The 863,241-nt window shown below is 47.1% G+C and overlaps 2 protein-coding genes across 14 annotated transcripts; one reads left to right on the top strand and one right to left on the bottom strand.

Annotated features, from left to right (window-relative positions):
- Window positions 1–23,015: 23,015 nt before the first annotated feature.
- Window positions 23,016–668,452, bottom strand: AGAP1 (ArfGAP with GTPase domain, ankyrin repeat and PH domain 1). Of its 13 annotated transcripts, none has more exons than XM_005574700.4 (19): window positions 667,659–668,452; window positions 456,520–456,578; window positions 447,896–447,983; window positions 421,233–421,318; window positions 417,841–417,982; window positions 411,912–412,046; window positions 365,550–365,677; window positions 363,920–364,075; window positions 356,649–356,741; window positions 276,017–276,121; window positions 248,940–249,108; window positions 226,513–226,671; window positions 189,712–189,873; window positions 142,023–142,097; window positions 119,730–119,884; window positions 115,629–115,719; window positions 107,187–107,409; window positions 34,922–35,177; window positions 28,238–30,876 (listed from the first exon to the last, which is right to left on the bottom strand). In XM_005574700.4, the coding sequence occupies exons 1-19, from the start codon at window positions 667,819–667,821 to the stop codon at window positions 30,673–30,675; spliced, it is 2,649 nt and encodes an 882-aa protein (XP_005574757.1). In that variant the 5' UTR covers window positions 667,822–668,452; the 3' UTR covers window positions 28,238–30,672. The 13 variants fall into 13 exon arrangements, with proteins under 13 accessions (XP_005574759.1, XP_065382377.1, XP_005574762.1 ...); XM_015433003.4 differs by lacking the exon at window positions 667,659–668,452 and adding an exon at window positions 491,218–492,277; XM_005574702.5 differs by lacking the exon at window positions 142,023–142,097 and having other exon boundaries at window positions 23,016–30,876.
- Window positions 277,444–277,572, top strand: LOC135966649 (thymosin beta-10-like). The gene has a single exon (XM_065526315.2). The coding sequence runs from the start codon at window positions 277,444–277,446 to the stop codon at window positions 277,570–277,572; it is 129 nt and encodes a 42-aa protein (XP_065382387.1).
- Window positions 668,453–863,241: the final 194,789 nt, after the last annotated feature.

Raw genomic sequence — 863,241 nt, 5'->3', positions numbered from 1 at the left:
TCATAAGATTACATTATATAATCAACAGATTATGTAACTCTAGAATAGGTGAAAATTTAATCTGTGATAAGGAAACCTCTGCAAATTTGTGGAAAAGGAAAAATTGTTTTGCATATATGATATTTGGAAAAACTGGCTAATTGGAGGGAAAGGTGGAACAATCTTCACCTCCCACCTTGCCACAGATCAATTACAGATGGATTAAAGTATTCAGTGTATAAAAGGCAACCTTTAAAACTATGAAAGAGGATTAGCTGGATCATTATCTGCTGTGTGGGGAGGACACAAGGGAAGAATAGCAAAGCTGTCTACATAAAAAACAGAGGTTTCTGTGCATTCCAAAGATAAAACAATGAAAAATACAAAGAACAATTGGGAAAAATGCTTATCAGAAACATGACAAGGTGAATTAGTATGTTTCTACATAAAGAGCTAGAATGAAAGAGAAAGAAAATTGGAAAAGGGCATGGATGGCCAGTTCGTGGAGGGTGAAAAGCAAACACACCGATTCCACAAATATATGTGGGGCAGTCGTGACTTGTCAGATACCGTTCTCGTCTTGCGGATGGAGCTTGCAATCTATGGGGTGAGGCTGACGCAAAACAAACCAACAGGTGATATGTAATATAACATCAGGTATTACGAAGACATGTAACTGATAGGAAGGAGAATAAGGCACAGTAAGGAGGTAGGGAGTGGAAGGGGCTATTTTAGATGAAGAGGTCAGGGACCATCTTGCTGACTATTGGGTAACTTTTTGAAAGAAGCAAGGGGCCGGGCATGGTGGTTCATGCCTGTAATCCCAGCACTTTGGGAGGCTGAGGTGGGCAGATCACTGGAGGTCAGGAGTTCAAGACCAGCCTGGCCAACATGGTGAAACTCCGTTTTTACTAAAAATACAAAAATTAGCTGGCCATGGTGGCACGTGCCTGTAGTCCCAGCTACTCGGGAGGCTAAGGCAGGAGAATAACTTGAACCTGGAAGGTGAAGGTTGCAATGAGCCAAGATTGCACCACTGCACCCCCAGCCTGGGGAACAGAGCGAAACTCTGTCTCAAAAAAAAAAAGAAAGAAAGAAGCAAGGGCTTAAGAAATGCACAGATCTGGGAGAAGAACCTTCCAGGCAGAGGGACAGGCAATGAGACTAATGTAACTGGGTAAATTGGGCAAGGAGGAGAGTGATGAATGATGGGTTCACAGAGGTAGCCAGACATGCAATCATGTTTAATCGTGGGGAGGTTTGGAGGCTCTGCAAATAATTTTGAATTTTATTTCAAGTGATACAGGAAGACATTAGTGGAGTTAGAGCAGAGGAGTACATTTTTTCTTTATTTTTTAATAAACATATAAAATTGTTCAAACTCAAAAAGATAAACATTAAAACCAAAATGAAATATCAAAAAATTTTAAGACCAGACACTGATATGGTGCAGTTAGATGGACACTCATCTATGGCTGGAGGAAATACATCTGCTCACTAAATCAATAGACATTCATTGAGCATCCACCACGAGCCATGAGCCAGGTAATGTTTTGTTTTGTTCCTTTTTTAGAGACAGGGTCTCACTCTGTCACCCAGGCTGAAGTGCAGCCGTATGTCAAACTTCTGGCTTCAAGCAATCCTCACCTCTTCACCTCCCAAAGTGCTGGAATTACAGGCATAAACCACTGTGCCCTTCCAAGCCAGATAATCTTTGAGGGGTTGGGGAGGCAGCACAAGATAAGAGACAAGGGATCTGTGTTCAGGAGGTAGACCAAAAATGTTCTCTCAGTCTATTTTATATTTGTTAAACAATAAGCAATACACTTTACTATCAAAAACAGTAATGGGCTGGTCTGAGTGCAGTGGTGTTTATAACTAATTGATCACAATGAGTTACAGATTATTTTGTTCCTTCTCCATTCTCACTGCTTCCCTTGACTAGCCTTATTGAAAAGAAAATAGGAAAACTACTATTATTACTTTTATTCAGCATTGTTACTATATATCCTAACCAAAGCAATAAGATAAGAACAATAAACAAAAGGCATAGGATGAAGAAGGGGAAAGTCAAAGCATATTAATGAAAGATATATTTAAAACCAACAAAAATATAAAGCACATAGGAAAAATTATAGCTTTTTTTTGGAGACATGAAAGAACATCAGACCAGATAGAGAGAGACACCACAGTTTTGGGCAGAAAGATTCAATGTTATAAGCATGTCAGTTATTCCAAAAAAAAACCCGATGAAGATATTTGAGGAGCTTGGATTAAGAATAGCCTTGACCTGGCTGGGAACAGTGGCTCAGGCCTGTAATCCCAGCACTTTGGGAGGCTGAGGCAGGCGAATCAGGAGTTTGAGACCAGCCTGGCCAACACGGTGAAACCCTGTCTCTACTAAGGTACAAAAAATTAGCTGGGCCTGTTGGCAAATGTTTGTAATCCCAGCTACTTGGGAGCTGAGGCAGGAGAATTGCTTGAACCCGGGAGGTGGAGGTTGCAGTTAGCCGAGACTGCCCCATTGCACTCCAGCCTGGGCGACAAGAGCAAAACTCTGTCAAAAAAAGAAAAAAAAAAAAGAATAGCCTTGACCCATGAGAAGAGGAAGATAAGATGATGAAGGATGAAATATCCTGCCAGAAATCGGCCAGGTGCGGTGGCTCACGCCTGTAATCCCAGCACTTTGGGAGGCCAAGGTGGGCGGATCACGAGGTCAAGAGATCCAGACCATCCTGGCTAACATGGTGAAACCTCGTCTCTACTAAAACTACAAAAAAATTAGCAGCGCATGGTGGCGGGCACCTGTAGTCCCAGCTACTCAGCAGGCTGAGGCAGGAGAACGGCATGAACCTGGGAGGTGGGGCTTGCAGTGATCAGAGATCGCGCCACTGCACTCCAGCCTGGGTGACAGAGCAAGACTCCGCCTCAAAACAAACAAACAAACAAAAGAAATATCCTGCCTGATATCAAGACTTGTAGGCCGGGCGCGGTGGCTCACACCTGTAATCCCAGCACTTTGGGAAGCCGAGGCAGGCAGATCAAGAGGTCAGGAGATCAAGACCATCCTGGCTAACACGATGAAACCCTGTCTCTACTGAAAATACAAGAAAATTTAGCCAGGCATGGTGGTGGGCACCTGTAGTCCCAGCTACTCAGGAGGCTGGGGCAGGAGAATGGTGTGAACCCGGGAGGTGAAACTTGCAGTGAGCTGAGAACACACCACTGCACTCCAGCCTGGACGACAGAGCAAGACTCCATCTCAAAAAAAAAAAAAAAAGACTTGTAAAGTTCTCTCAAGGAAGAAAGTGTAGCATTGACATGGGAATGAAGAAACCAGGTAAGGAAATAGAAGGAAAGGGCCAATATATACACCCCATGCATCTCTGGAAACTTGATTTATGACAGAGATAATGGATTATCTTTTTTGTTTTCTTTGAGACGGAGCCTCGCTCTGTCGCTCAGGCTGGAGTGCAGTGGCCGGATCTCAGCTCACTGCAAGCTCCGCTTCCTGGGTTTACGCCATTCTCCTGCCTCAACCTCCAGAGTAGCTGGGACTACAGGCGCCAGCCACCTTGCCAGGCTAGTTTTTTGTATTTTTTAGTAGAGACAGGGTTTCACCATGTTAGCCAGGATGGTCTCGATCTCCTGACCTCGTGATCTGCCCCTCTCGGCCTCCCAAAGTGCTGGGATTACAGGCTTGAGCCACCGCGCCCGGCCAAGGAAAGGATTTCTTAAACAGGTTGTAAAAGCACTGTTCATCAAATGAGGGCAAAAAAAAAAAAAAAAAAAAAAAAAGTCACAAACTAGAAGAAAATATTTGCAAGGGATTGGTCTAAAGAATGATAAAGAACAGCTACTCATGACAAAGGAACAAATTACTCCATATAAAATAGGAAAGAAAAAGTCTACAAATAGGGATTTCACAAAGGAGAAACCATGCTTGGCAAGTATATTTATGAGTATATGCTCAACCTCATTTGTAATCAGAGAAATTCAAACTAAAGCCATTTATTCATGGTATACAATTAGACATTCATCAGATTGGCAAAGATGAAAAAGCCTGACAATACCAAGTGGTGGCAAAGATGTGGAGTACCTGGAACTCTCACACATAGTTGGTGAGGATGTCACTTTGTACTACCACGTAAGAAAACAGTTTGGCTTTTGTACTGTGAAGTCGAACACACGCATATCCTACCACACAGCAGCTCTACTCTTAGGGATGTATTCTAGAACAATGGTTTCAAACAGAGATGCACACAATGATTTTCCAAGGAGTTGCAAGAAACTGACGGTCTTCAGGACTCTATTCAGACAAACTTCCAAATGTCCTCTTCTCTACATTTCCCCTTTCCCACTTCCCTTTCACAAGTGATGATTTTCCTACTTTCCCTTCCCCACGCTTAAATCTTTTCTTTGATATATCACTGCAGGTTGCAGAAAGTTCTAGACTGTCAGATGTAGGTGCACTGAGAGATATTGATGTCAGAATTGAAAAAGTGAATGACTAGTGATTGCATTATAAACTTATTGCAAGTCAGTTGGTTTTCAATGCATTGTGCTCAATGACATGGAAGAGGAAGTAATCAAGTTAGCAGCTACTATAATTTTTTTTTTGAGGTATAATCTCACTCTGTCACCCAACCTGGAGTGCAGTGGCACGATCTCAGCTCACTCCAACCTCCGCCTCCCAGGTTCAAGTGATTCTTATGCCTCAGCCTCCCAAAGAGCTGGGATTATGGACATAAGCCCCTGCCTGTTCCCTTGCTTTTTAAAAGATAGTTTAGTTATTATACGTGACAAGTACTTTTGCTTATTTCTGAGCTTTATAAAACTGGAATCATTCTCTTTTTACATTCAACAGATTTTCCAAGACGTGTTCATGTTGTGTGTTACTGAATGGAGTTCATTCATTTGTACTTTCCAGAATGCACCACAATTTGAGTTTCCAGTTTTTGCCATCACCAACCAGGCTGCCAGGAACGTTCTCATACACTTTCCTAGTGTGCAAGAGTTTCCCTAGGTCTATGGTCTTCCAGCTCGCCCCTCATGGACTCCCTAAAAGAGTTTGAAAAATTTTGTATCCATTCACGTATTTTAAAGTTGAAATCTCAGTTTTTTAAATCATAAGTGTAATCATTGAAATATACATAATCTTGGCACATTGTAAGTATTAGCATTAAAAATAATTACACAAACCTTTAATTTTTGAAATAAAGTAATTTTATTTCATTATATTTCAAGTGTATTATACAAAAAAAATTAGGAATACAAAAGTATTAGGAATTTTGTCAAATATATAAAGCAAGAAATGGCTGAATCTGTTTTGTTTTGTTTGTTTTTTGAGACGGAGTCTCATTCTATCACCTAGGCCAGAGTGCTTTGGCACAATCTCAACTCACTGCAACCTCCACCTCCTGGGTTCAAGCGATTCTCCTGCCTCAGCCTCTCGAGTAGCTGGGACTACAGGCACACACCACCATGCCTGGCTAATTTTTTGTATTTTCAGTAGAGACGGGGTTTTGCCTTGTTGTCCAGGCTGGTCTCGAACTCCCAGCCTCAGGTGATGTACCAGCCTTGGCCTCCCAAAGTGCTGGGATTATAGGCATGAGCCATCGTGCCCAGCTCTGATTGTGAATAAATAACAATTTGCCTGTCTCGGCCGGGCGCGGTGGCTCAAGCCTGTAATCCCAGCACTTTGGGAGGCCGAGACGGGCGGATCACGAGGTCAGGAGATCGAGACCATCCGGGCTAACACGGTGAAACCCCGTCTCTATTAAAAAAATACAAAAAATTAGCCGGGCGTGGTGGCGGGCGCCTGTAGTCCCAGCTACTCGGGAGGCTGAGGCAGGAGAATGGCGTAAACCCGGGAGGCGGAGCTTGCAGTGAGCTGAGATCCGGCCACTGTACTCCAGCCTGGGCGACAGAGCGAGACTCCATCTCACAAAAAAAAAAAAAGAAAAAAACAATTTGCCTGTCTTAATGCCTTTTTTATTTTTAGTTCGAGACAGGATCTCCCTCTGTCACTCAGGTGGTGGCACAATCACAGCTCACTGCAGCCTTGATCTCCCAGGCTCGAGCAATCATCTCATTTCAGCCTCCTGAGTAGCTGGGACTACAGGTGCGCACCACCACAACCAGGCTTTTTTTTTTTTTTTTTTTTTAATTTTTAGTAGAGATAGGGTCTCATCTCACTATGTTGCCCAGGCTGGTCTCAAACTGCTGAGCTCAAGAGATCCTCCAGCTTCAGCCTTCCAAAGTGCTGGGATTGCAGGTGTGAGCCACCATGCCCAGTCTCTTCACAGCAATACAGTTCTTCACTCTTCAAGCTACACATTTTTTTTTTTTTTTGAGACTGAGTCTCTCTCTGTTACCCAGGCTGGAGTGCAGTGACATGATCTTGGCGCCCTGCACTCCAGCCTGGGCAGCAGAGCAAGACTCTGTCTCAAAAAAAAAAAAAAAAAAAAACATAAGGGAACAATTAGCACAGCATTCAAGATAGAGGTCACCTCTACGGGAGAAATACTCAGGGGCATTGGTAATTTTCTAGCACTTCGGTAGGACGGTGGGTTATTTTGTTATTCACTGTCATAGCTTCTATAAATCCCATTCTAGCATCACACCTTATCTAATGAAATCTATTTCTCAAATTTAAATATATAGGAAAATTAAAAGAATAGCATGTGAACTCCTGTATACGCTTCACCTACATTCAATAGTCACTAATATTTTATGGTTTGTGGTTGAATCACTCCAAACCCTTCACGCATCTTCTGAGAATAAAGACATGTGACTAGGTTACTCTGAAATCATCACCCACCTAAAAATATTATCAGTAATTTTACAGTAGCTTTCAATTCCCAGTCCATATTTGGATTTCCTCAGGTGCTTCATATGTTATAGCTTTAAAAAAACAGCCATCAAGGTTCATAAATTGCATTTGATTATTATGATTTTTAGTCTCTCTTTCAGGAAAAATTTTTGCCGGGTGCCATGGCTTGCGTCTGTAATCCTAGTAGTTTGGGAGGCCGAGGTGGGCAGATCACTTGAAGTCAGAAGTTTGAGACCACCCTGGCCAACATGGTGAAATCCCGTCTCTACTAAAAATACGAAGATTACCTGGGTATGGTGGCAGGTGCCTGTAATTACAGCTACTCAGGAGGTTGAGGTGAGAGGATCGCTTGAACCCGGGAGGTGGAGGTTGCAGTGAGCCGAGATTCCTCCATTGCACACCAGCCTGAGCAACAGAGCGAGACTCCATTTCAAAAAATATATATATTTTTTAATTTTAAAATTTTTTGTTTGTAGAGATGGGATTTCACTATGTTGCCCAGGCTGTCTTGGACTCCTGGCTTCAAGCAACCTTCCCACCCCAACCTCCCAAAGCACCGGTATTACAGGCATGAACCACAGCGCCCAGCCAAATTGGAGTCTCTCTTATTCTAGAACACCCACCTCCCCTTCCATGGCATTGATTTTTTGAAGGTTTCATGCAAGTATCCTCACCGAATGCTCTCCTGACTAGATTTGTCAAAGTATTATTTTCTTCTAGCCTTTGTATTTCCTATTGCTGATGCCTTGCTCAAAGTGCTGAGGGAAAAAAAACCTTTAAGAAAAGACAAATGATGCGTTTTACTGTATAATTTTTACATAGGCAAAATCTGTCCATTCTTCTAAGCTTTTGATTTTTATATTTTGATGAGGCAAGCCTTCTTCAGTCCAGAATTCTAAAAATATGCCATATTTTTCTAACACTTTTGGATTTTGCATTTGCTAGACAAATTCTATTTGGAATTTATTTTTGCCTGTGGCAGGGTAGGAGTCTAAGGATACTTGTCCCTGAATGGTTGGCCAACTGTCCCTCCCTAGTTTGTTTGTTTGTTTGTTTGTTTTTGAGATGGAGTCTTGCTCTGTCACCAGGCTGGAGTGCAGTGGCCCGATCTCTGCTCACTGCAAGCTCTACCTCCCAGGTTCACGCCATTCTCCTGCCTCAGCCGCCCGAGTACCTGGGACTAGAGGCGCCTGCTGCCACCCCCGGCTAATTTTTTTTTTTTTTTTTTAGTAGAGATGGGGTTTCACCGTGTTAGCCAGGATGGTCTCGATCTCCTGACCTCGTGACCCGCCTGCGTTGGCTTCCCAAAGTGCTGGGATTACAGGCGTGAGCCACTGCACCTGGCTGTCCCTCCCTAGTTATAAATAGTTCATTTTTTCCATTGATGTGATGTGCTACTTTTATGGAATTCTGAATTCCCATATGTTTATGGTCCATCTTCTAGAACCTAGATATAACTCTCATCTATTTGTTTGTTTGTTTGTTTGTTTGTTTGTTTTTGAGACAGAGTCTCGTCTTGTTGCCCAGGCTGGAGTGCAGTGGCACAATCTCTGCTCATTGCAACCTCCTCCTCCCCGGTTCAAGTGATTCTCCGGCTTCAGCCTCCTGAGTAGTTGGGATTACAGGCATGCACCACCACAGCTGGCTAATTTTTGTATTTTTTAAATTTTATTTATTTATTTGTTATTTATTATTATTATTTTTTGAGATGGAGTTTTGTTCAATCACCCAGGCTGGAGTGCAGTGGCGAGATCTTGGTTCACTGCAATCTCCAACTCCCGGGTTCAAGCAATTCTTCTGCCTCAGCCTCCTGAGTAGCTGGGACTACAGGCACCTGCCACCACGGTCGGGTAATGTTTATATTTTTAGTAGAGATGGGGTTTCACCATGTTGGCCAGGCTGGTCTCGAACTCCCAACATCGTGATCCGCCTGCCTAGGCCTCCCAAAGTCCTGGGATTACAGGCGTGAGCCACTGTGCCCGGCCAAGTTTTGTATTTTTAGTAGAGATGGGTTTCCACCCTGTTGGCCAGGCTGGTCTCGAACTCCTGACCTCAGGTGATCTGCCTGCCTCGGCCTCCCAAGGTGCTGGGGTTACAGACCTGAACCACTGCACCCGGCCTGATCTATTTGTTACTTCCTGCTCCAACACTGCATCACCTTAATTTTTCTAGTTTTGATACCGGTTGTGGGGAGCTCTTCCTTGTGTTCTTCATTTTCCACTTTTTCTTAGCTAATTTTTCACATTTTCTCTTCCAAATGAATTTTAGAATCATCTATTTGAGTTGTTTTGAAAATCCCATTTGGACTTTTGACTGCCAATGTCCTGAACTTACAGGCTACTGGAGGGCAATGCGACGTTTTCACAATACAGTCTTGTGCGCGATCATGGGCCAGCTCTCCTGTTGTTCAGGTCTCTGCTGTGCTTCTGGAAAGATCTAGACTTTTGCTCAGGTGGGGCTCGCACATGCCTTCCGCAGTGCATGCCTGGGTGCTTAACAAATATCAGTTGGTATTGTAAATTGGTAACCTTTATCTTACACAAAAATTTCAGATGTTATCAGTGTGCAGTTGATTTTTTTGTGGGGTTTCTCTCTCTTGTTCCAGTATTTGTACCCCTTTTTATTCTTGTCTATTGCACTGGCTAGACCCTTCAATATAGTAATGAGTGCAGTGGTGATAATTTGCATCTTTGATGTGTTCCTGACTTTGCCAGGGATGCTTCACTTTGCTTTTTAATCTACGGCTGCATCAGGTTGAAGTTCAGCATGTGTACACACATGCACCCCACCAAGCCAGAGCTCAGATCACTCAACCAGGGATGTAGCTAGTCACATTTCCAGGGGTGCTCAGGCCTCAGTTTTGCCTTTTCACACAGTTATGTGGCCTTGGGCAGGTTCCTGACCTCTTGAGGCCTCATTCTGTTCCTTTGTAAGATGGAGACGATTACGAGCTCCTAGCTGGGGATGCTTAACCCCTTCGTGGCTGTACTGCCCTGGCTTTAGATCATGGCTTTAGAGGGGATGACACACTCTATAGGCAAATTGGTCTAAATAGATCATGAAATATTTTAACTAAAAATACTGCCTTTTCCTTAGGATGTCCTTGAGAACGTAGTAACAAAACATGTATCATGTAAAAATCAATTAGTTACATTAGACCTCCTTGCTCAACCTCTTCTGGGAGGCTTCACTATGCTGATGGGGGAACTGAGCCCACAGAGGCTGTTTGAGGTCCCATATTCAGCATTTTCCACATATATGTGTGACCACAAAGTCCTCTCTGAGGTTCTATAGAGCAGAACACTTTATTCCAGGTGTGGTGGTAAAAGCTTAACAACCAGCTCTGGGGGTGGGTGTGTGTGGTGGGGAGGATTTGTAGCATTTGCCAATTTCCGTGGTGTAAATACTCCCACCTTGGCCAATTCCCAGCTACCCATGTGATGTCACGGAACACAGAATTCGGAAGAGGTACTCCCGAGCAGCCCATGAGAGGCGGTGAAAGCCATCTCCCGCGCATCACTGCTCAGGTACCTGACATCTCACGAGACCTCTGCTCCCTGGGCACTGGATGGTGACGCCACTCACTGTGCTCCAACACAGGTCATAGTTTGTGTTCCTTCCAGAAATTGTTTCTGTGCATGTATCAGTATGTATAAATGGGTAAATGATATGCTTATGTGTTGCATTTTATACTAACAGAGATGTTTTACTCTGTACCTTGACTTTTTAAAAAATTACTATATCACGGTCACTTTTCCATAATCAGAACATACAGAACATATGGAAGGGCCTGGCTCTTTTGGCCCATTTGGTCCCCCCTTTTTTTTTTTGGAGACAGAGTCTTGCTCTGTCGCCCAGACTGGAGTTCAGTGGCGCTATCTCAGCTCACTGCAAGCTCCGCCTCCCTGGTCCAAGCAATTCACGAGAATAGTTGAGATTACAGGCTCCCACCACCACGCCCAGCTAATTTTTTGTGTGTATTTTAGTAGAGATGGGGTTTCACCATGTTGCCTAGGATGGTCTCAAACTCCTGAGCTCAGGCAATCCGCCCACCTCGGACTCCCAGCAACCGGCCAGTCCATAGCCTCTAACCAGCGCCCTCTATTGGACATTTCAGTGATTTCCTTTCCAGGCCTCTCCTGGGGCAGTCAGGGCTGAAGGTAACAACCCGGTTCTCCCCAAGCACACATTTCCGGGGCCTCCCTTGAGGTTCCACTCTGGGCCACCTGGCTCAGTCCTGCCTGTTCCCCATCGCGGACTCCTGCAGAGGGGCTGGGAACTGATGTATCTGGGGTGCTACTGCCTCATAACGAGCCAGGAAGTGCCCTTTCCCGAGCTCTTGGGGCTTTCCCCGTCCCCAAACCCACAGACAGGACAAGTCTCTGGTGCGATGCAGCGGGGGGAGGTGGAGATTCTCCGGACCTTGGAGCAAGAAGGAGTCTCAGGCTGTGGCGGCTGTGTCCCATCTGTCTCCATCTCAAGATTCTGGGTTCTTGGCAGAGCAGCTGTTTCAGAGTCCGTCTGAACCTGGCTCAAAGCAGGTCCCAGGGCACACCAGGACACTGCAGGCAGGGAAAGCCAGCAGCAACAGCAATTGTGAGCTCCTCCTCGCAGCCACTCGGAAGTCCACAGGGATGGCCTGTCCAGCTGCTTTCCACTTGGCAACTCTGCGTGGCCAGGCCTGGGAGTCGGGGCAGACATTTCAGTGTAATTACAGCTGATGAGTTTCCAGAGCAGTGAGGGGAGGGCAAAACTGATGTATTCAGTATATTAACTAAACACTTCATGCAAGGTGTTGTTTTGGGTGCTGGGGAAAAGTGGCCAGTGAGATAGAAGTAGGGCCTGTCCTCCTGGGATCCATGTTCTGGAGACGATGTAGACTCCAGCAGGTAACAGTGCAGGTATGCTGTCACTCAGGAGCGGTGAAGCGCCCCAAAGACAAAGAAGGCGGAATAAGGGAAAAGAGAGTGTCGGTAGGGACTGAGTTACAGGGTCAGGCTGTGCTTCTCCGGGGAGATGAGCATTGAACAGAGACCTAAAGAAGGCAAGGGAGGAGCCACGGGAGGACTACATGAGGAGCTAACGGGGCAGGGGCTGGGGTGGGGGCAGGGCGAGGGGGGAACCGCAAGTGCAAACATGGAAACTCATTCAGATTGTTCAGAAAAAGCAAGGCCGGTGTGTCTGAGGGTGGGGGGCAATACATGGGGTGTGGGGGAGCTTGAGAAGGAGACATCAGAAGAGGAGGCAGACCAGATCACACAGGACCTTGCAGGGCATGGTAAGCATATTGCTTTTATTCTAGGGGTGCCAGGAAGCTGTCCGTGTGGTGAGCACAGGGCTTTCATGAGCTGACTTTTTTTTTTTTTTTTTGAGATGAGTCTCACTCTGTTGCCCAGGCTGGAGTGCAGTGGCACGATCTCGGCTCACTGCAACCTCTATCTCCTGGGTTTAAGCAATTCCCCTACCTCAGCCTCCTGAGTAGCTGGGATTACAGACACATGCCACCATGCCCGGCTAATATTTTTATATTTTTAGTAGAGATAGGGGTTTCACCATGTTGGCCAGACTGGTCTCGAACTCCTGACCTCAGGCAATCCACCCGCCTTGGCCTCCCAAAGTGCTGGGATTATAGGCATGAGCCACTGCACCCGGCCGACTTTCACTTTAAGAGGGTTATTCTAGCTTCCAAGTGAAGATGAAACCCAGAGGCAGCAGGAGCAGCAGGGAAGCCAGCCTGGGGCGACTGGAGTAACCCGGAACTCAGATTTGTGGGGGAGACATGGTCAACTCTGGGATGGATCTTTGGAGATGATAGGACAGACTGATAGGAGGGGGAGAGAGAGAAGTGTAGGATGGCTCCTCAGCATTTGGGCAAGCATCTGGGGAGGGCGAAGTGCTGCTTCCCAAGATGGGGCATATTTAGGAGAGTCGAACTGGGAAGGAATTGTGCATTTCTGTTTTGGGAGTTACACCTGAGATGACTATTTGCCATTGGAGGCACTGTTGCTTGGAGACGGCAACACCTATTCCTGGCTCCTTTTTATCTTTCCCACCAACAGAACAGAGGCTGGAAGGGATAGATACTTGCTTTTCTAACCTCCCTTGCAACCAGTCATGGCCATATGACCAAGTTCTGGCCAATGAGAAAGTCACAGGGGAAAGTGTGCTAGAAGATGCCAGAAAATCTAGGAATGTCTTTACTCTCCTGATGGGAATGATAGATGTGGCAAGTTCCATCTATTTATCCCATTATTCTTGCTTTTGACATGAATGTAATGCCTATAGTCATGGCAGCCGTCTTTTGACTGGGAGGTGGCAACTGGTTTGCTAATGAGAGTGGAGCAAAATGAAGAAGTTCAATTTAAAGAAGTAACATTGCTGAGCCACAGACCAGCTCTGGACTGTCTGCCTTTAAATATATTGTTATGTGATAGAATTAAATGTCTTCAGTACAAGCATTTGTCATTTGAGGATTCTATTATTTGCAGCCAAAAGCATTCCTAACTACATTCAATACCTACTCATCAGCGGATATGAGTCTAGAATCCAGGGGAGCAGCAAGGCTAGAGATACAAATTTGGAAGTCACAGGCCAATATTGGACCCTGTGGGACTAGATGAGATTGCCTAGAAAGTCCCATGGGTAGAGAATATCAGAGATTGAGGACTGAGTCCTGTGGCCTCCAATATTTACAAAAGAGGAGGGGGCAGAAGGGAAACCAAGAGGGACCACAGAATGTGTTGTGTATGTGTGTGTGTGCATGTGTGAGCACACACAGCCTCTGCTTTGGGGTCCTATGCTACATGTCTATACACTCCTCTGCAACTTGAATTTTTGTTTGCTTTTGTTTTTGAGACAGGGTCTCACTCTGATGCCCAGGCTGGAATGCAGTGGCGAGATCATGACTCACTGTAGCCTCAACCTCCCAGGCTCAGATGATCCTCCCACCTCAGCCTCCTGAGTAGCTGGGACTACAGGCGCTCGCCACCACGCCTGGCTAATTTGTTGTATTTTTTTGTAGAGATGGGGAATTGCCATGTTGCTCAGGTTGGTCTCAAACTCCTGGGCTCAAGTGAGCCACCTGACTCAGCCTCTCAAAATGTTGGGATGACAGGAATGAGCCACCACACACAGCCAAATGTTTGATTTAATAGTATATCCTGACCATCTGTAGGTCTACATGATTCTTTTCAATAGGTAATGCTAACCTATCATGTGGATATTCCATAATTAATGTGTCATTCATTAAAAAAGACTTCCATCCTATTGTTTAATTGGCACAATTAGCTAACCATTTGGAAAAAGTAAAAATTTCACAAATGAACAATGAATGAAAATTTAAATGTAATAAAATGCCATAAAATAATAGAAGTCTACTAGAGAGAAACTGAGTTTTGGATACTATTGAACAAGGAAGAATTTTTGTTTTTTTCCTTTTTTTTTTTTTTTTTTTTTTGAGATGGAGTTTCTCTCTTGTCACCCAGCCTGGAGTGCAGTAGCGCGATCTCGGCTCACTGCAACCTCCGCCTCCAGGATTCAAGCGATTCTCCCACCTTAGCCTCCCAAGTAGCTGGGACTACAGGCACCTGGGACTACAGGCACCTACCCCTGGCTAGTTTTTGTATTTTTAGTAGAGATGGAGTTTCGCCATGTTGACCAGGCTGGTCTCTGAACTCCTGACCTCAGGTGATCTGCCCGCCTCGACCTCCCACAGAGCTGGGATTACAGGTGTGAGCCACCTCACCCAGCCTCAAGGAAGGATTTTCTTTTTTTTTTTTTTTGAGACGGAGTCTCGCTGTGTCTCCCAGGCTGGAGTGCAGTGGCGTGATCTCGGCTCACTGCAAGCTCCGCCTCCCGGGTTCATGCCATTCTCCCGCCTCAGCCTCCCGAGTAGCTGAGACTACAGGCGCCCGCCACCACGCCCGGCTAGTTTTTTGTATTTTTAGTAGAGACGGGGTTTCACCATGTTAGCCAGGATAGTCTCGATCTCCTGACCTCGTGATCCGCCCGCCTCGGCCTCCCAAAGTGCTGGGATTACAGGCTTGAGCCACCGCGCCCGGCCCAAGGAAGGATTTTCTAAGCGTAGCACCAAAGACAGGAGTCATAAGGGTAAAGACTGATTTGAGTTCATAGTGTTAAAATTCCGCATATTAAAAAGTCGTAAGATTAAAAAGGAAAAAAATGAGATAAATGTTATAACACATTATGTTATATAAAGGGTTAGTATCCTCTAAGTTAACACATCAGTAACAAAAATATTGTGCCTAATGTCCCAGCTCCTCTGGAGGCTGAAGTGGGAGGATGGCTTGAGCCCAGGGGTTTGAGGCTGCAGTGAACTATGATCACACCACTGCACTCTAGCCTGAGTGACAGAGCGAGGTTCCATCTCTAAAAAAAAAAAAAAAAAAAGATAAATACAGAAGTGAACAAAGACTATGCAAGGGTAACAACACAAAGTGCAATCTGCATTAAACATAAAACTTTTATCCCTAATAGCAATATAATGCAGATAAACTAAGAGAACCTATTTTTGGCCTTTCAAATTGGAAAAAACAGTGACCCCATATTGGTGAAGTATGGGGAGCCAAGCAGCCTGATTCCCAGTGGTCAGTGTTTCAATCTTGTTAGCTTTTCTTTTTCTGCCATGAAAAGTTGTTCATGCTCACTTAAATTTTAAGAAGTAGGTTCTCATGACAATTAAGAGCTCTGTGTGATTATTGATTAGATCTTGGATAAGGGGAAAAAATCAGCTGAGAAAGACATTATGGGACAATTGAGGCAATCTGAATATGGACTGCATGTTGTATCATACCAACAGTCCCATCCTGGGAGTGGTCATGGTCTTGTGGTTACAGCGGAGAAAGTCCTTGTGCTTGTGTATTTATTTAAGGGTGAAAAATCCTGCTGTTGCTCATTTACTTTAAAATGCGGCTGGGCGTGGTGGCTCACACCTGTAATCCCAGCACTTTGGGAGGCTGAGGCAGGCAGATCACCTGAGGTCAGTTAGAGACCAGCCTGGTCAACATGGTGAAACCCCGCCTCTACTAAAAATACAAAAAAAAAAAATTAGCTGGGTGTGGTGGTGTGTGCCTGTAATCACAGCTACTCAGGAGGCTGAGGCAGGAGAATCATTTGAACCTGGGAGGCCAAAGTTGCAGTGAGCCGAGATTGTGCCACTGCACTCCAGCCTGGGTGACAGAGTGAGACTCTGTCAAAAAAAAAAAAAATTTTTTTTTCAGCATGCTGTCTGTCTGTCTGTCTGTCTATCTAGAGAGATGCCATGTGTTAAAATGTTAACAACTAGTGAGCAGAGATGGGCATCTTTGGGTGTTCGCTGAACTATTCCATTCTTCAGCTTCTTTGTTGGCTTGACATTTTTCAACACAAACACTTGAAGGGAAGCATAGGCTATAAGATGGTTTGAAGAATGCTATTTTATTCTTAAAATAAAAGTACAGTGGGGCGCAGCAGCTCACTCCTGTAATCCTAGCATAGGGGAGGCCAAGGAAGAAGGATTGCTTGAGCCCAGCCTGGGCAACATAGTGAGACCCCTATCTCTATAAAAAATTAAAAAATCAGCCAGGTGAGGTGGCACATACCTGTAGTCTCAGCTACTCAGGAGGTTGAGGTGAGAGGATCATTTAAGTCTCAGAGGTTGAGGCTGTAGTGAGCCATGATTCCACCACTGCCCTCCAGCCTGGGTGACAGAGCAAGACTCTGTCTCAAAAATAAAATTATTTAATTTAATTTAATTAAAAAATACATGTGGCCTGGCACCATGGCTCACACCTATAATCCCAGCCCTCTGGGAGGCCAAGGTGCGTGGATCACCTGAGGTCAGGAGTTCGAGACCAGCCTGGCCAATATGGTGAAACCCTGTCTCTACTAAAAATACAAAAATTAGCTGGGTGTGGTGGCATGTGCCTGTAATCCCAGCTACTCAGGAGGCTGAGGCAGGAGAATCATTTGAACCTGGGAGGTGAAGGTTGCAGTGAGCCAAGATTGTGCCACTGCACTCCAGCCTGGGCAACAAGAGGGAAACTCCGTCTAAAAAAAAAAAAAAAGTACATGTTTATTTTAAACAGGATGCAGAATGGCGGAACACATATCCACACCCTAAGAAGGCCTGTCTCTGGGGGGTTGGTCATTGTTCATTTCATTTTCTTTCCTTCTTTTAAAAATAGTTATAGAAATAATAATTTTTCAGACAAATAGTTCAAATAAGCAGAAAGAACAAATTAAAGTCGAGTTTAATCTCAGGCTGGTGTGGTGGCTGACGCCTACAATTCTAGCACCTTGGGAGGCCGAGGCAGATGGATCGCTTGAGCCCAGGGGTTCAAGACCAGCTTGTGTAACATGGCGGAACCCCATCTCTGCCAAAAATTAGCCTGGCATGGTGGTACGTGCCTGTGGTCCCAGCTGAGTGCGGTTTGGCAAAGGCAATTCGCCATACATTTGGAAAACCCACACAAGTGGGGCACAGTCCTGGGCTACTCCATCCCCTCAGCCACCTCCCCAGCCTGAGGGCAAGAAGGCCGCTGCTGGCTGCACCGGCACAGTCACCTGGACAGGTGGCATCTATTGAGGACTTTGCAAGATATTCAGAGGACCCTGCATACAAGTGAATCACTGAATCCCTTAGCCAGAGGCAGCGCGATGCCAAGTTCCCATCATCCCTGCTAGTGGTGTGTGTGTGTGTGTGTGTGTGTGTGTGTGTGTGTGTGTGTGGTAGTTCCCCTTGTAGTGCAGTAAATGAGGGCGTTTTTTCCCCTCCAGCTTTAAAAATAAACAGATCTTGAAAGTGAGTGCAGCTAGAGCATTGGTCAATACCATATGCAAATAAATAAGTGCTAATTGCCTGCAGTGTCTTTGGATGTCAGATGCGGTTATTGGACCACATTTATGGGCCAATTAGGAGACTTACTGGACTCTAGTGGTGATAAATTGCGGCGGAGTGGCTTCTCGGAACATGCTGGAGACAGTAGGGCTGATCATAACTCCTCCCCACTCGCGGCTGGAGTGGACTGCCAGGCTTTTGTCCATTGTACAGCTGCATGGTCAGCTTCGCTGTCACCACGGGCAGGTCTGGGTGCAGCCAGGGCGGGGTGGGGAACCCTGTATGAACCCAGGCTAGGGGAGAGCCCGCAGGTCAACAAGGGACCTGGCCCCTGGGACACAGGCCATAGCTGAGGTTCCACCAAAGTGCCATGGGCTGCAGAGGAGGGAGGGGTGAGCGAGCCTGGCCCTTCCTTCCAGGGAAACTGGGTGGGCCTGGCTGGAATTTGGAAGGAGGGTCCCTTGGGTGCATGGCCCCCCCAGCCCGTGTTTTGTCCTCAGTCCCGTCACAGTTATAATGAGGGTTGGTTTCCTGAAAAGTAGACGCAAAGAAAATTGCTGCTGCAGCTGGATGCTCGGCACTCAATTGCTCCAAGGCAGGCAAGGCCACTGATGGGCCAGAGCTTGTTCCTTTGTTCATTCACTGGTTGGGTCAGTGGATATTCGTTCAGGCTGGGCCCTGGGCCCTGGGCGTAACCCACACAGATCCATGGTCTTGGAGCTCAGGGGAGGTGCAGGAGAGGGGTGAACGATCCCACAAGGAAAGGCCTGTGGTGAGCACCGCAGAGAGGGCAAGAGCAGGGAAGCCTGACGGAGCCGGGGCCAGGTATGGAGGCCTCTTTGAGGAAGGGACAGTTCATCGGAGACCCCAGAGATGACAAGGAAGAAGCCACAGAGAGCAGGGCCTTCCCAGGTGGAGGAAAAGGTGGTGAGCAGGATCAGATCCCTGGGAGGGACAAGAAAGGTCAAGGAGAGAACATTCAGGAGCCAGCATGGTCCCCTGGTGGGAGAGGAGGGGGCTGGGAGGGCGGCAGGAGGCAGGGCTGGCCTTCTGGAAGGTTCCCAACTGTGTCTGGATGTTGTGGTCAGGGGTCAGTTTGAACTTTATTTCTTCAGATTCTGTAACTTATGGTTTGGTTTGCTCCTTATCGCAATGCTTCCTGATTTTTAAAAATTTATTTATCTATTATTTATTTATTTATATATGAGATGGAGTCTTGCTCTGTCGCCCAGGCTGGAGTGCAGTGGCGCGATCTCGGCTCACTGCAAGCTCCGCCTCCCGGGTTCACACCATTCTCCTGCCTCAGCCTCCCGAGTAGTTGGGACTACAGGCGCCTGCCACCATACCCAGCTAATTTTTTTGTATTTTTTAGTGGAGACGGGGTTTCACCATGTTAGCCAGGATGGTCTTAATCTCCTGACCTTGTGATCCATCCACCTCGGCCTCCCAAAGTGCTGGGATTACAGGCATGAGCCACCGCGCCCGGCCTTTATTTGTTTATTAGAGACAGGGTCCTGCTCTGTTGTCCAGGCTGGAGTGCAGTGGTGCAATCACAGCTCACTGCAGCCTCAAACTCCTGGGCTCAAGTAATCCTCCCATCTTAGCCTCCCGAGTAGCCAACTACAGGTATATGACGCCACATCTGGCTAATTTAAAAAAATTTTTTGGGCCAGGCGGGGTGGGCTCACGCCTGCAATCTCAGCACTTTGGGAGGCCAAGGCGGGTGGATCACGAGGTCAGGAGATCGAGACCATCCTGGCCAACACAGTGAAACCCCGTCTCTACTAAAAATACAAAAAATTATCTGGGTGTGGTGGTGGGCGCCTGTAGTCCCAGCCAGTTGGGAGGCTGAGGCAGGAGAATGGTGTGAACCTGGGAGGCGGAGCTTGCAGTGAGCCGAGATCTCACCACTACACTCCAGCCTGGGTGCCAGTGTGAGACCCCATCTCAAAAAAAAAAAAGAGTTTTTTTTTGGAGAGATGAAGTCTTGTTATGTTGCACAGGCTGATCTTGAACTCCTGGCCTCAAGCGATTCTCCTGCCTCGGCCTCCTAAAGTGCTTGAATTACAGGTGTGAGCCACCGTGCCTGGGCTCTTCCTAACTTAAAATCAATTTGTTTTCAGGATCAAAGTAGTTAACCAATGGTTTCTCCAATTTCGGCATGAGTGAACAATATATTAATAAAAAACCCCAAACACTTTCTTTAAAGTCTGTGGCAAAATGTGAGCTTCAAGATATGCCTCAATGTAACTTTTTACAATATAGGATAAGCATTGTGTATCCAAAATGTTTGGGACCAGAAGTGATCTGGCTTTTGAAGTTTTTCAGATTTTGCAATATTTGCAATGAGATATCTTGGAGAGAGGACCCAAATCTAAATACAAAATTCACATGTTTCACACATACCTTGTACATGTAGCCTGAAGGTAATTTTATGCAACATTTTCAGTAATTTTGTATATGAAACCAAGTTTTGGCTGCAACCTGCCACATGAGGTCAGGTATGGAATTTTCCACGTATGGCATCATGTTGGTGCTCAAAAAGTTTTGGATTTTGGATTATTTTGGGTTTCAGATTAAAGATATTCAACCTGTACATGCTAATGGAGAAAACGGGAACAGTAAAGTATAAGAAGGAAACAAAAACCACCCAGAATTCCCCAAAGACAGCACTGTGAACATTTTGGATATTTTTTCCTGGATATTAAAATATCTTTAATTAGGGATCATTCCTGTAAATACTTTTATATCCTAATTTTTTATTTATGTTATTTCCCCACGTGATAAACACAGTTTGAAATGACTAAATCATCTTCCCCTTTGTAGATGCAGGATGATATATTTAACTCTCCCCGTGTTGGGCTTTGACCTCGCTTCCAGTATTTTGTTACTCTAAATACCATAGACATGAACATTTTTAGGTACTTGTCAAAGTATTCCCAATATTCCCTGGCCAGATTCGTGGGCATTGAATTCATTCATGTGGTCAATAAACACGTATTGAGCCTCTATCGTGATGAAGGCGTGGTCCAGGTTCTGGCTTCCTGGGTCACGAGGGAAGCTTTTTTCAGAGTCTTTGTGCACAATTTCATATGGCTTTGCGGGAGCGCTGTCTCCACCAGCAGCGTGTTTGGGTTCGTCTCACCATGGCCTTGCCAGCACTGCATGTGATCACAGTAAGTCTTGGCTATGAAATCTAAACATTCAGTCTTGCTTTTGTGACCTGAGAGCTTCCCAGAGCACCTGGCCCAAGTACCTTGGTCTGGGAGGGTGCTTCTGTTTTCCACCCCTGGGGTTCTGACATTTCCTAGGAGGGTGACAGACACTCCGAGGTTCACACAGAGCCCTGGAGGAAGGTGGGTGTGGACAATGCTATGGACAGAGGAGGAGCCACTGAGCAGCAGCAGGGCAGGGACAGCCTGGCCCCGGGTCTCTCCTGGGGAGGCAGTGTTCTGTGTGCTGACCAAAGGGTGCATGTGAATGTTGGGGAAACAAGAAGGTGGCTGGGCAGGGACCTGAGCTGCCTATTCAATAACTGCTCTCCCCATCCTTCCACATCACCTCCCTCCCCCCATTTCCCAGCGTCCCTTGCAGCCCTGAGGGACCCCACCCAGGCCGGTCAGTGGTGTGTAAGTGGAGGCATGAGGGTGGCTTCTGGGGAAGCTGGTTAAGAGGGACCGACTCAGCTGCCTCTTCCCTCACCTTCTCTCTTCCTACCACTGGAACGCAGATGCTGGAGATGCAGCTCTCCAAGGTGCCCAGAGGTCACAAGCACCCGGGAGCCATTGTTGACCAGACGGCCGGGAGGAGGCTGGGCCCAGCAGACTCTGCAGCTGTTGGCCAGCCCAGGCTTGCCGCTCTCCAGGCTTCTTTTGGGAGGAAAAATAAACCCTTCGTTTGTTTAAGCCACTGTTTTGTAAATATGTTAATAATTCCAACAGATAAGAAATATGCATTTTTTTTTTTTTGAGACAGGGTCTTGCTCTGTTGGAGTGCAGTGGCATGATCTCGGCTCACTGCAACCTCCACCTCCTGGGCTCAAGCGATCCTCCCACCTCAGTGTGCGCCACCACGCCTGGCTCATTTTTTGTATTTTTAGTAGAGATGGGGTTCTGCCATGTTGCCTAGGCTGGTCTGGAACTTCTGGGCCCAGGTGATCTGCCCACCTCAGCCTCCCAAAGTGCTGAGATTACAGGCGTGAGCCACTGCGCTTGGCCATCTATATGCATTTAAATGGCACTGATTCCTCCTAAAAGCACCTTTCCTTGTGCTTTTTTTTTCTTCTGTATTTCTTAGAAGCCAAGTCAGCCCGGTACCCTTGTGCGTGAGGCCTGTGGATGTCCTGTGACTGCAGATGACCAGGTCTGTGTGCTGGGTGAGGGGCTGCCCTGCCTGTGGCCTCACATTCCATGTTGGGGCTGTCCACAAGGCATTTCGTGGCACTGTGGGCTCCCATGCCATGGGAAAACGTCAACAAAAAATGTCACTAATGTGTCATGAGATCATGAGGTTCTCTATGTCTTGAATGGAAGAGTGGGGGGAAGCGGACACCCCTGTGCCTGCAGAGGAGTCTCCGGAAGGCATTCCCAAGATTAGTGGTGGCTTTGTTGTTTTGTTTTGAGATGGAGTGTTGGTCTGTTGCCCAGACTGGAGTGCAGTGACGTGGTCTCGGCTCGCTGCAACCTGTCTCCTGGGTTCAAGCGATTCTCCTGCCTTGGCCTCCCGAGTAGCTGAGATTACAGGCGTGCCCCACCACGCCCAGCTGATTTTTGTATTTTTAGTAGAGACGGAGTTTCGCCATGTTGGCTAGGCTGGTCTTGAACTCCTGACCTTAGGTGATCCAACCTCCTTGGCCTCCCAAAGTGCTGGGATTACAGGTGTGAACCACCGCCCCTGGCTAGTTTTTTTTTTTTTTGCGGGAGGAAGATATAATGTAGTTTGTATGCAAAAATTACAGTAATATTAATGATAATAATGGTATTAATCAGAGTTCTGGGATGGTTTTACTGCTAGCCACCTGCTGGGAACAGTTCTTATGACACACCTGGGGCAGTGTGGCACAGTGCAAAGATACTGAAGCATCTGGAACTTCTGGGCCCAGTCAACCCTGGCTGGGTAAAGAACATTCTCTTGGAGTTTCTGTCCTTGTAAACGAGGAAGTCAGAAGAGACACTCCCGATCTCTTTCCTCATTCCAACTGCAAATTCCCTCGGGCCTGGGGCAGCCCCTCCCCGCGGCAAAGCCCCTTTTCTCATTTACCTTGCTTGTGCTTAGAAACACAATTAGTTGTGATAAATGACCAATGCCACCAAAAAAAAAAAAAAAAAAAAAAAAAGAAAGAAAGAAAAGTCCACGGAAGCGGTGTAGACATATTTTCATTTCTTTATTAGAAAGAGGTCTCTACACCATAGCCACCTCTCTCTGTTACTTTACACGTCTTTCTTTTCCCCTTAGAATACTGTACAGCGGACACAAAAAAATCCCAAGGCAGGAAAATACAAACTGGCATATTTAATCAAAACAAGATCATATGAAATAACAAGCCAAGTGAAATGTCTGTCAATGGTTTTAATTACAGTACAAACAATATAAATAAAGCATCACTGAGTCATTGTGAAACATAAAGTTGCTGAATGAGGTAATAGAAAACATCCAAAAAAAAAAAAAAAAAAAAAAAAGCCTCAACCCATCTGTGGATAAGCCCACGCTGCCCTTCCACCTCTATACACTGCTATTTACAGAAACAGAAAACCGGCTGTAAGGTGGGCTGGCCTTCCCTGCCCCTGCCTAGAAATGCATCTCAGTTGTCACCTTTGACCTGCTCCGGCTCCCCTTTAGGAAACACGCCCCTGTGGCAAGATGAGAACCAAATTCCAAGCTGGCAGAAGGGAAGAGTCAGGGCAGGAGAGTGGGCCAGACCTGCCCCTGGGACCCGTGCGACCCTCCCCTCTCCAGGCTGAGCCCAACAAAGGCCTCCCCAGTGCTCAGGTGCTGAGGGCTGAGAGGGGCTGCATCTGGAGAATGAGATGTATTTCAGACACAAAAAACCCAGCTGTGGGAGGGAAACTGATGCTTTTCAAGTCTGCAAGAAGGAATTATTTCTAACACTACAGTGCTGGGCCCTCTCCCCCGTTCTTAATGCCATGAAGCAGCTTCTAAATGCACACTTTGCCCATCCACCACGCAACTGCCCCGCCCCTCTCCAGTCACCTGTGCACCCTCAAAACAGCCGTGCCGAGAACCCTGCTGGGACCCTTGGGGCTGGGGAGGTCCCTCATGTGCCAACCTGAGCAGTGCGTGAGACCCACTCCCCAGACTGGCCCCTGGCTCTCAACACCCTTGGAGCCTTCTGTGTTCTCCTACCCTGAGAACCCAGGCGGGAAATGCGTTTGCCCAGGGACCTCCAGGAATGTCAGGGGACACGCCAGGGCTGTGGTACTGGGCAGGGGCTGGGCTGCCTGCCAGTGTCTGCGTGAGGCCCATCAGGATTCCATGTGCCTGGACTGTCCTTCCTCAAGTCCAAAGGCCCCTGACATCCTCATGCACAGCTGCTGACTGAGTGGGCTTCCAGTGTCTTCTTTTTACCAGAGCTCTCCAAGCAGCTCAGGCATTAGCTTCCTGGGCCAGTGTAGACTGCTCGGCACCAGGGAGATGCAGGCAGATGAGGGTTTAATCTGATTTAGGGGCAGCTGTTCCCAACAGCTGGTGTGTTAAGGGGGTTTGCTCTACTGGGAAGATTCCCCAACGCACTCACGCCTTGTTTGGTTCCTTTCTTTCACCTGCATCTCAAGGCAAAGGCCATGCAATTCCCCCAGAGAGCATTCTAGATCAGTCCGACGTGGACTTCGACAAGGAGTCTCTATCATATGGTTTCACCATCCTCGGGTTGGGGGGTGCTCCCTACAGACGCCCTGTGCCAGGCCAAAATGAAAGCCAAGCCCTGAGCCAGCTCTCCCCACATTCATGAGGATATCCTGTTTCGGGCACAGGGAGTGGCCCAGCTTGGGTGTCCCAAGGCCGGAAGCCACAGCTGCCTGCTGGTCTCACTTAGCAGCCTTAGGCTTGAGCACTGGGGCTTTCAGAGCCCATGCAAGTCTCTGCCGGCCACTCCGGCCCCATCTGCCCATCTCCAGGCCCTGAGGCCCATCTGTAGCAGGTGAGGGCCTCAGACAAGAACAGTTCTACCAAACAGGTGCAAAACCCCAAACCAAGTGCTGTCGTTTTACACCAAAACCAGCACCTCATAGGGAAAGACAGTAAGAATGGGTTTTCAGATTTAGGTCTGCTTACTGCTACGGGGGTGGGTGTTTACTACACTGGTGAACTTAAATACTTTCTCATACAACTCACAGGTTTTAAAAAACTTGTTGGTTTCACAGACTCCCTTTCCAGAATCACCTGCCAACGCAGACGTGTGATGCGAAGAAAGCCGCAGACACACCGATTACATGGGGCGGCAGGGGGTGGGGCATTCATATTTCAACAGCCTATTTAAGGGCAGTATTTCTTCTCTAAGGGGAAGAAAGTTTGTGTTTTTGAAACAGTAAATATCTCAGTACATATGTCTTCCTCCATGGAGAGGGGAGGGGTCTGCCATAGGGGCTGCTGTCTCATCACAGACGGGGCACTGGTCACTTCTCTCTAATCACAGACAGCGCAGCATCCCAGGGGCCAGCGATCAGGATCACTCCCTCGCTGTGTCGGAAGGACCAGTCTGAGGACTGTGTCTTAGTGACCCAGCTACTCCGAGGAGATACACCTGCGCCCCTTCTGTCTCCCACATAATGGGAGCAAAGCTGACATTTCGCTGAAAAGCAGCCTAACGTGTGTGGTGAAATGACAGAGGGCCCGTCCCCACAGGGCACACAGCAGGGCTGGGGCAGATCTGTCCACTGGGCAGGGCAGGGGGGTCTCCTGGCCCCACTATCACCTGGGCGTGCTGGCCTGGCCTGGGGGGACGGGGGCGGCATTAAAGCCGTGTGACCACAAGGGCTCCCTGAAGAAAGCCACTCAGAAATCCAAGTGTGAGCCTCGGAAAGGTGGAGAATGCACGCGTTGATGCCAAAGGCCCTTATTTACCTTTTTGGGGAAGGATGAGGGTGACAATCATTCAAGATGTGACTTCACAACACGTGAAACCCCCATCTGAGGCGGCGGTTGGAAATAAATTACATTTCCTTTGAAGGAAAGCTGTGTGTCTCCAGCACTTTTCTATCAGAACTCCTTCCTGACTGCTTTTTAATTTGTTTGCTTGAAGGCCATAAATACAACCCCAGGGAGTTCTAGAAAAGTCTCAACGACCTTGTGCAGGAGGTGAGGGACGGAAGCAGAGCACAGCCGTGCGGGGAGGGAAGCGGCCCCTCCGGAGGTTTGGGGTTTGCTTTCCAAACACCTTTGCCTCCTGAGTGGTTGCTGAGGCCTGATTATACCCCATCTCAGGGGAAGCTACATCGTTGCCAGGTTTCCCACCTCCCAGGGCAGGAATATGGATTTCTCCTCATTTCCAGAACATCCTAAGTGCAGGGAGGAAGAGTTGGCATCGTGGGCACCACGGGGACCCAGGGCGCCTACGGCACATTGCATGCTGCAGGCTGAGCAGGCCTCTCTTGTGGGGTAAGCTGAGTCCACCAAGTTCAAGCACAAAACACACTGGGAGCCTGGGGACGGGGAGAGAGGGACGGCCTGCAGCCAAGCACAGCGACCCGGGGTGCTCTCCAGCAAGCTCCGATCTCAGACAGGAGGAGGAGGGGAGGCCCAATGCACGCGTGAGTCACGCAGCTCACGGCAAGGGGAAGGTGGCATCTGAAGGGAGGGACGCTGTCCACGCCGACACCACCTCAACGGGCTGTGGGGGAGAGCGAAGGGTCGTCCTGGCCCTGACCAGCACCGGCGAACAGCACGAGGGCAGAACTCAGCCCCTTCCTCGCCTCTAGAAAATCAACTTCAGACTACAAAGTGGAATATCCATGTTGAGAAAAGTGGGCAGGTTCCAGAGAGGCTCTCAGGGAGCAAGGGATGCTGTTCCCCGCCATGTGGAGGGCCGGGGCAGGGCACTGGCAGGCTGAGAGAGGAGGGCCCCGGGCTCTACTGGAGGCGCTTGGCAAACATGCCCGTCACGGCCTCCCCTGGGTGCAGGCTGGAGGACAGTGTCAGCCACGGGCAGGTCTCCTGGCGTGTGTGCCGGCTTTGGTGCCATCAGTGTTTCTGTTCTTAACAAGTGCTCCGGTCTCCCCAGCATCCCCTGGCCAGGTGTGAGGCTGGCATTTATCACACGGGTTTGAAACCTCACTGCACCCTGCAACTTTCACAGATGAGGAACAAGAGCTCAGGAAGCTGGGTGCCTGTCCAGAGCTGTGTGGGAATCCTTTGGAGGGATGGCAGGGCCGGCTGAGTCTAGGGGTCCGGCTTTTTCATCAGACCATGTTTCTCCCTAACAAGGTTAGCAGCAGCTCCTATGCAGACATAGGGAATGACCTCCAATGTGCAGATGTCACAAAAACAGGAAGACTGGTATCTACACTGGATGACAGAGGCCGAACCATGCAGACCTCATCAGGCTGGGCCAAGTCTCAGAAGAGGGAGTTTCAACGCAAGGCCCTTATGCTGAAAAGCCACTGCCCAGAACTGGCTTGTGGACTAGGGGCCCTGCAGGAAATGCAATTCAGTAAGATCCCGCTCTCTCCTGCGTCTGAGAACCCTGCGATTGGCGAGCGACCTGCCGCCTTCGCCCTCCTTTCTGGTGCATATACATTGTGCACACACTTGGGAGATAGGACACTGCACCTGGTTTTGGGGCAAATGACTCAGAAATTTGTCACTTGCTTGCCCTTGGGCTGCTCATTTCCTGGGATGAAACAGAGAGAAGGACCAGGGACAGGACTGGGGTGCTGGGTGGGGCAAACCACTTGTCTGCCCCAGCACCTCAGGTCAGAATCAGAGTCCTGTCCCTGCGGGATGTTCCTGCTGCAGCCAGGTCTGCACCACACCCCTCCACTCCCCTCCAAGTTCAGTCTCTGTGAAGCTGAACGTCGGGGTGCAGACGTGTCCAGATCCCCCACAGGGTTACACAGGCCGCTCGTGTGCCTCCCCCAGCTGGCTGTTTCTCGTCAAGGCAGAGTTTTAATTCTGAACAGGAAAGGGGAGGTGGATCCTGCAGTGGTGATCTGTCATCATCACGTCACAGAACTGAACATGGAAATGAACAACAAAAACTCAACTCCCTTCTCAAACACGTTACTCCTAACTCTGCCCTCGGTCCTTGCCTCTCCCAGCCTTGGTGGTAATTAGCTTGAAAGTGGGAACAAGAGTGTGGTCAGCAAAGAAAGGGCTTTGGTTAGACACCGAAATACAAACAGATTAGCCAGCTGTCTTCTTTATTTGGAAAGACCCTTGAAACTGCCTTTCCTTTTGCTACTAAAACTCGGGCCCTAGCAGGCGGCTGCTCGTGGAGCAGATGGACGTCGCCGAGAATGGCAGGGGAGGGGCTGTGTTTTCTGAGGGGGAGTCATGGCGGCCCGTGCTGGGGACCAGGAAGGGAAAGAGCCAATCTAGCATTCAGGTTGTGGAAGGCAAAGTGAAACAAGAAGTCAGTTGGGAAAATATTATATTATAAACACATAGAATAATATGTACACAGTCATATACATCCCAAAGAGAAGCCTCAAGGAGTTCCGTTTCTTCTCAAAAGAAGCTTCACTATGATAAAGCATTCCTATAGTGGGAATTCACTACAATGAAATAATTTAACAATTTCATTTATGCTATATTTGTGTCCACTACAGAGTCTACGGTGAAGGCTGTGTGGAGCGAGTGTGTCTAGTGGATTCGAACACCAACGCGCTCTTCAAAAATAGGCAATGACCTTTTTTTCTTTTCTATTCACATTTACAATAGCTACACAGTGATGAAACGCAGACTGAAAAATCAAATGGCAGGACGATGGGACTGTCGTCAAAGTTCTCAGACTTGTGGCTGCTGCACCTGTTATCCTTTTGGATACGAGTGAGCTCCACTTAGCTTCGTTAAGATTAGAAATTTCCATGAAACACTTACCCACATATAAATTATGTGTAAAGCTTTATTTCTTCCCCACCTACTTTAATTTTTTTTAAAAAGTGAAAGAAGAGGAAAAACTCTTATAAAATATAAGGTTTAATATATGAGAGCAAGGAACACCCCGGAGGCTGCCAGCACGTGCGGCTTTGTGTTTCTGTGCTACAGGATTCTAGTGTCCTCATCTTCCGTCGTGACAACCCTTCTCCCCGCGTCACACTGCCAATGGGCTCTGGGCAAAGCCGCCCCGTTTGCTTTTAATCTAAGGGATGCTGTGGTTTGGCTGACTACGTTTGACTACCACCACGGAAGGCGGCGGACGTCTGAAGCGGCCAGATACCGCGACGATGGAAATCAGGCGAGGTACTAGCGTGGAGGGCCGGGCTGCCGGGTCAAGGTTGCCTGGGTTCTCAGGAGCCAGTCTGTGCCACAGAACCATCAGCAGCTGCCTTCCGTAAGGCACCTCGGTCTGGCATTCGGAAAACCACCCCGTCTTGCCAGAGCCCCTTGGTCTTGGTTAGCAAAAGCCGTATCTGATCTACATCATGCTTTCAATCATGAGAAACCACATTCCTTCTTTCTCCTTTCTAATATACTTCAGTGTGTCTTTTTTTTCTTTCTCAATTTTAATAAGCAAATTGTACCACCGTCTTATTCTGAGATGCTCCTTTTTAAAAGCTGTAGATCACATTAATGGAAGTGTTTACTGCTGGGAATATTTTCCATGTACAATGATCTGTAACCCTCTTATCTCAACTAGTTGCACATTATTAGTTCACATCCAGTTCAATTTATAAATTAAGAGAGGTGCCATTTGTCTGTACAAAAATCAATGCATATTTATGAACTTCTTTTATTCAAATATATTTTCACACATCTTATCTAAATACATAATACAGAAGCCTGTGTGACTTGGGCAATGTGGCCCAGGAGGGCCTGAGACTAACACATCCACCTCGGCAAAAGGACATAAAATCTCTCTTACGGTCGGAAAAAATAGCCTTTTGTGTATTTACTTAGTTTACGAAATATACTCGAAATGCTATTGTTAGCTGAATTTGTGATTTCCTTTTGAATTTCTGAGTTATTCTTATTTATTTTTCCCATTTTGTTTTTGCACCAAGGAGACCGCAGTCAAATAATACTCAGCGACTGATTTCCTCTCTTTGGACTGAAAAATTAAACAGATACTAAATTATGACAGTGAATTTAGAAAGGAGGGCTCCAAGGGCTTGAAAGAACATGTCTGGGATAATATGATGCTTCTAAGAGTATTGCAATCACATCGTGGCAATCACCGGAGCGTGCCACGTAACTACCTCCTCGGCTAATATGCTTTCTTCTCGGTGATGACTAATCATGTTCTATTAAACAGCAGTAATGCTGGAAGAACTCAACTATACAAGTGTAATGAAGCCAGTATTCTCCCTGGACAGATTAGCTACAACTGATTTGACACATACCATCATAGGGGCTTCAAACCTGACAAACTGTGTGCTTGCTTCTGATTTATGCCGTCAAGCTCCTCAGAGAAGAGATGGAATCCAAGTGTTCCGTTTGCTAGAGGTGAAATGTACTATGTGCTTAACTGCCAGTTAACGAAAGTTGCCCCTTCTCCTTGTTCCTCGCCTCCCCTCCCCCTCACGTCCCCGTCCCTTGTGCCACCAGGACAAGGGTCCTGCGCCGTGTGCTATCGTCAAAGGGCCGAGGCCCGTCGCTCTCTCCTGTTTGTGGTTTAGGGGAGTTTATGATAAGGAGCCACTTCTGCAGTCTCCCGGCCGCCTCTTTGCCCCTTGAGGATGTCCAGGTTTTGTGATTTTGTTTGGGGTGACAGTGGGTGGGCGGGAGGGAGGCGGCCACCAGGAAGAGGGAGGGGATGCGACGGGACTCACGTGCTGCGAATTCCGAGCGAGTATGCGGCAAGGCTGCCGCGTCCCGGGTGTGGCGAGCAGGTGGGCACGGCTGTTCCTCAGATGATGGTGGGCACCCTCCCGCTGCTGTTGTTCCGGTTATTGTTTCTCCTGGACAGGTTGGGAGTGGCCATGAGCACGAAGCGTTCGTCGGGGCAGCCGTACTGCAGCAGCACGTCGATGCACTCCTGGCTGGAGGCCTGCCGGGCGTAGGCCAGCGCTGTGTTCCCGTGGGCATCTCGGGCCATGACGTCCACCCCATACTGCGGAGGTAACGGAGCCCACATTAGTATCCCGGGGATGTGATGGAAGGAGGGGCAGAGACGCTCTCTCTCAGCCCTTGTGCGTGGCTGGTGCTTGGACAGCGGGGCCAGCTACAGAACTGGCTGGCACAGCCTGCACCCGTGGCCAGCGGATTCTTTTAAGGAAAGAACGTGTCTTCTTTTCAACTGAAAGCGCCTCCTTTGTGTGACATTAAGGAATCAAAGATAACTTTAGTTTTGCTGTTTCTATTTTGACTTTCCAACGGCACCAAGAAAAAAAAGATCACTGTTTTGATCTCAGAATTTTCATTATAAGAAATATATAAATAACACATAAGAGCTCAAGAAGAAAAAAAAATCACCCATAATCTTGCTATTCAGAGATAACCTTTGTCAATTAGTGGATTTCCTTCCAACGGGTTTTCTTTGAATCTAAATGTGTATGTGCCTAATTGAGATAAGACAATACAAATAATTTGTATTGTTTTTCATTTTTTATTGATCACTATACTGTGATCATTTTCTTACATCATTAAACATTACTCAGAGGCCGGGCGCGGTGGCTCACGCCTGCAATCCCAGCACTTTGGGAGGTTGAGGTGGGCGGATCACGAGGTCAGGAGATAGAGACCATCCTGGCTAACTCGGTGAAACCCCGTCTCTACTAAAAATACAAAAAATTAGCCGGGCGTGGTGGCAGGTGTCTGTAGTCCCAGCTACTCAGGAGGCTGAGGCAGGAGAATGGTGTGAACCCAGAAGGCGGAGCTTAAGTGAGCCGAGATCGCGTCACTGCACTCCAGCCTGGGCAACAGAGTGAGACTCCGTCTCAAAAAAAAAAAGAAAAACAACAAAAAACACTACTCAGAAGCACGACACAAGCTGTGTGCAGTGGCTCACTGCAGCCCAGGAGTTCAAGATTAGCCTGAGCAATATAGGGAGATCCTGTCTCTAGAAAAAAACACGTTTTTTAAAAACTAGCTGGGCATGGTGGCATGTGCCTGTGGACCCAGCTACACAGGAGGCTGAGGTGGGAGGGTCACTTGAGCCTAGGAGGCAGAGGCTGCCGTGGGCCGAGATCACACCACTGTACTGTAGCCTGGGCAACAGAGTGAGACCCTGTCTCCCCACCCCACAAATAGCATGACACAGGCAAGTCATACAATATTCCACCACAGGAACAGAATTCAGAACTCTCCCCTCAACCGTGCACACTCTGTAAAAATTGTCACTGGAGCTGGGTGCGGTGGCTCAATCCTGTAATCCCAGCACTTTGGGAGGCTGAGGTGGGAGGATCACGAGGTCAGGAGTTTGAGACCAGCCTGACCAACATGGTGAAACTCCGTCTCTACTAAAAATACAAAAGTTATCTGGGCTTGGTGGTGTATGCTTGTAATCCCAGCTAGTCAGGAGGCTGAGGCAGGAGAATTGTGTGAACTCAGGAGACGGAGGTTTCAGTGAGCTGAGATCGCGCCACCGCACTCCAGCCTGGGTGACAGAGTGAGACTCCATCTCAAAAATAAATAAATAAATAAATAAATGAAAATAAATAAAAAATTGTCACTGGAAGAAACAGTACCCGGATGTATGTCCTCACACAGAATCTTTCTCAGGGCTAAAGTACACAACATTTTTAAGCTTTTTGCTCATGAAAAAGAGTGAATTCACTTCCACTTCTGCCAACACACAATGTGTGGGAGTCTGAGGCCACTCAACAGCATGGAACCAGCGCCATCAAAGGAATTTTTGCTCAGTTGGAGGAGGAAACATGGCCTGTAATTTATAACTGTGTCCTCTGCTCCCACCACCAATTCGTATGTTTAAGTCCTAACACCCAGTACTTTCGCATGTGACTGTATTTGGAGATAGAGCCTTTATGGTGGTATATGAGCTTAAATGAGGTCACAATAGGGTTAGTATTTGTATGAGAAGAGGAAGAGGCTGTGCTGGGAGGCTGATACCTGTAATCTCAATATTTCGGGAGGCTGAGGTGAGAGGACTGCTTAAAGCCAGGAGTTCAAAACCCATGGGCAATATGGTAAGAACCTAACTCTACAAAAATTAAAAAAAAATTTGCCATTCATGTAGGTGCATGCCTGTGGTCCCAACTACTTGGCAGGCTGGCGGGGGATTGCTTGAGCCCAGGAGTTCGAGGTTACAGTGGGCTATGATTGTGCCACTGCACTCTAGCCTGGACAACAGAGCAAGACTTTGTCCCAGAAAGAAGGAGGGGAGGGTGGAAAGGAAAGATCTCCTAGGAGCAAGTGCAGAGGAAAGGACCTGTGAGAACACAGGGAGAGGGCGGCCGTCTACCAGCCACGAGAGGCCTCACCAGGAACCATCCCTGCCAGGCCTTTGATCTTGTACTTCCAGCCTCCAGAACTGTGAGAAAATAAATGTCTGTTGTTGAAGCACCTGTCTGTGGTATTTTGTTATGGCAGCCCTAGCACACTACACACAACTCTTATTTAATTTGCATTACATCACATGTATGACTAATGAGTAAACGGTAATATCTTTGATTTTGGTGTAGTGTCTGTATATCTCATCTCATTCTCCAACTGCACCCATCAAAAAAGTCAGATTAAGGCCAGGTGCGGTGGGTCATGCCTGTAATCCCAGCACTCTGGGAGGCCGAGGTGGGTGGATCACGAGGTCAGGAGTTCGAGACTAGTCTGACCAACCTGGTGAAACCCCGTCTCTACTAAAAATATAAAAATAGGCCGGGCGTGGTGGCTCACGCTTGTAATCCCAGCACTTTGGGAGGCCGAGGTGGGCAGATCACAAGGTCAGGAGATCGAGACCACGGTGAAACCCCGTCTCTACTAAAAATACAAAAAAAAAATTAGCCGGGCGCGGTGGCGGGCGCCTGTAGTCCCAGCTACTCAGGAGGCTGAGGCAGGAGAATGGCGAGAACCTGGGAGGCGGAGCTTGCAGTGAGCCAAGATCGTGCCACTGCACTCCAGCCTGGGTGGCAGAGTGAGACTCCGTCTCAAAAAAAAAAAAAAATAAATAAATAAAGAAATAAATAAAATAAAAATTAGCTGGGTGTGGTGGCGGGTGCCTGTAATCCCAGCTACTCAGGGGGCTGAGGCAGAAGAATCGCTTGAACCTGGGAGGTGGATGTTGCAGTGAGCTGAGATCGCACAACTGCACTCCAGCCTGGGCGACAGAGCGAGACTCTGTCTCAAAAAAACAAAAAAAAGTTAGATCAAAAACATGCAGAAGCCTGCAGCACTCCACACGTGCGGCTGTAGAACGTTGCTGCCGTGCGGGACTGACCCATCCTGCCCTGCGAGTGGAGACAGAAGAGCCTCCAGCTGGGTGTCCCACCTCTGGGTGCCGTCCCCACTTCTGGGCACACGCTTGCCTTCCCTAGCTGGGGAGCCTCCCTGCAGGTGGAGCCTGCCTCTGGTGGGGACCTGCCTCGGCTGAAGCCCCAGGGGTCCACGGGCAGCCCCTAGGTGGGCACGGCTTCTCAGACGTAGCTCCCGCGTGGCACAGGCAAGGCCTCTCTGCTCAACCACTTTATCCTTCTCTTTTACTCATTCAAGCATTGTGCCACATGCTTCAACAGGAATGTACAGAATACTTTTCCCCAGTAGAAATTCATCAGAATGGTTCAAAAGAAGCCCTCTGACAAACTCCTGCCACATCAGACCTCAAAGTTGAGGGTCCAGTATTTCTCTGTTAAGTGAATAAAAACACCAAAGGTTTGGAAATGGGGAAACCCTACAAGTCATCCCGTTAATACACTGCCTTCTCTCCAGAAGATGATGGAAATGAAAAAGAGGGACACCACCAACCCTCCCTGACAAGGGGCAATCACAAAGTGGCAATTTTCAGAAACTGACAAGTACTGTACAAGGAGGACCAACTGTGTCTGTATAAGGTCCTCTGTTCTTCAATTGGAGTTTCCCATTAGGAACTGTTCCCATTTGCGGACAAAGAACAACAGCCTTCTGCCAGAAAGATGCCCATGGAAGCAGAACAAAGCAGACAGTGCCCCCTGTGGCCTCGTCCTCTGCCAGGGGTGCCGACCACCTACCCAGATCAGGAGCTGTGCCAGGACCACATTCCCCTTGCGGCAGGCCAGATGCAGCGCCGTGCGGCCGTCTCCCTCCCCGCAGGTCTCGTTCACCTCGTCCCGGGAGCCGTGTGCCAGCAGCAGGATGGCCGTCCGCAGGTCCTCGTCGGCGGTGGCCCGCAGCAGGTGCTGGCCCAGGGACAGCTCCGTGCAGGGTAGTGGGGCCAGGAAGAGCTTCTGCTCGTACTTGGCACGGATCCACCGTTCCTTCTCTTCCCTGCAAAGAGCCACCAGACAGGTGCGGTCACGATCAGGCCCGAGAACACAGGCTGCAAGCACCCGCCCCATGTGGTCGGGAGGAGCCGAGAGGGAAGTGAAGTCACAGAAAGCAAAGGTCCTCACTCGGCACAAAGCTCCCTGGAGGAAAGGTTTATCCACCTTCACAAAACAGTATCCTCACCAGCAGCATCAGCCCAGAAATGCAGGTTCTCAGGTCACGCCCCAGACCCCCTGAATCCGAACCTCTAGGAGTGTTTTAACAAGCCCTGCAGGGGATTCCAATGGGCCCAAGGTGTGAGAGCCGCTGATCTCAGGCTCATACGCTGTCTTGGTGCTCTTTGTTTCTGTCACTTTTAGTGCAGAATCTGTCCTTGGAAAGAAAACTATCAAGTGATCAGTGGCTCTCACACGCCGACACACAGGGGAAGCCACCCTATTGCCTGGGACCGGCACGATGGAAGCAAGGTCTCCGGGGCTGAGAGCTGTTTTCCTGTAAGCAGGGCTGTAGTCAGGACTATAGGACACTTGGCTGAAGCTGGGGGGTGGGGGAACGGGACAGCCAGTGCGCTCCCCACACCTGGGGGTGCCCATGTGGTCTTAGCTCCAAACTCCGAAATAGGGTGTGTGTGTGTGTGGACTCCCCAGGTTTTCTAAACCCTTTCAGCTGAAGAAAACATGGCAACAGACTCAAGCAGGAGAGGGCAGACTCCAATGAGGAGGTTTAGAAGGGAGATGCAGCTTTTGGAATCTCCAGATACTTGGGAAACGCTTAAGTGGAAAGGACAGAATGTCAGGAATTCCTTAAATGACAAAGAACGGTTGGGTGTTCTGAGGGAAACTGTTCCAGGGCCTGGGAAACAGGCAAGTAGCTCCCAGAAGCCAGAGCTGAGCCCAGAGGCAGAGGAGAGGACGAAGCCGGGGAGGGGGTGCATGGGGTCGGTGGTGTGGGGAGCAGATGATGCTGGTGCCTGCCCGCCCCCAGCATCACAACCTGGCTAAGATGGGGCTGCCTGAGCTGGCCAGTGTAATACGTGGTGGTCTTCTCCTGGGGGGTCTACAGAGGATGGGGACCCTGCTACCCATCTGTGGGGAGGGCTGAGAAGGAGAGGACAGGACGAGATGAGAAGCTCAAGAAATAGAAGAGGAAACCGACAGTAAGACATGTTGACGTTGACCCAAAGGAAGGACCCCAGGCGAGCAGCTCCTGTCCTCTGGCTACTCATGATGGTTTCTGGTTTCTTAAAAAAGAGTGTAAGAGATACTGAAAACTCAAGACTCTGTAGCACTGCTAGAGGGGGGAAAAAAGGTGGGGCGGTGGGGGACAAGAAATTTACAAAGAACAATGTGAGATTTTACAAGCAGCTCTTGAAATTTTACAAGGATCCCAGGAGCAGAGCCCAGCCAGGGAAGTGCTCCCTGCCTGCCTTTTTGATGAGTATGACAAAGAAAAGAGGCCGGGTGCAGTGGCTCACGCCTGTAATCCCAGCACTTTGGGAGGCCGAGGTGGGTGGATCACCTGAGGTCAGGAGTTTGAGACCAGCTTGGCCAACATGGTGAAACCCTGTCTCTACAAAAAATACAAAAATTAGCCGGTGTGGTGGCAGGTGTCTGTAATCCCAGCTACTCGGGAGGCCGAGGTAGGAGAATCGCTTGAACCCGGGAGGCAGAGGTTGCAGTGAGCCAAGACTGCACCACTGCACTCCAACCTGGGTGACAGAATGAGACCCTGCCTCAAAAAAAAAAAAAAAAAAAAAAAAAAAAGTAAGAAAAAGGAAAGAAAAGCCCTACATGTAAGAAGGCACTGCAGTTACCCACAGAGACTTTAATAACGCGCTGATTCACAATTGCCCTCTCCAAAATTCAGGTTTCTCCAGGGGAATAATCAGAGTACACAGCTACAAACGACACGGAGAAATCACTCAGGGCCTCCGCGAAAGTCTAGAAAGAAAACTCATTACCCATGACATTTCTGCTTCCGAAGTACAGAGGAAAGGCCTTGTTTACACCTTTTACCCGTGTTTACATTGCACCTAGTGATCTAGTGTCGGGTTAGCCCTAATCTGTTTTTAAATACTTAGGCAAACAAATTCTTCCAGGAGTAAATCTGGATTAGTTTTGCTTCACTTCCTGGTACATGGGAGTGACCCCAGAGTGACCCCCGACTCTTTTCATTTGGAGATTTCCAGGACAAACACTTGGCTACAGCTGAGAACTGACACCAGCCCCCACAAATGCAGCGGAGGCAGCCCCCGCACCCCACTCGGGCAAAAACACAAGCACAAAAGCACTGACAATGTCTGGGAAATACGGGTTCAGGAGACAGACAAAAAGAAGTGCTTCTGATACTGTTTTAAAGGCCTTATTGAAAATGTATTAAACATGTGTTGATGCATTTCATAAATCACAAAAGAGAAGGAGCAAAACGTGAATTAAATGAAAAGGGATGACGGGGAAGGATACGTCCAGACTTTCCAGTTCCAATTTGCTAACTCTCATTTTTTGGTAGGCATTAAAATCACAACTATTTGATTCCGCTCCGATTGATTTTAATAGCCATTGCCAAATCACCCAGGGATAAACCAGATAACACAGTAGCTACAGTGCTAACTGCAATTATTCAATTTCTTTTTAATATTCGAACACCCCAGCCAAAGAATGAGTACAAACCTACAGCTCCTGAACCCTTCCCTGTGTCAGTATGTTCTCCCCGGGAACTGCTGGAGTGATTCTTTGTCCTCCCATCTCACCCCACAGGCAACCTCATCTGAACTGACAAGCTGATACACATTTGAATGAGCTGTTCTTTACTTTTAAAAATCAGGATTGTTGGCCAGGCCCGGTGGCTCACGCCTGTAATCCCAGCACTTTGGGAGGCCGAGGTGGGCGGATCACAAGGTCAGGAGATGGAGACCATCCTGGCTAACACGGTGAAACCCTGTCTCTACTAAAAAAAAAAAAAAAAAAAAAAAAAAAAAAATTAGCCAGGCGCGGTGGCGGGCGCCTGTAGTCCCAGCTACTTAGGAGGCTGAGGCAGGAGAATGGCGTGAACCTGGGAGGCGGAGCTTGCAGTGAGCCGAGATTGCACCACTGCACTCCAGACAGCCTGAAACTCTGTCTCAAACAAACAAACAACAAACAAACAAACAAAAATCAGGATTGTTGATACCACCTTAATCCTTCAAGAATGGCCATAATAAAAAAAAAATAAAAAAACAGTAGATGTTGGTGTGGATGTGGTGTACAGGGAGCACTTCCATGCTGCTGGTGGGAACGTAAACTCGTACAGCTGCTATGGTAAACAGTGTGAAGATTCCTTAAAGAACTAAAAGTAGAACTACCATTTGATCCAGCAATCACACTATTGTATCCACCCAGAGGAAAAGAAGTCATTACATGAAAAAGATACTTACACACACGTTTATAGCAGCACAATTCACAACTGCAAAATTGTGGAACCAACCCAAATGGCCATCAATCAACAAGTGGATAAAGAAACTGTGGTATATATATATATATATATATATATATATATACGATGGAATACTACACAGCTATAAAAAGGAATGGGTGAACAGCATTTGCAGTGACCTCCAATGAGAGTGGAGACTATTATTCTAAGGAAAGTAACTCAAGAATGGAAAGCTAAACGTCGTATGTTCTCACTGATATGTGAGGGCTAAGCTATGGGGACACAAAAGGCATAAGAATGATACAATGGACTTTGGGGACTTGGGGAGAAGAGTGGGAGGGGGGCGAGGGATAAAAGACTACAAATAGGGTACAATGTATACTGCTCGGGCACCAAAATCTCACAAATCACCACTAAAGAACTTACCTATGGCTGGCTGTGGTGGCTTACGCTTGTAATCCCAGCAATTTGGGGGGCTGAGGCGGGTGGGCTTCTTGAGGTCAGGAGTTCGAGACCAGCCTGGCCAACATGGAGAAACCCTGTCTCTACTAAAAATACAAAATAGCCGGGGGTGGTGGCGTGCACCTGTAATCCCAGCTACTCGGGAGGCTGATGCAGGAGAATCGCTTGAACCCAGGAGGGTGGAGGATGCAGTGAGCCGAGATTGCGCCATTGCACTCCAGCCTGGGCAACAAGAGTGAAACTCCATTTCCAAAACAAAAGTTTTCAGCCAGGTGCGGTGGCTCATGCCTGTAATCCCAGCACTCTGGGTGGCCGAGGCTGGGCAGGCCACCTGAGGTCCAGAGTTCGAGACCAGCCTGGCCAACATAGTGAAAACCCGTCTCTACTAAAAATACCAAAATCAGCCTGACGTGGTGGCACACCTGTAGTCTCAGCTACTCAGGAGGCTGAGGCAGGAGAATCGCTTGGATCTAGGAGGTGGAGGCTGCAGTGAGCCAAGATTGCGCCACTGCACTCCAGCGTGGGTGACAGAGCAAGAGTCTGTTTAAAGAAAAGAAAAGAAAAGAAAAGAAAAGAAAAGAAAAGAAAGCAAAACAGAAGCTTTCAATGCTGACTTCTGAGTCCTTTGGGACTGCAATATTTCAGTGTTTTTTGGACACTAGGAGGTGATCAGGCAGCTAGGGGCAGTCACTGGGCTTTGTGTCTGCATCAGACGTGATTCTTGTTAGCAGCTGAAATTTAACTAGTATGAAAACAGGACTCAGACAAGGGTGCTGGGTTTTTTGGGTGCTACTTCAGCAACCTCACGCATGTCAGTCCCCTGCTGTGACTTGAAGCCCACCTCCTATGGATGCTCCCATCCTGATACCAGGGGCAAAGCTTAGCTCCCTGCACTTTCTGCAAGGCCCAAAGGCAGGAAAAGCAAAACTCCCCACCAATACTGGGCTCACAGGCTTACTCTTAAGCACTAGAGAGATTGTGGCTTGCGTGCCTGCTTTTTTCGACTTAGTGGTGCAGATGTTCACCTTTCTAATAACTTCTTGGACCCTCCTTTCCTCATCTGTCAAATGGGGACAGTGACATCTACACCATTTGGGATCACGCATTTGGATGACACCATGGCCACAGCGGTTCCCCTGCAAACAGCGGCTGTGGTTATGACCGAAGAGAACCTCTCTGATAATTCAACATTATGTGAGCAACAGGAGCTCACCAGTGGAAGTGGCACGTGTAGGGGAAGTGCCAGTGGCACAGGGCCGTGGGTACTGAAGGCCTGCTGGGTGCGGGAGGCTTCTAAATCACAGCTGTGTGTACATACGAGCTTCACGCAAGTCCTCATGCTCAGCATGGTACGGGGGCCGCTCTTGGCCAGAGGCCTTGCCAAGCCTGCTGGCATCTTGTGAGCTCCCCCCAGGGTGCAGAGGATCCTGAGACTCCGGGGTAAGGAGTTTGGCTGGTTTAAATGACCTCATAGCTGTCAGAGTTGCAGGAGCAACATCTGGTTGGCTCCTGCCCCATAGCCTTGAGATGTTTAAAGGCTTCTTGGATGTTAGAGGATGAGTCGTGTCCCACAAAATTCACATGCTGAAGCCTTAACCCTCAATGTTGCTGTATGTGGAGATGGGATCTTCAGGGAGAGAATCAAGGTTAAATGACGCTATAAAGGTACAGCCCTAATTCAATAACCCAGATACCTGTATAAGAGGACGAGACACTGGCGACGTCTCCCCCACTCTGAGCGCACCTGGAGGAAAGGCAGGACACAGGGAGAAGGCACCGTCTGAGCCAGGGAGAGAGGTCTCACCAGAACCAACCCTCTGGGCACCCTGACCCCGGACTTCCAGCCTCCAGAACTGTGAGACGTGAATGTCCTGCACTTAAGCCACTCGTGTGTATTACGTTATTATGGCAGCCTGAGCTGACGCATACTCTGGATAGCATCCTTCATCTTTCTCACTAGCGTCTGCAAACACAGGCCACATGTGACCGAGGGACATGCTGACAATGGCTTCTTCTCGATGAGAATATTCCGTCTAGAGGCATTTGCCCTAAGAAGCCACGACGTCAAAGCACACACAGACTCAGATGGTCACTCGGAGGCCGCGATTCTACTTCCGGGATCCCTGGCTTGTCTTGGCTGAGCCTTTCATTTTCCCCAAGGAAGGCCAGTTCAAGAGCAGGCAGCCGGCAGTAGATCACCTCCCCTCATTCCAATCCCCGGGAGGACCACTGCTCACAGCCTCCGTTAGCTAATGAGCTAAAAAATGAATTATTGGCGCGGCCGGCCGTCAGCAGAAAGGAGGGGGCCCAGTTCCTCATTTGATGCGGTGCTGACACACCTTTAAATAAATCAACCGCAGGAGAGCGAGGGAAAATGAGGGAATGGGCGACTCAGCGGAAGAAAGGCAGTGACACAATCCCCAAAATGAAAAGAAAAGGTACATTTAAGGCGCCATCGTATTTTATATTTGCTTTTCCTCCTGCCTAAAAGAAGACCTCTTTTGTAGGTGGCTCTTTACCTCTCTCTGGGCCATGTCAGGAAGCCATCTACAAGGACAGCCAGGCACTGAGCATAGGACATAGGAATCACTGGGTAGGTCACAGGAGCCATGAACCCTCTGGTTTTTTCGGGGTCTGATAGCTCAGAGACAGATACTCTAGCATTGCTGCCTGATGGGGTTTGCTGCACCTGACCTTGAGGGGTGGTGACTTGGCCAAGGTGGCTTTCCTGTGTCCACCCCAAAGACAATTATCTTGGACACTCCCCACCTGCAACCCGCATACTTAGTGCCCGCCACGCCAAATCCACCGCATGACTCAGCTGGCAAGGTGTAATCTCCATGTAACCAGAGCACTTAGTGTCGGGATAAGGATGACAGTAACTGACTTTATTGATCATTCCTGGTAACACCAGACTCTTAAGAGGACCCCCGAGCATATACACATTTAAAAAACAAACTCTAGCCGGGCATGGTGGCTCAGGCCTGTAATCCCAGCACTTTGGGAGGCTGAAGTGGGTGGATCACGAGGTCAGGAGTTCAAGACCAGCCTGGCCAACATGGTAAAATCCCATCTCTACTAAAAATACAAAAATTAGCCAGGTGTGGTGGTGGACGCCTGTAATCCCAGCTACTCAGGTGGCTGAGGCAGAGAATTGCTTGAACCCGGGAGGTGGAGGTTGCGTGAGCCAAGATCACACCACTGCACTCCAGCCTGGGCAACAGAAAGAGACTCAGTATCAAAAACAGACAAACAAACAAACAAACTCCATATCAAATGTGGAACAAGATGGACACGTGACGGCAGAGTGGTGGCCATATTTTGGGAAATCACAGGAAAAAAGAAAGGCTGCAGGAAAGAAGAGAAGGTTGATTTTATTGCAAGTTTCAAAAGGGGAGAAGAGAGTGGAGAGCCTAGAACTGACAGACCCGGCTTTTCCTTCCTTGAAACAGAGCAAGAAGGAAAGAAAGACCCAGGGAATTTTACACCATTCAGGCCAGACGGGGCTGCAGGGCAGAAGCAGGGAGGCTCCCAATCTGGTCCCCACCTTTAGGACAGGCCTGGAGCCATGAGGTGGCCGGCTAGCACCTGGGAGGGCCAAAGTTCTCTTCTCTGGAAAAAGATGGATGCTGAGCCGCCTTCAACCTGCCCAGGGACCAGCCTGAGAGAGCGGGAGAGCCTCCTGTGCATGTACGTGTGAGCGTGTGTGCCGACTGAGAGAGCGGGAGAGCCTTCTGTGCGTGTGCGTGTGTGAGTGAGTGCCGACTCCCGACTCCTGAGCCCGAGCTTGGGCTGGGATGCTCACGCCGCTCCCAGTTTGCCCAGCGTCATACAACTCCCAGAACCTGCAAACAGAAAGCAGGTGCTGCACAGACAGCATGACAGCCAATCCAGTGACAACAGAATCAAGGCAGAGTCAATAACACATCAGGAGGGAGGGGATGGGGGATGGAGAGAAGCATTTGTGTTTACAAAAGAAAATGTGCAAGTCAGTGTTGGGGGAAGAGAGAGCTTTTCTTTCTCTTTTTTTTTTTTTTTTTGAGATGGAGTCTTGCTCGCTGTGCCACCCAGGCTGGAGGGCAGTGGCACTATCTTGGCTCACTATAACCTCCACCTCCTGGGCTCAAGCAATTCTCCTGCCTCGGCCTCCTGAGTAGCTGGGATTACAGGCATGTGCCACCATGTCCGCCTAATCTTTGTATTTTTAGTAGAGATGGGGTTTTGCCATGTTGGCCAGGCTGGTCTCAAACTATGGGCCTCAGGTGATCCACCCTCTTCGGCCTCCCAAAATGCTGGGATTACAGGTGTGAGCCACCACACCTGGCCTCCAGAGAGTCTTCATTTCAAGCTCTGTGGCAAGGACTCAGGGTGGGGGCCAATCATCACATGCAGGCTGCACCGGGCTCTGTCTTGCGGTTACAGGTCCTGGGGTAAAAGCCCGAGGGAAGACCACATGGGAGCCCTCACTGCAGTGCCCACTGGAGAATGTACCTGAGCAAGACCATTCGCGTGACAACACTGTCGATGACTCCAATGAAAAAGCAACAACCAACTGTGATGGTTTATCTGTCCTCAAGTGACTGGGGGATGCCACGGGCAGGTCTGTGTGTTCCCGGCACTTCATGCTGCCCGATACTGGGATGGACCCTTTCTTCTTCTTCTTCTTCTTCTTTTCGAGATAGGGTCTCACTGTCACCCAGGCTGGAGTGCAGTGGCTTGACCAGGGCTCACTATAGCCTCAAACGCCTGGGCTCAAGCAGTTCTGTCAACTCAGCCGCCAAAGCAGCTGGGAATACAGGTGTATACCACCATGCTTGGCTAATTTTTTGTACTTTTTGTAGAGATGGGGTTTCACCATGTTGCCCAGGCTGGTCTCAAACTCCTGGACTCAAGTGATCCACCTGCTTTGTGCTGGGGTTACAAGTGTTGAGACACAGTGCCCGGTCTTCTTCTCTTTTCTTTCTTTCTTTCTTTTTTTTTTTTTTTAAAGATAGGCTCTTGCTATGTAGACCAGGCTGGGTTCGAGCAGGCTGGACTGCTTTGGGCCCAAGCGATCCTCCTACCTCAGTCTCTTGAGCAGCTGTGACTACAGATGTGTGCCACCATGCCTCGCTTTTTGTTTTTTTGTTTTGTAGAGATAGGGGTCTTGCTATATTGCCCAGGTTGGGATTCCAGCAATCCTCCCACCTCAGTCTCCTGAATAGCTGGGCCTACAGGCATGCACCACCATGCTCAGCTGGGATCAGCCCTTTCTCATTCCAGTGACTGGAAATGTTGCAGTGAGGGTGCCTTCCCTGCACGGATTTATCAACAAAGTCTGCTCTTTTATCACTGCTATGTGTTTGTGTCACCCCAAATCCCTCTGCTGAAATCCTAACTCCCCAAGGTGATGTTATTAAGAGGGAGGGCCTTTGGGAGGTGACTAGCTGATGATGGCCCTGCCCTCGTACATGGGATTTAGGGCTCCCACAAAAGAGGCCTGAGGAAGCTGGTTTGCCTCTTCTACCACATGAGGACGCGGCAATGAGGTATATTCTCCATGAAGCAGAGACGGAGCCCTCACCAGACACCGAATCTGCCGGGGCCTCTGTCTCGGACTTTCCAGCCTCCAGAACCATCAGCAAGACACTCCTTTTGTGTATAAATTACCCCATCTAAGTATTTTGTTACAGCAGCCCCAGAGGACTAAGACAATAATGAACATAGGCCTTTCTGCATAATTTCTCCATCTTTATTTACAATGCTACCTGAGCCAAATGGTGGGTTTTAGGTGACTGATCATGGACATATATTTATATAATGTAGAGTCACTATTAAAATAGACAAACTCTGTTACACAGACTAGGAAAAGTATCAGTAATGTTCACAGCCAATGCTTATCAAGTATTTGTGATGTGCCAACCACTGACTTGAGGCTTTTTTGTTTTTTGAGACAGGGTCTTGCTTTATCACCCAGACTAGAGTGCAGTGGCGCAATCACAGCCCACTGCAGTCTGGAACTCCTGGGATCAAGTGATCCTCCTGCCTCAGCCTCCCAGGTAGGTGGAACTACAGGTGTGCATCACCATGCCCAGCTAATTTTTAATTTTTTTGTAGAGAAGGGGGTCTTTTTTGGAAACAGGGTCTCTCTCTGTTGCCCAGGTTGGAGTGCAGTGGCTCCACCAGGGTTGCCCAGGCTGGTCTTGAACTCCTGGCCTCAAGCAATCCTCCCACCTTGGCCTCCCAAAGTGCTGGGATGACAGGTGTGAGTCACTGCACCCAGCCCAGGCTGAAGCTTTTGCACAATTACCTGATTTAATTCTGACAACACCTAGTGAGGAAGGTCATGTTCTTACCCGCATCTTAGAGGAGGAGGACCGTGATACAGCACACTGCCCAGGACTCCCAGCTGGGACACCTGACAGACCGGCTGCCCTGGCACTGCCTGACCTCTTGCTCAGGGATCTGATGCCTCCCAAATTAGGAAACTTCTTCCCATCTGCACAGCCACCACCTGGGCTTCAAGAGTCTAGGTGGATCCACAGCTCCACTCTCACTCTCTCCCTTTGGCCATCTCAACATCTGGTTCTGGTCTTTGGCGAAGGGTTAGGTAGGGTTTGCTTCAGAGAAAGAATCTAGAGATGTGCCCCCCAATGGGGCAGCTATAAGCTGCCCGTGGGTGTAGATGTGAATTAATTGAAACAAAATAACATTAAAAACACAGTTCCTTTAGACACATTTCAAGTGCTTGACATAAATATGCGGTTGGCAGCTGCCACCTTGGGCTGCTCGATTCCAGAACATTTTCACAGCTGCCGGTCTAGAGCACCGACACTGCCACCGACTAGGACATCTCCATGGCTGCCGGTCTAGAGCACCGACACTGCCACCGACTAGGACATCTCCATGGCTGCCGGTCTAGAGCACTGACACCGCCGCCACAGCTGCCGGTCTAGAGCACCGACACTGCCGCCGACTAGGACATCTCCATGGCTGCCCGTCTAGAGCACTGACACCGCCGCCACAGCTGCCGGTCTAGAGCACCGACACTGCCGCCGACTAGGACATCTCCATGGCTGCCGGTCTAGAGCACCGACACTGCCACCGACTAGGACATCTCCATGGCTGCCCGTCTAGAGCACTGACACTGCCGCCACAGCTGCCGGTCTAGAGCACCGACACTGCCGCCGACTAGGACGTCTCCACGGCTGCCGATTGAGAACACTTCTGCTATTACAGAGGATGCATGGATCTAGATCATCTCAGTTTTTCCTTCCTCCTCTTCTTCCCTATCAAAACTATCTATAATTTATAATAATAAATATTTATAATAATTACCAAGATTAATAATTCATGGAATTTTAGAATGAAGACAAAGATCACTAAAAGGAAAAGGCAAGTCATATAGATACCAGTACCCAAAACAGAAGTGCTGCCCAGGTAGGAGGTACTCGGGCGGGGGGGGGGGGAGTGAGGCTGACCAGGCAGCTGAGTCCCAGAGGTGACCTTGGTCACTGCTAGTGGCAGTGTCATTTATGCACTGGCAAATCCTTGTCAGCGATGAGCAAAGCGTAGACCAAGACCTCTGGGGACAGCTGGAGAGCACAGGGAGAGTCACACCTACACACAACTGCCTTCAGAGAGAAACACTGTCTTCCCGCAATGCCCCATCCTCTGTTCCTCATGCATTTGAGAGCTACAAAGATGCAGTCTCACACAGCCACCATCAGCTGTGTTTTGGTCCTGGCAGGGAAGCGTCAGCACATTGCCAAGGGGTAATAAGGTGAATGGGTTGGATTCCCAGAAAAGAAAGTTTTAAGCAAATAACCACAAAGCTTCTGACTGCCTTTCAGCACTGTCTTGTGGCAGGGGCTGGGAGATGAACAGGACACAGACAAGGGAGTGGGCAGCCAGACGCCCGCCTTGGTCCTCACAGGGGCCGCTGTGTGTGGCAGGCCTGGGGCGCTCTGGGATGCTATAAAAACGGTCTCTTGGTGGTTTCATCCTCAGCCTTCGAATCTCACAAATGTGGCTTTCTCAGCACGTCTATAAAACACTGAGCAAGAGCCTTTCCCGAAAGTGCACTCCAGGTCGAGTCTAATGTGTTCATTTTTATTGGAACCTCCTCTCTTCCAGTGTGAAAAGGCCAAAAGAATCTGTGTATGTGTGCCTGCCACTTGTCACAGTCTTCCCTTTGGAAACATCTTCCCCTGCCCCCGCCAACAGGTGGGAGAGGAGTTGGGCAGTGATATTCAAGGAGATTCTGTAGCAGAGGGGGCTGGCATGGAGGAACACCCTGGGGGTAAGGAGCAGGCACTGGAGGGGACCCGCCCCCCTGGGGTTGAAACTGACAGAGGAGGAGAGGAAGGGCAGAGGAAGAAGAGAAAAGAAGGCTAGCAGCAAGGAATTTCCAGAGTGCTTCCTGCCTCAAGCAAAACAGGAACTGGGAGGGGAGGCATGGAAGAGGGGGCTGGAACAATATGTGAGGAAAAGAGAGGGGCTTCCTCTCTCGGCAGGGGAAGACCCCGGCCCACTGCGAGGGGCGCTGACAGCTGCCTCCCCCTTGCATGCATGCCTTCTCCCCGAGCCTCGTTGCTAGGGGGTCAGGCGGAGGGACGGAGCACAGCCCACAAAGGCCAATGGATATTTATTCCTTAATTACTGAATGCTTTTAAGAAGCTGGCCACTGTAAATCCCGCACACGGGGAGCAGGAGTCAGTGGACAAGGATTTATGCTTGTGGGGCAAAGACAAAATAAATATCCCGCCTGACTTCTGATCAATATTATGAGTGTTTTTGCCAACCTGCAGGGTGTTTTATGAGCACAGAGGAACAGAAGAGGATCATTATTAATTAAATAAAGTCAACCATATTAGGCTTATTACTTCTGCAAGTCACAGTTAAATGTGCCCGGCCGCAGGTGTGGGGGCTGGCGGATCCCCGGCAGGTGCGGGCCCCAGGCGGCCCAGGAGAGCGAGGATGTGCCCGGGTGCTCTGGCCCCAGCCAGGTTTTCCTGATTCTGCACTGCCCTGTGCAGGCTGGCACAGCCTGTGTTGTTCCAGAAGGGACTGGGGCAAGGGGAGGGCCAGTTACCGGGAGGTGAGCTTGGTCTTGTCCCCAAACCTTCGCCTGAGGTTCAGGTTGAGACTTGGTGCACTCGTGGCTTTGCTGTCATTAGCCACTGGGCACTCCCAACCCTCCCTGCCTGTTGAGAACCTGACCAGCCTGAGCAGGATAATATTCCTGGATACAAGTCACAGTGCAAATGCAGCCTCATTCTTCTAGAGTTTTGAGGCAAACTATGGAGACTATCCGAGGAATCATGAAAGCAGGCACCTAGGACACGTGGGACCGGGCCAGCAGCCCACAGCAGCCTGCGAGGCAGGATGCGTGAGGCTAGCTAGTGAACTCAGCCAGCTCAGGCCCAAGGGCCTGTTTGGTGTGTAGATGTGCCAAGCGCTCAAGAAGCACCCAGCACAGAGGAGGAGGGACCCAGGCCTCTTTGGGCAGGGCCATGGTTGGCTGTGGGGCCCTGGGCAGCCCCCCTCTTCCAGGCCTCAGTTTCCCTCTAGAGAGGCTCAATGATTCAAGGCCTGCTGCCTCTGAAGTGTGAGGTCCTGTAGGAGAATCCGCTGGGGGGGTGGGGGGTAAAGACAGGACAGAAGGCAGCTGCTGCTCCTCAGGAACAGAGAGCTGCCAGCAAAAGGCCTGTACAGCAGGTACAGACCCCACCCAGGGTGCTCTCTCATTGAGCCTCCTCCCAGGACGGCCTTGGCCCAGCTTGCCATGTTGACACATCTGTAAAATGCACCATAGGCCAGGGCAGCCACCCCCTCGTAGACTTCAGGCACCTCCACGGGGCCCAGCACACTCTGTGAGATGCAGTTGGGCAAGGAGGCAGAAGAGGTTCTTGCGGCCCTCTCTCCTGGGTCCCCATCGTGAAGCCGGACCTTGCCTGCTCCTCCCGGCCTACTCCCGCGAGACCTGCAGACCCCATCCTGCTGCCACCAGCACCATGACTAACACAGGTGGGAAAATGAGCCCATGGCCTGCAGACAGCCCTGCCCACCAGCTGGCTGTGTGTGACCCCAGCTGCTTTCTCCAACTGCATTCATGGGAGATCCATCCCAGAATGAAAGAACTGGCTTACGTGAATTCTCGGGTCCCTGGAATCACAGCATGCCCCGCCGAGCCCACCCTTCTCGAAGCTTTTCACTGCCTACTTGGGATGCCACAAGGCTGGAAGAAGTGCAGCGTCCATCACACAAAGGGCAGGGGCTGGCCGAGTCACACACACAACAGCCCGGGTGGCACACAGGTGCCCTGGGGTCCCACGCCCTGTGCCCTGCCACAGTGCCTGCACATTAACCCTCCTTAGGCCGGCTCTGGCGAGCTGCGTATGGACATCTGCTTCCCACTCTGGTTTAGATGACATGCTAGGAAAGGCCAAGAGAGGCTTGGCCACTGCTGCTCTGCAGATGGACCAAAGCTCCTTAGGCTTCAATCAAAGTTCTAAAACCAAGGTCCTCTCCAGCTCCAGCCACACTGATTCCAGTATGTGCTTTGAAACTGGCAAACAGAGCAGGCATCCTGATGCCCAGGGCCCGGCCCCAAAGGCTGCCAGTCAGCCAGCCAAGGGCAGCCGGAAAACAGTGATTTGCTGCAGTGCAAGGTGTCCCTGGGAGGGGCAACAGGAGCGCTGGTGTGTGCGTGCTCCCGAAAGTCACTCGCTGAAGCCCTAACCCCCCATGTGATGGTGTTTGGAGACAGGACCTCTGGGAGGTGATTAGGTCAGGAGAGTAGACCCCCATGAATGGGATTCTCACCCTTATAAGAAGAGGCACAAGAGGGGCCGGGCGCAGTGGCACACGCCTGTAATCCCAGCACTTTGGGAGGCCAAGGTGGGTGGATCACAAGGTCAGGAGATGGAGACCATTCTGGCTAACATGGTGAAACCCTGTCTCTACTAAAAATACAAAAACAAAATTAGCCGGGTGTGGTGGTGGGCGCCTGTAGTCCCAGCTACTCGGGAGGCTGAGGCGGGAGAATGGTGTGAACCCAGGAAGTGGAGGTTGCAGTGAGCCGAGTTTGAGCCACTGCACTCCAGCCTGAGTGATGGAGTCTCACACACACAGAAAAAGAGATGCAAGAGAGATGCCCTCTCCTCTCTTCCACATGAGGACACTGCAAGAGGCATCTGTCTATAAGCCAGGAGGAGGCCCCTCACCAGAAACAAATCAGCCAACACCTTGATCGTGGACTTCCCAGCCCTCAGAAGTGTGAGGAATACATGTCTGTTGTGTATTTTGTCACAGCAGGCGGAGCTCACAGAGCCTCTGTCTTCCTCTCTGTCCTTGGTCCCCCTGCCCGTCCCATCTTTCACCCCTACCTGGCTATCATGTTAAAACTGAAGTTGACTCAAGACTGTGTGCACGCCAGGTTCTTCATTTCAAAACAGGTAAGTGGGATGTTTTGGATTTTTCCATTCAGACCAATTCACCACTTTGCTTGAATCTAACTGCTTTTCCTTGCAGGTAGCCCGAATGCATGTCTTGCTGGCTTGGAAAGTCAGCCCTGATCTCTGCTCCCCTGGGTGAGGGCCGTGCCTTCTCTCACTGAGACAGACGGAAGGAACTCAGCTTCATCTTCCTTCATAGCCTGTCTGTCCTGATGCTAACCTGCCAGGGTGGAGTTGGTGAAATGCAGTCAGAGCTACGGGCACAGGCTGAGACGGGCATCCACAGCTCTGCTCTGGTACCTCGAGGGCTCTCTGTGCATGCTGCTAGTACTTTTTTTTTTTTTTTGAGACAGAGTCTCACTCTGTAGCCCAGGCTGCAGTGCAGTGGCATGGTCTTGGGCTCACTGCTACCTCCACCTCCCGGGTCCCAGTTCAAGTGATTCTCCTGCCTCAGCCTCCCAAGTAGCTGGGATTACAGGCATGCACCACCACGCCCAGCTAATTTTTGTATTTTTAGTAGAGATGGGGTTTCATCATATTGGCCAAGCTGGTCTTGAACTCCTGACCTTGTGATCTACCCACCTTGGCCTCCCAAAGTGCTGGGATTACAGGCGTGAGCCACCGCACCTGACCTGTACACACTCGTCTTTGTAACCCAAGTTGGATTCTCTAAGAGGCGAGAGGGCTGTGACTTTGTAAGGGATTCTGATGATGGTCCTGACCCTCACAGCCCTGTGCCACCAGGAATCAGAGAAGGGACAAGGATTTTTGTGAGTGGCAGACAGCACAGGTGCTGGTGGAGGGGCAGGATCCATCCCTGATGCGGAGTCGTTTGATGAGGCTGCAGGACTGAAGTCTCCACCTGTCTAGGAGCACAGCTGGGGGACTTCTTAGTCCTGCGCAGCCAGAGGGCACTGGGGATGGAACAGGATCGGGTGCTGGAGGCTGGACTGCCTTGGGAAACTGGAACTGCCCGTGTCAGCCTGGCCTGGTGGTGTGTCTCTACAGCAGCCAACAGGCCTGGCCCTATCAGCGCCCCGGCTGCTGGCACGGGCCCTCAGCCTCTTCTCGCAGGCCTTTACACAGGCCTCCCGCCTTGCGGGGCTCCTGGGGCAGACCCACTGCCCAAGGCCCCCCACCTAAATGCAAGTGGGAAGTACCTAAGGTTTCACATTGCTGCAGGCCTGGGTTTGAATATTCAGTTTCCCTATCTGCAAAAAAGGGGATAAAACTCTCCACATCTCAGGGATACAGTAAGGATGCAAGGCGGTTATGCATGTGGCTCAATGCCTGGGTTAGCCCTTGGTAAACGCACAAGGGCAGGGTGGGGACAGAAGCCAGGGAGGATGGCGGGGTGCTTAGAAGGGGTCCAGGAGAGGCTGGGCACATGGCTCACGCCTGTAATACCAGCACTTTCAGAGGCCGAGGTGGGCAGATCATGAGGTCAGGAGTTAGAGACCAGCCTGACCAACATGGTGAAACCCTGTCTAAACTAAATACAAAAATTTGGCCAGGCATGGTGGTGGGTGCCTATAATCCCAGGGAGGCTGAGGCAGGAGAACTGCTTGAACCCAGGAGGCGGAGGTTACAGTGAGCTGAGATCGCATCACTGCACTCTGGCTCTGGACAATAGAGCAAGACTCTGCCTCAGAGGAAAAACAAAAAGAAAGAAAGAAACAAACAAACAAGGGACCCAGGAGAAAAAGATGGAGCCTGTGCTGAGGTGGGGGGTGGGGAGTGGCCCAGCAGGGTCGGACTGCACAGGTTGTGAACAAAATGAGGACCAGCCAGCCCAGCTGCCCCCTTGGGGGCTAACATGCCCCGAACTGGGTGCTCAGGGCTTGTGACCAGTAGGTGGGACCATTACTTTGGAAACAGCAGAGCCTGGCACGCGGGGTGACTGACCAGTGACCTTGGTGTAGAGATTTTTCCTTTTTCTGGGAGGCAGTGGGCAGAGATGAGGCCAGAGGATGGAACGGGACAGAGGTGCTGGTTTTGGTGAGGGAGACCCCTCCATGACTGTGTTGTCCAGACGTGCTGTCTAGAGCAGGAAGAGGTGCTATGCTGAGGGCTGTGTCTTCTGGGAGTCTGTTAATGGGGCAGGCGTTGGAGATGTGGCACCCAGAAGGCCAGGCCTGGGGGTGGGGGGTGGGCAGAAACCCCGGAGGGGAGGGGATAGGCAGAGCCAAAAGGTGGGGCGGGGGCTTGCGGTGGGGGAACAGAAAGCCATTTTGAAGTCTAACTTTTAGGTAAATGACTTTTGAAAAAAAGGTTACACTATTAGTGAAAGGCAAAACATCCAGAATGTTCCAGAAGCAGCCGAGATCTTTTTAATTTTACTATTTCCCCACCATTTTCTAATCTGTTGTAAAAACAACACAACAAAACACGGAACGTTTGCAGGGAAAATTGCCAGTGACACCCCCTTAACTTGCAAAGTCTCTTTGTGTCTCTGAGCCCCTTCCTGCCATTCTCCACTTGCAGACGTATTTTACCTACTTGGCATTTAACACAGGCAACTTTATTATTCTGCTCAAAGGAAGTTTTTTTTTTTTTTCAGAGTCTTACTCTGTTGCCCGGGCTGGAGTACAATGACGCGATCTCAGCTCACTGCAACCTCCTCATCCTGGGTTCAAGTGATTCTCCTGCCTCAGTCTCCTGAGTAGCTCGGATTACAGGCATAAGCCACCACACTCGGCTAATTTTTGTATTTTTAGTAGAGACAGGGTTTCACCATGCTGGCCAGGCTGGTCTCGAACTCCTGGCCTCAAGAGATCTGCCCGCCTCAGCCTCCCAAAGTGCTGAGATTATAGGCATGAGCCACCGTGCCCGGCCTCAAAGGAAGTTTTATAAGGGAAGTTTGTGAATTCATTTGGAAACTGTGTACGTGTGTCTGCACAGAAACATAGCTAAGCCATGCTAGTCACACACAGAGTGGAAGTTTCTGTACTTCACCATCAGAAAACATGTGAACTACTGTTTTAAAGCATAAATCCCGATAAATGTATGCCCAGTGAGAGGGAGCCGGAGCCAGTGGGGTGAGGCAGTCCTACACTCCGCATAATGTGGCATGAAGCGCACGGCGGCCCTGGTGGTAGCAGCCCCCATCACAGCGAATTAAGTTCACCATAACAGTGGCTGATGTGATCCGCTTTGGAACATATCGCATCATAAACAGATAAGGGAAGAGAAATGGCCCTTTTCCTCCGCTCGGGATACTGTAAAGTGGATGCGAGCCCTTGCCATACGTGTACTGAGGCCCTTTAAACACCGGGGAGAGGAACGGCCAAGGCTCTTCTCACACGGGAGAGCCAGGGACAGGCTGGAGTGACTGCAGAGGGCACAGCACAGGCCGGTGGCTTCTCAGGGACTTGTTGGCTAAGTGGTTGTCAAACCCGAGAAAGAGAAGGTCGCAGGCCATGACACGGCGACACGTTTGGAAAAAGTTGCAGAGAACTCCAAGCAGGCTTCCAATAAAAACTGCCAGGCGGCTGTAAGAACTGCAGCCTGTGGTAATATTATTTTTTAAAGACAGAGGACTCTTGCTTTGGAACAATAAGGAGTCTTCTTAATGTGGTATTCCTTTTAATCTGCTTGCGGTACGGGCTTACAACAGTTAAAACGGCCAAACAGCAGTACCAACAACCACACAGATTCTAAGACAGGACAGGCATGGGAGTGGGGAATAACCAAAGGGAAATACATTAAAAATTAATTTGCATTTTGACTTTTTTCAAAATATGAAAACATGGAAACACGCTGAAAGCAGCTGACGGAATGAGGGGCCTGGGTCTGCGGATCCCTGCGTCAGCCTGGCTGACACTCACATTCTTTGCAATGGGGTTGCCTGGCATGAAGCCACTCACACCAGCCAAGATGAATTCCATCCAGGGTAATGACGACTGGAATTTTATTATAGACTGGATGGCGCTTTCAGAGAAAACCCAACAAATGTACAATACCTGGCTTTTCTTTCTCAACTAATTTTTTTTTTCTTGAGACGGAACCTCACTGTGTTGCCCAGGTTGGAGTGCAGTGATGTGATCTCGGCTCACTGCAGCCTCCGCTTCCTGGGCTTAAGCGATTCTTGTGCCTCAGCCTCCCAAGTAGCTGGGACAACGGGCGTGCACCACACCACGTCCGGCTAATCTTTTTTGTACTTTTAGTAGAGATGAGGTTTCACCATGTTGGCCAGGCTGATCTTGAACTCCTGATCTCAAGTGATCTGCCTGCCTTGGCCACCCAAAATGCTGGGATTACAGGTGTGAGCCACTGCATCCGGCCTCAACTAATCTTAACCTTAAAAATAATACAAATATCAGAGTCAAATCTACACATCCACTAGGTTTTTTTTCCCCCCTAAGTTTGGCTGTGTAGCTGGAGAGCTGATGAGAACGATTCATCACGAACACATAAATTAATTCTCTAGAGTAAGGAAAGCATTATTATTTAACAAGCTAAGTGAAATTCTTTCATTAAAATCACCAAACCTATCACTAATGGGATCAGGAGGCAGAAACTGGTCAGATGTTTTATTTTCTACAATCGACACAGAGTTTAACTTGCTCAATGTCATTGACTTTGATAAAGCAAAAATCAAAACTTTCTGCTGAGCTTCTTGGTGGGGAAGGAACCCTAGAAGAGGGGCATGGAGGGGGCCTCGGGGCTCTGTTAGCCCAAGGCTGGCTGCATGGGCGTGGGTCTCTACGGTTGCACAGGGCCCTGTGCTCAGAAGTGGCCCATGCTCGGTTCTGCTGTTACCACCTTGAAATTCTTTTTTATTTTTTTTTGAGATGGAGTCTTGCTCTGTTGCCCAGGCTGGAGTGCAGTGGCACGATCTCGGCTCACTGGAACCTCTGCCTCCTGGGTTCGACCAATTCTCTGTCTTAGCCTCCTGGGTAGCTGGGATTACAGGCGCATGCCACCATGCTTGGGTAATTTTTGTATTTTTAATAGAGATAGGGTTTCACCATATTGGTTAAGCTGGTCTTGAACTCCTGACCTCAGGTGATCCACCTGTCTCAGCCTCCCAAAGTGCTGGGATTACAGGTGTGAGCCACCGCGCCCAGCCTCAAATTCTTGATAATTATTTAAATGGGCCCCAAATTCTCTAGCTGATCCTGGAGAGCCCAGCTGCTTTCAAGTGTTGGTTGGTGGCAAAGATATCACCAAGTCTTCTGAGAAACAATATAAAACCATATAGTGAGGTTTTCAGAAAGCTAGATTTTTGAATTTGTAGGGCAATTCTGATGTTATGGCCTCCCTATAAAATGTCCTTTTTTTGAAATGATGGTTGACAGTGAATGACTTATTTAATGTCCTGAATTCTGCAAAATTAAGAACCAAGCACCCTATTTCTGTTCCCCAAATACATTTTAAAACCTGACTTAACTGGGAAGCCCCATCCCCCCGTGCGTCCTTGCAGTGAAGTCTGTGCCCAGCAGCCTACCTGTGGCTGCTGCGCTGGGGAGGTGGGTCAGTCTGCTCCTAGGCCTAGCCTCCTTCCTCTGTCCTTACGCACTAGGATGGTTGGAGGCCTTTAGAAAAGGCTTTTAGGGCCAGGCGGGCTAACACCTGTCATTCCAGCACTTAGGGAGGCTCACGTGGCAAGATCACTCGAAGCCAAGGGTTTGGGATCAGCCTGGTCAACAAGAGACCTTGTCTCTATAAAAATTAAAAAAAAATTAGCTGGGTATGGTGCTGCATGCCTGTAGTCCCAGCTACTTGGGAGACTGATGTGGGGGACTGCTTGAGCCCAGGAGTTAGAAGCGGCAGCGAGCTATGTTTGTGGTGCCGCACTCCAGCCTGGGCAGGAGAGCAAGACCCAAAACCCCGTTGATCTAAAAAAAAGAAAAAAAAAAAAAGGGATTTCATTAAGTCAGCCAACATTTTAATTTAATTAATTTATTTTTGCATCAGAGTCTTGCTGTGTCACCCAGGCTGGATTGCAGTGGTGCAGTCTCGGCTCACTACGACCTCTGCCTCCTGGGTTCAAGTGATTCTTGTGTCTCCGCCTCCCAAGTAGCTGGGATTACAGGCGTGCGCCACTACGCCCAGCTGATTTTTGTATTTTTAGTAAAGAAGAAGTTTCAGCATGTTGCCCAGGCTGGTCTTGAACTCCTGACCTCATGTATTCCCCCTAGGCCTCCCAAAGTGCTGGGATTACAGGTGTGAGCCCCCGCACCTGGCCCAACATTATTTTAAATGAATAAAACATTCAGAATCTGAAAAAATGGTATGACAGTTCAGCATGGAATTAGTGTATAGTCCAGCAATTTCACTTCTAGGTATACACCCAAAAGAATCGAAAGCAGGGACTGAAGTAGACATTGGTATGTCCACGTTCACAGCAGTATTCTTCCCAATGGCTAAGATGTGGAAGAAACACAAGTGTTCATTGACAAAAGTTTAGATAAGCAAAATGTGGTCTACCCACACAATGGAATAGCATTCAGCTTTCTTAAAGGCTGCATATTCTAATATTCAGGGACAGAAATTCTAATATCTGCTACAACATGATGAACCTGGAGGACACTCTGCTAGTGAAGTAAGTCAGGCACAAAAGACACACACTATAGGATTCCACTCACAGGAGGTGCTGGGAGTCGTCATTTCATAGAGAAGGAGAGAAGAATGGCGGGGGCCAGGGGCCAGGGGATGTGGGAGTTTGTATTTCATAGGTACAAAGTTTCAGTTTGGGATAATGGAAAAGTTCTGGAGATGTATGGTGGTGATGGTTGTGCAGCAATGTCAACGTACTGAGCACCACTGAACTGCCCACTTAAAATTGGTTAAGATGTCCTAACCTCGTGATCCACCCACCTTGGCCTCGCAAAGTGCCAGCATTCCAGGCATGAGCCACCGCACCTAGCTGAGACCAGCCTGGTCAACATGGCCAAAACCCATTTCTACTAAAATACAAAAACTTAGCTGGGCGTGGTGGCGCATGCCTGTAGTTCCAGCTACTCAGGAGGCTGAGGCAGGGGAATCGCTTGAACCTGGGAGGCAAAGGTTGTAGTGAACGGAGATCGTGCCACTGCACTCCAGCCTGGCGACAGAGCAAGACTCCTTCTCCAAAAAAAAAAAAAAAAGGTTAGGATAAATTTTATGTTAGGTATATTTCATCACAATTAAAAAATCCAGACTCTGGGTACTCCTTTGCTCCCTCAGACAGACACCACAGTATGAGTCAAGTTGCAAGCCCATATTTTGAAGGCCCACATTTAGCCAAAGAACTTAAAATTGATACCTTTTAACCTATCATGGGTTTACCTATCATGGGTTAGGATCATACTCCTGAAAGACACAATTCCAAACACCATAATCCCAAATGCTGAAAAAAGTACAGCATTTTATTATAAACGCTTATTTGAAGATTTGAGGGACTTTGCAGGAGGAAATAGATTTCACCTGAGTCCCAAACCACAGCGACAGATTTGGAATTGGTGCCATCAGGGCTTCTGACAGTGAATTTCAAGATATTACCAATAAACTTTGTTTTTTTCCATTCAGCACAATGCATTTGGTAAAAAAGTCAGATGAGAGGATTGGCCAGGTGATACTGGAAGGATGAAACTTGGGTTTAAAACTGCTTCATTTGGCCCTGCGGGGTGGCTCACGCCTGTAATCTCAGCATTTTGGGAGGCCGAGGTGGATCACTTGAGGTCGGGAGCTCGAGACCAGCCTGGCCAACCCGGCGAAACCCCATCTCTACTAAAAAAAAAATACAAAAAATTAGCTGGGCGTGGTGGCAGGCACCTGTAATCCCAGCTACTCAGGAGGCTGAGGCAGAAGAATCACTTGAACCGGGGAGGTGGAGGTTGCAGTGAGACGAGATCGTGCCACTGCACTCCTGCCTGGGTGACAACAGCGAGACTCTGTCTCAAAAAAATAAAAAATAAAAAAAATAATAAAACTGCATCATTTGTCTGCATTGGCATTCCATCTAACTGACGACATTCCAGGAGCGGTTTTTATTTCTTTTGAGATGGAGTCTCACTCTGCTCCCCAAGCCAGAGTGCAGTAGTGCGATCTTGGCTCACTGCAACCTCTGCCTCCCAGGTTCAAGGGATTCTCTCGCCTCAGCTTCCCAGTAGTTGGGATTACAGGTAGTTGGGATTACAGGCGTGCACCACCACGCCCAGCTAATTTTTGTATTTTAGTAGAGATGGGTGTTTCACCATGTTGGCCAGGCTGGTCTCAAACTCCCAACCTCAGGGCTTCGCCCGCCTTGGCCTCCCAAAGCGATGGGATTACAGGCGTGAGCCACTGCGCCTGGCCGACATTCCAGGAGCTTTTAATGAGAAAAGTCACATTTGGGTGAAGAAGCCAGTGAAGTTACCTACTGGTTCAACAATAACTATGCACACGGTAGAGTAAGATATACAGCATTGCTGTTCCATCACCAGTACTGCTTCTACCAGATCTGTGGTTTGTATCTCAGTGAATGCAGAATGGATTTCCAAGTACCCAAAACAATGAAGAAGTATGGCACAGAAGCTGGGGAAATGTAATGGGAAATAACTCATGTTGGCAAACCCTGAATCACAGAAGAATTTCCAAAAGAGCAGCGTCGCACAGAAAATGAATGTGAACTTATTCTCTACAGAGAGTCACATCCTAAAAGGAAAAAAGCAGCTATGTGCCATGATGCAAAACTCAAGAATATAATGATCGTGAAAGGTGGCCAGCTCTTACGGACTATCTCTGTGCAACTACCCATAATCTATCCCTAAACTAATATACTTTTTAATATGTCAAATTTCTTAAAAGTTTTTTCCACAATTTTACATTGTCAGCATTATTCTAATTAGTTTTATGCATTTTTTGCAAACTTGACTCCATCAAAGTACATTTACCACAACACTGTAAGCACTGTGCCCATGTCAACATCTGCCAACATGAGAATTTTCTGTTACATTTTCCTTTTTATATATTTTTTTTAAGACAGTCTTTTTTTCATATTTGTAATCTTTTTTTATTTTACAGAGAAGGCATGTCACTATGTTGCCTAGGCTGGTCTCAAACTCCTGTGCTCAAGTGATCCTCTGGCCTCAGCCTCCCACAGTGCTGGGATTACACACATGAGCCACTGTGCCCAGCCAAGACAGGGTCCAAGTCTGTCAACCAGGCTGGAATGCAGTGGCATGATCATGGCTCACTGCAGCCTTGATTTTCTGGGCTCCAGTGATCCTCCCACTTCAGCCTCCCAAGTAGTCGGGACCACAGGCACAGGCAACCACACCTGGCTAATTTTTAAATTTTTTGGAGAGAGGGGGTTTCACCACAGTTCCCTGGCTGGTCTTGAACTCCTCAAATCCACCCGCCTTGGCCTCCCAAAGTGTTGGAATTACAGGCTGAGTCAGCTACCACGCCTGCCCTGCCCCCACCCCCCAACCTTTTTTGAGACAGTGTCTCACTCTCACCAAGGCTAAAGTACAATGGCTTGATCAGGGCTCACTGCAGCCTGGACCTCCCGGGCTCAACTGCTCCTCCTATCTCACCCTCAAGAGTAGCTGGGACCACAGGCACACACCATTACACCCGGCTAATTTTTTTTTTTTTTTGGTAGAGACGGGGTCTCGCTATGATGCCTAGGCTGGTCTCGAACTCCTGGACTCAAGTGATCTGCCTGCCTTGGCTTCCCAAAGTTTTAGGATTACAGGCATGAGCCACTGTTGCCCCGATCAATTTTTCCATCTTCTGTGCCAGGCTTTTTCATAGTTTTGGGTATGTGGAAATTCATTCTGTATGCATTTATATACAGTCCACAAATTTCATGAAATTTCTTCAATAAATGAACATCTGCATTTGTGAAACATAAAATTTCTCCAGATCTCACTGGGTGCAGTGCTCATGCCTGTAATCCCAGTGCTTTGGGAGGTCAAGATGGGAGGATCGCTTGAATCCAGGAGATCAAGACCAGCCTGAACAACACAGTGAAGCCTGGGCTCTACAAAAAATACAAAAACTAGCTGGTCGTGGCAGTCTGTGCCTATATTTGCAACTACTCAGGAGGCTGAAGTGGGAGGTTTGCTGGATCCCTAGAGGTGGAGGTTGCAGTGAGCAATATATATATATATATATATATATATTCTCAGCTCTCAGCTCTTTTGGCTTTTTAAAAAATTTTTTTTTAAGATACAGAGTCTCATTATGTTGCCCAGGCTGGCCTGGAAATCCTGGGCTCAAGTGATCCTCCTGACATGGCCTTCTGAGCAGCTGGGACTATGGTTGTGTGCCACACACTGGGTCCATCACAACTTTTGATGAATCTTGTCAAAAGACTGAAGTTGTTCATCACTGTATTTCAGGTGTTATAAAGCTGAGTGTACACAATTAGCAACCACAGTGACATGCATTGATATATTTCTGACCTATGAATACGGTCTGCTTGTAACTGTTATAGCCGTATGACTGCTGTTAGTACACCGGGGGTTTTTATGCTTCCAAAAATATATGTTATCATTGCCTATTTTATCGTGAAAAGTGCTCTAAAAAGTGTTCTGTTGAGTTTTTACATGTTTCTCAGAGAAACCTCCTTTAAAAATGTCAAAAAATATCTTAAGTAATTTTTCAAATGATCTTTTCCAGGATTTCGATTTTTTGGGATTGTGATTTTGGGGATTTCACACTTGAGAGATTTCAGTTTTTCAAGATTTCAAGACTTGGAATTACGGTGTTTGGGATTGCGTCTTTCACGATTATGACTGGTACCCACTGATATGTGGTCAATATTCAGTTTTCCCCAAATGATCAAAAAATATGTTCTAGGGCTGAATTTCTCTCCCAATCCAGGATATATGTTGCCTTTGGTCATCCTCTTATACCTCCTCCCATGTGAGAGTCCCTTCCAAACCCCACTCTTCTGTTTGGCCTTTCTTTACATTGGTATTTTGAGGATTTCAAGCTATTTCTATTGTAAAACGCCCCCAACTGTGTGTGTCCAATTCCATTTGGGTCAAAATATTACTACGGAGGTGCCACGTCTCCCTTGTATCACCAGCAGGAGGCACAGACTGTGAGTCGTTCCACTACTGAGTCTGTCTGAGTCTGTGGTTAAAGCAGGAGCTAATAGGCCTCTGTCCAGGTCCCCGTCCCCCTTTACAACGACCAAGTGATCCCTGGGCTGACACCGTGAGGCGGAATATCTTGTTCCTCTCCTCCAAGGGGCGCAGCTTCAGTTGATGATCCCTGACTGAACCAATTAAAATATCACATTCTTGCCGGGCGCGGTAGCTCACGCCTGTAATCCCAGCACTTTAGGAGGCTGAGGTGGGCGGATCACAAGGTCAGGAGTTCAAGACCAGCCTGGCCAACATGGTAAAACCCCATCTCTACCAAAAATACAAAAACTAGCTGGGCATGGTAGCGCATGTCTGTAATCCCAGCTACTTGGGAGGCTGAGGCAGGAGAATCACTTGAACCCAGGAGGCGGAGGCTGCAGTGAGCCAAGACCACGCCACTGCACCCCAGCCTGGTGACAGAGCGAGACTCCATCTCAAAAAAAAAAAAAAAAAAAAAAAAATCACATTCTTGGTTGCGGGATAGAGATCTTTCAGTTCCCTCATCCTGTCTGTTTACTGGTTGGCATTTTTTATAAAGAAGAGCTTCTCCCCCACTGCCTTTCTGGAGTATCGTCGTGGACCCATGTTTAAAAATTAAATGTGTCACATAAACTGCCACCAACACTATTCTTTTTGATGCTTCGATTGTTCCAGATTTGGCCAGTGGGAGGCCCGGAGCCGCTCTTGTTTCTGTCTGCTGCGTCTGCCCTGGTCCCTGACAGCTTTGTGCTTTCTTTCTGGCACAGCAGGATGTTCCTGGGCCATTCCCTACTTCTCAACCAGATCTGGAATGAGCCATTTCTCCAAGGAGCCCAGATTCTTTTAAGGGAAGCCACCTTTTAGTTTGCTTGATTGTTTTAAACTTTTCAGTAAACTTTTTTAAAACAGTTGTGGATTCACATGGAGTTTAAAGAAATAATACGGCTGGGCACGGTGGCTCACGCCTGTAATCCCAGCACTTTGGGAGGCCAAGGCAGGTGGATCATGAGGTCAGGAATTTGGTATCAGCCTGGCCAACATAGTGAAACCCCGTCTCTACTAAAAATACAAAAATAAGCTGGGCACGGTGGTGGGCACCTGTAATCCCAGGTACTTGAGAGGCCGAGGCAGGAGAACTGCTTGAACCCAGGAAGAGGTTGCAGTGAGCCGAGATCGCGCCACTGTACTCTAGCCTGAGTGACAGAGCAAGACTCCATCACAAAAAAAAAAAAAAAAAAAAAAAAAGAAAGAAAAATAAATAATACAGAGATCTCATGTGCTCCTTACCTGGTTTCCTCCCAAAGGCAGTATCTTAAAAAAACTATAGTGTATTATCACCATTAGGATATTGATACAATCCACCTGGCCTGTTCACATTTCCCGTTTTCCTTGCGGTCATTTGTATTTATGTGTCCACGTATTTGGTTCAATGCAATTGGATCACAGGCACATTCCTGTATCTAGCACCAGTCAAGGGTCTCTCTTGTTGCCTTTTTAAAACCTCACCCCCACTCCATCCCTAACCCTGGACAACCACTAAGCTGTTCTCTAGCTCTGTAATTCTGTAATATCAACAGTGTGACATAAATAGAATCCTAGAGCATGTGATCTTTTGGGATTGGCTTTTTTTTCACTCAATGTGATTCCCCGCAGATTCACCTAAGTTGTTGTGTGTATTAAGAATTCAATCCTTTTCACTGCCAACTAGTTTTCCACAGTGTGGATGGCCTACAGCTTGTTTACTTTTTCACCCACTGAAGGGCATCTGCGTTGTTTCTGGTTTGGGGCTCTTACGAACAACGCCACTAAGAACATTCACATACAGGTTTTTGTGTAAATCTAGGTTTTATGATTTATTTATTTAGGCAGAGACTTGCTCTGTTGCCCAGGCTGACTGTAACCTCTGCTTCCCAGGCTCAAGCGATCCTCCTGCCTCGGTCTCCTGCGTAGTTGGGACTACAGGTGCGTGCCACCACACCCGGCTAATTTTTGTATTTTTTTGTAGAGACAGGATCTTGCTATGTTGCCCAGGCTGGTCTTGAACTCCCGGGCTCAGCTATCTGCCTGCCTCAGCCTCCCAAAGTGCTGGGATTAAAGGAGTGACCACCACGCCCAGCCTAGGCTTTTCTCTCTCTAGGGTGAGTGCCTAATAGCGCAGATGCTGAGTCATAAGGAAGGTGCATGTTTCGTTTTATAAGAAACTGTCAAACTGTTTTTCAGAGCAGAGGCAACTAAATGTTAAAAACAGTATTTGAGGCCGGGTGCGGTGGCTCAAGCCTGTAATCCCAGCACTTTGGGAGGCCGAGACGGGCGGATCACGAGGTCAGGAGATCGAGGCCATCCTGGCTAACATGGTGAAACCCCGTCTCTACTAAAAAAAAAAAAAAAAAAAAATACAAAAAACTAGCCGGGCGAGGTGGCGGCGCCTGTAGTCCCAGCTACTCGGGAGGCTGAGGCAGGAGAATGGCGTAAACCCGGGAGGCGGAGCTTGCAGTGAGCCGAGATCCGGCCACTGCACTCCAGCCTGGGCGACAGAGCAAGACTCTGTCTCAAAAAAAAAAAAAACAACAAAACAAAACAAAACAGTATTTGATAAAACCAAATTCCATGATGAAAAAGGAACGGTTGAGACCCTCAGGATTTAGAGGAACTTGAAATCCTCTGTGTCAGAGGGCAGGGCCCCCGGCGACCTGGACTAGCAGTGACCTCCGTCTTCACCCCTCCAAAGTTCCTGCACAGAGAGACACGCACAGCTGACTCAAATCTGTTTTTGGAAGTATACTGGACATAAAAATGCAAGCAGATATGTGTTTTTGGAAGTATACTGGACATAAAAATGCAAGCAGATACGCAAACACACATGCATGTGTGTAGAAAACGCATGGCCAAGGACACGACACGCAGGCAGCAGATTGATGTGTCAGGAATGTGCTTACGAGGAGGGATTCCGGCCGGCGCGGCAGCTCACGCCTGTAACCCCAGCACTTCGGCGGGCCCAGGCAGGCGGATCACTTGAGGTCAGGAGGTCAAGACCAGCCTGGCCAACATGGTGAAACCTTGTCCCTACTAAAAACACGAAATTAGCCGGGTGTGGTGGCGCATGCCTATAATCCCAGCTACTCAGGAGGCTGAGGCATGAGAACTGCTTGAACCTGGGAGGCGGAGGTTGCAGTGGGCCAAGATCTTTCACTGCACTTCAGCCTGGGCAACAAGAGCGAACCTCCCTCTCAAAAATACAAAACACCACCACCACCAACAAAACAAAAACAAGGAAGGATTACGTTTGCAAGCTGCGCAGTATAACTGGGAAGAGCCCCCCCTGCTAGCTTTCAGTATCAAAAAGTGATGAAAATAACACAAAAATCTGAACAACTAGAAACACGCTGCAGGAGGCAGGTCTCCCTCCGGCCCCCTCCTTTCACTCGCTTGGCAAAGCCCGTTTGCTTTTCCCTGCCTCTGTTCCCTCCCTTCACAGTCTCTTTGGGGGCACATTTGGAAATTATTTAAAAAGATAAAATGCCTCTAATCTGTTACCAATTAGAAGAAACATGTGAATATTATTTTCTAATTTGTGACTCTTGAGTGTGCGTCTCAAAAACCAGAGAGAAGTAATTGAAATAATTATGTCTGCTTCTGAATATTTCTATTATGCTCTTGAAATAAGAGGGTGGCTATGTCCTCTTTGCATGGTATGCCTGAGGGTTGAATGTATCAGTAAGAACATCAAAGTCCTGGGTGCGAACGGCCACAAAACTGCCATTTCTACACAGCCCATCTCCGGCCTGTGCAGCTGGAGGCCAGGATGACAACAGAGGGGCGAGGACATGGCTGGTCTCTTTGAAGGGTCAGGCGCGCAGGGCAGTGTCAGGAGAGCAGTGGGTTTCCTGGTAAACACGTGCTCCTCCCTGCAACTCCACTCACCCCAAACTTCTGTATCTGATGGAGTCATTTGCAGCCGGAGAGCCACTGTACAGGCATAAGGTTGATTTATAACAGGAGCAGTGTAGGTTTTTTTTTCCAACCTAGTCATAGTACGACTTGAGTGACTAACTCCTGAAAATTGGTAATTTCTTGGTGGTTAACAGTAGAAAGTCCACCAATGAGAAGTGAGGCATGCTAATAAATTTATAGGGCGTTATATGCCAATTAGACCTCGTCAGCCATTCAAGAGGCAGGGATGCCAGTCAGGTTATCATTCCACAAATGCACTCTTTATTGCCTGCACTCTTGCAATTCAATCCCCCATCTGTATGTCTGAAAAGTGGCATATTAATGCTGACTGTACAGGAATCAGAAATTTGCAGAGGGCTTTTTGGTTACACAACCTCCCTTTTCTTCTGTGCAAACTCTTCTTTGTTCTCCAGCGCCAAATAAGGACTTCGGGATGAGCATGAACTCTACGTGGAACCAGATTTGTTCCAGACTTTGGGTCTCATCAACAGCCAACAGGCGCAGGCCATCAGGCCACCTCCCAGCTGCTCTGCTCACTCTCTGCTGCCTGTACCCGGCAGCCTAGTAGGTGCTTTATCTCCAGCATGCAGCTCACTGGCAAGGACCTCAGCTTGACCCGGGATGGCATCTTTGCAACTGGGAGACTGAGAGGCACAGCGGCACGTGTGTCCTTTACAGAAGAACAAGGACCATGTAGCACTGCCCAGTGAAACTGTGTGTCAGTTTGCTCTTTGTGTTAAAGCAATTGACTAGACTGACTTTAAGTTTTTATTTTTTTTCTTGGGAAAAAAAAAATCACACAAGTGTATGTGCTTTGAAAAGACCTCATCCACACAGAAATGTACAAACTGGACTTGGACGCTGCCACCCATGTGAGCGGTCTGACTTGTACCCTCTCCTTTTGGATCTTTTCTGCCCCAAGTGTGGCATCCCACTCTTTCTACTCCTTCCCGTGATGGACGGTGGTGATGTACCTTCCACCTTCTATACTTTGAAACATATTATACAAACCAGTTCTCTCTCTCTTTTGGTAGAAGTGAGTTCTTTGAATTTGATTTCAGCCCTGTGTGTCTTTAGGACTTTCACCATCACCATCGAATGCCTGTTAGGCATCCATTCTTTCAAGAAATACCAACTAAGCACTTGTGAGGAATGAGGTGCTGCACTGCACCGTGCGGTTCTGGAACACAGGTGAACAGAGGCAGATGGATACACAGATTCGTGACAATGGGGACAGGGCTACAATTGTGGTATAAACTGCTGGAATTCACAGAAACCAAACAAACCAAAGAGAATCTATGGTTTTTACTACGTAGACAGCTCTGGAGTTAGTTTACAAAAATTAAAGTGTAGTTAAACCCAGATAAATAATTAACACTATGTTCTGCAGCTTAAGAACACAAAATGCCTCAGTAACCAGGAAAGCATCTATGAATCTGCCTGGAACCTGTGAGTCACTGAACCAACACTGAAGTTCACAGAGGCATCCTCCTCATGTCACAGCTACCACCCACGGACCCAGCAGTGAGGATGACTCTGTGGCAATGCCAGCCAACTCACATGCCCACTGCAAGTGTCTTACCCTCCAAGACGGTCATTACAGAGTGTGGCAACCCAGGACCCCAAACTCCAGATGCTTAATGGGCCTTCGCACTTCCCAGCACAGCTGGAGCTATCTAGCTGATTCTTCAGTGTGCATTAAACCCCTTCAAAGCATCGCAGGAGGAAACTTTCCTTTTGCCAATTCCAAAATGAAAACCGTGCTGGCCTCTCAGTAAGGTGATGGAAGGATGCCACTGTCTGATGACACTCGGACACGTGATGAAGTTGGGGACTCAGAGATGGGGATGTGGCTAGGTGTCCTGGAGCCCAGCTGGGTATAAGGTTCACAATGAAAGGCACATTGGTGAGGGTCCCCACTTTGCTGGAAATAACAATCGTGGAGACTGAGGGTCTTTCTTGCTCATGAGGGAGTCCTGCCAGATAGCCATCATCAAACTGAATAACCTGGACCCCGGAGCCAAGGACACCAAGCAGGTCTCTCGCCCTCCCTGCCCCTCTCCTGGCTGTGTGAGATGCTGATGTTTAATCAGGAACAGTCTTCAAGGTCTTTACACATCTTTAAGCAGGTCCCAACCAGAGAGGACCGCCGTAACATCTCCTCCCCGCAAAGACCTCTGGTCTATTCCTCCCCACAGCCCATTCAAAAGCCTTGTGATAATAAATAGTCAATCTAGTTTAAGAAATTATAAGAATAATAACTTCTTCTTATTTGGTGCTTCATGGACATAGAAAATGGGTATGTCCCCGGTTGTCACCTAACCAATAAGGCCACTTACATGGCTTATGAGACTACATAATGGACCACATGGAAACAGAAAAAGGCTTTAAAAAAACGCCAGGAAATCACGTTATCACGTTTACCCAAGGGTCCCCATTTAGAACATCGGACTGGTCACAGGTGGGCATGAGCTGTCCAAGCGGCCAGTCATGGGGAAGTGTGCACCGCGGTCCCACACCGCATGTGCCATTTCAGCCGGGACTGTGGGGCGGGCACAAGCTCTCTCGGGAAGATGGTGTGGTAGAGCCATGACAAGTGTCTAGGTCATAACATAAAAGGTAAATGATCCTGCAAGAAGAGGTTGTCTGTCCTGGGAGCGGGGCTGTCGGGGACCTGGACTCTTTCAATGAACACACAGAGCTAGCCCCCGCCCCCACCCCCACCCCAGGCTCTGGCTTCCTCTCATTCCCACCTCGCCCCCTAAATAACACTGGAATGCCCTGTCCCCTGATGGGCTCCATAATGAGAAGGCCTGTCAATCACAGCTCCATTAGCCTGGACAGACTTTCACTTCCTGAAACAATTTATTGGATTCCCAGAAGCAAATGGGCCTTCTTCCTTTTCAGCTCTGTTTTTAGGGAGCTATTCAGAGGGAGTGTGTGTCCCTTCTGCTCCTGCTGCGCGGCCTTTGTTTCCTTCATTTACTCATGAAAACAGTTTCCTGAGTTTACCTACCTCCTCTGTCCTGGGTTTCCCGAGTGTTTGCCAAAACTTTTTCCCCCACTGTTCAGCAGCCACACAAAACCCACCAGCTGCTTCCAGCTACTCAACCAGGGAGGAAGCGGGGAATTTTATTTGCAGATTTCTGGAGGGAGGGAGGTAGGGCAGGGGGGTGGGGGAGGGGAGAGGCACATACTTGAAGAAATTAAATTTATGCAAAGAAAGAAATAATGCTGATGAATACGTGCTGGCTGATGGATGCCCTCCTGTGTATCTCTGGGGTCCATGACTTCGTTCCCTTTCTATCTCATTCCTCACCAAGAATTTAAGCAGCTCTATTAAAAATGACTAAAGACGCCCTAGCTAAAATTTTATCCTAAGAATATTGAAAAATTTTTGGAATGTATGCATAACACTTCTCAGCTCTATGCTATAAGCGACGGTTAGTTTTGTTGGGATAAGACTTCCAGCTGTTTAAAAGAGAAACTATGGTACCTGCAATCAAATTGCTGCCCAAAGACTTTAGATGGGCAGTACTTCTTTCAGTTTCTGATTAGAAAAAGAAGATTTAAAATTACATAAAATAATATTTTCCTTCTACTGCTCTTCTTACAGAATAATCTACACTGTGCAACTATCCTTGAGCAGTAAGGCGATCTTCTGTTAGCATAAATCAGTTTAACTTTTAACCTGGGAAAACAGACTGAGGAAGACTGAGAGTTATGTCTCGTCTTCTGAGAATTTCAAGTCAATAGTAAATTGGGGGGCACGTTAGTGCCACTGAGATCCAATCAGGATAAAATTATGCAGTCATGTAAGAAATAATATCTATTAGGCTAATTTAATCACCGAATACTTTACAGATGAATTAGAATTTAGAATCCAATTATTTCTTACATTCGGACTGTCAGAGCCGGTATCTAAGCAGGAGGAGCGGGGGGAAAGGCACTAGGAATAGGAAGATTAGGACAAAAAGGAAGATGAGGGCAGCTTTAAAAATGCAGTAAATGGAACAGATCCTGTCCCGCTCCAAGGCTGTGATAATAGCAGAGAAATGACGAGTGTGGTCAGGGTTGCTGCCATCAGCCCAGCCCAGCGGCCAGATGAACCCATGGCTAGGACGCTGGAATTTGCTATCACTGATGGACAGCCATTGTCCCCTCCAGGAGCCCTCCTCCTTGCGGTGGGCTTGCCTTCACAAAGGAAGCCGGCTGGGCCACATCCTGAGGCGGCCCATGGAGCCAGGCAGCTCCTTGGCCTGGAAAACCACAGGATGCCCCTGGGGGCCACCACATGGGCCCTGGTCACGCCCTGGGCAATGGGACTCGGCCTAACCCTCTTCTAGCCCCCGGTTCTCTTTAGGGCTGCGTTTCTTTTTATGAACAGTGAAGGCTGTCTGGAGATGGGGAGGAGAGAAATGAGAAAAAAGGAGCCCTGAGCCTGCTGGGCCTCTGGGATCCATGGGCTGCTCCTACCAGCTGGGACAGTGTTTATCGCTCCTTGGGTGGGGAAACTGGGGAGGAATGGAAACTCAGGCTGGGAAGCGAGGCTGGCACTAGAGACGCACCAGAGATTCGATCATCTGAGCAAGAACAAAACTAGCCTCACAGAGTGCTCCTCTCCCACACAGATCCTCTGGGCAGTTGGGGACAGCTGCACCAACAAAGGACGCTTCTGATTTGCACCCTAGTGCTCTAGCGTGACTGGGTGCTCCAGAAAGAATCAAACACCGCCCCCACCTTCTCTGTTTGTCCTGGCCAGTTCAGGCAGTCATAGAATTGGGTAAATAAACAATTTTATTTTATTTTTTTGAGATAGATTCTCGTTCTTTTGTCCAGGCTGGAGTGCAACGGCATGATCTCGGCTCACTGCAACCACTGCCTCCCGGGTTCAAGCGATTCTCCCCGCTCAGCCTCCCGAGGAGCTGGGACTACAGGCGCCTGCTAGCACACCCAGATAATTTTTGTATTTTTAGCAGAGATGCGGTTTCACCATGTTGGCCAGGCTGGTCTCGAATTCCTGACCTCAAATGATCTGCCTGCCTCGGCCTCCCAAAGTCCTGGGATTATAGGCGTGAGCTACCGCGCCCGGCAAAAATTCTTATAATTGATATTTGAGTTGTGAATAGAACGACATATTTGTTTCAAGGTTTCAATTAGTTACAGCCAAACAGAGGTTTTCCTGAAAGAAAATGGCTGAAAATTAATTTTTTGTTTGCATGCTACACTTTCTTTAAGAAATAGAAATACACAGAAGCCCCTTGCATTATGGCTGTTTAAAAAAGCTCAACAATCTTCCACACTTCCAAAAGTAGAGTAGGAATGTCAGGGAAAAACCACTACTTATCATTCGTTCCAGAATGATCCTTACAGCGTGAAGTGAATGAATGTACTGTGAATTTAAATTTTAATATGCCAGCAGGTCACGGGGCTGGCCGTCAAGACTGAATACACTTGTTTAAGTTTAAGGTGGCCGCAGAGACCCCTCCTCTTCAGGAAGCCACAACTAAAGCGAACCATCATTACAGCCATTCCCCACTGGGGCCTCCCAGCCCCACTCCAAGGCGGGAGCGGGAGTGAACTTTGGTGTTTACAGGCCGTAGGGGTTTTATGATGGGGGTGCTTCCTGCCCGGCTGAACAGAGAGTGCCAATCCTCCAGACTTTGTGAGTCCTCCTCCTGTACCTTTTCTTCCACCTGGCACACAATGAGTCCTTATTATCCCTTTAATTACTGAGCTGGATCCCTCTGTTCCTTCTCATCTAGAACCTTTGTGTGCATGTGTGTGTGCCTGTGTGTATGTGTGTGCCTGTGTGTGTATGTATGCACGTGTGTGTGCCTATGTGTGCACATGTGTGTGCCTGTGTATGTGTGCACGTGTGTGTGGCTGTGTATGTGTGCACATGTGTGCATACACACGCACATCCCCATTTATCTCTGGTTCATTTAATTGAGGGCAGGGCATCAAATGGGATCTCAGAAGAGGCACTCCTTGCTCTACGATGATTTATTACGGCTCTTAAAAACACCTGTTCATCCATTCATCCTTTTGTAAAAAACCAGACTTAATGTGCAGTTTTTTTAAGGTATCAAAAAAAAAACTTCCTATGTAATATATTAAGTAAAAAAAAAAAAAACCACATTATTATAAGAAAATAAACTAAGAATGATCATAAGAAAGCCTCCCAAATATGGGGTACTTCTCTTTCTATGTAGGTATAGGTGTGGGCATGGACACATTTACATGGAATTCCAGTGATGACGTCTTAGTTAAGCTGGTAACTGCTGGAAAATAAACAGGCTCTTCAAAATAATAAGAGAATCACTTGCAGCATTTAGGCACCAACTTTGATGGGTTCATACCAAAAATGTCTCTTCCTTGTAATAAAATGAAAGCAATCCTTTAATCTTTCCTTTAGAGAAAATATCAGCCTCCAAAGCCACAACGTCAATGTAATAAGCCCATGAGGAGGACGACGCTTCCTTGTAACAAACTGAGCTCATCACATGACATCTGCATTATTAGGCACACACTGGCTGATCTGAAAAACCCAACACCGAAGCCTCGGCGACTGACAACAGCCCCTTCTTCGGCAAGTTCACGAGCCAGTCTAAATGGAAGGCGGGCCTCTTTTTCTTTTCTTTTCTTTTTTTTTTGAGACAGAGTTTGGCTCTTGTTGCCCAGGCTGGAGTGCAATGGTGCGATCTCAGCTCATTGCAACCTCTGCCTCCCAGGTTCAAGTGATTCTCCTGCCTCGGCCTCCTAAGTAGCTGGGATTACAGGCGTGCACCACCATGCCTGGCTAATTTTGTATTTTGAGTAGAGATGGGGTTTCTCCATGTTGGTCAGGCTGGTCTCGAACTCCTGACCTCAGATGATCTGGCCGCCTCGGCCTCCCAAAGTGCTGGGATTACAGATGTGAACCACTGTGCCTGGCCGATGGAGTTTTGCTCTTGTTGTCCAGTCTGGAGTCCAATGGCATGATCTCGGCTCACTGCAACCTCCGCCTCCAGGGTTCAAGCAGTTCTCCTGCCTCAGCCTCCCCAGTAGCTGGGATCACAGGTGCCCACCACCACGCCAGGCTAATTTTTGTATTTTTAGTAGATACGGGGTTTCACCATGTTGGCAAGGCTGGTCTCAAACTCCTGGCCTCAGGTGATCCACCCATCTCGGCCTCCCAAAGTGTTGGGATTATAGGCATGAGCCACTGCACCCGGCCCTCTTTTCTTCAACTAGGTGAATTTCGTAAACCAATCACACTGCAGGTGAGCTGTTTGCCCCTGACAGGCCTTTTGGGAACCATCTTCCTTTCTGGAGGGGATCGATGCTTAGGAAAAGCTCTCCCTCCCTGAGAGATCAAATGGGCAGCGGCCCCGTAGCAGGACCTGGTGGGTGAGCTCCCGCCACATGCCTAATTAATGACCCTGCTGGTCTCAGCTGGAAGAGCTGAGCTGGGGGTGATTAATTAAATTAGCTGGCAGAGGAAATTACAGTGGAAAAGCCAAGGTTTGATTGCTCCATAATTAACCGCAGTGCAAATAATATCTGCATCTATAACTTCCAGCGATGAGATCAGAAGCCAATTGAATTTGGCACTGATTGAAGCTGTAAATATCCCGTGGTGAAAAATGATAGGTTTGTTCTAGAGGGAAAACTTACAGAAATGGACATCTAGCAAATGTGATCGGGGGAAAGAAAAGGGCACCAGAGGAAACGGCAGGAAGGAAGCCTTACCTTTCATGCTGCCTTTTTCCAACATTAAAACAACTCTTTTTTCACATTTCTTTTGGATTAGTGACTAGGCGTGCTATATTTCCTGTCTCTAAATTTCAGGTTTGACTTCCCATGCATGGAACCTATGTTCGGGTTCCATCCCCCTTTCTCGTTCCAGGGATTAAAACCCAATTCAAAAATAATTTCATAGGCTAATAGGAGGGGACCGCTTTCATCTCCCTGAGAAGAAAAATGTTCTATTTAGACCATCAAATGCATGAGCTATTGCAGCTTTTCTGGATAATGACATTTTTTCTTCTTTGTAACAATTTTCATGTTCAAAATATGGTTTCATTAGCAATAGGATTCTACTTAAAAGAAAAAAGTATTTTATACAGATAATTGCCCTGCAAAAAAAAAAAAAAAAAAAAAAAAACCCACAGAACTTTCAGCAGACTGGAAACATTACTTTTTCTACCATCCACATATTCTCACTGTAAGTTGTTTTAAGGAAGGAGTCATGCATCTCTACTGGAAAAGCTTTGAAAAGTAATGACTTGGTGGCTTTGGACCAGGAGGTGTGGTTTCTGTCTACAACTAGTCAGAAAGAATTTACCCCAGTCTTGACACACAGACTCTCAGTCGGGTGGAGGACACACTGCAGCTACTAAAATGTGACACAGAGAGTGTCTGTCCAAATGCAGTGGGGTTCAGACATGCACCCCAGCCATTTTCTTGCTGAGCTTCCATACAACCTGGGGGGGGGGCGGTCAGTATGGCAGGAGTGCTTACTCTCTCTCTCTTTCTCTTTTTATTTTTAAAGAAGAAAGGTGAGGTTCTAACTGGTCAGTGTTGTGGCAGGACAAGACCCCGGCCTCCTGCCCATTGTTCTCACTCTAGCCAGGACTCTCCCTTCCCAGTTCTATGTGGTTTTCCCTCCAACAGACAACTGCATCTGCACCCTGTGCTGAGATGTACCCACAGGCACCACCTGTCTGGATGGAAAGAAACAGGCAGGGCTGTGACTGTCATGGGGGTTTGATGACATGGGCCACAGTGTCTATGGAGGTCAGAATAATGTGGTAGAAGGGAAATGGCTCCCAAAGACATCAACGTCCTAATCCCCAGGACCTGTGACTACGCAACCTTACATGGCAATTTAACTGCAGATACAGTTAAGCCAAGGCCCTTGAGAGGGGAAGAGTATCTTGGATTATCCAGGTGGGCCCAATTTACAAGGGTCCTTATAAGAGGGTCATATGAATAGGAGCATCAGAGTCAGAAGATGTGAGGTCAGAGGGGATGCAAGGCCACCAAGACGAGTGGCAGCTTCTAGAAGGTGGAAAAGACAGGGGCATGGACTCCCTCATAGTCTCTAGAAGGAATGAAACCATGCAGACCCAGCTTGGACTTCTGACCTCCAGAACTGTAATGGAATACATCCGTGTTACTTTAAACTACTTAGTGGGTGGTAATTTGTTACAGCAGCAATGGGAATCTTATACCTACCCTATTAGGAAGAGAAAGACTGAGAGGCTAAAGGCTGGATGGATGAAACGTGTACAAGACACAGCAGGTGGCTGTCCTTGGTGGCATCCATTGAGCTTGATGTCTGGTGTGATCTGTCCCTCTTGGCCAGTGTCTCCATAACACCTCTTCCCTTGGCCTGGGAATTCCACAGGCCTCTAAACTTGCCTGGTTCCAAACTGATGTCCTAATTTCCTCCTAGCTGTCCCTCCCAGACTGAGATGGAGGTTTCTGGACTCACAGAATCTAGACCAGAGACTTGGTGGAGGAGGCAGTCTGATCTCTGCCTTCCTTCCTTTGCCGGGTGACAATTCTTCTCTGTCCTTTCCCCGCGTCTTTCCAGCAGAAGCTCTGCCTGCCTTTTTTCCCAGCTATCTTTCCAAGAACGTGCACAGGAAACAGCCTTGGATGACGGAGACAGCATCTCCCTCCAGAGCACACGGCAAATGTGCTTTCTGCCCACGGTAGAAGTTTGGGTTCCTAAGCTTAGGGTTCCATTCCTGCAATGCAGCCCTCGATGTGTGCGGATGCCATGGGGCCCTGACTGCATCACAGCTATGGGCACTGGGGCCCGGGAAATGACCCAGATGCTAATACTCTGGCTACTGCTATTGCTGTGAATAACGAATTTTTCTTTGTCTCTGATCCTGAAGTCTCGTATCTTAGACCAACTCCGTGAAACTGGAAGAACTTGCCAGGGAAGTAAAATCTCAAACCCATCACAAGTTCTCATTCCCTGGTAACTAGCACCTCGAGTGTTAGTCTTCAGCAACAGTGGTATACATGTTAGCATACTGGGGGGTCCTCTTTTATACCTTTGCGTGGGGGTTCCCTTCATCTGTACCACTGCTTCCCTGTCCCACCAACTGCCTGTCAGGGCCACTCTGTCTCAGGTTTTTTTCTCTGAGGCTTGCCTTGACCCTGCAGCCCACTTCCTCCTGTTTGCCCACCTCTGCTGCAGTTTTTGCATGGATCACGATATATATATATATGTATGTATGCATGTATATGTGTGTGTGTGTGTGTATATATATACACACTTTTTTTTTTTTTTTGAGATGAGGTCTCTGTCACCCAGGCTGGAATGCAGTGGCACGATCACAGCTCACTGCAGCCTTAAACTCCTGGGCTCAAGCGATCCTCCCAACTCAGCCTTCTGAGTAGCTGGGACCACAGGCACATGCCACCATGCCTGTTTTTGGTTTTTTTTTTTTTAAATTTTTTTTGTAGAGACAGAGTTTCACTACGCTGTCTAGGCTGGTCTCAAACTCCTGGTCTCAAGGAACTCTCCCGCCTTGGCCTCCCAAAGTGCTGGGATTACAGGTGTAAGCCATGGTGCCTGGCCAGCATGGGTCACAGTATCAAGCAATTTTTGGAGTGTCTGTCTCCCCTTCATGTTGTGAGCTTCCTGAGGGCAGGTGTGGGGCTAGCACAGTGCCTGGCACACAGCAGCTAGAGGGGACTCTGTAGAACCCTCTGTCTAATGCCAGGCCTGGCGTAGCATCAGAGCCCTAACCCACCAGGCAGGGGTGTGGATCAGGCTGTTTCAACCACCTCCTACACCCCCGGCCCTGGCGTCAGGTATCTTCCCCATGAGGGTATGAGGCTAAAGGGATGGGACTGGAACTTCACTGTTCAAGCCCATTGGGTCACTGTGTGAGGCTGGACCTTCTGCTGGAATGAAGAACAGAGCTGGAGGTGAGAAAGGAAAGGCGGTGGGTGTGGCCACCCGCTTAACCATGTGGGATGGGGCAGCTGCAGGGGTGGGAGGGTGGGCAACCAGCCTGGTAGAAAAACCAGTCTGGCTCAAACTTAGGATTCTACAGGGAGAAGGGGCCGGAGGGTGGACTGGGTCCCATGGTCCCATCCCGCACCCAGCCACAGGAGCCAGGTAGGGAAGAGACGTGTGTGAAACATCTGGTGTCAAGAAATGCTAGCACGCTGCTCAGCAGGTAGTTCAGCAGTAATACTTATCCAGGGAGATGACGTTTTCAAAGGCAAAAGTGCTCAAGAAGTGCAACCCACCCCTCCGGGAGAGGCAGCTTGTGGCTTTTGCCGGGAAGGAATTCTCAAGGCAGTTAAAGTCAGAGCAGGGTGACTCATGATCGGTTTCACATGTCAACCTGGCCAGGCCACGGTGTCCAGTGATTTCATCACACGTAACCTACGCACTGCTGTGAAGGCCTTTTGTAGATGTCACCTACAGTCCGTGGACTCCAAGCAGAGGCGATTATCCTTGATAATGCAGGTGGGCCTCATCCCATCAGGTGAGGGCCCAAAGAGCAAAACACAGGTTTCCTGACGACGAAATCCTACATCAAGCATGCACCACTAACTTCTGCCTGGGTTTCCAGAACACCAGCCTGCTCTGCACACTTCAGATTTCACACACACACACACACACACACACACACACACCCCCCACCCCCAGCTGGCCTGCCCTACACACTTCAGATTACATACACACACACACACACACACACACACACACCCCACCCCCGGCTGGCCTGCCCTACACACTTCAGATTACACACACACAATTGGTTGTTTCTCTGGGGAACCCTGATGGATACAGCAGGGCTGAGAGCAGAGCAATGAGCCAATCGAAGCAGAGCTCTAGTGCTGTGAGGCTGGCAGTGACCCTGGGGAGGCGCAAGGTGAGAAAGAACAGATACACACGGAGGGCGCCACCCTTCTGGAGAGTAGCACAGTGAGGCTGGATCAATACCTGAAAAAGTCCACAGCGTTTGACTTCGTTTGGCTCCTTCTAGAAACTCATCCTTAGAAATGAATTAATCATAAGCTCCATAAGCTGTACTCACAAATGTGCTCAACCCAGAGGTATTTCGATATTTCACTGCAAACCCATGTCTAACGGGGATAATTATGTAATGACGGCTCAACCATGGATGGATTACTGTGACACATTAAAAATAACGCTTTAAAAGACACACATGCGGGAGGCTGAGGCAGGAGAATGGCGTGAACCCGGGAGGCGGAGCTTGCAGTGAGCTGAGATCCGGTGACTGCACTCCAGCCTGGGCGACAGAGCAAGACTCTGTCTCAAAAAAAAAAAAAAAAAAAAAAAAAGACACACATGGCCGGGCGCAGTGGCTCACGCCTGTAATCCCAGCACTTTGGGAGGTCGAGGTGGGCGGATCACCTGAGGTCAGGAGTTCAAGACCAGCCTGACCAATATGATGAAACCCCGTCTCTACTAAAAATACAAAAATTAGCTGGGCGAGGTGGCGGGCGCCTGTAATCCCAGCTACTCAAGAGGCTGAGACAGGAGAATCACTTGAACACAGGAGGCAGAGCTTGCAGTGAGCCAAGATCGTGCCATTGCACTCCAGCTTGGGCAACAGAGGGAAACTCCGTCTCAAAAAAAAAAAAAAAAAAAAAAAAAAGACATACATAAGGACATGAGAAGATGTTCACAATATAGTGTTAGCCCAAAAAAGGCTCTTAAACTGTCTTTAAAGCATTGTTTATTTCCACAAATGTTGCATAGGAAGACTATATGTAATATGTCAAACATTAACTGATTATCTCTCGAGGATTGGAATATATATATATATAATTATTATTTTTTTTCTACTCTCTCTCTCTTTTTTTTTCTTTGAGACAGGGTCTCACTCTGTTGCCCAGGCTGGAGTGCAGTGGCGTAATCACAGCTTACTGCAACCTCCGCCTCCCAGACTCAAGTGATCCTCCCGCCTCAGCCTCTGGAGTAGCTGGGACCACAGACATGCACCACCATGCCTGGCTTTTTTTTGGGGGGGTATTTTCTGTAGTGACAGGGTTTCGCCATGTTGCCCAGGTTGGTCTTGAACTCCTAGGCTCAAGCAATCAGCTCCCCTTGGCCTCTCAAAGTGCTGGGATTACAGGCATGAGCCGCTGGGCTGGGCCTATTTTTCTCGTCTGTAGGATACAGTCACTTCCCAAAATGTGGCTCTGGCTGACTGGAGGCATCTGTCTAGGAATCATTCTGTTGCCAGCTATGTTCATAGCGCTGGGGCTTCCCTCTTTAGTGGTTTGGGAAATCACATGTACCGTAAAGAAGCCTCTGTAATTTTGTTTAATCCAGTTCTTAAAACATAACAACTCCTTTTCCAGAACATCTATCATAACTCTCTGAGATTAAAATTTCCAGGAGTATACTGTGGAAGTCACGGCTTTCCCAGATTCCATGGTGTCCTGGGTCACATGCTGAGAAGGTCAGGACAGCTTGTTATGGGCCATGTGTAAGAATGAAATGTCAGGAAGTGGACATTCTCGAGACTTTTTTTTGAGATGGAGTCTCACTCTGTCACCCAGGCTGGAGTACAATGGCGTGATCTCAACTCACTGCAACCTCTGCCTGCAGGGTTCAAGCGATTCTGCCTCAGTGTCCCAAGTAGCTGGGATTACAGGTGCAGGCCACCCTGCCTGGCTAATTTTTGTATGTTTAGTAGATGGGGATTCACCATGTTGGCCAGGCTGGTCTCGAACTCCTGACCTCAAGTGATCCAACCACTTTGGCCTCTCAAAGTGCTGGGATTACAGGTGTGAGCCACGGGGTCCGGCCTCAAGATTTAAAAAAACTCCACAATATTCTCTTGTGAAACCAATCTGACTTTCAATTCCTAGATCTGATTGAGGGGTGCCTCTGAAGGAGGACCGCTATGACAGCACCGGTCTTGGGCCTTGGTAAGGAGCAGAGCTGCCCCTGGATCCCTGGTCTGTGTGAGGGGGTGGCACTGCCTCCGCCTGGGTGACCCACGCTGCCCTGGCCTCCTCTGCATCGTGGCCCCTGCTGTCACTCCCTGTGGAGGTTTGCTCTAATGGAACTTCTGTTGCTTCCTCTGAATATTTGTTTGCCTTCTCCAAATGAATTTCAGATTAAGCCACCTATTTGGCCACAGATTTCAAAGCCAGAATCAATGACGGCATCTTGATGACACCGGGCAGCTCTCAGCTCTCACTGCTGTTTGTCAAAGGCTCCTCTTGGGACCCTTGTCAGGGACGCAGAAAGGCCTGTGAGGTTTGGGAAGAGCTTGAAGGGGCTATGAGCTCCTCAAAGCTCCTGGGGGGCTTCCCCTGGAGGCCACTGAGGGGTACGTCGGCTGTTTCCAGTGCTGAAAAACCTGGCAGGTCCCATATTTATGTGGAAAGCTTTGAAAACCAAGGAAAAAGATCCGGGCCCAGCTTCCTTCATCCTCACCGAAGGCTAGAACACTGAGTCACCGTGTCCAGCCTGGTTTCTTTCACTGAGAACTCACTATTAGGATGTCTAAGGGGGCAGCAGCCGGGACCCTTTGTGGCTTCAACCCCCATCCGTCTGTCTTATGTTTTCCTTAGTTTTCTTGATAAACTGGGAGCCCTTGGGGCTGGGGATGGGCAGTACCAAGTCTTCTGTTTTCCCCAACAGCTTTATTACGGTATAATTTACATACCATAAGATCTACCTGTTTTTAGGGATACACTTCAGTGATTTTTAGTAAAAAAATCAGCTTGCAACCATCACCAGAATCTGGTTTAGAACATTTCTATCACCCCTAAAAGATTCCTGATGCCCACCTGAAATTCCCATTTCCACACTGATGCAACTGCTTCTCTTTCTATCTCTACAGATTGGCCTTTTCTGAGATTCCATATAAACAGAATCACAACACCTATATAGCCTTTTGTGCTTCGTTTTTTTTTTTTTTTTTTTTTTTTTTTTTTTTTTTTTTGAGAGGTCTGGCTCTATCATCCAAGCTCTGTGCAGTGGAGTGATCTTGGCTCACTGCAACCTCCAACTCTCAGGCTCAAACCATTCTCCCACCTCGGCCTCCCGAGTAGCTAGGACTACAGGTGTGCAACCATGCCTGGCTAATTTCTGTATTTTTTGCAGAGATGGGGTTTTGCCATGCGGTCTAGGCTGGTCTTGAATTCATGAGCTTAACTGATCCGCATGCTTCCGCCTCTCAAACTGCTGGAATCACAGGCATGAGCCACCGTGCCCAGCCTGGTTTCTTTCACTGAGAACTCAGTCTTTATGTTAATTCTATAGACTCTAAGTAAACGAAAACAAGAAATGGAAATAAAAACCGAATCTGAGTGTGCTTTGCCCTGAAGAAATTTTTGGTCACTGTCTAATTCAATAAATGTTTCATAACATTGTTACACATTTATTTTGGTTGAGTGTGGTTCAGAATGCCTACTGTATGTACGTGTTAGGTTTTATGGAGACTATTATCTCGTAAGAGCAAATGGACTCTTTTAATGTTTAGAATGAACTGGAAACTGCTGAGTTTAAGCTTATAAAAATTAAGAACAGCCTGTGCCAGGCCAGATAAAAACTGCTCATTAACTTCCCAGAGTGCATAGTGTGCACAGAACACCCCAGTATCCTTCTATGCTGATCCAAAGTCGTCGCAAAGAAATGGCTAAAGCTTTTACAGTTGATGCTATGGGGAGGGAGTGGAGAGAATCACACACTTCCCAAGCTAGCAGGGGCTCTCCGGGGGTCTTCGTGCTTAGCCTCTCCCTTGCAGAGGGTACTGACGTTACGAGAAGCGACTGATGCTGACTTGTGGCCCAAATGGTCCAGGAAGGCAAGGTTTCTCACCAGGGCCCCTACTGCGTCAAGCTGCTCCTCACAGTCAGCTGGGATGCAATGGAGAAAACTCATGCAAACTGTCACTGGATCTTTAATGAGAAGGAAAGTTGTCTGCTAGGAAGGACTGTTTGGAAGTCCAAAAAACCATCGGCTATCTGTTCTGGGGGAAGCCATTTCCCCGGCCTTCTCTGAAGTGGAGGAGCCAGAATCGAGACCGAGGCACGCAGCAGAGGCAGAACCCGTTGTAACGCGATGCTAGACTGCTCCCGCTGGCAAAAGCACGGGATGGAGCATGGCCCCGGGCTCGTTCAACAGCTCCTCAGGAGGGTCTGTTCAAGCCTGGCCCTGGCCTGATGGGGACCAGCGTGGAAACCCCAGCCCACCCCCAGCCTTGCTTTTCTCTCCTCTTTCACAGCCATGTTGCCTGTCCCCAAAGGTGTGGTGGCTTTATCTGGGGGCGACAGTGGTTCGAGGTTCCTGATGACCCACGGGGCCCATCTCCAGAGGGGTTTCAGAAAAGCCCTTGCTCTGTTCGTTGGCCAGGTGTGGGCTTGTGACTCCCCTGTGCAGCTTCTTCCTGGGCCTCTGCTCTCCGCCCCACCTCTTCACCCCTTCATTCAGACCCTGTCGGGCAGAGCTTCCCTAGCTTGGCTTTACACGCAAATCAGCTGCGGAATTTCTGCAAATTCTGAAAGTCTAAACCTCACCTCTGTCTAATCACAGTCTCTGGGGGTGAGGCAGACATCAGCCTTTTTAGAGCCCCAGGTGCTCTAGGGAGCAGCCACTCTCAAAAGTGTGGCCCCTGGACCCGCAGCCCCAGCCTCTCCTGGGAACTTGTCAGAATGCAGATTCGCCCGTTCTGCCCCAGGCACACTGAGTGAGAACTTCTGGGCCTGGGCCGGGCTAGCTGGGCTTTCAACACGCCCTCCAGGTGATTCTGAGAACTGCGGCCCCAGGAGGGTTTCTGACCCTCAGCACTGCCAGGTAACTCTCTGTGGCAGGGGAGTTTCCCTGTGCATTACAGGCTGGCCAGCAGCATCCCTGGCCCTGCCCACTAGATGCCAGTGGTAGCTCCCCAGTCCCCCACCATGCTAGGACAATCCAGAATGTCTCCAGGCATTTCCGAATGTCCCTGGGGGCACATCAGCCCCAGGTGAGAACCTGTGCTCCTGGAGGAGACCCTGGCACCCAGAGGGTGGTTCTTGACCCGGGATGTGCAGTGGAAATGCTTGGGGGGAGGGGCATGCCCAGATCCACCAGCATAGTGTGATTCTGTGGGTCTGGCGGGGGGCTGCAGGTCGCCCGCAGATTTTAAAATGTATTGAGAAGGCCACGGGAGATGGTGGGGTAAAGCCATGTTGTGGCCCACGTGAACAAGCTGACCTGCCTGTACCCCCACCACTGATGAAGTTACAAGTCACAGCGGTTAAGCGGCTTCTAAGCTCAGAGTTGCTGTCTGTGGTGGGCCCTGGAGTTAAGATCAGGTTACTTAATCGCCATTCTCAGGTTACGTTACAGGTATTTATAAATTATTTTACATGCGAGCATCATTACAAGGTCCTCGTCAAAGACTAACTTACGACAATTACTCCCGACTGGCGCAACACCAGGATGGAAGAATCCAACACCCACACTCCCCAGCTGTTTTGCAAGGTGACAGGGCAAATGTAACTCCTGCCCTGATAAGCCACCTAGACCCGTGATGGCTAAACATGGGCCACGTGTGGCCATCAGAAGCTTGAAACGTCCTAACGGAGATGTGCTGTGTGAAATAACTTACCGACATATCAAAGGCTCAGAATAAAAGAATACAGGCCAGGCACGGTGGCTCACACCTGTAATCCCAGCACTTTGGGAGGCTGAGGCAGGGCGGTTCACGAGGAGAGGGGTTCAAGACCAGCCTGGTCAATACAGTGGAACCCCGTCTCTACTAAAAAATACAAAAATTAGCCGGGCATGCTGGTGCGCGCCTGTAGTACCAGCTACTCAGGAGGCTGAGGCAGGAGAATCGCTTGAATTCGGTAGGTGGAGGTTGCAGTGAGCTGAGACCGCCCCACTGCCCACTCCAGCCTGGCGACAGAACGAGAATCCGTCTCAAACAAAACAAAACAAAACAAGCAAAAAAACAAAACATATATATATATATAAATATCTCCTGAATGCTTTTTTACATTGCTTGCTATGCTGAATTGACATGTTAAGATATACTGGGTTAACTATATTATTAAAATTACTTCCATCAGGTTTTTTTTGACTTTTTAACATGTAGCTACTAGAAAATTTAAAACAACACATGTGGCTCCCAGTATAGTTCAGTTGGACTGCAGACAGTAGTGATGGTAAGACATTAGAGGAGAAAATGTAAGAAAAGACTATTTTCGGGCTAGATGCAGTGCTTCACACTCCTGTAATCCTAGCACTTTCGGAGGCCAAGGTGGAAGGATCACTTGAAATCAGGAGTTTGTGCCAACCTGGCCAACAAAGTGGGACCCTGTCTATACCTACCTACCTACCTACGTCAGGAAGTAAATTAAATTACATTTTGCTGGTCATGGTGGCTCATACCTGTAATCCTGACTCCTCAGGAGGCTGAGGCAGGAGGAGCCTTTGAGCCCAGGAGTTTAAGGTTGCAGTGAGCCATGATCACACCACTGTACTCCACTCTGGGCAACAGAGTGAGACCCTATCTCTGCTTTTTTTTTTTTTTTTTTTTGAGACAGTCTTGCTCTGTCCCCAGGCTGGAGTGCAGTGGCACGATCTCAGCTGAGTCACTGCAAGCTCCGCCTCCCGGGTTCAAGCAATTCTCCTGCCTCAGCCTCCCGAGTAGCTGGGACTACAGGTGTGCGCCACCACGCCCAGCTAATTTTTTGTATTTTTAGTAGAGACGGAGTTTCACCATGTTGGCCAAGATGGTCTTGATCTCTTGACCTTGTAATCCACCCGCCTCAGCCTCCCAAAGTGCCGGGATTATAGGCACAAACCACCGTGCCCAGCGACCTTCCTAAAACAAAACAAAACAAAACAAAAACAAAGACTACTTTAGGAGAGGACAGGGGAGACAAAAGCATTTTTTGAGAACTGAAAAACCACAGGATATGTGAGTTTTTAAAAAAGGTTTAGTTCTCTCCTAGAGATGGGCCAGGGACACCACTTGAAGGAGAATCATCTGGTGTCTTTGGACAATTTTAAGTTTACCACAACGGTGGATAATTCCAAAATCTGGATTGGTTTTTAAAACTGAGAAAAATTACGACTGTGTGTGCCAGCCACAGGCAGCTGTAGTGCTCCAACCTGTCTGTCTCCGGAGGCTGCTGGGAGCTTCCAGAAGACCCTGAACAGGGGCTGGGCAGCAGCGAAACTCCCCAGCCACACTGGGGAGCACTCCCCTGCTGCGGGCCATTTTTTTTCCCTCTTCATTTCTATTATTAAAACTCTCACTTTTAATTCAGCGCTTTCAGACACATCAGCCCAGATGGCTTTCCTAGGCTGGTCCTGGTCAGTCCACTGCAGATTAGGCAGGTTTTCCTGCATCGCACTGCAGATTCACAACACACACGGCACACACAAGGGTCTACGGATCACATGGCCCCAGTGTGGTTCTGGGAGAGTGGCTGTTGAACAAATGTTCCAGGTTGTATGTATCCTTGGGGTCAGGCCCTGCCACTCCCTGCTAGGCCCTCACAGTCACGTGGGTGGCCTCTGTCTGCTCTCTGTGCTAGAACCAATCCTTCCAGGAGTGGCTGGGACCACTGAGGTGCTCGGCAGGAAGCCATCTGCAGGCCAGGTGAGCTCAGACTTGGTCCATGACTGTCCTGGACAGTTCACAAACCTCTTTTATTGTCTCAAATAAAATCTGTTGGACACTTCAAAAATCCTGCATATTTAGCGTGAGTGCTTCTTTGATTTTCTAAAAAGGATTCTTCGGGGCTAAGGCCACTGATGTCAAAGAAATGAACCAGCGCTGCCCTCCAAGCCCGACTGGGCAGGCGGTTCCCATCTTCTCGCTCCACACCGGCAAAGCCGTGGGCTTCCTTAACGGTCTCAGAAACATGATCTCCTCCAGCTTTGTTTAAAACTCGGAACATGCTCTCTTTGATTTTTCCCACCACTTAAAATGTGGCATATCTTTTCTTTTTTCTAACAGCTTTGTTGAGATGTAATTCACATACCCTACAATTCACTCATTTCCAAATGCACCATTCAATGGTTTTAGCATTTTTCAGAGTCATGGAACCACCATGACAATCAATTTTGGGACATTTTGATCACCCCAAAAAGAAGTCCCACTCCCATGAGCAAGGACTGCCCATCTCCCCGATGTCTCCCCACCCCTGCCCTGGCCCAGGGCCACCCCAATCCACTTTCTGTCTGTATGGATTGGGCCTATCCTGGCCATTTCATATAATCACACGGTATGACGTCTTTTGTGACTGGCTTCATAATGCTGAAGGAGCGTTCACATTGTAGTATACACCAATGCTTTAGTCCTCTTTGTGGCTGAACAATATTCCATTGTGTGGATACACCATCTTTTGTTTATGCATTCATTAGTGGATAGACAATTTAGTTTGTTTGCACTGCTTAGCTAATAGGAACAATGCTGCCATGAACATTTATGTGCAAGTTTCTGTTGAACACAGGTTTCATTTCTCTTGTGTACACACCTAGGGGTGGAACTAGTAGGCCCCAGAGTAGCTGTAAAATTACACTGAAACTTTGGAGGAACTCATAACTTTACAGATGCTCCTCACCTGCCAAGAGTCCTTCAGAATGAGCCTGAGGATTTACATGCAGCTCTTTCTCTCTTTTTTTTTTTTGAGATGGAGTCTTGCCCTGTCGCCCAGGCTGGAATGCAGTGGTGTGATCTCAGCTCACTGCAACCTCCGCCTCCCGGGTTCAAGCAATTCTCCTGCCCCAGCCTCCCAAGCAGCTGGGATTACAGGCGTGCGCCACTACGCCCAGCTGATTTTTGTATTTTTAGTAAAGACGAGGTTTCACTATGTTGGTTAGGCTGGTCTCAAACTCTTGACCTCGTGATCCGCCTGCCTCGGCCTCCCAAAGTGTTGGGATGACAGGCGTGAGCCACCACGCCCAGCCTATGTGCAGCTCTTTTTCATTCATCCAGGTGGGTGAGTACGGCGTCTGGATGCTGCCCCTAACCACTCGCCCTGATGCCAAATCCAAACCAAGAGCAAACTGGGAACAAAAGGAGAACTAGCAGGTCCACTTCCAGAGGAGGAAACTGAGTCTGTGGAAGGCGCGGGTCACAGCTGCACAGCTTTCGGGAGCAATGTGGGGCTCACGTCCCAGTGGTACTCCTAACACCAACGCTCTCATACAGTGCCACAGCCAGCAGATGCCAGGGCTCTAAGCGCCACCGTCACACTGGGTGAAAGGCAAGCCATGCCATTCATGTCAATGACACATCCCCGGCCCTCTATGGCTCTGATCTCATGGATAGCTTATTAAAAATCTGACCAAATTTTTTAAATGGCAGAAAATTAGAAAATAAAGCAATAAATAAGAAAAAATCAGAATCCTATCCCCTAGAAAAAGAGTCACAATTAACAACTTGGGGTACACTGTATTTTAACGGAATGCCATAGCTATCTCCCCATGTAATTACATTTTCGCCAGCATCACATTTCATGGCTTCAAAATGTTGCACTGGCCAGGTGCAGTGGCTCACTCCGGTAATCCCAATACTTTAGGAGACTGAGGTGGGCGGATCACTTGAGGTCAGAGGTTCAAGACCAGCCTGGCCAACATGGTGAAAACCTGTCTTTACTAAAAATACAAAAGTTAGACAGGTGTGGTGGTGTGCGCCTGTAATCCCAGCTATTTGGGAGGCTGAGGCAGGAGAACTGCTTGAACCTGGGAGGCAGAGGTTGCAGTGAGCCGAGGTTACACCACTGCCCTCCAGACTGGGTGACAGAGCGAGACTCTGTATCAAAAGAAAAAAAAAAGTTGCACTGTTTATATCATGTGCTATAATCATTTGTATAAATAATGCATATACTTACCATATAAAATGTATACATTATATATAATGCATTACATTATATGAAATGTAAGATTTTATGATATATATTCAATTATACATCATGTTTACATTGCACATTGTCACATGTATACCACAAAATCATGTATTTTATATAATGTAAGTATATGTATTACTTGCATACTAAAGTAATTATTCAATTGCCTATTTTGAATTTTTGCTTTATTTAAAATTTCTTTTCTTTTCTTTTGTTTGAAATGGAGTTTCACTCTGTTGCCCAGGCTGGAGTGCACTGGCATGATCTCGGCTCACTGCAACCTTCACCTCCTGGGTTCAAGTGATTCTCCTGCCTCAGCCTCCTGAGTAGTTGGGATTACTGGCACGTGCCACCACGCCCAGCCAATTGTTGTATTTTTAATAGAGACGGGGTTTCACCATGTTGGCCAGTATGGTCTCGATCTCCTGACCTCATGATCCACCTGCCTTGGCCTCCCAAAGTGCTGGGATTACAGGCGTGAGCCACCGCACCCGGCCCACATCCTTCATTTTTTAGGATCAATGTTAAGAGAAGAACTGCTACGTCAAAAAGCATATCATTTTAAAGGCTAATTTAAAGGCTGTTGACACAGAATGCCAAGTTCCTTCCAGGAAGGTTTCCCCAACTTTCACTCTTACCAGCAGCGCCGGAGGAGAGGAAAGGGAGTTGGCCAACAGGAAGAGTTATTATATTAAGGCACTAAAAAATCTTTATTTTTTACCATCAGATGTTTCATAGTGATTTGTGCTAATTATTTGATTTTTTCTTTTTTGAGCTGGAGTCTTGCTCTGTTGCCCAGGCTGGAGTGTAGCGGCACAATCTAGGCTCACTACAACCTCTGCTTCCTGGGTTTAAGCGATTCTCCTGTCTCAGCCTCCGAGTAGGTGGGATTACAGGCACACGCCACCACGTCCAGTTAATTTTTGTATTTTTAGTAGAGACGGGGTTTCGCCATGTTGGCCGGGCTGGTCTCAAACTCCTGACTTCAGGCGATCTGCCTGGCTTGGCCTCCCGAAGTGCTGGGATTACAGGTGTGAGCCACCATGCCCGGCCAATTATTTGATTTCAGTAAGAGCCACTCTGTCTTACAGGAACATACACAACATGTCCTTCTCTTTGCCAGATGAGCTAGCAAAGGACGGATGACTCTGACAGCCCAGTGGTTATGATTTGGGACATGATGCAAAACATCCAGGAATGGTCATTCCTCTGAGTCCCTTGTGAAAAACACTCGCTCTTCCTCGTCTCACCTCACGTGAACACGACATACTGGAAAGAATGTGCAGAAAGTCTCTGTTAAGAGACGAGGTTTCTTCCCCGGAACAGAGGAGAGACCGGACCCCATTCTCTTCTTCCAATACGTGTTACTCTCAATCTTGGCCACATCATCTAGTGCACAGTAACATGGATTATTTCACACTACCTTCCTAAGAAAATAATCGGACTGTCTTTCTAGAAACACCCTTCCTTTCTCAAAGGGGCCAGCTCAATCCTAGGCATTTCTGTAGATATTGAAGACTTGCCCTGCTCACTTGATTTGGCACATTATAGCAAATACGAAAGGCAGACAGAATATTTTTCATTATAATTTTTAATGAAGTTTCTGAACTTGCTCAGTGTCTCCCTCTTACAACTTTTTCCCCTTTAAAAGCTTAGTGATTTTTCCTTAAGAAAAACTAATGGATGACTTCTATTTAGAATTCAGCCCCCTATTGAGAAGATTAGGTGTTCAGCATTGTGTTACATACATTGTTCATTTAATTCCTGAAATCATTCTGATGAGGCAGGCGCTACACTTACCCCTCACTTGGCAGATTGGGAAACTGAGGCACAGTGAGGGTAACCATCCAGCCCAGGTCACACAGCAAGCCAGTGGTGAAGACCAAGTTGGATCCTGCCAGTCTGACCTGAGTTGGAACTCTGAACTCCAACTCCAAAAGCAGGTCTACACAGAGTACATCTGACATACAGTAAACTCTTAGGTCTCAGTGATAAAAAAAAAAAAAAAAAAAATTGGTTGCTGAGAAGACATTTTCAGATATCCCGTTACATGCGGAAAATGTATCACTGGTAGATACACAATCCTTTTCAATTATATTTTTGAGTGATAGCAGCCAGGCACAAAAACGTATATACCATATAATTCCATTTCCATGAATTTTCTAAGAGGCAAAACTAACCTATCCTGACAGATGTCAGATTCATGGCTGCTTCCGAACGGGGAGAATAAACAGGAGGGGGGACAGGGGAAGTTCCTGGGATGATAGGAATATTATTGATAGACCTATGCAGTTATCAAAACCAGTTGAACTGACTGTATATTCAAAATGTGTGCAATGCAGTATGCGAATTATATACCCCAATATAAATTTTTTTTTTAAAGCTAAAAGAAAAATATGCCACTTGCTCTGGGTAATCCAACCATTTTAAGAGTTCATGATTTATCTCAACAATCTAAAAAGAATGGCATGATACTGGCACTTTGAGAATGAAGTATTCAAAATTCTAGTAATTCGGCTGGGCACGGCGTCTCGTGCCTGTAATCCCAGCACTTTGGGAGGCCGACGCAGGTGGATCAATTGACGTCAGGAATTTGACACCAGCCTGGCCAACATGGCAAAACCCCATCTCTACTAAAAATACAAAAATGAGCTGGGCGTGGTGGCGGGCGTCTGTAATCCCAGCTACTCAGGAGGGGTGAGGCAGGAGAATCACTTGAGTCTGGGAGGCAGAGGTTACAGTGAATTGAGATTGTGCCACTGCACCAGCTAGGGCGACAGAGTGAGACTCTGTCTCAAAACAAAACAAAACAAAACCACCAACCCCCCCAAAAAGAAAAACCAATAAAAAACAAAAACCAAAATTCTAGTAATTTGTGCATTCGCTGCAGCCTGCAAATCAGGGCTTCCTGAGGCCCATGTGTCAGTAAATGGATTTGCAAAGTGAGTGTCCCCCCCAGAGCTTGGGCAGGGTGGCGCTAGTGGGACAAGCAACGGAAGAAGGGTTTTCAGGACACACGGGCAAGTCATTACTGAGGGCACATCCCACTGAGGACCACGAGTAGTGACTCTGATGTTGCTGGACACATGCCGACCACAGTGCCACCCCGGCCGCCAGACAGCTACTCCCTAGAATCTCAGCACAACAGCTGGGGACAAGCACAGTGACTTGTCACGTTTAATGATGCAAAGATCTTCCCATCTGATCAGGAAACTGCCGGACAGAAGGAAGGGCTCCAGAAGGCTTTGCTGAAAGCAGTGCTAGATGGTGGGTCCTAAGGCTTCATTTGTCCTGCAGCCCAACTGGGCGCCACAGAGCTCCGCAACCCAGCAGGAGGCAGCTGTCAGAAGAGCCCCGTTTTTAAGAGGATGATGGAGATGATCTGTTCCGGCAACAATGGGATCCCACTCGCTTGCCTTAGGAAACAGGATTTTGTTGTAAATATGCACATTCAAAAGCATTACTTTTTCTATGAGCTCTGCAACCCCTGTGAGCCTCCCTTTCGATAATCACCCAAGTGTCCACAGGCTGGCCAATCACTGTTCCTGTTCCACAGAGAGCCTCATGGAGGGTTAGCAACATGTCAGAAAAGGTTTCTAGGCTGCCTGTGAACAGAACATTTAGGGGAGCTTGCTTTGATGGCTGCTTCACAGCCAGATGAAAACTGGCCACGGGGCGAGTGTATTTCAGAAATAAAATGCGTCCAGTTGAATGCAGAGTCACAAGCAGGCAGCAACAATAGGGGCCCGAGGAGCTGAAGACACCACCATCGACACTCCTAACTCAAAGCCAATGGACGTGCCCCTGTGTGTGAATAAGTTATTCAACTTCCACTGGCTTGGCAATTTCAAAACCACAAGTGGGAACGTCAGTAACAGAGCCTGTTCCAACACCGTGTTGAATCCCAGAGGTGTTGACGAAGCCCGTGATGAAGGCAGCACGTGAGCCTTCTGGCCTCCGATAAGCTGCTGTCTGTATCTGCCTCACCTCTCCAGCAGTGTCAGTCAGGTTGACACTCCACGGAGCCTTTGCCTGGCCCCGTACTTCCACTTCCTTTTTTTTATCAGTCATACATTGCAACCCTAACTTTAGTTTTAGGGGAAAGAAAGAATGAAAAAGTAACACTATCTCTCAAATATTTATTGAATGTCTACTATGGCTCCTCTGGAATGTTACGGAACAGGTGATTATTCTTATTTTCATTTTATGTGTTTAGAAAGGTAGAGTTTGGCCATTTAGAATGAAAACATATTCCTCTTTCTCAGTTCATTCCCTCCACACCCCAAAAGAATTCTCCCAGCAAGGGTGCGAGGCTCCTCCAGGCCTTTTCCCGGGCTGCTGAAAGGACACCAGCAATCAGCTGGTGGGAGCCGAGCCTGGGTCCCTCTACAGCACTGCGGGTCTAACTTTTGGGGGGCTCTTTCCATGCTCCTCAGCAAGGGTGCTACCGGCATTTTGTTTATTTATTTACTGAGTTTTGAGGCAGAGTCTTGCTCTGTCCTCCAGGATGGAGTGCAGTGGCGCGATCTCAGCTCACTGTAACCTCCGCCTCCGGGGTTCAGGCGACTCTCCTGCCTCAGCCTCCTGAGTAGCTGGGATTACAGACGTGTGCCACTATGCCTGGCTCATTTTTGTATTTTCTTTTTAGTAGAGATGGGGTTTCACATGTTGGCCAGGCAGGTCTCAAACTCCTGACCTCATGTGATCCACCCAAAGTGGTGGCCTCCCCAAAGGGCTAGGATTACAGGCGCGAGCCACCGCAGAACCAATTTTCACTGTGTAGGAGTGTCTTGGGCTTTAGCATCGGAGGCTGAAAGCCACTGGAGGCATTTGCAGCCATAATTCTACGCTCCTAAGCCACGCTGTTGGCTTATATCTCAGGAGCCTGTGGGTGACGGGTCCACAGGCTTGGTTAATTACAGGCAAGTCACTTTTTCTGTCTGGGTGTCATCCTCTCAGATTTTAAATAGTTATCTCCTAATTTCTTAAGATGACAAGGATCAGTGTGAAGACACTGTGGCAGCTCTTCGAGGTTCCTGAGGAGAAACTTACAGGTAAGTCATCATGATTATGTATGTGTCCTCCAGCGTCATTTGTATTAGTTCATGTACATCAGAGATGCTTTTTATATGAGTGGATCCCTAAAACTGAGTGATGTGTACTCCAGAAAACGTTCATTTTCCGGACCCCTGGTTGATGAAATTTTGTATCAGTTATAAATGACATTTAATTATTTGAAGCTTTAATGGTGTTGCCACTGCTGTTTTCCCTTCCTGGGCCTCAAGTAATTCTGTGAGGAAGTCAGATCTCTGCAGCCAGGAGTGGCTTGCTTTGCCGCACTGGCCTTGGACAGTTTGCCTCTGAAGCCCAGTGACCCGGCCACAAAGCCAAGACCGCACAGGTGAGGCTAGGCCTCTGCTACACTGGGTGGCCAGCCTAGAAATCAATCAATCAATCAATCAATCAATCAATCAATCAATCAATCAATCTTGTCAAAATCACCAGCACAAACGTGTGCAACTTCTACTTTTCTTAACATGAATATAATCTCGTCCAGATTTTAAGACCGGAATTATCTTTTGTGTCTTTTGCATGTTGTTTAAAGGCCTCATCATCTTCCCAATGGCCCAAGAAAGAAACTAAACGTCAACGCGAATGCTTGTCTTTCCACACGGCACATTCACTTTGGTTAAGAGTCCCGGTGGCTCACACCTGCAATCCCAACACTTCAGAGGTTGAGGCCGGTGGATCACTTGGGGTCAGGAGTTCAAGACCGGCTTGGTCAACATGGCGAAACTCCATCTCTACTAAATATACAAAAATTAGCCAGGAATGGTGGTGGGCATCTGTAATCCCAGGCAGGAGGCTGAGGCAGGAGAATCACTGGAACCTGGGAGGCAGAGGTTGCAGTGAGCCAAGATTGCACCACTGCACTCCAGCCTGGGCAACAGAGCGAGACTCCATCTCAAAAAAAAAAAAAAAAAAAAAAGGCAAAAAGAGTCCTGAGTACAGCCGGGTGCAGTGCCTCACACCTGTAATCCCAGCGCTTTGGGAGGCCAAAGCAGGAGGATCACTGGAGGCTAGGAGTTTGAAACTAGCCTGGGCAATATAGTGAGATCCCCATCTCTCAAAAAAAAAAAAAGCTGATGGCCAGGCGCGGTGGCTCGCGCCTGTAATTCCAGCACTTTGGGAGGCCGAGGCGGGTGGATTATGAGGTCAGGAGTTCAAGACCAGCCTGGCCAAGATGGTGAAACCCCATCTCTACTAAAAATGCAAAAATTAGCCGGACGTGGCAGTGGACACCTGTAATCCCAGCTACTTGGGAGGCTGAGGCAGAGAACTGCTTGAACCCAGCAGGTGGAGGCTGCAGTGAGCCAAGATTGTGCCACTGCACTCCAGCCTGGACGACAAAGTGAGACTCCATCTCAAAAAACAAAAAACAAACAAACAAAAAAACCGTGGAGGCACGTGCCTGGGTGCCTGTAGTCCCAGCTACTTGGGAGGCTGACTCGGGAGGATTGCAGATTGCCTGAGCCTGGGAGTCTGGGATTGCAGTAAGCTATGATCATGCCACTGCATTCAAGCCTGTGTGATAAGAGTGAGATTCTGTCTCTAAAAAAATACATGAAATAAATGAAAAGTAACAACAACAACAAAATACGAGTCCTGAGTATGCTCCTAGAATCCCATATTAGCCTGACTCTGCCTCCCTCCCCTCCCTTCTGGCCATGGCTCCCTCTAGGAAGGTCAGATCTTGGCGGGGGAGGTTCTGGCCCATCCTGCATTCACAGGCTCAGGGAGACTCAGGCCTGAGTTTCCTCATCCAGCAAAAGGAAAGAATGACGTTGGTTTGTTGTATGGATTCCACAAGGCAGGGCTTGTCAAGTGCCTGGTCTCTCCCAGGGACCCCCAGTATCTGGTGGTGATGATCGCTGATTCAGACTCACTTGCTCACCTGGATAGAGGCACCACCTTCCACCTGCTCTCGCCCTCCTCTGGGACGTCCGCGGGCCAGAATTTGCCTGCAGTGCACATCCTGCTCAGAGCTCTGCTCCCCAGGCCTGAGGAGGGGCAGCCACACTAGCCCTTGCCCAGAACCCAGGCCCCGTTCCTGTGCACCAGCACCTTTGCCCCAGCTGCTCTCTTTGTGGAACGCCCTGGCCCATCTGTTTTCCTTTGGAAACTCTTTTTTTTCAAAATTGACACAATTTATATACCATAAAATTCACACTTTAAAAGTGTACAACTCAGTGGTTTTTAGTATATTTGCGAGGTTGTACAACTATCACTGCTATGTAAATCCAGGTCATTTTTGCTGTCTCCAAAAGAAGTTTTGTACTCATTAGGCAGTCACTCCCTATACGTCATTGCCCCTCCCTCCCCTGCACCTGGCAAGCATGAATCTGCTTTGCATTACTATGGAGGTGTCTGTTTCGGCCATCAGACAGACGGAGTGGTACACGGTGTGGCTTCTGTGTCTGCTTCCTTTCCTTCAGCATCATGTTTTCAAGGTTCACCCAAGCTACAACCTGTGTCTACCCTTTACTCCTTCCCATGGCAGAATCACATTCTGGTGTATGGACAGACCATGTTTTGTCCACCCATTCATCCACAGATGGACACCTGGGTTACTTCCACTTTTTGGCTATTACGAATGACGTTGCTGTGAACACTCATGTGTACACTTTTGTGTGGACATGTGTTTCCATGTATCTTAGGTATAGACCCGGGAGAGGAATGGCTGGGTCATACGGTAACTCGAGGTCTAACTTTTCGAGGAAGTGCCAGACTATCTTCCCAAGTGGCTGCACCATTTGGCATTCCCATCGGGAGCGTCGAGAGCTCCAGTGTCTGCACATTCCTCGCCAACACTTGCCACAGCTGTCCAAGAGCATGTGCGGTGGGGGCTCACGGGTTTCTGATCTGCATTTCCCTAAAAAGTAATGACATTAGGCATCTTTTCATGTATTTATTGGCCATTTTTATACCTTCTTTGGAGAAATGCCTATTTACATTCTCAACCCATTTTTATTTTTTTACTGATTTTATTTTTGAGACGAGGTCTCGTTCTGTTATCCAGGCTAGAGTGGAGTGGTGTGGTAACGGCTCACTGCAACCTCAAACTCCTAGACTCAAGAGGTCCTCCCACCTCAGCCTCCCAGGTAGCCGGGACTATAGGTGTGCCCCATTGTGCCCAGCTAATTTTTAAAAGATTTTGTAGAGGTGAGGTCTCACTATGTTGATCAGGCAGGTCTTGAGCTGTTGGCCTCAAGTGATCCTCCTGCCTCAGCCTCCCCACGTGCTGGGATTATGGCATGAGCCTCTGTGCCCAGCTCTTTGCCCATGTTTAAATTGGACAATCTACCTTCTATTGTTGAGTTGTGTTTTTTTTTTATTCTTATTTTTTTGAGATGGGGTCTCACTGTGTTGTCCAGGCTGGAGTGCAGTGGTGTGACCACGGCTCACTGCAGCCTTGACCTCCTAAGCTCAACCAATCCTCTTGCCTCAGCCTCCTGAGTGGCTTACCTATGACCACAGGTGCACATCACCATGCCTGGCTAATGTTTTTTATTTTTTGTAGAGATGGGGTATCCCTATGTTGTCCAGGCTGGTCTCAAACTCCTGGGCTCCAGTGATCCTCCCATCTTGGCCTCCCAAAGTGCTAGGATTACAGGCATGAGCCACCAGGCCCAGCTGTAACTGTTCTTTAAATATTCTGGATACCAGACCCCTATTAGATATTTAATTTTCAAATGTTTTCACCCATTCTGTGCATCTTTAGTTTTTTGACACTGCCCTTTGAAGCACTAAAATTTTAATTTGGCGAATATTCAATTTATCTATTGTTTCTTTTATTGCATTTACTTTAGGTATCATATCTAAGAAACCACTGCCTAATCTAAAGTCACAAAGATTTACCCCTTATTTTCTTCTAAAAGTTTTATAGTTTCAGTTTTTGCGCTGAAGTCTCTGATAAATTTGGAGTTAATGTGCGTGTGTGTGTTTTTTTTGAGACGAAGTCTTGCTCTGTCACCCAGGCTGGAGTGCAGTGGTGTGATCTTGGCTCACTGCAACCTCCAACTCTTGGGATCAAGTGATTATTTTGCCTCAGCCTCCCAAGTAGCTGGGATTACAGGTGCATGCCACCATGCGCAGCTAATTTTTGTATTTTTAGGAGAGATGGGGTTTCACCATATTGGCCAGGCTGGTCTCAAACTCCTGACCTCAAGTGTCTACCCGCCTCCGCCTCCCAAAGTGCTAGGATTACAGGCGTTGGAGTTAATTTTTATATATAGCATTAGATAAGAGTCTAACTTCATTCTTTTGCAAGTGGATATCCAGTTGTCCCAGGACCACTTCCTAAAAAGACTATTCCTTCCCCATTGATGGGGAAGATGTCTTGGCATCTTTTTTGGAAATCAACTGACCACCGATGAAGGGGCTTATTTCCAGACTCTTGATTCTACTTCATTGATATATGTCTATTTTTACACCAATATCACATAGGCTTGGATCGCTATGGTTTTGTAGTAAACTCTGAAATCAGAAAGTGTGAGATCTCCAACTTTTTAACACTTTTTTCAAGATTGTTTTGGTATTTGATGGTCTCTTACCGCACCATATGAATTTCAGGATAAGCTGTCAAATTTTTGGGAAAAAAACAGGCAGCTGAGATTCTGAAAGTGATTTTGCTGACTCTGTACACTGATTTGAACAGTACTGCCATCTTAGCAATAAGTATTCCAACCCATTAATATGATGTCATTTCATTTATATAGGTCTTCTTTAATTTCTTTCAATGATGCTTTGTAGTTTTCAGTGTACAGGTAATTTACTCTTAAGTGTATTACTCTTTTTGATGCTATTTGTAAATGGAATTGTCCTTAATTTTATTTTGATTGTTCATTGCTAGTGTATAGAAATACAATAGTTTTTGTTTTTTTTGAGATAAGCTCTTGTTATGTTGCCCAGGATGCTCTTGAACTCCCAGCTTCAAGTAATCCTCCAGCCTCAGCCTCCCAAAACATTGGGATTTAAGGCACGAGCCACTGCACCTGGCCTTTTTGATTTTTTAAGAGTCAGAGTTGTGCTCTGTTCCCCAGGCTGGAAAGTGGTGGTGCAACTGTGGCCCACTGCAGCCTTGAAATCCTGGGCTCGAGTAATCCTCCTGCCTTAGCCTCTTGAGTAGCTGGGACTACAGGCCTGTGCCACCATGGCCAGCTAAGAGTTTTGCATATTGATCTTGTATCCTCCAATTTGGCTTAACTTGTTTCTTGTGGGTTCCTTAGGATTTTCTACATAAAAGACTATGTCATCTGGAAATGGAGGTAGTTTTACTTCTTCTTTTCAAATCTAGTTGCCTTTGGTTTCTTCTTCTTGCCTAATTCCCTGGCTTGAACCTTCAGTATAATGCTGAACAGATCTGGTGATATTCTTGTCTTGTTCGTGATCTTAGGGGAAAAGCCTGCAGTACTTCACCATAAAGTACAATGTTAGCCATGGGGTTTTTAGAGATGTCCTTTATCAGGTTCAGCAAATTTCCTTTTATTCCTAGTTTGCTGAGTGTTTGTTACCAGGAAAGGGCAATGGGTTTTGTCAAATGTATTTTCTGCATCCCTTGAAAAGATTATGTTTTTTCTCTCTTTACTGTATTAATGTGGTATATTACATTGACTGATTTCTGTGTGTTGAACCAACCTTGCCTTCCTTGCATTCAATGCCACCTGATCACAGAGTATAATCCTCTTGCAGATGCTCTCTGGCTGTAACATCTGCTGGATATGCTAGGCCAGACAACAGTCTGGTAAAGGAAGAAAACAAAAGACTTGGGTCTCAAGAAGTGAGGAATGAAGTCCAGGGACTTGGACTAAGACAGTGAGTTCACAGGTGAGACTGTGGACTTTAATTTTTCCTACTTAGTGCAGACCACAGTGTCTCAAACTTTAATGTGCATAAGAATTACCTAGAGAGTTAAAACACACCACTGGACCCTACCCCCTACGGATGCTGACTGAGTAAGCCTGGGTGGGGCTCAAGAATATACCTTTCTATGTGATACTGATGCTACGATAAACCACTATATAGATACAAAGCAAAATAAACATGGACCACATCTTCTATATCAGCAGGTCCTCCACAACCACTGGGGAGGGCATGGACCACTTGTCCCTCTCACTGCCAGTATGCATGACCCAGGCCTCAAAGCTGATTGTGTCTTCCAGATAAAAAAGAAGCCCAGGAAACTTCATAAATATTATTTTCTTTTAGCACTAATCTACATAATTAAGTGGGTGGAAAAATGACTAGTCTCTTCTTTATGAGGAATTACCCTTTTTTAAAAAAAATTAAAATGGCAGAAGATGCTAGGCATGAAACCAGAACCAGGAACTTTGTGGCCTGAGATATGGCTCCATATTGTACCATGCAGATAATAATTATAATTGTGAGGTCTCTGCAATATAGGCTTTACATTCCCAAAAGGCAGTGTTGGGTCAGGGACATGAGTAGGATGTGGTTATGTGAAACATGGGGGCTCTAACTCTGCACCTGTGTGGGTGGATCTCAACATTTAACAGTTCTCAGTGCTGTTTTTTTTGTGGAAGCTCTTAGGATTAGCACTGGTGGAAGAGAATTAAGACTTCAGAATCATGGCTGTGTGACTTAAAAGGTCAGGTTTTGGCCAGGCACAGTGGCTCATGCCTGTAATCCCGGCACTTTGGGGGGCCGAGGCAGGCGATCACTTGAGGTCAGGAGTTTGAGACCAGCCTGGCTAACACGTCAAAACCCTAAAAATGTATTTTCTACTAAAATGTATTTCTCTACTAAAAATACAAAAATTAGCTGGCTGTGGTGGTGCATGCCTGTAATCCCAGCTACTTGGGAGGTTGAGGTAGGAGAATCGCTTGAACCTAGGAGGTGGAGGTCGCAGTGACCGGAGATTGCGCCATTGCACTCTAGCCTGGGCGGCAGAGCGAGACGCCAACTAAAAAAAAAAAAAAAAGTCAAGTTTGCTACATGAATGTAAACTAAAATGGAAGAGGCTTTATGATTACTTACATTACTGTAAGTGAAGCTATGTACAGTGGAAAGACACTGTAGTTATATTATTATACATAAGTTTGCACTACTTATTTAATCAGTTTGACACACGATGGCTACTGAGATAGAAACTGACCAGGGGCGAGTGGCAGGGGATGCTGCTAAACATGTCGGTTCTCTCAATGCCACTCCTGACATGGATTTGGCAGAAAAGGAACAGGAGCAGCAGCAGGACTGCAGAGCGGCATCTGGAGTCAGATCCTGGTGCCTGCAGTCTGACCCGTGCTCCCACGTGACCCTGGCACACTCCTGGGAATGGGGATAATCCAAGCACACAGGGCACTGCATGCTCCGGCCATGTTTTTGTCTCCCTCCTCTTCATTATGAAGAAGAAGAAGAAAGAGAAAAGTGCCCTAGAAGACAGAGAATCCCTGGTACAAAATAAGCAAAACACCACTGAAAGACAGGGCCCCTTGGAAAATGCTCGACTGCTGGAGGAATCAAAATGAGGCCATATTTATTGGCCCATGTTATATAATTCAAGCCTAAAAAGGTTAATCTTCCCATTCCATTCCTTCATATACTCCCACAAGTAGACACGGGCTTGAATGTGGTCAGGACACCTGGAAGCCAGCTGCCGCCTGCTGATGACTTGTCTTCTCATCTGCTAGGGGTAGTAAAAATTCTTAAGCATCAGAAACTCCTTAATTGTCACGACGGTCATATTTCAGAACGTAAATGATAAGGATTTTCAACCCAAGACAGCTCTGTGGTAGCAAAGCCGGCTCCCAGCACACACTGGTGTCTTGCAGGATCAAACAAATAACTGGGGTTCGTGTGCGGCAGGCGGCATGATAAACCGAGAGCACCATTCTGTCCGTCTGGTTCAAAGGCAAATGTAAGTACAGTTATCCTTTCAAAAGCAGATCCCATTATACTTAACCTCATGGAGAATCTTCTTAGAATCACCGTTCTTATAATTAGAGCCAGTCTTTACGGAGAGCTTGCTCGAATTCCCACCAAGCTCCCTGCGGAGGTTCACTAGATGTACTGCTGTATCTGTTGTCAAGTGTAATCTATAGGTATTATTTTAAAGGCAGTGTTAACGTACTTCTCATTTGTACATTTTCCTAATTGGCTTAATATTTATAGCAGAATATTTCTGATCTGGGCCCGGAGCTCTAGTAAACTGAAGCATATTTAGCAGTGTGCTAATGAGGACCATCCAGTCATGAAGGGTGGCTAAGTGAGTTATGGTTCTCTCGGTCTGATTCCAAGTTGGCTTGCTAAGAGAAGTTGCTAAAATATCTTAAGTAAAGGCTGAGGTCCCCGAGCAGCTGTTGCGTTTGCAGAGCTGAGAATGTATAAACTTTATTGGTAGTAAATGTCACTCCTGCAAGCAGACGGTATGCCTGCAAACCCACGGCTCCTTGGAGGAGTCTGCCGCTGTCGTGGCTTGAGCAGGGCATAGACCCCGCCTGGACGGGGAAACTAGGAGGGTGGACCCGCTCTGCGGCTGGGGCCAGGGCATGCCCACTGACAGGCACGCCGTGGTGACAGAAATTCACTTTGAGTTGCAATTAGTGGCACTGTCATTTTCGGGGGCTCCTGCCAATTAATTAAGCCTGTCAAATAGAAAAACCACAGCGTTCACATGATAATTTATATTGGAAGAGACGAGCCTCACAGAGCACAGTGGCTTCCTCCACAAACAGAATTCTCCCTCAGAGCACTGAAAGAAACACATGAAAACAAGGCACACAAAACCACACGCAAAAGTGTGCATGTGTGTACGTGTAGGGGGGTCTGCACGGGGAAGAAGAAAGTTAAACTGTCCTTGCTGTAATTGTTAACTCTGATCGCCGGAGTAGAAGACAGGCTGATTAAAACTCTAAACGAGCCCCCAGCTCCCTGAACCCTCTGCGTCCGGGATGATAGAATCAGAGGAGTTTATTCATACCATTAAGCCCCAGAGAACTTAATTGAAAGAAGAGCACAGCCCGGACCTTGACAAGCGGGAGGTCACAGTAATTGCTGCCGGACATATTTAACATTAAGATAATCAGGCCATTAATTACCCTTTGGATCATTAAATCAGCCAGTTGCAAAATGAAATTTCTGCCTCTATTACTCACTTGAGAGACCACAGGGGTGGCCTTTAATTTATCAGTGAGCTTGAGATACAAAGGCTGGGGCTGGGGGAGGGCAGCCGGGGAGGGGGCCCGGGCCCGGCAGTGGCGGCAGGGGCAGGGCATCAATCCGCCATGCTCGGTGATCGTGGCAAATTAACTAGGTAAGATAACCTCCGCTTCCAAAGGCAGGAGCTGGGGGTATGTAAATAGATGAGGGCAGACAGGGAGATCAGAGTCTGCACACCACTTAGCAGGATAATAAAGGAAATCATCCTTGATTATCAGTGCTAATTTGGACACTGCCGGTAGCTTGTTATGCGTGTTCTGAGTAGCATTTAATTAATTCAATTGCTTGTTAATGAGGGAAGTGACATGTGGGGAGCAGATGCCACCCAACTGCAGATGGACTCTGGTCATCGCGGCAAAGTCCTTTTTTTATTTTTTTTTTCTCCTTTCTCCCCCTCCCCATTTTTTTTTTTTTTAAAGAAAGAAAATAGGAAAAGGTGTCAAGCATAGAGGAACACTCAAAAGAGACAAAACATTGACCTCAGCAGGCCAAGAACTGTTGAAAAATAATAAGATGAGACAATCCTGGGGCTGTGTGGGCAGTCGTGTTCCCTGAGGCCACATTTGGAACAGTGCATCTTTATGCCAGAAATTTGAGCCCGAGATTACTATATTGTGATCTTATGATCAAACCTAACAAGACAAAGACACAGCCAAGTGGTACTGCTTTTAATATCTCAGAGTTAGCTGTAGGGATCCAATTATTTTCAGTTTGGATACATTTCCCCTTTATCAATATCTCCATGTGCATAAATAAGATGAAAGTGGAGTTCCAGAATCAAAGAGAGACGGAACTCACATCACTGGGCAGACTTGTTCCATCTGGAAGTGTACGGCCAGTCTCTCCCACGCAGATTTCTGATGTCTGGCCCCAAATCTTCCTATCGAAGGCGACATCTTTTTATAGGTTAAAGACGAGAAGGGAGTTTAGGCACGGAGGTGAACTTACAAATAACGGGGGGAAGAAAAAGAGAAAGGATGCTAAAAAAGGGAAAAGAACACATACTAAATCAGCAAACTCGGTTCCCTTCCAAGTGGCATCAAAGAGGTAATGGGTGATTTCAGTTGCGCTTAGAGCTCCTCTCATGGGCTCTTTCAGGGAATTGAAAACACTGTTCTCCACTTCCAGGTTCCTTTGATTTCCTGGCCCAAATCAGCAGGCTCCCAAACCCCCGTGTAAACAGGCTACCTGCACTGAAATGCAAATAGCAGCGAGTCCCTGCAAGGCCTTGGGGGCCAAATGCTTTGACACCGGGACGCAGAGATGGGAGACGCAGTGTCTTGCAGAATGAGGCTTCTGCCAAGAGGAATGAGGCACCAGAGGGCTCTGCTACGTCTTGCTAGGAAATCACCTGCACTGCAGCCAATCCCAAATGTTTTTAAGTGCAATGGGGACAACAACAAAGAACAACGGGCCAGGGCGCTGCGGTGCAGCCCCGGAAACACTGCTGTGCCGGCGAGAGAGGATGAGAGGATGGAGAGAGGGAGAGAGGATGTGCGTGGACGGGTTTACTGAGACGGCTTTGCTGGTGCTGCAAACGTCAAAGCCCCAGTTTCACTCACATGAGGAATTCCAAGGCCCCGAAGGAGCAAGAGCACCTGACATGTGTTCCATGATGACGAGTTCCCGCTTTCACTCAGTTACTTGTTCAATCATTCATTCATGCAGGAGACATTCGCTCCACTGTTTCAACATCTTCACCTCTGAGCTTATTACTCTTGCCTTTGAAAGGCTCACCAAGGAGCTTGGCAACTTCTCCCTTCAGTAACACCATGTGCCTCTAACACTGGAACCCAGAGCCCTGCCTGGCTGGTAGCCCCCGGCCCCGCTGCTCAATGCCCTACAACACACTATGCTATGGTACCACACAAATACACAAGCCAGGTGTTATAAGTCCTGTCCTACACACAGCTGACTGCTCCCTTCTTAAACCCCTAAAACCTAGTTAGTTCTGTCCACTGTTACTACCTCACCACCACTTCAACATCCCCACTTAAAATCAATATTTTAAGTGTGTGCTTAAATGGTATCAATAGCAATTAGAGAGGGGAATTCTGATTCTACCCCAGATGTAGTTAATTGTTGTAGCATCGATCTGTTCTCTAACGCGCTTCTTTCTCCAAATTAAACCCCCATTACAGAGGGGGACGAAGGGCGTCCTCTCCCCTCCTGTGACAATAAATTTAATATCGAATGCACTGGGAAAAAATGGCAGTTGTTGCAGAATCCATCCAAAAAGATTTTTTTTTTTTCTTCCTGGGAGTAATTAAAAGATGCTTTTCTTGACTAATGACTCCCCTGTTTAGGAATGAGAAGTCAATACTGCTTCAGCCGTCAGCTTCGATTGATCATGATGTTGCTCAAGTTTGAACGGCAGTTCTCAGGGCGGCAGAGATTTACTAGAACCAATTATAAGACGTCTGAAGCTGCCCTAATCAGGGGTGCAGGGACACGGCAGAGGCCGGCTGTCCAGGGCGCCTGCTGTCCTAACTGGCCGCACAAATAGGTGACTCCAGTGTGCGGCAGTCTCTTTGGGGGAAGATCTGCTGTGTTCTACTTCCCCATGGTCTTGAATTGTGTGTGTGTGTGTGTGTGTGCGCGCGCGCGCGCGCGTGTGTTTGGGGGTGGGGGCAGGCGGAATGACGCATTTCTAATTATATTCCACTGTCAGAATGAATCTTCTGCACAAGATGGAATGGACCAGAGCTCCTCGGGAAAACAGCTGGGCCCTTTTTCAAAGAATTACACCGAATATATTGCACTTGGCTTTTCCTTCGATACAGATAAAAATTTATTAAAATATTTCTTTTTGGTATTACCTCAGGGCCACATTAAAAGAACCTTCCAGCTGTTTCTCCTAACAATCGTAGGTTCTGCAGAGACCAGGAGGGGTGGAGGGAGCAGGGAAGGGGGAGCGGGGGTGGCTTCGAAAGGAAGAATCTTCTCACGTCATGGACAGAACTGCATGCGGAGATTCCAGCCCCAGCTTTCACTTTCCCATTTTCTATTGAGGAGGTGGTGAAGGTGGTGGGAGTCTGAATTTCTACTCTGTTATTGGGCTGGGTGTGTTTTGCTTTGGACAGTGTAGTTAAGGCTTCCCGCATGTTCCACCAGGACCCCGGCCTTCCAGCTGGAAGGGACAGACAGAACCCATGAAGAGACAAACCCCTCCCCTCTCCCCTGCCCCCAGGGTTGCTTTTAAAGTGCCTGGCTCAGAGGCCCTTCCTGCTTCTGCTCTTTGGGCCTCCCCCATCCCTGCTCCTCCTCATTCATGGGAGGCTGCCATCCACGGTGCTGGACTCACCGACATGCATACCTCCCCACGGGCCAAGCCTGCACCCCCGAGGCCACTCCCATCCTCCAACCAGCCTTCCCACCTGGTCCCCTGGCCGCGGCCCCGGGAATCACTCCCTATTCCAGCTCAGATGCCATCTCTCCAGTGACACTTCCCAGAACGCACCTACTGCCAGCACTCTCCCGAGCCCTGGCATCCTCAGGCGGCCCTGAGAACCTTCACCAATCACCAGGGAACTGCAATCATCACTTACTGTTTCTTTTCTACCAGAAAATGCTCAATGATTATTTGCTGATTTTCATTGAAAACAAAACTCCCCAGGAAAATTACCACAGGCACAAAGAAACATTCAATTCTTGTATGTGTTTATCTTCTTAGGTGCGAAGGGAATTTGGAAATTCCACAGTTACCTTCAGCAACAGCAGGGAACCACATCACCAACACCACAGTCTCGGAGAGGAGTTACAACTCGGCACTGCTCTTTAGGAAAGCTATGGTGATTGAAGAAAAGATGGGACTGACCTGCAACCACTGCACTTGTGAGAAAGCAAGTCTCAGCAATAGGTCTCTAAAATACAATGATGTGATGTATGTAACACTGGAAAAAAGACTGGGCTCTACACTCAAGAACTTAATTCAAGGATGCAAATTAGAACTATGAAATACCTGTGCACACACAATCTTCATTTATGAATGAAGATGAAATTATAAAATATTTATCAGGTAAAACATGAACCCATATATTTGCTTCTAATAATTCTAAATTGTTTCTAAATTGTAATGGATGGATAAACAAACTTCTAATAATTCAGGGTATTAAAAATAGTGAATGTGCTTCTTTTACATATAAACTGTAAGATGCATCGTTTTTTCCAACTTATTTCAATGTTTTCTGCATTCATACATTCAGCTCAATCTAATTTCCAATCATTTTTCATTTTCAGACCCAGGTTTCCTCCAATGTTATTATCTTTTAAAAAATAGGTATTAAAACATGAATTCATGTTTTAAGCATGTCCACAGTCGATGACCCAGCCGATTTCCATGGTAGTGTTAAATCGAGAAAAATAATTTTTAAAGTCCACAATTTCTTCAGTTTGTAAGAAACTTACCCCTGTTTACACTATAGAGCATAACTCATAAAGTGCTCATGTATCAAAACCATGCAATTTTAAACAAACACGTTCTTTGCACCTTTCCTGTCCTCCCCACTACCACAGAATCCCTCATATGGAGAGCAAGATGAGTAACACACCAGCTTCATTCTCTCCAGTGAGCCAAAGGTGGCACCACAAATTCATTTTTCAGTGTTAATGAATTGAAGTCCACCAGCCCTTCTCACGTTCTTACTGCTCTGCAGTAGAAACCGGTTTCTGTGGCTGAACCACAGATTACCACTTGAACTTTCATTGTATCTGATCAGCAGCAAAACAAATCAGAGGAACCTAAAAAGTACCAGCGATGGGAGACCTCTCCTCTCCCTTCATCTCTTCAGACACCTGAGAGGCAAACACTGACAGCAAACCTCAAACCCCTACTTCCTATTGTGGGGGAAAAACACAGCACCTGGGCAACCCTGGAAGTCACTTGCTTTAGACAAGCACGGAGATGAAATGCTCTATTCTGCCTCCACGCCACACGCCTTCTCGGAAGACATGCCATTTTATCACCTCTTAGGAACATTAAATATGTATGTGTACTCAAAAACGGTTTATAATAGCTGTAAATGAAAAATGAGAAACTAAACGGCCTCAAAATAAATGCGTTTTTTACACAGTTTAACAATTAACATTAATGAGGAGTTACACCATACATTATGCTGAACTTGGTTGACTAAATGTGTTAGAGATATATTTTAGAAAATAAAATATATTTTGTTACCATAAAAATAACTTTTGTGTGATGGTGGCGGGGGGGAGTGACAGAGCAGATGCTTATCAAAGCTATAAGAATAACAAAATTAAAGGATCAAAAATTCATAATTAGTGTCAACGGCACAGCTTATGCCTATTAGAAATGTATTAATTAAAGTAATGTATTCATAAGGTTAGAAGCTTAATACATTTCTAAGAGGGGGAGAGAAATCCCCAAGGCCTAAAAACAAATATAAAAAATTAAGGAGTGTGAATTTTCCACGTCTGCTTAAGACCAATTTTAAACACTGACATTCCTATGCCGGATGAATCAGAACTCCTGAACTCCTACAGGTTATCAGGACCATCCCAACTGTGGCTGTCATTATGATCACTTCCAGTTGCCTAACTGTTGGCAAACGTGTCGGGAGCCAGGCATCTTCCAAAGTTCCTACCTTGTGGAGTCTACTGAGGGTTTCGTCCGCCCCTGGCTGCTCTCTTCCCAGACGCTGTTGGCTAGCTCGTTCCCGATGGACGACATCACCTTGATGAGCTCGATTGGCCAGTCATCCAGGTCCAGAGATCGGACTCGGGAAAGGTGGGTGCCAAGATTCCGGTGGATCCCTGAGCACTCGATGCACATGAGGGCTCCCAAGTTCAAACTGGCCCAGTTAGGATCTATGGGAAGAGGAACAGAATGCTAAATGCAATCAGACCATCATCTCTCATTCCAACTGTCCTTAGAAATACAAGGCCACGAATCAGTCAAACTTCGCGTTGACAGGCTCTTCCTAGAACCACATCCATGGCTAGAAGAAATGCTCCCTAGCCAGTGCTCAGTCCTGTTTGAGGTGTCCCAAACGACTGGCAGTTGGTAGTAGCTTCAGAACACATTTGGCTGAAGCCAAAGCCTTGGAATTTCCCACACAATAAATAATTGACAGCTTTGGTTTGGATAGAAAAGATGCACTTTCCCATACATCACAGCAGCTTTCACCTTGAGAGGGCTGACCTGTACGGGAAAAAAACACGTGTGACTCGGCATCCACTGGGGACAGCTGCTGCCGAGGAGAAGTGCTGAGGGGCAGCTGGGTGACACCGTGACTCTGGTCATTCCCTTATTGCTACCTCTGCAGCCACTGGCACATTAAAGTTTCTAGGAGGTACACAACGGGCATGCTTGCAAATTTCAAAGATGAGAGAGAGGTACACTACAGTGAAAAAATATCGTTTTCAGTGATCTTATTTAACTATAGCTACTGAAGCAACTGCACCGTGGGCAAGGCCCTTTGGTGGGGTTGTCACGCAGCGCAACCAACGCTGACTTGCAGAAGGAATGGTGACAGGCTTTGGGCTGTGAAACTAGACCAAGGACTAGTGTAAGGATTGTGCAGGACAAGAAATGGGTTCAGACAGCAGCACTGGGACCCCAGAACTGGAGCATTCACTGCGTGAAACTGGCTGGCATCATCAGAAGACCAAGAACTCAGGCCCGGGTTGACTTCATGCTAGAATCTACAGCTGATGTGCCAAGATGGGGTTGACCTTGAGAGTCAATGGCTTTCACCGCTGTAAGTAGACACGGCTTACTCTCCTGGGAACAGGCAATGTTTACTCCGGGCACACTTGAACAGTCTACAAAAGACCAAGCAGCTCAGGTCACATTTGACTCACTGGGGAGACATCTCTTGTTTTATAAATGTCAAGTGACCAGCAATAGCGTTACGCCAGTTGATCAGAAATCAGAAAACCAGTCCTTTATTTAACATCTACTGCACGTGCAAGAAGGCAGTGATAGATACCACAAGAAATGTGAGAAGACGCCGGGCGCGGGGGCTCATGCCTGTAATCCCAGCACTTTGGGAGGCCGAGATGGGCGGATCACCTGAGGTCAGGAGTTCGAGACCAGCATGACCAACATGGTGAAACCCTGTCTCTACTAAAATTACAAAAAAGTTAGCTGGGCATGGTGGAGGGCACCTGTAATCCCAGCTCCTCGAGAGGCTGTGGCAGGAGAATCGCTTGAACTCGGGAGACGGAGGTTGCAGTGAGCTGAGATCCTGCCACTGCACTCCAGCCTGGGCGACAAAGCGAGACTCCTTCTCAAAAAAAAAAAAAAGAAATGCAAGAAGAGAGATCTGTGACCTCAGAGAGGTTCTGGCTGGGAAGGAGAAACCTATGCATCAAATGGAGAAAACCCAAGCAGAAGAGAACAGAGAAACGCAAAGACTCAATGCTAAAAAGTGCAGTCAGAACCAATGCGCAAGTGGCATGGGAAGGAAGAGGGCAGCGGGGACAGGAAGGATGGCCACATGGGGGATGCCCTGGTCTGGGGGTGTGGAGGGTGGAGGCATGGCACACAGCTGGCATGGACCCCTCCTCGCCTGTGGCTCTCCCTTTGTGTCTGCACAGCCCACCTCTCCACTGGCCCCCTCTGCTTCTGCACCTCTGGATCACTGACAACCAGGTCTCCACCTCCAGATCATGGATGCAGCACAGCCAAAGTCACCAGCCCCTTCCAGGGCCAAACCCAAAAGACTCCTGTGGCCAACATTTCACTTGGCCTCTTGTGGGCTGGTCACTGCCCAACCCCTCCTCACAACATTGACTACTACTTTTTTTTGAGATAGGGTCTCTCATGGTGGCACAATCACTGCTCACTGCAGCCTTAAACTCTTGGGCTCCAGTGATCCTCCTGCCTCAGCTTCTCGAGTGGCTGGGACCACAGGTGCATACCACCATGCCTGGCTAACTTTTTACATTTTTTTTGCAGAGATGGGGTCTTGCTATGTTCCCTAGGCTGGTCTTGAACCCCCGGGCTCAAGCAATCCTCCTGCCTGGGCCTCCCAAAGTGTTGGGATTACAGGCATAAGCCACTGTGCTGGGCCAGGGCTAACTTCTGATACCTTTTTGGTCGACAACCTCTCTGGATTTTTTTCCCACTTTCCTGGTTGCTCTGTTGTGATCTCTTTCCCAGCTCTTCCTCCCTGACCTCAGGGCTCCTGTGGGGTCATCTCTTCCGACTCTGTAGTCTCTTTTAGGCCAACCCAACCCACACTTTAATCACCACCCAAGCACTAACACCTCTTCCTGGCTCCCGAATTATCATACACGCAACGACCACGTACATTTCAGTTGGGAGAATCTCCTCGACAACATCCACTCTGCAAATGCATTCTTCTGCCAGGTCCTTCCTGTCTCAGCTATTCAAGTTGGGACCCCAGGGGTCCACCTTGATTCTTCCATCATTCCCACAGCCAATCACAACGTTCTCAACCTCTCGTAAGTCCAACCCTTTCTTCTTGAACCTACTGCTCCGATGGGCATCCTCACCAGTATCGCAACTGGGGTGCAAGGGGCTCCTGTCTGTGGCCTCGCCCGTCACTTCCCTGCAGACCTCTTCACACAACAGCCAGGGCCGCACTGAACACAGTACTGCTGATCATGTCACACCACCGCTCAAAACCCAGCACCTCTCCTGCTCCCTTACGTCCCCGCATCTGGCCCATCACCAAGTGCTGTGGGGAAAGGTCTCACACACTGTCCCTACTCACATCTGGATCCCTACAGCCACTTGCCTAAACTCTTGCCAGAACCTCTGATTTGGTTCCTATGCCCACCCCACCGCCCTCCATGCCGCTGTGGGTTGCAGACACAGAAGCCACTCACGCTAGCCCCTCGTTCAGACCTTCGTGCACCTGCCTCCTACCTCCCCCAAGCAGTTCCCAGGCTGTCAGGTCCAGATCTGAAGGACGACATGAATGCGTGGGACACGTTCCTGTGCCTGGACTCTGAATTCTGTGAAACCCAAAATGTTGCAGGGGGTGGGGGGTAAAGTGTTCCAGGGCCCCGTGCTCACCACCCTCCGCTCAGAGACAGGGAAGGCTGGGGCTGACTGAGGGGAGAACCTCGCCTCTGCTCCAGCAGAGAATGACTCATCGGCAAGGGTTGGTATCTAAGCATCACCACTGCAATTTCCTTGAAAGATGTCTTAAGGCCAACTGGGACACTTCGCTGTGTCTCCGCCTGGGTGGAGAACCTCAGCCTGTGGCTGATCCCAGCCTCCTGGCATGGCCTCAGACCTCTGAACTGTCTCCTGCCCCCGACCTGGCTTCAGGCCCTGCTGGTTCCACAGCCCCAGGCCTGCCGTGCCTGCTCTCCAGGCCCCCACACCTGTGTGCGTGCCACCTGCCAGCACTGCCTTTCCACCTTTGTCCTCTGCAAGCCCCTCGCTCTCCGGGCCTCAGCTCCCCTCCTGAGAAATGAGGCTAATAATTCCCATCCTCAAGGGGCTGTCAGAAGGATTAAAAGCTACGAGGCACTTAGAGCAGTGGCTGCCCCATGGGAAGTACAGTGTTAGGTGTTGGCTGTAATTACATCTGTTCCTTCACATATTCAACCAATATTAACACACTAGCTTCTGGGGATACAGCGGTGAAGAAAACGGAGAAAAATCCCTGCCCACAGAAATGTAGGATGTAGATTCTATGGGGACAGACCAACCAGGAAAAAGTAAAAAAAACCAGGCCCAGTACAGTGGCTCCTGCCTATAATCCCAGCACTTTGGGAGGCCAATGGGGGAGGATCGCTGAAGGCCAGGAGTTTAAGAACAGCCTGGGCAGCATAGTGAGACTACCTCTCCACAAAAATTTTAAAAAATTAGCTCGGCATGGTGGCATGCACATGTAGTCACAGCTACTCAGGAGTCTGAGGTGGGAGGATTGCTGGAGCCTAAGAGTTGAAGGCTGCAGTGAGCCATGATTATACTGCTGCAACCAAGGACAGGCCCTGAGAGGCAGCCCAGCTGCTGCACTGCTGCACTCCATCCGGGGCTATAGGGCAAGACCCCATCTCAACCCACTCCTGCCCCCGCCCAAACCAGAAAAGAGCTAAGAAAATTGTACGATACACCAGAGCTAGGAAGCCCCCAGGGCAGGACAGCAGGGAGTAGGGATGTGTGTGTGTGATTTCAAACCTGGTGGTCAGGGAAGGACTAAGAGGCAACAATGGGACAGAGACCCAACGTTGCGGGACCCGAGGTTCTATTTGTGGGCCAAGCTGAAGATGACAGCCTGGATGTGCTCCTACCGTAGGCTGTGGTGAGCTACCTGGTGGTAGCAGTGGGTGCCAGTTCCCTCTTGTGTGCAGGCCTGGAGTCCACAAAGGGAAATAAGGCAGGATTCTAGACATCGGAAAGGCCCAGGAGAGAGGGGCACGTGTGAGGTCCACGCAGCAGGGCGGGAGGGAGCAGCACACGGTCAGCTCTGACCAGGGCTTCACGGATGACATGGATGGGCAGACAGAAACCAGCAGAAATGGTGGGCTGCCTCTCAGGGCCTGCCCATGAAGGTCAGACCTGCTGGTGAGAGCCGCTGATGGTCCCAAGCCCTAGGATTCTCAGGGGCCCTCAGGTGTGGACTTCTCTTGGCATGTTCCTGGCAGAAGGCAGGCAACAGGCGCCCTAAACAAAGGCCCCACTGTCCGATGGGCCTGGGACACGCTGGGATGGGCCGTGCTGAACAGGTATCTTCAGAGCAGGACTCCTCAGAAGCACAGATGTCCGAAGGCTGCAACTTCCTGGGAGGTGGATGCTGTTAAGAGTTTCCCAAATTCACTGGCTCTAGGAAACCCTTTATAGACAGGCACCCCCAACGCTCCAGCTCAGCGTCCACTCTGGAAACAGTGCTCTGGGATGTGCCCAGTGCGCAGACAGAGGGGGCTCCTGGCGGTCTAGAGCATTAGGGGGCCAGGGAGCTGTTACCACAATTCCAAATTCCACGCTGCATGAAAATCCCCAAGCCTCAAAAGATCCTACCACTCAGACACAACTGGTGCTAACCTTTCAGAGTTTAGCCTTACAGATCTTTCCCCGCTAAATACCTGTAAATATTCGTTAGGTTCATCCAGACTCATTGTCATACCCCTTTTTCATTGTACAACACATTATGAAGTTTCTTTATCTCAAGCCCCCCACCCTCCCTTTTTTTCCCTTGAGATGAAGTCTCACCCTGTCGCCCAGGCTGGAGTGCAATGACGCGATCTTGGCTCACTGCAACTCCGCCTCTCCAGTTCCAGTGATTCTCCTGCCTCAGCCTCCCAAGTAGCCGGGATTACAGGCATGTGCCACCATGCCCGGTTAATTTTTGTATTTTTAGTAGAGATGAGGTTTCACCATGTTGGCCAGGCTGGTCTCGAACTCCTGACCTCAGATGATCCACCCACCTCGGCCTCCCAAAGTGCTGGGATTACAGGTGTGAGCCACCACGCCCAGACTCAATTAAGTCTTTTCCCATGATTTTTAAAGGTAGAAAAGAGAAGACATCACCATGAACTGCTTTTCAATTGTTAAGACATTTGGGATGCTTCTGATTTTTTCGCCATACAAAGCACTGTGATGAACACCTGGAAAGACAGATCTCTGCGCCTGCCTTGCTCAATCCCATCGGTTTACACTGGAGTTCCTGGAGTGTACACCTGGAGTCAAGGGCATCCACTCTTCAAAAGCTTTTATATACATTCTCAAAAGGCCCCATGGAGGGGTTTACAGTTCATCATCAGTGTGGGCAGTGTACCTATCCTGGTACTTTCACCAAAATTGGGTATTTTTACTTAACACATCCTTGCCAACGTGCTACATCTTCTGAGCCTTTCCATTCTTCTCAAGGCCCTTGTTCTTGAGAAAATACAGCAGGCTGGCCAACAGCTTGGTTTGAATCCTGCTACGGGACTTGCTATTTCTGTGACCTCAGACAAATGACTTGACCCTTCAGGCTCCTCAATTCCTCCCCTTTAAGTGGGGCCCACAGGAGCAGCAACTGTTAGGGTTGCAGAATGAAAAGACAACACATGCGAGGGTTTGGCACGGGGCTGACACAGACCACACATTTAGCAAATGCGTGCTTGCTATTGCCTCTTTCTCCTGAATTGTCAAACTCTGCCCTTTCCTTTGTCCCTGTCTATCTGCTCAGGTGGTCTTGCTCAGAACAAACTGGCCCACACCTCCCCTGCACTGGCCTCCCTTTCCCACCCCCATCTGCACTCACATGCACAAGCTCATCTCAGACAGGACCTGCGACCTCCGATTTGCCAGGTATCACGGTCCCCGCAAGCCACGGATGGCTTTCTTTTAAAGCAACCTTCAGATGCATGGTGGAAACAACTGCAGGCATTTTCCTTAATGGATGTTCTAATATTTCTCAGGTTTGTGCTTTTAAAAAAGCTCTTACTTTTAAAACTTTTTGATAGAAACATACTTCAAATAACTGCTTCTCTCTTCGAACTTCATTTCACCACACGTTTGAAAGTAAAACTTAAAAATTCAAACACAAGGAGGTGCTTTAAAGAAGAACCCCAAGATACTTGGAGAAGAACCCCTTCCCTCAGCCGCAGGACAGACTCCTCCACAGAGGCCGCGGACGGACTTTTGATCTCTCTCCTGCCTGCTACGCCGCTGAGTGCACTCTTGGAGGGGTGCTTCCCTTCCCTTTTGTCTGGAGCAGTCCTGGGCTCCTGTCTCCCTTCCCGGCCGAGCTGACCCCGGCTGGCCTCCTCCCTGCTTTGCCTCTATTCCAGTCTGTTCAAAATGGTCTGGCCAGATCCGTCTCCCCAAGTGGAGCTCAGGGTCCATCTCCTTCCTGCTCTAAAACTCCAATGATGTCCCTCTGCTTACAAATGAAGAACAAAGCTGGAAAGTTTCACTTAGCACTCACACTCCAACTGGCTTCTACCGGTTTCCCAGCCCAAACAGCACCTCTGATCCTACAACCACCCGGAGAAGCTCTCCTCAAGCCACTCACTTTGCTCACAATGATTCCTTTGGCCCCTTCCCTGTACACACCCTGCCCATCTCCAGAGCCCTGCTGACAGACAGCTCCTGCGTGGGTGGCAAGGCCGCTGCGTGCCCCTGATGACTCTCCCCAGCGCTTAGCTCCATGGTCAGCAGGTCGGTGCCTTGTCCAGTGCGTTTCAGGCTTCACGATGGCAGGACTCACCACGCTATGCACGTTTAACTCCTGGGCAGCACCCAGCCTGGTACCAGCACCTCTTACCTTGTTTGAACTGGACTTCCTTCTCTTCAAAACACTACTTAAAAAAAAAAAATTCTGAATGGAAGAAGTTTACTGAATGTCTCCAATACTGTCTCTGGGCTGGGACTGCAACAATGAAAATAAGTCCATACTCTCAATATTATGAACAGCAAAATGAATTTTGCAAAGGGAAAATAATAGTATGGATTAGACAACAGAAAGCATGAAATAAAACTGGGTTACTCTATGGCACAAAGCAGTACTTACAACTTGTATCAGTTCAATCAGAGGCATTAGTGGGTAATGGATTTAAGACCAAAAAAAAAAAAAAAAAAAAAAAGACATCATTTGATGGTGAAACCCAGAACATATGATTGTGAAATTAAAAAAACAATACCCAGAAATCTCTAGGCAGGAATGAACCAATTATATTCTATTTTTATGAAAAAAAATCAGTAAGTGATCACTAATTAATCAAAAAGTAAGCCAGCCACCATGCCTGGCTAATTTTTAATTTTTTGTAGAGATGGGGTCTCCCTGTGTTGCCCAGGCTGGTCTTGAACTCCCGGCCTTCCTAGCCTTGGCACAGGCTGTGGGGCCGAATCCTTCGCACCCCAGGTGTGACTGCTGCTCATCAGATGCCAAAGGCAAGGAAAGACTCAGAGAAACGCACCCCGCAGACAGGGGCGAGGCCTGTGTGGAAAGTGCTCTGTTAAGGTAAAATCCAAACAAAATATCTCAGTTTCCTAAAAGCAGTTAACTCTTATCTGCCAACAGGACAGATGTGAGTCCCCTGCAACCCAGGCCTAGTGGGACCACGTGGTCTCCAGCTGCAGAGCGCCAGCCCCTGCTGCCACCGCATACACTTACTCTGGGTATCGCAGTCCACACAGTGGGAGTTCCCGCGCATGTTCCGGATCGACTGCAGGGCCATGGCCTCGCTCTGGCTCGTCAGCCGGGACTGGGCACGAGGAAGACACAAATACAAGGAGAAACGTACATCACTGATAACGTCAGGGAAAGATCAAACAGATTGGGAGCAAATGTAGGATGAGGGTAATTTCCAAACAATCACCCCTGTTTTGACATCTTTGGGAAACAGCATAACTGAAGGAGAAATCATCATGCATGGGGCTGGGGGAGGGAGGAAATGTCACATTTTAACACTCATCAGCTGAGAGGGACTCTGCCAGAAATGAGCAAAGAGGACAGCTCTGGATCATCTGTGAATAAACATGGACCATGGTCACCTGGAGAAGGTAAATGGGTAACCTTCTGGGCAGTAGCCACATGTCTACTTGGTATGAAGAATGAGAAAGAAATAATCCGTTTATAAGCCCAGGGTTAGGGCTCCATCAGCACTGTAAGACATATCTCATGGTTCCTTGTCAGAAAACCCCATCCGTACCACACATCACCCTGGGAGACGCACCTGTCATCTGAAGACCCTCAGTTGTCACAGTGATGAAGCCACTCACCAAGGTGGGGGCAGGGAGAAACATGAGCATAGCTGAGGGTGCTGATTCTTAACCTTACACTTGATGGCTTGCTCTATTTTTATTTATTTATTTATTTACTATTATTTAAGCCAGCGTCTCGCTCTGTGGATGAAGCTGGGGTGCAGTGGCGCGATCATAGCTCACTGCAGCCTTGAACTCCTGGGCTCAAGTGATCCTCCTGCCTCAGCCTCCTATAGTGTTGAGATTACAGGTGTGAGCCACTGCACCTAGCTCTATGGTCTTCTTTAAAAAGGATTTAAAAACATACGTGCTCATTGCAGCAAGTTTAGAAAATACAGAGAGGGGAAAAAGAACATAAAGATTTGTAAACAATGATATGGCCATCCATAGTTAAGCATTATTAACATTTTGATATCTGTTCTTTCAGCCTGTTGTTTGAACACATCTACATACACATATGTACTTTAAAAAGCCAGCATAATACATATTGCTGTGTAGAAACCTGCCCTTTCCAGCCTAACGGAATCTGTTCATTGCTCAGTGCCATCCCATAGTCTCTGACATCATCATTTTAAATGGCTGCATAGCATTCTACTTAGTGAAGACCTATTTATTAAGTTCTCTTTGGTGGACATTTAAGTCACTTCCAATTTTTCTCTATTATAAACGATGCTGTAAGAACATACGATGGCTAAGTCTTGGTACACATTCATGATTATTTACTAAGAATACATTCCCGGAAGTAGAAGTTCTAAGTAAAAGGATATGTACTGGAGATGTACCTTTTTCCCCGCCTAGAGAGAAGATCTTGCTCTGTTGCCCAGGCTGGAGTACTGCAATCACAGCTCATAGCAGCCTCCATCTCCTGGGCTCAAGTGGTCCTCCCACCTCAGCCTCCTGAGTAGCTGGAACTACAGGTGTGAGCCATGCATCTGGCTACTTTAAAATTTGTAGAGACGGGGGTCTCCCTACGTTGCCCAGGCTGGTCTCAAACTCCTGGCCTCAAGTGATCCCCCAACCTTAGCCTCCCAAAGCACCAGGAGTACAGGCGTGAACCATCGTGTCTGGCTGCTATGTACAGTTTTTAAGGCTTATTTATTAAATATGCATTTAATATTATAGTTAAAGCAAAAATTGATCAATTTCAGAGGACAGTTACAATAAGCTTGATTTTTGTGTAAGAATTCTTCATAAATTGAAACATCTCATGTCAAATTGATGTGAAACAATATATTACTTGCTACATAATAATAAATTGTAATGTATTAATTACTACTGTCTAATTAGCATCATGTGTTATTGAATTTTAATTCCCTTTGGTTAGATACCCAAGTATTCAAAATATGTTTAAACAGTTTACATTGGCTTCTGGAATGCACATGTATGATCTCTCACACACACACACACACACACACACACACACACACACACACGGATGTGCTTCTGTCTCTCTGTGTACATGTATCACTTCTGTGGTTGGTTGGTTTCTCTGTCTGTCTGTCTAGCTATGCCTATACTTGTATCAGCTCTCAATTATCCACTGGCAGGTAAAACACTATAAAGCTGGTGGTCAACTTGGCCTGTGTTTTTGCCCTCCTGCCACTCCTTGTGGACAGTATTTCCATGTTTTATGCCCTCACACCTGTTCAACCAATGCCCAAGATGACCAGCTGTGAGTCGGCCACCTTTGGTTGCTCAACGCATCCTCCTCCCAAGGCAGCAATTCCCCGGAGCACAGGCGCCTAGTGGGGGCCAAAGGGCAGCATTCTAAAGGCTTATGTGTGCATCGGCTGAGACATGAGTGGGGAGGAGCCTGGCAAGGTGTGGAATAGGAAAGGCTGCCACCATCCCAGATCTTCCTGAATTAGGTCGAGATGGCATGGGCTCAGAGTCTGCTGTGAGAGACTGTGATTCTCCCATGAAGGCGGGAATCTGTGCCTCTCTGTTTGGTAACACATCCTGCCTCCCCGTCTTCCTTTGCACAATGAGCTGCCCACGCTTGGAGGATGCGGCGTGCTGTTGCTCCCCATCGAGGTGGCCCCAAAGCACCCTGTGCTCGTTTCAGGAGACACATTGTGGATGCGTGTGGACATGACCCAGTAAAGCCAGGGTGTATGGAATGAAAGGCAGTGGTTCTCCCCACCTTGGGTATAAAACATTTTTTAAAAAGGGAAGCAAATTACATTATAATAATAATGACTATGGTCTGGTTTATCCTGGTTAAAGAGGGTAATAAAATAAGACACTTTATCTTTCTGAAAGACAGACTCTCTTTTCAGTGACAAAGCCGCACATAAATCATTGGCAGAAATTTCTTTAAATGGTTACAAATGAAACTGCAGGTCGGTGGGTAACGTCCTGTCTCTTAGTTTCTAGTTGTACATAGTTTGAAATATCAAAATGCTCTCCAAAAATCTACAGCGTCCCAACAAAGAGGTTAAAGAGAACCAAACGTTAAAATAATGACATGGAAGCAATCCTTGATGGGAAAAAGGATTTTTGTAGAAGGAATATCACTGGGCAGTAGTCTAGAGAATACAGGTTAGGCCAGGTGCAGTGGCTCATGCCTGTAATCCCAGCACTCTGGGCACCTAAGGCAGGTGGATCACTTGAGCCCAAGAGTTTGAGACCAACCTGGGCAACATGATGAAACCCCACCTCCACAAAGAATATATATTAAATCAATAAATATACAAATAAATAAGCAAGCAAGCCAGGCATGGTGGCACATGCCTGTAGTCCCAGCTACTCAGGAGGCTGAAGTGGGAGGAATGCTTGAGCTTGGAGATTGCAGTGAGCTGGGATTGTGCCATTGTACTCCAGCCTAGGTGACAGACAGACAGACAGACTGACTCTCTCCAGAGAAAAAAAAGAGAGAAAAAAAATACAGGTTAAAATCTTTTTCTTTTTTAGCTAAATAACTACGAAAAACAAATTGCCTCTAATTATTTTTTTAATATAGAAAAGAGCTGCAACACCACCTCTAATTATTGAATAAAAAACATACCAGGCTTTATCAGTTTAGATAACAGAAACTTTATCTTCCCAAGCTCCCTGCACGCTCATACAGACCCTGTACTTTTCATTTATGTCCCTAACAAGAGACAGTTTTCCAACTTGATGTCAATTTGAATTCTGGGCATTTATGAGAACAGTGCATCTTTTAAGTCCGTCTCTTTTTTTTCTGAGCGTATTCTGTCCAGAACAAAAATAAATTTGGACCCAGAAGCCACAAGAGTCCAAAAGATTCCCTCTGGGATTGGCTGAGAGAGTGAAGATTTAACCTTGGCTCTTCTGCCAGGGAAGCACAGTCAGGCTGGAATACTCACATATGACGGTATAGACACAGGTGTTTCTGATCGTTTTAGTTATTGAGCTTTCTGCTCACAAAGAATAGCTAGGTCCTGTCATTCACACCAGTCCTCTATTTTCCCCTCCCTGGGGCATTACTTGGGGCCCGCATTCCCCCTCAGCAGCCGCAGCCTTGGTTTTGGGCAGCCTGGGGCCTTACCTTGTTCTTGCTGCTCTCGCACGACTGCAGGCTGGCCAGGATCTGGCTCTCGATGGCTTGGACCCAGGCGTCCCGCTCCTCATACGTCGTGGCTTCAAAGTGCCACGTTTGGCCAGTGAGGGACACAATGATAAACTCAAAGTTTTCTTCTTGTTCTGAAACACAGAGTGTGGGATGAAGAGTTTAGCTTTCACGAGACAGCAGTCCCCCTGCCGGCCCTCTGTCATAGAAGTGCCTCTGGCTTCAGCTGCCCCTGCATGGGCTGGTGGCGCACACAGCACTGGACAACCACGGCAGCGGAGATCTGAATCCATGCACCTCCCAACCCTCCAGATGTGGTTCCTAAGGCCAGCATGGCTTAGCCAGGTTTCAACCAAGGCTCAGGGGACAAGGCCTGATGACATCGACGAGTGATGTCAGAGTCTCTGTGTGGCACACACACAAAGCAACCTACGAGAATAACTATGTAACTCACGGCTGACCATCCTTATCTGTGGGATGAAAATTAAGTTAGGGCCGCTAACCTCCGGATGCAGCGTTAATTTCTACCCAAGCACTCGCAGAGATCCACAGACACTCCATGGAAAGAGGAACGTGGGAAGGTTTCTGTTCTTTTATGGCAGAGGACCTGTTACCGTGGGAGAGGCATCAATTCCCTCGTTTCAGTTGGGCAGAGTGCGTGGGATCCCGCGCGCCTTAGGAGGATCTCAGCTGAGACAGGCCCCAGACTTGGTAGCCACTCTGGGGCCGTGTCTGGAATGGGAAGAAAGGAACTTGGGGCTACCCCTGCGACCCCACCTGCCACATCGGAGTCTTTGGGCAAGTTCCTTGACTCCTCCGAGGTTCATTTTTTCTAACCCATAAGATGAAGGCAAAGGGCACCAACTGTCTAGTGCTTTCCTGCTAGTTCCATGAAGTGTACAGACCCAGGCGGATGTGGGGCCTGGTCCACGAGAGACACTCCACAGATTCACGTCGGCCTCTGTTCATGATTCCTGCCAAAGGAGGAGGCACCACTGGCAAAGAGCATAACTAACTGCAGACAAGCATGAATACTTTTTTTTTGAGATGGGGTCCCACTTTGTGGTCCAAGCTGGAGTGCTGTAGTGCGATCACAGCTCACTACATCTTCCACCTCCCAGGTTCAAGCGAGCCTCCTGCCTTTGCCTCCTGAGACCCTAGGCTGGTCTCAAACTCCTGACTGCAAGTGATCCTCACTCCTTGGCCTCCCAAAGTGCTGAGTGACAAGTGTGAGCCACTGCATCAGACCCTCATTAAGAAATCTTCAGCTGGGATTTTAGACGCAACACCTCATTTGACTCAATATTTCCAGGCCCTGGCCTGTGAACTAGCTGCATTAGAATCCGCTGGCGAGCAACTATGATTGGTACTGACTTTCTTCTACCTGTCTGCCAACCACTTTACTTATCTCCGTCCCCAGCCCGTGGCCATTGGGCTGGCTCATGTCTACTGCACGGACCTCTGACCTTCCAGACTCTTGGTCCCTGTAGCCCAGCTTCCAAGCACGGCTTACTGCCCTTACCTAGGCTGGCTCTCCCAGGCCCCGCCTGGGACATAAGGACGTGCCATCCCACTCGCCCTTTCCCCACTCCTTTCTGGCTGGGTGGACATGCAGCCCCTTTGCGGCTGAGAGAGATCCCTTCCACCTGAACAGCCCACTGATGCTGCCAAGCCTCACTCCCAGGGGTGTGGGGACAGCGCCCAGCCAGAGAGGGCCCATGGCCTCCGCCAGCCCCTCAAAGGTCTGTGACTCCCCTAGGTGCTGACAGCCACTGTGCCCCGGGCATATTCTGGGGGCTGCAGCAAAGTGCTGTGATGTGGGTGCTGAGTGGAGGCTGGGCCTGAGGCCCTGGCTGGTTAGTCCCCCTTGGGGTGTCGGCACTGAGGCCCACCCCATCTGTGAAAGGGACTGATCTGGGCTGGAGTGGGAGGGGAGAGAAAAGTCTTCAGAGAAAGTCCTCGGCTGGCCCACACGGTATGTGGGTGTCCTTTGTGCTCTCAGTTACCCTGGTTCCTGATTTCTGGAGAGCTGGTGACAAAGGTCAGGATGGGAGGGTCTGGTCGCTCAGGAATTTTATCCCAATCTACTGGGCTCTTGAATTTGAAGAACAAATGATCTCCCCCAACCCCACCACTTGTGTATTGATGCAGATGCAAACACTCCACCTGCTGTGGAAAGGGGGGTGGGGGAGGAAGGTGGGGGTCAGGGTGTCTGCAGGTCATGCCTTCAGTAATGACCTTAAACACTCAGGGACTTGGAGTTTTCATTAAAAAAAAAAATCATTGTAACTGTAAGTTTCACATAGGTTTCACCATGGCTGACTTACAATGATACCGTGCAATTACTGGCTGAGCCACTGCCTCTGTGGGTCTTGGTCCAGCTTCTTGATCCATGGCTTTTATGTCCTAGTACTATGAATTACAACATTTTTCTTACAGATTCTCATAGGATAGTGCCCCAATTCATGTATTTTATGCAAAACTCTCCTAGTGAACAGATAGGTAAGGTAAGAAAAAACTACGTAACTCACAGTTAGGTCATAAGGAACACTTGGTAATTCATGGGTGGGATGTGACAATTTTTCATTAGGAGATCAACTCAACAGGCTCACACTTTGTTTAATCTGTGAAATTCAAATACACGTATCAAAGCTCCCTCTGATCAGTGTTTATTGGATCTTCTAGTGAAAAAAATTACAACCATTAGCTTCCCGGTTAAATTTATGCACAACTGGTCCCCTGTAAAGCTTTCCTGTTCAAATGTGTGCCTCTAGCCAGTCATGAGCTACAGTCACTGGAACAAAGGCCAAGAGCTGAACTTGCATCACACTGTACGAGTGCAGGTGTCGGTCACTGTGGTCCTCAGCTGCCCTGCCCCACATGCTAGGCACTGGGCTGAGTGAAAGAGATGCCAGCACGCAGAAGCCTGTACCCTCTGAATGTCTCCACGTGGTGAGGACGGGCACACACAAGCAGGCAGATGACTGAACACAAAGTGATCAAAACAATGGAAATCGGAAGGAAGTTCCACGGGAACATCTCTATTTTTTGCCTCATCTCAATGCAGTAGCTGCTATCTGGTATCTTGCACTGGAATACTCTCAGTATCTCATGCAAAGACAAAACTTGCAAATTAAATTGCTAAAGCACAGTCTGGCTCTGCCCGATTAATTATGTAAACAAAATTTACCTATGCATGCAAACTCTACTTAGGGGAACAAATATATGTAAGTGTTCACAAGAACATCAGAACCCATTCCAAGCTGATTTCCAAATGTGCTCCCTACGGTGGCTGTTCTACGGCTTCATCACTCACTCTATTTATTTATTTATTTTTCGAGACAGAGTTTTGCTCTTGTCTCCCAGGCTGGAGCGCAATGGCGTGATCTCAGCTCATTGCAACCTCCGCCTCCCGGGTTCAAGCGATTCTCCTGCCTCAGCCTCCTGTGTAGACGGGATTACAGGTGGGTACTACCATACCCAGCGAATTTTATATTTTTAGTAGAGACGGGTTTCTCCATGTTGGCCAGGCTGGTCTTGAACTCCTGACCTCGGGTGATCCGCCCACCTTGGCCTCCCAAAGTGCTGGGATTACAGGCATGAGTCACTGCACCTGGCTGAACATTCACTTTAACAATCTATCCCACCACCTGTCTTCTTATACTGGACACAAGTAAGTTCCCTTTTCTAGTATCTTCTATGTCACTCAACATTTCTGTCTCTCCTTTCAGCTCCTGGTCCTTTCTTCCCCTATCTCTCTGCATCATTTACCTGGTCCCCTCATACCTTCTTGCGGACCTGGATTTGGCATGGTTTCCTCACTCTCTTGCAAACTTGATGTCCCCGTTCTACAGACCTCCTGACCTCACTTCCTGATCTCACTCCATCCTTGAGAGACATCATCACCTCTTTTCTTCATCCTTCACTTGCACAGCGTGCAAAGCAGACACGTGTATGCATGCATCCAGCTCTTTACCACACTGTCTTTTCTAATAATGCTTCCCCATCATCCACCCGATTGAAACCTCACTTTATAAGACTACAAATCAAGGAACAGCCAGGGGTCATGGGCTGTGCTCAGTCTTCTTTCTCACTGACCCCCCTCTTTTTGGAGCACCTTATGGGGCTGATAGGCACCACCATCTTGTAGTATTTTCCCCCTTGGTCTTCTGAGATGCTTGATCACCCTGAAGACTCACCCAGATGTGAGCAAGGCATTTATCAGGGTGAATGAAAGAGATATGAATAGAGTTACATGGATTCACAACTAAGGGGTACTAAGTAGCATAAACTATTAGGAGGTCTGCAGTGGTCAACCATGGAACTTTTACCTCTGTTTTGCCTCATTCAATATTCATTATGTTTTATCAATGACTTGGATAAAGACATATAAAGTCTGCTTACCAAATTTTGAGAGCAAAGAGTTTTGGGGGATAGCAGATAAACTAAGGTTTTATTCCCATCCCCAGGGTCTAAAAAGAAGAGGACCTCTGAGCTGAACTGACAACTCAAATGGTCAAATGCATGACTAGAATTCCTTCCCTTGGACCCCAACAGCAAGAGGGGGTTGGGGGGAAGATTTTGCTTCCCAACTACAAATATGAACAGGCTGAAGGACTGCAGTGAACAGCCAGCCCATAATGGGGCTCCCGATGAAAGTGAAGGCTGTGAGTGTGTCATCCACAATGGTGAGGAGGTGGTCCTGTCTCCATCACTCAGGGTGGTAGCCAGCAGGCACCACAGTGAGAGCCCAATGCCAGGGACTGCTCACTGGGGACTCTGAGCACAGGGGACTTCTGTCTGATGGAAGACGGATGACACCTGTTCTGGGTGCCCTGGAGTCAACCCAGGACAGAAAAAAATGATGGAGACCCCGCAAGTGGAAGATTCTTTCCCTCTCACAACTATCCATAGATGGAGCTTATGGGTTCTGCTCCCTTGGGAGTTTCAGGCCCTTGAATGTGGCCCTTTCAGAGGGAGACTGGTGGGAATTCAGCATCTCACAGGTGACTGGGAGGGCCCTTGCAATTCTGAGATCCTGTGGGAGTGATGCAAGATAGCTGAGAACTATCTTGCATCTGTGTTCTCAATGCAGGCAGCTTTGAGCAGCTGCAGAGAGTTCTGTGTTGAGATCTCCAAGGCTGGCTCCAGGCTCCTGGAGAAGGATCTGTGATTAGCTAGCAATGTCTACCCCAGGGCAAGGAGGGGTGCCCGTGGCGTGCTTACCATCTTCTCACTGTGCAACTATAGTTCTCTTTCCAGCTTTCTGATCACTGCTTCTCTTTCTCCTCCCTGGTTCCTCTGCATGTGGCCTTTAGTGAAGGCAAACTTCAAGTTTAATGTTCCTCCTTCCTCCTCCCTCCTTCTTAAGGGTTCCTTTCCTTCCGAAGCTTAGTCAGTCACTTCCTACAGACATGTACAGTTCATATATACATATATGTACATATATACACACACACATATATAACTAATTCATATATCTAATCGGTTTTGGAATTTTAAATGCCTATGGATTGTTTCTCAAATACTTTGTCCTCATATCAAATTTAACACGCATCACATAGATTTGCTAGAATTTTGAAATGCTCCTCTTGGGGTTCTGTATTTCTCTTAATGATTACAATGCTATTCTAATCATAAAATCTCAAAATTACCTGGACTCCTCCCTCTCCCTCTTCCTACTGCCATCTCATCAGTCACAGCCCTGCTTAGCAATATCTGCCAATCTGTACCCTTCCACGTCCTTCTACTTTCAGCCCTTGCCTGACTGTGAAATTGGCTCTGGCCCAGCTTTAATCCTTCTCTGAGTTTACCGTGTAGGAAGTTTGTGCAGTTGCTCCCCTCCCCAACACTTAAGCACTTCTCCCTTGTTCCTGGGGCCTGGCTTCCCTTCCAAGCTGACTGCTTCACAACACAGCAGTCCACAGTGAGGCCTGATCTCCAGGAGGACCCTCCTTCTCCCTCCCCAAATCAAATACACGAGCTGAAACTAGAACTGTGAGCCTAAAGTGCTAAAAACCCGCAAAAGTGAAGGCTACCCTGAGAGGCAAACACCTTTGGTAGCACAACAGATAAGGTCCTAAGACAGGAGACATAAACCCAGGGTCCAGCACCCGGCAATCCTGCAAGGACAGGAGCTGGGAAGCCCCAAGTCTCAGAGCTCCCCTGGCTTCTGGTATCTTCTCTACAGGAAAGCTTCCCATGGGCGGAGACCAATTACATCTGAACTCAAACCCAGAGGTCACCCAACACACTGCAAACAAGACAGCAGATTTCGATCCAAAGCATTACTGATATAGGCCGGGCACAGTGGCTCACGCCTGTAATCCCAGCACTTTGGGAGGCTGAGGCTAGTGGATCACCTAAGGTGTCAGGAGTTCAAGACCAGCCGGGTCAGCATGGTAAAACCCCGTCTCTAGAGACAGATTGCTCTTAAACAAATATTAAGACGGATCACAGACTTGTTAAGAGTAGCAGAGTCGCGAGAGTGTGGAATAATATCCTCAAGGGAAAATAACAGTGTCGACTTGAGACTCAGGAAAATTCTTGAGATTCACTCTGAAGAACAAGAATGAAATACAGGCCAGGTGCAGGGGATCACGTCTGCCATCTCAGCACTTTGGGATGTGAGGTGGGAGATTCACTTGAGCCCAGGAGTTCAAGACTGGTCTGGGCAACATACTGAGACCTCATCTCTACAAAAAATTTGAAAATTAGCCAGGCATGGTGGCTTGCACCTGTAGCCCCAGCTACTTGGGAGGCTGAGGTGGGAGGATCACTTGAGCCTGGGAGATGGAGGCTGCAGTGAGCTGTGATCACACCACTGTACTCCAGCCTGGGTCACAGAGTGAGACCCTATGAAAGAAAAATCAGAAAAGAAAAGAGCAGAGAAGAAAAGAAAGGAAGAGAAAAGAAAGGGAAAGAGAAAAGAAAGAATGAAATATAATTTTTCTGCAAAAAACCCCCAAAGCGCTTATTACCAATAGACGTCCACTAGGGAAATTACTAAATGATATATTTCAGGGCCAGGCACAGTGGCTCACGCCTGTAATCCCAACACTTTGAGAGGTCGAGGCAGGTGGATCATCTGAGGTCAGGAGTTCAAGACCTGCCCGGCCAACATAGCAAAACCCTGTCTCTACTAAAACACCAAAAAAAAAAAAAAAAAAAAAAAAAAAAAAAAAAAAATTGGCTGGGCATGGTGGCATGCACCTGTAATACCAGTTACTTAGGAGGCTGAGAAAGGAGAATCACTTGAACCCGGGAGGCAGAGGTTGCAGTGAGCTGAGATCACGCCAGTGAACTCCAGCCTGGGTGACAAAGCAAGACTTCATCTCAAAAAAAAAGAAAAGATGTACTTCAGGAAGATCCTAGAAGGCAGGTTTATGAAAGACGGGTTGATGAGCAAAGGAACTGATAAATACGTAAAAACAAAAATCTAAACAAAAACAATACCGACTAAAACTGCTAATGACATGCCTACCATGGGAAAAGTCAAAATGCTGGAGAACGTGAGAGTGGCGGTGAGGACATGGGAGTTAGGATGTCATAGGGGCCTTGGACTGCTCTACTGGGGGAGGTTAAGGACTCACTTCACATGTTGGTAAATTAAGTCTATGTGGTAAACTTCTGCAAGAAAAGAAGTCGAATGTGCAATTTCTCAACCAGAAGAAAGAAAAAAAAAATAAAAGAAGCATGATTAAAACTTCTTAGCCAACGAGGAATAGAAGAGAACCCCCTTACCTTGGACAGAGACGATTTCTCCCTAAAACCACAGTGTCACTAATCCTAAGGGTGAGATGTTAGAAACATACCTTTGAACACTCAGTTACAGGATGCTCAAGACAAGGACACCCACCGTAACTGCTTTTTTTCGTCCCTGCTACCCGGTGTAGCAAGACAAAAATAAGGAAATAAAAGACCGAGAGATTGGAAAGGAAGATAAAGACATTCACAAGGTATGTGACTGTCTTCATAGAAAACCCCAAATCACCTACAGATTATTAAAAACCTAACAGCAGTTGGCAAATGGGCAAGATACAAATGAATACAGAAATATTAATTGCATTTCTGTACACTAGCAAACAAAAATCGTATTTAAGCAGGCCTTCCCAAATAATGGGCATATATTTATATCTGTGAGTAGAAAAGGAGACACACACAGACTCGTGAATGAGCTAAATACTTCCCTAAAAGTAACATAAAGAACCACTTGGCATCCGCAGCCGCTCAGAAGAGGTGGTAAAGAGAAGACTTCACACTTTGCCTGGAGGTGACGGATTAGCCAGAGTCCGAGGGTGGCCTGCTCAGGTTCAGGCCTCCTCTCTTGGAGAATGAAACCCTGGCTAATTGGCTAATTACCATGAAACACCAACAAGGCCCAGCAGAGTAAAGAGGAAACAGACGCAAGACACTCCGGGATCCAGGCTGATGGACACCAGCTTCAGGTAAAGGCATGGATTAGGAAAGCCAGCCCCATGATAGGCCCTGCTGACCCAGGAAAGCACCGCTAAGCTTCGCTTCCCAACTAAGAACCAACTGTGCAACCCTAGGCTCACTTAAGATATTCTTTTTGCGAGGGGGAGTCCTGTGCGATAACTCTAAACCTGGAAAAGCACAGGATTATACAAATAATGAAGAAATGAAGACAAGAATTGCAATCCTCAGGATCAACAGCTCGGTGACAAAGTGTGGTGAGCAGGAAGCTGTGCCATCTCTGTGATCCTTGGGTATGGTCTAGTCTCTGACGTGTACGAAGCACGCACAAAGGCCCTGTGATCACAGGGCAGGTCTTAACGCCACGCTTTTCCGTGTGAGTGGCAGTTCACCATGCAGTGAATGCAGTGAGAGGCCGATGAACGGCTCTTTGGGGTTTCCGTTCTGTTTTGACTGGATGGTTCAGCCTATACCTGGAGAAGCAGAAGATGGCCCCCTCTGTCTCGTCAATGCAGGGTCCAGCACCAGCTCCCAAATCAAGAGGCAATGGTGCTGCTGACCCTGGGCTGGCTTCTCCCAGGCAGGCTGTGCTGATGGGGACCGGGGCTGAACTGTGTTGCAAACGTCTGGGACACCTGGAGGGGAGAGGCTCAGTCTGCCCTGGGGGAGGCAGGACAGAGGCGGGAGGTGGAACCCTACACGCTCCATGCAGAGGCGGGCCCCAGCAGGGGGCTACCCTGTGCCTTCTTTTGGATTTTCAGGACCTGAAATCTATGACAAGGATCTGAACAGCTGGCCCTTGCTTCCTGAGGAAGGATTAACATCTGAGCACAGAGCCTAATTAAGGCCCCTCTACACCAACACTGCCGAGTGGAATCCAGCTATGTTAGGCCCATGTGTTTCCTAGGATCCTGTCTTTAGGTGGCTTTATTTTTTTATTTTCAGGGAGAGTAATAGGTGAATACCCACGCAGAGTTTCAGATCTAATTGATATCTGCCATGTGACTTTTCTCTGCCTCCCAAGATTAAAAAAATAAGCACAAGGATTACAGAGCAACTGCACAGTCATGTTACAACTTCCAGGAAATCTGTTTATCTGTAACAAATCTACTGCACGGAATAATAAATACAAAAAATAACACCGCTGGGCTCCAAATTCCGTATCAGGCACAACGCCAGGACTTTACAGCCATTATTGTGTGTAATCATTTTCCTCTCTTAAAGTGGCAGTACTCTTCCTCCATTTCCTAAAAACAAATTAACGTTAAAAAGAAGGAGCTCTCCTTGGGAATCAAAGATGGCGTAGGGGCTGGAAGGGTCTCCAGTGGCTTTCCATTATCTTCTCCTATTCCTCATGCCAAGAGAGCAAGATGGTTGGGCCTTTTGAAAGTAGTTTCCCCAGAAATCCCTCAACAGCTTGTGCTACTGTTATTCTTTTTTTTCTGAGATGGATTCTCACTCTGTAGCCCAGGCTCGAGTGCAATGGCGCGATCTCAGCTCACTGCAACCTCCCCTTCCCAGGTTCAAGTGATTCTCTGCTTCAGCCTCCCGAGTAGCTGGGATTGCAGGCGCCTGCCACCATGACCAGCTAATTTTTGTATTTTTAGTAGAGATGAGGTTTTGCCATGTTGGCCAGGCTGGTCTCGAACTCCTGACCTTGGGTGATCTGCCCACCTCGGCCTCCCAAAATGCTGGGATTACAGGCGTGAGCCACCGCGCCCGATCTGTCATACTTCTTTCTAACTGATGTCGGGTCACACAATCAGGCCAGTCTGGTAAATGCTGGGGACACGGTGCCCAGAGGTGGTGGTCCTCTGGGCCTTCCATGTGCCACCTGCTGGCTGTTTGGCTCCCTGGCCAGCACGGGGGGCAGGGATGGCCCCATCTGTGTCTGTCAACTGGAGCATGTGATGACCCTGGCCGCTCTCATCAGTCCTGGTGGGGGCGCATCATCAAGTGTCCTCCAGCGTTTCACATCTGAGTTGGGTCCATCGAGTGCCTTCCCCTCTTATCTGGGACCTGTCAGGACGTGGCCCACAGGTGCAGGTGCCTCTGCCCGCTCCATGGGAAGGAACACTTCTGCTATCGGGCCACTCCCTGTGGACAGGTACGAATGCTACTGCCCAGCAGAGTGAAGCCAGGGATGGGAGGTGGCAGGGAGCCTGGTGCCTCTGAGGTCCCTGAAGCTCCACCTGCCTGTCCTACAGTTGGTTACATGAGACATCCATCCATCCATCCGAGAAGGAGTCTCATTCTGTCTGTCACCCAGGCTGGAGTGCAGTGGCACAATCTCAGCTCACTGCAACCTCCGCCTCCGGGGTTCAAGTGATTCTCCTGCCTCAGCCTCCTGAGTAGCTGGGATTACAGGTGTAAGCCACCATGCCCAGTGTCTCACTCTTTTAAAATTGGATTTCTGTCGTTACTAAACCCAGTTCTGACTAATCCAGTGGAGAAGACCTATCCTCGTGGTGATCTCCTATGTGCTGCTCTGGTGACATTATTAGGTCAACACCTAGCAAATCTCAAGATTTAATCCGTGTTTACACTTTGGTGTGACCATTTACACTCATTATGTAAACAGTGAATAGATTTTTGGACCCAAGTGTTTTCCCTTCTTCTGTGTGGAGAGAACAGGAACATGCGCTCCTCCTGAGGTTCAAAGAAGAATTTTTAGCAGATGATAGAGCCTTATTCAAATCACCAATGGCCCCGAAGGGCTGCAGCACATTACGAAGTGGCATGGTGATGACATTTTACTTATGAGCAACTAAATTAAAAATGATCAAAACAGTAATTGGCAGTGTGAGGCCCATCAGTCAGAGACAGAGCTGAGCATTACTCTCCACTGCCACCCTCACTTCAAACGTGCAGAACAAGCACGAACCCGTGAGGATGCCCCGTTCCGAGCTTTCATTTTTCGTGGTGTCATTTCACTAATACAAACTTCCTATTAGTGACAATTGCAGTGGCTTCTATTTCATTCACTGTAAAAACGGATTTTGGGTTGTAGAAGTTCCTGATGGTATATCTATTAAAAGCATGTTGAAGTTTCAGATACACGCACAGACAGCAAAATTAATCCCCCTGCTCCTGAAAAATCAAAACGCCACCACGCCCCAAAGCCTGAAGTAACGGACGGTGTGCTGTTTCCCCGTGTGACATTCCAGGGCTTGGCTGTTTAATAAAGTTTTGTGATTGGGCTCACAGGGATTTAAACAGTTTTCTGTGTTTAACGGTTAGCTGTGGAAAGGTCCACTATAATAGTATTTTAGCACCATGAACCTGTCGAAATCAACCTGCCCAATTATTCCAAACGACATTAATAACACCGGATATTACACTAATTGTGTCCAGTTTCTATGCAGACGAGGCCCCGTGGGGCTAATTTTGCCTCCTTAGGGGCAAGAAACTCAGCCATCAGACTGATTTCACAAGGAATCCCTCCTCATTACACGAATCCAGGCTGTCAAACTTTTTTTTTTCTTAAAGGTTAATGGGCCAATCCGTCATCAATTATTTTTTGGCGGAATTCTAGCAGACAAAGGGTTAAAGGGCTAAAAACAGCTGAAAACCGTTTCACATTTGGAAGTTGCTTTCAACAGGAGGCATCTGACAAGGATGCATGGGGGAGCGTGGGTGCCAGGCGAGGGAAGGAGGGAGGCACAGAGGCACAGGTCTCGGGTAAGGGGTTTAGGGAAGAGGACAACTGCACTGTGCTCTTGCAAAGACCAAGAGGACCTGGATCTGTGTCCTGGACTATGACGCAAAATGGCTCAAAGCTGTTGATGGGGCTGGGCGCAGTGGCTCATGCCTGTAATCCTAACACTTTGGGAGGCTGAGGTGGGCAGACTGCCTGAGCTCAGGAGTTCGAGACCAGCCTGGGCAACATGATGAAACCCCATCTCTACTAAAATACGAATAAAAAAAATTAGCTGGGCGTGGTGGTGTGCGCCTATAGTCCGAGCTACTCGGGAGGCTGAGGCAGGAGAACTACTTGAACCTGGGAGGCGGAGGTTGTAGTGAGCCAAGATCACGCCACTGCACTCCAGCTTGGGTGACAAAACAAGACTTTGTCTCCAAAAAAAAAAAAAAAAAAAAAAAAAAAAAAAAAAAAAAAAGAAAAAACTACTGATGGGTGCAGGTGCAAGATCACGCCACTGCACTCTAGCCTGGGTGACAAAGCGAGACTCCGTCTCAAAAAAAAAAAAAAAAAACAAATTACTGATGGGTGCAGGTGCAATGCCGAGATCTGTTTCTCATCTGAATCAAAAAAGGCTCGAGGAGGATGTAGAAGTCACTCACTCCAAGTTCTTCAATGACCGGATGAGAATCTGGGTCCTGGGGAGAGAGGAGGTTCTCCCAGGGTGCCCTATAGCCTGAAATCCAGGATCCTGAGGCCCACCCAGTGTTCCATCCACAAGGCTAAGCATCCTTTGTGACATATTTAATGACAAACCCATGATGAAAACGAAATGTGCTATCGCAACGGTGCAGAGATGACACGCTCAGCGTGGAGGATGGGCATGTTCGCTGCACGAAGAGTCCAGGATCTACCAAGCCCAGAGGCCTCCAGACGGCACCACTGCAAAATGGCGGGACAATACAATAGCCAAGGCCTGAGCAGAAAATTACCATCTTCTCCACTCTGCAAAATGGCAGGACAATACAATAGCCAAGGCCTGAGCAGAAAATAACCATCTTCTCCACTCCTGCCCTTGGTAAAAGAATTGGGACTTCTGTTTTAGGACACACCACAAAGCCCTGGTGAACACATTACTACCGATGCTTACCTTCCGCCAAGCCTTTTTTCTTTTTTCCCTTTTAACAAGTGAGTTTTCGCTATGGGTTCTCCCAGTTCTGTCTGAACCGGAGCTCCAATTCTGGGGTTCTCTCTCCTGGAACCTACTTCCCACTCTGCCATTGACGGACTGGTGCCCATGAACAGCCCACTTCATCTTTCTGATTTCAGCTTTATCTGCAAGGGAGGTACCACGCTGGATCTGGGATGACAAAGGGAAGCTCTCTCTCCTTTTCTTTGAGAAACAGACATTCCTAACTGTTCCTGAAGAGGCTGGTGCAGCCCCAGAATTCCTCTTCACACAGTTCTCCAGGTAGCCACTGTCAATGCAACGGGGTTGGAGACTCAGACGGAATGTCCTCGCTACCTTGTGGTCTCTCTCCCTCTACCACGACCCATACCCTAAGCGGCAACGTGTGGCAATGTCAGGCACCCACCCGGGCTTTAATGCTATTTTCCGTCGTATACTTTGTAAAATCCTCCAATATTTCTGTTTTAAAAGCATCTATTACATAGGCACGTGGCTTAGATATTTTACCCAACTATGACAAAAAGTGCACACATTAAGATGTCAGCCAAAGCGCAGTATTAAAAAGTCAGTTTTTATTTTCAAATTTTCTCCCGTTTTTGTAGGAAAAGATTGATGTGAAAGAAAGCCTGCTGGCCGGGTGCGGTGGCTCAAGCCTGTAATCCTAACACTGCGAGAGGCCCAGTGGGGGCAGATCACTTGAGGTCAGGAGTTCGGGAGCAGCCTGCGTGACATGGCAAAACCCCATCTCTACTAAAAACACAGAAAGTAGCTGGGTGTGGTGGCGGGTGTCTGTAATCCCAGCTACTCAGCAGGCCGAGGCATGAGAATCACTTGAACCCTGGAGATGGAGGCTGCAGCGAGCGGAGATTGTGCCACTGCACTCCAGCCTGGGCAACAGAGTGAGACTCCCTGCCCCCCCCCCCAAAAAAAGACGAAGCAGGCAAGCCTGGAGAACATGGACCAGGGTTGTACAGAACCAAGACCTATGGAAAATAACACATAAAGCCCACCCCTTACTATAATTGAGAAGTTATTAATTTTAAACAAAAACAAAAGATCATTATAAACACACGCAGTTCACGGTTCTCAGGTAACTATTTTTGGAAACTCCGAATTTGGTCAATATCTTTGTTAAGCCAAGAGAGTCCAACAGAAGTGTTGTCCTGTGGCTTAATTTAGAAGAGTGTGATTAATTCTGCGAAGAAGCAAATCCCCACAGGTAAATTACAAGGTTAGGAACGTTTAACTACTAAATATTCCCCGGGAAGGTTCTCATGACGTACAAAGGACGCTTTTGTTTTTCAAACACATCATAAAGAGTTGGGAGAGCAGTTCAAGGGCTACATATAAAGAAACTCCATTTGAAAGCTTTGGCTTCCAGATCTGTAGGATGCCATATGTGCTTTTTTTTTTTTTTTTTCTTTTCTGAGACAGGGTCTCTGTCGCCCAGGCTGGAGGACAAGGGCATCATCTCGGCTCACTGTAACCTCCACCTCCTGGGCTCAAGTGCTCCTCCCACCTCAGCCTCCCGAGTAGCTGGGACTACAGGCGTGTGCCACCACGCCTGGCTAATTTTTGTATTTTTTGTAGAGAAAAATTCGTTGCCCAGGCTGGTCTTGAATTCCTGAACTCAGGCAATCCACCCACCTCAGCCTCCCAAAGTGATGGGATTAGAGATGTGAGTCACTGTGCCTGGCCCATGCATGTCTTAAATTAAGAAAAGACGCCAAAACAAAGCTCTTGGGGGGGGGAAAAAAAAAAAAGTTACCTGACTGCAAATTGAAAACATCTTGCGATATGGCAGGGGTGAGTGTTGAGGTCTCCCTTATACTTTCTCCGTCCCAGACACCCTGTGAAAGCTCCAGGCCCAAGTGTTCAGTTTAGAAAGAGAAAGCAATGAGAGGCGCGTGTCGTGATTTATCTCGATTTATCTCGTTCCTAAGCGGTAACCATTTGTTACTCATCCTGACACACTCCCCACTTTGCAGAGGTCCCCTTGGGCTCCTATTTATAGGAATAAGTGAACACGGCCACGCTGGGCAGGCCTAGGGCGGGTTCCTCTGCAAGAGTCCAGCATGGCCATCACGAGACCTGGCCCCTGGGCTCACCAGGAACCTGCAGTGGCACCCTCCACTGTCCACGGGGGGCTTCCCCTCCTAGGTGCTGCCCAGCGCCGAGGTGATGCCCAAGACTGTCATCCTTTCAAAAGGAGGGGGCTAGAAAAATGGGCTTCTTGCTTCTCTCCCCAAAATGTCAATTCTAGTTATTCTCCGTGTAAGGGTTTCCTAAATCTGAAGTTACCTGCATTAGTTTCTTCCCATGCAAGCGTTTCCCAAATCTGAAGTTATCTGCATTAGTGTTTTTTTTTTTTTTTTTTTTTTGAGACAGAGTCTTGCTCTGTCGCCCAGGTTGGAGTGTAGTGGCACGATCTTGGCTCACTGCAACCTCTGCCTCCCTGGTTCAAGAGATTCTTGTGCCTCAGCCTCCCAAGTAGCTGGCATTACACGCATGCACCACCACGCCCAGCTACTTTTTGTATTTTTAGTAGAGACGGGGTTTCACCACGTTGACCAGGCTGGTCTCGAATGCCTGACCTCAAGTGATCCGCCCACCTCGACCTCCCAATGTGCTGGGGTTACAGGAGTGAGCCGCTGCGCCCGGCCTACCTGCATTAGTTCTTAGTTGGTGCTGCTCATCACTGAGGAGGGCTGGCTTTGGCCCGCTCTGCTCTGCACTGATACATGAAAAAGGCCCACCGAATAGTCCACAGATATTCTCCATGGAGTCTTTGGGTCATTTTTCTATTAAATAAGTCTGTATAGCAATTTAATAGCAGCCACGGTGGCCAGCTTACCCACGTGCCAAGCTCTGTGGGAAGCGCTTCACAGGCTTCACTTCATTTCTTCTTCAATCACCCTTCAAGGTAGGTTTCATTGTCTCCGTGCGAGAGGAAGAAAAGAGCAGAGAGGAAGGACAGATCCAGGAAAGCATCCCAAGCCACAGAGCTGGGAAGTGGCAAGAGAGGGGATGAGACCCAGGCGCGTGTGACTCGACAGCTCACGCTTTTAGCCAAATTTCTACAACTGACGATTCTTCTCAGATGGAGAAAGCAAATGGAAGCAGGAGGGTAGGTTTAAAAGTCTAGAAAACAGATTAAGTTTCATTTCTAAATTCCCCCCCTATGCTTCACAGGCAACGCTTCTTATCAAATCTCTGTTCCTGGCTACATGAACAACGTTCAAGCACTGCAATTTTCTTTGAATAACGAGAGAATCTGGGTACTTGAGTACTGGGGCTTCTGGTCCCAGGCAAGGACCAATGCAGGGGCCATGTTCCACGTCTCTAGGTATGTTAGCTTGCTGACTCCTCCCCACACCCTGTGCAGTGGGCGTCATCACCCCAGTTTATAGGTGGGGAAACCGAGGTACAGGGAAGACACATCAAGAACCCAAGGTTAGAGCTATGAAGTGGGGATGTGGGACTGAACCAAGACCACTTGAGTTAAGATTTGGGCTTGAGTCTGGTGCCAACGCCTGCCTTGTACAAACAAGAGCAGTGATTCAGTGTGAAAGAGAACCCCGTCTGAGCCTGGAGAATGCTCACTGCAGAGAGCAGGTTCTGGAAGGCAGCCTCACACAGTGGGGACCTACACGGGGCACTGGGGAGACTGCTGGGGCATTTGGCGGGGGCCTTGATCAGACACTGCAGTGAGTCTTTCAGGAAACACACGACACGATGGGTCACAGATGGTCAAGCAGGGCTGCCTTCTTCCTCTGCTGGAGATGACGACGATGGCTGTCTGCAGATCTGTGGATCATCTAGTCCCCTCCACCGGTCCCGGTCCCAGAAGAATCCTCTGCACATACCTCACACTCAAGCCTAAGGGCGCGGCAGGCTCTGTACTGAGCCCCGTCCAGGTGCAGGCTGCTGCTTCCACCCAGAATTCCAGCCCCATCTCCCTGAGAGCTCCTGGGGCTCACGCCTGCCCTTCTCCCAGGCTCAGTTTCTTCTTTTATAAAACAAGGAGGAAAAGATCTCCCTCTGCTAGGGGTGCACGACAGGATGCAGGAAATTGCTCAGTGCCGAGGATGCGGTCGCTGTGGTTCCTGTCACATCCCGCAGGCCGTGATACCTGTCCTGACCCCTAAATTAAATGTATTTCCGCTCTCCACAAAGCCCCCAGAGCCTCCAGGGCCTCCTCCCTCCTTCTGCAAGAGATCCTTTGTGCAGCCTCCTAGACTGACAGTAAGCTCCCTGAGGGCAGTAGGCGGGTGCACCCTTACCCTCTCCATTGCCCCAGCACCCAGCACAGGAAATGGCGCATCCCGGCAGGGAGCGGAGTCAGGAACAAGCAGGCAGGCCTACCTCACACTCAGCAAGACCATCATTCTCAGATGTGGGTCTGTAATTTGTTTAACTGTGAATGAGTTGAAGTCTCAGAACTGTGACCAAGAATACGAGTGGTAGAGGGAATGGCCCACGTGTTAGGCCTGCTCACATCTGCTCAGAGAAACAGTGACCATCTGGGCTGTTCAGTGGAGAAGGCAGGTGCGGGTCTGACTGCAGGCCTGAGGCTCGAAGCTGTGTCTGTGATGAAATCTCCAAAAGGAGGTTTGCTGTTTCTCCATGGCCACGCCTATGCTTGGAATCCCAGTGTCAGGGAGACTGGGTTCCAGCAATCTGGCCCACTGTGGTGAAGAGAAGTACCCAAAGCAGAGGTTTCCCAGGTCTGTTGCTGGGGCGAGCTCTAAATCCACAGAAATGAGCCTTTATAGACAGGCTCCAATTAGGACTTTAAGCCAATACGGAATCTCGCTAACACTTGCATGCAAGCGTCATCACCTGTGTGAAGAGGCCTATCTTAAGTATTCGTTCTGCTGCCAAGGAATGGGCTTGGTACCCCAAGAAGTGCCCCCTTGTTTCCTAAAACCTCTCTCCTTTATCTGTTTAGGTACTGGAAGTACTTTTCTTCTGCAAACACAGTAAGCTTAAACGCTCTTGAAAGAGCCCATGTGTTCACCCAACTCACAGCGGTTGACAACATCATCTGTGTTTAGTGGCATGGGGCAGGCAAGGCCTGGAGATGGGTCCAGGTGTTGTGCAATTCTGCCCTGCCGCGCAGCGACCAGAGGCCTCCCTCCCGAGTTTCCTCTTGCACAACGTCCACTCTTCCGCCACTTGGTCCACTTTGTTCTTTCTCCAATACACTTACTTTAGAGTTGAACATGTGTGAGTCTAGCCTCAGTCATCTGGTATTTAGAGCTTTTTCTCCGTTGGGTTGGGAGTCAGCAGTTTATTGGAGGATCACATCATTAAGACACCCTTCCATTCACAAGCTCCTGAGATGGAAAAGTTACAGCTGCATTCTGGTTGAAGAATATTCAATTTCACCCATCTTGAGAAAGTTCATTGTTAAAAAGCAACAAAAGTTTGTACATTAGTGCAATCATATATATCCAAAGTTTCTATCTCGGTTTCAGTGTTAGCCATAATGGACAGACAACAGATAAAATATTTTTGTTTTTTAATCTGGTCTGTGCGTTTCCCTTGCAAGTTTTGTTTGTTTTTATCCACTCCTGACATCCATCCACAAACTCCTTCCACGTGGATCCGTGAGCAGGTCCCAGAGTCAAGAGATCCGGGCCCACGTCCTGCCTCTGGTACACGCTAGCTTGTTCTGCAGAAAATCACCTGAGTTATCAGAATCCCAATTTCCCATCCATCACATGATACCTACCTGGCAAGGGGAGTGTAAAGATTAAATGAGATAATGTGGTCCAGGGGCCGGAAGAGAGAGGACATAGAAGAAAAAGGGCTTCAGAGAGATCCTTAGACTCAAACCGTGGCTCTGCCCATCTCTCCTAAACCTGGATCCCGAGGAAAGTCCCAGAACAGCTGAGTCCACTCCCATCTCCCAGCGGGTGTCTCCCCTTATCCCTGAAGCTCAAGTTCTCCCTCTAGACACAGGAAACTCTAGTGTCCACCTTACTTGGGTGGTGTTTTTTGGGTGCCTTTGAGTAAATCACTCAAGTGGGCCACTTTAAAAGGTACTCCACTTGGGGATGAGTATATTTAGTGTAACACTCAAGACATGAGGTTAAACCAAAGCTAAAAATTTCAGGATACAAATTTTCATGAAGGGTCACTTTATAGACAGTGAATATGTGATAACATCACACATCAAAAGGCTGCAAATCAGAAAGGAATTTGATAATTATTTTATATAATTTTATAAATTCTGTAATGTACTTTTTTTTTGAGATGGAGTCTCGCTCTGTCATCCAGACTGGAGTGCAGTGGAGTGATCTTGGCTCACTGCAACCTCCGCCTCCTGGGTTCAAGTGATTCTCCTGCCTCAGCCTCCTGAGTAGCTGGGATTACAGGTGCCCGCCACTATGCTTGGGTAATTTTTTTTGTTTTTTGTTTTTTTTTTTTTTGAGACGGAGTCTCGCTCTGTCGCCCAGGCTGCAGTGCAGTGACCGGATCGCAGCTCACTGCAAGCTCCGCCTCCCGGGTTTACGCCATTCTCCTGCCTCAGCCTCCCGAGTAGCTGGGACTACAGGCGCCCGCCACCTCGCCCGGCTAGTTTTTCGTATTTTCAGTAGAGATGGGGTTTCACCGTGTTAGCCAGGATGGTCTCGATCTCCTGACCTTGTGATCCGCCCGTCTCGGCCTCCCAAAGTGCTGGGATTACAGGCTTGAGCCACCGCGCCCGGCCTGCTTGGGTAATTTTTAAAAATTATTTGTAGTAGAGATGGGGTTTCACCATGTTGGCCAGGCTGGTCTCGAACTCCTGACCTCAGGTGATCCACCCGTCTCAGCCTCCCAAAGTGCTGGGATTACAGGTATGAGCCACTGCATCTGGTCTGAATTCTGTAATATATTATTAAAAACCATATGAAATGAGATTGCATGTGTACAGATGTTAATCTTAAACCCAAAGTAAATGAAGAATGCTGTCTTTTAATTGAAAATTCACACATGACCTTGAACACCAAACAGAAACTTACTGTAACTGAGAAAAATGAGAGAAAATGTGAGGGACAATTGGATATGCAGTCACTATTTAATATCCCCAGGAATGCCTTTCATAGCTACTGACAGAGGGACCCCAAGTTTGCAATGCTATACAGTACTGACAGATTTCAGAGAGGAATTTGCACCATCCGCCCCTCCGAGGTGCTGTGCAGAGCAGATGCTGTGTATTACCTGAGAAGCTAAGGCCAAGAAGTTCGCACTGCTGCAAATCCTCACTCTTGGTTCTACTGGGTCCCGTGTCACCCACCAGCGTCTCCAGGAAGGCCAGCAAGTCTCAGGGAACCATTTGCCCTCAAGGCTAAGGAGGTATGCCCCTTGCTATCCCCCAATTTTGTATACAACTGCATTTGAAATCAGACCTCACAATTTTTTTTTTTAAAAGGCTGGAAGTCAATAAACAAACTTGTTGTGACAAACCTACATGCATACAAAAATAAATAAATTAATTAAAAAACCCCAACATATTTGGTAAGTACACAGGGAGGAGAAATGATATGCACGCTAAGTTGAAAAACTTTTAAAAAACAGTGAAAAGAGTACACTAAAACGCTTTAAAATGCAACAAAAACGATACTGAATGTGACGTTTCTTAAATTCTATTCTTTTCCCCCTTTCATTTGGTGTTTCTTGAGTGCTTTGAAAGAAGATACCCACCAGGCCAAGCTCCATTGGTATCTTAACAGACAACAATTTCCCCTTGAGAAATGGAAAAAAAAAAAAAAAAAAAAAAAAATTAAAAAATGGCTCTTTAACAAGCCATAGTGAAAATGTAGATTTGTTTTCCAGATTTCTTTCTTTTTCTTTTTTTTTTTTCCTGGCTGAGAGCAGGGCTTTCAGCAGCAAGACAGGAGTAATTGTGAAAGAAAGAAAAAAGAGGATGGCGATATAAATCAGCAAAGGTTAATGACCGGGATGTGAAGAGAGGGACTTGTTTACAGAAATAGCGTGCAATTTAAAATTTACAAGAGATTTAATGCCATGGCTTGGCAATCGCTAAAATCAACAGCCCAGAAAACAGTGACATTAAGAAAAATATTACAGTTATAATAATCCCCAAATAAGTCAATTAGTGTTAGGGCACGAGCTTGCGATTACTTGACCCATTTGGCTTGCACTTAAGTGAAAAAAAATTTCCCCCTATTATACCAAGATCGCTGGATTGTGACCTGCTTTGCATCGCACCTCCTATACCCCCGCCTCCCTTATGTGTGCATGGGCGGATGGTGGTGGCTTTCCCTTGCCTGGCATCAAAATAATTCTGACCCTTGACATTTGTAATCATAAAAAAAAAAGGCAATTTATAATTGTGTTGTTCAAATGAAGGTGGGGGAAAAATTCAATCTGCTATTATACAAAAGCAATGACGGCTGTCTTCGGTGAAAAAAGCAACGCAAGTCAATTTGTGAACTTTGGCACCAAACGACCTTTAGAAACACAACAAAATACTGAATTTACAAGCAATAGCAGCCCATGCAAATGGCCCGGGCCTGCTTGCCTGTGGATTAGAGCTGCAGAGAGCATTATGGAGAATGCTTCCACAAAACAAATTAAGACTGTTACTTAAATGTCACGGCACACTATTGTATTTGGCTACAGATCATTACACCTGATACTAACACTTTTAAAAACTGTAATAACTTGGGAAATATTACACTGAGTGCCCACATGTATAAAGGAAAAGAAAAAAGAGGAGAAAATAGGTTTCTGAAGTAATTTAAACATCACTACTCTACGACTGAAGGGAAAGGTCAAAATTTAAGTAAGCTGAAAGGAACATGAATGGTAAAATAAAACACACAAACAAAAAGATGAAAAGACCACAGGAATGACTCTGCAAACACAATAAGGGAGCATGCGGCTGTGGGCAAATTGCATTTCCATGCCTGTGTTGAAAGGGAAGGGGCGGGCAGGGGATGAGGCGGGAAGAGGCAGGTGGAGGTGTGGGCAGGTGGAGGTGTGGAGGCGTTACCTTCGGTGTTGGTGCTGCTGCTGTATATATTTCGCAGGCTACCAACACGGTTTAGTTTCCATGCTTTGCGTTTGGCTGCATCCCGAGAGCAGAAAGGGGAGAGGGGAAAAAGAGAGAAAACAAAAAGGAAAAGAAAACAAATGAAAAGGGGAGAAAAAAAAGGTCAAAGCAGCACACGACGTTGCCTCAGAGCTGTCTGCGCGAAGCGGGTGGGTGCCATGGAGCTCCCTGGCCCGAGCCCTCCAACTCCCCCACAGTCAACAGAGGAACTCGGGAAGGCCGGGGGGTGGACCAGGGTCATCAGGTTCGCATCTCACATCAAAGAAGTACCCACGCGCAGCAGTCTGCTTCGCCCTGCTGGGTTTCACACGTGGCCGCTCAAAACAGCACAAGAACTGGCCTCTGCCTTGAGAAATGATGGCGCCATTTGAAGCAGCTATGATGCCAGTCACCATAAGCCCTTTGATTCAGCCAAATATTAGCAGCATGTCAAATCAAGAGACCCTGGTTAGGAGCAGTTCATGCCTATGTGTTGCAGAAGGTAGGTTTTAAAACCAAGAGCTGTTAAAAGTGAAGTTGTCTTCCCCAGACAGATTTTTGATCCAGGCACTATCTACAGCAGCAAAACCCTAGTGCCATTTTGCTGTCTTGAAAGGAGGAGTCCATTCTCTTTGACACTTGGGGGAGTTTCAGGCTCTAAATGGAGCTCCTGGGAACCAGAAGAGTAAATGCCACCTCAGGTTCTCAGAAGGAAGGACAAAACGCCAAGTCACCGACAGCAGGACGCTGGGTTAAGAAGAGAAGCAATTTAACAAGGGCGCAGCAGGCCCACCACTCAGGCTGTGTGCAGTCCCTGGCTGGATCACTGAGATGGGACCCCCACCCTCCAGGGACACATTCTCCACTCCACCAGGCCCCCACCCTCCCAACCATCAACTCAGAAATGCTGACATCTGTGGCAGGGAAGACGTCGACTTGAGACGTTCTCTCTCCCTTCAGGAGATATGTTATAAAAACCCAAGAGTTAAACAGGGTGGCTCAAGTCTTCAGGCAAATGTAGGGAAAGGCACAGCCCCAGGTCATAGGGCTGGAGGGCTCGGCCTACTGTGCAGGCAGGTACGACCGAATGCTTAGTGGCGGTCACTGCCATTCACCTTCTGAAGAAGGGGTCTCACAGGACTGTCTGTCTCTCTCAACTTCCACAGGCTGGAAGAGAAACCAGTGCACGCTCCCACAGGGCTCTGTGTGGCCATCTGTGTAATGCAGGTGAGCAGTGCTTATCTGGGACAGGCAGGCCTTTACATTTCCAGAGGCAGGTCTTAGGCCCACAAAGCAGGCAGCCAGGCTGACCCTTTGGTTCCCAAGGCATGAGTTGGCCAACGGTCAGCTCCCTAATCAACCCCAACGCATTCCTGACTTATGACAGGTTAACTCTTCTTGCCTGCTGTAGTGTTTGAGCCAAAATTCTCAATTTCAAACAGTACAGTTTAGGCTGTGGTTGTAGGTTCTGCGTGTGCACCAAGTTCTGGTGGCCACAAAATGACCCAGCGTGATGCCTAGGCCCCTGTGATGAGTTATGTTGCAGAAATGAATCTCAAGTGCTTCTAACGACACTGGATTTCTTTGTAGAGACAACACAAAACATACGCGAGACACCTGAACCTCTAAGGAAGTAAATAAAATTCTGCGATAAAGCACTGTATACTTAGGATGCAAATTTTACGTCACTCACAAGTAAAAACTAGCTGTGATTTAGTTGCCTCTTGATTTAAAGTGATATTAACTTGTTATAACTAAACACATCTAACAATTCCTTTGCAGCATGAAAATCAACAAATAAGCCAGGTCCTCACGCCTGTAATCCCAGCACTTTGGGAGGCTGAGGTGGGTGTATCACTTGAGGACAGAAGTTCGAGACCAGCCTGGCCAACATGGCAAAACACTGTCTCTACTAAAAATACAAAAATTAGCCAGGCGTGGTAGGGCACGCCTACAATCCCAGCTACTCTGGAGGGAGAGGTTGCAGTGAGCTGAGATTGCACCACGGTACTCCAGCCTGGGCGACAGTGAGAGACTCCGTCTCAAAAAAAAAAAATCAACCAATAATTTAGTAAGAAACAACCTCTAAACTAGCAGGCACCTGCAGTTTTACAGGATATGGGTCTACATTTAATTTTTCACAAGTGAAGTCTTCCTTATGTCTGTATCTTCAGGTTTCTTCACTATCTATGAGGTCCTACCTAAGTATCTGTCTCAGGTAGTTCCAAACCTGGGAAAAGGATCTTCCGAACCCACGGGTACAAATACCTTGCATGAGGAACGAAGGAAACCAAACCCGTCACAGCTCTCAAACGCGTGCTTTAGAAATGCTTGATGGTATGTACCAGGGGCCCCAGGCATAATGATGCAGAATTAGGCACGGGCTTAATTTTTAACTGCTGCAGCTCTGGTGTCTGGGACAGTATTTCACAAGTTCCAGAAAGAAGTAGCCATGAGGAGGCTGCACTCCTCAGAGTACAACTTACTTCTTTCTGCAACATTTACATAGAAATAGGCAGAATGGAGGCTGGGCACCCCTCGGGAGGGGAGGGATGCTGGGGTGCAGGAAGCCTCTTTCCTTGCCCGCTTTCTGCCTTGCATTTTTCACACTCCGCTTTCCCATTACCACAGGATGTATAAGCAGGAAGTGAACTTGCAGCCTGGCTTTCTATTAACCTATTGATGAAATAATCCATTTTAATGTGCAAAATGTCGTGCCTGTGTCTTCCTCTTAAACAAATGGACGTTTTCTGGCTGATACCAAGGTCCTGATACGTGCATCGGTCTCCGGGGACATTGATTGCTCTAAGTTCCCTTGTTTAGAAGCTTCTCAACGAGAAAATACAATCCTATCATCATCAATAACACCTCGGGTTATGTCAGATGCTGTTGCCTGGAATTACGCCCAGGGGCTACGGAGGCACTGCACCAAATGGAACCAGGAGGCTCCGAGCTGATGTTCGGTGCCACCTGGCCGCTGCCCACCACTGGCAGCCTCCCTCTGGTCTCAGGCCTTTGGAATAAAAGGTGAATCTCGGGGACTTCAGGGGCACTAGCTATAGACTAAACTTTCCAGGTCTTTATTTTAATTAAAATCAAATAAAAGTGTTAGTCAAATTCCTGTTTTATTTTCATGAATACAGTTTCTTCCTCTTAAACACAGGCTAACTTATTTTGATTTTGTTACTAATGTTATTTCTCACAAAACCTATTATTCTGATATCAAAATTTCACCTATTATTGACTAAAAAGGCAGCAGGGTGTGGGCATTCTGTTAGTGTTTTCCTCTCTGCTATTTTGCTTGCTGCACAGGCAAAAGTCTCTTCCGTAAACAGAGTTTCACAATGCCTCCCATAGCCATGTACGCGGCGGGATGGCTCAGCACTCTCTCACATGTTTAAAAACACACATGCAAATCTCAATGGACATGAAATCCCACCGGTATAATTTCAGATGTGGTACAAACTGATTGTCAGCTCCAGTGCAGACAGCGAGATTGATCTCTTCTCACTTTAGTCTGCAAATTAAATGGAACTTTCTGAGCTCTAATCTGGGTACACGGAACAGTCAGTGGGCCTGGGGAGAGAATGCCACTCGTGGGAGGACAGCACTGTCCCCACAATGGTGCCAAAACGTGAACCGTGAACTCAGGTGAAACACAAGAGTGCTACATGTGGGTATCACAGCAAGAGGTACAACAAGAGAATCACCGCTGACTGCTGGGAATTTAAAACACACGTGGAAAACGCATCATCATACTGGCTGGAAGGTATTTTCTAAGGATTAAAAGGATCAAAACTTTGAAAAACTCACGTTAAGACAATGCAGGGAGACTCACTCCTAAACTCTAAGATAAAATGTTTACCCTTATCATAACAATGGTATTAATTTTCCTGCAAACACACACAGAGCCCTCCTGTTGAGGAACACCGAAGGCGTTAGTAAACTGAATTCATAAGGCAGTCTTTGAATTACAAAGAGAGATCACTGTGGCACCTTCTGGTACCACAATCCTAACGTGGACAAAGTGTGCTTTATGTCTACACTGGCTATGTATGTAATTTCTACGTCTTCAGGTTGGCAGATGGGATGGGTGTCACTCCACTCGTGAGGGTCTCACATGGTGCACACCAGAGTGATGCATTTAAAGAAGAAAGCCTAGGCCGGGCGCGGTGGCTCAAGCCTGTAATCCCAGCACTTTGGGAGGCCGAGACGGGCGGATCACGAGGTCAGGAGATTGAGACCATCCTGGCTAACACGGTGAAACCCCGTCTGTACTAAAAAAAATACAAAAAACTAGCCGGGCGAGGTGGCGGGCGCCTGTAGTCCCAGCTACTCGGGAGGCTGAGACAGGAGAATGGTGCAAACCTGGGAGGCGGAGCTTGCAGTGAGCCGAGATCCGGCCACTGCACTCCAGCCCGGGCGACAGAGCCAGACTCCGTCTCAAAAAAAAAAATAAATAAATAAATAAATAAATAAAGAAGAAAGCCTGATGGAAACTTTAATTCACAGAACATTTCTTAAGGCATCTGATAGTTATAAACAACAGATCTTGTGTCTGGATGACCAAACGAGGCCTGGCATAATACATTCAACTCCTTGTAATTACTAACAGTCACAATCTTTTCAAAGAGACAGAAGGGGAAAGTGTACAGCTTACTACGTCTTTCTACGAAGTTAGAGTAGCTGGAATCATTTAGCGTTAACAGCTCCCAATTATTACACCTCTACTTATTTTTAGAAGCTACAGCTTTTCATCTGGGTTCCTGTGACATGAGGGACTTCAATTTTTATTCTGAAATAAAATTTGTTAATTTGTTTCTCTAAAAGTTTTTTTTTTTTTAAACTAACACATGTGAATGCCTGAAAACTTATCACCTGAGACTCTTTTGACTGGCTCTGTATAAGCAGAATAAAAATATTCTTTAGTCTGCCGGCATGCTCAAACGAGCAGGGTTTTATTCTAAACTCTTCCTCCATCATTGTACCAGGAAACCACAGGCTTATTAATGTCACCTCTGGTCTCCTCCTGACAGCACTCTTTGTTGATCAGATAAATATTCCTCAGATAGCTGATTAAAAAATGATGCAGCGCTGAGGCTGTGTGTCCAAGGCGCGTCGGCCATGTTGGACGTCCAAGTGTGCATGAATTACATCCTGGCGTGAACTGAGCAGGGCCGGCTAAATGAGGCACGCTGCAGCCCTCAGAATCAATTACGAGAACTAATAGGATCTTTTTACCTCCATGGAGGAAGGGGCTGGGTTGAAGAGGTGTGCCACTCATTTCTAACAATGTCTTGTCTCCGAATGAAACAAATAGCTCTCTCTATTCGTAGAAGGGAGTGTAAATTTGTACCTCTAAGAAAAGTCAAATGATCACCTTGTCAGACAGCACTACTCTCTGTCCACATTAGACGTGTATTAATTTATTTTTAAAGATGCCATCAGTATAAATGCCACCGTTGCCGAGGGGAGCGTCTCTGCTCCTTGGAGTGTTTCAGGCTCACTGCAGCACCAGGATCCTTGATATAAAGATCATCCCCCAGGAACCTCGGCAGGTGTGAGCGGATTCTGCTGTGGTTTTGTGTCACTTCCAGTTTAGTGTGCCCGGTATCCCGTGATCTTTTGTCCGTGGCGATTTCATTGTGAGGTTAGAGATTGGGGATTTCTTTTGTGCTGGCCATTTGAACGTTCATTTGCTCAACAAGACGGTGTAAATGTTCTGTTCTCTTATAAAAAGGCAGTGGATTTCTTTTTTTCATAAGATGCAACCCAGAAGATTCTTCCACTATGTGAACTCACTACTTTAGCTGTGAAGGGGCTTGACATCATGGCCGCTTCCTAGCGGAGACCTCACAGAGAAGGAGTCATGTTGAAACGTCAGTTCAAAGGGCCTTTGAAGGGATTAAACAAAACCCGAGGCCAAGCAAATATATAGGACACATGTTCAGGAAGGAAAATAACTTTATCGTGATCAGTTTCTGGCAAGGCCAACAGTCTTCGTAATTTGGAGCCACAAAACACAGAAGATAAAATAACCTAAGTAAAACTCATGAAATAAAAGTCATCAATCTCGAATTACGGAATTTGAATCTGGTTTCCAAGAACTCATAATGGCTTTCTTTACAGCAAATACAACTTTCACATCGGTGGCTTCTTTCAACCTCTTACTCTGTGAAAACTGCCAAGGGCTTCTCCATAGTGGGCTAATGTAGGTGCACGCGGGAAATACCATCAAGCCGGGAAAATAGGGAAAATAAAAACGAAGCAAGACCTCCAAGATATGCAATAAAACCAGAAGTTCCAATTAGGTAGAGGTGGTTTTCCCTTTGGCCTAGAAACACGCAGAGGCAGAGATCAAGGGTACAGGTGCACCCCAAATCCACTGGGTATTTCGATACAACACCAAGAGTGTAAGTTTTTACAGGGAGCGAAAAGCAGTGAGTTGAAGTAAGATATAACTTCACGACACATTTCTAATGTATACTTTTTGTTTTGCACATTGTCATATGAACATGAGAAACGCATCAGTGAAAAACAGAAACTTCTCTCCCTGTTTTCACGGAGTGCTTGTTCATTTTGCAAAGGAAAGGCTTTTTTGGAGGATGGCCTGTCAGGGAATTGACACCGGGGGTCCATGGTTCCCGGGCTTCCCCTTCTGCGGGGTATATGACAACAGCATGAGAACAGAAACCGACGAGGCCTTCAGTGTGGCTGGGCCCCAGCCAGCATCACGAGGCATCCCCTGCCTAGAAAATAACTTCACCGTGATCAGTTTTATTTTCTAGGTCTAGTTATTCGGCTGCACAGCGTTATATGCACTCCAATCGTAACATACATTAGGACTGAATACTTGGCAATCAAAATTGAAAACACACACACAGCAAACCAAATTCTCACTTAGAAAAAAATGAGGTTCAAATTAGTTTTTCAAAACCAAATGACGTGTGGAGTAACATGCATCTCTTTCTTGTGAGATTTGATCAGTTGTGGTCACACAATTGTGTGGGTTGAGCAGTAGTGGTGCCTGGGAGCAGCCGCAGGTCCCCTGACTTCTGCCCCTTCTCACATCCCCTCTCCAAGGACTGGCTGGCTGCTCCGTGAAGCGGATAGCAGGCTGGGGGCTGGGGATGCCGGGATGGGGAGGCTGGTGAGGAGGGGCCACTTCAGCCCTCCTGAGACAGAAATGGGTGATAATGGGAAACATTCATCTCTTTTTTTCCCTCATCCCTTTCTTCTTTTTAATTTCCTCTAACAGAATATATTGCAGGCCTTTTGGTTCTTTTTTTTCTTTCTTAAACACAAAATCTTTTTCAAACATTCCAAAAAACTTGTTTTTTTAATCAAACTCCAAATTGTGTTATCATATTTCAAAGGCAATGGGCAGCTCAAGCAACTCATCAAAGGTATAATTATGTAATGACTGCTGCTTGCGCTCTCACGCGGGGCCGTAATTGGGGGGCTGTGATCGCTGGACCACCAGCCTCCACAATGGCAAACAACCACCCTTCTGGAAGTATTTGATCTGCCATCTTTGTAGTTGAGTTCTGACAACTAGAGCGGGTGAAATGATACACTTCAGGGTTATCCAGTCAATCGCGTTCCTCTTATATGTCAGCCATCTGAACTGAAGACTGGTGGAAATATCTACTAGAGATAATTTTAGCTTCTCCATTTAAGGACTTCTCCAGAAATTCCCAAAAGTATCCTGATGTATGGTTTGAGAAATCATGAAAACCATAAGATACACGGCATTTATTCAGTCAATCAAGTATTAATACAAAGGTCAGCGTGGAAAAACAAAGGAAGCATTCCCAACTCTGGGCTCTCCTCGCTATTATGGAAATACCTTCCTTTAAACACGCACAGATTTCCTCCCATAAAACTGCTCTGACCGTAACCTCACAATTTTTTAGCATGCTCTTTGGTTACTGTGGATGAGTAAACAAGGTCATTACTGATCTGGGAGGGCCTGAAAAAGCACTGCAGGGCTAACACAACGACGGAATAAAAACAAGTCTCATTTCTTTCATTTAAAATTAAATACATCAAATTTGTTCAGGTTTCAGCAAGAACTCATAGGAAGACTAATATTAATGCAGAAGCAAAGTTAATTTTATGTTAGCTTAATATTAAGAATAAGCCATGGCTAATCTACCTTTTCCATTTTTCCTTTAAAGTTCTTATCCGTACACACACACAGCTATCACATTGTAAGCATAAATCCAACAGAGACCTGTACTACTTTTTAATCTGAAGTATTGTGTTTCCATAGTTTTCCAAACTGTTGCTTTTAACGGTTGCATCATGGAGGTAGTATAACATAGTTGTAGCCATTCCTTATGTGAAAACACTTAGTTATTTCCAATTTTATGCCAGTGAGAATATGAAATCTGTTAAATATAGATACAAATGGTTACATTTAGAAACATTTGTAGATATATATGCATATGCAGGTTAGTATACACACATTTATTTCTTTGTTGGCCAAGAGAACCAAGAAATGGCACCCCAGAAACAATGAGCACACCTAGCTCCAAGACACTGATTTCTAATACTCTTCTCTGGTAAAAGGAACCAAAGCTCTTTGGGGAAACAGCTGATTCTAAGATTGTGGCAGGAAAGATACAAAATGCACCCTGTACTGACCGAAAGGAAGGAAAGTGCTCAAACAAAAGCAAACCCACAGAGATGGGGTGCAGGAGCAAAGGGCGCGGGAGGAGCCAGAAGAGCCCCTAGGAGCCACAGGTGGAATAATCTGAGCCACAGCAGTATTGGACAGCAGGCTAGAATACAAAATAAATATTCACAGGTCCATAGGAATATAAATAGACCACTGAATATATTCATAAATAGGGGACAGAGACAAATCTCCCCTGCAAAAGAATTCTAAATAATTTACATAGACACCCCGCCCTCAAGGACAGGGGGTCTAACACCCCACTCCTTAAGTGCAGAGTGACTTCCTTCCAAAAGTACAGCATGGGCTGGGGAGGGGCACAATGACTTCACAGCAGAGAAACTTGACAGACACTACCTCCAGTCAAAGGATCAAGGTCAACATCAGGAGCCATAAATAAAATTGACGGTAGATACCCTCGCAGGATAGGATGGAAATAGCACATCACCCTGTGGTCTTTCTCCACAAAACTCCTAACTCAAGACTAATCCTGAGAAAAGCATTGCACAAATTCCAACAGAAGGACTCCTATCATACACCTGGCCCAGCACGCCTCAAAACCTTCAAGGTCATCAAACACAAGAAAGTCTGAGAAAATGTCCCAGCCAAGAGAAGGCTAAGGAGACGTGACAACGGAATAGAATGTGGATCCTGGAACAGAGACAGGGCATGAGGTTAAAGCTAACGAGATGCAAAGAGAGTGTGGAATTTAATTAATAAAAACGTGGCAATATTGGCTCATTAACTGTAAGAAATGTACCATACTAATGAAAGAGGTAAATTAACAGGGGAGAGGGTGGGCATGGTGGTTCACACCTGTAATTCCAGCATTTTGGGAGGCTGAGGTGGGCGGATCATTTGAGGTCAGGAGTTTGAGACCAGCCTGGCCAACATGGTGAAACCCCGTCTCTACCAAAAATGAAAAAATTAGCCGGTGGCACACTCCTGTAGTCCCAGCTATTTGGGAGGCTGAAGGATGAGAATCGCTTGAGTATGGGAGGTGGAGGGTGCAATGAGCCAAGATTGCGCCACTGCACTCCAGCCTTGGTGACAGAGTGAGACCCTGTCATAAAAACAAACAAAAACCAAAACACACACACACACAAAACAGCAGAAACTTGTCGGGGGAAGTGGTGGGAAGCCTATGGGAATTACCTATAATATCTCCTCAATTTTTCTAAAAGTCTAAAGCTTTCCTAGAAAACAAAGTCTATCAAATACACTCTAATAAGTATCTTGAACAGGAATATTATTTTTTCTTCCATTCATTTTAGTTGTTTCCATTGAATAAAATGCCAAGAGTAACACTGCCAAATTAAAGGCTGGAAGTATTTGATAGCTTGGAGTACACACAGAGAAAACTATTATCTCGTCACAATATATCATTTCTTCTCCTCACTAAATTTTACAAATTAATGACAATTTGAAATCTTACTGTGGCACACACATTATATGTCATATTTGGTACTGAACTGCTTAACAACTCAAAAGCCTGCCCCAACCGGCATTCAGTTGTGACTGAAAGAAGTACTATTTAATTTACGATTGTGAAGATGGCTTTCAAAGTATGTTTGCTAACTAATATTCTTTGGAGGCAATAATTTACCAAGGCCAGTTCTTCCGGATACTGTGCTGTCTCCTTATATTTTATTTGGAATTGTGGGAGGAGGGCATAGCCTCCTGCTGCTCTTTGGGGTAGACCAGCTGTTTCCACAAAGACGCAGAACACTGCTTGAAATTATTATTTTTGCCTTTAACAGATTACAACGTATGCTTGAACCACGTTCCAGCTAATTTTCAGGATTAGCTTTTAATGATCAGAAATGAGTTTTGGCCCACTGGGAAAAAAAGGTTTGTGCTTATGTTGAATTTGGATCCCAGCTTCTAATCAGCACACTAAAATCATCTTTTTAATAACAATGACAAAGTTCAGTAAAGCTGGAGACTTGGGTCACACTAAGCTGGCTTTGTGAAATTCACCGAGGCACATCTGTGGTCGCTCATCTCCCCTGGGAAGGTCTGAACTCAGGAACGGTCTCAAGAACCCCAACTGCTACAGTCGGGAGACAAAATGAGCATCTTTCCTGAGACAGGAAAAACAGTGACAAAGTTACACAGGAGGAGATTTGCAGTCACCCAGGCATCCAGAATACACTGTCCTAAACAGGAATATGTGGGGCACAAGGTATGAGGTGCCCACTGGCTATTTTCACCAAAACTCACTGCACCTGTAAAAGCCCCAAGTGAGTTGCCAGAAAAAGGAATACTAAACCACCCATTCCACAGAGCCACGGAGTCCAGGGGCTGACTGTCTGACCGCATCAATCTATACCACATATGTATTTATTTACATATTTAGGGGTTCTCTCATATTCTTTCCTTTTAAATTCTTTGGAAAAAAAGTTACATACTTACAGATAGGGTAGCACATGTAAACTGCCAGAAAAAAAAAGTAGCAGGACAGCAGTGACCCCTCCACAGTGACCTGAACGCAGGCCGTGTCAGGTTTCAGTGGGGTTAATGACTGAATTGGATCAGTGTGGAAGTGCCCCCCACCAGGCCCTCCTCTCTGCACCACCAGGCGCACGGCCAGAGAAAGAACAGGCGCAAATCCAAGGGAGAGTGTGGGGTGGAGAGAGCTCGGGTGTGGGTCTTAAGGTCACCCCATACGGGTGGCAGTGGTGCAGGGTGGCTGGGGGTGACTCCAGGCCCTGGGCTCTGGGTCCCTTGTCTGTGCTCAGAGTCCACCTCCATCTCAGCATGGCCATGAGGAGGACGTGTGACCACACACACAGGGGGTAAAATCTTGGTGCCTTGGTGCGGGCCAGCATCCTCCCCTGCTGTGTGAGGTCAAGGCCCTCCAGGCCGGGCGTGGTGGTTCACTCTTATAATCCTAGCACATTGGGAGGCTGAGGCAGGCAGATCACCTGAGGCTAGGAGTTTGAGACCAGCCTGGGCAACACGGCAAAACCCCGTCTCTACTAAAAATACAAAAATTAGCTGGGCGTGGTGGCATGTACCTGTAATCCCAGCTACTTGGGGGGTTGAGGCACAAGAACTGCTTGAACCTGGGAGGCAGAGGCTGCGGTAAGAGCTGAGATCGTGCCATTGCACTCCTGCCTAGGCAACAGAGTAAGGCTCTGTTGGCACACAGTGGGCAAATATGTGAATAACTTTCTTTTTTTTTTTTTTGAGACGGAGTCTGGCTCTGTCACCCAGGCTGGAGTGCAGTGGCGTGATCTCGGCTCACTGCAAGCTCCGCCTCCCGGGTTTACGCCATTCTCCTGCCTCAGCCTCCCGAGTAGCTGGGACTACAGGCGCCCGCCACCTCGCCCGGCTAGTTTTTTGTATTTTTTTTAGTAGAGACGGGGTTTCACCGTGTTAGCCAGGATGGTCTCGATCTCCTGACCTCGTGATCCGCCCGTCTCGGCCTCCCAAAGTGCTGGGATTACAGGCTTGAGCCACCGCGCCCGGCCGTGAATAACTTTCTAACTGACTTCTGTGTTAGTTCTGTGGTTCCTGAGTCTTCTTTTTCTTGGTGAGCAAAACAAAACAAGAGCTGGGTGCAGAGCAGGTATCTCGTGGCTGTGCCTGGAACCCAGCGACCCCGGCCCTCCTGTTCACCCACAAACTTCACCTTAGGAGGCTTGGTCATTTTTCAAACCACACTTAACTTGAGCACATACTGAATTCAATGCAAGAAATGTCATATACATGTTTCCAGTTATAGAAATCTAATACGAATTGGACTTCTGAAACTTTTGGTAAAATTCAATACTTATATGAAATCTCACTTTTCAGGGGGACTCTCACAGACCTGCCCATCTCTGTGTCCCCGCTTTAAAAGTTTAAGTGTCCTGTATTCACCCAGGAGGACAAGAAGATGCAGAGTTCCACCCTCAAAGGCCAAAGACTGCCAATGAACAGGAATGCATGAAGTCATTCTTTCCAAGACCTTCTATAAGCACAGCCAGTGACCCCTCATGAGAGGGGGTGACATTACTTGTTAACATACTTGTTTCATGTCTCTTTTGTCAGAAAATCAGGATTCGCTTATGAAAGCACACAGTCTCTCCCCTACTCACACAGGTGCACACATGTGCGCATGGATACATGGAAGAGAGTGAGGATAGGAAAGGGGATGGGGAAGAAGGAAAGTCATTTGCACTGTCCAGCTGGGGATGATGTCTGAGCTCTGAGACACTGCCAGTTCCAGGACATGACCAGCAGCCTCCTGGGCTCAGGCTGGGTGCGTGGGTAATGTTGTGTTTGTCTGTTTATTCTCAGAGCCCAGCACGTGCCTACCACACATGTTCTGAACGAGTTTGCTGAATGAATGACTCAGTAACAAATGGGCCCCTGGTAGCACTGCTTGTGCAGGGAAGCCAGCAGTTCCAGGCATGTCACTTGAGAAACTCTCTGTTCTCACCCATGGCCCTGTCAACACAGATGTCCCAAGTCTGGCTGTTTCTCATGGTGCCCTCACCCAAGTCCAGGACCAGCCACGGATGCATGAGTTGAATATGCAACGCAAGCTTCTTATCAGGCAGAGATGTCCACAGGAGCAAAGCATGAGTGCTTCAGAGTGTATTTAAAACAACGTTCAGGACAGTATTATTGGCAACTATTAAAACACAGTTGGGGCAATTTCAATGCCCAATGAAAGGGGTTGGCATAACTTATTAGAGGCCACGCATTCTACACAGTGTCCTGCAGCCTTTCAAACAGCTTGTCGAAGAACTGGAGACCCATGGGGCACTAAATTAGAAAAGTAAAATTCCAGAATATACATGGTATGATCTAATTTATGCAGAAACAAAACAAAAGGTGAAATCCCCGCCCCTCCAGGATGTGATGTTCTACCGCTCTCGGCCTCCTGGTCTCCCAGGCCTGGCCTCTGTGTCCCCTCACTTCCCATATTAACTCCATCAGCAAGTCCTGCCAGCTCTGCTTCCAACCCACAGTCTGTGTCTCTCCTGTGGTGCCGATGCCTGGGGAAGCCGCCGTCACCACTGCCTACTTCAGCCCCTGCGGCCCACTCTGCCCAGCCGCCAGAGGGGAATTTTCAATGTTAACAGGCTCACGTTAACACACCTTCCCCGGCTCCCTACCGTGCAGAGGACACAAGAGACTGGGCGGGGGGCACTAGTAGCCTGCACCTGCCATAATGCACTGCACGCTGGGCGGCGTGAAACCACAGAAATGCGTTTCCTCTGGGTTCCTCAGAGGCCTGAAGGCTGTGCTCCCCATGAAGGCTCCCCGGAGGGCCTGTCCCTTTCCTTTCTCTTGGTTTCTGTTGGTGGCGTTTATCTCAGCTTTTTCTGCCCACGGCCGCGCTGCCCCAGCCACCACCCGAGTCTCCACGTGGTGCTTTCTGTGTGCCTGTCTCACCTCTGAGGGTCCATCCCTTCCCCTCCTGTATGGCTAATGATATCTGCCATGACCCTGGTTCTATATAAGGCCACATTCTGAGGTACTGGGAGTTAGAACTTCAACTCATCTCCTTCTAGAGGTCACAATTCAGCCCACAACAGATGCATGACAGTCCATGGTGGCACAGACTCTCGCCCTACTCATGCCATGTGGCGTCTGCCTCCCTCACTCGGCCCCGGTTCCTCCCCCGCAGGCCCTCTCTCATCAGGCACTCTCTGCGCCTGGAAGACCTTCCTCACAGCTCAGCACAAGCAAGGCTCCTTCTTGCTGTCACGGGCAACTCCTCTGCCCTCCTTAGTGGCCCTCACTGCAAACACAATCTCCAGCACCTGGCCCGCCACACCATCGGGGCTCATCGCCCCAGGCACATGCCACTATCTGAAAACACCTGTGTTTTATTCCTCATTGTGCACCTCCCTGCAGGGAAGTGAGTGCCAACGACATCCGTGTCCATCCTGCTCAAGTCAGGCTCGGGCTGGTGTTTGCCAGCCTCTGCACAGAGCCGGGGCTCCACAGCCTTTTGGGAACAGGCTCAGGGGGTGGGGGATTCACACCCTACCATCAACGCTCAGGGTTGGGGACTGGACGGGAGGAGGGGGACGCAGGACCACTGTCTCTAAGCAATTTTTTATTATTTGAGCTGTCACGCATAGTGATTTTTGCACACAAAGTCCTCAGTGCCATCGACAGGTTCTTGGACATGTGTGACTTTAAGCGAAACTGTGTACAGCAGGTCCTCAAATAACTTTGTTTCCTTCCAAGTTGTTTCGTTATGATGCTGATGAGGAAAAAAACTGGCTTCATTATAAGTCATTTTGCTTCAAGTCAAAGTTTTAAGAACCTATTGACGGCATTGAGTGAGGACTTAGTGTAATTGGAAAGATGAAAATAAGATCGTAACACGCAGCTCTCCAGTGATGCTGAGACAAAAGCTGACCTGCAGGGGGTGTGTGTCCTCCCAGATGGACGCTGCACGCTTATGGCTACTAACAAACAAACCTTGGAGGACGCCCGCATGTGAGGACACCGGTCCAGAAGCTGGCCTTCACACATTCTTTCTGACAGTCATTAGAAGCAGGATCAATGGTCTATGAGACTATTCTGAACTCATGACTATAAAACTACATTCTTGGTGTAGTTTTGTTTTGGGCACGCATCAGGAGCACCCAAAAATGTAAAAATTGTGACTTACAAGTTTAAATGAATGGAAGTCAGAACACTGCCCCACTTTACACAGCTCAGACCTGACCCCCAACATTCAGGGAAGCATCAAGATACAGGTTCCTCATCTCTGGCTCCCATCATCATCATAATCAGCATCATCACCACCATACCATATTGGTCATCACACTGCCATCATCGCCATTACCACCACCACTATCATCATCACCACCACCATCACCTCCACCATCACCACCACCATCATCACCACCACCACCACCATCATCACCACCACCACCACCTCTCACCATTGTCACCACAATCACTACCACCATTGTCACCACCACTATAACCTCTCACCATCATCACCACCATACCATATTGGGCATCACACTGCCATCATCGCCATTACCACCACCACTATCATCATCACCACCACCATCACCTCCACCATCACCACCACCATCATCACCACCACCTCTCACCATCATCACCACCATACCATATTGGGCACCACACTGCCATCATCGCCATTACCACCACCACCACCATCATCACCACCACCACCACCTCTCACCATTGTCACCACAATCACTACCACCATTGTCACCACCACTATAACCTCTCACCATCATCACCACCATACCATATTGGGCATCACACTGCCATCATCACCACCACCACCACCTCTCACCATTGTCACCACAATCACTACCACCATTGTCACCACCACTATAACCTCTCACCATCATCACCACCATACCATATTGGGCATCACACTGCCATCATCGCCATTACCACCACCACTATCATCACCACCACCACCATCACCTCCACTATCACCACCACCTCTCACCATCATCACCACCATACCACATTGGTCATCACACTGCCATCATCACCATTACCACTATCATCGTCGCCACCACCATCACCACCACCATCATCACCACCATCATCAACATCACCTCTCACCATCATCACCACAATCACTACCACCATTGTCACCACCACCAGCACCTCTCACCATCATCACAACCATATCATATTGGTCACCATACCATCATCATCATTCTTGCCATCACCACTACCACCACCATCATTAACTCTCACCACTGTCACCACAATCACCACCACTACCCGTCACTACCAGCGCTATAACCTCTCACCATCATCACCACCATACCATATTGATCATCATACTATCATTGCCATTGCCATCACCACTACCGCCACCACCAACTCTCACCATCCTCACCACACTCACAACCACCACCACCAACTCTCACCAATGTCACTACAATCATTACCACCACTGTCACAACCACCTTCATAACCTCACCATCATCACCACTGTACATTAATCATCATACCATCACCATCAGCATTACTGCTATCATCACCACTGCTATCATCGTCGTCACCACCACCACCTGCACCTCTCACCATTGTCACTATCACCATCCCTATCTTCTGCTGAGCCAGCTACCATGCTGAGCACTTACCATAGCTTTAGATTTAGAAAGCTGGCCCTAAGGCATTATTTTATCTCATTCCATTTTCCCAGCCTTTCCATGAGTGAAGTGCTATTCTATCTCCATTTCAGAGGTGTAAGAGCTAGGCTGAAGCCCCACAGCTTTCAGAGGTAAGGTAGGGGCTCAGTGAGAGGGGCTCCGGAGCCTGCTGGCTCACCTCCAACGCATCCATCTTCTCACCCCTGTCCCTGCAGTCAAGAAAACCTGACATATGCCTCAGGTAATCTTTAGCTTTTTCTCCTAGATTTCTCCACTAGGTGGTAACTGAGCAGAGCTTCCTAAACACAAATACAAAATGTTTTCCTCCCATCTGCAATAAAATTAGACGCTCTGAGCAGCGTCAGGGTAAGTCAGTTAATTGTACCTCGGCCAGAGCTTACACTTGCTCTCTCCCGTCGGCGCTTACGCGGTCTTCTATGAAACGATGGTGGCAGTCCACAGTGGTTATTGTTTTAAACATCCTTGTTTGGCAAAACTCAAAGTTGGTCAATCTTACGTCAGTCTCTCAATTTACTGACACGATTTCGTTAATCACTGAAATTAAAAATGCCTGGGGTCCACTTTCAGAGTAAAACAGCAGGCAACAGTGACCTAACTGCATCCAAACTGTGGGCCCTTCACATATATCACCGGTCTCCAAGACCCTGAAGTGCTACGTGGAAGATGACCATGGCTCGCAGTTTCAAAGAATACCCCATAAACAAATGCACTGGGAGGTCCGCTTAAAAATGCAATCCCTACAGAAGGGACTGAGCTACTATGCAATTAAGAGGGCAGACCAGAACCTTCCATTTGAATGGGCTTCAGATTTTTTAGTTAGGAAAAAAAAAAAGTTTTTCTTGGTTATTCTGGAGACGGACTGCGCTGGGGAGCTGGAGTGGCTCAGAAGCTCTCAAAGCCACTTCTTCTTAAACAATAAACCAAAAGCTTTCACAAGGATCCACGCAGGCAGTCCCCACATCCAGTGGGCAGTTACCACACGGTCAGCTAGATGCTGCGGGCATGGAAGACACAAGACAGGACTCCGGGCCTCACAAAAATGTCTGGCCACGCTACAAAAATACCGAACAGTAACCTTAAGGTAGTAGAGAAAGGTGCTGGAAAGTACTAGAAATGCAATTTAGAATGACATCTTAAATTACGAGTTATACTGTATTTTAAAAGATCTTCATTAGGCCAGGCACGGTGGCTCATGCCTGTAGTCCCAACACTTTGGGAGGCTGAGGTGGGCGGATCACCTGAAGTCAGGAGTTTAAGACTATCCTGACCAACACGGAGAAACCCCGTGTCTACTAAAAATACAAAATTACGTGGGCGTGGTGACGTGCGCCTGTAATTCCAGCTGCCTGGGAGGCTGAGGAAGGGGAATCACTTGAACCCGGGAGGCAGAGGTTGCAGTGAGCCAAGATTGCGCCGTTGCACTCCAGGCTGGGCAACGAGAGTGAAACTCCGTCTCAACAACAACAACAACACAAAGATCTTCATTAAAGGCAATACGCATGTATGTATGTACCTATGCACGCACACACACTCCTGTCTCCATTATGGGAAAAGCCAGAACTCTGGTAGAATAATTAAACAGGTCTCCATGATACATACATTCAGTGATTTTTTTTTTTCTTTTCCTACATTTAGCTAGTGGTGGATTTATTTCTTCTGATAAATTAGACTTCAGTAAAAAAGTAAAAAAATTGGCAAGGATTAATCTCTTTCAGTGGTTCCCAAATTTTACAAAATATGCAGAGGCGTTTTTGGATGAGCACAATTTGGCAACATCCTAAAATGACTGTTTCCCATTAATCACAATTCCACTATATGGTTACTTCCACCTACACACACCTACACACTGATTCCAGGCCCTTGGCGTCTCCAGAGGTCTGTTCCTGCAGGCTGGGAGCTGTGCTCCATCCTCTCTCCTTACTCCAGATGAACTGGGAGTAATGGTGAACAGAAGGTCCCCAGTGGGCAGCCGGCTGGCAGGGCCTGGCTCTACCACCAGGTCATGCTGACGTCAGGGCTTGGGTGCAGGTAGGAACAACACCATTTCTCTAATCAAGATGGTTGGCATTTAAATTAAAAGGCAAGAATATTTTCATAAAAGGATCAGTAGGTGGTAATAGTATAACACCCACCTGTTTACTATTCTCATAACTACAGTAGAAATTATGTGTCAAAGCGTAAGTTAAAAAAATCAGAAGACACCTGTCAGACACGAATCTCTAACGGGCCAAGTGGCCGTGGGAGGTGAGTGTGGCCTAATTTCTGCTGGAGAGGTGGGCAGTGGACGGGTTTCCACCTGGGTGCAGGTGTCAAGCGGGCGCCCTGCTGGCGGAAGCTTTGAGTTGTTAACTACAGATAAATAAATGACAATGGCCGCTACTAATCGCTTATTGAATAATGAAACTGACACAACTGATAAAAGGTTTCAATCTTGAGAAAAATGATTTATCGTATCCCAGTTTACTGGCACTGCTATTTGTGTGACAAACGGTTGGCAAGCCTCCAGTTAATCTCTGTACCCCTCCGAGCCCACGTGGCAGCTTGTGCTCACACATCCAAATCAGGAACAGCTAATAACACTGCACGGAGGCTGAGAGGGCTGAAGACTGGTCTTTTGTTGAGGCTGACCTCCAGACCTATTGCACAATGACCTCCAAACCCATTTTTGGCAATGGGTGAGGGAAAGTGAGGGACAGAAGAGCCAGAGGCAAGAAAGAAAGGAACACTGCCACACCACCACCACCACTACCACCACCATCACAACACCCAGGCCACAGCTTGCAGTGACGCATCTACAGCACGGTTCCGAGAAGGAGAAGTGGAATCATCAATAGGACCAAAGCATCAACGGCTTCCGATAAGGTCTGTGCAGCTTTCTCGATGGCAGAATTGGACCCGCAGTGTCAAGCTGCTCTGCCAAGGTTGTCTGCCACACATCGGCGGGGGGGCTGCTGTGCACAGTGGATGTGCCTTCCGTTTATGATGCACAGAAGGTCTTTCTTCTTTAAGTATAATTTTTTCTTTCTTTTGTTTGTTTTTTGAGTCAGAGTCTTGCTCTGTTGCTGAGGCTTAAGTGCAGTGGCACCATCTTGGCTCACTGCAATCTCCGCCTCCCAGGTTCAAGCAATCCTTCTGCCTCAGCCTCCCAAGGAGGTGGGATTATAGGTGCACAGCACCAAGCCCGGCTAATTTTTGTATTTTTAGTAGAAACAGGGTTTCAACATGTTGGCCAGGCTGGTCTCGAACTCCTAACCTCAAGTGATCTGCCCACCTTGGCTTCCCAAAGTGTTGGGAGTACAGGTATCAGCCACTGTGCCTAGCCTTTTCTTTTGTTTTTTACTATGGGAGGGGGGTGGGGCATGACAGCTTTAAGTAAATTAAAGATTTTATTTATAAGCAATACTCCAAATAAGGTATTTACTACTGTGGTACTTTACTACTGTGGTACAGAATAAGATACTGTTGTATTCTTTTTTTTTTTGAAGCAGTCTTGCACTGTCTCCCTGGTTGGAGTGCAATGGCACGACCTTGGCTCACTGCAACCTCTGCCTCACGGGTTCAAGCGATTCTCTTGCCTCAGCCTCCCAAGTAGCTGAAATTACAGGAGCATACCACCACGCTTGGCTAACGTTTTTGTATTTTTAGTAGAGATGGGGTTTCACTATGTTGGCCAGGCTTGTCTCAAACTCTTTTTTTTTTTTTTTTTGAGACGGAGTCTCGCTCTGTCGCCCAGGCTGGAGTGCAGTGGCCAGATCTCAGCTCACTGCAAACTCTGCCTCCCGGGTTTACGCCATTCTCCTGCCTCAGCCTCCCAAGTAGCTGGGACTACAGGCGCCCGCCACCTCGCTCGGCTAGTTTTTTGTATTTTTTTAGTAGAGATGGGGTTTCACCATGTTAGCCAGGATGGTCTCGATCTCCTGACCTTTTGATCCGCCCGCCTCAGCCTTCCAAAGTGCTGGGATTACAGGCTTGAGCCACCGTGCCCGGCCTTTGTCTCAAACTCTTGACCTTGTAATCCACCTGCCTCGGCCTCCCAAAGTGCTTAGGATTACAGGTGTGAGCCATTGTGCCTGGCCTATTCTAATTTTAGTTAAAAAAAAAAAAAAGAAAAAAGAAAAAAAAAGAAAAGAAATCCATCACGCTCTTCCCCTCAGAAGTTTGTGTAACATGGAAATCTAAACAACTGAGCACTCTGCGCTCTCCACTGCTGCCTGGTCACTGTAGCATCTGTTTGCGGGGGGCTGGGAAAGTCAGGACTGAATACGGTAATGACCTACTTCTCAACTTCTAAACCAGAAAGAAACGACCCCCTGTTCATGCTGTCCTATCCACAGGTAACTAAGTATGAGCACTAAAAAACTTGTTACATGAGAAGAAATGAATTTTGAGGTATGCCTTATCAACTGTTATCTTCATCAACTATTGCACAGCACGAACATGACAGGGAACACCCCAAATGGAACCAGCTTTCAGGAGGGCATAAAAGCACAGACATGGAGAAATGGTAAATATGATGGGTTTCAACAGGAATGGACGTAGGCACTCTAAGATGAAGGTGTCCTGCCGAAATGAGAGTATGGAACGACAAGACTGTTAAAAAGGACACACATGCAAAGCGTGTTTAGAAGCTTTGGGGGATACAGAAAGAGTGCAATAACTTGGGCATGATATGCTAGAGGAATTAGAAGCTGGGGGACACACAGCCAATGGGGGTCCCTGGGGAAGGTGTCTGTGCTACAGCTGTCCTGTGGAGTAGGCTTATGAGCTGTCCTAACTTTCCAAAGCTGGAAAAAATAAAACACCTAGGACCTGTGCTCCTATGACATCTGGAATGTTCTGGGTTTTCATATTAGTAAAATCCCAATTGCTCACAGACTTTTCCCATATTAGAAGTGAGGAGGTCTCAGGACGTCCCAAATGTTGCTGGTTAAGTAATTAAAACTCTACCTTCTCAAAGTACCTGGGGACAGACCTGTGCTCCCCAGGACTGGAACAGCATCTACACAGCCAAAGCAGAAGGGCGTGGCAAAGCCGGTTTGGTAAGAAAGAGTTTAAGTTAAACAAGGGTATTTTCAAACAGAGGGTTTCTCAGAGCCCTTAACTGGGTATTGTGCATCAAAAACTCCAACAGGGAGACAGGCTGCAACACTCTCCATGCATTTTCCTTCACAGTATCTTGCTGGCTTCAGTTTCCACAATGTGAACTTTGGGAAGCATTGGTTTATATCACATAAAACCATACTTGCAGAAAAGAAATAAATTGCAAATCCAATTAGTACCTCCCTATAGGCCTGCGGAGGTGTTCCCTATCTTCCACTTTGAGAAGCAGTTTCCATCAGGCCAATACCACATGCACATCCTGTGCTGGACTTTCAGGGACACCAGGAAATATCTGAGACTAGTCTCCTGCCTTCTTGGGCTTCCAGTCTAGTCAAAGGGACAAGGCTAACCCAAGTGAAATGTTTAAAACACTGACAGCAGGTCAGAACACAAGGCTGCCAAGGCTGCTCCAAGGCAGTAAATATCAATAGTATTGTATAGACTGGCCTGAGCTGAGGAAAAGATCACTGCAAATCGCCTTCCTCCCCGTAAAACCAGTTTGGTGTTTGAACTGTACAACTCTCAATTGTGGGAATCCTATATATATGCTGCTATCAATACTTACATACTTAAACAATACTTATACAACTCCATATACTAGCCAGAATCTCTGCTAAAGTCATTTTCGGATTGTACATACGAAAAAAATCAATCCATGTCTTCAACTCATTTTTTGGTAATGTATAACAATAACTTTTGCTACTATCTTACATGAAAGGCAGACATGACAGCACGGAGGCATTTCCAGTTCCACTATGTGGCCAGCCAGGCTCTCCCAGGTATGGAGGAGGCCAAAGAGAGACATCCATGGTTCACAATGGAAAGAGGCCAACACAAGCTCAACTGCCACGAAGCAATGCGCAGCCTGTGCGTGGAAACAGCTGGTCTACCCCAAAGAGCAGCAGGAGGCTACGTTACCGGGAGGCTATGCTCTCCTCGGCGTCCACGGCGCTGACGCATCCCCAGGTGGGCATGACCTTAGTGGCCAGGATATTCTTGGTGAGTTGAAGAGTCACCTTAAAAATGTGGTTCAGTGCTATTTAATGTGTAATTTCTGACGATTATTGCCTTCAACATTTAAAAAGCGTAATATAACAAGTGATCTCTTAGAACACGACAATGTCCCCGAGCCTTTCTCAGGTGAGTCAATAAAATCTGAAAATACACTGTACATAATTTGGCTCCCATGTGTAATATTGCAGTCTATAAGAACTGAATCCTCAGAAAGGAATGGGTGGCAGCCTCTGTCCCCACATGGAAGGTCGCCTGCCGCTACATGCCAGACACTTGAAGCACAGGAGTCCACTGACTGAATCCTGACAACAGTCTTGGGAGGTAGACAACCTGACTCTTCCCATTTTACAGCAGAGAGCACTACAGGAGAGCATGCGGCACTCGCCCAGGCCACCCTGCCAGGAAGAAGTGGAGCTGCAATTCAAACCCAGGGAGACTGGCTTGTCTGTGCACTCCTCACCACCCCTGTCATCTGGGCCCTCACAGATGAGAGAGAAGTGTGGACATCTGTGAGGCTGGATGTTTCATTTTCATGGACAGCAAGATTCTAAGCATTTTTCTGCAAGTCTGAATCTGTGGAGAATCTTTTACTGTTTTCCCCTGACTCACAATTCAAGAAGACATTACAGGAGAAAATCAGAGGTAAAAAGAACATTTTCCAGAATCGGAGCAATGAGAAGAAATGAAACCCTTACATGAAATATTTCAGCAGAAGAGAAATTCCTTCTTCTTCATTAGATTTGGGAATTGCAGAAGGAAATGCCTTAATTACCCATGAAGCAAGATAGCCTTACGTGATTGCCTTCACTTTAAGAGCCTTAGAGAAAATGCCCAGTATCAAACGCTTGTGTCTTTTTCCAATTGCTGGGCAACTCCAATGCCACGCACCAACCTCTGAAAATTATCTTATATGAAATGAAATGATTTAAAAAGCCATCTTCTTTCTTTCTTAAGAGGTGGGGTCTCACTGGGATGCCCAGGCAGTACTTGAACTCCTGGCCTCAAGCGACCTTCCCGCCTCAGTCTCCCGAGGAAATTGCCTTGAAACTGTATAAGAGTGATATGCATTTTTGTTAGCACCACTTCATATTTGCTGGTTCTCTGGACCACTTTTTAAAACTGTCCAATTTTCTGATTGATCATGCTGCTTGGATAGAATAAACCCTACAAATATTGGAATATAACTGTATGTGGAGAATGAGCTAGAACATACTGAATGAAGTATTTTTTTTTTTTTGAGACAGAATCTCCCTCTGTCACCCAGGCTGTAGTGCAGTGGCGCAATCTCAGCTCACTGCAAGCTCCCCCTCCCGGGTTCACATCATTCTCCTGCCTCAGCCTCCCGAGTAGCTGGGACTACAGGCGCCCGCCACCACGGCCGGCTAATTTTTTGTATTTTCAGTGGAGACGGGGTTTCACTGTGTGAGCCAGGATGGTCTTGATCTCCTGACCTCGTGATCCGCCCGCCTCAGCCTCCCAAAGTGCTGGGATTACAGGCGTGAGCCACCGCGTCCAGCTGAATAAAGTATTTTTATACTGACCCTTCCAAATTTAAGGACAGAGAAATAAGAAATGTATAATAATTCTTGAGACATAAAATACTTCTCCAGTCATATTACCAGAGAATAAGTACAACACAAAAATCTAGGTAAAATTCAGCTTGTTTTACACAATACAGTAGAACATAAGCATACAGCACGTGATGTTAACTACAAACAAGTACTGAGTTTAACACGGCCACCACAACAGTGCAAACACAATTCCCCGGCCAGGAAGATGCTGACTACAGAGGGCCACCTGGCGACAGCCTCACCTCTGCTGGGCCTCTGCTGTGTGGTCTCCTTGGTGAGCCCTGCTTGGCTGCCTTCGCAGAAAAGAACCTTGCCCACCCCTGGTGGTCCCAGTTCCTCTTACTCTATCTTATTCCACTGTGTTGATCACAATCTGACACATTACACATTCACTTATTTACTGTTGCAGTCCACATGCGCTTCTAGAACCTTGCCACTCTCCATCCAGAGGCAGAGTCTATTTCTGCTACCCTAGACCCTAGGTGGGACTCTGACTCTGTTGACTACAGATGGAGTAAAATTGACACTCTGTGTCTTCCGAGGCAAGGTCACAGAGGAAACAAGACTTCTGCCCAGCCACGCACCTCTCTCATGTGATGCCTGCCCTTAGAACCCAGCCGCCAGGTTGGAAGGAAGCCCTGGCCACATGCAGAGGTCCTGTGTCGGTGTTCTGGCTGAAAGCCCCTGCTAAGGTCCTACCCAGCAGGCAGCATCAACAGTCAGACACGTGAGCGACTGGGATTCGAGATGTTGCCAGTCTTGGCTTCTGAGTCTTCCAGGTGAGGCCCCAAACATCATGAGGCAGACTCAGGCCTTCCTAGCTGCAGCCATCCTAATTCCTGACCCGCAGAGGCTGCGGGGAAGCATCTTTGTGGGAACTCTGCTGGAAGGTGTGGATGGACACAGGGGCACACGTCAGCGGAGAGAGATGGGTGCTTTAAGGAGGATGATCTGTTTTGAAAACAGCATCTACTGCTCAAATAGTAACTTTGACACAACAGATAATATTTGAGCTTTTATTTTTCTGCAATTTGATTAAAACCAATAAAACAGGGTAGGAAAAACATGAAAAAAAAAAAGGTTTTAACAGGAATCCTAATGGTAGAGCTCTTGGGACAACATGGCTTGTGGGGCTGTGGGTCCTGGGGTGTGGCCCACATTTTGATGAGTCTGAGTCTCGGTGACGCTGGTCCTTCACACAGATCTAGCTGATCTTAACCTAAACCACTGGTTCCCAATCCTGGCTACACAGTTGAATGATCTAAACTGTCCAGACTGCTGACTGGCCAGCCCTTCCCCTTCTCTTTCATCTCTTCTCCTGTGGGCAAAAGGAAGACTCATGGATTCCCTCTTCCGAGGCTGTCCCTCCCAGTGAGCTGCTGCTGTGACTGCTCCAATCCATGCACTTCTCCTGCATGGAGTGATGCTTGCCAATGTCTTCTTCAGTCCTCCTCCCACTGACCCACCTCCTCCAGGGATTCCTCGTCCTCCTGGACTCCTCGATTCACGACGCTTTCTCCAACCAACACCCAGGAGCTGGTGCAGCCCGAACTCTCCTAATCCCCTCTAGTTTCTCCCACATCTTCCTGGGCGGCCCTAAGCTTCGTGTGTGGCTTCACGTCCTCCTTCCACACAGGCAGCCTCTCAGCTATGCCACCAGTGTGCCCAGGCCCTGCCTGGGGCCGCCTCCCCAGGGCAAACCCTCCTCCAGCCCAGCTAGTCCTGTCCCAGCTCCTACCTCTCCCCTGTGCTCATCACCACTGAGCTGCGGACCCTCCTGATGTTTTCAACTGGTCTATTCTTCCTCCCCTCATGGTTCCAGCTGGGGGAAGGCTTAGGAACTAGGTTTTCATTCAGGACATTGTAAGCTTACAAAGTCACCAAATGGGCAGAAGAGCTGGGTGAAGCCACACGCAGCAGTGACCTCTACATAGTGCCTGGTCAATAAATACCTGTCAGCGGCTTGAATGAAAAATATCTGATTCCGGCCGGGCGCGGTGGCTCAAGCCTGTAATCCCAGCACTTTGGGAGGCCGAGACGGGCGGATCACGAGGTCAGGAGATCGAGACCATCCTGGCGAACATGGTGAAACCCCGTCTCTACTAAAAAAAAAAAAAAAAATACAAAAAACTAGCCGGGCGAGGTGGCGGGTGCCTGTAGTCCCAGCTACTCGGGAGGCTGAGGCAGGAGAATGGCGTGAACCCGGGAGGCAGAGCTTGCAGTGAGCTGAGATCTGGCCACTGCACTCCAGCTCAGGAGAGAGAGCAAGACTCCGTCTCAAAAAAAAAAAAAAAAAAAGAAAAATATCTGATTCCAAGGAAGAAGAAAGACACCACAGACTACAAGCTGTTAAGATCTGGTATTGCCTAAGTCTTACAGTTTTAAATAACAGTAACAACCATCATCATCACCTTCATCTCACATTATTATCTGAAGGACACAGGAGAGGAATTCTCAGGGGATGCAAACTCTGAAGAACAGGAAAACCACGACTCCACATTGTCGGCCAAGGGAAGCCTGACAACATGTGGTCTGTGCGGTCCTCGGGAGACCCAAACTAAAACTCAACGGCCCCAAGGTGCAGGTGCTTGAGAACTGGAGGCTCACCAGCTTCCAGGCAAAGCAGCGCTGAAGCAAATCACCTGCTGGGAGACCATGTGAGTGATGACAGCCAAGGAGGTGACAGTGACACCCAGCCTGGGAAACACGAGCCGACCACAGCAAAAAGGGTGGGTGCAGGGGAATGAGTATGCATCCCCGATTCTGAAGTGCAATCTGAGAGCTCATCTTGCCCAGAGTGGAGTCGGCGGGAAAAAAAAAAATCATCTCTCATCTTTAAGATTCCATTTACCCACTGGGCCACTCATTACTGGAAAGTTATAGGATAAATGCAAGTGTTTCAGAGACAATGGAAAAAGTTGACCTCTGCAGACAAACGAAAACAAGGAGAAATGCCTGCATGCCTTGACTCAGTACCTGCTGCTCAGAGACACAGCCACACCCGCCAGAGGACACTTACACTAAGGTTCAGAAATCACTTTCTGACTTCAGGGTGGGGGGCGGGTCGCATTGAAGGACGAGAAATTCTGAGCAGTATCTGAAGCAGGAGTGACTGATTCATGGCAGCAAGGACAAGGAATCCACTGTCAACCATGCACCAATCAAAAGGAGTGTTAGGCCAGGCACAGTGGCTCACGCCTGTAATCCTACCACTTTGGGAGGCCGAGGCAGGTGGATCACCTGAAGTCAGGAGTTCAAGACTAGCCTGGCCAATATGGTGAAGCCCCCTCTCTACTAAAAGCACAAATATTAGCCAGGCGTGGTGGCGGGCACCTTTAACCCCATCTACTTGGGAGGTTGAGGCAGGAGAATCACTTGAACTCTGGAGGCGGAGGTTGCGGTGAGACGAGATCGTGCCACCACATTCCAGCCTGGGCAACAGAGTGAGACTCTGTTTCAAAAAACAAAACAGAACAAACACACACAAAATAACAAAAGGGGTTTTAACTACCAACGTTCTGCATACTTTTGGTTTTATTTTCTGGAAAAAGCAATAATACTTTTAACGTGTTTAAATCATCTACTTTTGTAATTAGGAGGGAGCCTGAAAGTTGACTGGCTCCATTACAGGAGCTGCTTTAATTCCATATTACGCATGGATGGATGAGGACAAGGTGAAGTCACAGAATGATGTAAGAGAAGAATTTGGCAGTTCCCACACAGTTACATGGAAATTGAATAACCTGCTCCTAAATGACTCCTGGGCAAATAATGAAATTAAGGCAGAAATTAAGAAATTCTTTGAAACCAATGAGAACAAAGAGATAACTTAGCCAGAATCTCTGGGACACCATTAAAGCAGTGTTCAGAGGGAAATTTATAGCACTAAATGCCCACATTGGAAACAGCTAGAGAAGCAAGAACAAACTAATCCAAAAGCTAGCAGAAGACAAGAAATAACTAAGATCAGAGAAGAACTGATAGAGACATGAAAAACCCTCCAAAAAAAAAAAAAAAAAATCAATGAATCCAGTAGCTGGATTTTTGGAAAAAAAACTAAAAACAATGAATCCAATAGCTGTTTTTTTGAAAAAAATTAACAAAATAGACCGCTAGCTAAACTAATAAAGAAGAAGAGAGAGAAAAATCAAATCGAAATAATACAAAATGATGAAAGGGATATTATCACTGACCCCACAGAAATACAAACTACCGGCCGGGCGCGGTGGCTCAAGCCTGTAATCCCAGCACTTTGGGAGGCCGAGACGGGCGGATCACGAGGTCAGGAGATCGAAACCATCCTGGCTAACACGGTGAAACCCCGTCTCTATTAAGAAATACAAAAAACTAGCCGGGTGAGGTGGCGGGCGCCTGTAGTCCCAGCTACTCGGGAGGCTGAGGCCGGAGAATGGCGTGAACCCGGGAGGCGGAGCTTGCAGTGAGCTGAGATCCGGCCATGCGCTCCAGCCTGGGCGACAGAGCGAGACTCCGTCTCAAAAAAAAAAAAAAAAAAAAAAGAAATACAAACTACCATCAGAGAATACTATAAACACCTCTATGCAAATAAACTAGAAAATCTAGAAGAAATGGATAAATTTCTGGACACATATATCCTACCAAGACTAAACTAGGAAGAAGTCTAATCCCTTAACAGACCAATAACAAGTTCTGAAATTGAGGCAGTAACTAATAGCCTACCAACCAAAAAAAAAATAAATAAATAAATAAAAAAGCCCAGGACCAGACAGATTCACAGCTGAATTCTAACAGAAATACAAAGAGCTGGTACCATTTCTTCTGAAACTATTCCAAACAACTGAAAAGGAGGCACTCCTCCCTAACTCATTTTATGAAGCCAGCATCATCCTGATACCAAAACCAGGAAGAGACACAACAAAAAAAGAAAACTTCAGGCAAATATCCCTGATGAACATTGAGGCGAAAACCTTCAATAAAATACTGGCAAAACAAGTCCAGCAACACATCAAAAAACTTATCCACCACGATCAAGTCGGCTTCATCCCTGGGATGCAAGGTTGGTTCAATATATGCAAATCAATAAATGTTAAACCATCACATAAACAGAACCAAAGATAAAACCACATCATTATATCAATAGATGCAGAAAAGGCCTTCGATAAAATTCAACATCCCTTCATGTTAAAAACTCTCAATAAACTAGGTATTCATGGAACGTATCTCAAAATAGTAAGAGGTATTTATGACAAACCCACAGGCAATATCGTATTGAATGTGCAAAAGCTGGAAGCATTCCTTCTGAAAACTGGTACAAGACAAGGGTGCTCTCTCTCACCACTCCCATTCAACACAGTGTTGGAATTTCTGGCCAGGACAATCAGGCAAGAGAAGGAAATAAAGGGTATGCAAATAGGAAGAGAGGAAGTCAAATTGTCTGTTTGCAGACGACATGATTTTATATTGAGAAAACCCCATCATCTCAGCCTAAAAACTCCTTGAACTAATAAGCAACTTCAGCAGAAAGTCTCAGGATACACAAGATCAATGTGCAAAAATCACAAGCATTCCTTTACACCAACAATAAGCAAGCAGAGAGCCAAATCATGAATGAACTCTCATTCACAATCATTACAAAGAGAATAAAATACCTGGGAATATAACTAACAAGGGATGTGAAGGCTGTCTGCAAGGAGAACTACAAACCACTGCTCAAGGAAATAAGAGAGGACACAAAAAAATGGAAAAACACTCCATCCTCATGGCTGGGAAGAATCAATATGATAAAAATGGCCATACTGCCCAAAGTAATTTACAGATTCAGTGCTATTCCTATGAAACTACCATTGACATTCTCCACAGAATTAGAAAAAACTATTTTAAATTTCATATGGAATCAAAGAAGACCCTGTATAGCCAAAACAATCCTAAGCAAAAAGAACAAATCTGGAGGCATCATGCTACCTGACTTGAAACTACACTACGAGGCTACAGTAACCAAAACAGCATGGTACTGGTACCAAAACAGACATACAGACCAATGGAGCAGAAGAGAGACCTCAGAAATAATACCACACATATACAACCAACTGATCTTTGACAAACCTGACAAAAACAAGCAATGGGGAAAGGGTTTCCTACTCGGTAAATGGTAGTGGGAAAACTGACTAGCTATATGCAGAAAACTGAAATGGGACCCCTTCCTTACACCTTTTACAAAAATTAACTCAAGATGAATTAAAGAGTTAAATGTAAAACCCCAAACCATAAAAACCCTAGAAGAAAACCTAGCCCATACCATTGAGGACATAGACACGTGCAAAGACTTGATGACAAAAATGCCAAAAGCAATGGCAACAAAAGCCAAAATAGACAAATGGGATCTAACTACACTAAAGACCATCCACACAGCAAAAGAAACTATCATCAGAGTGAACAGGCAACCTACAGACTGGGAGAACATTTCTGCAATCTATCCATCTGACAAAGGGCTAATACCCAGAATCTACAAAGAACTTACACAAATTTACAAGAAACACACAACCCCGGCCGGGCGCGGTGGCTCACGCCTGTAATCCCAGCACTTTGGGAGGCCGAGGCAGGCGGATCACAAGGTCAGGAGATCGAGACCGCAGTGAAACCCTGTCTCTACTAAAAATACAAAAAATTAGCCGGGCGTGGTGGCGGGCGCCTGTAGTCCCAGCTACTCAGGAGGCTGAGGCAGGAGAATGGCGTGAACCCGGGAGGCGGAGCTTGCAGTGAGCTGAGATCAGGCCACCGCACTCCAGCCTGGGCGACAGAGCGAGACTCCATCTCAAAAAAAAAAAAAAAAGAAACACACAACCCCATCAAAAAGTGGGCAAAGGATATGAACAGATACTTCTCAAAAGAAGACATTTATGCAGCCAACAAACATATAAAGAAAAGCTCAACATCACTGATCATCAGAGAAATGCAAATCAAAACCACAATGAGATACCATCTCATGCCAGTTAGAATGGTGATTATTAAAAAGTCAGGAAACAAAAGATGCTGGTGAGGCTATGGAGAAATAGGAATGCTTTTACACTGTTGGTGGGAATGTAAATTAGTTCAACCATTGTGGAAGACAATATAGCGATTCCTCAAGGATCTAGAGCCAGAAATACCATTTGATCCAGTAATCCTATTACTGGGTTTATACCCAAAGGAATATAAATCATTCTGCTATAAAGACACATGCACGCATATGTTTATTGCAGCACTATTCACAATAGCAAAGACATGGAACCAACCCAAATGCCCAACAATGACAGACTGGATAAAGAAAATGTGGTACATATACACCATGGAATACTATGAAGTCATAAAAAGGAATGAGATCATATCCTTTGCAGGGACATGGATGAAGCTGGAAGCCATTATCCTCAGCAAACTAAGACAGGAACAGAAAATCAAATACCGTAGGTTCTCACTCATAAGTGGGAGTTGAACACTGAGAACACATGGACACAGAGAGGGGAACACCATATAACAGGGTCTGTTGTGGGGTCAGGGGTGAGGGAAGGGAACTTAGAAGATGGGTCAATAGGTGCGGCAAACCACTATGACACATGTATACCTTTGTAACAAACCTGCACGACCTGTGCATGTATCCTTTTTATTATTTTGTTTTTGAAGAAATAAAGAAAAAAAAGAAAAAAGAATTTGGTGGTTCTTTGAAAAGCTGAACAGAATTACCAGATGACCCAGCAATTCCACTCCCAGGTTTATACCCGGAAAAAACTGAAAACAGGGACTCAAACAGATACTCGTATGACAATGTTCACTGCAGCATCATTCACAATAGCCAAAAGTTGGAAACAATCCAAGTGTCCGTCAACAAACAAAATATAGTAAATCCACACTATGGGATATTGTCCATCCTTAAAAAAGAGTGGTGTATGGACACATGCTACAATATGGAACATCATGCCAAATATAAGATGCCAGACACAAAAAGATCCATATTCAACTATCACATGATTCTATTTATATGAAATATCCAGATGACGCAAATTCACAGACAGAAAACAGATCAGAGGTCACAGGGGCTAGGAGAAGTAGGGGCTGGGGAGTTGTTGCTTCATGGTTAGCAGGTTTCTGTTTGGAGTGAAAAAAATGTTTTGGGAATGGTGGTCATGGTTGTCCAGCACTGTGAATGTGCAAATATAATTCAATGGCACTGAATTGGACACTTAAAAATGATTAAAATGCAAATTTTGTGTTACATACAGCCATGTATCCCCATCGTTAAGTGATGCATTCTGAGAAACGTGTTGTTAGGCAATTTTGCCATTGTGTGACCACCACAGAGTCCATACATAAGCCTAGATGGCGTGGCCTACCACATACCCAGGCTGTGTGCAGAGCCTACTGCTCCCAGGGCATAAACCCATACAGTATGTGACTATACCAAATACTGTCGGTGGCGGTAACACAATGGGAAGTGTGTATTTAAGCATCTAACCATAGAAAAGGCACAGTAAGGACATGGTATTCTAATCTCATGGGACCACCATCACATTACGTGATCCATCATTGAACAAAATGTCGCAATGTGATGCACGACTGTATTTTGCCACAATAAAAAAGTTCAAAGAAAAAAGAAAGAAAAAAAGGGAATAAGAAAGGGAGAAAAAGACAATGATGAAGTTCTGGATGGGAAAAGAAGAGAAATTAAATAAGAGAAGCAAGGACAGCCTTACAGGAAAAAGGAGAATGGAACAGAAAGAGGGAAAGGAGAAAAAGGGGCCAGAATGTAGAAAGTGATGGGAGGTTGGGCTGGGGAGGAGGAACTGAACAAAAGGAGGGGGCCTAGTAAGAGGAGAAGCCCCCTGCCCGGCCCCCAGCCCCGGTGGACGCCCTCCCAGCCGTGTTCCCTGCAGCAGCACTGGTCCTTTGCACACCTGTACAGAGACCCTGCCGCAGCTTCCCCTTGCTGGGCACTTCCATAACCCCCCATCCTGCCCCTTGCACCAGCCCCAGCATCCTGGGAGACCCCTGAGGCCAGCTTCCTCTCCCAGCAAACGGCCCTGCAGCAGTGAGTACACTTCCAGAGACCCTGCAGGCTTATGGAATGTCTCCTCATGCTCACACATCACGCATCTGAACAGTGTGGAGGAGTGTTTTCAAATGCTTTTTAGGGGTTGGGAAAAGAATTAAGACAAGAACTGGATTTGGCCTATACACGAATGGGTATCAAATCTTGTCTCAGAACTCAAGTAAAAGAACTTGGGAAAAAGTAGTTCTCCTGGGCAAACTAAGCTGATGGGCAATCAGAAGTAGAAGGCAACAAGTCACTGATGACATAACATATTAATCTTTGAATGTTCAGAAGGAAAGAAAACCAATTTCCCATCAATGACATTCTGGAACCACTCAGGACACAATGGTGGAAGTCTGGAAAGAATGGCAACCAAGGGCTGGCTTTGGTTCTGCCCTTCCACGAATGGACTGGGCAGGTGTTTCTGTGCTGCTCAAAAGGAAACAGGGCCTAAACCTTCTCTATGTCCCTTCAATGAGCCTGGGAGAGCAGATGAGGAAGAGGAAGGTTGAAAATTCCTATCTTCGGTAGTCCCCTAGAGCCAATGATAACACAAGTTACTTTTACCATGTATGAGTTCTTCAAACCAACACCCCACAACAGCAGTGCCTCATCGGATGAATCATCCCCCCTTCCTTCTGACCACCTAGCGATGACCCTCCCAGTAGATGTCCCCACGTTGTGCAGAATAAAGTAATATTTGGGGGGGAAAATCAAGAAAATAGTGACAGATCTTAAACGGCTGAATTAATTGGCCTGTTGAGGTAATTATATGTTCATTGTAAGAGTGACTCTGCACTCACAGCTAAAAGTGTTTCTGCATGTTTACTGACTCTTTGATTCTCCTTAAATATGAGAAATGGATTTACTTGTCCAGGTAAAATTACCAGGCTGCAAAGAGATCATCATTATATATGCCAGCTTTCCAAAATTACAGCCTTTGAAACTTTGATCATTTGTTCTTCGTGGATCTGATATTTTCCAAGTGCTGTAAAAACGCCTTCTGTCAATCTGCTGAAGCACAGCCTCCAGTAAAATGTCAGAAGTTTTTATGGTTGGAATATTAACTTATTAAAATTAAGAAACACTCTTCAGATAACCCATAATAAAACCCCTTATTTTATATGAACTTATTCTGTAGGAAGAATCCTAGACAAGCCAAGATTTGGAGGCAAGACCACTGAGAAGACAAGCACCCCTTCCAGGGGGAGGGAAGGTCACCGTGGAGACGCGTCAGAGGCAGCGAGCACTGCTGCCCTCACCTGGATCGGTGGCCCTATTGCCGCTTTCTATGTCTATGGCCTTGAGCAAGTTACTTAAACTTTATGACCCTCGGTAACCTCGGTTATAAAAATGCGGATAATGGCACCCACACCTCCCAGGTTTTTGTGAGGGTTATGAGACGCTGTGAGCAAAGCATTTAAGCCCAGTGCCTGACACATGGCAATAGTCAATAATTGATTGTGATGATATTGCTAATAGATTGACAACTATGAGTTTCTGTTTTGAGATTGATTTCCTCTCTGAAAGAGGCATCGCTAAATGTGTATTCTGGTAGAAAATATTTTATTTTCATGAAATTCAGAAAGAAAAAAAATACCACTGTGTGTGTGTGTGTGTGTGTGTGTGTGTGTGTGTGTGTGTGTACGCATGGAACATGAACTTAGAAATCCTGGTCAGCTCTCTCAGGGGTGTTCTGGTAACCATGCCTACAGTATATCATGGCTTCTGCAGAAAACCAACTGAAGGGGAAAATCATTCCTACCTGAAGAAAGCAAGAAAGATCCAAATGAAAAATCAAGCCAAAGAACAAAGCTACCTATTTATTCAATTAAGAAGAGTCAAATCAAGTGATTGAAATACCTGCTGGAGCAATGCTAGGACTCTCATCCCTCACATAAGCTTAGTGACCAGAGGCCCCCAGGCAGCGTGTCTTGGCAAGTTCAAGACAGACTTTGAGAGACATCTCACAGTGATCACATACTCTGAGGTGTCCAGTTCCTTAAGCCTTGCAGAAAATGTTAAAAACAAAAAACAAAAAACACCTTAGAAATTGTCCTAACAATTCTAAGACAATCCTTAAGACAAGAATCGGAATTAACAGCATAACATGAGGAGGCAAAAAAACTTGGTTTATACCGGTTTTCACTTCTACATAGTAACACTGGTTTAATTGTCTGACTTTCCTAACAGGCAACATCATGCCTCATTCTGGTAGGAAACAATCCCATCCTTTCAAATGTCCCCAGACTTCAAGATCAATAGCAAGGGGAGGGAGGAAACAATGGGAAAAGCCTTTTGGGCACAGGGTAGCAGGCTGAGCCCAAACCCAGCAATGCTGACATGAGCTCCATGGTCACACGGAGCGACCACTCAACAGTAGGAAGAATTCTCTGCCTATTTTCCTGCAGATGAAAATATCTTTAGATAATTAATGCTTTTATGCCAAGATGGAAACTAACCGCCAGATCTCCTCAAAGCTTGGAGCCTCCCCTGGATCAATCCGGGAACCTGAACACGGTGGCCACATAATTGAACCTGTCCTCGACGCTCAACATGTGTGCTCAGCGGCAAATGCGGTGAGATATCTTAAATATTATCAAACACTGTTATCATTAAACAGAAATTAGATGGAAACAAGGGAAGCCTAACAATTGACTAGGAGTTCGGATGCTCTCAATGGCTAATATGTCCATTTTTCACCTGAAGCCCTCTCCAAACGCAGTTTTGCTATTAAGCAAAACCCAAAGAAAGGTAATCAATTCCAACTAAAAAGCACTTATCCTGGGATGACGACGTACAAGGCACTTCAAACCCCTGGCTGCCTGCCAAAACCCAGACAACAGCCATCAATGTTTCCGACTATTCGAGGAGCACAGGGGCCATGCATAATTGACTAGAAGATGGGCTAAAACTGTGCCCAATCAGTGTGTGATCAAAAACGCGTGGAATATTCAGCGCCACTTGATTACACGGAGGTTCGTCCTTTCACTCTCCTCATGAAATCTCTTCAAGGTCCACAGTACTGTAATAAGATCATTACTGTCAAGCGGTACGAATCGCAGGCAATGAGTCTTGGGATAGGGAGTCATACTTCACAAGCTCCCCTGCTTTCTCTTGCTCTCTTTTTTTTGTATTTTACTGCATGCAGAGGCAGCAAGGCGACGAGGTGGCAGATAATGATCACATCACTGTGTGGCAACTAGAAAGGCACTTTTAAGAAAAAGCAGAGCGAAATCAGCTTAAGAGAAAACTAAAACATTTTTCCTTTGCTTTTTTCCACTTAAAAAAATTAAATAGAATTAAACTGTGTGCAGTAGGCACTTTTCATGAACTCTGATACAATGTCATTGATTTTACCCATTTGATAGATTTTCATATTGCAGCAAAGCCCATTACCCCACAGACAAATGGCCAATTTTCTCCATGTCCCACGTGCACAAGAGGCCCTTGTGAAGTTGTGTGTGCGTGCACGGCAATGCCTGCTGAAGCGTTCACTGCGCCTGTCCTTTCATTGGCTCCACACCCTGCTGCCTATGGTATGTCTGAGATGAGAAAGGGGTGGAGTGGAAAGCCAAGAGGGTATTAGCAAAGATTACTAAATAAACACACAAAGTTTATCTCAACTATACCTTCTCCAAAGCATGAATAATACATCGTGATAAAATGAGAGTGAGTCAGTAACCATGATCGGACCCCGCAGCCAGGCGAGACAGGCATTTGATTAACACTTAAATCAGCGATGCAGGATTCAAATGAACGATGGGAGGGCTTAATCAATCGCCACCCTCCTCCCTCCAACCTCAAACTGCCCTTAAAAATGCGCACTCTAGCTGGCTGTGGTGATACATGCTTGTAAATGGCAGAAACTCAGGAAGCTGACATGGGAGGATCTCTTGAGACCAGGGATTTGAGACTAGCCTGGACAACACAGCGAGACCACATCCCAAAAACAACACAAATACACTTCTCTCATCCAAAAAAAAAAAAAGGCGTATCAATCTTAAAACGAACAGGAAAACTGGGTTTACTGCATCTGAATTAAATGTCCATAAGTCCAAAAAAATTTCAAGAGATGTCCCCTTGTAACACAGCCCATCTTATCCTGTAGGTTCTAACTGTCAGCAAAGCAGCTGAAGCAGCGATTTACATCTTTGTTAACAAACGTATCAGAGTGTGTGTGCACTGTTTGCAAGGAAGCCATACCACAACCCCACAGGCCTCCTGAGAAGCCCAGCAAAGGAATGACTGTTTCCCAGTTCTCAAGGGCAGTGGTGGGGATCCGTGGGCACGGCCCTGCTGTGCTGCAGAAGTGGATATGCACAGAGGGAGAAGCAACTCTGAGAGCCACAGGATTGAGAGTCAGAGGCCTACAGAAGGCTCTCCTCCCACTCCAATCCCCTGAAGCCTTTTCCAGGTTAACAGATGAAATGCAAAGCAAAATACAGACTTCCAAGTCCCAGAGGCCACTCATCTACTGGCCTTGGGCAAATTACTCAACTTTATTCAACCCTCTTCCTCATTTGTGACAACAGAAATGCCACCACACACCTGCCAGCACTGCACAGGGTTGTTTTAAGGATGCAATGAGGTAGCGCACATTTACGAGCAGGCAGTAAATCCATGGTGTCCTTCCTTTGCATTGGATGATGTCTCCTGACAACAAATCCAAGACTCGGGAGGGAAGAGTGAAGAGGAAAGGACAGCTGTGATCTGTCCAAGCAGTTTCTGACCTGAGAGAGTCCATGAAATATTTTCCTTAAATGGCATATGGTGGGTGGATGAGTGGGTGGGTGGGGGCCATAGGGACATTAATCCCACAACCAGGAATAGAAAGTGGCATGGTTTTACACACTGAATGTTTGTCTCCCCCAAAATTCACATGTTGTAGCTGTAACTCCTCACCCCACCAACGTGCTGGTATTTGGAGACTGGGCCTTTGGGAGGTGATGAGGGTTAGACGAGGCCATGAGGGCTGGGCCCTCATGATGGGATGGGTGTTCTTATAAGAAAAAGAAGAGCTTCTCTGTGTGTGTGTGTGCACACCACAGAAGGGCCACATGAGGACACAGCAAACAAAGGGCCACCTGCAAGCCAGGAAGAGAGTTCTCCCTAGGAACAGAGTCAGTTGGCACCGTGATCTTGGACTTCGCAGCCTACAGAACCATGAGAAATGAGTTTCTGCTGGTTAAGCCCCCAGTCTGTGGCATTTTGATATGGCAGGCTAAGACAAACGGTAGGTGCAATTTTATTTCATCCTCCCCATTTGCCAAGTTGCTTCCACATAGACTAAGTTTTACATTAGTCAATATCCCTTTTGTTTTACATCTTTAGACAGAGGAACGAAGTCGCCACTGCCTGTGAGATAAAACACTGCCTAGTTTCCTTATTGCCAGGGCTGGGAGGAAAGACAAAGCGAGCTCAGCTAGAACATCTGAAAATATAACCCCCTGGGCATCTCTACTTCCCGAAGCCCAGGCCGCACGTGTCTAACAGAGCATGGGAACATCTGAGGGCTGCTGAGGCCGAGAAAAATGCCCTTGTGCATGAGATGAGAACCTCTCATACCTTGCTGCTGAACATTTCAATCTGCATCCCTGTACTTTGTGTGTAAAATACATGCAGCTGAGAAAGTATAAAAGAGTAGATGAGGATTTAGAATAGTAAGGAAGACACAAGTTGAACAGCACTGGCCGCCAGAACCAGCCCCTCTTCCGGCTTCAGGACCTTGGTCAGAGTGGACCATAATTTCACCGTGGCTTAAATGACATACAAAGAGCCTGAGAGCTCAAACATTTTGAGACCATCAAGAAAAGACTTCAAGACAGATCCTAGATTCTGATGAAAGTCGACCAACGCAGGGTCTCTCAAGCTAGCCCGAATTATACTCCCAGGGTGCACAGAGGAAAACATGGTGTCCCGAGTTCTCTGCTGGTGGACACCAGAGCCCGTGAGCAGCTCATGCTAACCGAGCCTCACTTACAGGAGAGAATCTCAAAGTCTAGCTAAAAAAAGGAGGTGAGGTCCGTCACATTTCTGTATCTTAGAAAGGGATCTTGTGAGTAGTCAGCATTTTTCAAAGGCGAGTTTATACTTCTGTGTAGCAGGAGGCTAAGGAGCTCAAACGCTTGTCTGTGGTGTCAAGAGTTGCCTAGGTACCCCCAGGAGCTCCAAGCCACCTCCTTACAAGATTTAGTTTGTTTTGACTTTTCAGATTGTTTCCTTTTTTTCTCCTTGGAATAGCAGATATTTCATTCTCTGTAGAATGTGTGTGAGTGTCTATTGCCCTTTGGGGAACCTCCCTGAGGTCCTCCAGGCAGCTGGGGGTGCCCTGTGCTCCTGCATATCCAAGTTTCCCAGCGTGTTTCTACTTTCTCCACTGGTCTATGTGCGTCCTGATGGCTGGGCTGCTTCAGTTAACGTCCCATCCAGCATCAGACAAAACTCTTGCGTGCAGTACGTGCTCAATGAACGTTCTTGGACCTGAATCTAACCCCTTTAAGTTTGCGTGTGCTTAAAAAAATTAAAAACAAACAAACAAACAAAACCACACTACCAAAAATCCTTCTGTGCATCAGTTCATCATGATGGAATCCTCTGTTCTGGCTGCCCCTGCTGTGATCGACTCATCTTTGTTTATTTCTGACCTGCCGGCTTCCACAAAGGATCTGAGAGCGCTTACAGCTTGTGTGTGTTTGTGGCGGCCGGACCGTACCCTGCAGGATGGCTTTTGAGTCAACTGTGCCCAATCTACAATGTCAATGTCTAGAGTAAACACAGATGATCTACTCAATTTCAGCAACTTCATTCTCTTAGAAGCTGGAGTTACAACCTGAGAGCAAACTGTCTTTGGAAAAGTCATCTAGTTTGTAGGGAGGAGGCAAGTCCATCAGGATACATGACAGCTCAAGGGTGAGGAAACCCAGCCAGTCTCCCGATACCCTTAGCAGAGTCAAATGACTGCATTGCCAGTGTATCTCCCAGGAAAATGTTCTGATTCTTGGTTTTCCACATTCGCTATAATGAACTGTTCAACTTAACTGTTCAGATGCACTAACCAGTGGTTCACCAATAAGAAAGTTTAATTAAGAAGTCCTTATTGTATCAAAAAGTACTGTTGATTATGCAGTTTTTAACGGAGCTGATTGTGGAGACTTCTTGTTCCCTTTCCAGGATAGCTGCCAATGGTAAACAAGGAGCAGACACGGGAGGTGCCAGTGGAACGTTGACGGAGATGAAAAGGAGAAAACCCGAGGGAGGAATGACATTAACACTCGTGCAACTGGATCTCCCCTCCAGCTTCCTCCAAATAACACAGAATTCAATGTGAAAGCCCCTCTAGACCGGATATAAACCTGGAAGGTAACAGTTTCCGGGCCCTGACACCTTGCCAGTCATGTGCTCACCATCACGTGCATACTAATTGCACCCCAGGAGTGAGAACAGATGAGAACCTTGTGCTAATAAGACTCTTACAACCTTGTTATATTCTAAATAACAAAACAAACACACTGTCCTCCCAATCACAGCATGCGAAATCCCCAAACTACCCAGAAATGGCTCAAGCTGCATGACAGTCCATCTAACTGGATGGTTACAGATTAACTGAGAGCTTCCACGCACCCACGTATTGCTTTTCTGTAATAATGAGTATGCAAGAAAAAAAACAAAACAAAACAAAAAAATACCGTACGTTACGCATGCACGACTCTTTAATTTCTCTCCAAAGTGCCTTCCAAAACATCAACTAACTAACATAAAAAAAAAAGTCCTAAGGTAAAAGGTAACTGATCAAGAAGAGCAACATCTGTTTCTTAGCATCTAAGTAAAAACAAAACTCCATTTTGTGACTAATTAAATCACCACCACTGGCGTTTAAAGTTGTAAATAGGCAACATTTAATGAAAAAGTAATGCTTTCTGCAGTTTTATTAAATAAGATAACCATTATGTGCTCAATCTGCACAATAAAAATTAAGCTCTACAACAGGTTAGCCTTCCCTAACTTTTACAACTCAGTGCGTTTTTGTGCTTCTTCTGAATTCCCATGCCTTTCTCGAATATTCTGCCTGACATCCTCGTTATAGTTTCTTGCATGTCTTATCTCCATAATCAGGCTCTAAACTCCTTGGAGAGAGAGAGGAACTGAGTTTCATTTCTCAACGTCTCCCATGGAGCCAAACACACAACGCTCTCCCTGTGGTGGTTGCTTCATATTTGATGAAAGAATAAAATGATCCACAATTTCAGGTTCTCCTTTGAAAGAGTGAAGGGAAACTAAGTCCTGGGTGACCTCTGCAACTCTGCAGTTAATGAAATTTGTCAACATTTCATTGCTCAGTGAGTGCAGCTGTGATGAGCAATTCATTTTCTACCATAACAGTGAGAGGCCCGTTTGTGACTTACCCTCTACAGGAGAATCTTTCAATATCCATCCAGGATCAACCACGCAATGGTGCGATAAAGACCAGAATGAACAACCAAAGGAACAAGATGAGAAGGATAAAATAAATTCCCTTCTGAGACCTTCAGAACAAAGCGCTGTGAACCCAAGAGGGGGAAAACACCAGGATTTCTGCATACCCTCTCGTATAATAAGATTGGGTAAATCCAGCCCGGTCCTGCATTTTTAAAGAAAGATCTTTGCTACACAACTTCTAGATGTTATGAGACATATAAAAGTCAGTGTCTTTACATGGAATCTGAGAAATATCAAGGAAGCTATTCAGTGTGCCCCACTCCCAGATTCAAAAGCAGCTCCACATACCTCAAAGACTTGCTTTTTGCCTGGTGGAAAGAGTTTGAGGCAGAGAATCAAGAGACAGTTCTGTCACCTACCAGCAATCTGACCCTGGACAAGAAAGCCACTTAACCTCTCTCTACTTCAGCCTTTTCACTGGGGAAACAGGGAAATTAGCACTTGATGCAAACTTGCATGAATGTTATAAAACTAACGAGAACCACCAGGTTCGGGGCCACAGAATGGGACTGCAGAGACCGTTCATTTTAGCAATGACAACCTCACTACTGGACCCGAGATAAGAAGATGCCCAGAAAGTATTGTAATTCAAAGACAATGCCAAGAGGTGACAAGCCATTAAAGATCTGGAAAATCCCAGATCTTTTCCAGGTGCTTTTCCCTGGAAACATACCCTTAAACTCGGACCTGGTCGGGAATCCAGGGCCGTGGTGCAATCACGTTCCAGAGCCTGGGTTCCTCTACCATGGTCCAACCCATGCAGACCCCATGCAGAGTCAGGGTCACTCCCTCTCAGGTGGCCCTGGTTCATAGAGCTTTTCCTAGGGTTCTTAATATCAGAACCAAAATACATCTCCTTGAGGCTTCGACCCATCAGGTCCCATGGTTACCACCTGGGCCATCCAGGACAAGTCGGGCTGCCCTTCACTCGGCAGACTTTCCACCAGCTGGTCACAGTCTCCGTGCCTCATGACCCTCATCCTCATCACCACCCTTTTCTCCAGTCACTGCATGCTCCCTCCATGCACGGGCTTCAGGCCCCGTCATCATCCTGCCCAGTCACATCTCAAGTTCCTTCCACTGGTCTACAGTGACCAGGCAGCACAGCAGCCCGCCTGTGATGTAAGAGCCTAGTGGTGGGCTCCGTCATCCACACATCTCCTGGTAATCCTCAGGACCCAAAACATACACAACAAGGTAAGGGATTCTCCAGTCACAGTCCCTGCTCCTGCATCTTTCCAGATTCATCCGATTCATGTTAAATTGTAAACCTAAGAAAATAAATGCTCTCCTTAGGCTGGGGTCTGACACCCTCTGCCATCTGGTGCAGAACAAAGTGGCCGTTCTTCAGCAAAAAGAGCACAGCAAGGACCTGTGCAGGGAGAAACTCAATGGCAGGAACGGCCCTATGTCCACCGGTCACCCTGACAGCCCCGTGCAGACACAGCGTTTCTGGGTTTGCAGCAGCAGATACTGATGATTCCTACCATTAGCCTTTACTTTCTGCATAAGCGCGCCACAGAGGTAAGAAACAGCCAGAGTGAGAACCTCTGCGCTCGGCTAGGAGTCTAGGAAGACCTTCTGGCAGGGTCCTTGTCGCGCACAGCTGGGGAAGGGCGCCGAGGTCTGTTCAGGAAGCCGCGAGGGCTCCCTGGGCCAAGCTAAAGCCAGACCCTGGGGGATGATGGATGGGAGCACACACGCGTGCCCTCTAGAGGCTTCGTTTCCTGTGCTTGCGGACCACCAGCAGAGTGGCATGGCACAGGCGGCAGGAGGTGCTGTGAAAGACGAACACCCTACGGCTTCCGCTGGTTTTGTCTTGGTCCTGGGAGCCAACTGTGTGAACTGGCATCCGGGGCTCTCAGGCCTTTTGGCTTCTGGTTGGATTTGGTCAAGGAGGGGCCACTGGAGACCAGTGGGAGGGAGAAGAGTGAGGTCACCCTCACCCTCCCGGTCACCACCGCTGGATGTGTCTCTCTTGAAGGCCACAGATCCTAGCTGGAAGCTTTCCCAGATACTTGCCCTCTCTTCGCCCCATTACATCCCAGGTTCTACACCAAACCCACCACTCTCCCCGCACCTCTGCAGACAGTCCCAGGAAGACTCTCCTTGGTGAGCCAGCTTGCGAGCCCCATCCCATTCCAGATTCATCAGCTGACTTCAATGCATTCTACTGACCAATGGATTCAAAGGACCCTGAAGAATTTGCTGACTTCAATGGAATTTTATTTTTCTTATACTCTAAAGAGATTTGAACCTAGTTATTTGTTCCAATAGGTTATGTTAAAAACCATAAAATGCAACTACTTAACACACATCTTCTATACAACTTTTTATATCTGTAATTCCAACTTTTCAGCACTTGGTCAGGCGACAGAGAACACACTAGAAGTAACTAGTCACAGAGCCTTGCAGGAAAGAGAAGCAGAAATGGTTTCTTATAACTGAACAGTATTCTTAGAACATAAAATACAGGCCAGGTGTGGTGACTCATGCCTGTAATCCCAGCATTTTGGGAGGCTGAGGTGGGAGGATTGCCTGAGCCCAGGAGTTCAAGACCAGGCTGGGCAAAAGAGTGAAACTCCGTTTCTACAAAAATACAAAAAATTAGTCAGGGGTCATGGTGCCTGCCTGTGGTCCCAGCTACTTGGGAGGCCGAGGTGGGAGGATCACTTGAACCTGGGAGGTCGAGGCTGCAGTGAGCCATGATCGTACCACTGCACCCCAGCCTGGGTGACAGAGTGAGACTCTGTCTCAAAAAATACAATCAATCAATCAATCAATGAATAAAATAAAACAAAACATATATAACTAGCTTTATTTTCAAGAACAGAATGTTTAATTTGGGTGTTTTACACAATGTACTTTGAAGGAATTAACAGTATATAAAACGATCAAAAACATCGTATATCATTGAATCTACAATGATAAGATATGTTCTGACTTTAGAGATGTTACAATTTGGGGGGAAAACATGGCTTTGAAAAAATGAAATATAGACTGTTTCATAAAAGCGACTCATTTGTAGTCTGATAGGTAACTTTTCCCAGGGAAAAATGATACATTTTCTTTTTATAAATAACTTATGACTTATTTTCTATTGGAAAGATGTCATAGCCGCTGACATAGAGACCAGACTCTCCTAATTAGAGAGTGGGTGGTTCCCTCGAAACCTCTGCCTTGGACTTCCAAACACACGCCACCCACTTACACATCCATGTTTGAGACACTTGCCATTTCCTCATCTCGGAGTTTCCATGGTGCCTGAAATCTTTCTGCTGGTGTTACCACTTCGGCAGTAAGACCCTTTAAGGAAAGGGGTCCCCAGTTGCTGCTTGGACACAGCCCGTCTCAGCCTTGGTATCCACTATTGCCTGGCACCCACATACCATCCCACTCACTCAGCAAGTGGACTCGAAACATCAGGCATCCAACATGGTCACGGTCACTTGTCAAACTTCCTTCAAACGCACCCGTGCTGAAGGGAACACTGGGTAGTACCAGCTGCTCAATTAAATGTGCAGAAATGCTACCATAAATACTGATTTATGGTAGCGCCCCCTCCCCGCCCCCATTCACTTGTTTACACAGCAGTCAACACGTGGGTGGGATAACGAAAGTGTATCTAAGTGGCAACGGTCAGTTCCTACCAGGCTGTGCATTAAAAAAACCCACAGAACTCGACTGGAAACACACAACAAATGCAAGAAGACGTGTACCTGTGAAAATGAGCACACAGCCTGACCCTGAAGGGAATCTAACCCCTGCCCCTGTGTGTGCAGCCTGGGGGTGTGGAGGGCACAGGCTGCCCACCCTGGGGGAGGCTAACCTTCTTCCCAATCAGGGAGGGGTGGCTGCACGGGCTTGCCAGGGTGATTTTTGCCAAACAGTTGCCTGAAGGAGTCTTACCAACACAAAGCGCTTGTGGCTGAATCCGTTTTCAGTGGGAAGGTCAGTGGCACCTGTGGCTGCTCTGACCCGTAACCATTACTTTCCACCATCGCTGACTTAACGGAATTATCCTCACTCACCACTACATGAGAAAAATCTTTTTTTTTTTTTTTAAAGACAGAGTCTCACTCTGTCGCCCAGGCTGGAGTGCAGTGGTGTGGTCTCAGTTTACTGCAACCTCCACCTCCTGGGTTCAATCAGCTCTCCCGCCGCAGCCTCCCAAGTAGCTGGGATTACAGGTGCGCGCCACCACACCCGGCTCATTTTTGTATTTCTAGTAGAGACGGAGTTTCATCATGTTGGCCAGGCTGGTCTCAAACTCCTGACGTCACGTGATCTTCCTGCCTTGGCCTCCCAAAATGCTGGGATTACAGGTGTAAGCCACCGTGCCCGGCCGAAAAATCAGTTTTTATTGCTTCAATATGTTAGCAGAAAGCTTATAGGAGGCAAAACGGGAAGAAATGTCGTGAAGGAGAAAGGCTTCCAACCGTTCTGCAGGGGCTGGCGGGCTACTCAGAGTTCTGAACTTCAGCTTCCTGATGATGAAGGAAATGATGCTCCCCGCCTCGGGCGTTATGGAAACACACAACACACCCCACGCTCTGCCCCTTCCCTGCTAACACACGCACCTTGGGTTCACGCACTCCGCTCTGGACATGCGGAGGGGACGGGCCACTCCCTCTAATGTGGCCACTGTCTGATAGCTCGCGGGTTTGAACCCTCAATTGAGCAGAGTATCTGGAAAAAGCGTGGCAGCCATAGAGAAAGGACGGAAGCCATAAAGGTTGCCCCTGGGCACGAGACCCTTGCTGAAGACACGCTTTTACCATTGCCGGTCTCACAGGTATAACCACACTCTCTTACCACTGCCGGTCTCACAGGCAACAATTCATGTTCTGACAACAAGGTTCTCAAATGTTAATTTTTCCTTTTAAGTATTCCTTTGTTACAACTGCGCTAATTTTACCTCTCATAATGTGGGGTGTTTGTGTGTATGTGTGTGTATGTATGCATGCACTCACGTGTCTCTACTTGCATCTATGGAATTAAAAAAAGGGAATTCATTTGGAGGAGCCACTTCAGGAAGCTCAGCTTCAGCCATCAGTGGCAATAAAAATGAAGTAAGGACTCAGGTGAAAGGAGACCTCACAATGAGCGGTGACAACTGGAATATTAATAGAGCCCACATACCAGAAAGAGCTGATGGACATTAACAGAAGAGGTGTTTATCATAACACGTTGCTAAAAGCTGAAATCAAGGCAGGTGTCTGGTTAGTTAAGAGTCACCAATATCAGAGACGATTCCTAAACTAGAAGTAGGCACCGTCCCCAGCAGAGTCACGCAGCATGGCCCGCCTTGGCTGGAGAGGACACTCGCCCAGGCTGCCAGGGTGGGCGAGACCTCAGAACCGGATCAGGCTCGTAGCTGGGAGACCAGCACTCCTACCAGCTACCAGCAACAGCGGCCAAGAGTGAGAGCAGATTTGGTTGAGAAACATGAGAATCAGACAGTGATGAAAAGGTCCCAAGGGCCCTCTAGTGCCACCTTGCAAACAGAAAGCACATTCGGTGACCAGCATTACTGTGCATTTGTGGTGCTAAGGGTGTCTAATTTCACACATTTGAAGAATAACAAAAGAATTTTCCGAAGTGGAGACTCTCTCCCTGGGCACCCCGGAGCCCTTACCTTCAGCAGTGCCGGACAGGCCATCGGCTTTGAAGTTGCTAGTGCTTTTCTTCCTTCGGTGCTTCTTTCTGTTGGCGTGAGGGGAGGGGGGCGGGTCGAGCTTGGGGCTGGTGGTGCTGGAGATGCTGGGGCTGGAGCATACGGAGTCACCCAGCCCCGTGTCTGCCGTTGGACCGGAAAAGGCAAAAAAATGCAGAGAGTGAGCACTTACAAAGTAGAGTACGCAGAAACAGCACAGCCACGCTCCTCCCACATCACACGGGGTCCTGCAAGTAACATCCCATCACTGCATTGCTGGGTTGGAGGCCCAGAGCCTCTGGTATGAGATGGGCTCAGTCCCCCTTGCTCTACTGTGCCACCTGCCATCTAAAAACAAGCATTTATTTTTCTATCACCAGCATGCTGTGGATAAGTTCTCCTTCTCTCCTTTGCATGACTGGAGCTCTGCAAAAGGAAAGGGGTGAGTTTATGCTTTTTAGTTGTCTTTCTCTTCTTAAAATTACCTTGATATGTTAGAAATGAAAACGATGCATTTAGGAATACATTTGGAAATATCATCTGAAATGGGTTTGACTCCTGTGGGTGCGCAGGATAAGGGATTCCTGATCCTTTCTTCTGGCCTCAATATTACAGATGACTGTAACTTCACCTTGTTTTATTATCAGTGAAAAATTCTATGCTATGTTTCTCTCTCTCTCACCAATGTCCAGTGACAGTGTTTGGAAGTCGATATAGCAGGCCTGCCAATTTTTGATTCACTGAAGCCACTTAAATTTCAAAACCAGTGCACACGTGATTATTCACTGTAAGTGAAACTCTCAATGTATTATGTCCATTTGTATCTTATCAAAGAGAAGGCCAAAGTGGTATTAAATAACCAGAACGCACATATAATTCAACCAGGGTGGAAAAGTACACTGAACATGTGCAGGAAAAACAGGTGGTGCGTGCCTCTGGAGTCTTGAAAAGTTTTTGTTTTACGATTCAGCATCTTTAAGTCCAAAGTCAGAGTTCTGTGCAGCACACTGCACCCATTCAGCTGATTTTTTGAGCACTGACTGTAAGCCAGCAGCTTTTCGAGATGCTGGGAGCCGCCACTGATTGAGGAGAAACAGATAAAACATTCCTGCCCCCAGTGGGAACCCTCTAAAGTGGAGTGGCAGTGACATGGCAGCCGGGCTAGAACCTAGAGTCCACCAGAAGCTGGTAAGAGTTACGGGAAAGACAGAATAGGAACACGGGGCATTGAGGCTAGGAGGTCTGGGAGAGGTGGCAGCAATGGGGGGTGTCATTTAAAACAGGGTAGCTGGGGCAGGTCTCACTGAGCAGGGGACACTGAGTTAAGACTTGAAAATGGCAGAGGAGTGAGAAGGTAATGAGGGCAGAGAAACAGCCAGAGCCTGGCTCTAAGGAGGGAGCCTGGTGTGTTCCAGAAACGGAGAGGGGGCCGGAGTGGCGGCGGCCGGTGTGGGTGGGGGAGGCCTGTGGAAGGTGGCACTGGAGAGGAGGGGGCTCGTGGGCCACCGTGAGGACCCTCTCCTGTGCTTTGGGGGAAATGGGGAGCCACTGCAGGGTTTTGAGCAGAACAGTGACATGATTTCAAATATAAAGATAATGGAAATCAAAATGAATTGAAAATATGTATATTTTGCAAAGTTCTAGGAATTTTTATTTTATGTTGAGAAATGCAAAAACATTCAATTTAAGGTATCTGAGAAATACATATGGTCCCAAGAACACCCCGATGCACGTTCCCGGCCGCCCTAAGGCAGAGACCCTTTGCCCCTCTCTGCACGGTGGGAAGCGTCACCTGTTATTGCACGCACCCTTTACACGCGGAAGAAGAGGGCTGTGGGGAGCTTCTCCTGCGAAGGGGGTGAAGGGCCACTCCAGGGTTCCTGCAGGGCAGCCCAGGCGGCACTGGACACCATGAGACCCCTGCGACTGTGTCAACCGTGTGCACTCCTTGTGGGTGGACACTCACTCACAAAAGGTGGAAGGTCCCTTCACCACTTTAAGGAGTTGCGAGAAATGTGGCAATTCGGTGTCTCAGCGACTTTCCCTCTACTAGGGCGGAGGTGCTTCCTATGTACGCACATCCTTAGATGCAGAGGCACACGGACAGGTCAGTGTCCCCTGGTGGCAGGTGGGAGGGAGGTAACGTCAATGGCAGAAATCTGGCTGTCAGCTTCCTGGGGCATCACTGCTGTGACTCCACCATCACGGCTCCTCTACTGGTCTTCTTGCCATCTCCTCCATCCCTAGAGGAACGGGCTCCCCTCTCTCCATCCCTAGAGGAACGGGCTCCCCTCTCCTCCATCCCTAGAGGAACGGGCTCCCCTCTCCTCCATCCCTAGAGGAACGGGCTCCCCTCTCTCCATCCCTAGAGGAACGGGCTCCCCTCTCCTCCATCCCTAGAGGAACCGGCTCCCCTCTCCTCCATCCCTAGAGGAACGGGCTCCCCTCTCTCCATCCCTAGGGGAACAGGCTCCCCTCTCTCGCTAAATGAACCTTCCTAGCTTGTCCTGGTTCCATCTTTCATCCTCACGTGTCTTGGCCAGGTCACTTTCACTCATTCCTCCCTCTCCATCGCTTCATTCCTGTCCTCAGAGGTCCCAAGATCTTTCACACCTGCTTCCCTACACCTTTCCTTAACCCCATTATTCCTTAAAGAATTATTTCCTTAACCCTTGAAGCCACAGTCTCAACAGCAAATACTCATCCGAGGTCACTACCCATCGGGGCTATTGCAAGCTCTACCTTCAGCAAAGCGTTCAGGGCTCTAAGCAATCCGCTGAGGCACGTGGTGTCCCTACTACCTCCACTTTACAGATTAGAAAACCAAGGCACAGGGGGAAGTTAAGTAACTTGCTGAAGTCACAGAGCTCGGTCGGGTCTGCTCAAAACCGCTGCAGACCTCTCCAGACAAGGTTCCTATCCAGATAGAGGGTTTAAATCCATTGCGTTTCTTCCTGACTCCTTGAAGTCTGGCTTCCCTCACCACTGCTTCTTCAAAATGGCACACTGTTTCACTGTGCCTTCCTTCGCCCCCTTAAGCCTTCCTTTCCCTTATCATGCTAACTGTGCCGACCCAAGATGCCATGTTTTCCTACCTCTCCTCCCTACGTCCACGGGGGCATTCTCCATGTGCATGACACCAACACTGGTTCCAGGCTCGGCTCTACCTGACCCTCTCCTCCCAGCAGTCGGCTCCCAAGAAACAGCACTCACTCTGACCTTTGCATTCCGGGCAGCTTTCTCTGCTATCACTTTGGGCTTCACCCTTGAAACTTGACACTTGCCCACCACTTCTGCCCAACTCCTGCTTTCCACGGTGGACATCTGGTAAACCTCCTTGGTCAGCTGGACCCAAGGTGCAGCCAGCAGTCCTGAGACCCCCTGAGCCTGCACTATGGCTGTTTGGTTGCGGTGGGACTGCAGAGGTGGGAGCGGGCAGGTTTAAACAAGACACGTCCCTTGCCTTGAGCAGCCTGGAACCCCGAGCTCAGTCTGTTTTCACAAAGCCGCTCCCTGGCTGCCTGCTCTCCATTTAAGCACCATTCACCCCGGTCCAGTTCTTACCTCACCCCCAAGCCTGGACCGTGCAGCCAACTCCACAAGGTTCCTCTCCTCCCAGACTTTTTAAGCTGTCCCATGTTTTTACAATACTAATATTTCTAAAGTAGTGGTTCTTACATGTATTTCTGAAATACCAGATTCCACTGAATATCAGATAAAAGTTATAGATACCCCGGAAAAAAGGGCAAGACTAATTCATTTTTGTGTATGATTTAACACTGTTCAGAAGTCTCGTAACGTTCAGGGGTAGGACATCCAGAGACCCCCAAGATCATGACCTGGTTCTAAAGCAACCCTTCCCTGTGTTATTTATTCAATGCTCAAACCAGGCAGTGAATCCTTTTGCTCATTTTAAATATTTTCTGCCCAGGGTTCCCAAGTCTTCACCCCCTTACTCCATCCTCTCTATTCAGTGTTAGGAGCCCAGTCTGCCAGGCCTGGTGCCAGGCCATGGGAAACAATGGTCACTGTGACTGTCTTTGTCCTCAGAGAGCTCAACTCTAGCCCTGCAGGCAGATAAGCAGAACAGGCAAACGCAACTTTCCTGCTGCCGGGGGCCGCTATTAAGTAATATTATATTAAAATCATATTATTATTTTACTCTGTCCCTTGGGTGTCCTCTCATTTTGACAGGCCATGTTCATCCCCAACTGTGTGTCCTTCCTTCTGTCACTCTGTTTAACACCCTCTCCCAAACTAACATTTCTCATCTCTAAACTCCTATGGAGCCCACAGTTAGGACCTTTTGCATGCGGCTGCCAGTCGCTTATCTCAACCTAACTAGCATGCCTGCACCCATGCCCAGGGCAACCACCAGTGCTCGCCTCCCCCGTGACCTGTGCAATGCTGAGCCCACAGCAGGGGCATTATACCATAAACTGTCCTCCGTTATCCAGCGGTTGTTTTTATGAGTGTACACCAGTATTTCTAAGATACTCAGAACACATACATTAGCTATGTCGTCCACACGACAGGCTTCCACACGGGCATGGTGGGTCTACTACTAGGCTCTCTATTCCAGGCCACCACTCTTTATGTCTCTCTCGGTGTTCTAAGCCTATGCGTTGTTACTCTTCACAATTGCCTTAGTTATGCTTGGCCGTTCTGACCATATACTCCTGTACATCCATCCACGTCAACGAAAAAGATGGTGAACAGGGTGGAGTCAAGATAGAGCTTCCCACCTTCAGATGCACCATCCACTCCTGGAAGATTCTGAGAGTGACCACTGAGCCCAGATAAATCATACTGTCTTTGTGTTCAGCTCACATATCTTTCAACTTGCCTATGAGGAAACCAAGGAACAATCTTGTCAAATACTCTGCTGAGGGCTATATGGGTACCCAACTCACACATATTTTTGACAACTTAAAAACAACAAAGGGACATCTATTTGATGTCTACCCATTCTCTTTAATAAACTCTCCCTGTTCAAATACATGCTTCCTTTTCCACGTGCACACAAAGCACCTCTTTAACAATCAAATTCAGAATCCCACCTGGGTGTGACCTGACTCACTGGCACCTAGCTCAGAATTCATGTTTCTGGAAATCAAAATGGCACATCTGTTACTAGGCCCCTTCCCACTTCTAGCTGTAGAAAACTTTTTGCAAAATAGTTGACAGGGACAGGGACCTCTCATTTCCAAGCTTTCTCCATATCTTGGAATATTTATAATTCAGGGAGAAATCCCGGACTCACCTGGAGGAAGCAGCTAAGTGGCAGTCTTGGGAAGGAAACAGCACTCGGAAATACCACCACCCACCTTTCCCTAAGAGACCACCACAGCCAACCCATCAGCATTTCCTCCACATCCGCATTTTCCTTTTGCGTCCTTCCACACCAGTACTTCCAGCCCCATGGGACTCTCGATTTCCACAGATCCACTAGTTCTCCAGGAGCCCCCACCCAGGACCTCTGGCAATGGATGGAGACGTTTCTGGGTATCAAACTGGGTGGGGTGGAGGTGCTAGAGGCATCAGGTGGTAGAAGCCAGAGGTGCTGAAAAATGCCCTACAATACACAGGACAACCCCCGCCACAAAGAACAGTCTCAAATACCTAAAATATCAATAGCGAGAAACCCCACAGAATTTAACCAGAACTTCTAGTCTTCAATCTCTCGCAGGCTCCTCATTTGGAATTTTGATCTGTCTGCATCTCAACCTCCTGGGTGTCCTTTCCAGCACTGTGGCCTCTGCACCACTCCACTCTCATGAAGCTCTTCTGCCCTGGACCTCAGCCACCCTCTCTCATGGTCTCACCCAGGCTTGCTACCAGCAAGAACTACAGTTTCTGGGGTCTACAACTACCACCCCCACCCCTGCCTCCCCAGCTCACTAGGCCTTCACTCCCATGGCTCCTCTATGCCCTGAGTTCCACGCCATCTGACATCCAACCCACTCACATCCCACTGTTGTCCTTATACAGCCGGGCGGCATCCCACACTACTTGAAACTCATCCTTGTAAGTTTCCCTCCTCCCACCATCTCTCCTGAGCAGGAAGTCCCAACTTTACTGACTTCCAACCCTCCACGTGCTTGGCACCGTCACGGGCCAGGGCTGGGAGAGGGTGGTGCTGTGCACACCGGCCACCTCTGCGTGATCAGTGTACCCCTCCATGGTCTCTGGCCTGCCCTTCAATCCTACCTCACTTCTGTAGTAACCCACTTCCCACTCTCCAGGGGGCTATTTCACAGCCTCTCCTCCCGCTTCAAACACCCCACGCCCCACACCATTCCTATGATGACCTCACTTTTCACTTCACTGAAAAACACAAAACAAAAAACCAAAAGCATCCATCAGAAGAGGGCACCCTCCACCCCACCCTGCCCCAGCCTGTCCCAGCAGTCTCCATGGGCACGGGGCCCCTCCCCTGGGAACTGGATGCTCCCTCACCCTCGCTCACCCAGTGCCCGGCACTAAACATGAGCTGTCATCTCACATTTTTTTTTTTTTTTTGAGATGGAGTCTTGCTCTGTTGCCAGGCTAGAGTGCAGTGGCGTGATCTCGGCTCACTGCCACCTCTACCTCCCAGGTTCAAGCGATTCTCCTGCACCACGCCCAGCTAATTTTTGTATTTTCAGTGAAGATGGTGTTTCACCATGTTGGCCAGGATGGTCTCGATCTCTTTACCTCGTGATCCACCAGCTTCAGCCTCCCAAAGTGTTGGGATTACAGGCATGAGCCACTGCACCCAGCCCCGTCATCTCACATTTTTAATGCAACTCTCCCTTGGCCCCACACCTCCACCCTGGACATTTGACTCCTGTCCTTCTTTAAAGTGCAACGCCCCAGGGCCTGTCCCGCTGCACTGCTGTCCACAGCTGGCCTCACTCCAGTCCCGCTCACATCCCACCAACCACTGGGGTCAGCAGCACCCTGTAGGTGCTGCATCAGTGGACAAGGTTCAAAGCAGTCACGCCAGTCTCGGCAGCGTCCACACAGCTCATACCTGCTGCCTTAGATGGGGAACTGTGTTGAGGGGCTCTGCTAGGCAGGCGGAAGGGATACCAGGAAGTTTTAGACTCCAGAAGCCAAAGGAAGAAGCCCTAAGAGAGGCCTTCCCCAAGCTGGCCACTGGCACATCCAGCCCGTCCCAGGCCCCTGTGCTCGGTGGCTCTCTCCACATGGGGACACGACATGCTCCATGAGTGTTTCTTTGTTTAGGGAACATCTTCCCTGCGAGTGCTCGAGCTTCAGGAAGGTGGGCCTTCACGCATCCTCTTCGCCAGCACACATCCTTCCTGAAGCATATTCAGGATGAGTAATGGGGTTCCATACGTACTTGTTTTACGAAAGGACCGACCTCTGTGTGAGAGGCACTTGCACAGGCGGATGGAACGGATGCTTTCTGGTGTAGCACACAGCAGTGTATCAATTTCGCGACTTACTTTTAAAACTAGCCACAAGCACGCTTTTGTGCCAAAGCACTGTCCTCTGAGTTTCCAGCCATTTGGAATCTAGTTTTAGGCAATCGACGGAGCCCATGAGTGAAGTCTATTGACATGGAGAAAGCATCTCCCTGTTGAGTGTCCCCATGCACCAAGCATGCCCTAGGAGCTGGCTGCTCTCAGAGAATAAAGGGCAAGACCCCTGTCTCCACGGGGCTGATTTCTAAGGAGTGAAGAGAATGCCTATCAGATTTCTTGCTTGATGCCTTCCATAAAAGACGATTTTTCCTGGGCCCTGCTACTTGAACAAAGAAGGGCAAGGGGAATCACATCTCCGGCAAGCGCGCCGATGGCAGGGGCCGCAGGTGCAGGGAGAAGTGAGGTATGTAAGAGTCCACACGCACACCTGCACTGGGCCGAGCATACCCAGGCCACCTCCAGCCGCCCCGGAGAATGGGACCAACAGGGAGACGAAGGTGTCATTGCACCAGGAGAAAGCCCAGGAGAGGGCTGGGGAGAAAGAGCAGAAAAATACGAGCCTTGTTCTGGCCACTGCAGGGGGAGGGAGGCAAGCTTTTCAGAGGACACAGGGCTGTCATGGAATAAAAACAACGGTGATCTCAAGAATAGAAACAGGAAGCAAGGCCAGCATTCAGGAGCTCCTGGTAATCGTCCTCAGGAGGCTATGACTTGAGTAACTGACGTGTGCAAAGCACCCGAGATCCTGGAAGCAGCACCAGCCCACGCTCCAATCTGCTGCTCACAGGGCCGAGGTCCTTGGTCCTCCAAGGTGGGCCCGCAAGCACCCTCCCTGCCCCCATTTGGAGGCATGGAGTTGAGGCAGTAAGTGACTTTCCAGGCCATGCTGCAGGCAGGGTGGGGTGCGTCTCTGTCCACTGGGTTCTCCTGCCACGGCAATGCTCCAACACTCTATGACCCAGGCCCTGGACATTTTACTCCAACTTTCTTGCTGGAAGGAGACAACCAGTGGCACCTGACCACTCCGAGGTGGGGTGTCTATGTTGGCCCAAGAGGGAGGCACTCAAGCCCTTAGAGAAGCCACGTGCTCTGGGCTGGGTCGAGTGGGAGCAGGTTCGGCAGGAATGGACAGGCAGCCGGTGGGGAAAGCCGCACAGCCTTGACAGGAGGGAGCTCTGGTGCCAGTTCCAGATGCCTGCCCGTGGGAGGGCCCAGCTGCAGCAGCAGGGGCACCGGCTGCAGGAGGGACTGGTCACCATGGTGCTGAGAAGGCGATGGCAGCGGTGAAATGGGATGTGAACTGAGGGGGCTGTGGCAGGAGACAGAAGTCGGGCAGGAAGTGTGACCTGGGACTCAAGACCAGTGAGGACCAACCGGAGAGGACCGGCCTGGAGGCCAGGCCCTGACCTCTCCTGGGCTGGGTGTTCTCATGGTAAGAATGACCAGGTTCCCGTCCACTGGGCGCCGGGCTCCGCCACCGGAATATGAATGCCCCTGGCTTCTAGGTCTTGAGAGCTCCCTTTCAAGGAGTTGTTTAACATTCCCTGGGTTTAAAATATGAGCAATCACAACGCACTAGGCTTCCACGCTGTGCTTTTCCATTCCGACTACTCCTCTCGCCTGACAAGGTATTCCTCAAATTGAAGAGGCCCCGAAAGCCCCGCCTGAGACACTGTAAATGAGCTCCAGCCGGCCCACGGAGCGCCATCCGCTCCTCCTGGCTGCATACAAAGAATGCATTTTATTTTGTATCAATTACCGGGCACCGGGACAGACGACTACTGTCGATGGTGTTAAGTACGGGAGGGGAGACACGAAGAGAAAAAAGCCATGCCAAATTAAAAAAGCGAGCGCCTCATTACTCCACATCTAAACTGGCTTTGACGGAGGGACTCGGGGTCCCCAGCCGAGCGGCGCTGAACCAGGATGGGCCGGCAACATCCCGCACATTCAATGTCAGCCATTAGTTCTTCCCAATCGGGCATCAATGTTCAACGCACACCCCAAAAAATATATAATACGAGCAATAATGATCACAATCTGCAGTCTCTGCGAGCTTCGGAACGTGAAGTATGAGTCAAAGAAGCAGTTTCACTTTTCACTCGGAGAGCTGACAAGCATGACTAGAGGGGGAATAAAATAACATTCCGTCCGCATAAATATCAAGCAGCCTGCTTGAGACTGATGGGCCAGGAATGTATTCTTAGCTATCATTCCGGCAGACAGGCCCAAGGACACTCATAACTTATTTTACAATCATTTAGTTTCAGCTCAAGTGGAAAACGTGACAACTTATCTCTGCTGACAAGATGCCATATCGAACCTTACAATTAACTCTCCTCCGATTATCTGCCCAGCCGATCATTAGCCGGGCAATTTTTGATGAACCGTTGCGCGGAGCTCGCCTTGGTGAGGGTCCTCGCCAGGTGTGCGGATGGGTTTTTGATATCCCGGGTGATATTCAAGAGAGGGGGCTCCGTGCTTGTGATTCTCATGTCCCTCCCGTTCCCGAGGGCCTCTAAGCGTGTCCGCCGGGGGAGGTGCTGGGGGAGGTGCACCTGCTCTGCAAGCCTCCCTGCCGCAAGGACTCCCGCCGCTGCTGCCGCCCTTAGCAGGGCCTTAATCCCCGCCCGGGTCAGATCTTCCCTGACCCTGGAGCCTGGATTTCAGGGAGTGCTGAGCCCTCCAGAGACACCTCCAACCACTCTTCCGCAGGGGGCTCAGTTTGATGAGGGGCACACCAAGAATTTGCTAGAAGGAGCCAACACTCACTGTGGGGGAGCTTCAATGGTTCCTGAAGGGTTGGCTGTTAATTTTCTACATGTTGATTAAAGATACAAAAAGCCTTAAAACATGTTCATAAGAAGCATGCATCTATACAGGAAAAAAAGGAAAAGAAAGACAACAGAAAAGAGAGAGGAAAACGCTGAGCACATGTGTATCGGCCCCCCCGCCCCCGCTGGCTTCCACCCATACCTTAATTTACCTATTTGGCAGTGTCAGGTACATGACTAAAACATCCTTTTTTGTTTGGTATTAAAAGAATTTAAAATTATCAAAGACAGGCCCATTTGTAGGTGTCAGGAAGGGAAATCAGTTGAGGGCTAAAGCCCCCCATGAACTCAAGATGAAGTCGTTGTAGGAACTCGTAAATTAAAACGCACTTCCTTTGATACACGGCCAACGATAGAAAGCTAATTTGGATCTTTAATAAGGGCTCTGTTCTTTCTGAAGCTTACAGAGATGTGTAGGCCGGTAAATAAAGAACAGGCCACCTTTGCCATCCAAGGAAATCACAACATCCTGGGTCTCTGTTAAAAGGTGAGTGTGAAGTGAGGTTCAAAACCTCACCCCTTCGCACAGTCCTTTTGACGGGAGCTTTCAGCGGGAGGAGGTTGACTTGAATCCCCCATCTCTGAAGATGTTTCAGAGACTGGTATTATTGTCCCTTCCCTTTGCCGCTCACACAGAGGTACACAATGTCAGAGGGGCAGCGGGGACACGGCAGGGGGCCCAGGAAGATGACAGGTGTTGGCGAAAGGAAAAGACAACACAGTGTTAGGCTGAGTTATAAAAACGGGGAGGAAAGGAATACAATAGGAGGAGCCAGAACCAAGAGAACACACGGGAGAGAAGAATCGCCTACTCGGGCCATTTTCAATTACGCCCAGAGATCTCTCTAAATTAAGCCGAGTCAGTAGGAATTTAGGAAATTTGATCTTCCATTGAGATGAGGACCTTGATTACTGAAACATGTTTATAAAGCCTTACAAAGAAAAAAAGCACATGTTCTGACCACCGATTCCAGTACAGAGTTTCTTTCTGGAGACGATGAAAATGTTCTGAGATTGACTGTGGTGGTGATGGTTGCACGTATCTGTGATACTGAAAACTACTGCATGGCACCTGTTAAATGGGGGAAGTGTGTTACGTGATTTTTACCTGAATAAAGCTGTTTAAAAAACAAGAAAAAAATGGGAGGGGTCGTTGTGTTAAATGCTACAAAGCAATTAAACACGGAAGATTTTAAAAAGTCCACTGTACGGTCCAGTGAGATGGGGAAGGGGGTCAGAGCGGGGAGAAGGTGGGCCGGGTTCCCCCAGAAACAGAAGCTAAAGGCCATCATGAGACTTGGGCCACAAGCTGAGTCTGGACGTGGCTGTCTGGTCTCCAGCCACCTGCCAGGATCTGGCTCTACACAGCGGACCCACGGGAGGCCCTAGTCTTGAGCTGCTCATAGGGCCCCACACTGAAGGGGTGTCCCCAGCCTCCTCCTTCCCACAGGCGGGACAGCCCTGGGCTTCTCAAGCTTCTCTGTGTTCTCGCCTCCCAGGTCATACTCCTCTGCTCTTTCCTCTTGGTTCCTGTCTCTTTCTGTGCATCCCATCCGTTTCCAGGTATCTCTCCTTTCTTGTCCACTGCAATAGTTTTTTTTTTTTTTTTTTTTTTCCATGCTGGAGGGCCAGCTGGCGCCGAACGGCATCATCCAATTTGAAGGGATGACAGAAGGAACACACAGTGGCCAAGTGAGGCAGAAAGTCTGGGGAAGCCACGGGGAGTGTGCCAGAAAGGAGTATGCTTGGGAATGCACGTCAGGATTTTATCGTTAAGGCTCAAAAATCAAATTGTTCTCTAGCTGATTTTTAGCTGAATGCAAGCAGCACAAAGTTTAAATTACTACGGTGAACTCCGATAAATGGGAAGGCACGATGCGCAGTGCTGTGAGGTGGAAATGAAATCATTTCGAGAGAGTCCTGCTTCTCCCCAGCCTCTTCACTTTTTACATAATCAGCCACTACCATTTCTCAAGTTGGGTGCTCAGATCTGCTAAATTGAAAAGAGATTCTGTTTCACGTGTGAGGGTGAGCAGGCTGGGGAGAGACTGAGGGTGTCTTGCAGAAAACTCAATTATATCAGGAAGGTAATTAGATGTAGGAACCCTCTTTGATCACATAAATTTCTCAGCTTATAGAAATTTAGCTGTTTCTATGAAAAGTCACATGTAGTCAAATGACCCACTGCTGCACAGGAAAGCGTCCTGTCTGAGCAGGGAAGGTGGGGCTCCTTAGGCCAGTACAGCGAGGGGCTTTGTCCAGGGTCCTGAATGCACCTGGCCACTTCACTCTGCTCAAGGTACAGCAATACACCAAACTCAGGCCGCTGCCTCGAAATACATCCCTGCTCTTATCTACTGACATCATGTGGTTTGAAAAAGTGTGTTGGTGTCCTCAGCTACAGGAAAACCTGGTATGCAGACGCCCAGACTTAAAAAGGAGGCAATCTGGTTGTGAGATATCCTCCCATGGGTTGAGCGTTAAATGTCCTAAGAAGATAAGTAACAGGATTCTTTTCTTCTTTAACATCATAAAGAGCAGAATATGCTTTGGGTTTGCTTGGTCAGTTCCCTGCTGCTTAGATGGATTCCAAATTTTTGACCGTAAATCAGTACTTCTGTGTGTTTTTAGTAATGAGAATTATGACTTTGGGGGCAGTTTTCGAGACAGGTTCATGAACACGAGCATTCGTGGGGCTCTGGATACATGCTGCTGAGCCGAAGTTCTGGGCTGCTCCCATCAACGGTGTATGGGGATGTCCAAGCCGTGTGTCGCTGGAGCTGACACGTCTGTTACACTTCAGCTCCCACCCTGCCCACCTGCTGATGGAGAGGTCCCCGTTCCTCAGGATGGCCCACACCCAGGGTACAAGGAGGAGGCAGATGGAGGTCAGGGAGAAAACTGCATGGTGCTCCATGAACTGGAACCGCACAGACTCAAAGTCAGCTCCAGCCCCAGCCTAGCCACCTGGCCATGTGACCCTGGGCATGTCATTTCTTTTAGCCTCAATTTCTTCACACAGGAAATGAACAAAATAGCACCCCTGAACCTCTACCCTCAAACAGCCTCACCCTACTTTCGCTCTCTTCTCCATCTTGGTCAACTAAGATGGCCAAGAGCCAGTTAAAGACCCTCCATGTCAAACCAAGGGGAGGCAGTGCCATGTGGCCCATCTACCATGTGCTTGGTGTGGGGCTAGACAACGTCCAGACACATGGAGGGACAGACAAACTGACGCCCCAGTCAGGCTGTCTCCTAGGAGCTGCGATAATAGCAGTAAATAAACAAAGCTCCTGCCCTGAAAAGCTTAGGTGCCAGCAAGGGGAGAGAGTTAATAAGCATATATATGTGTGCGTATCGATCATGAGGAGGGATGACAAGTGCTGTGGACAAAACTGAAGGACTCGCAATGGGGTGGCAGGTGGAGGCGGGATGGGAGGCTGCTGGCGTGCCGAGCCCCCCTTGTTCCTAAAGAAAGTGCAAACATGGCTGTGAAGGGCCCCCGGCTTTTCCAGAGAATCATCATTCACACAGTTAAAACGCAGGCCCTCAACACAGACCCGTAACATATGAGATGCACGTCACTTCTGGAAAAGATGAGGCATTGTAAGGAGAAAGTCAGAGAACGATGAGACAGGATGTTGGGAAATACAGTTTTAGACCTGCCACAGCGAAAGCTACACAAACCACCGTGCCTGTGGGCAGCGCTGGGAGGGCTGAAGCCTGCCCTTCAGTGGCACAGGAGGCAGCCTCTCTTCCCAGCTCCCTCGGACTCTGCACCCCTTTCATGGCCCTTAGTGTGTTATGATTGCTTCTGTGGATGTCTCCTTTATGTGGCTATGTCCCTCTGATTTTTTTTTTGAGGCGGAGTTTCACTCTTACGGCAAACGCTAGAGTGCCATGGCGTGACCTCGACTCACAGCAACCTCCGCCTCCGGGGTTCAAGCGATTCTCCTGCCTCAGCCTCCTGAGTAGCTGGGATTACAGGCATGTGCCACCATGCCTGGCTTATTTTGTATTTTTAGTAGAGAACAGAAGAAACAGGGTTTCTCCATATTGATCAGGCTAGTCTCAAACTCCCAACCTCAGGGAGTCCTGCCTCAGCCTCCCAAAGTGCTGGGATTACAGGCACGAGCCACTGTGCCCGGCCTGAGTTTTAAAAGTACATTTTCTTTTTCAGACAATGTCTCATTGTCACCAGGCTGGAGTGCAGTGGCATGATCATAGCTCACTGCAGCCTTGCACTCCTGGGCTCCAGCGATCCTCCTGCCTCAGCCTCCCAAGAAGCTGGGACCACAGGTGTGCCCCACCACGTTCTGATGATTTCTTTGTAGAGACAGGGTCTCACTATATCTCCTAGGCTGGTCTCAGACTCCTAGCTTGAGTGATCCTTCTGCTTTGGGCTCCCAAAGCACTGAGATTACAGGTGTGGAAAAAATTTTCTTTACGGATGCTCAGTGGCCAGCAAGCACCATGCACAAAATAGGTGCTCCATAATCAAGTCTGTCAAGACAAGGAGGTGCCAAGTAAGACCACTGCAGCACAAGAACAAACAAAATTTGAGTAATGTCTTTGAAATGCTGGAGGGAAAAAAATGCAGTATACTTCTAATTATCTATTTAAGGCTTAGGAGTGTTGAGTATTATTTAAATACCAGCTAAGAAATCTGTATGAAATATCCTTGCAGTTTGAACATTTTGGAGAATAAAAAATTAACATAATGATAAATTACATCTTCTTTTCCCTTGGCCTTCACATGTAACCTTTTGTTATGTTAGAAGGTAACCATGGGAACCATCAGGGTACTTTTTTGGGGGTTAAATCAAATACTAATTTGCACTAATTTGCAAAATTCATTCCCCCTTATCTGTCCTCATAGAAATATTTTGTAAACACCTAAAATATTTGAAAAACTTCTTGTTCCAGGTGATTTTGTGACTCTCTCCTAAACTGTGGACAGGAGGTTTCATTATGAAAAGGGGTCCTTGGGGCTCCCAAGCCTTTAGTAGAGGTGGGTGGCATGTCCCAGTCAGCGAGGACGGTGATAGCATCGTGGTGTCAGGTGCCTCGTACGGAAGGCCCAGTCACTTGAAAGAGAGGCCGTACGGGTCCTTCCGCCACACCTGGCTCTAACAATTGCCCCGGTCAACAGGCTGGAGGTCACAGAGCAATACTCTGGCTCTTGGAGCCACCCAGCCCACAGGGCAGCTTTGAGGGCTTGGGTTCCACTGGTAATTTATCCACAGTGACCCTGAACAGAAGGCCAGGGGGCTGAGCTGAGGGAGGGGATGCAACTGCTCAGGACCACCAGGATGGTGAGGCTCAGCACTGGAGGGACATGATCTTGACGGCACACTTGAGGGCTGTGTGCAGGAAACTCCAGATATTTACGGATTTGACCACCAACTACCCAGGGCCACTCAGGGGCAGGCACTGTTTAAGGCCCTGGGGAAATAGTGAAACAAAACAGAGTATTTCTAGTTAAGAAAAAAAAAAAAAAAAAAGATGAAATTTACAGTGCAAACACTTCACACTAATCCAATATTAATTCTATACTGATACAGATTGACTCGTAGACACAGGGGCACTCAAAATATATCTGTGTACACTTGCATCATGAGCTGCCTGGGGCATCTCTCTGGTACCTGGATAACCATTTAAGAATATAAACATTTTTGATAAAAATACAGGAAAAAAGTCCCCATATTTAAATTTGAGGATTTGGCTGATGAAATTTTTTTTTTAAAAGGTATGTTATGACTTCTTTGACAGCCACTGAAAAGAAAATATTTTTCTCTCCTGCTGTTTTAGGATTTTGCAAATGACTAATGACTGTGCTACATATTTTATGTAGATTCCGAGGCTGGGGTTCACCTCTAACTTCTTCTGCTTGAAAACTAGATATTAGCAGCCCATTCATGTCTCTGACAAGAGGCAGGTGAGCTCTGCTCAGCACATTCATGTCAATAAGGAAGTTGAAACATGAGGTCATCTGCGCACTGAATATCGGAATCATTCTGGTGTGGTGTTAATGAGAAGATGAGGCTTATGACCTTTCATTGCTGACTACACTATTAAACAACTGTGTTTAAAAATAATTTACCAGGTCACAAATACATAGCAGGTAGGATGACAGAAGCTTCCCCAAACCAGATGGTAAATGAGTAGTTCAGGGTGGACCATTTGCTTCCACCAAAAACCTGTAGCTAAGACTTCCTCTTGCAAAGGAATCTGACAGTTTCCTGCATTTATGAAGCTCTAAGTTTGGCTGGTGTAAAAACTGCCTGTGTGTGATGGGACTGGGAGACTGGCGTGCTGTGATTCAGCTGCCGCCCAAGGCTCCGGTCATCCGGGATAGGAGGAAATGTTTATTTTATATCAACAGACAACGAGCGATTCCCGAGAATGAATTGGTGAGAAACAAAGGCTGTAGCAAAGGACAGTGACATGAGCCGCCTTCACCAGGATGACATTCATTCTGTCTTTCCCGGGACAACCTCCGTTTACACGTGTTTCTCAGTGCAATTATTAATATGTGGTAGCGGCAATCTTAAACCAACCCTGCAATCATTCCAAAAATAATGAGAAGAACAAAGTTCAGAGGAAATCTAATAATTTTAACTAAGCTTTGGGCAAGTAAGAGGTTTGAAAACCTGCTACACGTTTTTCAGTTCCATGCTACTCTGTCTCTTGATGACCGACAGCATTGTCCATAGTCGTATCTGGGGCTGGTAAACACTGGGAAAGTTTGTAACATGAAAGATAATTTGAATGCGCTGTGGACATCGATCGAGTATATACTTGGGATAACTATCTCCACCAACACCTCCACTCATGAGCATCTTCATCCACAACTGCAGCTCAAAGTCAGAAGTGTCTTCTAAAGCACAGCCTTTTAAAAACAGTTCCATCACAGTGGCCAAATGTGTCTTCTTTAGTCTGTATTTTCCACAAAATTAGAAATCATGCAGAGTGTAAACTCTGGAATTAATGATATTTAAAAACTAGAATTAAATTTACTTCCAACAAAAAACTATGAGTAATTCACCATTACTATTAGATACTATTAGAACATTTTTTTTTTTTTTTAAAGAACTGAGTTTGTTTGCACCACCAAAGTTGTATCATATTATTTCCACTAGTGTCTTGGAATCTGGCCTCTGTCCTAGCCAAAAAAAAAAAAAAAAAAAAAAGGGCTCCTGGAGATCCTGAGTTACATTTGCTGTCAGTTTAAAGCATTTCCTTTATCAAACTAAAATTTTGTTAACATAGTTTTGCCAGATACTGTGGTTGATCTTTAGGGAAAATTGCTTTAAAATAAACTGAAAGGTAAGATTGTGCTCCAAAATGTAAAAACTGACATTTTTCTCTTTTCCTTTAAGCAAAACCCTGACCTCCTGTGGCTGCTGGAAGGGTCAGTGCTGGATGTGGAGAAAAGCAGAATCCTGGCCGGCTGGCTATTCAGCAGACAAAGCTCCGGCCATTCTTCCCTACAGCGGCCTTTCATCCCCCCACCTCTCAGCCAGAATCAGGGTCCCTCCCTTCCTTCCCAGCGCTGCCAGCCCCCAATCCTCAGGAGTACACCCCTTTTCTCCTCCCGCAATTCCTGCAGGTTCCCACCAGCCATCATTTTCTCTTGCATGCACTCCTGGCATTTGCTCCTGCCCACACACCCTGTGATGTCCTACGGCACAGCCATGGCCAGGTGTGGCTGGCTGGCTCCTGCTGTTCTTTGGAATTCTGTAGCTCACCAGCCCAAGTCCCTGTGCCGGGCTGGGGAAACCTGGAGTCACCGCTGGGAGAGAAGACTTTCCCAGGGCACTCTGGGCATGAGACTGGCGGGAGTTTCTTACTCCAAATCTGTGCAGGCTCACTGGGGCTGTAACCCAGGCTAGACCTTCACACTCACCCCACTTTCTGCGCTCTCTAACTCCAGCGTGGACCTTCACCCATCCCGATTGGCTTTTCCCAGCAAACACCTCACTCTCTGTGTCCAAGCGTCTCCCAGCGACCCTCCAGGGAGCCGCTTCATCGCTACTTTCAGTGTCTTCCCAGATTTCCCAGCTCTGGCTACAGAAAAAGAAGAAACAGGTGCAGTTTCTTCCATGAGATTCAGGTTAGTTTTCTAGTTCTACATCCAGGATACTTTTGTCTAGGCGAGGGAGTCCATTTTTCCTGGCAGCACTTTCCATTCTGCATGAGCTGTGACTCTGGCCTTTGACACTGTGGTCAGAGATGAGCACAGCATCCACGTGCGGGGGGGTGCGGTGTGGCCGGGGAAGCTCAGCTCCAGGGGTGTTTATGCAGCTGGAGCAACTTGTGTTTTGCTTGTATTTTATGAGGCTAAGTGGAAAATGTAAAGATTTTAACTGATATTAGTTAATAGAAATAACTAATTTTCTAATAGATAATTGGAAAAGAGCATGGTGCTTATAAGCTTACTATGCAAAAGAGGCACAAAAATGGAACTTGCTAGGCATGCTCCAAGCGTCAAATCTACACGGCCTTGGGTGCTCGAGGGATTTAAGCAGATCTGTTCAGTTGTGAAGAAAGAGACTAAGATGATGATGTGGAGACACGGTGCAGAAGGACAAGCTGAGAAGCAGCATAATCAGGAATTTCATGGCATTTTTCAGCTCCTTAGGAAGAGCACCCCCGGCCACTGCCCTCTTTTCAAGTGGTATGGCTGCATTTCTTACCAATTCAACTTCATAGGTGTTCCCAGAAAAAAAAAAATTATAAAGGAAATGACAGGTTGAGTATCCCTAATCCGAAAATCTGAAATGTTCCAAAAGCTGAAAATTTTTGAGTGCCGACGTGATGCTAAAAGGAAATGCTCAATGGAGCCCTTTGGATTTTGGATTTTAGCTTTAGGGAGCTCAACCTGCATGTCTGAAAGAAGAGGCCTTCCTGTATTTGACTGTACATCAGGCACTTTTCAAAAACCTATCTACTCACGCCATGCCTGCCTCCCCCAGGGAGAAGGGGCTGGGGCAAGAGAGGATTCAGAGCCTTGCTCCCCATCTGGGCAGGTGAAAATATTCACGGACTATGAAAAATTATAACTTGCTTAATCTAACTAAACTGTAAGTCGTGATGTATCCTATTGTGGACACTGCGTTTGTACATAATTCCAGGTAACACTGGAATGCTGTCGGCTTTACTGGACACGGCATAGGTTCTGCAGAGCCGCACCGTGATTTGATAACCTGGCTGCTCTGTATTGAATTGGATCTTCCTGTACACCTGCCATTTTCTTGACTGTGTGGCAAGTGGCAGGATGGGGGCCACGATCCTAGCATTCTGACTCTGTCCTGACACATGCCTCTGCGTGGCCGCTGTGCCCCCACTGTCCCCTCCAAGTCTCAAACACTCGCCTTTGCCTGCCCTTCTCTGTCACGGCCAGCTGAGGACCCTTCTCTAGCACCACAAAGACAGACTCACTGCACTCACTTTTTAAATTAAAGTTTCAAACTAAACATCCCCACTGCCGAAGCGGACGTGGAAATGCTCAAATGTTCACCTCTCAATTCGTGTTTTCAGTATGAAATTCGTATTTTAAAATAACTTCATTTAAAACATTTTTAGCCCAGGCGCAGTGGCTCACACCTATAATGCCAGGACTTTGGGAGATGGAGGTGGGGGGAACACTTAAGCTCAGGAGTTCAAGACCAGCCTGGGCACTACAGTGAAACCCCCATCTCTACCAAAAATACAAAAAATTAGCTGGGCATGGTGGCGCATGCTGTGGTCCCAGGTTTTTGGGAGGCTGAAGTGGGAGGATCCCTTGAGCCCAGGAGGCAGAGTCTGCAGTGAGCTGAGATCGTGCCACTGCACTCTGCCTAAGTGACAGAGTGAGACCCCGTCTCTAAGACAAAAAATAAAATAAAATAAAATAAAAACCCGGCACATTTTTAGATAAGTATGTACTTATTACTAAAAGCTGAAACGGAACAGGTAAAACAGGTAAAACTTCCCATGAAAACAGGTAAAACTTCCCACGAGTCCCCTGCCCTCTTCATTTGCTCCATATATGCCAGATCCTCCGCACCCGCACAAGTTACTCAAATTCTTTAGGACTTGAGCAAGTTATTCAAATTATTTAGGACTCAGTTTAATCATTTGAAAATGAGGATAATAGTACCACCTCAGAGAACTTCAGCGCAGACGTAACAAATAGTGCCTATAAAGCAATGAATCCAGGGCTTAGACACTGGCAAACGGTAACATTCAGCTGCTCATTCTACCACTTAATACTTAGAAAAATCACTCGAGAGGCTGACTGTGCCCCTACTGATAAAGACACTGTTCTAGGCGTTGAGAATAGAGACAAACAAGACAGTCCCTCCCTTTAAGAAGCTTAAATTCTGGTGTGGGGGGGTGGGGTAGATGACAGATCAGAAAATGGATCCAGCAGTCCCACTACTGGCTATCTACCCAGAGGAAAATAAGTCATTATACAAAAAGACACTTGCACACGCATGTTTATAGCAGCACAATTTGCAACTGCAAAAATACGGAACCAGCCCAAATGCTCATCAATCAACGAGTGGATAAAGAAAATGTTATATATATAAATGGTGTGTGTGTGTGTGTGTGTGTGTATATATATAATATATATATATAAAACTATGGAATACTACTCAGCCATTAAAAAGAACAAAATAATGGCATTTGCAGCAACCTGGGCAGATGTGGAGACCATTATTCTAGGTGAAGTAACTCAGGAATGGAAAACCAAACATGGTATGCTCTCACTCATAAGTGGGAGCTAAGCTATGAGGATGCAAAGGCGTACGAGTGATACAATGGACTCTGGGGACTCAGGTGAAAGGGTGGGATGGGCGTGAGGGATAAAAGACTACACACTGGGTACAGTATACACTGCTCGGGTGATGGGTGCACCAAAATCTCAGAAATCAGCACTAAAGAACTTATCCATATAACCAAATACTACCTGTTTCCCCAAAAACCTACTGAACTCAAAATAAAAACCAGAAAAAAAGAATCAGATTTCAACCAGCTAAATAAAATATCTATATATAATATTTTTAAAGAAGAAAGAAAGGAGTAGAGGACAAAGGTTGTTGGAAGGTGAGTGGTGGCATGGAGAAGTAAGGTGGGGAGGAAGGACATGGGCAAGTTAAAATGGGGTAAGAAATGCCTCATGGTGAAGGTGGTATTTGGTGGACATGAGGGTGGGGAGGGGTTCCCATGCACAGCCGGTGAAAAGGCACTGGGGTGGCAGGGATATGCCTGGCTTGGCAGAGGGGCGGGACCACACAGTGCTGCTTCCCTGCTGGTTCTTAGAACAATGACACCTGGTGATTTCAACGGCCAGCTTTCCAAGCTACTACATAGAAAGCAGCATTGAATGGCTGCACAGCCTCCCGTGGAGGGTCCCTCAGTCCCCTAACGCTGGACATGGAGATTGTTTCTAGTTTCTGAACTGTTTCCAGAAAGCGTGGAAATTTAACATATTTATACTTATTTTCTTTTAAATGCCATTAAGTACATGAAAATATTCTATGACACGGAAAATTTTAATGAACATATTGTATGTTTAAGTGGAAAAAGCCTGGTCGGGCACAGTAGCTCACATCTGTAATCCCAGCACTTTGGGAGGCCAAGGCAAGTGGATCACCTGAGGTCAGGAGAATCGCTTGAACCTGGGAGGTAGAGGTTGCAGTGAGCCGAGATCGCACCACTGCACTCCAGCCTGGCTGACAGAATGAGACTCTGTCTCAAAAAAAACAAAAAAAGGAAAAAAAGCCTATTATGATCCAATCCACTTTGGGGGAATAAACAAATAGCCACACACACACAAACTGGAAGGGTATATACCCCCAAAATTAACAGCTTTGTTTACGACTGAGTTTTCTAGAAACCAAAGCGCTTATCCGCATTTTAAATGTCTCTAAAATGTTTTTAAATTAGGGGAAAAGCGCATCATTTGGATCTGTGTCTCCGCCCAGATCTCACATCGAATAGTCATCCCCAGTGCTGGAGGTGGGGCCTGGTGGGAGGTGACTGGATTACGGGGGCAGAGTTCCCCCTCGATGTTGGTCTCATGAGATCTGGTCACTTGAAAGTGTGCAGCAAGTCCCCCACACTGCCCCCCTGCCCCTGCCAGCCACGTGAAGTGCGGGCTCCCCCTCTGCCTTCTGCCATGATGGTAGGGTTCCCGAGGCACCCTCCAGAAGCCAAGCGGACGCCAACATCACATTTCCCATACAGCGTGTGGAACAGTGAGCCAACAAAACCTCTTGCCTTTATAAATTGCCCAGTCTCAGGTGTTTATTTATAAGAGTGTGAGAACGGATTCATACAGGTACACACACCCAAATCTAACAGCTTTGTGTAGGACGGAGTTTTTTTTAGAAATCAAAAAGCTTAATTGCATTTTAAATGTTTCTAAAATTTATGTTTTTTTATTACCGGAAAATGCAAGGGTATTATTGTAAAATTAGCAAAGAGAAATGGTAGGTAACCCACATGCTGGATGAAAAAGGCAGACTTGTAAAAACAGGCTGAAATATGCGCAACAGATACCAACATCCTGCTGCCCTCCAGCCACGCGCTGTGGCCTCCATTTACTGGTGGGACTTGTCCACTAGCGCACACGTTAACCATGCTTCTGTAATGAAGTAATTTTAAAAATGAAAAGCTTCACATAACACAATTTTAGGAAAAGAGAAAAGTTGTTTAAAAGGACAAATAATTTCTTTTTTAAAATATTAACTGTCAGGAACTTGGATTAGCAAGATTTGATCAATAACCCTTTGGTTTACAATGTTGCCACCGTCCCCCAGGAGAAAGTCCTACGTAAAAGCCAGGTGCTGGTCCAGGTAATAACCCAAACCTTGACTCCTTCAGAAGGTGGTGTAAGATGATAATTTTTCCAGAACGTGTGGTCGGAACGGATGCTGCAGCCTCACAAATCTCATCTGGGGGCCTGACCCGCCTGTCTTGCTGTCGCTGCCACTGCCTCCTGATTGATGAGGGCCTGACGTGCCCCTGGACTCCAATTCCCCTCGTACCACCCCCATAAAGGCTCTCGCAAAGAGACACTGACGTGGTGCCTCTGGACACAGGCTTTCCTGAAGATTTGGATGTTGAGGAAAGCAACAGCCAGCCAGATGATTTCAGATGTATTACTTTGGGGGAGTGGAGATACTCATTTCACTTTCTGTATTAATACGAAGCTTGATAATAGAACAAAGAATGGGTCAACGGCTGGTTTAAAGTTGAGTTTCCCAACTTGGGAAAGTAAGCTTCAAATGTGGAAGTACATAAAGAATTTGGAAGTATTTTCTGATCAAAAAAAGAATTTTCTGATTCTATTTCACGTAGGAAGTAATTCTTAAGTGGTATGCTTACCCAGTTACAATTTCAAAATCCAGCAAAGGACTATTTATCTACAAACATCATAAAAATAGAGTACTGAAAAAGATAACTGGTAAGGTTGTTAACCTGATGAATGTTCAGAGAGCAAGTCTCCTCCTAGAGCTGAATTCTTGAACTATGACCAGATGGAATGATCATGTGTGAGAACAGTGTGATGTATTTATCGATAATCTGAAGCCCCTCATTCTGTTTTCTCAATGTAATTATAATTGTTGCCTGTAAATAAGTATATCATTTAACAGGATCTGAAATATACATAGAAACATTTCCTTGCAAATGTGGTAAGATTTTAAAAATCCCACTGCAGAAATAATGTAGCAATTAAAATAGCATTTATAACTAAATATGTTTAAAATGTTTCTTCTCATATGAAAGAGTAAAATTTTAAGTCATTTAAAATAACCATCTGCTTCTGTGTGATATAAAATTTTTAGTATCATTGTATAATTAATATTAATATCACTTTCTGTTAATAACCTTATCTGTCACGTAATAAAGCCAAGATGTAACATGATATGTTCATTGAAAGAAGTTTAAGAACGCAAAACCAAAGTAACATACACATCCTAAAGGAGAAGCTGCTCAGTGGGCTTGCTCGGTCACACCCCACCCTCTGTCACCCGTCTCTGGCTATCTCTCGAGCTAGCCATGTTATAATCATCTTACAACAACTTGTTCGTTTTAAATACCTCTCTTCTCCAACACTCACTTCTTCCATGCCTTTCTTTCTCCTTGATACCTCTCACCCCCGCCAAATTTTAAGCGACCAGGCACGGTGACTCACGCCTGTAATCCCAGCACTTTGGGAGGCCGAGGAGGATTACCTGAGGTCAGGAGTTCGAGACCAGCCTGGCCAACATGGCGAAACCCTGTCTCTACTAAAAATACAAAAATTAGCCAGGCATAGTGGCATGCGGCTGTAATCCCAGCTACTTGGGAGGCTGAGGCAGGAGAATTACTTGAACCTGGGAGTGAGCCAAGATCGTGCCACTGCACTCAGCCTGGGAGACAAGGGTAAAACTCTGTCTCAAAAAAAAAAGGCCTTTAGGTCTTTGCCTTTTTGCATGTGTTTATAAAATCTACAAAAGGAAGTGACGGAGGAAATGAGAAAGATTTGACCAATTTTATTCGAATAGTTGACAGTCACCAGCGAGACAGTACGATTGAGGTTTCTTAACCTGTTGGCTTCCTAGGCTGTGCAACTGAGCAAACCACAGAAATACAAAGTGAATTATTTTCCTGTCCCAAGCGTGGTATAAAGTCATGTGGAAAAAAAGTCCTGTACTGCTTAAAAATGTACATTATAAAATCAGACCTTCTAATGTGGAGAACACAAAAGATCACAAAGTTTTCTTTCCAGTTGGAGAAGCAGCACATATATTTGGCAAATATTCAAATAGATGTGCCTCTTAAGTAGCTGGGACTACAGACACACACCACCAGGCCCAGCTAATTAAATGAATTTTTTTAGTAGAGATAGGGTCTCTCCCTGTTGCCCAGGTTGGTCTCAAACTGACAAATCTTTCTGTACTGTACTACCTATTCATAATTTGAAGCTAAGGTAGTCAATGATGCTTTCTATCTTTAAAAAGTCCCCCTGAAATTCAAAATTTGCATCTGCAAACATGGGGACTAAAAAAATTAATAAAACGCTAAATAATTTTGTAAAATTTTAGATTTCTGTATGCTGGGAAATTTTTAAAATGTAAGTTTTTTTTTTTTGAGACGGAGTTTTACTCTTGTTACCCAGGTGGGAGTGCAACGGCGCGATCTCGGCTCACCACAACCTCTGCCTCCCAGGTTCAAGCAATTCTCCTGCCTCAGCCTCCTGAGTAGCTGGGATTATAGGCATGCACGACCACGCCTAGATAATTTTGTATTTTTAGTATAGATGGGGTTTCTCCATGTTGGTCAGGCTGGTCCTGACCTCAGGTGATCTGCCCGCCTCGGCCTCCCAAACTGCTGGGATTACAGGTGTGAGCCACCGCGCCCGGCCTAAAATGTAAGTTAATGACACATTGTTGCCTTGAGGCCAATGAGAAGTGACCTGACTAAAAATTGGGCCAAGCAAATGAGAAAGGAACCAAGGAACGAGATGCAAATTTCAGTGACGGCTCTACCCACGGCTCCTAGACTCCTGGAACCAGGGGAATCGTGGGTTGTCTGCAGTGAGCCTACTCTGCTCTCAATTAACTAAGCCTGGCATAACCTATCTACATAGTAGATAACCCAGGCTGACTCAAGAGGGATCTTTTCATATGACATTCCTCTCCTCCCTAGGAGACGATGACAGCAGTCATGGCTGGGGATATGAGCTTGGGTATCTTCAGTCCAGAGGAATGGGCAGGCCTATTTCAAGAGGAGTGCAGGGAGAATGGGAGAGAGCTGAGTTCTGACATCCATTAGGGCATTCTGCTGGCTCAGCCTCACGGGCAATCCTTTTTAGAATCCTTTTCCTCACTCTTCCTGACTGGGTTGCAACCCTCCTTTCTTCCTCCGTGCCTCACCTTCAGTGGCTGCCCTTCTTACCGCCCCCCACAACAAAGCTCCATAGCCGCACATACCCTTCCCTTTGCGTGGATCCCACACACCCTTTAGCCTACTGAGTTCTTGGCAGCATCTGTTGAACTGGACCCACTGATGCGTCCATCCTCTCTAGGGTCACTTTCCAGTGTACCCTGGGACACCACTGCACATGATAAAGTGCTAGTTATATGTTTGTCGAATGAATGGAACGAACGACAAACAGATACGTTGCTGTGATGGTCTCAGTTGAAAACACGCTTAGTAATTCACACACTCATGCATGCACGACTTGACTTCAGAACGCGAACGGATGCCTCGCACCTGCTCACCCTCATTTTACTTTTCACCACCTGACAAAGCAGATTTCAATTTGTTTCCTTAGTGATGATCCGTCCGTTCTTCTTTTGCAACTAGAGAGACCTGGGAACTCCGTTGGGATTCCTGCTCCACTCCCAGGGCCAGGGCAGTGGGTGGCCACAAGTGGTCAATAAACACTTGCGGACTAAATGAAGTTACATATGAAATAACTGCTGTGAAATGTACCTAATCCACATAATCCCTATTAATTTACACCACTGACTTTACTTATGATTCAGGAACAGGCTAAGATGATCCAAGGCAGGAAACCCAGTTTCCACTCTAACTACTGACACTAATTTAAGAACCTGTTGCTGAGACTGCTCCCAGTGTTTTCTGTCATACACTGTACACATGGTGATCAACACGCTCTGTCTTAAGGGGCGCCAGCACTGGTTCTGTTAAGAACGAGTTTCTAAAGCAATATGCAAAGCATTAAGATACTTAATCTTAAAACTTCAAAAAATTATATCATATAAAACTGGCGGGAGCCTTGGAGCTCATTTCGCAAGTCTAATAAAATACACCAAGCCACCCGCCCCTGCCACCACTTGGACGATTCCTATTTGGGGATGCCATTCAAGTGTGCTCACTAACTCAGCATAATTCCTGGGCAATGACATTGTGATGACGGGCTGGGCACAGCTCCAGGTAGTCAAGAAAGTGGAGACAGACAAGACCCTGAAGCCCCTCTTTCTGGTGGAGTTAGAATTCTTGCAGAAGACACATAAGCAAACAGGATCATTTCGGATAGTGACAGACGATAGGAAAACCATACAAGATGGCAGGGGCAGGATGACTGCTAGTGACGGGGTAGGAGTCAAACAAGAATGTGCCCAGAGTCAAGCCACAATACTTGCTGAGAAAGATAAGAAAAGTCTGGGTAACCGCGAAGAACAGGATGGAGAGGGGTTGTCTGTAGCGATGGGCGCACGCTGGACCTGACGTCTGGGCGGAAGCCTGAACCATCTGGTGGATGACTCATCCCAGATCTCAGCAGAGCAGCCGGCTGGAGCCGTGGAGAGGCCGTCAAGAAACAGGGGTCAGACCAGCTGGGGCCTTGCCAGCCAGAAATCAAGAATTGAGAATATATTCCATGGGCAGTGGGAAGCCACTGGAGTGGGTGTGGGGAGTGGCAACCTGGCTCACGTTTTGTTTTTTTAAAAGGTGAATTTGGCTGCAGAGAGAGAGGACTTTTGGGAAGTAAGAATGACAGGCCAGAGATAAGTTACGACTGATGCAGCAGAAGGACTGGGGGAACACAGAGGAGGTGGAGGCACGGGGCAGACCCAGCTTGTATTCTTGGAGGTCAAGTGGAGGGAACCAAGCAAATGAACAGACTGTGAGGTGAGGCCAAGGGAGGGTGTGCACATGACGCTTTGGGTGTGTCTTTAGCTATCGGGAGGATAGATGGTGAAAAGGTGGGTGAGAAACAGACGCTCTGGATGAAAGCTGGAGTTCTTCAAACACATTGAGCATGAGCCGCCCAACTGCCTTCCACGAGTAGGCATTTGGTTACCTGTGTTCGATGTGGAGAGAGCGGTCATGGCTGGGGATGTGAACTTGGGTATTTTCTGAGTCTAGAGGAATGGTCAGGCCTAGTTCAAGAGGAGTGCAGGGAGGATGGGAGAGAGCTGAGTTCTGGGCCACATCCATCACCTGGGGTCTAGTGGTAAAAGGAGGATGACACAGGGGGCAGCCAGAGAGCAGCAGGAAAAACCCATGGATGTCTTCAGAAAAGCCCAGAGGAGAGAGGGTTTCAAGCAAGACGGGGAGTCAGCAGGACTCCCACTACGAAGATTACCACGGGAACCAAGGAGCGCTCCCGGGACTTTTGTGGATGAGAGCAGTGTTGGAGGGTGCTGGCCTGACGACACATGGGAGAGGGTCGAAGAGAACGTGGGTGGTAGCTGGGGACAGTGAGGACAGACGAGTGTCCTGGAATGTGTGGTGAGAAGGAAAGCAGGAGGAGAGGTGAAAACTGCAGAGGGCCATGGTGTTGGGCTGAGCGATGGCCGAGCAGGTGTGTAAGCTGAAAGGAGTGATCCAGTATCTGGGAGAAACCGCTGGGACAGGAGAGAGGGTGTCCGCAAAAGCACAGTCCTTTGGAAGACGAGAGGTGATGGGTTCAGAGGTGGAAGGGATGCCCTATCCCATGCCCAGGCAGGAACAGACCACACACGGTAGCTCCACAGGCTGGAGAGGGATATGGATTTTGCATGGGAGAGACATAGGCACCATCCTCCGTTTCACTGGGAAAGGAGGCAGAGGGCCTTCAGGCAAGGGAGAGGAAGGCGGAGATGCCAGAGGAGAAAGCTGGAAACAGTCACTGGGAACAGTCTCACTGCATCACACTACTTGGTGTCAAAAACATGTCTTTCCTGCAACTCCTAGCCATTGCTCCCAGTTCAACTGTCTGGGTTTACACAGAATCAGGATCAGATTTTGTCCCATGACCACCAGTCACACACATCATTCAGGTCCCTCTGAAAGAGCTTCTCAACCCTGGCTGCGTATCTGAAACTCCTGGGGGACAATCCACTGCTAGCGCTCCATCCCAGGCCAAATGGACTAGATCTCTAGCTGTTGGTCCCAGGAACAAGCTTGTAAAAAATCGCCCCCAAGAATATAATGGGCAGCCATTGGACAACGCCTTCCCCAGAGGCTCCTCCGGCCCTCCCAGGTTTTCAGCCACGCTGGCTGCTGTGGGTTTCAGGCCCCTCCCTCCATCCCGGCCCTCCGCTTCATGTGCTTCCCAGTCCGCCTATGTCTTTCTCAAAATGTGGGCCCCGAAAGGATCCTCGGAGTCCAGTGAGACGTTCAGAACCTCTCTCCTCCTTAGTGCAGAATGTTAAGTCTTGAAAGCATTTCTGCAGACAAACCACATCCAGGCCTTCCCCACCAGGGTCCGGTACTCCTATTCCATTATCTGTAAAGCTGGTTTATTGAGCCTGAATTCAAGATTTTATCTGTTTCACTTTGTTAAGTTTTGACCCATTTTGTAGTCTCTAAATCTGGAGATTTCAATGTAGATTATGTCTCAGCTTGTGGCATCCACATCTGATGGCCTCACCCTCCCTGTCCTCATACACGCAGCGGAGGGACACGCTGAGCACCCAGTGTTCTTGGAGGCGGGTCAGGTGGGCAGGGGAACAGCTTAGTGACAATTACGACACAGCCTGTTTGAATCTAGCCTTGCCCACTGACCTGCTGCTGTAATAGGCCCAACTGCCCTCTGCCCCTGCTTCATCTAAAATGGGGAAGTCTCTGGCGCTCATCTCCTGGGGGCCTGTGCCCGGCAAGCAGCGAGTTCCATGAATGTCACATCACGTCAACGCTGGTGGCAGCAGGACTGCTGCTGAAGCGGCCGTGGCCCCAGGCGGATGCTCTGAGAGGCGGTGTGGAAAGCAGCCTGAGGACCAGGCACTGCCCTGGATTGGCTGCAGTAACCCTCTTGTAAACCAGAAACCAGCTTTCCCTTCTTTGGGAAGGATTCTTACTGACCTGCGGTGCAATGCAGCAACCGCAGCTGGAAGGGGCCACAGAAGCAAAACCTTCATTGCCCAGATCGGGGTTTCCTGACCATGGCACCGCTGGTGTTTTGGGCTGAATAACTCTTGGCTGTGGGGGCTGGCCTCTACACCACGGCACACTCAGCAGCACCCTGGTGGCTTCTACCCACTAGCTTCCAGTAGCATCACCCTCCCATATGTGACAACCAAAAACGCCTTGAGACATCACGAACTGTCCCAGGGAGACAAAATCACCCCTGGTTGGGAGTCCCTGGAATAGAGGAAGACACGCCGAGGGCCAGAGGACTAAGAGGTCTGGTCCAGGCACTACAGCAACTATCAACAATATCCTTCTCTACTCCCTGTTTACAAGGATTTCTAGAATTTTTTTTTGCCTTGCAACGACATAAGGATTTCTGGTCTTCGGGCATGAAATGCGCTGCCCCCGTTTGGTTTTGATCACGGGGCAGCATTTCACTGTCCTCTGTTTCCCCTGGTCAGCAGCTACTGCTGAAAATAGCTGATAGGAAGGAACTAAGGAGACAAAGTACAAAGTTACAACATTCTGATTGGGAGGAAAAAAAATCCACCTTTCACCCCCTGTGTCCAGTTACCCCAGGACGCTTCTGCCTGCTCCTCGGCCACATGCAGAGATAGGAAAGCAGGCTCCGAGCACAGAAGGGAGCGGGGTCAGCCTTTTAATTAGGCCGGCCAGCCTGGCGAGCCGAGCAGCCCCCCGGCGGTGAGGCAGGGAGTGCCCAGCTTTGAGAGATGAGAGCCCAGGGGCCTTTAACACTGAGCTAAGCTGAAGGTTGATGACAACCCCCAGGGAAGGCTTTTGAATGCCAGCCAAGATTTGGGAAGAATTGATAAAGGAAACTTCAGCATCAGTGAGAGAAGACAAAATGTCTATCCATCTTAGAATGTATTTCCTTGAAAAGCAAGTGCTATCAAAAGACAAACAATTTTTATGATACAATGTTTAAGTACTAAGCATGCGTTTCTCCTTTAAAAAAAAAATAGCAGAGGGGAATGATTATAAGCTTTGAAATCAGAAAGACCTGGGTTTGAATTTTGGCTAATTATGATAAGCATGGTCTTGGTTTCTTAGCCTTTTGGAAGCTCAGTTATCAGGCAGAGATGATGATCCCCAGGGAAACGAGTGTTAGGTGTGAAGGTCACCATAGGGGAGACAGTCAACACATGTACTTCCTCCTCACCACGCTTCATTGATACCCTCCCATCAAAGAAGCTTCCAGGTCAGAGACCGGCAGCATCACATTACCGCCGCCTGCTGGTCATGCACTAAAATTGTCAGTATAACATCCAAAAAGAGAAAAAAAAAATGCTCCAATTATAAATAAAAACTGATGAACGGTGTGGACATGCTTGCTGGAAAGTGTGGTTCAAATGCACTGGCTCCAAAAGGAAGTGTGGGACGGACAGCTTCCAAAGCTGAAACTCGTGTTTCGAACCCCCTTCATCAAAATTGATGTGCAAAACATTTTTATAATGAGAAAAGACATTTAAAAGTTGGCAAAAACTCAGATGCTTTCCACTGAGGATCAGCTGCTTTACAACCACAGAGTCTACTGGAAAGACACAATGATTACACGGCCAGAAGGAAACAGGGAGCAGAGCATACACACGCACACACACACGTGATGCACTCCTTCCACGTGGAAGATGGATATGGTGTTTGTGCTCGATGGTGACAAGGCCGCGTGGTGGCCTGGGGGAAGCCGAGGGAAGTGAGGCTCAAGAGCCACACGGAAGAGTCATGTGAAGAAATGCAATATTAACAGTGATGGCCAGTCGGCGTGGCAGAAGATAAACTGTTGGACTGAAGCAATCGGGGATGGGGTGGAGCTATCAGAAGAACCTGACAGCCCAGGGCTGGGGGAGCGAGGCTGCCACGGCAACAGCATCAGCTGAGGCCACCAGCTGAGGCTGGCCCAGGCAGGAGCCAGCGGGGAGGGCTGGCCAGGCTCACCCAGGTACTCAGGAGGTAGGCAGGCAGGTAAGCGCTCTGGCCCTGAGGACAGGTGTGATGCATCTTGCCTCGAAGTAAGATAGGACGGCCAAGTATGCTACAAACGACCCCCCAGGGCCCCTGCTACCCACAGTGATGCTGACTCGTGGCTAACACTTCCAGAGGAAATTACCTATGGAGGAAATGATTAATCAAAAAAAATTACAGGCTTCCAGTAAGATTCAAGAGAACCCTCAGCCAATACCTGTTGCAGAGATAATTGTTCTGAATCTATCAATAAAGCAAAGCTGCCCCTTCATTGACTGCAAACACCAATTTCTTTCACCCAGGATTATAAGTTGGTGTTCACGGGCTCACTACTGCCATTACGGTGATAAACAGTTTAAACCACAACAGGATCTGACATGTAGATCAATTCTGGGTCCATAAAGAATCTACACAAGAGGTTGCAGGACAGGAATTTACAGCCACCAGTTTTTATTCTCTCTTGCTGCAAAAATTACTTCTGTCAAACACTTAGAAGAGTGAGAAAAAATGTAAAAAAATTAATTTTTCATGTACTCCCGGAACGGCCTTTTTCAATGCAGAGGCTCAAGATGAATATGTTTCTGCATTTAAAAAATTACACTCAGCAGCATGTGGTGCTCAGCAGAGGAGGGATCCAATCCTCTGTGCTGCCTGCAAGCCGGCAGATGGCAATTTGAAACCCTGAACCGAGCTGTCTGCATTTTCTCTAAGGGCAGATGCGGGTCTCATGTTAGCAATGCCAAATTATATTAGACATTTAATTTTAAACCTCAGGTACTTAAATGTGAAACCTTACAACAGTAATAGTCATAAAGCAGTGGGCATTCCATTTCACAAAATGGATTCTTTTCTTCTTCCCTTAATTTAAGCAGCACCTCCTGTTTTGTAGGTTGCCCCTACAAAGGAATCTATCTAATTAGGAGTTTCTCACAGCTGCTTTAAAGGCAGAAACCCCGGGAGGACCTGTGTGTCTAGAGAGTTCTGAAAAGTTCTCCAGAGCCAAAGTCTTAATTTAGGGTGGACAGGGGGGCAGAGAAACAGTGAATCCCAATGTTGTTATGATTATTATGTTTTAGAATAAGAGAGTGCGCCACAATGGGAAGGCAAACTTGCCAACACGGGCGTCTATCTTCCCAAGCTGCTTAGGCTCTCCCCATTCATTCCTGCTGCTAGCACAGAGTGAGCGACTGAAATCCAAACCAAAGACTAGGGATGGGGGCAGATACATTTAAAAAGAAAGTGGGGGCAGGGGGGACTTAATATGACCTGCAACTTAAGAAGAAAGAACATGACAGAAAGCTCTTAATCATGTTGATTTCTTCTGTGATTATTTTCTAAGCCCTGCAGCGAAGGTTTATGCCAAGACTGAGGCCTTGAAATCCATTCATAAACATGTTTTCTTGAAGTTGTCCATGAGATCCCGTGCCCTGGTGTTCACTAAAACTTGCTGGGGTCTAGCCACTTGACGGATCAGTGCACTGAAGGGGGGAATGACGCGAACCAGAGGGATGCCGGGATGGTGTCGTCGGCGCAGAGAGACAAGGATGGGTCCAGCGGGTCTGGGTGGAGCCTGAATTCTGCATCACCAGTCAAATCCCTGGAGCTGTCAGATGCCACGTGGTCCGTGGACCAGGCTTTGGGAAGTGAGGACTTAGAGCAGTGGTTCCCAAGCTTCAGCATGCCACGTGGTCCCAGAGCGCTTGCTATACACAGGTTGCCTGGTGCCATCCCCTGAGGACTGGATTCAGTGGGACTGACACGGGGCCTGAGAATGGACATTTCTAAGCAGTTCCCAGGGGTGGCTGCTGCTGCTGCTCCTGGAGGCACACCTTGACATGCAGTGATGGAGAGCTGAATCGGGCCACCTGAGTTTGAATCCCGGCCCCTCCTAGGATGTGACTTTGAGCAGGTGATATTTAACTCTTCTGTACCAAAGGCAGCCCCTGTAGAAGGGAGGTAACAACTGGATCTACTCTGTGACGATCAAATGAGATTATCTACATAAAGCCCTCAATAAACTGTAGCTCTTATTATTACTATTATCGTCTCCCTTTTCAAAATATTTTGGGTGTGACATATTATTAATCCTTAGAAAATGCAGGAATCAACCAAGATCCCCGTAAAACTGTAGGGATCAGACTTCTGTGCACCATTCTGCTGTCTTTCTGGATCTTTGCTCTGTAAAATGTCAGCTCGCAAGTCTGAAAATCAGATGCTAATTTGGCAGCGCTGGGCTCTCAACACTCATCTCTTCCGGTCTCTCCTCATTTTTCTGCACCCCAACTATCACCTTTCACTTCACTGTAGCTCGTGGCTATTCCATCTTCCCTTTTCCTCCTCTCTGGGTCTTTGTCCAAAGTGCCCCAACGCGTATAATAACTTCCTCCTGCTGTTTTGCACAAAAAATCCATCTAGTTCTTTAAGCATTGCTCAAGTTTGATTTTCTTTGGGAAGCTTTCCTTGATCAACTCTATCAATCCTTAAACGACCTGCACAATTTCAGCCCTGGGCTCTCCCTACAGCTCTCCTTCCATGTCCCTCAGCAGGCTGACATCTGGGGCATCCGCTTGCTTGTTTCTTATCTTCTGTGTTCAGGGTTCAAGATTTACGAGGTCAGGGAGCACACTGGTCTTTAATGGACACCCACGTGTGTTAATATTATAGAAACTGCTTTGTGAATAAAAAACCGGCATTCAAACTTAGGTGACTTTAGACTCGCATGGGTACTGTACAAATGCGTGTGTGCAGACAACGCGGCCCACTTCCGTGGAAAGAGACTTCCAACCAAACCGAGGCTCTGGACAGCAGAGTCTCACGACGTGGCAGTGTGGAAACGCCCATCGCACGTACGAACAGCTCAACAGAAAGAGCTACTCAGTAGAGGGAAAGTTACCCGGTGAGTCTTTATCAAACAGGTACGTGTGCAAAAGGAAAATCTGTACAGGATGAATTTTAGATGAGTACTTAAAGACCTGTATTATTGGCACCTGAACTACTCTCACTCAGCAGAGGCTGCTTGGAAAGGCAAGGCCTTGTCCGTGCCACCTGCGCACCTGGCTCCAGAAGGCCCAGCGTGGATCTCCCACACCCTCAAACGTGGTCCTGAGCAAGAACACCTTCACCAGATGGCGGCCACAGAATGAAACCTTATTAAATAGTAATAGTCATTGATAATATATATTTTAAAGTATTTGATAATGAAGTGAGTATGTGGACTCTTTGCTCCTCTTAAAGGAACCGTGGTAACAGTAGTTCTTCAGTCATGAAGGGCCAAGTGTCCTGTGTTGTGGCACACGCCTAACTACTAGGTAAGGGAGGGGAGAACGTGTCCATTGAACAGATGAGAAAACGGAGGCTCATGGAGGTACAGAAGTTCATGCTAGGCTGCCCGGTTGGCAGGTGGCGGGGCTTCAGCTGCAGCACATACAGGTCTGATGAAAGGCTGACTACGAGGCCTGCTGGGGCACGCAATGGTTACAAAGAGAGTAAACTGTAGACAGTTAATTTATCCTAACTTCAAACTTCTTGTTTGGGGTTTTCAGGCCTTTCATCGTGATTCCAGATGAGGCAGAGAGCCTTGGAGAGCCCTTGAAGAGACTGCAGGCAGACCTTTGCTATCTACCAAAGCGCCTTCTTTTGAGGGAAGGAAGGAGCCCCGACGCTGGGTTGGGAACGGGCCAGCCGGGGCAGGCGCGTGACGCTCTGTGTGTCTGCTCCAAGTCACAGGCTTTTCCAGACCCACAGCGCTACGGCGTGGAGCTGCCTCGCTGACTCCGCGTCTCCTGGCTCAGTTTGGAGATGTCTTTCTCTAAGGCTTCTGCTCGGTGGTGTCTGCGGAGCCACTAGAAATAAGGATGATGTTTACCCAAAGCAAACGTCCTGCTGCAGCAGCTGGTGGGTCTACAGGGAAGACCTGATGCTGAATCTTTTAATTAGAACAAATTATGCTAAGATTACTCTAAAACCCTGTCTGATAGATTACATACAACAGTGGGAATTCCCTTAGATACCGGTGAACAGGCCAGAGACAAAACGCCACAGGCAAACCCTGCTGCAGCCGCCAGGGTGCCCTCGGCGCCGCGTCACTCACGCTCCACACAGACGGCGAGATCGTTTCCAACGTGCACGCTTGTTTCCCGAAAAGCTGGCTACACTTGTCAAAATAATAATAATAATAATAATAATAATGCCGAAGGAATGTGAAAACTGAGGGATTACAAAGGGGACTCCAGGATTTAGAGGGTACACCAGGAATTCTGGAAAACAGACAAGGAGGCTGAATTCACCCTAATGATATAAAATGTGCACTAGTGTAGAAGTGTAGGCCACGCCATGTAGGGCAGTGTGATTGGGGAGATAAAATCAGATACTATTTCTCAGCGCTGCCAGCTCTGTCACGTGACCCTGGATAAGCCACTTGCCCTGTCTGCAGCCTCAGTTTCCAAACTGACCCAATGGGATGACCACCTCCTCCCTGTGCCGAAGAGGAACAGATGAGATGACACGGGCAAGACAGCCTAGCAAGGACAAAACGTTTCATAGACGAAAGGCAAGGTGTGAGTCTGCTGCAGCCGCCCCACGGGGTGCCGCGCTCCCAGAGGAGCATGAGAGCTTAGGGCGTCCTGTCCAGCCCCCGGCTTACAACGAAGGACCTCGAGGTGGCCGCGGGTCCGTGGGGCTGCGCCCCCTCTTACCACTGCTGATGGCCGAGTTTGCAATGACCGTAGCCTCACTCCACTGGTCGGCACTGGAGACTGAGTAGGAGCGCTGGTGCATGCCGTCGGGTCGGCTGTTGAAGGAGACCAGGCTGATGCCGCTTGCCATCTGAGACCCAGATGCACTAGTGACATTCCCTAGGAATAAACAAGTCAGGTGAACACCACCGCGGACTGCAGACCACAGAAACCAGCGCGAGTTAGTCTACGGGACCCACGCGCTGGCACACAGTGCACCTTACCACCGAGAGCAGCCCTCGTCCTGCCTGCATGGCAAACGGAAGCGCCAGACAGAAGATATTTGGGAGGAATAAAAGGCGGACGCCAATCTTGATGGTGCTGACAAAGCAATGTGAAGGGACCTCATGCCGCAGATGACTCGCACACAACAACCCTATACAAAGACACAACCCAAGTGCAATCGCAACATCGGGTGGAAGAGAAGACAAAAGACCCAGTTGGTCTCAGCAGAGGCACCGCGATCCGAAGATGGCAGCTCCAGGAGCCTGGCCGTGTCACCCTATCAACGGAACAGAAAATGATCACCCATTGAGAGTCAACTGTCTGGTGCCAGAAGATTATTTTCATGGGGAAGCCATACTTTATGACGAACACAAATCAAAGTCCCTAGACACGACACGGAGGAAATGCAGGCTCTTCAACCAGATAAGTTTACTCTTAACCTTGAAAAGACTAAGCAGAGGAAAAATAACCTGCGTGACTTCACAGAGCACATGGGCTGTGATGAAAAATGATTCCATTGTATACTTAATGATTTGAATCAGTTGCTCAACATCAAAATGAATTATTATCTGGTCATACCAATTTTAGACTCAAAAACACAATTAAGTGCCTTTCTCTAAAGCTCAGCCAAACATACCTTGCTGCCAGCGAATTAGTCTGTTAGGTCTGTCTGCAGATCTTCGGAGGTATTAGGACTTTTTATACAAAAAATTTTCTTCCAATTGTTTTAGTTCAGAACCAACTAAGTTCTAAACTGTCTCAACAGAAGTTTTTCAAAGTGCAGGATTTTATAATAAATACGCAGCCCATATTAGCAGTTCTTAAATCTGGCCAATTACCAGAATTTCCTGTGGAGCTTTTTAAAACTAGAGGCTTCAAAAAATACAGATTTTGATTCAGAAGCTCTGGGAATGGGGCTTGGGAAAAGATGCATTTTCAAAAGCACGCCGGTGATTTGGATGAGAAGCCAGAGGCAGGAACCAGGGCTCCCCTCAAACAAGTGGCCTCACCGCGATCCCGTGCAGCACTGGGAAGCCAGGGAATGACGAGCTGAAGCCAGCGTACGAGCCCTACACCCAATCAGCGATGAACAACAATGAGGCGTTTGGCTTTGAAGAATAGAGTTTTGCCTTAAAAAAAGAAAAGATACCTATTTTATGCTGTTGTCTGAACTGAGTACATTCTGAACGTCATAGGCAGGTCTGCTTGATTCCAGAAAAAAGCCCAAAGTGATGCCCCGGGAAGGGAAGGATGGGAAAGCCACAGAGGCCGTGGTCTTTGGACCTACAGAAGCAGCATTGCCAAGAGGCATGAGAGAAATGCAGAATCCCAGGCCCCACCCACCAACTGCCTCTTGGTAAGATCCCGGGCGATCTGCATGCACATTAATTACAAAAACCACTCCAGCCAGAAAATCACCACCATGAAACAAAACATCGCAACCAAAACTCCACCACGGCAGACCACTGGCATCCAAGGGGCTCAGGTGGGAGGAGCACAGCGCAATGGCTCGGAAGCCTCGGGTCTGAGCTCCCCTGCTTACATGTAGGGTCTTGAGGCAGTTTCTCATGCCCCTAATCCCTGATGTTCTGAGAGCTCCATCTCAGGGCACGGGCATACCCTAACGCCCTAGCAATGCACAGCGTCATTTGGAGCCCACATTTTGCATGACAGTGCCATGTGGTGCTCCCACGCTTGCTCTTGCACCACGCCTCACAGCAGCCTGGGGAGGTGGACCAGGCGTGTGGCATCTTAGAGACATGGAGGAGCAGCCCAGGGCTGGCAACGTGGCACTAAGGGGAGCACTCACGCTCCTTCCTGTATTCTCCACGTGCCACCATTGAAGCCACCCTGGGGTTGTCCTCTGGGTATTGTGTGCCTTAGCCAGATCCGTATTACAATAGGACATTCAGACCCCACAGAAGGCAGCATCCGCACAGAGCAGAGGAGACACTCCCATCTGCGGGATCCCCTCCCGGAGCCCGTGCCCACCGTGTTCCTGCCATACTACTTCTCCGCCCCGCTCTCCTCCTGGGAAGGCACCCATGTGGGCTGCACCTGTTGGCTCCAGCACCTTCTAGCTTCTCACTGGGCTCAACCAATGGCGAGCATGGCAGGAATCTAAAGGAGAGAGGAGGGTGAGGGTGGGTGCTGACTCCAGGGCTCCTTCTCCGAGCAGTCGTCTTGCTGGGTGACCCCCTCTCTCGGTGGCCCCTGGTGCCTGCATTGTCCTGTGTGCTTCTCTTCCCCTTCTCTACCTCAATCCCACACAGCCACCTATCGAAGGTACACTTGGGGAGGAGGCGCCTCCCAAGAGTGGCTGCCGGGGCTTCCTTGGCCTGGTTCTACTTTCATCACGTGAATTCCGAGCAGACAAAAGGCTTCCAGACACTGCTGACATTGTTACGGTGGGCGAAAGGACTCCGGAAAGGTGGAAAAGGACAATGACAAGATGCCTGCAAACAGTTGGGGGTGTGGTGGGGGGACACCTCCCTTGCTGGGACCCTGACTGCCGTGCCAGGCACTTCTGAGCCTGCTCTACCTGCAGGGACGCCTGCTGTGTGGGTACGGTGTCAAGGTGGTGATTTCTTCCCCACTGCAATGCCCAGTCAGACCCCTGTCAAGTCGTCATTAAGCATGCCATCTGTCCACAGACCTCATTTTATACCAGCTTAAGGCACATAAGGTTCAAACACCTGAAAAACAAAGAGGAATTTCACGATGTCTGTCTGTCCCTCCATCTTTGGGTCGTTGATGACAACATGGCACTCAATACAGCACCACTTCTCTTGCTCCTTCTCCCTGGAGAGTGGTTCTCCGATGACAACCGGGCCTAGAAACCTTCCAGAACAATTCCCTTTAAAAGGCAGAGGAAAGTATTTCAGTGTATTCACTGACTACTTGCAATTAAGCTCCAGAAATAAGTATCCACACACAGTAAGGAGAGCCAAGGCAATCTCAACTCCAGACAAGGGACCACGAAATGTTCCAATGGAGGTAGCTGATCGAGAACTCATCTTAGGTTTACAAGTTCTGCATCTCAAGGCCAAACATCACGCTGCCAAAAAAGGAAGGGAGAGATTCCTTCAAGTCTACACACTAATGAGAAACAACAGGACTCTGCCGCGAATGCACTTGTTCTCAAACTTCTGTCTGTCCAGCAAAATTCAAGGACAAGTCCAATCCACTGAGATGCTGGTGGAGCAGCTCTGGGGGTGTGGCTCACAGCCCACCTTCTGCCTCCTGAGAGAGTCCCAAGGAGCCAACCTGGAACCTCCGGGGTGAAGAACCTCCTGGCAAGACCACATGCTCCTGGTGTCCAGATGGAAGATACCAGACCAGCTACGCACAATCCTTCTGACGGCAGACTCTTAGAGCCCCATAGCTCGTGAAGGCCCCCCAGCCCCAACCACACCCACTTCCCCACTGCAGGACTAAACTGAAACAGCCATGACTGAATCTGGGCCACATCACGGTGTACACACGGACACACAGGGATAAAGGTGAAATTTTCAATCAGATCCATAGACTATCGCCTGACGTCCAGGCTGAGCTCATAGATGCATTTTACTTAGTTGATCATTTCTTTCAAAGTAGAATTAAATTGGGAGATTTCACCTAAAAACTGGTGGTTTCTGGCATCACTTAGAAAATGAGAGTATCCGGGAGCTGTGGGCCTGTGTTTGTGAACAAAGAGCTGACACAGTCTCTCTCTCTGGATCTGTCTGCGGGATCTGAGTGGGTTCCGCTGTTGCCCAGGCTCACACCTGCCTCCCCCAACCCCACTGCACTCAACCCACCTCACTCTTGACCTTTGGTCAAGACCTTCCAAAATGCGCAGAGGAGGAGTCTCATTCCATAAGCAAAACATTTCCGATTTTCTCGTAAGGGAGTAAATCTCTGTTTTAATATATACCCGTTCACTATATTTGATGTCAGTTAAACTTTCTTTCAGAAAAACCAACTAACCATGATGTAAAGAAACAGATGTATTTTCTGTGATAATGCAGAAACATATTTAACTAAAAAAAATTACAGAGGGTCAGAAATACTGTTTCTGGGATCCGAACACAGTACCTGCCTTTCAACGTAAATGCATGAAGACACCTGCTTTAACTCTGAGGCAAACCAGTGGTCCACGGCCTGAGCCACGACACTATGGAAGCTGCCATGCTGGGTTAACAGGCCCGTGGAGCATCTCGTGCCACGTGTCAGCGGTCCCAGGCCAGTGGCCACACTGAGGCATTTCCACTCACTTTCAGTAAATCCACCCGTCAAAGAAATGAACCACCCCCAAATGTGGAGTGAATCTTTTTAATAACTGTGCACATTCCAAATCCAATTATAGTGTCATACTTTCTCATGCTTATTTTTATACACATGCGCATACAGTCTAACATGTAACCTCATTTCTGTTCTTGAATGAATGTCATCAACTAACTGACCTACTAATGCTGTCCTGGCATCCAGTTTTGTTATGTAAGCATCAAGCAATACCGGCCCTATGTGTTACCACACAGGAGTTTGGAACACTTCTGGAAATATCTTTAGGCATAAAAGGAAGACTCTGTTTACAATCACTGTCTTCTCACTCAAAGTACTTGAGGGCTACTGTTTTCACTGACTGGAATTCATTTCATGTTAACAAGTTATTAATTAAGGCTGAAGGTCTGAAGTCCTCATTTGTGAAAGAAGCTGATGACTGTGATTGCTTGAGAGGTAAGGATCCTGACATCAAGACCAGTGAGGATACAAGTGCATCAAACACTGTTCTAAACACAGTCCAGGTCAGCCCGAAGCAGGCCTGCCAAGGTGGGGGCCTCATACCCAGCAACCAGGCTGAAGGGCAGGGGACCTAAACCCATGTGGCCACCAACAGTCAACAAAGACATCAAGCTCTGCTGCTACTACACTGATTAGTTAAATCAAATTTTCACACCTAGACCTGATAGCTAACAGGGTAAGTTTAAGGAAAGGCCTGAGTGCTTGCTACCCAGGCATTAAAGTTACTACTTCAAGAAGGCTACTAGACTTAGAGCTACATTCAGAAATGCCAGGAGGAATGCAAGGTGCATGGGGTCTGCAGGAAGCCACGCCCCAACCTTCAGCCTCTTGAGTTTGTCTCCATCAGGGACCACCTCAACACACTGCTGTTTCGCCACAGAATTTCATTCCTGTGTCTGAGGAAGAAGACATGAAGCTAGGGTCTTTTAGACGTGGGGGAACTCTGTGCACCATAGTTGGAAATGTTCTTTGCAGGCATGTCTGTATTTCCCTAGAAGGAAGAGATTGTAAAAGCCAGATTAGAATGTCCTCCTTCCTGGGGCAGACGAGGTAAGTCTAACAAGTGGTCCTAACTCACCAACCTCAAGTCATGGGCAAATACAAGAGTCTTAAAAGGAAGCTTCTACCCCCAGAAGCTGAGGGGACACTTGTACTCCGGGATAAGTACAAGGATGTGGCCCCTTTGGGGGTGAGTACTCTCCACTCTTCCCTTCCCTTACATTCCTCCCTGCCTTCCACTCTCCCTGCCGCCACCAGCACGTCCTGCCCCACTGCTGCTGGCAGCCAGCTCTCCGCAGGCCTCAGTTTCTTCTCGTCTTTTGAGTGTGGACACAGGCAGGTGCCCTCTGCTCTGGGTTATTTTGCAAGGGATGCCAACAGAGTGAACAGACTGGTACGACAGGGGTAGTGTCTACTTCCACAGAGGTGCACATCTGTTTGCTGTCTGGGACAGTAAATGTCGCTTTCCACGGCAAACTTTGGACAGGCTTGCTTACATGCTATTATTAAACACAGGGGTTTCCTAAGCTCGGGGTTCCTCTTACAACGTGAGTCAGTGTGTGTGCTGGTGTCACCCCATGGGAACTGAGGCTTGGGGAGCCAGTGCATGACAATGCTGACACTCTCACTATTGCTATTGCTGCAAGAGACTGTCATTCATCTTGATTCAGGAGTCTCATCACCCAGGAACCTAGGGTAGGCTAACCTGTTAACCCATGGGTAGGGGAAGATGGGAACCGGCATGCAGGAGCTGCCGCCTATTCTAACACTGACCTTCTAGCTTGCCGAGCAGCCGCATGGAACTGAGCCCCTACTGTGTTGGGCACGATGAAGGAAGGAGTCCCTGTCTTAGGAAACCTACAATCTAGTCTAGTAGAAGGTATACAGCAGGTCCACATGTGGTCTAAATGCAAGGCAGAGTAACACAAGAGCGGCCAGAAAGTATGAGGGGCAGGGAGCCCACCCCTGCTGGAAGGTACAGGAGAGGCTCCAGGGGACACTGTGGCTTTTAAACTTTGGAATTAGGCCCATCTAGATAAAGAACAGATGGAAAGGGGAGATACCACCATAAGGCTAACGTAGTATCTTGCAAAGGATGTTGACAGAGTGAACAGACTGGTACGACAGGGGTAGTGTCTACTTCCAGAGAGGGGCACATCTGTTTGCTGTCTGGGACAGTAAATGTCGCTTTCCACGGCAAACTTTGGACAGGCTTGCTTACGCGCTATTATTAAACACAGGGGTTTCCTAAGCTCAGGGTTGTCCCAAGACGACCTATATCGCTCTTCTAATCGACTTACCAGATGCAAAGCTTTCATAAAACATTTCAAGATCAATTCTTTTTTTCTCCTTTAAGATTTCTCTTCTCCTTTCACATCTTTCAGATTTAAATCATACAGATGCACATAAACATGGCCACCAAAAAGTAGGTGCTAGAATGTTCAGAGTAGCAGTGCTCATAACAACCCCACGCTGGGAATGACGGCACTGTCCATCACCGTAGGTACATCACGGTACAATGGAACATTACACAACGGTAACAATGAACTACTGACACGGGCCACAACTGGGGCAACATCACACACAGAACACAGTGCCAGAGACAAGTGCAAGAGTGCCAAGTGTTAGGATCCTGTTCAAGGACAGGCAAAACCCATCTATGCAGTGAGAAAACAGATGGTGGTGACCCTTGTGAGTGGGATGGGGTGGGGGTGCATGTGACAGGAAGGGGTCCATGAGGGCTGGCTACCTCCTGCTTCTGGATGTGAGTGGTGGCCCCTGTAAACCTGGCTGTGACTTACGATTATAGAAACAAAATACTTTTGTTTCTTTACATATGACTTATGAACCCTGAGCTTAGGAAACCCCTGTGTTTAATAATAGCATGTAAGCAAGCCTGTCCAAAATTTGCCGTGGAAAGCGACATTTACTGTCCCAGACAGCAAACAGAAGTGCCCCTCTCTGGAGTGGCACAGAGTGCACCCTCTCAGAAGTACAGAATCGTTAAGTCATTCTTATGTGTACATTGTATCAATAACACTTACCCAAAAAACGAGAAAATGTCATTGGAACGGTTTGTGAATGCAGAGGTCAGGCCAGGAAGTGTAAGAGATAGAACAGGGCTGTGCAAGGGAACAGTTTTACCAGCAACAAGTCCTTAAAAAGTGGCCCAGCCCCAAACTGTATAGGATGCTGGCTTCCACAAGAAGGCAGTCATAAAAGGACCTTTCCGGCATTGCCCCCAAATATTATTTGCATTACCATGAAATACATGATTGACAACTTGGCCCATTCTGAACTCAGAAAGAGCGTTTCCTCAAATACTCCATCTACGGATCAGCTGGTACTCGCCCCGATTAGCAGGGGGCGAGCGCATTACCATGCTAATCCATGTCCTCGCAGCGCCACTTCCTTGATATGGATATGTGTGTGTGCTTACTGCGCTGCCTTGATTAGTGCAAGCTTCCATGTGTCAAAAGCGCCAGATTCTTTCCAAAGAATAATTTTAGCTGTACTTATATCCCTAAAGTGGAAGAGTTGATTTGAAAAGGTACTTACCTCCACCATATGCTATTTTTCTTTAAACAATTTGCATTTCAAAGTGAATATGGCATTTATATCTGAATGAATATCAGTATGTTGCCTGAACTGATCTCAAATGAGCATGAAAAAGATGCTGGTTTTCTATTGAACAAGAATGTTTTCATCCACCAAATGACATCAAAGACAGAATCCCTCTTTTAAGCTATTGGCTTATTACATTAAAAATAGCCTGTTCTGATTTTTAAAAATATACTCTGAAATGATGGCTTTTCACAGGATTCAAAGGAAGATTCATCAACAAATCTTTACAATAACAATAACAAAATACAAAAGTTCATTCCTTGCACCTTCCAATTTTGGTCTGTCTTTACAAATAGGACTTAACTTCACCAGAGCATTTCACTAGGAAAATAATAGTTGGCATTTGACTTATTGGTTAAATGAGCCTGAAGACAGGAGCAACTATTGGTGATGGGTGATAGGAACTTTCATGTACATAGAAAGAGGGCAGGGAAAAAGCCAAAAAGGATTCTATGAGCACCTGAGTGTAAACCAGACGTTTATTCCCACTGCAGAATTGTATACCTGTTATTTAAAAAAATCCTAATTACAGGAATATGACTGACAGGAATTCACCCCTCCCCTCTGGAGCCCTCACCCTCAGAAACATCCAGGGACTGCTTTTTTCGGTCCAATCTCATTCACAGATAGCTTCAAATGCTATAAAAACTCAGCGTGAGCGGCTACCTTGCAAACCCTACAGCTGCACCGCACCCGTTCTGCGCATGTGTGGGAAAAGCAGGTTCCCTGGAATCACAACTGGATGAAGGAGGCGACGCTAATGGTCACATCACTTCAAACTAGGCCTTCGCCATCTGTTCTGTCCTCTAATTACAAACCCAAAAAGAATATAATTCACAACACTACCATAAAAAGTGACACACATGATTTAAGGCCTGTGAATGGGACCCCTTCGCTCCTGTATTTGCATTGGAGATCTGCCTTGCTTTTGGCAAGTGGAATTTCAGGCTAAGAGGATTTTTTTCCAAGGACACACTCTGTATCTTGTAAGATACAGGCATTCAGGACTCCGCATCCTGTGATACTTGTTTTGTAAAAGAGTACAATTCAACACATCTACTAGGGAGACACAAATCTGGTGTTTCTTGATACCTTTCTTTTTAGTTAAGAGATTTTCCATGTTATGTTTACCAGAGACAAAGTACAGAGTTCAGACCCAGTCACAATGACAGACGTAATTACTACTAAATACAGCAATGTGGCCAGGCTTAGGATTCAACATCCTGGAATTATACAGCTCATGGCTCTTTCCTAAAATGTAGAAACAGCTCATTGTATGCTGCTTCCTCTCTGCTCTAAAATATGAAGTCAAGGAAAAAATAATGGGGGCCTATTTTGTTGTACTGTTAAAATTTACTTGGCAAAAAAGTACAGATAAACAAATAATGTAAACGGAATCCACCAAAATCTCATCTAATAGATCGAATTTTTAGTGAACATACGCATACATTTTTCTTGGTTATGGCCACAGAAAAGATATAACTTTATATACTTCTTTAATATGATTTCCTAACCATTTCCCCCATGTTGTTATGTAATCTTCATAATTTTAGATATGTAACATTATTGATTTAATGTACATAATTTATATTACCATTTTTCTACTTCTGGATAGTTTTGGTTGTTTCCAATTTCTGACTGTAAACAACACTGCAAATGACATCTTCTACTTTTGAATTTTCCTTAGGAGAAATTCTCAGTAGCATTATTACTGGAACAAACAGCATAATACGTCTTTTTGATTCATGATATGTGTTGCTAATTTTCTTAATGACCAGTAACTAAAAGAAGATGGAACCTGGGCATCTTTAAAACAATTTAGTCCACAATTTCTAAAGTGGATAATAATAATAATGAAGAAATGGTGATAATGATAACAGTATGCCCCATGTGGTTAATATAATGATCAAATTATGTAAAGCACTCTGTAAACTGCAAAACCTCTGCAGATATCAGTTATTAATCTCATCAACAGTGGGTTTTCCTATCTCTACAGTTTTTTTTTTTTTTTTGAGACGGAGTCTAGCTCTGTTGCCCAGGCTGGAGTGCAGTGGCCGGATCTCAGCTCACTGCAAGCCCCGCCTCCCGGGTTCACGCCATTCTCCTGCCTCAGCCTCCCGAGTAGCTGGGAGTACAGGCGCCCGCCACCTCGCCCGGCTAATTTTTTTTGTATTTTAGTAGAGACGGGGTTTCACCGTGTTAGCCAGGATGGTCTCGATCTCCTGACCTCGTGATCCGCCCGTCTCGGCCTCCCAAAGTGCTGGGATTACAGGCTTGAGCCACCGCGCCTGGTCCCTATCTCTACAGTTTTTTAGCAGAAGCTTAAAATGATGATGTTGCTAATTTTGTCTTTAAAATCTAAAATGTCTGAATATTCTCCTTATGTTTCCCTTGTAATGGTGTCTCTACAAGTATAAACTGTCATGCCATCTGCCTTCTGTTTGCTTTAGTGCTGTAGTTGGCATCCCTTTGCTTGAGCTCACTCCCTCAGTGAGTGCTTACTGAACACCCACCATCAACTAGTGAAGTGCTTGGTGCTGTGGACAACTCCACGGCACCCCCATCTTCCAGCATCCCAAAGGTCTGATGATCAGAGTGATGCCAATGTTGTCAGAGGTACAGTTTACAAAAGAAAGGAAGGAGAGAAAACAAAACAAAACAAAACCCTGTGTTTGGGGCACCATGTACACGCAGATGAAGGACGTGGCCTGACAGCAGGTGACAGTGAGCTGGAGCGCCAGGGTCATCCCTTCCCTCCCATCCCTGGGTTACTGCTCCATGTTGGGGGTGGATATCATGTGGCAGCTCGTACAATTCAAGACAAAATATTTACCATGCCAGACGCTAACTTCTCATTTAAGTAATTATATTTAGAAATAAGTGTATTTATTTATTCTAAAGACAAAGTAGCTTTCTCCAGCCACACAGTTCTACATTGAACAGAAAAAATATATAGAATCCAGACCCAGCTGCAACGACAAATGTCATGACTACTAAATACATCAACGTGGCCATGCAGAATTCAACATCCTAGAATTAAGACGGTTCACTGTCACTTCCTAAAATGTGGAGTTTTATTCTGATCTTCGCAAAACAATGTGTGCCCTTCTCATTTCGCCATTTTTATCTGCTGAAGGAACACGTGCTGCTCCAGATTCCGATAGTGTTTACAGAGAGCCATCATACGGCTGGCTTGGCCACAATCCATCTCCTGGTATGGGTTATATGGACAAGCTGATATGCAACAGTGAGGATGAGGTGTGTAAGCATTATGAAAATGGAGAAGAAAAGAATTTTTGTTTGTTTGGTGTCTTCCTTTGCCATGAATAACGGTTCCATCTTCATTCTTTCTCCTTTATATGATAAATGCAACAGGTGTGTGTGTGTGTTTTTAAACATAGAATTCATTTTCATTTGACAACACTGTTTTGAGGAGAACTTTCTCTGGTCATCTCTGAATTTTACAGTCCCTTTCCAGGAGCAGGTGGCCACACTGCTCTACTCTGAGAAGTATTTACTACTACTTCTTTCTCTGCCTTCCAGTTCTTACAAAATGATCTCACAACCGAATCCAGCACTAAGCACCAAGGAGTACCCCGGGCTCACAAGTTTGATAACATGGGCGGGTTTTACAGGTTTGCTGGTTGAGATGTTGCCGAGTTTGACCACTCACTAGAAATATTCCAGAAACGCAATCGTTCACTATGTGAGTGGTAACTCAAAACAATGGGTCACAAGGTTTCGAGACGGAAAAATGTCACGATTACTTCGAAAAACTCTCCTCTGCCAATGTGGGAAAGGACTGCAGAAAGCAGGGAAGCCACGGACTCAACTCTAGCCTGGAAGAGTCAGAAGCCCCTTCCCAAGGCCTCGGTTCTCACTGGCGCCTGGGGCTGGCAGCTGGCTCCCTGGTGGAGGGGGCCCGAGTAATTCACACAGGCTCTTCCAGGCACCTCCTCTTTCCCACAGCTGACCCTGCAGACCACTTTGCTGGTCTCAGAAGCATCAGTGCAGCAGCTGAAACACTATTCCTCACCACCTACACACGTTTTTGAGAGAAAAAAAGTTTTTGAAGCACCTTTTATTTACTTGTAGGCACACCTGTTACCACATCCAACTCGGGAGCCTGGCCATCCTGTTATGCCTCAGCTGAAATCATCAGGAATCAAGTTGCTTTAGTTGGTTCTTTCAGAAAAGAACACTCTACTTAGAGTTCAAATAATGGAAGCTTTCCTTACATCGGAAGTGCGACACTTACTTCTGAATTGCACACCAATGCTCGGGACCATGGAGGGCTACTACAGGGGAACAACATCTGCAGGAAACCAACTAATCTCCTCAACATCGATCACTTACATTTCACATGACGGGTAACATGCAGGACTATAGACTTAATGAAAAAATAATTGCTAGGTCACAAAACTAAGAGAGGATAACAAAGAAAGAAATAACAGTGTATGCCTCAAAGAGTTTACAATTTAATGATAGAAGCAATATCACACGAATTTGCCTAAACCTCAGTGGGAGCAATGTATAAATACAGAAACAACTAGTAGTGAGAAGGCATTACTCATAAAAGCTGAAGATGCTGCAATTCTTAAAAAGAACTAAGATGAACTTTAGTGTCTTTTAATGTCAGATTTAGCTAACTTCCTGATGTCTAAGAGAAGCCTCACAAAACATTAACTTTTTCCCTAAAAATTGTCAAATAGACATTAAAACCAATTCCAACAAAACCTGGTTTATGAAAGTAGACATCACACGCTACTGATATTGAGGTTTTATTTCAGAAAAATAATTCTCAACCCTCAATAAGGCTTCCGTTTGCAAATGGTCTACCAAGGTGCTAGAAGGGTACTTAGCAGAAGCCTCCAGTTTACATATCAGAGGTTGGAACCAAGATCCAGTGTGTGGGAAACTCCCGGGTGACCTCGGTCGACACGAGTGGGAAGCAAGGATCTGTGTTCCACCAAGCCTTGGCCACACCGCATGCCAGCAGGGGACACGCGTGGACTGACACTGCTCATCCAGGGCCCACAACAGACTCCGGACTCCAGAGTTATTATAATGTTTTCTAGACCGTTTGAAACTAAACAAAGAAAAACTTTCTTTCCATGAGACAACAACGGGTCTAGTTCTGATGTTGCGTTATTTTTTTTTAATAGCTATTACCACTGTAACAGCAGCTTCGCGACTCCGCGTCTGCAGTGTGAGCAGTTTTGATAAACAGCCTCTGCGGGCCACACAACGGGGATAATGTATCCTTAAGTACCACCAATGAGCTGCCATTCTGCACAGCCAATTACTTCTGTGCGTCTGTCACTCAAAGGAAAAATGACTGAGCCCATTAGATCAAACCTTTGTCACTGTTCCTAATGCACTCTTAGGCCTCATTAATCTCCGGGAGCAGCAACAGAGCCGCCGGTGCCTCATTGCCTCCCCCGAACAGGCCCACGTGAAGCCTCTCATCTCTCCCCCAAGTGCACCACGTTAATCAAGCTCTCCTTATTACCCCGGTCCCTGTCACGGCGGAGAGCGCTCCCTCTTAAATGCTCTCATTATGACCCATCTTTAGAGCCGGCTAAGTGGAAAAAAAGAGAGAGGGAGAGAGGGAGAAAGAGGACGAGAGAGAAAGAGGAGAGGAAAAAGCAAGTCCGATCACATTAATATTCATGACAATAATTAGTATTCTAGGTCACTGAATATTCATGCTATTAGTTTGGTTTTTTATGGGTTTGCTGGATGTCCTGATTGCTGAAGTGTGGAGAAAACAGCATGGTTGAGACTTTAGATGTCAACGGCAGTTCAATACTCAAAACACATTTGCTGTCCCCGCCTCCCCCACCTCCCCTGGAAAATCAGCTTCAACCCTCCTGACGGCTTTAATATTTCGAAACCGCTGGGGGCCTCAAGTGGGGAAGGGGGGGGATGTGGAGGAGAAGCGGAAAGGTTTCCTTTGACAAAGGTCTAAGCATCAATCTGGTTAGGATAAAAACATATCCATAGTTGCAAAAACCCAACAAAGACACACTTTAGAGACAAGAGGATATCTGTCATCCTAGAACAAAAATGTCACAACCAGGAGTTACAGAATAAAGTGACCACAGGACACAGACTGGAGCAGATAGCTCCATGGAGATCCATGAAAGTCCGAAAGAGCATTTCTTCTGTCTGCCCCCTCATTGCCATGATAGTGGGATGCTGTCTGTTGGGGAGCATGGGTTTGTGAAGTCTAAGCCCTATGTCCATTACGTCTACTCAAAGGCTATGTCAATGCTTTATTGTATTTGAAAAATTAATTCAAGAACATAATTTCTTTCCCCTCTTCCTTCCTTTTGGCATAACCATTATGATGAAGTAATGATATAATTCTGTGAAGTCAGCATCAGCCAAGTTTTTCAAAGGAATGCTGTGTGTTCTTCTCTGTAGAATAGAAGTGGACACCATTTCCCCATTTTAAAAACAAGGAAGCTGGGGTTTACTGAGACAACTTCAGAAGGGTCTGAGACAGGAGAAATGGCATTCTATTCAGTGATTTTGACTCCGAAACCCTTGCTCTTGGCCATTATGTTTTCCTGCTCTCTACTTAAATGTGAAAATAACTGTGGAAGCCAGTACAACTCTGCATTCTGTTACATGTGGATAAAGCTTCACCAAACTAGGCTGGCCAAACATTCATGTCAGAAAATACGTTGTTTCACCTCCTTCTCTGGACCTATACCTGAAATTCAAGTTGGAAAGATTCTCCAAAATGTGGCTTCTGGTGGATCCCCATTAGAATGGCAACTTAAGACAGCATAAGTTCCAGGCCAGAAGAATGGAAGTGGATAATGGCCATGGACATCCTGAGAAGCCAGTGACCTTGAATGAGGAAGGGAAGGTTTAACCAGGCCTGAATAAATATTTTTTGGATTCTTCTTTTTTTCTGGAGTAGATCCTTAAGTAATTTTTTCAAAACCCTTTAAGATGGAGATGTTGTATAGCCCTGTAAGTTGTCTAAAGATGTCTTTTTTTTCTACCTTCATTTCATTAGTCGTCGTCTTTGCATAGGCTTCTAGGTTCAGATTTAATTGTCCTTAGGAGGGAATATTTCCATTACATTTAAGAATGCATGTTGCTCTTGAGAATTCTACAGTCAGATTTCTCTTGTAGGTTACCTTGTTGTTCTCCTATTTTGGGTGTGTTTTAAGATTTTATTTTTATTTTTGCAGAGCCTCCTCTCCCATCCAACTTGATACTTGACTCTTCAGATATCCTTACTTGCCTCTAGCATATATTCTTCTGTTATATCTTTGACTACCAACATGTCTTTAGCCATGTTCTTTACAGTATTTGTCTACTGAATTTTTTAATTTTTGCAATCTTTATTTCTAAAACTCTTTCTCCTATAGTATTTTCACATACTCTTTATTGTTTTGACACAGGCCTCACTCTGTTGCCCAGGCTGGAGTACAGTGGCATGATCATGGCTCACTGCAGCCTTGACCTCTTGGGCTCAAGCTATCCTCCCACCTCAGTCTCCCCAGCAGCTGGGACCACAGGCACTCATCACTATGCCCAGCTAATTTTTGCATTTTTTATAAAGACAGGGTTTCATCATGTTGCCCAGGTTGGTCTCGAACTCTTGGGCTCAGGTGATCTGCTCACCTAGGCCTCCCAAAGTGCTGCGATTACAGGCATGAGCCACCACGCCCGGCCAAACACATGCTCTCTGTTTGCTTAATTTTATGAGTATCATTAATAACTAACCTATTAAATCCTTCTGTTGATAGGAGTTACAATTTCCTTTTAAATTCCCTTTCACCAAAATGTCACCCTTTTTCCTAAGATCAGTTATCCTTCACATTTTTACTGTTGATTCCCACAAATGTCTTCGTTGTCCATTATCTACGAATAAGAGTATGTGGGTTGATAAGGCAGATGAAGTGGCCAAGGTTTTCTCTGCAGCCTCGACCAACCAGAAGGCTGGTTGTGGGCTCTGAGCAGGTGTATGGCCCATGGTGACTGGTGGGTTTCATTTTAGACCTACTGTGTGGGGCACTGTGAGTGGCTGGTGCACTTCATACCACCTATGGTCAGAGCTGCCTTGCCTCTCCATTTCTTTCTCTTCCTCTGTGACTGTGAGGAGGTTTGAGTTTCACAATCATCTCCGTTTCCCTGTTTCGAGCACCAGCATCCACATCAAAAGGTTCTGCTCTCCCTAGGCATGCTGCCTGTTCTGATGCATGCTCTCTTGGGGGTGTTGGTGGCAGGGACAACACTGGCCAGCTCTCCTTGATTTCATCGCACAGCCTGCTCTGTGCCCCAGCCCACTCCTGAACTCCACGACCGCCACAGGGAGCCCAGAGCCACCCCATCACCACTGCAGCTCCTCTGCTCTCCTCAATGCATGAGCCCCAGAGGGTGGCCTGAGCCCAGTCATCAGCAGTGCACAAGGCAGCTGCTCTGACAGTGTGTGTTTCTTCCTCTCTCCCAAACCCACGGCAAAAACTGACAGGAAGATGACCACATTTCCAGCGTTTTAAAGTGTGAAATGTAGTCACTATTCCAATACAGGCAAATAACTTCCCAAGTCCTAGGAATACCCCACCCCAAACCCCCTCCAGGTATTTTTTATTCAATTGCCCCAAGTATCCCTTCAGCACTTATCACTCCTTACAACGATCTTACTTGTGTGTTTATCTTTGGAATCCTCCACCCCCACTTGAGTGTAAGGGTCCTGGAAGGAGACCGTCTTGTCCTCCCCCTACCCCGATATCCAGAGCATTAATCAAGGGTGGGCGCACAGCAGACTCAGTAACAATGGAGATGAATGGCACAGGAGGCGGCGACACAATCCACTCTCTGTGTCAGTAAACTGGTGGGAGAAATTAAAAGTCAACACTGACTGACAGTTAGGCATTATAATATTTGAAATATGGAATGCATGATGACTGTGTGCTAGAGAATCAAGAGAAACCTCCACTAGCTATTCCAACTAACAAGAGTTCAGCAAGATGGAGGAATATAGAAAATACAAAAATTAGGAGTTTTCTTAATTCTTACCAATTAGATGACGTAATAGACCCCACCCCTCCAAAAACGATTACCTTCACAATGCATCAAAAATTATAAACTAACAGAATAGATTAACAAGACATGTCCAGCATCTAAATGAAAAAAAAAAAAATGCTGAACTTTGCTGGAGGCTATAATACAAATTTGAATAAATTGGGAAATAACATAGTAAAGATGTCACTTCCTCCACAATTAATAGCTTAAAAGCAATGCCAGTTAAAAGCCATGATAGGATTATTTTTATTATTTTATTTACGTGCCCGTATCACAGCCTCAGGAAGTCCTGATGTCACGTGCCCCAATGAGGGGATTATTTTTATCAAGACGGAGAAGGTTTCAAGTTATTCTTTAGTTCATTTGAGAAAAATAAGCAGGTAGCAGTAGACAAGAAAAACTGGAAGATAAAAGAGAAATATTCAACTATGTTATATACTACCAGATATAAACGGAGTCATAAACCTACGACATTGTGGTAAATCTACCTAAGGTAAGACAATGCAGGGATACCAGGTCTCGGAATAACATCTGAGAGGCCAGAAACACAGCCCATTTGATGAAATAATCGATTGAGTTCTACAACAAAGGAGACATATGGAATTAATAGGGAAAGAAAAAAAAATTCAACAAAGAGAAAAAAGGACAGTTGATTATTTATTTGAATAAAAAATTCAATTAGATTTCTGTCACACACAATAGACCCAAACAAATTAAAGGTGGATTAGGGGCTAAATACACGCATATACATGTATACACACACATACGTACAGATATATATGCATATACATATATTCACACACATAAACACATATACATATATTTTTTAAGGAAAAAAACAGTAAAACTAAAACTTAGAGGTATACATATATAAACTATGATCTGGTTTCAAGATTATTAAAGGCTTTCTAAATAGCTTAAAGTAGAAATCACAACAGTAAAAGATAATCTGATTATAAATAAAAGAGAGGGAAAACCTCTTTATGTAAAGAAGACCATAAAATTTAAAAGGCAAATAATAAACTGGGGAAATACCTGCAAAATATATTCATATCCTAAATATACAAAGAGTTCTTAGATATCAATAAGAAAAAGACAGAACCTAGAGCAAAAATGGGCAAATATACACCTAAACAATTAATTACAATGTAAGAAACACGTACAGCTAATACATGTGAGCTGTTCAGCTTCACTACCTATTGAAGAAATCCAAATAAACAAAACATGAGGTGTTTTTATGGCTTATCAGATTAGCATAAATTCTAACAATAATATTAATAGCATTAGCAAGGGTGTCAGGTGAAATGGGTGACGGCTATGGATGGGAAGAGTTTTTATATAAAACCTTTTAGAAGTTAATTTGGAAATGTGTATCATGAACCCTGGAAATGGTTGTACCAACCGAATGAATCATTCCACATATGGACAGTAATTCCAAAGCAATAATAGGTGTTATCCACAAAGACTTAGGTTCATACATATATCAGGTCTATGTGAATGCAAATTACGGGAAGAGAAGGCGTAAAACGTTGATCTAATTCAATCACATTGAGATAAGAAAATGAATACAGAAATGAAAATACAAAGGAAGAAAAGCCTCCAGTTCACCTCGAACTGCGACAAAACAAACGAGACTCAAGAGTGAAAAATAAAGTATTCAATTTTTTGGCAAACAGCTCTCTAATACCTATTTTTAGCTAAAAGTCCGTCTCTTAAATGTAGCCTCAATTTATTTCAGATTGAATTTGTTGTGTTGGAATTCCTCAGGTGAAAGGACATTTTGTGAATGATGGTTTTAGACATAAGAAACTCAATTTTCAAAGAGCATAAAAACTCAAATCCCCAAACGCTTTAATTTCTTAAGCAAGAAAGAATGTATCACTTTGTACAGATTCATGGTCATGTTTAGAGGAGGTGAATGCAAATTAAAATTTCCCAATATTTTAATGAAGCTGCTTCCTCTTACAGAGGTGCCTCCACCCATGGCTTATTCTCAGAACCCGAGAACGAAGCTGAGCAATCCACAGGGGGCTGCCATCTGAGGATCTATCTGTGCATTCTCGCTGCACACCAGCTGATGACTTCACCGGCATGCTTGGTCAGGGTGCCACTTCCCTTAGCACTGCTGTGGCCATCAGGCATTTTCTTCTTCCCAAAGTGGCACTGCCTTTGTGCTAAGGCCATACCCCCACTTCTGTAGCCCTAGTTGGAATCCAGAGAAGAGGGAAAGTCAGCCAGGCCCCTGTGTGGGATAAACCTGTCTGAGGGTTGCGGAGATGTCACACACTGAGGGCTGTGACCATGGAAAAGGGATTTCAATCACGTCACATCCCTCCCATTTGCCCAGCAGGGGGGCTCTTAAAGAGAATGAAACTGAGCAATGGGAAATGCCTTCCAAGGACACACAGCTCACTCCCTCAAAGAGAGAGGCCCATGACACAGCCGATTCCATCAGCTATGGCACGGTTTAGAGGGCCTTTGTATTATCTACTTATAATCAAACATTAGAGTTTCCCTTAGGACAACAGTGGCATTTGGCTCCAAGGAACGTAAGTCTCAAGATGAAGAAGTTCGAAATCCTACTTTTACATAGTGAACGCTTCTTCACAGAATTGGTGCCCTTCCTTCATATCTGTGTGCCTGGCAAATTCCTATCCTTCATTCAAACTCAGCAGGTATCCCCTATTCCTTGAAGCCTGGCCCACCTCCTGGGGTGGAGCCGACCACAGCATCACTGTGTCTCCATGCCCTGCCCTTTACACAGCCCTGCTGGGGTCTGGGGCTTGGTGCGACCTCTGTCTACTTGTCTCTTTCCCCAACAACAGGGGAGATTCCTGAGGGCAGGAACTGTATCTCAGGCACACATTAGAAAGTCCACAAATGGCATGATTTAGCCATTCCACAATGTATATACATAATTCAAAACACCGTGTTACAAAGATAAATAACTTTTTATTTAAGTTTAATTAATTCTATTTAACATATTTTTATCACTTTAAAATTATAAAAACGAAACTCAATAAACACTTGTCGACTTAAATAACTAGATGACTAGATGCGATGTGATGGGTCAGAAGGGGAGGTGGAAATGGAAGAATTCTAGAGGTTAGGGACTCCATATCTATAGTTTGCACAATTTCTGGCACATAATAGGTGCTTGATATATATATATATTTTTTTGAGACAGAGTCTCACTCTGTCGTGCAGGCTGGAGTGCAGTGGCGTGATCTCACCTCACCGCAACCTTTGCCTCCTGGGTTTAAGCGATTCCCCTGCCTTAGCCTCCTGAGTAGCTGGGATTACAGGCACGCACCACCACGCCCAGCTAATTATTGTATTTTTAGTAGAGATGGGGTTTCACCATGATGGCCAGGCTGGTCTTGAACTCCTGACCTCAGGTGATTCACCCACCTCAGCCTCCCAAAGTGCTGGGGTTACAGGCGTGAGCCACCGCACCCGGCCTATAGATATTCTTTGAATAAATGAATGACTTTACGTAATGTGCTAATGCAATAAAGCCTTCAGCTTTTTCCTCACTACAGATTGTTTTCTCTTTCTTGTGCCCTTCTTTTCTCTCTTCCCACCCCATAGTTAGCACACCGCTCTAGTAAGAAAAACCTCACGCACGTCTTGGAAGAAAGGTCGGCAGGTCATAGAAGCCCCAGGAAAAATACTGTTCTCACTTTTCTGGGAGGCACTCAAGACTCCTTTAGCATAAAGCCAGTTTTTATTTTGATGAGAAACAACAGCTTGTGTTTGTATTCAGCTTTCCCAGCACTATCATGTTATATTCTCTGACATTGCTCCCCTGCAACACAGGCAGGCCAGGCAAGAGCACCCCAATGTGGTGGGAAGGAACCAGCTCAGGGACTGCCTAACACTGTGCGGTGGAGCCCAGGATGGAGGACCCAAATCTGAACTCCTCTGTACCATCCTGCTCTCTCCTACCAGTGTCGTTCATGCCACAGAACCAGGCCGTCAGCACCGTCCCTCCTTAAAAGCACTTAATGCTTCAGAAGAGGAAAGTGCAGCATTAAAGACCAGAAACTCTTGTAGGAGAGAAATCTGTTTTTTTTTTTTTTTTTTTTTTTTTGAGATGGAGTCCTGCTCTGTCACCCTGGATGGAGTGCAATGATGCAATCTTGGCTCACTGCAACCTCCGCCTCTTGGGTTCAAGTGATTCTCCTGCCTCAGCCTCCCAAGTAGCTGAGATTACAGGCACCTGCCACCACGCCTGGCTAATTTTTGTATTTTTAGTAGACATGGGGTTTCACCAGGTTGGCCAGGCTGGTCTCGAACTCCTGACCTCAGGCGATCCTCCCGCCTCAGTCTCTCAAAGTGCTGGGATTATAGGCGTGAGCCACTGCGCCTAGCCAGAAATCTGTTTTAAGAAGACAGGATGTAGGTGGGAGAGAAGAAAGTTCTGGACTTCCTACTGGAGAAAATGCAAAATTCTTGAAGGGATTTCCCTATGCTGAAGGAGCCTGACTGTGTGTGTGGGAGGACTCAAGAGCATCTTCACCTTATCTCTGATGAAAAGCAATGGGAAGGTTCATGACACAGGGCAATTATTTGCAAAAACGTAAATAAAATGAACAACGTCATTTTGGATGGCTTGCAACTGGGCACAGAAGCCAGGAATTTCTAAACACATCAACATTTGAGAAAATACTAGCTTTCTCTGATCCTGAATGAATAAAAAATCTCCTTTAAAAGAGAATACAGAGAACCAAAGTTGCATTAAAGAATGGCAGATAATTAAAATATAATAACACAAAATTTACATTTTATATAGGTCAAATGATTTCCTCTGAATCTTGCGTCCGAACGGTTTTTCCACTTTCATACATACAGTTACCGCAAATGAGTTAATCTTTGACATTTAACATTAATTCATGCTTTTCAGAAGGCCCTTAAATACCCAGTTCACATGTTAAACTTCACTTTCCACCACGTGGCCCCGCGAAAGGCCTAGATGCATGGTTTTTGCAGCTGTGATTCAAAGCACCATTTGCTTGCTGGCATTTGCGGAACTGAAAGTTTAAAGGAAATGATCAGCCACAGAAGTGATAAGGTTTCTAAACCTTAATCTGTAATGTGATAGTTACCGCCTCCACTTAACCTAAGAGCCCAACAATGTCCTCAAGCCTGGACCATCTGTTGCCGTTGAACTTGATTTCTTAGTGCGTTTGCTGTAAGCTTACCTGAATTGGGTGAGATGTGTAAACTGCTCATGTCCTTGGACAGGCCATTGGTTTTAGGGCTGGAGATAGGCGCGCAGGCCGACGTGGCTCGGGGTGGCCTCTTCCCTGGGACTTTCACAGTGGTTCTCAGAAGGTCAATCTCCTTACCATGAACATTCTGCATGTAATCCTGTTCAAAATGTTAAACATCCAAGAGAGATAAAAAAAAAAAAAGACCTTTTACAACCTAGAACAAAAGGGTCTATCAGATGTCATGAGTTATAACCCTAAGACCCTTCCACTGTGGAAAGCACTTTAAAAATAATGAGATTTTTATCTGCAGAGTACTGGTAGCATCATCATTATATTTAAATCAGAGCTTTGCTTCTGTGTCCTGGAACTAACCCAGGAGCTAGAGATATAAGGAGAGACACAGCAGGTACCTCCTTCAAGGGGCATTAGGAAGTAAGTCTACACATAAAATCTGATTTTTTGAACTCTTGCTTATCAGAGGGTACATTAGGCTCCTCCCATAAATTCCAAATAAAATTCCATGGAGTAGGAAACCATGTTGTAATAACCTTTCTGTTTCAGATGGGAATGTCATTAAAATCTTGATAAGGCTGAAGCTGTCTGGTGAAAAATCAGGAGAAAACTGGAAGTAAAAAGGTCAAGTGTTTTGCTAAGAACCAGGAAGACATCCAAGGGGTGGGAGTTATGGCATCAAAAAAATAGGGAGCTCAGGGATGGATACAAAAAAGCTGGATGTTAGAAAAAGAATCTGGCTTTCTAGGCCTTAGAAGCACATGACCAGCAGCGATCAGGGAACTACCAGGACGCCTCAGTGGACAGTGACGGCTCTCTGGCAGCTCACTTAACTCACCGTGGAGTCAAACAGTACCTGGGAACTGGCTGAAGGGCAGGGAAGGGGGAAGGTGAACAAGCAACTGAGAGCCGGGGGATGGGCCTGCTGGCCAGTGAGTTACTGATCCTTTAGTGCATCATCATCATCATCATCATCACTCAGTGTTACTTATTTATTTTTTTTTTTGGTAATGAGGCTCCTTGCCTGCAAACACAGTATCTTAAACACTCTGGACACATATTACTCAATATCACACCTTAAGAAAGAATATATACTCAGCCCTCTGTAACAATATAACAATTAAAAAAATACAAAATAAGAAAATATTGCATTTACGTTGCATGAGGTATAAGTAATCTAGGGATGATCTGAGGTATACGGGAGAATGTGTGCAGGTTATATGTAAATACTATGCTGCATTATATAAGGAACTTGAGCATTTGAGGATCTTGGTATTCTGGAGGGTCCTGGAGTCAATCCCGCATGAATACAGAGAAATGATTGTATTTGGGAATCACCCTTGGAAAAACAACATTTCAAGTGTTTTAAGACTCTGCAGGAAGTGGGAATAAGTATGCTCTTTCTTTGGCAGCATCTTGGTGAATTCCCTTTAGATTTGAAAACCAATAAATTTGTCTTTGTTATAAGTAATTAAGTTCAGGTGAACATAATTCCATTTCATTTATTAATTTTTTTAGAGATGGGGTCTTGCTAGGTTGCCCAGGTTGGTGTCCAACTCCTAGTCTCAAGTCACCCTCCCAAAGCACTGGGGTTACAGGCATAAGCCACCGTGCTCAGCCAACGTAATTTTAGAAGAACTGCCTAATAAACTCACATGCTGGATGCAAGGGACCGTGGCAGGGTGGGAAAGTGGGCTGCTGTCTTTTAACTGCCCAACGGCAGTTACCTGATGCAGAGAGATGGTCGGATAAAGTTGTAGAATCATTATGCAAGGGTTGGAAGCCTCTGTCTCAAGGACTAGGAAACTTGGCCAAGTGTTTTGAGGGAGCTACTGGGACACAGGGTAGCAGAGAGGCCAAAGCGAGATCCCAGTGGCTTCCAGGAAACAGGCTGTCCACCTTTTTTTCTTTTTTGAGATAAGAGTCTCACTCTACTGCCCAGGCTGGAGTGCAGTGGCATGCTCTCAGCTCACTGCAACCTCTGCCTTCCAGATTCAAGTGATTCTCCTGCTTCAGTCCCCTGAGTAGCTAGGATTACAGGCGAGCAGTACACCTTTTAATTGCAGGACAACACCCACACTGGTGAAGGAGTCACAGGTTTATCAACAAATAGATGTTTGCTGATAGAAGAAACAGCACAACAAACGCCATGAAGTACACAATTCCAGTTCAGGGGAAAGGAATGAAACCGTGGGTCCTTGGGGCAGAGGATGAGAAGATCTGTTTTCTCCCTGCCCAACCATGGGAAGGTGGGTGAGCCTGGGGTGTGACAGTGCAGACCTCCCGCAACCGACGCAACTAAGAGGGTGCCACGTGGAGTCAAATCAGACTCAAGGGAAAAGGGTGCAGGAATTCTCAATGGCAGGATGGGCGGGAGGAGAACCTCTTACATGAGGGCACAGCCACACTGGCGGGGGACATTCTGGCAGAGAAATACAGAAATGCAGGTTCCCCTACACCAGCCCCAGAGGGACAAGATGCTTCAGGGTCCTTGGTGACCCCTGAGGACAGAAGTCTTGGTGCAGACAGAAAGCTCAAAACACCAAGGTCAGAACCAGGAGGAAGAACGATGGGCTGAAGACCACTGGAGAAAGGATCAGAAACTGCCACAGTGGGGCAAGTTCAGAGGCAGGGGCGAGGCCGGGCATCCCCGGCAGAGGACAGACAGGCCATCCAGGCGGAAAACCCTGGCACGCGTGCATCTCACATCAGCCCAGAGGCCGGGAGCAGAGGTGCCCGGCCACCCGAGGCTGCTGACTGGCCATTTCATCTCACAGGGTGGCTCAGGGAGGATGGCCTGACTCAGGGCAGGCTGGCCGGAGTCAGCCACGGTCCCATTGGAGGAAAGCTGTCATGGTGGGTTGGGGGTATGGGAGGGTGGTATCTGGGCTGGGAACCACAAATCTGACTTCACCAGCCCCCGAAAGGAGATTCCACTTGGAAGCCGAGAAGCTGGACTCCACAAAACATAAACAACTTTGAGAGGATATAGACCAAAGACAGAAAAAAGTTATTATTGAATTAACTCTGTTGAAGTAGATGGAAGGAAAGGTAGAGCCGGAAGAGACACAGGAATTCTCAGGACTGTGCTGTGTTGAGGATGACAAATGAAAAGCATATCAGGCTGGGTGCGGTGGCTCACGCCTTGTAATCCCAGCACTTTGGGAGGCCGAGGAGGGTGGATCACTTGAGGTCAGGAGTTCAAGACCAGCCAACGTGGTGAAATGCCTTCTCTACTAAAAATATAAAATTAGCCAGGCGTGGTGGCACGTGCCTGTAAGCCCAGCTACTTAGCAGGCTAAGGCAGGAGAATCGCTTGAACTTGGGAGACAGAGGTTGCAGTGAGCAGAGATCGTGCCATTGCACTCCAGCCTGAGCGACAAGAGCGAAACTCTGTCTTGAAAAGAAAAGAAAAGAAAAGAAAAGAAAAGAAAAGAAAAGAAAAGAAAAGAAAAGAAAAGAAAAGGCAAGGCAAGGCAAGGCACACCATAGAGTGGTTAGTGTTGGTCATTTCTTAAAAAAGGTTTTTCTCAAGCATCTTTAGTTTACTTCCATTAATATCCACTGAAAATATGCAAACCCAACTTTCCAAACCAAAGTTAATGCTTGTAAATAATGAATTCCTTCTTGCACAGTTACTCCTTTAAAAATATCAACTTGCTATAACTTTCTTCCTTAATGCCAATTCTTAACAAATTAAAATACAATAACAGGAGTGTAATTGAGCATTTATTGCTTATGGGCTCTAAAATGAGGCTAATCAGATAGTGACTAAGCCTCAGCATGGGCTCTTTTAATAGGCATGTTTTAACATACAATAACCAGGATATTTTATTTAAAATTATTATAGAAATGAACCAAGTGTCTGCTCTCCAGATTCGAAAGCGGCAAGGGAACCCATTTATCTTAAGCTCAGCATGGGCTAAGGGATCTGTTTTCTTGCCTGAGTTAGGCATTACAACCTCAGAACTAGCTCTAAAAAAAATCGGTATATAAAATAGCCAATTCTTATATTTCAAGGCACTGTACAATTTTAAAAACTTTACAAAATGCATTTCCTAGTCAATAAAAGCCCTCCGACTCAGTGCTTCACACACAGGTGGGAGGTGAAGACACAGGTATCTGTGGCTTCTAGTTCCTCCCAAGAGGAACGACACTTTCTAGTTCCTCCCAAGAGGAACGACATTGGTTTTGAAAGAACTGATCCTTTTCATCTCTCTCCCCAGCTTGGTACCTGAGGAATTAAAGCTACAATCACTAAACAATGTCCTCCTTAGAAGTCAAGGGGCTGTGCAGACCCTTCACAGGTCTGAGGCAGGGTACTGGGTAAAATTAAGACAGAAAGCTTGATTCTGATATGCAAATGTTACAGATACTATCCTTCTCCATGTTCCTTGTTGAAAATGCTGATCGAAGATAAAAGAGGAAAAACCCTTTAACAAGGCATGAGGGTAATTCAAAGCCAAGTACTTTTAAACAGCACTTAACAAGTCCCTGGGGCCCACTCAAGAGCCAGGCCCTCCAGAGGTGCCATCTCCTGCCCCTCAACAGCTTGAAAAAGTAGTAATTGCAAACCTATTTGCATTTTCCTTCTCAAGTTGTCCATGATCATCATGCGGCTTATTTTTTCCAAGCAGGCGCCAGAGCAAAGGGACCTGTTTCCGAACCCGCCAATCGCTCGGTAACTGTGCCTTGCTGTCCCCCTGCAACCCTGCTCCGGCACCTTTGCCATCCCTTGTTTTTTACATTTCGCTCCTAATTATGTTGCATCTATTGCCGTACACTTAATTAGCTGCATTAATGTGATTTCTTTTCACATAGTCAAGCAATTAAGAGCTATGATTGAGTTTCATTCAATTAGCCTCAACAAACATGCTAATTGATGTCCCAGATGCAAATGAGGTGCAATGAGAGAAACCTGCTAGCAATTGAGAGCCGTGTCAGAGACCCACAGCTTTCGGCTTGCTGACAGCAGCACAGCTTAACGTGGCGCCCGCCTTCTGTGGGGCTGCCTTTGGAGAAGGACGCAGAGTCATTAGTACCTCGGTGTACCAGATCCCTCCTGATACAGAGAATTAATTGATTCGCTGCTGTATCACGTTGTCCTAGAATTTCACAGTTATGTGTTCCCAGGACCGGGAGGTTACCAAATGAGTAACACTTGGCTCCAGTAAGGAGGGTGGTACAAAGTCCTCATCAAAATACCATATGAGGCTACTAAAAAATATACAAGAATTCTCCCCAAAACTACAGAGGGAAAGGTGCGTACATCTTGTCTTGGCAATCCCAGATTCCACTATGTGCCTGATGGCCTCTCCCGTCCTCAGTAAATGGTGAGTTCATCTTAGTCAGCTCTGGGGCATTTGGCACTTGAAGTTAAGCTCAAAATACAGCAATCCATCAACAGTCCCTAAAAATACCCTTACTATATTGATTCTCATTGCCTCGCATCCGGAGGTTACCTTTGGCTGTCTGGTGAAAGATGGTTTGCTGATGTGTTCACAGGGGTACTAAAAGCAGTTAACAAGATCTTAAAGCTAAACTGAAATGCATAAACTGTATGATTGGCATCTCAACATTAGATCAGAAATAAGCATAAGGCTTCGAAAATCTGACAGTGCTGACGCGCCGCTTTCTTCAAGGATAGATAATGTAATCAGCATACTCCATTTTTACGTATACTTTACAAAAGTATTAAGACTTTTAATTTACATAGTTCAAGGATGGAAAAAATAATGGAAAATAGTGGAAATCTTTTCCAATTCGGTTTCTCCATTAAGTTCTAAACTGTACGTGTATGTTGAGAAATATAACATTTTATATTAATATATAATACTGAAAAGATAGATAACTCTTCAGACAAATCAATAAGATTTTCAAAACAATTCAGAAACAGTACTTGACTTTTTAGTGCTGTGTTGACATTGGTTTTGATGGTGCAAACATGCTGGTGATTAACATGAATCAGAGTAGTAGCCCCAAACTGTACTAGTCACCATCACATTATTCACTGGCATGTTCTTTAAGTACGAACAAAACCAGTTTCACTTACAGATGTTCTGAATACACTTAAAAAAGAAGTGCTACTGATTTTTAAACATTTCACCCTTTGAGTGCATGTCTTCACCTCCTCAGGTATGACGTGGAAAGCAAGCATAAAGCATTTTTGCTGGGTACCAGAGGGTGATGGTTTTCTTACAGAAAGGCACTTCTGCAACTGTTGGAGTTGCAAGCTGAACTAGCCACTTTTTTGGTGGGACAACATTTTTACCCGAGAGAATGACTATGCCAGACATTGACTGACTATGGCTTTCACTTCTACGTATGTGGCAAACTTGTATCTCTAACTACGAGCTTGATACCTTCCAAAGACTTAGCAACTTTTCTGACAAGATCGGCGGTGATATGAATGACATTTTTTGATGCTCTATGATGAAAACGGTCACTATTTAGAAATCTGCATACTTCATTTCAAAAATAGTTTTTCTTGAAATGGCCGGGGTATGACGTCACATGCATGGATGCATGTGGATATGCCTGCGTGGATGAAACACACATAAAAGATCATTGAAAGGGCAAGTCAGTTGGATGGATGTTAAGGTAGTAGAGGAGGAAAAAAAATTAGTGATTTCACATTGCAGTACTAAGCTTTAAGAAACTATCACATGTTGAGTTTTGGTGAAGTATGCAAGAGGAATATCCACAATGATCTGAAATGATGACTGAAATACTCCTCCGTCTTCCAACCACACATCTGTGTAACATGAGATATTCAAAAACTAACCAAAACAACCTATCACAACAGACTGATGCAGATATGAGAATCCAGCTCTCTTACACGAAACTGGGTATCAAAGAGACCTAAAAAATATATAAAACAATGCAACCCTTCTCATGACTTTTTATTTTGAAAATTATATTTTCACAAAATTATTATTTACATTAACATGTAACGGGTGGTTTATTGTTAAATGGATTACACATTTAAAATTTTTCTCAGTTTGAATTTCTAACATGATGAATATCAATAGACAAAACCTATATGAACAAATGTTCTTTGGGGTCCCTCCATAATTTTTTTTTTTTTTTTTTGAGACGGAGTCTCTCTCTGTCGCCCAGGCTGGAGTACAGCAGTGTGATCTCGGCTCACTGCAATTTCTGCCTCCCGGGTTCAAGCGATTCTGCTGCCTCAGCCTCCCGAGTAGCTGGAACTACAGGCACGTTCCTAAGCTCAGATAATTTCTGTAGTTTTAGTAGAGATGGGATTTCACCATGTTGGCCAGACTAGTCTCCAACTTCTGACTTCAGGTGACCCACCCGCCTTGGCCTCCCAAAGTGTTGGGATTACAGGCGTGAGCCACCATGCCTGGCTCATACTTTTTAAAAAGATAAAGGGGTCCTGAGTCCAAAGTCTTGAGAACCACTAGTCTAGATTTATGTCTGCAAAGCAGCCACTGGCTCCATGTGTACGCTTTTATGTACACAACCCGGGAGGAGCAAACGGTTGCACTGTGGAAAGATAACGTAAATGTTTTCACATTTGTTTGTTCCTCCTCCTCCTGGAGGAAAAGAACGACTCATTATTTCCTATTTTTACTGCACTTCATGAATATCCAGCGTCAAAAGGAAGCAGTAATTTGTTAAGTTCTGTCTTTAAAAAGCCTCACTTCTGGGCTTAAAAAAAAGAAAAAAAGCCGGGCGCGGTGGCTCAAGCCTGTAATCCCAGCACTTTGGGAGGCCGAGACGGGCGGATCATGAGGTCAGGAGATCGAGACCATCCTGGCTAACACGGTGAAACCCCGTCTCTACTAAAAATACAGAAAACTAGCCGGGCAAGGTAGCGGACACCTGTAGTCCCAGCTACTCGGGAGGCTGAGGCAGGAGAACGGCGTAAACCCGGGAGGCGGAGCTTGCAGTGAGCAGAGATTCCGCCACTGCACTCCAGCCTGGGTGACAGAGCGAGATTCCGTCTCAAAAAAAAAAAAAAAAAAAAAAAGTATGTAAGAGAAGCCATCGTAAAGTCCACTGCTATTCCCAAACTCCATTTAATGTTATTTTCAAAGGAAACTAATCATAAAGACATATATAGGACCACTCATTCAAAAAGATCAAGCAAATGTTCACGTCCCACATTCATGAATAATAAACAATAGCCTCGTACGTAGTCACAGGTGCAGACCAAAGTCATGTTCCTAAAAATACTGTGAAAATATTGTAACACTATGAAAAATCTTCTGGCCACATCCCTTCAGATCACAGAACTCAAAGAAGACAATTTCACTTCTCTCCAAAGGATCATAGTCACAATAGCAAGGTAGGAAGCAGCTTCAAAAGGAAAAATCCCATGAGAAATAATTTTGTTTCCGATGACAGCCAACAGCATTCAGTGTTTCTCTTTCAGAACTGCCTTCCTAAAGACTACCTGATCCATGCCTGCAAGTACATGAGAGTGACCAGCAGCCATGGCAGGAAGAAGGCACCTGGCCAATCAGATGTGTAGCACGGATAGAGGCAAACGGCTCATGCTTATGGAATTCACTGGTCTTACCATGTTCCCCATCATCCTGAAGCAGCTGGATTGATAGAAGGGTGGAATGGCCTTTTGAAATCATAATTACAATGCCAACTAGGTGACAATCCTTTGCAGGGCTGGGGCAAAGTTCTCCAGAAGGCCGTGTATGCTCTGAATCAGTGTCCAATATATGGTACTGTTTTTCCCATTGCTAGGATTCACGGGTCCAGGAATTGAGGGGCAGAAATGGAAGTGGCACCACTCACCGTCACCCCTAGTGACCCACTAGCTAAATTTTTGCTTCCTGTTCCCGCAACATTATGTTCTGCTGGCCAAGGGGTCTCAGTTCCAGAGGGAGAAATGCTGCCACCAGGAGACACAATAACAATTCCATTAAACTGGAAGATTGTCACCTGGCCACTTCGGGCTCCTCCTACCTCAAAGTCAAGAGGCTAACAAGGAAGTTACAGTGTTGGCTGGAATGACTGACCCGGACTATCAAGATGAAATCAGTCTATCACTCCATCATGGAGGTAAGGAAGAGTATGTGTGGAATATTCTTACTTAGTAAATCCTTTATTGGGTCTGGGTCATTACACTACACATGGTAAAAGAGAAGGTTGGTGAGGCCTTGTTGGGGACCAGTGGTGGCAGCTTCTCGTACAATGGAGAGTTCCTACATGACGGCAAAAGCAAACTTCCCTGCTCCAGGTGCTGCAGAGGCCAGCATCCAACATGTGTGGGCTCAAGTCCACCAGCCCAAAGGGATAAGTTATTGTAATACAAATCAAAAAGCAGAAAATTCCAAATCGAATTATGAATACACCTCTTGCTTCTTGATTGTATCTGTCTTGACTGACCTACTATATTGAGGTTTACACTGCGGGAAAGATTTTTCTCATTCTAGGTTAAAATGAGCATTACGCAGTTGTAAGCCACGCCTGCTCAAACCTAGCCTGTACAATGAATGCCTCGGATATGAAAACAGCTGCCTGTCTCTACACAGTCGCTGGAGGCCTCTCACTACAATGAACTTCAAGGAGCCAGCACCATTCCTTTGCTGTCCTAGTATTTTAATATTTGAATATGGCTTGAAACAACTGGATCAACAGATCCTAGAAATTTTGTTATATGGAAACATTCACCATGGTGATACTGCCTGTCTGGGTCTCTTTAAAACTTCAGATTTCTTTGGATGAATTTGCTGAAATGTGCAGCTAAAACAGACAGTATATATATATGTGTGTGTGTGTGTATATATATAGACAGACTATATAGATATATATATATATTTTTAGACAGAGTTTCACTCTTGTTGCTCAGGCTGCAGTGCAATGGCATGATCTCGGTTCACTGCAACCTCTGCCTCCTGGGTTCAAGCAATTCTCCTGCCTCAGCCTCCCGAGTAGCTGAGATTACAGGTGCCCGCCACCACGCCTGGCTAATTTTTGTATTTTTAGTAGAGACGGCGTTTCTCCATGTTAGCCAGGCTGGTCTCGAACGCCTGACCTCAAGTGATCCGCCTGCCTCGGCCTCCCAAAGTGCTGGGATTACAGGGGTGAGCCACCGTGCCTGGCCAAACAGTAGAGTTTTAAGACAGCAGAGCATACACATCTGTCCTCTGAAGTGAATATCGATTGCTACATTGTGTCTTCTGCCATCAGACCCAAGGTAACACGGAGAAACTCCCACTTCGGTTTTTGGTTTTTCCCCCATGACAAATGGTAAGTACTTCCAATTTTTAAACTTTCCACCTAGGCCTATTTAGAACTCTCCTATATGTATTTTTCCCATGCACTGCTTTTACAGGAATTACTCTGTTTTCCTAAACATAATGCCTGCCAAGGGAGTTCACAGCACCTTGCATTAGATTCCATTCAAATGAATCAGGTAATTCACTGATAACCACACTTGTCTGACTTCCTAAAGAAGTCTTCCGAAGACAAAAGTCCACTTTCTCTTGGTCAGGGAATAAGCCTCGAACTCAGAGCACCTCCACTGTCTTCCGAGTTGCACACGGAGGGCATGTCATTCAGCCACTCAGAGTCCCCACGTCCACATCTTTAAAAACAGTTCTTGCTTCGTGATACTGTTGTGAGGGTTCACTGAGATAATACTGAAGTGTTTAACAGAGCGCCAAAGCCCTCAATAAATGTTAGCTCTTACCACTCTTGTCCAATAAAAATACTGAAATATTTTCTCTCTGACTTTATGGGACAATTTCTTGAGCTAAAGGTGTTGTTCCCACTTGAGGTAGCAATTCTGACATGATAAGTCATTAGGGTTGACCTGCAAAGCCATTTTTCACTTTGCAGCACAGGGGTGGAAACACAAAAAAACCTGTCCTCTGCAAACGCATGACATTTTCTGCTTTTCCTTCTTTCTCTTCCCTCACCTTTTTTTTTTTTTTTTTTTAAGTGGGGGCGGCATGTGTATGATAGTCAGACATTTTTATTGCAAAATGCCGTCTGGAAAAGATGCAAAACAAAATTGCTAAAATGCAAGGGGGGGAAAAAAAAGGGGGGGAAAAACAAAAGGCCCCGTTCCCTTTCCTTATTGAGTTCAAAGGCATAACATGTAGCACCCTGCAGCAAATGGGAAGCTACACTAATTTTAAAGCCATAAAACGCTATCAAGTGCCCTGCGGGGCAGGACTACTCTGAAGCTAGTGGCACCTAAATAAGACATGGTTCATTTACTTCGCAGCTTAGCCTAATGTAATCATCAGCGGATTTTTAGCCTAGAGTTGTAACAGGCAAATAGCCGATGCGGCAGAGGCAGCCCTCCCAGCCATCGAGGGGGCTGCAGCTAGATTGCTGTTGATTAGAAAATTTTTCAGTTTTGACAAGCACTTAATGAACATAAATCGCACCTTGATTGGTTTCCATTTGGGGCCACAGGCACACCTGAGAAGAAACAGGCTTCTCCAGCCCCACCCCTCCCTACCTTCCAAGACCGCGGCAACAAGCCCACAATCAGGTTAGGAGCCAAGTAAGAAAATATTTATAAAATATAATAACGAAATTCAATTTCTTAGAAGTAAAAGAACATTCCTCATGACCCCCCACAGTCATCCTCTCCCACTGAGTCCTCGGCTGTGACTTACTGTTGCTGAGGAAACCAGAGGGATTGGATTTATTTACCTTGCGTAAGAATTTTTGGCCTCTATGAGTAACACTAAAAGGCCAAAAACGGAAAACAAAATGTTATCAGTTGGGTACAAAGGACGGCCAGAGACGATCTGACATATCACGCTGTATACTGGTAGGACAATGTCTCTTGGATTCCACTGGAAGCTTAGAGACTCAAACCCTTCAGCCACACTGTTAAATCTGCTATTTATAGAAACACACATATGCTCTATTTTTCATTTTATCAGGAAATGCAAGAAGGCGGAATTTTTCAGTGTTGAAAATAGGTTAGATAGGATCTACGCTATTTAGTGGTTTAATTTTTAGAAACATGAGGACTTGGTCAGGCGCAGGGGTTCATGCCTGTAATCCCAGCACTTTGGGAGGCTGAGGTGGGCGGATCAGTTGAGGTCAGGAATTCGAGACCAGCCTGGCCAACAGGGCAAAACCCTGCCCCTACAAAAATATAAAAATTAGCAGGGCATGGTGGAATTGCTTGAACCCTGGAGGCGGAGGTTGCAGTGAGCTGAGATAACGTCACTGCACTCCAGCCTGGGCAACAGAGCGAGATTTTGTCTCAAAAAAAACCAAATAAAACCAAATAAAACAAAAAACAAACAAACAAAAAAACAGAAAAGAAAAAAATAAGAGGACTTATTTTGTCCAGTCTCACCCTACTTCCATTCACTGTGTGTCAACAACATCAACAATGAAATGTTGTGAGGACAGCTTTCGGCCCTTTTATTTTTAAATCCCAAACATTTCCAAACCCTGGGGGTATATAAAATAAAGAATTCCTTAGACAGAAATAGACTTTGATAAAGAATCCTTTTTGCGTTTGTGTAACAGCAGTGAGTTTTTCAGTAGGCTCCGTTTCCAACAAAAGTTGTCAATATGCCCTGAAAATATTTCTACTTTTATGGTGGTCTAATACCTTGGCTTTGGAACTGTTGCTATATGGGAGAAACAACAGACCATACTCTTTCAAACAGGTCACACGAATGACAAAGCTCCTTCCCAGGTTACCCAGGTGCCTGGCAAACTCCGGGGGGCCCACGTGACCATGTCATTGCTAGGTGGTTTTCTTATCACATGGCTTCCAGACCACCATGCAGGTTACAAAGCCTACAACGTTCACTGCGGTGAGGACTGGGCCCAGCAAATGTCCCATGACCAGAGTGCTGGCAAGGTTGGGCAGGTTTAACATTCAGCCATACTCTGCAGCTTTCCCATGTTACAGTTTTTACATTTAAAACCCAAGCTCTGTATGCTCACATTCTTAGCAGCATTGTTCACAATGGCCAAGATGTGAAAGCAAGTGTCCATCACGGACGAACACAATGTGGTGTGTACATATGACGGAATATTACTCAGCCTCAAACAGGAAGAAAATGTTGACACACATTACAACTGGAAGAACCTTGAGGACATAATATTAAATGCAACAAGCCAGTCATAAAAAGACAAACAGTGTTATGACTTCATTTATATGAGGTTTCTAGAGCCGACAAATTCATAGAGACAGAACCTAGATGCTGGTTGCCAGGGGCTGAGGGGAGGGGGGATGGGAATTAGTGTTTATGGGTAACATAGTTTGTTTTGTAAGATGAAAAAGTTCTGGAGGTTGATTGCCCAACGACATGAACCTACATGGTACTACTGAACTGTATACTTAAAATGGTTAAGATGGCAAATGTTGTATGTATTTTACAATTAAAATGAAAAAAAAAAAAAACAACAAAATCCTGAAGCTTTTCTCCCACCATCGAGATCCTTCTCTAAGTTGCAGCAAATGGAGCCAGAATATGGCCGAGACATATTTCTGCTTCCTAAAAGCATTGCATGGTGGATTCCTTCCACAAGGTTTCAGGAACTCTAGTCCTACAGATTTAACAAAAGGTTAAGCATATGGGCTAATTGTGCCTCCATCCATCCGTCCGTCCGTCCGTCCGTCCATCCATCCAACAAGCCAGTGTTCCAGATGTTAGAGATACATTGGTAACATATACATCCTTGCCTCAAGGAGCTTCCAGTCTTGTGGGAGAATCAGAGAGATGGCCCTCTAGAGTAATGTGAGACCACACACAGCACAGGTGCTCAAATAGGCCGAGTGGGGGAAAACTCCCAAGAGGAGGCAGCATTTAAGCCAGGATTACCAGAAAACATGGCAAGTATGAGAAACTAAAAGCAAACAAAGACAGCGATAGAGCAGGAAGGGGGTGAGAGACGAGTCTGAGGAGGCAAGCTGGGGCAAGAGCAGGGGCACGGACATCATCCAAGGGGGAGGAGGGATCTATCTCCATCATTGAAATACAGAAAAGAACTCAAAGGAGGGAAACAAACAAAAATATGATTAGAATGACAAGGTGAAGGTTCAAAGCAGTTGAGGAGTAATCGCTATTCTTCGTACAGCCAACAGGTTGTGGAAAACTTTATGAGCAGGCCACTGCGCTAGTTGAACTGAGCAAAAACGTAGGATGCACACTCAGGGGAGTATGGTCTGCAAGATCATCTCAGTGTGACTTCTGACGCCATTCTGGATGAATTCCCAGGAGGAAGAGAAAACGGAGGCCGAGGTTATGGGTGGAGGAAGAAGGGCTAGCAAAGCAATCACTGCATAATTGACCTTGAGAGGCTCAGTGATTCTCACACTGTGCCTGAGTCCCAGGACTCCACAAAGCCATGTTGGAACCAACATGGAGGTGGGTGGGGAAATGGCTGGACCGGAAACCATGTCTGATTCCCAGTTCTGTGTTCCTTTGACCTGCACACTAGAAGGATCAGCTAAGAAAGGAGCTGACTCTCACTTTAGAATCAAGGAGGGGAAGAAATCTTAAGATGGAAGGAGGTAATTTAGATTTGCAAACCACAAAGATCCAACACCTTTACTTCACAATCTACATAAAAGAAGTTGAAATGAAGTTGTGCCCATAGCTCTGTGTGTGTGTGTGTGTGTATATGCGCATGTGTATGTGTGTATGTATGAGTGTGTGTATTGTATGTGTGTGAGTGTGTGACGTACGTATGGTCCCATGCATGTGTTCACAATACATTTTCACATCAATTGTCTGTTGGAAGCTGCCTCAAATCCTATCGTGGAAAGAGGCAGAGCTGCAGTACGACTCGACACAGGCAATATCTACACATCAAGGTTGCCGAGGTGACATTCATAGTAATGGCTTGAAGGGCCAGGTGTCCCTGTGAAAGCAATCCATGCGGAAAGTTGGACTCTGGCTGTTCCCAGGGAACTGAAGAACATTCACAGACTCAAGGATGTGAGTGTAAGCTCTGTTCAATGGGGATTATTTCTTTAGTCCCAAGAACAGCCAACCAACTGAGGATTCTTCCTGCTTCCCCCGAGCTGACTCCTGCCAGTCTTGGAAACTTGCAGAAATACCCGTTGCGGTTCGTATTGTTTACGAAACCGTTCCCATTTGCCTAAAACAGACAGCTCAGGCTAGAACAGCCATGTTGGTTTGTTGTCATAGAGTTCCAGATCTTTGTTCTTTAATAGCTGTATAATCTCCTCATATACCTCTAAATGGATTGTTTTTTGGATTCCAGTGATGTTTTTAGATTTTGCAGCATTTGTAATAGTGCCGTGTGAGTGATTACTTGTGTGTGTGTGTGTTCTCCCCCTACCCTATGTCAGCTTAGGGAGTCTATGTTGTACGACGTGGTGAGTATTGTTAGCTCAATCACACCACAATCTGTAGAACAGAGCCAGGATTGCCAAAGTTGAGGGTTGGAGTCCAGGCAGTTCAGAAGCAAAGATGCTGAAGGAGTCACATGATCGGAAGCTTCATTGTGGCGGCACTCAAGTCACTGTGACCAGTGCGTACTAAGCAATACCTATGTGCCACTCACATGACAACCCCTGGGCAGACTGTGGGGAACACAGCTCTCCTCCTCAACGATGTACACTAGATGGGGCAGAAAAGGACATTCTCACCAGAGGCAATGACACACACTAGATGGGGCCTGGGAACCAGGGCGGGCCATGAAGGCACAACTGTATGATGGACACGGTGTACCCTCATGATGGACAAGGCACATCCTCACCACAGACACGCCACACCCATGCCACAGACACGGCACTCCCATATGAGGGACACGGCACACCCACACCACAGACACGCCACACCCATGCCACAGACACGGCACTCCCATATGAGGGACACGGCACACCCACACCACAGACACGCCACACTCATGCCACAGACACAGTGCTCCCTTATGATGGACACGGCACACCTGCACCACAGACACGGCACACCCATGCCACAGACACGGCACTCCCTTATGATGGACATGGCACACCTGCACCACAGACACGCCACACCCATGCCACAGACACGGCACACCCGCACCACAGACGTGCCACACCCATGCCACAGACACGGCACACCCGCACCACAGACATGCCACACCCATGCCACAGACACGGCACACCCGCACCACAGACATGCCACACTCATGCCACAGACACAGTGCTCCCTTATGATGGACACGGCACACCTGCACCACAGACACGGCACACCCATGCCACAGACACGGCACTCCCTCATGATGGACATGGCACACCTGCACCACAGACACGCCACACCCATGCCAGACACGGCACACCCGCACCACAGACATGCCACACTCATGCCACAGACACGGCACACCTGCACCACAGACATGCCACACCCATGCCACAGACACGGCACACCCACACCACAGACATGCCACACCCATGCCACAGACACGGCACACCCGCACCACAGACATGCCACACTCATGCCACAGACACGGTGCTTCCTTATGATGGACACTGCACACCTGCACCAGACACACCACACCCATTCCACAGACATAGCACTTCCTTATGATGGACATGGCACACCCGCACCACAGACACGCCACACCCTTATGATGGCCACGGCACACCCGCACCACAGACACGCCACACCCTTATGATGGACATGGCACACCCGCACCACAGACACACCACACCCTTATGATGGACATGGCACACCCGCACCACAGACACACCACACCCTTATGATGGACATGGCACACCCGCACCACAGACACGCCACACCCTTATGATGGACATGGCACACCTGCACCACAGACACACCACACCCATTCCACAGACATAGCACTTCCTTATGATGGACGTGGCACACCCTCACCACAGACATGCCACACCCATGCCACAGACCGGCACTCTCTTATGATGGATACAGCACACCTGCACCACAGACACGGCACACCCGCACCACAGACACGGGCCTCCCTTATGATGGACACGGCACACTGCGCCACAGACACGCCACACTCTTATGGTGGACACGGCACACCCGCACCAGAGAGACAGCACATGAAAGGCCAAAGGACAGCTCCAGGCACCTTGGCTTACGACCAAGAAAGCAAGATGAAATCATTTTTGATCTTAAGATGAATCACGCCTTCTGCAGCAGCGTGCCATAGACTTGACATGTCTGACTACGCTCTTCTCAGTAAGAAAGGGAGGTCTGTCTTTTTGGTCATCGCAGCCTCACATCTGAAAATCTGGCCTTCACATTTGTCAATCCAGTAGCCTGTACAGGAGTTATTCTGACTGTCTCAATGTTCTGGGGAAATCAGTGAAAAGTTTCTCTGAGTGTAAATGAATATTCACCACCTTAAGAAGTTCGAGGTCCACCCTAGCAGACATGTGAAGGTGGGTGAAGAGACGGATCACAGATTCTTAGTGAATCCTCGATCCAGGTAAAATATTGCAGTCCTGTGTGAGGAATTCGTGTATTTACAAAGGCAATTATGGGCACTGAGCACAGCCACGAGCTGCTATTCTACATAGCATACGTATCTTTTTTTTTTTTCCTTGAATGATTTCTTTAGAGGAAAATACCCACTTAGGAATCATCACAGATCTTTTTGTTATCTTTACATCAGTAAAAAAGTGGGTCTTCCGTCTCATTTTGAAACTAGAAACTTTCTGAAATCTGCCTTCTGATGATAATTTTAGAGAGTCCAGGTTTGGCTGCCCTGGCTTTGAAAAAACAAAACCAAATCTCGACGACACACAGAATCAAAGGGTTTGTGTGTTGCAGGGGAGTCCAAGCCACTCAGTTAGAAATTAACCTGCCCAGTAATGAAAAGAAGGAAAGCTCTTTAACAATTTTAAAGGAGGAAAACTTAAGAAGGAAAATTCCAGTATTGCAGGTCAGGAAGAAATGACAGAGCTACAGCTGTTTTAGTCTGGGCACATGCAGAATGGAAAGGAATCTAAGAATGAGATTTTTTTTTTTTTTTTCTGAGATGGAGTCTCACTCTGTTGCTGAGGCTGGAGTGCAGTGGCACCACGTCGGCTCACTGCAAACTCCATCTCCTGGGTTCAAGGAATTCTCCTGCCTTGGCCTCCCAAGTAGCTGGGATTACAGGCACCCACCACCACACCTGGTTAGCTTTTGTATTTTTCGTGGAGACGGGGTTTCACCATATTGGCCAGGCTGGTCTTGAACTCCTGACCTCAGGTGATCCAACCACCTCAGTCTCCCGAAGTGCTGGGATTACAGGTGTGATCCACCGCGCCTGGCCAGAAGGAGGTTTTTTAGAAGTCTGAGCAGTTCATGCACGTCAGCCAGGTATGGCCCAGAAGGGAGGAGTTTCACAGTTGCCAAACGACCTCCCGAGGAAGCCCAGAGAGCCACGATCGGAACCCAGGTGAGCTTTCCTGGACAGGGGCACCGTGAAGTCCTTGGCTTGACCGTGAGGCCACCGAGCTCATCCTTCCAGGTCCACTTAGGAATCCCACTGCACACATTTTTGTCAGCAGGAATTGCAGCCATGCACTCGATGGCCGTGCTCGCGACACGGAAGATGAATAGGTGGCCACGCTGAACTGTGAAGCCCTGAGGTCCAAGTTCTTTCTCATTATGCCTCCATTTTTCTATCAAGGTGCTCCCTAAGGCTCACATTTAAGTCCACAGAAAGGGACTCTCAGGGTCTCAGAACAGGCTGCCCTCGATCCCCCTCAACTGTGATCCAGCGAAGTGTCTGAAACCCTGAGACACTCATATATATTTTCCCCCAACAAAGTTAAGCAGTCAGGGCTTTTTAAAGGTCTTGGAGACATACAATTTTTCAAAGACACAAACATGTAGACCACGGAGCAGCAGCAGCAGCCAGCGTGCTTGCTTTGACCGTGTCAGTCTTATTTATACGTTTGGGGTTATCTCTGCGAAATGCCAAGTGGAGGTAAAGGAGCTGGTAGGGTGGTCAGTCCCGGAGTAAGTGTGACCAGGTCCCAGCTTGCCTGGGACTTCCCTGATTTCAGCTATGGCAGTCCGGCACCCTGGGAACCCCTCAGTCCTGCAGAAAACCAGGGCGATTGGTCACCCCATTAAGGCAGTTTCATTCATTATTTGGTTGAGCTTTCTATGTGTTATCTAAACTGAGTTATAGGTTTCATTTAATAATAGCATCTTGAGAAAGAAAGATGAAATAACAGCATCTTGAGAAAGAAAGACGAAATAACTGAAGGCTTTTTTTTTTTTTTTTTTTGAGCCCCAGTTTTAGTCTTACCCCCAGTAGCTTCAACTTCAGGACAGCGTTTTCCTTAGAAATCCAACTAACTCCATTAGCTTTTGTTTGCTAAGAGCTTTTGCTGAAAGTTTTAGAGCTTGCACTCGTCAGAGTATGAAGTGACTCTTTCTCATTATGCTTCCATTTTTCTCTCGAGGTGCTCCCCAAGGCTCACATTTAAGTCCACAGACATTATTAAGTTTGAAGACAACGTCATCAAAACTTCCTACCCAGTGAAAGAACTCATTCTCCACGTTTCCAAAACGGACACCTTCCAGCCAGTTCCCAATGTCTACTTTCAAACGTACCCACTAGAACAGATGTAACCTGAGCGTCTGCAGCGGGGCACCTCTGTGTGACCCGAAAGCTACGCAGACGCTCCTGGACAGGCTGGGCAGCCCCCGCCTACTGTCAACCAGTGGCTGAACATACTCTGCCAGGGAAGCAATGATGTGGACGCTGTAGGTTCATTCACCTCTCCCCACTCTGGCACTGTCCTTGTTATCCTGCCCTACCACTGGCCTTTAGGAATAACCACAGCCAGGTGCAGTGGCTCACGCCTGTAATCGCAGCACTTTGGGAGGCTCAGGTGGGTGGATCACTTGAGGTCAGGAGTTTGAGACCAGCTTGGCAGCTTGGGCAACATGGTGAAACCTCATCTCTACTAAAACAAAAAATTAGCCAGGTGTGGTGGTGCACGCCTGTAATCCCAGCTACTTGGGAGGCTGAGGCAGGAGAATCACTTGAACTCGGAGGTTGCAGTGAGCTGAGATTGTGCCACAGCACTCCAGCCTGGGGGATGGAGCAAGACTCTTAAAAAAATAAAATAAAATAAAATAACTACAGTGGAAATCTACCATCACGTCCTCCTGTGCCCATACCTCCTTCTCTCCACCTACAAAGCACAGAAGTGCAGGGACCTCATCATCCGGGGCAGCCAGTGCTAACATCTCCTAACCCTTTGGGGAAGAGTTGAAGGAGGCTGGGAGATGTGGCTGTGGGTGATGGCTGGGGTCAAGACTTCATAGAATCTAAGCTGAGGAGATCCGGGGCCTGGAGATACCACTGGCATAAACTTTCAGGGAGCTTTCTTAGTCTCAGTTGGCTCAATGTTTTGCTTATTTTCTCCTCTGATTTCCAGGGAAATTATCACATCCTACGACCTGGCTACTCCATAAGCAATTCTGTTCCACTGCTTAGAAACAGAAGTTCTCTCCTAAGAAAAAGCTTTAAGATTTTCAACAACAGGAAACAGACCTGGGGAAAAAGATTTCCCTCCACATCTTCCATCTGTGGTGTAGGAAGGGTATGTAGATTTAGCTTATGTCCTAAGTAAAGGGCAGAGTGAGGCTGGGCTGTGTGTCAAAGGAACTAGGGAGTGCTGGTCTCCTAACAGTCTTTGTAAGGACTGAGCTTGGGGCTCAGGGCAAAAAAACCCCCAAAAAACCCCAAAAAACAAACAAACCGAGAAAGACACTTCTGGGGGATGACAAGAACGGAAGGAGAAATCTGAAGCAATTCAATGGGAAGGAAAGTGACATCCCAGGGCCACCACCCAGCTGAAGTCCCTTGTCATGATCTTGTGCACGTAGAAAGCTGCCCCCGTTCTGAGGGAGACACGCAGTCCCCGGGGATCAGTATTTGTGAGGTTCCCAGGCAACCGACCCATTCCAGGTACATTTTCAGCCTCACACCAGCCCCACAGTGTCCTGCAATGCCAGGTGCCCCCAGTTTCATGACTGGCTGCTTTGTTCTGAAGCCAGAGTTCCAAAGAACAGGTCATCCTGCTGGGATTCCACAAGCTCAGCACATAGCACGGCCACACACCGACTGGCCAAGAGCTGCGTCTATTTTAGAACACACCGATGTGTGGAAAACATCTGTCTGGGACTGATACTTGAAGTTCGTGTCCAAAGGTGATCGATCTTTCACACAAACATGTCCGTGGACACTTGTGCAATAAGCAAATGGTGTTCAGATACCTCAGGAATCGAACTCACCTCTTCAGGGAGATCTTTTTCTAAGGGCATCTAACAGAGACAATGAAAAACCCTCACCCAGAGATTTTAGCAAGGTTCGGAAATGGCCAGTCTCCTGCTTCCACAGTGTGCAAAGGAACTGAAAGCCAGAGCTCCCCACTGCTGGGGCATCTTTCCCAAGTAAAGGTATGAGGATGCTGGCACTGCCCGGAGCCTGCAGCAGCGGAGGCGGCCACAGGGAAGGCTGGGGTAGCGGGCAGCCGCTCCACCCGACAGCGACAAACTGCCTCTATCAACTTTCTTTTTTTTTAAAGACAGGGTCTTGTTCTGTTGCCCAAGCTGGAGTCACTGTGCAGCCCTGACCTCCTGGCTCAAGCGATCCTCCGGACTCAGCCTCCTGAGTAGCTGGGACCACAGGTGTGCTCTACCACGCCTGGCTCATTTTTTTATTTGTTGTAGAGATGGGGTCTCTCCATGTTGCCCAGGCTGGTCTATCAACTCGGCCCTTGCATGCCTGTCTTGTCTAGGGAGGACCGGTTGGGGAGCTTGCTGGGGAACTCAATTTGGTTGACTAATGCAGGAGCCGTGTGGAGCAGCCCTAGGAGGGGAGATGAGCCTTCTAGACCCTCCTATCCCACATGGGCAGTCCTCTGACATCGGCCACTATGCCTGAGCATCCCTGTGTCACAGAGGGAGAAGGACAAGGCTGGTAAAGACCCTCGATTCCACCTTCTGGGTTTGATCCTAAAGAAAAAACAATCCTGAGATCCTCTTGAACTACCGCCTCCCCCACCCCTGCCCATAACCACATTGGCCTATAGAATTTAAACTTGACTCAGTTGTTTACTCCTGCTCCAACGTTCCTTGTGTGCCAGACCCTCTCCCCAGATCCCTGAATTTAACATGATAAGCAAATGGAAGGAGGCTGCTGGTGGCACCAGGGTCCAGCCTCACGGGGACTGTGAGCAGCATACACGTGGACAGAAAATAAATGTCTGTGCCGGAAGGAAGAGCGCCTCGCCGCCACAGGCAAGCGTTGGTGTTGATGGGCTGCTGCACGGCCCTACCTCATCTCTGTCTGAATCTGCCATATTTAATACAACTGCAGGCCTGGCGCTCTCAAGTCCCCACCCCATAATAGAAGTATCAGCTGGTTAGAATCCCGTCTCCCCAAAAGCATGCTAGTTTCCTTTTAGTCCACTAATTACCTGGGCTTCTTAAGTTAGTGGTATACACCAGGAGTTGGTACAGCAACCTCACTATTGATACTCGCTTACATCTTTGTAGAAAACTCTAAAAATATCTGATGGTTTGGCCGGGATTTTTTCCTGGGCTCTGTGGAAAAGAACGGGCTGTGGGCTGTGCTATACGAGAACAATGCAGGCCCCCGTTCCAGGGGCTCCTGCTCTGGGGGCTCCTGTGGAACCTGGGCCCCATCTGCCTTTCAGAGAAAAGGTGGATGAGGACCGTGTTCTCAGAAACCAGACAACATTTTCCTCCGGTGTAAGACAGACGCTTATTCTGGTCCACTGACAGGTTAACATCTACTTTTAAGGACTTGATACAGCTCTACAGAGGCTGGCATGGGCCTGAATCCCAGAGGAGAGAAAAGGAAGCAGGTTCCCATGTTCAGACAATAGGGTGTTAGCAGGGAGGGGCCCCACTGCACGCTGTGGTCAGTAATAGAGTCAGGACCAACAAGAATGACTCTGAAACCCAAACGCCACCAATCTTGGCAGCTTTCCCAGCACTTCACCACTCACGCCACCACTGCATGTGGCCAATGACTCTCATGGTCCTTCTGCCGTAATACATCCTGGAGATAACCAAGGATGTGGGTGTCACAGTGTGGTCCGTGTTTAACTGAGATCACCTGGTTCTACGATCCTTTGAAATTTTCCAGACTGAGATAACAAGGTCACTCTCACGGTGTAGAATTTTGGGACTCGAACTAGCAACACATTTGCACACTCTCAAGTTTCTTATTAAGGAAAATCTGGATTCGGCTCATGAGTGTCCCGTTGAACGCCTCTTCCCATTGTGAACCAAGACCACCGGACTAACTCAGCTGGTGTGGGTCAGCACTTCCCCTAACAACTCACAACAGAACGGACTCGGATGCACCTGTCAGAGAATACACCTGGAAGTCACTACCTCTCCACAATTTTATCCAATGCTTGGCTGTGAAAATGAAACCAATGGAGGATTACATGGAAAGTCATGCAATCTCACCAGGCTCTAGTGATTCAAATCCATTCCTGGATTAAGCCCCTCCCCTAGGGAACTATGTAACTGCATCAAAAATTTCAGTTCCAAGGAGACTAGCATTAACAGGATTGCATTTGAAAATGACATTGCCTCGCCGGGCGCAGTGGCTTAAGCTGGTAATCCCAGCACTTTGGGAGGCCAAGGCAGGTGGATCACTAGGTCAGGAGATCGAGACCATCCTGGCTAACAAAGTGAAACCTCGTCTCTACTAAAAATACAAAAAATTAGCTGGGTGTGCCGGCGGGCGCCTGTAGTCCCAGCTACTCTATAGCCTGAGGCAGGAGAAAGGCGTGAACCTGGGAGGCGGAGCTTGCAGTGAGCCGAGATCATGCCACTGCACTCCAGCCCGGGCGACAGAGCGAGACTCCGTCTCACAAAAAAAAAAAAAAAAAAAAAAAAAGAGAAAATGACATTGGCTTTTGCTTGCTATACAATTATACAACAAAGCCCCACTGCGCCCCTCTTCTGTACTCCAATAATATTCATGCATACTTATGAATGAAGGCGAAAGGATGGAATTGGCAAACACTGAGGGACATGACAAGAAAATGCCTGTGGATAGGAGAATTTTTGAAGAACTGGTTGTGATTCTATACCCAAGAGGTTGGATGAAAAGCAAACAGGCTTTAGGCCTCCTGAGGGAATCTTCTGATACATATCGTTGTTACCACACCTGCCCCTTGGCAAGAGGCAGCAAACATCCCTTCCACGGGCCTGGGCTCAGCAGTGAGCGTAGGTTGACTGGAAACGTATCATTCATCAGCTCTCCCTCTTTACTGGCCAGTGAGTCTTACCAAGAATGATATTTTGATTGCACTTCTCTAACTTACATAAAGCAACTGGTTCAATAGTTAGACCTCCGCTCTCTGACAGGGTCCATAGGAGGAGCTAAGCCAGCAACACGGCAGCCCCGCTGCTGCTGATGGAGCAACTCTGCGGAGAGAACGAGGGAAGACCCGGTGCCTTGCTGTTGTTCTGATGGATGGAAGCTGGGTGTGCAGTGGGCTGCAGAACTGGAGACCTAGATGGGGTGGTCCTGGAGAGATGCCAACCTGGTCCCAGGTGGGCCTCATGGAACAGGCATTACATCTCTCTGATTTGAAGGCCCCCTGGAGAACCAGTCTGACTATATTCCAAAACTAAACGAGTGGGTCACTGAGCACAAAGGAATTTCCTTACTACAATAAAGAATATCTATGTAAGAATCTATCCGTATCTGTATCTTGAACCCCACTGAATAGTAATGCATGGGAGGTGCTCTCAGTAACAACAGAAACCAGAGATGCCGATGGAACACCTGCTTTGCTGCGTGGTTCTGAAAGGTGCAGCTACTGCTAAACGATGAGGAGACGGGGGCAGTTCAGGCCAGCAAGCGAATTCGGCATCAAGGTTACCGTGTGCTACCTATCATATTAGGAAAAGCTCTTCTTTCTGAAGGTAAATGCTCTTGAGAGGGCCGAGAAAAGGCCAGATGAGACAAACTAATACAACCTTTCTGGGAATTTGACAACATACACCAAAACCATGAAAGTACACGTAACTCTTCAACGCAGGAAGCCGACTGCTAGGAAATTATCCTTGGCAAGGCAAACGGACAAGGGGACAGAGATAAACAGAGGAATGCTGATTAGAGTTCTTTGACAGCGAAAAAACTGAAAGTAAATTTATTTGAGAAGGTTCGTTTTTCAGATACTGTGGGATCAATGAAGGCATATCCACACAGTGAAATATTATATAATCATTAAAAATGGTGGTGTACAAATACATTCCTTGACATGAAAATATCTACTGTTAGTGAGGAAGGCAGGCTGTGGGCAGTGTATACACAGTGGCCACGTGTTTGTGGAAGGAAAAGGCATATATACATAGAAAGAGCTGGGAGTATGCACCCTAAAATGTTAAGTCAGGTTCCCTAGGTGGTATTTTAGGAATAATATTAATTTTCTTCAATATGCTTTTTCTAACTTCTCATCAATAACTGTGCCATTTTATAAAGCATTTCAAATTTTTAAAAACTGATAGCTTAGCTGGGTGTCATGGCTCATGACTGTAATCCTAGCACATTGGGAAGGCAAGGTTAGGCAGATTGCTTGAGGCCAAGAATTCAAAACTAGCCTGGGCAGCATAGGGAGACCCAATCTCTACCAAAAAATACTGCTGCTGCTGCTACTATTACCACTAGCCTGACAGTGATAGAAGGTTGTCCTTTGTATCTGTGGATTCTGAATGTGCAGAGTCAATCAATCGTGGATTAAAAATATTCAAAAGAAGGCAGCATGGTGGCTTATACCTGTAATCCCAGCATTTTGGGAGGCCAACACAGGTGGATTTCTTGAGGTCAGGAGTTCGAGACCAGCCTGGCCAACGTGGCGAAACCATGCCTCTACTAAAAGTACAAAAAAATTTAGCTGGGCATGGTGGCAGGCACCTGTAATTCCAGCTATTCGGGAGGCCGAGACAGGAGAATCGCTTGAACCCAGGAGAGAGAGGTTGCAGTGAGCCAGGATCGCACCACTGCACTCCAGCCTGTGAGACACAGTGAGACTCCTCTCAAAAAAAAAGAAAAAAAATCAAAGAAAAAAAAGTGAAAAATAACTAATACAACAGTGAAAAATTATACAAATAAAAAACAACAGTATAGCAACTATTTACAGACAATTTACATTCTATTACATATTATAAGTAATCTAGAGATGACTTAAAAGCACAGAGGAGGATGCGCTCAGGTTATACGCAGATACTATGCCATTTTATATAAGGGACTCGAGCATCATGGATTTTGGTATCCAAGACGGATCTCAGAATCCATCCCCCATAGATACTGAGGGACAATGGAATAGAAGGACTGACTTCCACCATATATTCTAATCTACACATTGCTCTACATTAAGTAACAGGTATGGAATGTATTGCTATGAAACTAGAATTAACACCCCAACTTTAAATGTTATCAAGGGTAGAATGTCTGCATTTTTTGTATTTTATCAATGGGCAGAATGTCTGCATTTCTTCCCCAAGAATAAAGTTAATTTTGTTTATAAATCTATCTTACACACCACCCGTATAACAAACTTATATATAACACCAACTTACATATAACACGAAGAGAAAAGCTTCTTCTGCCTAATGAACTGGAATGTGTTATCTGACAGTAAAAGCTGAGTCATGAATTGCATTTAACTTCTGATTTTTGTTCACAGCTTTTCAAAGCTAAATCCTGGATTCAATTGTGATTGTTTCCTACGTTCTCGATTTTCAGCTACATCACTCTTCTCTCCTTTCTCTTTTCTTCTTGCCCCTGTCTTTTTACTCTCATCTAAAATTTTACTTCATCTGTGCCTTTTATTGTAATTCTTTGTAGAATTGGAAAGCCACAGATTGACTAGCAGGGAGGGGAGGAGAGAGAAAGACATATGGTCTAGTGGAGTGTGAGGGACAGTGTTATTTATCTCGCAGTTGAGCAGGAGACCAAATACGAACTTTCACTTCAAACAGAGACAAGAGGCTGGGCTGCTGGTAGGTCCCCCTTCCCCACGGTGTTTAGTTGAGGTCTGCAGCTGTTAATTGCTCCGAGGGGGCCATACTCACATGTAAACTGGGGTGATAGGTCAGCACGCCATTGTCACACAGGGTGACATATTTCTTTTTCCACTCTTTATTCAGCGATTTGCCACTTCGCTTCAACAGCATGCCCTGCAAGAGAAAAAGAGCCAAATAGAAAGTCTGACGTAAATAAAAAAAAAAAAGAAAAACCAGGTACATAGGCAACACATACATTCAAAACACGTGTGTGTGTGTGTGTGTGTGTGTGTGTGTGTGTGCAGAACTTCACTCTGTGACACTGGCGAATGCTGATAAGATGTGCCGTTAGTTCAACAAACACGACCCAAACACATGCAGGCGTGCTGCACTTAGATCTTTCGGATAATTAACTGCTAAACACACAGGGAACACCTAAAGGTGTAATGTTTTAAAGAAAGAAACCTCAGGCTGGGCACACTGTAGGGATCATTTGAGCCCAGGAGTTTGAGACCAGCCTGGGCAAGACGCGAACACCCCCATCTCTAAACAAATAATAAATAAATAAATAAATAAATAAAATTAGCTGGGCATGGTGGTGTGCTTCTGTAATCCCAGTTACTTGGGGGGCTGAGGTGGGAGGATCCCTTGAGCCCAGGAGGTTGAGGTGGCAGTGAGCTATGATTGTACCACCGTACTCCAGCCTGAGTGACAAAGCGAGACCTTGTGAAAGAGAGAGGGGAGAGGAGAGACAGAGAGAAAAAGAAAGAACAAACTTAAAAAACTGCATTGGCCGGGCGCGGTGGCTCAAGTCTGTAATCCCAGCACTTTGGGAGGCCGAGATGGGCAGATCATGAGGTCAGGAGATCGAGACCATCCTGGCTAACACGGTGAAACCCCGTCTCTACTGAAAAATACGAAAAACTAGCTGAGCGAGGTGGCGGGCACCTGTAGTCCCAGCTACCCGGGAGGCTGAGGCAGGAGAATGGTGTAAACCTGGGAGGCGGAGCTTGCAGTGAGCCGAGACCGTGCCACTGTCCTCCAGCCTGGGCGACAGAGCGAGACTCCGTCTCAAAAAACAAAACAAAACAAAACAAACAAACAAAAAAAAAACAAAACTGCATTAACTGGGCTAGGCACAGTGGCTCACGCCTGTAATTCCAGCACTTTGGGAGGCTGAGGCGGGCAGATCACCTGAGGTCAGGAGTTTGAGACCAGCCTGGCCAACCATGGCCAATACTGGTGAAGCCCTGTCTCTACTAAAAATACAAAAATTAGCTGGGTGCAGTGGTGGGCACCTATAATCCCAGCTACTCGGGGAGGCTGAGGCAGGAGAATTGCTTGAACCCAGGAGGCAGGGGTTGCAGTGAGCTGAGATCCCGCCACTGTACTCCAGCCTGGACTCTAGCAGGAGACTCCGCCAAAAAACAAACAAACAAACAAACACACACAAACCATTGGGTTCGGAGCAGGATGGCACCGATTGTTTTAAGAAAATGGCAGACAAACCAGACATGGGGGGAATCGCCAGCTTTGATGGGGCCAAGCCGAAGAAAACAGAGACGCAGGAGAACACCCTGCCGACCAAAGAGACCACTGGGCAGAAGCGGAGTGAAATTTCCTAAGCGCCTGGAGGATTTCCTGCCCTCATCATCCCTGAGACCCCAGTCGTGGTGTGGAGGAAGAGCCACCCGCAAGACGGACACGAGCCACAAGCCGCACTGTGAACCTGGGCACCCCGCGCCAATGCCACCGGCCTGTGGGTCTCTGAAGGAACCACCCCCAATCGGACTGCCAAATTCTCCGGTTGGCCCCGGGACATTATAGAAGATTATTTCTATGAATAATGAAAATAAAACACACCTGGTGGCCAAAGAAACACCAAAAAACAAAACAAAACAAACCCCACAAAAACCCCAGAAAAACCCAAACTGCATTAACTGTATTCTCACCTTAGATTTGTAAAGAAGAATTTTTTTTACAGTTTCCTTCATTTCAGATTTTTTATTAAAACCAAAATTCCACTGGCAAGTTTCAGTAACAATATTTAACAGATGAATCCCATGTAAGTGACTCTAATTCACTTTTAATGAAATCATATTAGGCCTCCTTGAAAACCACTCAGAATCTGAAACCAACACATTTTTGAAGCCATGTTTAATCCAGTTTTCTTAAACGGTTGCTGAGAATTTCTTCTTGTTTTAACACCAATTCCCAGCAAGCCTTGCTCTATCTTTACAGGTTTCCCTTTGTTAAGGAAGCCGATGGCCAACACGGAGCCTGGGCAGGCCCAGCGCCTTGAGCTGGGGTTCTCTCCTTCTCAGCCTGGGCTCCATGCCTGTCCAGCTCAGTCCCTTTCGATGACAGCGTTCACGTCGGGAGTCTCTGCCTCTGTCTTCCTCCCTTCTCATCTTACTCTGCTCCATGTTAACCAAGAAAAATAAGAGAATCTCTTTACTTCCTTTTCCGCTATCCTTTTATAAACTTATGTAACGTTAATAGGAGAAAGCGTAAGACTCAGGCTAGCGAATTCACCTGGACTGAGGCAGAAGGAGTTTTGAGTTTTGAAATATAAGAAGACACTTTGAGAAAGCCGAGATGCCCTACGAATCGCCTTCGGAACTTTTCCCAGCCTCCACTGACTTCCTAAACTCTGCTATCTTTCAAGAATCACAACATGAGAATGAATTAACTACTATTATGGGATATAATTGAGTTCAATTTCCAATTAATTACCAGTACTGCGACAATACTGTTTTTTATTTACTAAATCGTAACCAAGTTTCGCAAACATAATGAAGTATGGGCCAGCTTGGGGCTCCAACCACCACTAGACATCGTTGCTTAAGGGAAAACATTTGAGTTTGAAACGACTTTGGAAGATGATTTCTTTGCAAGTTCTTATTCACGGAAACGTGGCAAAATGTGGCATACCTTGATTTCTTGGAATCTAAATCACTATAAACCAAATACGGAACTGAGACCCATCAACTGAACGAACCAAGTCCATAGGAAAATGCTACTAAGCTGCAAACCAAGACAGTAAGAGCTTCCTCGCATGCAGGAATTAGAGGAGAGGGGCAGTCACCACTACTGACGCAGTAATAAATAAGCAATTGCTTCAACTCATGAGAGACCCCTCTCCAGTGGGATTCCCGAGGATTTTAAAACTTAGCATAACAAAGCCTCACTCAAGGTCCTTTTTTTTTTTGAGACAAAGTCTCCCTCTGTTGTCCAGGCTGGAGTGCAGTGGCGCGATCTCAGCTCACTGCAACCTCCACCTCCCAGGTTCAGGTGATTCTCCTGCCTCAGTCTCCTGAATAGCTGGGATTACAGGCACGTGCCACCATGCCTGGCTAAATTTTTTTATTTTGTATTTTTAGTAGAAACAGGGTTTCACCATGTTAGCCAGGCTGATCTCGAACTCTTGACCTCAGGTGATCCACCTGCCTCAGCCTCCCAAAGTGCTGGGATTACAGGCGTGAGCCACTGCGCCCGGCCCTCAGTCAAGTTCTCCAGTGGGCTCCCATTTTTCTGTCATTCATTTCAGATGGAATTCAAACAATGACAGGTCTCTGGTGTCACCAGAAGATTACAGATGCTCCCGGCTTCATTCAAAAAGCTTCGTCCATTCCCACTCAGACAAATGCTGGCCACGGCGCACACCCCTGGGGCTCCATGCGGATGGACTTGCACCACTCTTCTGGCTGGCGTGTGGGGGGTGCTTTCGTGAGCAAATCATATCCTCAAAATTGTCCTACTGCAGTGAAGGCTACGAGGACTTATTTGTTAAGGAAAAAAGGGGAAACAGTCTAATCGGGAGGCATGTGAAGACATGATTTCATAGCTTTCTGAAGAACTAAACTAGGCTGAAGTAAAACTTTTTTTAAATAAAAAAAAAAAAAGGCTGGAGTGCAGTGATGCCATCATGGCTTCTTGTGGCCTTGAACTCTTGGGCTCAAGTGATCCTCCCTCCTTCCTCCTGAGTAGCTTGGGATTACAGGCGTGTGCCATCCTGTTCGGCTAATTTTTTTATTTTTATTTATTATTTTTTTTTTTTTTGAGACGGAGTCTCGCTCTGTCGCCCAGGCTGGAGTGCAGTGGCGCGATCTCGGCTCACTGCAAGCTCCGCCTCCCGGGTTCACGCCATTCTCCTGCCTCAGCCTCCCGAGTAGCTGGGACTACAGGTGCCCACAACCGCGCCCGGCTAATTTTCTGTATTTTTAGTAGAGATGGGGTTTCACCGTGGTCTCGATCTCCTGACCTTGTGATCCGCCCGCCTCGGCCTCCCAAAGTGCTGGGATTACAGGCGTGAGCCACCGTGCCCGGCCTATTTTTGTTTTTTGTAAAGATAAGGTCTCGCTGTGTTGCCCAGGTTGGAGTGCAGTACCCTGATGCAATTACAGCTCACTGCAACCTTGAACTTTCTGGCTCAAGCAATCCTCCTGCCCCAGTCTCCTCTGAGTAGCTAGGGCTACACATACATGCCACCATGTCTGTCTAATTTTTTATTTTACTTTTTGTAGAGACAGGGTCTCACCATCTTGCCCAGGCTGGTCTCAAACTCCTGGGCTCAAGCAATCCTCCCACCTTGGCTTCCCAAAGGTGCTGGGGTAACAGCGAAGTGAGCCACTGTGCCTCGCTTAGGTCTTCAGAAAGTGCTGGATGACAGGGAGTGAGCCACTGCACCTGGCCTAGGCTGACTTTCTTCTGATCCTAGGAAAACTCTTAATAAACTTAAGAGCTTATTAAATAAATAAACTTAACTTAAACTCTACGTCTTGCCAGGGAGGATAATCTTGGATTACAGGCACTATTCAAATGCTGCGTAAGTCAGCAGGACTATGGAATACCCTGGCCTCTTAGGAGTCATATTTCTGCCTTCCAGCCTCGGCCCCAGTTGGTTTATTATATGACGCCCCCAAGAATTGCTGTGGAGACGAAGAGCCACTCGGCTGCCCCGGTTGTCACGTCATGGCTGTGGTCCAGCTGGGCTGGGGCAGGTGCGCTTTTCTTTCAGGGGCTGGAGCACTACCCCACGCTCAGCCTGGCTGTGCAGTCGTGTCCCCTGACTCCCCTGCTCCCCAAAGGAACAGGTCAGGGGCAGCAAAGTTATGGAAGCCATGGCTCCCTGAAAGCCAGGACTCTGAGTTACACAGGGGAAGTGTCTTGTTAGCTAACGGAACGTGGCAGGGCCAGCCCTCCTGCCAGGACACTGGGCTGCTGGGCTGCCAAAGTCTCCCGTTCTACTGATGGGCGGTGACCTGCTCCCCACACAGAACCTCTGGGTGTTCCAGCTACTGCCCAGCCTAGCACTTCTGGTTTTGAACTTCAGCTCCCCCTTCCAAAGCACAAACACCAAGAGGCGGCTGCTCAGGATCCCTCTGGCAGGCACCTCTGTCACCTGAGTCCCTTGTAGGGAGAGAAGTGAGACTTTATGACAACTCGCATTTTATCTTCCCGCTGCACCCCACAGTTTACAGAGGGTATCCCCAATTCCCAAGACATTCTGATTCAGTCAAGGAACATAAGCAGACAGGGGCTCCGCTTCACTCCCAAATTCCCACTGAAACAAAACATGAGCTCGGAGTGAGAGCAGATGAGCAAATATTTCCCCTAACTGAGAGTGCACATGGCTCTAGAGGAAGCAGTTTCTGTTTGCTAAATCCAGGAGCAGCCTGAGAAGGCCTCCACTCTGAGTGTCTTCAAGGAAAAGAGAACAGGACAAGAAATCTTTTTTTATTTTTTTTTAATTATACTTTAAATTCTAGGGTACAAGTGCACAACGTGCACGTTTGTTACATATGTATACATGTGCCATGTTGGTGTGCTGTACCCATTAATTCGTCATTTACATTAGGTATGTCTCCTAATGCTATCCCTCCCCACTACCCGCTCCCCACAGTAGGACCCGGTGTGTGATGCTCCCCTTCCTGTGTCCCAGTGATCTCATTGTTCAATTCCCACCTATGAGTGAGAACATGCAGTATTTGGTTTTCTGTTCTTGCGATAGTTTGCTGAGAATGATGGTTTCCAGAAATAAACAAAACCTCCAAGAAGTATGGGATTATGTGAAAAGACCAAATCTATGTCTGATGGGTGTGCCTGGAAGTGAGGGGGAAATGGAACCAAGTTGGAAAACACTCTGCAGGATATCATCCAGGAGAACTTCCCCAACCTAGTAGGGCAGGCCAACATCCAAATTCAGGAAATACAGTGAACGCCACAAAGATACTCCTCGAGAAGAGCAACTCCAAGACACATAATTGTCAGATTCATCAAAGTTGAAATGAAGGAAAAAATGTTAAGGGCAGCCAGAGGACAAGAAATCTTAACCCGACTAGCAAATTCCAGGAACGGGGTGCCCAGGGCTGCTGGAAACTGGAGGTCAGACCTGCTTGGCAAGGAGGCTTACTTTAGCCCAGAACGTGACAGGGCCACATGCCGCCACCACCAGGCCCCTGGGGTTGTGCGACACAGCGACCCTGCAGGGCTGGAGGGCCCCATGTGTCCAGATATCCTGATTATCGAAGAGAAGTAGAAACATTGGACTTGTGTGTGATGGCTTCTTATTTTAAAATACTGGCCACAGGTTCACATTTTTGCACTGAACACAGGCTACACCGAACCTGCTGCAGGCCAGCTGCACATGCGCACGGTGTTTTTGACTTTTGGCCAAGAGTCACTGGGGTTGGATGGAGCCCCCCTGGCCTCCCATGGATCTAAGGATCCAGCAGTCACAGCACCCATACTCTCCATGCGGCATGGGGAGCGTGGCCTGAGGGGCAGCAGCGTGCAGAGTCCAGCAGCGTGCAGAGGCCACACTCTCGGGTTTCCGCGGGCACCGTGGGCCCTTCTCTCAAACCAGCGGGCTACCCTCAGCCCCACTTCCTGCCTGGCCCTGGAGGTGCCTGAAAGTCTGGGCCCTGCCACAGGTGACTAGGGTGGAGGAAGGAAGGGGTTATCTGATTTGCATTCAGAAAGATTCCCCTGGTGAGGAGTTGGCAAGATGGAAGCGCTTTCCGGCTCAAAGTGTGGCCCACTTTGGAGCAGCGGTTGGGTCTACTCGAGAGGGGAGGAATCACTCCGAATGTAACAAGATCCCCAGACGGTCTGAGCAAATTTGAGACACGTTGGAAACCTGTCATTTTCTCTGGAACCATAATTTCTCCAAGAGAATTTTTAAAATTTTGAGTGTATTTTAATCACTATCTAAAAAGTGATCCAAAACCACCACTGGATTCCACCACCCGAGTTGGCATCTCTGACTTCCCGGGTCACGAGCTGCGCTAAGGGGGAGAGCACTGAGGGAGACGCAACATGTAAATCACTCACTCCGAGAACAAGTCAACCCCCGGGGAAGGCACCGCATGCTGCACACAAAACGATTTCTCAGTATGAAAGCAGGAAAGAAAGAGGCTGGGGTCACCACGTGATACAGTCACGAGGCAGCTGAACCAAAGGAGCCTGCACTGCAACCGTCATCCCTAACCCCTGGCACGGAAGGCCGTCATTTTGTTTCAGCAAAACATCATCATCCTTATTATTAAATGCACAATAAATTAATGCTATTAAATTTTTAATAAATATAACTTTCATAGTTATTCAAAAGCTATAAAGACAAGGAGCTGAATCTTAGTTTTCTGCTTGTACCTAACTGTATACTTGTTATCAAAACAATTAAATAAATGTTGAAGGATTCATGAGATTTTTGTTCTTTTAAAAGGCTCTGGCTGGGCACGGTAGCTCATGCCTGTAATTCCAGCAATTTGGGAGGCCGAGGTAGGTGGATCACGAGGTCAGGAGTTCGAGACCAGCCTGACCAACATGGTGAAACCCCATCTCTACTAAAAATACAAAAATTAGCCGGGCACGGTGGTGCATGCCTGTAATCCCAGCTACTTGGGAGGCTGAGGCAGAAGAATTGCTTGAACCCGGGAGGTGGAGGTTGCAGTGAGCCAAGATTGCGCCATTGCACTCCAGAATGGGCAACAAGAGCGAAACTCTGTCTTAAAACCAAAACCAAAACCAAACCAAACCAAAACAAAAGTTCCACACCACTCAAATGTGGGAAAGACTGGTCTAGAATGGCAGTGATGATCAGGGATACTTCTGGGGGCAAGGGAGGAGAAGGTGAGGCAGGCAAGGAGAACGCAGGTGCGAGAAACACGCTGGAGGTAAAATCGGGACAAGGCGCTGGGTGGGGTGGGGCGGGGCCAGCACAGACAAAGTCAGGCTTTAGTTGTTGTGGCCCAGTGGGGTCATTCACTGAGCCAGAGAGTACAGGAGCTGGTGACCAGGAGGGAAAAGAAGACTTTGGTATCAGCCACACAGCACTGGAGGGGCTGGTGACCCAGGTAGGCAAGGCGGCCAGGCCAGCCATTGAGGTTCCATGTTCAAGGAGGAAGTCTGGGAGATGGAGGGTGGCTGGGGAGGAGCCAAGAGATACAGGAAGAAGCCTAGGGGGTGAACATGGTCACACTTAAGGTTTAGCACACAAGGGCCGGGTTATAATCTGCTTAGCCAACACAGAATCAGAATCCCATTTGGAAGAATTATTATCTAAGGGTCAGCAAAATTTTCCTGAGAATCTTTAAGATCATGATGTAATCATTTAATAGGCTGACTAGTTCATTCTCCTTTAAGAATAAATTATTTTAAATATTTCTAAAAGTACATAAATTGATAGTAAAAAGCATCATGTTCACCTTAGGAAAACAACAGATAAGAATATCTGCACTTTCAAATGAGGAAGCTAGAGAATAATGAAGTAAATAAAGAGAAAGCAACGCACACCTGTATTGGAGATGAGAAAATTATCTGCAGGTGAGCCCCTTCCCCTGGAAACGAGTCATCTAATTACAGCGAGGAGACCTTGGTCATGGGTCTGACATAGAACAACTACTTTTTGAGGAAATTAGCATTTGTTCCATTATACGGTCAAACTTAATTCTCATTCAATGAATCCATGTTAAATATAAACAAACAATGCATCGAGGTTTTAAAATGAAATAAAAAGACATTCACCAGTTTAATAAACATTTGTAAGTCCCTAGTGCAATTACAATGTATTTTGGAAGATGTTTTTGTCTGATCGGTCTAGATAATCAGCCATCAAAATCAGTGCACGCACTGTTTGGCAATGAGAAGTGTAGATATCTGTGCACAACTAACACGAAAGTCTCCAAGTGGCTCCATGCGTTGGTTTCATGGCGCCCCATAAGCAAATGCAGATGGGAAACAGGAGAGCACACACTCCCAGGAAAGCTGGGGAGAGAAGCTCTACTCAACCACAGGCCCGGGCTGCAGGTGGAACCTCAGGAAACATGCTGGGAATCATGTGTCCAACCGTAGCCTTCAAAGCACAAGCGTTCCAACACACAGGAAGCACGTGACTCAAAATCAACCTGGCCCTGAGAAGCACAGCCTTGTGGGCATCACAGACCTGTGTTGAGGTCTCAGCCCTGGCAAACATCGAGTGGGGAAGGCTGGTCCCCTGGGAATCAGATCTCTCAGCAGACAGCACGATGGTGAGACTTGCACCTCGGTGGGCTTTTATATTAAGATCCCAGGAACCCAAAGTGCTTGTTCATCCCAAGCATTTAAAATACCATCAATTCTATTACAATTGTTGTTAGTCCCAGGAATTCTAAGAGGTGAAAACAAACGATGGGAGTTGCTCTCTAGTTGGCAGATACAGAAACAGGACGGGGCCATGGACCAGCAAGGTTGAAAAGTGACCCCATTTATAAAACAAGGCTGACCTCCTCCTTGCAGCAAGGGAAGATGGGGGAAAGGGGGTGACAGGGCTCTCTCCATCCCAGGACCCCAGGAATACTGCCCCTGGCCTCCAGGGTTCTTCCCCCAAAACTCAGTCTTCAACCAGTTCTAGTTTCTCTTTTCGCCCACATTTGGGAGAGCTGTTTCTAGTTTGCTTCCACTTCACAAGAGGTTACTGCTTATCTAATGGAAATGTGGGGCCATGAGAGTGACAATTTCTCTGATAAGTGGGTATTTTAGTACCAGTTTTTAAACTCAGCCCGTGTCTGCCTTGATCCACGAACATGCGCGCACGCGCGCACACACACACGCACGCACACACACAGTATCTTGGTTCTAGGAGTGATGCTGTCTTTGTAATGAGTTCTATACATGAATGCCTTCTCTTTCATATTCACATGTCCAGGTTCTCTTGAAATTTCCAGAGTAGATGAAGGCAAGGCCAGAAACATGACAGAGTCCTGTCCTGACCCCTGGGGATAGGAGCAGCTGATCCAAGTGAGGCCTGCCACAGCATCTTGAGTGCACCCCTGTCCCACCCAAACCCGTCAGATGTTAGCATCCGAGCCTCTTAGCTCCCTGCAAAGTGCACTTCGGTTGCTCTGCCTAGGCGAAAGCATCTAGAGTGATGGACAGCAACTATAACCACAGCCCTGGCCCCAAGGAGGCATGAGGGCAGCCATGTCTGAGAAGCTACTGCAGCGCCCCCAGTTAAGCCACCTTCTTTCTACATCACCAGGTAACCTCGGGAGCTCAGCTCAAGAATGTGGTTCTGGGCCAGGCGCGGTGGCTCACACCTGTAATCCCAGCACTTTGGGAGGCCGTGGCGGGCAGATCACGAGGTCAGGAGATCGAGAACATCCTGGCCAACATAGTGAAACCCCCATCTCTACTAAAATGCAAAAAATTAGCTGGGCAGGAGGCTGAGGTAGGGGAATCACTTGAACCCGGGAAGCAGAGGTTGCAGTGAGCTGAGATCATGCTACTGCATTCCAGCTGGGCAACAGAGCAAGACTCCGTCTCAAAAACAAAACCAAACCAAAACAAAACAAAAAACAGAATGTGGTTCAGGGCTGGGCATGATGGCTCACGCCTGTGACCGCAGCACTTTGGGAGGCGGAGGCAAGGGGACTGCGTGAGTCCAGGAGTTTCAGACCAGCCTGGGCAACAAATTGAAACCCTTGAAAGCCCGTCTCTACAAAAAATACACAAATGAGCCGGGTGTGGTGGTGTGTACCTGTAGTCCCAGCTACCCGGGAAGCTGAGGTACAGAACTGCCTGAGCTCAGGAGGTCGAGGCTGCAGTGAGCCATGACTGTGCCACTGCACTCCAGCCTGGGTGAAGAATAAGACCTTGTCTCAAAAACAAAACAAAAATGTGGTTCTGGATTGACATCAAGGTCCTTCCACATGGACCAGACAGCTGCACTGGCCTTCCCACAGCCGGGCAGCTTAGGCCTCCAACTTACTACACAGGCTTCAACTTCTTTGAAGGGCCCCAATCCCAGGAAAGCCCAGCTGTGGTTTTAACGCCCACAGATCGTTGACATCAGAGAGTCCATGTCTGCACTTACACATGTAAACCTTAAAAAAAAAAAAAAAAAAAAAAAAAAAAAGTTTGCCAAAACAATAGGATAAACTACAAAACTCTCTATTGTCTCTCCTTACATAATTCTAAAAGGCCTTTTCTCAAAAGCACGGTTAGACAGCTCTCTGATGAGTGAAGACGTTGGCTGGGGCTTCAGAAGCAGGAGGCAAGATGAGCATTCGTAATCAGAGGTTCAATTGGACTACAAATGAGCAGACTCGGGAACTAGATTTTGTGGATTAAAAACATGCTTTTTCTTTCTTGGCTTAAATTAATTCTGAACATTGATTTTTGAAGAGTGTTTGTACCAAGTGGGAATCACAGAATTTCAGCCTAGCTAGGCCCCAGAAGTTAAACCATTCAGCCCTGAATCTGCTACAAAAATGTTTTGCATGCTCCCCACCTGGGGCCCCTCAGTCTCTGCATGAGCACCCTGGGGACAGGGGTCCACAGGTCTCAACAGTGAGAGCTGCCTGGACGGTCTCCCTCGGAAAGAGCCAGGGTCCTCTGCCCTCCCAGGGCGCGGCTGGTACCTAACGCTAGAGCTGCACTGAGCTAGCGGGGACTTCCAGGGACCGTGGAGCCGCCACAAAAGCCCCAGTGAGATGTCTTCTCACATGTGGCAACACAAGCCAAGCCCCTTCTTAGTCCACACTCTTCCCAAAGCCAGTTCCAGTTCGACCGTGGGACGCCCCTCTGAATACACTCAGCGTCCCCCACGTGTAGCAGCTAAATGGAAAACAACTGGGGAAGACAGGGAGCCTGTCGCCTTCCTTAGGGAGGAAGTGGTACCAAGGTGGCCTCCACTGGTCTGGGCTGAGCGCGCAGACATCCTCCCCTAAGCTTCCATCAGTCCGAACTTTCACACTTCCCTACTCTAAGGACCAAGAAAATGGAAAACTCTAAAAATAGTTCATTTGAAACTTTTAGAGGAGATGAAGCCACGATCCTACTGGTCAGGAGATGACAGAGGCCGGAAGGCTCTGCCGGAGACGCTCAGGCAGACAGTTCCCGTCAGTGAGTGCCAATGGCCCCTGTGATCCTAAGTCTTTTTGATTCCGCATAACCCAGGGCCAAACGGCATGGTGGCATGTCACCATGCATACTTTGTCCATCTTTCAGATGCCACTTTTGTACATGTGAAAACCACCTCTGCTTAAGATTCTTTCTTGCTGTCCAGCTGTCACAGTGAAGACATCAATTAAAATGCCTTCTTTGACTCCTATGTGGCTTCGGCATTTATTAAAAAAACTTTTTTTTATTTCTATACAATATTGGGCTCACTCTGAACCAGATGCTGCTGCTCTAAGTGCCTTGCAACTGTTAACCCACTGCAAGTGCATGACAACCGGATGGTCATTGATTATCCTCATTTCATGGACAGGAATTGATATGACACCTTTAACAGGGGTCCAAAGAGTATGAACACCAATCCCTCAGCATTCACAACTGTGTATTTCATCAACTGCATTCACAATTGACATCCACGACGATCCTCATTTCACGGATAAGGACACTGAAACAGACTGGTAATGTAACTTGCCCCACGTGCACAGCCAGCGTGGTATCTGTTCTCCAAAGACGGCTCCCACTGAACCACACTTCATGGCACTGGTGCCCCAGTATAAATAAATCCTCCCACACTGACCCTGGGCTGCCCAAGACTCACTTTAGCTAACAGCATCCATGGGAATAACACTATCTCCTTTGGGTTTAATTCTCGAGAAAGCCTGGCAGCACCTGCCTTGGGGAGCTCTGACAGACAAATCAGTCCTGCTGGGCTCTGTCCACAGGCCTCAGCCACAGTGTTATAACAAATAGTCAAATGATCATTTTCTTAAATCCTGAAGTTTCAGGGTGGATCCTTATGCAGCAACAGGTAAGAAAAACAGAATTAGCCTCCTGTACTGCTGTAACAAAAATAAAAAACACAGGGCAGTGGCTTTGGAACTAGGCAGTTGGCTGAGGCTGGCAGAGACGTAAGCAGCACGAGTGGAAGTTGTGAGGACAGTGAGGAAAATCCTACCTGAGGATGGAAATGGGGCTGGCAGACCGTGCACCAGCAGGGCAATTAGCAAACCTGCCCCCCCCCACCCATCAGGGGGATGGGTAGCATAGCAAGAGTGCCTCGTGAGCCTGCACACCTGGCTACCAGATTGCCATGCCGGATATTGGAAGTGCTCCTGGCTCTGTTAAACACGGGAGGAGAAAGAGGAGGTCCAGGGAATTTTCCAGCACAATTAGAACAAATATTTCAACTGAAAACCTTGCTGGACTGATCACAAAACAGTTTCTCATTCCCAGCTTCTCCTGACAGCAGAAAACCCTTGAGTAAGAACCGGCATCGGAACTAAGATCAAATTCTGGGGATACCAGTAGCTGTGATCACAGAATGAGGACCTCTTCAACAGTGTGGCAGTCAGATCCTTTCCATGAGAACTCAAAGATTTGAAGGCAATGCCTCACAGACCCTTCTGATTAGAGATCCATGGATTACAGAGAGAAATCTGTGCATTAGTTTTTGTTTAATGGAACAGATTATGATTCAACACAAAGGATACCCACAAGATTTTTAAAGGAATTATACCACCTTGGATTAAAATGCACAGAGAAAGTTTAGAAAGAAAAGTGGTCTCTGGGCCCTCAACTTAAGTACAGCAGGAAGCAGGCTGAGAAAGCTGTGTAGTAGCAAACATGGGTCAATTCTTATGGGAAAGGCAGAGGCAGAGCCCAGGGCCAAGGAGGATGCCTCCTGGGGAGAATATACCGTTCTTATGCCCAGAGCAGGGTGAATCAGCATCATGTGCTGGCTGGATTTCAGAATTGTTATGGGCCAGTGACTGCTCCATGTCTCTTGTCCCTCTCCACCTTTTTTTGTTTTGTTTTGAGATGGAGTTTCGCTCTTGTTGCCCAGGCTAGAGGGCAATGGTGCGACCTCGGCTCACCACAACCTCTGCTTCCTGGGTTCAAGTGATTCTCCTGCCTCAGCCTCCGAAGTAGCTGGGATTACAGGCATGTGCTATCACGCCCGGCTAATTTTGTATTTTTAGTAGAGACAGGGTTTCACCATGTTGGCTAGGCTTGTCTTGAACTCCCAACCTGAGGTGATCCACCTGTCTCAGCCTCCCAAAGTGCTGGGATTACAGCCTCTCCACCTTTTTAGAATAAGGGTATCTGTTGCAGTTCTCCTGTTCCTGAGTCACCCCTGCACAGTGTGTGAGATAACTTGTCTCCTGGGTACCCTGGTCTTCCGATGGGGAGGACCATATCCAAAGAGACTCATCCACATGTGTACCTGGTGTAGATGACAAGGCCATGACCTTTAAGCCTGGGCCGGATGCCATAATGGCTTGAGACTTTGGGTAGCTGGGGACAGGCTGTGGGTACTTTGCATGAAGGAGGGTAGAGTGAAGTAGATAGTGTCTGAAGATGGCACACAAAAACCAGTCCCCTCATCCCCTGTGGTGCTCATACCCTGTGTGATCACTCTGCCCTCTGACTCAATTGAACCAACAGAATGTGGTGGAAATTATGCTGTGCCACTTCTGGCCAAAGCCTGAAGAAGGCCTGGAAGTTCCTGCTTTTATGCCCCTGGGAAGCCTGAGCACCCCTGTTAAGAGGTCAGACTATCCTACCAGGGAGACCAAGTAAAGAGGAGACATCCTGAGACTACTCGAGGAAGAACTGGGGTCTCAGACAGATGACTGCCAATGACCCCCAGCCAGTTGAGCCACTTTTGCTGAGGAACCAGATACATTAGTAAAGAAATGCTCTTGGACGCTGTAGCCCTAAGAAAGCATATTGTGGAGCACGGACAAACTGTCCCCAATATGCCCTGCCCAAACTCCTGGCCCACAGAATCATGATAAACAATAAGGTGGCACTGTTTTTAAAAATTATTTTTGATTTTTGAGATGGAGTCTCACTCTGTTGCCCAGGCTGGAGCGCAGTGGCGCGATCTTGGCTCACTGCAACCTCCACCTTCCGGGTTCAAGTGTTTCTCCTACCTCAGCCTCCTGAGTAGCTGGGATTATAGGCACCCGCCACCACATCTGGCTTTTTTTTTTTTTGTACTTTTTAGTAGAGATGGGGTTTCACCATGTTGGCCAGGTTGGTCTCAATCTCCTGACCTAGTGATCCACCTGCCTTGGCCTCCCAAAGTGCTGGGATTACAGGTGTGAACCACCACACCTGGCCAAAATGGCACTGTTTTAAGCCACTATAATTCGGGTTCATTACCGAGCAATAGATAACCCAAACGGCAGTAAGGGGCAGAAACAGGGGCAAGATTCGAGGTACAAACCAAGGGTTTGTACTTGTCACCCCGCTGCTTTGCTGCTTCCGTGTGAACCATTTCATCTACCAGACAAATTTTAACTTGTTTGTATAGCAAGAAATTTTAAGTGTTTTGTGACACCTCAAATTATTCTTCTTATCTTACTTGGAAATGGCAAATGTTGGTCTAATTCCTATCAGCTAATTTACTGACATATCAGAAAGACTCATTTTAATGATCTACAACCAAAATATCAGGATTCCAGGCAGGCACATTTTGCTTTCTGCCCAAGGAACCTTTTCTACAGTGGAGCAAAGAGTAGAATTGTCGTTTGGCTGCAATCTCTTTATTCGTCATGTGTATTCTTTGTCTAGTCCCAAGAGGTCATTGAAAGCCAAAAGCAATGTTAAGTGTACAAGCTTTAAATAACTTACAAAGTTAATGTAATGAATGTAAGTGCTATCTGAAATCCATCACTCAGTGTTTGCTGCAGCCCCAAGCTGTGATAAAACACCACTCATAAATTTATATTAAAACTCTGCTCGATAGCAATTATTTACCAACAAAGATTTATTGACTGCATTAGAGACTGGGGGTCTTAACCAGGCAAATCAGTCTTTGTTTTGAGTCTCAGAGACCAAATGGTGCTGGCCTGTGCTCGCACAGGGATCGTTGTTACACAGAGCGAACATTTCATGGCTAAGCTCCTACGTGGTGATGGAGCAACAGTCTCAATGCAGGCGGCTCCAAGTCAAGATCAGATTATCAACAGGCACGTCCGCAACCACTTGCCTTCACTCTGTGGGCAGCATTCTTTGTCGGCTTTAACAGACACCAGGAGGCCGCACATGCATTTGACTGAATGTAAAGGACGGTGCCCGTGTGATTTCGCAGCGAGGTCCAATGAATCCTCTTGCTGCTGCAGGAGCACTAATAGTTTCCCAATTACCAAGTTAAAAAAAAAAGTTTTTCCTGGCTTAAAAACATCCATGCAAGTTCAAAAATGTTTGTTTCTACTTCTAAAAAAAAAAGTGATGTTTGAGTACTTCTGTGATTTTACAGTGAATACTGTTAATCGCTCATTTGGTACTTTATGATTTGCATTCATTACACTTTGGAACAGGTTCTTGTTAAAGGTTTCTATGAAGTTCTAAAATGGCTCAGAGAAAAGCTGGTACCTTTAACTGAGATCCAAAGAGTGTGAGTACCAATCACTCAATTTTCACATTTGTGTTTAATAATTTTATTCTAATTAAGATTTTTTTCCCTATAACACGTATTAAAATTGTGGCTGACAGGAACAAAATTGACCTCAATAAAACTAGAGAAATGCATTTGGGTGGGTGGTAGGTGGACGGAATGTCATCACTGGAAAATGGAGAAGCACACGGGTCATACAAGCTGTGACCTATTCTTCCCCCATGGCACCAGCTCCATGCGGAAAATGGTCCATCCAGGTGATGCCCCTGCTGAGGCTCCCGACATCCCACTCTTCCATGATGAACACTTACTCAGCTTGCTTTTGCTTTCTCATTATGCTAAGCTATACCCTGCAGATAACACCTAGCTAGAAATAGGCCCGGACCAATGAGACTGAAAATCCATGGCCCCGTGTGCCTGGTTTGGGGGTCACCCTCCCTCACTTGCACTCATGATTAGGCTGGTGCGTGCGCACGCACGCGCACTCATACACACACACACACACACACACACACACACACACACACACACACACACTACAGCACCAGCATAAGGTGTACAATCCCGAGTGGCCAGAGCCTTCCCACCTAACAGGAACTCTCACAGCCTGTGCACCCTCATCCAGACTATTAGCATTGGGGATCCTACGGGCCTGGGGCCGGCAAGCTCCCACATGTTGGCCAAATCTGATCTTCTGCCTCTTCCTGTAAATAAAGTTTTATCGGAACAGAGTCAAGTTCATTCGTTGGAATGGGTGCATCTGCCCTAAACTGGCAGAGGTAGGTAGTTCAGGAGAAACCACAGGACCCATGGAGCCTAACGTACCTCCTCTCTAGCCTTTTATAGAAGACTGCTGATTCCTGCTACAGGACAGGAAACCATGCAGACCCAACCAGAGGCCATCACTTTTAATGTAAATTGGGAAATTCAATTCTTTCTCCCCGAAATGTCCTTCTTACATCCTCCCCCTTACTCCGACCATCCTCGTGAGCACCCCTTTAGCCTCCCATGCTGAGCTGCAGGGTCACAGGCTCTACATAAGCAAACACCCCCACCAATGCTCATCCATTAGACGATGACTATTATGGGCTGCATTGTGCTCCACTCCCTAATCCAGATATTGAGATCCTAATGCCCAGCACTCACAATGTGACTCTATTTGGAGTCAGGGCCTTTACAGAGCAAATAATGTTAAAATAAGGCTGTTAGGATGGGCCCTAATCCAATATGACTGTTGTCCTTATTAGAAAAGATCAGGACACAGACACTCACAGAGAAAGACCACGTGAAGACACAGGGAGAAGATGGCTGTCTGCAAGCCAAGGAGAGAAGCTTCAGAAGAAGCCAATCCCGCTGATGCCTTGATCTAAGACTTCCAGCATCCAGAACTGGGAGACAAACGTTTGCTGTTTAAGCCAAAGTCTGTCGTCTTCTGTTAGGGCAGTTCGAGCTGACTCACACACAGGTGCATGAACAGGCCGTGCACTGCTCTAGGACAGAGAAATGCTGTCCTCCCCTTTCCCCCTCCCATACCGACGGCACCGGCATGGGAGGCGGTCCAACGCTGACCTCACCAGTCTCACCAAATACGCCCCACAGGCCCTGGTGTCACACTGGGGACTTCGGCTGTCTCTTCCCCACTTGCTGGAGTCTCAATTCCCATTGCGTACTGGACACACTTCCCCAAGCATCTATCAGGCACCTCAAGTCCAACACACCCCAATCACACACACGGACTGTCTCCCCAGTGGGTTAGGAATTCTGGGGAGTCAGGACTGTCTGAGGCGGCTCTGGCTCCCAGATTCCCACATCAGTAGCTGGCACCCGGCTCAACCTGCAAGAATAATCACACCAAGTTACAGGTACTCCTAGTCTCAGAAAATAAAATAAAATATCAAAGCAATCCATCAAAAACCTAAAACCAAAAATAAAGAAGCGCACAGGACGTCACATGCTGCCGCTTAATTAAAACAGCATCAAGTCAATCTGGATGAGTGACGCACATACTGCAGGACGTAGGATTTAACAGAAAAAACCAAGGGTGGCAAAAATGACCAGACCACAGATACACATATATGGATCAAGGCGGCTTTCATTCAAGCTGCAGAAAATGCCGCTAAGTGGAAGAAGTAAATCGATAACATAGAAATCATTCGTTGGGTGCAAAAACACATCCCAATTAACTGGTTTTCCCCAGTCCTCCACAAATGGAAAACTTCTGGCAAATTCACATCCACGATGCTGGGAGGTAAATTTTGGTAAAAGGAGATGACTAGAAAATCTGACCAGTAGACACAAGCTTTGCCACTACTAAATCTTTTTAACTTTCTATCCAGTTTAAAGTGTTTCCATAGGAACAGCAGGAATCCCCCCTTAACCGAGCTTTTTAAAATAGTAATATTTCCCGCCCTGCCCCTCCTCCAGAGCACCTATTATTTTACAGATGGAGGCTTTTCTGTGGCTCCTTCTGTACAGTGGAGGGAGCTGGGGGAGGGGCAAACGGGCCAGGGGCTGATTCTGGATCTTTAACCAGCTCCCCAAAGACCCCCTCCCCTTTCTGGCGAGTAATATTTCTGTCGTTCTGCCAGGTTGCAGGGTACAAAGGGTTACACTTTAATTGAGCTGTCAGCATCTCCAACAATCCTATAAAGCCCCGATTATGCACGGCGGGGTTAGTGACACACTTGTTATTGTGGATGCCCTATTTGCGAAACCCAAGCCTGTGCCACACACAGGTCAGTTCACCCGCGCGACCTTCCTGTCATTAGCCGCGTCTATTCCTACCTCACTGCTGAGAAAATCACACAGCACAGGCTTCAAAGCGCCGGTCGGGACTGGATTCGGCCAGGAGCTAATCACCCACAAATCCAGCTCAAATGGCAATAATTGGCTAAACTGCTCCCCTCTCCAGAGCTCAGCAGTAATTTGGGATAATAAAGAAAAGAATTATTCAGCTAACTGCCCCGAAATGTATGCTTTGTGACCGACACACTTCACATTTTAATAATGATAGACACAGAATCCAATTTAATACAGCGTCCACTGAATAACAAGACCAAGAACAATGACAGGGAAAGAAATAAAAAGTTTGTTGTGTTTCTTTCCTTCCCTTTAAAAAAAACCATGCTGACGATAAGTAATGCCGATGACATGTATGGTTCACATTAGGTCTGGCTAGCATTATTAAGTCTCAACCAGAATCAAATGCTAATCAAAGGAATTTTGAATATGGGCAGAAAAAAAGCCAATGAAGCTACTATATGCTGGGGTACTAAAACCAAACCAAACCTCCTCCATCCGAAGGAAAGAAAAGAAAGGAAAAGGAAACTAAGAAAAACAAAATGTTTTTTTTTTTTTCCCCCACCAGGACTGACAGATCCCCTCCTGATTTTTCTAGTTAATATTATATCTTGATTGCCTCGTTTTTCTTTCTCTTCACTCTGTCTCTCCCTGTCATAAGATTTTCAGGGACGACACCAGGGACGACAGTATCTGCACTTAATGGCTGCCGGTAACACCTCTGCAGGCCGGCCCTCCGTGCTGACCTGCGTTCGGGGGCTCCGGGGGCCGTGCAATGGAGCAGAAACGCTCAATCACCTTCTGGTCGCCCATCTCCTCCTCCCACCCAGACCGCCCTGGAGGCCAGAACCGCAAACAAAACCAAAGGGCACTTACCATGGTCTGGAAATGGACTCCATTTCTCCCATAGCTAAAGAAAATTAAACAGAATCCAACTGCCTGCCTAGGAAGTACACCCAGGCCTCCAGGCCGGTCACAGAGTGAGCCGAACCCCCACTTCATGTGATGGGGGCATTCTGCGAAAACGCAAAGAGTTCACGGGACTCCACAGTGGCACACGGATATGGCAGGGAGGAATTCCTGTAAAAGGAACAATTGGAACCTGCTGCTCCTGCTTTATTCTAGCGAACGATCCCTAAATTGTTGCCATTGCAAAGATTATACATGCTACCGCAACTGTTTATTAAGTCACGTGGGAATGGCCTGCTTGTGCATTCAAGTCAGATCTAGAGAGTCAAAACCGAGGACACCAGGCAAGCTATGAAGTCGATCTTTGTATCTATGGAAAATACTTACAAGTCCTCTGCATGGGAGATTTGTCCTTTCTCTCCAACACACACTTTTAAATACAGAAAGTTCCTGAAAGACACACTTCCCTTGTTCCCTCTAGTTCCTCTTTCCCATTTCTGGCAACTTTTCATCCACCCGACTCTTCAATGCTCAGAGTTCCTTTCTTTCCGAGTTAACTCTTCCCCTAGAAGGTCTCATCCACAGCTGCAGACATCAGTACCTGGTGTCCCACAAGTGGCACATCCTCAGTCCGCACGCCAGGTGTCCTGCCTCACACCAGGGCTTCCTCCCACGCTGCTGTCTTGCATTGGCGAGCGACCTGCAGCTAGCCATGTGCTCTCCCGACCCGGGCCTTCGATGACCTCGGGCCCAGGAGGCCCACCTCACACTGCCTCCTCAACCCCAGCCAGCGTCTGTCTCCTGGTCAGCTGAAATCATCCCTCGCTCAAAGAGGAGGCTGTCCCTGGACCTGTACTGTCCCACAGGGCCACCATCAGCCACATGTGCCAACTGAGGACTCGACGGGAGGCCAATCCCAGGTGACAGGTGCTGTATAGGTGAACTACACACCAGATTTTGAAGGTTCCACAGGGCACAAGGTAACTTTTTGTGTTGACTATATGCTAAAATGATCAAACACTGGATATACTAGGTTAAACAGAGCACACTAAAATAAACTTTGGATTCACTTGTTTCCTCTTACTTTTTCTAATGTATCTGCCCTTGCAAAATGGAAATTACATTGTGGTTGGCACTGTGATTCCATTTGACAGGGCTGTTCAGACCACGTGGGATGCCACTGCCGCCTGGCTCCTTAGTTGCTGGATCATGGGCTTATGGACAGTAGGGACCATTCCCGTCTTGCCCATAACCTGGCAAATATCAAGTGTTCAAAGTATTGGATGAATGAATTACTGATTCTAACAAATATCATGAATGGTAAAAAGTTTCACGGAGGTTAAATAATTGGGCAAGGTAATATAACCAGTGAGGAGGAAAGGTGAAGCCACATTGTCTGCGGGCTCCAAATCCCATTATGGTAACCACATACATATGCCCTGCCCTACACAGAGCAGAGGAGATTAGAAATAGCATGCACACAGCGATCTCACCAGAGACCAAAGCAACCCAAACAGTCTCGATGCACGCATGGTGAGTGGACAGCACTACCCTGGATGCGAAGAGGCATAAAGAACACACCCAGGGCTGCCCTCAGGATCCTGACATCTGTTACAGAAGTTCAGAGGTGCATATGGTCGGGGAAGGCACTTCAGACATGGACTAGAGGTTCTACTGCAGAAATGAAAAAGATTACTCACTTTCTTCCTGATGAAAGAAAGAAAAAGGTTTATGCAGACAAATAGCCATGTGTCAATTTTAGTCTTAAAGACTTAAACCAAGAATGGCTAAAAGGTACCTGGGACAGTTTGCAAGTGGGCTCCCACTGCCCTACCCCAATGGTGATGGCAGATGGCATCTGCAACGCCTGAGCCTCAGAAGCCTTCTCAACACAGTACTCCATGCAGTCTCTGCTATGGATGAGAACTGGCACAGAAAATGCACCCTTCATCTGGCCCTGATCTACAGAAACATTCCATGTGCACATTTCATTATGAGCAGAGCAAATATTTCCTTATACTGCTATTACTACCACTGCCACTTTGACGATGATGATGACAAGGACCGCTACCACTGCTACTAGCAGTGATTCCCTACTACAAATAACTTAATTTCTTGGACATCTGAATACCATCCCGAACGGATTAGAAGTTAGAAAACAAACTGTGCTTCTGGAAAACAAAGTGCATTGAATCAGGGTCATGGTCCTGGGCTGTGTGTGCATGGAGCCATGGATGAATGGAGCCATGGATGAACGGAGCCATGGATGAACGGAGCCATGGATGAACGGAGCCATGGATGAATGGAATCATGGATGAACGGAGCCATGGATGAACGGAGCCATGGATGAACAGAGCCATGGATGAACGGAATCATGGATGAATGGAATCATGGATGAACGGAGCCATGGATGAACGGAGCCATGGATGAATGGAATCATGGATGAATGGAATCATGGATGAACGGAACCATGGATGAACGGAACCATGGATGAATGGAGCCATGGATGAACAGAGCCATGGATGAATGGAATCATGGATGAATGGAATCATGGATGAACAGAGCCATGGATGAACGGAGCCATGGATGAACGGAATCATGGATGAACAGAGCCATGGATGAACGGAGTCATGGATGAACAGAGCCATGGATGAACGGAATCATGGATGAACAGAGCCATGGATGAATGGAATCATGGATGAACGGAGCCATGGATGAACGGAGCCATGGAGGAATGGAATCATGGATGAACAGAGCCATGGATGAATGGAATCATGGATGAACGGAGTCATGGATGAACAGAGCCATGGATGAATGGAATCATGGATGAACAGAGCCATGGATGAACGGAGTCATGGAAGAACAGAGCCATGGATGAAAGGAATCATGGATGAACAGAGCCATGGATGAATGGAATCATAGATGAACAGAGCCATGGATGAATGGAATCATGGATGAATGGAATCATGGATGAACAGAGCCATGGATGAACGGAGCCATGGATGAATGGAATCATGGATGAACGGAGTCATGGATGAACGCCCGGGACAGCTGGGCCCCTGAGTGGTCTAATGCGCTCCTGCAGTTTTCTTCCTGAGACACTCACCTGCCAGGTGCTAAGCTATCCGGTAGCACAAGCTGAAGAAGGCACTCCTGGTTCTGATCTGTGATGAAAAGAATGAGCTCAAGCAAAGGTACCCAGGACACTCAGGAACCCCATGGGGCAGGGTTCCCAATGGTTCTCTTCCTCCCAAATGGTACTTTTTAAGTCATGTTACATCTAAAATGTCAGAGAGCTTTTTCTACAGATGTTAACGTTTCACTGAAGGAAATGCCAAGTTACTGGAAATGGTGACCAGATGGGGGTAAGATATAGATATGCATAGAGAAGGTGAAGGGTCACGCCCAGAATCATTCCCCAGATGAGCAGGAACCAGGGTATCTACCAGTCCACCGCTGCCCACCAGGGACAGCGGGTCTTTCTACAGACAAGCAGTCAGCTCAACCGCCTGGACCTTCCTGGAACTAAGGAGAGGGAAGAGAGCCGCCAGCATGCGCTCCCTGCAAGTCACAGGCAGAGGCTGCCCTGCTAAACACAGGTGGTGCACGTGGGACGGCTTGGATGTGTTTCGTTTCCACCAAATGTCCTCTACGAAAGCCTTCTCTGTTCCAACTTAGAGGCTGTAACAGAGATTGCATGCTGTTGCTGTCAACAAGAAATGTGTTCCCTGATGACGGAGTAGATTTACATGGTGCCTCTGACACCTTACCAGTTTCAGAAATCTGGATGAAATGCACGGCCATGGTCAAAATGGCACTTCTGGAAATGACCACATAAAACAGACCACACCTTATTCCACTCCAAAGTTCCCAAATGCCAATTACCATTTAAAGAAGAGGAGGAAGTGATATTGAACAAATCCTCTGATTCATCACATTTAAAAGAAAACGACTCAAATAGTCCCTCTATAGAAGCTGATTGTTAATCAGGACAGTCGAATGATGAACCACCGCAAATATTGTATCAGCAAGTTAAAGACGGCCTTGTTTCAATGGAAGAATCACACGTACATACCATAAAGTATTATATTTCATGCCCCATTTCCTGTAACATATTAGTGGGTTCAGTCATCAAGTGACAATTGTCTCCTTGCCTGGTTCAGATATTGTGGGGGTTGAGAGGAGGGGTGTCTGCAGTGGGAGAACAGCCCTTGGAGGCTGATGGCCATACACAGGGACAGATTTGGTACTATTTGTTTTATGGGTCCCTCAACAATATTAAATAATTGCACATCTCCGTTTTGGCAAATAATGCAGTCTTGGTAAATATTTATTTTTATACATGCTAATTGAACCATCATTTGGCATGTTGTTCTTCCTTTAATTATTTAAGATTACTCAAAAAAGAACGGCTGAATAGCAGAATCTTCCTGCAATTATTTGATTAATTTACTTCACTATTAAAATGTCAGAAACATTTATTACAAAAAACCAGAACCTGCACTACCGCCACTTCTCTGTGGAGCTAAACCCTGTACTGTCTTTAATTATGAGCTGTTTGGAATCCCGGTCACTTGCTATATTTTCAAAAAATTCCAAAACTGAGAGTAAGATTCACGAGGACAATATTGCACTTGTTAGAGTCCCTTTAACACTATCCTAGATACCATTAATAAAATACTTATCTGTGATGTGAGAGACTGGAAGGTATGGGGAGACAGTGGTGACTAGAAAGCTGCGCAGTTAGAAAAAGGCAATCCTCATATTAAATCCATAAGCCACCTCCTTGAGGCAAAAAAAAAAAAAAGGTAATTATAATTACGGTTTCAAGTTAGAACACAGTTAAAGGAAATACAGAATGCACTTACGTAATGACTTCCAGCAGAGCTCAGAATTATCTTCCTTTTTGCCTTGAGTGCTAGGACGCTCAGAGACAAAGTTATATTTTTTATTTCCCAGTGTATGTTTTCTGGGATAATGTCCTTTCCTTTGTTGCTTGACAACTATCTTTTTACTGTTTTAATGAGTATCTGTGTTTCTTTCAGGGTAAGATACAAGTTAAAAGGAGGAGGAGGAAGAGGAGGATAAGAAGAAAACAAATTGAGATGAAGGTTTAGCCCCTAAACTTAGCATTACTGAGGACAGAAGAAGGCAATTATGAGACTGGGCTGGGAGGGGAAGGTAACCCATGGGGATGGTGATCCCAGCCTAGTTCCTTTACAAGAGACATTCGCTGTGGCCATACAACCTCTGCTTCCTGGTGGAAGGCGCTGCGCACAGCCAAGAACTGAGTTGTCCCAGAATCAGAGCTGTTTGTTGCCTCTTGCTGCCGAAAGAGGAGCAGCTCCAGGGCGGAGGCATTTCAGAGCCTTTTGAACTCCACACAGTGCTGTGAAGGGCAGGCAATGGCTTTTCAGACAATAGTTCAGAACTTATTCAGCAAAGCTCGATTCTTTCCTTCAAAGGTTGAAATTTGTCCTACAGATAAAAGTAATGCCTTCGGGAAAATAACTCTAAGGCCTTCCGGACAAATGCGAGACTCTCTGAGCATTGAGTTACTATTGTGTTAAGGTATAGTCAGCTATGGAAATACAGTTAGAAAAGGGAACCAGGAACTTTAAAAAAAAAAAAAAAATGCTCAGGAAAAATAAGAAACTAGAAGGCCTCATACCAATTAGTCGTTCTGCAGATCCAAAATAGTGTGTAGTTTTTAGAGGTAATATGCTCCAGTTTTGAAAGAGGATGGAACAAAAGGCGGAGGGGGGGTTGCAGATTTCAGGATGGGGGTTCTAACCGGGCCAGTCATGGCCATTTCCCCACAACAACAGAGAATGGTTCTCTGGCCTTAGCAAACAATTCCTTCCATTTAACTTCTCTGAAAACTTCTTATGGGTGGAGAGGGAGTTAACAAAAGAAACAATATGTATAAAAAAAAAAATGCAAGGTGCCCAGAGTACGGCTAATGGAATTTGATGCTGGCTTTAATTTTAATGAAGAAAGTTGCCAGTAGCAACAAAACTGTCAGCAGCCGCCAAGCACCATTAATAAAGATCGAGACAACATTAGTGGTCGGCACCAGTACAAAAGGTTCCCCTCGCTTCATGCTGAGCTAAATTGGCTGCCCAATTTTTCTTAAGTGTCCATTCTATTTAGAAGACAATTTATTAATTTTTGCCATTCATTGTCAGTTGACAGGCCATCATTTTGTAGCCCGAATTTTAGATGAAAACTAATTGAAAAGACTGGCAGTATTTATGAGGGGTATTATTTGTCAATTACAGTGGCAAATACTCTTTGCTACCACCAACTTTGATGCCCCTGATCTCTGGGTGTGAACACTGTTACCGTTGGCATTAAAATATGAGTAAGCCTCTCCCTGCTCATCAATTTCACAGGCATGTAGGGAATCCACCTTTCATGTTCTGGGGACCTTTTATGGTCGATGGATACATTATAACTTTTGACAAAGGCGAAGTACACATCAAGTAATGATCACAGACAATCATGCACACAAAATATAATTCATTGTGAACTAATTCATATTTATGATTTTTTAATCACCTCTCAATAACAGTTATCGGTTAAAAGGTCTGTTTCCCAAATTTTGTATGGTTTTAAAACATTTTCCCCCTAAACTACTACATCTTAAACTCAAATATGTACAAACAGGATATATACATTCTGCCCATTAATTTGCCAACTTGAAAGGTCAATGTCTTATCTTAAAAAAAAGGCTGACTTTTTATAAGTAAAAACATTTTTTAATCAGTAAGAAGCCCTTAGAAACTTTGTAACTAAAGTTTGATAAGTATACTTCTCTAAAAATGTTATGTTCATGTTCTGTAACATCATCCTTACATTTTTTAACTAACGCTACCAAAACCGTTGATAAAACGCATCTTAGCAATGAATAGTAATCTGCTTACTAACTAAAGAAAAATTTACTGAATTACAATTTTATATGCCCAACTTAACTTCCTTTATGTGGTAATGTTGATGATGGAATTCATTAAAGATTGCTATATAGTCTGGATTATGTTCAATTTGAATTTATACAAAGTTGAAGATTTTATTAATTAAGATACACATTTTCCCAAAGTGGTGATACTAAATTAAATGCTGTACCGTCATAGTATCGTGCAAACTCTCCAGTCCTGTACCAGAAAAATGAAAATCCCCCAAGATCACCCAGGAAGCAGCCCTGGGGATATGCCTCACACTCCCAACATGGGCAGACAGTGTGGCAAAACACACGGCACAGGGCGAAAGGCTGCTCCCGCAGGCTCTGGTTCTTTCAGTGCTTTTACTGGAAAACTCTTTACACCCAGTCAATTCCCAAATGCCGACTGTACTACATTCTCGCAAATGAATTATACAAAAATGCTTATTATTAGCTGCATCCAGTCTTCCCTCATCACCAACTGACTTTGAATTTGCTGCTATACAAAAGCTGGTTGGCAAACCGAGGAGGTGCTCTTCCGTGTCATGTCTGTATGGTGCACATGTGGGGACACAGACAATGTCTACACATGACACACAATGCATCCATGTTCTTGATGTATCGACTTCTGTAGGTTCTGTTTAAGAAGGAACAGCTGCAACCAGGGTGGAAAGCTGCACGCATGCTGTGAGCCACTGGAGGGTTGGGGTCAGGACCCTGCAAGGCAGGAAGCTGTGTCTGAGGGTCTCCTCGGGGATGCTCATGAAAGGATCTACGACAGCGGCCCCCAACCTTTTTGGCACCAGGGACCAGTTTCTTGGAAGACAAGTTTGCCATGGATAGGGAGGGGGGATGGTTTCAGGGTGAAACTGCTCCGCCTCAGATCATCGGGCACTAGATTCTCAAAGAAGTGTGCATCCTAGATCCCTCACATGTGTAGTTCTCAACAGGGTTCGCACTTCTATGAGAATCTAATGTCCCCGCTGACCTGATGGGAGGCGGCGCTCAGGCAGTAATGCTCACTCACCCGCCGCTCACCTCCTGCTGTGTGGCCTGGTTCCTAACAGGCCATAGACTGGTACCAGGCTACCACCCAGGAATGGGTGACCCCTGCTCTAAAGTGTAGCATCTCAGGCTCACCACCTGCGTTTCCATGGAGATCACTGATGCTACTACTGCTCCAGGGAGGGCACTTCACATGGAACGTCTGACTCCCACTTACACAAATCCAGGCCCATTAAATACCGCGTGGCCGAGTGTGTGTGTCTTCACGTTTCTCTACGGCGGCATTCTTTCAGGCATTGGTCTCACATCTACCACATCCAACCGAACCGCAGCGTGGGAACCAAGCGCGTTCTCAGAACCCTGAGCTCACGACAGTGGCTACCACTTGGAGGAGGCCTTCAGGTCTGAGTGTCAAGTAGGGAACATTGGCCGAAGTTCTAAACTTTCAGGACAACTTGGGCAAGGGACATTTATGGTGGCTGTCCTACATCCAACTGAAACTAGGCCTCATAAAACTAAGAAACTAGGCCTCATATAGAAAAAAAAAAAAAAATTAACACCAGGTGGCTCTGGATAGGGTCCCACCCTGCCAATTCCGGGAAACAACCTCATGGGGTCCCACCCTGCCAATTCCGGGGGTCCCACCCTGCCTCGAAGTTCCCGGAATCAGCAACTCCAAGAAAAAAACCTCATAAGGTCCTGCTCTAACCAATTAGAACAAGACACCTTGCTCAGGCCATAGCTAGACCCAATTACCACGCGCCTAAAGCTTTGTTTGAATTTCGCGCCTTAAGCTGTGTTTGAACTTGTGTTTGCCTATATAAACAGCCTGTAACAAGCAGTCAGGGTCCCAGGGCCAACTTAGAGCTTGGGACCCTAGCGCGCTAGTAATAAATAACTCTCTGCTGTGAATCTCGTGTCGGTGATCCTTCGCGGAGACCCCTGCCCAGGAGGGAATCGACAGTTCGGTTCCAACACAACTCCTGTGCTCATGGCCAGGACCTGTGACTCTGCATGGGAAAGGTGACCCTTTCCCATCTGGCCTGTGTACTCTGGGTTAACATGTGGCCGAGGCCAAGACAATGCGCCCCAGTCACAGGAACTGGTTCAGTACTGGACAAGCAGATGGTCCACATGGGGCTGCTCACGATTGATGAGGGCACTTCCAGGACGCTGGTTTGAGTCTACTGCTGGCTGACACGTGGAAAGGACAGGAACCTCAAGGGCCCAAGTTTAAGCACATGGGTCATGAGAATGTACAGACCCTGACGGCAGTCCCAACCCAGAGGGATCAAACTCAAGCCACGCCTCCTCACGGTGCTGTCTGGGGTGACCCCCCTGCTTCCATGAGTCAGAGAATCCCTACTTTACTGACACCAAGCGAATCACATTTTCTTACATGGAAAACTCAAATAATTCTCGGTGAATCACTGGGTAGAAGAATAAACTAAAGAGAAGAAGCTATAGCTTCAGTGATGCTAACTTAAGATGAACATTTAAGAATATTCTCGGCCGGGCGCGGTGGCTCACGCCTGTAATGCCAGCAATTTGGGAGGCCGAGGCGAACGGATCACAAGGTCAAGAGTTCAGGACCAGCCTGGCCCATCCGGTGAAACCCCACCTCTACTAAAAATACAAAAATTAGCCGGGCGTGGTGGCAGGTGCCTGTAGTTCCAGCTACGCGGGAGGCCGAGGCAGGAGAATCACTTGAACCCAGGAGGCAGAAGTTGCAGTGAGCCAAGATCACACCACTGCACTCCAGCCTGGGTGACAGACTGAGACTCCGTCTCAAAAAAAAAAAAGAATATTCTCAGTACTTCTGAGACAAGGCTGACCCCCTGGGAATGCAGTAGCCTCTGTGCATCTAGAGACCCCATAGGGTAAGCAAGTCATTTCCTCTAAGGCATGAGGATCAAGGATGTGTCCCCACTCACCCACTTGTCACTGTCACACATTTACCAACACCCAGTCTCCAATTCAAACAAACATCTTCTGACTTGAATTCAGGGGAGCTGCTCAGCCTCTCAGTCTTCCCAGCACGGTGGAGGTAAAAGAATGAGATGAATAGTTGTATATTTATAATATCAAAATCAAAAGTTCAGAGCAGCGAATCTAAAGGAAAGATTGATACTCTATATTTAAAGCAGAAACCGCTCGATTTTAAATTTACTATAACTCAACTTTTATGACTTCAAAAACGTACTGAACGTAACGCAGTTTAGAATTTGGTGTGAAAAATGATAAATCTGTAACTGAATGAATAAGGACATCTAAGAAACTATAGCAATTATCTTTAAATGTAGTATAGCAAAGAGAACTTAGAATTTCAGCTGACATTTAGCTTTGAATAAATCTACTGATGATTAATTTTGACATGCCTGTCACACTACTAACTCCCTGGAAAATCAAAGCAACCATTTTCCAGGTAGACTTTTGTTACTGATCACAAGGATGACCTCACGCTTCCATTTCCGTGCGCCACCCCCAGGGATGGAAAGCACACGCATCACCACGTCAGTTTTCCACCTGGGGCCCGATGAGGCCGGTTTGTTGAACATCACAGACAAATACCTTCATCTTTTTTTGCCTTTAAACCTTTTCTACTTTTCTGTTCCTTCACGAAATAAGGGTCCATTAGTCACCCTAGTTTAAAATAACTGGCATTAAGATTTCAAAAGTAACAAATACAAGGAGGCAGACCTCATGGTGGGCCTCCTCTGAAGCATCCTCTCACAAAGTCTACGTGATGAAGTTAGAGCTGACCAAACGTCTTGGGCTCCCGGAGCAGAGGCAATCTACACTTCTGAGGGCATTGTACAGGATGCAGACTCCAAAAACAAGAATGAATAAAGATTTGTTTCTCATTTGCTCCATTAACTCCTCTATGAAAACAATAATAATAATAAAACAAGTGAAACCAGGGGACACCCAGCCACTTTTGAGCTCCTCCCATGAGAGTACCTATCACTCCACAATTCACTGCCATCAGCAACTGCCACTTAATAGATAAGGCACGTCAAGCTTGGAGGGTAAGAAACATCCCCAAGTCCACCATTAGTAAGCGGACGCGGCAGCCCTAGGCTCCAAGCCGGTCTGGGTTGAAAGCCTCTGGTTTCCTACAATGCACTGAAATGGGCTGCTGTACAGTTGGCTGTACCTTTGCAGCCACAATAGCAGCTGAGGCTGGAATGAGGCTGCCATCTTCCCCCACCTCTGTGATGAAGGGCAAATGGCCAGCAGCGAGGTGAGCTGGCAGGAGTGGCCCCATCTGATGCCAAGCAGGGCTAGAGACAGGCCTCACAGGTCCCATCTAAGGGGGAGAGAAGCAGGGAAGGAGAGCAGGCCCGCAGGGAGCCAACAGGACCACAGCCCATGTTCAGTTGGATGCGGGGGAGGAGCAGGGTCTACTCCATGCAATATTCTTTCTCCATGTGACCTTGAACAAGGCCTGAGTTTCTCGGCTGTGACGGGAGTTGTCAACGCTTGATCACTGGTTTTCAAATTGGGTTTGCTGGAGGTGACCCCACAAGCCCTGGAAGACAAGGGGAGGCTGAGGGGGAGTGCCTGCCTCTACACGGCGGCTCCACTCTCTCTAGCTGAGTTATTTGGATTTTATCCAGTCGTATAAGGTGCAATCATCCCATGAGCCTACACATCAACTTTCTTTTGCTATACTCAAAGCAAGCCTGGAATGGACATATTTACCATATTTGCTTCATTAAAAACTCGGAATCGTTAGGTGTGGCTCAATTATGGCATTTTTATCTCCACATGGGCAGCTGACAATGAGTCTACAATGAATGACTAGGGACTTTCGCTAGTCACAGTGCTTCCCAAGTTAACTCGGTATGGCCTACACTTAAAAACAAAACAAACTAGCAACCATCCTTTCCCCCATCCACACACACCTGTCTGTTGGCTTCTCATCCTACTTCGCAAAAATGAACTCGTTTGTTCTACAAATTTCAGCACTTGTAGATGCACTTATCATACTTTACTCCCTAAACGAGGCTGAATAATATATTTGTCTGATTAAATTTTCATTAATATCCAAAATCATCATTCAGCCATATTGTCTGATAAAACATTCCGGCCTTAAGTCCCCAAATAATTACCATAGGGTGGGTCTGGGAAAGTGATACCTAGTCTTGCTAACAAAGAAGAAACAAAACTGCCATTTAATCTGTCTATTATAAAACACTGACTGTAGAAGAGTGAGAAGAAAGGCTCACATCTTCCTATGTGCCACATCCCTAGGGTACTGAGAGATTTATCTGTACCTGCCTGGGGGTTAATTAGAAAGGAACAACTAAAATCACAAGGAAGTTGACATTATTTCCAACTCAGTACCAAGAAAGTCACAACCTTCCCTGTTCCTAAAACAATTCCTCACTCAACCTACCTGAATCAGATATTTCAAATCTTGAAGCAGAGTAGGGGAGCCATTTTACCCTGTTTTTTTTCTCATCCAGTCTATAAAACACAGTCAAGACATAGCCGCTCAATCTTGAATTTTAATGTCTTATGGTTCTACTACTGCTCGTACCCAAAACATGCAAAATGCCAGCAAATGGTTTTTTCTTTAAAAAAAAAAAAAAAGGTTCCTTAAAGAAAGAGCATAAACTCTCATTGATTTCCTTCCTTTGTGGACTGAATTGCCCGCTATAGAAATTAAGGGGTCTTTTGTGAGTTGCCCAACTTTCTGGAGGAGTGCTCCATTTCTCCAGCTCTCCCTCCCGTAACCTCTTTGTTGGAAGGTGTCAAAGGTCTATCAGAGATGCGCTGAAGTCAGGACAAACAGCGGCGGCCTGCGAGCTATCGGCAGATCTGGAATTCACCTCTATGTTAACTCCCACCGCTAATTCATCATGGCCCGGACAGCTGGGCTGATTGTGGGCCTTCAGCACAATGCGGGCTGGGCTGACCACCCCTCGGCCCTGGCCAGGGGGAGGACTGACGGGCACGGGCTCCAGCAGGCCCGAGATAAGTGCTGGCTGTCAGTGCAAGGACAAAGAAGGGCAGGCCCTGGGGACAGAAAGAAGATAAAAAAAATTCTTCACAACTGCTTTATCTGATGAGGGTTATGGCTAATTAATTATAAACTCAATTACCTAACCCTTACTTCAGCAGTCTCTATTCATTAAGAGATAAAACTTGACTGACGGCTAACTTTCTCTCGCACACATCCACACACAGCATGCTCGCTTCAATTTATACTCGCAAACACCCAATTTCCTAAAAAGATCTCCAAAGGCACCCATACCTGTCAGGCGCCTGTCAAAAGGCGGCCTGTTTGGGGGTTCCCTCCGTTTCCACCCCAAGCCCCCTCCGCACACACTAGGAGGTCCCTGCTCCCATGCTGGGCACTGGCATTAAAACGCAAACGCAGACGCAGACGCAGACAATAGGCATTATGCACGCCCGGGCCCCTCTCCGCTGCCTCCCTTGTCTCTGCTGCATTTTAAGTGAATCTTTTAATTTGGGTGCTCACATTGGGTAATCGGCTACAGAACTGTTTTTCCTCTTCCCGAGTAAATCTTTCCAATCAGCAACAGGGGAGAAACGAGCACTTAGGCATATATTAGTTTTAAATATACATTTCCATTTCCCCCCTAAATTCTGGACAGGCCTGACCTTCTTTTCAGTTCCTGGCACCTTGTTTCAGAGTCGGCAGCAGCTCACAGGCCTGTTTCATCAATGGGTTCTATTCAGCGGAGGTTGTTAATCTCTTTCACCCTCTCTCCGCTTTGCCCACTTTAATGTATTTTCATGTCTATAAGTTCTTTTAATAAGCTGGGAGGGTCTGGGAGAGAAATACTTCAGGTTTCCTTACTGCTTGTCGCCAAAATTACCTCTGGCGTACTGCAGATGAGATGTGCGAGTTGTGCATCAAAACACAGGGTTTTATTTCTTTTCCTAACAGGAGGCTACCAAAGCCCCCAGATTTAATTTCAGCTCAATTATTTTTATGGCGAGCAGTCAAGAAGCGCTTCCCCATCCCCTTCTTCTTCTTTCTGTTCATGGGCTCCTTGCAGTTGCACTTGTATTTCCGGGTGTTCTGGGTTCAGGGCCACACACGCGGAGATGAGCCCAGAGTACACTGCCGTGGGCATCCTGGTGCCACTGGCTGCAAACGCTCCAAGGGGAGAGATATCCAAGGGACACTGGTAGCAAGTAATTGCAAGAACACACAACACACTTTGCCTTAAAAAAAAAAAATTCCCCAAAACAAGGGCCATGTTCCCATCACTCGCCTGTGGCACACGGTACATTGGTGGACAGGTGAAGTTTAGGGAAAGGGGTGATGTGCAGACCCCTGGGGCTAAGCTGCTTCTGCCCTTCCCAGGAAATGGCTTTGCTAAGTGTGTTCACCGTTCCATGGCCTCCCAGTCCAAACCCCATGTCTATAGCAGAGCCGCATTTCCCTCCCAGCTCTGACTGAACAACAGGAGTGCCAGGCGGGCATTGATGGTCTATATTCAGCACTGACAGCCTGGACAGGGCCCTCTGAGGTCCACTGGCTCCTCGCACTCTAGGTCAGGCCATGAGCTCAGAGGTCCTGGTGACACCGGCTGCTGTGTCCAAGGTTAACACTGGGCCATGCCTAGAAATCAGGTCTCCTGGCTCCTTGACAGCCCGGCACCCTTCCTGTGGGAGAGTCCTGTGAACGCCAAGCCCGTGAACAGCCTGCCCGGGAGCCCCTCCGTAGGTTGAGCAGGGAGGCTGTGTACAGCGGGAGGATGCTGGGCCAGGTCCCGGAACAGCCATTCCCTTGCTAAATCCCTTGGGCAGGTCAGTCAGCCCCTGCCCACCACAGAACCACAGTCCCCCAAATGGACTTGAACCTGGAACCCACTGCTCCCTGGAATGCACCTGACATGAGTGGGCTGTGGGGTGGGCCATGGAATTCCCCGACTTTGAAGTACAGTCATCATCCTTTCAAATCTAAAATGTGTGTGAAGTCACCACCCCCATCCTGTGGGATGGCATGAAGACGAAGGGTGACCAGAAACAGGAATACTCTTTGCCAAAGCAGCTATTTTTGGTGAGAACACACAACAGCTATTCCAAAATGTCCTGAAGTATGTCTTTGCAAAGCCCTACTTGCCAGCAGCCTCAGGAAACCAAGGGGCAACACCGCGCCCTCGCTTCCCAAGCGAGGCCTCTGAAGTTAGAGCTGCTCAGAGCGACGTCTTCACTAAGGTGTGTGGACACTCATGTGGGGTGGCAGAGCAAGCTGGCTGATGTCCTGCAAAGGTGCATGATGCAGAGGTGCTGGGACCAAGGACACCACATCAGGCACTGCCCCTGGGAAGGGGGCTCCTTTCAGAACTACAGAAAGGCCACACATGAGTAGAGCAAGATTGGAAGAGAGGTAGAGGCCAGTCACTTGTGGCTATGGAGATTTCCATTGCATTTAGATGTAACAGAGAACCTCCCACTGCTTCAGCTGTTTTTCTGCAGAGCTGGAACATACACATCTTCCTTCTAGAGTCTCCATTCCTTTGGCTCAGCTGCAGCCTCTGTGTTTGCTAATGTTTTCCGGTTACTAATCCATGGTTCGCCTGAATCTGTCCACAGCACTGTAAAAGGTGCTGTGGGCTGCAGAGCCCTGGGGCCAGGACACTGTGGGGTGAGTGGGAAAGGCAAGGAGACAGGTGTGTGTACACCCAGCATAGGCAAGTGCCAGGCCAGACCTGCTCAGGAGGCATCGATGCTCCTCCCTGCCTTTCCTCTGCCCTGTCCTCCATCAAAGAGGAAGAGGCCGTGAAGAAGGCTCAGAGGGAAAGGTGAGAAAGGCAGGACCAAGAGAGAGTCGTGGTAAGAGGGAGAGAAGAGCATGTCAGCGTGTGAGTGGCTTGTTCCACATGTGTGAGATGGGGACAGGCGCACAGGGCACCCAGAACAAGCTCGTCTTCCTCCCCTCCAGGGGCAGGACGCAGATGGACGGTGGAGCGGGGAAAGGCCATCTGTCCTGGAGAAGGGAGGGCTTGCCCTAGCGGCCATGAGGAACGGAGAAAGGCCAGGTGAGGGGTCGGGTGAGACTGGACACTCCATGCCCAACAGGCGGCAACCCTCATCCAGGCCTAGCATCCCTGCAGCATGGAGAAGTCGTGGCTGCAGAGGCTGAGCTCTCAGTGTACAGGCGGAAGGCGGCCAGTGCTTCTGCTCACTCCAGAAACCCTCCAGAGTCACACACGGAAACCTGCACTCCAACTGTGATGTTTTGCAAACCTGTCCTCCACTGCAGGAGGAGAGGCCGCTGCCTGAAAACTTAACGTTAGCTTGTTGCTACCATCTACACCACTCCGATAGAGAAATCACTTTTAAATTTGATTTCAAACAATGAATACTTGGAGAGACATTCACCAAAAAACCAGTTAATTATAGTCATATGTGTACTCATAATTGGCCCTGGTTGGCCAATAGGAGGAAGATATTTGCAACTTTTCCCAGGAAATTATATTCTAAATCCTTCACGAGGTGGACCTTGTCCTTTTTCTGAGAAAACTTGATGGCGGTCTTTAGTATTCACTGGCATAATTAGGACTGCAGTTAATTTCATTAAATTCTCTTGCTGCTAAATGAAGCAGATTATGAGACATCTTTTATTGCAAGGCGTGAAATTACAGCCTGTCAGCTGCCAATGGTGGGGTGAAACTAATGAATTACAGGGTAAATAACACCAGAATTAACCAGCCAATTTAACATAGTGCCACGGAACAAAGTCATTTTTACTTAGAGCTTTAAGGAATAACATGGCCAGGATACCTCCAAAGCACACGGATGGACAGGGAAATCAGTCCTGGGATACTGACAACCCTAAACACTGAGACGGGCAGGAAGGGGGGAGAACAAAGCAGCCCTGAATACAATTCCTAAAGCCTTCCCCAATATCAGAAAAGCATTCAGAGCCCAAATGAGAGAAACTCCTCAAATACTAGCTGGGGGGGAAAGTTAAAGCACTAAATGATTAAGGTGCAACTGTGTGTTCTCACTTGATCTTTTTGGTCAAAGGACCAGGAAAATCATCTGGTTATCTAGGTGCTGTGTGATTTACATTTCAACACACACAGCAGGGTTTGGAAAATGTAAAAGTACTTTGAAAATAGGACCTTCCGAGCAAACTAAATTACCAGGATTATTCTCAAGGGTAATGATCTCACCATGGACATCACAATCAATGGATTATTAATTTCATTGTGAATTATTTCCAGTTTTTGCTAAATCCAAATCTCTGTTGAGACAATAATTATTTCCCTCTTTTTCTTAAGCATGTTCTTAAGCATGTTCTCATATGGCATTGGCAGTTGAACAGCTCCCAGTGTTAGAAGGAAGAGATGTGCCTCTGAGTATGACCTCGTTCCTTATTCACTGACCTTGCATGGACTCTGTCCCAGGTCCTGTGCTGGGTGTGGGTGGACAGATGACAGCACAGGCACAGCACTGTCTATCCACAGATGTGGACAGACAGATGCAGTTTAGTGAAAGCTAGGCCAAGACAGGGCCATGCCCAGAGCACTGTGAGGACCCAGGCAAGGGCCCTTAACCTAGCGTGAGGACAGCTGTGTGAGCCACGGCTCACAGAAACAGTGTCCTCAGGATGACGGCAAGTGACAGTGTAAGCAGTGGGATCCTCCCTGTCTAGGGCACCCAGAAACCAAGCAGTGCCTAGAAACAGGTATCACTCAGGAGGCTGTGAACGGCTTTTGCTTACAGAATGGACCAAAAGTTGTGTTATGCCAAAGGTTTTAATTCTTCCCCGTTGTATTAACCAGACTGTGAAAACACAGGACTTTATTACCCTGGTGTGAGAAGTGGCTTCCAAGGCTGCCTGGTAAGATCCATCCTGTAAAACGTAAGCCAGGAACAGGATCACTTCCTGGGGATTCTGCCACCCTCGGTCAAGAAACGGAAAACGGAGCCCCAGGGAGCTTGGCTTGGGCAGCACCTTCACGTGAGATATACGTCAGGCGTCATGTACGAGAGCCACTGTCGTGGCAAACAAGCACAGAAAGGCGCCCGTTTCAGGATCTACGAACGGTACTGAATAGAAATGACCTCTTTAGTAACACCAGCTGTACTGCTTGAGTGATGAGTAGTCAAAATATTAAAAATTTTTCTTATTTGATAAAATGACTCAGATTAAATTACTATGGCTAGAACAGCTTTACGATAAACTTGATTCATTTTAACCCTGTCATATCTTTTCAAAGATGTAATTTTCTATACAAAATGAACTTCAAGCTAAATAATTTATGAAGTGGTTCACATTACTTATGAATTTAATATTGAGTATGTACACTGTGTAACAACATCATTTTCTTTGTGAATCATTTTTCTTTTGGACAAAATTGAAAGCAAGAGTCAGTGAGTAGAAAGAGCATTTGGTATTTTGGGATAGAGTCAAAAGCCAGAATGGCCATACATGAAAAAGACGGCCGATTTTCAGTCCCAGTTTCCTTCTGACAGCATTATTTTTTCTGAACCAAATCATCTTTTCTTCCTTAGTTTGCTATTCTGTTAATGAAACCACCATTCTTACAGGCACCCATTCTGGAAACCTAAAGTCTCATGAGATGTTCTACCTTTAAGCCTCTATATTCAAAAAGTTGCTGAGTCTTGGAGTGCTTGCTGGTCCACCTGTTTGCCTGCCACGGTGGCCTCTGCACCACCCTCCTAGCATTTTGCTCAACATGTTGAACCTGGGACATGTCAAGCAATCCACGACTCTTAACCTCTTAGGGTGGGGAAGATGGGGAGGCCAAAGGCCCTCTTCAAAACTGTGGAACCAGACCAGGCTCAGTGGCTCATGCCTGTCATCCCAGCACTTTGAGAGGCCAAGGCAGGAGGACTGCTTGAGACCAGGAGTTCCAGACCAGCCTGGGACACACAGTGAGATCCTGTTCTCTACGAAAAAAGAAACATCAGCCAGGCATGCTGGAGTATGCTTGTAGTCCTAGCTACTGGGGAGGCTGAGGTGAGAGGATCACTTGAGCCCAGCAGTTAGAGGCTGCAGTGAGCTGTGATTATGCCACTGCACTCCAGCCTGGGCCTTGTCTCTAAAAACAAACAAAAAAAATTATTTATTTAATAAATAAATAGGCCGGGCACAGTGGTTCATGCCTGTAATCCCAGGACTTTTAGAGACTGGGGTGGGAGGATCACTTGAGGTCATGAGTTCCCACCTGGCCAACATGGTGAAACCCTGTCTGTACTAAAAAAAAAAAAAAAAAAAAAAAAAAATTAACCAGGAATCATGGTGCCTGCTTGTAATCCCAGCTACTCAGGAGGCTGAGGCAGAAGAATCACTTGAACCCAGGAGGTGGAGGTCGCAGTGAGCTGAGATCATCGTACCACTGCACTCCAGCCTGGGTGACAGAGTGAGATTCTGTCAATAAATCAATCAATCACCCATAGAACCTCTTCTGAGATGTACATACAAACTCTTACATTCCATTTTGGGTTTCACAAGGGTCTACAAACCTCAGGGTAAGAATTTACAAATGGCTTTCTTTAAAATCTTCTGTATCTTCTGAGTCCTAGATCGAAATTTCCAACAGTTCAGTAAATGATTTACAAGGATGTCTCTTTCAAACTCAATGGCTTATGGAGAAAAAGACATTTAAATATAGGATCTCAGTAAAATATGGTGAGTGTAAAGGTGAGAAGTTTGAGGAAATAGTGAAATTAAAAAAAATTTTTTTTAAATTTAACTTAGTATTCTTTAAATTTAACCCTTATCCGGGAGGTCTGGAGGGCCTGGGAAAGATTTCAACCCTGTGGCTGCAGCTGAAGGGCGAGTGGAGGGGCCACTCTGGGGGTGCAGGAAGGAGGGCGTGTCTGAGGGCTACAGACTGAAGGCTGGAAACCAGTGAGGAGGCCCAAACACACATCCAGGCCCCAAACCACATGCACGACTCCTTCGGCGGGCACGACGGGACAGGTGCTCAGGAAGAAAGGGAGGAAGGACCCGGTGACCATCCAGGAGCAGCTGGAGAAGGATAATAGATGAGACCAAGAATAGTCCCGACGGGCGACTTGGGTGACTCCATGGATGTCACTCAGAGGCAAAGACAAGCAGATTATACCAGAAAACATACATTGAGAAATTGAAAAGCAGATCTGGGGGGGTCAGGAAAGGAGGAACTGGAAGCAGAGGTCTGCAGCTGACTGGTTAGGCTGTCGGTGGCTAGTGGTCACCCCACAGCTAAGGACTGGTTGTCCTCAGGAAGCCCAGGGTTCGCCCAGCTGGCTGAGCAATGCTCAGCCCCCATTCCATCAGAAACTCAGGGTATCACACGATTTTCTGCTTACATATCTGCAAAATCTGCACTCCCAGAAGCCAGCACGGTGTTGGATTTTGGTCTGGGGGTCCCCTGAGCACACCATACATGTGGTCTGAGCTGGATTCATTACAGACTCAGCCTCTAGAGTCCTGCGCAGGGGTCTGGCTGTCTCCCCCGTACTCGCCGCTGGGCCTCTTTGTGAGATCCTGGGATGGCTGGGCTGGTGCTCCCAGGTCTCCTGGACACGCGTAGCTCTTGGGACTAAGCTTCAGCCCCATCCACAGTTCTCTGAGTGAGTGACCGGCTAAACAGGGTGACGCAGGACTTGCGGTTAGGAGGCTGCTTTGCAGACTGCTCAATTCAGCCATGTGGAGCCCCACTGCTGGGCCGGGACCCCGCTAGGTCCTGGGGACGTGGAACAGCAAGCTATAATTGCTGCTCATACAAAAATCAGAGTCTAGCGGGGAAGGCAGCAAAGGTAATAAATTATCATTACCCAGCGTGACAGGTGCCACTACGTTCGTCTACAGAAGGCCATCTTGGGAAGGAAGGGATGAGGCACAGAAAAGAGGCGCCCCCTCAGGCCAGGGAGAGGAAAGCCAGGAAGACTTCTGAGGGGCGACAGCACTAACGCCATGTCTTGGACCAGCAGGACCAGCCAGGTGGATGAGTGATGGATGGAAGAGCACTGTGTGCCCAGGTACGGAGAGGAAGCATGTCTTGGACCAGCAGGACCAGCCAGGCGGATGAGTGATGGATGGAAGAGCACTGTGTGCCCAGGTACGGAGAGGAGGCCACTCAGATGCCTAGGGACTTGGGTGTTGGACGTGGATAAGACAGAAGCTGGGACAGGAAGGCAGACATCGGTCGGGGGAGCCTTAAATGCCGTGCCAAGCTGCATGAGCTTCCTGGGAAGGTCAGGGGGTGGGTTTAATGCAGGGATGCCATCTTGGTGACTTGGGGACTATTTTTAGTCTGCAGAAGCATTTTCATCAGCCCCCAAAAGCGCATAATAGATGTTTGGAATCAGTTGCCAACATTTAAAAATTATAAAATTTTATATGCAAATCAAAATTCCTGGCTTTCCTTAAACACTAGGACCATCCGGGAACATGAGGCCACTGGGCATGAGGAGGGTGGAAGTGAGGGACGGCTGCCCTCCCTGTTCACCCAGATCCTTGCCCCCTCCAAACCCACTCATGACAAGTACCTGCCTGGCTCCTGCATTCAAGTTAAACATTTTAATTCACTGTTTAGAACATTCAAGATGGATAGGGAATGGGGATGAGAGCCATTAGCTGAGCTCCAGACCAGCAGGGGAGGCCTGTGGGGGCAAGCCAAGGACGCCCACATGCAGACAACGGATGGCCCAGAAGGCTTTCAGCAGGAAAGACTTCATTAGCAGTGGGGAGAGCAGACTCAATGGGGCCAAGACTGAGGCTGGGTGGTCCTATGAGGACCCCTGACAGATTCCAAGAGGGAGAGGTTCAAGCTCTGAGCTGGGGCAGCGGGCAAGGTCCTGAGTGACACTGATGACAATGTGAGGCCATGCTGGGAAGCAGGCTCCTTTCTCTGCCAGCTCCACACCACTGGCGGCCCAGGAGGCTGCCTGGACGAAGATTCTGGGCCAAGTGCGGACACAAAAGGAAAAGAAATGTGGCAGTGACTCTCGATGGTGGCCACCGGCACCCAGGTCTATGCTGTCCACTGACATCTTGGAAAAGTCCAATGGTGAGGTCCTGCTGGGAGCTGAGCTGATGAGATGAAAAAGATTCCAGTGGCTACACATCTAGGGAGAGCTGGCCTAAACACAGCGATCTCAGATGCAGGGCGGAGGGGAGCCCAGGTGCAGAAAGACCACAGTTGATGGCGAAGAGAAGGCTGGCACTGCTGGTCAAGACATGGCACCCAGAAGCTCCAAATGGGGAACGAAGGGAGGTGGAGGCATCCCAGGGCAGAAAGAGTGCCGTGCAGGAGGAGCTGCACTGCTTTTCTGGAAATGGTAACATTGCTCACTGGTCCCAGAAAATACCTTTCCAGGAAGAAAGTGGGGCCCAATCAGACCGTGCCATGCAATAAGCAGACACAGAGGAGGAATTCTGAAATGAACTCAAAGAAAGGAAGAGAAAGGGACTCAGCGTGGGACAAAGGGAGGAGATGGAAAGAATCGCCCGGGTGAGAAAGGGGAGGCAGTGAGCAGTGAGACCAGGGGGCTGGAAGGCCGCAGCCGAAGCTCAGGTCCCCCCGAAGACTGCTCTCTAAGAGGAAGGAGGGCTGGTGATGGGTTCTGGGAGCCGGGGGTACAGGGAGCCTGCAGGGATGAACAGCAACTTCACAGGTGGATTTGGTCTCGAAGGGCTGCAGGGTGAAAAGCCGACAAGGGTGGTAACAGGACAATGAGTACTTCTGTGTCATTTTGAAGACCCACGTCCTCAATTTTACATCAAATCTCACATGGGCCAGGCACGGCGGCTCATGCCTGTAATCCCAGCACTTTGGGAGGCCGAGGCGGGCAGATCACCTGAGGTCAGGAGTTCGAGACCATTCTGACTAACATGGTGAAACCCCATCTCTACCAAAAATACAAAATTAGCTGGGCGTGGTGGCGCATGCCTGTAATCTCAGCTAGTCGGAAGGCTGAGGCAGAAGAATCACTTGAACCTGGGATGTGGAAGTTGCAGTGAACCAAGATCGTACCACCGTACTCTGGTCTGGGTGACAGAGTGAGACTCCATCTCAAAAAAACAAAACAAAACAAAACAAAACAAACCTCACACATGGGATGAAAACTTCAGTTTAAAGAATTAATAGAGTAAGAAACTCAAATCCACAGGGAGGCTTGCTACAGGTGAGTCTTTTTTGGCACGTCCCAAAGGATCCCTTCTCAAAACATTATGTTTAAATTCACAGGATTACAAAAGAACCAATCATATCAAAATGCAGTCATGAAAATATAAGCAATGCCTGTGGCTGGGTAATAAGCACACTGCTTTATTAATGCACTGAGACCCGACGGCAGACCTAGTACCTGCCATTGCCAAATGGTGACCAGAGCAAACAACCTATTCAATTATCTGTGACAACGGCAACGTGCTGTGAATGTGTCTGCAATTCCGAGGGCGGCAAAGTCACAGGTACTGCTAACACGACTGTGAGTACATTCGTGTCTGAAGGAAACGTTAACTTTCAGTTGAAGTCAGTGGAAATACGAATGAATTTCCCCCAGCCACATTCGCGGACCCCTGAATTCTAGCTACAGAACCACAGAGTCTGTGCTCCAAAACTAAGAAAGCGGGAGCGGGAGGAAGCCCAAGGCCAGCAGGCTGGGGAGAGGCGCAGCCATGGAGTGAGCCAGGGCTTCCAACGAGAGGCCCTCGTCCACGAGAGCGGCACCCCGCAGGAAGCAGCAGGTGAAAACCTTAGTATCCGAGCATCTGCATGGAGTGGTGACAGCAAGGTTTCTTCTAAACACGGAGAAGCATCGAAGTTCCCTAACTCACTAATGAGTGTGTACGGAAGACTTCCCAGAGCTTCAGGGAAGAGAGAGAGCAGTGGGATATGGGTGAGGAAACAGGAAATCAGGAGGAAATGCGACCTGGATGAGACTATAGTCGGGAATATAACTTACGCTCTCAGCAACAACCGAGGAAAACAGAAACTCAGAGCTGTCTGGAAGGAACTGTCCTTCGGTGAAAATTAAATGCATTCGTAACATCAAGCCAAATTACAATGCCTGACATGTACAAAGTGTTTGACAAATATAGATAATTTATAAATTGCTGAATGATAAGCTACAAGTTTTCTTTTTTTGAGACAGGGTCTTGCTCTGTCACAGCTCATGCTGGAGTGCAGTGGCATGATCACGGTTCACTGCAGCCTCAACCTCCCTGGGCTCAGGTGATCCTTCTACCTCCGCCTCCAGAGTCGCCGGGACCACAGATGGACACCACTACGCCTGGCTAATCTATTTATTTTTTACAGAGATGGGGTCTCACTATGTTGCCCAGGCTGGTCTAGAACTCCTGGGATCAAGGGATCCGCTCGCCTTGGCCTCCTGCAGTGCTGGGATTAGTTATGAGCCACCACATCAGGCCCGCAAGCTACTAACTTAAATCAAATGTATCTCTACTCTAGGGTTTCCTTGTGAGTGGGGACTGTTGGTAACTTCTGTTTGGAACAGTTTTCCACTATAGCATTTATTATTCCAAGCGAATTGGTAACTTCTAGACCTGTTCCTCCCTTTAGCGTCACAGCTGGGCCTCTCCTGGACGGTGTCTACACTTGCTGTGCTGTGGCTCCCTCCTGCTCATTGTTCACAGTCCTGTCGCCGCTTCCCCTCCACCATTTCCCTGATGTCATCAATGACCCCTCCATCCCACAAGCCAATGGACATGCGTTAGTTCTTTTCCTATTTGATCTCCCTCTTTCAAAAGGCAAGTTCTTTTTTGTTCTCCTAGGAGAACAGTCTCTCACGTTTCTTTCCCGCTTCTCTGGTCCTGTTTGCTTTCTGGCGATTCTGCCTTCGTCTCTCCTAAGAACACCAGTGCTCCTTAGCTCTCATTCCATGAAATTCCTGGATCTTACACTCTCTCATGTCTTCAATGGCTATTTCTGTATGATTCCCAAATACATACCACCTTCAGCACAAGTGTCCCTCATCTATTAAAACAACAACAACAACAACAACAACAACAAAAAACCTCTTCTTTCTCCTTCATCCTCCATATTGAATCAACCTGTCCATCAGTCCTATCTATTCTACTTCCCGAACGCCTCCAGACAGGTCTTCTCCTCTCCAATCCTGCAGCCCCCAACTCTGACAGCCCACCAGGCTCTCCCTGGGAATGCTGCTCTACCGACCACCTCCTGCCTGGGCTCCTGCCCTCCGACGGCCTCCATTCTGCGGCCAGCTTGGCCTTTCTGAAGTATGACATGGTTGAATGGTACCGCCAAGACAACACGGACCCATGAGTATTGAGGACTGACCCACCACAGTGCATGGCTTCTAAAGGGAGAAGCATAGAAAGGAGGCTCAGGAAGAGGCTGTTTCTAACACCTTCTGGGCAAAGGTGAGAACAAGGAGAGGAACAGCCGTGTCTTCTCTGCCCCTGCATAAATGTCACCCTGTTATGTCTCTAAGCCACTTTACTTTCTTTAATGGTCACTGCAATGGCTGAAGCCATCAGAATGGACAGCGGCTTGTTGCCATGAAAGCCCGGCTGTCAAGAGGTGTCACCTCTGGAGGGAACCTACCCTAACACCCCTAACTGTAAGGCCAGGAGGGGAAAAACAGAAGCCACAGGCTGCGGGAAGATCACAATATGACCTGATTACAAACATCCCCATCAAGGGTTTTGAATAAACAGCTAATACGCTCTTAGATGGAAAATTATTTTCCTCATAAATTATTTCAGATTTTAATTTTCCCCTTTTCTGGGTATGCCGCCTCCCTTCATTGACTTTCTCATTTTAACAGAAGTTCATAATTCTTTATAAGGTTCTCTCATCCTGTGTTGGTGACATCTATTTCTGAGTGGAAATCAGGCTACGAAAATGTCTTTCAAATGATAATCTGCAAATAAAAAACCATTTCAAGTACGAAAAGGCAAATATTCCTCCTGTTCCCATGTTTCCTGGGAAAGGAGGCACACATAGGAGCCCCTTTCCTCTGCCTAATATTCCTCTAAAGTGGTTGTTCTTAAGAGGGTGGAAATGAATTCCCTGGGAAAATGGATTCTCAACAAATCTGCCCTGCCCAGGAAAGCCCATTCCCAAAGCCTGGGGTCTGGCTCCTTCAACATCATGTTTTGTTTTTAAGGTGGGGTCTTGCTCTACCGGCCAGGCTGGAGTGCAGTAGAGCGATCACAGCTCACTGCAGCCTTGAGCTCCTGGCCTCCCATCTTAGCCTCCCAAAGTGCTGAGATCAGAGGCATGAGCTACTGTGCCTGGCTTGTTTTTTGCTTTTTTAAGCTCTCCAGGTGATTCTAACGAACACCTTTAAATGGGAAACACTAGAGAATAGATGCCCGGGCCCCACCCAGGCCCAAGGAGTGTGAATCTGACCCTCCGTGGACAGAGTGTGTGTATATGTGTGTGCACGCCTGCACCTGTGGGCATTTCCAGGGTTGAAAATCACTGGTCCAAAGCCTTTGGGGTCTCCTTGCGCCATATTTAAATGGAGAAGCACAGGTTTGTGTTCTCAGACATTCTATTGCAAACTCATTCTACTGTTTGTAAGTTTTTTCCATAAAAGATTGCTTCATACTAAATGCAGACTCAGGTCGCTGGGGAGAGAAATGGCACGGGCATGACTTCTGATGTTTAGATCTCGGTCACACGAAATACCAAACAGGGTTAATGTGCTAAATACTGAAACACCAACCATTTATCTCTTGAAGAAATCTCACATACATCCGAGTTAGCCTAATGAATGGCTTTATGTTTCCAACTGAAATTCGAGAGTGGCAACATTTAACCAGAAAGTCTTAGGCACTGGATTTTTCACTTATAAGTCCAAAAAGTTGTGTTCACTTCTAATTTACGCTTCTTAAAAAGTCTTTAATCAATTAAGGTCTAAGAGAGAGGCTTTCTGTTCACTAAATGTCATCTGAAGAAAATACTAGAAGGTTGGGGATGGATGTAACACATGAAACCGAAGCAAATGCTCCCTTTGGGGTTCCCCTGACACATTTTATCTAGTGCATACCTAGTAGAGTCAGATCCGCACAGCAGTTACTTCCTAGGTTGTGAGTTCTTAAGAGCGTAGATGTATCTCACTCAAATCCATTTCCTTTTTATAACTACTGATGGTGGCTAATACATATATACGGTCAGTAAATGCTGGCTGGCACAATATGTAGTTAATCATGTCATAATATTTTGGAGCAAACTCTTTTGAATTCATCAGATTATCTGAACACTTACCCCTGGGAAAAATTCTAAGGAGGAATGAATGCTTCAGAGAGCACAGCGCCTCTTCCTCCTCCTACCATATGAAATGTTACGGAAAACGTATATATACATACTTTTAGCAAAATCACTTTGGAGGTAAAATATTCACCAATGGCAAGCCTGTTATTTATCAATAGTGCCATTTACTTACATTTGTGAGATGGCTCAATTGCCAATTAAATGTGTTAAACTACAGCTTTGTAAAGTAACCCTGACATTCCCTCTTTTTTTTTGGCGGGGGGGAGACAGTCTCACTCTGTCACCCAGGCTGGGGTACAATGGCACAATCTATGCTCACTGCAACCTCTGCCTCTTGGGTTCAAGTGATTCTCTTGCCTCAGCATCCCAAGTAGCTGGGACTACATGTGTGCACCACGATGCCCAGCTAAGTTTTTTTTGTGTTTTTAGTAGAGATGGGGTTTCACCATGTTGGCCAGACTGGTCTCAAACTCCTGACCTCAGGTGATCTACCCGCCTCAGCCTCCCAAAGGGCTGGAACTACAGGTGTGAGCCACCACACCCGGCTCTGACATCACTTCTTAGCCTTTATTAAGGGAGCCTGTACTCCCTTATCTATTCTATTTTTCTGCTTAATTTTTTTCTAACATTTATCTGGAATTAACAGTCATAAATTTATTGATGAGAAAAGAGACTCCTCCGATACGGAGTTACTATGACCTAATAAGGTTCAATGTCTAGTGTTTACATATGGTTACTTTTATAGGAATACGGAGATCATGAGGATAGTAACTGTTATTTAGTGGGCTATTATTATATGCCACCTGCTTTACAGGTAGTATCCATCATCTTATTAATCCACCAACAACCCTGGGGAAGAGGGTTGTTCTATCACCCTCATTCTGCACCGGAGTTAACTGAGGTTCAGAGAGGTCTAGGGGTTTGCCTGAGGCTCACAGCCGGCAAGTAGGGCCTCCTTCCAAGGCTTACGGCCCTGGACCTAGCAGCCTTCCCCACTCTTCCAGCAGTTCTCACCCTGAACATTAGTGTCAGGGCTCAGGCCTACAACTGCGTATCTGGATCCTTTAAAGTAAAAGTGCCCTCTCAGTAAAGTACTCAGTATTACTTTAATGTAACTGCTGTTAATCATATTTAACCTGAACCTTTCTAAAAAAAAAAAAACCCATGAACATGAAGGCGGGGTGCGGTGGCTCATGCCTGTAATCCCAGCACTTTGGGAGGCTGTGGTGGGCGGATCACCTGAGGTCAGGAGTTCAAGACCAGCCTGATCAACATAGAGAAACTCTGTCTCTACTAAAAATACAAAATTAGCCAGGCATGGTGTCACATGCCTGTATAATCCTAGCTACTTGGGAGGCTGAAGCAGGAGAATCACTTGAACCCCGGAGGCAGAGGTTGCGGTAAGCCGAGATTGTGCCACTGCACTCCAGCCTGGACAACAAAAGCAAAACTCCGTCTCAAACCACAAAAGAAAGGAAAAGAAAAGAAAAGAAAAGAAAAAAACCCTTGAACTCTCCAGCCAGCTGCCTGAGTTGTGATCTCATTTTACACCAGCATTCTGAATCACCTAGAGAGTTAACTGTGAATGTAAACGGCACCAGTGTTACCCGTTCCTTCTGTTCTGTCTGTGCCCCCATTTCTCTGGCCTGGGTCATAGTTCTCTATCTTGAGGAGGGAGCTTTAGAATCCATTGCTCTGGCCTGAGTCATAGTTCTCTATCTCGAGGAGGGAGCTTTAGAACGCACCACTCTCACCTGGGTCATAGTTCTCCATCTCGAGGAGGCAGCTTTAGAACCCACTGCTCTGGCCTGGGTCATAGTTCTCTTTCTCAAGGACGGAGCTTTAGAACCACTGCTCTTGCCTAAGTCATACTTCTCTATCTCGAGGAGGCAGCTTTAGAAAACACACCAGGAACTTGCTTCTTCAGGGCTGTCTCCATCTCCTCCCGCTCCTTCAGAAGAGTGGATGAAGGAGTCCTGGATTTTTGGAATCACCCACTTAAACTGGTTAACTTTAAATGCCTCCCCCTGAAGCATGACACAAATCAACAGTTTGAAATCTGAGAACCCAAGAGGAGAAAAAGTGTGATGGACACCAGATTTTCACCTCCCGGCTAAGCTCCTTGCAGCAGGCTGGCTGAGACACTGACTTTGGTATCACAGGGAGAACCTGTACTTCAGTGACTGGGTTCTGAAGCAATCCCAGTCACGAGCGTAGCTTTCAAAAGTCAGCAGCATTCCCACAAGGGAGTGGACGCACTTCCTCCGGGACCACTTTTTGGTGTCTCTCCTCTATCGGCCCCTAAAGGATTCCGCAGGGCCATCACCAGCGCTCCCGACCACCTGCTGCCGTGCTCTAATTTGAGGATTACTCACTCAATGTTGCTTTTGATCGCTGTACCTTTACCAAAGAATTAAGGTAATGGAAAATTTATGGCAATATTTATAGCCATCAAAAGTTTGCTTCATTCAAAAGCCGGCTAAAGGGCTTTAGACGCGTGCTGTTCAGTTTACTCTTTTGATTGCTTTTCCACTATGTAAATCAATTTGTTAATGTTCCTTACAAAATGCATGAGCCAGTTATACTGACAAACACACAAAGCTCATTCGTAATTAGCAGTTAATTAGTAAGAAGGAACAGATGCTGTTAGAGTTTCAGCAGGCGAACAGGTTCTGTAAACAATGCTTATAAATCTAAATGAATTTATTAACCACAATACAACTGTCAACATTTTGTTGGCAACCATACAAAATATGGCGGAATCCCCAAAATGTCTTTACAATGTATTAATAATCACGGTGACAGCCGGAGCCTCTCCAGTCAGTGGTTGGCTGTTGTCAGCTGCCTTCTTTGTCTAAGCAGTAGTATCAAAATCATTCCTTTCTACCTTAATCTCTGATACACACTTATTAGTAAGCCTCACGAGCAAAGCTTAACATGATACAAACTTTCTGCAACGGAGACATGATTTTGTTGTAAAGTACTGAGCACAGGGCTAAGCACCAAAGTCCCAGCCATCTCCAGGAACTCAGTGTCCATGGAGAGCCAGACAGGAACCTCTCACCCTCCTTGGAAAAGCTTACACAATGTGCCAGGAACTTTAACAAAGTAATGGACAAAGTGCTAAGAGGCCCACAGGGTGGGGCAGCGGGCAACTTACACCTCAGATGAATGAGAATGGTTATGCAAGAGAGGGGCTACATGAGCAAGATCTGAAAAGATGACAAGTTTACAAAACAGACAGGACGTAGATGAAGGAAGAAAAATGCTTCAGGCTGAGGAGCATCTCTGGCAGGGGTGGCAGCACAAGACACACTGTGTATCTGAAAACCAACAAAGTTGATGGCTGGGAGCTCTGGGGAAACTATCTGAGACCAGACTAGGGCTGGGGTGTGCAGGGCTCCTATGCCTTCCAAGGGTTATAAACATTTTGGTGCAGGCCATGGGGAGCCACTGAAGACTGCAAGTGAGGCAGTGACAAAATCCAGCTGGCACTCACTGAAAGCTACCTCTGAACTCAGTGTGGGAAATGCACGCCCAGGGAACACACTGAGGGCACCTGTCCATCCGGTGAGGCTACTGTGCAACTGGGTAGAGCAGAAGTAGTGAGAATCGGGAACGGGGGAGGTGTGAGGCCGACGGACGGGGATGCCAAGGCTGTAAGCGAGACTCCCTGCTCTGGTTTCTGAAGTCGTCCCCGTCCACTCCAACTAACAAATCACATGTTCTCGTGATGTTAGCAAAATGCTTCTGCAAGTTTTCTGTATAGCGTCTGTTCCACCTGCGTGGCGTGATTAAGACGGGCTCTCCCTATGGCAGAGGGGCCTCATCCTTCACCACCCGAGCCTCTAAGGGCCCGGATATTCCGCACAAGTGCCCAGAAGTCAACCTCTCTTTCCACATCCACCTTTCTCCAGACGCCTGTCTAACTTCGGAGCCTCTCGCTCTTGCTGACCTTTATTTAAAATGGCATTTTCCTATCCTCTCACCGGGACCTCGCGGGGACCTCCTTTCTAATGGTCTGCTAAGTGAACAATTGGTGAAAATGAATGTGAACTCCAGCGGATGGTACCCAAAAAACTGACATTCCAGGTAAAATATTTTTTCAAGGCAGGCACGGAATATGTAAATTAAGAACCGTAAGTATGGGTTACGCTGCGGAGGAGGACAGGGCTCTGCCCTCCTGCTGTTCACAGATCCAGCTCTGTGGCCTGGATGGGTGCCGCCCAGCTCCCAGATGGAACACGAGGACAGGACACAGCATGGGAAGCAGTTATTCCAGCAGGCGGGGACAGAAGGTGAACCAGGATACATCATTTGAAAGAGGAGAAGGCACACCTGAATCTGCAGTGTGATCCTGTCCCCATGTTCTGTCTGACAATGCTGTGTCCCTATGAAATAAAAGCCTGCACCTCATCCTATACGGAAGAACATGCAGAGACACAAACCCCACGGCCAGCACACCTCTGTGTACCTATGGACGCAGCTAAAGAAAACCTGGAACTTTTCTCCCATAAGGCACCATATGGGGCACCCATCTGACCACGGTGGTCGCGCTGAGAACTAACCACCAGGTGTTCCAACCCGGTAAATGAAAACTCAGCATGCCAGCAGACTGCATGGAGACACAGCACTGGATTGCTCCAGACTGACCTACGTGGAGAAGGCTGGCTCACCCAGGATGACAGCTAACATGTCAATACTGGACAAAGAGCCAGTGCTGCTACTATGATGTTTTACAAAATATGTGAGATAATTAGTGGGTCATGAAATTACTTTAGTGAGCTGCAACCAGAGCTTTAAAACAAAAACAAAAACAAAAACAAAGAACCAGATTGGAGGACTGGCATGAGATGCACTTAGGATCATTTCATGGAACTTTTGTTTCAATTATACACATGTATACATAAACATGCACATATATAACCAGTGTGTGGTTCCATTTTATAACTATATTTGTAGTGGGATCCCATTTGATAAATGTATTTAAAGGTTTACCAGTTATCGTTCCATTTATTCCTTCAGGATATATTTCTTGAGCACCTTTTATGACATTCACTGTAACGAAAAGTCAAGATTTCTACCCACATGGAAGCCGGGGTAGGTGGGATCCAGAGTGACATTAGCAAGCACTCCGAGGAGGGAGTGCGGTGATGGGGAGAGCCAAGGTGAGCACGAGGGCCTTGGGGAGTGGGGGTGGGTGGGTTAGAAGGTGTTCCAGAGAAAGTGAACTCGAGGGGTGCAAACTATGGGGATAATCACTTTCATCCCAGAGTAATGGCATTAAGGGGGTGAATTCTATGTTTTTGTCCATGAACATCTCCTAATTTTGCTACAGCGAGCGGGCATGATTTTTCTAAGTTTCTAAAATAATGCTGCCTAGACCCTTCCTTCCTGCTCATTTGGCCACGTGTGGTCCCTCTCCCGACACGAGCCTCTGCCGTGGCCCTGGCATTACTCAGCATGGCTACAGGCCGACGGTGCTTCCACAGCACTGCTCCAACGGAGAGCACCTGCAGCACCCAACAGCCTGCTTGCTGCCTGCACCCTAGGGTCCTGCCACTGTCCCCAAGCCAGCTGCTCTCCGGCTTGCCTCTTCTGCCATGTTTCCTGGCCCACCAGCCCCCTCTAGGTCTTGTTTCCTTGTGATGATGTCCATGCCCTGGCCGTCAGATGTGACATGGTCTCAGAGCCAAAGGCCCTGGCCCTGGGTCAGGGCAGTGACAGAGGCTACTCACTGCCTTGGGGCTGCCAGTCTCCTGTCGCACACCACGAAGCAGGGGAGAGACCAGCCTCCTCCTGTCAGCCTGGGCTCTCCCTCCCTCCCTCTCTCTCACACGCACAGTATTGATCCATGGGAACTGGGTGCCAGCTGCCCACCTGCCTTCTCATCTGTGGGGCTGAACATCCCCCCACTCCCAAGGCTCAGCCAGGCTTGGTTTGCATGTGGTCACTTCAGCCAATGAGCGCAGCTGCAAACAGGCAACGACTTTCCCAGCTGTTAATTACAGATGTTATTAGCACTGACACGGGATGGGGAGAATGATTATTCATAAGAACTTCATGGATTCCTGAATGCTTATTAAGTGGAATGAAGTCTAGAATGTCTACAACATATAACTTATAAAATGTCACCCATTCTACATTTCATACAATGTATAAAAGTGCTTTTAAGAACTGTATATGCTCCTAAGCAATTATCTCATCGGAAGAGTTGATGATTTTGAGGATGTGCTCACTCAGAAGGTTTAACAGTGTAGAAATTGTTGAAATTAATTTTACCAAACTAAAGAAAATGCTAATGATATAGTACAGGCAAAATCAAGCCCAAGATCTGTATTAGCGGCATATCAATAAGCTGGAGAACCTTGAAGGAGAACAATGATTAGGAATGAAAAGAAGAAAGATCAAGAAAATGAGAAGACAAGCTAGAGACTGGGAGAAAATATCTGTAAAAACACATCTGAAAAGGAATATCATCCAAAACATACAAAGAACCCTTCAAATCAACAATAAGAAAGTGAACAACTCAATCGAAAAATGAGCAGAAGATCTGAACAGAAATCTCACCAAAGACGATCTACAGATGGCAAATGAATGTATGAAAAGATGCTCCTCATTATATGTCATTAGGTAACTGCAAATGAAAATGATCAGGGGATACCACTATACACACATCAGAATGGCCAAAGTCTAACACTGACAACACCAAGTGCTGACAGGATGTGGAGCAAGAGAAACTCTCATTCATTGCTGGTGGAAGTAAAAAGTGATACAGCTACTCTGGAAGACAGTTTGGCAGTTTCTTACAAAACTGAAAATATTCTTACCATACCATCTAGCAATCATGTTCTTTGGTATTTACACAAATGAGCTGAAAACTTAGGTCCACACAAAAACCTGCACCCAAATGTGTATTAGCAGCAGAAATCATAATTGCAAAAAGTTGGAAGCACCCAAGATGTCTTTCAATAGGTGAATGGATAAACACACTGTGGTACATCCAGGCAATGGAATATTACTCAGCACTGAAAAAGAAATGAGCTACTGAGCCACGGAAAGACATGGAGAAAGCTTAAATGCATATTAGTGAAAGAAGCCAATCTGAAAAGCTTACACCTCTATGATTCTAACTCTATAGCATCCTGGAAAAGGAAAAACTAGAGAGGCAGTAAAAAGATCTGTGATTTCAGGGGGTGGGGGAAATGAACAGGCAGACCACAGGATTTTTAGGGCAGTGAAACTGTTTTTTATGACCCTATATACCACAGTGGTGGATACAGCTCATTATATATTTGTCCAGATTCACAGAACACACTCCAACAGTGAACCCTAAAGTACAGATGGACCAAGGGTGACAGTGCTGTCAGTGCAAGCACATCGGCTGCAACAAACTGTGGGGGACAATGGTGGAGGCTGTGGGTGTCCTTCTGCTCAACTTTGCTGTGACCTAAAACTGCTCTAAAAAAGAACATCTACTTTTTTTTTTCTTTAAAGAAGAGGAGTGAAACACTCCAGACCAATCCAGTTAAAGTCTTGAATGTGATTCCCTAACAGCTGTCATCAGCGCAGAGAGCAGCCAGCAGGTGCTGGTACCACTGTGACTCTCATGGGCCACACTCGGGACATCTTATAAAGGTAGCAAATGCCAGCCCCATAGAAGGGCTTCCCGGGTATTGCGTACACCTGTGACACACAGGTGATGAGGCAGCACCCATCAACATTCTCACAGGAGTCCCCACCATCCAGTCCCACTCTTGCTTAGCTGCAGACAACTAACCAGCTAATAACTTCCAAGGAAGAAATATATTATAAATGCATTTTCCACCTGCTGTGAGGAACAGTGGGAGTGCCGTGTTAGTGGCTTGGGGCCGCACCCTGTCCTGGGCTGGCCTGGGAACCTCAAGGTGCAACCCCCACCCCCAACATTGCTTCCCCCCACAAATAAACTCCGAGCCCCTTGAGCCCCCAAAGTGTCTCTCAAAGAGCGCTCAGCATGCAACACTTCTGAACTGTAAACTCGCTGGTACACACGGACCTGATGAGAGGGCACCCTCTATCAGCGGCTTTCTGACTGATGGGATGTTTAATGAAATGAACACTTTGAAAAACAATGAATGCACTCGAATTAGGAGAAGCAAAAAGGGTAAATATATATGCAGACTCTAAGTATGCTTACCTAGTCCTCCGTGCCCACACAGCAATATGGAGAGGAAGGGAATTCCTAACTTCTGAGGGAACACCTATCAAACATCAGGAAGCCATTAGGAGATTATTATTGGCTGTCCAGAAACCTAAAGAGGTGGCAGTCTTACACTGCCGGGGTCATCAGAAAGGAAAGGAAAGGGAAATAGAAGGGAACCGCCAAGTGGATATTGAAGCCAAAAGAGCCACAAGGCAGGACCCTCCATTAGAAATGTTCATAGAAGGACCCCTAGTATGGGCCGGGCGCGGTGGCTCAAGCCTGTAATCCCAGCACTTTGGGAGGCCGAGACGGGCGGATCACGAGGTCAGGAGATCGAGACCATCCTGGCTAACACGGTGAAACCCCGTCTCTACTAAAAATACAAAAAACTAGCCGGGCGAGGTGGCGGGCGCCTGTAGTCCCAGCTACTCAGGAGGCTGAGGCCGGAGAATGGCGTAAACCTGGGAGGTGGAGCTTGCAGTGAGCTGAGATCCGGCCACTGGACTCCAACCTGGGCGACAGAGCGAGACTCCGTCTCAAAAAAAAAAAAAAAAAAAAAAAAGAAGGACCCCTAGTATGAGGTAATCCCCTCCAGGAAACCAAGCCCCAGTACTCAGCAGGAAAAAAAGAATAGGGAACCTCACGAGGACATACTTTCCTCCCCTCCAGATGGCTAGCCATCGAAGAAGGAACAATACTTTTGCCTGCAGCTAACCAACAGAAATTACTTAAAACCCTTCACCAAACCTTTCACTCAGGCATTGACAGCACCCATCAGATGGCCAAATTATTATTTACTGGACCAAGTCTTTTCAAAACTATCAAGCAGATAGTCAGGGCCTGTGAAGTGTGCCAAAGAAATAATCCCGTGCACTGCAGGCCATACATTTCAATCCCTGTATCTTTAACCTCCTTGTTAAGTTTGTCTCTTCCAGAATCAAAACTATAAAACCACAAATCATTCTTCAAATGCAGTCCCAGATGCAGTCCATGACGAAGATCTACCACGGACCCCTGGACCGGCCAGCTAGCCCGTGCTCCCATGTTAATGACATCGAAGACACCCCTCCTGAGGAAATCTCAACTGCATAAGCCCTACTACACCCCAACTCAGGGGGAAGCAGTTAGAGTGGTCGTCACCCAACCTCCCCAACAGCACTTGGGTTTTCCCCTTGAGAGGGGGGACTGAGAGACAGGACTAGCTGGATTTCCCAGGCCGACTAAGAATCCCTAAACCTAGCTGGGAAGGTGACCGCATCCACCTTTAAACACGGGGCTTGCAACTTAGCTCACACCCGACCAATCAGATAGTAAGGAGAGCTCACTAAAATGCTAATTATGCAACAACAGGAGGTAAAGAAATGGCCAATCATCTGTCGCCTAAGGGCGCAGTGGGAGGGACAATGATCGGGATACAAACCCAGGCATTCCAGCCAGCAACAGCAACCCCCTTTGGGTCTCCTCCCTTTGTATGGGAGCTCTGTTTTCACTCTATTTCACTCTATTGAATCTTGCAACTGCAAAAAAACAAAACAAAACAAAACAAAACAAAAAAAAGAAAGAAAAACAATGAATGGAACTGACTGCTTCAAAAGTGCCTGCAACCAGAAAATTCACTGGCCTTCATTTGAAGACAACGGATACTGCTAAGCAGCAGCACACATCTATCTCCTCATTGACATGACCAAAATATGATGAAAAATTCCATCTGCTACATAATTCAGTAGACTTTTAAAATACAATGAATTTACTAAGTAAACTAATCCTCCACCGGCACTCAGACGGAGACTGTAGCCTGGCCCGCTGGTGTCATGGGGAAGTCGCACAGAGCCGATTCCTACCTTGTCTGCATCTTCTCTGGGCCTCCCAGTCTCGGATCACCGTGCCCTTGCATTGGAAAGTACTGCTTTAGCACCGGACAGTGTCTTCCCAAATGAGAACGTCTCCATCAGCTGCCAAAGCTCTGCATCACGCTGTCCCACCCCGACCTCGTGTTCCTTTGACTGTCCATGTCCTGGTGTGCTGGTCCCCACGTGCCCCCCCTCTTCCTTTGACTGTCCATGTCCAGATGTGCCGGTCCCCACCCCCAGCAATCTTCCTTCTGACTGTCCATGTCCCGGTGTCCTGGTCCCCATGTGCCCCCACTCTTCCTTTGACTGTCCATGTCCAGATGTGCTGGTCCCCACCCCCAGCAATCTTCCTTCTGACTGTTCACGTCCAGGTGTGCTGGTCCCCAAACACTACCTGTCACTTCCTGAAGCTCTGCCTGTCCCGGCCCAGGGACACCCACTCTCTATTGCCAGTTCTTCACACCACCTTCTCCGGTCCTTGACCAGCCCCTGCATGGCAAACTCCTCAGGGCCAAGCAGCCTCCTGTCTATCAGGCTGAGACAGCAAACCCTCATGGAGTTTGAAGAATTTCCCACAGAGAAGATGTAGAAATACATAGAGTCCAAAAAATTAAAAATCATCTATCACCAACTTATAAAAAATATCTTCACAATAGGCAACAAGCTAACATCATGATTAATTTTTCACAAACTACCCAACTGGCTTCATCAGGAGTGGTAGTGAATTCTCCAGCGGCAATTCAGTGCATATTTGGCCAGGATTGACTTAGATGTCAAATGCTGTGCCCTTTCTTGCTCACAAGGTCTCAGGGTTCTTAGGAAAGTTAGAACTTGGTTATTAACATGGCCAGTCTCTACATCCCGAAAATACTTCTCCCTTTGGAAACACAGGTGACCGACTGCTAATGCTGCCCCTATCACATAATGGACACAAAGAAAAGAAATCCTTGATCAAGAAAGTGGAATTCTGACAAAGGCCACAGTGGTCCAGCTCTCTCTCTTCAGAAAATGAAATGCACCATCTAACAGCAAGGCCAGGGGCCGGGGGGATGCACAGAGGCCACCTGCAAGTCCAAGGTCAGCCAGGCTCTGCCTCACGCCCTATGGCAGAACAAACAGGGAAACGCAGGTTGTAGACAAAGTCCTGGTGCCAATCCACCCAGACACTGGTGACCATCTACCCAGCGGCCCAGCTGTTGAAAGACAACAGGAATAAAACAGAGAAATCTGCCTTAGACTGAACTCTGTACCAGTCCACAAAACTTCATCTTAAAACAATGACACCTGACCCCCAAAACTGAGGCTCAGAACTCTGGAGGGGCCCCGTCTGAGAGCTGTGTCTTGCAAACGAGGACTCAAGGTCTGTCCTTTCTTGAAGGATCCACTGCACATTCGAATGGTAAAGGCTGTGACTCATGCAAAATGACACCCATTATCTTTGTGTGGTTTAGTATGTCCTCAACGTGTCAACCAGGGACACCTGGTGACACCCAAGTAGCATGTGGACCCAACAGTCTTGGGATGGACTTTGAAAATGCTGGGTGAGCGAAAGCTTCTGGAATTTGCTCCTTGACATTCCACTCTTAGGACAACCTGCTCTCAAAATAAACTTGAGCCTAAATTCTACCACGGATGACCCTCTACGTTTCCAATTCCAGACGCTTATCAACTAAGACGTACACGCCCCTGGGCATGACCTCTCCAGGTCTTTTCTGCCTTCCCACAGAACAAATGTCACTTGTGGGCAGTCCCACACAATGCATAAGCATTAGTTTACCACTCCCAGGCTGCGTGACATTGAATAAGTGGCTCAACTTCTCTGAGCATTCAGTCTGTCTGTGAAATGGGGATTATGCTATTATCCTTCCTAAGGTGGTTGTGAGAATTGCGATTTTTCATTAAATAAGTATTTACTGAGAGCTACTCTAGGTGTCTGGGGTACACTAGTGACCAAAAAAAGAAATTCCCGACATTGGGGTGCTTATGTTCCAGGGGCTGCCACGGAAAGGCGTCAACCTAGCACAGAGAAATGCTCATTTCACTGAGTTCAAAATACCTCCTCTTCCATCAAGTCCTGTACCCAAGAAAGACACTTGAATTTGATCCCATTATTCCCAGAAACCTGAGAACAAACCAGAAAACACTCGTCCCCAGGAAACCAAAATTCAGGATCCCCACCCGCTCTCATCTTTCTCTGGGATACTTGTCGTTAAGTCTGTCAAAATGCAGCCCCTCGGTGAGCCGACCTGCTGCGCCGTCAGGACCCGCAGTGGCTGGGCAAGCCTCAGTACCGGAACCCTGCCGGGCCGGCCCGTTCCAGAAACCAGCGCTTCCCAGAAGCCAGCGCAGCCTCCCTCGCAGCCCGGCCCCCCAGGCCTCACCCCTAAGCGTGCTAGCAACACCCCAACAGGCCCAAAGCATTCCAGAGTGAAGACAGCCACCCCTGAAAACACCCCTCCATCTTCAAGGCCTACATTTCTCTAGTATTCTGACAGCTCTTAGTAGGGGCAAGCTTATGTTAGCGCAAAGCCTCCCGGACTAACCTTGGAGTGCAATTCAAGACGGGTGGCGATTCAGCTACTCTTAGGTGTGCGGCCTGTGCCACTTGTGACTTACGCTCAGAGGGCAGAATGGGGGCCCTGGCCATGGCCACGCCCTCTCCCCTTCCTTCCAGGGGCTGCAGCAAAGTATCCCGGCACACTAAAGAACTTTTAAAAGTCATTGATAAGGCTCATTAATGTATCAAAATGTCACCTACTCAATGTGAACCATTAAAAATTATTAGTACAAGTATTAGTAGAAATAGTCATTAAAGTGCAGAAATATCATGAGAAATATCAAGTAGAAATACTCATCACCTTGGAGCTATGCCCGCAGCCCTCGCCTCCTGCTCCAAGCTCCTCAGCCACGTGGGTCAGGAGCTGTGCCCTGTGGTCTCAGTCCTCAGTTCAAAGCCCTGAAACCACCGAGTGAGCAGAGAGCCTGGGTGGAGAATCAATTTCACTCAAGCACTTGGAGAAAAACAGCAATGTTAACTGACAAATAATAGAAAGTATATTCAAACACGTGATACGTTTATGAAGCAGAAAGCAAAAGTCACATCTGTTTTTAAAATAAGATGTTTGCAGCTGTGTCCTCTCATCCTGAAGGGGGGACGTATTTCCTCTCCTCTGCGATTTGGGGAGATGCACAAGCCACATTACAAACCCGCCTAGGGTTGAAGAGCTCCCCTCCTCCCCGCCCCACTTAGGATGAGCCATGATCTGGTACTGAGTTCTCCAACAGGTGGAGCCACCATATCTGAAGAGGGAAGATACTTTTCTCTAACTTAATCAAAGTTAGTGAAACAGGAGGAAGGAGTTACGAAATCATTGCTTTGGAGGCTGTTTCGCCAAATTTGTCTTTCAGAAACATTCTGTGGAGAAAGTGACGAAGATAGCCAGCTACTTCCACAGGAACTTCGTGAAGAGACTTTCAGGGGGGCTAATGTTGAAAAAAAACATTTTAAAAAAGATATGGGGAAGCAGGCCGGGTGCAGTGGCTCACACCTGTAATTCCAGCACTTTGGGAGGCTGAGAGGGGTGGTAGGAGTTCGAGCCCAGCCTGGCCAACGTGGTAAAACCCCGTCTCTACTAAAAGTACGAAAGTAGCCGACTGTGGTGGTGGGAGCCTGTAATCCCAGCTACTCGGGAGGCTGAAGCAAGAGAATCACTTGAACCTGGGAGGTGCAGGTTGCAGTGCGCCAAGATCATGCCACTGCACTCCAGCCCGGGTGACAGAGCAGCAAGACTCTGTCTCAAAAAAAGGAGAGGGGCGGGGGAAGAAAAAAAAAAACAAGTGCAACGGAGACGAAAGTAGAAAGAATGAACCTGCAATGCATGGTTATGCAGCTGATGGTTACCTTTCCTTATCCCCAGTCAGGCCCTGTATCTGCCCAAGCCGCACCTCTGAGTTGGCAGAGGTTGGACTTTGGGGCCCTTAATAAGTCATGCTCATGAGGAAAACCAGGTTACTCCATTTGGGGGTAACCTGAAATGAATCTATCAGGCATAGAGAGGCTGCCAAAGCTCTGCCATCCAGTAAGCAAACAGAGTGTTCCTTCTCCTCCTACTGGAGCCAACAACTAACCAAGTGGCTCTTTCATCCCAGGGCGTGGCGCCATGTAGGCACGGTTTAGCACACCTCTTCCACGGCTGGGTGCAGCAACAATTGAGAGGGTTTCTATTTTTTTTCCCGTTTTTAATTTTTGAGTACACAGTAGGTGTATACATTTATGAGGCACAGGAGATGTTCTGATACAGGCATGCAATGTGAAAGCAGCACACCGTGGAGAACAAGGTCTCCATCCTCTCATTTATCCACTGAGCTACAAACAATCCAACGACACCCTGTAAGTTATTGTTCAAGGTACAGTTATTACTGACTGTAGTTACCTTGCTGTGCTGTCAAATAGTAGGTCTCACTCATTCTATTTTTTGGACCTAGAGAGTGTTTTTATATTTCAAATTAAACACTATTTTTTATTGTATATACTGACCAACATGCAAACATATTTATCTGATAAGTTAGTAACTGTGTTCAATGTATATTTAGTTCTAGCCATCTTAAGCTTTTTAATGAAGACATTGCTAAATACATTTTCTGCTTTACCTAACTGAAAATAAACTACCACCATCTACTTTTAAAAGCAGACACGGAAATAATGCACATGATTTTTGCCCCAGTTAAGCAAAAGCATAATGATATTTATATGTGTAAGTGATCACGGGAAGGGCAATAGAAAAAATAATGGACTGGCCTAAAATTAATAATAATAGTTTTCAAAAACTTGTTAATGCTGCTTTTCAGGCCATAAGCACAGCCAACAAGATACTAAAAATGTTTTCCTCAAAATGAAGCCACAGCTACCACGTTGGCAGCTGTCCAAAGGGTCGCCGGATCTTCCGCTGGAAATTGAAAAGGGTAACGGTTTCTACATCTTCCACATAAGCAGCACCAGTATGGGCCTCATTTCAGTGTCCTCTCCCCTTGCTCACCAAGAAGGAAGGGGTCTGGAGATGCGAGCACGCGTCCAGGAAGCCTGGCCCACGATGGTTCACTGTCTCTCCTTCTATCCACACTCAATTTAAACAAGGAGAAACAGGTCTCATTTTCTTTCAGTATCATTTTCAGTAGCAATTTGCACTTTTCTACAAATGGTCTTTCATATGGTTATTCTTGCTGAATTGCAAACAATAAGAAAAAGCTTCCATAAATCAAGTCTCCTGAATCTCTTCCACTGTTGATAAAAAAGGAGGGTTTCCATTAGGGGGAAGGAAAAATCAGAAAAGTGCCTGTAAACGTAAGACATAAAAACATGCTTTCCTTTTCCTGAAATTATCCAAACCCGTGAATGCACCGGTTACCTTGATGGGTATACATAAAACAACAATATGCCTGAGAAAAACACAGTTGTGTTTTAGGTGGGTATTTTTTGGTGCCACGAAAGAATGAGGGCCGTCTGATATAAGGGCACATCTCATCTAAGTGTGGAATATATTTTTATTGCTCTGGGAATAGTCACTGTTAACTGAATGCAACAACAAAAAGGGGGAAAAGGAGCATGCAGACCCGAGGGAATCACCAAATCAATTAACAAGTAATTCGGGAACTAATTTCTATATTGCCTCTTAGCACAAAATTGTATCTTTAATTTCTCCAGCAATAAGCATCTCAATGATGGTCCTAACACACACTGACGCTGTAAATGAGTTTACAAGTATCTCTTTTTGATTGGCTGTACAACATTATTTCTTCACAGTTCAATGCTACTGTAGCCAAGTGCTCGGAAATATTTAATTATACTGGTAGCTACCAGTTACCAATTTGCAAGATCCACAGTGAGTACAGTACATTTTAAAGAACTGGTAATCAACTAATTAAAACCACTGTCAATCCCAGATACTCCAATTACAAACAACTGCTTTCGAATACACTTATTCGAGGATTCCTGCATTAAGTCGAAAGGGATCTCGCAGAAGGCCAAGCTGCACCATGGAACACAGGTGCCACCAACCGAAGACCCCTCAGTGCTGGTGCTATTTAGAAAACGTTTCTGCAGCAGTCCCTGGGTGTAGTCCTGTGCCTGAATTTTTAACATAAACAAAATGTAAGTTATATATTTTTAAGTTAAGTTAGATACTGGGAGCTCGGTGCCACATAAGGCCCTTCAAGGTGAAAGCCACTGGTTTTAGGATAAGTAGACCTGGGTTTGAATCTTATCTTTGCCTCTTCCAGGCTCTAGGAAATCATGCAAGGCGAGCCTCAGCTTTCTCATCTATAAAATGTGCAGAGGAATGAATGCCAGCTAGCCTCACAGGACTGCTGGGAATCAATGAGCCTGCGAGATACATAAACACAAAGGATGGTCGTGTTCTCTCTTAGTAACCAGATGCTTTCAAATGTAATGCTTTTAATCTATTCCCTTGCATATTAAAAAACAAATAGATAAAACAGCATGAAGCTTAAGAATTCAACTTAGAAAAAGCTGACCAGTCACAATACAATAAAAATATCTGGGTTGAAACAGTAAACAAACACTATTTGTTATTTCTATTTTTTTGAGAAGTGCACTAGGAATAAGGAAATGGCAGTGTCAGTGGTGGAAAGGGTACTGGAAGAGCATCTGGAAGGACCTCGGGCATGCTCTTTACTCTTCCCGGGACTCAGTTTCCCTATGTAGAAGATGAAGGTGTTCCAGCTTTAAAAACAGCACGTTTGTTGGGCAATTCACTGGAACTCTGGCGCTAGCACGGGGAAAAGCACTCTAGAGCTGGGTGTGGTGGCTCACACCCATAGTCCCAGCTACTCTGAGAGGCTAAGGCAGGAAGTTCGCTTGAAGCCAGGAGCTCGAGACCAGCCTGGGTGACATGGGGAGGTGGGGAAGGAGGGCACTCAGTTATTTGGGCAACAATGGGAAGATGGAAGGGAAAAATAAATCTTAGGGTTAATCTACAGAATTATAGATTACAATTGTTAACATAATATATAATATGTTACATATCATAACATGTTAACATATTACATGAATGTATATATGTATACACATACTATATATAGTTTTTGTTCTCTGAGAGAAATTACTTGGGAAAAACAGGTAAGATTCTGAATAACAGAATTTCCAACCTTCACGAATGAAATTAGATGAGACGAAACCCAAAGAAAACACGTTGGTTTGTGGCAGTGCCTTTGTGAAGCTTCTTTACCTCAACAGAGGACCACGCCTGGATCACAGCAGCACTTTAACTGCATCTTTTGCTTGATAAACATATTGGCATGGCCTGAAAGGAAATCAATAGCCATCCATCCATCCTTCCCTTGGATGTGCTGGGTATCTATGGCGTGCCAACCCCTCGGGGTCCACGACCAGGGGCCCCTCTTGTTCAGTTCCAGAACTGCCACCCCATTCTCACCAGATCTATCTGGGAAGATCCACTCACACTCACACCCTCAACACTCCCAGCTTGGGCTCACTCAGGGCTTCTCCAGTCCCTCTTCACCACCGAGCTTCTTCAGCTTCTCCCCATTTCCAAGCTTCTCCAGTTCCTCCTCACCCTTGGGTTTCTCCAGCTCCTCCTCACCCTTGAGCTTCTTCAGCTTCTCTTCATTTTTGAGCTTCTCCAGCTCCACTTCACCCTTGAGCTTCTCTAATTCTTGAGCTCCTCCAGCTCTTCCTCACCCTTGAGCTTCTCCAGTTCCTCTTTACCCTTGAGTTTCTCCAGCTCCTTGTCACCCTTGAGCTTCCCCTCATTCTTGAGCTTCTCCAGCTCCCCCTCACCCCTGGGCTTCTCTAGCTTCCCCTCACCCCTGGGCTTCTCCAGTTCCTCCTCACCTCTAGGTTTCCCCAGGTCTTAAGTAACCAATAAGTTTCAAAATCATCCTCATTTACTCCTTCACTCCAATACAGGAGGAGTGAAAAAGCACTGTAAATTTTATTAAAGATTGTGCACATTTACCAGAAGAAAAGAGTTTTCATGTTATAAAACCTACTTATTATTGAATACAATGTCCAACTTTAAAAATGATCCGCACAGCCTCAAAGTATCTCCCCCAAGACATGCATCCCTATCTTTATCAAATGGAAAAATAAGAACTCAAGGGAGAAATCCAATAGGTCTCGCCTTGTCCAAATGACCAAGGTCAATGTCCCCAGGAATAAGACAGGTGGCTGTCAGGTGCCTCCAGAAGACAGCACCAGGAAGGTGCAAGGCTTCTGTGGTTTTCCTGCCAGAAATGTAGATCTTCTATCTATTCAGGAGATGACATCGGGCAATCCAAATTAAAGGGCTTTCTACAAAGTAACTGATCAATATTCCTAAAATAGTGTCAAGGTCATGGACCTTAAGACAGGAATTTTCTCAGGGTAGAAGTGGCAAAGTAAATAAAGCAATTAAGTGAAAGGAGGGATCCTGGACTGGATCCTGAGATAAAAAAGAACGTTTCGGGAAAAACTGGTGAAATGTGAAGAAGGCATATAGATAAGTTACTAGTACTTTACCAATACTAATTTCCTGGGTTTTATAGCTGTACTAGTTACATAAAAATGTCCACAGTGGAGGAAGCTAAGTGAAGGGTATATGGGCTCTCTGTATTATTTTTTGCAAATTTCCTTCAAATCTAAAATTACTTCAAAACAAGAAGTTAAAATTTTTAAAGTTCTCTGTCGTCCCAGCTACTTGGGAGGCTGAGGCAGGAGAATGGCGTGAACCCAGGAGGCGGAGCTTGCAGTGAGCCGAGATGGTGCCACTGCACTCCAGCCTGGGTGATACAGCGAGACTCTATCTCAAAAAAAAAAAAAAAAAAAAAAAAAAAGTAAAGTTCTGCTTTAATCCTAGCCCAATTCACTTGTTACTGTGTTCCTATTCATCCAATTTAACACCACATGTATACATATTTTCATGTTTCAATTATTATAAACAGTTTTATGTTTTATGCTTTCAGTTATCTCTAAAGAGTATTCAAATTGGCCATTTTAATGGCTGTACATCCTGGTACTATTCAGTCAGCAATTACTAATTTAACTTCTTGCTTGTTGAAAATTTGTAGCTCCCAGAATTTTAATATTATAAATAACTGCTATGCACACTGTTTTACACTGAAGGTGTTTTTCCCTTTCTCCTAGTGAATTATTCCCTCGAGGATAAACTTCTACAAGACAGATCACTGGGAGAAAGTGCATCAAATTTCTTATGTCCATCATGTATGACTGTTAGATTGCCCTTCAAGAGGGCTGGGTCAAGTTTCAGGACTATAGCAGTGTATTTCCACAACTCTGCTCCTGCTCATTTTTCTTAGAGTAGGATTTTATCGTTCTTTGTTAATGATACATTTTAGTATACAATGATTTCATATGGTCTTAAATCTCCGTTACTTTAGATATGAGCACAGGAAGACCACACACCCATCCAGGGCTATCTGCTTCTCACGGTGCCTCACTGCCTAATCATGACGTGGCACATTACTCATGTCTCCACTAATATTTCTATGTAGTTGGTGTTTTATATATTTGTATAAAATTAATTTTTATGTATGCTAAAAATATAAACATTCTTGTTTTTAACACTAATTACAGTCACAGAGGTTGTGGCTGATAGAGACTGAACAATACGGTAAAAACCTGCCAATTACAAAAACAGTCCGGTGTTTCTAAAATTTGTGGGTTTAACCTTAAAGAATTCCTTATAAACAAAATTATGTATGTGAAGACATTTATATGGACAAATTTTCTTCTGTATAAATACTCAAAAGTAGAAAAGTTGTATAAGAAACCAGTTTTCTGAAATTATTTTGGGTCTCTGGCAAAATTTTATTCTTTGCAGATTAAAAAAAAATGTGACCACTTTTGTGTAACCTAAATATACTATCTTATATACATAAAAGTTAAAGAACGTTGACTTAAAAATTATAATGTTCCTGAAAATACAATTTAATGAATACTGCAACCTCTCCAATATAACATATTCTTTTAAACAAACAAAATCTGTTTCGATGAAGAAAAGACATTTTAGCCGGGCACGGTGGCTGTAATCCCAGCACTATGGAAGGCCGAGGCAGGCGGATCACCTGAGGTTGGGAGTTGGACACCAGCCTGAACGACATGGAGAAACCCCATCTCTATTAAAAACACAAAATTAGCTGGGTGTGGTGGTGCATGCCTGTAATCCCAGCTACTCGGGAGGCTGAGGCAAAAGAATCACTTGAACCTGGGAGGCAGAGGTTGTGGTGAGCTGAGATTGCACCACTGCACTCCAGCCTGGGTAACAAGAGTGAAACTCCGTCTCCAAAAAAAAAAAAAAAAAAAAAAAAAAAAAAAAAAAAAAGGAAAAGAAAAGAAAAGCCATTTTACACAATTAACTTATGCTACCTAGTATTACTACCACCAGCAACCTCCCTAACAAATACCCTCCCTGCTGTGTAAACAATGCGGGAGAACATGTCTCGGAGTGTGCACCATCAGGAAGCACGTGGCAAAGGAGACATGAAGGATGCACACATGTATCAACAGGGAAGACAGAGAGCAAAAGCCCAAGAACGGACAGGCATCGAAGGACAGAAGAGGAAAGAGAACACACCTCATCAGTTTTCTCAGACCAGAAGGCATCTGACACAGGCCTCATGGATGGCAAGATTTTCACGAGCACAGATTAAAGGGGTGGCACCAACCAAAGTTAAGAGTCACCTGCGTGTGAGGCCAGAAAGGAAAGAAGCCCCAAGTGACTCCACGGACCTAGAAAGGGGATCTCAAAGTATGGCTCCTGGATTAGCAGCATCAGCATCACTTGAGAACACAGAAATACAATTTCTTGCCAGGTGCAGCGGCTCATGCCTGCAATCCCAGCACCCAGGGAGGTGGAGGTGGGTGGAGTGCCTGAGCTCAGGAGTTTGAGACCAGCCTGGCAACATGGCAAAAACTGGTCTCTATTAAAAGTACAAAAAATTAGCCAGCTATGGTGGTGCACGCTTGTAGTCCCAGCTACTTGGGAGGCTGAGTTATGAGGATCAATTCAACACAGGAGGCAGAGGTTGCAGTGAGCCAAGATCGCACCATTTCACTCTAGCCTGGGCGACAGAGTAGACTCTGCATCCAAAAACAAAAAGAAATACAATTTCCTGATACTCGATTCTGACCTACTCAGGCAACCTCTGGGCCCACAGGGACTCCGATGAACACTGGAGATCAAGGATCTCATCTGATCTTGATCCAGGTACCAGATAGCACAGACTCTCCAGGACAGCTCTGTAGAAAACAGCCTGCCTTGCTTGTCCCCCACCAGGAAAGTACACCGTGTACTTGACGCTTGATCTCGCATTGAAAAGACGGCCACGGGCCGGGCCTGGTGGTTTATGCCTGTAATCCCAACACTTTGGGAGGCTGAGGCAGGTGGATCTCCCGAGGTCAGGAGTTCGAGAACAGCCTAACATGGTGAAACCCCGTCTCTACGAAAAATACAAAACTTAGCCAGGCAAGGTGGCTTGTGCCTGTAATCCCAGCTACTCAGGAGGGTGAGGCAGGAGAATTGCTGAAGGTCAGGAGTTCCAGACCAGCCTAACTAACATGGTGAAACCCTGTCTCTACTAAAAGACAAAACGTAGCTGGGCATGGTGGCCCGTGCCTGTAGTCCCAGCTACTTGGGAGGCTGAGGCAGAAGAATCGCTTGAACCTGGGAGGCGGAGGTTGCAGTGAGCCGAGATCGTGCCATTGCACTCCAGCCTGGGTGACAGAGCAAGACTCTGTCTCAAAAAAAAAAAAAAAAAGAAAAAAGAAAAAGAAAAAAAAGACGGTCATGGTGGGCACAGATGGCATGGTGGGGGCAGGAGGGGGATGCAACAGCACAGGCTTTTCTAGAAAGTTTCAGAGAGGCCTCCTGGATTTGAATCCCAGCTCTTCCACTCACGGGGAGGTAACATCGGTCTCATCCCTTAACATCCCCAAACCTCAAACTTCGTCTAGAACAGAGTAGCAAGTTGTATCTTAGGTTGGTGGAGGATTAAATAAGGTCCTATGATGAAGCATCCAATGTAATGCACAATATGTACTCGGCATATGCCAGCATTCTTATTACAAGTCTCACAGAGTAATAATGTGGTTGATTCGGATGCGTTTAAACAGAAAGAAAGGGTAGGGAGTAAATGTTGCAGACAGCAGATTGGACTGAACTAGGAGGACTAGGCTTGGGACGGCCCTAAGATGTTAATAGTATTTTGAAATGTTTCTGTTTTCACCAGTCTGCAAACATTAACTATAGTATTAGGTATTTTATAGACAATGTCTAACTAGGAACATATTTCCCAAACTAACAAACTCTTCTTTTTTTGGCGGGGGACAGAGTCTTACTCTGTCACCCAGGCTGGAGTGTAGTGGTGCGATCTCAGCTCACTGCAACCTCCCTCTCCCGGGTTCAAGCGGCTCTCCTGCCTCAGCCTCCTGAGTAGTTGGAATTACAGGCATGCACCACCATGCCCGGCTAATTTGTGTATTTTTGGTAGAGACAGGGTTTCACCATGTTGGCCAGGCTAGTTTTGAACTCCTGACCTCAAGTGATCTGCCTGCCTCAGCCTCCCAAAGTGCTGGAATTACAGGCATGGGGCACCGCACCCAACCCAAAACTAACAAACTCTTCTATGCCTGCTTTATAATATTTACATTCCTATATATTTAATTATAGCTGTCAGCTTTGGTACCAAGGAAATAGTGTTTTTTGGTTTCAAAACTTGGCCTTCAGTGAGTCAGTTAAAAGTAAATTCTTTTACTTTTAGATGTAGGAAAGGAAAAAGTGTTTTTGCTACTCAAAACTATCTGATAAAAATGTCATTGCCTGATGACTTTCCTGCAAAGTCTCAAAAGAGGACTGTGAAGACTTCTTAAGCTGCCACCTTCTTTAGAACTTGTGGAGCCAAAGGCTCTGGAGTAGGCAACAAGCAGACCCATGGCATCAAGAGGTGTGTGAGGGAGAACCACAGCGACAGTCTGGGCTTTCCTGACCACGTCTGGGAAAACGTGTCTGGTGTGACAGCCATGCCAAGTGCTGTTAAGTTCCATGGTTGCTGTTTCTAAACAAAACATGAAACGCTGACGGCCAGTGATTCTCTCTGCCAGGAGAGGTGCTTGTTTGGGTGTCAAATTCTCTACTCACGAAGGACAAAACTCAGCTTGGGAGAAGTCCTGTTCCACAGTCCAAGTTCCTACACGAGGAGAAACTGAGGCTGCTGTTAGGAACTGTTAAATAAATACTGCAGAACTGAAATAAGACTTTAATGATCCGATTACCTCAGGATTATTGGTCTTGGTAGATATCTTTTTTTTTTTTTTTCTTTTTGAGACGGAGATCCAAAAAGGAGTCAGTAGTGTGATCTTGGCTCACTGCAACCTCCGTCTCCGGGGTTCAAGTGATTCTCACGCCTCAGCCTCCCAAGTAGCTGGGATTACAGGTGCGCACCACCACATGTGGCTAGTTTTTGCATTTTTAGTAGAGATGAGTTTTTGCTGTGTTGGCCAGGCTGGTCTTGAACTCCTGGACTCAGGTGATCCACTCACCTCGGAGACTCTCCCAAAGTGCTGAGATTAGAGGCGTGAGCCACCACACCCAGCTGGTAGACATCTGTTTCTATGTAGTGTTTGCAAATGGCCAAAGACTGTGGGAAGTAGTCATAGCTACTCGTCATGTGTGTGGATTTTAACCTTTAAGGTGAAAGGCCTCCTAAGTCTGACCTGGGGTCTCTGCACTCCTGCTCTTTCTTTCTTTTCCCTTTCTTTTCCTTCTTCTCTTCTCTCTCTCTTCTTTTTTTTTGTGAGACACAGTCTTGCTCTGTCACCCAGGCTGGAGTGCAGTGGCGCGATCTCAGCTCACTGCAACCTCCGCCTCCTGGGTTCGCGCAATTCTCCTGCCTCAGCCTCCCAAATAGCTGGGACTACAGGTGCCCGCCACCACACCTGGCTAATTTTTTGTATTTTTAGTAGAGACGGGGGTTTCACTGTGTCAGTCGGGATGGTCTCGATCTCCTGACCTTGTGATCCACCCACCTCGGCTTCCCAAAGTGCTGGGATTACAGGCATGGGCCACTGCGCCCAGCTGTATCTTTCAGTAGTGAAGTAAGTATACAGCCATCTTTTATACCTGGGAGAAATTAAAACACAAAGCACCACAGCCACGGTCAAAGCAACCAGTGACACAACTGACGGACAGTGGGCACCTGCTCAATCCACAGGCTTTTCCAGAACATCCCCAACTGCAGGCCCAACGTTTGCCCAAGGCCCTGAGGAGCTGCCTCTGCACAGAAAGGGAGTTTTGGTTTTCAAAACCAGCCTGAAGGAGGTCTCCCATGGACGCGACTGAAAGGCCTTAACAGCTGTAAAATGCACTGCACAGAGTGAGAGCTACGCACCTTGGATAGGGATTCGTTTCAGCAACAGTCTTATTTCAAATGACAATAGTTTACCAAACTTAGGAGAGTTTCAAAGGAAACCCTCAAGTCGGAGTACTTTGAGCCTCGTATGTTTCCTATCTAACGCATGAAGCCTCTTAAGTTTTTCTTTTTTATTCTCAAACATGCTGGTTAGAAATCAAGTGGCCTCACCCTGTATGACCAGAAAGGCCTAAGCTAGGACATTCCAGATGGAAAGAACATGGCAGATGGCCCTTGGCCACACAGAGCTCAGCTCCCATCCCAGCTCTGCTACTACCCAGCTGTGTGTTACAGGATAAAATATGTCCCCCCAAATTTGCACATTGAAGCCCTCAACCCCAGGGGGACTGTATTTTGGAGACGAGGACTTTAAGGGGGTCTATAACGGTAAACGACGTTGTACAGATGGGGCCCTGATTCAATGGGACTGGCATCATTATAAGAAAAAGAGACACCAGGCGTGTGCACATGGAGTCCAGGCCATAGGAGGGCACAGCAAGAAGGCAACGGGCTCAAGCCAAGGAGAGGTTTCTCCAGAAACCGGTTCTGCCAGGCCTTGTCTTGGAGAACTGAGAGATCAACTTCTGCTGTTTAAGCCGCCCAGGCTGCAGGACTTCATTACAGCAGCCCTGGGGACTCATGCGCTGTGTGGGGCTGCCCGGCATGCCCCACTGTCTCCCCAAGCCTTAATGTTCCCATATGGGAAGCGGACCGTGGCACTTCCTAGGTAAGAGGGACGGCAGCAGGAAACTCTAGAACAGGGCACTCGAAAAAGTGGTCAATAAATGCTGGTTACCGCCAATACTCTGGTACATTAGAACCCCCATCATCTCAAACCCTGTGGGGACAGGGTAAGAAGGGGAGGGAGATCCGCTCCGTGTGGCCACAAGTCTCTAAACCCCCACACCACTGCTCCTACAAACAATACGGGGAAATCAACTCCCCTCTGTAGGGCAGCCAGAGTCCTTGGCAAGCAGATGCCCCGGGCCTTTAGGACCCTCCTGCCCACTTCCTCCTGAACCCCTCCATCCGCAGCTCTGCTCTCCGCCTCCCTCCTGTTCTGTCACCACCTACTTGTACGTCCCAGTCCAGTGGGATTGTCCCCATCTCCATTTAGCTGTCCTTTCCTCACCCTCTCCTGTCTAACTCAGTAGAATTCACCATTCCTTGGTGTGACACCCGTCCACTTGCATTGGGGGTCATGGGATGGGACTGTCAGTACATGTCTGAGCTGAGCCCGGACGCTGCAGACACCTTCTGCCTCCTCCGGCCCTAGCAGAGGACCCAGGGCATGTCACACAAGGACCAGAGCACAGTTGTTACTAGTTGATCAAATATGGTAAGAAATTAATTCCAGAAATAAGTATCTTATTGATTCATCAACACAAAAATAAGTTCTGGCAACATTAACTTTGAGAATCTTTCCTCTACTTGTAGGATAGTTTGTATTTCTGAGCTCATAGGGAATTGGATTTCACCACCACTGCTCAACTTTTAAAGAAAATAAGCACTATTTTGCTGAAACAAATCACTTAGACATTATCGCGGTGAAATGGGAGGCAGGCAGGGAGGCAGGGAAGTGCTGGGTAGAGAAGGGCAGGTCACCTGGCGGGAGCTCCACCCTTGGGTCTATGTCCACACACCTAGGTAAGGACAGGCACTCCAGTTTTTGCGCCCAAACATTGCATTTTCCGAGACCACCCTGGCCTGCCATGCCCCCTCATCCTGTGCCTATAAAAACCCTGAGACCCTAGTGGGCACACACACAAGCAGCTGGGCATCGACAGAAGCACACCAGCAGAAGAACATACCAACAGACTCTGGAAGGCCACCAATGGCAGAATGATGTGGATGACGTGGAATTCAGCTGGGGGCGGTGGGAGGAGAGTCTGGCCACTCAACGGCTGGACTCCAGGGGAAGACCACCTTCCCACTCCATCCCCCTTCTGGCTCCCATCCATCTGCTGAGAGCTACTGCCGCCACTCAGTAAAACCTGGCACTCATTCTCCAAGCCACTGTGTGATCCAATTCTTCCAGAACACTAAGGAAAGAATCCTGAGATACAGAAACCCTCTGTCCTTGCAATAAGGCAGAGGAACTAATTGAGCTGACGATCACAGGCTGCCTGTGGACAGTCAAGCCGAAAAGCACACTGTCACACACGCCCACTGGGGCTTCAGGGGCTGTAAACGCCCAGCCCAAGCCCATGCGGTGGGGTCAGAGCCTACGCTCCCCACAAGCCGCCTGTCTGCCTGCCCCTCTAGGGGTCTGAGCTGCGGGGCACTGAAGAAGTGAGCCCCACCCCATCACACGCCCTGTGAGGCGGATAAAGGAACTTTTCCTGTTTCACCAGCTCCTGGAGAATGGACACACAGAGGACACACTGAGTCTTAAAAGTAACTTCCGTTCTCGGAAGTGCCATTCTGCTGGCACGGCAGCTGGCAGCGTATGAAGCACCTTGGCCTACACTACTTCCCATCACCCTCATGCAGCCCTCACGACCCAGGGAAGTATTCTTCTCCACTGCTTTGCAGATTTGTGTATAAATGATGGGTTTTGTGTTTTGGCTAAAGTAATTCCAATAAACATTCTGTGCATCTTGTGAGGAACACATTGTCACCCACCACCATTGCCAAAAGGGCGGGGATGTAGGGGAGGGTGTGCCCGATATGCTCAAAGACAGATGACTGTCATTTCACGTGTAGGCCTCCAGATATTCTGGACTGTTCTGGCAATGACAATATGAGATTTGAGGAGTCAAAGTAAAAGCACTGATACACCTGCCTGGCCACTAAATTAATCATCGTAACTGGGCCGGGTCTGTTGTGAACCAGGCTAAATATGACTCTCAGGGAGCTGTTCACCCAAGTGAGGTCAATTAGCTCGCAGGGCACGGCAAGTTCACCCCGTAAATTATCTGCTTCTGGGGAGCACAATGGGCCCCGATGCCCAGGCAGGGCTGATTTGCCACGTGGGTGGGCATCGTACGCTCGGCGAGCCTCTCGCTCACCTTGTTTCCTCAGTGGTCGGGCTTAATGAACGTGAGCCGTCCTCCTGTAAACCTCTGTCTACGCAGAGAGGCCGCAGGCCTGCGAGCTCCTCTCTCCACAGCCCTGAAGGAAGGGCGCTGCCATTCCTCTCTATCTCTTCCGATCTCTACCAAGTTTCAGCGTGGTCTGCACATTTGTTTCCTCCATGAAAGCAGCACGCGACGGCGAGGCAGTCAACCAACTCGCTGTGACCAGTGTCAAAGTTTCAGGAGCTGTTAACGCGGGCGTCATTAGGCTGCTTTCATTCTGCCCACGCCACACAATACACCCCTCGTGTTGATCCCAGGTACCAGACAACACAGGTCGGTGGCCTGCGGCAGGCTGGACGAGGGGATTAACTCCAGAGGTTCCTTTCACTTAATTGACAATTGCCTCTTTCTACTCAACTGAGAATCAAAAACACGCACGGCTTCAAAACAGTTCACAGGCCTGATGGCGGGTGCGGCGGGCTTGCCCCGGGCAGGCCGGCTCTTCCTCTGACAGCTTGGGAAGGCTTTTCCCGCGGCTTCAGATGGCTGCTGGAAAATGACTGCTCTCACAGCTGACTCCCTGGAGGTGGCCATGACATCAGGGTTCAAGGTCAAAATGAAGACTTAACAAAAAAAGTTTTGAGGAATGTTGTTTCTTTGGTGTCTCCACCGAGCATCACAAAAGGGAGCCTGCCGGATAGGAGGGTCCCCCTTAGCGCCCTGCAGCCCCGAGAACTGAGAAACAGCACCTTGGCGGGCATCGCAGAGGAAGGACCAGAGTGGGTGGCCTGCAAGAAAAGGACCCCCAGCACGTGACCACCGCAGCCATCCGGGCTGTCGCCTCCCGACGCACACCTCTCTGCCTACCTTTCTTTGAGGCAAGCAGAGACCTGGTTCTCTCAAAACATCAGCCAGTTGATCAAACAAACATAAAACTTCCGAAAGTCGCAGGCAGTGTTCTTCCCGTGAATCTCTAAGGGCTCTCTGGGAGTCCTGCTAGCACTTAAATCCTTAAACACAAAACCGCGAGCGCGAGACACCCTGGCCAAAGCTGAGCCAGGCCAGGGGCGGCCCCTCTGAGGGGTCTGCATGACAGGGAGGGGTCGTTCCCATGGCCTGAGGCACAGAGCATGCCCCGCACACTTTCTGTATTTCTCATTCCTGACTAACCCTAGGAACGCCAATCCTCTGAAGGTCCGACCACAAACCAGGGACGGGGATAATGGCTACATACAGTTGGCCTGTCTGAAGCAGCAAGACAAGACCCCCAAATGGAAGCATGATAAGCAAAGATGGTATCTTCCATTCTGTTTCATTCTGAAACCTCATGAGACAACACACAGTCTCAAAAAATGTCATGAGGAGGTTCTGCGTGTCCCCACCAAATAAAAATAATATGTTTTCAATTGTGTAAGTATGACGAAATAAACTGAGCACGATTTTCAAAAAATTCAAATCCTTCTAGTGTACGCTACCCAAGTACAAGGCAAGTCTTGAACGGTGTCTGCAGCCTGGACATCAGGGGCAGGAGGAGATGGCCAGGTTCTCTGGCCAGGGCTCTGCGAAGGGCAGGGAGGAGGCCAAGGCGTACGGCTGTGTATCTGTACTCAAATATAGAGATTAAAAAATGCTAAAGAGAAAGAAAGAAAGGAGAGCACACAGCTGCCGTCCCCCAAACAGACCTCCCATCTGCCACCCACGATTTGCATGTCACCTTCTCCGGGCTCATTTGTACTTCATTAACTGCCATTGACTTAACAAGATTTATGCAAATGGCACCATAGGAGCTCCCTAACTCCCACTGCAATCAAGTGATTATGTATGTACAACTCTCCACAGCAATGAAAAATTAATACGTGACAAGCCCACTCGCTGCTGAGCCGGGCCTCTGGCTTTTATTTTTCTTGCTTTGCTTTTTAATTTTTACTCCAATAGACCTTATCTTCTTAGTTAAAAAAGAAAAAAAAAAAAAAAAAAGAAACCGAACTCTCTGAACCAATCTCTTCCAAGACCCCAGAAAGGGCACAAAAGGAGAAGTAGACCCAGGTCCACAAGAAATGAAGTTGTGGTCCAGAAAATAAGTTATATTCTTGATGGGGAATCTGTAATTGGGAGAAAGAAGAGATAATGTCATTGACCATCATGATTCAGCGAACTCCCACACTGAGGTCGGGGGCGCCTTGGTGCTCACGGTGAACGAGATATCACATGGAAGTGAAAGGGGGTTAACATAAGCCACTGCAACATGTACAATCTGTAAACTCAGAGGTTAGGTTGCAAAGAGTGTTGAAGGCTGCCTTGCCTGGGTCCTAAACCATCCGTTACAAGACTCCTGTTGGGGGAAAGAAGAGTCTGCAATAGCAACTCCACGCAGGTTGCTGAGGTTCTAAAACAATTCCTCTGCCATTAGGCAAAGGTCCATCAGCTGGTGTGTGAGGCTTTGATCACGCAGACCTGAGTCTTCCGCATGGGCTGAGCACTAAGACACAGTCCTCTGCAGCTGGTGACAAGAGCAGAGAACACGTTTGCGGCAAACACGGTAAGGAGGGGAATGGAAAGATGCCTCCCACCCGGAGAACGGCTGAGCACGGCTGTGTTATTCCTGGAGAAACATGTTGCTGCAGGCAGTCTCAGAAGTTTCTTTCTACAGTCATAAGATACTTTTGTCTCAGGTTGTGATTCACTTATTTAATTTAAAACATGTAACGTTGCTTCCTAAGCTTTCTGAAGGCTTTTCATCGATGGGCAGTGGAAAGAGCATGGGCATGGGGGCAGAGAGACCTGGTCCGCATCCTTGCACCTACTTCCTGGCTGCCTGGTATAGGGTCCTCCCCATCTCTGTGTTTAAAATAAGGACAACACAGCTACCACAACTGTGGCAATGTCGAGGATTAAACAGGATCCCGAATGAACAGCACTTACATAATAAGCACTCATTTAATTGTTCATTTATTCAACAAATAATTCGGTTGAGTTTCTAGAATATGGCCATCAGGCTCCATCCCCTGCAATCCTCTCATTTCATTTCCACACTGAAGTCATCACACCAGGAGGGTCAGGAATTTGAGGCTACCTGGAGTGATCTATGTTCCTTTAGAAACAAGGGCACACACAGGGATGTGAGATAAATCGATACAACCGTCTGCAAATCCACATCAATCCGCCCGATGCATAGAGAGGCTCTGACAAGGGTGCCCTGAACATGACTAATTCAAAAATCCAGTATTGCTAACATTTAAAAATTCTCTGTGGAACCTCCACATCTAACTGCTTCAAGGGCTGCAGACATCATCCAGTTCCCCATTTTACAGATGAGGCACCTGAGGCCTGGAGTGCCAGCCACAGGGGGACTCTGCTGGGCCAGGTGTGGATCTGAGAAGGGAGCTGTCTATGGCTACAAGAGGGGGACAATTAGGAGGGACAAGGAGCTCCCTGTGCCCAGGAGTCACCGGGAAATCAGACCATGATTTAGATTTCAACGAGATTACTTTGAACATTCACAATCGAAAGGCTTCCAAGGACTGGATAATACTCATTTTACGCTTGATGGTCAACTCCAATCTGCACACATATTGAAAAGCTAGCCTGCAAAGCTAGCCCCCTCCACAGATGAGCAGGGTACAAATTGAATGAAGGTTCCAATTATTCTGGGGGCCCGCCTGGCTCGCACAGAGGGACTCCTGCCAGGCTGGTGAGCACTCCTACCCAAATCAACCACAGACAGGCATTAAGAAAACGGTCTATTATTTAGTTTTAATATTCCCCAAAGTAAATGTCCTGGCACCAGTTTACAAAAAAGAAAATAAAATGTTAAATGATTTTTATAATTCCAGTTGAAAAAGGGATCAATGGCATAAAAATTACACATTAAAATCAGCTTACGCAGAGTTAGGTTATAAATAAATGCACCAAGAAAGAATAAACAACTATGTGCACGGACCTCTAAAGTGAAGGACCTTTTTTATAGTGAAAACACCACCCACCATCAAAGTGGGAAGTTCTGTTGTTGCTGTCTTTGAATATATGGAGGGAAGAGAACCTCTCCTAAAGGTGCCCCGGGCCAATCCATACATGTGCGGCCCAGTAGATGAACGTGTGTCTTACACAGATGCATGAGGGCCTTGGTGATGGCCTGCAGGCCTCCTCCTTCTCTGCCTGGCAAAGGCATGCCCTGTGAGCCAGGAATGAGAAAGCCTGATCCCGGGCAGGGTCAGTTACACTGCGGGCAGAGCTGCGGTCTTTGCAGTAGTTCCTGGGCATCTTGGGAAACTCTGTGGACTCCCTCCTCTGGTCTCACCCAAGATGTCGTGGTCCTATTTAACCCCTTCCTCTCCCACATCTTCGCGCTGACACTGCCTGGCCCGTCTCTAAGGCTGTGTTCCTATTTGCTTCAAATGCACGAACCCTACATGACCAGAATAATCCTACTCCATGTGTGGAACGACTGTCCCCTTGTTAAGGGCAGCCAGTGCCTACACAGTTCCTAAGGGATTAGGGACGCCGTGTAGGTACCCGCAGGAGAGAGGACAGCAAAGCAGTGAGCTGGACCAGAAGTGCACACCAGTCACAAGCCCTGTGCCTGAGAGGCGGAGCCCTTCTCCTGCCCACAGAGGCTTTTGCTCAAGAAGGATGCACTCCAAATCAACTGGCTTTCTTTAACAAACCAGAAGATGCCATTTCCAGAAGCCATGGTGTGGGGTTGAACTCTATTTTTATTCTCCTTGGAAATCGAACCACAATCTACGTCACACGTGGACTCCAGGGTTTTTTTTTTTTCTTATTGGAGACATAAAGTGATTTAGAATCCGGTTCTGGGCTAATGAAACCCTGTTCCAGGCTAGCAACACAGGCCAAAACAAATGGTTGAATTCAAGTCCTGTTGTGTAATGAGGAAGTTTAATTAAGGCCCCACATTACAGCTGTAAATGTTCCTTTATATAATAAGGTCTAAATGAAACCGAACCTAATCAAAGTTACAATTCCTTCATTAGCAAATTACAAACAAGAGCGCACAGCTGACACACCAGCTATGATTATCACAACTAATTGCCTCGTTGTTACAAACCAGCCTGAAACAGTGTTCAGATGTCCGTCTGTGAGAGCAAATTAGGGCCACGTCGGGCTGTTCCTGTGATCACAAGGGGCTCTTGTAGGCGATCTGAGTTACCCCTGTTGCCCGGCGGCCCGCGGCCCAATCAAAGCCGCGCTACAAAGGCAGCCTTTGAAGGCTCTCAGCCTGGAAACGCACTCCATATGCAGGCGGGCAGCCCGCACTTCATTAGGTCTGTTGTCTCCGTTCCCTCTTCTCATTCTAATGATCCCATTTGAATACACACAGGAACTCTGCTAATTGATGTCAAGTGACAGACTTCTACATTCATCAACAGAGCACAGCAGACAGACCTTGGCGCGCGAGCCAGCATCATCTCTGGGAAGACCTGAGGTGTGTCTCCGGCGACAGGGAAGGAAGGATGGGGATGCTGCTCACCTGTTTAATTGGGATGGCTCGGCCGCTCCCGATGCTGTCCGCACGACTCTCCAGGCCTTTCTTCTCTTTGTCTGGGTCGCTCCCTTTCCGAGACTGCAAAGCAAAAGGAAAGTTGGCATCTGGGTAAGGGCTGCAGTTCACAGACGGGGCTCTGCCCCTGTTTGCAGAATTCCTGCCAATACACATTTAGAAAACACGCGTGATCTATGTGTGCGCACAGACACATCCGACCAGCAGACCGCTCAGCAGTTCATCTCCACTGACTCATCATTTTTAAAGAGAACCGTCTAAACTTTCCCACAGACTTTTCTACCACAAAATTATCTTTTAATTCTTTTTTAAAAAGTTCAAAATTCAATTACTACAAACCAATGGGCCATAGAGGAAAGTAACGCCCAATAGAAAAACGCATTCGAAAGCTGCAGTTCACATAGCCGAGGAAAAAAGGGGCTGCTCAATGTTCATTTGGAAAATCCACTACATAAACATACATATTTAACTAATGTTTGCATGATTTTAAAATTCTATTAACTAGTCAGCTGTGCGATTTAACGGCACACCCTTGATTAGTATCAAGGTGCCGTTAACATTTTCCTTGTATTGCTTCTGGGTGGGTGGAAAATGGCAAATTCGAAGCTAAGCTAATGGACAAAACCACAAAAAATAACGAAGGGAAAAGAAAACCCCTGAAAATCGCCTTTGGACAAAAGGTCAGTATTTGGGAAATAATGAACAGCTTTGTTTGACGAGGTCCTGAGTCAATTATCTCCGATGCACTGCTGACCTGCTGCGGACAACGAGTGACGGGCGCCGGGTGGGATGGGTGGCGACCTTTAACCCAGGGAAGCCCCAGCCAAAAGCACACCTTGACTTGGGTAAAACTGAAGGAGCTCCATCGTCTCAGCCTCCTCTCTCGATGGCATGAGGAAGTGTGAGCACAATGATTTTCTGACAGATTTATTTTATTATGAGAGAAAGATCGGAGACTCGTCCTCCTTAATAACTGTGCTGACAAGTGACAACTTCACTCCATTACTTTTCAATGGGAACATTACTCACGCAATATTGAAAATGGAGAAACATTTTCATGTGCTTTTCAAATCTGAGATGATATATGAAATGAACACTTTGTGGTGTCCACTGCTACAATGAAAAGCTAATGGAATCCAGGTTCAAAGGGATGTGAGATGGAACAGCTGATTTAAAAAATATACATATTAAAAGGGGCAATGTCACGGGTCATAATAAAAACAAGGGCTGATGGGACACATTTAGGATTCCAGAAGAGGCTGCTACCAAATCAAGGAGGAGGACAAGGAGAACAGTTCCCATGATGGAAACTCAGATCCAGCACTTCAAAGGGTGCTACTCTCCTGCGCAGCTGTGTTCATCAGGAAACACGCTTCGCAGACGGTGATAAGAGCTCATGTTTATTGAACACCTACTACGTGCCAAGCACTGTGCACTTGTTTCCCTTAGGATGGTGGATGCCTAGAATGAGATGACAGGGAATAAATCAAGTAACAAACACAAAGTTGCAGAAGAATATAAAATGTAAGGTTAACCCTTTGGGCTAGAAGGAAAAGAGAGATATTTATCAGTTCCTTGTCAAGAGCTCATTTTTCTCTTTAATTAATTAATAATGTATAGTAAGAGCTACACAATAGCCTTAAATTCTTTTCTCCACGTCTCAATTGATGAGAAGAGCTGGCTCCTGAGGTTCCTACTTTTAAAATAAATTTCAAAGCACACAGTGATAACACTAAAAAAAAATATTTTTTAATTAACAAAGAATATTTAGAGTACTTTGGGAATTTTACAAATTCTAAATTTCTAAATTTGGAAATCCATCTTCATTATTCTCTATTAACCAGAATAATTAACAAAACAAACATTAAAAAAATTAACATCTTCCTCAAGGCAGCACATCTGTCCCCCCAGCCACTCCATTCTCAGAAGAGAATTTCAGATTCCACTTGAAATGGGAAAAAACAGCTCACTGCCCTGCTGCAAACACCTTAGAACATGAACTGTGAGCAACGCAACTCAGCATCTGATCACACACTGAGATAAAAGAGACTGAAACTTCAGTAAGACTTCATTGCAAAAATAAAACAAAAATTTCCTGACAACTTGAACAATTGGCTGGAGACAGTCAAAACACTAAAATTTCCAGGAAAGAACAGTGGCAAGCTGTGAGGCAAAAGAGTTTGCTGTACCTCAGCCCCACAATCACTTTGTCTACATCAGGCTGTATCCATAAACTTGAAATCCGACAACCAGACTAAATCAAATCCAACGGACAGAGACACCCCAGCATATACAAATTCCCAGTAAGGTTTCCTTTCTCTGCCAACTTGGGAGACTTCATCACTAATGGCACATCCTTCTGTGATGCTGGAATGGCTCCGAGGAATCATCAGACACAAGGCAGCCCTCAGCACCCACGGCGTCTGCCAGGAGTGACCCTGCCCTGCATACAGCCTGCTGCACACTGCCAGAAATGTAACAACAGCAGATCACACCCATCCCAGAAGGGTTGCAGATTTAAAGTCAACGCACAGCAAGCCACCATAGTAGCTGCTTCGCCTCCAACAAACACTCAATGCAGAGGAAAGAAAGGTTAAGGTAATCCAATTATCACCTGCTTCTTTACAAAAATGTTTAACTTCCCGACGTGGTGAGAGAAGCCATGAAGGACACCCCCATCAACTAACTACCTGCCTACAGGAACAAGGGCATCATTGCCAAGAGCCCTCTGTATCAAACAGAAACCGCTTTCCCCCTTTCAACCAGTGGCTAAGTCAACGGCTGCTGGAACACACTATGGGAGGTACCCAGGAGCTCCTCTGCAAAAACAAATAAATGCCATTCAAACAGTTCTGTTCACACTATGAATTTTGCTGCCTTATTTTTTTATGGCAAGTTTCTGAGTTGGGCAATGTATATTCACAATCTTTGCTTCCTGGGTACGCTTGGCTCTAACGGTATCAGCATTATACGGTAAGCTTTTAAAAAAACATCACATAAATGACATCGTTATTATACAGCTTGAAAATGGACAAAGCCATGCAATGTATAATTTCAGGACTCAAACTAGAGCAAGTTGACAGCATGGACACAGATAATATAGACCAAATTCAGGTTAATGCTGATCCCTGGGCAGACAGGCAGGAAAAATGCGTTCTGGAGGCACATGGAAGGAGCTGCAACTTTTACTTAGGATTTGCTTATTTCTTGCAGTAGCAGCGTGGCAGAAAAGGGCTTATATTTGATGAAGTGTGTGGTGAGTACACATATGCTTTTTATTTCTGTATGTCTGAAAAATTTTTCTAATAAAACATTTTAACCACATGTAAACTAGGGCTGCTAAACTAAATTAATTGCTCTAAGAACCCATATTACCAAACTAGGCATTAACTGGAGACAGTCTTTTAATGCTTTTTTTCCCAAAGAAATGAATGAAATAAAATATAACTTAGTGTTTGATCAGTTAAGTATAATTCCTACTGTAAATGTAACATATAATTTGGATTATTACAGAGATTTTGTTCGTACTCTTTTGTAAAAAAAGTGTCATTTATTTTTGTTTAAAAATTGTATATGAATATATGCAAACGAACATCTGGGAGCACAAAATGTTAGCCCAGAGCAGTACATTACAGTCTACTTTATAAAATGTATAAGAATGGTATCGGAAAAAATGATGCGTGTACTACTTAATTAACTATGGCCTCTTTATGATGTTCTAATAAATACGGTGGATAGTGCCCCTCCAGCTGGGTGTTACAATCCCAGTCTGCACAAATTTTTATTCACTAAGATTGTCTGTATACCATGCATCTGTCCTCCGACTAGACACTTCCAAATACACACACATTTTGACAGTTTATGCCTATAATCACCAACAACTGCCAGGGATGAAGAGTCTATCAAATTTTACATATTTAAAAACAGAAGAAAACTGGTCATGCTAAAAATTTAATTACTTAATTGCTATGATTTCAAAATTAATTTGCCTTCCTTTTGTTCCTTGGATGACACTGACATCTAGTGGAGTTACTATTTCCAAGAACTTCAACTTAAGACTACACCACATGCATCATCACCATCACCACCACCACCACCACCACCATCATCATCACCATCATTTTGTTCAATGTCGAGCCCACTGAGGACCAACATATGGATCCCTGCCCAGAACTATCACCATCTTTTCCTTAAATGCCACAATGCAAACCTATTGTAGTGGCAGCTTCTTTTATGACTCCAAGTTCCTATTCCCACTAATGCCAATGAGGCAGCTGGATTCAATTTCTGATCTGATCTCAAATTTGTTTTCCAGGATCAAGGAGAAAGACAACAAACACTGGTCACACTTAGATCCATAGGCAGGCCATTATATTACACGACACATTAATGGTGAAATAATTAATTGTGATTTTTGGTCACTGTAACGATGAGTTTTTACTGGCTTCTGCACCTGCCCTGCCCAGCCTCTTCATGGATGCCTGTAAGTGCATCTGTGTGTCTGCAGCGTGAATCTACAGGAACAGGGTCTCTCCTCCTAGGGTGGAGAGTCCCTTCTCCTTCACCCTAAATGCTTTCTCTTGAACATGCGTTGACTCTGGCAGCAAGTTTCTCCTAGACACTGAGCTAAACCAGGGCTGTGCAGACAGATGTTAAGTCAGTATTTATTAACTGAGCTCTTATTTTGATTCTCTCTGCCTTGAAGTGTTTTCCTCCCTAAGTCACCTGGGTGGTCAGTTACCCAGTGGGATATTGCTTTCTGGCACACTCCAGTTCCACAGCTTATAAAGGGAGGGGACAGGAAGGTGCTGGCATTCTCCTCGTAAATATTCTCATTTTTAAAGACACTTTGTGGTTTTTAAATTTCTCTCCTTTGAAGAGAAAGCAAAGTCAACAAGCAGAAAATGTGGCCCTCAGAAGGCGTCTGAGAATGAGTGCTGTCCCCCTTCCACTCCCTTAACAAAGGCACAGGTGTTCTCGACCACCACAATGACAAGCCCGCCCTTCCTCCCAAGGCACAGGCCGCCTGCCCACAGCCCACACCCTCTCTCAATCCAGCTGCATCTTTGGCTATTGGTTTCTCAAGTCACTGAGTCATTGTGCAGACTGTTCTGAGAGGAAACACTTCAACCCAAAGCCCCCCGGGCTGGGTGCAGGCAGGGGCTCCAGGTGTTAGACGGAGCTGGGAAGCAGCTATTTAGGTAACTGCTGCTGTTCTCGGTGTGTCTGAAGAAACTGCCCAATAAAACGTGTTATCCATGCACTAATTTAAGCATGTGAGATACTCACCTGTATGTTGCAGAAACCTAATTACCCACCTCCTATAATCTATCACATATGCTTAACACTACCAGAAATCATTTTATAGCATCAATGGGAGTGAGGAAACAACGGAAGCAATGCCACCAGGTCTCTTCTGCCTCCTCCAGGAAGTCTTCCCGGAAGCCCCACTGCAGAAGTACTGTGGTTTCCAGCCCAGAGAGGTCAAGTCATTTGCCTAAGGTCAAACATCCATCAGCAGCGGAGGCCAGGGTCTGAGCTTGGTCTGTCTGATCAGTCCTCACCCTGATGCCCAGAAGCAGCCTCTGTGGGAGCTGATGTGGTGTAACGCAACCAGCAAAGGCAAGGGGAGGCTGGGGAGGAGGGGGTGTGTGCAGCTGGCAACCGCCTCAGCAGTCACGAGCGTCCAATGAGAGACTGCCCCAAACACGTGGCAGAGGGGTTTGGGATCTCCCAGACTTGGCAGGAACCACAACGTAATATCAAGATCGGATTTACAAAGGGGCAGCAATCTGACTCCCAGCCACCCCTCTAGAGTCCTCCTTTAACTCAATAGGAAATATTAAGCTTTGCATCTGGGTCAGCAGTAACCAACCAGAAATGGAAGTCAGATGGTTTAAAACAGGGCACCACTGACATGTGGGGCTGGATAATTCCCTGCTGTGAGGGGCTGACCTGTGCACTGTGGGATGCTTTGCAGCACCCCTGGTTGCTACTCACGGCTAGACATCTGCAGAACCTTACCTTCCCACTCCCATACTCCTGTTGTGATAGCCCAGAGTTTCTCCAGAAATTGCCAAATGTCCTTGGAGAGCAAAACCACCCTGGTTGAGAAGCACTGTTTCAAAAGCATGTACTTGTAATGCATGATCCAGGGAGGAAAAGCATTCTTCTCAAGTCCAAAGGCTTTGGTCACCTGACAGCAGCCGTGCCTGGAGTTTGGGGCTCAACTGTGTAGACTCCAGATTGACTGGTAATGTCTGCTATGCATAGGGAAGGGACAGGCTGGTGGCATTTCTGCCTCCTCTGTAATTCAGGGATTCTCTGCATCTCAATCACCCAGGGAGTTTTTAAGCACTTCACATGCTGGTTGTGCACTATAGCTCTTGCCTGTAATCCCAGCACTTCAGGAGGCCAAGGCGGGAGGATGGCTTGAGCCCAGGAGTTCAAGACCACCCTAGGCAACACAGTAAAACCCATTTCTTTAAAAAAAAAAAAAAATAGCCACACACAGTGGTGAGTGCCTGTGGTCCCAGCTACTCAGAAGGCTGAAGTGGGAGGATTTCAGGAGGTTGAGGCTGCAGTGAGCCATGGCTGAACCACTGCACTCCAGCCTGGGCAACAGAGTGAGACCCCATCTCAAAAGGGGGGTAAAAAAAAGGAACTACACGTGCCCGAGTGCACCCAGATTGTGAATTTATAAACCTGAACCCAGATAGCTCATCTCTGCTTTCAACATGCTCTACAGAAAAAAACCCAAGTGGAGAGCCTCATGGCAATGAGCCTCCAGGAAGCACCTCCCAGCCCCCAGCCTCCACCCCGAAGGCAGCGCCAGGCACGCCAGCAGCAGCAGAAGGGGGCCTGTGGACAGTGACAGCTTAGATATCATCTGAACGGTTAGAGACACACATCTGGGAAACTTAGAGTTTTGTCGTCATCTTGTATCCACTGTGACATGTGTTTAGAAGGAGCCACAGGATAACAAGTGCCTTTACACACCCCCCCAGCTCTTTATTTCAGACACATGAAGTCAGGAATGTCTACACTAAGAAACCCCCACTCTACTCAACATCCAAATCTTTGCTTCTCATGATTTTCTTAGTCTTCCACAGAAATCAATGGTATTAACTTTAATATAGTTGAGATTCTACAAATACCACTGAACCGTGCGGCAACCAGGTTTGTGTTAATGGAGACGCTTCAGAATCTCATTCAAATCTCCACCCAGGGGTGACACTCACGGTGAACAGGTTGGACCGGCGCTTGGACTGCTTGCGAACGGGCGTGGGCGTGTTGGCAGTGGGAGGAACATCGATCCGAAGTTCCTTCTGGCTGGTGCTGGGAGTCGATGGAACGGAGGAGGAATAGTCGCTTAAACTCCCACCTCCATTACTTGTCTGAAATGATTAAAATCCAAGGTTTTATTAACGACACACTCAGGAACGCAAGCCCTCCACTTAAGCAAGGTCATAACCAACAAGGCGGCATGAGCCCCACGGAAGGGATGCGTGAGAATGGCTGACTGGCGTCTATGGCTTTGCCAGGTGTATTAGCATCACGTCTACGAGGTCTCATCCTGGAACATGCCAACCATCTCACTCAGTGGCGTCCCCTAAGAAAAGTGACTGAAGACAAAGTCTCTTTCATTTAACTTAGAAGATTTCTGAAGTTCAAATTTGATTATTTTCTCTTTCCTCTGAAAATGAAAGAGATTGGTTAAACTAAACGGATTCTATGTTTCCTTCACTGCCTTAGATCAGTAGAACCACAGCTAACATTCTGAAAGCGACACCTGGAAAATCTGAGTGTTTTTGAAAAGTATTTCAAGATTTACAGAAAAATAAACACAGCAAGTGAAGACATTCTTTTTTTATGTATTTATTTATTTTTTTGAGACAGGGTCTCACTCTGTCACCCAGGCTGGAGTGCAGTGGTGCGATCTCACTCACTGCAGCCTCAATCTTCTGCTGGGCACAGGTGATCCTCCCACCTCAGCCTCCCAAGGCACAAGCCACCATGCCTGGCTAAGTTTTCTATTTTTTGTAGATACAGAGGTGTGATTCTGCCACGTTGCCCAGGCTGGTCTTGAACTACTGAGCTCACGCGATCCACCTACCTTGAGCTCCCAAAGTGCTGGGATTACAGGCATCTGCCACTCAGCCCAGCCAGCATGAACATTCATGACTGTACCTGGACAGGCTCTGACAATACATGCCCTAACTTTACTGGCTTCCCAAGTGAACTGAAAGCATGACATTGAACCTTTTCGCCATGTCCTTAAAAAAAAAAAAGTGCCAACAGAGTACCTGCCCAGGAAACGTAATCAAAAAACAAGCACAGGCAAAAACAAAGCATTAAGAGGTTTTTGGTTGGGTTCTTCAAAGTGACAATTATTTCATTTGCTTCCAAGTAAATAATTTTGCAAAATGTTGTTATGGAAAGATAGCAGTTTCTATGGGACCTAAGGGAGATGATAATTATAATTGAATGCCACTACCAAATTTAAGTATAAAGCGAGATTGGCCATTAAGATTTACTCACAACTGTTCAACCTATAAGCAGACTAGGACCAAGACCAGAGAAGGGTGGTTTAAATCACCAGCGAGGACCACAGCCACACACCTCCCATCACCACCCGGGCCAGCATGCCTCATAACACAGGCAGCATGAAGACAGAAAACATTAACGAATGATTCCCATAAAACTCACTTGGCCACAGCAGTTTCTGAAGAAAATGTTAAGTCAATTACATCATGCTGTTACTCATAAAGTTGAAAAAAAAAAAAAAATTCAACCTTGCATTGGCTGGGAACACTATTTGCACATTCTCTTTGGTTCTAAGAGTCCGACTTCTCACGTCACCTAACGTACCTGGCTGATGTGCACGGCGGACACCTGTGCAGAACAGACGGAGGAATGGCTGGGAGAATTAGGCAGCGACTTGCAGGGTCCTATGGACAGCTGCTGCTTCTTCCTTGTGGCAACAATCTTCTGGGCAACTGGTGAACACACAGACAAAAAGAAATCCATGTCAATCAATTTCCAAATTCAGGAACAGAGCAGAGATCATCAGTCTGTCATCGAAATCTGTTATTTCCTTCTTTCGCAGTAATAGCATTCCTAGTTCTTAGTTGGGCAAATGACAACCAGAATAAATATGACATTTTCCAGAGCCTCCTCCCATCCCCCCACCCCCACATCAGCTGAACATGGCCAGGTACACCAGCTCTGGCCAGCAGGATGAGAGCAGAAGGATCACAGGGCAGCTTTTAAGGATCTTTCTTGAGAGCTTCCCTTTGCCCCCAAATTCTTGTATGTTTTTCCTACTTGTTGCCTGAAATGCACAAATGTTATGTTGCCTCAGCAGCATTGTGGAACACGAGGTGACGCTGGGAACAGGAGCCACATGGGAGGGAGACAGAGCCGGTCCCCCGACTCCGGTCTTCCGCCTCCACAGAAGGCCTCAGCAGCCCTGCACAGACCACCTCAGAGGAATGTGAAGCAAAAAAATACACACCTGTCTCATTTAAGTTATTCTCATAAAATGATCTTTTTTTCCAGTTACTTGGAACAAAAATAATCCTAAATAAGGCAGGGCAATTTAACCAAACCCCCTGGAAAGACAAAAACTGTTTTTTTGGGGGTTTTTTTCCCCCCTAAAGCCTAAAGAATTCCTCTTAACTCTACAAGCTATCATACAGAATTATATTCAAGGACATGTAATTATATCAAAGACCTCTTTTATTTAAATATACTACTGCACACATTGGAAGTTTATCTTAATCAATACAAATCTAAATTCAAGCAGCCATAACTTCTCTTGGCAAATAGGCTCGCTGATAAAGCATACTGATGTAATTGGAAAGGAAGTCAACGATTAGAAAACTTCCTACACCAATAGGTGTCACTGCCGCAGAATAACTACAGTTTTGATTTGAATAGATGTGTGTCTTTGGGGACTAGCAGTAATTAAGTTCAACGATATTCAATCCTTGTCTTTGCCTAGATAGTTGCTATTTTCGAAGATGTCCATGGAGAAGAACATGTGATCTCTCCCCAGCAATAGGTTATAACATAGACGGGGCCCGTATCGTGTTTGCAGATAATTTCTTTTCCAAATGAATACAATTTTAATAAGAAACTGGTCTGTCCACAGCCTATAGGTTTCATGTAAATGAATGATGGTATAAATATGATTAAGTGAAAATGCAATACGTAAAAAATGGCTCGCAGAGATGAAGCAGCAGCTTCATTAGTTACATCCCACCTCCAATAGGCCTCTTATCATCCTGAAAGGATGATATCAATTAATTTATCTTCCGGTAGTGTATTGATCATAACCTTCATCAGCTAATCATGTTTAAATTACAGAGGAATATCGTGGCACTCTGTCATTTCAGAACCATTGGCATATTGATCTGGGGTCTTTGAAGACATTTACTAGAATATTTTAAAAGTCATTACGTGAACTCAAAAATAAAATCTAAGACTTCAACAGATGCAAAATGTGTTGTCTAGGTACCCTGAAATTGCAAAAACCAAAAGTAAATTAGCCAAAAATCATAATTGCCTGGGTGAGTGCTAAAGTACTGCTACTTTGTTTTTGAAAAATAGCAATAAGGGGCTTTGATTATCAACTACACTGATATCTGATTTTACTCCCAGCCTCAGAGTTACTATTCAGCTGGATGGCCACACTGACTTTACACTCGAAAGAAATGCGCAGACGTCAGAATTAGATAGGTCTAGGATGCAGGCTTTGAGAGCTTTGCAGACATTTTCATTTGTAGAAACTAGGGAAGATGTGAGAAACTTCCTAAGACAAGTCATATATGTTATTGAAATCTCTATTGTATGAAACTTCAAATGCAAATAAATATTCTATCCTTCCTACTTGGAGTCTAGGAAGAGTCAGTTCATGAGTAAAGAGAATATTTTTACAACAAAGCCTCTCATCAAACTACAGACAGGATGTACAAAGTATGAGTATTTAGCATTGTTAACTGCTGAAATTCTTCTATTTAATTATTGTTCTAGCACATTAATTAAAAAATAAAACGACGTCACAACATCCAATAACTGGTAGTATTTTTTAAACTCTACTGGTTTTTTCATATTTGTCCTATTTTCCCTCTACCTGTAACTGTTATGTCCTTCCTGCTTCCATACACAAACGAAGGAAAGAAAATGATTTATAAATATGTTGTTCTAAAATATACAGACTGCTTGAATGCTTTAAGACTATAGGGTGACCCGTAAGAATAAGGGAAAACTTTAATGAAGAACAAAAAGTATCTGACTTGAGGAGGAGGAGGGAGAGCATGAGGACTCGGAAGGGAAAGGATGCCTCTGTACCATCTGCCCATGTCTCCCCCATCTTGAAAATGCAAACTGGCTACAGAGTCAACGCTGGCAAACAGCCACAAATTTGCCAATGGCTGTTGCTGCTATTTGCTCGATGTCGCAGGGATGGGATGGAATCTCTAGGCACCTCACTTGAAGACATCCCTAAATGAATTGTTTGGGCAAGCAAAAAACTAGTGTGACGACTGCCATCCAAGACATCTGCAGTCCTTCTCCACATAACCTGGCAGCAGGCTGGGTGAGTTCACAAAAGCTCCTAGAGGGAAAAGCTTGCTGGGTCTATGTGAGTGGAGGAACCCCCCTCCATTCCCACCCCCAAAAAAACAATTCAAAGAAAATGGATGGAATGTCACGGGAGGGAGCTCCTCTTCTGTGGCTGTAATCGCTAATTACTCATAATATTTAGAACATTTAAATGTTAATAGGTTTAACATGTGAATATTACCCCAGACTATGCTGTCTGGGAAGCTTTTTACAACCATTGAGTTTCTGTCTATATTTGATTATTCAAGAAATAAATTTGCTGTTTTATATAAATACATATGTTCAATGTAAATGTGTGTTGGTGCAGAGACATAAATGTTCAATGTAAACGTGTGTGGGTGCAAAGACATAAATGTTCAATGTAAACGTGTATGGACGCATAGACACAAATATGTTCAATGTAAACGTGTGTGGGTGCATAGACATATATGCTCAATGTAAACATGTGAGGGTGCAAAGACATAAATATGTTCCATGTAAATGTGTGTGGGTGCATAGACATATGTTTAATGTAAACGTGTTTGGTGCATAGACATAAATATGTTCAATGTAAATGTGTGTGGGTGCATAGACATGAATATGTTCAATGTAAACGTGTTTGTTGCATAGACATAAATATGTTCAGTGTAAATGTGTGTGGGTGCATAGACATAAATATGTTCAATGTAAATGTATGTGGGTGCATAGATCAGAAACACAATCACATGGACTTACGTAAAAAAAATCTGGAAGTCGCTGGGCGCGGGGGCTCACACCTGTAATCCCAGCACTTTGGGAGGTCAAGGCAGGTAGATCACCTGAGGTCAGGAGTTCAAGTCCAGTCTGGCCAACATGGTGAAACCCCATCTCTAAAAATACAAAAATTAGCTGGGTGTGGTGGCGGACGCCTGTAATCCCAGCTACTTGGAAGGCTGAGGCAAGAGAATCAGTTGAACTCGGGAGGCAGAGGTTGCAGTGAGCCAAGATTGCGCCACTGCACTCCAGCCTGGGCAACAGAGACAGTCTCAGAAAAATTAAATTTAATGTTTAAAAAAGTCTGGAAGCTTTTTCATTGAGATTTGATCTTTTCTCAAATTGGATGGCACACTTCACCATGACTCTGTCACATGAGCTATTCCTAAATCTAAAACAGTGTCAACGGGTACAGAAAACATTTGCTCTTACTACTGACACTACCAATTAAATTACCCTCCTGAGACTCCCAAGAGTAATGCTTAGCGTTCATTTAAAAGTCACTTCCTCTACAATTTTAAAATTTTATTTAGATTTACAGATAGAAGATACCTTCAGCTAGCCCTGCGACTGTGCACGTGTGCGTGTGTGTGTACCCTGCATAAAGGTGAAAACCAAGCCGGTTTCACCACAGGGTCAGAAGGGAGAAGTGTGCCCATCTTTAGGGAGCAGAGCAGGCAGGTGCCTGGGACAGGATGCAGGGGGTTCTGGGGGCTGGAAATGGGTCCTTCTTGACCTGAGGATAATGTTGTGACAACTTTTTAAGCCCAAATACACTTTCATGTATGTTTCCATTCTTCAATTAAAAAAAAGTTTAAGAACTTAACGAAAAAAGTGAGGCATACATTTACTTTATCTACAAATTGTAAATGTTTTATTCTATAGAGGGAAACAGCACCCTTTAATTAGTGGTTAAAAATAAGACAATAGCTCCCAAACAAGGCTTCATTAAATCTTGACATAATGCCCAATTTCTGCTTCCACCTTGTTTCTAAATCACACAAAATGAGGCAAGGAATCGCCCTTGGTCACACTATGAGCCTCCGGGCCAGCCCCATGCCCTCTGTAACCAGAGAACAGCTCCTCCTCCTCCTCCTCTTTGCTGCTCAAAGGCTGAGCAGGGCTGGGTGGCCTACACTTCCCATCTGTTAACTCATTTCATCCTCTCAGCTCTTTCATTTTGCAGTTGAGAAAAACCAGGCAGCGAGTTCACCAGAGCAATCCGACGGCTCCGTGACTGCTCATGACACCACCATGTGGCAATCAAACACCCAACTTCCCTGCCAGCACCCCAACAGACCGTCCTGCTTCCACAGTACGAATCATGTGTTCTTTTGCCCTGCACTCTCAGTTTCTCAGCAATTTCTAACTTTTATTTGGGTGACTAAACAAAATGCTGAACAGGACTGAGTGTGGCCACTGGCACACAGGAGGTGCTCACCAAGACTGCCCCGATGACACCGTGTGCCACACCCCATTCCCAGCCAAATGCTGAAAAGGACTGAACGTGGTGACCGGCACACAGGAGGTGCTCACCAAGGCACACCGATTACACCGTGTGCCACACCCCATTCCCAGCCAGGCCTTCTGGAAAGCCTGGGGATGCTGCTAGACTCTGCCTCTCCTGCTCTCTGCAGTCCCTGGGCTGGGCCTGCCATTGCCATGGTCACTGGGAACGGCCCGGAGGCTAGGTCGCACGTTCCTGGACCTCTGAGCAGCACGTGGCATTCCGGGTCATTCTCTCCTTTCCTCTTCTGCATCTTCCTCGGGCTTCCATAAACCCTGACGTCCCTGGTTTTCCTCCTCCGACTGGAACTTCTCTTTCTCATCCTCCCTTGCTGGCTCCTGAAGTATGGGTGCTTCCCTGGCGCCCTCCTGGTGTCCTCTTTTTTCCCATGCCCTCCGGCTGGGCAATCTCCTCGCGAATGTCTCAGTCACCACTTCAGTGCCAGGTGCTCCCAGCATCGCCATTGCCATGAAGAGCTCTGCCTCGCATCCTGCCTTCTAGAGTTGTGCAGCCAATGACCAACTCAGGATCCCCCCTTGGATCTGCTTGCAGCACCTTCAAGTCCACACCGCCCAGCCTGGGCCTCCTCGCCTCTCTCCGACCTGTCTCTCATCTGTTTTCTAGCTCAGTCGATGGCACACCCACTCTTCAGCATGGACAGAACAGGCCTAAAAGATTACTGGTTCAACCACCGAGTTTCCCAGAAATTCAGTCTTCACTTCCACTGCCTTGATCTAAGACTGATCCCTCCATAGCTGTGACCAAAGCAGCTTCCAAATGAGTCTCCCTGACTGCCCCCTAAAGGACCTGAACACGCCGCGGGGTGACCTCAAAGGCAGATCTTACCACGGCACTGTTCTATTTCTACTTTTTCAACAGCTCCTTAGCAAAACTGGGCTCTTTCACGTTTGGGGAAGGTGGCTTGTCCACACCTGGTATTTCCTTGTATTAGCACTACTGGATAAGGATCATAGTCTCTTCTGGAATAAGCAGAAAGCTCAGACGAGCCCCATGCAAAAGCTTTGTGGGGGACCGGATGACATGCGAAGGGTGGGAAAAGTGGGGGCAGAGAACTAAGGAAGACACAGAGAAAGCGTAGAGATTCCAGTGACACTGAAGAGCCACCATTAGATGACAACCAACAACTCGGTGTAAATCGAGCCCACGTTTGGGAAGTGGATTCCTCTGCTACCGGGAAAGCTGGAGCACAGTGAGGCCAGTAACTCGGGAGAAGGGGAGCAATTCCCAGTAAGCACTGATAGGTAGGGATTATAAAGTATGAACCACGTCTCCAATAAAACCATATTTTAAATGTTCACCATAGACACACTGATGAAATTTAATTCACACGAGATGAAACACTAACTTTACTCCACAAAAATATTTTAAAAGCAAAATTTATATAGCTGAGGGCACTCAGCTGGGAGCACCTGGCACTGAAGTGGTGACTGCATGTCTTGTTGTGTCTTCATTTACTCCACCTTTCATTGAAAGGCTCTTCCAGGTCGGGCACGGTGGCTCACGCCTGTAATCCCAGCACTTTAGGAGGCAGAGATGGGCGGATCACCTGAGGTCAGGAGTTCGAGACCAGCCTGGTCAACATGGTGAAACCCTGTCTCTACTAAAAATACAAAAATTAGCCAGGCATCGTAGTGTGTGCCTGTAGTGCCAGCTACCCTGGAGGCTGAGGCAGAAGAATTGCTTGAACCCAGGAGGCAGAGGTTGTAGTGAGCCGTGAGCCAAGATCACGCCACTGTACTCCAGCCTGGCCAAAGAGCAAGAATCCGTCTCAAAAAAAAAAAAAAAAAAAAAAAAAAAAAAATCATATCAACGTGCCATCTTATTGTTTATCATGATTCTGTGGGTCAGGAGTTTGGGCAGGGCATATCAGGGACAGTTTGTCCCTAATCCATCTCAAAAAAAAAAAAAAAAAAAAAAAAGAAAAAGAAAAAGAAAGGATCTTCCATTCGAAACACAGGGGGCTTACCTGGAGACCTTCCTACCGGCTGTAAATCTTCCAGTAACAAACAAAAGATCCCCTAACGTCTCAACTCAGTTTTAAATTACAGTAGAGTGATCATTAAACTATCTTATTAATTAACAAGAAACTAATTACCAAATTATCTATGTAGTTCCGAATGTGTGACTTTGGAGTGAAAAGAAATATGCAGAATTTTTCTCACCATGAATATCTCAAAGTTAAATGTTAAAGAAGGTGTACTCTTATATGGTTGATAATTCAAGCCCATCTTCTAAACGTGTTTTCACATGATCTGTGTTTTGAGCAATAAAGAAAAGCTAAGTCAAATCATAGCCATGTGAGGAAGCACACACATCCATGAGGGTCTCTGGGGTCTTCCGGCTACAGTATGTTCCTTCATGGCAATCAGTGAACCATGGGACCCACGGCATGGCCTGGCACTTACACACCTGTGCAGATCCTGCCCAACTGTGCCGTCTACTGAAGAATACAGTCAGCCCATGTTCCAAGACAATGGGTCAACTCCACGGAGCTGGGACCTCTTCTGGAAATGCTTGAGGCCATGCTGTATTTAACTTCCCAGGGCCAGGGCCTGCCCGACACTCAAAGGGCACACACCAACTGGATGAATGAATGGATGGATGGATCAACAGTGGGGCCGGAGTGGGAAGGTTATAAGAAGGTAGTGGGAGAAGATGCTGAAACGGGCAACCAGAAATGCATTTCTAAGGACTCGATATGCAGAGAAGAGTGGCAAGTGTGAAGCTGTCCTTAGGGCAAACGGGGGTTATTCAAATTGAACAGTGAAGAGATTTATGCTTTGGAAAGATACCTGGGGTGGTTAGAAAATACAGGTCATTCCTACCTGGAGTGTGCAGGGGTGTGGGGAGGGGAGAGGCTGGGAAAGAGCCTCAGGGGCTGAACTCAGCAGACTGGTTCCAGCGGTTTCCGAGAAACACACAATTTGAATTTTGTTTTGAGACTCCCATATCTAAAACTGTATCCCTCTACCCTTTTACTGGATTAATATTTTGGCAGCACATAGAATTCTAGGCTAATTACATATCATCTGATGATTCTAAGCTACCCAAATGAGTTCTGATAAGTGGATACAAGCTCACTGATACAGTTTTAGCTAAACTCCAATAGTTTCTTTAACCTGCGTTCCATCTTCCCATAAGCACGGCGACCCCACAAGGAGAAATTCATTATCCCTGTTCTAGAAGAAGAGGCTTTCATCATTTTTTTGCCACTACCTTTAAAATCAGCACTTCGCTATTCACCCCAAATCTACTCATTCCCACCCATCCTTCACACAGATACTGCATTTATCAACAAGTCTGGTCCAGCCACTTCCACATTTCAACAGGACAAATTCTAATTTTTGCAAATTATTTTTTTTTTTTGCAGAATACTTTCCCAATCAGAACAAATACTAACAAGGAAAGTAAGACATCCTGCAATAAACAGGTCATAAATTTAACGTAGGGGTGTAAAAATAGGAAATGCTCTTCTATGCATTTGCTTTTCGGTTCCTTGTCACTGAAAGCCTAATGAGAGGCTGTGGCCAAGATTCAACGGCTCAAGCAAGTCATTAGGACTTGCCGTGCCCCAAGCAAGGCAGCAGGAGAAAGGGTGTGGTGGGTGGTAATCCTTCGATGACTTACTTACGTATATCAAAGTAATCCTTTGATGCCTTACCTTCTGAGTATCGAAGCACAAAATATGACTCTCTCTCTCTCTCTATATATATATATACATTTTTTTGCGCAAACAACCCTCTAATCTAAAACAGGCTATGGTTAAAAAGGCAAGCTTGCTTTAATTTCTTCTAGTGAAGCTTTCAAGTTTTTCCTGAAGTACTCAAGTCCGCATTCTTAATCTGAAATTCAGTTCTTGTCTGTATTCTTTTTATCTCGTTGTATTAAAACAAATTTATCTTCATTTATGTCGCAATTACCTATTAGGGTTGTTAATTTGCTGGAAATGAAGCTATTGTTTAATTGCTCCTATTAATCGGGGGATTTAAATGCCGACTGTAATAAACAGTTACCTTCAGGACGGACCAAAGTCAAGGCTGCTGACATTAATTTCAGAATTTTAGAATGAGGGGGAATTTCTACCATGTCTAGGGCAGCTGGAGTTCCCTTTTCCTTTCAGAGAAAAGGGGAAAGAACACAATTAAAAACAAAAACAAGAACAAAAACACTATTTGCTGAAACAAATAGAGTATATTTGACATTTGTTAACATGTGTATCCAACTCTGGTATAAAGTAGTTGTTTGTGGTAAAGGGGACATCAAATCATGCTGCAGGAAACACACGTCCCTTCCTCTGCCATGCATTCCTTCACAGCACAACTGTTCCTTAAAATTTCATGCTAAAATCAAGCTGCCAAAAATCAGGCATGTTTGATTCCCATAGTCACCCTGGGCTAGAGGGCCGCAGGGGCTGGGGAACTGACCATCTGCCAGGGTCCAGGCCTCGGAAGGACCAGGGATCCTGTATTCAGAAGCACCAACATGCCAACATTCACTCCCCTGAGAGATGCTGAAAAGCACCCTAAACGTGGTGTGGCCCTGCAGCTGGTTTTGTCTACTGCCAGTCTGAACGCGCGCTTCTGAGGGTTCCATTCTGCTTCCATCAGCACGTCTACACTACCATTTGGGAAAGGAGAAGGGGCTCGATATGATCCTGTCTGGAGAACCCTCGGGGGTCATGTGTCAGGCTTCAGTCTGCCCCATGTGCCAACAGGACGCCCACCAGTCAGTTCCAGGCACTGAGGACACCGATGGACCCTCCCACTCCTCTCCTCACCTCACTTTACCTCCCACTCCTCTCCTCACCCCGCCTCACCTACTCTCCCACTCCTCTCCCTGCCCTGCCTCGCCTTCCCTCAGCATTGGTCTCATCCATGCCTTCTCCAGTTTTCAAACTCAGCCACCTTCATCCAAAATCCGCACCATACCATCCCGGCTTACTAGCTGTTTATCCTTTTGGTGGACCTTCCTGAATTAAAATCCTCAGATCTTCTAGGTCTTTTCCTATCCTTAGGGATTAGGAGTTTGTACATCCAAGTCATACTCCAGCTTGAAGGACTTAAGCTGTGTCTGTAACCCTGTGTCTCTGGCTGGCTGTACCAGAGTCCCAGGATGGAGCTCTGCTTCTCAGTGCACTTGAGCTAAGTACTGTGTATGATCATGGCCTTTCAAAACCTCCTGCCCTACTCAAGTAAGTCCCACCCATCAAGCACAGGTTAAGTCAGGATGACACCCATGAGGCACGCGTGACCCAGAGGCTGCAGTGATGATGCCAATGGCCTAGGAAGGTCCCAGAACGTGTAATACTTGGTCAAACTCTTGGTCCCGGAATGCTCATCACGGTCATGGCTCTTGGTCCTGGAATGCTCATGGCCTAGAATGCTCTTGATCCTACAATGTACTTGGTCATCTTCCTGGTCCCAGAATGCTCTTCGGCTTGCTCTTGGTCAATGCAGAGTTAAGCAAGTCCTCAAAGAAACCAAGCAAGTTGCTTCCCATTCTTTACAACGTGGAGTTGGCTGCTTTTCCCTTTAATGTGTCAAGGAAGGTTTCTTCACTATGCTTTATAGCATCCCTCACTCATCCCATTTACTTTCTGCTTTCATTGAGCAACTAGTATGTGCTAGGCAACTTGCTAGATGTGGGAGACTGTGGGATCCAGACAAATCTGCCAGCTGTACCATCTAGAAAATGTCAACCAACCAACCAGAACATCCATCCCATCCACCTCCTGCACGCCTTGTCAGCACCTTTCTCTCCCAAGGTGTCAGATAAGTGACAGCGTGTGGCATACAGAAAGTGCTGTCTAGAGAGGTGTGTGTTTATGATGCAGACAAAGAAGGAATCATCTGCAAGAGGGAAATACTGAGAAACCATGAATGTTGCATAGACACGGAAGAGACACCTAAAGCAGGAAACACGCAGATGGGTGAATGAAACATGAGAAAGTATTCCGCCTGTGGAACGGGCGGTCATTAGCGCACAACGAAGAAAAGCCTTCATGACATAGGAAACCCACATGGTTTGCAAGCAGCAGCCAAGGGGGGAGGCAGCCCCTGCTAGTTCAACTCTAAAACAGGAGAGGGGAGAAGTCTGAGAACTCAAAGGCAAGAAGTGAGAACTGGAACCCACTGATCACAAGCCTGTGGGGCCATGGCCCGGGCCAGCTCGGCTCCGAGCACTGCCTAAGTATGTGTCAAAGTGGCAGGAGCTGGTGTCAAGACCCTGATGGGGGGCTGACAGCTCCTTCGAGGAAGCTTGACGGAAACAAAACTAGCATATGCTCGGAAAAGATGTCAAGGAGAATACGGGAGCCAGTACAAGCGGGGAAGAGTGGCAGGCCCGGGAGGATCAATGGACAGAGCTCACGCTTTCTCACTGGAACTCTAGGGGTCTCCTGATCCCTATAAACAAATGAACTTATTCTTCAGGACCTTATTAATGAGCTTCTTCTTCGGGACCTCACCTGCTCAGAGTAAGAGAGCTGTGCTCTTCTCATCACAGGGCACAAGAAAATAGACGAGATCTTGTCACAGCCACATGCTCCTTCGGATAGCTTTTAACTTTCCAGAAAAATGGACTTGAACACAACTGAAGCTGTTTTCCTATTTCCAAAAATAATTATCTCTACAACAATCTCCATAAAAATTTCAGAATCTCTTAGAGCGCTGAGCACACCATTTCCCTCCACGTCCAACTACAATTCTTTATTAATTATTCCGCTTAATTAAATAAATCATCATCAACAACAAGCAGGCAGAATTCAAAAGCAGCTCACACAGCTTAGGTTAATCTGAAATGGAGAAAGATATGTAAAAAGCATAAAGATCTTCCGAAGAGCAGAGCTTTCTAGAGTAGGACCCTGTTCTATTCTCCTTGTGATACAGGTTAACACAGGGTTGAATATAGACTCTCATTAGAAAACATGTAACATTTCAAACGCTACAATTAAACACAGTACAAATCTGTTCCAGAGGCCAGGAGATGATTAACTTTCTCGCTCACTCATTCTCAAGCTGGATGCAAATCAGTGTCTTCCAAGACGAGGCAAGTGAATATCCCAGTAAATTGGCAATACAATTTAGATGGCAGGCAAGGATCTCAAAGATAAATGGCTTAAACAAAGGGGGGAAAGATGGACCTGTCAGTTCTTCTCGACTCATCAAGCTGTCTCGCAGAGAAAGTTGATGATCCCGGAGCAGCCATGCTTCTGCCACCCCCTGAAGACGAAGGCTCACCGGCAATTCTTTAATCCGCATGGCGAGGCTCCTCCACACTCTTCCACGCCAGCGAGGCCACAGGACTTCCCTTTTCCATCCACATTTTTTTAAAAGGCCCAAATTAGGGGTTACAAAGTAAACTAACACAATTTGTCAGCGGAATGAAAGAAAGACCTAAGTGCAGACAAATGTGGTGGCATCAAAGGAATGCGACACACTATGAAGACAGAATACAGAAAAAGTGACTGGCAAAGGATTTTAAAACATACACAGAGAAAAACATACCAACAAAAACATGATAGCGTGCCAGACTGATTATGCTAAATTATCCCAGCTAAAGAAACGACACAAAATTTAAAATAGATTGTGCTAAATTATCCCAAAGAAACTATACAAAATTTAAAAGAAAATAGGTTATGCTAAATTATTCCAGCTAAACTACACAAAATTTTAAAGAAAAAAAGATGACAAGATCAAGATAAATGACGAACAGGAGACTCAAGAGTCCTAAAGAAGGGAAAACGTAAGATGTAAAGGCCAAAAGTCGATTTTGAAATCAGGAACCTTGAGACAGATTCGGTTAAGTACAATAATTGGTTTTCTTTTTAAAAAATTAAGTTTGATTAATACAGGCTTACCAACTTATCAGGTCTAATTTGCTTCCTATTTTTAGATACGAATACCAACAGAAAAAGGAGTTTAGAAACTTCTCTAATCTTTCCATTTGTCACAGGCACACTCTCCTTCGGATAGCTTCTAACTTTTAAGAAAAATGGACGTATCTACCACCACTGAAGCTGTTTTCCTATTTCCAGAAATAATTATCCTTACAACAATCTCCATAAAAAAGACATTTTCTTCTTAAAGTGGGGGAGAGAAGATGTCTTGGTTGGAACCTGAGAGAATTATTCCTCTCCTCCCTGCTCTGTTAATAATGAACCAGCAGCGGTGGCCCCGTGCATGGGAAGAAGTGACAGTGACACACAGGTTGAATTATACAATGTATTGTGATGCAATTAGGAAGAAGGATGAGATGACAAAACAGATTTCCACTTGGTCTTCAACAGGGCTTTGTGCATTAAGTCATTGTAATACTCTCCCCAGCACCCATCCATTATTATTACTTAACCAGCATTACCTCCGAGAAACCTACCTTTTCTGATACATGAAGATCCTTTGGGGAAGTTTTGCCCTTTGTGATGTTATAGGAACATTACCCACAAAGTTAGGAGATGCATGATGAATGTGAGGCTCCACATAAACACTTTTAAAATGATCTACAATTCGACATGATTGACATATAAATCTAGCTAAAATTTTTTTGGCATAGGCCACGGCTACTGAAGAGTTAAGTATATAGCAGAGAGAAACTTTTCATGGTTTTTTTTCCCCCTTTAATAAGAAATTAAGTTTATCAATTGCCATTGTAATTACTCACAGCACCTCAGGTAATTAAAAGGGATCTAAATCTAATTTTATTTACATTTAGAATACCTGAGGTCATCGCTGATCAAGATTTCACATTTGTGACTAATAACGTTTAAGTGTTAATTAGAGTTCAGCAGAGAATACTGATTGATTTTGAATCTGTAATCTGCTGTGATTTAGGAATTGTGAGGAAGTCAAAGTATTCTTTTCTGTTACTGCAGTTTCTACGCTTTAGTGAAATTCTTCAAAGAATCATGTATGCCTTTTAATTCTGGCAGGATTCATTTTTTTAAAAATTGTGGCTCATCGTAATACTGTACACTTCTACTTGTGAGAAAGCGCTCACATTACATTAGGTTTATCTGGACCCATCTTCATGTAAGAGATCTACAGTGACATTTTTAATGCAGTAACAATTATTTTGATTTCCCCCTATATTTTATTAACGCATTTTTTAAGCGTACAAAAAACGTTGAAAGCGAACACCTCCTTCCACTCCAGCTACATTTTATAATTGTAACATGTTGCTATATACTTGCTTTATTATATATCTACCTATCCATCCATCCGTCCGTCCGTCCGTCCATTCGTCCGTCCATCTGTCTGTCTGTCCATTTCATTTTCTGATGCAATTCAACTATGGTGCAGGCATCAGTTCACTTCACTCCCACACATTTCAACATGCACATGATTAACTACTAGGTTCTTTTTTTGAGATTAAATGTACATACTGTGAAATGCGGAACACCTTAGTTGTACCAGTCCATGAATGCTGACAGATGCCATGTGAGCCAAGCCACGATGACGATATCCCTCTAAGGAGCTCCTCTGGGCCACCCCCAACCCCAGCCAATCCTGCCTTCTCACTTCCCGGCAACCACTCTTCCGATTTCTTTCATCACCAATTAGTTTGCCTGTTGTCGAACTTCATATAAATGGAATCATTCTTTTCTGTGCCCGCCTCTTTCCACAGAGCATAATGTTCTGCGGGCACGTCCATAAAAACAAGTTTTCAAACCACATCACTGGCATAACAAGATACTAGAATCCTCTGATGACAGGGACGGGACAAGGCCTTTTTCTCTCCACAGTGACACAGAGCAGTCAGTCCTCTGCTTCCCAACAGGACTCTATGAGAACATGGTGATGTTCTACCACAAAGAAAGGAATACCTGATGATCAATAACTTCTCTGGTCCGGCCATGGATGAGCAAGGAACAGAGTTTTTAGAACATTAAGCATATATCTAAATTTATTTGACCTGAGGTATGTAAGTGTTAGCTATAGGTAAAAGGTTATAATGACTCTTCAGGCCATAAATTCAATTTTACCCCCAAATCTTGCTATAAACTACCCGAGGAAACTATCTTTCACTAAGAAAAGCCTGAGAAACGCTGTCTTTGGTGACAGCATGGTGCAAAGCTCACTGAGAAAAATGGTATTTAAGAAAAAAAATCCATGGTGAACACTTTGAAAACAAGTCTCAATCATAGACTAGATCCTCACTCTGCAACCTACACACACACACAAACACACACACACACTCTCCTGCTGATCACAAAGTAGTCTAAAAGGTTAAAAACTAAAACAAATAAACCACTATTTATTGCACTTACAGCTGAAAATGCTGCCTCCCGTACAATGCCTATTCTGTCGCTGCCAGTTACACAGCTACTTGGAAAAGGTGTACCGCAACTTAAACACAATCCGTAGGTTTACCTTAACACTGAGCGCTGTGAAAATTAAGCATGCAATACGGTTTCCTCAATACCATCCAAGGGTGATAAAGAGAAAGTGGGAATAACTGACAGGGACTCCTATTCAGTTATTCCAAAGAAAGTAGATTTTTCCTTCTGGGCTCCAGAGTTCTCCCAATGGTACTGCTACGCAGCACCTTTTTATCTATTACCAGCATAAATGTTTACATGTAAGCTTTTCTAGTGATGCTTTTGCAAATTCATTTTGAAGGGGGAAAAAAACAATGTGCATAGATAAAAAGAACTCAAATTTGTGCCAGTTAATAACCCAAACCATTAGCACCCATCTGAAGAATTAAAGGAAGTAATTTGAAAGTAATGCAACCATTTCACTGTGGACACTCAAATACATCTGTGGATGAGATACTTAAGAAAAACGCAAATTACAGCTTATAAAATTTAAGATGGCAAATGGTGACACTGTCAAAGTATAGAAAATCAGCTATTTCCTTCCTCCAAAAAATAACATACATGAGAAAAGATGGTAAAGATATTACCTCTATTTTCAAAACAGATTTCTCTTTTGATGGAAAAAATACAAAAACAAAAACAAAAACAAAAACACAGGCAGGAGTGTATATACTGTATAGTAGCCAAAGTTATCCTTCAAATAGATTGAAAATCCACCCAACCATGGCTTTGAATCAAACGCCATGCTCTCGGTGCCCTGTGTCTGGCCTGCAGCCTCTCGTGAGGAGGGCACCTGCCCAGCTCCATCTCCTGGGCTAGAGGCCTTCCTTCTGAAATGAAGAGTTAGTCCTGCTGTCCAGTTACACTAGGCCTTAAAACAACAATTCCAATCAACCGTGGCCAAACTGTGGCCATTGTATCACTGGGTCTAGAAAGTTAAAGGGTATCACAGCTTCCATGACGCAAAAAGATGTAGCTTCAAGCTTCCTTGATTCTACAAAAGGAATGCAGAAACTCCGTATGCACTAGTGGCGTCCATTAGAGAAACAGGCATCTGATGAAAAGATTATTTACATCCAAAAAAAAAAAAAAAGTCCCCCCCCACCTTCCACTCACCCCCCCCCCCCCAAAAAAAGCCAACTGGTGATGGGAACAATAATTTGTCATTTGGGTATTTTTCAAAACAGCTTCCACTGGCTCAGGCCTTGCCCTTCCAGAGCCCAACTGCATTAGAAAAAAGAGATACCGGCTACTGTCTGGCTTATGAAGGCTTCTAGGTGCCTCTGAGACTGTGAATCTAGGAATGAACAGGTGTCCAGTGAAAAACTGTCTGCATTCGGTAAGTGTGATTTAGTCTCCAATAAAGACCCAGCTCTTCATTTGTGCCTTTCTGGCCTTTATAAGCATTTAACTGTCATAACATCCATAATTCAGCATAGAAAAGGCATCATAGAGCATTTATTATAAATCTTACAAAACATCTAAGGCCCCTCTGCACTTTAATCATGAGCTAACAGTTACAATAAGATTGTATTAAAAATTTAAACTGCCCTACTTAAGCAATTTACCTTCAAACGTCCATTTCCAGGGAATGAATCCAAGGGATATGAATGTCGAACCCTTGGTCAGATTTATTGCACCAAAGAATACTTCTCCCGATATAGCTCTGATGAGTGAAGTCTAATGACTTTAGTTTTATTACTTTTTAAGCACTTAATGGGAAAATTTAGACATTTTCACAAGACTGAGCTTCAACAGGAATGGTACATTTAAAAAATGACAGGTAGGGAAAGGTCTATAAGATTACTTTAGACATACCCAGATTAAGTATAATCAGTGGAAATTTTAAGGCAATGACTAATATCACAGGCTTGCCTCTGCCATTATTAGTTCGGGTTTCTTTTTTTTAAGTGTCTTAAATAATAGTCCAGAGAATATTTAGCAAAGAGTAACTGCAGAGAATTTTATTATTATACATGTAAAATTTTAAAGCCATTTAAAAACCCCACAGTATTTAATTTTTTTTCTCACACTTACAAACCACCTACCTTGAAGAGGCTACACAGTAGATACCGTAATTATCTCGGTATAATTACCCCAGCCTTGGCCAGGATCAACTGTTTCTACCACCAACCAGACTGTCAGCGGGAGAACTATCTTCAAAATGTTAAGAAGCAAATCTAAAAGTTTTCCTTTACTTGAAGTAATTTTTTCCCCCTAACTTAAACCCACAGCTGTGATCCCTCAGATTTCAATTAATGCCTAGGCAGTAATCCTATCAATCACCAAGGACTATAAATTTCTTATCTTTCTCATTAGCTACACCGTTGCACAGCTTAAATATAAACATACCTTGCCACAGCACTGTAAATTACTTGGCCGAGCGACTCTACCCACCTTCAGAAGGGGCAGGAATGATTTGAGCAAATCTGTGGTGTGCTTGCTGCACTAAAGCTGATTTACACTTCTCCAAAAAAATAAAAAAACCACCAAGAATCACACTGACAGCAGATCTCTTTGAGTTTGCTTATTTGGCTTAAAACTGGTAATGACCTGACTTTATTAGTATTACTAAGTTTTATGGGCAGAATCCAATTTTCTGTGGAAAACATATATATATATATTTTGCTGCATCTGCCAATGATATCTTTTGCAGTTAGCTGTAGCTATTAATTTTTTTAAACTTAAATTCCTCAACTTACTTTTTAAAGCTGTTAAAAGAAAAAAAAAGGCAACAAACTATCTTCTTTTTGAAATAAAATTAGGCACAACTGTATCAAGAGATGGCGAAAACAGGAGGTAGGGGTGGAGGTGGGAGGGGCAGTCCCCCAGGAATGTCACCTCCTATCTCAAACACTCTTTGAGGCTAACGTGGTGATACCATTACTCTGGGTCTTGCATGAACCGCTTCATTAAATCTTCTCTAAGGAGACTGTGCAGTCCAATTCTTTAATGGAACAGAGACTATTTATGCCATTTGCTGTTAGGTACAAACTTTGCAGCGTATATTCCGAGTGCCAGTGATGAGGATTTTGCTGCTGCATCTTACAAAGCAGCTGCCAGGGGTCCAGGCTTTAGGCTGCACAGTTCCCACAGCGGACCGGGCCTCAGCCCTGAGCTTCCAGTTTCCTATCACATTCACTTTATGCCTAATTTAATTAATTGTATCTTTCAAATTAAAATGGATGTAGCACATTAACTGGCTATCACCTTCAGTCTGCAAAGCCTATAGGTTACTGATGATCTCACCTGAAGGAAACCAGGGGCAGGGATGTCTGAGCCCCAGCTCCAAGGGCACCTCTAGCCAGGGTGGTACTGCCATCTAGTGGCCTCCGCTGTCACTTGCCAGACTTTTCCAAGGGGCAGAAACCGGAGAGCCATAGCAGGTTCTGAGTGCTGAGCTCTGATAAATTCTCACACAGCCAAATATGGCATTTGAAGAGCCCGGAGGGGTAAGGCTAATAGACTGAGGTCCTATGGGAGGAAATGTAACCAACATTCATCCCCAACTATTTTCAGATTACGAACAACCCAAGAGTGGGGCAGGCCCCTCAAAAAAAGTCAAACCCAAAACGATCTCAAAAACAGAGCTAAATCGTTCGGTTTGAGGCTATGTGAATTGTATCTTGGGGAAGCTGTATTTTAAAAATCACACACGCCACCTGAATCCACTGATGTGTCTACAAGGATTTTTCTCCCTCGAGCCCTCTAGCTGCTCCTTGTCAGGTTACTGAGGCTTCCTTGCAGATGAGTCTGTGTTTCTGGCAAATGTTCACAGGTCGCCTGACAGAGCTGGGGAGCGCCGACGCTGACTGCCTGGGTTCCCAGCTCAATTAGGCCATTTATGACCTGCACGATCTTTAGCAAGTTACCTGGTTCATTTGTGCCTCAGTTTCCTTATCTGCAAAATGGACACACACGATATACTTCTTGGGGTTGGTGAGGAAAGTCAGTTAATCCATGTGAGGCACAGACAGGGTGCCAGCCTCAGGCAGTGAGGACTGCCACAGGGCTGAAGAGACCACAGAGATGTGACAGAGATGGGGTACCCGGGCTGGCATCCCTAATATGAGGGTCTAGATGTGGTTCTTGATCCCGTGGGGTTTATAGTCTAGACCAAGAACACAGCCATCAGAGGTCACTGTCATCTCCAAGCCCTGCTGAGCCCCACCTTGTGTGGGGCCCTGCTGCAAGCACTGGCAGGGCCTCTGTCATCACCAACTTCTCAGATGAGGACCCTGGCACTGCGTCTCGGGTCAGGGGAGCCACATGGCAGCCGGGAATTCTGACCCCAGAACCGAACTAGGGAGGAGAGGCGGAAGAAATACTCCCTGGGAAGCTAGAAGCTGAAGCTCTACGCTCACAGATAAGGAGCGAGTGAGGGGTTCAGGGCAGGAGGAAGAGCACAGAGCAGGAAGGATGAGGACAGCGACTCTAAGAATCTCGAGGAACCTTCTGGTTCTCAGGATCCACAGCATAGGGGGGTCTGAGAAAGACACTAAAGAGGTGCTGTCTGATGAGACGTGAAATAAAATTCCCCGCTGGCTGCACTGGTCAAAGAACTGGGGGAAATGGGTGGATACCCAAAGTGGAAAGTGCGGAAGGAAACCCAGGCGGGGCGATGGTGGCTGGGGCCAGGACACTGATGGCAAGGGTCGCACAAGGTACGTGAACCAATATAACCTGGTGCTCAAGTGGCCACAGGGACTAAGGAGCGTCAGAGCGGTCCAGAGGTCTAACCTGAGCCAGGGACACAGGGGCCACTCAGCTGGGGCCCAGGTGTGATGTCAAGGACACAGCTGATATTTAAGTCTCAAGCTCAGAGAAAGGATCTCAGTGGGCAGAAATGTGAGCGCCCCGGTGAAACACACAGATATGAGATCACCCAGGTCTGAGGCAGAGGGTGAGGGCAGCGGGCCCAGGGCGGAGCCAGGAGGGGCCAAGGAAGCCTCCTCCTTCCGACCACTACAAACATTTCAAAGGTACAGAAAATGTAACATACAATAGATAAACCCCATAAACCCACCAACATCCAACAAATACAAGTCTTTTGCCATATTTGTTCTATCTCTGTATTTGTCAACTGAGTCAGTTATATCACAGCCATCATTTGTTAACATCCCAAACACTTGAGCATGCACCTTTATCAGGACATCTGCCTACCTAGTCCTTATGCCAATGGCAGTGCTCAAGGAAGGTGCTGGGCAGGAGGCTTGAACGTGCTCAGGTGACAGCTGAAGGCACTTAGGACCAGCGTCAGATTCTGAGAAGGCGACTGGAGGGGCGCAGGTGAGACAGCTGGGACTCGTCCTCTATGGCGACAGGTCATGGTTGAGTACAGCCAGTGTAGTTTGCTGCTGAAACAATGGTTTCTGCTCCCAGAGGCAGACGTGAGGCTGCCTGCTGATAACGAGGAGGGAGGTGGGCGGGTATCAGCCCCACACAGGCTCTTCACACCCAGAATTTTTCTTCTGTCCCAGGTCTGCTGGTTCTGTCTCCAGCTTGGAGCAACTCAATAAATCACTTTTGGCCTTTTTTTTTTTTTTGAGACAGAGTCTTGCTCTATCACCCAGGCTGGAGTGCAGTGGGGCAATCCCGGCTCACTGCAACCTCTGCTTCCCAGGTTCAAGGGATTCTCCTGCCTCAGCCTCCCGAGCAGTTGGGACTACAGGCGCCCACCGCCACGCCTGGCTAGTTTTTTTTGGTACTTTTAGTAGAGACGGGGTTTCACCGTGTTAGCCAGGGTGGTCTCGATCTCCCGACCTTGTGATCTGTCCGCCTCGGCCTCCCAAAGTGCTGGGATTACAGGCGTGAGCCACCGCGCCCGGAATCACTTTTGTCTTTACTTCCTCGTTCCTCTGCGGGATCCAGTCCGGCCTCTCAAGAGCAGACGCTCATATGATAAAACGTGCCGGGAACTCGCCATGTACTCCGCAAAGGGAAGCAAGAGTGAGCACAGCCCCAGCTCTTTCTGTTTGGAGGCTGCTTCCAGGTTGGCGGAAAAGGCAGAGATAGGTTTCAGCCAAGAAAGGGCTAGGGCAGCCTGGAGGTTTTGGAAAAGGGGCTCCAAGCTAGTGCCGACGCCTGAGGTACAGGCAGGTTTTGGCTCAGTGGAGCAAGCGTTCGAGGCTAAGGAAAGGGTGCAAGCTTGCAGTGCCTGGAGTACAAGGTGTGCAAGGGGAAGGGGCATGGCGTCTGCAACACAGGAGGCTCTCTGGGAAGAGCTGCTCAGTGAGCGAGTGACGCCCACTGGGGCAGGTGGTGCCACATTCAGAGGGCAGGAATCCCGGCGCCCTGCACTGCCTGCTGCCTTACACACTGGCCTTCAACTTAGGAGACCTTCGACGAGTTCACAGCCAAACACAAGTTTGGAAACCACTATGGTAGGTGCTAGGGAGTCATCAAAGGCTTTTGAGCAGGAAAGAATCCTATCTGAGCTGTCACAGGCAAGTGCAGAGGCCAGCACAGCAAAGATTCAGATCGGGGTCATCTGTTTGGATACAGAAGGGGGAGGCTGACAAAGCAGTCTCAGTGACCGAGGAGGAGGCCTGGACTTCCAAATGGGCGGTGGGGAGGGGGAGAGAGGCTGAGGGACTGGAGGCAACACCAGTCCTGACCACCCCTGCTTGGCCTTGGAGCCCCACCCTCCTCCCGTGTCACTCTCATTCATTAAGCCACACTGATGGAGAATTCACCATATTCTAGACACTGTGACCAGAATTTTGAAACAGGTCCACTTTTGGCCCTTGTAGAGCTTATCAAAGCAAAATCAGTTCTTAAGAGGAAGGGTCACGCATCTAACCTATATTCAAAACCAAACACAACGCAGTCTCCTACGCCGTACAATGTCCGATGTCCACACTTCCTATTAAACTAGGAAAATATCTTAGGAAAACCTTCAAAGGACCAAAGCTGGCGGTTGCACATAAGGCAATCCCAGGCACAGAAAAACCTAAACACTTAAAAGGAATCAACAGGCCACCTTCATATTCAATTCTTATTGCCAACTCTGCACAACCTCCTTGAAAACTTATGTCCAGAAATTCCTAAAATGTGTTTCCAATGTTTTTCTATCTTTGAAATACTTCCAGGAGTACTAATCAATGTTTTGATTAATTACATGTACATAGAATTTAAGACGAAGTAAAGGCTCTTCCATCCCCTCAAGTCCCCAGAGAAAATTTATAATAGCAAAGGACCATCATTACTAAATTAGAGTGTAACCAGGTATGTACCGGAGTTAACACATAACTCGGGGCAGGGTAGGAGGAAGGACTATGACACTTCTCAGTGGCCATGAATTATTAAGCCTTTATCTCCTGGCAGACAGAGAAATCTAGGCTGACAATAACAGAGGAAAGTACATTTATTTTTCTTTTTTGTCTTTAAGGAATAGGCTCAGAAGGTAGGAAATCACATTTTAAAAAAAAGCTTTCTATGGTAACTTGTCCTGGAAAGAAAGTCATTATATCCACGATTTAAGAGAACAGCTTTTTATGCTTCCACTAATAAAACTCACTTTTGGCTGGCACAAAGTGATCTCACAAGAATTCTTCCAGTCATCAGGGCCCCAAACACAGGCTATACTGATGCAAACCTCCTTTCGATGAGGGTGACACGGCCCCACGACAATCCTGCGCCGAAGAGCGTGCAACCGTCTGGGACAGGAATCCCAAATGGTTGGTTCCTGGACACCTGCAGGACCTGTGGGCGCTGTCTCCACTCACCTTCTCTGTTCCCCGGCAGGCTGCAGGCAGACAGGACAATCTCCAACGTTCCTTCTGTCCACCCAGTCCTTTTTCTTTGTCATCACTCCTGGAACTTTCTCTCAAACCTTTCCAGAATTTACAGGGGAATCCCTTCCATAAAAGAAATAAATTTGGCTCTCAGAAGGAAGCTCCAGCCTTCCCCAAACTGACACTGACATGTCAACAGGGACCCCAGTGAGGGGTGGTGGCTTCGTTTTTGTAGCCTGGTGGCAAGCACAGGAGGTGAAGGAATGGGCGAGTGAATGCAGGCATCACTCAGATCATCCCACTGCAGAGATCTCACTCATCTGAATTCTCTTTCACAAGATAAAAAGGTTAGTAATTACTTTAGGACTGCATCTGTTTTCTACTCTGAGACTTCACTGAAGATACCAAAGTAAGTTCATTTGACATCTCTGATTGGAATCAAAGTACCGCCATAAAGATGCAGACAGCCTGCTGCAGCTAAGGTAATTGGAAGCGGCCTAACGACTATTTTAATTACTGCATTTAGGCCCAGCTCTACTTCAGAGCGCTGGCTTCATTTCCATTTTAAATGGGACAGTTCTCAGCCCTTGATCGCTTTCCTATCAGCAATTTTTAGGCTACTACATTTGAAGGTTTGGATTCTTATATTCCCATTAGCCTACTGGTCTTGCCCAAGTCCACGCTGATTTGGGAAAAGTGACTGCCCGCAGTGATGGAAGGGGGGTACCCAACCCGACAGACTCAGCCCTTTTTAAAAACTGGAAGCAGGGGTGAGTCGCGGAACTCCCTCTGCAGCAGGGCGTCCATCTTCCCATCCCTGGGCTGGCGACGGTGCACCAGGGACTCCTCTGATGGCTGTGGATGGGGGAGGCTAGCATTTCTGTCTTACGGATTTTCCGGATGTGCATTCTTACAGGGATGCCGTACTTCATGGGAGAAATGTCTATAATGTCAAGAATAAGGGCATTTATCTATCAGTTGAATTTTCAAGATTTTCTACAAATAGTTTTCTCCTAGATCTGGATATTTAATTGCAAGACAGTAAAACAATTTGAGATTAAGAAATTTAGCTTTTGTTCATAGTAGTCATAATAGTAGTAATAATTGCTATCTCTTGGTCCTGTTTACTTTTGCTAAAAATCTTAGAGGAGGGGGAAAAAAAAGACTGGCTGAATGGACCAGCAGGCGAGATGAAGAGTTGGTTGTCTTCAAACATAAAATATCTCTTCAAGCAAGAAAAGAAGAAAAAAATCTCTTCAATAAATGTTGGCAATATTTTCAAAAAGATTTTTTTTCTTTTGGTGCAAGGACAATAAAGGAAAACAAAGGACACTCAATTAATTAGAAAATAAACTGTGGTTCTCCGAAGAAAACCAGCCCCATCTCAGAAAACTTTGATAGGAGAGGACATGACTCACCAGTCCATTCACAGGTCCAACCACTGTTTCTAATGAATGAGCCAGCGCTATTATTTAAAAGGATCTGAATCTATAGTGAGGCAATAGAATAGAGTACAGGGGCAGGGAACCTAAGGCTGATTCACGCTGACTTCCTGGAACTAAATAGAAGGAAAACCCCAACTTGCCATACCTAAGTAACAAAAGGACCTGAGGCTGCTCCCTTTGCAGCCCCCTCCCTGCCTTCTTCTGCATGGCAGACAGAAAATTGAAAGTGCCTCTGCCTGGTTGCTTTCTGCAGCCAATCAGACATTTGCATAGGAGAGTACCTTTGTAACTTTGCTTCAGCCTTTGATTGGCTGCTTTCCACAACCAATCAGACGGACCCTAGGTCAAACCTTCATTTGCATAGAAGCATAACCTTTGTAACCTCACTTCCACCTTGGATTGGTTGCTTTCCGCAACAAATCAGACTGACTGGGGGCCACTATTTCATTTGCATGGGGTGTATGCCAAGTGGCCAATGGGAAACCTCTAGAGGATATTTAAACCCCAGAAAAGTCTGTAACTGGGTTCTTGAGCCCCCTATGCTCGGGCTGCTCCCACCCTGTGGAGTGTACTCTCGCTTTCAATAAATCTCTGCTTTTGTTGCTTCATTCTTTCCTTGCCTTGTTTGTGCATTTTGTTCAGTTCTTTGTTCAAAAGGCCAAGAACCTGGATACCCTCCACCAGTAACAACAGTAAGTTGATCTGCTTCCAAAACACAGAGGGGAGAAAAAGTGGTTACAGAGAGCTTGATGCTTTTTACGCTAGATCCCAACAAAATCAAACAGAGCCATTCCAACAGCTTTACTGGGCACGTAAAGACTGCAGGGCCCACAAGGACTCGGTCACCTCCTGAAGGTCAGAGACCGACCAGTGTGCATCCCAGGCTCCGAGGGCGGCCTCTGCCTGTCTGCTTGCGGCTGGTTCTGTGTAAAGGCTGCTCACAGCCGCTCAGCTGTGCTCAGTCCTGTGACAATGAACTCTCTGCCTTGTGTTTAGTGTCACCCACCTTCTTGGGCCCAAGCTACAGACATTTCAGCTATGACGGGCATTCCCAGAAGGAGATAATTAAGAAAAGGCAGATCCATTTCACAGCTGGGTCAACTGAGTGAGATGCTGAATCACCATGAACGGGAGGACTCTGTGGTCCAGCCCAGCGTTTATCCATCCAGAGGCCATAATCTACAAGTGCTGGCTTCTTGGATAGCTGACTGAGGAACAACTAAGATGGAGATCTGATGGGGCTGGAATTAATGTGCCTACTGGTGAGTAGCTATTTGTCAACAGCTGTCTTTAGGGAAGCTTGTCAAGAGAAATCAGTTTCTCAGTATGGTCTGTGATGAGCATCCGCTCTGCTTGTCTTGTCGTTAGCAGGATTAGAAGAAACATCAGGGGCTCGGTGTGGTGGCTTACACATGTAATCCCAGCACTTTGGGAGGCTGAGGCAGTGGATCACCTGAGGTCAGGATTCAAGACCAGCCTGGCCAACATAGTGAAACCCCATCTCTACTAAAAATACAAAAATTAGCCAGGCGTGGTGGTTGGTCAATTAACATAATCTCAGCTACTTGGGAAGCTGAGGCAGGAGAATCGCTTGAACCTGGGAGGTGGAGGTTGCAGTGAGCCAAGGTCACGCCACTGCACTCCAGCCTGGGCAACAGAGCGAAAGACTCCATCTCAAAAAAAAAAAAAAAAAAAGAAAAGGAAAGAAAAAAGAAACATCTCAGTTCTGGAACGTTGCATTTACTTCTATTTTCTAAACAGAATTGTTAATGTAATTCCATCTGAATTTTTTGTCACAGGTCTCGAAACAAGTAAAAAGGATGAATGATTAAAATATGCAGTATCATAAGGCTAAAACGACATACTGATTCTTTGAAGAGAAATTCAGAACTCGTATCTAACGCTGGGGAGAGACAGGAGTGCTGGGAAGATGGGGAGGTAAGGAGTGAGTGGGTGGGAAGAAGGAAGCAGGGAGCCCCTGGCTGCATAAGATGAAACTGATGCAGATGGGGGCCCACCACAATGGCCGGAGAGGAGCCAGCAGTCAGCCTCTCCTGCTCGCTTCAGCTTCCCAGGCTCTAAGCCTCTTCAGGCGGGGATGAGTCTTCGGGGAACACCCGACAGGGCAGATGGAGCTCTGAAGTCACGTGAACACGCAGCCACCTGTTCCATGAGCCAGAGACCACCATGTCTCCAGTTGAAAAGCCACACCCGTCATCTTTGCATGCCACACATGCCTTAGGTCACCCTGGCTGTGTCGTGTGGCAGGTCTGTGGGTTCCTGGCGGTGCCCTGCTCCCAGCTGTGCCCACGTGTGGTGGGAGCCCCAGAGCAGCCCCGAGGCTCCTCAGGTGCACCTGAACCTTCTGCACCTACGGCACAGCCTGGAGACGTGCTCCCCAGCAGAAGCCCTCTGGAGCCGGCCTGCCTCTGACCATCTGCCTTAGCTTCCCGCAGCTACTCTAACAAGTTCCCACGAACCCAGTGGCCCAACAGAAACTTAATTTCCTCAAAGTTCTGGAGGCCAAAGTCCGAAATCGCCATCACTTGGCTGACAGCAAGGTGCTGGGGGCCACGCTGGACCCAGAGGCTCTAGGAGAGCAGTGATCTGTGGGCCTCCCAGCACCTGTGGCTGCCGCACTCCTGGGCCATGTCAGTCCCAACATCCAGGCAGCATCTTCCAACTCGTTTGCTCCACGTGGACCCTTCTCCCTCCCTATTATAAGAATACATGCAACTGCTTTCAGGGCCTGACCAGAATGTATTCAAGATTCTTCATCACATCTGCAAAGACCCTTTATATTCTGGACACAAAATATAACATGCATCAATTCCAGGGATTGGAACATATCTTTTGGGAACCCATCTTCCGGCCACCACACCATCTCGGTACAGGGATCGGATATTCCTGAAGCTTTGGAATCGGTCATTTCGAGCCTAATTATCCTAGCACTGACTGTGATAATCCACCAAAGGCAATTTTTTTTTCTCAAAATCCACCAGCTTTTCTAACTAGTTTAAATAAAAGTCTGAAATGATTCTGAGTGTTCTAAGCCTGTCCTTCAATTGAAGCTTCTATTTAAATCTTCTACTGTAGATTTTATGATTGGGTGAACACTCATCACAGGTTTAGGAGTGGATCTTTATAAAATCCAGCTCAGCTTTATCATTTGCCAGCGAAAAGGGGACTCAATGAGCCTATCCAGTCCCTGGCAATTTTCATCAAATGCTTTTATTTAATATCAGTTCCATTATTTCCAATGAGACATCTACTTATCAAAGGGATGGACTCCTGTCACCCTCTGGCTACTGGTGACTTCTCATGGCAAAATCTACCTGGAAGCCAGTTTTTAACTGCACAGTCCACGGGTGACCAGGGACGCAGGAGAGGGGGTCCTGACAGGCTGACATCCCCCCCCACACAGCAGGGAGTTGGGGCACCCATCTGGGAGTGCTGCCATGCACCAGCTCCTGTCTTCCCATGACCGGGGTGCTCTGGTCAGACCCAGGAATGTCACAGCTGGCTGTGCCTGGGCTAAATGCCCAGAGTCTAAGCTGCTGTGAGTTCAACAAAAGCTCCTGAACAAGAGGCAGCCACTCCTGCTACCCAGTAGGCACTCAAAAAACATGCACAGAACGGACCCAGAGAAGGACTGAACAGCACATGGCTGCCTCTGGGGATGTCCATCCACGGCCAGCAGATGCCAGCAGGGAAAAAAATGCTATGGTGTCATCAAGACATGGGTTCCAGAGGAAATTAAATAACATGGTAAATAGTGTCAGGCTTTATTAAAGCAAATTATTTAAAAGAGAGTCCCAAGTTTACTTAAGTAGTATTGAAAACTAAGGGGCATTTACAATTAAATATTAGTTACTGGCTGGGCATGGTGGCTCATGCGTGTAATCCCAGCACTTTGGGAGGCCGAGGCAGGTGGATTAACTGAGGTCAGGAGATCAAGACCAGCCTGGGCAACATGATGAAACCCAGTCTCTACTGAAAATACAAAAATTTGCCGGGCGTGGTGGCGCAGCTTGAGGAGATTTTATGATTGGCTGAATACCCGTCATGGGATGCAGGAGCCCTCCGGAGTCCCGGCTTGAGAACCACTTGAGCCTGGGAGGCTGCCGTTGCCATGAGCCAAGATTGCACCACTGCAGTACAGCCTGGGTGACAGCGTGAGGCTCCGTCTCAAAAAGAAAAGTTAGAAAAAAAATGTATATATATATATTAGTTATTACTAGCAGGTGGGATTACAGGTGATTTTTACTGGCTTTCTTATAGTTTCCTGTATTTTTACAAACAAGTTATTTTAATCACAAAAACATGTTTAAATGTATGTAAATATTGAGAAGATATGAGATACACTTGCTAATATATGAAACATACATAACTGTGTATCTTAGTAGAAATGGATGTGAAGTGTAACTCTGGAAAACCAAAGTCCGTGGAAAGAACTGGATGCTCCTTGGCAGCTGAGGGCCATGTCCTCCCCTGTGCCAGGGCAGAACTCAGCCGACACAAGCCAGGCTGCCTCTGCACGTCGTCTGTGCCTCCCCCATGATCCACGACCGGGTGAGAGGCGGCACCTGGAGATGCCCTTTAGGCCCTGCTTTTGTTTTTCTTCACTGCCTCCCTGACATTTTGACGATATTTTACAGCAATTAATTGTATACTGTGTTGGAAGGATTTCCTTTGAATGTCATTAAATTTCTTCAAAAGCATCCCAACTTATCTCACGCAACAACACGAACGAAACAACTAACTGTTTGCGTTTCTTTAACAACCATTTGGGCAAAGGGCCTGCTTAGGAAGGAGGACAGAAACCAAAGGCCCAAGTGAGGCTTGTCACCATCTCTCTCGCAAAACTCCAATTATTTAAAATATTAGTTAGTAGCATAAGCCAATGATGCAATGCCAACAATTTTCTGTAAAAGGGTGAAGATCACACAAACCTTGCCATTAGAGGAAAAAGAAAACTCCAAGCAGAAAGACTTGGGCACACCCCGCTCAGCAGCCCAGGCACGTCCTGGCTCTTGTGGGTTGAAGAGACAGACCCAGCTCTGTGTGCAGGTGAGCAGTGACTGCATGACCTGCCACCAATCCTAGGAGTGCTCCTGGAGGGCACCATGCCAGGCACTGGGGGACAAAAGACACGCCTGGACCCCAAGGCAGCAGCAACAGGACTGTGTGACGGAGCTACCGGGGACAGGCACCAAGAGCCCAGAAGAGGGAAAATACCTAGGGAAACAAAGTATCTGGGAAAACTGTCCTAGGCTGGCCATTTCTAATGCAGTTGAATACTTTTCACTCATTTATTGTGAATTACTCGAGTCACTGGGATCTTTAATACAGTTGGTATAATTACTGGGATATCTGCTAAGGTCATCAGGAATCCTATTTCTGAGATGAGCGCTTTTCAAACTGCATTTCAGCAGCAGGTGCTTCTTTTTCTGTAAGCAATGCATCTCGGAACTCGATGAATCAGACAGAGGAAGCTGCAGCGCTGGCCGAACTGGGGCCTGGACCACATGGTGACCCCTATCTCCCTGACAAGCCTGTCAACCGCTCACGGTGCTGGGAGCCGGCTTCATCCCACGGCGGCTGTGCCTCTCTACAAAGCCGTGCCCACCTGCAGGCAGGTTCTGTGAATGCGCCTGGCACCGTGCACATCCTTGGATGCTGCCCGAGTTTACTGATTCGACTGCACCTCCTGAACGTTGGGCCACAGCTCTACCCACTGGCTTCCCATAGAATGCCCTAATTTTTAGAGGATGGTAAAACATTGTCCTTTGGCACTAAAAGACTACTTTGAGAAAGTTACCCTCCTAAAGGCAATGTGACACTCCGTTCTGAGGAAATGCCCACTTTCACTTACTTTTCTCATGACTTTCTGCCAAATGTTCACTATTCTATATACTGAAAGTAGTAAAATTCTCCAAAATCTTTATAAATTCTAGACACTCAATTTGTACATATACTGATAGAGAAAATGTTTGAAGAATACTGAGTTTGTGATTGGATGTATTTCTCATTTGAGGTATTGAAAATACAATTAGTACCATTTTACAAATACAGAAATTAAAAATGTTCTGATCTGAGATGCTACAATTTCTCAAATTCTAATGAACCTTATCTAGTGAGAGAAAACAAAGGGTGAAAACAGTAAAAAAATAAAGGAAAACTGGCAAGGAACAGCCCTCTATCTAAGGGTGAGAAAAACTAAGAAGGAAAAGAAAAAACCTTCAAGAAACTAGAAGACTCTGCCCAGGCATGTTGGCTCACCTGTAATTCCAGCACTGCGGGAGGCAGAGGTGAGTGGAATGGTTGAGGCCAGGAGTTCGAAACCAGCCTGGCCAACATGGTGTAACCCTGTTTCTACTAAAAATACAGAAATGAGCCGGGCATGATGGTGTGGGTGCCTGGAGTCCAAGATACTTGGGAGGCTGAGGCAGGAGAACTGCTTGAACCTGAGAGGCAGAGGTTGCAGTGAGTCCAGATTGCACCACTGCACTCCAGCCTGGGCGACAGAGCCAGACTCCTTCTCAAAACAAAACAAAACAAAAAAAACCCAAAAAAACCCTTTGTATCTTTGGCCAACTTTTCTTTGATTCTTCTGTAAAGTTACATGCAGGGCAAAATCACAGAATATATAACCACAGAATGTAGAATTCTTTAACCACAGAATATAAAATTTCATCTTTTTAATTTTGTTCTCCTCCTCATTCCAATGAATGAAACTTTTTTACTTCTGCACTCATGTGCTGCTGATCCAGTAACTTCACACGCTTTATGGAGTGTAGCTTATTACAGGTCTAAATGGTCTCTTAAACCAGTGTGTTTTATTACATCTGTGTTCTCCATGGTGACACCAAAAGGAAAAAATATGCGCGAGAATAATCCTTAGAAGCGCTTTCAATGCCCCCTAGTGGCGGTTTACTAAATTACAACAGCACTTGAATGCATACACTGTACTTCATGGGCCATATGGTCCTTCTAGCTCAGACCTTGTCACAGATCCAACGTCCTGTTACCCCCATGTTCTGCTGCACGCAGAAAACGCTCTGTGTGAATGAGTTTTTATTAGTTAGCTTATAAAAAATAATCGATGTGTTGATTATCGTACTGCATTTAAACCAAGCACCCTGTGTTAAAATGGCTTAAATTTTATTAAAAATAATAACTTAAAGGAGAATTTTATTTTAGCTCACTACCAAGTTTTTAAATGTAGCCAATGACTTCTAAGTATCACATTCATAAAACAAGAAAAAAACTGTGCAGCCAAAATATATAGACCTAATTTCTAGCAGCTGCCTTGCTACTGAACACTCTGACAAGACCGGTCCTGTCCACCTGTGAGGGGAAGGGTCGCGCTAGGTGGGGTCTCCGTCCTTCCAGCTCTGAAATTCTACACATCTAGAGGTCAGGCCAGAAATGTAAGCGCTACCTTGGACTTTTCATTGAATAATGAAATCTCGGTGCGGGCATGGGAGTATTTCCTTGTATCCAGATGACTATGTTGGTGTTCAGTATTTTTTCTTACAGTTTACACACAAAGTTAAATGAGGGAGTTTTCTGAAACTCCAGAATTCACAGACCATAAACAGTCATTCTGAACTATGGCTGTACTTGGAATACGGTTGGCTGGGGACGAGTCACAGCCTCTCCTGCAAAAGTAGACATGTACAAGCCAAAGTGCCGCTGAACATTTAGGGGGGAAGCGAGTGCTCAGCCAGGGAGAAGAGAACACATGGTACAGTCCACTTGGCTGCACTCAAACGGCACCAGGACTGACCACGCAGCAGCAAGTCGATGAGCCCCCAAACAGTGTTCGGCTTCTCTTTTTAGGCTGGACTGCTGCTGATTAACTCTATGTTTGACTAAGAAGCGCAGGCACATGTTCCCACTGGAGGGGCCGGGCCTGTGGGGGCAGCATGAGACTGCCACCCATGCGGAAAGCAAAGCAGCTGCCACGGACGCTCCCAGATGCCCCCATCCCACGGACGCTCCCAGATGCCACCATCCCACAGACACTCCCAGATGCCCCCATCCCACAGACACTCCCAGATGCCACCATCCCACAGACACTCCCAGACGCCCCCATCCCACGGACGCTCCCAGACGCCCCCATCCCACGGACTCTCCCAGATGCCCCCATCCCACGGACGCTCCCAGATGCCCCCATCTCACGGACGCTCCTAGCTAGGACAGGTGCAAAATCAGTTAACAAAACTGATGATAGGACGTGGACTTATTTGCTTATTTGGGGGTGACTTACATGAAATAATACTTGATTTTTTTCTGTGTAGAAACTGATAGAGGTTTTCAAAATGAATATTCCCAGTGTGGCCAGGTATAGAAAAAGGGCAGCTGCTGGAGAACCCTGAATTAGGATGGGCCTCCTAGAAGGCAAGTCAACACTGAGGATTGAAAGCCCTAACACTCAGCAAGCCGTGGACGCACAGTCTCACTTCCAGAGATGTATCCTAGGGGAAATTAGGAAGGACAAAGACACAGCTTTCAGTAAAGAGAACCATGCGTGGAAGCACTGATCAAAATGAAATACAGAGGGATAAAAACCCAACTGAATGTCTAACTGGAGACTGGATCCAAACGCTGTTCTGTTTGCTCACGGAAATGCCATGCAAAATCAGTAACCACAGGGTAGGAAAAGTATTCACAGGTTGGGGATCTCTTATCCAAAATGCTGGGAAACCAGGGTGTTTCGAATTTGTTTGTTTGTTTTTTTTTTGATTTTGGAGTATTTGCAGAATATCTGCAGACTGAGCATCCCTAAACTGAAAACCTGGAATCCGAAATTCTCCGTGAGCACTTGTGTGGCACGTCTGCACTCAAAACGTTTCAGATTTTGGAGCATTATCAGTTTTAGAGTTTGGATTTTCGGTTAGGGATGCTCCTCGTGTATGTGAGAGTACGCTATAAAGTCTCACAATGCGTGACAGTCCATCTTTTTCAAACACGGCAGGCACACACGCACACACGTGCACACACACACACACACAACCCCACCCACCGAGCCTTAACAATCATTGCCCCTGGGTGGCAGTGTTGTGACTGGTTTTATTTCCATATTTTATATCCTTTAAAAATTATCTTTCTTCTCTTTGGCAAATTTCACAAAATCCAATGTACTCACTGAAGGTTTTACAATCTATTTTTCCTTTTTTTTTGAGATGGAGTCTCAACTCTGTCTCCCAGGCTGGAGTGCAGCGCTGCAATCTCAGCTCACCACAACCTCTGCCTCCTGGGTTCAAGCAATCCTCCTGCCTTAGCCTCCCGAGCAGCTGGGATTACAGGTGCCCGCTACCATGCTCAGCTAAATTTTTTTTTTGTATTTTTAGTAGAGACAGGGTTTCTCCATGTTGGCCAGGCTGGACCTGAACTCCTGACCTCGGGGGATCCACCTGCCTCGGCCTACCAAAGTGCTGGGATTACAGGTGTGAGCCATTGCATCTGGCCTATTTTTCTCTAAGAAAAACAAGGTTGAAATCCACTCTTCACAGCTGACTTTTGCTTGCATCAGGGAAGACTGACAAGGCTGTCAGTGCATCACTCTCCTCGTCACAATGCTTCCAGCGGTTTCACATTCAATACACAAACCCACCCCGGATTCCAGAGCCCAGCCTTCAAGGATGCCCCGATCTGCTCCAATTCTTCACATCCTCTTGGAGCCAGTGCCTGGCCAGGCTCATCCTACAAGGACCATGCAAAAATATCAAAGTCCACGAGACAAAGCCACCCTTTCTGAGGTGAAAGAACTTCACGACTTAAAAAGGATTACTTTTCCTCATCTGCCATGAAGTGAACAAATTCAGTGCTGCTAACCCAGTGGTTTGAGGGTAGCTCCCCTATGAGTGAAGTCTACTTAGGAAAAAGGACCATATGGCTATGTCCATATTCTCTGCACATTTTTTTTTTTTTTTTTTTTTTTTTGAGACGGAGTTTTGCTCGTCCCCCAGGTTGGAGTGCAATGGCACAATCTTGGCTCACTGCAACCTCTACCTCCCAGGTTCAGGCAATTCTCCTGCCTCAGCCTACCGAGTAGCTGGGATTACAGGCGCGCACCACCACACCCGGCTAATTTTTTGTTTTTAGTAGAGACAGGGTTTCACCATGTTGGCCAGGCCGGTCTCAAACTCCCGACCTCAAGTGATCCACCCACCTTGGCCTCCCAAAGTGCTGGGATTACAGGTGTGAGCTACTGTGTGTCCAGCCTATGTCCATACTCTCTAAGGAAAAAAATTATAAAAAACTTCAAAATAACTGGAAAACATCAGCTACGGATTGTAACAACTTCTGACTAGCCTAGTTAAGTAATATTCTCTTATTCTTTTGATCAGCGATTCCGTGGAGGGTTAACTAGGTCAAAAAGTACATCACTACTTAATCATTTTAAAAACATTAGAAAGAGCAGAATGCCGTGGCATTATGAACAGATTATGAACAAAAATAAAAGCCATTTGTATGCATTAATGATACATCACGCTAATTCAAGCTGGCTAAAGTCATTAGAGAGAAGTCCTGGGGCAAAACACAGCTATGATACCGCAGTGCAGAAAAGTATTCAAATAACCATTTTCTATGTCATTGATAAAATTAATTCTATGAGCAAAAGAGATGAGTCTTAACATGAAAATCAAAATAGAGAACTTTCCTAATAGTGTGTTTAATGATCTAATGTTGGCAGTGTGAGAGTTAATTCAGGCATTTCTCTGCACACATATGAGCATATCTGTGCACACTTAACGTTTCCAGTAAGAGAAGCACAGCAGGAAAAATCCCAGACTTAGGGTAAGAAATTGCCAGAAGAGATCACAGCCTCTATTAACACAATATTTTACAACACTACTAAATAACAATGTATTTATTGTCTCTCGTTGTTTGTAATATCAACCTTAAGATTTTAAGATAATTTCTTCCTGTTATCTTTGAATCAAAATTCCTTTCCTTATTGGTTCCTTTGGTGTCACTTTATGTTTCATACTTGACCCCACATTGTTAAGGCCAGCAGGTGCAATCTGTGGAGTACGGAGCACAATGATAATTAAGATATTCCCTCCCCCACCTAAACATTTTCATATTAAATGGCTGGTGTTAAGCAAATCAAGGGACAGACTGAGAGAGAATCCTTTAAAAGCGGGGCTGCTGGGAGTGGTGGCTAACGCCTATAACCCCATCACACTTTAGAAGGCTGAGACAGGAGGATCACTTGAGACCAGGAGCCAGAGACTAGATTTGGCAATATATCGAGACCCCCATCTCTACAAAAATTTTGAAAAATGAGCTGGGCATAGTGGCATGCACCAGCAGTGCTAGCTACTCAGGAGGCTGAGGCAGGAGGACTGCTTGAGCCCAAGAGTCTGAAACTGCAGTGAGCTATGAGGGCATCACTGTACTCCAGCCTGTGTGACAGAGCGAGATCCTGTCTCCATTAAGAAATAATAATAAAAAGAAGGGGCAACTGCAAACAAGAAGCGAGCTGATTTCCTATTGCTAAGATGACATCACTGAAATGATATTCAAAAACACTTGGATGATTTAAGGATCATCACCTCAAGCACATTCTCAAATTAGTTCTGAAAATGGTTGGTGTAGTTTCGTAATGAATTCTATCTTACACATTTGTATTTATTTTGTTTTTGGTTTTGTCTTTTTGAGACGGAGGCTCACTCTGTCGCCCAGGCTGGAGTGCGGTGGCATGATCTCAGCTCACTGCAACCTCCGGTTCCTGGGTTCAAGAGATTCTCCCGCCTCAGCCTCCTGAGTAGCTGGGATTACAGGCGTGCGGCACCATGCCCGGCTAATTTTTGTAGTTTTAGAGACAGGGGTTTCGACATGTTGGCCAGGCTGGTCTCAAACTGCTGACCTCAGGTAATCCGCCTGCCTCAGCCTCCCAACGTGCTGAGATTACAGCTGTGAGCCTCTGCGCCCAGCCCATCTTCTATATTTGTATTTATTGAGTCAGTATGGAAGATTTTTGTCTCAGCTGATGTGCCAGAAGCTTCATTCATCAGTAAAACATGTGCTTTTATAGCTTCATGAGGGTAAGAATTTTTCAATCCAAACTAATTTTTTTCTAAAAATAATAACTCAAAAGTTATTTTTCATTTTGTTGGATTTTTTAAACCTCTGAATGTATGGTTTATTATACAAAAAGCTTTATTTTAGTTTTGGTATTAATTTGCTATTTCAGTTTATAATTTAACCCCGTTGTAGAAAGAGCTTCTTTGGTTAACAACTGAATTTGAAAAAGCATTACGAAGAAAGGAGTTGGCAATGTCATGTTTCATAAAAATGATCACTATCAAACATGTACAGATTTTCCCATCCAAATATAAACCAGGGATATGGCATAAGAGAAAGACCCAGACAAACCCACAAAGGCTTCTTCCTTACATGTGCGCCCCCACCAACAGGCTGAATCAAGTCTCCTTATAGTCAATGGCAGGTCGGCACTCCCCCATTCGCTGGGAGATAAGCTACTAGGCCGGCCAGATGTGGCTCTTCTGGAGACATCTGGAGACAATCTGCAGATTCTGACATGCACCGAATGGCCCTACATTAGAAGCTGCTGGCGAGTGACATCAATGACCCTAGGGCTAATGACGCCAGAACGGCTCCCAAACTAGCATCAAACCCCCTTCTATGGCCGGGTGCCATGACTCACGCCTGTAATCCCAGCACTTTGGGAGGCTGAGGCAGTCGGATCGCTTTGAGTTCAGGAGTTTGAGACTAGCCTGGGCAACATGGCAAAACCCCATTTCCACTAAACATGCAAAAACTAGCTGGGTGTGGTGGCACACACCTGTCATCCCAGCTACTTGGGAGGCTGCCGTGGGAGGATGGCTTGAGCCCAGAAGGCAGAGGTTGCAGTGAACCTAGATTGTGTCCCTGTACTCCAGCTTGTGTGACACAGTGAGACACTGTCTCAAAACAAAACAAAACAAAACAAAAACAACACGTCTTACGTGACTTGATCATCCAACCCCCATTTGTATTGGTGCCGCATAAGTGCTGCCAGAGCCTTACGGAAGTCACTTTCTTCGTGTCATCTTTGTTCTCAGAAAATGTTAAAATATGAACCCCCTTAATGAAGTGTAATTTAAGCAGCTGAACCTCTTTCATATTGTCCTAATACACGCCAACCACCATCTGCCCCAGGAAGTCTTGGAATTAGACTTTCAATGTGTGGAGGGGGTGGGGGTGTGGAGACGGGCGCAGTGATGAGTACAGGTGCACAGCCAAGACCACAGGTAGAAACGGGAAATGCTGGCCCGGCCTGACACCAGCTGCACCATGTGCCTCTGGGAAGGAAGCATTTCCAGCAATGTAGTCCCAGCTGTAACTGGGCCTAATGAGATCCACTATCCTACAGCATCAGCCGTTAAATTGTTACATAATTATTAGTCATTACAAGTGATTAAAAAATGGACAATTAATGACCCATTAATTCACCTTTTCAACATATATCAAGTGCCTAATGTACACATATACAGGGCATGCTTTCAAGTGTAAAAAATCTTATTTTTTGAAGTATTCCCTCGCTAACACACACACATGCCTGCACACACACACACACACACACAAGTTCCAATCTAATCTCTAACATAATAAAGGAGGAAAAAAAAATAGCAACAAAAACAAATCATAAAACCGGCCACCCCGACAATGAAAATGAAGCTGGTTTCAGGAAAGAACGGAATAGGCCTAATGGATATATCCTTTAACAGCACAAAGACTGCGGTGTAAGCAAAACGAAACAGTCCAAGATGATGGAGGACTCAGGAGAAAAGGCCCAGAAGCCTGAGTACATTCACCGACGCTCTGGCGCACGCAATTAGGTGGCACCGACGGGCTCATTAATACAGCTCCCCTGGTTGTGGACACTCCTGTCATTAGGACCAGGCAGCTGCAGACATTTAATATGAGGTGGGTTCTTTGTACACTAGGATTTCAATCTCTGGAAGCAAAGCATCAAGAGCACACCGAGGTTCCCTGACTCGCCGCACAACCTTGGTAAAATCACGCAACCTCTCCCAGCTCGGGCTCTCGGCATGGGTTGGACATGCCCAGGTGAGCTGTTACTGAGAAGAGACAAAAGACACATGGAATGGCTTCTGTAAAAGTGCTTTCCAGAATGTTAATTGCAACACAAACATAAAAAACCTGGGGCAATGAGGTCAAAGGACTAACATAGATCTGCCTAGACCAGGAACTACTCTGCCAGATAAATACCCATCCACCAGGATGATGTACACAGCAGGGAATCAGAGGAATCCCTAATAAGCCACAGGCTGTGGCCATGCTAGCACCTGGCACACAGAGCCCTTCCAGCACCACTGTCCAGCTTTCCCATACACCTAGACCCCACTGTCCCTCCCTCCACAATAATGCAGGTCTGTTCTAGGACAGAAGTCTCCTATGTGAGATCACCAAACTGGCCCTGGAGACAGTTAAGCAGAGAGATGATAATTTGTAACTTACCTCTTTGACATGATCTTGACCTGGTCTAACAACTATTACCAGAGTCAAAGTTCTGCATGTAGGTTTTCCTACGGTCGTATGAATACAAGGTTAAGAAGAGGCTGATGTTTTGGTGGGGAGCACGCCCTAGCACAGCGCAGATCATACATATAATGTGATGCTTTGAATTGGGATTTAACCACTGACTAGAAGGTTCAGAAGATGCATGCAAGAATATTAAATTCTATATACCAGCAATCCCCAACCTTTTTGGCACCAAGTACGGGTTTCATGGAAGACAACTTTTCCAAGGATCAGGGGTTGGGGGGCAGGTGGGGGATGGGGATGGTTTTGGGATGAAACTGTTCCACCTCAGATCATCAGGCATTAGATTCTCATAAGAAGCGTGTAACCTAGATCCCAGGCGTGCGCAGTTCACAACAGGGCTCTTGCTCCCAGGATCTAATGCTGCCGCTGATGCGACAGGAGGCAGAGCTCAGGGAGTAATGCTCGTTTGCCAGCTGCTCACCTCCTGTGCGGCCTGACTGGAGACCCCTACTGTATACAAAACATGCTGGGAGGCAAATAAACAATCCACGCATAAAACCACACTGTGGACCACTCAGACACATCTTTACCAGCTCATTCTAGGAGAGGGGGAGTGAAGGGAGAAAGGGCACCAAGCTGTTTGGAGAAGAAGAAATGAAAACAATTCTTGTACCACTATCAGGTTGTACTCCTGATCGTACATGAAGGGGAAACCCCTCTTTCTGTAGGTATGAGGGGCCTTTAAAATCCCACATGCCATACAGCTACCACAAGGACACCATAATTTAAGTCAGAAACTATGCCCAATAAAAGTTGGGGTGCATTGGCTCTAAAATGTCAAACAAAAACACCCTGATCCTGTCTCCCCGACTGAAAAGATGCCACGACACAGGCCCCTGTGTCCCTCTATGGCACTGCCACCCGCAGCAGAGAAAGCTCCTAACACGCCACTCAGGAAGACAAGAAACTCAAACGCATCTGAAGACAGACTAAAACTGACGCTCTCCAAAACCTAACTGCAGGGAACGACAGTGCTGAATGCACCATCCAAGAACATACAGGCAGAGCCTGATCTCTGCTCTCTTCCTTCCAAGGTGCACGTGTAATGCTCAAAAGGGCCCTGTCGCTACCTATACACGGCTTGCTACCAACTTGAGCATACATGACTTGGCCTTCTGAAAGGAGGATTTACTTTTGTCGCTAAGTTATAACTATTTTAGGTGACCTTTCAGCACGTAAGCTGAGAAATCCCATCACCAACACTACACCCTTCCTGAACTTCCGGAGACCTGACTACAGTCCCATGTCGGACACGCACTCTGTCTGTCCGGAAGAGCTGCTTGCCGCCACTCAAGCTAGTTCTTCATATGACGTGGGAGAAAGGTCTCTTTAAAGACGACTCGCAAGCTGGGCGCAGTGGGTCATGCCTGTAATCCCAGCACTTTGGAAGGCCGAGGCCAGAGGACCACTTGACTTGAGGCCAGGATATCAAGACCAGCCTAGCCAACATGGCAAAAACCAGTCTCTACTAAATATACAAACAACTAGCTGGGCATAATGGTATATGCCTGTAATCCCAGCTACTCAGGAATCTGAGGCAGGAGAGCTGCTTGAAACCAGGAGGTAGAGGTTGCAGTGAGCCTAGATCGTGCCACTGCACTCCAACCTGAGTGACAGAGACGCTGCCTGAAAAAGGAAGGAAGGGAGGGAGGAAGAGAGGGAGGGACGCAGGAAGGAAGGGAGGGAGGGAGGAAGGAAGGAATCGCAGGACCAGAGAAACAATGTCTACAGGGAATGAACTTTATTTTTCCGTAATCCTTCATGTTCATGTATCCAGGCCCTAGGAGAACAAATGAACAGGGACTTTCAAAAAATTTAATGTCAAACACTGAAACCACCATTTTAACCTTAAGAACACAAAAAATTGTATATAGGTAATTTCCCAGATGTGGCAAGAGGCAAACAGAGCCACGCAGAATCTGACAGGTGCAGAGCCGCTGGCTGTGGGGCGATCTAGGAACGGGAGCCCTGTGCAGCCCCCACAGACGGACCTGCAGCCCCCAGTTGCCAAGTCTACACGTCCAGCCCGCCCCAGCCCCCAGTGTCTCCCTCCCCCAGGGCTCTGCTGAGAATCCAAACAGTTGGCTACCCGTGGCCCACGTCCCGCTCACTTGCCCAGGTCAAGCGGAAACCATCTTGTGGAACCAGCTCACCCTGCCCCGCAAGCCACACGATCCCGCCCCGCCCCGCGAGCCACACGATCCCGCCCCGCCCCGCCCCGCGAGCCACACGATCCCGCCCCGCCCCACCCCGCAAGCCACACGATCCCGCCCCGCCCCGCAAACCACACGATCCCGCCCCGCCCCGCCCCGCAAGCCACACGATCCCGCCCCGCCCCGCGAGCCACACGATCCCGCCTGCCCCGCGAGCCACACGATCTCGCCTGCGAGCAGGAGCGAAGACGCTCCCAGGCTGCTGGGAAGGACCCCCAGAAAACGGCCTGGGCCGCCACACTTCTCCTCCACCCCTGGGCAAGACACAAGGTCATGTTTCTGGGTGACGGTTTGATGTCTATGCTCCCTAGCGGACCTTAACTTCATGGAGAAGGGGACCCTGCCCACGCTTCAGAATCTGCCTCTAGCCACCGACCAGATGCACAGTGGGTGGGAAGCTGGTGCTCAGACGAACGAGTGACTGGATGGATGAACCAGCTTGCTAGCCTGCTTCCCAATACCTAAAGCCACTTGCTAGTAGCCATCTGGCAACTCCATGAATGAAAGCAAAGTAAACAGGACTACACAAGTGAACAGGAAAGTGAATGCAATGTTTCTTCATTAATTTTTACAATGTCCTTTTGTTACAAGACACTAAGTCAAATGTTGAAGAAGCAAAGAATAAGGTCCCTGGCCTTTTAAATGAACCTCAGTACAGAGCCAATCAGGAACACAGAATCCGCAGGGCAACGGAAGCAGCTGGATTGGTTTTTCTTTTATTTACAAGCCGAACATTATGTAGAAATTACACGCTTTTCCTTCATGTTTTCTTTCTACCATATATCGGTATAAAAAGCAAATAAACAAAGTAAGCCCTAGGGCAAAAAAGAAGCCAGAGAGTCATCGAGATAGCTGAATAAACTGAGTCTGCGAGTGGGCAGGGGCCCTGCTGGCTGGGTGTGTCCCCTGCAAAGCCCTCCCCAGACCTGTGGGCAGAGCGGGCAGGGGCCCTGCTGGCTGGGTGCATACCCTGCCAGGCCCTCCCCAGACCTGTGGGCAGAGCTGGGGTTCTATGACGCCCCAGGACCTGACTTGCTTCCATTTTAATGACAAAATGTTCCAGTGTTGTGGTTAAGTTGCGGCTCTCAGGTCCCAAGACGGGGGATCCAGTCCAGGCTGTGTCCCTTTGGGTCAAGCTATGTCATTTCTCTAAGCCACAATTTCTTCAACATTATATAAATCTTACAATGTTTAACTTTCCTTGAGGATTTTTACTCTGTTATTGTTAGGGATTGCTAAGTACTAAATAAAGCTCTTCCTCAGCAACTACTTTTATCACTAACAATGAGAGTGCTTGTGATTTAAGTGAAAAAATATATATAAGAAACCACATACCATATAACTACTATATAAAATATGCAGAGTAACCCTGATTTTTAAAATGTATCTTCATATGAAAATATTTGAAGCACAAAAAAATCGCAACAGTCACAGTAGTTGCAGCATCACAGGTATTTGCTTTTCAGATTCCATAAAATTCGAATACTTTTTTTTCTTTGAGACAGTGTCTCGCTCTGTCACCCAGGCTGGAGTGCAGTGGTGCGATCTCGGCTCATTGCAACCTCCGCTTCCCAGATTCAAGCAATTCTCCTGCTTCAGCCTCCTGAGTAGCTGGGATTACAGGCACTCGCCACCACACCCAGCTAATGTTTTGTAATTTTAGAAGAGATGGGGTTTCGCCATGCTGTCCAGGCTGCTCTCAAACTCCTCGCCTCAGGTGATCCACCTGCCTCGGCCTCCCAAACTGCTGGGATTACAGGCGTGAGTCGTCACACTTGGCCAAAATCTGAATACTTAATGAGAATGTATTATGTCTTTTTTTCTTTTTGAGATGGAGTTTTGTTCTTGTTGCCCAAGCTGGAGTGCAATGGCACAATCTCAGCTCACTGCAACCTCCACCTCTGGGGTTCATGTGATTCTCCTGCCTCAGCTTCCTCAGTAGGTGGGATTACAGGTGCATGCCATCACACCCAGCTAATTTTTTTGTATTATTAGTAGAAGCGGGGTTTCACCATGTTAGCCAGGCTGGTCTCAAACTCCTGATTTCAGGTGATCTGCCTGCCTCGGCCTCCCAAAGTGCTGGGATTACAGGTGTGAGTCACCGTGCCCGGCAGAGAATGTATTATTTCTAAAACACGAAACCGGAATGGAAATCTCCTGTGCCTATGAACACAGACACTCGTCACAGCACTACCTGGGGAGGTGTGACATGAGCTGTCACGGCAACGGAAACGCTTTATCTAAATATTTTTAAATAAAAATATTTAGAAATATCAGTCCTTATTCTCCTCCTGCCAAGCCCCCAACTTGACAAAAATGAAACACTTCCAACACAGAGGTGGCTGCCTGTCCTCAGACTCGAACGTGCTGGGTATGGTATGGAACTCAACCCAAATTCTTACCCTGAAATCCCGACCCTCAGGGGGAAAGTGGGGCCTCTGCCAGGTGACTGATCACAAGGGTGGAGCCCTGTGATGGGTTAAGCGCCTTTATGGGAAGGGACAGGTGAGGGCTCATGTCCTCTGTTCTCCACTATGTGAGCACACAGCCCACCAGGAGGATGGCCCTCGGCAGGCACCACACCCACCAGCACCTGGCCCTGGACTCCCATCCTCCATAACTGGGAAAAACAAAAGTCTGTTGTGTAAGCCACTGGGTCTTGTTAGAGCAGCCAGAATGGCCGAAGATAGGCTGTTTGGCAGGAAGGCACCATCATCCTGACATCCTCCAGCATTCGTTAACTGATAACATTATTTTTATAAGGAACGTTCATCAATTTATGGAAAACTCATGTATGTTAACCATGATAAATACAAAAGCAAAGGAGTCACTGTGCAGACTCAACTTACCCAGACAACTGAGTCCCTGATATCCTGCATCGGGGACTGGCAGGCTCTCTGCACGGGCCAGAGAGGAAATATTCTGGGCTCTGCGGGCCGCAAAGACCCTCATCTCTGCTGTCACAGCTGGAGAACAGCCCAAACCCGCTGCAGCCCATCGACACCAAGCGTGGCTCTGTGTCACCAAAAGTCTATTTACAGCCAGGCGCAGTGGCTCATGCCTATAATCCTAGCACTCTGGGAGGCCAAGGTCGGTGGACTGCCTGAACTCAGGAGTTTGAGACTAACTTGGGCAACATGGTGAAAATCCCGTCTCTACTAAAATATAAAACATTAGCCAGGTGTGGTGGCGAGTGCCTGTAATCCCAGCTACTGGGGAGGCTGAGGCACAAGAATTGCCTGAACCTGGGAAGTGGAGGTTGCAGTGAGCCGATCACACCCCTGCACTCCAGCCTGGGTGGCAGAGCGAGACTCTGTCTGAAAAAAAGAAGAAAAGTCTATTTATGAAAACAGCAGCTGGCGTCATGCATGGGCCCGGGGACGCTTCATCTACAATGCTTTACTTCAACATTCACGGGGCCTCAGCAGCGCGGTGGCCGACAGTGACCTTGTTCCGTGAGGGTTCACCTCTCGGAAGAGCTCCAAGGGCCTCCCTGCACAGTTCTTCCAAGTCTTACTAACATCTCACTAACGTTCACCGGCACGGCTTGACATGAGGTTTGCTCCCCACAGGACGTTCTCCCAACAGAGGCGGCACGAGGTGCCCGGAATAAACGTGAGTGGAGGGAAGAAGGGGCTGTGGAACCCCAGCGACTTCGTGCTGCCTCTCAGGGGAACCCTGCGCTTCTTCAGCACTGGCACTGGAAAAGGCGAGAAGAAACGTTGAAGCCGTGAAGGACTAACTAGGACCAAGGTGCTGAAGTGCAGCTGAGTATCTGAGAGGCAGAGATGCGCGGGAAGAGACGGCAGGCTCAGAAAAGGAACCTCACTGCTACAGGAAAGAAAACGTCAAGTCTGAGAACTGACGGAACTGATGGCATCTTTGAAACTGAGTTGAACAGTGAACGTACAGAATCTCTACAACGGCATCTGAAGACTAATTGAAACATTTAAAAGAACAACACAGGTTGCCCCATTTGGAGGAGGTCCCGAAACAGTCCCGTAGTCACTGCTTTCATAGCTGGTCTTCGGGGTCAGGGCGCGGCGAGTCCTCCATCTCCTCCCAGCTCCGAGCGGCTCTGGCACTCTCCGGAGAGCCCCAGCGTGGCTGCCCTGCTCTGCCCCCAACAATCCCCTCGGCACCAGAGCAGGGGCACAGGTGGCTCGGCCCCCATGGATTTAAACCAGCAGGGGAGAGGACCTACAAGTGATGTCCACCACTCCCGCCAGCAGTGTGACCCTCTGCCAGAACACCAGGCCTCTCCCAAGCCCCCAGGGTGAAAAGACTGGATTTAGAAGTATCAGTCTTTATTCACCCCAGACCTTCCTATCCCCAGGGTGACGCCACCTCCCCCACCCACTCCACGCATCTCCACAGGCTCCTCTCTCATAGCCGACGTCTGGAGCTACCATCATCCGCCAGTATCTGACCCCCTGGCAGAACCTCAGCTCTTCTAGGAGAATTGTCTGTCTGATCTGTGGCCGTTCCTGAAGGCAGATGATCAATAATGAATAAAATCACCTGAAAACAATTCCAAAAGGCTGGTCCTCACTCGCGGCTGTGAGTCCCACCGTGCCATGTTATTACGTTTTTGGTGGGCAAGTCCAAACTTGACACTCTCTCTCCTCCTTTCACTTCTCTCCTCAAAGCCCGATATCAAATATTGAAACTGCTTTAAAGGACGGGATTGGATTAAGCATGGGCAATGACAATAAAGAAATGGCTCACAAACAAGTTTTACGGAGCCCGTGGATGAACAACAGCTCAAGAAATGTTCTATCCTGTATACAAAAAGGCCCCATAAGTGACACGCAGACCCAACACCAGGCTGTTCTCAAGCCACGTCTTGTTGTCTCTTCTGAACACGGCACTTTATATCCGAAACATACCTGAGAGTCGCCTCTGGAATGGAGTGCTCTCGATACTAACGCCCACCCATCAATGACGTATTTCCGCCACCCACGTGCACAAGTGCAGGCAGGACTGGTTTCTTGAACTGCCTCCTGTATCGTGAACTGAAAGTAAATTCCCAGCCGTGCGCATTTACCGTCCTGGAAGACCCTCTCCACGTTCAGCCCGTAGGTAGCACACGTCTCGTAGTACGTGCACCGTTTCAGGTCGTTGGAGAGCTTCCTCGCCCTGGCGTCATCGATGACCCTCGGGTTAGTAGAACTGATGGCATCTGGAACAGAAGACCAAAACAGTAACGGCACGGTGACAATGACAGCTCCGACTACTTCCCACACTCCCCACGTCGCAGAAAACCAGTACCTTACTCAACAGAAATGTTATTAGTCTATGAATCTGGAGTTTGTAGAGCGTAGTTTGCCTCCCAAATAACAGACTCAAACACCAGAGAAAGTTATTCATTAGTAGAAATGTGTTTTGCAGGAGAGCTTCTGAAACTAAAATTTTATAATGTTCAGAAAGCAGCAACAAGACTGAAATGTGGGTCTAGAGGACACATACTTCGGAAAGAAGGAAAAACCACACACACAGTCCCTAGGTGCAGGTCCCCTTCTGTGCACCACGCAGGTGGCTAAGCATATTCCCGACACCGGCATTCTTCTTCCAGGCGTGGTCGCTTGTCCAATGACCCACTGAATAAATGCTCACTGAGCACTGGGGTCTGTTCCTGTTCTATGCACAGGGACACCCCAGTGAATGAAACAGACATTCTAGCTGGCCAGAGAGGCAAGCAGAAAATAAAGACGAAGGTGATGAATGGTTCTGAATGTAAGATGGCCACACTGTGAGTGATGCCGGGAAGGAGGTCAGGAGGCTTGGGTGAGTCTGGGTTTTACAGCCCTTGCTAAAGGGATCAGGGAACCCTCACCTGCAGCAGGTGGGTGCAGCAGCCACTGCCTGGGGCAGAGTGCCTGAGGCAGAGGGCGGCAGGGCAGCTGGTGGATAGGAGGGAGATACTGCAGGGGTGAGGCCTAGGGGGTGAGGGAGGTGTGCGGAGAGGGGAGCAGCGAGTCCCCTGAGGTTTTGATGGACCTCCTCAGGGTCACAGGTGACCTGAATCCACCCAATCTAAGTCATGTGTGCACATGGGGGCGTTTGAGCAGCTGCAGGGATGTTGGCACCCGTTTCCTAAAAAAGAAACTAAGCCATTTTTTTTTTTAAGTTCAGCTGCCAGGATTCCCCACCCTCAGACCCGCCCCATTCATTCTGTTACTACTGAGTTACAGTGGCACATGGAGCACAGAAATGAGGAGCTGGAATGTGAACAGCCACGAGGCTTAGGGCAGAGAGAGGACTTTTCACAGACGGTTTTCTTTTTCTTTCTTTCTTTCTTTTTTTTTTATAAGATGGAGTCTCACTCTGTCGCCCAGACTGGAGTACAGTGGCGTGATCTGGCTCACTGCAACCTCTGCCTCCTGGTTTCAAGTGATTCTCCTGCCTCAGGCTCCCAAGTAGCTGAGATTACAGGTACCCACCACCACGCCCAGCTAATTTTTTGTATTTTTAGTAGACACAGGGTTTCACCATGTTGGCCAGGCTGGTGTCAAACTCCTGGCCTCAAATGATCCACCCGCCTGGGCCTCCCAAAGTGCTGGGATTATAGGCGTGAGCCACTGTGCCCAGCCTTCAGAGACAGTTTCCTAACTTGAATCTTTTTCATAGGGCTTGAAGGCTCTTACGCCAAAGAAAACAATAAACAACTCTTTAAACAAAAACCCACCAACAGGATTTCTCTACCAGCCAAAGAAATAGTAGCAAAGTTATACTGCAGAGCGACCACCTTTGACATTTTATTTTTGTAGAGGAAGGGCATTTGGCAACTCCATTTTCTAAAGTATATTTAAAACGTGATGTCCTAAGGAATGTATTCAGTTTTTCCTTTTCCGTTTTCTCATGTTATTTTCTCAGCCCTATGAAATAGGTTTGGGCTGATGTTTCTCCGTTACCAGAAGGCAACTGAATTCTGTAGTTAAGGGTTCTTCCTCTGACAATTGCCACTACAGCCTCCACAGGCTGCACCCCCGTTCCAGAGATACGGTCAAAGGGCACCTCGTCCTGCCTTCTTGTCCTGCTGATTAGTAAATCTCACTTGCATTTCACAACATTTAAGAAAATAAAGTTTTTTTTTTAAGTATAAACATTTCTTTTTAATTGTAGAAAGAAGTTAAAAGTCTATGATGTTTCAATGTTCTAGGATAATTTTGAAAACACAGGCCACGTGGCATCCACTCAGCTTCCATGAGACCCTGACCTGCCGCCCAGCGATCCCGCAGCCCCTCCGTCCTCAGTGGCTCACTCGGTTTCTGTCAACTTTCCGCTTCAAAGGTGCACCATGGGAATCTCTCCCACTGCATGGAAACCGGCTTCTGCACTCGCATTTCGGTTCTATACCTGTCTCATTTTCATTCCACTTTTAACTCCGTAGCTTTTTACAGATCCTGCTTCTCCCTCAAATCCATTTAATTTGCAAGTCTTTAAAACAGAACCTGTTTAACAAACATTAGATGATTACCTCATTCATTCCCATCTTGTCCAATTACGAACATTCGTGCAGTTCTTTTTTTTTTTTTTTTTTTTTTTTTGAGACGGAGTCTCGCTCTGTCACCCAGGCTGGAGTGCAGTGGCCGGATCTCAGCTCACTGCAAGCTCCGCCTCCCGGGTTCACGCCATTCTCCGGCCTCAGCCTCCCAAGTAGCTGGGACTACAGGCGCCCGCCACCTCGCCCGGCTAGTTTTTTGTATTTAATAGAGACGGGGTTTCACCGTGTTTGCCAGGATGGTCTCGATCTCCTGACCTCGTGATCCGCCCGTCTCGGCCTCCCAAAGTGCTGGGATTACAGGCTTGAGCCACCGCGCCCGGCCCCCGTGCAGTTCTTAGCTACTGCCCAGAAAGAGCTCCTGTGGGCAGAGCTGCCCCTCCTGCCAGCGGGCGGAGGCCTCACCCCAGCCCAGGCATTCTTTGGCAATGAACCTAATTCCTCTTCGGTTCTCTCCCCTCCCATATGCTCTGACCTCTCTGGCCGCCTACCCCAAACCAGCAGGAAGAGAAACGCCAGGTGCCCTCTTGGACAACGTGGTCCCTCTTTTGTCTCTGGCAGCCCAGGAAGCCAAGTCCCTGCAAAAGCAGCCGAGCACAGGCCTCAGAGAGAGCAAGTCTGCAGGCAGGAAGCAAGCGTCGCAGCAGGGACCCTCCGAGCCCATGTGCATGCCAGCTTCCTGCCACCGGGCTGCTGGGCTGCTCCTTGAAATCTAGGTAAGGACCAAGAGAATCCCACAGGTGAGGAATGCAGCCCTAATAGGAACTTTTCGTTCTGGTTCATCGGGGGTGGTCCAGCTAAAAGGAGTCCCACAGGGAGGGCATGGGGCCGGCTTACCTGCTCACCCAGGGAGGGTGTGGGGCCGGCTTTACCTCCCCACCCCGGAGGCCACCCTCGCACATGCAGACACTCCCCTGTGGTCTTCCTGGGCATCTTTCCACATCCGATCAATGGATGTTCATGGAATTCATGGGAATAAACGGGGGTACTTTCTTTTACTCAAGGACTTCAACTTCATTAGCGTTTCCTGAGAATCTAAGTAGCCATCCCGGCAGGAGGCTCGATGTGCCCCTCGGCTCAGGCAGGAGACTCAGAGGGATATGCTGTCTCCAGGGGCAGGGATAGTCGGGGGTGGGGTTCAGGATCCCAGGCAGGGCCCTTGGAACACCAGTCACACATTGAAATATGAGGGACAAAAGCAGCCACCATTAGACGCCTATCACCTACCCATGGATGCACTGAGTGTCTTTTGGGAATTCCTGTTGAACCCCACCAGAGCCCCGGGGGTCACGGTCACCCAGCAGCAGCCAGTCACATGCAGGTGTGTGTGGTGCCAACTCCCGGGATCTCAGACACTCCCTTCCCACTGGCGGAACATGGCTGTGTACTCAGAACTCAGAGAACAGACCCTGATCGCAGAGAATCTTTCCAGGCTGGGAACCTCACTGCCACTTTTCACAGTGAGTCCAAGCAAAAGCCCATTCTGAGTCCTAAAATCAAACCTCCTGAGCTCCAACAGCCCACGAGTGGTGTCCGCATAGCCCCGAAGGACTCTGCTCAGAAATGCCACGGTCGGGCCTGAGGGAAGAGGAGCTTTTTTGGAATTTCTCTATTCGACTTCAAGGCGGCTTTAAGCAGAATCCGCTGTGGATGAGCATCCACTTGAAAACACGATAAGGAATTTTCAAGACGCCACCTCAAATACGGCAATTCTGCATTCTCACAACCACCAAGGACTTTTTGGTGGTGCGGCCTTGTCTCCTGGTGAACACTAGAGGGCGTGTTAGGCCTAAGAATCCCTCCTCCCTTCTGAGTGAGGATAAACAGAGCTCTGGCTCTGAAGGTTTCAGGAGGGAGAGTGACCGGTGGCCACTCCGCGTGAGCTTTAAAAAAAAAAAAAAAACGGGGTGGAGAGGTGCTCTCCAGGAAGCCCAACTCTAACACCTCCCATCTATCACACTGAGAAGATGTTTTCAGTTTTTCCGTTTTTTTTTTTTCTCGAGATCGAGTCTCCCTCTGTCTACCAGGCTGGAGTGCAGTGGCACAATCTTGGCTCACTGCAACCTCCACCTCCCCAGATTCAAAAGATTCTCCTGCCTCAGCCTCCCAAGTAGCTGGGATTACAGGTACCCGCCAGCATGCCTGGCTTTTTATTTTATTTTTTGGAGACAGAATCTTACTCTGTCACCCAGGCTGGAGTGCAGTGGTGCGATCTCAGCTCACTGCAACCTCTGCTTCCTGGGTTCAAGTGATTCTCCTGCCTCAGCCTCCTGAGTAGCTGGTATTACAGGCATGCGCCACCATGCCTGGCTAATTTTTCTATTTTTAGTAGAGACGGGGTTTCACCATGTTGGCCAGGCTGGTCAACTCCTGACTTCAAGTGATCCACCCGCCTGGGCCTCCCAAAGTGCTGGGATTACAGGTGTGAGCCACCATGTCTGGCTGCAAAATGCTTTTAGTTTATGCCACACTATTTATCTGGGCTTTTGTAGGTTCCTGATCAAGCTGCCAATCATTTGCCTGCGCAGCCTCCTACTTAGACCACACCCAGTGCGGTATGGACAGCTGACGTCCTAAAGAGAAACGTCTCGCATCAGAGCATGGACGGGCATGTCAGATACGCTAATTTTAAAAGAATTTGCAAGACAGTCTATTAACAGCCACAACAAAATGAAGGGATATACAATTTTTCCTGACAGGATTATTTGTCAGTTACCCATATTTCTGACAAAGCAGTTTTAAAGCTAACCTCCACCTGGCTTTTAAAAACATCCTATGTAACGTCGTAGACCCTAGTGGCAGACCCCAGCACAGCCATGGGTCTGTGATCAAGAGTGAGGATGCTGTGCCTCAGTCCATGTGACAGCCACTCTACTAACAGACCAAGCGTGAAGTGACCTGAGGGAAAACAAGAAACGTGCCCAGTATGATTCTACGCTCTCTGAGGGGCCTGCTAGATTAAATATGAGATACAGATCACAAGACGGTGACAAATAGAACTTAATAAACGGAACTGCTCTTATGCTGAAAATCAGCACTATTTTCAAGATGCACTGAAAGACAAGCTTTAATAGATTGTTTATAAATCATTTTATAGAACGGAGAATTAAAATACAGCAGAAAACAATATATGTATTTGACTATATATGTTTATATACAAAACATATACACACACACACACATATATATATATATATTTTTTTTTCCCCAGAAAACAAGGGAAAATAGATTTATTTTTCCTAAAGCACCTAGGATATGTGTGTGTGTGTTGTTTTCAGGTTGTTAAATGAGTGGTTTCACCATAAAATCCAATCAGGAAATGTGATAATTTCAGTTTCACGATTTTTCCCAAAAACAGTGAGCGTTCAGTAGGCAATTTTTCCTTTTTTAAAGCATTTTTAAACTCCCCCATACCGAAAATACGTAACTGTCAGAATCCTCTGAAAACCACCTGCACACGAGCATCACTCACCCTGGGTTCCCACGAGAACCAGAGGAATCTCGCTCGTGTTCCGATAGCTGGCCATTCGACTGTAGTAGTGGTAAACGGTCTGGAAACTTATTTCATCCTCCAAGCTGAAGACAAATATAACAGCGTCCACCCACATGGCAAACTAGGGAGAGAAGAAGGGGAGGACAGCAGGAGCTGAGTGAGAAGGCTTAATTAAGAACAGACGTCTGGACGGTGGCGGGCAGCAGGGGCTGCAGGAATCCCCTCGGTCGCGTGCTGGGTGCCTGACTTGACCGTCACCGTCACACACTGTCACGGCACCAACGTCCTCCTCCTGAGCACACCGTGGGCGGTGTTCCCCTCGGGCATGGGCCCTTCATCCTGCTCCCACCCAAGACGCTCTGTCTTCAGAGGACACAAACCACACAGTCTCCCCGCGGTCCTCATGCTCCTGGCCTGTCCACCTGCTGTCCCACAGACAGGCGGCCGGCCCCACCTCCTGCCAGAGCCTCTCAAACCCCGAGGCTTTCCACTGTACTCCCGACCTCTTAAGGAAGCCTTGCTGGACCCCTCAGGCCTGCTCAGAACCCCCCACCCCACAGTCCTCCCCACTCGCCACCGCAGCGGCTGGCCTACTCTGCCGAAGGGTAAAGATTCAACCCAGGCTCAGCCTTGGCCGAACTCCTGCAGCACCCCTGCAAGAAAATGACTACTTATTTTCAGGGAAACTAACAAAACTTAGGGAAGAAAGCCTGACTCTTGCCATTTTGTTCTTGCTTTGCTGTACTCACTTTATTCTTGTCTTGCCAGTTTAACCTACATCACATCCTCTTTCTGACAAATACCCACACTGTCAGGCATATATTAATACCTCATTTAGTTCCAATAACCATCTTGCAAAACTGGAGCTGAGTGAGTAGAGCCTCCCTGCAGGGGGCAGAGGCTTCCCACGCTCGCTGCAACTGGCTCAGCACATCTGACATCAGGTCTATCAGGCAACAAAGATCCTTCTCTTTCCAAGCGGAAATTTGAAAAACAAAACCGAAATGCATCCTGTTTCCCTTCTCTCTAAAAGCAGCTGTAGTTCCTAGATAGGTTTCTATGGACAAGGTTATCACCTCTAATACATTTGGGGAAAGTTTTTAATGGGTTAAACTCTGACTTCCGCATATAAGTGAAAAGTGTATTCAGTTATATGTAAAACGTTTACATGAGAAAACTTAACCCAAAGTTCTAATGATAAATACAAAATTAAATGAGAATGAGGACTTCAAGTTCAACAAAGGCAGCTGGGAGAGACCTGGGAAGACCGCGATGGCAGCTCCCACAGAGTGCAGCAGGACCTAGACTGATGAAAGGCATCTCCTTTTCCTCTTCTCTGCCTTGAGGAAGGCTCTTCCTGTCTCTTCCAAACACGTGGGAGCACACTCCCCCTGCGCCATGAAGAGCGCTGGCTGACCGGAACCAGACCTCAGTTCCCAAATCGGGAGCTGAAGCCCATCTGAGCGTCCACCCGGAGGAAACATGCACTGTGGCCGTCATCCCCTAAGGGTGCATTCTGACTTCCACGCTCCTTGTGTGGGGGGTACCCAATACATAACCCCCCACTCTAACATGTTCACCAGCAGAAAACTGAAACTATGCTTTGGGGTTTTTTTTGTTTGTTTTTTGAGACAAAGTCTCGCTCTGTCGCCCAGGCTGGAGCGCAGTGGTGAGATCTCGGTTCACTGCAACCGCCTCCTTCTGGGTTTAAGCGATTCTGCTGCCTCAGCCTCCCAAGTAGCTGGGATTACAGGTACACGCCACCACGCCTGGCTACTTTTTGTATTTTTAGTAGAAATGGGGTTTCACCATGTTGGCCGGGCTGGTCTCGAATTCCCGACCTCAGGTGATCCGCTTGCCTAAGCTTCCCAAAGTGCTCGGGTTACAGGTGTAAGCCACTGCATCTAGCCTCTTCTGTAGATTCTTCTGTATCTATAAGCTTTTGTGCTTCATATTCAATTTTGTGCTTCATATACTGCTAAGACTTGCTCCTTAATTGTGGAGAAAAAAGCTTGTTTCCAGTCACTCAAAACATTTACGTGCTGGGGAAAACGGAAAATAAACTCAGGTGATTCTAACTGTTACCTACTTCTTTCTCCGATCACCAGCCACAGGAGGGCCCTTGCACCCAAGAGTTCCTGTGCAGCAGAACACAGTCCTATACCCTCAGTGGGACTAAGAACGAGCTGACTTTGATCAGCATCACAAACCGAGGATCCTGTCAGTCAGACCTCTAACTCTGCCCCGCCTTACTATAAACTACCAGATGGTCACTGAACATGGGCTCAAACTGCTTTGCAACTAAGTTTTCACTTTCAACATGTCTTCAAGGTCTTTCCTTATTATGATCAGCATATGGTATCCTTAATGCTAAGAAACAAAATGTTACACACTTTAACATCTTTGAAATCAGAATGCGCCTAATTATTGCGGCTGTTTCACAGTTTAATTGGCAGCATTCTCCTTTTGAATATTGGTACATCCTAAGGTCACTGGTGTTTTAGTCAATGGCACATGGCAAATCTGTGGCATCTTCTGTATAACCACACAGCCCTCCGATGTGTGGAGTACTAGACCTGAGGCCTAAGAAGTCCTGTATTCAGTATCTTTCACTTTCATCATCTTACAATCCTATGCTGCATGTTCACAAAAAGACAGGTCCAGGAGATAACGCCAAAAAAATCTTTGACATTCAGTTTGCATTTACTAGCTCCTGGCTCCTTTCAAGTGTTTACTCGGTAAATTATGCTTCAAGTAAAACAAAGCAGGTTAAAGAAACCAAAAAAAGAGATCTTCCACACTCAAGCTTTGTTATTTCCAGAATGCCCATCTTTCCAGGAACTTCCAAAGAAATCATAATATGCTTCATACCAGCTTTCAGTGGAGACCGCCTTGCTTGGGCCAAGGCCAGGGAGGCACAGAGGCGCCAACGCCTACAGTTAGCAGAGACAGAGAGAAGACGGGACTCCAAATTCCGCCCAGCAAGCTCTCTACATCTCACTGCTCTAGAGATCACACCACTCAAAGGAAAAGGCCAAAACACAAACCAAACTACAGAAATGTCCAGATGTCATTTCAACTGGGTTCCCCAACCAGGGCAGGGGGTGCGTTTCCTGCCTTTTTAAAAACACAGAAAGTGAAAAGCTACCATATAAACCCAACTTCTCTGTAGGATTTAGTCTGGGCAGGGAGGTGGTGGAAGAAAAGACTTAGCTTCTTAGAGATGAGAAAAAATGCAGTGACAGGAAACATTTTTTAAGGGACTTCCACTTTTTTGGAAAGCACGTCACTGGTTTCTAGAAGCATGTGTTGCACGAAACCTTAGAAAACAAAGGGAAAACAGCTGGCTTGGGGCGTGTGCGTGTACTCACCTGCGCCTCCGGGGGGCCCCCTTCGTCTCTAATCAGCAGCAGATAGCTCTGTCCGTCAACGACAATCTCTTTCTTGAACCTGCCACCTGCCACACACACAAAGCACCTCGTTACACAAGAACAGCAGAGAGTGAGCAGGGCAGACAGACGTGGGCTTCGCTTGTGGAAAAATACACCCTAGGCTGTCGCCCTGGAGGCAACTAAGTACTTAGGATGTCGCCAGCCAACGCTGAATTTTAACAGAGCTGAACTCAGATTTAAATGTTCGTCTTTAAGAACCCGTGTGCGTTTCCAGTTAGAAGGCACAGCCTCCTTTGCAATGCCAGTCACTCGTGGCCGAGAAGTGTGGACTTTTCATGTGGGCTCTCTAGGTAAATTCAGGAATTCTCACTCACTGGGAAACAGAGAACATCAAAATTGTCATTCTCTTGTTGGGTTCACGAAACTGAAAACAAATTTTTCAGGCTTAACAGGTGCCTGATCTGCAACCTCTTGGTAAATGACAGGGCCGAGAACCTGTATTCTCCTCAAGAGAAACCCAGTTCTTGAAAGGGAGACATAGAACATCATGAGAATGGTGTTTCCAGAGTCACAGGCCACAATTAGGGGAGGGACGCTTCACTACTACACACGGGTTAGACAGAAACTACTGGATGGGACCTCCACACAGGTGGAGACAGCAGAGCAGCAGCTGACAGCAGGCGTTAGAGACCACGCGGGGTTAGCGGGAGACCACCGGGACCCTGCAGGAACAGAGGAGACCATGAAGGGGGGGACGGGCATGAGTGGCCCGGTGCTACCCTGGATGTCCCGGCCCCTGACGCTCTCAGGAGGGGATGGTACAAGGTGGCTGCAGTGCCCAGCCGGCCCTCTAGGCCAGCCCTGCTCCTCCTCGGCAGCGGGAAGGACTCCACCCTGGCTCCTCTGCCTTCTCCAACGACAGACGCCCCCTCCAGATCCTGGGCTCTGAGACCACGCTAGGGAACCCTCACAGGGACTCGGAACTCTCGTTTTAGAGAGAGGAAGGCACGCATCAGTTCCCAGCTCTCCTCTTCTGCTCCTCTGTGCGGATGTCTTCCAGAAACCCTGTCTAAACCCCAAATCACTGGATCCAGAGGACTGGAGAGTGCTCCACTGGTAGCCCAGAGGCTACCTGCCAGCTCCTCTGCCACCCAGAGACACGTCTGACTCCCTCCCCTGCGACAGGAACCTTCCCTCCTAGAATCCCGGGTCTGAACCACATCAGTGCCCGAGAAGCAAAAAATCGGAGTACCCATCCCAGCCTGAAAGTGTCCGAGGCCCTCCAGACGGGCAGCTACCCTCTGAGGCCACAGAGGGCTGACTGGGGTACTGGCCCATTCCCGCAAACTCCCGCCGCGCTCGTGTGGTCACACTCAACACCTATGCCACCATCACAGGCAGTTGCATTTGCTAAAGCAAATAAATCTGCTGTTCAGTTCACTCAATAACACAACAATGAAGAAAACCTTTTGATATTAAAGCAGGTAAACTCTCATTTTGCTGTCCCCCCATCACTGAAACAAGAGGGTAGGGCCTGCTGGAAACAGTCAGGCTGAGGTCCATTAGCAGGGGACAGAGCCAGGCCAGTTAGGATGCTGGGTCCAGACAGGGTGAGGCCCAGCTGCACGAGGGGCCCAAAGACTCAGGGCCCCTGAATCGAGAGTGCTCATAGGCAAAAAGGAAACTGCTTTTCTAGCAGAGCTGTTGTCATCATGAAACAAGCTGGGAAACATCTGACACAGGTGGACGTCCCCACGTATGTGAAGCTGATGCAGACGGTCGCCCCCAGACCCCGATACTGGTCTAGCTCTGCCTGAACCCTGGCTCTGCCACACACAGCTGTGTAGCCTCGCCTCACCTCTACCCACCTCAGTGTCCCCAGATGCAAAGAGGATGATGTCCTAGCAGGTGAGGAGTAACGAGTTGACACAAAGCACCCTGAACAGTACCCAGCCTGGTCTTACTCGAAATTTCTGCCAAGATTCTTTTAACCTGCTTTTATAAAAGTCATATTTAACATTGAATAAACCTGCTTACAACAGAAAAATCTGCAACAGTGATAGCAATATTATTTCTCTTTAAAAAAACCTTTTAAAAAGAGATGCTGGAGGCCGGGCGCGGTGGCTCACGCCTGTAATCCCAGCACTTTGGGAGGCCGAGGCGGGCGGATCACAAGGTCAGAGATCGAGACCACGGTGAAACCCCGTCTCTACTAAAAATACAAAAAATTAGCCGGGCGCGGTTGTGGGCGCCTGTAGTCCCAGCTACTCGGGAGGCTGAGGCAGGAGAATGGCGTGAACCCGGGAGGCGGAGCTTGCAGTGAGCCGAGATCGCGCCACTGCACTCCAGCCTGGGCGACAGAGCGAGACTCCGTCTCAAAAAAAAAAAAAAAAAAAAAAAAAAAAAAAGAGATGCTGGAAACCTGCTATATCTTGGAGACATGAATCGAATGTGACCCCTTTAAGAAAAATAACATTTGAGGCTGAATGTGGTGGCTCACACCTGTTATCCCAGCACTTTGGGAGGCCAAGGCAGGTGGATCACCTGAGGTCAGGAGTTCGAGACCAGCCTGACCAACATGGTGAAATCCTGTCTCTACTAAAAATACAAAATCAGCCAGGTGTGGTGACTGGTGCCTGTAATCCCAGCTACTTGGGAGACTGAGACAGGAGAACTGCTTGAACCTGGGAGGCGGAGGTTGCAGTGAGCCAAGATCGCGCCACTGCTCCAGCCTAAGACTGTGTCTCAAAAAAATAATAAAAATAAAAAGAAAAAGAAAAATAACATTTGAAAAGGAAATCTATTATTCTTTATTTGGAGAAAAATCTCCTCCATACCCTGATCTGTGCATGGCCCCAGGTACCAGCCCACCAGGTTCAAATCCCTGTCTAGCCCTCCCTGGCTGGGTGACCTGCGGCAAATAACTCAACTGCTCGGTGCCTCAGTTTCCTCACCTGTGAAATGGGGGTAAACAGAGCCTTCCTTAATGAGTTAACGCATGAAAAGCACTTAGAATCCTGCTTGGGACAGAGAGCTCAGTGAACAGGTATCCTCATCACCCCCACCCCACTTACCTCACCCCCAAGTATCTTCATCTCCCTCTGCTCTCCTTCCCTACCCCTCACATTCATTGAAATCTACACTTCTTCGCTAGGTTTCTGCACAAGTTTCCCACCTGTCCGTGCCCACTCCCGGCCTCGGCTCCTCCTTCCCCTAACATATAGCACAGCAGACGGATCTCACCGCGACATCGTCCTGACCCTGTGGCCTGAGCCCCCCATGTGCTCCTCTGTGCCCTCCGGACGCTGATTGCCCTACAGGGCCCTGGCTCCAGCCCTGCCCTCTGACGGCTGCCCCAGATACAAGAGTACGTAGAAGCCCTCCCCGCTAGATGAACCGTAGGGTTCAACTTTGCTGAGGCTTCGTCTTGTCGAGGCACACTGGCCCCAGGTCCCATTCCTCAATCACTACACTGTGTCACCTCCAGAGCAAGAAGGGAGGAGTGGGGCCTGTCCCAGGGGCGCTGCAATGCCAGTGTCCCTCGGCTGCCTACCTCCCTGGGAGTGGGGACTTGGGGAGTGTCACCACCCAGCTCTCATGGAATGACCATGACGCCTTGGCAGACGACCCTCCCTGCTGCATTCCGGTGAGTACATGCAGGACGATTTCACGTCCATCCTCTCCTTTGCTTCCTCTAACGTGTTTTTGCAGAGTCACGTTCACAAGTGAAGAAGCTTCCAGGTGGCTGAATCACAACATTCAAGTTACAAAAGCTTCCCTAGGAGGGCACTGAGCCTTCTCCCTTCTGCTCTTCTAAAGTCTCTGGCTTTGTGACCTCAAGCAAAGGACTCCAGGCCCAGCTTTCACTGCCTCTAAAAGCAGCAGTGATTCCTTCTCTTATCAGCAAGGTCTCTTCGAATCCTAAAGTCGGTTTACACTTCCCTCCCCAGATACACAGTATAATTAATAGTTCTTTGCAGCATTTTACAGTTTCAAACACTAGATACTGGTAATTGATTTGCATGATTTTTTTTTTTTGTATTACCCTTAGAAAGCAAAAATTAAATGCTGCTAAGTATTTGCCACAAACCCAAAGGTGAATAATAAGATAAAAGTCAGCCAGGTGCTCAAGCAACCAGGTTGTAAGAATTCAAGAATGTCTTTAAAAAGGTCCTGCAGGGCACTACTGATAGGTGCAGACTCAGCTCAATAGGACCACTGGGCCTTGAGAAGCCTGGGCTGGCAGGTAGGTAACACTTTAAAATTCATTTTCTGCACTTGAACCACTTTAACCACAGAAGGAGAGCCTTAGGATGACAGCATGGTTGGCAACAAGCTGGTATTCTGCTGGCACCACCACTCGCATCATTTTAAATTCAACCCCACCATTTCATCAGATCTCATCCCAGTCATTAGATTTTTCATTGTTGTTGTTGTTGTTGTTGTGTGTGTGTGTGTGTGTGTTTGAGATACAGTCTCACTCTGTTGCCTACGCTGGAGTGCGGTGGCACGGACAGGTTCACTGCAACCTCGACTGCCCAGGCTCAAGAGATCCTCCCACCTCAGCCCTCCGAGTAGCCGGGACCACGGACATGCGCCGGCATACCTGGGTAAATGAGGTGGGGCCTCATTATGTTACCCAGGCTGGTCTTGAACTCCTGGGCTCAAGTGGTCCACCTGCCTCAGCCTCCCAAAGGGAGATCTTTTTTCCACCAAAATTTTAGAGGATATCACCAAATGCTACATCCAGTTTCAAGCTGAATGTCGCTTTTTAAATGCCAATTTTGTCCCCATTTCCACATATTTTCCTGCAGGTCTGTTTCGCCCACCTGGATCCTCCCAGCACCTGATGCACACAGCTTGGCCCATGGCCCATGTGACAGATCTGCCATGAGTGATGTGCAACCTTCTCTGCTGCCAATTATGTTGACATAACACTAAATCGTATCAGGATAACTTCATTCTCAACAAGGGTTTTCAGTCTCCCCAAACCTGACGTCCCTGTCAGACACGCATCTGGCCCAGGCACACCTGTGAACAGGTGCTAGGCAAGCTCTGCAGGCAGGGGCAAGCGTCACCCTGGAACCGTAGCACCTCCCAATGGCGGGCACCCCCAGGCTGAGGAACCAGACAGATCAGCCGCAGCTGCCTGACCCTGAGGTGGAACCAGGTTGCTGGGCAGCTGTGACCGCATCTCAGTGAGAGGGGAAAACAGAGTCCCAGTCTCACTGAAATCTGTGCTTCCCCAGGACACAAGGATGTCACTGGAGGTAAACAGCATCACACGGAATCCTCAGCCTAGAGCAGAGGGAGGTGAGAACAGAACCCGCATCCTTTCTGGGCTTGGCTTTCTGTACGGAGTTTAAAGCAGAATGGAGGGCTCTTATCTCGTCTGAGTTACTTGGGGATACAGCGGTACTGTCTTCTTGTCTGAAGTCAACTTCAAGTGCAATGTATTAGGTTTCTGTTTCACCCCAAGGCAAGTGTTCAGGGTTCCCAGAACATGTGGAAACTGCACTGGGAGCCTTGGTTTGCCCTTGAGCTTGTATTTGTGAGTGAGTCGAGGTCTGAATTTCTCCCTAAATCCCACACTGCAGAGAGAAAAGTGTATGGAAGGTGGAACTGAGTTATTTCCACCAAGATGCTGAAGTGGATGAATAGTACACCAGGAAGAAATGGATACAGCTGCACTCTTGTTTTTCAAATACCTTTTTCTAAGTCCTCCTAGTCTTTTGTGATTACTACTCTGAATCCTGGTCTCACAATGTGAGAACCAGTGTTAAATGTGGGCTGTGGGGGAAATAAAACAAGCGGGTTCCTTCGAGTTTCTGCACTCACGCGGGGTGGAGCTACAGATGAGCCTCTTCAACACAAGTGCGGTCTACACAGGGAGACGTCGGAGAGGGGGATCATCTATGCTGTCATTTCTGCTTTCAGAAAAAAAAGAGAAAACTGAATTTTCCCGTTCCAAAACAAAAGGGCTCTTTTGGGAGTCAACACTGCAACAGATGTTTGGCATTTCTGTCATTTTGGCTAATTGAACTGAAAGCTATCAACGTATCATTAACGGTCCTCCAAGCGACAGCTATGGCAACGACAGTGTGCCTTCCAAAGCCGTCGTCTACAAAGCACTTGTTTTCCCACATCATCTCCGTTATCCCTCACCCCGTCTTATGATGCAAACATCACTGGTGACGCCCAAATCCACGCAGGAGGAAAAGGAGTTCAGACACAGAGCAAGAGCTCCACAGCCAGCACACGGCAGGACCAAGACTCAAATCCAGACGCTCTGACTGCTTCTGACCCCTCCCTCTCTTTCCATGTGAACTTCTGCTAAGACAAGCCCTACAGAAACAAAGCCGGCAGCCGCCGTGTTTGCTGGGTTTTGCAGCACTCACAGGGCCAACATCAAACATGCAGAGAGGTGGGACTATCTTATCCTTACTCCACTCACACTCGGGGAACGGTGATCTCTGCCTTTAGCTCCAATCATCATCACTGTGCTTAGGAAACTAGAAAGACAGACACCTATCTGTAACTTTCATTTTTCACTGTTGATTTTTATCTTTTTAAAGTGTTTTAAAATTTTTTATTATTTTTTTTTTTCATGCCTGAGCTAAGGACGAAAATGACTCTTGACTTCAAAGCTGCATGTGCAGAGCCCACTGTTTCCCTTTGCCATTAGAGAGGGGAGGGACCTCATGCAGTGTCTGATCAAGATGCAGTGGAGCCACCCGGTTGTTTCAGCAGGTGCAAGCTGGCCACGCCTCGTCAACTGCCCAGGGCTATGGGGTCAGACTGGATGGGAGAAAGACGGGCGGAGCATGGCTGGCAGGTCCTGGGTTCCCTCCCGCCATGTGTTTGGGATTTCTTCCAGGAAAACATTTTCAAAATTCATCTACAATATTCTTTGTTGCTGAGTGCCATCATGACATCGGGAGAAAATCTGCAAACTGCATTGTTCCCTAATTATTTTTAACAAGTGGGATGAGATGGATACCTTGAAAAGGACAATCGCCCGTCGTTTTTCTCTAGGAGAATACTTAAAATTTCAATCATGAATGCGCCAGAAATTTGTAAAAAAATTAATTTGGCTCGTTTAACTTGGATAAAAATACTGAAGTCAGTCACCAATGTTGGGGTTTTGGAAAAGTTTCGTATTGTGACATTTAAAAGGAATTTTGGACCACATATTTATTTACACACTGGGAAAAAGGTTTTATTGGTAACATCTTTGTTTACAAAATTTAGCCAAATCAGATTTCACTTCCTCTCTCAACTTGTTTTTTTAAAACTTACATTGTAAAATAAAAAGTAACTACTATACAAAGGTACAAGCAGTGAGTGAGGACCCCACATGTGGGGACTGCTATTTCCGGAGGGGGGAACACTCCGGGGTTCTGACCCGCAGTGAAATGGGGGCACTTAACACCCGATTTTCCTGGGCAGGCCACGGTCTCTCATGGTTTTGTCTAACCCAGATCTAAGCAAGGTACTAAAGGAACACAGAAAAAGAAAAAAGCCAAACTCCAGGTTAAGATGGCGGATAAGAACTTCACTATAACTGAATTTTCTTTCCTCCTTTGCTAATAAAACAAGGCGGAAACATGAAAGCCTGAAGGAAGGAACTTCACCATCCAACAGGAAAAAGGGCACAGCTTAACATAACAGACCTCAAAAAATGCAGGCTCTAAGGAACAAAAAGGAAGATTTGAGCTGGGCAGAGGCTCCTCGTCTCTCCTGAGCCATCAGTACCCCATCACTCCACCCCAAAGTGCACAGGGAAGAAACGGAAGGGGCAGCCGTGGCCTCATCTTTTTGGTCTCCTGACTGAGGAATGGAAATGACAAAGCCTTGGAAGTGAATGGCCGGGCAAAGGTTCTCTGGAGGCGAAGAAGATGCCCGCGTTGCCTGGTGAGTGGGAGAAGTGACCCACGTAGGGGGGCACCTCAAGGGGAACAATGATATATTCCTCCCACCCCCCAGGACAGGTGAAGGGAACCTGGAAGAGGACGTGGTAAATTCCCAGGAAGAGCAGAGCCCTGGTCCCTAATGAAGGGCAGACTCCTTCAACGGGAGGCAGCTCCCTCCAACTACAGAGGGATGGCAGGGCATGGATGCTCAGCAAATCCTGGGATCTCTGGAAGAACGGCATCCAGTCTCAGGTCCTGCGGCATGGGCAGTGACACTCGACAGATGCCCCTGAACGCCCCTGCAGCTGGCTGGGGGAGGTGGCTGAGCTCTGGCAAATGGGAATGTGGGCAGAAGGGTCCGGCCCATCTCGTCCGGGGCACTCAGGATGACAGCATCTCCTCTCCCTCACCTTCTCCCACCACAGGAAGCAGGGCGGTGAGAGGCTCCCAAACAGCCTGACTCAGAATGAGGGAGAAGCCTTCCCAGTGGTCAGCGTCAGTCTCGGTCAAGACAATGTCTGGGAAGAGAGGTCCAAGCCGAGAAGGCTGAAGAGCAGGGCTGGGGACATTATGCAAAGGCTCCCCAGCAGGGAAAACAGCAAGGTGGGAGAGGCTTGGGAATAGGAAGGAGGGAAGGGAACAGAAGAGAAACAAAGCAACAATGGAGAAGAAAACAAAACTCAAAAAGCAGAAGGAAGTCCGTTAAACTGCTTCCCACTCCAATGTGACTTAAGAAAGAACAGCCATTCCGTGGGACGAGAAACTCCAGGATGAGAATTTGAAACAACATGAGATAAAATGGAAACGTCCAGATCTGAGGATCAAAACAGCATTTGGGGAACTGATGAATAAAATTAGAAAAAGTAAGGAGCAGGAGAGACAAGGCTGAAAGCTGAGTTTCTGACACAGAGGAACGGCTTGAAACAGACACAGTCAATGAGATTAAAAAGACAGAGGTAAAGTATTTAAGAGAGAAGTTCATTGACAAACGGACCTAAACAAAAGGATAAATGGTTATCTCTGACAACACATCCCCTGCAAAAGAACTCAAAGACTATTCGAAGATAAAAGACAAAGGAATGTTCCTGAGACGCAGAAAGATCTGAATCCGCAGATCAAAAGTGCACGCAATACCCCAGGAAAACGTGACACAGGTTCACAGCTTTCAAGATGAGAAAACCGAGGTCTGGGGAAAAACAGCACACGCTGGCCGAGGTGGGGGGTGGGGTTCTTATTGGCTGCAAGACCTCAGAGCAGCAGGGTTTCAAAGTGAGTTCCAAGGAGCACTTTTCCAAGGAGGCATCAGCAAATTCAAAACTGGCTACAGGGCCGGGCGTGGTGGCTGATACCTGTAATAATCCCAGGACTTTAGGAGGCCAAGGTGGGAGAAGCGCTTGAGCTCAGGAATTTAAAACCAGCCCTGGCAACATAATGAGACCGTCTCTATAAAAAATTTAAAATTTAGCCAGGCATGGTGGCACAGGCCTGTAGTCCCAGCTACTAAGGAGGCTGAGGCAGGAGGATCGCTTGAGCCTGGAAGTTTGAAGCTGCAGTGAGCCATGACTGCCCCACTGCACTCCAGCCCGGGCAACAGAGTGAGACCCTGTCTCCGAAATAGAAATAATTTTAAAAAAAAAGGCTGCTTTAGATATTTTAAAATACATATATACAGCTGTTTTTTAAACTGTATCACAGTAACAACAAACCTGCACTCAAGTGTGCTACCGAATAAAAGTGAGACCAAGAACACGGAACACATGGGTAAACTCGTGTTGGGTAAACTCCTGTGCAAAGCAGAGTCCACCTGCTGTGGCTTAGGCTGGAAGGCTGCAGCTTCACACTGGCCTTTCAACAACCTTGGCCTGCATTTGTTTGCACCTGAAAATTATGCAGACAAGCACACAGCTGTGGGAGGCATCCGACCTTCTCATGAGTGACATGTCAGGTAAGCAGTAAGGACTGTTAACTAGCTGACTCTTCAAAGTATGTTATGGTGGGTTTAATGTTTACCATGACTTAGAAGGCTTCTATCTGACAACTTCCAAGGAATGAGAACAGTTGCTTTTACTGACCCACTTTGGAATTCTTGAAGACCCACTACTCCTATTACTTAAAGACTTTGGATCTATTTAATTGAAGAGCGCTTGAAATTACAAGTAGGTTATACGTTAAAGAAAGGGTGGGGAGAAGTCCTTCTGAACCCCTTCAGCACATCTCTGAATGCACACAAGCAGGAGGATGGCCTGAACCAACAGGAGGTGGAGGTTGCGATGAGCCGAGATCACACCACTGCACTCCAGTCTGGGCATCTCCCCGCCAAAAAAAAAAAAAAAAACACACACACAAAAAACAGGAGAGGACTTACCTGAGTAGCTCAGGAATTACTGACACAAAGTAAACAAAAACACACTGCACTGGATGAAAAACCAGATATAAAACTGAAACCTGGAGACCTAATATGTGTTCATGAAAATAACTTCATTGCTGTCTTCAACAAATGTACAAATGTATAAACTTGAACTAGTAAAAGTTATACTTACAATATTTTTGAAAAAATATGATATTGCTGCTCGAAAAGAAGCTGAAAAACTAGTGTTTGAGAAAACAGTTTCTTGCCCAATAGTTACAATTTAATTTCCTTACATCTTGACTTCCAAGAGCTTTGAGAAAAACAAAACTTAGCAGCTTAACACATAAAACCTATTAAGAGCTCTCTCTTCCAAATAACATATTTTAAAAACTAAAATAAAAACAGCCAGGTGTGGGGGCTGACACCTGTAAAACCAGCACTTTGGGAGGCCGAGGTGGGTGGATCACCTGAGGTCAGGAGTTCAAGACCAGCCTGGCCAACATGGCAAAACCCTGTCTCTACTAAAAACACAAAAATTATCTGGGCATGGTGGTGGGTGCCTGTAATCCCAGCTACTCAGGAGGCTGAGGCAGGAGAATCTGGGAGGCGGAGGTTGCAGTGAGCCGAGATTGCACCACTGCACTCCAGCCTGGGCAACACAGTGAGACTGTGTCTCAAAAACAAACAAACAAATACACAAACTAAAATGGAAACAAAAAGTCTGGCAAGGTGGTGTAGGCTGGTTCACACGGACCAATTTCCATCATCAGTATCCGACGACATCCAACTGTCAGCAGAAGCAACTTCATTAGATTTTATTAGTCTTTTTCCCTCTAGAAAACACTATATCCTTAGAAAAGCAGACGTTAGAATAAAAATAAAAAACAAAAGAAAAAAAGATCTAAAACTACTGCAAAATAGTATTATCTCAACAAAGTGTTCTCTGACAGCTGCAGAATTTCAGATACAGTCACCTGCACCCTAACAACACTTTCGTCAACCACGGAGCAATAAATGACAGTCGTCCCATGAGATCACAGTAACCTATTTTTACTGTACCTTGTCTACGTTTAGATTATACACAAATACTTGCCACTGAGTTACAACTGCCCACAATATTCAGTACAGTCACATGTCCAGGTTGTGGCCCAGCAGCAACAGGTCCTCTTGCGTAGCCTGGGTGTGTAGCAGGCTACACCATGTAGGTGTAAGCACATGTATGATGAGTGCACAACAGTGAAATCGCCTAACACCACATGTCTCAGAATAAATCCTCATCATTAAGGGACACATGACTGTACTGCAAAGAATAACATATGCCCTGCAGCATCATCAAACCTGAAAAGAGCAAGCATGCCACAAAGCCCAAGGCATGTTTTTTCCTGTGAAGTTATAAGGACTTCACTTTGAGATAATGGCGTGAATACACGGAGAATGCCTTCGGGAAAGAGAAGTCGGCCTGCAAACGACCACTCACCTCCCTGGGCTGCCAGCCCAGGTCTGTCACCAGCCACGGGGTCCTGCCACCAGCCATGGGGTCCTGCCTGTGCCTGTCTCAGAACTTTCTGCATATTGGAACTTTCTGCAAATCCACTGTTGGAAGCAAGACCCCAGACTCCCGAAGAGCTTCACAGAACTCACACTTCTCTCAATAGCTCAGCAGCTGCTCTGGGGTCTCATCCGGCCCAACGTGTGGGCTCAGCTCCAGTCCACTGGGTGAGGAGAAGTCCTTCTGAACCCTGTCAGCACATCTGCTGACCGTGAAATGAGTGGCGGCCCTCTGGGCAGCAATGCAGGGGAATGGGCTCTGAGCCACGTTCCAAGAACCCACCTCAGGCCCATACCTCTAGGCTATATGACCCTGAATATCTCTTGTGGCCTCTGGTGCCTCTGTTTCCCTAGGTGTAAATGAGCTAATCCACGTTGGCTGTCTGTCAGCTTCCTGAAATGTCACAAGTGGCTCATAAAAATTAACGAATGACTGCTACATTACGACCATGACCATATCATTTCCAAATGGAAACTCACACATGGAGGGAGAGTTTGGCAACACCAATTCAATGAACAGAAGCAGTAAAACTGCAACAACTAGAACATGAGAGATGCATCTGTCTTCCGTTCAATTCCCATAGGAAAGCCAGGCCTCTTCCTAATACGCAGTCGTAATTCCATGCTTTCTGGAAGATTCAGGATACATCTCTTCCCTGACATCAAAATAGCCTGTAAAATCGCATGTCTTGGACAAGTGCTTCTCAAATGGCTCCAGGGAAAAGATTCTACAAATCTCCAGTAAAGGAGTCCATGTTGATCCAAGTGTGCGGCATGTTCCTAAAGTCAGACCAGAGCTTGCAGGTAAGCAAGTGATAAAAGAACAAAGGGGAACGCATCTGCTGTATACTCAGCCAGTGATACAATCTGGTTCCTATTGGTGTGAGCTCCTTTTCTGCAACTACACCACAAGCACCTGTGCCTGTTTCTCCATTACCACCCCACACAGGTCAAGAACATCTTGGTCATCTCAACCACCACCAAACATCCAGCCCCATAACATGCCAGACACAGCCTTGATGCCAGGAATAGGGTGAACAAGACAAGGTCTCCGCCCTGATGGAGTTTATTGTCCAGAGCAGCAGGAGAAGCAAACTGACTCATGTTAGACAAGGAGAGCCGGGCTGGGGGCTGGGGGTTGGGGGTGAGCTGCAGGCAGGCTCAGCCTGCACCTCTCAGAGAAAACGGTTGGGGGCTGCTTTTCAATCACCACTTTGAAGAAAAAAAATAGTCACATAATGATGGGCCCCACCCAATAAAACCTAATTTACAACCAAATAAGTAAACTGTTGATTGAAAATCTTCCAACACCCACCAACGCAGTGGTGCTTGAATATTTCCGCATCTCCCACTGTCTCTGAAATAGCCTGCATGGTCAACTTAACATATTTAGTCATACACATTTGGTTCTTGTGAGGAAAATGATTTTTAATATTTTGTACATTTATTTTAAGCATAAAAAAGGTAAATAGGCATGGTGGCTCACACCTGTAATACCAGAACTTTGGGAGGCCAAGTCAAGAAGATCGCTTGAGCCCAGGAGTTCAAGGTGTAGTGAGCTATGATGGCACCACTGCACTCCAGCCCAGGTGACAGAGTGAGACCTTGTCTCGTTTAAAAAAAAAAAAAAAAGGAAACAAAGGAGCATTGCAGAACTGGAGAAAGTGCCTAACTCCTCACCTGGGGTATTTAAATAAGGCTTTCTCACCAAGTAATGGCACCGTGACCTGAGATGGATGCACAATGGCACAAGTGTTAGAATCCAGAGGGCAGGAAGCAAGTGGGAGAGCAGAGTGCCACTCAGGGGCCCCTCGGCAGTTACTCGGCTGCCCACACGGGCTCCTCGTCCCTCAGAGCCTATTGCTCTACACTAGTGGTTCCTATGTGAGCGTAACTTTAGATTAAAAAATAATTGGCTTTACATGAACTCTCTTTTTCAATACACAATTCAGGAAGTGAGTATGTGAAAGGATGGGCTGATGAGCTGTTAGTCCACATATAATCTCTGAATGTAAATAAGGTGCTTGTTTCAAGAAACTAAGAAAGGGTGGTTGCTATTCGATGAGCCTGCATGGAGAAACCACGAAATCTTATGCGATTTGACTATTCTACGTCAGTTTTCCATACTGTAGGGTAGGGGCTGGCGAACTGCTCGTGTAAAAGGCCAGAAAGTAAGTATTTTAGGCCTTGCATGTTGTATCCTTGTTTTTATGTTTACGGCCCTTTAAAAAAAACTAAAAACCTCTGTTCTCAGGCAGTAGCAACACAGACGAGGTGACAGGTCGCTGCTGCAGTCTCATCTTTGGTATTTCTTTTGTTGACAGATGCACTTTGCTCTTCTAACTGCTAGACTCCTTTTACTCTGGGGACTCCGGGAAACGCATTTGTAATTCTTACAATCCTGAGGTGACACGGTAATGGCTTTAATGGAAGGAGGCCAGCAAGTTGTCTCCAGGCCTGTCCCCATCCTAACTAGGATTTTGGTCCCCAAGAATACCCAAGTGGACCAACGCCCTGAGCTGGAAAGCACCAAGACCGGGTCCAGCCTCTCATCCACAGGTGGCAGAGGTGAGACCGCCCCTAGACCACCCCTACAGCATCCTCGTGGGGGATGGGGTCACTGGCTCTCAGGTTGAGCCGACCACCCAAGGCCCAGAGGTTCTTCCAGGAACCTCCTGCCTCTGGAACATCCTGGAACGAGCTACATCTGCCACTGAGGCACTGCCAGGCTCCCTGGGGCTCCCAGCCTAGATGCTGCCCATGTTAAAGTAGGTGCCAGGTCACATGGTTCTAGACAGTCCAAACACACCTGGGAACCAGTTTTTCTTAGGCCTAATAAGCAGATGCAGCTCCTGAAGGAGCAAGTGCCCTAGTCAGCGCAGGGGGCTTCATGGTGATGGGTTTCAGCAGCTCATCCCATTAGCCAGTGTCAAGGTCCAGAGGTGGCCTGGGAATTCCCCTATCTGTACTCTTAAGTCCCTCTCCAAAGCCAGTGCTCCTACTAACAACCTGGCTGGAGCCCTGGAGCCCAGCCGCCCTGACTCTATCGTGCCTCTGCCCGGCCAACCCCACTTCTCCTCTCTCTGTCCCTGGAAGACCCACACAGCAGCTGGCCTGGTCTCCTGCCAGATGGTGCAGCCACATCACGCCTGGGTTTTGACCGTTCCTCCACACCCCCTGCTCTTGTCCAGGCTCCAAACCTCCCTTATGTCTAGAGGGAGACGCTGCAGGCTGGCTTCCCCTCCTCCCCGCCCCACTCTTGGTCCACCAGGCATGCTTTCATTTCACCGTATTCGGCCTTCAAAGAGCAAGTGCTGATTTTTTTCCTTCTTGCTTGTGGTGGTGTTAATTATTTTTAAAAATATACAACATTAAGAAACGGGGCTCCGAAAATAAACGCTGGCCACATGGGCTGCCCTCACGCAACAAGAAGAGACCACCAGCTTGTGGACCCAGGGCAGGCACCAGAAGCTGTCACACTAGCACTCCTCCTGCACCCAGACCCTGCCTCAGAATCCTCCCGAACTCTGTGCCTTCCAGAAGCCACCAAGCATGGATAAAGGACTACACTGTGAGTTGAATCAGGTTTCCATTTCGAGTCTGGGTCAATCATTAATGAATTTATTATGTTAAGCCATTGGAACCATATGAAACTGTCATCTTTTGCAGATTATTGGCAGCCGTATATAGCCTAATTTACATTGATTTAAGAGCGCGCGTGCGCACACACACATACATACACACACACACACACACACACACACACACACACACACACACACACAGAGTCTAGCCCAGTCCTTTTCAGATCTCATGGCTGGTAGCCCATGAAGCGGAGTGGGGAGCTTGAGGGCACTTTCATTACATCTCAAATTCTCCTGATGTAATTCTTTCTGGCACTCGACCTAATTTGCTATTGGGACCTTCCTTCAACTTCTACTTTCCTTGTCTCCACTGTCCTGGCCCTTGGAGTTTGCCACAGGCAGAGAAGTAGCACTTAGTGTCCAGGTCCCCACTGGGCAGGCACGATCTTACAGGATGCAACATTTTCTTCGGGGAGCTGCGAGAGGCAATCCCAGCTCTAACCACTGCTGAGTGGAACGTGTGCTCCGCACGTTCAATTTCATTCCCGGCCTCCTCTCAAGTATCAATCTCTCCATCCTGACCCACAGCCAGACCCTCAAACTAGACATGCTGCACCCTCACCCTGTCTTTTCTCTGCACTTCACCTTTTTCAGTATGCTACCTTCCACAGGAAACCATTCAACCCTGATTGCTGGATTGCCTATGCCTAAGAAAGGCTGTATTATGATTAATATGGGTACCTTCTGAGAAACTGCTCTCTCCCCTTTTCTGACACCGATAAAATAGGTTGGGGGAGAAGGGGAGAGGAGGAGTGGTGGTGAGTTAATGTGGCTGATGATGTTGGAGGAAGGATGTAAAAACATTATTTTGTGAGCTGACATTTTTAAGATCCAAACAATGTATAACATTCCAAAGACTAAGCTTTCGGCATTGGAGATTAAGAAGGAAAAACTGGCCTGAAAACGTCAGAGGTCCACAGCCCAAGTGAGATTGTAAAAGTCACAGGGAGACATTTACCAGAGGTAGCTTTGGGGTGAATTCAAACATACCCCAGGTGCTTCTCCTTTAGCACCCAAGTTCAAACCGTGCAAGCTGGGTGTAACCTGATCTGTGAATTAGGAGAGAGAACTGCACTGCACAACACCCCCCTCCCTCCAACCCCCATACTGGTCAAAATGCTTAAAAAGGACAAATCCTGAAGACACAAGGTGCAGACGTGCCTCCCTGCCTTTTCTCGAGTCCACCTTCTGCCCAGCCCTAGTCTATCATACTCCTCCTGCTCAAGCCACTCAGCTCAATTAGGCCGACCTCATCTCCCTACCCCAAGGCACAGAACAATCAAAACATCCCCTCCAACCCCTGTGATACTGATTGTTTTAGGGAAAAGCACGTGGCTCAAACGAGGCCACGTGGAACTGACTTATAGTCTTTTGCTGGAGCTATTGACAAAAATACTCACCTTTCCCTCCTCACCATATCTGAGCACTAAGGACCATGAAACCACCATGAAGGGCTTGCTACCAAGTGGGGAGACCTGGCTGGGCATGAAGACCAACACAGGCAAGAAATGGGGCAGAGGGTTCCTCAAGAACTCCAGTGCATCAGGAGATTAGGGTCTTTCTAAAACTAAATCCATCCCCTTGGCTGCTCCAGGGATGCAAGTTACGAAGTTAATAATTCACCACTGGCCCCCTGCCTTTCTGTTTTAGCTCTTCGAAGTTGGTCAACCATCTCTTGCAACCAAGAGCATAGACTAACACAATGGGCATGGCTCTGGGGCTTCCAGACCAGAGCAAGAGGTTCCTGGCCAGGGGCAGACTGGTCTGCTGCCATCTGGTCTCCTGGACCTGGAGCTGGGCTTCCAGAGAGATGGTGTGATCAAGGCCAAAGACATGGGCAGACGGGAGCAGTGAACACAGGTGAAAGTGTGTGATGGTGGTTCCCTTGGGATAGATCCAATGGCTCTGTTAATCCGCAATTAACAGGTAAATGCGCATACAGCCTCAGAACACCTTTGGGGTAAAATTTCTCTAGGAAAAATGAAAAATGATTAGTAATTACATATGTGAAACTTTCTAGGCTCTAGTCTCCTTTTTCCTCTTAAAGAACGGTTTTGTTAAAACCTCTGATGCCGTGAGGTTTCTTAGGAAAGCAACAGTTACGTCAACAGCATGTGCTGTGCTGTTTCTGGGCTCTCTGTGAGTTAAGGGACATGTATGAGCGTCTGGGTCCTGCCCTGAGGAGACAGTGACTCCCGACAGAAGCCAGCGGGCTTGTCCTCTTCAGGGCACTCCCAGATCGGGTGTAAGTCCCAGCCCTGAATCACGGTTACTCATTCAGAAAGGTCTTTTCCCTGGAACGCAGGCTCCACCGCAGGCCCAGTATGGCTTTCAGTAAGCCCTGGATTTCTTGTCAAATTAATTGTAACAATATGGGACAATACATTCTGAGTCCATGCAGCCAACTCAAAAACACACTTTGCCCTGCCAATTTCATCAATGCCAAAAACATGACAATCTCCTTAGTCTGATTTTACAGCTTTTTTTTCTTGCTCAAAATGAAACAGAACATGCTTCCTTTTATTCTTTTTTTGAACATCTAGTAATGTTAGCATCCTTTACCTATTTTTAGACAATATCACCTGATCCTCACAGATAGCTTCCATGCCAGGGGTCAAGTTAGGGACTGTCACACACAGAGGAAGACAAGAACAAAGGGGAACGGTATTTCCATGGTGAGCGATCAGGGTAATTCTGATAATCATCAGTGAAGATGGCTGAACTGACTTCTGCTTTATCTATGAAACCAACACAGCAGCAGGCTCATAATCTCAAAGTTTACAGATAATCCTCATTAAAAAATTATCATGTGTTTATAATCACTTGGTTGCAACTAACGGTCAAACTCAGGTTGAAAAATCTAAATGGCTAGATTTCACAACTAGTCATGTGTTACTGGAGTATTACAGGTTCTTTTTCCACTGGAACATTAAACAGCACCCAAGAACAGCTTTAGAAATAAGCCCTAACATCTGGGATGCAGTGGTAGCTGACAACTATTTTTTTTTTTTAACTTATTTGACTTGGAAAGGGTTTTTGGAGCTGACAGCTTAAACACACTTCATGTGTCCCAGAAAATAAGACTGGGTGTTTACCACATGTTTTGTTTCTAGGAAACTAAGTAAACATTCGTTAAAACATATTTAAGATACACGTGCTCCTGAGAACACATTTACTATCCTGATGACAGGAAAAAATTCTAGGCAGTCCTGGAGGAGGGTAGTAAGGCTGACCCCGGGAGAAAGACTCGAAGGTGGCCGTACAGCCAGCTGGCCCTGGGGGCCAGAAGCCAGTGGCCAGTAGAACTCTCCTCCAGCATGCCGCATCAGCAGCTAGGAACAAGCAACAGAAACCAAACACGCAGTGGAAAATCCCAGAACCCTTCAGCCTCAGTACAGCACAGCCTGACCCCCGAGATGCTGGAAACGAGACGTCCTTTCTCCAGGAGGTGAAGCAGCTCATTTCTTCCTACAGAACCTCCAAGCCTTGAGCAAACTCTGATGTGAACCAAATAAACCGAACAGACAAGCGAAAGGGTTCTCTGGAGAGATGTGAGAAATGAAATGGGTCTGGTGTACTTTCCTACTTCCCAGGCACAAAGCAAAAGTATGTTTGAGAATTTCCTAGGACTTATGCTCAAAAACTCAACTTTCCTGAGTTATGGAACCGTCAAGCTTAATCTCACCCACTGTTTCTCACTGGTCCTTACCTGGTAGTTATAATTGCTCTTAGCACCTGGTATTTTCTCTTAAAGCTTTTCCTCATGAGCACGGGGTGTTGAGGTTTCTTCAGTCTCCCTTATCTGTTTTGGACTCTTCTTTACATAGGGAAGCCCCCTCGCAGGTACCTTTTCCACCTGGGAGGGCACCGGCTTCCCCTGCCCTACGCTGGCAGGCTCTCGAGTGAAAGAGCTGCCTTCAGTTCCTTCACCTTACTCTTCCAGCTACCTCAACTATCATATTCTATCGGCAAAATGAACAGGGGAGGCTAACCTCCTAGTGACCAATGTGTTCTGTCTTTGGGACAGAGCATGGGATAGCTGCTACCTATGTGTGGCCTGAGCTGGGAAGATGGGAGAGCCTGGAGATGGGGCTGATGGGGCTGGAGGGTCACCCTTCTGGGAGGGAGGCAGGGCGGGCACAGCTTTTACCAGCCATCCCCATTACCAGGCTCCCGGCCAGGAGCTTGCTGGCTGTTGGCCTAGGCACATTCAGGACTGTCTCAGCCTTGGAGCTAGCTTTCTGCCTAAAATTTTGAGTTGGTTAAGAATCAATCAGAAACTCCAGATTCCATCACTGAAGGAAGGAGCCCCTGCTGAATTAAGCTCATGAAGACTCGGGAATGACAGGGCCGATGTTCCCACATCATGCCTGGCTAAGGCCCTTCCCTGCGAATCCCTCTGTGTGGTGGCAGCAGGCTACGACAACACTGACCCTCGAAGGGAGCCACTGGGCCCCATTGGCAGGCCGGCCTCCGCCCTCCTTTTGCCACTTTCACACCTGGATGTTGGTTTCTTCCAGATCTGGGATGAAAGGCGGCTCTCAGATGGCACACCTTCCTCTCGGTACTTTCGGTGCCATTTCGCAGCTTGGAGTTGGTCTATGAACATTCTCAAGTCGGTCTCGACCAGCCAACCAAAAAAGCTCCCACTCAATCCATACACAGTTTAATCTCATCTTGGGAAACTTGTGGGGCCACCTTTCTGCCCTACTCAGGTGTGCCACAATCTCAACGTGGTGCCGGCTTTCAGCTTTTCTGGTCCTTAGGTCCTTCTAGCACATGGGCTACCCTGTACAGCCCAGGAGGGCCCATGGCCCAGGGCACCTGGGACGCCATGGGTGTCACAGAGAAAGACGTCCTAGCGAATGGGTCTCAGAGCAATGACTCAGTTCTGCAACCTGGAAAGATCTCAGGAGGTCGCCACGCTCTCCCCACCTGCGGGGGCCGCGCCCTCCCCACTTGCGGGGGCCGCGCTCTCCCCACCTGCAGGGGCTGAAGGGTCTCAGGGCAGGTCCACATTTCCTATCAAACGTCCACATAATACTGGATGTCCTAGCTTTGTTTCCTTTCACTTTTTCTGTTTTGAAAGGAGAGTTAAAAGCTCAGTGGCATCATGTGGGGCCTGTGTTGGGGGAAGCAGGCACATGCTGAATATGAAGCACATAAACACACGATGACCAAAGTCACATCACACCCCCAAAACGTCACACGATTCTAATCAGCAGCCATTAATAGGGCTCAACTGGCAAATGAGAAATTTTCATCTGATTCTGGAAGTGAATGGCAGCTGTGAAATTGTCCTCAGAGGTGTGAAGGTCACTGCCAGCCAATGAGTCCTTGTGAGGTTCTAGAACACCAGCGGAGCTTGCAAAAGCGTCGCCGGCAGAACCGTGACCACCACCAAGTGATGGGGCCAACTCCAGCAGTTCTAAGTGCAGTGCCCGTCTAAACCAAGCTTCTCTAACCTGCCACCCAGGACGGCTTTGAATGAGGCCCAACACAAATTCGTAAACTTTCTTAACACATGAGTTTTTAGTGTGTGTATAATTTTTTTTTTTTTTTTTAGCTGATTGGCTATTGTTAGTGTTAGTGTATTTTATGTGTGGCCCAAGACAATTCTTCTTCTTCCAATGTAGCCCAGGGAAGCCAAAAGACTGGACACCCCTGGAAAACATCACAGGTATATAACGCACACACTGTTGCGGATTGAATGTGTCCCCCAAAAGATACGTTCAAGCCCTAACCCCTGGGACCTGTGGTGGGACCTCACTTGGATACAGGGTCTTTGTAGATGGGATCAAGTAAAGATGATGTCATGCTGGAGGAGGGTGGGCCCTAATCAAATGGCTGTTGTCCTTATAAGAAAAAAAGTTTGGACACGGTCACCGGTAGCTGGGAAAACGCTGTGACCACAGAGACAGAGACTGGAGTTAGGAGTCTATGAGCCAAGAAACGCCAGGGATTGCTGACCACCACCAGAAACTCTCCCAGCCATCTAAATATCCCAGCCACAGGTCATGATTAGGATAAAGGATATTCACGCACTAACTAAATCACACAACTGTGCACAGACATACAACAGATTCAACCTCAAAGCCTGCAGAGGGACCAATGCCGTCAACACCTTCATTTCTGACTTGCGAGAATTGTGAGAATACATTTCTGTTTTAAGCCACAGTCTGTGGTACTTTGTTACCACAGCCCTAGGACTGAGGTACACATACATATATTACACACCTGGGTGTGCACACACACACACGCGTGAGCATGCACACCCAATTAAGGAAAGTGTCTATACAAGAGGTTTACTCTCTGACTGCTTTCATGAAATCACAAGCCCTCTACGCAGTGACCCACTTTCGCATTGTTAATTCACTAATTGAAAAACAGTATTTACATCCTTCCCTCATTTGAACCGCATCTTTAAAATTATCTAAATCTTGTGAGTTGGCTCTCTTCACTGTAACAATAAAATATCAACCAAAATGCATCACACAATTAAAAGACAGCAGATGTTACCCACTGGGATGGAGCTAAAATGCATCTGATGTATCTGCTGAAAAGTAGGCTCAGATCTGGAGACGGCTCTGCACCAGAAATGTTTCTACCAAGAGAGCGCTCCCCTGAAGACAGGAAGGCCCTCACCACCTCACCCCTCCCAGCAATCTACATATCCTAGCTACAGGTCAGGATTAGGACATAAAGGATATTCACGCACTAATTAAATCAGAACTGCACAGACACGGAACAGACTCAACATTCAACCTCGAAGCTGCAAAAGGAATCAACCCCGTTAATACCTTGATTTCAGACTTCTAAGAACTATGAGAATACATTTCTGTTTTACGCCACACTGTGTGTGGTAGTTTGTTACTACAATGCTAGGACTGAAGTACACATACATGTATTACACATCTATGTGTACATACACACACACACACACACACAATTAAGGAATCTGTCAATGCAAGAGGTTTACAGCCGCATCAACAACTTGATTTCAGACTTCTAAGAACTATGAGAATACATTTCTGTTTTAAGCCACACTGTGTGTGGTAGTTTGTTACTACAATGCTAGGACTGAAGTACACATACATGTACTACACACCTAGCTGGACATACACACACACACACACACACACACACACACACACACAATTAAGGAATCTGTCAATGCAAGAGGTTTACGACCCCATCAACACCTTGATTTCAGACTTCTGAGAACTATGAGAATACATTTCTGTTTTAAGCCACACTGTGTGTGGTGGTTTGTTACTACAGTGCTAGGACTGAAGTACACATACACGTACTACACACCTAGCTGTACACACACACACACACACACACACACACAGAGTTAAGGAATCTGTCAATCCAAGACTTTTACTCTCTGACTGCTTTCATGGAATCCCAAGCTCCCTGCCGTGTCACCCACTTCTGCGCTGCTAATTCACTAACTGAAAAACAGAGTATTTACATCCTTCCCTCATTTGAACTGCATCTTTAAAATTATCTAAATGTTGGCTGGATGTGGTGGCTCATGCCTGTAATCCCAGCACTCTGGGAGGCCCAGGCGGGTGGATCACTTGAGGTCAGGAGTTCAAGACCAGCCTGGCCAATATGGTGAAACCCCACCTCTACTAAAAATACAAAAAGTATCCAGGCATGGTGGCACGTACCTGTAATAGCAGCTACTCAGGAGGCCTCGGCAGGAGGATCACTTGAACCCTGGAGGCAGAGGTTGCAGTGAGCTGAGATCGCGCCACTGTACTCCCGTCTGGGTGACAGAGTGAGACTCCGTCTCAAAATAAATAAATAAATAAATAATATGATCCAAATCTTGTGAGTTGGCTCTCTTCACTACAAGAATAAAGTTCAACCAAAATGCATCATACAATTAAAAGACAGCAGATATACCCTCTGGGATGGAGCTAAAATCCATCTGATGTATTTGATGAAAAGCAGGCTCGGATCTGGAGACAGCTGTGCACCAGAAATCTTTCTACCACGAGAGGGCTCTCCCCTGAAGACAGGAAGGCCCTCACCACCTCACCGCTCCCAGCAAGCTACATATCCCAGCCACGGGTCAGGATTAGGATATAAAGGATATTCACGCACTAATAAATCAGAAGAACAGGGTACAGACATTTAAGAAGCACAGGGAGAATCCAAGGAACTATCTGGACAGGCAGATACACAGCAAAATGCCTTTCATTCAAAGCAGCTGCCCAGCTGATCGCTCTAGCAGTCATATGAGGAAAGGGGGGCTGATGAGAAAGGAGCAGTACACCAAGAAATGGGAAGGTCACAGAGCTCACTCAAAATCCAATTCCTCAACCGGGCGCCAGCCACTCCCACCATCGGCTGTGCCCTCACCTTTGTGTGGGTAACTAACCACAGGTGAGGCTGGGCCATCATCGGCTTTGTCAACCTCCAGCACTCCCCAAGGACAACACATCCCTTTGATATTCTCCACACACCCAGGCGACAGCACAATAAATTATATCCCAAACCCACAACACTCTATACCTAAAGCTTCTCAATTAAGCAAAGCACGGGTAATTGATCAACACTCACTGGACAAAAATTGAAATCACTTTCCAGGTACAGGCTCCCTGAGCATAAGAAGGAATTTCAGGATGGCAGGACCATGGTATGAAAGAAATCACGGCTTCTCATTCACTTTCTTTCCCAAACAGCAAGTATGGCTCCCTTCATTACAAGTTACATTACAACAAGCTATGGCTCCCTGCTGCCACTGTCATGAGGCACACAGTCAAATGAACAGGAAGTAAAAGTCCGTTCCCTGGTCTCGTTAAGAGGGACAAAGACAGTGTGGAACCACCTGCTTGGTTCTACAAGGGAAAGGTGGCTCAGCCATGAGAAGAATGAATTCAGCAGGACTAAGAGTCTTCCAGGCACGAGGAGCCACATATTCATAATTCTTTCAGCACCCGGGGGCCCTAGACGCACACCCACTGGGGTGCACCTGGGTGTCTGCTGCTGTCAGCTCCTCACACTCCCACAGAACAATCCCTGGGACCATGAGTGAAAAGATGAGAGGCCACATCCCCAGGGAGGGCTGCTGCAGGGCATGAGAAAAGGTCAGGGATCATGATCTTTCCCCTGACCCAGGAAGCCTTGGGCATGGGGCCCCATGGAGAGGATGAGCTAGTTCCACTCTGCAGATGAAGAAAGGGAGGTACTCACCCACGCTCCTACTCTTAACAATAATGTATTTTTAAAAACCATAGACAATACTATGAAATTTCAATGGAGTAAAATGTACTACTTGAAAAATCAAAGAAGCAGGGCGGTTAGCGATCAGTTTAGGTCCCCCCAAAATCCTTCCTTTTGATGTATAAACGTTCAAGAGAAATGCCTTGGTGTTAGTCAAAATGTAAGGGTCGATTATGCATTGCAAAGACATCACAGCTGGAACCAAACACAACGGAACACACTGTGAATGCCCAGAGGGAAAAAAGCAAAAAGCCATAAAAATGCCCAAATAGCCCATACAGCAGAAAGGCTACCATGAGGGAGGCGTGGTCCTTGTTCTTACTCCAGAGACCCAGGGCCTCCAGCGCTGCCCCACCAGACACCTGAACCCCAGAGCCAGGGACAGCCAGAGCAACAGCAACAAAACCAGGGCCCCACCCACGTCTAACTTCCTGTGATCCCAGGTTGAAATCCACAGAGTTGCAGGGGCCTGAAGGTAGATTTACTTGGAAAAGGTGGTCATTTCACTTGCAGGTGAGTTAACCTCTGTATAACCTCTACAATAGCGAGCCCTGAGAAATAAGTGGAAAACCCAAGGAAACATCTCTAAAAGATTCTCTAGCTGTCATCAGCTGACTGTGGCTAAAATTCAGACTCCAACACAAAGGAGCAAATAAAAGCCATCAAAACCCAGGGACAGAGCCTTGGCAAAATGTGGCCTTTGCTCGTTTCTCCAAATCATGCCATTTTCTAGCAGCTGTATGCATTTCTCAGTGGAGAGGCAAGCTTTCTCTTACTGACCCCACATACGAGCCTTCATTTCCATCTCTCATCTTCCTAAATCATCATTTCCGTACGGAAGGTCTTTTCCTGAAGCGTGAGGTGTTCATTACATGACTGCACAATTCTGCAAAACAGTGGCAGAGCCTCAAGCCACTTCTATACTTTTCCGAACGGTTCCACAGTATTCAGGACAAGAGTTAAATGCTAGGACAGGTGTTACAGGAAACAGGTGAAGCTACTTGGGACTATTGCTAAAAAGACAACTAAGGGACAAAACAGGGTGGAATGTTCAACTGAAAAAAAAGATAAAATGAAACAAAATAGGATGGCACACAGAACAAGAGGGGAAGGGAACGCTACAGTACAAAGTGGTGCCTTTCCTCTCTCTCCAAAACAAGACAAGCGCTGCCATGAAGAAAATGAATAGTTACCTGCATCCATATCTGCAAAGAATGGAACAGCCAGTAAGAAAAAGAAGGAACCAGAAATTCAGTGTCTCAGAGTTGGATTTAACAAGGTTACATGGAGAGAAAATTTCATTTAGAAAACTGCTTGTCAACTACACCCCTTCATTAGGGGACATGGGAGCTAAATGCTTTCCTATCATTATCATAACTTTATTTAAGGCAAAAAATAAAACATGGACATGTTAACTGAAGAAGTAAATGCCTAATGGCAAAAAAAAAAAAAAATCTTACTCTCATGCAAAATGATTATTAAATGTTTATAAATATAAGGGGGGAAACATACTCAAACATATGGTGGTGGTAATCTGAACGTCTTATCCAGAAAGGCTCATATCTATAACTAAGTAACATTACATACAAATTATGTATAAATTCAATATCCAGATCACAGAAATGTCCAGTCAATATTTAAAGGAGTAACAGTGGATAAAAAGGACACCGGATTAAAAACGACATTTGAAAGGACAGAACAATTAGATAAGAAATAAATTCAATGGTATTTCATGGTTCTACTGTACTATTCCAAATATCAAAGTGAATATAATGGGTTTGCTAGAAATACTACAGAAGAAACCACATACTTAAGGGTTTTTACTGCTTGGTATGTTTTATTGCTTTCTTGACCTGTGATACATCAAAGTCATGATTTACAATATGCTAAGGAAAAATTTTTAAAAACTACATTCTTAAGCTTCCAACTGCCTGCCAAACAGCATACCTTCCGGAGACTCCTCCTGGACATAAGTGCCCGTCAGGTACCGGTGCACCAGGGCAGACTTGCCACTGGCCAAGTTACCCACAATTCCCTGAAACAGAAACGGACAACCGTTAAGCATAAGCAAATCACTCTATTTGGCATTTTGCAAATACAAAGAGGCTAAATTAGACAGGAGGCCTAAACACAAACATAACCAAGCACTGGCTGGATGGCCAAAAACAAGCTCGTTCACTACTTCTATTGGAGTAAAAGGGAGTCCAATACTCTTAATTAACATCTCACGTTCTCATCAGCCTCAACAGCTGCAACGGCATCAGCAATGCTGGTATAAACACTGGTTTGGTATTCTTCCAGAAAACAAGCACATTGCTTACATCAGGGCTGTGTTCCTTGAGTTAGCCCGCCGGCATCTACTGTGCACCCTCCAGAGACAAGGAAAAGCAGCAGGTGAGGTGGCATCCAAGGGCAGAGCTGAGTGACGTGGGAAGAGTGGCGAGGACCCATGCATGGTAGCATCTCTAGGCAATGAGTCTAGGGTAGACTTGGGGGCAGGACAACAGGAGCAGAAAAGAGCAGTGTGGGGAGACCTGGGGGTGGAGCAGTGAGGCAGGGGCCGGCCATACAGGTAAGGAGGGCACACACCTGCCTCCCAGACACAGGACCCACCACGGCATCTCCGAGAAAAAGGGGACGGTGCCGGGGCTGCTGGGAGAGACGGCAAAGGTGCTCATTTGTGCTGGATTAGAAGGCGACCCTCAGGAGTAAGGGTGACATGAGGGCCGCTGTCCTAGCAGTAACCCGGTGACGAGGCTGACGCTCCAGGGGCTTCTTCAGAGGAAGGCTCCCTGTTGACACAGTGGACACACCTGGCCTCCAAGCCTCCAAGTGGGCGGATCCCACAGGAAGCCTCCCTTTCCCTGTGCCTGGGAGCTGTATCCCCCCGACGCTGCCTTCTGTGGGAAGCTGCTCATCAAAAATCTCCTGCATTTTAATCTTTTCCTCCCCCACTAGAACATTGCTAGCAATCAAATTTAAGCATGATCGAACTGATTCCTTTAAAAGCCCAAAACATCACAAGGGACCCATCCTTGGGCACAGGTGCTCATTAAGGCCACCTGCCATTCCCAGAGCTGGGACTCAGCCCCACTTGCTCTTGGCCCCACTTGCTCTCAGTTCCACTTGTTGACCTCCCTCCTGCCTCCACTCAAATTATCTGAAGCTCTGGCCCTGCTGCTACCAGGAAACTGCCCACTAGGTCACCCGTGACTTTCATTTCAAAGCCACTAGCCTGTCTTGCTCTGACCTGACCCCATCACCGGCAGCTGCTGCTAAGACACTCTCTTCCAACTCTCACACTGGCTTCCGCCTCTACCTCCCTCCCAGCCCTGTGGGCTCTTCCTCCATCTGCCGGCACACACTGGGGCTCGCCAGGGCTGCATCCTCACATCTCCAGCTGATCCTCCACTCTAATGTCCCAACATGTGCCTGTCCATATCCAACTTTCTCTCAATGAGCTGTGATTCCATTTAAAAGGAGACGCCCTGCAGATTCTGGAATCATAGCTCGTTGATAGAAGGTTGATGTGGGAAAAAAGCGGCCTATTCCCAAAATCTCATCCCCTGGCCGCCGTCCACCCCAGCTCCAGGCGCCCCTATTCAGCTCCCACGAGGACTTCTTATATATCCATACACCACCTACGTGGTGCTCACGCCTCGACGAGTCCACACCTCGCCCAGGCTGCTCATCAGCTCCTGAGGCCACATCACACCCAGCCTCTCAAACCAGAAAGCTGGAGGCCAGCCCCGGCTCCCTCCTGGGCACGCCGCTGCCACCTCGGTGTGGACTCTCCGGTGTGCACAGATCGAGACGGCAGCCTCTAGGGCCTCTCCCTGGCTGCAAGCACCTGCTTTTCATCCCGAGAGCACCAGAGAGGTTCCTGGAAACAAACTGACCATGAGAAAGTGGCATTCCTTCATTTCACAAGCCCTGGGAGACTCCTGCTGCCTGGAGGCCAAACTCCAAACATTTTAGGAACAAACTGTCTCCCTCCAAATCCTCACACACAACTTTGCTGGCAGCTAACAGACCCAGCAGGTCCGTGAACTTGCCACAAGAACAGTTCACTACTCCTGTCACCTGAGCACCTCTCCCCTCTCACCTGATGAGGGCTTCACTTTCTCTTGGGAAGGCTTCCCTGCTTTCCTCCCACCCCCAGAGGGCCTTGACAGTGGCTGGTGAGGCCCTGGGCTCCACCTCCCACTACACTTAGGACCCTGAGGGCCAAGATCTCTGTCTCTGGATACCGGCCAGGACACCAACTCTGACTCTGTACACTTGTCATAGCTCCTGGCCCCAGGAGAGGCCTGGTAAACACAAGATGGGTCGATGGATAGATGGATGGCAAGGAAGAAGGCTGGGAGGGAGGGAGGAAGGAGAGATGGAAAGAAAGGGGAGAGGAGAGGAGGAGAAACAGGAGGGAGGAAGGACCATTGATTAAGTAGATGATGAAGCCAATAGCTATAAGAACAAACAGGGCCGGGTGCGGTGGCTCACGCCTGTCATCCCAGCACTTTGTGAGGCCGAGGCGGGCAGATCACGAAGTCAGGAGATCGAGGCCATCCTGGCTGACATGGTGAAATCCCATCTCTACTAAAAATACAAAAAAATTAGCCGGGTGTGGTGACACACCTATAGTAGTCCCAGCTACTTGGGTGGCTGAGGCAGGAGAACCGCTTGAACCCGGGAGGCAGAGGTTGCAGTGAGCCGAGATCACGCCTCTGCACTCCACTCCAGCCTGGGTGACAGAGCGAGACTCCTCAAAAAAAAAAAAAAAAAGAAAGAAAACAAACAAACAAACATAGAAGAACAAATTTTGCATGAGAGTGTAGAAAAAAGGTTCTCAGTGATTTACAGGCCACCGTGGTCTGCTGTCTGAGTGATGGCTTATGGATCCAAATGTTCTCCTTCACCCAGTCATGGCCACTCCCACTCTCTACTCATCAGCCAGAGTGGCCTTTCTAAAACCTATACCCAGTCCTTTCCTCTTTTACACCCCAGTTACAACCCTCCTGCCTCTCACCTTCCTGCTCTCCGCTCGGCCTTCTAGTCAATCAGCTACCAAGCCCCATCCTAACAGGCCTTGCTGTCTCCAGGCAACTAAAGCTTTCCACATCAATCATTCCCTGAAACCTACTCTTTCTATCAGTTCAGATGTCACTTCCTCTGAGAAGCCTGCAGCTATGGTAGGAATATTTAGGCTTCCCCCTCCTACCCACACACTCCTGGCCAAACTCGTATGTTGAAACCTAACCCCCAGCTGGGCACGGTGGTTCACGCCTGTAATCCCAGCCCTTTGGGAGGCTGAGGCAGGTGGATCACCTGAGGTCAGGAGTTCAAGACCAGACTGGCCAACATGGTGAAACCCCACCGCTACTAAAAAACACAAAAATTAGCCAGGCGTGGTGGTACATGCCTGTAACCCCAGCTACTCGAGGCTGAGGCAGGAGAATCACTTGAACCTGGGAGGCAGAGGTTGCAGTGAGCTGAGTTTGCACCACTGCACTCCAGCCTGGGTGACGGAGCTGACAAAAAATAAAAACAAAATAATACATAATTTTTTTAAAAAAGAAACGTAACCCCCGAGGTGATTGTATTACGAGGTGAGGCAGTTGTGGCAGCAGATTAGCGCCCTGATAGAAGAGGCCTGGGAAAGATCTCTTCCTCCACGTGAGGACACAGCAAGAAGATGCCACCTACAAACCAGCAAGCAGGTCCTCAGGCATCAAATCTGCAGGCACCTTGATCTGGGACTTCCCGGCCTCCACAACTGTGAGCTACGCATTTCTGTTGTTTATCAGCTGCTCGGTGTGTGATATTTTGTTACAGGAGCCGGAAGAGACGAAGATACCTTCCTAATGCCACAGTCTCAATTGGATGCCTCTCCTGAAAGCGCCCTTAGGCCACTGCCCCAAGGACATCTTACAAGGGAACACATTATTTTGGAAACAAGAGTATGTTGATCTGGCTCCCTCCAACACTGACAATTCCTCAAAGGCAGGCACCCTGTCTTACTTGTCTTGTTCTCTGAATTCCTGAGTAACACAGAGCCCAAGGTAGACGCTCAACAGCACTGGCTGAGTAAATGAACGACTCCACTGCTGGTGAGTATGAATGAGATGCTTATTACTAAGGCTCAGAGCCAGGCTCAAGTCAGGCTGTGTGGACAGATTCTAAAAAAAGCTGTTTCCCCTCCTAATTCGACATACATCTTTTTTTACCCTGGGGCCTCTATAATCTGAGAATTTCTACCTACTAATTATTCTTTTGCTCAAGGGCACCGCTGTTTGTCAGCTTCATGCTGGGAAAATCCAAAACAGTATGCCACAGAATTAAATTTTTAATTAAGATCAGTTTCTCTTTCCCGAGGAAGAAAATGCTCAAAAACCAAACATCCTTTGGTCTGCGCCTTCTCTGCATAGCAACGTTCCTGCCTTCTGCCTAACAAGACGGGCAAAGACTAAGCTCACACCTTAGGGGAACAAAGGCAATCAATCTTGGAGTGCAGTGGAAGGGGCTTGGTTTGGCTGGAACAGCCATCTCACAGACCACCTCACAGTCACACATGATGGCATTGTTTTACTTTGAAACGCTGGTGGAAATGAACGGTTGATGGTGAAAGGAAAATAAAACAAGGGGTCAGAATGCCCTTTCAAGTGCATCACGTCACCCGTGAAGGTGTCGGAGCGGCTGCTGGAAGTAAACCAAGATGGAGGAAACCAATCCAGAGCGAGCCAAAGAGTTACGTGAGGAGGAATGAGGTGTCTTAAAAACCACAGAACTACACGCTCAAGGCAGGAAGAGGTCGCCACTGTCAACCCCGCATCGTCTGTGCAGGGCCATGAAGTGTGTCGGAGCCCATACTCGGCCCTTCATATTACAAGGCCAAAGGGAACGCAGTGTCTTTCTAAACTGTTTTTCTCCAGCGCCCCACACTTCACCACTGACCTGCTAACCTTGAGGTTTGCTAAGAAGGGAATCAAGGCTTTTAGAAAAATCCCAGTTGGTGTTCAATGAAAACACACAAATAGGATGTGAGGAGCTGGGGACTGAGGTCCCCGACACAGGCAAGACGTCCAGGGCCTATCTACCTTCCCCTCCGACACAAGCATCAAGTCTTTACCGTTGTTGGGCACACATCTGCAGCCAGCAGTGGTTGGCTCCTCTGCAGCACCAAAAGCAATTGGTCATGGATGATCTGACCACAGTGCAACTTCAGAAAACATAAGGCCGGGTGCCGTGGCTCATGCCTGTCATCCCAGCACTTTGGGAGGCCAAGGCAGGCGGATGACTTGAGGTCAGGAGTTCGAGAACAGCCTGGCCAATGTGGTAAAATCTTGTCTCTACTAAAAATACGCAAATTAGCCAGATGTGGTGGTGGGCGCCTGTCATCCCAGCTACTCAGGAGGCTGAGGCACGAGAATCACTTGAACCCAGGAGGCAGGTTGCAGTGAGCCGAGATGGCCCCACTGCACTCCAGCCTGGGTGACAGAGTGAGACCCTGTCACAAAAAAAAAAAAAAAAAAAAAAAAAAAAGAAAACATAAGGCATGGCACTACCACTCTTGAGAAGAAAGCGAACATTGAATTTTTTTCTCTGACAGATTTCAAAAGATTCATTGCAAAATGTTACATAAAGGGCCTACTGGAGGCTTGCCATGACATCATGTCACTGCTGCATTTGTGAAGCAGGGGCTGGGATCCTGAGACGCTGACCTAAAGGGCCACCTGTCCTGGGGGGGCTGCACTAGGAAGGAAACAATTGCAGCCCTATAGGCACTTGGAGGCTGCTTAGGAAACAAAGCAGCGCTTTCTTCAGACCCTGAGCACTCCTTAGCACACAAGGGATCTGCTGGGGCTGCCGATGAGGACCAGCGCCCGCTGATGCCACACAGGAAGGCACTTGGGCTAGAGCAGAGCTGGTGGGCCTGCCAGGATCTAGTCCATCCACACTGAGGCCAGGGACAGGAGCGTTCTGAGAACTGTAGAACCAACAACAATGAAGTCCCCAGTGTCAGCAAATTGAAGCAAGCCTTAAGACAATCCGTTTCAGAATGAGGAGCCCCTGCTGCCTTAAATGCAACTGTCTCTCCTCCAGCTCTAGGCAGATATTCCAGAAAATCACATGCCTTCAAAATACTGGTAGAGTACAAGTTTTTGGTGGTAAGCATCCTCGATTACGGGTTGGTATGATCATGTGGGCCCTCTCTAAACCTGTAACACCTGGAACTGCCAAGTCAGGAGGTTCGATACTTGACGATCAGTTAGTCTGTAATGTTGGCACTGGGGTGGCCACTGGCCCTGTGTGGCTATTTCAATTTAAATGAACTAGAATCAAACTTAAAATGCAGCTCCTTGATGGCACTGACCGGCCACATTTCAATCACTCAACAGCCACATGGTGCCAGCCACGACCGCATTGGGCAGTGCAGACACAGGAGGTTTTTACCATCGAGAAAGTTCTATCAGGCAGTGCGGTGGTGGAAGCCCTAACTCCAGGTTCAAACCTCAGCTCCACCACTTACTGTGGCTCCTTGGGCAAGTTCTTCATGTCTCTGAGCCTCGATTTCCTCATCTGTGAAATGGGGATAACCATACCTACCCCTCCCCATGGGGCAGTTGTCAGGAATTAAGTAATGTTGTCAAGCACTCAGAACACGACCCGCACAGAGCCGAGCCAGCGCTGTATCGACACCATCACCACCAGTAAAGCACCGTGCCTGCTGTTCCGTGCCCATCACAGGACCCGAGTGGCAGGGGCTGTCTTAACAGGGAGTAACTGAAACTGGGGGATTGTTCTGGAAATCTCCTGGTCACAACATTGCCAAGCCTGTGCCATTCATTCAACGCATATTTCCTGGACGGCTTCAATGGGCTTAAGACACCCTGCCAGTGCCGCGGTGACAAAGCACACAAAAGGCAGAAAGAGGAGGCTCTTTGCAGGCCAGTCTTGCGGAACCCCAGGCTTCTGAGACAGCACTGGGACTGAGAGATGCTTTGTCTCCCATGGGCGAGTGCTGCAGGGACAGCCCAGAGACCTTCAGGGAGGAACGGGGCAGGGGGCAGACACTGGGAAGGAGATGGGCCCAGCCGACGACACCCCGTGGTCGCAGTGGGGATGGGTGTGTCAGACACCAATGAGAGAGAGGGCACAGTGACCACGGGGCCTTCCATCTCAGGACACCTCCCACTCATTGTACTTCATCTCCTAAGTTTAAAAACGAATACTTTTCCTGGTGACAAAAGTGTCTTCAAAGACCTAGAAGTTCTTTGTTGCTCTAGCTCCTCATCTCAGACAGGAAAGACCGAAAGGATCCTGTCTCCTGGCCCCTGTCCTGTCCTCCAAGCACGCAATGAGGTTGGGGGTCAGTGGGGAGGAGTCCACGGGCCACAGGGGATCTGGTGCTGTCAATAGAAATGCAGAGGACAGAGGCACCAGGCAGGCCCATGCCGGAGCCTGTAGAACAGTGAGAGCTCATCTGCTTTCCTTTCATGGTCAAATTAGAAAATACATACACACACATATAGAAATTAGACATATATGCACACATATATACATACATACATAAATATAAACACACACGGAAATTAGACATATGTACACATATATACCTACATACATAAACATACACACAGATACCACATATTTCACAACAAAGAACGTCGTTGTTTCAAAGTTCAACTTGCCCCTTCCTTCAGTCCTATGGTGGGTGGTGACTAGAGGGGAGTGGCTGGAAAGGGTGGCTGCAATGGACCACTTTTTACATACGCCAATTCGAAGCTCTAGATAATTTCACCAAAAGGGTAAAGTTCATAATAAATGATAAAAATTTTAATTTTATGGGCGGGCGTGGTGGCTCAAGTCTGTAATCCCAGCACTTTGGGAGGCCGAGACGGGCAGATCACGAGGTCAGGAAATCGAGACCATCCTGGCTAACACGGTGAAACCCTGTCCCTACTAAAAAATACAAAAAACTAGCCGGGCGAGGTGGCGGATGCCTGTAGTCCCAGCTACTCGGGAGGCTGAGGCAGGAGAATGGCGTAAACCCAGGAGGCAGAGCTTGCAGTGAGCTGAGATCTGGCCACTGCACTCCAGCCTGGGCGACAGAGCGAGACTCCGTCTCAAAAAAAAAAAAAAAAATTTTTTTTTCATTTTATGCCAATACTTGGTCATAGGGTAAATAGTTACATTTCAAAAATGATGGATGCCAAAGCTTGGCGACCCATTACAGAAGCTTTCCGTGACATCCTGCAAAGGACAAATCAACCCACCCACGAGATATAAGAGAGAGGAGGATGATGGCCTCTGCCCGGCACACGAAACGCCACCCTGGCTGGGTGGCAGTCATGGCTGTCGTAGCTGTCCCAGGGGCACTCAGGGACTTGGACTCTAGTCCCAAGCTACCAGCTACACCTGGCCCTTCCCAGGAACATACCCAGAGTCACACTCCCCGTCTGGGCCCCCGGCGATGACCAGCTGCCTGGGAATGCAGGCTTGGTTGTGCACAGAGCCCCTCCCTTCCCACAGGTGAGGAAGGACAACTGTCAGGGCCAGAAGGAACCACTCACCACTTTGAGCTCCGGGACAGATCGACTCAGCGTCCATTCCTGGCTGTTCACAAAGGCATCTGAAAAAGAGGAGGACACAAAGTCAGACACCACAACTCACGTAAAGGCCAAGTCAAAGTACCTTCAATGGACCATATTCCCATCCGAAGGTCACCGGAGATGGTGCAGACCAGCCTCCCTGTGTCACTGCCACTCCAGAAAGAGCAGTTTGTCCCAGTTCATGACACTCAGCTAGATGCCAGTGGGGTGTTCCAGCTCCAAGTCTGAGGTCGGTAACACATGCTCTGTCCAATGACTTCGAAAGTTACTGAAAAATCTAACTTTTCATTTTTCCCCTGCTCAAGCCACAGCCCTTCCTAAGGAGGAGCATGTATCTTCAGACCCTCCTGACTGTGCCTGCTCACAAGTGTGGAGATATTTAAGGACACGCGTAGCTTTCTGGGAAGTGATTCTGTTAGAGCCAGTAGGTCCACTTTTGGTCTTTTGGTTGTCTACTACAATAGTCACTTTTCTGAAATCCCACACACACAGAAAAAAGTACGACGACTGAATTTGAAGATCTTAACACTCACAATGTAAGTAAACACTTTAGTGTTTATAAATAACAGATTATAGCTCAGAATAAAGATCTGGTGCTAGAGTTTTGATCCTCACAAAGATATTAAACACTGAAGACCCAGCCAGGATGGTTTAGACTATGTCAGAAAGATGCAGGGCTCCTAAGCTCCATGGGGTGGTCTACAGAGCCCAGCCCTGTGCAGGGGCACTCTCCCGCGCCTCCCCTGATGGGCTGTGCACAGGGCGCCCACCCGATACAGATGACCCAAACGACCATGGCTTAACCTGCGACCCAGTTTTCCACACCCACCACAAGCCACTCTTATCATAAATGAGAACCCACAATAGTAGCCATGATCTGTCCTGATGACCACGTGGCAGCTCGGTCAACACAAGCCGAGTGGGCTGGACTAGAGGAAGGAAGTGCATCCCACTCACAGAAAAACAGCTCTTTCCACATGGGATTCACTTCCGATATACTGTCCTCCAATGTTGAAACTCACTCGACATTATGTCTAAGAGGTGACGTGATTCGTAAGATGCCTAAAAGTTAAGAAAAACCATCTCCTTCAAAGAACTGTGTGATATGAGGACCGCATGGATGCAGGGCTGGAAGCCAAGGGCCTGACCAGACCACGGATGTGACACAGGAAGGCAAGACTGGCATATGAAGGAGGCCAGGCACACCCTGGGTAGCACAATCCACCAGGTCACACGATGGGGGAGCACAACCCACCATGTCACACGCTGGGGGGGCACAACCCATCAGGTCACACACTGGGGAGGGAGCACATCTCACCAGGTCACATGCTGGGGAGCACATCCCACCAGGTCACACACGGGGGAGCACGTCCCACCAGGTCACACGCTGGGGGAGCATGTCCCACCAGGTCACACGATGAGGAGCACATCACACGCGGGGGAGCACGTCCCACCAGGTCACACGCTGGGGAGCACGTCCCACCATGTCACTTGCTGGGGAGCACGTCCCACCAGGTCACACGCGGGGGAGCACGTCCCACCAGGTCACAGATGGGACGGGGCACATCTACCCAGTGTGTGCTGGGCGGGGAGCCGGGGGGGCAACAGCGCAGCAAACCAACCAGATGCCACAGGTCCTACAACGACAGCACCAAGGGTCTCCCGATGTCGAGTGAGACATCCAGTCAGAGGAACACTCCCTGCTCCAGAAAAGGATGGCTGGGTAGATCAGGAGATCTGAGTGATCTCTAGAGGGCAGAGACTTTTGGGGCACAAAAACGCCTATCCAGCCGGCAGAGCAGGCCAGCAGAGGCCCATCTGCAGGAGCTCAGGAGGAAAGCACAAGAGCCCTGAGGAAGAAGACGCCTGGGAGGCGGACTTCTCCCTGCACCGCCCACAAAGACTCCAAGTTACTGTCCCTCTACTCTCCTCCCACTGACACGGACGCATTGGCAGCTAAATATCGGGGGTGCACATTGTGATTTTGCATAATTGCGCACCCAAACACCACCCCAACATGCTGCAGACAAACTTTACCCGTGGACAGATGACGTGAGGAACGCACTAGCATGGGCCTGACACTCAGCAGGCGCTCAGTGGTAACTAATTGTGTCTTAATACCATGAGTGAACAGCATTACCAATTAAGTTGCAAAACACTTCTTTCTGTTACCAACTACTCTCGCAGAAAAACGGCAATGTGGCCTCAGAGGATCTGCAGGGTGACCCCAATGGTCCAGGGAAAACTGAAAGGTCAATGATGATGACTCCAAAATGCATGCACCAATAGTGTCCAGCTTCTCAGAACGTCACCCTGTTGCTGCACTGTAACAAACCACACCCTGGTTAAGTAACTGTGGATATATCCACATAATGAAATAGTAAAACCAGTAATTAAAGCTCAACATACTGCAGTGGAGATCCCCCAAGGTCCCCAGGCTATTATCAAATGAAGACAGCCAGGCATGATACAGAGATGGATGGATAGGACCCTCACAAACACATTCCTAAAAAGTGTATGGGGGGTGAGGGGTGCAAAACATGCATATGCTTGTCAAAGCTGAGACTGTTTCTGGTAAAATTTCAAACTTAACAGGTGCTGATTTAGGGTTAGGAACTGGATGGCTGAAGTCAAGGGTGATGAGACGATTTTCCTTTCATTGTTACCTTCTGGCACCTTTTAAGTTTTATTCCGTTTGGCACATAAGAAATTAAATTGTGAAGTTTTAAAAATGAACTTTAATAGTAAAACAAAGAGGGTAAACTGTGAATTAAAATTAGCTCTATTCATCAATGCACTGCTGATTTTTCAACACATACCACCATAAGATTAACTTTCTAACAATAAATATAAAATATTCATTATAAATTAACAGTGCTCCATTAAACAAAGATGCATGATTATATAAACATTGGAACAATGTGAGGCATCTTTTTACTTGCAAATACATCCTCACTTGAATGGAACATATTTGTGTTTGTGGCAACAAGAGTAATAAAATACATGCTAGACTCAATTAGCCAAAACTCCTCATCTTCCATTAAAAAATATTTATTTTAAAAACTTTCATCACCTCCGTTACTGCCCAGTCAAAATGGAATGCTGCCTCCTACAAAGCTAAATGAAAATTAACAAAGATTCGCGAAAGCCATACATACCAAAATAGTCCTTCCTCCTACTCCACTATGGGGACCTATCTGTGAGCTGGACACGGTGCTGGCGTGCAATTGTTCATCACTCAGCAGGTGGGGTCGAGGAAGGGCGGGGCAGGGCCCAGGCCAGCTGTTCTGCCTCCTTCTGAAGTGCAGGAACACCGGAAGGATAAACATGCTTCAGGGAAACACAGCTGGGCATGTGCGCATGAGTGTGTGGATGCACATCCGGATACATGCACACCTGTGTTCCTGGATCAGCCAGAATCCAGCGTCACAGAGGATGCAGCTCGTTCTCAGAAGTGTCTCGACCAGGAGTTCAAGACCAGCCTGGACAACATGGCGAAACCTCGTTTCTACTAAAAATACAAAAATTAGCCAGGCGTGGTGGCACATGATTGTAATCCCAGCTGCTCAGGAGGCTCAGGCAGGAGAATCCCTTGAACCCAGGAGGCAGAGGTTGCAGCGATCCGAGATCCCACCATCGCTCTCCAGCCTGGGTGACAGAGTGAGACTGTCTCAAAAAAACAAAACAAAACAAAACAAAACAAAACCACGTCTTGTGAGTGTCTTACAGTTGAGGTTGGTGACAGTAATGATCCTTCCCAAGAGCTAGCCAGGTGCTGGGCTCACTGACCACTGCAGCCCTTCAGGGCAGGTTCTCCCTGCTGCTGCCCCTGGACATAGCTGGACACTTGGGAAAGTCCCCCTTGGCAATGCCAGATTCTAAAACCCTCCCTCATTACCTGCTGTGTGGCTCAGAGTCTGCTTGCCCTAGACTCACCTGGGATGCTTAGCAAAGCCGGCAACAGGTGAGCATCAGCCAGGACTCTGGAAATTAGAGCCTACAAATCGGCATTTCTTTTTTCTTTTCTTTTTTTTTTTTTTGAGACAGAGTCTCACTCTGTTGCCAGGCTGGAGTGCAGTGGCACGATCTTGGCTCACTGCAACCTCCACCTCCCGAGTTCAAGCAATTCTCTTGCCTCAGCCTCTCGAGTATCTGGGACTACAGGCGCCCACCACCACACCCGGGTAATTTTTGTATTTTTAGTAAAGACGGGGTTTCACCATGTTGGCCAGGATGGTCTCGACCTCCTGACCTCATGATCGCCTGCCTCGGCCTCCCAAAGAGCTGGAAATATAGGCAAGAGCCACTGCACCTGGCCTCAAATCAGCATTTCTAACAAGCTCCCTGCAGAGCTCTGTCCACGCTTTATTACTCTCTATCTTCAATTTTTCAAAATTTGCTAGGCAGATGTTACAAGTGCAAAACACCAAGAGTGGGAATTTCTGAGAAATGTGAAAACAGCACAGGTTGTCATGGGCAGAAAGTGCTGCAGTTACTGAGGCTAAAGGCTCTTACCCCACAACGCAGCCCTCAGAGATGAGTCCTGCTTTTCCCACCTGGCCCTGCCCATCCCAGTGTCCATGGGAGACCAAGAGGAGGCAGAGGGAAATTGGTGAGGGGTCAGGGAGCCAGGAGTCATGGGTCTGACAATTACCTCAGTTAACTTTCTGGTCTCTCCATTTCTTTGCCATAAAACAGAAGCATTTCTGGCTGGGTGCAGTGGCTCACGCCTGTAATCCCAGTACTTCGGGAGGCTAAGGGGGGTGGATCACCTGAGATCAGGAGTTCAAGACTAGCCTGCAGGCGGATCACCTGAGGTCAGTTCGAGAATAGCCTGCAGGTGGATCACCTGAGGTCAGGAGTTCGAGACTAGCCTGGTCAACATGGCAAAACTCCGTCTCTACTAAAAATACAAAAATTAGCTGGGCATGGTGGCAAGCGCCTGTAATCCCAGCTACTTGGAGGTTGAGGCAGGAGAATTGCTTGAACCAAGAGGCAGAGGTTGTGGTGAGATGAGATTGTGCCACTGCACTCCAGCCTGGGGGACAGAGCAAGGGAAGGGAAGGCTGCACTCCAGCCTGGGGGATGGGGGAGGGGGGAGGGGAGGAGAGGAGGGGAAAGGAGGGGAGAGGGAGGGGGAAGGAGGGGAGGAGGGAGGGAGGGAGGAGGGGAGGGGGAGGGGGAGGAGGGGAGGAGGAAGGGAGGGAGGAGGGGAGGGGGAGGGGAGGAGAAAGGGAGGGAGGAGAGGAGGGAGGAGGGGAGGGGAGGGGGAGGAGAAAGGGAGGGAGGAGAGGAGGGAGGAGGGGAGGGGAGGGGGAGGGGGGAGGGGGAGAGGGAGGAGGAGGGGAGGGAGGAGAGGAAGGGGAGAGGGAGGAGGAGGGGAGGGAAGAGGGGAAGGGGAGGGGAAGGGAAGGGAGCAGTTATCTCCTAAGGCTTCTGTAAGGTCCCAAGGAGATGCTACCAAGGAGGTGGCAGGATGCCTGGGAAAGGGCCCAACTACCCACAGAGGAAGCCCCCTATTACCTTTGGAGGTAGGATTAAAGAGCAGGGCTTGAGGCCCCACTGTCCAGGTGCCACAGCGGGGGAGGACGCTCCTGCTCAGAGACAGGCACACCGGCTACCTGAACTTGCTGCTGCGCTGGAGGCACAGGTGAGCCTGGGGCACCACATGGCCTGCCGAGTCCCGATGAAGCAACCACACCACACCACGGAGATCGAAAACTGTGGCTCAGGCCGGGCGTGGTGGCTCACGTCTGTCATCCCAGCACTTTGTGAGGCTGAGGCGGGCGGATCACTTGAGGTCAGGCATTTGAGACCAGCCTGGCCAACATGGTGAAACCTCGTCTCTACTAAAAATATAAAAACTAGCCAAGTGAGGCGGTGTGCACCTGTAATCCCAGACTACGTGGGAGGCTGAGGCAGGAGAATTGCTTGAACCTGGGAGGTGGAGGTGGCAGTGAGCTGAGATTGCGCCACTGCACTCCAGCCTGAGAGACAGAGCCAGACTCTGTTAAAAAAAAAAAAAAAAGAAAGAAAGAAAGAAAAGAAAACTGGCTCACAGTGACCATTAACTCTACACGGAGTAAAACAAACTAAAAGCCATTACTAGAGTTAGTTTTCATCCCAGGTCAACTTATATTGCATCAAACCACATAAAATTGCCAGGTCAATTTGACCGCAGCCAGGAGGAGATGCTCCAGCTTGGAGACGGGCACACGAGCTACCTGTATTCGCTGCTGCACTGGAGGCACAACTATGGTCAAATATGGTTGAATAACGGCAATTTCATAGGGAGGTTCAACCTACAGCACATAAACATGCATGAAAAAAGTCATCCATGTGATATGACTACTAACAAATACCAGAAATTCTAGAGTGGGAAGTAATCCTGGAAATGCCTCCAGTTGGCCTTTCTTAGCATTCTACCTCAGCAAACAACAGCATCAAAGGAACAGGGTCCAAGGACTACAGTCAAGGAAGAGAACTTTCAGAGGAGACTGGACCTGAGATAAGGAAGCCCCACCTTCCCAGGCTGCAGGAGCCCGGCTGCAAGGACCAGGGAAGGCAGCTCCTGTCCAGCGGTGCTTCCACTGCGTCCTTCCTGGGGATTTCAGAGCCTTCTGCTAAAGGCTCCCCGACAATCTTCATTCGACAAGGGAGCCAGGACCTCATCTTCATTAAGACAGCCATCGCCTGGGAGGTAGGCTCATTCCCCAGCAGAATTATGGACTCTAATTTTCTCCTCCAAATTATCAACTAGAAGCACAGCGGGCAGCCAAATATCAGAATGACTTGATGGTCTCCTGTGTCATGCTCACCCCAGCCCAGCCCCCAGCCCTGTATGGCTCCAGGAACCACAAATATGCATTCCAGACAAAACTCATGAAATTATACACAAGGGTAAAAAAAGGAACCAGAAATTGCAGGTGAGATTTTAAAAACAACATATTATCTCAGAGATGGGGATGTTTCTTTGAAAACCTTAAATGTCACAAGGATTTTAACTATTATTTTTAGCACAGAAAAGGGGAGGTGCGTTTATTTTTAGTTTAAAGCAGCCGTAAAGTCCCCAGATATAAAATAAAACAACAATGGAAGAAAGATGGCACATCCACACAGAGGAGAGGAGCGCTGGAGGAGGCTGTGGCTGCCGCGGCCGGGTCAGTTCTGTGCCGGGGAAGGAAGTGGAGTCCTTAATAAAGAAATCCATTTCAATGCAGCCGGAAAAGAGCCCGCTGCAAACTGGATCAGACATAATCCGCTGATGACTTTCAAATGCAGGACTTAGCAGAACTTCACCAGTACAGTTTCAATGGTATGATTTAATTTCTTATTTGGAAATCCTTGAATCCCTATAATAACTGAAATAAAACATAAACCCTGGGGATACCAGATTGGTTTCAGACTTCCCTGGAAGTTCAGGCTCAAAAGATCCTTTTCAGCAGCCTCAAAGATCCACAAACAAGACAGGTTCCCACCCTGACACGTCCCAACAGCATCCCCTGCCCTCCCATTCACCGGGCCCTCTCAGTGCAGGGTGACGAACACCTGGCCACCGACATACCACCATGCCCACGCCTGCAGGCACATCCACACCATTGCCTACAATTCCAAGGCTCTTTCCCCCGAGCCCTGAGGTGACTCAGAATCTGTCACAACAATGTCAGCATTTGACTGGGTCCTCTCTCTTCTCCTCTAAGGAAATCCCAAAGCAAAAGTCTGCCAGCCCAAGTGGGCTCTAGAGGATTTGCAGGTTTTTAACTTCTTAAGATGATGGTGACTGTTTTTCCTCTCTCTCTTTCTCTCATATATATACATACATATATACATATATGTACATATATGTATATATACACAAAATACACACGAGTATATAATATATACATAATATATGCATATAACTATATTATATATTATAGAGAGTACATAATACATATAGGCATATATTATATATTATAAATATATACTATATAGAGTATATAATACATAATATACACATAATATATACATATGTGTATATTATAAATATATACTATGTAGAGTATATTATACATATATAATATATATAATGTATACTATACGAACACACACACCCGAGATTGATTCTCACTCTGTCACCCAGGCTGGAGTGCAGTGGCACAATCTTGGTTCACTGCAACCTCTGCCTCCAGGGTTCAAGGGATTCTCCTATCTCAGTCTCTCGAGTAGCTGGGACCACAGGCACGTGATACCATGCCTGGTTAATTTTTGTATTTTCAATAGAGACAGGGTTTCGCCATGTTCCCCAGGCTGGTCTGGAACTCCTGACTTCAAATGATCCGCCTACCTTGGCTTCCCAAAGTGCTGGGATTACAAGTGTGAGCCACCAAGCTCCACCTCATTTCCATTACAGTTTCTTCAAAAGCATTCCTGAGTGCCTCATAATACTCCTGCTCCAGAATCACCGTGTTCCCCAAGAACGTCCTTGTTGTGGGTGTCTAAAGCACTGCTTAAAGGATTCATGCCTGACAGCAGCAAAGCAGAGGGCGTGAGGATTTGAAAGTGAAAACGGCAAGGAAGAAAACTGCCCTTTCCTTTTTAAAATGTGAAAACAGAGGCCCCACCTACAGCCTTGAGGGGCGGAGCACAGTTCTCCCGCGCTGCTGGGATTATTTTCCACATTTCCTTTAGATGAACTGTGTTTCATTAGCTGAGGCTGCTTCAGAATATTTAATGCATAAATAATAACTTGACAATCCTGAAACCCGTGCCCCAATTCCACCTAATTTCCACCTCACTGTTATAAATCAAAGTGATAACAGGTTTTGTTGCAAGCATCTTCCTAGGGCAGGTTTTGGGTCCAGTGCAGTATGGCCTTCTGGCCCCAGCTTGTTAACCTACAGGCTGAGTACAAGCTTGTTCACAGATGCAGGGACGACGTTCACCCCAAGCTCCAGAAACAGGCCATTCCCCCAACACCGAGGTCCCCAGAAGAACCAGCCTCAGGTTGCCTCCAAAATACATTTTGCGGCCTCCTTGGCACTTCTGGCAAAGCCCCACACCTCACAAGTTCCTTGTTTCACAGTCTCACTTCCATCTTTAATTCCCGAACCTGGACTTGGTAGAGAGTGCAGACACCCGCACTGCGATGGCAGAGAGTGCAGACACCCCCACTGAGAATGCTGGTTCTCCTGGAGCCCGGACTGCTGACGCGGTCAGTGGAGAAGGAATGGCCTGCCCATCCTGTGGGTAAAGCACTGCGGCTCTCAAAACCAAAACTGCTCTCAAAACCAAAACGTCACTTGGAGTTTGCATCTCCAAGTGACGTTAACCACTTTGGGCATGCAATGCAATTTGGATGTGGTCCTTTACTTTTTGGAGGGCATTTCATGACTCTAAGAAGTAAACTTCAGCCACAAAATGCTGCGGGGGTTTTACAAAGAGGGAGGGAGTATCCAGGATCCCATTTAACCCCTGAGGAGTCACAGAACTCCAGGGGAAAAAAGTACAATTCAACTTCGGGTATATAGTGAGCTCCAATGTTATGAAAAGTCAGCCCCGGTTTCCCCTGCTAAAGGGACCAAGCCCCTGATCACCACCATCCAAAACCTTCTTAGCCTTCCTACAAATACATCAGGCTCTCTGGACCAAGATAATCCAACCAAAGACACTGCCTGCATCTACAGGAGGTCTCCCCAGGCCCTGGGGCCCCATCCCGACCCAGCTCATCCACTGTAGTTCCCATGCCTCGCAGTAACACCTGACTCCCCCCACCAAAGGAGGGGAAAACCTGGAGGGGAAGGGAGAGGGCATGGGGCCCAGTGGGGACATCCTGCCCAATCCGTTCTTTCCTTCCCACCTTCCAGTCCCTTCTGTGCGAGCCTGGGGTGGGGGAATGGGGGGTGGCGTGTCTGATGCCAGTGCTGGTCCAGGCCCCCATCTCCTGCCTGCACCACCGACCAGCCACAGGGACGGGGCTCCCCTGTGCTCCTCTCCTCTCTAATCTCCAGACACCTGCCTTCAGGAGCTTGCTAAAAACCAACCCCGGGGTTTTCACACGCTGACTACATGTTCAATTTATTGTTGAGCCTCTGAGTAACTGAGCTTCTATCTAAAGTGGGAAGAGCAATAAAAATTTAAAAATTGTGATAGGTGTGATGAACAATTATGCAACCATCAAGCTGCTACAATAACAAGAACCTGAGAAAATGACTGTAGGAACACACTGAGCGCCACCACCACAACGCCAGCTGTCACACTAGGGAGACATGGCCTCCTGCCAGGGGTTCCTGGCACCCCTAAGAAGCGGTAGAACATTGTCACCTTAGACCAAAGCCAGAATCCTACATTTCATATAAGACGTAGAATTTTGAACAGATCTCGAGAATGTTTTAAAACATGTTAACACCTAAAATGAAACCGCCGAGTCCTTGAGAGTAAAAATGTTGAAATAGGGGTATTTTATGAAAAGGTACGAGTCAGAAACTGCAAGAGAAAACAAAATTCGTAGGTTAAATTCACAGCCTTTTTTTTTTTTTTCCTGAGATGTAATAGTAGACAGTTATTTGTCTTACTGCAGTTTGGGTGGACATATATATTATTTATTAAAACGGGTCCCCAACCGCAGGGACATGGACTGGTACTCACCCATGGCCTGCTGGGAACAGGGCCACACAGCTGGAGGTGAGCGGCGTGTGAGTGAGCAAAGCGAAGCTTCATCTGTATTTACAGCCACTCCCTATCGCTCCCATTACCTCCCGCGCCCTGCCTCCTGTCATATCAGTGGCGGCATTAGAGTCTCATAGGAGTGCGAGCTCCACTGTGAACCGCACCTGTGTGGGATCTAGGATGTGTGCTCTTTATGAGAATCTAATGCCTGATGATCTGAGGTGGAACAGTTTCATCCCAAACCATCCCGCCTTCCCCGACCCCTGGGTCCCTGGAAAAACTGTCTTCCACAAAACCAGTCACTGGTGCAAAAAAAAAAAAAACGATGGAGACCACTGTATTAAAAGATAATTTTGACTCTGCAGCTTAGATGCTGGTAGCATGCAAGAGCCACCGTATTTGCTGAAGTTCAGACAAAGTTGAGGGACATGAGAACATTTTCCCGGGTTAAAATAAAGAACGTAGGAGAGAAGATATTTACAATTCATATGTGGAGTTTCTGTCAGTCCTGGGCTGGATATAATTGGGCCTGACAGTTTTCATTTCAGAAAGAATTATTAACTCAGTCAGTCATATTGTTTAATTCATGGTGAAATTAATGTTTATAATAAGGGATGGCTCAATAATAGACACAAACAAATCCAGAAGATTACTACAGAGAGAGCAATCAGAATTAACTCGCTCCTTACTGGTGCTGAATTTTGGCCATAACAGCAGACTAAGAAATTGGTTGGGGGACGGTCCTTGGGGCAAGGTGAAGGGAGCACAGTCTGTGACGCCAAGGGTCACCCCTCCCAGGCAGAGGGGTGACAGGCACAGAGAGTCCACTGGCATGTCACTCACACAGAAGCATTGCTTCATCAGGGATTGCAGGGGGAAGTGGGAGCAGTGACTAATGTGGCTAAACTACTTCTAACAACCTCACATGAAGACGAACTACATGTACATCCAACACAGCTCACAAGCAAACCAGCACCTCCCCATCCCGATGCGGCAATGCTCGTTCAAATCCACGCTCTGCATGGAACACCTGGGCAGCTTTTCTGCGAGTCACTTAGCCTCTTGGGGCCTCAATCTCTTCATCTGTGAAATGGGAGGGCCGCATCTGGTTCTTCCAGCTTTCACCTCCCAGAATCTACTCTTAGTAAGAACACCCTTTCCGTGCAGATCTAAAGCTGGTTGGTGCCTGGGGCTGTCCCAGCTTCTCTTAGGTTAACGGGCTGGCACTGACCAAAGAGGAAGGTTCAGCTAAAACCACCCCTGACTTAACGTTGATAAAACCAAATCGAACCAAACAAAAGTTAGGATATTTATTTTTTATTTATTTATTTTTGTTTTGAGATAGAGTCTCCAGGCTCTGTCGCCAGGCTGGAGTGCAGTGATGCCATCTAGGTCCACTACAACCTCTGACTCCCTGGTTCAAGCGATTCTCCAGCCTCAGCCTCCTGAGCAGCTAGGATGACAGGCATGCGGCCACCACACCCAGCTGATTTCTGTAGTTTTAGTAGAGATGGGGTTTCACCGTGTTGGCCGGGATGGTCTCGTATAAGGTGGGGACGTGGCTCATTCTGAGAGGCGGCAGGGATAACTTTTCCCCCACAAATAAGTCTGCAGCACATGCATGGGGAACGGGCAGCGATTTCATGGTGCCACTACTAATTCTGTGGTTGTGTTACATGATTAAAACAAATCCTGCCCATCAGGTTGTAATGCCCGGCAAACCTAATCAGCCTCCTGGGAGAAGGTCTGTGGAGCCAGCTGACCCACACAGACCCTCTCTCCTCCCTGTGGGCTTGTTCTGTGCCTCGAATCCAAGATGCCACGATCCAGGCTGGAAACTGTGGAAGCTGGGGCACCCGACCTGCCCTTGACACTGAAATGTCCACCGTGCACCCTGGGACCTCACACGACTCTTAGTTTCCCCATCACTGATGCTCAGGGTAAGGGTCATAAATCATGGTTAAAAAATTGGTAAACAGGCCAGGGGTTGTGGCTCACGCCTGTAATCCCAGCACTTTGGGAGGCCAAGGCAGGTGGATCACCCGAGGTCAGGAGTTCAAGAACAGCCTGACCAACATGAAGAAACCCTGTCTCTACTAAAAGTACAAAAATCAGCTGGGCATGAGGGTGCATACCTGTAATCCCAGCTACTTTGGAGGCTGAGGCAGGAGAATCGGGAGGCACAGGTTGCAGTGAGCTGAGATCATGCCTCTGCACTCCAGTCTGGGCAACAGAGTGAAACTCCGTCTCAAAAAAAAAAAAAAAAAAAAAAAAAGGTAAACAAAACAATTATGCAGGTTCCCTCTGGGCAATACCCATCCTGGTGTCACTCTGTTGACAACCCCATGCAGGCATCTCCTTGGCCCTCCTCTGTTCTCAGCACAGACCTTCCACGGGTGCACTGAAGGGAATCAAACTTGAAGACTACGTCACAGAGGTGGTGGTTATTCAGCATCTCCCATGACCATGCTGTCTGGTGTCCAGAAGAGAAGCCTTCACCTCCTTGTGAAGGACAGTGACCCCTCTCAGCTCCCTGGGCTTGGAGCTCAAATGTTCCTGTAAATACGCACGGTTTCTTTGTGCCCCTGCTGACTTACCTCTTACCTCTTTCACCCAGCAAAGTGCCCCCACTGTGCCCGGCCCTCCGCCTGACCAGCTCAGATGTGGAAGAGACACTGCTCTGCCAATATGTATGCTCAGAGGCAGACCTTGGCCCCACCAAATACTGTGTCTGGAACAAAAGCTGTCTGTTCTCGAAAAAAAGTTCCATGACAGATCAAGTGTAATATACTGAGCACAAAAACTGGGCTACAGATTGTCTGTAACCTGAGCCCCTGAGCTCCCCTCACGGACCCTCAGCCCCTAGGCCCAGCACCTCAGAGAAGCCGCTGACTGACATGCACCCCACCAGCATCAAACCACACTTCACCCTGCTGCCCCCATGCCCTCCCCCCTTGCCTTCCTGGGCCATCCTTTTCTGACTCGGCCTCAGTGCCTAGCCAATGGGCTCCCCTCGCTGACCCTCAGCCCGTGTTCACCGTGTCACTGACTGATTGAGACAGCATATAAACACCTGTGGAGGAAGCTGTCTTCAAGAATATCCAATTGATCTTACAACAGCAGCTATCTCTGAGGGACGGGGGCTAGGGGATTGCCTTTTTCTCTTCACCAGTTTCAATCCTGTTGTAAGTCTGTACAATGAGCATCTAGTATTTCTGTAAGATAGGGTAATAAAGGTGCTCTCACGGAGAGGAGTAGTTCCTTTCTACACCTCTAAGGGCTATTAGGGCGTGAGCTGATTCATCCGCATCCACGTAACCCTGAAGCCTGCAAAGATCAGCCTCAATGCTTAAAACACCGGCAAGCATCGTTAAGGAGGAAACATGAGGCAAAGGTCCTTGTTATTTCCCAGCTTCTCATTCTTCACATTATGAATGTCAAAGATTCTTACCTGGTTTCGAGGGTATACAGTCTATTTGATAGTAAAATAGCAGACACAAGATTTTTAAAATACTTACATTCCCCAACTATGGAGCCCCGCCAGCACCTCCCACCCACCCACGTGCAGGTGAAACTGCAAAGAAGCTGAAGCCCCCCAGGCATCCTGATGCTTACACGTCTCTTCATTTGATATCCAAGTCTGAGATGCGTGTGCTTCCTAATCATCCATAACTCCCCAGGAGAGGAGGAGAACACCCTACATATACAAGGTGAGCTGTGCAGTGACAGCAGGACTTGCCCTGAAAGGTGTCCAGGAGATGCCTGAGCAAGACGAGGAGGAGCAAGTGTCCTTGGGAAGGTAGCAGCTTCTTGATCTTTTTCTTTTTTTCTCCCTGAGGCGGAGTCTCACTTTGTCACCCAGGCTGGAGTGCAGTGGCGCAGTCTCGGCTCACTGCAACCTCCACCTCCCTTTAAAGCAATTCTCCTGCCTCAGCCTCTCAGTAGCTGGGATTACAGGGGCCCGCCACCAGGCACAGCTAATTTTTTGTATTTTTAGTAGAGATGGGGTTTCACCATGTTGGCCAGGCTGGTCTTGAACTCCTGACCTCAGGTGATCCACCCACCTCAGCCTCCCAAAGTGCTGGGATTACAGGTGTGAGCCACCACGTCCGGCCAGCTTCCTGATCTTATTTCTTATGCTTTACATCACTAGACTTCAAGATAAATGGATAGTTAACTATGCAGCTTCCAGAATCACACGGTAGTCTCTGTTACTTTTTACAAAATGTTCCTGGTATGCTTTGCAACATTAGGAGACACTGAAACTGCCATGTTTTTCCAATGGGAACGTCATTAACTCCCAAGTAAATGCTGGGGACCAACTCACAGGACCCACACTTAAGCCAGGGGAAATCAAGTTTATTTCTGATTTTTTCAATGGGAATAGAAACTAATTCAAATCCATTCTCAGTTAACTCTTACCTAATTTCTACACCCTCCTATGGAAATAGCAAGCACTACTACGTCTAATGTTTTGAGGGGTTTTTGGGGGATGAGGTCTCACTATGTTGCCCAGGCTGCACTTGAACTCCGAGCTCAAGCGATCCTCCCGCCGCAGCTTCCTGAGTAGCTAGGACTACAGCCGTGAGCCACCACACCTGGCTTCATGCTCTTTTAATGAGGGCTTTCCGCAATGCCTTCGCGTGACTGTGGTGGGCACCAGCCCGCCCCTCTGTTCAGGGGTAAAGCCTTCAGTACCTGGCTGCCGCGAGCGCAGGTGGCTGGTCACTCCAGTCCGAGTCCCCACGCCAGAGACTGCACTTGGGCTGAGAAGTCAGTGGTGTGGCTCAAGGATATGACGCCCGGAGGGCAGAACACGTCCAATCACAGACTGGTAACAGGCATAAAGGCCCAGCCCCCTTGCCTAATGAGGGACAGCTTTGAGCGCTACCCCAGCTACTAAGCCCACAGTGCTACCACCTTCAGGGCCCCTGAACCCTTTGTGGAGACTGAACTGCAGCCCCAAAGCCCCCTCCTCCAGGCCTGCCAGCTGAGCGAACCCTTAGGTGGGAGCTCGAGAGGCGCTGCAGCACGTGCTCTCCTTCCAGAGGCTCCTTCCCGAGGAGCCGCCCTCTGCCTGGTCTTCCCCAGCGGTGACTGTCGCGGCCCACACCAGGAAGGCCCCTAGGCCAGTGAGTGGAATCTGACACTCTATAGTCCACACTGGTCTGCAGGCCACACTCCCTCTCCCATGGACGGTACCTGCCAACTCGACTGACACCACCGCCCACAGCAGCGGGTCCTGCTCACTGCCTCCCTCCCTCCCTCCCTTGCTATCTCCGGAGCCAGGCAGTACCACACCGAGGGAGATACGCACGCCAAGCATGCCCTGACTCTGCCTTCGAGAAGCAGCAGAGCAGGCGACCAGCAAGTCCACCGCAAGACCTGTGACTGCGGGCTGTAATGAACGCCACGGAGGACACACGAGGTGGCGGGAAAGGATACGCAGGGGAGGCTGGTGGGGTGCATGTCAGTCAGCGGCTTCTTTGAGGTGCTGGGACTAGGGGCTGAGGGTCAGCGATGGGAGCTGGCCTCCGCATGGCCGTCTCCAGCAGTGAAGGCACCGCTGGCAGGCACTGAGGCCGAGTCAGAAAAGGACGGCCCAGGAAGGCAAGGGAAAGGGCACAGGGGCAGCAGGGCCAAGTGTGGTTTGATGCTGGTGCTGGAGGGCAGAGTTTGGGTTTCATTCTAACGGCAGTGGAAGTCACCTGGTGGCTTTTGGGAGTTGGAAGGCAACATGAGTCACATTTTCCAGCTGGTGCCCCTCCTGCTCTCTAAGCCAGATTAGGCTTGATGTGCGCCTGGCAGTGCAGGCACAAAGGAGAAAGTGGACAGCCCAGTGCTGGAGAAGGCAAGGTACCCACTGGCACCCTGGGGAAGATGGAAGGCAGGGGCCATGTTCTGCTACGAGGATGAGGCCAGAGGAGCAGGTGCGAGGCAGCGGGCATATCTACATGGGTGTCACCACCTAGACTGATGAGACCTGGCCAGGCAGGGGCATCTGCCAGGGAGCCCCCAACTTTGGCTTATGGATACATAACACATGTACAAAAGCTTCCTAGATGGATATTCAAAGTCAAACTCAATATGCGCACTTGGGGTCTGAATTGATTTGGTTTACTTCGTTTACATCCTCTTGAGAAAACTTTATGGTCTTTGTTAACTGGCCGTGTCTTACCACTAGTAACTAGATAACCAGCAACTAGACAATGTGCTATCGTGATGCTGCTGACTTCGCTGTAACATTTCACAATATGCTGCAGGTTTGTTTCTACTGGGAACTCCGATTCTGCATTCCTGCCTTGCCTCTAAGTTCCCTCTCCTGGATGTCACTGGCCATTGTCCCCAAGCTCATCCCTATCCAGTACTTTCTCCTAGTGGGTGAACAGGGGGTGGGCAGGAGCACAGGGGTCAACATGACAGAGGCCACACTCAGGACAGGGAAGGAAGGGAAGGCAGGCACGGTCCCCAGAGCAAGAGGCCCCTCGGTTCCCCAGCTTGGAGCCTTCTGCAGATGTGCACGAGCCCAAAGCAACATGACTTGTCCTGAGTCTCCTGCCGGTGTCCACTGTCCAGCACTTGTCAACATGGGGCCTGGCAGTGGTCACATCCACAAATGACCATGGCTGTCCAAACGTTTTAGAACCAGTGTTGCTGTGTGGAGGGAGAGGGACTGACAGTCAGTCACAGAATCCTCAGTGCCCCAAATAAATGTTGGCACATCTTAAATGAGTATCTTTAGAGTCTTCAGCAGATTGTAAAGATGTGTTAAATCTACTTTTGCTTCTTGCGATGGAGACGTTTAACAATTCCTGCCTCCAAAAGTAAGGCTCTGGCAACCATTGGCCGTTACAAAGGTGTGCCTTTCTAAGATGCCACCAACAGGTTGGCGCCCACTGCCAGAGAGGGGCCTTTCCCTGGATATGACAGTCCTGGGGCCGGGTGCAGAGACCTACGTGCATGTGCTTGATTGATGGTGGGGAAAAAGGCACCAGCATCCAGCAGCCCAGAACCTCCCAGGGCTGGGGTCTCTCAGAAGGGACCAAGGCCTCAGAATCGCCTGGGGCAGACTCCTCACCGGCCCTGCCTCAGCCTAGGGAGCAGAGTCTGGAGGAGGGGGTAGAATCTTGTCTACAACCCCCACCCCGGCACTCTAGGCACACTAATCTGAGTGTTCGAAGATATAGGCTCACAGCCTAATTGGAGAAAACCGGGTGGTGAGCAACTTCCAAGAAGGCTCCTGGCGTATCTAAAATAGCAGCCACGAATCCCTGCCAAACCCTCAGGCCAGATCCGAAGTATTTATATGGCTGGATTTAGAACTCTGAAAATAAAACCATTGATTTTGACTTCTCGAAACCAATACTATGACTAGACTGGAGAAAAAATAAATACATCAAGAAGAAACACAATGACTTTACCCAAAGATACTGTAAAAGCAACAAAAAGTCAGTGCGCCTGCCCCAAGCAGACAGTAGCCGGAAGTCTAGTAGCCGGAAGTCCATACCTCTTCCCAAAGAGCTCCTTCAAATACATTCAGGGCCAGGAGCACTGGCTGCCCGGCCCGTCAGAGCTCCTCAAGCAGACACCGTGCTGGAGCTCTCAGCTTTAGCAATATCCATCCTGCCTCGGACTCTGGGTCTGATGTGGCTGCTTAGGTGTCTGAGCTGGCCAGCCTCCTCTACCGGAAGCTAGGAAAAAACCACGCTTTCCCCCTTGGTTATCACTTTTATTTTAAACTAGAAGCTGTGTCTCAATGTTTCAAATGCACAATATCAAGTGCTCCAATGTAAGCCCTGCCTCTGAAACAAAATTTAACCCAAAAACCCAGGCTCCCTCCTGTACCTGCCCCCGCCCCCAGGGGCACGGCCTCCCCAGCCCCAGGAATCCGCCCCACCTGCTGCTTTCACCTTTAAAGGGTGGGGTGCAGAAGGAGGGTCAGAGTCCCTTTTAGCTCAACATTCCAGGGTTGTTTAAGACTGTGTACTGAAGTTCTCTGAGTGATAAAAGTGAAGCCACTGGATTGGCTCCAAGCATGAGGTAGGAAGTGAGATCCCTCAGTACCTCAGGTAGGGGTAGAGGGGAACCTGGGGAACTAGCGCCTGGGGAGAAGAGACTGTCAATACTGCATGAAAACCCACAAGGAGAGACACCCAGGGGCTTAGAACTCCCAGTCACCATTGCATTTGCTGTGATATCACTTTCATCAAATGCATGCAACAATGCGATCCATTTACCATCCAAAAAAATTAGACCAGGGAAATAAACAAAAGCAGTATTAAAAAAAAAATACCATAAATGACACTATAGGTTCTGAAGTGCTCCATGCACACAGAAACTCCTGGAAGGAGGTGTAGGACACCACCCTAGACACTTTCCTGGCAGCAGCCTCAGGCCTGCTGGCCGAGTCTCTGCAGGCACGAGCTGGCACATCACACAAGTGTGCACATACATACATGCAGGACAGTTTACCAACAACACAGCTCTATGACTGTCCCAAAAAGTAGAACTCTCAACTGAGTGGGAATGTTTCAGATACTTCATTACACAGATTTGAGGTTAGGGGTGGTCCCTATGGTGACCTGCCAATTTGGGGTCCATCAGAAATTATTTGCCTGAAACAAGGAAAATGAGCGGAGTTGAGAAACAGACTTAAGACTTTCAGAATTCCCCACCACACAGTACCATCTTTCTCTGGCTTACAAATGCACTATTATTTTCCTGGACAAGCTATTCTGCCTGCCTCTCTGTAGTCAAAATTGTTATGTTCTATGGTTTAACGCACTACTTTCTGCTCACTAACCCGGTATTGTGCAGGAGACCCTACGGGCCGATGAACAGCAGCAGGCCCAGCATGGTGAGCTGTGCAGTGACCTGTGGACACAGCAACCTCACTCTCTCCATTGCTCTTGCTCTAGCTCCCAAGTGCCCTGAACCATCTTAGTGCTAGCGAATGAAGAGTGTCCAGGGCACAGGCAGGGCCAGGGCCATCTACTGAAGGCAGCACAAGGGCCAGCAAAGCACAGAAGCCCTGAAGCTCCTAACTCATGGGATAGCCTTGGGCTTATTTCTTCACTGCTCTATAACTATGTATATGTAGATGTCTCCTACAGATAATCAATCAATCTTACAGATCTACGGGACAATAATCGACCGCACAGGGTTGTTGCTGGAATCGCTGCACAAATGCACGCCAAGTGCTTCCAACAGTACCCAGCTTGGCGAACGTCACACGGGTGTGGCTGCTGCTGCTGCTGCTGCTGCAACTGCGTTACTGTGGCACAGCAACAAACCCCGTCTAAACACAGGCACAGGTGGTTCTGGCCCTCAAATAGCACTAGCAGGTGAATTAGGGGACAGGATGAGGGGACCCAGGCCTAGCCCTGCCATTGATTCCCCTGCTCCTCCGAGATGTCACCAAAACATGCCAATGCTCATTTCCTCCAATACAAAATGAATAAACAATGACTCATCTTTCAGCAGCGGTGACTCCCTTGTCTAGTCTAAACGGGTACACACGTGGTCATGACGAAAATCTCAACAAAAGGGAAAAATTCCAATTCCCACTTCCCACCCACCCAAAACTGGAGATGTAGGATTCAACAGATTCTAGCAGGGCCTGCAGTTTCATGTGGCGGGATCTGGCTTTTTCTGAAAGCAGCTTACGTCTGCAGGGCATACTAAGCACCCCGAGAGAGGCAGAAAGTTTCAGAAGTCTGTCTGAAGGGGGGGGGGGGCTGGAAATGTGAGAGGTGAGTGAGTGGAGGGGACCCTCATGACCTTCCAGAGAGAATGAAAAAAACAATGTCGGGAAAGCAAAAGTGGAGAGTGCAGATTCCTTCCTGCACACACCTGCTCCCCAAACAGACATCACGGACCCCCAACACCAACAAGCAAAAGGAGTGGTCACACACCGAAAATACTGACACCTCTATCCACTACAGCCCAGCAAGAGCAGACAGGAGGTTCAAGATCGGAGGGCAAGGCTGGGCATGGTGGCTCAACGCCTGTAATCCCAGTACTCTGGGACACCGAGGCAGGCAGATCACTTGATCAAGGTCAGGAGTTTGAGACCAGACTGGCCAACACGGTGAAACCCCGTCTCTACTGAAAATACAAAAATTAGCTGGGCATGGTGGTGCATCCCAGCTACTCTGGAGGCTGAGGCTGGAGAATAGCTTGAACCCAGGAGGTGGAGGTTGCAGTGAGCTGAGATTGCACCACTGCACTCCAGCCTGGGTGACAGAGTGAGACTCCACCTCAATAAATAAATAAATAAATAAATAAATAAATAAATAAATAGTCAGAGGGCAGAGATTAAGAAAATCAAAAAAAAAAAAAAAAGAAAAAGAAAAAGAAAAATCCAGGAACACATCCTTCTACCAGAGAGCGCTGATTCCTCGGTAATGTGTACTTTGCCCTCACTTAAGTTATCTGACCTTCCTCATCACAGCTAATGTCTTAAATAAATCTCTAGCCACATCCTGCGAAGGAAAATAAGTCTGATCTGAATGAAGGTGGTGTTCAGGCGTTCCTACATCCCTGTGTATTTTGGAAATGGACAAAATGAAAACTCATCAGGTCATGTAAACCATCTTTCAAAAGCTGGTCCTCATGGAATACGTTTTTATCTGCATGTTTATCAAACTAAACTGATATACCTCCAATGTATCTGTTTGGAAACTCACCTAAAATGAACTTTAAACTGGTATCTACGATGAAGGGCTATTACAATTTACACATATCAGACTGTCACCCCCAAAGGTCAACTACAAATGAAATCTGGACTCAAAGGTCTGCAGAGGGATGACATTCCGACACATGAAAGGTTTGGGTTAGCACTCGCCACCTAGGAACATTAAAACTGAAATCATTACACCTGATGGAACTGGAGAACTTAATCTCCTTCCAAGGGATCAATATCTACCTTAGACTTCAAAGAAATGTGAAATGTCGCCAACATCTCCTGCGGTGTGGAAAATTAACTGCCTGAAGAATGGGAATCTGTTTGATAGCAAATGCCCAGATTCTTCTGTTGAGAATAATGTTTACTTTTAGAGCTAGGGTGCATCCCTTCACTGGACATACGAGGAAACTGAGGCCAAGTGAGACTGTTATCAGTTCCCGCCCACCTGATCTGCAATCTGCATGTCAAGTGAGCAGACATGTAATACATTCCAGCAGGGTTCATCAGGACTGAGTGGAGAGTGAGCAGAAAGAGAGTGAGCAAGATGATTATTCAAAAAGCCTTCCTAGGCCAAGCCCAGGGGCTCAGACCTGTAATCCCAACATTTGGGAGGCAGAGGCAGGAGGTTCACTTAAGCTCAAGGCTCTGAGACCAGCCTGGGCAGCACAGTAAGACCTCATGTCTACCAAAAAAAAAAAATTATTTTAATTACCTGGGCATGATGGCATGTGTCTGTAGCCTCAGCTACTTGGGTGGCTGAGGTGGGAAGATTGCTTAAGCCCATGGCTGTTGTGAGCCATGATCATGCTACTGCGCTCCAGCCTGGGCTTCAGAGCGAGACCCTGTCTCAAAAAAAAATACACACACACACACACACATACATACATATATGCATACATGCACATATGTGTATATATGTATATGCAGATACATGTGCATACATATATAGGTGTGTATATATGTGTATACGTATACATACACCTACATAGGTGTGTATCTATATATGTATATATATACATATAAGCAAACTGAAAGTGAATCCTAGGTCTTGCTCCTTCACCAGGCCACGATGGGCTGGGTCTCATGATTGCCTTAAGAAAGGCTGTCTCCCAGTGTGGCGATTCCTCAAGGATCTATAACTAGAAATACCATTTGACCCAGCAATCCCATTACTGGGTATATACCCAAAGGATTATAAATCATGCTACTATAAAGACACATGCACATGTATGTTTATTGCGGCACTATTCACAATAGCAAAGACTTGGAACCAACCCAAATGTCCATCAGTGACAGACTGGATTAAGAAAATGTGGCACATATACACCATGGAATACTATGCAGCCATAAAAAACGATGCGTTTGGCTGGGCGTGGTGGCTCTCGCCTGTAATCCCAGCACTTTGGGAGGCTGAGGCGGGCAGATCACATGAGGTCAGCAGTTCGAGACCAGCCTGGCCAACACGGTGAAACCCCATCTCTACTAAAAATACAAAATTAGCTGGGCATGGTGGTGCCTGTCTGTAGTCCCAGCTACCCAGGAGGCTGAGGCAGGAGAATCATCGGAATCCAGGAGGCAGAGGTTGCAGTGAGCCAAGATTGCGCCACTGCACTCCAGCCTGGATGACAGAGTGAGACTCCATCTCAAAAAAAAAAAGAAAGAAAAGAAAGAAAAAGAAAGAAAAAGGATGAGTTCATGTCCTTTGCAGGGACATGGATGACACTGGAAACCATCATTCTCAGCAAAACTTTCACAAGGACAGAAAACCAAACATCACATGCTCTCACTCACAGGTCAGAGTTGAACAATGAGAACACATGGACACCGGGCGGGTAACATCACACACCAGGGCCTGTCGGCGGGGGCAGGGGGTTGGGGGTGGTGGGAATAGCATTAGGAGAAATACCTAATATAAATGACGAGTTGATGGGTGTAGTAGCAAGCCAACATGGCACATGTACACCTACATAACAAACTTGCATGTTGTGCACATGTACCCTAGAACTTAAAGTATAATTAAAAAAAAAAAGAAAGAAAGAAAAAAAAAGAAAGGCCATCTCCTTGAAGGGGAGCGAGCTGGACTCCTGACCTTAGCAGACACCTTTCAATCCAGAGCTTCTTTGTCTTTCTAACAAGTTATTCCTAAATTTTACAAACTTACATGTAACACATTTAAATATTAAAATAACTAAACTTATTTTATAATCTATAAATTTTATTGTATAATTTATAAATATTAAATATAATACGTTTTAAGTATTGTACAATATTTATAAATTATACAAACATAGATGGCATTATATCAAATATGAGGGAGGCAAGTACATTTTTAATAAAACAATGGTATCTAAAATAGTTAATTCTTTCCAAGGGGTCAGTATTTTTTACCAATTCTGTCTTTTTTGTTGTTGTTTTTTGAAATGGAGTCTCACTCTGTTGCCCAGGCTGGAGTGCAGTGGTGCGATCTCAGCTCACTGCAATCTCTGCCTCCTGAGTTCAGGCGGTTCTCCCACCTCAGCCCCCCGAGTAGCTGGGATTACAGGCATCCACCACCATGCCTGGCTAATTTTTTTAATATTTTTACTAGAGATGGGGTTTCACCACAGGCTGGTCTCGAACTCCTGACCTCAAGTGATCTGCCTACCTTGGCCTCCCAAAGTGCTGGGATTACAGGAGTTGAGCCACCGCGCCAGTCCCCAGTTCTGTCTTAAAGAAAATAATTTACTTTGGGTTTTCCAGGAGAATAAGATTTCCCATAGACACAGAACCATGGCAGGGTAGCCGCACTTCCTTCCAGAACATTCCCTGTGTTGGAGGGGGTGGGATGAGTCCATCAACAAAAAGGACTGTAAACTACAGCAGCTGGCAACAAGCCGGAACACGAACTCCACGCTCGTGCTGCCTGAAAACACACACACACACATGCACATGCGCACACTCCCACATATCGAGTTCACTCACCAACGCCCAGCAGGTAAAATGCCATTGCCAGTCCTCGCTTTTCGGGTGAGAAAACTAAGGCACAGACAGGTTAAATAACTTGCTAAAGGTCACACATCTAGTAACCGGCAAATTCAGGGTTCTGGGCCAGGCATGGTGGCTCAGGCCTGTAATCCCAGCACTTTGGGAGGCCAACGTGGGCGGATCATTTGAGGTCACGAGTTCGAGACCAGTCTGGCCAACATGGCGAAACCCCATCTCTACTAAAAATTTTTTAAAAATTAACCAGGCATAGTGGCACACACCTGTAATCCCAGCTACTTGAGAGGCTGAGGCAGGAGAATCGCTTGAACCTGGGAGGCAGAGGTTGCAGTGAGCCGAGATTGCACCACTGCACTCCAGCCTGGACAACAGAGTAAGACTCCATCTCAAACAAAACAAAACAAAACCCCCACCAAACAGGTTCCTGGCTCCAGACGCCTCATTCTTAGCCACCAAGCTAGTTCAGAGTGAAAATGAAATATGCCCATCTTGAAAGGAGGAGTCCACAATGTATATATAGTTATTTCTACATTAAAACAAACAAAAGTGCTGATACTGTTTTATAACACAGTATAAAATATGCAAACTGAGGCCAGGCACGGTGGCTCATGCCTGTAATCTCAGCACTTTGGGAGGCTGAGGCAGGTGGATCACGAGGTCAGGAGTTCGAGACCAGCCTGGCCAACATGGTGAAACCCCGTCTCTACTAAAAATATAAAAAAAAATTTAGCCGGGCGTGGTGGCGGATGCCTGTAGTCCCAGCTATTTGGGAGGCTGAGGCAGAGCACTGCTTGAACCCGGGAGGCGGAAGCTGCAGTGAGCCAAGATCGCACCACTGCACTCCAGCCTGTGCGACAGAGCAAGACTCCATCTCAAAAAAAAAAACTACAAGCAAACTAAATTAGACCCTTTAGAGTACTTAAGGTATACACACGTGGAAAACAATAAATTTCGCCAATACTGTAATTTCCAACCTACTGCTCTATTAACAATCCACTTTTAAAAGTCAATTAACACAGAGTCTAAGAGCACATCATTCAGTAAGTGCTGGTCAATGCTAACGGTACAGATGAAAATTAAAACTGTATTATATTTTTAGGTGCATACTGTATTCCACATTTATTCTTGTCTTGTGAACTTGAACTGTTAGTCTCAAGAATGAGTGAACAAAGCCTTTACACTTTCACAGGTCTTTGAAAAAACGATGGCTCTGCATGTGTCTGGCTGTCCACGTGTGGGCTGTGTTGGGAGAAGGGAGCAGACAAGATGGTTCACTAGCTGGAGGAAAGGTGACAGGACAGTCACCCCTCTCCCGCTCTAGCACGGCACCAGGTTTGCAGTCACCTGCTCCTCCGCTCTAGTGCATGCTTCCTCCTTGGGAGGCGCGTAAGAAGGATCAGTGTCAAAAGGGCTGAAATTTTCAGAGGCCAGCAAACTGCCCAGCTGAGAGGAAGTAGGAAAAACACAGCTGGCTGCATCCTGAGCTGCAGCTGTGAGCACAGTCATCGTATCTGGGTTCACAGTCCCAGTGTCGGCTCAGGTGTTCAGAGGGGGAAGCTGGCCCAGGAAGTGTGGAGTGGGACTCTGAGCTGAACCTGTGGGAGGCCGCAGCCACTCTCTTCCCACCAGGCCAGGCGATTCTTCTGGTGAGGCCTGAAGCTGAGGATGTGCCTAAGGACAGCATTCCCAACAAGGAGAGGCTCAGGCAGGAGACCCACGCCAGGATGCTCCGGGCAGGTACAGCCCCAGCTGCACACACCTACGCAGGTACACTCACCATGTCAGCACCAGCCAAAATGGATGTCACTTGCTCCCGGCCAAGAACAAGACACCAGGAGAAGCCAGCCTTCTGCTCTCGGTGCCTCCCCCCATGGCATCAAGGGGATGCCTGGGACCCCCTCCCCAGGCCCACAGAGAGCCACAGAACAGAGACGGGGGGATCACACATCAAGTCACCTGAGATGGGTCCCAATGGTCACGAGCGTGCTTCCCAAGTCACAACTTCCAGAGGGGGCTGCAGGGCCCCTGACCCCTCTGGACACCAGCATTCACACTCAAACCCCTGCCCCACCCCACCCCCACCAGGGCTCAGGCCCAACACTTCTCCCACAGCCAAATCAAAGACCAAATCCTGGCCAAACATCCTTGAATTCTTAATATTTTAGCTCATTTCCACGGACAAAGTAGATTTTATCAATCTTCTATGAATATATATTTAATCACCGCTCTTCAGTTGCAGGGCATGGGTAGCCACAAGGAAGGCCAGCCATGGGGCCAACTCCCTGTGCTCTGATCTCTGGCATATAAAGCTAAAGTTCCTCTCACTAGTTACCTGCTGGCACAACCATTATCTAAGTTTGTAACATTATCTTCAACGGTTAAGCCATGGTGCTTTTGATCCAAAGTAGTCGTACGTTACTTACAAATGACAGTCAAAATGTCAGCGTCAGTATAACACAGATCCACGTAACACCATTCGCATCATATTAGAAACCTAAATATCTGAAAATACCGAATTCACCGAACGACCTTTATTACACTCCAGTGAACAAACCTCATCGATATATTGTGTCAATGCTTTCTTACTCTGAAGATGGAAAGTCACACCCAACAACGAATATCCATCCTTATTCTCTAAAATCTCAAGAACACAGATTACTCTGCTTTCCAGGCAATGCTCTCTGGTGCCAGCTCTCCGGAAGAAGGCACAGCAGGGATTATGAAAGGTGACGCTGGGACGCAGCACTCAGACTGGCTCTCCAACATAAACACATATTTGGCTTGTACCAGGAATGAGACGAATCCATATGCTGCCAAGTAATCGTTACTCCTCCAGTTCTACGAATAAGAGGAGTGGGAAGGGGATTAAGCCAAAGGAAAAAAAGAGCTTTATTCTTCCCGTTTATAATTTTAAGGTAACAATGGTCAATAATTTTAAAGGAAGTAGTTAAATTGAAGATCATGAGAAAACACAGGGGAAAACAGTGAAAGCAAAATACAAGGTTGGCTTATACTTGTAGCTTCGGGATATTAAAAATCCACCTGAGCAAATGTGTATCTCATAGTAACTATAAATACAAACATAGCCACATATGCAATGTTTCTATTTTTAGGTCTTTTGCAAAACCCGTATTACAGCTAAATCAAATAAAACAAAGATATGGTGCTGGGCTGTACAGTGACACATTTGTTTACTGGCATAAGGTAGGCAGGGCTCAGAGACGTAGATAACTAGGCAGAACCACCTTACTAACCGAAGTATTGTTGTGAAGACTAAATCCACTCCACTGAATCAAGACACTGCTTTCTCCATATGGCAATTTAAATGTGTTCCAACAACCAATAGAAAAGCGTTCATTCTTTCTTGCCACCATCATTGTATTATCCACACACCTGAAATCAGTTTTTGAGTCAAGACTGTGCACAGGGAGAATCCGATTAAGATCATGCCCAGCCACCACTCGCCATCTGGATGCCCAGAAGGCAAATGGCATCAGTATTGAGAGGGGCTTCATGGCCCCAGGCAGCACTACTGTGGGGCTGGCAGGCGGGAAAAGGAGAGTGGGAAGCAGGGACCTTCCACCCAGCACTTTGCAGCTGACAGGCAGAACTCTTACTACGTCTCAGGTGAGCCGGCAGCATATACCAGGATTTCAAGGTGGGGGCGGGAGGCAGGCAGGCAGGAGGACAGTCCAAAGAAACTTCAGACAATTATCTTCCTTTAAATCTGGGAGAAAAGTAACCGCTGAGAGAAGACCAGGTGAAAAATCAAATCCTAGATTCTGAAAGGACTCTAGACCTTGAAAACTAGGATGGGACTTGAAGACCACCAATTCTACCCGTGACCACACACACAGCCCCCATCCTAACAGTCCCTCACCAGCCCGAGTCTGGGTGCCTCCAGTGATAGGAGAAGCCAGCTTCTTCCACATCGGAACAGCTCTGCTTGTGAGAAATGACTTCCTAATTCGGAGCCCAAATCCTTTTGCCTTTAAGTTTCCTTAAGCAGCACTAGACACTGTGTCCTTTCCACGTCTGTTTCTCTAATACTAGGAACAAAGCCTCCATGCTCCAGTCTCCTCTTCCAAATGACACATCCACAGTGTCTTCAATGAACTTGGCTTCCCGAGTGTTCATGAACCAGATCAGGAGAGCAGAGTAGGCATCTATGAACAAATCCAAAAGAGAACAGACTCTCAGAAGGTTGGGATTCTAGTCTGGCAACTGAAATAGCCAGAAGAGTGAGATATCCAAGTATCTTGGAGCTGTCAACGAGCTGCACTGGCACCAGAGGAGCAAGACCAGTGCCACGCAGGCCCATCAGCGCCATAAGTGACTGTGCCGGCTCCTGAGGCAGCAGCACTTACGGCACAGGAAAGCAAGTCACCAACACACATCCTCAAGGCCAAAACCCTGCTTTGCATATTTCACAGAACAACTGGTTTTGCTTTTTTTTTTTTTTTTTTTTTTTTTCCTGTAAAGAGCTAATGGGGGCAGAAAGGCAGAAACTGGATAAATATTCTTCCCTCATCTCCACCAACAGAAGTGGTATCTGAGTGATTCTGACCCTGTGTAGGAGTCAGAGAGGGCGGGGCCCGTGTCAGAAAGGCTGGCGGCATTGTCAGTCTCAAGTGCCTGACGGTCAGCAGACCAGCTCAAAGAAGCCCTTGCAATGACAGGCACAGAGAGCAAAGGAACACAAGATTCCCTCTGACAGTCGTTTCAAACAAATGAACATCCACTCAAACGATGCCCCCAAAGGCCGTACAGAGAAAAAAGGAGCGTTCCTGCATGCTGACCAAAACACCCGGCACATGACGTCACGTGAAATCTTGGACCTAACGATCACACCAGAAACAGATTCAAAATATTTTCACCATTCCCAACAAAGGACAGTATAGGAAAGCAACCATCATTTTCCCTTCCACTCCCACCGACCAAAATGCACCTCATAAAAATTATCTTCATTTGTTAGACAAGGAGCTGCCGAAACAATCCCTTCACAAGCCTCTCACTGGTACACCCTGGTACTGAATGAGAGAGGAGAGGACTCCCATCTTCTGACCCAGGGAAGCGTGCTGCCTGGTAAGCTTTCTGAGTCTTTAGAGCTGTTAGTGATGTCACAATTAAAAATCAACCAGGAAAATGAACACAATAAAAGATTATAAGAAAACAAAGGGCCAAGACCCATTGTTGAATTAAAACTAGCTAAAAGAAATTAAAGGAGCAGCTACATTCATGTCTTAATAGGAGAAGAGAGAACTAGCAAAGGTGAGTGCATGTATCAACAATGGGAAACACAGTTCTAGGATTGCCATCCATAAGGAAAAATCAACACCACAGCGGATTCTAATTTGGGCTGAACAAAACCTAAACCAAAACGATCATGGGCAGATGGTACTTCTTTCTAAATAACGAAGAGACAATAATCTCCCCCCTTTCTGCTAATCCATTGACCTTAATACCAATTCTGTTCTTAATCACCTGGCAACATGAGTGCAGCTGTGCGCACTTCAGCTCATCACGAGACTACCCTCAATAACTAAAACTTTTTTGTCGTTATTTCACTCACTGTGACATCATTTTAAGTTAATATAATTGTTTCGAATCATTACAGGAAAATAAATTGACAATAGCCTAAAGGAGAATTCCTATCAGAAACAAAAACCATATACCAAAAATAGTTTTCAAAAACAAAAACACCAAAGCTCACTGTAGAAAGAGTAACATCCTGTTTTATGTTTAGTGTTAGCATTAGTCATAAAGATCTGGGGAACACGAATAAATTCTTAGCAATTAACTACAGAAATCCCAAACACCTTGCTGGTGGAGTCGTCTCTACCTGGTAAACTCCTACAGATCCTACAAGATCCAGCTCGTTTACCCCTCTGTGAGGCCTTCATTAACTCCTTTCCATTAACTCAAGGACATTCAATTCACTCCCTCTTCTAGTTCTCTCATTAGTTCCTCCCACAAACATTTACTAAAATCTACGTGTCAAGCACGGTGTCTATAACTCTGCAGTACACAGAGGAATGATCATGCTGCATGCCCAGGAAGGACTCACTAGTTAGAAGTGGCAGGCATGTATGCGATGTTATTATTACACAGTGCGACTAGTGCTCTAATGGAGATATGCTGTGCAGAGAAATAGTCATATCTTCCCTCAAGTACCCCGTGAGGCTGTGATTCATTCAATCGTTTCCATCTCCTCCAGTGTGCTACCGACCTGTGAAGACAGGAACTGTGCTCTAGTTAGCCCCAGCTCCCACTGCCTAGTGAACGCAGAACACACCATAGAAACGCAATATATGTTTGTTAACGCATTAGAGACAATAAGATTACTTAAAAAAAACAAAACTACTGGTGCTTTATAATTGGGTCTTACAGCTCCAAACAAAAGGTATTTGTTAACTGTATAACCCAATAATTTGCTGCAATGTGCGTGTTAACACTGGAGGACCTCTGGAGCAGATGTACTTTTTGAACATTCCCCTGGTGGCAGGATATTCCACCCCAAGTCATCAAAGAGAAAGATGTTAACAGGTGACCTATGCTGAAACTTGGGCTCCAATCTAAGGAAATAAACACAGCAGGACACAGACCCCGGGTGGCTTAGAAGGTTCCCTGGCGGACCTTCAGCACAGCTCTTCCATGTACCCCAAATACAACTGCTCTGTCTCCAGGAGAATAATTTTAGCCCTAAACAAAAATAATGAGGAGTTTCCCAAATTGCTATCTGGAGTCATTTACAAAAAGCAAGCAAACTCTAGGAATATTCAATTGTAACAACAAAAGACTGTAGCTAATCAATTCTAATAACAAAAAACTGTGATCAGTTCAAAATGTTTCAAATGAGAAACACTGAATTACATAGTTTCCTTACAAGTGTCCTTTTCAGGAACAAATCAAATTTAAAAATCAAAATTTATCAAATTGTTTCATTTAATTGCTGTGTCCTCACATTCTCCACTGAAGGTTGTTTGTTTAAAATGATTAAAAAAACAAAAACAAAAACAGGGTGCGGTGGCTCATGCCTGTAATCCCAGCACTTTGGGAGACTGAGGGGGTGGATCAAGAGGTCAAGAGATGGAGACCATCCTGGCCAACATGGTGAAACCACCTCTCTACCAAAAATACAAAAACTATCTGGGCATGGTGGCGGGCGCCTGTAGTCCCAGCTACTCTGGAGGCTGAGGCAGGAGAATCGCTTGAACCTGGGAGGGGGAGGTTGCAGTGAGCCGAGATTGGGTCACTGCACTCTAGCCTGGCAACAGGGTGAGACTCCGTCAAAAAAAAAAAAAAAAAAAAAGGTCTATCACCCTACAGTAATTGAGTGATATAAATCAAGGGAATCAGAAATTAAAGAACAAAGCCAGTCATAAAATGTGCTGTCAAAAATTAGTTGTAAATTACTAATTTTAAAAGCTAACCTCAGTAAGAGTATCAATGAATCACTTTATTACTGTAATCAATCCTCCCAGACAGCTAGAGAACACCCTAAAGACACTGAATGCTCTGGATGGGCATAGTCAGTGTGGACTTCACTCCCAGCACAGCTGGTTCCAGGGCCGGCCCGGAGAGCATCCACTGCGATGCAGAGCATGCGCTGCAAGGGGACACCCTACAGTGTCATTAATCATTTATTATTTGATCTTTCCTTGCATTAAATTATACTTGAGTCAACGGACTCTGCCTCAATACATGTGTATCAGGTAACACGAAACTGCCCTCGATGTGACACAGGGTCTTTCTGGAATGTCTGCTGGCTGGCTGCCATCAGCTGCAAGCCTTACATAGAGGGAGCAGCCCTGAACTCAGGGAGGCAACTGTTCTGCATTAGGGGGAAGAACTGGGAAGAGCCTAAATAGACAAGTTCCAACAAGGATCAGAGAGTACAAGAGAATCATCCTACAAAAGGTAGGTGTTCCAATCCTTTCATCCTTAACGCCTTGAGTTCAGAATACAGGCAAACCAAAGGCACACATATGTAGGAGCCCGTGTGTGCTTTAAAATAAGATTCCAGCCATCTTGCTTCCCTGTGCTAATGGAAATACCTTGCCTAAGCATTTAACGCTGGGAAGCCAAATAGACTATTTAATGCAATAATTACTTAGTCTTTAGTTTCCTGTAGCCAATTCAAAAATTTACTTAGCTGTTTTAAAGAAGATGGAAAGATTCTAACAGAAGGAAAACCTGCACAAGCTGATGTCATTTTTAATTTCCTTTATATTTTCAAGGACTCTAAATTTTAAACATTATGGCCAAGATGCAGAGAAAGCCAGTGGTGCTTCTCATGATGCTTATCATGTTGCAGATCTACGACAGTTTAGCTGTCAATCTAAAATCCAAAAAGGTCTGAGAATGGAAGGAACTTCTTTTCATAAATGGTTGGCAAATTATTTTGGTGGCAAAACCAGACTCTAACCTAACTGGCATGAGGCTATTTTTAATCACTATTTATTTCACTGAGTGTGGATATCTCAGGCTTTGCTGCAAAATACTAGTATGTTATTACAGGGCGCCACCCGACCTCACAGGCAGTGTTCTACAACACACACCATTTTACCTTCCTCAGATCCAAAATTTCCGAGTTCTACAAACTCACCTGTCCCCAGTGGTTTGGGGACTTGCATCCTATGGACATTTACAGGGAAACCAAGCTTGGGCTCTATTGCATCTGACTCTTACCTTACAGACTCTCATCTAAATTCAAAATCTTATACAGCACCTAAATTCTGAATAATTTATGTCACAGGAAGCAAACATGTAAAGACTGGAGAAGTGTAATAAAATGAGAGGTTGTGATACCTGTGGGGACTATAACTTTTACCTGTAATAGACACTGGTATCACCAAAATCCTAAGAATATTGATATTTCAGACATTTTAGCCAAAGGCAAAGAATTTATCCAGGTGAAACATGTAGCTTTTTTGAGTACGCGATTACTTAGAACTTCAGAAAAAAGTGAGGCCCTAGAGTTCTGACCATATGTGCTGTAATGTAGTTCATTAAATTTCCATTTTTCTATACAACTCACAATGCTACTAATATTATGTCTCAGACCAAAGTAATTCCACCCAGAGAAGGACTGACCACAAAGAACAAACTGAGCATTACTATAAACATTCCAACACACGTCACCCCCTTACTACTCCAAATCTACTATCAATCCATTTGACCAGAGAGGAACTACCCAAACCCCAAATGCTTTTAACTTGTATCAAGAGGGACCACAACGAAACGCATCCTCTCTAAATCATGTCTGTGCCTTTCTCTTTCTCGCTCTGATACAAACTCGTCTGGAACCAATGCAGCTAATTACTGTTTTCTTCAAAGTCCACAGAACAAAGATGCAAGCCTGCTATCAGAGAACTGGGACCTTCAGGTCTTAACTTCCTCTGAACGCCAATGATGACAGGAGCAACTTCGTGCAAACCAATTCTTTTAACAAAATAACACGCATTACTTTCTAATATTTTAAGAGAATACACGAAGGGAAGTTTCTGGAGGCTCTGACCCCCAAATGCTACCTACCAAAAGGTTAACTGATTCCTGCAGTGGAATACCATATCTGGCTGGAGATCCCTCCCTGCAAAGTCCCTGTCAGAGGACACAAGGGAACAGACACCTGAGGTTTCAGAACAGGCTGCAGGGCTGCAGTTTTCCTGCCCCTTTGCTAGCCTACATTACGAGGAAACAGATCCGGTCCCAGACTCGCTCTCCACGTTAAGATGCCACCTGGCAGGAAAGCTGCGGAGACAGGCCTCCGTCCCGCCCTGCGCCTCACCACTGTAGTGAAGTGTCCTCACAGCCAGCTCAATACCGAGGGCCACGGAGTCATCTGAGGCCCCACCACAGCATTCACAGATGGTAGCACCAACAGGGAGACGACTGCAGGCAGGGAGGGGGGCCAGGATGAATGCCGGCTTTTCCCACCCAGGCAGCGGCACCTGTGCGGGGGCGACCGGCGAGCCTCGGCTCCCTGGGGCGGCCTCACAGGTGTCACGGGCAGCCAGTTCAGGGCCCGCTCCCGCAGAAGGCCCAGCCAGAACGCGAGGGAGGTCGGCGCCGCCTGGCAAGGCGACCTGTCCCGGGTCAAGCTCTCCTTGATGAAGGTGGTGGACCCCGAGGGAAACTGGCACGCACAGCCAGGCGCAGGGGCAGCCAGAAAACGCAGGACCGCTGCGCCCTGCTGGGGAAAACCGCAGTACCCCAGTTCACTTCTCTCCAGGCCACGTGCCGGCTACCGACCCGGGAGGGCGGGTTCCATGGCCACTGTGGAGCCAGCAAGTCCCCACCACGCCCCTTCCCGTCCCGGGACCCCCGGCCACGCTGCCCACCTCTGCGCGGGGAGCCGTCGATGCTCTCGCCGCTGGACGAGTGCGCTTCGACTGGCGGCCGCCGCAGGCTGAAGTAGCCGCGCGGCCGCGAGGCTCCGCTCCGTGGGGAGGGCCCGCCGCCCGGGCCCCCATCCCTGCGCGCGAAGATGCCGCTGAAGAAGCGCAGCAGCCGGTGTTCCGAGGCCGCGCCGGCCCCGGCCGCCGCCCGCGCGCGCTCCAGCCGCTGCAGGTCGCTGTTGTCTAGCGTGCGGTTCTTGCTCTTACTGCGCTCCCAACGCTCCAGGTCCGATAGCGTGTCGTTCTTGCTGAGCACCTCGCCCACGTCCAGGGTGTTGCGCTTCTCCGAGGAGGGCTGCGTGGCGGCCGCGGGCTCCAGGGTGGCCCCGGCTGCGGCCTCGTCATCCGGCGCCCAGGCCAGGCTCCCGGAGCTGCTGTGGCGCCTCCCGCCGCCCAGTGTCCGGCCCTGCGGCGCCTCAGGCCCGCTCCAGTGCCTGAAGCTCAAGCTCCGCCGCAGGGGCGCGGCCCGGGCCCCCTCCACGTCGGGGCTGCCGGGCGCGGGCGAGCCTCGTCCCTCCTCCTCCGCCCGCCCGCTGCTGGCCAGGTCCGCGGGTTCCAGGCCGCGTGCGCACGGCCGGAGCCGCCCCAGCTCCAGCTGCCCGGTGCTGCGGGTGCGGAAGGTGCGGAAATCCCATGCGCGCGGCCGGCGACCCTCCGGTTCCTCCACACCCTCCGCCTCCTCGGCTTCCTCCTCTAGCCGCCCGGGCGCGTCCGGGGAGCGCGCGGGCCGGGGCCACCGAGCGGGGCGCGGGTCCGGGCCGCCAGAGCCCGGCGCGGCCAGCTGCTCTTTCCTGACCATGGTCACGGAGATGCGGTAGACGGTCTTTCTGGGAGGCGTCCCGCGCGGCATCGCGTCCGCGGGTGGCGACGCGGGCTCGCCGCTGCCGTCCAACAAGTACATGTCGCCCGCGCACTGGGGCCCCGCCGCATCCAGCGAGCCCGCGGGCTGGGAGGGCGCCGGGTCAGGCGAGGAGGGCAGGCGGTCCGGGAGTGTGGCCCACGCCCCCCGCTCGCCGCGAGGGCCGCACTCAGGCTGCGGGGAAGGCGCCCCTGGCACCCGCCGGCCCGTACGCCGCGCCGCCCGAGTGCCGGGGTCCGGGCCCGGGGCGCCGAGCCATGGGCCGGCAGGGCCAGGCGAGGCGGCCGGTCAGGCGCGAGAGCGCTCTCGCCGGCAGGTGCGGCCGCGGTGCGCAGGGCCCAGGGCGGGCGGCGGCGCCCGCGGCTTCATTGTCTACGACGCGGGGCCCGTGCGCATCCTCCCGCCCCGGCAGCACAGCTCGGCGGTTCCGCAGCCTCCGCCACTCCCTGGGCTCCGGGACGCGCGGACAGCTGCGCCGGCTGCGACCGAAGGGTGGCGGGTGGCGGGCGGCGGGCGGCGGGTGGCGGTTTAAAATGGAAACGCGCGCCGGGGCGGGGCGGGCGGCGGGGGCCGGCGTGCAGGGACCGCGGGCCGCGCGCCCAGCCGGGCTGGCGGAGTCCCGGGAGCGCGGTGGCGGCGGCGGCGAGCGCGGCGGCGTGCAGGCCCAAGCGCCGGGATGGATCGGCGCAGCGCGGACCGGAGCCTCGGGGGGCCTAGCCTAGCACCAGCCTGCACCCTAAAACCACGCACACTTTGGGGCTTGGCCTGCAAAAACAAAACTAGGGGCATATCTCACCTGCTGCGCGTTTATATGAGGCATCTTTCCTAACCATGCAGCCTCGAAGATGCAACTCATGTGACTCGTTTAAAAAACCAAGTATCTTTGGTACCTGTTACCCCCAACCTCACCTAGGAACAAGTGGGCTTCCAGGAAGACAAGAACAAAGAGATGTGACTGTGAGGGGAGGGTGCTGTTTACACCAATGCCCTGCCAATGAAGGGCCACAATCTGCCTCCTAACATAATTCTGTCTTGTTTTCATTTTCAATTAGCAATAATCTCACCCCAGATAAACTTCTATGGTACCATACACTACCATACCATATCATCCATACTCTGTGCAAAGCTTCTAAAACAATCTCGTAGGGTTATTTTACCAATGTCTGGGGAAAGATTCCTCACAGGTAAGCACTTACTCCCCATGACGACAGACTCCTAGGAAAATACTGTGGTTAAGAGCAAGAAGACAGACGTGCCTGCCCGCAAGCCAGGCTTATCCACTGACAAACCACCTGCTTTTCCACCTGTAAAATAGGAGCGCCGATAAAAGCTCCTAAACTTTGAGCATTCTTGTGAAGATTAAATTGATTAAAATCCTATGTACCAGGCATTCTGTGTACATGCTAAATATTCACCATTAATACTGAAAACTGAACGTCTCTTCCATCAAATCCCCCACTTCCTACCTGGTGGGCTGACAGATACTGGTCTTGGATATTATCCCAGGCCACACAATATTTAGACATAGGTGATCAACTTATCAGTTCCTCACGCTGTCTTAAACACAGATGTATTGTTTCAGAGTTTCCTTGATGAAAAAGTTTCAGAAGGAAAAATACAATGTCCCCTGATCACACTACATGCTTACACGACCTTCTCCAGACCTAGAAATGCTACAGCTTGCTACAGGCTGTTTCTGGGCAAGGTGCTGGTGGCCAGGCCAGGGGGAAGCATTACTTTGGGATATGCTATTTGCAGGCAGGGATTGTCAGGTGCCAACTTTCCCTACTTTAATCTTATTGTGGGGGTACCTATTGTGTTCACGGCACTGGAAGTGGCATAAAAATGAATTGGGCAAGCTCTCTTTTGAAGGAAGTTATAGAAGTTATAGCCTAGGAAATCTGGATTTTATGACAGTTTGAAATTTAATATTCAGATTTAATGAAATATATCAGAGTGCTAGGTGATTCACTTTATTTTTCTTGAAAGGATACTTTAAAATACACCTGACCACCCTCTGTGGCCTCGACCTCAACATGATTTTCACCATCATAGGGTCACACCTCAGCCTACCAGCTACTCAAACTTTAAAGGCTCTGGATGTGGTACCTCTTATTACGTCCTCATTGTAAGGAGGGGTTCCCAAGACAGAATCATTTTACCTTTTGAGTTTCAATAAAGAAGCCCTCTTTGATAAGAACCAAGAACCCCCAACTTCTAGAGTGGGAGCCAGGCGGGATTCATCTGTCAGAATGGTTCAGAATGATAGCCTAACGCCCATCTGGTTAGGGAGATGCAGAGGCTTGGAGACAAAGGGCACTTCCCCAGGACTACACAGCTCCTCAGTAAGGGTGAAATCTGGGGTTTGGGGGTCACACTGCCTGTGCTCATTTTTTTTTTGTCTTAGTAAGCATCAGCATTCTGCTTTGTTGATAACAAAGACAAAAGTAAACATGTGAATATTACTAAACTCCAAGCAAATCAAATGTAAATGTTATCTTGACATTTCCAGGTAGCATTTTTAGCAAACTTTCAGACTTACTCATTTTTCTATTGGTTCATTTATTCATCGAATATATACTGAGTACCTACTGCAATGCTACACAGTGACAATACAGGGGTTCTGTCCTCAAAGAATTGACACAACACCCAAAAAATGCTAAGACTACGTGATTTTACCACAAAAAGACAGTGAGGGAGATAAAAGCTTCGCGATAATCCCAGAGATAGCTACAGTGCCATACCCTCTCTTTAATGATGAACACCACTAAAATTTGGCAAAAGTCTAAAATGTTATCACTGCAGCTGTACAGACTTAAAGGTCACCCAGGTCTGTAAGTTGAGAAACAGAGCAACGTGGAAAGACAGAGATCTTTGCTACTGTCAAGGGTGGGACCAGAACCCTGGGCTCCTAACTTAGCCAGGTGCGGGAAGGGGAGATCAATTCCCACGATTTGAGACCATGGCTATGTTCAGATACTGAGATGAACTTTAATATGAAAGTAGCTTGTCCAGAATTAAGATATGCAAATCTATCTCGCATGTTCTCTGAAGCATTCATAGAGCCCAAAGTAAAAAATAAAGTAGTACTCCTTCAGGGCTAAAATACTGGACTGTTTGTCTCTCCCAATTACTGTACCTTTGTCTAGAATCCATCCCAGGTTTTGCACTTTGCCATATGAGATGCAGGCTGCAGAGTAGAAGAATCCATTCCGTCCACCTTAGATGACACTGACTCTTCCAGGGAACCTCTTTCAGCCATAGCCAGTGTGTTTGTGATCCTTCAGCATTTCCACCTCAGAAGGAAGCACTTAGTTTCCATACCGATCATAATAATGCCATGTCAAGTACGACTGTGGGTGCTGAAACACCTGGTCAGAGAGAATTGCCTTTCCCCACTGCCCTAGAGAGATGGGCTCTCCCGATGCAAAGAAGACACATGCTCCCGACATGTCACTCCAAAATCTAAATCCCCTTCTACAAAGCCAGACCAGTCTTTTTTGAAGAGGAAAAAAAAAAATCATACTACTATATATGTTCAGATGGCATTATGCTTTCTTTTCCTGTGGTTTTTTAAACTGACTCCACTAGACTGTCATTTCTTGAATTTTTCCATGCCATGGAGCATATCACCATTTTTTAAAAAGCATGTAGTTGATTTCACTGCTACCTCAAAACCAAACAGCAGCCGGGCAATGCCTCCGTGCTGCAGGGACTAATGCCGCCCGAGAGAGGAAGACTGCAGAGAGTTCAGGAAAGGTGCCAGCCCTAGCTAACCCCCATTCATCACCCTCAGCAGCTGGCTTCGCTCCCTTAGTTCCAACTTTATGAGATGCTTTGGCCACCGTCCCACGACTCCTCTGTCCCGGGTCATTTCTAGCGACCTATAAATCAAACATTCTCCTTCAGAATAGTATTTCCAAGTGTTGCTAGAGTCGATAAGCCTTATTTAAAGGAAACTTCTGGTAGCCAGTCAGCAGAGCCATCTGCTACACAGGCTGGCTTTCCAAATAACAGAACCTGACAGCCAGTAATCACGTTTGCAGTATCTTAGCAGAACCGCGTCTGCTGACTGTAGAAACTGGCCAACCACTGGTTCTGCCCTGGCCCAAGCATGCCCACCCCTGGAGCCAACCAAGAGCCCCTCCATGGGCACATCAAAGGCTATTTTCTGGTAGCCAGTTGACTGACAGATACATGTAAGGAGAAGCAATTAGAAAGACAGTTATGTCTTATTAATACTTTTATATTTTTAGCATGAGACTCAAATTCTCATCTGAGAATGTCATGGTAGAATGGTTTCTAAGCTAAGATTTGCCATGATGCTCAGCTTCTAGGAACTGAAAATTCTGCATGCATCTCTTTGCCTGGCACACTCCAGCTGAACTCACTGGGGATCCCATTTTTCTCATTTTAAAAGCTGAAGGTTAAACATGGAACTGTAAAAGAGATGAGGACTTGACCCTTATCTGCTAGTCGAGGAAGGACTGGTATGGTCTGTCTCTAAGGCAGGAACATTGATCCAACAGGAAAAAAGACCCCAGAAGGTCCTCTGAGCACCTGCATCCTTCCTGTGTTTTTTCTTAAGGACCAATGACAGCAATTCCTGCCAACAGAACACTGGCCATTTCTATTGTGTATGAACACACCACCACACAGACAGGCTAGAGGGCAGTGGCAAGATCATAGCTCACTACAGCCTTGAACTCCTGGGCTCAAGTGATCCTCCTGCCTCCTGAATAGCTGGGACCACAGGCATATGTCACCACCCCTGGCTAATTTTTAAATTTTTCTGTAGAGAGGAGGGTCTTGCCATGTTGCCCAGGCTGCTCTCGAATGCCTCGCCTCAGGTGATTCTCCCACCGTGGCCTCCTAAAGTGCTGGGATTTACAGGCATGAGCCATCATGCTTGGCTAATGTTTTTTTTCATTTATTGTAAAGATGGGGGTCTCACTATATTGCACAGGTGGGTCTCCCTTGTTACGCCTGCACCTGGCTAAGGGTTGAGGTGGCATCACTCACACATACCTTATGCTCTGAGAATGGGAACTGCCATGTTACAGAAGAAGAGGCTTTAGTTCTACCCACGCATGAGGAACATGGGAGATTCAGGCCCAGTTTCCTTTCCTCCATGCAGCCAACAGGAAGCATCGGACCCCACACTGAGACTTCATTTCCACTTAAACAGGCCAGTGAGAAGCAAGCTTGGTTTTAAAGCAAGCCAGTAAGTGTCCGCTGTGAGTAGATTCTTATTACCAAACAAAAGGAAAATATTAGATATTTCTTGGTAGTTTTTCTTGCCAAGTGTCAGGCAAAGGTGACTTAAGATATTAAATCAGGCCGGGCATGGTGGCTCATGTTTGTAATACCAGCACTTTGGGAGGCCGAGACGGGTGGATCACCTGAGGTCGGGAGTTTGAGACCAGCCTGGCCGACATGGTAAAACCTTTTTTATATCTGTAAAAATACAAAACAAAAATTAGCTGGGCGTGGTGGTGTGTACCTGTAATCCCAGCTACCTGGGAGGCTGAGGCAGGCAAATCGCTTGAACCCAGGAGGCAGAGGTTGCAGTGAGCTGAGATCATGCCACTGCACTCTAGCCTGGGCAACAAGAGTGAAACTCCGTCTCCAAAAAAATAAAAAATAAAAAAAAAGCTATATATTAAAATTCGATCTCTTTAAGCATTGTTTTATAGAGCCAACACAAACAACACTGAGCAGCCACTTTACAAACACAGCAGCTCCCAGTTCTGGCCACAGTTAGAGAGTCACCAAAGGAACTCCCATCGACCATCCAGCCTTCGAGCTCAGGGACAGGAGGGATGCGGTCAAGGGTAACACACAACACCGCAGCTGTCTATCACACAGCCTCCAAGCAGCTCTGGAGCTTGTGTGCAGAAAAACCAAGACATCCCTACAAATTATCTGATCTTCCTAGTATTAGGTACACAGGGGAACAGGCCTCTTTGGTAACATTTTCCTCTACAGGATTCACGGGAGGGAACTCTTCTAATATCGCCATCTGTACGATGGTCTGCATGCAGACACTCCTTCTCAAAGCACAGGGAAGAGTCAGATTTGGATTCTCCTAAGAGCCTCCTGGAGTAGGAACGAATACCACGAGCTGTCAGAGAACAATGACCTAAATATGTTTGACAACATCTGGATGTTTACCAAGCTTTTCTTTAGATCCACTGACCTCAAAGATTTAGAAAATCCATGACTTACATGAAAATCACATCGAGGCCACAAACGATGCCCTGGGAATTTCTGCCAGCCCCATTACAAAGCCCAGCTTCTGGAAGAGCGTCATTTTACACAGTTCTCCCTTCTGCATCCCATCTGGGATTTGGCTGCAGAGATATCTGAAAAATCTTTCATCTGTGCCGAGGGGACTTGAATATTTGATGTATCTTTTTCCTCTAAATGTGGAAAGCAAAATGCCTATGATGCCAGTTCAAAGCCCAACCCCTGGCTGCTGCTCCCGTCCCAGCAGAGGGAGGGACATGATTGCTCCCCTTCCTTTTTTTTTTTTTTTTTTTTTTTTAAGACAGAGTTTCGCTCTTGTTGTCCAGACTGGAGTGCAATGGTGCAATCTCGGCTCGCTGTAACCTCCGCCTCCCAGGTTCAAGCGATTCTCCTGCCTCACCCTCCCAAGTAGATGGGATCACAGGCACCCGCCACCACGCCCAGCTAATTTTTTGTATTTTTAGTAGAGGCGGGGTTTCACCTTGTTGGTCAGGCTGACCTCAAATGATCCACCCGCCTTGGCCTCCCAAAGTGCTGGGATTACAGGCATGAGCCACCACACCCAGCTCCCCTTCCTCTATTAGACAGCGTGTCCCTAGCTCTGTGTTCCCCAGGCTTGGAGGAAAACACATCAGGGGCTGCTGGGAGCGGCAGCTACCCGCCCTCCTAGTTGGAATGTGCATGGGAGCTCTTAAGAAAGAACTGGGTCCCCGGGATCACGTCTGACACAGTAAGATGGAATAAAACCTCTGCTCACCATGTACCAGTCAGCAGTGGCCAGGAGCACTGAGCACGGTGAGGGGTTCTTGCAGCGGGGCAGGGGGATGAGGGACACAGAGGCTGGGTGTGAGCCCGGAGAACCCCAACTCCTGCAGCTGCTGAGCACCTTTGCTGAGTTATGACACCGTGCTATCTTTCCTCTGTCCAAAATCACCAACTTCGGCCAGGCATGCTGGTGTGCACCTGTAATCCCAGCTACTTGGGAGGCTGAGGCAGGAGCCTCAGCTTGAACCCAGGAGGCCGAGATTGCAATGAGCCGAGATGCCACCACTGCAATCCAGCCTGCGCAACAGAGTAAAAAATAAATAAATAAATAAATCACCAACTTCCATGAAGGCAGAGACTGAGTGGGGGAATGATAAACTAAATTGTGATGGCCACACGATCTACATTACTTCAACACCGCTGTGAGTCCTCCCCTCCAAAGACGCACTCTGTCCCGAGGAGTGTGACTGAAGGTGGGACCTGGTTGATTACGTACCAAGACTTTCCAAATCTGGAAAAGGAGGTTAACTCCTCATCAGCTCAGCTCTGCGCACTGACTGAGGGATCAGAGGAAGCCTGCACAGACACTCTCTAAAGCCATGCCACAAGTTAAGATGTGACTGCCTGGCATGGCACTGAGTGGATACACCAAGCTGGGATTCATGTGCCACCACCCTGGGTCCCGTTTTTCCTGGTCACTGCCTCACAGTCACTCCACCCTAAAGGAGCTGAGTAGGGTGGTCAGCCTGGAGGTGGAGGACCAGGCCGTGCCGCCTCCTCAGCGCCATGGTCTTTTCCTTCCCTGAGTTCCTGGGGCCTCCTCCCATGGCCACACCCCAACTCACCCAGGATAATGCTGCCCTACAGTCTTGGCCTCCAAAAGTCCTTTCTCTGCCCACAACTCCCAGGTTGGCCATCCTTTCTTTCTGGAACTTCCCCTCCAGCTGTAGGGGAGCTGACTGTCATGTATCCTTTCCATCCCAACTCAGAGCTGCCTCCTGGCACCTCCAGAGGCCAAGGGATATCACTGTATCACTGTCCACTCCAGACACGGCCCCACCTGTACCTGGCTCCTGTAAGACCCCACCTGAGCATGCCCCCAAAGGCGGATCTGTACAAACTCCAGTGCACTGGACCAGTGTTCTTCAAGCACGGTCCACAGATCAGCAGCAGGGGCTTCACCCGGAAACCTGACCCCACCCCGAGATGCCCCACGTCTCCCGGAGATTCAGGGGAGCACGAGCATCAGAAGCCCCAAGTCCACCTCACCAAGCCCAGCTGCAGATGCACACAAGTTGGGGCTGCTTCCAGCATCCCACAGCCCCACCACCCCCACAACCCTGGTCAGCCCGTTTCCCATTCCTAGGATTCCTTGAAACTATCACTGCCCCATCCCCTCAGTAGGATGGCATCCGGCCATGACTTCAGAGCTCCCTCAATGTCCTGCCTCCCGCCCACACCCAACTCTCTGGCTCAGAGTTGGCAAATGGACCCTGCACCCTCAATCACAATCACTGCCTTTCCTTCACTCGGCAGAGGAGAACACTGGATTACATCCCACTTAACAGAAAACACAAACAGCTTGCCTCTCCGCCCTCCCTCCAGCCCTCCCTCCAGCCCTCCCTCCAGCCCTCCCTCCAGCCCTCAACAAAAGCCTGTCCTCTGCCTGCCAATCTCTCCCCACTTGCGCATCTGTCTGAACCACCCGAAGAGTCCACTCTCCCTCTACTGGTCACAGCCTCTTCCTCCATCCCGGGATTCCCACAGCACACGCGTCCTTGCTGACCCACCCCCAGACACAGCCTACTCTCAGGAAACCATCCTTACTCCTGCAGTCAGAATCTGAGGGTACGATTCTGTTTGGAGCCCTCAGTGAGTCTCTCTGTCACCTGCAGAATAAAGCATCCATTTCCTTAACCGGTATTCAAGGCCCCTGACACTCTCCAGTCTCCCCAGTTGCACTGAGTGGCTAAGAGGCTGGGGTCCAAGGCCACAAGGATGCAAACCACATGTGACCTCGGGAAAGTGACCTTGAGGCTCTGCATCAGGTTTTCATTTCTGCAAAAACGAGACAATAACAATACGGTAGCTGTGACAGTAAGATGTGATGATGTATGGGAAGCATCTACTCCAATGCTGAAAACCAACAGGGGCTGTTTCTGCTGCATCCCAGGATTCCCCATCTAAACACACCAGTGTCCTTTCTAGTTCCCAACCACACCATACCCAGTCTCGCCACTGTCTCCTGCTGGCACCAGCAGGATGCAGCTCAACTCTACACATCACTGGGGCCTGGACTGAGGAGTCCCCAAGCTCTTTCCCCTGCTGGCTCTGACCCCGTCTTCTCCCCTCACACCTGGGCACACCTGTGCGCACCTGGGCATCTGTCACCCTGCCCTGACACTTCCATTCATAGAACCCCCTCCTTCAGTCAAGGACAACTTCTGTCTCTCACCCTCAAGCCCTTATCAATGTTCTGCTGAATAAATGCGGCTTGGTGGTTGACTTAATCAATCCAGGTAATGCCTCAGTCATGTTACCGACAACAAGGTTGGTCAACTTGTGCTAAACCCCCAGGAAGCCCATTTACCCTTCCACACAGTGCCTCCCCCACCATGACCCCGCAAGTTTATCTAGGAAGTCTCCAGTGGTTAGGGAAAGACACAGAGAAGAGGGTGATTCACTTCTTCCCCTGGCCACAAAAATCCTCGGCGCAGCTGATCTTGGGTGGCCGCCCCCCTGAGAAAGCCTGTCCCTCCCTCCCTCGGTGGAAAACATGAAAACACTCAGTGTGTGTGCCGAGGGGGTGGGGAGCATCCCAGAGTGTGACTGCCTGGGAAAAGTCAGACTGGTGGCAGCTGCTTCATTTCAGAGAATGGGATGCTGGTCAGACAGAGGGGTCTGCAGCCTTGAGGGACCCATGCGGGGGTGCCTGTGGGCCTGTTCCTTCCCTGCCCACCCCACCAGCCTGGGCCCATGCCAGGCCCACTGCACAAGAAGCCAGATGTAGATTCACAAGTCCCTGACCCTCCCAGGACCAGAGGTGGCTGGCTGGTTCCCCAGACTTCGCATCCAAGGGCTTATCTGCAGAGGCCAGGGCCCTAGCTGAGAAACAAAGAAATATACACTATTGATCCAGGGCTTAGAAGATCCATTAAGAAACGGAATACTTGGAATAACTGAGAACTGTTTATAGAGAGGATAATAATTGAACCCATCCCCAGAGTTGATGCAGGGATCTGATAGCTCTCGGCACCTGGACCTGCACAGGTTCTCAAAGGAATGGTTGCTGTGCTTCAAATAGCACCTTCAGGGGAGCTGTAAAGTGACCCCGAGCAGGGCATCGACGTCTGGGAAGTGACCCACAAAGACACGTGTTCAGATAGCACCCTGACTGTCAAAGGATTTCCCCAGAAGCCACAGTTGTTGGAAATTTTGAAAAAGGTGACAGGTTCAGCCTGCTCAGCTGACACCCCTTCCCAATGCACCAAGACCAATGCTTAAGGAGGACGTGGTGGCACTTCAGACGTTAATTCAGTTCATCCATTCTACCCCCAAAGTGCCCCGGAGAGGTAGGTACTATTACTATCCTGATTTTACAGACACAGAAAGACATAAAAAGTCAGCCACAGGTTAAAAGGGTCCCTGGATCTCACTGAAAAGGGTGGGGCTGGATTGAAGTCCACGACCCACTCATCAGATTCACAGAAACACACAAACTCTTCTCGGCGGGGTGTGGGAATCCAGCTCCAGGGCCTTCCCCAGGGCAAGCCCAGAACAGCAGGTGGATTTGCAAAAGGAGGCCGGCGTGGAAGTTGGCAGGGCGGGAACAATGGAGGGACTCTCAAAGGAAAGCGAGAGCTGTACATTTTGCTGGGCTGCTTCAGAGTGAGAGCAGGAAGGAGGAAAGAGGAGGGAGGGAGGGCAGAGAGAAAAGCAATGTGCTAAAAGAGCTTTCGGAGAAAGTACCCAGAAATGGTAGTCAAAAGGGGTAAAACACCACCAACAAAAACAGAAGGTCCCTCACTGGTATTCCAAGGGGGAGGGTGCTGAAAACTCAAGGCTGATTGGGGTAAAACAGGCTCCCATTTCATTTGAATGTCAAAGGACAAAGGAACAGCCCAGTGATTAGGATTATCTCCCAAATCTCACCCTCACCACGAAGTCCCCAGTTTCCTTCCAGAGTTCCTGGAAAGGCTGGGCAGGTGTTCCTTGAGCTGGCTCTGCCCCGCCAACAGCTCCAGGGAAGCCCAGCCTTGCCCACTGCCCAGGTCTCTCTTTTGAGCCTGTCCACCCCTCCACCCCTGCTGGGCGCGCGCCCCCAGCACCCTCTCACCGGACACTCCACTGCACACCTCCTCCCAGACTCTTGACCTCGACCCCGGGAGGCTGCAGGAAAGTCTTTCAATTGTAGATGTCTCTTTGCTAATGTGGAAATACTCACTTACAAAGCCATAAATTCTTCCCATCCGAAGCATTCCGGATATAATTAGAGCAGTACCAAGGCCTGGGCCTTCGAAAAATCGCTTATTTCTCTGAACACATCCAGACCTTTCGCAGGTCTGTCAACCCAGACCCTTCCAAGGAAAATATCGGCACCATTATTTCTAAAGCTGGTAATAGAAGACCTTTTGCTAATAGAAGAAGGTATGCACAAACAAGAAAAAATGCTTTGCAAAAGTGTAAAGGAAAAAAATTCCATAAATATTTAATAGGCCACCAAGGTTTTAACGCCCTTCACTAGCAATAGAAAGATTTTAATGTTCATAACATTTGAAGCCATCACTGTACGAGTTTACCAGCGTTGACCTAACAAAGTACCACGGGCTGTGTGGTTCAAACAACGGACACCTATTTATTCCAGTTCTGGAGCCTAGAAGGCCGAAATCAGCACAGTGTGGACAGGGCTGGTCTCTTTCGAGGACTCTCGGCTTGGACATGCCGTCTTCTCCCTGTGTCCTCACATGGTCTCTCCTCTGTGTGTGTGTCTTAATCTCCTCTTCTTATAAGGACACAGTCTTACTGGATTAGGGCCCACTCTACTAACCTCATTTTGACTCAGTCACCTCTTTCAAGAACCTGTCTCCAAATAGAATCGCATTACGAGGCACTGGGGTTAGGACTTAAAACACACACATTCTGGGAGGCACAGTTTAGCCCACAGGAATCACCACCATGGTTATGTAATAATCACACCACTGGGCTGGGCATGGTGGCTCACAGCACTTTGGGAGGCCGAGGCCAATGGATTACCGGAGGTCAGGAGTTCAACACCAGCCTGGCCAACATGGTGAAACCCCATCTCTACTAAAAATATGAAAAATTAGCTGGGCATGGTGGTGGGCACCTGTAATCCCAGCTACTCCAGAGGCTGAGGCAGGAGAATCACCTGAACCCGGGGGCGGGGGCAGGCAGAGGTTGCAGTGAGCTGAGGTCATGCCATTATATTCCAGCCAGGGAGACAACAGGGAAACTCCATCTCAAATAATAATAATAATACTAATAACACCACCATAACTCATTCTTAAAGTAATGGGAACATTCAGTGTGTAATAGTCACATCTGGATTCACAGAAGGCCTTTTTCTCAATAAAAACTCAAACAGCGACATAAACAAGGTCACGCATTGCACAACTCAACTCCAGGGCTACCCAGTGCCCCACAACTGAAGTAGCAGTTATAAATGGGAGAGAAACTCAGGACTGAGAGAGACAAGATCTCCCGTGTCTGAGGATGAAGTCCAGAGGCTTCCAACTGGAAGAAGCAGAGAGTCCCTCACGGCTCAATTTCACTGTGATACTCTTGGGGAAAGCAGAAACGTTGGAAAGTAGGAAAGTTAACAGTACATGTGTGAGAGCTCGGTCAGCTTATCTGGACTCTGGTTTCCACTTTTCAATGGAATATTAATTGGATTCATTTAAAATCATGCATGTCTTGCTCAAATATTAAATCATAGTCCATGTGACTGTGGTCAGCAATTTCAGCGGGGACTCCTAGTGCAGAACTGAACAGGATGCCTTTCCTTTTCCTTTCTGTTATGTTAAAGGACTGCAGCATTATGTCATAAATAAAGTTTTGGTGCCGCAAAAGAAATAGCACTCAAATATAAAATTTTCTTTTTAATTCTCAGCAAGGCAAGTCACTTCCATAGAAGGGTGCGCCCTTAAAGATGGAGCAATGGTGAGTGCGCACTTGGACAAGGGAGGGAAGGGGGTTCTTATCCCTGATGCACATGACCCCTGCTATGGTGTCATTCCCCTATTGGGTTAGACCGTACAGGCTAAATTAATTCCGACTGGCTAATTTAAAGAGAGTGACGGGGTGAGTGGTTTGGCGGCAAAAATGGTTATGCAGGGTGGAGAATGGTCAGGACGGAGCAGGAAGCAGGTAATCGGAATGAGTCAGGGTGGAGTAGGTGATTGAAATGAGTCAGGGTGGAGCAGGTAATAAAAAAAGGTTGCTTTATGAGAAAGTTAAGCTTAAAAGTAAAAGGCAAAGAACTGAACATACTGACATATTGATTCTTTGAAAAGAAATTTAGAACCCATATCTAACAATTAGCTTCATGTAAACCCAAGTCTTAGGCTTGAAACTGTTGTTTGTTCTCGCATGTAGCCTTAAAACAAGCATACAATGCCTGCCGTGCAAAAAAGTTGTCTTCTTGAAAGCCGAATATCTGTCTCCATCACAGTACAAAGCACCAAGATAAATGAAAGCAATATTCTCTACTGCTCGTCCTCATTAGCCATCATCAGCAGGAGCGGCCCCCTGAGGCCAATCAGAATGGGGGCTGCAGTCTTCCTGGTGAAGGAGAACTCCAGTGCCCTTGCAGGGAAGGAAGAAACATGCGATGGACTGCTTTCCCTGGACTCTGCATTTCTCTGGCTTTCCTGGTAGAGTGCGTACAGCCCTGCTAGTTACTTACTAGAAGTATTGGAGCTCCAACAACTGCCTTGCCACATCCTGCACTGCCCCCTCCCTTTTCCATGTAAAACCCAGGGTCATATTCCAACAAAGATTCTTCCACAGCATCCAGGACGGTGCCCCACTTAAAAAAAAAAAAAAAAAAAAAAAGGCCGGGCGCGGTGGCTCAAGCCTGTAATCCCAGCACTTTGGGAGGCCGAGACGGGCGGATCACGAGGTCAGGAGATCGAGACCATCCTGGCTAAAACGGTGAAACCCCGTCTCTACTAAAAAATACAAAAAAAAAAAAAAAAACTAGCCAGGCGAGGCGGCGGGCGCCTGTAGTCCCAGCTACTCGGGAGGCTGAGTCAGGAGAATGGCCTGAACCCGGGAGGCGGAGCTTGCAGTGAGCTGAGATCTGGCCACTGCACTCCAGCCTGGGCGGCAGAGCGAGACTCCAAAAAAAAAAAGACCTTGGAAATTTCTACTGAATAAACCTAATCCTGAAGAAATCATGCTTTTGGAAATGTGTTAAAAATACACGCATGGCACTACAGATCCCTTCTTTAAGGAATCTTGTTCCATGTGGACTTGCAGAGTGACACACGGGGCACCTGCTTTGCTGGAACGCAGTGAACTGCTCGGCCTGGGATCCCACTCACAGGCAGCCTTGCTAGAGAAACATTTTCACAGCTACTAACTCCTCAGATACAGGTACTCAACACAGGTCAGATATTCCCATCTAGGGGCAGGGAGTATTATACCGGTGAAATACCGGAAAAGGGATCAAAAGTAAGACTAGAGAGCCCATGAGGCAATAAAGGACGGGACGCCTGGGTTGTCCAGGTGTGATTCTGCAACACTTAAAGAGATCCCTGGGCATTACCAACATCGAAATTACCTAGAAAGAAATTCAGGCCACATCACTTTCTAGCTTTCCATCTATTGTCTTTTTCACCTACTCGATGTATTAATACACACCACAAGGAATGCATACACCAGGCTACGAAATTGTGATCTCCCAATGGAATAAAGTCCTTTAAAGAACAAAAATGGAGACAACGACCCATCTACCTTCCAGCTTCTGTACACTTAATTCCATGTTCAATTCCAGCATGAATAAATTTTCAAAGCTTATGTCTCCTGATAAATCTATGCTGACCTTGTACCAAATGCACAAATGTTTCTGTTAACACACAACTCAAAAAAAAAAAAAAAAAAAAGAGGATCATTCTGGATATAGTAATTAATATTCTTTATTCGTGAAAAAGCTTTGTTTAAAACGGTATGATTCAATCAGAAAGTCATTTTCTTTCCGAGTTTGCTGGCCTTCCGATATGAATGCAAATCATGGTGACAAAGACAACACAGGGCTTGAAAACACACTGCCTACTCCTTATAATTGTTTAATCTTGCTCCAGATATAGCTGGGAGATTCTAATTGAATATTTTTATTCCGATTTTCTTGAGACCATTTGCCTACGTGAAAACAAAGCAGAGACTAGTGATGGAGACCTTCTGATGAAATTATCATCAAGCACTGTCATTTGATAAGAGAAAGAAAAAAGGACCTTAAAAATCCTGTGGGTATGACTAGAAACATGTCATCTTTAGAAGTGGCCGGGGGGACTACTGACTACTAATAATCTAGTTCACGTCACTTTAAATGTGTCACCGTCTTGAGATGGCTTTATCTCCACTAACAGACACGTAAGGACATCTGAGGATGATCTGACTTGGTGAACCATTCTTTACTTTTGGTCTCTACACTGCGACAGCAATGCACCTATTAAAATATTTCTTGTCATCATTCAATCAGTGGCGTAGAATATTGTGCCCCTTCTGAAGCCATCATTTATTAAAATATCCAATTGGAAAATCTGTTTCCCTTATCTTGCTATTGTAGTTACACAGTTAAGCAACCCCAGCTGTGCAGGAAATACCACGGCAGTGAAGACATCATTGAGCACAGAGGAATCAATTGGGGTTCCTGTCAAAGATGTCACATGCCACAAAGAGGCCAGGGGATAAAACACAAACACCCACGTCACACTAAGCACACAGTTATATACAGAATGCCTTCATGGGTCTCTGTTGTCCTGTCCCAATCCAGATTGAAATAAGCAACGAATGAACCTAAAGGATGCTGATTAAAATCTCCTCTAGGTAACCGTCCGATTCTTCTTCTGGTTCTGTATCTGTACTTTCTAAAATGAACATGGATTGTTTTTGTTTTGTTTTGTTTTTGAGACGGACTCTCACTCTGTCACCCAGGCTGGAGCACAGTGGCGCAATCTCAGTTCACTGCAATCTCTGCCTCCTGGGTTCAGCCGATTCTCCTGCCTCAGCCTTCCAAGTAGCTGGGATTACAGGTGCCCACCAGCACACTTGGCTAATTTTTGTGTTTTTAACGGAGATGGGGATTTTTAGTAGAGACAGGGTTTCACCATGTTGGCCGGGCTGGTCTTGAACTCCTGAACTCCAGTGATCCACCCGCCTGGGCCTCCCAAAGTGCTGGGATGACAGGTGTGCGCCACCGCGCCCGGCCTGGGATCATTTAGTTTCTGTTCGACTCCACCCTTGAGTTCTCTTCCCTGATGTTCAGTGATGGCTCTGAAATGATGACGTGGCGTCTTCTGAATCACACGGACTCTCCTCCCCCAGCCTGATAGAGGTTGCTCTCTTAACATGGACTCAGTGTTGTCACCCCACAGACAGGTGACCAGGTGACTTGCTTAGGGTGGCTGTTGGAGGCTGATGGGCCTCTAAGGGGCAGGAAGCATGCAGAGGACAGGGGGGTCTCCAGGGACACAGTGGCCCGGGGCAGGGCGGGGGGAGAGGGGCCCTCAGGGCTGCGTGGGCAGAAGGCTGGAAAGTGGCCAGATAACTAAGATGGCCATCTCCTGATAACCATGGAAGCCAGGGCCCTGTCACAGGGCCACAGAGAGGTGGGCTGCTCCCAGAGGGACACAGGACATTCAACCAAGCTTCCAGTCAGCCAGTCAGGGAAGTCACTATAAAAGCTGCCTCTGCCACCTGGAGAGCTGATCAGCTGGTCTCCTGCCCAGTCCAGGGGTCTTTCAAATGAAATTAAGTTTGCCCCCTTCAATATAGTCTAGGGTTTGCAATATCCTGTCTTTCTCAATTATAACCATTAAAAAAGCAGAGAGTTCAAAAAACAAAAAGGGTGCCCCAAACCCTAAGAATTTCATACCAAAAGACACTTGCTGTAAAACTTGCTCCTTTTCTCATCAAGACAAGCTGTCTTCTGGGTGCCATGCGGCCTTTATATGCCTGTCCCTCCCCGTGGACCTCTTTATCCTTTCTGGAACAAGATACGAGTATAAATACAAATCAACCTGTCAATTATTATGAAAATCTCTTTAGCTTAGATTCCTAGAAGCACAATTCCTGAGTCAAAGGAAGCCAACATTTCATACATCCACATTTCCAAACAAGTGTTTACAAAGGTTTCCATTTCCACCATCATTATTTGGGGGGCTCAATGATGCCCACTCCCAGCCCACCCAAGAGCACACAGGCTTCATCTGCCAACAGCCACAATGTGTCTAGAGGGCTGAATCTGTCTATGTCGTCGTCGTCACTGTTTTTAGTCTTTGCTGATTTGTTCAATAACAGCGTTTCAGATTAATTCGTTTTTGTCTATTTGCCTATGGGAATCTTCATGTTTTTCCAATCTATTTGTATGGGCTGTTTAAACATCAGGAATAACCATTTGTCTGCAACATTCCCTGCGAATATGTTTCCCTTAAACTTGTCAAAATGAGGATTGGAGTATGTCAAAAACAAAACATGTTAGGAACATTGCTGATGCAGATATCTGGCAGATTGTTTTCTCAGTGGTACTAGATCTCCTTCCTGTTTATCATCCTCCATTGAGTTGCTCCCCAGCTCGTCCACCAGACTCCTCGGCCTGTGACCACTGCCTGCAGGGGTGTCTCTCTTTTTTTTTTTTGAGACGGAGTTTCACTCTGTCGCCCAGGCTGGAGTGCACTGGCTGGCACAATCTCAGCTCACTGCAACCACCGCCTCTCAGGTTCAACCGATTCTCCCACCTCAGCCTCCCAAGTAGCTGGGACTACAGAAGCATGCGACCACGCCCAGATAATTTTTTATATTTTTAAGAGAGACCAGGTTTCACCATGTTGTCCATGCTGGTCCTGAACTCCTGACCTCAGGTGATCCACCCACCTCAGCCTCCCAAAGTGTTGGGATTACAGGCGTGAGCCACCGTGCCCAGCCAGGGTCTCTATCTTGGCTGTCTCCTAACGGTGCCACACATCTCAGAGGCTGCTCTGCCAGACCCAGCTCTTCCAGAGCACATACTAGCTCTTTTTACAGGACATTCCTTTAATAAGTCTTTCTAGAGTTTTACTTGAAGCTAAGCTCACAGGTTTGTAATCTGCGAAAAACACACTTTTTCCTACTCTGAAAATTGGTACGTTTTTGACATTGAGTTTTCTGTGCCCTATTTGCCAAGGTTTTCTTCAGCAGAGCAGGGTAAAGAGCAAGCTAATTTCCAGGAACACTCTGGACCTCAGAAGGCACCACTTGCCACAGCATGAGACTGCAGAGTTCTATGTGTTCTTCTTTGCTGTATCCCCCGTGCCTAGAACTGAAACAGAGCATGCTCAAGTAACACATAATGGATGGATGGGTGAGTGGGCAGAGGAAGGAGAGGAGGAAGACATGGATGTCTAGGTGGCTGGAAGGATGGAAGGACATAAGGGCAGATGGACAGATGAATAAATGAATGAACAAACCCAATTCCCAGAACTCACTCTGTGGCCCAGGCTGGAGCGCAGTGGCACCATCTCGGCTCGCTGCAACCTCTGCCTCCTGGGTTCAAGTGATTTTTCCTGTCTCAGCCTCCTGAGTAGCTGGGATTACAGGCACACGCCACCACGCCCAGCTAATTTTTGTATTTCTAGTAGAGATAGGGTTTCTCCATGTTAGGCAGGCTGGTCTCAAACTCCTGATCTCAGGCGATCCGCCCGCCTTGGCCTCCCAAAGTGCTAGCGTTACAGGCGTGAGCCACCATGCCTAGCTGGTTTAATCAATTCCTTTTTTAATATTTTCCATCCAAAGATCACCATCTAATCAAAAATATATTTTTCTGATGGTAGAGGATGTTCATCCGGTTTCATTTACTGAATTATGTTGCCCTGGAATCTCATCAATTAACCTGAGCCAGACATTAGAAAGCCACTACTCTGGTGTAAAAGGCACTCCACAGTAAAATAAGAGAAGCCAGCCCATGCTTGCGTGGAGGAGCTGAAGTACTTCAATTGGTTTCATTTTCATCAGCCTAGATCTTTAAATGAGTGACACCTGATGCCCTGTACATTACAGTATCATTACAGTGATAGAATCTACAGAGTAGTGCTCCTCAAGGCAAGGTCCCAGACAAGCAGCAGCAGCACAACCACCTGGGAGGTGCTAGAGAAGCTGAATCTCAGCCAGGTGCCGTGGCTCCCATCTGTATTCCTAGCACTCTGGGAGGCTGAGTGGCGGGTGTGGCAGCTCATGCCTGTAATCTCAGCATTTGGGGAGGGCAAGGGAGGAGGATCATTTGAGTTCAGGAGTTCAAGACCAACCCAGGCAACACAGCAAGATCCCATCTCTACAAAAAGTATAAAAATTAGCTGGGTGTGGTGGGGTGCACTTGTAGTCCCAGCTACTTGGGAGGCTGAGGTAAGAGGATCGCTTGAGCCTGGGAGTCTGAGGCTGCAGTGAGCTATGACTGCACCACTGCCCTCCGGCCCAGGTGACAGAGCAAGACGTTGTCTCAGAAAAGAAATGTGATTGCTCAACTAAAAACCTCTATTCACTAAGGCTTCAATCTGATCTGAGACAGTCATGCTACATGGGTACCCTTAAGCAAATACATGAATGGCAGGGCAGACTGTGATCAAATTGTTAAGATGATAATTACAAAACTCAGTTGCATGCAGTTGTGACCAGACTGGAACCTTTGAAAAGCAAACAAAAAGCTGACCTTGTCTCACTGGCAACATTCACTGTGAAGACTCTTGACTTGCTGTGATGAGGATGAGCCTGCTTGGAGCCCGGCCCCTCCACACTGGCCAGGAGGTTGGACAGAAGGCCTCAGCCTGTGCCTCTCTGTGCCTAAGGGTGGCCCAAGCACCCACAGGTCAGTTCCAGCAGTGACCTTGAACTTATCTCTAGTTGTTGTTCAGGGGGTGGAAAGATGGAGAAGTCAGAGAACACGTGGAAAAGTTAGGGGCGGGGCGGGGGGCAAGGGAGAGAAGCAACATACCAGCACAGGAAAAGCAAGCATGTCATGTTAAAATTCAGCAAAGCCTAATCCAGCTAACCGAAATGCCCACCGTTCCTACGTGGAGAGGAGGCTTCACAAGGCTGCAAGCTGATGTCTGGTTTCGGTCAGTAACATTATTCCTGAGGCACATCTTAGAATGCTGCATTTCAATCACCTGCATTTCAAGTCTTGCTAGTAAGGTTGGTACAGGCAAGAATTTCTAGTTCTTTCAAAAGATTCATTTTGGACCTTGAGAGATTCTATTCATAACTGTTAAATAAAGATGCATTATCTTAAGATGTCTCCTTTTCTGTTTACCAAACAGAACAATCTTTTTTTTTTTTTTTTGAGACGGAGTCTAGCTCTGTTGCCCAGGCTGGAGTGCAGTGGTGCCATCTCACTGCAACCTCTGCCTCCCAGGTTCAAGGGATTCTTCTGCCTCAGCTTCCCAAGGAGCTCAGATTACAGGCACCTACCACCATGCTCAGTCAAGTATCTTCAGTAGAGACTATGTTTCACTGTGTTGGCCAGGCTGGTCTCGAACTCCTGACCTCATGATCTGCCCATCTGGGACTCCTAAAGTGCTGGGATTACAAGCATGAACCACCGCGCCCGGCCGGAACAACCTTCTTGATGTCAACCAAGAAGCTTGATAGACCTGGTTTCACCACTTCTGGGTTGGGGCAATTGTAGCAATGGAGCAAAGAATTGCTAGATTCTGAAGTCCTTATCCCAAGTTGTAATTTTCAGACAAGACCCTCGCTGAAAAATTAGAAAAGTTCTCTAAGCCGTTTAAAAATTACCTTCCTATAAATTCTGATGTAACAAGCAGAGACTGGCTAGTTGTTTCTGGCTGGTTTTCTCCTGCCCCCGGACACTCAGGCCGACCTTGTCTCCCCACCTCCCTCTGCAGGAAGGGGTGGTCATCTGACTGCGTGCTGACCCGTAGAAGGGGGATGTGCAAAGCTTTGTGGCCCTGCCAGGTCTGGGGCGTAAACCCCTACAACACCCCATCCTCTCAACTCTTCTCCTTGCACGGTGGCCCTGGATGGCTGAGCCCAGTCATGGAAGGAGTGCCTCTAAGTAGAGGCATCTCTTTCCAACTTAACGTGAAAGGGCAATAAACATCCCTTTGGTTAGTCATTGAGAATTTGGGATTTATCTGTTGCTGTTTAACAATAGTGCCCTAATAAATACAAAGCCGGAGACCTCATTTCTCGTGAATTCTATCCCTTAGCTTCCTTTAAATGGGCTAAATCCATCTTCTAGAGCAACTTTGAGATAGGTATGCGAGCCCACCTCTTCATTTTTGTTTTATGTAGAGTTAATTAGTTTTCAATTTTAATTCTACTTTGCCATATGGCAGGATGTAGGCCTAAGATTAGAACTCATATCTTGGCCGGGTGCAGTGCTCATGCCTATAATCCCAGCACTTTGGGTGGCCGAGGCGGGCGGATCACTTGAGGTCCGGAATTCAAGACCAGCCTGGCCAACATGGCGAAACCTCATCTCTACTGAAAATACAAAAAATTAGCTGGGTGTGGTGGAAAGCACCTGTAATCCCAGCTGCTCAGCAGGCTGAGGCAGGAGAATCGCTTGAACCTGGGAGGCGGAGGTTGCAGTGAGCCAAGATTGTGCCACTGCACTCCAGCCTGGGTGACAAGAGTAAAACTGTCTCAAAAAAAAAAAAAAAAAAAAAAAAAGTCTTACACCTTGATTGCTGTTGCTCAGCTACACTTAAATGCAATCTACGCAAGTCATCCTTGAAAGACAGCGAAGCTGAACACAGTAATATTGCTATAGCATCAACACATAACAGGGGTTCTCAATGCATGGGTCATGGTGGACCAGTGGACGCAGCACCACCGGTCAGAACTCCGGCACCAAGGCGCACTGGGCTGCGTATCAGTTCTACTCAAATCCCACGGCCTCTCTTGCCAAGATCCCCCGGTGGCCAAGCGCCTGACCTGGCTTTTCCTCATGCTGACCCAACAGGGATGTTCGAATGATTCCCTCCAAGTGCAGAGAAAATGGTTGGTCTCCAGTTCTGGGGATGAAGATTCCGCAGTGAGCTATTTACACCCAAGCAGAGAATGATGATGAGCTACTCTCAGATAAACGGGGGCGATCCTCTGTGGTTTTGGTACAGACTCCATGGAAACGCATGCGTAAGCACCAGCATGTCCAAGGGCTAAACATCAACAAGAGTTCTCAGGAGTCCCTGCAGACACACATATGTCCGTGAAGAGGCCACATGACAGTGAACGGGACAGAGACCGCGCTGGCAACAGGCTCCGCTCCGTTCTTCCCACTCTCACTTGGTATTATCTAATCAGGAAGAAATCTAACTGTTCTTCCAGACTCTCTTCTCCCATCCTCTCATCTCGCCTCCAAGGATTCCGTCCAGTACTTCCCAACCACCTGCAGCGGAAGCAGCTCAAATAATCCTATGACATCTGCAAGTCTGCAAGGCTGACCTTCCCCGGCTCCAACTGCTCCCTGCTTCCAGAACGTGAAGGCTGCTTTGCGATAGAGTGACCCCCCTTTGTGGCCAGGGGAGCCATCTTTCTGCTCATTCCAGGCCTCCCTTACTACAGAGGCACAGAACAAGGGCAGCACACATCACGGGGGCTCTGTCATCTGCTTCCTTTGAGTAGATAATCAGTTTTCACTCAGAGGAAGATCACAGGACACGGAAGAACCAAATGTGTGTGCTGGCTCAGATACCAGGGGCCCTATTAAGAGATAGCATAATGGGAAAGTCGGTTGTTTTCCCCCCACAAAGTATCTATTTCGAAGCTATGTTTCAACAGTGCCCTGCAGTGGTTTCTGGCTTCCTACTCAAGGGAAGAGAAACGGGGTTTTGCTCAGATGGCCGTGCTAGATACGGTTGTCTCACTGGGCCCCTGCAGATGGAGATGGTAAATGCCTAATGACTTTCCCAGGGGAGATGTCTGGGGGCTCACTTGGCAACACTAAACAGATCTATCCCTTTCTGTCAAACCAAGAAAGTTTTCCAGTTTTTTCCATTTCCCCAGTGCCACGATGATGATCACTGCTCCTTGACGAACACATTAAAAGATAATGTGGGGAAAATTTTTAACATCCTTTAAACTTTCTTTTCTTTCTTTTTTTTTTTGAGACCCCGTCTCGCTCTTGTTGCCCAGGCTGGAGTGCAATGGCACGATCTCGGCCCACTGCAACCTCCGCCTCCTAGGTTCAAGCAATTCTCCTGCCTCAATCTCCCGAGGAGCTGGGACTACAGGCGCCTGCCACCATGCCCAGCTAATTTTTGTATTTTTAGTAGAGCCGGAGTTTCACCATGTTGGTCTCGAACTCCTGACCTCGTGATCCACCCGCCTCAGCCTCCCAAAGTGCTGGGATTACAGGTGTCAGCCACCGCACCTGGCCATCCTTTAAACTTTCAAAGAATTCATGTATGCACAGCCTGAGCCTCAGTTTCCCCCTCTGCAATAGAAGGAAGGGGGAAGAAGCTGGTCTCTGGAGTCTGTCCCAACTGTGTATTTTCTCCTCCCAAGGAAACCTGCCACAAAGCCAGGGCTAATCCTACAGTCACCTCCGCCGTTCGGCACCTCGCCAGGTCCCCCGCTACAGTCACCTCCGCCGTCCGGCACCTCACCAGGTCCCCCCCCTACAGTCACCTCCGCCATTTGGCACCTCTCCAGGTCCCCCTCTACAGTCACCTCCGCTGTCCGGCACCTCGCCAGGTCCCCCCCTACAGTCACCTCCGCCATTTGGCACCTCTCCAGGTACCCCCTACAGTCACCTCCACCGTCCGGCACCTCACCAGGTCCCCCCACTACAGTCACCTCCGCCGTCCGGCACCTCGCCAGGTCCCTCCGCAAAGTCACCTCCGCCGTTTGGCACCTCTCCAGGTCCCCCCTACAGTCACCTCCGCCGTTTGGAACCTCTCCAGGTCCTCCCCTACAGTCACCTCCACCGTCTGACACCTCTCCAGGTCCCCCCCTACAGTCACCTCCACCGTCTGACACCTCTCCAGGTCCCCCCCTACAGTCACCTCCACCGTTCGGCACCTTGCCAGGTCCCCCCTACAGTGACCTCCGCCGTCCGGCACCTCACCAGGTCCCCCCTACAGTGACCTCCGCCGTCCGGCACCTCACCAGGTCCCCCTCTACAGTGACCTTTGCCATTCGGTACCTCACCAGGTCCCCCCCTACAATGACCTCCTCCATTCGTTACCTCGCCAGGCCCCGCACCACCGTGCCTTGTCATGGCAGCACATCACAGACAGGCGGCCCCAAACACCACAGTCCAGGCCATGAGAAATCTGTCAAGACTCAGCAACCTGGGATTCGCCTGATCTTTGTTTTGCAAAGCAAAATAATTTTATTCCAAGACAATGAGATAACTACTTCTCTATTTTCCCTCCTCCTTCTAAAAGCAAGAATTATGTCTGCACATCTCGCATAAGCAGAGTCCTCTACGGCTGCTGTAACTTCTGAAGCAAAGTGGCCTTGGGAAAGTAGTGGTCAGAGCACCCGCTGATTCACCCCCAGGCTGGTGTGGAGGCTGGAGGCTGGCCTGCCTTCCAGGGTGGGTCTGCCTCTGGACAGCTGGCCCCTGGTGGATGACGGTCCCAACAGCTGTTAGGACAAGTGGAAGGTGGAGAAGACAAGTCCAGGCATGACTGTCCACTGGGAGTGCTGGCAAAACCAAGACCCAAATCCCCATCCAGAGGGCTGCTGCTGTCCTGGGCTCTGATAAACCGACTGGGGACAGTCCCTGCAGATAAATACCTAGCTAGATTTTCCTCGGTCATAAGCTCTCTTCCAATCAATGCCAGTGGGTGCAGCCCCAGGTCCCAGGAGGTTGAGTGCAGAGGGCCCCCCACCTCAAGTTTCTTTGTAAATCCTCCCCCACTGAATGCCCCCAAATGTCAGTGAGGAAATAAATGCACACTCAGGAAAGAGATACCAGTGCACATGCCACGAGCTAGCAAGACTCAGGAGAGGAATCCCCAGTGTCAGAAGGCCAAGTCAAGCAGGCGCCCCACTCCGTGGATGGGCACCCTCTGGAGGACCCCGGGGAAGTAAGGTAATAACACAGGCCTGTGCACACCTGGGACCTGAGAATCTACCATGAGGCTTTATGCTGAGTGAAGAAGCAAGATGATGTAAGAAGATACCTGAAGAAACGGACAATCAATAGTAAACAGCTTAAATGCTCACAAAATGGGAATGAAGAGAGAGGAGCAGTTTCAGAGAATCTTGTGCCACTGTTCAAATGACAACTGTGAAGGCTAAAGAGCAATGCAGAAAATGCTAACGATAATTTTTAAAAAGCACTGGAATCAGGTCATATCTGTGCACAAGGAAAAGCAAGACTGGAGAGGACACAGAATACTCCATCCAGGTAATGTGTTGAAATTAGATGATGGGAAATCATTCTCCAACCATTATATCCTATAGTGTGGTAACGTTATGCCAGTAACATTGTTTGTGAAATAAATAAAATACGTATTTTTAAAAATGTAATATATAATGTCACTGAACGTCTATGGGGGGGAAAAGTAAAGCCTTGGGACAAAGACAAGAGAAGCAGGGTTCTGAGTAAGAGGCACAGCTGCATGGGCGGGAGAGGAGCCCACAGGCACAGACGGGCCACGCAACCCACTCAGTCTCTCCAACTTTTTGACATTTACCACAGTGCTGCTGGAAGTGCTGCCTTGGAATGCAAAGGGAGGCATCCTACCCGCCCCGCCCCCCCCCCCAAAAAAAAACAGGTCAGGGAGAGGAGAGGCATTTCTTTTCTACATTACCCTAACACAACCAGGACACTTAAAAAAAAAAGGGGGGGGGGAGGGAGGGAGGGAAAGAAAGAGAGAGAGAGAAAGAAAAGAGAGAGAGAAAGAAAGGAAGGAAGGAAGGAAGGAAAGAGAGAAAGAGAAAGAAAGGAGAGAGAGGAAGGAAGGAAGGAAGGAAGGAAGGAAGGAAGGAAGGAAGGAAGGAAGGAAGGAGAGAAAGAAAGAAAGGAGAGAGGAAGGAAGGAAGGAAGGAAGGAAGGAAGGAAGGAAGGAAGGAAGGAAGGAAGGAAGGAAGAGAGGGAGGAAGGGAGGGAGGGAGGGAGGGAGGGAGGGAGGGAGGGAGAGAGGAAGGGAGGGAGGGAGGGAGGGAAAGAGGCCGGGCGCGGTGGCTCACGCCTGTAATCCCAGCACTTTGGGAGGCCCAGGCGGGCAGATCACGAGATCAGGAGATCGAGACCATCACGCGGTGAAACCCCATCTCTACTAAAAATACAAAAAAAAAAAAAAAAATTAGCCGGGCGTGGTGGTGGGCACCTGTAGTCCCAGTTACTTGGAAGGCTGAGGCAGAATGGTGTGAACCCGGGAGGCGGAGATTGCAGTGAGCCGAGATCGCGCCACTGCACTCCAGCCTGGGTGGCAGAGCGAGACTCCATCTCAAAAAAAGAAAGAAAGAAAAGAAAACAAAAGAAAGAAAGAAAGGAAAGAGAGGAGAGGAGAGGAGAGGAAGGAAAGACAGACAATCGCAGTACTGAGGACCTACACATACATCTGCGGTTTTATTTGCCTGAATCGTATTTGTAACATTAGAGAGTAATTTTTTTAGTTCAAAACTCCCATTACGCATTGTTTCAGATAATGTGTAGGTCTGACCAACTCCATTTCTGTAATTTACTGGTGGGCAGGACGTGTGCTTTGCGTGATTTATGGGAAATACTCTCTAATCACAACCTGAATTAAACTCCCAGAGGAAAAAAGAACTATTGTAGGCAAAGGTATTAGGCCGGTCGTTACAAAAAGGCAGAGTGATGAGACATTATAAAGTACATTGTTATCAGACAAATCAGACAATTATAAAAGACACTGTTATTAGGCAGGAAAACAGGTGGAGCGGCCGGCGCAGCTTGCCAGCCTGCCTAAATGAGTGGAAGCAATCAGGACTCCTGGACTTTCCTCTCCAATCTCTTCCAATCCACCAAATTTCTGACACTTCTTCAAGTGGAAAGAAAAACAATCTGCCTCCCAGACTCACTCTCAGGCAGGTTTGCAAAGTGAAGTTCAAAGAGTTTGCCTGCCTAGACTATTCTTTAGAATTTGCCCCCATGACATTTTTAAAAGAAGACAGGGGAATAACAACGGTGGTAGGTAACAGAGCAGACAGGGGTTAGAGAGAGGGAGGCCAGCCCCATTCATGGTTTTTCCTGCAGTCATTCCCAATTAGACAGCTTAATTACAGACCGAAGCTGTTTACCGAAGAGAACAGCCAGTAAACAACCAGGAAACGCAACTCCTAGCTGGTCTCTAATTAAGCTGGGCCTGTCAGCGGGGAAAAACGGTCCTTTGGAGTTTTAGGATTTTCTTGTTCCTAAGTTCTGAGATGGGTAATACACGCTTCCTTCTTTTTCTGAGATTATCCTTCTGACCTGGGTTGGGCCAGCCTCCCCCGACCTTCAAATTTCTGCTGGAAGGAACAGCACCTTTTCTCCTGGCCTGAGGCCATGTGGCCAGTAAAGACCATTTTTCTTTTTTAACTGCAGGGTAAAACCAGCCAGAGCTATGGAGATAGGGAGTTCGAATCAAAAAGGCTAAGAAATGTTACAGGGTCTTAGGCTTGCCTGAAACAACTGTCCTTCTCTATCTGGGAATCTAGTGGAAAACAGCAAAGTGAGTTTCTGACTAACTGCAACTGTCCACCTCACACAAGAACTGCCAGTATTAGTGATAGACAGTGCTGGTGTGCACCTGAGAGGGACGAAGTTAAGTGCTTGTAAACAAAGAAATGCAATTAGGTTGCCCTAAAGGCTGCTAACCACTTCCTAAGACATAACCCAAATCTAGCGGAGAACCCCATTATCAAGAAAAACAAAAAGTGCTTTTGAGCAACTGTGGGTCTCTAACCCCATCATGGGCAAATCACAACTACAAAGGTGCTGATCTCCCGAAGGGGAAACTGTCCATCCCTGCCAACTCTATCAATCCCTGGACCCCTCAAGACGTTGCAAATAATCCAAAAAGGAAGTCCAAGAACAGTTTATCCTGCTCCTAAAGTGTTTTTCAGAGCTGAGAAGCAAAACTGGATGGTCTAGAATGTGAGATGGAACGCGCTGATTTTGAGAACATGAGATGCAGCAAGGCAAGCGCTGCCACTTTTCTAAGAGTGAAGGACAGTCCCTGCGATTCTTCCCCAAACAAAAGTGTGCCCAGAACATTTGGGCACCACAAACACAGCAGGCAACTTGACCAATAAAGGCCAGAGAGTGCTGAGTGGATGATGGGGACAAGTCCCACCCACCATGAGATCATCCCACGATGTTTCCACATCTGTTCATGAGCCTCATCCTCACCGGCCAACAGTCGCTGAGCAACAGCTCTGGCCAGAGAAACAAATTCCCTTCCCAGCCTCCTCTTCTTCTGCCCACCCTGGAAACGCTGGGATTCCCCGGGTTCTATAGCAGGCCGACTTCTCAGGCCACACCATGGTCCTGGGTGAGCTCACCCACCCACCCCCAGGGCGTGCTTTCTGTCTTCCGATAACCTTCAAACGGACGCCCCCAGCTGAGCTCTGAGCTTGAGAACCACTCACCCAACAGCCTACTCAGCTGCTCCCTGGGAACCACAGACAAACACAGCATGGCCAAAGCTGAGCCCATCCCCTCCCTCGACCTGTGGGCCACTATCATCCGTTCAATTCCCCAAGCCCCACATCCACCCTCATTCCTGCCTTGATCAAATTCCATCCATCAAGTCCTCTAGAAGCTCCCTCTCAAATGGCTCTAAGACTCTTTTGTCCCCTCCTCTCCACCCCTACTGACACTGTCTTAACAAGTGAGTCTCAGCAGGCGATTCTGTGCCCTAGTGGACATTTGATCTGGATTGTCTGCAGACACTGTTGGTCACCGCAGCTGGAAGAGATGCTACTGGCATCTAGTAGGTAGAGGCCAGAGATGCTCCTAAACATCCTGACATGCACAGAACAAAGAATTATCTGGCACGAAATGTCAATACTGCCGAAGCTGAAGACCCCTGAGGCCCACACCAGCCCTCGCCTGGGTTGCAAACAGCTTCCTGCCTGCTCCCTCCTCCTCCGGCCTCAGCCTGTTCTCCACTGGGAAGCCAGAGCAGCAGTGTGACTCCAGGACACCACGTTATTCTTCTCTGGAGAGCAAAGGCAATGATGGCTCCTAATTCTCCTACTAATTGGGAGCCACCATTCATACTGTGGTATCTTTCTTTCCTGTCTTTTTTTCTGGGCATATATCCAGTTTTGAGGGTTTTTCAATACAAAACTGAGCTTATATGTGACCTACTATTTTATAACTTGTTTTAACTTAATAAAGTGAAATAACATTTTCCATCGCCGTTGTGATGTTTATTTTAACTAGTTTCTATTCACGACTTCTTCTTGGAGCACACTCCGGTTTTCCCCACGATTCTGGAGCACCCACCCTGGGTAGTGCACCTCCCAAGATGAAGGCCTGGAGTCTCCAGGCTCCAGTTCCAAGAGCCCAGCTGTGAGGGGCCACACTCACCTCTCACAGCACATCTCGGGGTCATCTGATCAAACCTCCTACCTTACAGCCCAGGATACAGCAGCCCAGGCAGATGGGAGGAGTATACCCAGGCCACACAGCTCTGCTATGTGACAGAACCAACTACAGTCTTGCTCTCCTGACTGTCTACCCACACCTGTGATGGTTAATGTTATGTGTCAATTGGACTGGGCATTTCACTGGGCTCAGGAATGCCCCGACAGCCGATAAGGCATTATTTGTGGGTGTGTCTATGAGGGTGTTCCTGGAAGAGATAACAATTCAATCGGTAGAACGAGTAAAGACGAGCTCCCTCACCCATGCCGGGGGCATCATCCAATCCACTGAGGACCCAAAGAGGGCAAAAAGGTGGAGGAAGAGCGAACTCACTCTCTCTGTTGGAGCTGGAACGTCTGTCTCTTCCTGCTCTCGCACATCAGCGCTCCTGGTTCTCGGGCTGAAAGATGCCACCAGCCTTCCCAGTTCTCCAGTTAGAAGACGGCAGATCATGAGGCTTCTGGACCTCCATAATCTCACGAACCAATTCCCCTAACAAACCTCCTCTTCTATACCCATACATCCTACTGGTTCTGGTTCTCTGAGAACCCTGAATAATGCAACACTCACTTTCTTCCATACACAATACTTCCTCTTCGTATTTGTAAAGGTCTGAAACATACAGCCCTCTGGCCCGAACTTTCCACCTTCACTTTTGTCCTAAAAATAATAATTAGGGCCGAGCACGGTGGCTGTACACCTGTAATCCCAGCTACTCAGGAGGCTGAGGCAGGAGGATAGCTTGAGTCCAGGAGTTCAAGACCAGCCTGGCAACATAGTAAGACCCTGTCTCTACAAAAAAAAAAAAAAAAAAAAAAAATTACAATTAGCCAGGCATGGTGGCATACACCTGTGGTCCCACTCACTGGCGGGGCTGCGGTGGGAGGATCACTTGAACCCAGGAGGTCGAGGCTGCAGTGAGCTATGACGGTGCCACTGTACTCCAGCCTGGCCTGGGTGACAAAGCAAGACTGTCTTTTTTAAAAAGTCACATTTTGAGCTCCTAGGAGGTATCAGGCAAACTGTCACTACCACTCGATAAAGCAAGTCTTAGCCTCATTTTACAGACAAAGGAACTGAGACCGGTGGCAACTGCCTCGTACAAGACGCTGAATCCCACAGTGAGTCAGGTAACATTTTAGTTTCCTGTGGCTGCTGTAACAAAGTGCCACAATCTGAGTGGCTTCAAAACCAGACATACATCGTCTCACAGCTGTGGATGCCAGCAGTCCAAGATCGAGGCATCAGCAGGGAGGGTTCCTTTAGGGGCGGTGAGGGAGGGTCTGCTGTGGGCCTCTGTCCTGGCTTCTGGTGGCTGTCTGGTTACCCTTGGCATTCTTTTTGGCTTGCAGAAGCATTACCACAATCTTCACATGACGTTCTCCCTCTGTGCATCTGCGTCCAAATTTCCCTTCTCAGAAGGACACCCATCATATTAGATGAGGGGCCCACCCCACTCTGGCATGACCTCATCTTAAATACTTACATCTGCGACGACCTTATTTCCATTCTGAGAGACGACCACATTCATAGGCACCGGGCGGTAGGACTTCAACCCCCAACAAGTGACGACACGACAACCTGGTCAGGCCGACTCACCCCTGAGCCAGTGGAGTCCCGGAACGGTGAGTCCAGCCCAATGTCATGGGACGCTGATGTGGAGGGTCCCACAGGTGAGGGATGCCTAGGGGAGTGGATGCTGGCGGGGGGGAGGGGGGGGCCTCTGGAAGGGGAGGCTTCACTTCATCTTGGTTTCTGGATGAGTCCTCTGCCATCCCTGACACTGACTCAGAGAGCTCGAGACCAGACAGCCAACTTCCCTTTCCACAGGCATGACCAAATCCACAGCGAAGGGCTTTCTCCCGGGTGTGAACGATTTGACTTCAGTGATCCCACAAATGCTCCCTGAGTGGGTGTGTTCATTTTTTAGTGGTCACCCCAAAAATTCGGGGTAGGGACCACTTCCCTGTCTGTCTGCACAGAGTCAGATAAAGTCCCGGAAAGGTGCCTCAAGGATAAAGGTCCTGCACTCGCCGAAGAAAGAAGAAACCAGAACTGAGCTGGATGAAATTCAGGACCAGCCTTTCTCTTGAGAATCTTTTGCTCCATAAGATGAGACTTTTTATTTATTTATTTATTTATTTTATTTATTTATTTATTTATTTTCTGAGACAGAGTCTTGCTCTTGTTGCCCGGGCTGGACAGCAGTGGCACGATCTCGGCTCACTGCAACCTCCGCCTTCCAGGTTCAAGCGATTCTCCTGCCTCAGCCTCCCAAGTAGCTGGGATTACACGCTTGCACCCCCATGCCAATTTTTGTATTTTTAGTAGAGACAGGATTTCACCATGTTGGCCAGGCTGGTCTTGAACTCCTGACCTCATGATCCACCTGCCCTGGCCTCCCAAAGTGCTGGGATTACAGGCGTGAGTCACTGCGCCCAGTCTAAGATGAGACTTTCAAAGCACTGAAAGGACATGTGTTCTACCCAGAACGACCTATCGGTAAACCTCTAAAACCAACACATTTTAACCTTCTCGCTCGCCTCACGCATCAGACTTCTGGGCAACATGGCTCTCCACAGCACAGCATCGGTGCAGGAGTGAGGCAGCTTTGGAGAAGGCGCCACTGCTAACTCTGATGCCTACCCTAGAAAACTCATTGATCTAGTAGGTTGCTCTAGGTTTCCAAAAGAAAACCAAAGTGCGTTCTTTATTCTGTCTTCTTGTTCCTCCGAGACTTATCCCATGGTTTCCAAATCATGTTACATCATCTCAGACAATGGAACTTTTTGGATGATGAATAAAAGAACGAATTCACCACATCTAAATGACAAATTTTCAGAGTAACTTGTTTTCCTAGGAGGGCTTATTACCAGGTAAGATGAAAGTCAATCCTACGGGCAGAGAAAGGGAGAAATGACCTGCTTGTACAAGGAGACCATGCGCAGCTCACTCACGGGCGTGTTTCATTCTCTGCTACGTTACCTCGGGTAGGTATCCTCATTCCCATTTTCAGATGAGGACACGGAGACTTGGAAAGGTTGGACCGACCTACCGCTGCCACACACAGGGTCAGGGTAAGGCTGGCATCGACACTCAGGATCCCTGTCTTTAAGTCCAGCTGCTCTTTCTAATTATACCCAGAGTCCCTAGACCACCATGTCCTGGGGCAGGAGATTCCCAACTGGAGAGGAAACATTCACACTTCAGAGGGAAAACTGGTCCCAGAATTGAGAAAGGGCCACAGAAAATTCCATGCAGATCTGAGGACACACAGTTGGCCACTGTCTATAGCGGGGGGAGGATGAGGGTGAGGAGGTGGGGGTGGACCAGGCACCGTCTGCTCCACCCACTCGTGCATGCAACAAACACATCATAACACCGATAACCAACCAAAGCATGTTCTGGAACAAAACAGACCCTCCTTCGTGGTACGTAAACTCCATTCTCTCTGAAAATTAAACATTTTGACATTTTGAAAAGATGGCTTTATTTTGATCAAAATAAAAAAAAATTAGTGTTCTCAGTTTTGAACTAAAGCAAGAACACAGAGAAATCTGATGAGAAAAAGCCACAAAAATGTGGAACACAAGCCTTTCTAAAATGGAATGCGGAGGAAGAACTTAGGCTGTACCCAAATTCCCCAAAAGGCTCAGCTTTCTCTGATGAATCGCCGTGTCTTGGTCACAATTAGTCTGCAGTACAGGTGGCTGAACTGATTAGAGACGGGCTTGCTTCACAGCCTGAGAGACTCCATTTTGACACAAAAACTTGTTTTTTTGATGGACAGCTTCTAAGCTCCAGCTCCCACAGCTGCTTGTGGCAGGACCAAATCCCATCTCAGGGATGCCCTTGGCAACCTTCCGGAGTCTCAGCTCTTTGTTGCTTAAACAGTACCATAGGCAGGGTGCACAATTATTACAATGACAGTGCTGCTGCTGTGTTTAAGACTCCAAAGGATGTGTAGATGAAATATACAAATACACAGAGATACACAGCGAACTAGGTGCTTTCCTCTAGCAATGCACCAACGCAAACTCAAACATATATTCTGGAATATATGCCATAACTGATCATCAGGACTTGAAGAAATTCAGGAGACAGACAAGATTAATGGTGGGAAAATCGAGTGAGAAGCCCCACAAACTTGCCGTAAAGTCTCAGCTATGGCTTTCCGCAAGCCTGTGGGACCGTCCACCCAAGATCTTTAGAAAATCAGGGCACCAGGCTGCAACGTTGCGGGCAGGGGCTTGCTGGGGGCTGCAACATTGCGGGGAGGGGCTTGCTGGGGCTCGGAAAAATGATACTCCAAAGTAAAGGCCTCCCCCAGAAGCAGCCAAGTTTCTCTCTAAGCTTCTCCTGTTCTCCTGTCCGTATCCCTCATTCTCCCCTGAGCCACAGGAACTAGAATTCTTCTTCCCTAAGGCAGGTCATAGAAACCAAAACCCCTTTTCCCCAAAGCTCGCCATAAGCCTAAAAATATCACTCTAACCTTCCCCTATCTTTTTAGGTAAAGCTGTCATAAGGTAATTAAGACGCTCATTCCAGAGGGTCCCATCCCATACCCGGGAGGAGGAAATGTCACACAGAGGCCAAGAGGAATCCGAACACACAGGCCTTGCTGGGCCTCCCCACTCCGCTATGACAATTCACTCAGGTCCTTTCTTTTTCTGAGACGGAGTCTCGCTCTGTCGCCCAGGCTGGAGTGCAGTGGCCGGATCTCAGCTCACTGCAAGCTCCGCCTCCCGGGTTCACGCCATTCTCCCGCCTCAGCCTCCCAAGTAGCTGGGACTACAGGCGTCCGCCACCACGCCCGGCTAATTTTTTGTATTTTTGGTAGAGACGGGGTTTCACCATGTTAGCCAGGATGGTCTCCATCTCCTGACCTTGTGATCCGCCCACCTTGGCCTCCCAAAGTGCTGGGATTACAGATGTGAGCCACCGCATCCGGCCTTTTTTTTTAAGATGGAGTTTTGCTCTTGTCACCCAGGCTGGAGTGCAATGGCGCGACCTTGACTCACTGCAACCTCCTCCTCCCGGGTTCAAGCAATTCTCCTGCTTCAGCCCCCCAACTAGCTGGGATTACAGGAGCCCACCACCATGCCTGGCTAATTTTTGTATTTTTAGTAGAGATGGGGTTTCACCATGTCGCCAAACTGGTCTCAAACTCCTGACCTCAAGTGATCCACCCACCTTGGCCTCCCAAAGTGCTGGGATTACAGGCATGAGCCACTGTGCCTGGCCCGCTCATGCCCTTTTTGTCCAATTCCACTTCTACTTGGCTGCCCCCAAGTCATGGAACCAAGGCACACAGATGACCTCCCCTGAATTTTCGGGTCTTCATTCTGCAGGCTCCCATGTGACGTAAAATCAGGATCAAAGAAATGTGTAATGCTTTTCTCTTGCTAACCTGTCTTTTGTTACAGGGATGTGGGCCATGACCCTTATGATGGAGTAGAAAGGGATCGCCCCCTTTCTGCCGCTAGAGGTTCAAGCAAAAAAAAGAACTCAAAAGCCCACCAAGAGCCAGGGGTTCAGAGGCTGCACCACGGGCTTCTGGTTTGGAAGGAAGCCGAGACCCCTTCCTGCAAGGCTAGGGCCAACCCCACTTTGCAAGAGGTCGTCTCCCTTTTTCTGCCAGCAAAGCACCTGAACCTTCTTCTAAAACAATTATGTCAATCCAAGCAGGGAAATCAAAGCGGCAGAGCAAGTTTTATAAACCACACACGAGCACCCCACCAGGCACCACAAGAGGAAGACCAGGCTGATGAACGTGCAATGGCCGGCTATCAAGTCGCTTGATTAAATCAGCAGGCACTGTTTAGCATGGGAAACACGGCCACCTAAACAGCAGGTGAGGCGACAGAGCCTCGGTCCCCAGAGGGAGGCCAGGTGGAGCTAGAAAAATTGAAGTAACTGAAGCAATCAAAGTTTCCCAACTGCTGCCAAGACCCCAGTCCGATTTCAGCAAAGAAAGTAAAAATAAAACCTATCAGACTTGGCCATCAGCAGATGGTCACGGATGACCCCAGGTGTGCTTCAGACTTGCCAGCTCACCAAAGCCCATCAGGCATGCAAAGCTCACTAGGCAGTTGCTGACTACTGCAAGTGTAACAGATGTGGCAAAACAGGGGCTCATGGAAGAACACAAAGGCGGAGGGGAGGCTGAGAGGTCCCAGCTCCCCACAGCTGCCCTCACAACTCTGAGGCACCCCGAGGATAGCCAGAGGCTCTCAAGCTCAGAAACTGACTTCTTCAGCTCCTTGGGCTGGCTGGCTGGGCGGTTCATGGGAATACTGCTCGGGTGGTGGGAGATGAAGTCAGAAAACCAGTTCATTAACTCCCTTTAAGTCACTGAACTGCCAGGGTGGCTAAGCTCTGGATCTTGCAGGTAACACATTCTCACCTTGTGTGTTAATTAGAATCACTTGGCCACATATGTCTGAAAACCCCAAATTAACAGTGGCTTATACAAGACAGAAGGATATTTCTCTTATCCCTTAACAAGATCTCCAGGTGGGCTGTCCCTGGAGGCTGGTGACCCCATAAACCCAGACCCCTTCCAATGCCAACATGACCCTTGCTGTCCCAGTCTCAGATGGTGGCCAGCTATCATATATGCATGCAGGTAACAGATGGAAAAAGCAGAAAGGAAGGGTCAAAGGGAGATCTTCCAGAAGCTGCCACAAAACACCTCCAGTTGCATCCCATGAGTGGCCACACCTGACAGCAGGAAGGGCCACCCAGCCGAGGAGACCATCACAACAGCCGGAACTTAATTAGCACCGCCACCTGCCACAGGCAGCTCTAAGGCTCCGTGCGTGACCTCACGGATTTTTCACTCCGACCATGTGAAGCAGATACTACTGTCCCCCGTGCCATCAAAGGTCATGTAAGCATAGAGAGGTTAACCAACTTGCCCAGAATCATATGGAAAGCAAGCCCAGGGAAGAAGCAAAAAGCAGAAGAAACCGAAGAGGAAAATAGGTCCTCTAGGAAGGGTGCCCTGAGTGTCCATTTTCACAAGGAGGGGCCTTGGCAGATTGACCTTTGACCAGCAGGTATAACCAGGACCATGCAGTCCAGTCCTAGGACCCAGGAACCCTCTCTACCAGCAGTGATGGCCCACCCAGAGGCTGTCCTCCTTGGCTCTCCCGCCACCTGGCCTCTCCTTGCCTAGCTCGCACAGCCTGGCCGGTCATGGTTGGCAAATCCATCGTCCTTCCTTGTGCCATGCTGGACGTTTCCGATGAACTCTCTAACTCAATCCTTCCAAGCCTTTAGGGGACACCACCCTTTTGTTACCCTGGGATCTGACAGCATTCCAGTTATCGAGTTTGCCATTTACCCACTGGAAGGAGCCTTTTCAACGTGTTTATTTGCAGAAGTAATGAACCCTGCTAACATCAGCCCTTGTCCTGTGGATTTTCCCTGAGTGTATAACCCTGGTATCCAGGCATTACCAGCGCATTTGCATATGAAGGAGCTAGACTGTGGGCCCTGTCAAAATATTTTTGACAGGCCAAAGACGCGTTTTACGACACGATTCACAGTTACCAGAGAATGTGTTCACAATATGCTTCCGCAATCTGCCCCTCTCATGCAGCGGCTCTTTGTTTTGATCGGGCTGCGGCTGGCTGTCACTCGTGTTCATACATTATGCAGACCCGCAACGGGCTGGGCCAGCACACAGACCTCAGTTCAAATCATTAGGAGGAGAAATGACAAACGGAGGCAGCGGGGCTGAGCGTTGCCATGGTGGCAGCAACGGAGGGTGGTCCTGTTCCGATGAAAGACAAATGTACCTGCACCTAAGCCAGTGGCGAGCCAAGGGGCACACCAGGGCAGACAAGGAGCAGGACCAATTAACGAGAACACACATCAGCCGCTGCTCCCCAAACCAACCCCCTAATTCTTTCTCAAATACAGCTTACCAATAACATGGATGTGCCATATTACAACATGACATGGAAAAATGCTAATGTGTTAAGGCCATAAGCCCTATCTTAACCATTTTTTAAAAAACAATGTACAGGGGCTGGGCATGGTGGCTCACGCCTGTAATCCCAGCACTTTGGGAGGCCGAGGCAGGTGGATCACCTGAGGTCAGGAGTTCAAGACCAGTCTCACCAACATGGTGAAACCCCATCTCTACTAAAAATACAAAAATTAGCTAGGCTTGGTGGTGGGTTCCTGTAATCCCAGCTACTCGTGAGGCTGAGGCAGAATTGGATGAACCCAGAAAGTAGAGGCTGCAGTGAGCTGAGATCACACCACTACACTCCAGCCTGGGAAACAGAGCGAGACTTCGTCTCAAAGAAGAAAAAAAAAAAGTACAGAAAGATGTTTAGGAAGAATTCCACTAAAATATTAACAATTGTGTGATAACTCCCTGGGTTTTCAAAAATTAATTTTTTGTTTCAGTATATGTTTAATTTGGCACAAAATCTTTCTACATTCTTATATTTTTAAAGTTTCATCTTCATGCATTTCCACCCTGCTGGAAAAAAAATTAAATGTAATCAGACATTTTGTATACAGTGATGAAGTGGTTAATATCTTTGAAGATGATACTTTAATTAATAAAGTAAAAATCATAAAAATCTCTGGAGTAATGGTAATTCCATGTCTTTCATGAAGTCTATTCATGTCACATTATCAATGGTGATTTTTTTTTTTTTTAAGAGACAGGGTCTCACTCAGTCACCCAGGCTGGAGTGCAGTGGTATGATCACGGCTCACTGCAGCCTTGATCTCCCAGCTCAAGGGATCCTCCAGAGGGGCTGGGACTATAAGTGCATGCCACCACGCCAAGGTTTTTTTTTTGTTTTTTGTTTTTTGTTTGTTTGTTTTTTTATTGTAGAGATAGGGTCTTACTATGTTGCCAGGGCTAGTCTTAAACTCTTGGGCTGGAGCAATCCTCCTGCCTGGGCCTCCCAAAGTGCTGGGATTACAGGCATGAGCCACTGCTCCCAGACCCTCAATGATTTCTTACTCTTAAAAATCCTCATGAAGTCCCCATGCTGAACACTCAGTCCCCGTGCTGGACACTTGATACTCACCTGCTGATTTTCATGTCTCTGTCCTGTTCTCCTTTTCTTGGTCTATGGTGTCTGACTAGGGCCAGAGCCTCCCACCACCCACTTTCCTCCTTGTTCCCCAACAACTCTGATCCTGTTGCATCTCAAGAGATGGGCGGTGGCATCAATCAACAGGTGGATAAAGAAACCGTGATATATATATATATATACACACGATGGAATACTACTCAGCCATAAGAAGGAATGAATTAAGGGCATTTGCAGTGACCTGGAAGAGCTTGGAGACTATTATTCTAAGTGAATAACTCAGGAATGGAAAACCAAACATTGTTGTTCTCACTGATAGGTGGCAGCTAAGCTATGAGGACACAAAGGCATAAGAATACTACAATGGCTTACACCCGTAATCCCAGCACTTCTGGGAGGCCGAGGCGGGCGGATCACGAGGTCAGGAGTTCAAGACCAGCCTGGCCAACATGGTGAAACCCCATCTCTACTAAAAATACAAAAATTAGCCGGGAGCGGTAGTTCGCGCCTGTAATTCCAGCTACTTGGGAGGCTGAGGCAGGAGAATCGCTTGAACCCAGGAGGCAGGGGTTGCAGTGAGCCAAGATCACGGCACTGCACTCTAGCTTGGGTAGCAGAGTGAGACTCCGTCTCAAAAAAACAAAACAAAACAAAAAATGATACAATGGACTTTGGGGACTTGCGGGGAAGGATGGAAGTGGGGGCAAGGGATAGAAGACTACAAATAGGGTGCAGTGTACACTGCTTGGGTGACGGGTGCACCAGAATCTCAAAAGTCATCACTAAAGAACTTACTCATGTAACCAAACACCACTTGTACCCCAATAACCTATGGAAAAAAAAAAGAGATGGGCAATGGCTCCCTCTTCTTTCCAGAGCATTCAAGGCCCCCCCAATCTTGTCTCCATCTTCTCCCAAAGATACTCTGGGCTCTTCCAGAACCGGGTCCTTCTACCTGCTTGTTCTTCTGCCTGGAGCTCACTTCCAGGCTTCCCTTCTGCCAAGCACATTCCCAGAAATCCATGCAAAGAACACCCCTTTTCTGGCCCTGCCCGGGTTCCCGGCTCCCTGCTTGGTGCCTGGACATGCCCAGTGCTCCTCCATGGGGACGGGAACAAGCACAGGGCAGTGGTGAGGCTCAGAATCCTCTGCCCCAGCAGCGGCTCCACCACTGGCAGGTGAGGGGCTCTCGCTGAGCTGCCAAGTCTCTGAAAGGACTATAGGCGGCAATGCACAGGTGCCCAGGACAGTGCCCGATGTGTGCTGGGGGCTGGCCCTGCCTTCTCCCCATCCGCTCACCACTGAGCTACCCCAGTGCAGTCAATGGTCTCAGGGAGGGGTCTAGTGCTCCCCCTCCTCCTCCCACCAGATGCAGGTCCACCTTGCTTCGGGGGGAGACCTGCCCAGTAAGTGCATGAGGGACTCGGACCCTCTCCCTGTGTCAGTCAAGGGCACGGTGCCAGCTCAGCCTATGCCCCCCTTCTTTTCCACCAAACGCACCATTTTCTTTCCTAAGTTCATGCTCCTGAGGGAACCTCTTCCTCCCTCCCATTGAGAAGATTCCAGGACATATTTTTCTAGTTCTGACCTTGTCCCATCTCTGTTTGGCCAAAACTCAAAAATAACATTCAAACCACTGAGAAAAATCACCAAGAAAAACCATTTCCCTTTCTCAGCAATAGACATGAGCCCCAACTGTGAATAATCTCAAATGGGAGAATTGCAATGGGAGACTAAGGGCTGAGCCAGGGACAAAGCATGTTACTGTTATTATCCTGGGCAATCTGGGGGACACAGACCCCAAAATCAACACATGCTGCTGCTTCACCTCACACCACAAAATAAGCCCCAAGGGCACTGGACTTGGTACCAAGACGGTCAGACGCTAAGGCTAGAAGATCTGCATGCCCAACATAAAGAACTCAAAACAGCCGGGCGCCGTGGCTCATGCCCGTAACCCCAGCACTTTGGGAGGCCGAGGTGGACTGATCACTTGAGGTCAGGAGTTCAAGACCAGCAGGGCCAACATGGCGAAACCCCGTCTCTACTGAAAATACAAAAATTAGCCGGGCATGGTGGTGCATGCCTGTGATCCCAGCTACTCAGGAGACTGAGGCAGGAGAATTGCTTAAACCCAGGAAGTGGAGGCTGCAGTGAACCCAGATCGCGCCACTGCATTCTAGCCTGGGCAACAGAGACCCAGTCTTAACAACAACAACAACAACAACAACAACAACAAAAACATCTCAAAACAGCCTGGGGCCCGCATAGGAAAATCAGGGGACAATGCCACTCCCCCTTACAATTCAGACTGAATCGTTTTATGAAAAGGATTCCACAGCGTAAAATTAAATGACAAAACAATATCCACGCGATTTCTTACTTTTCAACTTAAGACAGTTCGGTTTCAAACTGACGTTACGTGAATAGTGAAAATAAACCCAACACACCTATGTGCTGGAATGACCCAGTACCAGTGGATTTCAAAAATGAAGTCCTTAATGGGACATATTAGAACAAAGATCAGGCCATGGGCCATGGGCCAAATCCAGCCCACGTGTTTTTGTAAATAAAGTTTTATTGAAACGCACCCATGCCAAGTTGTATCTGTTCCTCTCCCTACAACAGAGTTGAGCAGCTGCCAGAGATGGTACCATCCACAAAGCCTAAAATAGTCACCATCTGGCCCATTCTGGAAAACGCACTAAAACATTTTACTTCAACTATACTTTCGCCCCTCGGAAAATACATTTTTAGTATTACTCAGGTTACTTCCTCTTAAATAACTATTCACATAATTAATGTGTTCATTGAGGAAAGGAGATATACATATTTAAGAAAAAAATGTAAAGGGAAAAAAAATCACTTACAAAATCCACTGTCACTGCCACAAACATTCTGCCGTATGCCTTTCCAGACTGCTATAGGCATATGTACTTTTAAAAAATGCCACCATTAACTGTCACACATTTCCCATGTGCCACACACTGCACACAGGCCTTACATGCATCTCCCCATTAATGCACCAAGGAAGCTTACAAAGGAGTGACAGCCATATTCAGTTCGTTTTTTTCTTGAGACAGTCTCACTCTGTCACCCAGGCTGGAGTACAGTGGCGTGATCTCGGCTCACTGCAACCTCTGCCTCTCAGGTCCAAGCGATTCTCCTGCCTCAGCCTCCCAAGTAGCTGGGATTACAGGTATGCGCTGCCATGCCCGGCTAATTTTTTTTTTTGTATTTTTAGTAGAGATGGGGTTTCGTCATGTTGGCCAGGCTGGTCTCGACTCCTGACCTGAAGTGATCCACCTGCCTCAGCCTCTCAAAGTTCTGGGATGACAGGCAGGAGCCACCCCACAGGCCTATATTCAGTGATTTCTGCACAGTATGGAGGCAGACACAGATATCACACTTCCCAAGTTTTCGCTCATAGGCTGCAGCAGCAAATGCCTGTGTGTTATTTTTACAAATAGCTCTGCTAATATTCCACTTCCCCGAAACACCTTTCTATGTGTGGAATTTCAAGACTAAATGTGAGAACATTTTCAACGTTTGGTCACATGTTGTCACAATGCTTTCCAGATGCAGCAGCAACATCTACACCTCCCAACAGTGTGGGGTAACCTCCTAAATTATTTTAATCTTCTCTTAGAAACCTCACTGAGCCATGATTACAATGAAAAGTACTAGCTGAAGCTACAAACAAACCATAATATATTTCGGATGACTATCTTCTCTCCAGCCAAATATGTCACAGTCAACTCCGTATGTAGAAAAGTTGCACAAAGATCTCTGAAACACATACCTGCCCTCATTTATGTTGTTCCCTATTAACCCCTCCTTTTAAGCTGAAGTTTATAAACAACTAAAATTTGGTGACTTGTACTTGCAAAATCAGCAATTTTGTTGAGTTGGTAACAAGACACATGCAAAGCATGGTTTTCTCTCTCAAACTGTTGAAACCCACCATCCCTCCAAAGGAAAGGCACCTTTCTCCCAGATATACAGAACCTCCCCTGACCTCAGTGATGCAGGACTCCCATGAATTTCTTCCAGCTGCCTCAGCTAGGCTTCCAAACTGTCCACACGTGCAGGTCTTCCCACCTCCTCCAGGTCACCTTCTACTCACTGCTGCTAAAAGCATCACCCCAGAGTTGGAGGCCTGAGTGTCCTGCAGGGTGCCCTGAAGCAGTTCCGGCATGTGCAGAGGGGACTGCTGGAGTCAGAGAGTTCAAGATCACGAAGGAAGGAGCAACACCAAGAGCCTAGAGCAGGCACCTGGAATGATTCTGAGAGCCCTCCACATCCAGTGATCACACCTGCTGTGTTAGTCCACTCTTGCATTACTCTAAAGGAATACCCGAGGCTGGGTAATTCATAAGTTTAATTGGCTCACGGTTCTGCAGTGTGTAGAAAGCATGACATCAGCATCTGGTTTTGGTGAGGCCTCAGGAAGCTTCCAATCATGGTAGAAGGTGAAGGAGGAGCAGAGTATCACATGGCAAGAGTGGGAGTAGAGGGGTCGGGAGCGGGGAAGGGGTGCACTCCCTTGAACTGAATCTTGCATGAACTGAGCAAGAACTCGCTCATCACCGAGGGGAGGGTGCTAAACCATTCATGAGGGACCTGCCCCCATGATCCAATCACCCCCCCACCAGACCCCACTTCCAACACTGGGAATCACATTTCAACAAGAGATCTGAAGGGGACAAACATCAAACCATATCACCTGCTATGACCTGAGGGGCTATAGCTGAGTCCCCTGGCAAAATGAGAATCTCCTCCACCCTCCGCACAAGCATAAACATTACAACGCCAGCGCACATGCACATACACTTTATGGCACACAGAACAGAAAAGGCTATATTTAAATAACAAAATATTTTAAGTTCTAAATGGAATATTCTAGAGCAGGTAAAATGAAAGAACCAGAGCAACAGGCAGCAGAACAACTGTTTTTCCATTCCAACCGCTGAAGGACATCTGCAGCAGGCGACCACCGTAGGTGCTTCCCCGCACACACACACACAGCACCATCGACTGTCAGCGGAGGAAAGAGATCCGACGGGAAAGACAGACCGTCTTCAACAGAGCAGAGGAGGGGGCAAGGGGACTTCACTGTCTCGGCAGGGGCTTCTTCCATAAACGTCAACATGCACAACATATAGAGAAAGCAAATATGGTAAAATGTCCAATCAGGGAGAAATGACATCCATCATGGTCTTCCCTCCAGTTTTTAGTATTTGAACCATCCTGTACATTCAACAATTAAGATACAAGGTACGTTTAACGGTGAGAAGTTTCCTTTCACAAAGTCTCACTTGTAATGGTGGCTGCAGAGCTGATATTTGGCCACTGGCTTTCCTGGATTCAGCCTGGGAGCAGGTTGGCCTTATTTTGGTGTTTTCCTATGAGTCGTAAGCAGTGACAGATCCCCCAAGACTGCTTACGAGCACACTTAGAAACACAGATGGATCCAACTTCTCCAGGAGACAGCTCAAATTGGAATCATCTTGAAAATGGAAACAAAATATTCCTCTTGGGCACTACACCTTATTAATTCTGACCTTTTGTTGCATTACAAATACTAAGCATTCTATAAATACTGAAAAACACTACAATACTCAAAAAAATCTGACATGTAAATTAATGGCTTAGGGAGGCTGAAAGCAGAGATGCATCATTCATTCTGAGAAAACATCCAAAATGAGGGGAGGAGTGAAGATCCAAAAGTCAAGAAATACGTTGCAACTGCATCACAGACCTGCAGCACAGCACCCTGACCTACCATGCATCTGCAGCCTGGCTCAAAGGTCCACAGCTTCAGCAGCCGGCGTGGGAGCACCATACAGTAAAGGCCCAGCAGTACAGGAACAGGAACAGAGAAGCGCTGAGCCAGAGGGGCTGAAACAAACATACTCGACCTCCTGGCTCGTGTCATCCCGAAACCTTAAAGCAGCAAATCTCAAAGCCACCACGTGCCGAACAAGTGAAGTCTAATAACCCACCATCTCCAAATTAACTAGTTTTCCATCCCCAAAATGTGGTTTGCTGATATTGACACAACGAGACAAAGCGAATCTTGATTTGTAGGCTAACGCCCAGATTCATTTGATATGCCCCACATGCTATAATACAATCAACAAGCAGAGGTCAGCCTGCAGAACATGCATAAATCTCCAAAACAGTCCATCCATTCAGAGGCATTGTTTCTGCAGCTGTATTGAAAGTTCAAAACGAAAGGAAAGGCCCATTGATTTAAAAATATCATAGCTGTAGCAGCCTGGAGAACATCAGGCAATCCACAGGAAAATGAGCTGCAAGAGAGATATCTGTTCCCCCCAAAAGAATGTCCAAGTTAGCTTCTAACCTCATCCACTTTTCTCAACCCAGAATAAACTTAGGTTCAGTGACAGTCATTGCTGTTGACTTTTTCCCCTCCTGCTTCCCTCCAGTGTGCAGGTGGGAATAGTGGGGACGTGACTCTCATGCCAATAGGACCGTGAAGCAATGCTGACTCCGAGAACAGACGATTAACATCATAATTTACTTTCTACAATGACTGTCCAGTGTGTGTGCAGGAAGTGATATGTGTGCCTGCCCTGAAGTCTCACAGTATAACAGAGCCTGGGTAAAAGGCTTAGTGCTAAGAGAGTCGGGCATGTGTGAGTGTGCTACAAACATTAGCTACTGTGGTCCAAGTGATCCACAGCACCTCTGAGAGTGTCCACCGAACCATGTGCTTCTGATCCAGCCAGGGCTCCAATTTCGCACGTCGGGTTCTCAAAACTGACGCTGGCTATAGTGTTAAAGCTCACGTACTGAGTGCAAGAAGAGGAGCAACTGAGACACGGGGGTTCAGTTAAAGGAAACATAGCGACAGCCAACACTGTCCTCAACTGCTGTCTTCAGATCCCAGACACCTGTCTCTGCAGACTGAGTCCAGGCACCAGGTCTAGACCTATTCATCACCCCAGTGACATGGGCAGACAGGCATGAGCAGTGTGGCCGTCAAGAAGCTGAGGGAGCTCTGAAGGATGAGAATGCTACAGACCACTAATGCTGTCCAGAGACTCATCCCAGGACCTGCTGACAGTCCATCCCACTGCGAGCACACCACAAAGCCAGCGGGAGGGCTGGGGTGACTGTGACCATTCCCAGGAAGCAAAGACGACGGGTTCCTTTCCCAAAACTGGGAAGAGCATGAAGAACAGCAGCTTTTAACCTAAGCTACTTTAACTAAATCTAATCTTGTACAGAAAAAAAAAAAAAAAAAAAGTTTATTTTGGATGTCTGCATGTAACCTATTCAAAACACAACAAGACAAGACGAAGGCATCCTAAAGTGCTGAATATGATCTTAGGTTGGACAGTAGCAAGCTGACCACTAGCTAGAGGCATGCATTTAAAATTCTGCTCCATCAGCGACAACAAAAAGGACAGAGTCTGTAAGAGGCCGTCAGAAACATCCACACAGCGGCCGCTGTTCTGAGTGGGCAGGGGTCTGTGTGGCACTCCCTTCAGATCGCACCCCGCCTCCACTCGTACCCAACTGCAGAGAGCCGGAATATCAGCGGCTGCTCCCAGGGGGTTACTGCCACGTGCCCTCTCCTGTTAGACTGGGAATACCTCCCAAGTGACTGCTGTGCCTCTTCCATCTTCAAATCCTTCCGACATAAACCCAGGGCAGAGAGCAGGCACTCCAACTTCTAACGCGTGAACAATGGGCTCAGGGAATGACCGTCCCTTGTGTAGGAGACACCAGAAGGGTCACTGACCTCAGGAGTCAGAAGAGCTCCAAATGCATGATGGGCTGGGGCCACTGGGGTCAGCCTAGCCGGTGGCCAGAGAAGCCAGATCAGAGATATGACACGGCCCTTGATGGTTTAGGTGGGAGCCCTTGACACATTCTCGTTAGGCCTTGTAGGTACAGGAGGTAAGAATGGTGACAACGCCAACGACAGCAGCAGAGGCTCTGGCTCATTCGGCCCTGTCTAAGTACCTGATGCTGTTCCAAAGCTGACTTCGCATAACCCTCCCACCCACTCTGGGAGGCAGGGACTGTTAACATACCCATTTTACTGAAACACATGAAAAAACCAAGGCACAATGAAATTAAATAGATCGGCCGGGCGCGGTGGCTCACACCTCTAATCCTAGCAATTTGGGAGGCCGAGGTGGGCAGATGACAGGAGGTCAGGAATTCAAGACCACCCTGGCCAACACGGTGAATCCCCGTCTCTACCAAAAATACAAAAATTAGCCAGGCATGGTGGCGGGTGCCTGCAGTCTCAGCTCCTCGGGCGGCTGAGGTAGGAGAATTGCTCGAACCTAGCAGGCGGAGGTTGCAGTGAGCCGAGATCGTGCCATTGCACTCCAGCCTGGGTGACAAGAGTGAAACTGGGTCTCAAAAAAAAAGGAAAAAAATTAAGTAGATCTCCAAGGCCACCCAGCCACTTCAGCAGCTGAGCCGAGATGCAGATGCAGCCCACTAGCTCCTGAACTCACAACGGACGCCAGCCCTCTCCATCAGAGGTGATGGGGAGTCAAGAACTTGTCACCAATAAAAGCTGTAGGGCTGCAGTTCGGGAATTACTTCCCACAACTAGAAGGAAACCAGAGCAAAATCAGCATCATTCATTCACTTGTTCAGCTGCATGCCTAACGAACATCGATAAGGGGCCTAGCATGAGCTGGGTCCTGTCTACATGCTGGGGACACAGCAAACACAAGCCCTTATATTCCATCCAGTGGGGAGAGAGAGACACCAGGCATGTCAGGGAGCTAGGGTTTACGGGGAAATAGGAAGCAGGTGAGCAGGAGGGGCTGTGGCTGGGAGCAGGGCCAGGTGCCACAGAGGATCCTCAATGACACTGGAGGTGAGGCTGAAGGAAGTGAGCGCCGAGCTGCAAGGGCCCTGGGAAGGTTTTCCAGAAAGAGGAAGCAGTGCAGACACGTAAGGGGGAGGAGCATGCCTTTCACTGAAGGATCAGCAGAGCCATGCAAGGGGAGAGCGGTAGAAGGCGAGGGCCAAAGGAGGTTTTGGCACAGGGCGTCACACATCACACCCTGACCCGGGTTCTGAGGGATGCCCCTGGCTGCTGGGCAAGTGGACTGTCCAGGAGAGTAGCAGCATCGGCTTGAAGAGGAGAGCAGTAATCCACCAAGCAACGCTGCTGCCCAGGACCAGGGTGCTAATGGCTGAGGTGGCCCAGGAAGCCACTGCATCCTGGATATACTTTGAAGGCACAGCCCAGCATTTGCTGATTTCTGGAAGGCGGTTCCATTGCCAGCATCCGTGCCCTGCAGGAGAAGAATGGCAAGTCTCCAGCATGCGAGGACTTCAGCTGTGACAAAGAAGGTCCCTGGGGGACGAGGGCAGGTGCTGCAGAGGCCCAGGAAGGCAGCACCACACCTGGGGGCACAGGCAGCTACAGAGACAGTAACACGGGTCTCCTTAGGACAGCCATGCCACCAAGAACAACTGGCCCGGGATCGGGGGGCCAGCAGCAGCCCAGGCTCAGGAAAACCAAGCCCAGCATATAGTCTGGCCGCACACTCTGGACAAACCTTGCAGAAAATAGTAGAACGGGGCCCTTGCTGCAATGCAGAATCACCCGCACACCTGTCCTCTCAGAGGAGCTGGACACCCACCTGAGTTGCTGGGACAGTTTGCAGCAACTCGGTCACCGAAGCTGGTGTTGCTGACCTCCAGCAGCTGGTTGCCTCTTGGCAGTCTTGTCCCCTTCCAGTGCAGCCAGCCCAGGATGCTCATGAAACTAAAGGGGTGGGCATGGGGGAAAGGGCTGCGTCCACATGGAGCCTTTAATCTCCTCCAGCTGGAGACTGTGCTCAAGATCCTAGGGTCCAACAGCCTCAGGTTTGATCCCAGCTCCCCCACTTCATGATGTGAACTCGGGCAAATCATTCAACTTCTCTGAGTGTTGGTTTCCTTCATGGTAAAGTGGGGATAGCCCTGTCCTTACTGCGTGAGTTCCCTATTACTACTCTAACAAACCACAAACTTGGTGGCTTGCTTGACACAACATACATTTCTTACCTTACATCCAAGGTCTAAAATCCATATGGGCTAAAATCAAGGTGACTTAGGGCTGTGATCCTGGAGGTTCTGAGATAGAGTCCATTTCCTTGCCTTTTCCGGCTCCTAGAGAGCTCCCCCATTCCTTGGCTTATAGCTCCATCACTCCAGCCTCTGCTTTCATCTTCACATCTCCTTCTGTGACTCTGACCCAAAATATCATTCTTACTGTCTCCTTTTACAGAGACCCCTGTGATTATCACAGACCCATCCAGATAACCCAGAATAATCTCCCAATGCAAGGTCCTTAATTTCTTTTGCCAACATAAGGTCACACATTCACACGTTTCAAGGATTAGGACTCGGGACATCTTTGGGGGCCATTATTACCTCTACCACATCTACCCATCCAGGTTTTAATTTCTGCTTTTGTTTTGAGGATTACATAAGATTATACATACCACATAACAAGGGCTCAGTAATAATAATTATTAGCAGCCACTATTAAAATTTAAAGTCTTGTAATTTTAAGCTTTTATGGTACATTATTTAAATGTAAGCTTAATAATGGATCTTAATAAAAAGATAAAATAACTAAACCCTTTTCATCTACAAATCCTTAACTTGAAGCTTTATGCTTGAATTGAGACTGAAAATTTTTTGCACTCATGTGAAATGGGTCTACTAGAAAGTGAAGGTTAGAAAAAAAACTAAGAAAAGACCAGACCTGCAGGAGGCCAATTAAACTGGACAGACAGGGGCTTCAAATTGCAGGAACAGACCAGGTGCCCCATGACAACTGAACCTAGTCACATCCACTCTGTAGAGTAGGATGAAGGCCAAGGAAAATCAACCGCTCCCCAAAAATCACCTACAAAAACCTACTGGCATTTTCCAGCTCTTGTGGTTTAGCAATGATAACACAGAAATTACCAGCATCCCACGTATTTGGAGCTCTGGGTCAAAACAAACAAACAAAAAAATCACAGCAACTCATGAATATCACGGGTTACACATCACCACTGCAGTAATAGCAAAAGGGAGCAGAAACTGCACGCGCCCAAGACCGAACACATCCCACCCTCCAAAACGTGCGCGATCACATACAGATGCAGAACTTCCAAGTCTGAGCTTCTCAAAATGACACAAGTTGCCTACTCTTGGTTGATGCTCCACGAAATGTGAGCTACTTAGTTCGGTTAACTCGCCATCCCCTACAAACCCACACCACCACAAAGGAGACTCAGGTCCCCCAACTGCCATCTCAGTGTGTATTTAAATTCAAAAGTGCACGCATGTATATCTCAAAACTATGTACTGCATCCACTTACTTAATAAAAGAAATCTGAATTCGGAGTGTTTTTAAAAACAAAAAACAAAATACTCATGTATGTAAGACATGTTTCTATCCAAACTTTTAGCCAGGCCACAGAAATAGAGATTATAACTCAAAAACAAACGTTCTTTTGTTTGTTTGAGATAGAGTCTCACTCTGTCGCCCAGGCTGGAATGCAGTGGTGGGATCTCGGCTCACTGCAACCTCCGTCTCCCAGGTTCAAGCGGTTCTCCTGCCTCGGCTTTCCGAGCAGCTGGGATTACAGGCGCCCACCATTGTACCTGGCTAATTTTTGTATTTTTAGTAGAGACAAGAGTTCCACCACGTTGGCCAGGCTGGCCTCGAACCCCTGACCTCAGGTGATCCACCCACCTCAGCCGCCCAAAGTGCTCAGATTACAGGTGTGAGCCACCGCACCTGGCCAAAAACAAATGTTCTTTACAACAACAAAATTAACAGCAAGCACACTGCTGATTTGGGGCTTAATGATTTCAACCACTATTCTAATTTCCTCTTAAAAATCAAAAACGTTTTCAAAAATTGTTTGTAGAAAAAGCATCTTGGCTGTGCTTTGAACATTAACAAAATCTAATTTTCTGGACATTTTAACCTAGTTGTTGAAAGTTATTATTTTAACTGCTGTTCCTCGTCTATTCACACGTGTTTGTTTTCTGTTTTAACAACATTTTTTCCCCCTACATTACAATTAATTCTTACAATTAAAATCACAATCCCCTGGTAAGGCCACTTCAGCATGCCAAAAATGAAAGCAAATGTTTCCCTTCTTTACTGCAAATTCATAAAATGTGAGCCCAGCCCAATCCCTAGAGAGCTGATGTGACTTTGACTTTTCAACTCATTCGAAGCTTAAAAAAAAAAAAATTAAAGATTCACATTTGTTCATTTTACAAGCATCCCTAGGGAAGTTAATAATGGCATTTAAAAATTACAAGTACACCCCTCCTCACTTCAGTGAGGCAACAAAAAAGTACGTTTCCTAAGTGTTAGTTAAGCTACCAAATGATTTTTTAAATCATGCATTCAGAATTTTGTTTTCACTATTTGTTTTTAAATCTGTTCAGGACAGAAACATTTATTAAGGGTCTACTCTGTGCTAGGCACCAAGCGTTTTCCAGTTGAACACAACCGGACAGAATGAAACCGCAGGAGGGGCAAGAAGCCAGAAACCTATAAAGTTTTGTATACCCACGGATGTGTTTTATTTAACGAGTTTAATTAATCTAGGGTTAAGAGAAGATAGGTAGAAATGAAGTTGCTAGGTCAGAGGCCAAATACATTGTCAGGGTTTTTATTACAGTTTGACAAATTTCTCTCCAGAGGGTTATCTCAATTTACATTTTTCCCACTTAAACGTAAAAGGGGAACTATTTTCCACCACCTTCGCCAACACTGGGCCTTGTTTTTAACACTGAACTTAACCAGATGAAAAGAAAGAGGTCACCTGTACTTTCTTTTTTTTTTTTTTTTTTTTTTCTTCTTTTTTTATTTGAGATGCAGTCTCACTCTGTAGCCAGGCTGGAGTGCAGTGGCGCAATCTCGGCTCACTGCAACCTCTGCCTCCCGGGTTCAAGTGATTCTCCTGCTTCAGCCTCCCGAGTAGCTGGGACTACAGGCGTGCGTCACCACACTCAGCTAATTTCTGTATTTTTAGTAGAGACAGGGTTTCACCATGTTGGTCAGGATGGTCTTGATCTCTTGACCTCGTGATCCGCCTGCCTCGGCCTCCCAAAGTGCTGGGATTACAGGCTTAAACCACGGCACCTGGCCCAGAAGTCACCTGTCATTTTAATTGTTCTTCTTTAATCAACAAAGCCAAATATATTTACATCTTGATTGCTCCTTTGTTTCTTCTTTTATGAATTTTGTGCCCATGTCCTTTCGTTAGGAAATTTCTGTTTTTCTTATTGTTTTGTAAGAACTCTTTACATATAGAAGACAATGCTCTACATGTAATAAATATTTTTGTTGGTCTTTAAATTTTGCTACAAATGTTTGTGCTGTTCAGAAGGGGTTCCGTTGTTCAGATGCTGTCAAAGTAATTCCCTTTCATTTATTTTCTGCCCTCGAAGTCCATCCCAAGAATATATGAACACTAAAAAATACTCATTTTTTGAGGAAAGGATTCTGACTTTGGAATGGCTGTGAGCACAAAGAGAAAAACAATAATTTGACCTAGTTTCACAACAACCCAGCTCCCCGAGAGGCGAAATGCATAGCTATCCTGTGAAGTCAGGGGAGCAGAGGAACGCTGACCCCACTTCCTTAAAATACTTTCTCTTGGCATTAAAAAATAGGTTGCAATGGCTCAGAGATGAGATTCATGCCAAATGTGCATTTGATCCATGCTTATGGATAAATTTAGGCAAAATTTAATAAATTCTCTGCCTACAAACAGTAGTGAGATAATGCTTTGAAAAAAAAACAGCTCAGGCTGTGAGTAAAGAATGGGATCATTCCAACTTTTGGTCGTATTAGATCACTCCAATTTTAACAATACTGGCAAGCTCCTCAGTGGGGCCCATTAAAAGGCGGTGCGAGGCAGAGCAGGGAGGATGGATGCTGTAGTCACATGCCCTTTGAAGTCTGGTTCTGACTCCCAACCACGTGATCCTAGATGACCCAACCCAGGCTGGGGACGTCCCTGGACCATGCAAGCTGGCTGGCAGTGGAAGTGACAACGCCCGCCTCTGTGGGTTGTCATAGCAATCAAATGAAGGAGCAGAGGCTGCTCGTTCCCTGCACAGAGGAGTCACGCGTACTTGCGCTCTTCGCGGAAGAGGCTGTAATCATTTGCATTTTATTAGAAATTTTAAAAACCGCACCGCCAGGAAAACCACTCAACTCGAACTGCCTCCTTTATTTGAGCGCACCACACACAGGCAGATGCTTACTTGGACTTCGACTATTTTCAAGTCAGCCCCAGTAAACCAAATTCGTTGTAAAATATCACATATGGCATTGGGCTGAGTAGAGAGCTAAACATCTCTGCTAAACCATTAATTTAATAGCCACAGAATCAAACTGATTCCCTAAGAGGCCAAGAAAATGGGAAAACACAGCACCCTCTTGGTACCCAACATTGTGTTCTATTTCACACAAAAGAATTCATGGAGAATATTGAGTTAGCCAGTCTAACATCTTCCCTAAGCGTGTGGAAAAAGGGGCCTGCCCCTGAGCCTGGCACACCCCAAACCGTAAGCCAATCTGCAATGGGGGTAGAGAGCCAGCCCACACTCCTGCAGGCCTGGGTGCTCCGGATGGAAGCGAAACTGATAACAGATTTTACACCAGACAGCCTTCAATGACTTTCCACTGCTCACGGGCTAAAGGGCAAAGCCACCCTCCACCCCCGCTTGCCATGTTTCTCCTTGCCTTCTCTCTCCCTTGAGCTACAACTGCCTTCTTCCCTCCCCAAATACATCCAGCCAGTCACAGGCCCTTTGCTGCTGCTCCTCTGGGATGACACACCCTCCTACACCATCTGAGACCTGAAGCAAGAGCAGCAGCTCCCTAGAAAACTCCCGCTCGCCAGGAGCCCTTTCTGGATCCCACTTTTGTTATACACGCTCCAGCACCAGCCACCTCCCAGCTTTAAGTGACACTGACCACACCGCTAACTGTATGATTATGGGGTGACTCTGGCCAATGTCACCATCCCTTCTAGACTCCAAGGACCCCCAAGGCCAAAGACCTTGGTTGCTTCTGCTCACCAGCACCAGTAGGGTGTCCAGCACATTCACAGATGTACAATCAATATTTGGTGAATCAATAAATGAATAGATACCAAGCAAGAAAACTTAGAGCTTTTATGAGTATTTGGCCAAAATCCACACAAGGAAAACAAAACAAAAAAACATACCAAAGATTCTGAATTCTGATTCATCCACAACATTCCCATTAACAAAGCATTTTTGCAGGCTACCGCTAGCCAGGTGTCACCTAAGTCCCCTACACAGCAGATGGACAAGGCCACCCTGCGGGCCGCACAGAGCCGCTATATGCTAATTCACTGTTAATTACAGCCTCTCCTGGAACTGCAGGAGGAGCCTGGTTCTATAGGGAAGGCCGCGCCAATTAGGCACATTCACAAAGGAATATTTTAAAGTAATTACCAGTTTATATTAATCCTTCTTTTAATGTATCAGCAGATCACCTGGAATAATAGCAATAAAGTGCTTCTAGTTACCTGTGATTTATTTCCTCTTTTATTCTCTTCCTTACAATTTCTTGTAGTTTTTTTTTTTAGGGAGAATGGGGAGATAAAGGGAGAGAGGAAAGAAGGCTTTACTATTTACCTAAAAACACTCTCCCTGGCCTCTACCTCCTTAAGGAGAATGAAGAGTTCTGTTGGTTTCTGAATCCACAGTTTCTACTCAAAAAGATATATGTCTTCTCATTGAAGGAAGCAAAAAGGTTTGGGTAACAGCTCTCAAAATATGCATTAAGTGTAAATAGCTTTGGATTTTAAGATATAACCCATTTTCTTATCAAATAAGCTGCCAAATTAAAAGGTGCTTACATCCCCAGGTCTGCTTGCCTCAAAAATCTCAGGTAAAGAACATTAAATGTGGCTGGGTGCAGTGGCACAGACCTGTAATCCCAGCACTTTTGGAAGCCGAGGCAGGCGGATCACTCAAGGCCAGGAGTTCAAAACCAGGCTGGCCTTCATGGCGAAAACCAGTTTCTACTAAAAATACAAAAATTAGCTGGGCATGGTGGTGCATGCCTATAATCCCAGCTACTCGGGAGGCAGAGGTTACAGTAAGCTGAGATCGCACCACTGCACTCCAGCCTGGGCGACAGCGTGAGCTCCATTTCCACAAAAAAAACCCCAAAAAACAAAAAACACAAAAAAAACCAGCAAAACTCTCCCATTACAATCTATATCTATTTGCTAACCTCACCTGGGAAAGAGAGGTTAACTCCAAATCAGAAGAACATCCTTAGGCATCATCAGAGATGCCTCACAATGGAGAGATAAAAGGCCACAAACATAATCTGGGCTGAGTTTCACGTGGAAGCAGAAGCCAGAATCCAGAGACATGGGGTCATTCCCCCGCCCAAGATCACAACATCAGCTGGCAGGCCAACCTGGAAGCAGGTGCCGGGCGGGCGTTCAGCATGCAAGCCCGGGTGGGACTCGGCACACCCGGCTGGCTGGCCACCCCATGCAGAAGGACCACTGCACCTCAAGCGATGCTGGATGCACTGGTCAGGAATTCCCAGGTTTGGTCCATGTGAATCACAACTGTTCTTATATGAGTTGTACGCATTTGCAGGTTCTAAGGAGTCAGGAAGACCCCCACACAGTCACGTTCTTTTCCCTTAGCACCTGAACACAATTAGCTATTAAGTACGTATTTGTCAGTTCGAATAAGTACAAAGGCAAAGACCAATTCATAGATCATCTGGAAGGGTCCAGCACTCTAGGCGTTGCCCCTGAGATCTCATTACCAGGGCCAAGGGCTCCAGCTGACATAAATTATTTACTGCTGTCCTCGCCCTCTGATTATGCACACACATTAAATGCAAGCAAGGGGCATCTGAGCCCCACTTTAACCAGGCACCGCCTCCACGCCACAGGAGAGGTGCAATCAATTCACAAGCACCCCTGAGATGAAAGGTGCTGGCGTAAAATCTGTACACTCTCTCTTTCAGCGCAGCAAACCCGCCCAAGCAGCAGATTACCTGGGCTTCACTGAGAGAAGAAAACGTGTGAAACAACGAGCCATCTGGAAAACAAAGACCTGAAATTGCACTCAGATTACGATTACAAGTAGAAAATAAAGCATGTCTGATTGTTCTCCAGTGAGACTGTAGGCTGCAGACCAGAATGATTTTACATAATTATTAACATCAATATTGATGGAGGACTGCCTAGCAGGGAGGCCGCTGGGCCGGGTTTGTGACCGCAGCTTAGGATGTGGTCTCAACCCTTAAACCATGCCCACAAGCACGCCAAACAGCAATGCTCCCAGTCACAGAACAGTGACCATATGTTCCACAACTGGAACAGGGAGGGAAGGATTCCTTTGTCTCCTATGTACATCTATTTATATGAAAACTCCTACAAAGGTATAAATGAAAATCATTAATATCATTGACAAATGCTCTTTAAAGAAATGAAGACAGTTATACGAAATCTAGATTCTAGCAGAAACTCAAGGTTGTTTTTTTTCTCTATGTAACGTTCCTCACAACTGGTTTACTATCCTGCTTATCAATCAAAAGATCCAAGCCTCCCTGGGCTCCCTGCTCAGAGGACACATATGGAGAGGGATTCTCCAATGACACCACGTCTGTAATCTGCAGGCCTGGGCACCACAGGGAAGTACATGGGCATCCTAAATCACCACCTCAAAGCAGGAATCAGAACCACCCACCCCATGTTACCACAGGTGTGTGCAAATGCAGACAAACCACTCCTCCAAAAATCAGCTCCTTAATGATAACTATTCATTATGAAAATAGGAAGGCTGCACTGAGGATGACCACGACCTTGAAATATTAACATCATTTTCTATTATATTCATTGCAGCATCCTGACCTCAAGGGGCTTGCAATCTGAAAGGGAGACTCTTCATCTCCAAGGAGAGTGTTATGTGGGCCAAAAGGGAGTCAAACCAAGACCACCTTTGCAGCTGCCTGAGAAGATGCTCTGGCAAGACGGCATGGAAGTGGTAGTCCCTACGCTGGGCGGGGGAACATTTCAACTGGCAAAATGAAGTGAGAGGCGGAGGACCCAGTGGGGCAGAGTCCTCCCCTCAGGGCAGTGTAAGGTCAACACACTGGCGCACTCAGGGAGCTGACTGGGCTACGGGGACACAGGCAGGCGGTCAGCAGGCTGCCGGAGGTCATGGTGCACAGTTTCAGTGCAGAAGACGGTGCCTTGGGAAGAAAGCCAAGCTAACGTCAGTCAACCATCCCACTGGGTGGCTCTTCAGAGAGGCTGAAAAGGATCACAGGCAGGGGACAGCTGAAACAAAACTGGGCTACAGGAAAAGAATGAGAAGGTTGAGGGCAGGGGGTGGTGTCAAGGCAGGAAGCAGTGCCTGCAAGAGTTTTCTGAACCAGAGCACGCCTGTGGCCTAGTCTTAGCGCACCTCCTCCCCAGCCCGGGGTCTCAGCTCCAGGTCAGGGAGCTCACAGGAGCGCAGGGCGTTTGAGGACGGCGGGTCTGCATTGTGGATGTGTGCGGAAGCACTGTGCTATGGGCTGTATTGAGCTCTCCTGAAATTCGTATATTAAAGCTGTAGCCCCCAATGCGATGGTATCTGAGGTGGGGTCTTTGGAAGGTAATCAGGGTCGGACAAGGTCATAAGGATGGGGCCCTCATGATGGGATTAGCACCCTTATAAAAAGAGATAGCAGAGAGCTGGCATGCTCTGCACCACGTGAGGATAGCAAGACAGTGGACGTCTAGAAGCCGGGACAAGAGTGTCTCCAGCGCCCAACCGTGCCAGCACCCTGATCTTGGACTTCAGCCTCTAGAACTGTGAGAAAACGCATTTCTGTGGTTTAAGGCACCCAGCATCTGGTATTTTGTTACGGCGGCCCAAGCGGACAAATGCACGGTGGACTCCAAGATGACCAGGTATCAGGGCACAGCAGATCCCGCCTGGCCAACTAAGAAGCCAGAGCCGTGCTGGGTGCAGACTCAAGCAGGCACACAGGATGACTGTGGCTCTATCAGGTAGCAGTCAACACAGAGCAGAAGCCAGAAGCCGGGCTGGAGCTTACTCCAAAGGTGGAGACAAGCCTGTCACCGTATCTGTAACTCGGAGCTCAAAGTGCTGGCCCTGCACAGAGTCGGGACAAATGCAGGAAAAGCACTGCTGCTGACAACTTTACAATTATCCCACCCTAGCTAAATGGAGCTGTCGCCCAGTGCCAAACTGTCCCTGAGGAAGGAGACGTCAGGTATTCCAAGGTGGCCGGCCACTCACTCCCTGCACCCAGCCCAGTGACTTCACCTCATGCACCCGGCGAGCAAGACTCCATTTACCCACCTCTGAAACACAAAGCCAAGAGTTGCGCCTTCAATCCTGCCAAGAGCCACGTATGCCCACAGCCTCCTGCTACACTTGCTGGCCTGTGAGATGGGAGCGAAAGTGGCCACATAACTTCTGAGCCAGAGCATGCAACGGCCAACAGAAGACCTCCAGGGCTCCTGTCCCTCCGGTACAGAACCAGGGACGTTTACAATAAGGATGGTTCCCCAGCCCGGGACCCCAGGGCACTGAGACAGGCAGGAGCCCCTCTGCCATCCTCAGCACGCATGTAGGTCTGGGGTCAGAGCGAGGAGCAGGCCTTCTCTACCGAAAACTCAAGACGTGTAGGCTGCCTATGACCACAGCACACCCAGCCTGCCGTCCCCACAGCCTCTCATGCTTCTTCCACAGCCCAGCCCCTAGTTCTTACGTCTTGGAATCTCGAATGATCGTGCCCAGCAGACCTTGCTAGTTTCTCCACCGGTTGTGGAGGCTTCCTGCTCATTCTGAAGCTCTCCGTGCCCCATGTCTCCATGTCCTCTGGCCATTTCAATAGGGACTTCTCATGCTAGGGACTCAATTTCATTGTGTTCTCTTCCAAGCACCACCAGTGGCCACGTCCGCTTTTCCTTATGTTCCCACGGCTTGTTTACGGTCATCATCAGTGATCAAGAAAAAGTGCTCAGAAAGCTGCCTCACTAGGAGCTGGTCACAAACTCTCCTGACCATCAAGAAAGAAAACTGCCAAAAATAAGGCAAGAACAAAACAAATTCACCAGTCCCCTGTGATAAGCACCCTTCCCAGTGACAAAGCTCTGTGTAAAAATGCAGAACTTGACCGCTGCCTCCTTCCTCCCTCCATGGTCTCTTAAATGTGCTCTTCTGTAATTACTATTACTACTTCTACTACTATTATTCCCAGTACTATTGTTTGCATGGTTGGGGGTATTAGGGATTGGGGGGAAGTCAAGAACAAGCTGAAAGGTTTTATGGCCAAAGTTGGGTCATGCCAGCTCAAACCTTCGGACAATCTATGTGAATTTCACCCTTGTCCCCTGATCTCCCAGGCCTCCGACAGACTGATCTCAAGGCCCGCCATCAGATATATTCCATGGAAAATCGCTCCTCTCTCCCCTACTAAGAAAGTAAGGACAAGAACAATTTTTTGGTTGGAGGCCAAGTAGCAGCAGGGCCTCTGGAATCCAGAGACCTCGTTCCTGTCTTGGCTCTGTTGTTTCCTGGGCCTGGGACCCTGGATGCATTCCCCAGTCTTGCAACCTCTCTGGACATCATCAGCTCCCCAACGTCCTCCCATCCATTCAGAGAGTAGGGTTGGTCTCACTGGGAGAGGCAGAGGGTCCCAGTCCAACGCTGGGCCAGGGAGGCTGCTGCTGTGGAACCCGGGGCCTGACCACTCCCTCCCTGAGCATCTCCAGGTCTCCATGGCCTGGAGCAGCTCCACCTCCTGAAGGCCCCACCCCACGGAATCCTAGCCAAGCCCTCTCAGCTGGTCTCCAATCAGCAGGTTTCCTCCCAGAGCCAGATTACATGGGGGTGGGGGGGAAGATACAATGGAATTTTACAGAATACGGCCATGGATCCAGCCTGCTCTGATTCTAACAGTCTCCAGCATGTTTGCCAACACACTTTCCCTGCAAGATGAAGGGCTGCTAGACGTGGGCCAAGGAGAGAAGAGATGCTGAGGCTCCGCAAGGGGATGCTCCAGAGGCATCACTCTGTGAAGCCCAAAATGAAAAGTGAGCAAAGCTAAAAACGACCCAGTCAACATGCAGACGATGCCAACCTGCCTACGCTCTGAGACAGGACACTATGAAGTCGGGGTAAGCTCTTCAGCAGCCGCCTCGTGTCTGAGACACAGCAGGCACTCACTCACTCGAGGCACTTCCAAGTCAAAACTTGAAGATCTAGATGCATTTTTTTGGTCTAACATATTTTCAAAAGAACAATATTTGTTTTGGTAGAACACAACATCTAGATATTATCTATCCTTTAAAAAATCCTAAAATACTACTAAACCTCAAAGAATGTTCCCCGACAGTGACTTGGGGTCTGGGAATCCGAGCCTTCCACCAGCACAGCAGTCCCCCACCCCGCTGCCCTTCCACCTCCAGGAGGCTGCCCTTGAGGCTGGCCTGCAGCTTCCCACACCCAAGCCCGCACTTAAAGTGGGATCCAGAGTCCTTGGTGGAGGCCCAAAGCTGTCCTCTTGTGTGTGCCAGCTGAAGGGGGCCTTACAAGGCTTGGGGTCTAGCCCCCTTCAGGTGACAGACAAGGTAAAGGCCGAGAAAGGTACCCCAAATCAATCTCCATCCGCTAACAGTGGATACCCAGGCCAATGGGCTCCTGGCAAGGCTACCTGAAGTCAGAACAGCTCTCTTCCTGCCCTGGGCTCTGTGAGTTTGCTTGTTGCTGTGGGGAGTCCTAAAGGTAGGTTAATATTATTCTGTATAATAGCTAGATTTCCACATAACTGCGAGATTACATGAATATAAGGTAAAGTGTGATTCAAGTACACTGTTATTAGCACACAATGGAATATTAGAACCCAAGTACTAGTGGGCTAAATCATGCATTGAGCTTCAACAAAATGTCCCATTTCCCACCTAGGATTCCCCTGCATGGTCTAGGGGCAGCCCTGGGTCAGGGCAGGGAGGGGGGCTCTGGATTTGGAAACAAAGGAACTCACTGTGGTCCCACCTCTGCCACTTAACGAATCCAGGAAACGTCCCTCACTCAGCTGAGCCTGTTTTTTGTCAGTGGGATGTAAACAATAATTTAATACCCATTTTTCTCACCTGACAGTCTCATGGGCCAGATGAGATAATGTGTGTGAAACAGGTTTGTAAACAGTTTTTTTGTAATTTTACAAAATTTACAATTTTGTAAAATTGTTTGTAAACAATTTTAATTTAAGGTAAGCATTTTTTTTTTTTTTTTGAGAGGGAGTCTTGCTCTGCTCTGTCATCAGGCTGGAGCGCAGTGGTGATCTCGGCTCACTGCAGCCTCTGCCTCAAGCAATTCCCCTGCCTCAGCCTCCCGAGTAGCTGGGACTGCAGGCGTGCGCCACCACGCCAGGCTAATTGTTTTGTATTTTAGTAGAGATGGGGTTTCGCCATGTTGGTCACACTGGTCTGGATTTCCTGACCCTCAGGTGATCCACCCGCCTTGGCCTCACAAAGCGCTGGGATTAAAGGCGTGAGCCACTGCACCAACAGGTTTGTAAACAACGGTAAACAATTATAATTTAAAGTAAGCCGTGCTCCTCCTTTCTTTCAAGTTCTGGCACCAATGAATGCTTCTATGACCAAGGATTGGCTTTCGTAATATCAGTGACATGCAAGATTCATTCTGATGCCCAATCGCTTTTTTCAAAAAAGGTTCATTATGGATGTGATACTAGACTTTCCAAACATACGCCCAGATGATGCTTTCACAGAAGTACTTCTTGGTCTCTGAATCAAGTAACTCATTTCTGCCACCCCAAGCCCCCAAATCTACCAGAGGCTGGCTCCAGGGTGAAGGATACTCATCTCTGGCAAGCGGGTTTTGCTTTCCTTAAGAACAGATACGCGATCGGCTCTCAGCCGTCTGCTGTTGTGGAGAACGGAAGTCCTTTCTTCAGCCTCCTACATCACATTCACCAAGGAGTTAAAAAAGGGCAGCCGCAAACACTTGTGAAGCAATGCCAAGGGTGATCAATGGAACGCAAGCCACTGGCCAGAGCAGACACCTCACTTCTCACCTGTGAAAGGCCGGGGAAATGGCCGATCTTGGGAACCATGATTATTCAACACTGTTTACAAGAACTCTTCTCTGCAGACCTACAGACATGTTTGCTTGTTTTGTTGTTTTCCTTATAAAACACATACTAATTGGATAAAGTGTAGAAAATTCTTAAACAGTAGAAAGAAAAGCGCTGTAATTCCACCAGGCAAACACATCTTAGTGTCTGCAGACAGCATTAAGCAACCGAGTGCTGTTCACCACCACGCTGCAGCCTAGGGAGGAGGGTGTGCGTGCCGCGTCGCCATGGCAACACAGGGCGTACACCGCGTCCTCTATACTCATCGGATCTGCGCTGAAATTCTAGAGTCATTGACTAATTGCTGGTTGAGAACAAATGTTAGACAACAAAAATGTGCTGACCGGGTACAGCTGGCAATTTTTACAAAAGCAGCCTCTTCAAAGACCTCCCTGTTTCTGATGGAGAATGAGTCTAAAATGCTTAAATTTTTGTATGTGTGCCTGCATTTCTTAAATGTCGCTTTCCTTCTGGTCTCCCTTAGGGTGCCTTGAATAACAGGTGTTTCCATCCATTAGGGACCCACACTTGCCTTGGCAACAAGGTAGGGAGACGATAAATGATGCCGGGATACAAATGGTGGCTACCAGATAATGCCGTGCTGCACGACAAGCTGGAAGGGCGGGCATCGTCTGGTGAAGAACAGATTTTAGGATTAGCTAGAATCTTCACATGTGGCAAAATTCTGCTCTCTGGATTTCAGTTGTACAGCCTTGGGGTGGTTACAAACTCCCTGGGCCTGGCTTCCCTCATCTGCAAAATGGGGATAATAAGAATAATAATATAAATGAAGATGAGGGGTGTGAAATGCAAAACAGCACAGCTCCTGGAACGCGGAAAGCACTCAATTATTATTTATTACTTATTACCACTTATTTATTACTATTAAATGTTATCTGTCAAAAGAAACATGAGGCTGGGCGCAGTGGCCCACGCCTGTAATCCCAGCACCTTGGGAGGCCGAGGCAGGCAGATCGCTTGATTGAGGTCAGGAGTTGGAGACCAGCCTGGCCAACATGGTGAAACCTGTCTCTACTAAAAATACAAAAATTAGCTGGGCGTGGTGGCGCCCGCCTGTGGCCGGCTACTTGGGAGGCTGAGGCATGAGAATCACTTGAACCCAGGAGATGGAAGTTGCAGTGAGCCGAGATGGTGCCACTGCCCTCCAGCCTGGGGGACAGAGCGAGACTCGTCTCAAAAAAAAAAAAATGATAATAAAAATAAAAAAGAAGCATGAAAGTGCAACCTAAAGGAACTGGCATAAAGAGGACAGTAACAAGCATTTGCTTTTTGAGGCAGGGTCTCGCTCTGTTGCCCATGCTGAAGTGCACTGGCATAATCATGGTTCATTGCAGCCTCAACCTCCCAGGCTCAAAGGATCCTCCTGCCTCAGCCTCCCGAGTAGCTGGCACTATAGGTGCACACCACCATGTTCAGCTAATTAAAAATATATATATTTTTATAGATGGGGTCTCACTATGTTGCCCAGGCTGGTCTCAGATTCCTGGAGTAAAGCAATCCTTCCACCTTGGCTTCCCAAAGTGCCGGTATTACAGGCAAGAGCCACACTACTCTTTTCATATACGCCAGTGGGAGGAATGATACATCTGAACTAATTTGTTTTTAATTCCATTCCTGAAGCCAGGTTCAGAAATATGCCTCAATTCTGATATATTTATCTTAAAAGAAAAAAAAAATGAGCAAATTAATCGCATGGCTGGAGAGCTTCTAGCAAGATCCAGCTGCTCCGCGACAGTTTTTTCATTCTTCATCTCAGGGATGCTCGAAGAAACCAGAGTCACCAGTGTGTCATTCTGATGGGTGGGAGCCTGTGCCAAGACGGCAACTTGTAGATGGTCAACTAACTCGATGGATGCATTCCTTTCTGACAAATGTGGTAAGACCCACCTAACTAACGACCAAGAATTCCAGTGCTCAAATTCCCCATGAAATATTTCATAGCCAAAACACTTACAAGCAGGACTTCACAGATATGAGGGGAGAAAATACTTCACACATGGAGAGACACTCACCGTCAAGAGGTAAAGATAAAAAGCCACTTGTTTGAAAAACAAATCACTGAAAGTTGCCGATTTACGGCACTGAACATAACTTTTATACCCAAAAGAGAAGGTATCTAACTAAAGAATTGCATTTCCTGGTGTATGCTACAGTTTCTTAAAGTATTTGCTCTATGACTTTCATACTGCTCCTAGCACCTGAACTTCGTGGCTATTCATTCTACATTAAGGCATTCAGTAAATAATGTATTGAGCACTACGAAGCACCCATTCTGATCTCGGTGTTCGGCACACATCCGTGCGCTCTGGGAGCTCACAGTTCCGCAGTGGTGCATGGACAAGGAAACAAATACAGTAAGTGCCTGAGTTCGTTTTTCATGCTACTGATAAAAACACACCCTAGGCTGGGTAATTTATAAAGAAAAAGAGGTTTAATGGACTCACAGTTCCAAGTGGCTGGGGAGGCCTCACAATCATGGCGGAAAGTGAAAGGTGTGTCTTACATGGCAGGCAAGAGAGAAATGAGAGCCAAGCAAAAGGGGTTTCCCCTTATAAAACCATCAGATCTCATAAGACTTATTCACTACCATGAGAACAGTATGGGGAAACTGCCCCCATGATTCAATTATCCCCCACTGGGTCCCTCCCACAACACGTGGGAATTATGGAAGCCACAATTCAAGATGAGATTTGGGGGGGGGGACACAGCCAAACCGTATCAGTAAGAAATGTGTCCTATGGGCCAGACACGGTGGCTCACACCTGTAATCCCAGCACTTTGGGAGGCCGAGGCGGGCAGATCGTCTGAGGTCAGGAGTTCAAGACCTGCCTGACCAACATGGTGAAACCCCTTCTCTACTAAAAATACAAAAATTAGCCAGGTGTGGTGGCAAGTGCTTGTAATCCCAGCTGCTCAGGAGGCTGAGGCACAAGAATCACTTCAAGCCAGGAGGCGGCAATTGCAGTGAGCTGAGATCACGCCACTGCACTCCAGCCTGGGTGACTGGGCGAGATTCTGTCTCAAAAAAAGAAAAAGAAATGTGTCCGATGCAGATAACTGCTACGCCGATGCAGATAACTGCTACGGAAAATGGAAACAAGACAAGAGGAACTGTGGAGGTGGAGGAAACATGCACCGTTAGGCTGAACGGGACGGCCACACTGAGAAGCTGAGGTCTGAGCAAAGGCTTGAAGGAAGGCCAAAATGCAGGAAGAGGAAGGGCACTCAGGCAGAGGGCATGGCTGGTGCAAAGGCCCTGGGGCTAGTATGCTAGAGGAACGGCAGGGACTGAGTGTGGCTGGAGTGGAGGGAAGGAGGGTGAGCCTGGTGGGCAAAGAGGTAGCAGAGAAAGAAGGCCACATAGGGGTTAACAAAGTTCCACTGCCACGGGCCAGACAGTAGATCGTTTAAGTTTTGTGGGCCAAGAGACAAAATCGAGCGAATTATGTAGGTCTCATCACAACTACTGAATTCTGCCGATGTCACATGAAAGCAGCCACAGATAACATTTGAGCAAACAGGCATGGCTATGACCCAACACGGCTTTATTTGTGCTCACTGAAATACGAATTTCATATCATTGTCATGTACCACAATTTATTCTTTTGATTTCTTTCCCCAACTACTGCAAACCACAGCAACTGCGCTGAGCTGGAAAGCCATACAGAAGCAGGTGGCAGCAGTTTGCCAGTGCCTGCTCTGGGGCCCTGTAGACCATAGTAAGGACATCAGCGTTTATCCTAAGTATTTCGGAGAGCTGCTGCAGGTGTGAGGCCCAGGAGTAACGTGACTGGACTTGGGTTTTAGGGGTCACCCTGGAGTCTCCTTTGAGACGGACCTTTTGGGTTGGGGCACAGAGGCCAGCTAAGAGGTTACTGCAGTGACCTGGGTGACATGGTGGCTGGATTGTGTTGAACCTCCAGGGTGACTGTACCAGAAACAGGGCCTGTTGGGAGGTAATTAACTTTAAAAGAGGTTGCCCAGGCTGGTCTTAAACTCCTGGCCTCCAGTGATCCTCCCGCCTCAGCACTGGGATCACAAGTGTGAGCCCCCACACCTGGCTCCACGGACTGGTGATATGTTTTGGCTGTGTCCCCACCCAAATCTCATCTTGAATTGTAGCTCCCACAATTCCCATGTGTCATGGGAGGGGCCCAGTGGGAGGTTACTGAATCATGGGGTGGTTTCCCCTATACTATTCTGTGGTAGTAAATAAATCTCACAGAATCTGACGGTTTTATAAACAGGAGTTCCCCTGCACAAGCTCTCTTTCCTGCTGCCATGTACGATGTGACTTTGCTCCTTATTTACCTTCCGCTGTGACTGTGAGGCCTCCCCAGCCATGTAGAACTGTGAGTCCGTTAAACCTCTTTCCTTTATAAATTACCCAGTCACAGATATGTCTTTATCAGAAGCGTGAGAACAGACTCATACAACTGGTGTTCTTATAACAAGAGGAAGAGACAGCAAACCTGCCTCCATCTCCTTCTTCCCTCCTCGCCTCTCTCCCCTCCCCCAAGCACAGAGAGGACACAGTAAGGAGGAACCATCTGCAAGACAGAAAGAGGGGCCCCTCCAGAAACGCCACCTTGACCTTGGACTTTCAACTTCTGCAACTATGAGCAAATACACTTCTGTTCAGCCACTCACTCTGCGGTCTCTGTCGTGACAGCCCAAGCTGACTAAGACAGCGGCATCCAGCGGAGGTGGGCAGCGGGCCGGACCCTGCAGGTACTGGGGCAGTGGCGTTTCTCAGCTGGGATGGATACAGAAGGCAGTGAGAAGAGGAGAGGAGTTACCAGGACTCTGAGGTCTGGGGCCAGAACAACAAGCCGTAAAAACAAAGTGAGCACCAGCTGAGATGCGGAGGCTGCAGGTGAAACAGTGGTGGGTATGATGGTTAATACTGAGTGTCAACCCGCCTGGATTGAAAGATGCAAAGTATTGATCCTGGGTGTGTCTGGGAGGGTGTTGCCAAAGGAGATTAACATTTGAGTGGGGCTGGGAAAGGCAGACCCACCCTTAATCTGGGTGGGCACCATCTAATCAGCTGCCAGCAAATATAAAGCAGGCAGAAAAACACAAATAGGCGAGACTGGCTTAGCCTCCCAGCCTACATCTTTCTCTCGTGCTGGAACATCGGACTCCCAAGTTCTTCAGCTTTGGGACTAGGACTGGCTTCCTTGCTCCTCAGCTTGCCGACAGCCTATTGTGGGGCCTTGTGATCATGTGAGTTAATACTCCTTAATAAACTCCCCTTTATTATGTATCTGTCCTACTGGTTCCATCCCTCTAGAGAATCCTAATACAGCGGGGATGGTGGGGGTCTTAACGAGGGGGTATCTACAGGGGTATGGGGGTTTACAGGGCAGTGGGTGGGTAAGAGGAGGGCTTCAGGTGAGGGCTCCCTGAGCTTGAGTTGCTACTGAGTGTTTCCAGCACAGTCCATGAAGGCTGAAATGGTAGTGCCAACACCTCCCTTAGGAGCAGCCCCCTGGAAGCAGGCACATTGATCGTCTGTGGGGTAAACAGAGGCCATAAATCATCCAAATTAGACCATCAGCTCTGGCCCTGCTGCCAGATGAGCTACAGAATATTTCCAGTGTCGGCTTTTCGGATTTTGGATAAGGGACGTGAACCTATAATTACTGAGTAAATAACAGCTACGAGAGAGGAAGAAAGGCTGGGATGGAGAGAGGGGCTCCCAGAGGCTGTTTCCATTCCCCGAAGTTGGCACCCGGAAGTTTCCTGTGGCTGCAGTGTGTACCTACGCGTCTTTAAAGTTGTCTGGAAGAACTGCCTGTTTTCAAATCACAGTGGAACCTCCGTCCTGAACACAGGCACCTCCCTGACTCAGTTTCTCAGAAATTATTTTCCTCATCCTTCAGGGCTCCACGTCGTGGGTACCGGCACTGCCTCCACCAGGGGCGACTGACCGCACCATTGCATCCCAGGATCCCTGCTCATCTTCCCAGCCCTGGGGCAGGTGCTCTCTCTGAACCTGGAGGGGAAAAGCCCTCGGTAGTTGAATCTGCCTAGAGAGCCAGCGATCAGGTGGAATCAAGTGGGGCCCAGAAAGGGCACTGGCGGAAGTGACACTGGGCAAGTGGCCCACAGGATTCCATCTGAAGGATGAAAACAGGCTCTACGATCTACTCCCGGAAGGTTCCGGAGGCACGTGGGCCATGGCAGGGGATCCACAGTTCTGTGCAATTGTCCAAAGCAGAGTGACCATTCTGGACAAATCCTGATTTTGTGGGGGCTTTTTATAAACTTATTTTTGTGGCCATGGAATAAAGAGTAAGAGAGCTTTGCAGTCATTTCCCACATCAAGTGCCCCCTGCATGTGGCTAATTCCCACCTCCTCCTGGGTCATCCAGAGCTCGCCCTGCAGCACCCACCTCCCCAGCCTCCTCGACGCCCGCCACACCTTCTCCAACACCAGACTCCTCCTGGGCAAAACTGGGGCAGGAAGAAAGCACACTGCCACCCAACACACAGTGTAAACGTACCCCTGCCCACATGCCCTTGGCCACTGAAATGAACAGCTGTGTGGGTTCTCGCAGTATTTGTGGAAGGGGCTGGCTGCGCAACCCGGGGTGCTTTCTACAAGCAGCTAGAAATGTCCTTTCTGGCGTCAAGTAAGTTTTCCATGAGGAAAACAGAAGCAGCATCTCAAACGGACTTACTGCAAGCATCTGAAGGCATGCGAGTAAATAAACGCATTCCTACCTGCTCCGAGGACAGCAGTGAGCCCGTCTGTGTACACCACCACACAGGGAAATGTCAACAAGAGGAAGACAGGCTCCCACTCATCCACCCAACCAAATATTTAAAGCAGCTGAGCCCATCCACAGCCCTAAATATTTAGATCGGTGAATAAAGAACTCGTTTCTCATGTGCTTTTTAAATAAAGCCATTGCTCGAGTACACACAGCAAGTGCGAGGGGAACGAAGCCCCAGCTCCTCTCTCTGACCATCAGTGAGAAGTAACCAATCACCTCTCTCTGCCAGGGGATCTTGGGTTCACCAGGGGAGAGCAGCTCTCTAAGGACAATGAGGACTCTCCCGTGTGACCTGGACCACCACACTCACCTGCCCGAAGAAGCACCACACAATTTCAGAGCTCTCAGCTCCCGGATGTGAGGAAATGGCTCCTGACTTCTCCCAGGAGAAAGCCCCAACTCCTCAACTTGCACTGATACCCTCCCTTCAGATCAGCAGAGTCATATATGCATGTGGTGACCTCCCACCCTCCCCACCCACCAAGCCCCATCACCTGCCTGGGCTCTGAATTTAATTTACAAGGAGCCCTTTGCTCACATCCTTAATCAAGGGCTCCCCATTCCTATGGTTCTTTCTGTTCAAATGCAAGGTCTCGTTGCCAAATCAAGGCTTCCTAGAACCGTACTTTTTAAACGTGGTGCCTTGTCCTTCATGGACAATACACAGAAAGTGAGGACAGATCAACACCCCCTGGAAGCACCTATTGTGGGACCTTGTGATCGTGTGAGTTAATACTACTCAATAAACACATATATATATGTGTGTGTGTATATATAATATACTACTCAATAAACACATATATATGTGTGTGTGTATATATAATATACTACTCAATAAACACACATATATATGTGTGTATATATAATATACTACTCAACAAACACATATATATGTGTGTGTATATATAATATACTACTCAATAAACACACATATATATGTGTGTATATATAATATACTACTCAATAAACACATATATATGTGTGTGTATATATAATATACTACTCAATAAACACATATATATGTGTGTATATATAATATACTACTCAATAAACACATATATATGTGTGTATATATAATATACTACTCAATAAACACATATATGTGTATATATAATATACTACTCAATAAACACATATATGTGTGTGTATATATAATATACTACTCAATAAACACATATATGTGTGTATATATAATATACTACTCAATAAACATATATGTGTGTGTATATATAATATACTACTCAATAAACACATATATATGTGTGTGTATATATAATATACTACTCAATAAACACATATATATGTGTGTATATATAATATACTACTCAATAAACACATATATATGTGTGTATATATAATATACTACTCAATAAACACATATATATGTGTGTATATATAATATACTACTCAATAAACACATATATGTGTATATATAATATACTACTCAATAAACACATATATGTGTGTGTATATATACTACTCAATAAACACATATATGTGTGTATATATAATATACTACTCAATAAACATATATGTGTGTGTATATATAATATACTACTCAATAAACACATATATATGTGTGTGTATATATAATATACTACTCAATAAACACATATGTGTGTGTATATATAATATACTACTCAATAAACACATATATGTGTGTATATATAATATACTACTCAATAAACATATATGTGTGTATATATAATATACTACTCAATAAACACATATATGTGTGTGTATATATAATATACTACTCAATAAACACATATATATGTGTGTGTATATATAATATACTACTCAATAAACACATATATGTGTGTGTATATATAATATACTACTCAATAAACACATATATATGTGTGTATATATAATATACTACTCAATAAACACATATATGTGTGTATATATAATATACTACTCAATAAACACATATATGTGTATATATAATATACTACTCAATAAACACATATATGTGTATATATAATATACTACTCAATAAACACATATATGTGTGTGTATCTATAATATACTATTCAATAAACACATATATGTGTGTGTATATATACTACTCAATAAACACATATATATGTGTGTATATATAATATACTACTCAATAAACACATATGTGTATGTATAATATACTACTCAATAAACACATATATGTGTGTGTATATAATATACTACTCAATAAACACATATATGTGTATATATACTCAATAAACATATATATGTGTGATATATGATATATAGGACATATGTATATATACCCATATATAGGATATATCATATATCATATATTGGATATATATATCATATATATCACACACACACGCACACACACACATCCTATTAGTTCCATCCCTCTAGAGAACCCTGACTAATACAGCAGGGGTGTATTGAGGAAGGTTTCCCAAAAAGGTGGTCAGCAGACCTGGTTTCAACAATCTTCAGGGGTGATGTATGTTTTTAAATGGGTTTTCATTTTGAATAAAATCTAAAATAAATTATCTTAAAAAATAAGGACTTTGCCATGAGTCCGGCTGAGGTAGTGGGACTAAGACGTTCCACTGTGCACCAAACACACAGCCCTGGGCCACCCCACCATGCTGAGTGGCACAGTCAGCACAAGAGGGACGACTCCATCACAGCAAAAATGCATCATCTGTACATTTAACATAAAGCAGCTCCTTTTCACATCTTTGCATTTAATTTGGCAATCCTGAGTTTATACTTGAGTAATCCCAGGACGATGAGTAAAAGAAAGTTAAAATTTGTTTCATGTCATCCAGTAAGTCCTCACTTCACATCACCAATAGGTTCCTGGAAACAGCAACTTTAAATGAGACGACGTACAATGCAACCAAGTTTCCCATAGGCTTATTTGATATAAATAAGAGTTAAGCTCCTATGTCTTATTTCTGGTCACAGAAACATCGCCAAACGTCTAAATAAACACCAAAGCACTTCTAATATTAAACACTGCAATAAATGTGAGCTTACATACACGTAAGAAAGATTAGTAAAAATAAGTAAAACAATTATTTACCCAATTACTCTAGTTCAGGGTGGTGGGTGGCTGGAGCCTGTCCCAGCAGCTCAGTGGGGGCCGGCAAGAACCAGGGCGCTGGCCAGGGCGCTGTTCCATCGCGGGGCCACTCACACATGCCCACACTCACTCAGACTGGGACGCTGTAGACATGCCATTCACCTGATGTGCACAGCTTTGGGACGTGGACAGAAACCGGAGGACCCAAAGGAAACACGGGAGAACATGCACGCTCCACAGAGACGGGGCCCCAGCGGGAATCCATTTTTTTCATCATCAGCATTAGAACAAATCCATGTTATTCGAGGGCGTGCTGCACATTTTTGGGTAACCCAAAAATAATAACAGTATCAATTGTGCAGTGAGGTGGTTACAATGTTCTCCTTTACAAGCAGTCTGGACAGTTATTTACAGCTGGAGACACTCCTCAGGGTCAACTAGTCTGAAACTCAGGAGACAGAGAAAAAGGAAAGGAAGTGACGGAAAGACTGGCCAAGCAAGGGGTGCTTGCTGGGTGGCCAAGGTGTGTGGCCCTGGAGGGGCCAAGGCCCTGCACGAAGGGCTGTGTGTGACAGTGACAGAGGACAAAGCAAACTCCATCCTCATCTCTGGGAGCTGTGCTTGCAGAGAGAAGGTGGCCCTGAGCACACAACACTCACTCCCAATCTTCTCCACGGGTCCTGAACACCTCCGGTGCCCCCAGCTCTGCCCTGGAGGCTGGCAACAAGGGTGACAACACTGAACCACAGGGCACCCCTGCCTTTGGTGGTTGAAGGGGCGTCTTTCCAAACAGAAGAACTCTGGAGCTGGAGTCTGGAACCTTGACTCTTTTTTTTGTTTGTTTTTTTGACCAAGTGAGGTTTATTCCTAAAATGCAAAATTGGCTTAAATTTTTTTTTTATTATTATTATACTTTAAGTTCTAGGGTACATGTGCACAACCTGCAGGTTTGCTACATATGTATACATGTGCCATGTTGGTGTGCTTTTAATCTCCATTCCCTTAATCTGGCTGTGATGAGTCAGCCGGGGTTGCTGTCACAAAGACAGAGGCACTTCCACAACACACATTTACCTCTCACCGTTCTGGCAGCTGGAAGTCCAAGCTCAAGGTACTGGTCAATTTGGTTCCTGGTGAGGCGTCTTCCTGCAGAAGCCGTATCTCCTCATGATGTCCTCATAGGGTACAGAGCAAGCACTCCTGAGGGGCATTCATGCCACCACGAGGGGTCCACCCCCGTGACCTAACACCTCCCACAGATCCCATCTCCTTATACCATCCCACTGAGGGGTGCGGCTTCAACATACAAATGTGAGGTGGGACACAATTTAGCCCACAGCCCCAGCCTTAGGAAACATCATTAGTTTTCTCATCTTTAGGACTGGGGCATAAGAGAGGAAGAGTGAAAGCTGATTGACCTCCGAGGTTTCTTTTCTATCTAAAAGTCTATCGTTCTGAAAATGAATTTAACAACGTCTTCTTAAGTAATCGCATCAAATACAGCCATACGATGACAGAGCGCCTGCAATCAGGAACCTGGGAGGTGTCCCTCCAACTCGGCCTGCCTCTCCCCAGACCAGGGACCAGCAGCCGGGGTGCTACCTGCCGCTCACCAGAAACACAGACTCTCAGGCCCACCCTGCCTTGCTGAATCCAAATCTGCAGGTGACAAGGTCCCAAGGTGACTCCAGGCACACGGGAGTCTGAGCAGCTGAAGTAAGTCTCTGGATGCCCCTCCCAGGTAGACTCCCGTCCTCAAGGTCCTTGGGGCTGCAGTCTGAGACTCTATTTCCTCATACCTCCGTAGGGCCCCACGGGCATCTGGATAGTCCCACCTGTCTAGTTTGAGCATCTGTTAAGTAAGAGTGATACACATCCATGGCCAGATTCTGACTCCGTTTAATCTTAATCGCCTTAGATGGAGTTGGGAATGTTTACAGTGTTCATGGACAGCTGTGCCGCTGACACTTGACATGAAGTTAGAGTGAAGGCTGTGCTTATGGGTGATTTCCATGGAAAGATGGCATCACTCTGTTAGGAGCACAGCAGGCTCTTAAGGCACACAATTTCACAGGGCTGCGATTTTCACAACTACTTCCAAGACCACAGCTTCTAACAACGGAAACATCTGCCGGTCCCTGTACGCAGTACGCAAAGTAATACATTACTGCTTCATTCTGAGACGCAACACTTTGACCTTGTCCTACTCCATCATAGTTTAAGAAGCTGCCCTAGTTTATGCTGATTTATTCTTAAACAGTTCTTAGCAAGGCAAGTAAATGTATAATTTTTTTTTAATTTTCAAAGACAAGTGAAACTTTCTCAAATAGCCACCTCATATCGCTATCAACTGCTAGTTTTTGTTAATTTCACATCAATCGTCAGCTACAAATATTTGTGCCGTATCAGCAGGGGATTTATTAGTGAGCGAGCTTTAGCGACGCATCTGCACAAACACACCACCAAGCGTGAGGGACAGTTTGTTTATGCATCTCACTCCCTCCACCTGCTGGCGGCTGCTGGAAATGAGTCCCCCAAAAATCCAGGCTTTAGTTTGTACTAAGTGGCACCGACAAACCGACCTAGCACTGCTTTACTTAGCTATAAGTAACAGCATAACTGAAAGTGCTATACATGTTTTTCAGAACAAAAACACAGGAGCAGGCACATTAAGGCAGCAACAGGCCCAGGAGTGAGAGTAAGGTGAGTTCCGGACTTCAGCTGCACTTACTTCCCAAGAATGTATTTCAGTGTCCACTGGACCTACCAGCTTGGGGTCAATTTCACGGCCCCTCGGGGGTGTGCTCCCCAGGAAGCCTGTCTTTCTAAGAGTCAGCTGCCAACACTGGTGAGAAGTCCAGGAGCTGTTTCCAGGCATCAAAATCATGCTGGCCAGATCCCTTACAAACCCTCAGTTTCCCTCCCCTTCCCCCGGAGGCTGGGCTGCACTTACTCCTCTCCCAAGCCCTCTGAGTCAAGGCTGCCCCTTATTCTCTGAAGCCCCCTTTCTGGAAAAAACACTGGAGTTCTTCAGGTCTGCAATAGGCCCCTCTGGCTCCACACCTGCCTCACCGGGGCCACTCCATCCATATGCCGGGGGGCGCCCCTCTCCTCCTTGCCAGTGCCAACCTGGTGCTCTGGCTCTAGCTACCTCCTCTAGATAGCAGCAGATAAAATTTTCCTTAAAAAATATGTTGATACTCTTATTTGTATCATTTAAAAAAAAAAAAAAAAAAAACAGTAATCTGGGCCGGGCGCAGTGGCTCCCGCCTGTAATCCCAGCACTCTGGGAGGCCGAGGCAGGTAGATCACTTGAGGCCAGGAGTTCGAGACCAGCCTGGCCAACATGGTGAAACCCCTTCTCTACTAAAAATAAAATAATAATAATAATAATAATAATAATAATAAAATTAGCTGGGTGTGGTGGCATGCATCTGTAATCCCTGCTACTTGGGAGGCCAAGGCAGGAGAATTGCTTGAACCCAGGAGATGGAGGTTGCAGTGAGCCAAGATCACGCCACTGCACACCAGCCTGGGTAACAGAGCAAGACTCCTTCTCAAAACAAACAAAAAACCCCAGCGATCTGGAAAACTCCGCATCATATTGTCAATTCTTTAAAATTGATAAATGTAATGAAATGCTGAACACAATGCCTTGGCTGACAGAGATGCTCTACCCATCAGAGGAAGGAAGGACAAAAAAACTATCATTTACAAAGAACAGCAAGAGACAGAAAGTTATTTCTCCTCTCAAGGAAGAAAGGACCGTACAGGGGAGGAGATGCTACCTCTGATCCTCATTTTGTTTTTCAGGTTCAATAATAAAATTAATATTTAAACATGAAAAAAAACAAAAACAAAAACCCAGAATGCCTATTTGCTACAGATACTAGAATCTTCCTAGTCACCAGAAGGGGGCAGCATTTTAAAGGCCATGTAAAAACTGTTTCTTCTGTCTCTAGAGTAAGAAGCTCAAGTACTAAAAGTCTATTTGAAAAGCAAATGCCTATCAGATTCTATTTAACATCTCAATCTCCACTTTCTTAATACCACTTGAAAACTATCCTTACTACATGTACCCCTGTGATTATTAAATAAACATTTTCATTAAACTTACATATACTCTTAAATTCACCTTAGAGTTTGATTCATTTTTTTTCCTTCTCTTCTTTTTCCTTTTGAGACAGGGTCTTGCTCTGTCCCCCAGGCTGGAGTTCAGTGACGCAATCATGGCTCACTGTAGCCTTGAACTCCTGGGCTCAAGTGATCCTCCTACCTCAGCCTCCCAAGTAGCTGGGACTACAGATGCTCACCATCATGCCCAGCTAATTTTTTTTTTTTTTTTTAAGAGATGTTGGTCTCACTATGTTGCCCGGGCTGGTCTTGAACTCCAGGCCTCATGCAATCCTCCCATCTTGGCTTCCCAAAGTGCTGGGATTATGGGAATGAGCCACTAAGCCTGGTCCTTTTTACTTAATTAGCTGTAGTGCTACACAATTTGAATACACATTTTTGAAAACCTCAAAGCCAAAACACACAGTAGATATATTTAAGTATGTATATACCCAGAAAACATATTTATGTTGTAGAGTTGGCAGGCATCATTTGCTTAAATGAAGCAAAAACCTTGAAGATTTTAACAGTTCATCAGAAACATTTAACATGTAAACCAAGCAGGAAAAAGTACTGTAATCTAAAACAATTAAAATTAGATTCTGTCCTCCCCACCTAAAAAAACTTACTAATATCACCATAACTCATTGTGAAATAAATTTTAAGCCTTTGCTTTTGAAACCAGAAGGTTGTTCTGTTCCACTTTTGTTTCCTAAGCTCAGTCTTGGGTGTCTGGGGTAACACCATTCCTCCAGGTAAAAGCCTATTTACCCATTCCAATTGTCACCCATGAGCTACAAGACAGAACCTTCTGGAGAGCTCAGGAAAAGCTGCCCGTCTGAATGCCAGCTTGGGAGCCACAGGTGATTCCGATTTACATCTCAGGTTGAGGGCGGATGAGATCAGTAAGGATTATAGGCCTGCAACCTGCACCCCTCTCCCTTACTTCCAAGCCATCTCTCACCTGGTCAGGTGAACAGGGGCCTTCAACAGGTCAGGGTCACCTAAGGCTCATTTCAGACGCTCAGCGGCCCTCCAGGCCACCCTCCCTGCCCACCTGATCATCCTTAACTGAAGCTGTCAGACAGCTTATCCTTATTTTGAGATGCCAGGTGTCTCCCTGAGACGCCAGTGTTCCTGGAAACTGTGCAGAAGCTGATCGCCACCTCATCTTCCATTTCCCAAGTGGTGCTCTCTTCTCCACATGAGCAGCCACCCAGCACCCTCACCCTGCAAGGGCACAGCTTTAGCCATCACGTCCCCAGGCAACCTCGGCCAGACACAGGCTTTGGGACTGAACCCTAAGATGCGCCCATATTCCGTGTGCAACATCAAGCGGTACTGAGGTCTCACCTCCCTGCCTTGACTCGGACGTGGTTACTTCCGTTCAACACGCCTTCCATGAAGCCAGCTTGGAATCTGCTCAAACCCACGAGAAAGGAAGGCTTGATTGGCTGATTCCTTAGGGAGAATCTCCGAGAGCTCATGCCACCAGCAGCAAGCCCGCAGTCAGCCCTAAAGGAGCCTGTCCTGGAGCCCAGCCCTCCAAAACTCCGGAAAGGCGAGGTCTTCTTGTGGTTCAAAGCTCCTTCACCATCTTGCTCATTGCCCCCAGAACATGGCTCATCTACTCCTCCTTCTGGAGTATGGTGCCCAGAATTAAATGCAGCATCCAGGTGGCCAGGGCAGTGGAGGAGGAGCCTCCTCGGCTGCAGAGCAGGGATACTGAGCACAGCTCCTGGCCTCCAGCCACCCTCCCTCCCCAGGCCTTCCTGGCCACAGGGCGCTGTCCAGCCAAGCCTGGGCCCCTGTGAACCAGTGCCACTTCAATATATGACTGCATGAGTCTGTTCTTGCGTTGTTATAAAGGAATGCCTGAGGCTGGGTAATTTATAAAGAAAGAGGTTTATTTTGGCTCATGCTCCTGAAGGCTATACAGGAAGCTGGTAGCAGCATCTGCTCTTGCTGAGGGCCTCCCAGAGCTTCCAATCATGTGGGAAGGGGAAGGGGGAGCAGGGATGTCACACGGCAAGAGAGGAGCGAGAGAGAGAAAGGGGGGGGGTGATACCAGGCTCTTTTAAACAACCAAGTCTCTTGGCATCTAATACTGTATATTGTTTTGTAAAGGAAAATTAAAAACAAAACAAAACAGATCTCTCATGAACTATCAGAGCAAGAATTCACTCACTGCCAAGGGGGTGGTGCTAAGACATTCATGAAGGATTCACCCCCATGACCCAAGCACCTGCCCCAGGCCTCACTTCCAACACTGGAGATCACATTTCAAGGTGAGATTTGGAGAAAATCATCCAAACCACATCAGTGACATCAGGCTGAAGAGGCCGTGCGCTCATCCCAGACTCGAGGTCAAACAGCTGACTGCAGCCTGGGGCACATCTGCCTCTGCGGAGTCAACATCACACCAAGAGAAGGAGGGATTAGGTCTCTAAACCCAAATCCACGCGCCTTTGCTGCACATTCTGGCCAGGGCCACCGCGTTTCAGACCCCAGACCCAGGCGGCACACTGCTGCCCACTCCACTCCCCCTCCATTCAGTCAATTCATTCCTTTGCTGTTTACAGAATTTAAAAAACAGGGCCAGGAGCAGTGACTCACGCCTGTAATCCCAACACTTTGGGAGGCTGAGGTGGGCATGTCACCTGAGTCCAGGAGTTCAAGACCAGCCTGGCCAACCTGGCAAAACCCCATCTCTACTAAAAATGCAAAGATTAGCTGGGGTGTGGTGGTAGGCGCCTGTAATCCCAGCTACTCGGGAGGTTGAGGCACAAGAATCGCTTGAACCCAGAAGGCAGAGGTTGCAGCGAACCGAGATCGCCCCACTGCACTCCAGCCTGGGCAACAGAGCGAGACTCTGTCTCAAAAAATTAAAAAATATATCAAAAAAAAAAAAAAAAACAGAAACAAAAACAAAAATGAGCGGCCTCTCCTGGCAGGCTCTGTTATCTTTAAACTCGAAAAGCAGGTTGTGGTGGAGAGTGCAATGCAGGGCGTTGCCGGTGACCCCCAGAAGCCCTGTCTCTGGGCACGGTCACAGTCTCCAGCCTCCCATCCCTTCCTGCCCACACCTGTTCATCACCAGCTTCAACACCCAACCTCGCGGAGCTTAGGCCTCCTTCCATATCCCTAGGAGGTGCACACACTGGGAATCTGCGCAGACACTCCCTGGTCAACTCGGCATCCGGCATAAAAGGATGGGCACCTAAAGGTTAAGAATATTTATCTTTGGGCAGAGAGCTTATGGATGCTTACGTCTGTATTTTAAGAAAGACTAAAAACTAGTTTTGAAGCTGGAGCTTTTAAACGTTACCACGGAGTAAAAATTCAGGGAGACAGCAACAGTGACAGAAAAGAAAGGGCCGAGCATGGTGGCTCATGCCTGTAATCCCAGCACTTTGGGAGGCTGAGACAGGCAGATCACTTAAAGTCAGGGGATTGAGATGAGCCTGCTCAACATAGTGAAACCCCCTCTCTACTAAAAACACAAAAATTAGCCAGATGTGGTGGCACTCACCTGTAATCCCAGCTACTCGGGAGGTTGAGGCAGGAGAATCGCTAGAACCTGGGAGGCAGTGGCTGCAGTGAGCTGAGATTGTGCCACTGCACTCCAGCCTGGGCAATAGAGCGAGATACTATCTCAAAAAAAAAAAAAAAAAGGAAAAGACACTTCCTACTCATTCCCAACCCCTTTCCTAAGAGGTGGGCCTCTCTCTCTCTCTCTCTCCAGATGCTCTGAATTCTGGCTACCCCAACTCTGAGTGAGTCCTGACGGTGCCCTCCTGGCTAAAAAACGCTAAAATGACCACTGCTTCCTCCAATTATCTCCAATCTCTCTCTGTGTGTGTGTGTGTGTGTGTGTGTGTGTGTGTGTGTGTACATATATATCTCAAAATACGTATATTTTTTGAGACAGGGTTTCACTCTGTCATCCAGAATAATTTTAAAATGCAAAGACAGCCCTTCCCAAAGAGGACATGCCACCTAGAGCGGACATGGTCTTCCTGCCCATGAAGAACCAGGAGTTACACTTGAAAAGTTTGGCTGGATGGGAAATCCAGAAATAAGTCATTAACTGGGACCAGCACTGGCGCAGTGGCTCATGCCTGTAATCCCAACACTTTGGGATGCCAAGGTGGGCGGATCACCTGAGGTCAGGAGTTTGAGACCAGCCTGGCCAAAATGGTGAAACTCTATCTCTACTAAAAGTACAAAAATGTTAGCCAGGCATGGTGACAGGCGCCTGTAATCCCAACTACTTGGGAGGCGAGGCAGGAGAATCACTTGAACCCGGGAGGCAGGGGTTGCAGTGAGCCAAGACTGTGCCATTGCACTCCAGCCTAGGCAACAAGAACGAAACTCTGTCTCAAAAAAACAAAAGAACAAACAAACAAAAAAACAATAAGCCATTAACTGGTATTTCTCAAAATCTCCTTTTCTACCAGCACTGGGGCTCCTGAAACCTTCCAGAGGCCCTGGGCATTGTACCCAAGAGGAACCAGAAAGGGCATTTCAGGGTCTCCCAGAGCAAGGAGCACCTGGGAAATCTGGCAGAGCTATTCAAGGTCAAGAAAACACAGTTGTATTTCAATAGGAAAACAACTCACGAACACAACAAACAGTGGGAAATATAGACTGCTGAGAAACCTAGGGGCCAGGCAAAATTCTCAAACAAGCCAGGAAAGCAGGCCACGCGGGACCTTTCTCAGCCAGAAGATTCTTTAAAGGTCTTGTCAGTAGTTACAATCCCCAACGTGCTGCGTAAAGGAAGCAGGACACTGTCTGCAGAGCTGACTGCAAATTCCAGTGAATAATGACATGTATGACATTCTTGATCTATAATTTACCCTAGTAATCTCCAAATCAAAGACGGATTTTAAAGGAACAGAAAGATCACCATTTGTATTACTCTGTGAATTTAACAAAATTCAGAAATTTTTCCACCCAGAATGCTCTGCACGGAATGACTTTTCCACCCAGAATGCTCTGCACGGAATGAGGAGACAAGAAGTGTCTGCTCAGTTAACAAGTGAAATCAAGGTGAGTCTATTATCACCACCATGTTTCTGTTTGGGTAATACCATCTCCCTACAAATGGCTCAAAAACTATTCAATTCAAACCACTGACTCATCCATTCAAATAAGGATTCTGTGAGCATTTAAACTGCGCTGGAATTAACTAGAGATGGAGCTAGACAGAGTAAATGTGTTTGTTTTCATGGGACTCAAAACTGCCACCCTGGTAATTTCCTGCCTCCGGATCTGGTTGCTAGTTACACACGTAAGTTCATCCAAGCTGTATGCCGACAGGCCGTGCATGGTATGTGACTTACACTCCAACAAAACCCGTCCTCGAGAAAACTCCTTCACTCAGGTCTTTCCCAGCCAACCACCCCTCCTGTCCTATCAGGAATGGGAGGATTTGTCCCCCAAGCTCTGCTTCCTCTGATGGAAGAGCTTTGTCACATCTCTTAGTGGTCTGTGTTGTTCACGTATAGAAACCATACTGTACAGCGAGAGTCCTCCACAGCCTTACTCTGACAACACAAGTTGGAAATGCTGCAACACCAAGGCCCAGGACAGTGTGTGGATTATCACCAAGAGACCTCAGTCTGCAAGGGCCTTCAGGTCACACGGGCCTGTGCGCAGCATCCTCTGGCGTCAGCCTCTGCATGGACACAAGGAGCACACAAGACACTCGCTCGCGGCAGCCCTGACTGCTATGAATTCAAGGCCCAGACATCACATAACATCTGCCTCCACCTTGCCTTCCACAGGGGAGTCCAAATATTTGGGGAGGTCACAGCCTCTTCAGGTTCAACATCCCGTCTCTTTCCCAGCTCCACACACACCCAGGGGGTTGCGGCAGGGGGCCCACCTGCGTCCTTCATGGAATGAGTTTGCAGAGGGCCAAGTGGGTGGTCTGGTCGGTGCAGAGTGCAGCAGGCTTCTCTCTGCCCTCTTCTGGATAACATGCCCGTATGGTGGGCTGAGGGCCCACCCTGTTCACGTGTAAGCACGCGCGCACGCACACACACGGTGGTGTTGACTTACACTCAGCCAACGGCCGACCTAAATCCTTACATTTACTGTTTTTTCCAGGAGGGGTTTTTTTCAGCCACTTCCCCAACCTGCATCTGACTCGCTCATGAAGTTCCTAAATCACCTTCCCACTCGAGCCCAACACCAAACCTGCTGCCAGAACCTGTCTAAACACACTTCTCAGTGACGGCTGCAATCCTGAAACCTGAGAATTTAACTGATTTCTCCAAGTAGGTTGGTTTGCCAATGCATGCAGGATTCACTGGGTTTTTAACAACTCACCTGTGCTTTCCAGGCCCTCCAATTAAACAGAAAGGGTGAGACTGCCTTTATTTCGGGTCCGCACAAAATAATAAGCCAACCCTGCAGCAGAAGGTAAGACAGTGGCAGATGGTAAAAGTCGGCATGTGATCGGTTTGAATGCATCTGTTGGTTTTTACCTGCAAGTTTTTCTAAAGGTAAAAGTACATTTAAGTAAAAATGGACTCAAATTTCTGTGGAGCCTTTTTAAGTACCTCTTCCCAACCCTAGATTGAATCACCTGTTCCCTGCAGATGATGAAGTAATGATCAAAATGAATGTGAACTCAAAGAGACAAAATACTAAGCCTCAGAACGCATTCAGGCTGCACAGTGGCCCCCAGAGATGCCCACAGACTCATTCCTGGAACGTGAGAGTATGTGGCTCCACGTGGCAAAGCCACTGTGTGCGTGTGATTAGGTGAAAGACTCTGAGATGGGGGTTTTGCGATGAGTCTGGATTACACAGGTGGGTCTAATGTAATCACAGGGTCCTTCCAGGAGGTCAGGGTCAGAGCAGGCCACGCAGCCACCGCGGCAGAGGCCAGAGCGATACAGAGCTAAGGCCAGGAAGGCAGTAGTCACCAAAGCAGGAAAAAGCAAGAAAATTGAGTCTACCCCAGAGCCTCCAAAAGGAGCACAGCCTTTGATTTCAGGCCTGTAAGGCCCATTTGGAGCTTCTGAGCTTCAGAACTGTAATAAATCTATGCTGTTTTAAGCCATTTAGTGTGTGGTAATTTGTTACAACAGCAATAAGAAACGAATCCACAGCCAAAAGAGGGAAAGACCAGAGCTAAAGAAAAATGTCAGAGCTACAAGAAATTCACGAGTCTCTATCAGAGAGTCAGAAAGAAGGCTGCAAGAAGCCAGGGGCAGCAGCAGAAGCACAGGACCTCAGAGGCTCGGCGGGGACGCCTAAAAGGAGTTTTTTGGTTTCGGGTTTTCTTTAAAAAAAAAAAAGAGGTAATGGCTTAGCCGCAATACACTGGGTAACCACACAAGAGCCAACAGCCTCCAAGTTTCCACCGAGAAAAGCAATAAAAGCAGAGACCACGTGGCAATGGGAGAGGGAGGAGTGAGCAGCAAATAGGTACTCAGAGGTCATGGGTAACTGTGGGGAGGGTTAGCACTGCTGTAATCGAGTACCACGGACCAGGTGGCTCAAACAGCAGAAATGTATTCCCTTGCAGTTCTGGAAGCCAGAAGTTCAAAAAATCCAGGTGTCTGCAGGACCGTGCTCCTCATGAAGGCTGGGGGAGGGGATTCCTCCTTGCCTCTTCCTAGCACGGCTTGCTGCAGCCTCTGCCTCCATCGTGACATGGCCCTTCCTGCCTGTTGCTGTCGCAACCTCCCTCTTCTCAGATGAACACTGGTCACTGGATCAGGACCAACTCCAATCTAGTATGACCTCATCTTAACTAATTACAGGCAAAGACCCTGTCTCCAAGTGCGGCCACACACACAGCTACCAAGGTTAGGACTTGAACATCACCATTTTGGGGGACACATTTCAACCCACAACAGTCTTTCCTCAACCCTGTTCCTATAAGAACAAAGAGTGTAGAACTTAAATCACTCGCTCGTTAATGTAATTATTACATTCAATGACAGGCCTGGACGCAGGCCTTCCCAAGGCCTTCTTCCTTCACAGATTTCCATGCAAAAAAAAAAAAAGTGGCTTATTGAGGGTCATGCTTCATGTTCTTAGTGCGGCAAGGCTGGAAGACGGCCTGATGTCATGCTCTGCAGAAACCCCACGGTATCGTGAGCTACGTCTGCGCGCTCCAGGAGGCTCTGCCACTACTGTGTTTTCAGTCCTGAGAATGCAATGTGGGCAATTCGACAATTAAAAACAGGCCCTGGCCAGGTGTGGTGGCTCATGCCCATAATCCCAGCACTCTGGGGGGCTGAGGCAGGAGGATCATTTAAGTCCAGGAGTTCAAAGACCAGCCTGGGCAGCAAAGTGAGACCTCATCTTTTTTTGTTGTTTTTTTTAAGACATGATCTCATTTTGTCACCCAGGCTGGAGTGCAGTGGTACAATCTTGGCTCACTGCAACCTCCGCCTCCTGGGTTCAAGCGATTCTGCCTCAGCCTCCTGAGTAGCGGGGATTACAGGCACACCACCACACCCAGCTAGTTTCTGTATTTTTAGTAAAGACGGGGTTTCACCGTGTTCGCCAGACTGGTCTCGAACTCCTGGCCTCAAGTCATCCACCTGCCTCAGCCTCCCAAACTGCTGAGATTACAGGCATGAGCCACCACACCAAGCCTCTGAGACCCCATCTTTACCAAAAAAAAAAAAAATTAGCCAGGAATGGAGGTGCACGCTTGTGGCCCCAGCTACACGAGAGGCTGAGTATGAGGCTGAGTATGCTCTCTTCCTATCAGGCCAATAACCACCGGCCTGAAGCAGCCGCATAGCTTCAAATGAGTTTCTCTGGTAAGATCACCATGGCCAGGGTTCTGTGGCAGTGAGACTAACCCAGGCAGGGGACCCACACCTGATCCTGGCCCCCTTGGAGTTGCCCCAGAGCCCCTGGCTTCTGGCCTTTCCCTTTATGAGTCAAGGACAAATGAGGATTATTCTAGAAAATGCAGCTGGTCTGAAAGTGGCCAATTTACTAGGGAAAACTATTTCAACTTTAACACACAGGGGTCCTTGGCAGGTTCCGAGCCAAATCCCCAACAACGTAAAATGAGTGGAAAGCAGCCCTACAAGTTTCCTCCCGATTCCGGAACATGCTCCATCAAAGGCTCACCAAAATCCTTGCCAGCGCTACCTCCTGGAATCAGTCAGTACTAGAAAGCACTTTAGGAAATGCGACAGAAGGCTGTGATCCCGGTAGGCTAGGATGGGAGACACAAGTTTCAACTCCCGCTAACAGCAATGAGAGTCCAATAAGGACCACGAGCCACCGCGCTCTGACTTCTCCCGGGCTCCTTTGGCCATCGCTGCGGCAGCTAAATCCTTCCTTCTGAAGTACGTTCCATGCTTTTGTTGTAAAACACTTCTAAGAAGTATTTATAGGTCCTCCCCCAAAGAATCCTTCTTTTATATCTGAGAAGCCCAAAATGTGGCATCCCTTTAATCTCAAGGCACCAAACCTTACCACATAATCACACGCATGACCAACCAACCCCACCATCTGACTCAGCAGGGCTTCATCAATGCAATGAGCTCCATGATGCCTAACGGGACAGCCATGCTTCTCAATGAGGACTCATCAGCATTTAGGGCCAGTCACTTCTACACTGTGTGGCTCCTGTCCAGTACACTGCAAAGGCCAAGCAATCCTGGTCTCGGGCTTTAATGACAACCTGAATGCCAGCACACAAAGCCACACCACCTCTGCAGGCAGCACCACGCAGCTGGGTAGAAAGGTGCAGCACACTTCTGCACCTGCCAAAGGTCAGGCTCAAGCTGGGGCAAGAATGAGTCAAAACCACAATCATGCGCTCCAGGACTCACATCTGGGGACCAGGGGCCCCACGAGGATCCAGGGGTCTCTCTGCTCCTCGTACAGGGCAGACAGCCCCACAGCATCACTACAACTCCTGCCTGCTGCAATCATATCTTCCCTGGGTGGAAGGAACATTTCATATCTCCTAAAGACGGCGTTAACATGTTGGGTTGCTGAAGGACATCAACACTCAGGCCTTAAGAATTTCCTGGGGTCAACACAGAACAATAAAACCTCCCTGGGTGCTAATTCAACAATCATAGTCCAGTTTTCTTCTTCCAGGTTTCAAATTTTGACACCAATCACTGTGATGTTTGAGAACGATCATGTGACTGCAGGATATCCATGGTAACCTTGTTATTTTCTTTCTTTCTTTTTTTTTGAAGATGGAGTCTCACTCTGTCGCCCAGGCTGCAGTGCAGTAGCACGATCTCAGCTCACTGCAACCTCCACTTCCCGGGTTCAAGCAATTCTCCGGCCTCAGCCTCTTGAGTAGCTGGGATTACAGGCACACACCACTATGCCCGGCTAATTTTTTGTAGTTTAGTAGAGACAGAATTTCACCGTGTTGCCCAGGCTGGTCTTGAACTCCTGAGTTCAGGCAATCTGCCCGCCTCGGCCTCCCAAAGTGCTGGGATTACAGGCATGAGCCACTGTACCCGCCTATTTTCTTTTTAAATGGCCTCTTGGAATATATTTCCACCAGTTTCACACTCAATCCATTAAAAAAAACAGAACAATATAAACAATCATATTCATGATCGAATTCTTATAAAGCTGGGGACAAAGACCGAGCCAGAAGTCCTGCACCTCCATTGAAGAGTGTGCAACCTCCAAGTCTCTATCTCTTTTTTTTTTTTTTGAGACAGACTTTCACTATTGTCACCCAGGCTGGAGAGCAATGGTAGGGTCTGAGCTCACTGCAACCTCTGCCTCCCAGGTTCAAGCGCTTCTCCTGCCTCAGCCTCCCAAGTAGCTGGGATTCCAGGCACCCATCACCACGCCTGGCTTTTTTTTTTTTTTTTTCTCTTGAGATGGGGTTTCACCATGTTGGCCAGGCTGGTCTCAAACTTCTGACCTCAGGTGATCTGCCCACCTAGGCCTCCCAAAGCAGTCTCTGTTTCTTTTTTCTTTTTTTTTTTTTTTGAGACGGGGTCTCGCTCTGTCACCCAGGCTGGAGTGCAGTGGCCAGATCTCAGCTCACTGCAAGCTCCGCCTCCCGGGTTCACGCCATTCTCCTGCCTCAGCCTCCCGAGTAGCTGGGACTACAGGCGCCCGCCACCTCGCCCGGCTAGTTTTTTGTATTTTTTAGTAGAGATGGGGTTTCACCGGGTTAGCCAGGATGGTCTCGATCTCCTGACCTTGTGATCCACCCGTCTCGGCCTCCCAAAGTGCTGGGATTACAGGCTTGAGCCACCGCACCCGGCCCAGTCTCTGTTTCTTAAGCCTCCACTCCACACCTCACGGATTATCATAAGGATCAGAGGATGCAATAATATATACAAAAGTGCTTTGTAAACTGTCAAGCCATGTGGTAAACACAGCAGTCACGAGTTATTCACCACACGAGGAGCAGGGCCACATTATGCCCTAAGGTCGAGAGCAAGAACCCACTGCTCAGAGACAGGATGATCACCTCTCACACCAGGTCAGGTAACATCCTCTCTAGATTTTTCTCTTTCCGCCTTGAACTCAGGCTGTGTGATTTCATTCACTATTGCAATTGCTGACTGTCATCTAAGTGCCACTGTCAAAATATCAGAGGCCAAAGAAGTCAAGAAGAACTAAACACAAAAAGATAGCTATCATCAGGTAACAAAACCATTCTCAATAAACTCAGCTTCGAGAACTCCTGTACATGAAAATGCCCAGTCAGGCACAAGCAGCTGTGTTTTCAGATGTTAATGTCATTTATTCTAAGAGGGAAGCACTCTCAGATACACTCAACTCTACCTCTAGGAGACACTAGAATGGCGGAGTGGAAAGCGTGCCCTCCTCAACCGCTGTCTCCAACAAGCACCAAGGGAAAAGCCACCGCTGCCACTGTGAAGGAGATGCAAGAAAATGAAGAAATCAGCCCAACAACATGTAAGCGGCTGGCACGTCTTCATTCTCACCACTAATGGGGAGAACAGTATGGCGGTTCTTCACAAAGTCAGATACAATTACCTTTCCACCCAACCACTCAGCTCCTAAGGATGTACTCCAAAGAAGTGAAAATGGTAACTCAAGCAAATCCCTGTACATGCACGTTCATAGCTGCACGGTTCCCTGTAGCCAAAAGATGGACACAGCCCAAACGCCCATCAACAGATGAATGAACGAACAAAATGTGGTCCCTCCATACAGTGAAATATCATTCAGCTGTAGAAAGGAATGAAGCACCGATGCGTGCCACAACCTTCGATGAATCTCAAAAACATTACACTAAGGGAAAGAGCCCAGTCACAAAAGGTCACATGTTGTATGGTTCTGTTTATATGAAATGTCCAGAATGGGAAACCCACAGGAACAGAAGATGGGCAGTCATCAGGGGCTGGGGAGAGGGGGAAACGGGCAATGATGGCTAAAGAGTATGGGGTTTCCCCTTGGGAGTGATGAAACTGTTTTGGAACTAGACAGGGGTGGGTGGTTACATCACATGGCGCATGCACTAAATGCCAGGTAAGTGTTCACTTTTAAATGGTGAACTTTATGTTATGTACATTTTGCCTCAATAATAATTTTTAATGACACCAAGAAGAGCCAAGTCACCCCCCTGGGATTGCAACCCACAACTGTATTGATCACGCCCAAGTAAGGTTTGTTTTGTTTTTTAACAAAAAGGCTGGAGACCTCGGGGCATGGGAAGGACAGTGAAAGGTCACGTCACACCAGGAAGGACTAAAGCAAAAGTGTCGCCTGGTAAACTGTCAAGTACTGATGAGCTGCCTCAGAAAGTGGCCTGGCCGCCCCAGGATGCTACTGTGTGGCATCAGAGTGAGACCTTCAGGGGTTTCCAAGGTGCTTCCCATGCGGAGAAAACCGAAGCCCAGCTCTGCAGAAGCCAGCTGGGTGTAAATAGAAGTGCCTTTCAGTTCTGAAGCCCTCAGTGCACAGGGGCTGACACACTGCGCCCTTATACGAAAGTTTGACGACAGTAAACAAGCCACAGAAATGAGCGCTCCACGGTGACACACACTGGGCTGTTTCAGGATGATAATTTAGTTTCCTGGTTTTCTTTCCATGATGATTAAACTGGGTACCTTTTACTGTAGCCAGTAATAAGAAAATCTTTAATTCTTCTAAGACTTAGATTAACAAGAGAAAGAAAAAGAAGTAATTCAAATTACGTATCAACATCCGTCTGTATGGCTGACAGCTAGAGGGACAGGTAGACAAAGGTAAAATTTTGACCCTCAACAGTGAAAAACTATTGGGCTACACACAAATGTTTAAATAGCTTATTGTAAAAAAAAAAAAAAAAAAAAAAAATTTTTTTTTTTTGAGACTGAGTCTTATTCTATTGCCCAGGCTGGAGTGCAGTGGCACAATCTCGGCCCACTGCAACCTCCACCTCCCAGGTTCAAGTGATTCTCCTGCCTCAGCCTCCCAAGTAGCTGGGATTACAGGCACCCACCAACACGCCCAGCTAATTTTTGTATTTTTAGTAGAGATGAGGTTTCACCATGTTGGCCAGGCTAGTCTCGAACTCCTGACCTCAAGTGATCTGCCTGCCTCAGCCTCCCAAAGTGCTGGGGTGGCATAAGCCACTGCACCCAGCCTGTAATTTTTTAAACTACGGCAAAATACACATAAAATGCACCGTTCTGACCACTTTTAAGTGTGCAGCTCAGTGGCACTAAGTACCTTCACACTGTCACATGCTTACTATAATTTTTGAAGGTCTTAGTCACATCACTGACTTCTCCCAGAACACCTGGGGGCAGGTAAGGGGAATAGGCATCGTGGTTCTTGGGTCGTGGGTCGGGAAGGAGAAGTCAGATCCTTGTCCACAAAGGTGTGGGGCACAGTGCAGGTGGGACCCGTGGAGCTCAGGCTGACTCTGACGATGGCAGTTTCATGACCTGGGGGCTCAGTTCCAATGGTGGTGGCCAAGTCCTTTACAGCTCTACTGATCAGTGGTGGTCCCACAACTGAGGCCCCCCCTCCCAGAACTCTTCCCACTGCTCCCAATCATGCTCGGACCCTCAGAGCAGCAGGCAGGATAACAGTGGTACCCAGCTCCTCACGAGGGGCAGTCCTGACAGTGGGGCCAGCACAAGCAGGCACCTGGATGGTGTCAGGTGCGATCCAGGCCCCCGCATGCAGACACTGCTCCCTTCTCTGCAGCAGGAGCCTCAACCAATAGCCCCGCTCAGACCAGGCTCAGTGTTTGGTTTTTTTCATCCATACAAAGGCGAACTATCAGGTCCCAGCGAGCAGACATGGGGCTTTTGTGCAGCGCTGAAGGAGGGATTACATTTCAGGAATAGCAAACCTACTCTCTCTCCCAGGGGAGGCCAGCAGACAAGCCTGTGCTGAATGCACTTTTTGTTTACTGGTTCAATCAGCCAAGCCTTCGAGGGGATGACGACACACACGTTCCACTCGGGGAATGTTCCGAATGCTCAGAGTTAACTGCCCAAACAAAACTAACCAGGGGAAGAGCCATGCAGTCAGGCAGCCACACAGCCATGCTCGGGGCAGCAAGGGACTCTCAGCTACCACCGACTCCAGCAAGCGACCAGGGACACAGGAGCTTCAGATCATTTCCAAACAAACACAGGACTCTGCTCCGAGCAGGCATTCAGTGAGAGGCAGCATCTCATCTGGCAAAGGCTCTGGGCAGAAAGTCAAGAGAAAGGGGTTTAAATCAAAACCCTAAGGCCGTGGTGTCCAATACAGTAGTTCCAGCCACAGGTGCTACTGAGCACTAAAACGTGGCCAAATTGAAATGTGTGATGAATGAAGGTTACACAGCACCACCCAAAGCATCAGTACCGAACAGGATTATAGCACACCTCGTCCACAAATTCCAGATAATTGCAATGAAAGGATAATATTTTGGATATGTTGGATTAAACAGAGTTTATTAAAATGAATTTCATCTGTTTCTTTTTATTTTTTCTAATGTAGCTAGTAGAAAATTTTAAATGACCTCTGTGGCTGGCATTCTACTTCCACTGGACAGAAGTACAAGGGGGTTCAAGAAAGTCTGATATTTCAGGACAACAGAAATGCTTTCCGTGGTGGAGATGCGGAAGTGGAGTTTGGCATTTGGGGTATGGAGGGAAGACAGATACCTATGGAAGGAGGGGAGGAAGCAGAACAGGCCACAGAGAGGCGGAACTGCCAGGCAAGCCTGAGGCCACCTCGCCAACCCAACAGGGAGCAATGGAGAGGCCACCAGAATTGTCCCATGATGGGTCCAGATGGCCCCACCCTTCTGCCCTTCACACCCTGGAAGAACAGTCACGGGAAGACGGTCTGATAGGATGTGCCCTTAAGCTGGGCATCTCTCCGTGAGGGGCTGCAGCTAATGATGCTCCCAGCAGCAGGGACGACAGTCCTCCCTCAGAGGGGGCCCCGGCCAAGGCAACCCTCTCCTCTCCAGAGTTCCACCTTGTTGCCTGCGGGACTCGAACCTGCCCTCCACAGCCTCTGAGGTTCTAGCAGCCTTTAGGGCACAGCACGACCACTTGGGAACACTGCAGTCAACCAATACCTGCAACAAAGTTCTAAAAACCAGATGCAATAAGTCAACTCATAAAAATCAGGCAATGCTTCCAGCATACCGACAGTAGATATTCCCCAAGCACCACCCGCCTCATGACCAGAACATACCATACTCGCCAAACTTCAGGGGAAACAGCAAGTGAGGACACAGCGCACTAAGAAGCACGTGCTGAGTACAACACACACAAAAATCATCAATGCATCAGCTCCGATTGAACCAGGTTAACACCTCCCAGCCCCCAACACTTTTATAGAAAAGACTGGAGAGTAAAATGAATATGGCGACTGACGAACTGGACAAAGACTCACAGCACAGAGGCGACCAAAGCCCCCATCCTACCTTTGCCACTGGGGACATGAGGCCCAGGGTTGCGCCAGGTATGGGCCCGGCCTCCTGCCTGGTGCCCTCCCAGCCTGGTGGCTCCTCCTGTTGCAGCCAGGCTCTGGAGAGCAGCAAATCACCCACAATTGGTCTCTGCCACACAGCGGCTTATCGCAGGCTGTGCATGCACAGTGACACCCAGAGAGGCTTAGGTCCCTAGGACAAGAGAAAGGGACCCAAGAAGTTATGTGAGGGGACAACATGTCTTATAAAAATGCCGCTGTTTTTTATTTTTTTTTCCACATCATCTTTTGAAAACAGAAAAGAAGGTAATGTCTTATCTGATGTTGACAGGAGACAATTCAATGGAGACATACTTCCCTCCCCAATCTCAGGAAAGAGGTGGTTATTTTACAGAAAGAAAAAGGACATCAGAAACAGAAGAAAGACATATCTCCATTTACTTGAAAAGAAAAAAAGCTGAAAAGAACCTTTGCAATAAAAAAGTGCTATAATTTTAGGCATGCAAACTTGTGCATTCACACCTTTCCCTACGGCAGCCCTTTCTTCCAGGTTCCAGGAATAGAGCCGAGGGCGCATCTCTGGACACCAGTGTCCAACGCCTGGCCACCCACAAGCACAGGTCACGGGGGAGGCAGAGCAACAGGCCGAATGGGTATCTGAAGATATTGTTCAACAGTCTAGAATCACATTGGTCCTTAAAGGAGAAAGCCTTCAAGTTTCCTTGGCTCAGTTTTTCCCAAACTTCATGCACCACCTTTGTGGCTTCTGCCACATTCAAAGACCACCCAAACTATCAACTACTTCACCTCTTTTCAACTTTAAATTCTTTCAAACCTTAGGTTTATCCTAAGTATTAATATTTATGAACTCATACCTTTGGTGTCTTTTTAATACACATTAAAACATATACAAAGGCCGGGCGCGGTGGCTGACACCTGTAATCCCAGCACTTTGGGAGGCCGAGGCGGGCGGATCACGAGGTCAGGAGATCGAGACCATCCTGGCTAACACAGTGAAACCCCGTCTCTACTAAAAATACAAAAAAATGCCGGGCGTGGTGGCGGGCGCCTGTAGTCCCAGCTACTCAGGAGGCTGAGGCAGGAGAATGGTGGGAACCCGGGAGGCGGAGCTTGCAGTGAGCCGAGATCGCGCCACTGCACTCCGGCCTGGGCGACAGAGCGAGACTTCGCCTCAAAAAATAAAAAAAATTAAAACATATACAAATAATCAACAAATATCACATGTAATTTAGGAATTTAGGAAACACTCATTAAGCCAAGCTACATTTTGTACAACTATTGAGGAGCTGGAAAAATACCCACAAATCCAACCACCATCTCTTTATTCTCAATGTCATCTTTTTCTGGTTTGTTCTTTTTGTTTTTTGAGGCAGGATCTCACTCTGTCACCCAGGCTGGCATGCAGTGGTACAATAGTGGTTCACTGCAGCCTCAACTTCCCAAGCTCCAGCGATCATCCCACCTCAGTCTCCCATGTAGCTGGGACCATAGGTGTGTGCCTCCACGTCTGGCTGATTTTTATATTTTTGGAAGAGTCGGGGCTTTGCCATGTTGCCTAGGCTGGTCTCGAACTCCTGAGCTCAGGTGATCCACTCGCCTCGGCCTCCCTAAGTGCTAGAATTACACGCGTGATCCACTGTGCCCAGACTCAACTAAGTTTAGATTCTAAACCAAAGGTCTCAGAAAATATTCAAAATTAGTTATTTGGTCTTGTGTGATTTTTTCTCTTTTTTTTTTTCTCGTTCATTCCCTCCTGTGTACTTGCTCCATTATTCCTCTTAATACATTCTCTTTAGAAAGCAAAAGGCCTTCCTTTTAGGGGTCAAATGTGCATAGCTATTCATTAACTGTTACACAGAACCAAAAAGGACCTTAAAAGAATACTGCTTGACTTTTTGAACAACCTGGTAAAAACTACCAAATCAAGGAAACCAAAGACTTCAGTGGTGGGAAGTGTTTAAAGAGATTTAAAGGTATAATCTGATCACAGCTATTAAAAGAGAAATTACACTGCCAAAAACGACTCTTACCAGTGGCTGAGATTTACTTTATCAGATAATGCACCTCCACTAATTACATTTTTTTATACAGTTTATGCATTTAGCAAAGAAGAAAAAATGCTTTACACATACAATTAAATCAATCCATTGAGGCCTTTCCCGTAAGGTAAGGGAACATTTGCAGCTCTTCTGTTCGGAAGATTTTAATGCCTGATGGCAGGAGTGGGGGTGGATCTCAGAGGCGTTTTTAGTATCCAAATGGTAAAACAACCTGAAAAAGTCCGTCCAGGCCCTGATGCTTCAGGTTCCAGAATGCATTCACAGCTGAATGCCCAGCTTGGGCTGCGTGCTGCTAACGAAGCTGATGACAACTTTTAGGTGATGTCCCTGCAGGCTGTGGACCTCAGACAGGACAGGCCCCAAGGCACCCAGGCCCTGCCTTCCTGACAAGCTAACAGTCAGGGTCTGGTGAAGCCAGCAGGCTCCTGGCCAACACAGGAAGGGAGGGGTCAATGAAAAGGTTGTGCAGACAGCAGGAGAAAGCTGAACAGAATGCCACCCCGCTGGGAGGCTCTGCCAGGAGCCAGCTCCAGCCATGAACGCACGGGGTCTCCAGCCTCTCAGCTGGCCAGGCTCAGCACTGGGGCGAGGCAAGCATTTGGATTTAGGAATGCATGTTCCATGTGGTAACAGCTATCCTGAGCAGCCACCCCTGACCTGACTCTCCAGATGAGCCGAGGCACACCTGCCAAGCCCACCCGCTGGTGACGGGGTGCACCCACGCCGCTTGCAGAGACCAGAATTCGGTCCTCCAGTGCCAGCAGTGTTGTTGCCACACTTTCTTCCATACGCTTCCTTCTAACATATCACACAAATCGATGAAATGGGAGCTTTAATAACAGTAACTATAATGACATCATCTGATTAAACATTATACACACTGACTAAATAAGAATTTAAATAAGAGGATTTTTTCCTCCGAAAATTAAGTTGAATGTCTTGATAAGTCTCAATGAAGACAAGTTGCTTTAAAAAAAAAAATGTAAGTAAGTGTAGGCAAGACAGTTTTAAAGATGGAGCAGCAGCCGGGTGCAGGGGCACACACCTGTAATCCCAGCACTGGGGGGGGCTAAGGTTAAAGGATCACATCAGCCCAGGAATTTGAGACCAGCCTGGGCAACAAAGTAAGACGCTGTCTCTATAAAGAAGTAAAAAAGTATCCTCCAGGTATGGTGGTGCACGCCTGTCGCCCAGCCACTCTAGGATCGCTTGAGCCCAAGGAGATCCAGGGTATGGTGAGCTGTTTGTGCCACTGCACTGCAGCCTGGGTAACAGAGCGAGATACTATCTTAAAAAAAGAAAAAAGAAAAAAGAAAAAAAAGATGGAGCAGTGGGGGGAGTCTGACAGCAGCTCTCGTGCTGCTTCTCAATCACGTTCTAAAAGGAGTCTCAGGCAGAACGTCTGCTTGCCTGCCCCCAACGCCAGAAGCTCCCGCAGCCAAGCTGGTCCTGTTCATGTGTGTAGCCTTGCTCGGGGCTGGGCATACACTGGGCACACAGTAGGTCCTCCTTCATGGGGCTGAAGTCAGTGTGATACACACAACAGCCTGCCAGAGCAGGAAGACTCTAAGGGCAGCTGCTGTGGCGTTCCAAATTGAGGGGTGACTTCTAGCCAAGGTGATGGGGAAGTTGGCCACTATTTTCTGGAGAGGTGAGATTTTAGCTGGGGCAGAAGCCCAGGTGCAGAGAAGTGGGCAGGAAGCCCCTATGAGAGGGACTTCAGAGATGAAAACAGCAAGGGCAGGGGTGACGGGACCTGTGGGGTGTGGTGCAAAGGATGCAGGAGGCAGGACTTCTAGAGGACAGAGGAGCACCCGCCAGGGAAGGGCGGTGATGCCCAGTGGTGGACCCTGGCTGACGGATATCACTCCCATTGCCCGGAGAACTCCCCCACCAGTGCACAGCAACAGGGAGGTGCCACTCATGGGGCTCAGTCACTCCGTGCCTGGTGCCCTGCAGGGGAAGCCAAATGCACTCAAATGCCACTCCCGAAATTATGTGCATCCAGAAAGTTCTAAGTCACACAGCCATGCTGGGGTGGCAACAGGCTGTCAGGAAGAGCCAGCTGACACACACAGGGCATGGCACGCAATCGCCCCCACCCTCAAGGGCTCTCAGTAATGCCACCTGGTAACGCTTTCTTCATTGCATTTGCCAAGCAAAGCTCAATAACGTTCAGACCCAAATTAGAGGCTAAGCCCCGCCAAAGCCAGGAGCAGAGCTGTGCGCTTTGAAAATCAGGTTGGATGTTTTGAGAAGTTTCAATAAAGACGAGTTGCTTTAAAAAAAAAAAAAAAAAAGAATACACATACACACACACAAACACACACACACAAGTGTGGGCAAGACAACTTTAAAGATGGAGCAGCAGCTGGATGTGGCAGTAAATGCCTGTAGTCCCAGCACTTTGGGAGGCCAAGATTGGAGGACTATTTGAGCCTAGGAGTTTAAGACCAGCCTGGGCAACAAAGTAAAACCCTTTCAGAGGGCCACTTTGTTGGGGAAGTGAAGCCCCTTTCCCTTCATTGAACACTGACTATATACTACAGTGTCTGCCTCTTCCCTTTCAGCAAGTCATCTCCCAGGTGAGTTGCCTTTAAAATGAAAATTCACAATTTCCCTGTAACACAAAGAGCTACCCAGGCATTAAGTATTGGGAAAGAACCAAGGAAATGGGTTTAGATACAAAGGAAGTATAGGTGGTTAATATTTTAACCTTAGCTGAACAAGCACTGGACAACAGAACTCTCAGCCGTGACAGAAACCTTTCATTATCTGTGTGGTCCAATAAGGCAGCCATCAGCAGCACATGGCTATCAGGCCTGGAAAATGTGGCTAGTGCACCCAAGGAACTGAATCTTTCATTTCATTTAAATTTAGCCACATGAGGCCTATACTGGAGGATACACAGCTACAGCATATAGAGACAATCATTCATAAAATGCTTTACTATGCATAAGATACTGATATGGTGTGAATCCTGTCCTAATCCCAAACTTCATGTCGAACTGTAATCCCCAATGTTGGAGGTGCGGCCTGGTGGGAGGTGACTGGATCGTGGAGGTGGATCCTCCATGAACGGCTTAGCACCATCCCCTTGGTGCTGTTCTTGTGATACGGAGTTCTCACGAGATCTGGTTGTTTAAAAGTGTGTGGCACATCCCCCTACAACCCCCTCTTACTCCTACTCCAACCATGTGATACGTGGGCTCCCTCTTCGCCTTCCGAGATGATTGTAAGTTCCCTGAGGCCACCCAGAAGCTGAGCAAATGCTGCCATGCTTGCTGTACAGCCTGCAGAACTGTGAGCCAGTTCAACCTGTTTTCTTTATAAATTACTCAGTCTCAGGTATTCCTTTATAGCAGTGTGAGAACAGATGAATGCAGATACCTAAGATTCCTCGAGCAGCAGTACTTGCCAGGCACCGGCCTAATCACCTACACACACTGTCACACTGAATCCTGATAAAATGTTTTCAGATGTTTGCCATTATCTCCACTTCACAGAGGAAGAAACCGAGGCTCAAGGAAGCTGGAACCTAAATGGTCTTCTGATTTAAAAGAATCTTGGGACACCCAAAGAAACTTCATTTTAAAAAACTAGTCTCTAATGCCGAGGCCAAAGATGAGCACTAAAACAACCACCAAACACACCTAGCAAGTGATCAAAAGAACGCTCGATGAGTGCACTGCTTCTTCTCAAAGTCTCTGCAAAGATAGACAGGAATGGGAGGCTGCCTTTATATGGAATGTGCTTCCCACATTAAAAGGGACCCAAGCATATTTGTGTCATAAGTCTTTGTCCTCTTTTTAAGCAGGACTCTCACACACATTATAACTATAAGATAATGATCTGGCTTTAACATTCCTTTTGGTCAGCAACAAGGAGACCAGCATTAAGCAACCTGTTGTTTTCTTGAAAGGAACCTCCTGCCCCTACCTAGGCCCCATAAATAAATGGCTTCCTAGTGGAGGCGGAGGCTTGTAGGCGGCAACAGCTGCTGGTTGGGGGCTGCTCAAGCCTTCTCCACCAGGGCAGTAGCACCAATCATTGCTTTCGGAAGAAGAAATGTAACAACTTCTTCTCACGGAACTGGGCACAGCAAGTAAAGCAAAGGCTGCGGGGAAGCCTGGGAACTCACTATGAAGAAAATGAAAATAATTTCCCTTTGATTCCCTCTTCAAAAAGAAAAACCCAAACTGAAAAAAAACAGAGAGAAGGAAAGAAAAAGAGAACTGACAGAGTTAACAAAGACGACAGGCGGTGCAAATATTTTGGATCCCGGGCCAGTCACACCATGTTTTCCTTAGATATACAATTCTGGTTTTCATGTTCAACTCTATAAACATTCTAAATTTTTGCTGTTTTCACTAAGCAAGTAAAGAGACCACCAATCAGAAAAACAATAGCATCCACTTTCAGCTACTGATTAGCAATGGGGATTTGGGAGAACTCCAGAGAGCCTAAGAAATAAAAACTACCCAAGGCTCTGTCTTAGAACCTACAGGCTCCATACAAAGACCTGGATCTCCTGTGAGGGGCAAAACCCAGAAAGGGTTTGGCAAAGGTGTAAGACTGCAAACTCTCACACAGGGGCACAGTCCCTCCAGGGATGTCCGTCCCTTCGAATCTCCTGAACCTGTCCCCAGGAAGGTTTGCTCACAGACCATGCTCACGTGGGCAGAGGGCAGAATTCAGGGCTCAGAGGCATAAGAGGCCAGGTTCATTTTCCATTTTGCCCTGTACTGCCTATAGAGCCACCAAAAGTCTCTCTGTGCCTTAGTTTCCCTATCTGTAAAACTGAATCCCGAAAACTACTTTGGAAGATTGCTGGGAAGATTTAAGGATAACATACACAAGGGGACACCTGGCCAGGAGAGGCATCCACTCGGGGTCATGTACTTACTCCAAGATCCTTTCTAACAATGTGAGGGAAATTGAATCATGGGTCGCCCAAAATGTCCATGTCCCAACACCCAGAACCTATGAATATCCTTATACGGCAAAAGGAACTTTGCTAGTGTGATTACAGTAATGGCATTGAGGTGAGGGTGCCTTGGACTATCCAGGGGGGTTCAATGTAATCACAGGCATCCTTGTAAGAGGAAGCAGTAAAGTTAGGGGTCAACATGATGATGGTACAGAGGGACAGAGAGGTGGGAAGATGCTCCATCCACTGCCGCCTTTCAGGATGAAGGATGGACCCACAAGCCAAGGACTGCAGGTGGCTTCTGGATGCTAGAAAAGGGAATGAAATGGATTCTCCCTGCACCCTCTAGAAAGAACACAGCTTTGTGGATGCATTTAAGGACTTCTGACCTCAAAGAGAATGACGTGTGCTGTTTTCCACCACTAAATATGTCGTAATCTGTTATAGCAGCAGTAAGAAACATCTGCAGTTGCTTCCTCTTACAACCGGCACTGAGCCAGCAGCGATCCACATCCTCCCCCAACACACACACAGCTTCTCTTTCCTGCCGTCTGGGTCTCGGTTCTGCTATAAGTCCATGCTCATCCCACGCATGCTTGCCAGGTGCCCGCCACATGCTAAGTGCTGGTGGCTTTAGGACATGGCTTCACTTCATCAAGGAGCTTCAGTTTCTTTCTCCGTAAAACGGAGACAAACTCTGGTTCAATGGGTTGTTGCGTCAACAGAGTAAGAGAACGGGCGTCCACGCTCCACACTGCGCCTAGCCCACGGCAGGCAGCCCACAAACAGCAGCAGCTCAGATCCCACAGAGCTGCTCATCAACCTGCCAGCACCCCTTTGCCCTCAAGTTAGCTGGCAGAGCATCACCAAGCCCAGTAAGGAATGACGTCCATGTGGGCCTCGATCTGACAACCTGACACCTTCAGGGGCCTCCTTTCAGGCAGGCTGCAGCTCAGGATGCTGTCCAGGGGCCCTGAGGCCACTAGAGACATCACAAGGTCAGTGTGGAAATCCCCACTGAGTCACAGCCCCAGAGACTGGAGGGAACTGGCAGTGACACCCGGCCCACAGCACAACCTCCCAGAGGGCATATACTTGGCATTTCTTAAATACCAGCAAGGATGCTGGCTCCAAAGCCACCTTCTGGAAATGCCTCAGTTCTGCCCCAGAGCATCCTCTAGTGCACAGCCCTCCTGTTCTCAAGGCCCTCCGCGTATTGAGAGGCCACTGTCACCTCCCCCTTTCCACCTTCATCTTTGTCCTTTCCTCTCTCCTCCCCCACTTCCCCTACAGGCCCAGACCCCTCGGCTTCCTCAGCCGCCCCCCACAGTGGACAGTTCCCACCCTTCCCACCCCAAGGCCACCTTCCTCCTGGCCACCACCATCAGATGCTCCTGCCCTGCAGCCCCTCCTCCCCACCACTCCCTGGGCCTCTAAATAGTCCACCAGTCCCACGGTATGCGATGGGCTGGGAGGAAGCAGGTTGAAAACCTGGGGTTCACAGCTCCCCAGCTGCATACTGGCACAGACCTGAGACCCATGAGAAGACAGCTCCCATACAGATGAACAGCATAAGAACAGACACAGCGGGAGAAGCAAGGGCGCAGGTGTGAGTGGGGAGCTGTGGAACCTCTCCCAGGGACAGCGACTGGGGCCTGGACAGAAGGATGACCAGGTAGGTGCTCGAGCTAAATGACACTCAGGGCCCATCTCCCAGCTGAGGGCAGGGCCCACTGGGGCTCTGGAAGGGAAGGCCATGGGCCAGCTGAGGGCAGGACAGTCCTCTCCCGTGAACAAACACCGCTCTGCCTTTTCCCGTTCTCATGTCTGAACATCCTTCCAACTGAAACCGGGACAGGAAAGAAGAGAGGCAAAGACATCCAGCCCACACATCCAAGCTCTATGCATACCCTCCGCCAAGGGCTGCCTGCTGGCCTGGGGGTGGGCACACTGGCAGTGTGCTCCCTTTAGGGGGACAGACCCGTGGGAGAGGTCCACACAGCCCCCACAACCAGGCTCAGGCCTGTACTGGGGTGAACAGTGTCCTCCCAAAGTTCACACCCACCCAGAAGACACACGCCGGGAAGAGGGCACGTGATAACAGAAGCAGAGACTGGAGTGACGCAGCTGCAAGGGATGTCCAGGATTGCCTGGGGCCACCAGAAGCCAGAAGAGGCTAGGAGGAATCCTGCCCTAGCTTCTGGAGGCAGCACAGCTCTGGGCACACCTTGATCTTGGCCTTACCTTGATTTTGGGCTTCAGGCCTCTAGAACTGTGAGAGAATGACGTTCTGTTGTTTTAAGCCACCTAGTTAGTTTGTGGCTGTTACGGCAGTCATGGGAAACTGACATAGGACCCCCTTCGGGCAGGGAAATCTAGGGTCCACTCATGTTAACCCTAACAACTTCCTGCCTGAATACACATACTGTGTTCCTTGAACAGCCTCTCCCTGGTCCCGGCTGGTCCTGCAGGATGAGGAAGGTGCTCAGCATACAACATAAATACGACAGGCAGGAGACAGACCTGCCCACTCACAGCACTGGTCACCTAGTCCTCTGTTTCATAAAATAAAGTGCTGGCCAAAACTCACGGCACACTCATGATTTGTGCTTTTCACTGTTTATGAATGCTTATCTGGAAATTAAAAAACAAATCAGTAAATCAATATTGATCTCGAGTTAATAATAGCAGCTATGGATGCAGCAGTCCTTCAGTCTGCCGTTGACTTTGCAGTGCACTGAAAAATAATACAAGGCCGTGCATGGTGGCTCACGTCTGTAATCCCAACACTTTGGGAGGCCAAGGCAGTCTGAAACCAGACTGACCAACACGGAGAAACCCCGTCTGCACTAAAAATACAAAATTAGCACATGCCTGTAATCCCAGCTACTTGGGAGGCTGAGGGAGGAGAATCGCTTGAATCCCAGAGGCAGACATTGCAGTGAGCCTAGATCACATCATTGCACTCCAGCCTGGGCGAAAGAGTGAAACTCTATCTCAAAATAATAATAATAATAATAATACAATCGAGGAATGGACAAATGAGAGATGACACAAGCAGAGGAAAATATTGCTTATAAAATCTAGACAATCAGTGTACAAGTACTCACTATAAAATTATTTCCACTTTTCTGTATGAAAGTTTTCATAATGAAATGTTGTAAAACAATAGTTCAGTTGTAAAACAATAGTTCAGTGGCAAAACATTCTTTAATAGTTTCTTAATATCTTAGGAGGTTGAGGTGGACAAACTGCCCACCAGCCTGGGCAACATGGTAAAACCCGGTCTCTACCAAAATAAAAAATTAGCCAGGCATGGTGGCATGCACCTGTAGTCCCAGCGACTCAGGAGGCTGAGGTGGGAGAATGGTTTGAGCCTGGGAGGCCAAAGTTGCAGTGAGCAGAAATCATGCCACTGCACTCCAGCCTGGGTGACGGAGCCGACCCTGTCTCAAAAAAAAAAAAAATTCCAAAAAGTCTTTTAATGTCAATGACATGAGAAGCTTTTGGTATTGATGCTTTATAGCAGGCCTTTTAAGAGTATTTTCATCACAAATAACTAATGAGGTAAAGTGTCTTCACAATAACATTCACACACAGGAATCCCTGGTCAGTTCCTGTGAGCCCCGCCCCACCTTTCGTAGGTCACACTGTTAATTATGCTGGGTGGGCACGAGTGGTTAACTGCACAGGCAACACTGGAGATGAGAATCCTAAGATGAACCTGTTAAAATACCTGCTTCATTCCTATAAAACAGATACCACATAGCTAAGTGGGACCTCTTCACCTTGGTTTAAAATGCTGACAAGGGACAAAGAGCACCATGTGGCATGGGACCAATGCCAGGCTCACACCTGGCCCTGCGAGAACGATCCTGGCTCACACCTGGCCCTGCGAGGATGCTCCTGGCTCACACCTGGCCCTGCGAGGATGCTCCTGGCTCACACCTGGCCCTGCGAGGATGCTCCTGGCTCACACCTGGCCCTGCGAGGACGATCCTGGCTCACACCTGGACCTGCGAGGACGATCCTGGCTCACACCTGGCCCTGAGAGGACGCTCCTGGCTCACACCTGGACCTGCGAGGACGCTCCTGGCTCACACCTGGCCCTGCGAGGACGCTCCTGGCTCACACCTGGCCCTGCGAGGACGCTCCTGGCTCACACCTGGCCCTGAGAGGACGCTCCTGGCTCACACCCGCCCCTGCGAGGACGATCCTGGCTCACACCTGGCCCTGCGAGGACGATCCTGGCTCACACCTGGCCCTGCGAGGACGATCCTGGCTCACACCTGCCCCTGCGAGGATGATCCTGGCTCACACCTGGACTTGGGTGGTGGTTCAGACTCACAGCTGGCTGTGGGTGGTGGTTCAGGCTCACACCTGGACCTGGGTGGTGGTCTAGGCTCACACCTGGCCCTAGGAGGATGATCCTGGCTCACACCTGGCCGTGGGTGGTGGTTCAGGCTCACACCTTGGCCATGGGTGCTGCTCCAGGCTCACACCTGGCCCCGCGAGGACGCTCCTGGCTCACACCTGGCCCCGCGAGGACGCTCCTGGCTCACACCTGGCCCCGCGAGGACGATCCTGGCTCACACCTGGCCCTGAGAGGACGCTCCTGGCTCACACCTGGCCCTGCGAGGACGCTCCTGGCTCACACCTGGCCCTGCGAGGATGCTCCTGGCTCACACCTGGCCCTGAGAGGACGCTCCTGGCTCACACCTGGCCCTGCGAGGACGATCCTGGCTCACACCTGGCCCTGCGAGGACGCTCCTGGCTCACACCTGGCCCTGCGAGGACGATCCTGGCTCACACCTGGCCCTGCGAGGACGATCCTGGCTCACACCTGGCCCTGCGAGGACGCTCCTGGCTCACACCTGGCCCTGCGAGGACGATCCTGGCTCACACCTGGCCCTGCGAGGACGCTCCTGGCTCACACCTGGCCCTGCGAGGACGATCCTGGCTCACACCTGGCCCTGCGAGGACGCTCCTGGCTCACACCTGGCCCTGCGAGGACGCTCCTGGCTCACACCTGGCCCTGCGAGGACGCTCCTGGCTCACACCTGGCCCTGCGAGGACGATCCTGGCTCACACCTGGCCCTGCGAGGACGATCCTGGCTCACACCTGGCCCTGCGAGGACGATCCTGGCTCACACCTGGACTTGGGTGGTGGTTCAGACTCACAGCTGGCTGTGGGTGGTGGTTCAGGCTCACACCTGGACCTGGGTAGTGGTCTAGGCTCACACCTGGCCCTAGGAGGATGATCCTGGCTCACACCTGGCCGTGGGTGGTGGTTCAGGCTCACACCTTGGCCATGGATGCTGCTCCAGGCTCACACCTGGCCCTGTGAGGACGACCCTGGCTCACACCTGGCCCTGAGAGGATGATCCAGGCTCACACCTGCCATGGGTGGTGATCCAGGCTCACAAGTAGCCCTGGGTGGTGATCCAGGCTCACAAGTAGCCCTGGGTGGTGGTCCAGGCTCACATCTGGCCATGGGTGGTGGTCCAGGCTCACATCTGGCCATGGGTGGTGATCCAGGCTCACAAGTAGCCCTGGGTGGTGATCCAGGCTCACAAGTAGCCCTGGGTGGTGGTCCAGGCTCACATCTGGCCATGGGTGGTGGTCCAGGTTCACATCTGGCCATGGGTGGTGGTCCAGGCTCACATCTGGCCATGGGTGGTGGTCCAGGCTCACATCTGGCCATGGGTGGTGGTCCAGGCTCATACCTGGCCCCCTGGCAGGCTCAAGGCAGGCAAGCCCTTAACTACATGTGAACTGGATGAAAAGTAGAAGAACCTTAAATTTAGGAGTAGCACTTGAAGATATACTCAGAAGTATAGACAGCTCCATGGAATTTGCAGGGAGCTAGTCTCGGGTATTTGGCCTGAGCAACTAAAATCCTTCCCCCACCAAAGGTACCTGCAGGCCTCCCTGGCCTACTGTATGGCAGAAGGAACCAACTTCTGCAGCAAAGAACGCTCAGTAATAGTCACAGTGTCCCTGGAGAGTGTGGCTGCTCCAAAGTAAGACTCAAGGCTGTCATGTAAGCCAGGTTTCTCAGTCCAAGGAAAGCAGCCCGGCTGTCACCCCTGGTCAGTAGTAGCCAGATCACTTTAGGATTAGATGGATAAAGGCCAGGGTCATGATCATAAACAGATTTTAAAAGGTTGTGTGGGCTAAAGAAAAAACGTTCATGAGAAAAGGTAATTGAAAAGAGGAAGACCTATTGACTGGTCCAGAGACATTTCCTCCAAATGTCTCTGTGGCAGAGCCACGTACTCGCCACGACACACGCACTCTCCCACAAAGAGGCTCCGGGAGCATCTGAGGATGGGTTTGGGAATCACAGACCTGTCCATACCCACCATCCGGCTTCCCAGTGATAGCCACGTGACCTGGAGCAAGCTTCTTAACCTGCCGGAACCTCAGTGGCCCCATCTGTAAAAGAGGGTAAACAGACCCACTTCACAGGGGTGTGACAAGGATTAAATCAAACAGTCCAATTCAGCAGCCAGCACAGAGCCTAGCATATACCAGACCCTCAAGAAACGCTCGCTTCCTTCTCTCTCTCCATGCAGAGGTCCCTTCCCAAGCCACAGCAAAGTTCATTAGAATCAAGAGAATACAGCAAATTCCTAGAACTTACCCAGAGAGCCAAAATCACCCTATCTAAGAACAGGACGATCACTTTCTGAACAATCCAAGTCCCCCAGCCCCCGGCTATAATTTACACAGGAGAACGTTATAAAACGACAACTTCCTGTCCAACTGTAAAAATAGCCCAGTGTGTGCTGGGGACCTTGGATCCAATTAACACATTACTTTCCTCCACAGAAGGAACCGAGGCAGCTTAGTTTCTGTGTGGGCGGAGGAAAGGGGGGCTGATTAGCGGAGCTCGGGAAGCTTCTCGGGGCGGGGGGTCACCTGGGCAAGAGGCATGGCAGTGTGAGCTCAAGTCACAGCCAGGAGAGGAGGGCATGGAGGCAGACACAAGAGCAGTGATAAAAGAACCAGACACAGCAAAGGGGGGAAGGATGGAAAGAAATGAAGTGCTGGGGACGCCCAGTGGGCCAGGGCTGGGGGGCACGGCCAAGGCCAGGCAGCTCAGGGGGTGCGAGGCATGAGAGATGCTGGAACTGCACGCCTCCCAAGGACAACAGACGTGCTGCATTCAGCATGAGGCAGGTCCTGTTTGCAGACTCTCCACAGGAGCCCCAGGCCAAAGTGACTGTACTTATTTTATTTTTATTATTTTTTGAGATAGGGTCTTGTTCTGTTGCCCCAGGCTGGTGTGCAGTGGCATGCTCCCAGCTCACTGCAATCTTGGCTTCCTGGGCTCAAAAGATTCTCCCACCTCAGCCTCCGCAATAGCTGGGACTACAGACGCACACCCTCATGCTGGGCTAATTTTTTTGTATTTTTTTTTTTTTTAAAGAGACGAGGTTCTCCCTATGTTGTCCAGGCTGGTCTTAACCTCCTGGGCTCAATCAATCCTCCCACCTCAGCCTCCCAAAAGTTATGGGATTACAGGCATGAGCCACAACACCAGCCAGTATCCCCATTTTAAAGATGAAAAACACAGAGGCATGGTGACTTGCCCAAGGTCGCCCAGCTGCAAAGGACCGGAGCCAGGACCGAACCGGAGCCGTCTGGCTCCAGAGGCCCTGCTCTTAAACAGGACTAAGGGTTTTCACAAAAGAAGGCATGTGGAGGAGGGTTTTGCGAAGGACTCAAAGATAGTCCTGAGTCTGCCAGGCCACCAGAAAGCGTGGGGCAGTGGAGAGAAGCTGGACTGCTGGGACTGGGGAGGCACCTTGGCGAGTTGACGGCAGGAAGGGAAAGCAGTCTCCTACACGCCGTGCTCAGAAACACGTGCCATCAGTGCTATTCAGGAACAGGGCGCTCTGCCCCAAAACGCACAAGAAGGAGCGGGCTTCGGGGAACCATCTCTCTCCAAGGTTAGTGCCAAGTGGTGCAAAAAAAGACACGCTTTCCACTCCTCACACCACAGAGGCAGAAAGTACAATCACATGCTATAATCACTTGATTGCAGTCATAATATGTTATGATTTGACTACACTGCTTATCAAGGCATGAGAAAATAAAGGTACAGTTTCAATCATACTTAATGTAACACAGGAATCAAAGAATTGCTTTAAATCATGGTGAACAGCCTTAAAAGTTAACTAAAAACTGACTGATTTCCTTTAGAAGATTGCTTGACATAATCTTTTACATGCAAAAGTATAACACTACACATACCCCAATCTCTCAGCTCAAATATTTCGCGATCATTTGTTAAGATATGTGTTTTTGCTATTTTGACAATGTCAAGGTATGAGCTGGTTTGCTTTGGAGAAAAACCTCAAGATAGTCCATGGAAGAGCCATAAATCTAAGTTAAGTTAAAAGCCTTGAATTTTGTAAAACATGACAGAGGTCCAACTGGGAAGGGTATAAAGAAACCTATGTTTCAACTTGACTGGAAGTCACGGCTTTCCTCTACAAACAGAAGCAGCTTAGGCTCCGATCTGTCAACAGTTTTTAAATCAAAGGCCTTAGTTTCTGCCTTAAACACTAAGTCAATTACAGTTCTAATCCACAGAACGTATGTAATGGGCCTCTATTTAAGTTTACAGATACTTTTTCCAAATACTGAATTAGCTATGTAATCCTCTCAACATCCTCCCCAGCTAGGCAGACAGCAATAAGCCTCAAGAATACTTGCCTGGGGCTGGGACTGTCCAGGGTTAGCCCTAAACCTTAGAAGGAAGCCAGGTACACCCATCCACAACCCTCCAGCCCTCCCCTTCTCCCAGCATCCCTCCAGGTCAGCAGCCAGAGGAAGCCAGAGATAAATGGTGTAACTATTAATAATTACACACCTGAACCAACGAGTAGGAATAAAGAAAAATTCTACCATGTCGGGAAAGCCCTCCCAACCTCACCCCCAAGTCAGTGGAAGAGCTTAGCAAGCCCTCCTGCCCTTCCCCGCAGCCCCTGACCTACAAGGTTTCCAAAAGGTCATTTGTTTGTGGGCAGTTTAAAAGTGGGGATACCCTTCCCTAAGGAAGTAACATTGGAAAGAGCGACTAGGTCCATGGACAACTCACTGAAACCTCCCCATCCCACAGTGAAACCGAAACTCTGTGCTCACATAAACAGCACAGGTGAGGAGGCAGTGAGACTACGGAAGCCAACACAACAGAGAAGGCTAAATCGAGACCCTAGGCAGGGGTGCACCCAGCACCAGTCCTGGGAGACCTCGTCCCACACTCTCCCCTGCAGGAGCCACCGTCTCCTGCCGCAAGCCTTCTGTGCGTGGCCCAAACAACCAGGCAGTGGCACCCACTCCAAAGAAACCCTCGCACCTTTATTGCCTGCACTGATATTCTGGACAACATTTTTTATGACTTTTCAAGGAGACATGAGAAATTGACAGAGGGCAGAGCATCTGGCTGTGACCTGAGGTTTCCTGGAGCATCACTTGGCCTAGTGGAGAAGGCAACATCTGAGGTTTACAAGGCTGGAAAGGGGAGGTGCACTCATCTCCCACTGCCACGGTGACCACTCAGCTGACTGGCTACGAATGACGTGATTTCACTGTCTGACAGTTCTGAGGGTCACAAGTCCAACGTGGGTCTCACCAGGCTTACTTAGGTGTCAGCAGGGCTGTGTGCCCTTCAGGAGGCTCCAAGTTTCCTCACCTTTTCCAAAACTTTTAGACGCCATCCACAGTCTTTGGCTGGTAGCCTCCCTCCATCATCAAAGCCAACAGCGCTGCAACTCTCTCGCCCTCCTTCCACAGTCCCCTAACTCTCCTCTTTCACTTCCCTCTTCTACTTTTAAGTACTCTCATCATTTTGTTGAGCCCACAAGATCATCCATCTCAAGTTCTTAATCGTATCAGTAAAGTCCCTTTGGCCATGTGAGGTAACATCATCACAAGTTCTGGGGATTAGGGGACAGGCATCTTGGGGCCATTTTTCTATCTACCACAGTAGGGGAAGGGATGGGGAGGGGAAGGGGGAGGCAAAGAGGGAGGGATGGGGAGGGGGAGAGGGGAGAGGGGAAGGATGAGGGGAGGGGAGAGGGGCGGGGAAGCAGAAAGAGAGAAAGAAAGAAAGAAGAGAAATCAATCAATCAGTCAATCGATCTAAGCATGCTGATACAAAGACAGCCAAATACGCTGTGGAGGGGAAAACAACCTGTACAATATTAATAGAATTTCATTCTCCTTTTAAAAAATTGACAATTACCCCATCTTATAGCATATACAAAAAGTAAGTCAAAATCAAAGACCTAAATGTAAAATAAACCATCAGGAAACTGTCAGAAGAAAACATAAGGAGTATATTCTCATGACCTTGGATTAGGCAGTGATTTCTTAACTATGACACCAAAGTCCAAATAGCCAAAGAAAAAAAAAACAGGTAAATTAGATTTCATTAAAATTAAAAGCTTTAGTACCTCAAAGAACAATATCAATAACATTAATGGACAAACCACAGAAAAAAAAAGAATATATTTGCAAATCATACATCTAATAAGTGTCTACTATCCAGAATCCATAAATAACTCCAAACACTCAACAATAAAAAGACCCAATTTAAAAACAGTCAAAAGATTTCAATAGGTATTACTCCTAAGATATACAAATGGCTGATAAGCATATTTAAAAAAAAAAAAAAAAAAAAAAAAAAGGTCAACACCTTCAGCCACTAGGGAAATGCAAATCAAAACCACAGTGAGATACTACATCATACCCACCAAAATGCTAAATTTCAGGGGTATAGAAAATTTCTGGGAGGCCATAACATAACCACGTAACAGTGGTCATGTCTGGGGATCTGGATGAGGGATATCCTTCAGCTTTGTATCTCCTGTGCTAATTTTTCCTACACTGAGTACACATTACTTTCATAATGAAAAACTGACTTTCAACCTTAGAGAAGAAAGTTCACAATGAGAGATACTGACACTAACGTCAATCAACCCACTGGCATACGGCAAGCACCCACCAGCATCTGCAGGCGTGCTCATCACAGAGGCCTCTGGCTTGCCGCAGAGAAGCCCATCAAGTACAAAACATCAGCACCTGCTTCTCAGAACAACCTTCCAAACAGTCTTGGGATATCCAAATCACCCCTTCATTGTATTTTTATAAGGTCTAAGCTGGCAAGTTTCTAAAAAATCTTCAAGCCAGCTGTGGTGGCGGCTTAGGCCTATAATCCCAGCCCTTGGGGAAGCTGAGGCGAGAGGATCGCTTAAGCCCAGGAGTTCAAGATCAGCCTGGGCAACATGGCAAGACCCCATCTACACACACACAAAAATACAAAATATTAGTCAGGTGTAGTGGCGCATGCCTATAGTCCCAGCTACCTAGGAGGCTGAGGTGGGAGAATTTCTAAGCCGAGGAGTTCAAGACCAGCCTGGGCAACATGGCAAGGCCCCATCTACACACACAAAAAAATACAAAATATTAGTCGGGTGTAGTGGCGCATGCCTGCAGTCCCATTTACCCAGGAGGCTGAGGTGGGAGAATTTCTTGAGCCTGGGAGGCAAAGGCTGCAGTGAGCGGAGATCACACCACTGTACTCCAGCCTAGGACACAGAGCAAGACCCTATCTTAAAAAAAAAAAAACAAAACAAAAAAACTTCAATGACATGTAATGAACTTTTTTTTTTCCTTATTAAGAACAGACATGTTTGAGGCTATGGTAATGATTTCACAGCACTCACATTTGTAGATGTTCTCCTTCTACCCACAGTACCTTGGGGCTCCTCAGGAAATCAATTTGCACAGTGTTTTTATGGCTGAGGGTATAACGGCATTATTGTAAGTTGCTGCAGCTGAAAGCGGTTGCATCTTTCTAATCGCACATTTCAAGGCAGAGTCCTTTGTGAGGAATGCGGTCCCCATCCCATAACATTGTTCCTATGGGAAAACCAGACTGAGCTTCCTGGAACTCAGTGTGGGGGAAAGTGGGCTGGCCCCTCTGGGGTCTTTTTATTTCTCCTGAAGGCTACAACTAGAGGGTAGAGGGGTTAAAGCAGAAAGGGAAAGGAAGTGGATGGAGACGTGAGAACATTCTGGAAAAGCTCTGAGTATTTTCAAGGGCTTGAGAGGTCAGATTTCAAAACATATGGCTTTCCTGGTCACACTTGATTCTTGGAATCAATCATACACATATCTCCCAGAGATGCTGGGAGACAGGGAAACCGGAACCAAGAAAGACACACAGAGGTCTCCAAAGCACAGAAGCCTGTCAGGGACAGACAACAGAGGTGATGAGAAGGAGGTGACAGAAAAGAAAAGGAAGAGGTGACAGTACTCGAGGAGGGAGGCCTGGTCCATCTCCACTGAGCATCACACCCCCCATCTACACACAGCCCATGCAGAACCGAATAATTCCCATAAACGTGGGTCTGTATTGCATACCCTGCAGGGCCAGGCACAGAGCAAGGCCCCTTCCACACAGGGAAGGCCGCCAGCCTCCTACTCGCCATCCCCCTTCTCCACAGCCCGTGCCTGGTACTCTTCCCACTCACAGATGGACTCTGCCCCAGGTGTATCTGTCTCTAAAGACCACTTTGTTCGTCTAAACCTATCATTTTACAAACAGGCAGCCTCTGGAGGGGAGCTAACCTGTCCAGGACCTCACTCACATGGGGCAGGGCGCAAGGAAGCACCAATAGGTTCCTCAAACGTCATTTAAGCATCAGCAGTTAACTGTGGATCTAAAGTGTCTAACTTCCCCTTGTCGAAGTGTAGCCAAGTCCGTCGTTTTCATAAGGTTCGACCCCAGCACGTACCATCAAGGTGCCACACAGCCACAGGGCGGGACCTGAAGTGCCCGCTCTGGGGTCAGGATGTCTGGGTGGACCACAGAAAGTTCCTCGACCCTCTGTGCCTCAGTTTCCTTATCCAGACAGTAGGGAAAGTTCTAGGACAGGACGCTGGAAGGATTAAGTGGGCTTCTTCAGGTTAAGCACTGAGAGTTATTGGCACAGAGAAAAAGGCCAATAAATGTTCACTGACATCATTTCTCATTTTCCATTTTTTATAAGCTCTCTTTATATAAGTTCTCAAAAGCCAGAATCTTTGGAATGAACTCAGACTTCATGCCTTTTACCAAATCAAGATGACTCCAGAGTCCGTCCCCAGCACCACCGTCTTCGGAGTGATTTCCCTTCCCAACGGCGACATGTGAACAAGCCTTTCCAGCTTCAATAAAATCAACACGTGGTGAGCAACAGCTTCCGAGGGGAATGGACTGGGATCCCATGAAAGAGCCGGGCTCTGGGCATCCCCATGACCAGTCCAGCTCGGTTCCAGCCTTCCCCTCTCATTCCAAGTGGCAGATGTTCCCAGGGCTTCACCTCCCAGGATCATGAATGGTGGTTCACGTCCCACAGGCTCTGCTATGGAAGCAAGCAGGAGGCAGATCCGGTCAGCAAGACAACCAGACCCACGGGCTCCAGAGCTCATCCCAGGACCCAGTCCCGTAAGTCCCCAGTCCCACGCCAGCTGGGAAGGCCAAGCCTGCCTTCAGGATCCGCCCCCCAACCTCCAGAAAGCCCTGTGTTGCACAACAGAGGTACGCACTAAATGCTGTATCCTCAGAAAATGATCAAACCTGGATCTAAAATAAGCCAGCCCTCAGTCCAAACCTGACTTCTACATTGACAGTGAAGAGCAAAAGACCACACAAGCTTCGGTCAGGAATTTAGCCAAAAGACACTTCCAGTAACACATTCACTCCAGGGTAAATAAGCGCCACTTCTCAAATATACAATAGGCCACGCCTTTTAGATTCATGACCTTACGGTCTGAGAAGTTTAATATTCATCTTACTGTACTTTCTAAGGCAGGAGACACATATAACTATCTTACATCCGTTTGTGTTAATTTACATGTAGTAGCATATTATTTACATGCACACAGGGGAGAGAGGGAACCAGAGTATTGGAAAGGAAGACCAGCTTCCACTGAACTCAGCAGAAGGCTCCGGATGCCTTCCCTCCCACCAGGTGCCTGGTTAGAGCAGAAAACAGATAAAAGGTTAGGCACTCATGGCCCTCTACTGAAATCCTTCTCTGGTTTGTGTCGCCTGAGTCCCCAAGACTGCCTTGTCCCATCCTGAAGACTTAGGTGTGGGCAGCCTGGACGAGACTGGCCTGGGCCTTGGGGTCGGTGTCTCTCCTCTCTCTTCTGTAGCCACTGAAGCAAAGGGTGAGCCCCAGAATGCAGACGGCAGGTGTAGGCCAAGGACAAAGGGGACCCAGGGGGTCACAGGCTTGTTCTTGGACCTGGACCTGGGGGCTGATCAGTGGCCTGGACAGAAAGGGTGCTCTGTGATCAGTCGAGGCATGAGGAGGCAGCTCTGAGGAGCTGCTGCAGGTGTGCAGGCCAGGTCCCACCAGGCTGGCTCCCTCCCACATGCACAACCCTTCTTCAGGTCTCAGTCTCCCCGTCCATCCTTCTGGAGGCTTCCGGAAGTCAAGCTGGAGGCATCGCTCTCCTGCAGGATGCTGTTTCTCCCTCACAGCTCCCAGGCAGCCCACAGGTAGAAACACAAGGACACAGCAGCCAGGTCTACATCGCTTTGCTTTTGAGGTCTAAGTATTGCTTTGCCTCATTGTGTACCTGGCCCAGAGCAGGTGCCCCAAATATTCCTCAGCCAATGAACCAACCGACCAATCAATGCCCTGCACAAACCTGCAAACTCCAGTCTCACACACATGGCATGCCCCCAAATCAAGTCGCTATTGAACTTCTGTAACTCAGAAATGAGTGATGACCTCCAAAGTCTCCTCTCCTGAGCACTTCAGCCAACCAGGGCTTCACTACGGTCTGAATCACAGAGGGAGACTGACAAGGCCAAAGCAGAAGTTCAAAAACATGGTTTGGGCCAACTTCCTTATGCTCTGTCAAAAGGAATCTGATGAAAAGGCCCCAAGGCCTGAAGAGCTCACGCACAGCCGGCCTCCAAACATGACTACCTCTTCCTGCTGCAGCACAGCTGGCGGCGGCGGCGGGAATGACATAAGCTGCCTTCGCTTGCAGCCAGTGACCCCCATGCCGGCCCCAGTCCAGCCCTGGATGTGCCTGGAGAGTGTGCCCCACATGCCCGTTCCCTGAGCTCCACCCACCCACCTGCTCCAGGTTCACGTGTGTCACTGGCAGGGACCAGGCATCTATGAGCATCTTCCTGTGCACGTGGCCAGGCTTTGCAGACTGGACTGGGGACTGCCTTTACTCAGACACTAGAAATGGAGACCAGTGAACACAGAGACAGGGCAGGGTGGCAGGTTCTGTGCATCACAGAAGTGGGTGGGGACGGCAAGAAGGATGGCACTGCAGAGCAGGCAAGCCTCTGGCTCCTTCAAGAGAGACTTCAGAAACATCCATCTGGCAACAAGAATCAGCAACCCCTGTGGTTCTGCCTAGGAGCATCCAGACTGATGCTGGCGGCCGCACTGTCCTCACCCCAGCCCCACCCCACAATGCTGAGAAGCCGACTGCTCCACGACCTCTCAAGGACCCTCTAAAATTGAACTGGCTGGAGAAGAGGCATTGTTTGAAAAACCCAAGAAACAGTTCCGGCCAAGTGCTGTGGCTCACACCTGTAATCCTGGCAATTTGGGAGGCCGAGGTGGCTGAATCACCTAAGGTCAGGAGTTCAAGACCAACCTGGCCAACATGGTAAAACCCCGTCTCCACTAAAAACACAAAAATTAGCCAGGCATGGTGGCAGGCGCCTGTAATCCCAGCTACTCAGGAGGTTGAGGCAGGAAAATTGCTTGAACCCAAGAGGCAGTGAGCCAAGACTGCGCCACGGCACTCCAGACTGGGCAACAAGAGCAAAACTCTGTCTCAAAAAAAAAAAGAAAAAGAAAAGAAACAGTTCCATGATTTTAAAAGGGAAAGGAAAGAGAAGAAAGAAACAGCTCCAACGGACATCAAGGCATTTTTCAAGGCACTTGGAACCTCCAACCACAGGCGTGTAAATGGACCATCCTCCCTAAAGCTGGAGCTTTGCTGGTGGTTTCCTGAAAGGCACTGGGAACAGCAGGCCCAGGTGCAGAGAGGGCTTCTGATTAACGGGCTGTAACACAGCAGCCTGACCTGGCGTCTTCTTTCCTTCCCAGGAAATCAATGCCCGAGCGCAGGTGCCCCACCTCTACCCTGGGGTTGTTAAGAGCTCACCCCTGGGCCCTAGGAGGGACCTCAAAACAAATGTCACTTGGCCCGGTCACATGCAAACTTCCCAAATAAGAAACCCAAATAAATGGTGCGGAGCATCTAAGCAGGCCACTCTGCTTCAGCGTGAGCACCGCAAGGCAGGCTGGACCACGCTAATTAAAATGAGATGCTCAAGATCAGAGTTCCTAATTACCTGCCAAATTAATGTGCTGTCTTACAGGCTCCTTCTCCTTCTCCCAAAAGCCCTACCTTAACCCAACCTTTCTATTTTTGGAGATCACTTTCCCCAGAGCCTTCTGCAGTCTCCCGCAGCGACTGGGTGGTATTGGTTACAAATAAGCTTCCCCGAATTTCTGGCCAGAGGTAAGTCACCGACAAAAGCCTTTGTCCACCCAGTAAGGGGTCCAGGAGGGCCGACCTCAGAGGGCTGGTCTCGGCACAGGCCCCACCATGGGGTGGGGTGGGAGGCGGAGGCAACCGTGCTTTGGGATCCTTGCATGGAAGTTCCTTTCACGCATCAAGTGAACCAACCCACTGTCAGGTGGAAATACGACTTCAACTGCTCAGCATGAGGAGTGCCGCTTACGAATGTCACATGTGCTCACAGGTGCCCTGAACGCTCCTCTCCTGCACCTGCTTGAGACTCTGGCACTTGGCTCTCTCCAAATCCCGGACCCTGGAGGCAACGTTCCAAACGGTGGCTCCAGACATAAACTGTACCTGGGTCACCAGGGACCAGGCTCCACTTCACGCACAAATGCCACACCCCCAAATGTGAGCCAGCAGGCCAGAGAGATGCGTGCACTTGCCTTCCTAATATCGACAATGGTGATTCCAGCTGGAGCAATTATTTACTAACTACTCACCATGTGCCAGTGACCTCGAATCAGTTCTTAACTAATCCTAGCAATACAATCATGTAGTTTTTAAAACTAACTGTGGGATTAAAGAAGAGGTATGTAAACAACTATGTTTTATTAAAACTTCACAGGAGCATCATGACCTGATCAAGACAAAACAACTCACAACTTCCTCTGACCCCCACTGCCTCCCAGATGTCCGCAGTCATTGGTCACCTCTTGATCTCAAACCCCTCCTCTTCCCCCAGCCCTTAATATAAAAAGCCTAAAATCTGTACTGACTTAAGACAGTACTTGAGAATGTCAGTTCACCATCTTCTTGGTTTTCAAATACCCCTGCTTTTTCTCCCACCAACCCTCGGCTCTCAAGTCCGGCTTTCGAGTGGTGAGTAGCTGATTCTGCATTCGGTTACAGTATTAATGCCAACTGCAGATGAAATAAAGCAGAGGCTCAGAGGAACCACCCAGCTAGTGAGTTGACTGAAAACTGAAACCCAGATGTGGCTGTCCCCATACCCTTCACTGTGTCACACACACAATCAGATACGTGTGTGGATGTATGTGTGTGAGAAGTTAGGGCCAAGACAGGCGCTGCCTCTCTGCACTCCTAGAGCCCACAACAAGGCCTCTGATGCTCTGCGGAGTCAGAACCCGGCTCAGCAGAGAGGGATGGGGCCCATCACACTCTCTGTCGGGCACTGCATTCTGCAGCTGGCTTTCTGAAACCCAACTCTCTCAACTTTGGCCACTGTTCTCTTCTCACTCTTCAACTCTCTGAACTCTCCTGGTCTCCTTTTCCTCCATTCTCCAGGTTAAGCCTCTCTGCATCCCTCACCCACAATCCAGCTCCAAACCTCTGCCAGGTGTGTGTGCACCTGCCCATCCCCCGCATCCCCAGTGCCTGGCCAATGGCAGCAGCATCCCCCTACACACTTTATGGGTGAGCTCATGAGGGCAACCGAAGCCAGGTGTGAATGAAGGAGTAGCAGAAAAAATCCCACACTTCCCAGGAAGTCCATTCCCCAGTGCTCTGCACGGCACTCAAGCAGCCAATGGCTCTGCTTGACTGAGTTGGTCTTCCTGAGCTCCAACAATGCCAAGCCTTAAACACATAATGAAATCCCACTTGCATTATAAGGACACCAAGGCAGCACTCCAAACCTGGCTTCCTAAGCTATTTGCAGTTACTAAATGTCCCCGACAGAATTTCTTGGCGCCAATGTTTCTCTACTTCCTGCAGAAACTATTTCTCAACACCATCAATAAGCAGAACTGCAGGTGGTTCTCAGAAGCCCTGTCCAGAGTACTGCAGCCAGAGTTACGGGGCACTGAACAGCCAAGCACACACACTTCCTGCAGTCCCCTTCCAGCGGGTGGCAGGCACCAGAGAAAAAACGTTAGTTCTACAACTCCAACTAGAGTTATTTCAAGAAATCTTGCAAACTTCCTATCTTTTTAAGAGGGTAAAATCAACCAGGAGAAAGCTGGGATCACCCTCCTGGCTCCTCACAGCTGAAGGACAGCAGTGGCCGCCTCCAGCTTCACAGGAAGCTCCCGAGGCCCAGCAATGCTCAGTTTGTGTTCTCCAGAGGACCCCCTTTCTACACCTTCGGGACCTACCAGTCAAGGTGAAGAGCAAAGGTAACATTCAGAGAAAGCCTTTTAGGGTTTATCCTGCTTTGCCTAAAGATGCTCCACTCACAAATGCTTAGCAAACATCCTGCAGGAGAGAAACAGCACCCATCTGCCACGTGCCTTGGAAGGAAAAACGTTTTAACTAGTCTCACAAAGGGTGCTGAGAATGTGTGCGGCTCAGGCTGGCAATGGTAGTTCATGCCTATAATCCCTGCACTTTGGGAGGCTGAGGTGGGTGTATCCCTTGAGCCCAGGAGTTAGAGACCAACCTGAGTATCAATGGGTGACACCTGTCTCTACAAAAAAAAAAAAAAAAAAATTAGCCAGGTGTGGTGGGACCTATAGACCCAGCTACTTGGGAGGCTGAGCTGGGAGGACCACCTGAGCCTGGGAGGTTGAGGCTGCAGTGAGCTATGATCGGGTCACTGCACTTCAGCCTGAGTGACAGAGTGAGACCTTGTCTCAACAGAAAGAATTCGTCTAGCCCTTCTCTCCTCACCCTCTAAGAATCAACTCAAGAGATGCAGAGGCCTGGAAATCCTGATCCAAGAAGGCGTACAAGTGAGACATGAGGACCGTTCCCAGGTGGCCTAACCTCAGATGACATCAAGCAACCAACTCACACCACTGGGGGTGGCCAGGGAGGTGGGATGTCCCCGACCCCCACTTCTCTTCCTCAGAAGCAAACTCACTCTTAAGAAACACGATCTATGGCCAAGCGCGGTGGCTCACGCCTGTAATCCCAGCACTTTGAGAGGCCAGGGTGGGTGGATCACTTGAGACCAGGAGTTCAAGAACAGCCTGGCCAACATGATGAAACCCCATTTCTACTAAAATACAAACATGAGCTGGTTGTGGTGGTGCACGCCTGTAGTCCCAGCTATTCGGGAGGCTGAGGCAGGAGAATTGCTTGAACCCAGGAGGTGGAGGTGGCAGTGAGCTGAAACAGTGCCACTGCACTGCAGCCTGGGCAACAGAGTGAGACCCCATCTCAAAAAAAAAAATAAGATAAAAATAAATAAACACTATCTCATCAGCATGGACGAGCTCACTCCAGCCACAGGAAGGCTCTGCGATCGTCACCAAGTTCGGCATCGTGCGCGGAGATCCCCACGCCTCGGGTGTGGGTGCTGCTGATCCTGTGCTACGGTCCTGCTGGGCCCTCGGCACCTCTGCGGCAAGCACACCTGTCTGCGACTCTCAGACTGAAGCCTGTGGACCCTCATCCACTCCAAGTCTGGAGTCAGCAGGTGTGCGGTGGGGCCCAAGAACTGGCATTCTAGCACACTCCGGGCAGGCACTGACACTGCTGTGAATGGCATTTGAGGTGAGGGAGGCAGAGCTGGGACCAGGACCTGAGAGCCCGTGTGCACGCTCAGCTGACTCCCAGTGACGAACAGCTATGAGAAGTCACTGACAGTGATTTTATAAAGAGCTCAAAGGCAAAGAAACACAGAGCCCCAGAGAAAGAGTGCCAGGGGGGACCCTAGCACAAGGCATGAACGTGGGGACTTGCCCTCCTCGCCAGTCGGGGCTGCGGAGAACACTGTGATGAGCAGGTGTCTCAGGCTGCCTGTGTGCTCGGTGATAATCCATCTGCTAAGACAGCCACGGGGGCTGGGAGTGTGCAGGCTGCACACAGGACGCTGGCTCTGCCCCACTCAGGGTCTAGTCCAGACATGGACATGCCACTCTATCTCTGAAGCAGCAACCCTACCCGTCCTTCCTGAAAATGTACAACACAAGGACATTTATCATGTTATACAGCTGCAGACCACGAAAGAGTTATGTGAGACTACCAGAGCCAAGGAGTAAGGCCCAGGTAGTTCCTCCACCGAGGACCGCCTCACACCTGTGGTCACCCGCGAACATCCCCAGCCTCTCATCACCCTCCACCTGTGCAGGGCGAGTCCTCCCACCACTCACTCCACCAATCCCCATGCTCCCAGGGATGGTAGGCCACTGTGAGATGCAACCAGGGTGTTGTCTACACCTGTTTGCCAGAGTAAGAATCCTGAGAGGTGTCAACAGTTCTCCTATATAGACCGCGAGCTGCTAGGGGCACTCTTAAATTCATGTGAATGCCCAGAAATTATCAACACATTTGCCAGGTGCTAAAATGTGAACAGTATTAGGCTCATTTTTTAAAAATTAGATGGTGCAGGCCAGGCGCAGTGGCTCACGCCTATAATCCCAGCACTTTGGGAGGCTGAGGCGGGTGGATCACAACGTCAGGAGATCAAGACCATCCTGGCTAATATGGTGAAACCCCGTCTCTACTAAAAACACACAAAAAAATTAGCCGGGCGTGGTGGCAGGCACCTGTAGTCCCAGCTACTTGGGAGGCTGAGGCAGGAGAATAGCGTGAACCCAGGAGGCGGAGCTTGCAGTGAGCCAAGACCGCGCCACTGTACTCCAGCCTGGGCGACAGAGCGAGACTCCGTTAAAAAAAAAAAAAATAGATGGTGCAAAGCAGTTTTAAAGAAACAAAAGTATTCCAAAGGAACAAAAGCTGCCCACAGGCAGGCGGAAGACGGACGAGCAATGCAACTCCGTACATAAAAGGCTGCCAACACCACCTAGAACAGCAAGGCTGGGCTAAAGGCACAGGCTGGAAGCAAGGGTCTCATGCTGGCTGGTGAACACCCTACATCGCCTCCCAACCTCAACAGCATCTCTCCAAGTAGCTGAGGGTGCTCTCTCTGGGGTTCTCTGACAGGAGGGGGCTTAAGCAGTCTGCAACCCTGCATGCTGCCCTTCCCAGGTAAGAGCTGGCATCCCAGCAGGCTGCACTCGCCAGCTCTTCCCAGTCATCCCTGTCCTCCACGTTCCTCCCACCTTTGTCATCTACAGGAACCAGCCTCTTCTAGTTTGCATTCCTTAGAAATAAAAGGTCTGGAAAATCCCGCTGAACATGGCACACCATCCTCAAAGAACTAAGAGGTATAAAATCTAAGAAGAGGAAGCCTTGAATGATTTACAGTCATCAGCATAAGCTCCAAGTACCCTGGGGTTGTGTCTCTACAAGGAGAGCAGGTCCCAGTTTCTGCACAAGCTGCCCTGTAGTGCTTTCCACGCAGACTTGGACCACCTTGCCAGCAGGGCAGGTCCTCTCTAGGGCAGGGGTCCAGATGCATTTTCTGTAAGGACCAGGTGCAAACACAGCCAAAGGCAATATAAGCGAAAGGCTATGGCTGTGTTCCAATAACCCTTTATGTTAAAAAACGGGGCAGTGGCCTGAGTTGGCCGACCCATGTCCCAGAGCACCCCTGGTCAAACGCACGGGTACTCTTCTAATGAAGGGTGCACCCTCACATGCATAGATAACTCAGGTTCTGCTGCCAAATGAGTGGGCTGCAAAAATCTGTGCTTTGGGGTTTTCGAATTCCAGATAAGGGGCTGCAGGTCTTCATACATTGTGACATTTCTTTTCTTTTTTTTTTTTTTTTTTTAAGATGGAGTTTCATGATTTTTGCCCATGCTGGAGTGCAATGGCACGATCTTTGCTCACTGCAACCTCTACCTCCTGGGTTCAAGTGATTCTCCTGCCTCAGTCTCCTGAGGAGCTAGGATTACAAGTGTATGCCACCATGCCTGGCTAATTTTGTATTTTTAGTAGAGATGGGGTTTCACCATGTTGGCCAGGCTGGTCTCGAACTCCTGACCTCAGGTGATCTGCCCATCTCCCAAAGTGCTGGGATTACAGGTGTGAGCCACCGCACCTGGCCCGTCGCTGCATCTCTGAAGGTAAGTTGGAGAGAGGTGAAACGAATCTGAAAGTGAAGGAAAAGGAAATGGGAGAAAGTGAGCCCATTCAGCAGCACCAGCCTGTACCGCATTTTACATGAGCGACACTACAGGAACAGGAGAGCAGTGCGGTGTGCAGGGCAGCTCTACCACTGCCGTTCCAAGGGAGATGAGATGCAGTCTACTGAGTGCTTGACTCAGCTCTCTGCCCTAGAACAGGAACAGCAGAGCAATCACGCCATTTGTTTTCTTGCTCTAAGATGGACACAGCAATTTCTCATGACACTGGGGCAGAAACAGCAGCCTGACGCCAACCCTTTGACTACAGCTTGGCTAACAAATATTGTACGTGTCACCACTATACCTGCATTCTCATGAAATAATTCAGAAACCACGTGCTAAACACAGACAGGCGTGGAATTTCACCGGGCTCTTTTCTGTTCAACCCACAGACACCGAGCATCTGACTGTTGCCTCTACTACCAAGTTCACCTTGGCATTTGCGAATTCAGCTTCTCACAGGAGCAAGGGGAAATAAGGCCAACCCCACAGTAGAAAGGACTCATGGCGGGGCACGGTGGCTCATGCCTGTAATCCCAGAACTTCAGGAGGCTGAGGAGGGCAGGCCATTTGAGGTCAGGAGTTTGAGACCAGCCTGGCCAACACGGCAAAACCTCGTCTCTACTAAAAATACAAAAATTAGTCGGGTGTGGTGGTCGGTGCCTGTAATCCCAGTATTTTGGTAGGCCAAGGCAGGCAGATCACCAGAGGTCAGGAGTCTGAGACCAATCTGGCCAATATGGTGAAACTCCGTCTTTACTAAAAATACGAAAATTAGCCAGGCGTGGTGGTGCATGCCTGCAATCCCAGCTACTCTGGAGGCTGAGGCAGGAGAATCGCTTGAACCCGGGAGGCAGAGGTTGCAGTGAGCCGAGATCGCACCACCGCACTCCAATCTGGGTGACAAAGCGAGACTCCGTCTCAAAAAAACAAAAATAAGTCAATGTAAGCAGCATATTACTGCCCGGAGTTTTATTGAGGTGTTGGGAGAAAAAAAAGAATTAAAAACAGGTAAAGACTTGCTAAAGAGATTTCTTAAAGCCTTCAAGAATCAGAAAAAGAAAGTGTGTAACTCTGGACATGGGCCTCAAGTGGCTAGCTCATCTCCTTGGAGTTAATGGTGTCCCAAAGCCACTGTCTGTCCCCGCCCTGGTCTGTGTTGGAGCGTAGAAAGCATCTCTCCACCGTGGGGTCTTACCCTACGATCCTAACAGCATGGGGATTTTTTCCCTGTTAAACAGTCCAAGACTCCTAGATCTCTGTGGGGAAGGCTTTCTGCTGAAGCGGTTCACCTCCGCACAGCTTCACGGCTGCCACAGCAGGTCCCCACGGGTGGAGAGCCGAGTACTGCCAGTGAGCCGCCTGCACAGTCGGCTTCCACAAACTGCTTGGTTTTCCTTAACCTTCTTTTAACCTGCTTCAAGATGCACAGCAGCGTCTAGATAAAAATCTTTTCATTTTGTCAAAGAAGAAACTGATGACCACCGAGGTAAAGCAACTTGCTAACCAAGAAAGAGTACACTGAGAGGTCTCAGACTGACAGCTCCTTGTTCTGACCCACCCTGAGGTCATTCACGTGGTTCTGGACTCCAAACCTGCTGGTGAGAAGACAAGCCATTGTCATCACTCCCAAGGATGCCCCCACACCCCCATCACCACCCCAGCCATGTCTCCACACTCACACCCTCACCATCACCACTAGCTGCGAAGAAACCTGAACCCTGGATGGAAACCACCATTCACCTTGGAAGGGCCCCAGCCTGGCTTCCCAGCAGAGATCTGCGACAGACGTGCAGATTCCAGGCACGGCTCTGGGGCCATAATTCCTTCTCTTGTGAGGACGCCAGGAACCACCAGAAGTGCAACCTGGTTAACTTAAAATCTGGCTACTTCCAGACTACACTTCCACTTTTCTTGTCCCTTCTGCCTCTGAAAAAAGACTTTCAAGCCATCTATTTCTCTTTGTGGGATATAATCAAGGACCTGAAAAAGCAGGATTTCCCCATCAGGTGGCAACTGAGGGCCTGCTGGACGCTCAGACATGGGGTTCCTGTAGCTCCATCTTGGGCTCGGATGAACAATAGTCACATAAAATAAGAAATCAACTGAATTCTAGCAGAACAGCCGGATTGGTGTGGCCTGCTTTGATGAGAGCTGTCCTCCATCCCTCAATTTCTGCCCTCCCCTTCACAGACAGACTGTTGCAGTTCATTTGAAAGCACACAGCACAGCTGGGCACAGACGGAACCTAACTCACTCCTCACAGCAGGCGAGGGCTGAAGAATCTTAAAGAATGAGGAGGGTCTGGCCAAGGTGCCTACGGGCGAAGGGTGGGGAGCCATCCAGACAGAGGGGACCCTGCCTGCCTGCCTTCATGGTCAAGAGTCAGTCATTCAAGTACTCAGCAACGCCAACGATGCCTGGTGCTTCTTTGAGTACTCAGCAACGCCAACAATGCCTGGTGCTTCGCCAGATATCGGAGGTGTGTGGACAGTGGTCCTGGGCCTCGGCACTTTCAGCACCAGCAGAGCCAAGACAGAATCCAGCTCTGTCCAGCATAAAGCAACATCCCATAGGCTGGAAGAAGCATGTCATTGCAGGTGAGAGGACGGAAAGAGGACTCCAGCCAAGTAATCCGGGGGAGCACGGGAGCAATACGTGTTGATTTCCAGAGGCAGAATCTGTAGGGAGAGCTGCCAGGAAGGAACTCCACCAAGGGCAGTGACGCCCACGGCCCAGCGTCTTCAAAAAGAGCAAATGACTCTGGGAAACAGCAACGGAGTCGGAGTAACACTAACAATATGCTAGAAGCAGAACACCCCAGCTGCTACTACTTCCCCTGCAGGTGCAAGAGACCCAGAAGGTTCTGGCTCAGTCTCAAACTTCCTATAAGTAAACCTCTAAGTAAGGGCTCACACGCCAGCCCTGCAGAACTGTGACTAGGAGGGAGGCACTGTTCTCCTGAACCTTGTAACCCTGCAATAATCGTTCCTTCCTTTCCAGGGCTAAATACTCACACTCGGGCTGTACAGCTGAATTAAGCCGTGTTTCACCGATCACATTCTTGAACACTGAACACTATTTTCCACACGAGAAGGAGGTGATGGCCAAAATGATTTTACTCAATGGCACTATTATTAAGAAGTCCTTTGAACCTATGTGCCGTTATTTAGAACAACTTGTCCAGTGCCCATATCATGGGCCGCGTGGAGTCATATTTCCGCTAACAGACCATGATCTAAACAACAAAGCAGCAAGAACCATGGTAAGGGACGGAAGGCTGGGACGGAAGGTTCAGAAAATTGTCTAATTCCACTATATAGAATGTAAAAGACTTATTGGTATGTCAAATGACCCCTTATCCCATGAGAATACTGCTGAACTCAAACCTGAATTTTAAAACTATTCAAAATTTAACTTAAAACCTTCCCCACCACACCAAGAATACTCGAGTACTGAGAAGACAGCAACGTGACCCAGCAGAAACAAAGCAAGTCTGAAATCTGAGAGGAAAGGTCCCCTCAAGTCAACATTCCAGCAGCAAGACAGATTTTCCCTCAACTGGAAATTCGAGTTTGACAGTTACAGTGTGGGAGGGCCTCAGGCGAAGGGCTGCCTGCGAGAGGCAGCATTGGTTTTGGGGGCCATCTACAATCCAGCAGGGGTACCCAGCAGGCCTCCCCACCTCCGCCTGGCCCAAGATGCACTGTCCCACCTCGGTGGACCACTGATGGGATAACACCTGGACGACTTCGTGCGTAACAGAGGAAGGGGCTCTGTGGTCAGCCCGGCTGGCTCCTCGCTTTGAGAAATGGATTTCCAGCGATGGAAGCCTCCTTCCAGCCACAGTGACCAGGGGAAGACTCAGATGTTCAGTCCAAGGGGACCACTGAGGCCCCAAAGAGTATCCTTTCCTTCTAAAACTTACATGGTAGGAAACTCCTAGAGAGGAAGAAAGCCAGTGCCTGCGGGACTCAGAACCTCGTAAGCAACGCCAGGAGGCACAAACCCAGGCGGTGCGGTGCTTGCACAAATTTAACAAAAGGAAGTCCGCTGGCTCCCTTCTTGCCACACCACCTGACCCTCCCTGGCCCACTGGACAGGAGGAGACCCCTCCTGAAAGCCAGGGAAAGTCATATCTGAGCAATCTGTCACTCCTCATAAAGACATGCCGCCATTCACAAATGAAATGCCTTTTAAGCATCTGAGCATATTCAAGGTTAGCCTCATGAAAATGTCACCCCGAATCACTCTGCATTCAAACGTGTTTGTTTAAAGTGGGGGCAGGGGGTTACTAACAGCCAGCACACGAGGAACAGGGCACGGCCAGAGCCAACCTGAACTAGGCCACAGCAGTGGCCTGGGCACAGGCAGCAGAGAGAGAACTCTTCCTATTTGCAGCAAGCCCTTGGCCAGGTATCACCCTGGAACCATCCCGTGATTCCCTGACAAGTCTATGCTTCTAGAGGGCACGTGTTGCCTGGATACAGCCCCTAGGACCAGTGTGAGCTCGGATGGCTACCGCCCTGACGCCACCACTCCAAGGAGCTCTCGTGCTGTTCCTCCAGATGCACAGGCCTGAGGTGGTTTCAGCCCAGTCTCCCAGGCCTGCACGGAAGGGCTCCAGGAGACAGATCCTTGGAGAGCGAGGTCAACCCCCCACCTGCCTCACTGCTATCCCGGGCACTGTAATCAGGCACCAGTGCCACAGCTCCGGGCTGAGAGGCCCAGGAAACGCCCCTGGCCAGCCACAGCCCTTGCTGCACACCTCAATCCAGCACAGTTCTTCGCAGCCAGGTAGACCAGGCCGAGCCCCAGCTTCTCCTCTGGATGCTCTGTCATGTCCTTCGTCCCCTGGTTAAGACTGAAACCAGCAGTTCTCCTCGTACACGGGGACACAGCCCATCAGCCAGAATTCCAGGCTCTGATTCAACTCTCTCCTGGAGATGATGCCCCATAGAAGTGGAAACTGAATACAGGGAAGCCACTAACTTTACCCTGAAGAACATGTACGTTCCGACTAGGTATTTCTTACTGATGCTGCCTGGCTCCGTCAAGTTCCCACTCAGAACCTGTGGGCGACACTGAGTCACTTTGGCTGCTGATGACTGATGATCTGACTACTGCCTGCATCCCAGCCGGGAAGCCCCGGGACACTCAACAGCCAACACCCAATGGGGGGCAGGGGGCGGGGGTTGAGGGGGGAGCAGGGTCTCACAATACCCAAGGAGGGAATGACTGTGGCTCCAGGCTCAACTTGCCAAACAGGTCCTGAAGAAAAGTCCGCCCTCAGCAAACAGGAAGTCGGGCTTCCAGGAGACCATCCCCAGGTCAGGAAAACAAGGACAAAAGCCCAATGCAACTGGACTCCTCCCCTTGGGTGATGCAATTCACACAGGTGAAAGTGAGATTTAGCACCTGTTACGGGAGGGGCCTCAGTCCCAAGAGACACAGGGAGCAGTGTTGGGGGCTGAAGCACCACGGGGCCTGCAGGAGTCTCAAACGGCTCAGTACAAAAAACACATATATTTATATACATAGAGATTGATAAAGCAAATACAACAAACTAGTTTTTTAAAGTCTCCAAGAAAATCAACTTTTTAAGATCATATTTGCAAACAATTCTCAGAACAGTCTATTTTTTGAAATGATTGTACATGTAAAATATGTATCATTTTATTAAGAATTTTTAATCTGAATGGACACATCAAAGATATGTATTAGTATCACATGGGTCAGGAGGATGTACAGATTTGGGATTTTTCCTTTGTAACAGTGAATAGGTATTATCAGACAGAGATGAGACTTGCTTGTTCGGTGACGGAGGCTGGGAGTTGATGAGCTCTTTTGATCCGGTAGAGATGGCGCTGTCTGAAGCTGCGGGAGGAAACGAGCTCCATTGATTGCTTCCTTTTCATCTGAGGATTCAATCCCGCTCATCCACACAAGGGCGGGCTCCCTGAAGGCCAAGGCCAAGACCCTGGCCCTGGCCCTTGTGCTCAGGCTGGGTCTCTGCTCACAAGGCTTCAAACACCTAACTCCGGGCTCTCTGACAACTGGCCCCCCCAGGGACCCACTGTCTGAACTGCACTTTGCTTCCTAGGTCCCGCTCTGAAGTCCAGTTGCAGTAAATGAAAGTGAAAATACAAAGCACACAAACAGTTCCAGCCTTGAGAGCAATAACCCTGCTTCCACAAAGGATAACAACTTCCATCCTGGAACAATCTGGTCATTCGCAACTTAGGTCCTTATCCATTTAATATGTCAAGATAATATCCAGTGACGGCAGAAAAAAATAAATAATGCAGCCATTAGAAAGAAGAACCAATGGAGGCCATACCGTGCAATTCATTAAATAGAACATTATATAGCAGTGAAAATGGATGAACTATAGCTACGTGCATTATCATGACTCATTACCAAAAATCATGTTTAGCCAACAAAGCAAGTCACAGAACCACCTACAGGTAAATTACATCTATATAAAGTTTACAGAAACAGGTAAAATTGAGCAATATATACTTTAGGGACATTACATACATAATGAGGTAGAGATTCAGATACAGATACAGGTATGTTAAGTGATAAAATTAAGAATGGAAAAAGGAAATAATGAACAGAAGATTTAGGAAGGGGGTTGGGGGGTAGAAGCAAAGTAAATGGAGAAGAGGCCCACAAGATGCTTCAAAGGTTTTGTAAAACATCTCCTCAGCCAGATGGCGGCCAGGCTGGCATTTTTATTATCCCTTAATCTGTACATTCAAGTTCATTCTTGTTTGTGTGAGGCAAATCTACATGTACTGATGAAAGTCCACGTGCCCAACAGTGATTATTAAACAGAGCTACTGCGTTTAACTGTTTTAGATGAGGAGATACAAGCTCATATAAGGGTAGAAAATTTCTGGAATATTCCAAAATCATTCGCTAGAGTTACTTTTGATGGTTATACTCCCTTTTTTAAAACTATAAGCAAATATTACTTGTATTAAAAAAAAAAATTCGAAGTCTACCCAGACTTTGTGTAAGCCATTGAACAACCACAAAGAGAGCCACGTTGGGTAAGAAGTGGCTGCAAACATCCCTCCAAACCTGTAACTTTTTGATTCCACGCCCCCAGAATACCAGAAGTCATATATTTATCCAACATGAAGTTTACGCACCAGCCCTGAAATGTTTCCTTCTCCCATTTTACACTGCCCGGCACAGAAAGTGAAGGGGCTACACGTCCCGCTCCTATCCCCACCATCTTCACCTGCCTTCTCCCTTCATAAGGGTCTCTTCATCCCATTTTAATTCAACAAGGATGTGCTCACCATTACTCTCTCCCAGGCACTGCAAGAGGAAGATTTTGTAAACATTTTCTCCAGCATTCCCCTCCAAAGAGAAAGCACCCAGGGAGGGAGCACAGCTTTCTAGCATCTTTAAAAACATCATTCATTTTGCATTTCTGATAACCAGACCCTTTTCTCTTTTTTGATTCTATTAATTTCTTTTCAAATTCTCTCCTCAATTAGGATAAAGAAATGGATTGAGGCTGGGTACAATGGCTCACGCCTATAATCCCAACACTTTGGGAGGCTGAGGCGGGTGGATCACCTGAGGTCAGGAGCTCAAGACCAGCCTGGCCAACAATGGCAAAACCCCATCTTGACTAAAAATACAAAAATTAGCCAGGCGTTGGTGGTTCGTGCCTGTAATCCCAGCTACTTGGGATGCTGAGGCATGAGAATTGCTTGAACTCAGGAAGCAGAGGTTGCAGTGAGCTGAGACTGCACCACTGCACTCCAGCCTGGGCAACAGAGTAAGACTGTCTCAAAAAAAAAGAAAAAGAAAAAAGAAAGAAAGAAAAGAAAAACAAATGGATTGAGAGGAACAAAACGAGATGGTGGTGTCCCCACCTGCCACTGTCCATCTGTCCATCCTGCCTACCCCTTCACCACCACCTTCCTAAGCAGGACACAGAGCAGTTCCCTGGGAGGGATGGGGCAGTCCAGAGACCTGTGGGCCTGAACGGAGGCCAGGACGACTGCGGTGGATGACCAGGTGGAGGCACTACACGCTTCCTTGCCCCAGACTGAAAGGGCTTGCTTTCCTATTCCCAAAACAAGTGCAAGGGAAATCTTCATGTCCTTTAGTTGCTCTTCATTTTCATTCCTATCCCTTCTGTCTCTCGTGTCCCCCACTGGCACCCAGAACTAACACCCCTGACCCCAGGCCCCACAGCAAGTCCTTACTGAAGCGTCTCTCCTGGAAGCCTCTCTTCTCAGAACAAATGGTTGATAAAAGAGAGGTGAGCTGATCTAGATTCCAGCTACCTCTGCCCCACAGCTCAGTATCTCTGAGGACACAGCAGCCACCTGCACTACCTCACACCTGGGTCTCCTCCCTCCCACCCTACAAGGGAAATATGGGAGAGGAGGTGGAAGAGAAAAAAAATACCAAAATAGACACAACCCGAAAAATAACCGCACAACAAGGAAGGAGGGAGCATGGCTTCCTGAAAAGGAGCAAGAACTGGAGGCAACAGGCCAGCACCCCTCACAAGGCAGCGCCAGGCAGGGATGAGACCCACGGCCCATCCCCATCCCTCAAAATGGGCATGGAGTTCAATCAGAAAGCTCCCTAAGAGATCCACTACCTGGCATGCGTCAAGACTGCAAAGCACTGTTGTCACTCTGTGCCCTGCTGGTATCTCTAAGGCCATGACAATCCTGTGCATCACAAAAGTCCAGCTGCAGAAGGTAGCCTTCCTAGTACACATTTTCCTGGCAGGGGTTGCAGAAAAAGTCCTGATTCAATGCAATCGGATGTGTGCGGGGCAATCTCTGCGAGGCTGTACAAGGTCTTGAGACCAACGCAGATCACTATTTTAAATTAGGAAAAGGCAGGCAGGCACGGGTTCCCTTTCTCACCCTGAAAGCTTGCAATTAGCAATGTAGCTGCCACTTGGCTGTGAACAAGAAGGTATAATATAAAACTCTCCCTTTAAGAAAGTAGTGAGTGAAACATGACCGAGTTTTTCTTTCTGCCTCCCACTAGGAAAAAAAAAATGGCTTTAAAATGCTATAAGAAAGTAGTAACAGGTTCGAAAAGCCTTTTTCCACTTACTTGAAAAAACTTTTAAAATGCCACAATAAAGTAATAGTAAGCAAGCTTTCCCCACACTGGAATTCCAAGTCTGGCTCCAGGATACTAAATCCTATCTTGAACAAAAAGGAACGCTCAAGGAAAGTAGGAAACACGGATGCGGAGATGGGAACGGGCGGCTCTACGAGATGAGTGAGGATGGTTCAGCCTCAACCAGAGGCAGAGGGAAGGCAGTGTCCGTGGCGGAGACTGGAGTTACCACCGGCTGATAACTTGCTCCACGCCCGCAACAAGGAGGAGACAGCACGGCGTGCGGAAGTCTGTGCAGAGAACAGGACCCCAGGACTTAGGTCTCAGCCCCTTCCCCACCCTCGGTGTACAAGCATGCATACACACACACACACACACACACACAGAGTGGCTGAGGTTCTTCCTACACACACACACAGACACACACACACACACACACAGAATGGCTGAGGTTCTTCCTACACACACACACACACACACACACACACACACAGAGTGGCTGAGGTTCTTCCTACACACACACACAGACACACACACACACACACACACAGAATGGCTGAGGTTCTTCCTACACACACACACACACACACACACACACACACACACAGAGTGGCTGAGGTTCTTCCTACACACACACACAGACACACACACACACACACACAGAATGGCTGAGGTTCTTCCTACACACACACACACACACACACACACACACACAGAATGGCTGAGGTTCTTCCTACACACACACACAGACACACACACACACACACAGAATGGCTGAGGTTCTTCCTACACACACACACACACACACACACAGTGGCTGAGGTTCTTCCTCCACAGCCTAGGAGAGGAGCAAGCATATTCTCCCACAGTCTGAGTAGAATCCAATGCATTTTGTGATCGCAAAATGCTAATCACATAAAAATAAGATGCTCTTTTTCCTTCAGCAGCCCCACGGACACAAGACGCCTCGGCCAGAAATGAACCTTGTCCTTGCCCTGGAAATTCCAATTTTACATTATAAGTCAGTAACATCCAATTCGTACAACCACAAACAGTGAAAGGCTCCAAATAAGCCTATACCCCTATTTCCTTTTCAGCAACATCACAGTATGGATTAGACTTCACAGCGATTCTCTGCATTTATCCTGGGAGAACAGGGTATAAGCTGAGATTTGGCTTTTATCTTGAATACGCAACAGTAATGGCTCTACCATGCATATTAGCAGCCTCAGAAAATATGAATTAACAGCTAACAAGAAACCTCTTAGTGCGGTTGGTACAAAATATCAGAAAAAGATGTCAAGCCTGCTATCAGGGGAAAGCATGCCAGTTATTCCGACGACCGAAGCACACAATCTAAAATGCGGCTGACTTAATGCTGTGCAGAAAAATGGAGGGCGAGAGGGAGAGAAAAAAACCCACAAAACATACAAGTGACTGCCAGCAGTGAGTCCCTCCAATCACTCGGTGACTTTAGCCTGAAAACTTCCATGACCCTCAGCCAACGGTATCCCAATTGCTGAGATAACTATTAGACAAGATTTGGAACTCAACAATGTGAACGTGAAAGCACTACAGGATCAATATTAATATTGATAACTAATAAGAAGAAACAAACAGATCATTTTCACATGGAGAGCTGCAAGCTTTAAGATTTCTCCTATTTTACACGTGCCCAGCAATGGGGCAGCCAAGACATGAACACAAGGGCATATTACTATGGTGCTGTCCTCTCCCCGCTGCCTGAGCAGTCAGAGCTCCCCCATCCTCATGACTCCCCAGCCTCCATGAGGCCCCACACCACCTGGCCTCCCCGCCTGGCCTCCCTGCTTCCCTGAGCTGACGCCAGCCCTCTCCCTCAAGCTGTGTGCTTCCTCAAGGCCTCTGTCTTTCTCTTCCTTGGGCCTGGAAGCAGCATCCACCCTTTCCCCTCCTGGCTCTGCAGCAGATGCCACCTTCCCAGCCAGGCTCCCAAGGTGCCCCTGGACCCACACACACATTCACAACACCCCCGCTCTCATTGTTTTCCATGCCACGTTTGCTAGCTGTGGTACCGTATGTTTTACTAAATTGTGCTTATTGTTTATATCCTCCACTCGTCCCCTAAAACATGAGCTCTGTGAGGATGCATTTGAGTCTGTTTTGTTCATCACGGCATCCCCATCGCTGGACCTGGGCAGGCGCAGAGGAGCCGCTCATCAGGTGCCTGCCTCACTAGAGAGGAATGAATAAACACACACACAGATAGATGGACTCACGGAGGAGCTGGTCGGACTCCCGCACCTGCCCACAGCAGAGAACCAGGGAGCCATGGCCTGTCCAACTGCAGAGGGAGGGGAGAGGTGGAAGGAAGCCGCAGTCCCTGGAAACTAAGAAAAGGTGAAACACGCCGTCCCCCAGCCACAGAAGTGAAAAACACTGACGTGTGAAGACTCAAGTGAATGCTCCCTCTCTCTTTGGTTCACCACTGCATTTGGGGACGCCAAACAGACTCAGAAACACCTTCACAGACCTCATGTTTTCAGCGACGGGTGGAGGACAGAAGCAAGGGTGTGTGTGTGTGTGTGTGTGTGTGTGTGTGTGTGTGTGTGTGTGTGTGTGTGTGTGTGTAGGATGCCACACACAAACCCGGGGGTCCTGCTGTGTGTGTGTGTGTGTGTGTGTGTGTGTAGGATGCCACACACAAACCCGGGGGTCCTGTTGTGTGTGTGTGTGTGTAGGATGCCACACACAAACCCGGGGGTCCTGTTGTGTGTGTGTGTGTGTGTGTGTGTGTGTGTGTGTAGGATGCCACACACAAACCCAGGGGTCCTGTTGTGTGTGTGTGTGTGTGTGAAGGATGCCACACACAAACCCAGGGGTCCTGTTGTGTGTGTGTGTGTGTGTAGGATGCCACACACAAAACCGGGGGTCCTGCTGTGTGTGTGTGTGTGTGTGTGTGTGTGTGTGAAGGATGCCACACACAAACCCGGGGGTCCTGTTGTGTGTGTGTGTGTGTGTGTGTAGGATGCCACCCACAAACCCGGTGGTCCTGCTGTGTGTGTGTGTAGGATGTCACACACAAACCCAGGGGTCCTGTTGTGTGTGTGTGTGTGTGTGTGTAGGATGCCACACACAAACCCGGGGGTCCTGTTGTGTGTGTGTGTGTGTGTATGTAGGATGTCACACACAAACCCACGGGTCCTTTTGTGTGTGTGTGTGTGTGTGTGTGTGTGTGTGTGTGTAGGATGCCACACACAAACCCTGGGGTGCTGCTGTGTGTGTGTGTGTGTATGTAGGATGCCACACACAAACCCGGGGTCCTTCTGTGTGTACGTGTGTAGGATGCCACACAAACCCTGGGGTCCTTCTGTGTGTGTGTGTGTGTGTGTGTGTGTGTGTAGGATGCCACACACAAACCCCGGGGTCCTGCTGTGTGTGTGTGTGTGTGTGTGTGTGTGTGTAGGATACCACACACAAACCCTCGGGTGCTGCTGTGTGTGCGTGTGTGTGTGTGTGTGTGTAGGATGCCACACAGAAACCCCGGGGTCCTGCTGTGTGTGTGTGTGTGTGTGTGTGTGTGTGTGTAGGATGCCACACAGAAACCCCGGGGTCCTGCTGTGTGTACTGCGAGGAAATCGTGAGAAAGCCACAAAGAAGGCAGCCCCTCCACCCCCACAGGGGTCTAGAGGAGGCACCACCAGGGGAACAGAAAGCCATCTTGGAAGCGTGAGTCTTAAAGGTGAGGCCGGCTCCAGGAGAGCAGGAAGCAGATGGGGCGAGGGGCCTTACGTCCACCAGACAAGGAAGGCAGGAAAGCCCCTGTGGCCGGAACCTGGAGAGCTTCAAAGGCCAGGCTACCTGCGCGTGGGCTTCCAATGGTGTCTGCCACTCCCAGAAGGTTCTGGAAAGCAGAGCCGCTGCCTGCCGGGCTATGCAGAGACTGAGCCCACTGCATGTCACACGCTCACTTATTAGGCATGAAAATACAAGTTTTGTGAAAGGCGGCAGAAAGGCTTTTCTATAGAAAATGAAAGTGAGTGGCTTGAATGGCAAAGAGCATTAAAGGGCTGGAGCTGGAGCGCAACGCGGGTGCCTGGCACAGCCCCGCCCGGCCCCCAGGGTCTTTGAGGAAACCTTTGGCCCCGCCACCGTTCCTTGCTACCTGCCGCGCAGAACAGAGAGAGGGGAGGATAAAGAGGACAGGGATTTCATTTCATGTGTTTTTTTAAATCCAAAATACTACCCTAAGATCAATTCCTCCTGCACCTCGATGGGAAAAAGAAAAGGGGCAGTGAAGTTCTAATTTCATTTAGTAGTAACTGACATAATGAGGGTCAGGCGCCGCGACCTCACACCCTCTTCAATAAACTTGCTCGTCGCACGCAGTACTTCATTTTCTTGAACTCGGCTCTACCTGGAAGTTCGCACGCCCGCATTGAAAGAGACGTGCAGATGAAACGGGAGGCAGCGGCGAGGGCACTGTGAAAACTGCTCCGTCGGGTCCTCCGCTCCTGCAAAGGATGGGAGGCAACCTGGTGTGGGTGGCCCGGTGAAGAGAGGCTGACCTGGGCTGCCTGGCACATGCCCCTGCGGAAAAGTATTGGCCCTGGAGAGAATCCATTCACCTGCGGGGGCAGGTCCTTTTACATCTGCAGACACATGGGCTCCAACTCCAGCGAGGATACGGGAATGCGCGAGAGGCATTTGCAGGAAAAAAGCATCCTGGGCTGCTCCCTAAGAGCTGGTGTCTGCTTCCCACTGTCACTCGCTTGAGTGACACTATTTACAGAAAATGTCAATACTACAACTGATAACTCATCCAAAGACCCCTAAAGAGAGCAGGATGAGGCTGAAACAAGATACCCTGACAACTAAAGATGTAGACTGATACTACTCCCCAGGCACTGACGCCTGCACGGGCTGCCGTCGGCTCTTCCATGGATGACTGCCTTTGAATTTCCCCATGCCATGCTGAAAACGCACTACCACTATCCCTGTGTCCCTGCATGAGGAACCGGTGGCACCGTGTACCCCTGAGGCTTCAATGAAATGATTTGCACTGGGCATATATTATGATTAGACTGAGCAATATAATTTATAGATGAATATGTATATAAACAAACCTCTAAGCTTCAAGCACTGATCAAAGGTAAATGACCTTGAGGCTGAAACAGGTTATGGAGACAAAAATACTAACCCAACAATGAACTACCAAACGTGCATCTCCAAAAAACATTGAACCCGGTAAAACAGCACAGCCACCCTTGGGCACTGCAGGCAGGTGCCACGGTAATTTTTTTAGGTGTACATTTAATCCAATGAGTCCTCAGACGGACGCTGCTTTTTAAATAGTGGAAATGTCTGGCCGACCCCTATCATCACGGCAGCGACCTCTTATTAAACATGGACCGTGTGCGAGTGACGTGGCAGCAGGCACTGTATTTACTTCCCCAGTCCTCCCCTCTTCCCCACAATGAGTACACTATCGTCCCATTTGGCAAAGAACACCGACCATCTGGCAAGCCCTTGGCCTGAGCCACCAGGGGTCGGCAGGAGGGCACAATCCGAACACGCCACGCTGATTCTGAGACAAAAGGGCACGGAGAACACGCAGTGAGTACTCCTTCTGCACCAGAGGACCACGGTGGCATCAACAGAGAGTGAGTACTCCTTCTGCACCCAGAGGACTACTGTGGCATCAACAGAGATGGTGTTTGGAGGCTCCAATCAAGTGCTACAGAAATGTTGGTTGGGGGCTACCCATGTGGCTCCCCTGAAGCCCACTCCCTCCCTGGAGAAGTTCTTTGCACGAAGCATTGGTTTGGTTCAGCAGTTAAGCCACAATCAACATGGTTTAAGCAGCAAGCGCTTGTCCAGCTCACAGTCCAAACCAACCAACTCTCCTGACCATTATCCCCAAGTCCAAAATGGATGCTTGCAGCACAGAGGGGCCGGTGGGGAGGGATGCAACTCCTGGGAGCAGAGCTGAGGGGTGAAACCAGGGGACAGGAGCAGTAACAGCTCCTCACATATGAGAAAATCCCGACGCTGATTTCCTGCTGGCCTCCCAATGCCATTTTCTAAGCATTCATTTTTATCAGAGCAAAACATGAAAGAACAAAGACCCAAAAAATATAATAAAGCCTGGCTGATGATTTTAAATACTGGAGTAGGATGCTTGCCATGTGTTTAATCTCAGCCAGAGTGTAATTTTGCTCAACATTCCAAGCAAAATCTTTGTTTTGATCCTTAGCATAAAATGCCACCCAGTTCCTAATTATCTGACATGCTTCTTTCTATACGATGGTAATTATAATATAGCAAACTAATGAGTAATGGATGTACACATTTCCCTGAGATTGTTCTCCACTTGTCTGATACAGAAAAATTAGTCATTAAGCTTTCTTACATAATTTCCCATTAAAATCCGCTTCATTTCCTGCCTGCCACAAACATTTGGATGTATCTTCATTAATTTTTTAAAAATTAAAGTCAAAACCTCTTTCATCAGAATGTGGCTGATGATGGTTTTTAGCGAGCTTGACCATTTCTGGTTTTTAATGAACTATTACTGGATTTTTAAAAGATGTTTTCTTAAAATAAAAACATCCACAGCAGAGCTGTAACTCCACACATCCGTGACTCTCCTAACTTAACGCGGTCATGACTCCTTCCACATCGACTCACTCCCCACTAAACATGGTTGTGGGTTTTTTTCCTTTATAAAAATCTATAGCAAGTTATTGATATTGACTGACTGATTTTTTTTTCCCCTTCAAACAAAAGCATGACTAGTCTGAAGCATCAATGACAGAATCAAACCAAGGAGAGCGAAAGCCACAATTTCCAACATACAAAAATAGCACTGGGTGGGTAACACAGTAGCCCATGGCTGTTCAGTCACTGGTAAGGACCACGGCCAGCCATGCACCAGCTGCCAGGAGGGAATGGCACGGCTCACTGCCCACTGCAGCCACAGCCACGCTGCACCCACGTACCAAACAAAGGGTAAGCTGAGGCAGGCAGGAGCTCTTGGTTTTCTTTTCACTTCTTTTACAGCATTAACTTATGACATTTTTTATTTAAAGCATCCAAAGAGTGTTTTTAACAGAGTTTGAGATGAATCAATCTCAATACATCCATGATTAAATATCAAGCAAACATTAAAAAGAGTTTATGAAAAGCTGAGGACACAGAAAAATGTCGCTGTAGTAGTAGGAGAAAAACTTGACAAACCACTGCATATGTGACACATACACAACCCTCATAAAACACAAAGGTAGGGCAGGTGCAGTGGCTCATGCCTGTAATCCTAGCATTTTGGGAGGCAGAGGCAGGAGGATCGCTTAAGCCCAAGTCTGACACCATTCTGGGTGAAACCCCATCTCTACAAAAATACAAAAATCAGCTAGGTGTGATGGCGTGGGCCTGTAGTCCCAGGTATTTGGGAGGTGGAGGTGAGAGGATCACTTGAGCCAGGCAGGCAGAGGTTGCAGTGAGCTGAGATCACACCATTGTACTGCAGCCTGGGTAAGAGAGAGACCTTGTCTCAGGGGAAAAAAAAAAAAAAAAAAAACAAAGGTAGAAAAAAAAACCATCCCCAAGAGTAACAGCAGGTACCTCCAGATGGACGAATTATAGGTGACTGTTTTCTTCTTCTTTATAGTCTTCCATAGTAGCATATAACACGCTGATACGGTTTTAAAAAGTTAAACTCATTTCCTGCAAAATCTACTTTTTGTGATCAACTCTACCTTTTCTCCTGTATTTTTGTTTTTAGAATTCTAAAACTTAAACAAGAGTCTGCCAGGTGTCCGATCTAATGGGGACAGCCACTTCCTAGGGCTGGAGTCCCTGCTTGCAATTTAAAAGCAAAGCTAGGCCGGATGTGGTGGCTCACGCCTGTAATCCCAGCACTTTGGCAGACGCATGGATCACCTGAGGTCAGGAGTTCAAGACCAGCCTGACCAACACAGTGAAATCCCCGTCTCTCCTAAAAATACAAAAAATTAGCCAGGCATGGTGGCAGGCGCCTGTAATCCCAGCTACTCTGGGAGGCTGAGATGGGAGAATTGCTTGAACCCAGGAGGCGGAGGTTGCAGCGAGCCAAGATCGTGCCACTGTACTCCAGCCTGGGTGCCACAGCAAGACTCTGTCTCAAAAAAAAAAAAAAAAGGCAAAGCTACCAGAGAACCAAAGGTATCCCAATTCCCTTGTCCCATTGGATGTGGCACAAGCGAGGACACATGCACGAATCATTACCAAATTTCGAGGCCAAAGTGGCAGGTGACATGGGAGCAGGTCACTCATGAGCTACAGGACATGAAAAGACTGATGCAGAGACGAGGACAGGAAGCCACGGAGCAGGGCGGAAAGGATGGGCAGTGAACACTCAACACCATGGGTGATAGGGAGAATCCAGGAGCCAGAGTCTGCCCAGCTAGAAAAGCCATAGGAAGCAGTGAGACCTCTTCCATGCACGTGACCAGCAACGTGAGGCTGGCTGCAAAAGTGCCAGTCATCTCATGAACTGCAAGATGAAGCACTGCCTCCCAGCAAAAAGAGGAGCTCTAGCCAGTGAAGAAGAGCCCAGAGGTATCACTGGACCAGGAGAATCCGCTGTGATCCCAAAGTTAGCCTCCTTGTGCTGAGTCTAGATCTGCGGACACGTGCATTAGCAGATCTGTGCTAAATACCCCAAATCTTTATTCAGCTACTGGTTTTCTCACTGTACTTCCTAAACTGAAGTGGAAGTCTGTGGAGACCGCCGAGAGCCTTTGGGTTGGCCAGTGCCCCCCTACCCTCACCCGGTGTTGACTGGCTCAGCCCCAAGGACAGCAGGTGTGCAGGGCCTCCCACAGTGAGGGAAGAGTCAGCCCTCAGGAGAAACACGGAGGAAGGAGACTGAGGTGGGCACACACCATCCTCCCCAAAGATGCCCAAGTCCTAACCCCTGGAACCCGCGACTGTGACTTTACATGATAAAGAGGCACTGTCACTGTGATTAAGTCAGGGATTTTAAGACAGGGAAATTATTCAAGATTATCCAGATGAGCCCAGTGTAATCACAGGGGTCCTTTTCAAATGAAAGAAGAAAGCAGAGGAGCTGGAGAAAGGGACATCAGGATGGAGTGGAGCGCGGAAGAAGGGATCGGAAGACGCCACGCAGCTAGTTTTGAAGACAGAGGAAGGGAAGGGGCCATGAGCCAAGGAATGCGGGCAGCCTCTAGAAGCTGGAAAAGGCAAGGAAACATTCTCCCCTAGAGCCTGCAGAAGGAATATAGCCCAACCAACACCTTGATATTAGGAGCTGACCTCCACAACTGTAACAGAATAAATGTGTGTTGTTTGAAGCCACTGCATCTGGGGTAACCTCGTACAGCTGCAATGGGAAACGGACACCAGAACCAAGATCACAAGGGTTCCCGTGAAAGCCCTTGTAACTACTACCTATCTAAAGCAAAAGCACAGTCTAAGGGGATATCACATGGCACATATGACAAGTCAACAGTACATCAAAATCTTTCAATCCTGAGTTCAGATACACCAAGACTGGGAATGAGCTCAGCCTCTGTAGCAGCTGGCTCTGGTCAGCTCGTGAACCTGCATTTGAGGTTAACTGCAGCTGTGGGATGATCACCATCTTGTAGTCCTATGGGGGGTTTTACTGTCACTGGTACAAGACTCCTCAGTACACTGGTACAAGACTTGTACAAAACCATACAGAAGCTTTAGACTGTAAAGCCTCCAACAAGCCTTATCGTAACCTTTCAATCTCCAGAGGACAGGTAGTTGTCGAATCCCATCCTCATCACCCAACAAGGTGGACACTGCCTTTGCCCAGCCCAATTCTTGCACCAATCCAGCTCCGAGCCCTCCTCCCAACCACTCAGGCTGATGGGCCTGGGGCCTGGATTTCTGCCCACCCAGCTTCACTTTTCTCCTCGGCTGCCCAGCCACTGCTTCCAACATTCCCAACAGACCAGAGCTGAGGATTCACATGCAGACAAATGTGTGTACCTCACATGGGGGGTCATCGGTGGGGGCCAGGTTAATACAGTCATGAAATAACCTCAATGTGGGGGCTCACTGCTCCCTTCCAGGTCCTGGATTCTGTGATGTGGGGAGCATGAGCTCTCAAGCGCTCTGTATTAACTGGAGTCTCACGCTGACTGCACAGCTGTCCCCTGTCCCACAGACACTCCGCATGCTTGCGAGATCTGTACCTCCTGCCAGTTCAATCCCCATCCACAGGCTCTAAGATCAGGCACCCCTGGACACCAAACCTGGATTCGCCATTTGCCACTTTAATCCTTACAATGGCAATGACAGCATGGATTCAGTAAATTATTATAAGAGGTCACCAATGTACCTAAGATACTTGGCAACAGTGGCTGTCCACTAAATTGTGGCTATGACAACCATCAGCACAAAGCAGCCTTCAGCATACACTGTAAGACTAGTTCCCTGGGAGGACTGAGATCAACTTTCCACCACAGGAAAGGACCGGCGCCAAGGCAACACTTGCACGGCCACAGGGGCTCTGTCACAATGCAGCTAGGAAAGTAACCAGACAGCAGAGGTGCGGCCTAGGGGCCACGGAGCTAGAGTCACGAGCAAGGGGACCTGGTGTTTTGTGGCTCTCAGAAACAACTGGCACCACAGAGAAGGAAAGAGAGAAGACACACAGCAGGAGAAATCAAGTAATAACCAATAGCCAGACGATGATCACAAAAATTCACCCCACTGGCTGGGGGCGGTGGCTCATGCGTGTCATCCCAGCACTTTGGGAAGTCGAGGTGGGTGGATCACCTGAGGTCAGGAGTTTGAGATCAGCCTGGCCAACACAGCAAAATCCCATCTCTACTAAAAATACAAGATTAGCCAGGCATGGTGGTGCATGACTGTAATCCCAGCTACTCGAGAGGCTGAGGCAGGAGAACCGCTTGCAACCTGGGAGGCAGAGGTTTCAGTGAGCCAAGATCACGCCACTGCAGTCCAGCCTGGGCAACAGAGTGAAACTCTGTCTCAAAACAAACAAACACTTAGCCCCACATACAAACGCACACAAGAGAAGGCTGGAGAGGTATGGTCTCCCAGAACTACTATACAAAACAAGCTGAGCAGACACTGTTTGTTGAGAAGCCAATCTTCCACTGACTAAAGGAAAATGACGATCTCTCTGACATCTCGCCATACGCAACTCCCACACTGTGCTTCGACTCTTCCCTGCATTTCTGTCATTTTTCCATCTCACTCTGTAATTCTAGATCCGAAATCAGCCAAAAGTCCATAATCAATATCCTTATAAAGCATAAGAAATAAAAATAAAACCGCCGGTGGGAGGGGAGGGGGCAGGGGATGGAGCCTGAGTGCACAGATGGTGGCTGGAGCAGGGCTTGCTGGGGTGAAAGAATTCGTGCGCTCCAGCAGCCTGGCATGGCTCAGGAATGCCAACCACGCGGCCAGGCTCCCCCTAAGATGCAAGGTCCTGAATGTGGGGGGATGGGGAAGGAGGTCCATTCTGCTTGGAGGGTAAATCGGTACAAACTTTCTGGAACAATATGCTATCATTGTTAAAAACAAATTTTTGACAGACCAATTTTTGACAGATCCAGGACAACATCACAAAGAGCCTAATGAGGTTATCATGAAAATATCCTCACTGCGTTGCTGAGAATAGTGAAAACTGAGAAACGACTTACGTGTCCAAAGAAGTGTGGCTAGTTAAGAAACATCTGTGTACTCGAGACGATACAGACAGAATTTGGTGAAGATGCTCTACTTATTATACTGCTAGGTGTGAAACGCAGGGCATAAGGCTTATGAATACTTTTATACAAAGGAGCCTCTCTGTTCTAAGGTGTGCACGGGAGCAAGTAAAGAACATCTGTAATGACAGACACAAGAATTAAAATATTGCGTCTTGAAATGCCAGGCTGTGAGCATTTTTTTCCGCCCTGTTTCTACTGTGAATAATCCTACAATGAACACAAATTATAGATGTTTAAAGTAGGCCAGGAGCGGTAGCTCACTCCAGTAATCCCAGCACTTTGGGAGGCCAAGATGGGCAGATGGCTTGAGCAAAAGAGTTCGAGACCAGCCTGGGCAACGTAGCAAGACCTTGTCTCCACAAAAAAATGCAAAAAAAAAAAAAAAAAAAATATATATATATATATATATATTAGCCAGGCACAATGGTGATGCCCGTGGTCCCAGACACTCAAGAGGCTGAGGTAGGCGGATCACTTGAACCTAGGGGGTCGAGGCTGCAGTGAGCCATGATCATGCCCCTGCACTGTAGCCTAGGCAACAGAGTGAGACCATGTCTCAATCAATCAATAAGGTAAGTAAAGTCTGTTTCAAAATAATAGAACAGCCCTGACAGGCACAGGAATGGAGTATGATTTTTCCGGTGTTTTCCCCATTTATTAATAACTGCGTGATTTAGGTCAATTTAAGTGTGTAAGCAGCCCTGTCTCCACACTGAGACGCTTGCCTGGCCAGTGTCTTCATTCCGCTCCCTGAATCCTCCTCCTCTCATCACATGTCATCCACCATTTCTCATTTTCAGGGGATTTTCCAATATCCCATCCCTTATCTATTTCTACTGATTGCTGTATGTCATGGACAAAATATTAACTTGTCACAGGACAACTACTGGTTCATTTTTGCTTGATACAGCTTCACGGAAGACTCTGAGTTTGCCAGTGTTTCCATCTCAGAAGAAAAACAAGACTAGAATGTCTCCACCCCAAAAGTGTGGCGATAAATCCTTTCCAAAACAAAACCACCATATCTGGTCCACTATTTCATTCCATCTGTGGAAGTTCTCCTGTTTGTTTCTGGACACAACCCACCCACATATGATTTGAGAGAAATGTTGGTATTTTGACTTTTAGGTTTATCGTAAATCATAACTATTCTGAACCCGAAGAAGCAACAAGCACCTCAAATTTCCAACCTCAGGGTGGCAATGACCTTTTACTCATCACCCATGTTGTTCAGGTCCTCATCAGTATATCCCTTTGATATTAATGTATACACAGTAATTCTGTAAAGTTCTTATTACTTGTGAAAACCTTTTTTAATTTTTAAGGTTTTTTTTTTTTTACTTCTCCAAATAATTCATTCCTTGTCACCCTAACTTATTCACTAGAGGCTTGTTAAATCTTTTTATGTAATGAGATTTCAAGAGGAATAGTCTACAATTTCAAATGATTTTCTAGGTGCAAAAATAAAAATCTAATTCACAGTCTCCAGTCTCCGAGTAAACAGGTATGAGTTATAAGCAAAGGGAAGTCACTGGAAGAGAGAGGCCAAGACATCTGTGGTGCACCAAAGCCCTTCCCACACCCTCCCCCCTGGAAGACCACAGGACCAGGAGCACAGCTGGTCTGCAGGTTCCTGTCAATCAGGAGAACCCAGATATGCCTCTGAATTCATCTGGCTGAGTGGCCTTTACTTTGAAAAAAGCCATCCGGATACAACTGCCTCTCAGTTCTCCACTTTATAAATCAGTCCTCTCTCCTGTAATGGAGACATTTGCTTAAGATCACATCAATATCTCCAGTTTCCAAAGAGGCTCTGACATACAATACAAATTTAACATTAAACAGTTACTGCCCCAAAAGAGAGAAAGTAAATGAAAGTAATCAATCTCAATTTTCTGTGCTAAATTTCATGCCTGCCCCACGTACTAACCGTAAGAAATTTAACCCTGACATTTTAAGGTGACATTCAGATACTGCAGACTAAGGAGGAACACACGATACATTTTAAAGCTTTTCTTAATTGAAAAATCCTATTTTGCAACAGAGACATTTTACCTAGAATCCGTAAAAAGAATTAGTTTTTCTAGAATTTAACAACCAGCTGGCAAGCAATATCCAACAACTGGCCCAAGAAGACACCTGTTCACTGAAGAGTTTCTCTCCTCGCCCCCACCCCCACTAATTATGTTTGGGTCCAAGACAAGCCAATAAGGTCCCTAAAAGAAAAGGGTGAGGTCCCTACAAGAGAGCGGTGATGTGTTACCGGCCATCAGGTTTTCTCTTGGACACAGGGTCCCTTCCTCGTGGGCAGCAGGAGCTGTTGTTAGGCATCCTCTCCAGCGGTAGCATGTTTTCCTACTCTACAGGAGGGAGCAGCTCATCCACGTGGGGAAGGCATGGTGGGCGGGCAGTGGTGGGGTGGGGGTTACACTTACCCATGGGGGCTGCGTGCAGCCCCGTGGCCTGTCTTCAAGGACGAGCAACTGCCCATCTGCATCCACTGCTCTCTCCAGATTCTCAGCTCAAAGGCTCTAAACTTGACCCCACTGTCAGGCTGTGCAAAAATACCGCATAGGACTGTACACTTTCACTCCCACCACACTGCAGCCTGCTAACCGCCCTGTCCTGTTCCTGCCAAACCGGATAAGGAGGCAGGACTAAAAGTTACATCTCGGCCACAGTGGACCGTGCTGTCCCCAGCCTCACTCTGGCGTGACCCTACTCGCTCTGGGCAGGACTTCTGATCAGAGCCCAAGTCCCTGGGTGTTGCTGGGTTCCAAGGGCAGCCAGATGCCGGGAGACAATGGCGGCCCACAGATGCCCGTGGTAAGAATACACATCAGCATTTCTGATGGAGCGTCTACAGTGACACAGCCCTTTCCACAGTCCCATGGAACTCAGCAAATGCCAGTCATCATCCCCACCGGAAGGACAGGGAAGCAAGGCACAATCCTACACCCTGGCCAGGTCACAGGGTAGTGAGTGAGCCATTTAACCCAAGGCCACCGCCCCCAGCCACCCTTGCAGGGTCATCCCCACTGGAAGGGTGGGGAGGCAGGCTGCAATCCCATACCCTGGTCAGGTCACAGGGTGGTCGATGGGCCATTCAACCTGAGACCACCGTCCCCCTGCTACACTCATGCAGGGTAATCCCTCCTGGAAGGGCAGGGAAGCAGGGTGCAATCCCATACCCTGGTCAGGTCACACGGTAGTCCGTGGGCCTTTCAACCCAAGGCCACCTGACTGACCACTGGCCACCACCCCCCACCAGTACATGCAGCCTCCCCTGCAGACATCCATTCCCACCCCACTGCCTGACTGGTAACACCTGCCGTTTCATCCTTGGGTGAAACAAAGCCTTTCTCAAATCGGCTTTTCACAGTGAGGACCACTAAGGGCTGGGAGGGAGCCAAGCGGACAGCGTGCACCCGGACATGGGCACAGGAATCTGCACCAAGTAGCCGACCCTGCCAGGCACCATCCGTCAAGTCCTAGGCACTGGTAAGAAGTAGTTCCTCTCAAAATTCACAACAATCACCACGCGGCACAGGTGAGCAAAGCCTAGATCCCCACAGGGAAGGAAACGCTTTCTCCCCAAAAGCCTCCTGGGGCTCCAGCTGAAGAACTGCACCCTCACCCTGTTATGGGCTGAATGCGTGTGTCCCCCCGAATCCGTATGCTGAAGCCTTAAACCCCAGTGCGATGGCATGAGGAAGTGGGGCCTCTGGGAGGCGGTCAGGTTTAGATGAGGTCATGGCAGTGAGGAGCATGATGGGATCAGCGCCCTTACAGGAAGGGAAGAGACCAGCCTTTCTCTCTCTCTCTCCGCCATGAGAGGCCACAGCGAGAAGGCAGTTGTCTGTAAGCCAGGAAGACAGCTCTCACCTGAGCCTGCCCTCACTGGCTCCCTCGTCTCGGACTCCCAGCCTCCAGAACTGCGAGACATAAACGACTATTGTTTAAGCCACTCAGTCTTCGGTGTTTTGTTACAGTAGCCCCAGCTAAGACATCCTGGTGGCATAATGTCACCCACAAGACATCCACCGTGCCAACTGCCAATCCCGGGAGATATCAGAAGGCTCTATCCTTCTCCTCTTCTGCCCGCAGGTTGCCCAGAGATGCAGGTCAAATCGCTCTAACGGTACCAAACAGATATCACCATAAAGTTCAGCTTTCCAGCTTACAGAGAAAATAGGCTCGGGCGCAAAGGCCAGGACGTCCTCCCTTCCTCTCATCTTGCTTGTCTTTCCCACTCCGCCATCTTCACACACCTTTCAGCCTCTCCCCTGCCTTGTGGCCAGCCTCTTCATTGGCATCACCCCGTCGCTGCAATCGCTCCCTCATCAGGGCCAGCATCCTCCAAGCACTCATCATACTCAAGTCTCTCCCATCCAAAAACCTGGCCTTCCTCATGGGCCGTCTCCCTTCCCTCCCCACCTTGGTTTCTCCAGGGTGTCTCCCATTCTCTTGTGTCCTCTCCTTCCTCACCAGCACCATCACCACCATCACACCTCCTATGAACCATGAGATTGGTATTATCGAGACCCCACAGGCACAGAGAGGCTGAGCGTCTTATGGAGGAGAGGTACCTCGGAGCTGGTACAGACAGAAGCCCAGGAGGTCTAAGTCCAATGCGTCCACTCCTTACCACCTTTTTACCAAAACCAGTGACCTCTCCAAATCCTCAACAGACATGACATTCTCGCCACTCCATCTGGACTCCCTGTACATAGCTCCAGCTTCTAACAGAGCCTGGCCTAAGGCGGGCATACGAACAATGTTTACTGACATTTAAGGAACTGCCAGGAAGCCTCATCACCCCTAAACAGACTCTAAGCCTCTTGAGGAAATGTTCTAGGTTTCTCAGAGCCCAGTCAGCCTCTAGGAATCAAAAAGACTGTACATCCTGATTACATCCGATGTATTCAAAAACCAAGCTGTGCCTCTCTGGCAAACATCCAGAAGTTTGACAACACCCTGTTGGGAAAGAGGCACTCACATATATTGCTGGTGGCACACTCATTATGGATGGAATTTGGCAACCTTTAGCAAAACTACATGCACATTACCCTTTTGACTTAGCAATCCTCCTTTCTAGGCATCTATCCCAAAAATACATTGACAAGAAATAAGAAAAAGATAGATGTAGACTATACAGCACTATTTTTTAAATAGCAACACACACACACACATAAAACAAACAAAAACAAGAAACTGGCTCAATCCCAACGTCTATCAATAGGGGACCTGTTAATAAACTGGAAACAGTTTCACAATGAGGCCTGTTCTGGAACCCACGCTATGGAGTGGTTTCTAGAACATACTCCTAAGTTAGAAAGGCAAATGAAAAACAGTGCATGGCAAGCTACATGTATCTAAGCAGGAGCTTATGTTAAGTACCCATACACATGGATTTGCTTATATTTAAAAGAGACGATATAAACAATACTTACTAAAAAACATTTATAGGTGAAGAGAAGAAAACAAGGCAAAAAACTGACAAAGATAGAGTCTTTGAATTTATCTTTAAGAATCAAAGCCAGGACTCTTAGAATTTCTTTTGATGATGTGACACTGGTTCCACATAAATATTTAACTAGTTACATAACTATTTCCCTAAAAATTGAAAATAAAGAAATGCATCTAAGTACATCTCCACCAGGATAGCAGAGTCACAGAGAAGACCAATTCCACATGACTTAAAACACAGTAACTGGAGTTCATCACCGAAAGTGAGACAAACCCTAAAGATGAAAAGCACGTTGAACTCGTTCTGGTGGTCACACTGTTGGAAGTCGCGCTGGAGATGTCTTCTGAGAGTTATCTGGGGAAGCCCAAAGCAAATGAGGAATTATGTTCACATCCCTGAAAACCCTGACTGCTAGAGAGATGACCAGTGTACCACATGTGACTGCAGCATCTTTCCGTCTTTATCTTTCCTGTGACATCAGAAATCTAGGAAGCAGTCAACGTCATGTCAAGAGAACACAGGAGGCTTCCTGAAACGCTGCCACATGCCGAAGATGGGATCACTGGAGCAACCGTAACAGCTTCCGTCGGAATGCACCACGTACATTTAATCCAGAGAGTTCACAACGATCTAAAACTAATTAGTCAATTTTAACAGGAGTCTACTAGACCAAAACTTGCTATTTTTACAATTAGTAAATAAAGAGGGTTATCTTGCCTTTCCCACATGACCCGAATGGTACTCTTTATAGAATTATCTCATCTTAAACAAATAACAGCAAAAAAAAAAAAAAAAAAAAATGACAGGACTATAAAATCATCATTTTGCAACCTCTGACAAGCTAACTGGTCCAGACTGCCAACGTGGACAAAATGACAAATACAAGGTGGGATCCTCCTGATGAACCACACAGACCCGCCCAGGAAGGAGTCCAACCAAACCAAACAAAAGCTAAACACCTAAACAAGCCTCCAAACACCCACTAATTTATAGGAAAATACAGGAGACAAAGGAGCGTGCCAACTGACTCCAAGGGGAGGCAGTCAAAAAACTCCAGACCAGCAATGCTGGCTTCTGAACAAACACAGGCCCTGGGAAGGAGAGAAAGACGGTTGTGGAACCTACTCATTGGAGGAGTTTTGGAAGAAGTCTCCACCAACTGCAACATGCACACAGTATTTGATCCTGATTCAAACCGGCAAACGGAGGGGAAAAGTTATGCTAATCATGAGACAACGGGAAATGCGGGCACAGACTGGATATTTGACCATATTAAGGAACTGTTCATTTTCTAAAGTGTGGTAATGGTCATGTGTGCTTTTTTAAGTTCTCATTTTTTAGAGACAGATGCTGAAATATTTATGGATGAAATGGCAGGGTGTCTGAAATTCACTTCAAAATAATATTCAGGCCAGGCGCAGTGACTCACACCTGTAATCCCAGCGCACTGGGAGGCTGAGATGGGCGAAATCACCTGAGGTCAGGAGTTTGAGACCAGCCTGGACAACATGGTGAAATCCCATCACTACTAAAAACACAAAAAAATTAGCCAGGTGTGGTGGTGGGCACCTGTAATCCCAGCAAATCGGAAGGCTGAAGCAGAAGAATTGCTTGAACCCAGGAGGTGAAGGTTGCAGTGAACCAAGATCATGCCACTGCACACCAGCCTGGGCAACAGAGCGAGACTCCGTCTCAAAAAACTAAATAAATAATGATAATAATAATAATATTGGTAGGTGGCAGGGTGTATACAGGATAGGTTAATTACTGAAGCTGGTTGAGTGTACACAGGAGATCATTACACTTATTCTACATACTTATATGTATTTGAATTTTTTGGTAAGCTCTAGAAAATTATACTTAGCTAAAAAAATTTAAGCCTAAATGTTTCTTGTGCCATTGTTCACTATGTACACACAACACATACACACAAGAAAATATGTGTTATGTCAGTACATAGAAAATTCTGTATTTTCTTTTTTTTTTTTTTTTTTTTTGAGACGGAGTCTCATTCTGTCACCCAGACTGGAGTGCAGTGGCCGGATCTCAGCTCATTGCAAGCTCCGCCTCCCGGGTTTACGCCATTCTCCTGCCTCAGCCTCCTGAGTAGCTGGGACTACAGGCGCCCGCCAGCACGCCCGGCTAGTTTTTTTTGTATTTTTTAGTAGAGATGGGGTTTCACCGTGTTAGCCAGGATGGTCTCGATCTCCTGACCTCGTGATCCGCCCGTCTCGGCCTCCCAAAGTGCTGGGATTACAGGCTTGAGCCACCGTGCCCGGCCAAAAATTCTGTATTTTCTATGCTTATCATTACACCTCCTTCCAGAGAGGCGAGAAATGAATTATCACTCAATACTCTTCAGTCTCAAATTCTGACACCTATATATCAGGAATTGTATCTTTAAATTGCTGGGAGGGTTAAACCAATTAATAAATATAAACTAGGGCCATGTGCGGTGGCTCATGCCTGTAACCCCAGCAACTCGGGAGGCCATAGTGGGAGGATCACTTGAGGCATTCAAGACCAGCCTGGACAACCGAGCAAGACCCTGCCTGTCTCTGCAAAAATAATAAAGAATTAGCCAGGTGTGGTGGTGTGCACCTGTAGTCCTAGCTACCTGGGAGGCTGAGGTGGGAGAATTGCTTGAGCCCAGGAGTTTGAGGTTATGGTGAGCTATGATTGTGGCACCGTACTCCAGCCTAGGCAACAGAGTGAGATCCTGTTTCATAAATAAACACATACACACACACTAAATGATATGATTCTTGTCACATAACCTGCAAATTGCTGTTGTTAACAGTACTTGTTTCAGATATGTTGAGGTTTGCTCTAACCATTCTGCTGTTCCCAAACAGTGTGAAGCCAACTGGCCGCAGCCTCCTGTTGCCGCCCCTGCCGCTGAGGCCCAAGAACAGGAGACCCTTCGGTTGCAGGAGCAGCGGGCATCCACGAAGTGCACCCGCGAGGCAAGCCTGCCAGTCCAGATGTGAAGTTTAACCTGAGGACGTGCAGCTGCTGTTAGCTATGCCACCATCCCTCTGGCTTATGATACAGAAAGTTCTTATTACTTTGAGGATTAAAAAAGTGATATCCAAGCATTAATTTTTTCTGTTTGTGTGCAGGTGGAGGCTGTTTTCTTATTGAAACATTCAAAACACCACACGTCACTCTCCTTTCTCTTTGTCCTACGGCAGAAAACACCAGCTAAAGAGACATTTGCAAAGCTCCATGCCCCTCCCGAGGCTGACGGTGGGAAACAGCTGGCACCCGGTGACCTGCAGCTTCCGCCCTGGCTCTTCGTCAGAAAAAGAGGAAATCCAAGGAATTTCTATGAAACCAATTGCAGGGCGGGGCACACACATCACAAAAAATCTTAGAAGAGGTAATCTGGGAGGTAAGGAAATTGGTTGATTGCCAATTTTATTTCTGTCACTTTTTATATTCCTTATGAAAAACCTTTTTTAAAAGCATTCAGAGATCACTGTCAGTGGGAGAAAGAGAAGTCAAAGGCATCCGGTTGCCCAAAGCTGGGTTTTGAGATTCCTGATAAGCACCCAATCAATCAAACAGTGTAAACAGCTCCACTGTCTTCACGTGGATTAAACACCAGGGTTACAGAAACAACACAGTGAAACCAACGCAGCAGAACAGTCGTCTTCGGGCAAAGGGGAGATGGCCACAGCCCTTCTGCGCTTTCTCTAAGAAAGCATTTCCAGCTCTCGGATTCAGGTCCCTGCGCTGCACCTTCGGAGACTGGGCCTGCCTGAGCTTCCACCCCTCACCTGTAAATGGGGGCAAGAACCCCAACTGAGGCAAGCCAGGACTCAGACTTCAACGGCAACTATGAGTACTACCTTTTTTTTTGAAACAGAGTCTCACTCTGTCACCCAGGCTGGAGGGCAGAGGCACGATCTTGGCTCACTGCAACCTCCACTTCCTGGGTTCAAGAGACTCTCCTGCCTCAGCCTGCCGTGTAGCTGGGGTTACAGGCGTGCGCCACCATGCCTAATTTTTGTGTTTTTAGTAGAAATGGGGTTTCACCATGTTGGCCAGACTGGTCTCAAACTCCTGACCTCAACTGATCTGCCTGCCTCAGCCTCCCAGAGTGCTGGAATTACAGGTGCAAGCCACTGCACCTGGCCCAGCATTCTTTTTAAATAGAGTTTTAATTTTTTTCATAATCTAGTTTATATTTTTAAAACATGACTTTGATCTAAACAAGTTCTTTTACATTTGTTTTTAACAAAGTAAAGAGGATCTCCTGCCTCATGGCTGCTACTTCTTTCCAGTAAAAATTAGTCCCTGCAACCTCAATTAAAATAAAATGATCATAAAGATCTATGTTGGGCACAGCTATGTCGTCAAAGTCCTGCTCTGGGTTAAGTGACGAAACACTCGTGATGCTACATCAGCGACAAATCCTCGGAAACCCCCAGGGAGGGAGGGATGCTGCACGGACTGCGCAGTATCCCCCAAATTCCTCTGCAGGGGCTCACGCCCCATGGTGACTGTCGCTGGAGATAAGGTTTTTAAGGAGGCAATCACGGTAATATGGGGGCTTAAGGGTGGGACCCTCGTCCAACAAGATTGGTGTCCTCCTGAGAACGGAAAAACACTGAAGACCACACGCACGGAAAAGAGCAGGTGAGATACAGAACGGGAAGAAACCAAAGCTGCCAGCGCCTGGATCATGGACTCTCGGCCTCCAGAACTGTGAGAAAATACATTTGGGCCTCCCAGTCTGTGGTATTTTGTCACAGCAGCCCGAGCTGACTAATGCAGGCGCCAAGGCCCTCCAAAGCCGCACGGCACCCGTGGCTGTAGCCTGCCATGCTGGTAGATCTACCCTGTAGGGCCAAAAATGCTTCTACCTGCAACTGCCCATCAATAACATCTGCATGGCTGTTTGCAGAGGGGCAACCCAAGAAGAAAGTTCAGTCCCGCTGCACCAACCCAGCTGACGGAACAGGGTCCCACATGGCACTCTCCCAAACCAAGCAGCAACCCCACTTACTCCCAGAATACAGGGAAGTATTCTGACGCCTGCCGGGGAGCTGAGTGGACCCGCATCCACTCACTCATCCACTCCACCAGCATTTGTCCCAGGGTCTCCAGGTGTGACAGGAAGCCAGGGTGCCTAGGGCCAGAGGCCACAAACACATTCCTGCTGGGTCCGGGAGGACGGAGGCCAGCCAGGAACAGGGGCAGCATGACCTGCGCTCAGGCGGCAGGTGCCAAGCACTCATTTGTTTCCTTTGGAGTAAAGCAAGAGGAAACTGAGGCTCCAAATTCAGATGGCTTTCCCAAAAGCACACAGCTAGAAGGAAGCTGCACCAGCCTCCTTTTGAGGACTCTTCTTAGACACGACATACACTGTGCATGACATACGCTGCCTCTCCACATGCAGCTGTACTGTGGAGGAGAAAGTAGAAAAGTGCCACAAGAGATTAAAAAAAAAAAAATGCGCCTGGGTCTGAGAGAGGGAAGGAGTACAGCATTTCTGTTTTATTTCTATGGGCTCAGGAGCAGAGCAGAACATTCAGGAAAGACATTCATTCTGCAAAACCTTTACTGGGGATATACTATTCGCCAGGCGTGCATGTAAAAGAGAAGCCACATGCCCAGAGGGATGGGAAGACAGCACATTCCAACCATGAAGTCGGGGAGCAGAAGGAAGCACAGGTGAGGGAGAGCCCATGGGAACCGCTGGGCCAGCAGCAGCAGCAGCAGCGGAGCCCATGCGGCAGGAGCAGGAGCCCATACCTGAGCACTGAGGCACCCACATGTCACAATCCTCAGAGGATTGGGCTACAGAGGCCACACACCCCAGTAACCAACTTCTCCCTGCTCCTAGCAGGCCCTTAAGTCACTGTTGCTGAGCTCCCCTCACCCCCTTAAATATCTCTTTTCCACCAAGATGCAAAAGGCAACACCATCCTCTAGCATTTGCCCAGCACTATGTGTGTTTAATTTCCTTCCTATTTGCAAGAAGTCATTCAAAATGTAGACAGCATCTTAATAGTTTGCACATGATATGTCTGCACACCTTCATGTTAGCATCCGTGTCAAAAGTCACCAATGAACACATCACAATCGCTCCATTTCCATTCTCTTGTAAAGGCTGCAGAATGTCTGGCTCAACACCAAGCAGACTTTTTCTGCAAAATTACAAGGAAACACTGAACAAGGCAGATGCACAAAATGATCCCCATGACGCCTGACGAACGACTTGAGAGAGCAGCTCGTGACCCTTCCCACTCCAGTGGATCAGCACTGTTACTGCCAGCTCAGTATCTACGCTCCTGTCTTTCAGAGAACCTTTCCAGTGTTCCTTTGAGGACCTGCCCCGCTCTTCTCTCTGCTGCCACTCTGATGAGGCTGTCCATGAAAGGCCTCCCCTGGCCAAGGAGTGGCAGAATCTGGGCCAATCAAACACTCTCCAGGCAACCCAAGCAGTGCCCTAAATACACAGGCAGCCTGAGCCTGTCCACTGGGCCCCCGGTTCAGTCCACCCCAATGCCTCCATGCTCAAAGCCATCCCCACATCCTTCCAATAAAATCCATGTCTGCTGGAGTCAGCCACAATGGGATTCTCACGTTTTCAACCAAGGACCCAAAGAGTCAACTTACCACAGTCCCCAGCTTGAAGGGTAAAAAGTTCTGACAGTTCTAAAAGGCAAAAGCCCATCTGCTTAAGGCAAACATTACCTAAATGTAAGGACTTTTTTAATGCCCTAAATTCTGATGGCAACTCCCAAAGAAAAGATTCTCAAAATGGTGGCCATGGCAACCTCAACAGCCTGAGTATACAAGTTCCCCAACTGATCAATATGGCCGCAGCTCCCCTTCTCTGGGACATGAGTCCTTGAACATCTGATCTAAACACGAGGTATATTCCTTGTTGCTACACAGGCTGTGCCCTGCAGGCCAGAGTCCATCTCACCTCCCTCGTGCAGTTAAGCTCCACGGAGCTCTCACCATGTGTCCAGTCCTGGACAAGACACTGGGGTTTGGTCCCTGAGCACCTTGAGCCCACGCTGGGGAGAGACGTGCAGTCCCCATCACAGCAAAGTACACAGGCCACCAGGTGGCAGGCCCTGGCATCGCCAGCAGGAGCCATCGAAATGGCCTTGGGGAAGCAGGACTCTTGAGCTGGGTTGTGAAGGTGTCGGATGGGTTAAGAACAGAGGCTTGCCAAGGGGCAGGACTCAGGTGATCCAAAGCCACAGAAGGGGCCCCAGGCAGAGCAAGTGGCCTGCCAGGAACTGTGAGCCTGGTTCCTGGTATCCTACGCAGCAAACGTGCCACAGGCCGGGCGAGACCAGGCTGGAGAGCAGGCAGGGCCACAGCAAAGGGCCTGGGAGTCCAGCGAGGCAACTCCATTTCCATTTCTTTACTTCCTCCGTGACTCCTTCTAAAAAGGCTTAAGGGTGAGGCCAAGGAATTTTAACTTCATTCTAAAAGCCCTAGTGAGCCATTTAAAGGCTTAAGCAGGTTGAGGTTTGGGTAGATTTATATTTTGGGACCTATTTATGGGTTAACCCAGCTGTCAAACATGAATTGCCACATCATTCTCTGAGAGGAGATGTGTGTGTGTGCACGCGGACCGCACTGGCACACACCAAGGTGAGACTCGGGAAAATCGCCTGTGCTCAGTCATCTGAATACAGATACATGTCTTCTGGACACATGGACACCCACAGGAAAGATACAGGGGAATGCACAACCTCTTCATAAAACATCTCAACGGGAGCCTGGGAGTTATCAAACTGTTAACACTTGAAAAGCTACAAAATTGCCCTTTATTTGGAAGAGCTCAATCATTCTTGGGAGGGTTGAGTGTGCGGGGACTGTGTGTTGTTGGGTCTTCGGATTTTTTAAGTAAGAAAGGACTCCAACCTCATGGACATCATAATGGCAAACCAGTTTCCATGCTTCTAGACCCCATCAAGCACAGCTACGTGGTATTCTATCCTCCAGCCAGGAATGCACCCACTGGAACAGTCCAGGTTCCAGGTTTTGGTTTACCCACTGTTCCCCATGCCATGGCACCTGGATTGGCAGTGCCCAGAGCCATAGTACCTAAAATGTGACACCAAAATGGCAGCAGCAGCCTCTCCAGGGGACTCGTCAGCAAGGCAAGTTCCCAGGTCTCACCCCACACCCACTGAATCAGAACTTCTGGGGGTGGAGCCCAGTGATCTGCATTTCCTTTTTTTTTTTTTCTGAGACAAGAGTCTGGCTCTGCCACCCAGGCTGCACTGCAGTGGTGCAATCTCAGTTTGCTGCAACCTCCGCCTCCTGGGTTCAAAGGATTCTCCTGCCTCAAGCTCCCGAATAGCTGGGATTATAGGTGCCTGCCACCACTACTGGCTAATTTTTGTATTTTTAGTAGAGACGAGGTTTCACCATGTTGGCCAAGCTGGTCTCGCTCCTGACCTCAAGTGATCTGCCCACCTCGGCCTCCCAAAGTGTTGGGATTACAGGCATGAACCACCCGCATCCGCACAGTTATCTGCATTTTAACCCACCCTCAGTTAAAACACAGGTGACCTGAGCTAACCGTGATGCAGGCTAAAATCTGAGAACCACTGATCCCAAACCTTTAAGACCACTTAGCAGCAAGAAAAAGCTGGAGAAGCCACATCTGAACTAGAAAAGCACAAAGGGGTCCAATGAAACTGCAAACTAGATTTTCTCAAAAATGACCCGAACTGCCATGAAATGAACTGGTCAGGATAAACTTGACCAGAACCAAGAGTGCCCAGCTCTAAACAGAAGCTGTTGGAGGAATCTCAGGTGCAGAGGGCCCAGGCCAGCCGGGAGCCCTGCACATGGATTAATGGCACAGTGTGTTTTTTTAATAACATCCAAAGAACTTAAAAGAATAACATTTTCACTCATGTATCTCAACAACTTCCTGGAGAGCAAGGCAAAGGGCAGATTCTCTGGCTGGCGCAAAGGTTACACAGTCAGGAGGGACCCAGGAGCCACTGAGCACACTGAGCAGGGGCAGGCAGGGTGGAAGGCCCAGGGAGCTCATCACCTTCCTCCAGTTCAGACGCCTTTGCCCAGCTGCCCACATCATGGCGAATCCTAACAGGGAAATCAAGGCAGGAATGGGGGAGGATATGCATGGATTGATTGATCGATTGATTGGTTTTTAGTGATAGGGTCTCACTCTGTTGCCCAGGCTGGAGAGTGGTGCTGCAATCATGGCTCACTGCAGCCTCAACCTCCTAGGCTCAGGCAATCCTCCCACCTCAGCCTCCTGAGCAGCTAGGACCATAGGCAGCACCAGCACACCTGGCTTTTTTGTTTTGTAGTAGAGATGGGGGTCTCCCTATGTTACCCAGGCTGGTCTTGAACTCCTAGCTTCAAGCAATCGTCCCACCTCAGTCTCCTAAAGTGTTGGGATCACAGGTGTGAGCCAATGCACCTGCCCAATTTTCTTATTCTTATGTCAACAAAGCAGTGTTTCCCCAACCTTGGCATTCTCCCCTAAAAGTTAAAAAACAGATACTCAAACTCTCAAACTCCAAACAAGATACAGCCACCTGCCCCACATTCTGCTGATGCAGCATCGGATCAAGAAGTGATTGGCATGGCCACCAATGTGGACAATGACCATCACCCCACACACACACATATTCATACACACATTCATACACTCACACACACACATTCACATTCACACACACACACATTCACACACATTCACACTCACGCACTCATTCACACACAGTCACACACTCACACATTCACACTCACATTCACACACACGCATTCACACATTCACACTCACGCATTCACATTCACACACTTGCACTCACAATCACACACGCATTCACATTCACACACATGCATTCACAAATTAACACACATTCACACACACGCATTCACACACATTCACACACATTCTCACACAGTCATTCACACATACACATTCACACACATCCACCCACATTCACTCACTCATTCTCCCACACATTCACACACACATTCACACATATACACACAATCTCACAAGCATGTTTTATAGGAACAAAATCCACAGTCTGGGGAAATTACATGGGTTTTTCTCCCCACCCTACAAATAGAACTGCCAGGGGAACTCTCTCGAATGCGGAATTGTCAAAAAGATTTATATATAAAAGTTTCCTGATTTTTCTCTTGGCCAGAAAACAAGTGAGTAATTTCCCTGAGCCCAGCATAGGTTAATAATCAAAGAAGTTCGTTAGGAACTGCCCTGAGCTCAGGCTGCCAGGCGGTTAGTCATAAAGAGCTAGGTGGAATTTGCCTACTCAGGCAATAGGAGAGAGGGAGAGTCATATCCCCACGGAGAAGCCGGTTTCCTAGAACACTTGTGGGCCAGGAGTTGGCTGAGCTCCCTGCTGCTCCTGGCTGCCCCCTCCCTGAGGGCCAGGGTCAGACCCCAGGGAACCAGGTATCCTTGCTCACTGAGAGGGCGGTCCCCTCTGGACACACTGGTAGACACACCTCTAGATAATTCCACCAGTTTCCACCTGAAACAGAAGCATGTACCAGAGTGACCCTTGGTAAGTACAGATCAGAGGCTGAGGGGGTCACAGAGCTCATCTGACCTGGGGTTCTCAGTCTCAGGATGATGAAGACTCAGGGCTGCCCCCAGCATTGTGGGATCTTGGGCAGCGTCCCTCACCTCCACCTGCCACGTGCCAGTAACAACCACGCCACCCCAAAGTTGTAACAAACCAAAAATTGCCCCAGACATTGCCAAATGTCCTCTTGGGGGCTACGATGCTTGCACACCATACCCACCCACCCCTAGCACCTTGTTGAAAACTGATCTTGGCCAAACATCTGGATTTACAGACAGAGAAACTGAGGCCAGAGGTCACAAGGAGAGGCACACTGGTTCTGCTCCCTTGGGTTCTGCGACCTTATAAGGTGGTCTTCAGTCTGCACCTCTTTCTCGGGCTTCTCCTTTCCCTCCTCAGCCTCACCCCTACAGCCTCCCACCCCCTCATCAGTACAAGACACTTCACAGCCCAAGAGACACAGATGGCAAACACTCTTTCTGAAGGACAGCCGCTATCCCATCACTGCCAGAAGCCTGCTGAACTTAAGCCCAAAGTGGACACTGCTAGCGGGAGAGTAAAATCAACCGATTTGGAAAACAGTAGGCAGTTTACATAAAAAATATACACCCACCACATCTACCAGCCACTCCACTCCTAGGTATCTACCCAAGAGAAATGAAAGCATGTGCCCATATGTAGACTTGTGTGTGAATGTTCACAGCAGCTCTATTTGTAAAAGCCAAGAACTGGAAACAACTCCATCAATATCCATTTGCAGGATAAACACACTGTGGTAAATCCATACAATGGAACATTACTCAGCAATGAAAAAGAAAAAGCTACAGATATACATGACAACTTGAATGACCCTAAAAATCATCCTGCTGATTGAATGAAGCCAGTCAAAGAAGGGGTCCTTTACTGCAGTGGTCCCTAACCTTTTTGGCACCAGGGGCCGGTTTCATGGAAGACAATTTTTCCAGTGATGAGAGGCAGGGGGATGGTTTCGTGATGATTCAAATGCATTACATTTATTGTGCACCTTATTTCTATTATTACTGCATTTTAACACATAATGAAATAATTCTACAACTCACCGTAACGTAGAATCAGTGGGAGCCCTGAGCTTGTTTTCCTGCAACTAGACGGTCCCATCTGGGGGGTATGGGAGACAGCGGCAGACCATCGGGCATTAGTCTCATAAGGAGTGCCAAATCTAGATCCCTCATATGTGCTGTTCACAGTAGGGTTTGTGCTCTTATGAGAATCTAATGCCACCACTGATGTGACAGGAAGTGGAGCTCAGAGGGTAACAAAAGGCACAGGGAGTGGCTGTAAATACAGATGAAGCTTCACTTGCTGGACCGCCACTCACCTCCTGCTGTGCGGCCTGGTTCCTAATAGGCCCAGTACTGGTCCATGGCCCAGAGGCTGGGGACCCCCTTTTTAATGCATCTTATTTCTATTTAATTCTGGAAAATGCAAACTAATCCACAGTGACAGACAGCAGATGAGTGCAAGCAGACAAGTAGAGGTGGTGTGGGTTGCAAAGGGGCACGAGGAAGTGTTGGAGTCAGGGAATGGTCACCTCCCATACCTCCGTTGTGGCTACACGGGTCAAAACTCATCAAATGGTGAACTTTCAAGAGTTGGAGTTTACTTTTTATGTAAATCACACCTCTGGCTAGGCGCAGTGGCTCACACCTGTAATCCCAACATTTTGGGAAGCTGAGGAGGGCGGATCACTTGAGGTCAGGAGTTCGAGACCAGCCTGGCCAACATGGTGAAACCCTGTCTCTACTAAAAATACAAAAATTAGCTGGGCGTGGTTGTGGATGTCTATAATCCCAGCTACTCAAGAGGCTGAGGAAGGAGAACTGCTTAAAGCCAGGGACCCGGGAGGCAGAGGTTACAGTGAGCCAAGATCATGCCACTGCACTCCAGCCTGGGTGACAGAGCCAGACTCTGTCTCAAATTTAAAAAAAAAAAAAAAAAAAAAAATCACACTTTTCTAAAGAGGTAGACAAAAATCAAGTAAGTGCAGAAAAAGCATTCCAACTATAAAACCCACCAGTAATTTTCACGGTAACTGTGAGTAATCGTTCACATCACATGAGTTCACACCACCCTCTAGGCAAGTCTGGTTCAAGCAGGTGAGGGTGGCTGCAGGTGAGCACACCCCCCACACTGCTAGGACGCCAGTGAGTGGGAAGCAGACAGCACAGTCACCACCACACCCCCCACTAAAGCGGTGGAGAGTCTGGCGACACTCGGCATCAGGCCCATGCACTGGATTCTGCCACTTCCGGCTCTGCCACCTTCCTCTGTGTAACCCTGGGCAAATCACTTTGATGCCCAGAGCATCCCTTTCTCCCTCTTTTGCTAATTACAGCACAGGGGGAAAGTAACTTCTATTTACATGTATAAAAAGTTAACTGCCCACTAACATCTCCATTATTAAAATGTCACAGAATTCGTGTGGCTTAAATGTAAGCTGTATTTTCAGCTAGCTAGGATTAAAGGTGGTGCAGATTTCCTAAACTCAGGTGAATTTTCAAAGGCATGCTGTTTGGAAATCCTCCCTCCTCCCGCACTGCGGAACCTGTAATCGCAGGCAGTCAGCTTGCCTCCATGCCTCCTCCTCATGTAATCAAAACCGTCAGTCAGCATCCCAGCCACCACCAACTCTCAGCAAGGGAATAAAAGTGAACCAACAGCTGTTATTTTCTTTATAACCTTGGTGAGTAAAAAACTGAGGGTGAATGTGAGTTTCAAAACACAAACTGAAATCTGCAGGAGAGCTGCAAACTGCACAGAGAATTCCCCAAGTACTTCTGGAGACTTATGGGCTGATTTCTGAAGTTGCCTTTTCTGTTTTATTAAAACATCAAAACTGTAGGTGGCATTACTTGGCATATACCTGAAGGAATACACATTGTTCTACCATAAAGACACATGCAGTTAGTTGTGTGTTCACTGTGGCACTACTCACAATAGCAAAGACATGGAATCAACCAAAATGCCCATCAATGGTGGGCTAAATAAAGAAAATGTGGTACCTGTACACCGTGGAGTACTATGCAGCCATAAAAAAAAAGAATGAGATCACGTCCTGTGCAGCAACATGGATGGAGCTGGAGACCAATATCATAAGCGAACCAGCAGAGGAACAGAAAACCAAATATCTCATGTTCTCACTTGAGCCAAACATTGACACAAAGAAAGGAACAACAGCCACCAAGGCCTAGTTGAGGGTGGAAGGTAGGAGGAGGGAAAGGACTGAAAAACTACCTATCAGGTACTGCACTTACTATGTGTGTGATGAAATAATCTGTACACCAGACCCCCATGACACACAACTTACCTATGTAACACACCTGCATGTGTACCCCTGAAACTAAAAGCTTTTTAAAAAAATAAAAATAAAAACCCATGGGTGGCTGGTGTCCATAGGTCCTGAGTTCAAATCCTGCCTCTACCACCTTCAGGAGTGGGCAGATTCAGGCAAGGCTTTAAACTCTCCAGGCTGCAGGCTCCTGATCTGCCAAATGAGGGTTCTACCACCTCTGTCTGGCAGTGACCAGGATAACAAAATGACACAAAGGGCACCCAGCCCTGAACACAGCGTCCTGAGTGTCGTCCCCAAACACTCAGGCGGCAGGTGCTATTACGGATTTTACTCAGTGAGGGGAAGGGAAGAAACCAGAAGGATGGTTCAGGAAACGTTCCATAGAAATTTCTGGAATCTGGAGCAGGAGCAGCTGTCAGAGATGCCTGCAGGCAATGGTGTCACTTACAAGGCAAAACCGCACCGGCTGCTGCAGTAGAGCTGTGCCCCAGTCCAGCGGGATGTCCCCGACTCCTCCGCCAGCGCTCCCCTGCCATCACCATCCAGACTCTTGCCAGCTTCTCACTTATCCTCCTCACTCTTATGTCTTCTCGTCCTAAACACAGATTCATAACTAACGTCTGAATAAAACCACAGGGGACAGGGTGACAGGGACAAAAACTCCTTAGTTGGTCGGCACACAGGACACTCAGCAACTGCCCATCTATTGATGACAAGACAGATTCTGGGCAGCTGCTTCATTCAGGCCTGTGCAGGTACTGACGCTCAGCATTAAAGAGACGACTCATGACTGCAGAGCAGTCACCCAGAGAAATGGCAGGAGCTCCTAAGTCAGGGTCGCCCCAGCGCAAGCGTCACCGGCTGCCCACGGGCTCCAGGAAGAAAGACTCAGCAAGTGGCCACTCCAGCTCCAGCTCCAGCTCCCTCCAAGCTCAAGTCCTGCGAGAGACGATAATGTACACAAGACTGAAAGGAAAATGCACAGAAATAAACCTTGCCCATACCCTGTGGGCAGACAGCCGAGGTCTCTATGTCACCTGCTCTGCCGTTCAGTTCCCAAGGCTCCAGCCCTCATTCTTTCCCAGCTTTGCAAACCATCAACACAGGAAAGAGGATGAACATGGATGTGAATGAGGAAAACAAGAGTGTGTGCTTTGCTTTCATGTGTGGTTTTGCATCTCACTGGCCCTGCCCGTATAGACCCTGCTTCTGGCAGCTCCTAACCAAGAATGTTCCCAGTGGCACCCTATTTTCAAAACAAGAAACTGTTGGACAAATAAATTCAAGTTTCTACGTAAAATTCTGAATCTTATGTCCAGACAACCCCCAAAAGACAATGTCATAGTCTTCACGGTTCAATTTTTTTTTGAGACAAGATCTCACTCTGTCACCCAGGGTGGAGTGCAGTGACACAATCATAGCTCACTGCAGCCTTCAATTCCTTGGCTCATGCGATCCTCCTACCTCAGCCACCCAAGTAGCTAGGACTAACGGCACTCGCCACTGTGCCTAGACTGGTCTCAAACTCCTGGCCTCAAGCAATCCTCCCACTTCGGCCACCCAAAGTGCTGAGATTACAAGCACGAGCCACCGCAACCTGCTTCAAATTTTTTAAAATATTGAAACTCAAGCTAAATAAATAAATAAATAAATAAATAAATAAATAAAAGGGCCGGGCACAGTGGCTCATGCCTGTAATCCCTGCACTTTGGGAGGTCGAGGTAGGTGGATCACCTGAGGTCAGGAGTTTTGAGACCAGCCTGGCCAACCTGGTGAAACCCCATCTCTACTAAAAATACAAAAATTAGCTGGGTGTGGTGGCAGGTGCCTGTAATCCCAGTTACTCGGGAGGCTGAGGCAGGAGAATCACTTGAGGCAGAGGTTGCAGTGAGCTGAGATCGCACCATTGCACTCCAGCCTGGGTGACAGAACAAGACTCTGTAAGAAGAAAAAAAATTAAAACATAAAATAAAAATTAAAAAAAAAAAAACCTCAGTATCTGGATCTAACACGAATTATGTAACAAGAGCCAAGGTAACAGTAACCATGGAAAATGGGTCTTCTAAACACACATTTCTGGAAACGCTGACTGCAATGAGCTCCCTCCCTTATAACAGCCCTGACGCTGTTCCCACAGCCCAGACCCCCGGTCACCAGCATCTCCATCCTGCGTGGTAACAGCTGGGAATCAAAGCACTCCCGGCCGGGCGCAGTGGTTCACGCCTGTAATCCCAGCACTTTGGGAGGCCGAGGTTGGCGGATCACCTGAGGTCAGGAGTTCGACACCAGCCTGGCCAACATGGTGAAACCCCATCTCTACTAAAAATATAAAAATTAGCTGAGTGTGGTGGCATATGTCTGTAGTCCCAGCAACCCAGGAGGCTGAGACAGGAGAATTGCTTGAACCTGGGAGGCAAAGGCTGCAGTGAGCCGAGATCACGCCACTGCACTCCAGCCCGGTCGACAGAGCGAGCGAGACTCCATCTTAAAAAAAAGAAAAGAAAAGAAAAAAAGCCAAAAAAAAAAAAGCATTCCCCTCTCCAAGCGAGATCCATAATCAGTAGTTCCTATCGTCCAATAAAAGGTCTCCCAGCCTGCTTTCGGGGGCTGTCAAGGATCACCCACCATTCGGCCGCCTACCCTGCTCTTCCCAGGTTGAAGAGACTGTTCCGGATGCTCCAATCATAGTACCCACTGGCCTGGAAAGCCGGGAAAGCCCTCCTGACAGGTACCTGGCTTCCAGGATCTCTCCCTGGACTCCGCCCATCCCCCAGGCCCCTCCCACACAGCCTTGTGTGGCTCAGATCTCTAAGGTATCAGTGGCTCCCGGGTGAGATCTGAAGGGCCCTGAGTGTCCCACACATCTGCCTGTTCTCCCAGCTTCAAAAACTGGGCTCTGCCCAGTGCAGGGGCTTGATAAAATCTTGTCTATTGATTCTCACATTTAGCCATTTCCCCGACTAAACAAAGTGAGTATAAACTTGGTCCTCCCACCACCATCCCTCAAAATAAATATTTGCCATTGCAAAGCCACCAGAGAAATCCACACATGCACACACCGCCCTTACTCAATCCATGGCCCCGCGTGTCCTTCCTGGCTCTGGCCTTGTTTAGCACTGGCCTTTGTGGAGGGGGATGGGCAGCTCCCAGGACACAGCCCCAGAACAAAGAAAATTACTCCTTGAGTTGGCAACACTTAGCTTTTTTTTTCTTTTGTGTCTTCAGCATAATTGCTACAAACAACAAAAACTGAATAATGCTAATACATAACTATGAAGGCCGTAACACAGTTTAGGCCAAACATACAGAGTGAATTCCCTTTCAAACACCAACACAGATCCAGTGGGTTATCTAAAACCCAGCACAGAGATGGACTGGGGCTGCTTGGGACTCAGCCAGAAAGAGTCCCCCAGCTGACAACTGACTTCTGCTAGGAGCCAAGGAGAGCCAAAGGGGGGCCCCTGTTCCAGTCCCAGGGGAACTGCGCCCTCTTCCTGGTGAGGGATTTCACTTACACAGCTCCATTCACAGCCGTCATTATTTAACTCACAAGGAATTAATAGCCTGCAGACAATCCAAAAGTTTAAAAACCTAATCTCTAAGACAGTGCTGGAAATGCATTAGCCATGCAAATATTTGTTTATGAACAAACAACTGAAAGAATGAAAATCAGCAGAGGGAGACAAACGGCCATCCCGAGTGTCATAAAATGAACCTTGAAAGCACTGAAAGGTTTCCCAGGTAGCGGCTGCTGGGCTGAAGGAGCGGCCTCACGAGCAGCTACGTCCAGCCCACAGAGAGAAAGAGACACAGCCCAGCATACACCCGACAGAAATGAGGCCATAAGGGCACCAAAAGGTAAGCTAGAATCTGCACAGTGGTGCTATTCATGATGGCCCCAAAACAGGCAGCCACTCAAACACTGACAGCCCCCAAAATAGGGAACCACTCAAACACTGACAGCCCCCCAAAACAGGGAACCACTCAAACACTGACAGCCCCCAAACAGGCAACCACTCAAACACTGACAGCCCCCAAAACAGGGAACCACTCAAACACTGACAGCCCCAAAACAGGCAGCCACTCAAACAATGACAGCCCCAAAACAGGCAGCCACTCAAATACTGACAGCCCCCAAAACAGGGAACCACTCAAACACTGACAGCCCCAAAACAGGCAGCCACTCAAACACTGACAGCCCCAAAACAGGGAACCACTCAAACAATGACAGCCCCCAAACAGGCAGCCACTCAAACACTGACAGCCCCCAAAACAGGGAACCACTCAAACAATGACAGCCCCAAAACAGGCAGCCACTCAAACACTGACAGCCCCCAAAACAGGGAACCACTCAAACACTGACAGCCCCAAAACAGGCAGCCACTCAAACACTGACAGCCCCCAAAACAGGGAACCACTCAAACACTGACAGCCCCAAAACAGGCAGCCACTCAAACACTGACAGCCCCAAAACAGGCAGCCACTCAAACACTGACAGCCCCAAAACAGGCAGCCACTCAAGCACACATCACAGGCAGAAGAGACCAATAAACAGGGGCTACAATTTCTAACCATTTCCCTCAAGGCAGATGAATCTGTGCTGGCCACTGAACTAGATGCTGGTACCACAAACAGTTTGTGAAAACTTTCTCCTTTATAACTCGGGCACCTTTCTATACGTTATGTGTCAAAAAAAAAGAGAGTTCGAGGCTGGGTGCAGTGGCTCAAGCCTGTAATTCTAAGACTTCAGAAGACCAAGGCAACATAGCGAGACCCCATCTCTACAAAAAAATTAAAAAAAAAAGAAAAAATAGTCGGACATGGTGGTATGTGCCTGTGGTCCCAGCTACTTGGGAGGCCGAGGCAGGAGGATCGCTTCAGGAGGGCACGGCTTCAGTGAGCCATGATTATGCCACTGTACTTCAGCCTGACTGACATTCGAGACTGTCTCAAAAATTAAAAAATAGGTCAGGCACGGTGGCTCATGCCTGTAATCCCAGCACTCTGGGAGGCTGAGGCAGGTGGATTGCTTGAGTTCAGAATTTCAAGACCAGCCCGGGCAACAAGATGAAACCCCGTCTCTACTGAAGATACAACGAATTAGCCAGGCGTGATGCACGCCTATAGTCCCAGCTACTTCGGGGGCTGAGGTGGGAGGATCACTTGAGTCTGGGAGGTTGAGGCTACAAATGAGCCCCAACAGTGCCACTGCACTCCAGCCTGAGCAACAGAGACCCTGTCTCAAAAAACAAATCATAAATAATAAAAAGTTCCAAGAAAGAGTTTGAAGTCGTCTCAATCCCACCAGTTCCAAACCCAAACTTCAAGTACTACATGAACACTCAGAGACCCAGGCTTGATTGCTGAAGCTAAAATTACGACAATGCTGTTCCCCGCCAATCACACCATCCCCTCCCAAATCAGGTTCACCAGCCTGAACTTCCAGCAGGAGCAGTGTCGTCAGAACAGGAGCAGATACTCGATCCGGGCTCACAGCAGCACCCCAGACCTTCCAAAACAACAACAAAGCGGGGGCAGACAGGCTTCCGGAAGTGCCCTCTCTGGAAAACATGCTGGATTCTCCCCCACTGAAAAGGGCAGCTCGATGCACAAACAGGATGGAAGTTCAGGGCAATCAGGTCTTTCCAAATCAATTTCTTTTTCATTACATAAGCGAGCCAGCACTTCCAACAATACCAATCCTGCTGAAGGGTACCATCACACGGTGGGCGTGCCCCCAAGGTGACATTTAAGAAGTGAAAACTCTTTCCTGAAAAAAGGGTAGGTCTTGTGGCTATTTGTTGCAGGCATTCATATACATTTTTTTTAAATGTCTGACTTCTGTCTTTCAAGTATCCTCAATACTATAAGTCACTATCGGCTAAAACTAAAACGTGTTGAATTGAAGCTACATTTACTTTCTAAAGATACCGTTCTGCCTTTAAGACTATTATCTGAGTGAGAATAGGGTAACAGTACTTTTGTCCTAAGCTGGAAATCAACATGGTTATATTTACTAGAGCCTGTTGAATGTTGACATTTCTCCAAGACCAAACATAAATCATTTGTGAACACGGCCAGTAATTATTTGAAATTCTTCTCCCAGAACCATGAAAAGTGTTTTCCCACCCTTTAAAAAAAAATTAAAAAAGGAAATAAAAAGCTTCTAACCATGATGCTAATGACAACCAGACGGCATGAGCAGTTTTAAAGATTAGACAGTTGCTTGTGTAGAAACACTGTACAAATACTCCAACACTGCAGCCCAAAAAAGACAATCCCCATCAAACAGCGGGAGAAGTGTGAAATTTGCAAATGAGCCCCTGGTTAAACAAAAACACCAATCTGTTCCCAGAGAGCTCAGGGTGGCCACCTGTTCGGGGCTGGTGGCAAGTTCTGGTTACCAACGGAAGAAACAATACTGGAGCGAGCAGCGATGGCCCCCTCTCGGGCCCTGGTCCCCACCCTCGAGCCTATATTTAGTCTGCTCTTTATGGAAAATGTCCCAACCTCGCACACAAACAAGCTATCTGGCTGGTTATTCAAAGGGTCCATCAACGATCTCTTCTGCAGGGGGTGGTATTTGTTTTCCTTTCCTCCCCAGGCCTCAGACACGAGCACGATACCCACTTCTGGCCATGGTCACTTGTGAGAAAAGCCCTGGAAGAGAGAGGGACTGGACCCAATGGACAATGCCAGCCCTGCCTCCGGATGGTCATCACTGCATCTTGGGAAAGACAGAGGCCCGCACTATGAAATGGGACCCCCAAATCCCCCTCTGCCTCTCAGAAGCACAGAGCTTCCAGAAGGCCAGGGTTCACGGCAGCACACACAAAGCACTTGTACCCCTGAATAAAAATAACAGATGCTGCAAAGATTAGAGATTAACATCTGTAGAGTGCATTTTGTTTCTCGGAGAAAGGTACTTAACAAAGGGAAGGAATTATGTAGCTAAGCACCAGATCAGAACCTCAAACCCTGGATTTTAAAAATAGCTAAGCCTCATCCGCTTTGCCAGACTCAATCACTTAAGCTAAGGACTCGAAGGGTCTGGAGGATTGGGATGGGGGCAGGGAGGGGGACACAGGTTTGCTAGAGTGTACAGAAACATGAGACAAAACGAAATCGGTGGTTAAAATAAGCCAGAGTGAGACTCACAAACTATAAACACCTGCAGGGTACACAGGGAGAAAAACGGATGCAAAATAAGGGATTCTCATCTTAACAAAATAAAATGCCTGGTTTAGGCAAAAAACAAGAGGTGGTAGCAACAGGGCTGCAGGTTTTGATTTGAAGGTTCCTGCAGCTGCCCCCACTGCTTCTCTCCCTTCTGAGTCACTTCCTTCAGGCTCCTCCAACAGCTCTTTTAAGCTACTAGTAACATCTAGATCCTGTCTTTTACAGAAATGTGCTTTCAGCCTGGAAATATTGGTAACAAAATGTGTCATCTGCCAAATTATCATACAATAAGTGAATATTGAAGAACCCCATCTAAATATACATGAGACTACATTAAAAAGCAACAATCTCCAAAAGACAAGAAGGAAAATCCACAAAACCACAGAACAAGACTAGAAGGAAATGGACATCAGCTGTCTCCACCTCCAGACCAGATTCTCTTGGCAATGGCCATCCGCCATGCCACCATGTCGCAGAAACACAGCCCACTGGCAGATGCCCCTGAGAGCAATAACTGAAGCACACCCTGAGAATGGCCCTGCATGGCAGGTGCACCTGAATGTGTGTTCGCGGTTCTGAGCTAAGGAATCCGGGAGTGGCCAACCCGGAGATTCATTCCTTATCTATGAGGAACATCTAAACCCCCAGCCTGTCTCATGGAAAGCAGGCCATACAGGGTATTGAGGCTCTTTGATTGGGGTTAAAAGAAGGTTGCTGGGTGGTGGTTGTTTGGAGGAATGTGTTAAGTGGAAACGCTATATAAACTGCACACTTTCTGAAAGCAGGTAGCAGCGCTTCTCTTGCCCAGGCCACCATGGGACCACTCTGTACATAAATTCCCCTAAATAACCCTTTGTCTTTTGTTTGTGGCTCTAGGTCTCTTCTCCAGTCTCTTGAACCCAGTGCCATCCCTAATGAAATTCAAAGGGGTCCAGGATGACAGACCCAGCATTCAGCTGCTTTTCAAATAGCATCATGGAGCTCACATGAACACCAGCTTGATACCATTCAGATCCGGTTTAAGTCCCTCCTCCACCACGCTTAGCCTGTGTGACCACAAGCAGCTCCCTGAGCAGCTGGCCTTCGGTGTCTTCACTTGCAACCTGCAGGAGAGGCTGATGAAACCTTCTCACCTGGCTACAAGCACAGCAAGGAAGAAGAAGTAATGGCCCAGAGATGATACCAAGTCAACTGGAGCTGCCTTCCCTCTACAGCAATGCTTCCTGAAGTGTGGTCCCTGGACCAGGGCATCCGCATCCTCAGGACACTTGTTAGAGAGGCATATTCTTGCATCCTGCTCCAAACCCACAGAACTAGAAACTTGGGAGGTAATAGGAAGGGCCGGCAATCTGTTTCCACCAGCCCTCAATGTGACCTGACACACACAATGTGCTCTCAGTGTGACACCGAAGATACTACATCATGGCAGTGACACAGGCTGTCACCGGTTTGTCCTCTTAATATTGATTCTATGTCTGAAATTCACTTACACCAAACATAAACACCAACCTGTTGTAGACAGGTGATCTGAAAAAGCTGCCAAGATTTAGCAAGCAAATCTTTTGCTTCCCCTACCTACAGCAAAGAAAATTTCACTTCCATCCCAAACACCACATGATACTGAGTTCCCACCAAGCCAGCCCACCAAATCCAAAAGGTGTCGAACCCTAACTTCTGTGCTCTGGGGACGTTTCAAAATGCCCTTACTTCTGCAGCGCATAAACACTGTTGATCCTACCAAGAAGGAGCTTCTGAAAGGACCCTCTGGCAAGTCAGCCAGTCAGCCAACAAACAATCCTCGGGCATCCTTCGAGGGCCAGACATGATATATCAAACCACTGAGGATACAACAATAAACAAGCCCCGACATCTGCCCTCGACCAGCTTCCAGACCTCCCGACCAGCTTCCAGACCTCCCGACCAGCTTCCAGACCTCCCGACCAGCCTCCAGACCTCCCCGCTGGAGTGGGATTAAGTAGGTGAGCCAAACGGGGAGGGCAAAGAGCAGGAGGGCCTTAATTCTGGCGACGCAAGGCTGGTCATGAGTGACACCAACACAGACCGGGCCTCGCATGGTGAGCAACAGGCAGAGAAGGCAGCATCTCAAAGAGCACCTGCACCACAACTAAGAGGCATGAGTAAGCCGGACTCACAAGGAACGCCCGCATGGTGGAGGCCCTGGGTGCCGGTAAGGTACAAAAGCTCACCTGGAAGCAACTAAAAGCCAACTGAGTGTTATTTTTAAGGAGGGGACTGCAAACCTGCTGCCTTCCATTCAACTTGAAGGATTATGAACATGGCCAATGGTGACAAAGAAACATGACACTTATCGGCGGCAGGAAGAAAATGTTTGTTTCCCTAAACATGCACACCCGCATCAACCGGACCAAATACACTTCCACGTGAAAACAAACGCTTCTGGAAGTTTTGCCACAGTCAGTTGCTTTACAGAGAATATTTTTGGTTCTTTGGGGCCTTCTCAAATCCTCTTGCCTTAGGTGGCGGAAACAAGCATGGAACGCTTTGCACACACGGCCTATGGGAAGTATGAATAACAGGGGCTCTGCTTCTATCTCACACGGCGACAGAGGGCCAGAGGGGAGGTCGGACGGGCCCAGCTCACCGCTCTTGCACAAGTGTCCCAAGCTTGCTGGGCCTCAGCAGTGCATCTGTGTATAGGATCGCCGCAGGACGAACTGAGATGATGCACATTAGACACTCCACACTCTGCGGGGCACCGATGCTCAACAGAGCAGCTGTATCATGGGACAAAATGGGGAACCCTGACCCACCTTCCCAGGTCCCCCAAACACTGGGGCTCAGATACTACTAAAGGGTCCTGGAATCTCCCTGTGAAAATGCCCTTAAGAAGTGCAGCGCAGGGTTCTCCCACCAAATGCCAGGCCAGGCCAGGCCAGTGGAGAGCTTGGGTTTCCTCTCATCGGCCACCTGGTGGGGATGGAGGCTTGAGGGCTGGCTGAGGGCTCAACCTCAGAGGAAGGCCAACCTTCCCGGCGATGCCTGGGAACCTGGGAATCGCGCTGCCTGGCTGAATGAGCTGGCTGGGTTATCACTCACTCACATCACGGTCCTGCTGCTGGCAAGCTGAATTACGATGTGCGACTGCTAAGAGAGGCTTTATCCTTGAAAGAAGAACAAGCTTTATTGAACAAGAAAGGCAGTTGATTCATCTACCTCGACGCCATCAACCCCAGATGGAGTTTTCTAAAGAGAATCAGAGGGCAAACTAACACACGCTGTTTAGATTGGAGGCGAGGTGGGTCTCAGGCTCATTTCTGGGCATGGTGGCTGCAGAGGCTCCGGAGACGACACAGCTGTGTGGCTACATTTCACAGCACCCCATGCCCCATAGGACATCCCAGAAACCTGATCAGATAAATCTGGAACAATCAGCAATGCTTCCTTAAACTCTAGCAATTTGGGGGTGGGGGGAGGGAGGAATAAACCTCTCAATGTACAAAATAAAAATTGGGGAAAAAAAAACACAGTTCTCTCCTGATAAGCTAATGTTTTAAAACAAGACTGAGGGCAAAATCACATGTAATCCCATGCCTACAAACAGGATTACGGATCTGTTTTTATTTGGGAGCCTTGGTGAGCCTTTCAACTAAAATATATTTCATCCATTGTTAAGAGATTTTCCAACCCAGACCCACTTCAACTCGCTCTGAAATGAGCATCAGCCAAAACATCCTTCCCTTGGACAAGGCCGCACCTCACTCCAACAGCAAAAACTCCTGAAGATGCCAGAAAACAGTGAACTTTTGAGTAGGGTGCAGCCAAATGTGGGAATATTGTGCCAACAAGAGAAACCCTATCTTCAAAAGCTCTTCATAACATTAAGAAGTGCCCACATCATGGTAGTCCAGAAGCTTTGGAAGTCAGACCCCAATTTTGTGTATGTACATATGGAGGAAGGGGGGAAAAAAAACCCTAGCTGAAAATCTTCTAAAGTGTGGCTAGTTTTCTATCTGGTGGGACAAGTGACTTTTTGAGCCATTTGTTATGATGTGCACCTGCTGTTCTGATTATAAATGGTTAGACTTTAAAACCTCCAAGGTGCACGCACAGGCAGGGGCAGCTCTTTGCGGGGAGCCCTCTGCAGTTACTGTGATGTTCCAGCACAGGCTGAGTTGCCAGCACTGGGTTTCTGCCATTCACACGCAGTCTGGAGACTGAAGCTCCATTCAAATGACCCCTTGGTTCAGATCAGACTTTAAACCACCGCAGTCAAATGTTCAGGAGACCATTATCCCTCCCTGAACCTCCAACCGCTTCTCCATAAAATGAGGATAACAAGCCACCCACCCTCCCTCACAGGGTTGGTGAAGTCACACAATGAGACAACAAATGCAAAAAGATTTCTGTTAAAGTTCTACAGAAATGAAAGGTGGTATCATTATTGATCACAGAAAAACATGCAAAGAACAGCAGCATGTCTGAGTGGTTCTTCAGCCTCACTAAATTAACTACAGCTCCACACAATGTAGACATCCCTATTTCTAAGAGAAAAATAACAGCATCACCCCAGTTCCAAACAGGATTCGCCCAATGATTCTAAGCCTTATTACAAATGACAAGGATCCTGGCCAAGAAGGGGCCTAAAATCTCAAATCATAAAGGGAGGCTCATGCTGTCAAAAACCACCATCATCTAGGAACGACTTTTTTTTTTTTTTTTTTTTGGTTTTTTTTTTTTTAAGGAAGAAAGGAAAAGGCAACCACATCCTCTTTCTAGAAAGTCAAACTGCTTTGCTGGAAGTGCTTGAGCCCCAGAGCTCAGCTTCAAGAATGGGAAATAAAAACGAGGTGCTGTGAACCCCACTCAGCCAGAGGTCTTCACGCAGCAACAGAGGCTCTCAGCCAGGTGCCTTCAATATCTGACGCCGGCTTTCACAGCATTTCATCAGACTTCTGCGGATGCTGCCAGCCAGGAAGAACCATCTGAAATGAGCACCGTGCAGCCTTCACAGCTCCCGTACCAGACGCAGAGCTGGAGCTCTGGAGGAACCTTGCTGCAACACCACCCAACCATCAGCAGAGGGGTGCAGGTCCCATCGCCTCTCACCACGAGTCATCCAGAGGCAGACCCGGCCTGTCTCTTGAGGAATTCACAGAGCATCTTAAGTCACCAACAAGGCAGCCAGGTGACCTCATCGGAGACAGATACACACAAAGGGCCAGGACCCCATAAAGCTGGAGCTCCACCTGGATCCTCCCCTGGAATTAGCAAGTCCCCCAAGGGTATAGTCTGCCAGTCAGCCAGCCTGGCTGGGACATGGTTCAAGTCTACAGGGCTGCCAAATGCCAAGGGCTCAGCAACACAACATCCACTTTCTCCACCTAACTGGCCAAGTTTCAAACCAAAACACTTTGGGGTTAGTAGTTCAGACTGCATAGTGCCAAGGCAAAGCCTCTCTGTGGGCTGATACCCTCTCCCTCACAGAGGGAGGAGGCTGGGCAACGCCAGCACCAGGCTTTCAGGCACATTCCTGCCGGCCTTGAGCCATTCTCAATGTTCCTCAATAGAGGTCTTACCGGCCAGTGTGTATTATGGACAAGCCACTCTGCAGGCTTTTTACCATCACTGGCCAATAGCGCTGACAGGGGAGAAAGTGCTGATCAACTGTGGCTAGGATATGACTCCACACTGCCCACACACATGCCACCTGGTGCCCCAGGTGAGTCTTGGCAGGACCAAAGGGATGAAGCAAGGAAATAATTCAGCAGCCTGGAAACAGAGAAATGAGAGCCACCAGAAATCCAAAGGGAACTGTCCCGGAAGGCAGACTGCTGTTGCAGCTCTCCTGGAAGGCCATGGCCCTGCCTGACATGCAGAGGGAAGCGGGGGGCGGGGGGGTTCTGCCCAAGTATCCTGCCCGCCTTAAAACCACAGCACCCTCCACTTCAGTGGCCTCCAACTGCAAACATACGAAAGCGAGACCCTTCCGCTGGAGGACGCCCTGCCCTCCTGGTAGGGTTCTTCCTTCCTCTCATCCAACCCAGGACTTCTGGTTGGTACAAAGCACACTACCGGGGCCAGCGTCTGCACAGGGGCAAATGGAGCTGCATCTGGACACGATGCTCCCGCGGTTGGGGCTGGCTCTCGGCATCCACTAAGTTCAACTGCACCCCTGAATTGAGCAAAGACACTAAGGAGGGCAGCCCTGCACCGCCCAAACACGCCGGCCCGGGCCTCACCCCCCAAGGCAGCACTTCTGCAGAACTCGTCTTCAACGTCCAGCAAGACGCCCAGGCCTGGCAACCTGTCAGGGGTCGGGTGGCGCCAACCCCTCTGGCTGCCCCCCGGCGTCTGCTGGGCCGGGACGCTTGGGCGGCCCAGGACGCTGAGGCACCGAGCCACTTTCCCGCAGGAGAGACTCTATTGTCCATTATCAAATTAACGCTGACGATCCATCTTCCTGGCGGAGCTCGCGGCGCGCGGGGCGCAGGCGACGCTCGCCGGCCTTGCAAGGCAAGCAGCGCCGCAATGCTCCCTCGGCGGGGCAGCCGCGTGCCCCGGCCGGCGAGTGTGGACACCCGCACGCACACAGCGCACACCCCCGCCGCGCCGCGGGCGTCCGCGCCTTCCCGAGGCCCCAAGGCGGCCCGGCCCTCACCTTCGATGGCGATGACGTGCTCCCGGATCTGGTTCTGCAGCACCGGCTCCTCCACGCGCTCCAGCAGCTCGTAGATGGAGTAGATGTTGGGGTGGACCGACTCGAAGCGCTGGATCTCGGCCCGGATGGCAGCCGAGTTGGCCAGCTGCTGCTGGTAGTTCATGGTGCAGGCGCCGCGCCTGGAGCCGCGCGCCCCCCGCCGCCGCCGCCGCCCCGCGCCCCGGGGCCCGAGGGCCGCCGAGCCCGGGGCTCCGCAGCCCCCGGGGAGCCGGGCCCGCCGGCGGCGGGCGGAGGAGGCGCGAGAAGAAAGGCGCGGGCGGAGCAGGCGCGGGGCTGGCCCGCGGGCTCAGTTCATGCCCGGGACGCGCGGCCGGCAAGCGAGCGGGCCCCGGCGTCCCGGGTCAGCGGGCCGCCCGCGGGGAGCGCGCCCCCATGGAGCGCGCCGCGGCGGGCGCGGCCGGCCCCGGAGGAGGCTCGCTCGGGCGCCTTCCTGAGCCGCAGCCGCCTTCCAGCCCTAGGGGCTGCTCCGCCGAGCAGCCATTAAAGCCCAGGCAGCCGCCGCACTCCGAGCGCCGGGGCCGAGGGCCGACCCCTGGGCAGTGTGACCGCGCCGCTCCGGGCTCCTGGCCGCGGCGTGGGTCCGCGCGCTGCGTACTGCGCCGCCCGGCGCGTCGGGACCCCGCGCGAGCCCGCCGTGCGCCGCCGGCCGAGCTGGAACCGAGCCGCAGGCGCCGTGCAAGCCGCGGAGCCAGCTCCGAGCGCCGCCCGCCGCCTGCCCGGCCGGCCCCCTCCCTGGCACGCAGGGCTCCGGCCCACGTCGGCCCCGCCCCCGCCTTCGCCCGCGCCCGCGCCCCGCCCGCCCGCGCGCTCGCCGCCCTCCGGCCGCCGCCGCTGCGTCCTCCTCGGCGCTTCCCAGCGCGCCGGATCCCGGGGAATTGCGCCAGGCCCCGCCCCGCGCCTGCCTCTGGGCTTCCTGGGACTTGTAGTCCGTGCACCCGGCGGGCCGGGGCAGCGGGGTGCGCGGGGTGTTCACACCAGGCCAGGGTGCAGGACCCTGCCGCCGGCCGGGCCCTGCGCCACCCAGCTCCTATCCGGGTTCTCGCGGCGGCCCCCGCGCCCCAGCACGGGGGAGGCTGCCCAGGAGTCCGCCCGCCTGCGTTTTTGTTTGTTTCCAAGCGGCTGGCTCCAGGAGCCTCTGCGACTCGCCAGCGTCCCACGGCCTCGCTTGGTTAGCGGGCCTCCCCCTCCCGCGTTTGGTAACTTTCTGCCTCCTTTCCTCAAAGTAGCACACGTGTTTTCTCTTAATATATACGATTTCTTTCCAAAGGCGAAGCGCCTCCTGAACCCATGCGGCGTGGGGATCCACACTCCACGAGTGGACTAAAGTTTAGACAGGGGTGCCAGATGCGACAGAATACCACGGAGGCTTTCGAGGCATCCTTCTCCCTTACAATTTTTAAAAATTGAGCCGTGGATCTCAAGCTGCTGCCTCCTGAGCGCCGCTGCCTGCTCCACGGGGGTCCCTAGCCCCTGGCCTGTCCGTCCCACAGCAGTCCCCGATTGAGCTCAGCCCCGGGGACCCCGCAGAGCTGGGACCGCACTGCAGTAGCGCTTGGAAGGCTCGTCCCGCAGCCTTGAGGCAAATGGGACCCTTGAGATTTGCGGAAGCACCGACTGCTGGGCGGTCTCACAAGGTCCTGGATTGAGGACACTGGCTGAGTCCCTGCCCCCAGCCATCGGCGTGGTCTTTTTGAAACACAACCAGCCGGCCGGCATCCCAGTTTAAAGCCTGCTGAGCCTTCACCGGCTCACACGCAGTTTGCTATGGCCTAAGCACCCTGGTAGCCAGCTGTGTTGGCTTGCTGGCTGGGTTCCACAACTTGCCAGAGATGTGCTGACATTTTTACTATTCCGGGCCTGCTCGTCTTCTCCTTGACACTTAGGCACAGGTCATCACCCCATACCTCGGGCTTTCCACGCATAATTAACTCTAGTAACCAAAAGGCAGGCGTGTGGCCTCACCTAACCTGACTAAGCAGCAGGTGATCACTTGCGGATCACTCGGTTTCCACTCCTGGAAACCCCTTCTCCCAGTGCTCACCAGGGCTTCCTGCTGTGTTTCTGGCTTCGCTGTCCCTTTTGTGGTTTTCTCCTACTCCCCTAACCTCTAAATATGGAAGGCCCCAGGGCTTATGGTTAGGCCTCTTTCATTTGCTATTTGCTGTGATCACCTCTGTCTTATGATTTGAATATCATACACAGGTTAATGAAGCTCATGTGTATCTCCAGCCTTGACCTCATCCCTGAATAACAAATTCACATACACCTGCATCCTCAACATTTCCGGAAGCCTAGCTGGTAGTTTAAGTCCAGCATGTTGCCAGGTGAACTCCTGCCATCCCTTCCTGCTACATCTCCTAAAAATCTTCTCCATCCCAGTCATGGGCAACTCCAGGCCACCATTTGCTTAGGCTAAAAATTCGGTTCTGTCCTTTTTGCTTCTCATTTTCTCATATCCCAAATTGTGTCAGCTCCACCTTCAAAGGATCCAGAATCCCACAACTTCACTCACTCCCACCACTCAGCTGAAGTCAGGATCATCTAGCTGGATCATCACTAGATCTAACAATTGTAATAGCTCCCTGCCTCCTACCTGTTCCCTTACAATGTATTCTCAATAAGTCAGACCTGGTGAAACTTACAAAACCTTCGTCAGGGCTTGTCATGCCTTTTCTCAAAACCCTCCAGTGACTCCCATCTGGCCTCCCCTACACGCATGAGCTCTTATCAAAAGCTGCTCAGGGGCTGAGCTGTTCCCCTACTTGTAAGCTAACAAGTTAGCCTGCCACAATTCATGGATGCTGGCAGAAGACATGAGACTCCCAGATCAGAAACAAAGGACTTTGTTATTCATAACGATAGCATTAGTCAGAATATCAGCATTTTCATGCACCGGTTCTCGGAGCCCCAATTCCCATGGGCAACGTGAGGCCCAGGTGAAGCCTGTACTTGCAGTCAGCTGCCCTATAGGAGTTTTGTAAGTTTTATAAGTTTTTAATCCTGAGCTTAGAGAGCTCAGATCCTTCATATGGGCAGTAAGTGTGTCTGCCCTTCACTCCAGAGGGAGACACTGTTTTTATCATGGACAGTAAGTATGTCTACCCTTGACTTGGCAGAAAACATTCTCTCTGTCTTCCAAGGCTGTTTGCTCTGCAAACATCCTTGAGAATATAGTCCAGAGCAAAGGCAGCTGGTGTCTCTGCCTGTGTACCTATGTTACCCAGCAAGGGCTGCCATAAAAACCTTCCATGGGCCTGGCATGATGCCTCATGCCTGTAATCCAACACTTTGGGAGGACTGCTGGAGCCCAGGAGTTCGAGACCAGCCTGGGCAACATGGTGAAACCCTGTCTCTACAAAAAATACAACAATTAGCCAGGCATGGTGTTGTGAACCTATAGTCCCAGCTACTCAGGAGGCTGTGGTGGGAGGATGGCTTGAGCCCAGGAGGTCAAGGTGGCAGTAAGCTGTGATCATACCACTGCACTTTAGCCTGGAAGACAGAGCAAGACGGTCTCAAAAAAAAAAAAAAAAAAAAAAAGCTTCCACAGACTGCATGACTTTAACAGAAATCCGTTTTCTCACTATGCTGGAGGCTGAAAGAGCCAAGATCAAGCTGTTGCAGGGTTGGTTTCTCCTTGGCTTGTGGATGCTGCCTTCTCACTGTGGCCTCATGGGGGTTTTTCCTCTGTGTCCGTGTCCCCATCTCCCCTTCTTAGAAGGACTCCATTCATATTGGATTCAACCCCCTCCTAATGACATCATCTTAGTGTAGTCATCTCTTTCAAGGTCCAATTTCTGAATATAGTCATAGTCTGGAGTACTGGGAGTTAGGACTTTAACATATTAATTTTGGGGGCATAATTCAACCTATGACTGTCCCTCTTGCCATAGCATCTCTACTTCTAGCCTGTTCTCTTTGGCCACACTGGCCTCCTTGCTGCCCCATAAGTACACCCATCACACCCCCACTCTTGTCATCTGTTTCTCTGTCTCTCTGCCCCCTTCCCCAGGACTATTGTTCCTTATGTATTTGCTCCAAAGCCACCTTCTCAATGTGACTTTCCCTAACATCTTCTCTAAAATGGCATCCCTGTTCCCCAACACTTCATGTCCCCTTCCTTGCTGTAGTAGAAAGAATAATGGTCCCCTAAGATGCCCACATCCTAATCCCTGAAACCAGTAGATATGTTAGTCTAAGTGGCAAAGGACTTTACAGGTGTGATTAAACTAAGGATCTTGAGATGAAGAGATTATCCCAGATTATCTGAGTGGGCCCAGTGTAATCACAGGAGGCTTTATACAAGGAAGGCAGGAGGGTCAGAAACAGAGGAGATGTGAAGACAGGTGTAAGGGAGAGAGAGAGGAGAGGAAGGCAAGGGAGAGAGAGAGATCGGAAGATGCTGTTGGGCTGGCTTTGAAGATGGAGGAGGGGGCCACCAGCCAGGGAATGCAGGCTGCCTCTACAAACTGGAAAATGGAAGAAAACAGATTCTCTCCTACAGACTTCAGAAGGATCACAGCCCTATTGACCCATTTTTGGACTTTTGACCTCCAGAACTATAAGATAATACATTTTTGTCATTTAAGCCACTAAATCTGTGCTAATTTGTTATAGCAGCAATGGGAGATGAATGCACTTGCTTTATGTTTTTCTTAGCACTTATTCCTGTCTAACTCACCATATACTTTACTTATTTATCTTGTGTATGGTTTGTGTCCCCCATTAGAACATACGCTCCATGAGGGCCAGGATTATTTTTTGTTTGTTTTGCTCCCCATTCTATTCCCAGTGCCTATAACAGTAGCTGACACATAGTAGCTACCCAATAAATGTTTGGCAAACAAACAGCTTCCCCATTAAATTGTTCTTGTCATGAAGACAAGAACCATATTTCTCTTGCACAGGGCTTGGAGCATTATAATGCAACAAACATTCAATAAATTAATTAATCAGCAATAGCTCTCCTATGGTAAGAGCTGTTCTCTCATCATGCCAGGCACATAGTAGGTGCCTAATAAAGGTTTGCTGAGTTAAAATTGAAGTTTCTCCAGCAACATGGGACCCAGTGACATTTATCAGGAATGTGCTGCAGATTTATCTTCTGTGAATACAGCCAATAATTCTAGCCTTGTGTGTGTGTGTGTGTGTGTGTGTGTGATGGTCCTTCCAGGCACTTATAAGCTCTGAGTGAAAACTCCACTGTGAGAGTAGGCCAAGTCTTAAAGTAGTGAATGTCTTCTGTCCCAGAAACATCAAAGATGGTTTGAATGATCAGCCCATTCATTCGTTCATTCATTCTGTCACTTATTTATTCATTCAAGAAATCTTTATTGATCATCTACTGTATTCTAGGCAGGGTGATATGTTCTAGGGATAAAGAGGTGAAAGATGAAGCTTGCCTTTAGTGAGTTTGCATTCCAGGGATTATCTCTTGAAGAAACATTGCTTCTAGGGTTCAATTTCTGAATCCAATCTGAGGCTGTAAACAAAGAATAAGTGAGAGGCCAGGCACAGTGGCTCGCACCTATAATCCCAGCACTTTGGGACAGCGAGGTGGGTGGATCACCTGAGGTCACGAGTTCAAGACCAGCCTGGCCAACATAGTGAAACCCTGTCTCTACTAAAAATACAAAAATCAGCTGGGCATGGTTGTGCATGCCTGTAGTCCCAGCTGCTCAGGGAGCTGAGGGAGGAGAATCACTTGAATCCAGGAGGCGGAGGTTGCAGTGAGCCAAGATCGCACCACTGCACTCCAGCCTGGGCAACAGAGTGAGACTCTCTCTTAAAAAAGAGAGAAAGGGAGAAAGAGAAAGAGAAAGAAAGAAAGAAAAGAAAGAAAGAAAGAAAGAAAGAAAGAAAGAAAGAAAGAAAGAAAGAAAGAAAGAAAGAAAGAGAGAAAGAAAGAGAGAAAGAAAGAGAGAGAGAGAGAGAGAAAGAAAGAAAGAAAGAAAGAAAGAAAGAAAGAAAGAAAGAAAGAAAGAAAGAGAAAGAAAAGAAAAAAGAAAAGGAAAGGAAAGGAAAAGAAAAGAAAAGAAAAGAAAAGAAAAGAAAAGAAAAGAAAGGAGGGAGGGAGGGAAAGAAAAAAGGAATAAGTGAGAATATCTGTGGATGAAGGCAGCCGTGATGATTCATACACATGAACACAGAGCTCACACACAAGAACGTTCAATGGCTGAGCAAGGCTGGAAGAATAATTCTGGTAATGTCTAATTAAAAGTGTGAATTAAAGACAATTCTACCAGTGACCAGCATGGTCCTGTATTCCTAATGTACAGCAGCGGGAGTTGTGAGCTTCATAGGAATACCTTTACAGTGATCACTTGATTTTATTTATTTATTTATTTATTTATTTTTTAGACAGGTTCTCACTCTGTTGCCCAGGCTGGAGTGCAGTTGCACGAACACTGCTCACTGCAGTCTCAACTTCCTGGGCCCAATCGACCCTCCCGCCTCAGCCTCCTGAGTAACTGGGACTACAGGCACATGCCACCTTATCGGACTATTTTTTGTATTTTTTATAGAGATGAGATTTTGCCATGTTGCCCAAGCTGGTCTTGAACTCCTGGGCTCAAGTAATCTGCCCATCTCAGCCTCCAAAACTGCTGGGACTACAGGCGTGAGGCACCACACCCAGACACTGCCATCACTTTAAACATCAAAATGCTCCTAAACCGCCATGGCTGCAGACCTTACACACAGCTACATAGCTCTTCCACCTCAACTAGCTCTAAGAAGTGTTTTAGGAAATGTGTGAAACTTAATGTGTCTCTAGACTTTTGTGTGCTTTACCCATTTGCCTGATCTTGAACTACTTTCATTAGTATCCTTCCCACACCTGGATAAAGAGCTTCATGACATTTTTGTTTGACATGCGTGTGGACCGTCATATGACAGAGCGTGATTCATACAGCATGGGACCACCAGCAAGTCTTGGTGAAGCCAGCATTGGGAGTTTTGGTTAATTCGTGCCTCATAAAGGCTTTGGGCTCCTGGTATATGGAAGAGAAGAGGAGGGCAAGAACAAGGAGAAATAATCCAGAAACGCCACTGATCAAATTTCCTTTTCTTGCTTTTTGCCCTTCTTTGGTGAAATAACTCTGCAAAGAAGACCAGATACACCCCGATTGTGTTTGCAGTTTGTAGTTTGGGCATTCGACGATGTGTTGGTCTCACCAGCAATCTGTGTCAGTTAGCTTTGCCCACAAAAATGCTGCATAACAAATATTCACAAAATCTCAGCAGCACGCAACTTCGAGCATTCATTTTGCTCACCCTTTTAGGGCCGGCTGTGAGTCAGCCAATCTAGGGTGGGCTCTGTTGGGCTTTTCAGCTCTACCTTATGGTGCTCTCATTCTCCTCCTGGCACCACCAGGCTGGACCAGGCATCTTAGTGATGGCAGAAGTGCAAGAAAAGAAACCCCAGTGTGCAAGTGTGCAAGCGCATTCCAAGTGGCTGCACCCTTCACGTCTGCTGATATCCCCTTGGACAAGTCAAGTCACAAGACTGAGCCCAGAGTCAGGAAGGGACACACACCCCACCACAGCAGAGGGCCCTGCAAAGTTACGTGGTAATGGTGTAGATGTATAATCCCATCTCTGGGAGGTAGTGCAGAGCCAGCTACTAGTTCGGTCTGTCACACTGTCTTTGGCCACTCATTAGGCTGAAATTGAGTGCCTCATTCAGTTCTTTGGCTCACTGAAGACAGCAATGATGTCTCACAGGGTGGCAGTGAACATCAATAAGAGAAGCATGCTATGCTTTGTTAACTGGAGATGTTATTCCAGCAGGGGAGCCAAGGAGCTCTTTAAACCTCCATTTTATTATGTGTAAAAGATAAATTATTACACCTAAAGCATTCCATTATTACTGTTCAAAAAGCTCTAGTCAACTTGCCTAATTCACATAGCAAAGAAATGACTGAGCTAGGATTTGAATCCAGATCAGTTTTACTCCTTTTTTTTTTTTTTTTATGGGAAGCAATAGAAAGGTGGTGTCCATGTTTTCTATATGTGTAATTTCTCCAACCACCGAATGCAGCAAAAGCAGTGAGGCAGGATTTCTGAGACTGGCTCACAAAATCACTACAGCTTCTACTTGTTTCTTCTCCCATACTCCCACCCACTTGCTCTTGACCACCATGTTGTGAGGAAGCCCAAGCCACATGGAGAGGCTGTATGTAAATAAAATGTCCTTCAGATGACTCCAGCTCTTATGCTTCAGGTCTCCCAGATGATACCCTAGATATGGTGGAAAGATACAAGCTGGCCCCTCTGAGCCTTGTCAGAATTCCTGACCCACAGAAACTCCAAGAAGTAATAAATGATTATCATTGTTTTAAGCCACTAAATGTCAGGGTAATTCATTCTACAGTTATAGATACTTATGGCATTCCTGGAAACCTGTGAGAATACATGAGAATTCTGCTATGTGTATGTGAGAGAGCTTACCAATGCATGACATCTTTATTCCTTGAGTCATCATTTACCAAGTATTGCATGTTGAAAGGGCCACATGTTTACCTTGAATAAGGGACCCTTTGAGAGAGAGTTCAGTTCCCATGCTGGTTCTGCTTGTCATCTCTAGGCAGCCCTTATCTGATGGCCATGACTCATCTTCTAAAACATTATGAGTTTCCTATTGCTGCCGAGTGGCTTAGACACACAGGCATTATCTTACAGTTCTGTAGGTCAGATCTCTGATGCAGAGCTCACGAGGCTAAACTCAAGGTGCTGGCAGGGCTGCGTTCATTTCTGTGGGCTCTGGGAGGATCTGTTTCCTTGCCTTGCCCAGATTCTACAGGCCACCTGCATTCCTTGGTGGTGGCCCCTTCCTCCCTCTATTTCAAAGCCAGCAAAGGTGAATTGAGTCTTTTTCACATCACGTCACACTGACCTTCTCCTTTGCCTTCCTCTCCCAATTTTCAGAACCCTTGTGATGATACAGAGTCCAGCTAAATAATCCAGGGTGATCTCCCCATCTCAAGGCCATCCACAACCTGAATTCCCCTTTGCTATGTAAGGTCACGTACCCAACAGGCTCTAGATATGAGGACGTGGACATCTTGGACAGGGAATGTCGTTCTGCCTGTGACACACTGATAAAATCTTGCCACTGTCCAACATGCATTTCCTGTTGACTATTTGGGGTTGTCAGGTGTAATAGAAATTGCCTTTTGCTTTTGTTTTTTAACAATGGGGTGTCACTTTGCTGCCCAGGCTGGAGTGCAGTGGCACGATCATGGCTCACTGCAGCCTCAAACTCCTGGGCTCAAGGGATCCTCCCACCTCAGCCTCTGAGTAGCTGGAACTGCAAGTGTGCCACCATGCCTGGCTAATTTTTGTTTTTGTTTTTGTTTTTTGTTTTTTTTTTGTAGAGACAGGGTCTCACTATCTTTTCCAGGCTCACTTTGAACTCCTAGGTTCAAGTGATCCCCCGGCTTTGGCCTCCTAAAGTGTTGGGATTACAGGGGTGAGCCACACATCCAGCCAGTTATTGTATTTCAATCCACATCTACATAACTAGAAGAACACTCAATGCTTTTTAGGTTAACCTGTGCTTATTTATAGGCTTAAAAGAATATCTTCCTGGCCAGATGTGGTGGCTCATGCCTATAATCCCAGCACTTTGGGAGGCCAAGGTGGGAGGATCACTTGAGCCCAGCAGTTCAAGTTCAGTCTAGGTGACATAGTGAGACCTTGTCTCTATTAAAAACAAAACAAAAAATTAGCTGGGCATGGTAGCACGTGCCTGTAGTCCCAGCTACTCAGGAAGCTGAGGTGGGAAGATCTCTTGAGCCCAGGAGATAGATAGAGCAAGCTTGTCCAACCCCCGGCCTGTGGGCCACATGAAGCCCAGAACAGCTTTGAATGTGATTCAATACAAATCAGTAAATTTTCTTAAAACATTATGAGATTTTTTTGTGTGTGATTCTCTTTTGTCGCTCATCAGCTATTGTTAGTGTGAATATGTTTTATGTGTGGCCAAAGACAATTCTTCTTCTCCCATTGTGGCCCAGGGCAGCCGAAAGATTGCACAACCCTGAGTTAGAGGTTTCAGTGAGCTATGATTTTGCCACTGCACTCCAACCTGTCCAGTCTGGGTGACAGAGCAAGACCCTGTTTCAAAAACAGAGAATATTTTTCCTGACGTGCAAAGTAAACAAAACGTGCGGCAGTACTGTTTGCTTAAAGTCACTTTTTTTTTTTTTTTTTTTTTTTTGAGACAGAGTCTGGCTCTGCCGCCCAGGCTGGAGTGCAGTGGCCGGATCTCAGCTCACTGCAAGCTCCGCCTCCCGGGTTCACGCCATTCTCCTGCCTCAGCCTCCCGAGTAGTTGGGACTACAGGCGCCCGCCGCCGCGCCCGGCTAGTTTTTTGTATTTTTTAGCAGAGACGGGGTTTCACCGTGTTAGCCAGGATGGTCTCGATCTCCTGACCTCGTGATCCGCCCGTCTCGGCCTCCCAAAGTGCTTAAAGTCACTTTTAAAAAGATTTTCCCATTAATTGGATATCCTTAAAATTAATTTAATAGAGTCTATAGCTTTTATCACAATATTCAAAATCTCATTCAAAATGCAGCCTTCACCTCCCAGGCTCCAGCAATCCTCCAATTCCCCTGCCTCGGCCCCCCAAGTAGCTGGGACTATAGGTGCAAGCCACCGCGCCCAGCTAGTTTTTTTTTTGTATTTTTTATAGAGATCGGGTTTCATCATGTTGCCTAGACTGGTCTCAAACTCCTGAGGTCAAGTGATTCACCTGCCTCGGCCTCCCGAATGCTGGGATTACAGGTGTGAGCCACTGTGCACAGGGAAGGTGTGTTTCTTAAAGGCTCTTAGAAACCTTTAGGCTAACACAAGGTGAGACAGGGGCTAATGAAATCTCAACACTGGATACCACTTTTCCTGCAAGTTCCTTAGTCACAACTATGTGGCCTGGCCACCTTGCCTCACCTGTGCCCTCAAGGACCCACCGTCTGCCCTCTGACCTGTCCCCTGCCTTCTTCTGGGGGCAGTCACTCCTTTCCCACAGTTGCCACCCTCTTGGATTGCCAAGAAGGAATTTTCCCTAAGCCATAATATTTTATGGTACTCACATATTTTCCTAAATTACAGAGTGTTACTCAGAGATGACCTCTATGGGTCAGGATTTTTTAATAGGCTGAGAAATCAATTCAATCAATCCCTAGGCTAGGCTAGACTAAGATAGCGGTACACCGCAGATAAGGGTCTATCCACAGGTACTATCTAAAGGTAACAATTGTTCTGTGAAACTTTTGTAATTGAAAACAGAGAAGAAGTACTATTTCCCAGAGGACAAGCACATAAGCAAAACCTGCACCCTGCCTTCTACCTCAGTGTGTTTGCTGAGCATAACTATTCCGGAGTTCCCATGTTGTACTGGTTCCCCGTGGCCGCTGTAACGAATTAGCAAAAACTTGGTGGCTTAAAACAATACATGTTTATCATCTTACAGATCTGGAAGAACTATAATGGTCTGGAATAATCTGTCTTACAGAACTGGAAGTCAGAAATGGGTTTCGCCGAACTAAAATCAAGGCGTTGGGCAGGGTTGCATTCCTTTCTGGAGGCTCTAGGAGAGGGTCAGTTTCCTTGCCTTTTCTGGCTTTTAGAGGCTGCCCACATTCCTTGGTCCCTGGCCCTTTACTCCATCTTTAAAGCATTATAGCACCTTCAAATCTCTAACCCCCCTGCTTCCTTCTTTGGCTTTAAGGACACTTGTGATTGCGATAAACCCACTTGAATAATTCAAAATAACCCCCCTTCTTTAGATCCCTAATTTAAGCACATATGCAGAGTTCCTTTTGCCATATAAGGTGCATTTTCACAGGTTCTGGGCTTGAGGACATGGACATTTTGGGGGAGCCTTTCTCCAGCCTGCCACTCATGCTGAGAATGCACAGAAATAGATACAGGCTTTGCATATTTCGCCGAAATACATCATGGGATGTTCCTTGGATATATCCACACCAAAAAATACTTCATCTCACACACACACACACACACACACACACACACACACCAGCCTGTCAGTGCAAAATTTAAGCACTGTTGGCTTTCTTCATTTTCATTTAAAGCAGGGAATTAACTTAAAAAATTTTTTTTTTGAGACAGAGTCTTGCTTTGTAACTCAGGCCGGAGTGAAGTGGTGTGATCCACGGCTCACTGCAGCCTTGACCTCTCAGACTCAGTTGATCCTCCCACCTCAGCCTCCCCTCAGCCTCCTGAGTAGCTGGGACTACAGGCATGTGCTACCATATCCGGCTAAATGTTTTATTTTTTGTAGAGATAGGGTTTTGTCATTTTACCAAGGCTTGTATTGAACTCCTGGGCTCAAGCAATCCGCTTGCCTTGGCCTCCCAAAGTACTGGGATTACAGGCCTGAGCCATCACACTTGGCCTAATTTAACGTTTTTAAATGTATTCAGTGTAATACATAGAGTACAGAGAAAATTAGTTACATTGAAATGCAGTTATCAAGATATGTAACCATTTGTGATATAGGAATATATATGCTTCTTTGTTAACAAAGTGATTAACAAGGTGTAGCGCTGGTCTAACTACGATAACTCTGGATTATTGATGAACTTAAGCAACATTTAAATATACTTATAATATTTGAATGTAATAGGAAAATATCTAATTCCTTTTGGTGACAAAGTCACAGATATTCCTACTTCTGTGATTTGTTGTCTACATTCGTGATGAAAGGAAATGCTACATTTCAATTCGAGTTAAGTAAAATTAGAGATGTCAATGTTTTCTTATTCAAGTTCATAGAATGCTTCCTTTAAGGCCAGGACAGAGACAGAGAGGACAGTGCCCAGCCCAGGCAGAGGGTTAGGGTCTTCCAAGGCCAGTCCTTTCTTTTTTTTTTTTTTTTGAGATGGAGTCTCACTCTGTCGCCCAGGCTGCAGTGCAGTGGCAGGATCTCGGCTCACTGCAACCTCTGCCTCCTGGGTTCAAGCGATTCTCCTGCCTCAGCCTCCTGAGTAGCTGGGACTACAGGTGTGTGCCACCACGCCCAGATAATTTTTATATTTTTATTAGAGATGGGGTTTCACCATGTTGGCCAGGATTGTCTCGATCTCTTGACCTCGTGATCCGCCTGTCTCAGTCTGGCAAACTGCTGGGATTACAGGCACGAGCCACGGCGCCTGGCCTGATCCTTTCTTTTAGATTGTAAAATACACATAACACAGCATTTCCCACCTCAGTCATTTCCAGGTGCACAGTTCAGCAGTGTGAAGTGTTAAGTATATTCACGTTGTGGTACAGCCAGCTCCAGCTCTCTTCTCACCTTGCAAAACTGAAACTCCCCGTGCTTGAAAAAAACAACTACCATTTCTTGCTCCCCTAGGTCCCTGGCAATCACCATTCTACTTTCTGTTTCTGTGAATCTATGTTAGGTACCTCATACAGTGTTTGCCCTTTTGTGACTGGTTTATTTCATGTATCATAATTTCCTCGAGATTCATCTATGGTATAGCCTGTGTCAGAGCTTTCTTCCTGAATCATATTTGATTGTCCCTGCCACATTTCGTCCATCCATTCCTCTGTCAATGGAAGCTTGGATTGCTTCCAGCTTTTAGCTGTGGCGAATAATGCTGCTATGAACATGGGGGTACTGACCTCTCTTCCATAACCTGCTTCTGATTCTTCTGGGTACACGTCCCGAAGCAGCACCGCTGGATAAGGCAGGTTCTTTTTTTTTTTTTTTTTTTGAGACGGAGTTTCGCTTTTGTTGCCCAGGCTGGAGTGCAGTGGCATGACCTCAGCTCACTGCAACCTCCGCCTTCTGGGTTTAAGTGATTCTCCTGCCTCATCCTCCCCAGTAGCTAGGATTATAGGCACATGCCACCACGCCTGGCTAATTTTTGTATTTTTGGTAGAGGCGGGGTTTCACCATATTGGCAAGGCTGGTCTTGAACTCCTGACCTCAGGTGATCCTCCTGCCTTGGCCTTCCAAAGTGCTGGGATTACAGGGGTGAGCCACCACACCCAGCCAGGCAGGTCCTTTTAATGTCATGTAAGAGCTCAACTCAGCTTCGTGGAGTTCACTGTGCATTCAGGCCAAGGTTACAACTCCTAAGCTTTGTGTCTGAGGGAAATAGAAGGATGCATTCTGTTTAAGTGTGTCACAGAGTCGGCTATGAAAGGAACCTCAGAGCTCCTTTTCCACACTGATGAGAAAACTGAGGTTCCACAGGTGAAGTGACTTACCCAACCTCACACAGCTCCTTAGATACAGACCCAGGAGCGAACCTGAGCTGCTGAAGCTACCAAGTGCAGAGCAAGTGTGGGGGTGGACCTGAACCAGCTGCAGACCCTAAGACTTGTGGTGTCAGGTAAGAGAGCAGAGGGTGGTGCAGCCCCCTGGGATGAGGAAGAGGAAGGGGCGATGCAGAAATTTTACTGCTGGATGGAAACGCTCCTGCCCCTTCTCTGATGGGAACACAGTCACACAAGGACTGCTGCCCTGCAAGGTTTCCACGGAGGTGGCAGCTGCTGCTTTTTCCCTTTTCAAATGAGGGTAATGTGCAAAGAGTCCCATTCTTCAAACAACCTCCTCAAGCCACCTTCTGCAAATGCCACAAAAACACCAGTCCATGTTGACACCAGTTATGGGGACGGGGGGAGGGGAACTTCTAATCCGTCTGTAACTTGCACACCCACTTGGCTTTCAGCAGTGTTTCAAGTGGATGTTTATAGAGACACATACTAACACAATTGTGCAAATCATTTCCTCCGTGCATCCAATGCAAAACGCAGGATAATTCTGAGTGTATGAATTCTTCTCTCATAAAATGGAAGATTAATTTGCTTATACACATTCCGTGAGCTGATTAAAAAGCTGGTTTTATACACATAGCTTTGGCTGATGCACAAATTAGACATTGAGAAATCAGATGCAAATGAGTAGTTTGCAGACACTTTTGAAATTATATAATCATTTCCCAGATCATGTGAATACCAAGAAACTGATTTAGAATAGATCTATTGAGGCAGCTAAAAGAAGGCTTCTGTAATGTTGACCAACTTCATTCTTCTCATCACATTTATCATTTATTTTTGTGAAGCATCTTTGCACTTTAGCTGTTGTTTGCTCATTTGTTTTGTATATATTCTGCTACAATATCTTTGGGATTTTTGTTAAACTTTAGGATTTAATACATTTGATAAACTGTTCCTTTTAATGCAGCCCCTGAGCAGAGTATACACAAAATGACAGCCACTGCAAAGGACTGCTTTTCTGTTCTTCAGTTTTCCCCTGGTTTCCAAAAATAGATTCAGTTTAAATATTTATTGAACTGCCACTAAATACATGTGAGGCACCTTTCAACATTATCTCATTTAACCTTCTAAGACCTTGCAAGGCAGACAAAACTGTCCAAAGATGAAACCCTGAAGGTTGAGGAAGCGGTGACTTGCCCAAGGCTCAGTTTTCTGAGTGTAAATCCACAAATCCACAAGTTTTCCATTATAACCACAGTGTTTCTCCTGATTTTAAAAACACAGTGGGATATTTCATCTGTGTGATCACAGGGACATTTTTCTGCTATTTAGAAGACAAGCCCATTATAAATCGTATGTTGATCAATGTGCATGGTGACTACATGACTTCCCGTAGCATTGGAGAACATTTTTACTGACCATTTTGCTTATCCAGGCTGGAGTGCAGTGGCATGATCTCAGCTCACTGCAACCTCCACCTCCTGGGTTCAAGTGATTCTCCAGCCTCAGCCTCCCAAGTAGCTGGGATTACAGGCACCTGCTACCACACACAGCTAATTTTTGTATTTTTAGTAGAGACAGGGTTTCACCATGTTGGTCAGGCTGGTCTTGAACTCCTGGCCTCAGGTGATCTACCCGCCTCAGCCTCCCAAAGTGCTGGGATTACAAGTATGAGCCACTGCGCCCAACCTCTCAATGCTTTTTGGCTGTGTAGTATGACCCACCCAGTTGACTTGTTAGCTCACCATAATCCCTTCTGGTCAAACTGTGAGTGTGCATGGCAGACACCCCCAGCACGTGCCCCGCCCGGATCCATGGCCACATCTGTCACGCAGCAGGCTGGCTGATGTTTTGGATATATCCCAAGAACATAAGAGGCCCTTTGGAAGAGGAACATCAACAATTTGTTTGGACTTGCTACCTCCTTTCCTTAGAACAATGGCCATCAGACTGTGTTCTGTGGAGCCTGCCACCCCTGAAAACCTGCACAAAATGGGGATAAGGGCTCTATATACTCTCTCCCACTGACAGGTAGGTTAAGTGATAATAGTCCTTTCCTTCTTCATTCTGTCTGATCAGAGATTTGTGTGGACTGGTACCTACAGCCTGGGTACTCAACTGGTTACAGCCCCCAAGCCCTGACCCCCTTTGTGTATAAACTCCACTTTGATCTTTTTAATATATGAGGTTCCCCATTAGACTCACTTGGTGGGGGGGGGGCAGTTAAGAACCACTGGTACTGAGTGTCAAAATATTTTGTAGATATTAATACGGTGAAACCATGTTTCTACTAAAAATTAAAAAAAAAAAAAAATGAGCCAGGCGTGGTGGTGGGCACCTGTATTCCCAGTTACTTGGGAGGCTAAGGAATGAGAATCCCTTGAACTCAGGAGGCAGAGGTTGCAGTGAAAAAAAACAAAAACAAAACTTTCCAGTGCCACGACACTTCTTCATTATTATCTCGGCATCAGCCACTTGGGTGTCTTTGCTGTACTGGTTACATAAGCAGAGAGTGAAGGAATGATATGGGCAAATGAGGAATTAGTGAAGAAGACTCCCCTTTGACACCTCCCACCAGTTCTATTTTCCTTTTCTCCACTGAATGCTCTCTGTACCCTGCAGCCTCCTGGCCAGGCTGAGCATCTTCACTCTGGCCTCTGTCCAGCTTTTCCTCTAGCCCAAGTGACAGGAGTGTTTCGTGTCCCTTGCATGGGCGCTGCTCTAGGAGGCTGCCCAGCCATCTCATCCTCCGTCCATCTCCTGGGCTGCAGCGAGGAGAAGGGAGTTCCTAGCTGTAGAGGAGGTGCAGCAGCAGTGGAAGGAGCAGGAGGTTTGCTTGGGCTGGAGCATGGTGGGTGCAGGGCTCTCCTGGCTCAGCCACCAGCTTCCTGTCATGTGGAGTAAATGACTTTCTCTCCTGGGCCTCAGGGTCCTCACTTGAAAAACGTCAGCTGGACCAGAGGACCTGGAGGCCACATGCCTTGGACTTTAAAGTGCACAGACATCACCTGATATCTTCCTTACAATGTGTATTCTGATGCAGTGGGTCTTAAGGAAGAAATAATTCTGCACTTATTTATTTTTTAGAACTTGAGATATTTAATTTTGTTTCTTTAATAATGGTTAATATTTATTTTTTTTAGTTTCAACTGGTATTTTAGATACAGGGATTATGTGTGTAGACTTGTTACGCAGGTTTATTGTGTGATGCTGAGGTTTGGGATAGAGATCCTGTCACCCTGGCAGTGAGCGTAGTACCCAATAGATAGTTTGTCAATCCACACTCCTTCCCTCCCCCTTCTAGTAGCCCACAGAGTCTGCTGTTCCCATGTTTATGTGCATGTGTGCTCACTGTTTAGCTCCCACTTACAAGTGAGAACATGCAGTATTTGGTTTTCTGTTCCTGCGTTATTTCACTTAAGATTATGGCCGCCAACTACATCTATGTTCCTGCAAAGGACATAATTTTGTGGTTTTTTAATGGCTGCATATTATTCCATGGTATATATATATACCACATTTTCTTTATCCAATCCACCATTTATGGGCACCAAGGTTAATTCCATGCCTTAGCTACTATGAATAACACAACAAAGAACATACGAATGCATGTGTCATTCTGGTAGGATGATTTACTTTCCTTTAGGTACACACCCAGTAATGGGATTGTTGGGTGGAGTGGTAGTTCTGTTTCAAGTTCTGTTCTTTGAGAAATCTCCAAACTGCTTTCCACAGTGGCAGAACTAATGTACATTCCCACCAACAGTGATAAATGTTTTCTTTTCTCCTCAGCCTTGCCAGCATCTGTTGTTTTTTGACTTTTTTGTAATAGCTATTCTGACCAGTGTGAGATGGCATCTCATTGTGGTTTTGATTTGCATTTCTCTGATGATTAGTGATGGTAAGCATTTTTTGTTTTTTCATGTTTGGTTGGCTGCTTGTATGTCTTCTTTTGAGAAGTGTCTGTTCATATCCTTTGCTCATTTTCCAGTGGGGCTATTTGTTTTCTGCTTGTTGATTTGTTTAAGCTCCCACTCTCACCATTCCTATACAACATAGTACTGGAAGTCCTAGCCAAAGCAATCAGGCAAGGGAAAGAAATAAAAGGCATCCAAATAGAAAAAGAAGAAGGTGGATTATCTGTCTTCATTGATCATACCATTGATCATTCATTATACATAAAAAACTCTACAGGCTCTGCCAAAAGGCTTTTCAAAAGGATATAAAATCAATACACAAAAATCAGTAGCATTTTTATACACCAGTAACATCTAGGCTGGGAGTCAAATCAAGAACACAATTCCATTTACAACAGCCACAAAGAGAATGAAATATCCAGGAATATAGCTAGCCAAGGAGATGAAATATTTCCACAAGGAGAACTACAAAACACTGCTGAAGGAAATCAGAGATGGTACAAATAAATGAGAAAACATTCCATGCTCATGGATTGGAAAAAATCAACATAATTTAAGTGCCCATACTGCCCAAAGCAATATATAGATTTAATGCTACTCCTATCAAACTACCAATGTCATTTCTCACAGAATTTGAAAAAACTATTCTAAAATTCATATAGAATCAAAAAAGAGCTAAATAGCTAAAGCAATCCTAAGTAAAAAGAACATAATTGGAGGCATCACATTATCTGACTTCAAACTATACTATAAGGCTACAGTAACCAAAATATCAGGGTACTGGTACAAAACAGACACATAGACCAACAGAATAGAATGGAAAACTCAGAAATAAAGCTTTACACCTACAACCATCTTGTCTTTGACAAGGGTGACAAAAACAAGCAACGGGGAAAGAAATCTCTATTCAATAAATGATGTTGGGATAACTGGCTAGCCTTATGCAGAATAATGAAATTAGACCCCCTACCTTTCACCATATACAAAAGTTAACTCAAGATGGATTAAAGATTTAAATGTAAGATCTCAAACTATAAAAATCCTAGGAGAAAACCTAGGCAGGCCGGGTGCGGTGGCTCATGCCTGTAATCCTAGCACTTTTGGGAAGCCAAGGTGGGTGGATCACCTGAGGTCGGGAGTTTGTGACCAGCCTGGCCAACATGGTGAAACCCCGTCTCTACTAAAAATACAAAAATTAGCTGGGCGTGGTGGCAGGTGCCTATAATCCCAGCTACTTGGGAGGCTGAGCCAGGAGACTCGCTTGAACCCAGGAGGCAGAAGTTGCAGTGAGCCAAGACCATGCCATTGCATTCCACCCTGGGCAACAAGAGTGAAACTCTGACAGACAGACATACAGAAAGAAAGAAAGAAAGAAAGAAAGAAAAAGAAAGAAAGAAAGAAAGGAGGGAAGGAGGGAAAGAAGGAAAGAAGGAAGGAAACCAAGGAAAGAAGGAAGGAAACCTAGGAAATACCCTTCTCAACATCAGTGTTGGCAAAGAATTTTTGACTAAGTCCCCAAAAGAAATTGCAACAAAAACAATAATTGACAATTGGGATCTAATTAAACTGAAGAGCTTCTGTATAGCAAAAGAAACTATGGGCAGAGTAAATAGACAACCCACAGAATGGGAGAAAATATCCGCAAACTATGCATCTGATGAAAGACCAACATTCAGAATCCATAAGGAGATTCTGCATTTCCAACAGGTTCCAGGAACAGGTCCGCCGCTCTTGTGTGGAGAAGCCAGACTGGAGGCACCAGCCCGCTGAAATCTCTGATCAGGCAGGGTGATGTGAGAATGGGCTCTTGTAATTTACACAGCTGTCATTGGAAAGATTTCTTTTCTGTGTTCTAATCATTGCTATTCAATTTCTCTCTAAACTATTTTAGACCATAGCCCTGTTTGAGGAAGCCTACTGTATTTGTGAAAACCAAAGTAGCTCCCAGAAATTTCATAGAAACGAACACAATCCTTGCTTCTTTCCCTCTGAGATCCAAAGGCCCTGGTTGTACATGTCGCCACACTGCCTGCTTAGTTATTAGAAGCAGAAAGTCATTCTCATGTTTATAGAGTAAAACGTCCTTGCTGGGGTGCGGTGGGTGTCTCACCAGTTATCTTTCCTCAGACCTGGAGTAGAGTCTCGTGGTCCATGACTGCTGGAAGCTCATCTGTCTTCTGCCTCGACAGTAGCCTGGGCTCAGCCTGGGCTCGTGCTTCCTGGAAGTGATGTTAGGCTCAATCAGCCTTATGCTGGATGAGTTTGATGAGGTCCCGCGTGGCAAGACCTGGATGCCGCACCTGCTGATGGGTCTTTTTTATGGATGAGGAAACAGAGGCTTACAGTTAGCCTCAAAGCCACCCCAAAGTCAATGGCAGAGGTAAGAGGAGGACAAGATGTCAGCTCCATCACCCTCTCCAGAGAACCCCTAAACCTAACACAAAGAGAAGGTTGCATACCCCGGTCCGCTTGATTCAAATTCTGGCTCTGCCATGGTTAGCTCTCTGATTTGGGGTGAATTCATTCTCTTATTCAGGCCTTGGTTTCCTCATCTGTAAAATGGAGCCACTAAAAACATCTGCCTACAGAATTATGACGATGTTTCTAGGAATTTGCCCCATCTGCAATCTTATTAGCGACATGAATAACTTTAATTTATGTACATGCAATTACAATGTTTAATGTCGTTTTACACTTGCCTTCGAACTCAAAGTACATCTAACTGAATTTAAATATGCCCTCTGCCATCTTATTTTTCAAGATGTATGCATTGGTATCCTGGCTAACACGGTGAAACTCCGTCTCTACTAAAAATACAAAAAATTAACCGGGCGTGGTGGCGGGTGCCTACAGTCCCAGCTACTCAGGAGGCTGAGGCAGGAGAATGGCATGAACCTGGAAGGCGGAGCTTGCAGTGAGCCGAGACTGTGCCACTGTACTCCAGCCTAGGCGACAGTGCAAGACTCCATCTCAAAAAAAGAAAAAAAAAAAAAAAGATACATGCATTGGTAGGGTGGGTTAGGGTTAGCATAAAAATGGGGCCAGTCAACCAATCAACACATATTTGTTGAGTCCTGCTCTGTGTCAGGTGGTATTTGGGGAGACAGGTATGTATTTGGGGAGCATGACGCTAGAGATTCAGGATGCTGTGGTAAAGGAAGCAGAAAGGTCACTTCCTTTTCAGAGCTGCCGGGGTGGACAGAGAGTAAGTGAATACTTTCTCATCACTAATTAACTAACTTCAAGAGTGCGCTCCCGTGCACATGAGGTAAGTCACACTTGACGTTGGCTTCAGTGTCTGCACCCCAAGGGTGTGGAGCCAGATTTCTGTTTTCCTTTCTCTCAGATTCATGCGTTTATTATTCCGTGGTACCTGAGCTTCCCTTTGACTCTGAGCTTCATGGGCATGATGAGCTGGAGTTGCAGGGACAGGTTTGAAGAGCAGAAGCTGGTCAGGTTTTGGCAAGTGATAGGAGTTTTTGTTTACGTGTTTTTTAGAGTGAGGGTCTTGCTCTGTCACCCAGGCTGGCATGCAGTGGTATGATCGTGGCTCACTGCAACTTTGAATTCCCGGGTTCAAGCCATCCTCCTGCCTCAACCTCCCAAGTGACTAGGACTACAGGCATATAACGCCACGCCCTGCTAATTTTAAAAAAGGAAATTTTGTAGAGATGGGGGAGTCTCACTACATTACCCAGGCTGGTCTCAAACTCCTGGCCTTAAGCAAACTTCCCTCCTTGGCCTCCAAAAGGGCTGGGAGTTCAGGCATGAGCCACTGCACCCAGCCTTGTTTGTTTGTCTTGAAGAAAGGGAATAAATATTTGCAGAAGAATAAAGTTAAAACTCTTAGGTGATTAAAGGCAGGGTTTCAAGACTCACTGGGAAGAAATGGGAGGAGGAGAGGATACCCGGTAATGGGTAGTCAGGTCTAAAACCTAGAGGCAGAAACAATATGACTAATGGGAATCTTCGTTAAATTTTGCTATATGGCACATGATCATTTTAAACCACTATATGGCATTCTTTTCTTTCTATAGGAAATCCATAAAATCTACATTACTTGCACATGCATTGGACCTGGATGTGGACCTTTTAGTTTGAATGGAAGGAGTGCTGGGGCTGAGTCGGGGAGTGAGGGACAATACTCCTAGGCTCCAGCCTCCCAGGGTACAGGTGTGTGGGTTGGGTCAGAGCAGGGTTCCTAGTCTTGCCCTGCCTGTTCAAGCAGCTTCACCCACCAGTTCTGGTCTCATGGGTACCACTTTTGTTCCCTGGAGGAATCCCTATGGCCAAAGTGTAGACCCACTGGGAACTGTCCAGCACTGCAGAGAATAAGACGTGGGTGAGGGGCATATTGGCAGGGAGACCATCTTTTTTCCATCTTGCCTTGAAACAGAGAGCCCCTGGCCAGTTGTGGACTGTTTGGTCATGGTGATAGAAGGGGGTGAGGACTGACCTTGGGGCAGTTTGGAGCAGGTGATGCAATGGGAGCCAACCTTTGTGAAGCTTGCTCCAATCAATGCTCAGCTATTGCGTCACCTGTCTCCAAGGTGCTGGCGACGTCAGGAGGCCAGTGATGCTCTTAGAGATTATCTAAAGCAAACAAGCCCATCTTCATTATGCTACTCCAGGATCCTGGGGAAGCTGGCAAGGTCCTGGTGGTGGTGTCAGGTCACCCTAAGATCCGAGCAGACTGGAGGTGCAGGAACCTGACAGGTGATTGTTAAGTGATAGATTTAGGTCTAGAATGCTACTGCCTCATTCTCAGTGTGCTTCAGCTGCGCTCATATCCAGTGATTGTCAATTACAAACAAACCAGGTTGGAATCAGTCTGCTGGTCTCAACGTGGAAATCAAACTTGCCCACCTCTCTGTTTTAATGACTTCCCCCCAAACTCTGTTAAAGGTGCAGAGCTCATGTTCCCTCTTCTGATATCACGCAGGCTTTTCTGCAGAGAAGAGGCTGGTGGAGTGGTATGTCCGTGGACAAGCTGGGCTCAGATGGTCCAGGAGCTTCTCTGGTGGGCAGGGTTACCGCTATGGGCTGAGTTGTGTTCCCCCACCCCAGTGCATATGTTGGAGTGCCAACACCCAATCTGGTTGTTTTTGGAGATAGTGCTTTCAGGAATTTCTTAAGGTTAAATGTGGGCATAAGAATATGGTCCTAATCTGATAGGGTTGGTGGCCTTAGAGAAGATCTTGTTCTCTCTGTCGAGTGCACACTCCAAGAAAATGCCATGCGAAGACATAGCAAGAAAGTGGTCATCTGCAAACCAAGAACAGAGTCCTCATCAGAACCCAATCATGCTGGCACCCTGATCTTGGACTTCCAGCCTCCAGAACCATGAGAAATAAATTTCAGTTTCTTAAGTCTATAGTATTTTGTTATGGCAGCCCCAGCTGACCAAAATAGCTACTGTCTTCCTGGCTTCCTGGCTCTATTCCTGTCTGAGCAATTCCTCCCAGCAACTTATAGGCACAGAACACCATTATAACCCAGCGGGAAAGCAATGTGGCAACATGTTGCAAAAATGTTTATGCCTTTGGCCTTGTCATTCCAGTCCTGAGTATTTTTAGGAAGCAGTTTAACAGGAGGAAAAAACTGTACATTGAAGATGCTCCCTGGAATAATACCTTTCAGGTCATCAAATCAGAAGTATTTAACAATATAGAACTATCCAAAACAGGCAACAGTGTGTCACCTTGGTAAAATGTGGTACAGTAAGACTACAAGTAGGAGCGTTATATAGAGGTGTAAAATATATATATATATTTCACACCAAGTTTCGCTCTTGTTGTCCAGGCCGGAGTGCAGTGGCACAATCTCCACTCACGACAACCTCCACCTCCTGGGTTCAGTGATTCTCCTCCCTCAGACTTCCAAGTAGCTGGGATTACAGGCACCTGCCACGACACCTGGCTAATTTTTTTTTTTTTTTTTTTTTTGAGATGGAGTCTTGCCCTGTTGCCCAAGTTGGAGTACAGTGGCGTGATCTCGGCTCACTGCAAGCTCTACCTCCCAGGTTCACGCCATTCTCCTGCCTCAGCCTCCTGAGTAGCTGGGACTACAGGTGCCTGTCACCACGCCTGGCTAATTTTTTGTATTTTTAGTAGAGACAGGGTTTCACCATGTTAGCCAGGATAGTCTCAATCTCCTGACCTCGTGATCCGCCAGCCTCAGTCTCCCAAAGTGCTGGGATTACAGGCATGAGCCTCCACGCCCGGCTACACTCGGCTAATTTTTGTATTTGTAGTAGAGATGGGGTTTCACCTTGTTGGCCAGGCTGGTCTCGAACTCCCTGCCTCAAGTGATCCATCCACCTCAGCCTCCCAAAGTGCTGGGATTACAAGTGTGAGCCACCCCACCCGGCCGAAAATAGATTTTATAGTATATAGTTTAAAAAGGCAAAATGCTACAACTTGTGAGTGTTTTAATTAGAAATATGAAAAAATGTACCCATGCATAGGAAAATAGGAAGAAAATATGCCAATTAATTAACTTAAGGTGGTGGGATGTTAGGGAATTTCAACAATTTTTCCTTATGCTTGAAGCTTCATTGTTTCTCCAGAGAACAAAACAAGGCTTATGCTTGTCAGCCTGCATCCCCAGCAGAGCCTGTTTTTCTCCTCCGGCTAAGAGTTTCCAGACCCACAAGAGGCCTTTGATGCCAGTCCCATGGGGCTCTATTTTATAATGGAAGAGAACATCCACTTGTCACAGGAACTGCATCCTACACAGCAGTGTAAACCGTCACCGCAGTCCCCCAACAGCCTTCTCTGCACCTTGCCATTAACCTCGCACCTGAGCTCACCTCTGGTTAATAGAAAAACCTACATAAAGCCCAGAGCCAAGACTAACTTCAATTTTCCACAGCTTTACACTGGCCAGCCATTTCTCACACTGGGGTGTCACATGATTTGTTTCTCATGACAAAATTCCCTGGAACCAGATCCTTCTCTGAGTCAGAGCTGAGTCCTCAAGCTGAGCTGAGTATCGGGTAGCAGGAGGGAGGTGATACCCGGCCTGGCCATTTTTGACATTGAGACATCAGGAACAGGACTGCCTCCACTTCCCTTCCCAGTGATGGGCAGGAGCATCTCCTGCTTCCGTGTGTGCCGGGGCAGAGTCCATCTCACAGTCCCTAGACTCGTAGGGTCTCTTTATCTACATTACTCAGGTGCATGCTGTCCTTTGGAATTAAATTTACACAGGAAGTGATGAATATTCTCCATTGATACAGCATCTTTATTCAGCTTTTGAGTCTGTTTTCTTTTCAATGTAAACAAATGAATATATGGCAAAACCAAACCAAAACAAAAACAACAAAAACAAAACAAAACCCAAAAACACAAAATGATCTAAAGAAAAAAAACAAAACTATGTCCCTGCCCACCAGTTCTACTCACTGGGAGTAATTATTGGCAAATTCCTATGTATCCTCGGGTCTATCATGTTTGCCTATAAGCAGCATCTGTGTGAATATTCTGTATCCTTTGAAAACAAAAAAGGACCAAGTTAGGATCATACTGTGCTTTGTTCTAGCCTCACGTTTTTCACTTAATTATATATCTTGGGATCTTATCAGCACATATATACTTTTAATTTTTTATTTTTGTGGGTACATGGTAGATGTACATGTTTATGGGGTACACGGGATGTTTAGAAACAGGCATGTAATGTGTAATAATCACATTGTGGAGAATGAGGTATCTATCCCCTCAAGTATTTATCCTTTGTATCATAAACAATCCAATGACACTCTTAATTAATCTAAAATATACAACTAAATTATTATTGACTATAGTTACCTCATTGCAACACTTTTTTTTTTTTTTTTTGAGACGGAGTCTCACTCTGTCACCAAGCTGGAGTGCAATGGCGCAATCTCGGCTCACTGCAACCTCCGATTCCCTGGTTCAAGCGATTCTCCTGTCTTGGTTTCCCGAGTAGCTGGGATTACAGGCACGCGCCACCATGCCCAGCTAATTTTTGTATTTTTAGTAGAGACCAGGTTTCACCATGTTGACCAGGCTGGTCTCAATCTCCTGACCTCGTGATCCATCTGCCTTGGCCTCCCAAAGTGTTGGGAGCCACTGCGCCTGGCCAACACACATATTTTAATGGGTGCATACTATCTTAGAGCTGTAGCATAATTTATTTACATAGACCCTTTAATAGACATTTCAGGGATTTTTCTTTTTCCTTTTTTTTAAATAACAAATGCAGCTGCAAGTGAGCATTTTGCGCACATAACTTTGTGCACATTTGGAAGTATATTTGTAGATTTGTAGGGATTTTTTTATTTTTTATTTTTAGATGGGGTCTGGCTCTGTCACCCAGGCTGAACTGTGGTAGCATAATCATGATTCACTACAGCCTCCACATCCTGGGCTTAAGCAAGCCTTCCTCCTTAGCCTCCTAACTGAGACCACAGGCACGTACCACCAAACCCGGCTTATTTTTTGTAGAGATTGGGTCTCACTATGTTGCCCAGGCTGGTCTTGAACTTCTGGCGGAGTTGAAGCCAGGAGTTCGAGACCAGCCTGGGCAACATAGTGAGAAGCCTGCCTCAGTCTCCCAAAGTGCTGGGATTACCTGTGTGAGCCACTGTGCCCGGCCTGGTAAAATTTTAGTGATGGAAATACTGGGTCAAAGATAACATGCATTTAAAACATTGATTTCTGCTGGCAAACTCAATACACTGATGTAGTTTATTCTTCTACCATCAATGTGTAAACCTACCAGATTTTCCACATTCTAGCAAATGATGCATGCAAACTAATTTTCCCAATGATAGTTGACAAGTGGTCTCTTCCATTATTTAATGATGATACCATCATTATTTAATTTGCGTTTTCTTAATTCTGGGGTTAAACATCCTCTAATGTATTTGTTGGCCGTTTATATCTTCTTAGTTCAATGAAATGCCCTGTTCTTGACACATTTTTTTCTCTTGGGCTTTTGTCCTTCTATTATTATTTTATTAAGGAAATTAGCTCTTTATCTGCTTGTAGGTTATAAATCTTTTTTTTTTTTTTTTTTTTAACCATTTGAAACCTGTTTACTAGATTATTTTTCACACAGAGGACATTTTAAATTTTTATTTAGCAATTTGAACAATTGTTCTCTAGTTTTTAGGTTCATGCATTGGTTTTTAGGTTTTGCATTGATTTATCTCCATTCCAAGATTTTAAAATCCACGTTATGTTTTCTTCTAGTGCTTTAATAAGATACATTTTTAGGCCAGGCACCGTGGCTCACTGCAGTAATCCCAGCACTTTGGGAGGCCGAGGCCGATGGATCACGAGTTCAGGAGTTTGAAACCAGCCTGGCCAACATGGTGAAACCCTGTCTCTACTAAAAATACAAAAATTAGCCAGGCGTGGTGGTGCATACCTGTAGTCCCAGTCACTTGGGAGGCTGAGGCAGGAGAATCACTTGAACCCAGGACGTGGAGGTTGCAGGGAGCCGAGATCGCACCACTGTACTCCAGCCTGGCAACAGAATGAGACTCTGTCTCAATAATAATAATGATAATAATGTACATTTTTACATTTAAATCTTTGAACAATCCAGAGCAGCTTCATTCAGTAGAACCTCCTGTGTTAATGGAAATGTTCTGTGTTGTCCAATATGGCAGCCACCGGCCCCATGTGGCTCTTGAGCACTTGAATTGTGGCTAATGTAACTGAATATGAGTTTTTACCATTATTTAATTTAAATTAATTTAACTTCAAAGGGCTCCAGGTGACTGGTGGCTACATTATTGCAACCTGCACATCTAGAGTTTATTCTGGTCTTAAGATTGCAGTAAGAACCAGGTGCAGTGGCTCATGCTGGTAATCCCAGCACTTTGGGAGGCTGAGGTGAGTGGATCCCTTGAGCTCAGGAGTTTGAGACCAGTTTGGGCAATATGGTGCCCACTATGGTTCTCCAAGAGAACCCTCTGTTGAGGTTGCTGGTGCCTGTGCCTCACTCCACCTAACAGTGGCTGAGCTGCAGAAGTGCAGGTCATTCTGATGCACTGGGATGGAGTGTAGGTGGGAGGGCTTGGGAGAACTGGAGCCTGCTCCCCAGCGGAGGACTCTGACAGTGGGAGCTGGCTGGGGCACCTGTGATAGATGGCAGGGCTGGGGGAGTGGGCTGCTGTACAGTTGCACAGACCCCCAACATTTTTGTATCTCTACAAAAAATACAAAATGAGCCAGGCATGGTGGTGTGTACCTATAATCCCAACTACCCAGGAGGCTAAGATGGGAGAATTGCTTGAACCCAGGAGGCGGAGGTTGCAGTGAGCTGAGATCTCACTACTGCGCTCCAGCCTGGGCAACAGAGACTCTGTCTCAAAAATTAAATAAAATAAAAATAAAAAAAATTGCAGTAGGGGCAGGGCAAGATATCTCATGCCTGTAATCCCTGCACTTTGGGAGGCTGAGGTGGGTGGATCACTTGAGGTCAGGAGTTTGCAGTCACCCTGGCCAACATGGTAAAACCTTGTCTCTACTAAAAATATAAAAATTAGCCAGGCATGGTGGTGCATGCTTGTAATCCCAGCTACTTGGGAGGCTGAGGCAGGAGAATCACTTGAACCGGGAGGTGGAGGTTGCAGTGAACTGAGATGGAGCCACTGAACTCCAGCCTGGGAGAAAGAGCGAGACTGTCTCAAAATAACTATAACAACAATAATAAAAATAATAATTGCAGTACAGATCACTTCCCCACCCCCACTCGCTGATACCAGTTGTCCCAATGTCATGCACAGAACCTTGCTTTTGCCCTAGATGTGAAGTGTCCCCATTGCCATATGCTCAATTCCCATGTATATTTGAGTCTATTTCTGGATACTCTGCTTAGTTTCATTGATTTTAGGGAAACTTTATATCTTTATGAGAGCTTTCAGAGAGCTTCTCTACTTTACAGTATCTCAGAGCCTTAGGATTGCTTAACAGAAGCATCTATTGGCTAACCTTAGCATAGAAGATGGCAATTTATTCTTTGTTAATTCTCATTCTATTTTTTGACAATAACATTAAACTTGAACTAACAATGATGGCAAAGAACATGGAAAAACAGCCAAAGAGTTGACACGTGGGATTTTTAAAGAACTGAAAACACACACACACACACACACACACACACACACACTCACAGATTTTTCCAAAGTTTTCGTGGGGAGCCAGTTCCAGGTAAATGGGGCTGGGCGAGGTCAGTTTCAGCATCTTCATGTACATGTCTCTGGGCCCTCCCATCCCAAACAGCAGTTATTCCTCACTCATCCTGAGCCTCCCACACCTGCCCTCCCCTCCTCACTCAGGAAAGGACCGAACCAATGTCCTCTCACAGGAAAGCCCAAGGGGTCCTTCCCAGAGGGTGGAGCATTTCAAAGGGGAGAAGATCCCTGACTTTATAAGAATAATAATGACAAATTGCTGGGGAATTTCTGGTACAATCATTGAGAAGAGACCAATAGTTGAGGATGTTAAATCACCTTCTTGTCTGCTAAGAAACTTGATTTCTTAGATTTATAAGATTTGTTGGCTGGGTGCGGTGGCTCACGCCTGTAATCCCAGCATTTTGGGAGGCTGAGGTGGGTGGATCACCTAAGGTCAGGAGTTTGAGACCAGCCTGGCCAACATGGTGAAACCCCATCTGTACTAGAAATGCAAAAATTAGCTGGGTGTGGTGGTGTGTGCCTGTAATCCCAGCTACTTGGGAGGCTGAGGCAGGAGATTCACTTGAACCCGGGAGGCAGAGGTTACAGTGAGCCGAGATGGTGCCACTATACTCCAGCCTGGGCAACAGAGTGAGACTTGTCCCAAAAAATAAAAAAAAAAAAAAGATTTGTCAAGTGGGTAAACGCCAAGGGGGAGCCATAAGGAAAGTCGTGACTCCCAGCTGTCTTTCTTCTTTACTTTTCCAATCCTGCTCCATTGCTTCTCCCTTTCCAGTCCTGGATGACTCTTTAGGGCAGAGCCACAGCTTTCTGGCCATCTCAGCTGTCACAGCCTCATTTAGGTGATGCCAATTCCCTTCCCAAGATTAAATGATTGAGGCCAGCCTAATACCCAGACTTCCATCTCGTAACCGGGGTGTGCCTAGCTCTGCCAGCCGAACCCCACCGTGGGAGAGAGGGTGCCTCTGCTCTTCCTTCTCCCATCCTTTTCCTGTCTGTGTCTTCTGGGGTCAGGGCAGGCAGAGAAGGGCTTAGCAGAAAGGAGCAAAAGTTATTCGACTTTGAGGGTGTTCTTTGTAGTTCTCTCTTGGCTCTCAAAGCCCTTGGCCATGGCACGTGTCCAAGTGCTGGATCTTTTGTCACACTCAAGATATCAGCTCTTAGGAGGGCCTGTGCTCTAACTTACTGCAGCTCTGCCCAACTCCTGCCCCAGGGTCCAGCCCACAGCTTCTTACAGCTGAGGACCCTAAGCCCTTGGAGGCTGCCTTTCTGGGTGGGTTCCCATAATGTCAACTCTAGTCAGTCTATCTTCTCAGCATCTACTTGCCACTCCCCTCCCAAAGAAAAAACTCATGCATTCATACCAGACCCAATGTTGGGGGTCCGTGCAACTGTATAGTGGCCCACTCCCAGCCCTGCCATCTATTACAGGTGCCCCAGCCAGCTCCCACTGTCAGAGTCCTCCACTGCGGAGCAGGCTCCAGTTCTCCCAAGCCCTCCCACCTACACTCCATCCCAGTGCATCAGAATGGCCTGCACTTCTGCAGCTCAGCCACTGTTAGGTGGAGTGAGGCACAGGCACCAGCAGCCTCAACAGAGGGTTCTCTTGGAGGCATCTGGGGTTTGAGGTGGGAGTAGCGGGAAAACACTTCAGTGCCCTCCGCCACCTCAGTTGGACTCCTCTCCATTTCTTCCTCAATTCCTACCAGCGATCTCTGGTAAACTCCAGTCTTTCTAAAGATAGCTTGCTGATGGGAGTGGATTTGAGTACTGCAGAACCTACCTGGTCAACTCAGGATAAATTCTATGGGGATGTGTCATGTCTTGTCTGGTCTTGTCTTGTCTTGTCTTGTCTTTTCTTTCTCTCTTTCTTTCTTTTTTAGATGGAGTTTTGCTCTTGTTGCCCACACTGGAGTGCAGTGGTGTGAACTCAGCTCACTGCAACCTCCATCTCCCAGGTTCAAGTGATTCTTCTGCCTCAACCTCCCAAGTAGCTGGGATTACAGGCGTGCACCACCACACCCAGATAATTTCGTATTTTTAGTAGAGATGGGGTTTCACCATGTTGGTCAGGCTGGTCTCGAACTCCTGACCTCAGGTGATCCACGCACCTCAGCCTCCCGAAATCCTGGGATTACAGGCGTGAACCACCGCGCCCGGACGGGGTGTGTCTTGAAGCTGGACTTTAGAACCTGAAGTTATTTTAGGACGAAATGCTAGAACAACAGTTAGCAAAACAAAAAGAGAAAAGTTTTTAAGTCAGTAGGTATTCAGATTCATTTTGAAGTTCTTTCTTTGCATTTGCACTGCCACTGGGAAGGTTTTTTCTCCTCTTTGGCAGAAGTAGGCTTCATGTTATCCATTCCAGCTCGCTGTGTGCAGCAAGCATGCGACAGACATCCTACCTGGCTGTGGCTGCAGCTGTAGCTGAGCAGAGTCAACCCATGGAATCCAGGTATGGGCAGCAGAGACGGCCCCACAATGCTTGGCACAGCTATAAGGTCTCCCCATGGGAACAGGTGGAAATTGTGCTGAGTTCAGATAAGAGGTATCTAATTAATAAGAAATTTAAAGAAGACCCAGTTTGTGCCCCACAGTGAGTAGTCTCCTTATACAAATGCCATAGACCGGCGGATTCAGGGAACCTCATGGCCACAATGGGCCTAATTGTCCTTTATGGAAGCACAGTTGAGCATAGCTGAGAATCAGAAACGGGGCTTTGGGAAATAGATATCAGCCAGTTAGTTCCACATTCATTTTCAATTGCTTGTGAACTGAGACATTTTCCTCACAAATAAAACACAAAAGGTAATTTTCCTCTGCTGATATTGAATTTTGAAAATCAGGCTGGATGTGTTGGCTCATGGCTGTAATCCCAGCACTTTGGGAGGCCAAGGTGGGATGATTGCTTGAGCCCAGAAATTTGAGACCAGCCTGGGCAACATAGCGAGATCTTGTCTCTACAAAAAAAGTTTTTTTTTTTAATTAGCTGGATGCAGTAGTGTACAACTATGGGCCCAGCTACTCGGGAGGCTGAGGTGAGAGGATTGCTTCAGCCCAGAAGGTCAAGGCTACAGTGAGCCATGATTGCACCACTGTTCTCTAGCCTGGGCAACAGAGCAAGATCCTGTCTCAAAAATAAAACAGAACAAAAACAAACAAAAAACAACAACAAAAGAAAATCATGCTGGCCAGGCATGATGGCTCACGCCTGTAATCCTAGCACTTTGGGAGGCTGAGGCTGGCGGATCATGAGGTCAGGAGATCAAGACCATCCTGGCTAACATGGTGAAACCCCGTCTCTACTAAAAATACAAAAAAGTAACCGGGTGTGGTGGCAGGCACCTGTAGTCCCAGCTACTTGGGAGGCTGAGGCAGGAGAACAGTGTGAACATGGGAGGTGGAGCTTGCAGTGAGCTGAGATCATGCCATTGCACTCCAGCCTGGGCGACAGAGTGAGACTCCACCTCAAAAAAAAAAAAAAAAAAACAAACCTATTGAAGGCCTTTTGGTTTTGCATTTAAGTCCTAGAAATATAAATCGGTAGCCAGAGCTGTCCTGAGCGCCTTGTTAATGCCAAATGCATGAGCAGGGCATGCATTCCACTCATGCATCTGCTTCTCTAAGTCCATGAGCATCCTCATTTTCTCTCAAGGGGAACCATTGTTTTGTTCAACCCACATCCATTGAGCAGCGTTGATAACCAGCTCCTCAATGAGTAGAGGCAAGGGAGGGAAGAGTCAGGATGTGGGTTCTAACCCTGGTGCTGGGTCCGGCTCTAAACCTTTCCGTATGAGTCCTCGGGCTGCTCTCACAAAGCCCCGCAAACTGGGTGACTTAAAACAACAGAAATTCACTCTCTGGCAGTCATGAGGCCAGAAGTCCAACAGCATAGGTGGCAGCAGGGTGGGTTCCTTCCTGGGGAGCCCAGAGGTTGAATCTGTCTCATGCTTCTCTCTTGGCTTTGCTGGGAGTCTTTGGCGTTCCTTGGTTCATGGACACATCGCTCCAGTCTCTGCCCCTATACACGCACAGCATGCTCCCTGTGTCTGTCTCTGTGTCTCTTCTTTTTTAAGGACATCATTCGTATTGCATTAAGGGCCCACCCTACACCAGTAACACTTCATCTTAACTTCACATCTTAATGACATCCACAAAGACCCTATTTCCAATTCAAGTTGTATTCACAGGTTTAGGACTTCAACCTCTTGTTTTGGGGGACACAATTCAACACCTTCCAACCTGGCTTCTGCTGTTGGAATATTTACTGTGAGAGTCACGAGGAACAGCTCTGCAGTCCTGGTGACATCTAGCTAGCCCACACTACCTCTTCCCCAGTGCCTTGAAGAGCAGCCCTTGGCTACTGACGGCAGACCAATGATTGTAATTTGTGTTCTTCATTCGGTCACACAAAACCCAAACTAATGCACAAAAAGTGAATGTAGTGGGTCACAGTTAGTAATAGAGCTAGTACAATCTTTGACAAATCTCTTCTCCACAAATCTCAAATTCTTCCTAACCATTAGCCTTTCGTCTAACTGAATTTTCATACTTGTTCTCTTGCTCTACTTATTTCCTTCTGAGATCGCAAATGAATCACCTCATGAAAGTACACACTTGTCACACTTCTTCTGAATTCTGATCCCTTTAATTCTGATCCTTTGATCCTTTGTCACTGACACCCATCCTGTTTCCTGTGCTAACAGACCAACAGCTTTGCTCTTATCTTCACCCCCTGGCGGCATGACTCTGAGTTGTGTCCCTAGATAGCATGTAATTTCCACCAGTGTTTATGGAACATTCCATCTAGCCCATCTCCTCTGCTGACTCATTATGTTCAGTTTGAGAGCTTCAAACTGGCCAGTGTTGGTGGACAGGGCAAGTGTGACATGAGAGCCACCCACAGGCAAGTAGCCCCCACTCTGGGCTTACCTCTTCTTCCGTTTTGCATAACTCCATCCCAATCCTCCGACTGTCAGTCTCTTCCACTCAGGTCTCCCAACAGCTGGGCTGTTTAGTTGACATCAACTCCTAACAGCTGGGCTGTGTGGTTGTCCTGATGTTGACGTCCTTGGGCTGTTTGCAAAGGAGAAGCCTCTAGCATTCTGCCTGGATTTTTGTTTTTGCTGTTGTTTTGTTTTGAGTTACAGTCTTACTCTGTTGCCCAGGCTGGAGTGCAGTGGCTCCATCATAGTTCGCTGCAGCCTTGGACTCCTGAGCTCAAGTGATCCTCCCATCTTAGCCCCCTGAGTAGATGGGACTACAAGCACATCATGTTCAGCTAATTTTTTTATTTTTATTTTTATTTTGTAGAGACAGAATCTCACTATGTTGCCCAGGCTGTTCTCTAACTCTTAGGCTCCAGCAGTCTGATTGCCTTGACCACCCAAAGTTCTGGGATTACAAGCATGAGCCCTGAACTCATGCCTGGCCCTGCTTAGAGTTGAGGTCCTGCAGCCCATGCTCTGGAGCTGTGAGAGGAAGGGGCGGGGTCTCAGTATCCGGAAAGCGAACATTCGCCAACCTCCCCATCTTTAGTAGGAGGCTTGGCTCTCAGGGGAGCCTGGTGTGGCCAGTCCAGAGGGCATTTGTTTTCCTCTCTCCTGAGAGTCCAGTCCCAGGCTTTGCTGGGTGGGAGGAGGCATTTTCTCAACTGAGAGTTGCTTAAATGAACTCTCATCCCATTCTCCTTGATTCAGCTCTATGCCCGCTGCCCCAACTCACCCTACTTCTGGAGGTACCTAGACCTTTCGGTGATTCCACACCTTGGATTTTAGCCTTCTCGTAGACCGCATAAAGTTCCCAGGCTCTGTTGGGTCTTTATCACTCACTGGACTGCTTTCCAACTTCCAAGTCTTGTGGCTGTTGTTTATTCTTCCATTTTTCTCATTTATATGCCTTAAAACAACACTTTTGTATTGTATAATGTGGCTCTATTGTAATACATTTAGTTAATCAACTATTGTTTTGGACATTTAAATTGTTTCCATTTTTGTTACATTACAGTGAAGCTGAATTGAACAGCCTTGTGCATATTTGTTCCTATAGCTGTTTGACTGTTTCTTAGAATAAATTATTGAAAGAGAAATTGCTGGAAACAAAAACATACACAATATTTACTACATATTATATATATCCTATATATATATGATAATATTGTTTAAAAAATGGTTTTGATGCTATCCAGTGCAGATATGCTTTTCTTTCGTTAACTTTAGTGGTTGGGATCAGACTCTTTGGGCTCAAATCTCAGCTCTTCCACTCACAGTTGGTGTGATATCATTAGCCTCTGTGTGTCAGTGTGCTCCTCTGTGAAATGGCCATGATAGATTGCCTGACTTTCAGATTCAGTACAGCAATCACTGTAACGACCCTGGCATTGAGTCCAGCACAGAGCCAGCCCTTAGGAAGGTTCTGAAACGCTGGCCTTCAGGGTCAGGAAATAGCATTCCCCTTCCCACCTGATTTCTTTTTTTTTCCTTTTTTTTGAGACAGGATCTTGCTCTGTCACCCAGGCTGGAATGCAGTGGCGCCATCACTGCTCGCTGCAGCCTTGATCTCCTGGGCTCAAGCAATTCTCCTACCTCAGCCTCCTGAGTAGCTGGGACCAGAGGTGCATACCGCCAACCCTGGTTAATTAAATTTTTTTTTTTTTTTGGTAGAGATGAGGATCTCACTATGCTGCCCAGGCCAGTCTTGAACTCCTGGGCCCAAACAATCCTCCTGCCTCAGCCTCCCAAAGTGCTGGGATTATAGATGTGAGCCACCGCTCACATTATAGATTATAGATCTGATCCCCACCTGACTTCTGAACAATGCTAAACTAAATAAAAATAATCAGTGGACAGAGACCTCAATGTCCCCTTTATTACTGGCAAGGCCAGATTCAAGGAACAGCTTGCTAGCTCCCTACCTGTACTGCAGAATTGGCACAGGCATTGGAGGGAGGTTTGAGTCTGTGCCCAGCTAGACTTTATACCCCATCCCTTCCTTGGGCTGGTCTGCATAGAGGCAGAAGGGGAAAGACAGACTCTTGGGGCTTAGACTGTCCATAGGTTACCTTCTTGCAGGAGAGCAGTGAGAGCTGGAGCTTTGCCCACGGAGAGCTTGCTCTGCTACTGTGGGGTGGGGGCAGGAGGCCTGGAGTGCTCTGGGAAAATCCTTCTTCAAGAAAACCAGAGGGGCAGCTTCTCTAATCCCAGCTTTCCATCCTCTTTACCCCCTGGGCCCTCCGTTCAAGACAGTGGTCGACCAAGGGCCAGCCTCACCTCCCAGAGCAAGCAAAGCAGCAGTTTGTCTGAGCAGGACTGTGCCCAACTTCCTGTCATGCTATCTAACACCAGGCACTGGGCTTTCAGGGATTCTCTTAGGAGCTTAGAGCAGTACAGAGTTTGCTCCTAAAGAGCTCTGCAATCAGTCAGAATACCACATGAGTTAAGTCAACTCAAGGTCACTTTTCCCCAAGGCCAAACACTCACTGTCTTTTATTTCTCATCTCAAATTATATCTAACCATGTTGTTTGACATCGCTTATCAGAGGTTCTGCAATGTGATCAAATGACATCCTAAAGACACCCCCAAAATTCAGAGGCACTAAGAAGTTGTCTCATATTTGAATATAAACCCTCTCTTCATTAAGAAATTCCTGGGGATAAATTAAAACCAGAAGATTAAGTTTCCTTGCAAGTTTTAGTTCAAAGAAGTGAAAGTCCAAGGGAATCAAAGTTGAAATTAAATTTTTTTGCCCTTGCGAGTTAAAAGTCGAAGAAATTAAAGACCAAACATCAAGCTCCCCAGTTTCTAATTTGTCTCGGTCTCAGCCATAGATGTTCTTGACAGATGTGTGGGTAGCCTCGGGGCACTTCCTGCAGTTGGGTTCTCCTCTGTTGGAGACGGCAGGGTTTCCAACTTCGGCCACAGAGGACAGTCACCTGGTGTCTTAGTTGCCTAGGACTGCCATAACAAGAGAGCACAAACTGGATGGCTTAAAATGACTAGAATTAGCCTGGGCAACATAGTGTGACCCCATTTCTACAAAAAAATAGAAAAAATTAGCCAAGTGTGGTCGTGCACACCTGTAGTCCCAGCTACTTGGGAGGTGGAGACAGGAAGATCACATGAGCCCAGGAGTTCAAGACAGCAGTGAATTATGATTGTATCACTGCACTCCTGCTGGGCAACAGAGCAAGACCCTGTTTCAAAAGAATACAAAACACAAGTCAACAAAAAACAACAGAAATGTATTCTCTCATAATTCTGGAAGCTAAAAGTTCAAAATCCTGGTGTCATCAGGATTGGTTCCTTCTGGAAGCTCTAAGAAAGAAACCATCCCATGCCTCTTTCCAGCTTCTGGGGTTGCTGAGACACCTTGCTGTGCCTTGACTTGTGGACCCTCCACTCCAGTCTCTGCCTCTGTCTTCATGTCACCTACTCTGTGACTCTGTGTGTCCTTTTTCTGTCTCTTATAAGGACACTCATAGGATTTAGGGCCCACCCAAATTCCATATGCTCTCTGTATTAGTCTGTTCTCTTGCTGCTGCTAAAGACATACCTAGGACTGGATGATTTGTAAAGAAAAAGAGTTTTAATGGACTCACAATTCCACGTGGCTGGGGAGGCCTCACAATCATTGTAGAAAGTGAGGGAAGAATAAAGGCACATCTTACATGGGGGCAAGCAAAGAGACAATGAGAGCCAAGCCAAAGGGGTTTCCCCTCATAAAACCATGAGATCTCGTGAGACTTATTCACTACCCTGAGAACAGCATGGGAGAAACCACCTCCATGATTCAATGATCTCCCACTGGGTCCCTCCCACCACACATAGGAATTATGGGGGCTACAATTCAAGATGAGATTTTGGGTGGGGACACAGCCAAACCACATCACTTTCACTTAGATCCTTAATTAATTCCATCTGCAAATATACGCTGTTTCTAAAGAAGGTCACATTTTGAGCTTCTGGGTGGACACAAATTTTTGTGCTACTGCACTTGGGGAGAGTCAGTGACCCCTGGCACCCAGGCCATATCCCACCCCTGTGGATTTGGAATCTCTGGGGCGAGGCCCCAGCAATGGGACTTTTCAAGTCTCCTTGGGCGATTCCAACATGCAGCTATGGCTGAGAAGCTGATTCAGGCCCAGGAAGTTGAGTGGGTCTCTTGCATGTACCTCTTTTAAAGTAGTCAAGAGTGAAAAGGATAGGAACAAGGGAATGCCCTGGGCACACCATCTGCCTTAAGGAAGCAGGCTCGTGCCAGCCTTGCAGCCACCCAGGGGTGGGATCTGAATGAGGGGAGGAGGTGGGGAGAACCTTGCTTTCACCTCCAAGGATGCCCACCAGTCCAAGGCAGTTGACTGCCACTTTCATAGTATATTTTATTTCAGCTGGAGTTTTTAACAACTTAGATGGAGTTTAGCTTTATTGAGGGCAGACTTTAAACACACTTTACACCGAATTCTATTAGCTCGGGTTAATCATATGGCCGTGGTGGCTGGCACAAAATTGACCAACCCTAAATATTAGTATAGCTTAGTTAAACTTTTGTTTATTACTAAAGATTTATCACTGCTGTTTCCTGTGGGGGTGTGGTTGAGCAAAGTGTTTTGAGCTGCATTCGGACTGGTGGGCATCCTTGACCTCTGAATGACAAAGTGTTTTGAGTCACATTGGGACGGGTGGGCACCCTTGACCTCTGAGTGAAATGCAGGTGGAAGAACCTGCATCAACGCGTTGTGATGATGCTGTGTTTGCTTCATCTCAGGGAAAATCCATCTGCTCATCGGAGACTTTTCTGTCTTCTGGCAAAGCTTACACATTTGCGGTGGATGCACACCCCATTCCCAGCTCTTACTTGAGATAATGCTTTTCCTCATTCTGCATAAGGAGACCTCTGATTTTGCCTTTTCATTTTCAGCCCAAGCTCTGGGCTGCTCCACTGGGGTTATAGGGCCTGGTCTTGAAGTGTTTGGCTGATGTGGGTTTCCCACTGCTGCCCTTGTCTGACAGTGGTGGTGGGGGCCTTTGAGTTTCTAGTGGTTCAAGTTATTTCCTAAATTAAACATGTAATTTTTCTTCATTTTGTATTTCTTCTTAATTGTTCTTAATATTTTTTCTTTTTCTTTTTTTTTTTTTTCTGAGACGGAGTCTCGCTCTGTCGCCCAGGCTGGAGTGCAGTGGCTGGATCTCAGCTCACTGCAAGCTCTACCTCCCGGGTTTACGCCATTCTCCTGCCTCAGCCTCTGGAGTAGCTGGGACTACAGGTGCCCGCCACCTCGCCCGGCTAGTTTTTTGTATTTTTTAGTAGAGACGGGGTTTCACCGGGTTAGCCAGGATGGTCTCGATCTCCTGACCTCGTGATCCGCCCGACTCGGCCTCCCAAAGTGCTGGGATTACAGGCTTGAGCCACCGCGCCCGGCTAATATTTTTTCTTAATTTCTTTCTAATTAAGCATGTAGGGTGAGCCTTGCTTGCCTGGTCTGAGTGCCTTGCCTCCTATTTCCTGTGGCTTTGGTTTTTCTAACTGACTCACCCATACTCTGCCTTGTGAGGCTGCCATAGTGCGAAAAATGAAATCAAAATGTTCTAGGTCTGTCGTAACCACCCACTGTTCAAAAAGTTCTCTTCTGCTGACGACTGACTCCCTTCCTGACTGGGACAATTCTACCTGGGTGATATTCTCCCATAAGATAAGTATTTAGGCTGGACTTGGACTTAATTTATTACCGCCCTCTTTGGCTCAGGACATCTTGGCTGAATCTCCTCTTAGAGTTCTTATTCCTAGAGCTTGTTCTCATAGGGTACAGGAAGTACTCTTGTCACTCCGACTGTGACACCTTAAAATCCACCTAATGATGCTGCTTTCAGTGTTTTGCTCTCATCTTGGCGGCCTTCTCTCAAATCTGTTCATATTTTCTGTACCTACTTAGAATAGCTGTTCAACCATTAATGGTGTTTTTCCAGCTACACTCACCATAGACTCTGATGCTCCAAGAGGTTCTCCTGGAAAGGTGGTCCTTCCAACATAGCCCTGAGAGTGCAGAGCTGCTAGATTTCATCAGACACCATTGCTGCTTCTGATCTGTTGACAGTGAAGATCATGTTGTCACCAGCATCCTCCCCCTTTCCCCTGTAAGAGTAGTTAGGAGTGCCCTTTCCTGTTGATATTTGTCTTTCCTAGACCATAGCTCTCATTTTTCCCCTGCAATACTGTTGTGGATGTCTGCTGAATTCCACTCTTTCTCCTATCTTATAAGGAAATGTCTTTCTCCAGTGGAAACCTCCTGGTTGGCCTTATTTTTATCTTTCCAAGGCTGCTGTTCTGACTTTAAGCCTTAAGCATTTTTTCTTAAACGTCACTCGGATTTCTTCTTGATTTTTGAGCAAATATGATTTCTAAAGACAACATGTAACGGGCACAGGCCTTTTTAGCTTTTGGGTTGGCAACAATTTACTGACTTGTTTCTCTATCTTAATCTACAATGGCAGCTTATGTACACACACACACACACACACACACACACACACACACCTGCATATATATGTGATGGTAGCATAAGTATATATTATTTTACAATAGAGACCTGTGGTTTTTTTTATTTATTTATTGCCAGAAATTCACCACCTCCTGAGAGTGAGTCAGTTTGGGTCTCTGAAGTTGAAAGCCAATATCACAACTTTTGCAATGAACAGATCCAGAGCTGACTTGAGACCCTGGTGGGGAACCACATGGTTCAGCTGAGTCCCTCCGGCTTTCTCCTTGGCTGTGCGTGAAGAATAGAACTGGGTAACCAATCTATTACTGCCCATCTCCCTCATGCTAAAGCCTCAGTGAATGTGGAACCCAGCTGCCTCATAGATTAAAAGCAGAACATATTCTGTCAAAGGAGGTCTCCTTTAGCCTTAGCCTCACCTGCAATACCAACATGCATATTCTGATGTGTCTGCACAGTGCAGCTCAAGGTCAAGCCACAGCAGCCTGCACACCAAGGCTGCCCACGCAGCTCATGTCTGGCAAATGCACCTGCTTGGTCCCTGTGGCACATGCCTGTGCTAAGGCCCCGGGGTCTGTGCAGCTTCCCTGCAGCTTGTGCCACCTGTTCAGGTTTGCATAGGTTGTCCTAGCTTGGGAGCATTTGCTAAGGTGTGGGTAGCCTGTACTTGATCAAGGTCAAGACCTACTGCCCTTCCTGTTTAAAAACAAAGCTACCCAAACCTGCAGCAACTCACCAAGGTAAACCTCATTTGGACTGTTTAAAATCTGCTTGTCCAGAAGCTACGAGAAGTTACCAGAAACTGTCAATATCCAAAATCTGCAAGGCCTGTTCTCACTAAAACCTCAATGACCCGTGTCTTTTGTAATCCAAAAAGGACTCCTATACCAGATAATGGTTTAGACGTATGGCAGGCCCAGGCTTAGAAATATCCTATCAACTCACCATAAGTAAAGACAAAGGATGGCGGCCTGGAAAGCTTGGGGCTGGAAGCTGTAGATGTAAATTCAGCTCTTTGCTGGCAGGAGTGGGGGCGGGCCTGAGCTATGCATACTCTCTTTTCCTGACTTTCCAATCAGGTCACTGAACCCAGCCTTCTAGGGAAAAGTAAGAGGTAGGACAAGGAATTGGAGTATTTAGGGAAAGTTTCTCTCATGGAAACCAGTGTAGCAATGGAGAAGCAATGGAAATGCAGTTACCACTAATAAGGAGGAGTTGAATGCCTTTTAGACATTTAGCACTATTTTGAGGTTGTCATTGACACATCTTGTGTTAGCTTGTGAATGGTAAGCTTCACATGAGCATCTTAACTCTGGGGTTTCCAGTGTCCCTTATTGAAGTGTTAACTTAAATTATACACAAGTCTTTCACCCAACATGCAGTTAATTGCTGTGGATTGGTAGAGCTCCAATGTCCACAGAAAATGTAATTTTGGAAATAAAATTCAGTGTGATATAAGTATCTTAATTTATCTGACTCTTTGCCAGTTATAACGTTTAGAGAATTGGCAATTACATTAGGATCATTTTCATTCTATTTCGTGTCCTTGGCTCTATGATGGTAACAAAGGGAAAAGGTTGTGTATTCGTTTCCAGTTGAGGCTGAGCCCCTACATCTGTCTTAAGCTGCATCACTAGAGGACGAGCTCAAGTGAAGTGTACCCTTGAGGGGTGTTCATGAGTACTCTCGGGCTACAAAATGGACTGGGGGTTTCTGGAGGATTAGTTTTGCTGCTATTTCCATGACACCGGTAGCCTCCCCAATATACTTACCTAGAGCAGGATAAATGAACCCTGTGGTATTGGATTGGAATCAAAGGTATCAGCATAAACTCATCATTTTAAAGAGCAAGCGTAACAGATGATAGATGGTGTAGTTGTATGTGTACACATGGGTTATTAACACATACATATATTTCCTAGCTCTGTCTGCTGAGACAGTCTAGAAGCAATGACATCCCACTAACAATGAGTAAACCTAGTGCCCGTAGCTTGGTCTTTAAACACCATCCCCAATAAAAGGAAGCAAGGGAAGTGGTGCCAGGGCAGGGAAAATACAAGATGAGCCTAGAACATCCTGTGATGCCAGGAAGTAAGGGAGTGCTCAAGAAAAGATGGAGTTTGTCAAAAGATTGCCAGAGTCAACCCAAAGGACCTGTTAGTGGCCCAAGAAGAAACATTTGAGCAAGAAAACAAATGATGATAATACTGAATTTTAATGTAAAGGATAAAATAAGGGTGGGCATGGTGGCGCAAGCTTGTAATCCTAGCACTTTGGGAGGCCGAGATGGGCAGATCATGAAGTCAGGAGTTTGAGACCAGCCTGGCCAACATAGTGAAACCTTGTATCTGCTAAAAATACAAAAATTAACTGGGCATGGTGGTGTGTGCCTGTAATCCCAGCTACTGGGGAGGCTGAGGCAGGAGAATGGCTTGAACCCAGGAGGTGGAGGTTGCAGTGAGCCAAGATTGTGCCACTGCACTCCAAACTGGGAGACAGAGCAAAACTCCATCTCAAAAAAGCAAAAACAAAAACAAAAGCCAAAAAACAAGAAGCAAAAATTAGCTGGGTGTGGTGGTGGGCGCCTGTAGTCCCAGCTACTGGGGAAGCTGAGGCAGGATAATCGCTTGAACCTGGGAGGCAGAGGTTGCCGTGAGCTGAGATAGCACCGCTGCACTCCAGCCTGGGCAGCAGATTGAGACTCCATCTCAAAAAAAAAAAAAAAAAAAAAAAAAGAATAAAATAAAAAGCCATCATGAGTTTATAATGGTATAGATGAACAATTGCATAAATAGGTGAGTAAATGGGGGAGCAATAGAATTTCAATTACTAAAGAGAAACAGAAGGAAGTAGAAGAGAGCATTAAGCAGACACCTCAGTAATAATTGCTGCAGATAACAGCCCCATTGATACTAAAATTAGTAGTTTTGGAAACCACTAAACTAAATCTAGAAACTACTAAACTAAGCCTACTTAGTAGTTTAACTAAAAACTAAGTAGTTTTAAATTAAAATTAGAAAGTTACAGGAGAAATAGGGTTTGCATAGTCTCAGAGTATCTCCCCGAAGATACTAATCAACTACCAAGAAGAGAGAAAGATAGTAACTTACAGTGGAGAAGGCTGGCAGAGACCAACGTAATCACACGATCAAGGTAAATGTGCACATATTGGCATCAGGAACTCCTTGATAAGATGCACGGAAAGGATGTAATGTCATTTTTTTGCCACATTATTGCTAAACTATGTACAACTTTGCACCAATCATGAGGAAACATTGGCCAAACCTAAACTGAGGAACATTCCATAGAATAACTGATCAACATTCTCCAAAAATGTCAAGGTTGGGAAAGATGGGGAAAGACTTAGGAACTGTGACACACTGGAGGAGATTGGTAAGAATTAATTAAATGCAACATGGGCTCCTAGATGAGCTCTTGGGGCAGAAAAAGCACATTCATGAAAAATTTGCTGAGATTCTAATAAGGACTGCAGTTTGGTTAATAACAGCATAGCAGTATTAATTTCCTGTTCTTGATTAAACTATGGTTGTGTTAGCATTAGTTGGAAGCACAGTATGCTACTTTTATACCTTTTTTAATGTCTAAAATTAATTCAAAATAAAAAGTTTAAAGGAAAACATTTTCTCTCCTTGTGACTTCATGCAGAGGCAGGTCCAGATTTTGTGGAGACTGAAGAATAATTTTGGAGAGCCTCTTTAAGAAGAATGTCAAATTATGAATATTAGGTACAAAAACTATGAAAACTAGTCACCAAAATCGATATTAATTTAAAAAGAGTAAAGAAAGTACAAGAGATTTTTGATTATACATAATTTTGTAATTGAATTGCGCTCATACCACAAACACTGACTTATAGAAAAATATTATGCTTTTGGTTGGGGACGTTGGATTACGCCTATAATCCCACCATTTTGGGAGGCCGAGGTGGGTGGATCGCTTGAGGTCAGGAGTTTGAGATGAGTCTGGCCCACATGGTGAAACCCTGTCTCTACCAAAAACACAAAAATTAGCCAGGTGTGGTGGTGGGTTCCTGTAATCCCAGCTATTCAGGAGGTTGAGGCAGGAGAATCACTTGAACATGGGAGGTGGAGGTGGCAGTGAGCTGAGATTGTGCTACTGCACTCCAGCAGGGCAACAAGAGTGAAACTCCGTCAAAAAAAAAAGGAAAGAAAGAAAAATATGCTTTCAATGAAACCTTGTTTATATAGCCCATTTTGCTGTGTGAGTAGCAATTTGCATGCTGTGTCATCTAGAGCCATCAGACTCGGTAAGGACAAAATGTGTCTGATATGTGAACACACAATCTACAGGTTGATGTGCATAAACAATGCATCTTTATCCATGGGTGTGCCTGCTGTTTGTATCACTGCTGCAGGTTAGTGTGCACTTACCCAGAAATTCTGGTAAGTTCTATTCACACAATTCCCATGGGTAAAGGAAAACTTTGTCCACGTGCAGCATTAAAGTGTAGATTCCTTATGAGAGAGGATGGCCACTGGAGGTAGCCGCCATGAGCACTGAGGCCTCAGCTTGTGATTTTACACACATAATGGCTGGGAGAGCTTCCCACAGACCAGCTTCAGCGTCTGCCTTTAAACTGGTGTTTACTCTTCCACCCACATGTTTGGAATGCTGGGAACCGAAGAGTGCTGGAAGCCCGCAGGTCACTAAGCGATGGCCCGGTCAGTACATCAGGTACATCGAGTGAGCCACAGAGTGCGCGACAGGGTTATTCCTGGCAGCTGTTCCTACGCAGAGATGGCTAGAATACCACAACCACGTACAAAAAGTCACCCCAAGCCAGATATTAATAAATAACCCATTAAACTCCAACTGAATATATCACCAAGGCAACTTCCTCTCGGTCAGATCGCAAAACTGCCCACAGCAGTTTAATGCCACCAGCATGAGGAGAGGTGGACAGAGAGAAGGATTAGAGAGAGAGAGTGTGTATGGTTGTAACCAACTGCTGTTAAAACATCTTAGTTTTGGCCGAGCATAGTGGCTCATACCTGTAATCCCAACACTTTGGGAGGCTGAGGCAGGAGGATTGCTTCAGTCCAGGAGTTTGGGACCAGTCTGGGCAACATATTGAGACCCTGTCTCTTCAAAAATAAACACATTAAAAAAAAAAAAAAAAAACAGCTGGGTGTGGTGATGCGCAGCTGTAGTTCTGGCCACAAGCTTTTTCTGTCTGTCTTTCCCATCCCTTCTCTTCTAGCCCCTCTTTGTGGAGACACCTCTGACTCTGGCTTCCTTGGCTTTTCTCTTCAAGACACTGCAAACAAGAATGACCCCACCCTGGAAGCTAGAGAGAGGGAAGGCTGAGCATGACCCCGCACTGGTATTGCTTGTCTCTGTTCTACACTAAGAGTTTAGGTTCCCTTATAATCCAGTCCTGATGGTTAACTTGTACCAGCTGCCAGGTGAGCTCTGCACGTTGCCCCTTGGAATATTCCTAATGACTCCATGACAAAAGCAAGAGTGATATTCAACTTGGGGAGCTTTGGTAGGGCGTAAACAATGACCAATTGGAAATGGACTTGGCTATAGTGATGGATCAGGGCCCTGGAGGCCTGCCGGTGAACTGGGCATAAACTTTCTCACTGCCACATTGTGTGAAAATGGTGGGACAGCCCTGGGGGAGAGGCCGGGGGAGTTGTCATGGAGAGGGTTCAGGCAAAGAGATGGGGACAGTGGCTATTTGCCAATTAGTTTATAAACATTTTGACATTTTATGGCCCTCCTAGTGCCAATAGCCTGAATGCCAGCTCTGGAGATGGGAACTGAGACTGTCTTCATTTCACAGAGGAGAAAAAAAGGTTGAGAACCGGTAACTCATTCAGGCTTACCCAGGAGTAGCTTGCAGAGGCAGCTGTAGCGTCCACTTCCTTAACCATTGGCCTTGGGGCCTTTACATGAAGGCAGGGTCCCCTCTTGCTTCCTCTGCCATTCACTCTGTCCCTTGGTGTTGCTGCACACCTACTGGGATGGGAAATCCATGCTTTAAAGGAGAGGAAATCAAGTGAGAGCCTCTCATGAGAAACCATCTGGCTCCAGGAATGGGTTTGTGGCATCTGGGAAAGGCTTTTTCATGGAAGAGAGAATGCCCATGACCTCCTCAGCTGCTGGATCATTGAAGGCCAAACTAGACTTTGCATAATAATTTAAAAAAGCCCAGCTTGTAGATATGCCAAGACCAGCCTGACCAGATTAGCAAAGCAGCATCTTAAACAAAACACCACTCAGTGTGAGAATGACTTCTCTCAAATTGTTGCCAGCGCTGGCCATCTTCCAACAGTTTCATCTTTGACAATTAGGCAGGTAGGAATTGGTATTGTATTGTGGTTTTGATTTGCATTCACTTCTGAGAGAGATTGAATATCTTAAAGTCAATATTTAGGAAGGTGATTTTTGACTACATGTATCAGAACTAAATGTACTTACACGTGAGTTTTATTTACAGAAATGTATCATTTATTCTGGCACAGGAACACAAAGGTTTATAATAATAATAATAATATTTGACAATTACTGAGTGTTTACAACATGCCAGATGCCGTTCTAAGCACTTGATGTTATTATCTCATTTCACTCAGACAACAACCTATTGGGAGGTACTTCGTCCATTCCCATTATACAGATGAGAATACTGAGACAGAGAGAGAGTAATATCTTGCCCATAAGTCACAAAGTGAATTTATTACAGTACTGTATATAATTGCAACATCTGGAAATGACATATAGCTGTCAATTAGAGAACTGGCTAAATAAAATTTAGACTAGTCATTCAATGGAATGCTGGACTGCTAGCTACTTGGATGAGTAACATAGATGCTTATTACTATGGTGAGGAAAGATGTCCAAGATATACATGATTAGGTGAAAAAATAAGTGACAAAATAGTATCAGCCCACTTAAATATATTATAAATGTATTTATGTATGGATCTGCTTCTGTATGGGTAGACATTATCTGGAAGAACATGTAAGAAAGCCATATAGGGCCAGGCATTGTGGCCCACGCCTGTAATCCCAGCACTTTGGGAGGCTGAGGCGGCCCAATCCCTTGAGGGCTGGAGTTTGAGACCAGCCTGGCCATTGTGGCGAAACCCCATCTTTACTAAAAATACCAAAAAATTAGCCAGGCGTGGTGGGGCACACCTGTAGCCCCAGCTACTTGGAAGGTTGAAGCAGGAGAATTGCTTGAACCCAGGAAGTGGAGGTTTCAGTGAGCTGAGATTGTGTCACTGCACTACAGCCTGGGTGACAGAGTGAGACTCCATAAAAAGAAGAAGAAGAAGAAGAAGAAGAAGAAGAAGGAGAAGGAGAAGGAGAAGGAGGAGGAGGAGAAGAGGAAGAAGAAGAAGAGGAGGAGGAAGAAGAAGAAGAAGGAGGAGGAGGAGAAGGAGGAGAAGAAGAAGAAACCCATATAGGACAAATAACCTACTTGTGGTTACCCATGGAACATAGAATTGGGATAAAGGAGAGGAACCGTATTTTTCACTTTATATACTTCTATACAGCTTGGTTTTTAAAAAGTACCATGAATATGTATTAATTTATAAATTTTTAAAAATTGCATTTTAAATGGACGTCATGGTCTCTAGCTCATGGGACTGTTTCGAGAATTAAAAGGACTGACGATGAAGGGGTCTAGCCTATGCCCAACTTAAAGTTGGACCTCAGCGAATATTAATTCTGAACCTAATACAATGCTTGGCAAGGGGTATGCTATACATCGTTATTGATTGAAGAGTGAGTTCTGCTCTGAGCAAGTATACTAACTGCTTTAAACTTAAGTTTCTTTTAATTAAAATGATGTGTAAGAAAAACAGCACATGACTTGTAGAGCTCATGTGATTGCTGTGAGGACGAACATGCCATAGAGAAAGTCACCTTGGACTTGGCTCAGAGTGCTGGGCTAAGGATTTAGTGCCACCACTCACAGGCATGTGTCTGCAGGAAGCATGTGGGTCTCAGTTTGCTGCAAGGATCAATTCGATAACGTATTCAAGGCAAGGCTTCTGTCAACGCTAAAACACTGCACCTGCGTTCAGCTGTGTAAAGGCATCACATGAAACAAACGATGCGACCCCCAGATCTTGTCCCATTCATTAAAAACAAACCAAATGAAATAACCTCAGTGTCTGGGCGCGGTGGCTCACGCCTGTAATCCCAGCACTTTGGGAGGCTGAGGCGGGTGGATCACCTGAGACCAGGAATTCGAGACCAGCCTGGCCAACGTAGTGAAACCCCATCTCCACTAAAAATACAAAAGTTAGCCGGGAGTGGTGGGCGCCTGTAGTCCCAGCTACTCGGGAGGCTGAGGCAGGAGAATCGCTTGAACCCTGGAGGCAGAGGTTGCAGTGAGCCGAGATCATGCCACTGTACTCCAGCCTGGGCAACAGGAGTGAAACTCCGTCTCAAAAAATAAGTAAATAAGTAAAATAAACTCAGGGAGCACTCACCGAGATGGATTACATTAAATCATTTCAATCAACTCTCTATTCTTTTTCTTTCAGAAAAAGGTGGGAGGACTTCCAGGTTCCACTTAGGATTAGGAAGGTGGAAAGAGCAGGGCTCACACCCCAACAACAGCACATCTCCAAAACCGTGGCCTTTCCAATCCCATCACAGCGCTGAGGTCAATGGGCAGTCAGCCTGAAAGTTGAGAAAGACGCATGGCTCGGGCCTGAGCGGCGGCTTATCTGAATCAGAGCATGGGAGGAAATGGGTGGGGGGTAGGATGGGGGGCACAGAGGAACACACAGCAGGTGAGAAGATTCCAGCCAGGACTTTTAACTGATTGACAAAGGCCGAGTGAGGGCTCTCCTGAGAGCATGGGCTCCCAGGGACTGTAGCCACGAGGGAACTGTGCACCCACTCCTGGTTCTTCTCTGCAGACCTCACCAATTGCTCACAAGAAAAATGGGGGTGGGGTGGCAGGAGCAGCTGCCACTAAGGGAAAGGCCCAGAGGCCCCCAGGGACCTTCTCACATGGGAAACAAGAGCCTTAAGCTGCTGGGGGGCGGAGGTGGGGTGGTGGAGGAGGAGCAAACCCTGCTGTCCCTGTTACTTTAATTAGTGGAAACTGAGATTTAAAGCTGATGAAGACTCATTTTGGTTGAAGGAAAGAGGGAAAAAAAGCCTTCTACTCCCGGCAGAGTGACAGGGAACCAAGAGAGGCTTCTTGGATCTCACACAAGAAAGAATTCAGGCAGGGCATGTCCATAAAGTGAAAGCAAGTGTATTAGGAAAAGAAAGGAATAAAAGAATGACTGCTCTGAGGGCTGCTGGTTGCCAATTTTTTTGGTTACTTCTTGATTATGTTAAATATAGTGAACCCCAAGTTTCTCTTCAAAGAATCAGTATGTTAGTATGTTCAGCTCTGTTATTCTTTGATTCTCCATTTTAAAGTTTAAGTTCCTGGTTCTCTTTGGTCCCTCACCTGTTGTTTCAGTAAACAACTTTCCCATCAGTCCTAATCAGTAGTTCACATCTGTTCCGCTGGTCACCTGCTCTGTCCTGACTCATCCCCGCCACCTGCTTTGACCTGAGTCACCCCTGGTCACCTGCTCTGACCTAAGACGCCCTTAGTTACCTGTTCCTCACCGTCCTTCAGGCCAAACTACTCACCCCACCACTCTGGCTCATACCTCTGCCCTCTTTAAAAAAAAGAAAAATCTGAATTAGCTTAGGCTATGCAGTCCAACCCTAGCCAACAGGGAAATGACACAGCAGTAGGGGCTACCTGTATCAGGAATAAGAACTCCTGCCCCTCCCCTGTCCAGGTGTGCTCTCGCCATTGTTCCATCCATGAGGAGCACACCCTTTCTGCAGAAAGCAAAAGTTGCCTTGTGAGAAAATTAAATTTACGTTCGAGTGCTGTTTCTTTATGGCACTGGGGAACAAGCATTTTGCATTTCTAACAATTATATGCTAAGCAAGGGGTGGATTATTCGTGTCTCCCCTTTGTAGACCATACAGGGTAACTTCCTGTTGTTGCCATGGCATTCGTAAACTCTCATGGCGCTTGTGGGAGTGTAGTTGTGAGGATGACCAGAGGTCACTCTTGTCGCCATTTTGGTTTATGTGGATTTTGGCTGGCTTCTTTACTGCAACCTGTTTTATCAGCAAGGTCTTTATGGCGTGTATCTTGTGCTGACCTCCTATCTCATCCTGTGATTTAGAATGCCTTAACCCTCTGGGAATGCAGTCCAGTAGGTCTCAGCCTCCTTTTACCCAGCCCCTATTCAAGATGGAGTTGCTCTGGTTCCCACACCTCTGACCTTTCCACCGGGGTAGGGACAAGAAGGAGGGCAGAGGCATCCTCTGCGGCATGCGTCACAGGAACAGCCCAACACTGAGATGCAGCACTGGCCTTCAGAAAAGCTCTCTGGCCACCCAGCCTACGCCCTAGCAGGAGGTAATTCCCGAGGAATTTGAAGCTGGTGGTGCACTGAGGATAATCATAGCAACAGGACTCAAACCCAGTTCAACTCCTGCCTAGACTGACCCAGCATCTCAAGCCAGAGGTCTGGAAGAAAAAGAGGCATGCCTGTCTCAAGGCACAATACAATGAGATGTACCTCAGCCCTTGTTGGCCTATGTAGGAAGGTCAGTTTTCAACCCCAAACCGGAAAACGCATAACAAAGTCAAGAAAAATCAGCCTACTGTTAAGAGACTAAGCAATTGGTAAAACCAGATTTAGAAACGACTCCAGAAGTTGGAGCTATCAGAGGAAATTTAAAAGAACTACGATTAATATATGAAAGTTCAAATGGAAACAGTGTGTATGTAGGTGAGCAGATGTGGTATTTCAGTACAGAGATGGAAACTATTAGAGACAATCAAAGGGAAATTTTAGGGGTGGGGAGGGGGGGAACCCATGGCAACAGAGATGAGGAATGCCACTGACAGGTTCATCAGACAGTTTCACATAGCTGAGAAAAAGACTCCAGTAAACCTGAAGATAGGTTAATAAAAATTTACCCAAACTGAAGCACAGAGAAAAAATAATCAAACAGAAGAGAACAACCAAGCCGGGCGTGGTGGCTCATGCCTGTAATTCCAGCACTTTGGGAGGCTGAGGCGCGCAGATCACCTGAGGTCCAGAGGTCGAGACCAGCCTGGCCAAGATGGCAAAACCCTGTCTCTACTAAAAATACAAAAATTAGTTGGGTGTGGTGGTGTGTGCCTGTAATGCCAACTACTTGGGAGGCTGAGGCAGGAGAATGACTTGAAACCAGGATACGGAGGTTGCAGTGGGCTGAGATCGCACCATTGCACTTTGCATTTCAGCCTGGGCAACAAGAGCGAAACTCTGTCTCAATAAATAAATAAATAAATAAATAAATAAATAAATAAATAAATAAGAGAACAGCCAAGAGCTGTAGGATGGTAACAGCATGTGGTCTAATATGTGTGCAATTGAAATCCCAGAAAGAGAAGAGAGGAGAGAACAGACACAAGAAATATTTTAAAGAGATAACAGTGAAGAACTTTCTAAAAAGCATCAAAGACCTTAATCTACACAGCCAAGAGGCTCAGAGAATACCAAGTGGGCTAAATGATAAACAAAACAAGAAGCCACACCCAGACTCACCATATTCAAACTGCGGAAAATCCACGGAATAAAATGAAAATAGTGAAGCCAGCCATGGTGGGAGGTGAGAACATTTCAAAAAAAGAGAATTATGGCAGACTTCTCTCCAGAAGATAAGAAAGCTAGAAGATAGGCTGGGTACGGTGGCTCAGGCCTATAATCCCAGCACTTTGGGAGGCTGAGGCAGGAGGATCACGAGGTCAGAAGATCGAGACAATCCTGGCTAACATGGTGAAACTCCATCTCTACTAAAATACAAAAAAAAAAAAAAAAAATTAGCTGGGCATGGTGGCAGGCACCTGTTGTCCCAGCTACTCGGGGAGGCTGAGGCAGGAGAATTGCTTGAACCCGGGAGGCAGAGGTTGCTCACTGCAGCCTTTGCCTCCCGGGTTCAAGTGATTCTCCTGCCTTTACCTCCCATGTAGCTGGGATTGCAGGCACCCACCTCCACACCCGCCTAATTTTTGTATTTTTAGTAGAGATAGAGTTTTACCATATTGGCCAGGCTGGTCTTGAACTCCTGACCTCAAGTGATTCGCCCACCTCGGCCTCCCAAAGTGCTGGGATTACAGGCATGAGCCACGGTGCCCGGCCTGAAGTTATATTTTTACAGTAAAAGAAAAAACTCTAAACCTGCCAACTCTGAGCTCTGTACCTAGGAAAATACCTTTCAGAAATGAAGAAGATAGAGATTTCCCCCCGCCCCCCCCAGTAAAGCAAAACCTGAGAGAATTCATTACAAGCAGACCTGTACCAAAAGAAATGCTAAAGGAAATTCTTCAGGCAGAAGGATTAGGAAGAGATTATGGATCGACACAGGAAATAGAGTGCTAAAAATAGAATGAAAGTACAAAGAAAATGCACATCTTTTTCTTATTTTTAATCACTGGAAGACAATTGACAGCTGCAGCAAAAGTAGTAGCAATGGGTCGGGCACGGGGGCTCATGCCTGTAATCCCGGCACTTCGGGAGGCTGAAGCAGGTGGATCACCTGAGGTCGGGAGTTTGAGACCAGCCTGACTAACATGGTGAAACCCCGTCTCTACTAACAATACAAAAATTAGCCAGGCATGGTGGTGGGCGCCTGAATCCCAGCTACTCAGGAGCCTAAGACAGGAGAATTGCTTGAACCCGGGAGGTGGAGGTTGCAGTGAGCCAAGATCACACCACTGTACTCCAGCCTGGGTGACAGAGTGAGACTCTGTCTCAAATCATTCAATCAATCAATCAATCAATCAATCAATCAATCAAGTAGTACCGATGCGACTGTGCGTTTACAGCAGGTAAATGAATGACAGCATGAGGGATGGGAGAGAGGAATTGGGGTTCTACTGTTGTTAGCTACTCTACACACGAAGATGTCTGATATTATTGAGGGCAAATTGTGATTTGATTTGCTTTGTAGCCCCTGTATTCCTGCATTGATTCACCCTTTCCTGTCCGTCAACAGCTTCCTGGGAGGATCCCGCAACATCCCAGCCTTTCAGATATTGAAATGCTCGGTGCAGTCCCATTTGATCCTGCAGTCTCATATCCAGCTCCTGTCTTCCCCGAGGGCTCCAGCACCCACCAGGCATCATCCTGAGGGGCCGGCAATGGGAACATTCCCTTCTCGCCTCCTTCCCGGCTCCCGGGTCTCCGTTTCTCATCCAGCATTTTGGTGTCTGGGAGGAGGGATGAAGGAAGGGCCCAGGTCTCTGCTTACCTGGCGCTGCTGTGTGTGTCCGCCCTGTGCTTGGCAGCTGTGTGGGTGCCCTGTGTGTGTCCAAACCCCTCGGGTTTGGTTGCAGCGCCTCATTACCCAGTCCTCAGACTCTGGCTTGCCCTATTCCCCCTTGGCGGCTGCCCAATCATGCCGTCCACCTCCCAGCCTCCCGCGGGGAGGGCCCAAGGTGCCGAGTAGTCCCCGATTCTCTCTCGGGAAGCTCAGGTGTCCCTGCTGCTAGAAACTGGGGAAGATTGCTGCTCCCAGCGGTGCCCCTCTCTGGCCTTTCATCCGGCACTGACTGTCCTTTCCTCTGCTCAGATAGACTGGGGAACAGCAAGTCGGTTTCTTCAGCCACCGCCCAAGTGGGGATGAGGGCAGCCTTCCTTTCTTCAGGCATCCTCCAGTCTCTGTGGGACAGTCCCAGGGCTCCTCCTACCACCTGCTTTGCAGGGAAAGTTCCATTCTTTGGTAGCGGTCAGATGCACATGGGCTGGTGGTGTACGTCTTTTCTATGCCATTGAAAACACGACAGATGAGTCGATCCATTTTAGTTATTCCCCACAAATGAGCCCAGATGCCAAGGCAAGGATGCATAAGAGAAACCTATTAAATACTAGGAATAATGCATTTCTTTTGCCTTCCATCTCTAGGTCAATTTTCCATAGCTTACTATGCAACCGACAATGTAAATAACGCAACTGAAGAGTATCCTTAAAATATTATTTTGTGATTGTAGAAAAGAGGAGTTTGAGCTTCCCAATTTTTTAAACCTTATTTTCTTTTCTCCCTAAATACAAAAACAATGAACATTGTCAAAAAAAATGAGGACAGGGTATGTAGAGGAGATAGAAAAACTGCAGAACCAAATTTCTTAGCCCGATAGTTAAAGTCTCATGACTTGGATTCAGGCTGGGTTTCTCACTTCCTGGTGGCCCCTCTGCAGCCACGGGGGCTGCCACCGTGTACCTCTCCTGTGCATCTTTGCTTATGATGAGCTGTTGCTGCCAAAGGGCTTTAGACTTACCACCAAAATACAGCAAGCATTTTGGTTTACATTTTCCACAAACTGTCTCTGCATATATACGCTTATGTAACTTGACTATGCTATTTTGATTAAAGCTGTTGATAGAACAACTCAGCCAAGCCTCCCTTTCTCAGCAGCAATAGAGGTGGCAGACTTTGATATTTCAAAGCCCTCCAGGAAGAAGCAGGGTGGCAGTGCCAGCACTGTGCCGTGTGCCGGAAGTGAAACAGCTCTGCAAACAAGCGCTCCTCGCAGAAAGCAGAAAAGATGTCCAGTGACACTGAACCTTGGTTTTGTGTGTGTGTGTGTGTGTGTGTGTGTGTGTGTGTGTGTGTGTGTGTCTAATGACAAGTTGGAAGGGAAGAGATCTTTTGCCAGGCTTTCCTTCATCTACTGTCTTTCTGCCATTATTTTCTAACTCAGGGATTGGCAATCTATGCCATGGCATGGTGGTGGGTGGGCACGTGGCATTGGGGATGACTTTGGAGGGCTCTGAGGATGGGCAGAAACAGGTTTGAAGCACAGCCTTGTGTCTACTAGGCTTGAAGCTTGTTCTCCACCTTAGCTGTCACTTAAGCCTGAGAAAAAATAAGAGAGGGAGGGAGTGAGAGACAGAGAGAAAGAGAGACAGAGACAGAGAGAAAGACAGAGAGAGAGAGAGAGACAGAGAGACAGAGACAGAGAGAAAGACAGAGAGAGAGAGAGAGACAGAGAGAAAGAGAGAGAGATTCCCTAACATATCAGACATGCTTTACCCTCAAAGGAGAGAGATTTTTATCCCTTCTGCCTATTTGTACCTGGAGTTTGGAATTTTTTTTTTTTTTTACTTTCTTCGTTCTTTTTTTCCTTATCTTGAAACGTACAGACTTTTGAAAAGATTACTATTACTATTTTAAAATAATATTGGATTCTTCCTGACCACCTAATACATCTAGAGGCCAGGCCCATCCCATATCTAGGTCATATTGTCTTTTTTTTTTTTTTTTTTTTACTTTTACACTGCAGTTCTTTTGCAACTGGAAAGTTCACATAATTTTCCAATTCACAAGGCCATGGGCCATGAGGAAAAGAGGTGTTATTGCTAATTTCTAACCTATAAGTTGGAAAGACATTTCCCAAGCACTATACTATGGAACACTAGTACCGCCAAGTGTCTATGGCTATTTCATGGGCAGACCACTCTGTGACTAAAAAAAAACAAGAAAGAAAGAAAAGAAATTGTGAATATTGGTGATTCATTTACAATGAATGTTAGCTTTGTAAAGGCTTCTGTAAGTTTTGCCATAGAGAAGTGTATCTAACATGTTAAGCTAGAATTCTCCAAACTTACTTGACTCCAGAAAAATTTTTCTTTAAGAATTGCCAAACCCAGGTGTGGTGGCTCACTTCTGTAATTCCAGCACTTTGGGGGGACAAGATGAAAGAATTGCTTGAGCCCAGGAGTTCCAGACCAATCCTCACAACATAGCAAGACCCTGTGTCTACAAACATTAAAAAATAAAAAAGTTAGCCAGACACAGTGGCATGTGCCTGTAGTTCCAGCTACTCAGGAGGCTGAGGTAGGAGGATAGCCCGAGCACAAGGGTTCATGGCTACAGTGAGCTATGACCAAGCCATTGCACTCTGGCCTGGGTGATTGAGTGAGGCCCCTGTCTCTAAAAAAAGAAAAAAAAAAATTGCCATACAATAAAGAAAATGTGGTATACATACACAATGGAATATTATTTAGCCATGAAAAAGAATGAAGTCCTGTCATTTGCAGCAACATGGACAGAACTAGAGGTTACATTAAGTAAGCCAGGCACAGAAAGACAAATATTAAATGTTCTTACTCATATGTGGGAGTTAAAAAGGTAGATTTCATGAAGATAGAGAGCAGATGGTGGAAGGGTGTGGGGGAGAAGGGAATGAAAAGAAATTAATGGGTACAAATATACAATTTCATGGAAGAAATAAGACCTAGTGTTAGATAGATCAATAAGGTGATTGTAGTTTACGATAATCTATAGCAAGGGTCCCCAACCCGTGTGCCGTGGACTGATATCAGTCCATGGCCTGTTAGGAACAGGGCCGCACAGTAGAAGGTGAGTGGCAGGTGAGCAAGCATGACTGCCTGAGCTCCGCCTCCTGTCAGATCAGTGGGCATTAGATTCTCCTAGGAGAACTGTGTGTGCAAGGGACCTACGTTGCATGCTCAGCTGATCTATGGTACATTTCAAAGTAGCTTGAAGAGAATTCAAATGATTCTAACATAAAGAAAGACAAATATTTGAGGTGATGGATATTCCAACTACATTGGTTTGATTTTTGCAACCTATATGAACATAATAAATTATCACATGTACCCCTCCAAATTAACTAAACATATGAGTGGTTCAATTTTCTTTTGCTGTATTGATCTATATCTCTATATATTTTTTGTTAATACCACATTATCTTGATAACTGTAGCTTTATAGTGAACCTTGAAATCACATGATGTGAATATTCTGTCTGTTTTTATTCTTCTTTTTCAAAATGATTTTGGCTATTCTAGGTCCTTTTCCTTTCCAAATTAAATTTAGAATTGACTTTTGAATTTCTACACAAAAGAATTGCCATTTTGAAAAACTCTGAATTGTGTTGAATTTAAAAAGTTAAATAACTGGGCCGGGCACAGTGACTCATGCCTGTAACCCCAGGACTTTGGGAGGTTGAGGTGGGTGGATCACCTGAGGTCAGCAGTTCGAGACCAGCCTGGCCAATATGGTAAAACCCTGTTTCTACTAAAAACACAAATCAGCTGGGTGTGGTGGCATGCGCCTGTAATCCCAGCTACTCAGGAGGCTGAGGCAGGAGAATCGGCTTGAACCCAGGAGGCGGAGGTTGCAGAGCTGAGATGGTGTGACTGCACTCCAGTCTGTGTGACAGAGCAAGACTCCATCTAAAATAAATAAATAAATAAATAAATAAATAAATAAATAACTGGGTCTATTCCTTTTTATAAGCAGTTGAAATATAAGCTTGAGTGGCCGCAATAAGATTAAATTCTGAGCCTCCATTCAAAATCATTCTAATAGGCCCTACACTTCTAATGTGCTATTTGTCTTTGGTCCCTAGGCGATTTGTTTGTTCATTTGCTCATTCATTCATTCATCAATTTGCTAAGTATTCAAGGAATCTGAAATTTTTCACGTAGAGTCTGCCTTCAAGAAGCTGTAGTCTAGAGACGAAGATGACAACTGGCTCCACTGAAGGGCAAGATAATACTAATAATATCAATTAATCAATTCATTAAACTAGTAATTTAGTGAATAATAAATAGAATGCACTCAACAACATTTCTGGGGAAATGTGAGTAAATGAGGCCAAGTCCCCGCCCTCATGGGATTAACACTGTTTAGGAGAGGCGGACAATAAACAAACCCATATGTAAAACACTGGTATGTCAGCTGATGACATGTGTTGAAAGCAGGGAACGGGGCTAGGCACGGTGGCTTAAACCTGTAATCCCAGCACTTTGGGAGGCTGAGGTAGGCGGATCACCTGAGGTCAGGAGTTCGACACCAGCCTGGCCAACATGGTGAAATCTCATCTCTACAAAAAAAAAGCAAAAAAAAAAAAAAAAAAAAAAAAAAAAAAATTAGACGGGCGTGGTGGCGTGTGCCTGTAATCACAGCTACTCGGGAGGCTGAGGCAGGAGAATCGCTTGAATCCGAGAGGCAGAGGTTGTGGTGAGCCGAGAATGCATCATTACACTCTAGCCTGGGTGACAAGAGCGAAACTCCGTCTCATAAAAATAAATAAATAAATAAATAAATAAAGTAGAGAACGGGACAGGGAGTGTCGGGTTGGGAGGGTGTGAGGTAAGGGTGGTCAGAACAGGGTTCACTGAGAGGTAACATTTGACGTCCGCGTGTGGAGTTGCTTACTTCCCTGGCGAAGAGCATTCCCGCAAAGGAAAGAGGCAGTGTACCGGCTGGGGATCCGGTCTGCTGAGGCAGAGCCTTCTAGAATGTTGCATGGTCACAGACTGACATCCCATCACCTCTGCCATATTCCATTAGCTGGAAGCAAGTGACAGGCCCTGCCCACACCCAAGCAGAGGGGACCACAGGAAGGTGCCAACACCAGGAGGCTGAGATCGTGGGGACTGTCTCAGTGTTTCCACAACAGGGCATTTTTCAAGGAGGCCAAATGGCATTTGATGTTCAGAAACCCACCTCTCTGACAACAGCCCACCTGAGCACATGGAGAGTTTCTCTGTCCTGTAAGTTTATTGAGAGGAGGGACCTCTGTCTTATATATACCTGTGCTTTCAGATTCTAGCTCAACACCAGACACATAGTTGGCACTCAAAAAAATGTTTGCGGCAATGAATGAAACAGAATGAAGTTGTGTTGCATTACAGAATAGTGACGTAATTGGCAAAGGGGGACCATTCCGTCCAACACTGAAGGAGATGGAGAAAACGAAGGTGAAAGAAGGTACAAAATAAACACATCTGAAATGGAAAGGGGATGGATATAGACAATTTTGCATGCTTTCTGAAATATTTAAGATCTTCTTAATATTATTAAACAGTTGTCTGTAAGGCAGTCACTAGGAACCAGCAAGTGTCCCCCTCCAACAGGGCATGCTGTGCACATGATAAGTCTTTCCTGATAGGGAGGTTGGAGGAGCAGATGAGCAGAACACCAAATATGGGGGGTACATCCTCAGAAGGGTCCCCAAATCTTCATGATATTGTTAGGATGAAGGGTTTACTATCTGACCTGGATTACAGTTCATGCAGTCATGAACAGCTGTGGGACAATTATACCCACAGAGCATTGATTAACTGACCAATGTCAGCATCAATGATGGTTTTCGGTCAGGTGTAGTGGCTCATGCCTATAATCCCAGCACTTTGGGAGGCCAAGACAGGTGGATTGCTTGACCTCGGGAGTTCAAGACCAGCCTGGGCAACATGGTGAAACTTTGTCTCTACCAAAAATACAAAAACTAGCCAGACGTGGTGGCACATGCCTGTGGTCCTAGCTACTCGGGAGGCTGAGGTGGGAGGATCACTGGAGCCTGGGAGGTGGAGGTTGCAGTGAGTGTGATCGTGCCACTGTACTCCAGCCTGGATGACATGACAGAGCAAGACACTGCCTCAAAAAAAAAAAATAAATAAAAATAAGCAAACATTAAAGAAAAGAAAAGAAAAGAAAAAGAAAGGAAGGAAAAGGATCGTTTTCTATAGTGCCTTACCTCGTCCTCGTCAACATTTTAAAAACCTGAAGCTCCCTTGCTCAGTAGGGTCTGTTTCTCTTTGGTGACATTTGTTCAAGTCACAGCTCCTCAGCTTAGATCAGCTGTGTCACTGGCCTTGCACAGTTCCCTTCCTGGCTATGATGGATGCCAAGGTGGCTGTCTTCCAAGTTCCGTCATTTCCACTGCACTCATTAGATCTTGTGTTGCTCAGCCTTATATCAGCAGTGTCGGTTCCTCTCCTAGCCTTGGCCATCTTCTTAGCGTGAACTTGTTATTAAAACTAGCTAAGACCTTTCCAGAGGCTCTTCTTTTAGTCAAATGAGACATCTGGTGGACACCCAGCTCCTCCATATATTTCAAGCCACACTTTGTTTTTGCGATGGATTTGTGATTTAGGATGTAGGATGTGTGTGATTTAGGTGTAGGATGGAGTCATATGCCTCCTCTGAAAGGCCACGCTTTCTCCCAACTGAGTTGTTTTCCTTTCCTGGAATCAGCCTTCCTCTCCCCGAGCTCCTCTCCTCCCCAAATGTTTCTAGTCTTTCTCCGTAGATGCATTTACAAGCTCAAAATTCTGCCTAACTTAGCTGACAGTTTCAAGGCAAGCTTAGAGCAGCTCTCTTTGGTGTAGAAAATGAGAATTCTTCTTATTTAAATGATGGTGAAATATTTAAGGCTGAATTATTCTACTGAACTTAAACCCCCTAATGGATATTACAAAAGTGTTTCCCTTGTAACCATTTAAACCTGCAAAAAGGGCACGAATGTGCAAGGAAGCATTTCAAGGTCACGTTGGAGACCGCGTCCTGGGCTGTGATTCAATTTTCAGTTGGGAGGAGGACACACGTGTGAAATGGTGTCCCTTCTAGCTTTGGGGAAGTTAGTTTTGTAAGTCCGGGGAATGTCTCAGTGGGTCTTGGGCAAGTGGCTCTTTTCTCAGCTGTGTTCTCCTAGGGGAGAGAGCCTGTCTGCTTGGGTCAAGTCACGTCCTGTGAAGTCGGAGTGCTGTGAAGGTTCTTGGCACGGACTAGCTTTTGTGCCCTTAGCCACTATGGTCTTTCCCTTGGGCTCCTTCCAACAGGATGGTGTGGGCATACGGTGCCAAATGGCCCTGAAACAGAGGCAGTGATGTGAGCACAGAAAGGACAGCTGCCTTGTAGCCTGACATCCGCCTAAACGCCCCACTCTACACACAGTGCACAGGAAGAAAACCTGCTTACGTTCACATGGCAGACTTGCCTGAGTTCATTCTCACAGTCGAATTTTCTATATTTAGGCTTTTCCTTCATCTAGGGAAGCACCTGCAGGTTACTAATACCTCAAAGTACTGATTTTCTTTTTTTCTAGAAATCAACACGTGTAGGGGTTGATAGGCTAGAATGACACAAAAATAGTCCAGCACTTGCAACCACTAAAATATGTTAAAAGCGAGCAGAGGAGTTATTCTAGACAGTTGGCACAAAAGTCAGAGCATCTTACTAAATAAGAGCTCATTTTGGAAACTTAGCATTGCTTTATTACACAAGTAATGTGTGATCATTGCTGAAATATCAGAAGATTCAGATAAATCAGGAGAAAACATGGGGAAAACACTTGTAATCAGAGGGTAGCATTTAAGGACTTCTGAATGTCCTTGCGGAGTATTCTCCATGTTATGTGGAAATCAATCACATGCTATTTATAACCTGCTATTTTTTTTTTTTTTTTTTTTTTTTTTTTTGAGACAGAGCCTCACTCTGTTACCCAGGCTGGAGTGCAGTGGCATGATCTCGGCTCACTGCAACCTCCACCTCCCAGGTTCAAGCGATTCTCCTGCCTCAGCCTCCTGAGTAGCAGGGATTATAGGCACCCACCACCACATCTGGCTAATTTTTTTTTTCTCGTATTTTTAGTAGAGATGGGATTTCATCATGTTGGCCAGGCTGGTCTCGAACTCCGGACCTCAAGTGATCCACCCACCTCGGCCTCCCAAAGTGCAGGGATTACAGGTGTGAGCCACTGTGCCCAGCCAGAATCTGCTTTTTTACTTAATACATTATGAATAACTTTCCATATTGATTAATTTATTTCTGCAGTATAACTTTTAAGGGCTGCATATTATTTCATCATATAGTTGTGTCATAATTTACTGAATTGATCCCTTAATTCTTGACTGATGAAATAGCTTCTAATCTTTCACCACAATTTTTCTCACAATAGTCATGAATGTTTGTAACGTTTCTGTTTTGTGTCCCAGGTACACAGGATTGGATTGGGCACCATCTCCAGCTTGGGTTGCTCTATCTTAATTAATCCATTTTAAAAACATTTCCTATTACTTTTTTGTTCTTTACCCTCATTCCAAGTCTCACTCCATTTCTCCCCTTAGATCCTACTGTTGAGTAATTTATGTGTGTCCTTCCGAGCTATCTTCCATTTTCTAGACCTTTATTTACATGCAGGTGTAATCTGGTGAAAGATATATATTGCTTTACGTGTTTTAAAATGTGAACTTCTCACTTTCCCTTCAACATCACGTAGTGAGCATTTCTCATGTTGGTTTGTGTAGCTTCCTTCCTCCCTTTTCGTTTCTGGGGCGTATTCAATCACGTGCAGGAACTGAATGTCGTGCGTCTTTCCATCCCGGTGCTGGATTTTTAGATTATTCCTAACTTTATGTTATTATAAGCAATGCTGTAAGGAACATCCTCATAGATGTACTTTAGTGGCCCAATGTGCCAGTTTATTGGAGATATTTACCTTGGAGATGAATTTCTAGGTACCATTATGCGTGCAGAGTAATTTCCATTAATTAGCTTTGCCAGTTTATACTCCTACTAATGGTGTGTGGGGATTCATGCCCCACCCCCCACCCCCAATAGGATCTTGTTTAAAATTGTGGGCCAATATGATAAGTACAAAGTGGCCATTTTTACTGATTTAATTTATGATTACCAACAGGGACATTTCATTATGTGTTTTTAGCTATTTATTTGTTTCCATCTGTGAATAAACTCTTCATAGCCTTTTACTGTCTTCTATTTTTTCATTATACATTCTAGACTTAATTTTCTTTGTTATATATACTGAGGTCATCCTTCAGTCAGTTATCTGCCTATTAATTTTATCTCTGAATTGAAATCTTTACCTTTCAGTTGATCTTAAACCATAAATCTCCTCCTTTATGGTTTGATCTTTCAGAATCTTATGTAAGAAATCATTTCTCACCCCCATAGTATAGAGTTATTTCTTAATTAACTACTTCCTTAGAATACATTATTTAGAAATGGTATTGCTGGGACAGTAAGTATTTATTAGATCCTTTTGCTTACAATGGAAAGAAATTCAGCTCAAACAGCACAATGTAAGGAAATGTATTGGCTCTCTTAACTGAGAGATCAAAGGCATGGAGTCAGTTTCAGGAGCAGCTGGATCCAGGAGTTCTAATGATATAATTAGGGCATTGGTGCTGTGTCTTCCCATCTTTCCCTGTTGCCTGGGCTTGATTTTCAAGCAAGAAGTCTCCATGTGGTGTCAAAAAGGAACACTGGCCAGTTTTGTCCCATAAAGTCTACAGAGGTTGCAATTGTCTTTCCTGGGAAAAGTCCTGAGAAAGGCTTTGCCTAGTGGCTTTGAGGTAGGAGGTGGGACTTAATGCAGAGGTGGGGCTCGGACACTGGACCAAATTGAGGATGAAGTAAAACAGGTCCAAGGCGGAAGTAGCTTTCCATAAGACACATCCACCAGTGTGCCATGTCAGTTTACCATTGCCATGGCAACACCTGGAAGTTACCACCCCTTTCCATGGCAATAACCTGATGACCCAGAAGTTACCAACCCTTTCCTAGAAATTTATGCACAATGTGCCCCTTAATTTGCACGAAATTAAAAGTGGGTATAAATATGACTGTAGGAGTGCCTCTGAGCAATGACTCTGGGCACACTGCCTGTTGGGTAGCCCAGCTTGCAAGAAGCCGTACCTCTGCTGCTGCTGTGCAATGCCACTTCAGCAAAAGCTGCTGTCTAACACCACAGGCTCGTCCTTGGGTTCTTTCCTGGGTGAAGCCCAGAACCCTCCTGGCCTAAGCCACCATTTTGGGCTCACCTGACTTGCATCAGCTCAAGTCTCACATCTAGCCTTGGGAATGGGGAGAAATGGCTCTTGATTTGAAGTATTATGAAACCCCCCCAGAAAAGGAGAACAGTGGTTTCTGAGAAAGGGACATGGTGGACAAATAAGCATATGTCCATATTTTTTTATTTTGTGATACATACTTGTTCCAGAATAGTGAACCAATTTCCATTCTCAGAAATAGCCGTGAGAAATATTCCTTTATGACACCCTTCCCAACAGTAAGTATTATCATTTTAAAGACTTTACAAGTTTAATAGACAAAAGATAACCCTGTGATTTATTTAATTTTTTGTTTGTTTTGAGAAGGAGTCTCACTCTGTTGCCCAGGCTGGAGTACGATGGCACAATCTCTGCTCACTGCAACATCCACCTCCTGGGTTCAAGTGATTCTCTTGTCTCAGCCTCTCGAGTAGTTGGGATTACAAGTGCTTGCTGCCATGCCCAGCTAATTTTTGTGGTTTTAGTTGAGATGGAGTTTCACCATGTTGGCCAGGCTGGTCTCGAACTCCTGACCTCAGGTGATCCACCTGCCTTGGTCTCCCAAAGTGCTGGGGTCACAGGTGTGAGCCACTGTGCCCAGCCTGATTCATTTAATTTGGTTTTCTGCGATTACTATGCGGGTTAAGCATATTTTTATGCGGGTTAAGCATATTTTTATGTATTTATCAGTCATTTTCTTTGAAGGGATTTTCACATATTTATTGGTCATTGGCTTTGGGGTGTGCATGGTGAGATCATTTCTTGCCCTTCACAGGGCACAGCACTCGCTGGGTAATGAGGGAACTGGCCGGTTCTCTGATTGGGATGCCTAAATCTGAACCTGGGAGTAGAAACTAGGGTGAGATTCTATTTTATGAAACAAAGGTGGGCCTACCTTCAGCAGAAGCCTGGGGATACATTTCCTAACCTATTGTTGTTTGCCTGATAACCAGTGTCAACTTCTTTCCCCATCCTGGCAATAGCTTATATTGTCGCTCATTAAATGGGAGTCCTTCTGAATTTGCATCTTCTACATTTTCATAGAGACTGGGGGTTGTTGTCCAGGCACCATTTCGGACTAGAAGGGGAACGCTTTTAGATTTCCGAATCACGTGAATGTCCCCTCCTCCTCTGTCCCACTGGATTACAGGCGTGTGGACGAGGATACAGCACTAGGCACAGCTGTGCTTTGACGATTCATACCTGAGACCAGCAGTCTCTCCTCCTGCTGGAGTTCTCTCCATGAGGCTTCTTATCACACGTCCTTCAGGCACTCTCCCAGAATCATGTCTGTCCTGTATAGCAATCATCTCTCTGTCCATGGCTGGCTGCCTGCCGGCCTGCTTCCTCTTTGGCCCTGCCGTGGCCACTCCAGTGAGGTCCAGCTGGGCGCTTGGCCAGCCCGGCTTCCCCTTCTGGCCCAGGATCTCCGTTCTCACCAGGGACAGATGGGGTCCCTGCAGCAGAGAGCAATGCCTGAATGGTCGACCACTCTGCATCCTCTGACAGATTTCATTGTTTTACGATGTATAGCTTTTGAGTGCACCAAAATCATGATTCCCATTCAAATCCTTCAGAGCTGAAAAGTTTTTCTTCTTTTTAAGAGAACTAGTTCATATAAATATTTACTCTAACAGATACAACACACTAAACAAAACCAAACCCAAAAAAGCCTTTAAGACTGTTGTTTTATTAATGTCCTTGTGAAGATTCATCTGGGATTGATAAAGGATAGGAAGTGGTCCCTTTGCTCTGGGAGCACGCAGAGTCAAATGCGGGATAGGGGAATGCTTCCTTATTTGGGGTGCGAGTCAGGGACCAATGGGAGTGCTGCTGGTGGCCGACTCCACCCTCAAGGACCCTAACACCTGGCTTCTTCATTGTCCTGCCTCTGGGAGACTGCACCCAGCAGGAGGAGAATCACTCAAAAGCTCTCCAAGTTCCTGCGGAGCCACCTCAGGGGCCGCTGAGACCGTCCCCATCCCACAGTGCTCCTCTGAGCACACCGGCTGATCCTCCACAAGTGCCGCCACCCACCCTGCTGATCCTGCCCCCAACAGCTAACAGAGTGATGGAGCTGCTGTAGTCCCAAGTTGGCCTCCTCCCCGAATCAGCTAAAGTGGGTATCTAGGCAGGCCGGGTTCCCCAGACAGCCACACTGGCCCCATTCCCAATGCCTTTTGCTCAGGAATCTCTTGGAGCTGCCAGGAGATCCAGAGATGGTGGAGGAGGGCACCCGCCCATCCTGGGTCCTGCGGAGCTTACCCCTCCTGTGCTGGAGCAGGTCAGTCATCACCCAGGAGCCCTGAGCTGGGCCCGGCTGATGCATGCGGTGGCTTAGGGCCTGTGTAGCTTCTGGCCAAGAGGCTGTTTCTGAGAGAGCAAACTGACAGTTCTAGGCAGCAGGGCCTAGAGTGCAGTCTGGCCTATACACGCAGCTTAATATGTGACTCATAAGTGTTTGGACCCGAGGTTCATGTCGTCCATTTGTGTGCATGCATCCACACGTGGTAAGGGGGAGCCTTGGAGCAGGGGATGCCTGATTTTCCATATGCCCCGAGTTTCCTTCTTTGTCTGATTCTGCACAGATTTGGGACACCTGCTCCAGTCTTCTTGTGACCCAGGGGTGGTGGCTCTGTCCAGAGAGAGAAAAAGGGTGAAGAGGGGCTGCCTCATGGTCATCTGATGGGCCTGGGCTGTACTCTCCATGGAGTGGCACTCGGCCAGGAGAAGACATCCCTTGGGAGATCTGGTGTCCTTGCTCCCCGCCTGTGTGGGGCAGAACCAGTCAGCCTTCAGGTGAGACAGTCAGCCTTCAGGTGCCCACCAAGTTGCATAGGGTAAGTCACAAGCCAGGAAATGAGTATTTGGTGGCCACAGCTCAGGCATGGACTGGAGATGCAGAGATGCTCGCTCTGCTGGGTGACAGGACACAAAGCATCCCAGAGCAGGGGAAGCAGTGCGGTGGTTGAGGCTTGTCATGCTCCCTGGAGACTGGCCGGATGTCTGAGTGTTCCTGGTATGGAAGACAGTGTGGGAACTGCTGTGATTCTCAAAGTGTGGTGTGGAGAAGCTCCACGTGGTGGCCTCATGCAGATCCCCGGAGGCAAGTCATGTATTATACCTAAGGGCCGAGTGCAAGTCCAAAGACTTGATTTCATTTATGACCAAGCCCTCCTCCAAATGAGTTAGCAACAACTTCTACAAAAGAGCACTCAGAAGTGAAAACTAACATGTCACTAGCGTGTGCTGCAGTTAATTTGTTTAGCTGCTAGCAAAACTGGCTGCCACAAAGAGCCAGAAATTTCCTTCTTTCTCTCTCTCTCTTTCTTTTCTTTTCTTTTTTTTTTTCTTTTTTCTTTCAACAGGTTCTCACTCTGTCGCCCAGTGCAGTGTCATGATCTTGGCTCGCTGCAACCTCTGCCTCCCAGGCTACCTTAACCTCCCGAGTAGCTGGGATCACAGGCATGTGCCATCACACCTGGGTAATTTTTTTGTAGAGATAGGATTTCACCATGTTGCCCATGCTGGCCTCCAACTCCTGGGCTCGAGCGATCCGCCAGCATCAGCTTCCCAAAGTGCTAGGATTGCAGGTGTTAGCTATTGTGCCCAGCCTAGAAATTTCTACCAAGCCTCTGTGCACGTGGATTCTCAAGGTTCTTATTTTGGGGTAGGTTTTTTGTCCTTATCAGTACCTTATCAATGCCATCTTCAATTGAACATGGTTATTAATTTTAGCTATTTTTTAAAAATTCGATTTTATTGAGGTCTAATTTATATACAACAGAATGCATCCATTTTAATGTATTATTTGATGAATTTTGATAAGTCTGTCATCTAATTACTATCTCATTCAAGATACAGAATATTTCCATCACTCCAGAAATTTCCTATGGGCTCTCCTTTGTGGTCAGACTCCACCATCAGGTAACCACTGTTCTGGTTTCTATCACCATTGGTTAGTTTTGGCTATTCTAAACTTCATATAAATGGAACCATACAGTACGTGTTCTTGTGTATCTGACTTCTTTTGCTTAGCATAATACCAGTGACATGCATTCATGTTATGGTGATGATCAGAAATTTCTTCTTTTACATTGCAATTATGGGCATACCTTGGAGATATTGTGGGTTTGGTTTCAGACTGCCACAATAAAGTGAATATCACAATAAAGTGAGTCACACAAATTTTTTGGCTTCTCAGTGTATATTAAAGTTATGTTTAGGGTGGGCATACTGGTTCATGCCTGTAATCCCAGCACTTTGGGAAGGCAAGGCAGGTGGATCACTTGAGGCCAGTAGTTCAAGACCAGCCTGGCCAACAGGGTGAAATCCCGTCTCTACTAAAAATGCAAAAATTAGCTAGGGGTAGTGATGTGTGCCTGTAGTCCCAGCTACTTGGGAGGGTGAGACAGGAGAATCACTTGAACCTGGGAGGCTGAGGTTGCAGTGAGCCAAGATTGCTCCATTGCATTCCAGCCTGAGTGACAGAGAAAGGCCTTGTCTCAAAAAAAGTTATGTTTATACTATATATAGCCTATTAAGTATGCAACAGCATTATGTCTAAAATATATATATATATACACCTTAATTAAAAAATACTTTATTGCTAAAAAATGCTAGCAATCTATCTGAGTCTTTAATGAGTTGGAATCTTTTTGCTGGTGGAGGGTCTTGCCTCAATCTTCACGCTGCTGACTGATCAGGATGGTGGTTGCTGAAAATTGGGGTGGCTATAACAATTTATTAAAATAAGACACAAAAGTTTGCTGCTTTGATGATCTCTTCCTTTTATGAAAGATTTCTCTATAGTGTGTGATGCTGTTTGATTGCATCCTACCTATAATAGAACTTCTTTCAAAATTGGAGTTAATCTTCTCAAACTTTGCTGTTGCTTAGTCAACTAAGTTTATGTAAATTACCAAGCCAAGTTAAAAATAAAATAAAGTAATTTCTTCTATGAAAATTACCAGGCCAAGTTAAAAATAAAATAAAATAATTTCTTCATTGTCATTTCAACAAGGTTCATAGCATCTTCACCAGGCGTAGATCTCATCTCAAGAAACAACTTTCTTTGCTCATCCATAAGAAGAAACTCCTCATTCATTCAAGTTTATCATGAGGTTGCAGCAATTCAGTCACACCTTCAGGCTCCACTTCTAATTCTAGTTATCTTGCTATTTCTACCACATCTTAAGTTACTTCTTCCACTGAAGTCCCGAACCCCTTAAACCCATGAAGGTTGGGATAAACTTCTTCCAAACTCCTGTTAATGTTTATATTTTGAGCTCCTCCCACAGATCACAAAGTTCTTAATGACATCTAGAATGGTGAAACCTTTCCAGAAGGTTTTCCATTTACCTCGCCCAGATCTATTATAGGAATCACTATATATGACAGCTATAGGCTTATGAAACATATTTCTTAAATATTAAGACTTGAAAGTTGAAATTACTCCTTGATCCATGGGCTGCAGAATGGACATTGTGTTAACAGGTATGAAAAGAACATTAATCTCCTTGTACATCTCCATTAGAGTTCTTGGGTGACCATGTTCACTGTCAATGAGGAGTACTCTTTTGAAAGGAATCTTTTTTCCTAAGCAGTAGGTCTCAACATTGGGCTTAAAATATTCAATAGACCATGCTGTGCTGTCATCCAGGCTTTGCTGTTCCATTTATACAGCAAAGGAATCAATGTAGCATAATTCTTAAGGGTTCTGTGATTTTCCGAAAGGTAATTGACCATTAGCTTCAACTTAAAGTCACCAGCTGCATTAGCCTCTAACAAGAGAGTCAGCCTGTCCTTTGAAGCTTTGGAGCCAGGTGTTGACTTCTCTCTAGCTATGGAAGTCTTGGATGGCATCTTCTTCCGGTAGAAGGCTGTTTCCTCTACATTGAAAATCTGTTGTTTAGTGCAGCCACCTTCATCAGTGATCTTAGGTAGAGCTTCTGCATAACCTGGTGCAGCTTCTACATCAGCACTGGCTGCGTCACCTTGTGCTTTTATGTTATGGAAATGGCTTCTTTCCTTCAACCTCATGAACCAACTTCTGCTAACTTCAAATTTTCTTCAGCAGCTTCCTCACCTCTCTCAGCCTTCAATAGAATTAAAGAGACTTAGGGCTTTGTTATGGATTAGGTTTTGGCTTAAGGAAATGTTATGTCTGGTTTTTTTCTTCTACTTAAATCACTAACACTTTCTTCATATCAGCAATAAGGCTGTTTCACTTCCTTATCATTCGTATGCTCACTGGAGTCGCACTTTTAATTTCCTTCCAGAACTTTTCACAACTTGGGTACCTGTTTGGTAGAAGAGTAGCTTTCGGCCTACTTTGGCTTTTGGTGTGCGCTCCTCACTAAGCTTAATCATTTCCAGCTTCTGATTTCAAGTGAGAGACATGTGACTCTTCCTTTCACTGGATCATTTAGAAGGCCTTACAAGGTTAACTGGCCTACTTCCAATATTATTGTGTCTCAGGGAATAGGGAGGCCAGGGGAGAGGAAGAGAGATGCCAGGAACCACCAGTTAGCGTAGCAGTCAGACCACATACGATATTTGTAGATGAATTTGCTGTCTTCTATAGGCATGGTTCATGGAGCCCCTAAAACAATTACAATAATGACATTGAAGATCACTGATCACAGATGACCATCACAGATATAATAACAATAATAAAGTCTGAAATATTGCAAGAATATGTCACCAAAATGTGACACGGAGACACAAAGTGAATGCATGTTGTTGGAAAAATGGCACTGATATACTTGTTCAACTCAGGGTTGCCACAAATCTTCAATTTGTAAAAAATGCAATATCTGTGAAGTGCAAAAGGCAGGCTACGCCTGTGCATTTTTTTTTTTTTTTTTTTTTTTGAGACAGAGTCTCGCTCTGTGCAGTGGTGTGATCTTGGCTGTCTCCTCTTGTTTGTTAATAATTAGTTATTCACTTTCCTCTCTCTTTTGCTTTCCCTATAGGTGGAAAAGTTGGAGGTATAGCTGTCACTCTCATGTTCGGAGCTGCTCTCTTTCTGAGCCATCAAGAGCTTGCACACCGTGAGAGCTGCGTTTGGCCTGAGTCCCCATCGGGCCTACAGCCCCCCACCTTCATGTGCACCTGGCCTCTAGTCATGTGTTCTCCTGCCTCGGAAGGTACCTGAGACCTAGATCTGTGTGTTTTCATATTATGAGTCATGACGTCTAGGGGGTCATGAAACAATGTAGAGGATTCTGATCTGCATTACAAAAAATGAAATTCCCAGCAATTTGGGAGGCCGAGGTGGGCAGATCTGTTGAGGTCAGGAGTTCGAGACCAGCCTGGCCAACATGATAAAACCCCCATCTCTACTAAAAGTACAAAAATTAGCCGGCATGGTGGCACATGCCTGTAATCTCAGCTACTTGGAAGGCTGAGGCATGAGAATCCCTTGAACCTGGAATGTGGAGGTTGCAGTGATCTGAGATCGCCATATTGCACTCCAGCCTGGACAATAGAGTAAGACTTCGTTTCAAAAAAAAAGAAAAAGAAAAAAGAAATAGAGAAGGCATCAGAGTGTATTGTACTCAGTAGGAGTAACTAATATTTTATGAAGTTTTGTTTCATTTGTGCATGTGCTTGTGTATGTGAGAGTGTGTGTGTGTGTGTGTGAATGTATGTGTGTAACAGGTCACCATGTAAAATGCCTTTTTACTGTGGGTCATGCACAAAAGCAAGGTTTGAGAAACACTGGTCTGGAAGAGCCCCCAGAATCTCTGTCTTCTGTGTGCAGGCAACTCTGGCTGCAAATGTGTTGTGGATGTGTCTTTTTTTGTTGTTGCCATTATCATTATTATTTTTGAGACAAGAGTCTCACTCTATCATGCAGGCTGGAGTGCGGTGGTATGATCTCGGCTCACTGCAGCCTCGACCTCAGGGCTCCGGTGATCCTCCCACCTCAGCCTTTTGAGTAGTTAAGACTATAGGCATGTGCCACCACACCACCACACCACCACATCACCACACCACCACACCACCACACCACCGCACCACCGCACCACCGCACCACCGCACCACCGCACCACAGCACCACCACACCTGGCTACTTTTTTTGCTTTTTTTTTTTTTGGACAGTCTGGGTTTTGCCATATTGCGCAGCAGGTCTTGAACTCCTGGGCTTAAGGGATCTGCCTCAGCCTCCCAAAGTGCTGAGATTACAGGCATGAGCCACCACACCCATATGTGGATGTGTCTTTGGCTATCCTAGGAGTGTCCCCCAAGTGCCATCCAGATCCGGATCCACCTTGAAGATGTTCTAGCTTTTCCTCCCTCCCTCTCAGGATAGGAGTTGGGAGTTGGCACCTGTCCTGCTCTGGCTGGGTCCAGTTCCTTGCAGCCCTGCCAAAGCCCTCTCTGGTCCAGATCCCAACACCCCCTTGCCATGGTTGCTGTCATCTGGAGCCTCACTGCCCTCCCGCAACGATGCAGCCGCTTCTGCTCTGCCAAGACTGTGACCTCTGCACCTGGTTGGCAGCTGCTGCCATTCCTCTTGCTCCGCTCCAGCTGGCCACCCTGGGCTGCTGCTGGATCTGCCTGGCTCAAGGCTAGGATGTGAAAGCTTCAGCATCCAGATGGGTGTTTTTAGAGGTTGGGACCCTGGGACCTGGACCAGACTGGGTGAGAACTACACAGTGGTGGCCCAGGTAGCACTTCTGCTAGTGATGGCATCCTGATTGATGAGGGAAGGCACCAGGAGTCACGTTAGGGGGAGGGAGGAGGGAGGGAACAATGGGAAAATGAATCACAAGGCTGGGGCTGGGAGGATTGGAGGGAGTTAGATGTGCTGTGGGAATCAGCTTGGGAGGGATAAAGATGGAATCTGTGAGTGGGAGGAGGGCATCCGAGGCCCATTTTAATGTGGCACTGGACACACTGGGTGGGGACAGACTGGGTGGTTGAAAGAGCCAGGTAGACCAGATAAGCTGGCAGGGCACCAGGCACCTCTGGGCTCCTGCCTTAGAAACCTGACTCTCTAACATCTCCTCATCTCAGAGTGAGTCCCCTCTTCCTCCAAGTGTCCTACCCAGGGCTTACTCTGAGGTGCCCGTCTCCTCTTGCTTGTTGTCAAAAACTGGAGCATCTTAACCTAAGTGCAGGTGATCTAATCTGAGCTCCAAATCCTTCTTAAAGGCCCACTTGCTGGAATTTTGGGGCTTCTTATGTCACAATGGAAGTAGACACAAGAAAACGGTGCTCTTGGATTGGGTGCAGTGACTCATGCCTGTAATCCCAGAACTTTGGGAGGCCAAGGAGGGTGGATCACCTGAGGTCAGGAGTTCAAGACCAGCCTGGCCAACATGGTGAAATTCCATCTCTACTAAAAATACAAAAATTAGCTGGGTGTGGTGGCAGATGTCTGTAACCCCAGCTACTCGGGAAGCTGAGGCAGAAGAATTGCTTGAACCCTGGAGGTGGAGGTTGCAGTGAGCCAAGATCACGCCACCATACTCTAACCTGGGTGACAGAGTAAGACTGTGTCTAAAAACAAAAACAAAAACAGTGCTCTAACACAGAAACGGTGACGGAGCACTTGGTCAGAGGACCTTGCACACAAGCTTGGCTCTGTCCTGTGAATTTCTTGTGTTCCAGAAGTTCAAGGGCCTTGTCCTGCTCTTTGCAGAAATGGAACTCCATCCTGAAGATAAAAGATTTCTGCTGCTGGGCTCACTTGAAGAACTTTCTGACTTACATGAATAACTAGCATGGTATAAACACACTTTATCTGAATACATGCTTTCTTCTTATTCAAAACTGTATGCTCTTTTGAAGTCAGAGATAACATGTCTTCATCTTTTATTTCCCCAGCATGGCCAGAGACTTGTATACAGTGGGTGCTAATTAAGTATTTGTTGAATTGAACTGGAAAGCCAAAGTGAAATGCTCTCAGTCCTCGCAATGGGTTGTTCCTTCTGTGTTTAAAATCTCATTCCAGAGCCACACTGTGACCGTCTACGTGAATCGTGCATATCTATGTTACCTCCGCCTCTCCTGATGCAGCAAAAGCATTTAACAAAAGCTGCACCTCCCATTCGGAAGCCTGCCTTCTTACTGGGAGGACAGCTCTCGTGTCTCGTCCTTGCTGGAAAGGTGGGTGTTGGGTGGAGTTGGGGGAGGGAGAAGTTGTTAAAACACCATAGGAACAGGTTGCATTGAAACTGTTGAAAGTCAAGGGTGGCGCCTGTGTTTTCTCACTTAATTAACCAAGTAACACAGTTATTAGCTAAGTGGAACTGTGTGGAAGCAACAAGAGCTTGAGTGTTGGAATGCTGATCGCCATCACTCTCCCTGCGTCCCACCATGAAGGGGAAAACACAAGTCACCACGAGGCCACTGAGAGTGGGGGACAAGGCCGTAGACTGGACGTCAGGACACCCAGGATGGAGCCTGGGCTCAGCCTTTAACTCGCTGAATGACCTTGGCAGGCCATTTCACGCTGCTGCAATTCAGTATCCTCATCCATAAAGCATTGGACAGATCAGATGACCTGCGAGTTCCCTTTCATCACAGATGCTTTAAATCTGAAATTTCCTTTGGGCTTTAACATTCTCCGCCTGAGAGGGCAGAACAGTGAGGCATCAAGACACAGACTCTGAAGCTGTGGCATGGCTGGGGGGCCCAGACGTGGCTCAGTCAGGAGGGCACTGGCAGAACAGTTTGGGCACAGCGTGGTCCACAAATGAAGGGCTGACCACTCAGCAACTCTGAAGACTTCGGGGTGGCTAATGATACAGTTTTTCATAGCTATTGAGGACATTTATGAAAATCTCTTTATATGCAAGCAATCGGCCACAGACCTTTAGACTGAAGTTTAGTGTTGCCCATCTTCACATATAAGTGTATCTCCTAAAAACAATCGTGCCTTGGAAAAGTAAGATGCAAACGGCACGTGGTCTGATAAAGTGGTTTGCTGTCAAAATAGAGCCAAATAATAAGATGTGCCGGATGTAGGAAAGTAATATCATTCACACTCAAATAATACCCAGAGCTGGTAGGGAAATAATATTTTGCATAAATAGCTTCAGAGAGGGACGTTCAGTTCCACCACCCTCTGTTCTCATCTGATCAAATTTTCTCCACAAGGGGTGAGCTAAGCAGGTCTTCAGCTCAACATTTCCTGGAACTGCTGGGAAGCAAACAGACTCCCCTGGGAAACATTTTTTGTTTGTTTGTTTGTTTAAGGAGACTCAGAATTTTATGCAATGTGGAAAAATGCATATCCTAGATCATAAAATTAATGTAGCATTTTGGGTGTTAGTTTAAGGTTGAAAAATAGCAAAATGAAAAATACTGAATGTGGAAGTATTCCTTTTTTTTTGAGACAGAGTCTCACTGTCACTCAGGCTACAGTGTAGTGGTAGAATCATAGCTCACTACAGCCTTGAAATCCTAGGCTTGATCTATCCTCCCAACTCAGCCTCCTGAGTAGCTGGGATTACAGGCACACACCACTGTGCCAGCTGATTTTTCAAATTTATTTTTAGTAGAGACAAGGTCTCACCATGTTGCCCAGGCTAGTTTCAGACTCCTGAGTTCAAGCAATCCTCCCCACCTCAGCCTCCCAAAGTTCTGGGATTACAGGTGCGAGCCACTACACCTGGCCTGAAGTATTCTTGTAGGTAGATAAGTACAAATGCCATCCTTTACATAGAATAAGATCTCAAAGGAATGTTGTTATAAGGCATTTGTGTTCTTCATTAATTTGGAAGACCTTGAAGACCCTAGAAACAGAGAGGTATAATGATAATGTATGAAATTAAGTCATTCAATGCTGCAGTCTTGGAAGAGGTCATTTATCATATGGTGCATGTGCTTCCTGAAAAGCAACTTTAAAAATTAATGATTACTTTAAAAGTTGATGAACTATTTATAAAAAAAACAGTGTGGGTTTTTTTTGTTTGTTTGTTTTGTTTTTGTTTTTTTGCAACCTACAATGGGATACTTCAAGAATTTTGCCAAGAAGTTAATATTTTGGCATATATATTTTCTCAGACTGCCATAACAAAATACCATAGACTGGATGGCTTAAACAACAGAAATTTGTTTCCAATAGCACTAGAGGCTGGGAAGTCCAAGATCAAGGTACTGGTAGTAGGTTTTGCTTAAGGCCTCTTCTCTTGCTGTGGGCACCTGGCATCTGGCTGTGTGCTCACATGGCTTCTCTGTGAGTGTGGAGGGAGAGAGAAAGCTAGCTCTTTGGTGTTTCTTCTGTAAGGATGCTAATTCTATCATGAGGGTCCCATCTTCATCTAATCCTATTCCTCTCCCAAAGACCCCATTTCTAAATACCATCTATTGGAGGTTAGGACTTCAATATATGAATTTTGGGTGGACGCAAACATTCAGTCTATAACATGTGCTTCGTACACACATTTACTCATAAGCTATGCTTCTTTTAGACTGTTGCTTTGAAAGCCACAGGCAGGAAAGCTGGGATCATCCAGCCAGTGTGAAGGGGCTGCCAAGAGGAAGTGAGTGGAGAAGGGACACAGCTCTTTCATCCCGGCTTGGCGATGGAGGTTGGATGGCACTGACTGCAGGGCCAGCTTTGCAGTGCCCCTGCCTTCCACCCCACACCTGCTTAGCACGTTTGGTGTGGGGAAGGCATTGTTAAGACAGTGCTTTTTCCATCCATCCATGAGTTTATTATCCACAAGAAAAATAGCACAAACCACGTGACCGTCACTGGGACACCAACAGCAGCCATCCAGGAGACCTCTGGCAGTCCCATTTCATCAGGCAAAGTCACGCACGGTGGAATAGCAGGGATTCTGGGAGGCCACTTCTCAGTATTAGATCTTCCATTCTGTTTTACCTGCATTCTGCCCTACCAAATTTTAACTCACTTCCCGAAACCTCAGATACTTTCCAAGCCCAGACACTGATGACGTGGCAGTTTCTCTTTGAGGGAAATGATGCCCCTCCCCTCCAACCAAGCAGCTCTTTCTCCTCTTCCCACCCTTGGCTCAGGGACCAGCTTCTCCATGACCTGCCCAGAAAACCCGGGCTTCAAGGGATCTCACCCCTGAGCACACAGCACATTTTCTCTGTACCATTTGAGCCATCTCACCAACTCCTTGTGTTGTCAACATGGAGATTCTGAGGTCCTTAAGATTGGGGGAAAATGCAATTAGGTTCTTCTTTGAACTTGCTCAGCTGCTGAGAACCAGGCTAGGAGAAGGCTCTGGAGTGTGTGCTGACTGGCTCAGGCCCCCAGATCATCGGCCCTTGACAAACACTAAGGAAATACAACAGGAAATTCCTTTCCTCAACCAAGAGAACATCTTGTTGCTATGAAACATGTAACAATTATGAAAGTCATGACAATGTGCTACAGCAAAACTGTCCCCGGTCAAGTATTAGGAGAAAGAGAAGGGGTCCACAGCTTATTGGGGTGATCAGCAAGTGGCAGGTTCTGTCTATTATTTAATTTAATTTTCACAACAAACCTGTGAATTAGGTATTTGCTTCCCTGTGTAATTGGTGAGGAAGCTGAGCCTTGTAGAGATTGACTTGACAGAAGCCAACTAATTAACAAATGGCAGAATAGGAATAAAATTTAGATGTATTTGATTTCTAAGTCTATGCTTTTTTCATATATTAAAGAGCCTTCTGACATATTATACATATGCAAGTATATTTAATCACAGTAAATTTCAGATTTAAAACATCCTCCTTCATACTGAGAATTAAACACATGAATGGGTTCTCAGAGCTTCCCTCTGTTATGTTGTGTCTTTATTCACCTTGATACCTGTGGACAGTGTTCATGTCACTTCTGGGTTAGGCAATCCTGATCTGTCCAATCTAAAGTGGTGACCTTCAGTGCTTTTTTGTTTTTTCTTACGTCAAGGAGTCAGGCATTTATTAAACTTTTAGGACGGACTTTAAGAAGACAGAACACATGAAAAAAAACTGACTATTATTAGTCAGCAGGGAAATGCAAGTCAAAACCATGATGAGAAACCAAGTTACACCCATTACGACGTCTGTAATAATAGTAATAATAATAAGCGGGCACCTGTAATCCCAGCTACTCGGGAGGCTGAGGCAGAAGAATCGCTTGAACCTGGGAAGCAGAGGTTGCAGTGAGCTGAGATCGTGCCACTGCACTCCAGCCTGGTGACAGAGCGAGACTCTGTCTCAATAATAATAATAATAAGATATTAAGTATTGATAGATGTGTGGAGAAATTGGAGTCTCATTCATTGCTGGTGGGGGTGTAAAATGGTACACCCACTTTGGGAAATAGTCTGGCAGTTCCTAAAAATGTTACATATGGAGTAATCATATTACATAGCAATTCCACTCCTAGGTATCTACCCAAGAGAAAGAGAAAGCTATGTCCTCATAACAACTTGTATGTGAATGTTTATAACAGAATTATTCAAAATAGCCAATAAGGGGAAGCAAACTAAACGTCCATTAACAGATGAATGGAAAAACAAAATGTGGTAGATCCAAACAATGGAATATTATTTGATAATAAAAGGAATGAAGAGCAACAACATGAACGTTGAAAACATTAAGTGAAACGAGCCAGTCACAAAAGACCATACATTCTTTGATTCCATTTAAATGAAATTTCCAAAATAGGCAAATCAATAGAGATGGGAAATAGATTCGTGGTTTCCAGGGACTGGGAAAAAGAGGGAGTGATTCCCACTCTCTAATGGTGTGATGGTTAATACTGAATGTCAGCTTCATTGGATTGAAAGATGCAAAGTATTGATCCTGGGTGTGCCTGGGAGGGTGTTGCCAAAGGAGATTAACTTTTTTTTTTTTTTTTTTTTTTGAGACGGAGTCTCGCTCTGTCGCCCAGCCCAGGCTGGAGTGCAGTGGCGCGATCTCGGCTCACTGCAAGCTCCGCCTCCCAGGTTCACGCCATTCTCCTGCCTCAGCCTCCCGAGTAGCTGGGACTACAGGCGCCCACAACCGCGCCCGGCTAAATTTTTGTATTTTTAGTAGAGACGGGGTTTCACCGTGGTCTCGATCTCCTGACCTTGTGATCCGCCCGCCTCGGCCTCCCAAAGTGCTGGGATTACAGGCGTGAGCCACCGCGCCCGGCCGGAGATTAACATTTGAGTCACTGGGCTGGGAAAGGAAGACCCACCCTTAATCTGGTGGGCATAATCTAATCAGCTACCAGCTAAAATAAAGCAAGCAGAAAAATGTGGAAAGGTAAGACTGGCCTGGCCTTCCAGCCTACATCTTTCTCCCATGCTGGATGTTTCCTGCCCTCAAATATCGGACTCCAAGTTCTTCAGTTTTGAGACTCGGAATGGCTCTCCTTCTCCTCAAGCGTGCAGACAGCCTATTGTGGGATCTTGTGATTGTGTAAGTTAATATTAAGAGACTCCCATATATATATATATATCTCCTATTAGTTCTGTCCCTCCAGGGAACCTTGACTAACACAAATGGGTATGGATTTTCTTTTTGGGATGATGGAATATTTTAAAGTTAGATAGTGCTGAAGGTTGCACAGTATTGTGAACACACTAAAAACTATTGAATTGTACACTGGAATGGATGAATTTTATGTTATGTGAATTGTATCTCAATAATGCTGTTATTTAAGAAAAAATGGAGAAAGGAAGGAAGGAAGGCAAAAGGAAGAAAGAAGGAAAGAAAGAAGAAAGCAGGCACCCCTACTGCCTGTCCTTGCAGAGCCCAAGGGTCTGGGTCGTTCAAGAAACTGGTCCACTAGCAGTTTCTCAAGTCCCCAGGCACGTTCTCAACACCATGCTTCTGTTCATCCCATTGATCCTGGAAGGCTCTTCCCACTTCTGTCTGTTTGGCCCAGCTCCTTTCATGCCCACTCTTCCCTGGGGTTTCTGCAGAGTGACCTGGCAGGTTGCCCTGCTCTCTTACCTGTGTTCCCAAAGACTGAGCTCTTTTGGGCTTATCACATGGTGCCATGGTTCCTGGCCACCTGTCCATCTTCCTGATGACTCTGAAGGTTTGTGGAGGGTCAGGACACACTTGCAGTTATTTCTGAGTACCTAGCAGCTGGCACGGGACCTGGCAGACAGCAAAAGCAGGTAAACGCATGTGGAGTGGAACTGCAGCTATCCACACAAAGGCCACACGCACACCAACCCCCACCCCCCACCCCGCCCCAGGGAAAAGCCCAGGCAGAATTCACTGCATTTCTTTTTAGCCAATTTCCTCTTTCCTGTTAAATTCAGGGCAAATGATCAGGTATGTGTGTTGCCATTGTGATTAAAAAAAAAGAATCCCCAGGTTTGTAATCCAATTCAGGAAATGGAGATTCTACTAACCAGTGCTGAGAAAAACTGGCAGATTCTGCTAGAAATTCAGAATGCCAAAAAAGTCAAAGGCAATTACCTTGAAAACAGCAATTTACCTTGTGCTACCAACTTACTTTGCCTTCTGTAGAATAAGTAAAATTGATTTAATTTAATAATGTGTTTGCCAATTCTGAGAAAACTTGGTCAAAATAGTAAATAATTTCATGGAAGATACACATTTGCTGCCTAAATGCCAAATTATTTTGTTCACAGTTTATATTCCATAAATGTTCACATTCCATAAATGTTTTGAGAGTATCAATGGAAAATTCCGATTGCAAATTGATCAGTGCTGGCCTGCCTCAATTATAGTTTGTATTATTTAGGAATTTTGGTTGCAAAGGACAGAATGTCCTATGAACTGTCTAATCAAGAAGAGAAATCCATTTTAAGGGCATCGGGACCTCTATGAACCTAAGGCCTGGGAGGCTACTGAGCTTCAGGGCAGAATGGAATCAGGCACTGGAATTCAATGGGACTCTCAGGAAGAACACTGCCAGGGCCTCCAGTTTCTGCTTCCCCCAGTCTCTGTGTCAGCCTTTGCTTTGCTGCCCAAAGGCCATCTCTGCATCCCAGCCAACACATTTCAAAATGGCGTCCCAACAGCTCCAACGTTCATGTTGGCTTTATTCAAGACAAGAGTCAAGCTTACATGGAAACAGCGTCATTTCCAAATTACATATACATTTAAAGTTAATCTTGGTAGATTTCAGATTAAAAACATCCTCTTCCAAGCCAGGAATTAAGTACACAAATGGAACTTCTCTCCACACACAAAGAGTTCTTTGGTCTGGCTTAAGTCAGGTGCCCAGCATAGCGATATATGAACCTGGATGTTCCCTGTGGGCCACGTAGATAAACAAAGCAGGCTCAGTCCCAGCAGGAGGAAGGGCCTGCTGGGCAGATAAAACAATCTTGCCTGTCATACAGGGACAGAGCTCTTGGCTCCTCCTCTGCAACTTTGACACCAGTTCCCTACAACCGCACTGGAATTTCCCTGAGCTCTTTTCTGTGCAGCTCAATAACAATAGTAAATAATCATTTACTATTCTCACTACTTTTTTCTAAACTCTTTTTTCATTCTATTTCCTTAAAAAAGATGCTTTCTTCCCCAGCAATTTATAAATGCCTGTGTTGCCATATGGATTATTATTATTTTTTGAGATGGTGTCTTACTATGTTGCCCAGACTGGACTTGAACTAGGCTCAATCAATCTTCCTGCCCCAGCCTCCCGAGTAGCTGGTACCACAGGCACGTACCACCACTCTCAGCTAATACGGATTATTTTATAGGTAACACTTGGAAAAGTTGAAGTTCCATGGAGACCCTCTAGAAGTGCAGGGCCAGCTAGCGGTGGGATACAGTGGGTGGGGTCGAGGGAATGAGGAAATGGTGTTAAGATCTCGGATCTCCAGTCAATATCCATAGTTGGCCTACATTCTCCACTGTGGACTGCTGTTGGAATCAGGAGTCAGGTTGGAGGTCTAGTCAACAAGAGGGGAGGATAAGGACGGGGGACATTTGGCTGCTTCCATAGGTGTCTAGGGCTGGTTCACTGGAACCCCAGGCTTGGGTGGCTATGGGGTATAGATCACACCCATAAAAGATGACAACCCGTGTTCTTCTGCCCAGCTGAGTCTAAGGGAGTTGGGGCTTTGGTACCTAGAGCTAGAGACTGGGGGACTGCTGGGCCAGGAAGTCTAGGGGCTTTGGCCATCAGCTTGTCCAGAGATTGCAGTTATGGAGGGAATGTGGAGAGGATTCGTGGGCTGGCAGATTTTCATAGGCCCTGAGCCTGGATGGGATTCAGGGATGGGTTCAGGAGGCAGGAAGTCAAGATAAGCTGCTGCTTATTCGCAAGGCTGAAGAGGGCAATGGAGAGGTATCTTGGGATGGTCTTCACCCACTGCTATGGCTGAAGGTTCTAATATCTTCTTCCCTTCCAGGACTGGGTGGGGCTGAGATGGCAGTTTCAAGGTGTATTATTAGTCCATTCTCACATTGCTGTAAAGAAATACCTGAGGCTGGGTAATTTATAAAGAAAAGAGGTTTACTTGGCTCATGGTTCTGCAGGCTGTACAGGAAGCATGATGCTGGCATCTGCTTAATTTCTGGGAGGCCTCAGGAAACTTACAATCATGGCAGAAGGTGAAGGGGGAGCAGGGCCATCATATGGCCAGATTTGGAGGAAGAGAGGGGAGGAAGATGCTATCACCAGGACAGTACCAAGAGGATGATGCTAAATCATTCATGAGAGATCCACTCCCACAATCGAATCACCTCCCACCAGGCTTCCCCTCCAGCATTGCGGATTACATGTTGACATGAGATCATATCACAGGGTGACTCAGGAAGGTAGGGACTGGCCACTTGGAGTGACGGATAGTGACCAGGTCCAGGGGTCTGAAGACCTGGGTTCTTGTGAGAGCTCTCTCCCTATTAGTCATTGATCTCACAGCATTTGCCATCTCTGCAAGCAGGCTTCCTCAGCTGTAAAATAGGAAGAAGAAAAGTAACTCCCTGTGAGACTTAAATAAGGTCACAGACCTCAAGTCTCTTACACAGATAATTTGGCACAAGGGAAGCTTAATGGGTGTCAATTCCCTGCCCTCAACTTCCCCTTCCCCATCCCCTCCTTCTCCTTTCCTCTCCTTCTCCTTCTCCTTCTTTGTCTCACTCCAGTTGCCCAGGCTGGAGTGCAGTGGCATGATCTTGGCTCACTGAAACCTCGACCTTCCTGGTTCGGGTGATTCTCCCACCTCAGCCTCCAGAGTAGTTGGGACTACAGGCATATGCCACCACACCTGGTTAATTTTTTATATTTTTTGTAGAGACAGGTATTTGACATGTTGCCCAGGCTGGTCTCGAACTCCTGGGCTCAAGGGATCTGCCTGCCTTGGCCTCCCAAAGTGCTGGGATTATAGATGATGTGAGCCACTGCACCTGGTCCCCTTGGCTTCTTCAAATGCTGAATAAAATACTTGTCTCCTTGCCTTATAAAAGGGGATAGCAAATTTCCTTCTGACATCACAGGGATATTTGCAGGTTCAAATGTTCTGATGCACATGAAGGTGCCCTGGCTGTGATTAGTAGTGAATGCTGAATACTCCTCAGTCCTCTAATTTCCCAGTCTCGCTTAAAGTTAGGTGGGGACTAGGTTCCAGCTCATGTGATGTGCTCAGAAGTTATGTAAGCCACCTCCAATCCTGACTTTAAGAACACCCTCCAGATTCCCCAGTTCTCTCCCTTCTTCTGCCATAACCACCTTGGAAGCCGGGGAAGTAAGGGGGCTGCCCCACCTGCACTGTGAGAAATCAACCTCTATTGGGGGTTTGTTTTGCAGAATAGCTGAGTCTATTCTAATTCAGGTACTTTGAAATTCCTCAAGGGTTATCCAACAAACAAGCAAGCAAACAACCAAACAAACAAACAAACAAACAAAACCCACACACTGAAGATGATGCCGAAGCTGCTTCCTGCTTACAGAGATCCATTTGGGAAAATGTGAAACATACAGGAGATATACAGCATCCTAATGTTCAGTTGGTATGTCTTCTACAATGTAATGCTCTAGGCTTGAGAATTGTTTCACGCTTGTCTTTATAGTATAATTTTTTTTTTTCTTTTTGAGATGGAGTCTTGCTCTGTCACCCAGCCTGGAGTGCAATGGCGCGATCTTGGCTCATTGCAACCTCCACCTCTCCGGTTCAAGCCATTCTCCTGCCCCAGCCTCCCATGTAGCTGGGATTACAGGCACCCACTGCCATGCCCGGCTAAGTTCTGTATTTTTAGGAGAGACGGATTTCACCATGTTGGCCAGGCTGTTCTTGAACCCCTGACCTTAACTGATCTGCCTACCTTGGCCTCCCAAAGTGCTAGGATTATAGGCATAAAGCACTGTGCCTGGCCTATATTATAAAATTAATACATACTTACAGTAAAAAAAATTTAGAATGTAGAAAGGTACAATCTGAAAAGTAGAAACTACTCTCACCCTCTCAAACACAGTCCTGTTCCTGAGATAGTATTTCTTGTAGTTATTCTCTTCAGTTATAAACACTTTTTTAAATAAAAGAAGCACAACTGGGATTCCCTTAAATATATTCTTCAATAATTTGCCTGTTAGCTTTTAATATAGATTATGAATATCTTTCCACGAAGACCTATTTTAAAAATGACAACATAGTATTTCATCATGTAAATATACCATCATTTATTTAAACAATTTTATGTTTTTCAGGGTTTTTCAATTGTAAATAATGCTGCAATAAATGTGCATGTTGGCCGGACACATTGGCTCACACCTGTAATCCCAGCACTTTGGGATGCCAAAGTGGGTGGATCGCTTGAGCCCAGGAGTTCAAAACCAGCCTGGGCAACATGGTAAAACCCCATCTCTGAAAAAAAAAAATACAAAAAATTAGCTAGGCATGGTGGGATGCACCTGTAGTCCCAGCTACTTAGATGACTGAGGTAAGAGGATCACTTGAGCCCAGAAGGTGGAGGTTGCAGTGAGCTGAGATCATATCACTGCACTCCAACCTAGGCAATAGAGTGAGACTGTGTCTCAAAAAAAAAAAAAAAAGTTAATGTTTATATCTTTGCAAATTTGCAGGAAAAATTTCTAAAAGGGGAGTTTCTTGGTCAAAGGGTATGTGCTTTAGAAATGCTGAGAGATTGTGCCCAATGGCTCTCCTAAAACACAATAGCAATTTACACTCCCAAGAGGAGTACCTCAATGCAATGACTGCTTTCCAAGGAGGGTTTTTATGTATTTATTCATGCTTGCATTCAACCAATCATTCAATCAACCAATCAACCAAGCTTCACTGGATTGCCTATTATGTGTCAAGGGCTCTGTGGATAATATGGCGAGGGGAACAGATTTGAACTTTGCCCTGCTTGGGTGACAGTGTAGTGGAGAGTAGCTGTGCACTATTATATGTATTTTGATATATGTAGTAAGAAAAAGTATGAGAGACCACGAGACCACAGAGCCGTGGGTAATGATCTACTCTGGGAGCATCAACTTAGACCATTTGCAGGAATGATCGGCTGGAACCCCATGTTTAGGTCTTTCAGAAACTAACACAAATACTCTCTGTGGCTTGTTTTTCTTTTTCTTTTGCGTTGGTTAATACTTACTTCCTCTATTCTTTATCACTAGGCACAATGGAGTCCTTCATTTCTCTATATTTCCTTCTTTATTAAATAGGACCAGCTGGTGGTAGCTTGCCTTCCTTTTGTTGTAAAATCATTGTGCCTTCACCTTTACTTGATGTCTGGACTTCGTAAGACTTTTTTTCCTTCCTCAAAATTATTATTTATTTTAAAAAAATGTTTAATTGAGTGGGGCTCTTGGCTCAGGCCTGTAATCCCAGCACTTTGGGAGGCCGAGGTGGGTGGATCACCTGAGGTCAGGATTTTGAGACCAGCCTGGTTAACATGGTGAAATCCCATATTTACTAAAAATGCAAAAATTAGCTCGATATGGTGGTGTGCACCCATAATCCCAGCCACTTGGGGTGCCTGTAATCCCAGCTACTTGGGAGACTGAGGCAAGAGAATGGCTTGAACCCAGGAAGCAGTGGTGGCAGTCAACTGAGATCCTGCCACTGCACTCCAGCCTGGGCGACAGGGCAAGACCCCATATCCAAAAAAAAAGTTAATTGATGTAAAAGATACATGACATAAAATGTACCATCTTGACCATTTTAAAGAGCACAGTTCAATCTTGTTAAGGACATTCATGTTGTGCACCAGTCTCTAGAACTCTTTTCGTCTTCCCAAATTGAAAATCTGTATCCATTCAGCAGTAACTCACCCTCTCTCCTCCCCAGGTTAGCCACCACTCTACTGTCTGTCTGCATGATTCTGGCTACTCTAGGTGCCTCATATAAATGGAATCGGACAGTATTTGTCCTTTTGTGACTTCTTTCACTTAGCATAATGTCCTCAAGTTTCATCCATGTTGTAGCATGGGTCAGGACTTCCTTCCTTTTTTTTTTTCTTTTTTTGAGACGGAGTCTCGCTCTGTCACCCAGAGTGCAGTGGCACCATCTCGGCTCACTGCAAGCTCCGCCTTCCGGGTTCCCGCCATTCTCCTGTCTCAGCCTCCCAAGTAGCTGGGACGACCGGCGCCCGCCACCACGCTCGGCTAATTTTTTGTATTTTTAGTAGAGATGGGGTTTCACCGTGTTAGCCAGGATGGTCTCGATCTCCTGATCTCGTGATCCGCCCTCCTCGGCCTCCCAAAGTGCTGGGATTACAGGCGTGAGCCACTGCGCCCGGCTGACTTCCTTCCTTTTTAAGGCTGAGTAATATTCCCTTGCGTGCATACACCACATCTTGTTTGTCCTTTTCTCCCCTGATGGACCCTTGCGTTGCTTCCACCTTTCGGCTGTTGCAAATAAGGCTGCTACAAACATGGGTATACAAACAGCTCTTTTAGTTCCTGCTTTTTATTATGTTGAGCATTTACCCAGAAATGGAATTGCTGGATCACATTGCAATTGGTAATCGTATGTTTAGTTTTAGTTGTTGTTTAAAGAGACAGGGTCTTGCTTTGTCATCCAGGCTGGAGACCAGTGGCACGATCATAGCTCACTGCATCCTCGAACTCCTGGGCTCAAGCAATCCTCCTGCCTCAGCCTCCCAAAGTGCTAGAATTACAGGTATGAACCACCACACCTAGCTCTGTTTTAATTTTCTTTTCTTTTTTTTTTTTTGAGATGGAGTCTTGCTCTGTCACCCAGGCTGGAGTACACTGGTACGATCATAGCTCACTGCAGCCTCGAATTCCTGGGCTCAAGTGATCCTCCTGCCTCAGACTCCCAAAATGCTAGAATTACAGGTCTGAACCAGCACACCCAGCTCTGTTTTAATTTTTTTTTTTTTTTTTTTTTTTAGACAGAGTCTCTCTCTGTCACCCTGGCTGGAGTGTAATGGTGTGATCTCGGCTCACTGCAATCTCTGCCTCCTGGGTTCAAGTAGTTCTCCTGCCTCAGCCTCCCAAGTAGCTGGGAGTTTAAACAGGCATGTGCCACCACGCCTGGCTACTTTTTGTATTTTTAGTAGTGGCGGGTTTCACCATGTTGCCCAGTCTGGTCTCGAACTTCTGGCCTCAAATAATCCATATGCCTCAGCCTCCCAGAGTACTGGGATTAGAGGCATGAGCCACCGCTCCCGATCTGTTTTAATTTTTTTTTTTTTTTTTTGATAGAATCCATCCTAATGGGCATGACGTAGTATCTCGTTGTAGTTTAGATTTGCACTTCCCTCATAATGACTGATGTTGAGCGTCTTTTCATGTGTTTCTTGGCCATTTGGGTATCTTCGCAGAAATATCTAGTCAAGCACTTGGCCCATTTTTTAATCAGGTTGTTTGCTTTGTTGTTGTCGTATTTTTCCTTTTTAAGACAAACGTACACAGAAGTGAGCAGGGTGAATTCTGAAAGTTATCACTGCAGCTTTTATTCTGAAACTCCTGGCCCTGGGCCACATTCTCAAACTAAAGAAAAATCATTTCTTCCACTCAAGGCTCAAGTTCAATACCCACAGAATGTTTCCGGAGTGCTGACTTCATGCCAAGAAGGCATTGTCTTCCTTCAAGGACTGTGTGGCCTGTTCCTGCTACAGGGTTGCTCTTCTGGCTGGGAGGCTGGCAGGCGACCACTCAGCCACCTCCCTGTGCTTGAAGGGGAGTGGCCTGGGGCAGGCACATGTGCCAAGGCTTTCTTCTGATTCTGCTCCCCAAGGCCACCTAGTTCTTGTCCTCCTTCCTTAGAGTCCTGAGAGCAGCTTCCTAGAGGCCTTCCTAGAAGTCCTGAGAGCAGCTTCCTAGAGGTCTTTGGTTCACCCAACGGTCGCCCGAATTTAGGCCCAAGCTGACCACAGCCCTCTCTCTCCCTGGTGGTGGTGGAGAGTGGAAATGCGGCTTCTGGGCAGTCAGGACCCGCCAGGGCAGAGGCAGGCTCCTGTGGACCCCCAAGGCCCCCTCCAGGCTCTGCGTCTTTTCTCCCTGGTTCCCCGTTTTTTCCCTTCTGCACCCTGCAGCAAGCGGTCCTTCAGGTCTCACAGGGAAGAAACTTTGTGTCCTTCCGATTCTATCAGCTAAAATACTTCTGAGGTAAACAATCCTTTTTCTTACAAATAGTGACCAACTGTCAGTGCATAACTCTGATTCGGTGACTTAGGCCAAGAAAGTTTCTGTTCTCATGAGCGAAGTCTTCCCAGAAAGCGAGATTGGGAAGGAAAGAAGGGACAAGAGGCTCCCAAGAAGGTTTCATTTAAAAGAAGTGTTCCTCTGGTTTAGAAGGAAAGGAGGAAGGAAGAAAGAGGGAGGAAAGAAGGAGGAGAAAGAGAGAGAGAGGAAAGAAGGAAGGAAGGGAGGGAGGGAGGGAAGGAAAGGAAGGAAGGAAAGGAAGGAAGGGAGTATAACAAAATGATATTTGAAAACTACCTCTCCTGGTAGTGGGTGCAACTAGGAGGGTGGCGGCCCAGGACTATGTCTGTAGTGATTCTGGACTTCTTTTTCCTTCTGGAGGCTTGGATAAAGTATTTGTGAAAGATTTTTTTTTCTATTGTTGTTGTTGAGATGGAGTCTCACTCTGTTCCCCAGGCTGGAGTGTGGCATGATCTCGGCTTACTGCAACCTCTGCCTCCTGGGGTTCAAATAATTCTCCTGCCTCAGCCTCCCTAGTGGCTGGGATGACAAGCGCCCACCACCATGTGCAGCTATTTTTTTTTTTTTTTTGTATTTTTAGTAGAGACAGGGTTTCCCCATGTTGGCTAGCCTGGTCTCGAACCCCTGACCTCAGGTGATCCACCTGCCTTGGCCTCCCACAGTGCTGGGATTACCAGCGTGAGCCACCGCACCCAGCCACATTTCTTAAGTCATAGAACTGATATCCCATTCTGACTGCACTGAGGTCAGACAGCTGAGTAAAGTTTCCTCTATTTCTTTTTCATAGTATACATTCTATCTGAGTTGTGCTTTCAAGATTCAAAGCACCCAGCATACTTCATATTAACCCTATGAGTGTGGGAGGCACAGATTCTTTTTCTCACTTTACAGCTTAGGAAATTGAGGTCCAAAGAGATTAAATGACTTGCCTGCCCTGAGATATGAATGCCAGGGCCCAGATGTGAAATTAAAATCCTGTTTATTCTCTTCCATACCAGGGATTTACAAACTCTTCAGTAAAAGCAGGCCTGTTCTTCTATATTATGTTTTCTATATTAGAATTTGTACTACAAGACTTTCTCTAAAGATTTTTCTTTATAGCCTCTGGCCCTCTGCTGTGTCCCCTGAGGACTTTCTGTAGTATTGAGCCTGGGCAACCCTTCCTAAAGCTAGACTTTACAATTGCAGGGCATCCTTTTCCAAAGGTGTTTGCAGCAAGGAGAGTTTCAAACTTTGATTGCTTTTAAGATCTAAAGGAAATGAACCTCAGGTGTGGTAACGTTCCAGGTCTGAGACAGGTTTACTATAGGGACGAGGCTCTGGATCTTTTGCTCCCTGGAGAGTTGGTCACACTGTAGTCATATGAAGCCACTCCAGGCATCCACACATCCACGTAATATTTATTCACTGAGTACTGACTGTATCGATACCAAAATTCCATCCTACTTTTTTTTTTTGAGATAGAGTCTTGCTGTGTTGCCCAGGCTGGAGTACAGTGGTGCAATCTCTGCTCACTGCAATCTCTGCTGCCTCCTGGGTTCAAGTGATTCTCATGCCTCAGTCTCCTGAGTAGCTAGGACTACAGGCATGCACCACTACTAATTTTTTGTATTTTTAGTACAGACGAGGTTTCGCCATGTTGCCCAGGCTGGTCTCCATCTCTTGAGTTCAGGGAATCTGCCCTCCTCAGCCTCCCAAAGTGTTAGGGTTACAGGTGTGAGTCACCATGCCTGGCCCCAACCTTCCTTTTAATCAGTTAATTGAATATAAGCACACTTTAAGAACAAATGTATAGGGTGGGTATTTAATTCTGCTGTCCATGTTTTGGTAATTTAATTATTTTCTCAAAGATGTGTTGCCTTTCCATAGACTTGGGGTTGGGGTTGACCAGCTGTCCCCAGTTTACCTGGTACTGAGGGATCCCTAGGTCATGGACTTTCAAAGCAAAAACTGGAGAGTCCCAGGCAAATGGGGATGGTTGGCTACCCTATGACCTATAACTTAAATCAGGCTGAAATTAAGAGGTCTCCTCTCTTCTAGGACCCCGTCTTCAGAATGCAGTTTCCTTCTGATAATTAGTTGACCTTAAATTAATTGTGGTTGCTCTTTACCCTCGAAGCATTTATGTTAAACAACCAGCCAATGAAAAGTGGGTTTCAAGGTTACTTGAAGTTCAGATGGCAATTTAAAACCAACGCTTCAACTGAACAGTGAGATCACTTGGACTCGGGAAGGGGGACATCACACACCAGGGCCTATCATGGGGAGGGGGGAGGGGGGAGGGGTTGCATTGGGAGTTATACCTGATGTAAATGACGAGTTGTTGGATGCTGACGAGATGATGGGTGCAGCACAGCAACATGGCACAAGTATACATATGTAACAAACCTGCACATTATGCACATGTACCCTAGAACTTAAAGTATAATAATAATAAAAAAAAAGAAAAAAAAAGACATGTAATTAAAATATGTTTTATCTAAAAAAAATTAAAATAAAAAAATAAAATAAAATAAAACCAACGCTTCCTTATATGCAGTTACAAATTCTACTAGGGTGAATAGTATACTCCCCATTCATGTCTGGTGGAACCTGCAAATGTGCTTATTTGGAAATAGGATCTTTGCAGATATAATCAAACTTAATGTGGTCATACTGTATCAAGGTGGGCCTTACATCTAAGCTGACTATTATTGATTTAAAAAGAGGGAAATTTGGAGAAAGAGGCAGACGAACAGGAGAGAAAGCCATGTGAAGACTGAGGCAGAGATCGAAGCAGTGGATCTGTAAGCCAAGGGATGCCAATGATTGCTGGTGACCTCCTAAAACTCCAAGGGGCCAGGAAGGATACTTCCTGAGCCTTTAGAAAGAGGATGGCCCTGCTGATGCCTTGACTTCAGACTGTTGTCCTCCAGAGCTGTGAGAGAATAAATGACTGCTGTTTTGTTACCAGAAGGGGGTCCTGATTCAGACCCCAAGAGAGGGTTCTTGGACCTCGGGCAAGAAAGAACTTGGTGTGAGTCCATAGAATGAAGTGAAAGCAAGTTTATTAAGAAAGCAGAGGGATAAAAGAATGGTTACTCCATAGGCAGAGCAGCCCTGAGAGCTGCTGGTTGGCTATTTTTATGGCTATTTCTTGATGATATGCTAAATAAGGGGTGAATTATTCATGAATTTTCCAAAAAAGGGATGGGCAATCCCTGGAACTGAGGGTTCATCAGTTCCTGGTAACTTCCCGATGTTGCCATGGCATTTGTAAACTGTTATGGCACTGGTGGGAGTGTCTCTTAGCATGTTAAAGCATTGTAAGCAGCATATAATGAGCAGTGAGGAAGACCACAGGTCACTTCGGTCGCCATCTTGGTTTTGGTGGGTTTTGACCGGCTTCTTTACTGCAGCCTGTTTTATTAGCAAGTCTTTGTGACCTTTACCTTATGCTGACCTCCCTTCTCATCCTGTGACTTAGAATGCCTAACCTGGGAATGCAGCCTAGTTGGTCTCAGCCTTATTTTGCCCAGCTCCTATTCAAGATGGAGTTGCTCTGGCTCAAACACCTCTGACAGTTTGAAGTCATTCCGTTTACGGTAATTTGTTACGGCAGTACTAAGAAACAATACACAAATCAAGCCACTCCCTACCTTTTTTAAATGAAAAGTTGCTAAGCAGACAACTTGTAGCTGTGTCTAATGAGAAAATGTGCCTTGATGTATTTGTGGAGGTTTGTACATTCTTGGTTTCATGTTTTCTTTTCTTTTTCTCTTTTCTTCTTCTTCTTTTTTTTTTTTTGCTCTGTCACCCAGGCTGGAGTGCTGGCAACCTCCCAAAACTCGAAGAGGCGAGGAAGGATCTTTCCTGAGCCTTTAGAAAGAGGATGGCCCTGCTGATGCCTTGACTTCAGACTGCTGTCCTCCAGAGCTGGGAGAGAATAAATGACTTTTGTTTTGTTACCAGAAAGGGGTCCTCGATCCAGATAATTAGTTGATCGTTGATTAGTGGTACGATCTCGGCTCACTGCAACCTCTGCCTCCCATATTCAAGTGATTCTCCTACCTCAGCCTTCCTGAGTAGCTGAGATTACAGGCGGCGCCACCATGCCTGGCTAATTTTTGTATTTTTAGTAGAGACGGGGTTTTGCCATGTTGTCCAGGCTGATCTCGAACTCCTGACCTCAGGTGATCTGCCCGCCTTGGCCTCCCAAAGTGCTTTTAGTACATATTCCATTTTAATCTATACTCACTGCCTTTGTAAATCCAATACTCTCCATGACTGCAGCATGCCCTTTGTGGTACCTGCAGTATTATTTGTCAACTTGTCTCTTTTTATTGATCTTGGAATCTTTAGAGCCTAACAAAGTGTCTGATTAAGAATTTATTCTTAATAATATTTGTTGAATGAGTGGGCGATTATACGAATGTAGCCTTTTTCTTTCTTTGGAGAAGTCTACAGTCATTTAAGCATGATTTCAGTCTTGTCTTATCCACATAGGATAAATGACCTTTAATATCGACTTTTAGACATGAAGACTTGGAGTTAAGGTGCTCAGCTTTTCTGAAGTCAGAGGCCAGACCCCAGTCTGTTACACAGATTTTCTCGGTGCTGGTTGATATGAAATTCCACTAGCTCAGCCCTAACTGCAGTAGAAAGACAACAACAGTTCAGGACTGTTTTAAGATGTGTGTGAGGTAGAGAGAACCTATTTTTCCTTCTAGCTTTAATTGCATCCATTTAGACTCTCATTAAGGTTTAAAAAAGCAGCTTTGTTATTTTCAGGTAGAGAGGATTCCAGTTCATCTTATTGCCATGATAGCTACTGAGTGACCATGTCATCTTGACCTTTATTTATTTGTTTTGGTCTTTATACCGCACACTCCAACACAGCTCATTGGGTTGGGCAAACTTATTCACAGTCTTTCCACAGTCTGTGCTTTTGTCAGTCTCCTTAAATTCAGGATAAAGGAAATATTTATTGTCTAGGAAAGAAAGGAAAACAACAACAATAACAAAACAACCCATAATTCAGGCATTCTGGTAGTCACTTCCTTAAAAGAAAAGGGAAATTGTCTTCTATTTTTGACACCTAAAAAAAGTTTTGTCACATATTGCCCATGAAAGTAACTTAAACTCCATTAAAAAACCCAAAAAGCCAACAAAAGCACCACCTCCCCAAGCTTGTTTAACAGTATCTGTTGGGAGGTTTTCCTAGGGGTGGGGTGCAAGGGTGAGAACAGAGTAGTATCAGCCAGGAAGTTTTACTTTCTTTACCTGTGTATTGCTTGAATTTTCTAAAGCTAGTTTGTATTACTTCTGTGATCAGGAAAAGCAATAAAGAGAAATTATTTCCTTGAGGGTAAAAATGTTGGGAAGGAATAAGTGTGCTTTTAGAAAACAATTTCTGGAAAGCCTTATGCAATTTCAGGTAAGCTTCTGTTGCTAGGGGGTTGCTAAGGAACATCAAGTTCCTAATAGAATCCACTGAGCGGTGATCAATGGCTGCAAGAAAATGTCACACTCCTTTAATGGGTATGAGAACATTCTTTCCTTTTGATTGAAAGGGATCCAGGCAAAGTTCAGGGTTACCGTACAAGGGGGGTACTTTTGCTTTTGGAAAGCCAGTGAGACAGGTTAGGTCCAACAGAGGTGGGAAATAGACCAGATACCCTGTGGAAGACCTGAGGCATGGAGTTTGGCGTGACACAGACACATCACATATTTCTAAGTCTCACTACTGCCCTGAAAGTTAAACAATCATGACACCATTGGCAGATAAAGAAGCTCAGAAATAATGTGCTTGCCCAGATCCTATAGTTATTAATTACGGGCCTGGGACTGAAACCCAAGTCTGTCTGGCGCCAAAGATTACGTTTTTTTTCACTGTGCTAGTCCTCGTCTGAGAGAAATGGAGAATCACTGGGGGATGACTTCTGATAAAAATGGCCAAGGAGAGCTGTTGCAGTAATGAACTGAGATATTCACACTCAGCAAGTGTTACCTTTTTGTCATTAATCGGTTCTGACATCTCAAAGCCAGGTTTAGCCTTGGAGCATTGGATTCAGGAAAGGATTAACTGTGGCAAATTATAGAGATGTATTTGAATCTACATCTCTGCATAATAGGATTGGAATAAGTTCATGAGAGTTAAGAAATACTGATAAATGTATCAAATTAAAATTAGACATTTAAATAATTTCAGTCACTGCTGGAGAAGGAGAAAGTTGTAGACTGTTTTAAATGCAGGTGAATTTTTTCCCATTACTTCTAATGGCTTCAGGAATTGGGTTAGTGACAAGGATCTGGGTCAGAGTCTACTCTTTACTTCAAATCCCCATATTCTGCTAAGGCTTGGCTTGCCTGACCGGGACACCAATCAAGAGTCTGAGGACAGGGAATTGTATTGGAGAGGGGAGGAATTCTCCCTAAAGGCAACACTAGAAAAAGCCAAGATTTAAATGATGGGATGATCGCGTGTTTAACCTCTAAGCATAAATGTTGAGAGACTGTATTGAAGTATCAAATCTAGATGCGGTAACTCATACCTGTAATCCCAACACTCTGAGATGCTGAGGCAGGAGGATGACTTGAGGCCAGGAGTTTGAGATCAGTCTAGGAAATGCAATGAGACTCTGTCTCTACAAAAAACAAATTAAAAATAAAAAAAAAATTAGCCAGGTGTGGTGGCACATGCCTATAATCCTAGTGTATTAGTCCATTCTTGCATTGCTATAAAGAACTACCTAAGACTGGGTAATTTGTAAAGAAAAGAGGTTTAATTGACTCATAGTTCCACAGGCTGTACAGGAAGCATGGCTTGGGAGGCCTCAGGAAACTTACAGTCATGGCAGAAGACAAAGGGGAAGCAAGCATGTCTTACATGGTGGGAGCAGGATGAAGAGAGTGAGGGGGAGGTGCCACACACTTTCAAGAAACCAGAACTTGTGAGAATTCTGTCACGAGACAGCACTAGGGGCATGGTGCTAAACCATGAGAAACCACTTCCATGATCCAATCATCTCCCACTATGCCCTACCTCCAACACTGGGAATCACAATTCAACATGACATTTGGGTGGGGACACAGAGCCAATTCTACCTCATGGCATATTATTCCATCCTGGCACCTCCCAAATCTCACATCCTTCTCCCATTGCAAAATACAATCATCCCTTCTAACCAGTCCCCCAAAGTTTTAACTCATTTCAGCATTAACTCAAAAGTTCACAGTCCAAAGTCTCATCTGAGACAAAGCAAGTCTCTTCTGCCTATGAGCCTGTAAAATAAAAACAATGGGTATACAAGCATTGGGTAAATACTCCCATTCCAAAAGAAAATAATTGGTCAAAACAAAGGGGCTACAGGCCCCATGCAAATCTGAAACCCAGCAGGGCAGTTGTTAAATTTCAAAGCTCCAAAATAATCTCCTTTGACTCCATGTCTCATATCCTGACCACATTGATACAAGGGGTGGGCTCTGAGGCCTTGGGCAGCTCTGCCCCTGTGGCTCTGCAGGGTACAGCCCCAGGGCAGTTTTCATGGACTGGCGTTGAGTGTCTGCAGCTTTTCCAGGCACACAGTGCAAGCTGTAGGAGGATCTACCATTTTGGGGTCCGGAGGATGGTAGCCCTCTCCTCACAATTCCACTAGGCAGTGCCCCCCTGGGGACTCTGTGGGGGGGCTACAACCTCACATTTTCCATTCACACTGCCCTAGTAGAGGTTCTCCATGAGGGCTCCACCCCTGCAGCATACTTCTGCCTGGAATCAAGTGTTTTTATATATTCTCTGAAATCTAGGCGGAGGCTCCCAAGCATGAACTCTTGCCCTCTACACACTTGTAGGCTTAACACCACTTGGAAGCCACCAAGGCTTGCAACTTGCACCCTCTGGAGCAGCGGCTTGAGACATATCTGGAGCCCTTTTAGCTGTGGCTGGAGCTGGAGTGGCTGGAACACAGGGAGCAGTGTCCTGAGATTGCACAGGGCAGCAGGGTCATGGGCCCTGCTCACAAAACCATTCTTCCTTCCTAGTGCTCTGGGTCTGTGATGGGAGGGGCTGCCGTGAAGATCTCTGAAATACCTTCCAAGCATTTTCACCATTGTCTCGGCTATTAACATTTGGCTGCTCTTTATTTTTGCAAATTTCTGCAGCCAGCTTGAATTCCTCCCCAGAAAATGGGGTTTTCTTTTCTACCATAAGTCCAGGCTGCAAATTTTCCAGTATTTTACATTCTGCTTCCCATTTAAATTTAAGCTCCAGTTTCAGATCATCTCTTTGCTCATACATATAAGCATGAGCTTAAATGCTCTGCTGCTTAAAAGTTTCTTCCTCCAGATACCCTAAATCATGTCTCTCAAGTTCAAAATTCCACAGATCTCTAGGGCAGGGACATAACACCTCCAACCTCTTTGCTAACTCATAACAAAGGTGACGTTTGCTCCAGTTCCTAATAAGTTCCGCATCTTCATCTGAGACCTCCTCAGCTTGGACTTCATTGTCCATATCACTATCAGCATTTGGTCACAACAATTTAACAAGTCTCTAGGAAGTTCCAAACTTTCCCTTATCTTCCTGCCGTCTGAGCCCTCCACACTCTTCCTGTTACCCAGTTCCAAAGTCACGTTCACATTTTCAGGTATCTTTATAGCAATGCCTCACTTTTGGTTCCAATTTTTTGTATTAGTTCATTGTCACATTGCTATAAAGAGACCGGCTAATTTGTACAGAAAAGAGGTTTAATTGACTCACAGTTTCACAGGCTGTACAGGAAGCATGGCTAGGGAGGCCTCAGGAAACTTACAATCATGGCAGAAGACAAAGAGGAAGCAAGCATGTCTCACATGTCAGGAGCAGGAGGAAGAGAGAAGGGGGAGCTGCTATACGCATTTGAACAACCAGATCTTGAGACAGCACTAAGGAGATGGTGCTAAACCATCAGAAATGGCCCCCATGATCCAATCACCTCCTACCAGGCCCCACTTTCAACACTGGAGATTACAACTGGACATGAGATTTGTGTAGGGACACAAATCCAAAGCATATCACCTAGTTGCTTGGGAGGCTGAGGTGGGAGGATTGCAGGAGCCCAGGAGTTTGAGGCTGTAGTGAGCCGTGATTGCACCAGTGCACTCCAGCTTGGGTGACAGAGTGAGACCCTGTTTCCCAAAAAAAAAAGAAAAAGAAAACAAAGAAATATTAAGAGTACCGGAGCTGAGCATGAGATCAAGGTCATAAGAAGCTAAGACAGTTAGAGTGAGTGCTGTGATGGTCATAGCATGCCCCCACCTTTCCTCATTTTGCTGATGTGCATGTCCTTTTGAACTGAGCAGGTTTAATGGGAAAATGCAAGGAAGGATAGTCCCAGTGGTTTTTAATCTGGGGTCTTGGACTGGCTTCATGGAAGGACTCCATGGGCAGCTCCTGTAATTGTCTGCAGTATTTTGTGTACATGCATCCACTTCATTTTTTAAAAATTTTCTGCTCTGGCTCTTACTTTTTGGCTACTGCTGCCTGCAAGACCTCACAGCTCCCCTGGCTGGTGGTTTTCATTATGTTGGGCACATGTGCATGCCAAGGGTGCTGCCTCCAGGTGTCTCTAAAGCTGATGGCTTTTTGTGAGTCAAGAGTGGAACTGGTTCAGAAGAGAGGTAAAGAGAAGGGCCTTTCCCCCATTCATGCTTTGTACATGCTTTGTCATGTCACCTCTGAAGGCTCTGTTCTGCTCAGGACTCACAGTGTTCTTTCATGAAAGCAGTTCCTTCAGCACCCAGCCCAAACTCTAAACACAGGGCCCCAAACCTCGTTCAAAAGCCAGGGGCTGCAGAAAGGAACTGCTACTCCTCCGCATTTATCCGCTATGATGACCCTTCTCTCCAAACTAAAACCTTCCTTTTATAACCTCACTACTATGCGCATTAGTTTCTTTTTTGGGTATTTTTTTATATTTTTAATTGACAAAATTGTATATATTAATGGGGTAGAGCATAATTTTTTGGAAACACGTAGGCATGGGAGAATGGCTTGTATTAGTTTTCTATTGCTGCTGTAATAAATTATCACAAACTCAAAGGCTTAAAACAATACACATTTACTTATTTATTATTTTACTTTTTTTTTTTTTTTGGAGACAGAATCTTGCTCTGTTGCCCATGCTGGAGTGCGATGGTGTAATCACAGCTCACTGCAGCCTTGACTTCCCAGACCTAAGAGATCTTCCCATTTCAACTTCCCGGGTAGCTGGGACTACAGGTGTGCACCACCACACCTGGTCAATTAAAAAAAATTGTTTTTGGTAGAGATGAGGTCTCCTTATGTTGCCCAGGCTGGTCTCGAACTCCTGGGCTCAAGCAACCATCCCTCCTTGGCCTCTCAAAGTGCCTGGATTACAGGGGTGAGCCACTGCACCCAGCCACAAATTTATTATAGAATTTATATAGAAAGATTCCAAAATGGATCTCACTGGTTAAGATCAGGTGTTGGGAGGGCTGCTTTTCCTCTGGAGGCTCTAAGGGAGAATCTGTTGATCTGTTTTCTTGCCTTTTTCATACTCTTAGAGGCCACTGGCATTCCTTACCTTGTGGTCCTCTTCCATCTCCAAAGCCAGAATAATCCAAATTCATGTTTCTCACATCACATCATCTTGACCCCGACCCTTTGACCACTTTATTTCACATTAAAGAACCTGGTGATTGCATTGGACACACTCAGGGGCTGCTACCAGATAATCCAGGACAATCTCTTCATTTTAGGGTCAGCTGATGAGTAACCGTAATTTCCCCTTGCCATGTAATGTGGCCTATTCCCAGGTTTGGGGTATTAGGACATGAACATCTTCGTGAGAAGGGCTACTATCTGCCTATCATCCTATACAAACATAATTCTAGGTGCAAACAATCCAAATGGCAGGCACTATTATCTACACCAGGAATCTGGGCCAACTCAGCCAGCCAATATTCCCTGCTATGGTCATAGCTATTATTATTACATTGAAGGTGCACTTACATAGGGAAGTATTGTTTTGTCTGTTCATCTCTCTCCTGGTGAGAGCACTTTCCTTCCAGTGTGTGGGTGGGCTTGAGATCCTATGGTTAGAGGACTCAGGGCCAGGAGCTAATAATCATTGACTCAGGTCAACGTTGATGGATCTGGTCTGAGAACCTGACCCAAGCCAGCCTGCTCAGCACATCTAAAAGTTCCTGGGACTTCTCGCACTGCACCTGAAAAGGTGGAGTGTGTCTCTGATGGTGGGAGACCCAAGATGTCACACGTGGCAGGTGCTGGCCACCATACTTCCAGCCACATGGGGAAAGCCAGCTCAGGCCGAGAGGGAATGAGGCTGGAAAGCAGAGACGAGGCTGAGATGGGAGAAGAATGAGAAAGACAAGCACCCTTGGAGTCCAAGCTCTGGTAGTTTCAGCTGCTTTGCATCCTGACCATCCTGTGCTGGCGTTCATTAACCTCTCCTTCCACCGCATCAACTGACATGGTGTTCTTCCAATAACTTATCCCTTTCGTCTAAGCTAGTAGGTTTTTGTAGCTAACAGGTAAAATAATCTTCACTAATACTACTTATTGTAGAAGTAAAGACAAAAAGTGTAAAAGGAACCTAGAGTTAATAAGAAAAGGTGTCTTATAAGGAGGAGGAAAAACCTGCAACAACAACAACAACAACAAAAGACATTTTGAGTGTGAAAAAGAGAAGAAAGAGACATGAGGAATCAAAGCGTAGAAGTGTTAAAATGGGAAAATGACTTCCTCCCTTCACAGGTCTTCAAGTAGAGGCCGATAGAAAGATAGTTTGTGGGCCAGGTGTGGTGACTCATGCCTGTAATCCTAGCACTTTGGGAGGCTGAGGTGGGCAGATCACGAGGTCAGGAGTTCAAGACCAGCCTGACCAATATGGTGAAACCTTGTCTCTACTAAAAATACAAAAATTAGCTGGGCATGGTGGCATGTGCCTATAATCCCAGCTACTCAGGAGGCTGAGGCAGAATTGCTTGAACCTGGGAGGCAAAGGTTGCAGTGAACTGAGATCGCACCACTGCACTCCAGCCTGGGTGACAGACCAAGACTCTGTGTCTAAAAAAAAAAAAAGAAAGGTAATTTCTGCATTTGGATGATGATATTTCAGATCGTTGATGCATCTGAAATTCTATGACTAGGATACTCCAGTGCTCTAGTTTTCTACTTCCCTTTCTCTCTTTCTCTACAACTTTCCTCTCCAGCTTTCAATTCATGGAGAGAAATCCAAAAGCTAAATAAAAATCACAGACCAGAGGGGAAGAAAACTCTGTTAGATGGTGATGACCTACGGGACTGTCCTCACTGTAGTTTCAGAAAGTAGTTTCTAGGACCTGCCTCCCAAATTGGGAAAGGTTTTGTAGTATGAAGGATATTGCATGTGGCTTCCTGCACATGAGGGTATATCTCACGTGTTACGGTGCCTCAATGCTCATCTTCAGAATTGTAGAGCTGGAGAGGAGAGAGTTAAGTTATAGTCCCCAAAATGAGAGAAATAAAATAGTTTATTGAACAGAGGACTGGTAGAATGGGCACTGGCTATAGGAAGCTTAGAGGAGACATAACCAGAGTTTTTATGACAGGGCTGGAAGAGAGGTACAAGAGTGATAGGTCACAGGAAGAAATGCATTCAGGCACCTTTCCCCAGCTTGAGGCAGGGCAGGTATAGATGGATGTTTTGTGGTTGGGAAGATGTAGGAGTGGGAAGCTGGGGTACCGGTGGTGAAGGCAGTGTTCTGGGCAAAAGAGTGATGTGACAAAGTTGGGTGAAGATTTGGCTGGGACAGGGACAGGGTAGCAAATGATACAGTTGAAAACAATTTGCCAGAAAGCCATTTGGGAGAAAGCAAAATGGCCAATGGAAAGCAAATTGGTTGAGGCAATAGTTTGGTCCATAAAGAACATCCATAATATTTTTAGTATTAGTAACTTTCATGCACCAACGGTTGCATGGTTTTGCAACCATTTGCAAGTTTTTTCAGAATTTTTTCTGCATTTGAATTACTTAAAATTTCTAATTAACATCCAGTGAAGTTTCTTGGCCAAGATTAGCTGGAGCTGGGGGAAAGACAGGTGACCTAGAACTTTTGGTTCAAGAAGTTGTAACATCTGAACTCAGGGAGAAAATGTGATTAAGTTCCAGAGTAAGGTCAGGAGCTATGGCCTGTGAGCTTGGAAAAGAGGATGGAGTCTGGATGTTGGAAAGGGGCCGATTTGAACCTGAAACGCGAGGTCAAGAACAACTTTAGAGCACAGGTCATCTGGGCTGTGGTTCAAAGGTGAAATCGTCATGGTGGAGTATTTCCAAATCAAGGCTTTTGTAAGCCTTAAATTCCACCCTTATGAGTAACAACTCTGAGTCATAAAGTAGTGGAGAAGATGCCTGACAATACTCAAATCCAAGTTCAATACGGGCATTACTCTGTTTTTGCACTGCTATAAAGACATACGTGAGATGGGGCAATTTACTTGAAAGACAGGTTTAATTGATTCACAGTTCTGTGAACTGTACAGACTTCTGCTTCTGGGGAAGCCTCAGGAAACTTACAATCCTCATGGAAGGTAAAGGGGAAGCAGGCACGTCTTACCATGGTAGAGGGAGAGAGAGAAGGGGGAGGTGCTACACACTTTCAACCAGCCAGATCTCGTGGGAATTCTCTCATGAGACAGCTCTAGAGGGATGGGGCTAAACCATTAGAAACCACCCTCTTGATCCAATCACCTCCCACCAGGCCCCACCTCCAACACTGGGGATGGAAATTCAACATGAGGTTTGGGTGGGGAACACAGAACCAAACCATGTCAGCACAGGCTCCCAGAGGTCTCCTCTGCTATCTTTCCACTCTTTGGAAGAATGTCAGGGGCTGATGGAAGGCTTTGAAACCAAAAGGGACCTACCAGGGGAAACCTCATATGAATACGAAGAGCTGGCAGGGGCTGTACTGCCCACAATAATGTCCTCTCTTGCTAGAGAAAATTCATTCTCCTGTTCAGCTGACCCCATTGCAGGAACTTCTGCCCTCTTTGGATGTCATTGGTTGCCACTATAAACTGAGCATGTCAGCACATAGAGAGAGGCCTTTCTTTTGATTTTTGATCACCTTATGATTTGATTTATTTGAATTCGATAACTTTTTTTTTTTTTTTTTGGTCAAGATGGAGTCTCACTTTGTCTCCCAGGCTGGAGTGCAGTAGTGTGATCTTGGCTTACTGCAATCTCTGCCTTCCAAGTCCAAGCGATTCTCCTGCCTTAGTGTCCTGAGTAGCTGGGACTACAGGCGCCTGCCACCACGCCCGGCTAATTTTTTGTATTTTTAGTAGAGACGGGGTTTCACCATGTTAGCCAGGATGGTCTTGATCTCCTGACCTCGTGATCCGCTCGCCTCGGCCTCCCAGAGTGCTGGCATTATAGGCGTGAGACTCCGTGCCCGGTCAGACTCTATAACTTCTACCTGAACCCTTTCATCCCACCTTCCCCAGGGCTGTGTGAAAAGCGCAGACATCACAGAGTCTCTGAGAACTATTCTGTGGTGACGGCTTTCTCATTGAAAACCTGAGGACCAGAGCCTGTGGCGTGGTTGAGTGCCTTACAAGAGTGTTTTCTAATTGAAAAAAGTCGTAATGCTCATGCCAATAATTTAGACAACTAAGAGATAAAAAATGAAGATAAAATTCTTCTTCCTATCTCAGGACCTCAATTTTTTCCCCTGGGGGACTCCTGTTATTTTCCAGGGGGTAGTCTATGACCCGTGTATCGTTCCAGAAATGCCCATGCCTGTATTTATTTTTGAACTAAACCAATTCATTTCAATCAGTTGTCATTATTTTCCTCTGGTAACTCTGTCTTGAAACCAGGCTGCAGTACCCATGACGAGCGCCACGTTCTCTAAAACGAGAAGAGCTGGCCGGGCATAGTGGCTCATGCCTGTAATCCCAGCACTTTGGGAGGCTGAGGCAGGTGGATCACGAAGCCAGGAGTTCGAGACCACCCTGGCCAACACAGTGAAACCCTGTCTCTACTAAAAATACAAAAAATTAGCCAGGCATGGTAGCAGGCTCTGTAATCCCAGCTACTCAGGAGGCTGAGGCAAGAGAATTGATTGAACCTGGGAGGCAGAGGTTGCAGTGAGCTGAGATGGTGCCACTGCACTCCAGTCCTGGGCGACAGTGCGAGATTTCGTAACAACAACAACAACAACAACAACAACAACAACAACAACAACAGAAGAGCCTTTGGCAGACCATCCTTGCCAGGCACCTTCTTGAAAATCCCATTCTTCCCGTTTTGGGTTGATCTTGTCTCTGAATCTGTTACCTTCTCTCATCCCAATGGTGACAGCTGACATTGCTGCTGATGGCCAAACCACAATACTAAATTTCAAAGTGTTAACAGTTCATTTTCTCCAGCCATAGGCTTTGTCTGGGGGACTTAGCCTCTCTTCCTGGGGTGGATTCCTGGTTGGTTGAGGACTTGGACTCATACAGATGGAGGTCTTCATTTCTTAGAGGCACACAGTTGGCTGCAGGGGTAAGGAAGCAAAGCAAAGCCCACGTGGCAGGAGGCCACGAGGCACCTCTAGCAAGGTGGCAGCTCCCAGCTCCAGGGCCGCCGGGTTAACAACTGAGAATGTTACCCGGCGGCAAGGGAGAGCTGGCTTCTGGCACATTCTCGAGGGCATCGTGGTATCTTATGTTGCCGACGGCTGTTTCTGTTCGAAGGTATTATTAGACTGTCACGCAGATGGAAATAGCATCGTGCTGGCAACGTCACATACTGATGCCCGATCTGGGATGCGCACCGAGAGGCCTCATTTCATTCCCTTCCTGGGAGGCAGGTGCCACCACTGCCGTGGTCCTTGCTCTGCAAAAATTCTTCCTCGTGTGGATGTTTCTAATTGTCTGCCTTCCCTGCCAGTAAATGTACAGCTTGTCGGAGAAGACTGTCACGTTAGGGAGCAGTTTGCTTCACGAGCTTTGTTATTTTTCTATGACAGCTGTCCACGTAAGGATTAAAATCCTGAGAAAGCTTGAGTGTCGCCCCCTCTACCCCCAGAGAAACCTGGCCCACCAAATGCTAGAACACGCAGTGGTTTGCTGATTTTCCTCCTTACTCTGTGGAAGTCCGCTTTAAACGGTGCGTCCCGAGGGAAGCCCAATCGGTGTATTTATACATGAGGATGCCTAGAAAGCCACGTCTTCACAGTATTTCATATATTTACAGAAAACAAACATATGGCTCAGCAGTGTGTTGAATATATTTTATATATCTATAGCTGCATATTTCTACCTTTTGGTGTGTATCTAAAACCACAGATTATTAAAGTCGAAACAGGTGGTAGAGATCATCCTGTAACTAGTAGATTTCCGTGCCACAGTTCACTTTTAGGTGAGGAAAATGAAAACCTACGGAGAGTAAATGACTTGCCCAAGGAGGCAAAGCTATTATAGTCGGTGACGGAGTCCGGCTAGAAAGCAGGGGGCTGCTTTTTCCTGGTTCCTGCTTCACCCCAACAGGATCAATTCCTGCTTCTCTCTGTCCTCTCTGTGCCTCCAAAAACTAACTCCTTGAGTCGCATCTCCTGGGCTCCCCTTGCCGTTGGCTTCTGGTTGGGTTTGGCCAATGAGAGGCACTGGTGTAAGGTGGAGGGGAGGTAGAGAGGGATGTTGGGGTGTTTCTGCCCACCACCCCCTGCTTTGACATCCCACCTCTGACAGTAGCTCTGCCCTTCATGACGACAGCTTTCTCCTCTAGGTTCCAGCTCTCACCTGCCTTTCCTTGTTCCTTTGGTCGTAGGGAAGGTGGCACTGCCTACTGTGAGAAGTCTCAGGGTTCCCCACCATCTCCTATGTGGTCCCCCAGCCCTACCCATGCCTCCGTAAAGAATTATTTCTCTAGAGTATCTTCCTTTGGACAATTTCCTGGTTGGTCCCTGACAGATGTGCCTGGTGTCCTGAAGGCTCTTCTCACTCCCCCGTGCTGCCTTGTGGCTGCGTCCGCAATCAGTCTGCACAGCCTGCACAGTGCGTGGGGCTAGCAGGCCTTTGGCAAACACTGTGGAAAGAGTAAATGAGTGCCTGCAGGAAAGAAGAGAAATGCCCAAACGAGGAACATGACCTAATATTTGAGGAAAATGTACCCATTTTGAAGTTTTTCTAGAGTAGGAAAATAATGTTAAGAAGTAAAACTATTGATACAGAGGAGTTCAGAGAAGGTACAAGGATGGTACAAGGAAAAAAAAATGTGGCCTAACAGAGCTGTAGCCTCATTCGTGCTCCCAACTAGAGAAGCACAGCTGGCAGATGTGTCTGTGAAAGCAAAACAGACATTGCCCTTTTGAGAACGGTGAACCACAAGCCACAACAGGAAGAAATCTGCCAGAGCCTTAGAGATCTTCTCATTCTACTTCCTTATCTTACGGAAGAGTGGTACGTGGTCTAGGAGAGTGGGAAACTTGATGACGATCCCTAAAGGTTCACACCTCTGTCCCTGGCACCTGTGAGTATGTCCCCAGTGTGGCAAAAGTGACTGCAGAGGGGGTTAAGCTGAGGATCTTGAGATGGGAGATTATATCCTGGGTTATCTGGGAGGCTCAATGTAATCACAAGGGTCTTTATAAGAGGCAGGAGGTCGGACTGAGTAGTAGGAGCTGAGATGATGGAAGAAGAGGTTGCGGTGATGCAAGGAAGGGGCCGCAAGCCAGGGATGCAGGTGGTTCCTGGAACTGGAAAAGGCCAGGAAATGGATTCTACCCAGAAGGGTATGCAGAAGGAATGCAGCCCTGCAGAAACCATGATTTTAGACATTGGCCCTCCAAAACCGGGAGAGTAAATTTATGTTGTTTTAAGCCACCGCATCTGTAGTAATTTGCTACAGCAATGCTATGGACTGAATGGGGTCTTCTCCCCAGTTCGTAGGTTGAAGCCCTAAGCCCTGATGTGACTACATTTGGAGATGAGGTCTTAAGGAGGTAATTAAGGTAAAAGGAGGTCATAAAATCTGATAGGGCTAGTGTCCTCATGAAAAGAGACACTAGAGAGCATGTCCCCTCCATGTGCACACTTAGAGGAAAGGCCACGTGAGGACAGAGTGGCCGTCTGCAGGCTGGGAAGAGCCCTCATCAGAAACCAGCCCTGCTGGGCCTTGGTCTGGGACTTCCAGCCTCTAGACCTGTGAGAAATCAGTTTCTGTTGTTTCAGCTGCCCAGCCTGTGGTATTTTGTTATGGGAGTCCCGGCTGACTAGTATAGTCCTATAGAGCAGGTCAGAAATGCTGAGGTCTTTCCTGGGCGTGTCCATCACTCCTGCCTGGGCTATGGGATCACAGGCATCACATATCACCTCTGCACTTCAATTTCTCTACCTTGAAAATGAAGCTAACAATATAAGTCCTTGAATACTTCATCAGAAGGTACTAAGGGTATAATGCAATGATGAGGAAATACTCTTTTAAAATTGTACAGTGTCAGCCAATTGTAAAGGGCAATATTTTTTATAAACTCAAGTTTTGTTGTTGTTGTTGTTTTTTGAGACAGAGTCTCACTCTGTTACCACAGGCTGGAGTGCAGTGGCATAATCACAGCTCACTGCTGCCTTGAACTCTAGGTCTCCTGCCATCCTCCTGCCTCAGCCTCCCAAGTAGCTGGGACTACAGGCATGCTGGGACTATAGCCTCCCAAGTAGCTGAGACTACAGGTATGCACTACCATGGCTGGTTAATTGTTTTGTTTGTTTGTTTGTTTGTTTTGGTAGAGATAAGGTTTCACCATGTTGCCCAGGCTTATCTTGAACTCCTGGGCTCAAGGGATCCGCCCACCTTGGCCTCCTAAAGTGCTGGGATTACAGGCGTTCGCCACTGCACCAGCCAAACTTGAGGTTTGAGAGGCGGTGTATTATGGGGAACTGCCCAGCCAGGTACTTCCCAGGGTGTAGTTACCTCATCTACAAAAAGACAGATGAAGGTAGATCACTTGCCAGGGCCCATCACCATCTGGACTCCATGTACGGGGCACTGCTCCTCCTGTCCACAGCACCTGGACACACCCACAAGCCCAGGATCCAGCAGCAGGTCAGTTCATGGGAGCAGGGCGTGAACATTAGTGATAACGACAGCAGAGGGCCATCTCAAGGCACTAGTCACTAAGATTGTGCTTTACAGAAGCTCATAAAATGTGACTTAGGAAATGGGCTATTGGAATGCAGATTTGGCTTATTAAAGTGACAGGCTTAGTCCAAGGTCCCTTAATGGGACAGCATTAACCATAAACTCACAGCAGTCTGTCCCTGGCCATATTATGGGTTACCCAGAAAAAGTAGAGGGCACTGAGATGACCAAAGTGCTGCAGAAACTCTGAAGCAAATAATTACAGAGGCACAGCTGGAGAAGAGAAGAAGCATTTCCAGGACCAGAGAGGGCTGCACCTTCAAGACTAGAGAGGCTTCCATGGGGACTGGCCCCTGGGGCCTTTAAAAGAGAACTGGCTGCTTAAAAGAGTGTGGAATTGGCTTGAGAATGGACAAACAGACCAAAGGAACAGAATAGACTGAAGAAATGCAATAAAGAGCTCAGAGACAGACATGAGTGCATATGGAAATCTAACGTGTGATAAAGGTGGCATCATACATCAAGGGGAAAAGACAGGCTGTTTTGAAAATAGTGTTGGGAGAACTGGCCATCTCTATGGAGAAAAGTGAAACTAGATTACTGTACAGCATCACACACAAAGGTGGAATCCAGCTGGACCTGAATGTGAAGGGTAAACTGTAAAATTTATTATGTGTGTATCCTTTTGACCTAGGGAGGAAAAGGACTTCTAAAACAAAATTTCAATATCACAAACTATAAGGTAACACCAAGCCAAAACAGAAAACCAATGTGATTATATCAAATCGATGATTTTGTCTTTTGTTGTTCAAAAAGTACATCAAACTCTTACTACTCAATACTTGAAAAAAAAAACCAATTTAATAATGAACAGAAGATCTGAGTGGACATTTCTCCAAAGAAGACATATAAATGGATGATAAGCATATGAAAGATGCCCAACATCATAGCCATTAGGAAAATGCAAATCAAAGCACAGTGAGATGCCACTTCACACCCACTAGCGTGGCTGTGATAAAAACGACATCACTAGGATTGGTGAGAAAGTGGAGAAACTGGAACCCTCATGCATTGCGAGTGGAAGTGTAAAGTGGTGCAGCCACTGTGGAAAACAGTTTGGCAGCTCCTGAAAATGTGAAACACAGAGTTACTATATAATTCCATTTTTAGGTACACATTAGAGAGAAATAAAAATATATTTCCATATAATAATTTGTAGACATGAATAGTCATAGAAGCATTATGCATAATAACCAAGAAGTGAAAACCCAAAGTCGATTCACTGATTAATGGATTAACAAAATGTGGTATAGTCAAGCAATGAAATGTTATTTGGCAATAAGGAATGAAGTATTTTGGGAGGTTGAGATAGGTGGCTCTCTTGAGCCTAGGAGTTCAAGACCAGCCTGGGCAATACTTGGAAAAAAGAAAAATCCTGGCATGGTGGTGCGTACCTAAGGTCCCAGCTACCTGGGGGCTGAAGTGGGCAGATCACTGGAGTCTAGGATGTTGAGGCTGCAGAGAGCCGAGATCGCACCACTGCACTCCAGCCTGGGCGACGGGGTGAGACACTGTCTCAAAAAAAAAAAAAAAAAGAAAAAAAAGGAATGAAGTACTAACGAATACTACCACAAGTGAACCTTGAAAACATTATGCTAAGTGAAAGAAGCCAGCCTTAGAAGACTGTATATTATATAATTACATTTATATGATTGTCCAGAATGGACAAACCTATTGAGGCAAAAAGTAGATTAGTTATTTTATAGGACAGGGTGCTGGGAAGTGACTGTTAATGGGCATGTGGCTTATTTGGGAGCTGATGCAAATGTTACCAAAATTGATTGTGGTGCTGGTTGCACAACTCTGTGAATATACTAAAAAACCATTGAATTGTACACTTTAATGGGGTGAATTGTACAATATATGATTTATTTCTCAAGTTGTTAAAAAGTACACCATAAAATTAGTAAAAATATATCAAAGCGGGAAAAGGCATTTGTCTGTAATTGAAAAGGAAATAATACTTAGAATATGTAAGGAGCTACTGCAAACCAACAAGACAAGGATATAAACAGGCAATTTACAGAAGAAAAAAAAAACTCAAAGAATAACAATCATGTGAACTCCCTCACAAAAATAAATGCAAATTAAAACTATAATGAGAGCTCACTTTATTAGACTGGCAAAAATTGGAAGAATAGCAGCTGGATAGTGCTAGTGTTGGCAGGGCTGTGGCATATGGGGACCCCCATGCTCTGATGTGAGGAGTGTAGACTGGTACATTCCTTGAGAGATCAATCTGGAAGAGTTCAATTAAGCATGCCCTTGGGATTCCATGGGGTTCTGTGGAATTTATATGCACACACACACCACCAACAGTCCTCTCTGTGTCGATCAGGGCATAGCCCAGTGTGTTTATGTGTATGTGGTAGGGTATGGAGACAGCTGAGCACCCATCACTTGGAGGGTGCATAGATAGAATGTGGGAGACACCACAGGGATCCATGTAGTCCTTCCAAACGATGGAGGAGGGGCACACATAGCCACATGAATACACCTTAGGAACTTCGTGCAGGATGAAAAATTAAAAGGCAGGCTGGGCACGGTGGCTCACGCCTGTAATCCCAGCACTTTGGGAGGCCGAGCAGGGCAGATCGCCTGAGGTTAGGATTTCAAGACCAGCCTGACCAACATTGTGAAACCCCATCTCTACTAAAAATACAAAAATTAGCCTGGCATGACTTGGGAGGCGGAGGTTGCAGTGAGCTGAGATTGCACCACTGCACTCTAGCCTGGGCAACAAGAGTGAAACTCCGTCTCAAAATTAAATAAAATAAATAAATAAATAAATAAATAAATAAATAAATAAAGAAGCAGCTATGCAAGGCAACCTTATTTGTAGAAGTCATACAGGTACACACCAAGAAATAGGCACTTTCTAAGGTTACACCTAAATAACAAGATGCATATTATCCATTGGTCTGGTTGCCTAGGATGGGGTGGTTAAAATAGTAGTGAAAAGAGGCAAAATAAATAATAAGAAGAGAGAAGGGAGATTTGAAAATACTTTATAAGGTTCTGGTCTTCCCACTGTCTAGAGAAAGCAACCCATGAGGTTGTTTTTGCACACCTCTTTCTAGTTTAACCCATTTATGCCTAAGGTTGCTATTTTTGAGTTTTTGCAATCAGACCTTGGCGATGAGCTTGAGCAGTAGGAAATAAATAACTCCCATATGCTCAGCATTCCAGTAATGGAACACTAGGCATACATGTGTTTTAATGAGCTCACGTGGCCCCTCTAGAGCTCTTTTTTTTGACAATGCCCATTCCCAGGCCAGAGCTTTGCAGCATCTTTTTCTGTTGGTCTGGGGTAGGAACAGTCTCACTTTGTGATTCTGACACAGGTGGCCCTTAGGCCATTGGAGGAGCTGATCAAGACAGACTTTGACTTCCCTGTTTTGGACACATGCTCCCCTTGCTCACTGCGGCTGGACTTGGCCTTGGTCTGGTCTGTGTAGTCTCATCTTGCCCCACTGGGATCTGCTGTCTGCTCTTCACTAACCCAGCAGCTAGAGTGGTCCCCATTCTGGCTTTGCTGGGTGGACGTGGCATTGGCCCTGACCATCTGCCTTGCTGGCCTTCATTACAGCCAGACCCCTGCCCAGGGCTCACAGCTCCTGTGACCTCATCCCCAAGAACCAACACAGGGCAATGTCTCTTACTGCCTATAAGAGCTTGTTGTCCTGCAGCAAGAACGACTGTGGACCCCAAAGCCACAGGAACGCCTCTGCCTGCAGCGGATGCCGGGTCAGGCTGAGGCACGCGTGGGAAAGTGCTAATCGGGACTTTTCTCTCTGGGTGGCTCACACCATCCTGGCAGAAAGGCAGCGGGTCACTGTGTGGCCACACAGCCCAGAGCCATTCGGGGGCAGGAGGGAACATGCAGAGCGGAAATGAAATGTCCCCTCTCGGAGCTGCCAGGCCAGATGATGTGCCCCGAACAGTCGCGACTTTCTTTGTGAGAACCAGGGCTGCATAATGCGCGTCCCCGAATAGAGCCCCGTCACCCGGGAGACAGAGGCCTTTTCTTCCGCAGGCTGGTGACTTCATTGTGCATTCCCAGGCCGCGGGAAGCTCCGGGAAGCCTCTCTTCCGCCAGGCCTCGGACAATGCCGGGGAAGCAGAGGAGGCCCTCGCGGGGGCCTGGACATGGGCAGCGCCGGCAGAGAGGGGTCCACATTGCCACGCTGGTCATGTCGAGCCCAGGCTGGCCACAAAAACGGCCTCTGTGAATGGGGATCAGTGGGGCAGGGGCTGGTTTCCTTTCACACCTCCCCGAGGAAGAGGCTGAGATGGAAAACAGCAGGCGAAGAAGGAGCCGGGGAGCTGGGGTCGGGCGAGCACAGGCCCAGAGCTCCATCACACACTGACTCCCCTGGCGGGGACTGGAATTTACATGAACGAGTTCGGGAATCTCTCAGAGACTGTCTTCTTAGCTGTAAAAGGAGCTCCCAACAGCCACTCACGGGATGGCTATGGGATTAAATTTCACTAAGTGCATAATAGTCCTTGCAAGATAAAAGTTAGGAATCTTTCAATTGACACTGCCCCGAAACTCTACTATGGGCCAAACAATGAGCCCTTATTAATATCAATGGATACAATCTAAGAATAGTTTGCAAAACAGATTTTCTTATTTCATCTCATTGGCCCACTTTATAGTTGAAGACATTGAAACTCAGATAGTTGAGGCAAGGTGCTCACCCAGCGCATGGGAATTGGCAGATCTTTTATCTCCAAGTTCAGTGATTCTTCCCCTGTGCCAACAATGTGTCTTTTCTATGTCCCAATAGTTTACCCAACTGGGAATTCTGCCCCTTCTGGAAAACTTGACCGAGCCTCTGTCCAACACAGAAGTGATTCATTTTCAGATCACTGTCCGCGGACAGCCCCCGCATTGTCTGGCCTGACCTATTTCTCCTCCCTCTACCCAGGGCAGAGAGAAGCCTTTCTTCCCAGCTGTGCCTCCTCTTTCAGATTGCCCACCACTCTTTCGATGGCTTGATTTGAGACTGTCCCCTCTGCCGTACACCCAGCATTGGTGAGGCCAGGTCAGGCAGGCATCCAACCTCAGCCATGGAATTCAACCTGCAGCTGTGCACTCATGCAGCTGGCAGCTTCAAAGGACAAATGCTAGCATTTCCTCCAATTCTGAGGGCTTCTTAGAGTTGAATTCTCACTGACTTCTCTTGGCACTGGTCAGGATGAGGGTCTTAGTACAGTGACCCTGGAGTGCTAGCCTTTATTGTGGTCTTTAGCGTGACTGGTCCTGCAGTGATGCACGTGGTAGAAGAAATACCAGCCCTTCATTATCAAGACTTTGGGCCCTTTTCTTCTCTAACTAAACAGGTGAGTGTATGACAGTCACTGGCACTGTGATTGACTGATAGAAGAACACCACGGACACTCAACAGAGGAGAGCATGGGGACCAGGTGTCTACCTAAGGCAGGACATGGCCCAGCATGTGCTCTCTAGAAGCTCAGAGCTGCACAACTGAGCCTACAGGTGACTGACCTCTCCTGCCAGGAGCGAGGAATCCGCCGGGTGTCAGGAGCTGCTTAGCATCTGGAGCACATCAGACATCTCCAGATGTGGGGTACCGTTTGCCATTAAAGAAATTGACATTCTCTTACTGGGCCTGCGGTCGTCTTTAGTCAGTCATCTTCAATGATCATCTTACGTTGGTCACGAGCCACAGCAGGCAAGGAAGTGGGAGCAGCATGACATGGTGAAGAGGTCTGAGGCAGGAGTCCAGGCTCTGCAGGAGGGAATCTGGTCTTGAATCCTGTCCTGACACAAACTGTGTGAGCTCTGCCAAGTTCCCTCTGCTTCTCTAGACTGCAAATCTCTCTTCTGTGAAATGAATGTGTTTGTTTCCTATTGCTGCTTGTATAAGTCAAAGTTCTTCAGAGGAACAGAACAATAGGATTCATATGTATATGTATATATACTTTTTTAAAGGGATTGGCTCATGCGGTTATGGGGCCTGACAAGTTCCTAGATCTGTAATTGGCAAGCTGGGGACCTGGGAGAGCCAAGAGTGTAGTTCCAGTCCAAAAGCTTAGCAGGCTCCAGACCCAAAAAGAGCTGACATTTCAGTTTGAGTCCAAAGGCAGAAAAAAATCAAACAAACAATGCTCCAGCTCAAAGGCAGTCAAGCAGGTGGAAGTCTTCCTTTACTCGAGGAAGAGTCAGCCTTTTTGTTGTATTCTGGCTGTCAACTGATTGGACGAGGCCCACCCGCATTAGGGCAGGCCGTCTGCTTCACTCACTGTACTGATTCAAACGCTGATCTCATCCAGAAACGTCTTCAAAGACACACCCGGAATAATGTCTGACCAAATGTCTGGGCACTCTGTAGCTGATGAAGCTGATACATAAAATTAACCACCACATTAACTTTGTCTAAGATGTGTTCTTTCTACTACAATTATACTCATTCTCCCTCTGGCAAGTTATGAGGAAAATCGACCAAAAGCCAGACACTAGGCTTGGTGTTTGGTCCTAAAATAACTCAGGAAAGGTTTCTAGAACAGCTAGATTTGAAGAAAAGAGTTGAACTTTAGGAGTCTCCTCCTTCATGTGTTAAGCACCCAAGGCCTTATTCTGATGTGAAAGACAAGGATGAAATGGGAAGATGTCCAATGAGGACACCATATTTCTAATATGGAGAGCAGAAGCCAAATGGGAGACAATGGAGAGAAAATCCAGTTAGAGTTTTGAGAAAACATTCTAGGCAACCAAACAACACACCAACCAACCAACCAACCAACCAACCAACCAACCAACCAACCAACCTACCAACCAACCTATCCACCCACCCACCAACCAACTAACTAACCAACCAACCCATCCACCCACCGACCAATTAACCAACCAACTCACTCACACCCCTCCTCCACCACCAACCAACAAACCAACCACCCCCCACACAAACAGCTTTCGGTTGCACATAACCAAAGCTGTTGTTGAGTGGAAGTGGTAATTGTCTAATTAATAATCTGTTTCATTATTTTTCGGATCACGTTGCACAGGTTACATAAAGCTGAATCATTTGGGGGAAGTTTGCTAAAGACACAGAATGCAAAACCCCATCTCACTCTTCTTGAATCAGAATTGCTGACTGTGGTGCTCAGGAATTTGCATTTTTAATAAGCTTCCCTCAGGTGAGTCTAATGAATGCAATTTGAGTACTGCTTAGTAGATGCAGCTTTGATGTGTTACAGGGATTAGAAGAGTTTTCTGATTTTGACCTTCCCATTTTGAAATAAGTAGATTCACCTTTTTTTTTTTTTTTTTTTTTTTTTTAGACGGAGTCTTACTCTGTCGCCCAGGCTGGAGTGCAGCGGCACGATCTCCACTCACTGCAACCTCCGCCTCCTGGGTTCAAGAGATTCTCTTGCCTCAGCCTTCCGAGTAGAGGTGGAGTTTCACCATGTTGGCAAGGCTGGTCTCGAACTCCTGACCTTGTGATCTACCCGCCTCGGCCTCCCAAAGTGCTAGGATTACAGGTGTGAGCCACTGTCCCCGGCAAGTAGATTCACTTTTACATGACAAAGAAGACTTTGTCACTCCTCCCACCATTCATTAGTCACTAACTCAAAGAGGAAGTCGGGACCAAAAGTCATGCATCTGAGAGGCTGCCATGATTTCTCCCCAAAACACATTGGCAGGTGTAAAATTACAGAATGAATCCATCCCACATGTGGGCTGTGTTTCTGGCTGGGTTTGACCCACTTGCATATCTGTGGGCTGCTCTGTCTAGACTCTTCACTATTCCAGCCACATTTTGTGCCTTAGAATGAAATTGCGGTCGAGATACTGATCTATGTTTTTGTCGGGGTGCAGGAACTTTATTCTATGTTGTCAGGAACCCCTCTGGGTGGTGTAATAATATTGTGAAATAGGTCTTTAACATATCTTTAAATCTTCATGTTTACTTTGAAAAGACTGGAAATTTTAGAAATATGCAATCACTTTTTGCACCATCTAGAATTAACAACTGATAGTATTTTGATTTATTGGCTTCCTTAGTTACAAAATTAATTAAAAAATTAAAATATTAAAGATATAGCTTACGTCCTTGTACTTATCAGACTACCACCCCCACTTCAATTCCATATTCTTCTCATCTCCCCCAAAGTCACCTACTTTCCTAAGCTTGGCACATGTCCCTCTGTTCCATTTGAAGATAATTTAAATGCATATGTCCACATGTGCACAGTATCTAGTATTGTTTTTGTGTTTTCAAAATTTCTCACACACATAGCATAAACTTTTTCTTATTCTGTATCTTGTCTTTTTCACTCAGTCTTTGACTTTTGAGTCTATGCATAGAGCCATCTGTGGATCTAATGCATCTCTTCGAACAGTTGAACCTTGGAGACCTACCCTTATTTTATTCATGCATTCCTACACCGATGGACATTGACACCTGGTTTCCTCCATTGCAGATAACGCTACACCAAACATCTCCATACGTATCACTTTGTGCATAGAGTTTCTCTAGGATATAGAACTAAGAGTTAAATGGCTACACTGTGGAGCATGCACAATTTTTTTTTTTTTTTTTTTGAGACGGAGTCTCGCTCTGTCGCCTAGGCTGGAGTGCAGTGGCCGGATCTCAGCTCACTGCAAGCTCTGCCTCCCGGGTTTATGCCATTCTCCTGCCTCAGCCTCCTGAGTAGCTGGGACTACAGGCACCCGCCACCTCGCCTGGCTAGTTTTTTGTATTTTTTAGTAGAGATGGGGTTTCACCATGTTAGCCAGGATGGTCACGATCTCCTGACCTTGTGATCCGCCCGTCTCGGCCTCCCAAAGTGCTGGGATTACAGGCTTGAGCCACCACACCCGGCCGAGCATGCACATTTTAAATTATCATAGATATTACAGAAACACTCTGCAAAATGACTGAAAGAATTTATTTTCCCACCAGCAGTCTGTGAGAAGGGCATCCCTTCCTCTCCACTGATGCTGATGCTATGTACAGTTTACCTAATTTTTTTTTTTTTTTTTTCCGAGAGGGCATCTAGCTCTGTCACCCAGGCTGGAGTGCAGTGGCTCTATCTCGGCTCACTGCAACCTCCGCCTCCTTGGTTCAAGTGATTCTCTTCCCTTAGCCTCCAGAGTAGCTGGGATTACAGGCACCCACCACCATGCTCAGCTAATTTTTATATTTTTTTAGTAGAGAGGGAGACAGGGTTTCACTGTTTTGGCCAGGCTGGTCTCAAACTCCTGACCTTGTGATCTACTCACCTCAGCCTCCCAAAGTGCTGGGATTACAAACATGAGCCACTGCACCTGGCCAGTTTACCTAATTTTTGTCAGTCTGGTTGATGAAAATGATGCCTTGCTGTTGTTTTGCTTTTTGGGTTTCACTAATAATTGTTGAGACTGAGCGTGTTTTATAGGTGTCTATAATACTTTTTGATGAGTAATTCATTATCCACTCCTCTAGATTATAGATTAGAGACAATTTGTAAGTGATAAACTGTTTAGACTTTTAAAAAGACTATTTTATTATAAAATAATCAGTGATCACCATTAAAAATTAAAACTTTACAAATTTAAATGAAGTTAAATGTAAAATCCTCTGTTCCTCTTAACCCATTCCTATAGCTGGTGACTAAGCGGCTTATTGTCCATGAAGGGAGGCTTGTAAGTATCACATTTTAGGACATGCTGTGGAAGCCAGGACCGCCCTGCGCAGCAGCCGCTGTGAGCAGCTTGCGATTTGTGTGAATCTCCCTGGACTTCTTCCAGCTTACAGAAAAATAATAATGCAATGATTTTGTATATACCCTTTACCTAGTTTACCAAGTTGTTCACGTTCTGCCATATTTAAGCATACACTCTCTCATATACATATGCGTGTATACATATATGCACACAAGGATTGCTATTATTGCAGAGACATTTGGGACTAAGTTGGGGGACATCTTCATGTTTTACCACTAAATATCTCAGCATGTATCTCCAGAGAGCAAGGGCATTCTCTCATACGTGCAGAGTACAAATCATTTTCAGGGAATTTCACATCCATATAATACCACTATCTAATATACAGTCTATATTGATAGTCCACCAGTCATCCCAATAATGTCCTTAATTGCAATTTATTCTTTTGATTTGGGATCTAATCCAGGGGCACTCACTGCCTTTGGTTGTCCTATGCCTTCAGTCTCTTTAACTATTGCTCATCCTCTCTCCAAGACACTGAGATCTTTTAAGGCACACAGGCCAGTTTTATAGAATGTCCCTCAGTTTGAGTTCATCTGAATGTTTCCTCACTGCTAGAGGCAGGCGATTCATTTTTGGCAGGAGTCCTGCATAAGTGATGCTGCCATCTCAGTGCCTCACATCAGGAAGCTCCTGATGTCACTGTCTGTTACCCTCATTTCCCTTAACAGTTGCATGATTGTCACATTTCATCCTGTGGGTGTAGCAGAATTACTCCAACCCTGACCCTGTTGATGGCTTTTAGGTGATTCTCAGTGTTTGGCTAATGAAAGTAATGCTGCAATGAATGTGACGAGGAGTGTTGTAAAGGTTAGAATAGATAGAATGAATGTGATCAAGAAAATAAGAGAGAAGAAAGAATAATGGAGAACAGTGCTTTAATCAGACTTAGACATGAATCTTGATGGAAGAACGGTTGGCTGATGTGGGGAGCGGGACATGATGGAAAAAGACATGATCACTTTGGCTGCAATAAGGAGGATGGGTGGGAGAGCAAGACTGGAGGCAGGGAGACGACTTGGAAGCTATTCAAGGCAACAGTGAGGGAAGAAGGAATAGAGAAGAGAGAAGGACGAGGGAAGAGAAGATAAAGGCCTGAAGTAGACAGAGCAGGCGTGGTAGAGATAAAAATAAAGGGAACAATTAAAATAATTTAGATGAGTACTGACTCATGCTACAACTTGGATGAACCTCACAAACATTATGCTAAGTGAAAGAAGTCAGTTGCAAAAGACCACAGCTTGCATGATGCCTTGTATATAATATATTCCTAATAGGCAAATCCACGGAGCTAGAAAGCACGTTCACAGTTACCAAGGGATGGGAGAGTGGGGAATGGAAGTGATGACTTTAATGGTACAGGGTATTTCTTCAATGTGATGAAAAGTTTAGCAACTAGAGAGAGGTGATGGATGCCTAACGCTGGGAAAACACTAAGTGCCGCTGAATTGTACACCTCCAAAGAGTCAATTGCATGTTATCTGAATTTTACCTTAAAAAAAAAAACAAAAAACAAAAAACCCTTAAAAGATACAAACCATCAGGATGCAGGATTTGACAGATTTTGTGAAATGAGAACTGGTTGTCTTTCAAGCTTTCTGGTTTAGGTGCCTGGGCAGAAGGTGATGCCATTAACTGAAATAAAACTTTGAGGAAAAGGGGCAGGTCAGAATGGGACAAGAAAATGATGTGTGCAGATGTTTGGAAAGTGAATCATATGGCAAAATGTCAGACGCATGCAAAAGTACCCAGAAGAGGGTGATGAAGCCCCAAGGGGCCATTATCCAATTTCAACAGCAACCAGTCATGGCCAATATTTATTGCTTCTTCTGTACCTGCCTCCCACTTCCATATTATTTTGAAACAAATCCGAGATATCATATTCTGTTATCCATTAATAGTTTAGGACATGTCTATAAAATATGAGGAATTAAATAAATACTAAAAATGCTGTTATTGCAGCTAAATAAATGAACAATGTTTCCTTAATATGATCTGATATTCAACCAGTGATCAAACTTTCAATTATCTTGTGATTTTTTTCTTATGATTTATTTGAGTTAGGATCCAAATAAGATCCTTTTGTTGTGATTGAATAATACGCTTCTCAAATCTCTTTCTATCTCTTTTCCCCTACATCTCTCTCTTTTTCTTTGATGATGATGGTCATTTTTAGAGGCAAGTCTTGTTCTGTCACCTAGGCTGGAGTACAGTGGCACGATCATAGCTCACTGCAACCTCAAACTCCTGGACTCAAGTGATCCTTCTGCATCAGCCTCTCAAGTAACTGAGACTACAGGCATATGCCACCATGCCCGGCTAAGTTTTAAATTTTTTGTTTGAGATGTTGTCTTGCTATGTTGCCTGGGCTGTTCTTCAACTCCTGGTTTCAAGTGATTCTCCTCCCTTGTTCTTCCAAAGTGCTGGGATTACAGGTATGAGCCACTGCACCTAGCTCTCTTTTCCCCTTACTTTCGTATGTTGGAAAATAAGATTATTTGTCCTAAAGAGTGTCCTGTGGTTTGGATTTAGCTACTGCTTCTCCATGGTGCCTTTTACATGTCCTTCTGTTCTTTGCATTTATGATTGGTAACTGGGTCAAGACTTGATCAAATCTGAGCTCAATTTTCTAAGCAACCCCTTCCATCAAGAGGCATACAAAGGCCAACTGTCTTTTTTTTGGTGATGTTAATAGCTGCTGCTGATCCATGTCTAGCTAATCCAGAGAACCTATTCCCAGATTCCTGATCCTCAAAACCGGTGGGAAAACAAATGTTGATTGTTATTTTAAGCCTTTAAGTTTTCAGATAACTTGTTAGGTAGCAATAGATAACTAATACAGCAAAGTCAAATCAATATTAGGAAATCCATTAACATAATCCATCATACTAATAGACATAAGGAGAAAACCCACAAAATCATCTCCAAAGATGGATGACCAGACCAGACCAAAGCATTTGATAGAAAACAATACTCTCTCCATCAAACAGGACTTGACAGATAGTTCCTTACTACGATTATGTGTGTGTGTGTTCATATGTGTGTATGTATATATGTATATGTTTATATATGTGGTACATATATGTGTGTGTGATTATATATATATCACCCCCAAAGCCAGCACCTTACTTGATTAGAAAACACGAGAGGCTTTCTCATTAAAGTAAGCAATAAGACAAACACGCCCACTATTTCAGCTGCTTATAATGTGTTGAAATTATTAACCCAAGCATTTTGGCAAGGGAAAGTAATAAAAGGCTTCAGTACTGGAAGGAAAAGCTGAAACTTAGTGAAGTAGTCAGTTATGAAATTAACATATAAATATGAAGCAGAGCAAGACAGAAGATATAATAGGAGAGAAGACCCAATTTATGATGGCAAGTAAGAGAATAAAATAGCCAGGAATAAACTTAACAAATGCCTACCATCTGCATAAAGAGGGCTTTAAAATCCTTCTGAAAAACACAGTAGTAGAACTTAAATCAATGAAAAGGTACACATGTCTTTGGATAGAAAACTCAACAACTTAAAGATGAAAATTCTATTGGTTGGTGCAAAGTACTGCAATTACTTTTGTGCCAACCTAATACCTATTAATGTATATGTTAAACATAATCACAAAAAAATCTACAGCTTTTTTTTTTTTTTCTAGAGTTAGGTCAATTGATTATAAAGTTCCTTGTGAAGGACAAACAAACAAGCATTGTCAGGAAAACGCTACTGCTGCTGATTTTAGTCATAGGGATTCTTTTTTTAGATGGGGTGTTGCTCTGTCACCAGGCTGGAGTGCAGTGGCATGGTCTCAGCTCACTGTAACCTTGGCCTCCTGGGCTCAAGAGATTCTCCTGCTCAGACTCTCGAGTAGCTGGGATTACAGGCATGTGCCACCACGCCCAGCTAATTTTTGTATTTTTAGTAGAGACGGGGTTTCACCATGTTGGCCAGGATGGTCTCGATCTCTTGACCTCATGATCCGCCCACCTTGGCCTCCCAAAGTCCTGGGATTACAGGCATGAGCCACCACGCCCAGCCAATGATGTTTTTAAGTGTCCATGGATTTGAGTGGCCAGGTGAAAACGTTCAGCCAGGAATTAGACCTGTAAGGCTGCAGCCCAGGAGTCCTTAAGGACCCAGGTGGGTGGAGTAAAACCAGGAGGGCCTGGGCTTTCCTTGGAGCCGCTGGGCTTTTCCGGAAGGATTGTGAATCGAGAAAGGCCTTGGGAAAGACCAGCCAAGAAAGAGGGTGTCAGTGAGTGAGCGAGTGGTGAGGGAGGGGAGGGAGAAGGGGAGATGGAGGCAAAGGATGGAAAATAGCAGAGAGGAAGGAGAAGACCCAGGGAAGAGCAATGCTACAGGAGACAAGCGTGTGGAGGGTTTTCCAAAAGGAGCCGATGAAACCAAGCGGCTGAGATTCTGGAAATAATGACAGAACGTTTCGTCTGGAACTGGCCGTGAGTTCATTGGTGACCGTGGCACGGTAGGGTTTGAAACCAACGTGCAGGAGGTGGAGGTGTGAATGAGATCACCAGAGATAACCACTAAATACAATGTTTCGGTGGCTCTCCTCCTAGACATGGCGCTCTCCGGCCGTGCAAGCTCTATGTGCGTACATTGCAAATGAATGCATCACACTAGAAGAATGTTCTATAATCTGCTTTTTGCACTCAGCAATATAGTGTGGAACTCATGAAGTCACATCTTAGTCATCTTTCTAAGTCTGGCTTAACACAAGAAAAATTCAGTAAATCTGAGGGCTTCACTCCCTCCTTTAAATACGTCATGCGTGCCTCCACATCCGGCGTTATTCTGCATGTTTGGGACATACTGTGAACAAAACAAAGACCCCTTCCTGACAGAGCTTCCCTTCGAGACACCAAATGTGTAGAGGGGTGGTGAGTGCTATGCTGGAGAAAGAGTGGTCAGGATAAGGGGGACTGAGGGATAGAGGTGGGTGAGTGACAGGTTGCAGTCTTGCGAACAGTGATGGAGCAGACTGGCAGGAGGTGAGATATTGGGAGGTGCTGTCCATCCAGAGAGGTAATGATGGAGGGAGGTGGGGTGGGGGGTGGGCAGGTTGGATAAAATGATGATATGATTTTCACCCAGAGGAGTCGAGGTGCCCTTTAGACATCAGAAAAGCAGATGCCCTTTGGGGAATTTAATTTGTGGGTCTAAAGCCCATAAAAGATGTTTGACCTGGAGAAAATAGCCTGGAAATTTTGATGAGATTACGTGGAGCAATGCTTGGGCTGTAACCCCAGAATTTCCAATTCAGCAGGTTGAGGGCGAGGCCTGAGTATCTGCATTTCTCACATGTTTCCAGTTGATGCTGCTGGTCCAGGGACCACACTTTGAGAACACCTGGGGTAGAGCAAAGGAAACTGAGCTTAGAATCTGTAGACAAAGGGAAATGGATGAAGAGGGCCTTGGACGAGGGGTGGGGAATGGGGGAGGGATGGAAGGGGCAAGGTGTAAACTAGAAGGAGTAGGTCACAGAAGCCAAAGGAGGGAGAGTTGCAGGGCAGTAGGAGAGGGCAGCAGAGGGAAATACTCTGTTAGATAAATCAGAGATGTGCTTGCTGAACTTAGTCATTGGAAAGCTATTGCGATGGTTTGAGGGTGAGAAGAAGCTGGTTCTCAACTGGCAAGCGAAGGAGCAGCTGCTCTGAAGACCAAGGGGGCATGAGGTTAGGTATTAAACAAGGACTCTCTCTAATTCATTATCTTGATTGCTTGCTACTTTGAAGTGAATAGTGACTACACTTCTGCGAGATGCAATTACAGAAGGAAAAAAAGATTTCTGCTAGAATGATGGGTTTAAGCATATGTTCCTTAATGATAATTGTTGTAGCTATTAGAAAGGACATTTTACTTAAACCCATCTGTAAGGTAGGAACAAGTTTTTCATATTTGTAGGATAATTGATTCCTTTGAGCAACTAATGCTTCTTATACAGTGACAAAAATTTCGATGCACTAAAATGGACCATTAAGAATGGATTCAATCAATTGTTAATTATAATATACATGGATAGGACATGTAATATAGGACAATGTAGCAGAAACTATTAAGTGTACAGCAGTTTAAAAATGTAATTTAGCAATGAGGTACTGCCAACCAAAGCAGAAATCATAAAGCAAAATATTGGCAGATTTTACTACACACAGAAAAACCTTAGTATCCCAAACATGTTGTATATAAAAATAAAAATAAACACATAGCATACAAATGTTAAAACATTTGAAAATATGTATTACATATATGCAATAAAGGGTCAATATCTTTAAAAGATTAAGACGAACTCTTTGAAATTAGCAAGAAAAACACACAAACACTGCAACGGGCAAATGACCATCAGACTAGAAAAATCCTCAGAGGAAGAAATAAAAATTGTCAATAAATATTTTTAAAATTGCAATTAATATTCTTGGGGATATAAATTAAAGTAATATTCAAATTTTCACCTTTCAAATGGACACAGATGAAGAAAATGTTAAAACCTCATAAATTATTCAGGTTTGGTAGTTGTTTATGGAATTTTTTAGAGGAAAATATTTTTAATTCTGAAAGTTTGCAATAGGCTTAGAATGGGGAAAAATCAACCAGAGGCAACCTAAACATGGAATAACAGAAAATTGGTTATCAAAATTATGAACCAGCCTGGCAGTGGCCTCCCTTACAGCCCTGAAAAATGATGGCATAGAAGAAAATGGGTTGGCGTGAGGGGATGGCCCCTGTCTTTATCTGTTTGGTTAGCTTGTTCTTCCAGATGCAGTTTTGGGCAGCCACCTTTGACTTTTGGGCAGCCTCTGCTTTGCTGAGCTCTAATGGAACTTTGGTAATTATGTTAGTGGAGACCTGTTCATTGTGTACAGTAATGATTTATTCATATTTCTTTTTTTTTTTTTTCAGACAGAGTTTCACTGTTGCTGCCCAGGCTGGAGTGCAGTGGCACAATCTTGGCTCACTGCAACCTCTGCCTCCTGGGTTCAAGCAATTCTCCTGCCTTAGCCTCCCGAGTACTGGGAGTACAGGCACCTGCCACCACACCTGGCTAATTTTTGTACGATTTATTCTTATTTCTGTTATTTGTACTTGAAAATGAGCTTTTCCATTACAGGGATCATATCTTACTAATTTATTGTAAGTTCCCTCCCCTCTTCACCCATCTCTCTGTCCCTAACACTGCGCAGGGCCAAGGAAAGTACCTAGTCCATGTGTATTGAAGAAATGAAGATGGAGGTGGCACTGGAGTTCTTTAGCAATGCTAGAGGCACAGGACCTGGGAGCCAGGATTTACAGGCTGGGTAACACTCACACATTCGACTGCAGCTCAGAATCAGCTGGGGTGCTTTTGAGAGAAATAATTCCTAGGCTCCAGCTCATACCACTTATGGGTCTAAAAATCTGTACAGATGCTCCTCGACTTATGGTTGGGGTTTCATTTCAATAAACCTATCATAAGTCAAAAATGGATTTAATATTTTGATAAACTCATTGTAAAGTCAAAAAATTATAAGTAGAGCCAGCAGGGACTGTCTGTAATTTAAACTTCCTTTGAAATTGAGAATGACGCAGCCAAACCAGTTCAAATCGATTCAGGTTCAAGAGTTGCCCAGAGAAAGCTCTGGGCTGAGCGGGTGCTGTATCAAGCTGGGTAGGAATGGAGGAGCCCACAGGAAGTGTGCTCAGGTATGTGGGCAGGTGCATGGGCAGGTGCGTGGGCAGGAGTATGGGCAGGTGTGTGGGCAGGCGCGTGGGCAGGTTTGTAGACAGGTGTGTGGGCAGGTATGTGAACAGGTGCGTGGGTAAGTACGTAGACAGGTGTGTGGGCAGGTATGTGGACAGATGCATGGGCAGGTGTGTAGACAGGCATGTGGGCAGGTGTGGGGGTAGGTATGTAGACAGGTGCATGGGTAGGTATGTGGGCAGGTGTGTGGGCAGCTGTTCAGAGTCTGCAGGAGTGAATGGATGAGCAGCTGGTTCCTTGATTCAGCCCTGATCTTGTGCCCTGGGACTCTAAGGAGAAGGTTTCTGGGCAGGATTTGAGGTGGAAGTGAGAAGCTGATGGGGATCTATCCATCCTAGTGGAGAAGCATAAGATGAGAGGAAACTGGTCTGCTGGGAAGTCTGGAAGTGAGAGGACCCAGAGTCTGGACAACCAGTGTGGTGAGCAGGTGGAGAGAATGGGCCAGGTGGGGTTAGATTAGCCCTCATGCCTCCCAGGTGACACTGGTGCCCATGACATGCTCTAGGGCGGCTTCTTGTCTTTGGGCTTCATTTAGGTGCCAACAATAAGGGTAGCAGTTGCAATACTTATGCAATTGCAGCACAATCTCTGAGCAATTATTTTTACTCTCCCTGATGACTCTGGTCCAGAATCACAAGTTAGTTGAGTAGTTTAACCATTTGCTGTTGTGGAGATAAATCACTTACTGTTCCCATTCCCGGGGAACAGTCACAGTCTAGTCTTGGGAAATTAGGAGGGGGGTGGGATGCCACGGGCTGGGGGTCTACAATTTAGTGTGGATGTGAGTGGCTGTGGAGAGGGAGGTCTTATAGCTTTCATTAGAGTCTGACCCTTAGACCCCAAAGCTAAAAAGATTTCGGGAACTCTTGATGCATGATGCATTTATAGTATTTGGTGGAGAAAGGTTGATTTCTGCCTAGTTTGGGAGTTGCCAAATAAACAGTTTCATGAGCTGGGGTCAGGATAATAGTACTCAGGTCACAGCAGGAAGGTCTCTGGTCTCTGGGGGTCCTCCTGGGAAGTACAGCTCTGGAATGCCTAGACAGTAGTCTCTAAGAGGCGATGGCTTTTGACTCTGAATTGAGGCCAGTTTCTATAGCATCTACCATGCAAGCCTTCTCTGCCCTGGCCTGGCCCTTCCTCTACTTCTCCTCCTCCTTCCCTCTCCTGCTCAGCCTCTCACACTACCCAGCAGCCAGGCCAGACAACCACTGTTCACTCAATGTGCTTTTCTACCTGTCGTATTTGTGAGTGCTGGGGCCTGTCCTTGGGAGCCCCTCCTTACTGCTGACATTCACAGTCCCAAGGTCCAGTCCAAGGCCCCTCCTTGGAACCATCTTCCTGGATCCCCGGAATGGAATGGACCCTTCCCTTCCTCCAAACTGCTGCCATAGTCTGCCTGTTCCTCTTTCATATCTTCCTCCATCCTGCCAGGAGAAGCAGGGGTTGTCCCTGCCTTTACTCCCGGACCGTGGTGAGCTCTCCCATGGTAGAGACATTACTTTCACTCTTCTTTGGGGTTGATGCCCCTGCTACGGTGGCCGGTGCACGCTGCCTGGGACACAATTGAGGCCCAATGGAAAGGAGCTAGTGTGGGTAAGGTGGGCGGTGTAGGAAGGTGAGGAGGATGGAGAGGTGGGTTTGGGTGGGCCTGGCCACCATGGACTTGGTCTGTATGTCCTCACCTCTGAGCACTGCCTAAGTGTGTAAGGTATGAAATAGATTTTCATTTACAAACTTTTGAGTAGACAGGCAAGTTCATTCTACTGTAGATTATTCACACTTATTTCAGCATTCCTCTACTTCCCCTTTGTGATGACTCTTGAAAGAAAATGTGAGAATTCGCTTTGCTTTGAGTTCACATTAGAGCTTGGGAACATGTTTAAACTGTGATTTTGGAGCTCTTCATGACAACACTTTCTTCCTTGTTTGTGAAATGAGCAAACGCCTAAGTTAGTCACATTCGTTTTCTCTTGCTTAAAGTGCACATTTTTACAGATTTAGTTTGCTGCTCCTTTTCTTTGTGAAAACGAAAGCCTGCAACTGAAGAAGGCTTTTTAAATAATGCATCTATTACAGAGTCCCCAAAATTGAAATAGTATTTTCTTTTTTTTTTCTTTTTTCTTTTTTTTTGAGATGGAGTTTTGCTTTTGTTGCCCAGGCTGGAGTGCAGTGGCGCGATCTTGGCTCACTGCAACATTCGCCTCCTGGGTTTAAGTGATTCTCATGCCTCAGCCTCCCGAGTAGCTGGGACTACAGGCACACACCACCATACCCAGCTGATTTTTGTATTTTTAGTAGAGACGGGGCTTCACCATGTTGGTCAGGTTGGTCACGAACTCCTGACCTTAGGTGATCCACCCGCCTCGGCCTCTGAAAGTGCTGGGATTACAGGTGTGAGCCACCACACCCGGCCTGAAACAATATTTTCTGATTTAGTCATAGAAATGGACAGATGCTTTTCCTTGTATATTTCCTAGATTTTCCTGAGGTGTTTTCCATGACATGTAATAAAGCACATATTCCTTTCCTTATCCCAAGTCACTTTATCAATTGCAAACGAAGAACAACCCTGGCCCATCATCAATGTGGCGACTCTCTTGGCAGGCCTCGCCGTCTAGTGGCTGGGCAGAAAGGAGAATGGTTTCCCTTGGAGGCCAACTTGTCTCCTTTGCTACTGCTTCCTTGCTGAGACACGTCAATAGCTTTCGTAACAGAAGGGCACCTATGCGTCCATGTGCTTATCGTGGTCTTGTCACCAGCATGTCACACTGAGACCGAAAACGTTAGGTCCTTGTGCAGTCTCTTCTGCTGCCTCCTTCTCTCTAGTACTTTTGCTGGAGCAGAGCACAGCCATGGGATGTGACACTTCCACATTTTTAGAGCCGACAGAGACCAAAGGCTTTTTATAGATGAGGAAATGAAAATCGACGACTTTGAGCATGAAAGTGACATGATCTAATTTAAGTTGAAAGTAGGTTGCAGGGGACAGAGCAGAAAGAGAGAGCCCAGGTGGAAAACCTTGCTAGACTGGGAGAGGTGAAGGTGCTTCGGACTGGTGTGGTGGTAGTGAGGGTGAGAATCGGTCAGATCCGGGGTATATTTGCAGATGTGGACTGGATATAGAGAGTGAAAGAAAAGAGAAGGGTTAAGAAGGAGCTCATTGTTTTGGCCTGATCACGTTGGTGAATGAGTTTGCCCCTTACTGATATGGGCTATGCTGGTGGAGAAACGGGAGAGAAGAGTTAAAATAAGAGTTCTATTTTGGACAGGAAAAGCTTGAGATGCTGGTGTGACATCCAAGGAGTAGTGAGGAGTAGAACATTGGAAGGGTGGGTGAGGAAGCTCAGGGAAGGGATTGGGGCAGGACAAATATTTAAGAGCCAACTGACTTTTGGATCTGGTGATGCGGAGGTCTTGATGACCTTAACCAGGCTGGATTCAGTGCAGTGACGAGGAGAAGACCTTGTTGGAATGGGGTGAAGAGTGAGGGGAGGGTGAGGAGGTGGAAGTGCATTTATGAATGGCTCTATTTATTTATTTTTTTTTTGAGGTGGAGTCTCTCTCTGTCACCCAGGCTGGAGTGCAGTGACACCATCTCAGCTCACTGCAACCTCTGCCTCCTGGGTACAAGCGATTCTCCTGTCTCAGCCTCCTGAGTAGCTGGGATAACAGGCACCCACCACCACACCTGGTTAATTTTTGTATTTTTAATGTAGACGGGGTTTCACCATGTTGGCCAGGCTGGTCTCGAACTCCTGACCTCAAGTGATCTACCCACCTCGGCCTCCCAGAGTGCTGGGATTATAGGAGTGAGCCACCGCACCTGTCCTGGACAGCTCTTTTCAAGAGCTTTGTCATAAAGAGCAGGGGAATGTGGCAGGGTTGGAAGTGGGGTCCACAGACCATCAAGCATGTCCGAATCATTTCCCGACCTGGGCTCCTGGCCCTGCCTGCTGGCTGCTTGTTCCCCGTAGCGACTCATAATGGCTCATGCCCATGGAACCTGCCCTAGGACAGGTGGTAATGTGCGTGGTTGGACTTCAATGAGGCGCCTCATTAAAGCTGACATATCCTGCTCTAATGAAGCCACGCTTCACAATTCACAACCCCTGCCTAAAAATAACAACATTGTGGAACCCTTGCCCAGCACTTTGCCAGCTAATTAGCTCCTTCCTGCCCCTTAACAATTTGATTTATGTAGCTCCTCCCTCAGTGAGGCAAGCTCCTAGGTAAGGAAATGCAGAGACCTTGGGTGACCTGCCAAGGATGTCCCAGGTCTGCACTGGATTCAAGGTCCACACCCTCTTTTCCTAACTTGCTGATGGCTCCCCGAGCCATGGAATGAATGGGCCTGCCTCTGTTCGGTTTCTGGCTGGGTCGTCAGGAAGCTGTCCTTCCTCAGGGAAGGAAGAATGTGCTTCAATATTCTGGGAGCAGAGAGTGGCAGGAGCTAGAGTCTGGGGTGTGGGTTGAAGCCATGAAGAGTCTGAAAGACCTGTTCCATGGGAGGGCCAGGTGGAGTGGCACCGGCTGGAAGCTCAGGTGTGAGTGTACCTAGCTGTGTTCCAGCCCCTCCCCTGGTCCTTCCCCATTCTCGCCCAAGCCATCACATTCTAGTAAGACCAAAGGGTGAGCTTCATGGCTGTTTTAAAAAATTCATGTATTCATTTGCTCTTCAAACTTGTTCTAAAACAAGAGAGGCTTCCCCAGTGTCAGGGCTATGAAGGGCAAGGTGCAGCCAGCTCCCATGCCAGGCAGACTGTGGCACCAGGGCAGGGTGAACAATTCCCTGGACCAAATCCCTCTTGGACTTTCTGCCCTTCCCTGTAGCTCAGGCTACTGAATTGTGTTCAAGGGGAAAATGCTGCTGCTTGTGTTTAGCTGGAAGCTGGCTCCTTTCACTGGGTGAATTAGTAGCTGATGGACAGCAAGAGAAGGGGACATCTGGAGTGCAAAGAGGACCCTGTCTCACCCCTCTGGGGGGACTTTCCCTTGAATAAAAGAGAGCACACTACTAGTATATGTGTAGGTACATAAATAATGGCAACTTATTAAAGTCCTGAGTGCCTTGAAAATAAAGTTCAGAAATTCTCATATTACAAATGAAGAGACCTCCACTTTGTATTGTCCAAGAATCTCGGGGCTTTCTTGGCTGAGTGGCCAGCTCTGCTTCTAAACGCTTCTAGGGGAGGGAGGATGGAGGACGTCAGCCCTTGCACAGCCCCCAGCTCTGCTGCTAGTGCTCCTGCCTCCCTGCGTGGCTGGAGGAAGCAGCCCTGCCTTGAGTGGTGTGCCTGGCCCTGCAGCAAGGGTGCCCGTCGGTGTCACAGAGCGCTGCCTACATTGGTGGGGCCCATTCCTGGGCTTGTGAGTTTCCAGCTCTCTTTATTTCTGACTCCTTTGTTCTGCCCCGGTGGCTGGAGTGGGGGCATCTTCCAGCATTACTGCTTTCCCCCAACACGGCTCCTCCCTTGCAGGATGGGCCCAGGCTCCCTTCCCACAGCAGCTCCTGCCTCAGCTCCTTGGAGCATTTTCCTGCTGATGAGCCTCAGGGGGGCGCTTCGGGAATCCTTAGGAGACCCCTGAGGGTACAGCTGCACCCTCTCACTGGGACAGATGAGCCTAATAGATGGGGACACTGTTTTTCAGTAAGGAAGGTCAAGCTTGTGATCTCAGGCTGTCTGTGGTGGATCCCAACCGAGGAAAGAGAAGTGCAGCCCAGAAACTAGGCAGGGAAATTTGTTTAAACATCTTGTTGCTTTTCTCCCCTTCCCTCCCTCCCTCCCTCCCTTTCTTCCATGTGGTTGCCTCCATGGACAGGTTAGGAAGACCTTATCTTTGCATCCCAAAGAGAAATAAAGCAAGTTAAAACTGGAGTTTCACTACAGCCTTGCAACTTCCATTCCAAGGTATGGAGGGGGAGTTTCAGAACATCCCCACCTGTTCACTGGAGGGGGACCCTGTGGTCCCTGCAGGGAGCACAGGTGGGTCCTCCCTTCTCAGTCACTGAGTGGCAACCTCTAACTCTCAAAGACACTCCCTGGGGCTCAGGCCATCCCCAGTGTCTACAGGCAGAAGTCAAGGGCTGGTTGGCAGCTTCTGCAGAGAGCATGAAGTCATGTTTGAGAGCGAATGGAGGGCACAGAAAACCCTATCCCTGGTTTCTGTCCGTGGTGTCTAGAAATATCTGTCTTGCTGCAGTTGCAACTACTCAGGTGATGGGGGCTCCTGAGAGGAGACAGCGCCTTGTGGGGCAAACGCTATGACTGCGACCGTCTCAGTGTGTCTGAGGGAAGAGCCCCAGGTCTCAGGATCTTTCCCCCCAGCCTTGGTGGAACCATCCAGAGGGTCCCGTCACCCCTGCCCCCAAGGCCATGGCTAGCTGATGACACTCCTTCCGTGGCATTGGAGAGGCCTCTTGAGTGAATCTTCCCAGGACCTGCGAAGTCAGTCCAGGGTGACAGGGGTGGCTGCTGTCCACCAGGTCAGAGAAGAAGCTGGTTGTGTTAACAGCAGTCTTCTCGTTGATCATTTCAGAGTCCTCTCCCCCAACCTGGCCCCTGCTAAAAAGAGACAGCAGAGAGTAGAATATTGTTAACTTCCCTACAGTCAGTTGACAATTTGTCAGAGACAAGGGCTTTGCAAACCACTTAAATATCAGCCCCCTACCCTGCAAAAGAGCAGCCAATGGCCTCTGAAGGCAGATAGCATTTTGCCACATTAGTGGACATATTCACAGTTTTAAGCCCTGTAACCACATAGGTGATGCTGCTGGCAGAGTATTCCCTGCTTGCTATGCTCACTCTCTCCCAAAGAAATTTTCTTGCCTGTGAAAAACAGGCTGTGATTAAGGTATTAAGATGACTTAGTCAGTGACTGATGAGACTGAGTGCCCATCTTGCTTCCATCACTCCTTCCACAGACATTAATTCTGATCTTGGCTGTTACTGACCCAGAACAGGGAAATCGCCTTCTCTGCTGCCTTTCCCACAGAGCCTCATCAATCCTGCACTGAGATCTTCACTGCTGAGGGATCTTGTTCCCATGGAATGTGGGCTGAGCATTTCTCAAAGGACACTGTGTAGGCCGGGCCCGGTGGCTCACACCTGTAACCCCAGCACATTGGGAGACCGAGGCGGGTGGATCACCTGAGGTCAGGAGTTCAAGACCAGCCTAGCCAACATGGTGAAACCCTGTCTCTACAGAAAATACAAAAGTAGCCGAGTGTGGTGACACATACCTGTAATCACAGCTACTTGGGAGGCTGAGGCGGGAGAATCGATTGAACCTGGGAGGTAGAAGTTGCAGTGAGCCGAGATGGTGCCACTGCACTCCAGCCCGGGCAACAGAGTGAAACTCCGTCTCAAAAGAAAAGAAAAAAAGGACACTGTGTGCCATGGAACTCTAGCTCTGGGGAATGTTCATGGACAGATGGAAAAATACAGTGATTTGGGACATGCTGGGTCAAGCTGGCCTTCTCAGCACAGGATGACTCAGGGTCCTTAGCTGTGTACAAATGTATGTGTATCTTCCAAAGAGGGAGGACATACACGATGGCACTCCTCAAATTACTTAACTAAGGAGGCCTTGTGTGGAGAACACCCGTGGCACTCATGTCCTCAGGAAGATATTTTGGGAAAAGCTGCCATAAAAGGAATGATTGAGTCTTTTCAATGTCCAGTAACAATGTAGCCTGAGCCACAAATGTGAGCCACATTTGTAATTTTAACTTCCCAGGCTGGGTGCAATGGCTCACGCCTGTAATTCCAACACTTTGGGAGGTCAAGGTGGGAGCATCACTTGAGTCCAGCCTGGACAAATGGTGAAACCCTGTCCCTACAAGAGAACACAAAAATTAGCTGGGTGTGGTGGAATGGCACAGCTGGGTGTGGTCTTAGCTACTCTGGAAGCTGAGCTGGGAGAGTTGCCTGAGCCTGGCAAGGCAGAGGCAGTGAGGCAGAGGTTGCCGTGAGCCATGATCGTACCACAGCACTTCCAGCCTGGGCAACGAAGCAAGACCGTGTCTCAAAAAAGAACAAAACCCAGGTGAAATTAATTTTAATAAGATATTTTTATTGTGTATTACAATATATCATATGAAAGTAACTTTTCCTGCCACCTGCCTCTTTTTACTTTTTTTTTGTTTGTTTGTTTAACTGCAGCTGCTGGATGATTTAAAATGACTGAAGTGGGTCGCTGTAGGTGAGTTGGATGCATGCTGGAGCATGAGACCTGCTGTCCTAAAGCTTAGGGCTTGGAGGAACTTTAGAAATACCAGGAATCATTGCTAGGAGAGAAGTGGCTGGCGCCGCAGGCAGGAAAATGAAGAGGACTTGCTTACTCCCTAGGAAACAGGTCGGAGAGGCAGGAACTTGAACTTTTCATTTTATGCCCCTTTGCATTTGTTTTGCGTCATTAAACTAAATAAAATGAATTCAAACTAAACAAACACCAAAACAACAAATACAACAGAAGTTAGAAGAATTGAGGCAATGGGCATTTTCAGCGTTTCATTTATGGGGAGAGGAAGGAAAGCGATCCATTTTCTCACTGCTGACTCAAGTGGCAGACACTCCATGAATTCCACCCATCTCTATATAAATTTACATAGATGCAAATATCATACTACCGCTATGCAGATTGGTCCCATCTCTTCAGAAGTAATGCCTTTGGTACCTACTTAAAAACAACACAATGTGGGGGTGGTCTGAGCCTTCCGTTTAGTTAATCATATCCGTCCCACACATTTTTGTATGTGGAGAGGAAGACAAGAGTGTGGAAGGCAGAGTTGGGTAAGTTTTCATTGGGTTGACGTTTTAACTGCGCTTGTGCCAGGGGACTGCTATAAACTGAAAAGATGTGGCAGAGCCGAGCGGGCAGATCTCCCCCTGCGTTGTTGGTGTATTGATCGTGGAGGCACACGTGGCAGAGGTTTGCATCGTACCCACATCACTGGGCACCAGGATCCTGGCAATAAAGAAAGCAGGTTCCTGATCACAAGAATGGGAACATCGCGGCAAGAAGCCCTCTCTTACAAAGCTTAAAAGAAGTCTGGTTTTGTTTTCTGTTCTTTATTTTTGGCATTTATGGGGGAATGAAATGGAAAGAAGGGTTAACTGAGGGTGTGTGCGGCTGAGGGTGGAAGTCATTGTCCAGGGTGATTTAGGAATAGGAAGGTGGATGGAATCCTGGTGTGGAAGGAAGTCATACATGATTGAGATGCTCTTTTCATCTCTAAACGATTTTCTCTTTCAGATGCGTAGACTTTAAGAGCAAGATCTTTAAGTTTTGGAAGAAACCAGACTTTTCCTATGGTGACCTTTTTATATGTAGAGAGGAAGACAAGAGTGTGGAAGGCAGAGTTGGGTAAGTTTGAATTCATTTTATTTAGTGTAATGATGCAGTACCTATAAAGAGGTGTCCAGTGTGATGTTCACCAAAGTCCTACACGGGGTGCTAAAGATGAGCCAGTCAGGGGCAGCCTGTTTTTCTCTTGACTACTGCCTATTTAGAATTATTATTATTATTAATATTATTATTATTATTTGAGACAGAGTCTTGCTTTGTCATCCAGGCTGGAGTGCAGTGGTGCGATCTCAGCTTACTGCAACCCCCATCTTCCAGGTTCAAGTGATTCTCTTGCCTCAACCTCGTAAGTAGCTAGGATTACAGGCACCCACCACCATGCCCAGCTAATTTTTGTATTTTTAGTAGAGATGGGGTTTCACCATGTTGGCCAGGCTGGTCCTGAACTCCTGACCTCAGGTGATCTGCCCACCTCAGCCTCCCAGACTGTTGGGATCACAGGCGTGAGACACCGCGCCCAGCCTAGAATTATTTTTAAAAGATTTGCTGGCAACATGATGTTTTCAAAGAACAGTAAGGGGGGTGCTTCAGTCCAACAGTTAGCCAAATGCTTTTAGGTGTGAGGTTGTCTGTCTTTTGCAAGCCTGGTAATGAGACAGACATTCCCAGCTAAGCTGAGCCTGCAATCCTGGAGGCTGCCCTTGTTTCTATCTCTAAAACCACGTGTATTAGTCAGGGTTCTCCTAAGATACAGAACTAAGAGGATGCTTAGTTTGTATATAGAGAAAGTGGGTTTGTATATAGAGAAAGAGATTTATTTCAAGGAATTGGCTCACATGATGATGGAGCTGGCATATCCAGAATCTGCAGGAAGGGCCGTCAGGCTGGAGACCCAGGAGAGAGCCAAGGCTGCAGCTCAAGGCTGAGGGCTGTCTGCTGCAGAATTCCTTCTTGCTTGAGGGAAGTCAGTCTCCTTGTTCTGTTCAGGCCTTCAACAAATTGGATGAGGCCCCCCGGCATTAGGTAGGGCTTTACTCAAAGTCCACCGATTTCAATGTCAGTGTCGTCCGAAAACAGCCTCATAGAGAGACCTAGCATAATGTCTGATCACCTATCAGGGCGCCCTGTGGCCCAGCCAAGTTGACACATAAAATTGGCCATCACATGTTATGTCCTGGTATATCACAGAAGAGGCTCTTCAAACAGAATTTTATTTAATCCCTTCCGGTTTGAGGAAATGGAAACTGAGCATGTTGAAGCCACTTGTCTAAGGGCCCTCAGCTTGGCCCTCCCCGGCCCAGTGTGTCTCTACGTTGGGAGGTCACCTCCACTCACCAGGTCCCCGATAAGTGGGAGAGCCTGTGTGTGCAAGAGGCTTGCCAGTCTTGCTTCCGAGGAGGGCTCAGGTTCTGCAACAGAAGGAAACTACTGCGAGGGTCCTGCCGCTTTTCAGGAAGCATGATATCAATGAAACATGCTTTTCCAATTGTTAGTGTTTTTCAACCTTAAGTTTTCTTTTCTTTTGTTTTTTTGAGACAGTCTCGCTCTGTCACCCAGGCTGGAGTATAGGGACGCGATCTCAGCTCACTGCAACCTCCGACTCTTGGGTTGAAAAGATTCTCCTGCCTCAGCCTCCTGAGTAGCTGGGATTGCAGGCACATGCCGACACACCCAGCTAATTTTTGTAGTTTTTAGTAGAAATGGGGTTTTACCATATTGGCCAGGCTGGTCCCAAAATCCTGACCTTAGGTGATCTGCCTGCCTTGGCCTCCCATAATGCTGGGATGGCAGACATGAGTCACTGTGCCCAGATCGATCTTAAGTTTTCTTAAAGCATTGGCATCTGCCTCTGCTTTCCTGCTAGTGGGTGCTAACAGGCCATGCAGCCATCCCGCAGAAGCAAGCCCCCGCCACAGCAGCACATTAAACCATTAAGCCTATTCCTCTGGAGTTGTCTGAATCCTGACCCAGCCGCCTCTTGGCCACATGACCCTGGGCAAGGTGCATAGCCTTGCTGTGGCTCCCTCTCTTCATACACAAGAGTCAGCCCTTCCAGAGGGCTGTGGGGAAGAGACAAGACCCTACTCCACATGGACCCAGCTCAGCCGTAGAGCCACTCCGGGTCCAAAAATTTGCCTTGCTTTCTGGCCGGAGGGCCCAGCACTGCCTTATGTTGGGAGCCAGTTGGTGAGAAACACCTGCAGTGGTGGCTCCTTCTGATCCTTCATGCTGTGGGCAGGTATGGCCTCACAGCTCCCCGCTCATACCCATACCTCTATCTGCCTGCCTCCCGCCCTTGGCATTCCATTTCCACTGAGGTGCCAGACCCCACGGGAGATGCGAGGCGTCCAGGCCTGGTGTTGAGGAGTGGGTCAGAAGGCTCACAGAGGCGGGATATTAAGGTGGATGTGCCACATAGGATCTGGGGGCTTAGAAGGACCTAGAGAACATTCCCTTCAGAGCTAGATAGGAAGTGCCCAGGAGGAGGGCTGCTGGCATCTCAGAGGGGTTTGAAGAAGGCTGTCCTCCATGGTTGGGGTTGACTCGGAGAGGCTCCAGTAGAACTGGCTCCCTTGTAGGAGTGGATCCAAGGGCACATTACCAGCAGAGACAGAGTGCAGGTGCTCCCAGGGGTGGCACAGAGGCCTCAGTATAAGCAGAGAGAGCTGGCCCTTGGGGATCTGTGCTGATAACCATGAAGCTGTAATGATTTTCTTAGGGGTGAGAGAGATGAAACAGCCAATCAGAGTCTTACTTGCTTTCTAGGATAAAAAATTGTGGGGGCCGCGCGTGGTGGCTCACGCCTGTAATCCCAGCACTTCAAGAGGCCAAGGCGGGTGGATCACGTGAGGTCAGGAGTTTGAGACCAGCCTGGCCAACATGGTGAAACCCTGTCTCTACTAAAATTACAAAAATTAGCCGGGTGTGGTGGCCCCTGTAGACTCAGCTACTCAGGAGGCTGAGGCAGGATAGTCACTTGAACCTGGAAGGTAGAGGTTGCAGTGAGCTGAGATTGCTCACACTGCCTGGGAGGCAGAGTGAGACTTCATTTCAAAGAAAAAAAAATTGTGGCTTGAATTGTGTTCTTCAAAAACATGTGGAAGCCCTCACTCCTGGTCCCTGTGAATGTGAGCTTCTTTGGAGATAGAGTCTTTGCAGATATCATCAAGGTAAGATGAGGTCATACAGATTAGGGTGGGCCCTAAATCCAATGCTGTTGCCCTTAGGAGAAGGGGAGATTAGGATCCAGAGACACTGAGGAGACAGGGAGAAGAAGGCCCTGCCCCATGATGATGGGGGCAGGGATGGGAGTGACGTAGCTGAAGTTAATCAAGAGACGCCTAGGCTGACCTCCGCCACCACCACAAGCGAGGAGGAGGCCAGGACAGACCCTTCCCTGGAGTCTTCAGAGAGAGCATGGCTCTGCCAACACCGTGACCACGGACACCCAGCCTTCAGGACTGTGACAGAAGAGATGTCTGCTGTGGGCAATTTGTTAGGGCAGCCTAGGAAGCTGACCAACAGTCAAGGCCTGGGGAGAAGACTGCTGCCTGCGGCTGCCACGGAAAACTGTGCCCTCATCCAGCTCAAACCCGAGTCTGAGCAGGTCACAGTGAGCTCGGGGGTGCAAGCCCACCCTGGTGTAATCTCCCCAGCCTCCTGACAGGTGACTGGGAGAGACCCTCCGAGAAGCCGGCAGAACCTTCATCTCTGATCTCTGATATGTGGAGGACGAGTAATGACAGCGCTGAGTGCCACATGGAACCATGGAAACATCAAGACTGCCACGCAACAGATGAAGCTCACGTGCCACCCCAGGGCCTAGCAAGGGTGTGTGTGGTGCTGCATCCATGGAGCAAGACTGCTGAGGCCTGCGGTGGTGGCAGCTCCCAACCCCAAATGTCAACGGCAGACAAAACCCAGCAGCGCCTCCCTACCGGGCATCACACGCCTCTTTCTTTGTGCTTCGTTATTGTGGCTGAGGTGCACAAGCCACGGTCCTCACTCACCCCAACACATGTGCCTCTGGGACGAGCAGGGAAGGTGACACCCCCACAGGTGAATTTGACCAGCGGGAGACAGGGGCCAGTGGGTACACTTTTCTCTCCTCCCCACCTTGCATAGGCACTTGTTCTTGGAACGCGTCAAACAATAAGGAATGGGCTTTGGAGTAGGGCAGCCTTCCTTCTCCACCACATACTTACTATTTACTTTGACTTTGTGCAAGTTTCACAGCCTTGAGCTTCACGATCATAATTTAATGACAACGGCAACCTGGCAGGGTTGCAGGGTTGTCGGGGGTGGTGGGGAAAGAAGGAACATCTATGACACACCTTTTTTTTTTTTGAGATGGAGTCTCACTATCGCTCAGGCTGGAGTACAGTGGCGTGATCTCAGCTCACTGCAAGCTTGGCCGCCTGGGTTCAAACAAATCTCCTGCTTCAGCCTCCCCAGTAGCTGGGATTACAGGCACGTGCCACCGTGCCTGGCTAATTTTTGAAGTTTTAGTAGAGACGGGGTTTCACCATCTTAGCCAGACTGGTCTTGAACTCCTGACTTTGTGATCTGCCCGCCTTAGCCTCCCAAAGCACTGGGATGACAGGCGTGAGCCGTCATGCCCGGCCTGTGAGGCGCCTTCTACAGGGTCTGCACACCATAGACACAATAGCTGCCATTAAAAAAGATAGTAACACAAATTTGTCTTGTGAGTTTGAAAATTAAGACTCTTATCAGGAAAATTTGGGTCTTCTAAGCCTCTGTCCATGTCACCTGTGACCATGGAGTGGGTCATCTCGAATCGTTTCCCCGTCTGGGTGCCTTGCTGATTTCCTTGCCTGCATCACACCTACCTGGTTGAGGGTGAAGTGGAAAGGTGTCAGTTACTCAGTGACTCAGAGACAGCCTGAATGAAGAGGCAAGGAGCTCTTAGCAGCTGACTGCCTGAGCTCAGTGGGATGACTCTTGTCAGCAAATGCTTTTCTCCTCTGCATCTGCGTTGGTGTCATCCACACCTGAATGACGTTAAGGGAGGCTCCTGGTGGGACCTCATTACAGCTTCTCTGTGAGGAAGATCCCACCCTTTGGCAAAACCAAGGCCACGGAAAATGGGTTCATTAAATAAAGCCTCCGGGACACATGTCAGTCGTAACAACCATGCTAAAGGAGATAATTTCCTTTTCGTTTCTATTCACGTGGCTGGAAAAGCCAAAAGAGAAAACTAAGCTCATACAACCCATCGATCTAAAAGAAAAAAAAATCCTCAAACCACCAGAAGTGTGGCATAATCCTTAGAGTCTAAACGGTATGATCGGGCTGCCATAAGGGCAGATAAACAGAGGCGAAATAATTTTTACAATCAAAGCCTCTCTTCACATTTTATACATTATTTATAGTGTGAGGAGGCAGGGGCCTTCACAAAGAGCTACTTTTTGAATATATGGGACAGTTTAATATCAAAATCATCTCTGACCTTATTTTAATTTAGATTTCCATTTATTGTGGAGGCAGTAAAATACTCAAAAGAATCAAGCTTGACATCCGATTCTTATGTCCAATTTGTTTACTCATTATTCTATGTAAAACACAAGCTTCTGTTTTTGTACTAATCCTTTAAAGCATTTCTTCGGCCAGCCTTCATCATCTGTTTCCTTTTTTTTTTTTCTTTTGAGATGGAGTCTTGCTCTGTCATCCAGGCTGGAGTGCAGTGGCGCGATCTCGGCTCACTGCAACCTCCACCTCCTGAGTTCAAGTGATCTCCTGCCTCAACCTCCTGAATAGCTGGGATTACAGATGTGCACCACCATACCTGGCTACGTTTTATATTTTTAGTAGAGACGGGGTTTCACCATGTTGGCCAGGTTGGTCTCGAACTCTTGACATCAGGTGATCCACCCACCTTGGCCTCCCAAAGTGCTGGGATTACAGGCCTGAGCCACCATGCCTGGCTGTCTGTTTCCTTTTAAACACCCTCAAGATAGCACTGTCAGGCAGTGTGTGTGTGTTCTGGTAGCAGAGTCACTTCTAGATCCAGCATGAAATGAGATGAGATGGAAGCTGATGAGGCAGAAGGTCTGTATAAAAACTTAGTGCAGTCATGTGGCTAGGTTAGAAAAAATCTGTCTAAGTTTTGCCAGCCTCTCATTTCCCTCCTCACTCTAACCTCTGCTTTTCCAATGTCCTATCGTCCAGGTGGAAGGAAATCAAATATGCATAAGCAATGCTGCCGACTGTGGTAGAAAACCTGAGTAATGTAGGTATTGCGCTGTTTGAATTAGTTAATTAGTAAATACAGTATTTGTAAAGTAGCATCTGTTTGACTTTTTCCCCAGGGATAGTATGGGTTTGTCTTGATCTCTCCGTATTAGCCGGCTCAATCTCTTTGGACCGAGGTTCCTCAACCTCAACATGAAGACATTTTGAGTGTGCTGGTGGGGGCTGTCCTGTCCATTGCAGAATGTCTAGCAGCATCCCTGGTGTCTACCCATTAGATGTACCCTCAGCTGAGATAACCAAAGATGTCCCCAGAAGTCTCCAAATGTTCTGGGGGCACAGCGAGTTGTGTTCAGAACCACTCTTTGGATCACAATGGCTGTGTTGTTGCCTAAGCTGGTCTTGAACTCCTGGGCTCAAGCGATCCGCCTGCCTCAGCCTCCCAAATTGTTAGGAAAACAGGTGTGAGCCACCACACCTGGCCGACAGATAAATGTCTTCTGAAGTTTTCTTTTGCAGTCTTGACAGTCAGGTGGCTGCTAAAATGAACAATTCATTTGTTACCAGGACAGTGCTGAATACTGACAGGGGATGTTTCCTTGTGGTACCAGGGCTCTGAGGACTGACTGGAGATGCAACTTGAGATGGGTAGATTGCAGCCACCACTCTTACAGCGAGGTGGTGCCACGGGCCTTTAAAACATTTTACATGGCACATAATTGGTTTCTGTGAGTATGTGGCCATGTTCAGGTCAAAGGAGACTGTAAATGAAATTCCCACAGTGCAACATGACAAGAATTGTGGGTTTGTGTATACCATGTTTTGATTAAATAGAGTACATTCATATAACATAGCATAGGGTGCAGCATTATTGATGGAAGCCAGGTGGGTGTTTGTTGAGGTCTGTTTAGAGGCTGAGACTCTAAAACGTACATCTCTAGCCTCATCCTTTTTCCTGAATTCCAGACTTCAACTTGACATTACCATTTCATCATCCAGCAGACATTCCAACCCGGTCCTGTCTAAAACTGACTCCCCGATGCCCTCCTCCAAGCCTGCTCCACCAGCATGCCCCCTTCCCAGTGGATGGCAACGACAGAATTCCAGAGGCTTCTGCCAGAAAACTTGGCAACTTCCTTCACTTCTCTTTTTCTGTCTTCCCCCTGCCATCAAAACCATCAGGAACCCTCCTGACACTCAACTGGCTTCAGAATAGGTACGGAAACTGACTACTTCTCATGGCTCTGTAGCTACCTCCCCGTTTATGCGGTTGCCATCTTTCTCCTTTGTTGCTGGGCTGGTCCTGCTCCGATCCCTGACCTCATCTCCCTTTCCCTCCCCCGCTCTTTTCTCAACACAGTTGACAGAGTGATCCTTTAAAATTAAATATGATCAGACCACTCCTCTACTCAAAAACGATCTCATGGGGTAGTTTTTCATCAGACTAGAAAACAAAACTCTCACAACACCCTCCAAGGTCAACACGAATCTCCCTGCCATGGCCCCCCGCCCCCACAAGCATTATCAGCTACCACACTCCCGCATCACCACCACCCTGGTTGCCCTGATGTTCCCTGACCCTGCTGGGCCCCCTGGAACCTGGCCACTGCATTTGCTGTTCCTTCTGCCTGGAATACTCTTGCCAAATATACCCACACTCATTCCAGCATTTGCTCAGAGATCATCTTCTCAGTTTGGCCCACTCTGGCCATCCTACTTACAACCTGCATCCCTTGCTCCTGGGACTCTCAATCCCTTTACCTGCCATTTCTGTAACATTCAGTCTTCTTCTTCTTCTTTTTTTTTTTTGAGGCAGTTTCACTCTGTCACCTAGGCTGGAGTGCAGTGCAGCGGTGTGATCTTGGCTCGCTGCAACCTCCATCTCCCGGGTTCGATTCTTGTGCCTCAGCTTCCTGAGTAGCTGGGATTACAGGTATGCACCATGCCCGGCTAATTTTTGTATTTTTGTATTTTTAGTAGACATGGAGTTTCACCATGTTGGCCAGGCTGGTCTCGAACTCCCGACCTCAAATGATCCACCTGCCTTAGCCTCCCAAAGTGCTGTGCTGGGATTACAGGTGTGATCACCACACCTGGCCCCCAAAGTCTTCTATAATAACATATGGTAGCCTCCCTTTAGGGTCTGTCTGCTCCAGCTAGAATGTGAGATACTCAAGGCAGAGATCTTTGTCTTTTTTGTTCACTGATGCACCAAAGCACTGAGCAGAGTCTGGTACACAGCAGTTGCTCAAGTGTGTGTTACCTGACTGTGCACGCATGAACGAACCTCTCAGTTCTTCTTTCTCCATTCCCATATTTTCTTTTTCTTTTAGTTCTGGAAGCATTTTTCCATCTGTTCTTTTAGGTCGTTGTTTGTTTTCTGCAATATACAATCAATTGTTCGCTGCCACCATGAAGTGAAAAGATTCCATTGTCCTATTTTTCATGTCTTTCTTTTGGATTCGAGGTGGCTCTTATTTCAAGATGGCTGGCTATGATTTTAAAGATGTAGAGTCCTTTCAAATCATATTGAGAAGATAGTAGAGTTAAAAAAAAATCTGTTCTTGTACTTGCAGTAACTCTTTTCCTGGGCTTACATTTGATTGACTTGCTCTTTCCTTCGGAACTGGCAAAGTCTTTTAATGTGCTCAGTAGTTGTTTTCTCTCTGTTGACACTTGTTTGGGATTAGTGGCTGAGATGGGCTCTATCAAAAACTGTTGAGGTCACTGTTCTCATCTTTCAATCACTGTCAAGAGGGAAGGGAAATGTTTAGACTGATCACAATTCTCCTTGACTGTTTGAACAGCTGATCATTTTTTCTAAAGAAGGGCAGAGCTGTAGGAGAGAGAGGTAGCTCAGTGCTGGGAACCTGTCCTCCCAGCCAGCAGAGGTTGGCGCCTCCCCCAGCAATGCCCTCCCCCTTCCCTTACCCCCATGTCTCTGCTGTCTTCCAAGGATCATCTCTCTCTCGCAGTCTCAAGGAAAAGGCTTTGGGAATTATCCAAACTCTCAGGTTAGCACTGAGGGTGGACCAGAGGCCACACTGCCGTCTGTTCACCCTCGACGGTACTTCATCATCACCATCCCTCCTTACTCAGGTCCCCATGATGGGAGTGGCGTTCCAGGATAAGTATGGGGAGGTGGGAATGGCCCCATGTGTTCTTCCTGACTGAAGACTGCTCTGCCCCACTTTTTTTTTTTTTTTGAGACGGAGTCTCACTCTGTCACCAGGCTGGAGTGCAGTGGCAGAATCTTGGCTCACTGCAACCTCTGACTCCCTGGTTCAAGCGATTCTCCTGCCTCAGCCTCCCCAGTAGCTGGGATTACAGGCACATGCCACCACGTCCAGCTAATTTTTGTGTTTTTAGTAGAGACGGGGTTTCACCATGTTGGCCAGGATGGTCTCGATCTCCTGACCTCGTGATCTGCCCACCTCAGCCTCCCAAAGTGCTGAGATTACAGGCGTGAGCCACCACGCCCTGCCCTCTACCCCACATTTTGCACGGAGGTAGGAGAGCGTCCCCCTTACCGCTCCTCATTCCTCTTTCAGGCGAACTGTTGGCTGCGTGACATCATTGATGTTTCAAAAAAGTGACAGAGAGCCCTTCTCATTTCCAGTAGTGTGTTAGCATTTCTTCTGTGGTGCTGGGCGGCTGGGAGAATCAAGGTGAATAGGTGGGTTTAGGATGCCTTCCTGGTTCTACACTGTATTTTAATTATTAACTATCCTATGTAAGTTGTGGGTAGTTAATAATAGTTAACTAATAATAGTAGTCATGGGTTGTACATTACAGGGTACCTAGAAGAATAAACATGGTCCCTGCACCCAAGGAAGCCATGATCTGGTTGGGCACAGAAAATACATCTTGCAGAAGCCATTGGCCCATGTTCCGCTCTGTGCCTTCCATAGCACCTGACCCAGTTTCCCAGCTCCTCCTTTTGCCCCTGTGACTATGTACAATTCTTGTTGCTTTCCAACGTCTCACGTTTCCCAAGAGCAGGTGTCTCTGTCCTCCCATCCCCATTCTCCTATGCTCCTCTCTCTGTTCCCACCCATGGACCTCCTTTTACTTTTATGGTCTTAGCCATCTCCGGAGGCCCCATCCTTGTCTGGGTGGAATGGTTTGTCTACCTCCTTATTCTACAACTCCCCTGCCTGTTGCCTCCTTCATTCAAACACTTAAAACCAAATTTCCATGATGCTCCTCCACTCTCCATGGGCTCCGCTTATCCCACTCTGCCTCTCCCCTTTCCCATTCCTGTGTCCTCTCAAAGCCTTTCTGGCAGCACAGGAGTTATTTCCTCTTTTTCCACCTCCCACTGTGGCTGTGGATTAGACCCTTGCCACGTCTCCCCTGGATGATTGTGTCTTGTTTTAACTCCTGCCCCTGCTCTGGCTTCACTCCAATGGAACTTAGGCAGCAAGCCTTCAGTCTGATGTCCCCAGACCAAGCTCAGATCATGTCGTTTCACTTGACCAAAAATGTCTTGCCAGTAACATGAAATTCACGCTTCTTAGTTTGGCAGGGATCTGGTGAGTTTTCTTCCTCCACATTCGCTCAGAGTGTTCTGCTCCCTCCTCTGCCCTCCCACCACACTGGGCTCAGTGGCTCCTGTGTGTGCCCCAGGTTTCTCTACCATTGCTCCGTCTCTCATCCTTCTGGGCTGCCTGATCCCTAACCGTGCGTGTCTCATCCATCCCTCCTAGTCGTATTCCTGATCACCTAGCTGCAGAGTCCTTGGCTGCCTCTCCATTCACCTAGGGCTTCTTAACCCACACACTCTGGTGAACTATCTTTGTTCCTGGTATCCATGCATATGCCTTTTCACCCTAAAGACTGCTTCTTAACTCATTGTGTTGGGGACATAGCGCATTACACAGCATAGGCCTCAGAAATATTTCCTGAGTGAATGAATGTCAAATAATGGCTCTAGGGCACTCTTGACATTGTGGTGATCGTGTCGAGACCTGTGTTAGTCCATTCTCGTATTGCTAGAAAGCACAACCTGTGAGACTGGGTATTTTATAAAGAAAAGAGGTTTAATTGGCTCAAGCTTCTGCAGGCTGTACAGGAAGCATGGCTGGGGAGGAAACTTAAAATAATGGCGGGAGGCGAAGGGGAAGCAAGCACATCTTACATGGCTGGAGCTGGAGGAAGAAAGAGAGGGGGAAGGTGCTACACACTGTTAAACCAGATCTTGCAATAACTCACTCTTGCCATCATAACACCAAGGAGGATGGTGTTAAACCATGAAAAGCTGCCTCTGTGATCCAGTCACCTCCCAGTAGACCCCACCTCCAACACTGGGGATTACAAATGGACATGAGATTTGGGTGGGAACACAAATCCAAACCATATCAAGGTCTTTGAGTGCTTTGGGCTGTTGTTATGAATATGAGTTTTCCAGTTAGACAGATTTGGGCTTAGGCACTAGCTGTGTGCTCTTGCAAGAGTTACTTAACCTTTCTGAGCCATCGATCCTTAAAGATAACATTTGTGAGATGAGGCACGCAAGGCCCTCAGCACAGTATTTGGCATGTAGTAAGTGCTCAGTATGTGGTAATTATTAATATTACTATCTTTTGCCTCCATCTAAAACCAAAACCCATAAAAGGCAAGGGACCCTTCTGACCTGAACCCAGTAACAGCAGAGTGTAAAGCGAGCTGAGAGGCTCCAGGTTTTCTCATTAGCAAGTGGTCTCTGCACGTGCTTTTCAGGGCGCCCAGACCTTCCCCGAATGACCAATTATTCACGTGTCTTTGACATTTGGAGCCCCTCAGGAGTATCTGAAATTGAGTACTTTACATCAGTGTCAGGCCAGGCACAGCCAAGGATGCCTCTTGGGGGTGCAGCAGGGAGACCAACTCATTCCCATTCTGATCTCTCCGAGAACCCTCCAGGCGGAAGCTGCCTAACGCGTCCAACGTGACCCACAGCTCCAGGCCCACCATGATTTGTGTGTGCTGACCTGCTCCAGATTGCCAGGAGCCGAGGCCAGCTCTGGAGACTCCTTTTTCTTGTTTATTTATCTACACTACAACCTTATCTTCCTAGGTGTCACCCTTCTGCGCAAGAGGAGAAAAATTGCTTTCCTAAGGCAAAGCATTGTTTTATCAATAATGTTCCAATAAATCATAGCAGGCTTGAGTCCCAGTAATGAAACTGGAAACCATTGTTCTTTTATCTTATTTTTATATGTTCTTAAATGCAGCGCCATTTCTAATAGAAGGAAAGGCATTTACTTCCCATCAAATTCATAATGACTGTCAAGAATTGGTAAAATGCTCTTAGCTGAAATGGTCAATCTCTTTCTCAAACTCTAATGTGTGCCTCATTTCCTGTTATTAAGCAAGCCTCTGATATTGTGTGGAGTTCGCTGATGAAGTATTTTCTTTTTATTTTTTGGTTAAACAGTGCCTTAGCTGGTCCTTTTGATGCCTAATGACGATTGTCTTGGAGCTCCCTGGCTGGGCTGTGAGTCACAGAATCTGGTAATGTTTGAGGTCATGGTGACTCATCACACTCAAGAACACAACCTGATTGGGTTTTCTGTAAAATAAAAAGAAAAATGAGCATTTGTCAAAGACAAAACTTGGCAGTAAAGTCTAGGATTAGCGAGACTTCTGGGAGATTGGGGATTGGCTTGAAGAGTGAGGGCATCTAGGCTTTGGTTGTGGGTGTGTGGGTTTGGGGCCAGAGTTATCTGCAAAGAGCTCAGTATGGCAGTGGAAACTCATTGGAAGGGAAGTTACAGTAGAGACCCGGCAGTTGGCCCATGGGCTCTGGGGACTGAGGCCATGCCCTGGAGAGGGTTCCAAGTACAATGATGTCCTTGATGGGGACATCAAAGCCAGGAGCGTTCTGTGGGGTATGGTGATGTTGGGCTGCATGCTTTCAACAGAACAAAGTTCCAGAAGCAGAGCGAAAAGGTCTCGAAGGAGAGGAATGTTGGGAGAGCCAGGGCAGAGCAGAAAGTGGGGAGTGGGCCGGAGACACTGGCCTGGGGGTGGCAAGGATGAGAGCCGTGGCGGGACAGCCACCTTGCAAATTCAGAGTGGGTATAGGTGTGACTGTGCTCCTAGGAATTGCTTTGATAGCATGTGTTTCCTGAAGCTTGAGCGAAATGGAAATTTAAAGATGGAGAAAATGAGAGAGGAGGTGTTTGTATTACCTGATGCATCGGGGGGCCTGGTGAGACACAGACGGGACACTCAGGTCGGGTTACTGGAGGAGAGTTTGATGAGGGGCGATTTACAAAGGTGTGAGAAAGATGCAGGGATGGGGCCAGGGTCGGTGCACCCCCCGGGGCTAGTTCTAGTCTGGTGCTGTTACTTCTCTGCTGAACGTTTGTGTCCCCAAATTCTCACATTGAAATTCTAGCCCCCAAGGTGATGGTATCAGAAGATGCAGCCTTGGGAAGTGAGTAGATCCTGAGGGTAGAGGCTCATGACTGGTATTAGTGCTCTTATTATTAGAGACCAACGAGGGCTAATTAGTCCCTTGCACACAACAAGGACACAGTGAGAAAGCACTGTCTATGAGGAACCGGCCCTCACCAGACATCAAATCTGCCAGTGCCTCGATCTTGGACTTTCCAGCCTCCAGAACTGTGAGAAATAAATTTCTCTTGTTTGTAAGCCACCCAGTTTGTAATATTTTATCACAGCCTGAACAGACTGAGACACTAAGGTGAGGCATAAGCTCAGATTTTTGGTCAGCAGAAAAGGGAGGCAGCCAGCTGGTGTGACTTCACTCTGCTGGATTGGCAATATTTGACATGAAGGAAGGTCCGTAGGAGGAGAGTGTCTGATGTTCACAGCGTGCCTCCCGTGGCCCAGCTATAAAGTTTCTCTCCTGCAGAGGAAGGGAGCTTCTTGTTGGAAAGCGAGCTGTTCTAACATTTCAAAATCTAATGTGTTCATAGAAATGGATGAGAAATGTTGAACTTTAATCTGCCCTTAAATTTCATTTGCTGATGTTGCTCAGAAGTATATTGATTAGACCATTTCTGTTTCCAGGAGGAAAGTTCACCTTTGAGTTAAGACCAAGCTGGGAAAATGACAGTTAGGAAGAAACTCCAAAAAAATGGGAAAACCTGAAAATGGGGCTTCAGAGAGAAATTTCCTTCTCAGCCATGGCACTGTTGTTCTGAATATCATTGTCTTCCTGTGTACACACACGTGCAACTAGACACACGCAATCATGCGCCTGCACACACACACACACAGCACCACACCATACCATACATACCATACCCCAGGCACACACATACCACATACATACACATCAAACACACACAATCACACATATGCACAACCACGCACATAACCACACACACCACAACACACACACAATGACACACACAACAGACAATGCAACCACTTGCATGCACACACAGCACCATACCACATATGCCATACCACATGCACACAGATCATGCCACATGCATATGTATTAAACACACAATCATACACATACACACACATAAATACAACCCACCACACAATCATACACATATAATCACATACACCATAAAATGCACAACCACGCATTACAACACACAACATAACCATGCATACACAATCACATGCACACACACGCAACATCACACCACACACACCATACCACATGTGTACACATACTTCATGCATATCTATTAAACACACACAATCACACATATACACACAACAGACAACACAACCACATGCACGCACACACCATGCCACATGCACACATCACGCCACATACATATAAAACACAACCAGACACACAAACACATACATACAACCCCACACACAATATCACACACATCATCATACACATCATAATATGCACAACTGCACATTATAACACAACACAGCCATGCATACACAATCACATGCACACACACACACAACACCATACCACACACACCATACCTCATGTACACACATCATGCCACATACATATGTATCAAACACACAATCACACATATACACAGTCACATATAACCACACACATACACGCAACCACATACATAACCATACCTATCACCATACACATACAATCACACACCACAACAGACAACACAACCACATGCATGCACACAAACAACATACCACACGCACACATATCATGCCCTATCATGCCACATACACATATATCAAGCACACACAGTCACACTCACATCACATGAACACAGCAGCCACTTCCAGCCCCATCTCCACTTCTCCCTTAAGTCAGGCTGCTTTGACAGGAGTGAGATTTCAGTGTGGAGTGGAGCCATCTTTCTCTACTAGAGCACAGGCGACTGCAGACAAGCTGTGTGCCTGCCCTGGGTGGTGCACTCACAGTTGGCCCCCGGCAGCCCTTACCAGAGGATCCACATTGATGGCTCAGAGGTGTGAGTAGGCATTGTATTTACTGAAGCTCAGGGACAACTTTGACCTTCATCTCCCTCAGATTGTGTGTTTGATATATATGTATGTGGCATGATGTGTGTGCATGCGGTATGGTGTGTGTGGTATGGTGTGTGTGTGTGCGTGTGATTGTGTATGCATGGCTGTGTTGTGTTGTAATGTGTGGTTGTGTATATTACAATGTGTGTGATGATGTGTGTGATATCTGTGTGTGTGTGCGCAAGTGAATGTGTGTGACTGTGTATGACAGTGTGCAAGCATGGTGCTTTGTGTGTGTGTGTGTGAGACTGTGTGCTAGTGAACGCAGGTGATTATGTATATGTGTGTGAGTGTGCTTGTGTGTGTGTGACTGTGTACAAGTGAACGTGTGTGACTGTATGTGTGAGCATGGCTGTGTATGTGTGTGTACACAACTGAATGTGTGTGACTATGTGAGTGTACGCAATGTGTGTGTATGCAACTGAATGCATGTGTGTATGAGAGTGTGTGAGTGTGCCTTGCAAGAGCGTGCTGGTATGTGTGTGAGTGTGCCTGTGCCAGTATGTATGTATGTGTGAGTGTGCCTGTGTGAGAGTGTGCAGGTGTGTGTCAGTGTGCCTGTGGGTGGGTGTGTCTGAGCACTCCTGTGCACGAGCGTGCTGGTGTGTGTGAACATGCCTGTGCGACAGTGTGCAAGTGTGCATGAATGCCTGTGTGCAAATGTGCAGATGCGTGTGAGTGTGCCTGTGGAAGAACATGCTGGTGTGAGAATGCCTGTGCGAGAGTGTGCGGGTGTGGGTGAGTGCCTGTGTGAGAGTGTGTCTGTGTGTGTGAGTGTGCAGGTATGTGTGTGTGCCTGTGTGTGGGTGTGTGTGAGTGCATCTGTGTGAGAGTGCACTGGTGTGTGTGAGTGCCTGTGTGTGAGTGTGCAGGTGTGTGAGTGTGCCTGGGTGTGTGGATGTGTGTGAGTGTGGCTGTGTGAGAGCGTGCGGGTGTGTGTGTGAGCATGTGGGCAGGTGAAGGGGCAGGGAGAGATGGTAACCCCGCGTGTGGGATCAGAGCTGAGGACAGTCAGCTTCGTGAATGATTTAGTGGAACTCGTCGGTGTCCAGGAATGTGTCTTGAGTAAATGCTGCAATCCATGCTGTCCTTGAAAATCTGGGTTTAAAGGCCCAGAAGCAGCACGCTATCAAACTTCCGGGTTTAGACTCTTCCCACGCCCTCACGCCAGTTCGGTCTTCCTGTCCGAACTCTGTTTTTAGGCTCTCTGCGTGGGCACTGGGTACAAATGGTCCTTGTGGATGTGGGCATCTGGGCAGCTGCTGAAACTTCACCTCCCCTGCTGCGATTCTTGGTGGAAAGAGCAGAGGGCCACTCCCAGCCCCCAGAGGCCCCCAGCGGGCTCTCTGCTTTGCAGGGGGGGAAGGCTTTGTACTGGGTCCTGAGCTCTCCCCGCCTCTTCCCTGGGGTGACTGATGTTCTTGGGGAGCCTGCCACAGCCTCCAGGCTCCCGGGAGAGGGTGGCACTCAGGGAACGGGAAGAATGCAGAGGGCAGCTCCTCAGTGGTTCCCAAACTGGGCTAGCATGAGCTGATTTCAGAAGCAGATGACCGGAGTCATTTCCAAGATGTGCAAACTTATCACTTCCAGAAGTGGGTCCCAGTGTGGGTATTTCCCAGCAGCTCCCCCAGGGAGAGGGAGGCAACTATGAATGTATCTTGAGGTTTTTCAGAGGTTTAACCTGGCTCACGGGGGAGGAAAGGATGGGCTTGGGGCAGGAACTTGTCTTTTAAAAAGTGCTTTTTTAGGCTTGTGCCCTGTTACATGGCTTCTGGGGTGAGATTTTGTTACTCCTACTCATTGATTGGGTTTCTGTTTATACTTTGCTGCCTTGGCTGACCTCATAGCCCAGCTCAGCTGTCCCTTCTGTTTGGTGTCACAGCATTCTGGCATTTTTCTATAATAGTCCCTAACTTATTGAATTATTTACTCTTAATTTATATATTCCCAGGGCCTGGCAGAGGAGTATCAATTAAGATTTTTCCAGAGATTAAGTGGTGGGGGGATGGGAAGAACCCAAGCACAGAGGACCAGAAAGGAGGTAGGTGCATAGACATAAGTCAAGGACCAATGATTAACACCTGAAAGGCTTCCCTTATTTTCAGGCTTTTACTCACAATATCATCATTGCCACATGTATCAGTCAGTGATTGCCACAGTAATGCTGTGTAATAAGCTGCCCCAGAACTCAACAGCTCAGAGCAACAAGCATTTACCCTTACATTCATGGGTTGACTGCAACTCGTGTGGGCCAATCTGGACTTTTACCTTCAGTTTGTAGTCTGAGCTCAAGTTCATCCTCATTCTGACTCTCAGACTGCATGAGTAGTGGCTACCTGGGATATGTTATTTTCCTGGCAGAGATGAGAGGCCTCCGGGACCAGCCACACCATGAGGGCATGTGGAAAGCCTCTGCATGCATCACGACCACAAACATCCCATTGACCAAAGAAAGACACACAGCCAAGCTCAGTCTCAATGGGGCAGGACAGCACACTTCACCCACCCCTTGGAGGGAGAAGAGTGAGCCTTTTCTGAACAATAATTCAAACTATCAAATAACTTAATTCTGTCATTTTAACATTTTGATTATTCCTTGCTAAGGAAGAATCACAGTAACAATATTTAAAGTTTGCGGAGTCCTTATTAGCGTCAAATATAAGTTCTGTGGACTCTAGATACATTTTCTCATTTAATCCACCTGAAAATCCTATGAAGTGGTGCAGTGTTCATGGGACTTGCCTGAGTCACAAGCTGGAAGAAACAGATGAGGCCCAGCACTTCTGATTTCCAAGCTTAGGTCCTAATACTACCCAGCGGTTCCCTCTCTTTCTTTTTCAAGAGTGGTTCTGATGGGAAAGAGTGAAAAAACAAACAAACAAAACAAAACAAAAAACAGGTTCTGAGGTGGAGGCTGGGGGCATTCCTGAAGCCCAGATGGGGAGGCTGGGGAAGCCAAAGGCAAGCTCTCCTGGTTTCATTTTTGAGCTAACCCAGAATGAACGTGTACATTTCCAAAACAACTAACGGCAATTACCAAAAATGTAGGCCATGGCAGATGGCAGGTGCTGAGATGTTTAACTAGTCCCACCTCCTCATTTTACAGATGAGGAATTAGAGTCTGAATGGGGGAAGTAACTTGCCCAGGACATATGGCTCATTCATGGCAGACCTCGATGAAAACTAGATTCACAGTGCCAGATCCAGCACTCTATTCCTGCCTGCTCAGTGGGAGCCATGAAGGTGGTGCTGGGTCACACTGCCCTAGGAGGTTTTCCTGGGTAATTGATCATGACAGAACATGCAACTGATTCTACAGAAGCAGTTGAAGCATTTGCATAGGTATGTCCAACAAGGTCACTTGGCATCTCATAGGCACCGCTTTGATGATTTTTATTTAACATGCTACCACCTGGCATTTGTGCAGTCCTACCAATTACTTAGTGGTGGTGATGTAAATATTAACTGTTGGCTGATCTGTTTTATTTTATTTGAAGGTGAAAAAATGTAAATCCAAATGAATAATAGGTTTAGAGAGGCAAAATTATCTAGAAATATGGTCTATGGTTAATATTTTAACATATTTAATATTTGTTATTTTCTGTGTGAAGAGTGAGATAGTTGGGTGGGTTTTAGTTGTGGCTTTTAAGGGCAAAGAGGATATAGGGGAAAATAAAAGGAACAAGTGTGTAAAGCTTTGCAAACTTGCATAGGTGGCAAAGTTAAGGTTACATAAAAATAGGGGATTAGGAAAGAGGCTGGGTGCGGTGGCTCACACCTGTAATCCCAGCAATTTTGGAGGCTGAGGCAGGCAGATCACCCGAGGTCAGGAGTTCGAGACCAGCCTGGCCAACATAGTGAAACTGATCTCTACTACAAATATACAAATTACCTGGGTGGGTGGCACGTGCCTGTAATTCCAGCACTTTGGGAGGCTGAGGCAGGCAGATCACTTGAGGTCAGAAGTTGGAGGCCAACCTGGCCAACATGATGAAACCCCATCTCTACCAAAAATGCAAAAATTAGCCGGGCGTGGTAGTGCACACCTGTAATCCCAGCTACTCAGGAGGCTGAGGCAGGAGAATCACTTGAACCTGGGAGGCAGAGGTTGTGGTAAGCTAAAATCGTGCCACTGCACTCCGGCCTGGGCAACAGAGTGAGTGGACTCTGTCTCAGAAAAAAAAAAGGATTAGGAAAGAAATAGTAAAAACGGCATTGAATGTGTATTAAAAAATCACCCACTTGTAACACAAATCAGGTTCATTAGATTCATCAAAACTTGCTCTGGAAAGTAGCAGTTCTTCTTAATCACAGTTTTTATATTTATTTAAATTTAGTTTACGTATTTAAATTTTTTTGAGAGACAAAGTCTTATTATGTTGCCCAGGTTGGTCTTGAACTCCTGACTTCAAGTGATCCTCCTGCCTTGGCCTCCCAAAGTGGTGGGATTACAGGTGTGAGCCATCATGTCTGGCCCTACTTTAAAAAATCTTAATCATGGTTTCTGACTCTTCTGGAAGCAGTGCTATGGTATCTTGAGGTTCTGGTACAGAGTTTTGATCGTGTCTCGTATTCACCACTGTGTTCTAAGCAATAGGGTCTGTTCCATAATAATTGATTAACATATGTTTGTGGAATGAGAGTTTCCTCCTCAGATTAGGATGCAGAAGATCACCTGTGTCATAAAAACTAGAAAGAAAAACTTACAAATGTGAAAAAAACAGTGTATTTTAAAAATCTATCTAAGAGACTGCAAAGAAGTCTAAAGGAATACATTTTCAGAGAGAGATAAATGATTCCTACAAGAACTGAGATCAGCAAACCTTTTCCTCTCTGAGGGAAATTGGTAAGTCTGAGGACATCAGACAGAGACAATTTCTGAGAGTAAGAAGGAACCAGCTAAAGGCAAGCTCTGCATGTTTAAAGGCCATGTGTTCTAATCATATGGACAGAGTCAGGAGCAGGCTCAAAAGCAGCTGGCTGCTCCTTGTCTACTCCTTTTTTCTCCTGGGATTGCTCAGTGCATGGTGTATGGAAAACTGAGGGATGGTGGGGGGTAGGGAGAGAGAAAGAGAGAGAGAGGAGAGAGAAACACTAAAGAAGGGTTTAGAGAAATTTATAGCCTTAAATATAAGTCAATAAGAAAGTTTAAAAATCAAATATTCAAGCTTTCATCTCAAAAATGTTGACTTTATATTTCTAGCTTTAAATAGAAGTAAATAAGAGTTTAAAAATCAATTTTAAGTTTTCATCTCAAAAAACGTAAAAGTAAGAGAACATGAAAACAAAAGAAAGGAAGGAAGGAAATAATAAAGGTAAAGTCAGAAATCGATGAAATAGAAGATAGACGTATAGTTGAGAAAACAATGAAGTCCAATGCTGGACTTTTTGGCAATATTCATACATTGATATACCTCTAGCAAGATTGAGCATGAAAAGAAAGAGAGGAAGTACAATCATCATGATCAGGAATGAAAAAGGAGGAAACCACTCCAGATTCTTACATTTAATGGATAATAAACTATTATGATACAATGTATAGATTTTTATAATGAATTTGACAGAACAGATAAAATGGACATATCATTGAGAAAGACAACTTATCAAACTTGACACAGGAAAGATATAAAACACTTGTGGAATGAAAGAACATTTCATTTTATACAGTTGTGTACTTTTTCTAGAGTTTTGACCCAGCTCTTACTGGTTTGAAACATAATGTCTTTTACACTTGAATTTTCCCTTAATTGTCTCCACACACCTCAGTGGAAGGCTTTTTACCATTCAGGCATTTCTGGTGTGATTGTGGATCTTTGGAATATATGTTTTGAAGCCTCATCTTCTGTCAATAGATTGAGTGGTTTGAGCATCAATATAACCTTTCCACATTACTCCATTGATATGACCAGGTAGTTAATGAGAGAGAGAAGTGAAATTTCTCAGAGTTCTGTAATATTCCTGGATCTGTGGTTTAAAGTCTTTCATTATTTGTGGAAAATTCTCAGCTATTTTCATTTCAAATATCTCTTTTGCCCTCTTTTCTCTCTTTTCTCCTTCTAGGATTGTAGTTATTTGTGTGTAAGTCCACTTGGTATTGTTCGACAATTCTTCAGTGTCCTACTCTTTTTATTTTCTCACTTTCTTTGTTCTCCTTGTTTGACAGTTGGGTAGCTTCTTTTGATCTATCTTCAAATTCAGTGATTCTTTCCTTAGCCATGTCAGGTCTACTGATAGGTCTGGCAAAGACACTCTTCATTTATTTTACCATGGGTTTTAAAAAAAAATGTTGCATTTTCTTTGGGCTCTTACAGTTTTCTTTTTTTCTATTGAAAGTCTCCACCTGTTCACATATGAAAGTTTTGACTTGTTAATCATATGCATTTTACATTTCCTACCTGATAATAACAATATCTGGGTCATCTCTGCACCTGTTTTTGTTGATTTCCTTGTCCCTTAAGAAGATAATTGCTTCTTTTTGCTTTTTTTTTTGTCTCAGAATTTTTGTGTTATTGCTGGACATCATGTATAGAACAATAGAGACTGAGGTAAAAGTATTATGCCTGGAGTGGGCAAACCTTTACTCCTATACTGTTAGCGTGGGGTTGAGTCACTCTGGTCAGAAGTTCAGCTGGGTTTGGGTTTTCTTGTTGGTCTGGTTATGTTCAGTGCACCCCCATCCTCACTGAATTCTTCTAGTTCTACCTTCTACTTATGGAGGAGTCTGGGGTTCTGGAGGGTTTTTCTCAATGTTCCTGCTCCGTATTCAGCTATAGACCTTCTCTGTGTGCGTCTGTTACAGACAAGAGTCTTTCTCTATGCTCATGGCCCTCTCGCAAGAGTAGACTCTTGTTTCTTGTTACTCGGTTCTTGGTAGCCTGGTGATTGGAGTGATTGGGTTCTCTGTTGTCCTGGCCAAGCCTCAGCATTGGGCGGGCCTGTGTGCCAATGTCATTAATCTGCGACTTTCAAAGTGATGGTGTCCCTCCTGCAAATGGTGGCCAAACACTTTGTGTCTTTGGCTGGACTCTTGTGGAAGAGGCTTTCAATAGTATTGGTATAGGATTGTGGGCCCATTTCCTACCCCAGGGGTTGCGGCTTTTTATTTTTACTCTTTTCCTAGCCCCAGTGGGTCGTCTCTTGGTGCTTTATGGAAGATAGCCCTTACCGTGCCTCCTCCAGAGGCTTAAGATTGTTTTTTTCCTAATGGAATAGGGTCCAGGTGGGGCTCATGTCTTTCCTGCATCTGCTCCCTTTCTCAAGGTCTGTGCCATCGTTCTCATCTCCTGCCCAACCCCTGACCTTTCTTGTAAGTATTTGCTGGAACTCTGTGGGAAAGAGCCGTTAACCGGGTGCAGACCTCCCTTGTGTCTGCTAAGGTTCAATATTCTCATGCAAGCCCACACTCAAACATTTGCAGCTTCTTAGAATTGCAGCTGAGTCCTTCTTACCTGCCTCTGTGATGCTCAGCTCCTCCTCCTGTCGTGTGCCACAGGTGGGCGGGTGTTTGTGTTCTGCATTGGAAGTACCCTCATTTCTTTGGGTTTCAGGATACTTGGTTGCCCATACCCTCAGATCTCTGATTGGTCCAGCAAAGTGATGATTTTGTAATTTGTCTGCCTTTTATCATTAGGATAGGGGTGATGCTTTTTTTCTAGCTTTCTACAGCCCAGGTGGAAGAGGAGCACCATAGTTTTTCTCTATTCAATTTTTGTCTTTGGGATTTTCCTCTAAATATTTCTGAAAATAATCTTGATTTCTTCCCAAGTTTGATTTCTAATCCTGGGGAAGTAGTTTTGATTTGCAATGCTGGGGCTAATGGAGTTGGCAGAACAGCTTCAGCGTTGCAGGCCCTCTGATTCTCTGTGTTGAAGAGAGAAAGGTCCACATGGTTGGGTTGAATTTTTGAAAATTTACAGCAAATTGAACCTAGTAATAAAAGGACTTAGGATAATCCTTTTCTATTATGTATAGGGTTTAATTTCTTTTAAACCCTATTGATTGGCTTGACCTATTTTATTTCCTCACTGTGACAAGATCTGATTAACAAATATCTGAAATTGTTCTCCTTCATGCCAGTCCCTATATCTTGCAAAATAGCTTTACTTTTATTTTCTAAATATGTCCTCTTGGAGCTATAGATATTCTGGGAAACCTAGACCAAAATTAACTACCCAGTAATCCGAATCCATTGAGGCCTCACTGACCTAGCTATTCCGGAATTCCAAAGCTATGGTTCGTGGGTTTTTTTTTTTTTTTCCTTTTTCTTTTTCTTTCTTTCTTTCTTTTTTTTTTTTAGACGGAGTCTCCCTCTGTCGCTAGGCTGGAGTGTAGTGGTGCGATCTCAGCTCACTGCAACCTCTGCCTCCTGGGTTCAAGCAATTCTCCTGCCTCAGTCTCCCAAGTAGCTGGGACTACAGGCATGTGTCATCATGCCTGGCTAATTTTGTATTTTTAGTGGAGATGGGGTTGCACCATGTTGCCCAGGATGGTCTCTATCTCTTGACCTCATGATCCACCCACCTCAGCCTCCACGGTGCTGGGATTACAGGCGTGAGTCACTGCCTTGCAATTCTCCTTGCAATTCTCTCTGCTTGCAATGTTTTCTCTGTTGCTAAAGCACAGACTACTTCACTGTATCAAGCAGGGAGTGCAAGAGGGGAACATTGCCCAACAATGCTCATGTGCTGATGGCAGCCTCAGATCCTCTGATCCTCTTGTAAAACACAGCCTTGATGAACCTTGCTCAAGTCTAAATTTCACGACCACTGGAGTCATTTCCAGAACTGACTATTTAGAATGGCAATTAATTTATAGCTAATTAACTCTAGTGTTAACCACCTGTTAGGCTTGGCAATGATGCTTGAAGTTTAAAGAGAGGGAAAAGAGAAGGAAGAGGGTTTATCCAGGCAAATGACAAAAATATAGCTGGAGGACTCACAAAGGAAAATATGAAGAATTTGTTTGTGCAGGAGTATTTTATATCACCACTCTGTGAAAGGATCCTTCATTTAAACTAATGCCCATAGTTAAAAGTGGCAAAACAAGCTTCTTTTGTTTGACTAGGTCTTGGCTTCAATTAGCAGTATTATCAAGAGCTGAGCAACGCTCTTCATTAGGCAGCGAGACTCATTAATAACACCATTCATTGGTCTAGGGGTTCCTCTGGGAGGGGACGGACTTTGCAGCATGTACATTCTCATCCAAATGGGTCACGAGTACCCTACGTGGTCTGACAGCACTGGAGGACATGGTTCTGGGTAGAGAGGGGTCAAACCTCACCCCCAGCTCCTGAAGAGTGCAGAGGAAAGGGGCTAGCCCAAGATGGAGGTGATGAGATGACAGCTATGGCTCTTTACTACCCAAAGGGCTTGAGATGATGTCTGTTCCTGAGACTAAGATGTCTTGTTGCTCATTCATCTGACATTGTCAGTAAGTGAGGAGCTCCTCAGTATGAACGGTCTAGATGGGGATCAGAAAATGATAACCAGGGACCAAATCTGGCCCATTTCCCAATTTTGTAAATAAAGTTTTATTGGGAACACAGCCACACTTATTTACATAGTCTTGTTTATGGCTGTTTTCATTTAGCCCACAGAGAAAGAGCTTGCCAATTCCTGTTCCAGATCATGGAAGCAGCAAAACATTGTCATGATTTCAGGGGGAAATATTTCCAGAATGCACTGTCTATGTTGTCTGTTTTTAAGGTGAGAATACATGAGTAATAATTTGACTTATGAGAAAAACCGCAGCCACTGGGCATTCAGAGTAGAGACAAATATCTTCACACCAGCAGAAGTCCTGAGGACATGATTGGGTGCTGTTTCCAATGACAGTCTTAAGTCACCAAGATAATCATTTTGCCCTTTTTTTTGCTTGTTTTAATATTGTTTTTCTTACCATCAGGCTGTTGGCATTGATGCTGTTGTCACTCACACCTGCCTCTGACTGTCCTAACTTCCGTTAGAGGACTGATACAATGCTTCTAACCCAGCTGTTTAAGAAAAAAGAAAATCATCCTGAGGAAACTATGTCTAAAGTCAGTGGGAAAAGGCTGCTTCTGATCTGTTTATTCCAGGGTCCACTGTGAGGGCTGTTGTGGCAACTGTCTCACTGAGTCAGTATCAATGAAGGATGACTTTGTGCAGGGTCTGCTGTCTGCATCTGTCCTGGGTCTCACTGTCTAGTGGGGGAGCCAGTCGCTTACCTCTCACATGGATGCATCTTAAATACAGACTCAGGAGCAGGCTCTAGAAAGGAGCGTGGTTCTCCCTGAGCAGGGAACTGAGGAATCTGCCCATGCCTGGAAGGCTTCTGTGGGCAAGTGGCAGCAGGGAGCAGGAGGAATTGCCTTAAGGAGGAGGCGGGGCTGAGGGTGAGCAGCCATCTGCAGGGTTGTGTGGTGGGGGGAGGTCAATGGGGAGTGGAGGCCCTCACTCCTGCAGGGCTGTGTGGTTGCCGGGGGCATGGGGAGTGGAGGCCTTCATGCTTGCAGGGCTGTGTGGTGGGGGACCATGGGGAGTGGAGACCCTTTGTCTGCAGGGCTGTGGGGTAGGGGTCCATGGGGAGCAGAGGCCTTCATGCCTGCCGGCCTCTGCCGTGGGGAGTAGAGACTCTTGTGCCTGCCAGTCTCTATGGTGATGGGAGACCATGGGGAGTGGAGGCCCTTGTGCCTGGGCCTGTGAGGCGAAGGTGTCTGCCTATGGGCCAGATCACGTGGGGCCCTACAGACCATGGAGAAGGGGTGCAAACCCTTGGAGGCTCTTGGGGTGTGTCTAAACAGGGATGGTGGGCAACAAGATCACTAGGATTATTCTTGCATTTTTCCATGTTCCCTGGAGCATCAGTGCAGAAAAGACCAGAGGGAGGGAGGAGCCCAGGAAGGGACCTTGAGGTTTTAATAGGTAGAGACTATCTTATGTCCCTTGAAGGCCCTTAGATCAGGCCCTGTTCTGATCACAAGACCTCCTTGTTGTCACCTGTCAAGTCTCATGACTCTCCTTGTCAGCACCCAGATGTGAAGAGAAACCAGCAGAGAAAGTATTACACCCAGGCTCTGATCTTGTTTGCACCACCAGCTCATTGTGTAAAACAAGAAAGTACAAAATGTATAAGGCCCCTTTTCTCACCCAGAAGCTTTGTGACTAGGAGATTCTCATGTTGGGCCAATCACATGCAGTTGCAGGTAAGACTCAGTGTAGACCCAGATACTGAGCCACAGATCTGGGTACAGTCCACAGATACAGTCCACAGATCATGAGCCCTTCCTTTCTTCCATTAGGCTCCTCTGAATTCTTAACTTGTCACATGTTTCTGCTTTTAAAAAACAAGCAAAGCTTCTAGGTTGTATTAGTGCTATTGCAATTTCAAGTTCACAGGTGATTAGATGAAGGATTTGTTGGTGCATTGCCTTTTGGCCACCTAGATGATCTCATAAAATTGAGACAGAGACGGGGCTTGGCTTCAGCTCACCTCCAGTAGAACATTCCCATCGCTCACAAAACCCATACCAATATCTCACGGACAACATAATGTTTAACCATGCCTTTTACTTAAAGAATTCCAGGAACTGGCCTTAGGAGATAACCAAAGTTGATAGTGTCCTGTCCTGGGAAGGAATGCTAAACAATCGATTTATAGCCTTGTTGCTGCAGGCCTGACTACCAGGTGGCCCATTACTCCAGAGAACCATGGCAGCCAGATAATGTTGACCTGCATCCCCTGCCCGTCACGTGCTTTGCCCAGCCCAGCCTGCATACCCTACTCCTGATGTCAATTCCTGAGTGTTGCCTAATAAAAAAGCCCTACTGGCTCTTTCTGGAGAGTCAGTCAGGGAATTCTCTCTCCCTCTTGTGTCCAGGAATAAGCTCCAATAAAATCCTGTCTGGGCAAACTCTTTTGGCCTCATGTCAAATTCTATGGCATTGAGAGCCTGAGAACCAGTGGTCGGTAACAAAATGGCAAGTGAATCTTGGCTTGTCCGTTAATGTCCTGGGCTTATCCTCAACTTGGCTTCTTCAGAAACTCAATTTTGCCAATGCACCTGGGGGAGAACTTTCCTTAGAGGCAGATCTGATTGTCTCTCCGAGGCTGGTGCATGTCTCTACCTGTAGTGAAGGCTGTGGGATGCCGACCCACGTAGGTGCACCCACTGTATCTGCATGCGTGTGCACATATGTTAACAAACCTTATGCTGGTTTGTTAAGAGTTGGGTGAAATGTGCCTGTACAATAAATGCTTGGGGCAGCCCAACAAGTATGTTCTCTTACCTGTGCCTGCCTCAGGGGATGCCATAGGCAGATGGTTTCCTGGGAGCGTAGAGTCAGCACAAGGGAAGTTGTTGGTCTCAGGAAGGTAACCTCAGGGGAGGGTTACCACACACATTGGTAGGGTCTGTATTAGTTTTCTTGGGTGGTCTTAACAAAGTACCATGGGCAGGGTGGCACAAACAACAGACATTAATTTTCTCACAATGCTGGAGGCTGGAAGTCCAATGTCAAGGTGTTGGCAGGGCTGATTTCTCCTGAGGCCTCTCTCCTTGGCTTGCAGACGATGTCCTCTCTCTGTGACTTCACATGGTCTCCCCTGGGTGTGTGTCTGTGTCCTAATCTTCCCTTCCTATAAGGACACCAGTCATATTGCATTAAGACCGACCCCAATGGCCTCATTTAACCTTAATTACCACTTTAAAGACCCTATCTCCAAATACAGTCACATTTTGAGATACTGGGGGTTAGGACTTGGCATATAAATTGTGGGGGGGGGGCGCATAATTCAGCCCGTGGCATGATTGAATCTAAGATGACAACAGCCTTTGTTTTAAGAACCTCCATTTCTCACCATACTGCTATTGCTGACCAACTCTTTCTTTCTATAAGCATGCTGTGACACAAATGCATAGATTTCTGCTTACTACATGCCAATCACAATGCAATCCTACCTTCCTGAGATTTTTCTCAGTTGGTCTCTTTTCTTTCTGCCACATATCAGCCACCTCTTGGTTTGTTCCTGTAGTTGGCTATTCACATGCACTGTGTGACAGTTTTACTGAGTTCAGAGAGGGGTCATGTGCAAGTTCTTTGGAGGCACCTTTCTTGTCTTTTTTTTTTTTAGATAGGGTCTCACTCTGTGGCCCAGGCTGGATGGAGTGCAGTGGTGCCATCTCAGCTCACTGCAACCTCCGTCTGCTGGGTTCAAGTGATTCTCATGCCTCAGCCTCCTGACTACCTGGGACTACAAGCACATGTCACCACGCCCAGTTAATGTTTATATTTTTACTAGAGATGGGGTTTCACCATATTGGCCAGGCTAGTGTCAAACTCCTGACCTCAGCTGATCTACCTAACTTGGCCTCCCAAAGTGCTGGGATTACAGGTGGGAGCCACTGTGCTTGGCCTGGGGGCAACTTTCTACCTCACTCTTTCATCCTCTCCACAAATTGCCTACAGATATGACTACAGTTCTTGTAAATAAGAAATGGAATATAAAGAATTATTGGACTGAGGCCATGGAAATTTCAGAGAGAAAATCTGAACAAAGAAAACATTTACTTCTGTGGGTGACACAATGTTGGGAAAAATCCAAAAATATCTGAACAGCCTGGAGCAGTGGACTGACTCTAAAAAGATGACGTCTGATTGGGGATAATTGTACAGTCAGGTATTTGCGTTCAGACGATTCGGCTGTGAAACGTAAGATGGAGGAGATGCGGCTTCGCAGCAGGAAGAAGATGCCGAGGCTTTGGTTGCCTGTGAGTTTGCTGTGAGTCACTGTGTGTTGGCTTCCAGGAGTCAATGCCAGCTTAGCCCGGGCAATGACGGGATTTGGTCCAAAACAAGAGAGAAAACAATCTCATTTTCTCTTGGGACAGATCAGATTACTGTGGGGCTAATTCTTCAGATGTGGGCACCACACTTTAAAGCGGGGAGGGCAAAGTGAAGTAATAGTTTTCGAAACTCTGTCCTGGAGGAAGAGTGATGGAGGAATGGAAGGTATTATAGAGAGAAGACCTAGGAGAGGAGGAACATGCTGGACATGTCAAATATCTGCAATGTCATCAGGTACATAAAGATGGGGCTCATTTTATGGGGATACAGCATGAAGATCTCTAGGTGGAAATCAAGGGGAATTTGATTATTTACCTACATGATATCTATTAGCTATGTAAGGTTGGTGCCCTTAAATTGTATATATTTAAGCAGAAACTAGGCTTGGAAAGAAACTTGAAGGTGATGTAGGGGAGATTCAATTATTGAGAATAAAAGAAAAAACATGGTTAAAAAATAGAGAGCAATATGGAAGAAATAAGTTCAAAATATATCTAATTACAGCAAACATCAATGTGTGAATGCAGCTATTAAAAGATGCATAATCCGGCCAGGTGCGTTGGCTTACGCCTGTAATTCCAGCGTGTTGGGAAGTCGAGGTGGGCAGATCACAAGGTCAGGGGTTTAAGACCAGCCTGGCCAACATAGTGAAACCCTGTTTCTACTAAAAGTACAAAAATTAGCTGGGTGTGGTGGCATGCACCTGTAGTCCCAGCTATTTGGGAGGCTGAGGCAGGAGAATCATTGGAACCCGGGAGGTGGAGGTTGCAGCGAGCCGAGACTGTGTCACTGCACTCCAGCCTGGGTGACAGAGCAAGACTCCATCTCAAAATAAATAAATAAATAAAGCAAGCAAGCAAGCATAATTCAAATATATGTTGTTCACGAGATAAAACATGAGCTGACCCAAAATGTTTAAAATTAAAGAGACAGAAAAAGATGCACCAGATAAATATTATGAGAATGGAAGCAAGCAGTTTGTAGCTAGAAAGTAACAAATACTAATAAAAGAAAATCTTAGTGATTGTACCACTGGACTCCAGCCTGGGAAATAGAGTGAGATGCTGTCTCACAAAGAAAAAGGAAAGAAAATAAAAGAAAAACTGATATAATTCAAGGTGGCATTTATTTCCTTCTTTTAATTCTCTGCATAGCACCTATCATTGACATTTTCTCTACCCCTCTACTCCATGATAGACTATAAATTTTGTGAGAAGAGGGATCTTGTTTGTTCTGTTCAGTGCTGAATTTTTACTGCCTGGAACATTTCTTGGGTCATAGCAAGAGCTCAGTAGATATTTGTTGAATGAAGAAATAACCCCTAAGACTTCTTTGAGTTCTGAGATTCTAGGATGGAGGGCATGGGAACTGGCCTTTGTTCTCGTTATCTAGTGCTGCATAACAAATAACTGTAATGCTTAGTGGCTTAAAATGCCAACTTGCAATGATTTCCTGTGGTTCTGTGGGTTGACTGGGCTCAGCTGGGCGGTTCTCTTTTGGGATGTCTCATGCAGTCACCCTCTGCATGGCTGGAGCTGGAATCATCTAAAGCAGCAGTCCCCAACCACTTTGGCACCAGGGATTAGTTTCATAAAAGACAATTTTTCTGCAGACCAGGGTTGGGGGGGCATGGTTTCAGGATGATTTAAGTGCATTACATTTATTGCACACTTTATTTCTATCATTATGTTTTAATATATAAAGAAATAATTATACAACTCTACTATAATGTAGAATCAGTGGGAGCCCTGAGCTTGTTTTTCTGCAACTAGCTGGTCTTGTATGGGGGTGATGGGAGACAGTGATAGATCATCAGGCATTAGATTGTCATAAGGAGTGCACATCCTAGATCCCTCGCACGTACAGTTCACAATAGGGTTTGCACTCCTATGAGAATCTAATGCTGCCGTTGATCCGACAGGAGGTGGAGCTCAAGTGGGAATGCGGTGATGGCGAGTGGCTGTAAATACAGATGAAGCCTCACTGGCCTGGCCGCTGATCACCTCCTGCTGTGCAGCCTGGTTCCTAACAGGCCACACATTGCTACTTGTCTGTGGCCCGGAGGTTGGGGACCCTGGGTGTGTCTGTCAGCGTGTTGCCAAAGGAGATTAACATTTGAGTCGGTGGGCTGGGAAAGGCAGACCCACCCTTAATCTGGGTGAGCACCATTTAATCAGCTGCCAGCGAGGCTAGAAGATAAAGCAGGCAGAAAAACGTGAAAAGACTAGACTGGCCTACCCTCCCAACCTCCCAGCCTACATCTTTCTCCCGTGCTGGATGCTTCCTGCCCTCGAACATTGGACTCCAAGTTCTTCAGTTTTGGGACTAGGACTGGCTCTCCTTGTTCCTCAGCTTGCAGACAGCCTATTGTGGGACCTTGTGATCGTGTGAGTTAATAGTTAATAAACTCTCCGTTATCTACGTATCTATCCTATTAGTGCTGTCCCTCTAGAGAACCCTGACTCTATTTTTTATCCTATTATTTCTGTCCCTCCAGAGAACCCTGACTGAGTGTGAGGCACAGCTCTCCCCAGGGAAGGAAAAGCTCACCATGGAAGAAAAGTGCTGTTCCAGAATCTTTGCGAAATGTGTGGACTGGACCAAGTGCCATCTAAGATCTTATTCTTTTTCTTTCTTTTTTTTTTTTTTTTTTTTGAGATGGAGTCTCACTCTGTCACCAGGCTGGAGTGCAGTGGCACAATCTCAGCTCACTGCAACCTCCACCTCCCAGGTTCAAATGATTCTCCTGCCTTAGCTTCTCGAGTGGCTGGGACTATAGGCACGCACCACGATGCCTAGCTAAATTTTGTATTTTTGGTAGAGTTGGGGCTTCACCATGTTGGCCAGGATGGTTTTGATCTCTTGACCTCTTGATCTGCTGCCTCGGCCTCCCAAAGTGCTGGGATTACAGGTGTGAGCCACTGCACCTGGCCTCTAAGACCTTTTTCTAGTGCTGACATTCATAGAGGGAAACCTCAACAAACAGACCAGGGAGGAAGTCACAGTGATTCAGTTAAGCCTCAGAAGGTTGCAGGTTTCACGAAGGGAAAGAATTTGAGGTCTGCCACCAGTAATCACACGTGTCCATTTTGACACTATGAAGCACTTGTTTTCTAGAGCTGCCCCTCTGGAATCTGGTGCCAAGAACAGAGCTATAAGTCATACAACACCAGTCTTGGGGACTGTAATACCTCAGGGAGGTGCTGTATCCGTCATGCAGATGCTAACACCTACCTGTCCCCTGAGTGATGGAGTCAGCCTCTGTGCCTCATGGTACTTCTCCTCTCTAAAAACAACGCTGAAATAAAAAACAATGATGGGCTTTTCCGTGCTTTTGGCTATTGCAAATTTTTAGATGTTAGACACATTTGGGAAATGGCTAATTAATTTCTCTTGTTTTCTTCCCTCCTTTTCCAGGGCGGTAGAAGCCCTTCCCTGAAGCCCTCTCCTTTATCTAGGGTTCCTTGAGAGAAGCCCTCAGGTCCTGAGTGGGGTCACAACCTCCTTGCCAGGCTATGGCAGAGGAAAAACAGGTGCTTCCTGACCTTGACACATATGTCGTCATGAAGCAAGAGCCTGGAGCCCTTCTAGAAACCCATGCCACTTTTACACATGTTATCTGATTCCGCAGAGCCTCCTATAGTATGGAACAATGACAGAGACAACATGGGGGCCTGGTGGAGGCCTGGGGAGGCTCAGAATACCAGTTCAGAGGCTCCCTTTGCAAAGAAAACCAAGTCTGCCCTTTGCGTTCGCTAATTGCTGTGGGTCTTGGGAACATGCTGTAGTTGGATGAATTATTTCTGTCAATCATTTCACAAATGTTCATAGATGGCCCCCTGCTTTGCTCCACACAACAGGCACTGTGGACAGTGTATAGGGGAAATTGGCAATCGGTGCTGTGCTAATTTCCTAGGGCTGTAGTGAAGTACAGCAGATTGGGTGGTTTAAGACATTGGACATTTATTTCCTTTCTGTTCTGGAGGCCGTTCCTTCTGGAGGCTTTCAGGGAAAATCTGTTTCATGCTTCTTCCAGCTTCTGGTTGGGCTTGTAGATGCACCACTCTAGTCTCTGCCTCTGTTTTTGTTGTCGTTGTTGATACTTATTTATTTGTTTATTTTTTATTTCAATAGGTTTTTGAGAAACAGGTGGTATTTGGTTACATGAATAAATTCTTCAGTGATGATTTCTGAGATTTTGGTGCACCCATCACCTGAGCAGTGTACACTCTACCCAGTGTGTAATCTTTTATCTCTCACCCCCCTCCCACCCTTTCCCCAAATCCCCAAAGTTCATTGTGTCATTCTTATGCCTTTGCATCCTCATAGCTTAGCTCCCAGTTAAGAGTGAGAATGTATGATATTTGGTTTTCCATTCCTGAATTACTTCACTTAGAATAATGGTCTCAATTCCATCCAGGTTGCTACAAATGCCATTATTTCATTCCTTTTTATGGCTGAGTAGTATTCCATGGTGTGTGTGTGTGTGTGTGTGTGTGTGTGTGTGTGTATACACTCATATATATATATTTTTATATATGTGTGTGGGTATATGTGTGTGTGTGTGTGTATATATATGTATATATTGTGGGTATATGTGTAAATCACAATTTCTTTATCCACTCATTCATTGATAGGCATTTGGACGGGCTCCATATTTTTGCAATTGCAACTGTGCTGCTGTAAACATGTGTGTGCAAGTATCTTTCTCATATAATGACCTCTTTTCCTCTGGGCAGATACCAAGTAGCAGGATTGTTGGATCAAAGGGCAGTTCTATTATACTTTTAGTTCTTTAAGGAATCTCCACACTGTTTTCCATAATGGTTGTACTAGTTTACATTCCCACCACCCATGTAAAAGTGTTCCCTTTTCACCACATCCATGGCAACATCTATTATTTTTTGGCTTTTTGATTATGGCCATTTGTGCAGGAGTGAGGTGACATCGCATTGTGGTTTTGATTTGCATTTCCCTGATCATTAGTGATGCTGTCTGCTTCTGTCTTCACGTGGCCTTATGACCTGTGTGTGTCTGTGTCTCTGTGAGTTCTCTCCTCTTATAACCCCAGTCATCGGGTTTTGACCTCACCCTAACCCAGTATGACTTCATTATCACTGATTTCTTAACTAATCACAACTGCAAAGACCCTGTTTCCAAATAAGGTCACATTCTGAGGATCCGTGTGGACATGAATTTTGGGGGACAACACTCAACCCACTCCATGTACCCTAACGCAAATGCTATGGACGAGCCGAAAAGAGACCACGTGGAGGTAGGAAAGGCTTTGGGGAAGCCAAGTGACATGGAATCCTTGGACATAGGTAGCATTTGAATGAGAAAGCAAGGAGAAGGAGAAAGGGCCCTCAAAGAAACTAGAGCACACATGGTGCCCTGAGCTCAGGTTGCCTGCTTATGCGGGATGTGGGTTGGGGCAATGGTGGGGGAACAGGGAACCTTAGAAAATGAGGTTCTGAGACCAGCTGGGAGCAAGCAGTGGGCGGCCTCGACTGCCAGGCTGGGTTGGGCTTCTCTGGGTCTTGGACCCTTTTCCATAAGTGGAGACCAAGACCGCCCTCTCCCGGCCCCCACAGGCTGCTGCTCCCGCTGGTGCTCTGTACCTTCAGGGGCAGCTGGGTGGAAACAGGCAGGTGGAGGCATGCACAGGTGACACCAAGACTGTGGAGTTCAGTGAACAAGACTCCCCTCCCTCATAGAGGCTGCCAGAGCTGGGCCTGCTCCTCCACCTCCCAGTCAGTAAAAGGGTCCTTGCGTGGACAAACCCCTCAAAACAGAGACCATCACGCTCCAGCCACAGTTTCCTCTGGGCTGGGGGAGGGAGGGGAAAGGACGATTAACATACTCAAAACTTTGCCTTCACTCAACGTGCTACACCATGAAGGCATTTCAAAAGGAGCCCAAACAAATATCAAATCACACAGATGTGAATTTTCTCAACAATACAAGTCATCATTCTGAACCTAGAGTCCACATACAAACAAGTTGTTCAATTTCAAATGGGCAGTTTCAATCCATTGTTGTTAAAAATGAAGGAACAGCAGGAAATATAGAACACTTCACATCTGGAGTGCTTCCAAGCACAGCTACTGTCCCTCGAAAGGCATTTTTATTAATCTCATTACTGGCCCTAATTTACCCCATTTTATCAATTAGTTTAAACTACTGAGAAAGAAGGGGCCTCCCACGGCTTCAGGGAAGGGAAAGACAGGAAGCACCTATTTATCAAGCAGTTACCGTGGGAGCCTCCCTGGTCCACCCTCCCCAGCCCCGGCTCCCTCCTTTGCAGAAATGCCCGCCTGCCTTTTATCCCTGGGCTGGACCTACGGAAACTTTCTCCCTGCGTGCCTACTTCAGGGCAGGGGCTCTGCCTGCCTCCTGCAACTGGGGCACTGTCCATTTACCTCCAGCCCTGTCCATTTACCTCCAGCCATTTACCTGGGGCCCTGCAGGGGCTCATTCAGCCTAGAACTGGGATTTCTGGCTGTCAGCGTGGATCTTGGTGATGTCATAGCCGTTCACCCGACCTCTGTCTGACAACATCTGCTTCAATTCATTTGTGGAAATGGGGAACCATCCATCTTTTCCATCTTTTCACACCCGTGCTGACACTGACAGCCCCGAAGAACTCGGGGCAGTGAAGTTGCCTCCCGTCAGCCCCGGAAAGGTAATTGAGGGAGCCGTTCCATAATACTAAGAAGAATCAAACCCTGCAGTCTGTGGTTCTGCATAAATACAGCAGGCAAAGTGGATTGCTTCCTCTGTGCCATATGAGGATGTACAGGGGCTGTTCTGGGAGACTGAGGGCTCCATTCGAAGGGGCGTCCCTCCTGGTGACAGATAGGGGTTCTCCATCAAGGTGAACCTCAGAATCACTTGGGAAGCATTTCAAATTGCAGCCAGACCCCACATCAGACCTCGAGGGCTCAGCTGGGGAGGGAGCTTGGACTTGTGGGTGACCCATAGTGCACTCTTTTCTTTTTGGGACTTTATCACATTTTCTGAACACATATAAGTTATGTTCACGGTTTTTTAAAAATGAGGCCAGTAAAGAATAAAGACAGCATAAGGAGGACATTAAAGTGAACTGTAGTCCTCCCAACCTCCTTTAAAATGCTGACGTCTATCCTTCCAGACTGCTTTCCAGAAAAGAAAGGCAGATTATGAAGGAAGTGCCGATTATGGGAAGAGCAAGCCCCTGCCCCCAACCCTGGTGGTACTGTACCCGTCAGGAATGGAACTCTCAGAAGTGTATGAAATTGCACAATATAAGGCGTGGACTCATGGACTTATTTATGCTGCAAATGTGTAAAGATTGTTAAAAAGAATTACATCAGGATAAAAAATAAAATCCTGCTGCAGCCACTCCCAAATCATCACCTCTCCCCAAATGTTTTAGCTGTCGTACTGCAGATCGTATATATGGTTTTCTTTACTTAAGATTATGCAGAGTATACTGTTTATTACCTACTTTTCTTACTAAACTACAAATTATGAACATTATGTCATTACAAAATTTTTTTAAGAGATAGGGGTCTCACTCTTGTCACCCAGTGGTGCAATCATAGCTCACCGAGCTCAAGCAATCCTCCTGCCTCAGACTCCCAAGTAGCTGAGACTACAGGCTTGAGCCACTGGAACTTGCTCAATTTTTTTTATTCGTTGTATAGTACAAGGATGAAGAAGATAAGCCAGTAAGTCAAATCAACTGGGTTTGAATTCTAGTTCCCAGAATTACTAGCAATGTGTCCTTAGGTGAGTTAATTGACATCTCTGTGCCTTATTCTGTCCTCTGAAAAGAAAAATGCTAGCATACACCTCATAGGGTTATTGTGGGAAGCTGAAACCAAGTGCTTTCAGTTTGCAAAGCAATGCCCAGTACATTCCAACCATTATTATTTTTCTTTTAATGTAAGTTTTAATGGCTGCTTAATAGTTCACCATATAGATATTCTACAAATTATTTTACCATCTGTGAATTTTGTGTTTCTATTTCTTTGCCACTATAAAAATGATATAATGAATAACTTTTTTTTTTTTCTTTTCCTGAGACAGAGTCTTACTCTGTTGCCCAGGCTGGAGTGCAGTGGTATCATCTTGGCTCATTGAAACCTCCGGCTCCTGGGTTCAGATGATTCTTGTGCATCAGCCTCCCAAGTGGCTGGGACTACAGGTGTGCACCAGTGCACCTGGCTAATTTTTGTATTTTTAGTAGACATGGGGTTTCGCCATGTTGGCCAGGCTGGTCTCAAACTCCTAACCTCAGGTGATCTGCCCGCCTTGGCCTCCCAAAGTGTTGGGATTACAGGTGTGAACCACCGTGCCCAGCCAATAGAATGAATATCTTAGTGTCTACCACTTAGACAAAATTCCTAGAAGTAGAATTTTTAAATTTTTTTGTTTCCCCATACACAGTGAACTACAGAAGTGGAGTTTTTGGAGCATAATTTTTACTTATAATGCAGTCTAGATAAAGTTAAAAATAGTCAAGTGGGATGGGTGTTTGTTACACAGGCTTGTTACTTCGATGTACATAAGAAAATACACTCATTGTCAACCAAACAGAACTACATGCGATGCTTGGGTTACCCCACTGCCCTCAGACAGTGAGTGCGTAGATAGCTTGCTGGAGAAGAGGTGACTTGGTGGAACCAAGTGTTTGCCACTGGGGTCACATCTGGACTCTGTCTTCATCCCCTCTTCCACGGGGCCTCTTCTTCCAGGTCCCAGGCACTAAATTTTGGATTTCAGGCCTGCATGGCCGTCTTCTCGACTGTCTGGACCCCACCAGGCACTGCTGTATCTCTCTGGCACTCATTGTTACCCCAAGAGAGCCTTCTTAGATCTCACGCAAGAAAGAATTCAGGGCGGGTCCATAGAGTAAAGTGAAAGCAAGTTTATAAAGAAAGTAGAGGAAGAAAGAATGGCTACTCCAGAGATGGAGCAGCCCCCAGGGCTGCTGGTTTGTATGATTATTTATTGATGATATGCTAAACAAGGGGTGGATTATTCATGCCTCCCCTTTTTGGACCATATAGGGTAACTTCCTCTCATTGCCATGGCATTTGTAAACTGTCATGGCGCTGGTGGGAGGGTAGCAGTGAGCCGACCAGAGGTCACTCTTATCACCATCTTGGTTTTGGTGGGTTTGGACCGGCTTCTTTACTGCACCCTGTTTTATCAGCAAGGTCTTTATGACCTGTATTCTGTACTGACCTCCCATCTCATCCTGTGACTTAGAATGCCTTAACCTCAACCTCCTATCTCATCCTGTGACTTAAAGTACCTTAACCATCTGGGAATGCAGTCCAGTAGGTTTCAGCCTCCTTTTACCCAGCTCCTATTCAAGATGGAGTTGCTCTGGTTCCCACGCCTCTGACACTCACAACACACCTACTTAGCAGGACTCCTTTCTCCAGGCTTCTCAAGGCTTTTGTGATTTTGCCCTCTGCCCACCAGGAGGGATGAGAAGGAGCCAGGTCTGAAATGGCAAGGGGAAAAGGGTTCCAGGCGTTCGAGACAGCAGGAGGGAGGCAGGACCAGGTACAGAAGGGGGACTTTGTGGCTGGACACACAGGTGAGTGCTGCTGCTTCAGGGGGAGGCAGCACCCCCACAGCCCCCGCACTGGCCAGCAGGGAGTCATCAGGCCGCCCGGCTTCCTTCTCCCTAGAGGAGTTTGCTTTTCATCCCTTTCCCAAGTGTCTCTTTAACTCCACTGATCCACAACTCAGCCCTGCATTGCAGTTATGGCTAATTTGTCCACGAATCAACCAAACCCAATGTTAGCTTTGTAAAATCATGTTTATAGGTAACAACGTGTTTATTCCTATAGAGAGAGATGAGTTGTAATTCGACACAAAATATAAAAGGGAGAGGAGCATGGGCTCTTTGCAGAATCAATCCCTGCTACTTTTCATGGATCCTGTGTATTTGAGATGTCAGGGACATGCCCTCTCCATTGGTTGCTTAGCCACTGTGACTGGCTCCTGAGCCCACCTCCTCCCTGAAGCAGCAGCACTCGCCCTTCATCCAGTCATACAGTCCCCCTTCTGTACCTGGAAGTCCCGTCTCCCTCCTGCTGTTTGCTCTGTCATTTCATATGCAGCGCCTTCTCATCCCTCCAGGTTCAGCTCAAATGCCACCTCCTCAGACAGGCCCTCCCTGACTGCCCTCTAAGAGCAGTCCCTCCACAGTCCCTGTGAGGTTACTCTTCTTGTATAAAGGATGTGTCAGAAATCACCTGAAAACATCTTGTTTCAGGTGGGTCCTTCCCGATGGGCTGTAAGCTCAACAATGGCAGGGAGCTCGTGGTCTTTCCTAGGGCTGTGTCCCATGCAACAAATATCTGCAGAGTGAATGCAGGTGCTCAAGCTAGTAGCTTTGCAGTGGAACAATACAAAAATGACTCACATCTGTAATCCCAGCACTTTGGGGGGCTGAGGCAGAAGGATTGCTTGAGCCCAGGAATTCAAGGCCAGCCTGGGCAACATGGCCAGACCCTGTCTCTACAAAAACATACAAAAATTAAGTGGGTATGGTGGTATGCACTTGAAGTCCCAGCTACTCAGGAGGCTGAAGTGGGAGGATTGCTTGAGCCTGGCAGGTGGAGGCTGCAGTGAGCAGTGATTTTGTCACTGCATTTACCTGGGTGACAAGAGCGAGAGCCTGTCAGAAAGAAAGAAAAGAAGAAAGAAAGAATAAAGGAAGGAAAGGAAGGAAGGAAGGAAGGAAGGAAGGAAGGAAGGAAGGAAGGAAGGAAGGAAGGAAGGAGACGATGTTGGTTTCCTATTACTGTTATAAGAAATTACAGCAAACTTAGCTTAACCAGCACAAATTTATCGTTTTTCAGTGCTAGGTCAGAGGTCTGCAAATAGGTCTTATGATGGGGCTGGTTCCTTGTGGAGGCTGGAGGATGGAGTCTGTGTCCTAGCCTTTTCCAGCTTTCTCACCTCTATCTCCTTCCTTTCTCTACCTTTGCCCCTGATCACGTTTTTCCTGGGGTAGAAAGGGGAGAGGGGCTGGGTTTTTGCTGAGAAATATTGGTGATCTCTGTTAAGTCTCCATCACCTCCTGGGCTAACTCTAGGTCATTCCCTGGCTTCCCATGATGTCACCGATGTTTTCCCGGGAAGCAGCTAGCTGTGGGTTTTGCTCTCTGGTGGGTGACCTGGAGCCCACTCACTGTGCCGCAACAACTGGGCGGTTAATCGATTCTCAGGCTATGCTGATCCCTAGAGGCTGCCTGTGATTGCTGGGGAAGACTGAGCAGTAGAACTGCCTGGTGAGGCCAGGCCGACAGAGTGCCTTCTTCCCCATATCACTGCCTAGGAGGCTGTGGGAGGCTGCAGTGCCCTCTTAGGGTCATCTCTGTATGTGTCATTTGAACAGCAACAAGAAAGATCGCTGTATGCCTAGATTATTTACATCAGAAATGACCAAATATATCATTGATAGCTTTGAGGACATGAAACCCAGAAAGAAAAGCAGAAAAATGTACGCTTGTTTCAGGGAAATTTACAATAAGAAGGAGTGGGGAGCTGTTGCCTTTACTGCAAATCCCACAGGGCGAGGGGCGTGGATTTTTCTCCACAGCACTTACTCCTTTCAATGTACAATGTGGTTTACTCCTTTCAATGTACAATGTGGTTTACTTATCTATTATTATTACCTTATAACTGCAAGCTGCTCAAGGCCAGGTTCTCCCTTCCCCCGTGGATTAATCCCAAGCACCTAGAAGAGTGGATGGTGGATGCTCAGTAAATATTAATACAGTGAATAAGTGTGGGTGGGCGAGGTTCTCAGAAGCTATCAGGTGACACGGATTTAAAGAACACGAAGCTCTTACCACCTGCCTGACCCTTACAAAGGTGTGGCGGTTTTCAGAAATAAAGTGAGGCAGGAATGTAAGGAAACAATCCGGTAGAGGAATCCTCACTGGGACATCAAATACAACTGTATACAATTAGTTACTCTTGCATGGATTAACTGATCCACAGTCCTATAAATTAACCCTTACACCATGCACGGGGCAGGTATGCAATTCACAATTCACCCAGTTTGATATTAGGTTAATTTCTCGCATAGCTGTCATTGATCTCCTGGGAACAGATCTTCCTACTGTAATACTATTTCTAGGATAAAATCAGTTACCACTGAACTTTGACTCCTCACAATTGGCTCCAAAGTGAAACTCTGCTGCAGGATCTAGTTTACCTTTTTTTCTTTCTTTTGAGAGAGTTTCGTTCTTGTCGCCCAGGCTAGAGTGCAATGGTGCGATCTCGGATCACTGCAACCTCTGCCTCCCAGGTTCAAGCGATTCTCCTGCCTCAGCCTTTTGAGTAGCTGGGATTATAGGCATGCACCACCACACCTGGCTATTTTTTTTTTTTTTTTTTTTTTTGGTATTTTTAGTAGAGACGGGGTTTCACCATGTGGCCAGGCTGGTCTTGAACTCCTGACCTCAGGTGATTTGCCCACTTCGGCCTCCCAAAATGCTGGGATTACAGGTGTAAGCCACTGCGCCTGGCCTCTACTTTACTTTTTAGCTCCTCTAGGGAGTTTTAATTTTCACTAACAATGTTATTACATTCTAGCAGCTAATTTCTCGCTTCAGACCTATCCTTGTTTATTTCAGAGTCTACTTCTTTTCCTGTAATTTTGACTTCTACTATTTATTGTGTCTGTGGTTTGATGTGGGATATTGAAGAGCTCCTTGCTGAGTGTCTGTTATGGAAGATTGCTTTATCGTTTTTGGATCCCAAACTCATGTTAAGTGTTGTTGTTGTTGATTTTTCGTGTGGAATTCATGAGGTTTTCTGTTTTTCTTCCTCCTGCTTTACTGAAATACAATTGACAAATAAAATTGTATATATTTAAGATGTACCATGTGGTGATTTGATACATGTACACACTGTGAAATGATGACCACAATCAAGTTAGTTAATACATCCATCACTGCACATAGTTACCTTTGTGTGTGTATGTAGATCTTGCTAAACGATCTACTCTTTTAGCTAATTTCAATGGTGTGCATTAACTATAGTCACCATGTGATATGGTGTGTCTGTGTCCCCACCCAAATCTCATCTTGAATTGTAATCCCCATAGTCCCCACATACTGAGGGAGGGATCTTGTGGCAGGTGATTGGTTCATGGGAGCGGTTTCCTCTATGCTGTTCTTGTGATAGTGAGTTCTCATGAGATCTGATGGTTTTATCAGCATCTGGCATTTCCCCTGCCACACACTTCTCCTTCCTGCTGCATTGTGAAGAAGGTGCTTTGCTTCTCCTTCACCTTCTGCCATGATTGTAAGTTTCCTGAGGCCTCCCCAGTCATGTGGAACTGTGAGTCAATTAAACCTCTTTCCATCATAAATTACCTAGTCTCTGGCATGTCTTTATAGCAGCGTGAGAATGGACAAATACATCATGCTGTAATTAGATCCCCAGAATTTATTTATTTATTCAGTTAATTGTTTTTTGAGACAGAATTTCACTCTTGTTGCCCAGGCTGGAGTGCAACGGCATGGTCTCGGCTCACTGCAACCTCCACCTCCTGGGTTCAAGTGATTCTCCTGCTTCAGCCTCCTGAGTAGCTGGGACTACAGGCATGCACCACCACGCCTGGCTAAATTTTGTATTTTTAGTAGAGATGGCGTTTCACCATGTTGGCCAGGCTGGTTTTGAACTACTGACCTCAGGTGATCCACCAGCCCTGGCCTCCCAAAGTGCTGGAATTACAGGTGTGAGCCACCTTACCCAGCCCTGAATGTATTAATCTAACTGAAATAGACCAGTTTAACAATATTCCCCCATTTTCCCCGCCTCCCAGTTGTAGGCATCCATGGGGCTTTTTTTGTGTGCCTCAGGCATGTCACTGCTTCTGTATTATTATTATCTTTAACCATTAACTTCACAGCTTGGGGTTTCCCGTGACTATGAAATCAAACTCCAAACCGGCAGGAGGCGAAGGTGGTGTTTTATTTTTGAAGGGAGACATTTCTCCTGTCCCAGATTCCAGCGAGTCACAGGCTTCCTGCTTCTTTTCTTGGGCTGGTCAGCACATTTTTTTTTTTTTCTAGCCCCACATTAAAAGCCCTGACAAAGCGTGGATCTCCACTCTCCCATTTCACCTCCCGCATAGACTCACCTAAGCTTGTCCTCTGCTGCTCGGTTTCTCTCCATGCCCCCACCCACCACACTCCATCCCTTACCCAGCACTATTTTTCCTGACTTAACTAGGCATTGTTGTTTTTCATTTTAGTTCTATTTTTTCCTGCATTTTTAGTAGAAAGGTTTTCACATTCATTTTGTCAAGCATCTTGCAAGAAACAGAAGTACTTTTAGTTTACATTCCACTATCCTCTCTCTCATATGCAATAACTGAGGAAGGTGGGGTATGGGTCTTCTCAGTGTCTTTTTCTCTTATTGTGGTAGCATCAGAAGCCTTGACCTTATCTCATTGCAGTCTATTACTATAACCCTATTGCAGTGGTTCTTGGCTTAGGATGATTTTGCCCCCAGGGTTCAATCAGCAATGTCTGGAGACAGTTTTAGTGTTGGGACTAGGGGACTGCTACTGTCATCTAGCCTATAGGATGCTGCTAGACATCCTATGATGCCCAGGAGGATCCCACAACAAAGAATTATCTGGTCCCAAATGTTCGGAGTGTCGCAGTTGAGGAACCTGGTTCTAAAGGAATGGCTCTTTCTTTCTTTCTTTCTTTCTTTCTTTCTCTTTCTTCTCCTTCCCTCCTCTCTCCCTCCCTTCCTCCCTCCCTCACTTCCTCTCTCTTTCTTTTCTTTTCTCTTTTCCCTCCTTCCTTCCTTCTTTCTTTCTTTCTTCTCCCTCCCTCCTCTCTCCCTCCCTTCCTCCCTCCCTCACTTCCTCTCTCTTTCTTTTCTTTTCTCTTTTCTCTCTTCCTTCCTTCCTTCTTTCTTTTTCTTCTCTCTTTCTTTCCCTTCCCTCCCTCCCTCCCTCTCTCCCTCCTTCCTTCCCTTCCTTCCTCCCTTCCCTTCCCTTCCCTTCCCTTCCCTTCCCTTCCTTCCTTCCTTCCTTCCTTCCTTCCTTCCTTCCTTCCTTCCTTCCTTCCTTCCTTCCTTCCTTCCTTCCTCTCTCTTTCTTATTCTTTTTGAGACACCATGTCACTGCCACCCAGGCTGGAGCACAGTGGTGCAATCACAGCTCACTGCAGCCTGGACCTCCTGGGCTCAAGTGATCCTCTTGCCTCAGCCTCCCCAGTAGCTGGGACTACCGTTGCTGGCTACCATGCCTGGCTATTTTTTTTTTTAACTTTTATTGTAGAGATGGTATCTTGCTATCTTGCCCAGGCTGCTCTTGAACTCCTGGTCTTAAGCAATCCTTCTGCCTTGGCCTCCCAAAGTGCTGGGATTATAGGCATGAGCCACCGCACCTGGATGGCATGTTCTTAATTATTAGTCATCCCTGTGTGTGGTATTCTCTGCCTGCTCCCTGGCCCCAGCCATCCTCCTCACTCCTCTGCTCTGAGATCCCTCCCAGGTCTGCAGCTTCTGTCTCCCTGCCTGCTGGCTTCCTGTTGGCTTGGGCATTTGGGAGGCACTAATGATTGACTATTGAAGCGGGGAGAGAGGTCTGAATGTTTCTTTCCAGGTCTTATTTTGGCGATGGCTGTATCCCTGCGTGTCTGCCGTTCCTCCTGGGCAGCCCTTTCTCCACAGCTGCCCCTCTTGCTGGGCTCTTGCTGGGCCATAACCACCCCTAGGCTATTTCCTCTCCTGTCATTTTGACCCAGGTAGGCGGCAATGGCTCCCACTGTGGCTGGGCTCTGGGCACCTCAGCATCCTTTGATGTGTCCGCTTACTCTGCCCACAGCTCTGTAAACGGGAGCTTCATTAGTTTTGCTCTTAAACCATCTGAGTGGAACTCTGTGTCCTGCCAGGATTCTGACTGATACAGTCACCATGGTTTCCTTAACCGGAGGGCACGGTAACCTCATTTAATGCACCCAATTGTCTTTCCTCTCTATCCTGTGTCTCTGCTACACTAGGCTCATGTAGGCCCGTCACCCAATAAGGTGACCTCTGTCTCTGTACATTATGGTGATATAGTGGCATCCGTCCGCCGAGAGGCCTTGACCCAGATTCCTGTGCTTAGGAAGAACTGCAGAGATAGAGCTGAAGACAAAAGTGATTTGACTTTTGAAGGCTGGCAGCCAGATGCTGAGCTAAGGATGCCTTCATTTGTTGTTTTTAAATTATATATATTCAATTTTTTTTTAATTAAAATTAATTTTTTTTTCAAGTCATGGTCCCACTCTGTCCCCCAGGCTGGAGTGCAGCGGCACAGTCTCGGCTCAACTGCAGCCTCAACTTCCTGGGTTCAAGCGATCCTTCCACCTTGGCCTCCTAAATAGCTGGGACCACAGGTGTGTGCCGTCACACCTGGTTAATTTTGTTTATTTTTTGTACAGACGAGATTGGTCTCCAACTCCTGGGCTCAAGCGATTGTCCCATCTCAGCCATCTGAAATGTTGGGATTACAGGCGTGAGCCACTGTGCCGGGCTATTTTTTTTTAATGTATATCCTTTAATGTAGATATTTCCCATATTTATGTTCTCTTTGTTCTTGTTCCAATTTCTCCCCTCTCCTTGGGAGTGCCTCACTCAAAGGCTAGGACCATGTACGCCTCACCTCTGAGAGCGGCTGAGCTCTCCCTATGTGGGTGTCTACTGGAAGTCTAATCCACAGCTAAGAGAAGAGTGGGCCTTTTACCCCAGCTTTGCCCTGGAGTACAGTTTTATCTTCCTTTGGCTCAGGATCCGAGTGAGTGTGGCCCTGAGCAAAAGAATTGGAGACCTGCAAAGCTGGACAGTGCCTGTGCTCTGAACAGTCCATAATGGGGTTTAATGAACTCTGGGCAAGAAGCCAAGCTTGTTTGCAGGAGAAGCTGAGTCCTTCTCTGACTCTGACCTCAGATGCCTTGCTGAGTAGCTCCTCCATATCCCCTGAGTAGGCCCCAGCTTGTGATGATACTGCAACGAGGAAGCGGCAGACAACTGCACAGAGCCAGAAGGAGGGGCCGCTGCAGGCACTGCTTGCTGGTGGGCAGGTGCCAGCAGCGCACAAATGACACTGAGCGATGCTTTGGACACAAGCATTTGGAAGGGGAGGGAATAAGCATGCATGCTCATTTTTGTGTGGGATTTGTGTGATTTAGGCTCTTTTAGAAGGACTGTTCCAGTGACAATGACAACGAACTGAGTTGTGGACTTGCATTGTCCTGTGTTACACCAGGGACACTAACCAAATTCTGCTCACTTGGGGGTTCTGGGTCACTTTAAGTCTCCGGGTCTCCTCCACTGTGATTGTGGAGGGCGTGGTCTGAGTCTCCCTGGGGTCAGGGTTCGGCTGTGGTCAACAATGGGAGTTTTGTGTCCACTGGAGTCCTAGTCCTGCAGGAGGGTTTTGACGCCAGGGCAGGCTGTGTGTAGGAAAGACGGCACTCGATCGGTGCTTCAGCAGAGATGAAGTCTGAGGGAGGGCAGCCACAAAATGCTGACCGGACCCAGGGGCCTCCCCAGGGCTCAGAGTCCGCCCCTCAGTGCGAGGCACAGGTGTGCAGATTCCCTGGCTCTGTGGGGCTCCCTGACTGTAGAATCAGACCCCTGGGCTGTGGGTGGGGGCTGGGGTGAGGGCCTTGCTGGGACCAGTGTGGCTGCAGACAAAGCTATGCTTCCCCATTCTTCTGGGCGTTATCCAGCACTAGCAGGCAGGAATCTGTCAGAAAGGGGACGGGACAGGCATCTGGGGCACAGGGTCCTCTGGCCCTCCCTTGGGTAAGTCCCCTAGGCTGAGGGCCAGGGCTGCCTGTAGTCTCCTCTCCTGCCTCAAAGCTACATCCGTTTCCCGTACCTTTTTGGGATCCGAGATTTCCATGACCTTCGTCTTGGGTTGACTCGGTGACGTTTGCACTGTTTTCCTGATAGTTCATAATTTTCATAATATGGTACTGCCTATTTCACCTGACTTCTAATTATTTTTGAATTAGGAAGCTTGAGCTCTTGTTCTTCCCTATTTTAAAGGGAAGGATTCTACTTTAAATTTCTTATCATTTCTTTTATATTTTATCTTGTCATTTTTTTAGTGTCAATTTTTGTGCCTTTTAAGTTTTAAAAATTATCTTTTAGTTTGTTACCTTACTCTTTAGAATATTTTCTACTTGATTTTCATCATATCATGATTTATTATTCTTATATTGGCTGGTAAAATACTTAAATTTCATTTTGCTACCTTGTCCTTTACCACTGAACTATAAAACTTCTTTTCTTTTTCTTGAGACAAGGTCTTACTCTGTTGCCCAGGCTGGAGTACAGTGGTGTGATCTCAGCTTACTGCAACCTCTGTTTCCTAGGCTCAAGTGATCCTTCTGCCTCAGCCTCGTGAGTAGCTGGGAACACAGGCATGCACCACCACAACTGGCTTATTTTTGTATTTTTTTGTAGAGATGGGATCTCACTATGTTGCCCAAACTGGTCTCGAACTCCTGGGTTCAAGCAATTCTCTCATCTTGGCCTTCCAAAGTGCTAGGATTATAGACATGAGCCTCCGTGACTGGCCTTTTTTTTTTTTTCCTTTTTTATACCTTTATTTATTTATTTATATCAATTCTTATGTTGTTTCTCTGTAGTATCCCTTTACATTTTTTCAAAGTGGCAAATGTTATAGATAATCCCCTAAAGTTGCACTTTTCTGAACTGAGCAGTTTCATCTCTGCAATAACTCTTTGTCTATAGGTTTGCAGGTACATGTTGAAGGAAAACAGAAAACAGAAACAAATACAACCTCCTTCCCTAAAACAGGATGTTGTATTTGTTTCTATTGAGGCATAACAGCTTACTGCACACTTAGCAGCTTCCAACGGCACTCATTTCTTAATGCACAGTGCTGTAGGTCTGAAGTCAGGGTGGGGCATGACTGGGTTCTCTGCTCAGGGTCTGGTGAGGCTGAAATCAAGGCATCAGTGGCCTGTGTTCCCCTCTGTAGGCTCTGGAGAAGAATCTGCTTCTAGGACCATGGAGGCTGTTGGCTGTTCTTGTGTTTGTAGGACTGAGCCTCCTGTTGCCTGGTGGTCTGCCTTCTGCTGCTAGAGGCTGCCCCCATTCCTTTTCACGTGGCTCCCTGTCTTCAAGCCAGCAACAAACCCCTCTCATGCTTTGAACCTCTTTCCCTGCAAAAAGCCAAGTGCCTTCATTTTCATTTTACTTATTCATTTATTTTAGAGATGGAGTCTTACTTTGTTGCCCAGGCTGGAATGCAGTGGCACAATCGTGGCTCACTCCACCCTCAACCTTCTGGGCTGAAGCAGTTCTATTGCCTCAGCCTACCAAGTAGCTGGGACTACTGATGCATGCCACTGTGCCTAGCTAAGTTTTTAGTTTTTTGTAGAGATGGGGTCTTGCTATGTTGCCCAGGTTGGTCTCAAACTCCTGGCCTCAAGCAATCAGCCTTCCCAAATGCTGAGATTACAGGTTTGAGCCACCGTGCCTAGCACCCCTCCACTTTTAATAACAACTTTATTGATCTATAATTCACATACCATATGATTCATCCATTTAAAGCAGGGGTGTCCAATCTTTTGGCTTTTCTCGGCCACATAACAAGAATTGTCTTTGGTCATATATAAAATACACTGATAGTTGATGAGCTAAAAAAAACTCACAAAAAACTCACAATGTTTTAAGAAAGTTTAAAAATGTTGGGCTGCATTCAAAGCCAGCCTGGGCTGCATGTGGCCTGTGGGCTGTGGGTTGGACAAGCTTGATTTAAAGTGTAGCATTTAATTATTTTTAGTATATTCACACAATTGTGTAACCATCACTACAATCTAATTCTGGAACATTTTTGTCACCTGCAAAAGAAACCCCATACCCCTTTATCAGTTCATTTCTCCCGAGTCTCCAACCCTAGGCAGCCACTGATCTACTTTCTCTCTCTATAGATCTGCTTATTATGGACATTTCAATAAATGGAATTATTTAAGATGTGGTCTTCTGTGACTTGCTTCTTTCATTTACCATAATGTTTTCAAGGTTCATCTACCTGGTAGTGTGTCAGCACTTCATTCCTTTTCTTTTTCAAGACGGAGTCTTGCTCTATCACCCAGGCTGGGGTGCAGTGGTGCAATCTCGGCTCACTGCAACCTCTGCCTCCCGGGTTCAAGCAATTTTCCTGCCTCAGCCTCCTGAGTAGCTGGGATTACAGGCATGCATCACCAGTCCTGGCTATTTTTTTTTATTTTTTATTTTTTAATTTTTAGTAGAGATAGGGTTTCACCATGTTGGCTGGGCTGGTCTTGAACTCTTGACCTCATGATCTGCCCACCTCAGTCTCTCAAATTGCTGGGATTACAGACATGAGCCATGGTTCCCGGTCAGCACTTTATTGCCAAATAATATTCCACTGAATGGATATACCACATTTTCTTAATCCGATCATAGGTTGGTGGACATTTGGATTGTTTTCACCTCTTGACTATTATGAGTAATGCTGCTCTGAACATCCATATACTAGTTTTTGTGTGGACATATGTTTGCCCTTCTCTTAGGTATGTTCTCAGGAGGAATTTCTGAGTCAAATAGTAACTCTACGTTTAACTTTGTAAGAAATGTCCAAGCTGTTTTCCACAGCAGTGGCACTACTTTATATTTCCTCCAACAATATATGAGGGCTCCAATGTCTCCACATCTTCACCAAGGGTTGTTACTGTCTTTTTGATTATAACTGTCCAGTGGGTATAAGGTAGTATCTCATATTTCGTATACATTTTCTCAGTGACTAATGATATTGAAGACTTTTGCGTATGTTCTTGGTCATTTACACCTCTTTTTAGAAGAATTTTCTATTCAAATCTTTGGCCTATTTTAAAATTGGGTTATTTTCCTTTTTATTGTGGAGTTGTAAAAGTTCTTTATGTATTTTGAATGAAACTCTAATCAGATACTGATTTGCAAATAGTTTCTCCCATTCCATTGTCTTCTCTCTTTCTTGATAGTGTCTTTTAAAAGACACAAGTTTTTCATGTTTGTGAAGTTCAATTTATCTAGCTTTTTGACCAGGCATGGTGGCTAATGCCTGTAATCCCAGCAGTTTGGGAGGCTGAGGTGGGTGGATCGTTGAAAGCCAAGAGTTTGAGACCAGTCTGGCCAATACAGCAAAACCCCATCTCTACTAAAAATATAAAAATTAGCCAGGCATGTTTACACGCACTTATAGTCTTAGCTACCTGGGAAGCTAAGGCATGTGAATCTCTTGAACTGGGGAGGTGGAAGTTGCAGTGAGTGGAGATCGTGCCACTGCATTCCAGCCTGGGTGACAGAATATGTCTCCATCTCAAAAAAAAAAAAAAAAAAATTACGTAGCTTTTCTTTGGTTGCTTGTGCTTTTGGTGTCTGATCTAGGAATGTTTGCCTAACTGAAGGTCATGAAGATTTACTCCTATTTATTTTATAAATAATTTTAGCTCTTACGTTTAAGTCTATGATTCATGTTGAGTTAATTTTTGTGTATGATGTAAGATAGAGGTCCAACTTCATTCTTTTTCATGTAGATACCCAGTTATCCCTGCACCATTTGTTGAAAAGACAAGTCTTTCCCCATTGAATATCTTGGCATCCTTGTCTAAAATCAATGGACTATAGATGTAAAGGGTTATCTCCAGATACTCAATTCTATTTCACTGATCAGTATGTCTGTCTTCACACTAATAACACACTATTTTGATAACTATCCCTTTGTGATAAGTTTTGAAAATGGGAAGTATGAGTCTTCCAACTTTGTTCTCATTTTTAAAGATAATTTTGGCTACTCTGGATCCTTGCATTTCCACGTGCATTTTAGGATCAGTTTTATTATTTCTGTGAAAAAGGAAGCTGAGATCTTGATAAGATTTGCATTGAATTTATAGATTGTTTTGGAGAGTATTTCCACTTAAACAATAATAAGTTTTCCAATCCATAAACATGGATTGGAAATGGAATTATTTTTCCATTTATTTAGGTCTTCTTTAATTTTTTTGCAATATTTTATAGTTTTTGGTGTTCAAGTCTTTCTCTTGTTTCGCTAAATTTTTTCCTGAACATGTTATTATTTTTATGCTGTTGTAAATGGAATTTTCTTCCAAAATTTCATATTGAGATTGTTCATTGTTTAGTGTAGAGAAATATAATTGATCTTTTCATATTGATCTTGTATCCTGAAACCTTGTTGAATTCATTTATTAATTCCATTCATTTTTGGGGGGTAAATTCCTTAGAATTTTCTGTATACAAGATCATGCCATCTACAAATAGAGATTTTTACGTCTTTCCCAATCTGGATGACTTTTGTTTCCTTCTCTTGCCTAATTGCCCTGGCTACAACCTCCAATACAATGTTGAATAGAAGTGGCAAGAGCAGACGTCTTTGTCTTGTTCCTGATTTTATGGGAATTTTTTCAGTCTTTGACTATAAGTATGATTACTAGTGTGTTTTTGTTTTTTTGTTTTTTTGGTTTTTTTTGTGACATAGTTTTGCCCAGTCGCCCAGGCTGGAGTGCGCTGGCGCAATCTCGGCTCACTGTAAGCTCCGCCTCCCGGGTTCACGCCATTCTCCTGCCTCAGCCTCCCAAGTAGCTGGGACTACAGGCGCCCGTCACCACGCCCAGCTAATTTTTTGTATTTTTAGTAGAGATGGGGTTTCACCCTGTTAGCCAGGATGGTCTCGATCTCCTGACCTCGTGATCTGCCTGCCTCGGCCTCCCAAAGTGCTGGTATTACAGGCATGAGCCACTGCGCCTGGCCCGATTAGTAGTGTGTTTTAATAAATGCTCTTACATTGTTGTTTTCAGGAGACCTTAGTTTTTGGAGATATCCATTGAAATATTTACAAATAAGATAATGTGCTGTCTTAAATTTACTTTAAAATAATCCAACAAAAGGAAATGGGGGACATAGATAAAAAGGAGTTAGTTATATGTTGATAACTATTAAAGCTGGGAGATGAGAACCTGAGAGTGCATTCTACTCTAATGAACTCTAATTTTGTGTATGCTTGAAAACTTCTATAATAAAACTTAAAAAAATCCCATCAGACACACATTCTCCACTCAGTCCCCAGGCCCCTACAGATAATTGACTAAAGGCTTTAGAATTGAATGGAGCCTCAGTTGGATATGATTACTCATTAAGTGGTGTAACCAATGCCCTGCCCTAAGCTCCCATGCAGGAGGAAATCTGGCTGGAGTATACAGTCACCGTGTCTCAGCGCAGGCCTGGTCCCTTTATGAGATCAGGGTGCACAAATGATCAGGCCCTGGATGAGCAAAGTTTCAGTGAAAAAGTAGACAGTCTTAGTCCATCTTCCCTGGATGCAGGCTTTGGGTGGAGAAGAGTTGGGGTGGTCCCAGTATGTCTGGGAGGTAATCCTAGAAAACAGTAGTAAAGAGTGGGGAAGTGAAACGGGGAAGAGAGGAAGGAAATCCAATACAGAATGCATTATCAAACCAGTGACAGTGTGGGACACTGGGCCTTCGATGAGCTGGGGAACTCTCTGCAACGGTGTGGGGTATGCATGCCTCAGAGGTATCCTAGCATAGGGGCTGGGACGTTTACACAGTAAATCCTGCCAGTCTTTGGTGGAGGTTGCTCCCTGGGGGCTTAGATTTTCTAGCAGAAGGCCCTCAGGCAAAGAGATGCAGCTGCTGGGTTGGAAGTCAGGTGGGCATTCATTGCAATGTAAGGCCCATGGTCATATGGGGCTGGAGTGTATCTCTACAGTGAGAGTATGCACCACACAGGATATCTGTCTTTAATGTATTTTCACCATAATCCTATCCTGCAATTAACCTTGGGTGTCGTTTAAACATTCACCCAGAAATTCACTTCTTTCCCAGGAAATGGAATAGAGAGTGACCTGATTAGCTGTTTACTTCAATTGCAGCTTTTCTTTCAAGGCCATTGATATGGTTTGGCTGTGTCCCCACCCAAATCCCATCTTGAATTGCGCTCCCATAATTCCCACGTGTTGTGGGAGGGACCCAGTGGGAGATAATTTGAATCATAGGGGCGGTTTCCCAGACACTGTTCTCATGGTAGTGAATAAGTCTCATGAGATGTGATGGTTTTATCAGGGGCTTCTGCTTTTGCATCTTCCTCATTTTTCCTCTTGCTGCCACCATGTAAGAAGTGCCTTTTGACTCCTGCCATGATTCTGAGGCCTCCCAAACCATGTGGAACTGTCAGTTCAATTCAACCTCTTTTTCTTCCCAGTCTTGGGTATGTTTTTATCAGCAGTGTGTAAACGGACTAATACAGTCATCCTGTAGAATCTCAGAGAAGCAATATTGAAAACTAAAGAAAATGAAGATGCAGTCTTTCAAGCTGTCACAGACATCTGTTATGCCCTCTTACTCTATGAAAGGCAGCAGAAGTGACTCATGTTTCTAGGTGCCAAATGGAAGAATATTTCTGATATAACCTCTGGCTTCAATCATCCTTCCTTCTGGGAAATCTCATCTCCTTCAGTACCATCTTTTTGGGCTTTCCAGTAGCCCGTGAAAGCAATTAGGAAGTCTGTGTCAGGTTCTCCTGGTAGCCAAGATGTGACCCAGCTGCAGTGGTAGGCCGGTAAATGTTTAACAATAGTTCAACAGTGGACCAAAAACCCAAAGGCCCAATTTTAGCATTTGCTGATTTCGGTAGTGTAAGTGATTCCACTGTGGCTGATTTCAAGCTACCAGTGGTTTGCCAACTGGCTTGCAAAATTTCTGAAAATGTACTAATTGGCCCTCAGGAGCTGTTGTAAGCTGGACCCAACACGCCACACCTCTCCTGGAACCCTGTGGTTTAGAGCCCAGTCTCTGCAAATCCTGCCCATGGCATCCACCGCAGGAACCACCCCAGCCCTGAAGGGACCGCAGGAAGTCAGTGCTGAGGTGAGGAGATCAGCAGCTCACTGCAGCCCTGCACAGACTATTCATAGACCCTCGCTGGTTCTGAAAACCAATCTGGCGTGACAGATGAGGGTTGGAAAGAGGCTTGTTATGGACCAGCAGAGAATGCAAAGTCCCAGCTCTGCAGACAGCCCCTCAGGCTAAAAGGCAGGTTACAGATCATTCAGAATTCACGGTTGGAGTTTAGACTCCCACTGCTCCTTGTCCTGATCAGCACACTCTGTGGGAGGTCACTGAACCTCACCTAACTTCACCTGAGTTTGGTTGTCCTACAGTCACTCTTCATGAATCACTTTTCATTTTCTTTAATAGAGGCCAAATTAACTTCTGGGTACTGAACTAAGCCCAGTGTCTGGTGGGATGGGTAATGGAGCTAAAGAGAAGTGCCCCTTGGCCAGTGAGAGTAGCCCCTTGTGCCCAAGAAAACAAGAAGTTCAAACTCTAGAAAACCTCACGTTCAGCTGAGTTAAATTAGTTGATGATATTTAAATTAGCTAGCTATTTTTCTAAATTGGTGTTTCAGTGGAATTCCAGGAAAATGTAGATGGAAGGGAAAAAACAGAGTTAGGAGAGAGAAATTTAGGATAATTTGAGAATTTATTTTTGGAGAGTCACTAGAAACATTTTATAATTACAGAGCAATGCTCTTTATTTCAGCCTAAGTTTTCCAGGTAACCAACATATTTGCACCACAAGACAGTATCTATTGCCCAGGCTGGAGTGCAGTGGCATGATCTTGGCTCACTGCAACCTCCGCCTCTGAGTTCAAGCGATTCTCCTGCCTCAGCCTCTTGAGTAGCTGGCATTATAGGCACCCACCACCACACCTGGCTAATTTTAGTATTTTTAGTAGAGATGGGGGTTTCACCGTATTGACCCGGCCAGTCTCGAACTCCTGATCTCAAGTGATCCTCCTGCCTCGGCCTCCCAAAGGGCTGTGATTACAGGAATGAGCCACCGCACCTGGCCTAGATCAGAGTATTATGTGCTTCTTTTGAATGCTAAAAGGACTTATTAATATCAGATGTAAAATCTTGGAAAGCTTCATTGTTCCTGGCTGAGGAAAGAGCACCTTGGCTAATCAAGCCACTTTCCCCCATTATGTTTCACTACTGAAGTGGGAGCTTGTCATTTTATTAGCAGGCCTCCTCACCAGGAAGGAACAAGTCGCTCTGTTCATTTTTCATCTGTGATATGGCATTTCAGTGCTTACAGACTGGAACAAAACAATATGCAATAAAAGAGGGAAAGAAATTCTCTCCACTTAGCCTACAAAATTCCCGGAGATGACAGTTGTGCTGTTGATCTCAAATGACACATTATCAGATAAAGATGTGGTGTGTCAATACAGCCTGAAAGGATCATACTTAAATCGATCTACTCGAACATTAACTTTCAATGCATAAAAGATCTTTTAAAAACACGGTCCTTCTTGCATGCGTGTTCTGCCTGCTCAATTTTTGCATTATTGCTAACAAATGAAACCGGTCATCAATGATGAAAGACAATTAAAATCTTCTCATAAACATTACTGATGCATCCTCAAGTACATGTATATTGAGAGACTATTGAGAGAGGCAGAAAGACTGTGGAGAGAGACAAAGAGTGAGGGAGAGATTGCATCACTGAAGGTTTGGGAAAGAAAAATGCTGGAAGGGGGTGCTCTTTGGGGACAAGGACTTGGCAGTGGCGCGTGGTGGAATGTGGGTAGCAGTGGGTGCGGGGAAGCCTGGTCTTGTGGAACTGATTTCTTTGAAACTGGGTTGGCCGGGCGCGGTGGCTCAAGCCTGTAATCCCAGCACTTTGGGAGGCCGAGGCAGGCGGATCACAAGGTCAGGAGATCGAGACCATCCTGGCTAACACGGTGAAACCCCGTCTCTACTAAGAAATACAGAAAACTAGCCGGGCGAGGTGGCGGGCGCCTGTAGTCCCAGCTACTCGGGAGGCTGAGGTAGGAGAATGGCGTGAACCCGGGAGGCGGAGCTTGCAGTGAGCTGAGATCCGGCCACTGCACTCCAGCCTGGGCGACAGAGCGAGACTCCGTCTCAAAAAAAAAAAAAAAAAGAAACTGGATTCTGCTCCCCAAAATGTTCCCTTTTATTTTCAGGTGTCTGGAGCAGGCTGGCAGCTGTGATCTGGGGAGCAGGCGGCATCGAGAGACAGCTTTTGAAGAGGGAGTGTTGAGACGTCAGAGCAGCCAGGGAGGGTGGACAGCCAGGTTTTCCGCCTCTCCTTCCCCCAGGTCTAGACCCGCCTTCCCCCAGATGTGGTCCGGGGCCACTCTCAAGCCTGTAACTGGTCTCCCTGTGGCTGCTTTTGCCTGTTCCCGTCAGTTCTCACCCAGCCCCCGAGGCAGCCGAGCACCTAAATCTGCCCACGTGCTGCCCTCAGAGCATTCCCACTGCACCTAGATGCAGTCCTGCCTGATGTCCCCTCCCATCTGCCACCTTCAGCTCATAGCCTGGCCCCATAGTCTCTTGTGGTCTCGTGCCTTTTCTGGCCCTTAAACATGCTATTTCTTCCCATTTTCGAGACTTTTTTCATGACGTTTCCTCTGGAATGTTCCTCCTGTGGCTGTCTCTCTCCTTCACATTCAATTTAAACGTTGTTCCTTTACAGAGGCTTCCAGAGAAATGGGTGCTGCCTATAATCCCCCATCTTAGGCCTCATTTTCTTCAAAACTCTGCATCCTTTGTCTGACCCATGGTGTGAGCCTGTTCACCTGCTTAGTTTTTATCTCACATTAGAACTGAAGTTTGGCTGGGGCTGGGCAGTGGCTGTCCTGTCCAATCCATGTCTATGGCACCTCACAAGGATCATTTTGAGACTCTGACAAAAGCTAAGAACTTCCTAGAGAAATGCACACACATTTCTAGATGTAACAGCAGCAGTGCCATGGTTCCCCCGGGCAGCGACCATGTGAAGAACCACCACCACCCTAGAAGGTCTTTTCCAGCAAGACTGAAGACGGGCTGGATACAGAAATCGTTTTGCTCAGAGAAAATGTAAACTGCCTTAAGGTCGAAAGAACTTCTTTTTCTCCTCCTCCTCCTCCTCCTTCTTTCTTTCTTTTTCTTTTTTTTTGATGGAATCTCGCTCTGTTGCCCAGGCTGGAATGCAGTGGCATGATCTCAGCTCACTTCTCCTGCCACAGCCTCCTGAGTAGCTGGGACTACAGGTCCCCGCCACCACGCCTGGCTAATTTTTTGTATTTTTAGTAGAGACGGGGTTTCACCGTGTTAGCCAGGATGGTCTCGATCTCCTGACTTTGTGATCCACCTGCCTCGGCCTCCCAAAGTACTGGGATTACAAGCGTGAGCCACTGCACCCAACCAAGAACTTCATTTTCTAGAGCAGAAGCCAGAGTGGCAGAAAACACATTTTTCCATTTTTAGGGGAGGGCCCTTTGGCTGCTCATGGAGATGGTCAGAGGATGGACTTTGGCCGGTGTGCACTGGGGTGGTAACTGGGACAATAAGAACTGTGTGGCCTGCTCAGCATGGAAAGGTGCTAGGAGGGACTTTGGCCGGTGTGCACTGGGGTGGTAACTAGGACAATAAGAACTGTGTGGCCTGCTCAGTGTGGAAAGGTACAAGGAAGCCTCCATGGGCCTCAGCATCTCAGGGTGTCCTTTCATGTTGTTTCCTTCACTGACTTTGTGAATTCCTTCATTTTGATGATCTTTGCTAAAATTCTGCTTCCAGGGGAGAGCTGGGAGCTGGGGGAATAGGAATGGGCCTTGGTGGAGGAGGAGGGAGGAAGAGGAGGGAGGAGGAAGAGGGAGGAGGAGGGAGGAGGGCAGGGAAAGAAGAGGAGGTAGGAGGAGAAGAAGGGGAGGAGGAAGAAGGAGGAAGGGGAGGGGGAGGAGGGAGGAGAAGGGGGCGGAGGGATGAGGAGGGAAGAGGGGTGAGGGAGAGGGGGAAGGAAGGAGGAGGGAAAAGGAGGAGGAGAGAGGAGGAGGAGAGAGGAAGGGGAAGGAGGGAGGAGGAGGAAGTAGTAGGAGGGAACAGTATGAAGAGGGAGGAGGAGGGGAAGGAGGCAGGAGGATGAGGAGGGAGGAGGAGGGAGGAGGGGAGAGAAAGAGGGAGGAGAAGGGAGAGGAAGGAGAAGGAGGGAGGAGGAAGAAGAGGAGGAGGGAGGAGAGGGAGGGAGGAGGAGGAAGAAGGAGGAGGATGAAGAGAAAAGAGGAGGAGGGAGGAGTGTGAGGAGGGAGGAGAGGAGGTGGGAGGAGGGATAAAGAGGAGGGAGAAGGGGGAGGAGGGATAAAGAGGAGGGAGAAGGAGGGAGGGGGAGAAGGGGGAAGGAGGAGGAGAGAGGAGGGAGAAGGAGGGAGGAGGACAGAAGAGGAGGAGGGAAGAGAAGGAGGGAGGATGAGGAGGAAGGAGGAAGAAGGAGGAGGAGAAGGTCTTCACACCCAGCACCTTTCTACCCGTGTTTGGGAACTTCACTCACTGTCCTCTGTGTCTTTTCTGGCTCCCCAGGACAGCTGCCGTGAGAGGACCCTATGACCCCACTGCCGATGCTGTGGGCTGGATCATCAGTCACCTGGATCACTGGACCCAAGGTGGGCAAGAGTGCTTTGTGGGGCTTTGGAACTTGGAATTGAGAAAGTCAGCCTCCTTTAGGTGTCCGAAGTTTTAACACAAAACTGCGGTTTCCGCCACGTGGGCTAAAGAAGGGAAGGGAGCTGGGTGGGGTGGTGGGAGGGGAGAGAGGCTCCTGAGAGCACCCTGCCTCCAGCTTTCTTGAGATTCATTGATGCCTGAAGCCTAGATGGATTCTTACTGTTGAGTTATTGAGACACTTCATGATTCTTTAAATACGTCCCCCTTTTTGCTTATACTTGAGTTGGGTTTTTGTTATTTGTAACCCAAAGAATTTGCACTGTTGCAACTTCAATGGATTCAGAGTCAGGTCTGCCCAGGGCATGACCCCAGCCCCATCGAGAGGAGCACTGCCCATCAGGGCTCCTGAAAGCAGAGGCACCATGGGGTGGATCTGTGAGGTCTCTGAACCACCGAGGGCGGGACAAGAAAACTGGAGGCGCCAAAGGCCAGGAGTGGGTCAGCCGTCTTGCCTAAAAAGGAGGTCAGGAGAACACATCTCGGGGGACTTCAACCTGGGACACAGCCTTGAGACACTAGTGTTTCTGCTTTGGCACCAGAGTGTCTGATCAACTACGGTCCCTCTGTGAGTCAAGGAGTCCCTGTGTGAGCTGCATTAAAGGAATTACATTGCTTTACAGGACGAATGGTGTAGAATGATCAGCTAAGACCTACCTCTGATGAGTGTCCTTTGGATTCGTGGAGTTAGTTAAGGACTCAAGAATAGAACCAGGGGTAGTGACTACCAGAAAGCCTTAGCTACGAAATCAAAGTGAATAGAGTGCTAGGTGGGCATAATGTAGAGGGGAAAAAGTCAAGCTCACACCAGGAAAAAGGAATTACAATTTCAAAACATGGGAATACTTGTGGTCTCAGAGAGGAACGCGAAGCATGCCTGGCAGCAGGCCGAGCCCCACAGCCTTTCCCGGCATTGTACCCTCTTCCCCACAAATCTCACTTGAACGACACCCAGGAGAGGTGTGAGAAGGGTAGGCTGCTTTTTTTGTTGTTGTTCTTTTTTGGAGATGGAGTCTCCCCCTGTCGCCCAGCCTGGAGTACAGTGGCGGGATCTTGGGTCACTGCAAGCTCCGCCTCCCGGGTTCACACCATTCTCCTGCCTCAGCCTCCCCAGTAGCTGGGACTACAGGCGCCCGCCACCACGCCCGGCTAATTTTTTGTATTTTTAGTAGAGACGGGGTTTCACCGTGTTAGCCAGGATGGTCTCGATCTCCTGACCTTGTGATCCGCCTGCCTCGGCCTCCCAAAGTGCTGGGATTACAGGCGTGAGTCACTGCGCCCGAACGGCAGGCTGCTCTTTAGGGGCAGCTGGTAGCTTGATGCATCCACATTTGATTTCCTCCTCCAAAGAGGCACCTTCATCTTGGGATGACTACATTTAAGAGTTGGCAGAGACCTAAGAGGTTACCTGGGGTCCTTT

Source organism: Macaca fascicularis, chromosome 12, assembly GCF_037993035.2.
Source record: "Macaca fascicularis isolate 582-1 chromosome 12, T2T-MFA8v1.1".
NCBI classification, from domain to species: domain Eukaryota; kingdom Metazoa; phylum Chordata; class Mammalia; order Primates; family Cercopithecidae; genus Macaca; species Macaca fascicularis.
Note: the sequence above shows the minus strand (reverse complement) of the source record. Positions and strands in the feature narration are given on the sequence as shown.

Bases quoted from the DNA above. Each gene is read 5' to 3' on its own strand.
- LOC135966649 (XM_065526315.2), top strand. From the start codon at position 277,444: ATGGCAGACAAACCAGACATGGGGGGAATCGCCAGCTTTGATGGGGCC.
- AGAP1 (XM_015433003.4), bottom strand. From the start codon at position 492,175: ATGTACTTGTTGGACGGCAGCGGCGAGCCCGCGTCGCCACCCGCGGAC. The intron at 276,122-356,648 runs GTGAGCAGCATC...TTTCTCTTGCAG, and splicing joins GAGCCATCCCAATTAAACAG to GGCATGCTGTTGAAGCGAAG. The intron at 249,109-276,016 runs GTGAGTATGGCC...CATTTTGAACAG, and splicing joins CCTATCACCCCAGTTTACAT to GATTACATGCAGAATGTTCA.